This window comes from Ursus arctos, unplaced genomic scaffold, assembly GCF_023065955.2.
Source record: "Ursus arctos isolate Adak ecotype North America unplaced genomic scaffold, UrsArc2.0 scaffold_12, whole genome shotgun sequence".
In the NCBI taxonomy this organism is placed as follows: domain Eukaryota; kingdom Metazoa; phylum Chordata; class Mammalia; order Carnivora; family Ursidae; genus Ursus; species Ursus arctos.
In genome coordinates this window covers 22,640,659-23,787,155 of record NW_026622786.1, presented here as the reverse complement: position 1 = coordinate 23,787,155, position 1,146,497 = coordinate 22,640,659, and the positions used below count along the sequence as shown (strand labels likewise).

Sequence of the window (1,146,497 nt, the reverse complement as noted above, 5' to 3'; positions counted from 1 at the left end):
TGTGCGTGAGATGGAAGTGTTGGGGACGTGCCTCATGAAAGAGGTTGACCTCAAAAGATGAATTGATAGTACTTTGCTTTGTGGTCAAAGTCAGGAGGTAGGAAAACTGAATGCATCATAATGATAGGCTTTGATGTTTTCAAAGGACAATTGAATAGGAAGTGTCTTTTGCCAAAGAATACATTTATAATAATAAAAATGAGAGTTACCATTTAATGAGCGCTTACTATGCGGCAGGTACATCGTATAATGTCATATATGACATCATGTATAATGGCATTTAATCTACACAATAAACCCTGATACCGTTATCAGCCTCATTTGAAGGATAAGGAAACTAAAGTTTAAAGTAGCTAAGTAGTTTGTTCAGTGTCGCAGTAGGCAATAGTGCCAAGAACACAGGCCTTCTGACTCCAGAACCAAGACCTTCACCAGCTTCACCCAGACCTCATGCTGTATTGTTACCGCCCACAAAGGACAGTGCTTGAACTCTGGTCACAAAAGTCCAGTCAGAGCCCATGTTGTTCAAGGTTCCTAAAACTTCCATCCTTAAGTAATATTAGTTTAGAGAACGATCATAGCAAAATCTACCTGAGGAGAACACCAAACTCATTTGGTCATGTGATTTTCATAGTAAATGGACTGTACGGCCCCACCGGTGAAGAACATGGATGCTGGGGCCTATAGGGTTATAGTGTTTCTCACTATAGTCCAGAGCAGTCCCAGAACTTACAACCTAGCCTTATGTTATCGGAAATCAAGAAAATCCCATGAGTTGCATAGGAACAGCACCTACTTAAGTCCCCACAAAGAATTTACAGATTCCTTAGTCTGACTTAGAATGGATGCAAATATTTCAGCCCCACCTACTCATGATTAGGCCTAATCTGGACCTCTCAAACTGTTCTACTGCAGGGGAGGGCTCCTGGAACACCCGATACCTAGTCTATCTTTGACATAAACTTCAACAAAGCCCACCAGGGATCCATGTGAGTCTTCTCTTAATGGCCAAGTCTTAGTAATTTATTTATTTATTCAACAACTATTTATTGAGTGCCTACTATGTGATAGTCTCTGTTCTGCCAAGCGGTATCAGAAAAGGATTCTTTCTTCTTTTTTCCCATTTTGTCCTTCCTCATACTCATCCCTAGTGAGGAACGGGATATGTTGCCTAACCTAATAACATTAAAGTTGTGTTGTGAAAGGTACTCAGTATTACTGAGAAAAGATTGTTGGTTTACCGTAGTTGCAATCTACCAACTACAAGACAATTTCTTTGTTTTCCTAGAAAAAAACAAAAAACCAAAAATGGGTCCCACTGGCCTTTTTGAAGTTCACTCCCTCAGCTCCTCCCCTCTTTTTAAAATCTTATTCCTATAATAAATCTCTGATTAGATAACATTCATGGTGGTTCTGCTTCTCTGGGTAAACCCCAACTAATACAGTTCCAAGCATCTAGCTCAGCATATATGCAGATCCATTTCCTGCCTGTTTAGACAATGTGAACACTAGCGCACAGAAAAGGCTTTTTCAAGGAATTGTGTGTGTGTCTGTAATATATGAAAGGCCAAGCCAAGTAGTGGCATATCTGCTGTCTATCCCAGCCGTGAAGATAAGCCATAGGAGGAAAGTATTCAACATAGGTTGCAAATAAGGATGTGTTAGAATTGTGTTCTCATGTATTCTTGCCCTCCCTCAAAGCTAAGTACTTACATCAACATCACAGAATGGGGAAATAATGGAGAAATTGAGGAGACTTGTGTGCATGATTCCTCTTTTTTCCCTTAATAATAAACTAGTTCCAATATTTAAATTAAATTAAAACCAATATTTATTAGTAACCTCTTTTGCTCACCCTGGATACACTTTGTCAAAGTTAAGCAAGGGGGAGTGAACAATATATGAATCCTGCTCTCTAAGTACTTACAATCCAGTAAACAAATGCCTCAAATGTACATTACTTTAATGAAAGATAGAAGATTAAAAAAACTGTTATGAGAAAAGTTGAAATATAGATAAATAAGAGTTTAGAACAGAAGAGATGGCCTCTGGTATGTTCCTGAGATCAAGGAGTACATTCATATTTGAATAGAGCCTTGGAAATCTAATATATGTTACTCATTCAACAACTATTTATTTAAATGTTTTATTTAAGGTCCTTTTACACCAACACATAATCATACCTTTCATAAATGCATAAATACTGTCATAGCGCCACACTTGAAGCTATGACTTGGAAATCAGAACCTTTATTTAGAGAAAGAGGTGTTTGAAAACTAAGTGAAGGCAAGGTGACGTTCATCCTCGTAAACCACCCTTTGGAGAAGGCCATTGAGTCGTTACACCTCTAAGCTTCATGATGGTCACAGGTAGAGAGAGGCAGTTCTCTCTCTCTCTCTCTCTTTTTTTTTTTGGTAAAAAGAGCCTGCATTCTGGGGTTTGAGGCCCTATGAAGCTGGGAAAATAGAGACTCATGAGGAGAGGAAGTATTTCTTGGCAACGGACTAATCTACAACAGCATTACACTCATCACCAGTGAGTCTTGAAGGTCACAAAACCACACCTTAGTTCACACAGCCATCTAATACCCAAGTGGAACAAGACACTCCAGTCCTTAAGGAAACAACTTGCCTAACAAAACAAGGACAACAGTGAGTGTCTGTTAGAAAGAGTTTCCTCTGTCAGACTGAGACAACAGAAACAGAGCAGCTTCTGTTCCAAGGCCAGAGTCCCTTCATGAGAGGACACACTCACTTTGGGTTTGGGGGGGGGGGGTGTTTTGTTTTGTTTTGTTTTGTTTTCTTGCCCCTCCAATCTGGCTCCGCTTCTTCAGGATGAACCTGTTAAATCTCTGCCAGCAACATCAGCAAGAGCTGGCCCTTTCCAGGCATCCCCCTGAGTACTCTGTGTCATGGCCCCCTCCTGACGGTAATGTAGCAAGTATCTACCACCTGCTCAGACTTCATCTAGGACCAGACAGGCTTACATGCTAGTCCTTCTTCTGTAGAAGTAGAACTGTTCTTCTTCATGCAAAATGAAACTCTCAACATGTCAAAACATAGCCTGTCTTAGATTTCCTGAGAGAATGAGTAGAGCACTCAGGAAGGGGCAAGATCAGTGGCAATCAATTCGTTTTTCTAGTGCTGCCAAAGCTGGCAGGAGAAGTGAAGAGCCTTTCATACAACAGCCCCAGCCTCGGGTCTTCTCCCCAAAACCATCACTTAACAGAATTGCCCTATCAACAATGGGCTGACTACAGGTGGCATTTATTAAATGAAATTATTTGTGAAAGTCATGGTGTATCTTAGACTTAGTCCTGTCCAAGGAATTAAAACAAAATAAGGTCAAGGACAAATCACAAGGGCTCAAGCACACTGCCATTTTTGTGCTTCTGATGCCCTCTAGAACATTCTTCCAAGTCATTATATGCTCTGAAGCAACTAACATCAAAACCAGAGTATCATCTTGACACCCTTGTTAATTGAGTGCATTAGAAATTCAGTGCTGTAACAGTGCATACTCTAAAAAGATAAATTAAGTGAAAAATCAGTTTAAATTTTCCTTATGCATGTAAAAAATCAAATACTGATTTTATATGACCAGGAATTAAACAGAAGAAGAAGAGATATTCATAAACGAGAGCAATAGTTCTCAATTGGGGGCAATTTTGCCATACACGCCCCCCTCCCCATGTATTTTTGGCAAGATCCGAAGACATTTTTGTTCATCACAACTGGGAGGGAGGAAGCTGCTACCGGCATCCAGTGAATAGAGGCCAGGGTTGCTTCCAGACATCCTATAATACACAAGACAGCCCCTTTCTCCTAACAGATAATTATCTGGCCCCAAATGCCAAGAGTTCTGAGATGCAGAAATCCTGGAGTAGAGCCACCAAAAATTATATTATTTTCAGCAACCAAAAATTTTAAAGTATAGTTTAACAGTTCTAAGTTCACACTTTGAGCCTCTCCTCATTGTCCCAAAGCTCTTGTTCCAACCACTGTATTGACAGATATTATATGAAAGAGAACATCGAAACACAAAAGTATGCTTCCAAATAAGATAAGCATCCTTGTGAAGCAGAACGAGACAGCAGTGTGAGCTGGAGAGTCTACCAGTCTCTGGATACAGATGCAGGAAGTGGCAGCCTGGAGTTTAGTCCCTGTACACAATAAAGAAGGTGGGGAATGCAGCACGTTTCACTGCAGAAAAGCATGTTGTGAAATTAAGTTGAGAAAGCTGTTACATACAGCTCTGTGAAGCTATGGCTTGTAGGAAGCTGGATCCCCAGGAGATAAAGGAAACATATACAGACTCTTAACTAGGACTCGAGCCTAGCCCACAGTGTTTAAGAATCAATGATATCCTTATCATCACCAAGGGACAGGAAACTGAGCCATCAGCGTAAGACCTGGTTCTGTGTTTGGGGCTAAGGGGCCAAAGGCAGTGACTGCAAAAGCACTAGACAGCAGAGAGTAGGAGACAGTAAATCTGTACATCAATTCCAAACACACGCAGAACATTAACACTGAGAAAGTTCCTTTTTAAAAAAAAAAGCAGAACATAAATTCACTCTGAGTTAGTGGTCCTCAAGTGGGGATGATTTCATCAACCAGAGGACATTTGGCAATGGCTGGAGACATTTTTGGTTGTCTCAAAGGGTAGGGATGGGGGTGCTACTGGCATCTTGTACTAGAAGCCAGGGGCACTCCTGTACATCTTACAGAGACAGGACAGCCCAGAACAAAGAATGGCCTGGCCCAAAATGCCAATAGAAACTCTGCTCTAGAAGAAACAAACAGGAATGAAAATGTGTAAAGTCCTCAAAGAGGTCATTGAGGCAATAACATCCATTTTTTAAAAATGGGAAGTTGTGAAACGAGGTCAAAGAAATGATACAAATGAATGTATTAAAATCTTAGAAATGGGGGCGCCTGGGTGGCGCAGTCATTAAGCGTCTGCCTTCGGCTCAGGGCGTGATCCCGGTGCTCTGGGATTGAGCCCCACATCAGGCTCCTCTGCTGTGAGCCTGCTTCTTCCTCTCCCACTCCCCCTGCTTGTGTTCCCTCTCTTGCTGGCTGTCTCTATCTCTGTCGAATAAATAAATAAATAAATAAATCTTTAAAAAAAATAAAATAAAATAAAATCTTAGAAATGAAAAATATCAATATTTTAAAACTCTACACAACATAGAAAACTAGTAAATTAGTGTAAAATACTGAAAAATTCACCAAAATTCAAAATAGCATAATGAAAAGAATTTTTTTAAATATGCAGAAGTAGATAAGGGCCTGGAGGACAAATTAAGAGACTCCAACTTCTAACAGTAGTTCCAGGAAGGATGCTAGAGGCAATTGTGACAATGCAATATTCAAAGACACAGTGAATAAATAGTTTAAAATATAAAGAAGGCTTTGAGCACTTACTAAAAGAGCCCTCTAAGTACAAGTAGGCTGAACAAAGATAAATCTGCATCAAGGCACATCAGAATATTAATATGCAGAGAGAAAACTTTTAAGAACTACCAAAGAAAAAGAGAGATTATCTAAAAAGTAATGACTACCGGCATTTTTTAAAGTATTTTCATTGTCATTAGATTTTGCATTGGTAGCAATAGATGCCAGAAAATAATGGAATGATAGCTTCTAAAACCTTAGGGAGAATAATATTCAGCCTAAAATTCTATACTCAGCAAGCTATCTTTCAAGAGTATGAGAAAAATAAAAATACTTTCAGACATAGTAAGAATAACTATAGACTCAAGGTAGACAAGAATCTCTGTATGTATATAGAGAAGCAAAGGTGTGTGTATATATCCGACATGTAGAATTGTATATAATCGTGTATGCATGTATAACACACATATGTGTGCATATATATGGATGTGTACATATACATACATAATTTCAGCTTCCAAACCAGTATAAGAACAAAAAAAGGGAGAATGTATAAGACTATCACTTTAGAATGGATTAAAAAAATGTTATATATATACATATATATGTATATGTACACACACACACACACACAATGGAATATTATTCAACTGAAAAAGAATGAAATCTTGCCTTTTGCAACAACATGGATGGATCTAAAGGGTATTATGCTAAGTGAAATAAGTCAGTCAGAGAAAGACAAATACCACATGATTTCACTCATACGTGAAATTTGAGAAACAAAACAAACAAAGGTAGAAGAAAAGAGACAAACCAAAAAACAGACTCTTAAATGTAGCGAACAAACAGGTGGTTACCAGAGGGGAGGTGGGTGGGGGGATGGGTGAAATAGGTGAAGGGGATTAAGAGTACACTTATCACGATGAGCACTAAGCAATGTATAGATTTGTTGAAATCAAGATATTGTACACCTGAAAGTAATATAACACTGTATGTTAACTATACTGGAATTTAAGATTTTATTTATTTATTTATTTGTTTATTTATTTATTTATTTATTTATTTATTTATTTATCAGAGAAAGAGAGCATGAGCAGGGAAAGGGGCAGAGGGAGAAGCAGGCTCCTCACTGAGCAGAGAGCCCGATGCGGGACTCGATCGCAGGACCCTGGGATCATAACCTGAGCCGAAGGCAGATGCTTAGCTGACTGAGCCACCCAGGCGCCCCTATACTGGAATTTAAAAAATGAATTAATTTTTTAAAATGTTTAAACTCTCATTTTGAGAAAGAAAGAGAGAGAAAGAGAAACAAAGAAGGAGCAAATAGAAAGGATAATAACCAGAAAACACAAGTAAGATAGTAGAAACAAGTCCAAATATACCAGTAATCATAGCAAATGTAAATAGATCAAACAGGAAACACATTACAATAAAGGTGCACAGAAAGTTTGGAAATAAAGGGCTAGAAAAGTTGTATCATGAGACTATTAATCAAAAGAAAGCTCATGTTTTAAGTGAGTAAATATAAATGTTTTGGAAAAAAATAATAAGGATAAAATTGGGCACTAAATAATAAACAAAGAATATTCCACTGTTAAAGCAATAAATATATATGCACCTAATAATTTGGCCTCAAGTTTATAAAGCAAAAACTAACAGAATAACAAAGAGTACTAGACAAAACAATGGTAGTGAGAGATTTCCAAACACCTCTATCAGAAACAGATCAAGCAGGGGAAAAAAACTGAGATTTAGAAAATACAAACAACATAATTTTACAAGCTTAATCTAAGAGACATAAAGAGAATTCTGCACGTCAAAAACAGGTAACATTTTTACTCGTACATGAAATATTCGCTGAACAATTCTACATAATATGTTTTTAATCTAAAGAAGTATGTGCTGCTACTGGGTATTTACCCCAAAGATACAGATGTAGTAAAAAGAAGGGCCATATGCACCCCAATGTTCATAGCAGCAATGTCCACAATAGCCAAACTGTGGAAGGAGCCAAGATGCCCTTCAACAGACGAAAGGATAAAGAAGGTGTGGTCCATATATACAATGGAATATTACTTAGCCATCTGAAAGAATGAATTCCCACTTTTGCATCAACATGGATGGAACTGGAGGGGATTATGCTAAGTGAAAGAAGTCAAGCAGAGAAAAGATAATTATCATATGGTTTCACTTATTTGTTGAACATAAGGAATAGATAGCAGGGAGGACATTATGAGAAGGAAGGGAAAAATGAAGGGGGGAAAACCAGAGGGGAAGACTATGGACTCCGGGAAACAAACTGAGGGCTTCAGAGGGGAGGGAGCTGGGGGGATGGGCCAGCCCAGTGATAGGTAGTAAGGAGGGCACATATTGCATGGAGCACTGGGTGTTATACACAAACAATGAATCATGGAACACTACATCAAAAACTAATGATGTGCTGTATGGTGACTAACATAACATAATAAAATGAATAAATAAAAATAAAGAAAGAAAGAAGTTATGTCCTAAAACTTGTATATGCCAGTCACTATCTAGACAGAAGAGTTCTTGAGAAGAGGTAGCTGGTGAAAGAAATATATTTTAGTTTATTTAGTAGACAAATACCTGAGCATCTAGTATGTTGCATATTCCAAAATGGTTTAAAAAAAATCTTTCAAAGGGCTTGCCTCCAGCCGGCTGCCACACACACATTCTCTAACCATTCTCCCAGATGCTTCTCAAGTTCCTTCCCCAAACAAAAAGCAGAGATCACGTTTGAAGGATTCTCTCCTGATAAACAGGTATGTAATTCTTTTAAGTATATTTTGGGCATCATTATTTTAAACTACAGAAAGCTCGTAAGGGACAAAGGGGTAAGAATTTCATTAAAGGGTTAATTGGTTTGTTGAGCCTATTCAGCTAATCACCGTTAGTGGTTTTAGATTTTGCTTAATTGCAAGAACTCAGATTGGGGATAGACACAAGATTTTAAATACTTTTTCCTGTCTCAAAACCCACACAACCAAGAACTTGCTCCAAAAATGTCTATGGGGCAGTAGAATAGGGGGAAAGGAGGTAAGAGGCTTTCATCTTCTCTCAAGGCAGCAGCAGGGTAAAGGAGCAACTTGACATGAATCTGAGCCCAGTGCTTGTTAGTACACAACCTCTAGCAAGTTCTTAACCTCTCTGAGCGTCAATTTCCTTCTTGGCGAACTAGAGATAACGATGCATCATAAGTCTCGTCTTCCGAGATTGTGGTAATGAGTAAATGACGTAATGTTCAAATGTGTAGCCCCGGCCTGATGCGTAATAAATACTCTATCCCTGTTCGATCTCAGTCTCCCATCCTGAAACAGTGTGCCGAGAGCTCGGAACCAGCTAAAGATGGCTCCTTTCCTTCAAGTCCCACGCCCGATCCTGTCAGCGGGCCGCACCCTTTCCTAAGTTGGTGACTTCAAAGTCACGACCACTTCACTGTTTCCATACTGGGAAATTGGCAGCTTCAATTCAGGAATAAAGAGTCTGTATTAGGTAGTAACGCCTATCAGGGTAAGGTATTCAGAGAATTTCGTGGGTGCATTAGGAGAGTACAGAGACTAAAATCGGAGCTCCATAGCCCGGGACTTTGGAGGGAAAGATACTTGTTTTCTTTTTGTTTCATTCTCCTGGGTGTTTAATATTACTGGGAGATGAATACACTAGAAGAAACAATGTTATGACTGAAAGAAGATCAAAGGAGAGGTCTGATCATACTGTTATTTACAAAATGGGGTAAAATCCTAAAATCCTACTAGATAAAAAAAAAAACATAGAATGTAAAATAGTATTACAGCTTTTAAAATTTTCAAATGACAATTCAAAATAGTAGCTTCTAATTTGGTATGAGTATTTCAATTTCGAGTCTTCAGTAAAATATTCCTATAATAAGAAAATTCAGCTGCATTTGAAATGGTGAAAATTGACCACAAATAGAAGGTAGAATCTGGTTCTGACTTCAGACGCTATGAAAGCTGCATCCACTTAGCTATAGGAGGTGCCAGGCTTTCTAATAGTTTTTTCTATTTGTTTGTTGGTTTGTTTTTCCTTATCTTTTGAAAGGTTCCAAACCAGATATTTGCTTTCACGATCATGTTTAGCAAGAAAATACTTCCCAGCTCTTTCTCCCAACTCAGTGTTTAAGCAGCTGCCACTCTGAACCAACACTCCCCCAAATCCTGGAGCTAGTGAGCCGTGAGACACTGGCTCTCACATCAAACCTACGTGTGAATTTTAGCAAGATGCCCTCTGCCCCAGCTTTCTTTTGATGTAACAAATGAAAAAGACTACTTCCCTCCTAGGAAGTGAAAAAAGGGTCAATAAAAATGAAAGGAAATCGTTTCAATGGGAGGAAAAGGAACATATCACACTTGTAATTTCGTCTCTTTTATTAGACCATAAGCACCATGAAGACAGAAACCACAACTAAACTGGTAATGATAATACCTGCCTCCACAGAGTTCTGTAACAGACAACGGAAAGCACTCTGGCTGGTAAAAGGACAGAGGGATTTATCAGGAGGTATCCAGAGTTTATGAAATTATGGAAGTCCGCAGATTTTAGGCTTTTAGGAAGCACCTGAACCCTCAGAGTCACTGCCCCTGCGTCTCAGCCAGGAAAGCGGAGCCTCTAGGAATAATATAGAATTCGGAATCTATTGCAGGGACTTGACCTTACGCGACTATGGGAGTAGGTCAATTTATATACGCCCATTGCTCCTGCACCTGGTGTTGGAGACTGACCGCTGCAGGTCAGCAGGACGGGCAGTCGGGAAGGAAAGACAAAGGTGAAGTACTAAGAGAACCAGGATAACCTAGAATGCGTAAGCACAAGCTGGAACCCACGAGAAAAACTGAAACCCACATTGGCCTCTCACTGCTTCTAAGCCTTCCACTTCGATAATGGGATGTCCTGAAAGAGAAGCTTTTACACACAAACCTGGCCCAGGGCTTAAAGAAGCCGAAAGGGAGGATTTGGTGGGAGTTAGAAGAACTATGGGTCTGGCTCCTGCTCCATGGCAGCAGGTGACCCGCAGACAGTGACAATATATACAACTACAACAGGGCTGGGTGTCCTCCACACACCTTCTGAGGGTAAAAAGAAGATGATGATTACTGCTTCATTTCCACCTTCCAAATCTCAGGCAAGATCACGTAGCCCATGCTAACCCAGAATTATGCAGGGAAGGGAACTCTGAGAAACGTAGTTCAAGTTTAGCTAAATTAACAGACTACAAACCCACTGCTATGAAATGGATGCCTTGTGCCTTCTGTCCAAGTCCAGCCTCAAGCCAGTGTTTCCGACAGGAAGACTCGAAGTCATATACGGAGCCCTAGTTGCAAGGGAGTCTTGGGCAATGCGGTTCTTCTAGCTTCATGGAGAGGCACGCAAGAAGGAGATCGGAAGAGAGGCTGAGTCAGCCAACACATGATATCTGCTGTAGCAACCAACATTTATTGAATCTTTACTATGTGGTACATGCTGTACTTAATACATATATGTATCGTTATCATAACTTAGACAGAATAGGCTTGCTTTATTACAGAGGCTGACAAGTCCCCCGCCATCTGCAATCTCCAAACTGAAGATGCAGGAAATCCCCTGGGGTAGTTCAGCCTAAGAGCCTGAGAGTCAGAGAGCTGATGGTGTAGATTCCAGCCCGAGACTGATGGCCTAAGAACCAAGAGCACCAAGGGCTGGAGAAAACAGTGTCCCAACTCAACCCATGAGGCAGAGAGCAAATTCAACCTTCCTCTGCCTTTTTGTTCATTTCAGGACCTCAGTGGATGGGATGATGCCCGCCCACAATGGGGATGGCCATCTGCTTTACTCAGTTCACCAGTTCAAATGCTAATCTCTTCTGGAGACACCCTCGCAGACACTTGCAGAAATATTTAATCAGGCCTGGGCATCCCATGGCCCAGTCAATCTGACATATAAAATTAACCATCACAGAGGTTTAACTGGGCAAGTGCCAGTTAGCAAACCCAGATGGGCTTCACAGGAACCAACTCTTCCTTCCCTCTTTTTGTAATTTTCCACCTCCCCAGCTCTCCGGAGCCCCTCTCCTCCCCACCCTAGTCCCTCATTCTCCCTTTAAAATGCCAGGTTGCCACTTTACAAATCGAAGTTGAGTTCCGCTCCTGCTGGACTCTTTTCCCTAGTGCAATAGTATATTACAGATCAACATCTGTCTTTACCACTTTAACTAGTACCCGGCTTTGTTTATCTTTGGTGATACTTAACTATTAAAATAAAACGGCTTTCAAAACTGCCAACTTAAAAGGTGGAATTGTTCTACTTTTTAGGGACTGTACAAGAAAACCAATGGAGAAGAAAGAGAAAGAAAACGGAGAAGAAAAAGAAAAACCACACTGGTTATTTCAATACTAAATTGATTGACTAACACCATTAAATTTATAATGGAAATTTTCATGCTAGTAAATGTGAATGTTATTGAGTTCCTCTGGAATGGAGTTAATTCCTGAGGGATTAACATTGCCTCAGAAGTAAATACAGAGGAGCACCTTAAGTCTTCCTTCTTTCATTTGCCCATTCAACAGATTTTATTGAGTACCTGGTATGTCGAGAACCAAGTAAGAAGACAGAATAAGCCGGCAGCCAAAAACAAGACAGAAATCAGAAATCAAATCTGATGAAAGAAAGGGAAAACTGGGGCGCCTGGGTGGCTTATTCAGTTAAGCCTCTACCTTCAGCTCAGTCATGATCCCAGGACCCTGGGATCCAGCCCCACGTGGGGAAGCCTGCTTCCTCCTCTCCCTCTGTCGCTCCCCCTGCTTGTGTATTCTCTCTCTCTCTCTCTCTCAAATAAGTAAATAAAATCTTTTTTTAAAAAGGAAAAATAAAAACAAAAGAGGGTCATGCATAATTTATTATCATTATATCTTACATTTATTGAGGACATGCTAAGTATTGGCCCTGTGCTAAATGCATACTTATATTATGGAAGACACACCCATCCCCACATCATTTTAGCAAATGAAATTATTTCAGCCTCTGACCACTCACCTCTTGCATTCCCTCCCATAGTTTCATATTCTATTGTTTCTCTCTTAACAAGAAAAAGAACCTGGTATCATTCTGATAAAACCTCAAATTAATTCAAATTCACCTAACCTGGGAAAGCCCACTAGCATTGCCGTCAGATTTGAGAGGGCCGGAGCCCGTCTGGATCGTAGTTTGCTCAGGCACACCTGAGTTGTGTGTCCCTCCCAAGTCCTCACCCTAACACCCCCCCCCCCCCCAGTCAGCAGTCTGAGTCCTCTGTGTGCGACATTTTACATAGACGGTAGAACACGGTTTGGCCCGAGGCCCACACACCCTCCAGGCTGCCAGAAGGGTGTTGTAAGAGAACTCCTGAACCAGCTTGAGCCTCTTCGTCACTGAAAACAGTCTAAATACCATGTTTTACTCCCAGTAAAGGTCAAATGAGAAAGTCTATGTGAGTAGGCTTTTTAAACACCATACAACACCATATAAATGCTCAACTTTATATTTCCCCACCAAGCAACCCAGAGCCAGGCTGGCACATGGTTTGGGACTGAAATGGTCCTCAACTAGACTCCAAGTGGCAGGAAGTTAAAAGACTGGTAAAATTTACTATCGTGGCCCACAACAGTAAGAAGAAATTTTTTTTTCCTTTTTTTTTTTTTTTTTTTGCACAAGGGTTGACTCAATACCAATGAAACTTACGCAGGCTGCAAAAATTTCTTCTTGTTGAAGAAATGAAGAGATTTTCTACCGGCCTTGCCACCAGTCAGTCTGGAGCTAGAATTAATCCATTTCATTTAAGGTAACATTTACTGATGGGTGCTGAAGCAAGGAAAATGAATGACCTGAGCTGTCCATCCTCCACAGTTAGTTTCCTCATGGCCATAAAATCTTTATTCTTGGTTAGATCATTCCAGTTTCCTAGAATGACCAGCTGACCCCGGGCCTGCTGGAAAGAGTGTGCACCTCTCCTGTGATTTCTGATGCCAGAGGGCCGCACTGGGTCATGGCCCAGCTCTGTCACCCAGGATCCTCCACTCGCGAAACTGCACCTCTGACTGCCACCCTGAGAACCAGCATTTTATTTTTTTAAGATTTCATTTATTTATTTGAGAGGGAGAGAGCACAGACAGGGGGAGCGGCAGAGGGAGAGGGAGAAGCAACCTCTCTGCTGAGCAGGGAGCCCGACGCGGGACTCGATCCTAGGACCCTGAGATCATGACTGGAGCCTAAGGCAGACACCCAACTGACTGAGCCACCCAGGTGCCCCAAAGACCAGAAATTCTGTAAGGTTACTCTTCTGGTTGTCCTGAGAAAGTCTAATGGGGAAAAATTCCCTTGACAACCTCTATCATCAAAATATTTGAATTTGTCCTCCCAAAATGAGGACTCTTAGCAATATTTAGTGGCTTGGAGGAATTACTAGGTTTAAAAAATGTTGGTTTTTTTTGGTTTTTTTTGTTTTTTGGTTTTTTTCAAAAGAAAGGATATCAGACAGCCGAGTTGCTGGAGACCAACAGAAACACTGAGGTCTGAGGCTGGAGAACATTCACAGAAGGAACTCTTGAGTATGAAGAAAACAGCGACCACAGAAAAGATCAACCCAGCCCTGCAGCTTCAAAAAGGAGGGCAAACCAAGGGAAATTCTGAGGGTGAAATGTGGAACAGATTGAGAAACTTCATCGTGAAAGTGACTGATTTTGAAGCTATCAAGGGGAGGGGAAGCAGAGGAACTAAATCAAAAGAAACTATGCTTTTCTCCACAGAGAAAGCACACAATTTTTTTGGAGAGGTCCAAACGTCATGAGGAAAGGGTTATTATTATTGTTTGTTCTTTCCTATCACGGCAGCCTCGCTGGAAAGCGATAGAGTCAGCTAGAAAAACACAATGCAGCCTTCTGTTCTAGGGGAAGTGGAAACAAAAAAAGAGGTCCAAGGTTGCCTCCTTCTTACCCACTCTGGAGGCACATTTTTATACCATTGTTGGACTTTGTGGTTTTCTTCTGGTTGCCATGGTATCAGAGAGACAAACGCCTTGCTTCCATTTTAAAGCTGAATTCTCTTACAAACAAAATTGTTTCCATTTGAGATATTCTCACCCTCATGCTCCACCAGTACAGCTTTCAAAAGAACATGTCCTTTTAAAATATAGATGACATTCATTGCATCCTTTTGACGACAGAAAAAAAAACCCACATTTTTCTTTTAAAAAATTAGAAAGGGCAGAAAAATATTTTTTAAATGAAATGGGATTGCCCTATGAGCTCTTCATCTACAGGTCACCAGTAATTCACATTTTGGCATATTTATATCAAATCTTTCCTATAGATATAGATATAGATATAGATATAGATATAGATATAGATATAGATAGACCTGAAATGTAGAGGAAAGACCTGAAATATATATGAGTACATTTTATGTTTATAGTACATAATTGCTGCCTTGTTATGTATACAGTTGTGCAAGTTCTTTTTTCTTCATATCCTATAGATGCACTCTCCTAAAACAGGGCTATAAAACCCAGATAGGTCCTTATAGACCGTTAGCATTTTCTTCATTTGAATCCTATATAGTCTTATCAAAGGAAGAATTTAATAAGACAGCAGTTTAGCCTTTATGTCCCCATGAATCTAAACATTTATGAAATGTTAGCAGCAGGGAAGCATGAGTTAACTGTATTCAGAAACCCTTGCAATGGCCATTTGCTTTCCATTAACTCGCGGCATTAAAGAGGGAGTACAGATAGCATCATACGTTATCCTGGGTTTGTTTGAACAACAAAAAAAATCTGAGAAGGTAACGATAAAATGTCATGATTTTTCTTTCAGTAATTACGTGTTCTTTATAAGTACCAGAATACTTTACAATTAGTAATTCATTAGCCCATTCATTCTTTCTTTTTTAAGATTTTTATTTATTTATTTGAGAGAGAGAAAAAGCTGGGGGGAGGACAAGCAGACTCCCCGCTGAGCCAGGAGCCCAACGACACTGAGGGGCTCATCGCAGGACCCCAAGATCATGATCTGAGCCAAAGTCAGATGTTTAACCAACTGAGCCACCGAGGTGCCCCTAGCCCGTTCATTCTTGAAAAACCAATGGAGATTACTAGGCTAGTCCGTAAGGAGGGAAACTGGATTCTGAAGTGTATAAAAACACCAACGAAGACAGAGTGCTACAGCAGAAATTGCATTCCAGTTTTGCATCACGCAAAAGTGGTTTCAAATCTAAGCCCAGAAATTCAGTAAATGCGTGATCTTGAACATGTATTAAAATTCCCTAAATCTCAACTTCCTTATCTCTAATAATCTGTATTGAAAAACTACGCAGCCATAGGATTGCACTAAGAATTAGATGAGACGAGATATGGGGGGAAATGGCTCACATCATGCCTGACACATAGTCGGTACTTGGCAACTATTGATAGCCTTCTTTCGGTGGCGGCCTGAGTTAAACTTAGAACTCTTCCTCGGACTTACACCATTTCTGTAAGCAGTGGTGTTTACATTGTTCATCACGTGATTAGTGATTGTTCGCTGTGTTTCAGTTCCTCATTAACAACCGTGCTTGGTAAGTCCTGCCTCCATTCGCCTTTTAGTAGAAGTTACATAACGTAAAAATTTTCTAATGAAACTAAGAGTCAGGAAGAACAGGAATGTTTCTATTTCCAACAGGTTCCTTTTTCGGAATTCCCATCTCAGTAGAGGAAACGGGTAATTTGTGTACCATCAAAACCAAAAGAGAAAAAAAAGACTTCCCTAGTCACTGTTAAGAAATCTCCTTAACTATTTTACCAGGGCTTCCAGAATCAAGATTTAAAATAAAAGAAAAAAAATGAAGTTTCCACACGTTTCGTATCAATAGAAGGATGTTGAAACCCTGCTGGTAAACAGGGTAAGGAAGCAAAAGCCTCATTAGAACCTAATTGTTTTATAATTGACCAGACTGGAAGCAGATGCTATTAGGGGGGTTGCTGGAAAGATTTTTGAAGATCACAAGATTAAGTTAAACCAATTATTTACTAAACCTCCTGAAAATATATAGCAGGCACCAAAAAGCATTCTCATTTTTTTTAATATTGTCAAGATTGTTCTAAGTCCAAATAAATAGTAAAAGTGTGATTATTTTTCTTTTGGATACTAGATTTGTTTATTTTGCACGTTTCAATCAAGGTAACTAAAATCAAAACCATTTGTATAGGTAAGTCAACGTAGCTTTGGAAACTTGAACAATTCACACCCTGTATTCATAGCCACCCTAAATACAACCTACTACCGCTTCTACTGAGAGAGAGAGAGACGGTAGAGAGAGAGATAATAGTTAGATATAGCAAAATACTACTTTTGAACCATTTAAAAAATGATTAGACACATATCTGCCCTAGGCTACTAAGATAATCTACGATCTTCTATATGTCGATGTCATTTTACGGATGAAAAAAAACAATACCCAAGACAATTTTGTGGTTTGTTTAATGATCTAAAGACTTGAAAACTAAAGTTGAAGTGTTTGCATTTTCTTTCTGGGACAATGCCGAGTCATGGAAAGTTTTTGATCATGAAGATTATACTGTCACTACGATGTCTTAGGAAGGTCATTTAGGAAGCACTTTGCTGAATAAACTGAAAGAGAGAGAAATTGGTGGCAGGGAGGGAAAATAGAAGCCTAAATGAAATAATCCAGCAAAGACATAATTTTTAAAAGAGGTTTAACAGGTTTGCTTCCACTAAAAATAGTTTGCTGTGCTTTGCTTTGCTTTCTGGTTTGTTTTGTTTTTGTTCTCCTGCCCCATTAGAAATACCTTCTCTATTGTCTCTTCTACTTGAGAGGAAATCTGGCCACTGTCCCTCCCCCTTCCTTCCCATTCTTGGGAACTCCCGCGTTGTGGCATCTCATTCTGGCTTCAGATTCCAGCTCTGGTTCCGAAATCTCTCTGTCTGTAATTACAGGCGCCGATGTCAGGGCTGTCCATAATGTGTCCTATTCGCTCCTCCAATCTCTCCACTCGCAGTACATACAAGTTTGGGCCCCTCAGAGAAGCCGCCTCCATGCGCGGCTTAGACTATAAATCCTTGGTGAGATTACCTCTCAACAAAAGAGAGACATGGGATGTCTATCATCCAGTGTTCCCAAGTAGGTCTTGACTTTCAACCCCACAAGCCCTTTCAAACTGAGGTCATTTTCTTTGCAGAGAGAAATTGCAAATCCACAAAAAAGTATTTCCTTTTAAAATAGCCATTCCTGAGGTTTGGGGGAGCTAGGGTAGGCTGACTAGGGTACAAGTGCAGAGTCTGTGATTTGAGGCCTGCCTTTCAGGGCCCAGTCTTCTTAAGAAGATAACAAAGTTTCTCATTCTTTTGAGATATGCTGCCTGCCTTAGGGAATAAATGGGTTTTTTTCCCTTTTTCACTGAAAATAATCTTCGTTCTTTGGGATGCATTTTTCTATTTCAGATAAACTGAAGAAAAGGAATCTTGATAATGAAGGAAAAATATGATCATGTTTATTTTTATATGATCAATAAGTAAACTTTTTCACTGGTCTAATAAACAGACGAGAAAACATCACATATTTGACAAAGCTAGCTAACTTTTAAAATCGAAAGATATTTTAAAGAACGTATGCTCTAACTTTCCATTTTGTATGTGAAAAAAGGAAACAGGTCTCCACCTGGTAAGGGAATAATTCCTTGTTGCACAAAGTATAATAAATTAAAGAATATCCCCAAATTTCCCTGACAAAAACCTTTGAAATGCTTGGCAAATCATTCAGAGTTTAAGGATTACCCAATATAAAAAATAATCAATATTATTTTTGGACTAATATGTTTTCTATGTTCCAGGATCTAGTTAACATGCCATGCCTATTAATTTCAATATAGGGGAAAAAATATTTTTTAAACCTCTGGCACTTTCTCCAAGTGCTTATCAGATTGTTTTGAATTTCCCTGTTGTCTTTATCCACCACTACACTGTAAGCTCAGGAGGACAGGACAGCCTCTGACGAGCCCATCGTTTCATCAGTGACTAAAGATTGTAGGCTTCGGCAGCTATTTCTTGAATAAATTCAAAAACTAACTATCAATTCAGATTCTAACAGCAGGCCTGTTTTTTAAATAAATTTGTTATGTTTTAATATCTTTAAGATTACAGACGAGTAGTGAAGATAATACAGAGAGTTCCGGTATATCTCCCTAACCCAGTTTCAGTTTCCTTTATTTTTTTTTTAAGATTTTATTTATTTATTTACTTACTTACTTACTTATTTATTAGAGAGAGAGCACAGGTGGTGGGGGGGCAGAGTGAGAGGGAGAAGCAGACTCCCCGCTGAGCAGGGAGCCTGATGCGGGACTTGATCCCAGCACCCCAGGATCATGACCTGAACTGAGGGCAGATGCTTAACCGACTGAGCCACCCAGGCACCCCTCAGTTTCCTTTAAATGTTATCATCTTACCGTGCAGCATTTCTCGAGACTAAGCCAACACTGGTACATTATTATGAAGTAAACTCCAGACTTTTTTTTTCAGATTTCAATTTCATTCTCCCATGAGGGTTCTTCCTCTGTTCCAGAACAAAATCCAGGGTACCACACTGCATGTAGTCATCGGGTCACCTCAGTGCCCTCTGGTCTGTGACAGTTTCTCAGTCTTTCTTCGTTTTTCATGACCTTTAGAGTTTTAAGGAGTATGGTTATGTATTTTATACAGTATCCTCAAAATTGGCTTTGTCCACTGTTTTTCTCATGATTAAACTGGGGTTATGGGTTTTTGGAAAGAATGCCGCAGAGGTGAAGTGCCCTTCTCATTACATCATATCATGGGTATATGATAGGTACATGACAACGCTGGTGGTATTAACCTTGATCACATGGTTACAGTAGGGTTTACCAGTTTCTCTACAATAAAGTTATGATTTTTTCATTCATTACTCTTTCCTTTGGAAGTGAGTAAGTCCAACCACATTCAAAAAGGGGAGGGGAAAGTACCTACCTAAATTATTTGGAATTCTTCTGGTAGAAAGATTTGGCTCTTCTTCCTTGTTTATTTTTTTATTCAATCATTTATGTATATGAGTATTAATGTATGTATATTTACTTTACATTTCATAGTATAATACTATATTATGTTATTTATCTTGGGGCTCAAATTATTCTACTTTGGGCAATGTGCATTCCTTCGGGTTAGCTCCTGTCCCTTTGACACACTCACTCCTTTACTTTTTGAGCATGTCCTTACTTTTTGGTCCTACAAGGTGCTCCAGGCTTATCTTGTGTTTTCCCTGCCCAGTCCTGCAATCAACCATTTATCCAATGACCCTTAATTGCTTGTATAGCTGAATGACATTTGGAAACCAAGGTATGTGCACTGGTGGTGCTTGTTTCTCCTGGGGTATCACTGCTTCTTAGACTCTTAGTGGACAAAGCTAGGTAATATATGGGTGTTAACCTATATGTACACAAATGTCTAAATTTTTTTCTGTATTAACCAATCTGGGTATTTATTAAGCCATATGTGAGTTCAGACTGATGTCTTCAAATCTAACCCAGTACCACAGGATTCATTTTAGCCTTCCCCTCTTGTAACCTCCCCCTCCAACAGTGTGAAATATGGCAACCACCATCCACTATCCACTTACTTATTTGTTCAATTTCAGTGTGAATGAAAAGCAGTCTCATAATTATTAACCCATACCTCCCTGGAAAACGAAATCACCAGCTAGAATACAGCATGTATATACAGTTCTTCTGTCTTCACTCTTAACAGTTTTGAGCCAAAACTCCATTCTCCAACTTAGATCAGCTTTTTTTTCCCCATGCATTGGTGTTGTTATGTTGTACATTTGTGCTATAATTAGAATCATTGGCCAAGGTCTGCATTTTATCTTGGGAATCTCTAATATCCTGGTGGACTTTTTTTATAATTTGCATAGGTTAAAGTTCACTATATGTGATGTGAAGTTCTATGGATTTTGAAAAACACATAAGGTTATACATCTACCAGCCCAATGGCATACAGAACAGTTCTATCACCCTAAATTTTTCTTGTATATCCCCTCTATAGTCAACCACTGTCCTCAACGACCAACCCCCAGCAACCTTGATCTGTTTTCTGCCACTGCAGTTTTGCCTTTTCCAGAATGGGATATGAATGGAATGATACAATATGTAGCCCATGGGATCTAGCTTCTTTCGCTTAGTAGAATGTGTTTTTAAGATTCATCATGTTGCTGGGCAAATCAATTGCTGATTCCTTTTTATTGCTGAAGAGTGTACTATTGAATGGATATACCACTGTTTATCCATTTTCCAGCTGAAAAACATCAGTTTTTAGTGATTATGAATAAAGCTTCAATAGACATTCGCATGTAGGTTTATGTTTGATTATAAGTCTCAATTCAGTTAGGAAATACCTAGGAGAGTGATTGCTGGATCAAACTATAAATCTATGTTTAACTTTATGAGAAACTGCCAAACTCTTACAGGGACCTTTTAAAATACTATAATATAGACTACAGAATAAAAAAAATTCTTAACCAATTCAGCTATAAATTAGATTGTAGTCTTAATAGTGTATTATTATAATTTTAGAAACCATGCTAGTTAAGAGCTCCTTTAAAAATGTCTACAATTATTGGTGACTGGAGGGCCTCAGGCCAATTATTGTTCAGCTGACATTATCTATGAATCGTGTTGTATTACTTACATAAAAAAAATTACCAGGTTAAAGAAGCCTTTGTCTTGAGGGTATTTGTAGCCAATGTAGCTAATTCATAATGACAGACTAATTTCAAAGGAAGAATGTGGTCATTCTCTACAAAGCACATTCAAAATTCTGCAAATACTAATGAGCAACTTTTTTGTCCTACTTTAAAGCTTCATGTATCTCCAATGTAACAGTACTAGGCTATTAATTTTAAGAAAAACTAAGTGATGGTCTCTCAGAATTATTAGCAAAGCCCTTTTTTTTTATATCACATATTTTACATGGCACTCTTTCCATTGACTTCCTGGTTTAGGTAAATTATCCCTAAAAAATTAGGAAGCTATTCTTATATCATCTTCAATCTTCTTCAAGTTCAGCCATATACCTTCTTAGGTATTTTTCTAAATTTGTTTCCTGAAATGGAAGCTAACTTGTCAGTTCTTCAAAAGGCAAGGCTGTTTCCTTCATTTCTTTACTCTTCCCTACAGCTCCAGAAAGCCATAAGACAATTAAGAAGGCATTTTCAACTACTCAACGTGTAATGCATGTGCAGCCTACCTTTGTCCTCTCACCCAAAGAGAGAACATGGAAAAAATATTAAGAGCGTCAACATAAATAAAATGTATTTTCATGTTGTTATTACCTCCTCTGTCCATGAAATCATTTATAGTTTCTGAACAGCTGAGCTCATTATGGACTCATTCTCCATTTATTAAAATACATTTCTCCCACTCTTGTCTTTGTTCCCCACCAGAAAAGGACAAAATGATAGACTTAACCATTCTAGAGCTTGTCAGTGCCTGTAAATATCATGCCGACTAAAATTTTTAAAAATTTAATGTCATCTTTACTCTTCACTCTACAACCCTATTAATTGGGATGACCTATAACCTTTATATCAAGCTATCTTCAATGTAGATCAATAAAAAGAACCAGGAGAGGTAATTCCTTCTCTGAGTTCAAGACCCAGGACCAACTTCACAGGTTTGCAATCTATGCAGACACCCAGGGCTCCACACTGACAAAGACCGCACAGTTGATTTAATGTTCTGCTATCTCTGTCTTGAAGTTCCTAATAACTTTTGAAGAAGGGGCTCCTCATTTCTATTTTGTACTGAACCCTGAAAATTATGTAGCCAGTCCAGTCAAGATCATATCTTAACCACTAATCAAGACATGGTGAGGGCACTCTGTAGAAACATGCATAGTTTTCCTTCCAACAGGATCTGTTTTTAGGGTCATAGCCTCCTGAATCAGTCAACTTGGTTTTGCAAAGACTACAATTCTATAAATTCCTCTCCCCTTGTTTGTCAGGGAGGAGGATACAGTAGGGGAAAAGCAGAGAGGAGCGTGATTGTCAAACGCTTCTTTGCAGTTTTTATATTAAGATGGACCTTTCTAATGGTCCAGATTAATGAAGAGGCTTCCGATTTAAGGGGCTACCTGTAGTAATCTACTCTGTTCCCGGACCTGGTGTCAAAGGAAATAAGGTGTGACAGATGAGATTTCCTATTAGTAGAGCTGAGTGTGAATCCCCTTTTCACCACTCACCAGGTTTTTGGTCTTGGACAAATTATTTAAACACGGAGGTTCGGTCATTTATTTTTTTAAATTTAAATAGTAGAGATAATGATACTTCTCTACAAAGTTTTGTAAAGTTAAAGAAAAAAACAAAACATGCTATATTGCTCAATATTACTGCGGAACCATTCCATTTCTAAAAATTGAAAAAACAAATAAAAAACCCCACACACCCTTGGAAGATTATAATTTTTTTAAAAAAAGTTTATTTATTTATCTGCTTATTGGGGGGAGGGGCAGATGGATAGGGGGAGAGAGAGGGACAAGCAGACCCCACACTAAGTGGGGATTTCCATGCAGGGCTCCACGCAAGGGCTGGATCTCATGACCCTGAGATCACGACCTAAGCGAAAACCAAAAGTCAGACACTCAACCAACTGAGCTACCCAAGCATACCTGGATGATTACGATTTTTTAAGATTTTATTTATTTATTTGTCAGAAACAGAGAGAGTGGGGCGCCTGGGTGGCACAGTGGTTAGGCGTCTGCCTTCGGCTCAGGGCGTGATCCCGGTGTTATGGGATCGAGCCCCACGTCAGGCTCCTCCGCTATGAGCCTGCTTCTTCCTCTCCCACTCCCCCTGCTTATGTTCCCTCTCTCACTGCCTGTCTCTATCTCTGTCAAATAAATAAATAAAATCTTTTAAAAAAAGAAAAGAAAAGAAACAGAGAGAGCATAAGCAGGGAAAGAAGCAGGCAAAGGGAGAAGTAGGCTTCCCACTGAGCAAGGAGCCCGAATCAAGACTCAATCCCAGGACCCTGGGATCATGACCTGAGCTGAAGGCAGATGCTTAACCAACTGAGCCACCCAGGTGTCCCTGGATGGTTACTATTTTGAAGACTCCTTTTATCTCATCCTCTTGGACCATGCTCACTTCAGAACTCTTTTCTACTTTGTCATGTTGCCATTAAAAATTCATCACATGTATTTATATCCTAGCTGAAAAACACAAAGGGGTTGAGAATAGGCTCCAGCACGTAGGTTCCTTATGCATGGCAGACCTTTATTAAACTGTTTGGAAATGAATAAAGGAGATAGAAGGAGGGCATCAAAAACAACCTTTATTCATAGTTTTTTAAGAACTGGCCTACCTGTCTCATCAAAGCTCTATAAATCCACGTCTCTCTCTCAAATGGATTGTTCCGGGTTCCTCCTTCTCACTAGTTAAGATAGTAGAAGTACGGAGAGAGCTCTTCATCTACATTTTGCTTATAAATCTTTACTTCTCCTTGGGAAAAAAATTATCTATTTTTGAATTCATCATCCATTCCCAGAAACACTAAATAATATGGTTTACTTCATTTTAAAAAATCTACATTTTCAGTGTCTTTAAACTGAAAAAAATTAGGTTAAAAATTGTTTCAGGCTGTTATCATCACTACATGATGTAAGTAAATTCCAGAAGGATGCCTTCACAGAGGACATTCAATGTCAAATTTGTTCGGAGCTATTTATAATTAAGTTTCAATATGATGAAGGTCATAAGTAAACAATCTAGATACTTTATCAAATTCCACCACCAAAACTTACCCTGCCACCGTCACTTATGCATTGAAACCTTAACTCAATGGCTTTCTTTGTATGTGCCTGGTTGTTGACATTGACCCATAAGAGGAAATTACATAAAACAAGGGACAGGCGGGCGTAGGAGCACAACCAGCACTCCCAACCTTCCTCAAAAAGTTCAACTCACCTAAAACCAGTTAGCAGATTAGTTTGTCCTGTAAGACTCTGATTAAAGTTCTGAAGCTACGATAGGTCATTTCAATCTATTTTTCAAATTTGTTCATTTCTAATATGACTCTGTATCATTTCTCAGAATAAAGACATCGATCCCGTTACTTAATGAACCTGTTTTCCCATTAAAATTTTCATTGAATTTTAGATTTAGTACCTTTAGAATTATCTCATCCATCCCCTTTATTTTACAGCCCAGAAAACTGAGACCAGATAATTTAAGTGACTTGCTCAGATCTTGCAGCATGTTAATAGCAGACCTGGAGCTAGAACTTGTCCGGACTCCTAGGTCTACCGTCCTTTTTATCAGCAGGGGAAGCCACTCTAACGTTTCTCATACCTGTCTGTGTCTTTTGCTAAAAACTGCCTCTTGCTCACTTACGTCAGAATCTACTCGGGGTCAGAGAAGCCAGAGGCTCAAGTGTGGATGTGAATCTCAGCTACGGTCGGAACAAATATTCTTGCCCACATATGAGTAAAAATTGGGGAAATCTTTTTTTAAGCATGAAAAATTTCCCTGTGGATTTGCAGCATTAATAGGCCACAAACACGAAAGCTCCACAACAAAGTTATCTCCAGATGGCTACACCAAGCTGATAAGATTTGAACTTCTTTTCCTCACGTCTTCACTATCTCATCAAGGGTCGGCATATGCATTCATTCCAGTATGTCTTGTTTTTCTGTTTTGTTTTCTTTTGTTTTGTTTTGTTTTGGGGTTTTTTGGGGGGTTTTTTGCTTTCTTTTTTTGTTTTGTTTTGTTTTTTCGTTTTGTTTTGTTTTGTTTGGCTGAAACAAAAATACACATGGAATAGGTTTGAGATCTTCCTAGAAACCCATAAAGCCAACCCTAGCTGCAGCAGGCAAGGTGTGTGACACCAGGGCCAAGGAAGCCATCCACATGTTTAAAACACGGGGTCTCTTCCCCAAACCTTGTTATTACCATAGTACTATGCTCAGCCTCCCCTGGTTCAATCTCCATCCCCATTCCTAGCTCACCACTAAGACACAGATGCTGTTGATGAAGGCGGATATGGATATAGATGCAGATATGGGTATAGCATGGATACGGGTATGGACGAGGATGCGGATGTGGTGTGGGTATGGATATGAACAGAGGACACAGACATGACACAGACATAGAGATAGATAATGGTTCTCTGATCAGACCCTAAGTGATACAGATTTAGGTACCTGGAGATGGATGCTACTGTAACAAAAATTTTAAATGTGAGTGAGTGGCTTGAGATGGGGTGATAGACAGCAACTGGAAGGACCTTGAAAAAAATGTTTGTGAGAACCTAACGGACTTGGGAGAGACTGCTGTGAAAACCTGATGTGCTTCAGTGAGGGTTTAAAAGATAGTGAGTGAAAATAAAATATAAAATAAAATAATAAAAAATAAAAAACAGTGAGTGAATGGGTAAATACCCTGTGGTACACCCAGACAATTGAATACTGTTCCATACCAAAAAGAAATGAGCTATCAAGCCATGAAAAGACATGGAGGAAACTTAAACGCATAACACGAAGTGAAAGAAGCCAGTTTGAAAAGGCTACCTATTGTATGATTGCAACTGTATGACATTCTAGAAAAAGCAAAACTAGGGAGACAGTAAAATATTGGTGGTTGCCAGAGGTTAGGGGGAAGGGAGGGATGAATAGACGGAACACAGAGGATTTTCAGGGCAGTGAAATTACGCTGTGTGATACTTAATGGTGGATACATGTCGTCATACATTTGACCAAACCTATAGAGTATACAACACCAAGAGCGAACCCTAAAGTAAACTATGAATTTTGGATGTTAATGTGTCAATGTAGGTTCGTCAATTATAAAAAAATATATACCACTATGGTGGGGGATGTTGATGGTGGGCAAGCTGTGTCTGTGTGGGTGATGAGGGAGCAGAAGACTAGCTGAGAAGAAAGCACAAGCTGACACCCCGCAACCTCACCCCCCCACACTCTCCTGGGTGGGACATGTGTGACATTTCCTCCAGGAAGCTCCTAGCTGTCTCAACATTAATGGCTTTCTAGATGGAAAAGCAACCTTAACTTGACAATGGCAAGGGCTCCGGTGTCTTCTAGGTTCTCTTTAGCATTAGAAAGTTTTTTTGAAAATCTTTTTCCTTACTTCCCCCAACCCCACAGTATATAATCAATTGCTCCTCACAACCCCAGTGCAGGCCTTTCTGCCCAGGGGTCCTGTCCCCGTGCTTTAATAAAACCCTTTTTGCACCAAAGAGGTCTCAAGAATTCTTTCCCGGACATGGGCTCTGGACCCCACCCCACCAAACCTCATCTATATTCCAAAACTACATCATGGGGAAGAAGATACCTGGGGACTCTACTTTCTGCACAATTTTGTTGTGAACCTAAAACTATTCTAAAAATAAAGTCTATTTTAAAAAGAAAAGGAAAAAAGGGAGTGTGAGATACATAATTGAAAGCTGGAGGAAAGAGTGTCCTTGTTATGCAGTGGCAGAAACGTTAGTAGTACTGTCGCCTGCAGTAATGGGCAAAGTAGAAAACATCTATGGCTAGAGGATGTGGCTAAGGGGATTTCCAGCAGGTTGCTACAAGTGCCACCTGGCTTCGTTGTGCTCCTTACGGTAAATGTGAGAGGAGAGAGGAGCTGAAGAGAAACGTTTAAATATAAAGAAGCCAAGACCTGCTGAGTTCAAAAATGAAACTCTCCCATTCTCAGCCTTCCCAAGATTCTCAAATTAAGAAATCACTTCAGGACAAAGACCAAATCCAGTGGAGAACAACAAAATCCTTTCTTAAGGCCTTAGAAAGATCTCAGGCAGTACCTGGAAAAACAACTCAGACAGACAAAAGTTCCTCTAAGGTCTAAGACTAAGAAGTACAGATTTGCTCCTTTAACAAAAATCCCTCAAAAACTCTTAAAGGTGATGTCTTGGTGGAAAATTGACATGACTGGTGCCATTTTTAAATAAAGTTGGAGAAGCTACCACAGAGAAACTGCCTTATCCACTTCTGTTTGAACTGGGCCGAAACCTTTGGACCAGGCAAAATGGCACTTGTTTTAAGTAATTGTTTATGAAGTCAGCAGACTTGTCAGGTAAGCATCTGCCTTCAGCTCAGGTCATGACCTCAGGGTCCTGGGATCGAGTCCCACATGGGGCTGTCTGCTCAGTGGGGAGCCTGCTTTTTCCTCTCCCTCTGCCTCTCCCCCTGTTTGTGCTCTCTCTCTCTCTTTCTCTGTCAAACAAATAAATCAGATCTTTAAAAAAAAAAAAGTGTGGTTATATTAATATTCATTCGAAAAAGATTTTATGAGCAAATATTCTTAGTAATTTACATGTATCTGGTCTTTGCACACTTAATTTCACTTATCTTCTGGTGTTTAATATTCACAGTAACTGTGTGACGTAGCTATCGTCAATTTAATTCCATGTTATGAATGAAGAAGCTAAGGCTTGAAACAGTCACCTAAGGTCACAATTAGGAAATGGCAGAGCCAGGATTGAAATTCAGGTCTTCTGATTCAGTGCATAGTTTTTGTTCCCTTGCTCAAAGTTGCCCTGTGGAGAGTACAAAAGAAGTGCTAAGTCTGGGAAGCCCTCTCCTCTCAGAATACAAGGCCTTCTTAAGGTGAAAAGATATAAATATACAGAGTAGGAAATTAATGATAATTAGCACTTTATTCTCAGGGAAACAAAGGAACAATGTAGATAGCAAGTTCAACAGGGATTTAAAGAAAGAAGAGATATATGTGCACTAAAGAAAAGCTTCATGAAGTGCGCTGTGGTTTCGTGGAGGAAGAGTACAATTTGGATAGTGGGAGGGGAAGAGTCATTCCTTTCAAAGGCCACAGAATAAATCAGGAGCAAAGCTTCACATCAGGAAGCACAGCATATTTAGGAAATAGAGACTTCTTAGATCCAATGAAAGATCTAGATTGGATCCCAAAAGAACAACTAGAAAAATGTTGGAAGCTTGTGGGAACTCACTGGGGATTTCTGGACAAGGTAATGACCCATAAAAATGTCTATTCGTAGATGTAAGACCATTTTCCAGCTTCTAGCATAAATACAGTCAGACCTCCTTTACCTTTTCAACTTGTTGCTAGAAACTGCATCGGCCCCAGCAGGAAGTCTGGCATCCCTCTCCTGAAAATGGCATCCCATCCTAATCCTGAATTGTCTGAGAATAACAAGGGCTTTCACATTCAATTCAAGGGTCATTGTTTCCCCCACATGCTAGGGGAAGGAGAGAATGAGAAGGCCCGTCAGTCCACTAGCACCATAGCTGGGCTCACTGTCAGAGTCCCCGCACTAGCTAAACAGCTGTCCACTGCTGAGGGGACATCCATACTGGACCAGGTGACAGTCATAGCCACAGTGTTTCTCTACGCTTGCATTTCAAGGTTTTTCTTCTTTGACTCCAACATGCTTAGCCATTGTCCCCAGAGCACAGCCTCATGCCGGGCAGCAGGACCCAACAGGGCATCCACCACAGGCTGTTCAGAATCAACCTCCCTTCCTTTATTTCTTTAAAGGTTTTTTATATTTATGTGAGAGAGCAAGTCGGGGAAGGGGCAAAGGGAGAGAGAGAGATCATCTCAAGCAGACTCCGCGCTGAGCGCAGAGCCCCATGTGGGACTTGATCTCACAGCCCTGAGATCATGACCTGAGCAGAAACCAAGAGTCAGACACTTAACCGACTGAGGTACCCAGGCGCCCCCCCTTTAATTCTTGGTTCATGTATGGAACCCAGATCACTAACCATTTAGCCGTTCCCTGGAGGTGATGCTGACAGGACTTACCCTAAAGTAAAAATGGAGTGTGTCGATATGTGTAAAGAATGTGCAGTCTGCGGTGCCTAGCAAGTTCCCACAGGTGCTGCTCTCACTATGATTCCCCATTTGAGCACGCAGATCAGGTGGTGGAAATCGTAGTTCCAGGCTAAGCGTATTATTGTTTCAATATAACTTCTAGCTCTAAATAGTGCCTTAGAAATAAAATTTGGCCACTCTCGCCTTCCCCGGGCAACACCTGAGTACTGTCAAGAGTACTTTGTCAAGAGGCCCATCTGCAGCCTAGGTAGTTGTTAAAAGTGAGAATGGATGAGTCAGGATTTCCAATCCTAACGAAGCTATGCGTGTTATAAATAGGTCTTTTAGGATAGAGGGAGCAAGTCAGGGCAAGGCAACTTTACTGAAGAAAAACTAAAAAGAGAAACGGTTGTAAAGAAAAGGAAGGTTCTAGCCGTGGAGCATGAGGGACAGGATCGCTTGGCAAAGAATGACGTGTGATTACTGTGCTGTGTGTGCTTTCCGGGCTGATACTTTCACCTCCAACTCCTTCCTGGTCCCTTTGGAAGCAGGGACAATTTCAAAAAACGCTCAGCTCAGGACATGCCAGGCCCTTTGATAGCTACTACTTACGTGGATCCTGCCAAATCATTTCAGTCCCAATTAACCCCAACTTCCCACTTTTATCCATGTGCTGAAACCATTGTTTAACTCCTACTGCTATTCTTTTTTTTTTTTTTTAAGATTTTATTTATTTATTTGAGGGGGGGCGGGGGAGGGCAGAGGGCGAGGGAGAAGCACCCAGAAGGGAGGCAATGCGATTGGGGGAGGGGTTGATCCCAGGACCCTGAGATCCTGACCTGAGCCAAAGGCAGACATTTAACCCTTAACCGACTGAGCCACCCAGGTGCCCTAAAACTGGTATTCCAAACCCCCCCCCCCCCCCGCCTCCCCAAATCCATTCTGCATCACAAAGACAGCAGTATTAATACTGAGAAACCTTGATCTAAATCATCACCTCTCTTTTGAAGAATCTATTTTCCTTCCCTGGGCCTCTTTAAGTGGCACATCATGACAGTTTTCTTTATAATATTTCACCGGGTTTCAACAATAAAACTGCCTTGGTAACGAAGAAAGTAATACTCTAATCAAGTGTGACTGTGGGTGTCTGCCAGTCACACAGAAACAAAGAAGAAAGCTCTGGAAAATAACCTGAACCTTAATGAGTTTGCTCCCCAGGTAGTTGGCCTGTGTTCCCCGAGTCCCTGCTGGGGGAACATCGTCCTGCCTGCGCCCTGGGTGCCGGCACCTGTCATCCTGTCCTCTCCCCCTGTGGCTCCTGCCGTGCGCCCCCTGCGGACTCATGTGTCTGACGTGCTCTGTCCTCCCCCTCTGGCTCCGGCGACTGCCCAGAGACAAAGTAGCGATGATTGACAAAGAATGGAAGGCCCCGCGTTTCAGAAGGCGCTTTAAATTCCAGGGAAATATCTGTGAGCTCTAAAGGAAATGCTGGGGGGCCGGCACCTGGTGAACAGCTAGTCACGCTCTCGATGTCGTCATGAGAGGGTGTCATCGTAGTGACAGGGCTGGAATAACTAGACTCCCTGGAACCGGAGGGTCAGATCCAGACAAAATTAGCTCAGCTTTTCATCAGGGTAATGACTATAATCTTCTGCATTCCCTAGAGAGCTTTATAGTCAGGGATCTTAGGGAGAGTTTGCCAACAATTAATCTCAGCAGAGGCCTGTGGATTTCAGGATGGACAATAACACTCATTTCTTTCTTTCTAGTCCATGGTATGCTCTCACAAAGAGCCACCTGCAAGGACCATGGCTATCAACCATAATATTACCAGTAATATTACACCTTTCAATAAATGGTCCTATGGAGGACTCAGTGATCCACGCTGAGTCCAGAAGTGGAGAAGCACATGGCAAAGCTGGCCTAAAGCAGTGCATTCACCAAGAGTGAGACATGCCCCTTGCCACCAAGCCGCCTATCGGTCCCAGTTAAGGGCTAGAAGCCAAACACCCAGAAATCGGGTCTGAGACAGACCTGTCTTCTATGAAATGTACTCTAAGCAGAATACTATTTTAGGTCCAGATGAGATTCCTGAGAATACAAAAGAGAGAGATCAACAAAACAAAAAGAATAATTCCACAAACATGATGAAGATGATGACAATGTTCTCAAGAAAGTTTATAATCAGTAGTTCTCATTTTACCCAGAGAAGAGACAGAATCATAGAATCACAAGATTTTAGAACCGGAAGGGATCTTGGATATCATCTAGACCAATTTTCTTATTTCACAAGAAAAAATCTAGACTAATTTTTTTTCCCCACCAGCAATCAGCCGATTAAGAATAGGGTTTCCACTGAAGGGGAAGGAGCCAGGGTGAGCCAGGGCGTAAGGCACTTCCTGAGGAGGGGAGGGCTCCGTGGGATTCCCGAAGACCAAACTGGACATGAGTTGCAAGATGCTGAAAGGGAAATAAGAATGCTGGAAAGACAGAGAGAAGGAAACCAAAACCAACACTGATGTACTTCCCAGAATCTCCTACACTTTCCTTGAACCCAACCCTGAAAGCTTGCAAGCAAAAATGAGGATCTTGAGTCTAAAACGAATGCAACAAATTATAATCCAATGTCAGATAAAAGAGTCACATGCATTTCTGAGGAGCCTTGATGGTACTCCTATAAAATGTGGTGATACGCACGTGTCTTTTGCCAAATATAGACCTTTGCTCTATGTTCCCTCATAATAATGTTAAATAAGACATGAATGAAGAGAGGTAATTAATGACACCAGGAAGCAGGGTCCTACAAGCCTTTCCGTTTGAATTTAGGACAGTAAAATACATAATTAAAAATATGTACTTTTGACAATTAGAGTGCCATTTCTCAAACTCTCTGCCAATGCGATCGTCTCACACTGCTTCTAAAAATTCCTCTCACAGTTGCTACTATAGAAGTTTACGTTCTGCACTATTCTTAGCTCTCAGCTAGGTCTCCAGCAGTTGGAGAATTCCGGGGAGTCCTCAACACCAAATTCCAAGGCATGAAGCTCATACCACCCCTTCAAACTTCTCTTTTTAGAGTAAATGCATGATTTTAGGTTTTAGTTATCAAAAGAATGCTGCTTTTGAATATAATGTAGGCTAAAACAAAGATTTTTCTATAGCGGACTCTTAAAATAACCACCATTTCAACGAAAGCTTAGGACAGGGCAGCAATAGGGGTGATAAATTATATATATGTATGTATGTATATATCTTTTTAATAAAAGAATTTTTAAATAGACATAAGATTTAATATATGGTTCTAGTATGAAACTTTCAAAGAAAATTGATATTTCACACAGTAAAGCAATTTGATCCATAAATTTAATAGGTGATATTGAATGCATTTCTCCATTTTTCAGATCAATTCATTGATGAAATATTTATTGAGCACCTACTATGAGCCAGCACTGAATGGTTGTGGATAAAAACAAAAATCCCAGACTCCATAGAGCTTACATTCTAGTGGGAAGAAACAGACAACAAAAAATAATCATAAAAAAAAGAAAGAAATTATATAGTATATTAGAAGGTGGCAAACACCATGCAAAAACAGAACAGGTAAGACCATGAGAGCAGAGATGCTATACGATTTTAAATAGGGTGGCCTAATGAACCTCATTGAGAAAGGGATTTCAAAAAGGTTTACAGCAAGTGAGGGAGCTAGTCTTGTATGTATCCAGGGGAAGAGAATTCCAGGAAGTGGCTTGTGCAAAGGCCCTGAGGTAGTGCACATCAGCTTGTTGAGTAGGTGGAAAGGTATAATAGAAGATGAGGTCAGAAATGAATAGGGGCCCAATTCATACAGGAATTTGTAAGCCATTGTTAGTATTTTGGCTTTTATATTGAGAGTTTTATGCAGAGGACTGACATGATCTGACTTATGCTTTACGAGGATCAATCCTTATTGAAACAAATGGTAAGGAGCAAGGATGGAAGCAGGGAGACTAATTAGGGGTGAGAGATAATTGTGGGCTTTCACTAATAGTGAAGTGTTAATAGTGGAGATGATGAGAATTGATCAGATAAAGCATGCAGTTTAAAGGTAGAGCAAATGAGATTTTCTGACTAATTGGATGTGGGGCAAGAGAGAAAGAGATGATGAAGGATCTGTCTAGGATTTTGGCTCTGAGCAGTTAAGAGTGATTTTGCCATCAACCGAGATGGAGACAAATGGAGAAATACTGCAAGGGTGAAGATCAGACGTTCCATTCTGGAAATACTGTGGGAGATGCAGATTAGCTCGTCTAGTGGAGATTTCAACAAGGCAGTAGATAAAGGCAACTGCTTCAAAGAATTTTGCTGCAAAAGAAAACCCAAAGATAGGGTGGTGACTGGCAGGGAAGGTAGAGTCAGTAGAAAGCTCTGGTTTTTATTATTCGTTTTAAGATAGGAAATAGTATATTTGTATATTGATAATAAAGTTCCAAGAAAGTGAAACCTTAATGAAGCAAAAGAGAGAGGGGAGAATTGCTGGGTCAATGACCTTTAGTAGGTAGGAAAGCATGGATGCAGATGGAGAATCATCTTTCAGTTGTGATTAAGGGTGATGGAGGAGGTATTTGAAGTTTGAGGAGAGATATGAAAAAAATTAACTAGAAATGTGGGAAAGTCAAGAGAACAGAGAAACATCATTTTCCGGCAGCATTAAGGATAAAGCGTAGAGCTTTGGAGGCTCCCTTGAAGGTAGTCACTAATTTACAGTAGGATAAATTTGGACAAATTATACAGTCAGGCACAGCTGTCTGTTTTCCTCTGGTCCTGTGCAGATTCATTGGTATGAGTGCAAAGTAGACAGAAAGAGAGAATTAGTGGCTTGAGCAAGGAGTAACACCAATGTCAAAAACAGGCAAGGAAATTGGGGGTAAATGCAAGGGAGTAACTATACTGGCTGCAAATGGAATTTAAGCTTGGTCAAGATTAAAAGAGGACATCGGGAAGGTGACAGTGACAAGCTAGTAGGATCAATGGGTTGGAAATCTGGGTGGAATCAAATTATTGGACTCATGATTCTAGAAGGAGTGAGCTACGAGATAGAAAGCAGTTGTCAGACAGTAGGAAGAGATTATGAAGATATTGCAAGTATGAGTAATGACAAAATTCAGAGTAATCATCTTTTTATTTCCAAGGAAAATTACTATAGAGAAAGAAAATATAATGTGACCAGAAGAAAATGAAAAGGGGGCTATTTACACAACTGTTGAAAGGATTAACAGCTTTTCAGAAGTGACTGCTACGTTGCTTCCTTGGGAAGTTTGGGAGCGTAGAGCGAACAGTGACAGGGCGGCAGCCAGTGTCAGGAAAAGGGCACTGGGAAGACTTCATTTCTCACAAAGAACTATCTGCAATTATTTCACCAATTTGAAGTTCATTTGAGTTCTAACATTCCTCTCCTAAAATGCACGTAGTACCTCAGTCATCTACACCTCAGTATGAAATCTGATAATCAGACTGTTCTAATATTCTCCTGTCTCTGAACTTAGATTTGAGCAAGTGCAAGTTCTGAGTAGAGAAATGAAATGAAGGAATAAGAAACTTGGAGTGATATTCACATCAGCATTATTCTTAAGAGCCAAGAAGTGGAAACGACCAAGTGTCATCAACTGATGAATAGATAAATACGATACAGTATATCCAAACAGTGGAATATGACTTGGCCATAAAAAGATCTGAAGTTCTGATACATGCTACAACTTGGATGAACCTTAAAAACGTTACGCTGAGGGGGCACTTGGGTGGCTCAGTTGGTTAAGCATTTGACTTCGGCTCAGGTCATGATTTCAGGGTCCTGGGATCGAGCCCCCTTGAGCCCCTTCAGGCTCTGCGCTCAGCAGGGAATCTGCTTCTCCCTTTCCCTCAGCCCCTCTCCCCATTCATGTGCTCTTTCTCTTTCTCAAATAAATAAATAAAATCTTTAAAAATAAACATTACATGGAATAAAAGAAGTCAGAAACAAAAAGCTCTATTTTGTATGATTCCATTAATACGAAATGTTCAGAATAGATGAATCTAGAGACCGAAAATAGATTAGTGGTTGCCTAGTGCTGTGGGTACAGGGCGATTGGGAGTGATGGCTAAGGGGCGTGGGTTTCTTTTTTGGAATAAAAAATACGTTCTAAAATTGATTGTCATGATGAACACACAACTCTAAATCTACTAAAAAACCGCTTTGGTGGGTGAATTGTGTGGTATGCCAATCATGTCTCAATATAGCCATTTAAAAAAACAGAAGCAGCGACAGCTTCGTGTGCGTTTGGGTGAGCTTTGGACAGCTGCAGGACGGCATCAAAACAGACGACAGGAAAGAAGAATTTGGAAAACATTGAAAGAAGGTTTGTCTTTCCTGAAATTTGACCTGAGCCCTGCTGTGAAGTCATCCACCATGGTGCCTCTTAAATCCGTTCGGTCACCGTCGGAGTTGATTGCCCCAGGTTGCCCAGCCTTCCCAGCAGATTTACACACGGAACAAACTCACCTAGGAGAGTTTTCAGAGCACAGTGTTGAGAGTTCAGTTTCTAAATTCAAGCAGAAAAAGATTCAATCCTCACTCTGCGGCAGGCTGTGTGTGTGACTTGGGGCAAAGTGTCCTTACTGCTCTTGGTCTCCATTCCCGATGGAAATAACAGTAGTATCTATGTTACCATGCTGTTGTGGGGCTTAAGCCAGGTGAGAAAGCCACAGCACTTATTAAAGTAGCTGGTATGTAATAACTGCTTAATAATCATAACACTTCAGGAATGTAAAGAGAGGTGGTGAGAGATTTCAACAAATATTAAGGGATACGCTCCAGCACCCCACATTTATGCCCTTCAGGCCAGCCAAATTAGAAAGAAGAGACATGGGTTTTGAAGTATGTGTTCCCTCCTTCCTTCTCTCCTACCCGCACTTCCTCATTGACAAATATTCCTGTCTTTGGGTAAAATCCACTGTTCCATAAAGAAGAAATAGTAACATGTAGCCAGGGGTGGCTACATTTCCACCCAAATACTCAGATCCAGTGTAAAAGAACTGCTGTATCATCACCTTTTGTGAAAGAATCAGGCCCAACGTCATCAAATGGCCTTTGTAAACCTATAAGTAAAATTCTCCAAAAATATATTTTATACATTTGACTTTAAGAATTAAATGAGATGGGGCGCCTGGGTGGCACAGCGGTTAAGCGTCTGCCTTCGGCTCAGGACGTGATCCTAGCGTTATGGGATCAAGCCCCACATCAGGCTCCTCCGCTATGAGCCTGCTTCTTCCTCTCCCAGTCCCCCTGCTTGTGTTCCCTCTCTCGCTGGCTGTCTCTATCTCTGTCAAATAAATAAATAAAAATCTATTAAAAAAAAGAATTAAATGAGAATTGGGGCAGCTGGGTGGCTCAGTTGATTAAGCATCTGACTCTTGATTTTGGCTCAGGTCATGATCTCAGGGTCATGGGATCAAGCTCCACATTGACCTCCGCTCCGGCCTGGAGCCTACTTAAGACTCTCTCTCTCCCCTGCCCCCCTCCCCGACCCCCCTACTCTCTCTCTAAAAAAAAAAAAAAGAATTAAATAAGAATTTACTACCAGATGATTAAAATGCTTTCTGAACTTGTAGATCTCATGTTCTAGTGGGCATACAGATCTCCAAATACATTTGAAATTACGATTTCTTAAGTGGTATAATAAAAGTAGTATGGGCTATGGTGCCACATGAGAGGAAAATTAGCTCTATCAATCCAGGAAGGCTGTCTTCAGAGAGGAGGTATCCTGAAGCATCACAGGAGGGGCCGTGAGGCCATGAGGACAAAACTTGACTGATACCCACCAACACAACAAGGCATCTCTGACTGGAACATCAATATCTCACTATCAAGTGGAACCTATCACTCTTGAAACATTTGCCCCAGAATCCAATTACCCACATAGCTGGTCCAAATGCATAAGGAAAGAAGGTCAAGCAAGTTGGCTTAACAGTGAGGACATTGGGTGGGATACATTTTCTGAGGGGGCTGGTGGCTCTACCATAGTTAGGAATTAGCCAAATTACTTCTCTTTTCACATAGCTAAGTTCTGAAAAGATAGCTTGTTTGGTAACTTCTTTGTAAAACCATTGAAAAGATATCACTCCCATGCCAACAATGTTGGGATAGGTTTAAATATATAGAATTCCTAAAAGCAAGTCACTTTTCATTGGTGAAAAAAAAAATCTATGATGTCTCTATGCTTGCTCATAGCTGAAGTCTGGCTATTAAAGTCATGAGGTTTGTTTTTGCTTTTTTTTTTTTTAAACAATTATAACCCATTACCCAGAGGCAGTTTTCCCTAGTCGTGAGATATTTACTATAATTCTTAAAAAGAAAACAAACTCTCCCTTAGGCTCAATTTGCAAGTCTATTCAATGCTTATATGGCAACCACAAAAAGGTTTGGCTAGTTTGGAAAGAGCAAAGAAAAGCCAAAAAGGTATTTAGCAAAATTTCATTGGTCCAAAACTGTGAAAAGAGGAATCCACTTCAGAAAGATCCATGAGCTTGGAATAATGCAAATATTATCTCCTCAGAGAGGCCTTCCTTGACTGCTCAGGATGAATTAGCTCACCACCTACCACCACCACCCCAACCAGTAACTGTACTGAAAACCCTGCTTTGTTTTCTCTATAGCACCTGACACTAGCTGAAACTGTGCTTATGTGTTTGCTTTTCTCACATCTGTTTTTCACTACTGAAATCCTAGGCCCAAGAGAGCATAACAGCATGCATGCTGCTCAGAACCCTATCACCAACCCCGTGTACACTGCCTGATTCATGGTAAATAGACACCAAATACTGGTGGAATGCTTGAATTCAACCATGCCCTAACAATCACTTCTTTAAGGTGGATGGCATTGAAAAAGTTTCACACTGTGAGCAGAGTTTTAGATTTCGAGAGACTTTCAGTTACCACTTGATTCCCAGCAAAACTTGTGAAACCAAGATTTTCTTTGTCACTCCAAGTGAGTCATCCTTTCCAACTAACCACATAGGCACCACCATCACACCAACTGGCACATAGGTGACAATGTGGAATGTGATTCCCACAACGGGTCCTACTGATTTCAAGTTCTTTAGGGAAAGGAAAACTTGTCACAAGAGTTGACCACTCAGTAAAGCATGAACGCTTAAGCTCACATTCCATTTAGACTATGGGAAGTGTTTTCACTGCTAAATATACTGTTCAGATTGACCTAAACATTTTGAGGGGTGGTAGATTAGTAAACATACTTCAATTCATTTACTTATAATTTACCAAGAATAACAATTCCAAGGTTAAAAGGAAGAGAGCGGGGGCGCCTGGGTGGCACAGCGGTTAAGCATCTGCCTTCGGCTCAGGGCGTGATCCCGGCGTTCTGGGATCAAGCCCCACATCAGGCTCTTCCGCTATGAGCCTGCTTCTTCCTCTCCCACTCCCCCTGCTTGTGTTCCCTCTCTCGCGGCTGTCTCTATCTCTGTTGAATAAATAAATAAAATCTTTAAAAAAAAAAAAAGGAAGAGCGCACAAGGTGGACTTTGTTCAGGGAGTGAGGAAACAGGTAATAACCAAGAGCTCTGTGCACAGTTGGATAAGAGAAAAAAATAAAACTGGCCATGATATAGGATTAATTATGCATGCTGCTAGAATGTTGGCTACAAGCTCCAAATGTGTTATCACTCCTTGGTTTGGCAGAAAGAACCAAGAGCTATGGGCAGAGAAAGGCCTAAAAACAGCTTGATATTGTTGTGGGAAACAAAGACTCTCAGCTATTATTCTAACACCTTATCAAAATGACTTTAGAAAATCAAGGTTTTTTTCAAAAAAAAAATTCTGTAGAGTGTTGAATTTACATTTTGATTTTGAAAAACCATTATATGCTGAGAGCTCTTCCCCAGCCCACATCAGTCCTAGAGAAAAGGGATACAGTAGCACTTCCAATAATCTTGACTTTTGAGGTACAAGTCTGTGAGGCACTCCATTCCTAAAAGTCCAATCTTTTCCCATTCTCATTGACCTCAGGGGGCTCCACATACTCTGAGTCTTTTTTTGGAATTTTCTGTTCTTCCTTTGGTGGCCTCTTCTATAGAGAAGCTCCTCTCCTCCCTGCTCTTTAGAGTTTCTTATTAGGCCCCTAATGGCACTATACTCCGTTGGTTTTTACAGCTCTTACTCAGGATCTGAGATCAGGTTTCTTTCATTCAAGTCCAAGACAGATGGGTCATACGCCCAAAATTTTCCTCCCCAATAATAATTAATCAGCTTCCTAAACTGAGGTACAAGTTTTTTCAACAGTCTCCTATGCCAAGGTGAGTTTCCTGATTACTCAGGGTGTTTCTAGCACTTTCTGGAGCCCCAGAGACAAAGAATTGATTCCTCAGTTATCTCCCTATTTCCCCTAGGAGCCCATATGCAAATACCCTGATATCACAGCATTCCCAAAGATTAGTAGATCAGACTTCCTCCTACGTTTCACTCCACCATTATTCTCATGTCAAGGTAAAACTCTACTGTGATGTGAATTTGGTGCTTTTGAAGAGAGTAGAAGTGAGAAATTTAAAAGCTCAGCTTAGCAGCCAAAGCTCTTCTTTGTTCATTACAAAATCTTACCTGAAGTAGAGAAACACCATACTGAAGAAAGAGAGAAAGAAAGAAAGAAAGAAAGAAAGAAAGAAAGAAAGAAAGAAAGAAAGAAAGAAAGAAAGAAAGAAAGAAAGAAAGAAAGAAAGAAAGAAAGAAAGGAGGGAGGGAGGGAGGGAGGGAGGGAGGGAGGAAGGAAGGAAGGAAGGAAGGAAGGAAGGAAGGAAGGAAGGAGGGAAGAAAGAAAGAAAGAAAGAAAGAAAGAAAGAACAAGAAAGAAAAAGAAACGGGAAGAAAGAAACTGAAATCAGTGGTTTGGACCACAGAAAATAAAGGGGAAAAAAACTGTGAATCAGCTAACATTTAGGACTTCTCTGTGGGAGTTGAATATTTCTCCTAAACAGAGAGAGGTCAGTGGGCTGCCATGTAATATCTATTCAATCAGCTAGAACATTTTGCTCTTTAGTATAATGAAGCTTGTAAATAAAGCTAAGCTCTGAGTTGGTTCCCAAGGGGAAGATCATACAGTTTGCTTTGGTGGAATGTCAAGACATAAGGGGAAAAAGTGGTCATCAATAAACAAATGCACAGAACTGAATCATTACACTCTTTTTTGTAGACAAACCCTTCTTTATTTTAAGCCCTATGTTAAGTCACTGCTTCTCTTCTTTATAAATAACTTGGCATTTGGGGGCTATCACTTGTAATGGCCTATAAGAGCCTCTCTACATTCCCCCCCCCAGTGTACCCATTGCATACCATGTGTTTGCATTCCATTTGTCGGCATGTGTATCTGTACTTGGTAGATCTGGGGGAAGAGGGAGAAGACCCAGCAGTCACAGATAACTCAACCAAAAAATTAAAGTGTTTACACTGCTGTGTTGGAAGTGAGTAGACTGTCTTCAAAAATTCTAGGAAACCTCATACTTACTTCATTAAGCCTTCATAAAATCCATTTTCTTGCTTCCTCGCACACAAATTTGGCAAATTCAAAGAAAGGAAAATAGATCTGCCCCACACCCTAAAAGGATGTGATTTTTATTTCATTTATATCAATTCCTAAAAGATTAAATAAAGGAGGGGGATAAGAATAGAGCTTGATAAAAATCAAATGTCAAATGGGCCAACCATAGTAAGTTAATAAAGCCTTGAACAAAATTAACCAGAGATAGCCATCTGGATTGACCTTTCTTTTCCAACTGAATTACGGTTCTTCCCCTATTCAGGACTGCCTTTAGAAGGCTGATTACTATTGTGGTACCACAATGGCTTAGGATTTCATTTTTAAGAATTCCAAGGTCCATGAGGAACAGCAGAGACTGCCCTCCGGAATTTCATTTAACAAAAAAACAAAGCAAAACAAACAAACAAAAACCAGAAACAAACTCATAAATACAGAGAACAAACTGGTGGTTGCCAGAGGTGTGGGTGAAATACGTGAAGGGGATTAAGAGGTACAAACTTCCACTTATAAAATAAATAAGTCAAAAAGATGGAAAGTACAGCATAGGGAATATAGTCAGTAACATTTTAATAACATATGGTGGCAGATGGTGACTCCACTTAACTGCGGTGAGTGCTCAGTAATGTATAAAACTGTTGAATCACTATGTTGTACGTCTGAAATAATGTAACATTATAGGTCAGCTATACTTCAATAAAAAAATTTTAAATTAAAAAGAAGGAAACATTCATTTAAATTGTTTTTAAATTCCTCTCCTGAAAATATTTTTATGTTACGAGATTTTAAATTAGATATATACAAGGAATAATTTTGGTGCTGAGATTTTTTTTTTTAAAGAGGGGTGATGGGGAATTGATGTGGGTGTAAAGTGGCAGCTATCTCCTCAGATTTCACAGGAAATAAGGACTCAAGAACCTCCAGCTCTAAGGGAGTTCCTACAGATCTGTTTGTGGCAACTGTAATTCTTGGAACGTGGTGTTCTCTTAAATTCCCACCCCACCCACACCACTGCCTGACTGCATAATGCAATTCTTTCAGTCTTCGCCCTGGGCACACATGAAGCAATCTAACTCCTACAGTTAGAATCTCACTGAAAGGAGAGGAGAGGGAAGACAAGAGAGGGGAGATGGGAGGATCCAATAATGAAATAACAAAGATTTTTTCATACTATGGTAAAACTGAGTCAAACTTCCAAACGAAAATATTTGATTTGGTTTTGTTTAGGTTCCTTCTTAGAGATCTCTCTAAGGCGTGCAATCATCACTGGCCCTTACAAAGCAGCCATCTCTCCAAAGAGAGACCCATTAAATATTTTAGAAGTAAACTTTGAGTTGGCATCTTTCAAAACGCTTATTTCCAAAAATCTTCACGCTAGAATTACAATTGCCTGGAATCCAATCTGTCACTGAACAAAACCTCAGAGCCTTCATTCGTGATAGTGAAGAGGACTGTGGGCAGACACACTGACAGCTGGCTCATTTCTTGCTTTGCCATGTAAATCCACTTTCACATAACTGGCTTGCACCCTAACTTTCGGAATGATGGCTCTGCCTAGAAGCCAACCTAATTGGATAAGTTTAAAGCATATTTCCATAATGACAAAGAATCAGACCAAGCCTTCTAAGATTTCTAGAGTCAGTCTAATGGAAAGGCTGCTGGACAGAGAATGTTACCATTTAATGAATTGGATCCCTGCCCAAATCAGTCGGTCCCTCTCTGCCTCAGTTTCCCATGTTGGAAATGAACACATCTGATAGCTTCTCGGTTCACAGAGAAGAATGGGATCCTGGTCTTATACGTGTAGAAAGATACATTCAGCAAATGTGAAAGCACTCAAAGAACTAATAGTGCGCCTACAAGATTTAATAGACTTTCTAAGAACTTGACTTGCACAATAAGATAATTAAGTAATAACAATAATAATAATTATTAGTTGCTATTTATTGCATAATTATTATGCACCATGACCAACTTTACCTAAAGATTCACTTAACCTTAATCAAAAAATCTTATGGAAACTATTATTACTATCAGTTTACACCCAAAGAAACAGACTTTCTGAGATATTAAGTGATTTTTCCTAGTTCCATCACCTAGGAAGTGGAAAGGCTAGAAAATAAGACCATGTCTCTCTGATTCCAAAACTACCTCCATTTATTCACTTTCTAATGGCAGAGAGTTAAGATTTTGATGTATGTGAATTAGTTAAGGGTCATTAATAAATATACATAGACAAATTTATTTATAATATGTATATACATATGATATGTATGAATAGTGTTTGAACACCACATACCTTGTATAATAAACTGGGGTTACAAGCCTGTATATAGACAATTTGTCGAGTATGTCACTCCATCATCCATTAAGGAATCTGCACCTGAAGAGATTATTCACTTTGTCTTTGACCGTCTAGAAAATCAGGAGCTGTGACTGTACAATTTGTCTTTTGCTTCCCCACCCCCTACCCTGACTCGATCTTTGGGTTAATGAACTCCTAATTGTCCAAATATAAAACACTCAGCTCAGCTGTCCCCTCTGCTAGAATGACTTGCCTGGACTCTGGCCTCCCCTCTGTCCTGAATGACTTTGGTGACCCAGCACTTTTCACACAGCGTTTACTTGTCTTTTGTTTACGTCCTGTCTTTTCCACTAAAAAGAGCTCATTGTCTTATTCATCTGTCTCTAGCACATAGCACGATGCTGGTTATACAGTCGGTAGACGTTTAACCAGTGTGTGATGTATGGATAAACGAACAAACACTCAGAAACCAGAACACCTGAGCCTCCAATTAGTAGTGACACTGATCTACGATTCCATATCCAGTTTCCAAGTCCTGTGATGACCAAACGGTGCTTTGAAGCCCCTGAGGGAATACAGGTATTTGAGATCTAACTGTTACAACCAGAAATACCCACGTCTAAACGTGGAAGTCTAGTTGGACTATGAGTCAGTGACTTCTGTCTGGGGAGCATAGCCCCTCGATGATCAGCTTCAACTTCTCTCTCTGCATTTATGATCCCAATACAGATTTAAGGGTATTGCTTTTGCTCTACTAACAAAAACTGACGTTGAAACTTCTAGAAGAAGTAAAAAGAAAATGCAAAAGTTTCAGTGAACTGAAGGAACCCCACTCAATATTTCTTTGTGCAAATCTAGGGCCACAATTTCCAAGTACTCAAATGCTAAAATTTACAATCGGTTACTCTTTAAACTGAAATCCCAAACTTGAAGAGAAAAAGAGAAAGCAATTTTTCAAAACAAAAAGCAAAGCAAGCTCAAACTTTTCAAGTTCAAAAGGCAGCTGAGTACGCACAGCAGCACCGTGGACCATTTAGACATCCACTTTTGTACGTGCTGGCACATGCTATGGACACCTTTCAAGATAGTTTTGATTTCAGGAACATTTCTAGGTCCAAATATTTTAAACATTCCATTGAACCCACTGGCTAAAAGCGAAAGCATCTACGGAAGGCATCACAGTGGAACAGCATTTGTTAAAACGCCCCAACCTGAAAACAATGCTGAAGGAAGGGCTGCTTCCTTACGCTGCGAACAAAGGAAGGAAAGTGAATAAGGCCAGCGGTCCTCACCAAAGGCTCTGACTCAAAACAACATTTAAAGTTCAACCCAAATGATCCTTTTCATCCCCTCTATGGTACACACTGCACAGGCCTGAGCACCACAAGATTTATACATGGGAGTGGTAAACTGGCAGAGAACTCGTTGTGCTGCGGCACCCACAGACCTTGATCTTGGTGGGATGGTAATTACAGACTGTTTCGTCTCTTGCTTTCCCCTGGTTTACAGTGATGCTAATACTTTGCATGATACCAATTATTTTCCTGCCCATTTGTAAATTGAGGCAGAGAAAACGAAAAGATCCCAAACATGCTAAATATTAACTTCTCACGTTATGTGCACATGAGAGGGGAAATAAATTACAAAACCTTTCCTTGTGTTTGATGGGGGCTTGGGAGGATTATTTTGCTACATATGTTTGGTTTGTTAATAGATTATTTTTTATCTGTGGCTATTTTTGATAGGCTACTGGGTAACTTGAGGCCATGTTCAGAAAACAGCTGCCTCCTTCGCCCCCAAAAGTCCAGCAATCGGACAAGTGAAATATTCTTTCCACTAAGTCCGTTGTTTGAATTCTAGGAGTGTCAACCTGAAAGAGCTGTGTGATGTTCAAAGAGAGAGCAACATGCATGAGCACACACTCTTCTACCATCTGTTAGTAGAGTTTTGTTGGTACTGACATACTTCTGCAATACTTCACTTCCAGAAAGTCATAGTGCCTCTGTAGACAAATTCCCAAGGGAGGATGGTTATACGCTATGTCCCGTCTTAAAAAATCCGTTCCACAAATCAACAAAATTATCAAATCTGCTTGTCACACAGAATGCATTATTCTAGGCATGTAATGGTATACATGGTTACACCTCGTGCCGCGGGGTCTATGACAGCTAAGGACAAATAGACGTAGGATGATATCGTGAACTGAGATGAAGCTTTGGGACTAGACCCTCTTATTATTAAATCTTGGTTTCACTGCTTGGTGGATACAGAACCCCTTGATAGGATATTTAATCTTTTTGAGTGCTGATTTCCCCATGCATTCAGTAGGCCTGACACCTGACACAAACCGACAATCAAACAGAAGACCGTAATAATCAGCACTCGACAATCATCCGTTGAGTGTTCACTAGGTACCAGGACTGTTGCAAGCACTTTGAATTACAAACAGAACTTTCACTATCTGGAAGTTACACTCCAGTGAAAGAAGACAGACAACAAACAAACAAAGAGAATACAATATATAGCATTGCAGAAGACGATAAGAGCTGTGGAAACAAATAGAAAAAGGTGAGGGGAATTGGGAGAATCAGAGAGCGGTTTCTACGGTTACCTATAGTGTGGTCAAGGGGGGCCTCACTGAGAGGGTTGTACCTTGGCAAAGACCTGAAAAAGGAGAGGCAATGAGCTATACAGATACCTGGGGGAAGTAAGTTCCAAGCAGAGGTAACAGCCTAAGACCCTAGGACAGAAAAGGAGTCTACGCTGGAGATTGAATAAATTCAGAGTTGTGGCATCTAAACATCATTAGGAGGAGATCAAATGAGATCCCTGAGGGGTGAGTAGAGATGAATGGAGGAGAAAAGGGTGCCAACAACTGAGCCCTGGTTCACTCCAGTGTCAAGTGGAAAAGAGAAGGAAGGAGCAAAGAAGGCTAGGAAAAAGATGTTAGTGAGGTAAGAGTAAAATCAAGAGAGTGAGGTGCCCCAGAGGCCCAGGGAAGATAGGAGGGGGAACAAGTCTGTTCACTGTCGTGGATGGTTCAAGTACGATGAGCACCTGTGCTACAGACTGTCTTGAAACCTATAGCATTTTCTCCACTTATCCTCTAAACTGTAGAACTCAAATTTCCTAACAAAGACACCAGTAGATTGCCAACCCAACTATACAGAGAACTCTACGATGACAAGAACCCATGATCAGGATCTCTCGTAATTTAAGCAGTCACCCTATTCACATGCCGGTTTGTTACTTGTGGATAACAACTAAATCCCATTCAGGGGGTCTACTAGAGAAGGAAAGGATGCAAAAAAGCCCATGTTGCTCAGTCATGTGGAAGAGTAAGAGTCAAAAGTAAGAAGAATTGAGATGGCCTGGGGACACCTAGTTTTGGCTCAGGTCATGATCTCAGGGTTGAATGAGCTCCCCGCTCAGCAGGGAGTCTGCTTGGGATTCTCTCTCTCCCTCTGTGCCTCTCCATTTCTCTCTAATAAATAAATAAATTTTAAAAAGCAAAGAAAAAGAAGAAAAGGAAAAGAAAAGAAAAGAAAAGAAAAGAAAAGAAAAGAAAAGAAAAGAAAAAAGAAAAGGAGATGGTCTGGTTAGTACTAATAAATGTGAGGTCAGGATTTTTTTTTTAATGATTCTTTCAGAGATGTAGTAGGAAAAAGGAAATTCCCTGTCCTTGGGCTGATACCACTTCTGGCCTTCAGAAGTCTGAGAAGTCGTAAGGAAAGGAAAGAGAAAGAATGATAGAGAAAAGAGTCAAGAGTGAACACTTAATTTTGTAATGGGATCTGGGTTCAAAAAAGTTCTAGAAAAGTCTTTTCATATATACATCCAAGAAATACTTACTTCATTATTTGTATTTCAATTCTCTGTGGTTTTCAATCCAAAATCTCTAATCTAATCTTCTGTTTTGTACTTAATTTGGAACCTACAAGCTCTCATTCTTCTCTCCGATTTAACGCTCACTAAAATCTTTTTTGGCTTCCTCCCTTATAAATCATTCCCATTACTGTCACTTTGGGGTTTTTTAATATTTAAATTAGCACCTTAAGTACTATTTCACTTACTTTGTCCTATGTCTTGGCCTCCAGATTCAGACCTTCCGAAAGACAGGCAGAAGCCTGGGGACTTTCCTTCTTCAGAACATTGGCAAACATTTTTAGACTCTTTCCACAGGCACTCACATTTCATATCTCCTACCTTCCTACCTAATATTTCCCTCTTCCTATGTGTTCTAAAGAGTCGACAGGTTTACTTTCCTAAAATATGAATTGGGTCTTTCTTCTCCCACTCCCCTAGTCCATTTTCCCCGAACATCAAATTCTATGGTGTTCTATAAGTATGGATGTATATTTCCATCAATCTTTCTGCCTAATTTCTCCTCCCTGCCCCCGGTAAGACCATCTGCTTTCTGATCCTCTATCACATTGTGTTTCCCTCCCTCTCACCCTTAGAAATGGCTTTTAGGTTCTGCTTTCCCCCTGCAGTGGCTTTTCTGCAACTCACAATTATCTTCATCTTCTTCAACTCACTTCACACTTACTGCTTGTGCCACCCACTACCGTTATTCACGATGCTGTACTCTCGTGGGTCCAATAGTGCAATAGTTAGGACTTTGTTTCATCACAATACAATGACAGCTGGTTTACTATTCTTTGTCCCCTAATTGTTTCTAACGTATGCCTTACCTCTCCAACGAGTGAATTCATTTTAAGAAAGGGCACTGTCTCAGAATCTGTTATATCCCTTACCTCCTAACATAAGGTCGGGTCATTGATTTTAACTTCTAACTCTTGCCATCTTCATCTTCGTTGCTTGGCAAACAACAAAGTCTTCGATAAAATTAGTTTAACAAGATATCTGAGAGCAGGTAAGTTCTATTGTGTATCTGTTTTACGGAAACTGAATTGGTCACGAATATTTAGTTAACACTTAATGAGTGCTAGTTCACTAGATTCTGCTGCATTGTGAACTACCGTACGAGATATTTTGTGATGCTGCTGACTTTCAGAGATATAATGTATTTTATAAATCTAGCTGAGCCTTCTTTTCTGAACTCCAAACTCATATATCCAATTTCTCCTCAACATCTCCATGTGATAACTAATTAACTTGTTCAAAACTGAGCTCTTGGTATCTGCTCTCTCCGTCAAAAGAAAACTATTTCACCACTTGCCTATCACAATTGATGGCAAATTCCATCTGCTCAGTCCAAGAGTCACAGTTATCATGAGTCTTCTCTTTCTCTCAAACTCTATATCCAATATCAGAAAATCCTGTTGGTTCTACTTTAAAATATGTCCATAGTTCAACCAATTCCCAATAAATACCCTCATGGCTATCACTTTGGCTCAAGCTACCATCATTTCTCAACTGGATTACAGCAATAGCATCCTACCCAGTCTCCCTGCCTCCATCCTTGCAAAACAGGCTAGGTCACACCATTCCTTTGTTCAAAACACCTCAATGTCTTCTCACCCCACACCAAACAAAAACAAAGTCCTTACAGTGTTCTGTGAGACCCTACACGGATTGAGACCGGTTACATTTCCAACCACCTCTGTTACCATTCCCTGCAGTGCCTCCTGTCAAACCACAGTGGCCTTGTTCCTAGAATAGGCCAGAGAAAGTCCACCTTAGGGCCTTTGCACAGACTTTCCCTGATATGATTTTCCCACTAGCATACTCGTGGCTAACTCCCACCCATCCTTCAAGGCCTTAACCAAATTCTCTCTTCTCTTACTAAATTCCAAATTACAATCTTCCACCCATTAGCAATCTTTATTCTCCTCCCTTGCTCTATTTTCTTTCCATTGCATTTATCACTGTGGCTGTCATAAAAATGTCCGTCCCAGACATCCAATTACAGGAGCATAACTGATAAGGGTTCCAGCTGTTACACCCCGAAATCCATTCCTGCTTTTGCATCAAGACCATGCCTCTCAGGGGCTACTCCCAGCCAATGGGTGAGAATGGCAGAAATGCTATAATGGACCCTCTCTGGTAGCTGGCTCCAGGACTTTTTTTTAGGAGGTTTTTTTTTTAATTTTAATGTGTCCGGGTGGCTTAGTCAGTTAAACGTCTACCTTTGGCTCAGGTCATGATCCCAGAGTCCTGGGACCGAGTCCCACATCGGGCTCCTTGCTCAGCTGAGAGCCTGCTTCTCCTTCTGCCTGTTGCTCCCCCTGCTTGTGCTCTGTCTCTCTGATAAATAAATAATTAGAATCTTTTTTTAAATTTATTTATTTATTTATTTATTTGAGAGAGAGAGAGAGCACGCACATAAGCGGGAGGAGGGGCAGAGAGAGAGGGAGAGAAACTCAAGCAGACTGGGAGCTGAGCATGGAGCCTGACACGGGGCTCAATCTCATGCCCCTGAGCCCACGACCTGAGCTGAAATCAAGAATTGGCCACTGAACTGACTGAGCCACCCAGATGGCCTGGCTGCAGGACTTTCTGATGGCCTCGCCAGTCTGCCTGAGGCTGCACTGCAGATCAAGCTGTTTCCACTCAACTTTCTCTTCATCTCTCCCTCACTTGAGCCAGACTTGAGCCATGGTCTGACCACTCTCCCAGACTCCCAGCTCCAGCCCTCTTTGCCTACCTCCCCCATCTTCTCTCATAGAGTCATTTTCTTAATAAAATCTCATACTTTTAACCCATTTTGCCAATTGTTTATTCAGAAGACTCCAACATAATCATCTCACCTACCCTATTTTGCTTGCTTACTGTGTTTATCTTTCATTGCCTACCAGAATAAAGTTCCAGAGAGCAGGAATTTTGCTCATCCTTGTATCCCAAACACCTAGCATAGTGCATGACACATCATAGGTACTCAACAAATATGTGCAGAACAAATGAATAGCAAATGCCTTTAAATTATTAGTATTTAAATTATTAGTATTATCAACTAAATGCACTAATAAACACATGGTGATACCAATCAGTTGTCACAACTCTGCTCCCTCCTAAATTCCCTGGTCTTCTTATTTTATCGAATCCTCCCCTACACTAGAAAACTTTTGGGTTTTCCCATAGCAGAAATGAGATTTGAGTGGTAAATTGTTTTTAGGAAAAAATCCAGACTAATAATTGGATAACTGCCCATCTGTTCTGGGCTGCAAATATGCAATTCTGACTGAGATATTTATCACTAATTCTCTCTTGTAGCCAGGACCTACATAAACAAAATAAAAAATGTTGAAGGTTTAATTTTTTTTTTAAGCACGAGTATCCATCCAACAGTAACCAGACTTGGCCCATGTCTAACCAATTTTCCAATTCTCTAGTTTCCCAAACCATCTCTTTTGAGTCTGTATGAACAAGGGCAAACTAGTCTCAAGTATGATTTCAGACTCTTGAAACTGGTGGGTTTCACTCTGTGGTTAGGTAGCTCCACGTGACAATATGGAAAAATCTTTCCTAGGGCCACTAAGTTACTCTAGAGATTCCCAAGGAGTTCTGCCTAAGGAGTTTGCTTCCAGATGTAAGTGTTCTGGGAGCTAGATGGAGGAGGAAGCTGGGAGTCCAACTCTTTCTCATAAAAACTGATATAGTCTTCAGCCTGTGTCTCCCCTTGCCTCAGTTCTTGGGTAGGCCTTGATGAATGGCTATTATAAAGTCAATCAACTAATCCTGGGCTTGCCATTGTTAGCTATGTGGCAAATTACAGCTCTGAGCCTCAGTTTCCTCTTTTGTAAAATAGGGACAATAGCATCTGTCTCCTAGCACCTTGTCCTAGCGTGTGAAGTATTGTCTATGTATGTGATCAATAGTATGTGAAGCATTTGTCTATAGACAGTACTCAACAAATATTTGCTGTTATTATTAGGATCAACAATGCGAAGGAAATTAAACCATATGGTCACTGTTTGGTTTGTCCTTTTAACCTGTTCAGCTGAACGCTGATCTGAAGATGCTTGATAGCATCCCAACGCATAACAACGAGGTAGACGGTAGTTACGGTTCACTGCACCAAAATTTAATCAAAGAAATCATAGGGAAAGAAAACAAAAATTGTAAATCTTCCGTTCTCTGCTAAGAATTTCACTGGGCTTGGCTTTCTTTTTCTAAAGGGCAAGGGAACACCCACGCGATGTCAGACCGCATGAGTTACAGAATGTCTGGTCCCACTTTCAAAGGCTCGCTCCTTTCTCTTGCACCACTGGTGAGGTCAAAATGGGCACCTTCCTGAAAGCTGAGAGTGTCATTTCTGAATAAGGTCCAAAAGAGAACGGCATCCCGTGGAAATCCAAGGCAAGAAATCACCAAGGGTGATACTTGACGGCAAAATCACACCGAGCGCTGCTTGGGGGGCCAAGCGTCACCTTCACACCTTTGATTTTTCCGTGTCCTCAAGATTCCAAAGTTTGAAAGCAACTGCTCAAGGGGGAGGAGGAGGGAGAGGGAAGGACAACCTAGGTGAATTTACCTCTATCCTAAGGTCTAAGATACCACGGCATGTGTTATTATTGTCTGAAGCCGGTCAGAGGAAAAAAGGCAAGTGGGGGGCTAACCCAGCCGGTGGAGGAGAGGCTCTGGCTTTGTCACCTCAGGAGGAGGGCGCAGGTCAACTGTGGACAAATACACACAGACCCACACACTCCCAGAGACGGCCGTGTGGGGCTAGAGCAGAGGCTGGTGGAGCTCTCAGCGCCTGGGCTCCCCGGCCCCTGCTGGAAAAGAATGAGCTGGGTAAGGAACGGTTAACGAGGAGTGTGCCGTGCTCACTGCGCGCAGTACAACAAAGAGCTGGCAGCTCCCGGGGGAAAAGGGCTGGTGCGGCTGCCGTTCAAACTTGTCAGTCAGCTCTCGCCAGCAGCCTCCGGGTCTGCCTCCCCGGCACACTCTCATTACATGTGTCTGTCTGGCCTGCTCTGTCCATCTGCTCGGAGCCGCTCCCGCCGCGCCGGGGTTTCTGCCTTCCTCCACGGGGCGCAGGGCTTCTCTGCCACCCCGCGCCTCTCCCCAGGTGGCTCCTGCTGTATGGTAGCTGTGGACTGCCCGCACCGTCTGCCTGCCCGTGACTTCTAGAATGGAAGAAGCCGAGCTGGTGAAGGAAAGACTTCAGGCCATCACAGTAAGTCTGCGTCCCGCTGGCACGGGTGGAGGGCGTCGCTTAGAGGAGCGACAGACACGGGCCGGGTGGAAACACAGAACTGTCACCCTTCATGGTCGCGGCTCTGGCGCTCTCTTCCCCCCCCCCCCCCCCACCCCGTGACCCTCTGTCATTCTCGGGCTTCGGAACCTGAGGGAAGGGCAGAGTTCTTCATTTTCGCAAAAAAAGAAAGAAAGAAAGAAAGAAAGAGAAAGAAAGAAAGAAAGAAAGAAAGAAAGAAAGAAAGAAAGAAAGAAAGAAAGAAAGAAAGAAAAAAGAAAAGAAAAAAAAAAAAAACTGCGCCGGCGTTTTAAAGAGCAGTCAGAAGCGTGGAAGGCAGTTCGGTTCACTGCCGTTCACCTTCTCAGTGCCTTAACAAGGCAGTTTCTCCTTCAAGGGGTATTTGCCAGACAGGAGAGTAAAAAGCAGATCCTCAACTTAGAGACTTTTTAAAACAATGAATACACCCAAAGTGAAACTCCTTTACAAGGGGGAGAGAGAAAGCATAAAACCAACCACTTGAAACTTTTTATTGGCAGTGTGGTAGTATGTTCCAGAGAGCCTAAAAGAACTAAAATGAATGTCGTTTTACTTAAACTCAGTATTTAACAAGAGGAAAGTAGGTAAAAGCACGTATCAGATTAATTCTTAGATATCAGTTTTCAGCAGAGTCACAAACTGAGTAAGATCCTGATAAAGGAATGCAATGCGTGCAATGCAGGGGATTTGGAAAATAGCTCGTTAATACCGGGAAAGAAAATACTGCATTTTTTTATGTTTGTTCTGGGAAAGAATTGAAGCAAGGAATAAACTACTTTCCTTAAGTGATCCAGCTTTTTTTTTTTTTTAATTTTCTAAAATCCTGTATTTGGCAGTAACCTGGAAATCTGTGACACAGTCATTTATGATTAGCTATAAGTTGTGATATAATTTTCTAAAAACTTGGAAATCCACATCCCAATTTCTCAGCATTTTCTGCCACTGAAATTAGCAGTCAGGAAGAAATGAGTACTTTTTAAAAACTGATGCTAAATCAGGGTGGGTAGGAAGATATTATTCTCTGCTCTTCCAGTTCCCGTAGCATAAATAATAATGCTAATCCAAATTTAGAATTTTTATTAAATGGTTACAATGTCTTAGTTCCACCCAAAAAGGATTCAAGAAGTTGAAACATTTCCTCAGCCAATAGTAAGGAACCAGAAGTCCAGACGTCCACCAATACCATTGGCACTTTTCCACAAGACAATGCTTTTGAAATGTCTAACTTCTAATTAGTACATTTCCCTTTCTTCAGAAAACTTCGCTTTGGAACTATTGTTTGTTTTGTTTAGTTCTGTTCTTTTTTTTTTTTTTTTTTTTTTTTTTTTTTTGTCTTTAAACTCAGCCACCGTTTCAGCTGTCAGGCTTTAAGGGACAGGAACCCGGCTCTGCTCTGTTGTTTTTGGCATGGGCTCTTTGCATTACAGCTGTTGTCTAAAGGTTACTTTATTACATTGTGTGAGTTGTGTGGGCACAAGCTCAGCCTTTGCTTCTGCCTCCTGATTTACGAAACTCTATCATGTAGCTGGGGAAACACACACCAAGCCCATTGTTCCCCCTTTTCCTTCTTGAATTGTAGCACAGCCTTACTGAAGCCCTCGTTACCTCCAGTGCACCTTAGAACTCCTACTGAAGCAGCACATGGTCTGAAGCTATGACTGCCTGCGGTTATTCCGGAAGATTAGGAATTTGCACTGAGGGTTCCAAATGCAAATAGAGGTAGAACAAGGGGTATCTCGCCCTCCAAGCAGGCAAGAGAGTAAGTAGGTTCCTGAATATACCGGTGTGTGCTTTTTCTGATTAACACACACAGACACCCCTACTTTTGAATTATTCCATTAGCCTGAACATATCCCATTAGAAGGAATTAAGCAAATCTCCAAAGATCACAAAGTAATTCTACCTTGGAAGTAATATTCTTATATGAAGGTTACAGGGGGAAAATCGGGAGAAGAGTTTATGGGAATAAATCCATACTAGCCTCCACCTCACCAGGCAAAGCCCAGTCCCATTTGTCACAACCTAGAGGGGAAAATGGAGCAGTGGTGTGTCCATGGAAACAACACATCCACTCATCTCCTGCTAGACACCCTGGGAGATGCCAGCTTTCTCCACCCTTGCTTTACCAGGAAGCCACCTCAGCACTGCCCCATCCCCCCTGGGAAAATGAAAACATACGGTATCCAGAGAATTCGCTGGGACTGTTTCACTCTGGGAAGTACTTAAAATCTTCAAAATCTCTGACCTAAACTAAAACTCAGACACAGTCTTCTCATTTTAACTGTTTTCCTCCTATTTCCTTTCACTGAAACGATGTTTGTGTTACTTCAGGAGCAAAATCATATGCCTTTTTCAAGGTACCCAAACCCAGCCACTCACAGACTTTGTTAGGGAAAGAAAAAACAAAACAAAACAAAAACCCTTTCTATACTCAGATCTATTTGATTTTTATGTTAAAATTTGTTCCTCCATTTCCTCACTGTGAAATGAGATGATGTGCACTGTCGTCTTTATCCCACCTGGTTTTGAGTGTCCAAGCAGTCATTATTTCCACTGCAAAGAGCTAAAAAAACAAATGTCTCTGCCTATAACTTGACAGAACCAAGTGCCCATCCTCTTGTTCCTCTAAAAAAAAAAAAACGAAACAAAACAAATTAAGCACAGTAAGTAGATGGAATGTGGCATTTGGGCTCTCAGATTGAAAATTAATACTGTAATTGTGTCATTCATTTCTCCTATCAGTAAATTGAATTTTAGATTGTCAGAAATCTTCTCGAAGACTCAAAGAGAATAAAGAAAAAAATTATGAAACGATTTTTTAAAAACCAGTAAATCAGTTTGGGTACACCAAATATGGGTTCTATTTTATTCACGTACTCTCACGTTCTTCCTTCATTACTTTGTCCATGTACTAACTCTTCCTTCACTGAATTAATCGTCAAAGTATCTCTGAGGCAAAGAGTTCAGTTTTCAGCTGTAACTCAAAAACAGGACTGCTTCAAACTGATTAGATGAAAAGTCTCTTGAGGCTCTTTTCGAGTTAGTACATATTTTAACAAATAGCCGGTTTTTATACAAAAGAAGAGCTACTGACGTAGACTAGTAATTTGAATTTCACTTTTAATATTACTAGGATAGATAGCACTAATATTTCCAGCATTCCACAGGAAGAGTGTGATGAAGGACTGACAGTTATCCCGACAGAACTCTCTGGAAGGAAACTTGGCCCACAGTAAAACCAGTGAAAAGACCCAGATGAATTCCCCCCAGAAACAGAAAGATCCCCTGAGGATTAGTAATATTCCATATGCTCTTGACATCCTCCTCCCCGAGGAGCACGTTATCTTATCTCCATTTCCGCTATGACCTTAGAAAATACAGTTCCTAAATAACATGGGGACACTCGGACTGGAAAACTCCTAGACCTTAAACTGGCTAGAGATCATAAAAGTAGCACTTTTGGAGGGCTGACCCCAGAAGAATTCTGAGAACGAGAATCAATTTTTCAGAGAACAGACCCAGCTGGCGAGTAAAGAGATAAGAATAAAGTGAACGTTTTTATTCTCATCAAGGTTTATCTTTACTTGTTAGGAATGTGAGCTATGAACTCATTCCTTCATTCCTTTGTTCAATTAATGGTGACTGAGCACCTACTGTGCGCCAGGCCTCATGTTGTTAAATGAAAGGAAGTGAAATAAGGGAAGTCAGGAGTGGGGTGGGAGTGGGCTATGGATCACAGTGGCGTTGGCCGGATGGGCCTCATAGAGAGGGTGACATTGAAGCATAGATGTGAAGGAGGTGAGCTCTGAGACAACAGTACTAATCACAACAACAAGCACCTGCCTAGGACTGACTCCATTTGGAAGGGAGCCATGTAAAGTCCTGACACTGGAATTTGAGCAACAGAGCCAGATTTGCCAGCCAAAGCTGCTCGTGACGCAAAATAATAAGGAGCTCTCACATTTCCCCAGATTCACTCCCTATTTCTTTCCACTCCCAAAGAATTTTTTCAGACTTGTAAACATTGCAATTTGGGAGGCAGAAAATTCTTTGCATAAAACAGAAATCCACCCAATACGAAGGCCAATATTAAAACAAGAACAAACACACATAAGTTTTAGTTATTTCTTTAGCATGTGTGGCCTGTCACCGGACACCGCACCTCATCCCGTTCCCTTTTTGTCCATATCTGGGATCTTCTAGAAGTTATTAAGACAGTTTAGGGCCTCAAAGCAGGACCTGCTATATAATTTACGGGGCCAGTATACAAGGAAAATGTGGGGACCCTTGTTCAAAAAGCATTCAAAATATCAATGCAGCAATAGCACAGCATTAAATGAAATGCTGGGCCCTTCTCAGAGTGGTACAAAGTATGTCTTCACAGGTCACTTGCCCAAGATACCAGCCCTATTTCTATGTCCTGGGCCCGCCATATACATTTCTCCCCCGTTCATTCTGCCAGTACAGATGAGAGAGTGAAAAACGAGAACAAGCAGCCTGGAACTTTCCTAAAGGTATACCCTCACGTGCGTTTGGATCATTGAATCTTTTAGAGTTCTGAGAACTTCTTAAAATAATAATGGCTAAAAGAACACATAAGGCACCATTGTTCTGAAGTACCTCATGGTTAAGACAAAGCTACAGGAAGACCTTCTAATGTGTCCTGGGCATCTAAAGGCATTCACATAACAATGGTCCATGGAGACCCAGGAATCTCCTAAATAAAGAGGTCCTGTGCTAGGATATTCAAACAATCAAGCCTCTGCACAATTTTCCACAGTGCCATACTGAGATTGCATGTTTCTTCCAGAGAGGGAAAGGTTTCTTCAAACAAAATGTGCTGTACCAAGATTTTTGCCAAACATAATAGCCCACCCACAAAGGAGAGCATGTGATGAGGTATAATAATTTTGATAGTTATTAAGGAAACTGCTTTTTGATAACAGGGCGAGGTTTTTCCAGTGTGCTACGGAATGATAATGCTACTTTGCAAAGACCTCTCCTGACAAGGATCCCCAGGAACCTTCTGAATAGTACCGATGGTTAAAAAACAAAAGCTGCTTCTTTACAAAATTCTGACTGAAATAAATCAGAGTCTAAGCTCTGAAGTCTAACTAAACGATCAACAAGTGTAGCAGAGCTCGGGCTAAGACTCAAACAGGGCGAACGCTGCCTCATCTCGTCTCAAACTGCCTAGCTTCTCCTAAAATAAAACACAAATGTTGTAACTGATTTCAAAGACAGGGATGTCACCTGGGGAAGAGACTCCCTGAGAACTGACTGCCTCCACAAGTTCCCTCACCAGGAAGCCTGTGGGATGTCCACCTTCCTGAGAGACCATAGGAGCAGTTTGAGTGAGATCTGTACTTATGTTTTTTTTCCCTATAACCTACCCCAGCGACTGAGTGGATTCAGTCAAGCCCTTGGAGACATGGAACCAGGTTCTTCTCTGAAGCTCTGAATGGAGCTCAAAACCGGTTCCTGTCCTAAGCACCAAGTTTTCCATGTGTAATTGCGTCTGTGATTGACCTAGGGGTGCAATGTATTCAGATGAGCTACGACTGTTGCTCAAAATCTTCCTATGCACGCGGGGCCAGAACATAAAGGATGTCTCTTAAGTGAAAGAATTCCAAGGTTAATAATGATAATAACAGCACCTGCTGTCACAAGACACTTCGGCTTTAAAATATACATAGCTAAAATATATAAAACTTTCACATCCATTGCTCTTTTGTCCAAATATCCTATGAGTATTTGCAAAAGCAGATGTTACCATCCCCATTTTGTGGGCGGAAAACCAAACACCATGAAACGTTAAGGGATTAGTTAAATAGCACGACGTGAGTCAGTTCTTCTGCTTGTCAGACTCTCTGACCACAACATCACAATAAATTCTAAGAAACACCAAAACCACAAACCTCACCCCATTTAGAACTTCCTCTGTGGTTCACTCTTAATAGAGTTTGAAGTGGAGCAAAGAGAAGAATCTACGGAGGTTCTGCTTCACTTAACCACATTTTCTAACCCAAACCAGCCCTTCAGCCCTCACGGTCTCCTCTGCTTTCCCCAGTCCACGAGGAGTAGAGGTGGCAAAAGAGAGAATGTGATGCCATTTCAAAAGCACTTGTAATTGCTTCAACAGGGCTGGGACGGCATCATTTCCCAGAGTATCCCATACTCTAACTCTTTGTGACCTTCGTCCCATCCCAGTTCCATGACATGGTCTCTTCCTTCCAGCCAGGATCTCTTAAGGCAGGGACATCACTGCATCTCACACAGCTCCCCAGCACTGAGCTCAACACAGACACACACACACGCACACACACACACACACGCACGCACGCACATACACACAAACCATCATGAATGAGTAAATGAATGAATGCCATCAAGCTGAAGATTTTTTTCACTGAAGACAACCACCAAGTTTACCATCATCCCTTGATTATTTGGGGGTTTATTTTGTGTTTATTCTTTGTCATTGTTTTGTTTTGTTGCTATTCATTAGAATAAACAGGAGAGGACAGACAGAGGAATAAACAAGTAGCACACAAACTGAGTTTTATTTCGGGATGTGTCAGAATTTGTTGTCAGGCTAGGAAAGAAGACTAAAGTTACTGGATAAATGAGGTTTAGAAAATGTGTGGTTTTTCATTCAGCCCATAAGCAGTAGTGATAACCACATCCAATTCCCACGGATAACTTAGGAATGAGGGCGTTTCAGAACTAGAATGCAGAAATAATCATAGAACCAGGATAAAACCTAGAGATTTCCCATTCTAACAGAAGAAAACTTAGAGAATGTCCATATTCCCATCCTCGCTATGCCGTGCTCCAAAGATGCGCACCCAGCTTCTCCTCGAACCCTTCCAACATCAGGTATATCAATACCTCACCCAGTACCCCCTTCCATTTGAGACCAGCCCTCGGTGTTGAGCTCAGAATCTAGTTTCCTTAACATCCCACCCATTCATCACAACACCAGCCACTGAAGCCATATGGCTTCATTCTCTTGATTTCAGTCATTGCTTCTATCAGAGGCTCATTCTAGACACTCTTTGAAATGTCAGTGTCACTCTTAAAATTTGGTGCTCAGAGTTGAACAGAACATTCTGACCCATACAGAGTGCTTAGTTCTATAACGTCACTTGTTTGGGGAACTGTATTTCTACTGACAGGTTTGAGAAGTGATAAGGGGTGGTATAAAAAAGCATCATCTTTAGAGTTATAGAAATTTAGGTTCAATACCAATTCCAACACTGGACCAACCCTACCATTTGGGGAAATTAATAAACTCTCTAGTCCTCAGCTTCAGTGTCTGTAAAGTTAAGAATAAGCATTAACTTGAAAGTTCAGTAGCCAGATACACAATGAATGTACAAAAATCAATAGCTTTCCGAAAAACAGTAGTCAGAAAATGTAATACGAAAACATCCCATTCCTAATAGCTACAAAAAAAAACAAAACAAAACCTGTTGAAAGCTGAAAATAATCCTACTTAAGGAATGTGCAAGATTTATAGGAAAAAAACTTCTATACTTTTATACCTACTAAGGTAGGGAAATGTGCAGAATTTATGTAATGAAACTACTAAGCAATATATGTGTTTGGAGAGGCACACCATTCCTCAAGGTGAAGCTCGAATACAAAAAAGTTGTCATATTTTTCCAAATTTATTTTATGTGTAATGCAATTCCAATCAAAATCCTCAAAGGAGGCATTCTTGTTCACTGCTCGTTGCAGCATGAAATTGCTAAACAGGACAGTTTGGCAATTGGTAAAAGAAAACTTAAAAATAGTTTTATCGTTTGACCTAGAATTTCATCAACGAGGAACTTATACTAAAGAAAAACAAGAGATGCACTCAAAAATGGATTCCTAAGATGTTCACGACATAGCAAAGTCATTTCTTACACTACGAAAGTAGAACTCAATGTCTAAAAATAGGAATTTAGCTGAGTAAATATAGTGCATATATGTATGTGTGTGTATACATATATAGTATAATATATGTGTGTATATTATATATAATGGAATAACATGAAGTCATTAAAAATAATTTAGAAGACTATTTAATGATACGGCATATCACCGCATTCATGATATATTAAAAATAAGTCAGATTACTAAATATGTAAAAAACACCTCCAATTTTATATGAGCCATAGTCTATCATGCAGAAATAAATCATATACAACAGTATTGAACTCTGATTATCTCTAGATAATGATAATTAGTATTAGGAATGACTCTTAAAATTCTATCAGGACATGTGGGGGGGTCGTTTGGTTGGTTGGTTGGTTGGCTTTTTTGGTTTGGTGGGGAGTAAGATGGATAAGGAGTTGGTTGCATTTTCAATTTCGTTTCTATAGGAATTTAACAAAATAACTCCAAAGTCCAAGTGGAAAAACAGCTACTACTAATTAAGACATTTTAGACAAATCAATAAAGTTTGAAAACTTGATCAATAAAATATTAATTTACATCATCAACACATTATCTAAACTGTGTAATATTAGTACAAAAGCCAACTATGCAGGTAACACGGAACCGCACCCTAATGTACATTAAAATCAGCAAATGATAAAAGTCAGTAAATGATAAAATTAATAAATTTTTTTAAAGTCAGTCAATAGAAAGAATCATTTGATAAAGCTTCAGATCAGCCAAAAATTTAGAAAAAAAATAATAGATCCTTAGCAGTTACCATAAACCGAATCAATTCAGCTAGATTAAAGAGGCTTTTTTAAAAGAATCTTTGGGAAACTAGAAGAAAATAGGGATGAATAATTACTGTATCTCAGATGATAAAGATTTTAAAAACATAAAGGTAATAGAGAAAAAAACACTTGCAGTACTTCTTTTTTTTTTTAAGATTTTATTTATTTATTTGTCAGAGAGAGAGAGAGAAAGAGTGCACAAGCAGGGGGAGCTGCAGGCAGAGGGGGAAGCAGACTCCCCACTGGGCAGGAAGCCTGATGTGGGACTCGATCCCAGGACCTTGGGATCATGACCTGAGCCCAAGGTAGATGCTTAACCAACTGAGCCACCCAGGCGTCCCAACATTCAATACTTCTAAAAACACCAGAAGTAAAATTTAAAGGCAAATAAGAAAAGTATTTGCAATTACTATAACAAGCAAAAGGTTACTATCCCTAATTCAAAGAGCTCTTACACATTAATAAGTAAATAATTAATAGGTTTTACAGAAAAATGGGTAGACATCAGAAACAGGCAATTTAAAAAATAATTGATACAGATAGCCAAGAAAATTAGGAATAATATTTGACCACACTAATCTCAGAAATCTCAATAAGACATCAAAATGAGATACTATTTGCCCTATTCAGATTGTTAAAGGATCTTTTACTTGCAATATTAAAAATTAGTAAGGGTGAGGCGACAGACACTGTTATGTAGAAATGTAAGTTAAAACAACTTTTCATTGAAGGCTTTTTAGCAATCTGTATTAAGAATTTTTAAAACATCCCTACCCTTAGGTAACTAACTTCTAGGGACCGATCTTGAGGAAATAACCAGAGAGAAGTGGTCCAAAATTTTCATACAAAGAACTTCATCACACAACTACTTATAGAAGCAAAAGATTCAAAATAGCCTCAGGAGCAATTAAAAAAAGGAGACTGATTAAGCAAATTATGATATTCTGAATAAAAGTTAATATTTTTAATAATAAAATTTAGTAACATGAGAAACACTCATGACACAGTATTAAGTGCAAAAGCTGGAATACGAACTGTGCATGGGCCCCCTCGTGTGGTTTGCACGTGTGTTTGTGTAAGGGTGCACATCTGTGGTTTGGGTATATTGAAGAAAAAATGGGATAAAATGCACCAAAATGTGGCCGGTAGTTAATTCTAAAGCTGTGGGAGTATGACAGATTTTTATATTTTTCTTTAAAGTTGTCTGGATTTTTTTAATCTTCTACAATTAACATATTCTACAAAGTTCCATAGTTTACGTTTATTAAGAATAAAATTAATCATTAATTGGGGTCCAATGTTCTTAATAGACAAGATATTTCGATATCTTGATTTGGTCATCTTTGATTTCATTGACTCCTAAAACTAGCTGACCTGGAGCAGTTTCTAACAATAAATCTTCCAGCACACCCTACTTCACCCTCAAAATTCTGAGCCAGAAAGCTACCACGATATGGTTATGTGTATTGGTTTATTGGGTTTAATTTTAGTGTTCTCTCTTCTTACGGGGCATTGGTTTTTTTTTTTTTTTTAATGTTAAGACAATCACTTTCAACTAAATTTTTTTTCTGTTTGAATTTATACAAATTTCTGGAAGAATAAAATAAGAAACTTTGTCCAAAGCCATGCTAAAACCAAGGTATATTGAATTTCCATGATCTAGATATCTTCACTTCTCAATTTCTTCACCTACCTAATGGGAATAAATGGATCCCCACTTCAAAGAAATATGGGGGAAGATTAAATAAATTGATACATCTAAGTGCTTTAAGTAGTTCGGGACTCACAAAAACTTATCGGTAAATGTTAGCTATTGTTGCAACCACCATAACCTTCATCATCTGCCGATCTAGAAAAATGAAGCAGAAGAAAATAAAGTTAGTTTTAAATGCTTCATTTTTAATAATCGAATGTTATCTCTCCGACATTGCTTGTCTAAATACAACATTGTTTAATAATTCATTCTACGACTTTGCTAGGGGTTAACCAGTAAGTTCACCAGTCTTTAAATATTTATAGTTCCCCTTTGTCCCTCTTCCAAAAATTGGGGCATTTGCTACTGTCAGTCTTCAGACACCTCTTCTCCCAAGATTCCAAGGTTACTCGACAATAATTTTCTGTTATGTTGGGGCACCTGAGTGGCTCAGTCGCTTGAGCATCAGACTCTTGATTTCGGCTCAGATCATGATCACAGGGTTGTGAGATCAAGCTCCACATGGGGCTCTGTGCTGGGTGTGGAACTTGCTTGAGATTCTCTCTCTTCCTCTGCCTCTCTCTGCTCACTCTCTCTCTAATAATAATAATAATAATTATTATTATTATTATTTTGTCATGTCTATAAATTTTTCTACTCCCTGAAATGAAACCCGTCAGAGTCTAAGCGGCTCTATCTTCAGTGCTCTATCTCTTCTTGTGCTTCAATTTTCCTTTAAGCTTATTTGCTCTACCCTCGCCAGGGTTAAGATTATTCTCCTTAATCAAAAATGTGGAAGCAAAATAGAAATGGAATATTTCTATTCTCGTCATGTTGCTCTTATACTATGTATCTCAGCATTAGTCCAATGACTGCCTTTACCTATTTGCTCTCAATATAGCTTAAGTGTATATAATTATTTATACACCCATGCCTCGTGTGCCCTCAATGTTTTTCACATGCTTCCCATCTTCACATCACCCCAGATTTTGTTTACCTTTATTCACACTATTACAAATAAGTACCACTTGCTAATCTTCGTTTTTGGTTTCATGAGTTCATTGGAGAGCTCCCGGTGATACCAAACTATTTGGTTTGTTTTGCTTAAAGTAGCACTCTTTTCTTCTTACCTGAGATCATTTGTAACTGTGTAGCCATGTTTCCACTTGTAAATTGCCCAAGCTTTGTGGTCTATCTTCCCTCTTGAAATGCTTGTCCCTTTTTCAAGAATTTTTTAAAGAAGCTTTGAAGAATTTTAGAAATCTAAGTTTCAATGAAATCTAGTAAACCTCTAACTATGCTCAGGATTCTTTTCTAGGAATGTTGTGTTATCACGTCCCGTTCTTTCCTGGTTACCGTTATCTGCACATTACCAAGAAGTTCTGCACTGTTGGTAGTACTTAGATCCAAATAAGCAGCTTCTATTATTGTCCTTTGGAGACCTTGAGCAATGAAAATGTCAGCAAAGCTAGTCATGAAATTGTAAGATACTCGGCTTCGAGCAGAATGAATCTGAAGCCATTTGACTGATTGAATTAGCCAAATTGGTCGAGTTCTATTATAATTTCTGATTGACTGCAAAATAAAATTCCATATGGATTCCCTTCCTCTTATACTCCTTCAGTGTAGGTGCTTCATGAAGGATCTGTCTTTAGTTCTCCTTCTCTTTTCATAAATATGTCTCCTGTCACGCTCTGACCCTCTACAGACTTGCGCTATCCCTTCTAAAACTCCCACATCTCTAGCTCTGACCCCTCCTCTCTCTCTCCAACCAATGTTTCAACTGCCCACCAGATAACTCTACCTGGTTGTCCCAAAGACACCTCAAACTTGGTGTGAATTCACCATCTCCCCTACCAAACTCTTTTCCTTCTCCTGAATATCTTGCGTCGTCTGGCAATTCTGCTCTACCTAGGCGTAAAGGCCTTGTACTCACATTTGACCCTTTCTTCTCCTGCATCCTTATGTCACCAGTTGCCAAGTCCCACCAACTTTAACTCTTTGATATCTCTGACATCCACACCTTCTCCTACCTCTTGCTCAAGCTCTTCTGGTCTTATGTGTGAGTCATAGCCTAACTGATGATCCCCATTCATGTGCTCCTCCTTCAACCTCTACTACACAATTAAAGCTAGACTAAACTTCTTAAAACATGGTTTTAACTCTATGAATCCTCTCCTTCTGAATACTTTTCATTGCTCTCTATCAATACATAATTAAATTCCAAACCCCTTAACCTGCCATTCAGTATTTTCTATTAAGGACTTATCCTCATCCTCTTATCCTTATTTTATTTCCCACTACTCGTATGACAAATTAGATTCCAGAATTGCTGTTCTTTACAATGTACCAATTTTCTACCTCCAGGCCTTTGCTCACATTGAGTCCTTGACTTGAAGGCCCTTTCTCCCCACCGCCCTCCTCCCCAGCAATGATCCGACATACTCACCTCAAATGCTACATCAGAGCCTCTCCCAACCACATCAGCTAGAAATAGCTGCTCCCTATCTCCCCTCAACTCTCACAGAACCTTCCCTTGTGCCTCAGGAATGTCATTTCTCACTTTATTTCTTAGACTATATAGTTACTTGGATGAATGATTTTCTTTCTTTGGGAGAGCGTAAGTTTCTTGATGAAAGTGTCTACTTCTGAATGATTTTCAAATATTGCACAACTTTTAACATCACCTTGAACACAGCGTTTGTACATAAGTAACCCAATATCGGACAAATTAATCATTAAATAACTCAGGATCAATCCTGCCTTCTTTATAGATTCAGACATTCTGGAATATTAGCTCCTTGTTAATCTATAATATCTCTAAAATAGTCACACTCCCAAATTTTGTGCTTATTTTTATCAAGTATGTGATTTCAATAATACGGGATCATGGATGGTCACAATAGCTTTCTAGTTGCACAAGGTACATAAACTAATTTTCAACATAATCAAGAGGTAGCCTTATACAGAATTGGAATTTGTGGGTGCCAACTGCTAAAATATTCTTTTTTTTTTTTTTTTAAGATTTTATTTATTTATTTGACAGAGATAGAGACAGCCAGTGAGAGAGGGAACACAGCCGGGGAGTGGGAGAGGAAGAAGCAGGCTCACAGCAGAGGAGCCTGATGTGGGGCTCGATCCCATAACGCCGGGATCACGCCCTGAGCTGAAGGCAGACGCTTAACCGCTGTGCCACCCAGGCGCCCCCAACTGCTAAAATATTCTAAGTCAGGCAGCTAAAAATCTATCTAGGCAACAGTTCATTAAACATAAGTCTTTTTTAGTTGAATATTTTAAAAAGTGAACATCAGTATAAGTTATTCATAAGAGTTAACATTAATAAATATCTGATGTGCCAGGTTATAACAGGTGTCTCTAGAGACGCTGAAACTCCTGGGAAAATTTTGGGAAGCAGATGGCATTTCCCATCTATTTGTTCCATGATCATTTGGGAAGGAATGAGTGCGCTATGGTAACTTTGGGTACACTAGCAAGAGAGCTAGATATGCAACTTAAGGTTGACTTATTTATTTTGCCTTAAAAAAATTAAATTAGTGCCATCTTATTTTTCAGTAATTCTTGTAAGTCCCTATGAAATTTGGCAAAAGGAAAAAAACTTGCTGTTGAATATTCTATGAGGAAAAAGTGCTTCTATCTTTAAACAGAATCATGCCTATAACATATAAATTATCTTCTTAATTTCCTAGACTGACATAAGGAAAGCATCACATTACCTCTGAGAGACAAAACACTGGTATTCCTTAGCAACCCTCTATAAGCCTCGTGTTGCCAAAACACTGCAGACGCCCTGCCTCTACCCACACAGCTTTCCTTCCCTTATTACTAACCCCAGGATGAAACGAGCCCAAACTAGCTATCGACAGGGGTGGGGAAGCCTTGCTGGGTTCAGCAATGTCTCTTACACTTATGGCACTCCTCACCGGAGGCGAGAGGTGGGTGATTACACACCAACACTAAATACGGAATGAAGAATGGGCTCGCTTCTAATGAGAGGCCCCACTCTTATTGCCGGCCAGAATTGGCCACAGTTCTTCATGATAGAGAGGGCAGTGAGGGAAGTTGTAAGAAGCTGGACTAATTTCTCACTCGGAAAAATGGTGTCATGAGTTGGCTAAGAGTGTGGACGCTGAAGTTAAATGGTCTGGGTTCAAACCCTGGTTATTAGTTGTGAGAGCTCAGATTAATTAGTTAATTAGTTAGTTACACTTACATTTCCTCTCTTAAGATGAAAATTATCACAATATCTTTGTTATTATGATGATTCAATAAAATAGTGCCTATAAAATACTTCCCAAATTTTTGGCGTAATACATTTAAAATATTACTAATATTTGCTCAATTACAGCCTCTAGATAGAATGGAGAATTGACTCACAGGTTATCAGAGTTTTTGTTCTTAAAGACCAGATTTAGGGGCGCCCGGGGGGCTCAGTCGTTAAGCGTCTGCCTTTGGCTCAGGGCGTGATCCCGGATCCCTGGGATCGAGGCCCACATCAGGCTCCTCTGCTGGGAGCCTGCTTCTTCCTCTCCCACTCCCCCTGCTTGTGTTCCCTCTCTCGCTGGCTGTCTCTCTCTCTGTCAAATAAATAAATAAAATCTTTAAAAAAAAAAAAAAAAAAGACCAGATTTGATCCAAAGAAGTGATACTGAAGACCACGCTCGTTGCCTAGCTAATGTTTTTGTTTTGGTTTTTTTTTTTCGAAATAGCTGCTTATGAAATTTACAAAGTGGGTACTGATGAAGTCATATATCCTTCTAACACACGAAGGAAAACATGACATGAAGTTGGAGAGCAACCTGTTGTTTTTCTTCAACAAATGTACCTGAACTTATACATCAAAAAAGAGTTTTTATCTTCAAAGGAGTCACATCAGGAAGCCATGCACTTATTTCAACAATGCTGCCAAGTATTTTTGGAACTCTTCCTTCTAAATTACCTTCTGAGCCTGCTTCAAATTCTTTTAGTTGTCTTCACTGGCAACAAATTGTTATACTTTGGGACTTTTCAAATTTGAAAACAGATTTAAAATCCACTCTTAGAAAAGAGATGGAGGATAATGTCACCTCTGGTCAAAAAAATAAGGAAAGAAGGGCCTTTTTGCGTAGCTTGTAAAATGCCTCAAACAATGCCAGAGAGGGACTCTCTCAAACATTACAGCTTATGGAAGCATTACCAGGATTAGTGTGCCACTTTCTGTGATTAGCAGATTATGCCTTATTCACTTAATTTTATTAAACAAGTACAAACAGAGTACTATGCGTCAAAGACTGTCCTAGGAAATTTGACATACATTTCATGCTCAAATCTTATGCGGTAGATTCTCTTATTATCCCCATACTTCAGATGAGGTAACTGAGGCACAGAAAAGTTAAGGATCTTGTCCAAGGACACAGACATAGTAAATGGCAGAGCCAGAAATCAAACGGAGGCTATATAGTACATATGCTGTATTTTCTAAAAATTACAACCCCTGGGCATTAACAGTTATGCTTCCTGGGTTTTTTGAGGTAATGCAATTTAAACTTGGTGAAAGAGACTCTATCTCCTCATGAATTTTTTTAACTACAGCTAAAAGCCCTCTTACTGTTAACAAGCATTATCTGAACCCTTTTTTCTCTATCTTCACATAGCAAGTTATACAAGGAGGAAACACTCCCACTTTCTAGCTTCCTAGTTTTCGAATGCTCTGTAGGCTAGCTATCCTGTTTTCCCACATAAGCAGACCTTTTACCCAGCAGTTTCTTCAGCCCTGTGCCAGGAGCAGTCTCTCTCCTCACAGGGTTTCCTCAGGCCTATTTCAAAACTCCCTCCTTAAAATTCACTTTTTCCATTGTATCACTCAGTAGCTCAATCTTGCTAGATTAGTGGGGAAGATTTTCTTAAAGGGGAGGGGAGGAGAGTGGGGAAGGAAAGACATTAAAATATTTTCAAGTTCTCTTTGAAAAAGCACCTTCTATCGTTTTCCATCAGCAAAATGCTTTGAGTGTCTCACTTTGCCCCCCTTCGCTTTGAAATATGAGTTTCCAAAGCAGCTTTCTACCAATGCCAAGAGCGTGCTGCTGGCCAGCCATTCCATAATGACGACAGCCCCAAGGAAACATATTTAAGCAAATTGACAAAATAGATTATGCTGGAACTTCTTTTATTTCAGGATAAAAGAAAAATACAGGAAGAAATCTCACAGAAGCGTCTGAAAATAGAGGAAGAAAAACTAAAGCACCAGCATCTGAAGGTAATTTATGATTTTAATTTCATTTCAATGATTTTGTATTCAAATATCTTAATGGCACTCAAAATCTCTATAGTAAAGATGCTTTAGGGAGGAAAAATTTCAGCATAGTTCTACTAATAACCATAGGGGAGGGCCAAGAAGCTAGTAGTATTTGCATCGGAGATTAATACCTTCTGGTAAACATGTAGAAAACACGCTTTTATTACTTTTATCCTTTATTACTGAATTTCCTCATTTTCTTGGGTAACCTTAAGAATTCAGCCTTGATAGTTTTGGCCCCCGAACACAGTCTTGCTTAACATCCCTCGGGACCGATCCAGCTAGGAAGTCCCTTTTGAAATCAGTGAAAGGCCAGCCTTCCCCCAGGGGGTAAGCAACGGACACTGTCTGGCCTGGTCAAGGATGCTTGTATTTAAAAGCTCAGTGCAATGAATCCAATATTGTTTGAGTATGCTTTGGGGGTTTTGTTTTGGGGTTTTTTTGCTTTGTTTTGTTTTGACAAACCATGAGATCATCACTAGGAATAAACCTCCATTTTTTAAATCAGACTTTACATCTTCCATGGGTGTGGCCATTTTGTAATTAAAGCACACTGAGTTTCAACGTTTTATTACGTAGCTTAGCCACAGGATGCAACCAAACGACAAACAGGAGCTCCTTGTGAACAGACCCAAGCAGGAAGCTACTTCTCTGGCAGGGCTGCTATCAATAGATTTAATGAATCCCTCAATGAAACAATGCCACACACTCGTGGGGTCTACACACTTAAGTAAACTTGCCGAATTCAGCTACGTCCAGCTTTCTGATGGATCAAGTAACCACCTCTGAAAAGAAACATAATTTAAGATTCCAATTAGCCTCAGTTCTCTGGATTCTGTTTGCTTCTTTGTTCCTATATAAATTGACATTTCCAATGTTTGATGGATAATTTCAAAGTATAGTTAGCCTGCTATCCTCGCCGTGTGTCACATTGAATTTACACGAGTGGTAGAGATAGCCAAGAAATGCAGTGTGTATAATCAGAAAAATCAATGAAATTAAAACAAATTTTACCAAGTTATTTTAGTGAAACTCAAATCAAAAGGCAAGTCCACAATAATTTTTGAGCTAAGCCATTTCTAACTCCATCACCAGTACTCGTTCTTTCTCTGTCTCTCAATCTCTTTCTCTCCCTTTCTCTCTCTCATACAAATACACACACTATTTGAGTTTCTCAATAAACTAATGACTGCTTCTGAGTAAATGGACAGCTCTCTCTCATTCAGCAATCCATACCCATCCTTGCCGAGTGGGTAACCAAACAACGGTAGAGCTCATAGTAGGAGAAAGGGTTAAATATCCCGAGTTCATTCTAGGAAGCAAGTTTGACATAGGAAAACTCTGACCCCGACTCACTGAAAAGTCCATTTCTGAGGTGGCCCCTCTTTTCAATACTTGCCAAAACCAGTCCAAAAAGTCATACATGATCTTCCTTATAAGTTTGCTTTCTGGAACCCAGGAGACTGTCTAATCCAATCCAATCAGAACATTTATCATGCTTTGGATTGCCAAACACCGTTGTGCAGATTGTATACTGCACAAAGATACATGAGAAAGGGATATTAAAACCCTGCCCACACTCCCTTGGAACTGTGCACGCTGGCATAGCGCTGCTTCTGTCTGAAGGACGGCAGTTTTTCTCTGCACAAAGATGCTATCTATCCATCTTCCCAAGCAGTGCACTGACCCAAAGTCTTGGGGGCGAGAAACAGCACTTTTTCCTGATTTTCATATTAATGCCATACAGACTAGCAGTGCCCAGAGGACTGTAGCCCTTCTGCCTGCAACCTATTGGGGAACTCAGGATTAAATAAATAATTAGGGCAAGCTAAAAGATTATTTTTTTAATTTAAATAAGAGGATATGGAGTAACTCTTTAATCTGAGGTGGTCAAAACAGGTCTGTTAAAGGTGTGGGATTTAAGCTGAGTCTTAACTGGTAAATAGGATTTATATAGGTGTGTATAGGGCCTTAAAGTCAAAAAAAATTTATTTATTAATTACCTATTATGTGTAAGGTACCAAGCAGGACACTAAGAATACACAATAAAGTTTGACCTGTGTCCTTAAAATGATAACTGACCCAGGACCTTACACTGCACGCGAGGCACAAACTGCAAACGAAACACAGAGGAAAGAATGGCTGTTTGAGTCGTGTTTTGCAGAAAATGGTTGGCTGTACCAAATAGCAACCAGGCACCATTACAAGTGTGGCTCAGAAATGTGCAGAAGTATTTTTTTAAAGATTTATTTATTTATTTGAGAGAGAGAGCAGAGCAGGAGGGGTAGAGGGAGAGGGAGAGAGAGTCTCAAGCAGACTCCCTGCTGAGCACAGAATCCCACGCAGGGCTCTATCCCAGGACCCTGAGATCACGACCTGAGCCGAAACCAAGAGTCTGGCGCTTGGGGCGCCTGGGTGGCACAGCGGTTAAGCATCTGCCTTTGGCTCAGGGCGTGATCCTGGCTTTACAGGATCGAGCCCCACCTCAGGCTCCTCCACTGGGAGCCTGCTTCTTCCTCTCCCGCTCCCCCTGCTTGTGTTCCCTCTCTCGCTGGCTGTCTCTATCTCTGTTAAATAAATAAATAAAATCTTTAAAAAAAAAAAAAAAGAGTCTGGCGCTTAACCAACTGCGCCTCCCAGGCACCCCAGGAGTATTTTTAAAATTGCTTCTACAATACGCTCAGCAGGGAATGTGCTTCTCCCTCTGACCCTACCCTTCCTTCTTATGCTCTCTGTCTCACTCTCAAATAAGTTGTTACAGTGTGTAATTGTTTCGTATCATTTTAATTGCACATCTGAATTATGTATTTTATATTCAGAGGCAAAGAGTTAATTCACAAATTCATTTTTTCATTTCACCTCTGGCAAAGAGTTCTTTGCCAGAAGTAAATGACAATTTGTGAGTTATGAACAAATTTTATGAGGCTAAAATTAAAATTATTCTTATTCTTAACCAGACTATGAACCAAGACAATAGCCCCAAGTTCACGTAGTCACATCACAAGAATTATTCTCTGCTCTCTGTAATTCAGCAACATAAAACCGTCCCATCTAAATGCTTCTTATAGTGACATGGGTATAAATGACTGAAACTGCCCTCGTAGGTGGTTTGTAAGGGCTATAATTTACTTTAATAGGTGTCCTCTGCCTTCTTTACTATGCATTAGCTATCATCACATTCCATCAAATAAAAATAAATTAAAATTAAGGTAAATTCTTAAAATGATAGTACACTAAGATTTTCTTGCATCTTTGATCTCAAAAGATAAATCTTGACCTTTATTAATAACATCGAACTGTGTCTGTGAGAGAACATTTTTACAAACTGCCAAACAGCTATAATTAAGGGTTAAGATAACACTGAGGGAAAGAATTTCTGGCTATAAACTTCTGTTATGGGGGAGCCTCAGTGGCACAGCGGTTAAGCGTCTGCCTTTGGCTCAGGGCGTGATCCTGGCGTTGTGGGATCGAGCCCCACATCAGGCTCCTCTGCTATGAGCCTGCTTCTTCCTCTCCCACTCCCCCTGCTGTGTTCCCCCTCTCACTGGCTGTGTATCTGTCGAATAAATAAATAAAATCTTTAAAAAAACAAAAAAACTTCTCTTATGGGGTGTGTTGTCCACATGCAATTGCTTGAAACTCCAAAAAGGCCAACACAAATATGATGATCTGGGACAAGGTTGTTACTCAATTTAGTGGTTTTCAAACTGTGTTCTGTGCATCGACCGGCTGCCAGGCCCCCTCACTGCTTCAACGAGAGCAATCCAGGTTTTATCAGTCCTACAAAGTATAATTCCATATAATATATATTCGTAATCAATGTAATGTTTCTTACTGGTTTGAAAACCGTTGTCTTACTTAAAATAACCATCATTTGGTAATTATCTAGCACAATCAACCTTATTTAAATTTTGTTTAAAATTCAAAGGTATTTATATTCCAGTCGTAATTAATCCTATCATCCTTTTTAAAAAGACAGAAGTTCTCTTTACTTGCTCTTATTTTAGTTGTGGTGTCAGAGAAAGAAGTTTCAAAAAATACTAAGTTCCCATTCTCTCCTCACCATTTTAGACACAGTGAATGCCCAATAAGTAATCTTTGAACAAATAATTTACGTAGGTAGATTAGATACATAGGGAGAACAGTTTTCTTCAGGAAGAAAAGGAGAAACTCAAACTCTTTGGAAATAATGTCTAAAAGTTGCTGTGTAAGACAGGGATGGGATGTCAGCTAAGTTCTCTCCAAAATTTATACTTCTCTCATTTACTTTAAGTCTTCGTAGGCTCAAAGTCCAGGATTGTTTTTCTTTCAGGCAAATTCAAGATTTTTTTCCATGTGATAGAACATAAATATTTTTTGTTTTGTTAAAGTTGACAAAAATTCAACTCATTAGTATTTAGACAGATCAGTGAATTTAGTGCCTCATGTTATTGGAACAAGTAATTTGTGTTAAACTTAGGTATCTGAACCAGGGAGGTTCTCAGAAGAAAGAAGGGTATTGGGTAGGCAAAGTCATAAATGCTGACCACACCACTTCAGACTAATATTGGATTAGTTTAAGATACAATAGCAATCTCCTGTTTTGCCCACCGTTTCAAGTAATCCCACAAAAAACTTTTTGGAGTGTTCATTGTACAGTCTCATTGAGATGAAGAAAAAAATGGTTTCAAGGAGCCTTTTACTTCAAAGACACAAGATGTACAACCATTAACCAAATAAATAATAGTGAGGTATCACATGATAAGGTCCCCGTACAACTGCTAGATATGCGGTGTCTGTATACAGACAATACTGCGTGATTCTGACGAAAGAGAATTCTCTGAGGGCGAGGATGGGGCTGTGGAGGGTATGGGGGGAGGATGGAGATTTTCACAGAGAAGGAGGACCTGAGCTAGAACTTAAAGAATGAATGGGATTTAGACACATAAAACTGGCTTTGGAAGGAGGGTCACAAAGGGTGCACTGAAGGAAGACACCAGATTAATTCAGGCAAGGCAGTGAGAAAAAATAATTTCTCTTTACACTGTCCACTATTAAAATTCTTAAGATTTCAAAGAAGCCAGAGATTTTGGAAATTATTGACTGATTAAGAACATCTTTATGTTTCCTGATATCAGAAAAAGGCTTTAAGGGAGAAATGGCTTCTCGATGGAGTCAGCAGCGGAAAAGAACAAGAAGAGATGAAGAAGCAAAATCAACAAGACCAGCACCAGATCCAGGTTCTAGAACAAAGTATCCTCAGGTATGGCCCTCACTGACATACTTCACAGCTTCTTTTTTGACTTTGCCCCACATTGTATGTATAAGAGCCATCCTTATGTTTAGGGACATAATCAGATCTTCCACTTGGATTTTTAATAAAGACCAAGGCAACACCAGAGGCAATAGAAATTTCACTATAAATATCCCCGACACATAGCAACACAAGATTTATTTTTTAAATACACATTAGTGCTTTACCCAAAACTCTCCAAGCCTATTTCCTCATCTATAAAATGGTAGTAACAATATCTTACAGTTGTTGAGCAAATAAAAAATATATGTATTTTGTATATTGTAGCTAAACTACTGACGTCTACCTGGCACATAATGGGTGATCGAAAAACAGTCCTTCTTCACAGCCCCAAACCCCACTCTCACCTTAGGACATGACAACTCTATGGGTGTGTTTACCCTGTCCCTCCGTCATCCCTTTCCCAGGCTCTCCCCAGTCACAACCATACTTTGGAAGAGAAGACACTGTAGGAACACTTCACTAGCATTTCCTTTCTTCTACTTCCCTAATTATTTGGTCACCGGTGTTGACCTCACTTTTCGATGTCCTTCCCTGCCCATCACACACAATCAGTCCCGAGTCAGCAACTTGTGACATAACAAGGAAAGTTTTTAAATTGCCTTGGCTTAAAATGAGGTGATGGACATGAAAAAAAAATTGGAAAGCTGGAATAGAAGATGGGGTTATTAGTATTATCACAAAATATAGATAACATGGAAGAAAGAGATGTGGGAAATGTCCGAATCATTTTCTAACCTATGTGTGGAAAAAAGATGAGATTTCTTGTGGTATAATAATGACAATAATTTAAAGCCTATGGATCTTTGAAACATAAATAGCTTTCAAAATCTCACTCACTGCAAATTTGTTCTCTTTAGTGAGAACTATAGGAAAGACCTAGAAGGTGAAAATATCCCGTAGCTGTACGAACACAGTCTGTCCATCCTCACCACACTATATGGACAGATTGCATTAGGCTTCAAATCGACAACATGGTGGAAAAACTTCCTTTTTAAACTGATTCTTTTTACTTGCCTAATTTCATACACTTGTATATTTAAGAGCTAAAGTCATTGACTACCCATTCTTATTGAATTATTTTTTAAATTAACAATTCTTAAAAAGTTATATTGTAATCATTGAAATGTTTACATTTATGAACCCCTCAGTTGCTTGCTCAAAGATGTAAAGGGCTTCTGAATGGTAGATAACAAATACGTAAAAATAACTCAATAAGTCAACTCTACAGTTTGGAAAACTTGATCCTTTGTAAGGCGTCCCTTACCAAGAGCTTCTTACCAAAGTCTGGCTTAGCTGATGATTACTTTCTCGTCATCAACACAGAACTTTATCTCCGAAGGAGTTCTGAATTTAATCCCTGCATATCCTGTGCTCTGCAGACACCTCCATGCTTTCCTTCAGAGCCCCCTGGTTAAGAGTCTTTGCCCTTACTGAACACCTACAACTTTCTCTGCACTCGATGATCATTGAAGTGGCTACATAGACTCAGACTCCATTAACAAGTTTGGGCAGCATTGAAAGTAATCTCAGAGAATTTACTAGGGTTCTACTGATTGCTTTCGATCTTGCCCGAATGCTCTGAGAAGCACATAAGCTTCTAGTAGTATTGACCGTGGCTTGCCTAGCTAGAGTCCCTATCAGACAAAAAAAAAAAAAAAAAAAAAAAAGGAGGAGGAGCAGGAAGAAGTAAAGAAACCATATTTATCAGCCATATTACCCGCCAGGTACTTTTCATATATCATCCCATTTAATCTTCAGAACCTTGTGACACAGTGTTGAAGAATTCACACAAGTAGGAAGTGGTGGATCAGAAACTCACTCATTTGGCTACCGGATGCTGTCTATACAGTGACAGCACACAGCATTGCAGACCACACACCATGGTCTGAAGAGCTATTCTGTCTAATAGGAAGTCTTTAAAGCATGTTCTGTCTCTTGGTTCTCCTTCCTCCAAACAGCTCCTACCACACTCCGGATGTTCTTCCGTGTCGCTCTAGTGTCTGTATTACACAACCACTTCCGTATCTATACGTTACCCAATGTCTGCCATCTTATTACGACTTATTAAGGCTTTACTTTTCTTTCATTTTTTGTTTTAATTGAAATACAGTTGACCTATAATATTATATCAGTTTCAAGTGTACAGTGTCGTGATTCAACAGCTCTATACGTTACACGATGCTCACTGTGGGAAGTGTAGTCACCATCTGTCACCAGACGATGTTATTACAATGTTATTGACTGGATTCCCTGTGCCGGGCTTTTCACTCCTGTGACTTCCCTACAACTTTGTTTTCAATCTTCAGGATGTCATTAGCCATCAGGACTCCTTTATTAACACCAAATGATGTTAAGCCCCAAGTACAAATAATAATGACAGGAATGGTTCATTTTTAAATGATCTTGTACAATTTGCAAAGCACTTGCACCTACATTAAGCCATTTCGTTCTCACAGCAATCCGAGAAAGATAGCACTGACACCTCCATGGCAGAGACGACGAAGAGGCTCAGAGAGGATAAGGGACTTAATTAAGGTCACAGAGTCATTAAAGAGTAAACTTGGGCCTCAAAGCAAGTCAGGTTCGGTGCTCTCCCGCTCTAAAACTAAAGGAGTGTTGTGGGTGTAAATGTTCTGGAAATGGTAAAACACTCACGCCTCATAACAAATTGCTTTGTTTAAGGAACGGTCCCCAAAAGACGTATTTGCAAAGATTAGAAAAGAATTTGCACCGCTGGGACCCACGTAGGCATGTTTATCTGGTTAAAAATGGGCAGGGAACAGAATGTTCCGAAGCAACATAGGGAGACACAAAATATCCGTGCCTCGTCTGCAGCCTCCACGGCTGCCCAGCGTTATAGAAATCATGTTGCCAAAGCAGCTTTACCTGATAACTGAACACTTTCTTCTCAGATATTTCTAAAGCGGCTAAACAAGCCGGTGTGTGCTTTTAAAATCAATCTTTCTCCAAAACAACTACCCCAGTCCCTCAGGAGCTTTTCTTACCAGCTACACAGAGTACATTTTCCTGTCAGCTCCAAGAAGCAACCAAGTCAACGGATGGCCATTGAAGCCGGCAGAGCCATCCTCCTGCTCTAAGCCCAGAAAGCGTCCCAAAGCCTGAATGTGGTTTATCACTTGACTTAGGTGACTGCTCAAGGGTGACATTTGCCATCTGCCAGGCCTCTCAGCTACAGGATAAGCTTCTAATGGGAACATCAAAATAGAAACGGTGCTATTACCTCAGAGTGTGTAGCAGGGCCAGGCTGCCCCCAGAGTTTTCATTCCCACTACTTCGTCCACGGTCTTGTGAGGTGAAGTGAAAGAGCGTGGCCTTTGGCCTTCAAATCCCTGTTCTGCCAACCATAGCGCGTAGAAGCTTAGACGAGTTCTTTCATCTCTTTGGGCCTCAGTTTCCTGGTCAGTAATAGTGGGACAATTAGAGGAACTTCTCGGGACTTTATGAGTAAAGCAGCTTCTGGAGTGCCTGACACATGGTAGGTGTTCAAAAAATGTTAGATCCTATTCCTTATTAGGAGTCAAAAATAATTAAAAGAAAGATGGGGATGTTTATCTTTTGGCCAAGATCTCTCATTTCTTTATGCCACTACAAAGAATCTTTTTCTTCGAGTAAACTGAGATTACCACCCAACTGGGATTCCTTCCATTCAGAAATAATTGATGGGTTTTCTTTATGGCTTGAAGACCGTGATGCTAACACCAGCAGTTAATTTTTACACAGGATGTGTTATAGACCAGGTGCTGTGTTAAGCACTTCATGTAGATTATTTCACTGAATTCTCACAACCGTCTTATGAGGTAGATAACATTTAATAGGTGAGGAAAAAAATGACATTTGTAGATACTAAGTTGCCCTGACTCATATAGCTAAAAAATTAAGATTCAGGATTTAAAATCTAATTAAAAGGCTTAATTATAAAAATAAATTATGCCTCAGATCCTGCAGACAACTTTTATAGAAGTTAAATCCTGTAAATGTTACCCTTTTACAGCACTTATTATTTCCAGTCCTTGCAATGATCTCACTCTCTTGCGTGCATCATTTTATATAGACCTTCAGATGACTCCGCCATATTGAAAATACTCAGAGGTCCACTGACTCACACCTAACCTTTAAGTAAAACATGTCTGCTTATTCATCCTCTCATCTTTTCTTTCAGGGAAGCAACATTTCAGAAAATAAGTAGGTTTCCATGGTTTTTGTCTCAGAGACACATTCTTAGCTTTGGAACAGTATTAGTGAGTATTTTGCCTGGTGCCCTGATGAATGCCTTAAGAGGAAATGTTCCCAGGAGGAAAATGATATTGAACATCTCCTTCTGAATCACTTTGCTTAAATAGAGTTTCAGTTTGCCTCCCAAATGAGCCCTGTTCTTACTGTGACCACTGAACCGTTTACTTCCTGATTGTAAGCACAGGTGCAAATCCAACATTGACTTCTCAGTCCAGACAGCCATGTGCACACATTTATAGGCTCAGAAATCCTCTTCTGTCACGTCTGTTGCTTTCCTCCATCCAATAGCCTACACCCAAAATGACACCCCCCCCCCCAAGCTCCCTCAGAAGTATCCAAAGGAGCTATGTCGTTCGCATTCTAGATTCCTCTTTCCGATGCGGCTGCCCAACTGTTCTCCACGACTCCCTCTGCCAAAATGCCTTGCATCGAGATGCCCTCCAGACACTTGCTACTTTTTGAACTGTGTCCAAAGACCTCTGACTTTAACTGGAGCACACAGAGCGCCTGAGAGAAATGTCATGAGCATAAAATGCAAAAGGTTAACTGCCAAGGAGAATGAGGCAAGCGCACTCCTTTCCCTTTGAGAAGGATTATCTACGTATGATTAAATGTTCTCTAGAAAGGATTTTTTTTTCATATTCCAAAGCACCTTTCTGACCCTCTGCCTTCTTTAATGAGCTTCCCTTTGTCTCCAAGTGGCTAGAAACTACCTGTCTGTATGGTGCTAACAGGAAGCTGCGTGAAGGAGTGGATTTCTGTGTGACTGCATGCCATGCGAAAATCTGAGCAACGGGCCATTACTGAGGCTGCCACCACCCCACATGAGTTAAGGGAAATTCCTCCACAAATGGAGATGCAGTATTAGGAAATGCATTCTGCTCAATATCACATAAAGCAATAATCTACTCAGTTAACTCAGAAAAAGAGCAGGCAAGATTCAATTTCAAGAAAGCAACCCAAAGGATTGATGTAGAAATATAAAGGTTAAATGATTTTGTTGCTGGTTGTGGTTTATCAAAGTTCAGCTCGTTAGGATTTCTATCACATTTAACCCCTGCATGATGCTTGGGTCTACCTGTGAGGGCCCGCTGTGCCTGAATGAAACTAACAGCTCATCCAACACAGCGAGGAAGGCTGCATGAAAAATAATCACATTCGAAATGTTCCTGCCTTCCTGCCCCGACCCAGCCAGCCACAGCTAACATCACATGTGGGAGAGAGACACAAGCTGCTCTTCTGTGACGATACGAGAGAGAAGAGAAAGGGGAAAAAGGCAAAAAAAAAAAAAAAAAGAGAGAGAGAGAGAGAGAGAACCCACCATTTGTTTCTTCTTAAATTTGCTGTTGCCTAGAAACACTTAAGAAATTATTCTGAAGCAATTACGCGAGTCAAAATCATTCCGAGCATGTTTTTCACTATCCATATTTGACTAATTGGTTTATCAGATTTGCAAGAGTTCATCTGTTGTTGTTTTTAATTTCCCAGATATTCTGATTATTTTTAATTCAGAAGACTTTTTAATTTCACAAAAAGAGCAAATAAATCAAATTTCCAGCAAAAAAAAAAAGGAAGAAATCTATCCCCCAACCCCCACCAGAGAAAGCCTAGTACAATGCCTAGCACATAGTAGGAATTCCTGTGACTACCTAGCTTAATAAATGAATGAACGGAAAAATATGGATGATCAATGAATGGATGGATGGATGGTTGGCTGAATGGATGGCCAGACTTGAACATACCACCTATTAAAGGGACCAGCTAAAGATTACACAATGACTTGAACATTAAGGAACTAAAAAGGAAAGCCTTGAAATTCTTTAAAAAATAAAAAAGAATAAGTACCCAACTATCTTGAGTCAAGGGGAAAGTTACATGGCAGTGATACCCCTGGTTTCTGAGGCCACTGTTGATGGCTCACCATCTCTTCACTTTCTCACCTCTCCCCTCTTATATATGCTCTTTTATTTCCTTATCCCCCATGTCCCAGCCTTCTCTGTTGTTCACACCTGCCAATCTCATCCATAGGTTAATAGAAATAAGGGTTAAATTTACACAGAATAAACACTCCCTCACCATGGTAGGCCAAAAGGTAGATTAGAATAACACCACTCCACTGAAATTCAATAATAACAGCTGCTCTTTATGGAGCACGTATTATGTCCTAAACATTATTCTGAGAATGATAATTCTCTGGAAGTCTGATTGGTGTTGTTTCACATATAAGGACACAAAAACACAGAAAGCTGTAAAACTAATAACAGTCAAGCCATGAGTCACACGTAAATCTTTCTGACTCCAGAGCCATTCCACCATGACTCACTCTTATTCTTGATTCAGTTCAATAAACATTTATAAAGAACCCCCCACTTCGAACCCATCTTCATCTTCTAGAGGAGATTGAGAACCATAAGTGCTTCAAAGCAAATATTTATTTATGTTTACCTCGCCTTAGATCTTTTAACTTTACAAAGTGATTTTACATTAATTATTTCATTCAAAACAACATTCAGTAACTGGAAACACAAATTTAAAACCATTAGCATGGATGTCATAAATCTTTGGCTGTGTTGCCCTGAATAAAGAAGGAAGAAAGGAGTAAATGAACAAAGGAGAAAGTGGGAGGGGGGTTAGTTGCAGTGATCCATCCTCCAGGTCATTGTCCTAAAGAATGTTCAAAGGCCGAGACTCTTTTGTATAATGTGATACCAAAGGGCCTAGGCTTCCCATTGCCCAAGATGGTCCCCACCCCAGCGCCAGCCCCTGGGCTAAATTTATCAGGTCAAAATCTTCCACACCACACCCCTTGGAATGAATCTTTTTTCTGCCACAAGGCAAGAAGTCCATTTAGACCACCCCAGACTAACTGATCTTGGTTGGTTATTCTATGTTATATTAAGGTTGGAATTTATATTTATGGGTCTTCAAATAATAGAACCCTGTTCTTGGTATCAAATATGAACAATTAATACTAGAAGCAAAGCAAAAACGAAGTGGATAGAGAGTTGGAAATACAGTGGCTGCTCTATAATGCCGTTGGAGGCAAATGCTAAGAGTTGCAAGGCACAAAGCCAGTAATTATTTCTGAGTAGAGAAAGTCAATGGCTGTATACATCATTGGCCATGTTTTGCCATTTCATAATATGGTCACAAGTAGTTTATTTACTAAAAATATTTTTCCCCTACAACCTTTTTTTTTTTTAAAGAAAACAAGCTTCCCCGAGTCATGGATAAGCACATTTGCAGCTAACTTGCCATGTCCTGGAGATAGCAGTATTCGCAGGTCACTTGGGAAACTCATTACACCTACGTAGAGGTCAATTTGAATTATTATTAAAATTATTTAGCTCTTATTACGTGTTTGGCATGTACGACAAAGCTCTCTACAGGCTCTAATTAAAAGCCACACACCCGGTTTCTGTTCTCCCAGAACATTCAAGAAGCCCATACCACACCAACCTCCAGAGCATGCATTTATTTACATTCATTTGAAAAATTATGTTTGTAATCTGCACATGAAAGTGGCTGATTCTCTGAAAACCAGTTTGGTTTCTTATTTTTCATGGCAAATGAAACCCTTAATTTACAAAATATGATTCTGTTTAAGAGGGTTCGCTTTTCTACTAGATTATTATCTTCTAACGTTACCTGCCTACATGGCAGTTCCAAATCAGTATCATCTGCCCATGAGATAATTATTAATATCTACCGAGTTATATTAGGAGATGAGAGTCACCCATGCAAAAGCTGCTCACATGTAACTATAAATTATTCAGCTTTTCTAAACATCTGCTCTGTTCCCAATTATCAGAGCCGACTGACACTTGTTTCAATGTCACTGCTGGGCTAGCTCTCTGCCTCTTGTTATCTTGAAGCTGCTGTGTTATACTGCTCCTCCTGTTCTTAAACGCTCAGGATTAGAGGCAGTAGATCTGGCTCCGGGCAAACTGAGAGTTTGTTGTATGCCAAATGCCCTTTAATTCTCTGGCATGCTTACCCATAGCATGTGACTGTTTGCACTGGTGGGTTAGCTCTTCCTTCTCATACACATGCCCTTTGGCAAAGTCTGATTATAAGGCAATTCTTGTCCTATGCCTGTGCATAGAAGTATTCTTCATTCTTTTTGATATGCTTTTATTTCAGTTTGGTGAATAAAATGTGCCTGACATGTAGTAAGTGCTTTTAAATAGTGTGTTAAATGGTTGATGAAATTTATCAGACCCCTAGTTTTTAAAAATAAAACAAACAAAAAAGCCTACCTTCTACTAGACTGCATGTTCTCAATTTTATGAGAAAATATTGTTTGATAATACCATGAAGCAAACTATCTATAAAGATAAAATATTTTTAAACTCTGATCCATTATTAATCACTCATTAGCCCATGACATATGACCAACACACTGCAGTCAAGATAACCTGGTTAAAATCATCAGCTACATGTGCTCAGTAGTATCGGTTGTGATTCCAAAGTTATTCATTTAACCCAGTTATGGTTAAAAAGTAAATAAAAAGATCTTTCTTTTTTCATCGTAAACCTTAGCCATTCAATAATAACTAGCTATCGTCAATAGAAACCATGTTAGTTTTGATAGATGATCCAGAAACATGTAAATTCCTTAATCGCCAGGCACAAAGCTGATTTATTTTTCTACTTTTACTGGCTAAGTACCTGAAGTGCAAGATACTAATGAGTAATTTTACAAATCAAAGAATAAAAATATGGAAAAATCTCATACAATTGGTGACTCAAAGATTCAATCCCGTAAGGCAATGCAATAGTTAGCATACCGGTTTTGATGCTTTTAAAAGATTCCATAATAGCAGTGGTTTAAACAAGATTAGAAGGGTCATTTCTCCACACCCATAACAATCCTAGCTGGGAGACATTCAAGGGAAGAGGAGAAGCAACGTCCCATGAGATGATCAATGATAGACAGGCCCTGTTTCTTTCTGTCTTGTTGCTTTGCTTCCTAAGAGACACCCAGGTCGGATGGCCAAAGACAGCTCACCACCACCACGTCCACATTCCAGCGTAGGAAGGGGAGGATAAATGGAGGGCAAACAGTTCTATTTTAAAGATATGACCTGAAAATTGCAGAGGTCACTTCTGCTAATATCCTATTAGCCAGAATTTAGTCACATGGCTCCATTTAAATGCAAAGGAGACTGGGAAATGTAGTCTGTAGCAGGGTAGCTGGGGAGACATATAAAACTCAAGGAGGTCTATTACCAAAAACAACAGGAGAAATGGGTTGGGGTGAGGGGGCCTTAGCAGGTTGTCAAAACAGACTAGCATATTATCTCATTTATAAAATAGATAACATTTGTTAAATAAACACCATCCCCATAAATGTTATGAAAATTCTAATAATGCTGGAGTGCTGTGTTGGTTTTCTGTCTAGAACTATATTTTTAAAGACAGGTGTGTCCTTGAACCTATATTAACACCCACACTTGCTCCAAAATCATTGATATTGGAGTTAAAGATCAAATCCCCAAATAGATCCGGTAGGTTTTCTTTTTTTTGTTGGAGTTGTCATCGATGGCCCTCCCCTCCCTAGCAGAGTAGGAAGAGAAAGGGCAAACTACTACATTATTGACTAATTCCTCTGTGTCATACCCTATGCTAGAGGCTTACAAACATGATTTCATTTACCTCCTGAAGATAACCTTTTGTAAATACTATCGTTATTCACCAAATGAGAAGATGGAAGCTTGGTTGGGCTAAGTAAATAAGCCAAGTGTGTTAGACTTGGTTAACTTTGGGCTCACTTTCTTGTTTCCATGGGTAGAACAGAAAAAAGACCTTCCCACAAAAACTCCATGGGTAGAACAGAAAAAAGACCTTCCCACAAAAACTCACAACATGTAGGTAAACCACCAGCCACCTCCTGTTCTCCCAAGATTCAGTGAGAAAGAAAGGAAAAAGAATCTGCATCCCAAGGGAAGAGTCAAAGATTACAACTGCTCACCACTCCAGGCCGAATTCAACACCCACTGGAAGCAAACACATTCTGAGAGCCTGTGAGTCCCAAAAGAAACTGGATCCTTCTTTGTCTAGCTTGGGGTGGGGCTGGTGAGGTGGTCCTAGCACTTCCATCAGCTGGTTTCAGAGGTATATCAGCGGTGGCACAGCCTGGATCAAGTCCTGCTGATTCAGGCCATCCCAGAGAAATGATCATTGGGCCCTCTTTGGGTGTAGTCCTGGCTTTTAATAAGAGAGCATGGGGTCCCCAAGAGGCAAACAGGTCATCAGTCTTTTCAAAGTATACAGCTAAAGCCAGTCACAAACTTAATTTCAAACATGGCATCAGTGATTACCTTCAAACTACAGTTTTATAATCAAATTACATCAGCTAGCTTTTATTTAAGACCTAAAACTTCTATGACTTTGAACAACAGTTTTGTATCCGAACAAAGAAAGGCTCTCTATAAAGTGGCTATAGCTGAGGGAGACCCCAGTCTCTGAAAGAGACTGTTCTAAGAGCTTCTACCAAAATCCAAACTCAAGCAGCCAAAAAAGAAAAGAAAAGAAAAAGAGAGCAAGGAAGAAAGAGAAGAAGGAAGGAAGAAAGGAGGGGAGGGAGGGAGGGAAAGAAAGAAAAAGGAAAAAAAAGGAAGAGAAAATAAAAAAAAAGAAAAGAGAAGAAAAGGAGACAAAGCCTTGACTTTAGTCCTGGTCAGAGCGTCCACTAAGCAGAAAAATCCTAGTATAACACAATGACCCTAATGAAAGCCAGAACAGAAATATTACCTTTATATGTAATGAGTCAGCACTGTTACATGTGGGTGGACCCCAGCTAGGATGTCAATCTTCTCTTTCTTTGTTATGATAGCAAGTAAGAAATCCTTTCACACAGCTCTGCAAAATTAATGTCGCACCTAAGTTCATAAGAACCCACTTTTTAAAGTTTTGTTCCCATAGTGGTTAATTAGAAAGCTGTTAAAAGCCCAGGCTCTGTCGGCAGAGATTTGATTTCAAATTCTGTCCTGCCACAAGCTACCTGTAAGCCTCCAGGCCAGTTGCCTGTCTAGGCGCCCTGCTTGCTTATCTGTCAAATGGAAGTAATAATGGTTCTCATGGGGGTTGTTGGGAGGACTAATTAGGTCAATGCCTGATACAGTGGCGATATTCAATACATTTTAAAGGTTGTTACAATTGCTAGCAAAGAAAACGATGGAAAGTAGGATGTAACTTCCCTGAGTTCCAGCCTTTTTGGCCCCAGTGGCAAACTTCATTAGGTTGTTAGTCCTTGTTAACTCCACCAAAAACTGAAAGAGATAAATGGACACTTCGCAGCAGAAAAATTGCCTTCTGAAATAGCCCCTTCTTGGTGCATCCAGCATTTATGCACTGCCCTTTTTCTAAGACAAAAAATTGCATGTTGAAATTGGATTGGGGACATTATCTCGTGATGATTAAGGGAGGTTATTACTAGAACAGTGCATGAAATGAAAGCCACCTGCTTTCACCTAGGGAGCTCTTGAAAATAACCCTATTTTCCCCCAGCAAATAGGCAAGCAGAAGAAAGATTCCAATAATGGATAGCATTACAAATCCTTTTCCGTGTACTCTGCTTATCTAAATTGGCACATGATGCCTGCCCACCATCTCTCAGAAATCGTGAGAGGTGCTAACTCATCCATCGGGCCCCGCCTAACAGCCCAGGAGGCACCAACAAGGAGATTTCTCTTTCCCCGCTGCCTGTTTCTCGTCAAACTGAATCAGCATTTCTGGGAGCTCAGTTCCCATTCAGAAAGGTAATACCTTCTAAAGACAGGCACAGCGGCGCTTAGGGAAAAAAAACCCATCTGCTGAGACATAAGCAGGTGAAGGTTAGGAAGTTAGCCCCTAGTGACCTCCCCAAAAGCTTTCCATGTGAAAAAGAGTTTTACATATATATAAATTTAGATTTATATGTAAAATTTTATATATACACACATTTGTATGTTTATGTATGTGTGCAATACGGATGAGCGTACATACATATATATGCAGACATGCACAGATATATATACACACATATATATTTCCCCAGTACTTCACGTATACTTGCTAAATTTTTCTCTCTACCCAAAACTTTTGGAAAAAGATTAGATATGAGTCCCCAATTTAAGCTCCGAATTTTTTTTTGAAGATTTCGTTTATTTATTTGACAGAGAGAGAGAGACAGCCAGCGAGAGAGGGAACACAAGCAGGGGGAGTGGAAAAGGAAGCAGCAGGCTCCCAGCGGAGCAGGGACCCCGATGCAGGGCTCGATCCCAGGACTCTGGGATCAGACCCTGGGCCAAAGGCAAACACTTAATGACTGAGCCACCCAGGTGCCCCTAAGCCCCAAAGTTTTTTGCTTTAAATCAGGGTTGAGTATCCTTTTCATTATGAATGGTCACTGAGCCAGGAAAAAATCAATAAATGCATAAATAGATACAGATACAGAGAAATTTGAAAAGGAAGTTAATGCACATGGTAATTTTAAGTAAAAGTAAGGCTGATCAAATTCTATTCAACAAATAATAGTTTGGATTCCATATTATAGCCACACGGAAAAGAGAAATGATGAGGGAAAAGTACAAATATCAGAGAGATGGATATTTTAAAAATCCCTCATGAAGCATGTATCAAGCACCTAGCATACCAAGCACTGTTTTAGGCTCTCTCAACCTCAGCACCATTGACATTTTGGACCAGAGGAAGTCTTTGTCGTGGGGGACTGTTTCGCACCTCCTACGATGTTTAGCAGCGTCCCTGGCGTCCACCGACGAGATGCCAGTGGCAAGTCCTCAAACTGTGACAGCCAACATGTCTCCAGCATTGCCAGATGGCCTCAGGGGGGAAGTCGCTGTCAGTTGAGACCCACTGTGCTATATATACAAAAATTGTGCCTACATACCGGTTGCAATTTTTGTTTTTTTGTTTGATTAAGATTTTAGTTATTTATTTGTCAGAGAGAGTAAGCACGAGTGGGGGAGCAGCAGGCAGAGAGAGAAGCAGACTCCCTGCTGAGCAGAGAGCCCGATCCAGGACTTGGTCTCAGGACCCTGGGATGATCACCTGAGCCAAAGGCAGACACTTAACCCACTGAGCCACCCAGGCGCCCTGCAATTTTTGTTTTATGTTCTTTAAGAACAGGCAATCCTCAAAAACTTGGTGCATTGTCTAGGGTGGAGCTCATTAGACCTCCTCTTCCCCTGCCAGACTACTGTAGTGCCTCTGACTTCCGACCCTGGGCGGGGGGGGGGGGGGGGGGGGGGGGGGGGCTGGCAGAAGCCAGGTCCCTGCTCCGTTACTCTTTTCTGGGTTTCCCATCCCTTCTGCTGGCATTCTGAGCTGTCAGAAAGCTTTTCTAGAATGACAAATCTCTAACATTTATCTTTTGATGTTATTTATATTGTCCACAAATAATATACAGAAGTAGCAAATCAATATATAAAAATGGGATATAGAGTTCTGCTTTGAAGCGAGAATTTTAGGAAATGCTCTTTATCAATAAGCATCTCCTGTAGGGGTTTGTGATTCTATGTAATTAGCCCCAGAAGGCCTCTTTATTGTCCTATGTAACCGACAGTTGGCTGTAACGAAATGATAAAGAACAGAAAGAGGGTGTTTGTTGGTTTCTGTTTGGTTTTCATAAACATGCCTGATGTGTCATCTGACTGCAACCTCATATTAATGCGTCTTTCATCCAGTGACTTGAAAACCTTCAAAAACATTCATTAGCAGACACTTTGATGAGGTTAGCAGGCTTTCAACCTCATACTCTTACCATATTAGTCTGAAGACATCCATGAGAATCATAGAGCATTATATTACCCCTGGGCCTCTTTACAGAGGAAAACATCTACAAATGCCAGTGCATTTCTAAGTCCCTGAGATGTAATTGGCCAAACAGATCCTGAACCTGTCTCTGTGCCCAGCTATAGAAAAGGGCAGAAGCAGGAGGAAACCAGCATTTGCTGAATGCTTGCTATTTCTTTTACTCTTTATTATATCCTGTGAAATAGCAACATTGCCCAGATTTCTAAATGTTTAATTGCTCCAGGATTCCATCCTAGGAAGCCCTGACTTTCTAGGAAATCTTATTCATTCCTATGGCTATAAATACCAACTCCCAAATTTATTTTTTTAACATTTTATTTATTTGAGAGAGTGAGCATGAGACGGGGGCAGAGGGAGAGGGAAAAGCAGACTCCCTACTGAGCAGGAAGCATGATGTGGGGCTTGATCCCAGGACACTGGGATCATGACACGAGCCAAAGGCAGATGCTTAACCGACTGAGCCACCCAGGTACCTCACCAACTCCCAAATTTATATTCAAACTCGGACTTCTCTGAGCTCCTGACTTTTATATCTAGCTGTTTTCTCCATGTCACCATTGACTGTCTCGAAGTTACCACCTCCCCCGCCAATCTCTTTTCTACTACCTCCCAGATTTCTGTCTAACCATTTGTGTTCACATCTTCCCAATTATTCACAAACACTGGAACCGCCCTTGACTACTCTCTCTCACACCCCACATATAATGTATCAGAAAATCCTGGCAACTCTTCCTTCAAAATATTTCCAGAATCTTATCACTTCTCCCCCTTCTACCAGCAACTGCCTTGAATAAGCCACCTTCATGTGAAGTATGGCAACTGACCTCCATGTTTCTCCCCCAACCCCCACCCCAGTCTGTTCTCCACACAGCAGCCAATGTAACCGGCTAAATTTCAGGTCATAACCTGTTTGTCTTCTGCTCAGAACTCCCCATGGTTCCCCAAAGGCCTCGCCATGCATTAGGCCCCATATGATCTAGTCACCCACCACCTCTCTGACTTCATTTCTCACCACTCTCCTCCTTATTGCCTGTGCTCTTTGAGTTTTGTAGTTACTCTTCCTTCTCTTGGAAGCACACTTCCCTTGAAACCCTCACATATCCTTCTCTCGCTTCTTTCATGTCTCTGCTCAAATGACACTTTATCACTTAGCCTCTCCCTGACCACACTGTGCAAACAGTGCCCCTTCCCCAGGCACTCTTCATCCCCTTTTCTTTCTGGTTATAGCCCTTATCCTTTTTCTTGGAAATATTTTTCTTCATAAATAAATGTGTGTGTGCACAGATATATACACAAAAAACAAATATGTGTGTGTGTGTGTATATATATATATATACACACACATATATACACACACATATATGTAAATATATATGTACATACATTTGCAGGAATTGGCAAACTATGGCCCAGGACAAAATTTAGCCCTAGCTTATTTCTGTATAGCTAGGAATGGTTTTTTTACTACTTAAGGGATATGAAAAGAAAAACAAACCCAAAAAAAGATGACTATACAACAGGAATTGTATGGGGCCTGCAAAGCCGAAGATATTTACTATCCGGCCCTTCATAGAAAAGGTTGCCAGCCCCTCTATTAGTGTATTGTCTGTGTCCTCCCACTAGAATGTAAACTCCTTGAGAGCAGGGAATTTGTTTTATTTGCTGTCATATCCCTAGCAGATAGGATTGTGCCCAGTACAAAATAGATGCTAAACAAACATTTTTGAATGAATGAATGAAGATAATGAGGCTTAGCAAGGTCTGCTGACTTGTCTTGGGTCACATAGGAAGTTGGAAGATGAACCAGTATTTAAACCCAGGTCCATCCAGTTCCACAGGTGAATCCTGCAGTCTAAGAGCTACTTGCAGCAATGATTTGACTATCCTCATTGTCTACTCAAAGGCTCCTCGTTAGACTGCCTCAAACATGCTATTGGGTAAAGGACCCTGTGAGACAGGGTGTAGAAGGAGAAAGACACACAGTGTATGGCAGAAAAACTTTAATTAATTATACCATAATAACACTTACATCTCATATCAACCATATTCAATGTGCTTTTATATAGATCCCCTCTTCTTAGCTTCACCAAATTTCTGTATAAACTAAGGCAGGTACTATATTCTCATTGTACATGTTACAAAACCGAGTTTCGGGGAGGCTAAAGGAATAGGTTCTCTCAAGTAGTGAATAGCAGAAATGGAATAATCTAGATCTATCACTTTTAGTATAGACCTTTCCATTCTACCAACCAACATATATCCCTACAACTCTACTGATAGGCAAACGTGGTACCATGGATGGAGATAGATTTTTTTTTAATTTAAATTCAATTAGTTAACATATAGTGTATCATTAGTTTCTAATGTAGAGTTCAGTTTTTCATCTGTTGCATATAATACCCAGTGCTCATTACATTACGTGCCTTCCTTAATGCCCATCACCCAGTTACCCCATCCCCCATCCGCCATCCCCATAACCCTGTTTGTTTCCTAGAGTTAAAGAGTCTCTTATGGTTTGTCTCCCTCTATGATTTCATGTTATTTTCCCCTTCCTTCCTCTATGATCCTCTGCTTTATTTCTTAAATTCCACATATGAGTGAAACCATATGATAATTCTTTCTCTGATTGACTTATTTTGCTTAACATAATGCCCTCCAGTTCCATCCATGTCAATGTAAATGGTGAGATATCATCTTTTTTGATGGCTGAGTAATATTACATTATATATATACCACATCTTCTTTATCCATTCATCTGTCCATGGACATCTGGGCTCCTTCCATAGTTTGGCTATTGTAAACATTGCTCCTATAAACACTGGGGTACAGGTGCCCCTTCAGATCACTACATTTGTATCTTTGGGGTAAATACCCAGTAGTGTAATTGCTGGGTTGTAGGGTAGCTCTATTTTCAACTTTCTGAGGAACCTCCATACTGTTTTCCAGAGTGGCTGCACCAGCTTGCATTCCCACCAACAGTGTAAGAGGGTTCCCCTTTCTCTGCATCCTTGCCAACATTTGTCGTTTCCTGACTTGTTGATTTTAGCCATTCTCACATGTGTGAGGTGGTATTGCATTGTGGTTTTGATTTGTATTTCCCTGATGCCAAGCGATGTTGAAATTTTTTCATGTGTCTGTTGGCCATTTGTATATCTTCTTTGGAGAAATGTCTGTTACATGTCTTCTGCCCATTTCTTGACTGGATTATTTGTTTTTGGGGTGCTTAGTTTGATAAGTTCTTTATAGATCTTGGATACTAGCCCTTTATCTGATAAGACATTTGCAAATAACTTCTCCCATTCTGCAAGTTGTCTTTTGGTTTTGTCAATGGTTTCCTTTGCTGTGTAAAATCTCTCTATCTTGATGAAGTCCCAATAGTTCATTTTTGCCTTTGTTTCCCTTCCTTTGGAGACGTGTCTAGCAAGAAGTTGCTGCAGCTGAGGTCACAGAGGTTGCTGCCTGTGTTCTCCTCAAGGATTTTGATGGATTCCTGTCTCACATTTAGGTCTTTCATCCATTTTGAGTCTATTTTTGTGTATGATGTAAGAAAATGGTCCAGTTTCACTCTTCTGCATGTGGCTGTCCAATTTTCTCAACATCTTTGTTGAAGAGACTTTTTTTCCATTGGATATTCCCTCCTACTTTGTTGAAGATTAGTTGACAACAAAGTTGAGAGTCCATTTCTGGGTTCTCTATTCTGTTCCATTGATCTATAGGATGACAGTGACACCTCAGTAACTTCTAAGAAACAAACGTACTACATTTTACCTGGAGTTCTATGACACATAAAAAAACTTCCTTAGCTACAAATAGCCAGACACCAATGGCCAGAGGCAGCAGGAAAGTCAGAACTTTGAAACTCTAGCAATGAGTAGGAGAATGGTCAAGCAGACCATATCTTGGGCTATTATTGGTGTGATAATAGCACAAGATTTTTGAACTGCCAGATCCATAATCATCTTAAGGAAGGAAGCCAGGAAAACTGACAATTATCATAGCAGATGCAAATACCCATGGCTGTCACCTCCTGGACTAGTTGCTCTATCTAATCAACCATCCCCTGAGGCAGCTGACTTTAGAGTTCAGGGTATTTGAGAAACTATACATATTTTGTGGCAATCAAGGGTCAGCCTTACTAACTGCATGAGTGCCAGTGGCTGTATGTTTTTATACAGGACAGAAGTCATGACACCACACCCTGATGTTAACTTGAATCTGACATGCAGCTGCACTCTGGTCAATATTCCAGCTCAAAATGTTTGCAACAGTCCAATTTCAAATGTCTGTCTCTTTGTCCTTATAAGTTTCCTTACACTTCATCAGGCCATGTGTGCCTTTTTTTTTTTTCCTCCAGAAGATGTAGTCTCTATAAACAGCAGCCGCAGAGACCACTATCCTAGGGTTTGTCCATTTCTCACCTCTCTACACTGCTCACTACAATATGGCACCATTCTTAGGAAACTGTAAAATTAAAATGAAGTATCATTTTCAATGACAGGATATGCAGGGTTTTGAAGTGATAGTTTTGATTGTTAAATTAAGTCTAAACATTATAATCTTATAAAGTGTTGATTGGTTAGAAAAAATTCATAATAATGCTTTCTCTGAATAATTTATATGGAGACTTGGGTAAGAAAAATTGGTAAGCTACGTAATAACTACTGATGAACCATTCCTTTTGGTTCAACTTGAAACTTAAGTCTCTTTATAAACGAAAATTTTCTAATTATTTGGAAATTACATTAGCAGTTGGAATGACGAAAATGAGGCAAGGTTCAAATACTTTTTACCTAAGAATTCCCTTTGTCAAAATTGTTGTTTTAACTGAATTGAAGATTGTTAAATCAAAGTCAGGTATTAGGTACCTTCTATGTACTAAATGTGATGGTTAGTGTGATCCTATGTTCTTAAAAGGTGTCTGCATATTTACATGCAATATTCCACAGAAAGTATATATATGGAGAAAATATATTTGGGAACTCTGCGTTTGTACTTTCTTAAGCAGTGAAAAGCATATCTTTCTGTTGTCAGACTTGAGAAAGAGATCCAAGATCTTGAAAAAGCTGAGCTGCAAATCTCAACCAATGAAGAGGCAATTTTAAAGAAACTAAAATCAGTTGAGAGGACAACAGAAGACATAATAAGGGTGAGTATTAACATTTCAAACTATGAGCTCCTCCCAGAATGAGTCCACAAATAGTATATAATTCCTTAAGCTATATCCACATTTAGAATTTGTGTTTTAAACTGTATTAATTATGGGGAATTCTTCTTTCTTATAGTCTGTGAAGGTGGAAAAGGAAGAAACATCAGAAGGTATGTTTTCGAGCAGTCTATTCTGTAGCTAACTATGATATTTTTTACTAAGCCCACAGAAATTTTCCCATTATTATAAATATATCCTAAACACATTTTGAATTAATATTAATTTTACAGAGTCAATTGAAGACATCTATGCTAATATCCCTGACCTTCCAAAATCCTACGTGCCTTCCAGATTAAGGAAGGAAAGAAATGAAGGAATAGAAGATGATGAACAAAACAGAAAAGGTATATGAAAAATCTGTCTCCAAAGGCAGCTTCTCAAATTCAGATTTTACAATGTCAGATATTAGCAACTTGCTAAGACATCCAACGCTTCGGGTGAAGCAATGGTCCATTTGACAAAGTTCCAAAAGGTATTTGAGTCACTTGTACTGGTAGGGATAAGGGGGTTACGTATTTATGCAAACTAGGTAGAGACAAAAAAGGTCAAGTCTTGAAAGAGACAAACTCTTAAAAGCAAAGCTCCCCTGCTCAAAAATCTCTCTCCCCAAGTACTCCATCTTGGGTTACTAAGATCCTTTGTGAAAATAAAAATATCCTCTTGAGAAGTTTAGACATGATTTACCCCCACGTGGGAATGATTTTCATAAAACTTATACTTCAAAGCCTCCGGACAAAATGAAGGCTTGTCTGGGGGCAGAGAAGAAACCTTTGAAGTTTAGACTAGAAAAGGAAGTCACACTCTATATGCAGGGAGCAGTCATTCATTTAAATATTCAACAAATATGTAGTGACCACGTTTTACATGGCAAGCTCAGTTCTTGCACTAGGAATCCAGGAGTGAATAAAACAGCCATTATCTCTGCCCTCTTGGAGCTGACATCCTAAAGGAGAAAATGGACCAAAAATTGAGTAAATGCATAAAATATATCATATGAGGGTATGAAAATACTAAAGACTAAAGCAGAGGAGGACAGGGAGAGTGGGGATGGTGGTGGGGAGGGGGGCTGCAGTTTTAGTTGGGTAGCCAGGGAAGGCTACTGAGGAGGAGGTATGGATCCAGAAGGGTCCAAACAGGGAGGTGGGAGGTCACAACGGAAGCAAGCACTGCCACATTGTAATTTGGCCCAGATTCCTATTAGCTCTTAAAACCCCAGTCATAAGGAATTTCCCACGCTGTGAAGCAGAGCTCAACTACCCAGCGCTCTCCAGTTTGGTTGTTTTCAGTTCAGCTGATATGGCTCTATTTTTCCCCCTACTTGAAAATTGGAGTGAAAGAAACCGAAAAAGAAGGCAGAAGGAGAAGCATGTGATTCTAACCTCCCTCCTCCCTCTTCAATAGCAGTTCTACATTTAAACAAGCTCCCTGCTGTGAAAACTTTAGAACACTCCTCTATAATTTCAGAGGCTGCTGGCCCACACAGCAAGGATGTGACCTAAGAACATGCACTGTGCCAGGCCTTTTACCTGCTGCAATGCCTAGTGCGACGTAGTCCTAACGAACCAAGAGGTCTGATTCCTCCCATTGACTAATGTAAGAGTATAATCCGTCTTTTTGGATGTATTAGTTACAAATAGAATATTTTTCGGTTTCCCAGTGAAGATCCTAACTGTTTGGAATCATCAGCTTCTCTTCTCCAACCAACTTTTCAATCCCATTTTTCAGTCATCCCAGGCATCCTTACATAAAAACCTATGTCATTACCCTGTTGGCCATTATCCAACTAAGGAATAAAATCAAAAGTTAAAAACAGACAACATCTCACATAAAAGAATATCAAAGAGTATATTTAGCATAAAAATACAGTGAAAGCAGACTACTTTAGAAGAGAAAAAATTTAACTAAATCAAAGATCAAATTTCTCTCTCAACAGCTTTGTATGCCATGGAAATTAAAGTCGAAAAAGACTTGAAAACTGGAGAAAGTACAGTCCTGTCGTCAATACCTCTCCCCTCAGATGACTTTAAAGGTACAGGGATAAAAGTTTACGACGACGGGCAAAAGTCAGTATACGCAGTGAGCTCTAATCACGGTGGGGCGTACAACGGCACCGATGGCCTGGCCCCAGTGGAGGTGGAGGAACTTTTGAGACAAGCCTCCGAGAGAAACTCTAAATCCCCAACAGAGTATCATGAGCCTGTCTATGCCAATCCATTTTGCAGGCCTACAACTCCACAGAGGGAGAAGGTAACTCCTGGACCAAACTTTCAGGAAAGGATAAAGATGAAAGCTAACGGACTAGGTAAGGATATGAATGAATCCATGCACAATCTGGACAATGGGCTCCCAGAAGGGAGGGGCAACAGTTTCAATCATGTCAGCCCCGTTCGGCCGACACCTCAACCCCGCTCAATGACTCAACAAGCTGAGGAGATGCCCCACACCCTACCACAGCGGCTGATGACTCCTTGGGAAGAATCCAATGCGATGCAGGACAAATATGTGGCCTCTCCAAAGGCAAGACTGAGTCCCAGTGAAGCACTAGCTGCCAAGTCAAAACACCAGGATTCTTCTGCTGCTTGCCAGGAGGATGAGGAAGACATTAGATATAATATCGTTCATTCCCTGCCTTCTGATATGGCCGATTCAGAACCTGTGACGATGATTTTCATGGGGTATCAGCAGGCAGAAGACAATGAAGAAGAAAAGAAGCTTCTGGCAGGGTATGACGGGATCATCCATGCTGAGCTGGTTGTGATTGACGATGAGGAGGAGGGTGAAGGGGAAGCTGAGAAGCCGTCCTACCATCCCGTAGCTCCCTACAGTCAGGTTTACCAGCCAGCCACACCAACACCGCTTCCTAGAAAGAGATCAGAAGTTAATCCCTGTGAAAACACAAACCACAAATCTCCCCACAAAAATTCCATATCCCGGAAAGAGCAAGAAGAAAGCTTAGGCAACCCGGTTCAACACTCTCCGCTTGACGTTCAGATCGCCGGAGATGGGACTGAGGACCCGTCCTTAACAGGTAATGAGAACAACAGGGCTTGCCACTGCTGCTTAATCATGTGACAACCTTCCTTTTCTGTTGTTAACACACCCTCTTGCTTTCAGCTTTTTTGACCACCTCATAGACTAATACACGCTAAGGGTTGGTTTTTTTGTTCATGCTGACCTGAATTATTGCCGCTGTAACTAAAGTGATTAAGTCACTTCGAGAGATAAAATGAAAAAAATAATTGTTGCCTTGTTTGGATAGTGCATTGACTGACCTTACAAACTTGAAATTTGTCTTCTGTGGCAGTGTGGCGCTGTTTGTGAATGTATTTGGATCACTAAAATGTCGGATCATCTACGTTGTGTCTTTTCCCACCAGAAACTGATGCCAGCTACTTGTTTGTGCCTCTTTGTTATTTCAACTTCTTACCTAAGTTAACAAGTTGCCTTAATTTTGCAAGAGAAAACAAGAAACAGATTTTATTTTCAGGGCAATATATTATTACTTTGCTATATGTTGTTTCTCTATACTTTTATAGTTTAACTTTATTTCCTTAATTTTTCTACATTTTAAAATAGAATGTCAATTTATTTTAATTATCTATAACATTTAACTTACCATAGACTTCCTGAACTTAACAATTTTTTCTATTTTCTATATATTCACATTTCTCATTCTCTATAGTTGTATAGCTATCTAGCTTTTTTAGCATTAAATGGAAAACTTTTCTACAAAAGTGATAGCTCATCAATTTAAATTCCTTATTATCACTCGAATATTGTATTCTACTCCTCGTTTACAAAAAAAAAAAGACAAATAAGAATCTGACAAAATCAATTATAATAGCTGTACTTAACCTTAGCTAAATACCTACGTCAAATTACCCAGACATCTAGGTTCTGGGCGTGTGAATGGGATGGTAAATTTTAAATGTTTCTAATGGACAGATTCTTGTTAAAAAGCAATAAATATTAAGTCCCAGCTAATTCAGCAAGCAGGACTTGATAATTCTATAGAAGTGTGGTAGTACTTGCGTAATTCAGGAAGGGTTCTTCTGCAACCCATAAGCCCAATCTGGGGCTGCCAATAATACAATGAAATGGACTTCTTCCATTCTTTTAAAGAGTTAAATTAGGCATACACTGAAATTTAATTATCTGAAGAATTTCTAACCTCTTGCTAAGTGTACAGTTATCTTCCTCAATCAGAGTTGAGTGATGTGTCCCCATAATGAAAACCGGCTAAAATTAAACATTTCTTTCCATTTTGAGAATGAATTTTGTTTGCTGATCAAATTTTGCATCTTAAATGCATTTTTAAAACAACAACACAGTAGACTTAGAAAAGAGAAACACTGATGATGGTCAAGAGCACTAACATTAGCCACCATAAAACCTTCCATTTTTGAACTTGGATGTTAGCCACCTCCCCCCAAATGCCCTTATTCCTTCTCCCCTACCCATGTCAACACATTTACCCCATAGAAAAAGACAGGAAGTGACTAACATTTCCAGACAACACTAATCATGCCACTGAACTAAAATAATGAAAACAGGAAGACCTTTTCCAGACAAAGTAACAATGCAAAGTTCCGTACTATCAATCAAAGCATATTATAAACAGAATGCTCCAAATTCCTTGCCTTCTATCATGATATTGTTTTACATTTCTGTTTTCCAATTCAGTGCATGGATCAGAGAGCTGATATTTTTTTAAAGGGGTTTTTTAAATAAGCATATCATATTGACATATGCCCTCACCCTCAGGAGGCATCCACATACATAGAACATAGAGCCACCTGTGCAGTTCACTTTCACAAGCACCATGTAGGTTGAGCATCTCCCCCGACACCCCAAAAATGCTTTTTGATACCTGAAAATCCATCATTTCAGTAAATTCCTTTATTCATGGTATAGGCCCCCTGCTAAAATATTCTTGGTAGGCATAATAGTTAAGAATTATTAGTCTCTTAGTGCAAATGTTATGAGAGCCTTATCTAAGAGCAATTTTGAGCTTGGAAAAGAGCACAGAGGAGGAAGAAAGAGAGGGGAAAGTGGAGCCTGGAAGTCCAGATGTCTTAGTTAAAACCTTTGAACAGGTTAAGACATGACAAGAAAATTCAGCGAAGTTATGTCCATCTGCTAAAATAAATATAACAGGGTCATGTTCTAAAGTATAGTTCAATGGCAGGCACATCCACCAATGAGTGGCCCCAGTAAGATTTTACTGGGACTCCACTACTATTCCCACCAACTAGGCAACTGGCTTTCTTTGGTAGTTAGTCCTCACCAACCTACTCTTGTATTTCTTCTAGCTCTATTCACCCCTCTTAGATATGTCAGCGGCATTTCATGATGACAGAGGTAGGGAACCTCAGCTCCGAGGGATTCACATGCTATTGGTGTCAAAATTGCCAACCTGTGGCAATCATTAGGAGCCAAGGAATACTGAGAATAAGAAGGCAAGCTCTCTTCCACCAAGTTCAACCAGCCAAAACGAAATGTCTGAATTGCTGTAGGGGGAGGAGGTAAACATCAGAAAAAGAGCAGAAAGGAGAAAATAAAAAGAAAAGCTGATGGCCCAGGTATTTTACCTGCTACGCCTCCCTATTGCCAATATGCTCGGGCCCCACATGTCTACTTGAAACTCACACCATCTACTTGCCACAGGCCTAAAGAAAAAAAATAGCAGACTCTAACAACCTAGAATTCCCTTTTTTCCCTTAAGAAATGGAACAGTGAGCTGCTGGATCCCCTCACTCCTAAGGATGTCTTTCAAGAACTTCATTGAACTGCCCATAGCACAAATGCTGTGTCTGATTTACCAAATCTCAAACTGAGGAATAACTGTAAGGAGGAAGACTTTCTCCCTGCCTTAAAAGAGACCTTTAAAAAGTCCCTTAAAATGGACTTTTCCCCTGCTCTCTTTTTTGTATGGCCACGGTAGAGGTCCATAAGATCCAAGAGTAGAAAATATAAAGCCTTGCTTTCTGCCTTCAATTCACCTCCTGCCGTGGAAGTACAGTCCTCTCCTCAGGCTTCTCCATCCAACATCTCCCAGCAATAGAGACCATCCTCCTGGCTACAGAGTAAAGGAAATTCTCTCAGCTGGTCCTAAATTCAAGGAAATATTCTTGACCCTGACATTAGAAATGACCATTCCCCATAAGATTCCACAGGAAAGAATGCTCCTGGACTTCATTTAAATGAAAACATTTCATGTAAGTAGAATAACAAAAGAAAAGTAATTATAGTCTCATTACAGTATTGGATCCCCCATCACTTCTCATATTTGTGAAAAAGAGCTCCTTAGAGATGGGGTCATTTTATTTGTTAATAGACAACTAATTATATGACTGGAAAATGAGAGAACAAGCCTTCCCTTTTTTAATTTTTTTCATTAAATGAAATCTTGCAATCAATTAAATAGCTGACTCTTGGGCCATATTTGCACATGAATACAACGATCAGTGCCTTGAAAGCAACTTTCAACTTTTGGAACATGACTGAGGCAGCTCTACCCTGAAGTCCTAAGTATTAAGAGCATGATGCCAGAACATTGGAGGAGTGTTACGAATTCTAAATCTACCTTAAAAAAAATAGTTTCTACATCATATTTATCATTAGCAGTGGAATATGCTCAAAAGATATACTATCATTTGAAAGTATACTTATAACAAATACCGACAAAGACATAATTTTATAATTACTCCAACTCTTAATAACTGGTTCACATTTTTTCACTCACAAAGAAATATGTTTCTGACATTCTATATCCAAGGATGGAGCCCCCTGGGATAACCAAGTTTGATGACTTAGATGATAACTCAACCATGAATTAAAGTTAATGTCAGTGCCTTTTTTTAGTAGTGCATAGCTCAGAAGTAGGCACAAAATATGGTCATTGATGTATAGGAATTTATCTAAGGCTAATAGTGAAATTGCACACTAATCCTCTATTGACTCAATTTATGCTGTTTTTGCCCTTCTAATTTTTCTAATCTTTATAGAAATAGGTTCCTTCTAGTTTTGAACCTGCTTCAGCCCTAGTTAACCATAGCTTATTATTTCTACTATCTTTTTGTGCTACTAAAACAATGCTCACATTTTTGGATAAAATCATCTGAGGTATGTTTCAAACTTTCCTGCATTCTATGAAATGGTCATTTAGAGTGAAAACTAAGCTCTTTTTTTATAACTCTCTATTTTTTTTTTTTTTAATTTTCAGCTTTAAGGATGAGAATGGCAAAACTGGGGAAAAAAGTTATCTGAGAGGTGTATCATCTACCTAAACATCCTTTGGAGAAGAAACTAAGAAACATTTGCCAACTTCTCTTCTGGGTATTTTGTTTCTTTTTTCCTGAGACTCCAAAAATTATAATTATAGCCATATTAAGCCATGTGAATAAGCAGTAGTCATCATTTGTGAAAAATCCCAAAAAAGCTAGGGAGAACAAACGCTTAACTTTTCCAGTTTCTTGACACAACTCAGTGCGGGGGAGAAACCAGCATATTTTTATTGTATTGATACCAAAGCATTTCTAATAAGAGTGTGTTAAATTTAAGAATAAAGTTATTTAAAATAGCCTGACTATATTCTATTAACTGACACGGTAATTTTACCAATACAAAGATTGAAAGATCATAGAAAGCCATTGCAACCTCATCACAGAAATATTCATTTTCAACCCTAACAAGTAAACATGACATCCCAAATCTACAAGGCATTAAGACAACTGCATCCTCCCGCTAAGGACCAGTTGATTTGGTCTTTGCATCCATCCCAAAGGTGCATGCAATAATTAACCTCATATTTTGGGACTAGATTTGTAGTATCTTGATATTATTCATGACATGTACATTTTGTACATGATAACTGACACATTTATTCTTATTGAAATATTATCTTTACTTCCATTCAGTTCAGTGTGAACTCCATGGTGCAATGACTGATTATGACCAAAGGCTATTAGATGGAGGACTTCCCATATTCTCAAAGAATACAAATCTAGCCTAATGTTTGACCAATCCTTGTAAACATATTAGAAGCCTAATATTAAAACTTAATAAGAATGTGTATAGCATGTCATTCCTAAGTGCTCTTGCCAAGATGTTAAATCCCGATTTTAAGAATACTCCCACTCCAGTTCTCTCCTCCTCTACCTTATTGTCCTATCCTCCACCCAACACTCTCAAAATCCATCTTCACACATCTTCCCCTGCATCATGCCAGTGCATATTACCCAGGTCCTTCAAGTCCTTTAGTGAATAGTCTGTTTCTCTTCAGGGCAGAAACTGAATTTCTTTGGTGAAACTATGATGAGACCTTATCTTGGTTACTGGTGTGGAGGCAATGAGAGGTCAGAGAAGCAGATCGTGATGAGGACAAGCTTAACCCTGCCAAGCATCAACCTCAGACAAATCGTTTGCAAGGGGCAGTTGTTCTCTAGCATGAGAGAGCTCCTCTCTCTGCTGGCCTGGAATCTGGGAAATCTGGAAGTTCAAATTTCAGAGACACTTTGACACAAACACCCCTATCCCATGTCCAGTGGTCCCATTCCTTTCCTTTCATTGCTCTCTGACTTTAGCATAAGTGACTCATCAAAATTACACATTCTTTCGTAGCTCTGCCATCCTTATGATTAAAGCACTGATTTTTGGTTTTGGTTGTTTATACACAAATGTTTATGAGAACACTGCCTGGCACCTAGTAAGTGATCAATAAGTGAATGGATAAATGTATGAATGGTTCAGAAAGGAAAAGATGTAGTCTGCAAGGGGGGCTGTGTAATACCAGCTGGCCTCAGGCAACATGAGCCAGAATCTGGCTGGCAGATGTCTTTGTCTTGCCAAAGGGCATGGGCCGGGGCTGGTGCATAGAAGCGGCCCAACATGGCCAGAAAATACAGAAGGCTGGAGCTGGCTTTTTATCTAGGGGTGAAGCTGGAGCTGCAGTGGAATTGGCTGCCAGGTGAGCAGAGGGGGACTGAATACAAAGCCGTAGCTGGTCAGTCAGGGGGGCTGAAGTGAAAACACCAATCCTGACTGCTGTGCTCAGTGAAAAGGAAGGAAAACCAGAAAGCAGAAGTGAGGTGCCTTCTTGGGGCTCTTGTCTCACAGCATCCCTCCAGCTCTATCAGCAAAACCTAACATTGCATCAACTGGCAAAGGAAAGATGTTTATAGGGTCGAGATCATGAGACAGGGCAAGGATGCATTTGGACGTGAAGCATTAAAAGGTGATAAGGATGAAGCATTAAACTAGCACAGTCCACGCATTTTTCTACTCAGCTTCCGTATTTATCCTTCCGTATACATTTGAACATCTGAGAAACCAAAAAACAACTGTTTCCATCCAATAAGATATTGCTATCTTTTATACAAAGATTGTACCCTCTCCCCAAGAGTCTCTCAAGAGTCATTGTATCCACAGCTAACTACATTAGACATTACTTTTAAGAACAATTTTAGATTAACAGAAAGAGTGAGAAGATAATACAAAGTTTCCATATACCCCACACCCAGTTTCCCCAATGACTAATTTCTTACATTAGTATGGTACACTTGTTATAATTAAAAGAATCAATAATCATACATTATTAATGTATATTAATACATTTTACATAAAATGTATTTATTTAAAATGTATTAATATACATTTTATTTGAATATACAGTTTATTTGAATTTCCTTAGTTTTTACCTAATGTCTTCTTTTGTTCCAGGATCCCATACAGAAAACTACATTATTTTTAATTGTTATGCCTACTTATGCTCCTTAGATTTTTCTTGATAACCTTGACAATTTTGAAAATTACTGCTCAGATATTTTGCAGGATGTCCCTCTGTTGCAAATTGTTTAGTGTTTCTCTCATGATTAGAGAGGAAGGAGAAGGAAGACCACAGAGGTAAAGTGACATTTTCATTGCATCACATCAAGGGTACATAATTTCAGTAATTTATTCCTAGTGATGTTGACCTTGATCTCCTGACTAGTGTGTGTGTCAGGTTGCTCCATTGTAAAATTATTATTTTATCCCCCTTCTTATACTGTATGCTTTGGAAGGAAGTCACCATATACAGCCCACACTTAGGGAGTAGGCTCCTTCTCCTTGAAGGCAGAGTACCTATGTAAATTATTTCAAATTCCTCTGCACAAGAGATTTGTCTATCGTTCCTATTTATTTATTTATTCAATCATTAATTTAAACCAGTATGGACTCATGAATGTTTACTTTACACTTGAGTTATAATCTAACTCAACATAATTTGTTGCTCCAGTTGTTTCAGTTTGGGCCATTTCAGTTGGCTCCTGTATGCCTTTGATGTATGCCCATAATGTTTTGAACATGAGATGTCTTTCCATTTCATCAGATCGTTAGTTTCTTTCAACAATGTTTTGTAGACTTCAGTGTACCAGTCTTGCATTTCCTAAGATTTATTCCTATTTTATTCTTTCTGATGTTGTTGTAAATGGAATTGTCTCCTTACTTTCACTTTCAGATTGTTCATCACTTGCGTTTGGAAATGCAATTGATATGTATACACTGATTTGGCATCCTGCAACTTCAGGCTTCCTGAATTTGTTCTGGTAGTTACTGGATTCCTTACGATTTATAAGATTATGTCATCTGTAAAAAGTGATAGTTTTACTTCATCCTTTACAATCGGGATGCCTTTTACCTTTTTCTTGCCTAATTGCCCTTGCTAACACCTCCAATACTAGAGATGCAAAATGGTGAAAACAAACACTCTCGTCTTGTTCCTGATCTTAGAAGGAAAATGTTCAGTCATTCACCATCAAGTATGATGTTAGCTATAGGTTTTTATTAGAGGACTTTATTAGATTGAGAAATTTCCCTTTATTTCACATTTATTGGGTGTTCTGTAACATGAATGAGTGCTTCTCTTTAATTCTGTCAACTTTTTCTTCATGTGTTTTGAAGTCTATTGGTAGGAACATACATATTTATTACTGCAATGTAGTCTTGATAAATGAATGCTTTAGTCATTAAGAAATGTCTCCTTTTATCTCTGATAATACTCTTGGCTGAAAATGAATTTACCTAGCATAAATACAGATATTTCAGCCCCCTTGTGCTTCCTATTTCATGGTATACCTTTTACCACTCATTTGCTTTCCCCCTATCTGCTCTTTATATTTGACTCACATCATGGGTTTTCCTTTTCTTATCAGTCTGACATTCTCTGCCCTTTAATTGGAGTATTTAGTGCACTAATGTTTAATGTAATTATTAATATGGTTAAGTTTTGGCCTACTATTTTATTATTTGTTCTCCATCCCCGGTTTTTCCTCCTTTATTTTTCCTTTCTTGCCTTTCAAAGTTATTTAAATAATTTTACAATTCCATGTTAATTCTTCTATTGGCTTTTTATATGTCTTATTTTTTTCTCTAGGAATTACAATAAACATTCTTAACTTTTTGCATTAGAACTTAGAACTGAGAACTAACATTGTGTATTTAAATAAAATGCAGATATTTTGCAACTATATAGGTCTATTATCCCTTCTCATCCTTTATACTAACTTGTTATATGTAGTACATTCACCTGTATTATTAACCCCATGAAACAAGGCTTTATTGTTTACTTGCTTTAGGCTTTTTTGTTTGCTTGCTTTAAACAGATATATTTATTATAAAGAATTTAAATGGGAAAAATCCAAAAAGGGTTCTATATTTACCAATTATTTACCATTTTGAGTGCTCTTGATTCCATTCTGAGGATCCACGTTCCCATTTAGTATCACTTCTTTTTAGCCTGCAGAACTTCCTTTTGCATTTCTTATAGTTCCAATGTTCTAGCAACAAATTCTCTTAGATGTTTTCACCCCAAAATGTCATCATTTTGCCCTTTTTTTTTTTTAAGATTTTATTCATTTATTTGAGATATTTATAGAGAGAGCACAAGCATGCATGGGGTGGGGGGCGAGTGGTGCTGGGCAGAGGGAGAGGGAAAGCAGGTTGTCCGCTGAGCAGGGAGCTTGACACAGCGCTCAATCCCAGAACCCTGGGATCACCAACTGAGCTGAAGGGAGACACTTAGCCAACTGAGCCACCCAGGCGCCCCCATTTTGCCCTCATTCTTGAAGGATTTTTTTTTTCCAGGTAGAATTCTTGATGACTTTTTCTTTCAGCACTTTAAAGATGTTATTCCACTCTCTCTGGCCTCTATATATTCCTATGAGAAGTCAGATGTTAACCAAATCATTGTTTCCTTGTATATAATCCCTTTTTCTCTTTCTCATTTCAAGATTTGCTCTACCTTTTTTGCTTTCAAAAGCTTGACTATCACTTTAAAAAGCATGACTGCCTTCGTGGGAGTTTTTTTTGTTTTTGTTTTTTTGCTTAAGTTGTTTTCCTGCACCATGAGTCAGTAAGCCTTTTAGCAAATTTGGGGATTTTCCAGTCATTATCTCCTCAGATTTTCCTCTTCTTCCTGGATAATACCTAAAGATGCTGTCATTTAACAGGTCCCTAAGATTCTGTTCAATTATTTTCCAAATGTTTTTCCTTCTTCTCTTAAAACATGAGACAATCTCCATTGATCTGTCTTCAAGTTCATTCTCTTATTTTCTCTGTTATCTCCATTCTGATATTAATTCCCTCCAAGGAATATTTCAAATAGTTTTATTTTTTCAGCTCTCCAATTTCTAGATGGTCCTTTTGTATTGTTTCTATTTCTATGAATCTTTTTTATTTATAGCAAGCACATATTCTTTTATATCATTAGGAATAGTTATAATAGATGTTTTAAAATCCTTATCTCTTGAATCTAACCACCTAAGGAATCTTAAAGGTTGGTCTTCATTGATTCTTCTTTCTTTAAAGCATAGGTTGAAAAACTATAGCCCATAGACCACATCCAAAAAAGGTAGCTACTTGAAGATCCCAGAGAGTGAACCAAAGTAGGAGGATGCTGGCAAGGAGTCCACACTCAGTGGAGGCAAATTGTTTAGGGTGTCTGTTTTCAAAGTTTTAAAATTCTGGGCAGTTGTAGTCAACTGTGTGTGGTGCTGGGTGGCAGAGAACTTCAGGAAATTCTTATACCAAGAATTTGATTACCATATATCAGTGTCTGATTACAAATCACAGAATATGTTTAGGTCCTTACAGGAAACCCAGAGTACAACAACAACTTCTTTCACACATGAATAAGACATCATATGAAGAAGATATACTTCCAAAGTTATATTCTAGGAAATTTTCTCCCCTAAACTAGAGGTATATAAAATTACATTAACTTCTTTGATTATGAAATAATGAAACTGATACCAAGTTTAGGGCCAGCAAAAACCCTAGATCTTTCCACCCAAAGGTAAAATCCAAAAGAAGTAGTAAGACAAATATTTGTTTAACTGAGGTGATAGTCACACAACATAAAATAACCATTCTATAGTGGACAATTTAGTGGCATTTCTCACATTTACAATGTTGTACAACTATCACCTCTATCTCCAAAACCTTTTCATCACTCCAAAATAAAATCTTATTCCCGGTATACAATTACTCATTCCCTCCTCCCCCCCCCCCCCCCCCCCCCCGCCAAGACTGTGGCAACCACCACTCTGCTGTCTCTATGAATTTACCTATTCTGGATATTCCATATAAGTAGAATCATAATATGTGACCTTTTACATCGGACTTCTTTCACTTCGTATAATGTTTTGAAGGCTCATCCACATTATAGCATGCAGTAGTACCTCATTCCTTTCTATGGCTGATAATATTCTCTTATATTTATGTACCACAATTTGTTTATCCATTCACCTGTTGATGGACATGTGGGTTAGTTCTGCTATTCAGCTATTGTGATTAGTGCTGCTATGGACACCAAATTTTGGGGGTTTTTTTTATTGTGGTAAAAATATACGTAACACAACATTTACCATTTTAACCATTTTTAGTGTACAATTCGTTGCATCAAGTACATTCAGTATTATGTAAGCACAACCACCACCAAACTCCAGAACTATTTCATCATCCCAAACAGAAACTCTGTTAAATATTCCCTCCTCTCCCTCAGCCCCTGGTAATCACCATTCTACCTTCTTCTCCATGAATTTGACAAGTCTAGGTAATTCAAATAAATAAAAATCACACCCTGGTTGTCCATTTATGCCTGGCCACTTCACTGAGCATAATGTTTTCAAGGTGAAAATCAAAACTTTTTTATAAAACAAAAATATACATTTTATATGTAAAAATGACTAGAGTCTAACACTGTAATCAAACAGCACAAACATCATCAATAACATGAACAAAGCACCCTTTGCTGGAATCACTTCACTCACTCCTCACACCTGCCCTGTGAGGTGGGCTTTACAGATGAAGGAACCAGGTTCAGAGAAGACATAAGTCACTTGCCCAAGGACAGGCAGCTTGTAATATAAACGTGTATACTCAGATCTTCCAACTCCATTCCCAAACTCCTGGTCCTTTTTACCTTTTTTTTTTTTAAAGAGTTCATTTATTTGAGAGAGAGAGAGAGAGAGAGAGCACATGGGGGGGGAGGGAGAGGGAGAAGCAGACTCCCCGCAGAGCAGGGAGCCCAACACAGGATCGGTCCCAGGACCCTGAGATCATGACCTGAGCTGAGGGCAGGCTCTTAAGCAACTGAGCCACCCAGGCGCCCCACTCCTAATCCTTTTTGATTGACAGGATCAGCTGCCTCCTCGCCCAATACCACACCACCTGTAAGGATGGTCAGGAGAGACCCATGTGGAAGGGAGAGCCAGGGAAGGCTCCAAGGACAAGGGAGATCTTGAGACAGAACTTGATAAACTAGCTTTTGCTAGAAACACAATGGGCATTCCGGCATCATCATGACCATCGGGATCTGGGTGCAGATGAGCCTGGGCCCTGGGCAAGGAGGAAAGAAGCAGGATATGGATAGGAACAGTGTGTATCAAATTTGAGAAGAGCTTAGAAGAATCCTTGGGGCGCCTGGGTGGCACAGGCGTTAAGCATCTGCCTTCGGCTCAGGGCATGATCCCAGTGTTCTGAGATCGAGCCCCACATCAGGCTCTTCCGCTGGGAGCCTGCTTCTTCCTCTCCCACTCCCCTGCTGTGTTCCCTCTCTTGCTGGCTGTCTCTCTTTGTCGAATAAATAAATAAAATCTTAAAAAAAAAAAAAAAAGAAGAATCCTATCTTTCGTGTCTATCTGTAATGGATTATCTTAAACAAGGACGTTTGTTCTTTTTTTTTTTTCCTGCTTTACCAGAACATAGAGATAAATAAAATTTCAGCCAAAAGCTACATGTGCTCCTAGAGCTTGCTAGCTGGCACTGACTGCCAGAAAGCACCGTCTTTCTTCACCGCAGCCCAGACTGAGGCAGGGTGTGAAAGGGATGAATAGCACTCCACACACATTACAGCCAAAGTCTGACTGAAACCAAGTAAGCACTAAAGTGAATTTGAGTCATTTATCCAATAACTTATGCCATAGGCTACCTACACCCTTAAGATTAATTTCCATAGAGCAGAAAATAATAGAAGCAAAAAATAGCCCAACCATAATATTCAAGAATTTGTTCCATCTTTTCCAAAAAACATGCTTATTTTTATTTTATAGAGGAAACCATCTTTAGGAAGAAAACTTACGATTTTGATCACTGGGAGCCACACTGCTAAGATCTAAAGACAGTTAGTTTTATAATCACTCCTAACAAAGGAAGTTTAAAAAAATGTTTATTACAAAAACAAGAAGAAATAATGACAGGAGTGAAGAACAGCATTTTTCAACCTGTGGATATCAACCATTCATAAGCAGAAAAATAAAAATTTGGTATTAATAAAATGGTGTCTCTGTCAAGATTAAATAAGAAAGACTTTTTGGACAACTCTGTGTATTAATTGATGATACAGCAAAATAGTGCCAACAGATGAATCAGGGAAAAGAAAAAGTTAAAACATCTTAGCCTCAGTGCTAGAGATCCAGTAACTTCACATATTTGAAAACCAAACACACCAAGGTTCATTTTCCCCTTAAAGGAAGCTTTCTTTGTCATATAGAGTACAATTTATTAAAAGTTTATTAACCTGTAAGCCCCTTATAACTAAAAACTGGAGGAAAATATTTTAGCACATACTTAATTTGCTATACTAAAAAAAAAAATTTTAATGAAACTATTTAAAAGGAATGTTTAGAGTGTAAATAGCGTGGCACTCACAGAACATGAACACAGAAGACCCATATCTCAGCCCTAAGCTGTTTATGATAAACACCTATATAAGGGACAAAAATAAAACTTTCATATCGTTTTACCCCCTAAAAGATGTAGGACACATAGGCAAGGCTATTATTTACACCAAATACAAATTAGGTCCTTGGACCGAGCAGAAACTATAAGATAATCAGACAGAACACCTAAAAAATAAAATACACCTTCCTAAATATTTTTTTCAGGAATGTTCAGTTTTGCTTGCCTCCTCTGCTTAAAATAGTTAGATTCATTTGTCACAGGGTCAGATGAATGTAAAGGGAACTACCAACAATTGTTACAAATAATCATGGTTAGAAAACAAACAGAAATGTAACCAGAAAAATACTAACAATCCCTAATTTCAGTTTCTAACTCACAACCCCAACCCCCTCCCACCCCCAAAAAACGCAGAAACTTTTCAAATAAAGATTTAGAGTTGGTGAATTTAAGGGAAATACCACTCCACGGTATGACCTAAGTACTAAAAATGATTAACACCACAATGAAACAGGAACAAAGCAGTACTCCGGTATTATGGTGCCACCCACTGGCTAGAAGTCCCTATAGCAAATATGAAACCCCGCCATTAAAAAAAGATATCACTGGAGTAGGAAGGAAAATAACACTGGTATTCTAATTCATTACAGCATCGGGAACTTCTAACAAAATAAAACCATCCATATTATTTATTACCACAAAGAAAAAGAGTAACTGCTAAATACATTCACAAGGGTAAATTTTATTACTTATGAAATGCAAGTCTACAATCTCCAAGAGCTAAGACTTAAATCTTAGAGTCAAAACAATTAACATATAAAATGTCATTTCAGCCCTGTAACTGAATATATAAATACAGTCTTAAGCAGAAGATGCACACTTGCATTTCATTGCTAAAAAAGAAATTATCATATTCATAATATATTTAAATGTTAGTACAATGGAGTTAGCCCCACTTCCACCTTTACCAGAGAAGTAACAGAATACATAGGAAAAAGGACATTTCCAAAAAACTGGACTGAAAAACATAGTTTCTCAAAAAAGTCCATTTTTTGATGGAAGACCATTCAGATAAACTAGCATAAATATTTTCTTTAAAAGAGCACCTTTTTAGTCCAAAATATATTCACCTTAATACAATCTCCATTTCCTCCAAGTGTCATCAGTTCTGTCTTTCCAAATAGTTCTTTCCTTAAAGGCTAACATTCTAAAAATCTCATCATGGAAGATAGCTGAGAGTCCTTTCTCCTCAAGTACTACCCTCCTTGGTAACACTCAGAATCACACATAAAGGCTTGACATCCTTTTTATAGTCCATAGGACCCTGCTGAAAGTTGATCTCTAAAGACCACACCTCGGAATTCCTCTAGAGATATGACCTGCTCTTCCAATTCAGAATTCATGAATACGCTCCAGGCAGTCAGGACAGCTTCAAGTGCCTTTGGCTAAATGATCATTGTCATCTGTCTGCAAAACCAAGATTTTGCTGGCTCAGAGTTGGTTGATTGCAGATAAAAAGATGATGAGAAAAGTCACATTCCCACAGATATAAACTGCGAACACCACCTTTTTAAAAGCATGACCCTGAAAGAAAAATTGAGACGTGAAAGAAAGAAACTACTGTCATTGAAGTGTGTGTCAATAAATAAGAAAAGGAGGACTTACTTCTGCTTCAGCTGCAGTAAATGACTGGAGGATCTGAATTCTAGCATCATCCAATATTTCAACTGTCAAAAAAAACAACATCAGTTTGTAAGGCCTGTGAGTATGCCGGTAAACTAACTCTCAAAAAAAAAAAAAAAAAAAAAAGTCCTGAGCTGTAGCATTTGTTGATTTCCATGTGTATATTCTCTCATGTCAAGTTACCAAATGTTGCAAACTTCCTGAACACGTAAGGCTCTCACAAACCGGGACAAGCTGGCTACAGAATAATATCTTTGTCAAGGGACTTAAAAGATACCTCTTCTCCCGGACAATAAACACCACATCAAAGCCTTAACAAACCACGTTTGAAGTACATATGTATTTTAAATAGCAAGCCATAATTCAGCGGTCATCACAAACCCCATCTATATGACCTTATCGAGAACCAAAAATGGCAGGATAGATATTTACTACTTGGCTCCTAAAAGCTGCCCAGGCTCCTAGATGCAAGAGAGAGAGGTCTTATTTTTAGAAGTCTACCTTAACTCATTTAGGGAGTTGGGGACTAAATAAGACACAAAGGACACAGCCCAGAAGCCAAGCGAGTTTAAAATGTCACGCAGTCTCTACTAATGCTCCATTCCTAATGGCTATAGGTATCTTGACCCTGCCTCGGGTCCATTTGGCACTAAGATCAAAATGGACTTGCCACTAGAAAGTCTGGGCAAAATACGTTCTTTCTATCTAGCTTACCTAGTTAGCTAGCTATATATTATGGAGATGGCAACCTAAGTGTTAGTACACGGTAAATTTATCAAATAGGCAAAATCTGTCTGCAGCTCTGCCCTGTGTTGAATTTGGGCATCTCTTTCTTCTTCCTCCATTTCTGGGTTCTCTCAGCGCTGCTCATTCAGGATTCTCAGTGTGAACTGGCTCCAGACCAGCGTTATAAAAAAAGACTTCTTCCCTAAAACCTAAAATCGTTCCCTTTTTTCCTCACAAATTCTAATAATACTAATGAGTATTAAAAAAAGAGCAGAATATTTCCATGAGTTCGAACACTAACTAATCACCACAGACATTTTTAGTGAGCTATACGGTGAGAGTCAGCCATCAGTATCTAGACACTAATTACATTCCTAGAGTTTGGATAAAGGTGATTCTACGTAACACGGCTGTTCGAGCAGGTTACCTTTTCGAGAAAGTCGGTAGGCATGTATCTCCAGTACAACCTCCGTCCCAACATGCCAGGCTACAAATCCAGTCATCGCATAGGTTTTCCATGGGCTAGGAAGATCTAGTCCTGGTAAGTCCATTCCCAGGAACATCGCTGCCACTATATTTATAAGAAAAATATATGTATTCAAATGTAGTCACCCTCAAGAGAGGTAATTATGTGTGTACATGTGTGTGTCTTATACCAAGTAAAACACAGGAAAAGAGTTCATAAGATGAATTAGACTATACTTAAGACCAAATAATTAACTTAGTCTTTTTTTAATTTTAAGACTAGAAAGGTAAGATGGGAAATTATAATTATGATCTACCAACTGTTTAAAAAGAGACACTCAAACTTTCCAAACAGTTTTACGCCTGCAATGCAGGAAAGGGAGCAAAGTATGGAAATCGTTGTTGAGTATACTCCTCCTTCCACAAAGAACCTCCAAAGACTATCGAAATGTAAGAGTAGGAGGAGGTGTCAGTTTAGTTATTTATTATACAAAGCGTCAAAATATACTGGATAACCATACTTGACTTTTGAAAATCATCCTTCCCTGGAAGGTACCATCTCCATGGAAGGGACCTGCAGACAGAGCGCTGGGATGTCCCCAGCCCACCTCAGCCCAACTCACAAATGACCCTCAACTTGAGCGTTTGGCCATTAGCATGGCTTTTCTACTGGCAAAGGCAAACGCTAAGAAAAAAAAAAAAAAGAGTCTTAGAAGGAAAGTTTTAAAGCCATTTCAAAAACCTTAAACTTAAAACTGAAATAATGACTCGAATAGTTACCTCTAGAAATTACTTTCTGGATTTCAATGTTTAAGGCCGATTTCTCCTCTACAACCAATTACTCCAATTACTAATACATCTAAAAATCATTTAAGCCAAATTACCACCTGCAATATAAACAACCAGCAATTATATATGAATAAGTGGCAGCACTTCTTACTTACCTGCTATTATTCTAGCAGCTGTGCCCATACTCCAATGAGTCCAGTTAAATATTTGCCTTCTACCAAATAAAGAACCAGTCAGTATGCTCAAAGTGATAGAACTACAATGAACTCCCAAGAGAATGAAAAGCACGCTATTTCCCTTATTGCCTAGGAATTAGATGTCTGAAATACATTTTAAAACTCTTTAAAGTAAATATCATTTACCACTGAATTTTATAACATGCAAAGTGTTTTCACTTAAAAAGGAACCCGTCTGCCAAATAATGATATCCACATTAAGACCATCTACATATAAAAGCTGTTAAGTACCTGGGGTCATGTAAAGGTGGCCTGAATGCTGCCGAAAGGGGCTGAAGAACTGCTAAAATCATCACTATGCAGCCAAGGTATGGATGATAACCTGCATACTGAACAAAGTTACATCATTTTAATGGTCTCGATCTCGCCCACCAGTTTAAATCCTCACATTAAAAATAATACACACAGATGATGTCTTCTTAGTGTTTTTCTGTAGCTTTAAACATTTACTAATAAGAACAGGCACGATGCACTGAGCACCTACTGTACACCAGGCATGTACTTTATATGCATGATTACTGATGCTCGCTGCAAGGCCGGACAGTTATCAATACCCCGCCTTCATGGGGAACTGAGGCTTGGAGATATCAAGCGGTGCGTGCAATGCCGCACAGTGTGTAAACGGTTGTGGTGGAGTCCATGCAGGGTGCTGCCTCTCCCCCATCAGGACGTTAGATGATCACCAACACCAGCAAGGCCCACCTAGGACTAGTTGGGACCCCCATGTTAAGAGCAATCACCGCCCTGGATGGTAATTTTGTTTAGAACTCTGTTTCAGGGGCGCCTGGGTGGCTCAGTTGCTAAGTGTCTGCCTTCGGCTCAGGGCCTGAACCTAGGGTCCTGGGATCGAGCCCCACATCAGGCTCCCTGCTTGGCTGAAAGCCTGCTTCTTCCTCTCCCACTCCCCCTGCTTGTGTTCCCTCTCTCACTGGCTGTCTCTCTCTCTGTCAAATTAATAAATAAAATTAAAAAAAAAAAAAAAAAGGAACTCTGTGTTTCCCTGAGCTAAAGGTTCTATGTGATTCCTGGTAACTCAAATGCTTAACAGAGCCTTAGTCACTCAATAATTGTCGATTAAATGAATAACCCATATAGACACTGCATTACAATCTTAGCTCCTCTGTTCGGAAAGGAGGGATAACCTGAGAAAAAACATGAACAAAGTAGCTCAACCCTTTCAGCTCCACTCCTCTCTCAGACGGTTGGATGGGACCACTTAGCACAATTATTCCACTAAAAAACTTCAGAATGGGACTAAGGAGATCTTCTAACCTGGGACATGTTTAGATGGGGGAACATTACAGTCTGTTGTCACTGACTGCCACGTTTGGGTAGGCTTTAACATCTGTGATCTAGAACAAGGGTACAGTGGTTTCTCAGCCATGATGGGAAGCTTTGGTCAAGAAGAGCAATAAGCAAATGAAAGAACATTATAAAAACACATTCAGGCTATGGACTCAGTTCTATATGGATAAAATTATAACCAGGACCATGGAGAGGGAAAGTGCCTCTATCTCATAAAACCACAGTAACAACAGCAAAGAAATCCCTATATGTGCTTAGAATGTGCAGGAAACTTTCCTAAGTGCTTTCAGCTAATTAACTCTCAATTCTCAAAAAGCCTGTGATGTAGCTACTATAGTCTCCCCTTCATATGGTCCGATTCATAAACTGCAAAGACTGCAAACTACAAAGCTTACAAAATAAGCATCACCCCTGTCCCAAATACCTGCATAAAATAAGGTTCTGATGTCTAGGTTCGTATCAGAAAATCTTCATCATTTCCTTTAAGAAAATACGGTGACCAATTCCGAAATTACCTAAAAAGCAGGAGGGAGGTCTCCTAGTGACCCAAGAGTCATCAATCTTGCCCTTATAGCAACAGCCCGAACTGCAATATTAAAGTTTGAGATCGAATTCTGACTGGCTGTAAAACTGGAGCAGTGTCATGGAAGCACAGGCTCTGAACCTAGCTACATCACTTATTCTGAGTAAGCCTTATTCGTTCATTCAGTCTTTCCTGAGGACCTACTACACACACAACCTGCTCTGGGCGCTTCAGATACACCGGTGAGCGCACCAGTAAACATCTTCGCTCTGACGTTAGCTTAGTGGTAATCACAGTACTAGTTAGAGAAAACCACTTACAAGGGTTCACGTTCCTTAGATATCACACTGTGAATTTTCACCTCTCCGTAGTGAGAAAACTCACCCAAGCTATGTAGAGTACCCCTAACATCTGGTGCAGCCGACAAATATATTTCATTACCAAGTAATCTGCAATGACATCCTCGCTCTATCCCCGACCCCCATCCATACGGAATAGTTGCCACATGATTAAAAAAGGAAAGTGAGATGCACGCAGAAATATCTTTTAACCTCTCATTTGAGAATGAAACAGCAACCTCCTTGACATTAAAGTGAATTTATATGAAACCATCCTGTTTAAGAGATACTTACCCAACTCCAGCCTCTTCTGTAGACAAAAGGCAGCACAAAAGCAATGGAGGTAAGGGCGGTGGTCATGACCATGAGCATCCGATGCGCCTGCAAAGGTGAAAAGGCACCATGAGAATACAATTAACCAGGTAAGAGGAAGGAGCTGGCGGCACTGTTGTGAGATCGCGGGGTGGGAGTCACTGAAGGCACGCATTCCACGGACATCTAACCGCCATCCACAGTGAGTTAAAAAAACTTAGTAAACGACTGAATTGTAAAGAAAACTCTAAGCTGCCACCCTCGTCATTCAAAAGCATTTGCCAAGACGTCACCTGCACAGAGTAGCAGGAATGGCTATTTCACACACGGAGCACACCTCCTTGCCAAAAATCCTTCGTTTCCTTCCTTTATTAGGTTCTACCACCAAGCACAGTGCTGACCGGATATCATGAGACAGTAAGGAAACAGAAAATACTGTCTCCAGAGGAGCTGAGCGCACAAGTGAGGAGATGAGAGAAACATGTATGAAATGTCAATTCATTGTCTAAATCATGCGAGTGGAATGACACTGTTAATTGAGTATGCTAGAATAAATGGTGCAAACAAAAACTATCTCAGGGAAAGGAGGACATGTAATCACTCTATATTAATCACACTACATGTAGAGACATCAGAGTTTTAAAGGCAGTAGAGAACTGAATTGGTAAAGTGGAGACACAAAGAATTTTCCAACTGGGAATATTCATACGAGCAGATAAGAGAGAGAGACAGAGAAAGAGAGAGAAATTAAAGGCAGAGACAGAGGCAAGCAAGGTACATAGCAGTAGTGAGACCATATAAAACAGATCGACCCTGCCAGCCAATAGTGAGAAACCAGGTTAGATAAGGTAAGTCTTAAAGGCTACAAACATATATGTACCTAAAGTTTTAAGAATACCCCTTATAAAGGTCAAACTGTATCAACAAGCAGCATTTTCTCAAAAGCAGACATGTACATTCTATCTCAACACAGACTCATTGATCTTCCACTGTATGTGCAACATCTAAATTCCATGACATGTGAAAGAGAGGTTTGTTTTGTTTTCAGGGGTGCTTACTGACTCTTGTCTTTCTATTAAGAGTCTGCCTCCTCCAAGAAACAACAATTGCAGGAGAGGATGTGGAGAAAGGGGATCCCTCCTACATTGTTGGTGGGAATGCAAGTTGGTACAGCCACTCTGGAAAACAGTGTGGAGGTCCCTTAAAAAGTTTAAAATTGAGCTACCCTATGATCCAGCCATTGCACTACTGGGTGTTTACCCCAAAGATACAGACGTAGTAAAGAGAAAGGCCATATGCACCCCAATGTTCATAGCAGCAATGTCCACAATAGCTAAATCGTGGAAGGAGCCGAGATGCCCTGCAACAGATGACTGGATTAAGAAGTTGTGGTCCATATATACAATGGATTATTACTCAGCTATCAGAAAGAACGAGTTCTCAACATTTGCTGCAACATGGACGGCACTGGAGGAGATAATGCTAAGTGAAATAAGTCAAGCAGAGAAAGACAACTATCATATGATTTCTCTCATCTATGGAACATAAGAACTAGGATGATCAGTAGGGGAAGAAAGGGATAAAGAAAGGGGGGTAATCAGAAGGGGGAATGAAGCATGAGAGACTATGGACTAGGAGAAACAAACTGAGGGCCTCAGAGGGGAGGGGCATGGGGGAATGGAACAGAATGGTGATGGGTAGTAAGGAGGGCACGTATTGCATGGTGCACTGGGTGTTATACGCAACTAATGAATCATTGAGCCTTACATCGGAAACCGGGGATGTACTATATGGTGACTAACATAATATAATAAAAAATCATTAAAAAAAAAAAAAAAAAGAGTCTGCCTCCTCATCCCATGCAAAGGGGCAGCATGAAAAGAAACACTTCTAGCTCCTCTTCCCGTCCACAGAGGAGATAGATGATCTTGATTAGTGCGCCAGGGATGGTCTAACATTCACTGGCATCAACCAGAGAACAGACCCCTGTTTAGAAATGCATTAACCCCAACTACTTTCTTCGGCTCTACCATCCTCCTTGACCTATCTGTACTGAGTGAGCGCAGTGAATGAATGCTCTTGCAGGCTCTACCCTTGGTCAACAGACATGTAAGTCAAGATCTTTTGGGTCCCAAAGTCTATGTTACAAAGGGAGGCACATGGCATTGTGACATTCTCCAATCCAACCTGACCCTCATAAAGCTGTCTCTATTTTGATCACCATCAAGTATCTTATGTCTTTTCTCAATTGGTTAGGAAACCAAACGGTAAAATGAAGGGATTATTAGGATTCCACAACTGCAACAACCATAACCACAAAAAAGAAAGAAAGAAAGAAAGAAAGAAAGAAAGAAAGAAAGAAAGAAAGAAAGAAAGAAAGAAAGAGAAAGAAAAGAAAAAGGAAAAGAAGCCCACGTATTACATGCTTTCATGTTGCAACATTCAAATAATATGGAAATTGCCATTAAACTTTTTCTCCCACTTACCTGAAACCAAGCTGCTTGACCAAAGAAAGCCTTTGACCAAACAGATTTGAAGAACCGAGCAACAAGCACACCTATGCTCACGGTAGTCATCCATGCCACAAACATTAAGGCACCTGCAGGTGAGAAAACAGAATGGTTGATATCACAAACCAAGCTGTTTCTTAAAGGGCCAAGCCAAATGCTCAGAACATGGAAAACAACTAATGAAATACATTCAATGAACGTAAGCATAACCTAAAAACACCCCACATATCACAGCTTTTACCACGACCACTACTACTTCTAAGAGCTAACACTTCCGTCACTCCTATCGTGTGCCAGGCATTGTCCCTGAGTTCTTTATGTGTAGTACTCTCATTGATCTTTACAACGATCCCATTCAGTAGTTATAATTATTATTCCAGTTTTGCGGGATGGGGAAACTAAGGAAGAGAGAAGTTAAGTAACTTGCCTAAGGTTTCAAAGTTGGGATTCAAACCCAGTCTGGCTTCAGCAGTTGTGCTCTTAATCATGACACTAACACAGCCCTTCTGCGGGTATGTGAGCAAGTTCTCACTGCTCATTCCAAAAACAATGAAACCCAAATAGGCAGGTTACATGCGAAATCCAATTACTATCACACTGGAGCTACTAGTAGAAGCAAATTACCAATAATAAACTTATTTTCAGGCTTAACTATGATGACATTTATTGAAACTCTACTGGAAGGAATAACTCCGGAGAATATAAAGGAAATATACCAAATAAGGACAGATTCCCCACACACAAGTACACACTACACTATTCCCCTACTTTTAAATCTCTTCTTTTCAATAAACCAGGCTACTTTTCAAATGGAATCAACTTTCATCTGTAGAACCAGGGAATGTTAGAGCCTTATTTTAGGCTACTGCTCCTCCAACGTGGTTAATTACATCATTTTAATCATTTAATCATTTCATGATTAAAATCATCATATGTACAGCACTGAGTAATCTGTATACCCTCAAATACTTATACACTGATCAGTTCTTCAACAGAACTGTTTCTTTGAAACCAAACTACTGTTAAACAATCAAAATCACGAAACACTCTTCTATTACAAGCCTTTATTTTAATAAATGGCCTAATTAAGGTCTCACAAAAATTAAATTGATTAACCCAGATACTCAACTCTGGCTACAGTTAGAAATAAGTAGGGCACTCTTTAAAAATTATAGATGTCTTAAAAGCTCCATTAGTGATTTTAATGTACAGCCAGGGTTAAAACCACTGAGTTATCCCTACTTTCCATTTTTAATAAAAATTAGCAAACATTAAGATAGACACTGCTACTTGCAAATGTTAATATTTAAACATAGAAGATGGATGAACATTTGGTAAATTATGCCCACCGCCATTCCTAATCCAGCCAGCACTGAGTCATCAGGTAAATTTACTACACAAAGTAGTAATAATACCACACACGTAACGTACCATGAGCTTTCAGAAGGAATAAAGAACGGGATCCTCCCACGTTCTTTGGATAGTCTGTCACATTATGTTTTTCATATGTAATCAAAGGTTGCTGAGAATGCTTATAAATTCGACCTGAAATTTCAAAAAAAGAAAATGAAGAAGAATTACTTCCTCAGGAGAGAAAGAATGGAAAGACAGTGGCATGGCAAAGAAACAAACTTTCTTAAGGTAATAAAAATCAATAAATATCATCAGAGATGCCATTCATATGCACAAGCCACGTAAATGTATATACAAGGACACACAATCATCTTGAAAAAAGTTAAAGAAATAATGTAGCCAATCAAGGGACAAATCACAATGAGGACAAAGACTGGAGACACTACAGTGGAAGAGCGGGTGGTATGAAAGAGACCAGTCGAACACTGTCAAAATGATCACTGATAATATCAAAAATCACTGAAAATGTAAAATATAATTCTTCAAAGATACGACATACTTTTAAAAATTTGGAATCCTAGACTAAACTAACAGAAATTGGACTTGGACAAAGTGGGTGGGTAGAAGACAAACAAAAGCATTTTGATGCAATATTATATTATTTGGCATATGACCAATTCGGACTGGCTTTGACTAACAAATCAAAATCCCAAGTAACAGTGGTATAAACAAATTGAGGATGTGTTATTATTTATTATGTATAAGATTAAGTCTGTGAATGTGTAGAATTAGTTTGGTATGTGAGTATGTATGTGTCGTTATTCATTCTGGGGATATATCTTACAGAAATACTTCCCTTTTACCCAAAGATATATATATACAAGACTGTCTACAAAAAGTGGATTTTTTGTGCTGGACCAAAAAAAATTTTAAGCAAGCTAAATATCCATTTTTAGGAGACTAAATCATGGAACATACATACATTATTTTTAGAATACAACGTAAGCGTAAAAAAATAAAAAGAATTAAGAAATTTTATTTTTTAAGATTTTATTTATTTGAGAGAGAAAGAACAAGCAGGGAGCAGGGTCAGGAGGAGAGGGAGAAGCAGGCTCCCCGCTGAGCAGGGAGCCCGATGCAGGGCTCAATCCCAGAACCCTGGGATCATGACCTGAGCCAAATGCAGACACTTAACCAACTGAGCCACCCAGGCGCCCCAAAAATTTGATATAACAGATATATAGGAATCTTTACGCCAACGAAATACTAGACTACAGACTACATCTCAATAATTTCCAAAAAGAAATAATTATACAAGATACAGGTTATATTATGTATCCAAAAGGCAACAAAACTAAAAATGAACAACAAAAAGCTAGGAAAAAATGATCCACGTAGATATTTATAAAACTACTCTTCTAAATAACCCTGGGGCTAAGTAGGAAATCAAAATTTAAATCACAAGTCTTCTTTAAAATGAATAACAATGAAGACACTTCATATTAAAACACACGTGATGCAATCAAGGTACTATTCAAAAGAAGTTTTTATCATTTAAAAAACATTTCCATTAAAAAAAAAAAAGACTTAAAGTATTGAAGTCATCATTTAATTCAAGAGGTGTTTACAACAACAAAACATAACCCAGGAAACCAGAGAGGGAGACTGATTAAAAATAAAGGTAGAAATTAACAAATTAATAAGTCAAAAAATGAAGTTGATAAAAGGTCAATCGACTGAGTTTTTGGCAAGTCCAACCACAAAATAAAAAGAAAGAACACAAACAGTATCAGAAATAAAAAGGGGGACACAGCTGCTGGTATAGAAGATACTCTTTAAAGTTATAAGAAAATGCTACATACAACTTTAAGTAAGCCAAAAATATTTCAAAATCTAAATGAAATGAATGCATTTCTAGAAAAATCTAGAATTATAAAACTTCACCAAAGAAGTAAACTCTTGGAGAGTAATAATGGTAGAAGAATTTTTTTAATTAGTCGAATATTTCTATCCCTAAAGATTCCGACAGTTATTATGTGGATGAGTTCTATCATACAATTTAAAAACTTTTTTTAACCTTAAAAATTCTTATTTACTTAAGCTCTCCCAGAGTTCATTCTATGAGATTAGCATAATACTGAAACCAAAAATTAGGCAGGCACACACACACGCACACTCACACAATCCCACAACCATAGACCAAAATCAATTATGAATATAGATACAAAGTTTAAATAAAATATTAGTGATTCAAATCAACTGTGCATTAAGAGAGCTATAAAACATAGCCAGGCAAAGTTTATCCCAAGAAAGTGAGGATAATTCACCACTCTGAGGTCTATAAAAGTAATAAAATATTATCTCAATTGCTGCCTGAAAGACACCAGATGAAATTCAGCACATGTTCATGTCACGAACTCTGTAAAGTTAGGAAAAGATCATTTCCTAAACACCATAAAAGACACCCACCAAAAAAATACAATAAACATGACACAACACTGAATATCAGCAGCTTTCCCATCAAAATCAGGAACAAGACAAGAATGCAGGCCAGATCACCACTTCCAGTCCACGTTTTTCTGGGAGAAGTAAACAATGCAATGAAACAAGGAAAAAATGAGGGCAATTGAACCTTGTTGTTATTGGCATAAGATACGATGTTTATCTAGAAAATCCAAAATAATCAACTAGCAAACCAGATGGCCAAGTTCAAGATAAACACTCAAAAATCAGTAACGTTCCAATACACCAACAAATTTAGAAAATGTAAGAAAAATAATCCCATTCACAATAGTTTGTATTAGAAACTCAGTCGTTAAGCATCTGCCTTCAGCTCGGGTCATGATCCCAGGGTCCTGGGATCGAGCCCCGAGTCAGGCTCCCTGCTCAGCGGGAAGCCTGCTTCTCCCTCTCCCACTCCCCCTGCTTGTGTTCCCTCTCTCGCTGCCTCTCTCTCTGTCAAATAAATAAATAAAAATTAAAAAAGAAAAAGAAATCTATAAAATACATAGAAACAAAGTAACAAAAAAATATAAGAGCCTCTATGAAGACATGAAGAAAACCACCAGATTTTAATCAATGGAATATCCAATATATTCTTGGATAGAAAGACTCACTATTGCAAAGATGTCAATTATTCCCCAAATTAATCTAAAATTTCATTGCAGTTCCAGTCACAACCCCAATAGGATTTTTAATGGAATCTGACAATCATTTCTAAAGTTTTATCTAGAAGAAGAGAAACACAACAAAGAGGCAAGAATTCCTGAAAACGGGGGCCAGGAGGGGAAATCATGCTCTATCAAAATTCATAACCTACTATAAAGCTACAGTAGTTTCAACTGGTACAGTAATGGAGTAATGGAAGAATAAACTAAAAATAGTTTGATTTACTGACAGATGTTTGGCTTCTGAAGCAGCAGAGATAAAATGAACTATTCAAAAAATGGTGTTAGGACACCTGGTTATTCGCTTCACAAATACTATTGTATCATGGCTTGTTTATAACAGAGAGGATCAGGGAAAGCAGAAAACAAGACAAGTTTTATGTAATGGATACCTAGAGAATAGAGTCAAGAGGAAAGAGACAATAACTATCATAGGGAATTATACTGAATTAGCAGAGTTGTGGTGGTGAAAACCAGACCACATTCCCAATAGCCTGAGAGGCAAGTTGGAAGAAAGTGTTTTTAAATTCTGATTCACTGCAGACCCACAGGCTAACCAAGAACTTACCCTTCATTAAAGCAGAAGTCCATTATAATTTGGGGATTTCTTTGTATGGCTCCATTATAATCTTGGATTTCTGCTCGAAGGCAGATTGACTTCATGTTTAGTACAAGGCTCTACGGTATTACCTGACATGTGGTATTCCTAAATTGTTAAAATAACTGGTCATACGATAACAAGGTCTCCAATTTGTTAATTATTTAAATTGGTGGATTTCCTAATTGTGAATTACTTATTCACCCAAGTGAGTTCTATCATTTCCCATGACTGCTTATCTCATGATAGGACAATGTCAGCATTTGGGGGGGGGGGGGAACAGCATTAGAAAAAGGTTTTACATGGATTTTACTGCAATTGGGTACCTTTTACATTTTATATGGGTTACAGAGATTTTATGATTGCTTTGAAAAATGGTTTCAACCTCACAGAGCCTCAATGCTTTTAAGCAGAGTGCAATTTATAAATGCTTCACATACATATAATTAGATAACAGAAAAGAGAATGATTTATGTGGCAATTGTACTTTGTTCTACAATACAAGGGTACTGGAAGGTTTATTCCCTGAAGCAGTAATGTCTAGGTTTGGGGGTTTTGTGGGCGTTGGGTTTTGTTGTTGTTGTTGTTGTTGTTGTTGTTGTTGTTTAGGTTTTGTTTTGCTTTTCTGCTTTGTACTCCACCAGTTTAAAAAAATTAGTCTGTGTCCCCCATATATGTATACTTTAGTTAATAACCATATTTATGTACTATTGTTTTAATGCATTATGAACACTGTAAAATATATTAAAATAGAAATTTTTGAGACTAGATGAGATAAAATAAATCTAAATAGAAGGTTCTAGTGTTGTCCTTGTATCCCCTGGACTGCCTTACAATATACACACCTTATTTGGGAGAACCTTGTCCTGGAGTAGTAAGTTATCAAACCACAGTATACAAAACAATCATCTGGGATGCTTGTTAAAAATGCAGATTCCAAGCATCAATGATTCAGTGGGTCTAAACTGGAGTTCAGGAATCTACATTTTCAGGAGTCACTCCAAGTGGTTCTGAGCAGGTTGGTTGAGGCCACAAGAAAGAGATGCCCCCCAATACACCATTAGCATTAGCAACACCAGCAGGACAGGGAGATACAACAATGCTCCACTCTGTACCTACATTATCCATGAACTAGGTTTTTTCTGGGGAAATATTGGAACTACCACTTGAAATATTGTTTCTATCAGAAAAGAGATTCCAATTTCTACAGTGCTGACCCAAGAAGAAATTTTTGGCACTGTCATACACCCCCCCACACACAATTTATTATATAATAGAATTCATCCACTCAAATGAAATTGCATTTCTTTTAAAGTGTAAAATTTTTAGGGGCGCCTGGGTGGCTCAGTCGTTAGGCGTCTGCCTTCGGCTCAGGGCATGATCCCGGCATTCTGGGATCGAGCCCGCATCAGGCTCCTCTGCTGGGAGGCTGCTTCTTCCTCTCCCACTCCCCCTGCTTGTGTTCCCTCTCTCGCTGGCTGTCTCTCTCTGTCAAATAAATAAATAAAATCTTTTAAAAAAAAAAGTGTAAATTTTTTAAGTATCAAGTTTTTCTTTTAAAGATGTTATTTATTTATGTATTTGTGAGAGAGAGAACATGAGCGGAGCGGGGCGGGGGAGAAGCAGAATCATCAGGGAGCCCGATGCAGGGCTCCATCCCAGGACCCTGAGATTATGACCTGAGCTGAAGGCAGATGCATAACCAACTGAGCCCCCCAGACCCCCTCAGTATCAAGGTTTTTAAAGTATAAATGCAAACTGTTAAATCCCCTAGCAACTGAAGACATCCATTTTCCTCAATAGTCCTTCATGATGGAGCACCTGTCAGCAAAGGAAGCAGTTTGGTATGATGGAAAGGGCACGGCTTCTGTAAGCAGAACAGCCTGGGGTGTAATTTCTGACTCTGCCACTTGTTTGATTTGGAAAAAGTTACTTAGCCTTTCCAGGTTCCAGTTTCCTTCTCTTAAATGGGCAATATGATGTCTACTTACAAAGCCTCTGTGAGACATGACATATATGTTATCCACAGTACGTGACAGCTACAGTGCCAACAAATACAGTTACCTGTACTTGAGTGGCATCCGTCTAAAAACACACATATTTGACCCTTTTCCTCATTAAAAATTCAATTCCTACATTTTCCATGTTCAGAAGTGTTGACTACTTAGGCTCTGAGGGCAAAGAGTTTGGGTTCAAATCCCAGCTCTACCACAGACTCATCTGGGCAAATTTCTCAACCACTCCTAAGCCTCTGTTTCCTCCCGGATGAAACAGGGATAATAAGAGTACGTATCTAATGTAATTTTTCTGAGGATAAAAATGAAGGATCTAACTACAGCATTCGGCCAGGCACTCAGTAAACACAGAGTAGTTTTTCTTCATTATTATCACTTAACCAAGAAATGATTTTTAAGCTGTATTTGCTGTTGCTGGTGCAAACAAGACTACATGATTTGGCTAAGATAACTACACATATCACCTACCACTAAATCTACAAATATTCCTAAATTTTCTCATAACACTGAGTAGATACTTTACTGCTTCAAAACGATCACCTCCCCTTTACCTATAGCATAAAACCAGAACCACAGGATAGAATATGCAAAGGCTTTTCACAAGTTTGCCTACACCACATTTTTGCTCCTCCTCTTCCTTTACCTCGCCCCCTAACTTTCCATTCCATATGCCCAGCTTCTCACCATTTTCAAAGGTGGCTATATTCTCAAAGTTTGGGGGCAGTATTGTCTCCCAAGAGATGAGTCACGACAAACTACCTTGGCATTTCCTGTAGTTCTTCAAAACATCATCAGCCAAGACCTTGAACAAAATCTAATAATCCTTATTAATATGCGTTGCGATACCCACCAGGGCAGTTTTCTTAAGGATAAAGGAAATATTCTTTAAAAAAAAAAAAAAGGATAATGTAAATATTCAAACTCATAAAACTTCCGTGGGCTGTACCTGGCATCAGATTCACTTAGAGAGATGTAGGACAGAGACAAGCACAGCTGCAGGGCATTTAGAGGCATTTTCCTTCGATGGGAGATCTTGTAGCACTTTATTCAGCTGGCCAGGAGCTATTCTCTCTACCCCTCCTCCACCTCCCTGGAGAAAGCTCAGGTTCACGGAGATGAGATTCACATTGGACAGGTTATCTTGCAAAAGCCAATATCTCTTGCGACAACCCTACAGTCACTGCTTACAGGATCCCTGCCAGAGATCTGCCAATGTCACACCACTTAGGGAAGCCCAAAGATATGGCTTCTTACTAGGTATTTATAGTTCTTCCTGGTCCAAATGCAGTTCACCAGCCAGAAGTCATTTTTATCATAAGCATGTCACCTTATAACATAGTTGACGTACTACTTTTATCTAGTTTCCCGGAAAACAAAACGAGAAGGTCATCCAAAGTCAAACTGTCAGGCAAAATGGAAAAGGGTTTTGATAACTCTTTACCCAGAAGTGTGCATCTTAAAAAGTGAGCAATTATAGTAGTCTCTCCAGGAAAGGTGGAATAGGGAAGAAAAGAGAGGAAAAAATTTGAAAAGATAGTTTTCATCAATATACGTACCATCGTCAGCTGCACCATCTGCTAGAAATATGTAGTAGCTTGTGTTTAGATCAAATCTATTCTTAACCCCGGGAAGGGTAATGTTTCTTCTGAAAGAACACTGCATAACACCATCCACCAGCCTCCAAGCCAGATCCTCAAGAGCACCCTACAAACATACACAATGGGTCTCCTCAGCACTTTCCACAGATTTGCTAAAAATAAAATATGATCAAAATCCTGACCCGCTCGATTTCCTTTCCCTAAGATCCTTGGTGCATGTTTTGTCTGCTGTATCACTGTTTTCCCACTTCCTCTCTGAGGAGTACAAGAAACATTTTCTTCTAATTTATTTGTCTTTATCCCACTTGGCAAAAATACTACTTTTACTTAGAGTCAGAACCCCAGAAGTCCCCTACCCAGGTTAGAAACTTTGGCAGATGTACTAACCCCACCTGGCCACTGACACACAATCAAAAACACTGAAGAAACAATTAGGAAGTAATACACTAGTGGCCAAAATGTAACAAGCAACAAGGGAGAAGTTCCAAGCCCAGGGGAAAGCTCTGCAGAGAACGTGAAGTCATTAGACGATGGCTACTGCTTCATCAGAGCTCATCTGCTTGCCAAAAGCCACGTGTAAAGAGACACTTCTCTACCAGAAATAGGCTATCTCCGGCACAGATGCCAAGAAGAGGCACAGAAGACAACTGTTCAAAGCACTGAACCAGTCTCTGCCCCACACGCTCCTCTTTCTCACTGGACAAGAAACTCTGTGTCATGAACCTAAGCCTCTTCTTAAAAATCGGTCTGTAAGCTTTTGAAAAGGAGCTGATGCTCTGATCTTCTTCACTGCAGAATATTCTTTTCTAAGATGTGAAAAAAGGACTTAGGTAACACAGGCAAGAATTCATTTTTCCTACAACAGAAACTTGTCTTGTGCTTTTCCAAGTGTAGAAAAGGGAGACGGTGGTCAAAGCGTACAAAGTTGCAGTTACGTAGGATGATTAAGTCTAGAGATCTAATGTACAGCATGATGACTGTACTTAATAATACTGTATTGTATATGGGAAATTTGCTAAGCCAGTAAATTTCAGGTGCTTGCACCACAAAAAAAAAGTAAGTATGTAAGGACACAACTGTAGTAATCATTTCGCTATGTATATGTATATCAAAACATCATGTTGTATACCTTAAATATACATAATTTTATTAAACTATATAATAATAGAATATACTTTAATAAATAACATTAAATATAAATACTACAATGATATTAATAATAAATTAAACATATAAGAATATAATATAATTTATTATGTTTTTATATATTATTTTTAAAATAAAATAAAGCACAAAAAAAGTCTCTCCCAGATTATTATAAGAAAGGAACCCTGCTGCCAGACCCCTGCTCTGGCTCTGCTGCTAACTGAGGATGGGGAGCTATCTTGCAGCACAGTTATGCCACTGTTGGCCACATGGCCAGAAGGCAAGACAAGCCAGGTAGAGGTTCCCAGAATTTTCACACCTACCCTGGAGTCCATCACAGGGTGACTTCGCCCCGTCAAATGGGAAGGTTGTATGTGTACAGTCTGATCTTCACGAATACACAAATAAGCATCATCATCACCCTGAAAACATTTGCAAATGAGAAAAATTCAAAGGAATGTCAACATTTTGTTTTTAAAAGCATCCCTAATGAAATCAAATGGTATTTGATGCTTTTAAAACATAATTTACTGATTCAATCTTAATGATACGATGAACTCAAGAGAATTGGCTGTCCAATTTATTAATTTAAAATAATTCTGCTATAATGAAGAAACAAACAAAGAGCACAAACAGACCCATAAATACAGGGAACAAACTTAATAGAGGCCGGGGGGGGGGGGGATGGGCAAAATGGGTGAGAGGCAGTGGGAGATACAGGCTTCCAGCTGTGGAATGAGTTAAGTCATGGGAATAACAGGTAGAACACAGGGAATGTAGTCAACGGTATAACAGTGTCGTATGGTAACAGACAGTAGCTACACTTGTGATGAGCATAGCATGATATTTAAAATTGTTCAGTCACTATGTTGTACACTATGTTGAAACTAATATAACATTGTGTGTCAACTACACTTTGTATTATTCAATATGAATAAGTCAATAATAATTTTGTTATAATACAAAAGCAACACAATTTCAATGTAAAAATAGATTAAAATAACATGTTTATATGCCCATAAACTCAAATACCACTATTAATGCTTTCATGTATATTCATCCAAACCTATTTGTATTTATAACTATTTTTCACCCCAAATAGAAAAATACACAATTCTGTTACCTTTTTTCACTGAACTTACTAAGAACATTGTTTGTAAATAAATATCTGTGTCTTACAAATTTTCGTAACTATAAACACACTGCACTATATCGGGCTTGGGGGGTAACTTTTAAGATGAGGAGGCTGTAATCAAATATTGCTAATATTGTACACACTCAATGGATGTACTATGCCATATGAAGACCAACTTGTCTGAACTCAAGGAGGCATTTTCTGTCAGTCTACTTCTTATCTACCCTTTAGTCTCCAATATTCCTTAGCTCTCACAGGTAGAGCTTACTTAAAGTCACTATCAGAGGACAGACTGAATCTTCAAAGTACATTTAAATGATGATACAAAGAAATAATGTGCATTTTAAATTACTGGGTATAGTTTTGGTTGTTTCACCTATTCTAAACGATTCTCTGTAAACCATCTAACAAGACCCTTTGTATGTTGTAGTCATTAAACTCCTTAAACAAAGCCAAGCCTGACAAGTGATAATAAATTTTGCCATTAATCCCAATGACATTCTAACATATTTTAAATTTATTTTTTAAAGTTTCACTTTTGAGAACTCTGAAGTACATAACATGAGCAAACCAATTATTCATCGTTACACATCTTCTATTCAAATCAAAATTAGCCCAACTCGAGAAATTTGGAGTCATTGTGATTTAAACCAGGAATCAACAAACTATGACACACAGACCAAATTCAGCCTGATGCCTGTTTTTGTACAGCCCACAGGCTAAGAAGGATGTTTACATATCTAAGTCATTTTCTTTAATTAAAAGAAGAATAGGTCATGATTGTCCACAAATGAAGTTTTATTGGAACAAAGCCACACCTATTAATTGATGGATTGTCCACAGCTGTTTCAGTGCTACCACAAGAGACACAAATATTTAGAACAGAGACCATATGCCAACAAATTCTAAAGTAGTTCACTGATCTCTAATTTAAGCAAACAATGTGTGTTTTCTAGACTATCCTCTAGGAGGCACACAAATTCTTTTTTTACTTAAAACAAATGTTAATATAACAAATCGGTTGATTTTGAGGCAAAAGGATGACAAGTCAACTGCCATACTAACCCACTGCAGACAGACCTCTCAAATATTGGACAGAATCATGGGGATGGAGAAGTGACTCTCAGTCCTGACTACTCTACAGTGAAGAGTATGAGAGGTGCTACTACAACCTTAGGCTCCAGGCAATTCTAGAAACCCCAAGTTTGGAGCATGAAAGCACACATGTAAGAAGTTCTACCAAGTTTCTTTCTTTCTTTCTTTCTTTCTTTCTTTCTTTCTTTCTTTCTTTTTTTTTTTTTTTAAGATTTTATTTATTTGACAGGGAGAGACAGCAAGAGAGGGAACACAGGCAGGGGGAGTGGGAGAGGGAGAAGCAGGCTTCCCGCTGAGCACAGAGCCTGATGTGGGGCTCGATCCCAGGACTCTGGGATCATGACACGAGCCAAAGGCAGATGTTTAATGACTGAGCCACCCTGGTGCCCCTCCACCAAGTTTCTGAATTGGACAGATCCTCTTTTTCCCATTTGTTCCTCTTGAATCAAGCATTTAGAACGCACTCTGTTCAGAAAACACTGTGTGGATACTGTGGGGAAAACGAAGATGACTAGATTGTTCTTAGAACCAAAGACTATGTTTTAATGGAAGACACAGTTATAATAGTATGTGGATTAAGATAAAACAGGTTTAGACAAAGTATCATGGAAGCACAAATTGTGTAGAGCCAAAAGGTTGAAAAAAACTTATCAGAAAAGATAATAATTAAGTAGGCCTTAGAGAATAAAAAATATTTATTTATATGTGGATAAGGTAGAGCTCAGATCAGAGGGAAAGATTTCCAAAAGGAGGAACTTCCAGGACCAAAGACAGAAATAAAAAATATGTGAACACTTTAGGAAACAGGTAATTCTGTTAGCTAAAACATACACACGGTAAGGCTGGAAATTCCAATAAGGACTTTGAAGAGTGTGGAAAGCTACTGTAATGGGAAAAAAATCATTTTTCCTGTAACTACTAAAGGCTCACCAAAGGTTTCTGGGGATAGGATTGAGATGAGCTCCGTGGTAGCTTGGGAAGAAAACAACAGTGACTGTTGAAAGATGAAATGGAATAAAGTTGCTAAAAATTTTAAAGGAGAAATCGTGGAGCCAGGAGGACTAGTGAGGGGTCGCTGCAGCGGTCTGGAAATGACAGTAAAGGTGTAAGCCAAGTCAGAGACAGTGACAATGCAATAAAGAGAATGAAGAAGTAGGTCAAAGACAAAATCAAAATTATCTGGAAGACTGATAGCAATGAACACATTAGCACCCAAATCTTGACTTCTAAACACTATTTCTATTAAAAGGAAACAGACCTCCTTTGAGAAATGAAAATGCGCAACAGTATAAGATGAGTGGACATCTTGTTACACCAAAAAACAAAGATACAACAAAAAACTAATGGAGACACATCAATAGGGCACAAAAAAACAGCTTCAAGGAGCCATATTTGGGTCAATATGAGCCTCTAAAAGAAGAATGATGATAATAAACTATAACACAATAGACCAAAGGAATTCATTAGTCCATAGTGTTTCACCAAACGGGAAGAGCAGATGCAGAGAAGAGAAAGCTCTTCTTTTTAGAAGAATGCCAGCTAATAAATAAATTAGAAAATCACCATTTTGCAACCACAAGTGTAACAACTGTTTCAGGAAAGGAACATCAATAGATGCTAAAATCATTTGGTAAAATGTTATTGAGGAACAGAATATTTACCCTCAAAGTATCACCCCACAGATGACTTATTAATTAAAAAGAGAAAACACGCCTTCACAATGGAAAAATCTGACAGATACCAGCAATCAAACATAGAATCATCAATAATGGAATAATCTGACATTACGCACGCACCTCTTGATATGACGCACTGAGAAAGAAACAAACCCCTTAGGTAGTATTTGTGCCAAAAATCTTAACCTGAATCTACTATACAAATTGTGGGACATTCTACAGAATTGGACGAAAACAAATCTAGAAAATAAATGGGTAACTGATCAAAGAGATGTAACAATTAAATGTATTGAGTGATAAATGGATCTTGCGTCAGAAATTTTTTTAAAAAAACAGCTATGAAGGACTTTATGGGGACAACTGAGGTACTTGGAATATAGACTATATTGCATAAAATTATTATTATATCACTGTTAAGTTTTCTCAATGTGATCAAGATATTATGGTAATTATAGGAGCATATCCTTGTTCTTAGGAGATACTTGCTAAAAATTCTAAAGATAAAATGTCATGATATATCTACAACTTAACTCAAATAGTTTGGGGGAAAAAATTTGTGTTTTATACACACTTCATAAGTCAATCTGTACACATGCATGAGCGTGCAGTGGAGGAAAGAGAGGGAGAGAATGTGGCAAGCCCGCAGGTGAAGAACTTATTGGTGTTTGTTGGACTATTCTTTCAACTGGTTTAGATGGATGTCGGTTTAAAACTTCTCAAAACAGCAAGTTGGGGGTGTGTGTGAGGAAGAAGGACCTGGGAGGTGAATAAAAGGGAAGAATCTAAGCCACAACCAAATTCCCTGAACACCAAAGATGGTGGCAGCAATACATGAGAGTCTATAAATTGCCCAAGACAGTATCTGAAAAGAAGCAAGAAATCAATCATAGTAACTGCTTTTTTATTACTGTTTTTGATCACCAAGAATGGGGAACATAAGAAACAGGAGGAGGGAAGATATTCAGTTCAGTTTTATGGATGATGGTTAGTGCTGTCTAGGAACACTCATCTGGACAAGATCAGCCAGCCACTGGAAATCCTAATCTGATGTACAAGAGAGGTCAGAACTGGGAACATTCTAGAACTGAACATTAAGAAATTACGTATAGAGCAAGATGACACTGGGCAGGAGAAGGAAGCCAAGCTAATATATATGTATGTATTCTTGATATACTTTATATCATTTAATAAAGTATCCAAGATAGGGAATATGTGTATACTTTGCAATTTAGTTAGAATTCAGACATTAGCAAGTCATTGTTGGCAAAAATATGGAAAATTATACTTTTCATCAATTTTAGTGTTGAAGCCTAATACCAAAACAATTGTTATCATTAATTTACAAGTAAAATTGAAAAAGGTATCATTTAGCTAGTATTCATAACATCAGATACCTTCAGTATTTAAATTTATATTAGGTACTGAAAAGAAAACAGCAGTTCATAAAAATATCCTAAATTTTTTTACATAACCAAAAATAGAAACAACTACTTTAAAAATATTTTTTGAGGATGATTTATTTCCCCCAATTTAGGCAAACAGGTGTACAGATGATTTTAATCATTAAGTAAGATTGCTCTGTAAATCACTGCACCTGCATAATTACATTTACATACCTGCAGAATAAACATTTTTGATGAGTACTATACTAGAAACACAAGATTTCTAAGTAAGATAAATATATCTTGAATTAAAGACAAATGCTTTTGTGCTATCTATGCCTACAACTTAGAACAGAAACAACTGGTCTACTTATGCGCTCCTCATCACCACGCCCAGGGCAGCAGTAGTGTCTTTTCCCCTCAGGACAGATTTCATGTGGCCAGAGAAAGAAAAACGTGAGTATCCTACTACATGAAGTTTGGCTCTAAAGTGACTGCAGTGTTGTTTATTTAAGGGACTAGAGCACGTATCTAAATGAGCACTGTATGTTAGAGATAAAGCTACAAACTTATTCCAACAAGACCACCATTGTTAATCCTTGGGGGGCCCGTCTTCGTAATTGCCTTCATAACCAGTTCCATCACATCCACACAACAAGCACTACCACCATCTTTCCTTACTGCTGTATAGTCACATTTTATTTTTAATCCAAACTCATCATCCACCTTAGGGGCCAAACCTGGTTCATTTTGGCCAGAACTGTAAACACGCAAAAAATATGCTATATTATAAAGGGAAACGGGGAAAGCATTTGAACTACTGTAACATCATTCAATCTAGTATAAAATCTCCCAAGAAAAGACTTTAAAAAAGAAAAAGTCATAATTCCTTATATGTTATTTTTTTTTTAGATTTTTTATTTATTTATTTGACAGAGATAGAGACAGACAGCGAGAGAGGGAACACAAGCAGGGGGAGTGGGAGAGGAAGAAGCGGGCTCCCAGCAGAGGAGCCCGATGTGGGGCTCGATTCCAGGACTCTGGGATCACGCCCTGAGCCGAAGGCAGATGCTTAACGACTGAGCCACCCAGGTGCCCCTCCTTATATGTTATTTTTAAAAGCATATGACATATCTGGAGCGCCTGGGTGGCTCAGACATTTAAGCGTCAGACTCTTGATTTTGGCTCAGGTCACGATCTCAGGATCATGAGGTTGAGAACCGAGTCAGGCTCCAGGCTGGGTATGGAGCCTGCCTAATATTCTCTCTTTCCCTCTCTCTTTGCCCCTCACCCCCTAAAAAAAATAATAATAAAAAATAAAAGCATATGACATATCTTATCTCTCGTAAGTTTAAGGTATACATTTTGCTTAATGAAAGAGAATAATGAGTGCACTGAAGGACTATATAGTAAAATATCTAGGTCATATAGTAAAATATCTAGCTTCCTTCAAAACCTGCAAGCAGCACACAAGGACCAACGTGATCAAAGTGTACTTTTAGGGAAAATATTAATTCTTCTAGTATAGAATCTCAGCGTTCCCATTCTTTTTTTGAAATATGATTCCCTAAAGAAGTAACGTTAAGTTTAAAACCTGACAGAAAGAAACTGCTCTAGAAAAAACCTGTTGCCTTTGCTAATGTGGAAGAAAGAGGCTTTCTCCATTTGCAGTCATCCCCAACCTCCCCGCCAACCCTGCACTGAACAGGACTAGCACGTGTCCTGGCCCACACTCTCCTGCCTGCCTTCCGGGAGATCACGACGCCGCTGCAGCACTCTGCTCTTCCACGCCACAGCACAAGGCTGCCATCTACAGAACCATTTAATCCGTTCAGCACCACCCAGGGAGAGCGAGAATCAGCTTCAGACAAATGCTGCCTTCCCTTGATCTGACAAAAGAACCTATCCGTGAAGAATATATCTACGCCTGGACACGCCGGGTGTCATTCTCTGTTTGGGATATGTACCGATGACTACCAAAGTGGGGACACCAAGGCAGCTGGCCACTCGAGAAAACAAGTAGGGCTGGAAAAGCATCACCAGTAACATAAGACTTTTATGCAGAGCAACTTTTCCTAACCACGTTTCTTGCTTTTATCACAAAGAGACAGACACAGGCAGAAAGGCAAGTCCACTGGATATAGAGTGATTTTCCTAACTCTCTGTAGGATATCCTGTTCTCAGAGCTATGTAATTGCACAACTGTTAAAAACATGAAATGCCCAAAGATGTTTAAGTCAGCATCTGCTCTAAGTTAGTGTGCCCTGCCCTCCCCGTCCCCTCCCCATTTTAAGTTTGATCATTTGACCCTGGAACAAACAAGTACACCGCCATTGATTAGGCTCCCTCTAGTAATTGTCTTTCATTACCACTTACGTAAGTGAGGGATACAAACCATCCATCTGTCATGAGAAAACGCAAAGGATAAATAGCCATTACTGGGACCGCTCATTTCAACCACCACTGATTGGTCATCTCGTGTGAAGGACAAGAAGAAACAGGCGTGCTCCTTCTCTGGGTCACAGTTCACAGGACTCCTAATACAGAACTTCTTGTTCCCACAATCTGAAGCACTGAACTAGAAAAATGACAGGGAGAAAAAGTCCTTAATTACAGACCATGCAGTTCATTTCACCATGATAAAAGAGCCACTACCTTGAAGCACAAATTTTAACAAGAATATCTTTTCATAATAGAGATTCAAAGAAGGAAACAAAAGACACAACCCAAATTAGAAATGATCAGAGCAGTAGTTAGGTTGTGAACTTTTAAACTTCATTAATTTTAATTAAAATCTGGAAAACATAACATTAGTTGGACTATAATGTGCATGAGTATTAAAAGGACTTTAATACACAAAATTAAAAGGACTTTACACACAAAAGATTTCACATTAATGATGATCTGGAGCAAAGTTTCTAGTAAATTTTGAAAAACATCTTAGAGAATATTTAAGTCCACGTTGACATTCTTGCCTAAAGGGGATCCTTGAGCTTTTAGAATGGACTTTTAAAAGGGAAACAGACAAACTCTTAGCAAGTTTTTATATTTAAATCGTAAACTCTGCTTCTAGAATTCAGGTTCAAATTGGATATTAAAATAATATAAGAAAAAATGGTTATTCTCTATATATACCACCACTCCAAGTAATAGTAATAAAAATTAAGTGGAGGAGAAACAGGCGCAGTCCACAGTGACTTAATTCAGAGCTTCTTGTTATGGCAAAAAAGGGGAAGAGTATCAAAAAACGTCAGCTCTACAATTTGACAGAGCAAATGTATAGTCATCTTGTTAGAAGGCACTGTGAGGGTATATTTCAGAAGAGAGTTAAACATTACATAACTAGATCTAATGGGAACTGTATCAAAAAACTTCTCATTTCTACTCTACCAATACTTCTGGGCCACCAAATGTGTGGCGGGTTTTCCCACATTAGCCAATTCTGCAATTCTCTGTGGACACCAAATGCGTGTCCTGCACTGCAATTCCATTCTGACACAATCTACCTGAAGTTAGTGTCCAATCCTGCAAGTTAGGGACTTAGTCCCACAAGACTGCTCACTTCAGTAGCCAATCACAAGTTCCAGGTTCCCACTGGAGGGGACTGGAGGTTCCCATGACCCTCTCCTCGAGTTTGATAATGTACTAGGATGGCTCACAGAACTCAGGAAAACAGCTTTCTTACTAGATTACCAGTGTATTATTCCTTTTTTAAGATTTTATTTATTTATCTAGAGAGAGAGAGAGAGAGAGAGCACACATAAGCAGGGAGAGGGGCAAAGGGAGAGAGAGAGAATCTCAAGAGACTCCTTGCTGAGTGCGGAGCCCACGTGGGGCTCGATCTCACAACCCTGAGATCATGACCTGCACCAAAATCAAGAATCTGATGCTTAACCAATGAGCCACCCAGGAACGCCAAGTGTATTATTACAGGATGCAACCCAGGAACAGTCAGATGGAAGAGGCACACAGGGCAAGGTATGTGGGAAGGGGCATGGAGCTTCCACACCCTCTCTAAGGCACCATCCTCTAAGCACCTCCACGTGTTCAGCAACCTGGGGGCTCTCTGAACCCCATACTTTTGGGATTTTTATAGAGGCTTCACCATGGAGGCACGATGGATTATTGAGTCAATTTTCAGCCCCTCTCTCATCTCTGGAAAATAGGGAGTGGGGTAGAAAGTTCCCAGCATGGGTTGGTCTTTCTGGTGACCTGCCCCCATCTAGGAGCCCACCCAGAGTCACCTCATTAGAACAAAAGGTATTCCTATCACTCAGGAAATTACAAGGGATTTAGGAGCTCTGTATCAGGAACTGGGGTTAACGGCCAAATATTAGCAGGAACCACAGCAGAGACCAATATATGTATTTCTTATTATTTCACAGGAACTTCAAGAAAAGTCACAGTAGAGTGGAAAGAACAACCCACTACAAAACTTGGATTTTGGTCTCTGCTCTCCCCTCTACTCCATCATGTCTGCTAAAGAACTTACTGTCTCTCTTGTATACCTTCAACTACACAACAGAGACTGAACCCTGAGGTCCTTCTAGCTCTACAAATGCTATAATCTCATGACTCTGAATAAACCTTTCTATAATCAGAGATTATAAACCTGGTACAGAGATACCATGAAAGCTCCAAAAACAAATACCTTTTGTGTGAATATATGAAAAGATAATTTTGTCCTACCAGGAAGCTCAGGTCCAAGATGACCATTTACTCCCCTAAAGCAGCTCTGAAATTAAACATTAAGACTAAGTAAGCTGAGGGGTGCCTGGCTGGCTCAGTTGGTGGAGCGTGCAGTGTAATGCTTGATCTTGGGGTTGTAAGTTCAATACCCCACGCTGGGTGTAGAGATTACTTAAAAATAAAATCTTAAAAAAAAAAAAAAAGACTAAGTAAACAGAAGTAGTGCAAATAAAAGATCTAATTGTATGGTCAAAAGTGTAACATTCATAATAATGTAGTCAAATAAAATCAATATATATTTCAAAACGTAGAAGGAAAACAAAATGAGACTTTACACAGGAGCACAAGTGCTTTATTTGGTCTTCCCTACAGGAACAAAGAGCTATAAAAAGACAAAAAAAGAGAAGGAAAAGAAAAAAGTAACTAATATTTACAGAACTTCTATTATGTGCAAAGTAGTTAGAAACCTTATATTCATTACACTGTTTAATTCTCATAATGGTACTAAGAGCTAGATATTATGATTTCTCATTTTATAGGTGAAGAAACTGAGCCCTTGAGAATTAAGGAGCTTATCCAAAGTCACACAGAAGTAGACAAGTCGAGAATCAGACCTAAGTTTGTTCTTTCAACTGTAATAACCTGCCATAAGACATTTTTCGTTACATGCACTTCCGAATTAGTAAGTCTAACATCAGAATTTCTTTCAGAGAAACCTTCCTAATGTTTCCCACATGCATTACCCTTTACAAGATATGTTTTTTCAGTCATCATTCTTCTGAACCAGAGGGACTGAATGAAGTCTAGCTGATGACTTTGCAGAAGAGTTTCTGTAGTTCAGCACAGAGAATCCCCCAGTACTCATTGGCCTTAATGAAATCAGATCTATAAGTTACATCACTATTTCAAGATTCTCCTCCAAATCCTGTCTAAACTTAGCTCAAGCTTTAATCTTCCTCTCCACATTTGATATTCGGCCATATAGACTCGGTGTGAATATCATATCCACACCTCGAACATGTGGGGTCTTGCGTGGCCTTTATTCCGACCTGTAAGTCATAATGTTGCAATGAAGACTTCCTTCAGATTTCCTGCAGAAGTCCCCAAAACTTACTACCACGACCCAGTACAGCCACTTCTCTACACACTTCACCAAGCCTAGAACCACAATTTCCAAAGACACCGTTATTACAGATTGCATTTGGCGGAACCATAAAAATGTTACTTACTGGTTTGGTTAGATGGGAGACCGGAGGTAATGTCGACAAAGGGGCTATTGTAGTTTCAGGTGTCGTAAAAGGCAGTGCATTTGGCTGTGAAATTATCGGACCGGGAATCTTCACCCAGTAGATTTTATACTTCTCAACAACTGTGACTCTGAAATGCAGAACTAATGGGATCAAACAGAACCCTGATCGTGGCCCATCATAAATTTTTTAAAAAAGGGAAAAAAGAAAAGGAATATAGTAGGGACACACACCTTAATATTACCTAACACTACTACTACTTTTGTCTAAGGCCCATCTCTAATGACTCTTCCACCTCATCACTAAGTAAACTCTTACTGCCCTTGCTTTCTTGCTCGCTCTCGATCTTTCTTTCCTTCCCTTCTCCTCTCTTCTTTGTCTGCTCTTTGGGCATGCTCACAGCAGTCCTGAATGCTGGATCTTAGGACTAAACTGCACAGATTTCCAATCCCTGACATATAAAGAACATACTACTACTACCAATTTCAAAGTGTGGTATTCAAATTATTCCACCGGGCAAGTGTAGCAGGCAGCTATAGGAAGAAGCTATATAGAGGCTGCGTAAGCAACCATCAGTTCTTACTGGCATCACAGTCCCTTTCCACATTCCACACAACACACAGGTGCAAAGCTGTATTACTGTGTGCTGGGACCTGTGTACAAAGTAGAACAAAAAATACAGATGTGCCAGGAGAGCAAGTCTCCTTAAAATATATGTCTCTAACACATTAGACTGCTTTATTTAGAATCATTAGACTGCTTTATGACATTCCTCTTCCCCTTGCACATAGAAGTAACAGGGAAGGACATCTAATTCTACTGAATTTCATAATTCTGAGGGCAATTCTGAGGGCACCCAGTTGTAATTGATGCCTTTTAGTGGGAAGGCACTGCAAAACTTCATTCACTCACCAAAGGTCTATTAAGTGCCTATTAGGCACCAGGTCCTGTGCTAGGTGGAAAAAAATAAAACAAAAAGCAAAATGACTACTTATCTCACTAAGGTGGTGTCATTACTACAGCAAACCTCTCCTGTATGGGTGAATGTCCAACAGGTATCAAAAATGATACAGACCATTGTTGTTTCAATGTTACTAGTTGCAGATTTCTATGCTGGCCTACTCACAGAAACTTGATGTGATTTGGAGCATTGCTTGGGGCGTTCCAGTAGACTTTAACTTTTGTTTTCTTGGATGGACTTGTGTGACTCACAGCATATCCCTGAAATAAAATGGAGAAGAACGACCATTCAGTCACTCAATGGTAGAGCGTGGCTGGAACTACTATCATTTTGCAAAGTCATCTATCACTGCATAATGCTCACACCCTGGTAAAGGCTGTTTTATTTAAAGCAGGGACTCAGGAGCTCAACAAGTACATGCTGACTAGTAGACAACAGATTAGCAGCTGGCTCTGTGAATAAACTGGAGTCAACCGAAATTTAAGAACTGCAGAGAATTATGAACACTGGGTATGTTAATGCTACATACAGCCTGCTCCTTATTTCATTTATACCACACATTTATATTCCTTCCATTAACAGATACAAGGAGAATGAAGAAAAGCCATTAAAAGAAAAAATTCCTGCCTCCACATACATAGCATTATATTTTAGGAATACCTTTCCCTTGAACAATCTCATTTCCCACTTTCATTCACCTGGCAAATTTCTACTCATTCTTTGAGGCCTGACATGGAGAGTCCCTCCTCCAGGGAGCTCTCTCTCAATTTTCTCCAGCCTGTGTGTGAGTTCCCCTGCTATGCTTCCCACCCATCCTGTGTGTTTCCAATCTAAGTCTATTTACGTGTTCTCCTCGTGAATCTGTCCTATAACCTTATGTTCCACTTATGTATCACACGTCATACGTTCGTATGTTCTACCTATGTGTAATGCTCTGAGCTCTTCAAAGAACAAGAATAGGTCTTGTTCATCACCATATCCCTTCGCACTGGGGCCGTTCCTGGTATAATAAATTTTTATTAAATGAATGAATGAATGAATGACAAAAATTAGACCTCTGCCCCACTCTAGAATCCTATCTTCAATACTAACACCCTTTATAATCAATATAATAAGAGTCAATACTAAATAAAATATCAAAAGTCTTCAAACTACTGCCTTGCCTAGGATGCTGATGTGTAAAAATATATTGCAAATAGGAAAATTAGGGGGAAAGCTTGATCACTGTGAATCTATTCAGATGTCTGCAATACACGGGTAATGTCATTGTTTATCTTACAACCACCACCCTGTAGTGAAAAGATCCACGGAAACCAACAGATTTCAAATGTAACACAAACCTGTACGTCTTCACAGGTCAGAAGCTGTGACACCTGACTGTCAATCATTGTGAAGGAGCCAACAGGAGGGCCACTCAAATCCTCCGCATCCCGTGCTTCTAAGAGAAAGCCTCTAAACGGTTGACCTGACAAGGTAACTGAGAAACAAACAAAAAGACAGTTTAAGACGTTTAGCAACATCCCCAAAAGGAAACTGTTCAGAGGGGGCACGTGGGTGGCTCAGTCATTAAGCATCTGCCATCGGCTCAGGTCATGATCCCAGCGTTCTGGGATCGAGCCCCGCATCGGGCTCCCTGCTCAGCAGGAACCCTGCTTCTCCCTCTCCCACTCCCCCTGCTTGTGCTCCCTCTCTCGCTGTCTCTCTCTCTCTCTGTCAAATAAATAAATAAAACCTTTAAAAAAAAAAAAATGGAAACTGTTCAGAGGCACCTCACAGTTCGAATCTGGGTACATATAAAAAACTACTCCAGGAGAGAAAATGGCAGAAATTATCCTATAGACAAAGAAGTTCTAAACTGTGTTCCACAGGATTCACTCCGTGAGATGTTAATAGCCATTCCAAAGGGAAAAAAAGGTAGGTGATGGTCGGGGAACAGTCCATGGGGCCAAATTAGTCTGAAAAGTGCCGAATGAAAAGTAAATACTTGTCTCTTTACTGAAAACCGCCAAGGCCTTTCACGTCCTACTCTGCAGGACGAAACTCTCCGAAGAACATTGTCTGTAACACACGGGGGGTTCCAAACTTATTTTTCCATATATCCTTTTTGTCAGAGTTTAATATTTTGCATTTCTAGAATTGCAGAAAATAGTTTGTAAAACACTGTTATAAATACACCTTTAACAGTCGGCCCACATTTCATCAGAAGAATCAGAAAAACACAAGGGTTTACACTGTACGAAGAAGAACACGGGTTTATTACACCTTAAACCAGACAAAATAAACTTCACTTTCCTCTTCTATTGAGTTGATAGTATGGTTAAAAAAGATCAATTAACTAATGATAAAACTGTACTTAAAACCTACTGTGACTGGGGAGCAGATATACCACTTAAGTAATAACAGTCATCGGTAGTAGTTAGACGCAAAGCGAGAAGGACAAGATGGTGGTATCTTATGAAAACAGGTGAACAGATTTAAATGAAACTGTATAAATCCCTCAGTAATAAAGATTCAATGTACAGGAAAAGAGTGAAACTCAAAACGCAAATAGTTAATCCCAGCCCAGTACCTTCGATCTGATCTCCGGGTCTGAATGTCATCTGACTCACTGAAACGTTGTGAACAGGATCAGGGTGTGCGGTATGACCATGTTCAGGAACCATTCCATGGCATGACCCTCCTACTTTCCCACTGGGATAATTAGCCACAGAAGTAATATGCAGCACAAGTATGAAGGTACCGAGGGTAAATCCAAGAACTGCCATCTCAAAAAGAAGATTCAAAGCACGTTATTTTCATACGTAATTAAAATATAAAGCTTTCATGCCACAGAACCGTAATTTTAGATGGCTGCTTGCTTTCAATAGACAGCTAGCCATATTTTCAAAAATATGTAATAAAAAGAATACGATATGTGAAGTTTGACCTGGATTTGCATCTCGGCTCTACCAATGACCAATTACGACACCTTAACCAAATCACTTATGCCACCACTTACCTTAAAAATTAGGAAACTAACAACCTCCTTTCAAGCTGTTTTAATAAAATGAAGATACAAAAAAATAATAATAATAAAGATACAACCCAAAGACTGACAAGGAAGATAATAAATGTTAGCTTTCATTAGCATGATTTGGAAATAATAAACCAGTACACTAAAAGCAAAAGTTTCTATTCTACTTTATCCTAGAAAGCTTAAAGAACAAGAAATGTTTCTTCTGGGTTTAAATACCATCATCTAAATAAGTCTCTGATAGGACTTCTCCCAATTTCCCATGAAATTAATCATGACAGGGTGGATGATTTAATTTGCAATACTGAAAACTAAGGATAACAGAGACCCAATTGCAAGAAACAATATTTCTATTACCTATAGCCCAGGTACTTCTGAATTAAGAAACACCACTGTCAGTCTGAACAATATTCTTCTCTTACCATCTGCCCAACAGAAAACCAGCTACTTTATGTCAGTCCCACCCTCTTGTAGCCTACAGCAATCACTTCACTTGGTCCTTACATTCATAACCTGCAAATCACAGCATATAACAAGGCTAGAGGAGGATGGCAGGGACATGTTACCAGTAGTAAAAAAAAAAAAAAAAAGCTTGTGGAGAGGCTGCTGATGGGCAGAACCCAAGAAGCAGCTCATTCTCCATAGAGATGGAGTTAGACAAAATAAAAGCACCCTTAGAATCATTAGAATTCATTACCCTTTTATGGTCACGTAAATTACAAACCCCACATTGAACCAGCACTATTGCTAGACACCAGAGATTACACTGGGGGCTACACATTTCAACCAGCCCTGCAGCTTCCACCAGGATCTATCAAGTAGACAGCATAGGGTCCAACGGTACCATATACCCCTGCCTTTTATCAAACATCAAAGCCAGGTAGAGTTTTTCCCATTTAAGGATGAGCAAAAGGAACAAACAAATCAAGAGCATCTGAAAGAAAAACCTATAACATAAGAGAAGCACAAGATTTCTCTATAGAGTCATAAGAAAAATGTAACTTTGAAAATGGTTAATTACTATAGGAAATAACATTTCAGAAAATAACTGTCTTAAACATATATAGTGATATATATATCAATTATTTCTCAATAAAACTGGGAGAAAAAAGAAAAGGAGTACTAAAGAGTGGGGCAGTAGAAGAATTTTTCTATTCAAACATGGTTTTTGTGTGCTTTTGTCAGGGGTGGACCTGCTTTTAGGACTAGGCAAGATTTGCTGGAGAGGATCAAGGTCATAGTTTTAACCGTGTGACCCTAGCCAAATTATTATGAAGATGAAATGCAGTAATGTGCCACTCACCTAAAGGATGGTATAGGGGAAGAGTCAACCCAGCTTAGCAAATATTTATTTGGTACTGACTTCCTGCCAGGTGAAAGTGGAAACAAGACGTGATTTCTAGTCTCTGCTACACATTGCATAGCTGAATGACGTCAATCCAGTTATTTAATCCCTGTCTCAGCTTCTCCATTTGTGAAATATAACTGATGAACCAGAATAAATTCAGGATCACCTTCATGCCTAACATTATGATTTTAAGAAAGTCAAGTGGGGATGGGGGCACCTGGATGGCTCAGGTCATGATATCGGGGTCCTGGGATGTAGCCCTGCCTCTGCTCAGTGGGGAGTCGCTTCTTCCTCTCCCTCTCCCTCTGTGATCTCTCTCACTCTCGCTTTCTCTCAAATAAATAACATTTATTTAAAAAATAAATAAATAATAAAAATGGAAAGGAAAGGAAAGGAAAGGAAAGGAAAGGAAAGGAAAGGAAAGAGCGAGCCAGCCAAGGGGGTAAAGGATATCAGGAATTATCAAAGCAGGAAGTGTAAGCAGGGAAAGGGAAGTGACAAGGCGCTACCACCTGTCCATCATTAGGAAAATGTAACAAACATGGTCAGGGAGGGAAGTAAAACAGCAATTTCTTTGTCCTTGGTCAGATGCTGACCAGTCAGGATGAAGCTCTATTTGCAATATAATGGCAACTGACGGATTTTTCCAGGTCATGATTTAAGAAACAGCCTTTTTTCAAAGTAATACTATTCATTAGCCAACCTATGCCAACAGATTGCATAGTTATGAATGAGAATAAGGAGTTTTTCATGGAGACATTTAAGTTAAAATTCTGTAATGTGGATGATGTACTATATTATATTCTGTTATTAGGTCTTCAAGCACTGAAAAATTCACACCAATTTTGTATGATTCTTTAGTTTTTCATATTCATATTCGACAGTGGGTACAATATAGAAAATAAAACAAAAGTATCATAATTTGCATTCTGTTGTCCCAGGACAAAGACAGATGAGTTTAAAAAATTAAAAGAGAAGTTATCCTGATTCTCTAACTGAAATATTCCCAAACCTGATATTCATACATAGTTTTCTTTCTTGCCTGAAAAACAGGCATTTCATAAAAAAGTATGATGACTGCTTATACAATGTTCTTCATACATCTCACACAAAGATAAAACTTCAAAACAAATGTATTCTTTATTATTTTAATACCAAATTCTTGTACTTGCATGAATATTTAATTATTGTGATTGTGGACCACAGAGGCAAGTGATATTAATCAAGACAATATATTTCATTAAAGCAAAGTAAAATTCAGATAAAATGAGAAGAATCCAATTGGAAAACATCTAGATGTAAGAAAATCATTAGACCAAGGAGTCTGTGTTAAGAATTTTAATAAATTAGTCATTAAATGTCTTTTTATTGTGTCATTCCGAGAACATGTGAGAAAAAGAAGAAACGGAGGAAAGCATATCTTTTAAAACCATGTCAGATGATTAAGCTGGCAAATAACTAATCAGGTCTTAGTTATACTGCAATCAAGCTCTACCTCTCGTTGTTAGTCATTCATTTTAAATTAAGGCATCAAAAAGTTCAAAAGTTAACATGCACGTAAAAATTGTAGGAACTCAGCCCAGTAACACCCAATCTACATTACCCAAGATAAGAGTCTAAGCACACTTAATCAATGCACAGCTATGAGGTAACAAGGTTTTCTTAATTATGAAGAATCAGTTGGGGGGAAAAAAAAACTTAACCAGAAGGGTTCACTATAAAATATTTAAATAATTTAGAAAAGGTTGGTTTTGGGTTTGATTGTTTTGGGGGGGGGGTTGTTTCTTTTTTTTCTTTTGTGTTTTTTTGCTATATGCAATTTATGTAATTTTTTTACTGTACTCAGATAAGAAAAGTAAGAAATATTTTACATTATGATCCAACAAACATTTCAAGAGATGTTATTTACCTTTACCACATGGGATAAATTCATACATTTTCCATTCCTTACTTTTTTTTTTTATGTTGGTGTTATCTATCCTACTGAATCGTTACCTTACAACCTATCAATGGATCTTAAACTACAGTTTGAAAAATACTACTTCAGAGCATATACAGTCCATTACGTTTCAGCCTTGACTCGAGCTCTAAATTAGGAGTATCAAGGATTTCAGTAAAATAAAGGAGAGTTCTCAGAACCAAAAATAAGCCAAGCAACAGGTAGGATTTTGGAGATAGGAGATGGACTTATTCAATGAAAATGTCTTATTCTCTCTTATTCCATTTGTGAACCTAAACAGAAACTATCAATATGGCTAATAAATGAGCATTCTCACAGTGACCTTCTGCAGGAGAAAAAAAAAATTATCATAACATAAAAACACTGCAATTCAAAGCATTTAAACGTTCCTTTCAGAATGTCCATCAACTACATTCCAACAATGTTCCAAGTATATAACTACTTATTACTCAATGTAGTTTTCGTTTTATTTTATTACTAGAATTACAATGGCATTATTTTTTTACTTTGTTGTAAGTGTAAAATATTTCAATTAATTTGTAAGTTAAACATGCTTTTGCTTCTAGGCTTTGGGCCTAGAAAGAGAACCACCATATATAATACTGCTTCTCTTGGAAAATGGAGTTGAAATTCCAAGCCGAATTGGAAATTAATTTGGGGACCCAGCACATTTGTAACATCAGCATTTCATGTACGATCTGGGGCAAACCTGACAGGCCTTTGGCCCAAAAAACCTAAAGAGACTAGGGCTAGACGTGGAGAGAGGTAGAAATAGAGTGGCAGAGTTAGGTGAAAAGATTTCTAGAAAAATAGGTCGAACCATAAGAAGGATAAGGAGACTGATGAAGTCAAAATAGTTAAGACTAGGCACAAGAGATACACAGAAAGCAATGAAATTTCTAAGACATAAAGAAAAGGATTACATTTCTATTACACAGGAGGGAAAAAAGAGGATATAGCATGGAGAAAAAGAAACATTTAGTAAGAACCTGGAAGATACTACATCTAATATAACCCTTATAATAAGCAGATAGTATCTTCATTTAGAGATGAAAAAATGGAGGCCAGGGACTATACACTAAATCATATATACTTTTAGGATTAGAACCTAAATCTAAGGGCAATGTCCATGTTCTCTCTTCACTTTGCATCACTGCTCCCTCCTTGCAGAGAGAAGGATGTAGAAAGTAAACAAATTCAGCAAGGATCCAAATTTCACAATGAACAACGTGAATGGGGGCATACTGTGACAAAGCTGAAATCTAAAGTAGCCTAATTCAGAATGTTGAGGGGTGCCCGGCTGGCTCAGTCGGTAGAGCATAGGATTCTTAACCTCAGGGTCATGAGTTCGAGCCCCACACTGGGCACAGAAATTACTTTAGAAAAAAACTACAAGTGTTTTGAGGCCCCTGGGCTGGCTCAGTCAATAAAGCATGCAACTCTTGATCTCGCAGTCCTGCGTTCAAGCCCCACATTGAATGTAGAGCTTACTTTAAAAAACAAAAATAAAAATACTGAGTCCACTCTAGGAATCTAAGAAGCAATGTAGAGATCTCTTTCATAGAACTAAAACTCCTGAAAGAATGAACGTTAAAACAATTAGTTCGACGCCTAAAATCACCAAGTTGTCAATAAATAGTAACTGCCATTATTTATTACCACTATTAAATTTCCTTGTCACCAGCACGTGCTAATTTCTTCCCAACACTGTTGTGCTTAGACAAGTGAAATTTTCATATATTTCTTTCACCTGCATTTAATTTGTTCAAGCCTTCTAAAATATTTCAGAAAATGTGCTCTCCTTCTTTCCACTAATTTAACTTTACCTTCATAGAAAACTTCCACATCAAAAATTAAATTGACTTTGATAGCAGAATCTCAAATTATAGAGAAATTGAAAAATAGGTCAAGTATTTCCACTTCCTCAGATAAAAATGTTTCAGACTCCATTTGCACAGCAGGAAGCAAAGAGAAAAAAAAGATTTTTTTTTTTAATTAGCAATTGGAGTTATGACATTTTCAGAGATGGTTCTAAAAAACAAAGAGGCACCAAAAATGGCACATTGAATGTCAGTTTGAGATCTGTCAGGTCTAACAACTTAAAATGGTTGAAAAGAATTCTGAAAGAGAATTTAGAGTTTAAGTAAAAGCAAGAAAAATTAAAGGGAAAGGTAGAGGAAAACCACTGAAGAAAAAGTAATGGGTAACTCCACAATCTAATCCTGATTTCCCTAATCACAGCATCCTCAGCAAGTAATGTTTCCATCTTCTTTAACTGGAAGCAAATACCTTATTACATGATAAAGAGCTTTCATCTGGATCATTCCACATGGCCCTCACAATAACCCTGTACTCAACACGAAATTAGGTACAAAGTGGAATGGCCCCTTCTCTAAAGATGCAAAGCTAATAGATGAAACAAAAGCAAATGCCACTAATCTACCATTTAAATGATACTATTTATTGAATCCATTCTAGTCATCACAGTAGGTACTTCACAGAAATGAACTCTAATCCTTGGAAGAAACATACAAAGGTTTTTCAGGGAGGGGGGATGGGTTTTGTTGTTGTTGTTTGTTTGTTGTTTTTTGTTTTTGTCATACAGACACTGAAGCTCACGGAGGTTATAAAAAACTACAGTGTATGGGGTGCCTGGGTGGCTCAGTTGTTAAGCGTCTGCCTTCGGCTCAGGTCATGATCCCAGGGTCCTGGAATCGAGCCCCACATCAGGCTCCCTGCTCAGCGGGGAGCCTGCTTCTCCTTCTCCCACTCCCCCTGCTGGTGTTCCCTCTCTCGCTCTGTCTCTCTCTGTCCAATAAATAAATAAAATCTTTTAAAAAAAATTTTTAAGAAAACTACGGTGTAAGATCACACAGGACAGAATAGGAAAAAACTGCATTTCATTATAGAAATTTAGAGGTATACGGAGAAAATAAGAAGAGCTAACAATTGCCAAGGGCTTACATGTCAGACATCATGTCGAGGATTTAACACCCATTTCTCAAAACAACCCAGGAAGGTGTGAGGGGTATAACTGTCCCCACTATGTAAAATAGGGCACTGATTAAGATATTTATCAGAGGCACAGCAAATGAGTGGTGAAAAGTATGGTCTCTGATCTGGCTTCTGAGGTTTTGTTTTTTTAAAGATTTTATTCATTTGATAGAGAGAGATACAGCAAGAGAGGGAACACCAGCGGGGGGGGTGGGAGAGGGAGAAACAGGCTTCCCGCTGAGCAGGGAGCCCAGTGCGGGGCTCGATCCCAGGACCATGGGATCATGACCTGAGCCAAAGGCAGACGCTTAACAACTGAGCCACCCAGGCACCCCTGGCTTCTGAGGTTTCAACCAATAAGCCATCCGTAACTCCAGATTAGACCCTTAAGGCTGACATGGTAAGTAAACAAGGCATTATGGAGGAAAAGGGGTTCAGAATGTACACAATTTGAACAGGAGCAATAGAACAACCAAAGGTGGAAAGAAAAAAGTGGGCATGGATTTTTGGGGGCCATTAAAGGACTGTCTACCTACATCCGAAGTCAAATGTTAGAAATAGTCATTGTCAAAATATTGTAATCAAGTCCGGTTCCTTTCCACGCCTCATACATGAACATATCCATTCCCAAGACTTTTCCCCTTGGCCTCTACATTTCTCCGCAAGCTTATCATCACTTCCATGACCTCAGTTTTCATCCCTAGGATATCTCTCAAATCATCCAATTGCCCCCACCCCACATCTCCACAATGCTTTCATTCAAATTTCCAACGCTATATAGATTTCTGTTTGGATGACAATAAGCTTAATTTGTCTGCAGTGAAATTGATCATCTTTTCCTCCAGACTAGTTCTAATGTCTGACTTCCCTATTCTGATGGTGGCCTGTCAACACATTCCTGGTCAGCAATACTCGAAACCCCATATTCTCAAGATTTGACCCCAAACACTCTTTCAGACCCCAATTTCCAAACAAGCTCTGCAGATTCTTCCTCCAGCCTACCACCCTCCTACCTATCCCATCTGCATCTGTCTTCTACTTTCCATTCTCTCTTTGACATCTGTCTGCCACTTTCCATTCCGCCATCACCACCAAGCACAAAGCCTTCATCACCTGTCAACAAAACTAATGAAACATTCTCAATTGGCCTCTCTGTTTCTTTATCTCCATTCTAATCTGTCCTACACAACACCACAAGATCATTTTCCTAAAGCACAATTCTCACTCTTCTCCCACAGTCATATCACTCTTTCCCCCAGAAACCTTCATCTGCTTCCCAGGAATTATTACATTAAGGACAAAAACTTTGGACATTTAATGTTTTGTACTATTCAGCCCAACCCCATTTTAAGGATTTTTTTTCCTCCCATGCTCTAGCGAAAACGTACCATTTGTACTTATTCCTGGAATAAGCACCACTCTTTCTACCCATGTTCTGCCTTCTAACTGGGACCTCCATTATTTCCTGCGTCAAATTCCGACCCATGTAAAAATAGATATATTTTAAATGGGAAAAAATAAAATACAAAAATTTCTGTACACTATGCTTTTCATGTAAAAAAAAAAATTCATCGCCTGTCATTTCATGGAAAATGCAGAAGACCGCTAACATCCAGCATAAGGAAGGATGTAGAAAAATGAGCACACTCACACACAGTGAAGAGCGTAAATTGGCACAATACTTTTGGAGGAAATTCAACAGTATCCTACTAAACTAAAATATGTTTCACCTCTGACCTAGGAATTTCACTTCTAGGAATTTATCCTACAGAAAAACACACAGTTACACAAAAATTGTATTTGTAATAACAATTTAAGACAATTTGGGTGGTTACAAAAATAAGCTATGCCATATGCAAACTATAGATTACTGTATACTCACTCACTTAAAAGAATGAAATAGAATAGTCAATGACAGGGGCACCTAGGTGGCTCACTCGGTTAAGCATCTACCTTCAGCTCAGGTCATGGGATCAAGCCCGACATTGGGCTCCCTGCTCAGCAAGAAGCCTGCTTCTCCCTCTCCCTCTGCCTGCCACTCTCCCTGCTTGTGCTCTTTATCTCTGTCAAATAAATATATTAAAATTAAAATTAGAAAATGGAAAAACATTAAAAAAAAGAATAGTCAATGACAAATATAACAGCTAATAATTACTGAGTGTTTTATGGGAGCTAGGTATTCTTTTAAGTGCTTTGCAAGTATCAGCTCGTTTCACAAAAACCCTGACATGAGTGTGCATGTACTTAAGTGGAAACATGCTCGTGCCACACTGAGGAATGAAAACAAGCAGATTATGAAATGATATGTAGTATATTGAAAGAAATATTACTTAAAAGTTAAAGGGAAAAGAAAAAAAAAAAAAAAACCCTTCGACTCCACACTTTTAACAGTTCTCAAGAGTGGTTACCCCCAGGAGAGTGTTTTCAATAGGGGAAGAGGAGTGGACTTCCTCTTTTTAATCCTCATTGTATTGTGCATATTTTTTGAAAAGCCTGTAGTGTTTATAATATAAAAATAATTTAAAAATTTTAAAGCATGTAGTGCTTTATAATACAAAAATATTATAATAAGATAATACTTTATAACTACAAAATACAGATATATAAATAATGTAAAGAAATACAATAAAACTGTTTAGCTTTTTTCTTTTATCTATTTTCAAACATTCTATGTTACTTTTACTGTTTTTGTTTTAGTAAATAAAACCTCCTCCCCCTCTTTCAAGGTCCATTTCAAATGCCATCAACTACTGTATCCTATGAGACAGTGAACAGTATGGACATCAAAATCACATAGTTCAATCCAGCTGCAGGTTCGAAACCAGCAGGGACCACCTTAGTGACTGTGGGCAAATTATTTAACCTCATCAGGCCTTAGTTTTCACATTTTGTTAAAGAAAATGCAACCAATACCAAGGTGCTTTGTGAAGGTTAAATAAAGCGATACATATGAAACATTTAGCACAGCGCCTGCCATAAACCAGGTCTTCCATTACAATCTCCTTCTTCATAGGAAACAAACTGAGGGTTGCTGGAGGGGAGGGGGGCGTGAGAGGGTGGGGTAACTGGGTGATAGACATTAAGACGGGCATGTGATGTAACAAGCACTGGGTACTATATAAGACTGATGAATCACTGACCTCTACCTCTGAAACCAGTAACACATTATATGTTAATGGAATTTAAATAAAAATAAATAAATAAAATCTCCTTTCCGTGGAGTCTTGCCTAATTCTCCCAACCCTCTATAACTGCTCTCTCTTTGGAACCTCCAGAAGCTTTGGTTTTGCTAATAAAAAACGTTATCACACTTGCCCCAGCTGGTGACTTTCTTACGGCCAGCTTGTTGATCCCCTTTCACACTGACAGCAGACAACCTTGAAAACAGCACTTACACAGTGTGATTTCCAGAGAATCTGACATTACCCAAATGGAGAGCTGTGAAACAGAAGCTATACTTGGCCAAGAGTCAACATGCTGGCTTACTAAACAACTTACCAGAACTCATCCCCTTCAACAAAACCATCCTCTGCAATGTCTAGCTCATTGTTTTCAATAAATCAATAAACCAAATTTTAGCCTCCACCTCTGTATAGTACTCAAATCTTTCCACTTTTTCTTTAATTCAGAAGAAAAAGAAAATATCTGAACTTAAAAGTTTAGCTTCATAAATATCCCTGATAACACATTTACAAACCAAAAAATCTCCTTTGCCCCTAGGTAAGCACTGACAAGACTTTTCTTAAAAGGCGCGGGGGGGGGGGGGGGGGGGGGGGGAGTAGGGGGATGGCAAAGGTAACACCTTGCCATCCCCAGAGCTGTTCTGAAATTCTAAAGGCACACCAGGGGTAGGGGGTGGAGGGAGCTAAAATTTCTAGATTAAAACATACTTGAAAAACCAAGTCAAGCTCTAAGTAATCTGCATACAGGTAATAATGCCATTAGGTTTAATTATAAAAGAGCGTTCCCACAGTTTCCCACAATTTTTAAAAAAGGAGAAAGAAACACACATGCATGACTAAAGTCCATGCTTTTCAGAATCCCAAGCATGACTCTACTTATAGTCACCCTTTTCTTGGGATTAAAGCTCGTTAGTCAAAGTCACGGGACATATTATTAACCGAACTCGTTTGTGAAAACTCATTAGCTAAATACAAGCTCCGGAACATAATTTGTTAAAGCATTCATTCTGCATCGCCGACCGCCCCCATCATCACAGGCGCCTGCTCTCAGTACTGTTGTTGCCTTAGCTGGCTTCAATTTTTAAACGCTTTGCAAAAGAGCTCCGACTTAAAGAGAAGAGAAGGAGACGCTTACCTTGAGAAGCGAAGGCAGCCTAGCCAACTTCCGGTTTTGTTACAATTTGTATCTCCTTTCAGCAGCTGGGTGGAGCCAGTTTACCCAGTAACCAGAAGGCAACGTCTCCCAAGCTAAGCAGCAAAACTTGATTTGCAAGACCAGTACTAGTTTTTGGACTCCATTTCTGACAATTACATTTAAGAACACTTTGCCAAGTAGTAGTTGTTCCATAGAGAAAATTGTATTTTTGCTTTAACTACAAAACCACTTGGAAATATACATCTGTTCTATATATTCTAAGTAAAGACAAAGAAAAGGAACCCACTAGTTGTGGTTAGGTAGGGTTGCCAGATTTAGTAAATTAAATACTGGGTGCCTGCTTAAACTCAATTTCAGATAAACAGCCAATATAAATATTGTTCTATGCAGTATTTGGAATATAATTATACTAAAAAAATAATTCATTGTTTTTTCTGGCAACTCTAAGACATAACAGTAATTAGCAAACTATTTCTATTAACTACAAAAGGTGCAAAAGAATCAGAATGAATAGACTGAAACCTTGGAAAGTAAATGATATCATGCAAAAGAATTATTTTAGTTTGCAAAATTCACTCAAACTTAGGAGTTTGGTTTTCATTTCTTTTTAAGCCTTTAATCTTTGTTTTGCACAAGATTTTTTTGCAAAAGAAAATTTTTAGGGCTAGGAAAAGGCAATGTATCTGCAAATATTAAACATTCCACTGCGGGCTACGAGTCACAAGTGCAGACTGGAAAATAAATGATGTCATATACACTTTGACCTGTGATCCCTGGTTGGCAATCAATACTACTAAATTCTCTAAAACCATTTTAAAAGGAGAGAAGAGAGGGGAAAGAACACCATCACTTTAATCTTTCTCCTTAAGAACTAGGCACAATTAACAAAAACCCCTCTTTACAGGATTTTAGAGAGAGGCTTTAAATAAAGATGCCAGAGAGCCGGTTTTCTATCCAAAAGCTGTGTGAAATGTGAATAGACTGAAACTAAGTCAGTAGAGCTTCAGTCCTTCCATGTAAAGCCTCAGGTGATGACAGAGGTTTCTGAAGTTATAATTAAAACTTCTCCAGAAATAGTCCCCAGTGGACACTTTGCACGCCAAAAGCATGATTAAAAAAAAAAAAAAAACACAAAACCTATACAACAAATAATTCTTAGAATATATTATCATAATCTTTCATTCCAAAGCACTCTTAAACGGATGAAGGGGGGAGGCAAACCAGGAAACAGACTCTTAACTATAGAGAACTAAGGGTTATTGGAGGAGAGGTGGGCAAGGGGATGGGTGAAATAGGTGATGGGGATTAAGGAGGGCACTTGTGATGAGCACTGGGCGTTGTATGGAAGTGCTGAATCACTATATTGTACACCTGAAACTAATATTACACTGTATGTTAACTAACGAATTTAAATAAAAACTTGAAAAAATAAATAGTAGTGGGAGAGGGCACAGTGGGAAGAACTGAATGGAGAGGCTTAGCTCTATCTAAAAGCACCATTTTCCAGGCCTACCATTTCCCCTGAAGTCCCCAGCTGTAACTCCCCTTATCACTCCCAGCCAGATGTCTAGGCTCTTTCTTCATCAGCTTCTTGTTGGCTGTCACAAAAGGAACCAAATTTAATAAGATGTTCAATGGAGCTTGGACTCTGAGAATTTGATACTATCCTATTGGATCCCATTCTCATGCCTCTACATTAGCAGTTCTCAAATTTTTTGGTCCAGACTCCTTAACAACTTTTAAAAATTACTGTGGACCCCAAAGAAATATTTGTTTATATGGGTGATATCTATCATTATATGTATTAAAAATTAAAAGTGAGAAATACTTCAATACTTACAAATTCATTTTTAAATGATAAAAATAAACCCATTACGTATTAACATAGTATTTTTTTCACTACTGCTGTTATGATTGTTTGCCAAAAATAAGAATTTAGTGAGAGGAGTAGTGTTAAATTTTTGCAAATTCTTTGGTGCCTGGCTTAACAGAGGACAGCTGGATTCTGGCATCTTCTTCTATATTTGATCTGTTGCAGTATCATATGACACATCACAGAGCCACTGGAAAACTCCAGCGTATATTCATGAGAGAATGAGAACGAATAAGGCAAATAAAGTATAGCAAGAATAAGAAGTAGCATTTATTGAGCACACATTTTGACCAAGGCACATGCACCATCCTAACTCTCACAAGAACCCTAAGTAAAAGGTATTACAGTATTATACACATTCTAGCACTGGGAGTGCCGAGGGCATGTACAACTAAGTAAATTGCCGTAGGTCAGGCAGAGAATAGTGGCAAGACAGGGTTCTAAGCCACAGCTACTAACTCTCTACCCTGAACCTCGTTGACAAATCTGAATGATGTCTGATGGACCAAACATAAATTTGCCTTTCCTATGATACTCAGCATTTCATAAAACACAGGATTGAAGTAGAACATCTCCAACTGATTAGACCCTACCTTGACTCAGTAAATCCCAAACCCACCATCTAAAATAGACCCATTCTCATGTGGCCTTTAATTTTGCCCTCTTATCCAGATTCGTTCCCTCTTTATCTCCACTGCCATCACTTATCCTCTGTTTTCGTTACCTCAAGAGTAAAAATGAGGTTATAACCAGAACCATATGTTCTCTAAGGTCTCCTGCCAAATTGTGAAAACAGGTTTCTGTTGGCCAAGAAGAGACATGTAATGGACCAGAAAAAGACTAGACTTTTAGAGTGACAGGTCACTTAAAAAAAAAAATTATTACATCATTCAACAGCTACTTTATCAAACACCTACTGCACAGCAGATACTGTGCTGGGCACTACCCTATATTTGTACAAAGTGGGTCTATGTCTAATATATTGTGATTTCTTAGGTTGATAATAAAGGAAGAACAAAAGAAAGAGGGGCAGAGGAGGAAGGAAGGAAGGAAAGAGGGAGGGAGGGAGGAAGCAGAATAATTACCTAATAAACCCATGTTCCTGTAGACATGCAGTTCTCATTGCTTTTCCGATGTCACTGGGTTAAGAATCTTGAGATAGAGGGGCACCTGGCTGGCTCAGTCGTTAAGCATCTGCCTTCAGCTCAGGTCATGATCCCAGCGTTCTGGGATGAAGCCCCGCATCAGGCTCCCTGCTTGGCTGAAAGCCTGATTCTCCTTCTCCCATTCCCCCTGCTTGTGTTCCCTCTCTCGCTGCCTCTCTGTCAAATAAATAAATAAAATCTTAAAAAAAAAAAAAAAGGAATCTTGAGATAGATTATTCTAGGTTATCTAGGCGTGCCCTCACTGCAGTCATAAGTGTCCTTAAAAGAAGAGGCTGAAGGGGGTGCCTGGGTGACTCAGTCTTTTGAGCATCTGACTCATGGTTTTGGCTCAGGTCATGATCTCATGGAATCAGGTTCGGCGGGAAGTCTGCTTGAAGATTCTCTCCCTCTGCTCCTTCCCCCACTTACACACGCACTCTGTCTCTCTCTCATAAATAAAAAAAATCTTAAACAAAAAAATAAAGAAGAGGCAGAGGGAAATTATACACACAAGACGACAACGTGGCCACGGAGGTAAATACTGGAGTGATGCAGCCACAGTAATGCCATCAGGAACTGAAGAGACACAGAACAGATTCTCAACCAGAGTGTCTGGAGGAAATGGATCTGCAAACACCTTTGATGTCAGCCCGGTGCTACTGATTTTGGACTTTTGGCCTCCAGAACGGTAAGAGAATAGAGGTCTGCTGTTTTAGCCGCCGAGTTTGTGGTCATTTGTTACAGAGATGCAGGAAACTTAACCAATCGCCCTTTCCAGTTTCTCCTGTATTTTTATCCATCAGTGGTACCCATCATCTTCAATGTTCAAGCAAATCCTAGAGATGATTTTCAGCTTTTTGTCTCTTTCATATTTTATAGCTCAGTTTTTCAGATTGGAGTACAATCCATTTATTAGTGGAATGTAAAATCTTTAGTGGGCAGTGTACCTGGCTGACTCAGTCAGAAGAGCATTCGACACTTGATCTCAGGGTACTGAGGCTGAGCCCCACGTTGAGGGTAAAGATTATTTAAAATAAATAAGTAAACTTAAAAAAAAAACTATTTAAAGTCTTTAGTGGGTAACAATCAGAAAAATGTTAAGATAACAGAAAAAAATAGAGCACATTATATCTAAGGGTAAATAAATATTGCTTCATGAGTCTATTCAGATTATATCCATGAGTTGATATGTCCTGGGTTGTGCATTTCTTATTTCTTGCTGTGGGCAGCAGCCCAAAATGTTGAAACCAACTGCTTTAATATCTCCCAAAGTCAATTATCAGTTCCTCCTTTCTCAACACTCACATACAAGCCTTCTACTTATTTATTCTGAGCAGGGGAGCACAGGGCTCTGGAATAGATCAGCCAGGATTGAAAATCAGCTCCACACACTTAACTCTGTGATCTAGACCTCTCTGAACTTATTTTTTCACCATGAAATGAAGATCATAATACTTTCCTCATAATATTGTTGTGAAGACTAACTAAGATAACATAGGTCAGTCAAGTGCTTAGTTCAATGTCTAAACATAAAAGTTGTTCAATAAAATGTCTGCATTATAATGATCTATGCTCAAATTCTCTAGAACTAATCTCTCCCACTTGCTCTCCCATGACCCCCATGAAGCCTGCTGACAATAGTCCAACACTACATTAATCTTCCTAAAGTACTGCTTTTATCAATAATGTTCTGTGACTTACCATTGCTTATACAGTTAAATACGTACTCTCCCAACATTTAAAGTACACCATCACCTGGCCACACTTACAACATTCTCATTGCTTTCTCACCAGGTACTGCTGACTCAATCACTCCATGAAACACGAAGTCTCATTCTCATCTTTCCACATTTGCTAATGCTATTACCTTATCATAACCTTTCTTTCCATGTATTAAACACCACACATTCTTCAAGGTTTAGCAAAAGTCCCAATTCATTCATGAAACTTTTCTGATAATCAGGACTAATATTAGTTCCTCCATTATAAATTGACTTCATGGCCAAGTAACACGATCATATTCTCTGAAGTCTGACCCACTTTGGTTGAAATCCCAGCTCCGCTCTTTAATAGCTGTTTGACTTCAGGCAAATTACTTAACCCCCTACTCTCGCTTTCTTCACTTGCATAAAGAAGATAAGGATGCAGAAGTAGGGTTATTGTAGTGTTTTCATGAGATAATATCTCATCACACTGGCACCAGAATGATCTTGAAAACTTGCTCATGACACTATCTTTAATGCCTTGTAGTAGAATGAGGAAATACACATTGCATAAGATGCTATTCCCACACTCAAGCAGTCATCATAAATTGTTCATAATACTCTTCACTACTAAACTGGACACGGCCTCAGATCCTTCTCAATACACTATACCAGTAGTCAGTACCAGTGGATGAAAACTATACTATATGAACTAAACTATATGAAAGCAATCCCTGGGGTAGGGGCTATGTCATTATTCTCAATACTTCTTTTTAGGAACTCAAAAAACATATCCTAAATATAGGATCTCACTTTAAGTGACAGAAAGATAAGATACTAGAAATCCCTTTCTTCTGTTTTACCCCTCTTCAAACTTGATTTGAATTTCAGTTCATTTTTTTAAAGATTTGAGAGGGAGAGAGAGAGAGAGCACAAGCAGTGGGGAGGAGCAGAGGGAGAGGGAGAAGCAGACTCCCCACTAATCAGGGAGCCTGATGCAGGACTCAATCGCAGGACCCTGGGATCATGACCTGAGCTGAAGGCAGATGCTTAACCAAATGAGCCACCCAGGCGCCCCTTAAATTTCAGTTCATTTTAAGCCAGTTTATTGATTATAATGAAAGCATGGCAGACATTCTTTGTCCACTTTAATGACATTATTTTCTTTTGTAGCATTTTAATTTAGTGCAAGATAATATTAATAATCTGTAATTATGTGCCAGAGATAGCAACACTGATCAAAGTCAAATATTAAAAATTTGACTCAGCTTTACCAAATCACTAATAAAATCTCTGTTGATCATCTGGAGACATGATATAAAGTTAAAGGTCTTGGTAACTACAATCACTGGCTTCTAATATTTTCTATCAGTTGGGGTTTTACTATATTCAAGTTTCTACCATATCTGTCATTAAATCAATTAAAGCAAATTAGAAAAGAAACTAAAAAAGAATCAAAGAAAGGAAAAATATAGCATCTATTTAGTAATAACCCAGTTCTATTCAGTAATAACCTAGGGTTTTGGGGTTTTTTTTTGTTTTTTTGTTTTTTAATTTCCCAAGTTTTAACAATGAAGGAATAGTATAATTTACTGCAGAATTTTGTTTTAGCAGCTCTTGGGCTATGTGACTTTTTAAAATGCCACTTATTTACAAGATGGCTTAGATCCTATTGTGTTAAGTGAGTACCTTTAATCAATACAAATGTAGTTTAGGGGCACCTGGGTGGCTCAGTTGGTTAAGCGGCTGACTCTTGATTTCAGCTCAGGTCACGATCTCAGAGTCCTGGGACTGAGCCCCGAGTCCAGCTCCGTGCTCAGTGCAGTCTGCTGGAGGATTCTCTCCCTTTCTCTCCCTCTGCCCCTCCCCCTGCTAGCACGCACCTGCGTGCACGTACACACACATACACACACTCTCTCTCTCAAATAAATAAATCTTAAAAAAAAAGAAATCTATAAATATATACAAATGCAATGTACTCTTAATACTGAAAAGAAACTATGCTCTCCACAGTCAGAAGTAACAGATTCATCAACTGAGTAAAAAGTCATTGGTTTCTTTTATGCACAAAACATTATAGTCAGGGTGACGTGTATAATGAAAGTTGGCAGCTCTAACCATTTTTGCAAGAATATTTTTTCTCCATTAGGTAAACCTTCAAAGCTGTAGAATTTTAAATACAACAAACAAAAAGCATAAAAATAAATAATATAAGGTCCCAATCCTCAGGAACCCCCAGAATAAATGTATGAAACAGCATCGTGTCCTCTGAGAATGAAAAATAATCCTAGAACATGAGTGAATTGAGGTGAATATGATTCCCAACCTCAACTGCACCAGAGGAAGCAGGAGTTTGTCTACCCTGTATTGCCCCAAAATTGAATACAGAAGCAAAAGCCTTTACTCAAAAGCTTCTAGTTGCATAAAACCTGAAGGCAAATACCAAACATAAGATCCTGCCAATGAAACAATATTAAAATAAGGAGCGCAAATCCAAACCTGGGCATTAATCAAAGCAACTAGTATGAAAATGAAAGCGGAAATACGTGGCCAAAATAAGGAAGCTTGAGAACCAAGAAAAGCAGGAGTGAGGAGTAATGGAATGGCTAAAAATACCGATCCAGATTAATTCTGGAATGGAGCACAGAGCTTTCTGTAACTTTTTACACAAGAGTGGGCCAGCATAGGAAAACAGGGCCTTCTAAAGGGATAAAATCAAATGAACACCATCCAATCCCTACAGTTTCCCAGAACTCCCCCCCAAATGGCCCAAAATGTTTAGTGTAATTTTTCTTGTGTTCTGATTTAATTATTATGAATTACATAGATACTATATCTACATGTTTTGATTGTAGAAACTGAAACAATAAAGATAAAATTCTACATGATACCACTCAATTCCATTTGCTTTCCTAAAACCAACCATTGCTATCAGTTCAGTATGTTTCCCTTTAAGACTTTATATACGGTTTCCTATACTTTTGTAACAGAAATAGTATCATTCTCTGCATATTGTTCTGAAATTTTTTTCATATAACAATATATGGTCAAGAGATTTTTCCATAGAATACTTCCAGATGGCTAACAGATATGTGAAAAGATGCTCAACATCACTCATCATCAGGGAAATACAAATGAAAGCCATGATGAGATACCACCTCACACCTGTCAGAATGGCTAAAATTAACATCACAGAAAACAACAAACATTGGCAAGGATGCAGAGAAAGGGGAACCCTCTTACACTGTTGGTAGGAATGTAAACTGGTGCAGTCATTCTGGAAAACAGTATGGAGGTTCCCTAAAAGTTAAAAATAGAACTACCATACAATCCAGTAATTGCATTACTAGGTATTTACCCAAAGCATACAAAAATAGATTTGAAGTATACACGCACCCCAATGTTTATAGCAGCATTATCAACAATAGCAAAACTATGGAATGAGCCAAGTGTCCATCGACTGATGAAGGGATAAAGATGTGGTTTATATATGCAATGGAATATTACTCAGTCATCAAAAAGAATGAAATCTTGTCATTTGCAGCAATGTGGATGGAGCTAGAGTGTATTATGCTAAGCAAAATAAGTCAGTCAGAGAAAGACAAATACCATATGATTTCACTCATTTGTGGAACTCAGGAAACAAAACAGATGAACATGTGGGAAGGGGGGGAAAGAGGAAATGGGGAGAGGCAAACCATAAGGGACTTTTTTTTAAGTAGGCTCCATGCCTAGCGTGGAGCCCAATGCAGGGCTTGAATTCATGACCCTGAGACCAAGACCTGAGCTGAGATCGAGAGTTGGTCGCTTAACTGACTGAGCCACTGAGGTGCACCCGCAAGAGACTCTTAACGGTAGATGAGTTGATGAAGGGAGGTTGGCGGTGGATGGGCTAAATAGGTGATAGGGATTAAGAAGGGCACTTATGATGAGCACTGGGTATTATATATAAGTGATGAATCACTGAATTCTACTCCTGAAACTGATATTACACTATATGTTAACTAACTCAAATTTAAATAAAAATTGGGGAGAAAAAAAAGAACAATATATGGGCAAAGAAAAACTCAGGTATTTAAGACACCTTTATTTATTTACTTTATGCATTGTTTATTTTTTACATGAGGGAGGCAGACTATCAAGGGCAAAAGCAAAAATAGGATGTGTAAGAGAAAGAGAAGAGGAAACAAATTGTAGGTAGTCTGGAAATAGTGAATCTTTCTGTTCACTTTTGGCATAAGCTAATTCACCGACAGCTAGCTAAAGGTTCAGTCTGGAAAGTGTACCACTGAGCAGTCTGGCTGGAGTCAACAAAGATAACAATTTCAGTAGTTTACAGATTCTCTAGAGAACCTTGCTAATACCTACAGAGCATCTGGGAACAGCTGTCTCTCTGTGACAGCTGCCATGCCTGTCCAGTGGCTCCCCAACTCTGACAGCCATATCTGCATTCATTCAATACTCTCCTCCAGTCACTAACCTTCATCAGCCAGCAGCAGAGCTGAGTCGTGATCATATCAGTTCTCTGGTGTGTAGGAGAGTTGCCTAGTAATCAATGACTCTCAGTTGCCTTCTCTGGGTCTAAATATCTAACACACTGTTCTCTGTGGTCCCCAGTGGGCCAAGTTTGCTCTTCTCTAGCCTAAAATGGGGTATTTTCTTTTAAGAGGTTAGCAATAAGACTCTAAAAACAGAACACTGGATATATTCTTGACCTAAATTACTAATAATTTTACTGTTTCAAGAGCAATGGGAGCAACAACCAGAACTATGTGTCTTGAGTCAGTCCTGATCAACAAAGAAACTTTGATGAATTCAGAAACAGATAACTTAAGAGAAACAGAAAGAAATTAGAAGTGGAAGCATCTATTTGGACAGGAAGATTGGTAGGCCATAGGGGAGGAGCCAGTTTGAAAGGTGGAAAGCGGGAGTTAAGCGTTGGACATATTAAGTTTTAGATGCCACTGAAATATCCAAGTGGAGATACCTGTTTGACAGATGTGTTGGGAGGTATAAATTTGAGTCATTAACACTTAGGACATGAGTAAGGATTAAAAAAGAGGAGAGATGTGAAGAGTGAGCCTTGGGACCCACTAATGTTTAGAAATTGGGAAGAACAGGCAAATTCAGTAAAGGAAATTGTGATTGAGTGGTCAGGAAGATAGGAAGAAAACCAAGAGTGGTGAGTCCCAAAGCGTGGAGAGTGGTTCTGAAGGTGTGTGTGGTCAATCATGTCAGATGTTTCTGGGAGCTGTAATATACTGGAGACTAAGAATTGACCAATGAGTGTGGTTTTTCAGTCATCCGTGAACCCCCTGCATCAGAATTACTTTTTTTTTTTAAAGATTTTATTTATTTATTTGACAGAGAGAGAGACAGCCAGAGAGAGAGGGAACACAGGCAGGGGGAGTGGGAGAGGAAGAAGCAGGCTCCCAGTAGAGGAGCCTGATATGGGGCTCGATCCCAGGACTCTGGGATCACGCCCTGAGCCGAAGGCAGGTGCTTAATGACTGAGCCACCCAGGCACCCCCAGAATTACTTATTAAAATGGATTCTTGGGGCGCCTGGATGGCACAGCGGTTAAGCGTCTGCCTTCGGCTCAGGGCGTGATCCCGGCGTTACGGGATTGAGCCCCACATCAGGCTCCTCTGCTATGAGCCTGCTTCTTCCTCTCCCACTCCCCCTGCTTGTGTTCCCTCTCTCGCTGGCTGTCTCTATCTCTGTCGAATAAATAAATAAAATCTTAAAAAAAAAAAAAAATGGATTCTTGGGGGGCACCTGGGTGGCTCAGTCAGTTAAGTGTCTGCCTTAGGCTAAGGTCATGATCTCAGGGTCCTGGGATTGAGCCCCATGTGGAGCTCCCTGTTCAGTGGGGAGTCTGCTTCTCCTTCTACTCCTCCCCCTGCTCATGCTCTCTCTCATGCATGTGCTCTTTCTCTCTTAAATAAATAAATAAAATCTTTTTTAAAAATAAATAAACAAAAATAAATAAAATGGATTCTTGGTTCCATCTCAGACCTACTGGATCAGATTCTGTGGAGAAGAGCCCAGAATCCTGCTCTTAAACAAGCACCTGATGATTCTCAAGAACCCAAGAGTTGCTGTCTTAGAGTGTTTATTGGTAGAATTATACCCATCTTTGCTCTAAACCAATGGTTCTCGGGTTTTAATGTTCATCAGCATCACCTGGTAAATTCCTTAAAACACAGATTACTAAATCCCACCTCCAGAGTTTCTGATTCAGGAAGACAGGTAAGCCTGAAAAATGCTGATGTTGTTGGTCTGTGGACTACACTTTAAGAACCACTGCACCAAACTTTTTTGAAACAGACCCCTTAAAAATAGAGTATAAGCACATCTGATTCAAAATGTGCCCCTTCCCTGGTTAGTAAAATTCTAAGATAACATGGTTAACTCCAAGATAGCAAAATTTTCTTTCAAGTTTTCTAACTCCCAACATCTGGAATTTTCCCTTCTTCAGGGAACCTCTCTTTTTAAAGCCTTTCTGCTAGGCAAATCAGGTCCACCCTCTCTTGCTGAAAGCCAACTGATTATGGACTTGAATCATGTCTACAAAATATCTTCCCAGCAACACTTAGACTAATATTTGGTTGAATAACTGGGGATTACAGCTTAGCAAAGTTGACACACAAAACTGACCATCACACTACTGTATCTGAAATAGAGTTCCTGGGGCATCTGGGTGTCTCAGTCGGCTAAGCACCCAACTCTTGATTTCAGCTCAGGTCATGATCTCAGGGTCAAGCATTGGGCTCTGCGCTCAGTTGAGAGTCTGCTCAAGATTCTGTCTCTCCCTCTCCTACTGTCCCTCTCCCCCGCTCACTCTCTCTCTCTCAAAGTAAATAAATAAATCTTTAAAATAAGAGTTCCTTTAATTCTCTACCCCCTTATTCTGCTTTATTTTCTTCACAGAACTTACCACTACCTGACATTATATCTATATGCTTCTTTGTTTACATAATGACTATCTCATCTGCTAAAATGTAAGGTCCAGGGTGCCTGGGTGGCTCAGTCGGTTAAGCATCTGCCTTTGGCTCAGGTCATATCCCAGGGTCCTAGGACTGAGCCCCATGTCAGGCTCCCTGCTCTGCAGAGTCTGCTTCTCTCTCTGCCTCTCCCCCCACTCATTTTCTCAATCTCTCTCACTCTTGTGCTATCTCTCTCAAATAAATAAGTATAATCTTTAAAACAAAAGGAATTTCACTTTAAAAATAATAATATTATTAAATAAATAAATAAATAAATAAATAAGTAAAATGTAAGGTCCATCAAGGAAAGAATCTTGTCTTTTGGGTTTTGTTTTGTTTTTTTAACTCTTATGTTCAAAGAATCTATTTTGGGACATTGTGTTCACTTCTGCTGTGTTGTTACTATGATCAATGTTAATATAAGGACCCTTGTATATACATACATCTTGGGTCAATTTTCCAATTTTTAATTTTTAAAAGTAAATTTTTCAATCTAGTTTTTCTGTTAATATTTTCAAGTCAGGTTTCTAGAGGTATAATTCTACAAAGAGTAATATTTTCCCTTTTCAGTGTGGAGTTCTGTGATTTCTGACAAACACATGCCATCAGTCATGTAACCATCACAGTCAAGACAAAGTATTTCCATCACCTCAGAAAGTTCCTTTGTGACCCACTGTAGTCAACCCTTGTCTCACCCCCTAGCCTGGAAACCACTTGTACTAGTTTTCTAGGACTGCCAAATAAAGTACCTCAAGCTCGGTGGCTTAAATGACAGAAACTCATTGTCTGGAGGCTAGAGATCTGAAATCAAGGTGTTGGCAGCAATGGTTCCTTCTGAGGGCTGTGAGGGAGGGATCTGTTCCATGTCTCTCTCCTTGGCTTGTAGGTGGCTATCTTGTCCCTGTGTCTCATTTATATCATCTTCCCTCTGTGTATGTCTCTGTACCTAGATTTCCCCTTTTTATAGACAGTGGTCATGATCTCAGGCTCCTGGGATGGAGCCCCTTCTGGCTTCCTGCTCAGTGGGGAGTCTGCTTCTCCTTCTTCCTCTGCCCCTCTCCTTCCCCCTGCTCATGTTCTCTCTCTCAAATAAATAAATAAAATCTTTTTTAACATTTTTTAAAAAATAAATAGTTAAGAAAAATCGACTTTGTGACATCATTCAGTAATACTTAAGGATATTAATTCAGTATTGCAGAAATGATGGAAGCAAGGAGTATAGTTTTAACTCAGAGCCAATCTGCCTGCACCAAACACCCTATGAAAAGCTCTGTAAGTAGCTTATTCTGAGAGAGAAAGAGACTCTTCTAATAGCAACAGGTTGTTTGTTAAGTACATATTTAGTTTTTTTAGAAGTTTTATCAAAACAGGGGTGCCTGGGTGGCTCAGTTGGTTAAGTGTTGACTCTTGATCTCAGCTCAGGTCTTGATCTCAGGGTCATGAGTTCAAGTCCCGTGTTGGGCTCCAGGCTGGGTGTGGAGCCTACTTAAAAAATAAATAAATGAAAATTTTATCAAAACAAAACGTTCACATAAGTTTTTAGAAAGCAAATAGTACAGGGCGGTGCCTTGGCGGCTCAGTCAGTTAAGCGTCTGACCCTTGATTTTGGCTCAGGTTGTGATCTTAGGGTCATTGGGATGGAGCCAAACATCAGGCTCCAGGCTCCCCACTCGGCAGGGAGTCTGCTTGGGATTTTCTCTCTCCCTCTCCATCTGTCCCATCTCCCATCTCTCCTCCCCCTCCTTCTCAAATAAATAAATAAATCTTTAAAAAAAAAAAAAAAAAGCAAATAGTACAGAAGCCATATAGTGAAAAGCAATCATTCTGTGTTCGATTGTCCACTGATTCCCAAACCCAGAAGCAAACTCTTTCACATAATCTACTTTGGTTCTTCTGGTGGTTACTTCCGTTTCTCTTAATATACCCTTCCTACTATTCCTTGATATAATACATTGAGATATTTTTATTAATTTCCTGCTACTTTCCCTCGCCCAACTTCACCCTCTATATTATATTGCTATTTGCAGTTCCTCTATCGGCTACTTTTGTGATATAATACTCAAAGTTCTATCTCAAATATAGATATTATCCTTTGAATTTCTCCTGTATGAGGAAAACAGGACCTTTATTATTCTATTTATATTCCCTTCCTATCTTCTATCGACTTGGTCAAGGTGGATAACATTGATAATCTATTCTGTAACCATAATTAAGTCTTCCTTGTTTTCTTGTAAATTGATTTCAAAGTTGAAAACTATAAAGAGCATTTATATTATGATTATTGATTATTTCAATATTATTCAATTTAATACTAAAGAGTCAAGATTAATTCTTAATCTATGTCTCCGTAGTCTTTTTTTTTAAGACTTTATTAGAGAGAGAGAAAGCACAGAGGTAGAAGCAGGCTCCCCACTGAGCAGAGAGCCCGATGTGGGACTCAATCCCAGGACCCTGAGATCATGACCTGAGCTGCAGGCAGAGGTTTAACCTACTGAGCCACCCAGGCACCCATATGCCTCTGTAGTCTTGATCCAAGTGCCACTCAATAGGACAATGTGCAAAATGGGTTCTCTTACATTCTCTCCAATTATTAGAAATTGGGCCATATTTTGGATTGCTTCGTGTTTAGAATATGCCTTTCCTATACTGTTGAATGTTTGTTTGCTTTGCCTTGGGATTTCTTATAATCTTTATTTTCTTATGATATGAAGAAATATATGCATTCCAGACAATATCCTTAATGTCATCCAGCTGCTTACTCCACATCCATTCCATTTTAGTTTATGTCCATGGATTTCCTCTTTTAGATTGGATTCATTTAGACCATGAGATTCTCGTACATTTTTTTTCTTGAAGATTTTAAATTGTCTTTCCTTTTTTTAAAAATAATGCACCATAGTGCCTTCTTAGGGCAGTAGGCAACGTGTCAGTCTCATAAAAAAATGAATTGTGTGCTTTTGCCATATCCTAAAGTTTGTACTACTTCTGTTTTATGGATTCAGAAATTTCTTAAATTTTTTGGAATTTTGTTTTTACATAGTTTCTATTCTCTGAATTATTTGTTTCCTCACGAGTCATTTTTTTCACTTTATTTTAGTTCTTGTTCGTATTGTAGGCTTACTGCAAAAGTCAGGCGATTTAGCTGCCTGTTTCAACTTAAGAATGCAGCAGTTGGGGGTGCCTGGGTGGCTCAGTCGGTTAAGCACCTGCCTTCGGCTCAGGTCATGATCCCAGGGTCCTGGGATGGAGCCCCGCATTGGGCTCCCTCTCAGCGGGGAGACTGCTGCTCCCTCTCAGCGGGGAGACTGCTTCTCCCTCTCCCCTCTGCTCTCCCTCAGTATCACTCTCTCTCTCTCAAATAAATAAATAAAATCTTAGAAAAAAAAAAGAAAAGAATGCAGCAATTGAAAGTTTGACAAAGCCCCCGTAAAAAAAAACAAAAACAAAAAAACCTTACTCTTCCTCCTAGGAGTCTCTTCTTTATTCTGACACTATTACCACACTCAAAACACTCTGACACCAGATGTGTGGGGGTTTGTCCCCACAATTCTGTGTGACACCAGCTAGGTATCCTAAACTTAATTCAGACACTATCTACCTGGAGATAACATCAGATCCTACAAGTTAAGGGTTTAGTCCTACAGGACTGACCCCTACTTTGGAAGCCAATCACTAGTCCATGTTGTGACATGTTCTTCTGACAAAATTGCTAGGTATCAGAGGTTCCCACGACCTCCTCAAGTTCAATTAATTTGCTAAAGTGGCTCACAGAATTCAGGAAAACAGTTTACTAACTAGATTGTTGGTTCATTACAAGAGGATAGAACTCAGGACTAGCCCGATGGAAGAGATGGGCAGGACAAGGTATGTGGCAAGGAGCACAGAACTTACATGCTCTCTTCCAACACACCACTCTCCCCAAAATCCATGCTCCTCAACCCAGAAGCTCCCTGAACCCCATACTTGGGAGATGTTTATGGAGGTTTCATCACATAGGCATACTGGAGCATTAACTCAATTTCCAGCCCCTCTCCAGAGAATGGGGGGTGAGGCTAAAAGTTCCAAGCAATCACGTCTTGGTCTTTCTAGTGACACACCACCAGGGAAGGGCCCACCAAGAGCCACCTCTTAGAACAAACGATACTCCAGGAAATTCCAAGGGATTTAGGAGCTCAGTGGAACAAAGATGTTTCAAGTGCTCTTATCATTTAGGAAATTACAAGGGTTTTAGGAGCTCTGTGCCAGGAACTAGGGGCAGAGACCAATATACAGACAGTTCCTGAATTAACAATCGTTTGCCTTTTTATGACTTTTCAACTTTACATGGGTGCAAAAGCAGTATGCATTCAGTAGAAACTGTATTTCAAATTCTAAATTTCGATCTTTCCCCCAGACTAGCAATATGCAGTATGATACTCTTGTGATGCTGGGCAGCAGCACCCAGTCACAGCTCCCAGTCAGCCCCGCAACCACGAGGGTGCACAACCAATATACTTAGACCATTCTGTATCCATACAGCCATTCTGTTTTTCACTTTCAGTACAGTATTCAATAAATTACATGAGATATTCACCACTTTATTATATAATAGGCTTTGTGTGAGATTATTTTGCCCAACTATAGACTAATGTGAATGTTCTGAGCACATTTAAAGTAGCATAGGCTAAGCTGTGATGTTTGGTAGGTTGGGGGTCTTAAATGCATTTTCAACTTACAGTGGGTTTATCGGAACATAACCCTATCGTAAGGTCAGTGAGCTCTCTTGCTCAACTACAGACCCCAACAGTTAAAATCAGAAATAAGACAAGACCACTTAACTCATGTTCTAATGGAAACCCACTGTTCTTATTGCCTATGGCAACTTTCTTGAGGCATTGATGAGGAGGTTTTGCAATGACTGAACATTCCAATTGCCAGGCCAGAAAAGCCCTGATGGCAAGAGAATGCCTAGAAGACCACATCCCTTTCCCTGTCTATGATCACACACCGAACACATCTAGACCCCACCCATGATCACAGGCTCCCTGCTGGCTCTCTTGCATGTACCCACTCTGAACCCCTCCCTATAAAACTCAAGGTAGAGGCAGAAAAGTCGGTTGTAAAGGCCTGAGCCTACCACCTCTGCCAGCTGCCAGCACCTGAAATAAATTTCTCCCTTTCTCTTTTCCAAACCCCAGTCTCTTGAGTGATCGGCTTCTCTTGTGACCACTTAGTTTATTCAAGTTTTTTCGGCAACGGTGTTAGCAAACCCAGCCAGGAGCTACGCTTTTGATTTATCCAGCCCCCTGGGGATTCTCTGGGACTACAAGGCTGCCCTCAGCAGCTTGCCAGGCTTCCCTATTCGTGTCCTGAGTTAGCAGCTATGATAGATTACTAACAAAAAGTCGAGGAAGATCTGCACATATTTTCTTTATCGTATTCATACCTCCGAGTGAGAGGACTAGGCTTATCATCAGACCAGCTTTGCTTTTGAGTGGGTGACCTGTTGGAGAATCAGCCCAGTCATCCTGGTGGCTACCAAATACCGCAGTTAATCAATAGATCTAAACAGGCAGCTGCACATGAACCTTGAGTATCTGAAGGCACAAAGTAAACATGTAGAAATTTCCAGTAAAGCCACTAGACCAGGTTGAAGAATGAGGTGAGGCCAGACAATTGGCTCCTGGACCTGTTTTCAAAGCATAAGTAGAACTATAGTTGTATTAGTTGCGTTATTAACTTCGCTCCACGTTCTGTTCTGTTCCCTACTTAATTACAGTTTTATGCACATCTTATTAATCATTAACTTTGCTTTTTCCACTCCAACTCCCTGCTCACCCACTGATTGTAGAAACCTAAACGGGGACCAAACAGTAACAAACAGCTGTCTTGAAATTATCTGACATACCTGATCATACCAGGTCCCAAATGGCACTGATGGGGTTTTGGAATATCGGTGAGGTTCAGTGGGGTGGAGTCTGGAACCGATGACCAAGAATTCTTGAGACGTCTTTGGTGCAAAATGGTGGTTTATTAAAGCAAGGGGACAGGACCCAACCCATGGGCAGAAAGAGCTGCTGCCCTGGGTGGTGGCGGGTGGCTGATTATATACTATGGGGTTGGGGGAGGTAAGGAAAAAGGGAGGTTGAGAAAGTACTTTCATATGTTAAAGAAGACTCACAGGCTACCGGAGGCCTTGCCATTGTCAAGTTAAGGTTGTTTTCCCCTCTAGCAAGGCATTAGCATTAAGATGGTTGGGGGCTCCCCGGAAGAAAGTCACACATGTCCCACCCAAGAGTGGGGGGTGGGAAGAGGTTGCAGGGTATCAGCTTAGGCTTTGTCTTCAGCCAGCCTTCTGCTCCCTCATCAGCCCCTCATTGTCTGGAAGAATGCATACCTCCAAACTTTCAATGCACCCTCCCTAAAAGCTTTCAAGAAACATTTCGCCTTCCTCTCAGGTATTCATTTCCTTCCCCAAACACATATGAGCGGTCCCTAGGCTCAACACAAGCAAGGCAGCTTTGGGAATAATCCCCTGCCTTCTTGCTGGGCTGCCTTTTTTTTTTTTTTTTTAATTTATTTACTTAAGAAAGAGAGTGAGAGCACAGAGGGAGAAGTAGACTCCCTGCTGAGCAGGGAGCCCCAACATGGGGCTCGATCCCAGGACCCTGAGACCATGACCTATGCCCGTGACCTGACCGACTGAGCCACCCAGGCACAGGGCTGTCCTTCTGATAACAAAGCTTTCTCTGTTTCAAAACTGGTGTCTCAGACACTGGCTTATTGAGTATCGGGTACATGGACAAGTTTAAGTTCAGTAACAACACCGTGCTTCAATTAAAATGTAAGCCTTCTCCACCCACAAAAGATAATTTTCTCTCATCTTACTTGATTTTCTTGTGGCACTAGATACCGTTGGTCACTCCAAGTTTCTTGATATTATTTTCTTAGCATCTGTGACTCCACCTTCTAACTTTCTTCCCATGGCTCTGATATGGTATACTCAGCCTCCTGCATGGACTATCTAACCTAAAAATAAATGATGAGGGAGCAGAAGGCAAGCTGCAGACAAAGCACGAGCTGACACCCCACAAACACCCCCCACAAGGTGGGATATGTATGACATTCCTCAGGCACTCCTGCCTGTCCTAAAACTAAGGGAAAAACAAATGGCTAACTTACAGAAATTACAGTCCTGCAAGACATGAGTCTCCCTCAGTTTACAAATGCCTTAGTGATTTACAAGAAAAAAAGCATTCTTATCAATAACCTAACTTCCAGAAGGAAGCTCCCAACTGTCTGAATGTTAATGCCTTACTAGAGGGAAAAACAACCTTCACTTTATAATGGCAAGGCCTCCAGTATCTTGTAGGTCCTCTTTACCATATGAAAGTTCTTTTGAAAACCTCCCTGTTCCTTACTCCCAACTTCCGAGTATATAATCAGTCACCCCTCACAACCCCAGTGCAGCCGCTCTTTATGCCCACGGGTCCTGTCCCTGTGCTTTAATAAAATCACCATTTTGCCCCAAAGAGGTCTCAAGAATTCTTTCTTGGTCATCAGCTCCGGACCTCACCACACCAGACCTCACCTACATTCAAAAACTGCATCATGAAGAGCCACAATCAGGCAAACAGGTGTTTATTTGCCGTCAATTGCAATTTAGGGAGCACATATACGGAGAGTAACCCAAGTTGTGTCCCACTTGTAGGGTGAAAGCAAGGGGTTTTTATGAGGAAAGGAAGGGCAGAAGAATTTCCTGTCCCTTTCAGGGTCCTTCTAGCTGGACTAAGAATCAAACTGACATGAGACAGATTAATAGGAGAAAATCAAATTTAATTTGGTATGTACAGGGAATCCACAAGAGACATTCAAGCCCGAAGACAGTGAAGCAATATGAAGCTTATATGAGCTAAGGAGAAAGGTAGGGTCTGAGGATGCAGAGGGGGAAAGGACCATTGCCGGGAAGGTGAGAGGAGATGTGCAGAAAACAAAGGTTGCTCTATTATGCAGATAAGTTTCTCAGGTAGAGAGGAATCTCTGTTAATAGCTTTCTTCCTGATACAAGCAGGCAGTTGAGCGGGACATAAAGAGCTTTTCCTGTGGGTTTTGAATGCTTTTAACTCAAAATAATGTTCATGTCCAAGTGACCCATCTTGGGGTGGCCTGCCCTTGGCTGGCCCCTACATAACCAATTGTGAACTCTCACGCCAGAATTCTCTGGACTGGCAAATTTATGAATATATTTCATAATTTCCAGAAATGTGCTTTTTCATAATGTGATCTTTTCATAAAGCATAAGACATGTTTACTAACAGACACAAATTTATCTTTAGTTTCTCTGTAATAAAAGTAGGTAAACCTATGTTTAGTACCTAATGTTTCATTACTTTTACTTATTTGAAAATGATCTAGATATTTAATGAATATAACTTTACTGATCATTTAAGTTAGCAAAACTTTAAAGTATTAGGTTACCAAAGATTTCATAAACCATTTAAACGTTTGCATGCAAAACTTTTTATCTTATTAAATGTCTATTTAATTTACAATTATGTTTAGACTACCTGTAAAACTTCATGAGGCATTAAACAAAGTCAATCGTTATTCTTTTTTTTCCAACAAATTTTACAACAGAGATAACACGAACTTATTTGACTTTTAATAATAATATAAGCAGAATAAAAATTTTATATTTAATACTGATAGCTCTAAAGACATATCTATTTTAATTAAACCAACAACCTTAAATAGCTTTAATACTGAATATTTTCCCTTGATCATATGAACTTGAAAAACATTTAGGTAAGTTTCTATCTTTCCGAGTTGTAGAATACCCAATTCCTACAAGTCCTTGTCTTCAAACCAATTAAGCAGAACTCCTTTACAAATTAATTTTAGCAATGCCAGATGTAGAGAAAATATTTCACATGTACAACATATTTGGACACGCATACAAATACACAAACAAGATGCAACCAAAATCTTATACCGGTTTTACTAATATTTGTGGAGAGGATATTAGAGGTCCAATTTCCAAAGACTCTTTTCCCCCCCTTAACGAAACACTTCTCCTTAAAATTTGAGTTTCAAAGAATGGCTCTTAGGTCCTAGCTAAACTAGGGTAGAAATTTTACATCATAAAGGCACAGTTTTCTCCAAGGCGGTTATTTAGAGCTTTATCTGTCTGTTGGAGGGGCTAGAGTCCAGGCAAAACAGACCGTTTAGCAATTTGCATTTTTAAAAGGCCTCTCCCCTGCCCCTTCTTTTTTTTCCCTTCAGTGTTAGGAGATTATGGACTATGTTTACATTTTAAAGACAAGATGAAATTTATAATTTCAAGGCACAGAGGAATAATGTGAAATCTTTTGTGTGTGTGCAAGTATCCAACATCTTGATCTTTTATAATATCCACAAACATTTTGAGAGGAATAGGCAAGGTTTGGGGATTGGTAAAAATAGGAGGGCTTTGACTTGTTTCTAGAGTTGCATTTTTGGTTTTGTAGACATTTGTAAAGCGAAGACAATTGTTTCTAATTCCCCCAAGTAACCGGAATTACAGCCTGAATATGAAGGAATTGGCCCTGTTCCTTTTTTTTTTTTTTTTTAAGATTTTATTTATTTAGTTGACAGAGACATCCAGCGAGAGAGGGAACACAAGCAGGGGGAGTGGGAGAGGAAGAAGCAGGCTCAGAGCAGAGGAGCCTGATGTGGGGCTCGATCCCAGAACGCCGGGATCACACCCTGAGCCGAAGGCAGACGCTTAAAGACTGCGCCACCCAGACGCCCCTGGCCCTGTTCCTTTTTAAACTAAATTCGCCCTTTTTTTGTATATGAAAGAGTTTTTAACTAAAGTGGGAATCAAAAGATTTATCTTTGTAAAGTCTGTGTGAAGCATTTTCACAAAGACCTTTGTTCTGGGTGCGCTAATTAACCTTGGCTGCTATTAGCTCCCAAGTATTAGCCTTTTGCAGATTGTTTATAGGAAGGCCTAAGAGAAATTTTGGTCCTCTGTTTCCCCTATGAAGGGGAAGTTGTGAATATAGTCAAATAATCTTTGCATTACTCTCTAATTTTGATAAGATCTTTTAAAAGTAGAGGTAGAAGGGTTTTATAATTTTAAAGACCAGTTACTGTCCAGGAGATACAGTGGGGGATCTAGGCTACACCAGCAAAGGACATTGCATGGGAATGCCTGACGCTGGCAGAGCCTGATTACAGAGCCCTGGAAGACAGGAGCAAAGTGAGCCTTAATGCCAGTCTCAGATGCTTTTGTTAAATTCATTTCCTGGCTTCAGCCCCTACATGAACAACGTATATTCTTCAAACACAAGAGATTAGGCTGGAGTGCTCCCTGTAAACCTTGTAGGGGAAGAAAAGTTAAAACAGGTATATAAGGCTGGATTTTAAGAAGGGGAATTTACATTGGATGCAGGCATTTATATTTAAATCTTAAGTCTGATTTTTGTTGTTCTTTTAATTTGTCAAGGGAGTCCCTAAGGCTAGCGATTATACTAATAAGACAATTGAAAGCTCTCCATAAAATATATAATTTTTAAAAAACATAGCCAATTTAAAGGATCCATTCACCTAGTCATTGATGAGTAGGATCTATTAATAGCAACTCAAACCGATCAGCCTTTTAATGGCTTAACCAAAGATGCAAGAGGCATCCAGAGAGAGCAGAGATGATGTAGCCCCCAGGATCCAAAGTTTACTCCCAAAATTAATCTAAGTGAGCAAAAGCCTTTGTTGCACAGCAAGTGAGGATGCCGTGGTGAAAACAGTGTCTCCAGTCTCCCATGAATTCGTGAGACACCTCCAGTCACAGACCCCCTAACCTGTGACACTGGGCAGGCATTTCTGGAATGAGACTTTCCAGCACTAATAAGCAGCAAAGATTGAGACAACAAAGGCTTCTATGGGCTGGAATCTCTCATGGCAAATACCCCTGTGAGTTGGCACAACTGGAGAGAGAAAGAAAGGCAGATCCCCAGTCTATTCAACTGGCCACCAAGGTGCACCCCAGTAAGTATACCCTCCAGATGGTGGAGACCAAAGAGATCATTCTCACTAGTCACAAAGTCAAGCTCTTAGGACACAGAACAAGACCAAAGGAACAGCATACGCACTTTAACAGCTTTAGTTAAGCCTTAGGTCTCTTGGAGCCAAACGCATACCTCAAAGGGATGTGTCACAGAGTTGTGTTGTTTCACAGTGTCCCTCATTGCAAGAAGTTTTCTTGAGTTTGGCAGGTGACCTAGTGTCAATCTAACCCATTGCATGACCAATTTATCCTAACATGGGAGTCTTCTTGAGGTAGCAATTGTTCTAGCAGCTTTTTTAAGTGTTCAACCCATCCCCACCAATTTTGCAGTTCTGGCTCCCACGATGTCCCTCAGCAACAACCTGTAAGCCACAGCAAAGTTTGTTTAAACAGATTCTGGCCTGATGAGAATTGTGAATGTACCAGTCTGTGGAGCTGGCTCCAACAGCAGGATTATAGCCCTATGCCTGCATTCTGTCCTTTTTATGACATAAGACATAAAAGACACAAAGAAAAACAAAGACCACCCCTGGGAGGAAATGGATCAAAAACCAGAGAGTACTCTACCAATTTCAACCAAAGAATCACTAAGCCCAAGGAACTGATTTCAAAAACATTTTCTCCTGCCAATCTAAATTTAGAAAGAGAGAAAAAGGACACTACCACTCTCCATCAGATTCCAGAGAGAGATTCCGGGAGACTGACATAATAAGAAATCTTACCTTCTGCCAACTGTTTGTCAGATAGCTCTCAGCTACATCAGTGTCTGGGGTGAATGACGTCCAACAAGTTAAAGTATCTTGCCACCAGCTACACCAACTGTTGGAGAGCAAGAATTTCCTATCCATTTCAAGGTCCTTCTAGCTGAGCTAAGAATCAAGTTGACATGAAACAGATTAAGAAAAATCAAACTTAATTTCTTACACACAAGAAATCCACACAGACATGGGAATCCCAAAAATAGGCAGAATGAGGTACACATGTCATCCTGAACTATGGAGAAGGGCATAGGGGTTCTGGGACTTCAAAAAGAAGGAACGTAATTCATAAAAAGATGAAAAAGAATAAATATTTGGTAAACAAATGTTTGCTGCACCACTCAGTAACAATGGGACATAGAGGACTTTGATCAAAGAGGTCTAGCTAGGTTCGTCCCTGGCTACTATACTTAATTCATAGTATAATAAAGTTATCTATGGTGATAATCCTCTTCCTAGAGCAAATTCTCTATCTAAACTATTTTTAGGCAGTTTAGGGGGAGGTAGAAAGCTTTTCCTGAATCTACTGCGTTTGGTTGGTTTTTAACTCAAAATAATCTTCATGCCAAAGTATCTCTTCTTGGGGCAACCTGCCCTTAACCTTACAGGATAGGGGAAAATTATTTTTCCACCTCTACACATATCACTCAAAGCCCTTTAGAATATGACTGCTGCTTGCCCCTTGGGCTCCTACCTCTGAAAATGCTTTGCAGTTCTCCAGATGTTTCAAGCAGGTTCATGTCTCTGGACTGTCCCACCACATGTTTCTTCTGTATTCCCCTCATTTTCTTTTCTTATCTTTCTTTCTCCCCATTACACATTTACTTTAAAGGTCAGGAAAGTTATAAAGTTTCAGAAAGTTATACTATTGGCCTGAAGTCTCACAGTTAGTCAGAAATAAAGCTTCAACCTAATAGCAAAGCCTCTCCTCAGATTTTAGGCTCTGTCAGGAATATCTTTACACATTTTTAGTTTTGGAAAAACAGTTTAATTGTAAATACAGATATCTTCTCTTAGCCAAAGTTGTTTCTCCTTCTTCTTCTTCTTCTTCTTCTTCTTCTTCTTCTTCTTCTTCTTCTTCTTCTTCTTCTTCTTCTTCTTCTCCTCCTCCTCCTCCTCCTCCTCCTCCTCCTCCTCCTCCTCCTCTTCCTCCTCCTCCTTCTTCTTCTCCTTCTTTTGGTACTCATTTTCCTCTTTGTCAACATCAAGTTGAAATCAAACTCAATAGACAATACAAAGGAGGGGTGCCTGGGTGGTGCAGTCAGTTGGGCGTCCAACTCTTGGTTTCAGCTCATGTTGTGAACTCAGGCCTTCTCCTGTTAACCTGCCTCCTGTCAATTTAATTCCTACACCAGTAAAAAAAAACTTTGAAGGATAAAGAAAAATTTTTTCTCCCCAACATCCCCTTCACCCATTTCCCCAACCTCCAAACCCCTGCCCCTCTCATTTTCCTCTAACCACCTCCTTCCTGTCCTCCTTCCATTCCTTCAGTTAACTTATTATGTTCATCTTTTTTCCATAGAGACTATAAAATCACTGTGGGCTAGATCTATATCTTACTAGACCTTATGATCCCTCTGCTTAGCAAACAACAAGAACAAAAAGTTGTTTAATTAATTGATTAATTAAATGACTAATTAATCATTAATCTATCCACTTCCTCCAATTTCCAACCCTTAAGGCCAACCACTCCTGCACATAAATTTGCACATGCTGGGACTTCAGTAGGTCAGTCTTTGCCCCTCCCCACTAATTTTGACTTCACACTTATGTCTTAGTGCTCTAAAAATTGACCCAAGTTCCACTGTGCTGTCGTAAGCAGAAAGAGTTAGGGGTCCTGTTACCAATAGATCTATCACAGCTTTTCTATCCTAGCTGCTAACTCAGGAAATGAAAGGGTGAGCCCTGGCGCACTGCCACAACCAACTGCTCCATCGTGGGGAATCCCCGGGGAGGCTGGACAAATTGAAAGTATAGCTCCTGACTGAGTTCACCAACACTATTGCTGAACAGACTCAGATAAACTCATCGCAAGAGAAGCCAGTAACTCAAGAGATGAGGGTTTGGAGAAGAAAAAGGGAGAAATTATTTCAGGTGCTGGCAGCCAGGGAAGGCGACGATTTCAGGGCTTAACAACTGATCTCTCTACCCGCAAGAAGGACACCTAGAGTTTTACAGGGGGAGGTCGGGGTGGGGTACATGCAAGAGAGCTGGCAGAGGGTGTATGAGCATGGGTGGGGGATGGTGTATGTTTAGCAGAGAATGGGACCTCTTCTAAGCATTCTGTTAACAGGGCTTTTCTGGCCTGGAGATTGGAATTTTCTGGCCATTGCCAAATATCTTTATCAATGCCTCAAGAAAGTGCCATAAGCAATAAAAACAATGGGGTTTAGTTAGAGCATGAGTTAAGTGGTTTTGTCTACTGTTGGTTAAACTTGAAGAAGAGGGCTTGCTGACAGTCCTTAGAGAAAGAAAGATGAGACATAGCTTTCTTGGCATAAGAAATGTCATCTTAGGGGCACCTGGGTGACTCAGTCAGCTAAGCTTCTGCCTTCGGCCCAGGTCATGATCCTAGAGTCCTGGGATCGAGCCCCACGTTGCTTCTCCCTCTGCCTCTCGCCTCTGCTCGTGCACCCTCTCTGGCTCTCTCTATCTCAAATAAATAAATAAAATCTTTAAAAAGAAAGAAAAAAAGAAAGAAAAGTCATCTTAGGCTCCCAGCCATCTTGTGATCTGTGGCTGACTAATACTACTCGACCTAACACATTTTTTGCAGAACTTCCTGGGATATGTTGAAATTGCAAAACAGACCCCAGTAGATAATGATTTTAAAGGAACAAAGATTGCAAGAATGAACAGCCACTATCAGGTCAGAAACAATAAATCAGCGGTAAAACTCCCAGAGCTGGTTCAAAAGTAAAGATTGACCTGACACAATTTCTTGATTTATCTTTGCAGGATTTAAATTCAGATACTGGACCAACTGCAGCCAGAGAATTGAGGATGCTGACCCTTGCTAGCCCTTGTGACTTCAATCAACTAAGACTTGGACTCTGTCACCTTAAGATGACTTTTGCCCCAATTCCATGCTTAATTCCCTATTGCGAGAGCCCCTTCATGAATACGTGTGCACCCTTAGCTTAAAACTTCCCAGTTTTGTTGTTTGAGGAAACACTGCCTTGGGAACTATCCCCAGTGTTCTCTTTTACTTGTGACAAGTAAGACTCTTCCTTTTCCAATTCTTTGGCTTGGTTATGTCTGTTGGCTGGACACCAAGAGGTGATACTGATATTGGGTGTCCTGGGTATTAGATGGTGGGGGAGAGACAGTAAAGTATCCCCCAAACTGAGAAATCTCTTGGAGACTGGAAAACAAAGCATGCCACTCCATCGGTTTACACAGTTGTATTCAGGGTAACTAACAGTGGGGGGAATCCGGTGGAGGATGGCAGCTGCATAGTTATTCTCTGCCAAGTCCAGACCTTAGTCCACAAATTATATGAGCAAGGCGACACTTGGGGAGGAGCACTCTAGTGAAATCAGTGGGTTCACACACACCTCAAAGGGCTTATATGCACCTAACAGCCAACCTCATTAGATCCTGTGGCACCACTTGCGCATAGGGAAGGGAAAAGACTATGTTATCTCTAACAAATTTGGGAGAAGCTTGTTGTGGCCTTGGCAGGCATTTCTAAGGTATGTGTATTAATCTCCAAAAGGCCCAGAACATGTAGCCCCAATAGAACTGCTGACTCAGGAAACCAATGTGTGACTCCTGGCGCACCACCCTGACCAACTGCTCCATTCCAGGAAATCCGGAAGGGGCTGGACAAATGCAAAGCAAGCTCCTGACTGGGTTTGCCAACACTGTTGCTAAGCCAACTCAGATAAACCTGTTGCAAGAGAAGCCAATAACTCAAGAGATGAGGGTTTGGAAAAGAGAAAGGGAGAAATTTATTTCAGGTGCTAGCAGCCCGGGCAGGTGGTAGGCTCAAGGCTTAACAATTGACCTCCCCACCCACAAGATGGACAGTTAGAGTTTTATAGGGAGAGGTTGGGGTAGGGTACATGCAAGAGGGCAGGCAGAAGGTACACAATCATAGGTGAGGGGCGGTATATGTTCAGCATGTGATCATGGGCAGGGAAAGGGATGTGGTCTTCTAGGCATTCTCTTGCTATCAGGGCTTTTCTGGCTTGGCTATTGGAATGTTCCAGTCATTGCAAAACATCTTCATCAATGACTCAAGAAAGTGCCATAAGAAATAAGAACAATGGGTTTCAGTTAGAGCATGAGTTAAGTGGTCTTGTCTATTTTTAGTTTTAACTGTCAGTGTCTATAGCTGAGCAAGAGGGCTCGTTGACATCCACTGCCCTTTGGTTGAAACTGAGCATGCCTGACAACCAAGCTGACTTCTATCATGCCACAAAGATCATTTATGAGCCCTTTTTGAATTTAAATGTATTTAAGCCTCTGTACCAGAACTGAATAAATGCTGTTCTGGTTTTCAAAAAGAGTAAATTAAATTCTAGAAACTGCAGATCCTGATTGGCACCCCCTCTAAAACTCTATGTTTTGTTTTTGTTTTTTAAAGATTTTATTTATTTATTTATTTGACAGTGAGAGAGGCAGCGAGAGAGGGAGCATAAGCAGGGGGAGTGGGAGAGGGAGAAGCAGGCTTCCCACTGAGCAGGGAGCCCAATGCGGGGCTCGATTCCAGAACACTGGGTTCATGACCTGAGCCAAAGGCAGACGCCCAACGACTGAGCCACCCAGGTGCCCCCAAAACTCTATGTTTTACGAGAAAAGGTGATGCTGATCACTAGGAGCAGCTCAGGTTAATAAATCACCAGTTCACTGTAGGTGAATTTCTTTTACACTTATCAGACTGGTTCATAAGAAGCATGCCATTGACAAAACACAACTGGCTCTCCCATAACGTATATGAAATTCAGTGTAGTTATAAAGAAAGTCCTGGTTGTATTCTAGGATCAAGTTGATGGTCTGTGATAAAGGGAGTCACTCCCTGTCCCCACCCTTGCCTTTTAGCACTCTCCCTCAAGTGTTTTCATACTCTCAGTCAAGTGTGTCATGACTAAGCCCTGACATGAAGCATTTTTTAAAGTTAAGAATTAAGTTTAATATCAGTCATAATCACTATAGCTGCAGTAGTATAATGCATCTGGAAGGGGATAAATTATCTGACAAGGTATGTGATCTCAGCTTTCAGCTAAATTATGCCCAATGCTGGATTTAAGCCTGCCCCAGATTATCTGGGGAATTATATATGTAGTCCCAACAGAACTCTGTATGAATAGCTGAGGTATCTTCTAAGAGAATACTTATCCTAGAGGAACCAGGCACAACAAGCTGGTTCAGTAACAGTGCCTTGGTAGGAGAGGATGGACAATTCTAACACAGAATGGTGTTTGTCAATTACATTTATTTCCAAGAATAGTCTCTAAAAACTATATTGCAATCCTGCAAAGAGGGGAATCACGTAAGTAAAACCAAAGAACTGTGTATTAATTAGCTACTGCTAATTAATAAATGGGCACACATTTAGTAACTAAAAACAGTACACATTTATTATCTCATAGAATCTGGGCACAACTTAACCTGGTCCTCTGCTTCAGAATCTGTCCTGAAGCGGCAATCAAGGTGTCAGCCAGGGCTAGCCTCTCATCCAAAAGCTCCTCTGGAGAGCCACCTGCTCCCAGGTTCACGTGGTACTTGGTAGGATTCAACTGTCTATGTCCTGTTGGACTGGGGCCTCCATTTCTTGCCCCATGACAGCCAGCGGTGGATCCCTGGTTGCTTTTCACTGCCCCCCCCCAACATGGCTTCTTGCTTCATGCGTAAGAGCCCAGAAGGCAATCTAGAGAGTCTGCTAGCAATATGGAAGTTACAGTGCTATGCAATGTCATTGTGGAAGGGCCATTCCCATCACTTCTGCCATATTCTGTTGGTTAGAAGCTAGTCACGGGTCCTACGCACACTCAAGGTGAAAGGGATACACAGGCACGAATATCAGGAAACAGAGATCACTGGGGACCATCTTGGGGTGTCTCTGTCTCAAACTGGAGTATCAAAAATTAAAAGTCATTAGAGTATGACTTTAGCTCTGCTTTAACAGAATGCAGCAATAAGGGAAGAGAAAAATAATAATGGAAACTCGTTGTGAGTCCAAGAGTACAGAGAAGCTGGAAGGTATTCAGGAGCCATTCTGAAGCTGAAGGACACTAAAACAAACTTAAAATTCTGTATATTTCAGCTTAGGCCCAGGCTTAAACAGGGAAACACTCAGGTTTGAATTCAGTAATTGTAAATACCCACATGGTGGCAGTAGACGCCAGGAAATTTGAAGTATTATGAGCAACTGAGAGTACAGAAAAGCACGTTTATCTCCCTCAGTGACAACCCATGTTTTCCTTTCTGTCTGATCACTGGAAGGAGAGGGAGGTAACTAGTATCTTTCTACCCACCCACCCTCAAAGCAGTATCCACACAGCCCTATCCCTGAAGAGGGAGGACCCAGGCAGTTCACTGCATTCTTCCCACAATTCCTAGAACAGTGGTAAGGGTCTCAGGAAGAAGGAATACATACTTATAAAGACTTCTCCTCTCAAGTACTAACAGCCAAAGGAGTCAGCACAACATTAATTAAAAGTATCATAATTGGTCTAATGTAAAGCCCATCTAGCTCAGAACTGACACTATTGAGAAATCCCAGGGGAAGAAAACTATTAAATACAATGGGGAATATTACTTCTACAAATGAGGGATGTTAAGGAGAAAGAATTAGTGCTATATATACATGCCCATAAACATACTTATATATTTACACACATACTGTACAGAAATTCACAGCATTACCCAGTAAGAGTAGCTAGATCGGGCATTAACAAAACAGGAAGTAACTCTATAGTTGTTCCAGAAAGGTGTTATTATTAGAGAAGTTTTATTACCTGAATTTATGTATAAATTCAAAAACCTAAATAAGACTCATCCTGATTGTCCTATATCTTAGTAGTCCACACCCAGAGAGGTTGATATCTGGCAATGTTGAGAGTTGTTTGAGATTGGGGTATCCCACAGGGCAGTTCAGTTTTGCAAAAGTGAAAATGCCTATCTTTAGGGGGGGTTTCCCAGGTAATAGAACATTTCTTTGTGTCAAAAGAACAGCCAAAGAGGTAGAAAGGTGAAAGTGCCTTATGAAACCTGAACAGTCACAGAGATGACAAATAGTTAGCTAATCCTGGAGGAATGATAAATGCTAATATTATCCTCTGCCAACTGTATGCCCACACAAACCACAATCACTTGCAATCGTTTGAGGAGTTAATGTGAGCAAAGATCTGAGTTAACTGAAAAGGTGAGCCCACAGAAATATGGAGAAAAGCTTACTCCAGGGTGAGAAAGCAGCGAGAGAATTCTTGGCATTTTCAAGGAAAATTGGAGTGCAATGAGAAAGGGGAAAAGTGGCGGGCAGTGAGGTCAGAGGGAGAACCGGGTCATGGATTTTATTCTGGGTGTGATGGAAGCCAGTGGAGGCGTGTGAGCAGGGAAACAACACAATTCATGGTTTTAAATGATTGTTCTAAGACATATTCTGTTATATATAATAAATATGAAATCCACGATTCATATTTATCTAGAGGGCGGGAGTAGCATGATAGCGGGACAAACGATGCCTGAATGACAATGTATTTTGAAGGTTCAGCTGACAGAATTGGATGGATTGAGTGTGCAGATGGGAGACAGAATCCTGAATTATTTCAAGGTGTAAGAAGATGAGAAGAGAGTGCGGCGTGTTAGGGAGAATACGAAGGTTTGGTTTGGGACAGGTTAAATGTCAGATGCCCAGAGAATTAAGAGTCACTTCAGACCTAGAACCAGAACTTGGTGATTAATTGCACTGGAATTAGCAAGAAGGGAAGCCATACTCAGGACAGGATCCATACTCAGTCAAATGTCTCTTAAACTTGCCATGTTTGGCTCCAGATGCTCAATTTCTAATACCTTCAGGTATATAATCAACACAACCAGGATTGAGAATCTCTGGTTTATAAGATTATAACAAACTCAAACTATTTTCCTGCAATAATTATACTATGTTGAATAAATGCGTCTGGTTTGTATTCAGCTATAATTTCTTATTTAAATAAAAAAATTACCACTGAAAAAGACATTTTTTCCTTTCCAGTGGTCATCACAAATTCATTTGGATTATATAGCTAAAAAACAAATATTATATTAAACTCACTGCCAACGTAGAAATCACACATTTGCTGCAGGTTCTGAGTAGGACCTGGGCATAACAACTATTCAATGAGCAATTGCTACAAGTCTGTACTTATCACCGTGGGAGGATGACAAAAAGGAAATTATTCCTGCCGTAGATGATTTTATGATCAAGTTGAGAGACCAAGAACAACAGGAAACAACTAGAAAACAAAGCCAGAAGTATGTGGAATTCACTACAGGTTAAAGTAGGGTGCACTGAAGAGAAGTGACGGTGTGGGATGGAGTGGTTATTGAGGGCCTCCTGAAGGACACAGGCCTTGAATTAGGAAAACAGACAAGCAAAGGGATGTCATTTATTTCTGATAAAAGGATGCAAATGCATACGGCCGGAGGGCACTAGTTGGAAGAAGATAGGTGTGACTAGAAAAGAGAGTATGTTTAGGAGAGCATGGCACAGGAAAAATAAATCGCAGAAGTACAGAAGTAAAAGCAGTCCCCAACTAGCAAACAACTCATAACTAGAAGTGTTCTCCAGCTTCTTTAATACCACAGACACATACAAAGAGCTCATGTTCAAGCTGATGACCTTGATGATCTCCTTGAGAAAGTTGGAGGAATCAAAGCAGAAAAACCTTTCTAACCTCCCACCGTTACATCGCACAACCTACCAGCATTTGCACCCTGGCCCTCTGTCTTCTTGCCTGTCCTCAGCATGAACTGCATGTGTTCCCACTCTAGGGCTAATCCATCCACTTGTACACCAGGTTCTTCTCCCACTCAAGGTCTCCATTTCGATTCTCTAATTCTTCCTGTGCAGAACTTTTTCTTTGCCCCCTCCATTTTCCTCCTTCCCCTGTCCCACTCTCTGCCAGAGAGTCTGCCCTGAATCAACAGGCTCCCCTGCCCTCCAGTTTCCAGACTTTTTTGTCCAGTGAGAAGGACATGGGTGCCCAGGAAAGGACTTAGGATGTATAGGCAGGAGGAAAGTGGAAGTGGGGCATTTATTTTTTCAGTTCTGTCTCCAGGAGCTGGCTCTGTCCATCCACCAAATGGCACAAGTAGATCTGTCTACCTAGCTCCCTTTTTCAGATTCTGGTAAATCCCCCCCCCCATTGGTATTAATACCAATCTGTAACTTACCCCAGGATATCGCATTATCCCTTTGTTTTCCTTATACTCTGACCATGATTTTATATAATAAATAACCCCTTTTAAAACTTCAAATTATCCAACTTGTGCACACCATCTCCTTCTTGCCCCGACCTAGACTGATACATTCCCCTTTTCTCTCCTACATCATCAGTTTTTACCTCTCCACTGAGTCCCACTCATGGAAAATAGACATGCTGTTCTTCCTCTGATAGTAAAAACAAAAAAGAGGGTCCTAATGGCACACTCTTCCTCCAGCTACCACATCTTTTCTCTGCTCCTTCTTAAGGCAAACCTCCTTGAAAGGTCTGTCTTACTGGCATCCTTGGTTCCTCTCTTCCTCCACCTATCAGATACTCAACCCCATGTACTGGGTTCATTGGGTCATCAATTATATCTCCATTCTTGTGGACCCATCAGCAGTACCTCCCTCACTCCCCTCCTAGAAACCCTTCCTTTGCTTCTCATTCAGCATACCGTGCTCTCCTGTTCTTCCTCCACTCTCTACCCCGCCCGTTTCATCTCAGTTCCCTTCTCCTGTTTTGTTTTGGTTTTGTAATCCCCACCTCTCAATGTCAGAGTGCCCCCAGGCCTGACTTTATGAACCTTTTCTCTTTTCTACCTGCATTTCAGTGGAGCTCACACCCAATCTCGTGGATTTTATCACCATTTATAAAATCAGGACTCCCAAGTTAATATTAGTGCCCCAGATCTCCACACTGAACACCAGATTCTTATATCCAACTGCCTTTTGACATCCCCACTTGAATTTCGAATATAGATTTCGAATTCAACAAGTCCAAAACTAAACTCCTGGTTTTCCTCTCCAAACCTGCTTCATCCATAATTTTCCTCACTTCATTTAATGGCAACTTCATACTTTCAATTTCAATTTTCAATAGTCTAAAAATGTGAAGTCATGCTTGAATCCTCTCATATCCAATCCAGTTGACTCTCCCTTCAAAATATAACCAGAATTTGACCCCTTCTCACTTCTTCTACTGTCACTAGCTCAATCAAATGTACCATTATCTCAGCTGGATTTTTGTCTCTGACAAAATTCTACCTCTCCAGTCTTCCTTCAAGCCCTCGAATGCAGGTATGAGGCTTAGTTGACGGTTCTCTTTGGCAAATGGAGAACTAAATATCTCTGCTCCTCACATCTGCACTTTATAACTCTGGAACAAGGTGGGGCGGGGGATCTCACTTAACACCTTGTTACACCTGAAATCCTGTCGCACTGAATTTAACCCTCTAGAAGACGAGGTAGGTGAAGATCCCTATGACCCCCCCCATGACCATGACCCCATGAGCAGCCTAGAGAGTGATCAGTCCTGAAGGGAGCAGGGGAAAGAGGGTTCTAGGAGGAAGGTCTTTGGGAACAAAATGGTGACAGGTGAGGTGCTGGAATTATTTCAGGATAAGCTTGTTGAATATGATGAAGCATATTTGGGGGGAAGAAATACATTATATGTTTCAAACTGACTCTACAAATTTTCAAAAAGAAATCTGCCATCAGTTGGATATGATGGGGAGGGGAGAAGGGGGCTTTGGTAAGAAAAGGGAGAGGCCAAATACACAGGTAGAACTCAAGCCTTTCATTCCCACTTCAGAGTGTCTCCAGTTTTATCTGGATAAGAGAGTGCTCTGCTGTGGTTCTGTTTTATTACTATTAGCATTATTATTTTGGCTACCCTATAATCCCAGAATAAGAGAAAATACAACAAAACTAGAATTTTTTTTGGCAGGGATGACATTCTATTCCATGTCATACTTTAGCTCTGCAAAGTCAATTGAATATCCCCTTTTACTGGTGCACCTATAGGGCCAACACAACCTCAGCTTTGGACAACAGGTGTGTGAGAATTTGCTATCCTCTTAGCAAACCCACAGGGAGGGAAATTTTGCTTACAGTAACTTGAGACCTTCTACAGGCTTCCTCTGCTATTCAAAAGTAGAGCGTTCCTATGAAACCTTTTGTAAGCCAGAATGGCATAAAGCAAAGAAGCAATTACCATTCATTTATGTGGAAAATGTTTTAAAAATTCCCAGACCCAAAAATAATTTCTCTTAGGCTTTTCTGATACCTTAGGATACATCTTGCTAACGAATGCACAAAATAAATAGAGATAAAGTACAGATGCTCACACAGTTCAAAGCTCTGGCAGCTTGACGTTGAGATGCTGACTTTAGTTCCAGGGGAAGAAGGTCGGTGGGGCCACTTTCATTGCTTGGGGGTGCACGCTGCCTCTACATAATGGTTCACTGCAAAACAAACACCAAACGCTATTTTCATTTTTTGCTTTCTTTCATAAAAGCAAAAAATTCTCTTTGAATTTCTTCCAGTTATCAAAAATAGATACTAATGTAGGTCTTCTGTAAAAGAAAAGTGGTATAACATGAGCTTTTGATAAACTAGGGATACCTGCACCTACTGCCTTTTCCCTGAGATAAGGAACCTGGGTTGTATGGATTCAAGCCAGTCACAGAGAAACTCTATGAGTTTTATGAAATTAAGTTATCATAAAAGCATAAAGGAAGGACCAATGACCAGCGCTGAGGCCCAGAACAGAGCCAAGAAAGGGAAAATGGTGATTTTTATTTATTTATTTATTTATTTATTTATTTATTTAGTCCATGAGACAGTCTATGCCCTAATCCAGCCCACCTGGGGGCAAATGTGCACTCATGAGATGAGACTGTGTGTATTTCAAAGATTTTGTTACTGAAGTCTAATATCAGGGACCAGGCTTACTCCAACAGAAAGCCCATGAAGTAGCAGGTTCTAGAATCCAAACTGAACCTGCTCTCCCGGAGAGATCTGATAGATTCGAACCCTGGGAAAGTGGTTGGGGAAGAAATGAAAAGAGCAATGGTTCTGGGGTGATGGTCAGTTTGCATGGACCCTCTTTCTCTAAGAATAACACGAGGGAAGTGAGATTGCCTAGCCTCAAGAGTCAGCTACTGCTGGTGTTCCAGCCCCCCAGGCACCCCGAAGCTGGAGATTTAACCCCAGTTATCCAAGGAAATTCTGAGCTGAAAACCAACCTCCAGTGTGGACTTGTCAACAACACAGCTTCAGAGTGATCTGGATCAATCCACCCTCATGGTCACTTGCACCTAATTACTGATAATAATAAGCATGCAGGATTCCTGGACAGGTAAAAGGAGGGAGGACCTTGGGGAAACTGGACCAGAACTGCTGTCAGTAGAGGCCCATAGATCCCCGTGCTTTCTATTATATAGCACTAATGGGGGTTATTTTCACCCTAAACTATAAAAAATGTTTGTCTCAATTGCATCTTTTAAATGTTAGGATTTGAAAAGACGTTTTCACCACTGAAAATAAGTGGGCCAACACAGTGTCCTTCCACACTGTCAGGCAGCCTCGCTCCCTCTGATACAGCTGTCTGCTGAAATCTGCCAACAGGACAGTTAAAAATAGATGGTGGCTCCCTTAACGGAGTGCATGATTGATTTATATAGCCTTGCATAGTTATTTGTCCAGATCAGTTGTCTCCAAATGGTTTTGCTTGTATGCCCTTAAAAGTAATGTGAAAAGCTGTGTATCCTTCACAGATGTTTAAGTTGACCACCTAATATTTTAAAATGTGTTTCATGGTTTATTTATCCATGGGTTAATATTACTTTAATAAGACAGGATTGAGCTATTCCTATTTTTTTTATCTATACCTCTTGTACTTAAAAAAATCTTGTTCTTATACACAAGTAGATGAGAATAGAAGTTCTATTTGCAAACTTAAAATATGGTAAGTTTTTATTTTGCATCTTATAATTTGAACAACATATTAACATTGGAGAGGGAGGAATTAATCTTAACTTAATAAAGCCTTTTTCTAAAATTTAGGGCACTAAATCCTAAGTGATATTTTTGGAATACTTTGCTCTACATCCCATATATATTAGTATAGGTCCTGCTTTTAAGAACATGAAAAGCAATGATGAGAGAAACAGAGACAGAAAGAGAAAGATAGAAAAAAGATATCAGGTCTGGGGATGGATTCGGGTTTTGTTCAAATATAACTTGAGGTGCAGACCTCTTTAAAAAAAAGAATACAATATTACTAATTTAAAAAATAGGTATAAAAGTAAATATTTATGTGATACAAGAATAAAATCACAAATTATAAATTTTAAAAGGATGATAAAGTCCACAAACATCAGATGACCTAGAAGAATAGAAAATACCATTCTTAACATACCTCTGTAACACTTTTTCCACAGTTTTGGGCTGATACTTTTTATCACCCCTTCAAATGGCATGCTTTTTTATATCATTTTTTCTGGTAGAATAGAAAGATAACAGAGACTTTTCTTCAACATAGTCGATACATTTTCTTTTTATTATTAATAGTTAAGAAAAGCTTCTTTCTGTTTCATCATTATTGGTAATTATTGGTGACGTCATATCTATCATTTCCTCCCAGTTTCTTACTCAGGAGGTGCTTCTCACCAGGGGAAGCCCTTGGAGACTCCAGCCCTTTGACTGGCAAGGCGACAGGCACAGCATGGGGGCTACAGCACCCCTGGTCTTCCTGCCTGCCTCTCTGACCCACCAGAGGAGTGAGGGTGTTACTCTGATGTGACTCCCTCAGCAGTAACTCACTATTTGACAGAATATGAATATGAAAGAGGTGAGGCAGTTAAACAAAAACTGTCATCACTCCCACTGTGCCATACTACTGAATTTGGAATATTCCAACACAGGTCAAATTACCGCTTTCCTAATGTCATGACTCACCCTTAACAGACATTTATATAAGACAGGGAAAGACAATCACCTATGAAAGGTTTATGATTAAAAGAGAATTCTCCAATGCCAATATTGGACCTCTGAAATGTGTATGCCCCAAGATGATGCATCATGGGAGATCCGGGTTGGAGAAGAGGTATTCCTTTCTTTTGAAAAGCAGAAAAATGGTGACGCGAAAGAGAATTTGGAGAAAGGAAAAACAGCATCAAGGTATATTCTCTGGTTGTTGCATACATTATTCTCTGGGCCTATACTATTTTCTGATTTGAGCCAACATCAATACCGTTACTTGTGTTATTCAAAATGTCTGCATCTTTATTAATATTTTGTCTGCTTAGCCTATCATTAATTTTGAGATGCGAGTTGAAATATTCCACTGTGATTGAGGATCTGCCAATCTCTCCCTATAGTTCTATCCATTTTTGCTTTGTAAATATTGAGTATTTTAATCAGGTATATACAAGTTTAGAATTGTTAAATATTACTAGTGAATTCAATCTTATCCTAGCACTTACCCCATTATATTGTAATTATTAGTTTATTTGTATGTTTCCCCACTAGAAAGCTGGCTTATTGAGGAAGGGTCAATGTTTGACTCATGGGTGACTACCTGATACCACAATTATAGATTCGGCTCTCATTACCTCCTTCTTGACTATTAATACGACCTCCTAACCAGACCAGTACTAAGCTACCAATTTTAGCCCCTTAAAATCTCTCTCAGATTAATATTCTGTGAGAACAACTCTGATCATATCACCCCTTTTTAAAAGTATGGGTTCCTACTGTTCATGAAATAAAGTACAAACTCCACAGCTCATCATTTGAATTTTTCAATGACTTAAAATTCACCTACTTTCCATTCATTTCCCTCTCACATACTAGGAGACGAATCAAACAAATTCTCACTAAACCCACACAAATCCTATATTCCTTCTGCTTTCCACATATAATACTTAGATCATGGTATAATTTCCCTTCCAACTCTACAAGTCCAAACCTTTGAAGTCAATCCTAAAAGCCTCCTCCTCTAAAAGTATTTGGCATATTCATCCAAATCATATTCTCTCCTTATTTTGAATGGTGTTATGGACTAAATGTTTGTGTCCCCTCAAAATTAATATGCTGAGCCCTAACCCCCATTGTGACTATATTTAGGGATAAGGCCTGTGAGGACATGATAAAAGTTAAATGAGGTCATATAGGTAGGGCCCTAATCTGATGGGACTGCTACCCTTATAAAAAGAGAGCCCTGAGTTCTCTCTCTCTCTCTGCCATATGATGACACAATGAGAGGTGGCTGCCTACAAACCAGGAAAAAAGCTCTCACCAGGAATAAAATCAGTTGGCATTTTGATCTTGGACTTCCCAGCCTCCAGAACTGTGAGAAATATATGTCTGTTGTTTAAACCACCCACTCTGTGGTATTTTGTTATGGCGGCCTGAGTTGACTATTACAGATATAATATACTACTTTATCAGTATCTCTTCATGGCTTTATATTTTTTGCATTGAATTATCATTGTTCATGAGGCATGATTATTTCTCAAATTATTAATATCTAATAATTCATAATGATTCAAAGAATCCAGTGACCTCTGTGCCAGATACATAATCTCATTTGCATGCTTATAGAGCCAAGTTTTCTTGTCAGATTCATAGTTATTTAATGTCTTGTCATCAAAAAAATTGAGTGTGAAAATTTGTTTAGAAAATCTTGTGTGATCATTTAAAAGCTAAAATAATTCGTTGTTATGTAAACCTTAACCTCTAAGACTAAGCTGTCTGTTTTCATTGTCTGTTATGGAAAGTTATATCTTCTTCTTATGTATTTAATACAGGAATTTGAATTTGGATATGAATTTCAAATTTATATTTTTTTTTAGTTTTTTTTGAGAGAGAGAGAGGGAAAGAGAAACTCCACGCTCATCACAAAGCCCCACATGGGGCCTGAGAACATGACTTGAGCCGAAATCAAGAGTTGGACTTTTAAACAACTGAGCCACCCAGGTGCCCCATCAAATTTATAATATTTTAACTCGAAGACTCTGACTTCACTGATTTTGTTATAATGAACTCAACCAGCATAAAATATTATTTAAACTCTCCTAAAATTAAGAAATCACCTATTTTCTTCTTTGCTTAGATTGTGCAAATGAAAACAGTGAATGACTGTAGTAGAATCATTTTAAAAACAAAACGCAGAATCTCCATTTTTTTCATCTATACAAATGTGCTTTGCGTTTATACAGCATTTCTTTTTCCAAACACTTGAATTTATACATTACTCTGGCAGTTACCACATGCCTGCCATGTGTCATAAACTGTGCTGGCACTGAGTAGAAAATGATGAGCAAAAATAGTGGGAGAGACGGATGATAGTTAATTTTTTTTAAAACTACGGCAGACATTTACATATGCTTACTATCTTCCAGGCACCATTCTAAGCATTGTACATAACACTAATCATTCAACACTCACAACAACCCTTTCAGGTAGGTTCTATTACCACCCCCATTTTAAAGGTGAGCAAACTCTTGGCTCCAAAATCCCTGCTCTTAACCACTCAACTGTATTCTGCCGTCTCATTAACCACACAAGTAAATGGAAAACTGTTCCTGTGCCATGCTGTAAGGAAATGTTCGGGGACCATTGAAGGCCTCCATAATGGGGGATTGGCGCTGGTCAGGAATGTCAGGGAAGGCTGCCTGAGGAAGTCAGCTTGAGGTTAGACCCGAAGGATGAATTAAGTAGGCAGAGGTGGGCAAGAAGAGCATTCTAGGCAAAAGAGTCCTGTGGTGGAGCATGAGCAAAGGACTGAACCATGGCCAGCTACCTTGAGTAGGAATACAAAAGGCAGGGGCACCTGGGTGGCGCAGTCGTTAAGCGGCTGCCTTGTTAAGCATCTGCCTTCGGCTCAGGGCGTGATGCCGGCGTTATAGGATCAAGCCCCATATCAGGCTCCTCCGCTAGGAGCCTGCTTCTTCCTCTCCCACTCCCCCTGCTTGTGCTCCCTCTCTCGCTGGCTGTCTCTATTTCTGTCAAATAAATAAATAAAATCTTTAAAAAAAAAAAAAAGGAATACAAAAGGGATGGTGATGGAGGATGACGTTAGGGAGGGTACAGGGGTGGAGGCAGATTATGGAGGCCCTTCCAGGCCAATTTAAGAAATAGCATTTCATCTTAATCTGTATTATTCTCATTAAGAACTAATGTTCTGGGGCACCTGGGTGGCTCAGTCAGTTAAGCATCTACCTTCAGCTCAGGTGGTGATCTTGGAGTCCTGGGATCAAGCCCCATGTCAGGTTCTCTGCTCAGAGGGGAGTCTGCTTCTCTCTCTCCCTCTGTTTCGCTCTCTCACTCTCTCAAATAAGTAAATAAATAAAATCTTTAAAAAAAACTAATTTTGTTACCTTTCAAAAGGTAGAACTAGATTTTTTCCCTCTAAAGGACAAGGCTACCACACAGAGATAAGGCTCACAAGCTCTGGATAAACTATTGTATCCAGCTTTTTTTGTTGCTGTTGGTGGGAAGGTTGACCTGTTCACCATACTGAAGCTAGTTCCTTGTAGCTGAAAACAGAAGTATAATATGGAAACTAAAGCCTTGGATGGGGATGAGATTCCCTAGAAAGAGAGCTGAATAAGAAGAGAAGGCCAACATTTAATTATCAATTGGCAAAGGACGAACCTGCGAAGGAGTTTTAAAGAAAGAGAGAGATGAAGGAAGAGGGGAAGAGGGAGAGAGAGAGAGAGAGAAAGAAAGAAAGGAAGAGCAACTTGAGAGGTAAAAAGAAAATCAAGAAAACATTAAATCATTGGAGGTGAGAGAAAAATATCTCAAGAAGTGAGAGGTTAATTTCAGATGCCACTGCAATTTCAAATCAGATAAAAAATGAAATTGAGCATCAAAGAAGTCATCGGTAACCTTAACAGGAGCCATGGGGATAGAGTAATGATTCCTAACCAGAGGCAAATTTGCCCCACAGAGGTCATTTGGCAATGTCTAAAGACATTTTTGGTTGTCCCAGCTGGAGGGAGAAGGCTGCTCCTGGCATGTAGTGAATGAAGACAGGGGTGCTGCTAAGTAACGCCCTAAATGTACAGGATGGTACCACACACATAAAGGAAGGATTCAGCCTAAAATGCCAATAATGCCAAGGTCAAGAAATCCGGAGATAGAGTAATATAGGACAAAATTAGCTTGAAGACGGTTTAGAGATTGCTAGTGGGAGAGAAATAGAAATAGTCCAACGAGGCAATTTTTCAAAAATTTGTCTGTAAAGAGGAACTAGCGCAGTAGCTAAAGGGAATGAAGGAATCAAGTGAGGATTTCTTTCTTCTCTCTCTCTCTCTTTCTCCTAGTTGGGAAAAAACTTGAGCCTTTTTAAAAGCTTCAACAGAGACTATGAATATTCAGATTAGAGAAAAGATAATCCATAACTTCAGGTAGTTAGAAGGTGAGAGGAGGTAAAAATAAAAGCAGTAGAGGAGGATTTAGCCTCAAGAGAAATAATTATACCCATATTGTAACAGAAGGGAAATGGAATAGGGTCGTGTGTGCTGGAAATGGGGCAGGTGATGGAGTTCCCATTTAATGGCTTCTATCATCCCTATGAAATGAAAGCCAAGATCCCCTTCTGATAATCGTAGCAGATGAGAGGAAGAAGGTTCTTGAGGAGGCTTGAAATAATCCTTATGGAAAATGGGAGAGCCATTGAGAATCATTTCAGGGTTGGTATACAGTCTGAAGTTATTTTAATTAATTTTCTGTAAAATAACAGGCCCTGTTGTGTAACTCTCTCCAGCAGTGCTTGGCTGCTCAGGCACAGATGTAGGGAAAGCAGTTGGTTTATCCATGATTGCAGATGCCACAAAGAAGACCGAAGGGGAAGGGAACTAGCGGAAGCATTATTGAACAATACATGATGGAATCTTAGCTGGGCAAGGAGATATGTGAATACGGGGGGTAGATGGCTGAGAAGAAATTGCATGAGTTAACAGACATAAACAGGAGGACATTTTATCCAAGGCAAAATATGAACATGGCCAGTGACTTTGATCCAGGCTACAAATATGCAAACTGAGATATGAACTGCCCAAAGTAAGGTATGCAGAGCAAAGCTTTGATGTGTTGTGCAAGATGGGTCCTTTTGTGATGGCCACCTGAGGTTCACCAGAGCTCAGGGTAAATTTTACAATATCATACTGTAAGGGTTAAAATAGTAGCTTTTATTGAGAAAACTCAAGCAGTCAGCAACAAGAAAAGCCACAGGTCCTTTGATCCTACAATTTTTCCCATGAAGAAATATGCAGGGGCCCAGGCCATCTGAAGGACACTTAGTCCAGTATTCCAGGAAAAAGGTCCCTCCCCACTGTTGCTCTTCTTTCTTATAGGGCAAGCATGATAGCAACCTTCTAAGAAGACATAAGCAGACAACTTAAATATTAGGCAGTCTGGATTGCATGCTATCTATTTAGAGGAAGTGACTCTGAATGCTAGCTGCCCAGCACCCAAGGACAGCAGAGACCATACAAAGTTGTAGTTCTTGCAAGAGGGTAAAATAATGCTGTAGTCTTATAGAACACTGGGTTCAGGTGTGGCTTCTTCCACTGATTGAAAGGTATTCCTGGTTCCAAATGGCCCAGTGGTTCAGGTAACCAAGAATGAACTCTCGGAGTCAATTTCAGACGATCCTAAGCCTTGTACCATGAAATTCTATATATCATTTAATAAATGATATTTAACATAGTTTGTTCTATGTATAATGCAGCATACTTTTCTCACTTTATTTCCTCATCATCCTGTGTGGTTTTTAGAGAAAATGAAGAAACAGAGGATATGGTTTCAAAGTAAAGAGCGGTCTTATGAAACAAACCATAATGTTGCTGGCATTTACCAACTAAAAATGTTTAAGTGTAACTTACAGAGAATATTTCTAAATGTGCTTCCAATACACACACAAAAATAGTAAATACATACATACCTAAACTTCAAAATGGCAACATGTCTCATGAGGATTTTTTTCCTTTTGTAACAAAAATGGGGGGAAAAAAGAAAACAAAGCTAAGAGATCAGAAAGGAGAAAAAGTCCAATAAAAATTTTCCCTAAATTGGTTCAGAGTTCTGGAATAAAAGAAGACTTATGGCTAAGATACAGAAATTATAGCTACTACTGGGAGAGATGAAATTTATCAGGTCCAAGATTTTTCTTTTTTTGAGTATAGTCAGCACAAAATGTTATATTAGTTTCAGGTGTACAACTTAGTAATTTGACAAGTTTATTCATTATGCTATGTTCACCAGAAATATAGCTACCATCTGTCCCATCGCATCACTATTACAATACTACTAACTGTATTGCTTATACTCTGCTTTTTATTCCCATGACCTACTAATTCCATAACTGGAGATCTGTATCTCCCTCTCCCTTTCACTGATTTTGCCCAACTCCCCACTGGCAACCCCACTGGTTTATTCATATTTTTAGATTCTTTTTATGAGTGGAATCCTATAGTATTTGTCCTTTTCAGTCTGACTTTTTCGCTTAGCATAATACCTTGCAGGTCCATCCATGTTTTCTCAAATGGCACGACCTCAACTTTTGTTATAGCTGTGTAATGTTCTGTCATATACATATATATACAGCTGTATAATGTTCCATTTCATATATATATATATACATATATATATATATTTACACACACACACATATATATATTTACACATATACATATATATGGATAAGGAAAGTGTGGGGGATTTATTTACTTATTTATTTATTTCATTTTCCCTGGGTAAATACCTAATAGAGGAATTATTGGATCATAAAAGATATCTATAATGTGGTGAAGAGGCAAACAAAACCAAAAAATGCTGAACATGGCAGAGAAAGCCACCAAGCAGTCCTTCCAGCCGTTTTATTTTTAAAGGTACTTAAAGCTACTTAGAAATAGACAATATTGAAATTCATGGCACCCCAGCTTTCTGATAAAATTCAACACCAAACAGAAACTCAGTACCTCAGTGTTGTTGAGGGAAGTACCATGGACAAATATCTTCAGGTTGATCAGAGAGAAAATATTTCCTTGAAAGCCGGAGGTGATGCTTTGCTTCCAAAAGCAAAAATCATTGAGAGGAAAGAAGTAAAAAATACATAGAATACAAAAGAAAAAAGTTCCCCTTTTCTGACAAATAAGGGAAGAACAATTTAGAGGACACAAAGTTACAGGTTTTAGAGTTTAAAAAGCATCCAACTGAATTGGCTACCTGATGGCTTGCACATTTCAGAAAAGTTAAAAATGGAGGTTTGGGAAAGTATGCACTTGAGACACAAAGGCATAACTGGTGCTTCTCAAACTTGAATGTGCTTCTCAAAATTACAACTTTATCTGTGGTTATGCTACCAAATAAAATGCAACTAATTTGCATAGGTTTAACTACTCTTCTAGGCACTAGCTAACAAAATGTGACTACTGAGCCTGTTGTCACAACATTCTGTGATTCACTTATTCTTTGTAGGAAAACTGATTCTATACTTCTGTAATTTTGATTTTTTTCTATTTTTGATATTATATACCAAGTAGAACAATATTTTGCAAGACAGTGCTTTGTAGGTACGCAACACATATTATACTAAATAATTAAAATGCCAAAGAACTTTATCAACCCAGAGATGATGTGACCTATGGTAAAACTGTGTGTAAATTATTCATATAGTCTATTTTCGTTTTCCAATACAGAAAATTTTAAAAATACAAATAAAAGGGGTGCCTGAGTGGTGCAGTCAGTTAAGCATCCGACTCTTGGTTTCAGCTCGGGTGGTGGTCTTGGGGTCATGGAATCAAGCTCTGAGTTGAGCTCGCACTCAGCGCAGTCTGACTCTCTCTCCCTCTTCCCACCCCCTGCATTCTCCCTCTCTCTCTCAAATAAGTGAATGAATCCTTAAAAAATACAAATAAAAAGTATACATTGCGTCCACAATATTCACACAGAAAATCATCCATTATTTCACTAAATATTTCTCAGTATTGCTGAGAAATTCCATTTTGGTCCAAGCTCATCCAGCTGAATTGGCTAGTTGATGGTCTGCAGATTTCAGAAAAGTAGAAGGTAGAGGGTCCTTAAAAATGGAGGTTAGGAAGGCATGAACTTGAAGCACAAAGGTATGACTGGCACTTCTCAAACTTGAATATGCTTAACAAATCACCTTTTATGTCACCTTGCCTCCTAAACAGTCCAGAATTATGAACATAAGAATGTTGTTTGACATCTTGATTTTAAGATCTCTATTAAGATATAACATGAAGGAATTAGTAATCACTTTAAATTTGCACTACTTTTTAAAAATTTATTTTAAAATATTAAAGAATCAATAAGCCCTAGGAAGGAGAGAAAGAGAAGTCAAGACGGATCCCAGAGAATATATTAAATGAATATGGCATGATTCGCAAAATCAGTTCAGACTAAAATACTGAATCTGTTCTAAAGTTTGTGTACATTACATAAATTTATACTTCAAAAATACTATTATCAAATTTAAGCCTCATATATTTTTAAAATGTAACTTTACTATGTTTGAATCTCTAAATAAATTCTTCCCAATAAACTACTTTAAAAAAAAAAGAAGATGAAAGGTTATTAGTATTTTTCAAAGAAGCAATTACTTGCCTCAACAGGACATGTAACCTGTGTTCATGCAATAAACTTTCCAAACTGCTGATTAATTTAATTTAACCTTGCTTTGCTGATTATCCACTGTGCTGCATTCATGATATACAACCCCTTTAATCACTGTGTAAGCAGGAAAATGACTCCCACAGTCACTGTAAATTGAGAAGAGGGCTTTTTTTAAACCCTTAGGCAGTTAAAATAGATTGGCGTCTGTCTTATACTGTTGACCTTTCCTCTGAGTTCACTTGATTGGCAGTGAAATACTTGAGTTAAGTGTTCTGGTAAATTCGGTTGTGTTGGTCATCAAACTGAGAATCTATATAGCAGGTATCACACATAGATGATACTTCACCTAATTTTATTTTTACCCAATGTACTGTATGATGCTCTGTCTAAAATAAAGACCTACTTTGATGGGTTAGTCAAAGTGCCTCTATTTTCCAATTCTGAGTTTATATTACTGTTTAGCCATCTACCCTTAGATAATCTATCAACCTAGCTTCTGAGAATTGAATAATGCATGAGTCTATAGAGCTTTAAAATGAGAAAGCAATTAATAATGACATGACAAAGGGTGTACAGTTCTCTCTTAATACCAAATCTAAATATTTCAATTCAACAATACTGATTCAAATGGCACAACTGCTCACTTTTGCACTATTTGCAGAACGTGGATACATTCATACTATACTTCACAGATTAACTACATGAAAGTTACTGAGTTTGATGCACTCTCTCTTGGAGAAACAAGAGGGAGAAAGGGCAAAGGATATACCATTGCTCTTTGATTCCCTCCCAGGATATTTTATGAAGAGTTCGTTATATACCATAGGCAACAATCTCCAGTTCCAGGCACGGAGAGTTAGGGAAAAAAATACCTTCCGCTCTCCCCTCTGGTAGGAGAGATGAATCTGTAACTGTTATTGTCGGAATATCGTATGCATTCTTCCATCTTGAAAGCTTTGTTTTAAAAGGTTTGTTTTCCACCCTTTTGAGTTGGGCAAAAGACCCACAAAACCAGCTATCAAGTAAACTCCTATTCATGTCTGAGAAAATTTAAAAACCTAACTAAATTAATAAGAAGAGTACTACTTTTGAAAAGACATTAAATGCAACATTGTTAGCACCATGCTAGCTATGGGCTTGTCATATGAGATACAACAAATTCAAACCCTGTGACATTTCAAAAGAAAAAGGAAATGCATGTTTTTATTTATCTGGGGGGAGGGGGAGAATGCATGTTTTTAAAAAGAAATAAAATATCATCTCAATAGGTGCAGAAAAAAGCATTTGGCAAAATGTAATCCCTTTTTATGAAAAAACACTCAACACTCATATGTGGAATTTAAAAAATAAAACCGGGAATCATAGGGGAAGGGAGGGGAAAATAAAATAAGACAAACTCAGAGAGGCAGAAAAACCATAAGAGACTTTTAACTATGAAAAACAAACAGGGTTCCTGGAGGGGAGGGAGGTGGCAGGATGGGTTAACTGGGTGATGGGCATTAAGGAAGGCACGTGATGTAATAAGCACTGGGTGTTATATACAACTAATGAATCACTCAACTCTACCTCTGAAATTAATAATACATTACATGTTAATTAATTGAATTTAAATTAAATTAAATTAAATTAAATTTTTAAAAAAAGAAACTACCTTAACAAATAAAAGCTTTGTTTGGGAAAATCCACAGCAAACATTACACTCAATGGTGAAAGCCTGAAAGTTTTTCCTCTAAGATGAAGAACAGGCAAAGTGCCCATTTTCACCACTTTTATTCAATATAGTACTAGAAGTCCTAGCCAGAGCAATTATGAAAAAAAAAAAAAGAAGAAGAAGAAAAGGCATCCAAATTTAAAAGGAAGTAAAATTATCTCTTTCACAGATTATATTTTCTTACAGTAGAAAACCTTTCTTTCTTTCTTCTAGTGGGTATGAGGTGCTACCTGACAGGGGTTTTGATTTGCATTTTCCTAATGATTAGTGACACTGAACATCTTTTCATGTGCTTATTGACTATTTGTATATCTTCTTTGGAGAATTGTCTATTCAAGTCCTTTGCCAATTTTTGAATTGAGTTGTTTGGTTTTTTTGTTGAGTTCCCCCATATATTCTGGATATTAATCCTTTATCAGATAGAGATATGCAAATATTCTCTCCCATTCTGAGGGCTGCATTTTCACTCTGTTGATTGTATCCTTTCTTGCACAAGAGTTTTTAATTTTCATGAAGTCCAATATGCTTATTTTTTCTTTTATTGTCCGTGCCTTTTACGTCATATCCAGGAAATCATTTCCAAATCCAGTATCATGACTCTTGCCCTATGTTTTCTCCTAAGAGTTTTATAGTTCTATAGTTTATAACCCTATAAACTATGTTTATAGATTATATATACACGTTTTTATAGTTCTTTAGTTTTGCATGTTAAGTCTTTGATCTATTTTGAATTAATTAAAGGTATCAACATGCCTTTCTCATTTGCCTTTGCAACAGATCAGACTTTCTCCCATTAGGCCTAAGACACCCATCTGCCTCAGTAGGGGACTTGGATTGTTAAAGAATTAATGCAAAGAAAGAGACAAGCTAATATTAAACACCTGACATTCAAAACATGATTTTGCAGCAAGACTATAGGCATTTTTGATAGAGAAAAATTCTCTAAGTTCTTTTTTAAAGATTTATTTATCAGAGACAGAGAGAGAGCACAAGCAGTGGGAGCAATCGGGATCATGACCTGAACGGAAGGCAGACGCTTAACCAACTACTTCACCGACTGAGCCACCGAGGAGTCCCTCTAAGTTCTTTTCTCTCTCATTTAACATAGAGGCAGGGACTAATGAACTAGCTCCTGGTAGGAAAAAAGGGAAATCCATTCCTTCTGGGTTTGAGTAATTGTGAAAATGAGACCATCTAAAGAGAGAGGGAGGTGAGAGAAACAGTTTGACATGTCCTAGTGGGAACAAGTCAGAGAGGCTCAGGGCATTATTAGAAAATAAGCTCCAGATGGTCAAGGATTCATGTCTGCTTTGTCCATTACTGTACCTCCAGTGCCTAGAACAGTGCGTAGCACACAGTAGGTACGGCATTTGTCAAATTCATAAAGGACTTTTTGTTCTGCTCTGTTTTGAACTCTGGATGAAGAGTGCTGTGTGAGGCAAAAAAAAAAAAAAAAAAATTAGGGCAGAGGTCCAAAAAGGGGAGTCCCAGCACGATTAGGAGGGTAAAGCAAGGATATCAGTTACAGACAGGACCTAGTTTTCATCCCCACGTACTACATGGATCCACCATGGCAGTGGTGAGGTGGCTCCAGCAATGAACGTCTTGTGCCTTGGCCCAGGCTGAGAACAGTTCAGATACTCAGAGGGGTCTGCAGTGAAAGTAGGACATCAAGGAAGTCTGAGACAGCAGGGAGAGATTCTAGGCTCTGACCAGGCAAAGAGAGAATGACCAGGAAGTTATCAGCTATAGACATCAGTAGCTTATGTCAACAGGATAACCAGGAACAGGACTATACAGATGTACTTTCAGTAACATCAGCCCCTACACAATGCCCAGTTCAAGGTCACAGAGTTCAACTCCTCCAATGCAATGATTTCATGTGAGACCCTGTTCTGTGTGCCAGACACAATTTAGAAGTAAGGAAAGGAAGGGGGATGGAAACAATAAAACAATTATTTTATAGAGATAGGGTAAAAGAGATTATTTAAATAATTGTATCAGAATTAGTTTTAAAATAGACTAGACTAAAATTTAATTTTTTTGTTTTCCCGTGTCTATCTAGCAGTTGAGGAGCAGTAAAGGCGATCAGAGCAGTTTTTAAGAATAAAATATATATGGAAACAACCCAAGTGTCCATCAGTGGATGAATGGGTAAAGAAGATATAGTATGTATTAGGGCTGGGGTGAGGGAACTGGGTAGATCTTGTTTAAGGTTACAAACATAATAACCAGTAGATAAATAAGTCCTGGAGATTTAATGCACAGCATAGTGGCTATAGACAACAATACTGTATTATAAACTTCTAAGAGACTAGGTCTTGCTAAGAGACTAGGTCTTAAAGGTTTTCATCCCAAAAAAGAAATAATTATGTGATGTGGCAGAGTGTTAGAGAACTTTACAGTGGTAATCATATTTGCAATATATAAATGTATCAAAGCAACACATTGTACACCTTGAACTTACACCGTGGCATATGTCAATTATATATCAATTAAATAGTTTTTTTTTAAAAAAGGAAAGCCTAAGGAAATGTCACAGCCAAAAGCAATCTAAGGAGACGTGACAACTAAAAGTAATGTGGTATCGTGATGGGAACCCAGAACAGAAAAAGGATAGTAGGTAAAAACTGTGGAAATCTGAATAAACTATGGACCATAATACTGCGTCAATACCAGTTCACTAATTGTAAAAAACGTATCATACTATTGTAAGATGTTAACAATAGGGGAACCTGAGCTTGAAGATCTCTCTGTACTCTCTTTGCAACTATTTCCTTAACTCTAAAACTATTCTAAAAGAGAGGGCTTATTTAAATTATCTTAAAAGAAGAAAGTACAGTTTTCTTAATATATCTAAGAAGTGTAAATAATTTTACAACTCTGCCATCCAGAGGCAGAAAACACAATCCCTGCCTCAAAAACTCTAGTGAGAAAGGGAGAAAAGACAGCCATCATTTAACATGATAGGACATATCATACAACAGAGGACAAGAAGGAGGCCAACCTAACCCAGACCCATGGCGGGCAGGGCAAGGTGGAAAAGATTTCCTGAAGGAGCTGTCCTGAGATGACTGATATTAGATTAGCCAGAATATTCCTAAAAGAAAAAAAACTCGCTATTGACACAGCCATGTACAAAGTCAGTAACATCCAAATTCAATTTATAAAATCTTTATTGATTTCCAGGCCATGGGGATAACATCAGTGCCCTCAGATTTAGAGCTTACTAAACACAATCACTGAGAATGCAGTGGAAATCACATTCTTCCACTTGACCACTATGTGACCTTAAACAAGTTACTCAAGCTTGGGCACTCAGTTTTCATATCTTTAAATTAGGGGTAATAATGTTGTTTGGGGAATTGAGTTGGCACACATAATGGTCTTAGAACAGTGCCTGGCACCTCTTAGATGCTCATTAAATATTAACTGTTATTAACTATTTATAGGGTATATATTAATTTTTGAAGTGTTTCAGACATTTTATTTTTGCATATCCTTGAAAAATAAATTACAGTTTAGGAATTGGAGCACAAAAGACTTAAGGGACTTGCATAATGCCTGAAGAAGAATGCTTTTCCCTAATTCTATTTTTTTGAAGAAAGAGCTTCCCTAAACAAACCTCTGGCTTCTCTTTGCTCTCGTTATGGGGAGGGGGAATGATTTACCTGGTTGGTAAATTAGGGAAAAATAACTGGTGAGCTTGGCTCACCTCTGCCCTTCTTTCTGGGGAGTAAACATGCAGTGAGCATGATTTCCCCAGTCCATCCGTGATGGGGAGGGTAAGTTGGCTGGTTCTGGAGTTTAGTTGTAGCAAGCTCGTTTGGCTGACAGATCTATAACTACAGTCTCCAACTGGACTTTTTAAATTTTTTGGGCAAGTTTGTTTGTTTCATCACCCCCAAGCTTCCTGACAGAAAACTAAGGTTCTTGTGAAACATCTCTCAGTGTGGTCAAGCACACTAAACAACCAGTTCCATTATTTTTCTTTTCTTTTCTCTTTTTTTTTTCTTTAAGTAATCTCTACACCACACATGGGGCTCAAACTCAAAATCCCGGGATCAGGGGTTACACTGAGCCAGCCAGGTGCCCCCCCACCCATTTTTTTTCTTGGAGACATTCCTCCTGAGCCTTCCATCCTCCTGCTCCAAACTGTATTACTTTGAAAACAATTAAAATAAAAAATAAAGTACCATGCAAATTGTAGCAGACACTACTTACTCATTCTCTCTTTCTTTCCTTAATAACAAAACCTGGGTTTGGACTCATCTCATTGCTGCCTAGATACAGGTGACCAAGTTTTGGTGAATGAGATAGAAGCAGAAATGCTGTCTGGTATTTCCAGGAATACTTAAAGGGAGGAGGTGCATCTTTCTTTTCCTCTTCCCCAATCATGTTGCTCAAACTTGAATATGATAGCTGGAGCTCTGGCAGCCTTCTCATACTATGATAATGTCCACATAACAAGAGGGAGGAAGCTGTGAGCTGGAGAGAGCCTGGCTTCCTGACGACTTTACAGAGCTGCCACACCAGCTTTGAATTGCTCACTTCTAAACTTTTATGTGAGAAACAAATTTATCTGTTTAAGTCACTGTTGCTTTGGGTTTTGCTTCGGTTTTTTTCTGTCATATGCAGCTGAAGTAGTCCTTACAAATGCAGAAAATCAGCTCAAGCCCTCCTTCTCTCACCCTTTCTCCCCAACCATTCTGCCAACTCTAAACCTTTCTACAGGGGAACTCTGGAGTCAGGATTTCAACAGGAAGTTAAATTTATTTGCAAGGGTAAAATGATTTAGCTTTAAATTGGGGGCCAAAAAACATTTTAAAAGACCTGTCTTTAGAAAAAAGAAAATATCACCACTAAAAAACCCTCTCAGGGTTTCCTCCTATCATGGTTTCCAAGCATTTCATACACTGTTTTTGGTTAATTTGTTATATCAATGCTTAGAACTCTTTTTTTAAAGACATTTATTTATTTATTTGAGAGACAGAGAGAGACAGAGCACGCTAGAGGGAGGGGCAGAGGGAGAGGGAGAAGTAGACCCCCCCCACCCCAGCTGAGCACAGAGCCCCACACTAGCTCTATCCCAGGACCATAGGATCATGACCTGAGCCAAAGGCAGACACTTAACCAACTGAGCCATGCAGGCATCCCTGATGCTTAGGACTTTTTAAATGACTTTTCCTATGCAAGCTCTAAGAGCCCAAGTTTTGACTTGTATTCTTTTGTTTTTTAATAAAATACAAATATCAAGACTCAGTTGTGACTCAGTCGATTAAGTGTCTCCCTTCGGCTCAGGTCACAATCCTGGGGTCCTGGGATTGAGTCCCTCATCAGGCTCCTTGCTCAGTGGAGAGATTGCTTCTCCCTCTGCCTGCCCCTCCCCCTGCTTGTGCGCGCGCGCGCGCTCTCTCTCTCTGACAAATAAATAAAATCTTAAAAAAAAAAAAGAGTTGTATGTAATCACTTTAAAAAAAACTAAATAAAATACAACTATCTTTATCTCTATATATGTGCATTTCAATAATTTTTCTAACAAATATTAATTGTACAGCAACTAAACCTTACTTCATTCTTAATGTCCTTCCTGTTTTCTATAATTTAGGCGAAAACCTTGGGCTCTGACTTCACTCTATGAATCCACTTTTATGCTCCCTCTTCACTGAATAAGATACCTTTTGATTATGTCTTTTGATTCCCATGCTCTGGGAGCCTCTTCTTCATCTGCTTTGTCTAACTGCCATCCCTCATCAAGCAAAGACAACTAGTCATCAGCCCTTCTCTTTTTAGGCTATCATTTATTAAAAGCCTGATTTTTGATAAACGCTTTCATTATTTCATCTCATCTTCATAAAACCCTCCAAGTGAAGTGTTATTCTCTCCATTTTACAGATGAGTCAACTGTAATTCAGAGAGATAAAAACTAATATCTGGTTTGTTTCCAAAGACCGTTTTCTTTATATTGTACCATTCCCTTTTCAAAAAAATCTCTCTCTGGTTTCCATATTTCTATGTCATTATATTAGGTCCTTGTACGTGTCTTATGTCAACTCTATTTCCTCTCCTGTCTTCCTATCTTCTCTTCGCTGGCTAAATCTGGATATTTCAAAAAAGTTCAGAATTAATTGTTCAATTTAAGAGATTTTTGGAAACACACTTGCAAATTTTACAAAATAAAATTATTAATAATGTCAGTATATTATCACTACAAAATAATATACACCAGAAAATGCTGATGGATATAAAAAACCAAATGAGGCAGACTTGTCCCCTTCAGACCAGAGTATCACAGAATTGGGAATGAACTATACATAATACCCCAAATAACTCCTCTCCTTTCCAAAAACAGACACACACATACACAGACCTTAAGACACACTGTAGTGCTTTCTGACAGTTCGACCACAGCCCTTCTCCCACTCCCCAAATACATTAATATCAATGTTTTAGAAAACACTAGAGTCACTGCCAAATGGCTGAGATCATCCATCAGATGTTCCTCAAGGAGAGTCTTCTCCTGACAACTCCAGCATGAGATTATTGTGTATATATAGATCACTGTTATACACAGGACAGGCTCATGACAAATGTTTGCCAAAATGAAGCAGCACATGGCACCACTGTAGCCCTAGACTGCTACATTCACTGGCATTCCAAGAACGTCACAAATAGCACACTAGTGTGCCTTTTCTTTTTTACAAAGGGCATTATGTGGCTTGTAAATGTAATCTTGGAGATATATCACATTGAATCATTATGTTCTCATTACTTAACATTCCTCACTTTCTTTCACAATATGAAATCTCCAAAATTAAGATCATTTGGATTGACAAACCTTTTAAAATTCGAGCATTTGTGTAAGAATAATTCCCCACTAAAGGAATTCATTTTGTCAGTCTGTTTTACTCCTTATTTCTAGCTGAAATATTGGGCACTAACACGACTGTTTTGCTGGCAGAGGGACAGCAGGAAAGTCTAATTCTGGAGCCCTATGGAAGAGTGATGAACAGGAGAGCAGTGCGATGAGAGGTCATAGGACAGACTGAAAGTGGAAGGGGGTATGGGTAGGAGAGCCTGAAGACAAACATGAATGCGAACTGTGTTTCACATCAGTTAGGGTCCCACTCGAACAGTTGTACTTCCACAGTACTGACTACTCAGGCACAGTTCTAAGTCCTCATTTAATTAATAGTAGCTTCCATTTTTATCCTTATTTTACAGCTGCAAAAACCAAAGCACAAAAAAGGTTGAGTATCTTCCAAAGCTTCACAACTAGTCAGTGGCAAAGCTGGGATTAAAACCCAGGCGCATTTCATAATCATGAATTATTATGCTTTTATACAACATACACTCTAGAGCAGTAGCTTTCAAACATGTTTTTGACCATGACCCCCAGGACGAATACATGACCCAGTACAACAAAACATAATAAAAACAGAAGTTTTTGAAATAATAGTGTTACCAGGTGCAGTGCATTCAGATCTTTCTTATTTTATTTTAAAGATTGTTCGTTGCACTAATAAATTACTTTTACAACCCTCAATGGGTTATGACTTACAATTTGAAAAACACTACTGTAGAGACCAGGGCTACGAGTGATCATTCAATATCTCTACCTGGATGTTTGACAGTCATGTCAAAAAAATCAATAGTTATCTTCACTTGGTTACTGACAGTCTACAACCAAACTCCTGAATTTCATCCTCCAATTCTGCTCCTTCCCTTTTCTTCCTCTTTCATTAAATGGCAGCTTCTTCTGCACTATCCATATGGTAGCCACTAGCCACAAAGCTATGGGGTGCTTGAAATGTATCTATTGTAATTGAGACATGCTAGAAGTGTAAAATACACACCAAATTTTGAAGACTCAGTAGGAAAGAAGAACCTAAAAAAATCTCATCAATAACATTTTATATTGATTGCGTGTTTAAACAATGTTTAAGACATACTGAGTTAAATCAAATATATTATTAAAATTAATTTCACCTGTTTCTTTTTACTTTTTTGATGTGTCTACTTGAAATATTTTTTTACCTATATGGCACATTATATTTCTTTTCTATTTTTTTTTCATTGCATTTCTATTGGACAGTGTATCCTCTGGTTGCTCAGTATATCTTCTGCTTAAGGCTAAAAACCTTAGAATCATCCATGACTCCTTTCTCTTCATCAGTATAAGCTCTACTTTCAAAATAGACCCAAAATTCAACAACTTCTCACAACCTTTACTGCTATACCTTTTCTCTCTCTCTCTCTCTCTCTCTCTCTCTCTCACACACACACACACACACACCACTATCTCTTGGTTAACTGAAATAACTTCTTAACTGGTCTTGCCTCCTTCCTCACCACACCCTCCACTTTATTTAACTGTTCTCTATACAGTTGCAGAGTAATCCTTTTAAAAGGTCTATCAGATTATGTCACCCCTCTGTTCAAAATCCTCCAATGTCTCTTGCCCAGATTAAAAGCCCAAATCCTTGCAATAGCCTACAAAACCTTGTAAAATCTGGCTGCCAACCCCACCGCATTATCTGTTCTAATTTCTTATCACTCTCTTCACTCAGTTATGGTGGCCTCCTTGAATCCACCAAATATGCTCCTACCTCATGGCCTTTGCAGTTCTGTAATCCTCTACCCTGGATATCCTCCTTCCTCTTACTCTCATTGGGATCAAACGTCAATTTACCACAAGTCCTTTAACTAACTACTGTATTTACAATGGCAAAACTCCCTCTCCTGACTCTTCCACACTTCCCACTTCTCTTTTTCTTACAACCATTTATTATCTTCTATAATTTATTTATTTAATTTGTTTATCTGTCTCCCACAAATACAATGTAGGAGTTCCATGTGGGCAGTGAATTTGTTTCACTTCCATGCCTGGCAAATCCTAGGTGCTCAATAAATACTAGTTGAATGAATAAGTGAACAACAGGTTCCCCAACTGTTTTGGACCACTTGAAACTAGCCATTCTCAGAAATCTACTGAAACGAATATTTGAGGATCTTTAGTTTTCAACCCATTATTTTTATTTATTTTTTTCTCTCTTTTTTTTAAGCGTTTCTTTTTTTTTTTTTTAAAGATTTTTATTTATTTATTTATTTGACATAGAGACAGCCAGCGAGAGAAGGAGCACAAGCAGGGGGAGTGGGAGAAGAAGAAGCAGGCTCCCAGCGGAAGAGCCGGATGTGAGGCTTGATCCCAGAACGCTGGGATCACGCCCTGAGCCGAAGGCAGACGCGTAAGGACTGTGCTACCCAGGCGCCCCTCAACCCATTATTTTTAGACCTACAGTATTTCCATAATAAGGAAAGCAAGATTTTTCTCCACACTCCAAACCTTTTGTCTGTTTTGTCACGATTCTTAGGTGTCCTGAAAAGGCTCTAGAAGAAGGGTTTTCTTTTCCCCAGGCATTAAATCTCCGTAGGCATGTGAACCACATCCTAAATTTCTGGCCTAAAATACGGGCAGCAACAGCCACTATAGATCCTTAATCCCATACAACCTTCAGGTCTATGCAGTGTACATCAGATACAACCAGACGTTGTACAAGTGGTATTTGCACCCTCAATTGTTTGTAAACTGGCCACACTTCACCTACCTAGTAGTTCCGTGTCTGCATTCAAGATGTGCCTTGTGTTAGACACATGAAGGATGGAATGTCAGAGCCTGTAGCCAGGCCCTCATTTTAGACATGGGGAAATCAAGATTCAGAGAATTGGGGCCAAGCAAACTTAGGCCACGTAAAAAAAAAAAAAAAAAAAAAAAAGATATTCTAAAATTTTTAAAAATCAAAACAAAGACACAAAACACATCGTGGTAGAAGAAGCACTAGAAGCCAGGTCTCTTGCTTCCCACCATTTAGTCCTTCCACAAAACGACCCTGTTGTGCAGCTCAACTTAGCGGTGGCCTTCTACCACAGCATTTTAACGTTCAACCGTGAGCTCGCGAGCTGGTAAAGGCTGTGCACACCCCGGACCTCGCACCTCCCTAGCGGCGAGAAGAAAAGAAGCTCGCTGCCTGGGCCGCGGCCGCCTCCCGGACCCCGGCCGGGCTGACCACAGTCTCGCGAGACTAGCGGTCGCGGCGAGCGGGTGCGGAGCCTCCCGGAAGTGGGCGAGGGGACCTGACAGCTCCCACCCGGGTGTGTGCGCTCGAGACCCTGTGGGGTCGAGGGTCTCCTCAGGGACCGGCGCGAGGCGGAGTCACGTAGAAGCTCTCTGCCATTCACACAGCGGCCGCGGCCCTGTCCCCGCTGCCGCCGCCCCGCCCTTTGCCCTTCACGGCGCCCGGCCCTCCTTGTCAGGGTCTGCTTTTTGCGCCTGGGCAGCCTGCCTTTCCCCTTTTGCTTTCCTTCACGTCTCCTCCTTTGCTTTCCTTCACGTCTCCTCCCCCGACTCCAACACCAGAGTCGCGGGTCCTGCAGTGTCCCAGAAGCCGCACGTATAACTTGCTCAGTGTAAGTGCTAGGAATGCCGCTGGCCTGTCTGGGAAACGCGTTCTTTCTATCTATAGCTCTGTCTGTACATCCTATGTCTGCTGCAGCTATTCCAGGGGCAACAACTGCTTCCCTCTGTTCTCATCTCCCCATTGGTGGCTTCCAACCCGAATTTGGGAATGGGGAGCTCTCCCACCTGTTATCTTTGAGCAGGCTAATCTCTTGTAAGCAGAAGTGCCATTTGTAGTCTTCAACGCCTTTTGGCTTGGGACCGGGAATTTTCCCCCCAACCCAAATCCAGGCTTTCCAAAACGTATTGCTTTTCTCTGGGAATAATTTAGTTTTGTTTTTTGTTTTAATTGTAAGAATCTATAATACAATAGTTTTGCTTCGGTCCTATTGTGCTCGAAGGGAGGAAACAACTATTAATTTTGCCTTCTCAGGTCTTATTTATAAGATTCATTCTTTCTCTTTGCTCTGCTAGGGTTAAAACGTTTAGAACATGTAAGTGCGGCTGTCAGCCTTAAAGAATTTAAGATAATAGTTATTTTCTTTATCTTAATTCCTTTTTGTTTCATAGGGGTAACTCATTCGATTTCGGAGTTCTTTTAATTCTTCTGAAAGATTTCAAGTTTTCTAGAAGCCAAAATGGGACACAGTAAACAGATTAGAATTTTACTTCTGAACGAAATGGAAAAGCTGGAAAAGACCCTCTTCAGACTTGAACAAGGTCAGTAGCAAGTCGTTTAGTTAGCTCTGTGTCTTTTACATTTTTTTATGTGCCTTTAAAATTAATTTATTGCCATATTAAATTTTTTGAAACTTTTAGATACAATTTCCAAGGACCTTTCTAAACTTGATCAGTGCAAGGATGGTGCTGTATTCTAAAAATATCACTAATGAAAGTTAATTTTAGTTATAAAGTTGAAAATATGTTGTATCTGTCATGTTAGAACAAAGATAAAATAGGTCACTTTTTTTCCATGGTAACTTCCACATAAGACAGAAGTTGCATATAGGATCAAGGCATTGACCATGTTATTTCTGTTAACAACTATTATAAAAACTTGGTAAATTATTTCATATGCAATTATACTTGGGGTGTATGTATAGTTTTGCTTTTTTTTTTTTTTTTTTTCCAGTTTTGCTTTTTTATAGCCCTCATTCTTTTCCTTTACTGGAACTTTGATTTAGTAAAATGGATCACAGCAAAAAGGAAACTATTATTTATGTTTTTCAAAAGCCTCTCAAATATGGAGAAGATAAAGGCTGAAAATATTTTTTGCCAAATAAAAAGTGAAAAATCTTATCAGGTTATGTTGAAATATATTTGAGCTTTTTTTTTAAGACTTTATGATTTTTCAAGATTGAAAAACATTCCGCTTCCATTTATGTTAATATAACTTGTAAAGTAGAAGTTTAATGTATGAAATATAAAATGCAACCCCTTTTAATAATATAACAGATAGATGCTGATAGTAGACATCGAAGGATTTTTTCCCCCCCGTATCTCAAATTAAATTTTTGAAAAAAAAAAAAAAATTCAACCGTCAAATGTGTTACCTCCAAGCCAAATCACCTTCTTCCAACTTTGGCATTTAAGATCACTGAGTACTCCATTTTTGGCTTTCCTGACTCTGCACTTTTCTGGTTTTGATTTTTTTCCTACCCTCTTGAGTACTCTTGTCAACTTGGTGGTGTCTCTTCTGAGCCTTGTTCCTTCCACATTTTAATTAATTGTATCTATCTGCAAGAAATCCTTTCTTTTTCTCTTCTACTGCCCTCAAAGAGCTATATATTTCTCGTAGCCTCATTTCTTGCTTCTATGCTGATGACTCTTTTTGGAAGAAAAACCTTGACTTTTGCTTGCTTTTTGAGAGCCATGAATATAATGGCAAGTGTAAGAGACTAGAATCTTCTTGGCTCTGCTGCTAACAACTTGTTTGACTTTGGGAAAGTCACATAAATTATTAACATTTATTTATTTGTGAAATGAAGATGTTAATTTCTGCTCTTCTACCTTCCTGAATTTTGAAGCTCAAAATTAATAATACATGGTTTTAAAGTCCTAAATGGGTATAAGGCATTGATAGATCACTATACCTATCTATTTTCCCCCTGGATTCTTGGCTTCATCCAGGTATTACACTATAGAATAGACTCAGGATAGCTCCACTTGGACATGCTTAAATCTAACATGCCCAAAACCATCTCCTCCCCATTCTCAAACCTTTATTTCCCATCCCATTTATTTTAGTTATATCTCCATTTTCCTAGTTTAGGGCCTTTGAAACTTTGTACTCTCCTTTGACAATTTCTTCTCTTTAACTGCAGTCTCTTTAAGCCCTATAATTTCTTTCCAAATGTTTCTGTTTGCCTGTCTCTCTCTTTCATATGCCCGAATATGGATTAAACTAGAATAATCTTCTTGGGATGCCTGGGTGGCGCAGTCGGTTAAGTTGGTCATGATCCCAGGGTCCTGGGATTGAGTCCCGCATTGGGCTCCTTGCTCAGCGGGGAGCCTGCTTCTCCCTCTGCCTGCCCTTCCCCTGCTTGTGCATGCTCTTTCTCTCTCTCTCTCTCTCTCTCTCTCTCTCTCACACTGATCAATAAATAAGTAAAATAAAAAAAAAAGAAGAATCTTTTTATGCCATCTCTTCCCTTTTCATTAATTGGTGTTTATATATAAAGTCAAATTTAAATGCCTCTGGCTGACTTCCAAGACATTCTGTAATGTAATCCTCCTTCCCTAGCCAAGGTTGTTATCTCATTGCCCCCCATTACTAGTGTCCTACATCTTTACAGTTCTCCTGTTAACTCCCTTCCCGCTGGCTTTTCTCATAGCTCTCCTGACACCTTCACCCTTGTCAGATTCCTCTATATCTATTAAATCCCTTTCCTATCATTCCGTGGGTTGCCTACCTCTCAACTTTCAGCTAAAATTCCACCTCTTCCATGAGGTCTTTCCTTAATTTTTTTGTTATCTCCTTTCTTTGATTTCCAGTCACACAATAGGCACAGAACAATTAAATTCTGAACAATGTAGCAGTTTCTAAAAGCTTATTGGTCTTATAGTGTCCAACTAGAGTTTAAGATCTGTGAGAATAGGGAAAGTGTTATAGACCTAGTACAATGTACAACAGTCAATAAATCGTTGCTGATTGATTACCAAAACATCAGTTAAAGCTAGCAAAAAGTATTAATTCGGCCAAGCTATTTGAAGAAGGGACTATAAAGGGCTTATAAAGTACGAATGATGTGGTTCAGTCTATAACTCTAGTTAAAAACATTAAATTTAACCAAATGATATAAATGGGAACATGTCAATTTTTTGTGTGTAGTAATGAGGTGATCATATTGTTATAGAAGATAATTATAATGTGAAAGATGAAGGGACATTGGAGACAAGAAATCATCAAGAAGGCTATTTTGAAAACATGTCTGGTTAAAAATAAGGGTTTAACTACATCAGAGTCAGAAAAAAGGGAATAGAGTATGAGACATTTTAAAATTCATAGGACTTGGCGACCAATTAGGTGTGAAGAAAAACTCTGGCAGTTTTTGGTTCTTTCATATTTAATTGGTCACCACGTCATTCTTCATTTTTCTTTTCTTTTCACTTTTCCCTAAGAAAGTATTCCTCCTCATTTTCAAGGCTAATATCTCTATAGATTCTTCTAATTCAAGAAGTACAAAACCAAATAATTATTTGTTGTAGCCAAATCATAGCCTTCTCCTATATTTCCTGTTTCATTCAGTTGCAGAATAATACAAAATCAGTTTTCCCCAAACCTGGAGTTCTTCTATTTTTATATTGGTTGGTCAAATTTCAACTTACACTTAAAAAAAAAAAAAATTTATCAAGGTTTCTTAATTAGGATCCAGAGCTTATATAAATTTAGTGGAAGGAACAGGACGGAAAAATTTAGTTTATATTAATAGTTTAATCACTCACTTTACTAGTTGCCTACAGGAGGGAGTAGCTAATCTGAGTAAAGTATTCCTAGTGTTCTACGAGGAATAAGATAGCCACACCATGTACTGCTATGACCTAAGCTAATTTTAGTGAACTGAGTGAGTAATTATGGAATCTGACATACTCTGTGTAGTCTAGTTTTTCATTTACTGTATATAAAAATTTTAGTTTCAGGGAGTTTTATTAGAGGTCTACAGAGTGGCTATGTACCTTTAGGGGTAGGCACTGATCTATCTATTGGAATATAGGAAAAAAGTACAGGATTTTTCCTTTCTTTTCCCTTTTTTTCTTTCATCTGTTTTTGTTTTTAAAAAATAATTTAATTTGGGGGTGCCTGGCTGGCTCAGTCAGAGCATGTGGCTCTTGATCTCAGGGTCATGAGTTCGAGCCCCATGGTGGGCATAGAGATCACTAAAAAATAAATAAATAAATAAAATTTAAAAAAAGATTTAAAAAAGCAGTTACATTTTGGTAATGCATAAATTGACATTGGTGCTTTCAGTTTGTGTGTCAGATGAGTTATAAACAAAAAAGACATATTCTGAGAAAAGAGTGGAGGTTGTAGGTCTGGAAAGGGTTGACAGTAACACCACATCTGGTTTTCTTGCAGTATGTTGCCACAGATTACATTTTTAGCTGATCCAGGTTAAGTACATATTAAAGTTATACTATCTTAAATAGTAGAGTCTATACAATACTTCATTAAAAAAAAGGCAGAATAACCATAAATGCCTCTTTTACCTCAAGAGGTTGTCAAACTCAAAGATGAGTTAGAAAATGTTTGATATTTGCTGTTTGAGATTTGTCCTTTTCAGGAATGACATGTAGCTTCCAGTAGTACAGTACTTAGAAAATACTTTCTGAAAAAAAAATTTCTTTTTTTTTTTTTTAAGATTTTATTTATTTATTTGACAGAGAGACAGCCAGCGAGAGAGGGAACACAAGCAGGGGGAGTGGGAGAGGAAGAAGCAGGCTCCCAGCAGAGCAGGGAGCCTGATGCAGGGCTCGATCCCAGCACCCTGGGATCACGCCCTGAGCCAAAGGCAGACGCTCAACGACTGAGCCACCCAGGCGCCCCAAAAATTTCTGAAAAAATGAACATAATTTAACTGTGAGGTAAACCTAAGTGAGAAAGTTAACTGCTTTTTGATGAAAATTAATAGTATAGAGCAGAGTTGAGCACATTTTTCCTGTAAAGGTTCAGATAGCAAATATTTCAGCTTTCAGGCCATATACTTTCTGTTGTAGCTACTCCGCTTTGCCTTTGTATCATGAAAGCAACCACAAACAACACATAAATGAATGGGCGTGGCTGTGTTCCAGTAAAACTTTATTTACAGAAACAAATAGTAGGCTGGATATAGTTTGCTGACCTTTGCTATAGCAAGAACATTTTGAATATGTATTTTAGTAACACTTAAACATACGATTTTAGCCATATAGTGAATATCTGCCCTCTTTAAAAAGTTGATAACAAAATTTTCTAATCACAAAATCTCCCAAATAAAGGATTTCAGTTGGTTTTCAAATCATCTGTTTAATATATAAATATGGAATGTCTTATTAGCTTATAAAAACAATTGATGATGGCAGGAAAATATATCTTCACTAGCACATTTCAACAAAAATCTTTACATAACTGGTGAATGGGATTGAAAAGTTAATGTCATAGATGAGTAAACATAGCCACAAAGAGCTTCTTCCATTTGAATTTGGGTGTTTTTGTGTGGTATTTTTTCAAGTCTGAGGCCACTAAACCAAATATCAATAAACAGAAGTTGGAATTTTTAAATTACTTTATCATAAAATATTAAACCAAGACTTAAAATTAATGAAATTTATTTAATCACATTGCTGTCACTGACAGATATTATCAATATTAAATTTTAGTGAGAGCTAAAAGATTTTTTCCATCCATTAATAAATAAAATTATTTAAAATATTGTTTATTTTATTTACATCTTATCCCACATTTATGTTTTATAATTTATATAATTTATTAAATCATTATACATGTGTAGTCTATAAATAAATAAATATTCATATTTAGAGAATTCGTGTCAGTTTTTTCCTGAGGGTATACCCCTAATCCAAATACTGTTTTGAGATTTTGGATGAGTTTTAACCTTTGTACTACAAGTTCTCTGAATCCTTGTGTAATGATAAAAACAATATTTGCATAAACTGAACAGGAGACAGGTTGTTTAAATATGCTCAGACAGCTAATCTCTGATGTTTGTACTTGTTCAAAATGATACCACTTCTGTAATAAATTTAATCATTATTGTAAAGATGTAGATATTTATGATTCTCATAGTCACTGATTATTAAAATTTCGTGTTTTAATTCTTTGGGCAATTATTTCTCAGACTATCTCTTCATAATTGTACCTCTAACTTTAAAATGATATTACCCCAATTATAAAATTAGACAAGTGTATAAAAAGCCTTTTTTTTCTGTGCTCTTTATTTCAAAACAAAATTGGGTTTATACTATCTAAGCAAGTTGAAACCTGCTGATGGTATAATGGTGTGTGAATTCCACCTCCTGGCTTACTGCCACATTTCAGCCATGCTTTTTTCCAGGAAGGATTTCAAAAGATCTATATAGATGCATAAAATGAACAAAATGGAATAAAAGTAGCCATTTATTAAATATCTTTAGATAACACGACTTAAAATGGCTTATAATATTCTAGCTTGGATAATACTGTAATTCGTACCATAATTTATTTAATCATTCCCAATCATTAGATATTTAGTTTGTTGTCAGTTTATTTAATTATAATAAATGAAGCTGTTATGAATATACTCTGTGTTTACATCATTGATTAATTCCTCAGAAAATATATGTGCATATGAAATTATTGGGTCAAACATAAGCCTTATTAACACTTAGTATATTTATGCCAAATTACGTATAGAAGAATTTGCGTATATAGCTACTTGGAAAAGAAATTATAAGTTTCACTGTACAATGTGAGAAGTAGAAGTGAGTCCCTGGATTTTGTAGTTACTTAATAATGCCATTTGGATAATTTGTTTCTTACTTGCTAAAGCCACTTGCTATGAAAAAATTTATATTCATAATTTAGTACAATCCAAGAGTATGTTTAGCAGTACTTATCACTAAATTATAATTTTTTCAAGGAATGCCTAGCGCTTCTATTCCTCACATTATTTGCAGTACGCAAAACAGAGTATATGTATTTCTGTAGGCAAAGGTAGAGGTATTCGAGTGGATTGAAAGAGTCCAGCATTCTCTTAATGTCTTTTATTGAAATCTCCTACTCACGAAGAATAGCTTACCTGGTATTTAATGTTGTAGTGTAGAATTTACCGTCTGTTGAACATCATTGGGAGGGATTTACTTCTACCAAATAGCAATTTTAAACATGATTGAAACATCCACATATTCTGCATTTCAGGATTTGCTTTGAATCAAACTGACATTGTATATATATATAATAGCAGATACTGATATCTCTGATTCATATCCACCACAGTAGGGTTCATTGTAGCTTCAGCTTGCTTATTTGTAATATCTTTCTCTGACATTGAAAAATCACCTTTATTTTTTAAAGATATTTTCACCAAGTATAGAATTCAAGACTGACAGTTTTAATCTTTAAGTACAGCTGCCCTTAAACAATGCAGAGGTTAGGGGCACTGACTCCCTCCCCATGCAGCCAAAAATCCAAGTATAATTTTAGATGCCCCCAAAACTTAAATACTAATAGCCTACTGTTGGCCAGAAGCCTTACAGATAGCACATATTTTGTATATGTATTATATGCTGTAATCTAACAGTAAGTAAGCTAGAGAAAAGAGACTGTTATTAAGAAAATCCTAAGGAGGGGGTGCCTGGGTGGCTCAGTCAGTTAAGCATCTGACTTCTGCTGGGGTCGTGATCTCCAGGTCCTGGGATTGAGCCCCTCATAGGGCTCCCTGCTCAGTGGGGAGTCTGCTTTTTCCTCTCCCTCTGCCCCTCCCCCTGCTTATTCTCTCTCTCTCCAATAAATAAAATCTTAAAAAAAAAAAAGAAAATCATGCGGAAAATACATTTATAGTACTATACTGTAAAAAAAAAAAAGTGTTAAGTGCACAGAAGCTGCACAGTTCAAACCTGTATTGTCCAAGAATCAACTGTACCTTTAAAGATATTGGTTCACTGTCTTTTTGCTTTTATTGTTTCCCATGAGAAATCTGTCATCTTTATCACTGTTCCTCTGAACTTACTGTCTCATCTTCCCCCCTCTGACTGCTCATAAGATATTCTCTTTATCACTGGTTTTGAGCAATTTGATTTTGATGTTTCTTGGTGTGATTTCCTTCATGTTTCTTGATTGGGGATTTATTGAACTTCTTTGATCTGTAAATTTGTTTTTATCAAATTTGGGGGGTTTTCTACCCATTATTTCTTTAAATACTTGATCTCCCCCCTCTCTTTCCTCTTTTTTTGAGGACTCTACCTGTATATTAGGCCACTTGAATTCTTCCACAGATCACTGATGCTTTTCAATTTTAGATTCTTTTTTCTTTGTTTCATTTTGCGTATTTCTATTCCTGTGTCTTGAAAGTCACTAATTTTTTTTCTGCCATGTCTCACCATCCATTAATTCCATGTTGCAAATTTTTCATCTCAAATCTTATAGTTTTCATTTATAAAAATTGTATTTGGATCTTTTGTTCTATTTTGTTTTTTAATATTTTCCATGTCTTGACATAACTTTTTGAACACATGGAATACAGTTATGATAACTAATGTCCTTCCTTATCTGCTAATTCAACATCTGTGTCATTCCTGGGTCAGTTTTCATTAAGTGATTATTTTCCTCATTAAGGGTTGTGTTTTCTTGCTTCTTTGTTTGTCTTATAATCTTCGTTTGGAAGCCAGAAATTATGAATTTTACCTTGTTGGATACTGGGTATTTTTGGATTCTTATAAATGTTTTTTTGTCTTTGTTTTGGAATGGAGTTAAGTTACTTAGAAATATTTTAATACTTTTGAGCTTTACTTTTATGATTTATAAAGCTAGTCTAGGCTATGCCCAGTCTCGGGCTCATTATTCTCCACTACTGAAACAAGATCCTCTGAACTTTCTCCCCAGTGCCTCATGAATTATGACTTTTTCCAATCTGGCTGGTGAGAACAAGCCCTATTCCTGGTCTCAGACATGCACTTATCAGTACTCTGTTGAATACTCAAGGGAGACCTTCTGCAACTCTCTGGAGTTCTGTCTCTGTGCAGCTTTCTCCTCCTAACTGTTCTCATCTCAAACTAGCTGCTTCGGTCTTGACAGATTCTTAGCTCCATCTTAGCTCAGAAAATTAGTTGAGCTCTGCCTGGTTCTCCTCTTTGTGCCTCAATCTGGAAATTCTTCCAAGGTAGTATGAAGGGGCAGTTGTAAGGTTCACATTGCTTATTTTCTGTCTCTTAGGGATCACTGCCCTCTGTTGCCTGATGTCCAGGCTTGAAAACTATCATTTCATATATTTTGTCTGGTTTTTCCTGATTTCTTTCTTTTAAGTTTCAAGGAAGAGTGTAAATCCAATCCCTGTTACTCATTCCATCTTTGCCAGAAGTGGGAGTCTCAGGTCTTTTACATCGTCTGCTTCCTCTGTGTGGAATGGCCTACCCCAGATATCTGTGTCATTGATGCTCTCACCTCCTTCTGTTTAGCAGTTTTTTATTGGATGCTGGACATTGTGAATGTTCTGTTGTTGTATCTCTGGATTTTTTGTCTTCCTTTAAGGAAGTGATGCCTTTTATTTTAGCAGCCATATACATTATCTGTGGGTCAGCTTATTCTTTTGAGGCTATTTTAAACTTTGGCTGGATAGGTTTATAGTAGTTTTTATTCTAGGGCTATGTTAGCCCTACTACATAAGACATGACTCTTGAATACAACAGGTGTTCAACAACGTCTCTTCACTCTGGCTGCTTGAAAATTGCAATATCTCCCAGGCCTGAGTGGGCTCTGGGAACTGGTCAGTTGACAGTTCCTAGTAATTATTCTTTGCCCAGCCTCCTGGAGTCAAACACTACCCATGTCAGCCTGGTATTCAGGCAGATTCAAGATGACCCTAGGTAATTTTCTAGAGCTCTTTCTTTGCATAACTTTTTTCTGTGCCATACTCTGCCCTGAAAATTGCAGTTTCTTTACCCTCCCCAAACTCTATTCTCTGTCTTCTCAACTAGACTACTGTTCCTGCTCCCTGTGTCACAGTCCAGAAGGTTTCCCCAGTCTGAAAGGTAGAGTTCATAGGAATCACCCTTGTCTCAGGCATCACAGTCCTTCACTATTTATTTCTGAAAACAGTTGTCTCATATCTTTCTTCTAGTTTTTCAGGAGAGGGCAAATCTAATATCAGTTACTCTATTATGGCCAGAAGCAGACATATTCAGAGTGATATATTATACACAGTGACTTAATACACAAGTTAGGTCATGTGACTTCTTTGCTCAAAACTGTTCATTGGCTCCTCATTTCAGTCAACGAAGAAGCCAAAATACTTACAATGGCTTACAAAATCATGATTGACTTCCCCGTTACCTCTCTTTCCTTATACCCTACTGCTTCTCTCCCAGCTTATTCCAATCCACACATACTGAGCTTCTTGTTATTTCTGGAACCACCAGGCATGCTTTTATCCTAAGTCCACTCTGTTCCCTTTGCTTGGTCAATACTTTCCATAGATGGCCATGAATAGCCATGTGGCTAACTCCTTCATTTCTCTCAAGCTTTTCAACTTCCTAATAACCATGTATTTAAAATTGCTACCACCTCCCCACCATCTCTTCTTTTCCCCCATTTTCCTCACACTCCTCTATTTTTCTTTTTTCTCGTAGCATTTATGGCTCCCTGACATACTGTTTTTTTCTTACTTATTTGTCATGTTCATTGTTTAATGGCCGCCTTCCCCCTTTCGAACTCAAGCTCCACAAGGACAGAGATCATTGTCTATTTTGTTTCCTATACATGGTCTACACTCATTACATAATTTTCTATACTTTGTTAGATGTTTAATAAATTGAGCATTAAAAGCATAGATATTAGTATGCTTCTTTCTTTTCAAAAAGTTTAAGAGGTAACCATTTCCAGTTATAAAATAAATAGTCCCAGAGATGAAAAATACAGCATAGGGAATATAGCCAATAATATTGTAATAACATTGTATGATGGCTGCACTTACTGTGGTGAGCATTCTGTGATGTGTACAGTTGTTGAATCACTATGTTACACACCTGAAAGTAATATAACATTGTGTGTCAACTATGCTTAATAGTAAAAAAATAAATAAATAAAATAAGTTTTTAAAATTTCCTTAAGCTTGGGACACGTGGGTGACTCAGTCAGTTAAGTGCCTTCGGCTCAGGTCATGATCCCGGGGTCCTGGGATCGAGTCCCGTGTCGAACTCCTTGCTCAGTGGGCTGCGTGCTTCTCCCTCTGCCTGTTCTGCCTGCTCTGCCTGCTCTGCCTGCTCTGCCTGCTGCTTCCCCTGCTTATGCTCTCTCTCTGACAAATAAATAAATAAAATCTAAAAAATAAATAAATAAATTTTTAAAAATTTCCTTAAGCTTAAAGGTTAAAATCAGCAAAACTAAATTTTCCTGCCTTCATTGGTTATCACCCTTTAATTAAAATGTTACATTCATGATTAAAATTTATAAGCCTTGGGGCGCCTGGGTGGCACAGCGGTTAAGCGTTTGCCTTCGGCTCAGGGCGTGATCCCGGCGTTCTGGGATCGAGCCCCACATCAGGCTCCTCCGCTATGAGCCTGCTTCTTCCTCTCCCACTCCCCCTGCTTGTGTTCCCTCTCTCGCTGGCTGTCTCTCTCGCTCTGTCGAATAAATAAATAAAATCTTTAAAAAATAAATAAATAAAATAAAATTTATAAGCCTTATATTTCTTTTTTATTAGGTTTTTTATTTTAATTCCAGTATAATTAACATGCAGTGTTATATTAATCTCAGATATACATATAGTGATTCAACAATTCTATGCATTACTTAGTGATCATCATGATAAGTATACTCTTACATGCCTTTTATTTCTAATAGACTTTACTATAGTCAGAATTTTCACATTCTAATAATTATAGTCAAGATTTAAAATCTGCCCTGAACCAACCACAATTTTATTTCACAGTAAAATTATAACTATAATGTGCTGATATTTTTTCTTCTCATGGCAAAATACTTGTAACACATTATAGAAGTCTCAGATATATTTTAATAGAAATAGCCTAACTTAGGTAAAAGTGGGAATGTTTTGGCCCTCAGAATTCAAAGAAAGGTTTAAATATTAAATACTAAAAATCATGAGAAATAGGGATAGAGGCAGTAGTTTGCTGGAATCACTGTGTTGACTCGCAAGAGCTGATTGTGCATATCTCTTCCCAGTTCCATGTTCAGTGATATCATATTGGCAGCTTAAGGTTGACCACAGTAGATTCTTTCCCCCAGAAAATCAGCAAATGCTGCTGAGTCAAGGCTCAGCACTTCCAACCCCCAACCCCAGCCTCACACAGCCACTTGTTAAGTCTTTATTACCACACCTCTGGATTTGAGCAGAATCAAGAACAGGTATCAGGCTCAAATGACTCTGGAGCTCCTGTTAGAACTCTGAAAACTGCTTCTCTAAAGGTTGTCTTCTCTCAGGAAGACTGGCTTTCTCTCTATGGTGAGATGGTTGTTCCTTCATACCTCCCAAGTTTTACATCACATACTCTGACACCACAGAAAAACTCACTTTTTCTGTTGCTATTTGAAAAATACTAGCAAAGGTCTCGAAGTACTTAAATGCCCACCTCTGGGCAATCAATTCAGAGGTGGGGGCGGGGGGTTGGAAAGTGCTGAGGGATCATGGGAAATGGGGTAATATAAGAACTTGCACATCCTGGAGGAAAAGGAACCCGTGTGTACTGTTGGTGGGGATGTAAAATAGTGTAACCACTGCAGAAAACAGTATGGAGATTCCTCAAAAAATAAGAAGTAGAACTACCATATGATCCAGTAATTCTACTGAGTATTTACCCAAAGAATATCAAAACACTAATTTGAAAAGATATATGCACCCATATGTTCATTGCAGCATTATTTACAATAGCCAAATTATGGAAGCAGCCCAAGTGTCCATCGATAGATGAATTGATAAGGAAGATGTGGTATTAACCATAAAAAAGAACAAACTCTTATCATTTATAACAACTTGAATGGATCTAGAGAATAAATCCTAAATGAAGTAAGTCAGTCAGATAAAGACAAATACCATATGATTTCACTCATATGTGGTGGCATTTAAGAAACAAAACAAAGAAAAAAAGTGACAAACCAAAAAACAGACTTCAACTATAGAGAACAAACTGATGGTTACCAGAGGGGAGGTGAGTGGGGGGATGGGTGAAATAGGTGAAAGGGATTAAGAGTACACTTACCATGATGAACATTGAGTAACATATAGAATTATTAAACACTATATTGTACACCTGGAAATAATATAACACTGTATGTTCATTATACTGGAATTAAAATTAAAAGGAAAGATTTCAAGTTCAGTAAGATTTCATTTTGTTTTTTTACTTTAGTGCTATCCTAGTTTTCCAAAGTACTCAATAAACTTGAAGACATGTTATTAAAGAAAAAAGAAAGAATTTGCATATTCCTAAGTAGCCATGCAAATAGGAATCAGTTTCCAGGAGGCAGCAGTTCTATGATATAAACAGAGCAGGTAGTTCTATGATGTAAAGTGTTTGTTAAAATATAAAATTCAGCTAAATTAGAATACAAAGTAGTTCCAAAGCCAGCACTATTTATTAAGAGTTATTTTATTTTTTTATAAGATTTTATTTATTTATTTGCCAGGGAGAGAGAGCAGCAGCCAGAAGGAGAAGCAGGCTCCCCCCTGAGCAAGGAGCCCGATGCAGAACTTGATCTCAGAACCCCAGGATCATGACCTCAGCCAAAGGCAGACACTTAACTGAGCCACACAGGTGTCCCTAGGAGTTATTTTATTTTATTTTATTTTATTTTATTTTATTTTATTTTTAAGATTTTATTTACTTATTTAAGAGAGAGAGAGACAGCCAGCAAGAGAGGGAACACAGCAGGGGGAGTGGGAGAGGAAGAAGCAAGCTCCTAGTGGAGAAGCCTGATGTGGGGCTCAATCCCAGAACGCCGGGATCATGCCCTGAGCCGAAGGCAGACGCTTAACGACTGAGCCACCCAGGCACCCCCCTAGGAGTTATTTTAAACATAGTTGAGAAACCAGAGTTAATGTAATACTTTAAATAAAACATCTATTTTTTAATGTGGTGTAATATAAGTTCCTACAGTGAGTTTATTGAAATGTGCTTTTTGTTTAGGGTTTGAACTACAGTTCCGGTTAGGCCCCACTTTACAGGGAAAAGCAGTTACTGTGTATACAAATTACCCATTTCCTGGAGAAGCATTTAATCGAGAAAAATTCCGTTCCCTGGAATGGGAAAATCCAACAGAAAGAGAAGATGATTCTGATAAATACTGTAAAGTTAATCTTCAGCAAGCTGGATCATTTCAGTATTACTTCCTTCAAGGGTAAGTCAGGTGTTCTATATGTGGGGGGGGGGTTAATTTATTCTACCTAGTTAAATTATCTAGCTTGTAAAAAGTTATTATATAAACCATGGCAGTGCAGTTTTTATAGGAATTTTTGAGATGCAAATAGAATATGGTTCTTTGGTTCCTAGGAAGTAATTGTAAGACTCATTGAAGATTCAAAGTATTTTTTTAAGTAAACACTTGAATATTCTAGTCTTTTCACATAACTTCATTATAAGATGCTATTTGCTTGAGTGCCCTTATTACTGACAGATTTTAGTACACTTATTTTTCCTTAAAGCAACATTATTAGATGTTATATGTATTATATCATTATGTACAGATTAGAAAAGGATAAAATGAGGCTTTTCCATTGAGTTTCATTGCAACTTTATAAATGATTTTATGTGCTTAGAAATATATTTTTAAATGGGACAGTTCAACTTCCCATTAGAGAGTCAGACTATCATTAATTGAGAAGTTTTTGTTTTGTTTTCTCCTTAGAAATGAGAAAAGTGGTGGGGGTTACATAGTTGTGGATCCTATTTTACATGTTGGTGCTGATAATCACGTGTTACCCTTGGACTGTGTTACTCTCCAGACATTTTTAGCCAAATGTCTGGGACCCTTTGATGAATGGGAAAGCAGACTTAGGGTTGCAAAAGAATCAGGTAATGTCAGCTATCTTTCTTTTCGTTTAAAATAAATGTAATTATCCTCTGTGATACAGATTTCAAAAGCTTTGATTCTCCTTTTAATTTTGTTTCTTTGTATATTTAGAAATATAAGTAGAGTCATATAAAGTTGTTAAGGCTTAACCATTTTTAACCTACAAAAATAACAAATTATATGGTTCAACTCAGTAAATTAAGGAACTCTAATAATAAAATGAGATTATTATTATCTCTTAAGACTTTACTTTGACATATGAAAATTAGTAGTAAACTCTCAAAATGTTTTGGAAAAAATATTATATTGCATATAACTTTAATTCAACATTGAGTAACTGTCTTCCATACAGAAGGTGTGTGCTGCCCTATATCCAAAGGGTATATGCAATGGATAATATTAATTTTCTACTTTCAAGTTGAATATAATATGAAGAAAGAAGTACGTTTACTGACATAATTGAAACAGAACACAAGTATAGCGGAGCACTAAAAGTAGGAGCAAGACATGCTGATATACTTACATAAAATATATTTTCTACATATATATATATATATATATATATATATATATATATATATACACACACACACACATCCGACAAATATAAATTGAACCCCTAATAATAACTAGGCACTGTGTACAATGATTTTTTCAAATACATTATCTCATTTTATCTGTCTTATATATGAGGACACTGATATTCTGAAAGATTTGCTTGAAGTAGACTTGCTTAAAGTCACTTGGGGTACAGCTAGGAGTTAAACCCTAGTCTTTGACTCCTTTTCTAGTTGCATGGTTGGCTTGCTATTTAAAATTACTTAAGGAAGTTTAAACTTATGTTTTGCTTAGTTTTACTTTGTTTTTTTTTCTTACAGTGGTCTTTGTTTATTTTCTTGTGTTGCAGGTTACAACATGATTCATTTTACCCCATTACAAACTCTTGGACTATCTAGATCGTCCTACTCCCTTGCCAACCAGTTAGAATTAAATCCTGACTTTTCAAGACCTAATAAAAAGTATACCTGGAATGATGTTGGACAGCTAGTGGAAAAATTGAAAAAAGAATGGAATATTCTTTGTATTACTGATGTTGTCTACAACCATACTGGTATGAGCTTCATTAACTACTTCCATTAATTTTGATGAAAATATTATATTCTGATTATTTTATTTCTTGTTTTATATAACATAAATTTTGAAAACACAAATGATGCATAGGTGTCCTTCAATTTAAAAATCACTTTATATAGTAACACTGTTTTTCTTTCAAAGAAAGCAGTGTTAGTTGAAGATAAAATCAGCATGGAAGTATTTTCAGTGTAATGATTATAAAAACAAGAGAGTGATCATAGAAGAGACCTATGATCACATATTTCAGCTCGCAGGATTAATACTTTGCAGACCAACATGTGAATCCCAGCAACAGCTCTGGTGCTGTAGTATATATTTGGAAAAACTTAATGACTATTATTTAAACAGAAAGTTATTGGTAAACTCTTAGAAGTTAAATCTAAAAATTACACATGCCAAAAGGGCTTATTAAAGTTAACTTGTTTGGATCCCAAGATTCTTTACCAATATACAATTCTATAAAATGTATCAGAGCTTCCCAACTGGTGATCCTCAGGAAGATGATTGCTGCAGTCACCTGTCAGAACAGCTGGGCCTGGAGAAGCCTCTGCCCATGATCAGCTTTCAATTTAATCCAGTGTGCCTTGCAAATATTATCTTCTTTGTATGCCACTGAAAACTTCCTAATATCTAAGAACTCAGTATTCTTCACTTGAAAATTTGACATTATTGATAATTACTTTAATATCAATAGTATTATTCCTATCAAATTTATCAAACTACATAATGGCATTATATGGTTAGGATATGGCATAGGCAGCTGTAACAAAGAGACAAAAATATAGTGATGTAAGACTGAAACTGTATTCATTTCTTATAAAAGATGAGATAGACATCCCAAGACTACTATAGTAGCTCAGTGATAATAGAGAACAAGGTTCTTTCTCTCATGATGCTCTATCTCCAACACTTTGCTTCTAACTCTTAATCAAATATGACCGCTCCAGTTGCCAATATCACCTTCTACCAATGGAAATGAAGAAGGGGAGTCATGCCTTTTATGGGCATGATCTGGTGTGTGTGTGTGTGTGTGTGTGTGTGTGTGTGTGTGTGTGTATACACTCACATTTTATCAGATAGGATTTTTTCTCTTATCACACCTAGCTGTAAAGGAGTCTTGCAGTGTAGCCTGTCAGCCATATGTACAGCTGAACCTTGGGAATTCTGTTACTAAAGGAACAAAGGGAGAAAAAAATTGGGGTACAGTAGCAGTGTATTTCTGAGGCATTTGAGAGATTCTATGCATTGTAAAAAAGTGAATTTTGCATCAGCCTTAAATTGGAAAGTGTTACAAATCATAATGTCATTTCTGTGAAACAGGTTTTCATTATAAAGTTACTATCCAGGGGGAGTCAACTTCCAGATTGGCAGTGCGAGGGCTTCACAGACCTTCTACCCAGCAAAACAACTGGTAAAAATTATTTTTTAAAAAACTGTTTAAAGTCTTTGGAAATTGTGCTAAGGGGATTCAGCATATGGAACAGTATATAAAAAAATCTACTAACTCTCAGTAAGAGCAGTGATAGTCTGTGACATTTGAACCAGGATCTGCTTCTCCCTGCCCCAGCTCAGAATGATGATAGATCTATTCCTGGCAGGTGCAGCTGGAAACACAAGGCTCCTTTTGTCCTCAGCTCCCAGTATGGGGCTACAGTTGAAATGGGCAGGCTTCCATTTCTCATGCCCCTCCCAACTCCAGCACTCTGTTGCAGAAACTCTATTCTAGGCAAGAACAGGTGAGAGATCTTGGGCTCCCTTCCTTCATCCAAACCCACTCATAGACGGAAAGCTTTATCCCATGCATGGCAGGGCAAGAATACTGGGCCCCAGTTGTCCTTGCCCCAGCTTGCTTGTGGGGTGGAGGTTCCACACCTAGAGAAGTAAGCCAAAAAAACCAGAGGCTACAGTCCCTGCCACCAGCTATGGAACAGTGACACAGGTGTTCTGCCCAGGGGAAGAGATGTGCAGTAAGAACAGAGTAAGAATGAAATTGACTTTATTTGGTGCGTAGCATGGAACACTGTTGGAAACAGTGGAGACTTTGGTGTAAACAAGAAGAGGCTGGTATCACCATGAAAGCAACTAGCTAGTAGTTTAACCAAAAAAAAAAAAAAAAAAAAACAGGGAAAGAGACAGCTAAGAACAGCCCTCATGGGGTCAGACAAGTCTCAGAGACTAGCGTCAGAGATTCTCCCTGCCAAGAGGTCCAAATTTAATTGGATCGGATTGTGGAGCAATTTATGCTCCAGGCTATTATCAAAAAAAATAGCACTAGAGAGTAACAGCTAAGTGTGATTCCAGCAGAGGCGAGCAGCTTTACAAAGTTCAGGGAAAGAGACAGTTAAGAGAGCCCTGCTAAAAACCACTATCATGCCAGACTGACTGCCGGTGGCCAAGGCTGCACACTCTGAGAGGCAACATCAGTGTCTGCACGCTGTAGGGGAAATAGACTTCACTGAAATAGTTTAGCCAAGTTACAAACAGGCAGCCAGCAAGACCTGAAAGGAATGGGCTCAATATCCAGAGTTACTACAGTACATTATCTAAATTGCCCAATTTGCAACAAAAAAAAATTGAGAAATGCAGAGAAACAGCAAGTGTGACCCATACACAAGAAAAAAGCAGGCAACAGTAATTGCCTTTAAAAAGTCCTAGATGTCATGTTTAGCCAATATAGACTTAAGCAACTATTATAAATATATTTAAAGAATTAAAAGAATCCAGGTTATATAGCAGTAAAGGGAAGGATATGATGATACTATCTCATCAAATAGAGAGTATCAGTAAATGGAAATTTTTAAAAATAACCAAATGGAATTCTGGAGCTGAAAAGTAAATAACCAAAATTTAAAATTCACTAGAGGTATTCAGCAGTATATTTGAGTTGACAGAATAAAGGATCAGTGAACAGAGATTATACATTTTGAAGAACAGAAAGAAGAAGATAAAAATGAACAGAGTTCCAGTAAAGGTGGGACATCCTGAAGCATACGAGCATGCAGCGTGGAAATACCTGAAGGAGAGGAAAGAAAAGAACAGAAAAAACACTTGAAGAAGTATTGGGTGAAAACTCCCAACCTTTAAAATTTGATTTAAAAAAATTAATCTACACATCCTAAAGCTCAGTGTACATTAAATAACATAACAAAGATGGCCACACTCAGCAGAGTAAAAAATTCGTAAGCCAGAGATCCGGGGAGTGTTTGAAGTAACGCATACCTTGTTTTATTGTGCTTCATTTTATCGCACTTCTCAGTTACTGCTTGCTTTTTTGCTTTTTGTTGTTGTTGTTGTTACAAATTGAAGGTTTGTGGCAACCTCCATCGAACAAGTCTATTGATACCATTTTTCCAACAGCATTTCCTCCCCTCATGTGTCTGTGTCACATTTTGGTAATTTTTGCCAAACTTGTCATCATTCAAACTTTTTCATCATTTTATTTGTTATGGTGGTCAGTGATTTGTGATTATGACTTGGTGAGAACTCAGAAAATAGCATTTTTTAGCATTAAAGTATTTTTTATTTAAGGTATATACATTGTTTTTTTAGATATAATGCTACTGCATACTCAATAGACTACAATACAGTACAAACATAACTTTTATATATGCTAGGAAACCAAAAAAATTTGTTTGACTTGCTTTATTGTAATTTTCATTTTATTGCAATGGTCTGGATCCAAATCCACAATGTCTCCAAGGTGTGCCTGTATCTTGAAGGGCAGAGCCTGTCGGAGTTAATTAAAAAAACAAGATCCAACTACATACTGTCTGTAGGCAACACACTTTAGATTCAAAGATACAAATAGGTTGACAGTAAAAGGATGGATAAAGATTTATCAAGGACTGGAAGCTTGGAGGCCCCCTCTCTGGTTGCTCTAGAGACCACACAGCTTTGGGCATACATATGGTCTTCCAGACTGCCAGAGGTGAATGTGATTTTATTTTTAAGCCTGGCTTCCTAGGATTCACCCTGGGTCAGAGTAGGTTAGTGTTCACTCCATGTTTGGGTAGAGGTTGTGTTTAAGTCCCTTTGCCAGTGTGTTGTCCTGTGTTGATGGGTCTGTATGAGATGTGAGGAATGTTTTCAAGTCTTTCCCATGTCCTATTAGAATTGCTTCTGAGTGGTGCAGCCCCAGGAGGGCTGTCTTCTGCTTTCTCTTTCCCTGGTTCTCTCTGTTTAACTTCTGTTTGTTTGCTCTGTTGTTTTTCTTATATCATGGAGCTACTAGAATTCTTTTAACTGCTCCCCACTAAGGTCTTCATTATTTTCAATAACACTCTTATGCATGGAGTTCTTCAATCACCGTTCCAAACAAATTCAGTCCCCTTCATCCTCATGGCCTGTCTTTCTCCCTGAGCAGAACACCTGTGCCACTGTTCCAGACCTGGGGGTGAGACCACTTTTCCCCAAGTACCGTCTCATTCTGGGGGCACTCAAGGCAGGAGGTAGCAATCCCTGGTCTTTTCAATTGCTCTCCCCACGTGGAACCTTCACCCTACAACTAAGCTCCAGCTCTCAGGGGCAACTGGAGTCCCAGTGTTCTTGGCCTCCCACAACTAGGTAGGACGTCCACCCTACAAGGGAGTGGGGAGGGGGACTCTGGGCGGAGGAAAGGAGCCAAGATTTTCTTTGCCTGCCTACTTGGAATACAGCTTCTACAAAATGGGGCTAGAGGGAGTGAGAAACATGGGCAGCCTGCCTCTCTCAGCATGAAACTATAACCCCAGACTGAGAGTGGTGGGAGGAGGGAGTCTCCATGTTGGCCATACCTACCTGGAGTAGAGCACCTGGCACAGAGCTTCCATTAACACATAGCTGGTTGGGAGTGTTAAGGGAGCAGATGGTATAGTTCAAATGCCACAGACTATTGCTATTCTTGCTGAGAGTTAGATTTTCTTGAATAAGTGTTTCTCCATATGCTGAATGCCCTTAGGACAATTTCCAGAGACTTTAAATGATTATATTCTATAATTTTTGCTATTTAAATTATGGTTTTGCTGGGGAAAATGTCTGCTAAGTTCCTCACTGCACCACTTTAGAAATCCATGTTTCATTTTTAATTTTGATATATATTACGATGCAGTTTGGTTTGGCTTCTCTTTCATGTAGAATTAGAAAAAATACTTTATTACCTAATATTTAGAATTCCTTCATTTTACACTTGATTTTGTTTCAGAAACATAAGTAAGAAAGTTGCAAGATTTTACCATTTAAAAAATTAGGGTAGCCTTAGTATTCTTAATAAATGAAAATCCAAACTGGATATAATTATCATTACATTTTTTTCTTACATCTTGAATTCTAATAACTCTGTTGATGAATCTAGGGAAAACCAGCTTAAATTGATTTTGGAGAATTATTAATTTAACTGTTATTATAGCATCTCTGTTTCTTATGTATCCTGTCTTCAAGTGTTTATTATGGATATATATAAATAATAAATAAATAAATAAATAATGTACTACATTATTTACTAAATAAATGACTGCAACTAAAAATAATAATTATTTTTAAACTCTGTAAGGATTGTAAGGATGCGCAGCTGAGTGAATGAGGCATGAACACATTCATCTGGTTAAGACTGCAAGTTCTGAAGAAACTTGCCCAAATTCATTCCTGGCTGTATGACTTAGGCTGAGTTACTTATCTCTCTGTCCCTTAGTTCCTCATCTGTTAAAGGAACATAACAGTATGTCTTACATCATGTGGTAGGACATGAAGATTAATAAATAGTGTATTTAACTGGCATATGGTAGGTATTCAGTAATTGTTACTACTTTTTGTTTCTTGTACGTTAACCACTCATGCTCCTCTGTATGAATTCAGGGGCATTATTCTATTTTAAAGATGAAACAGAATATGTATAACCTTTATTTGTTTATTTAAAAATTAAAACAAATATTCTTTAGTGTTGTAAATACTTGGAATACCTTGCAGAACTCCTCTGATTCTGGTTCTGAACTTACTGGTACAAATGGGTAATAAGATGTAAGCTACACTCTTGTTCTTTGAGTATGTTTCTTTTAGCAATTTCTCAGCCTTACTTTCCTTTTTTTTTTTTTAGAATTTAAAAATGAATTTATTTTTTTATTATAATCATATTTTTTATTATATTATGTTAGTCACCATACAGTACATCTCTGGTTTTTGATGTAAAGTTCGATGATTCATTAGTTGCGTATAACACCCAGGTCACCATGCAATACATGCCCTTCTTACTACCCATCACCAGCCTATCCCATTCCCCCACCTCCCTCCCCTCTGAAGCCCTCAGTTTGTTTCTCAGAGTCCATAGTCTCTCATGCTTCATTCCCCTTTCTGATTACCCCCCTTTCTTTATCCCTTTCTTCTCCTAGCGATCTTCCTACTTCTTATGTTCCATAGATGAGAGAAACCATATGATAATTGTCTTTCTCTGCTTGACTTATTTCACTTAGCATTATCTCCTCTAGTGCCATCCATGTTGCAGCAAATGTTGAGAAATCGTTTTTTTTGATAGCTGAGTAATATTCCATTGTATATATGGACCACATCTTCTTAATCCAGTCATCTGTTGAAGGGCGTCTCGGCTCCTTCCACGATTTAGCTATCGTGGACAATGCTGCTATGAACATTGGGGTGCATATGGCCCTTCTCTTCACGACGTCTGTATCTTTGGGGTAAATACCCAGTAGTGCAATGGCTGGATCATAGGGTAGCTCAACTCAGCCTTACTTTTATCAGTCTTAATAAAACAATGTATCTTATTAACCTTTCAAGATTAGCTATACAAAGAGGTTGCCTGTGAGAGAACTGAGTTTTCTTCCATCAGAATTGTTAAATAAATAAATAAATAAATAAATAAATAAAACAAAACAAAACAAAACAAACAAATCCATCTCTCTGGAATGAAAAAGCTGCATGAGGACAGGAGCCTTGCTCACTTTTGCTGCAGAATATCCATCTCCCAGAACAGTGCCTGGGACAGATCACATTCTGAGTGATGTAAACATATGAATGGATTTTGAGTTAACATGCTGCCCTTGGGTAGTACTACCCATCAAATGCTTCGGTAGATGTGCCTGGGCCTTAGCTGGGGCTGGGACTGGTTTGACATGTGGGTACTAAGAGTGTGAGATGAAGAAGGACATGTTCAAAGAAAGAGAAGGACTAAGATGTAGCAAACCTCCCTCAAAGGTTTAGCAGAAATGAGAAAAGAAGGACCAAAAGAGAGAAGGAAAAATAAAAAACCACCAAGATAATGATACCTTTTATAAATCAAGGAAGAAGTATTTCATAGATCAATGAAGGACTAATCAGTAATGGCAAATGTTATAGAGGTTAAACAGATAAAGTTGAGAAAGTAGCACTAAATCTCATGATTAGGAGGCTTAGAGTAACCTCAGTGGAGTGCTGGATGCAGCAGCAGATTGCAATGGGAAAAGGAACAAGACTGTGGGGAGAAAGTGGAAGCAGCAGATGCAGGCTGGATTTTCTAGACGTTTGGTCTTGATACTAATAGACTACAGAAGTCAGAGAAAGAACTGTGTTTGGATAGGATGTGCATTTGTTTGTATTCTTAGCCTAGGGAGATACAATCATATTTAAAGATCCAGAGGAAGGAACCTCTCCTTCCTTCCCCCACCCAAAAAAATATAGGAAGAAATGATTATGTGGGGAAAAAGGTGTAAATGACATTTTGAGTTCTGAAGATTGGGCAGAAGCCCTGTCTGGCTTTTAGGGAAAGATGTTTTTCAGGCTTAGAAGGAACATTCCAAACTGTAGTTGACTGAAGGACTGTCAAATGGGCCAAGGACAAGGCCCTTCTTAACTCACACAATAGTAAACATGTTATTACAGGGGTGTTAATAAATCAGTGTTGCATCCTACAACAATGAAAAATTCCTACAACAGAAAAGAAAAATGTATGGTGAAGTAGATGACAAGACACCACAACCAAAGAAATGTTTTTCACATTACAGTATCATAAATTATGATAAATATTTTAAATTAATAACAAATATTTAATGTAAAAATGTAACATGAATATGTAATATGTAGTTTATATAATTATAATATTTAAATACTGATGTCTAATATATAAGAAAATGAGTGGTGGATATTGATATTTTGTTTCATCTTTAAACTTAATGAAGATACTAACTTCACTTTAATTACAAGATATTCCTTTATGTTTCCTTTTTATTTAAGCTGCTAATAGTAGATGGATCCAGGAACATCCAGAAAGTGCATATAACCTTGTAAATTCTCCACACTTAAAACCTGCCTGGGTCTTAGACAGAGCACTATGGCATTTATCCTGTGACGTTGCAGAAGGGAAATACAAAGAAAAAGGAGTACCTGCTTTGATTGAAAATGATCATCAAATGAATGTCAGTATGTATAGAGGAGTACCACACTAAAACAGAATAACAAAATTTCTAAAGTACAAAGTAAATGTATGGTTGAAAATTATTTAGAGTCTATCTTTAATTTGATAAATAATATTTAGTGAAAAGATTTTAAATATATATATTTTTTAACTATTGAAATTTTTCAGTGCATTCGAAAAATAATTTGGGAGGATATTTTTCCGAAGATTCAGCTCTGGGAATTTTTCCAAGTAGATGTTTACAAAGCAGTTGAGCAATTTAGAGGACTTCTTACACAAGGTAAAGGATATACATTAAAATGTTCCTAGCAATTATAGAAGTTCATTATTACTCTTAAAGGGATAACCCTTCTTTTCTCTGGTTAAGACATTATTAAATCTGTTATTATTATATATTTGTGTTACTATAAACTGTGGTCCTGGAAGCTGAGAATTAGCAGAGATATCTAAAGGGCATGTCATAATAATATATAACATAATTATTTCCCCTGGGGACTGTTTCTTTCTGTTGGTTCCTTAGCACAATACTCAGAATATAGTGGAGCTCAATTTATGTTTGTTAAGTGCATGAATTGGAAGTAAGTAGAGCAGATTACTGCAGCTGCCACAAGGTAGCTTTTAACCTCTAGATATCAATACAATTTTTTTAAGATTTATTTATTTTGGGGGAGAGCATCGGGGTGGGAGGAGAAGCAGAGGGGGAGAGAGAGAATCTCAAGCAGACACCCTGTTGAATGCAGAGCCCATTGCAGGGCTCGATCCCACGACCTAGAGATCATGACCCAAGCTGAAATCAAGAGTTGGACGCTCAACTGACTGAGCCATCCAGGTGCCCTTAAATTTTTTAAGATTTTATTTTTAAGTAATCTCTGAACCTAGGGTGGGGCTCAAACTCACAACCCCGAGATCAAGAGTTGCGTGCTCCACTAACCGAGCCTGTCTTTAAGCCTTTTTGATAGATTATTTCCAGTTTTTTCATCATTCATTCATTCGTTCAATACATATCTTTTGAACCACCTAGTATGTACTAGGCACTCTTCCAGGCATGGGGATTCAGTGGTGAACGTAGCAAGCCCTTACTTTTGTAGAACTTATATCCTTATAAGCAGTATTATAGAAAATATATCCTGTATGTGTTATCTTTACTTATGTGAGTAAATCTGCAGGATAAATTGTTAGACATAGAATTTCTGGGTCAAAGAGTATACAAATTTAATGATAAATTTACAATAGATATTGTCCAGTTGCTTTTCAACACAAGTTGTACCAGTTTACATTATTAACTATACCCTCAGTAGCATTAGATACCATTGATCTTTATAATGTTTGTCAATCAGGCAAAACATTCCTTGTTTTAATTTGTAGTTCTTTGCTCATTAGTGAAGTACCTTTTCACATGTTACTTTGCCATTTATGGATCTTCCATTAATCGTCTATTAATGTTCTTTCCCTATTTTTCTATTGTGCTGTTTGACTTTTTCACATTGGCTTATTAATATAGGTGATTCCTGGGGCACCTGGGTAGCGCAGTCGTTAAGTGTCTGCCTTCACCTCAGGGCGTGATCCTGGCGTTCCGGCATCGAGTCCCACATCGGGCTCCTCGCTCCTCGGCTGGGAGCCTGCTTCTTCCTCTCCCTCTCCCCTGCTGTGTTCCCTCTCTCACTGGCTGTCTCTCTGTCACATATATAAATAGAATCTTTAAAAATATATATATAGGTGATTCCTTTATATTGGCCTCAAATATGTCCTCCTAATATGCTATTGATCTCCTAACTCTTGATTATGGTATTTTTTTTTTTCAGTGTAGTCAAATTTGTCAGGCTTTTATGGCTTCTGATTTCACATCATGCTTAGAAAAAACCTTCCATCAGCATTGTTTTCTTTAAAGAATTTTTTGTTTTCTTCTAATAATCTTATTTCTTTTTTATATTTAAATGTTCAAGGGGCACCTGGGTAGCTCAGTCAATTAAGCATCTGACTCTTGATCTTGCCTCAGGTCATGATCTCAGGGTCGTGGGATTGAGCCCCACATCCGGCTCCATGCTCAACAGGGAGTCTGGTTGGGATTCTCTCTCTCCCTCTCCATCTTCCCCTCCCTACATCACACACACTCTCTCTCTTTCAAATAAATAAATCTTTAAAAATAAATAAATAAATGTTCAATACACCTGGAATTTATTTTTGTATATTATATAAATAATTTATTTTTATTCAAAAAATGATATTGAGTTGATAGTCCATCCTTTTATGCTGATTTGTTGTACACCATTAAGACTTCATAGTGTAGTCATATACTAAATATACGTGGGTTTGTTTTGTGTACTATTCCAGTGATCTTTTATTCATTCTATCAATACTAAAGACTGTTTTATCATTTACACTGATTGTATAAGCTTTTCTTTTTTTCAAACACTTCCTTGCAGTTTTTTTTCTTTTTTCTTTTATTTTTTTTAAGATTTTATTTATTTATTTGAGAGAGAGAGAGTGAATGAATGGGGGGGGGGGAGCAGAGGGAGTGGGAGAAGCAGATTCCCTGCCGAGCAGGGAGCCCAATGTAGGTCTCAATCCCAGGACCCTGGGATCATGACCTGAGCTAAAGGCAGACACACTTAACCCACTGAGCAACTCAGGGGCCCATTGGCAGGTTTAATATATTTACTCTTCCAAATGAACCTCAGAAACTAAATTTTAAGAATCTATTCATATTTTATCTTATTTTGTTTGTGCTTTTATAAGCCACTCCAAGGTCTCATTAGAATAAGCCAGATATTAATTAGTTAATCCAAAAGCAAGCCCAATTAAGGAAGGAAGGCACTTGATGTAATGACCACTGGGCGTTATAGCAACTGTTGAATCACTACCTCTGAAACTAATAATACACCATATTAATTAATTAAAATCAATTAATTAATTGATTTTAAATTTAAAAAAGAAATATTAAAAAGAATGATGAATAAAAAATTAATAAAATCAAGCCCAGTGGAGGCAGTCCTGCACAACACCTAATTTATTAGGAACAAGTTCCAGAAAAGGGATGAAAATTCTTCCCACAAAACATTTATTTACATTTTCCTTTTTTTGTCTTTTTTTAATAATAATATTTTTTTATTATGTTAGTCACCATACAGTACATCCCTAGTTTTTTATGTAAAGTTCCATAATTCATTAGTTGCGTATAACACCCAGTGCACCATGCAGTACGTGCCCTCCTTACTACCCATCACCAGCCTATCCCACTCCCCCACCCCCCATTATATAAGGAATATGCTTGTTGGTAAAAAGGAAAAAAGTATAAAAACAAGCCTGTGTGTTTCTTTCAGAGAATGCAAAGAAAGTCAAGTTGTTAATAAGACTTACTTTTGAGTAGAAAGCAGTGTTTGAAGAAAAAGAACTCCTGATATTAGTGTATTTGGTAACACCTAGAAGGAAAATTTGTACCACCAACATCCTTAATGCCCTAAAAATTGTAGTAAGAGAATGCTGACTAAGGGAGAAAAGTGGGGTAGGGGTTGAACTGATAGAAATCCTTGTGTTTCTCTTCTATAATGTTCTTCCTCCTTTTCAATCTCTCTCTCCCCCTCCTTCTCTATGTGTATACCGTGTGTGTGTGTGTGTGTGTGTGTGTGTGTGTGTGTGTGTTAGATGGTGTGCAGGAAGATGGGGGGAGGTAGGAAGGATGCTTGTGAAAAAAATATTTGTTTTATTTTTCTGTGAAAAAATTGTAACCTAAAAATTTGGATATCAGTAACAGTTATAATCTCGTTGTGGATATTTGCATTTAAGATATCATCTTTTCTTTCTTTCAGAAAATAGGAAAATAACAACCAAGCCTGATCCAAAGGAACACCTTAAGATTATTCAGGATCCTGAATACAGAAGGCTTGGCTGTACTGTAGATATGAACATTGCACTAGCAACTTTCATACCACATGAGTATGTTATGTATTTTTCCTATGAAATAAAGGATAATATTACTTACAAACCTTTATGGCTAGTATTAAAATCCTGAATTGAAAATCAAATAAAGTAATTCATCATAATTCTCCTAGTTCAAATGCATGATGTTTTCCTCTTTTTTTCTGTGTGGGGGACCATTTTCCTATATGTGTATATCAATTTTTTTTTACAACTGGGAAACTTCTTCAGCCATAATTAAGATCCTGATGAATACATTTAAAGTTTCAGATAAATAAATAAAGTTTCTATGACCCTTGTTAGGAAATTTTTAAATGTAGAATTTTAAAACCATTAAATATTCAGTGTGTATTGCTCTCTCTGCTCTAGCAAGGGCCCAGCTGCAATTGATGAATGCTGTAATTGGTTCCGTAAGAGAATTGAGGAGTTAAATTCAGAGAAGCATCAACTCGTGAACTATCATCAGGAACAGGTTTCACCTACTTTTGAACTGCTGTTTTTCTTTGAGTCTTAATACTGTTTGTTGTTGTTTTTACTGACATGTATAATTTAATGTGTTCTAGGCAGTTAATTGCCTTTTGGGAAATGTGTTTTATGAACGACTGGCTGACCATGGTCCTAAATTAGGACCTGTCACTAGAAAACATCCTTTAGTTACCAGGTATTCCATTTTTGTTTTCTTCTCATTAAAGGTTAAAAATTGAAAGTTTCATTTAACTTTTCAAATTAATCTGAATGTTTCCTTCAATGTGTGACTTCACTACAATGAATTGAAATAGAAATTTCGATTTGGTAACCAGGGTTAATATTAATTAATTTGGTTAAGCCAATCCTTAGTTAAAGAAACAGTCATTAGTATGAATCAATTTATAATCATTACATTAATGTTTCTGGAGGACTACGTATACTTACTAGTAAATTCAGTGTAAATCAAATTGAGCCAGCATTCAGCTCCTTATCTTGTAGGTAATGTGCAGCACAGATCAGGCAACTAAAGTGTAGTAAAAGCTTTTGCAAAGTAACATCAATACTTCAATGATTTTCTTAGTAATTTTATGAGATTTTTAAGTTATTATTTAAAATGTTACCCAGGTAATGCTATGATGCTAGCTTTCCACTTCTCAAATCTTAGTAGATTTACTCAGAAAATCTTCTGAAGATTTTGACCTATAAAAAGTTTATTTCCTATAAATACTATAAAAACTAATCTTATTCTATTTGTTAGGAAGGAGGTTTAATTTTAATAGTACTAATCTAAGTTCTCTCCAAAGAGTCTGTCTATATGGATTGAATATTTAATTGTATCTCCATAGATATTTTACATTCCCATTTGAAGAAATAACCCCCTCCGCAGAAGAATCTATGATTCATATCCCAAATAAAGCTTGTTTTCTGATGGCACATAATGGATGGGTAATGGGAGATGATCCACTTCGAAACTTTGCTGAACCAGGTACATCATTTTTGTTAACTTTTCTGTGGATAGGGAAAGAAGAGTTTACAGCAAGGTCAAAATATAAACTGTTTCATTGACTTTTTTCCCCACTAGGCTAATAGTTCTTAAACAGTTTCATCACAAAGGTGCCAGAGCTGCATACAGTTTGAGAGAGAAGAGAAGGGATGGACAAAAAGGATGGAATTCATCTTTCCCTTCCCTGCCCCTTTCCCATTGGAAGTCCTTATATTCTCAACCAGAATGGCTTTTATCTATCTATTTTATATTATGGTTCTGCCTAAGGTTTTATATGGTTAAAATTTTAATCTATTGCATTTTAAAAATACATTTGAAACCATTGCTATTTCAATTGTATTGCCATAAGAGATATTTTCATTCATTAGCCAAAGGGGTATTAAGGTGTTTGAATAGCAGTTACACTAGAAACTAATTTTAAGTTCCCCTCCCACTCCTAGCATTTTATTTTTCTACAGCTGTTTCTTTGCCAGAAACAGTTTTGTTGGGGACCCATCAATATGTTTTTCAACATTTCAGAAGTCTTTTTGAATGATTTAAATTTAATTTAAAAATCTCATTTTTTAAAAGAATGTACTTTGGGTTTAAGTATCTCTGCCTTCTCCTTTCTAGTCATCTAAATGAAAAAAGGCATTCTGCTGTATGCTGTGGATTTAATGTAACCTCTTGCCAAAAACGAGTAACAAGGTGCACATGCAGCTTTAAATGTTTTTGGTAGAGGGACACCTGGGTGGCTCAGTTGGTTAGACATCCAACTCTTGATTTTGGCTTGGGTCATGATCTCAGGGTTGTGGGATTGAGCCCTACATCAGGCTCTGCAGTCAGCAGGGAGTCTGCTTGAAATTCTGTATCTCCCTTTCCCTTTACGCCTCCTGCTCATGCTCTCTATCTCTTTCTCTCCCTCTCAAATAAATAAATAAATCTTTTAAAAAAATTTTTTTGGTAGAACTCTATCTTCAAAGGGCGTATGATATTACTATTACTGTTTTCCTTTAAAAGAAACAACTTGATTTTTTTACATTAAGTGCATTAGTACATAAAGTACTATAGTCTCTTTTTAGAAGAGACTATAGGTAGAATTTTAGAAAAATAGATAGATATAAATTAATATTAATTTTTTAACTTTATAAATTTAGATACCCATACCATTTTAGACATAATTTTAACCAATGTATGGTTTGTGGTAGAAATAATGTGTTTTCAAAACAATGTTTCCAGGGCGCCTCAGTGGTTCAGTCGTTAAGCGTCTGCCTTCGGCTCAGGGCGTGATCCCAGCATTCTGGGATCGAGCCCCACAACAGGCTCCTCCGCTAGGAGCCTGCTTCTTCCTCCCCCACTCCCCCTGCTTGTGTTCCCTCTCTCGCTGGCTGTCTCTCTGTCAAATAAATAAATAAAATCTTTAAAAAATAAATAAATAAAATAAAAATAAAAATAAAAACAATGTTTCCTTGAAGTAAATGTTTTCATGTTTTTTCTTGAACCATTGAAAGCAAGCTCCTTTCTTAACAGGCTCAGAAGTTTATCTAAGAAGAGAACTTATTTGCTGGGGAGACAGTGTTAAATTACGCTATGGGAATAAACCAGAGGACTGTCCTTTTCTCTGGGCACACATGAAAAAATACACTGAAATGACCGCAACTTATTTCCAGGGAGTACGTCTTGATAACTGCCACTCAACACCTCTTCATGTAGCCGAGGTACAGAAAAACAATTCAAATACATTAAGCAAAAAATGTAGTATTCTTTCCTTGCTTTCCTTAAATAAAATATGCAAGTACATGTTTCCTTTTGCTAGTTGGACACCAGCATTGATTTGGTGGTAGTATTTAACACTTCGGCATAACTTCAAGATTCTAACAAAATCTTTTGATGCAGTTGTTATGGAATACTGTGCTATAAAATGTTTAACGAGTTAATATTTTTATTTCAGTTTAGGGAAGTAGATTATATTGTCTGATAATATACATAACCTTATTGCCATGTATATTATTTAAATATTACTAATATTTTATTATTAGCTTTTACAGGATTAATATTAATATTTTAATAATATGCAAATATCTATCTTATTCTTGTTATTTTCAGGTTGCTTTTACTATATTAATAGACACTGTGAAGTCAGTTGTTACATATTATGTTATTGTTTAAGCACTAACATTACAGTATATTGAAGCTCATTTTAGCCTCATTGATTCCATTTTTATTGATTATTTATAAAAATGTAAGTGTAAACAAAGGTTGTTTACCCTCTTTGGGCTTTTTACAGATACTGAGGCAGTGCCAAAATTTGTAGCATTATCTTCTATCTAACACAGCTTTGTAAAGACAATTTTCATTCTGTTTATAAGATCTTTGATAGTTTCCTAGTGAGAACTTCGTGTTTTTTGGGAATGTGTGCTTCTCTGGAAAATATCTATTTCTGTTATTTTAAGGCAATATTATAATGAATATGTTTCGAGCCCTATGATGAAGAATTGATTTGATATGGAAGAATTTAGTGAACTAATTTAGTAAATTAATTAAGGTGATAGAACATTTTTTAGTCCAAAAACTAGTAGAGGTTTTTCCTTATTGTGCTTTTAGCAGCAGAAAAAAAAAATATGTATATATATATGTGTATATATATGCAAATCTGGTTTTCATCTCCTATTTGGATAGATGATATAATCTTAGATTTTTTTTTCATAGATCTTATATATACACATATATATACACATATATATATATATAAAATTGTAAGGTTATTATAACATTATAGCAAAACAGAAAATTAACACTCAATTTGCTTAATTTTAAGTTACAAAATCTTCCAGGACCCTACTTGTTAGCTGATAGAATTTCAATTATTTTATTAACCTTTGTGCAAACATTATGTTAAAAGAAATCAGAACCAATTTGATTTCTGATTAAGAGTTGAATACCATTTGTAGGAAAAGCTGGCTTTAGTATAGTTAGACCTAATCTTTGCAAAAGCTAAATGATTCATCAGCAGGGAATTTACCAGTAATGGCCTAGTCAACAGCCTGCAAATTAATAGCCTGGTTAGAGGTATTAAAAACAAACATTAAAACAGGGTGAAAGGCTAGCAGAATCACAGTGTTATGGTTTACATTTTTTTAATGTGACACTAACATTTTTCTTCTTCCTTTTTTTTCCCCTTTGTGTCTCTATATCTTTGCAAAATCTAATCTTCCTTTTTAACTGTTTTAATCTCTTTATAAATTCTCTTGTTTCCTGTGTGTATTGGTCTGTTTTATGTTTTCTTACATATGCACAATTAAATTTACTTGGAAATTCTTCTCGGATTTCCATTCTGTCTTGTTCCATGACATTTTCCTATGCTAAATCCATGCCTAGTCTTCTCTCCTTTCCTTCCCCCCTACTTGCTTTTCTCTTTGTGTTACATTTGTGACTATGCTTTTTGCAGTACATGTTGGATGCTGCTAGGAAATTGCAACCCAATTTGTATGTAGTAGCTGAACTGTTCACAGGAAGCGAAGACCTGGACAATGTCTTTGTTACTAGACTGGGCATTAGTTCCCTAATAAGAGGTAGGCTTGTTGAAGAGTATTTCCCATCTAAAACTTTAGTTTTTGTTTGAGTAGATTAAAAAGCATTTAATAGCATTATATACAATGTTTAATAATTTTCAACATAGTTAATATTCTTTTAAATACTCTACACAAACTTTCTCTAACTCAGTCTGTTTTTATCTGGAAAAATTTCTACCTAGGGTAAAATATCTCATTTTAAATTGAAAGACCAGTAGGATGAATTGATGAGTCATGAACAAAAGCATTTTTTTGTTTTTGAAAATATGCAAATCTGGTTTTCATCTCCTATTTGGATAGATGATATAATCTTAGATTTTTTTTTCATAGATCTTATATAACCAACATCCTAATAAACAACATATGTTCCCTTTTACCTACGTGAGTCATTTCTCTGGCCAATTATAGAGAAGACTTTTTTGTCACTTAAACTAATACACATTTGTTTAAATGTTTAAAGCAGTTTTGTTGTTGATAATATTTATGTGGTCTTTTTTTGGAAACTTAGCAATGATAAGAAACCTAACCTCTTCTTGAACAATAATAATGAAGATTGTTAAAATATTCTGTAATGCTTTGCAGAGGCAATGAGTGCATATGATAGCCATGAAGAGGGCAGATTGGTTTATAGATATGGAGGAGAACCTGTTGGATCCTTTGTTCAGCCCTGTTTGAGGCCGTTAATGCCAGCCATTGCACATGCCCTGTTTATGGATATTACCCATGATAATGAGTGTCCTATTGTGGTAAGCATCTAATTTGTTTCTTGTATTTACTTATTTTGCTAAACTCATATGTAGAATTTAAGAAACATGACAGATGAATGTGGGGGGGAAGAGAGAGGCAAACAATAAAACAGACAACTAAAGAGAACAAACTGAGGGTTGCTGGAGGGGAGGTGGGCAGGGGATGGGCTAAGTGGGTGATGGGGATTAAGGAGAGCACTTGTTGTGAGCACTGGGTGTGGTATTGTAAGTGATGAATCACTCGATTCCCCACCGGAAACTAATATTACACTCTATGTTAACTGACTGGAATTTAAATAAAAACTTGAAAAAGGAAAAAATAAATAAATGTTTTGATCTGATATTTAGTGGCAATATCCACATACTTCAAAATCGTGTCTTAGATTTATAAGTGATTGTGGTACATAGTTTTTGAATGTTTTGTTAGTTCTGAAGCAAATTAATGTTAAAAAATAATAAAGTAAAGCCAATTAATGTCTTGTAGTGTATAACTATGTAACTATCCTTTTACTTCATTATGCTATAGGATGGCACTTTACGTTTGAAAGAAAATAAACCTTGGGGTTTTTTATTGTTTTCTAGCATAGGTCAGAATACGATGCTCTCCCAAGTACCACAATTGTTTCTATGGCATGTTGTGCTAGTGGAAGTACTAAAGGCTATGATGAATTAGTGCCTCATCAGGTATGTCTTTGTGTTGTTTTTTTTTTAAATCCACATAGCCAACAACTTTGAGCATTTTTACTAAACGTTCTTATTATAATTAAAATGTATACATGGCTAAGTTTTAGCTTTGTTCAGATTTCAGTGGTTTCTGAAGAACGGTTTTATACTAAGTGGAATCCTGGAGCATCTCCATCAGATACAGGTGAAGTTAATTTCCAAAGTGGAATTATTGCAGCCAGATGTGCTATCAATAAACTTCATCAAGAACTTGGGGCTCAGGGTTTCATTCAGGCAAGAAACTAAATTTTTGTAAGTTTCTTAAGTTTCAATTTCAGAGTAAGTCTTTCCAGTTTGAGCACTAATGTGTTTTCTCTTTCTGTGTCTCAGGTCTATGTGGATCAGGTTGATGAGGACATAGTGGCAGTAACAAGACATTCACCCAGTATTCATCAGTCTGTTGTGTCTGTGTCTAGAACTGCTTTCAGGAATCCTAAGACTTCATTTTACAGCAAGGAAGTACCTCAAATGTGCATCCCTGGTAATGCAACCTAAAAATGTTATTGTGATTATATTATAACACAGTGCAAGTGTGGCTGTAGTTGAAAAAAAGAACTTGAAATTTTTCATAACTTGGGGCACCTGGCTGACTCGGTTGGTAGAGCATGCGACTCTTGATCACGGGGTCATGAGTTCAAGCCCCATGTTGGGTGTAAAGCTTACTTTAAAGAAAGAAAGAAAAAGAAGAAAGAAAGAAATTAAGACTGGGATCACGACCTGAGCTGAAGGCAGACACTCAACCAGCCAAGCCCCCCAGGCACCCCAGGAAGTTTTTATAATTGTCAAAGAAGAGATACGGAGAGACTGTAATTGCTATATATTCACAGAAGAGAGAAATTACTGAGTACTTAGAAAAGGCTTCTCAAGGGAGGTGGAACTTTAGTTCCTGAAAGATGTATAAAAAGAATTCATTATTAATTTATTAATTGGTGTTAGTAAGACTATTTGGGGACCAGGGAAAATATCTATTTGGTTGAAATAGTGGAGTGACAGAGGGCTAGGAAGGTAATTGAGGATGGATTATGAAAAGCCTTAAATATTAAACTGTTTTCCACTTTGGTTTATATATGTGTGTATGTATGTACATGCCCATACACAAATACATACTTAGACACACTACAAATATACATGTGTATACATATATATAAACACATGAATATACATATATATTTCCTGGGTATAAAAGGAATACATGTTTGTTTTATACAAATTAGGAAATAGGGAATGAATTAAGAGGAAAATAAAGTTACTTCACAACTCAAAAAATGTTAATATTTGAGAATATTTCCATTACAGATATTGTCCATGTAGTAAAATATAATTTACCTCAAATTAATTTCCCATGAGGCGCCTGAGTGGCTCAGTTGGTTAAGCGTCTGTCTTCGGCTCAGGTCATGATCCCAGGGTCCTGGGATTGAGCCCCACATCGGACTCCCTGCTCAGCGGGAGTCTGCTCCTTCCTCTCCTTCTGCTTGTGCTCTCTGTTGCTATCTCTGTCTCTCTCAAATAAATAAATAAAATCTTTAAAAAAAAAGTTAATTTCCCGTGGTCCTGGGATTGAGCCCCACATCAGGCTCCCTGGTCAGTGGGGAACCTGCTTCTCCCTCTCCTCCTCACTCGTGCTCTCTCTCTGCTCTTTCTCATTATCTCTGTCTCTCTCTCAAATAAATAAAATCTTTTAAATAAATAAATAAATAAATAAATAAATAAATACACGTCCATAAATCATATCCTTATTATTGCTAGAGTTTTTTTCTAGATGTGTATATTTTATTTCCTTTCTTACTGTTTTATGTATTATAGCAAAACATTCTCCTGTGCATATAGCAACTGTCCAAGTCTGGCAATTAATTGAGAGGATGAAGATTCCCATAAACGTCATCATATTCTATATTGGTTGCTTGTTATTAAATATGTATAACTCCAAGGGGCACTTGGATGGCTCAGTCGGTTAAATATGTATAACTCCAATTTTTAAAGATTATCAACTTGAATAGTTTTAAGGTTAAAAGCTCATCAGTTATTTTTAACTGCTTGCTAGTGTATAGTCAGTAATCTTGTCTGATTGTTGCTAATGTACATACACAGTTTCACATGGTTGCAATCAGTGTGAACAATATTATCTCAGGTTTTGTTTTGGTCACTGATCAAAAACATTTCCATTTTGTCACAAAATTGTGATTTTCATTATATTAAATATTTCATATTTTATTATGTTAGTATTCCATCTTTAGTATGTTTAAACAGTGAATATACACTAGGAATAATTCTTTTCTCTTGGACAATTTCTTAGTAATTATTTCGAGAAGTAGAATTTCTGGATCAAAAGGTACAGTTACTTATTGTCAGATTAATGGCTTAAATTACTTAAATAATAAAATTCAAGTTTTATATATCCTTTGACTCAGCAATTCTGCTCCTAGGTTTATCTCTGAGAAACTCTCATATGTTCCATTAGAAGACAGGCACAAGAATATATTTGGTATTTTCACACAGTGGAATACTATTTGGCATTTGAAGCTAATAAGCTGCAGCTTGTGTAGCAATGTGAACAAATCTAAAAAATACAGTGTTGTTTAATAGAATGCAAGTTGCAGAAATATATATATATATATATATATATATATATATATATATATATATATATATAATTTGAATCCACTTTGATAAAACTTGGAAATATGGAAAATAATATATGTTGTTTTGGGAAACAGACATATGTAGTAAAAATGCACAGGATCTATGAACACCAAAGTGCAGGTAATGGTTACCTCTGAGGGGGGGAAGAAAGTGTACACATTTGTAATGTTTTTTTCAGCTAGGAAGTAGGATCTGGCTTTTTAAAATTTTTCCCTACTTTTTGTATTTCTGAAATTTTTCATTTTTTAAAATAAGTCTTTCAAGGGATTTATTTTCCCTTTGCTCAAAATTAGGAAGGTTATATATTGTTCCTAAGAGCTAAGCCATTATTACTTGATCTTTTTTCAAATAGATTTTTGTTAATTTATGATTTTTTTTTAAAGATTTTATGTATTTATTTGACAGAGAGAGAGACAGTCAGCGAGAGAGGGAACACAAGCAGGGGGAGTGGGAGAGGAAGAGGCAGGCTCCCAGCAAAGGAGCCTGATGTGGGGCTCGATCCCAGAATGCTGGGATCATGCCCTGAGCTGAAGGCAGACGCTTAACGATTGCGCCACCCAGGCGCCCCCTGTTAGTTTATGATTTTAAAAACAAAAGCATTGTGTGAAAAACGCATCCGGTAGAATCATCTGTTCTCAGACTGATATTTCATATTCAACTTTAAGTTTAATTAATTAAGTTGAATTAGCAATTCCTAATTTCAGATGGTTTAATATGAAATTTTGTTAATATTTTTATGTATTCCTAGGCAAAATTGAAGAAGTAGTTCTTGAAGCTAGAACTATTGAGAGAAATACAAAACCTTATCAGAAGGATGAGAATTCGATCAATGGAATGCCAAATATCACAGTAGAAATTAGAGAACATATTCAGGTATTTGGGACTCTCATCTTACTACTGTGTTTAATATCTTGAGGACATTAGAATTATTGATTGAATGGTTTTATATAATTTTTTTCAAGCTTAGTGAAAGTAAAATTGTTAAACAAGCTGGAGTTGCCACAAAAGGACCCAATGAATATATTCAAGAAATAGAATTTGAAAACTTATCTCCAGGAAGTGTTATTATATTCAGGTATGTTGGAGTTCAAACTGTTGACTTTGCTTATAAAATAGATTACATATTTTGTTAATTTTAAATAAATCATTCCTAAAAAGTAACCATTTTTTAATTAACGTTTTCAGAGTTAGTCTTGATCCACATGCGCAAGTCGCTGTTGGAATTCTTCGAAGTCATCTGATACAGTTCAGTCCTCATTTTAAATCTGGGAGCCTTACTGTTGACAATTCAGATCCTATATTAAAAATTCCTTTTGCTTTGTAAGTATGCCTTAGTTTATGGAGATTTGCCACTTTAATAACTGATAAGTTACCACAAGCCTGATTTAAGCGGTTTTAAGGATCCTCTATATCCTTGCTACTCAGATGGTGGTCCAAGGACCAGTAGTTGTATCAGCATCATCTGTTGCTAACATTTTGTCCTATTGCTTTATCATTTGTATGTGTGCTTGCATGTGCACTCTCTCATACTCATGCACTCTAGCTATAGATACAAGCAAACACACACACATCTCTGTACATGCACACATGCACACAATTTTTCTGAACTATATGAGGCTAAATCGCATACACCATATTCCTTCCACATCATTTTTAAGTATTTTATTTATTTCTTTAAAGTAGGCTCCACATCCAAAGTGGGGCCCAAACTCATGACCCTAAGGTCAAGAGTCACATGTTCATCGCACTGAGCCAGCCAGGTGCCCCTAAGCTAAATTTTTTGTTGTTGTTCGTTGGCTATGTATTTATTCAGTGAAATATCATTTTATGTACTAACCCATTTTTCGATTGTGTTCAATTTTTTGTTTTTGTAAGAGCTTCTATCATTAAGGATATTAACTCTTAACTCAAGCTATTAGAAAAGTATTTACATTCTAAAAATATCTGATGAAGCAGTTTTATGTTTTTGTGAAATGCTTATAAAATGCATATTCATCCTCAAACCTACTCAGATTATCTTGGGGTAAGGCCAAGAAATCTGCATCTTAATAAGCTCTCCAGGTAATTCGTATGCAAGTTCACTGGCTACATGTCAAAAAATATTTGCCTAGAATGGAGTTGGTACTGAGACTGCTGATTGATTTGATCAAACTTGACTCACAAACTGCAGATGAAGGAAGAGTCAGTCCCAGCTATGAGGACAGAGTGTGGCAGAAACAGGGAACAAAGCGCAGCCAACTCTAGTTTTCTCAGTTGAGACAGAACTAAAAGAGAAAGAAGGAAGTACATTGAAGAGGATGTGTTCACATAAAATTCAAGAGGATATGTATTCAGTTCTGTAGAATGAAATGACCCGAACAGCTAGAATTATAAAAAAGTAGGGTTTTCGTTGTATTCAAGTGTGGTCAGTTAGAATCTCACTGCTGCCTGGACAAAGGGGAAACCAAGGCCATGATAGACACCTCCTTCTGAGTATTATCAAGAAGCATCTATAAGAAAATCTTGGTTTCTTGAATAACCCAGCTAAAGGGTAGTGCCACCTTAGGAGAGGAGAGAAGGAAAAGGAGAGAAATAGTACATGATTTCTAAGATGGTTAACTGTGACTTTTGATTATCCCTTTACTGGTCCTTGACAAGTATTTTGATTTTAAAATAATTATCATAAAAAGTAATTGATGTCCTACTTAGGAGAATATAAAGAAGAGAAAAAAACCAAGTCCATCTAAAGATATTAAAAAAGCAAATTTGTGAGAAAAAGGTTGTAGCAACCAAAAGATTTTTCCAGCATACTTGTAAGTAATAAAATTTGGCAATTGATTATTTTCTTATCTTGAAAGAAGTATTACTTCTAACTGAATTTTTAGCATGTTTTATTCTTTAATTATTGCTTATAATATATATTGTTTATAATGTATATTACATGTATATTATAATGCTGAGTTACTAAAACATACATTGTTAAGGCATTTTATGGTTATGATTCAGATTTTCTTCTTTATTGACAGTGGGTGCAATTTTACTGTATTTAACCAGTTCTCTTTATTTTCCACTTCTTAGCATTGCCTCAAAATTAACTTTGGCTGAACTGAATCAGGTACTTTACCGATGTGAAGCAGAAGAACAAGAAGACGGTGGAGGCTGTTATGACATACCAAACTGGTCATCTCTTAAATATGCGGGTCTTCAAGGTATGCAAATACAAGGATAGTTAAGCTTTTGGACTTTTTTTGGGTTTTTTTAGGGTCATATGGTGTCTTTTTTTTTTCTTTAAGATTTATTTATTTATTTATTTGACAGAGAGAGAGAGAGACAGTCACCGAGAGAGGGAACACAAGCAGGGGGAGTGGGAGAGGAAGAAGCAGGCCCCCAGTGGAGCAGGGAGCCCGATGTGGGGCTTGATCCCAGGACCCTGGGATCACGCCCTGAGCCGAAGGCAGATGCTTAACGACTGAGCCACCCAGGCACCCCCATACGGTGTCTTCTTTATAGAATTAAAGTATGGGCTCAGAATTCAACTGCTTGGGTTCAAACTGTGGCCTTGTCACCTACTCATTCATTGACCTTCAGCCAGTAACTTAACTTCTCTGTGCCCCAATTTCTGCCTTTATAAAATGTGAATAATATTGTCTGATTCATAGGTTTTTTTGAAAACTAAGTGAGAAAACTTATTTGGGCCCCAAATGGGACTAGGTTGTAAATATAATACATTCATCTTCCTTTTTCATCTAATTAGAAACTTTGTTTCATTGCATATTTGTTTTATCCAAAAAGAGAACTTATAATAAAACATTATGTAGTTAGAGTAGTTGTAAGGCAGGACATAGGATCTAAATATTTAATTATCAGTTTAACGCATCTGGTTGGGAATATTTTCTTGGATTTTTATCTAAGAAATTTGGTTTATCACATATGTATTCCTAGTTCATGTAGTATTCCACATATCATGGCTTTTACGCAACTCTTTATTTTCTTTGTCCATCTGACCCATCTTTAAGGATGAGTTCGATTCTTACATCTTGCACAAAGCACTCCTTAACTATTATTTTTCACGGTAATATCTTAGTCTCCTTGATACCCATTGCATTAATTTACTATACCTCTTACTTGCTATACTGCCTTACTTGGAAGATATTGCTTTATTTTAGTAATTAGTACAGTGTTTTGTGAATATTTATTGTTGTGGCTAAGAATGGGCTCTAGATTCCCTCGGTTACACTCACTAGCTTTATAACCTTGGAGTAAACTCTCCATGGCTCAGTTTTCTCATCTATAACATGGAAACAATAATAGTACCTACCACAAGGATTAAATGACTTGATACATGTAAAGCACTTAGACAACGCTTAGTTCACAGTTAGTACTTGGTGATTGTTAGCTTTAAAACTCACTAAGTAGATTGTACCTTGAGAAAGAAGAACGTTTGCCTTTTTTGCATTCTTGTTTTTTAGCTTTTATATTTTCTACAAAACCAAGCACATAAGAAGCTCTCAATAAGTTTCTTCTAGACTTTTGTACTTTTGACATTTTTTTTCTAAAACAGTCTGATTTTCATTTTTTTTTTTAAAGATTTTATTTATTTATTTATTTGACAGAGATAGAGACAGCCAGCGAGAGAGGGAACACAAGCAGGGGGAGTGGGAGAGGAAGAAGCAGGCTCATAGCGGAAGAGCCTGATGTGGGGCTCGATTCCATAACGCCGGGATCACGCCCTGAGCCGAAGGCAGATGCTTAACCGCTGTGCCACCCAGGCGCCCCTAAAACAGTCTGATTTTCAACACAAAATGTTTTGTGCTGTGAGAAATAGAGAAACGTATATGTTACCAGTCATAGACAGCTGTTTACTCCATTTTCACCCTGAGCTGTTGAATTCCTTCTGCTAACTGAAAAGACCACACTTTTCTGAACTTTTTCTGGTCTTCGTCTTTCTTAAAATTAAGTCTAGCTCTTTACTCTCTCCTGATTTACCTTCTCCTGATTTACTTTTTGCTTTATATCAGTCCCTTTCTTCTCTGACAGTTTAGTATTTCCAGCATTCCACTGGATATTTCTAGGAGGTTCTGAATAGCAATATCCAATTAAGTCAGACTTAACTTCATTGACTTTCTCTCCCCTAAAAAAAAATCCCCCTTCTCTTCTTCCCTACTTCTTATAATAATACATATTCGGTCATGTTGGAATCCAGGAATCTGTTTTTGGACCTGTCCCTTTTATCTTCTGTATTCAATCAGTAATTGTGACTGGTTTTTTCTGTGTTCACTATGGTATACCAAATCCTTTTATTTTCATAGTTAACACCATATTCAGAGACTAAGTCTGTCTGCAAAACCAAGTAACCAGTTTTCCAATTTCTTGTTACCTCTTTCACGGAACATTCCATTCCACTGATCAGATCTCTTTTTCTAAAATGCTGCTTCATCATGTCACCATTATTCAACAAATGAATCTTAGTTTACTGAGCAATATTTGCCTTCCCCGAAATGCTAGAGCAAAAGTGGATCTATATTTTATACTGTCTTATTTTCTAGTTTTGTTTATGTTTTAAGCTTTGTTTCCCAAAGAAGGTCATAAGCCCCTTAAGAGAAAGAACTACATCTTAAATTTATATATTTATTTTTTTATTTTTCAAGACATGCTATATACAAAGTAAAATTAAATCCTAAATATATAAATAAATTTAGTCAAAATGAACTTGTTGAGGCTATTAATATAATATTTTTAAGGTGGAAATTATTACATTATGGGGTAATGGAAGAAGTACTATTGTTCTGTCATTGAAATCACAGAAACCACTGTGTATGCATGGAAATGCTAATGTTTCTGTTTGAGTATTGCTTAAGGATATGCTCATATACCTCACCGTGTTAACTCGTTTAGTTCCAACTCCCTCTTGTTACATTTCAAAGGTCCTTTCCAAAGCAGGCTTTATTATTATTATCACCAGAGATGCTCTTGCTGTCTTTGAAACCAGTCCTGTGATTGCTTGAATATTAATGATTCCACCATTTTTCAGCATGAGAAGACACAGACTTATCAATTTCCCCCCCCCCCAGTGTCTTAGGGCAGGAAAACTATGCCAGTTAGTTGCCTTTGAATATTTTAATATTAAAGTTCAGAAGAACAAGACGAGTCTCAAAAGTTAGGAATCTTGGGGGGCGCCTGGGTGGCTCAGTCATTAAAAGTCTGCCTTTGGCTCAGGGCGTGATCCTGGAGTTCTGGGATCGAGCCCCACGTCAGGCTCTTCCGCTGGGAGCCTGCTTCTTTCTCTCCCACTCCCCCTGCTTGTGTTCCCTCTCTCGCTGGCTGTCTCTCTCTGTCAAATGAATAAATAAAACCTTTAAAAAAAAAAAAAAGTTAGGAATCTTGGAAAGCTCTGTATAGCTCCAGCGACAGTAGTCTTCTTCAATATGTCTTTGTATCTCATGTCAAGCCAGTGTTGCCACACATATCTCCAACCACGGGAAGTACCACTGTGGTCTTTGCAGCCCTTATGTCTACCTCTATATGTGTTCACCCCATATCATTAGAGACAGCAGTAGCCCAGGCTATGAGAACAAATTGCCTCTGCCAATAACAGCATGATATTTCTATGAATTTTCAGGATTAATGTCCGTCTTGGCAGAAATAAGACCAAAGAATGACTTGGGGCATCCCTTTTGTGATAATTTGAGATCTGGAGATTGGATGATTGACTATGTCAGTAACCGACTTATTTCACGATCAGGAACTATTGCTGAAGTAAGTAAGACTTTATTCTAGTTCACAAAACACGGAAACAATAAAAACTATATTACTATGGTATATATAAAATTAACTTAGTTTTCTAACCTGAAATATGTTCCTCCCTTCTTCATCGTCTTCCCATTCTAATAAATGGAAATCTGGTTGATAGATTACTAGATAGTAGAGCTGCATGTTTGGATTTACCTCTTAAAATGCACCTAGCCTGTAAACACACCAAATTAACTTTTAAAATTATTTTTATAACAGGTTGGTAAATGGTTGCAGGCTATGTTCTTCTACCTGAAGCAGATCCCACGTTATCTTATCCCATGTTACTTCGATGCTATATTAATTGGTGCATACACCACTCTTCTGGATACAGCATGGAAGCAGATGTCAAGGTATATCCAACAAAGCTTGAGTAAATAGACATGTTTGTGTAGAAACCATATACAGTCAGTTTATATACTCTTGAAAGACCAAAACTAAGGAATTGTCATAGATTCATAGAGTTGAAAAAGTTTGTAAGTGGATAGTAAATGTATTTGCATCCTTTGATCTGGAGCATACAAAAACAAACAGATGTTAAAATCTGTTCAGTAAAGCTAAAAACACACGTTCATGGGAAAATTTAATTGTTTCATATTTTTTGCTTCTATTTACTCCTTGACTTGTTATCATATAATTTTTAGAATATGCATACACAGTTCTTTTTCTAATTTTTCATTCATTAAGAGAAAAATTATTCTATTATTATGAATGAAATTTGCCTTCAGTGATGAATTTCCCTAAAATGAAATTACAGATCAAAATGTACCACTGAAGAGCCACCAAATTGATCTGAGAATAATTTCAGAAAGAGCAAAACTTCAGGGGCACCTGTGTGGCTCAGTCAGTTAAGCGTCTGCCTTTGGCTCAGGTCATGATCCCAGAGTCCCAGGATGGAGCCCCGCATCGAGCTCCCTGTTGAGCAGGGAGTCTGCTTCTCCCTCTGCCCCTCACCTGGCTCATGTTCTGTCTCTCAAATAAATAAATGAAATCTTAAAAAAAAAAAATTCAGCCCTTCCATTTGTTGCACAAGAGGCCTTGGACTTAAAACCAGCCATAATATTGGGTGAAATGAAAACAGTTCTGAAATCTAACCAAATTGAAAATGTTTTCAGCCAGTATTACCATTGTTACACATCTGGTAGAGAGACTAGTTGAAGGAAAGAAACCAGTTAAAATGATACTGGTAAAAATTTTTGAAACAATGGGTATGCAAAGTGAGTAAGTTCTAGAGATCTGCTGTGTAACATTGTGCCTGTAAATAACGGTATTATTGCAGGTACACTTAAAAATCTATTGAGAGAGTAGATTTCAAGTTAAGCGTTCTTACCACAATAAAACTTTTTAAGTAAATAAATAAATAATAAACATTTTTGTATTTCTACGAATAATATTTTAAACATGATCACTTTGTTACAGCTTTGTTCAGAATGGCTCTACCTTTGTGAAACACCTTTCACTGGGATCAGTGCAAATGTGTGGAGTAGGAAAGTGCCCTTCTCTGCCACTTCTTTCACCTTCACTTATGGATGTACCATACAGGCTAAATGAGATCACAAAAGAAAAAGAGCAATGTTGTGTATCTCTAGCTGCAGGTAAGAAATTACATACAGGTTAAAGAATGTGTCAGTCAATATTATTCAAGGAGGAAAAGTTCCTGGGAAATCACTATTTTTAAAAAAAGACTGATGATGTTATCCAAGATTTTATGTGACTGCTTGGTAAAATTTCATATTCACTTGTAGAACTAATATTTGTACTTACTATTTAATTAATACTGTGCAACAGGCATTTATTTTATGTGTGTTTTTCATTGTGACTGGTTAATCCTTTTCTTTCTTTTCTTTTATTATGTTGTGTTAGTCACAATACAGTACTTCATTAATCTTTGGTGTAGAGTTCCATGATTCATTATTTGCGTTTAACATCCAGTGTTCATTGCAATACATGCCCTCCTTAATACCCATCACCGGGCTAACCCATCCTCCCCACCTCCCTCCCCTCTGAAACCTTCAGTTTGTTTCCTGGAGTCCATAGTCTCTCATGGTTCGTCTCCCCCTCTGATTTCCCCCCCTTCATTTTTCCTTTCCATCTTCTGATGCCCTCCATGCTATTCCTTGTGAGTCAAGCAGAGAAAGACAATTATCATATGATTAATCCTTTTCTTCTGCATGTTTCTGTTTTTTTCCAACTCTTGACATTTTGTATTTTTTATCAGATTTGTTTTACTACCCTTTTATATTATGCTTTTTTTCCAATTTAAAAAATTAACTCAATCTTGTAAATTACCAAGAGATGATGGAAAGATCCTCTATAAGTCACAAAACACAAAACGAATGTTAAATAATTTTTTATTATGTGTCTAATTGCATTCAAATGCTTTCAACTATATTTTTTGGCATCCTTTCCTGCAAGTAGTATTAAAACCTGAATCAAGTAACAAATCTAAGAACAGGCTTTTATTTTCTTTTTAATGTACTTCAAGCTATTTATAGAAAGTGCTTAATATTTAAGGCCACTGAATTTAGAACTTTCCAAACTAAACTGAAAATTACCAAATTGCAGGATGAAAGTAATAGTATTTATGTGATTTCCTCTGTTTATCCTTAAATTTGCATCTACCCAGACCAAGAAAAAAGACTTAGTAAGACCTGACAACTAAAAAAGAATTTAACTTTCATTTAGAATGATTATATGCTTTAATTACATAATCGTGTTGTAGATTTTCATTCAACTATTTCATCTTCTCCTGGTACTTATATTTCCTCTGTGAATCTATGCAGATGCTCATGAAACTGAACTGGGTCATTGTGGAAAAAAAACTGATATGCAGAATTTGGTTTTAAAGCCTACTGCTTACACAAAATAGTGATCTCAACGCTCTTGATTAGTCACTGCTATCGTTAAGCACTCCCAAAATAAACATACTGATATACTGATATCATAAATGATATATTGATAGAAGTTGTGATCTCAATATACTTATAATCAGGTACAGTATAAAACAAAAATAGAAACTAAAAAGATAAATTGATAAATATAAATAGAAGTTTTGATATTTTCTTCCAGTATCCCAAGGGACTGTTCTGTACACTTCATACTAACAAAGTATAGATCTGTACTTATATTTGCAGACAGATTTTTGGGGGTTCATTTTAAAATGAATACCAAGGTCTTTGGTGATAGTAGCACAAAAAAAATTATAATTGTAAACTTGTATAATAAATGACAGTAGAAATCTCTCACAAAATATGTGATCTATAAGTCATATACTCTTAGAGGTCAAAAGTTAATGCAAACATTACTACATTTCAGTGCTAGAGATTTTATAGTTTTGACTTCTTAACAAAGACAAATTGACTGTACTTTAGGACATACCAACTCAAAATCGCCCTTAAACCTATCTATACTCATATTTTATACAAGGTGTTAAATGGGTTAAAGTACCAGGAAGTCTGTATGGCATAGAGTACTATATATGTTAACTGCTGTCCTCACTGTCATCAAAGTTATAATCATCAACCATATGTAAACCATGTATCAATAATCAACCATGTGTAAATAATACACAAAGCATTTAGGGAAATTTTATACCATTATTTTGGAGACAATGTAGAAAAGAAGTGTCTAATGTCACCTTTAGTTCTGATACTTCTTAGAAAATAATTTCTACCCCAAAAAAGGTAAAGACCTAAGAAGCAGAAACTTAAATGGCCAAAAATTTCTTTTATCTTTGTCTAATTCTTTTGCTTCTCAATTTACCTTTTATAATTAGCCTTTTATTTCACTCATTCAGTAAATTTTTATATATTATATACCAGTTACAATTGTCAGTGATAGATATAGCTTGGTAAACAAGCCAGATAAGGTTTCTGTAACTGTCAATTTTGTACGACAGAGAAGACAGTTATTCATTCAACAAACCAGAAAACAAGCAAACAAGATAATGTCAGATAGTGTTAAATGCTTAGAAGATAGTTATGAGTGAATACTGAGTACATTTTATTTAAGTCCTTAGTTTTCCCTTCCTGAAATATGTGTTGTATTTTTGCTTTAGCATATTTCTTTTTTGAGTAGAATGCTAATTTCCTTTACTTTCCTACTGATTATTGTTTTTAGGACAAATAAGGTAACAATTTTTCTTGACATGTTTTATAAGAAACCAAACTCAGCCTAGAAGTAAAATTTTAGATTTTATCCATCAATCACCCTATTTTATCTCGTGCATAAAAGCTACAGTTACCTAGAACGTTCAAGTTATTTGGCACCCAAAATCCTTATTTTCTTTTGTAAAAACTGACCAACAAACTGTAACCCTTTTTTTTAATTTATTTGAGAGAAAGGGAGAAAGCGCACGTGCACAAGTATCTTTTTAAGATTTTATTTATTTATTTTTGAGAGAGAGAGAGAGAAAGCATGAGCAGAGGTAGAGAGCAAGGGAGAAACAGACGCCCCGCTGAGCAGGGAGCCTGATGTGGGGCCCAATCCCAGGACCCCAAGATTATGACCTGAGCCAAAGGCAAGCACTTAACTGACTGAACCAACCAGGCACCCGTATAACACTTTTAAGTTGTTTTGAATTCATGGGAAAGTTGGTATTAAAGTTAAACTCTAGACTGATAGATTAATAAACATGTTCAGTTATGTATCATTAAAATAATCATTTCATATTTAATTTGTTGCCTCTAATTGCAAGTAGAATCTTTTCAAATATATCATTAGTATTATATGGCACAGCTCTTTCTCTCTTGAGCTCTTCTACTCTCATATCTGGAGAGTGTACTTTAATGCTTTAGTAAACTTTCTCACTTCTCTTACTAAAAATACATATAACATTAATATTATATTAAGTGTTTATATGTTAAATATTAGATCTCTGATTTCAACCTTTAATTTATCAAAAGAAAGTTTATCTGTGTTTAAAGATTCACATTCTAATCAATTCAGATAAGCATCCCTCTCTAGCCCTGATTCTTAATCTCTTTGAGATGCCCTTAAGATTGTAAGGTAATTGAGATTCCCTTAAGAATGTAATAAGAATAGGGGCGCCTGGGTGGCTCAGTCGTTGGGCGTCTGCCTTCGGCTCAGGGCATGATCCCGGAGTCCTGGGATCGAGCCCCACGTCAGGCTCCTCTGCCGGGAGCCTGCTTCTTCCTCTCCCACTCCCCCTGCTTGGGTTCTCTCTCTCGCTGGCTGTCTCTATCTCTGTCAAATGAATAAATAAAATCTTTAAAAAAAAAAAAAAAAAGAATGTAATAAGAATAAAAAGAAAAAAAAAGAATAAGAATATGGGGCCACTGGGCGCCTGGGTGACTCAGTTGGTTAAGTGTCTGCCTTCAGTTCAGGTCGTGATCCTGGGGTCCTGGGATCAAGCCCCGCCTCTGGCTCCCTGCTCAGCAGGGAGTCTGCTTCTCCCTCCCTCCTGCCCCTGCTCATGCTTTCTCTCTCTCTCTCTCAAAAATAAATAAATAAAATCTTAAAAAGATTAAAAAAAAGAATCTGGAACCTCATCATAGAAATGTTGACGTAGGTATAGTCATACATTTTACAGATAATTTTAGAGGGTTTGCAGACTCCCTCATTCTTGTCCACCTGGCTTAGAGGGACTGGCCTATGGTAATGGAGTTCATAGGCTTGTGTGTGTTATTAAGATTAACATATTATTTTGTTGTGTTTTCTGTTAGGCTTACCTCATTTTTCTTCTGGTATTTTTCGCTGCTGGGGAAGGGATACTTTTATTGCACTGAGAGGTCTACTGCTGATTACTGGACGCTACTTAGAGGCCAGGTAGGAGATCTCTAAAAAGTTGCAGTGCAAGTTTATGTCTAAATGTTTTACACATGCTCTTCAAACTTTCCTTCTTACCGTCTATTTGTAACATTTGGGAGGTATGTTTTCCTTAAGTGTGTGTTTTGTTTTTTTTTACATGTTCATTTAATAGAATAGATCATAGAATTTCAAAGGAGTGAAGATCTTTGAAGTTAAGTTCTAGTCCTTCATGTTATGGGTCAGATTCTCTTTAGTGTTTGTTAATTGATCTCAGTAAAAATTAAAAATTTGTAACTATTTTACTAACATCACACACTGAAGAGTATAATTTCTATCCCTGAATTAAGTATAAGAACTCAGATGAACTTTTAGGTAAAATTTGTTTTCTATCATTTTTTTCCTTCTAATAATGAAGACTGAGTCCTGTAGAAAGAATTATAGGATGAGGTTTTCCTCTATGTGTTGTCAGGCCTTGTAACCTCCAGTTGTGTCTTTTAGTCTTAAAATAAGGTTTCCTTATGTCACAATAATATGAATGAAACTGTCAAAGATAGAAAAGAGAAGCTGTATAGCAGTGCCACTCAAATCAGCACAAATCAGTACTACAGATGTGCGGTATCACCATCACCTGAGAACTTGCTAGAAACGCAAATTCTTGGTCCTTATGCTAGACCTCTGAATGGGTATGGAGAGGGTAGAGTAGCAGATGGAAATCTGTGTTTTCACAAGGGCTCCAGGTGGTCTTCAGCAGCCCAAGGCTAACGTTTGACAGCATTGCTCTACAAGTTAAAACTTCCAGCAGAAAAAGCATTTATGTGATACTTTGTTTTGATGTCATTTGAAAAAACTGAAGTTTGCCTCTTCAAATGACAAAAGTTCTGGTTTTGGTCTTTTTAAAATTGAAAATTTATTTTTTAAATTGAAGATTTCTAAGTGGGGATCTGAAATGTATTACATTCTTCCCTGCTAACCTAATATGATAAGACCTTTTATTATTCACTTACGAGCCCATTGTGGGGCTGTAGAAATTTGGGAGGCTGTTTGCTTCTTCCTTAAATGCTCCTAAGTGACTATGATTAAGAAGTAGGAAATGGAACATCAGGATTCAGTGCAGTGTAGTGGTTAAGAACTTGGGTTTGGGCCCGACTTCCAGGTTCTAATCCTGGTTCCAAACTACTAACGGTACATTATTTATCCTCTTTGTCCTCTGTAAAATGGTAATAGTACTTACCTTACAGGGTTTTTCTAAGGATTTCTTTTTAAGATTTTATTTTTTGGGGCTGCCTGGGTGGCTCAGTCCATTAAGCGTCTGACTTCGTCTCAGGTCATGATCTCAGGGTCCTTCGATCAAGCCCTGTGTTGGGCTTCATGCTCAGTGGGGAGTTTTCTTGTCCCTCTGCCCCTCCCCGTGTTCATGCTCACTCACACGTGTGTGTATGTGCTCTCACTCTCTCAAATAAATAAATAAAATCTTAAAAAAAAAAAAAAGATTTTATTTTTTTAAGTAATCTCTTCACCCAACGTGGGGCTCAAACCTACAACTCTGAGATCAAGAGTGGCATGCTCCACCAACTGAGTCATCCAGGCATCCCTAGTGAGGATTAAATGAACTAATACAGTTATAGTGTCTAGAACAGTGTCTGTCACATACTAAGCATTACATAAATGTCAGTTTTTTAAATCATTATTATTATTTTCATTGTTATCTGGGCTCCCAATTATCATTTGTATATATTACCAACAATTTCTCCTTCTTAATTTTACATATGACTATCAGGGGTCAGAGAAATATGGCCTATCACCTGTTTTGTATGACCTGGGAGCAAAGAATGGTTTTTGCATTTTAAAGAGTCATTTAAAAAAGACGAATAATATATATGGCCAACAAAGCCTAAAATATTTACTATCTGGGCCTTTGCAGAAAAAGTTTACCCACCCTGATTTAGATGATTCTGAGAGGATAATGTATTTGTTAAGGTAGTGCTAGCTGCTATAAATTATAAATTCTTACATGTTAATGGTTTTTCACAAATGAATTTATTTCAAAATGGGTGTTCATGAGGCAGCTTTCCACATAGTGATTCAGGGATATAGGCTCCTTCATCTTGAGAATCGACCATCTATCTCCTAAGGCCTCTGAGTACTGCTCTCCAGTCAGCTTGCAGAGAGGGAAAGAGTGTGGGGAAAATACACCTGTTCCATGCACTTAACATACATTCCATTCACCTTCTTGCCTTAGAATCTAGTAATCTGGCCACAGCCAGCGAAAAAGTGGGTTGAGGCATGTAGGAAAGCCATTTTGGACAGAGGTCTTTTTATTCAACTTTCAAGTTTATGACATTCTTCTGGATGGTTACAATTGCTTATTCTGACCTTTTGTTAATTGGAAGTGTCACTATCCATACTAAATTTGTACTGCAGAATACAAGAAAGGCTTTTATTGCACTATTATTTAAGAGATAGGCATTAAACTGAGACACAAAATTAATTAAATTTCTAAATGGTTTACCCGAAAAGCACTGAGGCCTAGACATTTTAAATGACTTTTCCTAGGTCATACAGATGGCAATGCTAGGTTTTAAACCCCAGTCTTCTTATTTCTTAGTTTCATGCCCCTTTTAGAAATGCCATTCCATCTTACAAAGTTGTCATTTGGTATATGATAGTATAATAATACTTTAAAGATTAAGTATTCTCTACCAGTTTTTGAAAATAAATCATGATTTTCAAGGTCAGCTTTTACCCATTTACTTTCTTATGTACTTGCTTTGGTGTTTAAAATAATAAAATTCATGTCGTATTTACTTAGATTTTGAAATACCACAGATTTCAAAAGTAGAATCTAGAGCTATAAGGGACTCTAAAAGCCACCCAGTCCAATACCTAAATCCACAGATAAAAAAACTATCCCAGAGAGGGTCGGCCACACAGATTGTAGAGAATAAGCCAGGGCTAGGATCAAGGTTTCGAGCTTTTAATTCAGTGCTTAATCGCTCATATTATGACCACTTTCTACATGAAAATTCAAAGAAACAGGGACAAGAGAGAAAATGCTTCTGGAATAATAGTCACAAAAAGGGACTTAAATCTTTTAAGTGATTGTTTTCATGTCAAATGATCCACTTAATTCTGTTGTTTTAGGAATATTATTTTAGCATTTGCTGGTACCCTGAGACACGGTCTCATTCCTAATCTCCTGGGTGAAGGAACTTATGCCAGATACAATTGCCGGGATGCTGTGTGGTGGTGGCTACAGTGTATTCAGGATTACTGTAAAATGGTTCCAAATGGCCTAGACATTCTCAAGTGCCCAGTTTCCAGAATGTATCCTACAGATGATTCTGTTCCTTTGTCTGCCGGCACACTGGTAAAAATTCTCTTCCAACAATTTTTTTTCGTGAAAAATAACTTTTAGCTTCTAATATAAAAATGTATGTAATGAAGAATCCAAATCTGAAAAATTCTTCAAGTATTGGTGTATGTTTAGCACCTGCTAGTTCTATGAGCAATTGCAGAGATAAGACTTGCTTCTTGCTTAAAGAACTTGCAACATGATAGAAGAGATGATGTGTACATAATATGGCCATTGTAAAAGGAGGTGTATGGGAAATGCTGTGCATAAAAGGAAGGGAGATAATCTAGTAGGTGGTTCTCAAGGACGACTTCATAAAGTAGTTAAAACTTCACCTAAACTGAACCTTAAAGGTGAGTAGGATTTCAGCAGAGATGAGGGAAGTTGTGGGAAGGCCTCGGAGATGAAAGGAAATATAAAGTGCAGGGTGGATTGAAGCACAGTTTAGGACATACTGCTTAGTCTAGTTTGGCTTTTTGTGGAGGGTACCTGCAGGATAGTAAGAGTAGGTGGGAAAGGGTGAACCAGGTTGTGGAGAGCCTGATCTAGGGAGTCCAGAGTTTATCTTAACAGCGCAGAATAAATAAACTTTTTGAGTGGTTTTCTTCCCAGTCAATAATGTACAATGACACTGTATTTTGCCACTTCTGATCTACCTTTGTATTATAGTTTGTTTGGTATGTGACTGTGGAGGACTTCTAAACCACCTTAGAGTTAGCAGAGATCTGTGTCCCCATGATGTTTTCATCATGAAATATTCAAAGAACATTTTTCAAAAAAAGTTTTTACCTAAAGTATCACTTTAGTATGTAGTTTATTCCCATTACTATATATGTGGATGAGTAAGAACAGCAATGCCAATTTAAAGTTTAGCTCTCTCTATAAGATAGGTACATTTATTAGCTGCACAATTCACTCTAATAGAAATTATACAAATTCACAAGAATCATTTTCATGTGTCAGCAAAATTACAAACTATTTCATGTCACAGACATGAATAGTTGAAACTACAATATGTTAAATATTCACATGCCAGAGGCTGACTGTATGATTCGGTATATAGGAGATCCTTCTTTCCCCAGTCCCACCCCTGATCCCCATTTCTTCCCCAAAGGACAATATATGTTTCACAAAATCTCAGTTGTGGTATTTGAGAGAAGGTAAGAAAAATGTAATTTCTAACAGAAATAATATCCATTATGTCTCAAACAGGATCAACCATTGTTTGAAGTAATACAGGAAGTAATGCAAAGACACATGCAGGGCATACAATTCCGAGAAAGGAATGCTGGTCCACAGATAGATCGAAACATGAAGGATGAAGGTACATAACTTTACATAGTAAAGATTTACTGATGAGGTGGAATTAAACCCTGTAATTGTTCATGTATTTGACAAATATTTTATTTGTGTGTAAAACTTTAGAATATGTACAGTGAGAAAGATTAACACCGTTCCTGATCTCACTGGTTTAGTTTGAGTTTCTAGAGGAAAGATAAAATTTTATATATTTTGTCAGCCAATTTGAAAGGTAAGTTTGGTGGTTACATTTATAATTTTAATAACAAATAAGTGCTTACTATGTGCTAGGCATTATGCTAACTACTTTACCTATGTTATTGCCATTTGCACTCCCAAGAACATTGCAGATGAGTTGTATTGTTCCCATTTGTACTGATGAGATGACTACAGAGTAGCTTGCCTAGAGTCACAGAGCTGAGTGGCATAGCTAGGATGTCATCTACAATCTGTCTCTATAACTTGGGCTCTTATAAAATTCTTTTTGTAAAAAGTTTCATCTAGGGGCGCCTGGGTGGCTCAGTCATTAAGCGTCTGCCTTCGGCGCAGGGCGTGATCCCAGGGTCCTGGGATCGAGCCCTGCATCAGGCTCCCTGCTCTGCTGGGAGCCTGTTTCTTCCTCTCCCACTCCCCCTGCTTGTGTTCCCTCTCTCGTTGGCTGTCTCTCTCTCTGTCAAATAAATAAATAAAATCTTAAAAAAAAAAAAAAAGTTTCATCTACAGAGTTAAAATAGATATACTTTTTTAACCTCTTAGAAGTTCATCATATACCTATTTTTATAGCATACTATCATCACCAGCCAGTGCGAGGCTAATGGTAATTTATTACTCTTTAGACTTCACATACAGGAAGTAATGCAAAGACATATGCATGGCATACAGTACATACACATTTCTGTGTATTTATGTTCTGTAAAACATATACTGCTCTATGTGCATGTAGATTTTTTTAACTTCTTAATGTTGAAAGAATTGGAGACTGATAGAAAGTAGTAAAAATGGGGCACCTGGGTGGCTCAGTCAGTTAAGTGCCTGACTCTTGATCTCAGCTCAGGTCTTGATCTCAGGGTTGTGAGTTTGGGCTCCAGGCTGGGTGTGGAGCCTACTTAAAAAAAAAAAAAAATTGCAAAAATGATAAATAAGAGTATCCTGAAGCTTTCATCCAGCTTCCCCAGTGAGGATATCTTACCTTACTGTATCTATATCTTACTGTAGTACAATATCAAAATCAAGAAACTGACATTAGTTTAATACTGTTGACTATAGACCATATTCAGTTTTAACTATCTTTACATTAACTCATTTGTGTGTGAGCATGTGTGTGTGTGGTTCTGTGTAATTTTGCCGCATGTATACTTCATGTAAACACTACCATAATCAAGATACTGAACTGTTCCATCACCACATAGGTCTTCCTTGTGCTACGCCTTTAGAGTCACACCAACAATCCCTGGTCTCCAGCAACTACTACTCTCTTCTGCATCTCTATAGTTTTATCATTTTAAGAATATATATATAAATGGAATCATATAGTATGTAATCTTTTGAGATTGATTCTTTCACTAAGCATAATTCCCTTTGAGATCCATCCAAGCTGTTGCATTTATCAATAGTTTATTCCCTTGTATTGCTCAGTGGTATTCTCTTTCATGGATGTAACATTCATCTGTTGAAGGATGTTTTGGTTTTTTCCATTTTTTGGTTAATATAAGTAAAGCTAATGTAAACATTTATATACAGGTGTTTGTGTGAACATAAATTTTTATTTCTCTGGGACAAATGTCCAACAATGTGATTGGGTCATATGGTAAGTATGAATTTTGTTTTATAAGAAACTGCCGAACTATTTTCCAGAGCGGTTGTACCATTTTACATTCCCACCAGCAAACTGGAGAGATCCATTTTCTCCACATCTGCAGCAGCATTTGAAGTTAATCATTTTTTAAAAGCTGTTCTGGTGGTTGGGCATACCACTACACATTGTGGTTTTAATTTGCATTTCCCTAATGACTAATGATATTAAACATCTCTTCGTGTGCTTATTCGTCATCTGATCTCTTTTTGATGAAATGTCTTTGTCTTCTGCCCATTTTCTAATTGGATTATTGGGTTTTTTTTTTTACTATTGAAGTTTTTTGTATTTTACCATAAAATATTTTAACCATTTTAAGTATGCATGGGCTTTAAGTACATTGCTATGTAACCATCATTGCTGTCCATCTCCAGAATTTTTCATCATCCCACACTGAAATTCTGTACCCTGTAAACAATAACTCCCATTCTCTCCTCCCCAGCCCCTAGTAACCACTATTCTATTTTCTACCTCTATACATTTATTCTACGTACCTCATATACATGAATCATACAGTATTTGTCCTTTGTGTTTGGCTTATTTCACTTAGTATTACTGTATCAGAGCTATATATATATTATACTCTTATGCTCTTTGATTAAATACTACCAAATTTCTTTCCATAATGATTACACCAGTCTATATTCCCACTAAAAGCCAAATTAACTGTATCTGTGATGTCCTTCACCATAGTTTATTTCAGAAATCCTACCCCACCCTCATGTCACAAAGATAATGTCTCACATTTACTTTTATTAACTTTGTAGGCTTGCCTTTTACAAATAAAAAAGAAACAATTCATCCATTTTAATCCATTCATCTTGTCCTTATGGTTCTTGTTCTTAAGACCTATATCTATATTAACTTATTATCTGTTAGTGTCTTTATTAAATTCCCAACTGATCCCTAACAAAGCAAGTAATTTAGCATGTGCTCCATCCCTATTTTAATGAATTGTCTTGACTCTACTTTTTCTCTTTTCTTTGGTTATTGCTTATTTTAGGCAGCAATAAACTTTCATGTGTACTTTAATCACCTTTTCTTTCCATATCTCTTACAACATCCTCCAATATTTATTTCAGTTAATTCAATGAATTAATCTCATTTGTTACTTATGAAACCTCTCAGAACAGTGCCCAGTAAAAAAAGCATGTGATCTCTAAGTTGCTATGGTTGTTTTTATTGTTGTGATGTGAGCACTATCTGCAAGAGTGTTTTTAATGTTGGAATTTATGTGTCAGACCTTCTGAGGCCTTGTATGACTGGAAATTTTTCTATTTTGTTCTCACATTTAAATGACATACTGCACATAAAATTCTAGTTCAAGGTCTTTTCCTTCAATATTTTAAAAAATATTATTCCATTGCCTTCTTGCTTCCAGTATTTCTTTTTTTTCTTTTTCTTTTTTTAAAGATTCTTTTTTTTTTTTTTAAGATTTTATTTATTTATTTGACAGAGATAGAGACAGCCAGCGAGAGAGGGAACACAAGCAGGGGGAGTGGGAGAGGAAGAAGCAGGCTCCTAGCGGAAGAGCCTGATGTGGGGCTCAGTCCCTTAACGCCAGGATCACGCCCTGAGCTGAAGGCAGATGCTTAACCGCTGTGCCACCCAGGCGCCCCTGCTTCCAGTATTTCTATTGAAGTTCTGTTGACCTACATCTTGTTCCGTTAGTGGTGATCTACTCTTTCTTGAAGCTTTTAGAGCCATCTCTTTGTCTTCATTCAGGATTTTATTCTAACTTATCTATTTCATTTGGCATTCTATGAGCCCTTTCAGTGGTCTGTGAGACCATTACAGTCTATGAGACCTTAATTCTGGAATATTTATCATTTTATTTCTTCAGATATTTCCTCTCCTCTTTCTGCCTTCTGGGAGTACTATTATCTGGATATCTTCTTGTTTATTTCTGCCCACACAGCTTTGAGCTCTTTTCTTGTCTTTTATCTATTGTTTTCTTATCCATTCCTGCTGCCTCTGGAAGATTTTCCATCTGATCTTCCATCTCACTAATTCATTCTTCAGCTATATCCATCTTCTATTTAGTCCCTTCATTGTTTTATTTCAGCTACTAAAAATTTTAGACCTAACGTCTCCACTTGGTCATTTTTAATGACTTTTTGTTCCTGTTTCGTATTAATAATGTCTTCAAGAATATTATTATGTCTTGAGGATATTTACTTTGCTTATTTTATATTATTGGTCCCTCTGTTCCAATAATTCTGCTTCATGTGGAATATGTTGTTCAGCTTCTTTTTTATAGTATGCAGACTCTTCTGGTATCTAATGTTTTCTTTTTCTCAATAAGCTCATGTTCCCTTGATTTTCAGTAACTCCATACAGCGCTGAAAAGAGGCAATCTCCTTAGCTTATAATACAACAACCTTAAAAGCCTAGGTAGAATGAGAACCCAAGAGTGACTGGTCAAATTCCACTTGTTTTCATCAGTTTCTCCCCAAAATTATGTGAATTCTTCAAATCAATACCTCACATTTACTTCTGTAGTTTCTCCAGGGTTAATTTTGGGGAGAGAACCAGTAGCCTGGGATACTTTGCCATTTCATCAGGAACTACAATAGTAGAATTTCTTCATACTATTTTTGTGCATTTGAAGCAACCTATCCTTTTATAGTTATTTTAACCTATGTACCTTTTTGTGTGTGTTTCTTTTGCTTTCCACTAAATCTCTGAGAGGAAAACCACTAAACATTGATTATCCAATTATTCTCATATATTTAATATCAGATAAATTAAAAACCTCCTTGCCTTTCTGTATGACTTTGCAACCGTTTTGCCGGAGACTAGTCCTTCTATCCCTAGCTCACAGCCCAGGAAATAGGGAGAGGAGGTAAAAGTAGTTTGCCTAAGGACATCCATACATAGTCCATTAATAAACATGACAGAAGCATTCAGTCTTACCAGTACTCAAACAAATTAGTATTAAAGTGGGTCACCATTTTTCCCTACTAAATGATCATAAGAGACAGCATAGAATAAATGAAAGCACCAATGCCAGAAGCAGACTTGCGGTCTTAAAATTCCCCTCTACTCATTTTCTAGCTGTGTTCCGTGTTGGATAAGTTTTAGCTTCTCTTTGCCTCTTTCTTCTACATTTGTAAAAGGAAGATAATAACAGCACCTACCTCCTAAGGTTGATATGAGGATTCAATGAAATATGTATGTTAAAGCACTTAGAACAGTGCATGGCACATAGTGCTGTAAGTCTACTATTTATTTAGCAAAAACCAAGGTATTCGTTTGTTGGGACTGCCATAACAAAGTACTACACACTTGGTGGCTTAAATGACAGAAATATATTGTCAGGTCTGGAGAGTAGGATTCCAAAATGAAAGTGTTGGCAGGGTTGACTCGACCTTAGGGCTGTGAGAGAAAAGTCTCTTCCAGGCCTCTCCCCTAGGCTTGTACATGGCCGTGTTCATGTTTACATGGTGTTCTCCCTATATCGTCACATCACATTGTCTGTGCGCAGATTTCCTCATCTTATAAGGATGCCAGTTGAATTGGATTAGAGCCCAGGCTAATGACCTTATTTTAGTGTGATTAACTTTTTAAATTACTATCTCCAAATAAGGTCACATTCTGATGTACTGGGGTTAGGACTTCAGCATATGAATTTGGGTGTTTACACAATTCATTCTATAACAAACAGTAACAGAGTTTTGAGAGGTATTCAGATACTACTGATGGTATTGTAAATTGACTCATTTTTCTTGGAAAGCAACTTGGAGAGAGAGAGAGAGAGATCCAAATATGTTTTATGAGATATAAAATATTTGTGTTTTCATTCATGAATTTATTCCACTCCTGCGATTCTAGTCCATGAAATAATCTAAAACACACACAAAAGTCATATTACATGATATTGATCATAGCATTGCTGACAATCACATAAAAGAATGAAATAATCCTTAACATCTAACAGGAAATGTTTACATTGACTTGAATGAAAAATTCTATAATTCCTACAAATCATAATTTTTATAATTTGTATAATATTAGTATAATGTCAGTATTAAGGACTATAAAATATTAAGGACTTATGGGTGTTGAATTTAACACATGAAAAATAGTTGGATATGAAATATTTATGAAAATATTACTATTATGTGAAAAGACTAGAAAGGAATACATAATGTAGTAGTTTTGTTAGGATTGTGGACTCTTTTTTTTTTTAAACACTATTGTTTTTAATGTAAAATGATAATCTTTTTCAGTGATCTATTTCAGATATTTCAGATAACTCACTAACTCGTTGGCAAATTTTGATGTAGACTGGAGAACTTAAATTCTAGGATGCCTGGGTGGCTCAGTTAGTTAAGCATCTGCCTTCAGCTCAGGTCATGATCCTGGGGTCCTGGGATTGAGCCCTGCATCGGGCTTCCTGCTCAGCAGTTAGCCTGCTTCTCCCTGTCTTTCTTGCTCGTACTCTCTCTCTCTCAAATAAATAAATAAAATCTTAAAAAAAGAACTTAGGAGCGCCTGCGTGGCACAGCGGTTAAGCGTCTGCCTTCAGCTCAGGGCGTGATCCCGGCATTATGGGATCGAGCCCCACATCAGGCTCCTCTGCTATGAGCCTGCTTCTTCCTCTCCCACTCCCCCTGCTTGTGTTCCCTCTCTCGCTGGCTGTCTCTATCTCTGTCAAATAAATAAATAAAATCTTTAAAAAAAAAAAAAAAAGAACTTAAATTCCTTCTTACATGTTCTAAATTATATTTTAAATAATTGACCTCATTTAGTTAATTTAGTGTTTGTAGTGGTAACATTCAAATTGTATACGTGATTGAACTGGTTAGAATCACTGATACTTTTTTTATCCTTCACTTAGAAAACTAAATAGAAATAGATTTTATATTTAAAAGAACATTTTTTGTGATATCTCTGAATAATTATAGTTTTTAGATTTAATTGTGAAACATTTCAGTAAGAGAAAATACTAATATAAATTACACCTTTAAGCCTAGAAGTAAAATTAGACAGGTATTAACATTTAGTGATATTTTCTTCAGATCTTTCTTGTTTTGTAAAGAAATAAGCCATTACAGATGTATTTAAAGCTCATCTCTCTCTCTCTCTTCCCTCCCTCTCTAGAATTAATGATTATGCTATAATCAGGGTTTTTTTCCATATATGTTTTTGTATTTTATGAGTTTGTGTTCGAGTATGTGTAAATTACATATGATTTGTATTATGTAGTATATATTCAGTATATTATATAGTATGTAGTTAGTATATACTATAATATATACTTATAACTTATTGTTTTAAATTTTATCAAGTATTACCATATTAGACATAGTCATATAGACATACACAGTTGTATAGATTAGTATTATCTATATTTTAAACTTTTAAGGAAAGGTATCTTATTATGCATATCCTCTTGCAGCTTGTTTGCTCCATCACTTTGTTTTGGGGTTTTATCCATTATGATGCCTTGTAAATCCAGTTCATTAATTTTAAATGGTATAGCGAGTTTTCCACTGTATGAATAAACCACAGTGTTTATTCACTCCTCTGCTCAGCAGTTATTTATTTTCTTGCTAGTACAAACAGTGTCGTGTTGACTGTCCTTGTACATATCTTCACATGCACGTAGGTAAGGATTTCTCTAAAGTATCTAGAAATGAACATTACTATGTGGTAGAATATGCACATCTTCAACTTCTAAGGTATTACCACATTGCTCTCCAGAGTAGTTGTCCTAGTTTATTATCTCCCTTTCCGGTTTGATAAATGTTTTCTTTTGCTTTTTTAGGTTTTAATATAACCGCAGGGGTTGACGAAGAAACAGGATTTGTTTATGGAGGAAATCGCTTAAATTGTGGCACATGGATGGATAAAATGGGAGAAAGTGACAGAGCTAGAAACAGAGGAATCCCAGCCACTCCGAGGTAGTGTTTCTCTGTATGGTGCTTATATAATAATACCCTTTGTAAAACCACATACTTGTGGAGTCTTTTATTCCATTGACCATGAAGTCTTCATATGAAATCAGTCAAAATCTGGGGTACCTGGGTGGTTCAGTCGGTTAAGCGTCCAGCTCTTGGTTTCGGCTCAGGTTATGATCTCATGGGTCATGAGATCGAGCCCTGCACGGGGCCCCTATCCTGGGCCCTGTGCTCTGTGACGAGTCTGCTTGAAATTCTGTCTCTCCCCCACCACCAACCGTCTCACACACGAGTGTGTGCTCTCTCTCTCTCTCTCTCAAATAATCTTTTTAAAAAAATCAGTCAGTCAGTCAAAATCTCCCTTCCTCCCTCCTACTTCCTCTTCCGCTCAGTCCTTCCTCTCCCACAATATACACATATACAACTCTCTTGTTACAAGTCATCAAGTAAAGCTGCCTGTTCTTTTCTGGAAGTTCTCATGGGATGATTCTCTACAAGCATCTCAAAGTAAAGTTTTATGATTCATTATCCCTGTTGTTAAGATCTTTCTTAACCTGAATGCTTTCACTGTAAACATTTCATTGTGCCCATCTTTTATAAATATAGAAAATACCCAATTGTTCTTTATGAAATACTTTTAATTTCTGAACCTTTGTTCCCCTCCATTTTTTTTGTCTTTTATCCCATCATATCGTTTTATGGTTTCAAATGCTTAATACTGGGTCTTAAGTCTACAGTGCCTGGGTGGCTCAGTTAGTTAAGCATTTGACTCTTGATATCAGCTCAGGTCTTAATCTCAGGATCATGAATTCAAGCTCTGTGTTGGGCTCCATGCTGGGTATAGAGCCTACTTAAAAAAAATAAAAAATAAATTAACCTTTAAGTAATGCTTAAATGACTCCAAGTCACAGAATAAAATTTATTTTAACTTTAGAGATGGGTCTGCTGTGGAAATTGTGGGTCTGAGTAAATCTGCTGTCCGTTGGTTGCTGGAATTATCCAAAAAAAGAATTTTCCCTTATCATGAAGTCACAGTAAAAAAACATGGTAAGCTGTTCATTTTATTTAAAAAGAAACTTTGAATATACTGTCTATACTCTTAATCTACGTAATCATCATTTGACTCGATGAACTAATATTAGAAAACCCTGAAGATTAAGAAGAAAGGAAAAACATTAATCGTACTAGTATAAAATTGTAACAAACCTGGTTGCTAACCATATTTTTGCAGCAACTTTAAACTTTGAACTGAGATATGAAAAATATCATAGTTATTACCTTATTGTGCTTTTCTTTGTCCTTAATGTGACTGTGAGCAAGTTGCATTTTTATAAACACTCAAGGAAATCTTTACATCTCTTTTTCTAGAACTGTGCTATCCAATAGAAATATAATTTGAGCCACATACATGATTTTAAATTTTCTAGTACTCACATTAAAAAAAGTAGAAAGAAATAGGTGAGATTAATTATAATAATATATTTTCTTAACTCTATATATGCTAAATGTTATTTCAACATGTAATCAGCATGAAATTATTCATGAGCTGCTTTACATTCTTCTGTGGGAGGAGTATTTTCTTTGAAATCCAGTATATATTTTGCACTTCTGGCACTTCTCAATTCAGACTAGCCTCATTTCAAGTGCTCAATACACGTAACTTGATCAAACAATTAAGAGTGATCATTTGCTGGAGTCTAATCCGTTCTGGTAACACAATGAAAGATAATTTTTAATTTCAGGCTAGTGTCCTTCAGAAGACCCCAACACTTTCAAGAAGTGGATAGTTTATTACCTAAGTATTAATCTTCGACTGTAACTAAATATATGGATTTCTTTGAATGCTTAAAACTGCCAAGTCTTTTATCATGTTTCAGGAAAGGTTGTGACAGTCTCATATGATGAGTGGAACAGAAAAATACAAGACAACTTCGAAAAGCTATTTCATGTGTCAGAAGACCCTTCAGATTCTAATGAAAAGCATCCTAATCTGGTTCACAAACGTGGCATATACAAAGATAGTTATGGAGCTTCAAGCCCTTGGTGTGACTATCAGCTCAGGCCTAATTTTAACATAGCAATGGTTGTAGTAAGTGAATTGTTACTTTCAAATTTCAAAAATGTTGTGATGGATTGTATTTAGTTCTTTATTCCCACTTGTTTTCAAATTCATTTACTTGCCAAAAAGTATATTATTTACTAGTTAGTTTGATATAGTCTTTCTAAATTAATAAAGCATTATGCATACCACCCTTAACCTACAACATTTGGTATCAAAAACCAGAAAATAATAGGTGACAACTAATGAAGTGCTTCCCAACGTTTTTCATATGATAGCGCACACAGAAAATGATATTTGTACAGCACACTGGGCTAAATGGATTAGGTTGGTTGTGCCAGATCCAACTGCTTCAGTTAGCCCCGAGCCTGCCCCACTGCCTTGAAAGCTGAAGGCATTGGTATTTCGGCACACATGTGCTATAACCTCAGCGTACTAGTTAGAAAGATCTAGACTGGTGAACTAGTGTGAGTAGCTTCAACTCATTGTTTCCTTTGTTGTATTGCTGTAATGCATTCTATCTAGCCAAGAATGCTAGACTCCCTTTATTTTATCTCTGCTTAGTCTAAAAATAAACTATAAGCACAGTAAAATAGAGAAGGTATGTGCCTGCTTAGCTGTTTCTACCTTGTCAAAAAGAGTACTAAACATGGCACTATAAATTGTAGTAGAATAAAAATCCAAAGGTACATAAAGTTAGCTTCTGTTCAGTATGCATTTGATTTCATTTAACCATTAAAATTAATGCAGATTCTTAGCCACCAGTGCTTTCTCTCCTTCTCCATATCACAATTTACTCATGCTGTTAGAGTGCAAGTCATTCATTCTGTATTTCACTATGACCCCAAAGCAAAAAATGATTACCAGATACACTTAAAGGAAGCTATTATAAATCTTCTGAAAAATAAATTAGATGGGTTTAAGTGTGCTCTCCCTTCATTGTAGCTGTGGCAACTTCCTTTTGGAGCTCGTATGCTTTCTTAAAATGACACAAGGAAATAATCGCCTCCAGCAGCTTTCCTAACTTCTAAGGCCAAGAACAGTGCTTCCAAGTCAGCCCCATAGCATTAGATCTGGTTAGGCATCAGCACTCAGAACAAATTCTGACCCATACTGTATTTTTAAACAGTTTTCATTTCCAAGTTTATAAACAGTTTATGTTCCACTGTGGGTGAAAACTAATTCTTTCGTGATCTTCAAAAGTTTGACTATTCGTTTTTGACATTCATTAGGCCCCTGAGCTCTTTACTGCAGAAAAAGCATGGAAAGCTCTGGAGATTGCAGAAAAAAAATTACTTGGTCCCCTTGGCATGAAAACTTTGGATCCAGAGTAAGTTAGAGTATAAGTATTAAGAATATTGTTCATATGGTATTTAATCTATAATTATATTTAATCTTGGCATGAAAACTTTTGACCCAGAGTAAGTTGGAGTTTAAGTATTAAGAATGTTGTTGATAGGGGCGCCTGGGTGGCACAGCGGTTAAGCGTCTGCCTTCGGCTCAGGGCGTGATCCCGGTGTTATGGGATCGAGCCCCACATCAGGCTCTTCCTCTATGAGCCTGCTTCTTTCTCTCCCACTCCCCCTGCTTGTGTTCCCTCTCTCGCTGGCTGTCTCTCTGTCGAATAAATAAATAAAATCTTAAAAAAAAAAAAAAAAAGAATGTTGTTGATATTATATTGCATCAGCCATAATTTTTTGCTTGTCAGTAAACTCTCTAAAACTGCTAATATTAGAATGTTCAAACTGAGTTTTTAAAAATACCAGCTGTATCTTCATTAAATATCAGCGTTCATAATGCTTGTCCTATATTTAATAATCAATAAGAGTTTTAGGTTATAAAACGAACGTGTTATGAATATTTCCTAATGCCTATTTTTTTCTGATTGTAAAAGTAAATACATAATTATTATGGACATTGGAAGTATAGACGTATTGTCTCCTCAGAGACAGTCTTTATTTTCCAAGTTGTTAACTCCTAGTAGTTCCCTCCATATTTCTAAATACTATGTGTGTGCAGCTGTTTCTTGGGTTTTTTTAATATTAGAGATTATTTGGTTACTTCTTGTGATGACAGATGAAGATGTAACTCTCTCCTCACCTTACCATGAACCGTTTCCATCCTTTCTATATAATTACCCCGCTGTTTTTATTTTATGATTATGTGTTTATGGCATTTTATGTTTCTTTTCTTTTCTAACTTTTGTTTTTTCTTGAATTTCTAACGACCTTCCTGTTTGTCTTCTGCTGTTTTCCTTTAAAGCTTGACACCCAACATTAATTTGCTTTCTATATCAATATATGACAGAGCCCCTTTTCTGTATAGTATCCTCAGCTTTGTAGAATTTTCCTAATTTACTATGTACTCATTTCAGTCTTGAGATGCAGACTTTTTGTGTGTATACTTATCTCCATTCTGAGGTGTTCTCCACATTTTCAGGGGTGTTAGAAACCTCTGGTCAAAACTAAAACCCACAGTCAAGGCTTACTCATGTGGCAAGTTCTGTCTCTCACTAAAAGAAAAAAAAGAAAAGTAATAATTTAATTAAACTGAGTATAGATAACTGTCTTGTATTATCCGTCGCAATAAGCTTGTAATACTTTGTTTAGTTTATAAGTGTGTATAAATTTTCTATATCTATTTGGTTGCTATTTGTAATGTGATAAATACCAATTTTAATTAATTTTAAAATAACTTCATGGAGAAGTTTAAAAAACAACCTTTCTAATATATAATTAAGAAAATTTTATCTTTAATGGTTACTAATTCAAATTATTTTGTGTATATCTTAGTCATCATCAGTGCATTAGAAGCTTAGTGAAATAGTTGACTTTAACCAATATTTAGTGTCAGACTAACTCCTTGAAGGCAATATACCTGAATACTTTTTTTTTTTTTTTTTTTTTTTTAGCCAGCAACTATTTGTTAATCATTCCCTAACACACTGTTAAAGTATTCTGGAGGTGCCTGGCTGGCTCAGTCAGTAGAGCATGTGACTCTTGATCTCAGGGTCATGAGTTCAAGCCCCACATTGGGCATAGAGCATACTTACTGATTAGCTAATTAATTTTTAAGATGGGTTGTAAAAAAAAAAAGTATTCTGAACCCAGTATATGCTAATTTAAGGTTAGGTAGATGATGAGCTTATTCTATAGATTTGAAGGACAAAATAATTTTATGATTTCTCTTACTTTTGCTATTGAAAAATCTAATGCTTTATATAATATCTGATCTTTTTCTAACCTAAATTTCAATCATTTTGCAGTGATATGGTTTACTGTGGAATTTATGACAATGCCTTAGACAATGACAACTACAATCTTGCTAAAGGTTTCAATTATCACCAAGGACCTGTAAGAATTTCATTTCTCTTTTCAGAGTTTTCAGTTGAAGTTATTTTTCAAATAACTTTATAGGTATTCACAGCTTTTTCTTCCCTTTACTTTTAAATCATCTTTTTTTAGGAGTGGCTGTGGCCCGTTGGGTATTTTCTTCGTGCGAAATTATATTTTTCCAAATTGATGGGTCCAGAGGCTAATGCCAAGACTGTGTTTTTGGTTAAAAACATTCTTTCCCGACACTACGTTCATCTTGAGAGGTAAGTCGTCAGGGAGCATGTAATTTCCATAACTAGTGTTTAGTCAGTTTATTAGCTATCGTGTAAATAACAGCTCCTTAAAATTCATTTCAGTATACTCTAGGTATCCCAATGAAATTTGAAAGCTTTATTCCTATTTAACATGACGAGTTCAATGATATAATTTTCACCTTCCTTTAATTATTTTAGGTTGTTATTTATTTTATTTTATTTATTTTTTTTTTAAAGATTTTATTTTAATTTGAAGACTCGATATTGCATGATTTATACATGTGGAATAGTCTGTTTTTTAAATACAGTGGATATTTTGGGGTATGGCTAAAACAGAATAAATATAAAAACTAAAAGTACTCAGCCCAGGCCTTTTGAGTTAACTGATTTAAAAATATATGTGGTTACCAGAGGGGAGGTGGGGGTAAGGATGGGTGAAATAGATGAAAAGGATTAGAGATACACTTACCTTAATAAGCACTGAGTAATGTACAGAATTGCTGGATCATTATATTATATAACTGAAACTAATATACTGTATGTTAATTTTTTAAATTTAGAATAATTTAAAAATAAATTAAATTAAAAATAAAGATATATCAATAAATAATTTTCAGAAATGCTTTATTATAATTAAAATATCAGGGTTGGTCTTTTGACTATTATTTCAAACCCATTTGTCACCTCCTTTGTCGTAATTATTAGAGATAGTGTCAGAGTTACGTGTCTTTATAAGATGATATAAATATAGTCAAAAGCTATCCTAATTTCCCAAATCCTAGATTAAACCTAAATATAGGCATGCCTTGGAGATAGTGTGGGTTCAGTTCCAGACCACCTCAATAAAGCAAAAATCACAATAAAGTGAGTCAAATAAATTTTTTGGTTTCCCAGTGCATGTCAAAATTACACTTACACCATACTGTAGTCTATTTAATATGCAGGAGCATTATGTCTAAAAAAAAAACAATGTATATACTTAATTAAGAAGTATTTTATTGCTAAAAAGTGCTATCATCTGAGCTTTCAGCAAGTCATAATCACTGACCACAGATCACCATAACAAATATAATAATAATGAAGTTTGAAATATTGTGAGAAATACCAAAATGTTATGTAGACACAAAGTGAGCAAATGCTGTTGGAAAAATGGTGCCTGTAACAGACTTGCTTGATGCTGGGTTGCCACAAACCTTCAATTTGTAAAACACGCGGTGTCTGCGAAGTGCAGTAAAGCAAAGCACAATAAAACAAGGTGTGCCTGTATGTGTACAGCTTATTGCTCAGAATAATTATGCATAAGCAGCATAAATTTTATCTCCTTTATTATATGAACATGAAGGGCTTCCATCTTTCACCATGAATATTGGGGTTTTTTTCAAAATTTGTTTTTATTCACTTGAGTGTAGTCACAGAAAACCCAGCCCTGCCATAGTTCTTGGACCTCATCTAGAAATTGAGTCTGATTATGTATGATGTGAACATTCTTATATTCTATCCTTTATTGCCCCACAGTATTTATCGTTGTCTGCATTTATTTTCTTTCTTTTGTCCATGAGAAATAAAAACATCTTGCACTGCGGGGATCACTCTTCTACTTTACCCGTGATCCCGTCCCTCCTACCTGTTCCTCAACCTTGCTCTACTGATTATCCTTTCTTGGTATTCCATTTGATTCTTCCTTCTTAAATTAGAAAGAAATTTGTCAGCCCGTCCTAAAATAAAGTCCATTCATACTGTTCCTACCTCTAGCTCTGTCCTATCATTCTGTTTTCTTCTCAGCACACTTCCTATAGGAGTAGCCTCATTCCTTTTACTTTCTGACCACCTTGGTCATTACCACCCACAGTCTGGCTTTTGTTTTGACCTCACCACTCTGGTGAAGCCACTCAACAAGATCCTTTCTTTCTTTCTTTTTTTTTTTTTTTAAGATTTTATTTCTTTATTTTAGGCAGGGGAGGGACAGAGGGGGAGGGAGAGGGACAAGCAGACTCCACACTGAGCACAGAGCTCGAGGTGGGGTTCAGTCTCACAACCCTGAGGTCTTGACCTGAGCCAAAACCAAGAGTCAGACGCTTACCCGACTGAGCCACCGAGGTGCCCCTTCAATAAGATCCTTTCTTGTTCCCAGATCCATGACTTCCTTTCAGTTCTTTTCTCTGATCTGCTTATAGTACTTGACATTGTTGCTTTCTTCTTTTCATAAAAAAACTTTATGCCATCCACAGTATTAGGTTTCCCTTATTTACCTCACACTAGTAACAATTATAATAATAGGAAGTAATATTTATTGAGTATTTAGTGTGTTCCAGGCATTGTTCTAAATGCATTTATATGACATTACTCATTTAATCCAAAAAAAAACAAAAAATTCAAAAATAGTTATATAAAATAACTATTATCATTATGATTATCCTATTATTGTTACAATTCACTTCTTCACTCTCTAGGTATGTCACCGTGGGCAGGTTACTTGACTTCTCTGGGCCTGATTCCTCATCTGTATAATGGATGTACTGGGATTGTTTTGAGGATTAGTATGTTAGTACATGTCATGTGGACAAGATACTAACTCCGCTATGAGCTATCATTAGTTATCTCCATTTTATAAATGAAGCTAAGAAAGTTAAGTAATTTCTACAAAGTCAAATGGCAAGTAATCTGCTGGACCTGTTACTGAACTCCAAGCAGCCTGCTTCACAGGCTATGCTCTTAATTACTACACTATTGTCTCAATTTACTGTTTATCTGGCTTTTCTTCCTGGCACCTAACTGTGTTCACTGTCCAAAAATCTGTCCTTAATCTTCTTTTTTTTTAAAACCTACATTTTTCTCCTGTATATTTCATCTATCTCATGTCTTCATTCTCTAGCAAATTTTGAATTCTCTCATAAGCTCCACTGTTCCTTTTCAACTACCTGATACACTTCTTACCTTGAATGTCTTCCTGCCATCACTCATCTTCTCCCACATACATGATTTTCTTCCCACTGCTGTGACAGTATTACCATTATGCATGCTCTGCAAGCTCGAACATCCCAGGTACTTTTTAATTTTACCTCATTACTTCTCCAGAACATCCAGGTAGTTGTCGGGACTTGATTCTGCTGTATCCTGCCTTCTAACAGCCCTTCTTCTTTGCACTTGCCCCCTGCCTGACTTGTAACTCAGAACCTTCTCTCTGAACTAGGAAGTAGCCCCCATACTTCCAGTCTCCTCTCTCTCCATCTTGTCATATTACCTCAAACGAGATTAATTTGGTTGAAATATAACTCTCACAATTTTAGTCTTATGTTTAAAAACCTTCAGTAATTCCCCATTGCCTACAAAATTAAAACCAAATTCCTTACTGTCCACAGTTTTTTCTCAAACTACCTTTCCTTTTTTATTTCTTACCATTTCCTAATAGCTATTTTTGATAGCACAGTAGCTTCAGGTGTGAGCTTTGGGTCCAGATTGGATTTCAGATTTTGTTCTTGTGACTTACGCATGACTTTGAGTAAATTCCTTAACCTCTCTGAAATAAATTTCTTCCTCTATATTATGGTAATATCTCATTATTTGCTGTCAAGATTAAATGAAAAGATATTTCAAAAATACTTGTCCAGTTTGAGAAATGGTTTTATCTAAAGTGAATTATTACTCTTCTAATTATCTATTATGGAATCTAGCAATGTCAACATTCTCATTCTTGATAAGTTGTATTTTCTCTCTTTTTTTTTCCTAATCTGCCTGGCCAGAAAGTTTATCCATTTTATTGCTCTTTTTGAAGAACCAGTTTTAGGCTTTACTGATTTTTTCTATTGTTTTCCTGTTTTTTTGTTTTATTGATTTCTATCCTGCTCTTTATTATTCTCTTCTACTTACTTTAGGTTTAATTTGTGTTTGTCTAATTTAAGGTAGAAGTTGAGGTCATTGACTACAAGACTTTTCTTCTTATTTAATAAGGGGCTTAGTGCTATAAATTTCCCATTAAATACTAAATCAGCAGTATCCCACAAATTCTGGTTTGTTGTGTTTTTATTTTCATTCAGTTGAAAATACTTTCTGCTTTCCCCTTTGATTCTTCTTTGACCCATGGGTTATTTAGAAAGGTATTATTTCGCTTTCAAATATTGAGGAATTTTCCAGAGATGTTTCTGTTACTGGTTTCAAAGTTAATTCCATTGTAGTCAAGTTGGTTGATAGTAGTTCCATTCCTCCCTTCCAGGCTTTTGTGCTATTATTGTCATCTATTTTGCTTTGCATATGTTACAGTTCCCCCACAACATTGTTATTACTTTTTGTTTATGCCATCAGTTTTTTTTAAGATATTTAAATAATACAGAGAAAGTCTTATACAACTACTCACATAGTTGCCATTTCCAGTGTTCATCTGTTTGTGAGTATCTGTTTCCACCTGGTATCACTTTCTTTTGCCTAAGCAATTCCTCTATCATGTCTTACAGGCAAGCCTGCTCGTGATAAATTCTTTAAGCTCTTATATTGTCAGAAAAGTCTTTATTTTGCCTTTATTTTTGAAAGATATTTTTGTTGTGCATAGAAGTAAAGGTTGACAAGTTTTTTCTTTCAGTGCATTGAAGTTTTACATTGTTTTGACAGGAAATCTGCTATCATCCTTATATCTAATCTGCCACTATTTCCATTAAGTATATTTTTCATTTTATACATTGTAGTTTTCATCTCTTGAAGTTTGATTTCAGTATTTTTTATATCTTCCATGTCTCTGCTGAATATTTTGAACATATGGATTACAGTTACAGTAACTCTTCTAATGTCTTTGTCTGCTAATTGGTATCTGGGTTGGTTTCACTTATGATTATTCCCTTCTTATGGGTTGTATTATCCTACTCTTTACCTGCTAGTGTTTTATTGGATGCCAGGTATGATTTTTACCTAGCTTGGTATTGGATTTTTTTGTAGCTCTATTTGTTCTTGAACTTTGTTTTGAAACGCAGTTATTTGGAAACAGTTTGATCCTTTCAGGTTTTAATTTGAAGCTTTTTCTTTAAGATTTTTAAAGTTTGTTTATTTAACAGAGAGAGAGAGAGCACACAAGGATGGGCAGCAACAGAGGGAAAGGAGGAAGCCACTCTCCACTGAGCAGGGAGCCCGATGCAGGGCCCAATCCCAGGACCCTGGGATCGTGACCTGAGCCAAAGGCAGACACTTAACCGACTGAGTCACCCAGGCACCCCTGATTTTAAGCTTTGTTGGGCCTGGCCAGAGCAGCATTTGTTTAGGGCAAATTATTCTCCACTAATGAGTCATGGCCCATCTGAGTTCTCTATCCCATATCCCTAAAATTATGAAGTTTTCAAACCTGGCTTGTGAAAATAAACAGTGTTTCTGACCCTATGTAAACGTCAGGTACTATTTTAATTCTTTCAGGTGGTTCTTTCCCCATCCTTCATTAGTTTCCTCTTGTGTACTGACTGATCAGTAGGTGAATACTTGAGTGGGACCCTCTGCATATCTCCAGAGTTCCCTCCTGTTTAGTACTCTGTCCTGAAAATTCTAGCTGCCTTGTTCTTGCTGGACTGTCAGTTCCATTTCTTCAACTCAAGGAGTCTGACAGGCTCTACCTGTATTGCCTTCTATTCCAAATCCTGGAAACTCCCTCCATCCTGTAAGGTATGGTAGTCATAGGTCTTCCTTCATTTTTTCCTCATTTCTTAGGAATCACTGTTCTTTGTTGCGTAACACCCAGTATCTTGAAGATTATTGCTTCATATTCCTTGTCCAGGACTTTGTTTCAGGCAGGAGGGAAATACTGTCTGTGCTATTCCATGTTTGTCAGAAGTGTAAGACCTTTGCTTTTTGGCCCAATAAAGTGTTTTAAGCTCATCTTTTACTTTCCCTGCCCCAACCTAGGTGGGCAATTCTCTATCCCCGGTTTGTTTACTTGCTTATTTGTTTGTTTTTTGTTTGTGAAGAATGTTATTTAAAAGCCCAGATCCAGGGGCACTTGGCTGGCTCGGTCAATAGAGCATGTGACTCTTGATCTTGGGGTTGTGAGTCTAAGCCCCACACTGGGTGTAGAGATTACTTTAAAAAAATAAATTATTTAAAAATAAATAATTGTATACATGCATGCATACATTAAAAAAATAATAAAAGCCCAGAGCTAAATACTTGGTGTATTCATTGCTTTGGGAGAATTATTGTGCCTTCCAGTAGATAGAGCTAGGAATTATACATATACATAGATAACGAGACAGATCTATATCTCTGTGTATTTATCTATCTCTATATATTGAAAACCTACATTCACACCAGTTCCACTCAGTGTTTAATTTTTTTCTCCTCTTTCATATTTGTAATTCCCTTTTCCAACAGTGAGTAAGCTACTCCCCATACTCTGCTCTCACTACCAAATGGACACGGCTCACCCTTTTCTGGCTGTTGGTATGACCTCTTCACCCTTCTTGGGCCTCACAACCCCACACCAGGCCACACTTATGTGTGGATGCCCTCCTTGCACCACTTGGGTTCTAGGACACCCCCACCCTTGGTGTGAACTCTCTTCATACCCCTCAGGCTGTATCATCCCGCCCTGTGCTATCCCTGCTACCCTTCTTTCCTCTCCTCCCCAACTCTGGTCACCGACCTTCTCTGTCCCATCTAATGACTGGAGGAATGAATTTTTCAGAAAGGAAGGGAAAGATTTCTTTCTACCAGTAAGGATATGCTCCATGTTCTAGTTCCATATATAATTATGAGCAGCATATCACTGGTTCTGTAAGTTTGTTTTGTCTCTTAACTTCAGTACTATATTAGTTTGCTAGAGCTGCCATAACTAAGCATTACAAACTGAGTACTTTAAATATTTTCTTATTGTCTCACAGTTCTAGAGGCCAGAAATGTGAAATCAAGGTGTTGGCAGGGCCATGCTCCCTTTGAAGATGCTAGGGAAGGATCTCTCCCAGCTCTCTCTCCTAGTTTTTGTTTTTTTTTTTTTAAGATTTTATTTATTTATGTGAGAGAGAGACCGCAAGCACGAGCTGGGGAGGGGTAGGAGAGAGGGAGAAGCAGACTCCTTGCCAAGCAGGGAACCCAATGCGGAGTTCAATCCCAGGACCCCAGGATCATGACCTGAGCTGAAGGCAGACACTTAACCAACTGAGCCACCCAGACACCCCTCAAAGAATAATTTCAATCTAAATTCTTTATACATAGATCATTAGGCTATCCTGTTTTATTTTGTAGCAAATGACTATATATGATTGTTTTTCTAAACTAGAAGGAAAAAGCGCCAAGTGTGTTGCCTATTATGTTAATCCAAACAAGATATGTGTTATATTATGTCTCATAAAATGTCTTTTCTTTTTTTAAGATCCCCTTGGAAAGGACTTCCTGAACTGACCAATGAGAATGGCCAATACTGTCCTTTCAGCTGTGAAACACAAGCCTGGTCAATCGCTACTATTCTTGAAACACTCTATGACTTATAGTTGATTCATGGATATGTATTAAGTATGCAGTCACTTACATTATGGAATGCAAGGTCAAAATATAATGTAAATGTTTTATATGCACAGGCTTGAGTCATTTTAAAAATCTCATTCATAGGATCTTGATGCCCAATTAGGTAAGACTTTAAAAGCATTGCTCTTTCTTTTGTTTTTTCTAATGTACAGAGGTAGCTTTTGATTTGAATCAGAAAGGAAAACTATCATAACCAAAAGGATGATTTCCTTTTGAATTCAGAAAGTATTCTTGAAATGCCTAGAAATAAATAAAGAGTTTGAAATCCAGAGTATGAAAAAAAAATCATGTAATCCACTGTACATAAGTGAAAATGAAATATGAGAATGTAATAATGAAAGAAATGGGAAAGTATTTTTAAATCATGGTATTATAGTTTCTTTAGTAATAATACATACTGAATATGCTATAGTTAAGTAATGTTCTCACCTTTTACTGTGTTATTCCTAGTACCTTCCACACTGCATTCGATAAATATTAACAAATATTGAATCGTGGAAGTGTCTATCTACAATGTTATGTTCAGAAATGGAGCACAGATGTTTCTTGTGTGCTTTTATTTCACTAATATATTAATGTTTTTTAATATAATGAATGCCATAATTTGCTTATGTTAATGATTCATACATAGATGTATGAGAAAACACAAGCATTTAAGAATTTATTTCCTAAAACAGTTTTGTAAAATTAATCTTGAGTTCCTGTTTCCTACTGTGAGATGGTTTACATTCTCAAAATGCACACTGCTGGTCATATTTTTGAGAACTTTGAAGAAAAACATGCTAAATTAATTTTCTAAAACTTGATTATTTTTAGTTTGTGTGTAAAAGCATATTGATGGGTCATAGTAGATGCTAGTTTCCTATTAACTAAAACCTACATTGACAAGCTTAATATCAGAATAATCAATATAAAAAAATATATGAATTTAGTAGTTATCTTGAACTCAGTAGAATCATTTAAAAAGTTTTTCATGACCCTAATTCTGAAATGTCATAAAAGGAAAAAGGTTTTTAACATTTACATGAGTTAGTGTTTTTGAATAATACTTATTCTTTAGATGGAATTTTTTTTATCGTTTTACTGTTTTTGTCTTAAGAAAACACTTAAATAAGATCATCATACTATTTTAATATTATTCAGTGATATATTTATAGTTAATAAAATAATGGTACAGTAACACTTTTCTCAGATAAAGGTCACATACCCAACCATCTTAAGTATGAATAAGAAATAAAAATAAGAAAAGCAAGTAAACTAAAACTTCTGGGTAGCAAAAATATATGAATATTTTAAGATGTCAAATTCCCACACTCAAAAGCTCTTGCAACTTAATGTGTTCTGCACACCCTTCTTCACAGCTGACCCTACTCTAGAAATAGTTTTAACTAGCTTACTTTTTTGGTTTCCCAACCAAAAGCAGATTAAATCCTACAAATTTAAGGACAGTTATGATAGTCATCTGATCACTATCTATAAACACATTGGTCTCCACATGTCCCTTCCTTCTTCATTGCTCAATGTATAAATTTCTCTAACCTTTGTAGTTACAGGGAATGACCTTCCTTGAGAGAGTGCACCATTAGTCATCAAAGGTTTTTGCAGTTATGTTGCTGTACCTTAACTTATTATATTAAAGGTGGTAAGAAAAATAACTGAAAACCAGTGTATTTAATGAAATCAAGTAATAGATGATAGTTAAATGGGATGGATGGATGGATAGGTAGGTAGGTAGGTAGGTAGGTAGGTAGATAACAAGTTGGGAATTTCTAAAACATAACCATATTGGGTTTTAGGGCAATTACCCACCTCAGTAATTTTTAAGAATATCGTGTTGTACTAAAAAATTAAGTGGTTGATATTCCAATAAGGAATATTAAGGAAAGAACATTGTGATTATCTGCATGGTCTATTTTTAAAGTTTAAGAAGGCATGTTAGACATTATTTCATCAAAGGTAGTTAAAATAACAGTTTTAGACTTTAGAGGGATAAATGGCATTTGACTGAAGAACATTTAAATAGGATGCTTCATTCCTGAGTGATGTTGGATGAGGTGCCATTATATTTCGTTTTGATGATGGTTCTGTGCCTGGCTCTTCACTAATCCAGATCAATCTTACTCTTTAACATGAGAAGTAAGTTTGCCAGTATATCCAGTATGCTGTGATAATTTAATAAGTTTCAAAGATAGTTGAGGAAACATGAGACCTGTCATCGTATCTGTGGACATTATAACCTAGTGAATTGTAATCCATTTCCAAATGTCTTCAACTGCTATATCTGGTAAGAAAATGTCATTTTTATGTCTGTGTGCCAAGAAAATAAAAATCTTTTCTAAAGGACCATATTTAATTTCATTTCATTATTTACCAATTAACTAATCTGTTGACCCCTATCATCTATTCAGGGCTTGCTTATTTGGGGTATTTATTTTTTTGCGGGATGTGAGAGGGCCAAAAGAAGAGGAAGAATTTTAGGCTGTTTGGTAATTTATTTAATAACCATGTTGAAATTAGGAGCAAAATAAACTTTTGATATATAATTAGATCTGTTTGCAAGTATACACTCCCCTGGTATTTCTTGAAACCTTTTCCTCTACCACAAATGTTTTATTTACCTTTCATCAACTTGCTAAAGGCAAATACTACAGGCCAGAAGAGATACAAGGCAGATGTATGCCTCCTAAAAGTGGCCATAAAGATTGTTTCACATGGTTTTTTAATTTTTTTAAGATTTTTTTAAATTTATTCATTTGAGAGAGAGAGCACAAACAGGGAAAGGCAGAAGCAATCTCCTGGCTCTGCTGGGAGTCTGACATGGGCCTGGATCCCAGCACCTGGGATCATGACCTAAGCTGAAGGCAGATGCTTAACCATCTGAGCCACCTAGGTGCCTCTCACATGTTTTGTTTTGTTTTTTTAAAGAAGATTTATTTATTTATTTGAGAGAGAGTGAGCAGGGGGAGGGGCAAAGGGAGAGGTAGAGAGAATCTCAAGGAGACTCCCTGCTGAGCATGGAACCCAAAGGGGAGCTCGATCCCAGGACCGTGAGATGATGACCTGATCTGGATGCTTAACTGACTGAGCCACCCAGGCGCCCCATTCCACTTTTTTTTTTAATTATAATATAGAATAAAGTAACATCAAATGAACAAAGTTGATCCATTTAGTCTTTGCCTTTAGTGTTCGTTCATTTTTACTAAAGATCATTATCTTTATCTTCAGATAAAAAGTAATAACCTGGAAATCCAAACTTCTATCAGTTTTTATGAGTGAATTTGTCAAATTTGACAAACTTATTTACAGAGATCCTCAATGTGCCAAAATAATAAACTCAAGCAAGTTGTTTAGTTTGTTTGTTTTTTCCATTTGTATAAGCCTTGAATTATTGATACTGATACTGTATCATTTTGGCTACAATTTTTCCTTAATATTTGCCTTGTTATTTTGGTTAGAGGTTTTTTTGTTTAACTTACAAGCGCTTTTAATTTTTCTTTCAAATTTAATTTTTTTCTAATCAAATCTCGTTTATCCTTGTGAACTCTTCTATCTCTTCAAAATTTAATCAACATCATTCAATAATTTAATAAATTTTTTCTTCTGATTTAATATTTGTGTTTTATAGCAGTATCCAGCAATGCGGTGAGACATTATTTCGGTTTTTTCCAAACTGTTATATTCCAAACTCATGAATTGAATATGACTTACAGTAATTCCTTTTTTCAATTATTTAATTTCTGGGATATACTATTGAAGTTATTTGTGTCTGTTTATTCATTTAACTATTTAACTATTATAATATTTTGTTTTAATATTTTTAGAGCTATTTCTTACCAAACTCCTACTCTCCTTCTTTGGAATCCTGTTTTATAATACCATCCTTTGTTCTTTTTAAGTACTTTTACATATCCAAAAAGTATTCTCTTACTGTTTTTACTACAGTTATACTCACACTGTAAGTTAATGTGATAAGAACTGCCATTAACTGTATTTAATCTCATCTAAGAACATAGGCTGTCTCCATTTATTCAAAAAAAATTTTAGCTTGCTGAAATTCTTCCTAATTCTTATCTTTTTGGTTGATATTATATATGTAATCCATTTTGGTTCAACTTAATAGCCAATTAGTTGGAATAAAAAATTCAGACTTAATAAGCATTTTTGAGCCCCTACCATGTAATAGTCAATTTTATACTAAATGTATTATATCCATTTTATAAATGAGAACATTGCTGAAGTGTCTTGCCCTAAGTCACACAACATACAAATTACAGAACCAAGACTCAACTCCTGGTCTTCTTACTACAAATCGTCTCTCAAAGATCCTCAGAACTGCAGTTTTCTGTCCTTGTCCTCACATTTCTTGCCGTCATCCATCCATAAGTCAAGCATGGCTATTATCAGTTGCCATTTGATTACAGAAAGCATTAGATCTTGTTCTGCTTGGGTCTAAACATAATCCCATATCACCTGGTCAAAATGCTGTGTCTGCAGCCATCTGCCCTAGTAAGATAACTAACTGATCTATTCTTGGCTACATATTCAGACCCCAAGTACCAAGCATGGGTTAGGTTACACAACGTGAATACATTTACAAATATAAGCGTCCTATCAAGGTGAGGCAGAAGAAAGTCAGAGACAATAAAGGATAAGAATGATTAAGAGAGGAGCACCTGGGTTGGTTGGTTAAGTGTCTGCCTTCTGCTTGGGTCATGATCCCAGCCAGGGTCCTGGGATCAAGCCCCACGTGGAGCTTCCTCGGGGAGCCTGCTTCTCCTTCTCCTTCTGCCCCTCCTCCTGCTTGTGCTCTCTCTCGCTCACTCTCTCTCTCTCATGAATAAATAAAATCTTTAAAAAAAAAAAAAAGTTAAGAGATGGCCAACTGTTGTTGGGATGCCTGGGTGGCTCAGTCTGTTAAGCACCTGCCTTTGGCTCAGGTCATGATCCCAGGGTCCTGGGATCGAGCCCCACCTCGGGCTCCCTGCTCAGCAGGGAGCCTGCTTCTCCCTCTCCCTCTCCCTCTGCCCCATCCCCTACTTGTGCACACTTGCTCTCTCTCCCTGTCAAATAAATAAAATCTTTAAAAAAAATTTTTTTTTTTAATTAAAAAAAAGAGCTGGCCAACCGTCGAAGTTGCTACAGGAGAATTTTGGTAAGAAGTTAAGATTCAAGCCCAGGCACGGAGAATACCAAAGGAAGCAAGTTTTATCTATGGAAGTTCACTAGCAGATACTGGCACTTCATTCTGCAAATGTTTACTGGTAACCTTTGTTGTAACTGATACATTTTGAAAGTGCAAAACTAAGCACGGAGTCTTCTTAGACGCCTTATAATCATACATAAAAAAACGATTTATCTTGACTACTACATCACATTTGATAGACCACAAAGCCTCACTTTTACCTGACTAGGTTCTCATCTATTCCCCTCTTTCTGTCTGCACTCTTGTCCTTAGACTAATATAATAATGATTTCTTAGTTGGTCACAACTTACTTCATCCCTCATAGAACTGTGAGGAAAAACTCTCTTGAACACTGATTCTAACCCATCACTGCTCAGAGGACATTTGGGATCCTCTATAATCTGGCCCATTCTCTCTCCAGTCTGGGTACGACGACACTTCACTCTTTCCAAAGCTGATTACTTGCCTCTCTGAGCCTTTGTTTCTTCAACTGTAAAAACAAGAAGGATGGTAATACCTACACTGCGGGGCAGTAAACATTCATGAAGGTGACCCATAGTATATGAGGATTAAGTTTGATGGCATGTGACGGAACCCAAGTCACAGTGGTCTAAGTGAGACTGAGGTGCAGAGGTGTGCACTCCAAGGCTGATACACAGGTTCCATAGTCAACACAGGAAACAAAGAAGCAACTAATGGACAAAGAATATTGTTACCACCTCCCAGGTACAATTTTTAATGTGAGATCATTATCTCCCAGATGTGAGCAGAGGTGTACAATAATCTATTCACTTATATTTTTTTGGTGGTTCTTTTATAAGATTTTATTTATTTATTTATTTATTTATTTATTTATTTATGAAAGAGAGAGCACAAACAGGGGGAGCAGCAGGCAGAGGGAGAAGCAGGCTCCCCACTGAGCAAAGATCATGACCTGAGCTGAAGGCAGACGCTGAGACACACAGGTGCCCCCCCTTTTTTTTATATTTTATTTTTTTTTATTTTTGCCAGATTCTTAAAGTTATGTTTAACTTAAAAAGTGGGGCTTCTGCGAGCCATTCTGCAAATTCACTGAAGAGGAATGTACACCATGCAGGAGTGGCCCGTCCGTGCTGCGGACTGCTGAGGGCGGCTCTGGAGGCTGGGCAAGTTCCGGCGAGCGCCACCAGAGGGCAGTGTGTGCTCAGCTCCGAGCCCGACTCACCCGGACAGCGCTGTGAAGCCGGAGCAGTTCCCTCCAGGTGGAGGAACCACCCCTTTTACCCTAACCGCGGACCTTTGCCCGCCGAAATCAAGGTATATATCCTTTCCTTGAAGTCCATAATAAATCTAACTTTACAGCAAGTTTAATATAAATTATGAGATATGGACTTTTTTCCTCTTATAAATGAAACTTCGCTTTCCTTTTGGATCAATAGTGAGCGTAATTATGTCTGCTCTGCCTTGTCACTCTTTTTATCAGCCTTTCCAAATACTCCCAGTCACAGTTTCCTATTGCGATTGGTGACATTACCCTGGAAAGGAGTTAACTGGTTCTATAGGAAATGCGATGACTTTTTAACAAATCACTCAGTGCCAATTATTATAAAATCTTCACGTTTACATTCATGATGTCATGGTAATTTCTCCAATTGTGTCGTCTCTTTATCAGTAAATTCATTAGTGCATCTTTATAGAAAAGAAATCCCTTCTTGTGATAACCATTTCTCAATATATATGTATAGCAAATCATCACACTGTTCACCTTAAGCTTACACAATGTTGTATGTCAATTATATCAGAATAAAGCTAGGGGAAAAAATGAAACCAAGGCCCCAAACCCAAAATTAAATACAAATTATTTTACCGATAGATAGGTTGAAGTTTTAATTCATGAGAAAATTGAAGAGTTGTTTTTTTTTTCAACCAGTAAAGAGATTTTAATTTCATTTTAGTAATAGTGTGGGAGAAACAAGAAACACCTTTGCGGAAAGCCTCTTTGGATAACAGAGCCTACTACAGTATTAAGAGGTAAGGTATTTCGACATAGCCAATTTGGGTCAGGAAGATCAGATTCCCACTGCCCTCAAATTATTTCCTATAATTAGGGGTGGATAGGAAATTGAGTAGAGACGTGGGAGACATTTCCTCATTGCAAAGTATTTGAAGTTGAAGAGGTTGAAAGGCAAGCTCTGTTTTCTCCACACTATAAAATGTCTCAGCATCTTGATGACTCTCTTAAGTTGAATCTTTTCCCTGTAGTTCACGAGGAAACTCAGTCATGTCCTATTTTGTTCTCAGCATATTTTGGGTGAAGCCTCTCCTACTAAACTCAGAGACTCTCAGGGCGCAAGTGTCTGTAATTTTTTTTTAATATGAGACATGACCAAACTTAAAATATGACAGTTTATTATTAAGAAGAGAGATCCATAACCTTGGTCCTTTCTTTCCTGGAAGCATTCTTAAAACTGGCATTTTAAACCTTTGCAAACAAGTTGTAAAGGGAGAATTAGGACACCATTCATTTCTGTTTGTTATCAGAAGAAAAGAAAAAGATCCTGTATGTGTTTGAAGGGGTTTTGTTGGTTTGTTTTCTCCTCAAAATGATCACAAATTCCTCTTTCTAGTCCTGGTTTCCAGTCAAAGTTAGTGTTTTTGAATAATGAAAGTGAAGAAACTTCAGGTCTCGCATTGCTTTCATATTCATGACCCAGAGACTCATATGTAAAAGAAAACAATTGTGAATATAGCTTGGCTTATCCAGAGAATTCTCTCCTCCTCTTTTCTTCTGAATTGGGGATCTCGGGTCATTATGATTCAAAATCCAGAGAGTGGAAAAAAAGAGAAGCTCTAGAGGTTAAGCTGGTCTACACAATAAAGAGCTGGAGAAAATTGGGACAGGAAAGAAATAGGAGAGTCGATGAAAAGGGTGATGTGGGGTCCAGTGCCCACCTACCCTGCAGCTGGTCCCTGCTTAGGTGACTATTTCTGTCCTCTCTCAGTTGAGTCTTGCTCTGAAGGATGATCCCTCAGGTCAAGTATACAGAAATCTCTTCCTGAAGTAAAATGAAATTCACAAGTCACGTTCAAACTCAGGTTTAACCCTGACTTCTAGCAAGCGCTGCTACAAAAAATGCTGGCAATTCAGTTTATCTTCCTTCAAAACACCTCTTACGCTCTCCAGTGGAGATATGAACTTTACCAAGGAGCAATCAACTAAAGAGAGGAGACTTCGAGGAATGTTTATGGTCACAAAATAATTCAGAAAGCAGAAAGTTTGGCACACACAAATAGAGAGCCGAGAGTTCAAATGAAGGAAGGATGGTAATCATCTTCCCAGTTCACCAGGAGCTGGAAGAAAAAATAAATCCTGGAAAACAGGAACCAGGATACGGTTCAAGATGGTAGACAACATTTGCACCTTGGCCTTCCTCCTCTCCACAGACCAGGGCTACTCAGAAGGCACCACAAAGCAGTGTAGGGAAACGAACTGTGTATTACAGGTCTACAGAGAAAGAAATACAGAGATTGAGTACAGGCACTTAGAAAATTTTATAGCAGTCTGGAATTGCCTTGGAGAGGAAAATTACCCAAGAGCAGGCCCAGGCCAGGAGGCCTCAGAAGATGGAGAGCTACTAACAATAAGCTAGAGGTAACCAGGAGCCCCGGCTGGGAGCAAAAGATAACCAGCCCTTTCAGCTTCCAAACAAGCTTCGTACTACAAGCTGTTCCTGCCTAAAGCAGCCTCCCCGCCCCCCGCCCCCCCCCCCCCCCCCCCGCAAAACCCACCTACCAGCAGTCAGCACAGCCCTCCAAACCTGGCCTGTTGCGCTCCCCTATAAAAACTCTGTAACCCCACTACCCTGGCCCCAGAATTTCCAACAGGAGCTCATCTGGGTCCGCCAGCATAAAATAAACCCAAGTTCTCCTACTTCTCTGAGTGTTACTTGGTCTCCCACCAGTCTGATTTTTACTTTTCCGCAACAGCCTGATCAGGTTGATTTTTTTTTTTAAGATTTTATTTATGTATTTATTTGAGAGAGAGAGGGAACACTCACTCAAGGAGGGAAAGGGACAAGCAGGCTCCCCACTGAGTGTGGAGCCCAACACAGGGCTTGATCTCCCAACCCTGAGATCCTGACCTGAGCTGAAACCAAGAGTTGGACACTTAACCAACTGAGCCACCCAACTTTTTATTTTATTTTACCAAAAGCATCAGTCCAAAATGATTTTGGGGGAAAAGGATTGTCCTTCACTGGGATCATTTGAGAAGCTCTGCCCTAGTCTCCACTAAGAGGAGGTTCAAAAGTATCAGGGCTTACCTAAAGTGACAGTGGCTCTCCGCCTTCAGGGTCTTAGGAGCTTCCCAGGAACAAACTCTTCCTAAAAGTGGAGGATCTGGTTTAATGAACTTGACTCAGTAAGAATTGAGAAGAACCTTTGCCATTAGAGGGGAGCAGCATTTTGAGAACTTTTCAGTGTTGTCAATCGACTCAATTTCCATTTTTCTCCATGGGTATGTAAGTCTGAGTCCTAGAGAGAGACAAGGCTGCGAGAAATGATTTGTCCTAAATGTCTTCACCCTCACAAGCAGCACTGACTGGAGACTCCCTCTAAATACAGATAAAACAAGGGAGGAAGAGGCAGCGCATTCCTCGCTGCAGACCTGTTCGCTCAGTTTGTGCCCAGTACCTGCCCCCTTTCAGTAGGGGGTGGAGAGGGCGCCTGGCTGGCTCAGTCCTACCTGCCCCGTTTCAATAGGGGGTGGAGAGGGCACCTGGCTGGCTCAGTCCATAGAGCAGGAGACTCTTGATCTCGGGTCCACGAGTCTGAGCCCCACGTGGGCACAGAGCTTACTTTTAAAGATAAACAAATTAAGTAATTAAAAATTCAAAATAAATAAGAGGTGGAGGGCCTGGAGCTCCTGATTGGGTTTCTACCGCTGGCAGGTGGTAGCAGCACTGGGAGAGGGTGTGATGTTTGTACAGCAGCCACAGCCACCCTTCGAGGTGAACCTACAATTGAGAGCATGAGCAGGAAGGAGATCACGTAACAGCCATTGCAGCAATCAGTGAAGTGACCTTGTTCATGAGAAATGGATGCCAGCAAAATCAAGGGTGAGCCTATGTGTGTGCAGGGGGAGGGTGCAGGCACACACATGTGTGCGAGGTGTGTAGCTGTCTGCAGAGCTTGCAGTCGCAAGGCGGTGCAAAACCCCTAAAAATCTGAGCTGTCCCTCTTAAGACAGGGAGTGCGTGGGGGGAAGAGAAACTCCATAAAGGGGACTGAGAAGGAGCAAAGGAATCATCAGAGAAATAGGAAAAGACAAGAGACTGGTGTCGTGGAAACCAGGAGAATATAGATAAAGTAACACTTAGCAAAGAGGGAGAGGAAGTGTCTGTGGCTTGTCTTTAAGCAAGCTGGTGAAGAGCCAGAACAGATGGAAATTCAGGCTGACCTCTCGGAGGAGGTGGGAGCTCTGTGCCTCACCCAGTGGAATGTAGAGCTGGCCTGGCACCGGGGCTCACCTGTGGAGGCCTCCTTTAAGATGACTTGTGTCTGGGGGCACCTGGGCAGCTCAGGCGGTTGAGCGTCCAACTCTTGATTTCAAGCTGAGGTCTTGATCTCAGAGTGTTGAGTTTGAGCCCCACATTGGGCTCCACGCTGGGCATGGAAACTGGGGGGGGGGGGAGATGACTTGTTCCTACAGGCAGTGGGGCAGTGCCTAACGGGTGCCCCTCTCAGTCTCCAGCCCCTGCCCACTGAACTTTTTTTTTTAAGATTTTATTTATTTACTTGTCAGATTCTGAGACAGAGAGAGTACAAGCAGGGGGAGCAGCAGACTCCCGCTGAGCACCCGGGGATCATGACCTGAGCTGACCGCAGATGCCTAACTGACTGAGCCACTCAGGCGTGCCTGCCCACTGAACTTTTATCGGGAATTCTAGCCCGGCTCTGTGCTATAGAACTCTCAGCAGGGATGGAAATACCCCAGACTGTGCTAGCCAGTGAGAGCCACTAGCTACATGTGGCCGTTGAGCCCTCGTAACGTGGCTAGGATGACTAAGGAAAGTGGATTTCCTATTTGATTTAAGGTTAATTCAAAGAGCAGCAGATGAGTGGTGGCTCATACTGGCTGTGCAGGTTTAGACTGATAGTCTCCTGCATCCATCGCACCTTGTTCCCCTTGTATGCCCACACTGAGCTGCCTGGAGGCTCAGAAAGGAGGGGGTCTCGGCAGAAGAGTGACAGGTGTAGAGGAGAAAGGCCAGTGGACGCCAGAGCCCAGAACCTGCCTGCTTCAGGCTGCGTCGGCCCCGGCTCGGCAGCACAAATTCCATGGTGTGGGTTTCCAATGGCCCGTCGGGCTGAATGACCTCTGTCAAGGCTGAATGACCTCTGAATGACCTCTGACTCAGCGGGCAGCTTCTGGGCCCCTGCTTGAGACCAACCCTGACCCCAACAAAAGGAAAAAAAAGAGAGAGAGAGAGATCAAATGTGATAAGCATCTACTGAATTTAATAAAATTGAGGTCACTGGTGACCTGGCTGAGAACAATTTTGATCATATGTTTGGTTAAAAGTCCCACTATAGTATCTGAGTGGTAAACAAGAAACAAGGAAGTAGAGTCCATAGTCTCTCATGCTTCCCTCCCCCCTCTAATTACCCCCCCTTTCTTTATCCCTTTCTTCTCCTAGCGATCTTCCTAGTTCTTATGTTCCATAGATGAGAGAAACCATATGATAATTGTCTTTCTCTGCTTGACTTATTTCACTTAGCATTATCTCCTCCAGTGCCGTCCATGTTGCAGCAAATGTTGAGAAATCGTTCTTTTTGATAGCTGAATAATAAACTGAGGGCTTCGGAGGGGAGGGGGGTGGGGGAATGGGATAGACCGGTGATGGGTAGTAAGGAGGGCACGTATTGCATGATGCACTGAGTGTTATAGGCAACTAATGAATCATCAAACTTTACATCAAAAACCAGGGATGTACTGTATGGTGACTAACATAATATAATAAAAAAATATTAAAAAAAAAAGAAACAAGGAAGTAGAAACATTAAGTATAGATTACTATTCTTTCAAACAGTTGATAGCTAAGTGAAGAAGAGATCAGGGGCACCTGGGTTAAGCCGAAGACAGATGCTTAACTGACGGAGCCACCCAGGCGCCCCTGCCTTAGCGTTTCATGGATGAGTGAGGGAGTGATTTACGGTTAAACTCATTTCGCAAGCAGGCAAAGTCTCAGTCGGATAGCTGAACATTATATTTTATTTCCCTATGAGTAGCTAGTGTATTCGTCAGGGCTCTCCAGAAAAACAGAACCATACCATATACAGAGAGAGAGAGGGAGAGAGAGAAATAAGAGGATAAGAGGGGGTTCATTATAGGAATTGGCTCACACTGGGGCGCCTGGGGTCAGTTAAGCATCTGCCTTCAGCTCAGGTCATGATCCCTGGATCCTGGGATTGAGCCCTGAGTCGGCTCCCTGCTCAGCAGGGAGTCTGCTTCTCCCTCTCCTTCTGCTGCTCCCCCTGCTTATGCTGTCAAGTAAATAAATAAAATCTTAAAAAAAAAAAAAAAAAGGGAATTGGCTCACACAGTTACGGAGGCCAAGAAGACCCACGGTCTGCCATCTGCAGTCCGAAGAACCAGGAAAGCTGGTGGTACAATTCAGTCTGAGTCCAAAGACTTTAGAACCAAAGGAGATGATGTAAAAGCGGACCTGAGTCCCAAAGCCTGTGAGAATCAGAAACTGTGAGGTCTGAACACAGGAGATGGATCTCTCAACTCAAGCAGAGAGCTAATCCACTCTACCTTTTCCTTTTTATTCTATTGTGCCCTCAAAGGATTAGGTGACTCCCACCGACCCAGCCCACCCACTGTTTTACTCTGTTCACCAATTCAAATGCTAATCTTTTCTGGAAACACTCTTACAGACAAACAGAGAAAAAACATACCAGCTATCTGAGCATTTTAGCCCAGTCAGGGTGACATGGGAAATTCACCAGCACAGCTAGTTTCAGGGGGAAAACAGTTCAAATCTCAGCTCATCAATCATAAGACAAAGAACAAGGTATAGGAAGGTCTAGTTTGGCTTTCTCAGCAGATTCATGAAAAAAAAGGGAAAGGTATGCATTTGGCCTTGTCTCAGATAAATAGTAGAGTTATACTCAAGTCTTACAGGGGTCATGAGAAAGTGTGGACAGTGAGTCTTACCTAAGTCATATGGAGAAGGGTATTTCTTTGCCGTAAGCCCTTTCCTGGAACACAGAAGATTGGTGTGGGGGGGAGGAGGGGAGGTCTTAACTCTTGCTGTTCTCCAAGGGCACAAGGCTCAGGTGAAGTTCAACACGTCAGTCTTTTGTTCAAGATGAATGAATATCAGCTTTTGCTCAACCACTCAGAAGTGTGAAGAAATTCCTAAGTGGAGCCAAGTAGGGTCCAAGAAAAATAATCTCTTAAAATATCTATTTGGTCCTGATTCTATAAAATCAATTGAACCATTTATGGAGAGGTCATGGAAAAGGTCAGTGGTTTTAAAGTCCTGGACATCAGATAACTTTTAAAGAGGAATGCCTGGAATGAAAAAGGGAAACATGAATGTGAAAGTCTGTGGGAAAGTAAATACCCTCGGGAGCTGGACCCTAGTATATTCCAAGAAGTTGGTGGAGCACCACTTACCGAGTTCCTTGAAGCTAAGGTGTTGATAATCTTGATGATATTGTCCACAGGTTTGGTTGCCTCTCATGTAAGGGCAGGCATAACTCAGTATCTTGCCTAGGTTCCTTTCTGGCCCAGACAGTGGCTTGTCCAGGGAGAAATCCAACCCTGCACGGTCTGTTATGGTGGTAAGTCCTTGACCCCTTCAAGGTTTAGTTGAAGTTGCTTGGACTTTAGCTCACAGGGCTTCTTCAGATCCTGGAGGGAAAGGCCTTTGCAGCACACGAAAGTGGTATGGGTGGTCAGGTTTTAGTTCTTGAACATACTGAGTCAGGCAGGAGGCAGAAAATTTCGAAAACTTCGTTGAGAGAGTCGTAGCCAGATATTGAAGAACGGAACGTTGGTAAGTGTTAATGATCTCTGTGCAAGCTAACAGGATCCATCCAGTCCAAACTGCAGGTAGGTACCCAAAATGGTTTTTCCACAAGCGGGGAGAATTCATTTAAATCTCCACCAGAGAAGACAGTCTACGTATCTCTCAACTACGTGCAGTTACAAAGTGTGCCAATAGGGTGAAGACAATGAACACGGCTAGAGTCTGCGAACTCCTACTGTTGCTAATTTGGGATTAGAGTTGGAAGAGTGTGCTATAGTTTTCCACTGACACCAAATTTCTCTCTACAATCATTCTCCTTTTAATCAAAGATAGTCAAAAAGAGGCGCCAGGGTGACTCAGTCGGTTTAGCGTCTGCTTTTGGCTCAGGTAATGATCCCAGGGTCCTGGAAATGAGTCCCACATCAGGCTTCCTACTCAGCGGGGAGCCTGCTTCTCCCTCTGCCTCTGCCCCTTCTCTCACTCCTTTGCTCTCTTTCCCTCTCTCTCCCTCTCTCTCTCAAAAATAAACAAATAAAAAATTTTTAAAATCTTTAATAAATAAATAAATAAATAAATGCCTCCTGAGCCAAGCCAAGAACTTGCCATCAGATTTCAAAAGCTGTGGTAACCATAAATTCGGGTAAACTTCTCAGATTCCCTAAAATACCATAAGGTTCCTAAGCCTGCGAGGAAGTGACCTTCATTATTCACCCTGTAAGCCACATACCAGTCTGTTTTCCTAAGCATGCTGTGTAAGCATTAGTGTCATAAAATTAACCATAATTCCTTAAAAGTGGTCATATCTGATTAAATGGGCATTGTTCTCAAATAGGACATTCCAGACAAGGCCTTGGTTGCATAACTAATGTTTTCAATTAAGTCCTGTTTACGAAGAGGACAAACTCTTACTGAAATTATGCAAATACTATATTGTCATGAAAATAAGAATACTCAATAAGAATTTTCAAATTCTGGGGGGGGTCAGGCAGGGAGAAAAAGATAAAGGTTTCTGTTTACGACAGCAGGGTTTACTTAATTATTTTGAGTTATAGATAGCTTAAGAGGAAAAAGAAAGGGGTTCCATATACCCAGAACATCTAACATTAATATCAACAATATTCCAAACAAAACCCACAATTACACTTACATTAGTTTATTCAGTCCGTATAATTAATTCTTGTACCACTCCATCTTGGGTTAACAGTCTCAGGAACCTACCTGTTTCTGGGCTTGAGTTCTGGAAATCCTAACTCAATCCACTGGTATGGACTCATGTTTAAGCAAACCCATCAGAAGCCTGTCCCAAGAGTACCTGAGCACAGAGCTCTGAGACTGTCCATTTTTGGTGATGCACTCTGGGAGTGCAAAAAACTATCTGTACATTGATGTAGGAAAGATGTTAAGGTTTGATGCTGACGGCCAAGAAAGAGTTCTTGAGACATCTTTAGTGCAAAAAGGTGGTCTTATTAAAGCATGGGGACAGGACTTGTGGGCAGAAAGAGCTGCACTGGGGTCATGAGTGCCCATTATATACTTTTCAGTTGGGAGAGGGTTAGGGATAGTGTAAGCCTCCCAGGTATTTTGGAAACAAGGTTTCCAGGATCCTGAGGAGGCTAGCTATTGTTGGGAAAGGTCATTTATTATTATTTAGTAAAACCTCAGTCATGAGACCCCTCAGATATATAATAGTGGGTCATACGGTTGGAGAATGATTACCAACATTATTTTTTTTTAAGATTTTATTTATTTATTTGACAGAGAAGGGGAGAGAGAGAGAAAGAGTGAAAGTGGGGCAGAGAGAGAGGGAGCACAAGCAGGGGGAGTGGTAGGCAGAGGGAGAAGCAGGCTCTCCACTGAGCAGGGAGCCTGATGCAGGACTGGATCCCAGGACTCCGGGATCATGACCTGAACCAAAGGCAGATGCCTAACTGACTGAGCCACCCAGGTGCCCCCAACGTGAATCTTGGGGGGTAGAGATAAAGAAAGTTTCCAAAGGAATTTTTACATGTTTAAGCAGACTTACAGGGTCCTGGGGATTGAGCTATGATTGCCTTTTGCCCCTTAGCAAAGTATCAACTTCAAGGCAGTCGAGTCCCTAGAGGAATGTCACTCTGCATGTTTCAAGGACTTGTCAGTGGGCTGTAGGTGGTAAGGAAATGTAATAATTTTTCTTCTGCCTTTGTTTCCCACATCATAGATAGATGACAAAAAATTAAAAATGACTACAATTAACTTATTACTGATAGTTTTCAGAAGGAAAAGAGCTGATGAGTTCATTATAAGAATAATGAAACTGGCAAAGAAGGCTGTTTCTGTGACATGCAAAACAAAATAAAGTCAGTCCAAAACAGTTTAGACAAAATCTCTATGAACATGATGATTAATTTTATTTTCAAGAACAATGTGGGGCATCTCACTGATGGCCCCGTTGGAAGATCATGTGACACTTGATCTCAGGGTCATGAGTTCAAGCCCCACATTGGATATAGAGATTACTAAAAAAATAATAATAATAATAACTTTAAAAAGCAAAAGAGTGAATATTACATTTACTTTACTAAAGTGAATGAGGGGCGCCTGGGTGGCACAGCGGTAAAGCGTCTGCCTTCGGCTCAGGGCGTGATCCTGGCGTTATGGGATCGAGCCCCACATCAGGCTCCTCCGCTAGGAGCCTGCTTCTTCCTCTCCCACTCCCCCTGCTTGTGTTCCCTCTCTCGCCAGCTGTCTCTATCTCTGTCAAATAAATAAAATCTTTAAAAAAAAATAAAAATAATAAAGTGAATGAAAATAATCTTTGTAGAGAAAAAATTTTCTTCAGATTTAACATATAATAATCCTGAGACATAATATACCATGGATACACCAAGTATATAGTTAGAATATACCAAGAATATATCAAGTTTGTCAAGTAAAGAAATTCAGTAAGAATGGAGTAAGTCCTTAAAAAAGAAAAAAGAAAAGAAAAAGAATGGAGTAAATCCTAAACATTTGTATATTCATAAAACTCCATAGCTAAATGATATAAATCCCTAAATTAAAACTTTTGGACTAGAAGATGCTAGAGCCAAGTTAAAGAAATAAAGTTATGATCAACTTAACATTTCAAAAAATGGCTGAAATTATGATTGTATTCATTGTACTTGAGTTGCTGAATAGCAAGCAAAGCATCACATGGACTCCGACAAACAGGAACATACCATAGACAATGGAAATATTGGCAAATCTCTAGAAACTTCTCCAATAGCATACAATTTTTTTTAAGCTTTTATTTTTAACTAATCTCTATACCCAACATGGGGCACGATCAAGAGTTGCATGCTTTACTGACTGAGCCAGCCTGGAGCCCCAGACAACATACAATTCCTAAAATACTTATATTAATAACATTTTACCTATACAAATGTAGGCCAGGGAAGGTTAAGCATTTCTTCTGATTAGAGAACTCTTCCCATGCAACTCATCAATAGTAACATATCAAGTAAGCCTAATTATTTCTAGAACCTCTCTTTTTGTAAGACAAAAGAAAAATTCTTTTATTTTTTTTTCAGAGACCCTTTGGGAAATACATTTTACGTGCCAAGCATATCATTTAGGATTTGATGTTTGGAAGGCAAAATATCAAAAGTTGTCAGGAGGTTTTAACACTTGTTTAAATAGGACCGTACATTACTGGGAAATGCGTGGCTACCTATCTAACCAAAAGGGCAATAAAATATTTAAAAAATATACATAGGCGATAATTATGATTGTAAATAACCTTAGCACTTTCAACAGTGGGAAGACTTTGTTCTCTTAAATAATCAAGAACATGATAAAATCGACATACGGCACAGAAAAAAAATTCTAATAAGATATAGAATCTTTGTTATACAGGCAAAGTACTCAGACGGTAAAGAAAAATCTTGGGGGGCCTGGGTGGCTCAGTCAGTTAGGTGTCTGCCTTCAGTTCAGGTCATGATCCCTGGTTCCCGGGATTGAGCCCCACGTTGGGCTCCCTGCTCAGTGGGGAGTCTGCTTGTCCTTCTCCCTCTGTGTACTCTCTCTCTCTCAGATAAATAAATAAATCTTAAAAAAAAAAGAAAGAAAAAAAAGAAAAATCCCTTACAATCTCTTACTAAATAAATCAGGCAAATAATACAAGAAGACTGTCATTTTAACAGAGAGAAAACCAACTTCTAGTTTTTCATCAGTGTATTTGTTAGTAAAACTCTTGGATAATCTTTTTTTTTTTTTTTTAAGATTTATTTGAGAGAGACAGTGAGAGAGCACAAGCGGGGGTAGCGGCAGAGGGACAAGCAGACTCCTCGAATTAAGGATCCCGACACAGCAATCCACATGGGGCTCGATAAGGGGCTTTGACCCCGAGATCATGACCTGAGCTGAAGTCAGACACCCAATCAACTAAGCCACCCAGGCTCCCCCAAGAATCTTGTAAATAAAGCTATTAAGCTTTTTCCAGCTTTGACCACCACAACTAAAACTTCCTTTCTGAGAACCTTCTACAACTTTCTATATCCATTCAGATTTTTTCCTACACTTTCTTCCTTCTCATTATGGTACAGTCATATTACCTTGGCACAAAACGACTCTCTTTTTGCTTAACAAAAACTCATCCTGCAAGTCTTGCGTACAAAGTTGTTCTCTGTCACTATTGCCGAGTAGAGACTCATGCACAAATATTGATTATAACTTTAAACCACAGTCACTTGTATTTTACAGAGAAAACGAAGAGGCTAGATAATTTTGACTGGAATACATTAGCATTTTTAGCAGGCCAACAGAGCTTATGAATATTCGTCTTATAACTTCTTATAGCCATACACATCCCAAAGCTGCAAAAGTGAACACATTCATTAACAGATCCAAATATATGGCCTCTCTGTATCATATAAAAATGAAGGGCAAAAAGTATATGAAAATTACATAAGCTAAAAACTATGCTTTGCCACGTACGTTTCAGTATCCTATCCTACTTTGAAATGATCTAGGCATCTATTTTAGCATCAGTCTAAGAGTTTAAGTTACCTAAAGATCTTAGAAATTATTTTCAAGCTGACGTACTACAAACCTTAATACTGTTGACATAAACTTTGTCAGAATGATGGTTCAGTTTGGTTAAACACAATTTGCATTTTTTATAATCTTAAACATCTAGCAGATGTAATGCTAGCTTATTGGATCAGTAAACCTGCACAAGTCTAGGAAAAGCATACCCAATTAGAATTAAAGTATATGCTTGTCTTATACTTCATGCTAATAACTCAAAAGATATAGGTGTTTTTATTAAAGCAATAATACTAAACTAGTCTCATTTGCTAAAAATTTACCTAAGTAATATGAACTTGAATTTTTAAACCATTTGAGTTAGTATATACATACATTGAAATTATTAAAGGATCAATTTCCTTAATTTCTGGGAATTCTAAAAATTACATAAGGCTTACTTATCTGTAAATCAATCCAAAAAGCACTCTTCTAAGAGATTTTATAATCTAATTTGGTAATACCATGAAGGAAAGAAAATATTACACATTCAGAGACACTTAAATACACCTACAGACCCAAACAGAGAGGTTATAGCTTCAACTTAAAAATTGCATCCAGGGGTGCCTGGGTGACTCACTTGGTTGCATGTCCGCCTCTTGAGTTTGGCTCAAGTCATGATCTCCATGATCTTGGGGTCCTGGGGCTGGCCCCCGTAATGCCCCCATCTCGGGCCCCATGTCTGGCTCCATGCTGGGCACAGAGTGGGCTTGAGATTCCCTCTGCCCCTCCCCCACTCATGCGCATGCAGGCTCTCTTGGACTCTCTCTCTCTCAAATAAATAAATAAAATCTTTTTTTTAAAGATTGCATTCTGCGGCGCCTGGGTGGCGCGGTTGTTAGGCGTCTGCCTTCGGCTCAGGGTGTGATCCTGGTGTTCTGGGATCTAGCCCCACATCAGGCTCCTCCGCTGGGAGCCTGCTTCTTCCTCTCCCACTCCCCCTGCTTGTGTTTCCTCTCTCGCTGGCTGTCTCTATCTGTCAAATAACTAAATAAATAAAATCTTTTAAAAAAATAAATAAATAAAAATAAAAATTGCATCCAATTTTGTATTTCAGCCGAGCAGAAATACAAAACTCACTGGCTCATAAAAAAAAGGGGTTCTGTTCCCATTGGGCACAAATCCTTAACTGATTTGAGTTGAAAATAGACAAAATAGATATGGAAAAGTAATAAACCAGATTCTCTGCTATTTTTCACCCACAGGGGTGAGATTTCCATTAATCATTTAAATCACTTACGGAGCTCATCAAAAGGTCAGACTATAAAACCAAAAGTAGCCAGCACCAAAAATCAAGCCAGTATTCAAAAGGAATACAAATCAAATCCTTACTGGGCCACACTGATGGACAGGGGTCTGCAAAACAGGACCAAAAGCTGGACTTACTATCTGATCCCTGGACTGCCAGTCAAGAGTGGAGTGATCACAAAGGTCTTGAGGAGTCCTTCTTGCCTGGGTGGAGCAAAGAGGGATTGAAGGTAAGGCCCAATCCTACCTGATTCATTGCATCACCCTGTAGAAATCAAACACTGGACAGGTAAGTATATTGATTTTATTCAAGGAGAATAAAATTAGGGAGAATATTAGGAAGAACCTTGAAGATCCAAAGATCAGAGTATCTGAGGAGGTGGTTTTGGCTTAAAGTTTCACAGAGGTGCTATGGCCTGAATGTTTGGGTCCCCCGACCCCCAAATTCATATGTTGAAATCCTACTGCTCAATGTGATGATATTGAGGTGGGGCCTTTGGAAGGTGCTTAGGTCACGAGGATGGAGTCCACATGCATGGGATTAGGGCCCTTACAAAAAAGATTTCTCAGTACTTCTAGCCCTTTCTGCCGTGTGAGGATAGAGCTAGAAGGTGTAGTCTATGAATCAAAAAGCAGGCTCTCAAAAGGCATTTAATCTGCCACCTCTTTGACCTTGTATTTCCCAGTCTCCAGAACTGTGAGTAATCAATTTCTCCTGTTTACAAGGCACCCGGGCTATGGTATTTTGCCGTAGCAGCCTGAACTGATTAAAACAATACGGTTAACCAAGTAGCATGTGGAGTGCTTTATAGTCGGAGTTGTTTTGCAAGCAGGGGAAGTCTGACTTGCTTAACCGAACGGGAAATGCTTTTCTCTGTGGACAGCTAGTTTCAGGCAGACAAATACTTCTCATCTCAGCTAATCAACCATGAGACAGAGAAGGGAAATTAGATGTTCTGAGTCTGCCCACATCATCGGGTTCATGAAAAAGGGGCTTGTTATAGAAAAACAATGGAGACATCTGTGAATCTTAGGAGAACCATGAACAAGTTGGACAACAAATCTTATTTAAGTTGGAAAAAGTGGTTCTCTATGGCAAACATTTCTCAGAACATAAAAGGGTAAAGGAATTCTGGAAAACAGGAGGTTGGGGGATTTCTTAAGCATCACTATTTTCCAAGCTTAAGTAAAATTCCATGTTGTTCCTGTATAACATAACCTAATCATGGATGTGACGCCAGGGGTGGAGATCATGAGGGCCCTCTCAGAATTCTGCTTACCAAACAGAGGCAGTGCGAGAAGCTGACAAAGGTGCCGAGAAAGTTGTCTAATAACTTCGGTTTTCTCTTTCAGGTATGCGTGTGAGGGGAAGGGTTGACAGAAGAGGGGGGAGGTAGAGAAAATTCGTGAAGGTTTGAAGTGACTATTGTGGGAAATAAAAAGACACTAAAACCTATTTCTTAAAAAAGGTGTTCAGTTCTGTTAATTTTAACACATGTATAGATTTGCGTAACTACCATTGCAATTAGGACACAGAACAGCTCCAGCTCCCCTCAGAATTTCCTTATACCGCTCCTTTGTAGCCAAAATTTCTCCCCACCCAAATGAAAATTGGTGCAGCCACTCAGGAAAACATATGGAATTTCCTCAAAAAGTTAAAAATAGAACTACCCTAGGACCCAGCAATTGCACTACTGGGTATTTACTCCAAAGGATACAAAAATAGTGAATCGAAAGGGCACATGCACCCCAATGTTTATAGCAGCAATGTCGACAATAGTCAAACTGTGGAAAGAGCCCAGGTATCTATCAATGGATGAATGGATAAAGAAGATGTGGTTCATATATACAATGGAATATTATTTAGCCATCAAAAAGAATGAAATCTTGCCATTTACAAAGATGTGGATGGAACTAGAGTATATTGTGCTAAGTGAAATAAGTCAGTCAAAGAAAGACAAATACCATGATTTCACTCATAATTGGAATTTAAGGAACAAAACTGATGAACTTAGGTGAAGGGAAGGAAAAAATAAAGTAGGAAAACAACAGAGAGGGAGACAAACAATAAGAGACTCTTAACTAGGAAACAAACTGCGGGTTGCTGGAGGGGGGAATGGTGGGGGGGGTAACTCGGTGATGGGCAGTAAGGAGGGCACATGATGGAATGAGCCCTGGGTGTCATATGCAACTGATGAATCTCTGAACTCTACCTGTGAAACTAATAATATGCTATATGTTAATTAATTGAATTAAATAAAATTAAAAATAAAAGGAGGGCACTTGTGCTCATGCACAAGAATTATATGTGTTATATGCAGCTGAGGAATCACTAAATTCTACCCCCAAATTAATAATACACTACATGTTAACTATCTTGAATTTAAATAAAACCAAAGAAATGACTGTCAAGAAAAAAAAATTCTCCCCCCCTCTAACCTTTGACAACCACCAGTTCCTGCTACTTGGTCCCTATCATTTTGCCTTTTCCTGGATGTCATATAATAGTGTTATACAGTATTCCATTGTATGGACATACCCTTTCAAAAACATTTGGGTCGTTTCTAGTTTTGAGCAATTATGAATCACTTTGCTGTAAACATTCATGCACAGGATTTTGTGTGAACATAATCTTTCAATTCTCTTGAGTAAATAAATGCCTAGGAACAGGATTGCTGAGTCATATAAGTGTATGTTTAACTTTATAAGAAATTGCGAAACTGTTTTCCAGAGTAGCTGTATAATATTTTATCCCCACCAACAATGTATGATCGTTTGCTGCTCTGTGTCCTTGTCAGCACTCGTTATTGTCAATTTTTCTGTTTGTTCATTTAGCCATTTTGATAGGTACATACTGGTGTCTTATTGTGATTTAATTTTATTTTTTTAAGATTTTGTTTTTAAGTAATCTCTACACCCAACGTGAGGCTTCAGCTTAACAACCTGACATCAAGAGTCACACGCTCTACCAACTGAACCAGCCAGGCGCCCCTGTATCCTGGATGTTTTCATTGCTCTGTTACGAGACTCAGCCCTGTCAAAATCCACTGGAGAATGTTAGGTTTTTCTTTGTTTTTTTAGCAGCTAGTTTTCCCAGTTAGGTTCAGGCCAAAAGTCTTGGCTTGCCTTCTGTGGGTCATGGTTCCAATGTCATTTCAGTTTTCAGACCCTGGCAGTACTATTTGGATCTGGTCTATGTGTGTTTTCCCCGGGGCTAAAGGCGTCTAGGTGGCGGTCTACACCATAGACTAGTGTTCAAAATCTTTGGTGTTCTATGTCAGGTTAGTTTCACACAGGAGTGCCTCAGGGTGATCCTAGAACTTGAAACACAAATCCATAAAATTCCCTTCTTGAGCTCTCTCCTATCCAAAATCTCCACAACTCTCTCTGGCTCCCTGGGTTCCTTTTCCTGACCCTCTTGCCAAGAATGCCTGGATTTCGGTCCTCCTATGCTGTCAGACGTCTCCCACAACTGGATCTCCCTTCAAGGCACATCAGGAAGCTCAGCGGCCCACGCAGCCCAACTGCCCACAGAGAGCGCAGCTTTGGAACTGGAGCCCTGCAAAGCCAGTGGAGGGAAAGAAAAACAGGATATTTCCCCCATTCTCTGCATTCTTCAGGGGTACCTCTTCTCATTCCTCTTAGTAGAGAGAGAGATTTTCTCTTGGCTGTGCCCACAGCAATGTTCCAGAATTTGGGTTGCCCTCAGACTAAACCAAGGGATGACTGAAGGAAAAAGCTATGGGAGTCACCATTTTGTTGGTCTTTGAATATTGATTTCCTCCCATATTTGTTCACTATTATTTATTTTTCGGAGTCCTCAGTTGGTTGCTTTACATATACTCTCCAGGGTTTTTGTTGAAAGAAGAAATAGTGCAGAGTACGCTTATGCCATTTAACCAGAGCCAGACCCTATGCGTTCTGTAATCGCTCGAGAAGCAATATGTTGGTGTGACCTATTGAGCTATGCTTCCACAAGGTTTGTGTTCTATAGGCTGTATTCCTATAAACATATTTGAACCAGAATTTACCTAACTTGAAAGTAAGTATCTTTTGTGCTAACGGGCAATTTCATTTTTACAAGTGTTATTAAAAACTGCTTAGAGGCGCCTGGGTGGCTCAGTCGTTAAGCGTCTGCCTTAGGATCAGGGCGTGATCCTGGAGTCCTGGGATCGAGCCCCACATCAGGCTCCTCCGCTGGGAGCCTGCTTCTTCCTCTCCCACTCCCCCTGCCTGTGTTCCCTCTCTTGCTGGCTGTCTTTCTCTATCTCTGTCAAATAAATAAATAAATAAATAAATAAAAATCTTTTAAAAAATAAATAAAAATAAAAAATAAAATAAAAAAAATAAAAACTGCTTAGCCTTGGGGCACCTGGGTGGCTCAGCCGGTTAAGCGTCTGGCTTCAGCTCAGGTCATGGTCCCAGGGTCCTGGGATTGAGCCCAATGTTGGACTCTCTGCTCAGTGGGGGGTCTGCTTCTCCCTCTCCCTCTGCCTGCTGCTGCTTCTCCTGCTTGTGCTCTCTCTCTCTGTCAAATAAATGAATAAAATCTTAAAAAAAACAACAAAACACTGCTTAGCCTTTTCACAAATAATGGCAATGCTTTGAGAACAACAAGAAACTCAATATAAGAATGGGCAAAGGTGGGGTGCCTGGGTCGTTCAGTCGGTTAAGCGTCTGCCTTCAGCTCAGGTTATGATCCTGGGGTCCTGGGGTCCTGGCATTGAGCCCCTCATAGGGTTCCCTGCTCAGCAGGGAGGCTGCTTCTCCCTCTCCCCTCTGCCCACCCCTCCCCACCTCCCTGGCCGGCTTTTGCTGGCTAACTCAAATAACAAATAAAATCTTCCAAAAAAAAAAAAAAAAAAGAAGAAGAAGAAAGAAAGAATGGACGAAGGACATTTCTTCAAAGAAGATATACAAATGTCCAATGAGCACAGGAAAGGTTGCTCAATATCAATAGTCATTAGGGAAATGCAAACCCAAAGCGTAATGAGATACCACTTCTCACCCAGTAGAATGGCTATAATAAATAACAGAAAAGAAGAAGTGACATGAGGATGTACAGAAATTGCGACTCCTTTGCTTTGCTGGTAGGAATGTAAAATCGTGCGGCTATTTTGGTAACGGTTTGGCAGTTCCTTGGGAAGTTAAACATAGTATTACCATATGATCCAGCAACTTCACTGCTAGGTATCTACTCAAAAGAATTGAGAACAGAGACTCAAACAGATACTTGTACGAGAATATTCACAGCAGCGTTATTCACAATAGCCAAAAGGCAGAAATAACCCAAATATCTTTTAATGGATGAGTGGGTAAATAAAATAAAAAAGAACGAAGTTCTTAGGCACACTACAACATGGGTGACCTTTGAAAGAATCATGCTAAGTGAAATAAGCCAAATTAAAAAAAAACAAATACTGTGTAACATTTTTGGAAGTACCTAGAAACGGCAAATTTATAGAGAACAGAAAGTGCCTTAGGAGTGGGGGCAGGGTGGGGAGGGATGGGGAGTTATTAGAAAAAAAAAAGACATGGGGGTGGGGAAGGAGAACAAATGGAAATATGGGCTGACACTGGTCCATGGCAAGAATGTTGTGAAGTCCTGCCACCATGGCTATAGGGAATATTTCTTGAATTGATGCTAATTCTGCTGCCTAATTCATTGTTTTCTGTCCCTTGACATGGAGGAGAGTCCTTTCTTTTCTATTATCTTCCTTCGTTGTATCTGAAGCAGTCTTTATAGAGTACGCACTCTTTGGAGGCTGAGCAGTGTTTTGAACATATTGCTGTAGGTCAAAGAGGTATTTTTTTTTTCCTTAAAGATATATTTATTCATTTTAGAGAGCAGAGGGAGGGGCAGAGGGGGAGAGAGAGAATCTCAAGTAGATTCCCTGTTGAGTGGGGAGTTAAAGAGGGGACTGAACTCATGACTTTGAGATCATGACCCGAGCCGGTATCAAGAGTCAGAGGCTTAACCCACTGAGCCACCAGGCACCCCCACCCCCACCCAAAGAGGTATTTTATTTTTATTTATTTATTTTTTAAATGTTTTTTTATTATTATATTCTGTTAGTCACCATATAGTACATCCCTCGTTTCTGATGTAAAGTTCGATGATTCATTAGTTGCGTATAACACCCAGTGCACCATGCAATACGTGCCCTCCTTACTACCCATCACCAGCCTATCCCATTCCCCCACCCCCCTCCCCTCTGAAGCCCTCAGTTTGTTTCTCAGAGTCCATAGTCTCTCATGCTTCATTTCCCCTTCTGATTACCCCCCCTTTCTTCCCCTACCGATCTTCCTAGTTCTTATGTTCCATAGATGAGAGAAATCATATGATAATTGTCTTTCTCTGCTTGACTTATTTCACTTAGCATTATCTCCTCCAGTTCCGTCCATGTTGTAGCAAATGTTGAGAAATCATTCTTTTTGATGGCTGAGTAATATTCCATTGTATATATGGACCACAACTTCTTAATCCAGTCATCTGTTGAAGGGCGTCTTGGCTCCTTCCACGATTTAGCTATTGTGGACAATGCTGCTATGAACATTGGGTGCATACGGCCCTTCTCTTCACTACGTCTGTATCTTTGGGGTAAATATCCAGTAGTGCAATGGCTGGGTCATAGGGTAGCTCAATTTTTAACTTTTTAAGGGACCTCCACACTGCTTTCCAGAGTGGCTGTACCAACTTGCATTCCCACCAACAATGTAGGAGGGATCCCCTTTCTCCACATCCTCTCCAGCAATTGTTGTTTCTTGCCTTGTCAATTTTTGCCATTCTAACTGGCGTAAGGTGGTATCTTAGTGTGGTTTTGATTTGAATTTCCCTGATGGCTAATGATTTTGAACATTTTTTCATGTGTCTGTTAGCCATTTGTATGTCATCATTGGAAGAGTGTCTGTTCATATCTTCTGCCCATTTTATGGTTTGTTTGTTTCTCGCATATTGAGTTTGAGAAGTTCTTTGTAGATCTTGGATACCAGTCTTTTATCTGTAGCATCATTTGCAAATATATTCTCCCATTCCGTGGGCTGCCTCTTAGTTTTTTTGCAAAGAGGTATTTTAAATCTTGTCCAGTTTCTTGGTTGGTTTGGCAGCATAATTACTTCATCAACATAACTGGCTTCTTTTCTATTTGATTCCTGTGAGTTTCTTTTGCTAATAGTCATACCCACAGTTCTATTCTTGACACATCTCCATTTGTTTAGGTTCAGGTTCTTTGTACCCGTCAAGTTTAGTGGGAGAGCAATACCTTTATTCCCTTCCTCCTGAGCCATTTCATCCTTTGAAAGGAGGAAATTTTAAAGATGGGTATGACAGAGATATGCTTAATTTTATCTTTGCCTATAGGCCTGGTTCTCATGGCTTTTTTTTGTTTGTTTAAAAGCCTACTCAATTTTATAGTTTACCAGTTGAGGATGAAAGACATTTACCACTCCCAACACAGCAAGTTCCCAAATGTCTATGTTCTCTTTATTCCTTTCCATTTCTGCTTATAAATTAATCAATTAGTTTTTGAGTACTTCTCTTTCATGAAGTTATCTTGTCAAGGGCAGCCAACACTAACCAACATATGCTATGAACATTTGTTTTCTAGTGTCTTCTAGAGCTATAAGCAAACGAGGTTCATTATTTACATATCAGGTTATTGTAGGTGACGGTTTTAATCAAATATTCTGGTTTATGGCAAAGATTGTCATTCCTCCAGCTTCTAAAATAGGCTTATTTCTCCTCTGAGCCAATGCCGCAAAAGTCTGGTATTTGTTAACATACAACACCCTCCATCTCTAGGCATCAATATCTGTATCAATCAATGTATGCTCAGTTTTGTTGAAATCTTAATAATATAATATAACATAATATAATATAATATAATATAATATATAATCTTAATATAATAACAAAGATTTGTTTCTTGTTCATGCTCTGGGTCTATCGCAGGCTGCTGGGGCTTTCACTTTTCAACTACTCATTCTAGGACACAGACTGAGGAAGCGAACATTGCCAGGCTCAAAAGCTGAAAGAAAGAAGGTTTTGGAAGATCACAGATTGGCAATTCAGTGCTACGGCTCTGAATGACACACATGATAGGCTTATAACTGATTGACCAGACTAGTCATGTAGTCTCACGCAACCACAAGAGAGCCAGGAAGCGCAACTTATCGTGTGCCCTGAAGGTAGAGAGCAGGAAATATTTGGTGAACAGCATAAACCACCTGCATGTGAATTCTATAATCAGCGTACTCAAGGACTGCTGAATAGAGCCCAACGTCACTAGACCGTGACCGCTCACCCATTTCTGGACTGAAGAGGCTCCTGATTGGCTTTATTAGTATAAGTACATGCTATGCACTTTTCCTCCGCAAAGGAATCTGGTGATTTGGCCAGGTGACTATGCCAGGTAAAGGGGAATCCCCAAAACTTCTATTTACAATTGACCCTGACTCTGAGATAAAACCAATTCTTGGATGGCCGGACCACTGTGTTTTCCACCAGTCAGGAACTTAAGAGTGTCAGGTCATAACTGAAGCTTTGGCCAGAGTCAATAAGCTTCATGGGGCAGCAACCTAGGGTAATTTCCCGTTTTTAAATATATAGGTAGGGCAGATGGCCTGACTTCCATGAAAGCATCCCCTGACCCCTGACTCAAAGATTAAGTCTGTTATAATAGGAAAAGCCAAGCAGAAGCCAGTGGAGAACCCCTCCTGGCTAAAGGAGAACATGGAAAGTAAATTCATTTCAAACCGGCCTGACAGATGTTCTGGGAAGTATTAAACTCTAGAGATCCATCTCAAAGCAAAAGGCTCACATGTCCATTGAGCTATTAATGATATGGAAGTGACCTCCTTCAGCTCCTCTTTGAGGTAAATGATGGACAAGTAAATAATCTTTGGCTATCCTCTCCAGCTTTCTTTACATATAGGTTCTTTGACCTGAAGAACTAAGAAGAATATGCCAGATTCAACTAATTTGGCAACTTGAAAGAATTAACTAGTTTTTCCCATTCGTGAGCTGTAATTTCAATTCAATAATTTTAAGAGCTCTAATAGCATAGGAACAAACTGTAAGTGACACCTGGAAACCTGAGGTTTATCTCTAAGCACTGAAATGTTTTGTATTTTAACTATTGGGACAGATGTCTGTTAAAAACATATATCACCATAATCATTGTTCTTTCTTCCTCATTTGTTGTCTTTCCTTTTTTTCCTACTGAGTCTTAGGCCATCGGGGTGCCTCGCTGGCTCAGTGGGAAGAGAGCACATGACTCTTGATCTTAGGGTCACGAGTTTGAGCCCCACAGCGGGTGTAGAAATTACTAAAAAAAATAAATAGGGGCGCCTGAGTGGCTCAGTAGGTTAAGTGTCTGCCTTCAGCTCAGGTCATGATCCCCAGCAGGGAGCCTGCTTCTCCCTCTCCAGCTCCCCCTGCTTGTGCTCTCTTTCTCTCTGTCAAATAAATAAATAAAATCTTAAAATAAATAAATACATAAATAAATTAAAAAAAAAAAAAAGCCCCTCAACTACCAGCTCTGCCTAAAGATGCTGACCTGGGGAATGTCACTTTGTGTGTGTAACGCTTGCAGTGTCAACAGAACCAAATATAATTCGATTTGGTCTTAATTTCTGTGGGGCATCACTGGGAACCACTCATGCTTTCAATCAGATTCTTAGATTTAGCAAATAAAAATACAGGATACCCAGTTAAATTTGAATTTCTGATAGATCAATGATTTTTTTAGTATCCCAAATATTGTATATATTAAACAATTATTCATTGTTTATTTGAAATTCAAATTTAACTAGGTGTCCTATATTTTATTTGGCAACCCTAATCAAGTCCTGTTGAGATACCTAGTCCTGTTTGACCCTGGTTACCCTCAGGCCCATATGTTGTTCAAATTTTTCTGTCTTTAGCCAAAATTTTGCCTCTCAGAGCTGTTATGATAGGAAAGCCAAAGCTAGTCCTCTGCCTCAGTGTTCCCAGATTGCTCTTTTTTCCCTTTCCTTCACGACCATCTCTATTCTTCACTGATACCTTTTTTTTTCTTGTCAGAGAGAGAGAGAGAGAGAGGCAGAGGGAGAAGCAGCCTCCCACTGAGCAAGAAGCCCACTGTGGGAATTTAGAACCCCAGGATCACAGCCTGAGCTGAAGATGGACACTTAACAGACTAGCCACCCAGGCGTCCCTTCACTGACACTCTTTTTTTTTTTTTTTTAAGATTTTATTTATTCATTTGAGAAAGAGAGAGAGAGAGAGCCAGCGAGAGAGGGAACACAAGCAGGGGGAGTGGGAGAGGAAGAAGTAGGCTCCCAGCGGAAGAGCCCTATGTGAGGCTTGATCCCAGAACGCCGGGATCACGCCCTGAGCCAAAGGCAGACACCTAACGACTGAGCCACCCAGGCGCCCCTCACTGACACTTCTTAACTCTATCGCCACTTTCGCTGTCTGCCCCTTTTTTTCTATACTGTGCTCATTCTTTTCTTATACCATTTTTTTCTTTCTATAACAGCTAAATGTAGTGTTTTAGAGCATGGACTTTAAAAGCAGACAAATAGGGATTTGAATCCCAGTTTATCTCTCAGTAAGTCTGGGAACTTCAGTAAGACATTCAGTAAGTTACTGAATGTCACTAAGCCTCAGTTTCTCTTTCTGTAAAACACAGACACTAATGCCTACTTACAGGGCTTTTCTGAAGCTTAGATGAGATGATATAGGCAAGCTACTCAAAGGGACAATCCTTATTAAATTGTTATTATTAGAAGAGTTTTAGACATTGGGTACTGACTTAACTTCTTTGAACGTATTGTGTGCCTAGACTTGCCTTTCAGGCTCTGCTCACATTCTTCCCTGGTAAGATTTCGTACTGTCTGGCTTGTCTTTGACATCATTACCAACCAGTCCAGTTCAGGAAATACGTATTGAGTTTCTGTGCTAATTAGCGTGCTAAATGCTGAAGATCCAGAGATAAAGGAGATAGCACTGATCTCAAGGAAAGTGTTAGGCAGAAGGAATTGATATGAAACAGATCACAATACAATGAAGTAAAATTACGTAGATATGTACAGGGTGTCCCAAGATGCTATGAGACCACAGAGAAGAAGTTTAGATCCCTTGGAGGAAGGAGGCTAGAAAAGGCTTCAAGTTAGTGATAACATCTGAGTAGAGAATTAAAAGTAGAATGGGCTAGCTATAAAAAATACGTGGGAGGAGTCGAAACATATTCTACTCTTGGTGAACAGCACGAGAAATAAGAAAAGGTCCTATGGACGGTATATACAGGGAAGCTCACAGCAGTTCAGTAGGTATGATGAGTGTAAATTGTAAAGCTAGGAAAGGCTAATGAAGTATTACTTTCTTTTGGTCATCAGTGCTAGGGTGCATAACTTTACAGCAGTTGTGGGTTTCATATATTTGGCTTTCTATTTTCTTTTTCTTTTCTTTTTTTCTTTTTTTTTTTTTAATTTGGTCCTCTATTTTCATCATTGCTTTTGTTTGTATAGAGTTTTGGTCATTTTCAATTTCATGCCTGTCCCAGATGTCAAAACACACGTTACTTTTTCATAATTATAAGTGCTCCCACTCCTCATTTTTCTCACTTTAAAGCTTTCTGAGTGAACTGAAATATCTTTCTTTAATCTAAAAAATGTATTCATGTCTTAAGGTATATTTTTTCCTGCTGGTGTGTTTTTAAAACATTTATATCTCTTTTTCCCCTTACAACCACACATATTTACTGAGTACCTACTATTTTTTGAATTAAAAATATAGATAGATAGATAGATAGATAGATATGTTAGAATAGTGCCCAGCTATTATTATTTTGTCCCAGCCATATTTTGTTTCCAAAGTATTTGGACAAACATAAAGATCTAATATAAATTTCCACATCCAGGGATTTTCTCAAGGTCATAATACAGACAATTTTAAAGCCAGTTATTTTTCTTTTTTTTTTTTTTTTAAGATTTTATTTATTTATGTGACAGACAGCCAGCGAGAGAGGGAACACAGCAGGGGAGTGGGAGAGGAAGAATCAGGCTCCCAGCGGAGGAGCCCGATGTGGGACTCGATCCCGATCCCGGATCGCCAGTATCACGCCCTGAGCCTAAGGCAGATGCTTAACGACTGCGCTACCCAGGCGCCCCAAAGCCAGTTACTTTTCTAACACAGTTATTTAATTTTATCTTCCTGCTCTCTGTCTCTGTGGAGGTAGTTTTACTCATGTGCAGTATAAACAGATGCAGGCTTCCTTTATAGCGGCATTGTGTTAAGAGGAAAGGGATAATCCTGCCCTACAATTTGATGATCAAACTGGACCTAGAATATTAAGTTTAGCTTGTCCATCATCAGAATGGGCTGCGGTGGTTGGAGGGTTTCCAATAGATATCAGAAGGCCTTCAAAAGGTAGTGCTGTGTAAGGGAAGCGTGAAGCCAGGAAGGGGTTAGTTCCTTAGGTCTCTGAGATCCTCTGGCCCTATCTGTCTCTTGTTGCTGTTGTTCCTCCCCCTCTCCTGATTAATAGCACTAAGAGAGCTTGGGCTCTCCTCAAAGTCAAGGTCTCGGCCAGGATGGGAGAAGTGGTCACTTCCAACTCAGCAAGCCTTCTTCTGGACTCCCGGCTGGCAGCGTGCACCTGGGCTAATGCCATTTTCAGGGACAGTAACAGCTATTCCTAGCAGTGGGGTTGTTTGTTTCCTGGATCCGCCTCTTCACTCGCTCTCAGGGTCCTTTGCCCCAAAGGACTTTGCCTTTCCTTTCGCGGTCGGACACCCTGGCACCCTGCACAACTGGACAGCCCCGCAGAAGCCCGAGGCGGGAGCCACTCCGTCTGACTCTTCCACCCCGCACACATCTAGCGGGAGCCAGTGCCCCCGGCGGCGACGCGACCGTGAAGCCTATACCGGGGGCTGCCCACCGAGCCGCCTGGGTGCCTCGCCTTCGGGACAGAGCTGGCAAGCGCCAAGCTGGGTCCGCCAGAGCCGAGCCGGGAACGGCGTTTGCCCGGGCCGATGCGGAAGCCGGAGCATTTGGGGGACGGGACCGCGGGAACCCGGAAACGCCTGGGCCGCACCAGGCTCGCGGCGGCGAAGGCGGCTGGAGCCGGCGGCTCAGCGCGTCAGGGGTCGCGGGGGACCCAGCGGGCTGGACAGCCTGGGGCGCCGGGCGGAGCTGAGTCGCCGCCCAGGGTGCGCGCAGCCGGTGGAGCTGCGCGGGAGGTGAGCGTGGGGCGCCCCCGGGGGGAGGCGGGCGTAGGGCAGCAGGCTGCTGCAGCGGCCGGCGGGGGCGCGGGAGGCTGCCGGGGGGGCCGTGCAGCTCCGGGAGGAGGAGGAGGAGGAGGAAAAGGTGTGCGGGGCCTGATGGAAAGTCGGTCGGAGTGAAGGGGACGGGGTCGAGCTAAGCACGGGTGGGAGCGGATGAAGTGACACGTTGTACCTCCGAGGGACGACGTGCGGAATGTGCTGGGTGGAGGAGGAAAAGGGCCCGAGGAAAGGGGTGTGTCAAGCTACTGAAAACGGCGCTGTGTGCCTTCGAGCCTGGGGCGTGCGGAGCCCAGTGGCCGGCGGCCGCGGCCGACCGTCGTTCCTCCGGTGAGCGTCCCATGAGCTCCGGCTCCGAGGGTAACCCTGTGGTAGGCGCCGATCCACCGGACGAGGAGCTTGCGCTCAAGAAGCCGCAGGGACTTCAAGAGATGGAAGGGCTGACCTCGGTAAGGCTAGTGCATAGGCAGGGGCTGTCCGAAGCGAGGTGAGATTCCTATCAGCACAGGTGTGTGCGCGCGTGCGTATGTTGGGGGAAGGGTTCTGAGTGTTGAGGAAGGGAGGATTTTAATAGCATTTATTTAGGCAACTAACCACCTTTCAGGAACGCTGGTTCAAATGAATTAAAGAGTGATATTGAATGTTGAAATGGGCCTTGCTTAGCCAACCACTTACATTTCATTACTTTATAGTAGAAAGACTGAATCTTTTATTATGTTCTGTTACACGTAGTATTTGAAAATGGAATCAAGAGTTTTTCAATCAACATTCAACTTTGATAGTTAAAGATGAAATTCGGTAGTTTCTCACTTGGTGCTCTTATTTTCATTGGTAAACTCAGGTTGTTTCCTTTAAGGGAATGACTTTTAAGTTTACATTAATGGGCCTAACATTTCCTACCTAACATTTCCACCTAAGTGTAGATTCTACTTACTCAGCGTCTCAGTTTGCTTCTCCCCTTTTTCATTCCCTGCTACCTGCATGCTAAATGTGGCACTTCTCTCCTCTTATTTACACTTAACAGTGGCTTCCAAACTGGACTTGTTTCCCTCAATCTGTCCCCCTTCCAGTCACTCCCCTCCGTACTGCTTCTTAAAGATAGAGAGCTTATGCAGTCCCTGGTCACTCTTCCTCAGAAATACCCTGTGACCCTCTATTGGTTCCAAAATACATTTAAAATTATTTAGGGTGCCATTCAAAACCTTTCAGAATTGCAGCTGTCCATAGCTCCAATCAGATCAATATGTCCCTTTCATTTTTTTTAATTACTTCATCCCACATAATCCTTTTTTTTTTTAAAAAGCTAAACTGCAGTAGTTACTTGGAAATGTTATTTCTGAACATGCTCTATGCCTACCTGCCTTGGTTTTTGCTTGCATCCTTTCTTCTACAAGGATCTTCCTTACCATCTTTGTAGAGAGTCTACTTATTCTTTTTTTTTTTTAAGATTTTATTTATTTATTTGACAGAGACAGAGATAGAGAGTGTGTGTACACAAGCATGGGGAGCAGCAGGCCAAGGGAGAGGGAGAAGGAGGCTCCCCGCTGAGCAAGGAGCCCTACGTGGGGCTTGGGGCTCAATCCCAGGACACCCCCCCATCATGGCCTGAGCCCAAGGCAGATGCCTAACCCATGGAGCCACCCAGGCTGTGATTCTACTTATTCTTTAATGCCTTAAATACCACCTTCTTTTTAAAAAATGTTTCTTATTAAGATACAATTGACATATAACATTGTATTAGTTTCAGGTTTACAACATAATGATTCGATATTTGTATATATTGCAGAATGATCGCCACAATAAGTCTAGTTAAAGTTCATCACCCCACATAGTAAACACACTTTTTTCTTCTGATAAGACCTTTTAAAATCTCCTCTCTTAGTAACTTTTAATGATAGTATTATTAACTATAGTCACCATGCTGTACAGTATCCCTAGGACTTACTTATTTTATTTATAATTGGAAGTCAACACCTTCTTATAAAGCTTTCTGAATTCTACCATTAGTACAAAATATTCTTTTTCTCTTGGGTGCTAAGCTTTATAATTTTATACTATTTATTTACATTTTACTATGGATGAGGAATTTATACTACCTCAAAGATTTATTACTAGGATCAAACATGGAACAGAAAGGCAAATTCAAATATAAGATAATTAATAAAAATCCAAAATAAGGTTACACCACCACACAAGAATTAATCCTTGTCTCCAGGATCACTTGTATTTCAACTTGTATCCAGTTGTCCAGCTTCAGCTTACAGGGCTTTAGCAAAAGGACAGTTTTTGGTCTTAGTGATTCCAAGTTGGAAGGCTGGGAAAAAGTTGGAAATGTTAGTTTGAACAGTGATAGCCAGTTATTGGAGGAAACTAGAGGAATTCAGGATCCAGTCCAGTTTATAGGTAGATAACAAAACCTCAGGGACAATAAACAGGTCTAGAATCTGATCTGCACAATAGTGTGCTACTGAAACATAATTTTTTTTTCTCTACAGTCATCTCCATTTCTACCAGAGATAAACACGGTAAGACTGATTTGCATGTAAAATCAGTCTAGTTTCATTAAACTTGGCTTGATTATTTATGTAAGAATAGTGATTAACCATATAGGCTCTTTTAAAGTCTGCCTTGCTGGAACTTTTCAGAAGCAATCTCCAAGTGGACTTTTTTTTTTTTTTTTAAAGATTTTATTTATTTATGTGACAGAGATAGAGACAGCCAGCGAGAGAGGGAACACAGCAGGGGAGTGGGAGAGGAAGAAGCAGGCTCCCAGCGGAGGAGCCCGATGTGGGACTCGTTCCCGGAACACTGGGATCATGCCCTGAGCCGAAGGCAGACGCTTAACGACTGTGCTACCCAGGTGCCCCTCCAAGTGGACTTCTAAAAGCTTCTCAAGGCTAGGAAGCCAAGCTAAGGACTCACCATCAGACTTTGCCTCCAATACCTTTAGATTTGGGTGAATTCCTGTCTTCTCTCTCCTAGAGGTCCCTAGGAGATCCTGAGGTTCTTGGGCCTGCCAGGAATTGACCTTCCTTACCCCCCTGATAAGACTGAGAATCCTGAAAGCAAGAAGGGGCTTTATTGGCTCTATAAAGTCAATCTTAGTTTCTTAAAGTTGTCTGGTCATATCTGATATTGTACCCATCCTTCTCAAATGTGACATTCCAGTCAAAACTTTGGCAGTACAGCCAGTGTTTCCAGTTGTGTCTTGTTACAGGAGAACAGATTCATATTGAACTTATGCAAATAACTACATAGCCATGAAACAAAAGATACTAAGGGTTTGTGAATTCTGGAGGAATTAGGTAAGGAGAAAAAGATAAATGTTTCAATTTTGTTTACAAAGGTATCCTTTACCAAATTGTTTTAAGTCATAGAAAGCTTAAGAGAACAGGTTTCCTTAAATCTTTTATTTTTTTGTTTTTCAAAGATTTTATGTATTTGTTTGACACAGAGAGCAGGGGCAGGGGAGAGGAAGAAGCAGGCTCTTGGTTGAGCAGAGAGCCCAACTGGGGGCTCAATCCCAGGACCCTGAGATCACAACCTGAGCTGAAGGCAGATGCTTAACTGGCTGACCACCCAGGCACCTCTTTCTTAAACCTTTTAAACAAAATGTTAAGGAACCAGCAGTGTTTCAAATAAAAACTCAAATTATAATCATCCTCATCAGTTTATTCAGTCCCATTTAATTCTTGTTTTGCTTGATCTTGGGTTAGTAGTTTTATGAATCCCTCAGTTTTTTTTCCATGGAATTCTGAAAATTCTTACCCAGTTCAATGATATGATCTTAAAGTTGTCAGAAACCTGTATTCTAGAGTACTTGTCAGAATTCTTTCTATGAATCTTTTTGAAGACAAGCATTTTTGGATCATAGCAGCTTGGAAAAGCGTTCATGAAACATTAGTATAAAAAAATAACTGTAAACGACAAAAGACTTAAAATGGCCATGGTTAAAGATCTGATGAGAGTTCATTCTAATGCAGTTGACAAGGATATTTGGTTATTTCTGTGACACGTATTTTAAGATGATAACTAGAATTATGACTGATGACATTATACAGGGATATATCAGATTTTAAGAAATTTTATACAATTTCTGGAACACATATTAATAATATCCACCCATACAGATACAACCTACGAAGGTTAAACATCACTTCTCATTTAGCAAGTCTTTCTGTATAATTTGGCATATCAAGTAAACCTAATTAGTTTGACAGCTCTCTTTTTATAAGGAGAGAGAACAAATCTTTTGAGATGTTTCAGGGACCCTCGGGAACAAATCAGAGTTCCAGGTCCAAAAGACTTCATTTAGGATTTGACTTTCGGGAATTTTGCCAAACATATTAAGAGGTTTTAAAACACATGATTAAATAGGATCATAGGTCCTGGGTAACAATCCTTTTAACCAAGGTGACAAAAACATTGAAAGTAGGGGCGCCTGAGTAGCACAGTCGTTAAACGTCTGCCTTTGGCTCAGGGCATGATCCCAGCGATCTGGGATCGAGCCCCACATCGGGCTCCTCTGCTGGGAGCCTGCTTCTTCCTCTCCCATTCCCCCTGCTTGTGTTCCCTCTCTCGCTGGCTGTCTCTCTGTCGAATGAATAAATAAAATCTTAAAAAAAAAACCAAACAAACATTGAAAGTAAGTACTGAGAGTTACATAGTTATATATATATATATATATATATATATATATACACACACACACACACATATATATATATATATATACTTGCTAAAAGAGCTAAAGTTTCATGTGTGTGTATATATATTAGCTCTTTTAGTAGAGAAGACTGTTTTCTTAAGTAATCAAAGACCTGATAAAATGGGAAGCACAGGATGTTATTTTGATAAAACACAGAATCTTTGTTTTCTAGGCAGGTTACTTAAAAAGTAAAGGAAAACCTTTTACAATCTTATCAAGAGTAGACTTACAGTCCAAGAAAACTTTGTTCTTTAAGGAGAAACAAGACTCAGTTATAGGGCGCCTGGGTGACTCAGTCGGTTAAGCGTCTGCCTTCGGGTTAGGTCATGATCGTGGGGTCCTGAGATCCAGCCAGTGTCAGGCTCCCTGCTCAGTGGGGAGTCTGCTTCTCCCTCTCCCTCTGCTTCTCTTTCTCTCTGTCAAATAAATAAACTCTTTTTTTAAAAAAGACTCAATTCCATTTTTACATGAATGTACTTTTGATATTAAGGCTTGTTTTTATAACCCTTATAATTAATGCATTCAATTTTAGCCACTTGACCACTCAAAATAAGTTTCTTCTCTCTCTCTTCCCAGCTTTCTGTATCTATTTAGTTTTTGTCTTTTGTTTTGCTCTTTCTCATTTTGGAACAACCAATTATCCTACTTTAGGACAAAATTACTCCTTTTTTTTTCCCCTTGACAAAACCTAACTCCGTATCTCATAGTTTTTCATACTAGAACACATCTACTTCCCTTGTATACAGAGTTCCCCCCCTTATTTCTAATATTTCAATTACATATATTAATTAGAATTCTTAAGTCTTAGAAACCTTAGTTCTAGTGAAAACTAGGAAGTAAGTAATTGTGAAATGTTTGTCATACACCAACATTCTGGTTAACTCAGAGAGTGCACTACAACCACCCCCTCTTTTTTTTTTTTTTTTTTTTTTTTAAGTAATCTCCACACCCAGTGTGGGGCTCGAACTTACAACCCGAAGTTCAAGAGTCACATGCTCTACTGACTGAGCCAGTCAGGTGCCCCCACATTAACATTGGCAAATTTATGAATACTTCATTGCCTAATTTCTACAGATACATACTTCTTCATGGTCCAGTTTTTTCAATATGGCACAAAACATGTTTACGAACAGACCCAAATATCTCTGGTTGCTTTTTTTTTTTTTTTTGGTGCAAAATGGTGGCTTTATTAAACACGGGGATAGGACCCATGGGCAGAAAGAGCTGCTGCTGCTTGGTTGGTTTGTTATAAGAGGCCAAAAATAGATTAACTCACATTCAGTAATTAATGTTTCAGTATTTTGCCCTATGTGGAATGATACATATATTCACTGAATATCCATCATTTAACTTGACTTCGCAAAACTGTAAGGACATGAGTTACCAAAAAGATTTGGGAACTATTTCAAGCAGACATATTATAAAAAATAATTATTGTTGAAAAGTTCATTTATGAATTTTATTTATTTATTTATTTGACAGAGAGAGACAGCGAGAGAGGGAACACAAGCAGGGAGGAGTTGGAGAGGGAGAAGCAGGCTTCTCGCTGAGCAGGGAGCCTGACTCTGGGCTCCATCGCAGGACTCTGGGATCATGACCTGAGCCTAAGGCAGATGCCCAATGACTGAGCCACCCAGGCGCCCCAAATTTTTATATTTAAAATTTTTTTTACATTTAAACTTTTACATTTATTTAATTCACTTGTTTTAAGCAAATACGTTTTGATTACTCATGAAGATTTCATGAGACATTACGCAGCTAGCCATCTTACTATTTTTCTTGCTGACAGATTTTATAATATAGAAATAATGCGTGCTTATTTGACTTGTAAATTCAGGTAGAAAAGCCGTATGTCTCCATTATATTTAATGCTGACAACTTTGGAGATATATCCATTTTTTTGTTTGTTTTTTATTGTTGTTCTTGTTGTTTTAGCTAAACCAACAATATTCTCATTTGCCAAAGATTACCTGAGTCATGTGAACTTAAAAACATTTGTGTTAGTTTCTGTATTTCTCTCAGAGTATATTAAATTAATATAGTACTCCTTTTTCCATAACTTAATTAAATTGAACTCTTTTACAAGCAACTTTTGGCAAGACCATCTAGAAGTAGAAAAATATCACACATCTAAAACATACAGACAAACAGAAACAAGATCTTAGAGCTTTTTAAAAAATTCTTAGCCATGTGTCAGGTACAATAATAGAAAACTCACTAGTTTATATAAAAGAACAGTTGGATCCAAATTGTGTTTCTGGCAGATGGAATAAGATAAGGTTATCTGCTCAGATGACTAAACCTTTTTACCAATATTTGTTGAAAAGACTTTTTTCCCCAAGTATTTATTTCAGTAATCTCTACACCCAACATGGGGCTTGAACTTATGACCCTGAGATCAAGAGTCACACACTTCTCTGACTGAGCCAGCCAGGTGCCCTGAGAAGACTTTTATTTAAGATTGTTCATTTGCCCAGTATTCAAATAGCTCCCTTTCCATTTTCAGTGTCAGGGTAGTTGTCTCTAACTGTCATAGAGCACCTGATGGAGGATAGGGGGCTTAAAGTTCAAGTAACTTTGGACATCTGAGGGCCGAAGTGGGAAGGGAGAAGTCTTGCAGGGGTGGACCGAGGCATGGAGGAGATAGGGGCCTGAAGGATTCAAGGGAACTGAATGGAAGATTGAAGTTGGCTATAGGAGGAAGAAGGAGCAGAAGCAATGGGAAGGGAGAGAGGTCTTAGAGGAGCCAGTTTGGGAAGAACTTAGATTTCCCAAAGAAGCCAGTGAAGTTCTAGATTATCCTCAGCAAAATCATGCCAACAGGGAGATAGAGTTGGCAGAGAATATAGCCAGCAGGGGTTCAAGAAGAGGATTTCAATGGACTGAAAAGTTCCCATGGGAAGAATAAGATGAAATAGAACAGAGAGGCCTTAAAAAACAAATAGCTCCCATCAAGTTGCAAATACCAGCTTCCAATTAAACTAACTTGACCATAGAGCTCCTTTAAAAAATCCTTTAAAATGCCTTATTATCAGGTTTCAGCTGGGACAAACAGTAAATATCACTGGCAGTACAGAACTCCTTTTTAAAAATATTTTTTCAAAAAATTTTTTTCTTTTTTTTTTTAAAACCAAAGGTAAACCTATAGAGTAACTCAAAACCAAAACCAATAAACCTTTTCTGACTTAACTGTGATGCAGGAGACATCCTCAGAAAAGGTAGAAAAGATTCAGCCCTTCCAAGGTCCAGAACCACTACTAAGGATAGCCAAAAGAAAGAGACAACATGTCCCCATTTCATCCCAACCCCCCACAACTGGCAACAGTCAGTAGGATGCTAGCTTCCAAAAGCTAGCTTCCAATGTGCAACCCACATTTCTGTCCAGCTTCTATTCTATATTCTGTATTTTTATATTTTCTTTTTCTTTTTTTTTTTTTAAGATTTTTATTTATTTATTCGACAGAGATAGAGACAGCCAGTGAGAAAGGGAACACAAGCAGGGGGAGTGGGAGAGGAAGAAGCAGGCTCCTAGCGGAGGAGCCTGATGTGGGGCTCGATCCCACAACGCCGAGATCACGCCCTGAGCCGAAGGCAGAGGCTTAACCGCTGTGCCACCCAGGCGCCCCTGTATTTTTATATTTTCTTACTCCATGTTTTTATGACTCGCTAACCTGATGGTTGAGCCACTTGCACACCCAAGAACGAATAACCCTCATGCCCCAGGCAGGCAGAAAGCCAAGCCAAATTTTTAAGGCACAAAATGAGACAAATAGGGAAGTAATAGCTGCACTTTGGGAGGCAAGGATCAGTAACTAGCGGGTACCCCAAAATCAAATTCCCAAGAATCTTAATTCAGAGAACTAATACTTACAAATGTTTTTCTTCTGCTAATCTGATTTCCGGAAAAGAAGGGACAGTATGAAATTTTACCTTCTTCTCTTAACTGGGCATTACAGACAGATCAAGGAGAGCTGATTTGGTAAGAATTCTTACCCATCTCTGGCTTCTGCCAGTTCTTCGGGGTCCCATCTGCGAGCTCTAGAGTGCGCAGGGTATCTCAGCAATCCCATCCTTTGTCACCAGAAACTGTAGGAGAAGAAAATAATTTTCTCTCTGATCTTCTGAGTTCCTAGCCAAAGCCCTTATAATAAAAGACAGATTAACAAGAGAAAAACAGAGGCTTATTAACATATGTTCTCCATGTATACAAGGTACACACTCAGAGGAAGTGAGTAACTCAAAGGAGTAGCTTTAGAATTCAGGATTAAATATATTCTGAGAGGGAGAAGGGAAGGGAAATGTAGGCCTCTTAGGGGAAAAGAAGCGATTTTTAGGAAATATGAATGGACCCTTAGAAGAATAGATTAAGAGGTAAGATAGTTTGTAGCAAGGTTTATCTGGGTATAGTGTTAACTTCTAATCTGCTCTTCTGTAGTGAGTCAGTCCTTCCTGGTTGATGAAAATCCTCTGGGGAGGGGATTTATGACAACTGAGTTGATTGTAGAGGATTTATTTTTAGGCATAAAAGGGAGGTTTGGGGAAAGCCTCCCCTGCATTTGCTGTTTTTTAAGTACCTACAGCTCGAAATAACTAATATGCGAAAGTGGCGTATTTTGCAAGTGGCATATTCTATTTCCTTTTACCCCAATTTTATAGATGAGAATAATAAAGGTCAGACAGGTCAAATAATTGGCCCTAGGTTCTACATACACTCTTTACGCTGCTCCAGTTATATTTGATATGGTTATAATTTGTATTCTCAGATGTGTCTTTTTTTTTTTTTTAAAGATTTTATTTAGTCTGCTTGAAACTTAGGAAAACTTCACTGAGAGCAGACTTGTATTTTGATACAAGATGAGAGATTCTACAGGTAAAGAAGAGGAAAGAAAATTTATAATTAAAAAAAATTTTATTTTTAAATTAGGCTCCAAGCCCAGCTTGGAGCTTGAATGCACGACCCTGTGATCAAGACCTGAACTGAGATCAAGAGTTGGACGTTTAACTGACTGAGCAACCCAGGTGCCCCAAGGAAAGAGTATTTTTTTAAAAAGGGGTATTTCTTCAAAGAATGCATGAAGAAAAATTGTTTGAGACAGGTCATAGTTTATGGCAGAGAATTTAGGTTGGGGTCAGATTGTGAGGGACTGTTTTATGTGAGTTTATATCTTCAATGGGTAGGGAGTTAGTTAAACTTTACAAAAAGAGAAGGAATGTGATCAGATCTACATTTTAGTAAGATAATCAGCTTTTTGGAGGTTAGAGTTGTGAGAATCTGAAGGCTGTCCCATCCGTTGGGAGGCAGAATGACAGGAGACTTGAACAGTAAATACTGAACAGGCATAATTGAAATGTAATAATCAGTGTAGTTTATGAGTTTATGTAGCCGGGGAGTGGTGGCAGTTTCCTGTTTAGAAAGGGTGGTGGTTAAACCAAAAAAAAAAAAAACCAACCACTACATAGCATTTGAATTCTAACAGTGGAATTTTGTCCTTAGGGGAGGGTGGCAATCTTCCATTAATTACGCAAGCACAGTTAGTAGCTAGAGTTCAAAAAATTTTTTGTCCTTGACAATCTGTTAGACCATAAATCCATAAGTACCAGCTAATTCTATATGTTCTATTAAGTTTTAGATAAATTATTTTAAACATTTTTCTAGAATGTTTACCATTTGTGAGTGCTACAGAGAAAAACATCTTGGGATGCCTGGGTGTTTCAGTTGATTGAGCGTCTGCCTTCCGATCAGGTCTTGTTCCTAGGATCATGATCCCAGGGTTCTGGGATCGAGAGTGCCGCCTGGGCAGGCTCCTTGCTCATCAGAGAGCTTGCTCTCCCTCTGCCTGCCACTCCCCCTGCTTGTGTGCGCTCCCTAGCTCTCTGACAAATTAAAACGAAACCTTTAAAAAAAAAAAAAAAAGGAAAACATCATAAGGCCCCTGATTTTTCAGGTTTATCCTCAGGCTGAATTAAATAAATAGCTAAACATTATTCCTAATTATCCTGGTATATTTTAATTCTTAAACATTTGAAAAAATGCTAGAACCCTGTTACTAATGTTAGTACTTGGGGAACAACACTATCTTATAGAATGATTGTATTATGTTTGACTTTCTGCATATAGATAGGTATGTTTTAGATAGCATGTTTTGACACACATAGTACACCTCAAACTGTGCAATAAATCATATTTAAAGGAGTCGATTTGGGGTACCTGGGTGGCTCAGTCGGTTAAACGTCTGTCTTCAGCTCAGGTCATGATCCCAGGGTCCTGGGATCCAGCCCCACATGGGGCTCTCTGCTCTGCAGGGATCCTGCTTGTGCATGCTCTCTGTCTCTCTGTCAAATAAGTAAATAAAGTCTTATAAAAAGAATAAAGGAGTCAATTTGAGCATAGTCTGGTGCGAACAGAAAATTTTAAATTGGAAATTGTTTTCTAGATTATAAACTCTATCTGATTACTGCTACTAATATTTTAGGTTATAAAAACAAAGACATGAATAAAAGTAGTAATAATCTGTACTTTCTTTTGCCTTTTATGTCCTTTAAAATAGCAAAGAAATTGATGTTTTCAAAAATAAGCATTAGTAGAATTACTTTGTAACATTGGTCAAGTCCTTACCTTCGCTATAGAAATGTTATTATTAACCATTTAGTTTTGTGAACCAAGTGGGTGGGCTTCAAATTTTCCATGACAGAACATCACTAGAGTGATATCTCACTTGCTTGGTATCCTTGATTTTTTTACTGAGTCTGGCATTTATTTTAAATAATATTTATTAAGCACAGCGCAAACTATGTGAAAGGAACTGTTGTATGCACTCTTCGGTGTAAGCCAGTTTTCTTGGTAACTGATTAATTCTTGTGAGTACGGAAAACTTAATTTTAACCATCTTCCTCCTAAACATTTTAAATGGTTTCTGCCTAGGTAGACATAGAATGTAGAACAATTAAATTTTAAAAATACAGATACTTGTATTGATTTCCTGTGGCTGCTATAACCAATTATCCCATATTAGTTGCTTAAATTAAGAGAAATATATTCTTCCAGAATTCTGGATGCCAGAAATCCAAAATCAGTATCACTAGGCTGATAATCAAAGTGTCAGCAGGGCTACCTGTGCTCCCTCTGGAGGCTCTAAGGAAAAATCAATTCTTTTCTCTTCCAGCTTCTGGTGGTTGCCCGTCTTCCTTGGTTTGTGGCTGTACCACTAGTCTGCAAGGCCAGCATCTTCACATCTCTCTCTGGATCCATCTTCACACTGTCTTCTCTTCTTGAATATTTGTGTTCTCCTTTTCTGTCTGTCTTTTATAAGGACACTTGTGTTGGTGTTTAGGGCCCATTTAGTTAATCCAGGATAATCTTCCCATCTCAAGATCCTTAACTTAATTTCATTTGCAAAATCCTCTTTCCCAAATAAAGTAACATTTACAGGTTCTGGGATTAGGACCTATATGTTTGGGGGCCATTATGTAGCCTACTACAATCCTCAGGCATATTCTAATGTCTGGACATGTGCTAGGATGGAGAGATTGTAAAAATGTGTAGAGTATAGGATTCTGGGACCCTATGAAATTGTAAACTCAATTTGCTTTTTTTTTTTTTTTTTTTAAGATTTTATACATTTATATGAAAGAAAGCAAGAGAACAGGAACAGGAGGAGAGGCAGAGGGAGAAGCAGACTCCCCGCTGAGCAGGGAGCCCAAAGCAGGGCTCAGTCCCCAGACCTGAGGATTATGACTTGAGGCAAAGGCAGACACTTAACCAACTGAGCCACCTAGGCGCCCTTCAGTTTGCTTTTTATTTCAAGCCCATGACAGGATCAGTTTTCAGATTTATTTTCTGGATTTGTTTCAGAAATACTGACTGTAGCTAAAAGAGATAAGTCGTTTTAGGGCAGTGATAGAAGCTTTCTGATACCTTACCTGGACCATGGGCTGTGAATTTAGGGTCTCAAGTTCATTATTTTCTTTCTCCAAGTTTTCTAGTTATTTTAAAAGCAACACTTGAACACCATTATATGCCAATTTCCAGTAAAATGTTTGTGGCAGCAACTCTTTGATCACCCAAAACCTAATGTCGATTGTAGGTATTTACAGGTGATAGTTTAAGTAATTTTTGCCTTAGCATGATGAACAACTACCAGTGTCTCCTTTACCACTGGTAATAGGGTCATTAATGGCCTTAAATCTACTCAGATCAGAAAACTGATTCCAAATTACTATCATTGTGGTTCTGTTACCCTAGAACCACATTTGGTACCAAACACTGTATCAGGGGTCAATAGAGAAACAGAACCCTTCAATATTATAGAATAAGGGATTTATGATAGGACTAAGACCTTTCACAGTTGTGGGAAAAGCAGGGGAAGTAAAGGTCTAAAAAGAGAGTGTTGGGGGGAAAAAAAGAGAGAGTGTTGGAGGATTACTGAAAAGTCACGAAAAGCAGCTGTCCTGAAAGACTAGTGTGAGTACACAAGTCAGAACTTTCAAAGGAATCTAAGAAGCAAGGCATGTCCTATAGCCAGAATAGGACCATGTAATGGAGCTGGTGGTAAGGTGTATAGAAAGCTGTCCCTCTCTGTGTAGCTGTCTTTTTCTGTCCACAGTCAAGAGTCAGGTGGAGAGCATGAGCCCGCTTCTGTGCAGCAGGCTCAGCAGTTGTGAGGAAGAGCTGACCTAGCTCGGGGAAGAGTGAGGATAACTGGAACCTAATTCTTTCTGTTTTACCACATTTAACCCTGAGTATTTTCTGAGAGTACTGGCTCTTGTGTCACTCTGTCTCCCAAGATTTGTGCAGACTTTGTGTTTAGCCAATTCTAACCTAGCACCATACAGAGTAAGGGACTTTGGGAAATATGTTTGAGTTTAACTAAGTTGACGAAGGTATCATTTTCCTATGATATTTTTCTCTTGCACCTTATGTCATAGCAGTTTACATACTTGTACTATTTCTTGAGTTGTTTGTGTCTTCCAAGTTACAGGATAAACTTCATGAAGAAACAGAACTATATTTGTCTCGTTCATCATTGTGTACTGAATTTTCATCACAATGCCTGAGCATTGTGTATTAAAAATGGATGACAAGTTGTGGAGAATCATAGGATACCTTTATTTTTCACTTCTGCCTTCAGTCTCCTTGGTCTTGAACATTTACTAATGGTTAGTGTCTGTGGACCCTACCTGGCTTTTATACTAGTTTCTATTCTCTTTAGAATAGCTTTAACTTTTTTTTTTTAAAGAATATCTTTAACTTCTGCCTTTAGCTGTAAGTGGAGGAAATGGCCATAGCAGAAAGCGGTAGAGCAACATAGCGCAGAGATGGGGAAATGGGAGGGTGAAGCACAACACATTCAAAGGGATCTTAGAGCTATACTTACTAGATCATTGTTTTCCAAATTACTGACATTATGTAGAGAGTACAATAATACCGAACAATTTTTAATCTAAAAATTAGAATGCAAATAGGTCTTATATTTGTATAGTTGAAGAAATATTTGAGTATTATCGATTTAACTGAATGGAAGAATGGAAATTCTGCAGTAGTGAAAGAACAAGTTAAAAATTGACGGTACTGTAATTTACATACAGGCGATATTTGCCTTATGTAAACAGACACCTGACACATTGAGGAAGAAAGGAAAGGAGAAACAATGAAAAGTTGTTTTACTTAGAATGTAATAGGAACCTGAGATAGTAAAGAGTTGAGTATTAAGTGTTACTGAGCAGGATTGTGCTTTGCACTTAAAACTGAACTAACTTAGTGGAAGTTATTTCTATCATAGAAACAAAATTGATTATACAGATAGTGTAAATTATCTTTGACTCGTTTTTCTTTCACTTTTATAAAAAATAAAATTTTTGGATTTTCCGCAAGGTTATTATTATGGATTTCAAGTATGACATATTGCTGTTACTTTTAGGAAATGCTGTGGCTACTTCTGAGGTAGTTTGAAAGGAAGATGTATAAATGCCAGTGTCAGAAGTAAAGGCAGTTGTGATGAATTTGTCATTATTTAGCATACAGTTATAGGTTGCAGTTTTAAAGTTTGGCATCATGGAAGACAGTGGGCAAAAAATTGCAACGGAGGTGAGTATTTTTGTATGTATTTATTTACTTTTTCTGTTCATTTACTTGGGAAAATCTTAAAAGATCTGCTTTTACCAGTAACTGTTTCTGAGTAGCATATAACGTGAACTGATATTTGCCTAGCACTTTGTAATTTGTGTGTTTTCGTATGTACTCTATTTAATGTCATTAACCTCTAGTAGATTATTATATTGTACTTAGGGAGTATATTTCAGAACTAGTGTTTATAAAATGTAAATATAACTTACTCTAAAAACTGTAAATTAAGAAATTTAGGCTTTTATTTTTACAGTTGAAGGAAAATTGATATGCAGAATTTCTTAGGTACTTAGTAGTCTTTAAGAATCTATGTAAATTTTATTACAGTTTAAAAACATTGACTATAAACATTTGGTCTTTGGAGACATATCAGCAAAATACAGATAGTCTTGTTTCAGTAGAGATATTGGGCTTCATATACAGTCCTAAAGATTATGCATATACTTTAGTAAGCTATTGGAATAAATCTGTAGCCAGACTGATTTTCAGATTTACCTACAAGGACCTATCTGTGTCTGAAAAGATGAGGAAAAATTATCAGTATATAATGTTTTGAGTATTTCAAAATTTAGTTAATGCATATCTAATGCAATTAATGATGGTATACACAACTCATTTCTCACTAATCCTAATTTGGGGGTAGAGGTAGTAGCAGTAGTGTACATTAATGATACATATACTTCATGTAATGTATATTTTTTAAACATTTTAAGCCCTTAAAACATTTGAGCATTTAAACTCAGAATTGACGTTGTAAAGCAAGAATCTTTAGAAGCTTTTTTTTTTTTTAAGATTTTATTTATTTGAGAGAGAGAGAGAGCATGAACAGAGGGGAGGGGCAGAAGCAGACTCCCCACTAAGCAGGGAGCCTGATGTGGGGCTCAATCCCAGCCCCACATGGGATCATGACCTGAGCTGGAGGCAGACGGTTAACTGACTGAGCCACCCAGGTGCCCCAGGAAATTTAAAAAATTTTTAATTTAAATTTTTAAAAGGAAAAGGATGCTAAATGTTTATCAGTAGGAGAATAGGTAAATAAAAGGTTCACTCATTTGATGAAACATCAGAATTGTTAAAAACAATGAGCCAGGTCTGTATATCAACATAGCTGGCAAAACAATGCTGAGTAGAATAAGGAAAATGCCGAATAATGGATACAGTTTGAGGCCATGGTAATGTAATTATGGCTTACAATTATGTTTATATATGTATGAGAAATTTTTAATAGTAGGCTAGAAATATGTATTCTAAACTTGTAATAGGTTCCTACTGGGGAAGGAGAAAGGAATAGGACTTAGAGTTTTGGCTTAAAGGGGACTTTGACTTTAGTTGTAATGTTTTATTCCATCACAAAAGGAAAGGTAAACAAATGTGACAAAATTGAGACATCAGTTCTGGGTGATGGAATCATGGATGTTATGTTCTTGGTACTTGATTGAATTTTAAAATTCCATTTTTTTTTCCCCTCAAGAAACATCTGTCTCTTAGGAAAAAGTGGAACTTTGTGATTACAAGACTTTATTTTCCATGTAACTAAGAAACCCAAAAGGTTGTTGAAAACTTTTAGGTGGAAGTGTGAAATGGTCTAGGTACTTTATTTCACCTTTGCTACTAAAGTCCTGGGGTTTAGGGATCTCCTAAAAGCTGAAATAAGAAAAAAATTATTGACAAAATCTATGCCAAAATATTATTAGATGTTTTTGGATAGTTGATTATGGTTCAGATTTTTACCAGTTAAAATAAGTTTTCTGGGCGCCTGGGTGGCTCAGTCATTAAGCGTCTGCCTTCGGCTCAGGGCGTGATCCCGGCGTTCTGGGATCGAGCCCCACATCAGGCTCCTCCGCTGGGAGTCTGCTTCTTCCTCTCCCACTCCCCCTGCTTGTGTTCCCTCTCTTGCAGGCTGTCTCTCTCTCTGTCAAATAAATAAATTAAATCTTTAAAAAAAAAATAAAATAAGTTTTCTGCATTTTTCTAAGAATATACTGCTTTTTAAAATGAAGTAATAAATGCTATCTTTAAAAAACAGAACAAAATAAAGAAAAGCCATCAGAATGAAATAGTGTCCTTTATTCTAGTGATCAAGAAGAATGCATTTTTCAGGTTTTAGCTATTAAATGAAAGTGGAACATCTAAGCATCCTTACTCCTCTGATCCTGTTATGAATCTGAGAGCCTCCCTGAACCCAAAGTGAGTTCAGGGAACTTAGTCACCAGGGACCTTAAAAAAACATGGGCAGTAATTTGTTGACTGGTCTTTAAGGCTTTTGGTAGTAAATTGAAAAAAGCTACATTTTTGAGAGAATTTAGCAGTTTCTTGTTGATTATTGGTTTGCAAGTTTCTTAGGAAATTTTAATGAAACAAAGAATAATATGGAAAAGTAGAGGATTAGCAATACCTGAAAGGATAAAAAAAGGGGAGTTAGGTGGCAAGAGAAGAAAATGTAGAAAGGACTAAAATTAAATCTTAAACATAAGATTTAGAGTTTGTGTTCCATGGTAATGAGAAAATATTGTACACTTTAAAATGAAGAAACAGTTTTAATCTTATAAATTATAGAAGTGGGGTAAATCTTTGATTTCATATTTATGGATTTGCTGTGAATTTATGATCTGTATTAGTTGAAAATATTTAGTTTTACCTGATTTGTATTCCAAAACCAAGCCATGTATTTGTATAATCTTAGAAATACTTGTATTTTTATTTTTTTCATTTTGAGTTTATACTTTCCTTATGCAGAACTGTGAATTAAATTGTAATTCTTTATAGTTGATCTAGTACGAATGATCATTTGTTTGTATATATTTTAGTTTTTAACTTTGTATTAGGAAAACAATCCAGTTCTTTCCTCCTGTGTGTCTCCTTTACTCCTCATAAAGAACACTGTTCACTTCTGACATTTCTGGTCTCTAAATGTTGGGGAGGAGGTATGGTTTCCTCCCACCAAGCAATTCCCTGTGACACCAGCTCGGTATCCTATAGTTTAACTCAGTTAGGACACTGTCTACCTGCAGATAGTGTCAGATCCCACGGGTTAGGGGCTCAGTCCCATAAGACTGCTCCCACCCTACTTAAGATCCAGTTGCAAGTAGTAGGTCACCAAATTACCCACAACTCTGTCTGGTTTGGCTACAAATTGAGAGGTTCCCACCTTCCCCTCCTCAAGTTGGATTAATTTGCTAGAGTGCCTCATAGAACTCTTTCTTACATAAGTTTATTAAAGGATATGATGAAGGATAGAAATGAACAATTAGATGAAGAGATATATAAACACAGGGTCTAGGAGGGTCCTGAGCACAGGAGCTTCTGTCCCTGTGGAGTTGGGACGTGTCATCCTCATGGTGTGTGTGGCTTGTTATCCTGAAAGCTCTCTGAACTTCATAGTAGTGGAATTTTTATGGAGTTCTCATCAGTAGGCATGATCAACTGATCAGGCAGGAAGTTACAAGGGTTTCAGGAGCCCTGTGTCAGGAGGTAGGGGCAGAGACCAATATATATTTTTTCTTTTATCTCACATACTTAAATACATTGTTTAGAGACTGTTGACTGTATTAATAATTAAGAATTGAATTACCAAGGTGAATGTGTTGGTGTTGTATATGCTTGGAAATGGAAAAGCAAAATAGTAAAAATAGTATATCCTGGTTTAGAATCTGACCTTTAAAATTTCATTTGACAGGAAAGTAGAGCATTGCTGTTTTAACAGGTACATTATGATCTTAGCTGCACAGAATAAACAAAAGACTTCCTTGAATAGATTTTCCAGGAGAAACAGGTGCCTATGCCAAATGTAGATTGCTGGCAACTTGCTCTCCTTCCATACAGAGATAAAGGCCACCAGGATATCCTCTGGAATTCTATAGTAGCATAAAGTGAGAGCTAGCAAACCTGATATTTAACTATATATTTCCCAGTAGTAGTTAAATGACCTTGAACAAATCATCTAACTTCTCTGTTCACTATTTTCTTCATTTTAAAATGAAGATATTTATACTAGATGATTTCTAAAACATCTTCTACCTCTAAAATGCTGTAATTTTATTTCACATTAGGACTCTTGCTAATGCAGATTTACAAAAGTGAGATGGTTGATACATAAGTCTATGTATTTTTTCCTCTAAGCTTGATCCTTTTTATATGTGACCAGAAAGACTATATTATTCAAATTTTTCTCTCTGAAATTCAGATGAAGGGCTTAAGGTAATTTTTTCAATCATTCTTTTTCATCACTAAAAATTTTATCCTTATATTGATGGTGTTACATTGTTTGATTTTGGAGCATATTCAGTCAGAGAATTGCTAAATTTAATGAGCTAGACTTTGTGCTTTCAAGGATAGGCTCTCTCAGTAACCATGATACTTGGCCTAGTATAGGCACCAAATAATGGCTGCTGAATCTGTTTGAATATATTACATGCTATTTTAATAATTATGAGGTAAGGGAAGACAGAGGATCATATATCTAGAACTGTAAATGGTGGCTTGGTTATGAGAGCTATAAAGAGATATACAATAAAGAGGGTCCATATTAACAAAACTTAGGATAGAAAATGGAATCATGGAAAGGATAGAGTTGAGCTGAAGAACAGACTAACAGAACACCATTGATATTAATCTAAAGAAATTAGAGCCAGAACCAAAGCTATGAGGAAAGCCTGCTGGGGAATGCTACTGCTTAGTATGTCCTCAGTCTTTAATCAGCTTTGTTGAGCTGTGATTTACACACAGTAAGATGTACCCATTTTATATGTTTAGTTCAGTGAGTTACAATAAGTGAATAGAATTGTGTAACCATCACATAGTCAAGATATAGAATATTTCCATCACCACCAAAAATTTCTTGCTATCCCTTTGCAGTCAACCCCCAACCTCAACCCCTGGCCACAGTCAACCATTAATTTGCATCACTGCAAATTACTTTTGCCCTTTTTAGAATTTCATATAAATGGATCATATAGTATACACTGTTTTGTCTATAAACGTTTTTGCTCCGTTTCTTTTTAATATTCATTGATGTTTTACCATGCATTTCATTTCATTTTGTTTTATTGCTAAATAGTATTCCATCATAAGGATGTACCACAGTATGTTTAGTAATTTACCTGTTAATGGGCATTTGGTTTATTTCCAGTTTCTGCCTGTTACAAATAAAACTCCCATGAATAGTCATATATAGTCATTATGGATAAATGCTTTCAAATCTCTTGGGTATACACCTAAGAGTAGAATTTCTAGGTTATATGAAAAGATTATTGCTGTTTTTTAAGATAAACTACCAAACTGTTACTCAAAGTGATTTTATCACTTAATATTCCCACTAGCAATGTTAAGAGCTCTATTTGCTCAAAATCCTCTCCATCCGTTGGTGGCATCAATTTTTACAATTTTAGCCATTCTAATAGGTATATAATGGTATGTCATTGTGATTTTAATTTGTATTTCTCTAATGACTATGATGTTGAACATCTCTTCATGTGCCTATTAGCCATTTGTTTGTCTTTTTGGTGAAATGTCTATTCAGATCTTTTACTCATGGGTTGTCTTTTATATTTATTGTGTTGTAAGAGTTCTCTATATAACCTGGTTACAAAGCCATTGTCAGATATACATATTGAGAATATTTTCTCCCATGATGTGGTTTGCCTTTTATTATTTTTACAGTATCTCTGGAAAAACAGTTTAATTTAAATTTTGATGATATCCAGTTTATCCATATTTTTTCTTTTATGGTTTGAGCTTTTTCTGTCCTATCTAAGAAATCTTTGCATGCCCCATCTGGGTGGCTTAGTCCTTTAAGCCTCCAACTCTTGGTTTCAGCTCAGGTCAGGATCTCAGGGTAGTAAGGTCAAGCCCAGAGTCTGCTGCTCTCCCTCTCCATCTCCTTCTGTCCCTCCCCCTGCTCTCTCTCTCTCTCAAATAAATAAATAAATAAATAAATATGTTTTAGTTTATTTGAGAGAGAGAGCGCAAGAGAATGGGGGAGGGGCAGAAGGAGATGGAGAGAGAATCTCAGAAGGAGGTGGAGAGAGAATCTCAAGCAGATGCCCCACTGAGTGTGGACTGAGGAAGGACTTGAAAGAAGCTCTTAGTGGAGCATCTCTATGTTTTTGACAGTTACAGTGGTTGATAGTGTTGTTCAGATGTTCTGTATTCATACTGGGGGTTTTTGGTATGCATGTGTGTGTATTCTATTAATTACTGAGGAAAGTAGGCTAAAATCTCACATTATGACTTATGGATTTACTTGCTTTTTCCTTTTAATTCTGTTATTTTTTGCTTCATGTATTTTGAAGCTATGTTATTAGGCACATATTCATCTATAATGGTTATATCTTACTGATGTATTGACTCTTTTATTATTATGAAATGTCCTTCTTTAGTTCTAGAAATAATTCTTATATAATTTATTTTTCCAGACACTAATTTGGCCTCTCGAGCTTTCTCATAGTTCTCATGGCATATCTTTTTCCATTCTTTTACTTTTTAGCCTATTTGTATCTTCATATTTAAAATGAGCTTCTTAGAGTCGATTCTGAATTACTTAAGGGAAAATATAGGAACTTTGCAACTCATCTTTGGGGAAAGCTGGGTGAAGAGTACACAAGAACTCTTGTACTACTTTTTATTCTATGTGAATCTAAAATTATTTCGAGAGTGTTTATAATTGCTTGTTGTTCATGCATTGTTACAGTAGCTTTTAAAAACTTGTCTGGGGCACCTGGGTGGCTCAGTCGGTTAAGCATCTGCCTTTGGCTCAGGTCATGATCTTGGGGTCCTAGGATTGAGCCCCACATTGGGCTCCCTGCTTAGTGGGGAGTCTGCTTCTGCCTCTACCCCTCCCCTCTGCTTGTGCTCTCTTTCTCTCTCTCTTAAATAAATAAAATCTTTAAAAAAAAAATTCTTGTCTGGAGGTCAGTGAGGTGCCTGGGTGGCTCTGTGGGTTAAGCGTCCAACTCTTGATTTCAGTTCAGGTCAGGATCTCAGGGTTGTGAGATCGAGCCCTACACTGGGCATGGAAACTGCTTAAGAGTCTCTCTCTCCCTATCCCTCTACTCCTCCTCACCTCTCCCTCTAAAAAACAACAAGAACAACAACAACAAAAAATTAAAATTCTTGTCTGGTAATTCCAACATCTGTGTCAACTCTGTGTTGTGGTTCTTACTTATCCTAGTTGAGATTTTTTCCTGGTTTTTGTTGTTGTTTGTTTGTTTGTTTGTTTTGTTTTTTGGTATGAGGAATATACTCCTTTTGGATTGTATTAAGGACATTTTGGGTATTATGAGACCTTGGTTCCTACTTAAATCTTCTTTACTAGTAGGCAGTCACCAGAGAGGGAAGAAGAGTGCTGCCTCTTTGCTGACATTCACCTTGTTTAGGTCAGGGGTGGTTCATAGGGCTCAGCCGTAATCGTCTTTGTAGCTGTAGCCTCCGGTGGGAGGGAAGAGGGCCACCGTACCGTCTCTGCCCTCATTAGTGCAGGGTAGGGATGGTCAGCAAGTCTCTGTTCCACACATTACGTAGCATCCAATTAGTAGGGCTCTGTCCTGCAGAGCTGTTATCTTCCTATTCCTTTGGTTGGAGACAATGGGTTTTTCTTAGGGCTTCTGTTTGTTGTTGTTCTCCACCTGTTGTGGTTCCAGGTTGTGAATCGTTATGGCAGCCAGGGTGAGATACATAGGTGGCAAAAAAAGTCTCCAGGGAATTCACTGTTGGGTTATCACTTAGGATCTGGGGTATCTAGCTAGTTTGTCTTATTTTCCTCACCTTTCAGAGTCTTATAGTAGTTAACTTTTTTCCTTTGGTCCAGGGTTTATAGTTGTGATTAGCAGGAAGAAAAGGGTGGAATGCACTTAACTCTATTTTGTTTGAAATGAGAAGTCTCATAGTGATTTTTAATATATGTTTCTGTATTTTCTAATATATGTTTCTGTATTTTCTAATTTTGTTTATTTGCCCTGCTTGTTTTGTCTTTCAGGCAAATGAAGATAAAACAATGTCTGCCAACCTAAAATACCTTTCCTTGGGAATTTTAGTCTTTCAGACTACCAGTTTGGTTCTAACAATGCGTTATTCTAGGACTTTAAAAGAGGAGGGACCTCGTTATCTATCTTCTACAGCAGTGGTTGTTGCTGAACTTTTGAAAATAATGGCCTGCATTTTATTAGTCTACAAAGACAGCAGTAAGTTTTTCAGTTTTCTGTTTTTAAGTCGTTGCAATTTATTCAATTGTTTTGGTGTTATTTACATAGGTTATATACATAAATATATATTGTAACTACACATTTGGACACTGTTGCCTTGTTATCTAATGTCGTAGTATTAAGAACATTTCAATATTTTTCATTTTCTTTTTTTTTTTTTGAAGATTTTATTTATTAGAGAGAGAGTGTGAGTGCGTAAGCACAAGCAGGGGTCGGGAGGGGGGGATGGGCAGAGGGAGAGGAAGAAGTGGACTCCCCGCTGAGCAGGGAGCCCAATGTGGGTCTTCATGCCAGGACCCTGAAATCATGACCTGAGCCAAAGGCAGCTGTTTAACCGGCTGAGCCACCCAGGTGCCCCCTATAGTTTTCATTTTCTTAGGACAGTTTTAGTCTAGTAACAAACGTATTTTATTCTGATCTACATCATGATTCATGTCTTCTGGTTAATGCTAGAACTATGAAATGTAGTTTCTTGCATTTATAATTGAGAATAAGAGTAAATTCTATAATTCTGTAACTTTTAGAAATTTAGTGAGGTCATAAAGTCAATGCTTTTTATTTTGTTTGCTGCATTGATTAGTCCAGCAGTGACTAATTTGATAGTTTTTTTAAAAACAGTTTTATTGAAATGTAATTCATGTACCATACAAGTCAGATTTTGAAGTGTACAACTCTGTTTTTTGGGTTTATTACATTATTATTTGAAATTGTAGTAATATATATTTTTACACATACATGTATATCATAAATTTTATAAATTTAACCATTTTTAAGTATAATTCATTGGCATTAATTATATTCGCAGTGTTGTGCAACCATTGGCATTATCTATTTCTAAAACTTCATCACACCAAACAGAAACTCTATAACCATAAAGCAATAACTCCCATTCTCCTTTACCTTCAGCACTTGGAAACCTCTAATCTACTTTCTGTCTCTATGAATTGGCCTCTTCTATATATTCCATCTAAGTAGAACCATACAGTGTTTCTCCTTCTATGTCTGGCTTGTTTAACTTAATGTTTTCAAGGCTTATCCACATTGTAACATGTATCAGAACTTTATTCCTTTTTATGACTAAATAATACTTCATTGCTGTATATGTGTGTGTATCTATAACATTTTAGTCATTAATGTATTCACGGGCACTTGAATTTTTTCCACCTTTTGGTTATTGTGAATAATGCTGTAATGAACACTGAATAATACTGTAATAGAGGTATAAGTCCCTGCTTTCATATCTTTTGAGTATATACTTTGGAGTGGAACTGCTTCGTCACATGATAATTCTGCATTTAACATTTTTAAAATGGTGCAGGCTTTTCCACAGCAACTGCACCATTTTACATTCCCAGCACTGTCCAAGGGTTCAAATTTCTCTACATCCTCACCAACACTTGTTATTTTCTGTTTGTTTTTTAAAATTATAGCACATCCTCGCCAATACTTATTTTTCATTAAAAAAAAAAAAAAAGTATAGCCATTCTGGTAGGTGTGGTATCTTATTGTGGTTTTGATTTGATTTTCCCTAATGACTAATGATGTTGAGCATCTTTCCATGTGCTTATTGACCATTTGTGTATCTTTAGAGAAATATCTGTTCAAGCCTGCTGCCCATTTTTTAATTAAGTTGTTTGTAAATTTGGTATACTTTTGAAACTATCATGGTGGCCAGTGTGGCTGTAGCATATTGATCTGGGAGGAAAATGGAACTAAGAAAAACTGAATTGGCATTCAGTAAACAGTCAATGTAAGACGGCTTTGTAGGCTACAAATTCCACCATAAAAACAAAAAGAAATAATTGAAATGTTCAAAGTATGTCCCGTTTTACACATGGAAAGACCAATGCGGTAACCATAGTGACAGCAGAGGAGATTCAAGAATAGGTTCAGGAAGTCATGTTTGGAAGCTATTGCACTAGTCCAGGCAAGAAGATGATAGTGGCTTAAATTATATCGCTAGAGAAGAGATGATGTGTATGAGATGTTGTTCTGTGAATGGGAGGTATATGCAAAACAACTTCCAAAGGCTGAAGGAGCTCTGAGACTAAAGGAGAAGGCTGACAAATACAGCTTGACAAGGGTGTCTTGGATGGCTGCAAGAGGCGTAGATCTCTGCAATACCACCTCCCTTAAGACCTGCTTTTATAGCCCCTAGGGGCTGAAGAGTACATGTTGAGGGACGATCCAAGAGGAAATTTTTTTTTTTTTTTTAAAGATTTTACTTATTTATTTGAGAGAGAGAGAGCACAAGCAGGGGGAGCAGCAGAGGCAGACACCCTGCTGAGCAGGGAGCCCGATGCGGGGCTTGATCCCGGGACCCCGAGATCATGACCTGAGCCGAAGGCAGAACGCTTAACCGACTGCACCACCCAGGTGCCCCTAAGAGGAAAATGTTTAAGAAAAGATGTGGGTTAGTCATATCTCCAAGACAGATCGTGGATGTTATATCCCAAGGGTATACTTAAGGATGTGGTTAAGCAAAAGGAAGGAATGTATGTGTGTGTGTTGGGAGGGGGTGGAATCTATGCCCCAGAATGCTTCATATCACAGAATGATCATCATAGCAGATTTGTCCAAGATGGCAGTGATTTGGTTCACACAGATGTCTTTTTAAGTTACAGCTGACAGGACTTGCTAGTAGATTAGGTGTGTGATGGTCACAGAAATGGGGAATTCAGTCTGAGGAATAATTCCTAGGTTTGAGGTTAAATTAGTGGGTGAGTAGGTACTGTAATGAATGATACATGGAAGATAAGTTAAGGGGGAAATTAAGATTTCTCTTTGGACCATGTTAAATTTGAGATGCCCATAAGGCATTCAAATGGAAATGTTAAATAGTATGATATATGAATATGGAGCTCAAAGATTTGTCAGCTTATATATTGCTTTAAAATCAAGGATTGGATGAAGTAATTTAGTTTATACTGAGAAGAGAAGGCCAAAGACTAGCTCTGTAGCATTCCTAACATTTAGAGGTCAGATTGAGAAGAAGAACCAGCAAAAGAAGACTGAGTCAGGGGCACCGAGGTGGCTCAGTTGGTTAAGCATCCATTTTTTGATTTCAGCTCAGGTCGTGATTTCATGGGTTGTGAGATCAAGCCCTGCATATGGCTCTGCTCTCAGTGTGGAGTCTGCTTTTCCCTTTCCCTTTGCTCCTACCCCCCCACTCTGAAATAAAATAAATAAATCTTAAAAAATAAAAAAGAATTTCACCTGTAAAACGGTCTAGATCTGGTGGTTTAAGATTTTTATTTATTTATTTGAGAGAGAGCAGGAGTGAGCAAGCATGAGCAGTGGGGTGGGGTAGAGGGAGAGGGAGAAACAGACTCCTCACTGAGCAGGGAGCCCAATGTGGGGCTCAATCCCAGGACCCTGGGATCATGACTTGAGCCGAAGGCAGATGCTTAACCGACTGAGTCATCCAGCGTCCTAGATCTGGTGGTTTAAAAAAAGGAAGAAGACTGAGTCACCAGTAAGGTAGAATAAAATTCACATAAATATGGGGCAAGTGGTTGGCTCAGTGGGTTAAGTGTCTGCCTTCAGCTTAGGTCATGATTCTGGGGCCTTGGGATCAGCCCCAGGTAGGGCTCGCTGCTCAATGGGGAGCCTGCATCTTCCTATCTCTCTGCCCCTCCCCCTGCTGGTGCTCTCTCTCTCTCTCTCTCTCTCTTTTGCTCTCTCTCAAATAAAATCTTAAAAAAATAAGATTTTAAAAAGATAAATAAATATATAAAAACATGTTTATATAAACATATAAAAATATATAAATATAGATCAGCCTCACTAGCAATCAGAGAAATCAAATTAAAGCCACAGACTCAATTTCACTACCTTCAGACTGATGAAAATAAAAAGTCTAACAATAACAGGAATTGGAAGGAACATGGAACAAGACCTTCCCTAAGCTGCTGATGAGAAAAATATATGATAGCATTAATTATTTAAAATTTTAATTTAATTAAAATTTTTAAAAAAGATTTTATTTATTTGTCAGAGTACAAGCAAGGGGAGCGGCAGGCAGAGGCAGAAGCAGGTTTCCTGTTGAGCAAGGAGCCTGATACGGGACTTGATTCCAGGACCCTGGGATCATGACCTGAGCTGAAGGTAGACACTTAACCAACTGAGCCACCCAGGCATCCCTAATTTTAAAAATGCTTAAATAAGCTAATATTTTAGATTTTTTCTCCTAAATCTAAGAAAAAAATCTTTTGGTAACTTTTATTACATCTTATTTTACTATTATTATTTTAGGATGAGGAAAGGATAAATATCAGATATTAATCTTTAAACAATATTTTCATTTTTAAAAAGTTTTCATAATGAAACTTCAGGTTTTATGTTGGCAGAGAAAATCATCTATGAAGTGTTGGCAAAGTAGTAGGATTCCTTAGAAGGATTCCTTAGAATTCCTTAGTAGTAGGATTCTCCTTTCTTTGGGGGTTTATGTATCTTTTTAAAATTTTTTTTAAGTAGGCTCCATGCCCAATGTGGTGCTTGAACTCAGGACCGTGAGATGGAGAATCATGTGTTCCACCAACTGAGCCAGCCAGGTGCCCTGGGCTTATGTGTGTCTTACCGTTATTTGGACACTTTCTGTGATTAATACTGTAGGTTGGCTACCTCAAAGTCCCTTTCCAACCCCTTTTTCCCTTTGTTGTGAAATGACTACATTGCCCAGCTCCCAGCTCCCTTCCTGCAAGGGGTAGCTATGCATCAAAATCCTGGTCTATGAGAGCAATGCCTGTTAGGTCACTGTGTCCTCCTGTTCTTTCTCGTTGTCTAAAAACAAGAACCAGACAGAAGTGCAGCAGTCATTTGGTGAGTTTGTTGCAATAATCATGTAGATAATAGATGAGAAGCATGAAGGTAAAAAGCCAGTATATATGGACAGAGCTTAGGTCCCTGATGTCATCACTGAGCTGCTATAGCAGCTTTGGACCTGGACCTGGACCTGTGGGGATGAGACAGATCCCTTTGAGGTTGAGCTAATGATAAAATGAAATGCACAAAATACAAGTTCTTATAATGTTGCTACTATAGAGTAAGAATACTCAGCTGAAAAATTAATACTTTGAGCTTTTGGTTATCATAAATATATGTGCGTGTTTGTGTGTGTGTGTGTGTGTGTGTGTGTAATCAATTTACTTGTGTTCCCTAATGAAAGAATATAAGGATAATGCTCTTCTTAATATGCTACATTAGAATATTTAACTTAGAAAAATTAGTATCATTAAAGGTATCCTTTAGACCTAAAGGTATCTTAACATGTAGGACTGTTTCTGTTTTTTTTATAGGTGAGAAAACAGGCCTTGAGAGAGGTTATATAACTTATTCAGAGTTACTTAATGATTTTACCCATTTCATGTTTTTACTAGAATGTAGCCTAAGAGCACTGAATCGAATACTACATGATGAAATACTCAATAAACCTATGGAAACACTTAAACTTGCTATTCCATCAGGGATATATACTCTTCAGAATAATTTACTCTATGTGGCACTGTCAAATCTGGATGCAGCTACTTATCAGGTACTTAAAATATATTTCTAGTAGTTCTTTTAAAAAACAAAAAAACAGACAATAATATTAGCTGTTTTCTTTTTCAGGTCACATATCAGTTGAAAATTCTTACAACAGCATTATTTTCTGTGTCTATGCTTAGTAAAAAATTAGGTGTGTACCAGTGGCTGTCCCTAGTAATTTTGATGACAGGAGTTGCTTTTGTACAGGTAACTATTCAAGATAAGTATACCTTTCATTTTTATCACAGTTTCAAAACCTTATTTACTGTGCATGGAGAATATGGTTCTGTTAATTGTTGAAGCAAATAAATGCTTATTCTCACAACTGACATATTTTTTTGAAGGCTTCCTTTGAGCAATATTACACTGGGGCTGCAGCTGATAAATAAATAAAACTCTGACTGATTTCACTTAGCCTTATACTCTACATCCATCTATCTTGTTACAAATGGCAAGGTTTCATTCTTTTTTATGCTTGAGTAATATTCTACTATATATATATATATATATATATATATATATATATATATATATATATATATATATATATATGATTTCACTCATATGTGGCATTTAAGAAACAAAATGAACGAAGAAAAAAAAGACTTAACTATACAGAACAAATTGATGGTTACCAGAGAGGAGGCAGGTGGGGAGATGGGGGAAATAGGTGAAGGGAATTAAGAGTACACTTACCTTGAGCCCTTAGTAATATATGGAATTATTAAATTACTAAACTGTATACTTGAAACTAATGTAGTTAACTGTATTGGAATTTAAACAAGGAAATGAATGAATGAATGAGTGAAAGAAAAATTTTAAATTAAAATAAATAAAAATCAAATTATCTGACATAAAGAAATAAATCTAATTAGGGAAATAAGATACTGCATATAAAACAAATCTGATTTTTACTGGATGTCTGAGCATTTGAGTTTCTTATTGTCTCTCAGCTTCCCTGATACTATTCTTTCCTGGTTCTTCTCATCTTTCTAATGATTCCTTGTTGGGTTCCTTCCTGGGGTCCTCTTCCTTGATCCTTGATACTTGATATTGGGGTTGCTGGTAGGCTTGTTCTTTCCCTTAAATTATATCTTTATTTTTGGATCCATCATCCATTCTGTAGGTTTTTATTAACACTTAAATGTTCATGGTTCCTTAGTCTATGTCATTACCTGTAATTTCAGATTTGTATATCTAAAAACCTGTTGGATATCTTAGCTTGGTTATTCAATACACCTTATAAACTGAGCATATCCAAAACATAACTTTATCTTTTCTTCTACCAAACCTATTCTTGTTTCTATTTCTTCCGTCATTATTCACTCTTCCTGGGAGTTGGCCTAGACTCTTCCTGATGCTTGTACATCTAATCAGTCACTAAGACCTTGCTGATTCTGCTTTCTTTTTTTTTCCTAAGATTTTATTTATTTATTTGAGAGGGACAGAGAGTGCACACGATCAGGGGGGAGGGGCAAAGGGAGAAGCAGGCTCCCTGTTGAACAGGGGGCCCTAGGAGGACCTGATCCCAGGGCCCAGGGACCATGACCTGAGCTGAAGGCAGACACTTCACCAACTGAGCCACCCAGGTGACCCCTGATTCTGCTTTCTAATACTTCTTGATTCTGTCCTTATCTGTCTTTTATATCACTTCCCCAGTTCATGTCTTCTTTGTTTCTCACATGATTACCTCCTGATTTTTTTTTTTTTTTTTTACTGCAGTCTTACCTGTCCCTGAAAACTCAAGCTCCATGTAGTCACCACTATGGTTTATCTATGATTTTATTTATTTGTCAGAGAGAGTGCGCACAAGCAGGGGAGTGGCAGGCAGAGGCAGAAGCAGACTCCCCACTAAGCAGGGAGCCTGACGCAGGGCTCAATCTGAGGACTCTGGGGTCATGACCTGAGCCAAAAGCAGATGCTTAACTGACTGAGCCACCCAGGCATTCCCAGTATGGTTTATCTAAAAACAAATCCAATCATTTCAGTTTCCTGCCATCCAGAGTGTGGTGTGTCTATCTTGAATAAATATTTTATTTTTAAACAATGCAAGCATTTTTTAAAGATTTTATTTTTAAGTCATGTCTATACCCATTGTGGGGCTCAAAGTTACAAAACCCCGAGAACTAGAGTTGCATGCTCTACCAACTGAGCCAGCTAGGTGCCCCTTGAGTAAATATTTCTAATAATTATTTTTAAATGAGTATTACAAAAATGTGTCATTTCAAACCCATATTTTCATAGATATTACTAAGGATAAGGTAAAGTAGGTATTACATTTTAAAAAGTGAGGTTTTAAATTAAAATATCGAGTAATAAATAGTTCAGGTGGAACACAGATTTGACAAAAACCATGAAGATGATAGTTTCAGGAACACTGATCTAGAGGCTAAAGCCCACGGTGTGTTAACATGATACTGTATGGAGCTTCCATAATTACAAACAGCTCCACACTAACTTTTGCTGCTCCAACAGTTCACACTCCGAATTTCTACAACTTATAGAAGCTGTTTTGTGCATCTGTGCATTTACTCATTCTCTTTCTCTTTTTTAGGGAATTTTTTTGAAATTGTAAGTTGTAACAGTAATATCACAATGGGAAAAAAATAAAATGATTCTAAGGTTTTCTTTCAAAAGCTCTCCTCTGCAAATCCCCAAGAATGGTATTGGTTGCATTTTTATCTTAAGGTCTGAGAGTGAGCTCTAAATATGCACTTTGTAAAATATCATAAGGACTAAACTATAGTTTTGTTTTTCTTTTTGTTCAGTGGCCCTCAGATTCTCAAGAGCTTGATTCTAAGCAACTTTCAGCTGGTTCTCAGTTTGTAGGCCTCATGGCAGTTCTCACAGCATGTTTTTCAAGTGGCTTTGCTGGGGTTTACTTTGAGAAAATCTTAAAAGAAACCAAACAATCAGTGTGGATAAGAAATATTCAGCTTGGTAAGTTTTAAATGCTTTCTAATATATATTTTTTAATGATTATATTGTTAGGTTTAAAAATTACTATATATCTTTAAATAAATAAGCCTCCCATAAAATCTGCCATTGATACAAATATCTGGTGAGGTTTTTGCTTTTTAAAACATTGTATTTTAAACGAATGCCTTTTATTCTGGAAATGGAATTTTAGGTCTGTGACATAAGGGTGTATGCAGCATGTTTCAGTCCTCACTATTTGGAGACTTAGGAACTTTAATCTTGGTTGCTACAATTCTTAGGGAAGATGTTACAGATGACATATTTTCCTACTAAAAAAGGAGATTAAAATACTTGGCAAATTTCAGTTATATAATACATGTTATTAACTGTTATCACCATGGTCTATATCAAATACCCACGATGTACTCTTTAAATATCTCACAGTTTTACTTGTCAATTTTACCTCAGTGAAGCTGAAAAAGAAAAAAAAAGATACTTAAATGGAGAAAGCCTGAAATGATGAAATTTTCATCTTTGTTTTAAAATCTTAATACCTCTTTTTATTTCAAAATGTTATGTTTTAGCTTTTAAATACTGCGTCATTTTTGTAACTGAAAGTAAATAGTTTAAAACAAAACACACCTCACATATTGAAGGATTGCCTTTAAACAAATATTTTTTTAAGATTATTTATTTATTTGAGAGAAAGAGAGCAGAGTGAGCAAGCAAGAGACTATGAGTGGTGGGGGAGGGGCAAAGGGAGAGGGAGAATCAGATTCCCCAGGGCTCAATCCCAGGACCCTGGGATCATGACCTGAGCTGAAGGCAGATGCCCAACTGAGTGAGCCACCCAGGCACCCCTGAACAAATATTTAAACTATTTATATACAGTATTATAACCTTTAAATCCTTATACAAAGATTCTAGCATTTAGTAGTCCTGGTATATATTCATTCTGGGAAATGTTACATGTGAGAGATAGCTCAGTTGCAAATCAACCATTCTATCTTAAGCCTCTGTCCTTGTGGTTTTGGAGCTCATCTTTGGAAACATTTTTTTTCTGCCTACATCAACTTAACAGGTAATATCATGACTCCCTTGGTAGCAGTCCAGCCCTCCACAGTGAATATCCGTACTCCTTATGGCCTATATTTTAAGTGAAACCATCCCAAACAAACCTTCCAAATTTAATTAGTCCGTCTTTCTAGCCGTTTTCAAATAATGTGATAACAGACAAACTAAACCTTCATTTTTATCACAGGATTTATTTCAGTTTCTGTGCAAAATTTGCAGAAATATAGCAAGTTGGGTTTTTTAAAAGAATATTTGACGTAAATACTTTTAAAGATTAAATTAGCTTCTTTTTGTTCATTTGTCTAGAAGGAAAGTACAGAGGTTTGAAAAGCACCAACCAATTTAATTCACCATTTCAGAAACAGTGTATCTGTAGATAGTGGATAAGAACACTTGATTTTGTGGTCAGACCAACTCAAATCCTGATTTCATCACTTAACCACCTGTGTGGCCTTAGGGTTGTTACTTAATCTTCCTCTGCTTCACTTTCCTCATTGATAATTATAGTAACTTATACTATAACTAACTATAGTGTATCTATATAGTAACTATATGCTATAACTAACTATATAGCTTAATTATAGTACTAACTCCACATGTTGCTATGACTAAATGAGTTAATACTTGTAGAGTGTTTAGAATAAAGTACCTTACATAGTAAGCACTAACATCAGCTATTTATATAAATATGCAAATTCCAGGAAAGAAAAATATTAAAAGATTGTGTGATTGCCCCAAATTTTCTTGAGTTCTAAGATACAAACAAAAAGCCAGAATTCATGATTCTGTGGTACGTCATGGGTTTCTTATTCTTTAACTTGACCTCATAACAATCTAGTGAATGGTAAGCTAACTCAGAGTTTTGAATAGGATATATAAATAAGTTGTAGATAATTTGAGATTACAAAAACAGAAATTAAAATGTTTATTAAAAACTTCAATTATTTGAGAGAGAGAGTGAGAGTGTGCATACCCACATGCATGCACTAGTAGGGGGAAGGGCAGAGGAAGAAGGAGGGGGAGAAGCAGATTCCCCCCACTGAGCATGGAGCTGATTCTATCCCAGGACCCGAGCCAAAGTCAAACGCTTAACCAACTGAGCCACCCAGGTGCCCTGAAATTAAAACATTTTGATAGCATTTTTCAAGTATCAAACTGTCAAAGATTAGCAAATTGATAAGATCCAACGTTAGCCAGAGAGTGGAGAAACAGAAACTCTTATTACCTATGATTGCCAGGACTGTAGATTGATATAACCTATTGGATCTCAAATTGGGAATGTTTAACAAAATTTTAAATAAATGCTTTGATGCAAAAATTCCACTTCTGGATAAAAATTTATTCTACAGATATACTTACACAAGAGCACAAGGATAGATGCTCAAGGTTATTTATTTTAGCATTGGTTATAATTGTAAAAAATAGATAACATGTAGAAGATTGCTCAAATAAATTATCAATATGATTAAGTGCAGTGGTTAAGATCATAGAGTCCAGAGCCACACTGCCTGGATTCATATCCAGAGTCCATCACTTACCAGCAGTGTGAGCTCAGACACGTTTATTTAACTTCTCAGTGTATCAGTTTCTTCATCTATAAAATGGGCATAAGAGTATCTACCTAATAGGATTGTTGTGAGTTAACATACAAAGCACTTGGAACAACTTGTGGTACATGATGTTATGTATGTATTTCAGATTATTATTATTATCCATACAATGAAATATTACACAACTGATAGAATGCAATAGATCTGTACATACTGACATTTATGTAACCTCTGTACTATATACCTTGTTTTGTCATTATCAAGTGTTATTTTTATTTATTTTTAAAAAGATAGATTTATTTATTTATTTATTTAGCACGTGGGTGGGAGGAGCAGAGGGTGAGGGAGAGAGACCCTCAAGTAGATTCCACCCAGAGCACAGAGTTCACAGAGCACAGAGCCTGATGCAGGGCTTGATCTCATGACCCTGAGATCATGACCTGAGCCAAAACAAAGAGTCAGCTGCTTAACCAACTGAGCCACCCTGGTGCCCCTCAAGTGTTATTTTTTATAATTAAAACATAGAAAACTAATACCATCATAAGTGTTTCTTTTTGTATTTTTTATTTTTCCAGTTTTGTAAGTTTGTAATATTTTCATGTTCAAAATTAGACATCTTAAAATGATTGATATACACCTGAAACTGATATAACACTGTATATTAACTGTACTAGAATTAAAATAAAAAATTTAATTAAAAATGATTGAGTTGGCAGGATGCCTGGGTGGCTCAGTTGGTTAAGTGTCTGCTTTCAGCTCAGGTCGTGATCCTGGAGTTCCAGGATCGAGTCCCACATCGGGCTTCCTGCTTGGCAGGGGGCCTGCTTCTGCCTCTGCCCATTGCCCCACTTGTTTTCTCACTCTCTCTCTCAAATAAATAAATAAAATTAAGGAAAAAATTTTAAAAATGATTGCGTTGGCATAAATAAAATTAAAAGAACATTTCATATCCCTTTCAGTTCCTTTCCATCATGGAATCTTCAAGTAGTTACGGCTTTATAAAAAAATTGCTTCACCCTTCACTTTTTGACTACAAATATTACCAGACACTACTCTTAACAGGTGGTCCCTGCAGGCATTCATTTCTTTATAGTTTAGGATTGCTCCTAGAAATCTCTTAGATCTAGTAGTTATGTGACAAACTCTGTGGTACAACTAAGGAGCGCAGGAGTGAATAAGACATAGTTTCTCTTCTCACTGAACTGGCTTTCCTTTACAGTGAGACTATAGTAATGACAGTTTCTAATGTTGTGTGACTATTTCTTAGCTTTGAATTTTTGGATACTACTTATTGTACTTTCAAAACTTCTTAATAAGGAAAAATGCAGTGCCACATACCTAAGCTTTTATATCTGCCTATATAAATATGAATATATGAAAATTCAGAGCTAGCAATAGGAAGGTACGAGACAATGAATATGCCAAAAGTGACCATTTTTCAAATATTTGAATGGGACAGCCATGTAGTCATGTAATGTAAGCATTATATATATTTTAAAAGTTTTTATTTATTTATTTATTTATTTATTTATTTATTTATTTATTTATTTATTAGAGAGAGAGAGCATGAGAGCAGGGGGGAGGGAAAGGGGAAGGGAGAGGGAGAGAATCTGAAGCAAACTCCACACTGAGTGTAGAGCCCATTGAGGGGCTTGATCTCACAACCACAAAATCATGACCTGAGCTGAAACCAAAAGTTGGCTGGTTAATTGACTAAGCCACCCTGGTGCCTGAAGCATTGTATTTTTTAGTGTTCCAAAGTTGGTAATCTCTGCTCTTTTCTACATTCTCCTGTCCTTGTCTTATAGTTGTAATATAGTACATTAAGTATAATTTTGTTAGATTTACATAAATATCCAAGTAAAAGATTTTTGTTTAAATTTTAGTTACTTATTTTTTTAAAAAATTTGTTTACTTATTTGAGAGAGGGAAAGCAGGGGGGAAGGCCAGAGAAAGAGGGAGAAGCAGACTCCATGCTGATCAGGGAGCCCAAACTGGGGCTTATCCCACGTCCCCAGGACCCCAGGATTATGACTGGAGCTGAAGCAGAAGCTTAACTGAGCTGAGCCACCCAGGTGCCCCCAAGATTTTTTAAGTAGTCAAATTTTATCAAAATGAAAAGCTAAATATAAAATTATTTGGAAAGTCAATGGAAAAGTATTTCTCCAGACAAACTAAATGACACATGACATAAACTTTATTATTTTTTTTTTTTTTAGGTTTCTTTGGGAGTATATTTGGATTAATGGGTGTATACATTTATGATGGAGAATTGGTGTCAAAGAATGGATTTTTTCAGGGATATAACCGACTGACTTGGATAGTTGTTATTCTTCAGGTAAAACATTTAAAGTCTTATATTTAATGCTGATAAACTTTATTTTAATGTAGATAATCACAGTAGCTCCTCATGTATGAGGTGAGGGAAAAAGAGTCCTCCTGTTGGTGTTCTCATTATATCTAGTTTATTCAGGGAAGTTAAAATAGAACTGGTCTTAATGCCATAATGAAAACTTACTTTGAAAAGGTCATAAATGAACTTTATGGCATTTAAATTTGACATAATTAAAATCAAGTGTAAGAATAAGAGAGTTGAAGCTGAAAGCAAATATAACTTTTGATTTTTTTACAATTCTTGTTGTATAGGAAGTCTGTGATCAGCCCATTAAGGCTCAAAAGCAGATCTAGATATTTAAATCTGTAACAGTTAATTGCCATATATTGTAGTTACATATTAAAATATTCCTGTCAAATTATCTAAGTTTGTAATTTGAAATTGTTAAAGGGTTGAATAATTTCATCATCAAAAATACACTTGATTACTCTGGAGGATATAAAAGTGAAGATACAAGTCACTGTCCTCACAAAGCCTTTCTTTAGAGGTATTTGAAGCTGTAAGAAGCAAGGTCTCTTACAGAAGTTGGGTGAAGATAGCAAAGGATAGTTGTGTTTTGAAAGCAGAAAGAATACTTCTATTTTTAAAATAGGAGAAAAGAGACAAGGATAAGTGGAAATTCAGAGGAAATTTGAAGTCGAGATGGGGTAGTCAAGAGGGTTTGTATGATGGCTTTTATCCTAGCAGAGGGAAGCCCTCTTCTGTAAGACTTGAGTAAGATAAAGAAGGTTTGGTATGGTTGATATGAGGGTGCCAGGAGGTAATAGAACATCAATTGTAGTGAACTCAGTTGGCATAGTTTGTGACTTTCACTAATAATAATCTTTTGTCATGTGAAGAGGTACAGTGAAAGTTGTTAACATGGGTAATCCAGATTTAGGATTTATAAGTAGAGTGTGGCAGAAAACAAAACTATGTAGTATGGTAAAACCTCATTATTTAAGTAGTCACAATTTGGAATCTGAGAGGGATTTGGTAGAAAGTTCTTTCTACAGTTTTTTTAGGAAGAGTAATCTGACAGCAATAAAAAGTAGATTGGTGAGAAGCTGGAGGAAGAAAGCCAAGTAAAATAAATTTCAAGTTACACTTTATTTTTCTTCAAAAGTAAAAACATTTCACTGATCTGAGTGACCAGTCTTTCCACATTTGTCTGAACAAGTGATGTTTAATTACTAAATTGGTTGAGGGTAGTTGTTTTAGTCACAGTATAGTCAAACTATATTATAACAAATTGCAGGTTACGCTTGTAGTTACTTCAGTAGGTAACTTTTGAAATAAGAGGTCTGTTGAACAAAACCTGGAAGTCTATTGGTTATAGGATATGTTTAATAAAAATCACTTATTATAAAGGGATTAAATTTATAGGACAAAAGCTTAAAGCTTCATTGAGTAATGAGATTGTTTTGAGAAGCAGTTTTATATATGTTTAAAATAATCTTTTAAAACTTTTGCAGGCACTTGGAGGCCTTGTAATAGCTGCTGTTATTAAATATGCAGATAATATTTTAAAAGGATTTGCAACCTCTTTATCCATAATATTATCAACACTGATATCCTATTTTTGGCTACAAGATTTTGTGCCAACCAGGTAATATATTCTTTTCTATTTCTTTAAGTCTCCAAAATATATAGAAAAATAAGAATTCTTAATAAGATCTGGTATGAAAAATTTTGTTTTATTACAACTTTTGAAGAATCAAGGAAATAATAGTAAAAAAATCCATTTAACGATCTTTTTTTATTTTTAAAAAAATTATTTAAATTCAATTTAGTTAACGTATATTGTATTATTAGTTTCAGGGGGACAATTTAGTGATTTCATCAGTTGCATATGACACCCAGTGCTCATTACATCATGTACCCTCCTTAATGCCCGAGACCCCAGTTACCCTATCCCCCACCCACCTCCCCTCCAGCAACCCTCAGTTTGTTTCCTAGGGTTAAGAGTCTCTATGGTTCACCTCCCTCTCTGTTTTTATCTTTTTTTAAAAACATTTTTAAATTTAAATTCAATTAACTAACATATAATGTATTATTGATTTCAGAGGTACAGGCCTGTGATTCATAAGTCTTATATAATACCCAGTGCTCATTACATCACATGCCCTCCTTAATGTCCATCACCCAGTTACCCCATCCCTCCACCCACTCCCCTCCAGCAACCCTGTTTGTTTCCTGTTATGCAACTGTCTTTTTAAAAAGATTTCAAACTAAATGCATAAAAGAAAATCTTCCACTAGAAAGTTTTTATACAAATTTGACTAGCCAGAATTTTCCCAATAGATTGGAAAATTTTTTCCAAACTTTTTTCCCCAAAGGAAAATATCATATAAAAAAGTTCATAAGTCATATAAAGTTATAATATAAATCATATACTGGCATTTTTATGTGTGGAATTGATGTAAGTAAAGCCAGGAGAGTAGATGGCATTCTTGAAGAGAATAGTTTATGTAGAGAATGTGGTGCATGAGAAAACTCTTTTAGGTGGTGGCAGGAAGAAGAGTGGTTGGGAAGAGAACTGCAAAAGGAATGATGGGTGAGGCAGGAGACCCAGGATGTGCAGTGTCATGGATGCCAAGGGAGGAGACAGAGTCAGGAAGAATGAAGTGTGATTAATACCCATTACAGCTGGTATTGAATGTCTTATTATTTTTTTTATAGTTATTAATTTATAATCCCAGAGTAATGAGATTATATCTTAGTGGATTCCAGGTTACTATTCTTCGTTTTCCTCTAACTTCACTCCCCTCCTCATCTTCTCAAACTCTATACTTTGGAGTCTCCGAAAGATCTGTCCTTGAACCTCTTATTTACACTCCCTCGGGTGATCTCTATTCTCAGGGCTTTATTTTTTTATTTTTTATTTTTTTAATGATTTTTTATTATATTATGTTAGTCACCATACAGTACATCCCCAGTTTCTGATGTAAAGTTCAATGATTGATTAGTTGCGTATAACACCCAGTGCACCATGCAATACGTGCCCTCCTTAGTACCCATCACTGGTCTATCCCATTCTCAGGGCTTTAAATACCACCTGTATGCTGATAACTTTCCCTTCCCTACCTTTCCCTCCCTCCCTCCCTCCCTCCCTCCGTTCCTTCCCTCCTACCCTCCCTTTTTCTTTCCTTCTTTCCTCCTTTCTCTTTCTTTCTCTTTCTTTCTTTCTTTCTTTCTTTCTTTCTTTCTTTCTTTCTTTCTTTCTCTCTCTCTCTCTCTTTCTTTCTTTCTTTCTTTCTTTCTTTCTTTCTTTCTTTCTTTCCTCTCTCTCTCTCTTTCTTCTTTCATATTTTAATTTGAATTTCAGGCTCGTATATTTAATTGCCTACTTGACATTTTCCCTTGAATGTCTACTACATAATTCATTCCCTGTCCTTATAAGGGTTTCCCAATTTAGTAAATTTTAGTAAATGGCAGCACCTCCATTATTCCAGTTGCTTAGGCCAAAATTCTCCTTGACTTAAACAGGAACAGTTTATCCACAGTAACCTAAGAAAGGGCTATAGATATAGATGTAGACAGAAAGTTAAAATATTTGGAAGTTCTTTAAATTCTGAGTGAAGTGGGAAGTAAGGTCATCAACTTCTCTTTACCCTTCTCTTGAACACATCATTCTAATCTAGAAATAAAGCCTGTCACCTCTTCCTTTTTAATATCTCTAGAGTTAACCACTTCTCACAACTTCCACTGCTACTACCCTGGTCCAAGGCATACTCATTTTATCATCTGGATTAAGGAAATAGTCTCTTGATTTGTCTCCTTGTTTCTTCTTTTGCTCTGTCCCCCTACAATGTTCTTCATTCAGCAAACAGACTATTTCCAATGTAAATTAGATCATATCACCACTCTGCTCAGAAACCTTTTACTTTCCATGTCACCTAAAAGTTGTCATTCTTAATGGCCTATTTGATATGGCCCTCAGCTACCTTTCTGTCCTCGTCTGATATTACTTTCTTCTTGTTTACTTTTTCCTCCCTCCCTTCCTTTCTTTCCTCCCTTTCCTTCCTTCCTTCCTCCCTCCCTTCCTCCCTTCCTTTTTCTTTTCCTTCCTTCCTTTCTTTCTCTTTCCCTCCCTCCCTTCCTTCCTTCCTTCCTTCCTTCCTTCCTTCCTTCCTTCCTTCCTTCCTTCCTTCCTTCCTTCCTTTTTTATCTACAGTAACCTCTTTGGCACGGGCTTTACTATCCCTTCAGTCATCTTGATACTCATCCCCTATGTATTCACATGACAAAGTCCCTCACACCTCACATCCTCAGGTCTTGGTTCAAATTTACTTTATCAGGAGACCTTGCTAAATAAAAGAGCACACCCCCCCCCCATTCTAACATTCTTTTCTCCTTTCTTCAGAAGATTTATTACCATCTTATAAGTCAGCAAGACCAGAGCTTGGCCTATAATAGGTACTCTGTGTGTTTGAATGAACGTTCAAGATCTTAAAATACAGCTAGTAAAATTCATTTGTGTTATTGAGAGTGAGATAGGATTATGGATGGAATGTGGCAGCAGAAAAACATAATATGCTCTTTATATTTCTGTATTGAACATTTATGGTTTCATTCTTCTAGCAACCTGGACAATAGGTCTGGGACACACATGTTGAAATGTGTAATTTTTCTGAGGCATGAATTTAAAAGTATTTCTGTTTCTAGTTTGGTATGGGAAAGACTAGCCTAACAACTAGGGTCTATATCTTAATGATCCTTTAGCCTCTATTCATTAAATGGGGGAAATTACGTGCTAATGTATTATTTGTGTGTGTTTGGAACTTTATTTTAATGTTTTGGAACTGTGGATTTTTGGGGTACATTTAAAAAGGCATACCTTTAAAAAAAATAACACCTCATATAAGGCTGTCAACTTTAAATCTTTGAACCATGCAGAGAATAAACAATAAACAAGTAAATGAAAAGGTAAATCAGTAGAGGGATAAAAGGTAGTAGTTTGTCAGTAAGATATATACCTGCACGTAAATCCATGTTTCTGAGGGACTGTGAAAGGTATGTTGGGATGAAGATAAAAAAAGACAGTGATTCTGTTATTATTGAATGAATGAATGTTTTGACACTGAGTCAGATGAAGGACATGGATTATTTTTCTTATCCTATAACTAGACCCTCTATCTTTATGTATTCTTATTTTTGTGAAGAGCATCTCTTAAGCAATAAATACAGTGACCTCTGTTCCAAATGTATTAATATATTTTCCTTTGTTATCCCCATTTCACTTCCTAAAACTGCTTTGTTTTGTTTGTTGCTTTCTCAGAAGTAGTTCTCCTGTACTTGCCTTTCTGATTGCTCCTTTAGTAACCTATCAATCCTTACTCACTCTCTCATTCATCTCATTCACTGCCGTGTCTTATCTGTCCTCTCTATGAAGATAAGTCCCAATTTCACTTCAACTCTAGATCCCTATTTTCAGCTGACTGCTAAACATCTCTGTTGGTGTTATATCACCAGTATTCCCTTTCCTAACTTATTTTTCTAGTGTTGATTATTTTGCTTACTGATATTAACCATCCTTGCATTTAGGCTTGTTTATTCTTCTATCAAAAATTTATTAAGTGTTCACTATGCCTTCCTTTTACTGTACCAGATCCTGGAAAAACAAGAATGTATGAATGAGATATGATTTCCTCTCTTCAAGGAGATCACAGGGATTAGAGAGATAGACATGTGAATAAATGAGAATTTTATGATCAGTATATACAACTCTGTTGGAAATCAGGTGCTTAAATCCTTGAAATAATTATTGTATTCTGATAGTTTTTTCCCAACTATTTTTTTTTCTCTCAGAACCATCTAAAAATAGTTGTCTTGACAGGTGGGGGTTTTCTGACATCGTTAGGTATTCTAGTAGATCCTGTTAGAAATTTCATAGAATGGATTCCTGCAGTGGGTAGAAAATTGGATCAGACAACTTTTCAGTTGAGCATGTGATTCTATGTAATTCTAGAGGTCCAGAAAGCTAGGCAAAGGTCAGAATTCCTGACAAAGTTTTCAGTCAGAAGCTTTTCCAAAGCCTAAATAATTATGAAATGTTCCTGTAGTAGTAATTTTCTTCAAGAGGTATTGTAGGAAGTTTTATGTTACCATACTCTTACATGTGTACCTGCATCCAAGGCTTTTGAAAAGTTGCCCATTTACATCAGGCCAACACTAGATACTTATCACAGCAGATAATTATTGAGCTCCCTCTATATCCTAGGCACTCGGGGTATAATGATGAATGAAGAGCACATGGTTAAGCAGGGGTGCAGATGTGTCAATAATGCATCATTTAACATAGTGTAATAAATGTTATCATAAAGTACCTCTGCCTAGAGGAATGAGCCTTGGAGACATTGGATCTGAGTTATGAATCATCAATTTTCTTGGGAGAAAGGACACTGCAAGGAGAGGAAATAGCATCTACAACGACACTGTCCTGAAAGGCACACTGTGTTCACTGAATGGAGTAGCTAAATTATAGATTGGGTGGGTGGAATATGAGAGATGAGGTCAGAAGGACCACATTAGGAAGGGCCCTTTATGTCATAATAAGGGTTGTGATCTTTTTCCTTTATAGAACAAATGTTTATTGTGGTAAAGCTCATGGGGGTGACTTTGTACTGTTAATAGAAACTTTAAAACCAAGACTAACTCATGTCCCTGTAATAGTACTTTGAAGAATATACCTCCACTTTAAGTTCCAGTACCAGTTTAAGTTCATTTCCAGTTTATAATAAGGCATATTATATCTCTGGATAGATAAAATAAAGAATGAACTGAGTCTACCTGCATTTTAAACTGAACTTTACTAAAAAAAAAAAAACAAAAAACTGAACTTCATTTTGGTCTCAAAAGAATGCCATTTTCTGTTTATATTTTCAAATTTTTAAAAGTTGAGATCTTTTATTATTCAATGTATTGCAGGCAAAAGACATATTAAGGGGAAATACATTCAAAACATCTTTGCTTTGGGAGACAATACAGTGCAGTGGATGAAAGTATGGGCTCTAGAGTCAAACATACCTAGATTTGAATCTCGTCTTCCACTTAAAGTTGTGGGACTTAAAGCAAGTTACTTAAACTCTCTAACCCTCAGTTTCCTCATATATAAAAAAATGAGGATAATACTAATACTTCTTCATAGGGTGCTTATAAGAACTAAATGAGAGACATGTAAAACTAGAATGTAGTAAGTACTCAGTATTTGTTAGCCATATTACTGGAACATTTTTTCCTCAAGTTCAAATTGTTTTTATAAGAGAAGAAATAGAAAGAAGTTGTTTTGCCTTTAATCTGATTATCTCTTTTTCATTTTTTCTTCATCTATTTAGTGTCTTTTTCCTTGGAGCCATCCTTGTAATAACAGCTACTTTCCTATATGGTTATGATCCCAAACCTACAGGCAATCCTACTAAAGCATAGTCGTATACTGTCTTTAACTGGTTTTTCACAATGGTGCACTAGGAGTCTCAACATTAAGCTTGCATAGAGGACTTCTACAGATCTAAGAAGATATCATCATGCTGAATCTCATCCTATTGTTCAAATGGTTTGAAAATATAAAAGTTTAAGGATAAAATATGTGTATATGTTAACGAAATACCTATTATATCTAGAAATCAAAGCTTGAAAGTATTTCCAGGGATTAGAATAATTATCGGAGAAAACTTGAAATCTGAGTTTAATCTGATTGCTGCAGAAATGTCCTATGCACTCTTTGCAAGAGCACACAACAAATGTCAGATACCAATTTTTGTGAATTAGATCTATTTAATCTTATTAAATATTTCATTAAATATTTCATTAAATCACATGAAATATTCAGTTTGAAAATTCAAATTGCCTATAAAGCTGTGAAGAAATAGAAGTATGATTTGAAAAACATTTTCATGTTATCTGAGATTTTTATATTTATACAAAAGATTACTAAAGAAAGGATTGCTAAATGTCATTTGTTCAACTACATAAAAATTGGTAAAGTTATGTCCTGGGTCTAATTTGTGAGAGAATAAAATTCATATTTAAATTTAATGTAGGGAAATACACACATCTATTTCTCCATCTACATTCTAAGATCTTTTAGTGCTTTGAAACTGCTGAAAGCAATCCAGTTGCTCCTGTGCTAGATAGTAGCCAGAGACTTTTGCACTAATGGAGTTTTGTCCTTAATCTCTTAATTGTATTTCTTTTCTGTAAATCAGATAAATCCTTAACATTTCTTTAAATTAAATATCTGTATGTGGTAATTTCTATTAAAGTTTCAAAATGAATTTAAAAGGATTAAATACTCACTTAATAATTTAAAGTAATTATTATTGTCTAATATCTCCACTTGGAGAATTCTGAACTATCAAAGCATATACGGTACACAACTAAAATGTTTTTAAATGAATATTTTAGTCATTGATCTGTAAAAACTCCTTTAATCTACAACTGTTAAAAACAATAACCAAAATAATAATAGTATAGATGTCAACAAATTGAGACCAAAATGACCTTTCTTAGAGACATTCCAGATTGCCATGATATTCTGTTATTTTAAATGGCACTATAGCTATGAACTCAAGGCTGCTCAGAACTTTTTAGGCCTCTCATAAGCCCACCATCCCCAGGAATACTCTGGGCACATGTCTGGGAGAGGAGGCGAATTCTGAGTTCCCTCTCTGTGGCCCTGTAAAAGCTGCTGCGAAGGAGCCACCACTTAGGTTTAAGATAGTGGTTTCTTTTCCATTTTGATTAGCACTGGAGTTGAGGTTGTAAATTACATGAGTTATTTAATAAGTTGGTTCAAGGGGGAGAGAAAATATAGCAAAAATGGTAAAGTGAATTGGTGGGCAAGAACACTTTCTAAAATTGAAATATGGATTTAATTTAATTATTGACTGTATATAGAATTACCTATTATGTATAAGAAGTATTTTACTTTATTTTTTCATTCATGCTTTATATATTTTTAAAAATCTCCCATTCTAATAGTATAAAAACTGTAAAAACATAAATATTTTTATATAGTTATAATGGATTTTCTTAAATAGAATTTGGCTCAAAAATACCGTGTTACAAACTTTTGGGTACTTTTGGCTTACTAGGACTGGCTGTGTTACTTTGCTTATGCAAGCCACATCTCTACAGGACACAGACCTGATCTATTCCATTCAGAGTTTAAAAGTGATCAAAATTACAAAATACCTTAAATCAATTTGCTGGTGATTCCAAATTGGAACTAACTAAACTTTCTGGAAGCTTGTCCTACAATACTGAGTGACCATCTTTTAGAGTATTTGTTTAATAACTTTACCACATTCTGAGCATGGTGTTTTTAGATTGTAACAACATTCAGACTAACATCCTACTATCTACTGCTGAATGAAATCTAAGTCCTGCAAATGCAAAGAATTCAAGAGTAAATATAGAGATTTATGTTCAGCCCACATGGAAGTACTAGTTGGGTACTAGTATATATTAATTCACTGTACATTTACAACTAATTGTTAATTCAGGCCGAGTGTCCCTTCAAATAATGATAAAAGCAAATATTGGATATGAGACATGTTAGTTACCATAATATATTTTCTGGTGTTCAAAATAACACAATTTTTAAGATTCCCAATAAAGCTTATAAAAATAGAATCAAGAGTAATGAGAACGGACAAAGTAGTCTAAAGCATATTTTCAAACCAAACTTTTATTAGACAAGCTTAATTTGTATTTTGCTTTTCTAGTAGGCTTAAAGATGTTACTAGAGATTGGGTTGTGTAGCTTATAATTTTTAATTCATAGAGAAAGAATCATATTTGAGAAGGGGAGCCTGTATCCTAGTTCGTGTCATTTATACAGATAATGCCATTTTCAAATGTGTGTGTGGTGTGTGTTTTGATGACCTCCAAAAGCCTTATTGTATCAATCTTATACAATGATGACTCCTTGATTATTTAAATTCTTACTTTTTAAAGCTTACTTGTTATTACCCTGCTACTTGTTCATTATAAAAATGTCCTAATTCATGGGAGAAGAGTGCCAGTTGATAGTTCTGTTAAAAATTAAGAATATGGTATTTGGGAAGAAAAGTTTGCAATTCAATATGTAGATGTTTCAACACAGTAATATCACCAGTTCTTTAGTGTTTTTAGGGAAGTTGTAGACTACTTTTATGGTGGAAACTGTAGTTTAGAGATGCAAAACTTAAAATGTTTACATCAGTTTATATTGAATGTCACAATCTCATAGAAGGAAAGGTAGTTTGATATTTAAACTAGATTCCCAGGAGATAAAATTTGAAAAGAAACTAATTGACTTTGTGCCCAGGAGACTTGGTGTAATATTGCTTATTATTAAGAATTGATACACTTTTCCTACATATCAAATTATTGGACTTTTAAAATGTCATTGTATAGTCATTCAACTGAGTTTTGTTTTGTTTTTAAAAATAGGGCTTAGCATCGCTTATTTTATTTACACTTTCGTTGTTATAATATTTAATTACACATGGATGTATGCTTTACATAAGAAAAAGTTTATAAGTTATTTATGCTATATTGAAAGTCATCTTTAGACTCTCCCAGATATGTGTAGCATATTTAAAGTAATTACAGGACCAAAGGAAAAGCACCTTTATCAAAATCTGGTCCTATGTGCCTTGCTTTACCAAATACCTGACTTTTCTGGAGGATATTACTGTAATTCACTACTTTGGACACATGGGGAAATTGACGTTTTATGAATGACTTTAATTCAATTTTTTGGATATTTCAACATTTGCTCTTTAAATTCATTATCTAACAGAATATTAAAATAGGTATATTATTATAAACATTAGTAAACAGTACTATTTAAATTATGCACCATTGTTCCATCATTGAGCTTTTGAAACTTTAACAAATGTATATAGCTGTCATTTGGTTGTTTTCTTATTATGAAATATAATTTACTGTGATTTTAAAAATATTTTTTTAATGGTTTAAATTCTGAATTTGTTTATATGTCTATGTATTTCATTTGTTAGAAAGATTCCTTTGAGTTTGGGAATGTGATTTGTATATTTAAATTTTTTATGGACATCATTTAGAAGAATGTATAAATTTGTCTTTTGTTAAATGGCTTTTTAATGGATCAGTTTCTCTTTGTCATTTTTTGGTATCCAGTTATCTATTTAGTAGATTTAAGAAAAAGATTTTCATAATTAACCATATAAATTTCCTCCTATATTTCCTTGTTTCCCTTGTCACCTGTGTTTGACTTAACTGATTTTAGACTCCTTTCTATATATCAGAAATGACTCCCTGATCCTTTCCATATCTCTCTAGTTACCTTTATCATGTGTGATCTTCCTTTTTTCTAGCCTATGCTCTAGCATGGAAGACTGGATTTTATTTAAACTAGTTAGAACCTCTCTATCTGTGTGATAATAGCCTAATTTTTTGTTGTTGTTTTAAATAAATTATCTCTTTGCTAGCCTCAAGGTTAAGTAATTACAGTAATTGGTACATATTTTCTTCAAAAATCATTGAATATAATTGCTTCTATTGTGACTATCAATTCAGTGCATAGAGATCAAATAATAAGCAATATAAAGGATTTCATTTCCACCTCTATTAGTGAAATAACCTTGTACAAAATGCTTTGTTTTAATAGATCACTAAAGAGTATCAGCATTTAATTTATTTATTTAAGAATATCAGCATTTTAGAAATGGATACTTTGGTTTCTTCTTGTGAAAAGAATTAACTGAAAATCTTTACATCTTTTCGGAATTGGAATACTTCTTTTATTGGAAGTATATCCAATCCTTGAATCCCAGTGCTATGCAAATACACCTCATAATTCAAATCTTATAATTACTGCCATTCAATAGAGTCAGATAGTGACCAGCATTAGTAAATGGTGTTTCTTACAGTTCTTAAATTTGAATTCCTTCAAAGCAGGATTATTACATACATATTCCAAAAAAGAAAATAGCAAAGAGAAAATAACTTGCCTTCAAACCCCAAAGATGTGAAATTCTACTATAGTAGAGAGTGTCTTGGTGACTGCAAATTCACGAGTTTTCCAAATTTACCTTCAGGTTCAATAACTGAGTAGAAAGACAGAACTTCCTGAAAGCTATTACACGCACAATCATGTTTATTACCAAGAAAGGATGCAAATTTAAACGAGCCAAAGGAAGAGGCATATAGGGTAGAATCTAGAAGGGGTCCAAATTCCAGTTGTCTACTCCCTGTGGGGTCCTGGACAGTGTTATCTACGCTGGCCACAGTATACACACAGTATTACCAATCAGGAAAGCTCACTCATGCTTTGGTGTCCAAATTTTTATTGAAGCATTATTACTTGGCATGATTGCTTCTTTGCCCACATGGTTGAATTCTCCAGCGCCCCTCTCCCTGGAAAACTGGCTGACATCAAGTTACAGGCGTTCATCCTGAGTCATCTTGTTAGCATTAATTATTAGGTATGAGGTCCTAAAGATGTAGGCCAGAACTTTCTTTGGGTAAACCCAAATTTCTTATTACACAGTGACCATTTATGTCTATACACATTCTTCTGAATTGATGAGGAGACACAAGTAATGAGAGTTGTTTATAGAGACTTTCACACTTTATGATTTTAATTTCAGAAGTGTTGTCAAATGATTCTGAACATATGACTTGAGGGTAGAAAAACGTTTATAATCTGATACAGTGCTAAGTAGCACATATAGTATTCATTTAGCTTTCAGTTCTGATGTTAAATGACTTTATAAATGCTGAACTATTTTTTTAAAGAACAATAAATTATACTGTATATTAATATACAATTTTGAGCTTATTTGTTATTTATTTTATTTTCTGCCATTTGAAAATTACAACGTGAATGTCTCTCTGGAAGAACTTCTTGCTTTTACTGATACTTATTTTTTTAAAGTATGTTACATGGTAATACAGTATTTTATTCTGTCCATTAACAACTAATATTTGAGAACATTTATAATTTAATGGAATTTAATCTAAAAGAAGTTCAACTTGCTTTTTTGACATTTCAATACTGGGTATAATTAAGAGAGATAGCCACAATAGTTATGGTCAAAATTATTACATCAAAAACATAATAAATGCTTGGTGTTAGTCTGTATAAAATTCAGTTTTTGGCATAAAATTCTTTGGCTGTAAGAAAGAACATTTGGTTTACTTCACTAATAGGAATGTCTCTTAATGCTGGTATGGCCTTTTCTTAGTATTTCTTCTGCTCTTGATTTTTAGCATAGTTATCTATGATTGTATGAATGGAGTTGAATGGAGAGGTACTCATCATGTTTATCGCAAAAAAGGGTACATAACCAATTACTATAGTAATGACAAGGTACGTGGGCAGTGCAACCACCCAATATTTTTGAGACCAGTAGGTTAAGCCTAAGGAATTTAGCCAAGATTCAGGAATAAAAGCCCACAAGATACATACTGTGAAGCCAAAATGAGAGCTTAAGAACAAAGCCATAAATATCACTCCTTCTGGCAGTGGTGATGATGAATTTTCCACCGTTTTCCCTGTGGCTATAGACAATCTTGGGTCCTTCAAGCACACTTAGGCCCCTCCTGGCAGTTCAGCCACTTCAGCACCAAGTCAATTTTAAGCTAATTTCAAATTACCATTAACCATCACTATTATAAGAAAAAGTTAACAGAATAAAACTGATAGCAGTAGTTCCTTTGGCTTCACTGTCAATTGGTAAGTCCGCATTTCCAATAATCCTTTGCTAGGGTTAAGCAGCAGCCCTCCATTGGATCTAACCAATTTTTCATTTATGAATTTATTCGTTTAGGATTTCTAATATGTAAAAATAACTTCTTTAAAACAAGTAACATATTATTCCTTTGGAAATAGTTTACCAGAGAAATACACTTTCAACCTTTTTTAAGTAGACCTCACTGAAGATTTAAAAGAACAATGGATATTGTTACAGTGTTTGGGAGTAATCATCTGAAAATACACTCTTGTTAAAATGTGCTTGAAATGTGAAGTATTTAAGGGGTTTAGTTAAATTTGCTAAATTAGACAAGTATTTTTAGCAAAATCTGTGAATGTGCTTGTTTTATGAGTTTGCTCTTTCTTTTAAAAGCCACTGCATGTACAAAAACATGATTTTTAATAATTGAGAGTTTACATTTTCTCCTTTAGGCTAAAGTTTTATTATGTTCTATTTTATTCTGCATGGATAGTAAATACAGCAATTAAAAATTGTGATACTACGGGCTTTTTCTAATATATGCAAGCTCCTTTAATAGGTTTTCTAAATATTATAGCCAAAGTAGAGTTATATTTGTTGGTTGATATAGGGTTATAGAAAATTTTGACAGAGATGAGCCCATGTTTCAATTTATGATTTTGAAAATATTGCTGTGAATTTTAGAATTTTAAAACCTGAAGTTCACTTTGGATATTATGTACATAATGCCCCAAATTTCCATTACTTAATATTATTTGTCTCCATTTACTTTATAGACCAGGTTTGTTTTGTTTTTGTTTATTTCATTTTTATAATATTATTGCCATTTTAATGGCTTCAATCATGCTATGACAGATTTTGCCAGGTTAGGTTTGAAAAATTCATGGGTTTTCTCCATCCATTCACGAAGTAATCATCGTTAAAGACTCTTTTTTCCATTTAAATTTCTTCAGCTTTTCATTTTGAAAAAATTTAAACATATATAAAAGTTGAAAGAATGGTGTAGTCATTACTCTTCACCTAAATACAACATTACTAACATTTTACCATACTAGCTTCATCCGGACACTTGACTCCTAAATACTTCAGCATCCATTTCCTAAAAATAAGGACATTTTCCTCTTTAACTCAATATCATTATCATACTTAAGCAAATTTAAATTAATTTGATTGTATCATCGAAGTTCATATTCAGATATTTCCAACTGTCTTTAAAAACAACTTTACATTTTTTGTTTTGTTTTGTTTTGTTTTTGAACAAAGATGCAGTTGAAGTTCATACTTTGTATTTGATTGCCTTCTTAGTCTAGAAGATCCTTCCCTGCACCCTCTTGGTTTTTTTCCCCCCATGATGTGACTTTTTAACGAATCTAAATCACTTTGCTCCTGTCCTTGATCTGTTTATATCCTTTGACTTGTTCCCTTTATTCTTTGTATTTCCATTGAACTGGAAGTGGAGTCTGTAGGTTTGATTAGCTTCAGCTTAAATGTTTTTGGAAAGAATATTTCATAGGTGATCTTGTAGATTTTATATTTTATCACATTGAAGAAACATAATTCTAGGTTATCTCACTAATGAAGACAATAATCATTTGGTCAAAGTGTTGATTACCAGATCTTTCCATTATAAGGTCATTTTTTTTTCTGCTTAGTAATTAGTAATCTATAAGGCAATGTTTTGGCACCATGGAAATATTCTTTCCCTAACAGCCTTCAATAAATTTAGTATCAATTGATGATTCTTAGCTGAATCATTTATTACACCACACTGAGTTGCAAAATGGTGATTTAAAATTTTTGAATTTTCAGGGGTGCCTGGGTAGGTCAGGTGGTTAAGCATCTGACTCTTGATTTAGGCTCAGATCATGATCTCAGGGTCGTGAGATCGAGCCCCGAGTCAGGCTTCATGCTGGGCTTGGAGTCTGCTTACGATTCCCTCTCCCTGTACCCCTTCCCCCCTTGCACACTCTCTCTCAAAAATAAAATAAAAATAAATTTTAAAAATTAAAAATTTTAATTTTCTGATTTTCTTCTATTAGTTTATATTCTTCTATTTAAAAAAGACTATTTCCCTTTTTCCAGTGCTCCCTCTTTTTTCAAATATCACTAGGTGTTCAAATTATTCAATGTTATCTACAGTCACAGTTCTTTTTGATACTGTGAGCCAACAGCCAGTGGAAATCCCTGTAGGCCAGCTTCTGTGTCTTTTAGACATGACCACATTAGTCTGTGAGTTTTTCCTTGCTTCAGTCACAAGATGTCCCAGGGCCTACCTTGTACTTGTCCCATCCCAAACCTGGAATAGCCCTATTCTCTTCAAGGGGAATGGAATCTGGACTCTATTTGCTTTTAGACCATTTCAGTGGACAGAGCTAGGAAGTAAATTTCTTAAAAGGTCATGAATTCAAACTAATACTTAACATTTAGCATTACAAGTTTTTTTTTAATTTTATATTTGCCTCTCTTTTACAGTGAAAATCCTTGTTCTGAGCAACAGTGTATTTGTTTATATGTTTTATTATGTAGCGTAGTTTTCAGTAGTACAATACCAGTATTACTAATGGTAAACATACTGAATAAAATTTAAGATTTCTTTGCAGTTCTTTTTGTCCTTAGACTAATAGCCCACTAAGGGTGTATAGTCAGAGTAGTGTTCAAAAGTTAATGGAAATCATTCTTTTCTCTACATGGTAATGTGACATAACTAGGTTTGTTTTTGTATTCACTTTTAGAATTTACGTAAAGATTTTTATTCTATTTTGAATATGTAAAGGTTCAAAGTTAAAGCTACATAAAAAGTATACTCAGAGCTAAGTCTAGCTGTTATGGCTATCCGTCCATCCCATCCTTAACCACCCCCAAAGGTAGTATTTTCACTAGCTCCTAGTTTGTATTTCCCGTGTTTCTTTTTGAAAAACAATCATGTATGTTGCTATATTTATTGTTTCTTTTGCTCTGTGGAGTGTGTTCTCTTCTTTTAAATGTTCTTATGTTTAGAAAACTTTGCATGTTCTAGTGGTTACATTTTATACTGTTAGCATTTTATGCAATGCTCTTAGAGCCCCCATTTTTTGCTTGTCTAGGCTATTGAGCTTGTCATCTTTAAATGTTGATTCCCATCTAATTGCCTTGTGACAACCAATGAACTTATTCTACTCCTTCCTCTAATCTTCATATTTTTTAGTTCCCTTACTTCTGTTTGATTAGAGCATATATAACATTTACACACTATTTTCTCACTGTAGTGCCTGCTTTTGTTACTATATATATATATATATATATATATATATATTTAAAGATTTTATTTTTCAGAGAGAGCGGGAGAGAGTACAAGCAGAGAGAGTAGCAGGCAGCGGGAGAAGCAGGCTTCCCTCTGAGCAAGGAGCCCGATGTGGGGCTCGACCCCAGGACCCTGGGATCACGACCTGAGCTGAAGGCAGACGCCTAATTGACTGAGCCACCCAGGCGCCCCTCAATATTAAATATGTTTTAAATATACTTAATACTCTCCACTAGTACTTTTGCTGAATCCTTCCCAATCAACTCATGGCTGGATAGAGCTCTTCCAGTAAAGTATACAAGTAGAGTTTCTAAGCACACTGTTCCTCAAATCTAGCATACAGAAAATTTCTTCTAGAATCTAGACACTTTTTTTATTTTTTATTTATTTATTTATTTTTTTTTGACTGAGAGAGGGAGCACAAGGTGTGGGGGGGAGTGAGAGTGAGAGAGTGAGAGAGGGAGAAAGAAGCAGGGAGCCTGATCCTAGGACCCTGAGATCACGACCTGAGTCAAAGGCAGATGCTTAATGGACTGAGCTACCCAGGTGCCCCAAGAATCTAGATACTTAAAGTATAGCTTGACTAGATATAAAATCCTTGACTCAACCTTTCTTGAATTTTTTGGAGAATGTTGCTCCACTGTTGTGTTGCTTGGTTTTATTGTCATTCTGGCACCACTTTATAGTTTTCTCCTTTGGAAATGTTAATTTTGTTTGTTGTTGGCTTTTGTCTGGAGGCCCAGATCATTTTTTCCATGTCCTCTTCTCTCTGACCCTTTTGCTTTCTTTTTTTGTTCTCATAACTGATTTATGCTTCTCCATGTTTCTTACCTTCATTATGTCTTTCTTAGGAATCCTATAATACAGTATTCATTTTTTTAGATGATTTTATTTTTTCAGTATATTGCCTGAGCTTCATCAACTCTCACATCTTCCTGCTGGGTTTTAAACCTTGTATATGTTGCATACTTTCACATCTGCAGTTATATATTTAATGATATTTAATTCATATTGGAGTGTTGTATGTAATTTTTCTCTGCTTCACATTTTCTAGAGGGTAGTATTTTCTTTTAATTGAAAAGTCTTTATTTTCTAATAGTAGCCTTGTATGGGGTTTTGGTGGCTTTTTCTGTTTCTGATAAGATGTTCTGGATTTTCCTGGATCAGCAAGAAAAGGTGGTTCTATGGAAGGGAGGGGTGAAGGGATGTGGGTGACTCAGTTTTATAGTTAAAGAAAGCCCTCTTCTGTTAATATAGTGAAGTGCAGTTTCTTTAATAAATGGTGCATTTTGAGGTTTGGATTCTGTGATACAATCTCAGTTTCTTTAGGAATATTTAGCTTCAGCCACTTCTCTTCTCTGCAAGGTATTCCTGTACTTTCCAAGGAGCCTCATGAAGTGTTCTTATGAACGTTCCACCTTGGTTCTTACCTGTTTTCAAGCCTGATTTTTGGCTTTTTCATTATTTGGGGGGACTCCCAATATCCTTCAAAATCATTACCTTTTGCTTATGCTGGCAAATGCTAGTTTCTGTTGACTGTAACCAAAGAACCCTGACACACTAACCACTTAATGTAAAGTTTGTGAATCTCCATAACCCCAAATCATATACAAAGCCACAAATATATAAACAACAGATCTGTTAGAACTGATCTCTCTTGTTTACTGTTGCAGCTCTTCTAGCACAAAGCCTGGGACATTCTGGACATTCAATGTGTTAAATTTCTCATTATTACATTATTTCCAACAGCACTTGCCATAATCTGCAATTATCTTCCCTTTGTGTTTGTTTCATAACTTTGTTCCCAGTGTAATTAAGCTTCATGAAGATATATACGATTTCATGTATGCATGTATCCTCAGTGTCTAGTAAACTATTGACAAACACTTATAGGTACTCAAAAATATTTTTTGAATGAATAATAATCAGTTCTTTAGGATAGTAAAATTGGTATAGCTGGATGAAATATCATTCTGTGGGGCTATGAAAAGTCAGAGTAATCATACAAATTATCTTAACCAGCCCTCTACATCCATCCAAAACAAGCTCCTCAGAACTTAGTTATGAGATCTTGTCATGACCTTCTCTAAGGAGCTTCAGGTTGGGGCTCAATTAAATGTTTCAGCAAGAGAATATTTTTGAACAGATGATGAGGGGTGCCTGGTTAGCTCAATCAGTAGAGCATGCCACAACTGATCTGGAGTTCAAGCCCCACCATGGATGTGGAGCCTACTTAAAAAAAATAATAATAATAAACAAATGATGAGTTTCCTTGTTGATGGGAAAATGTAACTTGAACTATCTATCAAGGTAAAATGCCTTTGTTTTCCATTTCCAGTCAAATGTTCTTCTATATAGAAATAGAAGGAACGGAAAATTCAAATTTATTTTTTAACATTTTATTTTGAAATAATCTCAAACTTACATAAAAGTTGCAACAGTTGGGGCACCTGGGTGGCTCAGGTGGTTAGGCCCCCAACTCTTGATCTCAGCTCAGGTCTTGATCTCAGGGTCCTGAGTTTGAGCCCACCGTGGAGCCTACTTTAAAAAAAAAAAAAGTTGCAACAATAATACAAAGAACACATTCCCTTTACCCTGTGTATTAGCTATCTACAGCTATATTATAAATTACCCCCAAATTTTGTGGCTTAAAATAAGTACTTTTTCTCTTATAGTTTTTGAGACTCAGGGAACCCAGAGCAGCTAATCTAGGTGGTCCTAGCTCAGGATTTCCTGAAATTGGAGTCAGGATGTTGGCAAGGGTTGCAGTCGGCTGAAGGTTTAACCAGCACTGGAGGATCTGCTTCCAAGACTACTTACGTATCTGTTGGTAGCAGACCACAGTTTCCGGACACCTAGACCTAGACTTGAGCATCATAATATGGCAGCTGGCTTCCCCAGACTTGAGCCCAGAATGAATGAAAAAGAGACCTAGCAGGAAGATGCCATACGTTTTATGACCTACCTGCTGATGTCAAAGCTGTCAGTTCTGCTCCATCCTATTAGAAAAGAGTCACTCAGCCCAGTCCTACACTGAAGAGGAGAATGAGATCCCATCTCTTCCAAAGTACATCACTGAATTTGTGAACACATCTTAAAATCACTGTACTCAGAAACCTACTTTTAACAACTTGCCTTTTTGTCACTCTTACCCCCTCCTCACATATACAAACATGTTATCTCCTATTTGAGAGCAGGTAGCATGCATCACATCCCTTCACTCCTGAAAACTTAAGTGTATTAAGAAAAGGGGTATTATAACAGTTATCAAAATCAGACTTAACATTGTGATACTTTAATCTGTAGTCCGCATTTCACTTGTGTCAACTGTCATTTCTAGAATTTTACCCCCATTAAGTTGATTTTTAAACAATATAGTAAAACAAGTGGTGGGTTACAAAGCGTAACATAGGTTATGTACGTTTTTATTGGCAGGAAATAAAAGGTCCTGGGACTAAGGAAGCTGCTGAAAACGCATGCTGCAGTTGAGCGGGGGGCGGGGGGGGGTGTAGAGTGTGGGGCTGTTAGGGGGAGTAGGGGGTGAGCACGAAGACAAAATATTGTTTCTGAAAAGTCAGTTTATCCTTACCCACTATTTCTGGAAAACGATTTCAACTGTTCCCTTCGTCACGGTTGGAGATAGGGATAATAGTTGAGGACGCCTAGTCATATTTCCAGTGCAACCATTCATCAGCCGTATCTCCACGAGCAGGTAACTTTTAGAAACTTACATTTCATCAGTGAAGGAAGGACTATAAGGGTCCCTACCTCCCAGGACTGTTGTGAGGAGTGAGCGAGCTGAGGAGCGGGGAAAGCACAGCGTCGCACCAGCCGCAAACCTAGCGGCTTCCCTCTGGACTTCCCTCCCCGCGCGGCGAACGCCAAGCAACCGAGAGGGCGGGGCGGCGTCACGTGGGCGGGGCGGGGCGGGCTCCTCCGCGGATCGCACGATGTGACGCGCCGCCGGAGGCAGGCCGGGCCCTCAAGATGGCGGCGGGCGCCCCGAGTGGCTCGGCCCGGCAGTAGTGGCGGGACGGCACTCGCCGCTGGGGCCGGCCGCCCCGGGAGTGGCTGCAGCAGCGCCAGGAATCGAGGATGGTAAAATGACCCAGGGGAAGAAGAAGAAACGGGCCGCGAACCGCAGTATCATGCTGGCCAAGAAGATCATCATTAAGGACGGAGGCACGGTGAGCTGGGGTACCGCGCCGGGGAGCGTCCCTCGGGCCCCCCCCATCCGATCTCTGCCCCCAACGCCGCCGCCGCCAGCCGCCCTGAGTGCCCCCGCCCTCCCCCACCCCGTCGGTGCTGCCGATGTCTCAGCCTCCTGGGCTCTCTTGTTTCTGCTCCGGGGCTTTCCTCTCTCGTCCCGGCCTGCGGCCTTCGGGGCCCATCCTCTGGGGGAAGCCGCTTGCCTCTCCCGCACCTGCCGCCCTATCCTCCGGTGGCCCCTGGAGGGCCTGCGGCCTCGTTCCCCACGTGCGCCTCCGCGGCGGGCTGGAAATGACGCCCGGCTCTCCGCCGGCCGGCCCCTCGCGTAGCCCGGGCGGTGCTGGTCCCGCCGCGCCCCTCGCCTCCGCAGCCTCTCCTGCGCCGCCGGGCCCCGCGCTGCCGTCGCGGCCCTTTCGAAGGTGCTGAGAGCAATCCCTGGCTTCCCATATGCTGCTTACCGGGTGGCATCTGGCGCGTCGACCCCGCTGGGGCCCCTTAGTGCCTTCGCTTTCTTCCACCTCGTTCTGGGTCAGTGCTCTTAGCTCCTTCCAGTGCGGTAAACACTGTCAGACGGTGGGCTTTCCTCTTCACTTCTCGGAGTCAGAAGCGTGACGGAGGACGCCAGGGGCCTAGACTTAAATCTGCTGGTTTCCAAAGAACAGTAACCACCCTGTTCTTTGGGTGGTTAAACTCACCTTGCTTATTTAAAACAAAAGATGCTAAATAGAGTTATCATGGCCTGAGGATTAGAAGACACTTTGAAAGGAAGAGAGAGGGTAAGAAAAAATTGTGCTTTTTAGAAACAGTTGTCATCACAACTTTATGCAGTGTGCTGTAGTTAACCAGCAGGGGACGTAGGATTTTTAATTGAAAATTTAACTCGCCTATACTTTTTTATGCCGAAATTTCTCCGTTGCTACACTCTCCAGTCTTTGTTGCATTCTTTGATATCACGTTCTGAAATAGAATGCAAAGGTAAAACATGTTTCACTTTCCTGAGAAGTGTGCAGAAATGATACCTCTTATTCCATGTTTATATTTATTCTAAATATATATATATATAGTTGGAGCCCGGATCAACTGCTAGCATGGTGCTAAATGTGTACAGTAATTAGACCACCACTGAGGATTTGCCGAATCCATTTGAAATAAATGACAACTTAGTGTTGTTGCTAAAATTTAGAAAGCTTGGGACATATGCAGCAATTTCAGAATATACTTTTAGCTAATTGTAAAATTAATTAGATATCAGAGCTTTGACATGTGGTGAAGAAAAAAACTTCCAAGTTCTTAGATCTTTTTGTTGTACTTGATTAATTAGAACATTCGTTTGATTAAATCAATTATGAATAGTCAGGCCCTTTTGATGAAGTTAGTTAGAACTACGTGGGGAGAGAAATAGCATGAAAGAATACCAGTTGTCTTTGTTAACCATAGGAGCTTGATATTTTCAATTCTATATAAAATCTATGCAATAGAAGCAAGGAAGGATTGTATTTTATAAAAGCAAGTGATTTTTAACATCAGTATTCTTTGCAAAAGATTAAGAATGGAGTTCTGATCAAGAAACACACCTTCCTTTTTCTTGAGGTAAAGTTCAGTTTTGTTACCTCTTTGGAGTTTCATTTGATTCACTTTACATCAGATGCTTTCATTCCAAATCCTGTGAGATTTGGAAGAGATTTTTACTTTTTATCTAATTTGTTAAAGTTGTAGTGAAATCATAGCTTGTTTTTGGAAGCAAAATACAATTTTTACACCATCAGTAAGTTTTTAAGAGGGCACATAGAATAAATGAAAGCTTTTCTTGAGAACTGTGGGCGTGTGGTATAATTTATCATCTTTATACACTTATGTTGCACTTTCCAGTCCGAAAGCACTGGACACCTCTTTAGAATAGAAACTTTGTTTATGCATCTTTGAATCTTATAGGGCCTAATAGGAATTCAAAGTGATAAAAACACATTTAAATTTCTTTAAAAGAAGTGTGTGCTAGCACATTCCTAAATTTTTTGTTGTAATTGTGTTCATTCCTTAATTGATTTTATACACACACACACACGGGGTATTTATATTTCTAGAAGTGTCAGGTAATTTTTTACAGTGTTTGTATTTTAACCTACTCTAGCTGTAAACAAAAAAAAGTATATTATAGTTGTAGAAATTTTAAAATGGCACTTGCTTTTCTGCCTCTCTACTTGTAATTGGTAAGACTACCCTTACAAACATTTTTTAAGGAAGGCAATAAAATTGCCATTTGGTATTGGGGTGTGTGTGTGTGTGTGTGTGTAAGTGTGTAAGTTCTGCTGGTGGGTAGATTCATTCAGTCAGGTTTCTGAGGCTATCTCGTCATACTTCAGACTCTGAACAGTATTTTGGGTCCTTGGCCAGTGATGCTGACCTAGTCCCTTCTGTTTTCTTCTAGTGTTCAGCAATGTTAATAAAATGATTTTGCTTCATCTTTCTGCTAATGACATCTTTGTAAGCCTTAGTAGCCAATTTTCATATTTATGACCAAAACTAATAGAGTTGTTAATGACTTGTCAAAAACTTGGAACAGATTTGTTACCGTTTTTGACAATCGGAGAAGTGAACCCTTCTAAATGAGCTAGGTTAATCTTAAGTTACTAAATGTTTTTTTCTTTTCTTGAAATTGTAATTGAATATGCTGTGAAACCAAGGTGAGGCTAATAAGTTGCCCATTTGATAGTACACAGGTAAGGGAAATTACATGAAGGTGTGTGATTCTGTATCAGGAGTTTTTAACTTGGATCTGTATGCCCTGAAGTTGTTTGCAAAATTTTCTTTGTCCATTTTTCGAGAGATATTCCCAAAAGAGTCCATACCTCCCAAAAGTTTAAGAATAGTTGTTCTATTTGGAAAAAAACCCATAACTAGAGAAGAGTTCCACAGATTAAATTCAGTAGGTACATATTTACTCATTTAGTGTATACCATTTTACCGATGAAAGTAATTGTAACATTGGTGAATTTGCTTTCTGAAGCATTGATATGTGGAAATACTGTTTTTGGTTACAAATTTTAATGAGTATGGCATTTTGATGTATCTCGTTCAGTGCAGACCATTTAAGACGGTTGAATTAAAAGTGTATTCTAACATTTTAGAATACTTCTAGTTTTGTAGTTAAATTCTTACCATGTATTTATTACCAGATTGTCTGTGAACATTCCTGTTAGAGGCTGAGAGCCAAAGTGTTACATAGGTGAGGTATTTATTTGTTTTGTCAAAAATAGAACTTCTAAATGAGTTTTTTGAAGTTTGCTTATCTTTTACATGATTTTTATTGTTTCGTTTTGTTAATACAGTTGTGGGACTTCATCGCTGACAAAGTGAAAAATGTCCAATTTTTTCACAAATAAATTGGTAAAATGACCTTAAAGATTTGATAGAAAGCACAGCATGTGTGAATTGCTTTGTTAAGTACCTGAAAAAAGTAAAATTGGTATTTGCAAAATGAAATATACCCGGAGAAGCAGAGCATCAGATCTTTATTCCTTGTATCTCTGAGTTGAAGTACGTAAATAGGAGTCAGCAACCATCTCAAAAGTCTGGACCCAAGCCCTGATCTTTTGCATCCTTCACCTACAAAGATGGCTGAGGCAGTTATAGGATAACTCTTAGACCCCAGAGAGCTGCTGAATAGATAGTCAGCCTCTAGTTGTTAGCATATAAGCCATAAGGAGGGCCACGGTGCCTTCAAAAAAGCCAGTGTTCTTTGAAGTCACTAGCCCATGCCTAGAAACATCAGGACGTATATACTATCTTTGGTAAACTTGTGTGAGACAGTACCGTGAATGACTTACCTCCTTACCTCCGTGCTATGGTCCAGCATTTGCTTTAGTTAGTATGTTTGGGGATAAATTAGTAAGCAATTTTTTTAGCTTATATATCCAGTTCATCCTAATACAGTTTGAAGAACTGCTTCCCAGTAATCATACAGCAGCTGCAGAAATTCGCTGATAGTTGAACTGTAACTCATTTATAGCTACCAAAGTTTGAAGTTTAAGCAATAAAGAACAGCTTTTTCCAGGTAGCATTCTGACAGGTATTTATGATTTAAGCTTTTCTATTATTTAAAAGCTCAAGTTGTCTTTTAGCATTATTTTGACTTAGAAGTGTCAAAGTAACATTTGACAGTTGCAGCCAGGGTGTATCAAGATCCCTGAAATGGTTTTGCCTCTTTGAGGGCCAGATGTAGTAGCTTATTCTAAATAATGGGTCTACTTGATCAGTAATGTGTGAAAACAATTATGAATTCTACCACATGAAATACTTCCCCTTCTTAGGGAGCCTTTTTTTAAAATAAGAGGTGGTAGGTCATATTTCATTTAGCTGTATACATTGACTAATGAGAGATCGCACCAAGTTTAGACTCCATCCGAGATGTTGATGACAGTTTGATGTTTGTATTGATGATGGTTTTTTATTTTTGATTTTATTTTACATTGTTGGTTCAGTTTGTAGCCATTTGAACCATGTAACCCATTAAAGATGTTCATGGGGGTAAGCACTTAATGTAATGATGGCTTAACTTGATTTAATGGTTACATCTTTTCCTCCTAAGAATGGAGGGGGATGTAATAGATAGTCATGTTGCTTAATCTTTTCAAAATATACCACAGAGTGGGGATCCTGGCCGGCTCTTTCAGTGGAACGTGCAGTTCTTGATCTTGGGGTTGTAAGTTTGAGTCCCACGTTGGGTGTAGAGTACTTAAAAATACATCTTAAAAAAAAAAAAAAAAACAACTTAACCACAAGGTAATACAGTCTTAAGCTCTAGTTTTGTTTTGTTTTGTTTTTTAAGAGGAACTTGATCTCATCATATTTTTGTTGAATGTGTTTAAGAAGTTGTGTTTAATTTCTATTTAGGACTAATCTAACCAATATCTCTTGACTTCTGTGATAATACAGATATTAAATATCTGTCTTTAAAATTGATCCATACCATATAAGTAGAATCTAAAGTCTCACTGCAAATTAAGCCAAAATGGCTTAATTAGTATAATAGTGTTACAACATGTTTATGGTGATTCATACTTCCAGGAAATTGAGGATTGGTTTTATTTTCTTTTTGCTGTACAAAGGTAATATATCTTGCCTTGCTTGATTAAAGTCAGAGAAAATAAGAAAAGCACCACTTGACTTTGTGAGAAAGGAAACATGATACCAGATACTGGCAGCAAAGTTTTACATTTCCTTTAGTTAGGCCGTAATGTGTCAGGATCCCATGAGAGCAGCTTTGTAGTTACGCTATTTTTTTAATGTTCTTCTATGAAAAGCTACAATTCTTAGATGCCTGTAACTAAACATCTTTGTCTTTTTTTGTGTGTAAGACTTTTACATTATCTTGTTTTAGCTTAGTTATGTATTGTTCAGAGAAAATTCAGTGTTTCTTTCTGAAGCTATATTTTACCCTCATTTTTGATTAATAACTTGTCAGTATTAAATTCTAAGTTCAAAATTATTCCGCTTTATACCTTATTTTAGTTCTTAACCGTGGTTTTTATTTTTCCCAACTTTTATTTTGAGAATCTTCAAAACTACAGAAAAGTTGCAAAAATAGTATAATGAGTATTCATTTGCCCATCCCATAGATTCACAGTCACAAATTAACGTTTTGCCACATTTGTTTTTCCTTTCTCTATATATACTCATATTTTTTTCTGAACCGTTTGAGAGTTGGTTGTAGACATCAAGCCACTCTACCCCTAAAACGTTTATTGAGAATGTATCACCTAAGATAAAGGATATTCTCCCACATAACCACAATATTATCACCACATTCAGGAAATTTAACATTAACACAATACTATTAGATAATATATTGGCTATTGTCACATTTCTCTAATTATCCCAATAACCTCCCTTATAGTTGCTTTTTTTTTTTTGGATATAGAATTTAATCATTACATTTAGTTGCCACGCCTCTTCAGTCTAGAATAACTTTTTTTGTTTTTTTTTATGATAATTGACAATTTTTAATCTAGGCCAGTTGCTTTGAAGAATGAGCCTCAGTTTAGTTTATTCTCCTTGTTTACTCACATGATAAATTCTATTTCATAAATGGGATTATAATGCCTGGTTATAGGTAGAATTACTTCTGTCTCCTGGGCAACAATCTACATAAGCCAGCCCCTGATTCCCACCAGTAAGGATAGAGCATAAGTTATTAAAGTCAACATTCTGCATGATAACTGCTGGATTCATAAACCCATATCGATTAGGCAATTGTAGACTCAAAATTTGGGAGCTAGACAAGGATTTAGATAAGAGACCTATGTTCATCTCTTACTGCTGAGGGAGGTAAGGTGACTAATTTAATTTCCCTAGCAGCTTAGTGACTGCATGATTAGTGCTATCAATCAGTCCATGGTCACGAAATACCCTTTCTATACCACGCATTTGGCTACACACTGAATACTAAAATGGAAAAAACTGGATCCCTACACTTAAAAGAGTAACAGTCTGTGGCAGCGTATTCAGTGTAACCTAACCACTGCAACCAGCATAACTCCAGACTTGGGCTCTGGAGTTGCCTGGATAGATTCCATTTCGTATATTATTTGTTGCATTAGACTGTAAAATGGAGATAACAATGTCCAATTGGAAAGGTTGTTAGGAAGAGTAAATACGATTTTGAATGTAAACCATCGTAAATTTTCAGTAATACTCTATTGTTATGATTTTAATCTAATGTATGTGTACCCTACATCTGTGTGCTAGATGAAACAGTAGCCAACAGTGGGATGTTAAATCATAGAGAAGGATATTAATAGGAGACATTGCAAGTTTAATTAATAAATAATACTGCCCTTTTAACAGTGTTTAAATACAGTAATTATACTGAATACCTATAGTGATAGAAGGGACCTAAAGAGTAATTCATTTATGTTCTGCAAACATTCATTAAGCATCTTTGTGCTATGCATGTACCAGAGGCTCCAGATCAAAGACTTAGAGAGCATTGGGCCCATCTCAGAGAGCATGAGCTTAAAAAAGGTAAATTTAGGCTAAATAAAATGAAACAAGTACTTTACATAGCAAAATACAAATTTGTGCAAGTTACCTTGTGTTATAGGCTAGAGGAATAAGTAAGTAGATTTTAAAAGGCTTGGCCAAAAACCTGGATGATGAAACCATATTCTGTTGGAAAATATGATTTGGAAAATGGGAATTAGATTGGAGGGTAGAGGGGGGGTTAAAGGAGATTGTCCCTGACTTCCGAGGTTGAAGTTACAGGTGACTGCCATGAAACCACATCTCTGTGAGAGAGAGGTTACTCACCTGAATGGAGGACTTTTGGTGTAGAAATTATTATGGTTGTAGGTGGCGTATCTTGGCGGTTGGGGTTGGGTATGTGATAGTTTACGTTCAGATTTATCTTCTTCCAAATTTTCCACTTTGTACCTCTTTGAATTCTCTTGAGCGTCCTCAGATACCATCTGTTGGTATAATCTCATTATGATCTGAATTCTCTCTTCTTGATGCTGTAAACTACTCGCTGGTCATATATCTGCACCTTCTTGTCTGTGAACCTTCCCTTGGTCTTTCGGCCCAGGCCATGACCCTGGTATTCTTTACCTACTTGTCTGGGATTTTGCTTGGGGATAGATATTTCATTAAAATCACTAGCCTTTGTGTCAAAAGTCCTACCTAGAAGTATTTGTAATTTTAAATCAGTAAAATATTTTTAAAATTTGTCGATTTTATTAAGATCTTGTATTACCTCTTTTTTTTTTCTTTTTCCTAAGGAGTCTCCACTCCCAGCGTGGAGCCCAGTGCAGGGCTTGAACTCAAGACCTGAGCTGACATTAAGAGTCAGTCACTTAACTGACTGAGCCACCCAGGTGCCCCCAAGATCTTGTATTACTTTTGAATTTATTCAAAACAGAAGAGATGAATATAGATATAATACACCTCTCAAAATTACCAGTACTTCAGGATGAGCAAATATCCCTATCTCTTCCCCATCCCTTGCTTTAAAAATATGTATATAGGGGCGCCTGGATGGTTCAGTCAGTTGAGCCTCCAGCTCTTGGTTTCGGGCTCTGGTTGTGATCTCATGGATTGTGGGATGGAGCCCCAAGTCAGGTTTCCCTTGGGGCGCCCCGCTCAGTGGGGAGTCGCCTTGGGGATTCTCTCTCTGCCCCTTCCCCCACTTTGTGTGTGTGTGTGTATGTGTGTGTGTGTGTGTGTGTGTGTGTGGTGTGCGCGTGCGTGTGTGCACGCAAGCACTCTGTCACTCGCTCATAAATCCTAAGGAAAAAAGTACATGGGCGCGCACACACACATGCACCCCTTTTCCTCCCAGTTCTGGGAAATAATGAGAGAATAGCTCAGAAGGGACAGTATATCTAACTACCTACCTTTTTCCAGTCTAGTTTTTACAGTTTTTCTTTAAGAAGCAAAACATTTTCCTTGTATTTAAAATATAAGCATACTTATTAGAAAAAGATTTAGAAAATTGAGAACAACGTAATAATTTTATGTCCCTTAAAATTGCTACCTAATTAAGATTGAGGGAGTTTTTGCTTTGTTTTTCATAGTTGAAATTACTCCACACATACAATTTTAATCCTGCTTTTATTTTTTTAAACTTAACATTGCTGTAAGTATTTTCACATATCATTAAAGATGATCCGTAAACAATTTTTGGCTGCATATTCTGTGTGATTTAAAGGTTGAATATTTAGATTGCCATATTTCCTACTGTAAACGATGCTGCCATGAACATCTTAATGGTAGGGCTTTTTCTGAATATTCAGTTATTTCCATAGGATAGAATGTTATTAGCTTTTTTTTTTAAGATTTGTTTTTTACTTATTTATTTACTTTTTTTTAGAGAGAGCAATAGTGAGCACCAGCAGGGGAAGCGGCAGGCAGTGGGAGAAGCAGGCTCCCCACTGAGCAGAGAGCCTGAAACAGGGCTCCGTTCCAGGATCATGACCTGAGTCGAAGGCAGATGCTTAACCAGCTGAGCCACCCAGGCCCTGCTGTTATTAGCTGATTTTAAAATTATTTTTATTGGTCATATTTTTATGGTGTCTTAGTGCTTTTGTATTGGTTTTTATGAATGCTTTACCTAGATATTAAGCTTTATTTCTTCCATATCTTCCTCAGTTTGTTGTCTTCAAATTCAGTTGTACATGTTTTTTTTCAAACTAGTGTGCCTGAAATGAATTAATGTTGGGGCACCTGGGTGGCTCAGTCAGTCAAGTGTCTGCCTTTGGCCTAGGGCATCCCGGGGTCCTGGGATCGAGCCCTACATTGGGCTCCCTGCTCATTGGGGAGCCTGCTTCTCCCTCTCCCACTCCCCCTGCTTGTGCTCTCTCTCATAAAATCTTGAAATAATGAATTAATCTTTTATTCTTTCCCCTTTCCTCACAGTCTGGCTGACTAAACCACAGAAATCTTATCTTTTCATCTTTGATCTTCCCTTATTGTCCTTTGCTACTCTAGTCAGCCATGGGGTCCTTTTGTCTCAACCTCTTAAGTGTTTTTTGTATCCATTCACTCTCTCCATCCCTACTACCACTGTCTTACTCCAGTTGCTATTACCTGTCCCCTGTTGTTTCTTCAATAGCCTGCCTTCTGGTCTTCCTCCCTCCCTTTCAAAGTCTTTGCCACACTGCAGTGAATGTTATTGTTCTAAAAAGACAATCCTGTACTGTGTTGTTAACTCTCTGGCTTGAAATGTTTTAGTTACCCTGCTGCCTGCAAGTTAAAGGTTTGCGTGTGACTTAAAGAGGCCTTTTTCAAGTCACGTTTTCAGTTTCCCCTCTCCTCACCTCACAGCCTCTTTTACCGCCCTCCTCCTTAGACATCAGCTACTGAAAGAGGCTGTCATGTTTCCTGTCTTCTGGCCTTCGCATATGCTGTTCCCTTTACCTCAGATACTCTTGGCCGTCATTACCCTCCACTGACATCCTATCCCCCAGACACATATACACATCTGACAATCCCAGCATCTTTCCCACTGAACTTCCAGGTCTCAGATAATACTGCCTACCTCCCTGTTCGAAGCCTGTGCTGACATTCTCCTCACCTGATTGAGTGCCTTCCCTGAAACAGCCACTTTTAACATCATTTCCTTCCCGTTTTTTTTGCTGTGTGTATTTTTATACACATCGTTATGTAAATATCATCTTTTTATCAGCATTTCCCAAATAGTTTTACAAGGAACTCAAAAGGCCATGAGATACTGTTATATGAAAGAAGGATTCCATCAAGTTTGGAATACAGTGCATACTGTATCTTCTTGGAAATTCTTAATGTAAATTAGCATGTTAAAGGCTGAGACGTTCTAGGCATTTCACTGAGTGCTGAGTATATGCAGTGGTAAACAAAACCAGTTTGGACCTTACTAAATCCTAGGGCTGTGTTTTGACCTTATCTTAAATTAACTGTACTTGCTCTGTTTGGTACTGGACATCACATCTTCCTTCCGAAAGCTGATCCCTTGTCATCTGTAACACTGGGTTCTCTTAAGTGTCCTGATATTTCTCTGATTGGTTCCTTCTTTAATTTCTTCATGGTTCGTTTTCCTCTGCCCGCTAAATGTTGGTGTTTCTTAGAGTCTGGTCTTAGCCCACTTCTCTTTTCGCTTTTGCTCGTCTCCCTATAATCTCACCCACTCGGGTGGTTTCAGACATCATCATGCTGACTAATTGTTTTAGTCAGTCCTCAGAAGACAAGAGAAATGTTTCAAGTACAAGGGGCAGTGTCTTAGATAGGACCTGAAGTAAATCTGAGCCTCTTGGGGAAGAAAGAGCTGCGACACTCCCAGCTTCCACTAGTAGACAGCTAAGCTAAAAACTCGAAGTTATTCTTCGCTCTCCATCCCAGATTGATCACGTGCTGCCGCTTTCACATCCTCTGCACTTACGTGCATTCCCTCTCCTGCAGTGTCCTTGCCACTCCCCTTCTTTCATGCCCTCATCATCTCTTGTTGGAACTGATTGAAATAGCCTTTTACATGCAGTTTGCTCCTCTGTTTCCAACTTCAGGAAATCATCATGGTGTAATGAAAAATGCGGGTCCGATCGCACCGTTCTCTTGCTTGAAACCCTTCAGTGGTTCGTTGTGTCTCTAGAGTAATGATGAGAAACCCCTTAACAAAGTTGAGAGTCTTATCTCTTCTGCCTTCCTTTCTTTCCTCCATGATTATTACTTTATTCTCCATCAGCCTTCAACTGTCCTAGCGCCTGTTTCATTATGGTTTTCTCTGGTGAGATTGTCCACACTACCTCCTTCTCTTCTAATACTCTTTCCTTGCTTCCTTACTTCTGTGTACCTCTTTTATTGCATTTGCACATAAGCAGATGATGTATAATGAGGTTTTTTCCTCTCCGGACTGTGAATTCTTTGAGGTCAGGGAGTGTGTTTTAATGGTTTTTGTAATCCCACACCTCTGGTACATAGTAGGTGCTCTGTAAATGTTGAATGATTTATTCCCAGCCAGGGTCCTTCACCTCTTGTGTGCCCCACCTCTGTTGTCTCAAATTCCTAAACTGCAAGTTTTACCAAAGGGGTTTTCAGATACCTAAATTCTGAAGGTTTGGAAGAGTTACCTGTGTTTTTAAAATAATTATGATGCATTATGACAATATTAAAAATGATGTGGCATCATTTTTAGTATATAGAGAAATCCGAATCCTTGTTTCCACATAAGATTATTGAATATACTTTACAACTTATGCATGACATTGTAATATGTATTGATTAAACTTGTGTTTTTATTTTAGAAACCTCTGAGTGGAGACTGAGTTGATGTTATAGGTCATTTGCTTTTCCGTCAATTTAATATTGCCCTTAGAATATGAAATTCAACAACTGAAGTAATTCTTAAGACATTACTAGCAGCAGTATAAACTTCATTTTGTATTTTTCTTCTGTATATCAAATCACAGATCTCTAAGGTATTACTCCGGGGACTGTCCTGCTTTTTAGCCATGTTAATATCTGTTACGATTCTTGCTACATGCTTCATTTATGATTTGGGGTTAGTGCTGTAGCCTCCTGTTAACTTTCCTCAGTTTTGCCCCCTTTTCATCCATCTGCTACGCCTTTGCCAGAATGTTCTTTCTTAAAAATTTTATCTGATCATGAGAGTCTTAACATCCTTTAGTGGCTCCCCATTGCCTTCAGAATGAACTGTAGACTCCTGAGCATGGAAGTCAGTCCCTGCGCACCTCGGGCTCATTCTCGAACTCCCGGTGTGCAGCCCATGTTCTGGTTGTACTGAGCTACAGGAGTCCTGTCGTGCCTCCTGCCCTCAAGCCTTACAGCCGTTGTATAGGCTGTGGCCTTGACCTGTCTTACTCGCCTTCCCACTCCCCACGGTTGACTATCTGACTCCTTTTCATCCTTTTAATCTTTCTCCCGGAAGTCTGTTGTTCCCATCCCTACCCCGGACTCTGTGTGTTCCCTTTGCACACTGTGCTTATGTGATGTATTTACCTTGAGGACAGGGACAGCAAGTGTGCAGATGTTTCACATAGTGCCAGTACATACATGATCTCAGTAAATAAATAACTTACTATTGCCATTATTGTTAGTATTTCTGGAATGCACTGTTAACTTTTTAAAAATCTGTTTTTATTAGCCTCAAGGAATAGGTTCTCCTAGTGTCTACCATGCGGTTATCGTCATCTTTTTGGAGTTTTTTGCTTGGGGATTATTGACAGCACCCACCTTGGTGGTAAGTAATCTTTTAACTTATTTATTATGGACTTAAGTCTCTTTTTGTTCAGTTTCGGGGGAGGGGGGGAAGGTGTCCCTTTTCCCTTCCCGTGGTTAATTCTTACACCAGTATTGTCAACTCTTCAGTACTGCATTTTACTGGGCTAGTTGTCTTTTCCAGCCTTTACTTCCCCCTTACTTTTTGGGGAGGGTTTGGCTGGGTGTGGTTCTTCTGGTGAATACTGCCCATGGTAAGCAGGGGCTCAGTTCCCACTCTGGGTAGGGTCGATGGGATTCTTAAACTGACAGGCTTAGGAAAGATGTTATCTATGACACGAATCACTCAGCGTTATTATTTTGAGATTCACTGATGCGGCTGCATTTTCCAAATGCGAGTTTCTCTTAGGTTAGGGTAAGGCTCTAGAGGTAACCATCTAAGAAGATTGTTCTTCTCATAGCCCTTAACTGATTTTGCAAATATCCCCAGGTTTGGAACCTTAGAAAAGATATCTCTGCCAGTCCAAACAATTCAGGTGATAGCTAGTTTTCTTCTTTTGCTACAGATCAGGGGAATGGAATAAAGGAAGGAGCAGTTACTGCAGAAGTCTGTAACACCTTGAAAGGTGTAATTTGGATAAATGTACAGCTTACCAAGTCTAGTAGAATTTTAGAGTGATATGCTTCCTTATATTTTTTGAGATTGCTCATTATTATATAAAAAAGGTTTTTACAAAAAGTTTGTTTATAAATAAATTGGATGATCATGTGTGTAGATTTATGTTCTAAGAAAATTTACATTCCATCTATATCCATATTATATGGCTACGTAATCATTACTGGATCTACATAAAATATGGGTGTTTAATAGTTGTTTTGAATATATAGGACATATTCATGAGTACTGTTAAAACACAATTCAGAAGAAAAGAAAATCTCAAATAAACACAGTTTCTTCTATAAATAAACCATGCATTGCAAGTTAGAATAGTTCCCTGACATGTAATTGTAAGAATGCTGATTTGAGTATATTTTCATTGAGATCCTTTACTTTTTAAGGACTTACGGGGGGGGGGGGCACCTGGGTGGCTCAGTCGGTTAAGCATCTGCCTTTGGGGTCCTGGCATTGAGTCCCGCATCAGGCTCCCTGCTCAGTGGGGAGCCTGCTTTCCCTCTCCCGCTCCCCCTGCTTGTGCTCTCTCTCTCTGTCAAATAAATAAATAAAATCTTTAAAAAAAAGAAAAAGGATTTACTTGTAATAGGTCATCAATTGTACATTAATAGTTTTCAAAATAATTGAAATGTGGACTTTTAAAATATCTGATCTTTTTTTAATTAATAATTTCTGATGGGAGTCCTTCAAGAATTAATTTACACATTTCCTGCTTTCATAATCCATGTTATACTCTGATTTGGAACTTCATCAGGTGATGCAAGTTCATTATGACATTTGTAACTTCATTATATTGTAATAACCTGATGTCATGGGCTCCTGAGGTGCTGTGATAACTGTGTGGTCTCACACTTTTATATTCGCTTCTCTGATGTTCCAGTGTGCTTTTTTATAGTCTGCTGCCAGTTTAACATATAAATCTGCCTGGTGGGTCATCAGTCCTGTGGTTTAAAGTACTTAAAGCTTTGTGTCAGTAAACAGTTCATTTATATTTATATTACGGTGGGTCCAGGCACAGTCCTAAGCACTTGAAGTGCATTATCACTTTTAATCAGTGAAGTCCCCTTAGGGGTGGGTTTTAGCCTGGTGCTACAGATGAGAAAATTAAGGTTTAGAAAAACTAAGCAACTACTTGCAACTACTATGATAGTAAATTGGAGTTGCTATTTGAAACTAGGCTTGCTTTGTTCCAGTGCTGGGCCTAGGGGAATGCTGGGAGTAAGTGGTTTGGACCCGTGATTCAGGTAGTTAAGGTTATTGGCAGTCCAAACGGTAGCTAAGTAGAGAGATTAAAATGTTTTGGGTAAATTGCAAGCTTTTTGTGATGTTTCCATAATTTGTTAGCAGGACTTAAAGTGTGTATAGCAATTCTTTTCATTTGCTTCTGTTTTATATTCTTTAGCTTTGTCAGGTTTTTGTCTAACTTTGATTATTTTTTTCCTAATTGGACAAAAGAAGACTGTCTTCTTTAAGAACAGGAAAGAAGCCAGTTATTTAGACATAAAGGCTTGTTTTTTAGTTCATTTATTGTAGCTAACTTTGTGCTTAGTATATTTTTAATTTTTTGTTAGTTAAAAAATGGGTGGTGCTTTTGATTTGTCTTTTCCTTTTTTACTTTTTAAAATGCTGAATTGAGTTCTTTTTTTTTTTTTTTTTAAGATTTTATTTATTTATTCGACAGAGATAGAGACAGCCAGCGAGAGAGGGAACACAAGCAAGGGGAGTGGGAGAGGAAGAAGCAGGCTCATAGCGGAGGAGCCTGATGTGGGGCTCGATCCCACAACGCCGGGATCACGCCCTGAGCCGAAGGCAGAAGCTTAACCACTGTACCACCCAGGCGCCCCCTGAATTGAGTTCTGATCAGGAAAATGAAAGTTGCTAATTTGGGAGGACTTAATGTTTTTTTTTTTCACCAGCACGATTGTATTTTTTGTAATAATATCTATAACATTGCCAGTTATCTGATGTATAGCGAGACTTTCTTCCCCGTGGTTGTTAAAACAGTTATTCTTAATTCCCATATTTGCCCTTATTTCTGAATTTTTAAATGGTGAAATGAGTTGTGGTTACTAGGGAGAGTTTGTAATATTATCATAGTTCTTATTCTTTATCTGTTCCCAATTTTACTTCATTAATATTTTTAAAGGCAAGCATCCTCAGAATAAAATTTACATATTAATGAATAGTAAGCTCAGAATTTTATTTTTCTAGTTCTTTTCTTATCTGTGATGTATACATGTTTTTAAATATTGGCAGTTTTTGTGTTCTCCATTTTTCTCTTATGTGGTGGGGACTTCTCTGTGGGGGATGGGGTGGGACAGACCTAGGCAAAACAAAGATTGAGCTGTAGTGGTTAGATTGCATCCAAATGCTGACATTTGTTATATTCCAGGTTCTTCCAGGTGCTTTGGCCTACAGGCATAAGAATAGCAAGAATCTTTGAAATATCACTAAGGAAGATTGTGTGGGGAGCACATGTATATATAATTCTTCTCTCTATGTAACATGTATCGCTTTCTTAATGATTAGAGATGCGGTGTGTGCTTGTTGTAAAACATAAGGCAATATAGAAATGTGTAAGGACACAGAAGTCCCTGCAATCCCACCTACCCCTCCCGTCAAGCATCAGCAGGTTGGTAAGAGATCTTGGCTTCAGGGTAAACTTTACCTTCCCTGTTAGGACATATTAGCCAACCAGAGATGAACATTTTCAGCAGTTAAAATGTGCTATTCATCAGTAATCTTTTTTTCTTACTAGAAGTGAATATTAGTGATTCTTGGGGAGTTTTTTTCAAAATATCTGGGCCTTATAAGCTGTCCTGCTGAAGTCAGAATCTTCAAGGGTGAGGCTCAGATGTGTACTTTTTAGAAGTGATTCTCATGTATCTAGTGTGTATCACTAGTTAAAAACCAATATATTAATTCAGTGTGGGTTTAAAACAGTTTTGCTCACTTCGAGGCATTTTGCTTTCAAATTTTTGTTGTTGACTCTGGCAGTCTTCTTCGTTTTGAACTCCTGTACTCCCCCACCCCTGTGTTGGTGTTGGGGGCGCGGGGCAGGGGGATTTCAAGGTACAAGAAGGCACATGGGAGCATAGCACTTCACCCCTCTCCTAAAAGTCAGTTAACTTTAAACATTTTATTTCTGTTTTATGTGCTTTGAAAGGGATTATAAACTAGAGAGTCATAGCTCTTAACATTTATTTAAAAAGGAAGAATGAGGATGAAGTTATAATTTAGTTTATTTGTATTTTAAGTCAGTATCTCTCCATACATAGCTCTCAAAAATTGTAAAGTTTTACATTTTAAATTTCTTTTTTTTTTTTTAAGATTTTTATTTATTTGTCAGAGAGAGAGCGCATAAACAGGAGGAGTGGCAGGCAGAGGGAGAAGCAGGCTCCCTGCTGAGCAAGGAGCCCCATGTGATGTGGGACTCTATCCCAGGACCCCGGGATCATGACCCCCTGTTGAAGGCAGACACTTAACTGACTGAGCCACCCAGGCATACCAGCATCATAAATTTCAAAGATTTTCTTTGAATTAATTCATTTAACAGATAACCAATGTTAAGATGTATTAATTATAATATGTGGGATTATGATGTTAGGGATTTATTAGCCTTAGTTTTCTTTTTTCTTTTCTTTTTTTAAAAAGATTTTATTTATTTATTTATTTATTTATTTATTTATTTAGGGGGAGAGAGAGAGAGAGAGACACAGCACGGCAGGGGAGGGGCAGAGGGAGAAGCAGACTCCCCACTGAGCAGGGAGCCAGACACAGGGGCTTCATCCCAGGACCCCAGGATCATGACCTGAACTGAAGGCACGCCCACCCTACTGAGCCACCCAGGCACCCCTAGCCTTAGTTTTCAAAACCAATGTGAAGTTAAAGAATTCTTTTTTTTAAATTTCATGTGATTTCAGTTGTCTTTGAGTTTTAAACTCATAGAACTTACAGAACCCTGTGTTCTCCTGGAACACAGTGAAAGAACAAAAGCTGTATTTGAATGTGGAGAGCCTGCCCAGGGGAGGATGGTGCAGTCTCCACCAACAAGGGGCTTTACATTAACTACAAAGGATTTTAGACTGCCAAATGTTTCTTAAGGACTGAAGTCTAACACTTTGAGAAGCTATGTGTTTGGTTCATAGTGGGTATTCAGTCAGTGATAATTGATTGACTAACACATTAGATAAAGGGAATTAATAACAATAGGTTTGAGGATCTGTAATGCTGAGAAGTGGCTTAACTTTTTTGAGCTATGGTTCTGGAAAAACCAGGCCAGTGTTTGATGGTCGCGGCTGCTTAGATGCAGTCTGTGTTATGGAGCCAGACCCTCAAATTCTCCAGCATCTCTTACATGTAAATGGCTACAGAGATAGTCCTGAGGCATTTACTATTTTAAGGACTGTTTCCTCTAAAAGTTTTTAGAGTTCCATAAATTTTAAGACCTATAAAATTTCTTAGAAAATGTTACATCTTTTCCTATTCAGCTCTAAAAGTCCAGTGCTGAAAGGATCCTCACAGATCAAAAATCTTTACATTTGTATTGTTATATTTGTCTCTGTGTTAACATTTTGTTAAAAAATCAAGCAGGAATGTTTGCTTATCTTAATTTAACTGTACTCCTTTTGGGGGTTGTAAAGGTAACATTAGCTAAATTGCATAATTGTTTTGTTATATTAAGTTGCTTCGGAAGCAGTATTATCAGGTAATTATGAACATTTGGTGAATTGTTACTAAATGAAGGCATTCTATGAGGCACTAATCAAGACAAAGATATATTAAATGCAAGGTATAGTGTATAGAGTGCCTGTTCATAAGAATCTGAAGTATAAATGAAAGGAAATATATATTAAATACACAAAGAACTGAAAAATACTAGAGCCAAGTAGCGCAGTATGTGATAAAAGAAATCCCACAAACCCTGTGTGACTGTTGAGTGCTATAATCACTTCCTGTCGGCCCTAAAAGAGGAATTGATTGCTTTGGACAGGAAGGTTTGGTGACAGAGGAGCAATTTGGAAGATTTGGGGGTTGGCTAGAGAGAGAAGATAAGGGGAGCAAACATTCCAAATGGAGAGGATGTCCTGTATAAAAGTGTGAATATTGGAAAGCATGGGAATATTTAAAACGGTGAAGAGAGCAGATTGTTGGAATGTAAGGTAGCTTGGCTAAGTGAATCATTAGCATATCATAAAGCTTTTTGTAGACATTTGTTACGGTCTTCATTCTTTGTAACACATTTTTTTGTGCCTACGAAGATTTGGCCCTTAGTAATTACTAGAAGAAAACTGGATTTGATTTGTTGCAAAAGGTTTTGAGATACCACTTTAAGGAGTTCAAATCTTTTCCTTCAGTGCGAGAGCTGGCAGACTATGGCCAGGGCAAGTCCTATACATCCTGTTGGTAGCGTGTTTTTCACAAATAATGTTTTATTTGGGACACAGCCATGGCCGTTCGTTTACATATAGTCTGTGGCTGTTTTTGTTGAGTTGAATACTTGTGACAGAGACTGTATAGCCTACAAAGCTATAAAAAGATATCTGCTGTCTGGTTCTTTACAGAAAGCTTACAGATCACTTCTTTAGATCCGTGGGTCTTTATTATAAAACCCACTTTTCCCAGCCTCAGCACTACTGACAGTTTGGGCCAGACGATTATTTGTCGTGAGGGGCTGACCTGTGTCTTACAGGGTGTTTTGCAGCGTCCCTGGTCTCTGCCTCTTGGGCGTAGCTCCCCATCCAAGTCTGGACCATCAAAAACGTATTCAGACATTGTCCTATGACCCCTGAGATCAAAATCACCTTCAGTTGAGGAAATACGGAATATATATCATATAGAGACAAAATAAGTGAATATCATAAATATGTGATTTTTCCCCCCACGTTAATGATTTTCTTTGACTAAACATTTCATATTTTATTTTTACATGTGAGTTAATTTTTGTTAAATTTCTAGTTTTGGGCAGAAAAGTAACTGAAGAAAAGGGAGCATTGTAATCCCTCTAAAGGTTTTTCTTACAAGATATCAGAACGTGCATTCAGCATAGTTTTTCTCCCTAAAGAGATTTCCCAACTTTCTTATTCTCCATATTGCCATTCTCTCTTGTTTTTATTGAGAAACAGCGTGGTATAATGGAAGAAGCCGTGGCTTTTAAGTCAAGCAAGAACTCGGTTGCCTCGTCTATAGAGTGGTATTTTATCTAGCCCATAATGTAGTTAGAGTGAAAGAAAAAGTGTACATAAAACCTCTGACACAAAGGCTGTAGAAATGGTAGCTGCTCCTTCTTATTTTTTCAGTGACTTTTCCCTCCAGTTGCTTTTTCAACCAGTGGCTACCCACGGGGTTTACTTGCTGCCCATTGAACAAATTGATGCCATATGGTTTGAGACCAGGTCTTAGAAAGAATAGAGTAACTGGTAACACATTTTCATAGGTGGGGATTTCTTTTTTCTTACTTTGTGGTGTCTTTCTAGATTTGCTTTTTGGCAATTAAAATTTCCCTATTCTCCCAGTCTCCCCTCTTAGATAATACATACACCTGTCTATAAAGGAGTTCTAAGCCAGTTATATGTGGCAAGCACTGAAGACACCACATAGCGATTAAAAGCATGGATCTTCAAGCCCAACTTCCTGTGTTCAATTTCAGTTGCCACATATTAACTATGTAATCATGTATAAGACACTTATCCTCTGCCTATAACACTGTTCTTATAGGATTATAAGCGGAATAAAAGAAAATAATATATGTAAAGTGCCCAATTTAGTGCCTTGTGACATTGTAAATGCAAAATAAATATTTGGTATTATTTACTCATATGCATAGCATCATACAAATACAAAAATTTATAGGAGATAAAAATTATATGAAGGGATGTTTTAAAATGTAAATGCAAAGAAGTTTTACTGAGACTAAAATGTGCTATGAGATTTTTATTTTGTATTTTTTCTTTAGGTATTACATGAAACCTTTCCTAAACATACATTTCTGATGAATGGCTTAATTCAAGGAGTAAAGGTAGGACCGGTGATATATTTGCCCACATACACACAGGCACATACACTTTCACATGTATACCTCTGCCAGTCTATTAGTTAGTTAATGGATGAATTCATTGTAATTTTTACAATTTGAGTATATCTTGGGCTTTTACTTCACACTTTAAAAATGAACTAGTTTTTAAATATCTTTTTTTATTAAAGAAAAATATATTTCCTTTCATTGGTCATCTAAATTGATTTGACTCAAATATAGCCAACTATGTATAATGATAAACCACATCATAACAGATTTCCCCTCTGTTTTACTTGTTGGCATTTTTATTTCAGAGATATGAATGGTTTTATAAGCTAACAACAAGAATATAGATTGAAGAGAAAAGAACTATTTAAAAAATACATAAATATAAAACTATATGGTAAAGTCTTGATTGTTGTACATACTCTTCTCTTGATTCCATTTTACCAACAAGGTGTATAAATAAGTAATTACCCTAAGAATATAGAAACAGTTAATTAACATGATATTCTTTCTAGAATTGCTAATGTGAAATTATTGGGGTTGAGAATTCATTAGAGCATTTCATATGAACATGTAACCAGAGCCCTGCAGGTGATTCTAGACAATCTTGGGAAAGTTTTAAGTTTCTATATAGACAAGAAATAAGTTATCTAAAGTTTGGTGATATTATACTTAGGTTAGAAATAAACTTAAAAAAAATTCTGTGATAGCAGAATAATTTCTTTTTGGCTCATTGGTATTGATTGTATACATTTTTTTCATTTCCTTTTTTTTAGGGTTTGTTGTCCTTCCTCAGTGCCCCACTTATTGGTGCTCTTTCTGATGTTTGGGGTCGGAAATCCTTCTTGCTGCTAACAGTATTTTTCACATGTGCCCCAATTCCTTTGATGAAGATCAGCCCATGGTATGTGCATAATCAGATCACAACAATTAAATATCATTCTCTTCATTGTTTTCTGAATAGTCGTTTATTTCGTTCACCTTTTTGCCATCTTACCTATGTAAGTTTTAATTTTATTCTTCCAGTATTCTTTGACGCAGAAAAGAGCGTCCTTAAAAATATAGTGGCTAAGTAATAGTACACAATGATTTTAGAACTGGATGCTACTGTAGGAAGTGTGTAGACTATTGGCTATAACCTGCTTTTGGATTTCATAGCCCAAAATAATAGTTGCTTAACATGAAGGAAACTTATTTCTTTCTGCCTATAAAAGAAGTCAGCAGTTGAACAGTCCAGAGCTGGTTTGGCAGTTCTGGGAACCAGACCTTTTCTGTCTTTGTGCTCTGCCATCCTCTGCGAGCACCTCCACAGTCCAACATGGCTGCCTGAGCTCCAGCTTGTGTCACACTTCAGGCAGCAAGATGGAAGGAGTGGCTAAGAAGAGCACACCACCTTCCTATAAAGAGACTACATGATTCTCACCCAAGCTCTGCTTACTTCTGTCTGGTCAGATTTCAGGCACATGCTCCTCCTTGTTACGAGATGCTGGGCTCATGGCCACCCTAATTGAAATCAGAATTCTTTTACTGAGGAGGAAGGGAGGGAAAGCTCACAATGAGAATGATTTTTCTCAAGATAATGGAGCCCAGTTTAGTTGGAGCTTTATTCTCCTAATGTTCTACTCCACCACATATTAATGTTAGTTAATTCTGCATCATAGATGGGCTGTATTTCCATGGCTATCTGGAAAGGCTAAGGGTATATAAGAGGGATGATCTTCCTCTTGTAGGTTAGACAGGTATAATTCTGAAGGCCAAACCCTTGATGAATGCTAATCACCCAAATGAAATCTTACCAGAGGAGTCCAGGCGATGAAAAAAAATTTGCTGTGAAAAGAGTGTGTTAGAAAAAATTTAGTAAGCAATAAAGACCTAGTGGAGTATTTTAATAGTTCATTATGATTACACATGATTTTTAAAACTAAATATTCAACATTACAATAGGAATTTCTTATTCCTGGCCAGTTATTTTGAAATCATATATACCAAAATGTAGTTTGCTTTTTAAAATAGCTTTTGTTTACTCTTCATAGTAATTGTCTGTTCTCCATTTCATTTATGAGTACTGCCTCACGGGTTTCTTCTATGTGAAGACTGAGTTGTTTGTTTTGCCAGATTTGAAAAGCTTAATGTAGCTTGTGGAAAAGCATCTAGTTTCTATATAGAGGCATAAAATAAATACACAGTAACTTGTTTCTCCATTTCACCCACTGAATTTTGTGTTTTGTGTAGTGCCGTGGTGGGAAATAGTAATGGATCAATTATAATAGACTTTAGTTTGTTGCTGTTTTTAATAAAACCAACAACAAAGCTATTTAACAACTCAACAGTTGGGTAAAATATTGACCTGGATATATTATATCTAATTTTAAGTATTCCTGCATAGTAACTGAATTGCTTTTGAAGGGCCACTTTTAACAGTATTTTCATTATATCTATGGCTTATGATTTATAGAAGAATCCATGAACTGTCTTAGTAAGCCATTGACTGAAATGAGTTATTCTTACTGTAACTCACTTACAGAAATAAAGGAAGGTTAAGGTGTAATGGTAATTGTGCTGACTGTTTCTTGTCAATTGTCTTTCGATCCTAGGTGGTACTTTGCTGTTATCTCTGTTTCTGGGGTTTTTGCAGTGACTTTCTCTGTGGTATTTGCATATGTGGCAGATATAACCCAAGAGCATGAAAGAAGTATGGCTTATGGACTGGTATGTGTGTTTATTCTGTTCTTTTTATCTGTGGGAAAATACCTTGGTTTTTTTTTTTAATTATTTCATATAACAAGTGCAAGCCTTTGCATTACAAAATTTATTTTTTTGCATAAAATACATTTCATAATAAAGTCATCCATTAAAGTAATGGATGACTTATATCAAAAGTTTTTTTCAGTACAAAGCCATGTGAGTTTTGATACTTTCTTTCAATATTAGTCATATATGTGAGATTTGAAATTATAGAATATTTTTACCTAATAGAATTTCTTTATAAAGAATACAAAAATTGGGACGCCTGGGTGGCTCAGTCAGCTAAGCGTCTGCCTTAGCTGAGGTCATGATCTCGGGGTCCTGGAATCGAGCCCCGTATCAAGCCCCACAGCTGAGGGGGGGCCTGCTTCTCCCTCTCCCTCTACTGCTCCCCGCTGCTTGTGTTCTCTTGCTTTCTCGCTCTTTCTCTGACAAATAAATAAAATCTTCGGAAAAAAAAAGAATACTAAAAATAAGGAATTATTTAATGTCATGAGTTTAAACATTACTGATATTTAACAGCTACTGTGAAATGCAATAGGCTAATATCAGGGATCAGCAAAACATTTCTGTGACTTTGTGGGCCACAGAGAGTCTCATATTCTGTTTCTGTGTATGTGTATCTCTTTAAAAAGACAAGAACCATTCTTAGCTGGATTTGACCCAGAGGTGGCAGGTTGCCAACCTCTGAATACTGTTTTGGGGAATTACGTATTTGATGGCAGGGTAATCTCTTGTCTATCAAATCTAGGCCTAAAATAGCTAACACAGGCATGGTAGTGTACAGATCGTCATGAGATAGAAGGACACTGAGGAGTGTCGGCAGATACGGAATAAGCATCTTTTGACAAATAAGGTCTGAATATTGTGTCGGGCTGAATCTTAGTTTTACAAGAGACTGTCTTTGATTCAAAGGACACAAAGAATCATAGAATTGGGAAGTTTTGAAGGGAAATACCTATTGTGAGAAACCTACAAAAAGAACTAATGATTTCAGTGGTAAACTTAGAACATTAAATACGAAGTTGATGATGGCCAGGAATTTTTTTTAACAGCTTTATTGAAAGAGATATAGTTTACATGTTGTAAAATTCATCCATTTTATGTGTATAGTTCAATGAATTTTAGTAAATTTATACAGTTGTGCAACCGTAACCACAATCCAGGTTATTTTTGTTAAAGTACTTTATTTTGTCATAGCCAGATCCTTGAAATTAATAATTTTCAACCTGGAGGCTTTATATATTAAAGGCATATTTTAGCAAATGACAAGTAATTCTAGAAATAATACGGATGCAGCTAACGGGGGGAAAGTGTTCTTTATGGTCCTTTTTATGTTGTGGTCCTCTTTCTGACTAACCAGAAAAAAAGGCCACTGGATGGGCAGAATGGAGGAGGGAAAGGGCGCAAAACACCTACACTCGAATTGGACCTTTGCTCACTGCCTTGAGTGCGTGATCTCAGTGAATACCCTCAGATACCTGAGACCCTCGCAGCCAGAAGCACTGCTCCTTCGTCCCCTCAGGTTCCAGAGCCCTGCTTATTCCCAGGTTCCTCTGAACCCACAGGCCACTGCATTTCATTTGCTAAAGCTGCCCAGGGCGCCCGGGTGCCTCGGTCAGTTAGGCGCCCAACTCCTGGTTTCTGCTCAAGTCACGATCTCAGGGTCATGAGATCGAGTCCCGAGCCCAGTTGGGCTCCACATTCAGTGTAGAGTCTGCTTGAGATTCTCCCCCTCTTCCCTCTCCCTACTCCTCTATCCCTCTCCCCACTTGCATGGGTGTGTGCTCCCTCTCTCTCTCTAAAATAAATAAAATAAATAAAAATCTTTAATGTGCTAAAGCTGCCCTGACAAAATACCACCACAGTCCAGTTTTAGAACATTTCCATCAGCGCAGAGGCCATCTGCCATCCATCCCCTCCCACTGCAGCCCTTACCTCAGGCAACCAACCACCAATGTACTTTGTACTGTGTAGTTTTGCCTTTTTTTTTTAAAGATTTTGTTTGTTTATTGAGCATGTGAGCAGGGTGAGGGGCAGAGGGAGAGAGAGAATCTCGAGCAGACGCCACAGTGAGCACGAGCCTGATGCGGGGCTCTGTCTCACAACCCTGAGATCTTGACCCCAAACCAAGAGCCAGAGGATTTAACCAGCTGAGCTATCCAGGTGCCCCCGTAGTTTTGCTTTTAATAGAAGTTTAACATAAATGAAATAATACAACACAAAGTCTTTTGTGTCTGCACTTGGCATAACCTTTCATCCGTGCTGACCCATTCATCAGCAGTTCTCTTGTGCCTCGGTGCAGCATTGCTCTGTGTGGGATGTACTCTTGTCCATCGTTACCGGCCGGTGGACATTTGGGTCAACAGTGGGACGCGTCGAGTTACTGCAGTGTTATGTGCTTGTCAAATAATTGACCTTCGGAAATTGAATTGCTTCTTCGGAGCAGTTACTAATAAACAGCTGGAAACAGCACTCCTGTGAAGTTAAGTCCTCCCTCCCAAAGTCAAAAATGGCGCAGAAGCAGTCAGCGCGGGCCCTACAGCGTTCACGTGCGACTGTCCTCCGCAGAGCGCGGCCTCTGTCGGGGACCTGCCGTCGCGCCTGCGCATCCGCAGGCCGTTCTGTCTCACGGGCCGACGCGTCTGGGTTCGTTGTTCTTGCTCTGCGTCCTCTTTAATCTGCATCTTCACCAGAGGCACGCGTGTGGCCTTCCTCAGAGTCGTAGACGTGGTGAGAGATGGGCTCAGTGCCAGCGACCTGGGATCCCACCCCTCCAAGCTCTGCCCCTACAGAGACCCCAGTTCACTTTTGTGCAGGCGCTTGCACTCCTCCCGATGAGGCAGATGAAGCTCAGAGTCTGAAGCTTCATTTCAGTCAGCCCTCTGCATCAAGGTAAACACGCATCCCATTTTAATTTTAATATTGGGGAGGAAATCACGGTGACAGTGCATTTCCCTAGAGCATTGTTCCTTAGACTTCTTTCAGGCCATCACAGTTTTTTTAGTTAAGAATCGAATTCTTTTCTCTTCCTACAAGGGAGCGGATGAGAAGGCGGCACAGGTAGGATGGCGGAAAGGGAGAGCGCGGCAGGAGGACGGCCGCGCATCCGAGTTCCGCGCTGCTGCGGGCAGCGGTCGGCGCGTCGGGACTGAGCTCTTCCTGTGCCCTTGGACTTGTTGCAGGTTTCGGCAACGTTTGCCGCGAGCCTGGTGACCAGCCCGGCCATCGGAGCTTACCTCGGCCGCGTGTACGGGGACAGCCTGGTGGTGGTCCTGGCTACAGCCATAGCGCTGCTGGATATTTGTTTTATCCTCGTGGCTGTGCCGGAGTCCTTGCCCGAGAAGATGCGGCCGGCGTCGTGGGGGGCACCCATTTCCTGGGAGCAGGCTGACCCGTTTGCGGTAAAAAGTTCATGGTTTTCCTTCTCTGTGGCAAAAAAAGTGAATGTATGATGATTCAGTGCAATATCCATATTTTGTCGTGGATGTTTCCTTGGGGAAAACATCCTGACAGATTTTAAAAAATATTTTGAGATGCTTTTCAGAATAGTTTGGGGAGGATGAAAGACGTTTTGAAAGGACGGCCAAGTGTCTGTCTGTCCACGGCCAGAAGATGACACTGCATATTTATACGAGCGGCTCAGTGTTCGGCTCTAAAACCTCATATCAGTCTTTTTCTTATTCTAGTCCTTAAAAAAAGTGGGCCAGGATTCCATAGTGCTGCTTATCTGCATTACGGTGTTCCTCTCCTACCTTCCGGAGGCGGGCCAGTACTCCAGCTTCTTTTTATACCTCAGACAGGTAAAATCCTATCGTCCACGGGGGACTTTTCTTCCATTGGCTAGGGCCTTCATAACAAAAATATCTAATCTTGAGAGCGGTGACAGCAGAGACTTTTTACATGCCTATTTTGTAAACGGCTTGCTAGCCTTCACTTCCTGTGGGGAGTGCTTCGTGCCCCGTACGCGTATCTGTTGAGACTTCGGCTTCTGCAGGGTGCGACTGTCCTGTCCGTGTCTGTGGCTTGAGCTTATGTGTTGCGTGTAGAAGGGATGGGACGCTTGCAATCCATCCACCTGCTCCCGTCTCGGTGATGTGAGCGGGTGTCCGTGCAGCAGCTAGCCGTCCTGAGAACATTCGTTTTCCCTCCTTGACACTAATCTTACCAAGCAGGAGCACGCCTCTCCTAATACCTGTAAAAAGCACAAAACAGCGCAATACTTATTTGTAAAATGGATTCTGAGTGCTCGATAGCTGTCTCCAGTTTATGAAATCTAATCTAAATTAAGGAACTTAGAGTTACCAAATCTAAATTAAGTAGCTGTTATTTTTGGTATGTTAAGAGTTGTTACAATTGTGGTTTTCAGTGAAAGCCAGATTCTTCCTCTGAGGAATTCTTTGGTTATAAATGAGTTGTATATTTTTTCTGGCCTGTTTAATGTTAATATGCAAGTAGTTGCATCAGTATGGTATTTGTTGTACTTTTGTCTTTATTAATGTTTCTTTTTCTGGAAACGTTCTAGATAATGAAGTTTTCACCAGAAAGTGTTGCAGCATTTATAGCAGTCCTTGGCATTCTGTCCATTATTGCACAGGTGAGTCTCCTTTTATTTTTTTTGAATGTATTTTATTTTGTCTTATTTTATTTTTTAGGTGAGTCTCTTTTTAGTTAGAGTGAGGAGGTAGATCATTGCTCCTGGCTGACCATCCAAAAGGGGCCTCAAGTGAGACTCAAGTGACATTTTCTTGGTGGAGTCACCAGTGTCAGGAATCTGAGGTTTGTAGGTTCAGAAATTCAGTTTTGTTAAGTGCTTGCTAAGTCTTGATGAGATCTGGGGGGCTGACACGTATTAAGCATTATATAATGTATACACCTGAAAGATAGTTTATTGATTTAAACTAGAGCGTACACCTGCATTAACTTAAAATTTTATATTAATCCTTACATATTTATTGAATACCGCCATTTGTCTGGCCCTGGGGGAGGAAGCAGGGAACTTAACTAAATCCCTGCTGTTGTAGAGTTTGCATCTTGCGGGGTAAGACATAAATCTGTCCGTGTAAACGTATTAGGTGTAAAGAAAACAATAAAGAAAATTGGTGCTGGGGATCCAGAGGGACTGGGGGCTGGGTGGTGTTTTACCTGGGAGGGTTGGGAAGGCCTAGCTGATCCAGGTGACATTTGAGCAGAAACCTGAAGGGATGAAGAGCAAGCCATGGGAAGATCTGGAAGAGGAGGATTCTAAGCAGCAGGAACAGAAGTAAAACTCTGAGGAGGGACTGTAGCTGGCATGTGTGAGAAACTGGTGGAGCGAGCGAGGGAGAGACCGGCAAGAAATGAAGTTGGAGAAGTGGAGGGGGACCGCCAGGTCGTCTGGGGCCTCACAGGTTATCCTGAGACTTGACAGGAAGGTAGGAAGCCATTAGAGGGTTTTGAGCAGAGGAATGACATGAACTATTTACCCTAGAAACCCAGTTGGTAGCCAGCGGTTGTTTGATGAATAAGATATTAACCCAGGAATTTGGATTTTCTTAGGAGATATTTCATCTTTCCCTCAATTCTCTGTTCCATGATCAGGTAGTATATTCCAGTGACCAGAATTTTCTCAAGGCAGTATTTCTCCTTTCCATGAACAAAGCCCTACGCATTTCTTCCTGTTGAGCTTTGCTTTTTCTAGACTGTAGGTGATCTAACACTCTTTCTCACCTTCGATCTCGTCTTCTAGATTGCAGCTTTGTTTGTTTTATTCTGTTCCTCAGAAAATGAAAGGCAGGGTCCATTTAATAGGACCCTTAGATGTTTTACCATCTCTTAGGTGTAGGATTCCTTCTGCAGATTTCATCATTTTTGAATTTTTGGTAGGTTTAGTGATAAATTTCAAATTTAAATTTAAATTCTATAATATACCCATGGCCCCACACATGCATACATATGGCATTGGGAATTAGAACTATTTCTAACTTCCGTTTTATTAATTAATTTTTATTTATTTTTAAAATATTTTTTCAAATTCAGATTCAATTAACATATATTATTGGTTCCAGAGGTAGAGGTCAGTGATTCATCAGTCCTATATAATACCTGTGCTTATTATATCATGTGCCGTCCTTAATGTCCATCCCCCAGTTACCCCAGTCTAACTTCCATTTTATCTTGAAGCTCCTTAATCAGGAATAATGTTGCATTTAAATATGCATTCCTGGCTGTCAGAAAAGTGCACTTCAGCTTTGGGGAAAAGTATATTGTTGCCTATATGTAAAAATAGCTTTTTAAAAAAAACCTTTCTGAAGCATAACACCAAGGAAAATGTACAGACAGTAAGAATAGAGCTTGAGGAATTATCGAATGTTACACCAACCTTGAATCCTAGAAAAATCCAGCTTGGTCACGATGTCTTATCTTTTTCATACATTGCTGAGATTCTGTTTGCTAATATTTTGTTCAAGATTTAGACAAAGAGAACAAGCTACCATTTACTATCATAGCACTTAGGAGATGAACAGCTCTAAAGTGTTAGTAAGTTCTGTTCCATATTTCACTGATCGTGGAAGCTGCAGGTGCCTTATACATTCGGGAGTAACACTGCTTGAGTGAAGTGAAGGTGCTCTGGAGGAAGTTTTCCCTGTGCTCAGCAGAGGGCACCTGGCACAAGGATGCAAGATGGAAACAGCTGTGGATGCAGGAGGGGCGTGGTTGGGTTTGTGTGGGGAGCGCTCGCAGTGCTTGGAGTCTGGGCGGAAATGAGCCACCAGCCAGCCAGCACTGGCGGTACAGCAGGCCTTATGTACCCAGCCCACAAGGAGTATGGTCCTGAAATGACCATTTAGCTTTTGAGGGCTATGTAGAAATACCGTTTTTGAGATGAATTTTCACATTTAAAAAAGTGAGAAAATTAGTTGGACTTCAAAAACAGGTGAATGGAAGTATGTAGTGTACATAGAAATACTGATCATTACATCGCTGTCGTTATATGAACTAAAATACTAAGCGTACTATAAACCCCAAAGGTAGAAGAATTGTCTTGTATTCTCATTTATGTCAAGTATACAGTTGAGAATAACTTGGTGCCCGCTCTTGTTACTGCTTGTCCTTGTGCCTTCGTTCCTGCTGTTTCTGCCTCCCCTCCCTCTGCCCTGAGTATCCTTTCTCCAGGTTCCCATACTAACTGAGGCATAGCTCTGTCATTGTATAGAATACGCTGTACTATCGCTTTTACCTCTGTTTATTTTTGATTATTTTTGCCTCGGTAGATTTTGGGTCCTGGTAGAGCTCTGAGTAGACTGAGGTCAGGATTATATCACATTCGTCTTGGTCACTGTAGCACCTGTATTGTGCCTGCAACCCTGTTCAGTGCTAAATTAGAGGCCAGTGGGGTTTTTTTCCATGCTGTTTTAAAACTTTAAAAAGGGCGCCTGGTTGGCTCAGTCGGTAGAGCATGTGACTCTTGGTCCTGGGGTTGGGAGTTCAAGCCCCATGTTGGGTGTAGAGATTACTTAAAAAAACAGAATCAATAAATCATACACACATACTTATTTTAAAAATTAGTAGTAAGCATTTAAAAACTGGGAGGTTATATGAAAATATGTGTATGTAGCTTCTTCCCCCAAATGATGAGATCTGGAAACATGGACAGACCCACTTTCCAGTGGGAGCCAAATGGTTGCTGTCCCCTCTGGGGCTTTTAGGCCCCATCACTTCTTTGGTGCCAGGAGGCGTGAGTTCTAACTCATGCACTAAATAAATGTTTACATGAGTGCAGGGATGTTGTTGGACATATTTCCTTCCTCAGTGCTCTTCTCTAGTCCTCCATAATGTCGGTGACTCCCAAATTTCTACCTCCAGGCCAGCCCCTGAGCTCCTGGCTGACACACATGTTGGGCATCTTAAACTCGATATAAGCAAAACTAAAGTCTGGATTCCTTCCCTTAGCACTGCTCATCTCACTGATGGGAGTCAGCGCACCCCTGGTTGTCGGGGCCACAACAAACCTTGGTGTCATTTTTGTTGATTCCTGCCGTTCTTTATCCTTACCACACATTCAGTCCCTCACATGGTTTCTCCTGTCACCTCTGTCTCCAAAGTCATGCTGAATTGAAGCATTTCTCCCCCGCTCTGTTAGCAGTAGCCACTCTAAGCCCTGGCTGTTGCCTCCATCTGGTCTTGTGACTTCCGTGTTTGTTGCCCTACAGTTTATGCGCCACTTGGCAAAGTAATTTTTGTAAAGTGAATTTTTTTAAAGATTTTATTTATTTTAGAGCGAGTGTGAGCAGGGGGAGGGGCAGAAGGAGAGAGAGAGAGAATCTCAAGCAGACTCCACACTGAGCATGGAGCCCTATACGGGGCTTGATCACACAACCCTGAGATCATGACCGAGCCGAAATCAAGAGTGAGACGCTTGAGCCACTCGGGCGCTCCTGTAGAGTGAAATTTCAATCCTCTTGTAAAATGTACTTGCCATTGCAACCAGAATAAAACCTAGACTCAGCGGGACCTCATTTTGTCCCATTCTCCCATGTCGTTGAATACTCCAGTTTAGGGCCTTTGCATCTGCTGTCACCCCTGCTTGGAGCACTGTTCCCTGAGATACTCACATAGCCACCTCCCTCCCCATTCAGCTGCCACCTCAGAAGGGCCTTCTCTGCCCGTCCTGGTTCAAGCAGCACCTCCGCCCCGCTACCCCATTTCAGTTTTTTTCCATAGCAGCTACAACCTGCGGTTACACTGCTAAACCAGTACACTTACGTCCATCTCTCTCCGAGATGAGGTGTTCTATTTGCTGACCTGTACTTTGACCTATTCCCTGACCTTTGGGTCAGTTCCCTTAGACCTAGAATAGGAGTGGAATGTGGTAGGAATTTGGCAAATATTTGATTAACTGACCAAAACTGATGGCAGTTAACTGTTAACTAGCTATGTACATCTTGGTTAAATTAATCATTTAACCTTCGGGACAAAATGAGTTACACTAAATAATTTTTCTTGTCTAGCACACTGTATATACTAGGTAATTTATCCCATTATTATTGAGGATATTGTGACATATTTAAAAATGACATACTTCCAATAAATACTAAGAACGTACGGTAGCTGCTAGGATACAAAGGTACAGATATTTAAGGAAAGTTCCTGCCCTTGGGGAGAAAATCAGTGTTCCCAGGTAGGGTGTGCTGTATACAGGAAGTTTTTCTTTGCTAACTGCTTACTCTGGGTGAGTTCCCTTTTGTGGTTGTGGTTGTTGAGAAGAATGTAATCCGGCAAGGTTCCATGCCTTGTGGAACTCAGTCTTTTTTGTTTGTTTTAAAGATTTTATTTATTTATTTGACAGAGAGAGACAGCCAGTGAGAGAGGGAACACAAGCAGGGGAGCGGGAGAGGAAGAAGCAGGCTCATAGCAGAGGAGCCTGATGTGGGGCTCGATCCCAGAGCTCCGGAAGAGAGGGAACACAAGCAGGGAGAGTGGGAGAGAAAGAAGCAGGCTCCTAGGGGAGCAGGGAGTCCGATGTGGGGCTCGATCCTAGGACTCTGGGATCACGCCCTGAGCTGAAGGCAGACGCTTAACGACTGAGCCACCCAGGCGCCCCCAGAACTCAGTCTTATACTCACTACTGATTTAAGGGGAAATCTGAGAGAAGAAAGCGATGAGCGTGTTAATTGTTCAAGAACCCTTACAGGACTCTTCATTTGCTTTCCACTGCCTGTGATTGTATCTGATTAAGCTCTTATATGGTTATTTCAATTTAAAGAATTTATTTTAAAGATTTTATTAGTTTTAGGAAAGAGTGTGAGCATGAGCCGGGGGTGGGGGGTTGGTGGCAGAGGGAGAAGCAGACTCCCCACTGAGCAGGGAGCCTGATGTGGGACTCTGTGGGGCTCGATCTTAGGACCCTGGGATCATGACCTGAGCTGAAGGTAGACACTTAACCAACTGAGCCACCCAGGCACCTCTATTCCTTGCTATTCTAATGAAAGTACTGAATATAATACTTAAGATAGCTAGTAAGTCCACAGAGGAAAAGGTGAAAATAACTCAGGAAATCACTACTTGATGACTGGCTGACATTGTAAATGTGCAATTATCAAATATCAGTTTAAAATTCTTCATACTGAGGGCGCCTGGATGGCTCAGTCATTAAGCGTCTGCCTTCAGCTCAGGTCATGATCCTAGCATCCTGGGATCAAGTCCCGAGTTGGGCTCCCTGCTCAACGGGGAGCCTGCTTCTTCCTCTCCAGGTCCCCCGTGTTTGTGTTCCGTTTTGTGCTCTCTGTCAAATAAATAAAATAAAAAAAAAATAGCAAGAAATATTTTCCGATGACCCCAAATCATTGCTGAATTTCTTTTAGCTTTGAAGGAAAAGAAAACCCATCCAACCCATAATATTGTTTATTAAACACCTACTGTGTGCCAAGCACAATGCCAAGCATTTTGTAAATATTTCCTCTAACCGACATGACAGAATTTTGAAGTAGGTACTATTATTGCCATTTTGTAAGAGACAGAACTGTTTCAGTGTGAAGTAACTTGCCCAGGGTCCCAGAGCCAAAATTATGATACAGGCTGTTTTTCCAAAGACTGTGTTCTTATACTGTACTATTCCCAAATCATACTTATTACACCTATTTACTGTTTGTAAAAGCATCATGCTTTCAGCAATAATTTAGGTGAAGGATATAGAGTAATTCTTGTACTGTTCACTTTTGCTTAGTTGGGAGGGTAAGCATTTTGGATTAACTTGGACCCGTAAAAACTTTTAAAGCTATTATATAACAGGGATCCCCAAATCATTGGTTCGAACCTTTTGAGGATACTGCTTACAATTTCTGATTTAAGTGGTCAGTAGAAATGTACTGAATAGAAAGTTCACTTTTCTGTTTTCATTCTTCTTCCCTGAATCTGGACCTGTGTCAGCAAAGGGACTTTTCATTTGCTCTGTATGACCCGGAGTAATGGTCTCAAAATGTATTCAGGGCAGTTGTTAAAAAACCAAAATGTAGAAAAGTGGTGGTAGTCCTTTTATATTACAGAATTGAAGGGAGTCACCAAGTATTTTTTATTTTTATTTTTAAAAAGCTCTTTTCTGATAAACGATTCTGTTCTGGTTTTTCTTCTTTTCTAGACCATAGTCTTGAGTTTACTTATGCGGTCAATTGGAAATAAGAACACCATTTTATTGGGTCTAGGATTTCAGATATTACAGCTGGCATGGTATGGCTTTGGTTCAGAACCTTGGTAGGTATATTTTAATTTTTAAATTTTTGATGTTTGCCTTTTTCTTTTTTTCAGCTTTATTGAGGTATAATTGACAGACTTTTTTAAAGATTTATTTTGGAGAGGAGAGAAAGCATGAGCATACCTTTGCTAGAAGGTCTAGGGATGTAGGCTGGCCACCTTATGTTCACTATTAAGTGTTGGGGGAGGGGCAGAGGGAGAGGACGAATCCCCAGCAGATTCCCTGCTGAGCACAGAGCCTGGTGTGGAGGTCAATCCCAGAACCCTGAGCCAAAATCAGGAGTCGGACACCCAGCCAGCTGAGCCACCCAGGTGCCCCTCATTGACAGACTTTTTTGTATTTGCTTCTCATCTGGGGCTTAGTGTTACTAGATTTTAATCTGTCTCCTACTGTGCTTTTTTTCTCTCAAAATGTATGTGATACAGATTTCGCACTTGTGTATTTACATATTCTAGAATGGCTTAAAGATAGAAAGGTGTGACATTGTCTATGTGACAGATTAGATTTTTTAATGAGATTAGTTTTTAAATCTCTACTGAGCATTTTTGTATCAGTCTGTCATTAGGATAAAACATGTAATCGCAAAGCAACAAAGCCCTGAAAGCTAGCGTTACTTTTTTTAATTTTCTGGTTAGGAAAAAAAAAATGTTGTATAGAATCAGTGATCATTACTGACGACAGGCCAGAAGTTAATTGAGAAAGCCCGATTGTTTTGGTCCCAGCTTCATGCCAGAGAAAAGGCTCTGTGCTTTCCTTGCCAGTCTGGTGGCCTGCAGGGGGCTGGCGCTGGTGATGTCGAGGTCAGGCCGCGCAGGCACGCCGCTGTGCTCGGGATGACGGGGCTCAACTCGCTTCCCTCAGGTTTCACCCCCCTGAACATACGACCTGTGTTTGCGTTTGGAGAGGAGCAGCATCAGGAATGTGTTTGATGGATGTTGTTTTCCAGGCTAGTTTCACAAACGGGTGCTCGCACTTTAAAGGATGTAAAACACTTACTTCGGGTTTCAGGCCCCGAACACCCAAGGCTTAGATCAGATCGGCAGCTTCGCACTGAAGCCCGAGTCTGCGGGAACGGCCGCAGTGACTCCCTGGCTGCGGGCACGTAACAATGTAGGTTATTCTCAGCGGCCTCCCCGCCCCCACCTGCCGCTCAGGCCTTAGAGCGACTTGCCCAGAGTCACGCAGGAAGGAAGGAATAGACCAAGTACGGTTCTCCTTTTCCCTGTACCACGGACATCTTGCAGTAACAGTCGCTTGAATTCCCGCGTGTATCCTGACAGGCACAGTGGAGAATGTATTTTTGTTTTGCTTCTGGTTACAGGATGATGTGGGCCGCCGGGGCGGTAGCAGCCATGTCTAGCATCACCTTTCCAGCGGTCAGTGCCCTTGTTTCACGAACCGCTGATGCTGATCAACAAGGTGAGTTGACAAGAACCCATAATTATTTCAAAGCACAGTCTACCTGAATCCTAGGTTCTGTTTCCTTCCTCAGTACAGAATTATATCTTCAAAGTAAAGAATTTAAAATTGCTTTCACTGGTAAGAGGAAAAGCAGATTCCAGGGTATTGTCCTTAGGTGGACCTCTGTAACCATGTCTCTCGCTCTGAATACGTGGCCGTATCTGTTCTTTTGCTAGAAGGTCTAGGGATGTAGGCTGGCCACCTTATGTTCACTATTAAGTATTTGCTATGATGGGCTAGACACCTTGGGGTTAAGTAACCCTTTTATTTAAATCTTAGGTTTCAGTTATCTAAAGACCTTAGAAAACATTTTTATCTTACGCTTTTAGTGATTGGAACATTTAATTCTCAAAACGCTAACAGGTAAATAATTCCTTGAAAAGGGTGTGTTTTCTCTAGTCATAAAGGGGAAAGAAGGGGGGTGTTACAAAAGAGTGGCGGCAATGACTTGGTTGATAAATGAGGAAGGAAAGGCCTGTCACTAAAGCAAATTGCATTTTAAATTTGAGAAAAGATCCCAGAGAAAAGCAAAACTCAAACTCTGTATTTGACTCAGTGGGGTCTTAAGTAGCTGCTTGGGGGAGTTTTTTTTGTTGTTTTATTTTTTTAACAAATATACTTGTGAACTCATGCCTGATTTTTAGCCAGGGATGTTTTAAAGGGCAAGTGCTTTTGCCCACCTATTTAAACTGACCTATGTCTGGGTTGGGTTTACCGGATCTCACATCTGTAACACGTTACTTTGTGGATCTGATGGCTTCTGAGTGCTCTTTAATGCCATCTTGGTAAATTGCTAGTGTCTGATGAGAACGTTGGTTTTAGACGGACTTCCTGTTTGTACTGGTTCTAGGGCAGGAAAAAATACGCGGTGCATTGCATAACTTGTGTGAACAATTTAGGTGTTGTTCAGGGAATGATAACAGGAATCCGAGGGTTGTGCAATGGTCTGGGACCAGCTCTTTACGGATTCATCTTCTACATATTCCACGTGGAACTTAAAGAACTGCCAATGACAGGAACAGACTTGGGAACAAACACAAGCCCACAGCACCACTTTGAACAGGTAATTCTTCATTCACGTGATAAAAGTACAGTTCATTTGGCTGGATTGAAAGAGAAAATGGTTTTTGGTCACCCAAGCTTTTATGTGAGATGATTACTTTAGATCTACAGCACTTAAAAACCAAAGCCGAAGGGACTGTGCTCCCACTTGCCTCTTTTTGAAATCAGCTGGTCATACCTTTTCCCTGGAGAATTTAAGAATTACTGACATATTCTAGTTGGTGATATGACACCTCATGGCACGGGTAACGGCCACCCGTCTGTCCGCTGTCCCCTCGGGCCGTGCGCGCTGCTCGGGGCCCCAGGTGAGGCCTGCCCTCTGTGGGGGCGGCCGGTAGGTGCTGCTTCACGGCTTCGTGCACTTGTTTGCTGTACTTGCCCTCCTTCCAACTGAAAATACTAACGGCAACATCCCCACCGCAGCCAGTCCGGGCAGCTCCTTGGTCCTTTGTTGTCAGCGCAGCGCGCACTGATCTGCCAGCCAAGGCTGCTTTTAAATAGAAATGAATGTTTGTTTGTGGGCCAGACACAGGTTAAACTGGCTGTGCGAGTTTTTGCTAAGAATGAACGTAACTTTGGGCTAAAACAAAGGCCTTTTTGATTCTTACGGTAACAGCATCAGCTGTGTTTCCCGCACTTACAGTTACTAGAGAATGTATTTAGCTTTTAAAACAAAGAAAACGGTCACTGATTCCGCTCCTGTGGTTAACAGCATATGCTACTTAATTGTCCTTGTGAGATCTTCCTGTTGAACTGAGGCGGCGAAGGCTCAGAGCATGTGTTCAGATTCTGTGCTGCAAGCGACAGTCTACTTTTGCATAAGCTGTTTTTAAACAAATCTTGTGGCTGTTTGTTGGATCAGCTGTTATCCTCAGAATTTTATAGTGAGAGTATGATAGTGTCCCTTTTCTCCTGAAAAGCAAATGCATCTGTGGCTCTGATGAGAGAAGCCCTTGGCTTGTAATTCATAGCCATCTGGGATTACTAAAAAATAAGCAGTTTCTTAGGAGCAGAGATGTCAGTGCAATAATCCTAATTATCTTTTTCTTTCTCAGAATTCGATCATCCCTGGCCCCCCCTTCCTCTTTGGAGCCTGTTCAGTACTGCTGGCTCTGCTTGTTGCCTTGTTTATTCCAGAACATACCAATTTAAGCTTACGGTCCAGCAGCTGGAGAAAGCACTGTGGCAGCCACAGCCATCCTCATAGTACACAAGCGCCAGGAGAGGCCAAAGAACCTTTACTCCAGGACACAAACGTGTGAGGACTGAAATCAGGAAGACTTTTCTATCACACCAGGTCTTAGTTTTCACCTGTAGTTCTGGACGTACATTCCATTTCCATCTATGATGTACTTTAAGATTGTCTTAAGAAATGTATCTGCATGAACTCCGTGGGAACTAAAGAAAGAACCAGAACCGGACAGTTTTCCAAAGATGTTACAATTTCTTTTGAAAAGAAACCTTTTGTTTATTAGCACCAATTTCTTGCCACTAAGCTTTTTGTTTTATTATACATCCTTTAATTAAAAACTATATACGTACCTTCTTAGATACTAGCAACGTCTCTGCTACCGTTTCCTTCAGGTGTTGAGCTTTAACTCTATTGATGCTGACTCACAGCGAGACAGAGTAGGGAGTACGGTTATGGACCTGTTCGTTTTTAACATTGTAAAATCTTGGGTCAAATAATTCAAAGCCTTAATGCAGATGCACTAAAGTAAAGAAATGGTACATGAATTGTTTGCATTAAAAAAAAAACAAAATTGTACTAAATCTGAATCATGTTTCAAGCTTGTTTGTAGTAATTTTATTTTAAACATTCACCACTGTTTTTGAAATGAGAAAATATCAGCCATTTAGAATTTAAATTGGGGTAGAGTCTGTAAATCTAAACGCTGGCTCGGATTTGTTCCCCAGCTACTTATACCACTATTCTTTTAACGTTTGCATAATCATAAGAACCTCAACACTTGAATACATAATCTAAAAAATTATATAGTAAAGCTGGTAGCCTTGAAAATGTCAATGTGATATCTATATGTAGATAAATATATATAGTGGCCTTTCAGGACTGTCACAGTAACACTTTATTTACAGAGCTAATGTTTGTCCTAAATTTTCAGGACCCTAGAAGAGAGCTTTATACAATTACTGATGTGAATTTCTCTAAAGTGTATATTTTTGTGTCCAGTTATATTATTTAAAAAAGTGTTACTTTGTAAAAATTGTACATAAATTATTGTATAGTTTACACTGTTTTCACCTTGTGTGTGGTTATTGCTCAATGCTTTTTAAACTTGGAACATTCACTATGGTTAAATAAGGTCTTAAAAGAAATGTAAATATTCTGTTAATAAAATTAAATATTTTAATGATTTTTTTTTTTAAAAGAAAGTCTTGATCTGTGATTCCCTATAAGGTCTGTTTTGGCTTTATTTGTTACCATAATCATTTTTACAGTAACAAATCAAAGCTTTACACCGTTTTCCCTTCAATCCCTTTTTTTTCTCCCTCACTACAAAATACTCCTGTAGGAAAGACAAGAAATGAAAACTTAGTCCGTAAATTAAACGGAAGTACTTAAATTCTAAGCATAGTCAACAACTGTAGATCAATGCTGTTTCTGTTTTTATATACAAGTCATACTCCATAAATACTTTATTAACAAAGCTCACAGTTTACAGAAATACATTTAGTGCAACCTTGTGATTATTAACACATGTACAGCTGTACACTGCAAAACAATTTCAAATAAAAAAGAACTACCTGTATGTCCTAAGTCCCATCCAAACCCTGTCACAATGTTTTATATATATTACATAATATTTACAGGAAAGATTCTAATATCACCAAGAGGCTACTTTCCAGATTATTAGTAAGTGCTACCAAGTATTCTTACTAATACTCCTTTAGTATATTGAAATGACAAGTCAGTCACATACAAAAAGTCACTACCCAATAATGGTTACTAAATTTTTTAGAATAAATCCCCTAGTTAAGACTGCTTGCCAACTACCAGCAGTTTCAAAGTATCAAGACTCAGTATTGTGGCTTCAGAAAAATATGAGCAAATACATTCTTTGTCTTATCAGGAACCCGATAACATTGATATTAATATACTGAATTCTCTTTCCTCATCTGTGTAGTAAGGTCCTTGAAAATAGTTTTTTAAAAATCACAAGAGCATTAGCAATCCTTGCAAACAAGATTTATACGTTTTGGAAGAGAACGTTCCTCTGGACTGGGCGATCATCAACAAGAAAACAAAATGGGAAACTTTGATTCTAGGTGGATTTTTCTGACCTCATTTTTTTAAATTCTTACTTGAAACTGGGTTGGTTACAGGGGAGAGAAAAAAGTTGTAACTTCTAGAAGTTATTCATTTTGCTTACCTTATTAATAAGCAAACATTAAAATGAACCCAATCTGATTTTAAAAAATGAATATTCATGATGCTCTAAAAGTATTCTGTATAGTACTTATTTTTAAAACTTTCCACTAATATAGATTTAACTGCATAACAAACTAATAAAACTCCAAACAAAAGAGAAAAACTTGGTAAGTGTAGATTTCCAGGAAGCACTGAAATTCTATAAACTTTGCAGCTCAAATGATTAAAAGCACTTTACACCCAATCTGGGTTATATAAATACATTGTCAAGTTATAAATACATAAATACATAGTCCAAATTATTTTTGTAATTTATCAGAATTACTTAGACTTGTTCAATAGCTAATTTAAAGATGCTGCAAAGAAAATACTTACTTGCTATGAAGGATTAATTTCATTCATTGAAGGTAATTTTAGGACTTTTCCCTTTACTGTAAATATCAATAATATACTTATCTTTGGAGATAATAATTTTCCCTCATAATTTTCAGGTGTTAAATTTAAAACTCTTATTTTACTAATGAAAATGATAAATGAATTATTGACATTCTTTGGTTTCATATGTCTGAACAGGTTTTCATTTACCCAGATACTCAATGACTAGAACGTCCCTTATAAGGATCAACTCTTTCCTTAGAACCTCTGAGAATTTCTAAGGATTCATTTAATAAAATTCATACTATTATTCTATAAAACAACCATGTTCACAAACTAAAAAGTGTCATTTACTCAGAATCTTCACACTAGGCCCCCAAGTAGAAACTGGCTCCTGTAGCTTGCCATGAAACGACAGCAGTTCTTAGAAAGGATCCAGACAATCTAATACAGGAAGCTCAAGTAAACTTTGAAACTTGCTGGCGTAGTTTGATCTATGCTGTTCATATATTTTTAAACCATGGGAATTTCTGAAATTTCAATAAGAAGTAAAAGACAACACCGGCATTAACTGTTTGTTAACTGCCCGGGGAAATACGCGGAAGATGCAGGAGGGAGCACTGCGGGTTTGGAAGATGTCTGTAATGCTCCCAAAGTGCCATCTTTTTGATGGTCTGCAAATGAGGACAAAAAAAGATTATTTGTATTCACTTAAGTCTTTATAAAATATAGTCAATTAAACCACAGTGTAAAATCCATTTCAGAACTGTCCTCTCACCTGGTTTATTGAACAGGTTTTGGCTGAGCCCACGTAAAGGAATGCTATCTTCCCTTTTCTTCAGGTATTTGGATTCCAGCCCTAAATTTGCACCACTTGAAAGGAAAATAGTAATTATTTACTTATTTTAACAAAGCCTTATTTTCACTTTAATAATTTTGAAGGTTCATCTAATCTACAGACATACATATACTATATATAAAATAAACTAATTGTGTTTATAGCTTTGTTCAAAATAAATCATTCTTCACTGGTTTCTTAAGCAAGTAATTTATCCATAAACCAAAATACCCTTCCCAGTGAAGAGACCATAATAACACTAGTAAGTTGAAGTGCTAAGATAAAGACTATAGGGGAAATGAAAACTCCAGTACTATGAAACTGTAAAACGACAATGCATAAGTGATACATGATGGATGAAAACATGTTCATGCTTCAAGAATATCATTATTTAATAATTCCTATCTCCTCTTGTATTTAAAATGAGTAAGGGGCGCCTGGGTGGCTCATTTGGTTAACCCTTCAAATCGATCTTAGCTCAGGTCTTGATCTCAGGGTTGTGAGTTCAAGCCCTTCATTGCATTTGAAACTAGGCATGGGGCCTACTTTAAAAAAATAATAAAAAATAAAAATATGAGTAATATTTTTCCTTTGCCAAAAGCACTTCAAAATTTTATAGTACTTCAAACTTGTCATTAATATGCACTATTAAAATTAATAAATTTTAGTCAGATGAATACAAATATAAAATTCTAGAAAAACATGGGGGGCATTTACATAGTTGTATTTTTCCCCTTTCTACCACCATATTCCTTTTTTCTAAATCTGTCCAGTGCCAAGCTTCTTTAGTAGTTCCATGTAACAAGAATTTAAAGGCACTCGTAAAACAATGCACATTCTTAAAATTAAATGGTCTTTTTCCAATTTTCAGAAAAGAAGTAAGTGGGTGAATAGGTATTTCTTTCAATTTTAACTTTTTTTCCTTTAACTTTTGATACCCATTGCCACTTTTTCCTAGCTGACAACGAATAATGGAAAAAGCCAATTACAAACAGAAAATACTCAAAATAGCTGAACAGTCCTAATTTTATGGACACATGTCTGATTTTGTACCACAAATACAGTATTTTCATTTTTTTTTTAAGATTTTATTTATTTATTTGACAGAGAGACAGCCAGCAAGAGAAGGAACACAAGCAGGGGGAGTGGGAGAGGAAGAAGCAGGCTCCCAGCAGAGCAGGGAGCCCGATGCAGGGCTCCATCCCAGGACTCTGGGATCACGCCCTGAGCTGAAGGCAGACGCTTAACTACTGAGCCACCCAGGGGCCCCCAAATATGGTATTTTCTGCAAGTAAAATTGCTCTTGGTGTGTAGGACAGAGTTAAATATATAAACATGGTGTTCTACTATTAACACGAATTCCAGATGCTCTCTCTGCCTCTTGAACAAGTGTGAGATTAAATATAACAAATACATACATTTCAAGACTTCAAAGAATCTGTTTTTTAAAAGAGAGGCTCATGAACTATTGTAATATTCATGTTGGTGCCAATTTTAGAGAAGCTAAGGAATAAGAGCCAGAGAACTGGGATAAGAAGCCTCTTGGAACTATTAGTAATTTATTGTGCAATATATTGGAATGATGATAGCTCATGGTAATGAGTGATTAAAGTAGGAAGCATAATAAGAAAAAATTGTACAAACGTGTAGACTACCAGAGAGACTACCCGGAGAGACAAGTTTTCACGAGCTGTTTCATGTAGTCACAACTCACTGATGGACAAACCTCACTAGGTAAAACCTGTGTAAAAGCTAAAAAATACGAAGGCATTTCTGAGTAGGCAAAACAAGTCATAAAATTAAAGCTTATTTTGGTAGGTATGGGACAATCTCACAAGCCTTGTTATTCTTGGCAAAGAATTCTAGCAGTTTAAAATAGTTGGCTTCTGGGTCGCCTGGGTGGCTCAGTCGGTTAAGGGTCTGACTCTCGGTTTCAGCTCAGGTCATGATCTCAGGGTCCTGAGATGGAGCCATGGGACTCCGTGCTCAGCAGGAAGTCAGCTTCTCTCCCTCTCCTTCTGTCCCTCCCCTTGCTCATGTGCTAAAATAAATAAGTCTTTAAAATATAAATAATAAAATAAAATAAAATAAAAAATAAAATAAAATAAAATAAAATAAAATAGCTGGCTTCTCGGAGTACTTTACACTGGAAGCATTAATTCAGAAAATGGAGCGCTTCCAGAGGCAGACACAGCCATATAAGCAAACAAAAACAAAAGCCACACTAAACGGAGTTAAAAAGATTTCTATCTACTTGACCAAAAGCAGATGAAAGGTAGTTCACTTATCTAGGAAAGTCTCTCTTAAAAAATAAAATTTTACTGTATGTTTAACTGTCTTCTACAGTTAAAAAAAATATGGGAAATCTCTTTCTTACAGATAAAAGGAACTCCACTTCAATCCCACTGACCGGCAACTTAAAATGTCACAAATAAGTGGGCATCAAAGCTTTCAAGCACGGATAAAAATTATTTAAGATAACTTTCAAAATTGCAAACATTAAATTTTATGCCAACAAGTACTTACTTTTCCTTATCAGTTGAGCAAGGCACACTAATAGTTGTTCCTGAATGAACATCTCCTAGTGATATATTTGGTTTTGTAAACTGCAAGTTGAACTGAACCTGCAAAGAGGGAAAACACCTTGTGTAACTGAATGAGCGAGAACTGAGACAGTTCCATCCGGAGACAAGTGGTGAAATTTTTTTCCTGATAAATCTAGACCACAGAGGAAAGGATCAACACGAATTTTATAACACAGCACATCTGCTTGAGCAGATTTAACAACAACAACAACAACAAATGCTATTTCTCTGTCAAAAACATTCCTGTAATAGAAGCCAAGATGAACAGCATAAAAGGATTCTCTTAACAATTATTTTGAAACAAAAACAAACATTAATCCAGCTGAACAACCTGGGTTTGAACTGCGGGGATCTACTTACACACAGACTTTGGTCAATAAATACAGTACAGTAGAATGAGGTACCAGACGTCTCCTCATCACCACCCAAAGTTAGCAAAACTGGATCCTGGAGTAACACTCCTTATCCACTATCCAGAAATGCAGAAAACTTCCTTCTATGCAACGTCCAGGGGACGGCAGAGCACCTTTACCACCATCTCTCTAGGTTGGCTTGATCCACTTGACTCCCTACATGGTCCTAAGGCAGCTTCTGCTTACAGGAAATGCTGGCAAGCTGTGAGCCGCTAGATCCCCGGGGTGTTAGCTCATCCACTTGGAGAACATTCAGTATGGCGGACGGCACCTCCCCCTGCTGTCTGCTCTGCATTGCAGGCTTTTTCCTGTCATTGTGAGGTTCCCCCAGGCCCTTTGGTGATGTGGTATTATTCTGTGATTCCTGGCCAAGTAGGACCAGTAACTGGCCCTACCACTTCAGCAAGAATCCCTCTCCAGTGCTGGTTCCTTTGCTGCCTCTCAGTTCAAGGCTTCAATGAACTAACCTTCACGCACACAGGGAGTGGGAAGAGGCGTGCCAAAACCAGGTGAGTGTCCTGCCGTTCCAGCCTACCCTGTATCTTTCTTCTACCTTCCCTTTGCTTGTTGTCATTTGGCAACTTCTTTTCAACCACAATATAAAATACATTCATGGGGGGGTGAGGTGAAAAAATATATAAATATATATTAAAAATACAGTAGTTCAATTTGGGGGGGGGGTCAAAAGTTATATGCAGTTTTTTGACAATGTGGGGGTCAGTGCCCCCAAACCCCAGCACAGTTCAGGGTCAGCTGTACATTTAAATAATTGTCGTAGCTCTAAAAGCTGTCTCCCTCCTTACCACAATGATGCATACACCTCATGCATTCTGAGAATTCCTTCCTTTTCAAGAATTTTCGAAGTCTGTTATATTTAAGGATTCTAAATGAAAGCTAGGAGTTTGAATTTTAGAACAATCAAAAGTAGGGGTTCCTGGTGGCTCAGTCAGTTAAGCGGCTGATCCTTGGTTTTGGTTCAGGTCATGATCTCAGGCTCAGGCTCTGCACTCAGCAAGGAGTCCCTCTCTGCCTCCCTCTGTCCCTCCTTTCTCTCTCTCTCTCTCCCTTTAATAAATAAAAAATAAATCTTTAAAACAATCAAAAGTAATCCAAGAATCTCTACAAAAATCCAAGCTAAAATATACGACTTAGGTTTCATACCAGAAATTTACAAATGGGTTGTGTATTAGAAAAAGGTATACATATAAGTCACCACACTAATAGATTAAAAAAAAAAAATGACTACTTGCATACAAAGAAAAAGGTATGAGAAAATAATATCTATTTTTAGTAAAAACTCACAAAACAGCAATAGATACTATTGGTTAAAATCACGAATTAAAAAGATATGTGCTACTGTACTTGACTACCAAGGTTCAATATGCCAGAGTATTAGTTCTCCCTACATGAACCCATGCATTTCACATGATAACCTTAAACACAAAAAGGATTTTTGAAAGTGAAACAAGCTGATTCTAATATTCCGTATAGAAAAATAAATATGAAAAAGAAACATTAAGAAAGTACCAGATACCAATTTATAAGACACAGGAAAAATCATAAATTAGTAACTGGACAAATAAAAAGAATGGTCTCAAATATGAGCAACAGGTAGTACACAACTGTAATCTTCGAGAGAAGTGTGATCCCTACAACTGACCCACCTTTCCAAGTGGAGGCACTTTACCTAAATTCAGGTACAGAGGGAAAACACAATTGCTAAATGGAAGAGATCAAGATCAGATTTTAGGGAGGCTGGGGTGAGTGGAAGTTGCAGGGCAGAATTCTGATGCGAAAGAAGCTATAAAGGGGCTTCCGGATAGCTCAGTCAGTTAAGCGTCTCTTGATTCCGGCTCAGGTTATGATCTCAGGGTTGCGAGGCTGAGCCCCATGTTAGGCTCCATGCTCAGTGTGGAGTCTGCTTGGGATTCTCTCTCCTCTCCCTCTGCCCCTCCTCCTGCTCATGCTCACTTCCTCGCTCTCTAATAAATGGAAAAAAAAAATTTATAAAGAGAAAAATCTCTAGAAATCCACACATGGGTCCCTTTAAGTTTTTGCTCAGCACTAGACACATGCATAGGGAAAAAAATCTCCCCAAGACTAAAAAAAGAAATGGGAGTTTTAACCTGAACAATTCCAAAGGTTCATAATCACGGAGTCAAAGTTGAAAGTCTTTGGTAATCATTTAGGGCATTCAGTGAAGAGCCAGGAATCACAGTTTTATAGAAGTGAAGAGCCAGATCACAGTTTTATAGAAGAGCTGGACCATCTCTTGAGAAAAAGCTACCCTAGATGCACTGAAGTAAAGCTAAAGAAGAAAACAAAAAATGCAGAATGCTCCAAAGGGATCAAAGGAACCCCAAACTAACTGAAATAGCAGCCATTCTTTAAAGGAAGTAACAAAATCCATAGAGTCAACAATGTAACCCCTGACAATGTTCCACATTCTATCAAAAATTACTAGAGATGACAATAAGAAAATGTGAAAATACCAAGAAAAAACAGCCAACAAAACAGATCCAGATTTGACAGAAATGATAACAAAACAAGGACAGAGATGTTAGAACAATGATAACTATGAACAAGAATTTAATGGAAATCAAAAGAATGGGAAAAAATGAAAGACATAAAAAAGAATGAAATAGAACTTGCAGAGATGACAAATTCATTACCTAAAATACAAATTTCTCACTGGACAGAAATAACAGCATATTAAACACTGCAGAAATAAAGATTGGTAAATTTTAAGACAGAACATTAGAATATAAAATGAAACATAAAAAAGTAAACAGTCTCAATCGAAAAATATGTGATCAGCTGTGTAACTGGAGTACTGAAAGGAAATACTAGTAAAAAAAAAAAAAAAAAGTCAAATAATGACAATTTTCCAAGCTGTCAACCATTAATCCCTGATAACAAGTCCTCAATAAAAAGCCCTAAGTGGATAATGATAGACATGTACCACACCAAGGCGTATCATAAATAAGTTGCTGAAAAAAAAAAATCAATGAAAAAAAAGAAAATCTTAAAAGCAACCAGAGAAAAAAGTCACTTTCTATAAAGAGACTCCTTTAAGTGGAAAAGAAAATGCCATAATTAAAAGAAAATTAGGAAAGGAAAACCTTTCATGAATAAAAGCAAACATACACTAAAGGTAATAGAGCAATTACTTATGAAGCTAGTGTAAAGGTTAGAAGACAAAAGTAATAAATTCAGTTATTTCTAAAAATTAGTTAAGGGTGTGGCACACCTGGGTGACTCAGTTAAGCATCTGATTCTTCATTTCAGCTCAGGTCACGATCTTAGGGTCGAGCAACTGAGCCCCATGATGGGCTCCATACTCAGTACAGAGACTGCTGGAGGTGTCCCCCCCCACCCCCCGCTAAACATGCATGCTCTAAGATAAATAAAATCTTTAAAATTTAGTTAAGGGGACTCATGAAATAAAAAGATGTAAACCATAAAAACAGCGAAGAGGGGGAGAGTAAAAATAAAGTTCTTTTACAATGTCTTTGAAATTAAGTGACCATCAAGTTAATACAGACTGTTAAGTACTTAGGATGTTATATAAGAACTTCATGGTAACCATCAACCAAAAACCTATAGTAGATACACAAAAGAGAAAGAAATCCAAGCCTAACATTAAGAAAGTCATCATTCACAAGAGAGCAACAGAAGAAAGGAACAGAGAAGAACTACAAAAACGAAACAATAAAATGGCAATAAGTACATACTTATCGATAATTACTTTAAATGTGACAGAACGGATAACAAAACAAGCCCCATCTATGTGCTGCCTACAAGAGACTCACTTCGGACCTAAAGACACATGAAGACCGAAGGTGAAGTGAAGAAAAAGATATTCCATGCAAATGGAAGTGAAATAAAGCCTATGTAGCCATACTTACATCAGACAACACAGACATTAAAGCGTAAAAAGAGAGAAAGAAGGGCATTACATAATAATAAAGGCATCAATCCAGCAAGGGGATACAACAATTGTAAATACCTATGTAGTCACCACTGGAGCACTTAATAAGCAAATATTAACAGATGTAAAGGGAGAAACTGACAGTAATACAATGATAGGAGGGGACTCTAACACCCCACTTACATCAATGGATACTTCATCCAGGCAAAAAATTAAAAAGGAACTTATTAGAACATAACATATTAGAACAGAGAGACTTCAACAGAGATATATAGAACGTTCCATCCCAAAACAACAGAATACACATTGCTTTAAAATCACATGAAACATTCTCTAGGACAGATCACATATTAGGTCACAAAATAAGTCTCAATAAATGTTAAGACTGAAATCATATCAACCATCATTTCCAACCACAACAGTTATGAAAGTAGAAATTACAAGAAAAAAAACGGCAAAAGCATAAACACATGGAGCCTAACAACATGCTGCTAAATACCCACTGGATCAATGAAGAAATCAAGGAAGAAATCAAAAACTACAAGAAGACAAAAGAAAATGAAAACACATTGATCCAAAGTCTATAGAATGCAACTAAAGCAATTCTCAGAGGAAAATTTATAGTGATAAAAGCCTACCTCAAAAAACAAGAAAAATCTCAAACTATCTAACTTTACATCTAGAGGAACTAGAAAAAGAACAAAGCCCAAGGCAGTGAGAGGGGAAAATAAACATTAGAGCAGAAATAAATGAAATAGAGACTAAAAAACACTGAAACAGATCAATGAAATCAGGTGGTTCTTTGAAAATATCAACAAAACTGACAAACTTTGAGCTAGACTCATGAGGAAAAAAAGAGGAACAAAATAAATAGACATGAAGTAGTAACAACTAACACCACAGAAACACAAAGGATTTTAAGAAACTAAAATGAAAAATTATATGACAAAAAATTGGGCAACTGAGAAGAAATGGACAAATTTCTAAAAACATATACAATCTTCCAAAACTGAATTAAGAAGAAACAAAATCTGAACAGTTCAGACCAATTTCCAGTCAATAAACTAAATCAGTAATCAAAAAATTCCGGGGACACCTGGTGGCTCAGTCAGTTAAACATCCAACTCTTGATTTTGGCTCAGGTCATGATCTCGGGGTTGTGAGACTGAGCCCCAGGTTGGGCTCTGCGCTCAGCATGGAGTCTGCTTAGATTCTCTCTCTCCCTCTGTCCCTTTCCCCACTTGTGCTCTCTAAAATAAATAAATAAAATCTTCAAAAGACCCAAAAAATTCCCAACAAATCAAAGTCCAGAACCAGATGGATTCACAGGTAAATTCTACCTAACATTTAAAGAATAATTAATATCTATTTTCTCGTCAATCTATTCCAGAAAAATAGAACAGGAAAGAAAGCTTCAAGATGCATTCTACAAGGCCAGCATCACCCTTCAAAAAAGGAAAACTACAGGCCATATCCCTGAAGAACATAGATGTAAAAATCCTCAGCAGAAGTAGCAAATCACTCACAACAATAAAAGCATCATTCATGGGGCGCCTGGGTGGCTCAGTCGTTAAGCGTCTGCCTGCAGCTCAGGGCGTGATCCCGGCGTTCTGGGATCAAGCCCCACATCAGGCTCATCTGCTAGGAGCCTGCTTCTTCCTCTCCCACTCCCCCTGCTTGTGTTCCCTCTCTCGCTGACTGTCTCTATCTCTGTCAAATAAATAAATAAAATCTTTAAAAAAAAAAAAAAAAAAGCATCATTCATGCCCACATCAGGCTTCAAGCTCAGTCAGGGAGTCTGGTTGTGGATTCTTTCTCTACCTCTCCTGTGTCCCTCCCCCTGCTTGCACTCTACCTCTAAAATCAATCAATCAATCAATCAATCAATCTTGGGGGGAGGGGAAAAAAGCATCATTCACCACAATCAAGTGGGATTTATTCCCAGGATGCAAGGATGGTTCAATATCTGCAAATCAATCAATATGTGAAACACCACATTAACAAAATAAATAAAAATCACACAGTCATCTCAATAGATTAAAAAAATTTAATGAATTCAATATTCATTTAAGATAAAAATTCTCAACAAAGCGGGTTTAGAGAAAATATACCTCAACATAATAAAAGCCATATATGACAAACCCACAGCCAACATCATACCGAATGGTGAGAAACTGAAACCTTTTTTCCTAAGATCAGGAACAGTACAAGGATGTCCATTCTAGCTACTTTTACTTGACATAGAACTGGAAGTCCTAGCCACAGCAATAAGACAAGAAGAAATAAAAGGCATACAAATTGGTAAGGAGGAAGTTAAACAGTTACTATTTACAGATGACATGATACCATACATAGAAAACCCTAAAGACTCTACAAAAAAACTATTAGAATAAGTGAACTCAGTAAAATTGCAGGATACAAAATAAATATACAGAAATTGGTTTGTTTCTATACACTAATAATGAAGTAGCAGAAAGGGAAATTAAGAAAACAATTCCATGCATCCCTATGTTTATAGCAACATTATTTATAATAGTTATGGAAGCAGCCCACGTGCCCATCAATTGATGAATGGATAAAAAGATGTGGTGTGTGTGTGTCTGTGTGTGTATACACAATGGAATATTATTCAGCTATAAAGAATGAAATCTTGCCATATGCAACGACATGGTGGAGCTATAATGCTAAGCAAAATAGGTCAGAGAAAGACAAATACCATATGATTTCATTCATATGTTGAAGAAACAAAACAAACCAAGCAAAGGGAAAAAAAAAATAAGAGAGAGAGAGAGAATGACACTAATAAGAAAACAGACTCATTTAATTATAGAGAACTGATGGTTACCAGAAGGGGGGGTGGGCTAAATAGCTGATGGGGATTAAGGAGTGCAATTGTGATGAGCACTAAGTGATGTATGGATTTGTTGACTTACTATACTGTATACCTGAAACTAATATAACACTATGTTAACTGGAATTAAAATTAAAACTTAAAAAAAAAAAAAAGGTGGGCAAATAATCAGAATAAGCATTTCTCCAAAGATATATAGATAGCCAATAGCATATGAAAAGATGCTTAACATCACTGATCATTAGGGCAAGGCAAATCAAAACTACGATGAGATACCACCTCACACCCATTTGGATGGCTACATTCAAAAAAAATAAATAAGACAATTGTTGGCAAGGATGTGGAAAAACTAGAACTCTTGTACATTATTAGTGGGAATATAAGATGGTACAACAGCTATGGAAAATATGGCAGTTTCTCAAAAAATTAAGAGTTAAAACGGCTACCAGCAATTCTACTTCTGGGTATATGCTCAAAAGAAATGAAAACAGGGCTTGAAGACATATTTGTACACCCATGTTCACAGAAGCATTATTTTCAATAGCTAAACATGGAAGCAATTCAAGTGTCCATCAACAGATAAACTCGGCAAAATGTGTTATATACATACAATGGAATATTATCCAGCCCTGTAAAGGGAACAAATCCTGACATATGCTACAACAGGGATGAACCCTGACAACACATGCTAAGTGAAGTAAGCCAGTCACAAAAAGACAAATACCGTATGATGATTCCACTTTACATAAGGTATTTAGAATAGTCAAAATCATAGAGACAGAAAGAATTGTGGTTACCAGGGCTGGGAGGCATGGGGGGAAGTTGGGAAATGATTGGTTAACGGGTATAGAGTTTCAGTTTTATAAGATGAAAAGAGTTCTGGAGATGGATGGTGGTGATGGTTGCACAACATTATGAATGTATTTAACATCACTGCCCGTGTATACACAATTTTTAATTCTAAACTTTAAAAAGGTTAAGGGGTGACTGGATGGCTTAGTCAGTTAAGCGTCTGACTTGGGCTCAGGTCGTGATCTCCCAGTCCTGAGATTGAGTCCCGTGTCAAGTTCCCTGCTCATGAGCAGGGAGCCTGCTTACCCCTCTCTCTGTCCCCCTGCTCATGCTCACTCTCTCTATCTCAAATAAATAAATAAATCTTTAAAAAGGTTAAGACCATGAATTCTATATGTATTTTACCACAGAATTTTAAGTGGAGTACACTACAAAAGTTGGAATTTTACTGTGTGTGATACCTCAATAATCTGACTTAAAACGTAACTGGAAAATTCTGAAGCTCATCAGTAAAATTTTAGGGGCACCTGGGTGGCTCAGTCAGTTAAGAATCTGACTTTGGGGGCGCCTGGGTGGCTCAGTTGTTAAGCGTCTGCCTTCGACTCAGGGCGTGATCCTGGTGTTATGGGATCGAGCCCCACATCAGCTCCTCCGCTGGGAGCCTGCCTCTTCCTCTCCCACTCCCCCTGCTTGCGTTCCCTCTTTCGCTGGCTGTCTCTCTGTCAAATAAATAAATAAATTCTTTAAAAAAAAAAAAAAAAAGAATCTGACTTTGGCTCAGGTCATGATCTCAGTGTCCTGGGATCAAGCCCCACATTGGGCTCCGCACTCAGCAGGGAGTCTGCTTCTCATTCTCCCTCTGCCCCTCCCTCCACTTGTGTGCACGCTCTCAAATGAATAAATAAAATTTAAAAAAACATTTTTAGATACGCTGAATAAAACCCATGGATGAAAATTAAGCATCGTAAAAAACAAACCCATTTATCTTTGCATCAGAAAGAATAAAATACCTAAGAATAAACTTAACCGAGGAAGTGAAAAACATTCACTCTGAAAACTCTAAAATGCTGATGAAAGAAACTGAAGACAACACAAACAAATGGAAAGATATATCATGTTCATGGACTGAAAGAATTAATTTTGTTAAAATGTCCATACTACCCAAAGCAATCTACAGACTCAGTGCAATTCCTATCAAAATACCAATAGCATTCTTCACAGAACTACAACAAATAATACTAAAATGTCTACAGAGGGGCGCATGGGTGGCTCAGTTGGTTAAGCGTCTGACTTTGGCTCAGGTCATAATCCCCTGGTCCTGGGATGGAGCTCTGAGTCGGGCTCCCTGCTCAGTGGAGAGCCTGCTTCTCCCTCTCCCTCTGCACCCTCACCACCCGCTGCCCTGCCACTCGTGCTCACTCTCTCTCTCGCTCTATCTAAAAAAAAAATCTTAAAAAATAAAATAAAATTTCTACAGAATCACAAAATGCATCTAATAGCCAAAGCAGTTCATGAGAAAAGACCATGAAGCTGGAGGTACATTTCAAGATAATACTACAAGGCTATAGTAAAACAGTGTGGTACTGCCACAAAAATAAACACACAGATCAATGCAACAGAATAGAGCACGCAGAAATAAACCCATCCTTATATGGTCAATTAATCTACAGCACAGCATGCAAGAATATACAGCGAGGCAAAAAGTCTCTTAAACGAATGGTGTTGGGAAAACTGGACAGCTACATGCACTAGAATAAAACTGGACCACATTCTTACGCCATACACAAAAATAAAATGGATTAAAGACCCAAATGTGAGACCAGAAACTGTAAAACTCCTAGAAGAAAACATAGCCAGTAATCGCTTTGACATCAGCCTTAGCAACATTTTTCTAGATGTATCTGAAGGCAAGGGAAATAAAAGCAAAAATAAATTATTGGGACTGCATCAAAATAAAAAGCTTTTGAATAGCAAAGGAAACAATCAAAACAAACAGGCAACCTACTGAATGGAAGATACTTGCAAATGATACATCCAATAAGGGGTTACTATCCAAAATATATAAAGAAGTGACACAACTCAACACCATTGCCCCTCCACACAAAAAAATCTGATTAAAAAATAAGCAGGGGCGCCTGGGTGGCTCAGTGGTTAGGTATCTGCCTTCAGCTCAGGGCGTGATCCTGGCGTTCTGGGATCGAGCCCCACATCAGGCTCCTCCGCTATGAGCCTGCTTCTTCCTCTCCCACTCCCCCTGCTTGTGTTCCCTCTCTTGCTGGCTGTCTCTATCTCTCTGTCGAATAAATAAATAAATAAGTAAATAAATAAATAAATAAACAAATAAATAAAAATAGATAAATAAATAAAAATAAATAAATAAATAAATAATAAGCAGAGAACCTAAACAGTTTTTCAAAGAAGATATACAGGTAGCCAGCAGATACATGAAAACATGCTAGACATCACTAATCATCAGGGAAATACACATCAAAACCACAATGTGATATAACCTTACACCTGTCAGAATAGCCAGTATCAAAAAGACAAGAAAGAACAAATGTTAGCAAGGATGTGGAGAAAAAAGAAATCCTCATGCTCTCTTGATGGGAATGTAAATTGGTGCAGTCAATGTGAAAAACAGTATGAAGGTAAACAATATGAAGGTTCCTTAAAAAATTAAAAATAGAAATGCCATATGATTGGGTAGCTCCACTACTGGGTATTTACCCAAAGAAAACAAAAACACTAATTTGAAAAGATACATGAACCCCTATATTTATTCCAATATTTACAGGAGCCAAAATATGGAAGCAACCTAAATGTCCATCGATAAATTTGTAGACGAAGATGTGTGAGTGGGGGGGGGGGTGTATACACACGTACACGCCCATACACACATATACACAAACACACACAGTATAATCAAAAACAGAAAGATTAAATTGAAATACTAAAAAATATTCAAATAACGAAAAGAAGTCAAAAAAGGCCAAAAGAATGAAAAACAAAGGGAACAAACAAGATATGCTCTTTAGATGAAATCATTTTAAGTATAACACACATAGGTTTAAAGTAAAAGGGTGAGGGCACATGGTGGCTCAGTCAGTTAAGCATCTGCCTTTGGCTCTGCTCATGAACCAGGGTCCTGGGATCGAGCCCCACATCAGGCCCCACATTGGGCTCTGCAGCCTGCTTCTCCCTCTCCCTCTGCCTGCCGCTCCCCCTGCTTGTGCTCTGTCAAATGAATAAAATCTTAAAAAAAAAAAAAAAAAAGTAAAAGGGTGGAAGAAGATATTTCAGGGAAACACCACTTAAAAGGAAGCCAGAATAGCTATATTCATAAGAAACAAAGTAGACCCCAGAGCATGGAAAATTACCAAAAATGAAGAAGGAAATTACATAATGATGAAAGGGTTAAGCAACCAGGAGGACATAATTCAAGAGGTATATGTACCCAACCAAAGAGCTTCTAAAGCTGTGAAACTAAAACTGATAGAATTAACAGGAAAAATGATAGAAACAGCTATAATAATAGTTGGAGATACCAACATTCCTCTCAGTAATTGATAAAACAAGTCGAAAGTCAACAAGGACACAGAGGACCTGAAAAAAATCAACCAACTGGATTTAACATTTAATTCAGTGAACTTTATCCTAAGAATGCAAAGCTGATATAATATTTCAAAATTGACATAATATACCTGACTGATGAAAGAAAAACAATACATAATCATATCAATGCACAAAAAGCCATTAATAATAAGCTCAATGAGTTTAGGAAGCTTTCAGGATAAAAGATCAACATACAAAAATCAATTACATTTCTACACAGCATCAATAAATATTCCAAGAAAGTAGTTAATAAAACAATTACATTCACAATACAATAAAACAGAAAATACTTGACGTAGTTGAACATCTTTTCATGTGCTTGACATTAATGTATTTATTTTGATGAAATCTCTCTCTAAATCTCATTCCCATATTTATTATTTTTAGATTTACTTTTAAAAGATTTTATTCATTTATTTGAAAGAGCACACAAGCAGGGGGAGCAGGAGAGGAAGAAGCAGGCTCCCTGCTGAGCAGTGAGCCCTACACGGGGCTCGACCCCAAGACCCGGAGATCATTACCTGAGCTGAAGATACTTAACCCACTGAGCCACCCAGGTGCCCTTAAAATATTTTAATATATTTATTGGCTATTCAGATTTCTCTTCTATAAACTGCTTATTTATATCTCTTGTCCACTTTTATGTTCAGCAGCTTGGCTTTTTCTTAATGAATTATGTAAGTTCTCTGACATTCTGGATATTCATTATGGGTGGTTAGATGTGATGTAAATATCTTCTCTCAATCTCTGGCTTATCTTCTCATTTGGTTTGATATACAGGCATTTTTAACTTTAATGTACCCCAAATTATCCATTTTTTAACAGTTCATTTGTATTTTTTTTTCTATCTTATCTGAAAGAATTCACAGTACCAAGGTCATAAAGTTTTGTTTTTTAAATGTCAATCTTTAACCTACCCAGGATTTTTTTTTTTTTTTTTTTTTTTTTTTTTTTTTTTTTTTTAGGTAATCTCTACACCCAACACAGGGCTCAAACTAACGAGCCTGAGATCAAGAGCTGCACACTCTACTGAATGAGCCAGCCAGGTGCCCCTGGAATTTATTTCTGTGTACATATGTCTATTTGTACTTCAGTTTAGTGAGAGTTGGTTTTATCACCTCTCTCCACAATGCCAACTTGTCAAAGATAACTCTGGCTCCACAATGCTAAATGAGTGGAATCTTCCATTCTTATAGATCTTAAAAGCAAAAACACTACTTTCTCATCTTATTACAGTTACATGGATTTTTTTTAAAGACTTTATTTATTTTATTAGTCAGTTAGTTTTTTGACAGAGAGAGAAAGAGGGAGAGGGCAAGCACAAGCAGGGCGAGCGGCAGAGGGAGAGTAAGAAGGCTCCCCCGCTGAGCAGGGAGCCCAATGTGGGGCTTGATCCCAGGACCCTGGGATCATGACCAAAGCCAAGGGAGACGTTTAACCAATTGAGTCACCCAGGTGCCCCTCTTTTTCCCATTTTTAAATTAGGTTCTTTGTCTTATTGAGTTATGAATTCATTGCATAATTGCTGAAGCACTGTATGAATACGTAGATTGAAAACAACCTGATCATCCATTAACAAAGCACTAGTTAAATTATAGTACATCCATATACTAAGAAGTCATTAAATAACAAAAACATTCTCATACATGGAAATGGACCTATTCCATAATAATGATGAATGAAATAAGTAAGGCACAGAACAGTAGGCATGTACTATTTATGCTTAAATATACAAACCCTTTTGTATACAAACATACATACACATAACAGGTACACACATATATCCTTGTATATGCTTTGAATATTTTTGAAATATATAAAAAAAACTCCTAACAGTGATCTTCTCTGGGGAGACAACTAGGGACCACAGGAGGGACATTTAGACATTATATCCTCTCATACATATGGGAGCTTCCCATGTTCATATATTATTTTTTTAAATAGTTAACACAAAATGAACAAAAATTAATTTAGAACCATCTGGTGAATGAAGCGGTTAATCAAACGGAGGAATGCTATCTCTAGATAAAATGTCTCTGAATATACACTGTGGGCTAAAAATTATCAATATAAATCAATCATCTGATCTTAGATAGCTACTTTCCCGTTACAGAAAATCCTTCACATCATATTTTCCAGGATGAAATCTGATCACTCTAAAATGTTTCAGTGAGGGGTGTCTGGGTGGCTCAGTCAGCTAAGTGGCCATCTCTTGATTTTGGCTCAGGTCATGATCTTGGAGTTGTGAGATTGAGCCCCGAGTTAGGCTAGTGCTGGGCATGGAGCCTGCTTAAGATTCTCTCTCTCCCTTTCCCTCCACCCCTCCCCTTCCTGCTCACATGCACAGACTCTCTCTCTCTCTCAAAAAAAATTAAAATGTTTCAGTGATTTTATCATAAGTATTTTCTTTGACATCAAGTAACATCTTTTTGATAACAGTTTAGTTTAAAAGATACTATAGTTTGCAATCATAATGGGGTTTTCACCACAAAATGTAAGTACCACACAGGGAAGGGTTTTGTCTTGCTCACTGCTGTGTTTCTTGCAACTAGAACAATGCATGATCATAGTAGACATTCATTAAATATTTATTGAATGAATGAATCCTTGGCTATTATGGTCTTCAAAAATAAAGGAGAAATTACTTTGTCTATCTTGCTTTAAATTTATAAATTGTTCTATTTGACAGCATGGCACCATCTTTCAACATACTCCTTTGTTAATTTAGCTCATGTAGTTTTACTCCTCACAGTTAAACATCTACTTGAATGTACTAAATCTTAACAGTAATATTTAAAGTCATCAGGTATATCACAGATTCAGTATCATGAAATAAAATGATTTTATTTTTACTTCAACTAAAAAGAGCATGTTTTAATCATGATAGCTGCCAGCACAAGACTACCGAGATCAGTGGTCTCCAAAGTAGGCAGTGATTGTGACCAAACACTGAGGTAGGAGAAAAAAGTCTTATAAATTTGATTTACATACATTTTCAATTTACTCTTTAATTTATATATTTGAATATTTTATTAATATTAATAGATAACATAATGAAGAACTTATCATGTACCGGGCACTATTCTAAGCAAATGTATCATCTAACCCTCACAATAATCCAGTAAGATAGATAAAATTCCTGCTCCATTTTACAAGTGGAGGCACTGAAGCATGAGAGTTAGAGATCTCTCCTTTTTTGTTTGTGTTTCAGCGGCTGGCCCAATTCACCTTGATAAGGGCAGGATTTAAACTCTAAACATCAGATCCCACCTTCTTAACCACTAAACTATACTGTACATAATATAGTAGTTGAATAGTATATGCATACAATTCACAAATAAATAAATATTCATTAGAGATTCAAGCTCAACGTGTTTTGTTTTAGGCTTTCTTTTGTTTTTTAATTTTTGGGGACACATAATCGAAAGGATATGGAGATCAGTGATATAGGAAACCCTGAAAGTCTTGCTCCTATATTTAGGAATATCCTTGCTATGATGATTCCTCCAATTCTAGAAGAACTATAAAAGTAATCTTGTAAGGCACATTTAAACTTATAAACTAGGCAACTATCTGGAAAGTATGTGTAGTATTTCTTGTTTTTACTTTGGACAGTAATATATTCCTAGAAAGTTGTTTGAAATAAAAAAGCAATTTGAAAAACAGTGTGGAGGTTCCTCAAAAAGTTAAAAATAGAACTACCTCATGATCCAGCAATTGTACTACTGGATATTTACCCAAAGAATACAAAAACACTAATTCAAAAGGATACACGCATCCCTATGTTTATAGCAGCATTATTTACAATAGCCAAGATAGGGAAACAGTCCAAGTATCCAGCAGTTGATGAATGTATAAAGACGATGTGGTATATATACACAATGGAATATTATTCAGCCATAAAAGAGTGAAATCTTGCCATTTGCAACGACATGGATGGAGCCAGAGAATATACTGCTAAGCGAAATATACGTCAGACAGAGAAAGAAAAACACGATTTGATTTCACTCATATGTGGAATTTAAGAAACAGAACAAGCAAAGAAAAAAATGAGAGTATGAATCTCAAAGCAAGAAACAGACTTCTAATTATAAAGAACAATCTGATGGTTACTGGAGGGGAGGTGAGTGGGAAGATGGGTTAAATAGTTGATGGGAATTAAGGAGTGCACTTGCGATGAGCATCAGGTGATGTACAGAACTGCTAAATTACTATAATGCATACCTAAAACTAATAGTACTACATGTTAACTAACTGGAATTAAAATAAAAACTTAAAAATAAAATGAAAAAGCAATTCATTCATAATTCTCAAGAAAAAAATCGATCCCAAGACGCAATCACATTTGAGTATATTGATATTCATTAAGAACGTAGTATTCAAGAAAGAAGTGTTGGCAAGGAGGTGGAGAAAAAGGAACCGTCACACACAGTTGGTGAGAACGCAGACTGCTGCAGCCACTGTGTAAAACAGTATGGAGGCCCCTCAAAAAATTAAAAATAGAATTACCATATGATCCAGTAATTCCACTACTGGGTATTTACCCAAAGAATAAGAAAACACTAATTTGAAAAGATATATACACCCCCCCACATTTATAGCAGCATTATTTATAATAGCCAAATTTTGGAAGCAGCCCAAGTGTCCACTGATAAATGAACGGATCAAGAAGACATGTATATATATACACACACAATGTAATACTGCCCAGCCATTAAAAAAGAACGAAATCTTGCCATTTGCAACAACATGGATGGAGCTAAAGTGTATAATAGTATGTGAAATAAGTCAGTCAAAGGAAGATAAATACCACATGATTTCACTCATATGTGGAATTTAAGAAACAAAACAAAGTGAAAAAAATAGACAAACCAAAAAACAAACTATAGAAGACAAAATGATGGTTACCAGAGGGGAGGAAGATGAGGGGTGAAATCAGTGAAGGGGATTAAGTGTACACTCATCTTGATGAACACTCAGTAATATATACAACTGTTGAATCACTACATGGTATACCTGAAATGAATATAACACTGTATGTTAATTATGCTGGAATCAAAATTTAAAAATAAACAATGGACAAATAAAGTTAACAACACAAGAGTTAGATAACATTGTAAAAAAAAAATAGTACTCCTTTGAATATATATACACATATCTAATGCTCTTTAACAAACAATGCAAGAAAAGCCAACTAAATGCCCCTAAACACTCTTCACATAATGATAAGCACAAAAACTCAGGTTTAATTCTCATTTCACTGAGAATTCTCAACAGCTTCCGATGATAGTTAAAAAGGCTTAAAGAGTTAAAAAGAAGGATAGGCCTAAGCAACACAGCCAGCTTATTTTTAGGGCAGCCCAAAACTAATTTGATAAAGGTTTTATAATAGCAATTTCAAAGTCCTCACTTCAAAATATTCTTTTCAGGGGCATCTGGATGGCTGAGTCAGTTAAGCATCTGACTCTTGATTTTGGCTCAGGTCATGATTTCGGGGTGTGGGACTGAACCCCACATTAGGCTCCATGCTCAGGGGACAGTCTGTTTGAGATTTTCTCTCTGTCCCTCCCCTCCTCGTGTGTACACTCTCTCTCTAAAATAAATAAATAAATCTTTAAAAAAAAATCCTTTCAAAAACATTTGTCTCTATGCTTAACAAAAAACTCCATTTTAACTTAAAGCTAGGAATGAAAATAGAATCAGTGGCTGGTCTGGGTGGATGAAATTATTGTGAAAATAAAATTATAATACATGTGAAAACAATATATGCACCTAAGACATTAGTAACAACAATGATGATGAAGAACTCAGGGGGACAGAAAAAAGCCTTAGCAAATAAATCACACTGGATGAAATGCTAGGCCTATGCCACTTAAGACAATGCTGCCGGAACTACATTTTAGAATATGCTATACGTCTGCCTTATCAGACCTTTAAATCCTGGCAACAGAATCCAAAAATGTCACCAGAGCTAATACATCAGCAATATGAAGTCAGTAATGCTAGTTAGGTTTGAGAGTTGTGACAGAGAATGAATAAAAATGGAATAGAGGTTGAATGGGAATAAATAAAATTTAAGCAGACTGATGTCCAGCTTTTTATAAATTATAGTGACTCAAGAAATACCATATAGTACAGATAGTATTTCCTGTAAGCATAAACTAGATATTCAGTAATATATTTATCTATTACCTAATACTCAGCAACTGACCAAAGGCTAACCTTTAAAAGAAAAAAAATATTTGTTAATAAGTTGCTATATTTCCCCCCAAAAAAGTATTAATTTGTCTACCTTTGGTCCTGAAATTGGGTGGATGGCATTTTTGGCAGATATAGGATGAGGAAAGGTATTCTGGAATGCAAATGCAGAGGAGACAGGATAACCAATACCACAAGTTGGGTAAGTAAGTCTACCATCAACCTAAAAATAAAAACATAAAAAGGTTAAGGATGAGATATTAATTCTAAATAGTATTTACTGATTCATGAGGCACTAGCATCTGTTATAATAATCATACTTAAAAGCACTATCTTAGAGGCCAATTTTATCATGACACCACAAAACTCTGCTTTATTATAACAGCATGAGGCTAGGATACCTTTAAACTTTCTAAAGAGTGGCTGTGCAAGCTTAACAAAATAAGCCACTGGACCGGTCTTTGAACTGAGTTCAAACAATGACCTCTCTGAACCATCTTGGTTCCCTATGGGTCTTCCATTCCTAAAAAGGGGGATGGGGGAAGGTTAGAGTCCTAGATTAGCCAATCAGATATAAAATAAAAATAATTTTCTGCCAGAATGAGGACAAGATATGTGCTCTTAAATGGACTAATTCAGACAATAATTTGCTTTGCCACTAATTTTCAATATGGTGGCACCACCATTAACCAATGTCAAGAAAAGAGTTTGTAAGAGAACAACTGAAACACAAACCTTAAGAAGCAATTGTGTACATCACTGGCTGCATGACAAAAAAAAACCTCCTATATAGCTATTTATCATAAGTCATGAAGGTTAATAAGCCTACCGAGTTTTTTCAAGTTTGTAATAAAAACTGGCCACTTCTTTCCACACCTTTTTCCAATTTAGCAAGAATCTAATCCTTTCTTTAAACATCAAGTATAATCTGATTTACTAGAATAGATTTAAAATTCAATTAGGTATTTGCATTTTAAATCCTCTGCCAATGCTCTCCAAACAAAGACTACCAGAAACATATCTATAGGTGTACGCGGTGGGTTTATGGCTTCTTGCAAACTGCATACTGTGGGAAACCTAGTAAGAGGGGTGTGGCAGTATGCAGGTGTTAAAAGGGACTTATTTATTGGACTTATATGTTAGGTGGTTTAATTAAGAGACAGTTTAATAAAGTGTGGCTTTGGGGGCGCCTGGGTGGCTCAGTCGTTAAGCGTCTGCCTTTGGCTCAGGGCGTGATCCCGGCATGATGGGATCGAGCCCCACATCAGGCTCCTCCACTATGAGCCTGCTTCTTCCTCTCCCACTCCCCCTGCTTGTGTTCCCTCTCTCGCTGGCTGTCTCTATCAAATAAATAAAATCTTTAGAAAATTAAATAAATAAAGTGTGGCTTTGTTGTGGATCAGATACTCTGGAAATGTGGATAAGTGTATGACTGAGTATCTGAAATAAATCTTATTTGATAAGTCGGGAGGAATGTCTCAAGGCCAAAACTGTAATTGGTAAAGAAGGAGGAGTAATCAATCATGTTAGCCAGATTAGGAGGATGCTTGCCCGTTTTGTGGTTTGGCAATGTTCATTTTTTCAAAATTGTGTTCAGACAGGACTATGAGGTGGTCTTGTTTTTGTCTCGATGTGTCACAGTCACAGAGTGGCCTTGCCTGATGTTGAAACTATTTATGTTCAACAGGAGAGACCCAAGGCCTTGCTGATAGTACCAAGCCAGCTCCCAGACATAAGGAACTGCTCTTCTTTTTCTTCTAATTTCTTGCAAGGAGAAAGCAAGAGACCTGGTCCTAAGAGCTAGAAAGCTTAGATATCATAACTAATTCCATCTATGATCTAGAGCTGACAGATTGATAAAAAGACATTTCTTTTTTTTTCTTTTTCAAATAGAATTAGTTTAGGCTCCTTCTATCATAGTTCCAAAGTTGAGCCCAAACTCTGTTCTCCCTTCTTAAGGCCCTCAGAATACTCCCTTCTTCAACACATTTGGGATTACTTTAGTTACTACTGAATGATTTCTATACCCAACTAAATTTTAAAAAGAAGTGTACCCTTGAAATATAGCCTCTTTTTTAAGAGCAAGTATACCTGTATGTCCCACTTCCAAGTGGGATTTAACCTTTACCTCAGTGCTAATAATTATAAGACTTTAGTCACATTAGTACCAGCATCGGAAATCATGAAGACTTCCTCACAGTCTGGGAATTTCTGGTTTTAGGTAATTTACTAAGACCACTCACATCTTAATTTAAAACTTACCACGTTAGAGTTAGGAGAAATCCCACTTCTGATTGTGTTGCTGGTAGAATGTACAGGTGGAGTGGTGGAAGGTCCCAATACATCTTGCTTTCTTACTAGCTGATTTTCATTTAGTTCTTTATTTAACCATGTGATTACTTAAATAAAAGAAAATATGGTAAAGAATTTTTATTATTTTTATTTTTCTAATAACTTTAAACATTAAAAATTATATTGAGATTTTTAAAAATTTGTCTTCAAAACTACCTTATATCGCAGGAGAATATAGGTTCACCTAAATTTTTGTCATTGAAAGACTCTTATTTTAGCAACCACCACATACAACTCCTTATTCTATTACTATCAGAAGCATATATTTCTGTTAGTCAAGGATCTCTTTGAAGGCTTTCATTTCTAGAACAATATCTTACAGTTTATTTGAAGTTCACACTCTTGTCTGATAACCAATACAAAAAGTGAGAAAATGTTAAAGGCTTAATCTTGTATTTTAGTTTCAAATAATTCATGTTATTACTATTGGATAAATACAGCAATTAAACTAAGGAGTAGCGAAGAATTTAAATTACAGTCAATATTTTCAACACTTAATTTTGGGTTACACACATGAAATATGGTTTTCTTTATAATGATAACTGTTTTACAAGGCAGCTGATATACAAGTTACTATAGCAAACACATGAAGACAATATATTTAAAACAGAAATTATTTGGATGTATCTTGATTTACCTAGGCTTCTATGAATTCAAATAGAATTTTCAGATTAAGAACACAATTACAAACCTCATTTACATAAAAAGGTAAAATACTTACACTTTTCATTATTTTTTAGAAGTTGTTTGCTTTCTTCAAGCTTTTGAATGGTAGCTTCTAACTGTTCTTGTAATTTGCACACCTGAAATGTCAATCCTCATAAGTATAATAAAGGCTAAATAAAAACTGAAGAAATGTATTTCTATTACTTAAATCATTACTATTAATTACTATTAAATAGAATAAATGATTATAGCTCATCTGTGTCACAATGTATATGTGTGTGTATATATATATAAATATACAAATATATCGTACATATATATGAATACTCAAGTATCTGAGTCATGATGACTAATTTTTCAAAGTGAAATAGGTTAACTTCTGTAGAAGCTAGTCATGTTCTTTTGGGGGGCGGGGAACCAAAGCTCTTCTCTAATATAATAAACTAGAAATTTTAAAAATATCTGAGAAAATTTGTTATACTTTGCAAATAGTCACACATGCAAAAATATAAAATATTTACTACCTCTTGCTCTTTAATTCGGAGAGACTGTCCAACATCTTGTAATTCCTTCTGTTCCTTTTGTAATTTGTCTTCCTTCTCAGCCAAGAGTTTCTCTTGCTGAATAGTTACTGTATTCTTCAGTTTCAATTTACCCATTAAAGTTTTCAGATCCCCCTGTAACTTCTTGATAATTTCATTTGCCTGTAAAAGAGCTTTATATGTATATCTCTACTTAAACTAATGAAATTTAATATTCTATTATTTTTAAAAACAAACCTTAAGAAGTTCCGCCGATAATGATTTTATCGTAGCTTCAAGTTTTCCTAGTTGTACCTGATTTTTCTCACCATTCTCTTCTAAAGCCACCTGATACATATTTTTTAAAATATAAACAATTAATAGGATGTTTAAGAAAAGCATCACTTGTAAATGTGATCACCAATTTGTTTAAAAAATGTTTCAATAGACCTTTTGTTCCTGGATTGTATCAAATGCTTCTTTTGTTCTTAAAACAAGCTGGTCCTTATCCTTGATTTCCTGTTCTAAAACAGCCACTTTTGTTTGCAGCTGATTAATATGCTTTTCTTTTTCGTGGCATTCGGCATCTAGTGTAGAATTCTCTCTTCGCAAAGACAGGACTTCTTGCTTAGCCCGCTGGAGCTCCTGGAGGAAGAAAAAAAATGATGCAGTATGAAAACGAGAAGTTGGCTGTTCTGGTTATTTATAATTAAGATGTTTAAAATTAAAAAAAAGTAATAATTTTAAAGTTCTAGTTATGATTTTTTTTAAAAGATATAGAAGTCACTCTAAAGGTGTATGTAACTTAGACTTGAAATATAATTGTAAAATATATTAATATCTAATTCAGTGACAATAAGGAAAATAATCCTGATTTATGAATAAATTACTACAACTTTTAAAAACTGGTAACAAGGATTTTCCTGGAATCTTGAAATTTACACTTTAAAAAAGTCTCTTAGGTAATAAATGCCCATTATAATAGAATTTCAAAAACATAAAATAAATAAATAAAAAGCCCTATCATTCTACCATGTAAGCAGTAGTTCTCAAGCTAGTATGCATATTGATACCACCTAAGGAGCTTTAAAAACCTACTGATGCCTGGTACCATCCCCAAGAGAGTCTTATTTATATTTAGTATGAGGTATGGCCTGGGCAGGATGTTTAAGAGCTCTGCAACGGAGTCTAAGGGTAGCCAAGGGTGATAACCATGATCCACAGTTAACATTTTGCTCTGTTTATATATACCGATTTCTAAAAAGGTGCTCATACTGTGCTGTTTTATAATTAACCTTCTTTATATATTACAAATATCTTTCCATGTCAACAAATATGTTAACACTTCTGGATTTCCTCTTGTTCACTCTTTAAAACAAAACCAAGCAAATATAACTGTTAATTAAAAACAGATCTTTAAAAATCTAGGACAGATTACTTCCCAATCAGCTAATACCAACCAAATACTGCAGTATACACAAGTCCAGGATATAGTATGACTAGATAATTTTCATTTTTAACAAAACTTTACAAAATAGTATTATGCCATAGTGGTTTTAGAAGCAAACCTTGCTATCAGACAGGCTTGAATACAAATCTAGGTTCTTTGGTGTAATCTTGGGAATTATTTAACCTCCCTAAATATCAGTTCCCTTATTTGTAAAACAGAAATAATAAACACTTCATAAATTACCCTATTACCCACTTCATAAAAACCCTACTGCAAATTGCTTAGCATAATGCCTGGCACATAGTAAATAATAAATGCAGCAATTATTTTTAGGCCACTAATGCCTAAAAGGTAAATTTAACATGATTAGGTAACAATACTCAAAGGTTTAAAAAAAGAAAAGTTCCCAGGGCAACAACATGATGGAGCTTGAGAGTATAATGCTAAGTAAAGTAAGTTAAAGAAAGATGAATACCATATGATTTCACTCATACGTGGAATTTAAGAAACAAAACAAATGAGCAAAGGAAAAAAAAGAGAAAGAGTCAAGAAACAGACTCTTAACTATTAAGAACAAACTGACGGTTACCAAAAGGGAGGTGGCTGGGGGGGATGGGTGAAATAAGGGATGGGGATTAAGGAATGTACTTGCCATGATGGGCACTGGGTGATGTACGGAAGCGCTGAATCACTATATTGTCACCTGAAGCCAATATAACACTGTATACGGCCTACACGACAATTAAAACTCTACAAAAAAGTTCCCAGGACTCATAGTTTTCATAGTCTTATGTCATAAGACTCATAGTCTTATGTAAATCTTGGAAGAAATATTTTGATTAGATTATATAAAGCCCATATAATGGAGCACACTGTTTTTAAAACGGCCAATTTCAGGGCTAAGATAAAAGAAGTCATACAGCATTATAATGACCACCCACTGTACTAGGAAGGCTACAGTATTTTACGAACTGGTATGAAAGGTAAAGGAAGCACGCAGGATGCACTAAAAACACCTATTAGGGCAGAATACTGAGGATCTGAACATGAAATCAGTCAGGCTGAGCACAAGAGACTGGTGAGATGGAGTGGGAAGCTCATAAGCTTGAGTAACACTGGTGATCTCTGTATGTAAATATGACAGACTTAACAAAATCTAAGTTTTCCGATTAATTCATGACAATAATGTATAATGTTAGGAAGGAGTCTGTCATCAGGACCAAAGCATCTGTCACTATAGCAAGATTTTCAAAATGTCTCTGTTGCCTGAAAGAACAAGGGAGTACTAAAAACAAGCAAATAAGAGGATTTCAATCCTTGCTCTTCCACTTACTGGCTATGTGACCTAGGCCAGTTACTTAACTTCTCTGTGCCTTAGTTCATCATCTGCAAAATGGGGATAATAGTACCTTCTTTAAAAGAATTGTTGTAAGAATTAAATGGGTTAATATATGTAAAGCAGTTAAACAGCACCTGTCACATAGCATGCGTTCAGTATGCCTTAGCTATTATCATTACTAATATCATCATTATTATTAGACACAACTTCATATAGTTGTCTGACACGTTAAGTAGACTGAGAGAACCAGTCCTATCAAGACTGAATATGCTGTGGGGCGTCTGGGTGGCGCAGTCGTTAAGCATCTGCCTTCGGCTCAGGGCATGATCCCGGTGTTCTGGGATCGAGCCCCACATCGGGCTCCTCTGTTGGGAGCCTGCTTCTTCCTCTCCCACTCCCCCTGCTTGTGTTCCCTCTCTCGCTGGCTGTCTCTGTCGAATAAATAAATAAAATCTTTAAAAAAAAAAAAAAAAGACTGAATATGCTGAGCTATAGACACTGCGGGATATTAAAACTACACTGAAAAATCTGAAGGCTGTGTCAATGAGCTGCTCCTCAAGACCCTAACTAAAAGTGTCTAAGTTTACCTCAGTTCTGTTCTGAATTATCCCTTTTCATCAGATTTTAAATTCTCAATTTTTTTTTTTGCAATGTCTAATTACCCTAATACCACCAAGACATCCTTGCAAAGCAGAGAAACAGCCTGCCCACAAGGAATAAAGTCACCAAGTTAAAATGTTATTTTAAATTGGGGGTGGGGGGAACAAACCCAAAGTTCAATACCTCTTCAACACCAGACAGTTTTGTTTTAAGTTCTCTGATGGTCGAGTCCCCTTTATATTTCCTTTCAGTTAGGTCTTTATTAGCTGCTTCTAACTCAGATAATTTGTTTTGTAGTTGCTGGATGTTTCGTTGATGGAGGATTTCTAAATCTTTTTTCTGTTGTTCATGCTGCTGTTGGTATTGTACCTGTGCCTATTATATAATAAAAATATAGTACCAAAATTCAGAACAAACAAAAAACACAAATACAAATACAGGAAGATTTGAAGAAAAATAAATCTTATTCTTCTATATGATTATAAAATTTCCCTGTTTTAAAGAGGATCTATTTTCAATTATGGATTTCATGAAGAAGAAAGGTCAACAAAGGCAAATTTACCATTATGATCTTCTCCTTAATTTCTGCTTCTCTTAAACCCTCATATATTTAGAAGTATAGTCTTCAAGGGAAGAATCATATATGATTAGGTTAAAAAACTGCAAAATAGTATAGTGTGAACCTATCTGTGTTAAAAAAAAAAAATCAGCAGGTACATAGGGAATTTTCAGTATTCATTTTAAATACCATTATATTATTTCAGTTTTTTACAACAGTGTATATTCTATATAATAAAAAAAAAATCCTAAAATTATAAGACTGACAAGGTATTGTTCATTACTTCAGTCTTACATTTAGTAGCAACATTTTACCCATGATAAAATTTGAATACAGTTATAACTGTGTAATCCCTGGTGCCTGTCTGAATCATACCACAAGTCTATGTATGTCATTTCTACTGATGAACACTATCAAATCCTAAATACCTTTAAAAAATAAAGTGTATTTCTCTGATAATGCAAGTTATACATACTCTTAAATGCACAAGAAATTAAAAATAACCAGTAATCTTATCCCGTCACTCTAAATATTTAGAAATATTTGTAATATATTTATTTTGGGAATATTTCTACTCTTCACTGCAGGTGATTCTGATACAGGTTAAAATTTTAAAATCACTGCCTATAGGGCACCTGGGTGGCTCAGGGGGTTAAGTGTCTGACTCCTGATTTCAGCTCAGGGCATGATCTCACGGTCATGAGATTGAGCCCTGCATCAGGCTCTGCACTGGGCATGGAGCCTACTTAAGATTCCCTCTCCCTCTCCCTTTGCCCCTTCCACTACCACCCCCCTCCCCACATGCACAAGCTCTCTCTCTAAAAATAAATAAATAAAATAAATCCATTACCACTCATTACATTAGATAAAAGTGGCAAAAATGACATGATTATTTGATTAAATCCCCCAAAATCACTACATCTGACTTAGCACTCTTTGAATTAACTGTCAGGACAAAGAACAAAAGAAAACTTTCTCAGATGCAGAGCAAATATCGTTCCTAAAGATAAGATATTGTAAGTTATTTACCAAAAAAAAGAATAGAATGTGGAAAGGATTCCACTACTATTTAGCATTTTTCTGTACAAGAAAAAAAAGACATTAATCTTAAAAAAATTACCATTTTTATATATTATATATTGACCTGAAAAACCTGAGACAATCAGCTCTAAAACTATCACAAATCTGTAAATATAAGGTACAATTAATGAGTATGACATTAATGTACAACAGCAACAATCAGAAAATTATCATAGTGGTGGGACATAGATGGTCCAATTTACAGAGCAAAAAAACTGTAAAATCTCTAGGCAAAAAAATTTAATACGAACTGTTAAAAAAAAAAGAAAAAAGACAGAGGGAAATAAAAAGCAAACTATAAGCCTGTTTTTTTTTTTCAATATTTTATTTATTTATTTGACAGAGATAGAGACAGCCAGTGAGAGAGGGAGCACAAGCAGGGGGAGTGGGAGAGGAAGAAGCAGGCTCATAGTGGAGGAGCCCGATGTGGGACTCGATCCCATCATGCCGGGATCACGCCCTGAGCTGAAGGCAGACTCTTAACCGCTGTGCCACCCAGGCGCCCCTATAAGCCTGTTTTAAATAAGACCTGAATAAATGAAAAGAGATTCTCTCTACTGGGTTAGAAAATCCCAAAGATATTAGTTCTCCCCAACACTCCAGAAACAAGCTCAACTATACAAAAGAATTTAGACTATATTAAAGGATGCATTTTAAATCAGTGGAATATATGGTATTAGAACAAATGACTGACTTTTTGTCAAAAAATATCTGTATCATACTGTACTTCACAAAAACATATTCCAACAGATTAAAAATTTAAATATAACAAAAAAAATATAAAAGTATTAAAAGAAAATATTGAAGGAATAGCTTTCATAACCTTGAAGTGGCAGAGGCTTTCCAAACATGAAATGAAGCTTTAAACTGTAAAAGCAGAGATGGACAGATTTGATGACATTCAAATAAAAAGAATCATATAGGGCAAAAGGCAATAGTAAGTGGTAGAAGACAACGGCCAGGAGAAAATGTTTATAATACACATAATAAAGATATACTATGCCTACTTCATACCACAGAGAAATGAAAAGGCAAGTCACACACAGAAAATATTCACAATGCATGTATCTGACAAAAGACTCATGTCCAGATCATACAAAAAATCCCTATGAATCCGTAAGTAAAATACTAATAGTATAATTTAAAAATGGGCTAGGAGTGCCTGGGTGGTTCAGCGGGTTAAGCGTCTGCCTTTGGCTCAGGTCATGATTGCAGGGTCTTGGGATTGAGCCCCACGTCGGGCTCCTGCTCAGCGCAGTCTGCTTTTCCCCCTGCCTCTGCCACTCCCCCTGCTTGTGCTCTCTCACTCTCTCCTTCCCTCTCTTAAGTAAACAAATAAAATCTTTAACAATAAATAAATTAAAATAAAAATGGGCTAAAGATGCAAATAGGCAAGAGAATTCTTAAACTTCACGAGACTATCCAAGTGGTCAATATGCATATGAAAATGTGTGCATTTTTTTAAAATAGGTTTTCAAATTTTTAAAGAGATTTTATTTATTTATTTGCCAGAGAGAGAGAAAGAGACAGCAAAAGCAGAGGGAGCAGGAGGCAGAGGGAGAAAAGCAGGCTCTTCACTGGGCAAGGGGGAGCCCAATGCGGGACTTGATCCCAAGACCCTGGGATCATGACCTAAGCCGAAGGCAGACGCTGAGCCACCCAGTCGTCCTGAAAATGTGTGCATTATTATGAGGTATTATACACCCTCAGAATGGCAGTGTACACTGGTATTCCACTTTAAAACAAAAACTTATCAACAACAGCCAAACTATGGAAAGAGAGCAAATATCCACCAACTGATGAATGTATAAAGAAGATGTGGAATATATACACAATGGAATACTACTCAGCCATCAAAAACAATGAAACCTTGCCATTTGTAATGATGTGGATGGAGCTAGAGTATATTATGCTAAGCGAAATAAGTCAGTTTGAGAAAGACAAATACCTCATGATTTCATTCATTTATGCAATTTACTAACAAAACAGATGAACATAGGGGAAGGGGAAAAAAAAAGAAGGAAGCAAACCATAAGAGACTCTTAATGACAGAGAACTGAAGGCTGATGGAGGGAGGTGGGTGGGGGATGGGCTAAGCAGGTGGTGGGTATTAAGGAGGACACTTGTTATGATGAGCACTGGGTGTTGTATGTAAGTGAGGAATCACTAAATTCTACTCCTGAAGCCAATATTGCACTATATGTTAACTAACTTGAATGCAAATAAAAATTTGAAAAAGGAAATAAAACAAAGACTAAACAAGAGACAAGAACACTGTATGATTATTAAGGAGATAATCCAACAAGAAGATATAAAAATTGTAGATATTTATGCACCCAACATATATTTTACACACCCAACATATATTTTATTATGGACCCAACATATCTGGGGAGCCAAATACATAAAACAGCTAATAACAAACATAAAGGAGCTAATCAGTAGTAATACAATAATAGTAAAGGACTTTAACATCCCACTTACATCAATGGACATCATCAAAACAGAATATCAATAAGGAAACAGCAGCTTTGAATAACACATTGACAAGACAGATTTAACAGATACATCCAAAGCATTCCATCAGAAAACAGCAAAATACACATTCTTTAGACCATAAAACAAGTCTCAGCAAATTCAGAAAGACTGAAGTCATTCCATTCTTTCTGACCACAATGCCATGAAATTAGAAATCAACCACAGTAAAAAAAAAAAAAAATCTGGAAAGAGCACAGATACATGGAAGCTAAATAATATGCTCCTAAACAATGAATGGGACAACCAAGAAATCAGAAAGGATATCAAAAAATATGTGCAAAAAAATGCAAATGAGCAAATGGTTCAAAATCTTTGAGAGGCAGCAAAAGCTGTTCTAAGAGGGCAGTTTATAGCAATATAGGCCTGCCTCAAGAAGCAAGAAAAATCTCAAACAACCTAACCTTTTACCTAAAGGAGCTAGACAAAAAGAATAAACAAAACCCAAAGCCAGTAGAAGAAAGGAAATAAAAATTAGAGCAAAGATAAACTACATAGAAACAGAAGGAAAAAAAAAAAAAAAACAGGACAGATCAATGAAACCAGGAGCTAGTTCTTTAAAAAGATCAACAAAATTGATAACCCTTTAGCAAGACTCATCAACAACAACAACAACAAAAGGACTCAAAATCAGAAATGGAAAAGGAGAAATAACAACCAACACCACAGAAATACAAAATATTCTTAAGAGATTATGGAAAATCATATGCCAATGAATTGGACAACCTAGAAGAAATGGATAAATTCCTAGAAGCATATAACCTCCCAAAAAAACTGAATCAGGAAGAAATAGAAAATCCGAACAGACCGATTACCAGCAACGAAATTGAATCAGTAATGGAAAATCTCCCCACAAATAAAAGTCCAAGACCAGATGGCTTCATCAGTAAAGTCAACCACAAATTTAAAGAAGAGTGAATACCTATTCTTTTCAAACTATTCCAAAAAATAGAAGAGAAAGGAAAACTTCTAAATTCTATAGGAGGCGTGTAGTACCCTGACACCAAAACCATATAAAGACACAACAAAAAAAGAGAACTACAAGCCAATAACCCTAATGCACATAGATGTAAAAACTCCCCCCCAAATAGTAGCAAACCAAATTTAAATACATTTAAAAAAATAATTCACGATGATCAAGAGGGATTTATACCTGGGTTGCCAGGATGGTTCAATATTCACAAATCAACCAATGTAATATATCAATAATAGAAAGGATAAAAACCACATGATCATTTCAATAGATGCAGAAAAAGCACCTGACAAAGTACGACATCAATTCATGATAAAAACCATCAACAATGTACATTCAGAGGGAACATACTTCAACATAATAAAGGCCATATATGAAAACCCACAGCTAATATCATCCTGAATGGGGAAAAACAGAGCTTTCCCCCTAAGATCAGGAACAACACAAGGATGTCTACTCTCACCACTTTCATTCAACATAGTACTGGAAGTCTTAGCCACAGAAATCAGACAAGAAAAAGGAATAAAGGCATCCAAATTGGTAAGGAAGAAATAAAATTTTCACTATTTGCAGATGACCTGATACTATGTATAGAAAACCCTAAAACCTCCACCAAGAATAAATGAATTCAGTAAGATCACAGTATACAAAATCTATGTACAGAAATCCACTGCATTTCTATACACTAATAATGAAGCAACAGAAAGAGAAATTAAGAAAATAATCCCATTTATAATTGCACCAAAAATAAGATACCTAGGAATAAATTTAACCAAGGAGGTAAAAGACCTATACTCTGAAAACTATAAAACAATGATGAAAGAAACTGAAACTGATAGAAACAAATGGAAAGATATTCCATGCTCATGGACTAAAAGAACAAATACTGTTAAAATGTTCACATTACTCAAAGAAATCTACACTTTTAATGTAATCCCTATTAAGTACCAACAGCATTTTTCACAGAACTAGAATAAATAATCCTAAAATTTGTATAAAGCCACAAAAGACCCCAAATAGCCAAAACAATCTAGAAGAAAAAAACAATGCTGGAGGTATCATAATTCCGGACTTCAAGTTATATTACAAAGCTGTAGCAATCAAAACAGTATGGTATTGGCACAAAAATAGACAAAGAGATCAAGACAACAGGACAGGAAGCCCAGAAACAAACCCACGATTATGTGGTCAATTAATCTTTGAGAAAAGAGGCAGTAATAGGCAATGGGAAAAAGACAGTCTCTTCAACAAATGGTATTGGGAAAACTGGAAAGGTACAGGCAAAAGGAGGAAACTGGACCACTTTCTTATGCCATACACAAAGATAAATTCAAAATGGATTAAAGTCCTAAATGTGAGACCTGAGACCATAAAAGTCCTAGGAGAGAGCACAGGCAGTAATTTCTCTGACATTGGCCATAGCAACATTCTTCTAGATATATCTCCTGAGGCAAGGTACACAAAAGCAAAAATAAACTATTGGGACTACATCAAAATAAAAAGCTTCTGCACAGTGAAGGGAACAATTAACAAAATTAAAAGGCAGCCTACTGAATATGAGAAGACATTTTCAAAGGACATATCTGAAAAAGGGCTAGCATCCAAAATATATAAAGAACTGATACAACTCAACGCCAATAAAACAAATAATCCAATGAAAAAAATTGACAGAAGACATGAACAGTCATTTCTTCAAAGAAGACAATACAGATGGCCTACAGACAAATGAAAAGATGCTCAATATCTTCATCATGGATATGCAAATCAAAAGTACAATGAGATATTATCTCACACCTGTCAGAATGGTTACAATCAAAAACACAAGAAACAAGAGTTAGTGAGGATGTGGAGAAAAAGAAACCCTCATGTGCCTCATGTAACTGGTGCAGCTGCTGCAAAACAGTATGGAGGTTCCTCAAAAAATTAAAAATAGAAGGGCACCAGGGCGGTTCAGTCGGTTACGTGTCTGCCTTCAGCTCAGGTCATGATCCCAGCTTCCTGGGATCAAGACCCACATCAGTCTCCTAGCAGGGAGTCTGCTTCTCCCTCTCTCTCTGCCGCTCTCCCTGCTCATTCTCATTCTCTCTCTCTCTCTCAAATAATCTTTTTTTTTTAATTAAAAATAGAACTACCCATAAGGGCTCCTGGCTGGCTCAGTCAGAAAAACATGTGACTCTTGATCTCAGGGTCCTGGGTTCAAGCCCCAGATTGGGTGTAGAGATTACCAAAGAAAATAAAGTTAAAACAAAATAGAACTACCCTACCGTCTAGTAATCACAATACTGGGTATTTACACAAAGACTACAAAAACACTAATTTGAAAAGATATATGCACTATATTTATTGCAGCTTTTTTTTACAATAGCCAAATTATGGAAGCCGCCCAAGAGTCTACTGATAGATGGATGGATAAAGAAGATGTGGGGTGTTTGTGTGTGTATATATATATTCCACTATATATATATATAATATATTCCATTATATTTTATATTCCATTATATTCCTTTTATATTTTATATATTCAGATATATATAAAATAGAATACTATTCAGCCATAAAAAAGCATGAAATCTTTCCATTTCCAACAACACAGATGGAGCTAGAGTATAATGCTAAGCAAAATAAGTCAATCAGAGAAAGACAAATACCATATGATTTCACTCATATGTGGAATTTCAGAAAAAAAAATGGACAAAAGAAAAAAAATAGACAAACCAAGAAAGAGACTCTTAATTATAGAGAACAAACTGATGGTTATCTGAGCAGGGGGGTAGGGTGGGGGGAATAGGTAAAACAAGTGATGGAGATTAAAGAGTACACTTATCATGATGAACACTCAGTAATGTATATTATTGGTTTTTTTTTGTTTTTTTGGTTTTTTTTTAAAGATTTTATTTATTTATTTGACAGAGAGAGAGACAGCCAGTGAGAGAGGGAACACAAGCAGGGGGAGTGGGAGAGGAAGAAGCAGGCTCATAGCGGAGGAGCCTGATGTGGGGCTCGATCCCATAACGCCAGGATCACGCCCTGAGCCGAAGGCAGACTCTTAACCGCTGTGCCACCCAGGTGCCCCTATTATTATTAAATTATTACATCATACACCTGAAACTAATATAATGCTGTATGTTAACTATACTGGACTTAAAAACAATAAAAATGAAAAAAAAATGGGGAAATAAGTACTGTCATACACTATCTTTTAGATTTGATACAGCCTTTCTGGCTAGCAAATTTGCAATATCCATTAGTATCTTATACAGGTATATTGCAATCTCACTTCTAGGAACAAAGAATGTTCACTGTAGTATTATTTGCATCAGCCAAAATGCTGAAGCATTTAAACATCCATCAGTTGGGTAAGTAGTTAATTTATGTTATACCCATATAATGAATACTATGCAGCCACTAAAAAGGAATATCTGAACTGATAAGGAATGACCTATGATCTTATGTTAGGTGAAAAAAATTACAATCAATATATACTGTAGGACCTAATTAGCATAGAATACAAACAAAACCCACTATGTGTGTATAAATAGATAATTCACATATTTCTAAATTTATAAATATAAACAAATATTTATAAAGGACACATTATTTACATATAAATAGAAAAGTCTGAAAAAACACATATCAAAATGTTTATAATTTACCTCTGGGTAATAAGACTTTTAATGAGCAACTTAATTTTTTTTATATAATTCTGTAATGGTTGAATATATTAAAGGAAGCATATATTGCTTTTATAATTAACAAAATGACTAACAGCAGCAACAAAATAATAATGTCCATACCTGCAAGGCCTTTTCTTTCTCATTTGTCAGTTCCTGGGAATGTTTATTTGACAATGCAGCTGTGTGTGATGCCCATTCATTCTGCAACTTATCTAATTCTTGCATTTTTTCTGATAATGTCTGTATTATAATTCAATACAAAATATTAAGACAGTTTTGTGAATGTCATTAGCTTAGAAATTGGTAATATTTACAAAGGCTATTAAAGAAAAGGAATCACAGCTTTCCAAAATATACCCAAAGCCTTTTCCTACCCAGATTTTTTTTTTAATTTGAGGAAATCAAGATTAGAATAAAAGAATTTTAGAGCTAACATGGCCCAGAAGTCAAGCTTAACTATCTTTAACCTTTTAGTTAAACCTGGCTCTTCACCACCCAATCCTCTCCTCTGACATTAAGAAATAAAGCAACCCAGGGTAGAGCAAGTCAGTTATATGGAGTGGTTCGCTTATACACATCAAACCTAGTAACATAGGTTACCTAGATGGGCTATGTTATGCCGACAATTTCCGCCTGAAGCCAGGCCACTTATCAGATACTTTGGTCCTCAGTTTCAAGGGCTAAGGGCAAAAAGGTAGTACCTATGACTGAAATGATAATAAGCTTATCAGAATAAGCCATAACACAAGTAAGGAAGGAAAAGGTTTAGAAGATATGAACTGAAACATCATTTTAGACAGGAGGAGTGAGGTGAATAAAAGAGTAAAGAACTAACATGTGACCGGTACTATATATTATCTAACGAAGACCTGGAAGGAATGTGTCATATATTGAAGGTAACAGAAATGTTTGGATGGAAAACAGAGAAAGCATAAGATTAAGATAATTTACTGGTAGGGGAAAGGTGGCAAAAAGGAGAAGGAATTCAAAGGTTACATGCTTTAAAAAGTAATACACAAAATCCTGGATAAGAGAAGAAATTCAGAGCCAATGTTTGGAGGACTCACAAAGACAAAATGAAATCTGAATTACCTTTTGCGTGAAGTTCAGTTGCCTAGTAACATCATCTAGTGATTGCATCAATGATAATTTTTCTTCCTATTTATAAAAATAAAATTACACAGTTTACAACTTAATCATCTGTAGCTATGCTACTCAAAGTATAGCAAAGTATAGCATCAGCACCACCCTGAGAGTTTGTTAAAAACGCAGAATTTTAGGTTCCACTTCAGACGTTCTTATTCAATCAGAATGGGGAAGATCTTTAGAGGATTTGCATACCATTAAAATTTGAGATGCACTAATCTATAGCATTTGGCTAACAAGATTTTCTGAAAACTGGGGGGCCTGGGTGGCACAGCGGTTAAGCGTCTGCCTTCGGCTCAGGGCGTGATCCTGGTGTTATGGGATAGAGCCCCACATCAGGCTCCTACGCTATGAGCCTGCTTCTTTCTCTCCCACTCCCCTTGCTTGTGCTCCCTCTCTCGCTGGCTGTCTCTATCTCTGTCGAATGAATAAATAAATAAAATCTTAAAAAAAAAAAAAAAAAGATTTTCTGAAAACTATGAAGAGGCATCCTAATGTTGTTTTCTTGCTCCATATACCTTATAAAATTATAGAGCACTTTGTAATTCTCAAGACAGTCATATCTTTTTCTTCATTTGAAACAGGTATAATAGGGTAGTAGATATTTCCATACTTATCTACCAGGTGATGAAACCATGATACGAACAGTTTAAGTGACCTACCCCAGATTACAGAAAATTAATAAAAAATCATAGGACCTACTTTTTAAATTTTTGGCCCAGTTCTACCCTCACCGTATCTTGATTAAATGAAAAAAACCAATAAAGTAAAAATAAATTCCTAACATATAAAAACTTACTAGACATCTTTAAAAATATTCTGAAAACAAAAACTAGTAGCACTATATATAGCTCTTCAGTGACTTATCAGAGACTTCCGGTACTTATTTTTAAAAGAATAACTTAAATTTATATCTTACCTTGCTACATTTCAAACAGCCGGCTAAAAACTTCTTTATTTCCACATCATTTCCAGGTAAAAGTTTTAGTGACAGGTGTGTAAGATGCTTAAAAGGATTTGTCTCTACCACATTTAAAAAGGCAGGTGAGTTATCCAAAACAGGTGCTGGAGAAACTAACTGCAGCAAAAACCTTTGAAAAGAAAGTGTCACAATATAATAACACTTAGGAGTACTGAAATTCTCCCACTGAATCATAAACTCCAGTGAATCATCGATGATTAGAAGCATTGGGAAAGGGGGCATATTGGAATCATAGGGGCCAATATGAAAGGACTCCCGATGGTAAAACTGGATAAATAGTAAAACGGGATAACTGAGCAAGAAACAGAAAAAGGATTCATTGAAATACAGTGAATATACAAATGTCCATGAGTTCACAATGAAAGACAAAGTAGAAAAATAAAAACAAACCAAAAACTCACTGAAAGCACAAAAGAAACTAGAGTAACAACTCTTTAAAAATTGACAATTTAAAAGAATTAAGCATTTATCCTCTCCAGCGTACTCAAATAGCCCAAACTGATGAAGAAAAATTCTTCTTTATAAAAGAATTACACCTAATAATTATAAAAAGAATGATAGAATTAGAAATGCATAACTTTATAGTTTCTAACAAAATAATTGATTCAAACAACAATCATCAATTGATGAAGCCAACAGATAAAAGGTTAGTGAACTATATAATGAAAGGATCAAGCTTTATGTCACACAAACATGAACATACACATACAAACACAAAATCTTATTCCTCTTATCCAAGGTCGTTATAAAATCATATACTTGATGCTGTTAAATATTTCAGTTATAATGACTCTGTCAAGACATGAAAAATTAAGGGTTGAATATTCTGATTTTAACCATGATTCCTTAAAATTTGATATTCAATAGACCTATACCCAGCTAAAAATAGGAGTACTTATAACACATAGAAAATATTTTGCCATCAATTTGTGTTACAAAGAAGAGTTTGTCTTGAGAGAACTGTAAACGTAGTGCTCGCATGAGACTCACCTTGGAATTTCTTTGGCATGTTCTTGAGTACACTGCTGAAGAAGATCTATAAATTTCTGTGGGAAAGCTAAGAAGTCTACCAGAAGGCCTTGCTGGAATTTTAAACTATACAGAAGAAAAGAGATTTTTTAAAAAATTTAATTACTATCTTTAATTATAATTAAAACCCTAAAATATTCTTTTTTTTTTAATTTACCAAATACCCATTATAAAGAACAAGAGAACTTCATTTTTACAGAATTTATTCAATGGGAGGGAAAAGGTCAGTATATTTAGTTAAAGCTCCAAATTTGAGCTGTTTTAAGCAGAATTCTGATAAGCTATGAAATATTTACTTTCAAAAATATCCTGAATAATTATAGTATAAGCAGTCCAGTGTTCTCAAAATATCTAAATGTTCCTAAGAGGCTACGTTTCAAAGAGAATAGTACCAATACATTACTAAAACTTATTTCCTAGATTAAATACAAAAACAGAAAAATAAATTTAGTTACCTCTGAAAATCCTCCTCAGATATAACAAGGTTATACAGAAAAAATGGATCACTATCATCAGTCAGACGGATAACTAAATCCTAAAAGAAAGATTGTTATTTTTTAATGTTTTCAATAGATCAGGCTTTTAGAGTAATTTCTTCCTTCTTAGAAGTGAAACTATCCAATAACAACAATGTATCACCAATATACTTCAGATGACTTTGTTTTCTGGTGCAGCTGGGTTTTCATTAGTCTTTAAGAGACTTAAACACGGGTAGATATTCTGCTCCTTCACAGCCATGTGGGGGTCTATAAAAACTAATTAAATGCTAAGAGTTGAAAGCTGAGGAATACCATCCTATTAGAGGCTTGGGAAAATTGAGACCCAGTCCTTGCTACACTATACCATGATAAAAATATTCTACCACTGACCACATCATATTCAATTATATTTTCAGTTGTCCACAAGTTAATTGTCTGATATTTCAAAAGTGGCAATACATCAGCTGAAATGACAAGCCATCATGTATCCTAGAAAAGGAGCATTTGTCTTTTGGGCAGGAGACAGGGGTATCAGGTAACGCGTTGCCAGGGCTTCTTCCTAAGGGCCTATTCTCTCCTACTCCAGGTGGCCGGTGACATGGAACCCCATCTGTTTTCAGTTTCACATGAAGTGAATATCTTTCATAAAGATCACTTTCTACATAAATTTGCAGTATGGCAGAACATCATAGCAGCTAAAGGTGACAAAGAAGTAAGTACACAGAAATTATGTACTCTAGAGAACACTGATGTAAAGAAAACAGGCATAGTAACAAGATGATGGAGGTCTAATGAAGAACTAATCAGCATTCAGTTAAGAATGAGCTTCCACTTTGAAGTAAAATCTACTCGTGGCTATCTACAAAAATCTAAACCACTTACAGGCAGAGCTAGAAAATGAAGAGGTGCAGCAGGCCTAAAGAATAACATGTAAGAAATATATAATCTCTACACCAGAAAATTAGCAATTTAGGTATTTGCTCTGCTTCAGAATGTCCTGATCTTAAAGGAGCTTCTACTGAAGTCCTTCTTGAAATTCACCCCAAAATGCTGTAAAAAACTGAAGCTACTACTAATACCACGAGGTCCTTGAATATCATGTTTAGGGAAAGCTATGACAGAGAAAACAGATGCTTTATTTCTTAGTCATCTTGTCTGTATCCATATCACTGCTAATGACTCATACTTTAGAAAATCATATAGGACTGATGCTCTAAATGCTTCCCTTCAAAAGGCAAAGATTCAAAAATATCTCACTGCAATGCTTCAACTCATTCTATCTTCATATGTACAACATGAAATGCCAATTCTACAGGGTAGCAACATATATTCTAGCAACTTATAAGTGCATTGTGCAAACCTAACCCCCAAGTCTCCCAATCCGCAATCCTTCCTTTATGCTTTAGAAACAGATGGTGTAAGGGAACCTGGGTGGCTCAGTCAGTGGGGCATCCGACTCTTGATTTTGGCTCAGGTCATGATTTCAGGGTCGTGAGATCAAGCCCTGAGTCCGGTATGCTCAGCGAGGAGTTTGCTTGAGACTCTCTCTCTCTCTCTCTCTCCCTCTGCCCATTCCCGCACACGCACACTCCCCACCCTCGATAAATAAATGAAATCTTAAAAAAAAAAAAAAAAGAAAGAAAGAAATACATGGTACAATAATCTCTCAGTCGTTGTCTTAGAAGATTCTACCACCTCAGATTTGCAAGTTACAAACTGGCACTAAATAAAAAGGAAGTTGGTGTAACAAAAGATCTCACATTCTTAAAGAACAAAAATAATTATAATGTATAGAAATTACATTTCCAAAAAAAAAGAGAAAATATTTCAAAAGAAATACCAACCTTTCTGTGAACTGGATTGGAAACTGATTGTAGTTCAATGCTCACTCTAACACTTACTCTCCTGTACGAAAAGACATACCCAATTGTCAGAAACATTTGTATGGAATGAGTTAGCACTGTCATTTGCATTAACTGAAGTTTTCAGTCTTAAGCTGCAGGACCTTCCACAGATGTTCCCTCAGTTATGAACAGATATTTGGGAAGCATACCGGATTTGAAGTTCTTGTTATTCCACTAGTAAATAATCAGGTTTTTAGCCAGAGATTATATTTTTCTCTCCTGTAAATTGGGACTGTTGTGAGAATTAAATGAGATAAATGATGTGGAATTCCCATTACTAGCCTGGAATATAACTTACTGCCCAGATTCTAAATAGCATCTACTGAAAGCCAAGCAAACCTTCAATTCAGTAACAACTCACCACATTAAAAAAAATTACCAATTCAAATGATCAAATTGATTTATGAGATTCCATTTGAAAAACTTCAAATGTGAAGCAGTACTGGAATCATGGAATGTTTACAATCCAGGAAGTAAGACAACACATTCCCCTCCCTTATGCGTACACAAAACCCACCAATTACATCTGCTCAGTGTAGTCCCTAGGCAATACATCCACTGAAGTACGTCAACAGTTTATTATCCACCTTATCTTAGAGTGACTCTAAACGCCAAAACAAACCATAGCTTTCCACATTCCCTACTGCATCCTAGAATTCTGTATCAGAGGCATATAAATCAAGGTGCTCATACCATTAATCAAACTGAGCAAAGATGTTTAAATGATCAAGGAAATAAAGGGAAAAATTGGTGAAAAAAACATCTCCGCACAGAAGTTCTATATTCTGCCAGAATTAAATAACAATGGCTTTTCCCTGATATGTAGAAAAAAGTGAACAAATAGAATTTAATTTTAAGCTATTTTTCCAAAGATGTGTTTTAAATTTTTCCCACTTTCTGCTACTTATCTATTACAGAAGTAAAAAGTATAGACCTAGCAACTGAGTGTTGACGGAAAAACTCGATAATAGTTGACCAAGGCCAGATTCAATTGTCCAGATTTTTTTATGGTCCAACTTACAATTTTTATTTTGGCTTAAAATGTCATTTTAGGGGCGCCTGGGTGGCACAGCGGTTAAGCGTCTGCCTTCGGCTCAGGGCGTGATCCTGGCGTTATGGGATCGAGCCCCACATCAGGCTCCTCTGCTATGAGCCTGCTTCTTCCTCTCCCACTCCCCCTACTTGTGTTCCCTCTCTCGCTGGCTGTCTCTATCTCTGTCAAATAAATAAATAAAATCTTTAAAAAAAAATGTCATTTTAGTTAAATTTCCTATTGAACATATGATTGGATGCTAAATCTTAGTATGATGAAGTTACCATAAGGTTACCATAACTTCTGTTATCTGAAAAGGAACCAACAGCCCTGGCAAATACCACAGATAGGAAGAATTGTTTTTAGAACAAGATAATGTTTTATTTCTACTTTTCTATTATCTAGAGCAATATATGTGAAACAGATTAGATTTCTACCCTAATTCTACTTAAATTAAGTACTCTTGGGATGCCTGGGTGGCACAGTCAGTTAAGTGTCTGCCTTTGGCCCAGGTCATGATCCCAGAGTCCTGGGATCGAGTTCCGCATCAGGCTCCTTGCTCAGCAGGGAGTATGCCTCTCCCTCTGTCTGCCGCTCCCCCACCTGTGCGTGCTCAAGCTCTCTCTGGCAAATAAATAAAATCTTAAAAAAAAAAAATTATTTTTTTGGGGAAAAAACTTTCGATTTCCTAATTTGTAAGATAAGTGAATTGAGTTAGGTTGAAGGTGAAGACCTTTTCAGTTCTACATTGTCATTATGTTTGGTTTTTGTCTTGAAGTTTTTTCTAAAACATACTGCCAAAGATGTGACACTGCAGTAGATAACTTTTTATGGTGACATACACTTTCAAAAGTCCTGTCATACTTCATAAATTTGTTTAAAAAAAATCAAGAAGTCAGTTAGCAAAGTATTCTTTAGATAAGCACTGGAAGAATCACACTAATATAATTTAAGAGCCATATAATGATATTGTTGCATATATTCCAAATGTCTATAAGGCATTAGTTTTGGTAGAAAAAGGGAAGAGGAAAGGCCCACAGATTAAACCTCTCCCTTCTGCCCCCAAAGTATATTGTAGAAAAACCTGAGCTTTCAGAAAATATAGTATCTGAAATCACAACCTTATTTTCTCCATTATAATGGTTGTCAGAGGAACAATATAAAACAAATCAATAGAAACTCATAAAAAATGCCATTTCTCAAAATAAATGTCATACTCTGAACAATGCATAAATTCACATAACACCCTACCAGTTGTTAGATTTGGCATTAGCAGAACTGGATTCTAGCCCATCTCTGCCACCTAGAAGCTGTGACCTGAACCTTTCAATTCAAACAAATAAAAGCTACTCTAAGCCAGGTAGTATGCTAGATGCTAGGGATACAAACAGATATAAACATGGTCCATGTCCTCAAATCAGATTAAATGACTCTATCCAGACTTGCTTCTGATTGTATTTTAGTACTTCAAGAGAAGGGAAGGGTTACTAACACTGAGCACCTACACTACTGAGTACCTACCAGGTGCTTTACATATCTTATTTAACAACAGTCTTAACTAAGTAAATAGTTACATCTGTCTTACAAAGGAAGAACCTAAAGTGCACAGTTACAAACTTGGTTAAAGTCACCTTACAGAGGCCAAATTAGAACCCAGACCTTTCACCTACGTTATACTATCTAATAAATGAATAAGGGCAATTAATTTCAACTTGGGCAACTTTGAAAATGTCCTTAAAGTGAAGGAATTTAAGACAAAACCTTGAAGATTATGAAAGAAAAAGCATTTGAGGCAGGGAGAAGAGCAGGAATAAAGGTATGGTATTGAAAGAATATCAGGTACATTCAAGGGATTAGTGTGACTACTATATGGGGAGAAGAACTTATAAAACAAAAATGAAAAAGGAGGTTGGTGTCAAACCATGGGGTTCAAACTTCTGCATTACTTCCCTCCAGAGTTCTCTGAGTTATCTTCCACTGAAGTTCCTTCTTCTTCATGACTCTAGTACACTGATGTCACTTCATGAATTAATCACTTTAATAATAAGTATTTAGTGAACGCTTACTATGCTTCAAGCACTGTTCTAAGCACTTTGTATGTATTAACTCATTTCATGCTCCTAATAATCCCATGAGGCAGGTACTTTTATCATCATTAAAGATGAGACACAAAGAAAAAAACGATTGTACAAAAATCAGTAAGTGACAGAAATGGGATTTAAACCCAGACAATCTGGCTCCGGAGCCTGAACCCAACCTGTGCTATGCCGCCTCTCCAAAGAAGAACTTTTTGTGTCCCCTATTAATAGCGTGAGATCCTTGAGGCACAGAATGAAAATTGTTGTTGTTGTTGTTGTCGGGATGTAAGGGAGTAGAGAGGAAGCTAGACAATCTCAGCATGTAGGACAATTCCTGGTACATGGTATGTATTCATTAAGTATCTGCTGAGCTGAACTGGCCTTGAATATTTAAAGTCTGGACTGCTTTCCCTATGGGTCAGGCGCCAGCAAATTTTCTGGAAAGGGCCAGACAGTAAATACTTAGGCTTTGCAGGCCATAAGGTCTCTGTCACAATTATTCATGTTTGCCCTTATGGCACAAAAGCAGCTAGACAATTCTTAAATGAGAATGGTTGTGTTCCAATAAAACTTCATTTAAAAAAACGAGCAGAAGGCCACCTGGCCCATGAGCTCGTTTGCTGATCCCTGCTACAGGTGATGGAAATATATCAATGGTTTCTAAACAAGAGGAGTAAAAAGGTTGACAATGCATTTTAAGAAGATAACTGTGATGACAATATAATGAAATGGAGAGAAACTAGGAGTTCCAATACTGGAATCAGAAATGATGCTCCCCCCTTATATTTCCATAATTATTCTAGAACAGTACATCCAACAGAGATACAATGGAGGCCACAACTATGAGCCAAATATGTGATTTTAAGTTTTCTAGAAACCACGTTAAAAAAAATTAAAAGGAACAGGCAAATTAATTGTAATATTTTCTTGAATATATCCAATATGTTAAATACAAACATTTCCAATGCTTATGATATACAGAATATATTTAATAACGTTATATTAAAATAATTTATATCCAATATATCCAAAATAGTGTCATCTTTATAATCAACATAAAAATTGAGATATTTTGCCTACTTTTTCAAAGTAAGTCTTCAAAACTCAACGCACATTTCACTCTTACCACACATCAATTCGGATTAGCTCCATTTCGAAAGTCCAATAACCATATGTGACTCTCATACTGGACAACACAAAAGAATGACTAACTCAAATATCCTACAGTATCTCCACATGAAGCTACTAGTTGTGGTATAGGATATACCTGGCTTGCGGATTGATGTTAGACCTAATTCTGAACTATATACTAGCTTCACATTACCCAATAAAGCAATGTCTTCATTTCTAACGTCACATTTCCACACTATTTAGTTTACACATTTTCTGACTTGATCCTCATATCATGTATGTAAGCACCTTATGTCAGCTTTACAAATGAGGAAACGAGGTTAAGAGTCAGCTATTGAGCGGCGGAACGGAGACAAAATTGAAATCTCCTGACTTCTAATCAAATCTGTTAAGCCTCAACAGCACCACCACCTTTGTCAATGTGGTAATTTCGCGTTTATCTGTGAGACTGGCCTTTATTTCCTCCTCCACCGGGCTGTAAACCACGAAAACAAGGACTGTTCTTCCTGACCACTATATCCCCAGTACCCAGCAAGGTGTTTTGCCAATAAGCAGTGTTTGTTAAATGAATGAATGAAATTTATCATTTCTTCTACTGTTTTTAGTCGATTAAACGTAACTTATTTTTAGTAACTAATGTAAAGAAAAGGCACTACACCATAAAACCTTTTTTAAGCTGAAACTTACATTTACTTCCAATATAATTCAAAGAAGAGCGAAAAAAGGGCGGGGAGCCAAGGCCAGAGTTCTAGCGCCGGCCCCGCCGTGAACTTGTTGTGAGCTCTCGTGCAAATTATTTCACTTCTCCGGACAAAATTAACTTTGTCAAAAAGAAAGAGTAGGACTATAATCTTTCGTGATTCCGTTCAGCGCTAAGTTTGTTTTCTTTTGAAATTAACTTGACGCGGGTCAGCTTCCCATTTCCTCATACTCTCCCTTCTGTTCCCTCCGTAACCGCCAACTTGGTGAGAGAGGTAATATTTGGTTCCAAGTGAGACTCTCTCCGCGTCCCGGGACACCCGTAACACACCCAGCCGCAAGCAGGTGTCCACTGGCCAGAGCCGCCATCTTCCTCCCTCCTTCCCGCCCCCCGCCTTGGCCGGACCCCAACCGCCACCCGCGGGCACGGGGTAACGCGGAACCGCACCTCTCCTCGCAGTCTTTGCATTTCACCTGCAGCGGGACTAGCTCCTGGAACAGAACCTGGCTCATGTTGGTCCGCTGCCCCTGCCAGTAGGCGGAAAAGTCCAGCAGGCCCGGCCCACGGAACTAGCCTGAAGGAGTCCCGGTCCTGCTAAAATTTGAGTTTGGCGCTCGGCTTCCGCTGAGGAGGCGGGGAAACAGAAACAGTGGGAAGGCGGGGGAGATTTGGACCTCGTCAGCCACCATCAGTTTCTTCCGGTTTTGCGGAGGATGGGGAGGCAGTTCCGGGTATTAACCTGCGTGGCGGGACCCGGGCAGCCATATTTGTTAAGGGAAGGGAACCCGAGGGAATCGGAGAACTTTTCTTCTCTTCACCCGATGCTTACCACCCTAAACGAACCCTGAATTATGGCGGCTTCTGCGCCGGCCCCGCACACGACTGAGTTTCCGGCTGAGGGTCGGTGCAGTTACTATGTGGAAAAGAAGAAGCGGTTCTGCAGGATGGTGGTGGCAGCAGGGAAAAGATTCTGTGGGGAACACGCTGGAGTCGCGGAGGTCTGGTATTGCCCTACCCTCTGGAGAGTTCGAAATAAGTTTCTTGGTCCGGCAACTCCCCTCCGACAGATTTCTGCTTCTGCTCCCTGGATTTTCCAGCTTTTTCTGTACTAAGCGCAGCCCTGCTCTCCCCAGGGAGCGATGATGAGCCCTAGCGAAGTGCAGTGTTTCTCGCACTAACTAGAGCGCCAGCAGTGACCCGTTTATTTTGATACTAACTTATGGTAATGGTAGATCTTAGTTTTACGCTAAACTACCGCCTCACACACTCCGCCCAGTCTCCGCCTTCCTGATGGGAAAAGGTAGTTTAGAAAGAATAGAGATCAAAGATCCCAAGGTTTCACTAATTGTGTTCTGATTGTTTTGTGAATAATAATCACTTCGTGTGCATGCGGTTGAGAAACTTTTTAAAAATTTTATCTAGACAGAACTCTCAATTGTAGAGAACAAACTGATGGTTACTAAAGGGGAAAGGGAAGGAATGGGTGAAAAAGGTGTTGGGGATTAAGGAGTGCACTTCGGATGAGCACGCAGTGATTAAAAACTAAAAAAAAAATTAGAGTACGGTGTTTTTAAAGCAACTTGTAACTGCTGAAGGGGGGAAGGAAAGATTTAAAATCATGTAAGAATTGACTTTCCTTTTAAAATTGAAGACAGGAGGCGTACAATTTTGTTTGAGAATACTATGATGCATATAATTGCACTGTCAATATACAATTGACCCTTGGGGCGTCTGGGTGGCTAAGTCGGTAGCGTTTCCCTTAGGCGTGGGTCATGGTCCCAGGGTCATGGGATCGAGCCCCACATCAGGCTCTCTGCTCATGGGGGAGCCTGCTTCTCTCTCTCCCACTGCCTCTCCCCGGCTTGTGCACTCTCTCGCTCTCTCAAATAAGTAAATAAAGTCTTTAATTAAAAAAAAAAAGTATATATGTGTGTGTGTGTATATATATATATATATATATATAATGTGCAGTTAACCCTTGACCACGTGTTTGAACTGTGCAGTCCACTTACACATGGATTTCATAAACAGTACAGTACTATGAATGTATTTTCCTTATTAAGACTTCATTAATAACATTTTCTTTAGCTTTATTGTAAGAACACGGTGTATAATACGTACGACAAAAAATATGCATTAATCAGCTGTTTATGTTAGCAGTAAGGCTTCAGGTCAACAGTAGACTATTAGTAAAGTCAAAAAGGTTTTGTTTTTTTTTTTAAAGATTTTATTTATTTATTTGACAGAGAGAACCAGTGCGAGAGGGAACACAAGTAGGGGGAGTGGGAGATGAAGAAGCAGGCTTCCAGCAGAGGAGCCTGATGCGGGGCTCCATCCCAGAACGCCAGGATCACGCCCTGAGCCGAAGGCAGACGCTTTAACGACTGAGCCACCCAGGCGCCCCAAATCAAAAAGTTTTTAAATCTCATTTTTTGAGAAGCCAGAAGTTGTCAATGAGGGGGTGGCTGCCCCTCCCCCCTTCAAGAGTCCACTGTGTATTTTTGTGTATGTGTATTTCTTTAGAATATATATGATAGAAAAATAAAACTAAGAACAAGAGGAGCAGAATGCTTGTAGAAGAGGAACCTGTTTAATCAGTTTTAGAATCCAAATAGGCAAGCACCTGGTTTCATGCCTTCTGGATGTCCAGTATTAATTGACATTATTTCTGTTAGTCAGATGGTTTACCCCTGGCAATATCCAGTACAGAACAGCCCCCAGAGCTCCTTCATCTGCTACTGTCAATCATAGCCATAACTCTACTTCATATTTAGATTTGCCTGATACTTGCCTAGAGTGAAGCATACAGAAACAAACATATTCTTGTTTTGGAATGTGGGAGACCTGTGACTCATGGTGAGAACTCTTTGAAGTATACCTACAGTCGTATTGAGTGGTTTTGAGGGGACCAGCAAACATCCCTTGATCAAAAAATGAGATTTATAAAATAATAAAATTTTTAGAAGTGAGATTTGTGGTAAGAGAAAGTTTTGTTTTCACTCTAAGACCTTATACTTGACCTTAATGAAACATCTCAAAGATGAATGCAGTTAGTGACAGTAGTAGAATATGACTAGTTCCTTACAAACCGATTGGTATTCCTAGAGAAGAAGGAATGTTGTTATTGGTCCCTTGAAGAAACGTTGCAAGACACCAAGGGAAACACTTTACATTTGGTTTTCAACTGTGGGTGTCCTACTGAATCTGTGATTTATGATCTAATTGGGCATTATGTTTCCATCTTTTTGTCTTAAGTATCATACAGCTGAGACCACTTGTACACATTTTTACCCACTGGTTCTTAAGTGAAGGTGGTTTTGCCCCCCCAAGAGAAACTGTAAAATATTATTTTAAAATATATTAATATAAAATAATAGTGCAAATTATAGTCATGCTATCATAGATTCAAAATTCCATATGTAGGCCTTCTCTATAACCTATTTAATGCTATAAACCCTTGTCCAAAGCAGTATTTGCTCATATATACAAAAACTAGCTATTTTGGAGATTTTTGTTGTTAAACTCTATGACCTTATCTTGCCAATGTTTTATTAATGTCCTTCTAAGGTTTCCTTACCTTGTTTTGGGAATGTATAAGCTTATGATTACACTAAAGTTATATCTAATGTCTGTAAGCAATGAACTTGATCTTTTTCATCCAAGTCAACATACCATCTTTCTTTATTAGGAAGAAAATGCTCGGAAAAGAATTCTGTGTCCTTTAGATCCAAAACAGTAAGTATGGGTCAGATAAGGGTTTTTCTATGCTAGAAAGAATAATTGTCACAGGTCTTATTTTAAATAATTTTCTCTTTAAATTTAGCACAGTATATGAAGATCAACTAGCAAAGCATTTGAAAAAATGTAACTCAAGAGAGAAGCCAAAACCTGTAAGTGTTTGATCAGTAAAACTGAAAGGTGAAATATGTGGTATGTAATGTTTATATATACTTAGTTGATTACAAATGTGAATACTTAACAAGACTCTGGCCTCAGAAGGCTTGAATGTGGTAAATGCATTTGAGTGTATATAGGACATCAGACTGTGAATCCACTTATAATCCTAATTCAGATAAAAAAATTTTATGCAATAAGTGTCTTGTTTAGAGAGTAATTTCACAATTTATTCCAAATATTTACTTAGTGCTTACTAAATTTATTTCAATAAAATATGGTCCCAGCCTTCAGGGAGTTTATTTGAGACTGGTAAATTAACTTGTAAATAATTGATCTTAATAAGTTCAATGAAAGAAGTAAGTACATGTCATAAGAGCACATACTTGTATAAAAATTAAAATTATATCCAAGGGGTCAAGAAAAGCTTCCCAGAGGAAGTAACACTTGACCTGTGTCTTGATTTGGCAAAGAAATGGAAGAAGAGTCCTTGTAGGTGAGAACTGTATGCACAAAGACAAACTGGGAAACCACATTGAGACTTTCAAAGAACGCGGACTTTATTCTGAAAGATATGGGGAACCACTGAAAGGTTTTAAGCTGAAGAATGGTGTGGTCAGATTTACCGCTTATAAAACTTTCTCTCAGAGCAGTGTGGGAAGATAGCTTGGAATTAGAAGGACTAGTTAGGGGCTGTTGCTAAAATCCAGGTGGGACATGATAAGAGACTAATGAAAGAGGAAAAGGGTTAGGAATAAATGCAAGAATTATTTAAGTAGCAGAATCAAGAAAACTTGGTGAATAAAAGCTGAGAGTTGGCTATGTTAGTCTGAACGTCAATAGAGTGGTTAGTTTGGAAGTCAAATACATACAAGTCATAGGTAAAGCCTTGGATTTTTAAGTTACCCAGGGTAAGAGATTGGAAGGGTGGGGGAGGAACTTGTTATTCAATAAATATTGAGCCAGACATTGTATCAAGCACCCTGCCTATAAGAACATTACAATCTAGTGGGGAGAGACAAAAAATACAATATTATGTGTTTAAAATTGATTCAATACAGAGTACTATGAAAGAATAAAGGAGAAGAGCTTAACCGTTTTTTGGGAGAAATAGGGAATGAGAGAGATGGGGAAGGACTCACTGACGTGAGGCTTCTCTGAAGGAGTGTCATAGGAGAATCAGCCAAGGGCACCTGGGTCGCTCAGTTGGTTAAGTATCCGACTCTTGATTTCAGCTCAGGTCATGATCTCATGGTTGTGAGATCAAGCCACGAGTCAGGCTCCACACTGGGCATGGAGCCTGCTTAAGATTTTCTCTCTCACTCCTCCCTCTAAAAAGAGGGGGGCAGTGGGAGGAGAATCAACCAGACAAGGAAAAAAAACATATGTAGGCACCTGGAAGTGAGAGAGTTGATAGCTTTATCTGGGACTGGGCATTGCACATGACTGGAGTATAGAATATAAGGGGAGAGCTGAGTGAAGATGAGACAAGAGATAGGCAGGAAATAGAGCATGAGACAGAACTCTAGGTGACACTGACATCGAAGGGTGAGCTGCTCCTACCCTCAGTGGGCTTTTGGCATTTCCAGTGGTATAGTCATGTCCTGTGTATTTCAACGCATCCCTGTATTTAGTATTCCTGGACTCGGAGCAGCAAATGGCAAAGGCACTTGTGAGGAATATGAAGGATCTGAAGTGTAATCTTATTTTCAAGCTAAAAAATTAGACTGGGGGGGCGCCTGGGTAGCGCAGTCGTTAAAGCGTCTGCCTTCGGCTCAGGGCGTGATCCCGGTGTTCCGGGATCGAGTCCCACATCAGGCTCCTCCGCTGGGAGCCTGCTTCTTCCTCTCCCACTCCCCTGCTGTGTTCCCTCTCTCGCTGGCTGTCTCTCTGTCACATAAATAAATAAATCTTTAAAAAAAAAAAAAAAAAAAAAAAAAAAAAAAAAAATTAGACTGGGGGCTCCTGGGTGGCTCAGTCATTAAGCGTCTGCCTTCGGCTCAGGGCGTGATCCTGGCGTTATGGGATTGAACCCTACATCAGGCTCCTCCGCTATGAGCCTGCTTCTTCCTCTCCCACTCCCCCTGCTTGTGTTCCCTCTCTCTCTGGCTGTCTCTCTCTCTGTGTCAAATAAATAAAATCTTTAAAATAAATAAAAAAATTTCTAAAAATTAAAAATTAGACTGCCACAGGTTTGTGGATGCTGGCAGAAGAGACTCCTAAGTCAGAGACGAAGGACTTCATTACTCACTGCTCAGCAAGTAACATGGGCTTCTTGCCTGCATTGATTCCCCTTGTTCCCTGAGGTCCATGGAGTCGTCAGGGCCTAGGTGAATGCTGCACATTTTTGTGCATAGTTTATGTCACAGCCGAAGAACCCCAAGCTTAGGAAATACATTTCTTTTTAAATGAGCAGTAAAGGGGCACCTGGGTGGCTCAGTCAGTTGAGCATCTGACTCTTGGTTTCAGCTCAGGTCATGATCTCATGGGTCATGAGATTGAGCCCCACATTGGGCTCTGTGCTCAGAGGGGAGTCTGCTTGAGGATTCTCTCCCTCTATCCCAGCCCCCACTCACGTGTATGCTCTTTCTCTCTCTCTCCCTCAAATAAATAAATCTTTAAAGAATAATAGGGGCGCCTGGGTGGCTCAGTCAGTTAAGGGTCCAACTCTTAATTTTGGCTGAGGCCATCATGATCTCAGGGTCATGAGATTGAGCCCCACGTCAGGCTCTGTGCTCAGTGCAAAGTCTGCTTAAGATTCTTTCCCCTCCTCCCTCCCCGTCTCCCTCCCCCTCAACTCTTCCCCCCTTGTACATGCATGCTCTTTCTCTCTCTCTCTAAAATAAATAAATAAATAAATAAATAAATAAATAAATAAAATCTTTTAGAATATAATAATAAAATAAAATGGTCAGTAAGGAAACCTGCCTGACCTCTGTTCCATAAGTAGACATTTCTTTATTATACTGTACTGTAAGCAGGCCTGATCTGCTCTAGGAGACACTATTTCTGTCTTCCAAGACTGCTTGGTATACAAATGTCCTTGAAAAGAGAGTGTGGAACAAAGGTTGTCGGTGTGTCTTGCTTGTAACACTTGCAGAAAATTGAGAGACCCGTGGAGAATTGTCTCCAAGTAACCCCTCTCAGTCATTTTGACAATAAAATAGCCCCATACGTTTCCAAATGCGTTCCAATTGAGAACCAGCTTAGGTCAGATGACATAAACTTAACAGGAAGTATTTTTACATTAAGATCTATAGAAGAAAAAAGATGACCACCCCAGATAGCCCCTTAGTAAAAAAGAAAGAATGTTGCCTTTACTTTCAAGTATGCATGGAGATTAGCTAACTTATCTAAGTGCCAGGTTTTAGTTCAGGCAAACAGGTGGAATACGTGTTCTGGGAAAAGTTTGAGAGAAGAGGTGAATTTATTAAAAAGGGAATTACCCCCCTGGGTGGCTCAGTCAGTTCAGCGTCTGTCTTTGGCTCAGGTCATGATCCCAGGGGCCTGGGATCAAGCCCTGCTTCAGGCTTCCTGTTCACTTGGGAGCCCGCTTCTCCCTTTCCCTCTGCCTGCTGCTCCCCCTGCTTGTGTGCTCTTTCTCTCTCTGTCAAATAAATAAATCTTAAAAAAAAAAAGAAGAAATGGAATAGCCCTGCACAGACTCCATTGCATGCCAGGAGACCATGGAAAGGAAGGAGAACAATGGGATGACAGGATGCAGGAAAAAAAATGCAGAATGGCATTTATCTAGTGCATTATGTGTAACGTGAAACTTGGAACCCAGGCAAAGTTTTGTCACTATCCTGGTTTATTTTGTAAAACTGTTCATCATTTTTTAAAAATTCTATACATTGTGGTGCCTGGGTGGCTCAGTCAGTTCAGCCTTTGACTCTTGGTTTTGGCTTAGGTCATGATCTCATGGGTCATGAGATCGAGCCGGGAGTCTGGCTCCATGCTCAGTGGGGAATCTGCTTGAAGATTCTCTCCCTCTGCCGCTTCCCCCACTCACTCTCACTCCCTCGCTCTCTCTAAAATAAATAAATCTTTTTTAAAAATTCTGCATGCCAAATGAAAGTAAATTGGTGATAAGTTTCTCCTGTATAAATAGTTTTCACATTTAAAAATCTAGTCCACAGGGTGCCTGGGTGGCTCAGTCAGCAGCGTCTGCCTTTGGCCCAGGTTGGGGGATCGAGTCCTATGTCAGGCTCCCTGCTCAGAGGGGAGTCTGCTTGTCCCTCTACTTTTGTCCTGCTCGTATTCTCTCTCTCTCTCTCTCTCTCTCAGTCTCTCTCTCAAATAAATAAAATCTTTAAAAAAAAAAAAATCTAGCCCACAGCACAACTTAACCTGGGGCACTCTTGGCAACCATTTTAAACTAAGAGTATGTCAAATTATAATAGTTCTAGCTAATTTTCTATTACAGTTTTTCCAGTCATTCAACAGAACATTGTAATACCTACTGTCTTCACCTATTCCACCTAGTCTCCAGTATCCTTATTATCCATATAAGTAAAGGCAGCAACACACAGTCAGCATGTTACCCTCCTGTATAACAAAAGCCGATTCGTATGCATAAGTCCCAGGAGTAGCTTTTACTTTTAGAACAGGATTTGTAGAAATAGTATTATTTGATTCTTCTATATCTACATGGTCCAGTATGGTAACCACTAGCCATGTGTAACTATTTAATTCGAGCTAATTAAAATGAAATTGAAAATCCAATTCCTCACACTAGCAATATTTCAAAACTAACAGCTGCCATGTTCCAGGGAAGATATGGAATATTTCCATCATTGCAGATAGTTCTGTTGGACAATGCTGATCTAGATACTTAGGTAGAATTTTTCTCTCTGAAGATATACTAGAAAGATTTACTATGTTAATTTAAACAACATACTGTCATAGTACATTTCTATTTTTTATTTTAATCAGCATTTTAAAATAAAAGAAATCAGACCTAAACCATTATAGTATCGTATGTTATCTCTATTTTTGAGTCATGCTGCCTGTCTGATAAACAGCCGTGTGTAGTTGGTACTTTGTTGTTTTTGCTGTAACATCATAAGCAAAACTGACACAGTCCTCAATCTGTGCTATAGACAGGTGAAAACGTTAATACAAATTACTAACAAATTCCTTTAGACTATAAACATTTATTCAGATAACAGCTCACTAGAATGTATGATTCATGAACATAAGAGATTTTTGTCGGTTCTGTTCTCTACTCTGGTTCTGTTCTCTACTTCAGTCCTCAGCACCAAAGCAAATTAAGGACCACATAGGTGCTCAGTAATTACTTAATTCATAAATGGGAGAAAGGGAGGATGGCAGGTACAGAGTATGGGAAGAAGGGAAGGATCAGTTTTTCACCTTAATTTTTTGTGAGCTCTTCACATTAATAACAGTATTGTTGTGGTTTTGTTTTTATTAAGGACTTCTTTATTCAAGATATTAACGCAGGCTTAAAAGATGAAACAGAAATACCTGAACAATTAGTAAGTACTTAATATTTAATTTTAAAAGGTGTCTGTAAGCTATTTCTGTGAATAAGCTGTGTTCCAGTTTTTGTTTAGAATAAATTAATTGTTTTGAATTTAGAATGCATTTTCCTATAGAATTGTTAGTGATGGTTAGTTCCCAGACAAGCTCATGCCCCATTTTTGTATATAGGTTTCAATTTCTTCTCTCTCTGAAGAGCAGTTGGAAAACTTAATTAAGAAATTGCGGAAAGCAAGTGAAGGTAAGTCTGCCTACAGTTCCAAGTTAAAATTTTTAGAATAATTAGACGCCACATGAGTTGATACCAGTGTGGTTTACAAGATGTTACTACCATTGTTCAGAGCCCCACGGTTTCATGTTTGGTTGCTTAAGCTATTGTGCTTATATTTGGCACAGGTTTGAACTCTCCACTTAAAGATCAAATTCTGTCCCATCCAGCATTGCATGATGCCCTTAATGACCCTAAAAATGGTGATTCTGCAACCAAACACCTGAAACAGCAGGTATGTTTAGGCCATAGTAACTATACTAAAATTGGCCTTTTTTCATTTGTCAAAAACTAACATTCTTTCTAAATATAGTTCTTAATGAGATTTTGTTTAGTTTATCGTACAGGGAACAAAATCTTTCCATTTCAAAAAATATGTGTAAACATATATTAAAATCTTTTGGCATGGATATGGTTCTGAGTATTATGTGTTAAAAATTTCAAAGCAAGGGAAAAAATTTAAAGCCAAACAAAAATAATCAATGTGGACATGCTGCCTTTTGTAGAAATTACCTTGCTATTTTCCCATTCAAGCCAAATGTCTTTGCTCTAGTTTATAAAATAATCTTGTGAAGTTTGCAGGCTTCTATTTTAGGTAACATTGAAAAATTGAAGTTACTTGGTCCAAGAAGATGCTTTGTTGAGTTTGGAGCAGGAAAGGGAAAATTATCTCATTGGGTTGATATTGCCTTAAAAGATGCTGAAAAAGTTCACTTCATTCTAGTAGAAAAGGTGACCACGAGATTCAAGGTAAGTGAAATCATGCAGTGTATTAGTAACCAAACTTCATTTGCACTTTTCTTGTTAAAAAAAGAAACAATGATACTCAGAAATATGTCTCAAAGAAAATTATTTTTTTGTGTTGATTTGATATGGCTTTTTATTCCAATTAGATTGATAACTTAAACTGAAGATAAGTTTTTTATAGTCTAAATTTTAAGTCCATTGAGGTGTGCCCTTAAAATTATTTGCAGAGACAAGAAAATATGTAGAAAGGGCCAAGCTCAAGCTAGGAGTTAAAAGTCTTGGGTTCTAACCTACCTGTGCCACCTACTAACTATTCATTCAGTAAATATTTCTTGAGCATACCATTAGGCACCATGACAGACATTGGGTAGATAAAGTCAAGACAAGGTCCCTGTGCTCTATTACTGATATTTAGAAAGGAGAGACAGACGAATTAATGATTATAGAAAAGTATCAAAGTATGAAAAAATCTGCACAGAGCACAGTACAGTTTCAAAAGAGGGAGTGACATGTTTTATTGCAGGGAAGGGATGCAAATGGCTACATAGAAAAGGTGATGCCTGAGTTCTATCTTGAAAGGAGAATTGGTGTTTCCTAGATAGAGGGTTTGAGGAACAGTGTAACCAAATACGTAAGACAACAAGGAAACGTGGAAACACTTCTGTGTGATGGGAATGCATGGTCCCAAGTGGAGTTCAGTGGTGATGAGATGGGAGACGATGGCTAGACTCTGGAAGGTGTCCTGGTTTATGCCAAGGGAAGGAGTTCGACTTTATCCTGCTACATGCTGGGGATTCAGTGGAACAAGATGTAGTTCTTGTCTTTGAGAAGCTTACACCTAGTGGGGCAGACTTGCGAGTATTTTGGTGTGGTATGCTAAGTCTCTTATGATAATGGTAAGTACCAGAGGCCTTAGGAGCATGAAGACAGAACACTAGCCTCAGTGTAGTGTGGGTCAGGGAAGGTTTCCTGGAGGAAGTGACAGCTGAGAGGCGATTGAAAGAATATGTAAGAGTTGGTGAAGAAAATAAAAAGGTTCTTTTAAAGTTCATCCTAGCAGTACCATAAAAGCTATATCAGAAGAGTCTAAAACTTGAAGTAGGGAAATTAATAACAAGATAATTATTGTCCAGTAATCCAAGTAGGAAATGGGCCAGAGCTGAGGCTGTTGCAGTGGAATGGAGAGGAGGGAAAGAATATGAGAAATGCTAAGATTTTGGAAGCAAGGAGACCTGGTGATTTATTAGTCACTAAGAATGAGAGAGGAGTTATTTCAGGTGACACTTTATGGCTTTAAGTGATTGGTGGTGCCTTTTATCTGAGGTAGGGAATATAAAAGAAGGAAGAGAAAAAATAGGTTTGGGGAGAGAGATGATGGGTTCAGTTTTGAATGATTTTGCCATTGAAGTGGAGCTTTCTAGTTCACAGCTAGATATGTGTCTGGTGCTCATTAAAAATATCTGGGCCACAGTGTTGATTTGTAAGTCATAGGCACATGGACATAGACCAGAATGGTGGTTGTGATCTTCCAGAGAGAGTAAGAAGAATGAGCCAAAAATAGCGTATTAGCAGCTAACAAAGGCAAAGGAGCGGGCAAGTAATCTTACGTTAGTCACTTAACATCTGTGAACCTTAGCTCCTTCATCAGTGAATTGGGGAGTTTTAGAGTTAAAGGTAATAATTATACATAATAATTTATAACATTTTCAAGCCTTTTAAAAATGTATGATACTGTTATTTTGGAATTTTCACCAAAGAATATACAATCTTAAATTTTTAAATTAGTGATCTGTTTTTTAAATATTAAAAAATAAGATGGGAAATTATTTCCTCTGAATTTTGAAAACAGAATTTTTTAATTTCATAAAGCTTTTTTTAAACATAAAAAGCTATTGTTATGACAATGTTCTGTTTGTGCAGGTAGATGGCAAACACAGAAGGAAGAATTCAGTATTTGAGAGACTTCAAATTGATATTCAACACTTGTGTTTGAGTAAGTTGCATAACTTTCAGTTGCCCTACCATAAATCATAGAAGTTTCAGATTCTGTGGGTTGCTTAGAAATCCAGTCATGCAGAACAGTGCTTCAGGGAAAACAAACTAAAATTAATGCATTGTTAATATAGAATGTTGTATCTAACATTTGGATAAATGTAAATTGAATTAGGGTTAGAACTTTTTAAAATGAGGTTTCAGTATCAATTAGAAGCGAAGCGTCATAGTAGGAAAGAGTTTAAGAGTTTTGATAATATGTCCCTACGTTATTTCTTTGTCCTTTTTAATTATGAGTCTGTTCAGGAGCACCTGAGTGGCTCAGTCAGTTGAGCGTCCATCTCTTGATTTCAGCTCAGGTCATGATCTCAGGGTTGTGAGATCAAGCCCTGCTTCAGGATCCATGCCTGCTTAAGATCTCTCTCTCCCTCTCCCTCTGCCCCCCTCCCCCCCCCACCGGAAAGGCTAGTGCCTTCTGCCTACAATTAACATGACTTTACCTAAACTGTTAAAGAATCTCCATGGAAGTCATATTTCATACACATACACCCCCTTTAATCATTCTCTTTGTGCCTTTTCTGTACCTTTTTATAGTTTTTCATATTAATACAAACATATCCTAGTAACCTCTTCCATCCACTAATTAATACAGCTTTGTGAAGCAACCCAGCATTTATATATAAATCACTGTATTTAAAGCTATTAACCGAATATATTGAAAATCCTAGACAAGTTTTTATGCTATGTGTTGAATTCTTATTAAGCATACTGAAAAGTAGCCTACCATATTTATTAAGTAGTTTCTAGATCACTCTTCTTCTGTGCCCACCATGTGCCCCCATTCCATATTTTTAAACCAAAATAAGAGAGAAAGATAAGAAGAAAGGAGCAAATATCTACAATCTAGTTCAATACTGCCCTTTCAAAATTTGCATTAACTGGGAAATCTTTTTCCTGCTAAGCAGTGACCTACCTAAAAATATAGCCACTAGTGAAAATGTGAATTATAATCTCCTGACTTCCATACTTCAGTTTTTTCTTACTATTTAAAATAAAAGACTTATTTAATGACATACCAAGAGTGAGTGAAGGTAGTTTTGAAATGAGAAGGTGACATTTATTTAAAGGACTTCTCTTCCTTTCTGAGTGACAGGGTTGGAATTGACTCATCATTTTCGGGGAAGAGAAAGAATAGGAAGTATCATTTGCATGAGTTCACTGCAGACATCCCCACCCCCTTTCTTTTTTTTTTTTTTTTTTTTTTTTTGTATTTTTGTTTTTCTGTTTTGGGCTTTTGTTAAAGTTATGTATGTGTGGTTAAGAGTAAAATAGTTCTGCACGTTCTCAGGTTGTTTTAAAAGCAGCACCAGCCACTTCCTCCCTGCCACAGCTCTCTCTTCAGAACCAACCACGTTTACCTCTTATAGGTGAATTTTTATACTTATCTGAAGTATCTAACAACTGGCTTTTGTTTCGCTGCCCCCCGTTTTTTCCCCAAGCATTATCTATTGGTTTTTCCCAATGGAAGATGAAGATTTCCTACCCCTGCCCCGCCTCAAGTGCAAACACTTCCCATTCCTCATCTTTCTAATATGTATTAAATGATTAAATCATTTTTTAAATCGCTGGACCGTGTAGTAAATTACTTTATCCTGTATAATTTTTTATTGTTTGCTAAATTGATAATTTATAATTTATTTACTTGGTCTTCGAAAAATGTATTTGTTGTAATACATTCACCAAGTATTGTTAGTTTCCATCTTCCTGAAAAATTCTCCCCTGTATGCTTCAGACATGTTCCGATCAAGACTGGATGTTCCTGTTCCTGGGGCACAATGATCCACATTAAAACTCTCTTAAGTCTCAACCCGGGGATTTCCTTCACTCTCATGGGTGGGAATTTCTTTCTCCACATCTTTTCCCACATCTTTCTCTGTTAGTTTACTCTGTTCGGGCAGAGTACTTAGTCCTGTAGCTTCCTGCGAAACACTGCATTAGAGATAAATTTGAGACCTTGCATTGTCCGGAAACATCTTTTATTTTATACTTGGCTTGGCTGGGTATTTGTATTTCTAAGTTGAAAATCATTTTCCTTTAGAATTTCGAAAGTTCTGTTCCCACTAGTATTATTTAAAAGTTCAGTGCTGTTCTGAATCTTGGTCCCTTGTATTTGATCTGCTTTTTTCTTGAAATGTATAGGGCCTTCTTTGTCCTTAGTGTTGAAAATTTTCACAATGATATGCCCTCATATGGTTATATTTTTATCTATTTTGCCTCTTTCGTTTATAGCAGTGGTTTTCAGTGGAGGCCACTTTTTCCCCCAGGGCCCATTGGCAATGTCTGAGACATTTTAGGTTGTCATAGCAGTGGGCATGCTGCTGGCATCTAATGGCTACACCCAGAGATCATGCTAGACCAGAGGCCTGCTAAATACCCTATACGGTATAGGAGAGCTCCCCACGACAAAATTATTGGGGCCAAAAAGTCAGTAATGCCAAGGATGAGAAATCCTGATTTAGAGAGTCTGGTGTTCTCAGCTTTCTGGGAAATTGCCTTGCATTCTTTCATTCATAACTTTCTCTGCTCGACTTTTTCTTTTCTCCCTTTATGGAGGAATTCTTATGATTTAGTTATTAGACCTACTGGGTTGGTTTTCTACTTCTCTTGACTTCTCTGTGTTGTCTTTTGGTCTTTTTTCTATACTTTCTAAAATTTCTCCAACTTTCTTAATTTCTTCTCTCATAGTTTTTCTCTGAATTTACCTTTATTGTTGTATCTTGTTCTTTTTTATAATTACAGTATCTTTCTGAGGATATTAATAATGGTTTTTTTAGAATTATTCTCCCTTGGGGCGCCTGGGTGGCACAGCGGTTAAGCGTCTGCCTTCGGCTCAGGGCGTGATCCTGGCGTTATGGGATCGAGCCCCACATCAGGCTCCTCTGCTATGAGCCTGCTTCTTCCTCTCCCACTCCCCCTGCTTGTGTTCCCTCTCTCACTGGCTGTCTCTATGTCTGTCAAATAAATAAATAAAATCTTAAAAAAAAAAAAAAGAATTATTCTCCCTTTATAATCTGGTTTCACCAATTTGTTCTTTTCCATTATTTTTAGTCTCTTGACTTAGAGGCTGTCCTCAAACGTCGGGTGCTCCTTGATGGTGTGTTCTTAGGGTTGTGGGACTCAGAGCTCTGAGTCCTCAGGTGGAGTTGTTGACTCTGAGCTCCACTTCGGGGTGATCTGCCTAAGGTATGATCTTTCCTCTTGGGCAAGTCAGATTCCACAGAGAAACTCTTCTGATCGCCTACCTAGAGGGTAAAGGTCTGATTACCAACATCTTGGGACACCGTGGGGAACACAAGCTAGGGAAATTAGTATGCACACTCACTGACTCCTGCTATTTTACCATACTTCAACTTTCAACCTCCTGTTGTGCCTCAATCCACTGTCCTCCTGTTCTACTTGCTCCAGAGAATTAGTCTACAGTTTTCCACCACATGGGAAAGAAGTAGTCACCAAGGAGCTACAAGGTGGGGATCTGACTACTTAAACAGACTTTCCACCAACACTCTTCTATTGTAGCTACTCAGCTCTACTGCCAAGGTGCCTGATGCCCCCAATTCTTGAGCCTTTTGAAGATTTGTGGAATAAATTTGGTTGAGTCACAGCCTTTCCCACTTTTGTTTCCTTTTGTCCTCTTTCAGATCTTGTGAGTTTACACCTTTTTAAAAATCCTTTTATGGAACATAATAAATAGTAGGGAGATCGGTAGGAGAAGAAAGGGAAGAATGAAGGGGGGGTAAACAGAAGGGGGAATGAACCATGAGAGACTATGGACTCTGGGAAACAAACTGAGGGCTTCAGAGGGGAGGGGGTGGGGGATTGGGATAGACCGGTGATGGGAATTAAGGAGGGCACGTATTGCATGGTGCACTGGGTGTTATACGCAAATAATGAATCATGGAACGTTACATCAAAAACTAAGGATGTACTGTATGGTGACTAACATAACATAATAAAAAATTATGTTAAAAAATCCCTTTATCCTCATTTTGGTGGAGTTTTAGGAGAGAGTAAACTAGATATTTGCATTTAATCTACCATCATTTCCCAGAAGTTCCTCTGCCCTATTTTCCAAGCCCAAAGAAATAGGAGAGAGGAAATGAGGTAATTTTCAAGCATAAAGCAGAAGGGCTTTCTTAGACATCCTTTCCCTTCACCCTAATTGATGGTAAGTTTCTTGAACTACCTTAATTTAAACTTCTATATTCCCTGACACAGGCAAACTATTCCACTTGGTACCATTTCTCCTAGCATATAATATGCTAACATTTGAAAGCAGCAAAAGAAAAGTTGAAATATTTACTAAGTATTTCCATTGGACTGTTCACTGTGCTAGATGATGTAGCTGGATTTGTAGGCGGAAGCATACTTTTCATTTCAGAATCTTATAAGGAAAATAAATAGGGGAGGGGGGAATGGAGGCCATAACTGTGATATAGTACATCTTACTGAATTACCTTGTGGACTTTTTTTTTTTTTTTTTGTAGTTTCTCAGGACTCTTATGAATATTTTCTTTTTTTCAAAATAGTGTGGAAAGCTAAGACAATATGCTTATTTTTGAACATCAAGATACAGTAAACACTACAGTTTAATTATAATACTGAATATAGTATTTTATAATGTTATTAATAGATGTTTATCATATGTATTATTTGTTCAAAAGACGTCTTCTAGTAGGGAAAACTTGGAGTTCTTTTATCAATGAGTTAATAATATTTAGCAGAATAAGGCTTAAACAGGGGAAAGTCCTGAGTCAGTATAGAAGAAATAACATGGGAAAGAAAGGGGGAAAAAAGAAGAAAGAAACTTTAAGTCTGGCTGGTCAGCAGCCCTCTGTGTTGCTTATCAGGTCACTACATCTGTGAGTCTCTTATTCCTCAGCTATAAAGTGAGAAGTTTTTGTTTGAGTCTCTTTCAGCCCTTAAATTCAAAGATTTAAATTAGTTCTATCTTTTGGGAGGCCTTGCTAATGTTTTGTCTCACGAGAGCTAACTCGGTTCTCATTTCCTTTTATTTCAGGTAAGATTCCTCTGCTAAGCAAAGAAAAACTACCTGTGGTAGGAATTGGGAAGCATCTGTGTGGTGTGGCAACAGGTACGTAAACATACTAATAATGTCTAGATGAACACACCAAGTTTTAGCTTCACATGGTCCCAGTCATTGAAATAGTCTCTTTAGTAGTTTATATCATCTGTGCTTACAACTGATTAATCTTCATAGTAGCACTGCCGCTGGGTTATATCAGATAGAGTTTTCTTATTTATCTGCTTATTTTGGCCATTTTGCAGGACGAATTAAGAGTGTCTTGTGTAAATACTGAGTCATAAGAGACTTAAAGCTTTTGGGGTTATATATCAACCAAAAAGGAAACAATTCATTTATGGAAACTCTGTGATTCTACCCCAGAAGCTACTGATTTTTTCAAGAAGTTGCTTGGGAAGGACTCTGAAACCTCTCCCACTAGAAGATGATTATGTACCAGGATTCTGGGGAACATGAAAAAAGAAATGTTAGATAAAATCTAAAATGTCTTATCTTAGCACATCCATCCGTCAGGTGTAGCATGGTGAGGTAGAAAGAGCATGGGCTTTTCAGCTATGTTATGTAACCTCAGCAAATTACTTACCCTTTCTGAGCTTTGGTTATCTCATCTATAAAACAGATAACATAATTTACCAGGTTACATGTAAGTGTCCGGCACCTATTAGCGCTCAGTGAATGTTGACAATTGTTACATCTTCCCGGCTCCTGCTGGTTTCATCATCTCCCATACAGGGAACTTGGAGCCTCTGTAAGACATTATTCAACTTGGCTGGGAAGTGGCTTTGAGTATTGTACATTTGTGTTGTCCTTCATAGTTTTTAAGATAACTTTCATGTACCTCATCTCATCTGACCCTCATAAGAGCCTTCTGACGTAAGCCAATTCTGTCCTGGGGAAGGAAGAAAGCACACTCATTTACACTTACCCATCTGACCCAAGTTTCTCAGAAGTATAATCTATATTGGCCATTTTTCATTGTTCCACACCCTTTCCCCTCTTGATTCACTCTGTCTGAATTCTCCCTTCATCACTCTGTTGTTATCTTACCGAAAAATCTCTGCTGTAGTTGCTTGCCCTTCATTTTTTTTTATTTTATTTTATTGTATTGTATTTTAATGTAATCTCTACACCCAATGTGGGGCTTGAACTCTACAACCCCGAGGTCAAGAGTTGCATGGCCTTCAGCCTGAGCCAGCCAGGCATCCCAGTTGCTTGCTCTTCTTGAAATTCTGTTTCCTTCTCTATTGTGACATTCTTCTTTCCCCTTCTTCTCCTACATCTATGCCCTTCTTTCTCTCATGGTCTCCTTCCACTACTTGTTCTTTAATTACTAATACTTAGACCCCTTGGCTACACACCTAATAGGTCTTTCCCCTTAAAACTCTTCAGTAGTTCCTGATGATTATAGCATAAAGTCTAAGCTCTTTCATAGGATGATCGACTATCAGTCTGGCCTCTGCCTTCCAGCCTTTGCTCCTTCCTGCCTGCAGCTCTGCTGGTCAGCAAATTGAAGCCCTGTGTACTTTTCCGATGTACTATACTATGTCAGTTTCTGATTTCCATAGTGTTTATCATAATTCCATCTGCATATCTTTACCTTATGTTATTTTAATTATTTGTTTATATAATTCTCCCACTATGCTGTGAATTTTTTGAGCACAGGGACTGTGCTAACATGATGGTTGGCATATAGTAGAAACAGTAAGCGTTTGTGAATGAATCATTTTGACCACCAGTTTGCTGTGCTTCCTCATCCCTTTCTTTGGCGTGTCACTTTGTCCTTTAAGTTCTTTATAAAGGAGGGGTTAAAAATAGATTGTTAAAGCTTTTTCTGATTCTAAAATAACTTCATTCTTTTAATAATTTTTCTGGTTATTCACATTTCTGAAAATCCTTTAAATCCAATATAAATAAAACTGAATATATTTTGTCAGAAAATAATAGTCTATGAAATAATAGATTAGCCATCCCTTTCTCCCAGTGTTTATTGACTTCGACTCATATATTGAATTAAATTTACTAGTGAAATATTAAGTCATAGTCACTGATGACATCTTAGGGTAATAAAATTTTAAAATATGTTTTTGATTGAATAGGCACAGCATGCTGGTCTAATCAGACAGAAAATACGGGTCTTATATATTTGGGGTCTTCCCAATATTGTCAACCATAGAGCAGTCTTCACTGGGAAATAGTCATAGTCATCAAAAAATCTATTTGTTTAGCTTTTACGTTTAAATTTTTCTTTTTAATGTGGAGCACACCCACCTCGAAGTTTAGGTGTACAATCATCGTTACATTCGCAAAGCTGGCACGTGAAAGACATTCCGTAACTACTTGCTGAATGAATGCATAAATACTACAGGGCTGCTCAGTGAGTCCTGCTTTCCACAGAATGACTCCCTCTTACCAGCTCTTCAGCTCGTCAGGATTTGCTGTGAACATCGTGCTTCAGGACTGACACCTAACATCAGTCTGAGCAGATGCCTTTCCCCTCTATTCTTTCTTTGGGTTTCTTAAGCTCAAAATTTCCCTGGAATGGGGGCGCTTGGGTGGCTCAGTCGTTAAGCATCTGCCTTCGGCTCAGGGTGTGATCCTGGCGTTCTGGGATCAAGCCCCACATCAGGCTCCTCTGCTGGAAGCCTGCTTCTTCCTCTCCCACTCCCCCTGCTTGTGTTCCCTCTCTCGCTGGCTGTCTCTCTGTCAAATAAATAAATAAATCTTTAAAAAAAAAACTTCCCTGGAATGGAAGTGTAGATCAGTGGTTTTTTTCTATACAACTCCCTTCCTCAGCAAGCAGAGGAGAAATGAGAGCCAAATTGAGTAGTTGGACTAAAAGCTTTTACAGACTGTAGACCTTAAGCTTCAGCCAGTCTGGGGGGGAAGTAGAATAAATCATTAGAGAAAATGAGATGCTAATGAGAAAACAGCAAATATGAACAAAATTGATAATTCATGGAATAATTCATGGAAGAATTCTTACAAGTATAAAGCTAAACAGGTTTTTGTTGTTGGGATTTTAGAAACCATATTACTGAATAAATGTAAAAAATACTTATTTTTAAAGATGATGTGGTTTGGGGGGGCCACATAATTGTGTTTGCAGATCTTGCATTACGATGTTTGGTTGAAACCTATGCTGCCAGTTGTGAGGAAAGGAATGAAGAACCTTTAGCCAAACGCATAAAGAATGATAAAACAGAAAAAGAAATTAACACTTTGGCCAAGGAAGGAAATGAGAAAAATGTCGCAGAGAAGTGGAGCCCTGTGGCTGGCATTGTTATTGCACTCTGTTGTCACCACAGGTGTGATTGGAGACATTATGTGGGCACAGAGTATTTCAGGGCTCTAGGCCTTGGAGCAGTGGAATTCCACTACTTCCAGCGAATGAGTAGTTGGGCGACTTGTGGGATGCGAAGAACATCTTTGGAAGCCTCCAGTCTTACCACGAAGAGCAAAGATCAGCAGAATGCTGACAGTGAAGAGCACGATGACGGGGGATGCAGAATCCCGGACGACAGCACTGAGAGCGCGCCTGGGTGAGTGACTGCCGGGACATGCGCGACACCGGGGCAGGAAAATTTTGTTATTGCTGGACTTTCTTTGTAGATACATGTCCCCAAGAATCTGTTCACAAAAATGCATTTTACCATCCAATTTTAGAATACATTAAAATATACTTTTATTGTGGCATAAATAAAACGTATCTTGGAAGCATGGGACGTAGCACCTAGTATACTGCAGGTTACTTAGGAACTTATCAATCAGTAGAAGTGACTGAAGTAATTTTTTGTAAACTTTCACGAATTTTAACGATGCTTTGTGTTTATTCGGTTTAGGTTCCTTACTGTTGAAGAAAAGAAGAAAATAGGGCATCTTTGTAAATTGCTGATTGACCAAGGCCGAGTCAAGTATTTACAGCAGAAAGGATTCAGTCCTGCTTTACAGTATTATACAGATCCTCTGGTGTCTTTGGAAAATGTATTGTTAACTGCTTTACCAAATCATTCTTCATCACCAGAAACAACTGCTTAATGGAAAAGAAATGTGAACATCTGTCTTCCACCAAAAAAAAAATTTTTTTAATTGTATTTTTATATTCATGAAAATATACTTTACGTAGCAGATAATATGAACTTTAAAAAAATCCTGTGGCCTCATTGAACTTTGGTAATAGCTTTGTTTTTTTACTTAGAAGTCCAAATGTTAGCGAATTCACCAAATTCTCAAAGTAATTCTCTTCAGCAGGGCATCTTGAGTTATATTATCCATCAGTATTTATAGAGATTGGTAAAGTAGTTGAACAGTTGACTTGGTTATCTGAAACACACATAACACATCAATACGCAACTAGCACATTAGCTTTCTCTTTGTGTTAATTTTGGAAATTTATTTTCCTTTTGATTTTATTTAATACTTTTTACTTCTCAAATTCAAGATGTATGATCAATTGTCCATTTATAACAAGGGCCAGTCTGAGAACTTGGCTTATATATGGATTTTTTTGTCCATTCCAAACTGGAAAGGATAATCAATTGTGATTTTTTTTTTCCTAATGCAAAGCAATTCAGAGATGTTCACAATCAGTTAATGAATTCACCTTCAGATTTCCAGAGCCATACATGTATTTATATATTATCTGAATTTATCCATGACAAACAGTAAAACTGAAGAGATAGTTTTCAAGGGAAATAAACTGTTTCACTTCATTTTTTTAATTGAATAATTATCTAGTTAGAACTTCCAAAAAGATAACTTATAAGCCTCATTCACAAATTGAAATTTGCAAATAACTTCTGAATTAGGTATCATATCTTTCAAAAGGACATTTTTATACATATAAGCACAACTATAAGTATATTCTCTCGTTCGAGAAAATAATTTAGAATAAAATGGGAATTAGGTAACGAAACCAAAAACCACCTCACGCTTCAGCCTTATTTAACTCATAAGCAGTTTCTATGCACAAGCAAATATTAAACCAAACATATGGTAAGGACTGTTACTGTCTTCATGTTATCCTTCATTTATTTCTGTCTTTATTTGTAAAAATTATCTTAATCACTGGTACCTTTGCCAAGACAAAGATCAGAATTACTAATTTTAGGTACTATAATGATATTCGTAGGTAACTTTTTTATCCTATAAATAGATCTATGAATAGAAGCCTAGCCCATTTTTAATTCCTGGCTTTTCTACTTTAATCTCCTATGTTTTATGAGACTGCCTAGGTTCAGATCCTGCCCTACCATCTCAACGTATGACCTTGGGCAACTACTTAATCTCTGTGCCTCAATTTCCCTTTTTAAAATGAGGATGATGAAGATAATAATAATACTACCTACCTCACAAGGTTGTTGTAACAAATGAGATAACACATGTAACATGCTTAAAACAGCTCCAAGCACAGTGTAGGTACTCAATAAATACTGTCAATAATATTAAATCACAAATGTATTTTTAATAACAATAGTCAAACTTGGTTTAATTATCTCTGCTTAAGTTGTAACCTTTTTTCTCTTTTTATAAGTTCTATGTAAAATATTATTAAAGTAACGTAGTTTAATTATTTCTAAAGTTAATTACTCATGCTGCCCAATCAAGAGAACATAAATAAAGGTAATATACATCATTCAATAATTTACGTGATTTTACTGGGTCAGGCAATGCTCATTTGTGTCATACAATCTGTTTTGCATCATTCAACAGTTTATGCACAGGAATAAAAAATATTCTGCAACAGGCATAATCTCAACTATGTTTCACAAAACATACACATACAAACAGTAGTTATACTGATAATAGTCCTGTGCCCACTTAGCTTCATGATGTTTCTGACAATGGTACCAAGTACCTTATGGACAGATGAGCTTGTCCTTCAACAAGCTATAGGTCAAGATTCTTGTTTTCCCCAACCTTGTTTATTTCCCTTAAGATACCATAAGGAAGTAACTGTGGGATACGTATATTGCTATTCCTTGACCTGCCCAATTTACAGGGACAGCAAACCCCTTCTTGAACCTTCAGATTCATCTACACCACTGCTTCTTCCCATATGTCCCACAACTGTCAGATTTCCTCATCTTCCACGTCAACCACCTTATCTCAGCATCACCATCCATCCAGTTGCTCTAACCAAAAACAGATTAATCTTAGGGTCCTACCATTTCCCATCATTCAATCATCAATTCTATCTACTACCTGTTTTGTATGTATATATACCCCAAACTAGGCCCCAAACTAACTTTACTTGTCCTCCAATCTATTTTCTGTGCTATTGTTTCTGTGACTTAACTACCACAGATCAGATGACCATTTCCTAATACCTGCCACTGGATGTTGGTAAAAATGACCTCTTCTAGCTAAAACACTGTCATTTATTTGCTTGGATTAAACTCCTTCTCCAAAGCAGCTATTTGAAGATAAATTAAATTTGACCTTTTGATTCAAAAACTTTTCATGTTTTAGTGCATTATAAAAGTATGATCTCTACTACTATACTATTGTTTCATTGTTTTTATTAATAGAACTATCTCTTTGGCCTCTTCTAATCTTGGTTTAAGTTAAAGGCTTTCCTTTAGTGAAAAGGTAGTTTAATTCTTAATTATCAGAGACTAAGTGATTGAAATCTATATGTCAAAACCTCACATTTTAACTATTGGTTAAAAATCTGTGGTCTCTTAATATTTTTCATTCCGAGGCAAAATAATGTGTTGCTATTTGTGGAGTGTAGAAAAAGAGGAAATGACAGGGAAGGTAGTGTTCATGAGTACACTGAAATATATGACAAACTGATAGAATGAGGTAGTGAAGCTTTAAGAATCACATCTTGAGGGGCGCCTGGGTGGCACAGCGGTTAAGCGTCTGCCTTCGGCTCAGGGCGTGATCCCGGCGTTATGGGATCGAGCCCCACATCAGGCTCCTCCGCTGGGAGCCTGCTTCTTCCTCTCCCACTCCCCCTGCTTGTGTTCCCTCTCTCGCTGGCTGTCTCTATCTCTGTTGAATAAATAAAGAAAATCTTTAAAAAAAAAAAAAAAAGAATCACATCTTGAGGGGCGCCTGGTGGCTCAGATTGTTAAGCATCTGCCTTCGGCTCAGGTCATGATCTTAGGGTCCTGGGATTGAGCCCCGCATTGGGCTCCCTGCTCAGCGGGGAACCTGTTTCTTCCTCTCCCTTTGCCCCACCCCCCAGCTTGTGCCCACTCCTCTCTCTCAAATGAATAAATAAAATCTTTAAAAAAAAAAAAAAAAAAAAGAATCACATCTTTGTTCACTTGGTTGTGCTTCAAGGACTTGGCCAAAGAAATTTATTTCCTGTCACCACTTGAAAAACTTCCAGTATCTTTACAACTTCTCTCCAAGCCTTTATCAAAACTGAACAGATTGGAATTTCACTCTTTTTTCCTCCCACAATATTGACCAAGGGACAAAATTGGATAGATAAGATAGAATGAGAAATCTATAAAGGAATTTCTATATATACACATTCCTACCAAATATTTGACGTGTTATATAAAAATGTCATACCTGCTCTTCTCCGGGACTCCTGTATATACGCATGCATAAACTGAAGGCCAAATAATTCCCGTTCCTCCTCTTCATCTGTGCTTTCACTGGGAGGAAGTGTTACTTCTAGTTTCAATGGGTTGTCTCTGAAGTTGACAAACCTAGCAGTTCACCAAAAAACAGTATTTTTATAGATGCCATAGAAGTGTACATTAATTCCCCTGGGGAAAGATCAAATGATAATACACGAAATCACTTTTTTTTTTAAACTGCTTTCAATAACCAAACATTTTGGTGAAATGTAATAAATCCTAAGAATCTTTCAAGTTTCTTTTCCAGAAGAAAAAAAACCACTAGCTTTAGACAACTTATTTTTTTTTAGACAACTTATTTTTAAAGCTTAGAGAGTGACTATTAGTCCCTAATATATATTTAATATGGTAAAGTTTAACTTCTCAGAGCAATTCCAATGCATCTCAAACATATACTTAATGCTATGAACTTGAAGTTTCTGCATATTTTATAGACTTGTGTCCTATATATCACTGTACTTCAAGTACAGGACTCAGTAGCCACTGAATTGGTAAAAGGAAGGAAGGAAGGAAGGAAGGAAGGAAGGAAGGAAGGAAGGAAGGAAGGAAGGAAGGAAAGAAAGAAAGAAAGAAAGAAAGAAAGAAAGAAAAAGAAAGAAAGAAAAAGAAAGGAAGGAAGGAAGGAAGGAAGGAAGGAAGGAAGGAAGGAAGGAAGAATTTGTTACGATAGTTGTGGCATTTAACGTGAATTCTCATGTCTTCTGCTATCAGGAAATTAAATTTTGGAAGGAAGACACTTGAGGGAGTTCTGAGAGTAATTAACGTAGTAAAACGTCATATTTACTCTATCTGTAACATAATTGCCTTGTCCATTGTAGTCATTTAGAAGGAACACAAACACTATTTTTATGCCTTTGGTTTTTATTTGCACACGAGGTTTTGTTAGCAGTTCTAAAGACAATTTTCATAAAAATGTCACCAACCCAGGGCATTCCTGAAAGCTCACTACCCCAGTACAGCTTTTGTTTGAAGGATTCTTTCTTGAATGATTTTGGACAGTATTATACGAATCCTACTTCTAAATTGTAGAATTTCCAAGTTGGAAGCATTTTTAAATGTATTCATTCATATGAATGAGAACTCAAATCTATTAATAACAATTTCTCAATTTTACTTTGTTCTGCAGCCTGAAGGGAACATGGCAGTTCCGTGTCCACAGCTTTTACCTCAGATTGGTCATCTCTTCCATGCACGCTGGAATATCTTGCAGTTTATTGTTGCTGAGAACAAGCGTACCCAGATTTTTCATATTGTTGATTGTTTCTGGCAGGCATGTTAATTGATTCCGTTGCAGCCATAACGTATGTAGGCTTTGCATTCTGATGAATTAAAAGAGGTTTCTGTGATTAATCATACATCATATGAAAACCCTGGTTCTTATTAAGCTAAAATGAAACCAATGTCATCTTTCATACATCTCCTTTAACCCGTGTGCCAGTTGAGTTAACTGACTTCACCTTACCTGATTATTAGGGAAACTGCATTGGAGGGTGAATCCCTACAGTACACTTCTCAGCATGTGGTGGTAGAAAGGAAGCCGGCATATTTTAGAATGCGTCACTATTCTCAAGGGATTTCTTAAGGAACAGCTATACATGTTATCTAGTCTGAACTAGAGTGTTAGGAGAAAAATCAGAAATTATTCATATGCCTAGCTGGGCAAGACAAGTATGCTAATGGTTAACAGCATGAACTCTGGGCCAGGCCGCCTAGTCTCACACTTACACTGTGGTCTTGAGCAATTTAGCTAACATCTCTACATTAATTTCCTCATCCATTTTACGCCCACAGAGGGCCTGGCATGCACTAAGTAATGTTGTTATTGTGTGGCATATTTGTGTTCACATGTTGAAGTCAGCCAGTTTTTCTCTCCAAAGCCCTAATACTTAACGTAAATGAAAATATTGTTAAAAAGGAGCATATTTAGTACTACCTGGATCTCTTGTGATTGATTATGCATGGGGTCCCCTTCGTTTTGTCTGTGATTTATTATGGATGGCTTCAACACATCGGTTAATAGCACAGAAAAGTATCTATTTTACCTTTCTATGGCATCGGGGAGTTGTTCAAGTCTGTTGCTTCCCATGTCGAGCCATTCAAGAGCAGGCATGTTCAACACAGCCAGAGGGATGGTAGTGAAGTTGTTCATACTCAAATCAAGGTGCGTAAGCTTGAACAAACTGCTGAGCTGAAGAGGCAAGCAAGGTTTTTCAAAATGAATGTCCACAGTGTAAACTACTGGAACTTTCACATTGGAAGAGCTATTTCACATCAAGGAATGTTCATATTATGCTTGGGCTTTTTTAGTCCTAGGCATCCACAATAACTTCGAAATACAAATAAAGCTAAATAACCTCCAGGTAAATGAGAAACTCTTATAGGAAGTTCGTCTATTCAAAGAAAATGTATCTTCCAAATACCCAAATTCCAGCGTTTACAGAACCTGCTTGTGTTTGTATTTTCCTTTCATCCTGCACTTGAGATTTGTATGGGAAAACCCAAAGTTCAAAATAATACTTATCTTTATTGAACCTTCTTTTTTGTGCCTGATGCTTTACATATGCTATCTCAGTCATAGCATTTACTGTTGGGTAATTCCATTTTTGCAATGAAAACTTCAATAAAAATTTATTAAGAATAATACCCCAAACACCAGTGTGCTCAGCTTAAGAAAGAAAATATATTAAGGGGCACCTGGGTGGCTCAGTCGACTAAGCGACCAACTAGGTTTCAGCTCAGGTTGTGATCCGTGAGATGCCCACCCCCATCCCCACCCCCACCCCCACCCCCCTCAGGCTCTACACTCAGCAGGGAGTCTGCTTGGGATTCTCTCCCTCTGTCCCTTCCTCCACTTTCTCTCTCAAATAAATAAATCTTTTTTTTTTTAAGAAAATATATTGATATGACTGCCTCCTATGTGCTCCTCCCTTCTTCCTTTCCAGAGGGAATCCCTCTCCTGAATTTGGTATTTATTATTCCTGAGGATGTTTTCTTGTTTTCATTAGTATACATAAATATATGTTTTTATATATTTCTCTGTAATTACTATTATATGTTTTCATAAGCAAAATTTAGTATTTTTATTTGAAGATTATACTGTACTTTCCTTAACTTGCTTTTTTCTCTTAATATCGGTGTCTCAATGTATTCATGTTGATGCTTTCAACTCTAGTTTATTCATCAACTTTACAAGATGAGTATCTTATTTCTATTCCATGGACAAAATGGTTGAGAGAGGCCATGTAACTAGAAATGATGGGTGATGGGCTCTCAAGTCTTCATGGACCTAAAGCCACGAAATTTTTTAAACTCTTTCTATATAACACTGTAGTGAAAAGTTTCAAAATGTGAGAATTCAGTTAACTTTGCCAAAAAACTTTCCATGTATCTAGGCAAGTTCTGTTTTATTTGTGTCTCAGGGAGTGTTAAGATTTGTTCCATATCTTTAACATCACACACACAAAAAGCACAAATACAGTGTTTTGTGGGCACTGCAAAAAAGCAGGAGGTTTCCATTTAGTAGGTAATGTTTGTCCAGCTTTAGAATTCAAGCCATGAATAAAACACTTTTTCAAAATCTGTCATCAGACTTTAAAATTTTTCATGGTTCAGAATGGAGTATAAAAAGATTGTTTTCACATTGGCATAAATATGTTTGTGTGTATACTGTGTGTGCAATGTAGTGGCTGAAACACAAGTCTCCTCCTGTTACTGACTTCTCAGTCGTACTAGAACCCTTTGAGTGTATAATATTGAAAGATATTAACATTATTATAACAACAGTCTTTATTTTGTATATGTGAAAATTGAGACCTCGTTATATAAAGTGGTGAGTTCAAGGCTACACAGCTAACTTAGAGGCCATACTTGGAAATAATCCCAGGCTCAAGGTCAGAGCTCAGTATTTGTTCCAGTAAAACCTATTTCTCATGTGAAAAAATTAAGGTAAACATAGGTTAATAGATATGCCCAAATTTATACAGCATTTTTAGTGACAGAACCAATCCTAGAAAGAAAATCACAAGAATTAGAAGTTCAAAATAAAATATTTACTGGGGCTCTCGTAGATATAAAGAAATTGTCCCTGTGATCATCATTTTCATCATAAGTAAGTGCCTACATTTCATTAAGTTGAACTATTACAAGATGAGATAGCTATAAACATAGAAACTATGTTTTACTTGCAAAAGCAACAATAATTGGTGACATATTTACTGGTGTGGAGAAAGAAAGTGATAGTCTCACCAAAAATAGTGGAGAATGGGAGAAGGGAATAGTCTTTCTATTTTGTTTTGAGTTTTATTATTTTTCTTAACTTTCATCTTGCAAAGTCAAGACCTTGGAAATTTTCTTTGCTGATTGTAAGATCATTAAATATGTTTGAAATATGTTTGAAAGTGTATCTCTATGATCAGCTTGGTTTTACTAATAGTAAGTCAACTCACCAAACCAAAGTTTGAAGGCTTTGCAAACCCATTGCTTTGCTTTTACTTGGCAGTGCCTAAGACACTAGCAAAGAAACACTTTTCCAAAATTGAAGAATCCATTTCTTACCACTTCACCTCTATCTCAAAAACTGATCACTCTATAAACACCAACTAGTAAACAAAAGAGTTTTTCCATCACCACACTGTCTGTGCTTTATGATAATTATTTATTCAATAAGCATTTATTAAATAACAACTACAACTTGGGCTGTGCCTTCAATTCTGGAAATAGAAATAAGTAAGACTCTTACTCTGGCCTTTAAGGAGATCGCAAATGATGTCAGTACTGTGACAATAATAGATGTCTCTTTTATGCTAAATAGATACTTCTCTAATTAAAATTAAATATGTGTTACAATAATAAGAAATGATTATCACTAAATATTTTCTGAAGTAAAATTTATAGCATCTCTTTCTTAGTGCTATTTTTGGTGATCACACAGTTGAGAAGTAAACCAGTAGCAGGTGGAGAATAAAATCGTAGACACTTATATATTTCTGACCTCTTGTGGAAGATCACAGATATCTCTGTTGACAGCAAGTTCCAGCTTCTCCAAGCTGGCACAATGACTTAGTTCCCTGGGGACAGTCTTGATTTTGTTGTAACTAAGAATCAGCTCCTGAAGTTTAGTGAGCAGTCCTACAAAAAATAATACACAATAGAGAACAGATGGGTATAAAATAATGTTTCCAGTTATTAAGTATTACAGCATAACTTACTTGCTAGTTTCGTATTGGCAAATCACACTTCCCACGTTCTTCCCTTTTCCCAGTATGTGTCCTGCCCCTTCTAAAGATAAGGAGGTTTATCAGTGCTATAAGCAAAAAATATGGGTTTTTTTTTTTTTTCATCTTGTTTTATCTCCTATATCATGGCCAATTTCCCATTTGGGGATTTTTTTTCTCATCTAAGGAATCTCTTTCTTTCTTGCCTTCAACCCGTTCTCTCCAAGGAAGATTAACTGAACAAGAGAGATCGTTTCCAGAATCTATACAATATCTCCAAAGAGACTTTTGTTGCCTTGAAATCTTATATTGAATCACTTCTGTAAATCCCAGAAACGTGGATCCTCTGGAAACTTCAATTTAGATGTCTACAATTTTCTCAAGACTCAGGGCTATGTAAAGATGAGGTCATTATTCCATGTATCAAAGAAATTCTCAGTAAAAAACACAGGCATAAAAGCGATCTTCCTTACCAATTCCTCGAGGTATCTCTGAAATTGTGTTTCGAGATAAATCTAATACAACGAGGTTCTGGAATCTTCCAATGAATTCAGGAATTTTTAATAAACCAGTTCTATGAAGTTGCCATTCCTGTAGCTGATTCAGCTTCAGTAGAGAAGAAGGGAGGGTCTAAACTCAAGTAAAAGAAGTGACAGAATTACTATATTACTTAAATTATTTTAGTATCATGTCACACAGAAGTATAATTGTAGAGCTATTACTTGATTTGTAAAAGAATTTAGGAATATTTTTTTTCCTTAATGGGTTACATTTCCAAGTGCTTTGTGTTACTTCTAAGTTTTAAGAACTTTACTTTGTGAATAGGGTTACTAAACCTTCAAACCCCAATCAGAATTAACAAAGATAATGTATTTTGGTCAATAGTACACACCCATAGAACAATGTCCTAAAGATACTGTTGTATTAGGTTGTTTTAGAGTTCATATGCAGTTGAAAATGAGAATATGGTGGCTAGAGAAACGAAAAACCATTTTAATCAGTAATTCTCTTTGCCTTATATTTTGAAATATTTTATAAAAGTTTTTTTACAGATTTTTATTTAAAGATTTTAAGAGTTTCCACCTTTCTAAACTCTATGCCTTTTCCCTTTCGACCTAAAATAGCCCAAAGAGAAAATAGCCACTAGCTAGCTATACCTACATGCATGAAAACACTGACCCAAGGTAGAGATACCCTTATAAAAATTAGAGTATGCCTAATGTAATTAAGCAACTGTGTGTGTGTGTGTGTGTGTGTGTGTGTGTGTGTGTGTGTGTTTATGAGAGAGAATATGAATCAGGTAGTAGACCTCAAGAAAATGAATATCCTATTGCATTTTGTGGACTTCAAGCTGGGCACTTGTTCTGGAAAAGCTATATGATATTCGTTAGGCAGATGGTCATCTTTTTTATGGAAAATGAGAAGTTGTTTACTAGTAGGATTAGTAGGAGAAAAATTGCAAATGACTCAACTTTAGGCAGAGTTGAAGCAAATTGATTGAGTTTTTACCAAAAAAAAATGTGAAGTTATATTTCTTTTCAGTTATTCATGTTCCCCAAATTCATTTGGTGTATTATTAAAATTAGAATTTTTAACTATTGCGGACTTAATCACACAGCCTCAGAATCATTTTCTCAACTGTCCCACAAAACGCAAAATATAAAAAATAAAATATTACTTCTATGAAGCTTACCTTCCATTCTTCGTTTTCTATCTTCAAAATGACTCTTTCATCTTCTCTGATGACCTTTTCTCTTAGCTTGGTTAAGCTGACTCGTTCTTCCCAAATCCGCACTAGCCTAAGAGATCAGACAACATTTTAGTTCACTAGGAATGACATACATAGGTAGCATTCACTTTTGTACAAAAAGTGATCCATCAAAAACAACCATTTGATCAATAGTATCTGGAAATCAGAAAAGAATTTGTTTTGCAAGAATTATAAATATGATTAGTATCATAAATGCCCTATATTTAAGTTTTGAAACGTGTCATAACTCTCCATAGATTTTTTAACTAATAGCATACCACAAAATTAATCCTTTTAAAGTATACAATTCAATGGTTTTGGATATATTCACAGAGTTGCTCAACTATCACCACTATCTGATCCAAAACATCTTCATCATTCATAAAACTCCATACCCAATGCAAACTGGTGCAGCCACTCTAGAAAACAGTATGGAGGTTCCTCGAAAAGTTAAAAATAGAACTACCCTACAATCTAGCAATTGCTCCACTATGTTTTTATCCAAGAAATACAAAAATACCAATCCAAAGGGCAGCATTATCTACAATACCCAAATTTTGGAAACAGCCTAAGTGTCCATCAACAGATGAATGGATAAAGAAGATGTGGTGTATGGGGGCGCCTGGGTAGCGCAGTCGTTAAGGCGTCTGCCTTCAGCTCAGGGCGTGATCCTGGCGATCCGGGATCGAGTCCCACATCAGGCTCTTCCGCTATGAGCCTGCTTCTTCCTCTCCCACTCCCCCTGCTTGTGTTCCCTCTCTCGCTGGCTGTCTCTCTGTCACATAAATAAATAAAATCTTTAAAAAAAAAAAAAAAAAAGAAGATGTGGTGTATGTATACACATATATACATGTATGTATATATACAGATGCATATATAGGTGTATGTATACATATATGGAATATTACTCAGCTATAAAAAAGAATGAAATCATGCCATTTGCAACAATGTGGATCAAGGTAGAGGATATTATGCTAAGCGAAATAAGTCAGAGAAAGAAATACCATATGATTTCACTCATATGTGGAATTTAAGAAACAAAACAAATGTGCATGGGGTGAGGGGGAAAGAGAGAGAGAAGCAAACCAAGAAACAGACTCTTAATTATAGAGAACTGATGGTTACAAGAGGAGAGGTGGATGGGGGAGGGGTTAAATAGGTGATGGGGATTAAGGAGTACGCTTGTGATGAGCACCGGGTGTTGTAAGGAATTGTTAAATCACTATATTGTACACTGAAAACTAATACAACAATGTATGTTAACTAACTGGAATTAAAATAAAAACTTTAAAAAATAAAGTAAAAAACCACACCCATTAGCAGTCACTTCCCATTCCTCCCTTTCCCAGCTCCTGGCAACCACTAATCTACTTTCTATCTCTAGGGATTTGCCTATTCTGAACATTTCATATAAATGGAATTATACAATATGTGGTCTTTCCACACAACATAAGTTTATTCAGAGTTCACCCATGCTGTAACACGTTTCCCTACTATATTCCTTTTTATAGAAGAAGAATCTTCCACTGCATGAATATACCACATTTTGTTTATCTATTCATCAGCTGATGGACTTTTGGGTTAATCCCACTTATTGGCTATTATGAATAATGCTGCTATGAACATTTGTGAACAAGTTTTTATGTAGACATATGTTTTCCTTTATCTTGGGTATAGTCCTAGGAGCAGAATTGCTGCATCCTATTGTCACTCTATTTTTAACTTTTTTTTTTTTTTAAGAACTGCTAAACTGTGTCCAAATTGTTTGTAGGATTTTGCCTTCCCTCCAGCAGCACATGAGGCTTCTGATTTCTCCACATCCTTGCCTACTTTTGCTGTTGTCCATGGTTTGGCTCATAGCCATTCTAGTGAGCGTGAAGTGGTATCTCACTGTCCTTTTGACTTGCATTTATTAGACATCTAATCCATAGTTAATAACTTTATCATGACTTGCAAATAAGTTCAACTTCAGAGTTAAGTTATATATGATTACATTCCAATTTTATTCAGATTTCATTTTTCAGATATAAAAATGCATAAAATCTTTGTCATTCTGAAACATTCCTATTGATTTTTGTTTCTTGCAAACATACATAAGAATAATATCAAGCTATGAAAATGACTAGTAAAAGGTTGCAAAAGTTTATTTCGATACTAGAAAATTTTTAATGTATGAGAAATGAGAAAGAATGAGTTTAGAATTGAAATCTTTGCAATTTTAGCCTCTTAGAATGATATGTAATAAAAAATAGAAGCAGTTATCAAAGAACATAGGTTTAATTAATTTGAATCATTACTTGCCAAAAAGATCTATGTATTTCAGAACAAGATTTAATGACAAGTGCAATTAGGTGCCTTATTCCCTAAACTTTTACTTAAAGAATTCATCAAGCAACCATTATATGCCCAATGCTATGCAGCACATTGTGCATGCAAAACCTCTGTCCTTAATGAGTTTACAGTGAGACCATTATTCAGCTAGTCTCTTTCCATCTCTATACTGATTCCTAAATTCTTTCTAGATCTGAATTTCTATGACCTAAGTCCAGAATGTATCACTTAACTCGGTGACTGGGGGCAACTCATACCACCTCTGTGGGCCTTGCCTATTAAAATGGGGTTTGGGTTAAATAATGTCTAAAGTCTCTTCCAGCTCTAGTATTCTATAATTCATCCACTACTTAGTCTAAGCTTAATGTTCTTTCAATTTTAAATAGAAATTATGTACCTCCTATGAAACCCTTTTATTTACAGTCTAAAGGCTTTCCCAGATTTTGCCACACCAACTCTTACCCAAGTGCTTGATTTCTTCAAGACAGCTTGGCATCAAAAGACAATGAGGTCAATTTCTGTTTAAACTTCAGGCTTTTTGAACTAAATCTTTAGCCACCTTTAGCTGAGAGAAGAAGCATTAGTTTACATCCTTAACCTTTTTATCCCTTGCCTATTTTGTACAGAGAGGACTTGAAGCTGCTGAAATTATTCTTTTCTTTTTAAAGATTTTACTTACTTATTTATTTGAGAGAGAGAGCGCATGCGTAGGAGGGGCAGGGGAGGGCAGAGGGAGAGAGAGAATCTCAAGCAGAGTTGATGAGGGGCTGGATCGCCTAACCCTAAGGTCATGACCTGAGCTGAAAGCAAGAGTCGCACACCCAACTGACTGAGCTACCCAGACGCCCCAATTAAATGGTTCTTAACTAAACATGTGTAACATGAGTTAAGAAGCAAGTCAGGATTCCCGCCCACTGTTTAAAAAAGGGATAGGATTTATAAGGAGTACTCTAGAGTCAAGTTTTTCATAATTGCAGAATACAAACATAATAGGTTTCGTAAGAGTGGCTTTAAGGGCCAATCTAGAGAAAGCCCTGAGGGGAATAGCATGCTTCCTGAATCGGATTGCTTAGGTTTGAATACCAGATCCACATTTATTAGCAGCGTGATCTTTGACAAGTTACTTAGGCCTATGCCTCAGGTTTTCCATCTTTAAAAAGGAGAAAATGAACAGTCCTGTGTGGCAGAGTCTGTTACTTCTCTTCTTCCTCAATAACAGATCCTCCAAGTTTAACTGGGCACAGACTGCATTTAGCTATCCTCCCTTGTAGGTAGATATGGACCATAGCAATGGGCTGTTAGCAGAAGTAGGAGTGCAACTTCCTGCTAGCGAGGATCAATATGTCGGCTGCAGTTGGCTTATCTATTTGGGGCCATTAGTGACTTGAGGAAGGGAAGCCATGCACAGTTGAGCAACTAGATAAAAGCCTGAGTACCTGACTCAGTGGAGTGCTATTCCAGCCCCAGATCAAATACACCAAAGAAGTTAACATATCTTGTTTAGAAAATATTATTTTGAGGGGTGCCTGGGTGGCACAGCAGTTAAGCGTCTGCCTTCAGCTCAGGGCGTGATCCCGGCGTTATGGGATCGAGCCCCACACCAGGCTCCTCTGCTACGAGCCTGCTTCTTCCTCTCCCGCTCCCCCTGCTTGTGTTCCCTCTCTCGCTGGCTGTCTCTATCTCTGTCAAATAAATAAATAAAATCTTTAAAAAAAGAAAAAAAAAGAAAATATTATTTTGGGGCACTGGGTGGCTCAGTCGGTTTAAGTGTCTGCCTTTGACTCAGGTCTTGATCTTGGGGGCCTGGGTTCGAGCTCTGCATCGGGCCATCGGGCTCCCTGCTCGGTGGAGAGCCTGCTTCTCCCTCTCCCTCTGCTGCTCCCCCTGCTTGTGCTACTTGCTCTGTCAAATGAATAAATAAAATCTTGAAAAAAAAAAAAAGCATCTGACTCTTATTTTTGGCTCAGGTCATGATCCTAGAATCATGAGATCAAGCCCCTTAGCGGGGAGTCTGCTTGGGATTCTCTTTCTCCATCTCCCTCTGCCCCTCGCCCCCCTCCCCTCTCTCTCTTTCTCTCTCTCAAATAAATATTTTTGAAAAAATTTTAAAAAAAAGAAAACATTATTTTGGTTTTCCTTCTCTCGTAATGCAATCTAATCCTCATCAGGACACTCTGTTTCGATGTGTTGAAAGGATTAAATGAGATAGTACAAAGAAAGCACTTAGCAGAGTGTCTAGTAAACAGTAAGTGCACAATAAATGGCTGCTACCCTCATCATTGTCAGCATCATTATCCTTCTTATTGGCTTTGGTTGGAAAGAATGGCCCCTCCCCATCCAGATTTTTGTGTTTACAGAAAGCAGACACAAAATAATTGCTGATCAAGAATCTGTCCCCCTATTCTTCACTGGGAGAATAGCTGTTATTTTCAAGTACTTATAGTTCCCCCAAGTAACCCAGGTATAAATCTTAATTTGTTTAATCCAATCATATAGTCTCGTTCCCCCAGAAGGGGACTGGATTGAGGGAGTACAAATGAGCCAGTTCTGGTCAATGAGAGGGGAAGGAGAGGTTTGCCAATGCACCTCAGAAAGGCTTCCTCATTCTTGAAGAAACAGAAATAGTCTCCACTCCTCTGACAACAGAATGATGCCTGGTTGTGATGCCTGGAAGTGGACCAGTCATCCCGTGACACTGACAGAGGAGAACCTGAGGACCACACTGACACGCTGAGATTAGCAGTAGAAGGTGATAAAAAGAAACTGAGTCTTTAAAGCTATTCAGGCTTCGGGATTGCCTTGCCTCAGGACTTCCCCATTCCTTAAATCAGTTTTACTTGCTAATTGACACAGGAGCATTTTTCCACTGAGATACAATTGACATATAACATTATTAATGGCCCAACATTTACATATGTTGCAAGACAGAAGACAATTTAATATTTAGAAAGAGACCTGGTGAATGAGAATCATAGGGATCCATGAGGAAAGTGGCTCTTCTTGTAAGATGAGTAGAATGCTTTGGAGACATCCATTCGGGAAAATAGGTAGAGATCAAGAAGGCAGAGGAAATGAGAGCCAAACTATTTTAAGTAGAGTCCAAATCAAGGCACCAGGCGACCCACAGGGACCCTGGCTGAAACTCACGGCTATTCAAATAGGTACGAATCTCTAGGACCTTCTATTGCCAGCTGGTGCTTTAGTACCTAGGGATATAATGCTGAACAAGCAATCGCTGAAAAGGGGACTAAATGATACTAATCAAACTTAGGAATGTTGAACAGACTCTTATGAGGGCCTGAAAATAATGATGATTTTCACATACGGACACTTGTATTTTTTGCGGCCACCATCACGTAGCCACACCTAATTGAACTGGGTGTATCCTTTAGTTATATTTTTGAGTTTTCAGTAAATAAAAATATCAAATTCAACACATTTAATAAGTGCTCCCTTCTATAATGATGGTGTTCTGCATTTTCACTAAATCAAAATAACAAACACGTTAAAGCATACTTCTGTTGAAATTCCTTCTCTCGCTTCAGGTCTTCATTGTGTTTCTTTATTCTTTCTTCCCAAACTTCCTTCACAGCATTGACAGCCCCAGTACAAACCGCATTTTCTGACATGATTTCTCCACATTGTCACAGAGTCACCAACTTCATTAGGTTCTGAATAGCTGAATCACAGATGCCATCTCAAAAAGGACCTAATTGTAGTGGAGAAAAAAACGTGTTTCAGAATGGTCACTGAGTCCAGAAATGATCATAATAGCCTATATTTATTGAACACTTTCCATGTTCCCAAGACTACTTTATATACTTTACATATCATCTCTCACTTAGTAATCCTCATAAAAATACTATGCCATGGATGCTTTTTTCTTTAAAGATTTTATTTATTTGAGAGAGAGTGTAGAGCGAGAGAGAGAGCATGAGTGCAGTGGGCGGGGGGGGGGGGGGCAGAAGGAGGAGTAGCAGCAGGCTCCCCGCTGAGCAGGGAACTCGACCTGGGGCTCAGTCCCAGGACCCCGGGACCATGACCTGAGCCGAAGGCAGACAACACTTAACCCACTGAGCCGCCCAGGCGCCCTGCCGTGGGTGCTTTTATTGTCTGTAATGTACAGATGAGAAAACTGAGCCTTAAAGAAGACGGGCAATTTGTTCAAGGTCTCATGTCTAGTATGTGACAGAGGTGGAAAGTGAAGCCAAGTCTACTTCCTTTGGTATATGTAATTATTAATAACGAAAACTGCAACTAGTTTACATGCCCAGTTGAGGAAAATGATTAAATAATGAATATATACATTTAAGACCAGCATTTGGGGATATCCACTTAAACTAGATGCTATATGCACAGGCTGGAAGTCAGTTAACTGGCAGTATATTGGGATTATTTGCTCTTGTAAAATAAATCATAAATGGGCAGGTGTAATACTGAGGATTGTGACCCGAATCTCAAAAAGGAAAGGACAATACAAATAGGGGAATGGTTATGTAAATTATGGCAGATCCATTTGATGGAATGTTCTTTGCCTTACAAATAAATGTACTGGTTTTTCATCAAATTGTATTAGTAATAGTGAAAGAATCTGACTCACAGTTAATTGAATTATTTCTTCCCTAATTCAGGAAGTCAAAGAAGTCCACAATCACAACTATTCAACATTATAGAATGGCTAGAAGGCAAAGGAAGTAAAAAGAAAGGTATAAAGTTTGGAAAAGAAGTGAAATTTGCAACAGCGTAGGGAAAAAGGTACTCGCAGACCCTGAAGGTGGTAGAATTGGTTGTTCTCTATGGAGAGAAATTTGGTAATGTCCATCAGTCCTACAAATGTACCTTCGTACTTGTAGGAATTTATACTGCAAATATTTTCAATTGTAAAATTACATATTATAAAGTTATTCACTGCAATGTTTTTCATAAAAGCAAAAGACTGGAAACAATATAACTTTGATCAGTAAGTCATAGTACATCCATATCATGGGAAATTATACGGCTCCATAAAGTAAAACATATCGTATACGGACACGATCTCCAAAATGTCTGACTAGGCCATAATTTAGTTTTTCTGTCCCAATGAATATGGATGTTTGGGTACCAGAGTTTTGCCATTATGAGCAATATTTTTTCTAAAATTCTTGTCCTTATCTTCATGGTGCTTAAGTGGGATTGCTTCTATCGAGTCCATACCTAGGACTAGAACTGCTGGATCATAATTTATGTGAATGTTCAAATTTATAAGGTAGAGCCAAATTGTTTTCCAAACCGACTGTGCCCATTTATTCTCTACTAGAACTGTGAAAGGGTCCCCGTTGATGTACACCCTTACCAACACACTGCTGCATAAAATCTCACTCTGGTTGCAAATTTATACTTTCCTGATTACTAAATGCTGCAAGTTAGTATACAGAGATTGTCCAATTAAATGAAAAACAAAATCCTGTGTATTGTTTATAAGAGGCATGCCTAGCATAAAAATAGGAAAAACGAGAAAGTATAAAATAGAAAAAGATCCACGCCTAGATTTATGCCCAACAGAGATGAAAACACATGTTCACACAAAAACTTCTACCTCAGTGTCTCGAAGTAGCATTATTCACAATAGCCAAAAAGTGGAAAGAACCGGCTGTCAACGGACAATTGGATAAACAAAATGTGGTATAGCCATACAATGGAATGTTTTTCAGCCATAAAAAGGAGTAAGCACCAATACATGCTACATGAGTGAACTTTGTTTTTTTTTTTTGTTTTTTTTTTAAAGATTTTATTTTATTTATTCGACAGAGATAGAGACAGCCAGCAAGAGAGGGAACACAAGCAGGGGGAGTGGGAAAGGAAGAAGCAGGCTCATAGCAGAGGAGCCTGATGTGGGGCTCGATCCCATAACACCAGGATCACGCCCTGAGCCGAAGGCAGACGCTTAACCGCTGTGCCACCCAGGCGCCCCAACATGAGTGAACTTTGAATCAAAGTGTGCTAAGTGAAAGAAGCCAGACACAAAAGGCCATGTATGATCCCATTTATATGAAAAGTCCAGAATAGGTAGAAACAGAGAGAAAACAAAAAAGGTGGATCAGTGATATCCAGGGGCTTTCCAGAGGGAGAAAGAGGAAGTGACTGCTAAAGGCACAAAGTTTCTTTTTTGAGTGATGGAAATCAACTTTTGAAATAAATCAACCTATAAAAAAGCTAAAAATGGAATGTAATAAGTATAATATATCTTGAAAATATAAAAATAAATACTTTAACAGAATGTGGAAGAAGGAAATGGAAAGGTGGAACGAAAGAAAACCAATAGCCACATCTTCAGAGTGGAGAGTTGTAGACACGGTCTCTTTTATGGAACGAGAACTAGATTTGTTTCAAGTTATAAAGGTAATCAAAGGGGAAACTAAAAAGAAGGATACAACTCTATGGAGGTGTAACGTAAGCACCATCTTTCATAATGAAGTTCCACAGATAATGCCTAAAGTGGATAAGAAATAAAAACCACCTTTGAAAAAAACCAAAACAAAACAGAAACTATGGAGATAACCACCAAAAACTAAATCCTGAAATGGTGAAAATGCTTACTTCTAGAGTGATAGAAATAGGGTAGAGAATATTGCTTTTCATTACTAACCTCCTCTATGTTATTGATTTCCTTAAAAGTATGCACCGTGTAAGAGAGACAAAGACAGAGAGGGGTAGAAGAATAACTCTATTACAGGGGACAAAAATGTTTAAAATGTCAGGATGGATATATAATTGCCAATATGCAGAAAATTGAGAAACGTCTCTGTGTTTAAGCAAAGCACGCAGTTTCCACAAAAACAGACTGTAAGATCTTCTTGCCATCAAGAAACCTTGGATTCACAGGCTGATAATCCAAACCCCTGGGGATATCATAGTCACCCTATAATTTATTGTCTCAGACTTTAGCAAGTTTGAAGTGTTTATCACATAATAAAACATTTCCAAATATCCCAAGTATCTACATGTATGCTCACTGGGTTCCTCAGTTTGCCACTGAACTTCATTCAGCCAGCAGCTTTCCTATAACAGCGACCAATTTCCCTTTGAGGAAAACAAGTCAATAATGATATATGTATTTCTACCTCCAGCATAGAATTATGTTCTCTACCTTGATTATTACCATAACAGATAAGCACATAGTTTGGGAAGGACATACCCAGGAGAGTCTGCTTTCCGAAGGCGAAAGAAAAAAAGAAACAAACAAATCCAAAAACAAGCAAACAAAAAAAACCGCTTCTAAACTTTGAGAGAAATCAATATTCCAGAGGAAAACAATTACACGCATGACTATGAAACCCCACGGGAGACTTTTAAATTCAATTCCAAATTCGGTTGTACATTTCAGCAAATTCAGACACAGTAAAGTCATCAACAGCAATCTCTTCCTATGTGAAGAATGGGGAAGAAATGTTTTTGAAAAATACTTACCACTGCCAGTGGATGCAGAAGCTGACATGCCCAAAGTTAGTGCTTACCAGGTCAGAGAGGATTTCGGGGAGAATCGTTTTCGGTGTGGCTCCGGAGTGATTAAAATCCTCGGTCAGACTTGTAATCAAGTGAAATGTAATGTTAGCCGAGTTCTAATTTTAGATCTTGGACAAAGCTGAGAATAGCAAGAATCACATGGAGCTCCTGTGGATCAAGTGATAGACAATGTATGTGCGTGCGTTCTGCACGCTGCAAACGCTCTAGTTCTAGACTCCTGAAAAAAACAACTCCTGCTGAACGTTCTTCCACTTCTCATGACTTACGCATTTTGAATATTTAATAGAATATAATGCATCTATTCCAAGCAGAGAAACTGGAAAATATGAGAACGTATGGCATAACAAAAACCCTACCTTGGTAAACCATAGATGTGTAAATATTTAAACGAAAGGTAAAAGGCTTCACAAAATAAGACAAGGAAGATGTAGACAAGTATGGGTAACAGGGGAGCTCCAAGCTTCTGCTGCACCCAGGCCTCAAATCTAATTCTCTCTCATTCTTTCTCTCTTCCGCCTTTATAGATGGGAGTTAATTCCAGGTTCTTTAAACAATTTTGTATTTATTTTTTCTTTGTCTTTTGTTTTTTAATGCTATACATTTTTAAAATTTATTTATTTATTTCAGTTAGGCTTCACACCCAGCATGGAGCCCAACATGAGGCTTCAACTCATAATCCTGAGATCAAGACCTGAGCTGAGATCAAGAGTTGGATGCTCAACCACCCAGGCAGGCGCCCCTGTATTTAGTCTTTGAATTGGTAACATAGGCACATAGAAAAAAACCCAAAAGATAATGAATCCCCACCTAACCCCACCTCCAGTCATTTAGTTCTCCTGTCTGAAGGTAATCACTGTTGCCACTTCTTGGGTGCCCTTCCCAAGACGGTCTGAATTTACAAAACATAAATATGCCTATATTCATGGAAAACACACACACACGGTGACATGCACAGACACACACGATGCTAGCATATTCCATATATTTTTCTAAACCATGTTTTCTTCACTCAGAATATATCAGAAATTGTTTCATATTAGTATATTCAGAGTTATTAGTAATTTCATATTAGTATACTAGAGTTACATCATTCTTTTTAATGACTACATAGCAGTTTGGTGTGTGGGTGGATCATAATTTGATTAGTCACTTGGACACTTTGGCAATTTTAGTGTTTTTAAATGCCTGATTATTCCACAGAAATTCTCTAATGCTTCTATAACAAATTAGCTCAGAGAGCTATGGGGCTGCCGAAGATCACAGAAAGAGTAAAGAAAGTCACAGAACCTGAACTCTAACCCCCTGTCCAGGGAGTCTGCACCGTCCCACACAAGGCTTCCCCGACTATGTTCATAAGGCAACCTGAAGGTGCAGGGAGGAGTTGGTTTCGGTTAAGGAAAGTACTAAATTGTCTCTTTGGAAACAATTTAGATGTATTTCTGCCTTTGGCACTGTCGACAATTAAATTTTAATTTGGTAATATCTCTAGAAAACCCACAAATCCCAAGGCTATCTCTCTTTCCCTCTTCTAGCTTATTTCCCATGCTCTGAGGCAACACTATACAAAGGGAGACCAACTGAGAAATTGCTGAAGTGACTTACTCTAGAGTAATGGCAGGGAAAGTGGAAAAGTGACTAGATTGATGAGCCATTTATGAAGAATTTTAGACAGAATTTCAATGCTTTGGGGACAAAGCAGGTGAGCGAGAAGGAAGAGACAAGACACTATATGGTGCCCTCTCCATAGTTTGACAACCCCCCACGTTAGTGAACCCCAGTTTACCAAAGTAGAATTAGGGGACAAGTCCCAGCCTCCCTTGCTATAGAATTGGAGAAGGTAAATAAGGTTCATGTACTTTGATTTAGAAGCAAAGAATGTGAGGAAATCGGCTGGGTGGCTAGAGTCCATTTTTGCTGGTCAAAGTACAGCAGAGGCAATATATTCTGGGGTTAGTCTTAGCAGATTGAGTTTCCTGACCACAGCGGACGTAGCAGCCCCCTTACCAGGCCAGTTCAATGGTACAGTTCCAGGCCTTGTTCTATGAACTAATATCCCTTCTTACTTAAACATGACTGGGAGAATCCTGTCATCTGGCTCTAAGAAACTGACACAACTATTTTAACTCTTTCTTGTTATATTTTCAAAAATATTGCTATTTCTTCATATATCAATTTCAGAACCATCTACTGACTTCATACATAGAAGATGAAAGTTCTGTGGTCTTAAACCACCTACACACTACCATATACCTCCCCTCCTCTCGTCCTCCCAATATAGTTATATCATAATTTTTGTTAAATCAGTTTATTATGTAAATATTATTCATAGCTGATCCAATAATAGAAATAATTACATTCCTTTCCTTTTGTACTTTTTGGGTTTTTCTGGAGTTAAGTGTACTTTTTATTTGCTTAATTTTCTGTGCACTTATCACTGTATTTTTTTTTTTAAGATTTATTTGAGAGAGCAAAAGTGAGAGAGATCACAGAGGGAGAGGGAGAGGGAGAAGGAGAAGCAGACTCGCTGCTGAGTAGGGAGCCCGACGTGGGGCTCAATCCCAGGATCCTGAGATCACAACCTGAGCCTAAGGCAGACACTTAACTGACTGAGCCACCCAGGTGCCCCTATCACTGTATTTTTATATACCTGTCTCTTCCTCCAACCAGATTTATTGAACATAACAAAATTCTGTACACAAAGTGACCTGAACCTACTTGTACTTTTTTTTTCTGGAGTTAAGTGTACTTTTTTATTTAAACGATTTCTATGTACCTATTACTGTATTTTTATATACTTGTCTCTTCCTCCAACCATATTTATTGAACATAACAAAATTATGTATACAAAGTGACCTGAACCATATTTCAAAACATGGTCCTTTCTTACTAATATTTTAAGTCAATCCACTGAGTGTCCCAAAGAAGCTTACTCTAAAATTAATAGAAAATTGTCCAATATGCCTAAACAAATGGCCTAACTGCTGGAACTTTCATAGTTCTGTATGATAATTAACATAGGTAGGCTTGAACTCCTATGACAGGCTGCTGGAGAACTGATGGACCTAAAGAGGCCATTTTGTGCACTGCCACTGTGATGCCATCATGTTCCTGGATCATAATGTTCCCATTATCTGATTCTTGACAACCACGGGAATGTCAGTGGAGTCTGAGGTTAGCTTAGCTGCTTGTTGGGCTAGAACAGATATCATCCCAGCATGTTCATCTGACAGGGCCCCAAGGCAGCCCAGATCAAGTCCTTGTGAATCTGTGCACAAGACCCCAACAATGGATGGATTCTTCATTGTGTCTTCCAAGTGCTGCTCTAAGGTCACCTCCAAACTGTCTGCCGTAAGCCCTGGCCTATATCTTTATATACCTGAATATCCTTGGAAAAATCACTTAATCTCTCACCTCCTCAGTTTCTTATTGGCAAAATGTAGATAATAGGAGCTTTTTTTTTTTTTTAAAGATTTTATTTATTTATTCGACAGAGATAGAGACAGCCAGCGAGAGAGGGAACACAAGCAGGGGGAGTGGGAGAGAAAGAAGCAGGCTCATAGCGGAGGAGCCTGATGTGGGGCTCGATCCCATGACGCCGGGATCACGCCCTGAGCCGAAGGCAGACGCTTAACCGCTGTGCCACCCAGGCGCCCCGATAATGGGAGCTTTTCATCGGCTTTTGTGAGGATTGAATAAGTTAACATACAAAAGAGTTTGGACAGTGCCTGATAGGAGTAAGTACTCATAAAGGTTAGTTCTTATTTCTACCCTCCAACAGTAAAGCCAAGAAAGGAGAAGATGGGAATAGAAACGATTGCCATATGATCATAGGAAGAAGGTTAGCTAACTCTGAAAGCGTTTTCTTCTGAGACGAAGACAATATCGAGGAGAAGGCAATTGTACAGTGGAGGCAAGGTAAATGAGCTCATTTAAACAGCGTGTTCCTCACACAAAGTTAGGTATCTCATTTTATAATGTTACACAAATTGGTTTATCTTTTCCTTCTATCATTGTGTGTTTGCCAGGAGCTTGGTGCCAGGTTTGCATTCTTAAGTCCCACAGGGATATAGGTCATCAGAATCCATGGCCCTGACTGAGTACAATTGCAATGCTTGTGTTTAGAAAAAGCAAACTAATCTAGGAGAGCACCGAGTGGGGTGAGCAGGTAAGAGGGGGTATAAAAGCACATTACAAATACAGTGTCGTTCAAAAGAACTCAGAGCAGGGTCTCAGAGAGGTATTTGCACACCCATGTTCATTGCTTCATTATTTACAATAGCCAAGAGACAGAAGCAACCAAAACATCCACTAATAGAAAAATGGATAAAGGAAATGTGGTATATACATACAGTGGAATATTACGCAGCCTTTAAAAATGGGAAATTCTGTCACATACTCAACATGGATGAAACTACCTGAAAAGAAACCAGTTGCAAAAGGACAGCCAATGCCATATGATTCTACTCACATGAAATAGCTGAAGTAGTCAAAATCATAGAAACTGAAAGTAGAAAGGTGGTTCATGATATGAGCAAATGTGCATGATACCATGTTACAAGAAAGGAAAGGGTATCGCCTTTTTATTCTAGTCAGGTCTTCAGTTGACTGGATGATGCCACCAACACTGGAGAGGGCAACCTGCTTTCCTCGGTCTATGGATTCAAATGTTAATCTAATCCAGAAACACCCTCACAGACACATCCAGAATAATGTTTGTCAAATATCTAGGCATCCCAGTCAAGTTCACACTTAAAATTAACCATCACAGTAGGCATCCCTATTTAATGCACATAAGAAACCAAAGTTTAAAGAGAGTGAGGGACATGCATATCAAAGCTATCCAGCTGGAAAACAGCTGAGCTAAATTCCAACTCAGATGGACATGGCTCCCAGACCTTGACCATTAAGTTATTCTGCTTCCTTTTAGAAACAAGTTTATGTCAGTTACACAAAATTATATTTGTAGGTGGACACCAAGAACATCAAAGCAATGTTATTGCTGCTTAATGCATCTTTAGATAGCCAGTGAATGGAGGTAGGGAGGAACAGAGGTAAAAGCAGCAGGGGACGGAGACTCAGTCTACATAGAGAGCTCCATTTCCTTTTCACTCTATTCCATCATAACTAGTGTTAATACATAGGCATATATTTAGAGAAGGATAAGGGTTTTAAACACAAAACACTAAGATAGTTATTACTCTGTTTTTTAAAAGCATTATTTTTCTAAGGTTTGTTTATTTATTTTACATAATCTCTACACCCAGCATGGGGCTGGAACTCACCACCCTGAGATCAAGAGTCACATGCTCTTCCCCTGAGCCAGCCAGGCATCCTGAGCATTGTCTTTTACAAAGTGTAATAGAACAATAGAACTAATGATCATTTAGTCAAGCTTCTTCCCATAAATTCTGACAAGACTACAGTACTGTAAGTAATCCTATCAAGCATACAATCATCTACTTTGTGTGACCCATTTATTCAAATAAGAACAAGAGAAAATAAAGGAACACAGGGGAAAACAGTGTAAAATAAGAGTATATTACCTTGGGATTTTGATCTGTAATGCTCTTTTTATGACTCCCTAGAGTCTTCTAATAAAACAAACTGTTACTTGTCAGAATGGAAGGTTTTGAAGCAGAAACACCATGTAACTAGAGTTCCAAGAAACATAAATGAGACTTGCCCTCATCAGATCAACAATTTTTTAATGTTAAGAATTCTCTTTCAAAGAAGAATTTGAAGCCTCTGTAACTGGTCTTTATTTTAAAGACTTAGAATATTTTTTTTATTTTTAATTTTTTTATAATAATTTTTTATTGTGTTACGTTAGTCACCATACAGAACATCCCTAGTTTTCGATGTAATGCTCCATGATCCATTACTTGCATATAACCCCAGCGCACCATGCAATACGTGCCCTCCCTAATACCCATCACCGGCCTATCCCAATCCCCCACCCACCTCCCCTCTGAAGCCCTCAGTTGGTTTCCCAGAGTCCACAGTCTCTCATGGTTCATTCCCCCTTCTGTTTACCTCCCCTTCATTCCTCCCTTCCTTCTCCTACCAATCTTCCTATTTCTTACGTTCCATAAATGAGTGAAACCATATGATAATTGTCTTTCTCTGCTTGACTTATTTCACTTAGCATAATCTCCTCCAGTCCCGTCCATGTTGCTGCAAATGTTGTGAAATCATTCTTTTTGATGGCTGAGTAATATTCTATTGTAGATATGGACCACATCTTTAAAGACTTAAGAATATTTTAAAACTGATTTGTTTAGCTGTAGAATTTTCCGGAACACTGATATTCTTTTATGTGAAAATGTTCCATTAAGGTTGTGTGTGTGTGTGTGTGTGTGTGTACACAAGGAAAGAGAAACTCCTAAATAACAACATACTTGCCAAATACTAGGGAGTCACTGTTTTCCACATCTTGATACCTATATTAGGAAGTTACAGCTACATACTAATTTGCACCACTTGGTCTGACAAAACAGGGACATTTCCTCAGGGGATGATAGAAAACACTGTTAGACACCAAATACCTCTCAGAGCTCAAGTTCTCAGATTGTAGCTGGTCTCACATGACTTTGGCCACATGATCCTGCAGAGTTTCAGTCTTTAATAACTTAAATATCCAAGTTACTAAAATATTTAGCTAATTATTTCTTTTTTCTATTATTAAGTAGGTGTTTTATAACCAAAAGTTAATATATTTAACTAGGAATGAAAACATACTTCTAACCTTAAGACTGTGCTGGTCTCATTTCTGATACACACACACATCATTTCCCTGAACCAATCCACAGGTGAGACACAAGAAATAGTGTATGAAAATCATTTCTTCTCTAGCCCACTGGGAACTGGCCAGAAATTAGGTCATCATTGGAAATGATTTCAAAATCTTCATTCGAGAAAAGCATGCTGTGAGTCTAAGTAACCAATATGTGATTTAGCAAACAAAATACAAGTGAAGAAAATAGAATCCTCTTAGGAATGAGCTGGTGCCATGGATTTTTCCATTATGTAAAGATAGTTCTTACGTGAAATATAAACCTAAGCTGTGGTCATCAGGATATTATGCAACTTTCTAGGGCAATTTAAACCTCAAGTGAGAGGACCACAGAATAAAAGCCATTACAGTCTTGTTTCAAAAGGAAAAACCAAAACAGGGACACCTGGCGGGCTCAATCAATACAGCATGCAACTCTTGATCTTGGGGTCATGAGTTCGAGCCTCACACTCGGTGTAGAGATTACTTAATAAAAAAAAAAAAAGAGAGAGAGAAATTAAAAGAAAAAAGAAAACAAAGAACAATACCCCTTATATAACCACCAAATAATGACACAAAAGTTGCACTGGCTTTATGTCGAATGAGGTATTTTGGGCCACATGGCAAAAAGACATACTCTTTCTGCTTTTATTTTTATGCACTCATTTTTAGTTCTACAGAAATAAAAGCTACACCAAATTTTAAACTCTGTAACTGGATAATATTTTGTTTCTAGGACACTGACCCAACTTTTGAGGATATACTGCAGACATTTTAAGAGGCAACTACAAACATTGCTTTTTCACATTTCTGCAAACACGATGCAATTACCAAACCCGTAATATCTAGTAAAGATAGAAGCTGAGACATTTTAACGTATTTATAACTACAAACCAAAAAAAAAAAAAAAAAAACTTTCTGAATTAGAATGCATTTATATGTCAATATTTTTAATTTTCACAAGCTTATTAGAGAAACTAGTAAAGGACCATGGTGGTTTTAAAAAATTATGCCATCCCTGTGACAGTTTGTCCTGCTCTGCCCAAGCAACATGTGAACCAACGGGGCCCTTCTAATCTTGTGCCAGAAACACAATGGGACCAAAGCCAGGTTCTTGTGCAATGTGGGACGCCCTTGGTTTAAAGAGTTACTAGTGTGGCGACTTAGCTCATGTACTCCTGTCTGGTGCATCTGCATAACTAATGTTTCAAACTGTTAGTTGTTCTGATTTACATTCATCCCTGCAGTTTCTATTAACTTAATTACACCTGCCATCAAAGTAGTTGCCTTTGTTGCTGCAGTTTGTTGTTTTTGTTTTTTTAAAGATTTTTTATTTATTCATTCGACAGAGATAGAGACAGCCAGCGAGAGAGAGAGAGAGAGAGAACACAAGCAGGGGGAGTGGGAGAGGAAGAAGCAGGCTCATAGCTGAAGAGCCTGATGTGGGGCTCAATCCCATAACGCCGGGATCACACCCTGAGCCGAAGGCAGACGCCCAACCCCTGTGCCACCCAGGTGCCCCTGTTGCAGTTTGAACCCTGGCTTTACTCTTCCAGGAAATGAATTTGCTAGGTTTTTCCAGATCACTGCACTCTTGAAACCTCTGTACAGACTTTATAAACCTTGGTATTTTTTTTTTTAATTTATTTGACAGAGACAGCCAGCGAGAGAGGGAACACAAGCAGGGGGAGTGGGAGAGGAAGAAGCAGGCTTCCAGCAGAGGAGCCTGATGTGGGGCTTGATCCCAGAATGCCAGGATCACGCCCTGAGCCGAAGGCAGATGCTTAACGACTGAGCCACCCAGGCGCCCCAACCTCGGTATTTTTAACTTTCCTTTTTACCACATTTCTAGAACTATGTAACACATATTTGGAACATATTAAAGAGCTCTCTGCGGCAAACTTCAAGTTCCATCGCTTACCGCAAGTTTACCACGGTCAGACAGCTCCTCTGGAAATGCGGGTGAGTGGAGGCACTCCGGCTGCCGGTCGGAGGGCCCTTGGCCTCCTCAGCCTGGGATAAGCATGAATCCTTCTTTGACCGTCCTGACTTTGCCCCCTATATAGCCTAAACTCTTGATCTCACACCTGTTCTCAATTCTTCTGTTCTGTCTCTTGTCAAGGCCCAGAACAGCTGTTCCCAATGCTTTGTGTTGTTAACATTCCACATGAGACTCAGGAGAAGCCTGATACTGTAACAGAACTGCAATTACTATTGTCATGCTTCAGTTTTGTGGCTCTCCTCTGGACTGTCTCCAAATTCTCTTGTTCAGTTTTAGCAGGCTGACCTAGAGTTCTCTCACAAGGGTCTGACTAGCACATGAATTAGCTCGTGGTTAAAGTCCTTCTGCTCAGGACTGGAACTGCCTCATCAGGAATTCATTTCCATTTCATTCTGAGCTTGCGAACATCAAGGACTCATGATACCTTCACTGTTTGCCTAAATGGTAATTGACTTCTGGAACATAAAAGAGCTGTGGTTATTTTTGTGGGGATAACAATGATAACATGAGGCACCCAGGGTTTGGCATGAATAATTCAGAGTTGTCCTGGTTTCTCTGCTGAGATATTACTGAAACACGTGGTGACCTTGAGATGCTAAAGAGTGAAAATGAGTGCCTAGAGCTCAGAAAGAGAGGTGGGATCAGAGAGAAGAATTTAGGAGACATCTGGGAGAGAGATGTGGCCAAACTTTGGCCAAGCACACTGTGAGTACAGGTGAGCAGTGGGGAAGGAGGCCAGATTGCCAGGAGTTCAAGACCACCCATTCAAGAAGGTAGGCAAAGGCAGGAAGGAATAGGACAGGAGTTTGTTCCTGTGGTGGCAGGTAAAGGTAGCAATGTGAGAAAGGAAGGTTTTAAGCCTTAAAAGTAGAGGGAAATTAGTTTTAGTGAAGTAAAGCATTTCCTGGGGCAGGAGATTAAAGATAACATTTCCTCTATTTATTAGTTAGGTCAGCACTATTCAATAGAATTTTCTATGGTGATGGAAATATTCTATATCTGCAATGTCTAAAATATGGTACCCACTAGCCACATGTGGCTCTTGACATTTAAATTTCAATTAAAATTCAGTAAAATCCAGATTCTCAGTTACACTAGCCACATTTCAACTGCTCAATAGCCACAATAATTAATTTAAATTTAAACTTAAACTAGTGACTATTGCACTGGACAGCTCAGAGTTAGGGTTATTACTACCTAGAGTAGCAGATTAATCTCAAAGCATCATTGCCTTAAAACAAGAAAAGTTATTTCACCTGTATCACATCCAAACCAATCAGTGCTGCGGTGTGGTGGTGGGAAGGCTTTGTGCCACCAAGTCATTTGGAGATGCTGGCTCCTTCCATCTTGCGTGGCTGCCATCTTCAACATAAAGGCTTCAGGGTTGCTACGGAAAGGAAAGAGAAGGAGTATGGAGGATCTCTTGGGAGGCTCTATGGGCTTTGAATTGGTTTACATCACTTCTACCCATATTCCAATGGCTAGAAATAAATCACATGGCCCTACCTAACTGCAGGCTAGGCTGGAAAATATTTAACTCTGTGCCCAAAAAGAAAAGGAAACAAGTTTATGGACATACAACATGACCCTGACACATTCATCAACAAGAAAAAAAAAAAGTAAATTTGCTGAGAGTTCTGGGATCAGTCTCCAATAAGTCCTCCGTGAAGAACTGGAAATGAATCTTAACCAGTGTGCTGGAGGAGTGCATCTCGTACAGTTCTACATGTGAGGAAGAGACTGAAAGAGCAAAATGGGGCCATGGATTAAACAGAAAGCAAGGATCAGGAGGAAGAAATGCGATTAATAATAGAGAGTAGGAAGTTTGATTTTTGCTGGAGAATCACATCTTCCTCAAAAGGAAAAACAAAGGGAAAGTGTGAGAATATAGAGATTTCGATGTGAAAAGGGGAGAAATGAAAGATCATTGGGTTGAATCACTTTGTCTTCTCTGAAGACATTAGGAGCTATCTGCTTAATACAACAGGGCTGGGGGAAATCTGTGCGGGTGCTTAAATGAACAGAAAAGATTGGCATGGATACTGTAAAGAATGACTGAGGCATTTGCTGCAGAATTTGGAAGGGATCTGTTGAAGACTAACCTGGCGGCCACCATCTCCTGTAGGATGTGTCAGGTAAATTGTATTGTGCATCGTCTTTTTCTCTTGATACATATCCCTTTGGTAAGTCATAAGGTCCTGTTCATCTTCTGTTTTTTCATAGAGATGGGCTTTGAAAATCTGACTTAGACTTTTTCCTTCTGCCATACTTAATACACCAGAATACGTGTAAAATATCAAAGCTAGTGACTAGACGAGCATGCAAGAACTTTAAGAAAGATTAGATGAATAGAAAATATTGAAGCTAGTGATTCATATTTTGTCATCAGTTGAATTACCGACACTGCATCATTTGAAGTTTGAGAATGAAATGACTTCTCGTTAACAGTGAACTAAAAGTAGGAAGAAAATACAAATATTCTTTATCAGTGATACTGTAAAATCTTGGAATCACAACCAACAGTCACACAGTTTAATATTATCTTCTGTGTTTACTGCCCACTCCCTATTCCACCTCCTCAGCTTCCTTTCTACCCAGGTTCTTTAAGAGCTCTCTTAGAAAACATTTATTATTTAATACGAGGTGGGGTGGGAAGGCAATGTCTCACTTTCTGTAGTTGACTTTTTTGTTTTTAATCTGCTCAGATATTCTTCCAGATCCCCTTTCTTAGTCCATGTGGTTAAATGGGGCTGACTGACTCCCAGGCTCCAAAGGTGACCCTTAAGATTCAAGCCTGGCCAGTCAGGCTATTATATTCTCCTGCCCACATTGATGGGCACGAACCAAGCCAGACCAATCGAAACTCTCCTTGGGATTTTAACTGGAAACAGAATGTGAGTTCTGAGGAATGTAAGTCTGGGTACTCATAAGCATCTTTGTCAACACATTGGGACAGCTTGTCTCGAGAATGAAATCAACGCAAAGCAAAAAAAAAATCCAAGAGATACAGAGTGAAGAGATAGAGATATAGAGACAGAGAGAGAGAGAAACAGAGACTGTCTCGAATTTATCAAGTCCCTGGATCCAGCCATACCTGAAACTGATACCCCTGAGCATTTCAGGTAATATGAATCAAGTACCCTTTCTAATATAACCCTGGAAGAATTGGGCTTTTGTCACTTGCAGTGGAAAAGGCCCTGACTGTTACACTTCAAAAATACGGGTTCAGGCTGAAAAGGAGAGAAATTTGAACAACTGAATGCAACAGGTAGTCCCTTCATTTTTATCTCCCTCGAATTTTTGACCTTTTTGATAGTGGTACTTATGGTATGTCCCAGGGGACAAGAGTAGAAAAGAAAATAATAGAAATGAAACTCAGCCTTCTCAATTGCTGAGAAAGCTTAGAGTAGACCTACAACATGGTAAAGTAACATCGGGCTTCATTAGGCGCTTCACTTGATAGTGTCTCAACCCATTACTACTCCCTATTGCTTATTAAGGCTTAAGTCAGAAAAGTTAGTCAGATGTAATGTGATAGAGTAGCAAGTGGATTTACCTGGACTGAGCCTCAGTTTGCACTTCAGTGGCTGTGTGACATGAAGAAATTGCTTTATGTATTACAGCCTTTACAAACATAAAATGGATAAAATATCTTCTATTGGTAGAGACGGCAATTATCCCCTAACAGCCCTTCTCTGCTTTACCCATAGTAACAAAATATTTAGCTAAGCACATGCCCTCTCATTTCCCAGCCTCCTTTGCCACTTTGTGTGGCCTTATGACTAAATTATAGTCAGAGTCCGTGGGATGTAAGGGACAGTGTCCAGAGTGGCTTTGGGGAATCTTCCTTAGGAGACAACTGCTCAGGCAGACAGCCTCTTCTCTGCTGTCCTGCCTGCCACTCCCTTGAAGTGTATTCAATAAAATTCTATCTCCTTTATTAAAAGAGAGAGAGAGAACTGGATATATTGTTCTTCATGTAAAATTCTGCAAATGCCATCAATAGGGAATAGGTTAAATTATGGTACATACCCTCCTAACCCTCTCAGACAGAATTAGCAACCTTTACTAGATGCTCTCACGACACCATTTTTTCCTACTTAGACATGTAATGATGTTTTACTTTTTATGATTATTTAGTATCTGCCTCCTCCACTACACTGTAAACCCAACGAAGGCAGGGATCATTAGGGAGGACATGCTGTGCCCGGTGCTTAGCACCATGCTCGGTATACAGTAGAGGTTTAATATCAAATGTCTAACATAAACACAACAGAATATTACCCAGCCATCTAAAGTACAATAATGTAGAATTATTTATTGACATGTAAATTTACTCATAATGTTAAATTAAAAAATCAAATTATATAATAGTAGATAGAGCATGATCTCATTTTTATAAAAAGAATAACTATGTATACAGATCCCTTGATCTAAATGTTAACAGTGATACAACTACGGATGATTTTATTTTCTTTGTAACTCCTCATACTATCTAAATTTTAAAAATAACATTCATTTGATTCATTATTTTCTAATTTACACAACTCTCATTTTGAAAAAATCAAGTAGATTTAAAACAACTTTTTTGTTACAAAATTTCTCCTGAACATACAGTAGTCAGACAACATTAGAAGCAAGCTGGATTTCTGAATGCAACTAAAAAGGCTGGATTATATTTACCTTGATGCTATTTCTGATTAAAGTGGGCTTCTTATAAAATGATCATTATGATACCTTCGTTTCTGTATAATATTTATTGTTTTAATGTCCATAATTACCCATTAGACTCTTCTCTCTCCTCTTATTCACATTCCTTCTCAGGATATGGAGAATGGAATACATTATCCTAGCCTATGTTTTAGCTAAAGACAAGAAAGATAAAAAATAGTTAAAATGCAATGGACTTCTAAATGGAAGATAATGTCAGCGGCTGCTCCATTTAAAGCACTTTCCTTACATGAGGCAAGTTTGCCAAGGAGAAGTTTTTTTTCCTAACAAAACACCAAAACGTTACCAAGATTCTAAAAGTATATTCATTTTAAACAAACACTTTTGATAGTCTTACTGGTTATAAAACTATAATTGGGCTTTTTTTTTTTTCTTAAAGTAGACTCTATGCCCAGTATGGGGCTTGAACTCACGCCTCCCGAGATCAAGAGTCTCATGCTCTTCCAAGCATCCCTGTAATTGGGCAATTTTAGGATTAGCTTATAGTTTTCCCTTTTAAAAGATATTAATTTTTATAAACAAGACATTTACAGATAGTCTCTACAGAGCAACATAATCATAGGTATCTTAAAAGGTTAAGTAATTGCACTTATTTTATACAACAGTTAGTGTTATTGTGGGGAAATGGAAGATACTTCTGTATGTAAATTCCTTTCCCAACTAAGTGTAACTGACAGTTTCATTAAGGTCAGTCTAAAGTAAAAAAAGAAAGAAAAAATAGGGTAAACACTGGATACGGCAGTCTGTCTTTTAGTAACATTAATTTTGCTGTTCTTGCTAGTTTCAACCCATGGACACAAAGACCTCAGCACCATATTAAGAAGTGACACCATGACCTATCAAGTGTAACAGCCCCAGGAGAATTCTTATACCATCATTCATTTTCAGTAAAAAGTCTAACAGAACAGTGATAAATATTGTGTCTCGGAACCTTCATCATACAATACGAATCATTTCTCCTACAAATCGTGAAGAAGAACGTGTGCTGCACAGCTAGGCTCTACATATTCTCTGGAAGCTCAAAAAGTTCAATGACATCCCATCCATCTTCATTTCAGATCTAGTAGCATAAAAGCTGGGTTTTCTAGGTAGGATTTCCACAAATTGGAGAAGCGTGACATTGTAGCACCATCAATAATTCTGTGATCAGCTGACCAGCTCACATTCATGATCTGTGCTTTGTATACTTCTCCTTCCTGGTTAAATCGGGGAAGGGCCTAGAAATAAGGCAAAGAACAGAGTCAACCTTCACTTGCTCGAAGGCTCTAGCGACAGCAATGGTGGAAGATTAAGCAAACCCCCCCTCCTTGTACTAGACAAGAAATGGGCATCCCAAATGACCTGAAAATGCTAACTCTGATTTTTCCCATTTTTATATTTGCCTCAAGCTTTTTGTTTCTCCAAGGTACTTCCCTGTCCCCTGTAATTTCCATATATACAGTAAATCGCATGTCAGAATCTAATTATTTAACAAATATTTACTGAGCACCTACAATGTACCAGGTACTCTTCTTGACTCTGGGGCTCAACCAGTGAACAAATCAAATCACAATTCTTGCCTTCTAGGAGCTAACATTTTAATGTAGAGAGAAACAATTAAGATAAATAAGTAAAATATATAGTATGCTAGATAATGAAAAGCGTAAAGGAAAAAATAAAGCCACATGGAAAGGGGAGAGAGGGTAGGCAGGGGCTAGATGCAGGCAGCATTTTTCGTTTGACAGGCTGGGCAGGGAAAGCCTCACCACGGCTTCCTCACTGAAGGCAGTGAGGAAAAAAGCCAGATGGATACTCTAAGAGATACAGAGGGGAGGCGTGACTGGACTGATGCAGGAACAGCAAGGTAGGCAGGATGGCTGCAGCAGAGGGGTAGGCATGAGAGGTAGGAGATGAGGTCACAGGTGGAGCACGGGGAAGGCAGGACCCATTGTCAAGAGCAATGCTTCTCAATCTGTCTTTGGTAAATGACCTATTGTTATTTTTTTTTAATTCCTATTCCATTACAAGCTATCTTTTAAAAACATATCCAATTACTAAAGGACACCTGGGTGGTTGTCAGTTAAATTACTTAAATAAAAAATTAAAAAAGATAAACAAAACACAAGCCCTATTAAGTTCTTCTTATTAGATTCAATAGACCTAAAATCATCTGTCAAACTGCTTTGCAAGTTTCTAAGGACTATTCTCCCTTTCTGCACTGACCTTCTTACAGTCTGAAGCACCAGTGCAGGGCCATGTAGGCCACTGCAGCTACTTTGGCCTTGAACCTGAGTGAGGTGAGAAGCTACAGGAGGTCTCTGAGCAGAATGGCTATTTACCAAAAGGGGAAAACTTCAGAAGGAGCAAGTTTGAGGGTGGGGGGTGGTGTATATCTACAATCCAGAGCAAAATACATTTCTTTAAGGAAAAGGAAAGACAAGACTTGGTCAAGTAGGTTGAACCTATAGGAAGTCAGAATTCCGTGAGATTCAAATGCTAAATTCTTGCCGGATGGGGAATGGGTGACAGGGAAGGTATATTCAGAGAAACTCCTGATTTGCAAAGAACAGAGTCCGCTATGTGTTCTGGGATTTTTCTCCCTATCTCCTGTGTGCCAGGAGGAAAAGTAGCTGCTAGGAAGAGGGAATAACGTAGCAGCTGAAGTACTATCTGCAAGAAAGCAAACCAAAGGCCGAATGAAAGTATCCACGGAAGTTTCGGATGCCGATACAAAAGTAATAACTCATGAAAGACAAGTCCCAGACATGCTCAGTGTGCAAGCATCACAAGTATAAAGAAGAAAGATTCTCCTGGAAACATGAAGACCAAAATAAGTCAATATGGTGATGACATTTAATAATGGTGGTACTGAAATGGAATCCAAGAGCTTAATACTTTGATTCTGGTGGTTCTCAACACTGCGTTAATAGAGAAGCCCAAGCCCTACCCACCACCTCCTCAGTTCTGATTCAGTTGGTATAGGGTGAGCTTAGGCATTCTTTTTCAAGTTCCCCAGATGATTCTAATGTGTAGCCAAGGTTAAGAATCACTGCAACCCTTATTCTATGTCAGTGTCTCCGGAAACATGGCCAAGAGTTCACTCATGTTGGAATTACCTGGGTTCTTCTTTAAAATATAAGTTCTGGGGGCTCTGTCCCCAAGGCCAAGAATATTGCCTTTTTTTTTTTTTTTCTAAGAGAGGGAGGGGGAAGGGGGTGTACAGAGGGACAGGGAGAGAGAGAATCTTAGAGGCTCCACACCCAGTATGGAGCCCAACACGGGGTTTGATCTCACAACCCTGAGATCATGACCTAAGCCAAAATCAAGAGCTGAACGCTTAACCGACTGAGCCACCCAGGCCCCCCAAGAATACTACATTTTTAACTAGTACTCTCAATGAGTCTTGAACAGAGTGAAGTTTGAGAAAAATGGTCTAAATGGCGTCAGACTTAGTTATAAATAATAATTTGGCTTACTATTAATAATAATAATAACTGGCTTACTACTATCTTTGGTATTTGGAAATAAAGATATTTTGATAGAAGCATATTGAGCATATTTGTGATTATTCATAAAGACGTGCATCTGTGCCTCGCATGAACCACAGGGATTCCATACGGAACAATCCGGGTCACCACCATTTATTACACAAAGAGGCAGCCACTGGAAGTGCAGGCCTACCTCTTAGGAAGAAACGACTGGCTTAAAGCGCCAAATGGTACACTCAAACCTACGAAGTGAGGGCAAAACCTCAGAAATGGTCCCTCTTGTGTTTACCGTCCCGACTTGCTAAAACTCTTTTGCCAATTATTTAATAAACACACCTGAATGGACCCGAGAGCCCCAATCGCTACTTCGGGCGGCAGGATCACTGGTTTGGCGTAGGTACCACCGATCTACAACATGAAAAATAGTAAAAAGGAAGAGTAGAAAAATTAAGCTTTTGAGGAACAAATGGGAAATGAAATATTTTTAACTGAGCATATGATCAGAAACGTTAAGTTATGGTTGATGAATGTGAACATTTCTATTACTCACTGATCCAATGTTGGAAAGAGTAAATGTTCCTCCTGTAAGATCAGTGGTACTGAGCTGACCTGCAGAGCCCAGTTTCTGGAGGCGGTTCAACTCAGTGGCGATCTCAAATATGGAGTGGATCTGGACGTTTTTCACATTAGGGACAATCAACCCCTGCTCAGTATCCATTGCTATCCCTATGTTGTGAGACGCCTAAAACAAAAAAATTATACAGTAGGCCTTTTCATAAGTTAACAGAAAAGAAAGGACCAACCTTCACCGTCAAAAACAACAACCAAAAACTATTTCTACCAGATTGATGATGATTTAAAGAATTTTTAAAGAATTTTAAAAAGATTTTTTGGAAAAAATAATTTTTTATCAGTAAGAATATTGGGCAACAGGCTATTTCCATTCATTATTAGTGGATATATAAGCTGGTGGAGATAGAAGACTTTCTGGAGAATATTTAACAATATGTACGAACATTTATAAAACTTTGTGTTAGGGAGATAAATACAGAGTATGTAGAGATACAGAGGGATACTGAGTTCAGACTGTGAGTCTGAGAAACTGCAAACAAAGTGTTTACCAATAATGGGCTAAATAAATAACAAAATGATATTTATTGACATGTACTGACATCCATAATATATTAAGGGGAAAAGAAATAAGTTTAAAAAAATTTAAGTTAACTAAAACAATATGTATCAAAACATATTATTTTTGTTAAGTATGTGAAAATAAAATCCTGGAAGGATGCACATCTCAGCATCAACAGTGAGTAATCTTAGGGTCATGAGATTGAAGGTGAAGATAGTTACTTTCTTGTCCGAATTTTTTACAACAAGTATATACTTAATCAGGAAATTGTATTAACTACATGGGAAGATTTTATTTATTTTATTTATTAATTTATTATTATTATTTTTTTTTTTTTTAAGTACGCTTCACACCCAGCATGAAGCCTAATGCAGGGCTTAAACTCACAACCCTGAGATTAAGACCTGAGCTGAGATCAAGAGTTAGATGCTTAAATGACTGAGCCAGCCAGGTGCCCCTCATATGGGAAGATTTTAGATCTAACCCCCTAAAATATCCTATAAGCACAGGACTAGGTAGAAATATAAATAAGGATTAGCATCCCCCAAACAATTCTCAGTCTCAATAAATCTTCACTCCAAACAGAAGAGTTCATTCAAACAGAATGCATACTTTCATTACTTTTCCTATTTCCACTTAAATTATTCTTGTTTTAAAAACTGCAGGAACTCCACTTTGAGAGAGGTTATCTATTTGAGGGGAGGGGATGTAGGATGGTTAACATAATCCATTGCCTGACAGCCGTTTATTTCCATTATTTTAAGCAATAAACCAAAGGGGCTCAAAAAACGGAACTCCATATATCTGAACAGTATCATTAGTAACCAGTAAAACCAATGACAATAACAAATTATACTTCAGTTTAATATTTTATCCCATGTCTTTAATTCTAGTCTAAAAAAATCACTATTTGAGGTACAAAAGAAGGTTTTCCAACCTATAAGCACAGCTGCACCATTTTCTATTTATAACAAGAACTTTTCCACGACACATAGCCAACCTTGTAAGTTATGTTCTGGCAGTTTTCATCCACAGAAGCATTAAGGATAGGAAACTGTAGTAGTCCCAAGGAAGCAGCCTATTTAACAGAAAGAGAATGCAACATCAGCACTCTTAACTCAGAAAGGGAACTGGAAGCAGTAAGAGGTGTGAGGGAATGAGGGAGAGAGCCCTTATTTACAATGAGCTTAATTTCTAGTCTTTATGTACCTAGGCATATTACTCCCAGTGTTACCTTCAAGCAGTCTGGAACTAGGTCACCCTCATCACTTAAGAATAAAAGATAAAGTCATCAGGCAGCTTGTAAACATCAAGGAGATTTTCAAAATAAGTGCAGAGACTGACCAAAGTACCAAGCAAAATGTCTAAATTCTTCATGAGAAGAATTTTACATGTAGAATCTTACATGAGAAGCAAACCTGAAGTTCAAAAATACATTGCATTAAAACAAAAAGGCAGTAAGCTGTTGCCCTGTGCAGAAGGAACAAGCACTAAGGGCTTCCAAGGGCACTGACCATCAGCGGCTAGTGTTCCACTTTGTGTCCTTGGCCAAGTGAAGGGCACAGCTGGTGTGAACATTCACTTATAGGCCACCTCCCCGAATTGATGGCATTTATGTTTCCCTCCTCTGCTTTCTTCTCCCTTCGTCTTTTTTCCTTTTTTTCCTTCTTACTCAGTACCATTCCTCTTCTGTCCATATTCAGATTTTCCTAACTGTCCCCTAAATGTTCTTTATACCTGTTTTTCTGCCCATCCAGGATCTAATCAAAGTTCACACATTGCATTTTGTCGTCATGCCTTGTATTACATTTAAAAAATAGGTAAATAAAAATGCTTAAGATTGTCCTTCAAGTCCACCCTCCACCTTGGCCTTCATCTAGTCCAATTAAGAGTTCTTTATATGCATTGTGTTAAGTGTTATTTTTCTGTGGGTCAGTGGTCAGAAAAAAAAAAAAATCATTTCCTTGAACTAGAGAGTTAAGGCAAGTTTTACTAAGCATTTGATTTGACAACTGTAACTTAAATCTTCTTTATATAAAAATCTATAATTAAGGTTAAAGTGTTACACATAAAAACAGTATTTTGAGCACAAACCAAATTTTGTAAAAGAAAAAACAAGGTATGTGTGTCCCTAGATTAAGAGGTCATTTTTTTCCGTATACAATACACTGTAGTATTTTCCAAACGTTCTGAAACTTATATAGGCAGAAAAAATGTCATTTTAAAGTAAAGAAAGTACACTAAATGTTATTTTCAAAATAAAGATAAGGTATTTCATTCAGACTGGAATGATGAAGAAAAACGATAAAATAAATTCAGTATATTAAAAAGCTGGTCTCTCCTTGCTTCAAAACAGATGTCACCAGTGTCACTCACATGTTTTTGTCACTTGTCACTCACATATTTTTAATTCTCCATTTTCCAGCTCCTTCCCTCACTACAGATCTGTTCCAGTTTTTCCAGGAGGGGAGGAGGGCCGATGGAACCTTTCCTTAATCTACCCCAAACAACCACCATACCTGTCCTCTCTGCCTAGGCTCCATCTGCCTTTTACCAGATATTTTTAGTGTCTCTTCTTCCTTGATTTCTATTCACCCACTAAATAACTGGAATCAAGCTTCTACCTCAACAATACTTTATTCAAGCAGTTCTGGCTAAGGCCACTCATGACCTCTTAATTACTAATCCAATAGTAGGTTTGTTTGTTTGTTCCCATCCTAACTTTTTTCTTAAAGGGCTTTGAAATTCATTAAGTAATCTCCACACTCAACGTGGGGCTCAAACTCACGACCCTGAGATCAAGAGTCACATGCTCTACTGACTGAGCCAGCCAGGCACCCCCATCACAACTCTTTTCTTCTTTCTTGGCGTGAGAGGCTGAATGAACAGCCCCAATGGTTCATGCCTCTCGTGTATCCATGCCGTTTGGTGGAGCTTTGCGCAAGCTGACTCTGCGCTCAGTCATGTGACTCTCTTTGGCCAATGAGACAAGAACAAATGTGATGCAGCAGAGCTTGGAAAAAGTACTGGAGCATTTCTGCTTCCTCTCTTCCTCCCTGCTAGTACTATGAGACCATGTGCAGGCTAGCATGCTGGGGAGCTGAGAAAGACAGAAGGGAGAGAAACGAGTCCTCCCTGCCAAGGCTGTCTTATGACAGCCCACCCCCACCAACCTACTAGCTGTCTGTAGACACAGAAGTAAGCTCTGCCAGGATCAGCAGACTGGCCCTGCTTACCTGTGGACTCATGAGAAATAATAAATGGCCGTTGTTTCAAAACACGAAATTTGGGAGTGGTCTGTTATACAGCAAGAGATACACTCTGGCTACTAGGAGACACTTTCCTGGTTTTTCTGTCGTCATACTGCTGACCCCACTTACTCTCTTCCACTGTCTTGGCCAAATCCACTTCCATCTACCCCTTAAACAGTGAAGTAAAATCCTTAGCCTTCTTTTCTTCTCATTTGCACACAATCTGGGTGATTTCATCCACCTGATTCAATGAGTGTACCTAAAAATGACTCTATAGCTAAAATACAGCCCAGATGTCTCCTTTATAGACATCTATTACATCTCATGTTCATAGACCATTCACTTAGTTATTCGGGTAGCTGCTAACAACTGGAGACAAAGACCAGTTTGTGCCCCAGGAGGCTCAGCACACGGTGAAACGAAAACTGAGCAAACACTTGCACGCACTGAGATAAACTGCAACGGGAAAGAGGACTATTTAACGGCGCCAGCCACAGAGGGCTTCCGGAGGAGGCTATTCCTGAACAGAATTTGGCATCTAAGATGTGCAGGTATTTGATCAAAGGAGGAGGGGGCATTTCGTGCGAAGTCACTTATTCCCACGACTATGCAAGCTTCATCTGACCGGAACAGGAGGAGTGCCGGAGAGATGAAGCTAGAGAGGTAGGAAGCAGAGACTCGCAATTCTATTTATATGCCAAATTAAGGGGTTTAGAAACCAACCTGAAGACAATGAAGGAGACCACTGGAAAGAATCAGGGAATAACACGGTGCTTTCATTTATGGAAGATTCGTCATGGTGCAGTATGGAGAAAAGGCTGCAGGGAAGGCACACTGGAGTTAAGAGACACCAGTATGCGTTTTTGAGTAAAATAGACCAGAACCTGAAACTTAGCTTCTCCACTTACGAGCTATATATCTAGACAAGTTTCTCAACTTCTCTAAGCCCTAATTTCCTTAAATGGAAAGTGGGAATAGCAATATCTACATGTCAGGGTTATTCCGAGAATTAAAAGAGATGATGTATACAGCACGCTCAGTCCATGGTCTGCCACATGATACCTGCTTCATAAATGGTTATTAATATGAGCTAGACACTGAGCTGCTTACGGTCAGCCGATGGTCTGGTTTTATACCAATCGCAAGGCCTAGAAACGATTCCCAGGACCCTCAACATAAGTTTGTTGAATAAATGAAAATGATACATGTCAGTGATATGCAAGATCAATACCAAGTCTTGTATTTGTTCAAATTAGGATTTTGCTGGAGTGATCCTTTCAGAATTAAAGGCTTTACTGAACTGGCAAGCCAATCCATTATCTAGCTCAGAGAGATGAGCTGATAAAAAAATGACACAAATTTTAATTTTATAAATTCCTAAGAAACAAAGAAATAGTACACTTGTACATTTTTTTTAACTACATGATATGGTGAGAACTAATATTTTTATCTAAATCCATAGTTAACATATTGCATATTTGCAAAACAAAATTGCAATGTCCTATTTAAGCCCTGTTGGAAGTGACTGAAATCTCACCTTTAAGAAGAAGGGCATAAAGGTGAGTTTAATTCCACGAGCCAAAGCAATGGGTTTTAATTCTTCTCTTAATTTAACCAGTTCAGTAAGGTCAACTTCATCACAATATCCAAAGTGAGGTATCTTCAGGGCTGCAGACATGGTCTTGACCATCGCCTTGTGAAAGCCTGGAAAACAAACAAACAAACAAATAAATAAATGAACAAAATTTTTTTTGCATGGGAGAGGGTAAGGGAGAGGGAGAGAGAAACTCTGAGCAGACCCAGTGCTGAGCACGGTGCCCAAGGGAGGCTTGATCTCACGACCCTGAGACCATGACCTGAGCAGAAACCAAGAGTCAGACGCTTAACCAACTGCGACACCCAGGCATCCCAAATTTACATATATTTTTAAATTCTTTTTTTTTTTTTTAACTTTTATTTATTTGAGAGAGAGGGAGAGAGAGGAACAGAGAATGCTCATCCTAGTGGGGGGAGGGGCAGAGGGAAAGAATCTCAAGCAAACTCCCCACTGAGCATAGAGCCCAAGGCGGCTCAATCTCATGACCCTGAGTCCATGACCTGAGCTGAAACCAAAAGTGGGACATGTAGCCAACTGAGCCACTCAGGCGCCCCTATATTTTTAAATTCTTAAATCCTTTAAACCTTTTTACTAAAATTGAGGGTTTTCTAATGTCATTTACTTTTTTGACTAAACTCTCCCTCTCAAGGCTACCATCTTCATTATGTAACTGAAAGATACTAATTCCAATGCCGGAGCACTGACTGCAGCACAGAACCCAGTGTCAAGTGTAATAGTATTAACAGGTAACTGCCTTTAATGCTGTGGTATATAAAAAAAATATATAAAAGGAGGCAAGCCATGTATTTACTTACTGGCTTTCTTGCAAAGCCACACTTCTGGAAGTTAATCATCCTAAGAGTTTATAAATATCAAATCAGAGCTAGCTATTTCGATGCTAACTAAAACTTATGTTTATAATCCTGAGTCTTTAAAAAAGAACAATTATCACTATACAAGTTTATATTCCAAGAAACCTGCTAACACATTACTCTTCAGAAATTATCAGTAAAAATTAAAATATTTCCTGGTAAAACTGTTATTTCACCATTTAAAAAAGTATGATGAATTTGAACTTCCCCCCAAGAATTGAGAACACCATATTATATACCTGGATCTATTAAGGTAAATTTCCCCAAATAACTTGTAGTAGTACCTTGCATTACTGTTGTTACCTTTTATGGGTTCTGTTCTGTCTTTGCCTGTGAATATTGGAGGTTTCAATATCGGTATAGGAACAGTTCTGTCTTTTGGTTTTGGTGGAGGTGCCACTATTTCAGCTTTTGGAGAAGGAGGTAATATAGCTCCAGTCTGCTTTTCCAAATAGTTAAGAATATCTTCTTTAAGTATTCTGCCATCTTTTCCTGAGCCAACAACTTCACTCAGCTTAATCTAAAAAAAAAAAAAAAAGACACACATTTTAATGTTGAAAATAAAACCAATGTAGGAAACAAAGGCGAAAGAAAAATTGAATTTCCTTACTACTTACAGCCCACTGACAAGTCCTTGAGACAGGCAAAGTGACATTCCTCCAGGAAGTCAGCTGCCTCGATGTTAATACTTTGCTAAGAGCAAAAGGCAATCTTAGCTTAACATTATCCTGACCTCAGGATCCTATAAGTTGTCTTTAACGTACAAAAATTCCTTTGGAATCTTCCTTTATCTCTACCCCTCAAGACATATGTTGGCAATCATCCCCCAATCATATGACCCACTGATGCATATCTGAAGGTTCTCATAACTAGGGTTTGATTAGACAGTAATAAATAACCTTTTCCTAACAATAACTAGCCCCCTCAAAGTTTTGGAAACCTTGCTTCCAAAATTCCTTAGAGATTTATGCTATCCCTAACCCCCTCCCAACTTGAAAGTATATAGTGAGCCACTCCTCATGACCCCAGGGCAGCTCTTTCTGCCCATTGGTCCTGTTCCCATGCGTTAATAACACCACCTTTTTGCACCAAAGACGTCTTAAGAATTCTTTCTTGACTGTTTGCTCTGAACCCCAACATTTTCCTACATCAAAAACTATCCAGAAATAAATATATCCATCATTAAGGTCTCTAAGTGGAATTTAATCAATTGAAGGTAAAAATAATCTCTGCCCAATATAAATTTGTATAAGGAAATAACATTTTTATTTTCTTAATAGAATGCTATAAACTATAGCTACCCTTCCTGTATAATCATTTCTTGCCTTTTTTACTCATTTGTTACTTTTGTATATACTGTTCATTTGCCCATGTGGTAACAATGCAGTATCTACATTGTATATAATCCATACCTATGAAAACTTACATTTTATAAACAGTCAACTACTTTTAAACTTCTTGCATAGTACTTAATAGATTTTTTTTTAATTTTTGGAGACTATATAAGAACTGAAAATTTAAAGAGTTAAACACTACAGCAAATGTACACCAATGTTTCTGATCTTTTGTAGACAGCAAGATGGATTCGCTCAGGTCAAGCAGTGACATAAGCAGCCAAAGGCATTGCAGGTAAGACCAGAAATCACCGAACCCAGCACAGTACTAGGGTCTGATCATCAGTGAGGTCGTGCAAACCTGGAAGAATCAGAAACTGGTAGTCATTAGAACCAGAAGAGGCCTGCCAAGTCCCCTTAAACTTTAAAAAGGTTAGACCTCTGTAGCAAACAGACTCTCCAGATGCTGACCCTTCCACATCTGACTGCATTAAAAAGGCAACTGCCACCAAAGGTTCGCCCGACTGACTTGTGAACCTGAGAGTCCCTCCGCTGCCTGACCACAGTAAGCAGCCTGCGCCAAGAGCCCACCCAGCCCAGACGCAGTCCGCTCCTCAACTGTGCACTCAGGGACGGACTTGGTGTTACTCCTTATTGTATCTTGTTTGTTGTGTGACTTTACATTGTACTTTGTTTTGTGTGACATGTATGAAGCCAGGTTAAAGGCGTAGAAAAATGTCATTGAGTTTAGAATCCCGAACCTGCTTTACAATTATGTTAACCCTGCTTTGTGATTGAATAAAGCTGACACCGTGGAAAGACACAACTCATGTACATGCCTTTATAGCATGTTCGAGACAACCTGGCCATCAGTAAACTAGTAATACTTAAAATAATCATCATACAAAAGCCCTCTCAGTTTTTTTCTCACAGTTGTTTAAGATAAATACAAAACCTGAAATTAATTTTACTGAGTAAATTTAAATTTACTGTGAGTTTCTCAGCCCAAGTTAAGTGTCAAATATGTATTTTATTATTTTGTTTGTTCTTCTTTTTAAAGAGTTTATTTATTTGAGAGAGAGAAAGAGAGATCGCCTGCCTGAGCAGGAACAGGGGGAGGGGCAAAGGGAGAGGGAGAGGGAGAAGCAGACTCCCCACTGAGCAGGGAGCCCTACAGGGACTCAAAATCAGGACCCTGAGATCATGACCTGAGCCAAAGGCAGATGCTTAACCAACTGAACCACCCAGGCGCCCCTTATGGTTTCTACATAATAATAAATGATGTAATTCCTCTTTCCACTAGATACTCATTGTGAGATTGTGATTTATAGTAAGTCTATTTTTGGTCCTTCTCCCCATTTCTGGCACAGAGCTCCTAAAACCCTTGAAAGGACCTGTGTAAAGAGGTCTCTTTTGTTATGTTAATGAACTTTTGGATAGCCCTCAGGGAACTAAAAATGGAGGCTGGTTGCCAGGGGAACCAACCCTGTGATTAGAGGTTTGAAACTTTTAGTCCCCTACTCCAAATCTGGAGAGGGGAAAAGGGCAGGAGGTTGAATCAGTTGTCAATGGATAATGATTTAATCAGTCATGACTACGTAATAAAGTCTTCAAAGAAAACCCAAAAGAACTGAGTTTAGAGAGCCTCCAGGTTGTAAACACGTGTAGATTTGGGGAGAGTGGCACACCTGGAGAGGCCATAGAACCTCTATGCCTCTTTCCACATATCTTGCTCTGTGTCCCTCCACCTGGCTGTTCTGGAGTTGTATTCTTTTATAATAAATCAGTAATCTAGTGAGTAAATAGGTTTCCTAAATTCTGTGAGCTGCTCTAGCAAATTAAACCGAAAGAGAGGACTGTGCGGACCTCCCATCCATAGCCAATAGGTCAGAAGTACAGGTAATAACCTGGGCTTGCGAATGGCATGCTGACTTGGAGAGTGTCAATGGAAACTCCTATCGGTAGCCAGCTGGTCAGAAGCATAGGTGATAACCTGACTTGAGAGCATCTGAAGTGTTGTGGGGGAGGGTGAGCAGTCTTGCAGGAATGAATCATTAGCCTGTCAATTCTGACACTATCAACAGACCTGAATTGTAGGATATCCAATTGGTGTCCAGAGAATTGCTTGTTGTTATGGGAAACATCCCCACCCCCAATACACACACAGGAACTGGGTCCAGAAACCTAAAAGGTTCATGATTCTCTCTGGAAACACTGTGATCTGGCTTCATTTAATCCCCTTCTATATTGGTACAGAGATAAAATGTTCTCATTAAATTTAATTGTTTAAATAAAAAGACACATAAGCTTAGATGACAGCTTCATACTTCCTGTGTATTTATTAATTTCTCAGGGTTAAGTCCTGCATCATTTGTATTAGTGCTTCTCTAACGATGACTTCAGAATAAAGGACTTTATCATGTCAAACATTTAGTTTATAACAAAGAATTCTGGGGATTTTAATAATTTTTAGATAATTTCAAATAACTGTAAATGACACTGGTTTTTAACTTTAAAACAAATATAATTCATAAATATGTAAACTGCAGAAAAAGAAAAGGTGATTTATAGTAAGTAATCTAGTAATTTCTGGTAATTACTGGTAAATACAAATATTCTATTAATCATATACATCTTCAAGAAATGGTATAGGAAAGCAAAATCATGCATTGCTATATGTAGTTTCGCTTTTTTTCTTTTTTAAAGATTTTATTTATTTGAGATAGAGTGAGACAGTGAGACAGAGCGCGAGAGGCAGAGGCAGAGGGAGAAGCAGGCTCCCCACTGAGCAGGAAGCCCGATGCAGAGCTCGATCCCAGGACCCTGAGATCATGACCCAAGCTGAAGGCAGTCGCTTAACCGACTGAGCCATTCAGGTACCCCAGTAGTTTTTCTATATAACTAAGAAAAACATTAGTAAAATACTTTATAACTTTCTTTTTTTTTTTTTTTTTAAGATTTCATTTATTTATTTGTCCGAGAGAGAACACAAGCAGGGGAGCAGCAGGCAGAAGGAGAAGCAGGCTCCCCGCTAAGCAGGGAGCTGGATGTGGGACTCGATCCCAGGACCCTGGGATCACAACCTGAGCCGAAGGCAGAGGCTTAACCAACTGAGCCACCCAGGCATCCCTATAACTTTCAAAGGAATACATAACATCAATCTTTCATCTGATGCCCTTCACAATGTAGTGTTCCATATTATTTCTATTTTCTATTATGCTCAATAGTCTTCATATTGAACACATTTAATCACTACATAAATTTCCATTAAAGGTTTAAAATATAATTTACCTAGGGGCACCTGGGTTGGCTCAGTTGGTTGAGTGCCCCGACTCTTGGTTTCAGCTCGGGTCATGACCTCAGGGTCCTGGGATCGAGCCCTGTGTTGGCCTCTGTACTCAGGAAAGTCTGCTTATCCCTCTCCCTTTGCTCTTCCCTCTGCTCTCTCTCTCACTCTCTCTCATAAATAAATAAAATCCTTAGCATAATTTACCCAAGCATATCCCTCATTTTGAACCTGTATGTGCCTTCTCACTTTTGGCTATATAAAACACTTGGAAGAACGTATCCTAGATTATTTCCTTGGGATAGTCTCCCAATGGTAGGATAAGTGTCTGAAGGGATATGAACATTTTAATGACTCATTACGTATTTCTAAAATGTAAGCTTTTGTTTTTTCCCACTGTAACTTAACCACCTCTCTCAAAACAGACAAAAACCCTGCACTATGAGGCGCAGTGCAAAGAACCCAAGTTTGTAAGAGAACAGATGTGTTCAAATCCCCAGTTCAGCTACTTACCTGATTTGAGGCAATTAATCAGTTTCCCTGCCCTTTCTCATTTGCAAAATGGGGATAATCCAAACTACCCCGCAGGATGGCTGTGACGACTGGAGAGAATGTGTGTGTACACAGTGTATGACTCATAAATGCGCAAGTAACGGACGCAGTAATTGCTGAGGCAGTATATTATGATTAAGGGTACTAGTTTTGGAGTCACAGAGACTCACTTCAGAATCCTGGCCTCACCACTGTGTTAGCTGTGTGACCCTGGACCTGTTATTTCACCTCTCCAAGTCTCCAAATAGCCCCTGTAACTGACAGTATCATTGTAAAAATTAAATGAGATAATGTATACATACTGATTCCAGTACCTGGGAGCCACTTAGCCCTGGATAAGCGCCAATGACTGGCTGATAAGAGGGAATACAAAAGGCTGGTCTCCTTGTCTCAAGTCAGTACAATTTCAGTGGTTTTTCCTAACCCCATTGGATCAGATCCTTGAGACCACATTCTTGCCCGGCCCATTTCCCTTCTCTATCTGCTTCCCTCATTCTCAGAAAAGTTATTCCCGCCCTCAATCAATCCATCACATGCATCCAAATCCCTGTCTCAAGCTGGCTTCTAGGGGACCTGACCTAAGACACTAGTATTTACAAGTGTCCAGTAGATGGTGGCCCTGACTTTTATTAGGCTTTAAGGAAAAATAATAAAACCACACTGCTCAATTAATGTAAGTAATAAGTTTGCAATTTCTCATTTCTCACTGGTGCTGTTCTGCAACACTTTTCAGTAACACACATTATCATTTTTCTCTAATCTCAACTTGAGCCATCTGTTCATGGAACAGTTGGCTAACTTTTCATCACTACAAATGTGTATTTTCTATGTAACCTCGCACTTAAATAATAAGACAACTTACATTGTTTTCCATTGCTAGGCGGCGAACTGCAGGAGTGGCCAGTGTTTTCTGGCCCTTTATCTCTTGGTGTGTGTGCTCATCATGGGACACAGCAGGAGTTTCAACCACATCTTCTTCTGAATCTGGTCAACAAGGTAAAATTTTACTCTTTAGTTGAAAATATTAAAAAGTAAAAAAAAAAAGCTTCATGGCTTATAATATATAAATAAATTCAACTTAAAACGTATACTCAAAAGCATACTAGTCAGGCTACTTCAAAGTGGGACGACACAACTTCACAATGCAAAACAGATGGGGTGGGGGGGAAGGGAGGTACAGGCACCTAGTGCTGTAGAATGTTATTACCTGGTGTTTACTTCATTTCTGTTAGAATCATGCAGCAGCTACAAGTTAAAAAGTGAGAACTTCTTCAATACAATTTTAAACGTTTTGTATTTTAAGCACTCCCCTAACAAATTTCTCATTTATATTTGCAAATGGTAATCAATAAAAATCCAATGTGAGACAAATGACATGAAAGAATCATATAAAATCTGTGACAATCTTAAAACACTTTCCTAAAATAAAGCATCTAACATTTTCCTCTGCTTTGAAAACGGTTTAAGGAATGCTGTGGAAGATTTTATTTTCATGGCTAATGCTAATTTGGTTGGTCTATTCTCTAAATCTAGAGTGCCAACAAATAAAAAACTACCCCAGGCTATTTGCATGTACTTCTACAACCAAAAATAAAAAAATTCTGAGCGCATTTAATTGTCAAGGTCTGATGCTTGGAAATCCATGCTGTACAGCAGAAACCTCTGTGGGAATGAGTGAATCAGAGACTAGGCCGCTGAAAGCAGGCAACTGAATTTGCTCTGACATTCCATTCAAAGCAAATCACAATTCTCCACTGCTGTACCTATGGAAAGACAATCTCCTTCATTCTTCCTCACTGGTCTATGAACTGGCCCAGTGGAGCTCTCAAAGTTCCCCTCAAGGTGAGGAAGGGAAAACAAAACAAACAAAAAACTTGTATTGAGCACGTAGGGTAGCAGACTATGCCACCCCAAATATGCCACTTTCATATACTGGTTATTTTGAGCTGTAGGCACTTGAAAAACAGCAAATGCAGGGATAGGCATTCCCTAAATTCTTCAGTGCCTAAAGACAGATCGTCCAGAAGGAACTCAACTGTCATAAAGCCTTTTCATCCACCAGGGAAGATTGACTCCCATCATAGGAGAGACTAGAAGTCAGCACTACACTTGAACTTGGACCCAATTGTCATACCTCCCATCTGTTCTCTAAGGGCCCATTCATCTCCCCGAAAAAGCCAACATCCTAAGAAGCCAACATCCCACTTTCCCTTTCCCTATCAAAATGATATTTAAGCCTAAACTCTAAAGCCATCTCTTTGAGTTACTCATCTTTCCCTGGTATAGATGAGGTATACATGTTAATAAACTTCTGTTTTTCTCTTGTTAATCTGTCTTTTATTACAAGAAGTCTCAGCTAAGAACTCAGAAGGTTAGTGGGAGAATTACTTTTCCTCCCCCACAAGCACCTATTATATGTCAAATGCTACACTAGATGCGAATTCATAATTTAATCTTCAACTGTGTAAGATAGGTGTTATTACCCCATTCTACAGCTTAAAAAAAATTCACACTTGAAAGATGAAATGATTGGCTTAAGTTCACACAGCTAAGAAACCGTGGAGCTGGGATTCATTCCGAGGGCTGCCTCACCGTGTGCTGTTTCCATTAGTTCACAACCCTAGTAAATTTTCTTTGTGGTCACAGAAGCTAGAATACAGCTCTTATTGTTCAAGGTAGAGTTTTGTTGCAACTTGAGAAACCCTGTAGTATTGTCCACACTGTTAAAGTTATTGGAGAAACTAGTAAGAAAGATGAGCATTAGGAACTAAGATACAAAGGGAACCCAAGGAGATTCAATTGCAGGAATTCCAAATAAAACCTGAATTAATGTGTATTTGCTGGAATATGAGAAATGTATAAATGCCCAGAAATATGTAAAAGTTTTATTTCCAAAAGATTACTGAATTTACTGCTACTCACCTTTCGGAAAACATTCTGATATGTGACCAAGCAGTACAGCCTTTTAGAGTAATTTGGGTATAAATATGAGTAATAAAACAAATTCATTGGTTAGAAGTTATTTATATTATATATTATTTGTAGTAGTCAGGTAGTTGCTGGAAGAAAGCTCTCTTCTGCACTAAAATACCACCTTCCTACATAGTACTTTAAATCATTTTCTAAGTGTTTTTATACATATTTTCTCCTTTTATGATTATAACACTATTACAGGAATGCAGGGCATATTTCTCAATTTTACCAATGTAGAAACAGACTCTGGGTGGAGGGGGGTGGAGTTAAGGCTAACCCAAAATTTCATAACTCTCCCCCAAGTGATATGATTTTCATGGTTCTAGCACTATAATATGTGGGATTTTATCCTTTCAGTAGTGGATTTAGAATACACAGTTTTAAAAGCCTTACTTAAATTTTTAAAAAGAACAAAAGAACTCTGGTAAATAAGCACTTTTTGTCATGAAAACTGTCGATTTAATGTTTCCAGAATTCCTCATGTGATGCAAATTTATAATAGAACTATTATTTCAGATTAACTAAATAAAAAATTAATTTGAATTAGTAAAAAAATGAAAACTGATGTTGCAATATTCTTAAGTATTTTAAGAACTATTTCTAAAAACTACATTAAGTAGTCAATTAATTCACTTAATTGGGGAAATTCTTGTAAAGAAAATGTTTTGAAATACTAAAGCACTCAAGGGCATTTGAAAGAATTTGTTATCATAAAAAGTTTTAAACTTTTCTCTCTACAAAACTGCTTAGGAAGATCTTTCCTTATAGAACAAATGTAAACTCAGTTTAGTTCCTTTATAAGTGATCATAAATTGAGAATTGTGATACTCAAACCAATGAGATCCCACTGCATTTTCTTTTTCACATCAAATTACTGAAACAGCTAATTCAATCAACTCCATCTACAACTGGCTGAACAAAACTAAGTTATAGCTGCCCTTTATTGCCCACTTATTATGCCCAGGCATTATATTCTGCAATTTATATCACTGAGTATAATTTAATTGAATGACATACTATGTTCTTAGAACTGTTTTATGTTAGAGATTATTTTTTTAAGATTTTATTTATGTATTTGAGAGACAGGAAGGGAGAGACAGCATGAGTCGGGGTGGGGAGGAGAGGGAGAGGGACAAGCAGACTCTGTGCTGACCACAGAGCCCTACGTGGGGCTCAGTCCCACGACCCTGAGATCATGACCTGAGCTGAAATCAAGAGTCAGACACTCAACGGAGCCACCCAGGCACCCCTCAAAGAGCTTTTCTTTAACTCAGAACACTGTATCAATACTAGTAAGCATTGTAATATTAAAAACTCTTTGTGGGGTGGTGCCTGGGTGGTACAATTAGTTAGACGTCGGATTCTTGCTTTTGGCTCAGGTCATGATCTCAGGATCGTGACATCAAGCCCCATGTTGGGCTCAGCATGGAGTCTGCTATGGATTTTCTCTCCCTCTCCCTCTGCCTCTCCCACTCATGCTTTTTCTATCTAAATAAATAAATCTGTAAAAAATAGATTATAAACTCTATGGGACACCTAATTTATGTGTTTATAGCAGATTTTCATAAATATGAATATGAACAGTGCTAGAAATTCAGTCCCAGTGTTCTAGATGCAGAATGGAGCTCATACTCATAGTCTCTGAACAGAATTTTCAGTGTAACAAAGTGGTTAGGAATACGGGCTTTAGAATTAAAAGAGCTAGGGTCAAATCATAGTTCGCCAGGTACTAGCTATGTGACCACAGGCAAAATATTAAACCTCTGTGGGTCTCAATGATGCATGTTTCAAATGCAAATAATAATCTAGATAACTTAATCTACGTGATTATATGAAATAATGTATATATAGCATTAGCACAGAGAAAGCATGCAGTCAATGGCAGATGGTGATGTTAAAGGATAAATACAATATAATGGAAGGATAACATTAGTTTTATATAGAATTCTGCTATAGCTTATGTTTCTCCTTCTCTTTCCTTAATACTTCCCCATGGTGGCAAGACTCCTCAATGAGGATTAATTAGGTATAGTAGTAGTGGTCAGACATTCTGGCAACTTAATTCTGCACATAGCTTTAGGATCAGAATACCTAAAACAGCTGCCCCATGGCCTCAGCATTAAAACCATGCCCTTGCTCCAGAAAAAAGGAATGTAGACTCCAGATCTTAGTTTCTCTTCTTTGTACCTACTTCTTAACAAACTTTAGCTATTGGTGTTCCCAGAAAGTCTAGAAGGAGAATCATGGCCGGGCACAATGACGATGCTAAGAAATAGGCTGAAAAACCAAAAACCAGATGCAGAATTGTGTTGTTTCCAGAATAATAAATGTTCATTAACATGTTCTTGTGTAATCAAAAAAGATTCTAGGCTATACTCAATACCCTCACTTTAAGAAGGAGTAAAATATATAAAGTTAAAAAAAATAAAACTTACGATTCCCCTCAAATAAATGATTTTGAGAAGTTGGTATAAAAAACTTCAGCTATTTAAGAAAGTGAGGAGCCATCTTACTTTGTTAAATAGAGACTAGAGAAAGCCAGGTTAGCTGTAAAAAGAATGAATGGCAATATACTTATAACTGAGTTTACAGCAGACATGGAATAGCTTTGATATAATCTTGGTAATATTAAATAACTGGATTTCAACTTATAATATATATTTTTTGATAGTATATGCCTTCTAGTATATGTGCTGTGGACACGAGCACAACAGTATATGCCTTCTAAATGTCACACATCCAAGGTAGCATAAGTGAGTCCAGTTTATCCTTGATATTCTGGCCTCGAAAAGCAGACAACAACACCATGTTACAAAAGATAGTTACACACACACACACACACACACACACACACACACACACAAAAAAGACAGTACCACAGAGTATCATTTAAACAAGCATTAGAAGACAGGATTAATTTCCAATACTACTATTAAGATGTCTAGTTTTGATCTCTTATACCCTTGATAGTTCTATGCTATAATTATTTTCCACCTGTAAAATGGAAATAATGTATCTTCAGCTTCTAAAAGACTTTATGTTCACTAATTTTTGATTTATAGTATAATTGGTTTTACTAGCACGAAAGAAAAAAACAATATAAACAAATTGAATATTATTACAAATTCCTGCTGAAGAAAAGGTATAAAAAATATTTAGAAACCTTTCCCATTTCTGAATTAAGGAGAGTCATATATAAATGTCTCATTAAATTGAATCTACTGTTCTAGCGGTTTGCTTATATATAGGTTATAATACATAGTTTATTCTCACAGTAAAAAAATACAATAAAACACAAATATAAGAGCAAAAAGGCATATATGCAAAAATAAAACTACAATGTAAAATAATTGTTCAGATTACACTCTGACTAGCAAACAAAACAGAATAGCTAGCAAATGATCAGTTCTCTATGAGGAATATTAACAGATAATTTTTATTCTGAACATAACCTATGCAATCTCATTTTTTTACAAATAAACCTCACATACGTAAAATATAAAACTTGATAAACTTGAAATATGCATATGCCTATAAACCATCACAACAATCAGGATAAGGAACATATCCACCGCCCCTAAGAGATTCCTTATACCCAGGCAACCACTAATCAGTTTTTGGTCTTTGTATTAGTTTGCATTTTCTAAAATTTTATGCACATAGACCATATAGCATGTTCTCTTTTTTGTCTGGTTTCTTTTGCTCAGCATACATTTTTGAGATTCATTCATGCTACATAGGAGATTAATTTTTGTGAAACAATTCTCTAGAAAAAACACCCCTACTCTGAAACAGCTCTTTGACTTTGTATTTTGCTATATATCAAGACTTGTTAAGTTGAATCTCGTTGAAAATGCCAAAATAAACTCTAAAACCAAACAATAAAAACCCTATAAGTCTCGATTGTTTACTTGTTCATACAAATAATTCATTGTTTTGGATGGCCTAAATTGGTATCTAATCTGGCCTAAAACACCTGACTGGGTGTTCTAATTTAATGACATCCATAATAGTGCTCAGCATCTTTGCTTGCCTCAGTTTGTGCCCAGACTGATGCTCCCTGGTGGTCTAGTGGTTAGGATTCAGCGCTCTCAGTTTGTGCCAAGAGTATAACCCTCTTGCCTTTTTAGGTCCTTACTGAATAATAATAATAATAATAATAGTCATTGATCCATCAAAATAATTTTGTGTTTCATGTAATTTTAAAAGGAAATTCTTTTTTGTTTTCAATATTCTTAAATCATGCCTTTCAATAGAAATTTGGAATCAAGATAATAGGAAGCACCCCTACTACCTAAATTATGGTCTCTTGTCCACTCCACATTACAAGGAACAAGAGCCTTGAAGAAATGGATAATTCCAGATCTCGGGTAGGGAACATACAAGGTGAGTCCCAATCTTCTTCTTGTGCCAAAAGCAAGAAAGTTTTTGAAAATTAATGGAGTCATGTGTAAGAACGCATAGGAGCCACCCTGAAATGGTCACTACTATTAACAATTTCAGCATGAAAAAGAACAATTATAATAGATTTAACACAGCAAATCAACTGAATACACACAAAGAGAAAGTTGGAAATTTAATATCACTATTAAAAGCAACTCCTTGGTAAGGGAAAAAAATTAAGCATTTATTCTGTCTTTCCAGTAGGAACTGTATTTCGGAGTAACTAATAGGCCCAGTTGATGAGGGTGAAGCTCCACTTTACAGAATGCCAGCTAACAATGTAAAAAGAATGACAGAATCAAAAAATCATCATTCCACAACCCCTAAAGCAACTGTCGATTTAGACAAGGATTCTCAAATGATTATAAACTATCTACATAGTGCCAGGGGCGCCTGGGTGGCACAGCGGTTAAGCGTCTGCCTTTGGCTCAGGGCGTGATCCTGGCGTTCTGGGATCGAGCCCCACATCAGGCTCCTCTGCTATGAGCCTGCTTCTTCCTCTCCCACTCCCCCTGCTTGTGTTCCCTCTCTCGCTGGCTGTCTCTATCTCTGTCGAATAAATAAATAAAATCTTTAAAAAAAAAAAAAAAAAAACTATCTACATAGTGCCAAAGTAACAACATATAGATAACTTCCAGGCTGCAAAAGGTAAAACATAACTACAGTGGTGGGGCAAGGGTTATCATTATCCTAATCCACTGTCTAAACTTAGCATCACTATAGCAGGTCATCTAGACGTGTCTTGATGTGAAGCTATATATGGTGATCATGATGTATTATAGGCAAATATTTGACTTGAACCTAGCCTTTCAAACTTGCTTCCAGTTTGCAGGAACTATAAGAATGGTAGGAACCACCCAAGAACCACCATGAAGGAGCAATAAGACAAATCCCAAAGATGTGACGTTTTGCAAAACAAATGGCACAGTCCTGTCCACAAGTCAGTGTCACGAAACAAAATGGGAAAGAGTATGAGTCATGTGAAAAGAGATCATGGGCCATGTCTGGTCCCATATTGGACCTCAGTTTGAACAAACCAACTGAAATTTCAAAGACATTTTGGGAGCAACTGGGGAAATTTAAATACAGTCTGATTATCAGGTAAAATGAAAATGTACTGTCATGAAAACACATACCTAGTTAAGCAAACAGATTAGAATACAGCAAGCAGAATACATTACTTTGGTAAAAACTATTTCAATGCATAATTGTGTGCTTAGAAAAATGTCTTAACACTAGTGTGTTACAAGTGGTAATTTCTGAGTAGTAGGAATACTTTCATTTTCTTATTTTTAATTTTCTGAATTTTACAACTTGCTACAATGCACATATCCTGCTTTTATAGCAGAAAATAATAAATAATAAGAAGGCTTCAATAAGCCATCTTCAACTTTTGGAGGCAGCATGTCATAGTATAAAATATTCTGGACAAAGACAGGCCATTGATTTCTAAATTTGGCTCTGTCACTGACCATTGGGCAAATCGCCCAACCTTTATAGGTTGTGTTTAGTTTCTTCATCTGTTAAACTGAAATACTTCAGGATAAATACTTAAGGATAAATAAAATAAAAGCGAAACGTTTTATAAACTGTAAAGTATGACTATGATATTAGTTGTTGTTGTTGTTAATGATACAGTCTGCAGAGCTATGAGTCAACCAGAAGTCTGTAATTCAGACTTGTTCTGGACTTTTGAATTACACTACTAAAATGTCTATTTCAGCCCTTCCCAGATAGATTGCTGGCTTAGGGTTGCATCACAAAACTTATGCCACAGCCCCCCACCCCGCCCAATCCCTGATGGCAAAGCTGTTTCCTAGGTGACATAACTTTAGTGTATCACAACAATGCCATAAGGAATTTCTGAGGTAGACAGCGGTTTGCCACCACTCAGAGAGCCTACTGTTTTAGTTTTCCTTTGCAACATTGTCACAACAGATTCACTTTTGTCAGGCCATCTACTGCGTCTAAGTTCCATGGTCACTGCTTCTTCTGAATGCTAATCTCTTCATTTTTCATTACAATTTTCCTTTCTTTTCTCTTCCAGTTCTCTTCAGCAAGTTTGGTTTTCGTAACCATTACCAATGAGACTGTGGGGTTTTTTTAATATTTAATTTTTAAAAGTAATTTCTACCCCAACGTGGGGCTCAAACTCACGATCCCAAGATCAAGAGTTGCATGCTCCACTGACTGACTTAGCCAGGCACCCCCAAGGAAGTGTTTTTGTTTTTGAATCAGTGGCAAACAAAATGATCCCACTATTACATTTAACCCTTCACCTACTCCAGTTTCTGTTATTAGTGACGAGGATTCAAGGCCTGAATCTTTAATTCCTGAGAAAGTCTATTGATTCTTTGAACACGAAGGTTTCTAGAAGGCAGGCCTCCAGATAAATTAAGTGTTAATGTATATGTTTCTAACATGGTAACTAGTCAGAAGATAATCATTCATCACAGAGGACCTTTTCTATTTTCCTAATTTCAGCTTTTAAACCACCAAATTAAATCCTATAAGTCATTAAAAGTAAATATCTCTTCTAATTGGTACCCAATAACAAAAGGACAGCAGTAATCAATTCGGCAAAATAGATGAACACATTTACAATACCTTTTAAAGCTTCCGTTTCTATGTCTACTAATGGCTTTCCCACATAGGCAATATCGTCTAGATTATAATACAGTTTTTTAACGACTCCATCATAACGACTAGTGATAGTAACAGAAGCTTTATCACTTTGAACTTCACAGATGCTATCAAACTGAGACACAGTATCTCCTTCTTTTACATACCTAAAAAAAAAAGACACAAAACACTTTTACATGAATAATTTTAAGTATATAATACTAATCAGCCTAATGTAAATGCTACACTGAATTAGATCAGTATCCATCTAGTACATCATTTAGTCGCAGATGGTGTACCAAAGAATGTTTCAGAAAGACTATAAAGGCTTCCAGAGTCTCTTTGATGTATCTCCAAGAAATAGTAAAAATTTAAAAACCATTCATAGATCTATAATCCCAAAATTTAATTACACTTTCAGGTGTTATGCCTCACCCATTTCTTGGAAGAAATTCTAAAGATATGTTCTTAAAATGTTATTTCCTTCTATTATTTTATATTAGCCTTCATCAAACTTTAAGATTTGTTTATTATTCCATAATTAAGTCCAAAAATTGATATCCCTAAAGCATATTCTTTGTAATTTCATTAATTTTGGATTGAGTTCTCTCAGTCTTTCCTTCTAGAATTATCTTAATCTGTCCTTGTATATGAGTCCCTTTTTCTCCTTAATCATCTTAGGTATGCTTTATAAGGCTCTCCTAGATTCACTTTTTTTTTCCCCTCAGATTTTATTTACTCATTTGACAGAGACAGAGAGCACCAGCAAGGGGAGTGGCAGGCAGAGGGAGAGGGCGAAGCAGGCGCCCCGCTGAGCAGGGAGCCCGACAGAGTCTCAATCCCAGGACACCGGGATCATGATCCCAGCCGAAGACAGACACTTAACTGACGGAGCCACCCAGCCGCCCCAGGCTCTTCTAGATATTCTTAGCAAACAGAACAGAAGGAATGGGACCAAATCTGAAAAACAACATATAATTTTGATTCTAATACCATTCTTGATGTATCTGGCACATTTCTGACTTACTACCACCAATTCTTCATTAAAATAATTGTTCAGTCATTCTCATTCCTTGTCTTCCTGTCTTAACTAGTTCTCAGTACATAATAAAACATCACCCATCACATAGAAACTAGGCTTAAAAGCACCTATAGAGGACTTACACTTCTAGAATGGTAGACTAAGAACCTCTGGAATTCTGCTCCTCTATAAATGCAACAAGTATACTGGCAAAAGTTGTTAAAAACTGACTTTTTCAGAATTCTAGAAATTACTGTAAGGCTTGCAACAATCAAGAAAGACCTATTCAGGAAAAGTGACTGAACCTCATTAAAAACAGCTAGTTTTCTTTTTTTAAAAAAGATTTATTTACTTGAGAGAGAGAGAGATTGAAAGAGTGAGCACAAACGGGGAAGGGCAGAGGGAGAGAGAGAGGCAGACTCCCTGGGAAGCCCAGCATGGGGCTCGATACCAGGACCCTGGGATCATGACCCGGGCAGAAGGCAGATGCTTAACTGACTGAGCCACCCAGGCACCCCCTAGTTTTTATTTTAACTTCTTCTATTCTCATTCTCCTTTCCCCAGCTCAGCATTAGTCTTGAAAATCAGCAGCCTTACAGCCATAGCAAGGGCAGACCCAAGTTTGGAGTTCCACAAAAACCTATACTCCCAAAGAACAGTCACTATTTGACATGTTGGGCAGGTCTCTGGAAAAATTCCTTTCACAGAGCTTAATCTTGTCTGACCTGACTTAGTTCCCTCACGGTGTTTGCTGAAAACCGTCCACAGCAATTCAAAATTGTAGTTAGCTGGGGCAATGATAAAAGTTAGGGCAAACAAGAGGTTCTTAAAAGGAAGACCTGTGTAATAAGATGTCCACACATCTTACCACATATCTTTCACATTATTTTATGTAAAATATCTAGTTTTCAACAAAAAATTACAAGACATGTAAAGAAACAGAAAGTATGGCCTGTGGGACGCCTGGGTGGCTCAGTCGTTAAGTGTCTGCCTTCGGCTCAGGGCGTGATCCCGGTGTTCTGGGATCGAGCCCCACATCAGGCTCCTCCGCTAGGAGCCTGCTTCTTCCTCTCCCACTCCCCCTGCTTGTGTTCCCTCTCTCGTTGGCTGTCTCTCTGTCAAATAAATAAATAAAATCTTTAAAAAAAAAGAAAAAGAAAAAGAAAGTACGGCCTGTGTAGAGAAAAAAAAAAGCAGTCAATGGAAACCATCTCTGAAGATGCCCAGATGTTAATTAACAATAATTAATGTTATAATTAACTTTAATAAAAGTTAAATTAAATCAATTAAATATTCAAAGAACTAAAGGAAACCACATCTAAACAATTAAAGGGACACAGGAGAAAATGATGCATCACCAAATAAAGAATATCAATAAAGAGAATCTTTGAAGAAATAATGGCTAAGAACGTCCTAAACTTGATGAAAACATTAATGTACATATATTTAAGAAGCTCAACAAAGTCCAAGTAGGATAAATTCAAAAAAAACACACTTAGACACAGCATAACCAAACTTTCAAAGACAATGAGAAAATCTTAAAATCATCAAGAGAAAACCACTCATCATGTAAAGGAAACCTTGTAAGACTAACAGATGGTTTCTAGTCAGAAACTATGGAGGCCAAAAGACAGTTGAATGACACATTCAATGTGCTGAAAGAAAAGACAGACTGTCAGTCAAGGATCTTTAATCTAGCAAAACTATGCTTCAAAAAATGAAGGAGAAATAAATACATTCTCAAATAAATTAAAACAGAACTTTTGCTAGCAACCCGCCCCACAAGAAATGCTGAAAGGAGTCCTTCAAGCTGAAATAAAAGGACAATAGACAGTAACTCAAATCCACATGAAGAAATAAAGAACACTAATAAAGATAACTACATGGGTAAATATATAAGACACTATATTTTGTTTGTATACCTTTTTAATTCTATCTGATTTACAAAACAAGTGCATAAAGCAATATTTTAAAAACTGTTGATGGGCTTATAATGTTTAAACATGTAATACATATGACAATAGCAGCAAAAAAGGAGGGGAGAAGGGAAGGAGTATATTGGAGCAACGTTTTTAATGTACTATTGAAACTGAGTTGGTATTAATCCAATCTACATTGTTTTTTAAACCACAGAGCAACCAACTAGGGGCACCTGGGTGGCACAGCGGTTAAGCGTCTGCCTTCAGCTCAGGGCGTGATCCCAGCGTTATGGGATCGAGCCCCACATCAGGCTCTTCCGCTATGAGCCTGCTTCTTCCTCTCCCACTCCCCCTGCTTGTGTTCCCTCTCTCACTGGCTGTCTCCATCTCTGTCGAATAAATTAAAAAAAAAAAAAAAAGAAAGTAACTAAAAAATATATATAGTAAAAGAAACAAGGAAATTAAAATGGTACAGTAGAATACCTATTTATCACAATAGGAGGCACTAATGGGAGAAATACACGAACAAAAAACACATAAAACACATAGAAAACAAATAGCAAAATGGCAGATATGAATCTTCACGTGCCAATAAAAGGCATAAATTAGAAAAATGGATTTCAAAAAAACGATTCCGCTATATGCTATGTACAAGAGACACAAATAGGTTAAAAGTAAAAGGATGCAAAACATATATCATGCAAGAGGGGAAGATGGTGGTAGAGCAGGAGGACCCGAGGCTCACCTCGTCCCACAAATACAACTAGATAACCCTCAAATCATCCTACATACCCCAGAAATCAATCTTAAGACTGGCAGAACAAACCCCACAACTAAACATAGAGAAGAGGCCACATCAATGAAGGTAGGATGTGCACAGACATGGTTTGAGAGAGAAACATATAGGCCGCAGCAGCTGGGAGGTAGCTGTGACAGCAGAGCAGGGTGAGAGACAGACTAGCACATGTGGAAGTGCATGGGGAAAACTAATTCCCACAGTAACTGGCTTGGAAAGTGAGAGGGGCCGAATTTCGGGAGTTCTTGCTACAAGCAGGGCTTAAAGCCCAGAGTTGTAAAGGTCAGTGGGCTTGCTCAGGTAGAGCCTGAAGGCATTGGGGCTGCTCTTGGAGAGAAGGCAGGGCAAACAGCCTGCAGACATACAGCATGGAAACAGTGACCTCAAGAACATCCTGGGTCACAAGATGGGAGGTTATTTGTTCATTTCAGAGGACATCCCAGAGAGGCAGCATTCACAGAGAGAACCTTCCAGGAACAAAGGAACTGGTGGGTTTGACTTCCCTACCCCACCCCTCAGCAAAAGCACAGAACTACCAACCGGAGGCAGTGCAGTGACAACACTCACTACATAGCATGCTTACACCAAGTCCCAACACCTCCTACACTCCATGCTCCAGTGGAACCACCCTTTCTGGTCACGCTTGCCTAGGTTCCACGATGGTGGACCCCTCTCCCCCAAAAGACTGGCTCAAACCCCTACCAACACTGTATCTCCCAATCTGGGAGTTTTGCAGAGCCTTGGCAGCAGGTCTCATTTCACAAGCAGAACAGAGCACACCTAGTCAAAACACACCACAGTCTGGGGCACCTGGGTGGCTCAGTCGTTAAGTGTCTGCCTTTGGCTCAGGGCGTGATCCTGGCATTCTAGGATCGAGCCCCACATCAGGCTCCTCTGCCGGGAGCCTGCTTCTTCCTCTCCCGCTCCCCCTGCCTGTGTTCCCTCTCTCGCTGGCTGTCTCTATCTGTCAAATAAATACATAAAAAATCTTTAAAAAAAAAAAAAACAAAAACACCACAGTCAGGCCAGGGAACAAATACTGCCCACAACAGGCAAAAACAGCCTCTGCAGAAAACTGCCTAAAGGATAAAGTGGCCAGGATGAAACAGCAGAGCATATGCAACGCACATTGGAGACAGTCCCAGAAGCTCCAGGCCCTGGGGAACAGGGGATACTACATGGCAAGGCACTAGAGGACCTCTTCTTCATAAGGCCATTACCCTCAAGAACAGGAGACGTAGCTGACTTTTCTAACACAAAGAAACAGGCACAGAGACTTAAACAAAATGAGAAGACAGAGAAATTTGACCCAAATGAAACAACAGGACAAGAACATGGCTGGAGATCTAAGTGAAAGAGATATAAGTAACATGCCTGATAGAGTATTTCAAGCAATAATCATAAAAATACTCATTGGACTTGAGAAAAGAGTGCAAGACATCAGTAGGACCCTTAACACAGAGATAAAAAAGAACCAATCAGAGATGAAGAGTACAATAGATTATAAACACACTTGATGCAATGAACAGCAGTTTGGAAGAAGCAATAGAACAAATTAATGACCTAGAAAACACAGTAATGAAATGAAAGTAAGCAAGTTGAACAAAAGAGAGAAAAAAGAATTATGCAAAATGAGAATAGACTTAAGGAACTCCGAGACTCCATCAAATGTAATAACATTTATATTATAGGAGTCCCAAAAGAGAGAGAAAAGGGAACAGAAAATGTATTTGAAGAAATAATAGCTGAAAACATCTCTAATCTGGGGAAAAAAAAAAGATACTCAGATCCAGGAGGCACAGAGAACCCCCATCAAAACTGACAAAAGCAGATCCACACCAAGACATAATGTAATCAAATTGGCAAAAAATAGTGTTAAAGAAATTTTAAAGGCAGAAAGACAAAAGAAGACAGTAACATACAAGGGAAACCACATAAGGCTATCAGGGGATTTTCAGCAGAAACTTTCTAAGCCAGAAGAGCTTGGCATGATATATTCAAAGTGCTGAATGGAAAAAATCTGCAGCCAAGAATATTCTAGTGATCAAATCTATCATTCAGAATAGAAAGAAAGATAAGGACTTATCCAGACAAACAAGAACTAAAGAAGTTCATGACCACTAAACCAGCCTTGCAAGAAATACTAAAAAGTGGGGCGCCTAGGTGGCGCAGTTGTTAAGCGTCTACCTTCGGCTCAGGGCGTGATCCCAGCGTTCTGGGATCGAGCCCCGCATCAGGCTCCTCTGCTAGGAGCCTGCTTCTTCCTCTCCCACTCCCCCTGCTTGTGTTCCCTCTCTCACTGGCTGTCTCTGTCAAATAAAAAAAAAAAAAAAACTAAAAAGAGACTCTGAGTGGAAAGGAGAAACTGTATGTATGACGGTGGGAAACACAAAAGCAGTAAAAATGAATATTTTTATAAAAAAATCAGTCAAGGAACTCATAAATAAAAGGATATAAAATATGACAATATATACCTAAAACGTGGGGAGGAGAGAAGAATGTGTTCAAACCTAAATGACCATCAACTTAATTTACACTGCTACATGCAGAAGATGTTATATACAAACCTTGTTGTATATACAAAATTTGTTGTTTGGTAACAACAAATCAAAAACCACTAATAGGGGCGCCTGGGTGGCACAGCGGTTAAGCATCTGCCTTCAGCTCAGGGCGTGATCCCAGCATTATAGGATCGAGCCCCACATCAGGCTCTTCCGCTATGAGCCTGCTTCTTCCTCTCCCACTCCCCCTGCTTGTGTTCCCTCTCTCGCTGGCTGTCTCTATCTCTGTCAAATAAATAAATAAAATCTTAAAAAAAAAAAAAAACCCACTAATAAATATGCAAAGAATAAAGAGAAAGAAATCCAAATAAATCACTAAAGAAAAACTGTAAACCATGAAAGAAAGACAGAGAAAATCTTCAGAAACAACCACAAAACAATAAAATGGTGAAAAATACATATTTATCAATAATTACTTGGAATGTAAATGGATTAAACATGCCAATCAAAAGATATAGGGTGACAGAATGGATCAAAAAAAAAAAAAAAGACCCATCTATACGCTGCCTACGAGAGACTCATTTTAGACCTAAAGATACCTGGAGACTGAAAGTGGGGACAGAGAAACCATTCATGCAAACGGATGTTAAAAGAAAGCTGCAGTATGGGGTGCCTGGGTGGCTCAGTCAGTTGAGCTTCCAACTCTTGATTTTGGCTTGGGTCATGATCTCAGGGTCTAGATATCCAGCCCTGGCATCAGGCTCCGTGCTCAGCATGGAGTCTATTTGAGATTCTTTCTCCACCCCCTTTGTCCCTCCCCCGCTCGTGCTCTCTTTCTCTAAAATAAATAAATAAATAGAATCTTAAGAAAAAGAAAAGAAGGAAAGAAAAGAAAAGAAAGCCAGAGTAGCAATACTTACATTGGTTGAGACAGACTTTAAAACAAAGCCTATAATAAGAGACAAATCAGGACATTATATAATAAGTAAGGGGACATCCAACAAGAAGATAAAATTGTAAATACTTATGCATCCAACATGGGAGGACCCAAATACATAAAACAGTTAGTAACAAAAATAAAGGAACTAATCAACAATAATACAATAATAGTAGAGCACTTTAACACCCCACGTACATCAATGGACAGATCATCTAAACAGAAAATAAACAAGGAAACAATGGCTTTGAATGACACCCTGCAAGACAGGAAGATGGTGGCAGTCATCTGGACCAGATGGATTTAACAGATATATTCAGAACATTCCAGCCTAAAACAGGAGAATATGCATTCTTTTCAGGCACATGTGGAACATCCTCCAGAATAGATCACATATTAAGCCACAAAACAATCCTTGACAAATTCAAAAAGACTGAAGTCATACCATGCATCTTTTCTGATCACAACGCTATCAAACTAGAAGTCAACCACAAGAAAAAATTTGGAAAGATCACAAATACTATGAGGTTAAACAACATGCTAATAAGCGATGAATGGGTCAAACAGGAAATAAAAGAAGAAATTAGAAAAGTATATAGAAACAAATGAAAATGGGGGGGAGAAACAAATGAAAATGAAAACGCAAGGTCCAAAACCTTTGGCATAGCAAAAGAAGTTCTAAGAGGGAAGTTTATAGCAATATAGGCCTACCTCAAGAAGCAAGAAAAGTTTCAAATAAACAACCTAGTCTTACACCCAAAGGAGCTAGGAAAGAGAACAACAAACAAAACCTAAAACCATCAGGAAGGAAATAAAAAAGATTAGGGCAGAAATAAGTGATACAGAAATTAAAAAAAAAATAGGACAGATCAATGAAACCAGGACCTGGTTCTTTTGGAAAAAATCAATAAAACTGATAAACCGCTAGCCAGACATATCAAGAAAAATGAGAAAGACTCAAATAGATAAAATCACAAATGAAAGAGGAGAAATAACCACCACTACCACAAAAATACAAACAATTGTAAAAGAATATTATAAAAAACTATCTGCCAACAAATTGAACAACCCAGAAGTAATGGATAAATTCTTAGAAACATATAAACCAAAACTGAATCAGGAAGAAATAGAAAATTTGAATAGACAGACAACCAGCAAAGAAACTGAATCAGTGAAAAAAACTCCCAACAAACAGAAGTCTTATTGATACATCACATCAATAAGAGGATAAGAACCATCTGATCATTTCAATAGACACAGAAAAAGCATTTTACAAAGCACAGTATCTATTCATGATAAAAACCCTCAACAAAGTAGGTTTAGAGGGAACATAACTCAACATAATAAAGGCCATATATGAAACACCCACAGCTAACATCATCCTGAATGGGGAAAAACTGAGAGCCTTTCCCCTAATGTCAAGAACAAGATACGGATGTCCACTCTCTTCACTTTTATTCAACATCGTACTAGAAGTACTAGCCACAGCAATCAGACAACAACAACAACAAAAATAAAAAGCATCCAAATTGGTAAAGAAAACTTTCACTTTTTGCAGATGATGTGATACTGTTATACAGAAAACCCAAAAGACTCCACCAAAAAACTACTAGAACTGCTAAATGAATTCAGTAAAGTTGCAGGATACAAAATCAATGTACAGAAATCTGTTGCATTTCGATATATCACTACAGAAGCAACACAAAGAGAAATTAAGAAAATAATCCCATTTACAATTGCACCAAAAATAAGAAGATATCTAGGAATAAAACTAACCAAAGAGGTGAAGACCTGTACTCTGAAAACAATAAAACACTGATGAAAGTAATTGAAGATGATACAAAGAAATGGGAAGGTCTTCCATGCTCATGGATTGGAAAAACAAATATGATTAAAATGTCTATACTACTCAAAGCAATCTACACATTTAATGCAATTCCTATCAAAATACCAACAGCATTTTTCACAGAACAAACAAACAATCCTAAAATGTGTATGGGACCACAAAAGACCCCAAATAGCCAAAGTAATGTTGAGAAAGAAAAGCAAAGCTGGAGGGATCAAAATTACAGACTTCAAGTTATATTACAAAGCCATAATAATCAAAACAGTATGGTATTGGCACAAAAACAGACATGTAGATCAACAGAACAAAATAGAAAATCCATAAATAAACTTCCAATTATATGGTCACAACACACACAAAACGCATATACCACACATACACACCAAAAAAATCATGCAAACAGTAACCAAAAGAGAGCTGGACTGGCTTTATTACTATCAGACAAAACTGACTTTAAGACAAAAGCGCGTATATAATGCAAACTTTTGTTTTGGAAGTTGGTCAAAGGCTCTTTGAAATTGAAGTATTTTTCTTCTTTATCCATATATTTGCTGCTACAAATTTGAAGAATAAATAATGTTTTACTGCCACTTACATAATGTTAAATCATGCTTCCTTACGCATTCGAATTTCTATTCTCAGTGAGTAGCACACAATTCTGCTTTTTAACATTTTACCAACTATGTTATATATACATATAGTGTATATATATATACAGTGTGTATATATATGTGTGTGTATATATACATTGTATATGTATATATACACTATATATATAGTATACACACTCTATATATACACATATTTATATATAGTGTATACATACATGCATGTTGTATATATATATATAGTGTGTGTGTGTGTGTGTATATACATACACACACACATATATATATACACACACACACACACTTTTTTTTAAGTAGACCATGCCCAGCATGGAGCCCAATGCAGGGCTCCAACTCACAACCATGAGATCAAGACCTGAGCCAAGATCAAGAGTTGGACACTTAACTCACTGAGCCACCCAGGTGCCCCCAACTGCATTACAATACATATATTTTTTTCCCTTGAGTTAAGATTTGTAGATATTAAGTTAGGGAGAAAGCACACAGAATTCAAGAAAGCTCTTAATATTTCTTAAAGAACTTCTGAAAAACCTTAACCAATATGTGTTTCTCATTTAATGAAATATTAATTTTCATTAGCAATGAAATAATCTCCTTTTCCAAGAACCTTAAAACCCTGTATCAAACATACGTGTCTAGAGAATTAATAAGAGGTAGAAATTAAGAAATGTTAAAAAATTTAAAATCTACAAAGCCTAGTGTTTGTCTTAGAAAGAAAGGTACCAATAGCATAAATGTACATAATACTCTGCAGATTTAAAAGGCATTTTCTATATATTATATTATTTGAGCCTTTCAATAACCCTTATGAGATGGCAGAGTAAGTACTATTTCCCCCACTTTACACATTAAGAATCAATGCTCAGGAGAGACCAAGTGAGTCCCAGGCAAGATAGGTTAATAAGTTTGAGTCAGGCTCTTCTTTTTTTTTTTTTTTAAAGATTTTATTCATTTATTTGACAGAGAGACAGAGAGAGAGGGAACATAAGCAAGGGGAGTGGGAGAGGGAGAAGCAGGCTTCCCACCAAGCAGGGAGCCTGATGCAGGGCTCAATCCCAGGACCCTGGGATCATGACGCGAGCGGAAGGCAGACTCTTAAAGGCTGAGCCACCCAGGTGCCCCCAGAGTCAGGCTCTTCTGATTTGACGTCCATCGCTCTTTCCTTAATCCCACAATGCAACTAGAGACATAACCGTAAGGTACAATTACGTTCTTACTGTTTTCTAACCTACAAAGCAATAACAGAACTACAGAGGAAGAGTGTATAGGTGGCTGAATCAGACTCTTAAAAGGATCTTCAAAAGTATAAAACTACGGTGAGAGCATCTATTTGTTCATCTTCACTGCTACTTCTAGACACCTTTAAAAATTCGTTCACTACCCAGAGGCGTTTCTTTTTTTTCCCAAAAGGTCGACGAAGGAAATGAGGTAGAAGGATGATGAAGGTTGTTTCGAGGCTTTTTTTTTTTTTTTAATTTTTAACCTTTCCCAAAATTACTTTTTGATTAATACCTCTTTTTCTATTTTAACCTATCCTAAAAATATAGGCAAACTGTCAGAGAACAGTGAGTCAAATGTACTGGCATTCTTACTGAGGTCATTTTCAGTATAGTAAAAGAGAGCTTAGACTATATCATGATTTTAAAATAGTCTGGAAATAAATAGTAAGTCCATATACAAATGCCATTCAAACACATGATCATATCAAGTTAACATCTTTTACAGGCTTATTTCCCTTTTTCAGCTGAAGTGAGGGGTGGGTGGTGAAAAAATTTTTTAAAAGAAGAAAAAATAATCCTTAAGAAATTACATCAAATAAAATATCATGATGTATGATGAATTGTATTAACAACATATAAGCAACACAAACTACCTTATTGCTTTTAAAAAAAAAGCATCATTATAGAAAGAAGTCTCTCAACTTAAATAATTCCTACTTATTTTTACACAAATTATTTTTACATTGACTTAAAATCTTTTTCAGAATAACTTACCATGTTTTTTAAGATTTTATTTTTATGTAATCTCTACACCCAGCCTGGGGCTTGAATTTACAACCCCAAGATCAAGATCATATACTCTACTGACTGAGCCAGTCAAATGCCCCAACTTACCATTCTTTAATAGTTACTTCTCTAATCCCTTCTCCGATGTCTGAGAGTTTGAATTGAACAATCTGTCCCTGCAGAGCTTCAAAGACAAATGAGAAATGTTGTCATTAAATAAGTAATGTATTCCTAATAGATGCTTTCACAACTAAAATGAGAAAATATACTCAGAGGCAGAAACAATTGCATTTTACAGATAAAAAAAATATTTTATAATTTTTAAAAGCATAAACATCATTCATAACCATCAAAGATTTAAATAAATTAGTCAGCATCACAGACCTACTGATAACTGCCATAGCACTTCCATTTTCCAACTTCCAAAATAATACTCTTTTACAAGGGTATAGAAGGCCCAGCTAGCTGGATCTCCTCGTTTTCTGTTATTAAACTATAATAACCACTAGCGTCCTGCTCTTAGATCTCTTTTGACTTCATGTAACTCTTCTCATTCTAAGTGGCTAATGATCAGGCAGGTCCGTACCTAGAAAACTTGAAAAATTTTCATCTCTCCAAACCATGTTCTGCCAACTTATCATTAAATTTTAGTCCCTTCCTCTTTCCATTGTTTATCCCTTTTTGAATTTCTACCCCACTCTTGTAAGAATTAGATGGAAGTGATACTTCATGGTAATTATTCCCAAGAGAAAGTATTTCTGGTCAACAGAAAGTAGGTTTGGATCCTCTCACTTTTCCAGGGTAACAAGTGGCTCTGAACTGATTCAAGAGTGCTCCTCTATCTTCAGACTGCTATTCATCAAAATTGCTTACAAAACACACAGCAAGCTGATTCAGGTCCTTAGGTTTTCTTTAATAAATATGAGGAGATAAGTTAATGGTTAAGAAATACAAATGCATTTTTGACATGGAGGTATTAGGCACCTCTTATTTCCTCTCTAGTAAGTTCGGTCGTCTCACAGCCTGCTGCTCATAGTACTGGAAACTTTCTGAAAGAAATAGTTTGGTATTAAGTATCATAAGCCTTAAAAAAAAAAAAAAAGTCCCTATCTTTGACTCAATAAGCAATTCTGCTTTTAAGAGTTTTTTCCCCTGAGGAACTAAGAGAGGTACACAAAGATTTGTGCTCAAGAATAGTTATCATAGAGTTAAAATGAAGACCCAGAATACCAACCTAAGTCACCAAAAAATGACAAGTAAATATATTATGGCACCTCTATTCAAAACAATATTATTCAAGGAACAGCACATGCAAGCAGAACATGGAAATATAGTGCATAGCATGGTTAGGGAATAACACACAATTCTATGGCTGAAGATAGTATATGTGGCAAAAAAAATCAGTCAAGATTAAAAAAGGCTTTCTTTGCCGTGCCACAGTGAGGTGTTTGAAATTTATCCTGAAGGTGATCAGGGGCCAGTGGTAAGTAAATATGGTCATAAATTTTTTGCAGCTGCTCCCATAGGACGTAGAGTCTAATTTACCACTACTTAAATCTATGCTGGCCTATCACTTGCTTGGACAATAGAACATAGCAGAAGTGAGGTTGTACAAATTCTGGAGCCTAGACCTCAAAGGACCTTGCAGCTTCTTCTACCCTCTCCCTCTTGGAATACTGCCTTGAGATTCCTGAGTAAGGAAGCTGATCTAGTCTACTGGAGGATGAAAGGCCATGTTGAGGAGAAATGAGATGCCCCACCCAAAAACCAGCACCAAGTGTCAGACATGTATGTGAGACCATCTTGGACGTTCCAGCCCAGACGATCCTCTAGCTGAATATAGTCGTATCAGTGAGCTCAGGTGAAATCAGCAGAGGAACCACCCGGGTAAACCCCAAAATCTGAGAAATAATAAACCATTGTTGCTTTAAGCCTAAAGTCGTGGGCAGGGCTGTTATTCAGTAATAATTAACCAATAGGGAATACCATCTGCAATTTCAGCTCTGTAACTTTAAATGTATAATTTTAGAAAGAACCCTCCCTGGCAGGAATGTGGTGGATGGGGCTGGAAAAGGGATGACAGAGAAAGCAGCCAGGCTACTACAGGTACAAAACTGAAGTACAGACTTTAATGTATTTATATATTTTCAAAGCTGTCTGAAAAAGAGAAGACAGATTTAAGAATCACGTAAGACGTCAAATTAACAGATCTCAGTAATCAATTCGATGTGAAATAGGAATCAGGAAGGCTCCAGGTTTCTAGATTAAGTATTCACCAAGTTAGGGAATATAGGAAGAGAATGTATCCTAGAACAGTGCCTTGCCAGATAGCAGGTGATCAATAATATTTGTGTTAAATGAATTTATTCTCACAACAATACAATAAGTTAGGCACTGTGATTACTCCCATTTTACAGATGATGAAATAGAAAGAAATTAAGTAACTTGCTTAAGGTTACACAGCTAGTAACTGACAGATGGAGAACCCAAAGCTCAAGGTAAGTGTTTAGAGACTAGAGCAGGAAGTTAGGAGTTTCTGCTTGAATGGCTTCTATTTTCTCTGAGAAATAAAGAGAAAAGATCAACTTTTAAAAATAAAAATCAAAAAAAAAAAAAAAAAAAAAAGGCCAAGGCAGGGTTTACATATCTTAGGGTGTTGTGGAAGACAACGTATGAAAAGACTGATCTCAGGGGTTGGCTCTGCCTGGAATTCCCCCATTTTTCATTGCTTGCACAGACTAAGGCATCAAGTATCTTTCAAAAATTTAATGATGTAACAAAAGTCTAAGGCTCTTTATCAGAGTTCTAAATAGAACATCAAAAAAAAAAATCTTAGTGCCTTCGCAAAATCTAATACTTAAGCCTCAAGTTCTTTACTGAGGGTAGAAAAAGATGTAAGAAAAGTAATTAGATGGTAAAAGTCAGAACACTTTTTTTTTTTTGGTCAGAAAACTTTCTATTTAGGAACACTGTTTCATCACACAATCTTAACACAACAGACTGAGGTAAGTGCTTCATTCAACCAATAATACAGTGACAGTATAAGGATACAATCCACTAAGTCAACAATTTACCTGACTATCGCAATTAGATGAGCCAGATGATAAAGAACAGATGGCCCAAGACAACCCACTTCCAACATTATGAAGACAGAAGCATTAATGTAAAGATATGAAAGGAATGGGGGGGCTCAGAAAAAAGAAAATAAGAAAAGGATAGATTCAGGGAAAGCAAGGAGGGCTGAGCTAGAAAGAAAAGGTTAACTTTTTTTTACTTTAAGTCTTCGATTGCTTTTTTAAAAGTTCTGAGTATGATATAAAACATTATTTTATATAGGCTATTTTAAGATCATACTTACCAGCAGTTGTTTTCAGCAACTGATGTGGATGACTGTACTTGAATGAAGGATAACCAAAGAAACACACACATTTTGGCTTCAAAACATGAACATTCATACATGATTGAAAGTAGCGAATACAAATCTAAAGATGAGAAAACAAAAAAAAAGCTTTTGTGAATGTGTACTCTCTGTGAGTACATATTGAATTTCAAGTCTATTCTAAAAGTAGAACAGTCATTATCACAGTACAAACAATATGAAATTATCCAGGCCAAAATCTGAACTGGCCCAAACCAGAAATCAGTGCAAATCAAGTTTATTAAGATTGGTTATTTCTTAAGTATTTCTATTCAAGAAATCAAAGGGACTTAAACTCTAGCACCCAGAGAACATTATTTTGTTCTTTTATTTAGTAAAACTACATCCTTTGTTGTCAGTTTTGTTTCTCTGCTTATGATCCTTGCCTAAAATTAATTATGAAAGTGAAGAAATTTTAACGATGTATTTTGTACAAACACATCAGTTTGTAGGTGTAGTCGAGTCACTAAAGACTTCCTAAAATAAAACTGTTAAAGAATTAAAAACTGACTGTTAGCATCTAAAGACACTGAGAACCATGTGTAGTGCTGTAGGGAAAGGTTTTCTTACTATAATTTCTTACTATAATTTACAGATGGCTCTTTAGATGTAATCATTTTGTATAACATCTTAGTATAATGCAAGACAATATGTAATAGAAATAAGTAGACCTGAATCTATTCAACTTGATATATTAGAACCTATGTGTCTGAAAGGTAGACTATTTTGTTTTGAAAATTAGTATTTCAATGTTATTAATACCTGGTTAACTACACCACACTTTTAAACATAATATATAGAAATTTTTGTGTGTTTTTTTAAGATTTTATTTATTTATTTGACAGAGAGAGAGACAGCCAGCGAGAGAGGGGAACACAAGCGAGGGGAGTGGGAGAGGAAGAAGCAGGCTCCCAGCAGAGAAGCCCGATGCGGGGCTTGATCCCAGAACGCCGGGATCATACCTGAGCCGAAGGCAGACGCTTAATGACCAAGCCACCCAGGCACCCCAAAACATGATGTATAGAAATTTCTAACCCCCTTACTGTATTTGAGAATACTGGTATGTATATGAAATTTTTTTATTAATGTAGGAGTTACTTTGAATTTTAAAAATTACTTTATTATCATGTACTTGATTCTTTAGTGGTGATTAGCCTTAAAATTTTAAAGTTATATTATAATACATATTATGTTATGTATTACATCCATACTATAATATGTATTTATAAACAAGAATTTTATTCTTTTTCTGCCAGCAAATAATATAAAAATAAATATTTGCTTTACCAATAGGAATAACACATTTAAATTATTATGTGCTATTTCACATTAATTTCCAAGCTGTTATTGATTTCTGAAGGCAAAGAAAAACTGAAGATCCCTTTCCTAAAACACTTAATCTTATCATGCATCTTACTTTTACCTTAAGAGATAATCATAAAGCCACTAATCTTTGCAATATATATTTTATTCTTATTAACATTCAGGAAACATAAAACCTAACTAAAATTGATAGCTTAAAACTTAGCAGATAGTGAAAGAGTATCTTTCCCAAACCCATTTTCTGTGTCCTTTCTTTCCCCTTCAACTCCCACAACCCTGGCTCTTCGTCAACAACAGAATCAAAGGCATAAATCAACCTTCACTTCATCAGACATTCATAAATTTTAATTTAGGGCAGTAAATGGAAGTTCTGAATTACATGCATTCACCTTGATTTTTAAAAAATAGTTTTTAAAAAACCTTTGAAAGAAAATTAAACTACTAAAAGGTCCTACCTTCAACAACAGCAACTTTTACTGAAGAACTGCTTATCAGGCAAGGGAGGCAGAAACTATCAAACATTTTTTGAATGCCTACTATGGGCTGGGTACTTTAAAAGTCTTGAAATGCATCATCTTCTTTTTATCTCACAATTACCTTCTGGAATAATAGGCACATTAGCCCTCTTAAACACACGAGAACCTAATGATCGGAGAGGTTAAGTGGTTTGTCCAAGGTCACAAAGTAAACACGGCAAAATTCAGCTCTGAAACCAAGTAAATGTGACTCTAAAGCTGAGGCTCTTTCTCTCACATCACAGAAATAATCCCTGCTTTGAATTTATAACCTAGCTGAAACAATAAACACACACACACACACACAGACACACACATACTCATGCATGGGCATGTATGCTCTAGTTTTTTGTAATAAGTATAGGCAATAGGTGTTAGAGGAGTTTAAGTAGAGAGTTCTTTGTGTTTTATTTTGTTTTTTCAGGTTGACTTGATCTGGGAAGGCTTCCAGGAGGAAGAGCTGAGGTGGGCCTTGCATAACAAGCATTAATTATTAAAGAGCCAAAATGCACTTTTAAGGCAGAAGGAACAGAATAAACAAAGGAACTGCTGCTGGAACTTGTCTTCTCAGGCAGTGAGTTGCTTGATTTGGGTTGATCAAATATATAAAAGGGAGCATTGTAAGTGGCTCAAGGACTAAATTATTGATGACTGTAAATGTCGGGATAAGGAGTTTGAACTCCTACACTACAGGTTATTGGAGAAAAAGGACTAAGAAATTAATATTGTTGCAGCCTATTGATTAGATTATAACAGGTAAAGCCAAGTAAGAGAGGAAAAAGTTAAAAAACTATTATAGTATTTGGGGCATGAACTACCAGGCTCCTGAATGCTTTACAGTGGAAAAGGAGAAAGCAATGTTAAGTCTACCAGGCCTTCTGTGATAGTGACTAAGTGGATTATGTGAAGGCTAAAAAACATTCGTGAAGCTGCTGAATGGGAAGATAAAAAAGCAACAGAAGGGAGAAGGAGAAAAAATGACTTGTCAAGCTAAAAAAGACATTTTTTTCCAGGGGTGCCTGGGTGGCTCAGATGGTTGGGCGTCGGCCTTCGGATCGGGTTGTGATCTCCAGGTCTTGGGATTGAGCCCCACATGGGGTTCCCAGCTCAGCAAGGAGTCTGCTTCTCCCTCTCCCTTCCTTTCCCTGTTTGTGCTCTCTCTCTCTCCCTCAAATGAATAAATAAAATCTTAAACAATAAATAAAGACATTTTTTTCCAGAAACAGAATACAAAAAAATAGGAGATGAAACAAAGTTTTAGCAGATTCCAATAAGGAAATAAATAACACTTAAAACAGACAGTTGTTGAACACTCCTAAAGATAGGGATTGTGCTGGGCTTAGGAATTCAAAGCTAACTAAGCTACAGAATACAGTCCCTAAATTCAAGTTGCTTATACTTCATTACAGGAAGACAGACAAATTAGAAAAGTTCAATGTTAATTCAATGTAAGTTAATCAAGAGTCAAATGCTTGGGGTGCCTGGGTGGCGCAGTCGTTAAGCGTCTGCCTTTGGCTCAGGGCGTGATCCTGGCATTCTGGGATCGAGCCCCGCATCGGGCTTCGGGCTTCTCCGCTGGGGGCCTGCTTCTTCCTCTCCCACTCCCCCTGCTTGTGTTCCCTCTCTTGCTGGCTGTCTCTCTCTGTCAAATAAATAAATAAAATCTTAAAAAAAAAAAAAGTCAAATGCTTGATGTAATAGGGGAGTATAAAACACAACACAGTAAGGCCTTGTTAATAATCTACTATAAGTATTAAGACCTCCTGTTGTTTATAACTTTATAATAGATGGAAAAAATAGACTTTTTTACTGAGTTGTTCAACAAGTATTTATTGAGTATCTACACTGTGCCAGGCACTTGGGATTAGAGAACAAAATAGATGAATTCCTTCTCTCATGGGATGAACGGTCCATACCTTCAAAGGAAGACAATTAAAGAGGTGATGATGACATAGTGTTACAATGGGAGAAACAGAGTATTAAATACATACACAAAGGAAAGAAATGTGAAGTAAGATCTAAGGGATGAGTAGGAGTAATCCAGGAGATGAGGTGTCTTGCAAATGAGGCCATAGGGAAAGAAAGCAAGAGTCTTTAAAGCAGAGGAAATAGATGTGCAAAGGTCTGGAGTCTGGAGTTGAGAGAGAGCAGTGTGTTTAATTAACTGAAACTCAATGTACTTCCAGTATGGTTCAGTGTGGGGCAAGGGTGAGGGAAGTGTCAGAGTGGGGGTTGGCGTGGGTAGGTTTCAGCAAGAAATGAAGCCTGAGAGATCTGGGAAGGACCTGATCATAAATTGCCTCATAGTCTTTTAGATTTTGGACATTTTGCTTGCGGCAGTTTTAAGCAAGGAAATGACATTCTCAAATGTATGTCTTTATAAGACCACCCTGGTTATACTGTGGAGAATGGGTTGGAGAGGCACTGATTGGAGGCAGAACGTCCAATTAGGAAGGACCAGGATAGTTGCAGTTGGGGGCAAGATGGAGAATAATGACTAAATTTTGGAGATTTATAGGCTACAACCAAAAGAGAAACAGGTCTGAGGGTTTAGTTCTGGAACCCAGAATCTGATGTGCCTCTGAGGCATTAGGGTAGACTCTGTGAGATGCCTAAATGCTAGCTTCTTCAAGACCCCTTGTGTTAGCAGTGGCCATGTAACATAGTCTTGGCCAAAGAGTCTGCTCGTACCACCCCTTCCTCCTTCCTGCCTTGAATATGAAGTTGTAGTAGCCCTCTTGTAACTGTGAGGGAAAGGCCACATGAATTGTTGAAATGACAACCCTGATTAAGTTTGAGCCACTTAACCAATGCCAGCTGCCATCTAGGTTTGGGATGCATCGATAGTTAATTTCCCATTTATTGGTTGGGCTTTTATTACTTGCAGCTGAAAAATACTTAATATGCATGCAACTGGAGATTTCCAGGACAGTAGGATATATATGGGTCTGGAGTAGAGCTGGCTTGAAGACTGGGGAACTTTAGGAATCATCAGCATATACAGATGGCAAACTAAATTCAAAGAAGTGGCTGAAATAGTCCAGAAAATACAGATGGCCAAAGTCAGAGCCCTTAAAAACACCAAAGCATATTTAAAAAGTCAGGCAGGAAAATAGGTGATTGGGATGGAGTGGCCTAACATCTAGGAAGAAGAATGTTGGGAAGCTGGTGTCACAGAAGCCAAGCAAGGAGAACTTTCAAAAGAGAGACCAATACCTATCACGGTGCAAATCTCAAGTTCCACAGTATCCTCTGAGAACTCCTCTCTGACCCCCCAAGACCCCACCTATGTGTTTCTGTAACTCTATAATGTCCCATTATAGCACTTATCAAGATGTCCTAATTGCTTATATCTATTTCTCCCCTGCCTTCCACCACAAGGCTGTAATTAATCTGAGAGGGCAGGGGTCTCTCTTATTCACATTTGCTTCCCGAGTGCCTAGCACAGTTCCTGGTACACAGCAGGCTCTTAACAGATTTTGTAAGATCAGGGGTCGACCACTGTAAGACCTTAGAGAAGAGGGATCCCAGAAGGAAAAACGCTATGCAAATAGGACGAAACACTATGGCTACTGGGATGTTTGGTGCTAAATGGTTGTTCAAAGGGAGAAACTTCAGGGGAGATGGTGGTAGGTCATAGCTCTGGTGATAAAAAGGTTGTAAAGTGTAAAGATACATTACAGGTCCTCAGAATGAAGCTTGACTCTCTCTGCTCCTCGGAAGAAAGGACTACTTTACGGGTCTCTTCCTCTAAACTGTAGTTCTCCGAGACAGGGGTCGTGTTGTCAGTGTTTGGCACACAGTGGGTGCTCAATAAATGCTGAATGACTATATATCTCCATATCCCCAGCGCCTATCACAATGCCCAGCACCTAGATGGTGCCCAATAAAAGGCTAACGGTGAAAGGCTAGAAGGGCCTGGGTGTAGATAAGCTGGAAGGAGATGGAGTCGCGACAGAAAGGCGGCCAGGTGAGGAGAGAGTGGGCTCTCCGGACCGGTCCGCTCGGCACCCTCTCTGCCCTTCGTTTAGCATACATCCTTCCACTTCTCCATCACGCGTCCCCTGTCTGCCTGGCACTCGGACGACAAAGTAACACACCTCCTCAGGAATACTAGCGACCAATCACTCCTTCCCGACCTCAAATCAGCCCCAAACCGCTTACCAGCCGCCCACCAGTCTGGCTCCAGGTCCTCAGCACACGCAATGCAGCCATCTTACCCGGAAATGACAAATGGTGCGTGGTTGTTAGCTTTGTCTCGCGGGGGCGACCTATCGGGAGCCGGGAAACGCACCTCCCCCCGAGCGGCCAATGGCGAGGGAAGGAACGAGCCTCCCAACCCAAAGCCAACCAGCGGGCGGGGCGGGGCCTGAGATAAATACTAGGGGGCGAATAGTCCCGCGCGAAGGTAAAAGAGCACGCTGGAAGGGAAAAAGTGGGGAGGAGGTAGCTCAACGTTAATTTCAGAGACGAAGTTGGGCAAGCCATTGCTGTGTCCACCAACGATCATCTTTTTCATCCGTGTAGTAGAAATAGAGACTGTTAAGGGAACAAAAAGGAAGGGCACTTACTTAGAGAGTGTTATGGTGAAGACCTGATGAGTAGGAAAATTCCCCCTTTCAGCTTGTATTGTACCCTCCTGGATTACAGAAAATGGGATATTTCTATACTTTGTAGCAAGACTCAGTACCACTAATTGAGTCACAATGCTGGACTGGAATCCATGCTGGAATCCTACCCAGTGACTGGTATTCCTAACTCCCATTGAGGGTTCTTGGTAACCGAAGTTGCCTTTTCAATTTTTTTTCCACAGAAGATGAAGGTTACCCTCATGTCTAAAATAAAGATACCAACATTATCTTTTCTTCTTACAGAATGTTGTCAGATGCAGCTGCCCAGCATATACAATATGTATCACAGGCATATAACCTTGATTTACTTGGCTCTTGGAGAATGTCAAATTCAGGTCAAGTTAATTGGGGGGAAAATAAAAGATCAGAGCTTTAATAATCAATCTTTCTCAGGGCAATTAGGACACCAATTTCTAAAAAACTTCTGGGATGACATTTGCCTGGTTTTTGCCCTCTAGATGGAAATTAAAATCTGTACAGATATCTAAAGAATCAAAGACAAAAACATGGGAACAAAGGCATTATAAATCCTCAACATTGACGGTTAGTGGCTGTGAAACAAATTCTCAGTTCTTTCACAAATTTACTGTCTAATATTACCCAAACTCACACTTTATTTTTGCTTTATTTGCTTTTCAGTATATTTCACATACAAACTACTGTAAGCAATAAATTCAAATCATTACTTTTATAACAAAATCTGGAAAGTCAAAAGAACTTTAATTTTTTTAACTTTCCTGTTAACAAAAACATTTTATAGGCACTATTTATTTGATAATCTCACGTGTGTGTGTGTGTGTTTTTAAAAAGAGGATATAGTAGCTGTGACTTTGAAGTGAATTATTTTCTTCCCAGGGCCCCTATACCACCTTCTTCCTCTTAACTTTCCCTTTAATTCTACCTTCTCCCAAGAAAATATTTGGTTATTCTTTTTTTACCCTCTTTTGACCTCATTGAATTACTACTTCCACATTCAGTATTGTGTGTCCTTATCTTTCAGCATCAATAGTTAATGCCACCTACTTACTAGTTAATCCTTTTGCTTGATTTCAAAAGAACCAAAGAACCATTTTTTCCCTTTTCCTAATTAACAAAATGACTGATTATGACTTACCAGTTCCACTGCTAGGTATCTACCCAAGAGAAATGAAAACATATGTCCATACAAAGACTAGTACAAGAATAATGGCAATAGCATTATTTTTAATAGTCAAAAATTAGAAACAGTTCGAATACTCTTCAATAGGTGAATGGATGAACAAAATGTGGTATATTCACATAATAAAATATTATTTATCCTTAAAAATGACTGAAACACTGGTACATGCTGTGACATGGACGAACCTCAAAAATATTATGGGAAGTAAAAGAAGCCAGATCTGAAAGGTCATATATTGCATGATTCTATTTATATGAAATGTCCAAAGAAAATAATCTACAGAGACAGAAAACAATCTACAGAGACAGGAAACAGATTAGCGGTTGCCTGCGGCTGGGCATGGGAATGGGAAATGGCAAATAACTGGGAATGGGAATGGAAAATCTTTTTGTGGTGATGGAAATTTCCTACTACCAGACTGTGGTGATGTTTGCATAACTGTAAAATGTACTAAAAATCATCGAATTGTAAACTTAAAACAAGTGAATTTTACGGTACATAGCTCAATGAAGCTGTTAAAATTTGTGTTACATTGTATATTTACAAAAGAATAATGTAACACATAGATAAATTGCTTATAATAACAAAAACCTTGAACCCATTACCCAGCTTAAGAAATAAAACCTTTCCTATTCTCAGGAAGATCACATTGTCGGCTCTTCCTCTTAATCCTTCCTCTCACTGAGGTAAACATTATCCTGCATTGTGTGTTCAGCATACCTTTGTTTCCATATGTTATATATGAATCTCTAACAATACCCTGTTTGTCTTTGCTTATTTTTGAGTTTTATAAAAATGGTATCAAATTGTATCTTTCTGCAACTAGCTTTTATGACCATACCACAATTTATTTATCCATTCTCTATGCAGTGAACATTTGTGCTGTTTCCATTTCTTTGCTATTGCTATTACCACTAGTGCTGCTACATATATTCTTTTCTCCTGGTACATGTGCAAGAGTTTCTTTAGGGCAGTGCTTCTCAGATTATAATGAACATTAGTATCAACTGGGGATCTTGTCAAAATGCAGATTCCAATTCAATAGATCTGGATGAGGCCTGATGATATTCTGCATTTCTAACAAGCTCTGGGTGATACAGTTGCTACTGGTTAGCCAATTACACTTTGATTAGTAAGACATGGATATATACTTAAAAATAGAATTGTGGAGGGGCACATGGCTGGCTCAGGTGGTTGAGCTCTTGATCTCAGGGTTGTGAGTTCAAGCCCCACATTGGGTGTAGAGATTACTGAAATAAACTAAAAAAATAGAATTGTGGAGACCTGGATTATACTTATCTTTTTTTCTTTTTTTTAATTTTGAGAGAAAGAGAGAGAGCACAAGCGGGGAGGGGCAGAGGGAGAAGGAAAAGGGGCTCTTAAGCAGGCTCCATGTTCAGCGCATAGCCCGACACAGGGCTGGATTTCATGACCCTGAGATCATGACCTGAACCGAAATGAAGAGTGGGTTGCTTAACTGGCTGAACCACCTAGGCACCCCAAGATTATACTTATCTTTAACTTTACCCGAGATAATGCTATATTGTTTTCCAACATGATGGTGCAAAATACACAGCAGCTGTTAAGGGAGTATGCACTGTTTCTGATTTGATATTGTTGCACTTAAACAGTTAATATATTTCCCAACATAGTAATTATAAAATGGTATCATGTTCTTAAATTGAACTCCCTGATTGTTAATAAGGTCGAACACATTTTCTTATGTTTATCAATCATTCTTGAAGTGCCTGCTCATGTTTTTAGCTTATTTTTTCGTTATTGTGTGTATGTATTTCTCTTGATGATTTGTGTGGGAGTTCTTTATATATTTTAGATTGCAATGCTTTTTCATTTATTTGTGTTTTTGGTATCTTCTTCCCTGTCTTTGCCCTTTTATAAGTGTCTTTGGTGTACAGAGTTCTTCCTTTTAACATGGTTGAATATATGTTTGTTTGTTTTTTTCTGTATGGTTAGTGCTTTTTCTGTCTTAATACTTCTCAATTGGGGTAACTGGGTGACTCAGTCAGTTAACAGTCTGACTCTTGATTTCAGCTCAGGTCATAATCTCAGGGTCCTTGGATCAAGCCCCATGTCAGGCTCCGCACTCATCGTGAAGTCTACTTGTCCTTCTTCCTCCCCCACTCTCTGTCTCTCTCTCTCTCAAATAAATAAATAAATAAATAAGATCTTTAAAAGAAAAAAAAAGAAATACTTCCTAATCCAAAGTTCTGAAGGTAGTCTGCTATATTTCCTTCACATTTAAGTCATTTTTGGTTTTGTAATTTTAAAATTGAAAATGCCTATTCAGTCATTTCATTTCATATAAATGGAATCATACAATATGTGTTCTTTTATGACTGGCTTCTTTAACTTAGCATAATGTTCTCAAGGTTCATCTATATTACACATGTATCAGTATCAGTATTTTATTCCTTTTAATGGCTCAATAATATTTCATTGTGTGGATATAGCACACTTTTGTTTATCCACTCATCAGTTGATAGATATTTGGGTTGTCTCCATTTTGGAACTATTATGAATAATGCTGCTATGAACATTCTTGTACAGTTTTTTTTTCTGTTTTCTTTTTTTTTTTCCTTGTACAAGTTTTTGTGTGGACATAGGTTTTCATTTTTCTTGGGTATATATCTAAGACTGGAATTGATGGGTAGCATGATAACCCTATGCTTAACTTTATGAGGAACTGTCCAACTGTTTTCCAAAGTGACTGCATCATTTTACATCCCCATTAGCAGTATAGAAAGGTTCTGGTTTCATACCCTCACCGACACTTATTATTGGTCTTTTATTTTAATAGCCACACTAGTGGAGTATGAACTTATATTTCATTGGGGTTTTGATTTGCATTTACCAATGAGAAATGATGTTAAGCATCTTTTCATGTGCTTATTGGCCATTTGTATATCTTCTTTGGAGAAATGTCTATTCAAATCCTTTATGCATTTCAAATTGGGTTATCTTTTTGAGTTGTAAGCGTTCTTTATATATTCTAGATACTACACTCTTTTCAGATATATGATTTACGAATATTTTCTCCCATTCTGCAGTTTGTCTTTTCACTTTCTTGATGGTATCTTTGAAGTACAAAAGTTTTTAATTTTAATCAAAGTCCAATTTATTTTTTTTAATTGTTGGTGCTTTTGGTGTCATATCTCAGAAATCATTAACTAATCCAAGGTCAATGAAGATTTACATCTATGTTTAAAGAGTTTTATTGTTACAGGGGTGCCTGGATGGCTCAGTCAGAAGATCATGGAACTCTTGATCTCAAGGTCATGAATTTGAGCCCCATGTTGGCTGTCGAGATTACTTAAATAAAAATAAAACTTAAAAAAAAAGAATTTTACAGTTTTAGTTCTTACATTTAAGACTTTGATCCATTTTGAGTTAATTTTTGTATGTAGCATACAACAGTTAAGTCTTTAAACCATCTTGAAATAGTTTTTATGTATGGCGTGAGATAGAAATCCAATTTCATTTTTTCCTTATGGTTAACCCATTTTTCCAGCATCATAAACTGAGGAGTTCCTCCTTTTCCACAGATCTGCCATCTCATCTGTTTAGAAATCCATTTCTGGGCACTAAGTAGTCTATTTGTCTATCACTATGCCAATCTCACATTATCTTAATTACTTTATAGAAATTCAGGATTTTAAGAGGACAGGTGCCTTCAACCTCATTCTTTTTAAAGTTATTCTTGCCCTCTTGTTCTTTCATATAAATTTGAGATTCTGCAAATCAATCGTCTTTTAAAAGTCCCCATGGGCATTTGATTGGAATTTCATTGAAACTATGTTTTCAATAATACATCTAAAGATTCTTAGAGGTTTTCTACGTAGGTAACTATATCACCTGTGAATAATGATGGTGTTATTTTTTCCTGTTCGATCTTATGTCTTTTATTTTTTCTTGTAGAATCTCGCTAGACTTCTATCATATGTTGAAATGAAGCTGTAATTGTGGGCATTCTTATCTTGTTACTAGTTTTAAAAGGAAGATGCCTAATGTTTTACTATTACTGAGAATGAAATTTGCTGTAGGGTTTTCCAGGTGCCCTTAATCAGGTTAAGGGAGTTTACATTTATTTCTAGTTTTGTTTGGCCTTGTTTCACCATGAATTATTTTAAATAGATCTTGATTTTTTTTCAAGTGCTTTTTCTTCATTTATTGACATAATCTTAGGGTTTTGATACACCATCATAACATTTTTCTAATGTTAAACTAATCTTCAATCCTAACTTGGTCATAATGTATAGTATTTTATAAACATTGTTGGATTTATTTATTAATATTTTCATTGCCACTGGTGCATTTTAATTAATTAATTTTTAAATATTTTATTTGTTTATTTGAGAGAGGGAGAGAGCATGAGAGAGAGAGCATGAGCAGGGGAGTGGGAGAAACAGACTCTCCACTGAGCAGGGAGCCTGATGCGGGGCTGGATCCCAGGACCCTGAGATCATGACCTGAGCTGAAGGCAGATGCTTAACCTAAGACTGAGCCACCTAGGTGCCTCTGGAATTTTTTTTAAAAGATTTTATTTATTAGAGAGAGAGAGAAAGAGAGAGAGCCCATGAGCAAGGGTGGGGGAGGGGCGGAGAGGGAGAGGGAGAGGCAGACCTCCTTCCAGGACCTGGAGATCATGACTTGAGCCAAAGGCAGACCCACCCCCAAATGGAATATTTTTTTAAAGAACCAATCTCTGGCTTTCAACCAAAACTACTTTATAGTTTCACTTTTATTAGTTGTATATGTGAACTTATTTCTACTTTCTTGCTTTAGCGCTTTCTTCATATCCTTTTTTATGCTGATCTAATTTTTCTTTTTTAAAAATGGAAGTGTATTTTCCCCTTAGTTTATTCTTCCTTCCAGCTCATTTAGATGTTATACACAATGCTACTTTATTGATTACCCTTGAATTTTAACTTGCATACTTACCTTTAAAAAATTTTTTTTATGTATTTATTTGAGAGAGGGAGCACGGGGCGGGGGGGGCACAAGGTGGGGGGGAGGGACAGAAGAAGAGGGACAAGCAGACTCGCCACCGGGCAGGGAACCAGTCCCAGGACCCTGAGATCATCATGACCTGAGTCAAAGGCAGATGTTTAACCGACTGAGCCACCTTGACACCCCACTTACATACTTATCTTAAAGTCTTAAATCAATTAATGTTTTAACTTTATGCCCAAAGAAGACCTTAGAATTCTTTAACTTTAGTCATCCACTTCTTGACTTACACACTTTTGTTGTCTGGTATTATTTTATGTAATGCTTTTTTAGAGAAACTGACATGTTTACAATTTCTTTGTTTCTTTTTTCTTCTTACACATCAGACTTTCCCTTAGAGGCAATTTTTCTTCTTTAAAGTTTTTGTTTGTTTGTTTGTTTGTTTGACAGAAAGGGAGAGAGAGGAGCGCACAAGCAGGGAGAGCAGCAGGCAGAGAAGAGTGAGAAGCAGGCTGAGCCAGGTGCCTGATGATGTGGGACTTGATCCCAGGGCACTGGGATCATCACCTGAGCAGAAGGCAGGGCGTAAGCAACTAAGCCACCCAGATGCCCCTGAGGTAATTTTTCTTTCTGAAGTACATCTTCTATAAAGTATCTTAAACTCAGTTTTCTGTGTATCTGGAAACTTTTCTTTATTTCATTCTCATTCTTGAAAGATAATTTTGCTGGGGACTCAATTCTATGTTGACGGTTATTTTTTCTCAGCATTCTAAAGATATGAATCTGTTGTCTTTTTTTAAAAAATTTTTAAATAAAGATTTTATTTGTTTATTTGACAGAGAGAGAGTCAGAGAGAGAGGGAACACAAGCAGGGGGAATGGGAGGAGAAGCAGACTTCCTGTTGAGCAGGGAGCCCGATGCAGGGCTCAATCCCAGAACGCCGGGATCATTCCCTGAGCTGACGGCAGACGCTTAAGGACTGAGCCACCCAGGCGCCCCGTTGTCTTTTTTTTTTTTTTTCTTAATGTAAGTTCTATGCCCAACATGGGGCTTGAACTCATGATGCTGAGATCAAGAGTCCCATGCTCTACGTACTGAGCCAGCCAGGCACCCCAGTCCATGATCTTCTCTACTTCCATTGTTCTGTTGAGGAATTCGTTGTCAGCTTAAAAATGTCTTTTCTTTGTAGATAATTGCAAAGACCCAGGATCTAACCCAACTCTACCACTTACTTGTTACGTCACCTTGGCATATCACTTTGATTTTCTAGGTCTCAGTTCTTCATTGGCCAAATGGATACAGTAACACTGACCTCACAGCTTTGTGGTGAACATTAACACAGAAAATGTATATGAAAGCATTATATAAATGCTTATTATTATTTACTCTTGCCTTGCTAGTCTCTCCAGTACCTTACCATCTTGTTTACTTCCTCCTACCACTGGAAGTAGTTAGAATGAGGCAAATGGATGAGAGGCAGGATTTCATAGCAAAGTTAGAAATGAAGAAGGCCAAGGATCCTGAGAAGGTTAAGTTTGTACAACAGGATCTAAGATGTCAAATAGGAGTAGAGCTTTACTATTCTATCCCCATTGCTATTGCCTTGCTTCGAATTCTTATTATCTTTTGGGGCGCCTGGCTGGCTCAGTTGATTAAGGTTCCGACTCTTGAATTGGCTCAGCTCATGATCTCAAGGTTGAGGCATTGAGCCCCTGCAACAGGCTCCACACTCAGCGGGGAGTCTGCTTGGGATTCTCTCTCTCCCTTTCCTTTTGTCCTTCCCCCTGCTCCTATGTTGACACACACTCTCTCTCTCTCTTTCTCAAATAAATTAAAAAAAACCCAAAACACAAAACCCCACCTTTCTTTAAAAAAAAATTCTCATTATCTCTTGCCTAGATTATTACACTATTGTCATTTTTCTCTTCATGCTCTTAGCCTTATTTACCCTCTCCATATTGTCAAAGTCAACATTCTAAAATGCAAATACGACTACTTCCCTGATTAATGTCTTATGGCTAATCCCTGATATTATAGTGTCCCAGATTTGATTAAGTATATAAAGTTTGTGTTCCCAGAACATATCTGTCACAAAAGTGGCAGAACAATCTCTTAGGATTAGTTATAGTACAACAATCTCATAGGATTAGGAAACAATGGTATCGGGGCGCCTGGGTGGCACAGCGGTTAAGCGTCTGCCTTCGGCTCAGGGCGTGATCCCGGCGATCTGGGATCGAGCCCCACATCAGGCTCTTCTGCTATGAGCCTGCTTCTTCCTCTCCCACTCCCCCTGCTTGTGTTCCCTCTCTCGCTGGCTGTCTCTATCTCTGTCAAATAAATAAATAAAATTAAAAAAAAAAAAAAAGGAAACAATGGTATCTACCTCAGATCACCCAGTCTTCTAGTTAACAACTGTGCGGACTTGCAGCAAATTTTGTAACACATGCAGTTGTAAAACAGGGGTAAAAATAGTAAGTAGTTCAACAGGTTGTGAAAGCATGCAATGGATGGCACTCAAGTAAATGCCCAATAAATGTCTGTTATTGTTGTGGTTTATCATATTCTAATTTCTGTGCCCTCCTACTTAACTGTAAGATAGTATATATTAAATATTATTTATATTACCATTGAGAATAACGTTGTAACTGATTACTTCTCAGTGTCTCAAATACACCTCCAGTAAGTTCATGCATGGTAGAAGCTGCCTTACTCTTTGCTTACCTAGAGGCTTGCATATTATGGAATACTCAATTACTGTAGAAATTGAGCCACAAACAGAATCAAGAAGGTGACTGTTGTTTCTGCCATGGTCTGAGGCGAATGACGTTAGTTGCACTGGCATGAACTTGCCCTCGCTCTTGGACAAGGTGACATTACTTTGTTTTTTTAGAACATTATCCTACTGATTCTAATTTTGCCCTTTCCCACCCATCCCCAAATAAATTATGTTTCAGAAGAGAAAAAGAATACTAATAGTACTACTACTACTATTACATACACACACATGAACACACACCCTTGTGAGCAATGATGGGCTCACGGGTATCAAGGGGCAGTCTGCAGAAGAGGCAAACCCGACCAGAGAGAAGGTGGTCGGTGCATTGCAGGATCCAGACCTTTCTTCCATCCTCAGCTCTAAAATTCTTCAGCTCTGAATACAGCAGGATCCTTGAGAAAAGAGATAAACACAGAGGTTTGCAGAAGCCCGCGAGACAACTGGAGAACCCGGTTTGAGTTGAAACGCAACCTTTCTACGGTGCCCCCGGCTACCTCCTACGCCGCCTTCCCACCTCCCAGAGAGCGCCGGATTTGAAGAACGTTCTGGGCACCGCCTCTTTAAGCACGGCGTGGCGCGCACGCGCACTGCGTCTGGGCCAGGCGATCCCCGTTCCGGGCGCTGAGTGTCGGGGTTTGTTTCAGCTGCATCCGGTTTTCCGGGAGCCGGCGGTGCTTTCGTGTTTCCGCCAGACCCCGTGGCCCCCAGCGGGGACGAAGGTTTCGGAGCTGCGGGGCCGGAGCAAGCGTCTCTTCTTCCTCCCGCTCCGGCGGAGGCTTTGTCTCTGCGGGCCGGACCCCAGAGCGCCCCAGATGGCGGGGCAGCGGGTGGAGGTGGACGGCGGGATCATGGAAGGGGTGAGTGCCGGGCGCGGGGCAGGGCCGGTGGCGCTGCAAGCCCCTGCTGGGGAGGCGAGCATTCCTATCTGATGATGTTCTCTCTCTCCTCTCCTACCCACTCCCTTGGCAGGGCGGCCAGATCCTAAGGGTATCTACAGCCCTGAGCTGTCTCCTGGGCCTCCCCTTGCGGGTACATAAGATCCGAGCTGGCCGCAGCACGCCAGGCCTGAGGTGAGCTAGGGGGCGGACCGCGGGACTGCGGGACTGGGGGATGCGGGTGGCCCTGCGGCGGGAGGGGGGCGGGCTGCGGTGTTTGGGGCCTGGGGTTTGGGTCGCCCTGTGTGGCTGGGGAATTGGGAGCCCGGGTGGTGATGCTTGTAAGATCCGGCCCCAAGGTTGAGGAATCTGAAGCCGGCCCCAGGGTCCCGGGGCACCATGCTGTGTTCCGGGCTGTTAGCGGTAGCCGGGGCTGTGCGATCTTGAAAGCCTCAGGGGCAAGTTGAGAAAATAAGTCCACGTTTTTTTCTGCATAGCTAGAGTTCTCTAGCCTCCTGATGAGATGTCTTTTAAGATGTTTTTTCACGTCACTGGGCATTCCAGGTACCTGGAAAGGTTGCAGCAGCGAGCAAGATGGGCAGGGCAGAACAGCCTGTAGGGTCAGAGGAAACCCCACTTTTTAACCAGTGTATTCTCTGCTGCTGCACATCTTAGAATCATAGCTCAGGAAAGGACCCTAAGATGGATGTGTTATTTTAGCTTTCATTCAGACCTCTAAGAAGTTGAGAGTACAATCAGAATTATCAGTTGTGGACAGGGAAAAACGTTGATTGACCCTTGACCTTGTTTCATTCTGTCTGGGAAGCTGGGTGTGTCCCTAGCTAAGTTTCAGGTACATGCACTTGTTAGAAGGGGACCCAGGTTGAAGCCAAACTGATTCCTTTGGACATTGTAATAGATCAGCAATCTTAGTCTTTTATTTTATCCACATTCCATTTTGAAAATATTAAAAGGCAATTACTGATGTGTGTGAACATAGCTACCTGAGTCACAGCAGTTGTTTGCAGCAATCACTTTCATCAATAGGAAAATCCAGGTGATTAAAGCTGTGTTATGTACTTCATTAGTTTGTTAGAGCTGCCATAATGAAATACCGCAGACTGGGTGGCCTAAACAACAGAAATTTATTTTTCTCACTGTTCTGAAGCCTGCAGGTCCAAGATCAAGGTGCTGACAGGGTTCGTTTCCTCTGAGGGCCATACGGGAAGATTCTTTCCCCAGTGTCTCTCCTTGGCTTGGAGATGGCCTCACTCTTGCTGCCTCTTCACATGGTCATCCTTACGTGCATGTGTACCCCTGAGGTCTCTGTATGTCCTAATCTCCTCTTTTTACAAAGATACCACAGAGAATGGTTTAGGGCTTACCCTAACTGCCTCTTTTTTTTTTTTTTTTAAGATTTTATTTTCAAGTAATCTCTACACCCAACATGGGGCTATAATTTACAACCCCAAGATCAAGAATCCCATGCTCTGCTGACTGAGCCAGCCAGCTGACCCGTCTCTTTTTAACTTAATCACCTCTTTAAAGGCCCTAATGCCAAATAGAGTCAGATTCTGAGGTGTTAGGGGTTAGGGCATCTACATAAGAATTTTGGAGGAAGACAATTCAGCCCATAACAGGTTCCATAGATTATTCAATGACACGCAAGCGAGACTGGTGGCCCTAGGATAGTTTTTCAGTTTTCCTCTTTGCATAGTTCTCATTTGCAACAATGCACCCGTGTATGTGCTTTTAGCCAAAGTAAGTGGTTTGGAAGGAACCAAATGATGCCTTCAAGCAGGTAGTCTAGGTCCATAAAAACCCAAAAGAAGCTCTGGCACTGAAGATACGGCAATTGTTGTGGTTAGACCTTGCTCTTTTCTTGCCATTACAGTTTTATAAGTGGGTCATAAAATGTGGGGCTATAGGCAGTCTGAATGCACACGTTTTGATGCAGTATTATGACCTGAAGGCCTCAACATTTATCTGGACTGGAAATGATTCGAGATTTGTGTGATGGGCAACTGGAGGGGGCAGAAATCGGCTCAACAGAAATAATGTTTACACCAGAGAAGATTAAAGGTGGAATCCACACAGCAGATACCAAGACAGCCGGGTATGTGTCAGTTACATTCCCTTAAGTATGGGCTTTAGAGTTAGATTCGGGTACTACCTGCCATTACTAGACAAGTTGCTTAACCTCTTTGGGCTTTAGTTTCCTCACTTTTAAAATGGAGATGAGATACTAACTTTTTAGGGATAGAGATCATGTAGTTTTGGGTATCTAATTGCTTATTAATTATAACTATTAAATCTAGAATTTTCTTTCGTGTATAGTATAGCATATATCTTTTTATTATTTAGAAACTGAATATTGGAAAATGACTCAGTTTTTATGCTCTGTAGTAAGAGTAGTTTTTGCATTGTATGTAGCGTATTTAGTTTTTGGCTTACAGCTAATTATGGACCATATTCTACTTTTAGTCTAGGTATTTTTGTTGTCTTTAATAGATACTTAAGCTGCCATGTTTAGAAATGTTTAGATATGATCTCGGGTCCCCCCCCCCCTTTGGAAAATGGATATTTAACAGTTAAATCGAGCCCTTATCTTTTTCCAAGAATTCCTCCTTTTATTGATAACACACGGAGAGCACGTTTTGTGTTTTCTGGGTTATTTGGCTGATTGCTATTGTAAACCATATTGTTTTACCAAAATCCTATCTTTACTGGGAAATTTGATAAAATGAGACCTAGTAATATAAATCTGATGCCAGTGTGTTTCAGAAACTGTTTTAATAGATTTTGATTATTATTTTAGTTTATGAAAATGTTTAGTGGGCACCAGGGTGGCTTAGGCAGTTAAGCATCTGCCTTCGGCTCAGGTCATGATTTCAGGGTCCTGAGATCGAGCCCCGCATCAGGCTTCCTGCTCAGCGTGGAGCCTGCTTCTCCCTTACCATCTGTGCCCCCCACCTCATGTGCTCTCTCTCTCTCTCTCTCAAATAAATAAAATCGTTAAAAAAAAAAAAGAAAGAAAATGTTTAGTGGTAGTTGAGACTTGAGTGATACTGTGAATAGATCTCTGTGAAAAGGGACCTGCTGCCAGGCCTAAGGTGAGGTTTGCCAAGTGAGAAGTTTCTAAGGGAATTAAGGAATTTTGAGGTATCTTTCTTTATAGTCAGTATATTATTTTGGATATTCTCCTGTACAGAAAGGGGGGATAGTTATAGTTAACCAACTATCTAAAAATTAGAACAGAATTATAGAACTTTGAAGCTGCAGGAGGGAAAATGGAAACCCAAGTATTTCCAGTCCTTCCTCCACCTTGTGAATGAGAGAATAAAGACCCTCTGGTATTAAGTGATTTACCCAACGTCATGGAGTCAGGGACAGAACTAGATTAGAATGTAGGCCTTCTGGCTTCTAATCCACTGGACTATATGGAAAATGAGTTTAAAGTTGCGAATGCAGCTCCATTCAGGAGACTAAACCAAGCTTTTTCCTAGCAAGAAAACATCTTACTTATTCACATTTTAACATTTTTATTTTCCACAGTGGTTACAGTACCATGTGTTTTCTCAGGTGTCTACCTTTGTTTTTGCAATTTCTTACTTCTAAAATTAAGGTTTTCTTTTTTTTTAAGATTATTATTTATTTGAGAAAGAGATGAAGAGAGAGCAAGAGTGTGTGGTGGGGAGAGGCAGAGGGAGAGGAAGAGGCAGACTCCCCACTGAGCGGGGAGCCCAACACAGGGCTCAATCCCCGGACCCCAGGATCATGACCTGAGCCAGAGGCAGATGCTTAACCCACTGAGCCACCTAGGTTTTCTTTTCCCTAAGGTTTTCTTTACTATTCTTAGAATCTGATTTTATCTACGGAGAGGGGAGAACACTTTAAATGTTGGGGTCCTCAGGGAATAAACACTGAGAAATTATGTATGTTGACCTTATGGTTTACTGTAAAACTAAACATTTCCAAGTTTTTTCACTTGTTCCTCCCTTGCTTTATTCCTTAAGAACAGGGTTTGTAGTGTGTATGTTTTCTCTTATGATACCTAACATGTTACGCAGTCAGTTAATGTTTACTAAATTAAGGAAATGCATTATCAGTGACAGAAACTGTTTATTTCAGTATATATGCATTGTTATCACAAGAAAGTTAAGTGAAGGTCTATCTTTTGGTATTAGAGGCTATGTCTGATTTATACTACAATCTATGTATGAATGTGACAGCTCATTTAGAAAATCTGACCAAGGGTTTCATTTTATAAAATACTTCATATTCTAGAATTACTTCTCATGATTTCTCACATTATTTTACTATAATGACCAGAGGTGAGTTATAGCAAGGGTTATTTCCTTTAAACTTATTTCCATATAAAATATTCAGCTGTCAGTCTTTGTAAAATATTATTCTGTCAGATCATAAACTCCACGATGGTAGACACTGTACCGTAGCTTGATATCTGGAACAATGCCTTGTGCATGGTAGAGGTTCAGTTGTAATTATTTAAGTTTTTTTTTTTTTTAAGATTTTATTTATTTATTCGACAGAGATAGAGACAGCCAGCGAGAGAGGGAACACAAGCAGGGGGAGTGGGAGAGGAAGAAGCAGGCTCCTAGCGGAGGAGCCCGATGTGGGGCTCGATCCCGTAACGCCGGGATCACGCCCTGAGCCGAAGGCAGACGCTTAACCGCTGTGCCACCCAGGCGCCCCTATTTAAGTATTTCTAGACCTTCACTTTCGTGTGTGACTGTCATTGTAAGAAAGTTATTACAATTTAATTGACTCTATTTCCTGTGCTGTATTTTTAGACTTTAACTGTATTAAATGCGTTTTCATAAAGGGCACTCTCAAGAATCCTTTTATAAAAACATTGTAACAGTAGTTTTATTTTTTTAAGATTCTTTTTTTACTTCTTTGTAAGTTAAAGAAAGATCACACAACTAATGAGTTGGATTCAAACCCAGATTTGCTGATCATTTAAGGCCAGTTCCTACTATGAAATACTGTCTGTCTTTACGATTCAGGATTTTCTTAGTTACTGAGGTGTTTTGTTTGTTTGTTTTTGTTTGTTTGTTTGTTTGTTTTTTAAGGAAGCTCTAGGGACGTCTGGGTGGCTCAGTTTGTTAAGCGTCTGCCTTCGCCTCAGGTCATGATCCCAGGGTCCTGGGATCGAGCCCCACATTGGGCTCCTTGCTCAGCAGGGAGTCTGCTTCTCCCTCTCCCTCTCCCCCTGCTGGTGCGTTTTCTCTCTCTCTCTCTGACAAATAAATAAATAAAATGTTAAAAAAAAAAATAAAGTAAGCTCTACACCCAGTGTGGGGCTCAAACTCATGACCCTGAGATCAAGAGTTGCACGCTCTACTGACTGAGCCAGCCAGGTGTGCCCCCCCCTTTTTTAATGGGGTGTTTTTTAACTTTAGACTTGAGGGTATATACCTGCCCTCCCAGTTGTCTATGCCCCAGCTACTGGTGACGTGTGGTAATACCATGTCATTGAGACTTTAAAAAGAAAGTGCCGCTAACCCTGCTTTGCCTTCTCCTTAGGAGTGTGTGCCTCTTGATGCAGGTCTCAATGCCCTGTGTTCTCTTTGCTTCTTCTCCATCGGAACTTCATTTAAAAGGTGGAACTAATGCTGAAATGGCACCACAGATTGATTACACAGCCATGGTAAGGGCTGTTGTTGTTGTGGAACTAAGATGATCTCATATATTCTTCTGAGTCTCCGTTCTCTGTTTAATATATCGTGAGTGGTTTGTGTGCATACCTGTTTATTTCTTCATGGTGTCTAGTTGTGTTGCAGGGGAGGGTAAGGGATTATGTTTACTTTAGTTTTGTGTTGTATCTTAGAACAGTGTTCATAGTGAATTCTTCTAAAGCCTCAAGTGTATTGTCACATGAATTCTATTACTTCTATAAACCAGTCCTTTTGTAAATCCAGGAATTATGATTTGGAAGAGAAAACTCAAGAATTAAACACTGTGTTTGCCAAGAGTTGGTGAGGATGTTGAGAATTGGAACCCTTCACACTATTAGTGGGAATGCAAAATGGTGCAGCCACTAAGGAAGACAGTGTGAAGTTCTTCAAAAAATTAAAAACTAAACTACCATATAATCCAGAAGTCTCACTTTTGAGTATTTATCCAAAAGGATTGAAATCAGGATCTTGAAGAGGTATTAGCATTCCCGTGTTCATTGCAGCACTACTCATAATAGCCAAGATGAGAAAACAACCTAAATGTCTGTTGATGGATGAGTGGATAAAGAAACTAGCATATACATAGAGTGGAATACTATTCAACCTTAAAAAAAAAAGACATTCTAGAATATGTGACCGCGTGAATGAACCTTGAGGACGTTATGCTAAGCGAAATAACCAATCACATGAAAACAAATACTGGCATGATTCCACTTGTATGAGATATCTAAAGTAATCAAATTCATAGACTCAGAGTAGAATGGGGTAGAGGGAAGGGGGAAATGGGGAGTTACTACTCAACAGGCATAACATTTCAGTTAGGCAAGATGAATAAGCTCTAGGGAGCTGTACAACGTTTACCTACAGCCAATAATAATATATTAGTCACTTAAAAATTTGTTAAGAGGGTAGATCTCATGTTAAGTGTTCTTACCTCGAGAAGATAAAATTTAAAAAAATTAAATACCATATTTTGACTGTAAATTTTGAAAATGATAAAACAGCATGTTTATAGAGTTAGTAGGAGAGAAAAGTAGTATCTTTTTTTTCCCTCCAGGTTTATTGAGGTGTAATTATAGTAAAATACACCTTTTTAGTGTACAATTCTTTGATTTTTTTTTTTAAGATTTTATTTATTTATTTGTCAGAGAGAGTACAAGCAGAGGTAGCAGCAGGCAGAGGGAGAAGCAGGCTTCCTGCTGAGCAAGGAGCCCAATGTGGGACTCGATCCCAGGACCCTGGGACCATGACCTGGGCCGAAGGCAGACGCTTAACCAACTGAGCCACCCAGGCGCCCCAATTCTGTGATTTTTGACATACGGTTGTTAACCAGCCACCACAATCAAGATACAGAATTACTGTAAAAAAATTCCCTCATACTCCTTTGCTATCAGTCCCATGCTCCAGCCCATGGCAACTACTGATCCGTATTGTATCATAGTTTTGTCTTTTTTTCAGAATGCCATATAAAGGAATAATACTGTATGTAGCTTTTTGAGCCTGGTTTTTTTTTTTTTTTCACTTACCATAATACGCTTGAGATTCATCCCTGTGACTTGTTTTAGTAATAAAAGCTAAGTAGTGTTCTATTATATGGATGTCCCAGTTTGTTTAGCCATTCATGCATCTGTTGAAGGACATTTGGGTTGTTTTCCAGTTTTTGGCAATACGAAAATGTCGCTCTAAACGTTCTTTACATGAACATAACTTTTCATTTCTTTTGGGTATGTACCAAGGAGAGGGATTGCTTGTAGTACTAAATATATATCTAACTTTATGACAAATTGCCAAATTGTTTTGGTATCCAGAGTGGCTGCATTCTTTTTCATTTTCACCAGCACTGCGTAAGAGTTTCAGCTATTCTGCATCTCCCCAGCACTTGATATTTAATTTTTTTGTTTTGCCATTTTAATACATGGTATAATTTTTTTTTTAAGAGGGAGAGCACAGCAAGGGTGGGGAGGGGCAGAGGGAGAGAATCTTAAGCAGGTTCTACACCCAGCATGGAGCTTGAGCTGAGCTTGATCTCAGGACCCCCAGATCATGACCTGAGCCAAAATCAGGAGTCGGATGCTCAACTGACTAAGCCACCAAGGCACCCCTAGATGGTACAGTCTTTTAAAATTTAGTTTGATAGGATGTGTAATGAAAGTTAATCTCTTCTCACCTAATAATTCCACTTCAAGGAAATGACCCTAATTAAATATTACAGACTGCAGCAAAAGATAAATGTTAAAGGTATTTGAGCAGAGCACTATATACTATAATAATCATTATATAATATATATAATTATGTAATAATGAAAACTCAGGGAATGGTTAAATAAATTTGCTAGAATGCCATGCAGTTATTTTAATACTGTTTAGGAAGAATTTTATGATATCAGGAAAATGCTTTTGTTTATAATGTTAAATGGAGAAAATGAGGATAAACGTCTATGCAGTGAGATTTCAATGTATAAAAGAATTGAGAAGGCAGGACCTGGGTGGCTTAGTCGGTTGAGCGTCCGACTCTTGATTTTGGCTCAAGTAATGATCTCAGGGTCACGGAATTGAGCCCCTGGTCCTGGACATGGAGCCGGCTTGGGATTCCCTCTCTCCCTCTCCCTCTGCCCCTCCCCTGCTTGTTCTGTCTCTCTCTCTCAAATAAATAAATAAATCTTTTTAAAAAATTGAGACGGCAGAATGGAATGCTGTTCACCAATATCTCCTAATTTCTTTAGCAATATAGTGAAAGGTTGGGAAATATTGTCCTATGGAGTAAAATAACCACTGGGATCGAGTATCCTGAGTTCTGACATTTTTTTCATTAGATAGACTGGCACAGCCCTGATTAAGTAAATGTTAAACTTTTAATTTTGGTTCACATATCAGTTATTTTATTTGAAAAATAGAACTAGCCTACACATTTTTATATCAGTATTTATCCACAGTGCCTTCTTGCTAGCTCAGTGCAGAGCACTTTTGTTTAATAAATATGCTTGTTGAATCAGTGAATATTTGTGGTTAAAGTAACAATAAACTGATTTTTCAGGTTTTCAAGCCAATTGTGGAAAAATTTGGTTTCAAATTTAATTGTGACATTAAAATGAGGTAAGTTACTTATTTGTTAGCCCTATGACCCACTGTTTGTACTGAAAATAGTGGGAAAGTTTGACCTTAGAGAATTATTCTGGAACCCACTACTTCTCGTAGGAATTAGGAAATACTTGTAGGAAATAGAGTTTGTAGGAAATAATTGTGCTTCGTGGCTTAACAACAGTAAGCAGCAGGGGCATGGGGACTTGAAAGCAGCTGCATATGGTATTTGCTTGTGATATTTTCAAGGGAATTGCTACACTGAGGGACTGTCACATTTAGTGTTCTCCGTGCTCAGCACAGACGGAGTACTTTCTCTGTGCAGACGACTGGACTAGGCACAGCAGGGTCATAGAAGGGATTCTCTTCCTCAGTGTGATCAATTATTTTCCAAAGAAACACATTGGGCATTCAGATTATTTCTCTTCAAGGCTTCCCTTCTGCCTCGTAATAACAAGGCCAGATTTCTCGGTGGGGCATTGAAGTGTGCTGCAGTCTTGTTCTAGTTTACCTTTCTAGCTTCATTCCCTGCCCCCCCCCCCCCCCGCCTTGTAATGTATTCTAACACACATTTGCTTGCTCTTTAGACCTACTCTGTGCCTTTGGGCTTTCATTTCTTTGTTCATGGTTTTCCTCCCCTGCTGTCTTAAAAACTAGAAATCCTATATTTTTTCAAAATGTAATTTGTAATTTGTGTGAATTGTCCATGAGTGTGTCTCAGTGGGAATTCGTATTTGCATCTCTCTCTGTAGTCTTTTGTACAGCCTGACATGTTCTGGTAGGTTCTTTGTGCAGCCATCCCTTTATCAGATGGAGAACTCCTTGTGGATAGGAGTGCTGTTACTCTTATCTTTATGTTCCAGCATCCTCTGTAGAATAAGTGACACTCAGTATTTGAGTTAAAATTTTATTAGTGTCCAGCTACTTCAATATTCATCATAGATTACTGAGTACCTCCTACTTACCAGACTTTGTTTCAGGGCACTGGAATATACAGGAACAAAGTAGACAAAGTCCTGCCGTCGCGGAGCTTAAATTCTAAAACAGCACTGTCAAAAAGAACTTTCTGCGTTGAGGGAAATGTTCTCTATCTGACCAATATAGTCACTAGCCACATATGACTGTTGAGCACTTGAAATGTGGCCACGTGACTGGGGAGCTGAGTTGTAAATTATAGTTAAATTTAAATAGTCACGTGTAGTTTGTGGCTACCATATTGGACAGTGCAGATCTAAAACATTCCTTGGTAATTTCAAACATGAATTATATGTTGCATATCATTCACATGTTATTTTATTGTAAATGTTTAGCTTTATTTTTGTTGTACAAGCAGTTTATGTATTTGTCATACTTTCTGTAGGGGCTACTACCCAAAAGGGGGTGGTGAAGTGATTGTCCGAATGTCACCAGTTAAACAGTTGAATCCAATAAATTTAACTGACCGTGGCTCTGTGACTAAGATATACGGAAGAGCTTTTGTTGCTGGTGTTTTGCCATTTAAAGTAAGTTGTCTAGAAGTGTATGTGGGTTTTGGTGTTATGTCATCTGAATTTTGAAATTATCGAAAGCACTCAATTTTTTTTTTTTAAAGATTTTATTTTTACGTACTCTCTGTGCCCAACATGGAGCTAGAACTTAAAACCTCAAGATCAAGAGTTGCATGCTCCACTCTGTGGGGCACCTGGCTGGCTCAGTGGATTAAGCGTCTGCCTTTGGCTCAGGTCATGATCCCAGGGTCTTGGGATTGAGCCCTGCATCGGGCTCCCCACTCAGCGGGAAATCTGCTTCTCCCTCTCTCTCTGTGCTCTCTCTCTCCAGTAAATAAATAAAATCTTTAAAAAAAAAAAAAAGAAAAAAAGTTGCCTATTGCACCGGCTGAGCCAGCCAGGTGCCCCTAAAGCACTTAATTTTTTAATAAATTTTTTCATTAAAAATTTTTCCTAAACATCTGTGCTTTTTACTCTTGAAAATCTAGTTTTTATATAATGCATGTGAAAGTTATTAAGTATTGTATGTTTCTTTGAAGGCTTGCAAACAATTGTCAAAATAACCATGAATTTATTTTATTCTGTTTTTCTGTCTTGCCAAAATAGGTAGCAAAAGATATGGCAGCGGCAGCTGTAAGATGCATCAGAAAGGAAGTTAGGGATCTGTATGTTAACATTCAGCCCGTTCAGGAACCTAAAGACCAAGCCTTTGGCAATGGCAATGGAATCATGTGAGACAATACACTTTTTCCTGGATACTGATTGAGAGCTCTGAAATAATGATCCTGTTTAACTGAAAGATTTGTAGTTCTTTTGTTGAAATATTACAGTTTTTAAAAGGCATATTTTTAAGGACCTTGCTACCTAATGATGATGATGAATGAAGATGATTATTTTATGCTGAATTTTTTTTCTGAGGGTGGTTTGCTTCTTATTACGTTGTTAAGAGTCCTTTCACTCTTAAGCTAATCAGAAGTTAGCCTTTGAAGCTGATCCTGAGAGAAATATTTCCAGTTATTTTTCTGTACCTCAAATGTGAAGTCCATTTACATGTAAACACTAGGTCTGGCAAAGATCTGTTTAGAGAAGAATTATATTAATGTAATTAGGAGTTATTGATTTAAATATAAAAATGCTTTAATTGATCTTTTCAAATATGAGTATCTCTTCTGGATAAAAAGTCTCTTTTCCAGAGTTTCTGTTAAAGGGTTTAAGTGCGTGTTCTGCATTTGATAATACTATCTAAAAACCGTAAAACAAAACCAAACATTTCTGTAGAATGATTTTTTCTTTTCTTTATTGAAGTATAGTTGGCGGCTAGTGTTACGTTAGTTTCAGGTGTATCATATAGTGATTCGACAATATGTTACGTTTTGCTCACAAATGCAGTTTCCATCTGTCACATTACAATACCGTTCCAATACCGTGAACTCTCTTCCCTATGCTGGGCCTTTCATCCCTGTGACTTACTCATTCCATAACTGAAAGCCTGTACCTCCCACTCCCCTTCATCCGTTTTGCCCAACCCCCATCCCTTCCCCTCTGGCAACCGTCATTTAGTTCTGTATTTATGGGTCTGTTTGTGCTTGTTTGTTTTGTTTTTTAGATTCCACATATAAGTGAAATTGTGTGGTATTTGTCTTTCTCTTTGACTTATTTCACTTAGCATAATACGCTCTAGGTCCATCCATGTTGTCACCGATGGCAAGATCTCATTTTTTTTATGGCTGAGTAATACTCTGTTGTGCATGTATGTACCACATCTTCTGTAGCTTTTCATCGGTTGATGGACACTTGAGTTGCTCCCGGCCATTGTCATTATTGATAGATATGTACTTACTGCCTTTTTGTTACTTGTTTTCTGGCTGTTTTTGTAGTCCTTTTCTGTTTCTTCTTTTCTTGCTCCCCTTGTGATTGATGACTTTTGGTAGTGTTTTTTCTTTTGGTGTTTTCTTTATTTTCTGTGTATCAAAGTTTTAGTTTTGTGGTTTCCGCGAGGTTCATATATAACATCCTAAGTATATAGCAGTCTATATTAAGTTGGTCACACAAGTTCAAACACATGGATGTTTTAGATAATCATAAAACACTTTATATTTTTTATTTTTACTAAAAATTTTTAAATTTATTTTGAAGGGAGGAGAGGGAGAGTGAGTGTGAGTGGGGGGAGGGGCAGAGGGAGAGGGAGAGAGAGATTCCAAGCAGACTCTGCACTGAGCCCAGAGCCCCATGCGGGGCTCGATCTCACGGCCCTGAGATCATGACCGAAATCAAGAGTTGGATGCTCAACCCACTGAGCCACCCAAGCGGCCCTCATAAAATACTTATAGTACAGTAGAAATGGTATCATTTAGTGTGGATGACAAAACTTCTAGGAGAGCCATTCCTTTCCTGTGACTGGACTAGAATCTGTTGTGACTTCTTGTTGGAAGTGCTGAAGGATACTGATGTCCTGATGAAGCTGGAGAATGCTTATCATGCTGCTCTCTGTATAAAGAATTTCATTTTTGCAATATGTTACATAGATTTAATTCTACGTGCTTAATAATCAGTATTCTACTGTATTGTATTTGCATGTGATTTTAGACTATAGCATAGATAGTAATACTTTTTTTTCCCCACATAGCATTATTGCTGAGACATCCACCGGCTGTTTGTTTGCTGGATCGTCGCTTGGTAAACGAGGTACAGATAAACGAAGGGGGTCCACAATTTCCAGGGGCTAGTGTAAAATTTTTTAATTATGTGTCAGGTTTAGAATGTTACAGCAAGATAGATGACAAGCGTAAGAGGATATGGTTAACTGATTCTGTTTTAGAGTCAGTTAAATTTTCACTCTTTCTCCTAACTTTATACTTTGAAAAATTTCAAAGTTATAGGAAAGTTGAATGACTAATGAACATCCATACACTGTTCTCCAGGACTTACCAGTAGTGAGCTTTTAGCTGCAAGTTAGTGTGTTTCTGAACTATTTCAGTGTAAGTTGCAGACAGCGTGTCTCGCCCTTGAATACTGCAGCACGGATGTCTAAGGAGCAATACCTACGTAATCACTATAGCATTTTTACACCCAAAGAATTTGTTATATTCAGATACAACCAGTTGCCTCCAAAATATTTTTTAGAGCAGTGTTTGTCTGTTGAGCGCTCATAGCAATTGGTCATGTCTGTCTAGGTTCTTTTCTTTTCAGAATAATTTCACCTTTCTTTTTCTTTCATGATATTGACATTTTGAAAAGTCCAGGCCATTTGCTCATAGGATTTCCCACAATTTGGATTTGTCTGATTGTCTCATGATTAGATATATTTGGGTGAAACATTTTTAGTAGGAATAGGTGTCTGTACATTCCATTGTATCACAACAGGGTTGGTGATAATGTTGGTAAAGCTGACTGTGATCGCTTGGTGAAAGTAATGTCCTCCAGGTCTGTCTGCTATAAACCCTTCCCTTTCCGTAAGTAGTAAGTCATCTGGGATAATACTTTGAGACCATCCGATTATCTTATTCCTAGACAGCTTTCATCCAGTGGTTTAAGTATTTATTGGTGATTCTTCCCTGCATCAGTTATTACATTGGTGATTTCAAAAAACCGAATATTTTTGTTAAAGGGAAATGTAGTTAAGATTTAGTACATTCGGAAGAGGAGATGTGTGTATACATCGTAATTGATTGTAATATTTGAGGTCACTTTTGCCATTGAGGTGACTTCTAGTTGGACTTCTTGTTTGTGTGGTAGTCGATTGCTTCATTCCTACTTGGTAGGTCTTTAAAAGATGCTTACCCTTGCTATGCTGTTTAACTGCATTATTACTGCTGAAAAGAAAAAAAATTCAGGTAATCTTAGTTTGCTCACTTGGTCGACGTAGATATTGTTGGGCAGCAGATCTTATCAACATGGTAGAGTAAGTACAATCAGCATCTCCAGTTCGACCTGATGTAAATGAGTTCTGTTTAAAGCTGTGCTATTTCAAGTGTGATTGCTGGACAGGCAGCATATCATCATCATCTGGGAGTTTGTTTGAAATACAGGTTTGAGGGGCGCCTGGGTAGCGCAGTCGTTAAAGCGTCTGCCTTCGGCTCAGGGCGTGGTCCCGGCGTACCGGGATCGAGTCCCACATCGGGCTCCTCTGCTGTGAGCCTGCTTCTTCCTCTCCCACTCCCCCTGCTGTGTTCCCTCTCTCGCTGGCTGTCTCTCTCTGTCAAATAAATAAATAAAATCTTTAAAAAAAAAAAAAAAAAAAAAAGAAATACAGGTTTGAGGGTTTATTTCATACCTATCAAATTAGAATCTCTGGAAGTTGGGCCCAAGGATCCGTTCTAACAAGCTCACCGGATACTTCTGAGGTATAATGAAGTTTGAGAAGTAGTGATCAAAAATACACATTTAGAGTACACTAATTACTTGTTAGGTGCAGGGAGCGATCAGTGTGGATAATGAGCCACATTGATTCCTCCCTGTACCTAACAGTGTTGAGAAAGCAAAGATAATGCAAAATATAAAGCAGGGACTAAGAGCCCATGTAAGTAATAAGTGCTGGGCAGACATTGGGTAGAATAGGAGTTCATTGGGTACCAGGGTGTGCCAGGTAGTGTATACTAGGGTCACAGACGTAAGAGCCACTGTCCTGTTTCCTGGTTTAGTCTGGCAGAGGAGACGGAGTAGTGCAATGATTTTGGTAGTCCCAGGGTACCATAAGAACACAGGGGAAGAACAGCTAATTCTCCTTTGGGAGCTGATTGACCCCAAATTTGGCTTCTATCATTCAGCGATCCTCCAGTGGATTCTGTAGGTAAGTAGCAATTAGCCAGATGACATAGTGAGCTAAGGAGGAAGGACACAGGACAGTGCTAACATAAAAGAGTAGTGTTTTCTGTTTGGGCAACTACACCTAAGTATGGTGAGTACAGGATCTGATGTGGGGGAGTGGAGATGAGGTTAGAGAGGTTCAAAGAGGCCAGATTTTGAAGGACTTCCTAGGCCATGGAAAAGACTTCGGGTTTCATCATGAAAACATAAAGATTTTAAGGAGGAATATAATATCAGAAAGGTAATTCTGATAGATAGGTGGAGGATTAGAGGAAAACCATATGGGAGGCAGAAGGACAAAACTATTGTAGCTGTTCCAGAAATGGTGAGGGCCCGTTGGCAACCCTGTCGGGACCCCTCTCACTCTTGAAAGCTTTTTCTGTATCTTCACTTAATAAATTTCTGTCGCTTTACTCATGAAAAGAAAGGGAAAGAAAGAAGAAAAGAAAAAAGATAAAAGGAAAGGAAAGGAAGAAGGAAGGAAAGGAAGGAAGGAAGGAAGAAAAAAGAAAGAAAAGAAAAGAAAGAAAGGAAAAAGAAAAAGGAAGAAAGAAAGGTAGGAAGGGAGGGAGGGAAGAAAGAAAAAGGTGAGGGCCTATACAAAGGAAAGCAGTGACTGGGGCTAGAGAAGGGAGTACCAATAACAAGGGTGTTAGGACAGACAGTAGATATTTGGTGACTAGTTGCATATGGGAAGTGAGGAAGGTCATGTGAAGCATGACCTTCTAGATTTCTAGCTCAGATAACTAGAAACATTTACAGATTGTGGTATTAGAGGTCAAGTTAGTTTGCCAGGGGAGATGATAGTTTTAGATATGTCACATTGAGATTATAAAGCAACCAGTACTCTGTTATCAGCAATACCTGGAATGAACTTTGCTGGCCAGCTCTGAAAAAATGTCTAATATTCCATCAACACTTTTTTCTTACTTTGTCGTATGAGACCACTTTTACTTCGAAGTTGTCTTTGGACAACACGGTTTTGGAGTGCACAGTACTTATTTGTAGAGTTGTAATAGGAGGAGGGAATAGATGATAGGGCAACATACTCGCTCGGAGTGACTGGCTCCTGATGGTGCTTTCCCTTGTTTCCTAGCAGGCACAGATGTCAAGGGAGGTGACATTAACAGATGTCAAGGCACTGGGGGTCTTATCTCTCAGTCTAGGTAGTGTATATATTTAAGGGTATCAGAGGGAATGTCATAGCTTCCATTGTCCCCCTTCATTTCTGATGGGGAAAAGGTCCCCTTTCATTTCTGATTGAAATTAACTAGAAAATCACCAGACCCCGAATCCTCATGTCTGCGGGTTATTACCAGAAGCAACATTAGCTGCTTGTCCATGCCGTCGTTTGTGGTAGAAGCAGTAGTCTATAAACTAGTCATGTCTGTCACTGTCTCAGTCACTAAGACTATTTTGATCTTAGTTTCCTTATCTATTGAGTGAGAGAATTAGCCCAGAGAATCTCTCAAGTCCTCCTTCCAGCTATAACATTCTTTGATCTTGTAACAAAGGCAAGGTTTTGTTTTGTTTGAGAGAGTCCTGGGGCTTTAGATGGAGGCAGTCTGTTGTAACAGGGAATACCAAGCTGAGAGTGAGAAGACCTAAGATTTAGTCCTATGTCTGCCATTATTCTGCACAGCAAGTCTGGGCTCTCCTTTCCTGAAAAATGAGATTGGACCACTGTCTTTACGTTAGGGTCCCTTCCAACTTTATATGATTGCAGTACGGACAGGATATATTTTGTCTTTACATTGTTGTGTATTCTTTGCTTACTCTGTCTTCCAGTTAGTTATGTTCTTTAAACATTTTTTTTTTAATTACTTATTTTTTTTCAGAGGGAGAGAGTGAGCAGGGGGGTGGGCAGAGGGAAAGGGAGAGAGAGAATCTTAAGCTACGTGGTCCTCCATCTCACAACCCTGAGATCATGACTTGTGTCGAAATCAAGCGTCGGACACTTAACGCTCCTCAGTCAGTTATGTTCTTTACTGTGGTACAAAACAGTCAGCTATGATGACTTGTGCCTCTGGTTAATCAGTCCCTGTTTCCTGTGTGTGGAAATGGCCTAGTAATGTTAGAGTAAGCACTTGCCTTCCCTCCTTCACTATATGTGGTAATTCACGGCATCTCTCTGATGTCCTAAAATCAATCCTTTGGCCTTCTCTTTTTAATCTAATAACCATTTTATAGTATTGTCCTTTTAATAAGCTAGAAGATACCTAAATCATTGAATGTGCATTTTAATTTGCTGTTATAAACTATCAAAATTGAGACCTTTTTAAGACATATCCAAAATACCAGAAGATTATTTGTCCATAGAAAAGCATTAAAACTTCAGAGGAAATTAGGATTTTGCTCTTTTGTTTAGAACACAGTACTAATCAGATTTCTCATCTATACTTAATTTTGTTGAGTTGCCACAGAGCTCTAGTGATAGCTGGTAATGAGGTAGATCCATTCATACCATTATTCACTATCAGGGCGGCTGGGTAAGAGGAGTGTGAATGACTCTGGAAAGCACTTTGCCACTTGGCAGAGAAACGTTAGCACGTCTGCTGCTCGCTAACACTGCCAAAGCAGGAATTCTTTCTTTCTCCCTTATCCTCCGTGCAAATTTTAGCCATTCTTCAAGCACTCACTTAAGTCCTTTATGCTCCATGAAACCTTCTTTAATTGTTCTAGAACCTATAATCTTTTCCTTTTCTGAACTTTCATTGGGGGTATAGTTTATACCTTAGAGCTTAGTACCAACTTGTCCTCTGATTCTCTAATATATGAGTATTTTTTATGTCGTCTTACCAAAGGAACCAGTTCCTATACTTAGTGTGGGACACACATACTAGGTACGCGGTATTAACTATTACTCTTAATAGCTCATTATGAACCAGTCATGGTAACATATGCTTTATAAATGTCATCTCTAATTTCTGTAGCAGCCTTGCAGCTTAGGTTTTATCGTCTCCATTTCCATCTCCACTTGAAAGAGGAAACAGAAGAGGCTGTGTAGTTGAGAGATTCATATCACATGTTCCAAATCACTGAATTCAGTCATGTACTTGACTGATGGATGTTGTAAAGATAGTTAATTTGTTATATTATAATAATTGCTATAAGGAAAAACAATTAAAATTTTGAAAATTCCACTTTTCTGGGAAATGTTACCAAGGCATATTTATAATCAAATGAATTTCCAAATATAAAATAGAAATAAAAACTAACCATGTTGTCATGCCTTAAAAGACATTTTTATTTGTAGCCAGGGGCTTCTTTTAAAGTGAATACTTTAAAACATTTGAGGGGCGCCTGGGCGGCTCAGTCCGTTAAGCAGCCGACTCTTGATTTCAGCTTGGGTCATGATCTCAGGGTCCTGGGATCCAGCGCTGGGTCAGTCTCTGTGCTCAGCAGGGAGTCTGCTTGAGGATTCTGTCTGCCTCTCCCTCTGTCCCTCTCCCCTCCCCCTGCACTCTCTCTCTCTCTCTCGAATAAATCTTTAAAAAAAGAATCATCTGATAACTCCACTACTTTTGACAGTCTTATTTTGTATTTAGCATTGTACGAAGATTTGGGGTAGGTGTGGAAAAGCAGGGAGTAGGGCAAATAAGTATTTTCAAATAAGATAATGCCTGTTTAAATCTTAAAGGAATACAGTTTTACAGTATTTGATATGAGAATTTTTATCTGCTCTTCCTTAGGTGAAAATTAATTCTCTGACTTTTAAAAAATCCTTTAATTCTAATAGAAGTGCCTGCAGACTAATTATAACGTGTAAATTGCAAATTTTAAATTTTGAAGTTGAGGCATAGCGCTATAGGATCATAACTTAGTTATAAATTGGTTTCATAGTTAGTATTTTTATTTTTTTTAAGATTTATTTATTTATTTTGAGAGCAAGCACACAGGCGGGAGGGGCACAGGGTGAGAAAGAGCGAATCTCAGGCTGACTCCGGAGCACTCACGACCCCAGCCAAAAGCAAGAGTCAGACACTTACCCAACGGAGCCACCCAGGCGCCCCTCATAATTAGTACTTTTAAAACAGGGCCAGAGCAGCCTGGTTTTTCCTCCACTAGGCTCATTTAAAGATATAAATTATTTGCATGTGCTAAGCTCTCAGAAGATTAAATATACTTAAAGGTCTTATCCTAAAAATTGCGTTGGGTGAATTCAGAGCCCTAAAAAATGTTATGCCGGTGCTAACTGGGATATGTTAATTCAGCTTTTTGCCTCTTCATAATTAATTTAGTTTTTTTACATTGCGTCTGTCGTAGGTGTAAATGCAGACAAGGTTGGAATCGAAGCCGCCGAGATGCTGTTAGCAAATCTCAGACATGGTGGTGCTGTGGATGAGTACCTGCAGGACCAGGTAATGATGCTTTTACGATAAAAACCTTTGAACTTATTAGATTTGAATATTTGGTAATTAGATTGAATATAAATTTGTTTTATCTTATTTTAAGCTTTTTTAATTTATTTAAGTAATCTCTGTACCCCATGTGGGGCTTAACTCACGACCCCAAGATCAAGAGTTGCATACTTCCCCGACTGAGCCAGCCGGGTGCCCCAGAATGAATATAAATTCTAGTCATTGACTTTCAGAGACTGATTGGCATGTCCTAGTTCAGCCAGCTTTTAAATATTCTGGAGTTAAATACCTTAAATTTCAGTTTTCATCTTGACCTGGCTACAGCATTTGGCACAATTGATCACTCTTTCCTTCTTGAAATACTTTGCTCACTAGTTTTCTTCCTTTACTTTTTAAGCTTGTTAGAGTCGGGGGTGGGTGCAGAGGGAGAGGGAAAGAGAGAATCTTAAGCAGGTCCCACGCCCAGGGCAGCCTGATACGGTGCGGGCTGGATCTCACAACCCTGAGATCGTGACCTGAGCTGAAATCAGGAGTTGTATGCTTAACTGACTGAGCCGCCCAGGCGCCCCTCTCACTTGCTTTCTGAAACATTATTATCTTTCTTTCTCCCTGGCCATGTATTCTAGTCTCTTTTCTAGTTTGTTATTACTATTGTTTTCAACTTCTCAGCTTCTAAATTTTGGAGAATCCCTAGGCTCAGGCTCATGTGTCTTTTCTTTACCTACATTCACTCCCTCCGTTGTTTCGACCAGTGTCACAGCTTACGTACCATCTGTGCATGAATGACTCCCACATTTAAATCGCTAGCTCAGGCCCTTCTCCTTAACTCCAAATTCATACCCCTTGTGCCTGTCAGCATTTCCACTTGGATGTGTCCTAGACCTCTCAAACTTAACACATCTACTTACATAGAGAGATGCTGGTGAATATTTCCAAGTAAGATCTCTTTATGGTCCACTGTCTTAATAGATTTTCTTTTTTTTCTACCACACTTTTTTCTCCTTAATCTCAAACCAGCAATCTACATTAGAATATGCTCTTCAGGATTTCTTAACCAGTTTCTTTCTTTCTTTCTTTTTTTTTAAAGATTTTATTTTTAAGTAATTTCTACACCCAGCATGGGGCTTGAACTCACAACCCCAAGACCAAGAGTTGAATGCTCTTCTGACTGAGCCAGCCAGGCACCCCTCCCCCCCATAACTAGTTTCTTAAGACAATTTCCCTTATTTCTAGTCTCTTCCTTTTTACCTTGGTGTACTCTCTATTCCCAGTAATTCTGTATTAGTGTCTTTATTTACCTGTTAAAATGTTGTAATTTTGGAGAGTAGAAAAGTTTGTCATATATTCCAGCTTGTAGAGACAGTTGGTCTGATTAAATATATTAACTTTTAACTCTATATTTTATTCTTAAACAGTAATTGTAGAAAATCTATGTTGACAACTGCTGCTAAGCATTTCTGTACCATAGCACAGACTGTGGGTGACACAGGTTTTCTATCATCTTCTTAGGACTTCTGGAAACCTAAACAAGTAGAAATTCTTTTTGCTGTTTTGATTTCTAGTAGTATTTTCATGTGGTAAGCAGTAGAATTTTAACTCCAACTATTAGTGAATGTGTGAAATTTTTCTTCTTTGTTCTTTTTTTTAATAGCTGATCATTTTCATGGCATTAGCCTGTGGAGTTTCCAGAATAAAAACAGGACCAGTTACACTCCATACACAAACGGCTATACATTTTGCTGAACAACTAGCAAAGGTGAGTATTCCATTAGATAGGGCAATTGATTTTTACTGTAGCCAGTTTTGGGTCAGATTGTATAAATGGAAAACTTATGGTAATCATAATTGCTGTCATTCACCTGGTGCTTCCTGTGTGGCAGACATTGAGCTAACTCAGCAGTTTACCTGTATCATCTTATTCTGCATAACCATGTTATTACTTGCTTTTTTTTTTAATAAAGATTTTATTTATTTATTTGAGAGAGGGAGAGAGAACATGAGCAGGGGGAGGAACAAAGAGAGAGGAAGAAGCAGGCCCCCTGCCGAGCAGGGACTCCAGCTCGGGGCCCGAGCCAAAGGCAGACGCTTAATTGACTGAGCCACCCAGGCGCCCCGTATTAACTTATTTTTAAAGATTCATTTATTTATTAGAGAGAAAGAGAGCACAAGAGCTAGGGGAGGGGCAGCAGGAGAGAGGGAGAGAATCCCAAGCAGTCTCCCTGCCGAGCGTGGAGCCCAACATGGGTCTTGATCCCACAACCCCAAGATCACGACCTGAGCTGAAATCAAGAGTCAGTCACTCAACTGATGAGCCACCCATGTGCCCCTCTGCATAACCATTTTAGATGGCTGTTTATTATTATTTCTCTTTTGCATGCAGGTAAAGTGAGGTAGAGGGATTCAATTAATTGCTCAAGACCATATAGTTTCTTAGTGGCAGAGCTATACTTTGAGCGTACCTGGGAAAGCATACGTCAGAGCCCACATGTGGTACTGCCTTACAGAGGAAAGACGTTTTGATGAGAACTATGAAATCCAATCATAAGGGATTTGTAGTTGGCCATAAACTTAACTATATATATAACATTTTAAATGTTTCATTTTCTTGTGTTTCTGTGGTAGAATGGAATACTTGCTGAAATTTTAACACCAGCCTTCCTAACTTTTATAAAAACAGATGTATAATTTTTCGTGAAGTAGGATTTAGTATTGCATAAGCTCGTATCTGCCTTTTCTACAGCATTCTTAATTTAGAAAAGTGACTAACATGTATATTTCATCTGGAACTAATACATTTTCTTTATAGAAAATTTGGAAAATAAGGGGAAAAAACCTGCCATAATTCCCTTTTGCCTGTAAAACCACTGTTGACATTTAGGTATTTTCCTCTTAAAAGTGTTTCTCCTTGTATTTTTTTTTTACTCTTAATGCATACACCTTCATTTCTTGAGTTTTTCAGTAACGTTGCATAGTTCTATTTTCTTATAGTCTTCGTAATTTCATAAAGTGACGTAAAATTTATAACTGAATTTTACGAAGGTGCTGACCTTAAGTATTTTTAAAAATTATAAAAGTAATTCACACTATTTAAAAAAAAATACTATAGAAGTGTACTAAGCACAAAGTCACTGTTGTCCTATGCCCAACAGTTTATTTGTGTGATTTTTAATAATGTATATTTTTTTCTCATTAGAGCGCATAGATAGGGAGTGCTGGGGTGGTGCAGTCAGTTAAGCATCCAACTCTTGGTTTTGGGTCAGGTTGTGATCTCATGGCTGTGAGCCTGAGCCCTGAATCAGGCTCCGTGCTCAACATGGAGTCTGCTTGAGATTCTCTTTCCTTCTTCCTCTGCCCCTCCTGCTCATGCTCTTTCTCTCTCTTTCTAAAATAAATAAATAAGTCTTTAAAAAAAAAAAAGAAAAGAAAAAAAAGCATAGATTAATTTTGGTTCAATTGTAGGAAAAGGCTAATAGGAATTAAAGGCAAATTATATTTGATGTCAAGGGATAGTTAGCTGTATTTTTTTTACTCCATTAATGCTGTATTTGTAATGGTTGTCTTTCTTTGTAGACTATGATCTCCTTGAGAGTAGGGACCAAGTTGTAGTCATATAGTCTGCCCTTTTATAGTACTTTGCATGTAAGAGACACTGACATGTTATTTGAAATGAATACCCAGTGGAAAGTGCTGTGAGCTGGCATTTATAGCTCTGGTTTCTTGTTCAGCTTTGTTGTATTTTAACTGAGTGACTTCAGGCGAGTTGCTTTATCTTTCTGTGCCTCAGTGCAGATAATTGATCTGCAAAATCAGAGGCTGATGCATAGTTCCTTAAGACTCCTTCCAGCTTTAAATTTTTGTGGTTTTCAGTATATTTATAAATAGGTTAGAAATGATTTCCTTGACTCTTCCTATGTTTCATGTTTACATAATGCTTACAATGTGAAAAATACACACATATACAATTACATTAATAATTTGGCTGTATAGCTCAGAATTCAGTGTTCATTCATTCACCAATAATTTTCAGTATCTGCTATGTATCAGTACACTGCCACATAATACTGAAACTGGAATAATTTGTGAATATTACTATTTAACAGGGCCCCAGAATGATGGTTTTCAAATTGTGTTTCATAGAATCCTAAGGTTTTAGGCATATTTGAAATCCCTTTGCTACAAATTCAACCCACTCAGTTGTTTTGATTTTAATTGGTTTGTTAGAATAAACACAGTAGCTTTAAAAAAAAAAAAAAATCGTGTTTCCACAATACAGCAATAGATACCACATATTTCAAAGCCAAACTTGAGTTAGTTAACAAGTGAAAAATAGTGTTAAACCCAATAAAGATGAAGGGCCTCCCCCCACCTTCCTTCTCTGAGCTTAATTTTCTTTGAATAGCATATTTAGGGAATTAAATTGGCAAGAAAAATTTGAGGGAAATAAAAATCTTGATACTCGACAAAATAAGAGAAGTATAAACACTTCAGTGCCATGTTTTAGAAAAAATTTAGGAAGTAGATAGTAAAGGTGTGTTACAGTTAACAGTTGAGATCTTAAAAGTGGTAATTGCCTAACCTACAAATACCCTGGGGATTTTGATTCAGTGGATATGGAGTGGGGCCCAGGCTGCACATTCTGACGGAACTGCACAAGTATGTATTATTTCTGAACAAGAGTCATGATTCTGGAGCAAAATATTTTATATCCAGGCTGCTGAATTTCTCATGAGTCACTTGATCTTTGTGCCTCTAGCTGCTTCAATAAAATGAGTTTGATATTAACTACCTGCCCTTTTAAGTTGGATTTATGGGCTCTCCCTCCATCCCTCCTCGTATTACTTATATACTAAATACTTTTCTGGTTTCAGGCTAAATTCTCTGTGAAGAAATCAGAAGACGAAGAAGATGCATCTAAAGACGCTTATATTATTGAGTGCCAAGGAATTGGAATGACAAATCCATATCTATAGGGTACTTGCCTTTTAAATAATACCTCAATGATGTATTGCACTAATTCATAAATACTAGAAAACAATGAATAAGAAGTAACTTATTAAAGGACGTGACAGAAGTATGGAGATGAACTAGAGTGTCGTAGACTTGCTGAGAATGCTTCACCAAATTAATCTCACTTTGACTATCTCCCGAGATAAGGACAGGGAAATATAAGAGTTGATGGATATGTATGATAGCTGATTTCTGTATTAAAGTATTGAAATAGAGCATTCTTTCCACCTGAAGTGTGTTTTTCTTTCTTACATAATAGATTAAGTCAGGGATGTAGATCTGTGATTTGGCTCTGGTTCTAATCCCTTTACCGAAACCTCATGTCAGGTATGATGAGACAGCTTTTTACAAGTACTTGTTGTGTCAACAATAATATTTAATAAGCATTTTCTCATTTGTATTATTGTACCTTCTTTCCAACAGGCACTTGGTAAATATCGATTTTTGAATCTGTGGAATGTTTTGAAATCCAAACAATGAAGATTGCAAAATTTGAACCCTAGTGAATTTGTCCAAATTCAGCCTCGATATGTTTTTGTTTGGCTTTCAAAACATTCCGCGGACTCAAAATCTAATTAAAAAGTAATTGAGCACCTTGAGAACAGTGTGCTTTTCATCACACTCTGTTGTCTTATACCTGGTCTGCTTCCACGCGTAGATGACTTCCTGGTCCCTGCAGGCATTGAGGTTGTGACTCAGATGAAACTGGTTTGGTCTTCCAGCTGACTGTGCTGTCCTGCAATACAGTGAGGAAATCTTTTAAACTGGGTTCTGCTTTGGACTTTATCCAGGGATAATTAAAACGTAGTCCAAGATATAGAACCAGGGGATGGTATTATAATACATTCAGAAGGTGCCGAATTAGTCTGTATAGAACAGTGTAATGAAAAAAATTACTCCCATGTACATAATCATGATTATGATATCAGTGGCTGTTGTGGCTTTGGGCAGTTGTGTTCAGTTTGTTCTGAAGATGTGATAGTAGTCTTTGCTTGCTGTTCATGTTCTCATGAAGTAGTTAAATTTTATAAGCTCATCTGTATGACAATTGAGATGTGGAGTATCTTTCTATTCTAGAGTAAAGCTATACTTTTAGTATAGTTTTTGGAGGGGTGATAAATTTGGGCGGTCTTTAGGGTAGTATCCTTGCTGCTTCTGGCAGGGTGTGTGTTAAATAAAGGTAGGCTGGAACACGGAAATTGGGAATTTTGGAGGTGCCTGGGTGGCTCAGTCGGTTGAGCATCTACAGGGTCCTGGGATCTCACGAGCCCCGTCGGGCTCCCTGCTCAGCGGGGAGTCTGCTTCTCCCGCTCCCTCTGCTCCTGCTCGCTCTCTCTCTCTCGCTCTCTCTCTCAAGTAAATAAATGAAATCTTTAAAAAAAAAAGAATTTGGGAATTTTATAATGAGAGATTTAAGGTCAGCAGTGTACCTGATGAGTTTAGGATTAATCTTGGCTTCGATGTGTCAGTATTGTTGAGTTTCAGCTCAGGTAAAATGAAGGTGGGATAACTGCAAAGAAATTTTTGCTAAGTCCTCGAAGTGATTTGAATTTCTATTTATTTTTCCCAAATAAAATTATATTTCTCTGTTTTTTCCCCTCTCATTGTTGGTTTTATTTTTTTTTCTTTTATAATCTTAATAATGCCATGACTGCATTTTCTCCACTAAGTCTATCAGAGTTTTGTTGTTGCCAATTACACTGCCTTTCTAATTTGATTTCTGTTGCTGTCGTAATGCCTTCCTGCTCTATTTATTTATTTAAAGTTTATTTATGTTTTTAGTTCTTTCTACACCCAACATGGGGCTCGAACTCACGATCCCGAGATCAAGAGTCACATGCTCTTCCCAATGAGCCAGCCAGGCACCCCCTTCCTGCTGTTTCTAGATATACTTTGCTTATCTGCTATCTTTCACTATCCATTGAGCGCCTGCAGTGTGCTAGTCATTGTGCAGGGCAGGGCAGGCAATAATGATGAGGAAGACAGACTGTTTTCCTTGAGTTGTAAGTTGTATTCTATTTCTACTTCTGCGTCTAAAGTCTCTTTCAGTTGTTTCTCTCTTCTGTTTTTTAATACCTCTTAATACAAGTAATTCTGTTGATTTTATGCTACGTATACAATGGTCGTTAAGAATATTCTTTAAACCAGTAGCCTTCAAATGGATATTCATACCACTTGAGTTTCACAGAGCCTTCCCATGAATTTCAAGTTTGCAGATGACAGTAGTTTTTAGTGAAATTGTTTCTAAATTTCTCTGCTAAAATATGTACTTCCTCCTACAATTGAGTTGCCTGCTGTCACGGTAGGACTTTGCAGGTTCTTCTTTTTGGCTTCTTTCTCACAAATGCCGTTTTTCCTCCTTACAAAGGAAAAGTGTATTTTTTATCCATCCTATTTTTACAACAGTGCATTCCCCAGAGTATAAGAAAATCTCCAAGGCACCAAATAAAGGGACAATTTGAAATAATAGTCTCCGAAAACTCTACTCAAACTAAGATATAAACTTGTATTTTATTTTATATATTTGCATGATTTTAAGTAAGGAGGTGAAAGCATCAGTGTTTACTTTCTACAGATCAGCCTTACATCTTTAAATAAAACATTTTTCTGGGGCGCCTGGGTGGCACAGCGGTTAAGCGTCTGCCTTCGGCTCAGGGCGTGATCCCGGCGATCTGGGATCAAGCCCCACATTAGGCTCTTCTGCTATGAGCCTGCTTCTTCCTCTCCCACTCCCCCTGCTTGTGTTCCCTCTCTCGCTGGCTGTCTCTATCTCTGTCGAATAAATAAATAAAATCTTCAAAAAAAAAAAAAACATTTTTCTGATTGTTAGGAGAAATATTTCCATAGCTTGGCCAAAGGCTACTAGAAAGTTTAAATCTGGGGCGCCTGGGTGGCTCAGTTGTTAAGCGTCTGCCTTCAGCTCAGGGCGTGATCCCGGAGTCCTGGGATCCAGCCCCACATCAGGCTCCTTCGCTGGGAGCCTGCTTCTTCCTCTCCCACCCCCCCTGTTTGTGTTCTGTCTCTCACTGGCTGTTTCTCTCTGTCAAATAAATAAATAAAATCTTTAAAAAAATCTTTAAAAAAAAAAGGAGAAGAAGAAAGAAAGTTTAAATCCGTTTTTTTTTTTTTCTTTCAAACTTTGGAAGTTTATTGCTCAGTAGGAATTATCAATTACTTCTTTGCTTTCTATTCATTCCTACCATGTGGAGTGTGTTTTAGTATCTATATATTTTTAACATTCTGTAAATATGCACATAATTATTAATATATATATTTTAAACTCCACCTTGGCTTGATAATCTTTTTTGCAATTGATTTCCAGTGAGCTCTGCCTCATCTCAGTACCATAGATACATGACCTAATTTTTTTAAAAAGAGCCTCAGTCTGGGGCACCTGGCTGTCTCAGTCAGTAGAGCATATGATTGTTGATCTCAGGGTCATGAGTTCAAGCCTCATGTTGGGCATAGAGCTTACTTTAAAAAAAAAACCAAACAGCATCAGGGAACCTGGGTGGCTCAGTCAGTTGAGCATCCAACTCTTGATTTAGGCTCTGGTCATGATCTGTGGGTAGTGAGATTGAGCCTTAAGTCGGGCTCTGCACTGAGTATCAAGCCTGCTTGGGATTCTCTTTCCTTTTCCCTCTGCCCCTCTCTCCTCCCTCTCTCTCCGTCTCTCAAATAAATCTTTATTTTTTATTTATTTATTTTTATTTTATTTATTTATTTGAGAGGGAGAGAGAGAGAGCACAAGCGGGGGAAGGGGCAGAGGGAGAGGAAGAAGCAGACTCTCCGCTGAGCAGGGCGCCCGACCCGTGGGGCTCGATCGCAGGACGCTGGGTTAAACAAACTGTGCCACCTAGGAGGCCCTAAATAAATCTAAACAAAAACAAAAACAACCCAGCATCAATCTCATTAAGAGATCTACAACCATAAAATTTTACTTTTTTATTTAATACTCAAAAGACGTGTTTGTTCTGCTCAATTCTATAATAATACTCATTGTAATTAATCAAGCCAGGAGAAATTTAAAACATTTTTAAGAGTCTTGTGTTCACTGAATGCTTTAAAACAATGCAAATTAACATGCATATTTTTATTGCAGAGAAATAGGACAAGGTGAACTTTTAAGCGTAAAAATATGATCAAATTATGAAGGAATTTGAATGTATTTCCTTTAATGGAAATTGTGGATATCAAATAGCTATAGTATTTAGAGTCCAGTGGACAAATTTGAAAGTGATGGAATAGTTTTATTTGAAAATGGCCATATTTATAAAATGAAATGAGATTCTTTGCTGTAACTATTAAAACTTACGATGAAAAATTTTGATGCCCGGGTAACTGGTAAAAGAGTATTTCTCTGTATATCTTTGAGGGTGTTCCCAGAAGAGATTGGTATCTGGATTGGTGAGCTGAGTAAAGCAGAGGGTCCTTCCCAATGTCGTGGGCCTCGTCCAACCCACCGAAGACCTGAATAGAACAAACAACAGGGCAAAGGAATGTTGAATTCCCTCTCTGCCTAACTGTTGGACCCAGCACATCAATCTTTTCCTGCCCTTGGTGCTCTTAGTTCTTACGTCTTCTCACCCAGACTGCAGTCTACACCATTGGCTCTTTAGCTCTCAGGCCTTTCACTTACACCACTGGCTTTCCTGGGTTTCCAGCATGCAGATGGCAGATCGTGGGATCTCTCAGCCTTTGTAAATACCTCTCTCTCTCTCTCTCTCCGTCCCTCTCCTTCTCTGCTTTATATGGGTGTGTAAAATATACCAGTTCTGTTTCTCTGGAAAACCCCGACTAATACAACTGGTGTCACCAGAGCCTGTGAGTTTGAAGGAGGTGTTCTCTTGGGGCTGATGATCAGATCTCTTAAGAAGGGTACATTTTAGCTGGTGATGAGATGGCAGGAGCATTGCAGCAGGTACTCAGACTGTCAGGGGAGAGGGATGCCCCCAGACAGGTGCCTGCGGCTTGGCTCTGCAGGGGAGGGAGCACAGTGGGGCTATTGCTACTGCCTAGCAGGCACTGCAGAGCGCGTGGCAGGGCCAGCTCAAAGAGGCTTGGGGCCTTGGTTTGCTGCCACTGTGCTGGAGCAATCCTGACAGGAACTAGAAGGAAGAGTTTTTTCTCTTGTTTGTCTTCCGTTCTCCACCCAAGTTTCCCTTTTGCAGAACCTAATCAGAAGCCAGTGGGCATAGGAATCTGGAAATTATAATTTACGTATGAAAACAAAGTTGGACAGAGTTTTGAAAGGTGTACTTGGAGCTGAGAGACCGTAAATAGCAAGATCGATCATCTTGGTCATTCATTATCCATTTACGTATTTCTGTCTTACACAACATTAACGTCTTTTTGCTTTTCCATCTTCTTCCTCAAAAGAGAGGTCCAAAGTCCCAACAGTCACCATAGCCATTTCTGAGTAATGTTATTTTCTATTTTATTGAATCCCATCTGAATATTCTATAACATATAAATTGTAAAGTTAATCACCAAGAACAGTCCTTATTCAAACTAAAGAGGGGTGATGAGGGAGAGGGGAAAAGTAAGTAAATATATGTCAACATGTACATGACAGACAAGGGAGAACATTTTCATAACTGCTGCAGTCCTGTGCGCTTGCGTCTGCTGTACACTCTGTTCCCTGTACCCTCAACAGGCACCGCAGCCAGTCGGAGCTCTTTTCCTGGTGGAGGTCATCCCATGCCTCATTCCCAAAGGACCAAACCTTTGTGGTCTGTCTGCTGTGTTGCTGTGGTTCTGCCTTAGCTTTTACTACTACTGGATTTGAGAATACTGAGTGCCTCGAAGAAGGTCTCGGGCTCCAGACGTGGTCCTTCTCTGTGTCCAGGGTTAGAGCAGCCGCTCAGTTTACCCTTAGTAATTGGGAGCAATTGCCCCAGCAAAAGCAGTGATCCCTCCCTCGTTACTTCCGTAGCGTATGAAGCTGTCCATGGCCAGTGGAAGTTTCATCTTCCAATTCTTCGGTGCCATTGCGGCGACCTCTGGCGGAAGCATTTCTCCTTGGGGGATTAAAACCTCTAACCCAGCAACAATCAGAGTTTCAGGGATGGGAAACAAAATTTGGGAGATTGTAATGAACTGTGTAGTAATGGAGAAGGCACTCTGACTTCTACCCTTTGATCCACGTATCCTGGCTGTGGAAGAGAGATTACCCTGTATTAGTCTCTGGTCCCAAGAGCAGCCCGCATCCTATAGTTTAGTGCTCTAACCTTTCAGAGTATTCTGTCCCAGCTGGCTCTGTAACTGAATCTTCAGTTCTGCTGCTTCTCAGGGATGTCATACCTGGCAAGACCAGCACACTTGATGGGAACAACCTTATTGATACACTCTTTCAGCTGAGAAGTGAGTTCCCTGATGAAAAGCAATATTGTGTAAAACATCCGTAAGTCCGCAGGTAGTCATTATATTTATCTGTTGCTGCATCACAGATTGCTTCAAAACTTAGCAGCTTAAAACAGCAAACATTATTTCATAATTTTTGTTTGTCAGGAATATAGGATCCGCCTCTCTGGGCGGTTCTGGCTCATGGTAGCTTGTGAGTTTGCGGTCAAGCCAAGCCACTGGGTGGAGCTAGAAGTCATCTCGACACTTGAATGGAGTTAAGTATCCGCTTTCAACCTCGCTCATGATTGTTGGCAGGCTTCAAACAGGGCTTCAGTTCCTTGCCGCGCCGCGTGGGCCTTCCCACAGGACTTCGCACTACAAGGCAGCTTGTTTTCTCCGTGTGAGTGGAGAGAGAGAGGAAGTGGGGGAAAGAAAGCAGGGGAAAGCCCCCAAAATGGAAGCCAAACTCTTTATAACCTAGTCTCAGAAGTGCTATCCCATCATCTGCCATATTCTAGTAATGAGAAACAAGCCATGAGTCCCGCTGATACTGAAGGGGCCAGGATGACTCAAGGGCATGGAAAGTGGGAGGCGGGGATCGTTGGAGGTCATTTCAGAGGCTTCCTACGGAAGTCATGCTAGCAGAAACGCCAGCCATTAGGGTTCTGGAATACATAACTATTTTTTCAGAAACTGCTCTCGGTTTGCTACTGAAACCCTGGTGGAGACTGAACTTCTGATCTGGGACATTTGGAGACCGTGTAACCTAAGCTTCCCATGATGAACTAGATGTTTTCTGACCCATCAAGATACGAAGTTGGTTGAAGGCGTCAGCAATCCAACATCAAGTGGAGACGGTGTAAATGAGATCAGATGCAGAGTGCGGTTAGCTCCTGAAGGCAGCAGCTCGTTGCACGGGAAGGTGGTTCAGTCTCCTGCACACCTACGCCTGCTACCTCGCTGCCTCTTTACCACCCTGTGACCTTTGGCGGGGGGGCAGTGACAGGTTCCTGAGGAAGAAAAAGCCAAGGCCTCATTTACAGATAGTTCTGTACCGTGTGTTGGCAGCACCTTGAAGCAGCATTCCAACCCCATTCTGGAGTCGTCCGGTGAGACGGTATTGATGGGACATCCTCCCAGCGCACAGAACTTTGAGCGATACGTCTGGTTGTCCACTCTGTCTGAATTGAGAGATGGCCAGAAGGATAAATAAACTGATTTGTGGACAGTGAGTGGCAGTTTGGCTGAAATGTCAGGAAATCAGAAAACAAAGATTTGGCAGATGGTAACAAAAGAAGGTACGGGAAGAGGCATGTGGACGAGACTCAGAATGAGCATAAGGTGTGAAAAACAGTTGTGCCCCGTGTGAATATGAAGCAAGAGAGCATCCACAGAGACGAGACCTTCAATAACCAGGCGGGCAGAATGAACTGGTCTGTGTAGGACAGTCAGCCTTTTTATGCAGTTACCTGAGTGCTTGTTCCGAAGCCGCAACAGTGGGGATGAGGTCGTGCGTGGGCCCAACAACATGAACTTCCCTCGCCAAGGCTGGCCTGGCTGGCCTCACTGCTGAGTGACGGACCTGCCGATAGCAGAAACTGACAGTGAGCACCTTTCCCCAAGAAAGACCAGAAAACCACGTCATTGCAGGTTGATGGCAATGCAGACAGCAATTTGTCCTCACTGTAGAGAACTTACTCAGGGTGTGGAGCTGCCTTCCCTGACCACAGTGCTTCTGCCGGTATAACCGTCCTTATACTAATGGGAGTTGGACACAATAATGTTTCTGACCAAGAAGCTCATTTCTAAGTCATCCTTATGTTAGGAAGAGGCAGCTTTCTTTAAAGAAGGAAAGAAAGAGAAAAGAAAGGAAGAAAAGAAAGAAAAACTAGAAGGTAATGTCAAAATGTTAAACGCTGTCTAATGGGAGTTAGGGTAGAATGTATATATACTGCTGTTTGTTTCAGTTTTTTCCTATTTTCCACGTTATGTATCTGGAATAATATATTGAAATAATTATAAAGGCTATCAAAGATAATTTTTAAACGCATTCCTGAAAGATTGCAGTTTCCTAAGGATTGGTTGGAGGCTACTCTATTTAATCCTGATTTCAGTTCTCCTATTTTCAGACCACTCAGGCCCAGACTGCTGCAGTCTCAGCCAATGATATTTCTCTATAATCTTAGTGATTCTCAAACTTCTGTGAACATAAGCATCTTCGGGGAGACATAAAATGCGAACTCCCAGTCCACCCCTCCGCCCTGGAAATTCTGACTGGGTAATTCTGGCAGGGACCCAGGAAGCTGTATACAGTTAAGCCTTGAAGACCTCAGGTTTGAACTGCACAGGTCCACTTATACTCAGATATTTTTCAATAAATACAGGGCTGTAAATGTATTTTGTCTTCCTTATTACTTTCTTAATACCATTTTCTTTTCTCCAGCTTACTTTATTGAAAGAATGTAGTATAATCATACATATACAAAGTATTTGTTAATTGACTTTCTGTTATCAATAAGGCTTCTGGTCAACAGTAGGCTATTAATTTTCAAGTTTTGGGGGAGTCAAAGTTATACATGGATCTTCTGTATAGGGGGGAGCCGGTGTCCCTGATCCCACCCCCACCCCTGTTGTTCAAAAGTTAACTGTATTTTTTTTAAAGGTTTATTTGATTTTTTAAAATTTATTTGTGAGAGAGAGGACAAGCAGGAGGAGGGGCAGACGGAGAGGGAGAAGCAGGCTCTCCACTGAGCAGGGAGCCTGATGCGGGACTCCATCCCAGGGCCTGGGATCATGACCTGAGCCAAAGGCAGTCGCTTAACTGACTGAGCCACCCTGGCACCCCAACTGTTTGTTTGTTTTAAAGATTTTATTTATTTGCGGGGCGCCTGGGTGGCTCAGTCGTTAAGCATCTGCCTTCGGCTCAGGGTGTGATCCTGGCATTCTGGGATCGGGCCCCACATCAGGCTCCTCCGCTGGGAGCCTGCTTCTCCCTCTCCCACTCCCCCTACTTGTGTTCCCCCTCCCGCTGGCTGTCTCTCTCTGTCAAATAAATAAAATAAAATCTTTAAAAAAAATTATTTATTTGGGGGGGGGTGAGTGGGAAGGGAGAGGGAGAATCTGAAGCTGACTCCACATGCAGAGAGCCAGAGGACTCCACACGCACAGAGCCAGACGCGGATGTGGGCCCGATCCCAGGACTGCAAGCCAAAACCGAGAGTTGGATGCTTGACTAACTGAGCCAGCCACCCAGGTGCCCTAAAAGTTAGCTGTATTTTTAAAGGGCCCCAAGTGAGTGATCCTTGTTTAGGTGGTCCACATAACGCGGTTTTTAAAGAACTTTGGATTTACAGGAGACTCCAAGGCTGAGGAAAATCTGGGAAGAATTCAAGTAGGACTGAGGGGAAATACAGGTGCAGGTTGCTATTCTGTTGTCAACAGGATCAGATTCCAGAAACACAACCCAAAATCCTTTTTGCCTTTGGTTAGCATTGATTCAAAATGTAGCACGTCACTGCACTCACGTTACCAATCTAGGGATACAGAACAGGTCTCTATCTGCATGAGAAAGGCTCCACAACAGAATGGGTGCTGGTGTCAGATTGCTCTCTCCCAACCCTATCACAGCTCCCTCCAAAGCCAGTGGAGACAAACAGATCTGAGTTTGAACACTAGCTTCATCATTATGCGTTGCTGGTTTTAGATGAAAGGACTAAGCCCTCAGAGCCTTGGCTTTTTCATGGGGAAAATATTTTCGAGCTTTTACAGAAGTATGACTGAAGTTGAAATACGTAATCATTCTAGACTTAAGTTCTTTTCTAGAATAAAGAAGACTAGAATGTCCAATCCTCTCTTCAGCTCTAAAATTCTATGTTTTACTAGGATCCTGTTTCTATTATAAACTAAGTGAAAACATTCAGATGATACTTGCAGAAAACATAAAATCACAATGTTAAGATAAAAGTCATGAAAATAATTGTTTCCTTGGGCAGAAACTTTTAAAATAACCAGTATACTCCTCACTTGAATAATGACGGATAAGGCAATGATGACTTCAGGTGAAATGAGACCACATGGTGAAGATGTAAGGGTTCCCGAACTGAAGGCAATCTTTGGGGCCTGCCCGCTAAGGGCTGCTTATCAGATGAACCCTGTGAATGTCCTCAGTGGACTTCCTGTCATGGAAAAAGAGTGTCCATTGATGAGAAACTGGAGTTCCGTCACAGTGGCCCTGAAGTTAGCGGCTCCAAAGTGGGCTGTATGAAGAGGGGATGACGCTAAATTCCTAAGGAGCCTTTGAGCTAAAATAGGGCATGGCGTCTCATCTCGCTCCTGATGGGTCTCAGATTTCCCTTCGTGGCTGTCTCCACCAGAGAATACAAAGGGGAAAGATGTTCCTATTGAAGACCAGGAGCCTGGAATCCTGCCTTTTCCCACTTTCCCTTGCTTTTCTGGCATCTGCCTTGTCCACTCCAATACACAGTGTTTAGGTTTATGTAGACAACTGACGTTTATTGCATAGTGGGGATTCTGAGGCACAAACACTCCATAGTTGAGATTTTTTCTCAAGTGCACTTCATATCATTCAGTTGGCTTTGTATAGTTATTAATCTCCCAGTTATTCATGGTAGCCAAACAGACTCGCAGGATTTAAAGTATTAGGCAGAGGGTCTCTTTGCCATTCCACTTAGCCAAGTGGTCTCTTTGAGGACCCTGCCCTTGGGAGTATAGTTCTTCTGATGACTCTTTTGCCCTTTCCATACCATGTGCCTTTCTGTTTCGCGGAGGACTTCTCCTCACTGAGAGGTAGTAGATAGATGGCATCATGGAGTCAAGGAGAAACCGAGAGGAGGTAAGTAAATCAGGTTCAAGAAAAGGCCAGGAATGAAGTGCAATAGAAAATGGCAGGCTACTCTCATGTCGCATAGTGGGAAAAAGTTTGTGAGAATCAGGGATCATGGAGCAGTTACACATGAAGCCAGAACACTCAGGAAACCACACGGAGAAGAAGACCTGGAAACAGACCTGAGGTCTACTGCAGAAAGAAAGCACCATATCGTGTTTTCTTCTTGTTATCTCGTGGAATTCTTACTGAATGAGGGACGCAGTTGACATACTTGCCCAGACAGGCTGATCCAATGCAAGGCTGAAAAACTTACCTTGCCTGCTTTGAAAGAATTGATTCCAACCTGTTTGTGATCCAGATCTGGACCAATATTAATTCTAATGTATCTGTAGATTCTTTTGTAGCTTCTATTTGGGCAGTCATATTGTCTGTGAGTAGTGGAAATTTCTCCTTCCTAATCCTTTTTACCATTATGTTTTCAGCAATTATCTGTTGAAAAAGCATTAGCATGCAGGAATCGAGTTATAATAGGAATAATAAAGAATTCAAGACTTCTGTTATAAGGCTCCATCAATGTAGAAACTTTTTTTTATTAACTTTTATGTTTTTAAAGATTTTATTTATTTGTCAGAGAGAGGGAGAGTGTGTGCGCACAAGCAGGGGGAGCTGCAGTAGGCAGAGGGAGAAGCAGGCTCCCCCGAGACCCTGACGAGCAAGGAACTCAATGCGGGGCTCGATCTCCGGACCCTGGGATCATGACCTGAGCTGAAGGCAGACGCTTGACTGACTGAGCCCCCCAGGCATCCTAACAACTGTTTTTGCTCACATCTACCAAGATGGAGATCATGAGTGGTCCTGAACTTGCAGCCTAAGAGGTTCTTTAATCATTAAGATTCTCAAAGACTGAGAGTTCTGATTCTGTGAAGTCTCTTTGATGTTATTAAGGCAAACTAACAGCAGGAATGACAAATTTCCCATAAAAGAGGAGGAGAGCCTTTTTTCCTTTCTTTCTTTCTTTCTTTCTTTCTTTCTTTCTTTCTTTCTTTCTTTCTTTCTTTTGAGAGCATGTGCACATAGGGGGTGGGGGCGGGGGTGGAGGGAGAGGGCAAGAGCAAGAATCTTAAGCAGACTCTGCACTAAGCTCAGAGTCCAACCTGGGCTCGGTCTCACAATCATGACCTGAGCCAAAATCAGGAGTTGGACGCTTAACCGACTGAACCACTCAGGTGCCCCAGAAGCCTTTATAAATAGGGACCAAAGTCTTAAAGATATGGTTTATTGATGTTTCCATTTTCTTTATCCCCAGGTGGCTGCTGAAGCAGAGCCTAGGCCTCTAGCCCTACCTAGATGATGTGGATATTGTGACATACTAAAGTACCTTCTCCCCAGCAAGCAGGACTCCAGTCCTGTGACTGTACCAGTTGAGGGGCTGCCTGTGTCAGACAGGAAGAGGCAGGGGAAGAGAATCAGGGAGGCAAGCTGGAGCAGCCAGGGGAAGCGTAGCTGGGAAGCAACTCTGAGTTGTGGTAAAGATGGAGAGAAAGCAAACAGGATGCTGACTTTTCCATAATACATTAAATTTGGGGGAAACAGCAAAGTATAAAAAACTACAAAAATAAAGTCATCCATGGTTCAACCACCACCGGGACTTACATTTTTATAGGAGTATTAAAGTAGAGATGGATAAGTAAACATTTTTTAAAATAAAATTAGGATCATGGTCAATATAGTTGTGTCTAATTGCCCCCCGATTTATAAACCTTGAACATTTCCTCATGGAGTATACGTTCCTAAAAAATGTTGTATTCAAATCCAATAATCCAGAACAGAAGCAGAGTTCACCAAGCAAGACCAATGTGACATTAAAGCCACGGAAGAGTCTAATTCCCTCGGGGTGAGCAGGACTAAAAAAGATAGCAGAGTAGCAGGGATGAAGGCTGTATTGTTCTTCAGTGGACACGGACTCTTCCCAGGCCCCACCCCAAGATGCTGTGAGAAACCGGAGCCACTCCTTGAAAGGAGACTCTGTCCTTGTCTGTGCTCTGGGTTTACTCCTCCCTGAATGAAAGCCCTAGACCTGAGACAAAGACATAGCTTTTCAGGTAAGGAAAGAGAAATCAAGGAATATGATAAAAGAGGAAAAGAATAAGGTGACATCGACGGAAAAGAGAAGTAAGGAAAGAACCAACTTAGGGGAGGCGGTGAAGCCTGCCCTGTATAATTTTTGCTTATCGTTTGCTGCAGGAGAAGCAGGCGACAATGAGAAGAATCTTGATAACCACTGGAAAATTGGGTGGTTTTGCTCGTTCTGACTTTGTTACAGAGTCTCCGCTAGAAACTGGAACAGTGAAAGTCATCTTTCCTTCATGTAAATGGGAGGCAGCCTAAAGTCATTGATTGATAATGTCAACTAATGATTCTCATGTCTCATGTCCAATTCTGCCTTCACTAGTTTTTACATTTAATAGTTTTTTCACTTAAAAAGCATGTCTTATGTATCTATGTTGGGGCTAGATGCTATGTTAGGCACTAGCAGGCTAAGGAGAAGCCACTCAGCTCAGGGGATTTACAGCCAGTTGGTGGGGGGCATGGAGGGTGACTGGGAAGACACCTTACAAGTCAATCTACTGAAGTGTAATTATGCTGTGGGACCAGAAATTATCCTTCAATTGCAAATATAATCAACTAACTAACCCCTTCCTCTCCATCGCTCAGTCAATGCCCTACTCTGAGCTCTGGACACTTTGGCCTGGATAACAGCAAGGCCTTTCTGATGGTGTCTCTGTCTCTGAGTTTTCTTCTCCTCAATTTAATCCAGCACCACTGCCAAACTACTCTTGTACACAGCTTTCAATAACTTCAGTGACTGTGGAATCAAGTTTATACTTTTCCACCAGCTCTTGAAAGCCTTGTGACTTAGCTTCATCAGGGCCAGCCCAGGACTTCCTGTCTTGTCATTGTGGTCTCTTCCGTCCCCTTAGAAAATGGTATTGGAGATTTGCCAAGAAGAATGGCAATTGAGATGAAGCCATTGGATTTTGCAGCGAGGGAATTATTGATAACTTCCCAAAGTAAAATATCTTTACAGTGATTGGACCAAAAGCCCTTAAACAGGTGTTTAAGAACAGCGAGGGATCAGGAAAGAGATGCGCGGGTTGAACGCTGTGTGCTGGGAATTTTGGTTGTGAAATAAGAAAGAAACTGTTGTTAAGTGTTTTGGTCATTTCTAATGTAGACATTGATGCTTTAGGTAACTAATGCCAGAAGTTGCATATTGTATTCTTCTCATTGTACGTGGTGGTGAGTGTATTTTGCAGGTAAATAAAATCTACCCTAATCAATAAGGAACGCTGTATTCAATACAAAACTCAGAGGACTTTATAATGAAAATGTTTCTCTTTTTCCTGTCACATATAATATATCCAATTTGGGGCCAAACTTCTTGTGGTTAAAAATGGCTTTCAGAAAATGTAGCTATAAAATAAAGTTAATACTAATGTAAATAATAAAAATATAAAACACTTAGGAGCGCCTGGCTGGCTCAGTCTGTAGAGGATGTGACTCTTGATCTTGGGATTGTGAGTTCAAGTTCCACGTTGGGTGTAGAGATTATTTATAAACAAACAAATAAATAAAACACTTAAATAGTGCTTACTATATGCCAGGAAACTTTCTTAGTGTTTTATGTATATTAACTTGTGTAATTCTCACAATAAGCCTTTGTAAGAAATGAGGAAATAGATTAATTACCTTGCCCAAGGCCACACAACTAGGAAATAGCCCTCATCCAAACCCAGACGGTGTGGCTCTATAAGCCAGGCCCTTGAATACTTCACTGTACTGCTAAGATTGAATTTAACTCCCTACATTTCTCGGATCCCCTCAGAGCATGACCTGTGCATCAATCATAGTGTTCTTGGTGGACGAAGCTCTAGGATCTCAGGAGCAAGTTCAAGCTCCCTAAGCTTTTCATGCTTAGGTGTATATATAGAGCTTTTTTATTGTTTTGCATGACTAACTTATTTTGGATGCAGTTGAAAGGAGTTGACCAAGAGCCCATGGAAAAACTAAACAAAAGTGATTTATGGGGCTGACTTAGACAAAGTCGTGAAAGGAGATTTTCCTTCCCCCGTGACTTTTGCTCCCAAACCAGTGCCAGACTATGGGGTACTAGTGTGAGACAATTTTTTTTTTTTTTTTTAAATGTAAGCTCTACTGGGCTCGAACTCATGACCCCGAGATCAAGAGTCACATGCTCCACCGAATGACTCTGCCAGGTGCCCCTGACAATTATTCTTGAATGGTGTGAGGTCTCGGTAGAAGAGAGTGCCACCTATTATTATGCCTTGACAAGAATATTTTGGAAAAGAGCATTTTGTGGTGAGGATCAACACACCTTTCCCCTTAGGTAGGAACACAAAGGAGTCAAGAAGTTTGATAGATTCAACTCTAAAGAAAAGAATGAACAGCAGGTTATCTCACTGAATTCTGTCCTAGTTTCCATCCTAGCAGGAATCTGAAAGGACCATGGCTTTGAGAACTTTTTGGATTTCTTAATATTTTTAACACTCTTGTGTTTGTTTCTTTGTTTTACTTTGGCATTTTCCTTTCAATTTCCCTACTGTTAACAGTAAAATCCTTATAAATACAGATTTCTTGTGTTTGAGGGCAGCAAGATGGGGGTAGGTGGAGAGACTACAGTCAACTCCAAATTTTGTGCCATGTGATAGGATCCCAAGAAATAGTGTAGAGAATATCTGGGTCCAGCGCAGGGATAAACATGACAAGCACTGAGAAATGCTCTGGGTCCAAGAAAGAGCCAAGGTGGAGCGGTAGGAAGGTGGTCATGGGACTTCTCAGCAGTTGGTTGCTTTCAAATATCAGAACTGATAATCTATTGAGAAAGAGTGTTTCAGTAATTTTTGCCTTTACAACAGAGATGTTACCAACTATATTTCTAATATTCTAGCTATTTCTATTTCTCTTTGTTATTTCACGATTCCATGAAATACCAAAAAAGCTGGTGGAGGATTGTCAAGATGCTCTGTCAAAAGTTAAGTAGAAAAGTAAAGTTAAGTAGAAAATTTAAAGTAGAAAATTGCCAGAGAATTGCCTTGGACCTGAGGAGTAATCCTTACCCCACCCCCACTACCAGAAGGTCATGGAATCACTGGGGAGTCTCCCCTGGATGGCTCTCATGGATTAGAATCATTAAGGGAAACGTCTCTTGGGATGTTGGATTCAGTGGATCAGCGTCTTACACTAGCAGAGGGAGAGGATGGAATCAAGGATGGTAGCCTTTGGATAGAGGAGGAATGTTTCTCTCAAATTTGTGGGAATGAATAAACGGTAGTTAGAGATGAGGTGACTGGATAAACGTTAGTCATGATAGGGGCACTTGAGTGGTTCAGTGGTTAAGTGAGCCACTCTTGATTTCAGCTCAGGATCGTGAGGTTAGCCCTGCGATGGGCTCCACATTGGGCGTGGAACCTGCCTAAGATTCTCTCCCTCTGCATACCACCCTTCCACGCACATGCGCACTTATGTGCTCGCACTCTCTCTCAAAAAAAAAAAAAAAAAAGTCATGACATTTGGATTCTGGCATTGAGTCTTCAGAAAGACTGTTTAAATACAAATGTCACCTTGGAGGGGAGTCATTTTGGCCAATTAGCACAGATAATCACTGATCATTTTGGCATTGATCAATTTTCAGAATAATTAGCCACCACCTCAGAAAGCATAAGAAAAGAGGAAGGGGGCGCCTGGGTGGCACAGCGGTTAAGCGTCTGCCTTCAGCTCAGGGCGTGATCCCGGCGTTGTGGGATCGAGCCCCACATCAGGCTCCTCTGCTATGAGCCTGCTTCTTCCTCTCCCACTCCCCCTGCTTGTGTTCCCTCTCTCGCTGGCTGTCTCTATCTCTGTCGAATAAATAAATAAAATCTTTAAAAAAAAAAAAAGAAAAGAAAAGAGGAAGGCTAGAGGCTGGCCCTAGACAAAATTATGAGATAGAAGCTAATTTTCTTCCTCTTCTCACTTCCTCATTCAGCACCCTTATTGTATGTTGAATTCTCCTTTTTTTTTCCTTTGAAGATTTTATATATTTATTTGTCAGAGAGAGAGAGAAAGAGAGAGAGAGAGCACAAGCAGGGGGAGCAGCAGGCAGAGGGAGGAGCAGGTTCCCCGCTGAGCAAGGAGCCCGACACAGGACTCGATCCCAGGACCTGAGCCAAAGGCAGATGCTTAACCAACTGAGCCATCCAGGCGTCCCTGTTGAATTCTCCTTAACCTTACTTTACATTTTTCTTCAGAAGTGAATTTTGATGCTACTTTTTTCTTCAGAAGTGAATTTTGATGCTCTTCCCCAAAGATTTTACTTTAAAGTAGATGTCAGCTAAAATGGTAAGTTTAGCTGCAACCCTCATCTTTGCGTTTCTGAGGTTCAAACTGCCTGATTGACTCTAGGAATGACCTAGATGATGGTAGAACTTGAGATATGTTTCTGCAACCAATTTCACCCAATTACTGGAGAATACACATTTTTTTCAAGAGAACATGGGCATATATGAAAATTGACTATGTACTTACTTGTCCATAGAACAAATTCTTAAAAGTTTATGAAGAATGAATACCAAATATAACACATTCATGGGCATCAATGCATTTAAGTTAGAAATCAGTAACAAAGAACCTTAAAAATCATATACATTTGGAAATTAATCCATGGGTTAAAGAGAAATCATAGTAATAAGTAGAAAATACTGATAACTGAATATTAATAAAGGTTGTATAAGTAAACACTTGTAGGAGGCAGCCAGAGCACTACTTAAAAGAGACAAGGAATGCTTGGTCACATCATCTTCATAGAAATGCAAGTGAAAACAATGAGGTACCACAGCACACTCATGAGAGGTTGGCAAAATTTTAAAATCTGAAGTGTTAGCAAGGACGTGGAATGACAGGACCTCTCACGTGCTGCTGGTGGAAATATAATTAGTCCAGTGCTTTGGAGCAGAGGTTGATATTACTCAGTGAACTTGAAGATGGGCGATCCTACAACCCGGAATTTCCCTCTTAGATATATAGCTGATGGACTCTTATATATGTGCACCAGGGTATATACGAGAACATCTATAGGAGGGGGTGCCTGGGTGGCTCAGTCAGTGAAGCGTCTGACTCTCACTCTCCTTGAGGTCTTGATCTCAGGGTCATGAGTTCAAGCTCCATATTGGGCTCCATGCTGGGTGTGGAGCCTACTTAAAAAAAAATGAGTGTGTTTCTAGAAGTATTATTAAAAATGGCTCAAAAAGAGCAAGCAATTCAAATGCATGGAGAATGCCTAAGAAAAGTGTGGTACAGTCATACAGTGGAATATGATACAGCAAGAAAAGGAAGAACCAATGAATTACTGCTACATGGACAAACATCAAAACAACTCTGAGTTGAGAAGGCAAGTCCCAGAGACATGCATTCAGTGTAATTCCGGGGGGCGCCTGGGTGGCGCAGTCGTTAAGCGTCTGCCTTCGGCTCAGGGCGTGATCCCGGCGTTCTGGGATCAAGTCCCACATCGGGCTCCTCCACTAGGAGCCTGCTTCTTCCTCTCCCACTCCCCCTGCTTGTGTTCCCTCTCTCGCTGGCTGTCTCTCTCTGTCTAATCAATCAATCAATCAATCAATCAATCAATCAGTGTAATTCCCTTTATGAATGTCTCAAAAACCTGCAAAACTATAATTTTATTTTATTGGGCTACAATAAATCCCAAGATAATGGGAGAACTCAGTTTTTAGAAAAGTGGCTCCTCTAGGGTGGAGGGGGGAAAACAAACAAAAGAGTGCACGGAATGGGTTTCCAAAGTGCTGGTATTGGTCTATGACTTACGCCGGTAGGCACATGGAGGGTTGTACTGTTATTCTGGAAAATATAGACGGAAGTCATTATGTGTATACCATTTTGTATGTATAATATGTTCATATTATTCATATATGTAATGTGTTTCATAATAGAGGTCACAGCAACAGAAAGGATTACTCTGGTAGCTATGTGAAAGAGATGAGCAGACTCGGGGAGACAAGTAAAGCCGCTGGTGCAGTAGCGATAAAATCAACAAGGACAACAGAGGTCACGTGCCTTTTGAAATAGAATTTAGAACTTTTGAATTAACTGGATGCGGAAGGTTGGAAGAAAAGAAAAATTTGATGATTATTCAAGTTTTGAGCTTGTGAGACTATAAATTTTTACGAATTAACAGAAAATTTCTTAAAGGCTAGCTGTAAACTAGCAACAATGTTACTTTCTTTTTTTAAGCTTTTTTTTTTTTTAAGTTTGAAAGAGAGAGAGCGTGAGCAGGGGCAAGGGGGTTGTGCAGGGGGGAGCAGAGGAAGGGGGAGAAGCAGACTCCCTGCTGAGCAGGGAACCCAAGGCAGGCTCTATCCCAGGACCCTGATACCATGGCCTGAGCCCAAGGCAGGCGCTTAACTGACTGAGCCACCCAGGCGCCCCCATGACAATGTTACTTTCGTTGGAGAAGTGAATGGTTCCAGAGGGGGCGGGAAGGAAGCATACTTTTTTTCACTGTTTCTCTAGAATTCTGAACCACATGCATTATTACTTGTTCTGTAGTAGCAGTTTGCTGATGGAAATGACTCCACCTGTGTTCTGTGATCCGCTGCTGAATTAGGATAAACAGGAAATCTTTTGTATTTACTCTAGGTCGGGGTGGCAGTGAGGGCTGACCGCCCTCTGGTCAAGGGCTGAACCTTGCAGAGGTAAAATATGGGTGCTCGAGTTGCCTCTTCCGTAGGGCTACGGGTGGGGCAGTCACCGTGATTGACGTGTTGGTATAGTATCGCCAAGAAACTGTGCAATACTGCCAAGACATTCCTTGGGGCTGCAACAGCACCATTTAAAGATTACGAGGCTGGTTCTTGACGTTATCTTACCTGCCCTTTCTGGATTTTTTTTCCTATCAGGATCCCCTTCTGTATATAATCCTACATACATGTCAGCTGGTCTTCAGTAAACTGCTGACTGATAAAGCCTTAAGGTATTAACCCTCCAAGGCATCCATGCTCCAGGGGGGGTCAAAAATCCTAAAAAACAAAACAAAACAAAACAAAAAAAACCCCAAAAGCCTCAAAAACAAAAAAATCCAAATGTTATTGTGAGTTTTCTAATAATTATGTCTTTTCCATTGTACTATTTGACTAATTACTAAGGCTGATCCCACCTCTCACTTTACAATGTCATTTACGTAACATAAGCACTTTGATCACTGTTTTATTTAATCTTTATTCATACTTGACCTCATTTCACAAAATATTTGAGGTGCCTTATGATATGCCCATACCATAAAATGGTGAGTTTCAAGCAAGAAATTACAAATCAGGCTCAGAGAAATAAAAACTAGGGGAGAACGTCACACCCAGGCATAAAAGTCAAACACAAGTGAACCACTAGAATTTAGTTTCAGGCTCGGTCTAGGATTCCTGGCAAAAGGAAAAAGGGAGACATGCTAGGTTATTAGTTATCCGCTCTCCCTTCCTCCATCATTCCTCCAAAGCCCAGTATTTTCTTAAGGAAAGTACGTAGTTCTTCCTAACGCATGACCGGAGAAGAAACTTCTCACATGGGGCTATCAGGTGTTATGATTACCTCTGAGTCTGCATACCTCTGCATAATGAAGGGCGCAAAGATAAGAAGAAAATACATTTTAGCTGAATTAAGATTGTGCAAATGGTTAACTTGCGCGTTGGGCAATGCAGGAACAGGAGGCAGAGCTGACCTGACTGGAGAGAGCTCTGTTGTTTGTTTACCAGTTTATATCTCAGTAGCAAATAGCCAGGGATTTAAGAATCCTCGTTTGTGAGCTTCGGAAGCATCATGCAATCGCCCGTTATGGTTGCATCATTTGGGGGGGGGGGGGTTCATATGTAAATAGGCGAAGTGATGTTCGCTCGAAAATTCTGTTTGCTGAACTTTGTGATTTATGTGTCATATTGTAGCATATTTAAGTTGTCCTCTGTGTGATTAAACGCCTTCATTTAATGGCCCACTGGGGAGCTAATCCTAGTTTCTAAGGAAAAGCTTCGTTCAGCGTGCTTATCCACGATCTGGGTGAAGGCAGAGTATATTGATTGAAACGGTAATGGGCACAAAGCTGGTTGATTCCAGCGGTGGATGACACAAGCCAGGTCTCATTCCATCTTGGGCCCTTCAATGAGCATATCACAAGTTATCCAAAACAAATTCAGATCCAGCCAAAGGCATTTCTGCCTGTCTGTGGAATTTTTCCGCACCGTTTCCTGCTCTGAGCTTCCCTTCAGTGTTGTGCTCTGCGGCCGCACTGGGTCAGCCCCTGTCATCCCAGGATTTTGCCGCAGGTCTCCTTGCTTACTGACCTATTTGGACCCACTTCTCCAGCTACGCCCTTGGCGCTGTTTGCCGCAGATGATCTGGTGTTCAGACCTTGGCTCTGTGCCCCAAAGCTCTGTGGGAAAGGTGCTCCTGCCTTCCCCTGCGCCTGTGAGCCTGACCCAGCTCGGCCCGGCGTGGCGTGTTCCCTCATGGTATGGGAGTGTGCAGGGTGTGATCAGTGTTTGTCTCCTTTGTGTGTTGACTGGAGTCAAAGAATGAGGAAACCTAGATGCTACTCAGAGTTGTTTCACAAAGTGAAAAGGCTCAGAAGTGTCTTCATTCATTCACCATGCATTCGTTCAATCATGCATTGTCCATTGTGTGCTGGACACTGAGAACCCTGAGGTAAAAACGACAGGCACTGTCTCTGCACAGAGTTGAATTAATGGCAAGGGAGGCAGTAATTTTAAGGCAGCTTTGTGTGTGTGTGATTTATTTCCTATTTAGTTACGTGGTGGACATAGGTGATTCAGTCGAGAGCGATTTGACAAAGTGGTGTGTCCTTCACGGCAGCTATTAACTGATCTAGCACAGTGGTCCGCAGACTGGGGTGATTTTGCCCCCACCGCCCCCCTTCCCCCCGCCGCAGAGACATTTGGCAATGTGTGGAGACACTTTCGGATGTCACAACTTGGGTAGTGCTACATGGTGGTTAGAAGTCACTACGCATATCCTACAATGCATATCGGACAGTCACCCATGACAATGAATTATCAAGTCCAAACTGTCAACACTACTGAGCTTGAGAATCCCTGGCTGGTGTATGTGTCAATCGGAATGTTTTTGAGAGAGAAACTATTAGGAAAACTTCGTTTAGCCTGATATTTGTTATTATTATGAATGGCTGACATTTATTGAGCCCTTACCATATTCCAGGCATTATGATAAGCACTTTAAATGAATTATCTCATTTAATCATCGAAAACTCTATAGGGTGGTATTATTATTAGCTCTATTTTATGAATGGAGAAGCAGGTTTAGTGGGGTTAAGAGCCTAAGAAACTTGCCCAAGATCTTGTTGCTGACAAGTGGCAGAGCAGGGAGTTGAACCCAAGAAGCGTGGCTCTTCACTCTTCGCTACCACAAACAGTTGGCATCTCTAACTTAGAGGCCAAGCCTCCCTCAGCTGTTCCTTAGCTCCTTAGAAGTTGCTTTAGGGACACACTGAGCTGGCTCAGCCCTCTGTCGTTTATAGGCTTCTCCTGGAAGCCACAGGGGAAAGAGAGGTTGACATGACAGTGTATAATTCAACCAATTTGGAAAAGAGAATTTAACATTACCTTGAAACATCAACATTGAGTTTATGATTAATGGTTCTCCCACACGGGGGTGCAGCCGGCACATTAATCTGACCCAGTTAAAGAGAATCAACCGAGACTGTTAGTCATATCGAATTCAGCCCTGATTGTGTTGACACAGAATAAACCACTATACTATAAATAGCAGAGTCGAGCTAACAGGCTCTGAGGCAGTCAGCTTTCTTATCTTATACTTTGGCTTTACTTTTCATTATCTTACACTTCTGCTTTTCCAAGAACTTCCAGGCAGTTTTTGGTAAAATTTTAGAATCAGATCGCACTTTTTTTGGCCAGTTGGTGTTTGCGGAAGGCAAAACAACAGTGATCCATACCTTTACTTGCATTACAGGCCTGAAGACTCCTACACTGGAATTTGATCTCGTTCCTCCACCCTATAATCTAACTGATAGAACGTAACCGAACACTATGTCTGCCCATGTGATAGGGCAGAATTCTTCTGTCTTCTCACCTGAGTACAACAGGCTTGTGCCACCCAGAAGAATGCAAAGGTAACTCGGAATATGTGGGGTCCTTATAGCCCAAGCGGATATCCTTATGAAGAAGAGGAAGTATGGGCCCCACAAATTGCAGGTCAGTGTGGAATGAGTGTGGTTTTGGCCCCAGTAGGTTTCTGAAATGACTTGCTCTGAGAAATCTATCTGTGGGTACCTATGGATCTGGCTGTTTCATTTTGAGGTCCTGGAGGTATGCGTGGGTGTGGGTGTCTTTTTAGAGTCACTTCCCTGGAATTTGTCTCTGGTGCACTGGCACTGAAATCACCCTTGTACTCAGGGCCAGTAGTGGGTTACATGTCAAGAACGTTGATTTTTTTTTTTTTTAATCTCTGTAGTATGAATTGTTATGTAAAGGGGAGGTTGGCAGGTGAAGAGTTTTTGGGGGGAGGTGCCTTTGTCATATATAATTCAATGGATTTCATAGAGACTATTGCATTAATCACCCTTTGAATTCCCGGGGTATGGCTGCCTGGCGTTTTTTTTGTTTGTTTGTTTGTTTTGTTTTGTTTATTCTTTTGTCCTTTACAAGTTACAGAGAGGTTAGATATGTTAAACTGAGCAATCACGTAGTGTGGCTACCATTTATTGACCGCAGTGTGCCAAGCTCGGTACTGATCTGCCTCACATGTGCTCTCTCACTTCTCCTGCAGGACAGATGAAGTTTGATTGATTCTTCTATTCATGTATTCTCCTTTCACAGAGAAGTGAAGTTATATCAAGTCATAGCAGGTTGGGTAAAGTCACATAGCTGGTTGGGAAACAGCTAGACTGGGATGTGAACGCAGGTCGCCTGCAAGGTTCATGTGATTCACCCCTCTCTGGCCCTGGGCTCCCTTCTTAGGCTCAAGGTTTAGCTGAAGGATTGTGGAACGTGGAGACAATGGACTGAGAAGTGAAAGAATAGAGTCATGGTAGAGGAGTGGAGCTTTCTTCCAGAAGACTGATTGGATATTAATTTGTTTCTATTTTTCTCAGCCAGGTTCTGCTTCTGCATTTCACAACAATTCTAAAAGTGGCAAATTGCTCTAGGAAGACAGATGTCACTTTCCAGATAGATGATACAGTATTCGTGAATTTCATTTTTAAGGGCAGACACTTTTTTCCTAGTGTTACAGATCTCAAGCTTATTTCAGATAGAATTTCCTACCCTGTCCTTTTCCCATGAAGAGGCAAATAGAAACTTAATTAAGACTCTTAATTAAGAGGCTTAATTATGGGGCGCCTGGGTGGCTCAGTCCGTTAAGCGTCTCCCTTTGGTTCAGGGCGTGATTCCCGGGTCCTGGGATTGAGCCCCGGGGCCGGCTCCCTGCTCCTCCGGAAGTCTGCTTCTCCCTCTCCCTCTGCCTGCTTCTGCTCTCTCTCTGTCAAATAAATAAAATCTTAGAAAAAAAGAAGCTGAGTTACTACTAGTGAAGTAGTCATTTGATCAGAGATATGTTGAGATATATGTAATATGTTGAGTTATAATTTCTATGCAAAATTCTAGACGTCTTTAGAAGGATGTTTCATAATACTTAGACTTTGTGGTCTTTACACAGACCATAAAATTTTAAGAGAAAATAGGAAATGTAGATTCTTGAATGTTTTCTCATACTTCTTAACTCTTACCTGCTTATGACTCAGCTGTTATTCCTGCAAAATTTTCACCTGATTCATCTGCAAAAGGAGGTTGTAGGGTTGGTAGGTCGATAAGCTGGTGCTTCACTGTAATGTGTAATAACAGCGAATGTGTATTGAACGCTCAACTATCTGCCCCTGTGCTAAGGGGCCACTTTACATCACATTACGTTGTTCGTCCTCACAGCACAATATGTAGGTGTTAGTTCCATCCCCATTTTACAGATGCTAAAACGGATGTGTAGAGAGGTTTGGAAGCTAGCTCAGATCACACAGTGAGTGACAGTCTAGACTCGGTTGTAGGTCGGACTCCAAAGTCAATATGTCCAACTTCACCTCAATGGTGTCTGGGCTTCAGACTAATGAGGGTGACATGTATGACAGCATTTTTTTCTTTTATTCTCTGCTAAAAATCTGAATGCTTTATTTTTTAACCCTGACGCAGACTTATAGCTTTAAAAAACACTGTTAGCCTTCTTTACTGCAAATGGAAGATCAGGGGATCCGGAGGCACAGGTTTGTCCTGCAACAGTTCAAATGCTTGGCCTGGTGTTAGAAAGTCACTATTATTTTGCTAGTTTTATATCCCTGAACTTCCTTTCACGTGCCCTTTGGCCCCAGCCACACTCAGCATACCCCAGACATGCTTCACCTTTTTATGTAACAAATTTGTCAAGGATTTAATAAATGCAAGCACCCCTTAAATGTGGGGAGATTTAAAGGAGAAGAAACAGTCCACAATCTAGTGGGAATGCTGGCCATCCATCGAGATGCCTTTATTGCAGATTTTAGGCTGATAAGCGTCCCCGAACAGAGGTACAGATAAATTCCTGTGGGAGCCCAGGAGAGGGAATAACGAAGTCTAACGAAGTCTTCTGCTTCTAAGTCTCAGTAGCATTTGAGCTGGTTGTTGGCCAAGAGGATTTTGGCAAGAAGAGATGGTGGAAAGGGCATCATGGAAGGGACTGAGCTATAGAGGGCATGGCCTATCCAGGGAATAGACATCTTCCTGGCATGGAAGAGGACAGGTATAAAATCAGACATAGCTAAAGACAAGCTTGCAAGGTGTTGGGGGATGGAGGGCCAAGGCCTCAAGTTTCTGATAAGGAATGTGGATTTAGTTCAATCAGCGCAGATACCATTAAAATCCAAAGAGCATCCCAAGGCCTCCAGATTCTCTAAGATCTGCTGCTCCCATCCTCCCTACTTCCCTTCTGTTCTCATCCCCTCCCCCTTCATTCACTCAGCTCCATTCATCCTGATTTTCCTTGACTGCTCCCAAAGTGCCCAGGGCTCACTGGTTAGCACTTGATGTTTTCTCTACCTGGAAAAATTATTCCCCAAATATTTGCATAGCGTACGCCTCTTTTTTCTTTTAGGTCTTTGCTCAAATAACACTTCAACAGAGAGATTCCTCTGACTACTGTTGACCTTAAAAGTAAAACAGCCAGGGGTGCCCAGGTGGCTCACTTGGTTGAGCGACCAGCTCTTGGTTTTGGTTCGGGTGGTGATCTTGTAGTCGCAGGATTGAGCCCCAAGCTGGGCTCCACACTCATGGTGGAGTCGGCTTCAGGTTCTCTCTCCCTCTCCCTCCCAGTCTGTCTCTTCCCCTGCACACACATATACACGCTCTCTTTCTAAAATAAAATCTTAAAAAAAAAAAAAAAAGTAAAACAACTGGTTATTTTAGCAGCAAAATGGGTTTATTTGGGAATAACAGAGGAATTGCAGTTCAGGACCTGCGTGCTGTGGCAAACTATAGGCAAGTCTGGAGATCAAAGGGAGAGAGACTTTATAGAGAAAAGGTGAACATTGGAAGGTTGCGGCTTTGAATTACAGTCTGTTGAAGGAAAGCAAGACTTCAGAGTGGTGACAGTTTCTCATTGGCTGAGTTGTGGTTTTTTCCTTCCTTCCTTCCTTCCTTCCTTCCTTCCTTCCTTCCTTCCTTCCTTCCTTCGTCTCTCTCTCTTTCTCGCTTTCTTTCTTGAGACCTCGAGAGAGCAAGCAAGCAGCGTAGGGAGGAGGGGCAGAGAGAGAGAGAGAGAGAATCTTACGCAGACTCCACCCTGAGTGCAGAGCCCAATGCAGGGCTCAGTCTCACCACCCTGAGATCATGTCCTGAGCCAAAATAAAGAGTCCAGCCGTTCAACCAACTGAACCACCCAGGTGCCCCAAGTTGTGGTATTTTCTTATTGGCTGAGCTTGTTGCCAGGCAAGAAGGAATTCTTCCTCCTGCTGGAGGAGTAAAGTAGATTTCTTTCTGTTGGGAATGTAAGTAAATCTCTTCCCATTGGGGTCTGCAACTGACAATGAGTGGTGGTGCATGAGAGCTCCCCCTTCTTGCCTCCCAACTCCATTTCAAATGAGCTTTCCTGAGTCCATTTACACTACCCTACGTAAAACAGCACCCCCTTACCATGGACCTTTGGATCCAGCTTTATTCTTTTTTATAACTCTCATCACCATCGGACATATTAATTTTTTTTATTGTACTTCTCTCCCCTTCCTATCTCCCCCACCTGAAATGCAACCTCCTTAAAGGGAGGATTTTTTTTTTGGGGGGGGGGGTCTGTTGTTCACTATTCTATTTCCAGCATCAAGAACAATGCCTGGTACAAAGAAGAGGCTCAATAAATATTTGTTCAATTAATGGATTAGTTAAAATGTGAATTTTCAGCCTCTGGAGATGCTTAGAGTGCTCACCTTTTATCTTTTTCAACTTTTTCTCATCTTTTAAGGCCCTGTGCCAAAGCATCACCTGGAATGCTTGTTTAAAAATGCAGATTTCTAGTACTTATCCCCAGATATAATTATGCTAATAATCCCAGATCACATGTTTAAAAACAGTAAGGTCTGTGTCATTTCGGACTCTTATGTAGCTAGTTACAGACAATAAAACTCAAATGGACTCAAAAGGAGAATTTTGTGATTCACAAAATAAAAAATATGTGTAGTTTCTTCCATCATGGTTGATACAGAATGTCACCTCCTATTTCTCTTCCTCTCTGTGCTCTGCCTTTCATGGGCTGCCTTTATTTTTGAATTCTACTTGGTTGCAAAAAGGTGGCTGCAGTTCTAAATGTTAACTTTCCTCCCCACGTCATTCATCATTCAGCTTTTTGGGAGTTGCCCTGGCACAGAATTTGGGATCCAGTCTCTCTCTTTGGCTCTGTTCTGCGAAAGGGAGGCATCTCCAAATTGCCAAAGGCCTAAGGAGGTGTGAGAAGGAAGAAAGGGGCCGACAAGTCCAGCTTGATAAATGGTTTATTAAGAGGACTTAGGGCCAGAAGCATGTCTTGGGTAGCTGCAAGCTGAGTAGATCTCCACCTCCCCACCGTGCAAGATCTGCTTTTATACCCCAGAGGCTGGGTATTGCGAGCTAGGAGACCACTTGGAAGGAAATGTTTGAATCATAGCCCTATCTCCAGAGTAGATCAAGGATGTTATGCCTCAAGGGAATACTTACGGGTGTGGTTAAGCAAAAAGAAAGAATGTGGAGGGGTGCTGTGCTCAAGAAGGCTTCAGGTCACAGAATGATCATCAAGGCAGATTTGTCCAAAATGGTGTTAGACTGGTTCACACAGGTCCAAACGGTGTTCCTTCTTCATTCCCAACTTAGTCACTGTGACCATGATGGGGGATAGGATATGCTGAATGGCTAAGCCAGCCAGAGCCCATGCCCAGAACCGAGGGGCAAGGCTGAGGTTAATGCTGCCACAACCATATATTTGGCAGTGGTTGAGGGGTAAATGTTTCAAAAGCAAATTAGGGTGCAGTTGGAGGAGGAAGGGGAGAGGAAGGCGGCCAACATAGGACTAGCTTCATGAAGTCTTTCTCTTTCAGATAATCCTTCAGATAATTGACCTTCTCTGTTTCCAAGGCTGGTCTTGATAAAACACAATGGTGTGGTTGGTTTCTGGTCTCTATTTGGCAATATTTCCCCCCATTCCTTTCTGTATTTCTTTCTTCTTCTTCTTTTTTAAAAAAATTTATTTATTTGTCAGAGAGAGAGACAGAGACAGAGAGAGCACAAGCTGGGGGAGTGGCAGGCAGAGGGAGAAGCAGGCTCTCCACTGAGCAGGGAGCCTGATGTGGGGCTCAATCCCAGGATGCTGGGATCATGACTTGAGCCTAAGGCAGGGGTTTAACTGACTGAGCCACCCAGGCATCCCCCTTTCTGTATTTCAAATATTTCAAATATTCACCCCTTTCCACAAAACTCCTACTTAGTCCCACTTCCCTCTTAGGTGATCCCAACTTCTAATTCATAAAGAAAATAGAGGTAGTAAGAGGCACGTATACTATTTCATAAACATAAGTACCTTTGCTCTCATTCATACTGCACCCCCTATAATCTTAGGGTTGGGGTTGGCAACCTGTAGTCTGTGGACCTGCCATATGTTTTTGTAAATAAAATTGTATTGGAAGACAGCTATGCCCATTTGTTTATGTATTGTCTACAGCTCCTTTTGCAATCCAAAGCGGTGTTGAGTAGTTGCAACAGAGACCTTGTGAGCTAGAAAGCCTAAAATATTTATTATCTGGCTTTTTAAAAAGTTTGCTGTTCACTGTCTTAGAAGATGGGGTGATCCTCATGTGATCAAGGCTAATCTTTCTCATTCTTAATCTTGTCCTCTTCCATTTCTTCAGATTAGTTAGGCTTTCCATCTGGCCTTGGCCTTTCCAACTCCACTGTCCTCTTTCCCTCTAATCTATCAGCGTGCTCAAAGATACCAGCCTTAAAACAGTAAAACAAAACAAAACATTCCTTTTGTCCTTCAACACTCTCACGTCCCTGCCTTATCTCTCATCTACCTTCCGACCCAAGCTTCTTTAAAATGTTGCTTTCATGATCAGTCTCTTACTCCTTACCTTCTAGTCACTTCTCGAACCACTTCAGTCTTCCTTCTGTCCTCACCAGTTGTTGTTAGTTAATTAGTTAATTAAACTAATCTGTTGGTTTAATTAATTACACATTTAGTGAATTAACTAAAATATTGGTTGGGATACCACCATGTGCCAGGTTCTGTATTAGACTCTGAGGACATAATGGTGAACCAAACTGGCAGAAATTCTTGCTATGTGAAATTTATAATCTAGAGGGGGAGGCAGACATGGAACAAAATAAGTAAAATATCCAGTGTGTTAGAAAGTGGTAAGTGCTATGGAGACAAATCAATCAAGGAAGGGAGACAGGGAGCGCTGGTGGGGGATGAGAGGTTCGGATTTTTTCATGAGGGGCGCCTGGGTGGCTCAGTTGGTTAAGCATCTGCCTTCGGCTCAGGTCATGATCCCAGTGTTCGGGGATTGAGCCCCGCATCGAGCTCCCTGCTCAGTGGGAAGCCTGCTTCTCCCTCTCCCACTCCCCCTGCTTGTGTTCCCTCTCTCGCTGCCTCTCTCTCTGTCAAATAAATAAATAAAATCTTAAAAAAATAAAAAAATAAAAGCGGTCATGAAAGGAGTCTCTGAGAAAATGACATTTGAGCAAAGACCAAAGGGAGAGGAGAGTGAGTCCCTGGCAGAGGGAACAGGAAAGGCAAGAGCCCTGAAGTAGGAATGTGTCTGGAATGTTCAAGAAACTGCAAGGACCAGTGGGGCTGGAGTGAATAGGAGTATGGGGGAAAATGATGGAAGGTGGAGTTGGAGGGGTAATGAGAGGCTGTGTCCTGTCCCTGAGAGCCTTTTTCATGCCATTTTAAGGGCTTTGGATTTTACTCTGAATGATTTGGGACAGTATTAGAGGGTTTTGAGCCAAGAAGTGATAGGATCTGACTTAGCTTTATTTATTTATTTATTTATTTATTTATTTATTTATTTATTTATTTATTATTTTTTGAGAGAGAGCATGTGCGCAGGGGGTGGGGGAACAGAGGGAAGGGAGAGAGAATCTTTTTTTTTCTTTTTTCTTTTTTTTAAAAGATTTTATGTATTTATTCGACAGAGAGAGACAGCCAGTGAGAGAGGGAACACAAGCGGGGGAGTGGGAGAGGAAGAAGCAGGCTCCCAGCGGAGGAGCCTGATGTGGGGCTCGATCCCAGAACGCCGGGATCACGCCCTGAGCCGAAGGCAGATGCTTAACGACTGTGCCACCCAGGCGCCCCCGGGGAGAGAGAATCTTAAGCATACTCCACGCGGAGCATGGAGCCCCACGTGGGGCTTGATCTCATGACCTGAGCTGAAATCAAGAGTCGGACGCTTAACTGACTGAGCCGCGCAGGCGCCCCTGGCTTAGCATTTTGATCCTTCGGCTGTTGCATTAAGACCAGGCCATAGTTGACAAGCGCAGAAGGAGGGAGGCCAGTCAGGAGACTGTTGCAGTTATTCCTACAGATGGTGGCTTGGGTGTGGTTTGGTAGTGAAGAACTGTTCCAGTTCTGAATATATTTTGAAGGTAGAGGTGCTACAGATTAGATGTGAGTATTTGATATAAAGAGGGGAGTCAAGGATAAATCCTACGTTTTTGGCCTGAGCCACTGAAAAAGGTAGAATTGCCCGAGATGAGAAAGCTTGTATTCGGAGCAAGTTTTAGGGGAAAGTCGTGGAGTTTGTTTGGGGGCTCACTGCTTGAGGTGCCTTTAAACATTCAAATGAAGTGTCTAGTGTGCGGTTGGGTATGTAAGTCGGGGGATAGTGACGAGGTCAGCGTTGGAGATACACATGTGGAGATCAGCGTACAGGTCGGAGTTCAAGCTACATGATGAGATGAGATCATGCAGGAGTGGCTAAGGTAGAGAAGAGAAGAGTATAGACTGGGGATACTTCTGTTTTAAGAGTTTGAGAAAATGAGGAGGAACAGAGTCTAAAGAAGCAGCAGTCAGAAGGGACATCAGGAATATGGTGTCATGGAAGCCAAATGAGGAAAGTGATTCGAGGAGAAGGAAGCAAACAATGGGGTTCAGTGCTGCTGATAGGTTAAGGAAGATGCTGAGAATTGACTGTTGAATTTAGCATTATGTGGGTCACTGGTGACCTTGACAAGAGCACGTTAGTGGACTGGTGGGCACAGAAGCCTGACTGGAGTGTGCTCAAGACAGAATGAGAGGAGAACTGGAGACAGAGAAGAAAGAAAAATTTTGAGGAGTTTTGCCATGAAAGGCAGCCGTGAAATCACCTCTAATGGGCAGATCCAAAGATACATGGCACTTCTAATTTTGTTTATCTGTTATTTTTGACACTATGTACTCACATCTCCCCAGGGAGAGATTCACCTGCCCAGGAGGAGCCCTCAGCCAATGGCTGGTAGGAGGTGGTAGATAAGTATCAGAACTCCTTTGCCTTTTGGGTCAATTGGGAGGCAGGTGGTTTTACACCATGACCCAGTGACCCAGGGGAATCAGCTCCAGTTGCCTACAATGAATGGTAGCTGGGTCTGAAGACATACCCTCTGCTGGTTGCCTTCCCTCCCCTGCCCCATTGCCCCACTCTTCAGTTGGCATTCTCTGCTCCTCCCAAACAGATGACTAGCACTTGAATCCTTGTTCAGAATCTGCTTCTTGGGGAACCTAAACTAAGACACTGCACAGATATAATCTAAAACTTACTAAGGCTTCAATGGACCCATGTTATGCAATAAATACTGACTTTCAGTTTATAGTTCACTTATTTGCAGTTAAAAACCCCTTCTTAACAAATAGTTTTGGGCAATTATAAAATGGAAAGATTGAGAAAGCTTCCTTTCCCAAATAATCCCTAGGCTTTTCTTTTTCTATCTGTGAAAATAAGAAATATATATTTGATCTTCTTCCTATTTCTTTTTTTAAAAAAAGATTTTATTTATTTATTGAGAGAGAGAGAGAGAGAAAGCGTGCATGAGTGGGGGGACGAACAGAAGGAGAGGGAGGGAGGGAATCTCAGGCAGACTCCACACTGAGCACAGAGTCCAATGTGGGGCTCGATCTCACAACTGAGATCAGGAGCTGAGCCGAAATCAAGATCAAGAGCCAGTCTCTTAACTGACGGAAGCACCCAGGTGCCCCAGTCTTCTTCCCATTTCTGACACAGAGCTCCTAAGACTTTGGAATTTCCTGAAGGATAGGGGTGACAGGAGCATCTTTGCTTATTCATAACAAGTCATGCCTGAGTTTATGCTATGAGGTGATTCCTGGTGGGCTCCTAGATGGCTTCAGGATGGGCTGGTTACCAGAGGAACCAACCATGTGATTAGAGGGTTGGAACTTTCAGCCTCACCGTTAGACCTCAGGGGGAGGGGAGAGAGGCTGGAGATTGAGTTCGGTCACCAATGGCCAATGATTAAAGATGGGAATCACAGAGCTTCTGAGCTGTGAACACATGGAGGAGCTGGCCGGGTGACACGCGCAGAAAGGCGTGGAAGCTCAGAGGCCCTCCCCCATACTTGGCCTTGTGCACCATTTGGCTGTTTCTGATTTGTATCCCTTGTAATAAACTGGTAATACGAAGTAAAATGTTTTCCTGAGGCCTGTCAGCTATTCTAGCAAATTATTAACCCTGAGGAGGGAGTTGTGGTGACCCCTGATTTATAGCCAGTTGGTCAGTACAGGTGACAGTCTGGAACTAGTGACCAACATCTAAAGCAGGGAAGTCTTGTGGAACTGAGCCCTTCACCTGTGGGGTCTGTGCCAAGTCCAGGTAGATAGCGGCAGAATTGAAGCTGGTGTCTGTGGAGAACTGGACAGTTGCTTGGTTTGGAAAGCACCCACATATTTGATGTGAGAAGTGTTGTGGGCAGAAACAGGAGAGGACTACCAAAACCTAAATTCTCTTAAAAGGGTATGTTTCCTGCAATTTAAAGACATTAGTACACTATGAGTATTGCCTGCTACAGGGACGAGAGCAAAGATCTGATTTCATGCCAGGTATATTCATTTTGTATCTGTGGGTTCTAATCATATAAAGTATAGGAAATTACTAATTAGACAGTAATACTCAGTGCTCTTAAGAGATTTTCCTTTTGGAACACTTTAGAAAGTTATTCAACCTAGAATCTAAAGTAGATTATTTTATAGTCAAAGTAGTTAGGGGCAATCAACATGCCATATAAGAAGTCAAGTAATCAAATCATTTATGTTAATTTATTATTTCTAAAAGTTTTTTTTTTAAGTTTTTTAGAAATAAAATTCTTACAAATCCTAAGTTACTTTGTCAGTTAACTAAAATATCTTAATGAAGTGTAATTCTTGTATTTCCTATTTTTTACATTTACTTCAGGTCTTTTCACTAAAAATACTCACAGTATAGAAGAAATATACAGTACTATCCACATTTATCTCCAATACATGCAAACTAAATTTCAAGAATTTCAGAGAACTCTTCCCTTTATGCGCCTAATTGTGTTCTGTAAAAAAATGGGCAAGTTCTACTTTGTCTTTTTAATAGTGAGAGCAAAAAAAAAGAAAGAATGGAAGGTCTTATTAAGTGAGTCTAAGTCTATATTCTTGTTATAATTCTGCTTCTTTGAGGATCAATGGAGTAAGCTCTAATCCGTTTACAATTAGTTTAAATACTTCGAAGACTATTTCTGGCAAGTTTAAAATCTCTACCTGACTAGGCTTTGCTTACTTAATATATTTCATTTTGGGGCCCCAACACCCTCTGGATAAAGTCCAAATTTTTAACGTTTCATACCAAGATTCTTTTCCCTTTCCTCCCACTTCATTTTCTATGCTGGAGCCAAATGGAACTTTGAACTAGCCTTTTCTCTATTGCATCCCGGCCTATGTACGTATAGTTCCCTCAGTCTGAGACTTTCTCTTTGTGTCTATTCTCCTTCCCACCTCCCTGCCACCTTGCTCCCTCTCTAGGCTGGCTTCCTCTACCTGGCTAGCTCCTACTCAACCTTCAAGTCTAGGATTCTCTGGTGTTTTTGTTTGTTATTTTTTTAATTTTTAATTTTTATTTTTTTAAGTAAGCTTTATGCCCAACCTGGGGCTTGAACTCACAACCCTGAGATGAAGAGTTGCATGCTTGGGGCGCCTGGGTGGCTCAGTTGGTTGGGCATCCGACTCTTGGTTTTAGCTCAGGTCATGATTTCATGGGTTGTGGGATCTAGCTCTGTGTTGGGCTCCATGTGTCATGGGAAGCCTGCTTGAAGATTTTCTTCTTCTGCACCTCTCCTTGCTCACTTGCTCTCTCTCAGATAAATAAATAAATCTTAAAAAAAAAAAAAAAGAGTTGTGTGCTGCACTGACTGAGCCAGCCAGGCGCCCCAAATCTAGGATTCTTTAGGGAACTCTTCTCTTGCTTCTCAGCTTGGATCCTATTCAAAGGTTTCCTCGTGCTCTGTACATACTCCAGCCTGTCATGTATCCTGCTTAGGGCGCCTGCTTGCTCACCTACATCCCTCTCTAGAATGTTGTTTCCTTAAGAACAAGAAGTCGGCCATGTTCTTGATTTTAACCCTAGCACTTGGCACAATGCTAACTAACCAACTAACATGGTACACAGTTAATATTTGCAAAATTAAGGGATGCATTACTATGAAAATGTGTATGTGATGTATGAGAAATAAAACATAGTTATGAAGAGAAATATTTAATCTAAAATATGCTAATGTATTTTAGGATAAGCAGAAATTATTTTTGCTTGTGTGCATGTCAGATTACTCATATCATGATTATCCTACATTCTTAAATCTAAATTATACTCCGGATATACTCTGAAGAATGACGTAGATCCTAACGTAGGAGGGCTTGGTCCGTGGAAGATGTCAAGTGTAGGTGTTAACAGCAACTACAGCAAGAATAACCACCAGTTCAGTGATTTCACCGTATTTTGTGATTGGAAGAATGGAAACCAAGGGCCTCCTGTTAGTTTATTGAAAAGATTATTTTCTCCTGGAGCTTCTGCCCAGGAGTGGGCACCAGAAAACTGGAGTTCCAAAGGGGCATCAAGGGTCCCCATGGGAACCACAGGGAACAACATTTGTGTCCCAGGCTTCTGGAACAGAACGATTAAAAGAATGTGAGCCAGAACAGGGGAATTTAGGAATCCCTTGAGGATGCCTGAATGGGCTCCTTGGCCCCCATCATGCTCTAGAGGTAGTATCGTGGCTATAAGCAGTCAGAAATGAAAGACAAAGTTAGCTTGTACCTTGTGGGGATGTCCTCAGTAGATAAAAAGAACTTCTCTGTGAGTGTCTATTTTGCTTATGTTATCGGCTAGGGGTAAATTAAGTAAAAATGCCTAGATCCAAAGAAATATAATAGTTTGAGGCTTGTGAATTTCTGATTTTGGAAATGATTTTGTATTTAATAAAAGCTCTAACATTAATAACAAATATTTATACAATGGCATCATATCATGGCACTCTTATTTATTTCTCTTATTCCTGTGAATTAGAAATTATTATAATCCCTATTTAATGCCGGAGGAAATAGTCTAAGATAATATACACAGTCGATGATAGAGTGATGCCTGAAACCGGCTTCTGATTATAAATCTAGTATTTTTTCCATGACTCCAGCTGCAAAGGAACTGCTTTACATATTGAAGTGATTCAGGTAAGTCTTTAATTACTCAATTACCTATTCATAATCCACATATTTGTTGAGCATCTGTTTTATGTCAGTTTCCTCATCTGTAAAATGGGAATAATAATTGTACCTACGTCCTAGGCCACTGATGTGAGAGCTGAGGTATAAATTGCTGTGCATGGTTTTCAGTGAAACTTAACTGTTAACTATTATTATTTTCCTGATAGAAACATGTACAGAGTATAGTAGGGACATGTATTAAATGGCCATGTGAGGGAACATGGGAAACTTGAGATCAAAATGTGTCACTAAAGTGATGGTGATGAGTGTGGTGGTCATTGAGGCGGTGGTGATAAGGGTGAGGAGTGGCACACAGAGTATTATTTTATATATTTTTGGAGAAAAAAACATTCACTTCTTTATTTCCTCTCCAAAAAAAGAGTAGAAATGACAAATAAATGTAGATGGATAAATTCTGTAAGTTTTTTAAAAGAAAGATATATTTATTTATGAGAGAGAGAGAGTGGTGGGGGCAGGGCAGAGGGAGACAGAAACTCCAAGTAGACTCCGTGCTGAGTGCAGAGCCTGACACGGGGCTTGATCTTATGACCTGAGATCAGAACCCTGAGACCAGGACCTGAGCCAAAAACAAGAGCTGGATGCTTAATCAACTGCTCCATCCAGGTGCCCCAAATTCTGTAAGTTTTAAAATTGTACTGGGTTGTTAGCCTATTTGAAAAATCTAGCAGATTGGCCAATAAATTGAGCACTAAGTATGACCTAGCCATGGAACTTTCATCTTCTAAAGTGATGTCGTTCTTTACTGGCTGCATCAGTCAAGGATAAGATGATTATTGAATTGAGTTGTTATTTAATGTTCACTAAATTTCTCAAACTATGTTCTATAAAATACTGATTATAGTATTAAAAAATAGTGGGAAAAATAATTCAGATTTTTATAGAAACCATATGACAACAATAGCAAAGGCAGATAATGCAACATCTCTTATTTTTCCATTCTGAGCTTAAATTATTTCATTATTTTCTCTAAAAATGTGAAGAAAAGATATTAGGCATATACATTATTTTTGCTTGACATTTTATTATCTCAAAAGTTTAAGAACCCATGAGCTAAACAATGTAAGATGAGCTAAGTTAGGAGAAAATTGGGAAAAGATTATTGGCATTAGCACCAATAATGAATACTGGTCTTGTTTCTAACACCGATCAGCTATGTGACCTCAGAAAATTAATTACCCACCATGGACCTCAGTTTCTTCTTCTATTTTCTTTCCTCTATCTGCCATGTCATTTTTACAAGTGAAATATTTTGTGGTGGCCCTATGCGCTCATCCATCACTCTCCATCCCCATCCCCAGGTAGGGCCTCTGCTACCTTAGGCTCTAGGGAGCCTGTCTGAAATCTGGAACTAGCTGATCTCCCAGATCCTTCCAGGTTCTTACCATCTTTGATTCTGGTTTGGAGTTCTTAAACAGGCATTGGTGGTCAGGGTGATGCAGAATATGGCTGGGTTAGGCCAAGATTTTAGCTTCTGTGAGCAGCTATTTCATGAGTCACATTATGTACATATTTTTGGTATTGATTGTTCTGTAATAACAGTTTGTAATTGTAATTTCATATCTATCTATCCATCTATAGGTATATATATACACTAAAAATTGCTTTAAATTACTTTTGGCACCAAGCAAGGAATCAAAATATTTAGACAATTCAGATTACTTTGAATTTCAAATTACTCAGGAGGACAGTTTTCCTTGTTTCACAGTTAAACTGAAAATTAATTTTTAGAAAGAATTTGAAGTATGTATTCTATATATTTTTTTACTTGCTCATAGAGCATCATCATGACTGAAAAAGCAACTAAAAGAGCATGTTCCAATAATATATTCTAATAAGAAATGATACTTTGAATGGAATACGTAAATAACACAGTTGTCAGGTCTTTGATTAGCCTAACCAACTTTTTCCTTGCCCTTCTCCAACAGGAGAGAATGGTTTCCTTCTTTTTGCAGCTAAATGATACAACTTGGTTCTTTCACGTTTTTCACCGGCTTTGTTCTCATCTGACTCTTCTATCGGTGCTTTTTTCCGTTCTCAGAACCAGTCACACTAGGTCATCACTGGCCTGCATTCAGTTCTGAGACACAATTTATAAGGGATATAGACAAATTGGAGAAGACAGTGACTGGACTTGAAGCCATGTATTTTAAGAAAAGTTTGAAAGAAGTGAGGATTTTAATTTGGGGAAGACTAAGAGGAAGAAGTGGTCCAGGGGAACTGCCTTTGCATTTTTGAGGTGTCATGTTCAAGAATGAGTAAGGGTGTTCAGTACCGCCTCATGGGGCAGAATTAGAACCAGACGTATTTTGGTGACATGTTTTGGAGCTGCTTTCTACAGTGAGTTTTCTAGCTCTGCAGGCACACACACAGTCTGCAGACTGCCTCTCGGCGTGAGAGACAGGATTCAAGTGATGTGCCCAGAGCTACTGTTGTTGAGACACTTTTATACTTAACTGTTAGATTTCTATGTATAGCATTACCTTCCTTCACTTCATTAAGTGACATCTTAATTCTTTTATTTTCTTTATGTGTGAAACACCTTTCTTTATTGTTGTTTAAAATTAAAGTCATTTCCTAACACTTTCTTAAGTTGGATGATTGGAAAGAAGTTTCTTCTATTATCTTCCTCCATAGACTGAAATCATGCCTTTATTATGAAACTGCAGCCAATAGGAACACTGACCTCATGATAATTGAGGGAATAAAGTGTTTTATGATCTCATTAGAACCTTGACGTGGATGTGTGCTGTGCATGCACTAGCTTGTTTACAATTTTTCTTGTAGAATATTCTATATCCTTTAGATTGTGCAGATTTTGGTTTAGAGAGATTTGTTTATACTGATAATCACTTATTTTTCTTTCCTGCAACATTAAAAAATTACCTAGAGAGTCTTTAAGAATTTCATTATAATATCCATATTGTAAATATGCTAAGGAAAAAGAAACTTTTTCATTTTGAGTTCTTAATTTTAAGAACTTCTATTTGTTCAGGTCATAATTCACTCTTCACGACCAAAATTCCTAAGCCAGAGAATTATATGAAAGAAATGTTTTTGTAAATTCATTTTAGAAAATAACAAGAGGGTGTTCAATTAAAGCTGCTTTCTCTGAAAATGCAGATTTAGAGTTCATTTCATTAGACTATTTACTTTGTGAAATTAAAAGTGTTGTATGAGAATGTGGACTTTTTTTTTCATGTAATTTTTCTTTTTTCTTTCTTTTTTTTTTTTCAAAGATTTTATTTATTTATTTGACAGAGACAGCCAGTGAGAGAGGGAACACAAGCAGGGGGAGTGGGAGAGGAAGAAGCAGTCTCCCAGCAGAGAAGCCTGATGTGGGGCTTGATCCCAGAATGCTGGGATCACGCCCTGAGCCGAAGGCAGTCGCTGAACGACTGAGCCACCCAGGCGCCCCTCACGTAATTTTTCTAATACAGTACTGGGATGGAAAGTTTTTAGGAAACTTGCAAGTGAATTTAGATTCTACGCAAATGTTAAATCAGCAAATTTGGAAACAGATTACCACCACTGAATTCGGACTTTTAACAAAGGGGTTAAGTTTATTGAGATGTTCATTCACTTTCCTTTGCCATCTTTCACATACAAAAGCTGTTAGAAATTTTCAATAAAATAAGTTGATTTGGCCAACATGATTGTTGACACCAAGACTGGAGGAATATCAGGCAAAATTCAAGTAATTGTATGAGCGTGGACAACATATCTGAGAGATATTTTCCTCCTTTAGAACTCCATAACCATGGCCAGTGGCCTGTATGGCATGGAATGCATCTCAACACAGAATACTCATTACAATTCATCTTTCAGGACTTTTATCGTTTTAGAAACTGTTGAGATACTTTTTCTTCATGTGAAGATTATAGATGGTCTGTATGGGCATAGGGTATAGGAGGTGCTTCTTAATGATTCTTCCAGCTTTAAATTTATATGGTCTAAAGATTGGAGGTTAGGTTTAGCTTTTCACGCTCTTACAAGGACATGTTTGATTAGAATTGAGATGTTCTATTTTTTCTTAACAAGAAATACAAATATATTTTTTTCTTATGCCAGCAATTAAAAAAAAAATCAAACCACTCAGGTTTCCAAAAGCACCTTATATTTATTTCCTGTTACTGTTTCGCTTTTTGGAGAGTCAGCAAAGCTGACTAACGGGCTAAGACCAAGGAGTTGAATTCTACACCCTGGCCTCACAGGTCTCCTTCAAAGTCGGCCTGGCGCCTCTTCACTTGTGCGCCCCCTTTCTCCCAAAGGCGGGCGTAAATCCCTTTCTGTTTCTGGAGAAACCACTCAGAGCGCATGCTCTTCTGATGATGGAGCCGTAGCGCCATTTTCATATCGAAGGGACTGTCCTCCAATTAGGCGCGTCCGCAGGGCACCCAGTATTAAAGTTGTTCAGACAGTGTGAGGAGCTTCACAGAAACAAGACAAGGGCTTTTTTGAGACGACCCACTCCCTGCAACGCTTCAGCTAAGATTACGTAAAGAGATTCTTTTGTGTTAATTTCCCCCGTGTTCAAGTGGCCCTCTCCTGTGTCGCCTGTTCCCTCCCCCCCCGCACCCCCCTCCTCCCGGCTGGCGTCGCTCCCTCGCCCCGCTCCTGGACTAGAGCAATATAGAGGTTAGGCATTTGTGATGATTTTGCGCCCACAGTGGTGGCCCCACTGAGAAGACGTGGGGGACCGGATGGGAACGCTTTCCCCCGTGAGAACAAAGCACAAGTTATATCAAAGTCCAGTATGTGTAGAGGAAACCGGTACATGTTCTTTTGAGCTAGGAGGTAGTGCTTTTTTAATTTAATTTAATTTTTTTATAAAGATGGAGATCCGTCGGTGGTGGGGGGATGCGGAGTGCTTGAAAGATTTGCTTTAGGAGGCAGGCAGGGCACGGAGATCTGAGGTCTTTAAGTGTGTGTGTGTGTATGTGCGCGCGCACGCAAGAGTTTAGGAGAACATGGGTGAGGGGGAGAGAGAGAGAAGAAAAATCTGGAGGGGGAGAAGACTTAGTGCGTGCAGAAAAGGAAGGGGCGCCGGCGGATCCTTACCTATGGATCCGCAATAGCGCCCTTTCCGACATCCACTCCCTACTCTACCGTTTCATTCATAAGTTTCTGGTCTGGAGGCCCCGCCCGGCTCCCCTGGGCCGAGGGCCCCGTTTCCTGTACAGCAATTGGTGGACGGCAACAAAGCCTTAGCAACTGGCTCCTAGTGACCTGCGGTGCGCCTGGTAACTGGGGCGCGGGGCCCGCACCGAGAAAGCAGCGGGGCTGTCCCTTTAAGGGATGGCCGCGGAGCCGTGAAAGTGGAGGGGGCTGAGGGAGGGCGGGGAGGAAGGTCTGGGGGCGGACCTAGGGGGGAGGAGGAGGAAGAGTTGCTGCTGAAAGGAGGTGGCGAAGGAGGAGCCGGAGCAGCTGCTGCCAGCCCGCGGGCACCGGAGTCCTGCCCGCTGCCGCACGAGTAGCCACGGGCGCGATCGGGGCCAGACGTCTCCTCCTCCATGATCACTTTGGGAGCGGGGGGAAGACTTTGCCCGGCCGTGAGAGCTGGTCTGCGTTTCCCTGGCGCGGCGGCGGCAGAGCAGCGGCAGCAGCCGGGTCCGAATCGGAGCGGCCACAGCCTGGGGCGTGTGCGCCCCGCGCGGAGCGGGCTCGGGTTCCCCACGGAATGTCCCCGGGGCTCCCGGCGCGCTGACCCCCCAGCCGCCTCCGCCTTCGGCGCCTGCTGCCTCTCTCGGGCGGGCTCGGTGATCGGGACTGCAAGCTTCCCGGCTCCTGGGCAGTGGGGAAGCCCCCGGGGGCGGGTGACCTCAGCTGGCCACGACCCAGCCCTCCCCCGTGCGTATCTCGCTTAAGATGGCAGCGGAGTCAGGGGAACTAATCGGGGCTTGCGAGTTCATGAAAGGTGAGGAGCAGCCCCCCCGCATCCTCCAACCCTCCCTCGCCCCCAACTCTTCACTTCTAACCTCTGAGTCCCAGCCGCTCTCTTAGGCTTCTCCCGGGGCCCCCAGTGTCCTGCAGCCTCTGCGCGCGCGCTCGTCCCCTCTCCGTACTATCCTCTCCCTGAGGACCCCCTGCTTCCGGCTTCTCTGTCTTTCTTGCGTCCCAGGTTCCCTCTGCAGCTCCCTCGGATGGCCTCCCCGCCCGGTAATGGGACAGCGCCGGGTTCGGTCCGGCTTCTGCGCGCAGCAGCTGGTGGGGATCCCCCTCCGGTTGATTTTTTTCGGTCTCTTTTATCCCGCTCTTGCTCGCCTCGGTTTTTGGGACACCCCCAGTCACACCTCCCTGTCTCTTCCTCCCTTCCTCTTCTTGAAGTCTTCGGAGCTGCAGGCTCGCCTGTCTTCCCCTTCCGCAGCTGCTGAGGTCTGGAGATTTCTGAGCCAAACTTGCATCTCCAGTTTACGGGTACCCCCAGCTTCTGTCTGCTCCGGCGGGCCTGAAACAGGGGAGATATGGAAACTCTGCCCCCCCCCCCCCCCAGCTGAGTGTCTCAGTCGGGTCCCCTTCTCGCCTCTCGTGCTCTTGCGTCTCTGGGTTTCTGGGTGAGATCAGGTTTCTGCAAGAATTACACGTGTTAATGGGGTCTTTAAATAATGGGTAGCAATTATTATTTTGATCTTTCGTGTATTACCACCACTCCCCACGTTCAGCTTCCCTGCTTCTCATATGTTTTCTCTCGTCTTTTAAACTTGTCTTTCAGATCGGTTATATTTTGCTACTTTAAGGAATAGACCAAAAAGCACAGTAAATACCCACTATTTCTCCATCGATGAGGAGCTGGTCTATGAAAAGTAAGTTTCTATTTTGTTGTTGTTTTTTCTCTCAACCTTTTAGCCTCTTGGCTCTTTGGTGAGGGAACCCTATGCACCATTATGGCAGTTTTATTCACTTCCCCCCTCTCAGTGGTGCAAGTAACAATACCATTTTTTGAAGACTTAGATGCTTGGGGAGAGGTGCGGGGAAAGTTAACATAATGTGAACCTGTCAACAGCCCAGTCCTTTTAGACCTTTGTCTTTATTAGCTCTTCCTGCCACCACCACAAATTGCAACCGTAGATAGCTAACACTCCCCAGAGTAGGACCAGGGAGACTCTCTGTCCTTGCTAGACGCTGTAATTGGCCTGTGAATCAGCCCCGGAGTATTTATGGAGCACCCACAGAGTACAGGGAGGTGTGTGTGTTACAGGGGCTTCAGCTTTGTAGTTCACAAGGCTTCTGTTGTCTTGCGGGATGTTTTTGTTTCTGCAGCTCGTTATGTGGAAAGTGGGACAGGTTTAGCGGGAGGTAGCTATAATACCCAAGTCATATCTATGAGTAAGGTTTTACCTGTGTGAGAAATTATTGGCTTATTTTCTTTGGGTGCCCCAAGCTTCCGAGTGTTACTTTCTTTGTCTTTGAGGAAGTGGTATAAGAGTGCTGATTTACTTTCTTTGGTTACTTTGCTTCTGTGGGATTAGGATTGGAGGGTGTAAACTAAGAATAGGGAACTGTTTTCTGTGAAAGGCAATTAATTTACAGGAAAAGGATATCTTAATACTTTAAGGGCAATAAAAATTTAATTAAAGAAAGATAAACCTCTACTCAATAAAGGCAACATAATAAGAAATAGGAAGGCTGAACTGACTTGCTTATGTTCTCATTAAAAGAGCTGCTGTTTCAGAGTGGTCCAATATATTTTAACTTAAACATTTAATTTGATTTTCTTGTTGTTTAACCAAACATGCAATTAAATGAACATAGTTAAATGAACCATAGTGACTCTAGTAAGCTTCCTAGGACATGTCCCGTTAAAAGGGATTTTGGCCCATCTGCCTAAGGACTTGTGGGTACCACCAAGGCATTTGAAGAGTGAGAGTATTCTCGACTTTTAAGAGCATTATCTTTTATTTGAGGGCAAACCATCTTTAACTGTCACTTCATCCTAGGGATTCTTGAAACTGATGTCTTCAGGACATTTCTCTTAGTGGTGCTGGAGGCAGGATGCCTCTTGATTGGCTGAAGTCAAAGTGAGAATGAAAGAGCCCTTTGCTGCTGCTTATGAATGCCCAGAGTTGCTGCCGAATGAGGTCTAAATCCCTGGTGTCAGATTACAGCTCTGGCCCCAGACAGAATGGAGGAATGCAAGGCCTGCTCCCTGACCCTGCCCCCCCCCCCCCCCCCCCCCGCACCTGGATGATGTCACTGCTAGCGGTGTTTATTGAGTGTACAGTCTATTGTTGGCAATGTGCATTGTTGTGGCTTTCTTTTTGTGAGGTTAGGGTTTGGGACCTCTTGTGCGTCTGAGGGTAGGGACTGTGTATGTGTCATTATGTTCCATTCTGCAGTGACTGACATGCCAGAGGCTGTGAATAGGTCACAGAACAAGCTTCTGACATTGAGGTCTGAGTTACTTCTTTAGGGATGGCTAAATGGTAGATCTAACAGGAAATTACATTTAGCCACCACACACAGTTGCTCGATGGTTTTTTGATGGTAGTATTAATATGTGAGGAACAGTTTTCATGTATTTTAATGTTGCTATTTTAGGATAGGGCGACAAATCCCATTGCTCTTATATTTATTCTACTGTATTTCTGCTGTCTTGTAAAGAAAGACTCGCTGCAGAGATCATCCCATTTTTTGTTGTGAGTTTTGGTGTCATCTGAAACTATGAAGAGGACTCCAGTCTGGGCAGAGTGTACACTTCTCTTGGTTTGGACTTGCCCAGCTACCGTGCCACAGCAGTGGCTGTGGTTCTGAGTAGCCATGAGTCCATCTTTTTTTGTTACCCCAACATATTACTCATGGCCAGATGCTGGAGAGAATATGGTAGCGATGCATGCACATATGACCTTCAAGGAGCCGTAAGCCTGTAGGGAGAATGACAGCAGTGCAGTGAGAGTTGCAGAAAGAGAACTGTCTTCAGGTTAACATAGCCCCTGTGCTAAGAGGAGTTCCCGGACAGGTGGGAGTACGTCTGGTTGAAGTGTTTAGAAAAGGGCTTCATGGCGGAGTTACAATTGGTTTGAGGGATGGACAGAGTTTTATCAGGCAAAGATGTGAGAGGAGAGATCCCCGAAGCAAGAACAGCAAGGGTGAGGAAGGAGGCTCTGGAGTGGGTTCAGGGACTAGTAAGTCCCTCAGTTTGCCTGGTATGTATGCAGGTCCCATGGGGATGTGCAGTATGAAGTTGAAAGGTCAGTGGGGTGCAGATTGAATGCCAGGGTGGGGATCCGCAATTTCATCGGATGCCATTGGACTCTTCTGTGGGTTTTGGGGCCGTCCATGGTATGACTGGATCTGGGCTAATGGCAAATAATGGCAAACATTTACTGAGTGTTTATTTATTTATTTTTTAAAAAGATTTTATTTATTTATTTATTTATTTGACAGAGAGAGAGAGAGAGCCAGAGAGAGAGGGAACACAAGCAGGGGGAGTGGGAGAGGAAGAAGCAGGCCCATAGCGGAGGAGCCCGATGTGGGGCTCGATCCCTTAATGCCGGGATCACGCCCTGAGCCGAAGGCAGACGCCTAACGACTGCGCCACCCAGGAGCCCCTATTGAGTGTTTAAATGCATGCTGGGTGCTATTCTAGGTGCCCTACAACTATTAATCATGAATTCATTTTATTTTCACAACAATTCTTGAGGCCGGTACTATTATCATCGTTAGCGTACAGAGATGGTGAGAGTTAGGGTACAGAGAGGTTAGGTAACTTGCCCAAGGTCACAGAATGAAGATTTAGCAGAGCTGGAATTTGAAACCGGGCCCTCTGGTTCTGGAGTGCGTATATCTTCTCTCGAAAAGTTAATACGATAACATCATCTAAGATGGGTTAGGGTGGAAGTAAAAGCCCACCTAGAAAAATTCTGGAATGTTCAAGGGGAAGATAAGTGCCTAGATTAGGATTGGTGGCAACGGGGGTAGACAGAAGAGATCTGAATCCACATGACTGGTAACAGATCAGGTGGGTGGGTTGGGGTGCTGAGGAAAAAGAGGAGGCAAAGAAGTCCTTAAGACAGCCTGGGTCCCAGTGAGCCTGCTGGGACCATTCACTGAGCAAGAAGTAGGGTGGAAGAATTGGCGTTAGTGGGGGCATCAGGCATTCCATTTTGATCAGGTTGAATTTAAGGAATTTAAGGGACATCGCATAGACTTGAAGTTCTTAAATTTGGGGGGTTTTCCCCAAAGGGTTGATAAAGCTATGAGAATGATGTGATTTTGAGGAAGAAAGAGAAGATATCAAGGTCTGTATTTCACAGGCAGGGCTAGGAAGAGAAGAGCAAGGGAAGGAGGAGGAAATAAACAGAGGAAGAGGTGGACAAATGGCAAGAGAGAGAAGAAAGGGAGGAGGGACAGAGGCCTGGGAATAGATTCTGCAAAGCCCCTGGAAGCATGATAGTCACCGGTGTTCTATCTGTGGAGGATGTCTTGGGGGAGAAAAGCCTTGGCCGTCAACTCATACGGTATACCTCTCCAAGGAAAGGAGTGTGTTTACATACATTCTCACACGGGCCTTGCACAGCCTCGTAACTGTGTACTTACTCACTGAATGTATAAATGGAATGCTGCCTCTCTGGCTAAATGATCACCTTGGAAATGCAACTATTATTTTTGAATCAGGAAGTAGACTCTTTAAATATTAGGCTGTGGGAACTCTGGACACAGCTGTGTTTTGTGCAGATGTTTAGTTAGTTCTAAGAGGAGAATAGCACTCCATGATTGAAATGGCAACCTTCTGATGAGCCGGTGGAGAAGATTTAACAACGTGGCCCCATGAGGTGAGGCTACTTATTAGAAAAGAAGTCTGAATTTTCTGTGTGATTTTAAAGCAGAATTTACCACATTAATATAAAAGCCTGAGCTGTTTTAGTAAAGTGTGGTTGATGAGAAAGCCATACATTTATCTTTGGGTTATGATTTCCGAGATCAGAATTAAAATCAGAGTGTAGGCTAATACACTCGTGGGACAAAAAAATAGCCCCATAAAAAAGGAATCTTTCAAAGATTTATCTGTATTTGATTAAGCTACAAATAACACACAACTGTCAGGAAAGGCTAGTTCTTTGGTTTTGGAATTTGGCCCTGTCATCCAAATAGAGGCTTACTTTTTATAACTTGGCTCAAATATTTTTTGGCTCAAAAGTTAGCAAGATGAAATATGTTAATTGTCGTAACCTTTGTGTGCCCCTCCTGAGTACGATGGCGGGAATAGGGTTGGGTGTTAATGCGTGGAAAGCCGGTTTGCTGTGAAAGATGGTGCAGAGGGTCTTCATTTTCAGCCTCGTCCATCTTCATCTCTCCTCTCATTATGTTTGCGAAGGAAAGGTATTGAGAATGCAGCAGAGAACTTTTCATGGACATACTCTGGGGACTGAATATTAAGCGGTTTCTGAAGGGACTCAAAGCATTTCACCAAGTGTTTTAGCGTGGAAGAATGAGGAGCATTTAATGAGGCCTAATTAGCTAAATTGAAGATTTAAATAATTTAAAATGTTCAATGTTCACTTCAACTTTATTAAAGCGCCCTGATATTAATGCAACCAGGGATTCCTGGGTGAATAACGTATAGAAGAATGATTTCTTTGATAGTCGGTAGAATAGGTGTGAGTCAGAATACGGATCTAGGACATCTTTGAGAGAAACACAGAAAAACTTCCCTTGCCTGGAAATATTTGTGGGGATAGAGTGAGAAGAAACCCTTTTTGTTTTCGATTTTGTTTCAATTCTCAGGGGGTAATGAAAATGATTTTTCTACTTTTTTGGTTGTAATTTTGCTTTTTTTGGCGGGGGCCCCTGGGTGACTGACTCTTGGTTGCGCCTCAGGTTGTGACCTCAGGGTCGTAAGATCAAGCCCCTCGTTGGCTCTGTGCTCACAGGGGAGACAGATGGAGTTTCTCTCTCTCCCTCTGCCTCTGCCCTTGCTCTCTCTCTCTAAAATAAATAAATAAATCTAACATTTTTTAAATATGTGGCAAGTAGGTTAATTTAATGGAGAGGCTAATGCCATTTATGGACGTGCACACATCGACAAGCATAAGATCTTATAGAGTCTTGGGGCCATCGTTTGGTACGCCAGCTCTCATTATCAACTGCTATGATTTTGACCGAAGGGGAGATATAGTTGAATTTGGAGACACACTTCCCCATGGGAGTACAAATCAAATAATAACAGTAGCTTACATTTATAGTCCCACGCCCGGTAGTGTTCTGCGTGCTCTGCGTGCATTCACTCAGTCTTCAGAACAGCCCTGAGAGTTAGCTACGGTTATTATCACCACTTTACAGGTGAGGAAGCTGAGGCCCAGAGGGTAAGCAGCACCAAAGGTCACTGAGCTAGTAGTTAAGTTGTTGAGCTGGGATTCAAGCCATGGGTGATTGGCCTTGGAGTTCATGCTCTTATGCTTCTAGCAACTTCCCAGTTGTCTTGAGCCGGAGGCTGGTGGGGAGGGTGCAGAACAGCTTCGCCTCTCCCTGGCATGCCTCACCCTTCTAACTTGGCTGGTGATGGCTTTGGTAAGAAACGTGCTGCTGCCAGCATGTGTAGCCGCTTTATGTCTGGGCCGCATCTGGGAATGTGGGGGGTAATGAAAATGATTTTTCTACTTTTTTGGATGTAATTTTGCTTTTTTTCCCTTTCAGTGGACTACCAAAAAAAAAAAAAAAACCAAAAAGAAATTGAATCAATTGTCATTATATATTAATAGGATGGATGAAAACAGAAGCCCAGCTTCTGAAAACTTCCTTTGCAGGCTGTCTCATGAAATGTTCTTGCTTCTTAACTGGTGTAACTTAAGATATAATGGTGTCTACATAGAATTCTCCTAAAAACTCAGAAAACTTTTTAGCTTTAAAAGGTGGTATGTTTATACTTTCTTCTCCCTCTCTCCTTTCTTCCATCCTAACCTTGCAAAAATAACCCAGCATTGTTCAGGGCTACTTTTTTTCATCCTCTGTTTTGAACACATAAGTTTTAGGTGTGTGTGTATGTGTATGTGTATATAATTGACAGTACAAATAGTATATGTGATGAGGAAATGCACATTTATGTGTATATGCTAACAAGCCAATTCTAAATGCAGTGACATACTAGAGTCAAATTTTACTTTCTAGGTATTGATTTAATTTAAATACTTGCTGTTTTGGGGTGCCTGGGTCGCACAGTTGGTTGGGCAGATGACTCTTGGTTTTAGCTCAGGTTGTGATCTCAGGGTCATGGGATTGAGCCCCGAGTCAGGCTCCATGCTCAGTGTGGAGTCTGCTTGAGTTTCTCTCTCCCTCTGCCCCTCCCCACTGTGTTCTCTTTCTCTCTCTCTCTCTCGAATAAATAAATAAATCATTAAAAAAAATACTTGCTGTTTTGACCTATTAGGCATTCATAGTGGGTAGTCTGTCTCTAATCTTCGTAAGAACAAATTATTATCAGTTTTTTTCAATTTCCTTGAGACGAGCCTGACAAAAACATAAAATTTAACCAAGGTGCTAAGGACTCAGTTAAAACTAACAGTGCTGCTTTTAATCAAGGGGCCTGACAGAGGGATCCAATGGGCTGTAGGAGTGTCCATTGGGGAGCTGTCTGCCGTCCAAGTTCTTTCTATGCCAGGTCACCATGGGGTGGCTTCATTATTTTGTTTGAAGTAGATTCCTAAGACATCAGATGTTCTCATTTGTAAGTTCATAAACACATTCCAAAGCCCAAAGCAAATGACTTTACTTACCCGCAGCTTTCATACACCTTGTGCTTAAAAACAAAAAAAGAAAAAGACCCTTGACACATTTTCATAGGAAGTGAAAAAAGCGACACTTAAAACTTAGAAGTGGTTGGTAATTGCTGGAGAAGGAACTACCATTTAGGTGGGCTAGATTTCGTTGGGGAGCTCTGTGCTGATGCTTTGGGGGTACACAAATAAAGAATGCAGTGAATACAAATACAGTGAAGGGCAGTATATGACAAAAGCTACAAAGGCATGTGTTAGGAATCCAAGAAACTCAGCGATTATTACTGCCCAGGGTGATAAAGACTTCATAGAGTGGTTTAAACTAGCTTGTGAAGGGCGGAAGAGCCCCGAGTGTATTTTATCATCTCTGTGAGGACAAGTACTACCTGTTTTTGCTCACCATTGTATCCCTACAACCCAGCACAGTGCCTGACGCACAGCTGGAGCTCAAGAAATTTTAGCTGAATGAGTGAATGAGTGAGCGAAAGAGGAAGGAAAGAAAGTAGAGATTCCAGGGTTTGGGGTTAGCAAGATTCTGTTAGGTGAGGCAAAATATGTGAATGCAGGGAGGTCCCAGGTGAGGCTGGACACGTCGTTGAGGACTGGATGGTGGACAGCTGTTTGGACCTCCCTTGTGCTGGTTTACCAATGGCAGAGAGACTGGTCAGAGCTCTCTGGTTTAGGCTGGGAGGTGGGGCTCCGTGGAGGCTGTAGCAGGATTGGATTAGGGTTGTAGCAGCGGGAACAGAAAGGCCAGACTCTGGGGGTGGGAGGGGTGGGAAGAAGCTAGAAGGGATGGATGGACTGTATTTGGGATTGACCAGGTTGGGGAGAGGGTGAGGAATTGAAGGTAAGTTCAAGGTTTCTGGCCTGGGTGACCGGGATAAAGGGACACCTTAAAGTAGGCAATGTATGTAAATCAGAAGGAGGATTTGCCTTTTTATTGCTTGGTTTTGTTTTGGGGATGGGGAAAGGAAGTAAAAAGGGGGGTTTATAATTAAAGTAAGGAGGAGTCTTTGTCTTTTGTGATCTTTAAGGAGAAATCAGATAATGCCTGCTCAGGATTTTTAGATATTTACTTGTTTAAAAACTGAGAAGGTGGGTGGGGCGCTGATCTTAAGTTCCTTTCTGACTCCCTGATTTGAACTGGCTTAAGTGTCAAATTCATTGTTTCTTTTTTCTTTTCTTTTCTTTTTTTCTTTTCTTTCTTTTTTTCCTTCTTTCTTTTTTCTTTCTTTCTTTCCTTCTTTCTTTCTTAGACCAACACATTTATTTTTAATTTTTTTAAAATTTATTTTATATGTTAAAGATTTCATTTATTTATTTGACAGAGAGAGAGACACAGCCAGAGAGAGAGGGAACACAAGCAGGGGGAGTGGGAGAGGAAGAAGCAGGCTCCCAGCATATGAGCCTGATGCGGGGCTCGATGCCAGGACCCTGGGATCACTCCCTGAGCCGAGGGCAGACGCTTAACGACTGAGCCACCTAGGTGCCCCGAATTCATTGTTTCTTTAAAAAAAACTTTTTTGAGGTTTAGTTGCAATTTACCTTAAAAACTTTGGTTTTGTTGATCATCTAAATATTTCCAGGACCATCAAAGAATCAGATGTTGAATGAGAACCATCAAAATATCACCTTATTTATTTAAAGTATGTACTATTTATTCCTGGTCCTCGTAACTTGGAAACATCTGGTGAATGATCACAGTTATTTGTAATTGACAGTGAATTCCTTTATAGGAAATAGTTTGTATGAACTATAGTTTTTGAATAAAGTGTTTCTTTTCTTTTCTTTTTAAAGATTTTATTTATTTGAGAGAGAGAGAGAACAAGCAGTGAGGAAGGGCAGAGGGAGAGAGAGAGAGAGAAGCAGACTCCTGCTGAGCAGGGAGCCGCACTACGCAGAGCTCGATCCCAGGCCCCAGAGATCATGACCTGAGCTGAAGGCAGAGGGTTAACCAACTGAGCCACCCAGGTGCACCTGAATAAAATGTTTCATGTATTAAATTAAACATTTAATATTAAAATATTTTAATATTTTAAAGATGTTCACATCCTATTGATGAAGAATTTGCTAATTTGGACTTGTTCTTTTGTTATAAAATTTAATTTTCTTTTGGAGAACTGGAAAAGATGTTTTATTTCACATTTGCTCTGCCTGATGGATATACTCTAGTAATGCATTTATCTGACTGTGTCTGGGAATGTGGCATTCCAGGGAGACAGCTCTTACAAAGAGTTGGGAAATCACATCTTGAAATATGAAAGCAATTTTATAATTTGTGGAACTTTTCTAAGATGAATCTGCGTTTCTGCCTTCTTGTTTACTGCTTATAATTTGCTTTTTTTTTTTCTGTAGTACTCAGATTCTATTATAAGTTCATTGGTTGTACAGTTTCACTGTAACTCAGGAATGGTTTTAGCTGCTTCTAAGTAATGAAGGGCTCTCTGTTTATGTAGCAGATGGTGCCTGTTTGCTAAACATCTTGTTATCTTTTACTGGTTTTTATCGATGGCTAACTACTAGAAGTTGAGTACGTTTTAGGTGCTGCTTACTATTGGGTCAGCTTTTGACATTACTGTCAGTGTAGCCGCCCCTAATAGCTGCCTCTTCCCTATGGTCTGTCTGATGAGTCTAATATACTGTGGGTGTAGAAACCAGACATCATATTTTATTAGCCTTTGGTACAAAATAGGACTAAATAGGCTCTGTGTGAGAGTGGGACTCTCTTATAAACATGGCTAAAGGGCATGGGTTTTGTGGCAGGCTTTAGAAGAAACAATATGACTTTGTTTTTTGGCTTACTTAATAATTCTCATTTTTATTCCAGATTGAGATTTTTGAATTGGGGATCCTTGAATAACTCCTTCCTTCCTTCCTTCCTTCCTTCCTTCCTTCCTTCCTTCCTTCCTTCCTTCCTTCCTTCCCTTCTTCCCTCTGTCCCTCCTTCCTTTCTTCCTTTCTTCCTTTGAGAGGGAGAGAAGGGGGTTTAGGGGCAGAGGGAGAGGGAGAGAGAGAATCTTAAGCAGACTCCATGCCTGGCGCAGAGCCTGACGTGGGGCTCAGTCTCACAACCCTGAGATCAAGACCTGAGCTGAAATCAAGAGTCATACGCTTAACCGACTGAACCACCCAGGCATCCCAAATAACTGATTTCTTTCTCTTTCTTTCTTTCTTTCTTTCTTTCTTTCTTTCTTTCTTTCTTTCTTTCTTTCTTTCTTTCCCTCTCTCTCTCTCTCTCTTTCTTTCTTTCTTTCTTTCTTTCTTTCTTTCTTTCTTTCTTTCTTCCTTTCTTTCTTTCTTTGACAGAGATAGAGACAGCCAGTGAGAGAGGGAACACAAGCAGGGGGAGTGGGAGAGGAAGAAGCAGGCTCATAGCGGAGCAGGGAGCCCGATGCGGGGCTTGATTCCAGGACCCTGGGATCACGCCCTGAGCCGAAGGCAGACGCTTAATGACTGAGCCACCGAGGTGCGCCACAAATAACTGATTTCTTCTTCTATTCATTCTGTTTCTTTTAAGAGGATGTGGTATTGATATAGCATTTACATTAGTTCTGGTAGTCAATTATTGATTCTGTGAGGTTAATTAATCTGAAACGTTAAAAACTTTATTTTTTTCCTAAATGTGAGATAAAAAGGTTTAAAAAGGTCTCTTCTAGGAAGGTGTGAATGGGCTTGTAAAATAGTGCCTTTCCTGTTCTGATAGACCCTGACTAGGGTCTGACGTTGCGCTTTGTTCCCACAAGCCTCACAGCAGATTGCCTGCAGCTCCAGAAAACCCAAAAGTAAAGGCTTAGGATGATTTTAATGTGGCAAAATTCCCAGAACTGAAGGGGCTGCTAAGACAAAAGGAGTTGGGGTGATGTATATTCGGGGTGAGTCTTTAGATTGGGGGTTATTTCTGGAGCAGGCCACCTGGGAGCAAGCCGGTGATAAAGATACAGGCTGAAGGGGGGGGGGGATGGTGGGGCTGGGGCTGGGCTGTAGATCTTTCCCTGCAGTAGAGAGGTGGGTCATCTTGCTAGTCTCCTTCCCCTGTACTGCCTTTACTACTTAGGTCATTTTTGTCAATTTTGTCTAATTAGTTTTATTATGTGCCCAAAGCTAATAAAATGGGATATCTGGTATCTCTCCCTACGTTAATCTGGTATATGACTTAGAAGGATTAAGTGGAAACAGGCAGTGTTTTTGCAGATGTACCAACCACATCTTAGTCTTTCATTCCTTACTCAGTCATCTCTGTGCCAGGCGCTAGGGCTATAACATAACGGGGAGCCCATTCCAACCCAGCCCTGTGTTCATGGAGCTTCTAAAGTCCAGTGGGCGGTGGGGAGGATAGTAATCAAATAGAAGCACATAACAATGGAGCCTGGCCTGTGGGGATGGGGCCAGATCGTGGGGGTGTGTGTGAAGTGGGGTGAGGGCCGAGTTGGGCATGGGAGAAGGATCGGAGAAGAAGTTCCTGAGGAAGTGTGACTAGAGCTGAGACCTCAAGGGTAGGCAGAAGTTAACTAGGCCTGGGGGCGTGATGCGCTAAAGGCCTGAGGCAGGGACTAACAGGTATAGCTTGGCTGGAGCTTACTAGTATTAAAACCAGGGAGATGAAACCCCAGAGAGAGAGAGGTAGGGGCTGCACCAGCCTGGGCCTCACAGGCAAGCATGAGGGTTTTGCTTTTAATTCTAAGAGCTTAGAGGGGTAATATGGTCATCATTTAGAGTAATTGTTTTCCTTGTCCAGGCCTTAGTTGCTTTATGAAATGTGAGGAGGGTTAGTCTTTTAGGTACAGGGCATCAGTCATCATTCTGTTTTCTACCAAAGCCGTGAGTGTACTGTCTGCACAGTCACATGGCTGCCATTGAGTAAAGGGGTTAACTTATACTGCTTGGGAATGTTTCTGTGGGAGTGAATTTTAATTTTATCAGTGCATTCCTGAAGAACTCTCCTATCGTTTTCATTACTGCGAGTCTCAGAGGGAGTTTTCATTAACTGACTTGCTCCAAAGAGGGAAATCACAGAATGACAGACTCTGATGTTGGAAGCTTCCTTGATACCATCTAGTCTGTTGTCTGGCTGTAAGGCAAAGTGGCAACACTAACCTATTTTATACCAGCAGCGGGGCCTTGCTACTTGCCCCGGGGTAAGAAGGTACTAAGTGGAGAAAGCTTCCTCATACTTCCGGTATTATGTACCTGGACTTTCCTAAAAACCTAGAATAATCTACCAAAGACCAGGAGTCAAGAGTTGATACTGGCTTCCTTTGTGATATCAACAAATATCAAACTTCATGCAGGCAAATAAATGGTAATAAGATGAAGCTTCCTACCTTACGAAGCCACTTTCTGGTCTGTGGGTTTGTTCCCCACCTGTGTAGAAAGCATAGTGAATTTCAGGGCGAAAGCTCTGAGGTTCTTCCCCTTCTTGGAGGAGGTATTCTGAGGGAAATGCCTTTGTGCCCAGACTCAACACATTGAGAGGGTGGAATGCATCCAAGAGGGCCAGTAGCCCTTGGGAAACATGTGAACTCTTGAATGGGTTTGTCCAGTATGTATAACTAGAGTCTTAGACTCTTATTTTTTTGGAAAGATTTTATTTATTTTTAGAGAAAGAGAGAGTGCAAGTGAGAGAGAAAGCACGAGAGGAGGGGAGGCAAGGGGAGGGGCAAAGGGAGAGGGAGAGGGAGAGGAAGAAGCAGACTCTCCGCTGAGCAGGGAGCCTGATGCCTGGCTGGATCCTGACCTGAGCAGAAGGCAGACACTTAACTGACTGAGCTACCCAGGTGCCTTAGAGTCTTAGACTCTTTAATACATATGCATACACACACACACACACACACACACACAGTATATATTATAATATATATAATAGTCTATAATGTGTATAATGGCCAGAAGTGTGACATATAGAATATGATACAATATTTGGAAAGAACTTCTGAAGCCTTAATTCAGCAGCTTTATCTGATAGACGAGGATGTGGAGTCCCAGAGAGGCTAAGGCACCAGCCCAGGGACACTGAGCGATCAAGTTGGGACTGGAACCCCTTGCTTCCCAGTGGTCTTTAGTTTTCTATCAGACTCTATGTGACTGACATGGAGCTGGGGAGTTTCTTCGATGTGCCGTCCTCTTCCCTGGAAGTCAATGTCAGTGTGTGGTTTGTTATGCCATAAGGGCTTGAGCATAAGCCTTGAGTTATAAGGGCTTCAGGGTGTACTTTGATCGTAGATTAGTGTTTGCTGAACAGTTGAAGCCTTTCTGAAATTTGATTATTTTGAGTTTCAGCCATGTACAAGAACTTTGTCATCTGACTGGAGGGGTGTGGATAATATTCCAGCGATAGGGAAAATATTAGGTGGTGTGTGGAGCCCAGGGGACTGCCCTGATTAATTTCACCAGAATTTTATACATATACACACAAAAATGTAATCTCACTGTGCTTTGGAGGGTACTGCTACTCAGCATTTATCACACTGTGGTAATGTTTACTTGTCTTTTCATTAGGTGGTGAGGTCCTTTTAAGTAGGGAATAGTTTGCAGGCTTTCAGTAAATATTTGAGTGAGTGAGTGAATGAATAGACAAAAACTGTCAGCAGTGCTGGTAAAAAATTGAAGAGTTCGTATCCTTACAATAAGCTTATAGAATTTTTCTATCCTATTTATAAAGCAGTTAAATTTTTTTTTTTTTTGTAGGGGCACCTGGGTGGCTCAGTCTGTTGAGCATCTGACTCTTGGTTTCGGCTCAGGTTGTGATCTTAGGGGTTGTGAGATCGAGCCCTGTGTTGGGCTCACACTCAGCGTGGAGTCTGCTCAAGATTATCTCTCCCTCTCCCTCCCTTTTTGCCCCTCTCCCAAATAAATAAAATTAAAAAAAATTTTTTTTTGTATCGTGGGCACTCGGATTAATATACTAACTTAGAGTGCCTTGTCCAGAGTAGGTGGTCATAAATTTTGTTGAATGAATGAGTACTGCTTGGAAAATAGGTTATCTTTTCGCTGAGGAGTTGAAAATTTTTAGATGAAACTTCTGATATGTAGAATAAGATAAAATAGCACTTTAGACAACGATTTCTCTGAGAATGGACCCACTTAAATTAGAGTTTATTTGAAAAACCAAACACAAAATAATGATATGTCATAAACTTCATAAATATTATAAGAAGACTTAGACACTGTAGGTATAGCAAAAAGGCTTTTAGGTCCAATTTATATTTCACTTCAAATCTGTAGGACCAGCACTGTGGGTATTAGGTGACCCTGTGGGTATCGGGTGACCCTGTGGGCAGTGGATGACCCTGGTAAACGATTGCTCTGTTCCTTGGGCTCCCATTTCTTTGTCCTCCCCAGAAGGAGATGACTCTCCTTTCTCTCCCCTCCCTACTTACAAGACTCCATTTTTTAAAAACTTCTTTCTTTTCAAAACAGGAAAGAATTTGATTTTAACTATTTATACTTACCAAATAAAAGACAGATTAACTGATTTTTACTGAATAATTCATGAGTTTCATTCTGGTTATTGACCCATAATTTGCCAACCTAGAAGGGGAAATTTACAAATAGGTAAGAGAGATTCATTCGTTGGTTCATTCATTCATTCCTTTCGAGGGAAAGCTGAGAGTACTTCGAAATAATCAAATAATACATCCATGATTTTCCTTGCCCAAATGAGCCCAAATGAGACCAGATTACCCCTCTCTCCCCCACCCAAGAAAAAGTGGTGGCCATTGCTTGGCTGTGGCTCTGGAGGCCTCTTCCTGGGAATTGCCAGAATGGAGTAAACACTGTCTACAGTGTCATTAACTTCAGGCTTAGGAGCCCAGTGAGCCCTAGGATTTTTCTTTCTTATGTCTCTGCAGGGCTTATCTCTGCCATTTCTCCTCCTCTTTCACTGTCCCCAGGTTGATGACTTCCATTTCTTCTCTTCTACCCTGAGCCCAACTCCTTCATTCTGCTGCCTTGGTTGCAAGTTGCCCAAGTACATAGTTTATACTCTGTACCACATTTGACTTACTTCAATTGATATCAATTGGTTTTTGTATTTTAATGTTTCTCTCTAGTAATGGTCTGGCTTATTAAATGTGTTTCCATTTTCCTCCACCTCTGGTGAGGAGGATTCTTATAAAGAAGGATGTTGTTGCTAAGTATTTACCCAAAAAATAAAAAAATACTAATTCATAGGTATACATGCACCCCAATGCTTATAGCAACATTATCTACAATAGCCTAGTTATGGAAACAGCCCAAGGCTCCATTGATGAATGGATAAAGAAGATGTGGTATATATATGCAGTGGAATATTATCCAGCCATAAAAAGAATGATATCTTGCCATTTGCAATGACGTGGATGGAGCTAGAGAGTAGAATGCTAACCAAATATGTCATTCAGAGAAAGACAAATACCATATGATTTCACTCATATGTAGAATTTAAGAAACAAAACCAGTGAGCAAAGGGAAAAAAAAGGAGAGAGAGGTAAACCAAGGAAACAGACTCTTAACTATAGAGAACAAGCTGATGGTTACCAGAGGGGAGGTGGGGGGGGTGAAATAAGGATGGGGATTAAGGAGGGCACTTGTTGTGATGGGCAGCAGGTGTTGTATGGAAGTGTTGAATCGCTGTATTGTACACCTCAGACTAATATTATTCTGTATGTTAACTAACCGGAATTTAAATAAAAACCTAAAGAAAAAAAAGAAGCTTGTTGAAGGTGTCTTCTTTACTCATGACATTTTATTATATCAAAGTTGGTGATAACCCAGAAAAGCATGAGCAGCCATGACCATTTTTGCCCCAATGATCTTGACATTTTCAGAATGTATTTAACCAGTTAGAAAACAGTATAAAAACATAAAACTATATAATCATAAATACATATATATTCTTAGAAATGCCAACATTGTGAAGAAAGAATATATGAAATGGCCTTAAGATAGAGTTTGTTGGCTTTGTATGTGCCTGCAACAATTCTGATTTTTGAAGACCTGTTCTAAATTGTTCTTGGCTGTGCAAAGGTTTTGACTGCATTTCTTAGTATGACTTGAGGTTCATCCACCCTTTTGTGAAATATGAAAGCTGGCCCATTTAGCTTTAAGATTTTGTGAGTGGGAAGCTCTGGGTTCAGATTGCTTCTCTTCTCCCCTTAACCTGGTGCCGTGGCCAGGATGCAGGCATAGCTTCTTCACTGCAGCTGTCCGATGCTCTTATAGCAACTCATTTCTTTGTGGGGACAGTAGAGGAGAATGGGGACAGGATCCTCTTCTATTTTTCTCTCCTCCCCTGTTCTAGGTCTCAAATAGTTTTTCTGGAAATACGACCCCCTTGAACAAAAGAGGATAGGAATTCCAGAGCCTAACTTCACTGTTGGGAACTATGTGGGCCTCTGAAGGGGAAAGACAGTAATTTCTTCAAATTTACCTCTTTTCTGTACCTTTTCTGTACCTCACTCAGGTTACTTGGCAATTTTGCTAGTGTTTTATAGTTATTTTTGTTCTCCTTTCATCTTTTCGTCTTGATTGGTGTTTTCTATCAGTGCAGAATACTGTCTGCAATGACGGAAATGTTCTATATTTTCATTTTCCTAATCAGTAGTCACTATCTACATGTAGCTTTTGAATGCTTGAGATGGGCTAATTAATATGATGGGAGAACTGGGTTTTTAATTTATTTAGCTTTAATGTTCATTAATTTTTTTTACTTGAATATAGTTGACACAATGTTACATTAATTTTAGGTGTACCACATAGTGATTCAGCTTCTCTATACATTATGCTACAGTCACCACAAATTTGCTACTGTCTGTCACCATACAACACTTTCAATACCATTGATTGTATTCCCTATGCTGTATCTAATGTCTCCGTGACTTACTCATTCCATTACTGGAAGGCTGTATCTCCCACTCCCCATCACCCATTTTGTCTGTCCCTCACCCCTTTCTCCTCTGACAACCATCAGTTTGCTTTCTGTATTTATAGGTCTGGTTCTGCTTTTTGTTTGTTTATTCATTTGTTGTTTTAGATTCCACATATGAATAAAATCATATAGTATTTGTCTTTCTCAGTCTGACTTATTCCACTTAGCATTATACCCTCTAGGTCCATCCATGTTATCACAAATGGCATGATCTCATCCTCTCTTGTGGCTGATTAATGTTCCACTGTGTGTGTGTGTGTGTGTGTGTGTGTGTGTGTGTATACATACACACCACATCTTTATTCAGTCATCTATGTGTATACACTTGGGTTGGTCCCATATCTTAGCTATTGTAAATAATGCTGCGATAGAAATAGGGTGTATAACTTAAATTAATTTAAATTTAAATAGCCACAGGTGGCTAGTGGCTGCCATATTGGGAGAGTAAAGATCAACTTAACAACATAGTCTGTATTTGATGTACTTTTTCCCATCTTACTGCAGTATACCACTTTACTTATCTGATGTTTGGTGAAACAGGTGTGTTTGTTAACCATGTTGCTTCCAAAAGTACACGTGGCTAAGCTGGCTGTGCAGTTAGAAACTATACAGCTTTGAGTTTGGAACTGAAGTTGGTTTCTAATGGTTGGTACGAAACTGGAATTAGATGCTTCGAATTCTTTATGCTTTCCTGAGATTTATTCAAAGAGAATCTAAAAAGCTGATAAAACCATAACTAAACATTCTAGATTTACCTTAACATTCTACAAGTGTCAACATTCATGTTCGAGTAGGAAAAAACAAGGGATATTAGCTAAGAGTGTTGCTTCCAATAACTCAAGAACAAGGAAATCTCTGTGATAGAAACAGGGCTGTCTTAATCATGCTGGTAGGTGCTTATTTTTATATATTTTTTTCATTTTGATTCTTTTGAGTGGATTCTTGTTGACCATCCAAGACTGGTCAGTAATTAGGTATAATAAACATAGTTCATTTTGGATTCATGGGTATTTTGTTTATACTTACAACACAACAGCACACCGGGAACTTTAGAAATATATCAATAACTTTTTATTTCAAATTATTGCAAGTTTCCTTTTTTGGAAACTCTGTTTTTACTCTCATGAAGCCTGTGTATAGGGACAGCTAATTTTGGTGTTTCCTAGAATATAAGTTCCAAAATATTACCAACTTGCTTAATGTAGATAAAATATACAACTGTAGGGGTGCCTGGGTGGCTCAGTTGGTTAAGTGTCTGCCTTTGGCTCAGGTCACGGTCTCAGGGTCCTGGGATGGAGCCTGGCCTTGGGCTCCCTGCTTAGTAGGGAGTCTGCTTCTTCCTCTCTATCTCCCTCTGCCCCTCCCCCCTGCTAATGCTCTCTCCCTCACTCTCTCTGTCAAAATAAAATAAATAAAATCTTTTTAAAAAATATACACGTTTAGTATTCCTATGTAAGACAAGTGGCTCCTGGTAGATTTGATGTAGTGTAATGACATATCTATGATAGTATAATTTAGGTAGCAGAAAAAAAGTGAATGGCTCCCTCAAAATAAAGGTCTTTTGGGGATGGATTTTTTTTTTAACTTGTTGATATTTAGTAAATTTATGGTCTAGGTGAAACGGAATCTGAGCATTAGTGACCAAAATATTCATAATGAGGACTCATGCGTTGAAGTTATGTATTATGAGCACGATATTCTTCTAAGCCTATACGGTATAAGATACAGACCCAGAGTGAGAGGCTTACTCTGTAGTTGGGCAGGTAGGACCTACACTTAAAAAAAAGGATAACTCAGAGTATGTGATAGTGTCTCAGATGGTAAGTTTTGGGAACTCTCTTTGAGAGAAGGGTAGCGTTTCCTAAGGGTGACCGGAAAGATAGGATTTGCACTGGATTTTGAGGAAGCTAGAGAGGAACAGAAAGAGAAAAAGGAGGGCACTCTAGCCAAGGAGACCAGTGTGAGTTGAGACTTGGATTAAGAATACGCATAGCGTATTTGAGAATAAGGAATGGACACGGTTGTTGGAATGCAGATTCCGTATGGGGCCCTTTAGGAGATAAGATCATCCTGGAAGCTAGGGGCATGATGTGTAGGGCTCTGATTGCAGGGCCAAGGAATTATTTTAAAGGGAGTAAGGAGCCGTTAAACATTTTTGAATGGTGGGAAGATATTTGAGAAGTGAGATATTATGAAGATTAATCTTTGGGGTGGAATACAGGATGATTGGGTAAGGGAGAGGGAGAATTTAAACAGTAAGGATGTGAGATGAAGAGGTTCTGCCCGTTCGTTGCTAACATAAGAATGGAAAAGCAAGGGATGACTTTGAGTAGTAGCTTTTCTGGTATATGAGAATGAAATTGATATTTATTTGTTGCCCTGTTGTGACTGAAAGGTTTCATGCCTGAGTCACTGGGAGAAGCAAATGTTTTGAGTCTGGTGGGCTGATTTGAAGGAAGGATGGGTTGAGTTTTAGATGTTCTGAGTTTCAGGTATTGGAAGGACTTGTAGGTGTGAGGTTCAAAGGTAGTTGAAGATGAAAAGGCTGATGCTGGGTCTCAAGTGTGGAAGCCATCTATCTCTCTTCCATAGGGTTATCAGTGAAATTCATGATAGTGGGTTCGAGAGAGCTGCAGACTGCTGGCTATAGCCTGGAATGTCTGGGGTGGGGAGAGGGAGACGGGCCAGTATGTCATATGATGTAGAAAGTTCAAGGAGAAGAAAACTGAAAGAAGATCACTAGATTGAAGATCCTTGAGAACTGAGATCAGTGTTTGAGAGGAATAATTAGAATTGGTGACTGAGAAGGTGATAAATTAAAGTAGGAAGTGAACATATATGTTATGTTCTTGTTGCTTCTTTTGTTGCCTGCTTTTCTGTCCTTTTCCTGAATGTCCCGGCAGGGAGATAGGAGGAGGTAGAACTTGCAACTGTCCAAACAGTTCCCTGTTAAGAGACTGGAGACTGGTTATAGTAATTGGTGATCCTCAGTAGAGTGACACCATTAGTTATTTGGATTCTATGAATCAGTTATGTATTGACCCTTATTCTTGACGATAACTGAAATTTGCAATTTTAATGAAAATAAAAATGAGCAATGATGTTACTGAAAATTATATTTCTACTAAATATACTTTTTAAAAAAAAATCTCAGTTTTTATGCAGATTTTGGACCTCTGAACTTGGCAATGGTGTACAGATACTGCTGTAAACTAAACAAGAAACTGAAAGTGAGTATTACGATGATGTTTGTACTTTGGTATTAAAAAATGGAACTTTGAAATCTGACCACTGGGATTGCTGTGCACACACCATTTAGTTAGATGATCTGGATCTTTGGATATTTATATGAGTAGTTCACCCAGAAGTTGAAACTGATCCACTTGAGTATTCCATAAAGGACATGTTAACCTCTTTCATTTTTCAGGATGAATTGAAATGTGAGCTGGAATGAAGTCATTGGAATAGTGATCTAAGAAAGAAAGCACAAATCCTTTCAGGTTGTTGTTTAATGAGTCTATCAAATTCCTTCCTAGGATGATTTTTCTGAAACCAGGGGATGAAGGGGCTCATCACTGCATGGCAGGAGCTCTGGAGCTTTCCCTGCCTGATCAAGGTCGAAATTTTTACGTATTTCTTGAAGGTCATCTTTGTAGAGTTAACAGCCAAGTGAGATTGATGAACTCATAGTGTTACAATAGGGACTTTACCTGTTATGATAGAATTTGGGTCATACATTCAGTATTCGTCTGTATTTTTGATTTTACATGTTTTTTTCTCTCTTAAACTCTGAACATATATGAGGAAAAGCAATATGTATACTCCTGGTTTTGGTAAATTTATTTCATCACATAGAATTCTTTTTCTTCCAGTTTTCTAAATGAGGATCTTACATGTAATATTTCAGTTTGCAAGGTCAAATCCTACACAGCATGGAGTTAAAGATGACTGCTAAATTACAATGCTCAGGTTGTTTATTCTTTCCGCTGGTTAAGTGTTACTGGGGTGACATAGTACAGTGCCTTATGCATACGAGCCACTTGGTGATCATCTTTTGGTGATTGACTTTTATTGAACTTAGGTAGAAAAGACAGTTTATGGTGGAGAATTTCCTGTAAAATATGTTGTGTACTTAGGAATTCACAGATTTTTGCCATTGATCTGAAAATGCTAAATGGTCATAAATGAATGCCAAGGAGAGATTTTTTTTAGTCAATCGTATAACATAAGATCTGTTGCAATTAACTGTTTAAAGAATTAATTTGTAAAGTATTATCTGACCTGAAAAGATGTATGTAAATTCCTTTAACTAAACTGATCTACATTTTGCAGAAAAGAAGCTACTGCCTGTAGTTTAGAAAATAAGCTTGAAACTTTTGTAATCACCAAGGAAGCAAATAATATCCTAAAAAGAATAATATAAAAATATAAAATGAATTTTTAGTGGATGAATTCACAAGGAAAGGATAGTTCATAAATATTTGAAGCTTATTTCTTCCTTTTGAGGACCTAGGAACTTTTTTTTTTTTTGCTTTCTTGATTAGTCCTGTTAGTATGTAGTTGGTATGAACTGGGTATTATAATTAACAATTTGCGACCTGACTAGTATTTAGAAGATTGAAGAGAAGAGAATCATTATTTGGAAAATAAAATTTTTGATCTGACTCAGTCAGTGTTCGACTTTACAGCAATTACGTAAGAGTAGATGGCTTCAGTAAGGCTGTTTTTCTACCATATTCGATACCAAACCCTATAGGTAAGTGTATACATGGACTTATTTTGATTTGTTTTCATTTACAAAGCTTTGTTTCAATATTATATGAAAGTTTAATAGAGTTCAATAATCCCTTGGTTCATTTCAGCGATCAGGTAATCTGATGGATTCCTAGAAGGACATTTTTAGCTTTAATACAGCTAGTGGGCACCCTGTTACTTGCTGAAGGAATGGATTTTCAAAACCCAAATGTTAATAAGGCATGGGTTATTTTGAAGCATCCAAGTAGAATATCTATATTAAGAAAAAAAGATTGACTTTACCAATCCAAAGCTACAATTTCTTCAGCCTTGTGGAATCTCAGTTTCTTTAGTTATAGGGATTATAGAGCTCCCACAGAGGGGTAGTTAGGATTATATTAGAAAATATATGTAAAAAGTCTTTGAAAATTTTAACGTCTTATGGGGAAGAAAGTTACTAATGGAACATTTATGACTTTGGGTAAGAAATCACAATAAGAGTTTTTCAACTCAGTTTATGAATGCCTTCTCAGCCCCATAACTATTATTTCCATACTCAAAAGCTGTCCGATATAATTTTAGGAATCAAAATGACCATTTAGTCCAGCCAGTTAATTTTATGGGTGCAGAAAGGGAGACCCAGGAGAGGCAGGTGACTTGCACAAGGCTGCTGGGTAAAGTGGGGGCCCGATTTCAAGGCTCCTGACTTATTCCTGCTCCTCCCCACTTTCGTTGGTAGTGGAGTCTCTGTGGTTTATAATCTTTCCATGCTTGCTCGCAGCACTGTCCCAGCTGACTTCACCTTGTCGTCCCATAGTGGTCTCGAGACTCCTCCGCCTCGTTTGCTCCAGCTACTGTTACTGCCACTCCAGCTGCTTTCCTTCCAGGAACCCAGACTCCAGGCTTTTCTGCTTTGAACGGACCTTTCTCCTTCCATACGCCCCACATTCTGTCTCCCTCACTTTTGTGTAATCTTCAGGCCCTCAGGCTCTGTATTTTCTCAGGCTCCCTGTTGGTGTTTCTCGTCTGCAGCCCGTGTTCAGTCATCTTGGTGAGACCTGTGGGCACCTTGCTTCCATGCCTTTGTCTTGCTTACCTTGACAGCTGCCACCCTTGGCGTCTTTCCCAGTGGATGATTTCATGCGCTAATTTACTGATTTACTGAAGATCTCGCAGCACCCCTGTGACTCCCAGCCGCGTACTTTACCTTGAGCCACACCAGTTGCTTCACACAATGGCTTGTGATGTCCAGTCTGACTTGAATGCCCTTTTTCTCTGGTTTGATCACTCCTTTTCTTTACACCTTCCAGGAGGTATCTCCTTGTCCTTCGGAAGAAGGTGGAAGGTGCCTCCCGTTTTCCCAGAATTCTCTGTGCAGATCTCTATTATTGAAGAATTATAATTACCTGTTAGCATTGCTCTCTCTTACTAGACTAGACACTCCTGGGAGATGAAGATATGACATATAATTCTGTGTCTCCAGTGCGTAGCACAGGGCCACCAGACACACAGAAACTTCTGTCGATCTTATCATGATCCCCTTGACTTACAGGTCCTCTTTTAGCCTTTTGTTTCTGGACGTTTCAGAATACTCTACCCCCACTGTTTACATCCTCACTGTGCACTGATTTCTTAATCCTTTGCTGTCTCACTTTTGCCTTACTTACTCTGCTGAAACTGCTCTAGTGACATTTTTAAAAAAATATCTTGTTTGAGAGAGAGAGAGAGAGAGAGAGCACAAGCTGGGGGGAGGGGCAGAGGGAGAAGCAGACTCCCTGCTGAGCAGGGAGCCTGGTGTGGGGCTCAATCCCAGGGCCCCAAGACCACGATCGGAGGCAAAGGCAGATGCTTAACCGACTGAGCCACCCAGGTGTTCTGCTCTGGTGACATCTTAAACACCAGATCTGATGGTGTTTACTTGGTCATGAAACTCTACTTCTCTGCGTAGTTTGGCACTATGTTAACTGATTACAACTTCTTTGAATTTTTCTCCTGTGTGGTTTCCTAGCTCTTTTAGGCATGTCTTATATTCTACTTTGGCAATTTTTATTTCTTCCAATAAAGATTTTATGTGTTTTTTTCCTCCTTTATTTGATACCTTATGTAGATGGGTAATATTTTGCAGTGCATTCTAAATTTTTAATTTTTATAATATCAAAAGATATTTTTCAAGTTGATGATTTGAGGTGGTGGTTTGTTGCTATTTTTTGTGTGACTTTTATTTTAGTTATGTTGATTAGAATTGAAAATTATCCATCAAACATGTACTTAGATTAAAAAACCAAAAGTAGGGGTGGCTGGGTGGCTCAGTCGGTTAAGGGTCTGCCTTCGACTCAGGTCATGATCCCAGGGTGCTGGGATCGAGCCCTGTGTTGGACTCCCTGCTTAGCAAGGAGTCTGCTTCTTCCTCTCCCTCTGCCCCTCCTCTCCCAGCTCGTGCTCTCTTGTTCTCCCCCTTGAATAAATAAATTAAATCTTAAAAAAAAAAACCACACCAAAACCCAAAGCAGAAATCACTACCATCAACAAAAAACCCTATTTTTAAATTTTAAACTCTATTTTAAAAACTGTAAGCCCTAAGAGTTGTGCAGTGATAGGTTGTAGTTTGCAATTTCTGGTCAGTAGTTATGGTAATGAGGGAAGCAGTCCAAAGAAGGAAGATTTATTGAAATGAGAACAATTGGTAAAACTGTATATGTTGTTTAATGTAAAATGCCATCAGTAATTGATAGGCCAGACCAGAACTTAGTAATTTGGTATTTTAAGAGATCCATAAACCCTTGAAATTGTATATAAATTTTTATGTGTATTTACATTTTCCTCTGAGAAGATTCATGACTTTTAAACCAGTTCTTAAAGAGATTCTTGCCACAGACAATGGTAGCAACACTGGTCTGGAATATACAGGCTTCTGAAAGGGAAGACCATTCTAACAATGTAGTGATATTTTAAAAACAATACCTTCTTCAAACTTAGTCATGTAAGAAAGTCTTTCAGTGACTGATACAATAATAGGAAAGTTTTATAAACACATGATTGAACTAGCTTTTCCTAAAATGGTCAATACAGTTTTTTAAAAAAGATTTTATTTATTTATTTGGCAGAGAGAGAGAGCACAAGCAGGGAGAGGGGCAAAGGGGGAAGGAGAAGCAGACTCCCTACTGAGCAGGGGAGCCAGCTATGGGATCATGACCTGACCTGAAGCCGGATGCTTAACCGACTGAGCCACCCAGGTGCCCCAAAGGTCAACACAGTTTTAACTGTTGATTTCACTTTTCCTCTGGGAAAATGAAAACCTCAGTCTGTGAAAAAAAAATCTAAGAGCATCACTGAAAAAAGGGGACATTTTCTAGGGCAGTGATTTCTTTTTAATACTGCTTTTACGATTCAACAGGACAATTACAGTAATCTTGAGGACTGCTTTTAAAAGGTTTAAAAGAATATTGACAGAAATGTAATTTTAAATGTACAAAACATCCCACATAGCCTTTTCAGGGTAAAAGGAAAAGGGGATGGGTGGGCCTGGTGAAATGGACTATTGTATTAAAGCACTGAAAGTACCTGGCAGATGGTGGGGGCTCAGGGACTGTCCTTGTTGCTGAATGAATCAGTGCAGTAATCCTATCCGCTAACCAGGCACCTGCCATGGTATCAGGTGATTGTACACAAGAACTCTTTTGATATAATGATCGGACCACCCTCTTATTATAACTACCAAAACCTGTTGAGATTTCTTCATGAGGTTATCTTCTGTTTCAGGTTCATGGGCTTTGGGGGGAAGAAAAGCAAGTTCTGTTTTGGAGACAGTTCATGTAGTTTAAAGAGGTATCAGGGGTTCTAAAGCAGTGTTAATTCACATGGGAGTGAGCGTATGTAGAGTTTGCAAGGCACGGAGTCCTTCCTGATGTCCATTCAGTAACCCTCAGGCAAGAAGAACCCCTTGAGTGGAGAATCCCCAAATGCCATCAACCAAATTATCATCATGGTCAAATAATCTTTATGAGCAACTTTTCTGTGACATGTTGACTTCTGCTCTGATCAAATGTGCCATTTCATCAATGAAACATATTGGGTTTGAAATGAAATGGACCATACAGAGACACCTTCTTCTTTTTAAAGAAACTATTCAACCTATTTTGTTTTAGCTCAAAATAAAAACATAAACCATATTTTGTTTTGTACAGCCAAAGAAAATTTTCAAGAATATCCCTTTCCTGGGAAAGTTGGAGGTAAAACATGTAGAGGTCATGGCTGCGGACAGGAAGACCTGTTCATTTTCTCGCTTTTGCAATGAGATGACAACTGATTGCTTTGGAGACGCTGACTGCTGCGGCCATTACTGGGCTAGCCTAGTCACCTGTAAGAGAATGATGCCTTGGTCACCACGGCCCCTGTGCTACAGTCCAGTTAATCTGAGCACCATCACTGGCCGAGCTTGCTTGTTTAAGGAAGTGCATGGGCTCTATTTTTTTAAATTTTATTTTATTAAAGCGCATATTATCCAGGTTGCACTAATGTCTTCCTTAGCTTGATCTGGCTGATTCAGAGTTTAATTAAACATGGTGTTCCAACCAAAGGACTTGAAGATTTTACTTTTAAGCATGGCAAACAACTTTACCAGAAGGCTGCTTAAAAATCTGTTTTTCTAAATTATGCATTAACTCGTGTGTGTGTGTGTGTGTGTGTGTGTGTGTGCGCGCGTGCGCGCGCGCATGCGCGTGTTTTGGCTTTGAGCTTAATTATACCACCTGGCACCACCTTTCGTTTTTGAATGATTGAGTAGTTTGTGGTCTCCTGCCCTAAGCGGAGCAAGTGCATGATTTGTATATGTCACCACCATCCGAGGATAGCCTGGGCTCTTTGTGATTCGTGTAGCATGTCGACGTTTTCTCTCTCTGAGTTGCCGTGGCTTGTTTTTCTCCAGGAGTGAGCCCTCCAGAATGCAACCTTTCACATAGTGTTCTTTTATGAGATAGAAAACGTCTGACTGAGGTCAATACCCTCATCTTAATTTGTATTGTTCTCTCATAGCCGGCGTCGTACTTTGGTTTACAAGTACCGTTAAACGTTTATATGCTAGATTGCACACTTGTCATGATTTACATAACAGTGGTAAAACTCTGACTCTCAGGTAAGCAATCCAACTCTGGATATTTCTATAGGTTTGACTATATTAATTGGTAGATAGTCAATACTATGTTCTATCTTTTATCTATTATTTTTTACCTTGTTAAAGGAAATAACTACTGTCCCTCTAATGAAGATCATTCCATTGGTCCTTGCTCTGCTATGAATGTATCCCTAGGTACTTGTTCTTTTTTGTCTGTTATAAGCCTTGGTCAGTATTTCCCCCTTGGTTAATGTCAAATATTCATTAGACTGCGAATGCTTATGTGGCTGGAGACTGAGGTTCTGCTCCCTGGTTACCGCATCGTTCAGCACTGTCTTTGACAGGTAACAGCTACTCAATTCTTGCCGATAAAACCAATAGAACTTTCTTCAACCACAGTATCCCAGCACACAGATTCAGCAAACTGATTACCTACTTGCTGCATTCAGTTCAGTAATATTTTCTTGGGCATGAATGCTGTTTAAAAATTTTGAATTCATGGGGGTGCCTGGGTGGCTCAGTCGGTTAAGCATCTGCCTTTGGCTCAGGGCATGATACCAGGCTCCTGGGATCAAGCCCCACATGGGGCTCCCTGTTCAGCAGGGAGCCTGCTTCTCCCTCTACCTCTGCCTGCCGCTCCCCCTGCTTGTGCTCTCTCTCTCTCTGTGTTAAATAAATAAATTAAATAAATAAATAAATTTTGAATTCACAGTTAACATCTGTCATTTATGAAAATTTCCATTTAAGCCTGGATTTTTGGCTTCTCTTAAGTATTAAAATATGTGATTATGGGCCCAATTCCTACACGGGAGTAGGAGGTTGGAGCTAAGTCTGCTTGGGATAGGGCATGCTTTTCTCGTTTACCAACTTACCCACTTCAAATTCTTGGCCCCTGAGGGCATCTGAACTTGGCACCTCTGGAACAATGCCATTTAAGGCAGCTCAGTTACTGAATCATGAAAGGAACTTTCCTAAGGTGTTATCATCTGGAATGCAAGAATTTACAAATTGTGATAGTTTTCTGAGGAATCTGGGGAAATGTGTTTTTTGTAACATGCTTTTAAAAGGCATATGGAATGATTTCGAGTTTCTAAGATAATTTAAATATGTCTTTTGGGGCTACTTGGCCAAATGGACAGTGTTTTAGGAGCCATGTAAAACATTTCCAGAGGTTGACCAGTCACATTTTTATGTAGCATAGTGGGTATCAGTGTGCTGTCCCTGGACCAGCAACATCAGCATTACTGAGGAACTCGTTAGAAATAAAATTCTTGGGCCCAGCAATCTGTATTTGAATAAGCCCTCTAGGTTACCCTGAACCAGCCTGTTAACAGGTTGAAGTATAATAATAAAATATAATTTAGATTGATATTTGTTTTTTATTCCTGAAAAGTTTTTTATTTCTTCCATCTACCATACTTGCTGAGAGAACTCAACTCTTTGGGATCTGACATAGGAGATATTGGCCTAGTATAAGCCAGGCCCTCTCTGGCTCTAGCTTTTGTTCTTTTGGTAAAAGAGAGACGCAGAATTCTCATCATACTTAAGTCTTGCCCAGGACCTCTGGTTTGGGAGTCACACTGTGTCTGCTCAAATCGGACCCCTTTGGTACTGTTTCCATGCTTTAGGAAATGATGGAATGGAGCAATAAATGTTTGCTGTCGTTATTATAGTGGGCTGGCTACATCCACTGAGGTGAAGAAGTTCAGAAGGCTATTATGCTGTGGTTTCTGGATAGAAATCTAAAATACATGTGAATAGGGGCTGCAGGTTATCATTTGTAATTGGTCACGTGCAGGCTTGCTGCAGATCAGGTGAATAGTCCAGAGGTCTTAGTAGTCCTCCTGTGACATCCTTCCCTTTATATTTAAGACTATATTCATTTGTTTTACCAGTTTCTAACTTTACTTGGTTATTGTACCCAGTGTTTTTGTAATCTCTGAACTTCTCATGTAAAGCAAAAAGCATCTGTAATAGAGCAGGTAGCTCACTGAAGCCAGAGGTGAGGGTCTAACTTTCCAAATGCTCTCCTTTCTCTTTTTTCTTTTTCTTTTTAAAAAAATATTTTATTTATTTATTTGAGAGAGGAGAGAGAGAGAAAAATAGAGCACAAGCAGGGAGAGTGGCAGAGGGAGAAGCAGGCTGCCCGCTGAGCGGGGAGCCTATGTGGGGCTCAATCCCAGGACCCTGGGATCATGACCTGAGCCGAAGGCAGCTTCTTTTTTTTTTTTTTTAAAGATTTTATTTATTTATTTGACAGAGATAGAGACAGCCAGCGAGAGAGGGAACACAAGCAGGGGGAGTGGGAGAAGAAGAAGCAGGCTCACAGCAGAGGAGCCTGACGTGGGGCTCGATCCCATAACGCTGGGATCACGCCCTGAGCTGAAGGCAGACGCTTAACCGCTGTGCCACCCAGGCGCCCCCGAAGGCAGCTTCTTAACTGACTGAGCCACCCAGGCATTCCCTGCAAGTGCTGTCCTTGAGGGGCCTAGTCAACATACCCACCCACAGAGGAATTGGGCCGGAGTAAGGAAGATGCAGTTCAGTTTGGAAGCATGGAGTTTTCTTGGTATTAGGGTAGAATCTGAGAAAAAATCTACTGAACTCATTCATAAATTAGAGTCCTCTTGTCTATAGACTGTGCCTTTCTCTTCCTGCATGGTAAGTTCCTCCAGGAAAGATCTTGAAGATCTTTCTTCAAGGATGTTTCTCTAAAGGGACTTGAGTTATTGGTGTCTCCAAAGGATTGTATTGTTTCTTCTGGGGTGCTTTAATATGTAGTAGGTCGTTTAAAAAAAAAATAATTTTTTTTTTTTTTAAATTTTGAAGTAATCTCTAAACCCAATGTGGAGTTTGAACTCATAATGCCGAATCAAGAGTTACATGCTCTACCAACTGAGCCAGCCAGGCACCCCATCCTTGAAATTTTTCATTCCAGTACCAGAATATCTGCTATGTTACGATAGCGTTGCTGGTGTAAGACTGGGGCAAGGTGACCTATGAGAGGAAGGCCTGGCTGTGGCCAGGAAGGAAATTAGGACAAGGCCAGTGAGACATAAGAGTTTTCTCTGTTATCATTTATTGTGAATTAGTTCTGAGAACTCAAACTTTGTGATCTGAACTGGGAGACATTGGCCAGGCTTCACTAGGCAAATCATTTCTTGACTGGAATGCTTTTGAGACTTAACAGAAAAACAATGGAATTCCCAAAACATCCATGCAAGGTAAATGCTAGGAGCTTAAAAAATTTTCCTAGAAATTAGAAAGCTGTAGTTAAAAATTCAGTTATTGTAATGTACACCATGGTGACCATAGTTAATAATACTATATTGTATATTTGAAAGTTGCTAAGAGAGTAAATCTTAAAGGTTCTTATCATAAGAAAAACATTTTGTACTTATATATGGTGACGGATGTTAAAAAAATTATGTTTCCATCCTACAGGCAGCTTCCGATAGGAGATATTTTAAAATAGTTAAAATTTGTAGGTGTATTTTGTGAGAATATTCTTTATCTGATGTAATTTCTAAAAGCTTATAAAGTTTAAAAATTCTTCTAAAGTCCTTAAAAGTTTAATTTGTATTATATTTACTTTAAAAAATTTATATAGGTTTATAGTGAAAAGAAAGTTTCCTTTAGAATTTCATCCTATAGCTTCATGGTTTCTGTTGCAGGATGGTCTCTGCAACATATACTAAAGAATATCCCATATACTTTCAAAGAAGACTGAAAAAACAAAAACCAAGCAAATGCAAAAATTTGAAAACAACCAAAAAGACTATTGGTGACAAAAGCACGGCCTTATGAGTTTGTTCCTTTTGGTGAATGGATTTGTAAAATAAATTTAATTCCACATTATTAAATGATAGCAATAGTTTGTTGTGAAACCTAAATTCTTACTGGAAAAGGGTATCAAAACACAATCCAAACTTCAGGATCAGTTGTGATTATTTTCTTCCCCACAGGTGTTTTAGGGAACCAGAAAATGTAATTAGTGAGAGGCTGGGAGCCGGAAGAGCTGAGTCCTTCTGCTCAGCCTGACTCATGTTTGCTGGAGCTCGGCCTGTGGAAGGCAGTCTTTAGGTTTGGGATCAGACACCATAAAATATGCTCAGGTTTTAAGGGCCTTGACTCTCCTTCCGGTAAATCAAGCTTAACTTATTGATGGAGAACAATAAATGGCAAAAACAAGCCAACAGACAAACCAACCAACAAATAATAAAATAACAAAAGGAAATGTCCAGCAGACAGTGGTTTCAAATTGAGGAAGCAGGGGCGCCTGGGTGGCTCAGTTGGTTAAACGTCCGACCCTTTTTTTTTTTTTTAAAGATTTATTTATTTGAGAGAGAGAGGGAATGAGAAGGGGAAGGGGCAGACGGAGACAGAGTGAGAGATCTCAAGCAGACTCCCCACTGATCATGGAGCCCTACGTGGGCCTCAGTCTCACAACCCTGAGCCGAAAACGCTCATCTGACTGAGCCACCGAGGTGACCCTAAACGTTGACTCTTGATTTTGGCTCAGGTCATGATCTCAGGGTCATAAGATTGAGTCCCACATGAGGCTCCATGCTCAGGGGTGGGTCTGCTTCTCTTCCTCTCTCTCCCTCCCTCTGCTCCTTCACCGCCCCCGCCCCCCCCCCCCCCCCCCCGGGCTTGTGTGCTGTCTCTTTCTCTCAAAAATAAATAAATCTTAAAAAGAAAACTAACAACAAATTGAGGAAGCAAGGAGACAGGTGTCAGCACCATTGATAGTGACCTTGAAGTCTTTATAACTTCAGTGCATTGACTGAACTGCATTGAATGAGATATATTTTTAAAGCTTTATTTCATAGGGGTATTTTCATAAGCTTGTCTGGAAGTGAGAACTTCGGTAATGAGACCCACTTTGAGGCAAACACTTACTTTTCGAAGTTCAATTTAGGAGAACAATGCCATTTTCAGAATACTGATTCTCGATTAGGAAAGAAATACCTAAAGGGATGGTGAGAGTTTCCAGGCTCATTGCTAGGATATATATAGCTATGTTTTCTGTGGTTACATTAAAGCCAGAATGTTGCAGTTTCATGTAGCATAGACGTCAGAGTTGGAAGTGTTTCTTTTTCTTGTAGAAAATTGCAGGGTGAAGGAAGAAGGGGAGGTAGTTGAGCTCTCACATTTTTAAAGGGTCTGTGAAAAGCAGGTCTTCTGTGGGTCGTGGTCAATGTGTAAGGTACAAAAAGCTGCTTTTACAGTCAGTTTGAATTTGTAGACAAATATTAAAAGCTACCTAGTATCTGTATTTTGAAAACCATTTGTCAAAATGCTGTAACTGTTTTGAAATATGAGGAAATTGAGCAGATTTCATTTACTTGCATCAGTGTTCTTATTGTTTTATGTCTTAGTTTGATTAATGCTTTGATTTCATTTTAACAGATCTTTTTATTTGCACAGTTCTTTTCATGTTTAGCATGTGTATAGCATACTAAGTTGCTCATTTTTGGATATAGTTGAATACTTGGGCATGAAGCATATTGCATGGCATATAGCAGGTGCTTAATAATTGTTTGAATCCATGAATTTAATATATGGTTATTGTATTAAGATGTTTGCTGATCCCACCCTTTTGATGGTTGATCTTTTCTCATTAACCATTTATTTTCAGATAAGTGAAAGGAGACTTTTTAATAGAACATTCTAGAAAAATACTCATACCGATTCTCTGTTAATATTAGTATTGGTGCTCTGAGGAAAATAGACTGATTGACACATTTACAAATAAGCTGTAAAATATGAAAAGTACAGATAACTTTTCTGGGAGTGGGTATGGTATGTAAAGAAGGAAAAAGGATGAATAATGAGCCTTAAAAAAGAGCTTGCCGTTTGTGTCACCATGGATGGACCTGGGGGTATTGTGCTAAGTAAAATAAGTCAGACAGAGAAAGACATACACCATATGATTTTACTTTTGTGTGGAATCTAAAAAAACAAAACAAATGAACAAACAAACAATACCCCCCCCAACAGACTTATAAATACGGAGAATGAACTGGTGGTTGCCAGAGAGGAGGGGTGGGAGAGGATGGGTGAAATAGATGAAAGGGATTAAGAGGTACAAACTTCCAGTTATAAAATAAATAAGTCATGGAGATGAAAAGTACAGCATAGGAAATATAATCAATAATATTGTACTAATGTTGTATGGTGACACATGGTAACTGTACTTATCATGGTGAACAATGTGTAATCTATAGTATTGTGGAGTCACTATGTTGTACACCTGAAACATTATATGTCAACTGTACTTCAATAATAAAAATTCAAAAAAGAAAGAAGATGAATAAACTTTACATATAAAATTTAGAGTAAATTTTCAAAAATGTTCCCACTAGTAAAGATGCCAGTAGTTTAATTATTTCCCACTGCATGTCTCCCTTCTTGGAGAGAAATATCTGTTCTGTTGTCAAATCTGCATCATGATTGGGCTGTAAAAAGTCTATGCCAGTAAGCCTCCACCCCTCAAAAGCTCATGGACAAATGCCATAGAAATGAAGGTTGGTAGATAGCATTGATTGTGATACATCTTGGAAATTGAGATGATATTTACCTTCTGTATATTTTAGCATTGTCTCTATGGTTACACTCCTTTTATTTCCTCTTTTTAGTCATACAGTTTATCAAGAAAGAAAATAGTGCACTACACCTGCTTTGATCAACGGAAAAGAGCAAATGCGGCATTTTTGATAGGTGCTTATGCCGTAAGTACTTTTTCATGCTAATTTTCTATAATCAGGCCAATGGAATGCTAACACTGTCACATAAAATCCATGCCACTTTTTCAGTGGAGTTAGGAGATGGTGAAAATTATTAGTACCCTGGGAATGGATGTGGAACGGAAAATGTGGACTACTATCCATGGGCTATTTAACTCCCAGATTTTATTTCCTAGTAGCTAATGAAGGAATCTTAAAACCCCAATGGGCAGCTTGGTTCCCGCAGTTGTATAGGTGTTTTTTTAAAAAAAGAATATCCAGAAAGAATATTTCTAGGGTAAAGAATATATAGTGGAAGATTTTTATTTTGTTTTATTTTATTTTGTTTTATTTATTTTTTAAGTAGGCTCCATGCCCAGCGTGGAGCTTGAACTTAAAACCCTGAGATCAAGACTTGAGCTGAGATCAAAAGTTGGACATGTAATGGACTGAGCCACCTGGGAGCCCCTATAGTGGAAGATTTTTTTTTTTTTCCCCAAGAGAGGGGGTGGAAGGGGCATTGGGACAGGGAGAGAGAGAATCGTAGGCAGGCTTCTTGCTGGGCTCAGTCTCAAAACCCTGAGATCATGACCTGAGCCGAAATCAAGAGTCAGATGCTTAACCTACTGAACCATCCAGGTGCCCCAGTATAGTGGAAGATTTTTAAAGACTGTTGAGGTGCCCCTCTTTTTCAAAAGAGGAAATCGTAGATTGTGTGGGGGTGGGTTATTATTATTATTGTTATTTTTATCAATCCGTTTATTAATCTGTACATGTGTTTGCGGTAGGCAAACCAAATATAAAGCCTGCGTATATTATACTTCCCTAAGAACTGGACAAGACTTTCCCAAAATAATTTTGAATGGAAATTTTGTTCTCTGTAAACACTAAAATGTAAACGTGAGTTCCACGTGAATGTGCCGCAGAGTTTTGGTGTGACTATTTCTAGAATTTTCTATATGTACTGGATTGGGCAAAAACTTGGAAGGCAGAAGCCATCAGGGCTAAAATGCATCCTGTAACCTGTACTAGCTTTTTAGGGACATGTGTGATATCCACTTAGGAATATGCTGGTCTGAAGGCAGGGGAGAGAGGCGTCATTTCCCATCATCCTTGTAGAGGGTCTGTGCTTCTCTGAAGCCTGGAAGCACACTGCTGTGTGACCTTTCAACGGCCTCCTTCTGAAGATCTTGACGGAAGGAGGCCCCAGCTACTGTGCATCACCTTTTGCTACATCAAACTGAAAGGTCTGGGGGAAAAAGCCCAGAGGTGGTGTTGGAAAGACTGTCTGCTGTTGTAGGGTGTAGGCTGAGAATAGTGGCAGGCGGAGAGCTTGACTGCAGCCTGGGGCTTTGTTTCCAGGGCTGAGATGGCCAGCTCTGCCCATCTTTTCTCCCCCGATGTAGCTCCAATAAAGCCTGGCGCCATCCCCTGTGGTCCATTTCTTTCTCACTCTGTAGGCAACATGGTATAATACCAAGAATCATGACGAAAACCATTTTTTCATCCCAAAGTGGCTCTGGGATGATGGGTAAGCCACTTTATCTGTCTTCACTTTGTTTAGTTTCCTTATCTGTAAAATGATAGGGTTGGATATGTTTCCTTCCAATTCTGAGGATATGAGGATTATTTGTAGTGCCAGCCAGACTATTGCTTTTATTTTAAAAGTGTGCATGGAAAGCTGGCTATTGGCGTGAAGGTTCAGTGAAGTGCTGGTAAGCCGAATTAGGCAGGCAGGCTTATTTTTCACTTCACGTTGATAATCATTACTCATTTGAGACTGATAATTGACACCGTGTTTAGAATCCGGAGAGCCTGTAATAAGCTCTGGATTCAAGCCATGTGAGCAAGGTGTCCTTCCGGAGGGTTTTGTGATGGCACGTAAGCATGTTCTCTGGGACTCTTCTGTCTTGAGGGATTGCCATCAGAAAGTGGTCATCTGCCGCTCTCTCCTCGCCGTCCTGTCTTCCCCACCACCTCCCCTTCCGTCTCTTCTTTCCTTTTTAATGCCCAGCCTTCCTGTTTCTGGTGTCATCCTTAATTTTATCAATGGCACTGCTAGAGTTTTGAAAGGAAGTTCAGTCACAATAGATGCATTGAGCTTGGGATAAAATATATCAAATGCAGAAGTTTCCACCACTTTAATGCAACCAAATGAAGGAGTCGCCGTCTCAGCAGGTTGAAGAAGTGCTGGGGGCAGCACGAGCTGGCCTTACACGCTCGTGACAGTCCAGAGAAGCCATGTAAAGTAATTATTCTGGTACTGTTCATTTCCGAATTGATTTGCTTTTGCAGTTTTGGAAACGCATTCCCCAGAAAGCTTGTTGACACCACACTTAATAAAAATGAAAACCAAGAACTGTATTCTTTCCTTAGAGGGAATTTGGTGCCTGGTTTCATGTTGTGTGGATGCATTTAATTGTCGGCACAAGTTCTGTAGGAGAGTCAGTACTGTGTGTTATACACACATCAGTGAAGTTACACGTGGATTAAACGTTGCTATCTGGAGAAGCCAGAACCTTCTGGGGGAATGTTCCTATTATGAAGGTCACATATCCAAGTGCGTGTTTGTATCTCCACATTCTATATCTAAATGGTATCTCACACTTATTGTGGCAGAACAGAACCTTTTATTCCTTTTCTCTACAAACCTTTTTATTGCCACAGTCAGTGCCTGTTTAGTAAATGGACTACCCCCAATGACTTGCCGAGACACAGAGTAGTGTCATTTTCATTCCTCCTGTTTCTTCTTCCCACGTTCTACTCATCAGGAAGTTTGGTTAGCTCTGCCTCTAAAACATATATTGAGTCAGAATACTTCTTTCCGAATGTCGGGGTTAAAATGGCAGAGGAGTAGGGGACCCCTTTTTCAGCCAGTCCCTGAGTCGAGTTGGATAGGAACCAGACCAGCCTGAACATCCACGGAATCAGCCTGAGACGCAGGAAAATGCATCTGGATCTCTACAAATGAACATCTCCAGTGCTGAGTATTGAGGTACGAAGCGGGGAGCCGTGAAACCGCGCACAGATATCGGAAGATAAATGGAAGGGGGAGGGAGCTGCCGCGTTCGGGCGCCGAGAAGCGGTAGCCACCTGCACGGGGGAGCGGGCAGACAGGCGGACCGGCACCCGCGAGAGAGCAGACTGAGACCATGAGCCCAGAGCGTGCACCACCAGACTGAAACGGAGCTCCGGTGTGCTCACTGGATCCGACTGAGACCGGGAGCTTCGGGAGTGCGTGGGGCTGGCTGGTGGCTGGCGGTGTTAGAATCACAAAGGACAGAGACGCACAGGCCCTGGAAGTGAGGGCTGGGACGCCTGGTCTGGGGCGCACATCCCGGGACGCTGCAGGGTTGAGCAGCACCAACAGAAACAGAGTTAAAGTGGCCAGAACATCAGTGGAGAATGGTCTGCGATCCCTCTGTTCTGAGACAGAGGCTGAGATTTGGCCGCTGCTGCTCTGACTCTCAGAAGAGGCACAGCAAACCGCCAGGGAAAGCTGCCAGAGAACAAAAGCCTGGAAACACCGGCTCACAGTGTGCCCATCCCCATCCCCACTCGCAGGGGACACGGAGACTCTACGCAAACAGGGTTGCCTGAGTATCGGCGCGGCAGGCCCCTCCCCCAGAAGGCAGGCTGAAAAAATCAAGAAGCCCACATCCCTAAGGTCCCTATAAAACAAGGGCGCACGGCCTGGGTTCCGGTCAATAATTTGGGCTCTGGACAACCCCGCAACCTCTCCTCATCAGAATGATGAGAAGGAGAAGTTCCCCCCAGCAAAGAAAAGACAATGAGTCTGTGGCCTCTGCCACAGAACTAATGGATATGGATATAACCAAATTATCAGAAATGGAATTCAGAGTAACAATGGTCAAGATGATGTGTAGACTTGAAAAAAGTATTAATGAAAATGTTAATGAGAATATAGAATCTCTAAGGGCGGAAATGAGAGTGAATCTGGCAGAAATTAAAAATTCTATGAGCCAAACGCAGTCAAAACCAGAGGCTCTGACGGCCAGGGTGAATGAGGCAGAAGAACGTATCAGTGAATTGGAGGATGGGTTAGTAGAAGAAAAAGCTAAAATAGAATCGGAACTTAAAAAAATCCACACCCAAGAATGTAGGTTATGGGAGATTACTGACTCAATGAAACATTTCAATGTCAGAATCATTGGCATCCCTGAGGGGGTGGAGAAAAACAGAGGTCTAGAAGAGATATTTGAACAAATTGTAGCTGAAAACTTCCCTAATCTAACAAGGGAAACAAACATTTGTGTCCAAGAGGCAGAGAGGACCCCTCCCAAGCTCAACCACGACAAACCTACGCCACGTCACGTCATAGTGCATTTCGCAAATATTAGATCCAAAGATACAGTATTGAAAGCGGCCAGGGCAAAGAAATTTCTCACGTACCAAGGCAAAGGTATCAGAATTATGTCAGACCTGTCTACACAGACCTGGAATGAGAGAAAGGGTTGGGGGGGCATTTTTATTTTATTTTTATTTTTATTTTTTTTAAAGATTTTATTTATTTATTCGACATAGATAGAGACAGCCAGCGAGAGAGGGAACACAAGCAGGGCGAGTGGGAGAGGAAGAAGCAGGCTCATAGCAGAGGAGCCTGATGTGGGGCTCGATCCCATAACGCCAGGATCACTCCCTGAGCCGAAGGCAGACACTTAACCGCTGTGCCACCCAGGCGCCCCTGGGGGGGGGGCATTTTTAAAACTCTTTCAGAGAAAAACATGCAGCCAAGGATCCTTTATCCAGCAAGGCTGTCATTCAGATTGATGGAGAAATAAAGACCTTCCAGAATCGCCAGTCATTGACCAATTTTGTAACCACGAAACCAGCCCTACAGGAGATATTAAGGGGGGTTCTATAAAGGTAAAAAGGCCCCAAGAGTGATACAGAACAGAAAGTCACAATCTATAGAAACAAAGACTTTACTGGCAACATGGCATCATTAAAATCATATCTCTCAATATTCAGTCTCAATGTAAATGAACTAAATGCTCCCATAATACGCCACAGGGTTGCAGATTGGATAAAAAGACATGACCCATCCATTTGCTGTCTACAAGAGACTCATTTCGAACCCAAAGATGCATTCAGACTGAAAGTAAAGGGATGGAATACCATCATTCACACAAATGGACCTCAAAAGAAAGCTGGGGTAGCAATTCTCATATCAGATAGATTGGATTTTAAATTGAAGACTATAGTTAGAGACACAGAAGGGCACTATATTATCCTTAAAGGATGTATCCAACAAGGGGATATGACAATTATAAATATATATGCCCCCAACAGGGGAGCAGCAAGATTCACAAGCCAACTCTTAACCAGAATAAAGAGACATACAGATAAAAATACATTAATAGTAGGGGACCTCAACACCCCACTATCAGAAATAGACAGAACACCCTGGCAAAAACTCGACAAAGAAACAAAGGCTTTGAATGCCATACTTGACGAGTTGGACCTCATAGATATATATAGAACACTACACCCCAGAACCAAAGAATACTCATTCTATTCTAATGCCCATGGAACATTCTCAAGAATAGACCATGTTCCGGGACACAAAACAGGTCTCAACCGATACCAAAAGACTGAAATTATTCCCTGCATATTCTCAGACCACAGTGCTTTGAAATTGGAACTCAACCACAAGGAAAAATTTGGAAGAAACTCAAACACTTGGAGACTAAGAACCATCCTGCTCAGGAATGATTCGATAAACCAGGAAATCAAAAATCAATTTAAACAATTTATGGAGATCAACGAGAATGAAAACACAATGGTCCAAAACCTATGGGATACTGCAAAGGCAGTCCTAAGGGGGAAATACATAGCCATCCAAGCCTCACTCAAAAAAATAGAAAAATCTAAAATGCAGTTTTTATATTCTCACCTCAAGAAGCTGGAACAGCAACAGAGGGACAGGCCTAATCCACGCATGAGGAAGCAGTTGACCAAGATTAGAGCAGAAATCAACGAGTTAGAAACCAGGAGTACAGTAGAGCAGATCAACAGAACTAGAAGCTGGTTCTTTGAGAGAATTAATAAAATTGACAAACCTCTGGCAAGACATCCAAAAGAATAGAGAATGGACCCAAATTAATAAAATTATGAATGAAAAAGGAGAGGTCACAACCAACACCAATGAAATTGGAAGGATTATTAGAAACTTTTATCAACAGCTTTATGCCAATAAATTAAGCAATCTGGAAGAGATGGAGGCCTTCCTGGAAACCTATGAACTACCAAGACTGAAACAGGAAGAAATTGATTTTTTAAACAGGCCAATTAATTATGAAGAGATTGAGTCAGTGATAAACAACCTTCCGAGTAACAAAACTCCAGGCCCAGACGGTTTTCCTGGAGAATTCTACCAAACATTCAAAGAAGAAATAATACCTATTCTCCTAAAGCTATTTCAAAAAATAGAAACAGAAGGAAAGCTACCAAACTCATTCTATGAGGCCAATATTACCTTGATCCCCAAACCAGGCAAAGACCCCATCAAAAATGAGAATTATAGACCGATTTCCCTAATGAATATGGACGCCAAAATCCTCAACAAGATCATGGCTAATAGAATCCAACTGTACATTAAAAGGATTATCCATCATGACCAAGTGGGATTCATCCGTGGGATGCAAGGGTGGTTCAACACTTGCAAATCTATCAGTGTCTTAGATTTTATCCAGAAACAAAAATTCAGAAATCATATGATTCTCTCAATAGATGCAGAAAAGGCATATGACAAAATACAGCATCCTTTCCTGATTAAAATCCTTCAGAGTGTAGGAATAGAGGGTACATTTCTCAAGCTCATAAAAGCCATCTATGAAAAGCCTACAGCAAATATTATACTCAGTGGGGAAAAGCTGGAAGCCTTTCCCTGAAGATCAGGAACACGACAAGGATGCCCACTATCGCCACTATTATTCAACATAGTACTAGAAGTCCTTGCAACAGCAATCAGACAACAAAAAGGGATAAAAGGTATCCAAATTGGCAAAGAAGAAGTCAAACTGTCTCTCTTCTCAGATGACATGATACTCTATATGGAAAACCCAAAAGAATCCACTCCCAAACTATTAGAAGTTATAGAGCAATTCAGTAATGTGGCGGGATACAAAATCAATGCTCAGAAATCAGTTGCATTTCTATACACGAATAATGAGACTGAAGAAAGAGAAATTAGGGAATCCATCCATTTACAATAGCACCAAAAACCATACGTTACCTTGGAATTAACTTAACCAGAGACGTAAAGGACCTATATTCTAGAAACTATAAATCACTCTTGAAAGACATTGAGGAAGACACAAAAAGATGGAAAAATATTCCATGCTCATGGATCAGAAGAATTAACATAGTTAAAATGTCCATGCTACCCAGAGCAATCTACACTTTCAATGTTATCCGGATCAAAATACCGATGACATTTTTCAAGGAAGTGGAACAAATAGTCCTTAAATTTGTATGGAACCAGAAAAGGCCCCGAATCGCCAAGGAACTGTTGAAAAGGAAAAACAAAGCTGGGGGCATCACAATGCCGGATTTCGAGCTGTACTACAAAGCTGTGATCACAAAGACAGCATGGTACTGGCACAAAAACAGACACATAGACCAATGGAACAGAATAGAGAACCCAGAAATGGACCTTTGGCTCTTTGGGCAACTAATCTTTGATAAAGCAGGAAAAAACATCTGGTGGAAAAAAGACAGTCTCTTCAATAAATGGTGCTGGGAAAATTGGACAGCTACATGCAAAAGAATGAAACTTGACCACTCTCTCACACCATACACAAAGATAAACTCTAAATGGTTGAAAGACCTCGATGTGAGACAGGAATCCATCAAAATCCTAGAGGAGAACATAGGCAGCAACCTCTACGACATCAGCCAAAGCAACCTTTTTCATGATACATCTCCAAAGGCGAGAGAAACAAAAGATAAAATGAACTTATGGGCTTCATCAAGATAAAAAGCTTCTGCACAGCCAAGGAAACAGTCAAAAAAACTAAGAGGCAGCCCACGGAATGGGAGAATATATTTGCAAATGATGCTACAGATAAAAGACTGGTATCCAAGATCTACAAAGAACTTCTCAAACTCAATACGTGAGAAACAAATAAACATCATAAAATGGGCAGAATATATAAACAGACACTTTTCCAATGATGACATACACATGGCTAACAGACACATGAAAAAATGTTCAAAATCATTAGCCATCAGGGAAATTCAAATCAAAACCACACTGAGATACCACCTTATGCCAGTTAGAATGGCAAAAATTAACAAGACAGGAAACAGCAATTGCAGGAGAGGATGTGGAGAAAGGGGATCCCTCCTACATTGTTGGTGGGAATGCAGGTTGGTGCAGCCACTCTGGAAAACAGTGTGGAGGTCCCTTAAAAAGTTAAAAATTGAGCTACCCTATGACCCAGCCATTGCAATACCAGGTATTTACCCCAAAGATACAGACGTCGTGAAGAGAAGGGCCATATGCACCCCAATGTTCATAGCAGCATTGTCCACAATAGCTAAATCGTGGAAGGAACTGAGATGCCCCTTCAACAGATGACTGGATTAAGAGGCTGTGGTCCATATATAGAATGGAATATTACTTAGCTATCAGAAAGAACGAGTTCTCAACATTTGCTGCAACATGGACAGCACTGGAGGAGATAATGCTAAGTGAAATAAGTCAAGCAGAGAAAGACAATTATCATATGATTTCTCTCATCTATGAAACATAAGAACTAGGAAGATCGGTAGGGGAAGAGAGGGATAAAGAAAGGGGGGGTAATCAGAAGGGGGAATGAAGCATGAGAGACTATGGACTCTGAGAAACAAACTGAGGGCTTCAGAGGGGAGGGGGGTGGGGGAATGGGATAGACCGGTGATGGGTAGTAAGGAGGGCACGTATTGCATGGTGCACTGGGTGTTATACGCAACTAATGAATCATCGAACTTTACATCAGAAACCAGGGATGTACTGTATGGTGACTAACATAATAAAATAAAAAAACATTAAAAAAAAAAAAGAATACTTCTTTCCATCTCTGTTGTTGTCCCCTAAGCTCCAGCCACTGTCGTGTTCACCTGGATGACCACCAGAGCGTCAGACATTGTTTCCTTTTTATACTCTTGCTTTTGTTTAACCACAGTTGCCACACAATTGTCAGAGTAATCTTTTAAGAATATAAATTCGATCATTCATGGCCCTGTTTCAAATCTGTCTAGTGCTTGCTCACTGTTCTTGGCATTAAATTCAACCTCCTTACCGGTGCCAGTAAGATCCTCCCCGATCTGGCCCTGCCTACCTCTGTGTTCTCCTTGCTCAGGATGGCCCAATCACACTGGACTTCTAACCATGAAAATCTCAAGCTTATTCCCACCAGAAGGCCTTGATATTTCTGTTCTCTCTGTCTGGAGTTTTTTTTACCTAAAACCTTTGCCTTCCTGATTCCTTATAATGTCACTTCCTCAGAGACATGCCTTTTCAAATTTTACTCTTCTCCCCCCACCCCAGTCACCCTCTAGTCCCTCATTGTTTTCTTTTCTTTATAGCACTCTATTCTTTGAAATTATCTGATTCATTTATGTATTTACTTGTTTATTATTTCTTTCCTAGACTAGAGGGTAGGAACCTTGTCTGTTCTGTTCATTGCTGTGTCTGGGAGGTGATAAAACACTTAACAAGTGGTTAGGCCTAGCCATTCACCAGTTGAATTGGAAGCTGGTCACCATGGAGCCTTCCTGTTATGCTGAGTCATGGGGAAGTCCAGGGTGGGGGGTGTCCCAGGGAAGAGATGAGGTGGCCGGTGTGGGGGGGCATGGGATGCCGCAGACCGCAGCTACTTACCACCTGGTTTGGAACTATTTCAGTATTTCAACACTGAGTATCAGCTTAGAACCATGCCCCACTCAGAGTAGGTGCTCCGTAAATACCTATGCAGTGAATGAATAATGCGATGATAAAATATGGAAGAAGGAAGGAAGGAAACTTCCTTTAGGTAACTTCAGAGGGAAACTGAAAACGATCATATTGGACATGAAGTGTAAAGTGGTGTCTTCCTCATTACCAGAACGTTGTGATCTTGACTGAGCCAACTATGGCCTTTAAAGATGCAGAATCAAAGCAGAGATCAGAGTCCAAGGGCAGCATCCGCTATGTAAAGTCACATCATTACCTTGCCTTTTTTTGGATGAGCTTTTTTCCCCCAATTTTTAAAATTGTGATCAAATACGCACAACATAAAATTCACTGTCTTGCCATTTCTTTCTTTCTTTCTATTTATTTATTCATTTATTTAATTTTTAAAATATGTTTCTTAAGGACTTTATTTATTTGTCAGAGAGAGAGAGAGCACAAGCAGGGAGAGTGGCAGGGAGAGGGAGAAGCAGACTCCCTGCTGAGCAAAGAGCCTGATGTGGGACTCGATCCCAGGATCCTGGGATCATGACCTGATCTGAAGGCAGACGCTTAACTGACTGAGCCATCCAGGCGTCCCTTTCATTATTTTTTTAATTGAAGTATAATTGACATAGCATTGTATTATTTTCAGGTGTACAATGTACTGATTTAATATTTGTATCTATCGAGAGATATCACCATGGTAAGTACAGTTAACATTCGTCACCATACGTAGTGACAAAAGCATTTTTTTCCTTGTAATGAGTCTTCCCCTCTTTCAGCATACAGCTCAGTAGTGTTAAGTACATTCCTGTTGTTTTGCAGCTATCGTATCTTGCTTGGGAGTGTGATATCTTGTGCCAAACACGCACGAACAGAGTCACGGCTTTGCCTGTGTTTTTTTCGGTTAGATCAGGACTTTAAGTATGTCACACAAGCTTTTGTGTTTCTATTTTCTTATCTCTATGTGGGAGAGAGCCTTTTTACATTTTATCTCATAGAACTGTCAGGAGTATTAAGAAGGAGATAAAGTATAGAACACCACGTTCAGTAGGAAATTCACAAACCCTTCTCTGTGGGTGATTCTAAAGCCAGGGCTGCTAGAACGATGTGGCCACTGGAGATCCCAGTGACGCTGAGCAGACAGATGACAGGCACCGTTTCAGGGAAGTCCCTACTCATGAAGTATCTCTTTATCCCTAAGCCGTGACATTATCCTTCTTGAGATGAAGGGCACAGGTTTTAAGAGGAGATCAACTTTGTCGGGAAGGTGTTTGCCTTCCAGGACAATACTCAGGGCAGTGCTGGAGTTGGGGGTCAGGGTGCTTGAATCACAGTGGCAACCACAGTACTCTCACATGGGTTTGAAGAAGATGGCCTGAAGATATTGTAAGCATGAATTAATTAGGTTCTTGCTACATGCTTAAAGACCAAGTCCTTGCTAGTTACTATCTCGCTTTCAGTTCACAGAACTATGATCAAGAGGTCGAGGAGAATTTGGATCAGGCCCATGATGACTGGTGGATTGAAAAAATAATATGTGTGAAAAGTTACAACAAATGTGATGGTTTAGACTTAAAGAATGAAGATTTCTCCCCCCCCCCCCCGCCCACGTATGTGGAGGGTGCTTAAACAGAGGCAGTAACCACAATGTATTTTCCTTAACCCACTTGTTAAGTCCTCACATTGCTAAATAAGGGGTCTAATTATGGATTAACTGGAACTGGGCTGAGCCAGATGTCATGTCTGAATTAGAGATGACAAGGCTAAGGTTTGTAGACTTTGTAATCATGTCTGTGTCTGCTATTTATTCTGTAGACTACACTTAACGCCTTAGTAGTTATATTCTACCTTTAAGTCTACTGCTAATTGCAAAGAAGCCATTCTCCATCTGGTGTAGTGGTTGAGAGCAGCGACTTGCGCAGAGAGCCACAGGTTTGGCCTGGTATCCGCTTGCTAGTTTTATGTCTTGAGCAAGTTATTTAACTCATCCAAATTCCTGTTTTTTTTTCTCTTTAAAATAGAGATAATAACACTCCACCTAACATAGTTGTGGTGAAGACTGCAGGAGGTCATGCTCATGCAGGTGTCCTGGGGCAGTGCCTGGTATTTTAAGCATTTAGGAATGGCTGGCGGCTCTAGGCAGAGAAGTTGTGTGGCCTTCGACAAAGTTTTCTGGGCTCTTGTCCTCCCTCCCCTGAAGAGCTGAAGCCTGCTCCTCCTTTCTACCCCATTTTACACTTACACCCTTCCTTGGCTCAGTGACTTTCAGATGGTTGTTGATCTGTTGATTGCTTAGGGTAAATCACAGGAAGGTGTGGTATGAGTTGTTGTTGTTGTTGTTTTTAGGATATTATTTGCATTTTAAAAGAAGAAACTGTCCGAACCAAGCAGATTTCTCATTTTTGAGATGTGTATTCAGGCATTCTTTAGTTCAGTAAATATTTATTTAGCTTAGATGAGCTTGACACAGCACTGTGGTGGGCTCTGGGGAATATAAAAATATGAAAACTAGATAGAAAAATGAATACCTGTCTTAAAATGGGGGACAGATGAGTTATAAATAATTGAGAAAAATATGCAATAGGTGCCGAATTCATAAATATAAATCAACAAGTGTTTTTCCAGCCCTTATACGTGAGGCCTTGTTCTGGGAGTTGAGGATGCTAAGGTGAATAACTCTGCCTTCTGGGGAGGGGGTTTGGGGACCAGGGTCACACCCGAAGAGAGGGAGTGAGCAATGATGACCAACCCCGGTAGGCCAAGTTGGTGAAGGAATATTGAGGGGGCTGGGGGAGGACAGCATGGAGGGGAAGATGTTTTTGGGGGGCAAGAGGGGTTGGGAAATGATTAAATATATTTTAAATATCCAGTTTGAAAAGGGGATAATTCAGTGAATTTAATTGAAAACAGTTTTTTTTAAATTTAAAAAGTGGCATAGCTACATTATAGAAGAAAAGTAGGAAAATTCTCCTGCAGTGACATCATTCTAAACCTGAATATTCACTGAAGTATAATTACAATGTAGTTTTGTCAACTTTTCTCACTTGGCCTCCATGTTTTGGCTTTTTGCTACTTAGATGATGAAATAATATTCCATTTAGAGAGCATACTATTGTTTGTTTAACATTTTAGATGCCTTTGTGACATTTTCTTATAATGTGACAAATATCGTTTGGCATTATAAATATTTCTTTTTGTGGATTTTTGTCTTTAGATCGCCAGAAGTGGGATTAATAGATTCTAAAAATGTAAGCATTTTTTAAAAAGATTTTATTTGAGAGAGAGAGGGAGTGCATGTGCACGTGGTTGGGGGTGCAGAGGGAGAGAGAGAATTTTAAGCAGACTCCCCGCTGAGTGTGGAGCCCAATGCCAAGCTCTATCCCATGACCTGAGCCAAAATCAAGAGTCAGACACTTAACCCGTTGAGCCACCCAGGTGCCCCTAAGCATTTTTTAAGTTCTTAAAGCATATTATCATATTTTAGCCAGTTTGTACTCTGTTTGGCACTATGTGAAATATATCTCCAGCATCATATACCTTTGCATATTGGGTATAGACATTAAAAATCTAGAAATCTAATTGGTTAAAATGATCTAATTGTTTTACTAATCATTTTTGGATTAATAATGAGATTTATTATTCCTGTATTTATTTGTAGGTTTATTAACTTTTGAATAGTTGGTGTTTTGAAAATCTGTTTCCTGTATTTGGACCATTAAAAGTTGACAAGTATCAGTCTCTTCTTTCCTTTAAGAAAAGAAGTCATTTTGAGGCTCCTGGGTGGCTCAGTCGGTCAAGCGTTTGACTGTTGATTTTGTCTCAGGTCATGATCTCAGGGTCGTGAGATTTATGGAGCCCTGAGTTGGGCTCTGTGCTCACCAAGGAGTTTGCTTGAGATTCTCTCTCTCCCTCTTCCTCTGCCCCTCCCCGCCCCATGCATGCTGTCTTTCAAATAAATAATCTTTAAAAAAATAGAAGAAGTCATTTCCCTGAATCTAATTTGTATCAATAGATGTAGACCCCTAGAAATCACACCCATCAGTCCAAGTTTCTGTAAGAAATTAGGAAGTCCATATACCTTAAATTCTGTTACTTTTCAAAATGCTATGTTATTAAGTACTTACATATATGTGAATTCAAAGGAACTGCTGATAATGGATCTGTTGATTATTCAACACCTAGAGGTCTACTGAATATACAGAAAATTATATTCAGGATAGTATTATTTAAAAGTGGTTCATGTCTATGTGTTTAAACCATTGAAAAGTGATAATCGAGGCCAACTACCTCTGAATTTGTTTTTGCTTTTATCATTTGGGACAAACACATTAGTTCCCTTAATCTCTAATTCACAATTCATCTGTAAATTTCAATTTCACAACTGCTTTAACTTGTCATCAAAAAGCTGTAGGTTAAGCCCATGTTATCTAAAAACATAGGTGAAATCATCAAGAAAAATGTTGGTTCAAAATAATAAAGGCATTTACCTTAACAACTTATTGAAACAATAGTAAAGTGGATGTCAGCTACTAGTGTTCTGTCAACCTCTGTGGCTTCTCAGTAATTCTAACAGATAGCATTTGCTTCGTCTGCGTATGGAAATTGTGGAGAGGAAGGGAGGTGTGGCACAAGGCGGGGGCAGGGCAGTTTCCTGTTGTGCAGTTCCTTCCTTTTAGAGCGTGATAGGCAAGAGTGCTTTTGTGATATGGCTTAAATGGGCCAGACCGGCTTTTATCCCTGTAGGCTTATATTTTTGGTGCTTTTAAAAACAGGTGAGGCTCCCTAAGATCATACAGCATTTTCAATTTTAATCAGAGTTGAATCTTTAAAATTTTAACTGGATGCATTTTTTATGGAAAAAAGTTTAAAAAGAGGTACCTGAGCCCTTGAAGAGATTGTCCATTATCAGAATGTCACTTGAAATGTATTTATAATGCCTGATGTGAGTGCAGGGGATCAGCCCATCTGGGTTAGTCTGCAATTAACATGTCCTATGTATGTTTGCGTGGGCTTCACCTGGCAATTACACGAGTCTGAGCCATCTCTGTTCAGCTTTATACAAATATCTGGACAGAACAGACTCACATTTAGATGTATCCCTAGTGAAGCACTATAAGCTTCCTATTCAATGAGATATTTATGAGAATATATACAGAATTTTATATATATATATATATATATATATATATATATATATATATATATATATAAATATATACGTCTGGAGGTCGTATGTCCAAGTTTTATGCAAAATGAAGTTATTTGGTTGCTAAACAACCGCCATGGTAAAAATTGATATTGAATCCACTTGATTGTGTTTACTGATTGTGTTTATTGTTTTCTCTATTGTTTATTGTGTCTATTGTTTAAAAATAAACATCTGTTAATTTAGAAAAGTAGACTCACTTTTACAGAACCCATAAGGTACCTCTACAGGAAGTTCACTGGGAAAAACTCTGCTCCAGTCCCGCTTTCTCATGTTTCATTTGGAGAATCTGAGCCCAGAGAGATCAAGTACCTTGCCCAAGGTCAAATCCAGTTAGTGAGAGACTAGAACCCAAATCCCCAAGTTCCTAGTTGGAGCTTTATTCACAGCATGTAACTGAGCAGTGCTAGTCTTGGAATAATACTACATCTTAAACCGTAATATTCTGCAGAAGATTCAAAATAACATGTAGTGTGGAAGGGCAGAATTTTCCAGTTACAAAGCAGTGTTTCACTTTCTTTTCCAGGTAGCATCTGAGCTTTAATTCTGGCTAAGGGGGCTAACACCCCAAATACCTTTACGTACCAGCCAGTGCATGTGTGTGGCAGTTCTGCTCACACTTGCTTTGGTGTTGTCCATGCCTGGCTTAGAGTAGGTCTAAGTGTCAGGAGTGATAGGAGAAAGGAGAACCAAGGAATGACATGAAGCAGTTTAGGTCAGATCTCAGGACAGGGCTTTCCAAGCTTCTTTCACTATAAACCATGGTAAGAACCATATTTCACACTGCCCCTTAGTACACACACTCACACTATCACACACACACACACACATACCCCATGCAGATGTAGAACCACAACAAAATGTTCACGAAGCAATTGTTCCTTTACAATGGGTGAGGTATACTGACATTTTATATTCTGTCCTATTTTATTAAAAAAATCTTTGCCCTATTAAATTGATTTTGTTACTCAATAGTGGGTAGTTACCTGCTGTTGGCAAAACGCAGCCATTGCAGAATCTGCTTACTATGCTTTGGTGTGAAATGCATGTTTTTCAGGGTATCAGTTTTGGCACTGAATACACAGGTGATTGGCCCATCTGGGCTAGCCTACGATTAAACATGAACAGCTTAAGGAAAATGGAAAGTGTTCTGAACTCAAAAAGCTCCTCTGTCTAAATATCAAGATGTCCAGCTGGTCTCCACATGGTATTGATTCAGTTGATACTTGATGGCTAGGAAAAGCTGAGTTTGTTTTAAGACCTCAAGTACTGCAATCTGTCTTTTCTTATCTCACTTTCACTTGAATCACTGTGTTTCCCTCAAACTCCTACTCATCCCCTTCTTGCTGGCAGCCAAAAAGTACGTTTATTCGTTTGGAACAACCTTGAATGAGAGAGGCCTGTGCTTGGGTCAGCACTGGCGGGTGCCTGGGGAGCCAGTGTTGAGTTGGTCTCTGGGTCTGTCACGGGACTGCCTCGTCCAGTGTGGTTTCTATATTCATGCTGATGGTACGTGATGCCCTATGCACTTTGTGACATATAATCTTCAACCTTAGGTTTATAAGAGTTTTTGAATGCATAATTTTAATCTATGTAAGTTTCATTTCAAGAAATCTCTTCTGGGGCGCCTGGTGGCTCAGTTGTTAAGCGTCTGCCTTTGGCTCAGATCATGTTCCCAGGGTCCTGGGATCGAGCCCCCCATCGGGGTCCCTGCTCAGTGGGAAGCCTGCTTCTCCCTCTCCCACTCCCCCTGCTTGTGTTCCCTCTCTCGCTGTCTCTCTCTCTGTCAAATAAATAAATAAAATCTTAAAAAAAAAAAAGAAATCTCTTCTGTTTGATATAGTGAGTAAAATAATAGCCTTTTCCCCATTATGGACAATGAATTGAAATAAAAAGCCCTCTCCATATGTATTTTCTGAAATTTAAATAAAGGAGGAGCTAACTGGAGCTTCTGTTGAGGCTGCCGTGTGTTGAGTTATTCCTAAGATCTTTAGTGCCCAAAACATGGTGACCGCATGAGTAAACTGAGCCATGCCCTGTCAGCTACTAGGTTCCTATGTTAGTGCCACCCTGCCCTGTATGTCTTTCTTAATTCTCTTCTTTTTTGCTTCTCTGCCTCAGCCTTGCGTCCCCTGTGCCCACCGCCTCTCACCCCCCATGACAAATGCTCGTAGGGCCCCTGAGTTTTCATTATGGAAAACCAAGCTTTTATGATGAGGACCGAAAGCCAGGGATGTAGTTAGCAAATTCACAGTTCATTCAAGTGAATTGCGGGACTAGGAAAGTGTTACCTCAGTCTGAAAGATCTGTTTGGAGTTGCCGTAGTATCTCAGAGCTTATTGAATAGGGGAGTAACTTTCATGGTTCATGGTTTCAAATTAATGAGTAGACAGACAAGCCTTTCCGTGTGAAGATAAGTACCGTGGAATGAATCAGATGTTACACTTCTGTTGAGAGGTGATGTGTGAGTCATTCAGTGGGGCTTGTGTTGGGAAATTTCTAAGTAATAAGAGAGAACCATCGTGTTTTCTCCATAATTTGTTCGCTTATCCCTCCCCTACCCCCTAGTTGTTTATTTTGTCATTTCTTATTCTTTGACCCAGACCATGGCTTAACGCTAGCTTTTCTTACCTTGTCTTACAGTTGATCATGTGCAGTTGTCAGCTGCTAGAATAAGCTCCTTGCAATCACTCGCTTTGCCATCTCTCTCCCACTAGAGTGAGCTCCTTGAGAGAAGGGATGACTCTTCCTCATGCTTGTATCCCCAGTGACTAGCTCTTATTTTAAGGAGTAGAGGAATGAATGAGGTATGAGACAGCCCTGGAGGGGATTCAGATTTCCAACAGTGACTGATCTCATCTTCATAGCATGTATGAAATGATGCAGACGGACTCCATACCTGGCGTCTCCATCATACCGCTCCTACCCCCAGCTCCTGGCCTTGACTTCTGTCACCAGGGTTTCGGCAGCAAGGCTTTAGTTTGAAATCAACTGCTTGTTAAAAGCTATGGGAATAGACCGATCCTGTACAAAGAACTGATGGCTATGCAGTAACTCTTCTAATAGCATTGCAGGGTATTATCTGCCTTGGAATTGGAGACACTTAAAATCCCACTAGTTGAATGTGATAAAATATTTCTGTTCCCTTCAGAAATGTCTGAAATTTTGAGAAAATTCTCAGTGTGTCCACGTGAGTAGTGGTTTTGGCAGCAAGCTACATCTTTTACCTGGAGCCACATTTTAAGTTTTTATTCTTTTCCTGGAAACACATCCGTGAAATAATGGAAAGAGTGACAAAGTGGGATTAACATTTTAAAACAGTTTCTAAAATCATTTTGTTTTCTCGTTTCCAAGTCAGATATAGGAATTAAAAAAAAAACAACCACATCCAGTTTTAGGATATCCTGGCTTGGGCTTTGCCATTATTAGCACAGAGTTAAAAAATATATTAGATACTACATTTTGTACATGTGTACTCACTGATGACAATATTTTCCTTCTGAATTCATGGAAGAGGAAGTCAGATTTAAGTTGTTGATTAAGATCCTTCTATTACAATAAAGAATTTTGGGATTTACCCAGAATGTGGGCCACTAGACTCTTTCTATAAACTCTATTTTACTTTTTTAAAGGAATATTGGTTGACCTAGATCTGAAGTTAAATACAAAGACTGCAGGATGGGAGTCTGGCTTTTACTGTATCTACTATAGCAATTCGGGGAATACTTTCCCCTCTGAAGAATTGCTCAGTGGAACTGTATAGAGTACATTGATTCTTCCCTAAGTTCCAGAAGCAGACAGATCTTAGAGAGAGGTCCTCTCTTTGCCCTGCCCGCCCACCCCCTACCCTTTGCCGCCCCTCCTCCTTACTGCGCCAGGAAACCCAGAGAAATTAAGGAACTTGGCCCAAGAGGCAGAATAGGGAGGGACAAGAACCCCTCTACTTTTGGCATTCCAGTCCTCCTTCCCCTGTTCGTTAGCACCCCCCAGCTTATCGAGGCTCCCAGAGTCCCAGTTAGCGCTACTGTGTGAAATAACCAGTCACCCTCTTTGCCCTTGGCTTCCATTTATAGCTGTTACTTTGCCCTTGGCTTCCATTTATAGCTGTTACTTTGCCCTTGGCTTCCATTTATAGCTGTTACTTTGCCCTTGGCTTCCATTTATAGCTGTTACTCACCTAACCACTCCTACTTACCTCTGCGTGGCTCTCCTTCATCTTTGTCCCCCCCCCCCCCCCCGCTACTTCCACCTCTTTCTGCTCCCTGCATTTCTGATCACTTCTCTCCTGTGGCTTTGTTTCCTTCCTTTCCCTGCTCCCCCTCTCTTAATTGGCTCCTGTGTAGAATAGCAGTATTGTCATGATTTGAGTTTTTTGGTTACATGTCACAGAAACTGGCTCTGACTTGCTCATGCTTAAAACTCGAATTTTTATGATTTTCCTGGTAGCTTAGTCAAAAGAGGGAAGTAGAGGGCTTCTGTAAGCCTTCATTGTTTAATAAACACTCTTTCTTCATCTTAACGGGAAAGTCTTTCCCTCTCCCCTTCTGTCTGGCTCCTTTGTTCTTTCTGTTGTTGGAACAAATAATTATTGAGCAGCTGTGCCAGATGCTCTTCTTGGCTCTGAAGGATCTGGCAATGGACAAGAGAGATAAAATCCCTGTCCTCCTAGACCTTGTATTCTGCTGTGGGACACAAACAGAAGGTCAGCAACAGTGACTCTGTGGTAATAGGATAGGGACTGGCTGGATGCTTCAGGTTGGGAGTTGAGAGAAAGCCTCTCTGAGGTGATGACGGTTAAGCTGATAAAGAGGAAGAACATTTTAGGCAGAGAGAATAGCATGTAGAAAGCCTTTCAAGGTGGAACTAGAACTTGGTATGACTGAGGATCCAAGAGAAAGCTGAGGTGGCCAGAACACAGAGGACAAAGGGGCTGATGCGGGTGATGAGGTCTGAGGTGTCCACCAGGGCTCGTGTATGAGGGGAAGAGTTTGGATTTTATTCTCCATGACGTGGGAAGTTGTTAGAGAGTTGAAATGACCTGTTTTGCACTGAAAAAGACTTTTAAAACTCATCTTTAAGAACTCTGCTTAAAGCTCTTCATGGTACCGTTAGCTCTGGGTTTCAGATTTCTCTTACGCTACCATGCCATAATGGTCTGATTATTTACATGTTTGCCTTCCCTACTGTCTTCATTTTTGTGTCCCTAAAATATAGCTCAGTCCCTATTAGAAGACACATGAATGAAGAGGTAGATTTGTCACATGTGTTGTCAAGGACACAGGCAAAGCCTTTTGTTGTGTCCTTGGAATTTCACGGAGAATGTTGGCCTCCTTATCAACTATCACTTAAAGCTAATGAAATCATATGTATTTGTAGTTCTGTGATATAATTCAGGTATTTCTCACTTCTGTAATGCTTATGATAATAGCGATTCTCAACCATAATTTTGTTTCAGAAATACTCGTGGGCCAGACCTCTCGTATCTGGTGAATCAGAATCTCAGGGGGGAGAAATCAGGATATCTCCACCTTACAACAGCTTTGAAGGTTTTTCTGAGGCATTTGAAATTGATCCCTTGGCTTCTATTAGAAGATAGGAAGTAACATACAAGGGATAATCCTGAGGTTAGGAACATATTTGCCCTGTTCTTGGTGTTATCCACAGTGCCTGGTACCAGTAATTCCTTACTGAATGAAGAAATGCATCACCTGTGTGTAAAACTGTGGCAAATTCTCTGCCCATCTCCTTCTTTTCCTTTCTTCTTCTTCCTTATTTTTCTTACTACTAGTCAATCTGTACTCAAGTCTTGCTGCTGATCAAAAGACAGGGGGAGAAATCACTGACCCAGGATGAAGAGGGGAGCTTTCTGGAAGTCGGGAGGATTAGCTACAGCAGCGAGCTGGAAGGGGAGGGAAATTTCCTGTCGCTTCAGGGAAGGTGGATAGACTGACTTCCTATGTGTTATATATATTGGCTATACATGCAATAGATCTGTTAGTTGGATTTAAGTTATTTTTATCTAAGTTGGAATTGCCTTTACTTACTTCAGTTGTACTGTTTGTGGAGTTAATAAACTTTTAGGGAGCATGGTTACTTCTTTAAAAAATCTATACACATTTCAGAATGATTAATTCCATTATGTTCTTGAAGGACAGTTCTGTTATGTGGCATCTATTTGAACAGGTCGGGCTAATGCACAGTAAAACGGCCCTGGAATCCTTTCTGCAAACACCTGACTGATGGGCAAAGCTCTTGTTTCTCCTGCTTTCTCTAAGCAACAGATCTTTGTAAATATTGGAAAAGAACAACCAGTTCCTTGTTTGTGTTCATTGTTGGTTTTCTATTCTTGAGTCAATTCAAAGAACAGTAGCTTACAAGTTACTGTGAGATTCTCGATCTGAGATTTGTTCACATGCTGTGTGGATTCTGTCTTAGAAGTTTGGATAACATCTCACCTACAAACATCTTCATTTTGGAAAAGGATAAGATGACTATTTGAAAAGGCTTCTTTTTTTGTCCCTCCGGTGCTTGCTCTAGTTACTAAAATGAATACATTTGATTGTCTGGTCTACCTCCTTCCCTCTGCCTAAGCTGCTGTAAGTTGCTGTAAGTTCATAGGAAGCAAGCCATACTTTGGTCATATTGCTTTCCCACCCTGGTCGGGTTCCATTCCCGGCGAGTTTGGCAGTCTTCCCCCTGACCTTTCTCATCCAGTTTTCTTCCCAATTATCCCCCTTTGGTTACAGCAAGAAAATCTTTCTCCTCTTGTATTTGCCACGCCTCCTGTTGTCTCAGATTTGAAATCAGTTCTAATCGTAATGCCAAATATTGAGGAAAGCTCTGCATTTTGAAGTGGAATTAGATATATTAAAGTACCAATCCAAACATTTGAAATAATTCAAAGTTCACTTTAAAGTCATTGTAAACATGTGCACTGGTTTCCTTGTGTTTTATTTTTCTAATCTAGGCTTTCCTCAAGTATTAGCATCGAGGGGAAAGAATTTAAAAAGCAAACATGCCCCTTTAATTTAATTATTTTGTTTTAGTTTTTAGTTTTTGAAATCATGTTTTCCACCACGTTTTATTTTAGATATATGATTTTAATGGTAACGTGGAATCTGTAGTCATTTTTGGACTAGCCTACGAGACTGATAACCATTAAGATTTTATCTTTGGGAAACTATTTCCGGAGATCTAAATATTAGCCTTTTCAAGTACGCTTTTAGAATAGAATTCATCTGCAAGTTAAAGACATTCTGTAATTGGTTATAGGTGTTAAGAGAATTCGAACACTGAGCTTGCTCTACTGTGGATTTCTCAGCTGCATCTTCGTCATAATTGAAGTTACGGTCTTTGCCTTCTCAGCTTGATCAAATTCAGTCCTTGGTTTAAAGGACACACACCTCTTTTTTCACTTTTCCTTAATTTGAGAGGTTTTATGAAATATAATTCATATTATATCCAGAAGTAAGCAGTGAAACCCAGCATGAGGAAGTCTTGACATGGAACCATTCCATTTGAGAGTATGTATTATTCAAGTAATGTCCTGGAGTGACTCTGTTTTTGTATTTCATACAGAGACTGGCTTGTGATGATGAATGATGGGTGATATACAAGGGTTATGTTGACCTGTGTGTCATAACATAACAGCATTATACTCAGCTTGTGTGAGACTAGGGACTTAGGTTTTCTTGGGACCAAATATTTTTTCCTTTTCCCCCTTAAAAGGGGCTCTTTAGACTTCTTTGTGCTGAGAGCATTGGCTGAGTGTTTCCTTGGTTTGCTTTAATAAGGGGCTGCGCTAGTTCAGCGAGATACAAGGAGCTCGGCAATGTCTGCGTTGGAACATGGGCTCTCTCCAGGCGGGAAAAGCCTGAGTGTTACTGAGACACAGCTAGCAAGAGATGTGTATTCGTCCGGACTGTAGCTGTCAGTTCTGGAAGAATATCTTTGCAGGCTGCTCAAATTCTGGTTCCCGTCAAATTAGACGGGAAGACACACAGAGCTAATGTTCTCTACAATTTTCCTAAATTGCCCTTCAAAGAGCTGCCACTGGTTTCATTCTCTTCACGCCCATGAGAGGCAGAGATAGTATTTCTATTCCAAATGCATTCTCGAATAAATAAAGTCCACTGTGTATCAAATCTCAAATTCAAATTAAAATGTAAAGAGATGTCACTTGAGAGTATTTCAGAGCAAACATCACCTCAGCCAAAGAGTACAGTCCTTCCTAGACCTTGTTCTCATAATGATGCCAGATGACTGTGAAGTATTTTTAGGGCAGAAATAAGCCATGGGGTTGGAAGCCTGGCATCAGATTCTGCCTGACTTCTAGACGGAGTGTGGCCTCCATATTTGTTCAGCAGATGCATTGTCTTTGCAGGCCTCATAATCTGTGATTTATAGTAGACTCAAAACTGGAAGAGCAGGGAGAACGACTTACCTTCCTTTGTAATGTGTTAAAGACAAGGCGCATTCATTCTTGTTTTAATTAGACTATTCAATACAATAGATTTAAAATAGACTGAATAAAATATGGGCTGGTTTAAATATTCATTTGCATTTCTGGTTTGTAATCAGACTTAACTATCTAATTTGTAAGTGATTGTTTAACACTGAATATTTTTATTTCCATAAACAATGAGAACAAAATAGAATCAGTGTGCATTTGAAGAATGTTTGGCTTTTCTCTTTTTTCTTTTTTTTTAAGTTTTAAAGCTGAATGTAGATTTTGTTTTCTCAGTCACTGGTTATAATGAAAGGAAATGATTAAGAAGAGAAATGTTGCTAAAAGGAGTAAAATTAAACATTTTGTTTGTGCTTGCATAGTACAGTTAAACTTAATGCTGTCTTCAGGAAAAAGCAGTTTATAAATTAAGTGCCCTGACACTTAAGAAGTCTGAGAACCAAAGTGTTGGGAGCCAAGGAAGAGACTTTAGAAGTTTTATGTTTCAACTCTGTGCAGAGTTTCTCACCTCTTAGTGTGTTTTTGTAGATGTTCATTCCATGGACTTTGGTGGCTCATTCTTGGTTACTGGTAATTGCTTTCCTTTCCTAAAACTAAACCTAGCCTAGTGTTCCTATTCTTTTGTTCATGAAAAGTTCACATAAGGAAAAATAAGTACAGCATTGTTTCTCTTCTGGTTACATGTACTTTGTTGGGGAAAGATGTGGGCCACCTCAAGGATCTTCTGATATTTTGACAATGAATTTGATAAAACAGGGGTCACAGCATTTATCTTATGGTTGTTGATTCGAAGGCACCCGGAGACTCAGGAGGCCATTTGAAGAGGCAGAATCGAGAGTAGGGTCAACATCTATACTTTCAGATGAGAGGGTTGAATTAAATGATGGTCTGTATGTTATGGTTTTGGTATATAGCAGTCATGGGGGATGTTTACAACCTCATGTTTTGATGGTTATACACACAGACAGGCTTTAAGACTCAGGCATCAGAAATAACGGTTGTGGGTCCAGATTCACGTGGATACAGGTGGTCAAAAGGAGAAAAGAAATATTTTGGGACCAAAGTGTATCTCCTTTCTGTGGTCCTAGAAGAGCTGTGTGCTTGATACAAATCTGAGCACTTTACATATAATATTAATTCATTAAATCTTCCCAACAGTCTTCTGAGCAGTTACAGCTCTTATCCCTACTCCACAGGTAAGGAAATGGAAGCACAGAGAGTTCATGTAATACAGCTCACCCATGAAAGAGCCTGGATGTGAATCCAGGCAGCTTGGCTACAGACTCGGGGTGCCTAACCACTGCACTCTGTCACCCACTCTCTAGATAGATGATCCGTGTCCCGTGACCACGTCACACTTGTTCTCACATAAAATGCCCTCTTTCTCTCCACTGTTCGTGCATCCGTCAAACATTTTTTGAGTATGCGCCACATGCCAGACAGCGTTGAGTCCTGTGCATAGAGAAGGGGCAAACTTATAGTCTAGCCAGGGAGACAGACTAAGATCACCCCAAAAGACAAACTTAGGTGAGAATTAGAAGGAGAAAGGCAGGGAGCTTGGAGAACATAGGGAGGGGCCTGATTGCACCAGGTTGCCGAGGAAGGCTGCCCCACCGGAGTGGCTTAGAGCTGTGGTCCCAAGGAAGGGAGGAGGTAGCCATTAAACGCAACCATGTTGCAAGGAAGGCTTGAGTCCAGTCTGGTTCCTTCTCGGACTGTTCCCCAGCCCTCTTTAGAGCCCTTGTCAGCAATTTTAAGCTCCTTAACAAGGTTGCAGACTTTCTTCCCCGTGTCCTTGCGTGTATGCAGGTTCCCCTGCCAAACTGTAAGCATTAAATACATACACAGTGATCTTCGGTGACTTATGTTCTGTTCCACCTCCTGTTCCCTGCCTTTTACCGGGTGTTGGCACTGGCAGACGGTAGATTCCGAACAGACACAGGGGAGGTGGAGCAGTGAATATCTGGGTCTGGCAGTATGCCTTGACTCTTGAAATACTTGGTATAAGCCAGTACAGGTCATCTCAGCTAGAGCTCTTGTTTGTAAAATCAGTCTCCCTCTTACTTTTTCTTTTAGCCCGTCACTGAAGAATTGACAACACCTAGTTTGAGGCTCTCAAATAACTGGGCTCTGAAAGTTAATTTCACTCATTCCCCTGGGCATTATCACTAAAAGTGTGGTGACACATTTAGAAAGTCTCATTCACTTAATTATTATTTAAGCTAAATTAACTGTCTAGGGTGGATGCACTTTTAGTACCTTACACGTTTAAAGCAGTTATCCACTAAACATATACTTCCAGAGCATCTATCTGATAGGAGGTGTTGTAAGGCTTATAAAGGTATAAAAACAATAAAACCATGTTTACTGCACTTCAGGAGCTTTAGACTTCAGTATAAAGGAAAATAATTATGACAGAGCTGTCAGGAGCCCATCAGGAAGTGGTTAGGAGTGCTGTGGGGAGCCAGACTGCCTGACTCCACCACACCCTGGCTCTGTGACCTTGAGCAACTGATTCTCAGCATTTCGTGTATAAATGGAAACGGGTTAATAATGGAACCAACTGGGTGATTGTGAAGATTATTAAGTCAAATTATGTCAAGTGCTTAGAATAGCACTTGGCACATAGTATGCACCCTGTAGCTTTTTGTTTTTATTATGATCGTCATTATCATGGTCATTATCATTCTTATAGTTGAGTCTAAGGAGTAGGGGAAGGATTTCTGAGCTTAAGAAAAAATGCATGGCGGAGGGAGTATTCAAGTTAAGTCTAAGGAAATAGGAAGAATTTTAATAGCAGAGATGGTGCGGAGTATTCTGGAAGAAACCTCAGACGAAGGTGTCAAGTATGCTTAGGAAATGGTGAGGAGTCCAGACTAGCGGCTGGGGTTCATTTAAGCAGCAATGAGAAATTCACCTGGGAAGGTCGGGTGGCGCCTTGTCTTGGTGAAGGGTGGGCAGTCTGGCTGGGGTTTTTGAGCAGGATTGAGACTCTCAGAGTCCTGTTCCAGAATTGCTGCAGTAGGCAGGATTGGAGGCAGACAGAAACTGTGTTGTCTGAGAGTGTGGTGATAAGCGTTTGAAATAAGGTGAGGGTATAGTCATAAAAGAAAGGTCAAATGCAGATTCACCGGAAAACTAAATGCAGTTTAAGATTCAGGGCCCTTAACATGCTTGAGCCTCTCTCTCTCAAGGTTGTTGGAGGGACTCTAAGTGGTGGTTTTATAAAAATTTGAAAAGATATTTGTATACTTTTCTTTCTCTCCCCCAGTGTTCTGTTTCAGCCCCTCAGGCTGTAGAGGCTATAGAGAAAGGATCAGTCTGGGTATTGACTGGATGAGGATGGACACAATGAAGGACAGGCCAGAGTCACAGGTGACTTTCGAGATTGAGTTTGGCTGACTGGGAGGAACCCCGGATGACAGACACAGGGGGATGATGGGAGAAGCCAGTGAGGAAGCAGTGCTTTCAAACCAAGCGGGTGCTTTACACTGGTTAGCTTCACCAGGGAAAGAGACATTGTCTTATTACCTCTGCCCATCCCCGTCCTCAACTGCTGTCTTGCAAGTGTGATAGTTTTAAGTTATATGGGGCTTGGGAAAGGGGCCCATGCATGACTGTTAATTAGTGGAATAGAATCCAAAGCACATATCATACAGAGGGACATCTTTGGAATGTCCCCATTTCACGCTCTGTATATGCTAGACCTACCTGTCTGAAAATTTTAAGGAAAATTCCTCTTTTGATTTAAGTCTTCCATATTCGGTAAATTTTAGGGCTTCTAGACTGTTTTCAAGTTGTAACATCTGTTTTCTGGAAACTTCTATTTTGAAGAAATTTAATTGACTCAGCAATGGTCAGAATGCTAATCTCACAGCTATCACGTCGGTTTTCTGGTGGTGGTACCTGACTGGGAAAGGCTGTTCTCATCATTTGTTTCCTCTTTTATAAACAAGAAATACAGTAAACAAATAACAGGAAATCAAATGCCAAAATTAAAGAATACTCTCTCAGATGACCAAATTAAATCCTCAAGAGTATTTCCACTTTACGGATCACGGAATATAAATATAATTAAAATAGGGACACAGGTTTCATCTTTAGATATGTATGGGGTGTGTGTATGTGTTGAGTTTTATAGTAAGTCTTTTTTGGAGAAATAATAGCACCTTTAAAAACAAACCTAAAAGCATAGTTAGAACTGAGTCAAATGTCCCCAGAGAAAGACCATCAGCCAATTTGTGACTCAAAGTCTGGTTTAGCCCTTCTATACTAAGCCATTTGTTGTTTGAAGAATCACCTTTTATGTATCAGAGAGATTAAATGATTGGAGTAGAGAAATATCATTGTAAATTCCAAAATGCTTCTGGAATTTATGTGTATTATTTCTCAACAGGCTTTAGAGATTTAATGACCATAGGATTTAGTAAAAAAAATGATTTAGAAGTATTTTTGGATTAATTTAAAGAGGATTTTATTTAACTTCCCAGGTTGGTCTGCTGTTCTTCTATAAAATTAGCCCAAACTTGGTATTTTGAAGCATTGTTTCTCAATGGTGTGAATAAACTTTAAATATTTTGAATTATGTATTTTAATATTCATTTATGTCTAGACTCTACATGGCAAGTGATACTGGTTTTCTGTTAAGAGCAATGATATAAAACACTTTAGAATAAATTGATTTAAGAGAGTGTGTCTGTTTAAAGAGAAACAGTAATACATGGTGCTATGCGTGGTGGCAGAAGTTGGGAAAGTTGATGCATGATTCGTTCAAGTGTGGGACACATTGGCTTATTGGTAAATCATATAAATTATGCTATCTTATAGGACTATAACTTTAGTGATGTTAAATACAAACCTCACAGCCATTGGTTTGTTAGTTATATATTTATTTTAGAATGCTGGCTCTTTAAGAATCTTTTAGTAAAGAAATTGAGAGAGTTATTTGGGTTCTTGGTACCTGGCATTAAAGTTAATTAAGCAAAACACAATCACTGTAATTGGTTGGCTTTTAGTAAGTTAAAAATAAAAAAAAGCATATGTCCAGTGCTCTTCTATTGAGAGGTTTCTAGGACTTCCTGACAAGAGTAGTACACTTTGATAAAAGTAATTCTTGTCCTCACTTCTCCGGGGGTAACTTATCATGGTCCACCAAGCACTAGGTGGAGGGCTTTTGTTAAGTTTTTTCTATCAGAAGTTTGGGAAGATTCTTTCAGTTTGGGTTTATCTATGCTAATATCTATTGAGGAGAGTAGACGGTGACGGTATATTTTTTTTCCCCCCTGGGAAGCAGAAAAGGAAAATCAAAATATTTAGAAGATGCTTTGAAATTAATTTTACTCAGAAAATATTTTTAGAAATATTAGAATATCTGGCCACCAATTTTTGATATTAAATTTGGTTTTATTTTTATTTTTTTAAAGATTTTTTAATTTATTCATTTCAGAGAGAGCGAGCGAGCACGTGTGTGTGCGTGCGCGCATGCGCACACTAGCCGCTAGCCAGAGAGCATGAGAAAGGGGGAGGGGAGGAGGGAGAGGGAGAAGCAGGCTTCTTGCTGAGCAGGGAGCCCCATGCGCAGCTGGATCCCAGGACCCTGAGATCATGACCAAGGCAGACACTTAACCATCTGAGTCACCCAGGCGCCACTGGTTTTATTTTTTTAAAAAGTAGACATTTACTATTTAACTGATTTAGTTACACTACATTTGAAAAATGAATTAATCCATGTCTGTACAAAATATAAGACGTGGAGATAGTAGATAATGTCGAGTAGAAAGTATTCCTTTCTCCCTCCAGTCCCCCTCCCTGCCCTGTGCCTCAGACACCACTACTAGTTTTAAGAAGTCAAGTGTAATGGCGTTTAGGAATTTGGGAGAGTAGGAATCTTTTCTCCCCAATTTGTGCTGCTGTTGCCTGTGTTTCTATTTTCAAGCAGACGAAGTGTATGGAATTACTGTGGGCTTTGGAGTCGGATCTGTGTTGGAATTCTAACTCCATCGCAGAACAGCAAGCAGTGCAAGTTTGGAAAGTTCCTTGCCTTTCTGTGCTTTCGATTCCTCAGCAGCAAGGCTTAATAAATGTTGCTTTTATCCCCAGCTTTAATCAGGCCTAGTTTGTCTCTCTGTCCCTCTTTCTCTTTTAATAGGAGACCTATCTCAGAAGATCTGGCATTAAGAATCCATGACATGTTCCTTTTTAAAATAAATTTGGTATTTTAATGACCCTAGCATGCGTACATACAGTAATGCACTCATTTGTTCCATTTCACCGATCCTCAGGTTGTAAAAGGTCATGGAACCTTCCTGGAATTTAGATGGCCTCTGCTGGGTTTCACTTTGCACTTATCAATAATTTAGCACCGGGATAAAAATAAAAACAGACTCTCATCTTACAGTGTGAGAACATGGGTCATGTGTGCTAAGTCATGCAGGTAAGATGAGTAGCTAAACCGTGTGGGGTATCCAGTCTAAAGAAGTATTTCATGTGTGCTGTTGCCTCTCTTGCAGAATGGCTGCCTCGAAATTAAAGGGAATTAATGTCATTGCTCCTGAGGAGGGAGATGTATTTTTGCTTTTCGAAGGTTGTTGTGTGAGCTTTAATAATGTCATCCAAACACAGAAGCCTTTACAGCAGCTTTCCCTTTTAGCAGAGGCAGTCAACTTTCCAGTACTGCTGCATCTTTAGGCTTGAGAAGTCACCGCATTACAACCGTCTCTGTTTATAGGGTATAACCTACGCATTACGGCATAGCAAAATCCTGTTTTCATACTGGTTACTGAAAATGAATGGGCTTTAAAGCTCGGGTTGGTTTAAGTGGATTTTTCTAATTATTTGAGCTGCAGCTAGAGCTCTGATTCTCCCTTTGTAGAATCAGTGACTCACGCCTAGAGCCTTCTTTTATGGTGGTTTCATTTTCTGGGCTGTTTTTGTTGCACGTTTGACTGGCTTTGGCTGGTGTGTGCCCTATCAGACCGTCAGGTTGACTTGTCAGATGAATATAGAGCTTTCTTTTAAACGCCAGAAGTCTCTCTTGTGTACTTATTTTAGTTTTCTTTCTTTAGAGAAGACAGAATGAAGGTGTTTTCTAGTTCTGAAAATATTAGTGATTAAAAATGCATGTAATATATTGCTAGTGGGATAGCTTAAAACTCAAAGGAAATTTGTAGGTAAAGAGGAAGACCCTGCTTTTTAAGAACTGAGACCCTGCCACTCTTGCTGAAATGTGCAGGGTTTTGAAATAATGCCATTAATTCTAGGTAGAGAGGATCTTTGGGACTAAAATATGATTCAAAATATAGAGGAAAAGGACCAATGTCCTCAGCTCAAAGTTAAAATATTAAATTATACTTAGAATAAAATCGGAGTCAGCCTATGGTTTGTATTGCTCTTCACTATTTGGCCACTGCTTGGTTCTCCTTCCCATGTTCTAGCCACGCTGAGATCTTTCTGTCTGATCACCAAGCTCTTTCCCTAGGCAAGGATGGTGCCCTTGTTATCCCTACTGCCTGGCACGCCCTTCCTCCTTCCCCTTGCTTTTCCCTGGCCTGTCCCCTGCAGATCTCACCCTACATTTCTCCCAGGGAGCCCTCTCTATGCCTTCCCTCAAGCAGCCCTTGTCTATTCTCTTTTTAGAACCCTGTTTATTTCCTTTATAGCACCTATCTCAGACTGTATTTATTTTTGTTAACTATTGTCTTTGCCTCATAAAAATGAAAATTCTATTAAGAGAGGTGCCAGTACCTGATGCAGTGCCTGGCACATATAATATAGTCAATATGTTGATTAAGTTGTTTACTGGTTTTAAGAGCTCCTTTTGTTTCTTTAAGATTAGTTTATCATACTGGGCCAGAGGGATTTAAGTATCCTTGATATCAGCAGTCAAGCCAGTGTGTTTTCTAGTGCTCTTTTTTAAAAAACTTATTTTTGAGTATTTTTATTAATTTATTTGAGAGAGAGAAGAAACCCAAGCAGACTCCGTACTGATCATGGAGCCCAATGTGGGGCTTGATCCCATGACCCCAAGACCACGTCCCCAGCCGAAACCAAGAGTTGGGCACTTGACCAACTGAGCCACTCAGGTGCCCCTCTAGTGCTCTTACTGCATTCATTTTCACTGTTTCGTTGTGATTTGGTTTTACTGTACTTTATTTCATTGTACTGTGAATGCACAGTACAATAGTGGAGGTAGAATTGTTCTGCTCCCAAAAGGGAAAACTCTGCCATTGTATCTGTTCAGTGTGCCTTGTAAACAGCCCTGGATGGCCTCGTTATGGTTCTGCTCTCTGTCTCTAAGCGCTTACCCGTTTCTAAGCCAAAGACTGCAGCTCAGCTTTAAGCTGAAAAGGAAATTTTGGCAGCTTGGTTGCTGTCTTTTAAAAGTTAGCATTATCACCATGACGGACAGTTGTCAAAGTGGAAAAAAGGAAATGCGAATTTGGTGAGTAATAACATTAGTTTTGTGTCATTCTTTGGTGGTGTTCTAAATGTTGCTATTTATCTGTCTTAGGTAATCTATTTAAAGAAGACACCAGAAGAAGCCTACCGAGCACTCCTATCTGGCTCAAACCCCCCCTATCTTCCGTTCAGGTATAACTCTTGTGAGACTTGGGCTAATAGCACTTGGCTGGACAGCTGCCCCCGTAGAGTTGGATTAATGTGTTTTTAATTATCTTAATACTGATCGTGATTTTATACGGAATGAAATGAGGTGGTAGTTTTTATTATTTTATTTTTGCAGAGTTCTTTTCCCCCTATCTAGTAAGAATAAAATAGCTTTTTCCTTCTAGGAACTAATTTTCTCCTTGAATTCTTTCTGTATCTTGACCGTTCAGCACAAAGAGTACCTGATTTATGAGCTAGTAACCATGTCAAGGTTTCAGTACTCTACATCATTGATTCATCCATTCGTTTTTTCATTTCATAAGCATGAGTGAGCTCTGACTGAGTGTTGGGGCTGGGGATAGAGAATAAGACCCTCAAAGTACCTTTCCAGAGGCACATGTTCACTGGGGACCCGAAATGACTTGTTTAGCATGTGAATTTAGCTTATATCTTGAGGAACACTGAGTTTCATTACAGTGTTGGAAAATATTTTTTAAGTATCAGCCGAAGAAGATCTTTTAAAAATTTTAGGCAAACTTGAGCTTGTTTAAAAAATGAAAGGGAACATACAGCCTAACTCCCACAATGGTCATTTCTGATAGAATTTTGGATGATTCTAACAGTTTTACATTTTTACTTATTTGTGTGTCCAAATCTACAAGCATTTGTAATTCTTTTTTTTTTTTTTTTAACGATTGTTTATTTGAGAGAGAGAGTGAGCGAGAGAGCACAAAGTGGGGAGGGGCAGAGGGAGAGGGAGAAGCAGACTCCCCGCTGAGCAGAGAGTCTGATGTAGGGGCTCAATCCCAGGACCCTGGGACCATGACGTGAACCAAAGGCAGATGCTTAACCGACTGAGCCACCCAGGCGCCCCAGCATATGTATTTCTTATTGCTACTAATCTCATAATTACTGACAATAATGAAAGAAAGGAAGAGCAAAGATTGAAGAGGCCTCTGTCCGTCTTCCTTACTCGCCTGTAAACTCTCAGAGGGTAGGTCCTGGTGCCTGACACTTAAAAATGATTTTAGCAAATATTTGAATGAATGAATCAAGACTAAGATCCAAGGGTTTCCCATTTCTTTTTCTCAGGCCGTAGGAGGGAGCGTTAATCAGGCACAGGGTGAGTGTCAAGGTCGGGAGGAGGAATGGGGGAGATATTGCCTAATGTGCTTGATCCGCTCGATCTGCTTGATACTCTCAGTGAAGTCAGAGGAAAGGAGAGGAAAATATCCTCCAGCGATCTAGGGTATGAGCTAATGAGCTATTGAAGGGCAGATAAAAGGTGACAGATGATGTTGAGGAGCATTTTAATATGGAGACAAAGCTTGTTTTTTCCTTCTACTTCGAATGGCTTCTCGAATTTGAAAGCCCTTTGTGAAATACAGTTCTAATTTTTAGAAAAGGGTGATTATGTTAGTCAGTGTGGGCTACGGTAAAAAAGCAGCATGGACCCGGTGGCTTACAAACAACAGAAATGTATTTCTCAGTTCTAGAGGACAGATCTGGGTGGTCATGTTCTGGTAGGGTCTTCAGGGATGCACTGCTAACTTGTATCCTCACGTGGAATAAGGAAGGCGAGGAAGATCTCTGGGGTGCCTTTTTTTTTTTTTTTTTAAGATTTTATTTATTCATTTGAGAGAGAGAGCATGAGGAGGGGTGAGGGGCAGAGGGAGAGGGAGAAGCAGACTCCCTGCTGAGCAGGGAGCCCGACATGGGGCTCGATCCCAGGACTCTGAACACATGAACTGAGCCAAAGTCAGATGCTTAACTGACTGAGCCACCCAGGTGCCTCATTGGGTGCCTTTTATAAGGACACTAATCCCATTCTCGAGGGCCTCACCCTCGTGACCTAATCACCTCCTAAAGGTTCCAGCTCCTCTAATAACATCAACTAGGGGGTTAAGATTTCAACATGTGCATTTTGGGGGGACACCAACACTCAGCCCATTTTGGTAATAATGAAAATATTAATCACTCTACTAAGTTCCAAGCATAATGGTTAAGAATATATGCCTTGGAGGCAGAGACACTGGGCTTGAAGGCTCATTCTGCTTTTTGCTACCTGTGCAAAAGATAAGCAACTTGAGCAAGTTCCTGCTCCTCTCTGAGCCTACATTTCCTTTCCTGTAAAATGGCTTCAGGCCGTCCTGGAAATTAAATGAAGTAATACATTTATCATTACGCCTGGCACATAAAAAAAGCTGGCTTTTGTTTTTCTCTATGTTGTTAGTACTATTACTATTATTAATAAGAAATAAGGATTTTCCACATGGATATAAATATGAATCGGAAGTATTTCTTCTAATGATCACACCTTCTAGTTGGGGCAGGCAGATCTCTAAGCACATTAGTTAACTGTAAAATAGTTATATAAAAATAGAGGATAAAATTAATTCTAACAGAGATGTGGGAAAGTATCAGACTCATTTAAGTTGAGCTTTTATTTATTTATTATTTTTATTTTTATTTTTTTTTAAAGATTTTATTTATTTAATCAACAGGATAGAGACAGCCAGCGAGAGAGGGAGCACAAGCAGGGGGAGTGGGAGTGGAAGAAGCAGGCTCATAGCGGAGGAGCCTGATGTGGGGCTCGATCCCACAACGCCGGGATCACGCCCTGAGCCGAAGGCAGACGCTTAACCGCTGTGCCACCCGGGTGCCCCCATTTATTATTTTTTATTTTAAAGATTTTATTTATTTGAGGGGCGCCTGGGTGGCTCAGTTGTTAAGCATCTGCCTTTGGCTTAGAGTGTGCTCCCGGCATTCTGGGATCGAGCCCCGCATCAGGCTCATACGCTGGGAGCCTGCTTCTTCCTCTCCCACTCCCCCTGCTTGTGTTCCCTCTCTTGCTGGCTGTCTCTCTCTCCATCAAATAAATAAATAAATAAATTCTTTGAAAAAAGAAAAGTTAAATTAAAAAAAGAGATTTTATTTATTTGAGAGAGTGGGTGCGAGAGAGCCACAAGCAGGGGCAGAGGGAGAGGGAGAAGCAGACACCCGGCTGACCAGGGGGCCCCAGGGGGGGCTCCGTTCCAGGACTGGGAGATCATCACCTGAGCCAAAGGCAGATGCTTAACCGACTAAGCCACCCAAGTGCCCCTAAGCTGAACTTTTAAAGATAGATAAGGGTTTGGAGAATGGAGGGGGACAAATTAGGCACAGGTATGCACTATGGAAAACCTTGGAGTTGTGAGGTTTCTGAGGTGACCTCAGAAGTTGTGTGTGGGAGGAGCACAGTGTCTGTGGTGAGAGAGGGTCGTGTCTGCACAGGGATTACTAAGGCAATTTTCCTAGGGACTGTGAGGGCCCATTCAGTTTGTTTGCTAAATCGGAAATATGTTTGCAATTTTTTTGTTGTTATTTTGAAAATAACACATGCACCTGGAAATTATAATGCTGTAATATTTGTAAAATTATAATGCCAGTCAGTAGGCCCTCTGGACAATGTAGCTATTTAAAAACTTTAAGTGGAAAATGTGTATTAATTTTTATGCTGGTGACTATCAGAAGTCAAAGGTGATGTATTTCTGTTTCACTAGCTAGATGACCCTTGCTATCTTTAATTGTCAATTTAGGTGAAGATATTGAAGGAGGATGAAAGAATAAATTCTTCCTTTAAGTATAATTATATGTTTAGCTTATATGTGCTAGGTAATTAATTGTTTCCTGAGAACTAGAATTTTTGACTAATTAACATCAGAATGGAAGAAAAGACAGGAAGAAAATTATTACTACTTAACATAGAATTAAGCAATAATTATTACAATTGTAGCTTATTTTTCCAAATTGTTTTTATTTAAATATTTGAAAATATAAATATATTAACATGGTTCAGAAATTTAAAAAGTATATAAGGTTTACAGTGAAAACTCTCTCTCCCACCCTTGATCTTATCTTGATCTTATCTCTCTAATTTTTTGTGGATAACTTCTGGTATTTGTTTCTTCCATATCCTTCTAGAGTTTCTTTATGCACATATAAGCTAATAAAGATATACGTACATTAAAAAAACTTCCAGTAGAATTAACGTAGAGTGTTATGTTAGTTTCAGGTGTACAATATAGCGATTTAGCAGTTCTATACAGTACTCAGCGCTCATTGCTGTAAGTGTACTCGTAAGCCTTTTCATCTATTTCACCCATTCCCCTCCACCTCCTCTCTGGAAACATCAGTTTGTTCTATGCAGTTAAGTCTGCTTTTTTGTCTCTTTTTTTCTTTGTTTGTTTTATTTCTTAAAATCCATGTATGAGTGAAATCGTGTGATATTTGTTTTTCGCTGACTGACTTATTTCACTTAGCATTATACCCTCCGTATCCATCCATGTAGTTGCAAATGGCAAGATTTCATTCTTTTTTAATGGCTAGCATATATATTCTTATTTTTCATTTTTATCACAAAATGTAGCACACTGCATATACTATTCTATACCTTGATTTTTTTCACTTAACTGGCGTTGGATATCTTTTCATATCAATACACAGCTTTCTTCTCCATTCTGTATTATTTCTGTATAATGTACAAGAACGCATGTAACCAGTCTGACAGACATTTAGGTTGTTTCCTGTCTTTTCAGTTGTAGCTTTCATTCACGTGGTCTGAAATGTATTTTAGAAGAAAGAAACTGAGACACTACTATAGAGAAAATTATAGTGTTGTGGTTAGACGTGAAGGGATTTTTAGTGATCTGTTTGCATAAAGGTACTCATTATATGAAAAAAGAATGCTTAATGGAAAGATGAGGCATTTGTTCCTTGGTTTAGGCACCTATTTCCTACTAAAAATTTGAATGTAACTTGAATGTAACTCTAAGTTTTATCTTTCTGATAACCCGAGGCATCAAGGATTGTGTTTACATTAAGCTATGTTTCTAAATCCAGACTCTTCCTAAATCATACGTTTCAAGCAGAAAATTCCACACAGTGGTGTATTTAAAAATTTAGTAAAAAACGTAGCTGAAGGAATAGTACTGGTTTTCTGGATTTTGACTAAGGAAACTTACTTTTTTCCTAATGCTAGGGTAGGATGTGAGTTGATTTTGGTCTCTAGCCCAGACCAACTAAGGCTAATGTAATATTAACAAGAATCATCTTACAGTTCTGGTCAGCCATCAGTGCCTTGGCCTTTATTCGTAATCTGAATTCTGTCATCCAGTAGGTTTTTTACGTCATTTGTTGTTATACTTTTATCTTCATTATCTAGATTTCTCTTTAATATGCTATTGCAGTAACACTTTTATTTAAAAAAAAAAAGAAGCCTTAAAGGGACTTCCATTTAAGTGTAATCATTTTATTGTTGAAGTTTTTAAAAAATGAAGACCAGTTTGAAGGCTTCTCCAAGTGTGCTCCGTGTCTTTATGCACCTTCTTCACCGAAATGCTTGTTTCCATTTGTTCTCTAGATTCTTGGTGTCTTTCTAATAAAGGGATTTTAAGGCTACTGTGAGTCTAAAAAACATTGTTCTTCAAGATTTATTCATTTAACAAAAACTTATCTGAACAGTCTCTTCTGTAAAGCCTTTCCTTATTTTTCTAGAGAGGCTTGGCAGGTCCTTTGCCTGTAATTCCCTGTTATATTTTGTGTATTGCATTTTGTTCAGGCCCCCTTACATTTGCCACATACACAATTAAAACAAATGTCTTGGAGCACCTGGGTGGCTCAGTCAGTTAAGTGTCTGCCTTTGGCTCAGGTCATGATCCCGGAGTCCCAGGATCGAGTCCCGCATCAGGCTCCCTGCTCAGCGGGGAGTCTGCTTCTCCCTCTGATCCTCTCCTCTCTTGTCCTTTCTTTCTCTCTCTCAAATAAATAAATAAAATCTTTACATTAAGATGTAATTGACATCAATACTTTTAAGTTTAACGTGTACAGCGTAAGGACTTGATATACATATGTTGTGAAATGATTATCACAATCGATTTAGTTAACGCTCATCACCTCATATAGTTACAAAAAATTTTTTTGCCCTTTTATGAGAACTTTTAGGATCTATTCTCTTAGCAACTTTCAAATCTACCATACAGCAGTGTTAACTGTAATCATCCTGTTGTACATGACATCCTCAGTATTTATTTTATAACTGAAAATTTCTACCTTTTGACCACCTTCACCCAATTCCCCAATTTACTGCTTGTTCTTGATTACATTAATTATAGTAGACTTTAGAGATAGTTGAATTTCTGGCTTGGTGTGACACTCAAGGAGTGTTTGTTGTGATGTTACTGTTTGTAAGTCAGTATTAGTTCCAGTAAGTTAATGGAATTTAATTCCATTTAATTGTAACGTAGTTGTGTCCAAAAATGTACTTTTGCCTATAATGAGGATAGCCAATGTGTATGTCAAGAGTGACTTTAGCTAGGGGTGCCTGGGTGGCTCAATCTGTTAAGTGTCTGCCTTCAGCTCAGGTCACGATCCCAGGGTCCTGGGATCAAGCCCCACATTGGGCTCCCTGCTCAGCGGGGAGTCTGCCTCTCCCTCTCCATCTGCCTCTCCCCCCGCTCATGCTCTCTCTTGTCAAATAAGTAAATCTTTATAAAAAAGAAGGAGTGACTTTAGCTGAAAACTAGGGGAAAGGGTATTTTTCACCTAATTCAATTCTTTGAGTCCATCCATCTTTAGTGTTGGCTTGGCAGTTAGCCTTCAAGGGAACAAGAGGCCGTTCAGTTCTGGGGTCAGAGTCAGCAGAGTTTGAATTGGCAAGCCTAGCATGAATCTTTATTTAGGTACTTTTCCTTTCAGCGTATTACCAAATTTATAGTCTATACTATTGACCAGTTGTTCTATGAACTCATATTAATTGTGCTTGTCTAAGGTCTCATGAGACTACCAACTCTTAGTGGAATTCTCAGATTGTTTTCCTGGCAGTCAGCGGACATGGTTTTCAAATCTACATTCTCTGACGTTCATAAAACAGTGTTGGTGAAAACTCTCAGCCTCGTAAAACATGGAGAATTGCACAACTCTTCTTTTTGATTTCTTTTGTACTTTTTTTTTCCCAAGAACTGTATTTATTAGAGAGAGAGTGCGCTTTAGCGTGGGTGAACACAAACAGGGGGGAGGAGCATTGGGAGAGGGAGAAGCAGGCTCCCCGCTAAGTAGGGAGCCTGATGTGAGACTGGATCCCAGGATCCCAGGACCCTAAGATCATGACCTGAGCCGAAGGCAGACGCTTGAGCGACTGAGCCACCCAGGCGCCCTCCTTGTGCTTTTAAATTCATTTTATAAAACTTACTTCTTTGTTTATGGGTCTATGTGTGTCAACTTGGTAAGGTTTTTTTGGTATTGATGGTGGTTCATTAATCTGCTGAAGTCAACTTTTCTATGACCTATAATATAAAATGGAGAATAAAACTATGCAGACAGTAAATAACATCCAGGCTCCCAGTTTTGAAGACAAATACAGAAAGCATGGTTTGAGAAATAATGACTAGGTGCAGAGGTGAGGTTGAGGTAGGGTGCTGTGCTGACACCCAATGGAATCAAGCTGGTTGGATGTTGAGTGTTCTGTCTCCAGCTGTTAGTTTAGTTTTTCTTTTTTGGTGTTGGTTTTTTGCAGGTCTCTTCCTGGATAGGTCCAGGAATGCATTTTTGTGTGGCTGTTTTATTTTAGGTTAGAGAAGAGGCTGGAACTTATAGATAATATTTCCCAAAGTTATGTTGGTTCTCATATTTGGTTTTTAAAAGCCTGAGAGGCTTTAAAAAATACTGGCGCCTGGGTTCTACTCCCAGAAATGTTGATGTAATTAGTCTAGGGTATTGGGTTTGGGTATTGGGATTTTCAAAAACTTCCTACAAAATTCCAGTATGCTGGCAAGGTTGAGACCTACTGCTCTGTACCATCTACCATGGCAAAATAAAAATAAAAATAAACAAATGAAAAGATTCAAAGAACAATTAAGTTTAGAACTCTCCATCCTGGAGGTTTAGAAAACACATTCTCATTTTAAAGATTCTGCATGGTTCCGAGTAACAAAGAAACCTGTTTAACTTCGTTTAACTCAGACTTTTCCAAAGTACTTCATCCTGAATCCCTTCCCACTCTCCGCCAATTTCTGTTAGTATCCGGCAGCACCAGCGTTCTGAAACACTCAAGGACACATTTCCTGATCCACACCTGTGTGCAACAAAACAGATCTCTTGGGATTAGAATAATATGCTGCCATTTATGGAACTGTTTTTGTACTGTTTCCTGAGAGCCTTGGCAGTAGATGGCTTATCAAGTAATGGTATTTTATCTAATACGAACAGGAACACACAACTTTTCTCTTAGAGCAGGTGTGAGGCCAGAAAACCTTACTTACTGGAGGACCCACAAACCTCCCACTGGCAATCCTTTAAAGACATTTGTCATTAAAATGAATCCATACTGTTTGTGTTAAGGGAGAGGTTTGTTGTGTTTTGGGGATGACCCCTAGTGATATCCCTGTTTCTGAGCTATGTCTTAATGTGGCAGAATCTTAATGGGAAATCTCTGAAGCAATTACTCCAGATCATCTGGGCATGTCAGAACTTGTAGGTCTCTTAACAAAGGCTCAAAGGGGTCAACCACTTAGAACTTGGCATTAGGCTGCCTTCTTTCTTCTAAAGCAAAGTAAACATGTTCTGGTAGATGTTAGATGTAATTATAAAATATATCTCTTCACAGAAAATGTTGAACCAGGCATTTGTGAGCTTAAATATGATATTGTGATTTTTGTCAAAGTTTATTTAGCAATTAACTTAATATTTCAAAGGAACAGTTTTGCTTACCATGTTTTTCTTTTGAGTATCAAAAATGTAGAAACAAAATTTATTTTATGCTTTTCAATATATCCCTATGATGGCTACCCTTCTGCTTTGCAGTGTTGATCTTTTGGGGTTATTTCTGCCCCCATGGATCTTTAATAAACCTTTGCTTTTAATGCTTGGTGTGATGAGAAAGATCTGTGTTAGTTTTGAATAGTGAGGATGTGCTAGTTTCCTGAGTGTTGAAAATAGATGGGAGTAGATGGCTTATCCATTCCAAACTGTTCAATCCATTCTCAACAGCTGGGACATGTTGAGTAACTTGGACCACCATGAAAAGCAGACTCTTTGTCAGATTTTTCTTGTTAAAGTAGCAAATAAGTGCCATTAGACAGGATCTGAGAACAGAAACAACTGCCAGGGTCTCTGTAACTCACTAAATACATGTAAGGAAGTGAGTTACATCTATTCTATTTTTTGGGAACATGGCGGTGCTTCAATGGTTTGAGTTGTGAGAGTTGGTTCAGATGATGTTTTTTGTTATTCCTATTTTAATGGTCCCAGATCCGTGTTACCAAGTTTCTATAGAAGAGTTGATGCCAAACTTTTGTACTCTTTGTAGTACATTTCTGATAGCCAGTCTTAGTTGATAAAGGTGGTTTAGAAAACTACTTTACATTAATGTATTCACAGTAATTTACATTACATTTACGTTAATGAATTTACATTAAGGAATATAGTTATTTTGTTGAATGTCTTGTGGGATGTCTTTTCAGTACCTAAACTAAAGGCAATTTGCTATTATTTATTATTTTTAAAAGATTTGTTTATTTATTTGAGAGAGAGAGAGAGAGAGCATGAGTAGGGGAAGGGGCAGAGGGAGAAGAAGAGAGAGAGAACCCTCAAGCAGATTCCCCACTGAGCATGGAGCCCGATGCAGGGCTCTATCCCAGAACCCTGAAATCATGACCTGAGCCGAATCAAGAGATGGCCCCTTAACTGACTGAGCCATCCAGGCACCCCCAATTTACTACTATTTTTATCTGTAAAGCAAAATTAGCGTGGTTAAGTGAGTGGCAGTCACATCTTGATAAAAGGCCCAGAGCACAGTGTATGGTCTGTTTTTTATTTGGTGCTATTATTGCTAGTTCTTGACAGATTATATTCTGCTGACTTTGTGTGACCATTTAAGCCATGATTTAGAGATGAATTTTTACATATCTGTTTCTTTGGATGAACAGAGTGATTAGTGTGTAGCCTTATGTTCAATCTGAAAAGTGGGAGATGCTGTGTTCTGTTTTTTGTTAGGTACTGGTCCTGCTTAGCTTTTGGCCCTGCCCTGTGAAGCCATTTGGTTTTGCTCTTTGAGTGGGAGATGGCTTTGTTCTTCCCACGAATTCTCAGCAAATACCTTTTCATCTTGTAGTCCTAGATGTTATAAGCACTCAGCTCTTTCTTTTCCCTGCACCTGGTTCACAGGTGTCACAGATTTGTTCAGAGATTGGAAGTCAAGTATAATTTGGATAATGATGTATAGTATTTTGGGGCATTGTCTACTTACCAAGTATCCATACAATATAGTCTAGAGCTGAACTACCCAGTACAGTAGCTACTAGCTACTAGCTGTGTATGCTTCTGAGCACTTGAAATTTGTTTAGTCCAAACATTTTGAAGATTTGATATAAAAAAGTAAAATATCTTCTTTATAATTATGTTGATTACATGCTGAAATGATAATTTTTCAGATATATTGGAGTAAGAAAATATATTACTCATTAATTTCACTCGTTTCTTTTTACTTTTTTAAATATGATTTTGAAAAAAATTGAAATTACATATTTGGTTCTCTTGTGGACGGCATCACATCTCCATCGGACAGCAATGCTCTCGATTGTGTTTTTGTTACTGTACATTGAAGATTGTTTTATGTAATTTTTGCTTTGAAAAGTCAGTAGTTCCCAGCCACTGGGGTTGTTCAGATATAAGTTGAATGATCTCTAGGTAATGATCATTTATTCATTCATTCAACATCTACAGCATATTAATGTGCCCAGCTGTGCTGGATTCTGGGCATGCAGACATAAAGAACACATTTTCGGTTCCTAAGAAGGCAGTTCTTGTGGCAGTTGTGTTGATGGGACTCAGGTCAGTGCTTGGAAAGGTGCTTTCATGACCTTTGAGATCCTTTCCAATCCATTGCTCTGCAGGTATTTGCATACCTCCTAACCACTTGTTATCCAGAGAACTTACAGAGAATCATGGAATCAAAACGTATGTAGATCATAGCCGTCCCTAATATTTCTTCATCCAATTACTGTCAGCTCTTTTTTATTCTTCAGTGTAGTCTCTATATTTTAAACTCTGTGCCTCTGTTCTTCATTCTTTCTTCATTTCAAACAACCTCATTACCAGAAATGCCTTCTCATTGCTTTGTGTGAATATATTCTTTCATCTCTGGTTTCGTCTCCTCATTGTTCACATTTACAAGGTTGCTTCTTTGTGAGTGATGTCTAGATGCTCAGGTTATAAGCTGTGGTATGTTGGTAAACTGGCTGTGTAAGTAAAAAGCATTTGTTGATTTCTATGGTGTAAATACACCCACCAATGCTGATTTGGGTTCTCAAAATTCCTGAATATTCAATAATCACTTTTGGGAGCCTATAGGAGACAAGTTCTATGACAATAGTGGATTAAGCCCTTTCTCTTTGTATCTAATTGTGCATGGTGGTTCTTGTTTTCTTAAATTTATTTTTTCTTCTCTTGCTTCTCTGCAAAATAAATGCAAAAATGTAAAAAAAAAAAAAAAATTCCCAGCTGCTTCATCTGTTCAAATACTCGTTCATTTAGTTTTTCATTCAACAAATATGTATTGACTGCCAGCTGCTCCCAAGGTCATAGTTACTGGATTTTTATAATGACTTCATAATAGCTTTATGGTTCAGTTGACTATTATGCTAGATGTCGCATTTAAAAAGAGAGTTGTCAGGATAGATGGAGTTTAGATGGTCAAGCAGGAGGTTGGGTTAACTTTGTATCTGGATGTGTCTAGACAGCTGTTGGAGTAGTAACTTACCTCTGAATGAAGAGCAGCCTTGTGTTTGCCTGCTCGAGAGAGTTAATGCAACGCACGGCCAAACTATCATGACAGATAAAGGTAGGAGCTGTGGTTTTCCCAGGCAGCATTGGCAGGTGCATGCTTTTTCCTGTAGTTGAAGTCTGTGGACTTCAGTGGTCCTTTGTGGGGGAGGTAACAATACAACATGCCCTCTTATTCAATTCAGTAACTATTTGGCTCAGTAAGTAGGAATGAGTGAATGAATGAATGCGTGGATAAATGAGTAAAAAGCAAATCCGGAGTTAAGTAAACCGTTGGGAACTATAATTGCAATAAAAACCGTGAGACTTTAAAACTTTTATCCACATCAGTATTGTGATTTAAATTCTAAAAGTCCTGCATGGTCTCTCTGGGTTAAAATAAAAATGTGTCCAATACCACTTGATAAGCTCCTTTACTTAATTTAAGCGTTTATTCAGTATCTGTTTTGTGCCTGGCAGTATGTCAGGTACTAGGGTGAGTAAAAAATGTATAGATTCTGCCTTCTTTGAGACTGTTCTAGAGAGAGCAGCAGAGTCAAATAAGCATGCCACAATATGATATCAACTATAGTTAAGTCCAATAAAAAAAAAGTTGGGGACCTGCTCCAGCCAGGGTGGCATTGAGGTTTATCCCCCAAAAAGTTTGATCTGTGAGCTGGGATCTGAAGGGTAGCCTAGTCAAAAGCACATGGGAGAACATGTGGCCAGCAGGAGCAAAGGTCCTGTGGTGAGAGCAGAAGACCCTATCCTAGGGGCTTAGGCAAGTCCTTGTGATGGGCAGATTGTGGGGGAGCGTGATATGACGAGGCCTACTACAGGCGGGGTCAGATACCACCAGGCCTTGTATTGGTTGATGATTTGAACTTTCCAATTGATAGCAATGGAAGTCAGTGAAAAGTGCCTGGATCAAATTTACCTTTAAAAAAATATCACTCTGGCTGCCGTGAGAAGACTGATCAAGAAGGCAAGGCGTGGATGTGGGAAGGCTTTTTTGCAGGAGTCCAGCTGAGAAGTGGTGGGGGAATAGGGGAGAAGTCAGTGCAGGCAAGAGGCATTGAAGAGGGAAAAGCAACAAAGCATGGTGGCCGACAGGATAAGGGGGATGAGAGCTGGAGGGACATCTGGGCTCCAGCTTGAGCGATTGTGGAAGCCGCATCTTTTACGAGACAGACAGTGCTGGAGGACCGGATTATTGTTTTTGTTTTTGGGTGGGGCAGAGTCTTCTCACACAGTGAGAAGCCTTAAGACACTTAAATGGGAAGGTCATGTATGTGGTTGGCTATACAGTTTTGCAGTTTTAAGGAGTTTGTGCTAGAAAGAGAAGTTGAGGATCTTTGGCAGATCGATGGCAATTTATATGGATGAGATTGTGTAGGGCAGTTCTCAAAATGTGCCCCTTCCTACCAGCAGCATCGATATCCTCTGGAAACCTGGGGATTCTCAGGCCCTGCCCCAGACCTATTGGGCCAGGACCTTGGGTGAGGCCCAGCATTCTGTGTTTAAGGAACCATCCAGGTGAGACTGATGCAATCCAGCTGGTCCTGGGCTAGGGAGACAGCACGGAGTGACAAGAATTTGAGTCTGGGATTGAACTGTGAGCAGCTCTAACTTTAAAGGATTGGGAGGTGAAGGATGGCTTTGCCAAGCAGATAGGGTAGGATCCGTGTTTGGAGAAGTAGAAGAAAAACCCAGGAAGCCAGTGAAGAGAGTATTCAAAGGTACGAGATAATTGTTGCTGGCAAGTTCAGTAAAATGATGCTTGGGAAATGTTCCCTGGGCTTAGAAGAAGCAGATCCAGAGAAAATAGATTAGTGATTGCCAGGGGCGGGGAGGCAGAGGGAGCAGTTACTGCAAACGGGTACAGAGTTTCTTTTTTGGGGAACACAACTGTTCTGGAATTCGTGGTGATGTGAATTGTGAATATACCAAAAGCCACAGCATTGTGAATATACTGAAAGAAATCACCAAGTTGTACACTTTAAAAAGGCTAAATTGTGGATTTTATCTCCATTAAAAACAAAGCCCCCCCCCCCCCCCGCCAACTTAGCAATATGGAGGTAATTGGTGACTTTAGTGTGAACTGTTCATGGCATGGATGAGGGTGGAAACAGAGCAGAGGTGGTTAAGATGTGAGAGGAGGGAAAATGGAGGCCAGGAGAGAAGTCATCCCTCAGAGAAGTCTCATTACAAAGGGGAGGTCAAAGGGGAGGGTGGTAGTTCAGGGGAAATACCGAGTCAACAAAGTTGGGGGTGGTTTTTCTTCTTTTGAAGATGGTAGAGACCTGAAAATGTTTAAATTCTGTTGAGAATGACCCAGGGGAGAGATGAGGAGAAGAAAGTGATCATCAGTTGTGTTGAATAACAATACAGTTTCAGAGTCAAGGGATTTCTGTGGTTAAGGGTGTTTTCCTAACATGGATCTCCATTTCTTACAACAAAGCAGGTGAAAAATTATCCTGAAGCAATCCTCTGATTCAAACTTGAACACTGCATGGGGCAGGTATCTTGCTGTCTTCCAGGGCCGACCATTCTATTTTCAGATGGTTTTGACTATATTGGGGGGTTGAGGGAAATTAGCAGGGATGAACTGATTTATAACATGGGAGATAATGTTTCTTTTATAGAATAAAACCTCTCTGCTTCTTAAATGGACTTTAATCTTATTTCAGTCATTTCCTTCATTCTCACTTCCTGAAGGACCCAGGGCCGCCAATTCCTGAGCTTTTGGAGAAGTTTCTAGTGTTAGTTGGGTTGATTCTCTGACTTTTTCACTGGCACCTTAATATCCAGTTTTCTTGGTTTTGTAATTTATTGCCACTTATCTGTCTGATTTCCAGTTTTTGGAATTTAATGCTATTTTCTCCTCTCTTATTCTCCCTGAACTTGTTGGATTCCATTTTTTATTTATTTTTATTCTTTTAAATTATGTTATATTAGTCACTGTACAGTAATCATTAGTTTTTGGATTCCATTTTTAAAAAGCCTTTCAAAATTCTCTTTTTAGTGTGGTTTTGGTAGATACATGTGTCCAATCTACCACCTCTCCCTTCTCTTTTTTGTTGTTGTTTTTTAAAGATTTTATTTATTTATTTGATACAGAGAGAAAGAGAGAGAGAGAGAGAGAGAGAGCACAAGCAGGGGGAGGGGCAGCAGAGGCAGAGGGAGAAGCAGGCTCCCTGCTCATGCGAGGCTCGATCCCAGGACCCTGGGATCATGACCTGAGCCAAAGGCAGACACTTAACCTACTGAGCCACCTGGGCAACCCTCTCCCTTCTCTTTTTCTCTTTTTTTTCCACCAGAGAATGTAACGCGTTTTTTTATCCCTTCACTTTTTTGGTTACTCTCCTTTGACTAAGTAGGAGGTGGATTCCACTAATAAGCCATTTCTCTTGCTCGGTATGGGGGCAGGCTTTGGGAACCTGTTGTCTTCGCGCGGCTGTCATGAGGATTAATTACCCTGAGTAATGGGTATAATCTCCTTTGGTGTGTCATCTCCTTTCCCCCATTCTGAGAATGTGACGTCATTTTATTGCATCCCTTATTAAATTTCAGGCTGTGAACTTCTCCCTGTCTTTCCAGCCTGCTGTGACTGCTTTGTGTCCCGATTCTGTCCCATGGCAGGTTTAACTGGCCCTCCTCTCTCAGGTCTGTAGATTTAACCACCAGGTCACCAGAGCTCTCTTTTCAGGCACTGGGAAAAACTGTGGCTGGGATAGGACAAGAGATGTCATGATCCTCTCACCAAACTTTTCAGACAGTCAGAAAGACTGGGTCTGGATGTTTTCTGATGATTTATACATGTACATTTGTTTAGGTGACTCTAGGCATGGGAAAATATACTTCGGAGAGAGTCTCTCTAATTCTTACAATTGTTTTACTCTTTCAAATACAAAGAAGTTTTTTGTTTTTTTTTTCCTTTACTAAAGCAGTCATTTTTAATCAAAGGCCTCTGGAGATAGAGAGTTGCTGAATTTGGATGAGAAGAAAAGTATCTTTGTTTTCACTAATCTTTTAACTGATAAGATTATATTCAATTATAAATGTTGGAAATAAGCTATAGTATTATTAGCAATATGAATGACTGTGAGAACAGAAATTACAGATATTTTTATATCCCATTATTGATTTTGCATGCATCTTATGTATTTCACATATCTTATTATTTATGTTCATTCCTTCTTCAAAATTTAAGTCATTATTAGGTCTACTAGATCTTGTTATATATTAATAAAACAGTAAATAAGTAAATATGATGGTATTATAAGTTTTTTGTATTTTGATTAATTTGAATTAGTATTCTATTATTCATTTATATATATATATTTTACTTTATGTATTTAAAAACACTATTCTGAGAAAAGGTGTTCACAGGCTTCATCAAATTGCTGGGGTTCATGACACACAAAAGATTCTGAACCCTTGTCCCAAAGAGGCAAGTGCCTACAGAGGAATATGTGATTTTTTATATAAGCTACTATTTTATCTTGGATCCCCAGCTACACCTTTCTCTGGTTTAGTCCATTAAAATTTGCTTTTTAATAAATGCTTTATGTATTTACAAGGTATTTGGAAAAGGGGCTACTTTGGTTTTCAGACCCATGCGATCAGATGACATTAAAAAAAGAACTATTGAAATCAAACTTATGTATCAAGAATAACCCTTCCTATTTACATAGGTTAACTTTGAAGTTTCAGGACTTAAGCGTTTCTGTTAAGTTGCTTTGCTAACTTACTGTTTTTAGATGAGGTTGTCAGGATGCTGAAACCCAGTGATGTTGAAGATCCATCTTAATTCATGGCTTAGCAGCCATAGGTTCAAGTTACTTTGGATGGTTGTGATATAAAAGTCAGTTTTATGTTAATTACATGTTAAAGCCCCTCAAGGTCACTTTCTCCCCATGGAACATCATCATCTAACACCTTCCCCATTGCTGCCCTTGGACTGACTTCGTGTGATGCATTTGACTTTTTCATTGGCAGGTGCCTGACAGCTCTGTTCCTTTGGGTCAGCAACAGGGGCTGGGCAGAGAGACAGAGCCTTGGGGTCAAGTTTCTTGCCTTGGACACCTTGGAACATTGCTAGTGTTAACACTTCAGTGCCAGTTCTTGCTTAACTGACCTGAACTTGATATTTCAGTTTTATGTTGCCTAAAGCAAGTCTGCTTAGTTGCTCTAAAAACTTAAATAAAGTATGAAGTACTCAATTTTCGGTGCAGTAGATTCCCACTCCTTTTGATACAACACTTCATGGTGCATTAGAAGCTCCCATCGATCCTGAGAGGAGATTGTTTGGAAGCGTGACTGCGTTTTCCGTAGTTTTTTTGGGGGGGGTTTGATGGGAGGGGTGGCATTTAGTCCATGAAAGTAATAGCTGGCTTCTGTTGACCTGCCTACATTGTCCTCCTTACATTTTTATGCTTGTATTTACTGTATTCCTGATGAATGGTTGTTCCTGTGTCAGAATACCTTTAGTGATTGTGAATCTTTTACTTAATCAAACAGTCCAGTTCACTGTTAATAATATCACAAAGAGTCATAATATTTAGTAGGTCTTCCTATATGCTAGGCTCTTATATGAAGGACTTTACATTTATTAAATGCAATCTGGCAACAATCCTATGAATGGTAGATACCATCAGTGACATCGTTTCACAGATGGGAAACCAAGACTCATAGAGGTAAAATAACTTGCTCTCAGAGTTGGAATTTGAACAAAGGCAATCTGACGTCAGAGCTGAGGCTCTTAGATCTGCTTTTCTTATGAATTCTGCCTGTTGGATTAAAGCAACTTCAGAAATGCTTCACTTAACCTGTAAGAGTAGTTAACTAGTAGGATCTGATGTGTTACATTAATTTACCACGTTGACAGCCGTGTAGCCAAACAAGCAGTCTACAGTTGACTTTGGTATTTTATTATTTGAATATTCTGAATGTACATTTTTAGCGTTGTGTGCTTTTTGTGTTTATAGGGATGCTTCCTTTGGAAATTGCACTTACAATCTCACCATCCTCGACTGTTTGCAAGGAATCAGAAAGGTAATAATAATTCTCCTTGGTGTAGTTGGTACAGAAGTTTCAAAGTATGAAAAAGGAATATCGTCAATATCCTTGTTTGTCATTGGAGAGAAGAGAGGGCAGGCAGTTAGCAGAAGGCTTCCCACTTCTTGATGGAATGATTGATCTGTAAAATATAGATGGTGAGGCAAATTGAGGGGTGTCCGGGGGTAACTCTGTAACTCCTTATTGAAGGAGAAGGGGTTTCCCTTTCTCATTTAAATTATTCCTCTTCTGGGGCAGATGCTCACTTCTGTCTGTCTCTGTGCCTGTGACGTTGCTTTGTCACCGGTTCAGCTTTCTTACCAAGCTCGAGCTTGGTGTGGGAGTGATAGGAAGCCACTGCGCACCTCTGTTCGTGTGCAGAGAACATTTCCATGTTGGTTTCCTACCTGGATATTATTACACGCGGGTGAAGTAGTAAGTGGGCCAGATACTGTTATCTCATTGTTATAGCTGAGGAAACCACCCCAGGGAGCTTAAGTCACTCTTAGGGCCACAGGGAGTTACTAGCAGGGCTAATTTGAACTCACATTTCCTTACCAATTTGGAGCTTTCTAATATCCTTTCACGGTGTCCTATAAATCAATGGTTTGTCAAAGTGTGGGGCTCACTAGAGATACAAATTCTCAGTCCTCCTCCGAGACTGACGAAACAGTAAATTATGGGACCAGGGCCCTGCAGTCTGTGTTTGAACATCCCCTCCGGGTGATTTGATGTGCTTTACAGTTTAGAGGCATAGTTATCTAGTTATTTATATGTATAATAGAGAAGTGAATATAAAATAGTTTTAAGAACTTTTAGAACATATTCTAGAAGCATTGATTTACTGACAAGTCATGCACACTAGACTGTGAAATTCTTCTTTTTAATTTTTAAAAAGATTTTATTTATTTATTTGAGAGAGAGAGAAAGAGAGAGAGCATGAGCAGGGGAGGGACAGAGGGAGAGGCATACTCCCCACTGAGCGGGGAGCCCCATCCAGAGCTCGATCCCAGGACGCTGGGATCATGACCTGAGCCACCCAGGCACCCTATACTGTGAAATTCTAATGAAGGTTCAAAGTCCATCATTCCATCTTGAACATAAAGCCATGACTTATCAGTCAGGAATGTATACATTGCATCGCCCATGGGCAAGGGTCATTATGGACTGTAGATACACTATGGGCATGATTCTTGTTCTAGTTTCTTTTCTCTGATGTAATATGAGACTGATTTTGTTACATTTTGAGTTGAGAAAATTGGTATGATAAGTCTGCGTTTTATGTATGTTTGTTTTTGACTTTGATATTTCATTTAAAAATGAATTTAAACTCTGTAAAAGTTTAAAATAGTTTCAGATATTTTTCTTTCCACTTAAAGACTGTCAAAATATTCTGGCTCACCCCACAGGTAATGTCACCAGCCCAGACTTATAGTAACACAAGTTAAGAACCCTTATGAAGATATTATTCAATAAGTAATCCACAATTATATCATTTAAAAAGTATGTCTGAGGGGGGAAAAAAGTAATTTATTTATTGTTACTGTTGTTGTTATTATTTTTCCTATTCTGCCATCTGGTACAGGCTCACTCTTTTATAAATTTATGAAGTTCAGGAAGAGTTCACACTGGAATATCCCCGCCTGTTATGGTAACTTGGTAACTGAGTATAGAAATTTATGACATCCTTCCTGTGAGAGAGGAAAGGTGTAGCTTTGTTCATGGAGAGGTCTTCTGTAAATTTCTTGTTTCATCAAGTGCTGGGGTTTATTTTACCCAAACGTAGATGAGATTTTAGACGATCTGACAGATGTTTAACCTGTCGTTAAGCAACGGAGACGCATTACCCCTCTCCACACTTGCGGAACTCCCCCCCCCCCCCCCCGTGTTCTGGGCGGTTGCCGTGGCAACGAGTACCCCACTCCTAAGAGTGTAGAGAGGGTATGGTTGCATTTTTGCCTTTTTATTCTGATTTTGTTGTATCGGCATCATCGTAAGCATAGTTTACACGGGTGTGAACTACACACAGAAACATACACAAACACACACTTTAAATGAAGAGAAAGGAAGGAAGGTTGTAGTCCCAGGTGTATTTTTCTCACTACTTTCGCTGGAATGGTGCATACGGATCCACTAAGTTGCTTTGTATAAAGGTGAGATCATTTACAGAACTTGCCTTGCTTCTAATAGTAGGGGTCGACTAACCCAGTGTTGTCGGGATTTATCATTTGTAAGAATCACCTAGAAGGCGTGTTAAAATGCTGATCCTACTCCAAAGGATCACATTCAATAGCTCTAGGATGGGGTTTAGGAATCTGTATTTTAAATCTAAATTACTGTAAGTGCTTCTGTTGCAGGTGATCCGTGTTCTACATTTTGGAAAACATTGGTCTCTAACATATTTTCACAGATAGATGCACTGGAGCTTGGCTTAATGGTTTCTTCTATTTTTAATGACTTGAATATGTAACTTTTAAAAGTAACAGTGGTTTTGTTTTCTATTATAATCTGTACAGCTTCATGACTTATAAAATAAGACTGTCCTCTTCAAAATATTATATCTGAGCAAGCTGGATAGTTTTTAAAAGTTCTAAGTCATTAGTTATAAAAAGGAGTAATGAATGTTTTCTTTGTGTTGTTAAAAATATCAGCTCTTCCTCTAAATTGTAAGAGCAGTCAAGTACACTTTTACTCTGTCAGTAACTCTTACCATAAAACAAATGCTCTCAAAGAGTCTTAGGAACAAATAAGGGCCTATTAAGTAAAAAGGCGCTTTTTGCTAAGTATCTCATTGATAAAAAGAAAACAAAACCTCCTAAGAATAATTGATTTTTCTTCTTCTATCTGAAAAGTTAATCACTAGTATATATCCTATCATAGTTTGATATGAATTAATTGCATAGTTCCCAATAGGTTTTAACTCTACATTTGCTAGTGTGTTCCATTTTATATGCATAATTAATTTATTACAGGCAAAATTAATGTAAATTACGACTCTAGATATATTTTGCGGGACATATTTGCATGCTTTTCTAAGTGTTAAGTCCCACTTGTGAGAAAGTCTCAATGCAAAATTACTATGTTAGAAGATTTCTAGATATGCATTATAAATGAAAGGTTTCAAATTTTTTCCTTCACAAATAGTGAGGATCATTTGTGAGCAGGAATTGTAGGAATGGCTAGAGAACTTACCAGTTTGGTGTGGAAAAACTAATTCAAATTCTGCTTCTAGGGATTACAACATGGATTTTTTGACTTTGAGACATTTGATGTGGATGAATATGAACATTATGAGGTTTGTACATTTAAATTTTTTACAATATATAATTTCTTATTAATTAAAATCCCCTGTCCTCCAACACTCAGGTATTGCAGATTGAGTGGCTGCTAAAATAAAAGCATTCTGGAGTTTTCTATAGGTGTCAGTTTTGTCCTTTCAGCTTTGGTTATTGCCTTTGAACCAGGAATCACCAAAATTTTAGTTTGGGAAGATGTCGTATCTATAATATTCTTTCACCAAACCTCTGTTAACAATTACTTTGCACATTTAGTTTATAAGAAAAAATAATTTCAAAGTATAGTTTGATAGCGAAACTGAGTTACTCTGACTTTAAAAATTCAGGTTCTGTTTAAAACTAAACTGGACTTGTGCCTTGTAATATTTTTGACGGCATAAATTTTATTTTGAAATATGGCTGAATTTACCTAGTTCTACGAGTTGGCTGAATTTTTTCCCCATAACATCACGAAGCTTTCAAATAATGTCTTGCCTGTTCGGTGATGCAGAGTTTAGGCAGGGGCTGTCTCAGCTAGCTTGCGGTATAAGGAGACGCTGAAGAAGCAGTTAGCTTTTCTGGAAGATGGGAAGTCTGTAGAATGTGAGTAGGCCCAACATTCTAGGCAAGTGAGCTCATCTGTTGGGGTTCTCCGGAGGACCTGTGCAATGTTATCACTACCCTTAGCAAGAGAGGATAGCCCTCCCACTTTGGGCTGTAGTTCAGGATGTCTGTTTGGATATCCTACTTGCATGTTAAACTTAACGTCTGAAAAGAAACTGACCATCTTTCGCTCACACATGGTCTTCTGCTTCATTCATCTGTATTAATGGCACCACCATCCTGCAGTTCACCCGGGCTCAAGAACAGAAATGTTTCTCTTTCCCTCCCCAATCTAACCAGTATTTGAATTCTTGGGCTGTGTTTCATCTTTCCTGTGTCCTTTCTGTTCTCACTTCTTTCCCTCTGGCTCAGGTGTTGCGCCCTCTCTTGCGGACTATTAGAAGCACTCTCTAATGAGCGCTGGCCCTTTTTCTCCTGTTGGTCTGTCTTTCACCCACGTGACTAAGTGATCTTAGAACAGAACTCTCATCATTTTTGTCCCCAAACTGCATTGCCTGGCAGAAATGGGGATAAACTCCTCTGTCCTGGCATTTTAGCGTGGATGGGTTCCAGGCCACCTTGCTAGCCTTGTCTCCTTTTGCTCACCGTGCGCCCTCTGCATGCCAGCCCTACGGAGCTGCGTGTTCCCTGCTTCCTGAGTGTCCCCATGCCCTGGCTGGCCTTCCTTTTTGCCAGATGCCAATCCCCTTTAATGTTTCCCCTCCTCCACTTCGTGTGGGTCACATCTACACAGATCATTACTCCCTTGAGTATTTTCTCCCCTCAATTTCATGTGTTACAATTTGTACTTTCCATGTTTTCTGTATCTTGGCTCTATTTTTCTTACTGGATTGGAAATTCCTTGTGGATAGGGCATGACTAAGTGGAAAAATTTATACTGAGTACTTGGATAGAAAGATTTAACATCGTAAAACTTCTCTATCTCCTCAAATTAATAAGTTTAGTACAATTTATTAAAAATCTTGAGGTTTTTTTTTTAACCACAAAAGCGTTGTTATCATGGCATTTTTAGTAGTGGCAAAAGAATCCACCCCCTCAAGCCCCACCCCCATCCCAACTAGAAACTCATAAGGAAGGTTGAATAACCTACAGTATACACACACCATGAATGTTATATGGTGATGTGAAACAGTGAATTTGAGCTATACCACTTGTCTTGGAATGATTTCTATAATATATCCTTTAGAAGAAAACATACAGATAAGTGCTCATAATACAATCCTCTCCATTAATAAACAATAATGAGATACCATTTCACCCATATATGTAGATCTGTATCATATGAGCAGAGCTGATTTCCTGTGCAGCTAATAAAGCTTCAGTTTTAGAGACTCCCTCCCCGCACTTGCATGGGCACCTTTTAAGGTCCTATACCTAATTTTGTATTCATAATTTTGTGTTCTTTTCTTAAAGTGGACATCCGTTAAAGGAGATATTGGGGTGGGGATTCAGGAGGGGGAAGGAACAAATACCACAATAAAGAGAAAAACTTAGTTGACTTTTTTTTTTTAAGATTTTATTTATTTATTTGACAGAGAGAGACAGCGAGAGAAGGAACACAAGCAGGGGGAGTGTGAGAGGGAGATGCAGGCTTCCTGCTGAGCAGGGAGCCCGATGCGGGGCTCGATTCCAGGACCCTGGGATCATGACCTGAGCTGAAGGCAGATGCTTAATGACTGAGCCACCCAGGCGCCCCCTTAGTTGACATTTTACTTATTCCTTCATCTTTTTTTTTTTAAACTTTAATGTTGATGTTGAGAGGTAGTTGGAAAAGCTGTTGAAAAACCTGAAACAGACCGTATAGTTTCATTCTTGCAAACCAACCAGCCAACCAACTGGCCAACCAACCGGCCAACTAAAAAAATCTGTTAAGAATGTGATCATAGCCTTACCTGAATAAACAACAACAATAACAACAACAACTCAGGTAATAATGGGAACCCGGAGGCAGTTGGTGAACGTTTGAAAAGTTTTCTGTCAGATTACTTACTTTCTGAGAATGATATATCCGTTCTGTCATAAAGCCCGGGAAAAGAAAATCACAAAGAGAAGTACGGTTTTTGGGGAGTGAGCATTTTATAAATGCTAGTTAATGAATAAATAAAGGCACTCTCTTCCCAACCATCTGTGGGCCTGATCCTTTCTTGTCGTAATTTCTCTCACTGTTCTCTCACCTGCTTTAGCGAGTTTGGACATTGGGTGAACTTGTGGGATAGCTAGATACACATATTTCATGTGTTCCAACAACGCTGGTATTCCAATGAAGATATTGTGGTTTTCAAAGTAAGATTTTATCATTGACAGCAAATTAGGAGAATGTAAGTCTTAGATTAGTGTGGAATGTTCAGGATGAAGGTTTTCAAAGGCGCTTCTTGACTGAACTACATTTAATATATAATTTGGCTCAAGAAAAAGCCTAAATTAATGAGACTGCCTCTCTGTGTGAGATTGAAGGGTAGTTTTATGATAAGAATGCCAAATGTTGTTAGTGACAAGGTCAGCAGAACATGGGAAATACTCATTTTATAAAGTCTAGAGGTAAACCTTTGCTCATTCTACAAAAGGTTATATCCATTTTCCTCCTGTGATTCATGGGTCTAGAGCAACGTTGTCCAATAGAAATACAATGAGAATTATAGATATTTTAAACATTCTAGTAGCCACATTTAGAAAAAGTAAAATGAAATGATGAAATTCATTTTAATATATTTTACTTAATCCAGTATACCCAAAATATCATTTCAACATGTAATCAATATAAAAATTATTAATGAAGTATTTTACATTTTTATTTTTGAATTAAGCCTTCAAATCTCAGCATGTGCTCTATGGCACATCTCAGTTTGGACCAGTCACTTTTTTTTTTTTTTTTTTTAAGTAGGCACCATACCCAGCATGGAGCCCAATATGGGGTTTGAGCTGAGATTAATAATGAGATGCTTAACCGACTGAGCCACCAGGAACCCCTGGACTAGTCACATTTCAAGCACTCAGTAGCTGCATGTAGCTAGAGGCACATTCTGCAGGGACAGGCTTGGCCGTGAACTACCGGGGTCCCTCAGAATGACGTGAAGCCTGGGACAAGCGGAACAGGTTATGAGGCCTTGCTTCAGTTGATCTAATTATTCACATAAGAGTTAAAGCCCTGTCATATTTAGAAGGCTTGGGGTAAGCTATCTCAGGCTCTTGCTTAATTCTCATGGGACTTGCAAAATGGCCCATTAATTGATGAACAGACGTATTTTCCAAAATGTGGTCTTTCAGGCCCTTTACCAAGCTGTTGAACTGTGCATTCTTCACACTGGTGCAGATCAAACCGCTGTAACGCTGGCAGCTATGCCATGAAGGTCCCATGAAGTGACTGCAGGAAGGCGGTCCCAAAACTTCTCCTAAGAATCAGTGTCCAACATTCATACTTTCCAGCAGGTTTCTCAAGGTACTTTCAAAGAACTAAGAGAGCAGCCACTCCTTTGAAATGTACCATTCATGGGTTTCTTTGAAAAGTGGAAATAAACCTTTTGCCCTCGGGAACAGCAGTGAACATGAAAGAGCTCGAGTATTCAAATTATGTTCCTGTGGGTATGTGAGGAGCCGTACCCTCACACACCTCTGTGTGGTCACTGCTCATGTAGGATAATATCCTGCTTGTGAGACCCGGAAGTAGCAGCCATACACAGAGTCCGCCTTCAGTCAGCCTTTTTAAAATTCTTTTTTGGAGAACCATCCTTACCAAATAAGGCCTTGACGAAAATTAATGGTGCTGCTCGTGAGCATTATTTTAAGTCATTATTCCTCAAAGAGAACTTGAGGTTGTGTCTTTCATTTGTTATTTGGATGTCTCTGAGGGGCTTTCTACGGTTAACTGGAAGGCTGCCATTTTGGATAATGTCTCTTTGTTGGCCACACATAGATAAACTCCCAGAGCAGCATCCTGTCCCCGGGAGAAGGGAGGAAGAGAGAAAGGCAAAGAAACAAGCTTCAGGGGCAGCATGTGGAGATGCCTCATCACCGTGGCTGGCATTTATTACCCATCCAGGATTCGGCCCGTGTAATTGCTAGGAGTTGCGTTAAGTACTTTTTTGGGGATTAGATGGAGCTTGAAGTTTACATAAAGCCTACTTCAAAAATGAAGAAATTACTTTGACTTCATTCTTGGGATTATTTTACATCTTTCATTATCTTTTTTTTTTGCCCTCACAAATCATTCCTTTTTTGAGGAAAAAAAAAGTGCTTTCGGTGAAGTAGCATTGTCAGTGTGAGGATAGTTCCCGAGTTATTGACCTGACACTTTGCTTTCACAGCTGCCAACCCGGGGCCACTTTACCAGTGGTTACTTGATGGGTGCGGTTAGAGTCGCCCCTGGCTACGGCAGGCCTGGTGACGGACCGACGGGTTACTGCCCGCTTGAGCGAGGAGTCACAGTGCAGGGCATTCTTTTGTTTCTCTCATCAAGGCGCACGTGGAAAAGGATAATATTTGCTCAGCACCCTGTGATTATAGCTCACAGCTGTTGAGGACTGGCCTGGGGCCTCTGGCTGCTCTGGTCCCTGCCCAGGCAACTCCATTCTGTTTCACTGGGTGGGAAGCTTTGTCCAACAGAAATAATGGTGTACAGATAAACTTTTGTTATGTGAGGGTCAAGAAGCTGCATTACACTGTTTATGGCCTCAAGTTGATGACTTTTCAGTTTGTTTATTGAACAGATGTTTATTAAGTACCTCCTGTTTTCTCAGCATATTTGCTAGGTTCAATACCCGCCCCCCCCCCCCGAGGCTCCCTGCAATTTCATCTCTTCATGTGTGGGGTTGGAGCCTTCGTTCTTATCATCTGCTCTCTTAGAATCCATATTTTCTTGCGGATGTTATCATGTCTGACCTTTGTCACAAGCCCCGTCTTTGTGCTTATCAGATTAGTTGTCTATGCAGAATTTCTCCATCCATGGCAGGCTGAATGTGGAAAATTTTGCTCCTGAGATAGTCTAGCAATTTGTAAGTCATTATTATTGACTGTCTTCACCTACAGGGTATTCTTTTGGGAAAAGAGCATTGCTATTCTAGAAGGCTATTTCACATTATCTTAGCCACATTACAATGGCGCACAGGTGGGAACGGCTTACAAGGAAGTGTTGGTCAATTCTGGATGTCTGGGAGTGGGTCTTGACTCTTGGGCCTCTTCCATATTACTATCAGAAAATTAGAAATTGAGTCCGATTATATCAGTCTCCCACATTAAGTCCTCCATGGGCTAAACACTGACCAAAAGTGTGGAGGAAATGCAAACTCCTTAATATGGCCCCAAAGGCCCTCTTGACATGGGTTTTCCTTTCCCTCCACTCTTAATCCTTTTCCCTTCCCTTCTCAGACCCAAATCCACGTAGCTTCCTGGACAGCAGCACTTCTTCATGCTTTTGTGCCTTCCAACATGCTCTCGATCCCCCTCCTGCCTGTGATCCCTTCTTTCCTGCCCACCATATTTACGTAGGTGTTTCTAAGTCATTCTCTGCTCTGTGGGAGCTCTTCTCACACAGTGTTGCTTGATACTCCGTTTATACATCTGTGTCTTCCCTGCACTCTGCCTCCTTGAGTTCAGGAACCGTGTCTTAACTCCTCTTAGTATGAGTAAGTAACCCAGTAGCGTAGTACACTCGTAATGGGCTCCCATTAAATGTTTATAGAATGAAAGAATAAATAAATGATTGAATGAATACTAAAAACAGAAGTAAAGCACCTTTCAGGATATTTGATATAATCTGTTAACGATAACTACTTTTCAATGGATAGTGCATTCTGATTTTGTAGTAACACTCCTGGGGAAAGAGGTACTGACTGTGGTAGACAACATCTTTAAATGATGTTTCTTTCTTTCATTACCGGCCAATCTATGCTTCAGGAGTGAGTGTTGTTTTTTTTTTTAAGTTTAAAAAAAAAAGATTTTATTTATTTATTTGAGAGAGAGATAGAGCATGAGCAGGGGGAGTGGCAGTGGGAGGGGGAGAAACAGGCTCCCCGCTGAGCAGGGAGCCCAATGTGGGACTCAATCCCAGGATCCTGAGATCATGACCTGAGCTAAAGGCAGGTGCTTAACCAACTGAGCCACTCAGGCGCCCAAGAGTGAGTTGTTTTTTTTTTTAAACCAGTGATGTGCAACACAGATTGCTAGGTATTACAATCTTCAACCAGGCTGTCATCAATTAAGTTTAATATATGAGCAGAGACTATCTCCAGGTTGGCTATGTCATCCTTCATTGCAATTAATAAGTAAATTGTCAAGCTAACTGGGTGGTCTGGACTCCCAAGGATGGCCTTCTGTTAGTACCTTGAGCACGAAGGTTAGGTCTCCCGTTGCTCAATGTGCCAGCCCAGGTCAATTATAGGACTTACTGCTGTTGAACAACCGAGGTGTGATGTTTCAAGACTTTGCTTTGGATTAGAGTTTGTCTACCAAACTAGAATGTAATCTGGGTGTTGTTTGCTTGGTCTGCCCTCTTGTTCACGGATTACGGAACTGGAAATGTGGGAATTTCTGCCCTTGTTATTGTGAATTCCTGCTGTAGAGCTGGAGTGAAGCAAGCTGCAGAGTGCAGGTAGGTGAGCACATCCTCACCACCTGGAGGAACTGTGGAGGTATGCCTCCCACAGGAATTTGACTACTCAAAGAACTGTTAGAAGCATTTCCCTGGAGTTATCCTGTAGTACTGATTATACCATTTAAAGGCTACAAGTTCAAGGAAGCAGAGCTCCTTCCCGGACGCTGCAGCTACTAATGTGGAGGGACCCAGTGTTGCCACATCTACTAATCCAGTATTCCCGTTGCTGGTTCAAAAATCGTGTTGGTTACCTCTATAAAATGGTTTGAGGTCTACCTTGTCCTAAGAAGTTCCCATGGTTTTTTCTTCCTCTTTAATTGCTGTTCAGTTTCTGTCCCTTCTTTTACCTCCAAGCTTTTTAAGAGAGCAGTCTTGACTCTCTTATTAGTCAGTCGGTTGGTTATGGTCTGTCCTTTACCTTTGTAAGGCTCATGAAACTGTCCTTGCTCATTGAAAAGTCAGCAAACCAGATGGTTGTGTTTGGTCTCCCTCCTACTTGATTTGTCCTGTGGCCACTCTCTAATTCTGGACGCTCCCTTTCCTTCCCTAACTTCTAAGGTTCCATCTCTTGCTTTTCTCTTCCTTGCATCTTTGGCCATCTTTCTCAGTCTCCTTTGCAAGCACTTTCTCTTCCTTTGCCCACCTGAAACGCTGCCCTTCTTTAGGGCTCTGGTTTGTGGTTGAACACACTTTCTCCGAGTGAGGGCACCTGCCTCCAAGTTTTAACAATCGTCTATGTGCTTGTGGCCTCAAATTGCCGTGTCTTGCGCAGTGGCACCTGCAAACGTGCCCTGGCCTCCTGGGGCCTACATCAGCAGACACGTCACTGGTCTGAGCTGCTGGAGCAGCCGCCTAAGTGTTTTCTACCACTCATGTCTCCCCACCCCAGCTGGAGTGAGCACAGGTGAAACAAGCACCCACATGGGGCCCTCCTCTTTCCCTCCACCACACTGTCTCTCTCCAAAGCAAATCTAAATTAATAATCTAGAGCTTAATTATCTAAAGCCAGATGGCATGGCATTTTAATTTAAACCAAATAACTCAAATATTTGCTTTGCTTTGAGAACATAAAGTGCCAATTACTGCAGCATGTTTGTCTTTATGTGATACAACTATACCTTTGACACTATTTTATTGTTTTAGAAATTAGGGAAATATGAGGAAGGTACTTTTTAATGAATAAAAGAAGACTTGGTAGTTCTTTTTGATTTTTCAAATAGTCTTGTGCCATTGTTAAATCTCTTATATACCTCTATTATAGCTCTTTTCAAAGTGTAATGCAACTTTTTTTTTAATTGGTGTCTTAGTCTGAGCTTCTATAACAAAAATACCATAGACTGGGTGGTTTAAACAACAAACAATTATTTCTCACAGTGCTGGAGGCTGTGGCCGTATTCTTCCTGTGTCTTCACATGGTAGAAGGGCAAGGGCAACGATTATCCCATTCATGAAGGCTCCATCCTTATGACCTCACTGCCACCCAAAGACCCCACCTCCAAATAGGATCATACTGGGGATTAGGTTTTGACATATGAATTTTGAGGGGACACGAACGTTCAGTCTATAGCAGTGGGTACAAGGTAGAGCTAATCACACCCACCGCATAGGGTTGCTGTAGCATGAAATGAGTTGCATGTAACCGAGTAGTGCCTAGCACACAGTGCTTTATATGTATTTGCACCTATTATTATTACTGTTCTTCATCACTTCCACTTGCTTTCAGGCTCCTTAGGAGCACAGAGAAAGTACTTTTTATTATTTTATGTGTGACACCAAGTTATAGTCCTTGACATATAATAAAGACTCAGCAAATGTTTTAAGGAATGTTGGATTGTGTTTAAACACTGTCCATGTTGTCTTAGAAAACATACCTGTTGATAAAGGGAATCAATGCTGTAATTGTTGACCTCAAGGTCTATCTTTCCTGTTTTACTGTCTGTTCATTACAATTGTAAAAGGCCAGACGATTTTCAGTGTTGGGACTGAAAATGTATTTGCGACCATTACGACAGAGGCATGCCTTACCGGCGTAGATGTATTTCTTAGAAGTTGTAAAAATTTATGTTTTCAAGTCAAATTATGTTTTCTTTTTATTTTTTCAGTTTTAATACTGTCTACTTTATAAGCCACCTTGATTTCTGTTTCTTTTTCTTTTTTTCAAATTATATTTTAAATGCACCAGCAGAGTTAGCTATTTCAAAGAAATCTGGTTGTAGACTGAATCTTTTGTAGACTGAAGAATCCTATAGTAAAGTGAGTATTAACACTTAAGTATATCAGTTACAGGAATTCAAATTGTTAATTTTATTTTCTTATAGTGAAGAGCAGGTGCAGTTTCCTACGTAGTACTTGGTAGGCAGTAGTAGGCTTTGGAACGTAAGAGGTAAAACCATCCTCTTGCCTCATCCTTGCTGAGATGTTTGTCAGATGTGGTAGGGCTGGAAAGTACCTTCAGTTCCTGTCTGATCGAGATTTCTTTGAAGTGTGTGTGTGTATTTAATTAGAAAACCAATTTGTGTCATCTTAAATATTTTATTATTGATAAATATTGATATTTATATAATTCACTGTGAAAGGAGGCACAAATATTAATATGGGAAGCTTACTGAAGTAAGCTTATGTTATATTAGTCAGTTGAAAGCTGTAACTTTCTTATTAATTTTTTTTCAGATTTGGATCTAAGACCCAAATCTCATTGTTTACTCCATCCACCTTATCCAAGCTACTGAATATAGTCCAATATTATCTAATGTTTATCTTTTTGGGTAGGCAGATTTGCAAACATATTCTTTTGGTTGTGAATGTATCTTAGTGAGTCCACTGTCTCTCTCCATATGATTGATTATAAAAGGTTACTGTTTAACCAAGTGGATGTCTATAATCCAAATAAACAGAGGTAGCACAATATATTTATCTAGGTTTACTTAGTGGTCAAGGATACAGAAGTAGTGAACATAGAAATCTATTTTCTTTTACTGTTCATAAAGAATTGCCTTTAGCCTTTTGATGATTACAGCATACCTTTATTTTTGAAATTTTAAATAATGTTTTAAGCTTATTAATTATTTAAGAGGGATATTGGAGCATTAGAGATTCTTTGTTCAAATTGTTATGAGTAGATAGTTATGCCTGAGATACAATTTGGCATATGTAATCATAACACTCAATAGCTCTAAGATTTTATTTCTGGTATTATGGGGATATTGTATTTATTATAGTTAGATTAATGCAGTTCAGACATTTATAAGGTGTCATGTAAGGTTTCATTTATAACTTTTTATAGCTGGAAAGAAACATCTCATTTTAAACATAGAAATTGTACAGCTAGGTTTTGATTTTCATGAAAACTGTAAATGATGATAGTAGTGTAAGTCATTAAAGTAGAGGCTCCATTTCCTTGATGGTATTACTCCAATTAATCTAACAAATACCTAAAAGCTCTTACAGTAGAATGAAAACTGTATTTGATACATATTCCTACCATTGAGGGTATGTGCCATGTGGTGGTGGAAGAGAAAGCCTTTTTAATGAATAGTCTTGACCTGGTAAAGAGAACTGCTTTCCTTCCCAGCCTGGGGAGGTGTCTGTGCAGTGCTAGAGGGCCTCTGGGGTGGAGATGGGGACTAGAAGTTGGGCCTGGTGGTGGGGTGGGGGTGGGCTTGTGGGTGGGCTAAAGAATGCTTATGAGAAGAAGTGATACATATATTTTATGATGCATTGCACAGATGTGTCTCAATTCCTGCAAATCTTGGGTACCTTCAGCCCTGCCCCAGTGTTCCATGGGCTTAGAGGCCCATCGGGAAGGGAAGGAAGTGGAGGAGATAATCGAGCAGTGGGAGGATGCTGGGCCCCTTCCCTGGTCTTCAAGCCTTTTCTGAGGATCCTTTAGAGAGTGTAGACCAGAGGTTGACAACTGGTGATCAAAGGCGGCCCACAGGTGTGTTTCATTTGGCTTCATTTTATTTTAAAAACTTAATTTAAAATAGTCAACATCAAATACATAGAGATTCACATGAAAACCCATTCAGCAGGTCAGCCACATTCAGTTAGCCTTTCCTGCAGGGCGACTCTTTAGCCAGAGCTGAGGAGCCACCTGCCTTTATTTATGTCTCTCACCTGGCCTGTGTAGCTGTTTGCATTTGCAAACCCTGCAGGAGACCTTGGCTGACTTCTTTTGTGGTGTACCTCCAAGGTTTGATGATCCTGTGTTCCTCGCTCCTGCCTCCTTCCGTTTCCCAGTTGAAAGTCAGCATTGACAACAGTAGCAACCTATAAAAACAGAAAAAAAAAAAAAAAAAGAAAGAAAGTGTGTTCATTATGACCCTGATATTTTAGATTTTTTTCATATGTTTACCATGTTCATGGAAAGTGCTTATATTTCCTTTTATCTTCTTTTCCTTTACTTATTGTGGAGACAAGCAATGTTTGTTTTCATTTCATTTCATTGCAGAGTAGCCAGGAGACAGAATTATTTTAAGCAAAGTACCTCCACTTTAAGTAAAGTTTTTAAAACTTTTCAAACTGTCTAGATAACAAAACTTTTTCTGAACCGGATTGAAATATCATTTTGAGAATCGGATGCATGTTTTTATTTTAAGCTGTATTATTACTTTGTCTTCATGTATGTCTAATAGTACTAGCAGAGTGAAAAGCAGTTTTATTTGTAAGGGTTTCCTAAATTGTATAAGAATTATAAAATATTTTTCTTCTCTTTTCTCACAAAATTCTACCAGCGAGTTGAAAATGGTGACTTCAACTGGATTGTTCCAGGAAAATTTTTAGCATTTAGTGGACCACATCCAAAAAGCAAAGTTGAAAATGGTAGGTTTTTCTTTACTTTACCATCCAACAATTTATTTCAGTTCATCTTTAATTTCTTAATTTCCTCAGATAATCCTTTCTTTTGGTAATAGTCTCCAAAGAATATTTATTTATTAAAAAATTGAACAGTAGTAATTAGTATGTTAAATATTATAGTTTAGTAGGTGGAGCTATAATCCTGTTTTAAAACTAGAAAATTTTGGGGGCGCCTGGGTGGCTCAGTTGGTTAAGTGTCTGCCTTCAGCTCAGGTTGTGATCCCAGGGTCCTGGGATGGAGCCCCACATCGGGCTCCCTGCTTCTCCTTCTGCGTCTGCCTCACTTTCTCTCTGTCTCTCATGAATTAAAAAAAAAAAAAAAAATCTAAAAAAAAAAAATTGAAAATTTTTAAATTGTCATAAATAGGCACTTTACCTGACCCAGTTATCAAAGAAGAATCTGAGAAGCAAGCTGGTCAAGCTAGTAAGCAGATTGTTGAATTCTGTCAGTGGTTCTGGGATTTATTCGGTGGTGGAGTGCTGCATCAGGGTATTCTTTGGTGGACAGCAACAGTGATGATGTCAATAGGTTCATTTATTGAGTACTTGCTATACACTAGTTACCGTCTAAGCACCACATTATCTCATTTAATACACACTTCTATGAGATATAGGTACATTTATCACCATTTTGGAGAGGAAGAAACTGAGGCTTATGAGTAGGGAATTTGCCCAGAGTCATAGGGGGAACTGGACTCCATCCCAGAGCTGGGCTCCTAAACATTGCCACCACACTGATCTATTTAGTTCCATTGTGACAACGAGAACACCTGTCTAGCTGACAGTAATTAAATTACTCGTTTGTACTATGTGTATGGCCAGGGGCACACATATTCAGGAAAACAAAAAAAGCAAAACAAAGAAGCAGCCTCTTGAATGAAACAGACTCAGCTCTGTGAGTTTTCCCATTTATATTTATTTTCTATTTATTTATTTTCATCTGCCAACATTCCTAGAAGATAAGTAATGATAGGCACCAAAGGTTTAAGAATAATTTATGGGAGGAGTACATAAAATTAGAAAATTTCACCTATGAACATAATAGCTCCTTTTTTTTTTTTTTTTTTTTTTTTGGCTCTTTATCTGGTCATAGACCTGGAACATCAGTCTTTTGAGGGAACATAATCTGAAACCCTGAGTTTTGATTTATTCTCCTTTTATCACCATTGTCTTCCTAAGTATTAATTCTAAGATCCACTTTCCTTGTCTGTTGTGAATCGTGCATTCAGATGTGCTGATGTGTTTGAGCTTCCGGAGATGCTTCTGAGTTCATACCCACCACATACCTTCCAGGGAACTCTGTTTGAATCATGGTTTCCCTGTGATGGGTAATGTGAGTCTAGGGAGTTAAGCTACCAAATAGGAGTCTTCTATACTGAAGCCAGAATTACATCTTCTCATTCCTGAATTTGCTAATGAATCTATTTTGTTCCAGACACTGATCAACCTCTATCATGTTGGGTTCTCATGTCCCCAGGAGGGACATGTTCAGTGTCTAAGGAAACTGCTTTCTTGGCAGTTGGTCTTTTAAGACAGAATTGATTCAGTTTACCTTTGGCCTTCTGTGCAAAATGATCTGACTCAGACCCAGAAAATCTTAGAAGGCATGTGGCTTCAGTGGAGGCTTTGTTGGTGGGTGCCCGTTTGATGAAGTTGTAAGAATTTTGCTATATAGGATTCCTGTGTTTTATGACATTTTCTTCAAGAGAAGATGAGAGGTGTAATTTACAGAATCATTTAAAATATTTTTAGAGAGATAATACATGCTTATATTAAAAAATAAAATGCTGATGAATTAATAAAAAGCACATAAAAATGACCTATAATTATTCTACCCAAGTTTTCTAGGGCTAGGAGTTGGTGGTGGGATTATGGGAATTTTAAATTTCTTTTCATCTGCTTCTCTTTATTTGTGTGCGCACATTCTTTCCCTCTTCCAGTGAACACACACACACACACACACACACATACACACACACACACAAACCTTTCTTCCTTTATAGCATAGCATCATGAGCACTGTCTTTTAAAAAAATGTATGTATGTATATATTTATTTATTTTAGAGAGGGAGTGAGAAAGGGTGAAGGAGGGAGAGGGGCAGAGGGAGAGGGGGAGAGAGAATCTCAAGCAGACTTCCCACTGAGCGCAGAGCCCCACACAGGGCTCGATCTCATGACCCTGAGATCATGACCTGAGCCAAAATGAAAAGTGGGCCGCGTAACTGACTAAGCCACCCAGGCGCCCCATGATTACTGTCTTATATCAGCTTTTTTCACTTAACATATCACAGCCTTCTTTCCATGGTAGTGAATGTCGATTTGTTATTATACTTTTCCATGACTGCATTGTATATTATTCAGTGATGTGCCATAATGCTGTTACTTTTTGAATGATATCTACATTGTTTACAGTTTCTCACTGTTCATGGTTGGCAAATGTTCATACATTTCTTTGTAGTTCTCCTTTCCCCTTTAAATTCTTAAGTAGGATACAAGGCTAAGAATATTTTGTGTGACAATTCTTTTTTTTTTTTTTAATCGAAGAGCAGTTGACCTACAATATTGTATTAGTTTCAGATATACAAGATAGTGATTGGGTATTTCTCTACATTAGGACCTGGTCCCCACATTCAGTCTAGTTGCCATCTGTCAGCATGCACAGTTGTTACATTATTATGGACTGTATTCCCTATGCTGTATATTACATCCCTGTGTCTTGTTTATTTTATAACGGGAAGCTTATACCTTCTTCGTTGTCGAAAATCTTTAAAAATTCCTTTTGGTTGCATATTATAATGTTGGGAAATAATTTGGCTACATTTGCTTATACTCCAGGAATGGGGCTAACAATCCTTTTGTGTATGTGTCATCTCTTTAAGAATCAGAACCACCCTCTGGGGGGGTAGTAGTTATTTTAGGGAAGAGAAGATAGAGGCTCAGAGGAGCTACCTCACTTGCCCAGATTTACAAGCCAGAAAGTGGCAGTGCGTAGATTCAAATGCAGGTCTCTTTGATTCCAAATTCTGTGTTCTTTTTCATCTTACTACAGAGGAAGTACACGTTCACTATGGAAAATTTAAGCAATACAGAGAAAAAGTCACCTGTAATTATATAATCTAGAAATAAACACTTAAGATACTGCTCTATATGTATCTCTCCCCCCCATGCATCTATTGTGCCCTCTTACATTGAGAAAAAGAAGGTCTGTTTACCTAGTATTTGTTTTTTATGATATCTAGGACAATTTCACTTAAGGCAGCTATTAGTAAATATTGACATTTTCCTGGACTCCCCATTTTAAGATCGGGTAGTCACTAGAAGCTTCATCAGATTTTTTGTAAAAGGACTTTAACTTTGTAAGTCTTTTTTGAGCTGAAGAAAATAATTGCGTGATGTAATTAATAAACTTGATCCAATTACAGTGAAATCTAGGTGCTTGCTTTTTTTTTTTTTTTTTTAATTGAGAGACTGTTCCCGAGGAGGCTGAAAATCATGTTAGGGGTTTGTTAATAGAAAAGGTAGATTTTACAGAAATTAACACTCAAATAGCTGTTGCTAGGATGTAGCCAAAGAAGCCCTAAAATCCTGGGATCTGGGCAGAATGCATTTTAAGAGTCTTATGTGTGTGTTGTGTCAACACAGAGCAAGTAGAGTTTGTTACAATCATCTTGGTTCACATTGTTATGATGGTGGGGACGAGAAGACCCCTGCCTTTTTTTTGGTTAAATAAATTTGCATTGCTACATGAATAGTAAAGCAGTAGAATGAAACATATTTTAGATTTCCAGTTTTCCCCCAAATCCCCCAAACTCTCAGGTGGCAACGTCTTTCTCCTCTCTTAAAGAGAAAGAAAGAAAGAAAGAAAGAAAGAAAGAAAGAAAGAAAGAAAGAAAGAAAGAAAAAAAAGAAAGCAAGCACAGAGAAAGACAGCCTGAGGCAGGGAGTGGCAACAATTTGAGTGGCTTGGGCAGTGGAACCCGACTCTGCCCCTTACTGGTTGTGTGAACTTCCCAGACAGAGCTCTACAACTTCTCTGAGCCTCAGTTTCCTTCGATGTCAAACCGGGGAAATAGGATGCACGATGCAGGCATCTCGCGGCGATTGGAGATACTAGACGAAGTGTCTTGCATAGTGTCAGGCACATGATAGCAGATATTCTGATTACATTTTTCTCATTAATGAGCCTAAATAAACATTTTATTGCTTCCTACATTTATCTGCCCATTTTGAAGTTTAAACTTTAAAAAAAAAGATTTTATTTATTTGAGAGAGAGAGAAAGAGCGAGCTAGCACAAAAGGGGGGGCAGAAATTGACTCCCCACTGAGCAGGGAGCCGACGTCGGGCTCCATCCCAGGACCCTGGGATCCTGACCTGAGCCGAAGGCAGATGCTTAGCCGAGGAAGCCACCGAGGCGCCCCAGATTTATACTTTAATAATGACTTGGTGGACTAGTCGTTTGACTGCTGTTCTTCGGGGTTCTAACTTTAAATGAGGGGCTGGGAAGAGAGGAATTTTAAATCTCTCCGCTCTGAAAATTGCCTTTGTGTCTGGTCGGCTCTTGGGCTCTGTGCTTTACTGATGCCAGGGCGCCGTCTAGTGGCCAAATGGAAAAAGGGACTGATGAATACCCTCTCCGCTCTGCAGGAGGCTAAAACCAGTCCCAAATGCATTGATAACACCCACAAACAGTAATTCAGAGGTCATAGGATATTTTCACTGTCGTGGGTTATAACTCACTTGAAACAGTTTTGAGGATTTTAAAGAAACCTGCTCACCAACTCTAGGAAGTGTAGCCCCTACTGTTCATATAGCGTTCCTTTATTTGGAGACGTAAGAGTCAAGTTGGATCTTACTTGAAATCAGCCCCAAAACAGTTCCTGGAATCTGACTGCCAGGGTTCAAATGCTGCCCCTATCTCTTACTAGCTGTGTGTGCCTGGGCTAGTTTACTTTTCTAAGCAGCAATAACTGGGTAATTGCAAGGTTTAATGAGATGATCCATATAAAGCACTTCGTTTAGTGCCTGGCACATAGTAAGTGGTTAGTAAACGTGAGTTATGATTATTATCATTATTGGTATTATTTCAATGTCCTATTGCCATATTTGGATAACTGTCCAGTTTTTTTAACCCAGATATACACATAGCTTCTCTTAATAGTTGTTTTAGGTATATTACCTATAATGCCATTTACTCCTGAGAGAAATTAATATATAAGAAGAAACTTCTTCCTCCTCTTCTTCTTGGTGGAGGAGGGGAGGGGACAGACACCAAACCAACCATTAGTACATCTGGTAACAGGTGCTGTCACAGAGGTGCCAGGTGTGCTAGAAACCCAGGGTCAGGAGTGCTCATCAGCCTGCCACACCAGGGGAAGACTTCCCATGGGTTTCTGAGTCCTCTCCTTCCCATTCTTACCTGATAGAAAAGCTCATTTCTTATGCCAACTGATGTGGCTTGAAGTGGGTCTGTAAGCCACGAGCCAAGAAAGAATTCTTGAGACGTTTTCAGCGCAAGGAGGTATTTTTATTACAGCATAGGGACAGGACCCGTGGGCAGAAAGATCTGCCCCGGCATAGGGATGGTGTGGAGCAATTGATTAGATATTTTGGAATCGTGGGAGGTAAAGACAAAGGAAGTTTCCAAGAGGATTTTCATATGCTAAAGACTCACAGGATGCCCGAGGCCTAGCAGTTGTCAAACTCAGGGTTTTTCCCTCTAGCAAAGCGCTGAGTTGGGAGTTCCTAGAGGAATGGCTTACTCTGCCTGTCTCAAGTATTTTTCCGTGGGCTGCAGGTTATAAGGAAACTTAATCTACGTTTCTTTCTTGCCTTTGTTCCCCACATCACCAATCACAGCTCTTTTCTCCTTCAGGTTGTAAATCTATTGCTGGAAAATAATTTGAGCTAAGTAGGAAAACAGGTTTTTTTTTTTCCGAAGTAGAAAACTGCATCCATTTTCTCTAAACATGTGTGTGTAAGTTACTGTTTCTACGCAGAAGATTGAAAATAAGCTGTGTATTACCTGTTTGCCCAGAAGCAGCATGGCCTGTGAAAATCTTGTATCTGGGCCGTGGAGTAGTCTGATCTGCCTTCCAGTTCTGCCTCCATCCAATGTGTGACTTTGGCCAAATATACCAGTTAGGACTCTTGGTTGCAGGCAGCAGGACCAACTCTGGTAAATTAAACCAAAAAGGCATTGATTGGAATGATGCTGGGGATCTCACAGCCTCCAAGGGAAGGCTGGAGAATGAGGCCTAGAAAATGAACAGGATCCAAGGGAGAGAATGTCTCAGCAGAGTCCAGGCAGGGAAATGGAAACTACACCATTTCAAACAGAGGGAATTTAACACAAGGGATTTGTTAGAGAGAAGGCCAAAAGGAGAAGGGTAACACTGAAGAAACCAGAATATTAAGAGGAAAGAGCTCCTGCCTTTAGAGAGGTAGAAAGTGAGGTCACCAGAATCTGGGGGCTTGGAAGGGGAGCCAGGCTGGTATTGGGAGCCCTGAAGGGAATGCCACCAAGCTGGTGTGTGCATTTGGGGCCTGAGGAGCGGAGATCAGGCAGCTGGCGACTGGTACCGGGAGTACCATGCTGAACTGGGAGCTCTGGCTGCTCCTGTCTTCTGCGGCTGAAACCTTGCTGGCCCCCAGACAGAAGCCCCTTCTCCTTCCTCTGGCTTCGTCACTCCAGTCCTGCTTCATGCCTCCTATATTTTGAACTGACAGTGGGCCAGCTGCAAATGCTCTCTGCAGACCCCAGCCCTAGCATGGGAAGGTTGACTTGCTGCTGAGGGAAAATAGGAAATGACCAGCACATGCAGAGTCCCAGGAAGCAGGAAATATGGCCAAGGACACAGTGCAGAAATTGCTGGTTTACTTTGCTGGCTGCTGCCACCCATAGGCGCAAGGGGGCCCCCCATCGTGATTGAGTTCTGAATGAGACTGTCTCACCCTGTATGCTGGGAGTCAGTGAAGCCTGCACATGTTTCAGATGTGGTCATCAGGGTGCTGAGAAGTTAGTCCCCTGTGAGTCCCTGAGGCTGCGGGCCAGATCTGCAGGGGCCAAAGCCCCCAGCAGTCACCTTGGTGGATTGGCCAAGTCTAAGTCACATGTCTGTAACCCAGCTGACTCCGTGGCTCCTGGGAATTCTCACACGATGCTGGATCCGCTGGAACCAGAGCGCCGTTTAGGGGCTGACCACCTGTACCCCCGCACCCCCTCCCCCAAACAATGATGTCTACAAAAAGAGTATTCAACGTTTTTCGTTTCTCCATCTGTGAAATGGGGTTTACTATTCTTACCTTAACAGGCTGTTTTGAGAATTAAAAGAAATGATATACATGGTAGGTGCTTAATAATTATTCATCTCTTTTGTGGGGGATTGCACTGTAGATTGAAAGGAGTCACTGGCAAAAGTCAAGAGGAAGAAAAAGCACGAAGAATCAGGCCCGCAGGCCTCCCGGGCACCTCTGACCTTTAAGTGTCCTGGGAGTGCCTTTGTTTTTGGCTTGGGAGGAGTGCTTGCCCCCCGGGCTTGAATCGGAGGGGTCGAGGTTTCGGATTTTCTTGAGCGATTCCCAATACTCAGAGAAGGTTTTGCCCCCTCCCGTGGTGTGTGTGTGTGTGTGTGTGTGTGTGTGTGTGTGTGTGTGTACAGCTCCGCAGGCTGCCGCTTTAGGAAGGTGCGTCCACCTCTTACTCTCTCAGGAAATGCCCTTTCCTCCTGAGCTCTCTGTCGAGATTGATGAACTTGACGGTGAAGGGTTTTCGCGTTCCCGGGTGCGTCCGTGGCGCGTGCCTTTGCTCACAGCTCCGTTTTCCCTTCAGGCTATCCTCTTCACGCCCCTGAAGCCTACTTTCCTTATTTCAAAAAGCACAACGTGACGGCCATCGTGAGGCTGAACAAAAAGATTTACGAGGCGAAGCGCTTCACGGACGCGGGCTTCGAGCACTACGACCTCTTCTTCATAGACGGCAGCACGCCGAGCGACAACATCGTGCGGAGGTTTCTGAACATCTGCGAGAACACCGACGGGGCCATCGCGGTTCACTGCAAAGGTGCGTGCGGCCGGTCATGCAAAACCAAACCAGCTAGTGTCTTCCGAAAAGAACACGAGTCTTTTCGTTTGTTTGAGAAAACTGGAACACAAACCCAGTTAAATAACCCCTTCCTAAGGCAAGCTTTGTTTGGGTGTGGATAATCGGTGCAGGTCGGATTTTCCCTGGCCTTACCTTACCCAGCAGCTCCTGCTCGCTGACGCCAGGCAACCACCACGTGGCCCGGGCTGTGGCTCGGCAGGAAGACCTTGTTTAGGTACAGTTGTCAAGGGGAAGAGGTTGTTAGTGTTTTTCCCCCCTCTTTTTCTTCCAGATTTCCTCATCTCCTTTCTACCGACCTCCACCCATGTGATATTTAATGTTCCCATTTAGGACCCAGCCATCTGGACCCCATTTTGCCCTCTACTCCCCCCTTCCCTTACTGGTCTTTTGCATAGCAGATCAGTGTCTCTTCCCTGCCCATTGCGGGAAAAGCATCCTGGGGTCGCTGGCGAGCTTGCTTGCTGCAGATGTGTTAACGGTTTCTTTGAGTGAACTTGGTTATGTAAAGACTTGGTTATGTAAACGAATCTCTGCTCTTTAGGGGTGGGTACTTTCTCGGGCAGGGGTCTTTCAGATTATAGGAGCCCTAAGGTTGCCAGTTTCAGCGAATAAAAATACAGGACACCTGGTTAAATTTGAATTTTTGATAGACGAAGGAATACTTTTTTTGGAATGTTTAGAATATGTCATAGAACATACATTCTGCATTTTATCTGACAACCTCATGTTGGCTACTCAGAAAATGTAAAATTTCTACTCAGAAAGCCTAGTTGTTAGGCTCTGAGGAGGATCAAATTCCATTTTAGATTTTCCAGCACGATGAGAGGTCTTTTACTGGGGTCTTTGATTGGAGTGACTGGAGACATCTCTGGCCACTCTGGGATGGAGGCTAGTTCCTCACATGCAGCATCTCATCATGCCACTGGGTGGCGCTGCTCTCATGATTTTGAGCCTGCATAACTGGTTTCTGTGGAGTTTATGCTAATTGTCTAGTAGGTGTTGGGGATTGTACTGTTCTTTTCAAGTGCATAGTGCTGCTGTAACTGACTTATTCAGACAAGCATGGCTTTGGTTCTGACAGAAATTAAAATACCATTTTGTAGGCCTTTGTTTCTATGTTTAAGATTTGAGTAGGTGGAGGTACTTGGCTGACATGTGAGTGGCAACGGGAAGCTGCGTTTTGCCAGGGACCCGGAGGGATGGCACTGAGCTGCACGTGGCCTCGATTCGGAGGAGAGCTCCTTGTGTCAGGCTCCATCCACATCCATGGAGCCGCCGCCATCCCTCCTCTTCCCATTTCTTGGCGGGATGGGGCCCTGACCTGCAGGACGTCCTAGCTCCCTGATGGGGGGTGGGGGGGCTCGGACCAGCAAGGTATCTTGTTCGCTCATCATCGAGAGTGCTTTCAGTTCTAATCAGGTTGCAGTGGGGTGGTGGTGAGCTGGCTTGTCCTGGATGGGGTCCTTTTGCACTCCTAACTTTGCCTTTCCAGCTCATTTTGTTAAAGATTGCCCAGGCCCCAGAAAAAGCCAGCATTTTACACATTTCAGACGTGGACCTTGAGAGTCCTTGGGGCTATAGCAGCTACCAACGTTCAGTAGGAGATGTTCGTGTGCTCTTTTTCAAAGTTTATTTTTGTGTCACCAAAATTAGTATTTTTCCTCAGATTAATTTGGCCTTATTTCCTACTCAATTAATTTTATGATTACCAAGTCATAGATAGGGCTTATCTCTGTGTCATGTCCTGGATTGACAAATTCATGGAAGGAGAAAGGCAAAACTGTCATTAAAACTCAGTATCTTTCTCTTTTTAATTGAAGCATAGTTGATTCACAGTGTTATATTAGCTTCAAGTGTACAGCATAGCGATCGGACAAGTTTATGCATTATGCTGTGCTCACCACAAGTGCAGCTCCCATCTGTCACCACGCAACGCTATTATAATACCATTGACTCCATTCCCTATGCTGTGCCTTTTATTCCTGTGATTTATTCATTCCCTAACTGGAGGCCTGTACCTCCCACTCCCCTTCACCCATTTTATCCCTCCCTTCATTCCCCCCAACTCTGGCAACCACCAGTTTGTTCTCTGTATTTATGGGTCTGTTTCTGCTCGCTCTTTTTCTTTCTTTCTTTCTTTCTTTCTTTCTTTCTTTCTTTCTTTCTTTCTTTCTAGATTCCACATATAAGTGAAATCATCTATTTGTCTTTCCGTCTGACTTATTTCACTTAGCATAATACCCTCTATGTCCATCCATGTTGTTGCAAATGGCAAAATCTGATTCTTTTTTACCACTGGTAATATTACATTATATATATCTATATATATATCCATAAACATATATCGATATATATACATATATACTTCCTTATTCATTCATCTATCGATGGACACTTAGGTTGCTTTCGTATCTTGGCCATTGTAAATAATGCTGCAATAAACAGGGGTGCATATATCTTTTTGAATTAGTGTTTTCATTTTCTTTTGGATATCTGTATCTCTCTCGATAGCATTTCTCACCTACCTGAAATTATAAAAATGAAACTCTCTGATGTTCAACATTCTTATTACAGGTATTCTCTGTATCATATCCTATATTTGTGAATGTTAACATTTAAAAAAATACAGTATGGGTGTATGAGTTGTGTGTGTGTGTATTTTATACTGCAGAGGTTTATATGTCTTTATTTAAGATCAGAACCGTTAGCACTGAGGTGAGTTCTTGTATGGGAAGGTCACATTCACATGTGGTGACATCTTTTGCATAATGTTATTTCATTTGCTTCCACTAGTACACACATGTGGGACTCCTTTATAAAGATCACACCTTCGGTTTAATTACAGCTGTATTGCTTTTAATAGCATACTTGTCTACTAGAGGCCTGTTAATTATTTTGACATCTGCCCTAATTAAGTCAGTTTAATTTTCGGGGAATTGAAGCAGCGCTGAGCATTTTAACTGAAGTACAAGGAGGAGGGAGAGAGAATCTTACCCTATGTCACATGAACTTCGGGAGCTGCTGGAAAGGGAACGAAGAGGTCAGGCCGCAGCATGAAGTGCCATATGGAGAGAAAACTAGAAAGTGATTTGCTGGGAATGTGTGAAATCTGACCAATGATCCAGTATCTGTAGTTCACCTTCTGGTTGATAAAAGGGACGGCTATGATTTTTTTGAAAATGTCCAGCACACATAATAATTTTTAAAAAATGGAAACTCTGTGGTGTTCTGGTGTATGATGTTGGTAGTCTGCAGGATTTCAGAAAATGCCCGGACTGTAAGGGAATCGGCATTTAACTTGGTATAAATAGAGTACTTTCAACGTCTTGTCTTGCTGTGTCAGGGAGCCCTTTAATTATGAATGCTTTAAGAAATTTGTTAAAGTTTTTATAGAAACTTAGTGAAATGTTCCTATTCTGTTGAATTGTGGTAAGAGCTCCTAACTATTGAGTGCTAAGTACCTTCTTTTTATAGATCTAAATTATAGACTCTTTTTAAAAGGGGGAAGCAACTTTAGTTTCAGAGAAATTTGAACATTTTCTGCACCACCTTTTTTGGTTGTGTGTGTGGCTAGGAGCCTACCCGACGGAATGGGACAGCCCCTTCTCTGCCCAGGGAGGGCAGCAGTGAGAGGTAGTGTTGCCTCCAGAAAGAGCATCTCCTCTCCAGACAGACACCCACATTGGTGACTCCAAGGAGGGACTCGAGAAAGGCACTGCGCGCTGGCTCCTACGCAGGTTCCTCCCGAGGTTCCTACAGCAGGCCGTCTCGCTGTGTTTTATCCGCACGATTACCTGTAGTCTTGTCAGATGTCGGAGAGTTAACACCTCTGCAGACGCGGAGGATCTGCTCTGGACAGAAAGAGAAAGGCAAATTACTCTTCACTCTGATATTAAAGGAGGAGCCCCAGTGAGACCACAATTAAATTTTACTCTTTTCTAAAGAATGTTGACATTTGGTCCGGGGGAAAAGGTACTTCAGATGGAAACAGGCTGCACATACGCACACACACACACACACACACACACACACACACCCCTAATAAAACATTGTAAATATAATTTTTAAAAAGGAAGGCTTAATGGGAAGGGAATGTCCAGCATCTGTAAACATGAGCTTGACTGTAATTTTATTTGACTGTAAATTTCATTTGCATTTTCTTTTCTTTTCTTTTTTTTAAAGATTTTATTTATTTGACAGAGACACAGCCAGAGAGAGAGGGAACACAAGCAGGGGGAGTGGGAAAGGAGAAGCAGGCTCCCAGTGGAGCAGGGAACCCAATGTGGGGCTTGATCCCAGGCCTAGGCCGAAGGCAGACGCTTAACGACTGAACCACCCAGGTGCCCTCATTTGCATTTTCATATGTATTTTCAACCTGGCATTATTGCCCCCAAGGAAGGAGAGTTTTTTTTTCAGGGGGGTGGGGAGAAACCATTCTTTTTCTGTATGAAGCACAGATTTACGTACAGTACATAGAGATATGCAGTGTACTGTGGCGGTACAATTTCATGAGAGATGATCAGGAAAAATGTCTTAAAGAGGCTCGTGGAGGAGGCAATAAGGAAAAAAATATTGAGAAACACTGATTGAGAGGGAGCTTTTTCACACTTTCACATTTATGGAACTAGGATGGATCTGAAAATCGGTAGCATGTCATAGCTTAATTTTTTCTTACTTAGGTGGAACTTAACTAATGGGGTGTATCACACCGTTAGGCAACTTGATGGTATCTTAGGTGTGCTGAGACACTGTGTGTTTCCACGTACTGGAGAGATTAGAGAAGATACTCTTTATTATTTGACCAGCGAAGCTGACAAAAGGGCTTCTCCTTTTGGGGGAAAAGATTCTTAAACATGTTAAAAATAAAGCTGTCAACTTTCCCGTTTCCTTTTCTAACTAAATGTTTTCACAGATGAAATTGACCTGGACCAGTTTTCCAGGCCAGAAATATCAGTCATCTTTGACTTTCCCTGTGACCCAGTCCAAATGTCTTTCTAATTCAGCTCTTCGTTTTTATCACCGAGGTCTGTGCCCTTTCCGGCCACCTCGCCTTCCTGCCCCACCTCGCCCTGCTGCCCCAGCCCCCCAGCCGCTCCCTGGCTCCCCCGCTCTGTACTTTCCAACATAGGCCCTGTGCTGCAGCCAAATCCATCTGCTTTTATCACGGCACTTTCTTGCCCCCAAATACATGGCAACTTTATTTTGCCCTTTCCATTGGTTAAAGGAAAAAATACAGATTTTTTACATGTTAGCAGTTGTATGTTTATTAGCTGTTGATAATATCACGAATTCTGTAATACTTTTAAAATGGGTTGAATTCTGTTCATCAAAGCATCAGCTGCCTGTCTTTGAGAATAATAATGCAGATAGCCAGGGGATGTGACTTAACCAGTGCTCAGAGCCCGGCGGACCTGGCTTTGGGGACTCCTAGCGATACCTCAGTAGTCCTTTGTGCCTCTGGCCCACGACTGGGAACCTACTTCACCTAAGCCCAGGCCCTTCCACTTGGCTCAGAGGTGCTCTTTATTCTGGCCTTTTCCACCCATCCGACCTTATTCTGCACCCGACACCCACTGACACGTTCTCCAGCCAGGCTTTCGTTCATCACACCCTCTGCTGAAAATATTCTGTGACCTTCCTATTCTTAAGAGTCTGCTAACGTCTGTGTCAGCAATCACACATTCTTTGAAGACACCAGCAGCTCACACAGTACCCCCTTCCTTTCTCTGAGAGCCCAGTTTCAGTTCAAACTTCATTTCTTTGTTATTGTTTCTTGCTTAGTATTCCGCAACTACTCTGATACTCACCGTGATCAAAAATTATGTCCTATACTTGCTTATATCCCTATTCTATGAGCAGAACCCTGTCCTGGGCATCTTGAGTAAGCATTTGACTAGCTGAATTTAATGCTTAAAAACAAAGAGCTACTTTCTTTTTCTTTTCTTTTTTTAAAGATTTATTTATTTGAGAGAGAGTGTAAGTGCGAGTGGGCGGAGGGGCAGAGGGAGAGAATCTTCATGCAGACTCCCTGCTGAGTGGGGAGCCCGACCTGGGGCTTGATCCCATGATCCATGAGATCATGACCGGAGCTGAAACCAAAAGGCGGATGCTCAACTGATTGAGCCACCCAGGCACCGCAGAGCCATTTTATTCTTCTATAAGAAAAAGTGTAGGGACACCTGGGTGGCTCAGTCGGTTAAGCATCTGCGTTTGTCTCAGGTCATGATCTCAGGGTCCTGGGATCGAGTCCCGCATCAGGCTTCTTGCTCAATGGGGAGCTGCTTCTCCCCCTGCCTACCGCTCCCCCTGCTTGTGCTCACGCTCTCGCTCTTGCTCTCTCTGACAAATAAATAAATAAAATCTTAAAAAAAAAGTAATAGTGTATATGATACAAACAGATTTTTAAGTAGTGGAAAAATAACTCCGCATACTGCTTTGCTCATGGATGATACTTAAATAAGAATTTACGGTACTGAATCTAACTCCAAGAAGCCAGATATGGAAAGATTTAGTAAATGCTTGTAAATGAGCATTATTGGTTCAGTCCTATATGCTTCCTGAGGGCAGGCATCCTGCTTGTCTTCATATTTCTGTTTCCAGGTCTTTCACGGTGTCTTGTACAACGTCGGTCTCAGTCAGTACCTGTAAAATGAGTGACAGGATGTGAGCCAAGAGTGGAAAGAATTCTAGGGTGAGAATCAGGACCATGGGGGCATTTTGGTCCTGAATTCCATACTCACTTGCTGTATGAGTCAATTGGTTGGTATCTTTGGGCCTCCGTTGTTCTGGTATATGAACAACCACCACTATCAAGAACCTGTGGCTTGATAAATTTTTTGAATATTTTTGCAAAAGGAGGAAGTCAGTGTGTATTTTTTTTTTTTAAAGATTGGCTAAAATGCAAATCAAGTCGTATCACTTTTATTTCTTTGGAGAGAGGGAAAAAATACAACAATTGGTAAAAACACCTTGAAGAAATCAGAGTTCACGAAAATAACCAAAATTTCATTGAAAGTCATTTTTTTGAAAGGCATTTCTAACTGTGTTACTTAATCTTATGTAACAGAGAGTGCATTCAACATAAAGCACAGAAGCTAACACCAAAGTTCTTAGAAAATGCAGGAGCCCGGGGAAATGAAATTTGAGCACTCTGTTTGCTTTGTTCTTCCTCAGTGAACGGTGCTCTCCCGAGGGCGGTGAGCATGTCTCTTTTATTTGTCACTGTGCCCCCAGCTCCTAGAACATACCTGGCAGGTCGTAGGGGCTCCATCCATACCTACTGACTGAGGAAATCATGAAATCCTGGTGTGCGATGGAGTGCCGGGGAGCTTGGATGACCGTCTGATAGAGGTGGTATTGAAACAGTTGTGGGCTAGGGAGTCGATGAGGCTTGATGACATCTGTGGTGTCGTCCAACTTTGATTCTATGATTCCTTATTCTACAGTATGTTAAAAAAAAAAAAACCCTAACCATTTAAATAAGCTAACATTGGCCATGATAATATAGTCAGTTACACGGCTGACTCAGGGGTCACACAGCCAAACTATTAACTATAGATTCATCTCAGCCTGGGCTGGGGTCCAGGGTGGGCAGGGTGGAGATACCTGACAGGCGATATTTTGCAAGTGCTTGTCACGGAACCCGCATTGCCTTAACAATATTCACCATGACAGGCCTTGCCTAAGGCCCCTGGGGGTTAAACTTGATCGTTTTTTGAGACCCTTGCTCTGATTTTTATATGCTTTTATATTGGCTTATTTTAATTATATGATCTATTTTTAGAAGATTTCTTGAGTTAGAATTATCTTTTAACCCCACATCATGTAAAAAGCATTACGTTATTGTCTGGGTTTAAAACACTTATGTTATACTTGAAACCATTGCAGTTTCTGGGCACGGTTTGATTTCAAGATTTCTGTGGGTGCCTTTGCTACATTTTGTCTTTCTTGGTCTGTTTCCTTTTCTTGCAGCTGGTCTTGGAAGAACAGGGACATTGATAGCCTGTTATGTCATGAAACATTACAGGTTTACACACGCTGAAATAATTGCTTGGATCAGAATATGCCGGCCAGGCTCCATTATAGGACCCCAGCAGCACTTCCTGGAAGAGTAAGTATATGGCCTCTGTTATCATATTATGTCCTCGTTCTTTTTTTTTTCTTTTTTTAAGATTTTATTTATTTATTTGACAGAGAGAGAGAAAGAGAGAGAGCAAGCACACAAGCAGGGGAGCAGCAGGCAGAGGGATAGGGAGAAGCAGGCTCCCCGCTGAGCAAGGAGCCCAATGCGGGACTTGATCCCAGAACCCTGAGATCATGACCTGAGCCGAAGGCAGACGCTTCACCGACTGAGCCACCCAGGCGCCCCTATGTCCTCGTTCTGATCATTTTCTACCTCGTGTTCTCCTGGTTGTGGACTAGGTCAAGCCTGTGGTTATAAAATGGCTGCACTGTGAGAGAAGTCTGTGCCTCTAATGGAATATTGTTGATTTGACAGCTAATGCATTCTCACTTTGTACCTTTTTTATATCTCAGATCAGGTGAGAGAAGAAAATCACAGAGCCATCTCTGCCTACCTTTTTTCTGTCATTTTCTATGTGTGATCTGGCTACAGTGCAATTTTCTTATGTCATCCTACTTGACACTTTTCATTCTTTTCTTTTGTTTGCATGTCTAAAAGCAGAATGAAAAAAACCACAACTAAGGTCCATCAGTGATTTCGGTGACATTGCTGCTTTCCTGACAACGAACTAAACTGCTCAAGTAGCTGCAACTTATGAGTTACCGAGGAAGGAAAAACAGAACTGGGTTTTAGTCCTGGCCATGCCACTAAGTGGTTTTATGACCGTTATTTGGAAGAATACTTATAAATTCATTCATTCATTCACTCACGTGTGCATGAACTATTTGTCAAACCCCGGCCCATTAGGTGGAGAGATTTAACTCATAAGAGAGCGATCCTTTCTGGTTTCCCTGTAAAATTTTAGAAATTATCACTGATTTATCCTTTAATAAAATAAGGAGATGAAATTAACGTTAGCTGATTTAGGTCCAGCTCTAAAGTGTTATCAACTATAATCTTATACAGAAATTTTATTTTTTTTCTTTTTATGCTGCTATGGGTATATCTTGAATAGCGTTCTTTTTGATATAATTAATTATTTTCCTGTTTAAATCGTTTTCTGTTGGTGAGAAACAAATGATGGCGATTTTCGCAGAAAAATGCTGTAAGTAAGCCACAAGCATCTGAAACGGATAAAGGATTTGAGGAACCCTGCTGAGGAATGACTGTAGTTGCCAGGCCCCGGGGAGGGGGGTGGTAAGAAAACAGTGCTGGACATGTGACTTTATACCTTCGCTTCAAAGAATGAAAAAGAAATGTAATGAATACACAAGAAAAAAATACCAAGAACAGGATCATTAAGAAGACAGAGGTTTCTAGGGTTGACCTGTGAGATACAAATAAAGTAATTTTATTATTTTAGAGATGTATTCTTTTTCAGATTCTCAGGCAGGGATCTCCTCTCTTTGCTTGATGTTGCCTGGAGCGTGGAGCTCGGGGCTGTGTACCTGCCAGCAGCTTGTTGTACTAATTGCTCACTAACGTAAAATAAATGGCCTTAGGATTAGGAAACAGAAACCAAGGCACTACTAAGCCTGATTCGTAAAGACGCTCCATCAGTCTCTTAAAACCATTGTTGGGAAGAATGTTCCATTATTAGGTACCTACTGAATACCCGCCTTGCTCCGGGCACTCTGCTAGGTGTGGCTCCCAAGGTGAGGAGATGTAGCTGAGAATTGCACCTCATTTTCCCACCACCACCCTCCTGCTGTGTGCCTGTACCCTCCCCCCTCCCCCCTCTCCCTACTATGCCTCCTCTCTCTGCCACATCTCAAAATAACAACAGAAGACATTAGGTTATGAGGCAAGGGCGCTCTATGCTGAAGAAAGTTTTTTTTTTTTTTTTTCATTTTTTTCAGCTAGAAAACTCAGGATATTTCCTTTGGTGTGAGTCCATATTATAGTTTTCTTAAGTATTTTTCTGTAAGAACTGAGGTACAGGAGTGACTTCCTTGCATAACTGAAGCATTATAATCTGTTGTTAATGAAAGTTATTAAATTAAGATCAGGCCTAAAATAAGTCATTAACGCTTAGGTCAGAACCTTCCTGAAAGCAGGTTCTTTGAGGCACTGGACCTTCATGTGTTACAGTATTTCTTACAGAGCTAGCAAGGGGAGATGCCTGCGTCAGTCCCAGGCTTCCCCAGGCTTTGTTAGATCACGTCCGTCCAAGCAGGGGTCTCGTCTGCTGTTCGCTCTGAGTGGTACCAGAGGTGCTGTTGTGCTTTACTCGACTGGGCATACTTCTCGCGTCCTCTTCTCCTCTCACCCTTTCCTTTCCAAGCCTGTGTCTTGATGTGCCTCCTAGCAGAATACATTGCTTCGTGCCTTTGTGACGTTCATTCGTCCAACAGATGTTTGTCAGATGTGCGCTCTTGTCGGGCCGTACTCCGGGGCCTGGGGTGGCCGCAGGAGCATGCCAGAGAAGGTGCTTTACTCCCAGGGGTAATAGCACTAGTGGAAGGAGCAGACAAGAAACTAGCATGTAAGTTTATACACAAGATGATTTCTAACAGTGACATGAACAGTGGAGACTAGGGGTAGGGGAGGGGGTGATCACAGGGGACCGGAGAGCACTTTGGTCAAGGAAGGCTTCTTGAAAGAGAGCCAGAACCTTGAGGGTGGGAAGGAGCCAGTGCTGGCAGTCTGGGCTGTGTCCTGGGTAGTAGGCATGCAGAGGGCCTGAGATGGGAACACGTGCACCATTTTTGAAGCTCAGAAAGAAGGCTAGTGTGGGGGCGCCTGGGTGGCTCAGTCGTTGATCATCTGCCTTCAGCTCAGGGCGTGATCCCAGAGTTGTGGGATCGAGCCCCGCATCAGGCTCCTCCACTGTGAGCCTGCTTCTTCCTCTCCCACTCCTCCTGCTAGTGTTCCCTCTCTCTCTGGCTGTCTCTCTCTCTCTCTGCCGAATAAATAAATAAAATCTTTAAAAAAAAAAAAAAGAAGAAGGCTAGTGTGGGTAGATTATAGTGAGCTGGGAGTGGGCGGTTTGAGAGGTCGGCTCGTCAGTTTTTGCAAAGTGAACTTACCCATGTAACCATTCTTCAGGTCAGGAAATAGAACAATTAGCTGCATCCAGAAGTCCCCCTTGTGCTCCTTCCATTCACCACCCAGTTCTTCTGCCCGTGTGACTATTATGCTGACTTCTAACACCATAAATGAGTCTTGCCTGATTGTAGCCTTAGAATCAGTATGTATGTCTAGCTTCTTTCAGTCAATGTGATTTTATTGTTTTGTGTAAATAGTGTGTTCATTTCCATTGCTTGATAAAATTCCACTGTTTGAATACATGTTTTAGTTCTTCTGTTGATGGATATTTAAGTTGTGTCCAGTTTGGGGCTATTTCATATCTTTGGTACATCTATCTGTTGGATGAATACCTGTGAACAGGACATTCAGTTATAGCAGGTATCACTAAAGATTTTTCCGAAGTAGGTCTGCCACCTCCGGTTCCTACCAACAGGGGTGGGAGTTCCAAGCTTACTAATACTTGATATTGTCAGTCTTTTACATTTAAGTCATTATACTCTGCTTGTAGTGGTAATTTGCTTTATAGTTTTAATTTGTTGTTGGCTGTTAACTAATGTGGTTGAACTTTTCATGTATTTGTTGGCCATTTGTGTATTCCCTCTCTTTTTTAAAAGATTTTATTTATTTATTTGAGAGAGAGAGAGAGAGAGAGCATGAGTCAGGGGGAGGGTCAGAGGGAGAGAGAGAAGGAGGCTGTCCGCTGAGCAGGGAGCCCGATGTGGGGCTCGATCCCAGGACCCTGGGATCATGACCTGAGCTGAAGGCAGACGCTTAACCCATTGAGCCACCAAGGCGCCCCTGTGTATTCTTTTATGAAATATATTTTCAAATCTCTTTTTTTTTTTTTTAAGATTTTATTTATTTATTTGACAGAGAGAGACAGCCAGCGAGAGAGGGAACACAAGCAGGGGGAGTGGGAGAGGAAGAAGCAGGCTCATAGCGGAGGAGCCTGATGTGGGGCTCGATCCCAGAACGCTGGGATCACGCCCTGAGCCGAAGGCAGACACCCAACCGCTGTGCCACCCAGGCGCCCCTATTTTCAAATCTCTTACCCATCTTTCTATCAGACTTTTTCATCTCAATGTGTAGGTGTATCAATATTCTGGCTACACGCACACTGTCCATTCTATGTAACGCAGATATATTCTGCTTCTCTTTGGGTTTGCTTTTTCACTCCGTAGTGTCTTTTGAATAGAATTTCTTGGTGAGAATTTTAAAGTTCTACTCTCTTAAAACTTTAAAATATGCAAATACAGGATTATTAACTGTAGTCATCATGCTACATTTTACATCCCCAGGACTTATTTATCTTATAACTGGAAGTTTACCTTTTGACCCCCCTCCACCCATTTCTCCTACCGCCCACCTCTGACAGTCACCAATCTGTTATCTCTATCTATGAGCTTGTTTCTTGTTTGGGTTTTTTTTTTTTTTTTTTTTAGATTCAACATATAAATAAGGTCATATAGTATTTGTTTTCTCTGTATGACTTATTTCACTTAGCATAATGCCCTCAAGGTCCCTCCATGTTGTCACAAATGACAAGATTTCCTTTGTTTTTATGGCTGAATAATATTTCATTATGTTTTTAACACATTTTCTCTATCCATTCATCCATCAGTGGACATTTGGATGGTTCTATGTTTGGCTATTGCAAATAGTGCTGTAACGAACACGGGGGTGCAGATACCTTTTTGAGTTAGTGTTTTCATTTTCTTCGGATGAATGCACAGAAGTGCAAATGCTGGATCATGTGGCAGTTCTATTTAAAATTTTTTTGAGGAACCGCCATACGGTTTTCCACAGTAGCTGCACCAGTATGCATTCCCACCCACAGCACACGGGGGTTCCCTTCTAATCACTTTCTGATTTCTAACCCCATAGATTTGTTTTACTTGTTCTTGGTCTTTGTTTTCTTCTCAGAATATTATTTTGAGATACATTCATGTTAAGTATGGCAGTAGTTTGTTTCTTTTTATTACTTAGTGTTCCATTGTTTGAATGTATCATGATGTATTGACCCATACGACTCTTGATGGGTCTTTGGGTGATGTTTAGTTTTTGGTTGTTATGAGTGAAACTGCTGTGAATATTCTTCTACAAGTCTCTTTGTGGGCATATGTCTTCATTTCCTTTGTTTAAATACCTAGGAATGAGGTCGCTGGATCATAGGGTTAGATATAGTTTAACTTTATGAGGAATGATTTTCCAAGGTGGTTAAATCATTTTATATGCTACTTATAGGAGTATGAGTTCTTATTGTTCCACATCTTTGCCAACATTTTATTTTGTAAACATGTTTTTTGGGGCAGGAGTGGTGCCATTCTGGTTGGTGTGAAATAGTGTCTCAATTTGTATTTTCCTGATGACTAATGATATTGAACATTTTTTTCATACACATATGTATCTTTTGTGAGATGTTTGGCCAAGTCTTTGCCTATTAAAATTTTCTTTCTGTTAATTGTAGTGGTTCTTTATATATTTTATGTGATTATTTTATTTTATTTTATTTTTATTTTCAAAATATATTTTGTTTCTTTCCCAAATTTTTTTGCAGAATTTCCAAGCTATTAGTTTATTTTAAAAATATTTGTTGAAGTTACTATAAAACCATTATTTTTCACAGTACTATATACAGAGTTGATGAAAAATATATTGTTTTCCTACAAATTATTTAATATTCGGAAGAGCAGTTGAAGTTGTATGTTGCAGCTTTACGATGGGGATTTCTGCTTTTCATTGAGATTTTTTTTTTTTTTAAGATTTTATTTACCTATTTGAGAGAGAGGGAGAGAGAGAGAAAGAGGGAGAATGAGCGGGGGATAAGGGATAGGGGCAGAGGGAGAAACAGACTCCCAGCAGGGCAGGGAGCCCAACACAGGGCTTGATCCCAGGACCCTGACATCATGACCTGAGCCAAAGGCAGATGCTTAACAGACTGAGCCACCCAGGTGCCCCAGTGAGATGATTTTTTAATTGAAGTGTAACTGACATATAACATTATGTTAATTTCAGGCATATAACATAGTGATTTGATATTTGTATATATACTTTAGATACAAGTCTTTGGCAGATACATTGTGCTGTATGTCTTTTAATGAGCAGAATTTAAAATTTTGCTGAAATTGATTTTTGAAAATTAACATGTATCTTGCAACCTTACCATTTTCACTTATTAGTTCTGGTAGTTGTCCTTTTTTTCCTTATTGCTAAGATTTCCAGTACAATGTTAGTTAGAGGTGGTGAAAATGGACATCCTGGCATTGCTCTCGATATTAGAGAGAGCATTCATTCTTTTACCACTCAATGTGATGTTAGCTGTGAGGCTTTCACAGATGACTTTTATCTGAATGAGGAAATTTCCTTCCATTTCTAGTTTATTGAGAGTTTCTATTAATAACGGGTATTGAATTTTGACAGTTTTTTTCTGTACCTATCAAGATAATCTTGTAATTTTTTCTCCTTTATTCTGCTAAATGTGAATTACATTCCTTTTCAGATGTGAAGCCATAATGGTCATGATGTGCTTTTATGTCTTCATATGGCTGGATTTGATATGCTAATGTTCTCTTAGGGATTTTTTGTGTTCATGTTCATGATAGGTAATGATGTGTGATTTTCTTTTCTTGTAATACTTTTAAGTTTCAGCATCAGGATTATGCGGACTTCATAAGATGAATTGTGAAGCATTTCCATCTTTATTTTCTGAAAAGATTATTATAAGATGGTATTATTGGATTTGAGGGATGGGATGGGAAATTAGGAGATGTAAGTGTCATTTGGAGATAAGGGTCTAGTTGACATTGGAGAACCTGAAATGGTTGGTCTTGTGATATGACAGGGGTAATCCAGGGCGTGCGCCATGATGGGTTTGGTTCTGAAAGGCTTGTAGAGGCCATGGGGTATGGGCCATCAGATGACTTTCTATGAAGCAGTTCCTGGGGATATGGTGGCCAAGGGAATGAGCAAAGATTCCCACTGGGACCACTTGCTTGGGTGTCTAGAAGGGGAGTGTGGGGTGCCTATGTAATCTCTGCTGCATTGTAGGGTGTGCTGTGGCCCACTGGGGGCAGGTGCCGGCTCACAGGGAGATTGAGGTGCCGTGGTGACGACACACTTCGGTTCACTTCCTTCCCTGACTTTTTTTTTTTTTTTTTAAGATTTTATTTATTTATTTTTGAGAGAGAGAGAGGGAGTGAGAACAAGTTGGGGGGGCAGGAGAGGGAAGAGGGAGAATATCAAGCAGACTCTACACTGAGCATGGGGCTCGATCCCATGACTCTGAGATCATGACCTGAGCTGAAATCAAGAATCGGGCGCTCAACTGACTGAGTGATCCAGGCGCCCCTCCCTTGTTCCTTTTTATGGCTGAGTAGTATTCCAGGGTGTGAATGCACTCCTGTTTGTTAACCATGAAGGATAGCTGGGCTGTTTACAGTTTTTGGCTATTATGAATAAAGATGCTATAAATGTTTGTATATATGTTTTTGTGTGAACATAAGTTTTCATTTCTCTGGGCTAAGTGCCCAAGAAAGACTGCAGTTGGTGAGTTGTATGGTACATGTTTAGTTTTATAAGAAACTGTCAAACTGTTTTCTAGAGTGGCTGTTTTATTTTACATTCTTACTAGCAATGCATGAATGATTGAGTTTTTCTTTATATTTGCCAGCATTTGGTGGTGTTGCTGTTTTTGTTTTAGCCACTCTGATAGGTATATAATGATATATCGTTATGGTTTTAATTTGCATTTCCCTATTAAGTAACTGTAAGAAACTTCTCATGCACTTATTTGCCATCCATGTATCTTTTTGGTGAAGTGTCTCTTCAAGTCTTTTGTCCATTCTTATTGAGTTGTTTGTTTTCTTATTATTGAGTTTTGAGAGTTTTTTTTTTTTTTTAAGATTTTATTTATTTATTTGAGAGACAGAGAGAGCAGAGCAAGATAGAGAGCACGAATGGCAGGGAGGGGCAGAGGGGGCGGGAGAAGCTGACTTCCCAATGATTAGGGAGCTCAATCCCAGGACCCCGGGTTTATGACCTGAGCCAAAGGCAGACCCCCTTAACTGACTGAGCCAACCAGGTGTCCCTTGAGAAGTTCTTGATACATTCTAAGTGACAGTTTTTTATCTGGTAAATATTTTCAAAATATTTTCTCTCAGTCTATAACTTGTCTTTCATTCTCTTAATAGGATATTTCACGGAGGAAAAATTTTAAATTTTGATGAAGTCCCATTTATCATTTTTCCCCTTTTTTAGATCATGCTTTTAGTATCAAATCTAAGATCTCTCTGCTTAGCTCTAGATTCCCATAATCTCTCATGTTTTTTCTAAAAGGTTTCTGGTTATATGTTTTCATTTGAGTTGGTGATTCATTCTGAGTTAATTTTTTGTATGAGGCGTGAGACTTAGGTTAAGATTCTTTTTTTTTTTGCCTATGGACGTCCAGTTTCTCTGGCACTATTTGTTGAAAAGATTATCCTTTCTCCATTGAATTGCTTTGACATCTTTGTTAAAAATTAGATGGGCATATGTATTATTATGATTTCTTTGTTCTTTATTTTGTTTGTTCCATTGATGTGTTTATTGGTCCTTCTTCTGATACCACACTCTCTCGATATGGTACCTGTATAGTGAGTGAGCCTTGGAAGAGTAGTTCCTCCTACTTTCTCCTTTAGTAAAATTATCTTAGCAGTGCCGGATCCTTTCCTTTTCTGTGTAAATTTTAGAATAATCTTGTCCATATCTACAAAAAATCATGCTGCGATTTTGATAGGAATGTGTTAAACCTCTATATCGGTTTGGGGAGAAATGACATCTTCAGTACTCTTGAGTCTTCCAATCTGTAAACGCAGTATGTCTCTTCATTTATTCAGATCACCTTTGATTTCTTTCATCAGTATTGTGTAGCTTTCAGCTTACAAGTCCTGTTTCGTTAGATTTACACCTAAGTATTTTGCTTTTTTTGCATGATTATGAATAGTATTATATTTTAAATTTCAGAGTTCATGTGTTCATCACTAGTATGTATAAACACAGTTGATTTTCTGTCTATGTTTATTTTATATCCTGAAACTTAGGGGTGTGTGTGTGTGTGTGTGTGTGCACACGCGCACAGGTACACACATGAATTCCTGGGGATTTCTGCAAAGACAATCATGTCATCTACAAATAGGGACAGTTTTAGTTCCTTTCCAGTCTGCATGTCTTTTCTTTTCTTCCCTTGGTGCATAGTCTGAACTTTTAGCACTATGATGAATAAGAGGGGTGAGAGCAGACATTCTTCACTTGTTCCTAATTTTGGGGTTGGTGGAAGCATTTGCCATTAAATAGAATGGTAATTAGAGGTTTGCTACAGATGTACTTTATCAAGTGGAGGAAGTTCCCCTCTCTTTTCCAGAGAGTTTTATCATGAATGAGTATGGAATTTTGTCATGCTTTTTCTGCACTGATTGATATGATCATGTCATTTTCTTTCTTAGCCTGTTAATTTGGTGGATTGCCTTGATTTTTTTTTTTAAAAAACATATTAAATAAGCCTTGAATCCCAGGAATAAACCCCACTCAATATATTGTAAATGGGGCTCTTGCAAATGTGGTCACGTTAAGGATCTTGAAGTGGAATGATTGTCCTGGATTATTCTGGTAGGTTCAATCTAATCACAGGGACACAGGACGAGTCAGGTAGAAGAAATGTGATGATGGAAACAGAGATTGAATTGATGTACTTTGAAGGTGGGGGAAGGGGCCATAAACCAAGAAATATGGGCAGCCACTGGCAGCTGAAAAAAGCAAGTAAACAGATTCTCCCTGTAGAGCCTCCAGAAAGAACCAACCCTGCCAATACCTGACTCTAGCTCAGTGAAATTGATGTTGGCCTTCTGACTTCCAGAACTGTGTGGAAGTAAATATGTGTTCTTCTGAGCCACTAGGTGTGTGGTAATTTGCTACGGCAGCTTTGCGTAGATAGGAAACTCCTGTAACTGTATGGATAGTGTACGGTGGTGTGGATAGTCAGTACGCAGGTGCAGTAAGATACACAGATCCTCTGTGAACATGGGCATTCTGAGCTTCTCTTATTCATCACATTTCTACTTCAGGCTATCTAAAGTAGGTGAGTCCTGAGATGCACATGTTATTTAAGGAATACTGCGCTGCAGCCCTGTGTAAGATGACTCGGGTAGAGGGAGATTGAAAAGAGACTGTTGTCATCTAAAGGGGATGGCTTTTGTTGAAGGGGCCGGAAGTTAGACTGAGGAATGAGAGACAGGTGGGTACCAGTCTCAGGCTTTGAAGCCTGACTAATGGTAGGAGAGATGAAGGGCTTTGAAGCCTGACTAATGGTCAGAGAGATGAAGAGAGTGACACCATCGATGACGCAAAAGCATGAATAAGTAACACATCCATTAGGAGAGAAGTAAGAGGATTAAAAAGTTTTCTGACAGGTTTTCATCTGTCAAAAATGACTGCGTAAGTTAGAGGAATTGTATTCTTTCAGAGTTGAAACATCCAATCATTGCCTTTTAGGTAATGTTAATTCTAAATCCGTGACTTTCGGGAAACACATCCTGCTAGTCCTTGAAGACTAAAATATGGCCAGGTGTTTGGTTTCTGCGTCTTGAAGAAAACTTCCTCCTATCCCACCAGCAGTAAGAGGGATGTTATTATATTAACATCCTCGTGAGTTGATGAATTTATGTATTGTCAGATCAAGAGCTCTTCTTTGTTATGGTCTGAAATCTTATATTTAAACTTTTTTCTAGGCTATAAATAAAATTGTTTACAAAACAACCACCAAGTGGTTTCTCTTCTACTTAAAACTGTTGTTCTTAAGCTAAAAAGTCCATTCTGAACCCAAGATATGTGTTCTACCAAACATCCTCAAGTTTTTAAAATGAGGCACGAACACGTCTCTTTTATTATTGAGCCAAGTCTAAACTCATCCTTCTCAGGGACAGTCTGTGGAAGTACAGAGGTGGGGTCAGGCTGCTTTCATGACTTGTTTGAGTCTATTTATTGACTGTTCAGTTTGTGACACTGTGCTGACCTCTGGATCATGATCCATTAAAGCTTTCATTCGTTACAAAGGAAGCCTGTAGGGGCCAATATTGGGTTCCCACGAGGACTTCAGCCCACGGAGATTCTTTACAATGGGGCATGATATGATGATGTTGTTTTATTTTTATTCATGTATTTATAATTTAAAATGTTTAATTAAGATGTAATTGACATGTAACATTATATTAGTTTCAGGTGTACGATGTAATAGTTGATATTTGTAAATATTGTGAAATAATCACCACCATAAGTCTAGTTAACACCCATCACCACAACATAGTTATGAATTTCTTTTTCTTGTGATAAGAATTTTCAAGATTTATTCTCTTAACAGCTTTCAGCTACACAGTACGGTGTTATTAACTATAGTCAGTCTCCATGCTATACATTATAGCCCCAGGACTGATTTATTTTATAATTGGAAGTTTATACCTTTTGACCCCCTTCACCCATTTTGCCCACTTCCCATCCCCCATTCTGGCAACCACCAATTTGTTCTCTTTATCTATGAATTCTTTTTCTTTTTTTCTTTAGAATTCATATATAAGTGAGATCACATGGTGTTTGTCTTTCTCTTTCTGGCTTATTTCACTTAGCACAATGCCCTCAAGGTCCATCCATGTTGTTGCTAATGGCAAGATTTCCTTCTTTTTTATGGCTGAGTAATATTCTTTATGTATTTATGTTATATTCTTTATGTATTTATGTGATTTATGTATCAGATTGTGTGTGTGTGTATTCTTTATTCAGTCATCTATTAATAGGCACTTAGGTTGCTAACATGTCTTTCCTGTTGTAAATAATGCTGCAATGAACATAGCAGTGTATATATCTTTTCAAACTAGTGTTTTCATTCCATTCAGAAGTGGAATTGCTGGATCATATGGTAATCATATTTAAAATTCTTGGGGCGCCTGGGTGGCTCAGTCGTTAGGCATCTGCCTTCGGCTCAGGGCGTGATCCTGGGATCCTGGGATCGAGCCCCGCATCGGGCTCCTCCGCTGGGAGCCTGCTTCTTCCTCTCCCACTCCCCCTGCTTGTGTTCCCTCTCTCACTGGCTGTCTCCCTCTCTAAAAAAAAAATAAAAACAAAATAAATAAATAAAATAAAATAAAATTCTTTGAGGAACTTCCATACTGTTTTCCATAATGGCTGCACCAATTTACATTCCCGCCAACACTGCACAAAGGTCTCCTTTTCTCCACAATCTCTCCAACACTTGCTATTTTTTGTTTGCTTGTTTATTTGTTTGTTTTGATAACAGCTATTCTGGCAGGTGTAAAATGATATCTCATTGTGGTTTTGATTTACATTTCCCCGATAATTAGTGATGGTGAGCATCTTTTCATGAACTTTTTGACCATCTGTATGTCTTTGGGAAAATGTCTATTCAGATCCCCTGCCCATTTTTTAATCTGATTGGTTTTTTGCTATTGAGTTGTGTGAGTTCTTTATATATTATGGATATTAACCCCTTTCAGACATATGATTTGCAAACATTTTCTTCCATTTGGTAGGCTGCCTTTTCGTTTTGTCGAAGGTTTTCTTTGCTGTGCAGAAATTTTTTACTTTGATATAGTCTCACTTGTTTATTTTTGTTTTTGTTGCCTTTGCTTTTGATGTCAGAGCCAAAAACTCACTGCCACAGCTAATACCAAGGAGCTTATTGCTTGTTTTCTTCTGAGAGTTTTACGGTTGTAAGTCTGATGTTCAGGTCTTTAGTTCATTTTGAGTTGACTTTTGTGTACAGTGTAAGATTGTGGTCCAGTTTCATTCATTTGCATATGGCTGCCCAGTGTTCTCAACGCCATTTATTGAAGCGACTGTCCTTTCTCCATTGTGTATTCTTGGCTTCTTTGTTATAAATTATTTTATCTTATATGTGTGGGTTTATTTCTGGGCTCTCTATTTCATTTTACTGATCTGTGTCTGCTTTTATGCCCTTACCATACTGTTTTGATAATTTTAGCTTTGTAATATAGTTTGAAATCAGGAAGTGAGATGCCTCCAGATTCGTTCTTTCTCAGGATTGTTTTGGCTATTGGGATCTTTTGTGGGATCCATACAAATTTTAGGATTGTTTGTTTTATTTCTGTGAAAGATGTCATTGGAATCTTGATAGGGATTACATTGAATCTGTAGATTGCTTTGGGCAGTATCAACTTTTCAATATTAATTCTTCCAATCCATGAGCATGGAAGTTCTTTTTACTTTTAAGTTTCCTCCTGACACAGAACTCACATAAAGCCTAAATCTCGACCCTGCAGGGAATTTTGTCTTTGTAAAGTAGAGCTTCCAATTTGAATAAAGTCATCTTTGAGGGGAACAATTTTGTTGTTGGATTCTCTTTTTATTCCTAAATTCCTAAATCAAAAATTCCCCCTTTCTGCTTTATTATCATAGATATTTTCATCAACTTCCAGTCAGTTGAATATTTGTCAAGATTCTAATGTAGTTGTAAGCCTTCAGTTATCTATAGTACTTCTTAAATATTAAAGTGTGTAAGAATCACTTAGGGATCTTATTAAATGTAGTTTCTGGTTCACGAGTTCTAGGGTGGGACTTGAGATTCTGCATTTCTAATAAGCTCCCAGGTGATATGATGCTGCTGGTCCCCCAACCACATTGTATAATGAGGGTCCATGGGTCATTCTTACCCTGTAAATATAACTTATGCTACGTTTAATTTGGTGCTTATAGTATTTGGTAAGTTTCACAATTGGAATGAGCAACATCAAAAATTAGTAGTTAAACCATTGCTTTTTATTTTGGGAAATTATCAAAAATAAGACGAAGAAAACTTGTTCAAGAAAATGGAAGAATTCTTGAAAATGTCTAACGATAATGGCTTGAGTTTTTAATTATAATTGATTCCTACTCTTTTTTGTAATTTTTTTAGATACATGTAGTAGTTCAAGGAATATGTATTAACATTTTTTATAATCTGTTTTAAAGATTTAAGAATTTATCGTTCCTAAAATACAGAAATTAAAACCTGAAGTGTTATAAACCGGAATTGAAAATAACCATAGATGATATTGTGGTTTACTTATAAGAATAACAAGCGCATTGCGTAGGTTCAAGTTTGCACTATTTGACAGTCACATTTTTGCAGTAACGCTCATTTATAGACCTCTGAATTGCTTTTCAGTATTCACTATTGCGTCATTTTTTCATTTATTGACTGTCAGTTGTACTGAATCTATTGGCTAAGCAAAAATGAATCCTAATGTGGGTTCCAGTATTAAGGATATGGTATATATAAGAGTTGTGGGCAATGGTGACATCAGAAATTTGCCCTGAAATACTCATGTCAATTACTAAAGATAGACAATTGACTGGTTTTTGTTTCATTTCGTGTGTGGAAAGGGTTAGAGGTGGAAACAGAATAGTCTTGTAAGCAATAATGCACCAGGTTTAGTTGTAAAGTTTGTATTTTGGCATGATACCACTGAACCAGTGTCTGACTGTGGATGTCTATACCTAAACTACAGCTAACTTTGGGAAATCTCTAACTCATTTTTTTCTCTTCCAGCTACGTTTTCTTGTGTGTTTCAGAATGAAGAATCTTCCCTTCTACCCCCAAATTCTCTGTCTAAACATCTTCCTAGTAAATCTTTCATTTGTACCAAAGTATGTGTAGAACTCCTTGAATAGTATCTCCTTTCCACCTCCTGAACATTGGGTCCTGCTTTCTGATCTATCTTCCTCTGATACCAAGTTAGATGATTTTGTTAGTCCTGTTCTTTAAACTGGGAGCTATCTCTGTTTCCATAATAGCCCTGGGGCAGTGGAGTAGGAGGCGTGCAGGGTAGACTGGTGCCCCGGTCACGGCTAGAGTAGGCCTACCTTGAGCTGGAACACGGGCTGGGTTTCTGTATAGAATCACCAAATGGTGGCTTTGGATGGACACTGAGGTCAGGGTACTGGACAAGTGTGTGTCCAGGATGGAAGAAGTGATGAAGAGGAAGACGAAGAGTTAAGACGGTGGGGAGATAGGCTTATTTTGGACGCAAGGATGTGAGGGAGAAGAAGTCCGCTGCAAACAGAAGGAGCTGCAATGACTTATCACTGTGCTCTGAATTCAAAACCAGGAACACCTGTAACAGTGCTACCGAGCAGGGGGAGGGGCAGAGGGAGAGGGACAGAGACTCTCAAGCCGATTCTCCCCCCCCCCGCCCCCCCGCTGAGCGAGGAGCCCATCATGGGGCTCCATCTCATGACCCCAAGATCATGACCTGAGCCGAAATCGAGAGGAAGATGCTTAACCAACTGAGCCACCCAGGCGCCCCTCAAAACAGATTTTTAAAAAGACTCGTGAAGGCTGTGACTTTGCTTGTAATGAAGCCAAGTTAGTTATTTTCTTATGTCTTAGGCCTAACTAACCCAGGGCCAGGACTTGGCCAAAAACACTTGACCCCCAACACTGGTAACCTCTCTCAAAAGGCTCTGTTTAAATCAAGACAGATCTCCGCCTGTTATTTCAAGCACGCGTTCTTATGGCAGAGGGTTAGTAATCTCATGCTGTCTTAGAAAATCCGCTACGTTCCTGGAGGATTTACTTTGAGCTGGTGTGTTAGCTTCATGAGATTTGATTTTTAAATGCTAAATACTTAAAAATACACGTTTTACTTCTTCTGTTTGAGATGAGGCTTTTAAGGAGTAATAGATACCACAATAAAAGCCAGAGCGGTTCTTACTGTCAATAAAAAAGGGATTTGGGTGCAGTGCCGCTTTTTCATAAAAGGCACTTGAGTAGAGCATCACTTAGCAACACACAAATCAGCTTTGACACCTTATTCATCTTTAATATTCAGGTTCAAATCAAGTCTTTCCAGGGATGGGACAGATGGAGTCTTTGAAACCAAGCAAGCGAAAGGTGTCACTTTGTAATTTCCATCCTTAGTGGCAGCCGCATCAGAGTTTTCATTTTATAACGTTTTGGAATTGGGATTTTTTTCGATTCTCAGATCTGCATTACTTAGCATGGCGGGCAGGGTCCGTCATGGACTGGTTGCCGTTTGCTTCTGTCATAACCTCTGCTTCAGCCAAATCAGACAGCCCAGTTTCCCAGACGCGCTGGGTTCTTTGATATCACTATTTCCCCAAGCCCCTGTTGTTGATGAGCCACAATTTTAGCTTAATTCTATTCTGTACAGTATGACATAGAATAGAATGAAAACTATCTGATGGGTAGTTTATCTTAAAAGAAATGCAGGAAGGTGACTCTGTCAATAAAAATTTTAAACCCAGACTGTCATTTTGTTTACATGTCTTAAGTTCTTTTCTTGTACCCTTGAAAACAGTTAAAATTGTGCTTATTGAATTAAAGAACACTTATAGATGAAGCACATTTTCTGGTTCTCAAAGGACAGTCTAGTTGAGGCTCTCTGTACCTTGCTTTTAGGTGGTAAGAATGGGTTTCTCAAGTTGTGTGTTTTTTCATGGTGCCACACGCAGTTATGGCTTTAGTAGTCTTTTAGGTGCTCTCTGATTCAGGTTTCTTCACCTACGTCTTTGAGTCCAGTTCACTCCAGCTGTTTTTTATAGACATATCAAATTGCTATTTGAGAAATACCTTACAGATTTCAGATTCATATGTAAAAGGCAAATGGGCTCACAGTCTTTTTTGTGGCTGTTGTTGTAAGTATCTAAGAACCTCAATAGGTGACTCATGAGTGGTTCTGTAGTCATATATTTGAAGAGAGGTATTTGTGCTTCATATAGAACTTTAATGTAATTTATTTAATTAATTTAATTCATATAACTTCATTCTGACTTTCAGAAAATGATTTTTAAAAACAATTCTAAGATTTCATTATCTTTCTAGTCTGACTTGTAAAGGTTTATCTGCTAATCTTTTCACCCATAGGATATAATATGTTCGAGGGGGTGATAGTAATTTATTTTACAGATTATTTTGTTTTCTCTCCTTTTTACAGAAAACAGGCATCGTTATGGGTCCAAGGAGACATTTTCCGATCCAAGCTGAAAAACAGACCATCCAGTGAAGGAAGTATTAATAAAATTCTTTCTAGCTTGGATGATCTGTCTATTGGTGGAAACTTATCTAAAATACAAAACGTGGAAAGATTTGGAGAGGTGAGTTTTTCTCAGGAAGATTTTCGTGTCTCCGTAGGACTCATGTGCTGCATTTCTTGTTCCCCAGCTGAACATACATGACACGGCAGTATCTCTTTGCTGAGACGCTGAGAGTACCCGTATTTTTAGGTGCAGAGTCATCCACCTGTGAAACAAGAATCCAGAGCAAAGACAGCACTTTCCTTAAAAATAAAAAAGCTGTAATTTAGGGGGCACAATTATAAAGGAGGCCACTCTGGTTTGGAGACTATGTACAAAAAGGAAACAGAAAAGCAAATTTTCTATTTGAAGATGGAAGTGGATATAAAGAAAGAAGAATTAATGTGACAATTGAAGAAACAGTATATGCCACAAGTGGTTTTTTGAAAGTCTCAAATTCATATTGATTTTTAAAGTCCAGAGTTGAAAACATAAATGGGGCAACTTTTTTTTTCTTTAATTGAGGCTCTATTCTAAACAAACCACTGTGAACAGCTGACATCTATGCTCTCATTTAATCTCTACAACTAGCTGGTGATAGGTAGTATCAGCAATATTGTCTAGGCGATATGATCTCTTCTTTATAGTAAGGAAATTGAATGTCAGAGAAGTTCTAACGTTGGCGATTCCAATCCACATCTATGCGGTTCTGCATCTGTGTTTTTTCTGTTATACCCTGCTACCTAATGGAAGTGACGTACAACAGGTAGGATCATGGGCATTTTTGGAGCTGGAAGCAACCTTGACATCATTTGCTCTCCTTCCCCTCTTGTGCAGATCAGAAGTCGGGGGTTCCACCAAATCCCATGACGTGCTGAAGGTCATGGTGTTGTTTAGTAGTGGGACCACCTTGAGATTGGGAGTCTCCCTCCTGGTTTAGCTCTTTCTACCACAATATCCCTGAGGTAAAACTAAGCACTTGGTTTGTAGTTATATTTTTATATCTCTGAAGGAGCAAAAAGAGCTGTTAAAAATATTTAAGCAGTGGGACGCCTGGGTGGCTTCATCGGTTAAGCATCCGACTCTTTGTTTCGGCTCAGGTCATGATCTAGGGGCTGTGGGATTGAGCTCCACGTCAGGCTCCCTGCTCAGTAGGTTGTGGTTCTTTTCCTCTCCCTCTGCCCCTCCCCCCACTCAAATAAATAAATAAATCTTCAAAATAATGTTTAGGCAGCAGGTGTGGATTTACATTCTATTAGGCGGTGACCTGTTGGACCCGGACAAGGGTCTTTTTTTTTTTTTTTTTTTTGAAGATTTTATTTATTTATTTGACAGAGAGAGAGACAGCCAGTGAGAGAGGGAACAGAAGCAGGGGAGCAGGAGAGGAAGAAGCAGGCTCCCAGCAGAACAGGGAGCCTGATGCGGAGCTCGATCCCAGGACCCCGGGATCATGCCCTGGGCCGAAGGCAGACACTTAACAACTGAGCCACCCAGGCGCCCCAAGGGTCTTGAGCAAAATACTGTGGTTCAAGTTTGGCCCTCAGGGAACCCAAAATGGAAGGAATGCATCATAGCGATTTTAGGTGAGCAAGTGTTGTATGCGAAACAGGTTTCTTTCACCAAGGAAGATAACCAGAGTGCTTGGCAATAGGGAGAGTGGGCTTTCTTCAAGGACACAGGGTGGAGACTGCCAGAAGAACCAATTTTTCAACTCCGTGGTCTCTACTCCAGGACAGCCACTGACGAAGTGGCTGAGTTTGTTTATGTGAATCATTTGTCCTGACAAAACGTAAATCTTAGCCAAGGTCATGTTGATGTTCAGACCCTTTGTTGACTTTTCTTGTCTCTGTGTTGTAGTCTGGCCTATTCAAAGCAAACAAAAGGATCTGAACTGACATTTTAATGTGATAATATAGCTAAGCAAGAATACTTTTCTTGCTCTGGTCAGCATTTCCTTCTCAGGTTTTGTTCAAGTAAACAGTGCTTTGAATTATGCCCTCTGAAAAGATACACATACAATTTGTCCGCCTATCTGGGAAACATTTATCTTATAGGAATATAATGTTTTCTAGATCATAATCCATATTAAACTAACATCTGGTAGTTAAAACATTTTGTTCTCATACTTTTTTAGATCTCGACTTGTTGAACTTAAAACTAATTGACATTTATTTATCACTGAAAGGGTGAAGAATGAAATATGAAATTTAAAATAAGTCAGTTTTAAATATGAGCATGTATTCAGATATAGGGCTGTTTCTCTTCCTCTTTCTTATCCCCTGCACCCCCAAATTAATTACTTTAGCTCTAGCCATTCAGAAGGGGTACAATTTTTGAAATTAGAGCGCAGAAATGCAAGAATTCAAAAATGCCACGGAGCGATGGTGTGGTTAAGATTTCAGACAGCAACACATACATAGGTTTTGGACCACTTCATAGTTAGGTGATGTGCTGTGCGTAGATAACACTTTCGAGCCCTTTTCTTGCCATGCTTGTCTGATGTTGGCTCCAGAGCATCTCATGAATATGAGGAATTAGTTTATTCAAAAGTGAGTGTAATGGAGGTACTGATATCTTTGTCATTCTTGTGAATTCCAAGTGGGAAATTAAGTTGAGAGAGAGGGCATGAGCTGGGGGGCAGGTAGTTGGGAGGAGCAGAGGGAGAGGGAGAAGCAGACTGCCCACTGAGCCGGGAGCCCAACTTGGGGCTCAATCCCAGGACCCCGGGATCATGATCTGTGCCAAAGACAGATGCTTAACCGACTGAGCCACCCAGGTGCCCCAAAGTGATGTTTTTAAAAAACATTTTATTTATTTATTGGGGGTGGGGGATGAGCAGTTGGGAGGGTCAGAGGGAGGGAGAGAAGCAGACTCCCTGATGAGCAGGGATCCTGATGTGGGGCTTGATCCCAGGATGCTGGAATCAGGACCGGAGCTGAAGGCAGACACTTAACTGAGTGAGCCACCCTGGTGCCCCTACATGGATTAACTCTTAATTCTTATAACAGCTGTATGAAATCGGCATTGTTCCTAGGCCCTTTTTAACAGATGGCATAACTGAGGTAGAGAAAGGTAAACTGTCTGCCCAAGATCACAAAGCATGCAGTGGAGCTGAGCGGTCAGACGCAGGCACTCTGGCTTCAGAGTCTCTTCTCAGCCATCCACCTGAGGCCTCTCTCCATACCCTGTGGCCCCTGCATGAGGTCCTACGTGTGGCTTTAGTATATTACACCAGTAAGTTTGAGCATAACCTTAGCCAGCCCGTCCCAATAAATTTCTCCTGGAATTGTGATTGTTAACTTTTCCTTCTCCGGGGTGATAATGCAATATTAGCACTCCAATCAATCAGATGCTCTTGACTTTGAGAGATTAATTAGGGACAGGTGCTGCTCATGTTCAGCCAAGTTCACATAAATTGACAGGTAAAGAAGAAGGTAGTGTTTTAATTAATTAATTAATTAATTAATTTTTAAAGGTTTTATTTTTAAGCAGTCTCTACACCCAATATGGGGTTCGAACCCACAACCCAGAGATCAAGAGTCACACACAAGCGCCACTGACTGAGCCAGCCAGGTGCCCCAAGAATGTAGTGTTTTAATTACATCATGGGGATACTGTGATTTATAGAATCCTTTGCTCTTTTACATCAAATGCCCATCTACAGGGTGCATCTTAGAGAAAAATCCATGAAGTAAAAAATTAACTCTCTAAGACCCTACTTTCAAGCACTGTTCTTTCCACTCTTGGGACCACTATGGCATTCCAGTTCCAATCTGAATGCCACTGGGATCGGGAGAGGCTCTAGGAGAGGAGAGTGACAGTACAACACAGAGCCAGGGTTTCAGGAGACCGCTCTGGCTGTGAGGTGGACGGGGTGCTGGGGTCTGTGTGTGGCCAGGGGTGGGAGGCCAGGAAGTTGGTGATGGGGGAGTGGTCCCAGGTGGTAAAGGTCTTAACCGGTGCCAGTGAGGAAGGAGGGAAGATGGATTCGGGGGCTCTGATAAATCCAAACTTTTTATGATCAGAAGCAACTTGTTATGAAGATGACATCTTTGCCTTTCCCCAGCTTTTACATCTCACAGTTTCAGCATCTGAGAGCTGAAAGAATTTTGGAGATGACCCAGCCACCTTTCCTAGCCAAATCACTTAAACCTGCTAAAAGTCCATTATCATCTTTCTCTTCCAATCCTTTCACTTCTATTTTTACTCATTTCTATTTCAAACTCTCTTTTTATGTCATTTTTCTATTATAACTCTTCCGTCTTTTTCCCCTAGTGTGCTCTATTTTATCTAATAGATTTTTTTCTTAATGGCACACACCGCAGCCTCCCCAGTAGCTTACTCTGTCACCATTTGATTAATGCGTTGGTCAGTAATTACTTTATCCAACTGAAACCTATGAACACATTTTATTTTCATTTTCATCTTGTCTATATTTAGAGAGCAACCGATGGCATAAAATAAATCTTTCTACTTTGCACTATTATTTGTTCTTTCGCTAGACCATCATCTGTAAATAAGTACGTCTTTTGAAATGGTCCTTCTTTATGATTTTAGTTTGCTCTCATTTCCCTGCCTTTATGTAGGGCAGGCTGGTATCCAAAAGAAAGAGCTGGTGCTCGACCCTCCAGAGGGCAGTGGGGAGTCTGACAACAGACCCGTTTCTTGAGGGAGCGAAGATATGAGGGTCTTCCCTTTCTCACTTTGTTCCACCAGCAACCACGTGACTTTGTTTCTTTTTCAGCAGATTCTAGGGGATCTAAGCAGCTCAGGGCAAGAGAGGGTCTGCACTGGGACTCTGTGGAGAGAGGGGCTGGAGCCCAAGGGCACAGGAGAGGCCTAGGTTAGCTTCCCTGCATTCATCGGTTGTGACTATTCATTAGTTATTATATGGAATGAGTTTGGTAGGAAGAATGAGACCTCCCAGCACCTGTTGAGAAAAGTCTTCAAACTAGCCCAGGTCCACCAATTCTTGGGATTGATTCATGCCCTCATGATAAAAGGAACTGTGTTTTCTAATATGTTTTCCCCTCACAGGTGTTTGTCTTCTAAGTGCCCTGATAAATATAGGGCTTAGTTCTGTTCATGTCTGTGTGTCATACTTAGGATTCCAGAAGGCCAGAGTCCTTGTTCTTACAGCTTTCTAGTTTCTTAATTATTTAATTTAACTTAAATGTATTTTGAATAACGTTGCATAACTTTTTGCCAAGATTCTGAAGGCTATTAATCCCTTACTGAGAATTTTATGACTTACATGTTCTATGCCTCTTAGTCCTAAAAATGTCTGAAGCTTCATACAAAAGTCACAGAAATAAAATAAGGGTTGATACATGGAGATACAAAATAGCGTGATTTATATTTTAGCAGATTTCTTCAGACCTGTATTGCATGTCTGGATCTTTTCCCACCCTCTACCCTTCCCAGGTCCTGACTTAAGTGTTCTCTCATATACTAAACCAGACCACTGCCAGAGCCACTAAACTATGTCCCCCTCCTCGCCGCCCCACAGACTTCACCTTCTCCAGTTCATTCTCCTCACAGTCAGCATGTAGGAAGAAATGTTTGCAACATATTCAAATTAGGGTGTTTTTTTTAACGTAAAGAACTCTTAAAAATCAATGTGAATATGCCACATACACAAATAAAACAGAATAGGAATCCTCATGGCTGGTAAGCATAAAAAACATTCTACTTCCCGAGAAATAAAAGAAACACACATTTAAATGACACGATGCTATTTCTGCCTCTCAAGTTGTGTGAGATTAAAGAATGTATGCAGTATTAGCAAGGATTTGGGCAATAAAAACTCCTAAAGATTGCCAGTTGGAGTTTAAAATGGAGGGCAATTGGATAACGCGTGGCAGAAGACTTCACAATATATTTAGCGATTTCACTTCCATGAATCTATCTTAAGACAATAATAGGACGGTGTTTAAAGCCATATGTATAAAGGAGGATGTTTGTTGGAGCTGTTCATAGTGATGAAAGACAGAAAACAGCCTGAACCAGGGGAAAATAAATAAAATTTGGTATATCTAGACAATGGAATTTTATGGAGCCATAAAGAAGAATAATGAAGAGGTTTTCGGGGTTTTGTGTTTCTAAATTTATCCTGAAATACTTTCAACAATATATTTTTCAGGTGAATAAGTAAGTTACAGAGCAGCGCATATGTAGCTCAACCTCTTTTTGTCAGGAAGAAGTGTGTTGGGGGATGGTATGTAGAGCACAGGGAAAAATCTGGAAGACTATATGCCAGAGTGCCAATGGGTTTTGCTTCTGATGGTAAATATGTAGGTGGTTTTAATATTTTTTTCACTCTTATCTGTATTTTGTCATTACATACAAACAAGTATCATAGGGAGAAAAATATATTTTTTTTCTTTAGGAAAGACATGGTTTCATTCTCCAGAGGTTGAGAGCTGGGACTTAATAAGTAATGTTTTCTTTTTCTTTGAGAGCTAGTGTATTTAAGTAAACTCCTTAAGAGAAGGAGCTTAAGTAGAAAATACATTGAATCTGGCTAGTTAGGTACATGGCTCTCTGTTGCAGTGTTTTTGTTTTTTACATTTGAAATGTATTATATTTTAAAAAAGATTTCACCTTTAAGATACATAATAAAGTAGGGGCGCCTGGGTGGCACAGCGGTTAAGCGTCTGCCTTCGGCTCAGGGCGTGATCCCGGCGTTATGGGATCGAGCCCCACATCAGGCTCCTCCGCTATGAGCCTGCTTCTTCCTCTCCCACTCCCCCTGCTTGTGTTCCCTCTCTCGCTGGCTGTCTCTCTGTCAAATAAATAAATAAAATCTTTATAAAAAAAAAAGATACATAATAAAGTGGGAGAGAAAATACACGTGACATAACTATAATGTAAAACATACTGTTAATTTTTTTGTTTAACTGTGTATCTTGTTAAATTAGTATTTATTTTTTCAAGTAATATGTGACCACTTTTAGAAGTGTCAAAAAGTACTGAATTCTAATAAAAAATATCAGTCTCCTATCCACCTTTCTGTACTCCTAGACCAATTCCCAAACCAATTCCCAGAAGGGGGAACCTCTGAGCAAATTATATCAGCATTTTTACTACCATATTTCTACACATCCGTGTCTTGCCCATAATGATATTTAAAACAGTTTATTGATTTTGGACATTTTTTTATTGCCTCCTGGTTGTGGTGGACAAGATTTCAGCTCTCCCCCTCTCCCCAAGTGTTACTCCCACCCCCCGTGCTTCCCAGTACGGCTGCATCGTAATTTTTGGTTAAACCCAATAATATGTACATTATTACCATGTAAAGATTGTTCGCTCTTGAGGGTGGTAGTCTACTCTGTTTCCTTTGTTGAACCTCTCTTTGATTTTCCCAGAGTTAATTACCTATTTTTGTGGTGTTTTACATTTATTTATTTTTTTTTTTATTGAAGTATAGTTGACACAATGTTATATGAGTTCAGGTGTGAGTTAATTGCCTTTTTATTTCCATACTTTTCTGTCTATTTGGGAAAAAAATAAGGCTATTCCCTCCTCCCCCAAATTGTGTCAAGCAATTTAAAATTTTTTCAAAGTCTTAACACTGAAAAAATTTTTTACCAAGTTCATTCTTTTCCCAAAGAGGCTTCTCCTTCCCACCCTGGGCTGGTTGTTCTCAAGCCCTACTGTACAGTTCTGACCTGAGGCCTTTTTTTCACACTCTTCAGCTGAAGTCCTAATTTTCCTGGATTTCCCATTGTCTTCTTAACTTTTCCCTGACGTACATCCCATAATAGTTTTCTCTGAGAGATTGTGTGGGAGGTGAATTTTTGTATCTTTGTTCTACCTTTACATTTGACTGTTGGGTTGAATTTTGGAATTCCCGGTTGAGGCTCCCTTTTCCTTAGAATTTTTTTTTTTTTAAAGATTTTATTTATTTATTTGACAGAGATAGAGACAGCCAGTGAGAGAGGGAACACAAGCAGGGGGAGTGGGAGAGGAAGAAGCAGGCTCATAGCGGAGGAGCCTGATGTGGGGCTCGATCCCACAACGCCAGGATCATGCCCTGAGCTGAAGGCAGACGCTTAACCGCTGTGCCACCCAGGCGCCCCTTCCTTAGAATTTTGAAGGCCTTTCAGAGTTGGGAATACAAAGATCCTCCTGGTTAGAAGGACACACAAGCTTTCCTGGCTTTCCCACAAAGGTGCCCATTAGATAGTGAACCTGACCAATAAAGGTGAGGATCCTGTCAGGTCGTTCAAGAAGCAAGTCCCATATTCTAGAGACTCTGGCTGTGTGCTGGTCCTTCCATCAGGTACAAGTAACCGGTAACAACACCCATGTTGATTGCTAGGTGAAGCTAAGCCCACCTCCTCAGGTACCGTCCTGCTAACAAGCCTAGCCTTCAGGCCTGCCTTATTTCTATTCCTGCAGGCTTCCTTGGGTGGTAATGGATTCCTCCCCACGGGTTATATGGACAGAGATGAACGATATAACCGATTCCTGGAGACTTTATGTATGGGCAACTTATGACTTTAAGAGAACCTTCTGACTTCAAGGCTCCATGAACCTGAGACTGTTGAACTGGTGTTCTTTGCGAGGATGAGCCTTCCTGTGATCTTGGCCTGCTTCCTGCCACACTCATTCTTTAAGACTCACTAAAGGGGTTTCCTCCTCTAGGAAGCTTTCATCTTCATTTCCTCTTTCCTACCACCTATGTGCTTTGTATGTCTATTTTTCTTTTTTAAACTCAGAGTTATAGTAGTAACATGTGGTCTTTTTACCCAGGACAGACCTACTGACCCCAGATGTATCCACGCAACCCAACCTAGGTGGCAGTGAGCAAAGAAATGTGTTGAGCCAGGAGTGGCTATTAGAAATGACTAGAATGTGACTGAAGGAAGTATATTTTTGTATATCCTTCATCAAATAAGAGATCTGGCTTTAAAGAGGGGAGGGGACTCTGATGGCTGCAAGGAATCTTAGCAAATTTAAGGCATATGAATTATTCAGGGGAGGAAATGGGCAAAATAAAATCTTTACTGGTGCAATGTTAGTGTACCATTGTATTTGGGGTCAAGAAATCCGATTTTAAAATCATAGCTTTCGTGAAGAGCTTCGGGGAGCTTGGGCAATATTCTTAGCTTCAATGAGCACCTCCTTTTTTTCATCTTTATGGGCCACAGTGTCCTCCCCGCCCTGAGTTGTAAAAATTAAATGTGAGCTAGCATGTGAAAAGACCTTGTGTGGTACTTCTGGTTTTCAATCTCTAAGACTTATTTCAGCAGGAAACACTTTCCCAGTCTAGTAAGCTTTAACTCCTTATGGGAAGGTCTTGAGTGCTTTTACTAGTGTTAATTGATCCCGGTAAGCTATGGTCTAGATAGCCTAAATTGTTTTGTCTTTCATTTTTGTAAACAAGTTATAAAGTTTGCAATGATGGACCCCAGTAGTCTCTGGAAACATATTTGTAATGTAATGTATCTATTACTGAGCCAGCCTGTATCTGAGCTGTATTCCAAAGCAGGATTTTGTCTGCATGAGAGTCTCTTTGGTTGTGGTCCCTTGTAACAAAGAGCTCCTTTTAAATTCTACCACATTTAGACCCATGCTTTGATTTGGACTTTGACCAGTATATTAATTGATGAATAGTTGAACATTCTTTAGTATATATACAGACGATGCTGAATTCGTAGTTCACTAAAGCTATTTACGATAATCTATATTAAGACAATCTATATGAAATATATAGTTTATAGTCTATTAGGAAATCTGTGTAAAGCAAAATTATTCATAATAACCTTTCTGTGGAACATGCATTTTTTTTTACAGAATAATTTAGAAGAGGATGAAGATGTGGAAATGAAAAATAGTATAACCCAGGGAGACAAACTACGTGCCTTAAAAAGTCAGAGACAGCCACGCTCCTCACCATCCTGTGCATTTAGGTAGATGCATTTTAAACTTGTAAATTTATATTGTGCCTCCATTTGTGGATAGAATGTTTCATCTTCACTTTTGAATATCATTCTACAAGTGCCATGTTTACCTCTTGCTTTTTGGTTTATTACTATTTTGTGTTTGTTTATTATTTTGTCATATTGGGAGCAGCTGAGCTTTAGAAACTTACAGAAAGCAGCTCCTGGAATCTTAGTGTCTGGAATCCCACCTTAAACTGCTATGCCATTGGGTGTCTCTGGGACTGTGCTCAAAATTCCGTTTGGAATTCTACTCTTCCCCCATGAGTGGGTGTCCTGTCTTGTGGCAAATCCTCATAGGTGTGCTGAGGCTTTTGTTTTGAATCTAGAGTGTGCGGAAGAGTATTGAATGCCAAGCTTTGGTATATCCTAACTCCTTAGCTTTATGCTCTGTATTTGAGAATTGAATAAATAATTCTTACCTGTGTCTGTGAAGTCATAACCGTCCTGAGTTTGAAGTCTAAAATTACTAATCGAAATCAATTGATGGAACCTGACTTGTGATCACAACATTTGGAACCTGCTAATGGTTCAGATTAGTTAAAAAAGAAAGTCTTCAGGATCAATGTATGCAAAAATCTGTGAATGTCTTCCGGATTCTTTACTGTAACATATGGGGTAGTGACAAGTTCACAGATGATTATAATGGAAAATGGCTACTTTGCTTTGCTTTTTAAGTGAGAGACATGCACAGAAAGAGGGGTGTTTTGCCAGCATGATACATGTCAAACAGACTCAGAGACTTTAGTTTTCATGTGTTATCTGGGAGAATTATAACACAAGTCAGATTAGGTCTGAGTGCATCATTACCTATGCTTTGATTACTGGTTCCCTGACCTGAAGAATGAAGGTTTATGTGGCTCAAATTCAAGGTGATGGTAACATGAGAAGTATAGTAACATTAGATGATGGGATAGCAAGCCTGGTGCTTGGTAGTAACTGCCAACTACCACTAGAAAATCGAAGAGACGTACCATTCACTGGGCAGCTACTATGGTTAGGAGCCATGTTAGGTGTTTAGTTTGGATATGAGGGTTAACTGAATTAACACAAAAGGTATGCATCATTACCCACGTTTGGGTTGGTTGCTTGAGGTTAGAAAGGTTAAATCCCCCCCAGTGGGATGGCGTTGGCATGATATTCACACCCAGTGCTGTCAGTCTGTGCTCTGCTCGCTATGGATATCATCTAAGTCAGTGGAAGTTTCTTCAAGATTACTAATCTCTTTATTTGCCATTTTTTCCCTTGAAACTCTTAAGAAATGGCTTTGTATTGCTTAAAACTAGTTTCAAACAGATTTAGATTTGATTCTGAAGAAATCATAAGGGGGAGGGAGGGATACAGTGGCATATGACTTGGCACATAAGTAGGCAAAAGAAGTGAGAGAACCTCCACTACCCAAATTTTCGAAGGCTACTCCAATATGGTTTTTCTATTTTTTTTTAATTCTCAGAAATTCTCCCATTTTTTTAGAATTCAGTTTTTCCTACCGGCATCATGGTAGCATCGTCGAACATTTTTTTTACCCTGTGTGGCTGCGACATCACCTTCTGATTTAAAGCCATTTGCTGTTAATTAAATTCAAGATGAAACAAAATGACCAAAATGGGTTTCCTGCTGGTTCTAGGATTTATTTTAGAAACGGAATGAGTACTAAAATCCATTTGGGAGGTTTCTCCCTTTTGCCAATTTAATATTTTTACTGGTCTGACTCCTTTTGGTCTTTGCTTAAATGTGTGAACCCGGTGATGCGTGAGCATTTGTCTTTGATTTCCGTAGGTTGGATGATATGAAAGGGCACCCAAGAGCAGTGTCCCAGCCTTTCAGGTACTGTTCCTGAGGTGAATTTCTAGTAGCTTGTAAATAAATGCTCCCCTTTAGATACATTTCCCAACCCTGAAACTGGTGAAAACAAATTGCACACAGCTTTTCACTTTTTAAGTCCCTTCCTTTCTGTTCCGGATTGTTACACTACACCTTATTTTTAATGCTCACCATGAAGGGGATTTTTGTTTTCCTGAGGTGCCCGTAGGTGTGGCTGCGGTAGTCACGTCAGTGTCGTCTGTGCTTCCGGCACGTTCTAGGGTCTCTAAGAAACTATGCTTGCTCAGCAACGTGCCTTTCAATCCAGTGACTGATTTTGCCTTGAGGTTTTAACATTTCTGTTAAAACCCTTAGTTTTACATGTGTTTGCTCTTTGTTTTCTAGTTTTGTTGCCTTCCCCATCCTCCATCTGAAGAGGAAACATTAGTGTTTCTCTCTGGAAAAATGTCCCCCAAACAGTCCCAGGGTGGTTTCAAGGTCCCAGTGGTACCAGAGTGCGGTGTAGGGCTTGGTGAGGGCCATGGACATGTTTGCCAAGACTGTTGATGAGATAGGGGTGGAAAGCTGAGTCACCCCTCACCTCTGGTTCTTATTCAGCCCAATGTTTTAGGGTTGTTTTGTGCGGGCAGTTCTTTTTTTTTTTTTTTTTTTTTTAAAGATTTTATTTATTTATTGGACAGAGATAGATATAGCCAGTGAGAGAGGGAACACAGCAGGGGGAGTGGGAGAGGAAGAAGCAGGCTCATAGCGGAGGAGCCTGATGTGGGGCTCGATCCCACAACGCCGGGATCACGCCCTGAGCCGAAGGCAGACGCTTAACCGCTGTGCCACCCAGGCGCCCCTGTGCGGGCAGTTCTAAGAGGACTCAGACTTCTCCAGAAACTTGAGCTGCTTTCTTGTACCACTTTTCCAATTCGTGTTTTAGAGGCAAACCGTGTACTTAAAATGTTTGGGGGGAGGATGATGAAGGAAAGAATCTTATAGGAAAGTAAGCAAGCTTATAGGAAAACAAGGTCCGGGTGCATTAAATGGTTTGTTTAGGTTAAAACGGGGTTGGTATTAAAACTGTGACTGGGACCTGGCTGTCCAGGTTTGAGTCCATTTTCCCTCAAACATTAGTGAATATCCTCTCCGAGTCTGGCACTGGACTAGCCACTGGGAATAGAAATGAAAGACAGTCCTTTGCCCTCAATGGAGCTTATATCAAGGGAAATAGACAAATACCAGACAATGAAATATGGCGAAAGGGCTATGATTTACAGGGATACTTACCCTGCCTGGGAATTCAGTGAAGGCTTGCTTTATAGGGTACCAGCTGATTGGACCAGCAAAGGATAAGCAATGGGAATGAGGCAGATGGAGGTGGAGGGGAGGTGAGGAGAGGAAAGGATGCTCTGGGAGGAAAAACAGCATTTGTAGGCTGGACATAGGTGTGAATGCAGTCCATTCAGGCCACTCAGAACAGTTTGTGTCGCTGGAGTAGAGGTGTCTAGTGGGAAAGCGTGGGTAGAAAGGACCTGCTCACAAAGGCTAATGCCAGATTTTGGAGGGTTTCATAAGTACAGCCAAGGAGCTCAGGCTTCCTGGGCACCGAGGAAAGATTAAATGGCTTAAACAGCGGAGCGACATAATTAAATATTTCAGATTCCACCAGAAGCTTTTCAGAATTTGAATTTTAAGGAATAAGATTATAAGATGTTGCTAGTAGTCAAGAGGAAGGAGTAGTGACGGCCTCACCTGGGGCAGTTGCAGAGTGGAGAGAAGAGCCAGATTTAAAATAGAAAGAGGTAGACGCTAAGGACATGTGAAGAATGAACGCTGCCATCGAAGAAGGGAGGCGACCAAGCATGGCAAGATCATGGTTAAGGACAGGACTGTGGAGCCTGGATTTGAATCCCAGCTCTGTCCCTTGCTTACTGAGTGACTTTGGATGAGGAGCTTTTCCTTCGTGGCTCCGTTTCCTCACTTGCAAAGTGGGGTTTGCAATCTTAGCTACTTCATAGGGTTGTTGTGAGGACGAGCTGAATTACCATCTGTAAGGTTCGCAGAAGAGAGAACTGTCACTGTTACCGTGACCTGCTGTGATCTCTTTAATGTTATTAGTTCACCCTGTCTTAGGTGATTGCTGAATATTAAGGTGACACCGCTTTTGTGTGACATTTTGCCCCTTTTTCTCCACCAAGATTGACTTCATCCCCACAAGGATCTGCAACTACTTTGAAGACCTCAAAAGTGGCTTTGTCCCCTTCAGCGACGGCCAAGAGGATAAACAGAGGTTCTTTGTCCTCAGGTGCCAGTGTAAGAAGGTAATTTTCTCTACTTCTCAGATACCAGTGGGAGGTAAAGGGAGTCTGCAGCAGACAATGAGTTTGGCTGAAGTTTGCCAGAGGAGGGGATCAGGGAGAAGGGGAGAAATCACAGAAGGCTCTGTGACCCTCCGGGGCTTCTGTTCCTGTCTCACGTGGTGGGGGACAGGGCCGTGGAGGGAGTGCTGTATGGCATCCCTTTCTATAGTGAAGCTCCAGCTTGCCTAACGTGGAAATTGGAGTTCCGTGGCACAGACTAACGATATGTGGTATGGTCATTTCTCCTGCGATGGGTAGGGACATTAGAATGAGTACATGTAAGGTAAATCTTACACTTAATCTTACTACTTTTTACTCTCCTGTTATACAGCCCTTTTCATTTACCCTCTACCTCAGGACACATAGAGCCCCCAGATGTTCTATCTCTTAACCACTCAGTCAGAGTGGTTAAGCCAGCTTCTTGGGTCTTAATTCACTGCTCAGACAGGAAGTTAACATGTATAACTCAAGGCCCCATATGATATTGTCACCAAGAGCAATAAAGAAGCCATTCTGTTGCCATTTGCATTGATCAGAACTGTCTGCATCCCATTCCCCTCATGTCCTAATTATGTGTTCTAGAAACATGAACTCTGCATGAGTATACATCGTTGTCTATGTCCCCCCCACCTGTGTTTTCCATTCAGCTTTTCCATAAACTCCCGGCTAGCCAGTTCTCTAGGGAACTTGAACGCTGCAACACAGGAGCCAGAGAACAAAAAGGCCTCCTCGTCCTCCAAGGCGGGTTTCATAGCCAGCCCGCTCACCAGCCTCTTGAACGGCAGCAACCAGCCGCCTGCCAGAAATTACCCTGAGCTCAACAACAACCAGTACAGCAGAAGCAGCAGCAGCAGTGGGAGCCCCCTGAGCAGCCAGCCGAGCCCCCACGGCGTCAAGACGGAGGAGCACCCCGCCCTCCTCCGGCCCTCCTACACCGGCCTCTCTTCTTCCTCAGCGAGATTCCTGAGCCGTTCAATCCCCGTAAGTTCGCAGACACCACCTCTTGGTCCTCAGAACCCTGAACGCAACTTCTGTGCCTTGCCTTCCCAGCCAAGGCTGCCGCCCAAGAAATTTAATAGCGCCAAGGAAGCCTTCTGAGCGATGCCTTCCCTCTGTGCTGTGAAACTGTCCATGCACGTCCATTCTGCTGGCTCCTCTTCAAGTAAATGCCAAGTTTCAACTGGGGTTTCTTCCTTCCTTCTTTTTGTCCTCCTCCTCCCACTCCTCTTTAGGTGATTTCTCTTCGAAGGGGAACAGCTTTTATTCCCTTCATCATGGACACTGTTGACTCAAGTTACTTTTCAGTTCAGGTTGCAAATCACTCTGCGTATCCGGTGCTGAGCCAGGCGCTGATTCAGATAACAGACGGTATTGGCTTTGGTTGTGGTGGTATTAGGAATCGTCCCTTCTCCGCATCATGTGTTCATGAATGAATTTTGGAGTATTTAAATGTGGAAGGTGCCGAATGAACAGGATCTTCTCAGAACTAACTGTTAGGCCCCTGAATATGTCACGTCCTGCAGGGAACTGACCCTGCAGAATTAACGACGTGGCAAACGGGAGGTGTTGGTAAAGAAGGCTTATAGGTCGGTATCTAGGAGGGAGGGGAGGGGAAGGCAGAGTACGATGGAAGATGTTTGGAATTAGCCATCAGTCTTCTAGAGACAGGACGAAAGATCGCCAAACACTTTCTCCCTATGAGCTCAGTATTTAGGTTGCCAAGCCCCGCCTTTTAACCAGAAATCCCTGTTAGGTCAAATCTTGTGGTTCACCCGCTCTATGAATCATTTTAATCACATATTTTGATTGCCTCAAAGGGAATTGAGATCTATGGGAATGTGAGTTTTGATTTTAGAGAACAAGGACGAAATGGGAAGGAGAAATTGATCTCACAAATCAAAGAAATGTTTATCAGAGTGATTCCAGTCAGGGCACAAGCCAGCTCCAGTGTCCTGGGAGGGCTGGGACTCCTCAGCCATTGTCCAGGGAGAGGCTGATTTCTGCAGGGGAGCAGGGGGAGGGTAGCATGCCTTTCCTGGGGAATCTTAGCCCCATGGGAATAGTTAGCGAGACCCACTTTCCTTAGATGGTAGTTTAGGGACCCCCTTTTCTAACACGAGGATGCAGTGCACGCACCTGTGCGTTGGGTGGACTGATGACCACTCCCATCCCCACCTCAGCCTCTTTTCAGAGGTTTTTTTTTTCTCTCTTCTATGCACACGCAGTCCTTCCTGGCACATACAGTTGACCCTTGAGCAACACAGGCTTGAACTGCAAGGGTCCACTTATACACAGATTTCTTTCAATAAATACGGTGCAGTAAGTGTGTCTTCTCTTTCTTATGATTTTCCAAAGAACATTTCCTTTTCTCTAGTTTACTTTATTGTGAGAATACAGTATCTAATACATATATTAATTGTTGATGTTCTTGCTAAGGCTTCTGGTCAACAGTAGGTTATTAGTAGTTAAGTTTTGGGGGAGTCAAAAGTTAGGTGCTGATTTTTGACTACGCGGGAGCTGACACCCCTAACCCATGCATTGTTCAAGGGTCAGCTGTATAATTTTCCCCATAAGATTTTATTCCCCATGATTTTTTCAGCATTATTTTAGATTCCTGTATAGATCAGGGCCCCAAGCAACTGCCAGCCCACTCCTCCCCTTAATTTGCCTCTGATCTCACTATGTTATGGGTATAAGTATATCAGTAAAACTTAAATCTTAGTAATTAAGGGGTTAGATGGAAAATGATAGGTATTTACCTTTTCGTAAGAAGGTTTACAAGTCCCGTGCTTCCCAGCGGGAGTTGAATTGTCAGTATTTTCATATACCGATTGTGGGTCAGCCTCATTTTTAGACCAGAGTACAGATCTGTTCATTTTCGGAACAAGTGTTACACGTACAGATATACAGATAGTTACATAAATATCTTGCCGACTTCATGGCTAAAGAGTTAGTGAAGTCTGCATTTGCAGCCGAATACCAGAAGCATTAGGAGCTTGACAAAGAATACCATTCTACTTTCTCTGGATCTCAGTTTTCCTCTTGGCTAGTTGCAGTACGGGGGTGTTCTTTAGATGATTGTTGATCCCCCCCATATTTATATAATTTAGTTTTGGTGTCGTTCCATATTCTGTTATCTGTCTTCACCTCTCCTCCTTCTCCTCATCCCTCTCCTGGCCTGAATAGAGTGATTTTCCAATAATTAAATTTAAAGTAATAGTCTATGTGGGCAGCTGCTGCTGTTCCCCTCTTCTGCCTCTTAAATTTGTCATCTTATTGTAAAGAGAAGCATTTATAAATGGAATTGCCAGCACGACAACATTTTCCTCCTTCTCACCCTCCCGGGAAGGAAGAAGCAGCAGGTCTCTTAGAGCTGACTTTCGCTCCTTTATCTTTGCCTAGAAAACCTCTGTGGGAGGAAAGGCTCCTAAGTCCTACCCCTGCTAGCTTGGTGGTAGAAAGTCTCAATTTAGATGGAAATTCCCATGTTATGTGGAATAAAGTATCGGTCCAATACAGCTTTTCTGATCATGGGTTTTTTATCTAAAGAAGGTGGTCCTTCTCTCCAGAGCTTCCTAAGCTGCGAGGCGTACACCCCTGAAGAACGAGGAATAACTCACTCGACAGAACTGTGTTCAAGTCCTTGGGTAGGAAATGAAGTCTGTACAGCAGTATCCTCCCAGCACCTTTAAGAAAGACCCAGAAACTCCTGGGGGATGAGGGTGACGTGTGTTTAGGGGGAGTCTAATATTTTAGAAGCTGCAATTAGCATCTCTTTTGAAAGCTGCAATTGCTCTCTCACTTTATGCAGCAGTTCAGCCCCCAGAAAAATGTAAAAATGATTTCCTTGTTCTGTCATTAAATGCTTTAACACAGAAAACAAGAGCAAATGTTAAGGAATTCTTGTGACAGAAAGCCAAGAAACCACCCGATTTTATTTTTATTTATTTGGCCTCTTCTGTGAGCCTCAAGGTTTCTCCTGCCCAGCGCAATGCGCAAAGTTTCATTTTTATTAACCCACTTATTGTTAAAAAAAAAAAAAATCAGTTTTCCCTCCCTGACATTCAGAGGAGTTTTCAAATGCATAAGAAATGAGGGACGTGTGATTATGGTGTGGGTGGGGTGGAAGTATTTTATTAAATTGAAATTACTTGAGGTATCTGTCTTGAATATTTGCTCTGTTTTATTTTTAAGAGACTTGCCCCTGAACTGCTATTCATCTCCGCTGTCCTTAACTGACCCCGAAGTCTGGCTTAGGTCGTGATGCCTTCCCCATAAGCTCTTTATACCCTGCCTTGGTCTTCATCAATACTCTTCTCGCTCTGCATTTTAATCATCTGTGCACTTATCTGTGCCCCCACTAGACTGTAAGCTCTGTAGGGCAGGGACCGTGCCTCTGTTTTCTATGCCGCAGTTGTATGCTGTGTGCATAGCATGCGGTAGGCACTGGCTAAGTATTTCTTGAACGGTTATATGAATGGTTGGGTGTTTAAATGAGTCCACTCATTTATTATTGCCTCCATTTTAAAGATAAAGAATTTAAGGGTTTGGGGGCGCCTGGGTGGCACAGCGGTTAAGCGTCTGCCTTCGGCTCAGGGCGTGATCCCAGCATTCTGGGATCGAGCCCCACATCAGGCTCCTCCGCTATGAGCCTGCTTCTTCCTCTCCCACTCCCCCTGCTTATGTTCCCTCTCTCGCTGGCTGTCTCTATCTCTGTCGAATAAATAAATAAAATCTTTAAAAAGAAAAAAAGAATTTAAGGGTTTGAGAGGTTAAATATTTTGGCCTAGGCCTAGACTGTACCACAAATATGTAGCAGAGGCCTAATTTGCAGCTAGGTCAGTTTGACTCCAAAAAGCATACTCTTTTGATTACATTGTGTCATACATATACTGTGGTAGGTGTTTAAAACTGATAGCTAGGCACCTGGGTGGCGCAGTCGTTAAGCGTCTGCCTTTGGCTCAGTGATCCTGGCGTTCCGGGATCGAGTCCCACATCAGGCTCCTCCGCTGGGAGCCTGCTTCTTCCTCTCCCACTCCCCTGCTGTGTTCCCTCTCTCGCTGGCTGTCTCTCTGTCACATAAATAAATAAAATCTTAAAAAAAAAAAAGGGGATAGCGAAAGGATATCTCATTTTTTCAGGAGAGGTCAGGGAAAGATGTGAAGAAGGGATAACCCTTTAGTTGGGCTTTGGAGGGTGAGTAGGAGCCTGCTGGGAATCTAGTGATGAAAATAGGAAGAAGAGAAATGGCCATTGCAGGCAACGGGAGCCATAAGACCAGAAGTGCAGCTTCGTACTGTAGTAAGACTCCTGGGTTCTGAAGACAGGTAGACCTGGGTTCAAATTTTCTCTCTTGCCACTTCCTTGTGGTGAGTACTTTGGCGAGTTGTTTAACCTCGCTGAGCCTCAGTAAAATGGGAATAATGGGAATGATAATAATCAGGGGCAGATCTGGGTTTTGGACACCCTGAAGCTTACACAATTTGGTGGGACCCATGTTTAAGATAAAGAAGGCAAAATAGGAATTTTTGTAAATTTTATACAACATAGGGCTGTGTACTTTGAAAGGAGTTTATGTGACTGTGGGGCCTTGAAGCTTATGGGGTAGTGATCGTAATATCTTTGTACTAGGCTGGTTGTGATGATTAACTGAGGAGATAAATCATATGAAGTAGTTTGCCCAGTTGCTTACGGATGGTGCTCAATAATTGCTAGCCGTTATTGTTTTAAGAGTGCTCCCGTGTAGCTGAAGCCAGGGGAGGTCACCTGTAGATGAGGCTGGAAGGTTAAGCTGAAGCCAAACCGGGAAGCGCACTGTGAGCTTTCAGAATCTTGTCAGCAGAGTGACTTGATCAGAAATGTTCCGATGACGATAATTCTGGCAGTCGTGTGCAGAACAGCTCTTGGTAGAAACCCTGAGGGCAGGGAGACTGGTTTGAGCCCTATCTGCTGCCCTCCGTCCCTGCCTCACCGGGTGTCCCTGCGTAATCGCTATGCTTGTTCAACCATTATTGCGTGTTTTACTACACACAATAGTAGTGATGCTATCAAATAATCATATATGACCAACAAATCCACCATATATTTATTATTAATTTTTAAATTATACTTTTATTTTTGTAAGTGGAAACTTAACTACCCAAAGGAAAACGATGGTACTTAGTAAACATCTTTTTTTTAAAACAGTGAGCTTTTTGAGGAGTTGTAAAGTAATGTGCTTTGCTATAAAATATATATATATGTATAGAGTCAGGTTGGTTACAAAGAATTTTTTGTCACTTCAGTGTCATAGGGTCACATTAATCTTAGCTATATGGACTAGCCTTTTGGAATGAGCTCTTATACTGAGCTGTAGGGTCTGTAAATATAAATAAGGTAAGCGGCTCTATAATGAGGTTCTTCTGAAAGCTGCTTTGGGCATCACCTATTAAAATCTTTTTTGTGATTTTATTACTCTTCCTAAGCAGTAGCGTCTCTTAAGCTTCATTTCTCATTCTTACATACTGGTCTTTGGACGTTCCCAGAGATATTCTCACGGTGATGTTGTAGCTTATATTGCTGAGGCCCTTCATTGTCTCTTGGAATTTTCCCATTTTCCTCTATTCTGCCGTTTTTCATCTTTGTTGTTGTGTTAGCCTCACTGATGATCTTCCTCCCTCAGTCTCTTAATTAATTCATACTGTAAGTAGGGACACAAGCTCTTTCTGTGAAGGGCCGGATAGTCATTGTGTTGGCTTTGTGTCCCAACTCTTCAACTCAATACATAAACAAATGGTGTGGTTGTGTCTCAGTGAAACTTTATTTACAAAAACAGGTGGTGGGCTGGATTTGGCCCCTGGGCTGTGGTTTGCCAAGCCCCCTTTAAAGCACTGCCAGGTAAGAGAGAACTGATCTCATCATTTTACTTACTTGTTCAAAAGTGACCAGGATCCCCTCGTGCTAGAACATTAATCCTGAATTCTTTCACTGAGCTCTCAGGCCCTCCGGTCCCCTTATCTTATCATTGTACCTCATTTACCCTGCTTGTCCCCGAATGTGGGTTCCCTTGTCCCCGACCCCCCCTATTCTCGTTATTGCCCACCTCTTGGCCTTTGGAAAGCCCTTTCTTGAAAGCCCCCTGCCCTCTTTACCAATTTCTCATTTTTAAAGAGATATACTACCTTCCATCTACTCTCTGAAGCTTTCCTCCAGAAACTGAACCCACCCAATGTTTTCCTTTTGAACCTCTGTTCCTACCCATGATGCATATTAGTACTTTATCAGTATGCGTGGCTGTTGTTACATACCTGGGCGTCTATTTGTTTACCATTGTCCGTATATATGAGACTTGCCTCCAACTTTTAAACTTTCTTTGTGTGTCGACATGCAAAGTTTCATAAAGTTCTTTTATATTTTATGCTTTCTAACATAGTACTAGATACAGAAAGAAATTAAAAATATTCCTTTGGTTTACAGTGGAAAGGAGATTTGAAATGAACTATTGTGTGTGTACTTCCTGTTTTACCCTAGTGTTCTCCTTACGCCACAGTTGAAATTGGCTTGAACGCAGCTTCCTGCGTGGGGGGGTGCAGCCTAGTCTGCTCTTTGGTTCCGAAGACCCTGTGGATGGGTTCTCTATCGCAAATTTATTTATATTTTGGTAATCATAAGGCAACTTTATTTTTGTCTCCCGTATTATTTTTGTCCCTTTGCATTTATTTGTTGGCTGTGGTTCTTCTTTTTCATTGATGTGTAGTCGACACACAATGTTACATTAGTTTCAGGTGTACAACAGTGATTCAACATCTCTATGCGTTATGCCGTGCTCGCCACAAGGGTAGCTCCATCTGTCACCATACGATAATATTACAGTACCATCCACTATTTTCCTATGTTGTACTTTTCATCCCTGTGACTTGCTCATTCTATAACTGGAAGCCTGTATCTCCCACACCCCTTCTCCCATTTTGCTCATCCCTCATCTCCCTACTCTGGCAACCACCAGTTTGTTCTGTGTGTTCTCTATTTCAAATTTGACCAGAACCACCTTGGTAGCCTGTGAATAGGTTAAGTTCTTCTGTGTTCTGGCATTAATCGGGAAAAAAAATATATATGTGTGTGTATACACATACATATATATATATATAATAATATGTTATCTATATATATAAAATAATGTTTTATATATATATATATATATATATATATTTCAGGAATTACTGATTCTTAAAGTAGGACTTGGAATAAGATGGAAATATTAGATCGAGTTGGTAAAATACCCAGTTTGGTGAAAATCTGAGTGATGGGCATGTGTACGAAAGCTTGCTTCATTTTCACTTCAGAGTGGTGTTTGTGTGACGGGGATGAGCTACTGATTGGTTGTTTGAACATCCATTCCCAATAAAATGCTTCCACTTTCCAATGAGATGTTGATGTTAATAGCTTTCCTTAATTTAAACTTGCTGTCTTTCCCCGCTGCCTGTTCCCCATTCTAAAAACTGTCATCCTGTCCTGATTTTAAATATAATCTTGAATCACAAAGCTTAAAGATTGAATATTGTATTTAATACTAAGGGTTAGTACCAGCTTTCTAAACTTGTATGTTTAAGTTGCTGTGGTTTTCCCCTCTCCTCTCTGTGTTGTGGCATTACCTTAAATTTGATGGAATTTTCGGCTAAGGGATGTTAATTATATCAAGAACGTGAGCTCTGTCTTTGAACCACATCTTTGGCCTTTATTCAGCATTGGTATTCTTTTGTTTCCATTCCAAGGGGACTTGAGAATGTTACTTCACAAGGCATCAAATTGTTTTGAGGTCAGCATGGTTCAGGTGGTGCCTTTAAATTTGCATATAAGCTCTTAGGTACACACAGTGTTTGCAGGTAGAGCTAAGGAGAATTTCCGATTCCAGGGTTAAATAGTGGTTTACATTAATTTGCTGTACAAAGCCTGTCAGCTGTGTTTGACTCTCCATTTGAAAGGACTCTTTCAAATACAGAACTTGCTTTAATCTCAAGTACATTGGAATTATTAATTGCCTTGGTTGTTCAACTTAATTTGACACCTTCTTATTTACATGATACCAATTACACTGCTAAGTCAAAAGAAAATCTTGCTGTATTTATTTATTTGGCCAGGAGCAAAAGAACTTTTTGCTATACTATATATGTATAAAGACTTGTCCAATTAAAAAAATTATCTAATATGTATATGAGCGTCTACCATGAGCGCAGTATTGTTTTAGTGGAGGAAGGTAAGACAGAGACGTATAAGGCCTTGTCTCCCACCAAATGGAAAGCTCCATGAGGGCATCTTCTGGCTTAATTGACCATCTGCCCTTGTTTTTCTGGTCCCTTCTATCTGGCTTTGCCCTGCTACCAGAATCTGCTTAAAATACGAGTTTCCTAATGTCATCCTTTGCTTAAAAAGCTTCTGTGGTTGAAGAACAAAACCAATTATTCGAAGATTTATCTCTTTTCCCTGAAGTTCTACAGTTTCACCGTAATATACCTAGATGCGGACTCGGTATAGTTTATCCTTTTGGGCCTCAGTGTGTGCTTTGAATCTCAGGGCCGATGGCTTGTTCAATGACCAACGTTCTTAGGCATTATCTTCTTGGATATTACCTGCCTTTCCCCTGCTTCTCCTTTTGTAATACCCCCTAGACTTACGTTCAGTCTGTCCTCAGTATTTCTTACCTTCTGTTTTATATTTGTTTAATTCCCGTTGCTCTGGTTGTGTTCTGATTGAATTCCTCCTGCTATTTTCCAACCCACTAATTCTCTTTTAACTGTGTCCATTCTGGAATGTATCCCCAACCTGTTGACCTTTTGATTTCAATGGCTATGTCTTTTATTCCCAGCATTTATAATTCATTCTTTATGGCAGGCATCTGTTTTTATTTGGACCTGCCTATTTTTGTTTCATAATTTTTTGTCCTTTTTGGAGTATTCTTCATGTTTTCACCTTGAGAGCTAGAGAGCACAAGCAGGGGGGAGTGGCAGAGAGAGCGGGAGAAGCAGGCTCCCTGCTGAGCAGAGAGCCCCACATGGGGCTTAACCCAGGGCCCTGGGATCATGACCTGAGCTGAAGACAGATGCTTTACTGACTGAGCCACCCAGATGCCCACAATGTCTCCTTTATGTCCAAACTCGGGGCAGGAGAGGTGACTCCCCATTCTGGTGAGAGTCTCTCCCACAGGCTGCTCTCGACATCTTTAAGGCCAGATCAGATGATCTCCTTCTTAGTCTTTCTACAGCATTTGACAATGTCAAGCACCCTTTTTGCCTATTATTTTTTGTCTCCTTTCAGTTTTAGAATGCTCTTTTCCCATTTCTTTTTCTCCCTCCCCTTTAAGCTAATACCTGTCTGTCTTCCTCTGCCCGCTCCTTCAGGATTTTCCCAAGTCTCTGACCCTGGCCTACTTTTGTGTCTGGGTAATCGTCTCCTGGGCATTGAATCTACACGTCTAACTTCTTACGTGCATTACTTGGGACAGAACTCACACTCCTCCTATAGCCTGCTCCTCCTTTCATTTCCTGGCTTAGTAACTGTCATCCAAGCTAGAAATCTGGAATCCTCTTTGACACTACTGCTGCCTTTCCCCCTGCACATCCAGCCACTCAGTCCTAACAGACATCCCTCTGAGATGTCTGGTTTGTTCTTCCATTCTCATCACTGTTGCCCTAATTGAGGTCTTCGTGGACTATCGGAATAGCCCTTTATTTTTTTATTTATTTTTTTTCATGCAATATCTGTGCATTTTTCTTTTCTTTTTTTAAATTTTTTTTTTATTATGTTAGTCACCATATAGTACATCCCTGGTTTCAGAATAGCCCTTTATTTATTATTATTTTTTTTAATGATTTTTTATTATATTATGTTAGTCACCATACAGTACATCCCCGGTTTCCGATGTAAGGCTCGATGATTCATTAGTTGTGTATAACACCCAGTGCACCATGCGACACGTGCCCTCCTTACTACCTATCACCGGTCTATCCCATTCCCCCACCCCCCTCCCCTCTGAAGTCCTCAGTTTGTTTCTCATAGTCCATAGTCTCTCATGTTTCATTCCCCCTTCTGATTACCCCCCCTTTCTTTATCCCTTTCTTCCCCTACCGATCATCCTAGTTCTTATGTTCCATAGATGAGAGAAATCATATGATAGTTGTCTTTCTCTGCTTGACTTATTTCACTTAGCATTATCTCCTCCAGTGCCGTCCATGTTGCAGCAAATGTTGAGAACTCGTTCTTTCTGATAGCTGAGTAATATTCCATTGTATATATGGACCACAACTTCTTAATCCAGTCATCTGTTGAAGGGCACCTCGGCTCCTTCCACGATTTAGCTATTGTGGACAATGCTGCTATGAACATTGGGGTGCATATGGCCCTTCTCTTCACTACATCTGTATCTTTGGGGTAAATATCCAGTAGTGCAATGGCTGGATCATAGGGTAGCACAATTTTTAACTTTTTAAGGGACCTCCACACTGTTTTCGGAATAGCCCTTTAAATTTTCTTCCTGCCTTAAGTGTCTCTCGCCTTTAATCTCTTCTCTATATTGCTGCCGGTGTTAGATTTTAAGAGACAGGTGATTAAACCGTTCCTGTGTTCCGAATTGTTTATTGTCTCCCCTGTGCCTGTGGGGTCCCGTCTGGATCCTGTGGCTTGCCACTCGGAGCCCTTCCGCAGCAGACCGTGTGCCTCCCCCACGTCTCGCCAGCAGCTCCGCCCGGCTCGCTGACGGCCGCCCTGCAGGAGCGCCGGGTCCTGCCTCGTGTCCAAACCTCACGCGTGCGGTTCACTCTGCGTTTCCTCCCTCCTTCCTTATAATTCCTGGCCTGGCTCCACAGGCATCTTTTTGAAGCATCTTTTTGTGACCCATCCTTCTCGACTCTGGTGGGACTTTGTTTACACCCCCCCCCCACCTCCTCGTTGCTCTCATATTCTAGTTAAGCTGTATGTGATTCTCTCTTCCCTCTGCTGGCTTTTAAGCTTCTTGGAGGCATCTTTGTTGTCTCAGGTTCCAAAGTATAGTGAGTGCCTAATAAATATTTATCGAGCTAGAAGTTGGATAATATATCTAGGACCCTGAATGCGAAGCCAAGAGCTAAGGTGCTTAGGAGCCCATTAGCACCGTTAGCACAGGAAGCGCCAACAAAACGGAAAACAGGTTTTCAGCTTTCACTTTAATATACAGTCATCTGAGAGGGTTTTTTTTTTTTTTTCTTCTAGAAATGTGGCTTTACTAAAATACATTTTAACCAAGCTTGCATTGATATAATTTTGCTGTTCAAATGAACTGGCAGCGCTCACGAATTGTTGGCAGTCAAGTTGAATGTCAACAACAATCCGTCATCTAACAATTGAGCGTTTTGTGATTGTTGAAAAGCACAGATTAAGTTCACTCAGAAAAAAGAATCTATTAAAAGTTAGGTAAGAAGGTGAAAGAATATTTTATATAGCATTTTAATTAACCGAAATTGGCTCGTTAAATCTTGGGGTCCCTGAAATGCTTCGAGAACGGTACAGAAAAATGTTTACACCTCCTTCAAAGCTGAATTTATCAAAAAACCTTAGCCTTTTTGTGTTCATGTGATGCCAATAAAACCTTATCAGCAATGTTTCTCTACTAGTGTTACTGGAGAAGTATTATTATGTTAGCAAAGGCAAAAACTTTCAGTATTGTGAAACCACGTTTGTGGAAATGGGTATCAACGCACACATTTTGCGTGTTGGTAACCTGTAAGCAATACAAAAACTGGAAACTGTTTATTACAAAGCCATAAAAGAAACCCAGAGTATAGAAGCAATTATAGATGAACTTATTATTCCTCAGTATTTACTTTTTTCCCATTTGTTCATTAAAATTCAACACTGGAGTTCTATATTTTGCCAAACACATTTTTTTTCTTTTAATTATCTATGCCATGAAAACAAACCACTTTTTAAGGTGCTTTTTTCCTCTGTAGTTAGAACTCAAACCAAGGGTAGTTTTTCTTCCTTAAGGGACTCGGCAAGATGGGGAAATGCAGGAGACAAAAAGTCAGTGTGGCAAAAGCACATGGTGATTGTGTCAGGATTTTGACCTAGTACGAAACTAACACTCCAGGTCATAGGGCCATGTTCAAAATTATTTGAACATTAAGGCGTCATTCCATTCATTCGCTGGCAAGGACCTAAATTTTTCGTTATTCTTTACAGCTTGCTGTTTTTGATAGTCGATGTATAATTGCATTTATTAACAATCTTACAGTATTTATATCTATAATTATTAGACATTTTTCTACCGTGATTAGGTAACTGGGCTGTTTAAAAAAGAAACACCTCCAGAATAGCTAAATTTTTAAAGTCACTACCTACATCTGCCAAAACAGATTAGTAGCAAATTTCCAGAGCAGAACAAATTGTCTTGATCTCCTTACCTAACACTTTGTTTTATGTCAAATCTAACTGCTTTCAGGGAACAAGACTTCTTGATGGAAGCTTATATTTTGACATAAAAATTTTGGGGGCTGCAAGTGTAACGTAATTTTATCCTTATTTTGCAGGCTGAATATTGCTGTATTATTAATTTTATGGTATTCACACTATAAAAACACCATATATTCATGATAAACTGGATCTGGTCTTAACTCACCGTAATCCTGTTGAACTTACTGGCTCAGGAACTTGAATATTCTGTTTGAGAAATTATATATATATAAAAATAAGGGCTAACTTGTAAAATAATATTTACACCTCAGGTGCCACTTCCTTCATAACCATATCCGTTGTCATTCCTGAATGTTTGTAAAAATTTCAGATGCATTAGGTATTAATTCTTACTGTAGTGATAACCATTGGCCAAGCAGAATTAAAACTTTAATCCGAACACTTAAGCATGGGTATTTTTATAAAGAAAATTTCTTTTTAGCATATTCCTGAAAATTACTTTGGATTTGGTCCTAATAGGATTTTTCATTTTAAAATGTCTATATCTCCTTTATAGCATAATAAATATTGCTTTCTCTTTTTGTAATTTAATATTTCTTTTCTCACTCAGGATCATACCCTGCTTCTGGTTAGTATTTGTCTGTGTTAGGGTGATAGACAATATCCAGTTGACTATGCAGTGATCACAGGACAAAAGCTGAAGTGTCTTGAGGCATTATACTCCGGTGGCTAAGCATTGGGCTTTAAAAAGTCACACTGCTGAGCTCCACCACCCCCTCATCGTGTGACCTTGGGCAAAGTACTTCACTGCTGCATGCCTCAATCTCCTCATCTGTAAAATGAATTGCCTGGAGCATTTAATGAGTTAATGCCTACAAAATGGTTAGAACTGTGCCTGGTATATAGGAAGTACTCAATAAGTATCACAGAATAATGGACCTCTTCAGTCATATATCTAGTTTATTAAGAATTCCGGATAGTGGTACTTTAATCTATTTTCTGAATAATAAAATCAATAGCAAGAATGATATTGTTTATGGAGTACAAAATACATTTGCATCTTCGCCGTAAAAATTAGTAATGCTAATAGATGGCTATTGTGTTTTCTGGGAGATTTATTAGAAACTTTAGGATACAGTTAACAGATAAGCCAGAGGCTCTTGGTACAGCCCCATCATGGAAGCATGTGAAATCTACATGTCACTGTCATCCCACATGACTGCTTCCCCAGTGAAGAGGCCTTGAAATATTAGTTATGTTTTTTTCAAGTGAATATGTCTCCTAGTCTCTAACAATTCTTTCTTCCCTAACTCCACTTCCATTAAGGTTTTTGTTTTTGATTGAAAATGAAAGGTAGTGAATTTGTTACGAAACGCTGATGTCGGAATAATTTGTTAAGCCCTTTTACTGATCTGTTATTTCCTTTAACATTCTTTACACCATGTAAAGAAACCATGGAAGAACTTTGGTATCTTATTTTTATCCCCCAGTGCCAAATGTATACTATTGCTCTTTAATAATTATGTGTCGAATGAATTAACCAGCATGACAGAAGGTCCATTCTTCAGCCAAATCACGTCTGTATTTGTTTGCAGAGGACCCGGAGCCAGTTAGGCAACAATAAGGGAGCACACTGGGTGGGTGGGTGGCAAAGGAAAGCAGCAGGGATTGTGAGAAACTGTTATCTGTAGGTTGGATTAAACAGCAGCCAGAGTTTGTGACCTCTGCTGTGTGTAAGGAAAGGCTTCTGCCAGAGGCAAATATGAATATATACTTCATAGGAATGATGGACATCCCTAAAATTATTCTTGACTATTTCTGTTGTCCAGTTCCATGGGCATCATGATTCCATAAAATAAATAAAGATAGGTACCCACACATATTGACCCCCTATATATTAATGCATATTAAAAATCCTTTACCTGGAAGAAATGTTAGTAAAGGCCACTTGCCTGGTATCGTTCATTTGCTCTATCTCTGTCTATTGAGAATCGATGGAACTTCAGGGGTGCTTGCAAAAACAACTCTGTTCTAAATTTACTGCAATCTGAGGAGCTACATAGTTTCTGTTAGTGGAAACACGAATAAGTTTTCTAATTGGAACAAAAGCAGCATTTAACTAGTCCTACGAAAGCACTGGCCAGCGTAGAGCTTGCACGCCTCTCAGTCTTGCTGCTGGAGAGACCCTATGGCCCTGCCCTCCTTGCCTACTTGCCAGACTTCAGAAGAAACTGGGAAAAAGCAGCTAGAAAAGTCATAGTCTACTTCTAATTGTTAGGATGGCAACGGATGGGCCTACAAATTAAATGTACGTGGGCTTGAAGGCATTAGACCGGTTTTACTGGACTTTCCGTTTTACCTCTGAGGCTCTCCGTGAGTGCAGGTGTACTTGTATGACAGTACCCTACTTCTTGATCGTCTCCCCTGTTCTGAAGGCTTGGCATAAACCACATTCTGCAGTGAGAAAGTCGACCTGACAACCTTTTTCATTCTTCCTAACATTTCCATTCTCCCTCTTCGCATTTCACCTCTTCCTGGAAACCTGCAGCCTCAGGAACCACAGCCCTCCCCGAGTCTTCCCTTCCCACTCCTCACCTCACGCTTTGCTTGTGGACAGTGTTCCTGTCACCCTACGCACATGATGCACGTTATTGAACATTGACACCTTTGCCTTCTCACTTCGTGTTTGTGTGACGGTGTGGGCTTTCGCCGTTTGTGGGCAGGCTGCTAACTTTTTGACTCACAGCATTGATAGATACTTAGTAAATGGCTGCCCACAGGGTATAAATCCACTGGGATTGTGAAGCATGAGAGTGAACAGAAAGAGTTTGAATCTTTTTGCAGATGATTTGCCCAACAGACAGATTCTCTTTACTAAAACGCCTACGATCAGCAAAATGGACTAGTCTCAGAATTGAGAAGACCTATGAATACCACGCTGCAGATCAGTTTGGAAAAGAATGGTTGGGGGAGGAGAAAAGGACATTTGGTAGCAAATCAAGTAAACCTTGCTGTTCTGAGGTGTTCGATTAGAATTGTGCAAAAGAATTTGTTCGTGTTCAGACTCTTTGTGTTCCTTCTTTTTAACTGCTGTTTGCTGCCCCAAAATAAGTATCTGGCAAATTTTTTGCCAGACCTAGCTTTATCTTCTCCTGGTTAATATCTGTTATCAGTGCATTCTTGATTACACGTCCCCACCATATTCCTTTTATATGATTATCTAATATGATGTGGGAGGGATTTGCACTGTTTACTTTTCTCAAAAGCTGCCCACCATTTATTATGTTATGACTGCAAGATTCTTCTGCACAAATGCTTTGGGTCTTAAGCTTGGATTTCAAAGCTAGTAGTGCTCTGTGTCCCCCTAAAAGGAAAGGACGTGTAAGCTGTTTATTAAATTCAAGCATTCTTAAGGAATTTATTTAAATGACGGCTAATTCTACTGCGTTAAAAGCACTAACAGTTGATACGCATTGGATTCAATAAAAAAGTATATATAATCTTAAGGTATTTTCTAAGAAACTTCAATTTAGTTACAGATGTCATTTAATATTTTTGAGTCAAACTCAGTATTATTGCACAAAAGCTCAGAAGTAAGTTTGGTGCCACCTACCAATTTGCAAATAACAGTTAATTTTTAACTGCCGCGAAAAAATTGTAAGCCTTTTAAAATACGGTTTTCTTGCAAACATGTCACGTAATTGAATATCTTATTCTTAGCAAATGCTTTGGTTTTTTTTTTTTTTTCTTATCCTTTTCTATTTTCTTCTTAGTTTATCTCATTGATCTTTTATGTAATAGACGCAAACTGCCTTGTGTTCAAGGAGGAAGCTGCAGGGTGTACTACCAGTTTTGTGTGTGATGGACTTTAACCTGGGTTTCTGTCTCTCCCCCACACAGTCCCTTCAGTCTGAATATGTTCATTACTAAGGCCCCGCCACTCCGGTGAAAGCGCTCGGCTCTTAGACACAAGGTCTGCGTCTGGACGAGCAATGTAGAGAGAGCAGCCGCTTGTCGGAGGAGTCTTTCTGCCTTCTTACCTTAAATTAAGGAGAGCGCTAACATAAGACCTTCGAGAGACTTGAAACCAGAAAACTCTGGCTAACGACTACTCGAAATGCACTGAAACTAGGTTTATGGAGCTGTCAACACTTTTTAAGACAGTCGTAATGTTGAATTTGGTATTTTGAAAGGTTATTTTTAATGTATTTCTGTAATACATTTGTTATTACATTTATGTGTACAGTGTTACATTATGTATGTATTGTGAACTTTAAAAGACTATTTTGATAAAGTTATAAATATATAAAATAATGTAAAAACTAGACTATATTTTGACTTAGATTTTTCTTGCTGTTTGCTACCAAAAATTTGTACTTTGAATTTGTTTAGTATGGTTTTGTCTACGATGAATACATAATTCCTCTTTATGAAGAAAAAGTAAGGGAGAAAGTTTTTAGAAAGTGATTTTTATGTTCCTACTCCGAACATGGCACATCAGTTCATTCTTTTGGGAAGTCAGTCTAATATGATGAGTTTATCCAAGCTGATCTCCGGTGAGAGGAGGATGGTCGGTTGATATGGCTTATTTAGGCCATTTCCTTTCCCTCTGTTTTTATTGCCAAGCCATTTCGTTTCGCATCCTTGTGGGGCTTTAGCCATACTTAACATCCAGTTGGAGATCAGCATTCACTGCCTGTTTCTCCTGAAAACGCAGCTTTTCTCTCTGTGAAATGACTCAACATTCCAAATGCCTGTATCTCTTTCCTCCTCTCACAAGAGCCCTTACCCCAGTTAGGACATTCCGCGTTTGGTACGAGGTTGTCGCCTGTGACCACACAGGGTCTGGCACCTGTTTTAAATCGATGAAGAGAGAAAACTGAAGAAGGATGCTGCTAAGTAGTTCTCTGTATCAAAGGAGATATGTTTGCAACAGATGAAAACCCCTAACACACAAGCTAGCGTATCAGCAGCCTGACAGGAGATCGAAGGGACTCCTTACAGGTACCCACGGCCCATTTACTAAGTGTAATCTGTGTTTTGGCCCCAGAAGCCTGGAGGCTTCGTTTCTCTGGGCGGTTGGGGAGCCTTCAATGTTGATTGTTTTCCCTGCTGCTTCCGAACAGATTCCTCACACAGCGAAGTGGATCCATACGAAGTGCTCTACTCGCCACCGCGGAGTTATTTATAATCTGTTTATTAGGAGGGGGCACCTTGAGGCTGTTACATATGCTTCAGCAAACATCACGTTCGTGTTTTCCATTTTAAAAAGGCATTTGAATGACTGTTTGGCTCAGGTTCATGACTTAAACTTCCGTAACTGCAGTCCCAAATAATTGCACTAAAGCTGACGGGAAAAAATGAATTGTATGTTTTAGGAGTCAAAAATGAAAATAAGTGGAATTAAATTGTATACCTTTTCTAAAGCTGAAATAGTAAAATATTTTTATTATCAGTTGTAAAAAAAAAAAAGAAAGAAAAAAAGATTGGTTAGTTGTATAGGAAGATGATAGTATTTTTTAAAAATTATCAGTGAAAAGTAATTGAGATGACGTTTGCGAAGTGTGGAAAAGGGAACCGTGTTGACAGTTTTAGTTCTGTGAACACTAATGTGTGTGCAGCTATTGAAATGATTGTAAAATTGACTACTATTAAATTTCCATAGTTATGTGTGTATATTCGTCATGTGTATCTACATGTGATGTCTTAAAATTATTTGTACACATGTAGATACTTAGACAAACCAAGAAGTGTATGTATATAATATAGAAAGTATATAGCAAAGTAATTCTACTCCAAAAATAAAACTTGTTGACTTGTATTTTGTTATGAATAGTTTACCTTCCGAAAGATATTATGTTCTATTTTAAAGTGTAGAAGAATGTACTGCTAATAAATAATAAAAGTTTTATGCAATTTATGTTTTCCCTGACTTTTATAATTTGTATTTTGAGTTATCAATGTACTGAAGTCTCTTTGTAATTTTATATTTGGTGTCTTTCAAGTGTCTCAAGCTCTACATTCTGGATTTTTAGTTTATCTTTTATTCCCTTTCCAGGTTGTGGCCTTTTTTTTTGAAGTGTATGACAATGAGCACAAAGAAATCTTATACTTTGCCTTTCACACAAGTCAGATTATATCAGGCTCTTGTTGTCTTTCTCTCTCTCTCTTATTTTCCTTTCTGTTAATAAAACACTGATTGTGATGAGAATTTTGGGTCCTGCTTGGTCATTTATGACTATTGGATGATACACTGGTGATCAGTGCCTTTTGAGAAGAATGACCATTTTTCTTAAAGGAGAAATTATAGAAATAAATCAGATGGAACAAACCTCACCACTTGCACCCATGCTCTGAAGAGTCAGCTTGAGAAGAAGCTGCACTATTTATTGAAGATATTTTATGCATTAAACCGGATCTCTCTGGATTGTGATGTTTCAGAGGTTTTGCCTTTCTCTTTTGTCTTTCAAAAATTTTTTTTCAGAACACATAGGAAAGGGTGTGAGTGGGAAGGTAGTTTCACTTCTTGAGTTGAAAATCTGCCAATTAGCAGTTCTCACAACACTGCATGAGACAGTTGGGGTACGGAGGTTGTCATGGGACCACGTCTTAGGGAAGGAGAGTTCTTATGAATTCATGAACCTGTGTAGAAGGGCAGAGAATCTTCTTCAGATTTAGTTCTTAGGAAAAAAACAGTAAAACGCACCAGTTAATTAGTTCCAACATATTTCTTCACCTTGCCATCATGGAGTTCAGATGGTTTTGCTGTCTGTCGATGTCAATTGATTTATAAACCGCCAGACACCCGGAGAGGCTCCCCGATATATATATTCAGCTGAGGTGCAGCTAACAGCAGGAGCACGAGTTTACAGCGATAAGCCGCAGAAATGTATTTTCCAAGTTGTTCGCACTCGTATGCTTTCCTTTGTGATATCTGTTAAACCATCAATATGTTAAAAGTTTCTGCTTAAACCAATTGTTGGTCTGTCAGCTGACCGGCACTCTGTGGTGTTTCGCGTTCTAGACGAAGTCTGTGCTCTTTCCCAAAGTGTCCTTGGAAGGCAGAGTTAGCGGTGCTTGCAAAAGCCGTGCAGTCCTCTCTGTAACACACAGCAAAGCAAGAATTCGGTCACTGCCTGTCTTGTCTGAAGATTAATTAGGGAAATGTCCAATTACAGCAAGATCGAGTTTACAGCATAAGATAAAGTTCCCTTATTTACACGTAGGTAGCACAGTAGTGGCCCCCGTGGCATAGAAAGGAGAAAATAATTGTATTAAGTTATTTTGGGCTGGATTGAAATGTTAATATATTCCCACCAGTTCCTTCTCTATGGATTGAATTATGATAATCATATCAAGAAAGAGAAAAACAGCTTTTCTAGGGAATTTTAAACTTTCTTGGTGAGGGCAAGTAGAAACTTCTATTGAAAGACTCCTTCCAAGGCAGCACTCAGTTATTTGGAACTGGTTTCAAATGGACAAACGTAAGGTAACTGACCTCTTCACTCGCCAGAGCTTGCTTTAGCCAGCAGACCACCGCACTGGAGACGACTCGCGTCACCACCCGCTGTTTCTCCTTTGGTTCAAATCAAGTGGACCGAAGCTGTTTTGAGAGGTTGGTCTGCAAGTGAAACGTGAATTCAGGGTAGTAACTGTAGAAATGACTCCAGCTACAAATGTTTACGTTGACATTAAACTTCAGGTTCAGGGGTGATGATCTATCAAAGGTATTTTGTTCATTTATATTATGGCTCTCTTCCCCAAGGATTTAAGCTGGCCTCCAAGAATGGACCAGGTGGACCACAGGGGAGAAAGAAGAGGCTTTGGACGCCAAATTTGGAGGCAACTGATGCTGGGGCTTGAAGCTGAGATGAATAGTGCGCTCAAATGTCACAGGATATTGGCCCTCTCTTCCTAGGTTGGGCACATTACACTAAATGCTCAACTTTAGTCAGCTCCAGGACTCCTTATTGGGATTTATTTTACTCAAAATGTTAGTAGTAGTATAATACATAATTATAGTATGGATGTATAGTATAATATGTAATTATTAACTAGAAGCTCTATGCTGTACAGTAATGCTCTAGGACTTACTCATCTTATATAACTGAAACTTTGTACTCTCTGATCATTTGCTAAGAGGGTAGATCTTAGCTTAAGTGCTTTTGCCACAAAATAATAATGACAATTATGATAAGAGGATGGGAGGAAACTTTTGGAGGCGATGGATAAGTTTATGGCCTAGATCGTGGTAGTGGTTTCATGGAGGTGTACTTAAACCTCCAAACCCATCGAGTTGTATACATTAAATCTGCACAGTTTTGGGATATCAATCATGCCCCAAGAAAGTGGTTTAAAATGTTTTCAAAGAAGAGATTATCTCCAAGTGAGATTGTCAATCTTGAGACCCAGATCTCCAAAAATGATTGTCAGGTACATAGAATAGAAAGTTGAAAAGACAAATTGAAATCAGAGATCAGAATAGTACAATGATAGTCTATATAAGTATCTATCATCTATCTATCATTTATCTAGTGTACGTCCGGCCTTTACTGAGAGCTAAGGCAGATGGAGCTGGGAAGTAGAAGCTATGCCTTTTTGTACTGAAGAGTAAAACCTGGAAGATATGGGGATCTTAGAGATTTGAGATTAAAGGAACCAATCCATTCTTGTCTTAAAAAAAAAAATAGTAAGACTCTGGAGGAAATGACATTATTTTTAAAAATCTAGGTCTCTTACCAGCAGAGAAACTTTTAAAAAACACCACACTGCACATTCTGAGAGAGATACCGTGCTCCAAGAGGCAAGTTCCAGGCAGTTTTTCAATTCTAGAAAGACGTCATCAATTTGCTTCTCATGTAGCGTGGGTTGTAAATAGCATGGCACCTGCTGACTGTGACTAGCGGGGTTTTGGGTAGGCCTAGTTTTTCCCGATTTGAGGAAATAAACAATATTCACTTCTCTCCCTTGACCATTCTTTACACCAATTTCCTTCACAAGTACAGCAGCCAGTCTGAGATTTTCCTGCTTCTCAAGGCCGAGTCAGTACCCTACTTTATCACTGGCATCACACGCCTTTGCCTTCGATGACCATGGAGTCATGGCCAGGGGCCACGTCAATGACGGCACTGCAGAAACCATAAAACAGAGCAGAGACCCGCCCCCCAGCTCAGAGCTTCTCAGGTTCCATCAGCACGGAGCGCCAGCCTCGGGTTCTCCTTCTCGGAAACTGCACCAGAGGCTGAGTGAGGGTCACCGGCCCTGAGATGGCCGTCCTATCGTGACAAGAAGTGAGAAGGCCAAGAGAGACCTGGACACTCTACCAAGCTGACAACCGAGACTTTACAATAGTTTGATTTACTTTAAAGTCAGATCTGTTGGGAAAATTATCCTTAACTAAGGATTCCTATTGAAGGATTTCTATTGAAGGAACCCCAGGTAGTTGGGGCTGTTAATTTCTAGAGTAATCCAAAAGAGGAAAAATTCACCCATCTGGTCTGGAAGAGAGCTAAACATCAATGACTAAGTCAGGAACTAATTACCAGCCATTCTGGAGCTACGAGAAGCCCTGTTTGTTGGTTTCTCCAAGGTCACACCCTCCCACCGCACCCCACCCCACCCCCTGGTTCTATGATTTGTTAGGATTCACATGGTTCAGCATCTGGCTGTGCTTACAGCTAAGATTATTACAATGAAAGAAAACAGCAAAATCAGCAGAGGGAGGAGGTGCATGGAGTAAAGTCTGGAGGACGCCAGGTGCAAGCTTCCAAGGGTCCTCTCCCAGTGGAATCACACAGGATGTGCTTAATTCTCCAGCAGCCAGTGGTGACAACACAAGTGAAGTGACGTCTACCAGGGAAGCTCGTTAGAGACTAAGCACCAAGGTTCTTACTGGACGCTGTTCATGTAAACCCTCAGATTAGCATGAACCCAAATTCCACACTTCCCGAAGGAAAGCAGGCATTTGGCATGAACCTTTGCGTTTGCACGGTCTGGGCATTGCGAACCACCGTGATCATTAGGGGAAGTCTGATGTCAGGGCAGGAAGCTGTTTCCAGGCGGAAGCCAAGGCCAACCTTGAAAGCAGCCCTTTCTAAGGACGCCAGTCTCATGCCTGCTATGTAAACATATATTTTTTAAAGATTTTATTTATTTATTTGGCGGGGGCGGGGAGCTCAAGCAGGAGGAGCTGCAGGCAGAGGGAGAAGCAGGCTCCCCGCTGAGCAAGGAGCCCAATGTGGAACTCGATCCAACGACCCTGGGATCATGACTTGAGCTGAAGGCAGACGCTTAAGCGAGTGAGCCACCCAGGCATCCCAAGTAAACGTATTTTTGTACACTGTGTTTTAACTAATTTTGTAGTAACCCGAGCCCCTTTAAATGAATGTGCAGTTTTGCTTTATGAAGTTGACCCACAGTCTTGTTTCTGAAGACTTCTTTGTGGAGGGGAGACTTGCGATCTAGTAAAGGAATGCTGTCCTTTTGGGTCTCCAGTGCTCCAGATGGGCCCCGAGTTCTCTTTTCTGGTTTTGTTTTGTTTTGTTTTTCCTTAGGGAGAGAGAGCCGGAGGGGAGGGACAGACGGAGAGGGAGGGAATCTTAAGCAAGCTCCATGCTGAGCGCAGAGCCTGGCCCTGCGGGGCTCGATCTCACAACCCTGAGATACGACCTGAGCAGAAATCAAGAATCGAATACTTAATCAACTGAGCCACTCAGGTGCTTCTCTGTTTTGTTTTTAAATGGATAGAATCAAAAGTGGTTTCCTTTCAGGGCAAACTAGAGTAGGAAAAATGCCCTGATTCATCTTTGCTTTAAGAGGTAAACTAGTTTCAAAATTTTGCTCCTCATATTTACCTGTTATTTCATAAGTGAAAGAAATTTTTAAAAATAGGTTAAGACAGCTTTAACAACATTTTGATTTCAAAAATACTGACATAAAAAAGTAATTGAAAAAATTAAAGCTAAAAAATAGTGACTGCAATAAAAATGAAGACAACAGGGCACCTGGGTGGCTCAGTCGGTTAAGCATCTGCCTTCGGCTCAGGTCATGGTCTCGGGGTCCTGGGATCAAGCCTCGCATTGGGCTCCCAGCTCGGGGGGGAAGGGCCTGCTTATCCCTCTGCCTACTGCTCTCCCTGATTGTGCTCTCCCTCCCTCTCTCTCTCTCTCTGTCAAATAAATAAACAAAAATAAATAAATAAAGACAACACTGAGGCTTTAAAAAGTTACACTTAAGACCATAAAAATAGAAATTAAAATGATAAATTTTGATATAAATTGCTAAACTGCTTAAAATGAGATAAACAGCAAATCTAAAGAATGAGACAGTGAAAAAATAAAGCATTTAAGAACTGAAAATTGAAAAGGATGGGCTAGAATAATCAAAGATAAATTCAGAGTAAATAAAAAAAAAAAAAGCTTGGATTTTTAAAAAATAAAAAAACCCCAGAAACACAAAGTTTAAAACACTTTCAACAAGGCAACAGGGCTGCTTGTGCAGAGGAAGTTCCAGATGCCCTCAGGCTTCCCATTTCACCTGATCCCAGGCTGAGCTACCCTGGGCAGGTGTTGTACAAGTCAAAATTCCCAAGAATATTCTAGAGAAAAGACCTATGAGCCAAACATTTTGTCAGCTCAAATAATCCCAGTTACATTTCCAGATTGGCATCTGCAGACCTATAGAAGCAGTGAAGCCGTGGGGGGATGGGTGGTTGTTTTTTTTTTAAGTTTTTTTTTTATTTGAGTGAGAGAGTATGTGCACACCTGCGAACACGAGTGAGGGGGAGGGGCAGAGGGAGAGGGAGAGGGAGAAGCAGGCTCCCCGCTGAGCAGGGAGCCTGACAACATGACTAGGGGCTCAATCCCAGGACCCTGAGATCATGACCTGAGCCGAAGGCAGACACTTAATCGACTGAGCCACCCAGGCACCCCCACCTTGGGGGAATGTTAACAACACATTTTTTGAGTGATTAATGTAAGCCAGACAATGCACTAGATGCCATAAATCTATAAGTAAATCCGTAAGTTATCTCACTGGGTAGCACTGAGAGGTTTTAGGTGAAGAAAGCAGACTTGGAGAAGTGAGTGACTTGCCCAAGGTCGTACAGCCAGCAAGTGGTCGCGTCCAGATTTGAACGCGGCCTTAACAGCAAAGCCAAGCTGATGGGTATGGAAGGGCCCATCAAAATAAAATAACCACAGACATCTCAAGCAAGACAGTTCTCAGCACGTTAAAGCTTCAGGTCAGTGTACACATTGTTAGGCCCAGAAAAAGTGTGGTTAAACATGCTATTGCTTCAAAAATAGACCATGTTTTGGGGGCAAGAAGCCTTTGAGACATATAGAAAGTAGTACTCTCTTGCTGATTCTCAGCTAGCCCGAAGAATCTAAAAAAGTCCAAGAATTCATACCCTGGGACCTGAGGTAAGAAAACCAAATTCTTAAAATTGCAAAAAAAAAAAAAAAAATTATCTTAATGTAGTGTTGAAAGGATTCGTGGCCAAAAGGCAGAAAGTTCAGAGTTGAGGTTCCCACAGCAACCCGTCCCCGCACATTTGTGGCACGCTCCAGAAAAGACTGCTCTTTCTGTGCTCACACAACAATGCGCAACAGGTTGCTAATAAACAGGTTGCCGTTGTTAAGGGATTCTTGAGGTGAATTTTAACATTGTCCTAATAATAAACCCCGGGCAATTCTTTTCCAAGTTGTATCGTTCTTTCGGTTTCAATGGGCTTAAGCACTATGCATTCACATACCTGACTATGTTATAATTGGAATTCTACTTCGTAACATATTTTGTTGAAAGCACATATTGTGGCTTTTACTCAATATATTACTTCTATTTTAAGAGGTTAATGTGATTCTTGTAAAAAAAAATCAGAGATTAATAAAAGATTTAAAACCCTCAAATCGGCTAACCTGAATTTTGTTAACCAGATCATATGTCTAGATTTTTTTTTCCCCAAAAGCATGTTCTGTGCTTAAATAATGACTCTGTCTGAGTACCTGGAATGTTATGTGTTTTCTTCTTCCTACACAAACATGCCCAGTGTTCCAAATACAGGCTGGGCAAAAATCGGCCCTGTCCACTCTCGTGAATTACATGTTAAGGCTTCTGAGTACCACTTTTACTGGCCACATATCGTCAGTCCTTAAGTGGTCAGCTCGCTTTCCACCTTCTGCAGGAAGCTTTGTCACATGCTGTGTTTTGGTGAAGTGTAGTTTTTCCCCCCTCACTAAGCTGTGGCATCCTTAATTCATGTCTGCTTTGTCGCTCTATCCCAGGTAACTGACTCATAATCGGTACAGATGGGACCCTTTTATTTCACTTGACGTCTACCTTTTTCATATTTTCGCTGAGGGCTTCAGAGATACCTGTGACAGAGATTTCATTTTCTTGGGTCGATTCTTCGCCATTCGATGTAGGAATCTGAGTGAAGCCTGGTTTGAGACAGCTTCCTGCTAGGAGCAGCCCTTTGAAGAGGCTTTATCAAAAAGGATTTGAGAAAGTTTAATGGGCTGCTGCCTCTGGCGTCTTTGATGGTCTCAAAAGAATTGAGACAGTGAGAAAGGAATCAAAGAAAGTAATTCACACTGGCCCCCAGAGATTGGAAAGTGGACGGTGGATTGCGATTTCATTCATTCATTCATTCATCCGACCAAATTTATTGAGTGGCTACCGAGGAGCTACAGACATAAAGTTAAAACCTCCGTACTCAAGCTCCTAGTCTCTGGAGGAACAGACACCTGAACAATGGCCATCCATCTTGATGACATTGGGAAATGTTCTCGAGGGAGGAGAGAGAGTGTGGATAAAACATGAAGAGGAGGTGCGGTCAGAGGAGACTTTCCAGAGGAGTGTGTGTTGAGATGGTTAAAGACAGCAGGGGATGTAGGAGTCAATATTGGTATCTTTTTTCTAATTAAAAACCTGAATGTGTTCCTCTGGCAAAGAAAGAGAAGAAAGAGACCGGTGGGGCCATCGGGTATTGTGGCTCCCACCAGCTCTCCTCCCCAGCATGCTCGGTGCTTTCTCAACTCGAACGTGATACCAAGAGAAGAGACGGTTTGGAGGACAAAATGAGCTCCCTGCTGAACCCTTACTGCTTTTCCACAAACGCACAACTTTGACTAAGACATGAATAACTTTTTAATTTCAATGGAATAGAACTTTCCAGACTGTCCATTTCTATCCAGACTGGCTGTGTTTAAAGGATGTATGTAAATTTAACATTAAAACAATTGTAAAGTGAGTTTCGTATGGAACTATGATTCTTAATTCTGACTGTATTAGAATCACCCGGGCAGTGTTTTAAAAATAGTGCCACCAAGGCCCTACCCCAGACCGGCTGAACCAGAAAGTGGAGCATTAAGCCTGAAATTGTTTTTTTAAGCTCTTTCTTCCCTGCCTCCCTGCCACCCTCTCTACCTCCCTCCATTCCATCCTTCCTTCCTTCTAAAAAAAACCTCTCCACTAATCCCTGGTACATATCAGGGTAAAGAAATTGGGAGAAGAGGGGCGCCTGGGTGGCACAGCGGTTAAGCGCCTGCCTTCGGCTCAGGGCGTGATCCCGGAGTTATGGGATCGAGCCACACATCAGGCTCTTCAGCTATGAGCCTGCTTCTTCCTCTCCCGCTCCCCCTGCTTGTGTTCCCTCTCTCGCTGGCTGTCTCTCTCTCGGTCAAATAAATAAATAAAATCTTTAAAAAAAAAAAAAAAGAAAGAAATTGGGAGAAGAAATCATTTACATTATCTTTTTAAAATAAGATTTTAAGGGTGCCTGGGTGACTCAGTCAGTTAAGTGCCTGACTTGATTTTGGCTTAGGTCATGGTCTCAGGGTCATGAGATCCAGAGAGCCCCACATTGGGCGCCATGCCTTAAGATTCTCCCTCTCCCTCTCCCTCTGCCCCTCCCCTGCTCGGAGTCTGTAAACAAACAAACAAACAAATAAATAAGATTTTAATTCTTCAAGGTGGCTTTCACAATTGACATTTAGGTTGAGATATGATAGATTAAATAGTACCCTCTTGTCTATCAGTTAAAAAATATCTTGTTCAAAGGATTGTGCTAGGAACTGTGGGGGAATAAAAAGAAGTGGAACAAAGACCAGCAGGCATCTTCTCCATGCCTTTGTCATGTTTGCAAGGAGTTCACAATCCAGTGGAAGAAATTATATGATCATGTATTGATTGGTCTTTTTTGATTGTGAGAGACACCCAACTTTAGCTTAGGACACAACAGGCTTACAGAACCCAAGGTCTAGGAAGTGGCTGGACTTCAGGAGCAGCTGGAACCAGGAGCTTGAAACTGGCAGGAATCCCTTATCTCTTTCTCTGCATGGCAGATAGCATGGCCACTGACAGCTGCCACATGCTGCAGCTTCAGCTTTAGTCACCTGGAGAGACATTGGCTTTCAGTTTCAAGTTCTTACCCAGGGAAAGGGACTCTTTCACGTTCACCTCTAGACATATAAACCATATCTAGCAGTTTAAGGGAATAGGGTTCACAGAAGAATAGGGCACCTCTCTTTGAAATCAGGTAAAGGATAGTAGTTTTCTGAACAATGGTTGTCCTAATCCCCCCCCACCAAAAGTATGAATAAGGGGTTTGCTGGCCAGACAAAACAAATGTGCACTACGCTTGTATAGCAAGACAAAGAATTCTAGAATAGCACTGGAGAACAATGTGGTCCAGCAATAATGACCAAAAGTAGAGACTATTGCTGTGTTTCACTTGAAGAAAGCTGGACCTTTGGAGCAGCCTCTTTGCAGACTGGATCCGTGCACACATTTAATTTTCCCACCAGATGTGGGGGGGGGGGTTAGGAAGAAATGAGACGGTGCTCACAGGGTGCTTAGCACACAGACAGTCTCCGCCTGCCCCACACCCCAACAAAAGGCAAGCACGGAGAGTCTGGGGTTTATCTGTGGTCTTGGAAGGCTATCTATGTGGATTTGCGGATATGCAGTCCCAAAATGTGGTGATGTCCTTAGCTCTTAAGTTCCATGATGAGAGGCTTCAAAGACTTATTTGGCAGCTGTTTTCACAGAGGCTCCGAAGGCTGTGTCCAGCTTCCAGGGAAGTTTTTCAAGGATTATAGAATAAAGAAATATGCTGAGAAAAGGCTGATGGAAACTGACAGTGCCAATTTGCTTCCCGAGCAATCTCCTTATTTCCGAGGTGAGGAAAATAGAGTATATTAGTTTTTCTAACCACCAGTGGTTGTCTCAATGAGGTAGAAACAGGATAGGAGCTCCTGGTTGCCTTATTTGCTTCCTAAAAAATCTAATTTAGACTTTAAAATTACACAGTTTCTCAGATTTTTCTTAACTTGTTTTATTTGTTATCTTGTCAACCCTGTTTAACTCCAATTAAGGATGATAATGATTGTGGCCAAATATGGAAGAGTATATGATCTTTTTCCCCCATCAGTGATATGGGAGAAAACACACACACACACACACACACACACACAGTGCTCTTTTAAAGTAATTTGATCTCCTCACTTCAATTACCTAAAATAATTTCTAAATGTTTGAAAACATGAAACTGGATGGTCTCCGTCCAGTTCCTATCTCTACCAGACAGAAATATTTTTTAAGCACATTTAAAAAAATAAACTACATTAAACCCTTACTGGAAAAAAAGCCACTTCTGGACAGAGACCAAGCCAAAGCAATTTTAGTTTAAATTGGTTTTCCTGGAAAAGCTGGAAATGTAGTTCAGAAAAGAAATGTTTTGGCAACTTTACAAATCAACACTCAAAAACTAACATGATCGGTCTCCATATCCTTTGCTTTGGTGATTCTCCAGTACGAGTGGAGGAGAGAATTGCCTGGGGAGCTTGCTAGAAGCAAATTCCTGGGCCCAGAGAGTAGCTCTGATCCAGATCCAGAAGACCACAGTTCAACTCACTCCAAAAAGACAAATTTAGGGCTTTATAACTTGACAGCGCTAGAAGGAGGAGTTGTGTTTGTGTTCGTTATGGCATCTGACCATGTGTTTATAAAGTTAATCCCGTAGCCCACTTCAGTGGGGACCCCTGGACTAGTCTCACGGGACAGCCTGGTCTGAGACATAGCTCGGTCACTACCTGTGTGATTTGGGGGTAACTCATTTACTGTCTTCAGGTTCGGTTTTCTGCAAAGTGAGGAGATTGAATGACATCGATGATTCTTAACCCTTTGAGATCACAGACTCCTTTGAGAAGCTGAAATCATTAATCTTCTCCAGAAAAATGCACAAATACACACATACATGTTTGCATGCAAATTTGGGGAGGATCACAGTTTTCTTAAAATGCTGAGGGACTTCCTGTGGCAGTGACTCAGAGCGGAAAATTGGTTTATCTAAATCTATGTTTCCTAAGGCACCCCGCACTCCCTCCACATTTGTTCTTTGGGAGGGTGCGTGTCTTGACGCCCTCCACTCCTCACCCCCTGTTGGGAAGCACCATTGTCCTTAATGTGTGGGACACACTTACCACACAGGGCCACTTCGAGAAGCTGTGTGCACAAATTTAACCATTAAAAGACACTGGTGACATTATTTGCGTTTTACAAATGAGAAAACTGAGATACGTAAAGGTGATAGAACTTGCCTGCAACTACAAACAGGCTCGGGCTTTCCCCCTGAGCTCTTAACCCCCCTGGCGGGGTTTCTCAGTCTGGGCATCGCTGACATTTTGAGTGGGACAATTCTTTGTTGTGGGATTCTGTCCCGTGTATTGTGAAATGTTTGGCAGCATCCCTAGTCCCTACCCATTAGATGGAGCAACACCGGCTGCCCCCACGTGTGACAACCAGAACTGCTTCCAGACATTTCCAAATGGCCCCGGACTGAGAACCGTACTCTGCGGTACTCCCTGGTAGGCCGCACTACCCCTGGAGTGAACCGCTGTTGCTGAGGCGAGGTCAGGGGCTCTCTCAAGGCCGACAGGGCAGAAGAGAAGTTGAACACCCCAGTAAAGAGCTTCAGGAAGGAACAAGCTACAGGTCATTCCCAGCTCCACGATTTTTTAAGTGAGTAATTTCTAAAAACTCTACCCCGGAGCTTTCTGGTGACGGTTAATGCTGTCCTGCATTACTCCTGAATTACTGAATTACTCCTGAATTACTCCTGAATCGGGTCGTGAAGCCGCCTAAAGCTGTCGTTCCTTTGCACAACCTCTTTTACAGTCCAAAGAAGCTTCTACCAACATGATTCTCACTTGTGTTCGTACCGAGAGACAAGATCCGCGCAACTACAGCGGGTTTGAAACCGGTTTCGGCGGTCTGTGTCGGGCTGAGCGAGGCCGCCCTGCGGCTTGGCTGCCAGCAGCCGGGCAGGCCCAGGAGAGGCGCAATTTCTCACTGCTGCCGCTCACGCTTTGGTCTTCCAAAGTATGCGAGCCGGTTGCTAGAGCATGTTCTGGTGGGTTTTGAAATTGAGTACTAGGAAAAGTACACACTGAATCCTGTCAGGGTGGGGTGGGGTTCTATGGCGGTTGTTGTTATCAACAAAAGCTCTATTTAAAAATAATTTGGTGGCGTAAAGCATGAGGATGTGGTTACATGAAGCTTTTAAAGTATTTTAGATCAGTAATAACAATGCTTTGCTGCGTGACTCTGCTGGTTGTATCGCTTGAGAAAGTAATTGAGATTGAGATCTTGAGCCCACAGATCCAAGGTTCCCATGGGACCTATTCAGTCAACAAGCGTTTAAGTATTTACAATGTGTCAGGCACTCTGACCAAAAAGAGAGCCTTGCCCTTGACTACTTTACCATTTGGAGAGGGAATAACCAATCCCTGGGGAGCCTGGGTGTGGCAACAACACAGGCATGAGCTTTGGGGCACACAGGCTGGACAGCCCCTCACCGGGGGCAAGAAAGACTCCTTGCGGGAGGTGAAGTCTGACCTCAGACCTGGAAGATGAGTAGGACTTAGTTAGGCAAAGGTGGGGGCAGATTGCAAAGAGGCAGCCGGGGAAATGGCCTGCCCCGAACAAATGGACATGGCTAGCTGAGGAGCAAGAGGAGAAACTGAGACACACTCAAGGAAGGCAGCTCCACAGTCTGGCTGGAGCAGGGCCCGGGAGGGAGAGATGGGATGGAGAGGTAAGAATGGAAGAGGTTATGGGGGCACTTATGCAGGGCTATTTTAACACCTGTGCAGACCTCAGCACCGAAAGAGGCCCCATCACACTTCATATCAAACATGTGAAAATGTAGCCTGATCCCACCTTAAGGTAGTTTATAAATAACGAGTTGATTTGCAATTGACTACTTTTAAAATTTTTCATTTAAATTTTAGTTCATATACAGCGCAGTACTGGTTTCAGGAGTAGAGTCAGTGATCCATCCCTTACATACATCATCCAGGGCTCAGCATAACAAGTGCCCTCCTTAATCCCCATCACCCATCTAGCCCATCCCCCGTCCACCTCCCCCCAACAAACTTCAGTTTGTTTTCTATCTTTCAGAGCCTCTTTATGGGAGTACCTGGGTGGTGCAGTTGGTTAAGGGTCCGACTCTTGATTTTGGCTCAGGTCATGATCTCAGGGTCGTGAGACTGGGCCCCGAGTCAGGCTCTGGGTAGGGTCTAATTGTCCTTCTCCCTCTCCTCCCCCCTGACCCCCCCACTCTCATAAATAAATAAAAAATCTTTTAAAAAAAGAGTCTCTTATGGTTTGTTTCCCTCTTTCCTCTCCCCCTTCCCATATGTTCATCTGTTTTGTTTCTTAAATTCCACATATGAGTGAAATCATATGGTATTTGTCTTTCTTTGACTTATTTCGCTTAGCATAATACTCTAGCTCCATCCACGTCATTGCAAATGGCAGGATTTCATTCTTTCTGATGGCGGAGTAATAGTCCATTGCGTATGTATATGTATGTATAGGTGTGTGTGATCACATATGTATACATATCACATCTTCCTTCTCCATTCATCAGTTGGTAGACATTTGCGCTCTCTCCGTGGTTTGGCTATTGTTGATAATGTGCAGCTGACTCTTTAATAGTGTATTAATTTCTGTTTCAAACTTTCCTTTTTTATACTTCAGAGCCAGAAATTCTTTTTTACAGCTATTAAGCATTTTCAAAGGATCTCGAAAAGCTGGTATGCTCAAGGCACCGTGCTTAAAGGGCCCAAATGATAACAGCCTTCTTTTAAACTTGCAGGTTTAAACCGGGGTGAACCTGGTAACTGGCTTCCCTCTACTGCCCACTGTCTGCTCTCTCCTTTCTCCTCCCTTCCGGAGTTCTAGCAGGACACGCAAACACTCAGCTAGCGTGGCCCCAGCTTCTCCTGCCACAAGCAGCAGCCATGTGACTCAGGTTTCCACTGATTGGGGTACACGCCGAAGTGCTATGTGAACTTTCCAGTTCAGGAAGCTGGCTGCCCCTCTTTCTTCTTTCCTCATCTCTGCCAGCTGGCATGTGGATGTGGCGGTGCTGAAATGATGTCATCCACGCAGACAAGGATAGCATCCTAAGGCAGCGGTTCTCGAACTTTAGCGAGCCTTGGAGTCCCTCGGAGAGCTCGTTAAAACAGATCGCTGGGCCCCGTCACCAGAAATTCTGATTCAGTGGGTCTGAATCCTTTCTAACCCGTTTCTAAGAGATGTTGATGCCGCTGGTCAGGGACCACACTTTGGACACGTCTGTCCTAAGGGGTGGGGGAGCACTGAGGAGATCCCTGGATTTCTGGATTACCTGGTGTACTAGATCTGCCTTCCACCTGGATTGTTCATTTACCATTGTGAGAGATAAATGAATTATTTATTTTTTGAACCTTCATAGTTTTGGTTCTCCTTGTTATATCAGCTTTATATACAGCCGCTAATTGATGTTATGGAATTTCACCTTTACCAAAGGAGTAGTATGGTGTAGGGGTTGAGAATGGAGCAATGGGTTTGAATCCCAGTTGTGCCATTTCCTAGCTCTGTGATCTTGGGCAAGTTATTTAACTTACCTGGTTAAAAAAATCACTTACCAAATTATTTTTGTGACTCAGTTTTCTCATCTACTAAATGGATCCAAGGGGACAAGTTGACCCAGAGTTCACCCAGAGCTCACATGCCCTTTCTAGACCATGTTCATTGGCAAGGACCCCAGAATTCCCTGCCCAGTGGCCACAAACACACTTTCTCATGATCTGTGTGGACCTCTGCTCCAGCTTTGTCCTTCTGATGTTGACTCTGCCTTCCAGGTACCATCATAGGTCTGAGATGGTGCCAAGGGATAGCTGTGTGACTGCGGTGCGGATGGGACTTGGATGGACAGGCGCGAGTGTCCTATATCCCAGGTCCCTCTGGCATGCGATGACAGATACGAGGGCAGGGAGAGAAGGGGATGGACTGTGGAAGGGAGGCAAGTTCACCAAGTGGTCACATTCCAGGAGCATGGGAAAAGTCTATGAATCTGAGAATTCTAAATTTGAGCCCAGATCTCCAGTGGTCATGAAAGTATGTTTGTCAACTTAGGAGAACAGAATATTATTTAACAGTTCGATGGCTTGATTTATAATTTTAAAATACTCAGACATATAGCCTGTGGACTTATACCTGGACTCCTGCCCTGGCCTGTAAGTTTAGAGGTAAGCCCAGCTACCTTGTAGGCCTGACATGAAGCCAAATGAAACAATAGATAAAAAAAACCTCAAAACAATGCCAGGTACACATGGTGTGTCCTCAGTAACGTTGGCAATGATGATGCTTACGACTCTCCTGAGCACTGTAGGGTCTTAGTGAAATGGCTGAGGCACGATAGTGACATTTGCTCACTATTTCTTCCAACAAGTATTGACTAAGGGTATACTATGTGTCCAGCATCGTTCTGGGAGCTTCCAATACTAGTAATCAACACAAAGCTCCTATTTTCAAAGAATGTACATTAAAGTGGAGGATGGGGAAACATAAAAAAATGAGGGGGCGCCTGGGTGGCACAGTGGTTAAGCATCTGCCTTCGGCTCAGGGCGTGATCCTGGCATTCCGGGATCGAGTCCCACATCAGGCTCCTCCGCTATGAGCCTGCTTCTTCCTCTCCCACTCCCCCTGCTTGTGTTCCCTCTCTCGCTGGCTGTCACTATCTCTTCAAATAAATAAATAAAATCTTTAAAAAAAAATGAAACACCTGTGATGTCTTTCAGTCTTAGAAAGATCACTTTGTTTGGAAGGAGGTAAGATGGTAAGTAGACATCAGTTAGGAGCTTGTTGGGATAATTTAGAGAAGAGATACTTGTTGTCTGATACCAGGTAATGGCAGAAAGAATAGAGCTCAGTGAACAGATTTAAAAAAAAACATTACTGTGGTAGAATGAGGACACTTGGTGACTGACTGATGGATATAGGGAGGAAGAGAGAAAAGAAGGAATCCAAAATGACAGCTAGGATTCTGACTTAGACATCAGGATAATGGTGATGCTGGTCACTGGGACTGGAATGTAGGAGAAGGAGGAATCGGTTTGGAAAGAAGAGGAGGGATCCATTTTGGACATTTGGGGTTTTGAGATGTCTACAGAGCACCCAAATAGCAAGGTCCGGTAGATGACTCTGTATACGGGTAGAACTTCAGCCAGGTGGCAACTGTCTCAGGGGTGAGAGCAAATGCAGTGTGGGGTGGGCACTGGCTGGGAGAAACCGAACACTGCTGCCAGGAGCGGGAGTGAGCCTGTGTAGGCAGCTTGAGAAGAAGATGAAGCGCAGGGGAAGTTTTTATTAGGTTGTGGTGAAACTGGCATTTTTGAAGCCAAGGGAAAGCAACCAGTTTGGGGTAGAGAGACTGGACATGCCCCAGAAGGGTGGTTGAGGGGGCAAGTTCCTGACGGGCTTAGGAGGAAAGAGGTGGCCATGAAAATCACTTACCGTTTCACCATGGAAAAAACCCTGAAATCATTTATGTAGCCGTCCATTCGCGGATTCAGTAATTATTTATCTAGTACCTTCTACATGCCAGGCATTGTCCTGATGCTGGGAATGAGAGAACCCCGCCCCCCCGCCCCGCCACACACACCCCCTATCTTATGTAAGTTCAATAGCTTAAAACAAAACCCACACCAAATACAAACAAAAACCTGCCCCCTGCCAGGCCAGGGCTGCGGAAGGCAAGGTCTTGACAGAAATGTGAGTGACTGCATGGTGAGAGCCTCTCAGCAGGGATCTTGCTCGGTCCCACAGGCAACATATAAGGTGGCAGCTGGGCCCAGGAACCTGGAATTTAAATAACGCCTTGGTGTGAGAGGAAATTTTTATTCATGTATTTATTTATTTAGAATTTTTAAAAAATATTTTATTTATTTATTTAACAGAGAGAGAGCACAAGCAGGGGAAGCAGGAGAGGGAGAAGCGGGCTCCCCACTGAGCAGGGAGCCTGATGCAGGGCTTGAGCCCAGGATGCTGGGATCACGACCTGAGCTGAAGGCAGATGCTTGACGATTGAGCCGAGAGGAAATTTTTATTTCAACAACAAATTTTAACTCTAAATAATTAGAGGAATCTCTTTCAGGCGTGCTGTGCTTGATGAACTCAGAGACTCAGTAAAGACAAATGACCACAGGCAAAGGACAATGGCAAATTATCTTCAACATCAATGAACTTGGTATCTGAACCTTTCAGTCCTCGGAAAAGCAAATCTCTGGTTCTTCTCTTTAATCCCTGACTCAACTCATTCCACTTAATTACTGCCTAAAAGGGCTAAACCTATCAAGTCAGGCTTACCTCGAACCCCATTAGAGTTGTTAGCGGTCATTAACTACTACCGTTCTTTGAAAGGGAGAGAGGAAAGCAGAGGGAGGGCGTCTTGCGCTCCATTCTGAAATGTTACCCAGGGGACAGCCAGGAAAGGACTCAGGCTGTAGGATCCAGGACTAGAGCACGCATTAGGCAGAGTAGGTTCCTTTCAGTGTCAGAACTAGGGAGGAGAAACGTTAAATTTATGTGCGGCGATTCACAGGAAGTTTGAAAAGAAATGGCCTTGGAAGTCAGAGAGTGAAAGCTTCTTTTTTGACAAGATGACAAAACGACCCATCGCAAGGCCGGTAGGTAGATGCTCCGTTTAGAACTCAGGTGTCCCGAAACCCCACCAAGCATTTTTTCCATTATGCCATGTTACCATATTCTATACCGAGTTCAGTTTTCAAATAAATGATTTTCACAGTGAAAATTGATTTATTGGCGTGGGGGGGGGGACGGCTTTTATGGAAAGTTTCCCATGCGGAATGATTAAATAAGAGCTTGCGGCAAAGAAGTTTCCAACATCTGACTGCAGATCTCCATCTAAGACAGACCACCAAATAAAAAGTTCTCAAGTAAAGAGCCGTCTTTGTCACTGACACTGTGGATTTTTCAGATTTCTTTCTTTCTCCCCGACACCTGCTTTTAATCTGACCATTTCATTTTTACCCTCTAACCATTTCATTCCTGAACGTAAGCCAAACTCCAGAAAGGAGTTTGGCAATGAGAATAAAATCAAAATTATGATTTAAATGGAGACTTGGGGTTTTCTGTGGATAATTACACATGTCCCATCTTACCAAAGAAAAAATGAATTTCATTTAAAATACAAAGTAATTCTCTCTGTAAGTGTGGGATGGAAGAGATCAGTCCTGGGTATTGGGAGTATATTCGTCCCTCAGAAAAATCTTGCCTACAGAATGCATAAGGCTAGGATGAAATATATTAGGAGCATATTAAATTTTATTCGAACACGGATGAGAAGAAAAAAAAACGAAGGAAAGAAAAATGAAGCAGGGTGAAAAATAAGGTGATTGAGAGAAAGAGAAAAGAGACAAGACAGAGAAACTTGTTAATTACAGGACTTTCTGAACAAGATATTTTTTTCCTTTCACAAGATAGAAGCTATTGAATAATTCATGCCAAGCGTGGAGAGGCTGCCTTTTCCCTGGGTGATGTATAACTGAGCACGAGAGAGCTTCGTGTGGGTTCACCACATCAGCCACCACTCTTGCTTCTGAGCACAGGGTGCTCTCCTCGTGAGCTCAGCTTCTGCTTTTGCAGCCAAGCATCCCTGCTTCTGCTCCCTGCCTGCCCACCCTTCTGGGCTTGCAGCCTGCCACTTTACTTTCCCCAGCCCTGCTGCCAGCTGAGAAGCCTCCCCGCAGCTGCTGATTTCTGCCTAGGACCATGTGTGTGGACGCTGCTTGGGAGAAGCGATCACTTGCTCCTGGCACTGATCCCAGCTGAGTTTCTCCTGTTGATTTTGGGACCACAGATGCTGCTGTGAGGAGGTATTTCCTGGCATCCCTGCCTCTGCTACTGTCAGCTAAGGACCAGCCCAAAAGTAAGGTATCCCCCAATCTCTCTCCCCTGGCATTTTCCCCAACTGGGATATCTCTGCTTTCTCCTGGAAACTAGGGGCTCCATCCGGCAATATTCCCAACTGCGTGTGCGTGTGCGTGTGTGTGTGTGTGTGTGTGTGTGTGTTTGGGGGGAGTAGAGAAGACTCTTGGTATTGCTCTGTCCCAAGGCTTGGGCTTCCCTGGTGCCTGGTGAATGCAAAGAGGTCTTTCCCCTGGCACTGGAGACATTTCTGAGGCAGGCACCTGTCATCTGCCACCCCCGTCCTCCTCGAGCTCCCTTTCTCCCCCTCCCCCAGCCCATTATTCTGCTTCAGCCTTTTGTGTCTGTGGCAGAGGGCTGAAGGGATGTCTCTGCCCTCCCGGCAGGCGGGTGTCAGCATGGGCCACGCTGTGAGAAGCTGATGCTAGCAAGCGAGGTGTGAAGAGTTGGCCAGAATGACCAACTCCTCCTCCACGTCCACCTCCTCCACCACCGGGGGATCGCTACTGCTGCTCTGCGAGGAAGAGGAGTCGTGGGCGGGCCGGCGCATCCCGGTGTCCCTTCTGTACTCGGGCCTGGCCATTGGGGGCACGCTGGCCAACGGCATGGTCATCTATCTCGTGTCGTCCTTCCGAAAGCTGCAGACCACCAGCAACGCCTTCATCGTGAACGGCTGCGCCGCGGACCTCAGCGTCTGCGCCCTCTGGATGCCGCAGGAGGCGGTGCTCGGGCTCCTGCCCACCGGCTCGGCGGAGCCCCCGGCCGACTGGGACGGCGCCGGCGGCAGCTACCGCCTGCTGCGGGGCGGGCTGCTAGGCCTTGGGCTCACCGTGTCCCTCTTGTCCCACTGCCTGGTGGCCCTGAACCGCTACCTGCTCATCACCCGGGCGCCTGCCACCTACCAGGCGCTGTACCAGCGGCGCCACACGGCGGGCATGCTGGCGCTCTCCTGGGCGCTCGCCCTGGGCCTCGTGCTGCTGCTCCCGCCCTGGGCGCCGCGGCCCGGCACCGCGCCCCCGCGCGTCCACTACCCGGCGCTGCTGGCAGCCGCGGCGCTGCTGGCGCAGACGGCGCTGCTGCTGCACTGCTACCTGGGCATCGTGCGCCGCGTGCGCGTCAGCGTCAAGCGGGTCAGCGTCCTCAACTTCCACCTGCTGCACCAGCTCCCCGGCTGCGCCGCCGCCGCCGCCGCCTTCCCGGCCGCCCCGCACGCGCCGGGCCCGGGGGGTGCGGCGCACCCGGCGCAGGCCCAGCCCCTGCCGCCCGCGCTGCACCCGCGCCGGGCGCAGCGGCGTCTCAGTGGCCTGTCGGTGCTGCTGCTCTGCTGCGTCTTCCTGCTGGCCACGCAGCCGCTCGTGTGGGTGAGCCTGGCCAGCGGCTTCTCGCTGCCCGTGCCCTGGGGCGTGCAGGCGGCCAGCTGGCTCCTGTGCTGCGCCCTGTCCGCGCTCAACCCGCTGCTCTACACGTGGAGGAACGAGGAGTTCCGGCGCTCCGTGCGCTCCGTCCTGCCCGGCGTCGGCGACGCGGCGGCCGCTGCTGTGGCCGCCACGGCTGTGCCCGCGGTGTCCCAGGCGCAGCTGGGCACCCGCGCCGCCGGCCAGCACTGGTGACCCGGCCAGGGCCCGAGGGAAGCAGGCATCCCGGCTTCCCACGTCCTTGGTCAGCATCTCCTCCTGCCCTTGTAAAGTACCCCCTGTCTGAACGAAGACTGCTGCAGGCCGAGCCCGATAAATCGGGGCGAAGATTTCGCCTGCGACCCCAGTGGGATGCCTGTGAACCAAGGTCTCTCCCTAAATGGGGTCCCCGAAGTCATTTTGAACAGCCACCTGGTTTCAGCCTTTGTTTCTGTGTTTTAGAGAAATCCTAAAGTCAAAACACCGGAAACTTCAAGAACTTGCTACTCTGACATTTTAAAAGAACAGGTTAATTTATTTCAGCACTGTTTTGGAAAAGAGCTTTGATAACGTATTACAGTTTCCACCTTCATCGTCTTACATATAATATAGATGAAGCGCCTCGAGTGTGCATAAGCCAAAGGAAATAATATTGATGAAGGAAATAAGATTTAAGAAGTATTTTAGGAAGTAACTTATCTTTGATGATGCTTCTCTTATGATTTAGCCTTTGTATTAACCTGAAGAATGAAGCCACAGATGTGCACACCAGTGTGAGTTGCCATTAAGACCTCAAGCCCTTTATTCTTAAAAGGGTTTTTATAAAGTCAAATCATTGCCGAATGAGATAGAATCCTAGCCAGTGAGAAAAGAGGAAACAGATTTCTTACTTTACACCTGTTTTTGCACTTCTAAGACTGAACATCGGCCTTAGGTGTTAAAGTGAAAATTTCCCATTGTGCTGATTGATGGTCTGAGCCAGCAATGGAATTTTGAAAACAAATAAGGGGGTTATCTATTTTAGGTACCAGTTTCATGTTTTCTATAGCATGCACACTTGTTGCTACCTTCATTTCGTAATCAGTTTACTTGCCTTATGAGTGTGATTGCAGCTTTGAACATTCTGTACTATAATGGTTGCTAAGGAGAATAAGTCCTTCTGTTTTCTCTTTAACATTTAAAATATCTCAATGCACATGATATAATTAAACACTAATAATACCATAACTGCATAGCTAACCTTAGCTGCTATTGCATGCTCCTAGATGCTAGAACTTACTGGGCATGTGGTATATACTAAAGCAATACCCATTAGACAAGGACATGTTACTTCTTCCAGACACCAGAAGAAGTGGCCTTCAATTATTTGAAAAGAGACACGGAGATACCCTGGCTACCTATGGTTCTTGTCTTGACCCAATTCATGAGAAACTCCCAGCTGGGACTTTACCTTGCAAAAGGAACCACAGTCAAGATGGATCAATAATAATGGGTTTTGGCTCTGCAAAGCAGCCTGTGCTCTTTTAGGGTTTAGACAAGCCACACATTAGAAAGCAACACTGTTTTTTGTGTTCGTATATATAATACCATGACACTCAACATTAATATTGTGTCTGTTGAAGGAGGTGTAATAAACTCAGTTATATATAGCAAACAGTTCAAATGGGAATCTGTTTTAAAATGTATGATTTGAGGCTTGTCTTTGGTTTACTAAATTTATTTAGAAATAGCTGAAATGCAAAATCATGTGAAATCACTTTATAAAATTAAAAAGGGAAAGAAGTAATTTAAGATAACCATCTATTAGCATTATGACTGCTAACTACATCAAATCTGGGGCCAAACAACCTCAATTACCTGTGTAGTTCAGAGCACGAACAGCTTGCTCTGCTGCACTCTTGCACATCCTAAGTTAGGATAGTGGGAACCTGCGTGCATTTGAGTAATTATGGGAGTTGCAGGAAACTAAGACATGTTTGTGGTAAAACAAAACAGATGTGTTCATTACCAATAATAGATCAGCAGGCATTTTATTAATCTCTCCCCTTCGTGCACGTACCATTTCTCTCTCACTAAGGTTTCGTCTATTCCCGTTTTCCTTGAGTCAAATATTTAATTATGATTCAAATGTTTAATTAAAGTTCAGACAACGATTTCTCTGAGTTTTTTTCCTTCTGTCTCTGGTCTTCTTGCATATTCCCTTGAGAACACTCTAACAGAGGACACTGTATTCCAAAGCACTAGCGAGGAGAGCCACTTCTTTGTTCTGGCTCTATTTAATTTTATTTTTTGTTTCTCAAGTTATTTCTACCTTATATAATTAAATAGGGTTTTATGCCAGCATTAAAAAGAAATAGGTATGATTTCCTCTCTGTAAACATAATTGAATTAGGAAATAGGTTGCAACACCACCAGAGAGCTGAAGATTTTCCTTTAGGGGGGCGGCGCTGGGGGGACACTTTCCTAAATCTCTATCAAAGAGGTCTTCTTTTAATCAGGCCTTTATTTTTGTTTCTCACTGTGGAGGCTGCAAATGATTTCTCCCACTGATCCCCAAAGCATTTGCCACATATATAAACTTAGCTTTTCAAGTACCTGGTATCTTCCAGTGTTTCTCGTTGACACTGAGAACCATCTTATGCTGGCTCAGTGCCATTTGGGAGACCTACTTTAGGTTATATTTACTGGTAATTAACTCCACAGGACTGATTCACTTTTAATTTCGAAGTAGCAATGATGTGTCTAAAAATGCCTTACTAGGGCGATAGCTGGTGTGTTGGAGTTACTGCTTTTACAAATTAAGTTAATGGAGATTGTGTTCTTATTTAAATGAAACCACATATTATCCACTCAGGAATAAAATATCCTAATTGCTGTTGTGGGCTGCCCTACTTTGCTTTTTCTACTTTTTTTTTTCTTTAGGTGTATGCCTGGTAAGACATATAGCACCCTCAGTCCACCCCCACACTCCCACCCCCCTTGCACTTCAGCGGCTAAATTCTAGGATGTAATAGGTATTCTCATAACACTTCTCTCCTTCCAAAATGAAGTATTTTTTCATAAACAACCATTCTGTCATACAAAGACATCCACGGGTGGTTTTTGTTTTAAACACCATAAGGCTTTAACTCTCTGATAGAGAAAGCCCTTGAAAAGATCTGCTCAGCAAGAGAAGGTTCATCTGCTTTGGCCCCGTGGTTCAATGCATCCTCGTTCTTCTGATGACAATCGTATCTGTCAACTTCATTGTTTCTTGTGTAAACTTCACTCCATTCCCCCAGGCACTCCCACAATGCTCATCCCGCTCTTTAGCAGTCCCAGGAGCTGACTTTTTAACAAAAGACATCAGTCTACATTTAAATTCAAGAACACTGAGAAAAATTGTAGATGGCGCTTACTTTCAGAGGCCTGCTTTTCACGTGTGTGGGTTATGGGGCGAGAATGGAAATCCGGATGGGGGTTCCTGGTCTGTAGGAACAAGAGGGGGGGACCCTTTCTTTCTTCCTCTACTCTCCCCTTTAGAACTTTCAGGGGCCTCACACGAATGTGAGCCACCTCAGCCCACAGAGCTTAGACCTGCATCCACCTCTCAACAACCACCTGCCCACGTCCAGGATTTCGTGGTGCGCGTAGGGGGTAGAGCATGTCCTAGAGGCGGCCTCAAGACGTTTAGGCAGGAAATTCCTGGGTTCCAGGTACCATACCAGGGCTTGTGAAGAGGCCCAGGCTCCAGGTGGGGACCTTTCCTTGGGACTCCTTCCCCTGTGGGAAGGCGAGTGGCCAGAGGAGGGTGGGAGCGGGCCCTTGAGAGCGAGCATGAGACCCAGGTTGGGACCCATGTATCTCAAGTCTAAAGTGGATACTGCTTTCACAGAGGTCCTCCTCAGGTAGCCTTTCCTAGCTCCTCCCACCTGCAGGAATGCCTTCACCAGGTGCTCCCAGGTACTGAATCCTATCAGGCCTAATACGGTAGGTAAGCAGGTTGTTGAGGAGGGAGTGGGAAGGGTGGATGTGTATGTGGGACGGATTACACAGTTGCCTTGACGTGTATCTTTGCAAATTTTCACAATGAAAGTTGAAAAAAGAAAGAAAGATGAAAAGAAGGAAGTGAAAAAGTAAAGAAAGAAAAGTAACTCATGTGCCTAAGGCCGTGTAGCGATTAAATAGAAAAACTGGGGTTTAAGCCTTTTGTCTGACTCCAGAGCGTGGGAAGTCACCACTGTGCTATAGGATAAAATGAGAAGTTTTTAGTCAGCTGTGAAATTTCCTCCCTGGTGTGACTATTCCCTAATTTCCCCACTCTCTTTCTCTCCTACTTGCATCCTTCACTGTAGCCTAGTTGGTCCATACATTGACTTCTAAATGTGCCCCATGTTCTGTGTCTGAGCCCTGTTCATTCGAAGACCTTCCTGGAGTGTCCTTGAGTCTCATCACTTACCCAATCCCCATCCTTCCTTCCAAGAAGGTTCACTGAGTTTCTAGCTCCTCATTAAAGCCCTGCGTTGCCCCCACCCCCTGCCCCCACCCCCCAGCCGTAAGCGCTGCTTGCACAGAACTCCCATGTTGCTTTGCTCTCACTCTGTAGTCTCTTGTATCATCTCCGATGTAATGTGTGTCATCTTCAAAACTAGCTAAGTTTTTTGGTTTATTTTTCATTCCTTTGATTTTTTTTTTTTAGAGCAAATACTGACTTTTATCTTCTAACCGGTTACCTGAAATATACTAGATAATTAATATATGCTTATAGTTAAAGACAGTAATTTTGAAAGAAAAAAGACCTGGTTTTTTCCTTCGCATGTGTATTTTTCTCTTACTGAAATAGACCCAAGAAGAAATCGCATTTCTCAACTCCTATCTTGCCAAAGGATATCCCAGAGTAGTAATGTCTGGGATTATGAGCCATGTGTATAAATCACAAGCTGTCAGTGCTGTCATTTGGGGGAGATTTATACTCCTGTTATGCAAGTTCTGTTCATATTCTGAACAAATATCAGTAATTACACGTACACTTATTTTGCAGGGCCTTGCATTGAAAAGCTGTGTATTTTTGATTTCTAAAATCCTTAGACATTGCTAATCAGTGGCCATGCTCTTTTGCTAGGATCCCTGGAGAAATAACTGTGGGAATGTCTTTCCCTTTCTTTGTCAGTTCACTGAATGGTAGACCTGGAGATTGTCCAGTCCAACTCCTTGCTATTTTTATTAGACAGAAAGTGTTTCAATTTTTTATCTTTTCTTGGTTAAATTAGGCCCATTGCCCATTTTTCTCTTCTCAGGTAGTAGGAAACTGTGTAATACCGTTTGTATGGTAATGTTGTAATAGATACACTTCTTTTCGCCAAATGAAAGTTCTATGAAATGTCAACATGGTTGAATTAAAAAATTTTCCCTTATGAAAGTGTAACTTCTTGAAAATAAGTTTTTTTCTATATTTTAGAAATTTCCTAAAATTTGTAAGATATGGAAACGGAAGAAATTATCCATTGTTCCACTTCCCAAAGACTACCACTCTTTTAAAAAAAATTTTTTTTCAAGATTTTTATTTATTTGACAGAGTGAAAGAGCACACAAGCAGGGGGAGGGGCAGAGGAAGAAGGAGAAACAGACTCCTCACTGAGCAGGGAGCCTGATGCGGGACTCCATCCCAGGACCCTGAAATCATGACCTGAGCCAAAGGCAGATGCTTAACCAACTGAGCCACCCAGGTGCCCCAAGATTACCACTAATAACATTTTACTGTACTTATCTACTCTTTTTAAAATTTCTTTTCCTATGTACACTTAATTGTACATAATTACAACCAGAAAGTACATGCTGACACACACACACACACACACACACACAATCACATACACACCTAACTATATTTAAAAAGTGTAAGCAAAAGAAAGATGTTATAAAGAGAGGCCTAGTGACAGATACTATATTCTTGTAACAGTTAGACTATCTTAACTATGAGGCACGTGGGTGGCTCAGTTGGTTAAGTGTCTGACTCTTGATTACAGCTTAGGTCATGATCTCAGGGTCGTAAGATCAAGCCCCACATTGGGCTCTGTGCTGGGTGTGGAGCCTGCTTGAGATTCTCTCTCTCCCTCTGCCCCTCCCCTGACTGCAGGCTCTCTCTCTCTAAAAAAAGAGAGAGAGAGAATATTTCACTACAAGTAACAGACTACCTAGCTAAAAATGGCTTAAACAATGATGACATTTCACCATCATAAATGAAAAGTCTGCAGGTACGTAGTTTCATAATTTGTTCAGTAGCATCCCGATGTCTTCAAGGGCGCAGGTTCTTCACATCCTACTCCATCAGCCTCAGCGTTGTTGCTTTATGGTTCCAAGATGGCTGCCGTAATCACAGGGTAGCGCAGAAGAGACGGGAAAAGGCTCTCCTTGCTTGTCTCTCTTTTTCATAACAGAGGAAACTCCAAGAAGCTCCCGCAAAGGATTTCTCCCTCAAAAGGCTAGAAGTAGGTCACATAGTCACCCCTAAAGGAAGCTGAGCTGTGACTATCTGGCATTAAAAGAAATCATCCTGAGACGTCTATCCCGTGCTTGTCGATGAACGTGGTGGCTGGTTTGCCGTTTGTGCTGCTCTCCACCTACTTGGTGGATCTTACCTCGTTTTCAGAACTTACAGCTGACTTGCAGGTTAAAATCGGCAACAATTTCCAGTGTCCAGAAGTCATTGATTTTAAGTCTATTGTGCTGAAATAGGATCTTCTGTGACACTTATGACTTAGCTTGTTGACAGTGAACAGATGGAGAATGTGAAAAACTACAGTCTCCCAGGCCTCTTTCTGTCTCTATTCCTCTCATGGTGGTTTTCTGGCTGATTGTAGAAAGTAAGCTCCTGCTGGGGGTGGAGCAGGGCAGAAGGCCGCAGCTGCCACCCCCCCCACCCCGGGCTTCCTCAGACAGCAGCACTCAGGCGTGGGATTGTTTCCAGATTATGGTCAGCACACACTGGGGTCTGGAGGTGGCCAGTACATAGCACCCCTCTTCACTCGCTGACCATGTGATAAAGAAGAACACGGAGTGTGCAAAGGGTGAGCGACAACCTCATCTCTATAAGGATAAAGGCTAGGGGGGAGGGTGCAAGTTAATGTGAGTTCCCGAATGAGCTTACTAACTCCCCCCTTACTGATCTAGTCCTTCAGGTAAGCAGGTCAACTAGCTCTCACTGGTCCGGGTGGAGAGCGAAGGCCAAACAGATCACATTTCTTGGGCTCATAACGTTGTTAAGTTAGCTCCTCTCTATTGAGAAGCTTGGCTGGTGACTTTTGCCTCTTCACCAGGTAATTCACTCCACCTCCAAGAGCTAGACTAGGAGATGCAGCAAGACCAGCAAAAATGTTCTCTCTTGGAGCCCAGAAGAAGGACAAGAAGGCATTCTTCTCCAAAAGTCTAGACCTTATGATATTGAAACAGGGTGCCATCAGAAGGGGCGGGTGGACTTATGGGGGAGTCGCCCAGACGGGCCATGGACCTGCTTTCTGTCCAGTTTTACCAACTAGAGGAGGTCTACTCTCATTTCTGACAATAGGCAAACTGCCAGTTGTATCAGGGAGGGTGAGCCAGGTATCATTTAAATTAGACACTAAATGCAAACTCAAGCTGTAAGCAAGTGCAGGATCTAGATCTGGGAAAGAATAATTCTTGCCATGTTCTGAAGTATGATTGAAGAAGGAGATGCTCAGCTTGGAGAAGACCATATGGAAAAACAAGGTTCTTTTTAAATATCTGAAAAGTTGTCAAGCAGAGTAATGATGCCAGCTTCCGTTTACTGATAATGCACTGATAATGTACTGTGTACTTTATAACATGTTACCTTATCTGATTTTCACAATAGCCCTATAAAGCAGGCATTGTGACTCCAGTTTTAGACTTGAAAATGCTGATTCTTTGAGAGGTAGACTTGCTCAAGGTTGCCCAGCTGGCAAAGGAAAGAGCTGACAATTGACCTCAAGTCCGGCTGACTCCAAACCTGGGCTTGGAAACACAACACCCAGTTGCAGGGGAGGGAGAAAACATGTATGGTGTGCAGCTCTAGAGGTAAAATTTGGCTCAGTGGGTGGGAGATAGATTTCAGTTTAATATGAGAAAAAACGGTCCCAATTGTAGGTGCTTGAAATAGTATGGGCTGTCTCAGGAAATTGTGACTTTCCTAACACTTGAGGAATTCAAGTAGGGTGTGGAGGACTAACTCTGGAAAGGATGTCTGTATTATGTGGGAAGTTTTATCAGATCAAATCTGAGATGCCTTTCAAATAGACTTTCTAGGATTATATAATATTTCTTCTGCATGGAGGTGACAAAACCTTCGTAGCCCTGGGCTTATCATATTTCACATGATTACTCAGAAGGAATATGTTGGGTAAGACCTTTACCCACAACAGCCTATAGAATAGAATAGCAAGGTTAGGTGACCTGGGATGTCCCTCCTTGGGCACTGGAATGTGAATATGCCACATTTTTGGTGACTTCACCTTGTAGCTGCTGTTCTCTATCAGTCTGCTCTTTGTTCCCACCTCGTTCTCAAACATTTTTATGGAATCTATGCTGAAACAAGTACATTGTACTGAAAATTACTCAGGCTAAATATCAGGGCTTTATGGGTAACTTACTTCACTTAAGAACTTTTATAAGCGTGACACTTGAAGACTTTTTTGTGAGTTGAGCAGATAGACATGGTTTGGATGAGAGATGAGCTACCGTTGGCTCCCATGTAAAAGCTACCTTTGATGAAAATTTCTGGTTTAGTTTCGCATGTGACAACGTCCCTAGCAGATTTTAACCAAAGTCTACTTGTATGTTTAGAACTGGCACAGCAGACTGACAATCTGGCTCCTTCTAATGTTTTGACACAGTGAGAGAGAGAAAGACTGAAATATGAAAAGTTGCCAGTACAAAAGCTTAGTACTGAGCTATTTTGGATTTGTTGGAGACTAATAATAGACTGTAGTGTATATAACCTAAAATCTTTAGACATGGTGTTTTCCAATTTACTTGAACAAAAATTTGGAAACTCCTCAATTTATAAGCACTGAAATTCCTGGTATGAGAATATGGAAATGATGCCACTTACCTTCTTGTTTTACTAGGAGCGAATACGACTTTGTTTATTATTTTCGTCATTGTTACTGTCATCGTTGTCATGGCCATCATTATCCTCATCATCATGGGCACCATCCAAAACTATTTACCAACAGCTCTACGCAAAACATTGAGTTACATATAAATTAGCTTTTTCTGTTGAACCAACTACCCCCCAAACAGTGACTTAGAACAATAATCACTGAATGGTTCATGATTCTGTGGGTTAGAAAACTGGAGGTAGTCATTTGAGTTCTTCTTCTGGTCTGCCAAGCCCACTCTTGAGTCTGCCATCAGCTGATAGTCCGTGGTCCACACACGGGCTGACATTTGACTAGCTAACTGTTGGCTGGACTAGTGGTTGCACGACTGGGCTAGACCTGATGGTGATCTCCGGGTCAAGTGTGTGCTTCTGCTGCATTTGCTAATGTACACTGACCAAAGCAAGTTAGAGGACCAATCCAGATCAGGGGGTGGATTAATAGAATCCATCTTTTGATGGGACTATCTTCAAAGTCAAATTGTGAAAGTATAGATACTGTCAGGGAAAGGATTTGTGGCCTTTTTTTGCAATGGACCACAGTTACTAAAACATCATCCTTGTTCTTTGTTGTCTCAAAATCTCATTATGGAGCTAGAACGTAGGTATGAACAAATACCTAGCTCCCTTAAGCACATGTGCCGATCAAATAGACCAGAGAGGGGAGTGATCCATCATTGGGTCAGGATTGCTTCACTGACAATGTGGGATTTAGAAGAGTGTAGGAAAAATATTGCAAACGCAGGGAAAGGTAGCAAAGACATTGTATTAGTTTTCTATTGTCGCTCTAAAAGTTACCAGAAGTTTTGTGGCTTACAATAACTCGAGTTTATTATTTTAAAGTTCTGTAGTTCAGAAGTTCAGTTCGGTTTCACCAGGTTACAATCAAGTGCTGGCAGGCTGTGTTCCTTTCTGGAGACTGTAAGGGAAAATCCATTTCCTGCTCATTTGTGTTGTTGGCAGAATACAGCTCCTTGCAGTTGTAGGACTGAGGCCTGTGTTTTGTTGCTGACGGTAAACTGAGGACCATTCTCAGCTTCCAGAGACGGCCACTTTCCCTGGCTCCTGGGCTCCTTCTTCCATCTTCAGAGCCATCAATGGTGAGTTTAATCCTTACGTCTATCTCTGACCTATCTTTCTGCCTTCCTGGCACTTTTTAAGGACTCAGAAATTAGACTGGGCCCACCCAGATAATCCAGCATAATCTCATCTCAAATTCTTTAACTTTTTTCTTAACACAAAGTCCCTTTTGTCTTGTAAAGTAACACATTCACATGTTCCAGGAATTAGGACATGGCATCTTTGGGGGGGGGGTCATTATTCTGTCCACCAGTTACATGAAAACAGGACTGTACATGGTGTGTTTGATTGCGAAGAATAAAGTTAAAATAGGGAGAAAGAGGTGGAAGGTAAAATTAAACTGATCTAATCACACCCCTTCTACGTATCCTACTTTGGGGCCAATTTTATGACTGGCCTTTTTAGGCCTATGCCTTCCTTGACTAAACACAAATATTTTGGGCCTCCTTAGTGATTCTGAAACTTTTTCTTCCTATCCTTGTTAACCAAAAAATGTATACCAAGTTTCAATGTTTGGTGTTTGTATTATGAGACAATATATTTTAAAATATAAAATTATACTTCAGCTATTTCAATATGCTCAGAAAGCTACACATCTCCCCCCCCCCCCCCGCCCCGCATCGGTCTACCCGAACTACACAGGCCCTCCATCGTCTTTCCACTCGCACGCACCAGGAAATAGGATTCTCTCTGTGAGACAGCTCGTCTACTCTGATACCACATTTCGGCTGACAACTTTGACCTTGTCCATATCACCAGTTAAAGCAGGAAGTGACCTACCTGGCACGAAGCACACCCTCATCTTCAGGACCTTATTTAAACTGCATTTTTTTGGTGGGAGCCTGCAGCTCAAGTTTATATGACACAAGCGTATTTACAAATATGGTTTTAAAATCTCTGTTTATATGATGTCAATTTCTTATTAAGCAATTGTATCATTGTGGAACATCATGTCTCAGACTAGACTCACAGCCACATTTTTGTTTTGTTCTCTTTGGGCTGAGTTTCCCCTGTGAGCTTGAGTTTGCAGCGTCTTTACAAAAAGTCTGACGGACCATCCCTGTTCTCAGGAATAGCATCGAGCAGCCCAGTAAAGGCTCTTTGAACCTCTGAGTTGGGTGGAGATTAAAGGAGAAATGCTCTTTGCCTTAAAGACTGTTTTCTTTCTTCATAAAAGCAATCAGCCTTACTTTACTCTGAAAAACGTTAAGAACAAGAGAACTCATTTGCAAAGATGAAAACCTGGAAGCATAAAGGAATGGTAATTTGCCGTAGCTAAAAATAGAGCCCACCTTGATGCATTTCTATCACGTGGGCTGTTAGCAGCGAGGTTGTCCAGGCTTCATCTGCAAGGGGATGACGTCAGAGCCGGCAGTCAGGTATCAGATTCAGTTGGTTTTAATGCGCTTTGCTTCCAAGCGGAACACATTTTAGTGATTTCTTCTTTAGACTCTCCCCACAGACATTAGAGGAGGCATAATTATTCCATTTTTGGTTCTAGTCATTTATCGTGAGACTACATATACCCACGCAAACTATACAGGCACGGTCCTTGTCTCCCGAGGACTTAGGTCCAGGACGGGAGAGAAACATAAGACAAATAATTACACATTCTTTTGTTACAGTTGGGATAAGTGACAAGAAATAGAATGGGAAGTGCCATGAGCACTTATAAAGGAAGAACTAAATTAGTTTGAGCGTCAATAAAGGCCTAAGAAAGTGACATTCAAAAGACCTGAACAATGAGTCGAAGTTAATCGAATGATGTTGACTGGGGGGCTAGAGGAGAGGGAAGTGAACTCCAGAGGCCATCCAGGCAGCAATCTGCAAACTCTGAGCTGACGGCCATATTTCCACGTGACTTTCATTCTTAATGTGGAAATGGGAGACCCAGAAGATTCCAAAGAGTCTCTCTGGGTGAAGACAGACTTTCTGCCACAAAAAGCTTCCTGGGAGAGGCAGCAGGCGACCCCTTGTGCAATCCTGTTAAATTGCTTACATCATCACTATTTTTTCAAAGGATCGTTTTCACTTTAAAGAGATAAGTACAGAGCTAATGTTTCAGATCAAGTGTTCAATTTCAATAAACATTTCGCATTCAAATATTTTTTTTTAAATCTTCAAGCCAGTCTTTGATGTGGTTGCTCATCTAGTCTGTACTACACTTCAACTCAATGGCCATGTCCTGAAACTTGTTACCACTTGCAAAGAAATCTTAACATTCAAAGAAGCTCCTCTTTGACCACAAACTTATATCGTTACAGATCTCTCCTTGAACACTGTGTCTATACAAGTTCTTTGCTTTTATTAAAACTTCCTTGCATTCCTGAAACTCTCCATATTTTCCCAATAGCCCTCTCTTCTACCTTCAATTTCTTTCTGAGCCAGCTTAGACAACATGGTCCATCATTTCAAACCCCCTTGACAGCATCCTCATCTCAGCTTGACCCATTGTACTCCTTTGTGCTCAAATGGCATGAACCCAATCATGCCATCCAAATGTTGGCTTTCTATAGTCCTATACGTAGGCTGACAAATGTTCATGAAGGGAGTCACACAATCACAAGGATGACTGCCATTACGAATCCATGATCTTCAAGTTTGAGTCAACTATCAAAATGACTTGGCAATCTGTCTAGTTTTCCAATGTCAGCCTTATTCAGAGCTCCTGCCTCATTACCTTCCTGTTTGTTCTAAGTCATCTTAAGGGGACTCTTGCTCTCCGTCAATCAATTCTCCTCATGCAGCTACAATGAATTTTCTAAACTTAACCCTGATCATTGCATTTTTAGGCAGAACACTTTGATGACTATTCACTTGCCTGCCTGAATTCCAAAGACCTTAGCATGACTTATAAAGTTCGTCATGATCTGGTCCCTTCTCCAGCATCTTCTTACCACTCAACACACATCTTGCTCACCACGGCTCTGCCACATGGAACTCATGGAATTTCCTAGAATGATCAGTTCTTCCCCTAGCCTCTTGAACTTCACAAATTATATCATTCATTTAGAAATCAGGCAATTTCTCCCTCCTTCTCTACATTTTCTGACTTCAGGAAATTTTCTCTGACTTTCTAAAACTGAGTTAGTACCCTCCCTACATGTTCTCGGAGTCCCTGAAGTTAAGCTATAACTCCTGTCTTGCTATTTAGCAATATTTTTTGTTGTTTACTCTTCTGTATGCTTCTGTAGGCCATAAATTCCTTGAAGGCAGGGGCCATCTAGATAAATGCTGGAAGCATGAAAGAGATGCCGTTGGCACTGGGACACTAATCTCTTCACTGAAGCCATCTCGTCAGTTAGGTCCCCACCCCCCATCCTGTGTCTTCAACCTGGGTTCTTCACACCAGCACTTCGATATGGTCAAGCTGATGCCACGGCAAAGAAATCCTTTCTTGATAAGATATCTCCTTTTAGTTCCTGCTTTAGTTCTCTTCTTACCTTTGTAGAAAGAGGTATTTTCTCTAACAAGAGAAAATTTTCTTTTGTTCACCCAACCCACTATCTATTCCTCAACTCACCAGACTCTCATGCTTACCAATGACATCTTTGTTGCCAAATACAGCGATCACTTATCTCATTTAAATTCTTGGAAGCATTTTACACTGTTGCTGCTCTTTCTGCTTCCTCCTTGTCTCCTTGGTGGCTCCTCTTCGTCTGCCTGGCCCTTAAATGCTGGTTCCCGCAGTGTTTTCAGTCTTGGCCCTCTTACATTCTCAGTGCCCACAATGTCTTTGAGGGATATTATCCATTCCAGTGATTCAAGCAACCGTCCATGTCCTGCTGATCCTGCCCAGAGCTTTCTCCAGAATTTTAAATCTCTATTTACCATTGATACTGAATATACAGGCTTGGCTGTTCCACCAATCCTTAGATTCAAATTGTCCAAGTCGGAAATAATGACAATTCCTCCCCCAAACTGTATTTCGTGTGTTTTCTATGTCAGTAAATAGCGTCACAGTTATTTAACTCCTCATTCTTTTTTTTTTTTTTTAAAGATTTTATTTATTTATTTAACAGAGATAGCCAGCGAGAGAGGGAACACAAGCAGGGGGAGTGGGAGAGGAAGAAGCAGGCTCATAGCGGAAGAGCCTGACGTGGGGCTCAATCCCATAACGCTGGGATCACACCCTGAGTCGAAGGCAGGCGCTTAACCGCTGTGCCACCCAGGCGCCCCTTAACTCCTCATTCTCCTTGGTCCTTACTCCCATTCCTACAAACAATCCCCAGGATTTGTGTATTTTGTCCCAGAATTCTCTCTTTTCTTTCCTGTGGTTTCCATCTCTCTGGTGAAGTTGCCCATCTGCTCTTGCATGTTGTCCATATTTTCTAGCAGAGCCTTTTACACCTTAACCACCGAGCTTTTGGTTTCAGCGTTGCTTTCTCTCTTGGCAATGTGTGGTTTTCCTCTGCTTCATCGTATTTTGTTGAAAGCTGTAAGACAGGCGATTTTGAGGCAGATTGTTTTATACCCGGCAAAGGGCTATCTTTCCTTCCGCTGGGCTTTTGGCCTGGGGATTGGAACTAATTTAGTTAGGAATTAAGCTAGGTGTGAGGCTTGCTGTCCCTACAGTTAGGCTCCAGGTGCCTGGGTGATACCTTGTGTTTCTGGTGGGGTGCTTTGTCAGTGGGTCTTCACAATGTTTGCTCCCCCCCCCCCCCAGCTTAGGTCTTCCCTTCGCATTGCACTCACAGAGGGCCTGTCTCCAGCCTCTTGAAACTCTCCCAATGGTATTCCACAGTTCTTTTTGACTCAGAGTTTGCCAACCTTGAGTGGGTGGTGAGGGGAGTTTTCTGTTCTGTGGATTAAGCTTTGGTTGTCAGCAGGTACTCTGTCCCTGGGTCTTGGGGAGGTCACCTTTCCGGTGCTCCTACCCCTTTTCCAGTTGTAGTGCTAGTGCCGTCAGGTGGTCCTTCCCTCTGCCCTGGACCAGAGAGTTTTTCCTATAACCTTCCCCAGCTGCAATGGGTTTTCACCAGAACCCCAAAGCAACAGTCTTTCCCATCACCTTGGACACCAGGAACAGTCAGCTCTTTTTCTCTTACTCCTTTACCTTGGATTCTTCTTCACTGGCTGCGGTTCCACGGAATTTTAACCTGCTCAAATCTTTGTTCTGACAGCCAAAATTATGAAAAGAGTAGTCTGTACTTCCTGAGTCTACTTTCTCAGCCCTCCCCCACTCCCAACACTTTCCCATCTGGCCTCCACTATTCCTGTGACACTCCTCTTGTCAAAGTTTCCAATAGCCTCCTTGACACGCAATCAAATTGACTCTTGACTGTCTTTATCTCGATTGGTCCACGGTCGGTGTTTGGCACTGTAGACTACAGTCCTCCGAGAGCACGCTTGACTTTCTGCGTCTTTCCCAGAACATCTCTGCACAATAATGACTGAGAAGTAGGAAAACAAGTAGAGTAACCAAGCCAGTGGCACTTCAGGAGGCTAACATTACAGTCAGTTATTGATAGCGCAGCATGACTTGTTCTTAAAAATTGAAGATGCAGATGATTGAAGGCATCTGGCTATAGTAAGCAAGTACGACACAGTGGAGTCCGAATGAGGGGGCTCTCTTTATTTATAGCTACTCTCGTTTGTTTGTCATTCATATCTATTATTGAATTTGAAATGCTGATTTAGTGTGCTTTATTTGTAGTTTGAATTAATGTGGAGTTAAAGTCTTAGATGCTTTCCAACCCCGAGGCAGTGGGTTAAATTTCAGACATTATCTCTTTGTCTACGAATTCTTCTGAAGCTTTATGACTCTTGTACATTTGTTCGGGTGCTAATCGCTTTCTGAACACTGGTGACCAGAACATAACATTTCATTGAGCAAAGCTGCCATTATTTATTCCTTTTGACACAAATTAGCACAAACTGTCTCAGCACATAAAGATAATGTTTCTGACAATGAAGATAATTAACAGAATGGCTTTCATATTGCATGCAAATTAAAATGTAATCTGAGAAAGCCATTATTCTTTCTTCTGTGAGTTGATACCTAAAAAAAAAAAAAAAAAAGACAGGTGGGACAGTGGTTAAAAGCACTGGCTTTTGAGTCCAATAGTCACTGGCTTCACCCCTTATTAGCTGGGTGACCTTGGGCAAGTTACTTAACGTGTCTGAGCCTCATTGTCTAATGTGTAAAAACAGCAATTCATAGGATTTTTGTAGTGTCTGAAAAATAATTTTGCCCAGTGCCTGACATACAATAAGCACTAAATAAATGGTAGCTATAGCTAGTAACAGTATCATCAGGCATTCACTATACCAAAATGAAATGGCATATGCACATTCAAGGATAATTCAACAATGCATTCCAGCCTCAGGCTTGACAATCCCTTTCAGTTTCAGGTTAGTCAAATTTAGCCATGAGTATTGGCTGAGAGAATTAAAACTAGTCCTTCCATTTGTTCACAGCGAAATGGAGGGGAAAGTACAGAGATTTCCCGTACCCCCCTACCTGACACATGCTTAGCCTCCCCTGTCAGAGCAGCACATTTGTTACAGTTGTTGAACCTACACTGACACATCGTGATCATCTATGGTCTATGGTTTATATTATGGTTCGCTCTGGTGTCGAGTATTCTATGGGTTTGGACAAACATATAATGACATGTATATGTTACTATAGTACTATACAGAGTGTTTTCACTGCCCTAAAAACCCTCTGTACTTATCCTAGTCATCCTTCTAATCCATCTCCAAATCCCTGGCAACCACTGATTTTGTTATTTTCTTCATAGTTTTGCCTTTTCCAGAATGTCATATGGTTGGAATCATACAATATGTAGTCTTTTCCGATTGACTTCTGTCACTTAGCAATATGCATTTAAGATTCCTCCATGTCTTTTTGTAGCTCGCTTCTTTTTAGTGCTGAATATATTCCGTTGTTTGTATGTGCTGCCGTTTATCCACTCACCGCTGAAGGACATCTTGGTTACCTCCAAGTTTGGGCAATTATGAGTAAAGCTGCTTATGAACATCAGCGTGCAGGTTTTTGTGGACATGTTTTCATCTCCTTAGGTTAAATACAAGAAGTGTAAGTCTGACCATAGAGAGGGCTTACACAGGATCCAAACCAGCCATACAACAGTGGGAAGAAAGCAATTAATACCTTTGTCTTATTTCAGGCAGTGTGGTGGCCTGAGCACAATTCATTTTAAAGGTGAAGAAATCAAAGCTCGGGGTGCCTCATTTTGTGATACAATATTTTGGTCCATTTGCACAATCTTCTCACTAAAACAACTAAAGGCTTCATGGCAGTTTTGATAGGCCTAAGCTGGGAAATAAAAATAATTCTGAGATCTGAACTCCGGATGCACTTCACATATTTTTAGCAGGCTTTTGTGTTGTGGGTATTTAACAGCGCCTGTTACTGTTTTTGATTAAGACTGGAATTTCAATTGCATTTTGGATTGTAAAAATATATTTTCATAATTTCCTCCTTCTCCCACCCCTCCTGCCGTCGTTGTTGCCCATCTTCTGCACAATAATTCTTTCAAGGTAGATGCGATGGGTTCCTTGACCAGGGTCCATACCTGTTGGCGGCTGTGGTATCAGCAGCTCAGACAACGATGTGCCAGTTGGCTGGCCATCCCTCTGAGACCTCCCCACGCAGATTAGTTTCAGATGTAGCACAGTAAGCGCAGGCTGTGGTTGGAGGAAAGTTGTAAATAAAAGTGACAGCCTATAATTTCCTCCTGTCTTTTGTTTTGAAATCTGCAAGTAGATTATTTGAGATGGTAGTAGGACTTTCCAGATCTGTCCCCTTGAGAAAGAAACACAATTTACTTCCCTTTTCCTCGTTTCAAGAGTAGCTCTACTCTCCTTCACAATTAGATGTATTCTTTCAACTGTGTTGTTTATCACAAGTCCTGTCTTGCATATCACTTTAAGCAGCAAAGTAACTTCATTAATATTTACACTTCAGGAAAAGAAAGTTTGTGTGTTTTACTGGTGTATAAAAATAGACATTAACTTACAGTGTTGAAGGATGCAGAAAGTTAGATTCTCTCTGTAGAGAAAGAGCCTCATGGTGAAGGTTATAAAATGGATACACATGTGCGCACACACACGTAGTCCTAGGATAAAGCCAATTAAGCAATTCCCTATACCATATCTTGGTAGACCTTAAGAACACTCACTTCCTCTACTATGAAAATATTGATTTTTGATTGTTGCCTGTGGACATGTAACATTTTATTCATATGAATACAATTTAGGTAAATTTATCATATCAGTGAAAGTGCTTTTTTCAATTGTTTTTAAAAGACAGACATTGTGTTTTGGGATTTTTATCTGCAGAATCAATGGAAGTGAATATTATTGGATCTCCATTTAGAATAAATAAATGAGCAATTACTTATCTTGATAGAATACAAAATGTTTTTTATATAGCTGGACATCTTTTGCAAATGTGTCTCCTCAGCCACTATTTAGACCAATTAGATCCCACAGGAATATGAGCTATTCAGTTTGTCATTTCTCTGATGCATCACTCACCCCAGAGATGCTGGTTTACTACAATTGCTGGAACTTAGTAATTAAAGTGTAAGAGTAGCTTTATAAACACATTAAACTAAATGAAACACCTTAAATAAAATCATATTGAATTAAGTCAAATTGTTCACAGTTAGTAATTAATAAACGATAATAAGGATATGGCCATTAAAAGAAAAAGGATATGGCCATTTAAAAGATGTTCAGAAAGAAGTGAACATGACATGAACACAATATACAATAAGACAAGAAAAGGAAATAAAATATATACAGATTGGGAAAGAAAAAATAAAACTGTCTTTATTTGCAGATGACATGATTTTTTTTTGCAATTCAACATTTTAATAAAATCAGAACATGTACAGCACATGCAATGCTAGCATCTGAGCTCCAACACAAAGCAATTGCTACAGCTACAGTGGCTTGCGTTTCAATCTTCACAGTCAGCAAGCTTAAATCCAGTCTTACATGAGTTTTGACATCTTATTTACTAATTAAAAATATTGTTTGCTGATAAAACTTGTTCTAACGCAATTGCTGAATGTACAAATCACTAATTCCACCAATATAATAAAAATAGCCACATGTTTGAGGATTGCGATATGCCACCAGACATTCACTGAAACACACACACACGCACACCCACACACACAATTAAACAAAAATCACAGAACAAACATCTGAGAATCTGGACATTTTAAATCAGTGTTTTGAAGTGTTTCAGCAATATCTTAAGACAAGTGTATCAAAACCTTGTCATGATTTAATTCTAAATTGCCAATTTTGTTTTTACTAACATCAGAAAGTTATGGCTACACTGCCAATGCCAGGTCTGCTTAATCTGACTAAAGAGTTTAGTGTGACTTAACACTGAAAACTCATGCTACCCTGAAATACGTAATTTCATGCATATGGCAACATTTGACCTTCAAGTGCCAGTGTTTTTGCATTGTCTTTTGGTCAAGTTTCTTTAAACTTTCAAAGAATGACTTTTATTTATTTTTTTAAAAATATTTTACTTATTTATTAGAAAGAGAGAGAGAACAGGAGCAGAGGCAGAGGGAGAGGGAGAAGCAGACTCCTTGCCGAGCAGGGAGCCTGATGTGGGACTGGATCCCAGGACCCTGAAATCACAACTTGAGCTGAAGGTAAATGCTTAACCGACTGAGCCACCCAGGCGCCCCTCAAAGAATAACTTTTAGATTTACAAAAACAAATATTTGTCAAGATGCTTAATAAATATTACATAAAACTAACAGCAAAAGGTATCAAGAAATCTGAACGAATTTCCGAAGAATTTACAAAACAAAACCCAAAAACTCTTGGAACTAGCAAGTGCTGATAGCAAGGTTACGGGATACAAGGTGAAAATACAAAACTTCGGTGCACCTGGGTGGCTGAGTCAGTTAAACCTAGGGTACCCTGGGTCTGGCAATAAGTTTTTAGATAAACACGAAAATCACAAGCCATGAAAGAAGAAAATTGATAAGTGGGACTTCCTTAAAATGAAAAACTTCTGTTTTGTGAAACACACTGTGAAGAAAATAAGACAAGCCACAGACTGGGAGAAAATATTTGGAAAATAGATATCTGACAAAGCACTTGTATCCAAAATACATGAAGAACACTTAAAACTCAACAGTAAGAAAACAAACAACCCGGTTTAAAAATAAACAACAGATATGAATAGACACCTCACCAGAGGATATACAGATGGCAAATAAGCCTATGAAAAGATGCTCGATAGCATATGTCATTAAGAAATTACACTAACAGGGGCACCTGGGTGGCACAGCAGTTAAGCGTCTGCCTTCGGCTCAGGGCGTGATCCCGGCGTGATGGGATCGAGCCCCACATCAGGCTCCTCCGCTATGATCCTGCTTCTTCCTCTCCCACTCCCCCTGCTTGTGTTCCCTCTCTCGCTGGCTGTCTCTATCTCTGTCGAATAAATAAATAAAATCTTTAAAAAAAAAAGAAAAAAAGAAATTACACTAACATAATATAATAAAACAAAAATAAAAAATAAAATAAAACAAAAATTTAAAAAATAAAGAAATTACAAATTAAAATAATGAGATACCACTACACACCTATTAAAATGTCCATAATCTGAAAAACTGATGATACCAAATGCTGGAGAGGATGTGGAGCCAAAGAACTCTGATTTATTGCTGGTAGGAGTACAAAGTGGAATAGCCACTTTGGAAGACAACTGGGCTATTTTGTACAAAACTAAACATATTCTTACTAGATGATCCAGCCGTTGTGCTCCTTGGTATTTACTCAAATAAGTTGGAAAATTATTTGTTCATTAAGAAACCAGCACATGGGGGGGGGTCTGGGTGGCACAGCGGTTAAGCGCCTGCCTTCGGCTCAGGGCGTGATCCCGGCGTTCTGAGATCGAGCCCCACATCAGGCTCCTCCACTATGAGCCTGCTTCTTCCTCTCCCACTCCCCCTGCTTGTGTTCCCTCTCTCGCTGGCTGTCTCTATCTCTGTTAAATAAATAAATAAAATCTTTAAAAAAAAAAAAAAAGAAACCAGCCCATGAGTATGTATATCAGCTTTCGTCATAACGGCCCAGACCTGGAAGCAGCCAACCCGTCCTTCAGCAGGTGGATGGGTAAATAAAGGCGGTGCAGCCTCCCAGTGGAATCTGACTTGGCACTAAATAGAAGCGAGCGGTCCAGCCACACAAAGATGTGGAGGAATCTTACACGCATATTGCTAAGTCAAACAAGTCCATCTGAAAAGCCTACATACTTCTTCATTTTAGCTATATAGCAAAGCCAAAAAAGACAAAACTATGGAAGCAATCAGAAGAGCAGCGTTTGCCGGGGGGGTTGTAGGAAGGAAGGGAGGAATGAGTGGGTGGAGTATAGGACATTTTAGGGCACTGAAACTATCTTGCATGGTACAGTCCTGATGGACACATATCATTACGCATTTGTCAAAACACTATGGATCTGTACAAAGTAAAAGTGGTCCCTAATGTAAATTATGGACTTTGGTTGATAATAATGTATCAGTATTGGTTCAGTTGTAATAAATTTACCACACTCATGCAAGAGGCTAATAAGAGGACCCTATGTGTGTGTGTGTGTGTGTGTGTGTGTGTGTGTGTGTGTGTGTGTAGTTAGTGGGGAACATTGACATGGTGCATGAGAACTCTGTTCTTAGGCTTGGTTTACCTCCCAGAGTACATACCAAGCTAGGGTCATCACTCCACTTCAGACATTCTCATGAGACTTTCTCATCTCTAAAACTTGCCTGTTGATCCAGGAGTTAAATTTAGAGGTGATCTGTAGAAGTTTGGTCCATGATTTTAAAAACTTGATTGATGTTGTAGACAGATTTCCCTGATCTGAGAAATGACAGGGTGTGAAATACTGTGTTTGTAAAAAGCACATATTTATTTGAAATTCAAATATGTATACAAAAGTGAAAGTATAAGGATATAGGGTGACTTTTATGTGGCTGACAGGTGGAATCAAGTGGTATCCTGAAGCAGGGACACCCCCCCCCACAAAGGGCATGAGATAAAACCATAAGGATAGTGTTGAACAGCGATGCTTGGGTGGCTCAGTTGGTTAAGTGTCCAACTCTCGGTTTTGGCGTAGGTCATGATCTCGGGGGTCATGAGATCAAGCCCTGAGTCAAGCTCTGCGCTGGGCATGGAGTCTGCTTAATGTTCTCTCCAACGCCCTTCCTCAACCCCCCCCCCCCACTCCCATGCTTACGCAGGTGCTCATGCTCTCTCTCACTCGATTAAAAAAAAAAAAAGATGGTGTTGAATAAATTCACCAAAAGGGAAAGGAAAGGAGAAGAAGAGAGAGAGGTCTGGTGAGCCCCAGAAGGCAGGCGAAGATTGCAGGGACGTGAAGATTTGGGGACTGGGCCACAAGTCCAGGTCATAGGAGAGAATGGGAAAGAATGCAAGGGAAATGCTCTAAAACATGGGTGGCTTGGCGGTCAACCACAGGGCTGGAGCTCTGTGTAAGGCTCCTACACAGCATGACTGTAACCAGAGAGAACCTCCGTTCCTAGGTTTGTGGATTTTAGGTTCATGTTTCACAATGATCTCAGACACTCACTCCCTGATATTTCACTCCTCTCACCTACCCCTGCATCCTCACTTCCACCCCTTCCTGGGCTCTGGCTACCACTGCTGCTTCATGTCACATTGAACCCATGTTTGCCTCTTAGGTCTAGCAGGGGGGACAAGATGCTAAAGACAAATGGGGCCCAAATAAGGTTTCCCTCTAAGTGAATCAGAGATGTGAAATGCAGAAACACTGGGAGGAAATCCTGTGTTGAAGAAAGACAGTAGGAGGACGGCTGTGTTTCCGTCATTCTCTGGACCCACTCCTCCGCGATGGGGGAGGTGATCCTAAGCCCCATGTTTGTTTGGATGGTGAAGCTCCAGGGACTTCTGTTGAACAGAGTGTTCCCAATTCCAGGGCAAGACTGCTGAGACTGCAAAGCTCAGCCTTTAAAATAACATCTCTCTGGACAAGGATCTCTGGGGCTGGGCGCAGGGCCTTGCATATTGGAATGAGACTAAAGGTAACCATGGGATTTTGAACTTAGCAAATGGGAGAAGGCTTGTGGGTGCCAGGGAGTTGCCTTTTCAGTTTGAAAAATTTTTTTCGGAGAAAAACAGACAGTTTTTATAAGTTGACCAAGTAGTTGACAGATTGTCAGCTATTATTGTCAGTGTCGCTAGTGTCCGGAGAGTAGGGCTGGTCAAAGCTAGTGATCGCCAGGGACTTTGGACCCAACCTCGTATCTCTTTCTCAGTCACTCTTAACTTTGCAAAGTGATGTTTTACTTAGGGTAATTAGAATGCTATTATAATCCGTGAAACTGTATTATTTACATTTCTGAGTCCGTTTTCTTTCTTTAAATTGGGTCTAAAAAAGGTTTGGGGAAAAAAAAGGTTTGGTGTAAGAAATAAATAAGATCTGAAAGTAAAAACCCTAACACATAACCCTAGCGCCTCTGCTCTTTTCTTTACCCTACTCTGTTTTAAGGTACTAGGGACAAATGATAATTTCAGACAGATTTTCATAGGTGCACATAGTAGAGACGGTAGAGGGCTCCGTTTCTTGCAGGCAGACAGGACTATGTAGTCTCACTTCTGGTCAGGGAATCTTGTCAAGGCACTGTTTCCATGAGGCAAACCCATCCACAAACTGGATGTTTGGACAATCTAGAAACAATCTAGGGCTTTAATAGGAAATGCCAGTACTTAATTAAAGACAAAAAAAAGAAAAAGAAAAATGAGAGCACTTCTGCTTGGCATAGTCACCTGAGAGCCAAATCACAATCTGGCTCCACCACGGACTTCCTGGGGCTCCATGGCCCCAGAAACCACTTTCGTTCTCATATGCCTCCACCACCGCTTCTCTGCAATCCTTTAGGCTCCAAATGAAAGTAGTTTTTGTTTGTTTGTTTTGTTTTTTTAAGGAATCTCATTGACTTTTCTCCCCTTTATTGTTCCTATTTAGACTCCGGGAACAGAGTCTCCCTGGACAGTTTGGAGCCGCTCCAGGAATGCTAACCTTCCCTGGAGGGGGTTGCTCGGCAGAGAGGGAAATGCTTGCTTTTCAAAAATACCTCCTTTGAGAGGCCATCAGCTGCCTTGTTTTTGCTCAGTCAGAGAAATTTCATCCTCAGATAAGGGGTTTGAGAATAGTTGGCTGTGATTACCTAAAAGACTCCGCAAGGACAAATGTCTAGAACGCAGTCGCCCTCACGACAGGGGCCAAGGTCTCTTTGTTTGTACCCCTTGTAGCTTTTCCTGCGTTCTTATTCTGTCTGTCTCAATCTCATGCCCTGTTCTGTGTGTGGAAGGAATCACAGCCATTGGAAGTATGCCTGGAATAATCCATCAAGAATCAATATATGGTGTGCCTTCTTTCATACATTAATTTGTTAGTTTGTTCATTCATTCATCTGAGTAGAATTTTATATTGTTAAGAAACATCTGTTACAAAGCATCATTGTTTTTCTAACCACAAGTCCTGGAGAGGCTGCTGACTTCCTTTGTTTTGTTCCTCTAAAGACATGTGGGAGCAGGGTTTTTAAAAAATTAAGTACTTTGATGAATGGTATTTTTACCCTCCACCCTCTCGCCCCCACCATAAGGTGGTTGGGACGCATTTAACTGGCAACGTTCAGTTTTCCAGCTTTGCTCTCCCCTCAGGATCTGTGAAAGATCAAAGAAGAATTAGGAGGGCATAAAATGGACAAGTAACAGGTTCAGGCTCAAGTGTGCCAGCTAGAATCCAAGTCCATCCAGCACCCAACTAAGAAGGGAGCCCTCTTTCTGCAAATGCACACTCTGGAGGGTTGTGGGGTCGTCTGATTTGGGTGTGCGTTGGTCTGAGAAGCAAGGCACCTGGTGTGTCTTTCTCATCCTCCCCATCCCCATTATTCGAATAGCAGCATCATGTGGCGTTTATATGTTAAGAGATTTTTCCTTAATTACGTCCCTAATACATTCTCAGGGAAGGCGTTACAAAGACTGAAAGGAGAGCATGTCGAGAACTTCATTATCTATGGTGTATCATATATAAAGAGAGCATTTGCTTATACCCTGAAGGGATGTAAGGGAGATTTTATGTTCATTTATCAAATCAAATGTCAGCCAGAATACCATTTTGAAATAGAAGTGACTCAGTGCCATGAGCAGGCCCCAGGCATAAGTGTGAAGAGAGAAAGTTGCTCTTTGATGTCTTCCATCCTTTCTGCTTGTCTCTCTCCCCCACTTTAACAGTGCCCTCTCTTCCCACACTACCCTGTACTCATCTCTCTCTCTTCTGTTTTATGTCAAATCTCCAGTATCCAGAAATGACCCCAAACCTACTCCCTCTAGGGGGTAGGAATGACTCAATTTGATTTTTCACTCATGGGACTTAGAAAGTAATAAAAAGAAAAAAAAAGAAACAAAGACACAAATGCAGATTTTCATCCATCTGGGAATTGGGTGGGAGGGTCTTCAAGGGATGAGAGCTTCCTCGAGTCCCTGGAATCAAGTGGCATAGGTGAGCTGACTCACCCCTGTTGTTTGACTTCTCAGCAGCATCTGACAATTGACAGCTCCCCTTTCTATAAAACCCTCTTCTGCCTTGGACTTCCTGTTACCCTACTTTATGTCTCCCCCAATTCACCATCAAAGAATCTCAGATTCCTTTGATGGATCCATCTCCAGGAACCTCCTGTCGGAGATCACTCTCAGACCTTCTTTCTTTCCTATACTGTCTCTCCAGGTTGCTTTGTCCGTTCTCATGGCTTTTGTGCTGATGACCTGTAAATTTTTATGTCCAGCCTCCTGAGTTCTAGACTCATTCAAATGTCTAGCGGACATGTCCAACTTAAGTCAGCTAAATCAAAACCCTTGACTTTTCTCTCTAAAGCTTGTTTTGCTTTTCTACCAGTCTTCCTTATCTCAGTAAATGGTACCACCAGACGCCTGAGATGAAGAGCCATCTGTGATCCTTCTCTTTTCCTCTTCTCCTCTAGCCACTGCATCATCAAATGCTGTCAGTTCTACTGCCTGAATGTATCTGAAATCCTTTGTCATACCTTGTCTCCTCTCTTGTCTCCTTTCCCACCTCACCAAGTTCTTACTCAAACTAAAAGCAAAAGTGTGGTGGTTGAGAGTGCATACTCTGGGGCACCTGGGTGGCTCAGTTGGTTAAGTGGCTGCTTTCGGCTCAGGTCAGGATCCAGGGGTTTCTGGATAGAGCCCTGTGTCAGGCTCCCTGCTCAGCGGGGAGCCTGCTTCTCCCTCTCCCTTTGCCTTTTCCCCTGGCTTGTGTTCTCTCCCTCCCTCTCAAATAAATAAATTTTTTAAAAAAGTGCATACTCTGGAGTGATACAACCTGGGTTCGAAACCTGACTCTGCTACATACTCATGATGTGAATTTAGGCAATTTATTTCAGTTTTCTGTGTTGCAGTTGCTTTAGTTATAAATTGTAAATGCACCTATCTTATAGAGTTATGATAATTAGTTTTTTTCCTCTTGAAGTGAATAGTTATTCTATGCTTGAAATCCTGGTTTCCTATGTGCTTGATATAAAATCCAAGCTCCAAACCAAGGCCTCTATGGCCCGAGTGGCCCAGGCCGGCCTCCACTCTGACCTCATGTCAGTTCACTCTTTCCTTCCCTCGCTGTGACCCGTATGCACAGGTCTTCTCTCAGTTTCTCAGGCCTGCTAAGCTCTTTGTTGCCTCAAGAAACTTCCATTTGCTGTTGCCTCCGCCTAGAAGCTCTTCCAATGCTTGACTCGTTTGCTTGATTCTGGCTCAGCCTAAATGACACTCTTCTTAGGGACCTCTTCAGGCCACCCTATTTAAAGTGGGTCCCTATTGATTCTATGACATAGGTACCTTATTTGCTTCCTTTGTATCACTTATCACAATATTTAGTAATTTATTTGTCATTGTTTCCTACCACCCCTACCAAAATGTAAGCCCTGTGAAGGCAGGACCATGACTGTTGCGTTCATTGTTGGATCAATAGTGCCTACCCTACGTATACCTGGTATATAGTAAGTGTTCACTATTCACCAAATAAATGGAATGAACAACTGTTAAGCCGACCTTGACCTTCAGTACAATTCAAGTGTAAGCCAGAATCCAAGTTCTGCTGGGTGGATCAAATAGGATGCCAACAGGTACTGGCCACCTGACCTGCTTTGTTGTTTGATGAAACGAGCAATACAGTGGAGAGTTGTCAGCTGGTGAAGGAGAAAGAGTCCTGGGCACAGAACCAGAAGCCTTGGGTTCAGTCCAGGATCTGATATTAGCCAACTCTGTAACCTTGAACAGGCTCTAAGCGTCTCAGAAAACCACTTTCCTATTGGAGAATGAGAGCAATTAGAATGAGCAACCCTTTATTTTCCTCCAAGCACAAACATTCTGTTTCGGTTGTCACATTTTCTGTGCAGAGAAGATAAAATCAGTATACTATTTCATTTTTCGTGGAAGAGATAAATCACATGCTGAGTTTTAGGGGAATCAAAGATCATCCAGTGCTTGCACAGATTCTCTTCTGGGGTATTTTAAAAAGGTGGGAATTCATCCATTCAACAATAATTTATTGACTACTGTATGCCCCTGGAGTTGTGCTCACTGTACCTTGTCTGAAAGCAACACTTTTTTTCCTGCCCTTTTCTTTGTTTCTATAGAGTACATGTGCACACACACACACAGACACTCTCGTGCACACATACATCTTTAACCCTAAGCTTTTTACCTTTTTCTTCTTGTTCAGCAAAATATTTCCTGAGTTATACAACCAGTTACTGGCAGTGAGACTTTATGGCAAGACTTCCAGTTCAATGTTACTTATAATACATCTCAGGATGTTCTTCTTGATACATTCCCTAGACTAGACCTTAGAGATCATCAGTTTTAAACCTTTTAAGGACTTTAATTTCTTCACTTCTTTACTCAATGTAAAGTTTTTCCAGTGAAAACTCCAAGACAGCTCAATTCAATTTGGGGTAAGTTCAGTGGTTAGACACTGGTCATCAGATGTCTGAATAGTTGATGCCCCTTATCTCTACCTCATCTTGCCTTTTTGCAAGATTTGGGTTGGTATGAAGACGACAACTGGCTCTAACCTCCTGAGTGTCTGAAAGCTATTTCCATAATGATATTTTCTCTTTTCCTCTTTTCTTTTTTTCTTCTATTGGCTATGCTACCATGTGGTTCTGTAATAAATGTCCATTTCTTATGTTAAAATTATTTCTTGTGAGAGCTTGAAAATCTTAAATGGAATGGATGATATAGTTTGAGGAGCTCCAAAATAAATATTGGGGCTAGAGAGATAATTAGAGCAGTGCCCCAGGTATCATCAAAAAGGAGTCTCTGTACCAAAAAGGCGAGCTCTTGACGTGCCATAAGGAAGCTAGCCAGGCCACATGTTCCTGCACGCTTCACACATCTAGGATTATAACAATTATTATCCTTATTCATTGCTAAGGGATTCACTTGGGCTGAGGAAAGATGATGCAGTCACCAATACCTGATCAGTCCAGATACTCATGGGTAGCCAAGAATCAAAACTGTTGGAGGAGAAACCAACAGTATGAAAGAGAAGCCCCAGAATGGAAACAAGAATGGAGAAACTAAATCCTGAGGAAATCAAATTAGTACAGGAAATAGGAATTTAATAAAATTTAATCTATGTGTCTCCAGAAAGATTTGAGCAGATTTTAAACTCATAAAATCAGAATAGTTGCAAAGGAAGAAATTAGAGAACACTAAAGAGCTTTAGGAAGCTTAAAACTGGATTTCCAAAGCATTCCATGCCCCTCAGTAAAATGGTTGAGTGGGATAGCTGACAACTGAATTAGCAATAGAGAACAGCTCTACCCAATAGAAATATCATGCAAGGGGTGCCTGGCTGACTCAGTTGGTAGGGCATGTAACTCTTGCTGTTGGTGTTGTGAGTTCAAGCCCCATGTTGATCATAGAGCTAACTTTAAAAAAAGATAGAATAAGAAATATCATTCAAGTTACATATATAATTTGAATTTTTCTGGTAGCCACAAAAGTAAAAAGAAACAGGTGAAATTAATTTACAAAATTATATACCAATATATTTTATTTAACCCAATATATACAAAATATTATCATTTTCACATGTAGTCAATACAAACAATTATTAATGTGATATTTACATATTCATTATTCATGAGGTATTGAAATCATTACAGATTACTGTAAGAAAATTTATATTTTCATTCTAATTGTTTGAATACTGGGTGTGCATTTTATTCTTATAGCACATCTCCATCCAGACCAGCCACATCTCAAGTGCTCAGTAGTCACTTGTGACTAGTGGTTACCATATTGGACAATGATAGATATAGGAGGTTGAATTGAGAGCATTATCCCAGAACACAGTAAAAGAAGTATGAGAGAAAAATTAAGCTCCAAAATGGATACAAATATTTTCTCAAGAATGAAGAAGAGATAGAGTGAGTTAGAGGTGGTGGTAAAAGTTCAGGTGAGACAAGATGAGGAGTTAGCTGTGAGGCAACAATAGAAATGGAGGTCCTTGGGAGGATACAGGAGGCCTTTGGGATAGAAACATAGGGTTTGCTTGCAGATTTGATATAGAAGAATCCGGAAGAGGAAGACTGAGGCATAGTTCTTAGTTTTCAGCTTGAGCAACTTGATGACCAAAAGGATCTTGTTTTGAGGGGATACAACACAGAACACAGCCCAAAATTTGAACCAGAAATATAGTCCAATATTCTGCTAAGCCGATCTTTCCAGCACCCCATGGTAAAGGCTTTGCTGGACATTGGCAACCTTTCTCCTTACCTTCATCGATTGCAGTCTGAAAACTAATTTACATATTTGTAAATTAAATTAAACTAACAAAGAAAAGGAAAAGAACCTTGTCTCACCACGAATACAGTTGTTCTAGTTAAGTCTGTAAGACATAAAAGTGAAGCATTAGAAACAACAGTCACTGATAATGGGGAGAATTCAAACGTGATTCTGTATTTCAAGGACTTTGAGAAATTTCCACCGTCCCCCACTCTCCTCCCTAGCACTTTTCTGGAAATAAGTGCTTTCTGTGTCTTTTTATAATTTTTTCATTAATTTTTAAAAATTTCAGTATAGTTAACACCTGATGTTACATTAGTTCCAGGTGTACAATATAGTGATTCAACATCTCCATACGTTATGCTGGGTTCACCGCAAGTGTAGCTCCCATTTCTCCCCATACAACACTATTATAATACCATTGACTATATTTTTAGTCCCATGATTTATTCATTCCATAACTGGATTTTTGCTTCAGTTCTTAACATTGTGTCTGCTTGTCAGAAACTAGTTATAGTTAAAAGAAGCCAATTCCTTAAAGTTCATTAGTAGGACAATTTTACTGTTCTTTTAAAAAAAAAAAGCAAAGTATTAGTGAATTTGGTTTGATTACCTGAATATTCTTTATAATTAAAATATGTAGAGATTGAAATCAACACATGCATAAGGTTATATGGTTTACAACATGCTTTTCATATATAATCTCATCAAATCTTCTTAATTGTCCTACAAAGTAGGTGTTATTATCAATTATTTTAATAGGTGAAGAAGCATGTTTTGAAAGAGTTGCTTACACGAGATAATGTATATAAAGTGCCTAACAGAATCAATGGCACATAATACATGCTGAAATAATACTAATGATAATAATAGCAATAATAATAATAATAATGATAGCAACTTGCTCAAAGTCACATAAGTGGTGGTGTTGAGCTTTGAACTCAGGAATCCCTGATAATTTTGTGAGCAAAGTAACTTGTCAAAATGAGTCTATCTTTATTCATTTTTTATTAAACAAGTAATGTACTTACACAGAGAATTTGATAGAGCAAAATAAGTCACTCACCCATAATTCTACCATTTCAATATAATAAGTATTATCACACAAAATGATTTTAGATTTGTAAAGATTGCTTTAAAAAGTATTGCTGATGCTTTAATTTGCCCTTTTCAGAACCCTTCTACTGAGTAGGGGAAAAAAAACGCACTGTGTTTTTTCCCCACTTCTTCCAATAACTTAAGAATATCTAGATTATAGATCTAATCATTCTAAATAAGAGTTATTTTGGACATTAACCCTTTACCAGATGTATGCTTTGCAAATATTTCTTCCTATTCCATAAGTTGCTTTTTCACTTCGTTGATTGTTTTCTTTGTTGTGCAGAAGCTTTTAAGTTCGATGTAGTCCCACTTGTTTATTTATCTTTTTGTTGCCTGAGCTTTTAGTGTCAAGTCCAAAAAAATCATTGCCAAGGTCAATGTCAAGGAGCTATTCCCCTGTGTTCTCTTCTAGGAGTTTTAGGGTTCCAAGCCTTATGTTTAAATCTTTAATTCATTTTAAGTTGATTTTTTGTGTATGGTGTAAGATAAGGTGCAGTTGCATTCTTTTGCATGTGGATATCCAATTTTGCAACACAATTTATAGAAAAGACTATCCTTTCCCCATTGTGTATTCTTGGTTCCCTTGTCATGGGTTAGTTGACTGTATATGTGTGGATTTATTTCTGGGCTCTATTCTGTTCCACTGATCTTTGAATCTATTTTTTTTAAAAGATTATTTATTTATTTGACAGAAAGAGAGAGTGAGCATAAGCAGGGGGAGAGCAGACAGAGGGAGAGGGAGAAGCAGGCTCCCTGTGGAGCAGGGAACCCGATGCAGGGCTTGATCTCAGGACCTTGGGATCATGGCCTGAGCCAAAGGCAGATGCTTAACTGACTGAGCCACCCAGGTGCCCCTCTTTTAGTCTATTTTTATGCCAGTACCACATTGTTTTGATTACTATAGCTTTATAAAATAGTTTGAAATTAAGAAGTATGATGCCTTCTTCTTTCTAAAGATTGCTCTGGCTATTTGAGGTCTTTTGTGATTTCATGCAAATTTTAGTATTTTTGTCCTATTTTTGTGAAAAATGCAATTGGAATTTTGATAACAATCATGTTAAATCTGTAAATCAGTTTCGGTAGTATAGACATCTTAACGATATTAATTCTCCCAATCCACCAGTTTGGGATGTCATTCTATTTCTCTGTGTCTTCTTCAATTTCTTTCATTCATATCTTTTTAAAAAAAGATTCAATCACTTATTTGACGGGGAGGGGGGAGTGCATGGGGAGAAGGGCAGAGGGAGAGGGAGAGAAGAAGACTCCCCACTGAACATGAAGCCTGATATGGGGCTCCATCCCATGACCCTAAGATCGTGACCTGAGCAGAAATCAAGAGTTGGATGCCTAACTGACTGAGCCACCCAGCTGTCCCTTATTCATGTCTTATAGTTTTTAGTGTACAGATCTTTCTCAATAACCCAATCCAAACAACTTCATTAAAAGATGGGCAAACAATGTAAATAGAGATTTTTCCAGAGGTTTTCCCAATGCATATATGAAAAGATGCTCAAAATCACTAATCATCAGAGAAATGGAAATCAAAACTGCAATGAGATATCACCTCACACCTGTTGACTATTATCAAAAGGACAAGAGATAGCAAGTGTTGGTGAGGCGGTGGAGAAAAAGGAACCCTTCTACACTATTGGGGGGAATGTAAATTGGTACAGCTATTATGGAAAATAATATGGAGATTCTTAAAAAAAAATTAAAGTGGAACTGCTATACAATCCAGCAATCCCACTGCTGCGTATACATCCAAACAAATAGAAATCAGGGTCTCCAAGAGATATTTGCACCCCGTGTTCATTTCAGTATTATTCACAATAGCCAAGATATGGAAACAACCTCTAACCTAAGTGTCTGTTCATGAACGAATAAGAAATGTAGTATATGTATACACAATGGAATATTATTCAACCATGAAAAAAAAGGAAATCCCGTCATTTGTGACAACATGGATGGACCTCAAAGACATTATGTTAAATGGAATAAGTCAGACAGAGAAAAAAAATATTGCATGATCTCACTTATCTATGGAATATAAAAAAGTCAAACGCATGGAACTAGAGAGTAGAATAGTGCTTACCAGGGACTGGAGGTTGGGGAAACTGGTAGACATTGGTCAAAGGGTACAAACTTTCACTCCAAAGACAAATAATCCAGTTAAGAAGTAGGGAGAAAACATGAATAGACATTTTTCCAAAAAAGACATACAGATGGCTACTGTTAGCCATGAAAAGATTCTCAACATCACTCATCATCAGGGAAATAACAAATCCAAACTACAATGAGTCACATGCACCACGAGGTTTATAGCAACATTATCAACAATAGCCAAATTTTGGAAGGAGCTGAAATGTCCATCAACTGATGATGGTTAAAGAAGATGTCGTGTATATATGCAACTGGATATTACTTGGCCATCAAAAAGAATGAAATCTTGCCATTTACAATGAAGTAGATGGAGGAGGGTGTATTATGCTAAGTGAAATAAGTCAGTCAGAGAAAGACAAACACCATATGATTTCACTCTTACATGGAATTTAAGAAACAAAACAGATGAACATAGGGGAAGGGGGGAATAAAAGAGAGGGAGGCAAACCATAAAAGAGACTGTTACCCACAGAAAACAAACTGAGGGATGTTGGTGGGGAAGTGGGCAAGGGGATGGGCTAAGTGGGTGATGGCTATTAAGAGGGCACTTGTGATGAGCACTGGGTGTTATATGTAAGTGATGAATCACTAAATTCTACTCCTGAAACTAATATTACACTATATGTTAACTAACTAGAATTTAAATAAAAACTTGAAACGTTAAGAAAAAATTACCCTGAATATGTAAAAAAAGGGGGGTACAAACTTTCCGTTATAAGAAGAATAAATTCTGAGAGTCTAATGTACAGCATGGTGACAATAGCTAAAAATATTGTAGTGTAGGGCTCAGTTGGTTAAGCATAGAACTTTTGGTTGTGGCGCAGGTCATGATCTCAGCGTTGTGAGATGCGCTGGGCATGGAGCCTGCTTGGGATTCTCTCTCTCCCATCTCCCTCTGCCCCTCCCCATGCTCTCTCTCTAAAAAGAAATAAACAAGTAAATAAATAAATAAATAAATAAATAATAAACATTGTAATGTGTACTTGAAATTGGCTAAGAGAGTAGATCTTAAGTGTTTTCACCGTATCAAAATAAATAAATAAAACTGGTAGCTATGTGAGGTGATGAATGTGTTAATCAACTTTATTGTGGTAATCATTTCACAATGAATACACATTACACAGTATATTTGCATATATAATTTTTGTCAGTTATGCCTCAGTAAAGCTTTAAAAAATTTTTAAATAAAAAGATGACAAAAAAAGAGAGAATTGTTATGAATGGAAAGGTTTATCATTATAAGGAGAAAAGTGTAAACATGTTGGTTGTTGTGGTTATGGAAATACCAAAAGCTTAATTTAATTGAAGTGTGATCTTAATTTATCTGGTGGAGATAAATACAGTGTTATGATGAGCAATCTATGCTCTGATGCTCGACTGTCTTTGCATGAATATGAAAGGAGACATTCTTCTCCTTGTCACTTTCTGTCTCATCCAGCCGTAGGCCATTGCTGAACCCAGTCTCATTTCTTAGGCATTTGAGAGCATCTACGGATGGACAAATATCCCTCAGGAGGGAAGCTAGGTGGCACCACATTCCTGCCCAGCCACTGATCTCTCAGAGCCTAGGGCACCCTTAGTTTTAAATACATTTTGATGAATGCAAAACTAGTTACTGGAGCTTTGAGATAGATGGCCTGGAAGCCTTCTAGAGAAAGAAAATTTGTTCTTTTGTGAATTTTTTGTAATGAATCACTGTTATTTGGCTGAGAATTAGCTAGCCGATCTGCCTGAATGCTGCTGTGTGGGACATAATTCTATTTGTAGCTGGAGATCACATTGTATTTTGCTATTTGAGAAATTCTTTATTATATTCTGTAAGTAAAGGACTGAAGTAATCAAAGATAGATCACTATCTCCTTCTAAGCTTTAAAAAGAAAAAAAAAATATGTCCTTTTTGTTCCTTAGATTCAAAAGATGAGGATGAGAACTAAAGCTGCCTTCTTTTGCCCTTCATGGCAGAATTACGATTCCTCACCCAGGGTTAATGATAGCTAAATGAGTGTTTGCCTGCATGACCTGCTGCTGTTTTGATTTCCTCAACGTTTTCCTTCCTGGGGAAAGTAGCACTGAGAGCTAGATGAATTTAATAACCCTTTCTATGTGATGTAGCCAGTCAGCAGGCTTCAAAAAATAAGGTGCTTTCCTTTGCAGCAGAGTGAAACCAGAAAGGTGTCCAGACATCTCCTACTAATAGGAACACGTTGGTCTGGGACATAAACGTGCTGTGTAAGAAGTACGGTGGAGAACACAAAGCAAGTTTATCTAATTGGGAACTTCTGCGAGGCTTGGTAGCTTACATGAAAACTTTAGACCCCGCCCCCCATTTTTCCCTTGACTCCCATTTTTTATCGTATGAAATCACGTCTGTGGCCTAAGTTGGTGAGACTGAACAAAACATTTAATCATTCTCCTACCTAATAATTCAGAGTCACCTCTTGCAGAAAATCAGGGGGGTGCATGGGCTGTTGGCAATAGATGAGTTGGTTTGGGGTCAGTAGGAGTCTGCTAAGGTGAGATAAGAACTCCCCAAGACCATAAATGTGGGGAGGCTGGGAATTCAACTAACCGTCAGCTACTATTTGAAGGTAGCAGAAAGTGGAGGAGCTTGGGAGGTCCGATGCCATCCTGGTTCACAGGGCAGGGTAGGTTTGTAATAGATAGAGCCCAGAGTCTGCTGGTGGTCATGGATTGAAGTAGAAACCGGACAGGACGAGAGAGGAGAGCCTGAGAGGGGTGCAGACTCTGAAAGGTACAAGATTGACTGGTGAACACCATGTTGTTTTCTGTTCCTTCTTGGTCACATGCTGACGTATGTTTCACAGCTGGAACTAAACCCCTGTTTAATGAACCTAAACTGTCTTCTTAAAAAAGGTGGAAAAGTGATTGTAATCAGCATCCTTTTTGACTTGCCCTGAATCATAGTTTTACAACCCTCATGAATAACTGCATAGGTCATTTTTCCAACATTGTATGAAAACGCATGCATTTGGGCCCTAGTACTATGAGTAGCTCAAACTGTCCTGTTTCAAAATACTGATAAAAGTTGGCCATTCAGAACTCAGTAGGGTGTCAGAGCACATTACAAAATTACAGGTAGTGAAATAAACATGGTAGGGAAATATCCCGTGGGGTAATTGTGATGACTGGAAAGTCAGAATAAAGGACATACCATATTTCCTATGGTGTGTCTGTGTGCGTATTCTGATTACCTTAAGTTAAAATCGATCGACTGTGATTTTGAAAAGTCCTGAATATTTCTTCACAGAATACCTAAACTAATTCGATTTTTTAAAAATGAGCAAAACCCAAATGCAGCTCTTTGTAAAAAGACTTGTCTCCTTGTTTACTAAAACTTTCATTGTTAAAATATTTCTCTTCCCCTCAAGTACTCTCTCTATTGCTTCCCATTGAGGGAGCAAATTTCTTTACTTCACAGAATCATGAAAGCCACAGAGATCTGAACCAGTCTGTAAACCCTGTGGCTTTACCACAGTCCCAAATCATCATAATTCATAATCATGGTAAGAAACACTTACAGAGCATTTACTATGTGCTACAGTCTGTAGTAGGCTTTTTACACTCGTTAATCAAATTAATCGTCATCATAATTCTGTTAAGTAAGTTACCAATTCATTAAAAATTCAAAGCAGTTTTTTGGTATCGTGTAAGGATTGCTGGAATCTTCTGAATGTTATGAAGTTATTCTTAATCTAAAGTACTCCTTTCAGTTCTGCTTTGAAGATAATGTTCCAAGGATCTCTGTTTCTCCCTAGTGTTCCAGTTTCCCAAAGCAGAAAGCTGATTGGAGATTTGAGAAGAACATCTTATTTCTTTATTTCTACGTTAGGCATATTAATATGGCCAGGTGGAGATTTACTGCTTTTCTTAGCAGCTTTATTGAAAAGCACATTACATTCTATTGGCTGGGAAAGGATGTTTGTTCTGTTCTTCTAAAAAATGCATAATTGTGCATTTTATTAAAGCCAAAGTTAAAGAAGTCTGTCTTTTTCAGCAGGCCAAAGGTAGGCAACGGTCTGGGTATAATTTACTATTATTCCAAGCAGTCTTTAGTCTACTTATTAGTAGTCTAGCATAGCTTAGATTATGACTGTGAATTGTCCCCCTGATAAATTCCCGGGGTTAAGGGATGTGTTTCATGTCAACCAGACCCCTCATTTTCTCCAGAAAGAGGAGGAATACCAACACCTCAGTTATTAGGGATGTAACAGTTTCCTCATTCAGCATGACCTTGGTTTCCCATCTTGATAACCCAGGACAGTATGTTCTCTTTCAACTTGGCAGAAGTGTACATGGCTGTGGTCAGTCAGCTTTGTTAGATGCCTGCAACCTTTGGAAGCTTGTTTTGGTATTTATTTCCTACAAGAAGATCATGGGTTTGAGACCAACCGAAAATGTTCAGCCTCTGTGAGATGTCTCATGACATGCTCCGTCTGGTGTCTTGAGATGGTCCGGAAGCCCAAAGTCCACATGTCAGCTTCACTGATGGCTAGCCTTGGGACCATGTGACAGTCACTCAATCTCTTGGGGCCTCAGTTTCCTCAACTGAAATTGGGAAGATTCGATACAATATGAAAATAATATTAATAGTAATAATAATAGCTGACATTTATTGAGTGTTTTTCCAAGAGCCTTAGATGGCTTCCCTCATGTAATTCTCACAACACCACTAGGAGGCAGGAGCTAGTATTACCCCATTTCACAGAGGAGTTGACTGAGCTAGGGAGGGACTGGGTCATCCACTTGTTTAACACAGTGAGTGGTGGAGACAGTATTTAAGGCCAGATAGACTCTATTTATTCTCAAAGTGTGAGCTGTAGACCAGGGGCATCAAAAAAACTTGTGAACAGTGCAAGTGCTTGGGCTTACTCTAGACTGACTGAACCCAAACCTCTGGATGGGAGGCCCAGGAATCTGTGTTTTAACAATCTCTTTGGGGGATTCTGGCTCATGCATTCAAAAAAATGCACCAACTATTGGAAATTCATTTGAATATGAGAACTTGGTCCTGTTTAATGCATAAGTCTCCCCTCATTCCTACCAAAGGGACTCTGATAGACGTTATCAGTTCCAGGAGATTTTGAGGCTTTTAAGGGATGTGAATGAACCAGAGAAACGGCATACTTCTCTTCCTCTTGGAAAAAAGTCAAGTTATGTTTATGACCACCAACGATAACAGATGCTGCAAATACAAAAATTTGATGTATAGTCAGATTGTTTATAAACCCTTAAGAGGCTTGCAGGAAAAAATTCTTGCAGGAAAAAAACCAAATGGAGTTTTAATTTCTTCTATGTAGCCTCCAACTGATCCATGTCACCATCAGATACCATACTGTTAATATGTTTTTTTTTTTCAAAAAGTCCAAATTCTTTCCACTTAGTTGCAAATAGCGAAGGGTATGAAAGTAAGTTTTGCACTTGAAGAGTGTTAAGAGAAATATGCCTGAGAAAAAGAAAGAAAATTATGGCAGGAAACAGAAAAAGTATGTTTATGTATATCTTTTTTTTAAGTTTCTAAAAAGTACTATTAGAAAAATTCCAGAAGTATAATAAAGTATAAGAGAAAAATAAAGATCACTCATATTCTCACGATTCAGGACTACTAGCATTTTGGTGCATGTATCTTTTTAGACTTTTCTTTTTTTTTTGCTTATATAGATATTCATATTTAGATCTCTATTTTACCAAAAATTAGATCTTACTTTGTATACTGTTTGGTAAGTGCAGTGGATCTCACTTCATGGCAACATACATAGATGTGTATAGCTCTCCAGCTGGGAACAGTCACTCACGTAATTCTGATGTCCTTGGCTTCCATGTTGTGTCTACTGAGACATACCCACTGTCACCTGTTCAGAATAGAGGGAGATAATTGGGTGGACGTGATATGCCTCCTATAGTTGGTCACTTCAAACCAAATAAAATGACTAATGTGAAGCTCCTGAATCACTTATTCTGTGGCCGTGGCTTGCTTGCTTGCTTATGAATTTCAATAAATGTATTTTACCCTTACTAAATACTGTGCAGTTTTGCTTTAGAAAGTTCAACTTTAAGATCCATTTCCGTGATTAATAGCTCCCTTCCCTTACCAATGCAGATATTCCAAAATAAAGTCTGATTTCGTTTCTTTTGTTCTTTTTTTTCCTCAGGGAAATTCTGCCCCAGGGAAAGCACTTTTAGGGGGATTCCAGGGATCACATTCAGGCCATTTGAACCATGTCTTAACTGTTTACTTATTGGGAATACTCAGGGATAAAAACTTTACTATAAATCTTAAAGGGTCTAGATTTAGGATTTATCCACACATAAACTGGCTTGGGAAAAACAGGTCAGTGGAATTCTGTGAAGCAGGTGAGCTCCTAGCCAGCTGGGTGCACTCTGCTGCCTTGTTCAAGCTGATTCCTGTGGAAAGCTAAAACACGATATTTCTTTTTGGTGGTGGGTTTTTCCTGTCTTTCAAACAGAAAGGCTTTATAAGCACAGTCTGCTTTGCCAAGAGATGTTTACTCTAAAGACGTGCCAATTCAAAAACAGGATAATCTGTCTGAATCTGATAATAGGTAGTGACGGATTCTTTCTTTTGGGAAAGTATATTAACCGAAGAACATATAGTATTGGAATTCGAAAGTCGCCTCTTTCTGCTCCACATCACAACACTCCAGTAATACCACCTACTGGTGTAGGACATGGGAGGACCTAAGAACAGATTCTTGACAGTCGCCGAATTGTTCTCAGACGGTCAGAGAGCATTTGTACAACTTTTAAGAGGAAATGACATTTTTTTTTCTTAACAGATCAGAATTCTTCCACCACTTCTTCCTAGGCAGATATATATGTAAAACAATAGCTGTCTAGTATATTAATAATTTTCACTTTCTGCTAATCTGAATCATTAACATTTCAAGTCTTTTGTTTCTCCTCTTTCTAGAGAATAGGTGGCATTCTCTATTATTCGTGAGGTTTAAATAAAGACTATAAATTATATATTTAAAATGTAACAAGTTGGGGCGCCTGGGTGGCACAGCGGTTAAGCGTCTGCCTTCGGCTCAGGGCGTGATCCCGGCGTTCTGGGATCGAGCCCCACATCAGGCTCCTCCGCTAGGAGCCTGCTTCTTCCTCTCCCACTCCCCCTGCTTGTGTTCCCTCTCTTGCTGGCTGTCTCTATCTCTGTCAAATAAATAAATAAAATATTTAAAAAAAAATGTAACAAGTAATTCTAGTTTAGAGGATAGGCCTTAAAAGGAAATTAGAAAAACTGAACCATATATCTACCTTTTACCCTAATTCTGTGACTACCCAAAGTCAAAACAATCCACTGAGAATAAGCCACACTGGTTATTAGAAACTTGTGGGTAAAAATAGACATTCAAGAGAACAAAATGTTTTTAGAAATCTTATTTGGTGATTTAGGTAGAGGTTCCCTCCTCAAGCAGGTGGAGCATAACTTCCCAGCCCTTAAGTATGAGCTACATATAGTGACTTCCTACCGAAGAATACAGTACGGGAAAACGTATGGGGAGTGACTTTACAGAAGAGACATCCGGCAAACACCACCGCAGCCACGTGATCAAGGTTAACGTTAATAGCCATAAGACACGTTGATAGCATTTATCCTTGATATCATATGATGAGAATGACACTTGTGGTCTTCTTCCCCCAAACCGATAACCTCAGTGTAATCAGGAAGAAAACCACCAGACAAATTCTAGTAGATGGCATCCTACAAAATATCTGGCCAGCAGTCCTCAAAACAGGGCCATCAAAAAACAAGGAAAGTTTACAAAATTGCCATAACCAAGAGAAGCCTCAGGAGACATCAAAATTAAATGTAATGTGATATCCTGGATAGGATCCTGCAACAGAAGAATCCAATAAGAACTGAGAAAATGAAGTATGAGCTTTGGTTCATGCACTGACTAAAGTATGGACTTCTGTTAATAATAAGGTATCGATACTGATTGATTAGTTATAACAAATGCACCATTGCTAAAGCAAGACATTAACGATAGGAAAAACTGGCCGTGTGATCTGTGGGAACTCTGTGTACTAACTTTGCAGATTTCTGTACATCTAAAACTATTCTAAAATTAAAAATTTGTTAAAAAAATATAATTTGACAGGGGCGCCTGACAGGGTGGCTCGGTCAATTGAGCATCCAACTCTTGGTTTCGGCTCGGGTCATGATGTCAGGGTCATGACATCAAGCCCCCAGTTGAGCTCCATGCTCAGTGTGGAGTCTGCTTGAGATTTTCTCCCTCTCCCTCCCCTCTCTCTCTTTCTCTCTCTCATATAAATAAATAAATAAAATGTTTAAAAAATACATAATTTGAAAAAAATATTTGTTTTTAAAGATATATGCAATGTGGAAAACCCATGCCAATATTGAAAAAGGGAAAAAAGGTTGTCCCCGGGAGACGGTATGCAATGGGCAGTGGCCCCAAGTGAGAAGACATGAGTGAGTTTGACACTGGGCATGGCTGGAGCACAGAGCAAAAAAAGGAGGGAGTAGTGAGAGACGATTCTGGACAAGTCAGCTGGGGACTGCTCATAGAGGGTCTTATTTCCACGCTAAGAAGTTTGTCCTTGCTATTGGCAATGAGAAGCCATCGGAGGCTTTTAAGAATGGAAGTGACATGATCTGGTCTTGTTATAGAGAGCTGTCTCATGCCAAATAAGGAGAATGAGTTAGCACAGGAAGGTTAGAGGCAGAAAGAGCCCTCCTGACCTGCTCAAGTCAACTGAGGAAAGCATAAGACTAAATTAAGGCAATGACATGGATGTGGGGGGAAAAGGCTGGTGGAAAAAGTTAATCTTTCTCCATCAGTAGGCCAACCTACAAATCTTAGAGTCTCTGTACACAGCCAAATGGTAGTGCCCACCTGGGAGGCTGTATACAGTGGCCGCACAATCTGTGAATGGCGCCCCCTAGAGCAGAGCTGTGGCATACCTCTAGGGTGCACACTGGCACAGAGCTCCATGCCGAGTGGATAGTCTTGAACAGAACAACTGTAACCCCATCTCTCCCTCCAGCCAGAGCCACGCCAAGACAGGTGGCTACCCTGGGCAGGGGAATCATGTGGCATCCCTTAAACCGAGAGAGAGGGATCAGGGTGCTTTTTAGTGGGAGTGCCCTGCCTCTTCTCTCTACTCCAGAGCAATTTAGCTGTGCTCAAATCTCTAAGTCTTACCCAACAAAGCAAAAGCCCTGGGGCTAATTCCTTCCAGCTCCTTAGAATGCAGTTGAACTTGTTCCTTTGATATTTTCCTTCTGGCTGGGAGGCGTTTAGTGTTTCTTCCGTTCCTATTTAGTGCTCTAGAAGTGCTGAGGTCAATATACACTGCTTCCTTCTTATGACATCCTGGCCAGGTTTTAGCAGTAAGTGGTTTTGGCTCCCCGTTTAGATTGGTGTTTGGGATAGTTGGCTGGCTGGGTTGCCTCTTAATCCAGCCCTAGTCTAATGTGGAAGATAGATAGTAAATAAACCTCATAAATATTTCATTGGAATTAACTTGCCTTTGTGACTTGAGTAATAGAATTACCCCAGCACTCCCAGGCAAATCTCTTTACCATTATTCTCCCAGCCCATTCCTGAAGCCTCTAAGGGAATAAACAGCTTACGCCCCCACGGGACACCTTAGAGACGGTCTGAACGAGGCCAGTGGTGCAGAGTGGCCCACCTGTGATCACCATTGTCCAGATCAAGCAGAGATGCTGCTTTCCTGGTGCACAGCAGAGCAGCATGGGAGCGAAAACCTTACAGAAACTCTGGTTTATACCAGCTGTAGATTTTGTTGAAAAATGAACTCATTTCTCCAAATAAGCAGCTTTCTAAAAATATAAATGCATATAGGTTGCAGCAAGAAGCGCAAGAGGCAAGGTGGGAGCTTGGTTTTGGTACTGTGTGACGTCCCATATACCCTGGATATGTGGGGCTCCAAAGTGGAAAGAATAGACTGGGGGCAAGCGAACGTGACCCTTTAATTCTTTTTGGAAAGGGCCAATTGGCAATCTGCAGCTTGGTAGGTGAAGTTTGACTTCAGAGCCTACTTACTTATTCCTGAATAGTTTTCTGGTCTTTCTATGCCTTTTATAGCTAGCTGCTCTTTCTCCTTTTCTGCCCAATCTCCAGTACCTAAATCTAATCCGGAGGGCTTCATCTTCCCTGGGCGATGTGAAGGTTTATGCCCTGGAAAAACACTACGGGCCTGAGGTCGGAGTTGAGAGGGTCGGACGGCATGTGTAGGAGGGCTTGCTGGGGAAGACTTCAAGTCCATACAGACAAGTAGCTGCTCGTTCAGCTGTTCCCTCAGAGACGGAACAGAGAGCTGGGAGGGTCCTGGCTGCTGAGGAGTCCGGGGATCAGCCAACCCTGCTAAGCCCCTGGCCTCCTGGGGGTGCGCTGCTCAGCGATGCTGAGGATACTCACGGTGGTTGGCAGGTCCCCCTCTGGACTGCCTGACTTCATTCTGAACTCCAGTTCTCTTGCTTACGAGTTGGGCAGGTTATTTAACCTCCTGGAGCATACGCTGCCTCATCTGTGGAACGTGGTAACAATACATCCCACCTCGTAGGACCTTTGCTACGAAGGGTGCATGAAATGACGCTGAGCTTGGTGCCCAGCACGTTGTCAAGCACCCAAGGCAGCTGGTGGCTGTTCTTTTAAAAAGAGAAACCACATCGAGATCATGCGTGCTACTATTTTCCATTCAGTTGGAACAAATACCGGCCCTGTTTCCACGGAGGAGAGGGTGGGGGTGCAGAGATGGGGAGAAAACAGAGTTTCGGCAAGCTCCACAGCATCGTGTCAGGCAGCTGGTGACACTGATGCAGCTCAGGCAATCTCAGGGATGCTGTGAGTGACACTTCTCCTACTCCCGAAAGGCTTCATGCCGGAATGATGACATGGATGACAGGTTTTCATTCCCCCCCGTTTTCCTGCCTACATGGTTAATCTAGGGGCGCTATCTGCGTGCCGTATCCGATGAAGAATGTAAAATCTGAACAAAGATGTCTACAATGTGTTACATTTGTGCATCGGAGGATATCGCACTGCAAATCCGCCCCGGGACGCTGACCCATCAGATAAACAGAAACACGATCATACCATATATTCAGATCTCAAGAAGCTGCATTCTGGGGCCAATAATTTGAGCTCTCACTATATTTAGACAAATTCAAATTGGGGGGAAAAAACCCAATTGACTGTAGTAGTTATTAAACATTAGGATGAGTTATTTAGTGGAGAATAAATTTTCGTTTCTCTGAGTTGATTTGGAAGTGACGTTGCCCGAGGGCTGGATGAGGTAATAGGACAGCCTGAGCTCGCTCAGCCCCGTGTCATTCGGTGCAGGGCCTTGTGCAAATGCTTACTATTAGCCATTTCGCATAGCATCTCAGATTTAATTATATATATTTAATCTTATCTCCTTTCTCAGGCAAAATATACCAGTATACTGATATGCAGTGTTCATAGATCTACCTCTAGCCACATCTCCTATAATTACAAAAATAATTAGCAGTAATACTAAGCAATTATTGTGTTTACTATGTATCAGGGCCTGGTGCTAAGCATTCAAATGCTTCGCATCGTCTGAGTTCTACTTTTTATATTTAACCTATTCCTTGACCATGCCAGTTGGGTATCCCATGGGCATTCCAAACGTAACAGGACCAAGCAAGACTGGGGATTTGCTCCACTGACTCGTATGTTTTCCATCTTAGTAAATACCCCTGGCCAGCCAGTTGGAGAAAGACATAGCCGTCATCTTTGATTTCATCATTTCACTCGTATTCTGTATCCAATCTCTTAGTCCTGCTGCTGCCATCTCTAACGCAAACGTAGAATCCACCCCCTTCTCTCCAAACCCATTCTCAGCCTCATCCTAGAACAAGCTCCCACCACTCTTCACTTTGGTCACTGGAATCCCCTCCTTCCACCTTCCACATTTGTTCCCTAAACCCATTAAACACAGAGATCAGAGGGATCCCCCCACCCCCGATGTTTTACTATGCAAAATTTGAAATACGCAGCCAAGTTGAAATAATTTGGTAGTGAATATTCATACCTATTATCTAGTTTCTGCCATTAACATTTTACTTACATGTATTAGTTTGCTAGGGCTACCAGAACAAAATACCATAGACTGGATGGCTCAAGCAACAAAAGTTTATTTTCTCATAGTTTGGGAGGCTGGAAGTCCAAAATCAAGGTGTCAGCAGGTTTGGTTTCTTCCGAGGCCTCTGTCCTTGGCTTGCAAATGGCCATTTTCTCTGTGTGTCCTTGCATGGTTGGCCCTCAGTCTGTGTTATCTGTATCCTCATGTCTTCTTCCTGTGAGGATACCACTCACTGGATCAGGACCCATCCATGTGACCTCATGTTACCTTAATTACCTCTGAAAGTTCCTATCACCAAATAGTGTTCCTTTCCGAGGAACTGGGGGTTAAGACTTCAACATGTGAATTTTGAGATGACACAATTCAACCCATAATGCATATACTTGCTTTACTATATTTCTGGCCACCCATCTATCTCCCTATTCATCATGAATCCATCTCAATTTGGGTGCATTGCAAAGAAATTGCAGATATTAGTACCCTTCCCTGTAAAAACCCTTCAGCATACATATAATTCCAGGAGTTCAATAATTTTGTGGGTTTTTTTTTTTGTTTGTTTGTTTTAATGTAAAATTTATCTCCTAAATTTACATTTGCTGAGTTTGGGCAACCGTTGAACCCTAACTCTAATCAAGTACAGAACATTAACTATGCCTTCAGAAAGTTCCCTAATACCCTTCCCAGGCAATCCCTGCTCCCACTCCTACCCCAGAAGAAACCACTGTTCCAAGTGTTTTCCATTATAGATGGGCTTTGCCTATGGTAGAGTGTCATGGGAATGGAATCACATAGCATGTCATTGCCTGTATCAGTAATTCACTTCCTTTTATTGCTGGGTAATAGTCCACTTATGAATATATTGTAGTGTGTTTATAATTTTTAAATTGATGGGTTTGTGGACTTTTTCCAGTTTTTGGCTACTACGAATAAAATGGCTATGAATATTCTTGCATGAGTCTTTTTTTGAACACATGTTTTCATTGTTTTGGGTGAATACCTAGGAGTAGAATTGCTGGGTAGGTGTATGTTTATTTTTAAAAACAGAGTGATTTATTTATTTATTGAGAGAGAGAGAGCGCGTGAGAGCGCACAAGCAGGGGGAGGGAGAGGGAGAAGCAGACTGCCCTGCTGAGCGGAAACCTGATGCAGGGCTCGATTCCAGGGATCATGACTTGAGCTGAAGGCAGACACTTAACCGACTGAGCCTACCAGGCACCCCAGAGTGATCTTTTTAAAATGCGTCAAATAAAGTCATTCATCTGTTTACAATTTTCCAGAGACTTCCCTTTGGACTTAGAATAAAATCCATGCTCCACCTCCCCCTCCCCCACCAAGTAGAATAACCAGAAAGATCAGACTCCTGTTTCCTCCCCTCCCCAGTCTCATACTACTCCATGGACCACATCCTCCCCCTGCCTCTCCTGCCCGCTTGTCTCACTCCAGTCTTTTTCTTGCACAAGCCAAGTGTGCTCCGAACTCACATCATTGCTGTTACCCCAGCCAAAACCTTTATTCTCCCAACCCATTGCCTGGCTGATCCCTGCTCATCCTTCAAGTGCCAGCTTAAATGTCATTTCTTCAGAGAAAAGTGAGGGTTGGAGAGGTTAAGTTAGGAGAGCAATCAGTATCACACAGCTAGGAAAGCCAATATGCAAATCTATGCAAATAGGCAATCCAACCCCGGAGTCCTTGTCCTAACTATCTTAAAATACAACCCCTCCTTCCATTGTAAGTCTCCTGATAGCTTCTTGCCTGCTTTCTCTCAGCTACCAGTCATTGTCTATTTCACTTCAGTCTGTTTAATTTTTTTCTTTGCCTTTTCCTATTCCCTAAAACTACTAAAGTCACCCATGAACACCTAATTGTCAAAGCTGGTGAGAATAGTTTTCGGGTCCCACCTGACTTTGCCTCTCTGCAGCATCTGACACTCTTGACATGTTGCGTTTGGCCTGTATAAACATATTCTTTCATGGTTTTCTCTGCTTCTATAGCTCTTGGTCTCCATTAGGGGTTCATTGTTCCAGTGCTTACCATTTAGATGTTGGCATGTCAAGGTTCTTCCCCTGGAGTTATTTTCATTGCATTCTGCATATTCTCCTGGGAGACCTCATCAGCAGCCATGGTTTTCATCACTGCCTACATCCTGATGATCTTCTCAGCTAGATCCCCAGCCTGGATTTCTTTCTGAACTAGAGACCCATAATTTAAATACCTATTAAACTTTTCTAATTGCATGTCCCAAAGGCACTGTATTAGTCTCCGAAGATGGGCCCCAGTGAGATATGTTTCTCAGTCTTCAAGTCTGAGGAAGTCCCCACTCCTTGAATCTGGGCTGACCCTGTGACCCACTCCTAATGACTAAATGATTTCCAAGGCTCGGTTATTAGAAGCCTCGCAGTTTCTGCCTAAGCCTCTAGAAATGCTTTTTCTTTTGGACTCTTTCTTTGTAACCCAGCTATCCTGCTGTGAGAAGCTCAAGTCACATGGAGAGGCCATGTGTAGGTGGAAAAGCCCAGCTGCACTCCTATCCAAAAGCCAGCATCAGCTGCCACCGATGTGAGTGAGCCATTTTGGACAACGAGCCCAACTGAGCCTTCAGAAGATTGCAGCCCAGCCAACATCTGACAGTAATTATCTGAGAGCCTCCGAGCAAGAACTGCCCCGCTGAACCCACTTGACTCATAAAACCATGAGCAACAATCATAAATTATTGTTTTAAACTATTAAGTTTTGGGGTGCTTGGGTGGCTCAGTCGGTTGGGCATCTGCCTTTGGCTGGGGTCATTATCTCAGGGTCCTGGGATCAAACCCCGACTCGGGCTCCCTGCTCAATGGGAAGTCTGCTTCTCCCTTGCCCTCCGCTGCTCCCCGTGCTCGTGCGCATGCTCTCTTTCTCTCTCTCATGCTCTTTTTCTCTCAAATAAATAAAATCTTTTAAAAAATTAAAAAAATAAACTATTATGTTTTAAGATGGTTGGTTACATAGCAACGATAGCTGGAACAGGTATCTTAAATGTAGTGTTCCCTGAACTATACGAAAGTGTCTCTCTCCTAAACCAGGTACTTCTCTTGCATTCCCGGTTCTGGTTAATGGCATTGCTTCTACCCAAGCCTGAACCTAGAAGTCATCCTTCTCTCCTCTCCTTCTGGATCAAATTCCACTCTGGCCAGCTTCCCTTCCATGTCCATAAATTCTATCACTTCAATAGCTCCTGTGGCTCTCCCTCCCCCTCCCCCGTTCCTACTCCCTTCCCCAGACCCTTCCCGTTCTCACCTGTACAGTGACATTACTGTCTCAGATGGTCTCTGCTCGCTGGCTCCTCGGCACTCCATTCTCTAGTCTGCTGTCAGTCATCTTCCTGAAACTTGAGCTTGGGTAGAGACCCTTTCATGGCTCCAGGAGCTGAGAATTAAGTACAAACTTCAGCAGGGTACGCAGACCCTCTCTAAAATGGCCATTAGTTCTTCACTCTCATTTGCTTCTGCTGCTTATCACCACTCTGTCCCTTCACACTGACTCCCATTTCCCCCGGAAGGCCTTGTTCTCCCATTTCTGGGCCTGTGCACATCTCTCTCTGTACACGATCCCACCAGTTAGGAGCTCAGACTCTGATGCTTACTGTGGACCCATCACTTTCTAGTTGTGTGACTTTGGTCAACTTGCTTGTATCTTTGTGTACCAGTGGCCACAGTGGAACTACTAGTGGAAACTAGCTCACGTAGTTTTAGTGAGGATTAAAAAGATGAACACCAGTAAAGAACATAGACCAGTGCTTGGGACATGGTAAACACGTCCGTGACGTGCACATCAGTGAGCATTGGCTGCTGCTAGGCTTCTTCCCCGAATTCTGTCTCCAGCCACCTGCTCCTCTTCCCATACTTACTTGCTTGGAAACTCCCATATGTCCTGAAGGACTCAGCCCCAGGGTCTTACTTTCAGGAAAGTTCTCAGGAACTGCTGGAACAGAGTTCCTCCTTCCCTGGCCCCCATGCTTTGTAGATGCCTTTTTATCACACTTACCACTCTGTGCCTCGAATACTTCATTACTACACAGAAGCTCTGCGACGTGTTCCCAGCGCCTGGTACACGACAGGGACTTAATCCGTCCTTGTGGAGTCAGTGAGGGATGATCAAAGGGTCCAAGGACAGAAACCAGGGCAGAGAATATGCCCAGCCAGCTGAGGAGATGAGAATTAGGGAAGAAACAAATGAGAGACGTTGGAGTTTGACGAAGAATCTTTTTGTGTCTGTGAAGCTCGGTGGTGGGATATCTCAGCTCATTATTATGTTCCTTCCTCCCCAGATCGGTGCGAGTTATACAGACAGTAATGAAAATGGCACCTCGAGCCCGTTACAGTACTGCCATTTGGCTAATCTTGTCTGCCTGTCCCCATCACTGGAAGGGGCAAGCCTCGCCGAGGGGTCAAGCTGCCTGCTTCATTTTTCTCAGCATGCCCCATGATCCACATTAATCCCGAAGTCTGAGACACCACGCAGCTTTCTTCACCCAGAAAAGATAAGCCAGCTAAGACCTGGTTGCAATTTATGCCAAAGAGGCCTGAGGAAAGTGCCCTGGAAGCAAAATGACTTGCTCATATGGCTCAGGGGCTCGAAATCAGAGCTTCTGACCAGTATCACTGGGGTTGGTAAAAGGAAGAACTTGACTCCCTGAGATTTAAGACTGTCTGTACCTGAGCAGACAGAATCCTCATTCTGAGGGTGTTTATGAATAAATATACCACTAATGAATATGATTTTCCAGGTTTCAGAGGAAGGGAATACGTTTGTTCTCTGCACCAGGAGATAAAGTGACTGATTCCTCCTGTCAGGACCCCCTGTCTTGGTGGCCGGGAGCACTGGCGTTGGGCAATCTGAGAGTGGAGTGGAGTCCTGCTCACTTATAAACGTGTGTTCCCTGTAGAACATTCTTTCAGGATGACTCCGGTGCACTTAGGGCTACTGCTCATGCTGTGACTCTCAAAACAGGACTCTCTGGGTCCAACAGCTGTGCACTGGGTAGGGTGACATCGGAGCAGAGGACCAGGGCCCCCTCAGCAGCTGCGGCTCTTACTGTCTTCAAAAACAATGGCAGGGGTTCCTTCAGAACCACAGGGGAGGTCCTTTTGTAGAGACTACAAAGAGTCCATGGGATACAAAAATTTCCACAGCCCAGAAGAAAGTCCCGCTATAAAAACAAAGCTGTAACATATTCCGTGGTACGTGTTTTGTTGAAATACGTGGGACTGTGTTCTCTCAGTTTCTCAGCAAATATTTATTGAGCAGCTACTATGCGCCAGATGAACCTTTGCGGCAGAAACGACTTCTTTCTGCTTATGTCCACAGCACCTGCTCCAGGGCCCGGCCAGACCGTGGGCCACGCGCTCTATGCAACGCGGCTTCCCTCAGCCCGGCCTGAGTTCAGGGTGTGGCTGCTGTGCGGGACTACGGAACGGGTCTTCTCTCTCCTTCTCTCCCTGAACCTAATTAACCTTTCACAGGACTCAAAACTCCTGATACCGGCCTCTGTTATCAACAGACTCGACCAGCTCCTCTCAGAGGGCAGTGACTATTCGTATTGCCAAGATACTATATAATGAGGATCTTTGTGGCTAAGCTCCTACTGTTGGAACTTGAGCAAGTAATGTTGGCCTAAAAGCCTCGTTGGATAAACATTGCAGCTCCCTTGAAAATTCTGGGAGTTCCAGCTTGGTTGCTGACCTCTCTCTGCTGTTTATATATTTGTTTAGCACCAGCATGTCTTAAGCTTCCATTGTGTATGGAATACTACCCTGGGTTCTGGGAAATACACTGAGCTACGGTCTCTGTCTGTAAGCGGGTCACATTTTAAGTGGGAATGCAATAAATGACATATTCAAACAGCTTAACCATTATAAACAGAGAAAACAACTTTTATGGGCAACAGCTTGCAACTCCAGATACAGTCTTGCCCAAGTGTTTGGCTATGACACTGCCTTCTGTCACAGAGAAAAGAAGTGAAAGGCGGGATGAGCATTGAAGCATTATGGAATTAATGGAATCTTCTTTGTAGCCTGTGGGCCTTTGTACATACTGGTTCTCTCTTGTCTCCCCACCCCTCTATTTATCTAAATTAAACTCATATTTTATTTCATTTATTTTTTAAAGATTTTATTTATTTATTTGAGAGGGGAAGAGAGAGCATAATCAGGAGGAGGGGCAGAGGGAGAGGGAGGGGGCCGGAAGCAAACTCTTCACTGAGCTGTGAGCCCGACTTGAAGCTCAACCCCAGGACCCTGAGATCATGACCTGAGCCGAAGTCAGACGTTTAACTGATTGAGTCACTCAGGCGCCCCTTAAACTCGTATTTTAAATATCAACTGGGATTTAATCATGGGAGCCCTTGGTGACCAGTCTCTGTACACATAAACACACGCACACGCACGCACACGCACACGTGTTAGTTGCCCCTCCTCTGTGGTCCCCATAGCACACTACGATTCTCCCATTATGATAGCGTTTATTATAAGGTATTGTGGTTTTCTCACAACTTCTCTACATACCTCCTCCCACTAGAATGTAAGTTCTGTGATTGTTGGGACCATGTCTGCCTTGTTCACCATCATGTTTCTAATGGCTACAAATAGTAGCCATTCAATAAATAGTTGCTGAATGCATGAATGTAGAGTGAGTAAATGATGGCAGAAGCAACAGCAGAGTAAAATCTTCAACTGTTCTTCAGTTGCTTTGTGCAGTAACTTTGTTGGTATTTTAGGGACTTTCGTTTCTATGGGTTTATAAAGTTGCCAGGGATAGAATGTTTATTAAATGCCTCACTTACCTGTAAGATTCAGTGCTTGTTGCAGGAAGAAGGGTGTGGTGCTACTGATAAGAAAAACATAGGCGTGGTCCCTGGCTTTTCATCTGGAGGTCTGCCGTTGATCGAGGGGCACAGATGAGCCATTTCACCCATTACGGTGGGCAAATGGTTCAGAGCTGAGTGACAGACTAGGAGAGAGGCTATGAATGGCTTGGAGCAACTCACAGAAAGAATTCTAGGAACACATGACCCAACAGATTCCTTTTCCACTGGGGAAAAAAAAAAGACCAAAATCTGTGGAGAGGGTAGGGAATATATTCTAGAAATCCAGTAGTAGAAGTGGGTAAAATAACCAGCAGTGTTCAATTTGAAGTAAATGAGTTTCATTTCAAAGGGCAAAGCATGGTAACATTTACGATCAAGTTTTGTGCTGAAGTGTCCTTTCTGAAGGTCACCAAAATAAGTTTTGAATTTAGCTTCCTAAATCCAGTTTTTGCTCTGTTAATTATTAGGGATTTTTTTGAGTAAACAATCCATGCAGAGCTCTGGACTCTGCCCTGCTGTTTTCTACCTTCAAGTGTAGTCATCCAGGAAGGATTTCTTCTCTGTCATAAAGGCTGGCAGTTAAGAGATGTGGGACCTCCTGCCTGATAGATCTTACACTTCCCAGAAACTTAAAAGATTAGGATGAATCATTTCAAGTGAAATGACCCCAGACAGAGAACTCAGAGGGCTGGCATACGTTTGTTGTAACCTTCCGAGAGAGCTCTTCATCCCGTTTACATGTTCTTGAGAGGGTGCCTTCCGTAAGGTGATGAATGAGCCGTCCGGCCTGCCGGACCTCCCCCTGCCTTACCACACAGCAATTGTTTTCCCAGAGGTCCTGTCATCTGGATGACCCTTTAATCACAAGCCACATTGTCTGGTGCAGGTACATAAGAAACGAGCCACTCCTTTCTGAATACGACTCTCTTGTGGTTCTTGATTGCTTTTTAAGCTTTTATTTATTTATTTGAGAGAGAGAGAGAGAGAGAGAGCACAAGCAGGACGGAGATGGAGAAGCAGGCTCCCCGCTGAGCAGGGAGCCCCACGTGGGGCTCGATCCCAGGACCCTGAGATCATGACCTCAGCCAAAGGCAGATGCTTAGCCAACTGAGCCACCAGGCATTCCTTGTGTTTTTGTGTTTTTTTTTTTTAAGGTGTGAAAATGACTCTCCTTTTTAAAAGAACATGTTTCAATAGGTTGTTCAAATTGGCCATAAATTGACAATTATTCAACTTGAATGTAATTTTTTCTCAAGTGTTTTTTTATTATGGCAAAAGATGCATGGCATGAAATTTACCATCTTAACTCTTTTTAAGTGTCGGGTTCCGTGGCATCACATACATTTATGATGTTGTGCAATTACCACCACCATCCATTTCCAGAACACTTTTATTTTGTAAAACTGGAACTCTATACCCATTGAACAATAACTTCGTGTTTTCCTGTCCCCCTAGTCCCTGGTAACCACCATTCTACTTTCCATCTCTAAGATTTTGACTACTCTGGGTATGTCATATAAGTGGGATCATACACTTTCTATCTTTTTGTGACTGGTTTATTTCATTTAGCCTAATGTCCTCAAGGTTCATCTATGTTGCAGACTGTATCAGAATTTCCCTTCTTTTTTTCTTCTAGCTGTAAGAATCCAGATTTAATATCAAGTACATCAGTAGAGGACAAAAATTATATTTCCACAAAAAAATTTAATCTCAGTATTCAAGCACCTAAAAAGCATTTTCTTTCTTTCTTTTTTTAAAAATTAAGTTTATAATTTTAATTCCAGTATATATGTACAATGCAATAATCAGTCCTAAAAAAAATGAAATCTTGCCTATTTGCAACAACATGGATGGAACTAGGGAATATACTGCTAAGTGAAATAAGTTAGTCAGAGAAAGACGAATACCATATGATTTTACCCATATGTGGAATTTAAGAAACAAAACTAACAAACAAAGAAGAAAAAAGGAGAGAGACAAACCAAGAAGCGGAGACCGTTTAAAAATTTTTTTTTAATTTAAATTTTAGTTAACATACAGTGCAATATTGGTTTCAGGAGTACAAGAAACAGATTCTTAACTGTAGAGAATTTCCCTCCTTTTTAAGGCCGACTAATATTCAATTTTATGTATATCTTATTCATCTGTCAGTAGACAAGTGGATTGCTTCCACGTTTTAGCTACTGTGAATAATGCTGCTGTAAGCATGGCTGTATGAATACTACTTTGAGATGTTGCTTTCAATACTTTTGGGTATGTATTCAGAAGTGGGATTGCTGGATCATATGGCAATCCTATTTACAATTTTTTGAGGAACCACCATACTGTTTCCCACAGGGTCTGTACCATTTACATTCCCACCAATAGAGCACGAGCTTTCTAATGGCTCCGCGTCCTCACCAGCGCTTGTGCTTTGTTTTGTTTTGTTTTTTATAGTAGCCATCCTGATGGGCATAGTTTTGTCTTCTCTTACAGAGAATATTGAAGTGAAAAGCCTTTACATAATCACAAATTAGGTGTGGGGATGAGCAAGGCTTTTTGTGACCGCAGTCAACAGCTTGGTCTATCAGGTATTCAAAAAGAAATCGAGACTGTCTTCCACTAACATGAGGTCCATCTGCTACCACTGATAGTGACAGAAACCATATAGGATAGTTGTTAAATTCCAAATTAAGAGAGAACTAGGATCAAACGTCACCTCTGCAGCTTAACTATATAATAAGGATAATAATATTCCCCGTGTGATAAGAGAGGTAATCCCATGGGTTGATGAGATTTTCAAGGAGTCAAATCATTTAAGAGTTAAATGAGATAACACATAAAAAGCATGGCACACACAGAACACTCCATAAATATTATCTGTATTAATGATGAAGATTCTTATTTAAATATGCCCTGCATTCTAAACATGAGAAGCAGCTTTTTGACTAAAACCAATCCTTGAACAGTAACATGGAAACCTGTTCCAACAGGGGTCTTAGGAAAAAAAAAAAAAAAAGGAGGGAACAGAACAATGTTTTTAATCTTAGAGAATACATTTTTCATCATTTGGCAAATCACAGATCTTTTAGGGACACCAGAAGGAGGCACGTTCAGAAAGATTTATGACAGTTTCTCTCAAAATGAGCTAATTTCCCTCACAAAAATTTTTGCTCAGACCAAGTTGATGGGACATGTATTAAGAAATAAACTTTTCATTTTGCTTGGGAATCAGTCAATATCCTGGAAGAGCTGACTTGCTAAATGCAGCTGCTGTTTCTTAAAAATATTATTTTTTATCCATGAAAATAACATTATTGTTATTAAATATCTTTTGAGCTTGTATCTTGTGAGGGAAACTGTCCTTAGATATAGGGAATTAAATACAAATGAGTTAGCCTTGACTTCAAGGTTCTTAAGCGGGAAGACAGAATACACCTATTTTACAAAAGCTATGCTCGCCATCAAGGGTTAAATACCTTATAGTCCAAGAACAACTAATTCTATCCAGAAAAAGAAGAGCTGGGCTCTAGCTTTGGGTATTAGCGTTCTTATTAAGTTTGTAACCTGGGAAAATTCACTTAAATTCTTTGAGTTTTCAATGTTTCCCAAGGCCAGAGATGGTATCTCCCTGCCATTCCCATAAGGTTGACGTAAGGCTTGAATGAGCTAAGGTTTATAAAAGCACATGATAAATCATAATCCTACTGCAGTGATCTGTGGTGTGATCATTTTCCTTCCTCTGCCTTCTCATAGCCCGAGACTCTAACAAACTTTCTGTCTTGTGTGTTTCCTATCTTTGCTTGTGAAATAGCTGGAGGTTGTATCATTGGGTGTATGTATCGTGTGTGCACTACCAACCGTCATCGACTGAAGCGCAGAACGAAACACAGACATCTGGTCCCCTAAGTAATATTCCAACACTTAAGCTGAGAAAACAAGACGTTGTACCTATTTCAGAAAAGAGTGTCACCCTCAATCCACAGTGGAGGACGCTGAACATTCATTCATGGAACACTTATTCAATAAATGTCTGTGAAGAGCCTTCCCTGCGCCAGGGGCCCTGTTATCAACTGAAAGGACAAGATCAAGAAAAGGCAGGGAGCTCAGTTCTAACACTGACGTTTGCTGGTAACTTCTTGGCATTGAGTAAATCATTCATCTTCCTGTCCTTTAGTTTCCTCCTCTGTGAACTGAAGGTTGGTTAAGCTGCAAAGTACACAGCCAATGTGATGCCCGGAAATACTGAAATAAAGAGACAAAGCAAAAGAAGGAAGGGTATGAAATCCCTTTCCATTTAGCTGGGAGAAGGATGGTGGGTGTTACTCTTGGGAATTAGGAGTGGGCAGTGAAGAGCAGTTGTTGACGGAGGCCCTGGTGGTACTGTGTGCTAGAATTTAGGAAATTTTACTGTTTTCTAAAGATTTATTCATTTATTTTAGAGAGAGAGAGAGAAAGTGAGAGAGGGGAGGGACAGAGAGAGAAAGAGAGAGACAGGCAGACTCCCCAATGAGCAGGGAGCCTGGTCTGGGTCTCAATCCCAGGACCTCGAGATCATGACCTGAGATGAAACCAGATACTCAACTGACTGAGCTACCCAGGTGCCCCTAGAGTTTAGGAAATTTTAAAACTTAAGTTATGGGCCAAAGGAATTTTCGTGGATAGTAAGAGATCTCAATTTTTGTTGGTAAGCTTAAAAGTAGTTGATGATTGTACACTGGCTGATTCGGCACATTTTTTCATCCTGGATACATTTTCGTGTGTATGTGGTTTCTCAGCTTATTGTGAAACATGTTAAACACAAGTGAAAGCAATATTTAACTAAAAGTTAATGGAAAGGAAAGAAAAGGAAAGTCAATACAATAATCTTCAAAGTAGGAACTGAAATGGGCTAAGAGGTAGTCCTGAGGGAAAGAGCATTAATACACATTGCATTCATATGAGTGCCTGCTGGGCCCTGGGGACTTTCATATCTACAAAATAACGTCGCTGTAGCCATGCCAGGTTACTCTTCTGTAGATCTGAAAACTGAGCCACGGTGAGGGTAAGCAACCTGTCCAACCTCAGGGAATGCCTGTTGCAGAAGTCAGGTTTGAACGATGGAGGGTATGAAGTTATCCTGTTCTCAGAAACTCCGTCATAGCCTAGGCACCCTTGCCATACTCACTTATCTTTCCAGAATGATCTCTGTGTGAAAAGGGGTGAGTCTGCTTTCATACATCTGACATGGTGTTAGCATTATCTGAAGATGTTATTCTAGTGTGGGACACTTGTCTTCAGCTGTAGATGTGCGAGGTTTCTATTGTCATCCTGGGGTAAATGTTGCTGGAGGGGACATTCCACAAAACCTGCTTACCCTGCTTAGTTAGGAAAACCATGGGGCTGGGGGTTAAGGATCCTCATTCCCATATCATTTGGAAAAATGTCCAGTGAGAGTAAGTTACCCACTTCTCACAGAATTTCAGAGCTGAAAAGAACTTAGCATTTTTGCCTGTGGCTCAATCTGGCTAGGGGAAAGCTAGGACAAGAGTTCATTTATCACCCGCCCGCCCCCCTCACCCCCTGTCCTCATGCATGCAACATTTTCCTGTCTGTGGCACTGGGTGCATGATTAAGCTATTTAGCCAATTCCTGAATTTGTAATTTATGAACCCAGGAAAAGGGCACTTATCATTTGAATCATTCTAGAAGCATGTGTGAGAGTTAGGGAGGGAAAGATTTCTTCCGAAAGCTCTGTTCTAAGCTATTTAAGGTGGGCATCCTTGTCTGCCTTGGATACTGTACATTCCTTGCTGAATCTGGCCTGAGTTCTCCCAGCCCTGATGAACTTGGAAGTACCAGCCCCGAAGGTTCAGCTTGATGGTTCTCATCAAGGATAAAACTGAAAATAGGAAGCCTTTGGTTGCTGACTGTGAGATAATCTTGCTCAAGCAGCCTGCCAAAAGCAGCAGATCATATGAAAAGCCACATGACTAACTAGAAATAATTGGAGCTTAAAAGATGCCAGCGTCGATGAGTAAGATTTCTTTCATCAGAGGATCTAGTTAGAGCAAATTCACCCACTCACAAGTTCTTAAGTGCCATTACCTTTTACCCTGGAACATTTCACTTGCCCTGATGTAGTTTCATTAACACAGAAATATCGGCTTTTATTGATGACAACTAGCTGTCCATTTATTTCTCTATTCAATCCATCTTTAAAATCTGCTAGGTTCCAGGTGTGCTGCAAGATACAAATATTCCCTTCATGCAACTCTTTCTGATTCCTCCAGTGCGGTGTTACTTCCTTCTTTTCTGAAACCTAGTAGCTCTTTGTCTGCAAGTCTCCAAATAGATTTAGGACATTTTGCATCGTATTGTAGCAACTTTAAGAACATGTCTTAACTTACTATTCAGAACTAAGACAATTGAAGACAGACATAATGCTTTACACATTTTTTATGTTCCATGGCGCTTAAAGAAGCCTTGGCGTAGGGTATGTTCCCAGTGTTGTGGAATGAATGACTGAATTTCTGTTGAGTTGGGTAAGAAGTCGATTCAGTTTGGGTCCAGTTATGCCGTCTTAACAAACAATACCCAGAATTCAGTAATTTACAACACAATAGTTTATTTCTCATCTATGTTAAAGTCCACTGTGAGTTAGTCATAGTTCAACTTCCTAGCTTTTTCATTCTGGGATCTGGGCAGGAGGAGAAGCCACTCATTGGGATAAGCCCATCTGGCCGCAGGGGGACAAGAGAGATGACAGAAAAATGCCATGGGCCAGAAGTGGCATATTTAAGGTGCTCAAATTTAATTGGCCAAAGCTAGTCATGTAGGGAAACCTCTGACAAGGGGCAGACACGTATAATTCTCCCAAGGTGGTGAATACTTGGGAATAATAATATAATCTACCAGAGAAGTCATCCCTATTTTTAAGATGTTTAAAATATAGTTCGGGGGGTGCCTGGGTGGCTCAGTCATTAAGCGTCTGCCTTTGGCTCAGGGCGTGATCCCAGGGTCCTGGGATCAAGCCCCACATCGGGCTCCTCCGCTGGGAGCCTGCTTCTTCCTCTCCCACTCCCCCTGCTTGTGTTCCCTCTCTCACTGGCTGTCTCTCTCTCTCTCTCTCTCTCTGTGTCAAATAAATAAATAAAATCTTAAAAATATATATATAGTTAGGAAGTAAGCTACACAGAAATATCTATAATATTTAAAATAAGGTGCAAGCGATGTGTTATAGAGGTAAGAGGAATGAGAGATTTCTTTTGACTGAGGTTACAGAGGATGTATCCTTTGGCTTGGGCATAAAAAAGTAAGATTTTATGAGAAGGAGATGGGGAAAAGGTGATCTAAGTGCACAGAAGACTATTAAGAAACATATGAAGGTACTTAAGCAAAAGGTGTACTCAGGAAAATAGTGAACAGTCCACTTCTGGTGGAGGGTAAGTTGCCACACAGAGAAATAATAGAGTCTTAAATTCCAGCCTAAGGAATTTAGAGTCTGTTCAGCAGGCAATGGTAAGCCATTGGAGGTTTTGGAAGCTAAGTGGAGAATGGATTGAAGAGAAGCTGAAGACATTTGTGAGGCTACTTGAAGGATCAGGTACTAAAGGGAGAATCACAGCATTGATGAAGAGGACAGGACGTGGACAGGCAACCTGCAAAGGAAATCAACAAGACTTGAAAACCCATCTGTTTGGGGAACAAAGGAGATACACAGAGTGAGAAGTCGAAGATGATTAGACAGTGGTGGTATCATAAATGAAATCAGAAAAATAAGAAAAAGAATTTACTTTTAGAATGGGAATATGATGCTTTATTTTAGTGGTGTTGAGTTTGAGGAAATTCAGTTGGAAATGTTTAATAGGCACCTGGACCCATGGGAATAGGATTTAGGATTGTGGTTATGATTGAAGATGTAGACCGTGGAAACCCCTAAATAGGTGACAGCTGACCCATGAATGCAGCTGTGAATATCGTAGGGGAAGGGTGGCTGAAAGGCAGAGCCTTGGAGACTCTGCATTTGCAGAGTATGGGAAGAAGATAAGCCTGGGAGGGAGACTGAGGATCACTGACAGGGAGGAGAGGAGGAGAGAACAGAACAGTGTAGGATCAGCTCAAATGAGGCAGAGGAAAGTCTGAGGCGGAGGGAAAGGTCAACAGGGTCAAATACTTTAGAGAGGGGCAGGAGGAAGAGAATGTGGAACGTGGCCCTGAGCTCAGAGGCCATCATTGGTGCTGGGTAAGGAATCAAATTCAGTATAAAATGAAGATGTTCTTTAGACATGTTTGGTGATAAAAATTACAGAGATGGAATGATGGAGGGGTTGTTGGAAGTGATGGAATCAAGAGTAGGATGAGTGGGTTAACCTCTAAAAAGAAGATGGACATATTGTGTGAGAAGAGGGCAGGAAGAGCAGGAATAAGAGAGACACTGTCAGTGGGAAGGAGTGATCTTATGGCAGTTCTTATCAGTGTAGAGAATAAGAAATACATTCGTTCTTTGAAATGAAAAAGTAATGATGTGTTATTGAAAAATTAGGTTACTTTCTTCTTTAAACCATGTGTTTTAGTCAAGGGAAACTGAAAAAACCCTCCAGGTGACTCTACTGTATTTAGTTTTATATATTCAATGTCCAGCACAAGACCCACCATATATTCACATATAATAAAGAGTTATTGGAGAATATATGATTGGGCTTTAGTATTCATAATTTTAGGAAAATGTTTTTGTGACTTGGAGCTCATTGCTCTCAATGTCCTTTCGGTGGCAGGAGGGCACTGGAGGCCTTTTATGGGGGCATGTTAGAGATCTTTTCTTCCTACCATTTGAGATTGCTGGAATCTCTTCAAAGCGGCTAAGATATTTGCAACCCACAAAGATCCGGGGGTGGAGGGGAATAAGACCCAACCAGAGCACAATTATGTTTTGCGAGGTTGCCGTTTGTGATATGAAGAGAGTGTCCTTGAACAGAAAAACTGGTAAAACAGGCAAAGAAAGATATTTAGTAATATGTAAACCTTCATTCCTTAATTCGCCATTCACATTCCTTCAGCATTCTACAATATTTGCTGAGCCCCTACTACGTGTCAGATACAATTTTAAGTTCTGGAGACAGACAGGGCCTCCCTACGCATGGGGGTTCCATTACTATGAACAAATGGCAATGTAATATGATGTCATGTAATGATGAGTGCTACAGAGAAAAGGTAAAGCAGGTTAAAGAGATAAAGAATAATGGGGAGGTTCAGATGGGACATCATATAGAATGGCCTTGGAAGGTCTCTGATGAGAAGAACTAAACAGAGATCTGTAAGATCTGAAGGACACGTGTCCCAGACAGAGAGAACACCAGTGCTAAGACCAGTTATTCTTAGATGGGAGTGAACTTAGCACACTTTAGGAAGAGCAAGAAGGCCAGTGTAGTGGAGGAAAGGGGTAGGTGGAAAGTAATAGAGATGATGTTGAAAAGAAAGGCCAGATTATGGGGGACCCTGATGGCTTTTATTCTCAGGCTGATGGGAAATCCCTGGATGGGTTTTGAGCAAGAAAGTGACATGGTAGGGATTATGTTTTTAGAGGATTGTTCTGAGTGTGTGGAAATGGAGCATGAGTGGGTAAGACCCAAAGCAAGGAGACCAGTTAGGAAGCGGCTGCAGAAATCCAGGCAAGGAAAGATGGAGATTTGAACAAGGATGATAGCAGTGGTGATGAGGAGAGGTGGAAAGATACTAGACATATATTTAATTTTTTAAATAACAACTTTACTGAAATTTAATTCACATACCATAAAATTTTATTTAATTATATCCAAAGTGTTCAATTCAGTGGTTCTAGAGATAGATGTGATAGGACGCGATAATGGAGTTGACTCAAAATATGAAAGGAATAGAGGCATCAAGGACGTGTCTTGGATTAGGGATTAAGTGACTGTATGGACAAGGGATGGGGAGCTTTTGCTGAGATGCAGAGAACTGAGGAGAAGAGAAATCCCTACAGTACTGGATTAGGAGATAACCTAGAAGTACATAGAAAAATGCCTCATATGTTGTGGATGTGAAATATATTTTTGGCTCTTCTTTTTCTTAGATACCGTTTCCTCTCTATTTTTGGACACAAAGAGCAAATCAAAGGTCCAGTTGCTGAAATCAGGATATAAAGTCAGAGAGTTTAAGCAGGAGATTGATTTGCTATTCAGAAACCAAGTTGTGGGTCTAGGAAGTTTTGTTATTTCTAGTTTCTGGGGGCTGGAATGGTCTCTTAGTAATGGCAGAGGATTAATTTCTCCTGGAAGCCAGATAGTAAATTATCATGCAGGATATTTTCTCTAGGAAGCCAGAGAGCAAATGATCATGTCAGATATTTTTAGTGGCCATAGAATGGCTTCCGTTAGTACCCACTTATGGAAAAAGAATAAGAGCACATATCAGATGGTATATCCTTGTTGCCCAATAAGTCATTGATATGTAAAATTTGGTGATCTCCACTGGGATTCCCCACCATCAATTCTACAAGCCTGACTTGTGATGTGCCAGTAGCTTTTGTGAATTGTATTTATATAATAAATTTACAAACAAACCTTAAGATTTATATATACACACCCATATATAGAAGGCTTAGGCTTAACAGTAATCAATCACGTTCATTACTAACATTACGGATAAAACAACTGGAGAAAGGCCAACTAGATTGAATGTGAAAAGAGAAATCCAGAGACAAAATTTTTTGATGGAAGTACTTGGTTTAGATTCTTGCTTTATCCTGAAACTTGGGCCTCCTTTGTCTCAGTTATCTACTGTTATATAATCAACCACACCACTGCCTAGTGGCTTAAGACAATGAATTATTATTATTATTATTATTATTATTATTATTGTTATTAACTCTTCTAGTTTTGTGAGTTGAACAAGAAAAGGGGTGCCTAGGCGGTTCAGTCCATTAAGCATCCAACTCTTGATTTTGGGTCAGATCATAATCTCAGGATCAAGCCCTGCATCAGACTCCATGCTGGGTGGGGTGGAGTCTGCTTGGGATTCTCTCTCTCTCTTCCCTCTCCCTCTGCCCCTCTCCTGCTCTCACATTCTCTCTCAAAAAATAAATAAAATCTTAAGGGAAAAAAAAGAAAATCAGAGATTTCCAATTGTTTTGTATCTTATAAAACTTATCCAACATCAGAAAATTATTCTAACATACAGTTCCTTACTTTAGAGATATTATCAAATCATTAGATGCTACTCTTCAAAAAATAGATAAGCAGATTTCGATTCTCCTGCAACTAATAACTTTTGGTCAATGTGATCCATTCGATATAACCGTGCAGAGGTATAGTATATGTGGACAATTGTATGTGCCTTGGTCAATCCTGTCCTATGCATCGGATCTAGAACCGAGTTACACAGCGTGGGAAAACAAGCGAGGTGGCACCAGTTTGAGGTGGAACAAGTCCAGAGCAGACTGGGAGATGAAATGATAAGTGGGAGGAATCAGCAAGAGTTGGCAGGTATACCATCGGGAGCCAACCAGGAGTCGTGCCAGAAGTTTCTGGAAAAGAGAAGAGCAGGCAGCCCAAGCAGGACAAGAGCCAACATAAGAACTGAGCAGCAATCCAGGAGAGAGTCCATCCCCAGGGTAGCAGCTAAACAGAAATATAGAAGCAGATAAGTAAATTATTAACGAGTTGCTTTACATACTTAATAAAAGAGATAGGGCAAGGCTGGGAGTACAAAAAGCGGCAATTGAAAAAATACATTCATGAGTTGAACCAATAATTATTCAAGACAGAGGAGTCTTTTAAACTCAGCTGCTCAAACTTCTACTCATCCCCAAAGAAACCTCACTCAGATTGGACAAGAATCTGTAAAATCCGTGACGTCTATGGCTAAGAAATTCTCCATTCTTGTCATTATGAAAAATTACTTCACTCCTCTCCTGTAACTATAAATTTTCAGCTAACCCATGTAAAATACTTCTGGAGTGTTTGGCATGTGGCATTCAATGAATGTTACTTCCTTCCTGTTCTTTCTTTTAGTGGCAAGGTACGCAGAAGACCACTTAGCAAGAAGCAACTCTTGGCCCATCACATGAAGGTATAACTCATCTGGCTTTGTTTTTATCTGTTCGTTTGTTTTTAGAGAGAGCACAAGAACAGGGAGGGGGAGAGGGAGAAGGAGAGAGAGAATCTTAAGCAGAGATCTTAAGACCCTGGGGCTTGATCCCACGACCCTGAGATCAGGACCTGAGTGGAAATCAAGAGTCCGATGCTCAACCGACTGAGCCACCCAGGTATCCCAGAGCTGGTCTGGTTTTGTAATCAACATGTTGACTGTTCTCATTTTGATGGTGTCTTTCAGGCAGCTACATGCTACTGATCAATTTGAATAAAATTATAGTCATCATGGTTTTCTGAATTGTGCATGTAGATTCCAACAGAGGAACAAATTTGACAATCTTATAGAGTGGTTGCCTATAGTGAATAAAATAATCCGTGCTGATCCAAGTTCCTTCGAAACAAAGTTAAATTGGACCAACAGATGTTAAGGCCATCCGAAGGAAAAGATTTGAAGACCACACCGATCTCTATGATAAGGACTTGGTAGCATTTTTTTTTTAAGGTCTAACATTGACCCCTCTTTTATTAAGAAACCTAAATAAAGATTTATATACAAAGGTGAAATGACTTCAGAATGAACACTTTCATGAGAATCCAAGCTGTTACATCCTGTATTAGCAGAAATTCTTACCAGCACACCCAGATATAAAAAGCCAGTGACAAATACCGTAATTCAAGTGAAGAATGGCAAAAGCAGACTTAATTTCCAGAACTGCCCAGTTAATCAAAAAGCCTGGAACTATTCCCAGGTTGCTTTTTTTTCTTTCTTTTTTTTTTTAATTTTTTTTTCAAGTCTAGACAAAACCCCAAGATAACCTTTGTACAATTAATCTAATGCCAATGGGATGTAGGAAGGTAGTTAAGAGATCTACTGTAACAAAGGGGTTTTACAGAAAATAAAGTGATTTGCAAAAGGAGACGAGGACATAAAGGATAAACACAAATCGTTTGTGTGGTAGTTGCGGGGAGAGCTGGGGAGGGCAGGGATGCATTTAAGGGAAAGAAGAAACAGTTCTACAATGTGGAGGAAGTTGATCAGACTTCAGCTTCCCCAGAGGATAAGTATAATATAATTATTAACTTGTGCTTGGCACCAGATTTATTCCCCACACAAAGACTTTAACTCAAACCTAGAAAAAAACCCAAAGAGAGAGGAGACATTTTATTTGAAGTTGGGTGCTGTGGTTGAAATAAGAAGGAAAATATTTTTATTCTCACTGATGACTTCCAAGTGGAAGTTCCAAATCCCCCAGTGGCCAATAGGGAAGGTAGATGAGAGCTTTGTTTATTTCCCTGTGAAAAACTCTCCTTCTGTGATTACTTGGGGTCTGTAGATAGCTTTGCGTTGTGTCAAAGATCTTACAGTTGAGTCTAATTGGAGCACTCTCATACTTCCAAGAATTTTTAATGACAGAATATTTCAAACTTTGGCATTTCCTAAAGGATCAAATAAATCATGTAAATAATTCTCATTGACCCATATATAATGCATTAATGAGGTAGGTGAAGTGTCTTCTGGCTTTCCCCACTGACTCCTTGAGATTTTACCTAGAAGTGCATCTGTTCAATTTGAGCAACTACAGCTATAAAACACTCTCTAAGAATGTCAACTAACACAATAGATACCAATAGAAGGTATTTTCTGCACTACCACCACTTTTTTTTTTTTTAAGGATAAAGCTTCCAGACATAGTCTCCTTTATATTCCAACAATTCCACTTCTAGGTGTATACCCAAGAGACATATGTCCACCTCAAAGATATACAGGAATGTTCATAGTTACTCTATTGATCATAACCAAAGGCTTAAACCCAAATGTCCATCAATACTAGAGTATTACGAAATAATGGAAAAAAGCAAGGTATTATTATATGCAACAACATGAATGAATCTCACCAACACAATGTTGTGTGAAAGAAGCTAGGCACAGAAGAAGACAATTATGATTCTATTTATATAAAGTTCAAGGACAAGTAAAACTAATTTATGGTGATAGAAGAAGAGTGGTTTTCTTTGGAGGATATTGACAGGGAGTGGGCATCAGAAAGACTCTGGAAGGCCAGGAATGTTTTATGTCATGTTTGTGTGGTGATTCCATGGATACACACACATGTAAAAAGTAATTGAGTTGTACTTAAGATTTAAACGCTTTACTATATGATTCCCTCATTTAAAAATTAAAGAAAAAAGAAAAAGGAGGCTTTTCAAAAGTTTATATTCAGAGATCCAAAATGCTTATCCTCAACGCCTAGCTCTTCACTGCTGATACAACAGTGGCTGTATCCAGGAATTCCCTGAGAATACATTTGTGGTGCACAATTTTAGAAAAGTTAGAATAAGGAAATTTTAATCAAAATAGCTTTTCAATACACACTAGGCATCAATAGTAATGATATAAGCTACTAGCCATTATGCATATGATACACAGCACAGAAAGTGGGTGTTTTTTATTTTTAACAAATATATTTGTCATTTCTTATTATCTTGAGTTTAAAGAATCCTCTTTAAGTCTGGTGAAGAATGGGAACCTGAACCAGGTAAACAGAGTCCTTTGAGAGTCCTATAACTAAGTTTATTTCAGTCTGCCCTGCTAGGTCACGAATGTGTTGCCAAGGGAGAGTAAAGAAGAAGGAGAGTAAATCCTTTTTATAAAGTGGTTTTACTTCAGTTTTCCTCAAATAGAGTGGCTTCCTATTATTGTGTCTCTGATTTTAGTTAATCTTCAGGGGAAATCAATAAAAGACTTAGAATTACATATCATTTAAAAAAAAAAAAGAACCAATTTTCAATCAATTGACTTGAAAAAAAGTCCTTTATCTTAATTTGGTTAATTTTTCCTAATGTTCAAATCAACTGTTTTTATGCCTGCAGGAAGCACATGGTTCCATTTCAAGGAGGAGAAGCTTTCTTCCCAATCAGGAATTTTGAATCTATTTAAGGAATCAGTGCATAGTGGAACAACAGAAAGCGTTGAGGAAGCGATTGATAGGTAGCCGCCACTAAGATGGTATAGACATTAGCCATGATTACTGGGAAAATCCAAGAGGTAAAATCAGTTGGAAGCAGGTTTCATTTTCAAATGAATATCGTTTTTTGGGGGGACTACTTTTTCTGGATAAAACTTTATTGACAGCTGTGCCCTAACAGTTCACAGTGCAACCAAATGGCCGGGAGAGTACTCAGGTTCATAACCCTTGTCTCTGATTCAATTTCAAAACCAAGTTTCTTGGCTGCTGTTTTGAAACTATGACAAAAGGTCAAACGAATCTCAGTGGTGGTCATGGAAAAATCACAACTAAAAAACAAAACAGTGAAAAAAAGCATCTTGTGGAAACTCAGGAAGCCAATGCTTTTAGGGGAGAAGTCCCGGCTTGAGGCTGAACCGGTGGATGGGAACCCCGGCGGAATGCGGAGCTGAGGTCTGAGTAACAACAATGCACGCTTGTTCGCTGCTTCCTGAGAAAGGAGTCTAACACCCACTAGCTGTGAAGGTTACCGGGTAAACTTTTCATTCAGCATTATTTGTAAGTTTCCAGCGAGTTTATGAACATTATTATGACACTGGGACAAAATGCTTTGAATGTTATAATATAGAATTTGGCAAGCCGTTGAGTGGTTTAGAATGAATTTATTCAACATCTACTTGTGTTGAACACCCACTAAGTACCAGGCACTGTGATACGTGTGTGCAGGGCAACTTCTAACCTCGTGGTGTTTACAGAAGTGCTCTAAGCCTGAGTTTCTTCATCTAAGATAGTGCTAAAAAGAAACGAGAGGCCCCCCAAATAGAGTCACTTCTGCTAAGCCCCACCAAGACTTGTGAACAGCTAACCTAATTGTGCTTTTATCCTTTCCCTGGAGGGGAATTTTGACCCATCAGTCTGGAATTTTCTGTTCAGCACTATGAGGCTAATCTGCATGAGAAGATACTCTGTCTTCCCCTAAGGGAAAGTAACCTTGCCTGAAATAATCCACTCTTTTAAATTCCTTGCCCACCTTCTTTCTGCCTATAAAATTCTTCCATTGCCAGCAACTCCTTGAAGCTCCCTTTTACTTGCTAGATGGGATGCTGCCTGGTTTACAAATTGTTGAATAAAGCCAGTAAATCTTTACATTTACTCAGTTGTATTTTTGGGTTTTTTTTTTGTTGTTTGCTTGGTTTTTTTTAAAGATGTACTTATTTTAGAGAGAGAATAAGAGGGGAAGGGGCAGAGGGAGAAGGAGAGGGAGAGAGAGAATCTCAAGCAGGCTCTGTGCTGAGTGTGGAGCCTGACTCCGGGCTCAATCCCAGGACCCTGAGATCACGACCTGATCTGAATTCAGGAGCCAGACGCTTAACTGACTGAGCTACCCAGGCACCCCGAATTTTGTTTTTTTAACAATAATCACCATCTCATGCAAACTGAGGATTAAATGAGGTCATGCATCTCAACTTTTTACACTGTGTGGCAAATAGCAAATCCTCATTTTATACGTACCCGCAGATACAGACAGACTTAGGTCTGCATGCTGTGGGAGCACAGAGAAGGGGTACATCAGTCAACACAAAGGCAGAACACTAGGAAAGGCATCCTTGCGGAGTTGAGTGCTAATGCAGGAACTAAAGAAAGAGTAGAAGAGAGCCAGTGGAAAGAAGAGCTCCAGACCGAGTGGCAGTATAAGGGCACAGAAATGAGAGACAACTGGCAGCAGTGCAGCTGGAGAGCAGAGCTCCAGCTGGCGAGTGAGAAGACATGAGGCTGGGGAGGTGAAGTGTGCTGGTCAACCAGCTCTGGGAATATCAGCTGATTTCCATAGTATGAATCTCCCCATCGCGGATGATGTCAGCTACCAGCAATTTAACAACCAGCACACATAATTCCTGGATTTTAAAACAATGTCAGCTCCGTGGCAGGTGCTCGCGAGGGTCCGTAAATTCTGGTTGTCGGGTGAAGAGCTTGGCTGGATTTTAGGGCAGCAGGTAGTATTGCTGGTGCTTTCAACCAGGGAAAACAGAGTATCAGGGCAGAGTTTAAAACAGATTACTCTGGCTTTGGTGAGGAAGAAGTAGGGTGTGTCTGGAGGCAGGGAGGCCAGTGCAGTAATCCAGACCAGAAATCAAGGTAAACTTAGTAGATCTGGAAAAAAGTGGATTTAGAAGATATTAGAGCAACGGAAGACTGATCAGTGTGGACATTTAGGAAGCGAGAGCATCCAAGAAGTAAATCTGGGATTAGGGTACATTTTGTACCAGTAGTTTACTTCAGTGGATGGGTGTTTGGAGTAAGCTGGCCAATATTGCCTGTCAGGAATGGTAAGCATTCCAGCAGCCCAGTCACCTGGATCCAGAGGTTTAATGACCAGATCATTATACTGTGTCCCAAAATGTCTGTAGCATACATTAGACAAAAGAAAAATTGCCTTATTAGTGAAATTATAAACAATAAGAAAGAATATTCCAAAAATCCCTCAAAGAGAAATGGGCAAAAGACTTGAATGGATACTTCACAGAGAAAGAAATATGAATGAATGACCAGTAAACATATGAAAAAATGTTGATCCTCACTTAAGGAAATACTTAATTTAGGTATTAGGAAATACTTAATTAAGGAATTAATTAAGTTAAGGAATTACTTTTCACTTATTGTATTTGCAAAGATTTATAAAAAAAAAATGGATCCTACAGGATGCATAGAGTGTTGATATCTACTTCCAATGGAATACTAGACAGTCATTAAAAGAATGAAGTAGAGTTTTATATGTTCTGCTAGGAAAGAGCTCTTCAATATATTGTTAAGAAGTGAAGGGGCGCCTGGGTGCCTCAGTTGTTAAGCATCTGCCTTCGGCTCAACACGTGATCCCGACATTCTGGGATTGAGCCCCACATCAGGCTCCTCCACTGGGACCCTGCTTCTTCCTCTCCCACTCCCCCTGCTTGTGTTCCCTCTCTAGCTGGCTGTCTCCCTCTCTCTGTCAAGTAAATAAATAAAATCTTTAAAAAAAAAAAAAAGGAGTGAAAAAATCAAGGTTCAGAATAATAGCATTCTCAGATACTATTAAAAATAGTCACTTAAGCATAATGTGCTTATAAATGGTCAAAAAATGGAAGAATATAGGAGAAATCATCTCATGTCTAATTCTGGAGAGTGGAATTGGAGGCCTAGGAGGCTACAGACCATGGGGAAGGATGGAGACTCCTTTTTAAAATATATTTTGTTAGAAAATTTCCAACATATGCAAGTAAAACAATGACATAATGGACTTCCCCCCACCATTTAGCCATCACCTAGTTTCAACAATTACCAATATTATTCGATTATGCTATCCCTTTGTTCAATTTGAAGAAAAATTACACTAGCATGTATTATTTTTATATTTAAAAAATCTAACATAATGAAAGTGATTTGCCCCATTGCCCTCACGACTGCAGGCTTGTTAGTCCAAACTTTAGTCCCCAGAACCAGGAGAAGGCTTCGTGGACCAGGGAGCATTAGCCACTTTGCTTTTTTTAAAATTCTGTCCACTGTGTAGCTAGAGGGACAGAACACTTTATCTAGATACTATAAGATGATCCTCAGTTTGAAAAGCAACATCAAAGGAAGACTCGCTGCTCTGTGAGGGGAATTTAATATGCTTGCTACCCTCCACCCATATCCCCAGTCCATGTTTTTATTAAGGAACAACTTGATTTATCCTGCAGCTGATCTTTATCTCTGTATTAAGATTGACTTCATTTCCCAGCAGAGCCCAAAGCTAAGAAAACAGTGCCTTCCTCTTCAAATTGGGTTGTCTTGGGTAACCAGACAGCGGCTGCCAGGTGTGACCCAGGATCACAGCTTTCTGATGCATGTCTCATGACAGAGGCTTAGGGGAGCTTGGAAAAGTACAGTGATTCCCAGGCCCCATTTGGGATAGAGTGCTGAATTCTGAGGACTAAAAATGAGGAGACCTGCTCCCTGCGTGCATCCATTCACCTACTCAACAGTCATTCATTCCACATTCCCTATTCTGCCAGGCTCTGTGCTAGAGTTTGAGTTGGCAAATGAAGCAGCACATGGCCTCTGGCCTTCAGGAGCTTATCGAATCTGAAAGTAAACCTTCAAGATTTACTCCGTTTCCTCTGCCAGGATTACTCTTTCCTGTCTTGTCTACCTCTTCTTACTCATCCTTCAAAATTTAGCCACAAGTCACCATCTCTGAGGATAACACTTGCAATTGACTGCTTCCTCTGCCAGGAACACCCTTCCTATCTTGTCCACCTACGCTGACTCATCCTGCAAAACTCAGGTCATCAGTCCCCACCGCGGTAGCCCTTCCTGCCTCCTCGGTTCCAATAATTTCTCTGGATATTATGCCACTTAGGGTCTCATAAGTGCCTTCAGAGATAACTTCCTTGGCCATCAGCCCCTCTATAGCTGAGAATAGCTGATTCTCAATCTCTGTGTATTCTTCCAAAACACAAATCTTATCTGAGAGGGCCCAAGGCTTTAAATAACAAGAGCAGACGTGTGTCTGGGGTCCCAGCTTTAAGCAGCGAACATGTATGGCTCGTCCCTTTGAAATAGACATTGTTGTTAATTTCGAAACCATTGCTTAATCCTTTCCATTTTAAATACTTTAAATATAAGAAGAAATTGGAATTTACAAATGTTCTCCTGGTATCTGTGTCCTGCGGTGAAGTCTTTGGACAGCATGAATCATTGCAGGGCTTTTGAGTGATCGCAGAACCGTTAAGGAAGACTAGCTAACATAAGCCAGGTGAAGGACCGTGTATAAGCACGAGATCAGGGCATGGGGGACTTAGCTTCTACTTCCCTTCTACTTCCTTTTGAGGCCTTGGTTTTTTCATTTGTAGGAAGAAAAGAAAAGAAAAGAAAAGAGAAGAAAAGAGAAAAGAAAAGAAAAGAAAAAAGAAAAGAAAAGAAAAAAAAGAAAAGAAAAGAAAAGAAAAGAAGAGAAAAGAAAAGAAAAAGAAAAAGAAATTGGTTGAGTACCTTCAAGCCCCCCCCCCTTGGTTTTAAGCTCTATGATTCCATAATCTAGGAAGCAAATATTTTCAGTAAATTGAAACAGTAAGTTAATTCTTAGAGCTGATCTCAGCATCTTCTCTTCTTAAATAGCCATTGAAACACTGGAGACTATTTTAATATTCTTTTTTTCCTGCTACTAATCTTTTCAATGAATTGAGACATTTATAGGTAAAAGAATGGAAAAAAAAAGTCCTTGTGGGAAACTGTCCTCAAAAGAAAATTTCAATGTCCATTGTTTTTCTGGATTTCTTTTAGGCAAAGATACCTTGATTCTAACTGCCATTGCATATTTTGAGTTTAATCCAATGGCAGCGGAGAGTCCATCCTTACTTATAACTCCTCTGCTGACAGCTCCCCTTTTGGGTGGGAACCAGGCTCTCTAGAGCCACTCCTGGCACCTGAGCTTCTGGGATGGGGCAGCCCCAAAGGCTCCCGTGGCCGCGCCTGCACCAGGACCACTGTGGGGACCTGGTCTTCGCAGCAACAGGACTGCCACAGGGCGTCTTTATAGTACAGTTCGTTTAATTTCGGTTCAAATTCTGTTTAACGTTAATCATTCTGCTAAGCGGAATCAGGTACTCCTGGTTGAGAAATATCTTCTCAATTTAGATTTACATCAAATACCAGAGTAGGAGAGGTAAGAAGTGGCCTCAAAAGAAAATTAGAATAATAACTACCAATAATTATCATGTGCTCACATATGCTAAGTCTTATCTCTCTTATTCCTCATACAACACTGTTCTATGCTGCATTTTATAAATGAAGAAATTGAGGTTCAGAGAAATGAGTATCCAGTGTAAGATTATCCATTCTACCAAATTGGTGTTCAGACCTAGGATATCTGACTCCACAGTTTGTGGGTATAACCACTGTGCTGTACTGCCACTTAAGGACTGTACATGGATGCAGTCAGAACCGGGAGACAGTTTTGAGCAGAATCACTGACGTAAGATTTTTTAATGGATTCCAAAATGATAAAAGAAGCTAATCTTCAGAATGTCTCCTGAGTTAGTCACAAGAGATATTTTGGATAATACAGAAAAAGAAGTCTTTGCTAAATAAAGGAAAAACTTAAGAAACACCCACTAGGATCCAGAATGCAATTAATCCCGGAGCAATTAATAAGTGTATTAGTTATGGTAGATGACTTCAGCTGTTACAACAAATGCTCCCTCATCTCAATGGTTTAGCACAACAAACATTTATTTCTCTCAGTCCAGTGTGGTCAGTAGACAGGCTCTGCTGCACACAGTCAGCCAAGGCAGGGGTAGGACTAGGGTGAGGTGAACAGGGCACTCATCTCGAGTGCAAAATTTAAGGGAGTGCCAAAAAATTCAGAAATCACTGTAAATAATATTTTGATGCAATATATAAAAAAAAAAAACACACCAAAAAACCCACAACTAGTGCATTGGCACCTGGGTGGCTCAGTCAGTTAAGCATCTGCCTTTGGCTCAGATCATCTTCCCAGAGTCCTGGGATCAGCCCCACGTTGGCCTTCCTGCTCAGTGGGGAGACTGCTTCTCCCTCTCCCCTTGTCCCCCGGATTGCGCTCTCACTCTCTCTCTATCTCAAATAAATAAAATCTTAAAAAAAAAAACCTAATGCAAAAAATGCACGATAAAGTATCAAAATTTTAAATTAAGCCAGAATCCAACAGAGCTGGGATAAGGGTGAGGGGATTGAGCTGAGTCATGCTGGCTGATTGAAGACAAATTTTAAAAATCCAACTTAAAGTAGAATGACCTTCACTCAGAAAATGTAGATTCACGGGTGTGACCAAAACAAAAGGATGCATTACTGCCCCCTCCCACCGTGCCTAGACTCATTGTCAAGGAAAACCAGGGTCCCTAGAGCATTCGGGTGGGGGGCGGGGATGGATTTTCTCATCGGTCCAGGCAAGGGATGGAGCTGTAGCACCAGGTTGTAGACCACAGTGAGCTTAGCTCCGGCAGCCCTGAGATCTCAAGGAATTGAGTTTGCCCCTCCAGACAGGGAGAACAGCTCTGCTGCCTAGCAGGCCTCAGTTGGTGGCCGCCCTGGAAAAAAAGAGCCTTTTGTTTAGGGAGCTAAGTAAGGTAGTTACTGATTTCGTGGAAGCATCCAGGCAGCCAGTGTATAAATCACTCAGTAACCATTTGAAATTATATCGCTAAGAACCAATCATTATCTTACATTTCAGATAATACTCATACCCAAATATAAACTCTTCAACTCTAGACCAGTTGCCTCAAACTGTCTTTAATGCAAGACCAACAGACTTCCATTCATTTGAAGCACAGTCCGCTGGTCTTAGAGAGAAGGCTTGGTTATAGAGGGGCTGGCAGGCCTGGCGCTCAGGAAAGGATACACTGGGGCGGACAGGTGCTCTCGCCGGCCACGGCCACATGACTGTATTTCGTGTGCTTCAGGCCACTTCTCACACTCTGACATGTTCTTACGTAGCTGTTAACTCGTTTACGTCTGTTCTCACAGCAGACCCACCCTGTGTGAATACAGACCATCCCTGACTTACCACGGTTGGACTTAATGATTTTTTGGCTTTATCATAGTGTTCAACCGATATGTACTCAGTAGAGACTGTACTTGGAATTTTGAGGGTAAATAGCCAACACACCTAAAACCATTCTGTACCCATGTAACCATGCTGTTTTTCACTTTCAGTACTCTATTCAGTAAATTACACGAGAGAGTCAACAGCTTATTAGACAGTAGGCTCTGGGTCAGATGTTTCCGTGCAACTGTAGGCTAACTGTAAGTGCTCTGGGCTTGTTTGAGGTAGATTAGGCTAAGCTATGCTGTTCAGTAGGCTAGGGATGTTAGATGCGTTTTCACCTTATCATATTCTCAACTTGCAGTGAGTTTATTGGGCCATAACCCCATTGTAAGTTGAGGAAGAGCCGTATGAGGAGATCAGGGAACTTGTCTTTCTTGTTTGTCCTAGTACTCTCAGCACAGAGAACAGTGCCTGGCACACAGCACGTGCTCAATAAATACTGGCATGAATAAGTAAGTTAGAGCCAAACTATTGGTTCTGCCTGGACTCCTTTGCCTTTGTGAATTTCTACAACGGTGATTATGACAGGACATACACTCAATATGACAACCATAATTACTGTTATTGTGGGGGTTACAAATTGCCCTCACGAGGAAGGATAATGACAGCACCGTATACAAGTCTCCGCTGCAATAAAAGAAGCCCAGTTTAGATTATGTCATTATAATAAGTTTTGCATGTATAATAACTCCATGTCAATAAACCCTCATATTTCAAAGCTACCACATTTTCCAGGACTTTCTATGGTTCTTGATGGATAATGAACATGAAAAGAGTTCTGGAAAAGTGGCCCTGGGGTGGCAGCTTCTGTAAATGTTGAACACTCCACATTAATGGATCATTATGCCCACACTCGCACACTCACGCACACATAAGCACACATACACATACATAGAATAGATAGATAGATGTGCAAATACAAGCAGATAGAGAGGTATAACTGTAGATAGATGTGTGCGAGTTTCCTGACACATAGGATTCAACACACGACATTAGCATTCACAGCAGAGTTCTTGCCCACTAATTTCTAGATCATCAAGAAGCACTTAGCAGTGAAATGGCTTCAAGTAAGTTATGACTCAGGTTCAGGTAGCTGCCACTGATTCAACATTTTAATGACATACATTAAAATCCATGTATTTCTTCAGGGCGCCTGGGTGACAGTCGGTTAAGTGACCAACACTTGGCTTCCACTTAGGTCATTATTTTGGGGTCAGGAGATCAAACCCCGTGTTGGACTCCATGCTGAGTGGGGATCCTGTTTAAGATTCTCTTTCTCCCCTACTTCTGTGCATACTTTTTCTCTCTCTCTTTCTCAAAAAAAAAAAAAAAAAAAAAAATCCATGTATTTCTTCAAACTGGTTACGCTTTTCGATATTGAGCCATATCACTCTGTCCAGTAGCAATCCTCATCAGTGGATACGCTAAATTTCTAAGAACCCACAGTAAGTTCATACTGTATTGATTCAGAGCCAACTCGACATTTTAACTTTCTCCACATCTTAATATTTCAACATTCCCTACATTTTAACATCTCTGAAATCAAATGTCTGTATAATCAACATCTTATGAGTATAGTTATTTTTTTCTTAAAAGCTGCTATTAAAATAATGGTGTGTCTTCCCATCAATGGCAACTTAGAATCAAGGAAATGTGGTATTTATAAGAAACATGACAGACAGGTTTATAATCTTAACATATTAGGAACTCATACAAAATGATAACAAAAGCAGTAGAATCTTGAGAGGTAAATGGGCAAAGGACATGAATCTCCCATCCACCTAAGAAAAATGTTACTAGCCAGTACATATAAACCACTTTATTAGAACTCAAATAAATGGAAATTAAAATAAAAAAGAAATGACTTTTCTGTCTTTCAGGTTAGCACAGAATATATTTTTAAAAATCCAGTGCTATTTAGATTGAGATAGAATGGGAACCCACATCAAATGTTGGTGGGTAAATTGGTACAACATTTCTGAAAAGCAATTTGGCTGTATATATTAAAATTCTTAAAGTGGCCATACCCTATTTATTCTTCTAGGCACGTATCACAAGAGAATAATCAGAAAGAGGTCAAAAATGTATTCACAAGGAGCAATAAGTGGAAAAAAATCAAGATTCTAAATTTACATACTATAAATCAATGTAAAGTAATACCAGGTCAAAATTCACAGAAAAAAATGATCACAGTAAAATATCCTAAGATGTTAATGGGTGATTTTATCCCTGCTCCTTTACACTTGCATGTACTTTACAAGTAAAATGTGTATTATTTTTATAATGAGAAGAAGATTTAAAAACCAAAAGGAAAAAAAAATGACCACAGGATACACAGGATATTCTGACGGAATTTCTCTTTCTTCCCAAAGGAAGAGAGGGAAAATCACTCACCATGAAGTTTGTCCTTGTAGGAGACTTACACAGCCAAAGTTCTGCGTGGGGGGCTTCTTTATATTTGTGTGGCATGATGCACAAGCTAAAATATTTCAAGATCTGTTAGATTCAGATGACATCAACGTCTTGATCTTTGAATTTTAAATTTTGAGGCACACTGTTTTGGAGTTTGCTATTATTATTATTTGACCCTTTTGAAAAACACCAGCACCTCATTGGTTAAACTTCCCCTGTTAAGCACTGTCTTCCTGGATGAGGAAGTTTTCAATGTCCTCGCTGAAGACAGTATTAGTCAGCTTTTTATTATCTCTTCCAAATAATAGTCGGATACAGTTAGCATCATATAAATATTTATTTATCCAAAACTCCAACAGAGACTATATGCTGCTAATGAACAGTTATGTAATAAGATCATTGTAAGATTTCTTTTCAGTAGGTCTCCAATGTCCAATTCAGTACTGTCCGAGGCATTTCCCAGAGGACTTTGTCTTTTTCTTTTTCTCCGTCACTCAGCCTCATCTCCAATCTTGAAATTTTAATTTTGCTTACATATTCTTTAAAAAACAACAACAAAATATAGCACGGCTTGACTTATGCCTTTGATATCAGAATGAAAACAACCAGTTAAAATTGATACTAAATTTTTACGCTATATTTCCATAACTTCCTTCTTGTTATATTTAGGGTTTCATGTGTTTATACTTTGGGGATTTTATTTAGATATGCTGACAATATGGACGCCAGGCCCTCGAGTATCTTGCAGGCTAGTTAGGGGTGGCAGGGCTTATGGGGTGGATATAGTATCAGCATTTACAGGTTTCCTCCACCATCTGAAAGTAGCATTCCTGTAAAATTTTCTGAAGCCAAAATGGCACAAAGCGAAGAAACAATTGCCATTAACTTATACGGAAAAACGTTTGAGCTTTCTCACACTCCTAAATGACCTCCGTTGGGTTTTTCTGATACCTTAGGTCACATCTTGCGAGCCGACGAACAAAATAGATTGAGAAAAAACACAGAGGCTCACAGACACCTTTCAAAGCGCCGGCGGCTTGATGCTCAGCAGCTGAGTGTAGTTCCCGGGGAAGGAGCTTGGTGGCGCCACTCTCACTACCGAGAGTGCAAGCCGCCTCTAGGAGGACTCAATGCTGAACAACCTATTAACACCGGTTTTCCTTTTCGCCTTTTCTTTTTCTTTTCATAAAAGCAAAAATCCTCTTCGGATTTCTTTTGGTTAGTGAAAACAGGTACTAATGTAGTCTTCGGTATAAGCCAAGTGGTGTAACATGAACTTTCAAAAAGTGGGGGATATCTGTATAGTTTAAGATGATAAGTATCCAACGTAAGTTTATTGAGTGTGTCTTTAGTCAGGCATTGGAATACAGTGAGATAAAAGGCGTAGCCTTTGCTCCCTGGATAGAAGGGTAATTGGACACCCTGAGAGCACAGGAGAGAGGAGGGCTTCCATTTACTGTCCATCCCACAATAATCTCAGTTTCTTTTCCCCTCACCCCATTTTCTTCTTCCCAAACTCTAGCCAAGTGGGTTTCTCATTCAGTAGGTCTAAGGTGAGAACTGGAGCTGGATTTTTTTCTTAAGCTCTCCTTGATAATTCTGACCTACGGTCAAGTTTGGGAACCATTATATGACTAAATAGCAGTAGTGATCTCACATGGGAGTAGGAGAAATTGTCAGAAGGCAGCAGACAAAATGTTTCTTTGAATCATCTTTCCTCGTAACATCTTGCTGCTGTTAGAATTTTGGTTTAGAATATAAAATCATCAATGATACTGTCTCTAATTCTGTTCAACTATATAGATAAGACTCTTCTGTTGCTTTTCTGGATGATTCTTGGCTTTCATAAATCAGTGAATAGTCAGCTGAAGTTATTATTTTTTTGCTCTCATGTGAAATTATCTTCTAACAAAAAAAATGCTGTAATCTAATTTCTTATTGTTCATCTGGTTGGTGCAAGCCTGTAACTCTTCTCTTTAATAGCCTCACGAATGTGCTATGCCTTCTTTCCTCTGGGCCTTTGCACATGCTATTCTTGTTCCCATTCACTGGCTCATTCATATTCAGGTATCAGTGTGGAAAAACAATTTTTATACATACAAGGTCTCAAAAGATGTAATCCATGCATCCTGTCATAGAAAGCTATTGGAGATGGGTAAAACAAGAAAGAGGAAGACAAGACTTTGGAAACAGCTAGCTAAGGCATAACAGCCACGGAAGGAAGTCCTTGAATGACTCTATGCTGAAGGATGCAGAAATCCAGAAGAGATAGCTCTAGGGGAAAGACAGAAAAAAGAGCTCTTGAATAATAAATGGACAAACATTTGACAGATTCAATGGAGTAATTAGTCACATAGAAAACTTTACAAATGAAAAAAGAAAGTGAAACAGAAGGTTGTTGATAAAGGAAAATGTAATTCTTAAATACTCTTCGGCTTAGCAGGGAATAATATTCACATCATCATTATAATATGGCCATCGACTATTTCTTGTACCACAAATTGTCATATGACTTTATTGGGAGGAGAAGAGAGGAGAACTGAGTGTGTGAGCAATGGTGCAGTAAGGGCATTCAACCCTCTACCAACGCAAAATGTCCAAAGGGAAGAAATAAATTTGATAAATCAAGAAATAATATACATATTGGGAAGTGATATGGAAAAAGTACCAGTAGAAATGGCGATAGGAATTCAAAGTACTGTATGGTGACTAACATAACATAATAAAAAAAAACAAAAACAAAATAGTCACCTAAGTCAAAGTAGGGTGGGAGATAGGGCATGTGTACAAGGGACTGTGTTGTTGTTTCTAGGAATGTATTTTAAAAATTTAGAATATTTGTATCATTGTTTGAAAAGTACGTATATTGCTTTGATTTTAAAAAACCCGTATTAAGCAACTACCATGACCTGGCAAAGTATTTAATTCTACCCATGATTTAAGAGAAGTTATAAAACATGATTCTGACATTCCAAGACCCTGAGTCACTTGGGAGGATACAAGCTACTACTCATATATAAAACACATTGAAAGAAAAAGATATGACTGAATCTGAGAAGAGACATAAGACGTTTTGTATTCAAATTATATGCACCTTAATGTTTATAAAAGTGTGTAAAGCAGAAAGTGCTGTGGAACTTATCATTTTTCTCTTACTCTAAGGACAATGAGAATGAAGCACTCTATCAGCTCCTTCCTAAGGGTTTACAAATTTGGCCCCTTCCCTGAAAGCAGGACTATTTAAAGCACTAGCTAATCCCGGCTTTGCTATTGTAATGGCTGCCTTTGCTGTCTTCCATCTTGGCTCCATTAGGGGAAAAAAAAAAAGTTAACTGCTTGATTTGTACCAGACACTTTTTTCTTAAATGATGAGCATCGGGTTCCTATTCCCTTTTGCCCAATAACCGTCCTCAAGGAAGCTGCAGGGATGACTGACGAAGGACAAGCAAATAAGAAAATCAAAACAAAAGGGTCTGAAAAATGGAGGGAAAAAAGGGGGAAAAAAAAGAATACAAATATTGTGTTTTCAGAACATTGGGGGCAGTTTCACCAATGTATTTCTTGCCATTGTAGCATGTTTTACTTGGACATCCTGTCACTTCCTTTGTGCCCTTTGTGACAGAAGTATTTGTGAGGAAGGTTAGAATCACTGAGGAAATTGTTTATGTGGCATGTTCCTTGGGTAAGAGATTCATCTTGTGGTCCTCTGAAAAGTGTTAAATTGCAGCTGACATTTAAGCCTACTCAGATTAGAAGGTGTCACATGTCCTTGAAGTAAAGAGAAAGCAGAAATCTCTGGAGGGAACGTATATTCCACAGATCCACTATGGCATACCGAAGTTTGTTCTCAAAGTTAACAAAACTGACTCTCTCAGGCTCTGAAGCCTGAGAACTACCTGCCTTTTAGACTAGTAGATTTTGAAGATAACACATACTTATTAAATAGATCTTGGAAAAAGAAGGCAAATATCCAGAAGAAAGTTACCAGTTCTTATGATCACACTGTTTAGAGTGGATTACTGTTAATTTTTTTGGTGATATAAATATATATGTCATATTTATGTGAAAAAGAAGTGTCATATTGTGTGCATATGGCTTGCTATCATGTTTTTCTTCCACTGACAATCTGGTCCACATTTTTTTTTTCTGGTGCTGGATTAAGTTGCCAAGAATTTGGGGTACATTTCCAGGCCTGAAGAGAACAAGGCAAAGCCTTAAAGATACCCAGGTGCTTTTTATCAAGACCTGAAAACCTGTGGGTTTTAGTCTCCGCTAGAGTTAAAGGTCAACTTGGAGATAAATTATTCTGTTGGCTAGTCATTCAATTAAAATAGATAATACATATATTTAAAAAATTAAAAGTTTGGTGTTTTCTCTTTATATGCAATCTTATCCTGGGAGGGTTTATGCCTGGTCAATATTAGATATTCGATATTTTTATCCAGGGCTAAGCAGCTTCATGAAAAATTTTAAGTATTTTTTATTGTAGATATATCTATATCTATATATAACAAAATTTGTTCTTTTAAGCATTTTTAAGTGTACAATCTATAGCATGAAGCATATTTACACTGTTGTCCAGACCTCACCACTATCCAGCTCCAGAACTTTTTCATCTTCTTTCAAACTCTGTACCCAGAAAAAACAACTCCCCATTCTCCCTCTCCACAGCCCTGGCAACCACCAGTCTACTTTTTGTCTCATGATTTGACTACTCTAGGTACTCTAGGTATAAGGGAAATCATACACTTGTCCTTGTGTGACTGGCATGGTTCATCTAACATATTTTCTGTTCATTCATGTTTTGGTATATGCCAGAATTTCCTTTTTTAAAGGCTGAATAATATTGCATATTACGCATATGCCACAATTGGTTTTAGCCGTTCACTTGTTGAATACAAAAATCAAGTTTATCAATTACTCACATGTTTGAACTTTTTCTTCCTTTGGCATGTGTGACAGATCTGGCTGGGTGATGACTGTTTTGAGGTTCGCCCCCATGGTGTAGAGTTGCTGGGCAGCAGCGCCCAGACACGGACCAAGTTTCCCTGTCCCCTTCGTGTCCGGGTGGGCCCCGTGACTTAGTTATTGCCAACAATGTGGGGGAACATGATGCCCCTCACTTCTGAACTGAGGAACATGATCTTCTAACTACCTGCTGGCAGGCTGACACCAGGGCAACTGCGAAACCGTGATGGCTGAGCCAAAGGTGGAAGTGGCCTGGGTCCCCGAGTCACCCCTTTGAGGAGTGTCTCCCTATCAGGAATTACACTGGGTTTTGCATAAGTGAGAGCTTTGTACTTAAACCACTGGGGATTTAGAGACTGTTGGTCAACCCCATCTGATATTGATTCTAAGACCCATCTATTTCAAGCTCCTCCTACTTTTCCAACTCTCCTTTCTCATTGTCCGTGGCTGATTATTTCCTCTGCCTTCGCCCCTGCTTTTTAGTCCCCGGGTCATAGGCACTCTAGTCCTTGAATGGTGCCTCTATCAATCTTTTCCTTCCTAAACACTCTGCTATGATTTAGTTTAAGCAGAGACAGACCGAGGGGCAGGTTAAGCCAGTTGAGAGCCTAGAACGCTAATCTATCAGCAGTGCTTAAAGTGGATTGGAAATCTTTATACCAATAATCCTCTCAGGAGAATTCTGCATTGGTTGAAAGGAGTAGATTGAAAAGCCTTTGTAGGGAGGGCTGAGACCTTCACAGCAGTCACTAAACTGCCTTAGGAAGAAGACGGGTTCTGGGTAATGCAGGGCTTTGTCGTTTGCTGAGTGGTGATTAGCACCGAGCCTCTTCTCTAAGCAGATGTTGAGCAAATATGAGAAAATATCAATTTGTAGGACAGGCAAATAATTATCCTACTCAGATTTCCCACATGTCTTAGTTGGCTCTGAGTTCAGGCCACCAACTTTTCTTGCTATTTCTGGTCTATTACATTTAATTCCAAATGTTCCTTCTGCCATTTATCCTCCTCACTGCTGCTGGAGTGATCTTTCTGAAGCACGACTCTGGTCATGTTATCTTTGCTGGAAAGCGCTGAGGCTGCTCATTGCCTAGGGTTGATGTTCTTAGAATGAATCTGGCTCCCCAGCCACTGAGAAGAGAGCAGGAGAGAAAAATCACTGAACTAGTTCAGGTGATGATGTCACCATTCCTACTCATGAGCTCATGGCAGAGAATGAGGCTATCGTGGAAGACGTGAGTTGTATATGCCTCACTGTTTCTCATCTCTATGTCTGTTTTGCTCAGACTGTCCCTTCTTTCAGAATTCCAGAAGAATATGCACTCATCTTCTTAGTCTCAGCTCAAGGGTTATCCTTTCTATGAAATCTTTCCTGACAAGCCCCTCACCCCTTACTATCTGCTCCTTTCTTTCTTCTCTCGCTCTCCAAATCCGGGCATCGGGGGAGAGGTAGAACAGTTTTTCCAGTATTTACCCAGGGTCCCACGACCGCATAAGAACAGTAACAGCGACATTTGAAAGGAAGCCATATGCTCTGGTTACACGGAGGGCTTTCGCAGCTGCACGGTGCTCCGTGCCTTATGCACAGAGACACTGTTGGTAATTGCTCCCTCCTGGACCCCGAGACTGGGGGGTGAGGAGGATGGGGAACAGGCCTGTCGGGTGGGCTAAACACAAGAGTTTGAATGCCTCCTTTGGGCAGAGGAATCCCCATTTATCTTTTCCTCTTCCTGAATCCCCTTCTTCACGTGGGTGCCATGAATCATCTTTGGTTAGGAAAAACAAATTAAATGTCTTACAGTGAGTTTACTTTGCAATTGGAGAAAAATAGAGGAAGATCATTCTTGTACAGGAAATCTCTTTACCATTAAAAATGTGGCCCAAGGACTTACCTAACCTGAAAGTGGTTGCTCTGAAGTGTGTAGTCACAATGGTTGCTTAGGAGATCGTTTGGGCCCACACACTTGAGGTTCCTCAGTGCCTGCTGCCATTGCTGACGTCTGTTGAGCAGTGTCGGGCAGCAGGCCTGGAGCGAGCCGCTTTCGGGAGTGAAGGGGATGCAATTGCCAACATAATTGTGAGTTGCCTGAGTTTAATTCCCATAAGTAGACAGTATAGAACCAGGCTTTGTTGAGGATTTCTCGCCAAAGAAGATAGGTCTACGAAGGCCTGTGCGTGGTCTTTGCTCACTGTGGGTTTCACCACTAGTTTTGGCCTTCCAGGCTTACTCCTTTGTTTGTAAGCAAACCACTGTGCAGCTCGCACGTCAGTCTGGTCCTGTGGCCCACTCCTGAGAAGAGATGCTTTCTCTCCTGCTTGAGCTGAGGGTTTCTGATTTGTTTGTTTTGGGGGGGGGGTTTGGTGGAAGTGGTCAAACACAGATAATAGGACCAAACGGTTCTTCTTCTTCTTCTTCTCCTCCTCCTTCTTCTTCTTTTTCTTCTTTTTCTTCTTCTTCTTCTTCTTCTTCTTCTTCTTCTTCTTCTTCTTCTTCTCCTTCTCCTTCTCCTCCTCCTTCTTCTTCTTTTTCTTCTTCTTCTTCTTCTTCTTCTTCTTCTTCTTCTTCTTCTTCTTCTCCTTCTCCTCCTCCTTCTTCTTCTTTTTCTTCTTCTTCTTCTTCTTCTTCTTCTTCTTCTTCTTCTTCTTCTTCTTCTTCTCCTTCTCCTTCTCCTTCTCCTTCTTCTTCTTCTTCTTCTTTTAAACAACTTTCTTCTTTTAACAACAGTTTTAGGTTTATGATAAAACTGAAAGGAAGGTTCTTAGGGTTTCCATCTCTCTACTTACCTTGTCCATCTGTTTTTGCACACTTTCTACTTCCTCTGTCAGACCCCTTAGCATAGTATTCATAGTTGTTTTAAATTTCTGGTTTGATGATTCCAACATTCCTGCGTATCTGAATCTGGTTTGGAAGCTTGCCCCGTCTCTTTAAATTTTGCTTTTGCTTTTTGATATGCTTTGTAGTTTTTTCTTGGTCCCCAGACATGAGGTACCAGGTAAAAGGAACTGCTGTAAGTAGGCCTTCAGTAATGTGGTGGCAAGGTGCAGGGGGAGGGGAAGGCTTCTATCGTCCTGTGATCAGGTCTCAGTCTTTTAGTGAGCCTACGCCCCTGGATTGTGAACTTCACAAGTGATCCTCAGGTTTTCCCCCCTCACCTTAGGTGGGACAGGACGGGTAGAGTGGGCTGGGGTTGAGTATTTCCCTTTATTCACATGGAAGGCTAGAGCTAGCTGGAGTGAGATATTTCCCTTTCTTCAGGTCAGTTACACTCTGGTTAACCGGTTTCCCATGTGTGCAGGCCTTGTCAAGAAGAACCGAGTGCTGTGGCATATTTCAAAATTGTTCCTTTTCTCACTCCCTTGCCTGAAGCAGGAGGGGATTTTTACTGTTGGAACCTGATGGAGTTCCTGGAGGTAAATCTTACAATATTGGGGGGGCGGGGGCAGTGGGGAGGGCACACGATCAGGTCCCTCTGGAGTTTTTCACTCTCTGCATTGTCTGCACGGAGCCTCCAGCAATTCGTCACTTCCGGTCCTGGTTTTCAAACCCTGGCACTGGTTCCCACGGTGGTTTCCACTGGTGAGTTTGGTCTGGTAAGCCAGGACTCCCTGTGTTTGCTGGTCTGTCCTTCCAATCTTGGGGGCCATAGTTTGCCCTATGTTCGCCTGTCTTTTATGAATCCAGGAAGAGTTGAATTTTTCTCAGTCCATTCAGCTTTTAACTTGTCCTTGGGGTAACGTGGCAACTTTCAAGCTCCTTGTATGCAGAATTGGAAACTGGAACTCCTCCCAAATGGTTCTTTATTTCTACAGAGAAGTCATCTGGACCTCACAAAATAAATTCTTATACTGGCAAAATCTTCTACCTCTTTTCCTACCATAGGCAAATCCATTCAGTCACCACTTGCTGAACATTTTTACCAAGGGAATGAGAATTACTCCAGGGCATCTAGACTCTCGTCCCCCAACTCATAGCCTTGAAAAACAGCATGAATGGATCACAGCACTCTTTTCCTCTGATCCTTGAAATCCTCAGTACAGAGCTCCCAGTAACTACCAGTAGACTGTAGTTAACAAACAAGTTAAAAAACCTTTGTGCTACGTACCCATCCTCCTCTCTGCGTGCCAAACACTGAGTATACAGAGGACAGCACACAGTCTTCCCATTCGAGGCCGCCTCGCTGCATTGCATAAAATAAATTTAATAGCCCCTTACTTCCATCCTACCTCTACTGCACTTTCTGGTTTTGAGAAATCCAAAATGAGGATAACTTTTACTTTTATGGTGAAAGGTAAAAAAGCCAAGACTTTTTGCTTATTCTTAAGTCTTACTTTCTGCGAAAAGATCTGAGATTGAAATGTGTTATGTAGGGGAGCCTGGGTGGCTCAGTCTGTTAAGCCTCTGCCTTTGGCTCAGGTCATGATCCCAGGACCCTGGGATCGAGTCCCACATCGGCTCCTTGCTCAGTAAGGAGCCTGCTTCTCCCTCTGCCTGCTGCTCCCCCTGATTGGGGGTGCCTGCTTGCGCTCTCACGCGTGTGCTTTCTCTCTCTGATGAATAAATAAGTAAATCTTGAAATGTGTTATTTAATCATAAAATCTCATAATTTGTGTTTGTTTTCCTCCTAATTCTGGTTTAATTACTCCTGGTCTAAAAAAAATTTGCAGAGCTATATACTTCGGTAGGAAAAGATTTAAATTTCCTCTTTGTGCTGGTAAAATACCCAGCCAACTACCCTTAATGGGATTTTTTTTCCTTCATTGACGGGTAGCCACAAAATCTTCCTCAAAATCCTCAGCTGGTATGTGGTGCAAGTTGGAGCTCACAGCTGGCAAGTGAAAAGGGAATTGTCTACTCTTTTGCCCTGCAGTCCTGGGAGTACAAGTCAGCTAGCCTCAGCTCTGAGATTTCAGAGGCCTGGGGGGACCCTTCACTTTTCCTGCCCCCATCTGTTCCTCTTTCTCCCAACAGTGTTTTGATGAGGTGATTGAGTTTCTCAGTCAACCGTTAGAGACGAAGCTTGAAAAGCAAGGGATCCCAGAATAAAAGCTTTTGTTTTTACTCTGAGGTGTAAAATACCAAAAACAGATAGGTAGCCAGAGCAATGAGGAAGCAGGAGAAAGTGGGCCAGTGAGGGGAAGGGGAAATGGGGGTTTCCCAGCAAGAAGATTCTGAATATGGGATGGGGCTGGGGGCCAGGGGGAGGAACTTACGTGGCTCCCTCACTATTTTAACAAAGTTTTGCCTTTCGCTAACACTGAGAAAAGACGCTTGGCAGAGAGATGCCTTGGGTATCTTCCAAGCAACTCCAACACTGAGACTCTTGTTATCTTCTTGTCTCCACTGCATACAGATTGTTCTTTCCTGCCTAGAAAGGGAGCAGGTTCCTGGAGGCTCTTGATAAACCAGAAAAGAAGAGCCTGGGTGATTCAGCTGGTTCCACCCCTGCTCAGAAAGGCCATTCCTTTGTTTGAGTGTCAGGTTTCGTTTTCTGCTTTCTGAGGAAACTCCATGGCTGAGAGGAAAACATCCCCATACATTTCTTCCAAAATAGAGCATTGTGTGGAATGGTTGACAGTATGAGGCCTTTCTGGGCCGTTCTTGACTGCCATTGGCTGAGGACTCAGGGAGCTGGACGCCTCATTGCATTTAGGACGCTGCAGTTTCTCTCACGCTCTGAGGGGCAATGAAAGCTGACTGCCTCTCTAATGATTTCCTTATGCCCTCCACAGCTCTTCAAGGATGAAGGGACCATTTCTTTTTCTAGTTTTAACTCACTTCAGAGTGTTACTCACTATTTGGTTAGAATGGTGAGTGTCTTTTATGTGTATCTTTTAATGTTGGTGTCTGGAAGATATGAGTTCCACCATAGCCTCTGTAATTTCTTAACTGGATGACCCTTGTCCAGTGCATGGCCCCTTTGACTTACAGTGCCATTGTCTCTACAATGGAGGTATCAATACCTAAGTCTTTTGGGTGGTGAAGAATAGTGGGAAGATATGTGTATTCAGTGTACATACATGACAGTATTATTTCATTGAATGTTCTAGTTTTTAAAACAGTACAGCTAAATGATGAGTAAATTGCTGATATAAGGATAAAATAAACAGCAATCATAACTTATAGAACATTACATTTTGCCAAACAATTAGCATACGTTTTTAATTTAAATTAAATTAAATTAAATTTTTTCTTTTTTAAAAATTTTTTGTGTAAGTTCAATTTAGTTAACACACATCACTCAAGTTACTCCATCCTCCCACCCACCTCTCCTGCAGCAACCCTCAGTTTGTTTCCTATAGTTAAGAATCTTTTATGGTTTGCCTCCCTCTCTGTTTTTATCTTATTTTCTTTTTCCTTCCCTTCCCCATGTTCATTTGTTTTGTTTCTTAAATTCCACATATGAGTGAAATCATGTGGTATTTGCCTTTCTCTGACTGACTAATTCGCTGAACACAATGCACTCTAGCTCCATCCATGTTGTTGCAAATGGCAAGATGTCATTCTTTTTGATGGCAGAGTAATATTCCATTGTAGATTTTATTTTTTAAAAAATTCTTATTTCTGTTAAGTTTGGCAAAGTAGGTATTTTTAAATCTCTACTTCAGAAATTAGAAATAGAGAGTCAGAGAAGCAAATTTAAAGCCACACAGAAGGTTGGCCAGGTGTTGTGTGTCCTATTGTTGAGAGGAGGTTGCTGATGTTCAAAGATAAGCCACTTGTTGAAAGAAGCAGGGTCAGTAAATAGACATACGAACTAGAACCCAATAGAGGTGATATCAATTGGAATTGACATCAAATCCCAATCTCTTTTCATCACAGAAAGTTAATTTTAATTATCAAGAATTTTCTGTTTCATATATAACTTTCTGAGAGGGAGTGTTAATACTTCCAATTACCAATTGCAAGTTCTTGAACTATTGTTCATTTTCTCAGCATTATAAAACATCCCTCTTCGACTCTTATGATATTTTTATTTTGAAATGTGTTTTGATGCTAAAATTTCTGCCCTGGTTTTCTTTTGATATATATTCTCCTTTTCTCTATTTATTTTCAACTCTCTTTATCATTTTTTTTAAAGTAATTGTGTGACTTTTATAAAAACTACTTACTCCCGGTCATGGTTTTACAATCACAAGTGGAGACTCTCCCCTTTGGATCACTGAGTTTATCTATATATATTCTTACTGTAATTACTCTTATATTAAGACTTACTTCTGCTAAACCATTTCATATCTTCCAATTATTGTCTTTTCCTTAAAAATAATCCCTTCCTGATTCTGTTTAGGTAGAATAAATTATATTTTGGCCATCTAAAAGTTTTTTATTCTATTTTTGGTTTTCAGTGGTTTACTTACACATACTTCTTTTTTCCTATCAATTTACTACCCTTTATATTTCCCTCTATGCAAGCAGACATGCATCTTAACACATTTTCACACACACACACTTTAAAAAAAAATTCTCCTTTGTCCTCTATCTTTGGTTTCCCATTTCTCAAGGGTTACTATTACTCACTGTCTGATTCTTGAAAACCATTATTTCATGTATTTTGTCCAGTTTGTTTGTTTCGGATAGGAAAGTAAATCTGTTCCTTGTTACTCTATCTTTGTTGGAAGCACAAGTCCCTGTGACTCAATCTTCCATGGTAAATATTGATCCTTCGGACAAATAGCGTGCAGTAGAAAGGAAATTCCTGAGAGACCATTCTCCATGGGTCTCTTGCATTTCATTATTTCTTCCACACAGAGGCACTGACCACATTTGTTCCAGACTAACTTTTTTTTTTTTTTAATTTAGATAGAGCGCATAGAGGGGATGGGCAGGGGGGGAGAGAGAATCTTAAGTCAGCTCCATGCTGAGTGTGGAGCCCGATGTGGGGCTCGATCCCACACCCCGAGATCAGGACCTGAGTCAAAATCAGGAGTTGGACACTCAACTCACCTGTGCCACCCAGGCACCCCTCCCCCCAGACTACCCTTTGAAGGGTAGTTGAATAATGAACTGACTTAGAAGATAGAAGAGTATCTCCTTCTGGAGGAAGCGGCAGATGTGCTTAAGGTCTTAGAGAATAGAGACAGCATCTCTCCAGAGCAAAGGACGAGCATGCTTCCTGTCCAGTAAAATCTATATGGGTTTTCTGAACTCTGTGCTCTTCTGAAATACAATCTAGTGTGTAAGAAATTGTCAGTGGCCCTCTTTGCATCACGCTGTGAGAATTAGAACTCAAGGAAGCAGTGAAAGAAAACATTTTTTTCCTGTCTACTGCTGTTGCTGCAAGTAATGAACTGCCTTTTGTCTCTGACCCAGGAGTCTGGTGCCTCTGTCAGCAGCCATGGAACAGTGGCAGCCTAACTCGTTAGCTTGCAAGTAATGTGCAATCTCATACCCTTCACAGCTCTCGACAGATAAGACGGAACAGGCTAGGTTAAAAAGCAATCCAACTTCTGTCTGACTTTCTCTCTTGAGGCAAATGCCTTGGGAGTCCTAAGTCAATATGTTGTTTGGCTTCTTCAAAGCCACTCGGCTGGAAAGATCACCTGGAGTGTCTACATTACATTTGAGATACTGAAGGGGCTCCAGCTGTTCCAATCCCCAGCTGACTGAGTCTCGTTAGCCCAGATACTGGTCACATGAGTGACTGGGCCTTCAGATCATTCCTAATACCAACCTTGGAGACGTACAGCTAAGTGAGGCAGATAGAACTGTCCTCATAGCCCTGCCTAATTTGCAAATTAGTGGGCAAAGAAAGGCTGCTGTTATCTTAAACCAGTGAGTTTTGGGGAGATTTATCATCCCAGGCTGGATAACTGAAACACTGTTTATAGCATCCTTCTGGATGTCTTGCTCTTCTGGCTAGCATGCTTTCTCCGAAAGGTGTTTAAAGAGGTTCTTGTATAGTAAATTTCTGAGATCTTATATGCCTAAAAAGATATTTGTTTTTCTATCACATTTAAATAATACCCTAGTTGGTTGTGAAAATATAAACCTAAAATTCTTTTCCTTCAAAAAAGAATCTATTGTGTTCTTGCATCCAGGTTACTGTTGTAAAATCCAACATTAGTTTTATATCGATTTCTTTATGGGTGACCTGTAATTTGTGCCAGCAGTATTTGAGATTTTTTGGTGTTCTTATATATATATTTTTATATTTTATTACAGGATGTTTAAGCACACGTTTCTCCTTAATTATATCCTTTGGTACCTTATGAGCCCTTTCATTTCTTCAAACTCTTACGCCTTTCTCTAATTCCGAGAAATTCTTGTCTTTATTCCCTCAGACATCCCTTTACTTTTCGTTGTTTTTCTCTCTTATTCTGTGACTCTCAAGTAAATGTTGATTCTTCTAATTCTATCCATCATGTCCCTTACTAAATTTTTAAAAACTGTTTTCCACAACTTTACTTCTTCTTAGGGCTCTCATCGCTCTCATCTTCCAGCTCGCTAACTTGTTCTTTAACTGTATCTATTCTTTATTTTATCACTTATTGAGTCCTTTATTTCAAGTCTTATATTTCTACAATAGTATTTCAAATTTTACATTTCTACTACAGTATTTCCACGTGGTTATAACATATAGCTCCTTGTTCTTTGTGTTATTGATATCTTCTTCGTCTTTTTGAAGGTAATTCTACTTACTTTAAATCATTTATCTCTCTGGTTATTTTTAAGATATAGATCTTTCAGTTTGTTTCTTAATGTGGGTATCAGATGTCCTATAAGTGTGCCTGTAAGCTCATGGTCTCCTGAGAGTATTAATTAACTTTCATGGAAAGGCTAAATTCTAGGTTTACTGTGATGTTTGTGGAACATTTCAGGAATAGGGGTTGGGAGGGAACGTCATCCCAGGAGGTCTAACTGGAAATAACGGGAAAATTAATTCTTGGAAATGTAATTTATCCTGGCCAAGCTGACACACAAAGTCACTACCACCTCAGCTTTTAGAAAGGGAGGAGCGGAAAGGGTAGAAGGAACTCCCAGGAGTCCCTGTTCTGTCCGCATCTGTTGTTACTCACGTCTTCTCTAGCTGAGCTCTAGCACTGCCCTGTTGTTTCTGGCCAGCGCTGCATTGATCTGGCTGATTTTTTGCCCTGCAGTGGCAATACAGCAAACTGAAATAACGCTTCTAATGCAACAAAGAGGGGGAGAAAAGAACACAACTCCAAATCGCTCCCTCCGCTCATTTCTCAGCCATGTTTTCCAGCTCTCTTCAAGCCTTGAATGATGCTTTTCCACTCTCCCCTCCCTATCATCTCCATTAACTGCAGCACAACTGCCTCCCAGCAGGGCCTTCGCTCAGTTCTTAACATTAGTGTTTGGCTCCATCTTCTTCCCCACCACATGTGTGTGGTGGTGTGGTGACATCAAGGCTGCTGGGGGAAAAGCTAGCAACCCATGTATTTGCCATCACATCAGCTGTAATAACATTTGAAATGTAGATTTTGAATTTCCTTGTACAAAATTATTAAATTAATATGAAGAAATGATAAAAGAAATGGTCAACTTTGTTATATTGCTTAGTTTTACTGGAGATTTGTTTATCATAGTTCTTTTCTGACAAATCTTTCTGAAGAGAAAGGGGCAAATGAGATTTTGTTTTGAATTATTAGAGTTTTTTGAAGAATTGTATATTTTTGGCCCAGGTATCAGGGTAGAAACGCATTTAAGGAAAGCTGTTTGTCTCAATTTCTCCTAAAGATAATGAGAGAAGGCTATACCATGACCAACACCTGCTCTTATTATTCTGGAATATTATTCATCTATCCAGTTCTTCCCTTTGGGTCCATAAATTTCAGCAGTATTTCCTTAGAAACCAAAAGGAAAAGAAATCCTTCCTGTATCATTAATTTCTAATCTGGTCTTATGACTGGTGAGAATAACTGGCAGCATCCAGCCTGGCCAACACATTTCTACGTGTCTTTGAGATGGATTTTCCAGTTCCCTGAAATACTAAGCCACATGGAATTTAGACAAACAATATAGATGAAATTTTATTCTTATTTGGACATCATAATAGAATTTAAACTCCCACAAATGACCAAAATTAAATCCAACCACTTAACACAGAATACCAGCTTTAATGGTGTCTTAAAATTGTTTATTTTTTGAGCAACTGACAACTTAATATCTGGATCTTTCTCAGAAGTCACAGAGCATGTTGGTCAAATAATTATTACAGAAATGCTCCTAAGTCAGGTAAAAAGAGAGGAGGAGAAAGAGAGAGAAAGAGAGGGAGAAGAGGAGATGCCAATACTCTTATTTGGAAATGATCTTATTATAAACTATTTTTGGAAGGTAAACCTATTGAGGACAGGCCAGATACTATGCTCCTTCATTGCCTTACGACACCGGGAAGACCGAATAATCAAGATTGAGCAAAGAACAAGAAGAGTGTCCTAACACCGTAAACTCCACAAAGAAGTTACCAGGGAGAAGGGGACAAACGCAGTGACTGATCTTCCTGAGGGAATGACAGTGTCTTGACAATGGCTACGAAAGCTCGATGACCCTTAACATCTTGTGGAACAAAGGAGTCACTAAAACAAGGTGAAGATGTTAAAGGGGGAATATAAGAAACACAAAAGAAAGATGACAAGATGACAAGTTAAACATAATCCGCAGAACAAGAAACGTCAGAAGCCTCCTCCGCACACCTACAAACACCTGCCCTTTTGTTAATACATAAAAGAGAGCCTCTCACTGTAACCCCTTCCCTTCCTTGGTGGGGGGAATCCAGACGCCTGGGCAGCGTGACATAGCTGATGGAAAAGATCGTACGGGGCAGCTCTCTGGACAACACATCCAGCAAACTGTGTTTTATCTTAATCAGTCTTTTATTGCTCTACTCACAAAGTCTCAAAGGCCTTAGTAGGTTAAAGTAGACACAGTCACTGAATGATCAAGTGTGCACTGAGGAAGAATGATGGGGGTCAATCTTGACCTGAAAACTTCTACTCTGATCCAACTTTCAAAGAGAGAAGAGAATAATCAGTCACTTGTGATATTCCTTTTTTAATCAGATGAGATCTGATTCAAATTTTCAGTTTACGGTCACAGATCTCTGAGGACCTTTGATGTCTGTGACCTAGCTCCCGTGGAGTGCTCCCTATGCTCCCAAATATTCTCCCATTCGCCTTGGCCTTAAATCCATCGTAAAGGGACAGGCTATTTTATTCAAGCATTTCTTTCTATCTAGTAATAAAAAATTGTATTCAGGTGAATAAGACAACGGGACACAAGAAACAATATGAAGGAGTTATTCATATTAGTTCTCTAATGGCAGGATCGCTATTGTTGATGAATGAGGATCAGAGGAAGGGAAGTTCCTCAATGAGGAGTTGAAAGAAAGAGATAAAGAGTTTGGAGCAGCAGGGCAGCAATTATCTTAACAAATATCGTTTGTGTAACAAACTGAGGGCTTCAGAGGGGAGGAGGGTGAGGGACTGGGATAGGCTGGTGATGGGAATTAAGGAGGGCACGTATTGCATGGTGCACTGGGTGTTATACGCAAATAATGAATCATGGAACTTTACATCAAAAACTAAGGATATACTGTATGGTGACTAACATAACAATAAAAAGATATTATAAAAAATAATTATTATTATTTTTCTTTTTCTGGATATCAGATGCAGAAGATTGAGTTAATGATTTCCTCCTTTCATGGCATATGATCGTCACTGGTCAAAGCAAGACTCCTATTCTGTTTAAAAAATTGTTCCATTTTATTTCTATCCCTCATTCCCATTCCACCTCCCCATAGGTAGCCATTCTAATGTATTAGATGTGTATCTTTTATCCCATATGTTCTTGCAAAATGGGTATGGTTTTGTGTACATTTAATTTACATAAATAACATCGTGTTTTATATATCTATTTAAAAATTGTCTTATAGTCCGAGCCATATATTTAAGATTCATCATCTCACTTTGTATACATAGTGCCTTGATTCTTTTTTTTTTTTTAAGGTTTTATTTATTTGACGGAGAGAGAGAGAAAGCACAAGCAGGGGGAGTGGCAGAGAGAGAGGGAGAAGCAGGCTCCTTGCTGATGCAGGGCTCGGTCCCAGGACCCTGGGATCATGACCTTAGCTAAAGGTAAGACACTTAACTGACTGAGCCACCCAGTCACCCCTAGAACCTTGTTTCTAAACCACCACACAATGTGTACATTTTCTCTATGATAAATTTACATAATGATAAATAATTTTCCCTGTGTACTCTCTCAGGTATGTGAACCCAGATTTCTTCTGGTTGTGTCACCCCAGAGGATGCTGAAGTCCATATCCATCTATATGACCCCTAAGGACCTGTGTGAGAATCTCTTTGGATTGTAAAATTCTATTCCAGCAGTAGAATTGTTGGTGTTAAGGTTAGAATATATTTGAAACATTCCAAGTTTTTTTTGGGGGGGGTGCCACTTTTTCTTGCATGTGAGGTTGGTGAATAAATGGGGTGATCAGACATTACTAAGAGCAGACCTTTCTCTTCTGAGTACAGGAATTTTCTCTATTCTTTGCACCACAACACATTCCCTCCACAAACTTGTCCTATCCTGACCACTAGAGAGAGGGTTAGATTCATTGCGTTATATTTCCTGTGGGCTGCCTAACCACTCTCTCCTTTGTGGATATGTGTAACTAGCAGCTCACCGAGCTAGGTTAGTGATGTGGGATATACAAATTCCCTGTTGGCCAACGGCAATGCTAGAGATCTCATTTAACTGTTTTCTGGTGTACTAAAAATAGTGCCTCTGTGTTAAAATCAGGGACAAATGCATACAACTTGCTGACACAGGTCTTAGAGGTGAATTTCTAAGAAGATGGCTGACTTTTCAAGATCTGTTAAGGAAAGGGCGGTGAAGCTTTGAATTAGTACCCTTTGTATGTGAAACATATGGAAGGCTTTGATGTCATGGGCTTGTGGAAAGAGAGACTGGGTTTAGATCTGCTGGGAAAAGAAAATAGTGCAGAGCTACCTTACGATTGATTCCTCGAGAATAATTTGTAAATACTTAATGATAGACTATCTGAGTGTTAGGACGACCATATTTTGTAATTCACTCAGTTATGTGTATATCATGTTGTTTGTTTTTAATTTGTTTCACCCAACACCCCCACATTCTTCTGTTACCGTCACATGGCAGCTCCAATAACCACACTGCAATGCCTCTCCTATCAATGTGAAGTTCTCAGTCCCCAAGAAAGCCTGATACAGTCATTCCAGACATTCTTACACAGACATTTCTATCTTTTACAGGGGCTTTGAACTTTGATGCTAAATCAGTGTCCTCTTACAAGGGAGAATGCATTCTATAATTCACAGTGGAAACTTACTCCTTCAAGAGCAGTGATTTAATCTCAACTTGAGGGGAGGGAGAAGGACACCCCTCTTAGAGTCTCCTGGGATGCAAGTGCATGTTTGGGGAGTGGGAAGTTTTTAAACACTGTAAGCCTTTACCTAGGAGATTCTCATCCCCTCCCCCGCCATTTTTTGATCCTTCTACTCACCGCTTAACCCCATAACATTCAGGACAATTTCCTCCATAACTTTTTGGATAATCAGCCCCTTAGGGACAATAACAGCGCCATTGTTCACTTGAGCAAGTATTTTGCCTGTAAGACAGGCATTGGGAAACTGGGTTAAGTGATTGGTCAGATTCGAATTTTTGAAGAAAAATTCTTTTAGCTTCCCTCAGTTGCCATGACATTTTTGTTTTTCAAAAAGTAGCATAGTATATTAATCCACTGGAAAAACAGTTAATTTTAGGCCAGAGGCCTGAGTTTTAATTGTGCTCTCTGGTGCAGACCGCCTTATTTGGTAACATGATGGCTCTTTGAGGCTTTAGTTGGACTAGAGAAATGCCAAGATCTTGTCCAGTTCATAAGTTATTAAACGTTAAACCTACAGGAAAAGCAAACTACAACGAGAACTTAGAATATTATGACTCTTTTTTTCCTTCATTTTTGAATTTTTTGGATCAAGAACACAAAGTACTGTTTCCTTTCATCCTAACACATTTTTCTATGGTTCATCTTCTCCAGAACAAAACTACTAACCCATATGGAGGCTCTACGCTAAGAAGCAGTTTAGGCACAGCTGTGTGTTTCTGGTCCCTTTTGTTGGCTAGCCTAAGCAGAAAAAGGGATCTCCTTGGGAAAGACTCTTTGGAGAAGAGGTTTCCATACTTTAGAATATCGGAATCACACAGATGCTGTTCCCCTCTACCTTGCAGAGTCGCTGATTCAGTAGATCTGGGGTGGGGTCTGAAAATGTGTATTTCTAACAAGTGCCCGCCCAGGTGAAGCTGATGTTGCTGGTCAGAGACCACACTTGAAAAACCACTGTTCTAGAACATCATTTGCCCGGTGTTGACACAGTGATCTGAATCGCTCCGTGTCAGCCTCGTCCCCAGGTTACAGTATGTGATGGGTAGCCTTTGAGATGATGCCTCAACCTTCTGTTCTGGATTCCAGAAAATTCTGTTTTCCAATAATAATCACCACACACACATACACACACCCCAGCAACAGAGAAAATGGAGAATGGGACAAACACATTTAGTCACTCAATTTCTCTATTCTTCCTCTCTTCGTGACCCAAACTATAGACAGTCTGGTTCACATTATTGGCCTAAAATAATAAAAAGATTGACGTATTTTGAATGGTGCATTATCAGTTTTCAGCAGAATCCAATAGAGAAAGATCTCCAATCAGAGTTCAGATACGATCTCCCTTTCTCTCTGGAGATCTGATATTTATTATTTTCTGTTTACCATGAAACATGTTATTCACTCCACCTTGTAATAGCTCATGCAACCCTTGAGATAATCCCACTGGATAGGTGATATTTTTTTATCCCCATTTTATAGATGGGGAAACCAAGGCCTAGAGAGGCAAAGTAACTCATCTGAGGTTGCTCAAAAAACACGAGGTGGAATTAGTTTGCTGTACTATACAGCCTCCAATTGTATAATACTGTAAAACCGTGACACAATTTCTTTGCTGTTTACATTCTGTAAAATGGGCTTATCTCCCAGGGATAATGTGGGAATGATTTAGATAATAGACTTATTAAGTGCGACAGAGAAAGAATGTGTTGTGGCTGCCAGATATTAATTTTTGAAATATTTTAGATGTTACTCTCCTTTTCCACAACAAATCAAATGCTACGTTGTGTAAGTTTATTATTATCTGTTTTACTTTTTTTGCACGTCTGATCTTTAAAGAATTATTTTTATGTCCTTTTCCTCAAAATGGTCATGCATTTTGGGGCGCTTGGGTGGCTTGGAGGGTTAGGTGTCAGACTCTTGGTTTCTGCTCGGGTCATGATCTCAGGAGTGGTGGGATCAAGCTGGCTTGGAGTTCTGAGCTCAGCGGGAGTCTGCTTAAGGATTCTCTTCCTCTGCCCCTCCCTCAACTTGCCCACGTGCTTTCTCTCTCTCAAATACATACATACATACATACATACATACATACATAAAATCTTTTTAAAAATGGCCGTGCATTCTTTTTTCCTGGTGACATTCAATGGAACTACTCAAAAATCATTTTATTTTTCATGTGTGACCCTAAAGGCAGATGTGCTGTCATCACCGATTGGTGGAAAGAGAGGTCTCTTAGGATTTGAGTTCCAGCCCTGGCTTTGCTGCTATTCACCATGATTCTAGCAGTCACTGAACCCTGCATGACATCTGATGGGGTTGGGTTTGATCAGAAGAACTCGAATTTTTCTCACAATAGTATAGAATGGATGACTTTGACATTCACAGACCCAGGTTTGGGTGAAACCCATGAATATTTCACAGAGATGCAAAACAAATACTTTGGCAGGTACTTTTTTTTTTTTTTCTGAATTGCAACAACTAGAATAATTAGCACCATGTTGGTTATCTTACTCACCCTGTCATAGATAAGATAGACCAAGAGTTATGAGCAATCCAAGGCAAACTGGCTGTAATCCCACTCTTTACTTCTGATCAGGAAAGCACTTCAGAATGCAAGTGAGGAAGCATGATGCGTTTGTCATGGGAATCACCTGCAATCTAATCTATTTTTTAAGAAAAAATCATTTTCAAATGGCAACACATCATTATTAATGATTAATTATTGTTCCTGGCGCTTGCACGTGCTCACCACTCTTTGGTTGAGAACCACAGGATTAGATGATTTTCAGATCTCTTCCAACACGAACCTGTCATTTATAGTCTTGGAACTTTCATCCAATAGACCTTCACGGTGGTCTTTCTGGATTCACTGCTTTGAAGATGAGTTAGTTACATGGCACAATCACTTTTAAGTTCTGTCCAGTTTGCTAATCTGAAAACAAAACAAAACAAAACAAAACCCAAAACTGGTGTTATAGCAGTTGCTTGAAAAAAGAACAGCCCTGAGAGGAAACTAAAATTGCTGCCTGAATCATTTCTCCTGTAGAATCCTGAAAGTCATGGAAAATGTCAGGTTGCCTGGTGCCTGCTGGCTTCTGAAAATTCCTGACATCTGGCACAAACATGGCCTCAGCCCTGGAATGGGGAAAATAATGGAGTCCACTGACCTTAGGCGCCCAAATCCTCCCAATGGGAAATCTTTTAGGTCTAAGCTTTCTACTTTTATTTTTGCATCCAGCATTTCTCCTCACTTATTTATTTATTCCCTTTGGCATTTATTTATTTTCCCTTTTGGATTCTTAAATGACTGCCTAGGGAATTTTTAGAAAATGTTTTAATCTCCATAAGGACAATGTAATATTTGTGTTACAATTTCCTTTTTAAACGTTCTAATCGTTTAGTATTTACCCTATTTATCCTGGCACAAAGTCTTCAAAAACAGGATATTCTCCTTAAGTCCCATTTTAGCTATATTGTGGCAAATCACAAGCAAGCTTTTCTAATTTTTTTACATGGAAGTCTTGGAATTTCCACGGCTTATGTTCTGAGCCAAAAAAAATAGAGATCGAAAGCAGGGAATTTTTTAATTCAGCTGATTTACTTCACATTACTTTTTGCAGATACATTTGCTTAACAGGGCTGTGAACTGTGTGATTTGGAAATGGAAAGTTTTATGAAATCAGAAGAAAAAAATGGTAAAAATAGTTTGCATCTGACAATACCAATCCCAGGAAAAGGTGATGCCTAAGATATTTACAAGAATTTCCAGGACAGCTATTGGACAGGAAGACCAAAAAAGGGCTGGGGTGGAGCTGAATTGAGACTGTTTTGAAAGCAGGCACGGTGCGAGAGCAAAAAGAACACCAAACATGAAATTAGGAAACTTAACTTCTAGCCCTGGCTTTCCTGTTACCTAGCTGTGTGCTTTCAAGCAGATCAACTAACCTCTCTGGCCCTCAGTTTTCTTCTAGATCTAATGGAGAAAAAAATACTCGCCCTGCAAACTTGGAATTGTCAGGAGGCTCACGTGGGATAAAGTATATTAAAGAATTTTAGAAATTACAGGATTGCCTGGGTAGCTCAGTCGGTTGAGTGGCTGCCTTCAGCTCAGGTCCCTGATCCTGGGATCGAGCCCAGTTTTGGGTTCCCTACTCAGCGGGGAATCTGCTTTTCCCTCTGCTCCTCCCCCCAACTAGTGTTCTCTATCTCACTCTCTCTCTCAAATAAATAAGTAAAATATATTTTAAAAAGAATTTTAGAAATTATAAAGCACTTTACAAGTGTGAGATATCTTTTTAACATCTTTCGATAATTCAGTTAGTCTTTGAATATGTGGTATTTAAGTTGGAAGAGATGGCGAGATTAACTGGGGCATTTTAGCAGGCCAGGACATGCCGTATTATCATTAGTACTTGTTTATACCCTCAGAAATTCATACAAATATCTCTCTTTGGAGCAGGGTCAGCTCCAAAATGATTCTCTTATAGGACTCTAGAGAAACCTACTGATTTCCTATTATTTTGTTAAGACCACCTTCCTCCATTCTGCTCTTCTTCTCAAAGTTCAAATTGCTCCTAGAAAGACCACCCCTCCCCTGCGCATCTTAGTCTTGCCGCTACAGATGGCCTATGAAGCCAGACCCCCAAGATGGTGGTAATTAAGTCTGATCCTGGATCTTCCTTTAAGAGATTATCAAGATAAATTCCATCATTCCTTACATCCTTCTTGACAAGTTCAAAATTCTGGCCTCATTATCAATACCTCTTTGTACATTCCTTATTCTGAGACAAATTCTGCATCTTCCAAGACTTCCATTATGCCCTCTAGAATTTAGTATCGGTTATCTACAAAATCTCTGATAGTCTCTACCTTCACTGATCTTTCCTTCATCTTTATTCTAATGGAAGCCTGGCTTGACCTGATAACACTCTTTCCACTGGATGGTGACCCCACATGCCACTGAGCCTGGAGGTTAGATTAGGGATCCTTCTTCTCATTGCCAATTCCAAAACTTTGCTCCTGTCTGCTACTGCCCAAAGCCTGTCTTCTTTAACCTCCTGATACCCCAATGACCCTATTTTATTCATTAACGATTTTGACCACTGCTTCCATCACTTCTTCTCCACTGCTCCTATCTTTATTCTTAGGAACTTGAATACCCTCATGGACCTGGCCTCTGAATTTCTTGACCTTCTGGTTTGTAATAATCACTGCCTCTACCCAACTTTCACTATTCTCTCTCATAGTCATTTCCTAAAACTTGTCATCACTCCTAATATTTCTTTTTATTATCACTATTATTATTATTATGTTCAGTTAGCCAACATATAGTACAACATTAGTTTTTGATGTAGTGTTCAAACTCCTATTATTTCTAATTGAAATCCTAATACCAATATTACCATTTTCTGACCACTCACTACCTCCTTATTTTTTTCCAATTTATTTACTACAATCCCAAGTTAACAGTTCTTTGACTGTCTTATTGTTCCCATGTAGGACGTTCGAGGCTCACCTTCACTCCTGTGTCCCACTTTTGCACCATTATCCTTGGCCAGTAAACTCCCAACTTTGGATTATCCAGGACCATACCTTGTAGAGCCTGCACTGCTCTAGCTAACCCTGACTGGGACGAAGCCAGGGACTTCTTAAGATATTTATTTCATGCCTTTTTCCATATCTCAGGCCATTAACAATAACATATATATATATATATATGTATATATATATATATATAGAAGAAAGGGGAAAGGAGAAGAGAAATTCCTGAAAGAAATGCATCATCCTCTTGTTCAAACTCTTTGGACTTCTACCTGGTGTTTGCTTTGCTTCCCTGCTGATCGTTTGTCTCATTACTCTACAATAGAAACTCCATGAAAGTAGGGATATCGTTTGCTTTGTCACCACTGTATTCCTGAGCACCTAGAACAGTGCTTGGCACATAGAAAGCTCAATAAAGATTCATTTTGTCACCTTAGCTGTGGAGGGGAAATAGCCATGTCCATGTCCAGGGGTATAAACACGAACATTGGGGAATGAGTAAATCCTTGAGCCCAGAGGCTCAGCCAATGGTAGAAAGTCTATCTAAAGCATAAAAAGCAATAACAATGACCTAAAGCCATGAAGTAGGATTTCCATGAAGTTTCTGAAAAGGGATATGTGCCTTGCAAGAGGACCAGTGCTGGTTTTGCTTTGAGTCATAGTGCCTGACCAGGAGATATTTGGCCTACTTGTCTACAGTTCTTTAGTTAGTTATTATTAGCCCAGAAATCATAATGATGAAAGGGGAGGACTTTGAGACCACCTCTCCCGCCCCATTCTTCTTTGCAGGTGAAAAAACTTGGACCTTTAAAGTTAAGACTCTTGTCATAGATGACCCTTTTATTTACAGAAGAGAAGGAAAAACCCAGGTGTCTCTTCTCCTAGCTACTTTTCTCTTCGTGGTACCCCATATGTCAAAATGTCTCTAAACAGTTTAACAGTGCAGTGCTCAACTACAATTCTTGAAATGGCACTGGGTTCCAAAAGAAAATCTTATGTGTTGTTTATGAAAATTGGAACTTTAATTTAGCACAGAAATTTAATATATTTTAAAGGGAGATTTCCAAAGGGGTTATGCTTTGGGAGAAAGGTATCTGAGCTTTAATCAAATGGCAGAAAAACCTTTTACTTGTTTCCCATACAGAACTCTGATCATTGTAAATTATGAGATCATTCCCAAATTAAATCATTAATTAATAGACAAACATTTTGGTTTAGAGTGATTTTCCCTTATGGCATTTGTCTCTTTTATCTTTCCCATGTGTTTGTTTGTCCCTATTTACCACAATCTCATAAAATGTCCTCTCCAAGTCTCCTCTCACAATGTAAATAGATGTTTTGCAATCATTCTGGAATGAGAGGAACCCTGAATATTTTCATCTCCTCATTCCTTAGTGTTGCCCATGTTGCAAGTGAAGAATGGAGTTGGATTCATTTGGGGCCAGAAGGTGTAGCGGGCTGGTCTCACAGGTTGGCTGCCGAGGAAATCTCCCTTAGGGCTAACTGGAGTCAGCTCTAAGAACACGGTGTGAAGTGTGTTTTATGGCCAGGGCTTCCATTAATTTTTTTTTTCTAAGCTCTGACAAGAGGCAAAGAGAATTCCTTTTTTGGAGTTAGATCTTGGGCCTCTAGGGGAGAATCAGACAAGGTGCTCCCACGCTGTCTGCTCATTCTTCTCCTTCTTGTACACTCACAGCAGAAGGTGTGTTTAAACTTCAAAAATGGCCCTGAAAGTGGTATTGAGAAGTTGTACGCATCAGCTTGAGGAGAAGTGGGCGCAGTCTCCTGGATCACCAGTCATATTCGTCATGTCAAACTGGAGTTAGACTCAGGAGCTTCTGGGTCCTCTAAGTGACAATGTCAAGGGGAAGGTATGTCTTCAACCAACATCGAGACTGAAGCATCTTGGTGTAGTGCACCAAGTAGTGAACTGAGGGTGAGGGGAGCTGAGTTTAAGACTCAGTTCCCGGAGTGCCTGGGTGGCGCAGTCGTTAAGCGTCTGCCTTTGGCTCAGAGCGTGATCCCAGCATTCTGGGATCGAGCCCCACATCAGGCTCCTCCGCTGGGAGCCTGCTTCTTCCTCTCCCACTCCCCCTGCTTGTGTTCCCCTCTCTCGCTGGCTGTCTCTGTCAAATAAATAAATAAAATCTTTAAAAAAAAAAAAAGACTCAGTTCCCTGTCTGTGTGATCTTGCTTCATTATACTTCTCTGAGCCTCGATTTTCTGATCAACACCATGAAGACAAAAACAGCCACCTCACTCCTCTCATAGGGTTGCTGGGAGGCTCACAGACGATAATCTCAGAATACTTTGGAAAAGTCTTCAGGGAAAGAGTTACATAATGGGAAGTGTTTTAATAACCAAATGAACTGTCCTGATTATTGCCTCAGTAATTAATTATCTATGGATATGATAATACCCAGCAGCCCAGAAAGCATGTAGTTGTTTATTTCTCATCTTGTCATAGACACTTGGGACAGTCAGAGCATCAGACCAGGTAATATGTAAAAATAAGCAAGACTTCTGCACCCTAAGTGTTAAAATCTGTTGAGAAAGCAAAGCACATGCTGGAAATAATAAGTAAGGGAACAATTTCAAGGCCAGGTGTTTAAGGCCAGAGATGGGGATTAGCAGAGAATAGAGGAGGGTCACCCCCAACAGGAGAACTGGAATACACAAAGGCACCTTTGTCCATATAAAATGTTGAACTTGAAAATTTGCGATAGTCAAAGCATAAATGATTAAAATTCTGAATTCTGATAAATAAATTTACAAAAGGGAAAAGAGAAATAATTTCTATAGTGACAGATTTTTCCAATTATTATTTTATGTAATAATTCAGTGTTAGATTAAAAATTTCGTAAATCACTCATATTAGGTACACGTGTATTATTAAATAGACATTTTTTTACTCCTAATGATGAGTAATAATTTTCTCAAAATTCCAGAAAGCCACAATAAATCCATGGTGAATTTGGCTTTTAACCAATGATTCTTCCTGTAGTTCGTTTTCCTGAAAACTTCAAACTTCTATTCGTTTGCTAAAATGTTATTCCTTAATTACAGACAAGAGGTAAATAAATCGCTCCTCTTCTGAATCTCAAGTTGAACTATTTGAAAGTTCTTTATGGATACTGTGCAGTTCTTCATTCTAATATAGGAACTGAGTCCATGTCTTCATTTACATATTCCCAGTGCTGGCACAGTGTCTGTGCAGTAGTTCCTCAATAAACATTTGTAACTTGAACTGAAAAAGGAAATTGTGACAAACACTGCTAATCACCTACTCATCATCCATTCTTCCCTTTTTCTTATAAACAGCATCCTGATTTATTTGGGAGCAACAATGTATTCAGTTAAAATATTCAATCTCCCACCTTTTCAATGAGCTGTAAGAGGAAGTCACCACCTGGAACTTATTGAAAGCTCTTTAGAAGGGGATAAACTCCGCTGGCTTTGTCCTCTTGCCCTTCATTTTTCTCTGATTTTCCTGCTTGAGGTATAGATGAAATGTTTGGAGACAGAGCAGCAATCTTAGGATCATGAGGATTAGACACATGCCAAAGATGACAGAACCAGCAACTAGAATCAATTTTCATCTTTGATGTCTTCTCCAGGTAGCTGAGCCAGCCTTGAACTGTGTTTCCTTGAACCTCACACTAGTCTTGCCACTGTCAAAGATTTCTGTAACATAGAGCGAAATGGAATCATGAACATAGATCCTTTAATTCTTAAAGTGGGGAGAAGTTGACATGATACAATGTACTGAAGTGGTTTGTCACCTTCCCAATCCCATTTCTGATATGCCCTCCAAAAAGTGAATGGCTCTTTCTCTCACCTAGGTGAGAATTGCTGTCATAATGAGCCACTGTTACTACTGGGAATGTCACTTCTCTCAGATGTGTTAGGTCACCTAAGAAAAGATGTTAGGAAACTCCGCTCCAGGGAGGCCGATAATAAATTGCCTACTTGAAAGTCATGAAGAATTGGAGTTGCTACAAACTCAGTAGTTATTAAAACAGGCTGAAGGAAGTACACCTGAAGCATCTCCAAGTCCAACCGGAGAAGCATCAGAAGATGCTTAAAATTTTCATAACGACGATGAGGGGATTGATGAAATTACGCCAGAAAGGATGAATAGCACTGCCCACAATGAAAGAATCCTAACAGTGGAGGGCACCATCGTGGCCATCCAATTGGATATCTTCTATAAGGCAAAACTTGACCTCTGCCACATTGTTTGGAGATGTCATCCAACCTTGCTTGACCACTTCCAATGACTAAGACTTGGTGAATTCGTGAGGTGACCCATTTCATTGTTGAAAAGATTTAATAACTAGAAAGTCCTTTCTTTGAGCTCGATATGACTGTATCTTAATGTTATTACATGCCACATATATGGTACTTTATATATTTATTTAAAGAGTTTTCACATGATCCCATTTGCTAGTCATAAACATCATGTGAACCACTTCAGATAGTACTATTACCCCTATTTGAGCATGCGTAAACAAGTGCAGAGAGGCTAGCTATACTTGTGCAAGGTTTTACAATTCCTGAGCGTAGTATCTGGATTTGAACTCAGGACTATTGGGCTGTGAGTTAAGTTCTCTTTCAAATTGTAAGTATTTATCCATTAGATATCGATTTACTGAGCCCCTACTAGCTACTGGTCACTATGTTAAAAGTGCTGAAGCTCTTGTGGTAAAAGGACACACATATTCCTGGCCCTCCTACAGTTAATAATCTAGTAACCACATACCAACGTGTACCACCTTTAGCCCTTGGTATAATACGGAGTAACAAGCATATTCCTTCCTCCCATATCAGTTATTCAGTTATCACATAGCTTCATAGGTGTCTCTTATCCAAACAAAACATACTGTTCCTTCAACAGCTCCCTACTAGATCAAGGATTTTGGAGCTATCTACCATCCTCATCACTTTCCTCTGAATACTCTCTACTTTTGTCTCTGTCATAAGAAATGGCATCCTGGATCAGGCACCTCTGTTCCCAGCATGGTCCTGGATGGCCTCAGTGATTAGAAGGTTGAATGCTATGAGTACAGCTTGAGCTTACTCATCTATTTTGGTTTCTCTTGGCAATGTTGACTGGTGTTCACTTTACGGATCACTGAAATCCATCTTCCTATGGATTGTGGTCAACTCTTCTCCATCCTGTACTCAAGTCTTTGATGTCTTACATTTAAACACTAGATTTTAATGCATTCCTATTAAATTTCACTTCATCATCCTTTGAGTTCTTCTTTATCTTGATTCTGTCACCTCTTAGGTTAACTATCTTTTCCAATCTTTTATTATGAATAAATTAGATAATCATGTCTTCCGTGTTACTGATAAAAATGTTGAACTGAACAATTTCAAAGACAAAACACAGTAACACTCTATCCAGGCAGATTAGTCCCGATCTGTTGTACTTAAACTTGTAACTCTATTCAGTCATTCCACAAAATTTAATGAATGCCTTATCTTGGTCTAGATGCTAAGATGAAAAACAAAAACGTCTGAATTTGTAAGTTGGGAAAGATAGACGTGTTAACAGATAAATGTAACATGACAGGTGCTCTGTTACCAGTATACATTCGTGTAGAGTGGCCATAGAAGAGTACAATCAATTCAGTCTGGAAGAAGCAGGTGGGAGCTTAAATGATGTGCAACTCAAAGATATAATGAGGGACGTCATCAAATATTTTGCTGAAAGCATTATGACCTAATTCGATAGATCAGATATTTCTTCAATGTTCAAAACTTGGAATCATATCCAAACTCAGAACTGAAGTTATTTACCATGACTTGATCTTTGGGATCCCATTAGATCCTATCAGTCACTTGTTTTTGTACCTCAAAGAAATGCATTAAAATTCTTTAATCCCCGTTAGATTTCTTCTGAAGTTAAGCAGTCAACAAAATGTTTCAGATCATCGTCTTCCATGGTGACAACTTTGTGAATGACGAGGTTACTGGTTTACCAGCCAATTTTGCCGAAGCCACTTTTCTGATTGCTGGATATTTGGTAGGTGAAGTCACACATATCAGAGCCTCAGAATAGCTTCTCCCACTTCTTTTTGTTTCCTTGTCCGTTAAAGAGTCCATTCTCATGTGTATCCAGGGGGATGTCCAGAGCCTCTCCAGCCATGTAGGGACAGGTGCAGTTTCCAAACTTCAGCTGTGGCCTTCATTACATAGCACCGGCTGGTTGTTATACACATCCCCACGAGTCAATGAGCTTGGGTATTTTCTTGTAGAATACAACTTTTCCTCATTCAGGATTTACACAGGATTTGCTAGCATTTTGAAAGTCTCTTTCCCAATTTTTAATTTACAGTATTTATTACTGTACTTTTGTTGTGTCTACTAAGTGTAAAACAATGCGTTAGATACTGGGAAGGCAGAAGTAGATAAAATGATGTATAAGAACTGGTCCCAGTCATTAAAGGAAGTGATGATCCAATGGAGGAGGTAGACCAGCACGTGTATAATACAAGGAAGTGGCTATTCTGGTTTCTTTTTGATTAGCAAGCATTTTGCAAAGACTTGAGCTATGTGTGTGCAAGGCTAAACCAGTCATTTTTAAAACAGCTTTAAAAAAATAATTTCACTGGGGAGGATGGGGTGGGGTAGGAAGAGCATCAGATTGGTTATCATCACCTCCCATATAACAAAACCAAATTATTTTTCATGTTTTGACTGTGTCTGTGGTCCAGTCCAAGAGATTTACCACTTCAGATGAATTTAAGTCTGTGAAAGACTTCCAGTTCAACAAGCGGCTGAACCAAAGGACTGGTAACTTTTCTGAAACAAAAGGGAAAAATTCTCTTGTTTTAGTAACATTCCTTTACTTTCCACTCCAGAAATCATTTTAGAAAGTTGATGTTTGTCGTCAAAAGAATTATTTTTATTAATATTTTTATGAATAGAAAGAATAAAACTAGGAAGTTATGTGGTCTTCCTTTAAAAAAAAATAATTCATCATAAGATAGGACCTTTTCCTTTTACTTGTAAGTGAAAAATTAGACCTTATTTTAGAATTTGCAAATATGCCTTAATGGAGAAAAATCAGTTCATAAGACATAGTGGTTATTTAGCCACTTCATAATCCAGAGTATAATTTACTATTCTTTTTCTCCCTCCCTTCCTCCCCCCCTTCCCCTTTCTGTCTCTGTCTCTCTCCTCCTCTCTCTTGCTTTTCCCTTATTCTGAAATGAGAGTTCCCTTGTATTTTTCTTGTAAAGATATCCTTTTGGAGTGAAAACCAGGAAAAGCTTTAATTTTATCACCTTGGAAGTGTTTCATTTTTCCAGGGCAGAGAGAGTAGTTTCAGTACTGGGAGCAAATGAAGGGGTTAATCCTGCACTTGGCTGGGTGTCAGTGAAACTTTTTTTCTGGCTCTGCTCCGGGTTTCCCCTTGAAGGGATTTCCCTCCGCCTCTGTGCTTCTGCAACAAGACCCTTTATAAAGAGCAGACTTTCCATTTCACTCCTCACTGAGCCTCCCTGGCTTTAGGGGCTAAAGCCTCTTCCAGGACACTTTCAGGTGGGACAGAAAGAAGGGTTTGGGGACCGCTATGTTCTCATCACAGCAGCAACTAAAAATGCCTAGGAAGATGGTCGTGATCTTTGGAGTCTCAAATGTACTTTGGATGGTGTTTGCAGTTTGTAAGTTCTTTTCTTTGATCTGTTCCAAATGCTCACATTCCATTTCAGCTCTGATTTTGGCTTTAGTCAGTTGTGCAATGGTCGTGAAGAAAAGCACTAGGATTTTTAAGGAGTGGGAAAATAATTTAATGTAACACATAATGTGCTATTGAGTATAGCTGTGTACCATGGTATTGTCATGGTTGGAGCTTTAAATTAATGCTTTTCGGCTATCTTTTTCTGGTGTCAAATAAATAATTGGATTCTATCTCTACTGAGGTCTCTCTCTTCAGTTTCCTGTACTTGATAATGAGCTTAAACTTTGCAAATACCAAAACAATTTTCATAGATGGTCATCAAGGTCAGGACTGAGAGTTCTCCATGATTCCAATACCTTTGGCAGTGACTCCAGTGCTTTTTGGCTGCCTTGCAGTTAGTTCAAAATTTAGGAAAGATATCAGCCAGATTGTAGGTTGGACATTATACTAGAACAGAGCAGAGGGAGTAGAATACTAAACAAAGTTTGCTTTTCTCTTTTTGTCTTCACAGCTCAAGCTTTTAAAATGGAGATCTTCCCCGAACACAGAGTTGTTGCTCAGATTGGTGATGTCATTTCACTGACTTGCAGTACAACGGGCTGTGAGTCCCCATCTTTCTCTTGGAGAACCCAGATAGACAGTCCACTGAATGGGAAGGTGAGAAATGAGGGGACCAAGTCCACATTGACCATGGATCCTGTTAGTTTCAACAACGAACATGCTTACGTGTGCACAGCGACTTGTGCATCTAAGAAACTGGAAAAAGGAATTCAGGTGGAGATTTATTGTAAGTACTTCAGAAGATCTTTGATTTTCTCTTAATTTTGCTTTAAAATAAGTTTCTTTTTAGAAAGGATATTTTTAAAAGAAAAAAAATTAAAGGATATTCATGTCCAGATTCTTGACTAGAGGACATACTGCCCCAAGAAAGTGAAGACCACTAACACTAGAAAAGGAATCCAAACCTTGCCTTTATTTCTAACTCTGCCACATAGTGACCAAGTGTAAGGCTCAACCTCTCTGGGCTTTTCTTTTCTTAGCCATAAAATGAAGATCTCTGAAGTTTTTACATCTTCTTTTCCAAAAATTTCTATTTGATTATATCCTTACATGTTTTCTTGGTCATACGCCTAAATGGTTTATGAATTCCATTCTTCAGGGATTTTCCACTTATTTATTCTTACGCAATTTCATGCTTAAAATCAGCTTAAGTAGGAGATCTGTAATTTAGTAATAGGCTTCTGTACAAGAGTTTTCCCTTAGACATAGAGAAAGGATCTGCAAACATTTCAGTCATTTGACTTTGGTACAGATGAATTTAGAAGGGTTGTTTTTGTTTTTGGTGCCATTAAGCCTTAATGCTCAACCACTCAACCTCAAGGTTATTGGTGTAATGAATTAGATTTGCCTCATGAATGTTAATAAACATCCCTAGTTTGCCATTCTACCAAAAGCATGCCAATCCATTCTTGATCCAGCATATAAAGCTAGCAAGAGGAGTTAAGAACCAACCTGAAATAAAAACCTTGCCTTTGGTTACTGATGACTATTCTTTCAGAAAAACAAAACAAAAAAACCTTGCAATACTTTATGGCCATCTCTTCATCAAGACCCCATTTGATTATCTTATAATTATTTTGTTTCCCTTCTGCTATGGTGGAGCTCAGCTTTGCCTGGCATCCGTAATTGATTCTTCAATAAGCCCCATGTGTTGCTAATGCGTCCCGAGAAACCATGCCTGGCCGGCTGCTTTCAATTATGCCAGTTGTACACGCACAGTTTGTCTGTGCAACCTCCTGAGCTCCTTGCAAGGCCCCCTTATGTAAATACAGGGAAAAGTAGCAAGTTCTTATATTACCTGACAGCAAATTATGTGGATTATGGGCACATTTCTTACAGAATATGAGGGATAGAAATTATGGGTGGAAAAATTAAAAATACTGTTTTTTTCACATAGCAAAGCATTTCCAGTTCCTTTGCCTTTGCTCTCAAGTATCAAATAGCTGAAGATTTTAAAAAGAGGAATAAAGACCCTTCTGGTTTTAATTATCTTTCCTGAGGTTTTTCTTCAAGAATATCTGTCTCTCATTATGCTTAGCAATCCTGTCTCCATTCCACATTTGATTGTAATATTCTTTAGAGCTGGGCCCTTTGTGTTCTTATTGTACAGAGTCCTGAATCCGGCCAATGTGTTACCATCATGAGAGTTTGTAATGAAAAGGTAGCCCTTGCAAAGGAAGAATAGCTGACCGAAATAACACGTTTCCTGTTCCCTTGGCACTGGAAGGTTCAAGTGGTGTGCTGGTTACTCAGTGCTGGAGAGAGTTAGGCATTGCAGGAGGCAAATCTCCCTTCCAGAATTTGAAGATTGCACAGGTGGACCTTCCTGGTGGATGAATTCCTGGCAGAGACATCATTTTTCAGGAACCAATTATTTAATGTCTCTCTCTTCATTTCCTAGCATATGGTGCCCAATAACTGTTCTTTGCAATGATATTCTGAGCCTCAGTTTCCTTATCTGTAAAGTGGACATGTCTCTGCCCTAAGATAAGAGAATGTGATACAATGTAAATCTTCAGCAGCAGTACGGAATAATAGAAATCCTGAGTGAGGTCCCGGACTTGCCATTTACTAGCTGTGTGACCTTTGGCAAGTTATGTAAAAGTGCTAAGTCTGTGTTTTCATATCTGTGAAATGTGCTCTCTATGTCTTAGAGTTACAATAAAATTATTTATATTTGATGAATAGCACAGTGACAGGCACATAAAAGTATTCAATAAACATTAATTACTTCTCCCTTCTTTTACTCTAATAATAGGCAACCCTTAGTACATGTAGGATCAGTGCTGAAAAGCTCTCTAAAAGGTGATTGATTCTGATTTGTGAACCCACCCAAAACCATAGAAGGCTATTTGAACAATGAATTAAGACTGTATTAACAGAAACATTAGACTTGGTTTGCATTGCATTGAATCAGTAAAAGACCTTGTATTACATGAACAGAAAGCCCGCTCATGTGTATTTGCTTGACCTTTGCAGCTTTCCCTAAGGACCCAGAGATCCATCTGAGTGGCCCCCTAGAACTTAAGAAGCCAGTCACAGTCACATGTTTGGTCCCTGATGTTTACCCATTTGACAGGCTGGAGATAAATTTGCTGAAGGGCAATGATCTCCTAAAGAGTAGGGAATTTCTAGAGCCTATGGACAGGAAGTCCCTGGAGACCAAGAGTTTGGAGGCAACCTTCATTCCTGACAAAGAGGATATTGGGAAAGCTCTTGTTTGCCGAGCGAAATTAAACATTGAGGAAATTGACTTTGAGCCCAAAGAAAGGGAGACTACAAAAAAACTTCAAGTTTACAGTAAGTACTTGTGTGATGTGTCTAGTCTTTATGGGAATTTAGACAGCTGAAGTCGGGAAGGCACTTGTTTATAGTTTTTACTCCACTTTTATTCATCGAGAATATGATATTTGTCAACAGAATAATTCGATGACAAGAGCACTGGATTTGGGTTGAGAAAACTTCTGGCTCCATTAACTGTGTGAGCTTGGGTCACTTAATTTCCTTATTTCCCAATCTGTCAAAGGGGAGTTATAATAGTAGTAGGTAGTAGGAAGTGGGCTCAAATGAGAAGATGTTTTTAATCATGTTTTGCAAACTCTTATAATATGCCCTGAAATATTAAGTTATAGAGATTTTACAAGGTGAGCACTTGTTCTGTGTGTGTGTGTGCGTGTGTGTGCACGCTCATGTGCTCGTCTGCATGTGCACGTGCTCACACATACACATGTGCATTGGGTGGGAGAGTGGAGATGAAGTTTGATTACCTCCACATTCCCTGACACTGGGCGGGGTGGGCGGGGCATGGGGGGGCGGGGAGAATTTGAGGCAGGCTTGTAGTCCCAGAATTGTGTGGGAGTGGGCTCACTGTATTCCATTCTAGACCAAAATGCTGTGTTTTTCTTGGGACACTACATTTAAAAGGAGTATTGCCATCTATAGCATGTTTAGCTGAAAGAGAATGAGATGGAAAGGCTTTTATCAATATTTTGAAAAGCATAGTCAAGAGAGGGGGTATTTTTCCTAGAGAATACAAAACTTGGAAAAGAGAGCTATCATTAAGTACTTGAAAGACAGTCATGTGAAAAAGGGATTTATTTGATTTATTCTGTAACAGCTGAGGACTGAACTGTGGCCATTGTGTGAAATTTGTTTACAAAGAGGAAGGTTTCAGTTCAATTGTTCTAATAATTAGAGCTGTCCTCAAATCAAATGGACTATTTTGTAAGGGAGCGATTCCCTCAACCAGAAGTGTTGAAGCCAACTCAAATGAGCACTTGGCAAGGGTACTAAGAGGACTTCTACCTTATCTGGGAGATTGAACCACGTTACTCTAAGGGTCTTTCTTAATTTCTGAGTATCTATGGCCATCTGAAAACACCAAACATCAAAAAAAGTAACTCACTCAGGTTAGTCAGAAATTGGATTGATTGCTTTTTATGACCCCACACTATTGATTTTACACTAATTTGAGAGTAAGTTCGTCAAATTTGTGAAAGCCTATGCACAGTCTGTGAGAGAAATATATTATCCTTGTTGGATCAAGATAATGCCTAGCAGTTACTAATCTTGTGCCCTTCTTTTTCAGTCTCACCCAAGAACACAGTTATCTTTGTGAATCCTTACACAAGGCTGCAAGAAGGTGGTTCTGTGACAATGACATGTTCCAGTGATGGTCTCCCAGCCCCACAGATTTTCTGGAGCAAAAAATTAGATAATGGGAATCTACAGCTCCTTTCTGGGAATGCAACTCTGACTTTAATTGCTATGAGGATAGAAGATTCTGGAATTTATGTGTGTGAAGGAGTCAATCAGGTTGGGAAAGATGGAACAGAGGTGGAATTAATTGTTGAAGGTAAGTAGACTGTGAGAAAAGAATGATAAAGGTGCTATAATGGGGGTTTGTGCCATAGGGAAACAGCTTCAATGCCAACAGGCTTCCTTAAGTTTTATTAATGACCCATCTGATGTCATGTCCTTTAGCACAATTGTATATCCATCTTATTCCTACTTCTCAGAAGTCTTTCCTCCCAGAGCTCACATGGCTCTGCATTTCTGAATCTCACCATTCCTTCCCTGCCTCATTCCTTTTCTTTCTCTTTTCCTTCTGCCCCCTGAATATTAATATTCTCAGGTTACCACATCTGTCCTCATCTCTACTCACTCTGGACTCCCAATATTTGAGCCACTATATGCTGCTTACTCCCAAATTCATGTCCCCATTCCATATCACCAAACCTGTCATTTCTTCCTCAAAATGATCCTTAGAATTTGTGTTCAGGTTTTCAACCCTCTTGCCGTTGCCTTAGTTTATCATCTGTGACTTGGTCTCTGGCAAGATGTTTTTAAATAACAGCATTCATTGACCACTGGCTATATGCCAGGCACTTATATCCATTAGCTGTAATCTTCAAGAAATAACTAAAGAGTAAGTATTTTATACTCATTTTGCAGATGAGAGCATATTGTCTCACGGAAATGAATAATGGCTCCTCCCAATCATATACCTCATATTTGCTGGGAATTCTGCTTTCCACTTCATATATGTTGTCTTGTTAGTCTTTACCACCATCTTATGAGGTAAATAAAAACATGTTCAGCATAGTTCATACTTTGCCTAGAGTCAAATCGCTCACTAGGGGCATTTACTATGATTCTAACACAGACCCGTTTTAATCAAAACACTGACTTTTCAACTAAATAGCTAATTGTCTTCAAATGGTTATCCTGCTATCGTTCTGTCTGCAAGATAATCAACCCTACGCAATGCTATCAAAGTATATACCTTAAACAAAAAAGGTGCTCGTTATATATGACTTCAACCAAATCCTAATTGCATGTAATTTAAAATGTGCATTTCTTAAAATAAAACTCTTCATAATCTGGTCAGAAACTACCTTTGTAGCTTCGTTGGTGTCCCTGTAACTCTGTCCATGTTGCTTCTTCTGCCTGGAGTGCCCTTCCTTTACCTGGCAAAGTCTTAGCCATCCTTCAAGACAAAGCTCATGTCAGCCTTCCAATTCCAGATTGTGTTAGGCAAAACTGGTTATTCCTCCCTTTGTCTACACTCAACACTTCTTTATCGAAGTTTGTGTACTTCTGTTTAGTTCAACACATATTAATCAAGAGCCCTTGTCCAAGAATCCAAGAATTGTGCTTGGTGCTATGGGGGCAGACATGAAAGAGTAAGGGTGACTGCCCTTAAAGAGCTTGTAATGTAGGGAGGAAAGAGAGGCATGTAAGTAGATAATTTTAATATAATTTAGTAAGAGCCAAAATAATGTATCTATTTGAATATGTCTTTTCATTAAACTGCAAGCTCCTTAAAGTCAGGAACTCTGTGAGTGTGTTTTTTAATATTTGGGTGTTTACCACAAAATAGGTGCCCAGTAAAACTTCATTGCATAGATTGTAAATATGAGTAATACAAAATTTTAGAATACGAAAACATAAGGTTTAAATTTGGATGGTTAAAACAATAAAATTGAGACTTGCCATCAGTAGATTAACTCAGTTGGGTGTTAGGTTACCGTTCTCAAAAGACCAGGAAGGTATTAAACTAATAAAATCATGGGAAACTAATCACCCATTCTGGATAACTCCACCCCATAATAAACTAGATCCCATTTCAGTGTGAAAAGGAAATGCACTCTGGGGTTCGAGAGGGCTGTTTTGAATTTTGCGTCACAGGATACTAACAACCTTAAGTACTGAAGAGAGAATTGAACTTTGAAAGGACCTTTCAGTTACCTAAGAATCACTCCACAGGGGTCTCGAGTTCGCCTGGTAACAGACGCACCCATTGAAAAAAATGATATGAGAGAGCTTCTCAGGCAGGAAGTGGGTCTGTTTTCAAGTTCCCCATTCCCACACTAGCATATAAGGAATTCGGAAACTCTGGTTATTATTCTGAATGATCTCTCTTTTTCAAAGTCTAGTAGCATATCAATTCATTGAGGTAATTTGAGGAAAGTATCTTCTTGGGAAGCTACTACAATGTCACAGTGAGAAAGACCAAAGAGAAAAATAACCTCCTGGCGCAGGTGAGAAACCTGCAAAATGTGGTGTGTTTGGATTACTTATATGCTGAGACTTCTTTCCTCCATCTCCAGTCTGCTATTTGGGGGAACAATTTTACTGATTTTTTATGGAGTCTCCTCTGTCCCTTTCAGGATTACTCAACCACTCTCACTGTCTTCAGGGAACAGGGAGTGGAGATTTGAAATTCCCTTTTTCCCCAGCCAGGAAGCATCCCAAAGCAGCCTGTGGGTCCAGCAGAGACAGCACTGGCAGCCAAAGAGCTCCTCTGGATATTTGAACCTTAGCAGTTTGCCCTCCTATCTCAGTTTTCAACCCCTGAATTAATTGAAAGTATTTTTGTATTGCATCAAACAAATTTCAGAGGTAGCTTGCGTGTCGTTTTCGTGTTTAGATTTTGACTTTGCTTTCAGTGTGATTCTGTGTGCTTTCAATGGTATAACTTTATACTGTTGGCACAGAAACTCTAAGCGCTGGTCCATAATGGGTATTGCATCTAATCGGAAGACATATTTTTGTAGCTTTTTTTCACAACCTCTTTTAGATTTTGCTTTATCTCCACATGAGGATGACTTGATTTAGTTGTTCAAGCAACTGAAAAGCTGGGATCTCAAATCAGACCCACCTGGCTTCACGTCTTAATTTTGCCACTTGCAAACTAGATAAAGTTACTTAGCATTTCTGAGCCTAAATTTCCCTAAGGAGAAGGAGGACAGGAGGGTGATGGGAGAAGAAGGAAGAGGAAGAGGAAGACAGAAAGAAGCAGGAGAAAGTGAAAGAGAAGAATTGAGTTGTGAGAATTAAATGAGATAATTAATACATGCAAAGTGGTTTACACAATGCTTATACACTGGAACCTCTTAAATTGTTTGAGCTGTTGTCCACTATTACAGGGATTTGACAAATTGCGGCTTAGGAGAGACTGAATTATTGTCATGAAAAGATGCCAGCTTCTGTCCTGACAAGTTTTTATCCACATTCATTCTGTTGAATGAATGAGTCAATGAACTCTCGTAGGTTCATTCTTTAAAAACGTCTTTCCGGCTGGTCCCAAGGTGGAAAGGAGTAATTTCTTCTTGGCACAGATGTTAGCTAAAAAGAGATTGGGGGGGGGGGAGGAAAGACCATATATTGGAATGTGGTGAAGGTAGAAAAGAATCTTATCTTCTTTATGTCTTGTTCTTTTTCCTCCAGAGAAACCATTCACTGTTGAGATCTCCCCCGGACCCCAGGTTATTGCTCAGATTGGTGACTCGGTTGTGTTGACTTGTGGTGTCACAGGCTGCGAGTCCCCATCTTTCTCTTGGAGAACCCAGATAGACAGCCCTCTGAGTGGGCAGGTGAAGACTGAAGGGACCAAGTCCACACTGACCCTGAGCCCTGTGAGTTTTGAGAATGAACATTCTTACCTGTGCACTGTGACCTGTGGCCGTAAGAAACTGGAAAAGAGAATCAGTGTGGACCTCTACTGTAAGTGTTTTCCAGAATTGTTTACTGTTTTCCCCCCTCGATTTTATTGAAAGAAACAGAATGCAAGTCTGTGATACACAAAAAGATCCATGTGTTTAGAAAGAGAATTTAGGGGCGCCTGGGTGGCTCAGTCGTTAAGCATCTGCCTTTGGCTAGGGGCGTGATCCTGGCGTTCTGGGATCGAGCCCCACATCAGGCTCCTCCGCTGGAAGCCTGCTTCTTCCTCTCCCACTCCCCCTGCTTGTGTTCCCTCTCTCGCCGGCTGTCTCTCTCTGTGTCAAATAAATAAATAAAATCTTAAAAAAAAAAAAAAGAGAAAGAAAGAAAGGGAATTTAGCATCGTGAATGGTTCCTAAATCTTTGAACCAGAATTTTTGATGCAACTTAATTGGCCCAAATCTTAAGTGTATATCACATAGGTACACAGCATCCGCAGTCCTTAGTTTGTGTCTCGTCGATACTCTGTCATTATGCACTTGAACATACTGCATGTCCGCTGCTTCCCATCCCCTCTGTGTGTACAGGGGGTGTTCAGAAGTAGTAGCGAGCAAGCAGTGGACGTCAACGCCCATTCAGATGCCTGGAGAGGGCTTCCTACAGCTCAGCTATTTGAACAGAGGGTGAGGCCCAAGCCTAATGTTTTGAAGGCACCTTTGGAAAGCTGATTGGTAGGATGGGGAAAAAATGAGGCAGTGGGGAGCAGGAGAAAGCCAAAAATGAAAACAGGTAGTTATATTGGCCCTCGGGGATGGCCAGTGGCTGCTGCTCAGGTGAGAAGCAGAACCAGGAGTTAGCACTCGATCTTAATCTCGATCAGGCTGCACACAGCCGCTGCACTTTTCCTTACTGTTCCTGTGACCTTGATAAAAACCAGGTACAACCTCAGATCTCTACGAATTTGACGTTGCTGGAATTTCTCTGTGATAATGAATGAATGACAAAATATGCAAAGTGACCTGAAAACAGATTACTTTTTGAGAGGGTTATTCTGCCTTGTTTTAGTCAGCAGAATTCAAGAGAAAATAGAACATTTTCTACCAGAAAACCTGCCCAAACTTGTGTTACCCATCAGGATTTTGTTCAGCATGAGTTAAAAGTACGTCTGTGAAGGGATTTGAATCTCTCAAAATAAGGGTAAATTTTATTGTATTCTCATATTCCCCAGAATCCAGGATCTGCTGACGTAGGCACATTTCCAACAGAAATGAGAACCCGCGGTACAGCCTTACTGCAATATGGAAATATCTGAAAATTTAACAACATTTGCTCGAGGAGAAAAAGATTTTACCGTTGCTCTTATTCTTGATAATTATTTTAGTCTTATTTTTATTGGTTTTCATAAGACGCACTATAATTATTTAGAATCTAAATCTCATAGTTTTTTGTTAACTACCCATACTGTCTGAGAAATATTTAAAATTTACTGTCTAAACCTGGCCATTGGAAATTAAAATGTCTAAATTGAGAACTGCCCTGTAGGTCTGATTTGATACCCAGAGGCTTCGCAGCTCTGTGAAACCAAGCCTGGGTTCTGAGCTCAGAGAAATATGGGTTCTGCATGAGAGACTATGGACTCTGAGAAACAAACTGAGTTTCTGGGTTTTAGAGGGGAGGAGGGTGGGAGGATGGGTTAGCCCAGTGATGGGTATTAAGGAGGGCATGTATTGCATGGAGCACTGGGTGTTACACGCAAACAATGAATCATGGAACACTACGTCAAAAACTAATGATTTACTCTATGGTGACCAACATAACATATTAAAAAAAAAGAAATACGGGTTCTGACCTCAACTCAGTGGGTTAATATATACAATACCTAATGAGAGTCTCTGAGCTTCTATGAGGTTTATAAGTTTTCCTAACTATAAAATAAATTCTAAGTTTTCCTACCTGCAAAATAAGTTAAATGATACCTAGTTTATCAAGCTGTTTTGAAGACTGAGATAATGCATATTAAGAGAACAACACAGTTAATATTCAATGCATCATGGGAAATAGTTAAAACATGTAAAATGTACAGTTGCTAAATAAGATGGTGGAAACTCGTTCCTGATTCAAAAGATAGGCCATGGCTGTCAGAAAGATTGCAACACTAAGAAGAGAAAAATAGGAAGTATATTTCTTTCTCAGTTGATTCATGTATTCAGTAATTTTGTTAATAGCATTACTTATATTTAATGTCATAAATATGTATACTTAATGTCATTATTTATGTATTGGTGTTCATTCTATCCCAAGTGAGTTAAAACTGCCATTTTGAGACCTTTGCATTTAATAGAGATTAGTCCCATTTTTCCTTTGAACGTTCACATGTAAACATCATTTTTACATTATATTTGCAGCATTCCCTAGAGATCCAGAGATTGAGATGAGTGGCCTCCTTGTGAGTGGAAACCCAGTCACTGTGAGCTGCGAGGTTCCTAACGTGTATCCTTCTGACGGGCTGGAGATTGAATTATTTAAGGGGGAGAGTCTCATAGAGAGTAAAACCTTTCTGGAGGACATGGACAAGAAATCTCTAGAGACGAAGAGTTTGGAAATGACCTTCATCCCCACCACTGAAGATACTGGAAAAGTTCTTGTTTGTCTAGCTCAGTTACATATTGGTGAAATGGAATTTGAACCCAAACAAAGGCAGAGTACACAGGCGCTTTATGTTAACGGTACGTACATGTGTGATGTAGCCACCATTTAATATGGATTTCTTACCATGTTTGTCAGGCAATAGTTAACATGAGGTTAAGAGCTAAAACCTCTGTGGGAAAAAAAAAGTCACTGGGGAAGAAATTTGAAAATAACTATTATAACAAACCACTCCTAACACTTAAAACAATAATCATTTATTAGCTTACGATTTGATGAGTTGGCAATTCTAGAAGGGGTCAGATGGGCAGTTCATCTCCTCACTGTGGTATCCGATGAACTCACCCATGCATTTTCAGTCAATTGGCAGGTCAGTGGGGGATGGCTGGTCACAGATGGACTCATTCATATGTCTGGACCTTCTTGGGGGTTTCTGGACCTCCCTTTCTCCATGTGCTGTTCCCCCTGAAGGAAGGTGGAGTAGGTTTAGTCACCGAGTGCAGCATTTGGGAGGGGTGATAATGAAAGCAGGCTCAAGCTTGGAAGTCCTACAGTGTTACTTCTTTTATGTTCTATGGGTCAAAGTGAGTCAACAGGCCAGCCAAGATTAGAGAGGTGGAAAAATAAACTCCACCTTCTCATAGGGGATTCAGATAATTTTTGGTCATGTTTAATGTACCATAAATGTCAATATACACTATCAATGATCATCCATTCTTTGGTAGTAAGAGACTTTCTGCAGAACTTATTTCTATTAGGAAACATCCATGATGTGTTCACATTCTACTCCCAACATTCTGTCTGCTTAAGTAAATGGGGACAGAAACCTTCCTTTGGTAAAGTTATCAACATTAATAAACTGTTCCAAAGCATTGAATTCATAGCTCAGTTTTGCAACATGATTAAGACTTTTTGGAACTGATGGTATAAAGGGTCAAGCTAACAAGTGTCCCTACCTTTTCAGTTGCCCCCAGGGATACAGCCATCTTGGTCAGCCCCTCCTCCATCCTGGAGGAAGGTAGTGCTGTGAATATGACGTGCTCTAGCAATGGCCTTCCAGCTCCGAAAATCCTGTGGAGCAGGCAGCTAAATAATGGGCATCTACAGCCTCTTTCTGAGAATTCAACTCTCACCTTAACGTCTACAAAAATGGAAGATTCGGGTATTTATGTGTGTGAAGGGATTAACCAGGCTGGAATAAGCAGAAAAGAAGTAGAGTTAATTATCCAAGGTAAGTAAAATGTGACTGATGAGTTATTATGGCTAGTATTACTTTGGTTGTTGCTGGTTTTGAACAAAGTCCTCTGTGAAACTTAAATGTTTACTAAAAACATAGATCGAGGGTTTTGAAGAGCTCCTGATGTTTCCTATGCTTGGAAAGCTCCTGGAATGGTACTTCCTCATAAACCATGCCACGTCTCTTATCCTAAAATTCTTTAACCTCGAGTGGAATGCTACTGCAGGAACGGTGCCAGGAGCTCCAGTTACACTTCTGAGGCAACGATTATGGTGTTGAAATAGGGATAGGGTGAGATATATATGTATTTGAAAATTAGTTAGGATTAAAGCCACCATATCTGGCAGAACTGGACTCTGAGTGGTACTCTCACAAGGTACATGCTAGTATTTGCTTAGAAGCCTAAGAAGGCATGTAACCTTTTTGTAAAAGTTGGGTTAAAAGTAGCAGTGCTCATGCGTCTGTTCATCGGCTTGATGCCATAGAACCACTAGCATGGCTTCAGTTATCAGATCCAGACCCCCTCTCTCCAGGCAGAGAGCCAATACTGAGAACAGAGCAATTCCTAGCTGACAGGTTGAATCCATAGGCAGTTTTGGGCAAAAACATGAAGAGATCTGTTTGGATTTCTCACCACGCCTCCCCTTTGGGGTTTAAAAAAGGTTACTTTTTTTTTTCCACTGGACCTGTCATATCCTCTCTTACCCCCCGGTATTATTTCCACTAAGGTATTAGTGATTTTCTAGTTACCTCATTTTAATTATAATTTGTATTTTAAAGCAACAACCCTGGAAGGGGACAGGGCACAACCTTAAAGAAAGCCTTTAGGATGGATATCATTGTTCCACAGTTCTGTTTAGGGAAAGAATCTCAAATCAAGTCACAAGAATAGATGAACTTCATGGGAATCTCCCTTACAAAATGGCAGTATGATACCTTCCTCCATGGGCTGTGTATTAATAGGGATGTTGCGTATCAAATACTTAGCCCAGTGCCTGCCACTTAGTAAATAATAGTTATGGTTGTTAAGAATAGTAAGAAAAAAAAAAAAAGAATGGTAAGAAAGCCATCTCTGCATAACTTGATCCAGGAAAATCCAACTCAAACCTCAGAAGCCTGTACGTCAAAGAAAAACTTTGCACAACACTGTGACAGAAAGAAATGTTTTTTGTTTTTTTTTCACATTTGAATTCTATTGCTGTTTATCAAACACCATTTTTTTTTCTTTTGGCTAGTCTGGATAAAGAATTAGATTAAGGGATATGAGAGAAGTATAGACACGTCTTCTCTTAGTAAAAACACGATCATCGGGGCGCCTGGGTGGCACAGCGGTTAAGCGTCTGCCTTCCGCTCAGGGCGTGATCCCGGCGTTCTGGGATCGAGCCCCACATCAGGCTCCTCCGCTATGAGCCTGCTTCTTCCTCTCCCACTCCCCCTGCTTGTGTTCCCTCTCTCGCTGGCTGTCTCTATCTGTGTCGAATAAATAAATAAAATCTTTAAAAAAAAAAAAACACGATCATTTATAACAAACCAGTCAATCCTTGACTTCTTTACTTGCCCCTATAAACATCTAATGCAAACAGTAAGCACAAATAGGTCCCTGACAGCTAATTGTTGCTGTCATTAAATTACTATGGAAGTGGTTTATATTTCACCCAATCAGAGGTGCCTTTTAAATTCTCTTTACAGTTGCTCCGAAAGACATACAACTTATAGCTTTTCCTTCTGAGAGTGTCAAGGAAGGAGACACTGTCATTATCTCCTGTACATGTGGAAATGTTCCAAAAACTTGGATAATCCTGAAGAAAAAAGCAGAGACGGGAGACACAGTGCTAAAGTCCAGAGATGGTGCATATACCATCCACAAGGTCCAGTTAGAGGATGCGGGAGTGTACGAATGTGAATCTAAAAATGAGGTTGGCTTGCAATTAAGAAGTTTAACCCTCGATGTTAAAGGTTAGTTAGTTTTTTGTTTTTGTTTTTGATTATTTTTTGTAATAGTCAGAGGTTGGGTGGATTGTAAAGATTTTCCAGGATCAGGTGAATAAGTTGGCAAAATGGAGCTGAATTCCATGTTGACTGTGGTTATTTCTCAGTGTTTCCTAAAATAATCATTCACAGCTGCCCTATCCCCTGGAGTTTAGCCAGGAAGTTGACATGAATCTTTGGTGAGTACAGGATTCCCATTTGCTTTTCTCAAAGTCGACAATTCATCATTGGTCTCTGAAGTCTTGCATTTCCTAAGCATTTAAACATACGTTCAAAACCTTTCCCTGGAAAAAAAAAAAAAAAAAAAAAAAAAAACCTTTCCCTGGAGGTTATAAGGACTAAAGAAGTAGGATTGGCACAAGGAAGAAGAAAGATTCTACCCAGACTCTTCTCCCTCCTACCACAAGAGAACGCTATTCTCTGAACATGAAGTAACTGCCTATTTTCTGGATTGAGTCCTTTCAAGATAATAATTAAGAGTGGCAATCTTGATGCTGAACAACGTGAAAGAACCTCTAGACTACAAATTGCCTTCTTAGAAATCCAAGCCCCTTGCCCATCCTCCCCTATTCTGAGCAGGGGGCGGGGTGTGGGTTGAGCAATGGCTCAGCAAAGAAAGTCCAGGGGCCCTTTAACTTCCTAACCCCTCTTGTGAATGCGCAGTGGGATCTGTTGAACTTATTGGTGTAAGCAGAATATGTAAGCAGAATATGTTAGCCTTTACTAATCAGTCCTCATGCCTTGTGTGCTAATGAGTTCTCACTGTGTGTTGGAAACTACACTTGGAATGAAAACAAATGCAACTCTTGGAGCCTGTGCACTTGGCTATCAGAGTTTGCAACCACGTGTCAGTGTAAAGGAAATTTGAACTTAGGTCAGAAAACAGGTAAAAGTTTTACTCATTTGGCCAAATTTCTCAACATTGCAACCTTACCATATGTTTTCTGTCTTCAATACATCCACCTAGAAATGTAAAAGGGGAAAATACCACAATTATATATAAAACTTTTAGTCATCCACTTGTAGTGATTATCCTGAAAAGAGTTGATCTGGCCAGTGAAATTACTGTGTTCAAAGAATGGGGAGTGCCTGGGTGGTTCAGCTGGTTAAGCCTCTGCCTTCGGCTCAGGTCCTGATCCCAGGATCCTGGGATCGAGTCCCGCATTGGGCTCCCTGCTCAGCGGGGAGCCTGCTTCTCTCTCTCTCTCTCTCTCTCTTTCTCTCTCGGATAAATAAATAAAATCTTAAAAAAAAAAAAAAGAATGCAACACTTACCTTGCATCATGCCACTAAAAATGACACTGGGGTGTATGTAATCAGTGCTTCTAATGAAGTTGGGGATGATTCTGGACCGATTGAGATCTCAGTTATGACTAGGCTGAAATTCATTCGATCCTATTTCTTTTCATTTTTGATGCCTCTAGTCCACTTTTAATTAAGCCTAGGCCCAGAAAGTTGGACTTCTAACATTTTTGTAATTCTGTTTGTAGTTAGTGATTCTCTTTTAAAGATGTATCAAAGCTTTTCTACTTTTTAAACTCTCTCACACATTGTCTTTTCTAATTGCTTTATTAAATGAGTAACTTACATATTTGCCCTTTTTCATTCATTACTTACATGAACTATCGAAGCATTTTAGGCACTCAACTAAGAAATTCAGGCTCCCAAACTGTGGTTTAAAGTAACTGCAAATGAATGGAGACAAAAATTTGTCATTTTTCCTTGGTATTTTGAACTAGCTTACCTTTCTATTTAGCTGAGTTTTAAAATTACTTTTTTTTCCCCTTTGTTTTAGCTTGAATGTATTCCAATGATAGGAATGGTTGGGAGTCTAGGATTTTCAGTGTTAATACAGCTAATAAAAAATAGTGTTTGAAGGTTGCCCTGGTAACCGACTCAGCAGCAAATTTGTGTTTGACTGCAGATGCCTGAAGGAAAAACTGAAGGCAAAAGGCAACATTTATTAAATTGAAAAGAAAACAATAGGAGTAGAAATACTATTGTCCAGCATGTTGTCAATATTGATGCCTAACCATAATTATAATAATGGACATCCATTAAAATATTACGCTTATGCTTTGACTAGTTCTACTGTAGCAAGGGAAAGTAGAAAGATGAGGCAGTTATCATTATGTTTAGGGTTTAGGGTTAAGTGCTTTTGATTTCAAGTTTGAAAAACTTGACTTCCTGTCATCTGGCTGTCATGATCCTTTTCTATTTGGTTGATCTCCAGTAATCAGAAACTTCCAGAGGGAATGTAGTCATCACCAAAGTCAGATTTCTTCGAAGACAGAAAACATATATGCTACTTTAAGAAATTTAATACTTGTGAGGTCATATGATGCTGGGCAAACATAAGTATAAATAGAGCTGAGCCGCCAGTAAATGTCATGTTATCTTCCCCAGATGTTCTTATAAGGTTAAGATGTCAAATAGTATTGCAGCTGTCAGATGATTTTTAGTAGACTGGAAAGAGTACTAATTTTAGTTCTGTAAACTCTTACCTTCTGTACCCAATTTCCAACTAAATGACAAAATGACAGGATGTAGAAAGAAAAGAAATGCATTACCATTCAAAAAATATTTATTGGGCGTCAATTACTCTAAGCAATGGGTCAGGGACTGGGTATTCAGTGGTGGACCAAAAAGAAAATTGATACATGGTCTAATGTAATTTATAGTCTAGAAGAGGAGACCAAAGCTAATAGATAATCATACAAGCAAATGTTTAATTACGAGCAGTGATAAGAGCTTTGAGGGGAAAGCGTAGTGAGTTACGAAAGTATATCAGGGTTCCTAATTTAAGCTGGGCAAGATGTGGGTCTGAGAACGCCTCTGAGTAAGCAACATTCGAACTAAAATATACTATCCAAAGAACTTCAGTTTATCAAGAGGAGATACAAATGCTGAAGAGGAATAACATATTAAGACACCTTCTTCAAAGATACAAAATTTAAAATTTTGTATACATCTCTGAAAAAGCTGTCAGCAAGAATTCTTCTTCTTACTGTTGTGTATAGTGTTTGACTAGAAAGGTTGCACTTCAGATATTACAAGGATTTTCTTGGAAAACTAATTAGTCGTTTCAATACATGGTCAGCAGAGTCCTAGTTCTTTAGTAGATTTTTATACCTTCCAAAGCAAGTACTCTTCCCCAATTCTCGCTTTTGTAAATGAGCTCTAGAAAGTTGTGCCCTTGCTTCCATTCTACAACTGAATCTGATTCTCTTTGGATCCAACTTTGCATAAAGCAACAACTGTCATCTTTAGACTCATCATGACCATAGCAACTGCCAACTGATTATTTGAGTAATTTAGAGAAATATGCATTTTGGGTCCTGCTGGCCCTTACCACTGCTTTGATTCACTCCTATTTAGAGAACTAGTTGTACTGTTAAAATAAAACATGTAACTATTATTTCCAAAAAATTTTTTGTACTAGACATTAATTGCACCCACTTTGTTGTTTTCCAGGAAGAGAAAATAACAAGGATTATTTTTCTCCTGAACTTCTCGTGCTCTATTGTGCTTCTTCCTTAATAATACCAGCCATTGGAATGATCATTTACTTTGCTAGAAGAGCCAACATGAAAGGGTCATACAGTCTCGTAGAAGCACAGAAGTCCAAAGTGTAGCTAATGTTTGAAATGTTCAACTAGAGACATTATTTATCCGTCCAAATTCTTAATACTGCTCATCATTCCATGAGAAAAACCAGCCAAGAGTACCGACTTCCCTGAATCTAGTGAATTCTTGGAAAGAAATGGCTTCCTGTGCTCCATGCTGGGAGCAAGAGGCCAAAGGAAAACTTTCTGCCTGAAAAATAGGCACTACCATTGAGATGTGCTGACTGGAGCAGCTCCTTGATGTGTATATACAATAACATGATCTGTATATATGTAAAATAAAATTATGCCATAGCAAGGTCACTTGGAATAGCAGCACTCTATGGTCAGATCTTGAAAATAATTCAACAGTGTTGCCTCAGCTGATATAACTGAATGCATCTTAAGAAAATTTTACATTAATATTGACTGGCAGCTAACCTATGTCATCTTTTTTAATATTTTATTTTCTTTAACAAAATTTTGTTTCTATAAAGTTCATTGACAATAATTCCATGTTTTATATAGATGCTAAGGTTTATCTTTTTATAGGCAAATGATAAACCCCGAGGGCACTGGCTTCACCTTCAGGTACTAAACACTTCAACCTATGGTATAATGGTTGACTGGATTTCTCTGGATGGTACTTACATGGTACGGAGATGTTATGATGTTGTTTATCGGACTCTTTTTTAACTTCCAGTGTGGTCTAAAAATGCAACTTCTTTTTGTTTTCTTTTGTAAATGTTTAGGGGTTTTTTTTGTATAGTAAAGTGATAATAGCTGGAATTGGAAGACTTGTGTGTTTATTTATTATAAACTGCCTCTTTTCATTGTAGTGTTTGAAATGCCAAGTTCCAAAAGTAAAGAGTTCAAACCCATACAAATAATAAGCAGATACTTGAAGTGCGATCCTCACAGTACTCTGATCAGAATCAAGTTATGAGAACTTGATAAAAATTCAGATTTTTTAGGCCATACTAACCTATTGAATTTAGATATTTTGTTTTGTGTCCTTGGAATCTGCAATTAAATTTTTTCGCAATTAAATTTAAAAAATAGAAAACACAAGAAGAGTGAATGCAGATGAATGTGTATATGTCAAAGGGCCACAAATAAACACCTGTGTACATACCACTAAGACTGACAAGTAGAGCATATTGTTCCCACCAGAGCCTGTCTCATCACCTTTGCAGAGAAGTCAGGTCAGCTGTCTTCATCACTGCCAAGACAGGGCCTTCTGATTAATAAACAGCTATCTGTAAACCTTTTTCATTTTCCAGAAGGTTGCCTGTTCATGACCTAAGACCTCACTGAGCCCCAGCCCTCATCAAAGTAGCCCAGGCCACTTATAAAATCCCTTCAGGAAGAGCTGGATTCTCTACTCCAGGAGTTCAATAATGATGTGGGGAAAAATAGTGATTCTTTCTCCCCGAGAGAACAGAGAGGTTTCCACTTCGTCTTCCTGATCTTGTTTATGAGCACTTTTAAAGAGAAGTAGCAAACACGAGATTGAAGGCAGGGGAAGAAGACAGGTCTTCTACCTTGACAGTAGGTGCCAGATCTTTAGGAGGAAGGGAATTTTCCCCCATTCCTGTTCTCTGAAGTGGGTATGATTTGGATTAGACACTACTGTCAACGTTTTTCTGGTTGACTGGTGTTACAGTGAAGCATAGAAGGCATCTACCAGGGCTTTCGCCCTCAAGTAGATAACCTTCATATGGTCCGTAAATCTGAACGTGAAACTAACTCATTCACTTGCCTAACATTCTAGTGGGAAGGAAGCAAACAGCTGATTTGGGGAGGTACATAAGCACTTGCAGGATCTTAGTGAACTTTCATATCCCTCATAATGTTTCATAGTCTGATTGTCTTAGAAATAGGTTCAAATCTTGCTCCTCACTTTTGGTAGTATTTGTTCACAGCTACCTGAATGTTTTTTTAAATTTCTGAGACTGGCAAGTTTGCCATCTCTCTCTGATACTGTGATAGTCAAACCAAGACTAATTAACAGGTTGAAAAAAAATATCATGACAGTCCACATCTTATGACCATGCCATCATCTTTCCTGCTCTGGGTGAATGGTGTAGGGAAATTATGAAATGACCATGAGAATGACTGGGGAAGGTAATAGCTGGGGTCAGTCACCTTATGCATTAAGGAGCTTAAAGTTCCTTGTACATAAAATGAAGAGTTTCTACCAGTAAATTTTAAGGTCCCTTCTAGCTTTCAAGCACAATGGTTCTTTGAAAATTTATGCATGTGCTTTAGGTAAATTTTTGTCGCTTATTTTAGAGAGTCTTTTTGTATTAAGCCAAATAAAGATCTAGGGTCTTCTATCTTTCACTTACTCAAATTTAACAGACTGGAGACCAAAAAATCAAACGTTTAAATTAATTCCAATATTAGGAGGTAGTTTCTGCAAAGATTTCATAATAGCCACTCATCCCTGCAAAATGGAAAGGGACATTTATAATGTCTTTGGAAATGTCTTTTATTTTAGCCATATGGTAATGAAAATTTCACTAGTGAAAAAAAAATGTACGCAGTGGATTTTCAAGCTTTGTGGCTATTGAAGAACATGGTTTCTCTCAAAAGACTAATCTGTAAGACTTGCTTGAGAAAAGTACAATGAATTGAATGGAATCAAACGACTGGGTTCTTTAGTGAAGGACAATGCTATCTGGGGACAGTATATTATTGTTTTTAGTTCTTTTGTCACTGGCTGAGACTCTTGGGGGCTTTGTGAAGAAAAGCACAAGTTGATTCAGTGATTGAAAAAGCAAGGGTTCAGTCTGAAAATGAATGAGCAGATGACACTGACTTTGTGGGGCGAAGGGTGGAGGATGAATCACTTCTACATTGAATTATGTTGTGAAGAATTTCAACTAACTTTCTCAAATGAAAGTTTCAGTCTGTGAAAAAGATGTTTAAAATCACAGTTTGTTTTCATATAACACCCAACAATGAATCATGGAACACTACATCGAAAGCTAATGATGTGCTGTATGGTGACTAACACATCGTAATTTTTAAAAAAAAACCACAGTTTGTAATTAAGAATGTTATGACTGTCTTTCTTTAGTCCAGCTTGTGTGCAATTAAAATTCATTCGATTACCAGGACACTGAATACCATCATACTGAAAACCCTAAAGAAGTGGTATTAAGTGCAGAACTTCGAATGCCTGATAAAAATGAATACTCTTACTCTTGCTGGAGGTCATATTTACTAGTTAGAAATTTAGGAATAGTCACATGAAACCCACTTAAAAAGCAGCAGACTCAAGGAGTTGCTTTCTATTGGAGTTTCTGCCACTGCTTTGCCAACCAAGGTTTGTGGACGTTTTCTACACTGCCATGAAAATCACTATGTTCCCAGGCAGAAAACTGAACCACCAAGTTCATTTTCCCTTGTGACAATCTCATAAGGGCCTGCTTCTCCTTCCTGGTTGGAGTTCCTCTTATGTAAGTGGTCTAGTCATCTTAGAGTTAACCCTTAGTGTTACTCACTTGCGTATTCTATGGCAGTGTCCTGACAGCATTTCCAAAAATCCCTTCATCATGGGAAGTCCATAAGGAACTCTTAAAAGATAGAGTCATGGACTCTATCCTGGACCTACTGAATTAGAATCTCCAAGATAGGACCTGAAAAATTCAAATTTTTAATGAATTTCCCTGATGATTCTTATTCGGGAAATATTCTTCCAATAAAACTAACTATTTAACTGTTCAGTAGGTTTTCATCCCCAGAAAGCATAAACTGAGACTTGAATTTTGGAAGGGTTTCTGCTGTCTGCAACCATCTCTTTTCACCTTCTTTGGAAATTTGGTCTATCATTCAAACACTTTTTCCAGTCTTCAGCCTATCTCCACTAGTTCTTTTAAGAGTCTATTCTCTTCCACCTTAAACAAAAACAAAAACAAACAAAAAAAACCCAACCTAACAAAAAACTTTTCTCAGTCCTGTACTTCCTGCTGCTAGGTACAGCCTTATTTCATCTCTCTTTTCACAGCAAGTTTCTAGAAGGCATAACCATAGCGCTTACTGCTTCTCAATCACTGTGCCACAAACATTTGTCTAGCTTCTAAATTGGCCCCCACCAAAGTCAGTACTAATCTCTTAACTGACATAATGGGGATAATTTTGAAATTTGAAGCCAGAATGTTTTCATTTCTGAAGATCTCTAATCAGGAGGAAGGATCTGCTACTTGTCCCCAGGCTTCCTCACTCACCTATCCATTATCTGTGGAGGCAGAGAGAACCTAGGTGAGAAAGAAAGATAGAATCAAGGCTCAGTTTCGCAGTTGAAGCCAGATCTATCTGAATCCATAGGAAGACCATGGTTTTAGAAGGCAGACTATGGAGAGAAAGTAGAGCACTTTCCTGCATTCCAAAAACTCCTGTAACACAGCAAGAGCTTATAGTGTGGAGAAGACAGAGGATGTGAGGTAAGCCCCAGACACACAGCTGGGGAGAAAGCTGTCCTAGAACTGAGAGGAGGAACCAAGAAAGAGAAAGGAATGTCAAGGTATTAGACATGAATGTCCTTGCCACTCTCGGCTTTGGGGTCAAATATTATAGGAGGATCATTGCTGCAGAATCACTCAAATAGGTGTGGAGGTGCCGGGAAAGCACAAGGGCTACGATCTCCCCTTCCTGGGAGGTTGAAGCTTCTCAGAGAAGACCCGGGTTCAGCATTCTGTCATGAAATGTGGGAGCAGAAGAGGACCATTGGAAGAGGGGGCTGAGGAAATTAGTCAATCAGAAGTGGCCTAGAACTGGAATTAGGAAAACACAAAGCGTGGGGACATTAGGAGCAGACACAACAGTAGATCTACAGGTCTCAGTAGTTAATGACATGTTGCCTAAAAAAGACAAGCAGGACCAGCTACGCCAGCTAAACTGAGCAGGACAAAGGGCATCCGGCCGACCTCTGGCCAGAAAGGACCAGCCAATGGCATGGAGACGGACCACAAGACGCCTATTGCCTCCATATGACATCTGAGAGGAGAACAAAGGGCAGTTTGAAAGGCTGAGTAAATACGAAACAATTTAAATTAAAAGGAAATGCTTTCAATTATTAAACAAATTTTTTTTCTGATATCAGCAGAAATAGTGACTCAAGGGCAAGAGCAAATCAGTGTTAGTCAATAAAGTTACCTTTTTTTTTGTACATATGAGTTACAGTATGAAAATCTCAGCCTTGTTACGGCACTAAATGCAAAGAACAATTCAACCTCTTTTCAGCATTGACAGTTGACCATTCCTTAATATTTTTTATTTATTTATTTATTTATTTATTTATTTTTAAATGATTTTATTTACTAATTTGAGAGAAAGAGAACGAGAGCACAAGCAGGGGTGGGGGGGGAAGGGGCAGAGGAAGAGGAAAAAGGCGATTCCCTGCTGAGCAGGGAGCCCAACATGGGGCTTGATCCCACGACCCTGGGATCATGACCTGAACCAAAGACAGACACTTAATCTACTGAGCCACCCAGGCACCCCAGACCATTCCTTAATTCTTAAGTGTCTCTCTTTTGGTTTCCATTGCATCACATTATATTGGTTTTTCTCCTATTTCTCTGGCTCTTCCTTCACATTTTTCTATACAATCTTCTTTCCCATGGCCTTTGCATATTGTTGTACTATGGATTCCACACTGACTTTCTTCTCATTTTAGATCCTTTCCCCCAGTGATCTCATCCTTCTGATGGTTTATATGGTCATGACTTCAAGAATACATTCCAAGACAACCTGCTTGCTGACCTCTTAACATGAAATCTACCCTCTTAACAGATTGTTGACTGCACAATACAATATTGTTAACTGTAGGCACAATGCTGTACAGCAGATCTCTAGAACTTACTCATTCTCAATGTCATTACTGACATTTTATACCCATTGGTTATCAACTTACAATTTTCCCCTTGCTGCTGCCCCTGGAAATGGCTGTTCTGTTCTCTGCTTCTATGAATTTGACTATTTTAGATACCTCATATAAATGGAGTCATGTAGTACGTTTTTCTGTGATTGGCTTATTTCACTTCATACAGTGTTGTCAAGCCTCACCTATGTTGCCACCTATTGCAGGATTTCCTTCATTTTTAAGATTGAATAATATTGCAGCGTATGCATATATCACATTTTCCATATCCATACATCTGGATAGTTTTGAAGATGCATGCATAGCCTCAATCAAAAACAGGAAGATTAATGATTAACAGATGGGAAATTTTGGGAGACCTCTGAAAGACCAAAAACACATAGACTTTGAAAAAAAAATGTATAATTTAGGATGCTTATAATTATGCTGTAGAATGCCAATAAAGATAAAAATGTAAAACCCCAAATCTAAATACATTATAGTAAAATTTTAGAACATTGCAATAGAAGGAGAATCCTCAAAGTTGTCATAAACAAAACAAAGATTATCTATAAAAGGGAAGAAAAATCAGATGGACAGTAGACCGACCTCAGACTTCTCATTAGCAATGCAAATGCTCTGAATATAATAAAGCAATGCCTTCCAATAATAATAACCCATGTTTATTGATACCGTTCTAAGAATTTTCTTCATTTAATAAGCACAACACTATCGTGTAAGTACTATTATTATTCTCATTTTACAGATGAGGAGCTAAAGCACAGAGAAGTAGGGACGCCTGGGTGGCTCAGTAGCTTGAGCGTCTGCCTTTGGCTCAGGTCCTGATCCCAGCGTCCTGGGATTGAGCCCCACATTGGGCTCCCTGCTCAGCGGGGAGCCTACTTCTCCCTCTGCCTAGGGTTCCCCCTGCTTGCTCTCTTTCACATGCTGTCTCTCTCTGACAAATGATTTTTTTTTAAATCTTTAAAAAAAGATTATTTCTCCTTCTACTTCTGCCCCCCCACGTTCTCTCTCTCTAAAATAAATAAATAAATCTTGGGGCGCCTGGGTGGCATAGCGGTTAAGCATCTGCCTTCAGCTCAGGGCGTGATCCCGGCGTTATGGGAACGAGCCCCACATCAGGCTCCTCCGCTATGAGCCTGCTTCTTCCTCTCCCACTCCCCCTGCTTGTGTTCCCTCTCTCACTGGCTGTCTCTACCTCTGTCGAATAAATAAATAAAATCTTAAAAAAATAATAAAAATAAAATAAAATAAATAAATCTTAAAAAAAAAATCACAGAGAAGTCAAGTGACTTGCCCAAGATCACACAGTCAGCAGATGACAAGGCACGGAGTGGATGAAAGTGTACTGTGCTGAGTCAGAGTTCTGAATACATGTCCTTGCCAATAATAGCTAACATCTCCTCTAGTCCTCATAATCTGTAATTATGTAATTCTGCTGTATTTAAGGTGCCATGGGGAATTAAAACTTGAATCAGATGCTAATCTGGACTCGGAAAATTAAAAACTCCAGCCAGGGTCTCCAAAGTCTGTAGTCAAGATGTGGTACATGAAAACACATCTCTAAAAAAACCTCAATAGTTCCTGATTTATTTTCACCTTCTACTTTGGGGAGGCCTAGTGGCTTTTCACTTTTGAGAGGGATATAATGTTTCATTGAAATGAATTTGTTGAGTAAAAGCTATGTAGCTCATCGTACGTCGAGAATGAAGATGTGCCCCAAGTCCTGCAGGTGGTATGTGAAGAACCGGCTTGGAGAAGCTGAATTCGGGGGGATGCTCCCTTGCACTGTCTATGGAACACTAACACATACAACACACGCTTCCCTGGTGGACTGCTAGATTGGGATCGACACATACTATTTATTCCTTTTTATTTACTGTTATTACTACTTACTATTATGGTGATGCCTTTCCACCATTCTTTGCCGAGTGGGTTCTGAGACAGGGAAACTGTAACTTGCATAGAATAAGAGCGAAGACGGATAGAGCAGTATCGAGGCATTATTTATATTAGGTTGAACTACAGGAAATTGCCAGGCAAAACCTGTCCAATATCAGCAATTCGCATGGTTTAACTTGTACGTTGCTGTTGGGTTTATCTGCAGTGTAATACACCCCAAAATTCTGTGGTTTAACATCAATCGTTTGATTATGTCTACTGATTCTTGGGCTGGCTAGAATCAGTTTCATGGGTTTGGATTCTTCTGCTCAAGGCACCACTGCTAGCAGGCCAGTCTTCCAGGGGCCGCTCTGGACGCGACCGTTCAGACCACATGGCTGGCGGTTGTCACTGGCTGTCAGCCGGGCACTCGGCTGTAGCTGTCAGACACATAACTTCGGGTCTTCCTTTTGTCATGTGGGTTTCCCACAACACGGCCCCGACTTGGAAGCCCCTATTATTTCCTCCACGTTCTTTTGTCAAAGCCAGTTCACAGGGCCAGCCCAGTTACTGAGGATTGGAGGTGGGGGGTAGCTCTAGGAGGCGTGTGGGAGCGCGTATTTATAGGGTGAAGAGGAAATATTGAGGTCCATCTTTTTGGAGACCAGTTACCACAAAGGAAAAAAAAAAAAAAACATTGCTCTGAGGAAAATGAAAGAGATGAGTCTGGGCAGTTTTATTGAAACAAGGACACACAATGTGACAAGTGAGTAGTATAATGGGGGATGCTCTTCGTTCCTTAGTGGGTGCTGATAGAAATGGTGACGCTCAAACGGATACTGTGACGCAAAAATGTCCAACAACTTTGACCCACAACCTAAGAGGAGCGGCAAGATGTGCATCCACATAGTCATAACTCCAGTTAATCTGCTGCATAGGTAGAGATGCGGACGGAGAGGAAGAGAACGCCAGCTCTGGCCGGGAGCAACTGAAGGATTCCCACATGGCTTCACGGTGCTATTTGAGCCATGCCGTGAATCAACGGATAAGATGTAGACAGGTGGCTATAAGAGCAGACATTCAAGGGGCAAGAGTGAGCGCAGGTATGGAGGGAGCAAAAGCCTGAGACCTCCACGTATAGAAGACTAAATTGGTCCGTTGGGCAGAAATGTGGAGGAGTGGAAATGTCCAGTGAGAACTACGGTTGGGGAAGTGAGTTGTAACAAACTGTGGAAGGCCTTGAAGGCCAGACTTGGGAGTTTGGGCTTTGTTCAGGAGTAGGAGCCAAAGAAAGGGACTAACAGGATCAGGAAGTTGGCACCTCATGTTTGTCTGGTATTTCTCTCTATACCTTCATGCCCTGATTATTCACAGAGACTCTCTTCCCACCTTGCTGCTGTAGTGGGAAAGTAGCACCCTTTCTGATGCTTAGCTCCAGGGCTGCCAGCTTAGTGAGAGAGAAGAACCCCTTCTCTTATGCTATGCCTGGATACAACACACTATTATTTAACTATTTAAATAAAATTTTCAAAAATATTGTATAGCTGGTAAAATGACATTTGCAAAAAATATTTATCGGCATGAGGAAATGCCTCTATTCCCCATTATGAAATAATAAACAGATTAATAAAAGCAGAATAAAAATTGTTTATAAAATTTGAAAGCATCGTAAAAATCTGACTGTTGGGTGTACATATGCGTGTATGTATATAGAGAGGAAAGGAAATCAAAGTGTTAGCGTGGACAGCGGTGTGATGGCTGTTCTTATTTTCTTATTTGTACCATTCTCCCTTTTCCAAATTAGAAGGTATTATAGTTACCATCAAAAAAGTTATTTTCCGGTGTGTTAACCATAGCAATTAAGTCTTTAAATAGCAATCAAGTAAAAATAGCCTTCTACCTGAACTTGAGACTTGGAATTCTCAAAGACCTATAAATATTCAGGGCTTTGAGGTCCAGACATGGGGTGAGGCAGCCGCTTTGGCCTTCCGAGTATGTGAATGTTCGTTCTGAAGAGAATAAAAAGGAGTGGAAAGTACTTGACCAACCTTTCGCCACTAAGCCACCTCTGGAATTTCTAAATAAGGCCACAAGGCCTTGGAGGGAGGGAGGATGATAAGAAGAGCCTGTACACCATCACTCCACACTGTCGTGGGGCTCGGAGTCAGCAAGAACCCGGCCGTCGCTGTGCGGTGCAATCCCACACTGAGCTGGAATCCTGAGCTTCAGGCCTCCAGGTGTAGAGACGATTTCATCAGCCAGGTGGCCCAGCACTGGTGGCTCCTGCAAATGTTAACTTTCTGTCCCAAGAATCATTTATTCACTCTTTTCCAGTCTTGCAGTTTACTACTGTGGCCATCTGATAATACACATAAGCAGATAAAGAAGGACTTAAGGAAATCCTGAGAAAAGAGGAAAACTGCCACATTATCATTTTAAATCACTATGTTTGAGCAACTGGATTTATTAATTCATTTGATTTGCTCAGGAATTTCCAGCCAAATAGCTCTGGAATTTTGTTTATGTATCTGATGTAAGAAAATTATCCTACGTCTCTTCCAGGTTCACCCTTGCTATCAAAGTTTGCCTTGTGGCCCTTCTTTCTGCCATGCAGATCCTCCAGGATTTATCTGAATAGCTAGTCTTAATTTTTCAAGCTCTCCACACAAGGTAGAGAAACTTTGGGAGTCTTTCAACAGAAGTTTTTGTTTGTTTGGTTTTTGTTTTTTTTTAAGATTTTATTTATTTATTTATTTATTTATTTATTTATTTGACGGGGCGGCGGGGGGGGGGGGAGGTGGCGCAGAGGGAGAGGGAGAAGCAGATTTCCTGCTGAGCAGGGAGCACAATGCAGCGCCCAATCCCAAGACTCTGGGATCATGACCTGAGCCAAAGGCAGAGGCTTAACCTACTGAGCCACCCAGGTGCCCTCAACAAAAGTTTTTATAGCTTTACCAGGAAGAGAAAGGAGAAGTACGAATAATAGTAACAGAGAAACTCTAAAGGACTCTTTTTTTTTTTTTTCTTACTGTTTCCTTTTGAAGAAACATACCCTCAGGATCTTAGGATAATGATAGCATATACCCTCCTGTTTCTTCTTGGCCAATACATGAGGCTGAGGCCAGCATTATTGAGATGCATTAGGGAATCAGGGCCCCCTGGTCCATGGTCCCATTACATTGCTCCAGGGTATATCTGTTTTTAGGCTGAACAAAGCTGGAGAACAAATCTGGTTGATGTGTCTGGCACATTTTTAATGGGAGCTGATAAAAAGAACTGATAGCTAATATTTATTGAGAATTTACTACATGCCTGTCCTGGATTAAGTACTTTGCATGAATCGTTTTATTTAGTACTCACCACTGTCCAGCTAAGTACTGCTCTCTGGGCCAAGAGGTAAACTAAACCAGAATACATAAGTAATGTGTCTCAAGGTCAGTAATGGATGAAGCTATGGTTGACCACAATTTGATTCCAGAACCTGCTCTGTTATTCTCTGTGTGGTGCTGCCTTTCATTCGTGCACATAAAATAGACTTCCACAGGCTTAGACATCTTTGAAGGACAGATGGCAAGTAATCCAAAAAAAGAAATTTATCTTAGGTCCTTGGTTTGTTATGGGAAAGAAGAAGGGCTGATAATATTGCCCAGATAAATTTTTACAGCATGTTTGTCTGAAGAGGGTAAGAATCCTGGATTACTTATGCTAAACATCCAGCTTTGTTCACTGGACACTTACTTTCTTTCTGTTGAATTTAAAAGAAACATATGGGTTACTATGTTTAAACGGCCATCTGCCATCTAAGCAAATTCTTAGGGAAATTGCTTTGGACCTAAAGTACAGCACATGTTTGATCTTTATGTCTATTTGTACTTCTGAATTTGGAACTTTTAGATAAGGAGGTAAAAAGGTAGCAGGAAAGAAAATGAAAAGGCAAAAAAAAAAAAACCACCTATTTTAAAAAGCAACATGAAGCCTCAGTGGTGTTCTATACTAGTAAGAGTAAGAGAGAAGGAATTATAGACGCAGCCTGATACCAAATTGGCAGTATTGCACCAAACAGAAAAGACAGTAAGGTGCGCATAGTAACAATATCTAGTTAACATGTGCTTAGCTGAAACTGATCATTTCGGAAAAGACCAGAATTTTTGTGTGGTAGGCTGAACAATGACATCCCTCCTCTCCCCAAAGATGTCCATGTCCTGATCCTGGAACCTGGGAATATGCTACCTTACATGGTAAAAGGTGTTTTTCAGATACAATGAAGGATCTTGAGATAGGGAGATTATACTGGATTGCTGAAATGGGTCTAATGTAGTCGCAAGGATCCTTACGAGGGGGAGACAGGAGGGACACGGAGGGAGGAGCCACAGCAAGGAATGCAGGAGGGCTGTAGAAACTGTAGAAGGTGAGGACGTGGCTTCTCCCCTGGAGCTCCTGGAAGCAAGCAGTCACCTTGATTTTAAGCCCGTGAAGCCCATTTTGTACTTCCCACCTCCAGATCTGCAAAATAATAAATTTCTGCTGTTTTCAGCCATGTAGTTTATAATATCACTATAGTACCACAAAAAATGGTTACATATGACTCAGAGAATTCTAAGGAAATGGGAAATGGGAAAAAGATCATGAACTCCTTAGTCATCTCTCTCACCCCTCCTGTCCAGTTCACCACCGAAGCCCGCTCACTCTTTCTCACTTTCTGAGCATCTCTTCTTCCCATTCTAGCCCTGCTGGCCCCTGTCCCTCCCACTCAAAGGACTGCAGACAGCTGTCTCTTGATTCTTGCCCCCACTCCCTCCAGGGTAGCAGGAGTGTGCCCCACACCTACCATCAGACTCACATTTATAGAGGTCTCTGCCCCAGCTCTTTGCTGTGGCATCCCAGACCCTCTACCCCTCCATGTTTTCCATCTTCTCCCACCAGGACACACGCTAACTCTCAGTGCTGCCTCCGTGCCTGTGCTCAGACCCTGGCCTCTGTCTGGAATGCTTTCCTCCCTCTTGGTCATCTCAACATCCTACTGAGGAAGGAAGAAGTGTGGGAACACGGAGAATAGTGTTCTGGTAAAGGATCCTTGTTTGGGGAAAAAGTTGACATCTTTTTTTCATATAAATAGTAAATTAACACACGCCTGATCTTGTGAATAAGGGAAAGAAATGTAACCAGTGACAAAAGAGTAAAATGCAGTAGGATTCCAAATTAAAAGAGGAAAAACCGGAAAAAGGGATGAAAAAATCGCTCTATCCAATAAATAACCACAAATAAGAGGGAAAGGTTAGAGTTACGTTATGCCTTTCATTACTCTAATGATCCAGACTGCTTCAACCAAATAAACGATATGTAGCAATACACCGTTTATAGAAAACAAATTTAAAACAGAGATGAAAAGAAGTTGAAACAAAGAGGTGAATGGGTAGGGATGTGAACAGGTAGTTCACAGAAGAGCAAAGCAAAATGACAAACATTTATGACAAGATGCTCAGATGCTGGTAGTCAGAGAAATACTAATTAAATAACAGTGAGATATTACAACATTTCTATTGGATGTAACAGTTGAAAATAGCTATAAAGCTATTTTGTTGGAAAGGATGTTGGAGAAACAGGAACACTCTTCCTTTGCTGATCAAAACATTATACAACACTTAAGACGGTGAACTAGAAATAGCTATTAAAGTTTTACAAATATGTCTTCTTCAGCCCGGCAAACCCATTCTTGGGAGTCTATTCCGTAGAGATAAAAGTCTCTGGATACAAAGTCATGTGAACAATGATCCTTTATTGCAGCAGTGTTCATAACAACAAAACACTGAAAATAAACTGAATGGCCATCAATAAGGGATGAAAAATTATAAAACATCATGAGGAAATACGATGTAGTCATTAAAAAGAAGAAATTCTAAATTAGAAATTCAAAGAGAACATGATAAAAATACAATTACAATGGAAGACATGAATATACCACTCTCAGAACTGGTCATCTGGGTAGACAAAAGATTAGCAAAGTCATAGAGGAATTGAATAATTTTGTTGAAATAGGTACAAATAAAGAAACATAAATACAGAGGATACATTTAGTAGAATATTTACTAAGTTGGCCATATATTTTTCTAAAACAACTTCATGCTGAGGCTCTCTACCACAAAAATAAAAGCATCAGTCCACGAGGACATATATGTTAGGATATTTGTTGCAATGGTATTCATGATGGAAACACTATATATATATATATATATATATATATATATATATATATATATATATATATATGACGTGTGTGTGCATTCTCATTCATCCATTCAGAAAGTGTGTCTTTACTGAACTTCTGCTACATGCTTTGTTCTGCACGGGACACTATGAAGTTTAATAAAGGGCCCCCACCTTCAGAGAACTCTGGTTGTAGCCGAGGAGCCAAGGCATAGAGACACAGTTACGTAATAGCACCAAACAGGATATTTTAGACAGAGGACCCTATAAGCAAAGGCGGGGGCATGGGGGGTGGGCAGAAAAGGCAGGGTGTGTTCTGGGGATGGGGAAATGTTATCTCACCAGAGAAAAGAATCACATCCCACTTACTAAAAAAAGACAGATACGTAGAAAGAAAGAAATCACTAATTACCACTAATTCTTGACTAATTCTACTGAATGGAGACAGATTGCCAAATAGCATTGAATAGGGAGCTTGACATGGACCTTGTTAAGATTCTAAACCTTTTAAAATTAAAGTGGAGCAACAATAACCAAGATTTGAAAGGGGAAATAGTTATGTCAAACTAAATTAGTTTTCATTTTTCATGAAGCTTCTAAATGATGCAATAGATGTGATGAAATCAGAATTTTGGCAAGGGTCTGATGGGTTGTTTTTTTTTTAATCTTTGGGGGCAGATGTGGAACAGTTAAAGTGAACTGATTGAAAACATGTCCTGGGTGAATGTGTCAGTTACCTACAGGAAGTTTCATATGTGGGGGGATCTCATCTGTGACAGACACACTGTTGCGTCTTAATCAGTGTGAGTGAAAAGGAATTTGCTACTAATACGGGAAAGTTAAATTGACATGGAGTCAAGGTTTCCCGGAACTCAAATAATCTCTCTCGTTAATGGGCATTCAGATGGCTTAAGTGAACAGGAGAGGCGTGGATGGTAAAATGAGCAGGAGAGCCATGTGCATAACCCTCAGACCCTCAGAACACATCTGGATGTTCCCCCGGGAATCTGCTGTGTATCTGTACATTGCCGCAGAGACTAGTGAAAGCCGCTGCCCTCGGGGGTAAGAGGCGTGGCACTCTCTGATCCCAACTGCGTGATTTCAGATCTGAGATGAGGCTGGAGCTGAAGCGGGAAGGAGCTGATACACTGATTCACAGTCTGCGTCATGGAAAAGGCTGGGTAAAAGCTGATAGTAAATAATATAAAACATGGTTCTAGTCCAAATTGGTCAGAACATAATTGCGACATTGTTTTAAAATTTTGTCCACCATCCTTTATTTTAAAAGGCAGTAATTAAACGCAGCTAATTAAAAGGAAATCAATCAGGCTGGAGACAGTGACTAAAGGAACTGAGATGTTTAGATTAGAAAGATTTAGGGACATGAAATCTGCCATCAAATATTTGAAATCCTATTATAAAGGATTCCAGCAAAATACAGCAAAATAATAGAAAGAAGATAGGGCTTTTTAACTCAGATAGGGGTTGTACTGTTAGAGACTTTAGAATTCCTTTTAAACCACAGATTCTGGGAAATCTGCGGTAAGATTTTATAATACATTAGGAGGGCTAAGTTCGGAACACCCTGGGCCCACCCCTCTGGTATCAAAGTCAAAGAACAGAGTAGAGCCCAAGTTGCTGGGGCCAGTGCCAGCAGGGTTTCCTGGAGTGGTAATTCTAATGAGGGCATTCAGAGGACAAGCCAAAGGGTTAGTTAACAAACAGGAAGACTGGGCAAATGTCATGATGATGAGAAGACAGGACTAAAAAAAAAAAAAAAAAAAAAAAAAGAGGTGGCAAGAGGCAACCAGAGAAGCCAAAAAATCAGGATGCCACAATCACAAGGACTAAAGAAGAAGGAAAGTAAAATAATGGGGCTGGTGGTTGGGTGGGATGCAGAGGGAGAGAGCAAGCATCAGGTTAGGACAAGGATTACTTCAGGTCAAATCTTGTGATCACCCCAATAAGGATGACTTGTGTGAGGCAAAGAGTAAACACGCAACAGACATGAGATGTTGTCGTATGACACTTCGCCCTGATTAGTTGAGTTGGAATCAAATATTCAAAATGATGGGGACAGGCTAAATTAGGACCTGACCATGGAATGTCACCATAAGGAATACGGATGTTATTCTACAGGCAAAAAGAAACACACAGTTATTTGAACTGGGATGTGCTTTGGGACTATTTCTTGCTCGGCATTACAAAGAGGAGAAAGGTATTATAAGAGAGGAGGCAGAGCCATTAGGTAAGCCTTTTCAAATGGGGCACCTGGGTGGCACAGTGGTTAAGCGTCTGCCTTCGGCTCAGGGCGTGATCCCGGCGTTATGGGATCGAGCCCCACATCAGGCTCCTCCGCTATGAGCCTGCTTCTTCCTCTCCCACTCCCCCTGCTTGTGTTCCCTCTCTCGCTGGCTCTCTCTATCTCTGTCAAATAAATAAATAAAATCTTAAAAAAAAAAAAAAAAAGAAAGGAAAAGAAAGGCATGATGATGCCTTAACTAGAAAGTGGTGATTTGGGAATGGGGTATTTAAGAAACAGCCTAGGATGGGAATCTCCGAGTGCATTGCCTAACTGAATCACAGAGCTGACTGTGCGTAGAGTCAATGTGACCAATACAAAGATATACGTGATGTCGTTACGCTTGTCCAGGATATGACAGGGCAGGTTGAGAACACTCAGCCCCATCAAACACTACTCACTCCAGCTGATCTCAAGCCAAGGGAGACTCTTCAATGACTATGAAGTTTCAAGCACCCGAAACACAAGCTTTGGTTCTTTTCATGGTTTCTTTGTTCATTCAAATGTATTCAAAGAGAAAGTTAAATTTAAAATTCTGCTTGAATCTGACCAATCAGGGTCCGTCCGCTACAGAGGTAAGAAAAAAAAGAGGTTCTCATAGAAGCTAAAGGAAGAGGGATTTTTCAAGGATGGAGTGATCCAGTTGCAGGTGCTCTAGAGAGGTAATGTAAAGGACTGAAAAATGGCCAATTATTTCAAATCAAGGCATAGGGTCTGTAGATTAATATGTTAATGCCAAATTCATGAGAAATAATGTGAACATTCTGACCCACGGTAGTAAATAAAATCTTATAGTCATCATTGAGATGTAGACAGATGGAATTTGAAATTAGAGTATAACACAGGAAGGATATTTTTAAGCGTTGTAAAAGACAACTTAATAGGGAAGCAAAAGTTGTCAAGAAGATACACATCTTAGTAGATACTCATGGACTTAAAGGCAGAAGGATTTTGGAGCGTATTTGGATGAGTATAAAGTGGGTAATAAGTGATATAATGCATGCAACTTTGGCCACTGACACATTCTTAAAATAACAAGAAGGTGTGAGACTCATTCATTCATTTCCTCTTGCATTTATTCCACAAATTATGTGTGATGTTAAGGAATAAAAGAGTCTCTGTCCTCTGCACTCAAAGCATACCAGGGACTCCAGAGAAAGTGTCCTAGAATAAGAACTAGGGAGATCAGTAGGGGAAGAAAGGGATAAAGAAAGGGGGGTAATCAGAAGGGGGAGTGAAGCATGGGAGACTATGGACTCTGAGAAACAAACTGAGGCCTTCAGAGGGGAGGGGGGTGGGGGAATGGGATAGACTGGTGATGGGTAGTAAGGAGGGCACATATTACATGGTGCACTTGGTGTTATACGCAACTAATGAATCATCAAACCTTGCATCAGAAACCAGGGATGTACTGTATGGTGACTAACATAATGTAATAAAAAAATAAATAAATAAATAAATAAATAAATAAATAAATAAATAAAAGAAAGTGTCCTAGAGATGGTGACACATAGTTGGATCTTGAAAGATGGCTAAATGTTACCAAATGAAGGAGACTCGGAAGAACCCTCCAAGCAGAAGGCCAAGTTAAAAGAAATGGCTGGGTAAAAGCAAGGCTATAGTAGTGAGGACTCTCGTTACAGAGAATAGAAAGCTAATTCAACCTGATAAAAGAGGAATTATTTGAACCTACATTACTAAACCTTGGGAAGATTAGGGCTAGATCATTGGAACCACAAACTCAGGACCCTCTTCCCCATCTTTCATCTCTGCTTCTCTTTATGGGCCAAATTTCTGCTCTCAGATGAGATTCTCCATAAGATATGAGGCCTGTTGATAGAAACTCTGGACTCAGGGGCTTATTGTCTTCTGACCTGAGAGGAGAGACACTGTCTTCCTTTACTTTTGGTTTGAAAATCCCTAGGAAGGAATTTAACCAATCCAGATTCTTCCTTCCCTCGCTACTATCCTAAAACAGAGAGGCAGGGTCTTCTTATCTGATATGCAACTCCCGTGAGAAATGTCTCTCGTCTCTGAAGGAATCGTGAGTAGGGATCTCCATTTATGTCTATTCCAACGGCACATTCAGGGTATTATAAGTGATTCAGTAAGACTGAATCTTAGAAAAGACTGAAAGCAGATATTGTACTGAAGAAGTTATTTCAGTATACAATTCAGAAATTAGTTCAGTATCCTATCAGACAGAGCCAGAAGGATGGATATAAGAAACTTTAGGAAGAAGATTTGATAGAAATAGTGATAGATTCCATGTGAAAAATGAGAGAAAAATTAAAGGAAAATTCCAAGGTTCTCAGATTTGGGCTTGACAAAAGACAGATCGGAACAAGTCACTAAAATAGGAATTACACAGAATTTCATTACAGGGATTATGTAAATAAAGATCCATTACCTAAGTGGATATATGGAGCAGAGTTAGGAAAGAAACCAGAGCTCAAGACATCAAGCTGCAAGTCAGTGGCACAAAATGGTGGTTGAAGTTAAAGAAATATATGGGCTTACCCATCTCTTCCTCCCCCCATCACTCTCCTTCAACCATTCTTACTCATCTGAAAGTGTGTCAAGTTTGTTTCCACCTCGGACCTTTGCACTGCTTTTCCTCTCTACCTGGAACACTCTTCCTTTGGATCATGGTGTGGTCTGTTTTCTCACTTCCTTCTGAACTCTGCTTAAATTGGACCTCCTCTGAGAGGCCTTTCCAAAGCTCTCTTATCTACAGCGCGTCTTCACGAAACCATGCACTATCATGCTAATCTTTTACCCTGCTTTATCTTTTCTTCGCAGCACTTACTACCCCCTGAAATTACTTACTTCCGTGCTCTGACACTAGATCGCCACTCCTTGAGAACAGGAGTGTGGTCTTGTGTTACTGCTGTATTTCCCGGGTGTAAATCAATAAAGATTTGTTGATTAGGTGACTATATTAAATATAGTTCTTCCATTTTGGTTGAATTATCTACTGAACAATTAAGATGAGAAAACAGAGCTTTCATCTATCTTCACTTTTGCTAAATAGGGTTTTGTTATATTTTATATTCTCAACTGCTAAACGGTATTGGGAAACATCTCAAAGAACTAACTAACGCATGTAGCCTGAGAACTAACTATGTGAATAACTTTTTGTTTATTTTAGAGAATGCTAATGTAGTAGAACTTCCATGAACTTCTTATTTGGCTTTTTGCCCTTCAAATGAAAGGATATAGGGATTTTTTGCTTCCTCAGTTCACACTGAACTTCCTGTTTTCAGAAATGCTGAATTCATCCTGAAGTCTGCCCACTGAGCATTACTAGATTAACTGCCTAAGCAGTGGTTTTATTACAAGACGTCTAGATTTTATGAAGTAGGGCTATCTAGTCTGCTCAGTGTGAAAGCTTCCCACAGGAAGCTATAATCAATTTATCTAAATCTAAATAATTATATGGCCCCTTCTTAAAGGATATTTTTTACCTCATTTACATAGTTTTATATTTAACCTAAACACTTTCTGAGAGTGTGAATTACTTTTTGTCTATGTACTTGTTAATATACACATCAATGTTAATTAATGTTAGAAAGATAAGCACTAGCTTGTGTTTTAGGGTTTTTTTTGTAATAGTGTGATATTGTTCTAAATATAAGTGCCTAGTCCACTGTAACTTTTGGGGAAATAATATTCTTTTCTAAGTAAACTATAAAGTAAACACGGATGGGTATTTCAATGGATCAGCAGCATTTGAAACTTGTGTGACTGTGTCTTGAAAGCTTTCTGGCTTGCGTCAGAAAGCTTTCGGGTCAGATCCTATTTGCACTTTTTTCTATCACTGATGTGTTATCTATAGCTACCATGTTAACTCTGTTCATTATTTTTAAATACAAAGGTTTATTTTTCTAATGATAAGAGTCATTACAGAAAATTTGGAAAAAAATAACAAAGGATGAAGAATGTATTAACCTGTCAACCACCAAATAACTAGATTTCACCACTATTTATTCAATTTTTAATCCATACAGCATTATATTGATGTCAAAATTATTTTATAACCCGAGTTTTCATTAAACATTGTATCATATGTCTTTTCCTATGTTAGTAAAAAGAAGTTCTATAAACATTAAAAAAACTTTTTTGACTGTAGTTGACATGTGACGTTGGTTTCAGGTGTATGACTTGACAAGTTTATACATGACGCTACGTCCACCACAGTGTAGCTACCAACGGTCACCCTACAATGCCATTACAATATCATTGACCCTATTCCTTATGCTGTATCTTTTATTCCTGTGACTTATTTATTCTATAACTGGAAGCCTGTATCTTCCTCTCTCTTTCATTCATTTTGTGTAAAAATTTTTAAAGGTTACATAATATTCCGTGGCATGTGTGTACCATAATATACTCGTATTGTCCCCTAATGTTTGACACTTAGGTTGTTTCTAAATTATAGATATTTTAATTAACATTGAAAGAAATATTTTATACATAAAATTTTTTATCAAAATTTCCTATTTATTTAGAAGAGATTAATAAATTAGAAGTACTGGGAGAAAGTGTCTAGATACATATTGCCAAACTGTTTTTCAGATCAGCTCTACTAAACTGTAATTCTATTAAGATTAGATGCGTGGACTCATCTAATCACATTGTTACCAGAACTATAATTCAAATACTTTTTTTGTAAATGTTATGGACAGCAATGACGTCTTATTGCTACTGTATTTTGATTTATATATTTATAGAAAGAAATACTCTTATTTTATGATATATTTATCTTTATAAATAGTATTGGTCTTTTGCCCATTTAGCTAACACAAACTTTTTTCTTAAGACTTTATAAGAATTCCTTCATCGAGCCTTACATAGGAAACCGGGGATGTACTGTATGGTGATTAACATAATATAATTAAAAAATCATTAAAAAAAGACTTTATAAGAATTCTTTTTATTAAGGATATTAACACTTTTATTTTTTTCTACAATATATTTTCCAACAAAGTTTAGACTGTGTACAGTATTATTCCCTTTAGTAAAATAGAACACTATATATTAGTGGGTGGTGTTGTTACTGGAAAAATAAAGTGAGGTTTTATAGCTTTCAAAAGCAAAATTCTTTTTTTTTAAAGATTTTATTTATTTATTTGAGAGAGAGCACAAGCAGGGCGAGCAGAAGAGGGAGAAGGAGACTCTCTGCTGAGCAGGGAGCCAGATGTGGGGCTCTATCCCAGGACCCCATGACTGGAGCTCAAGGCAGATGCTTAAGCAGCTGAGCCACCCAGGCACCCATTAATTAAATTCTTAATTAAGAATTTTGAATTTGAGCTCCTGACTCTTGATTTTGGCTTAGGTTGTGATCTCAGGATCATGAGATCAAGCCCCTCATCAGGCTCCGTGCTGGACATGGAGCCTGGTTGGGATTCTCTCTCTCCCTCTGCCCCTCCCCTTGCTCTCGCTCTCGCTCTCTCTCACTAAAAACAAACAAACAAACCAAAAAACTGAGTTATTATAAGCCAGATTAATTTTTTAATTGGTTAGCTAAGGATATAGCCATTAAAAGGGACATGCTGTTCAAGGAAACTCTTTTCCCACAGAGATACAAAGAAGCCCAATTTGAAAGAGTTTGAGAATGAGGGGGGTTAAGAACGGAAAAAAGTGATTATTTCTGTTTTCCAAAAAATGTGAAATATGAACTCCAAAGTGAAATATACATCTCACAAATTGTGAGGCAGTTAGGACTATATTTCTATTTCTCCCAAGTAGATATTTAGTGTACATTCACGAGAATAAACAGGTGTCTCAGTCATGACAGTAAGGAAAATTCCGAATGGGGCTAAGTTCAGAGTGCCCACCTATTCTCATCCACCTGGCTTGTCGTATAGGACTTCTGGGACAACTGTTATCACTGACTGTCCCGCTAAGGCCTCCTGGGAAGAACTCAATTATAAGACCATCATAACGATAACAGTTTGTGTTTTCCTAAAAAAAAAAAAAAAAAAAAAAAAAAAAAGATTCCATGGTGGAAGTTAGAAGATGTTTCCAAGAGATCTAAAGTATGAAGCTAAGGGAGACTGAATCTTGCCCATGGATAAAGTCCCTCTGAAGGTTTCAAGTCCTTGGTTTCTGTTTTCCTTAAACCTGGGATGAGTTATATTTAGCAAATGGCATTCTGCTTCCCTTTTAGCTTCGCCACTAGAGTAAAATCTCTGTGCCCCCGTGGGGGTGCTGTGGAGGACAGGGAGATGGGGCAGCAAAGGGAAATGCAGCCGACTCCACGTTAGTCCTCTGTGGCTCATGTAAAAGAGCAAATAGCATCCTGCTGAAGGTTATCTAAGGCCTTCAGAGGGTGCTCTGCGGCACCGTGGATGTGACCCAAGGAGCAGCCCAGGCATTAAGGTATTCTGCTGACTAGATATTTCTCTAGGAAAACCTTCATTAGTGAATATCTCCCCTTTCCCTACATACGCTGGTGAGAGGTCATCCTTTGGTTATGGGAGAGCCATGTAGGGCTGGTAGAGATCCTTGGGCCATACATGTTTATATGCACATAGAGAAAGCCTTTACACGTGCACAGAACTGTTAACTGTTAACAGGATGAGACATGGTGGCAGAGAGAAAGTCACTCTCACTTTTCATAGATATCTCTATTTTGCTTGTGTGTGTGTGGTGTGTGTGTGCGTGTATATATATATGTATGTTTTTACCATAAGCATTTATTACTTTGGCAATTCAGAAATACATAATAAATTTAATAATATATTTCCCCCAGCTTTGTTGTCTTCTTTTGAAATTTTTTATTTATAGAAGTTTTTTTTTTTTAAAGATTTTATTTATTTATTCGACAGAGATAGAGACAGCCAGCGAGAGAGGGAACACAAGCAGGGGGAGTGAGAGAGGAAGAAGCAGGCTCATAGTGGAGGAGCCTGATGTGGGGCTCGATCCCATAACGCCGGGATCACGCCCTGAGCCGAAGGCAGATGCTTAACCACTGTGCCACCCAGGCGTCCCTATTTACAGAAGTTTCTTATGCTGTGTTTTTATTTTTCTTTGTAATTTCTTGCCTTGCATTTAAGCTTTCCCTAACCACTGATCAGATTCTTAGTGTATATTTACGTTTGTGTGGGCTGCTGTCTGCCCAATGCAGGGTAAAAATTGCAGTAAAATACTGTCTGGGGTCTGTCAAACAATATATTCAAAAGCTCTTTAGCAAAGCAGGATAGAATGAGAAAGATTTTAAGAAATGGACGTTTGTGATTGTAATTAATGGGTTTTGGTTGTGTGCCAGTGACCCTCGGGCCCCAGTGTCCTGTGAGGAGCCCGTATCCCCCCAATGAAAGGTATTATTGTAAAGGCACCTCAGTGAGTCCTTTGCCACACAGATGGAGATCCTCCCTGGCAGAAGTCTTCTCCTTTATCCAAGCTACACTTAGAAAATTGGAATCACGGCACCCAAGTCTGCTGGGGAGTGCGGCTTGGTCCCCCACCAACTCAACCTGTTTACTATCTAGAGCAGAAATCAGAGTAAAGGAGGCAGCAGAACTCAGAAGTCAGCATTAGAACATAAGAAAAACAACTCTGTGTCAACCATACATTCTGTGGAGTGACCTCCAGTTTCTCTGACCATATGTCTCATTGCAAAATGTATGAGACTTCCCAGATCTGGGGTCAAACATCTTCCTGCTACTGTTATAACCCTTCCTATCCTGATTCTCTTGCCTTTTACCTTCCTTTCCCACAGTTTCCTCTCTACTTTTCTTTGTGTTTTAAATTTGGAATTTTCTTTTTCTTCTCTCCAACCTTCCATCCCCAAGTCATTCTTCTCTTTCTGATTTTCTCTCCATGCCCTGTTTGTATTCTGGTTCTTACCCACCCAGTCCCCGCCACCACCATCCTCACTCTTTTTCATATAAATTCCTTCCTCCAATAATCAAATTCTATCGTCAGTGTTTATATTATTGAACTACCATTTAAACCAAATCTCATTGATTAGGATTGGATTGTAGGTTTGGCTATGCAGGCATTTTTCAGCATCAAAAGGAAGTACTTCTAGACATCTATTTTAACTAGAACGCAATTTCAGGAGCCAGTCCCATAGGCAGAGCTGAATTTCTTCCATTCGTTATCTGAAAGATCTGATGATTGTTTAGAATTATGAAAACTGGTTTTGAGAAGTAGTCTTGATTATCCCATGGGAACTGATAGCCCCAACAGATGATTAGTTTTTTTCTGTTTGATAACACACAAAAGTAGAATCATGTTTGATATTATCAAATACACATAGTTTGTGCCTAAGGGTGCAGATTAAGACTTCCCTAATTAATCAAAACAATCATTGGTTAAAAAAAGTAAAATTTGCTCTTTAATGATTTCCTAAGTTAACTGGTTTTCCCATATAAGCTCCTCTAGTCTATGCGTGCATATACAGCCAAGTCAAGCTAATTCCTACCCTGTTTGCCTTATCTGCTTTAAGAACTTTGATGGATTGTCTCTGATGGATTTTTGCTCCTCCTCACATGGTGTCGTTTTACTGTGAAGATAGCACCATGGGTTTTATAAGGAAGGAATCCCTCTCTTCCCATCTATCCTCTCGTCCTCGAGACACCATTTCTTCTTATTTTATCGACAAAACCCAAATAAAACCACCCTCTTGTACCTAACTTCTTGTAGCTCCTTTTATTTTATTATTTTATTTTTTAAAAGATTTTATTTATTTATTTGACACAGAGAGAGGCAACACAAGCAGGAGGAGAGGGAGAGGAAGAAGCAGGCTTTCCACTGAGCAGGGAGCCCGATGCAGGGCTCGATCCCAGAACGCTGAGATCATGACCTGAGCCGAAGGCAGACGCTTAACGACTGAGCCGCCCAGGTGCCCCTCTTGTAGCTCCTTTTAAAACCAATCTCAGCACCTTGACGTAACCACGAGTTCACAGAGACTATCACGCAGAGAAACCCTGTGGCAGGATCATATTGAGATACCGATCTGACCGCTTTCACCTTTATTTTGCCCTTTTCCTTACCTTTGTTCAATCTGATAACTGATTCCATTCTTGTTTGCCCCAGAGGAGGTTTTCGATTGGGAGTTTCTTCCCTGCTTCCTTAGCCAAATCTCAAACCAGAGACCCCAGAATTAAATTTGGTTCACAGATATATTTTATTGGGTTCATACAGGACTTTTTTTTTTTTAAAGATTTTATTTATTTATTTGACAGAGAGAGAGACAGCCAGCGAGAGAGGGAACACAAGCAGGGGGAGTGGGAGAGGAAGAAGCAGGCTCCCAGTGGAGGAGCCTGATGTGGGGCTCGATCCCACAACGCCGGGATCACGCCCTGAGCCAAAGGCAGACGCTTAACGACTGTGCCACCCAGGCGTCCCCATACAGGACTTTTTAAAACCAGGAGCAACATTTAATAACTAGACATATTTCACATAAAAATCTGAATTTCTGACTTCTCTTGAAAATTGGAAGATCTAGCCACACCGGACTGCTGTTTTCATACCGCAGTCACCTGGAACCTTGTAGAGCCTTCAACCACACATAGGTCCCACGCTTTCCATTTCTGCAGAGCTCCCCTCGCTATCTTTCTCTCAACCTGGAAATCTTCACTCACTTATGTCACTCACTATGTCTTGCCCCTATCAGCATTTCTTGACTCCTGGTCTATTTATTTTATTTTTTAAAAGATTTTTAAGGTTTATTTGAAGGAGGACAAGCAGGGGGGCAGTAGGTAGAGGGAGAAGCAGGCTCCCCACTGAACAAGGAGCCCAATGTGGGACTCGATCCCAGGACCCTGGGATCATGACCTGAGTGGAAGGCAAACACTTAACTGACTGAGCCACCCAGGTTCCCTTTGACTCCTGATTTAAATCCTTTAAGGAGATACACTGAGAAAGAGACACCTTAAGAAAAGATAATTTATATTCATAGGCAGGGACAGTTACGGTGAAACATTATGTATTCAACAAATATTCAACAAGTAAGCACACATGTGCCAGTCAGTTTCTGGTGCTGAAGATAAAAACAATTAACAAGATAAAAATGCATCCTGCTTTTATGGAATTTATATTCTAGTAGGTGATAGTTATAGATAAGTAGACACATCTAGGAAAAAATACATAAAACACATGTAAAGAGTTTAATAAATAATTTTAAAACAAAGATCATGTATCCACCAGCCAGTCAAGAAATAGAATATTGCCAACTCCCAGAAACACTCCCATAGTTCCTTCCAGAACACAATGCCTCTCTCCCCCAAAAGTAACCACCACCATGACATTTAGAGTATGCATTCACTTCCTTGATTTTCTTTATGGTTTTACCTCTTAGCTATTTATTCTATGCAATGTAGTTAAATGTTGTCTGTTATTAAATTTTAAATAACTTAACTTCACTTGTGCATTAGATGGTCAATAAAAATTTTCTTACAGATGGGTGCCTGACTGGCTCAGTTGGTAGTGTGTGACTCTTGATCTCTGGGTTATGAGTTCAAGTCCCATGTTGGATGTAGAGATTACTTAAAAAAATAAAACTTAACACAAAATGAGAAAAGTAAGTGTGCCTGGGTGGCTCAGTCGATTGAGCACCCGACTCTTGATTTCAGCTCAGGTCATGATCTCCGGGTGGTGAGATTGACCCCACGTTGGACTCTGTGCACGGAGTCTGCTTGAGATTCTCTCTCTCCCTCCCTCTCTGCCCCTCTCCCTAATCACTCTGTGTCTAAATAAATAAAATCTTAAAAAATCAAAATGAGGAAAATAATTTTAAAAATAGTTTTTCCCCCCACCCACAACAAATAAGGGCATGGCTTAATGTAATATATTTCAGGAAATGACAACCAAGGGAAGATAAAATTCTTCAGCAAATACAAAAGCAGAGCAGGACTCAGTTTCTAATCTCACTACCACTCCCAGAAGCCTTGAGTGAGTAGAAAAAATTCTCAGAATACTTACTAATACCTCCAAATATTTAGAGAAATAAATAGAATTGGATATCTTTATCTTTTTCCTCTTTTGATTAAGGAAGAGTAAAAAAAAAAAAAAGCTGCTGGGGATAAATATGTAAAATGGGGAGATGACTAAGAATCTCGTGGCCATTCCCCAGTCCCAGAAGATGAAAGTGGACTAGTATAAACAAATTGTTTCATTCCATTCCCCTTGTTATGCTTAAGCATGGGCGTTTGATATCAACTCTGGCCAATAAGATGCAAGGATGGAAATTGAAGGAGGAATTATTTACACAAGTGATGGAAGAGCCAAAAAGCCAATATATGGTGATGGTACAACCCAGAGGTTAGTGTAGCAGAAAGCTATTATTGTCTCTTTGCTGGAGGGATCAAGTGAGGAAGTGATGTTATCATAGTCCAGAAACCAGGGCCATCTAGCAGAGACTGGAACATAGAGAGTGTTTTCCCGGGGTGGCTGGAGCAGCCATTACTGAGGCCCCCTCACAGAGAAGGGAGGAATACCCTGGCTTCTCTCTCTGCCCTACAATCTACTGCAATGCCTGTCAGGTAAGTCCAGCTGACAGCCGGCTGCCAGGGGACCCTGGGAAATACAGCCTGCTGAAGTCAGTCCCTCCATGATACAAAACAAACCAAGGGAAAGATAAGGACTGGATTTAAGAGTGAAACAGCTGAAGGCTTGGCATAAGGAGAATGAGGACAAGCAAAGAATCACAGATGAGTCCAAGTTTTTGACTTCTGAATGTGAGGAAGTGTCATTGTCTGAGATGGGGAACATGGAAGAAGTAGCGGTTTGAGGAACTAAACTCAGAAGCCTTGATTTGTACGTGTGAAGTTTGAGATGTCTGTTAAAAACTTGTGTGAAGCTATCAAGTGTGTTCTAGTCTGTTCAATCCCAGCAGACTCCCCCGGACTAGGGAGAAGGGGAAGAGAAAGGGGATACGAGAAGAGAAAGAGAGGGAAGCAAAGGAAAAAGAGAAAAAGGGAGTGGGAGAGAGCCCAGGTGAGGGAACTTTTTGTGTCCTGGGGCAGGATGACCTAAGGCCTGGTTTCTCATAGCGCTGCAGGGAAGGTGGCAAGTCCTACTGAGGAAAATGGGAGCAACGGCAGTTTATCAAAATATTTTATTTCCCGTATCCAAGGCACGGAATCAGGGGAGATCTGTAGGGACCACACGGTAAAGGATGGGGGGTTTTCAGCAATCACACGAGTGGACAAAGGAGCAGACACCACCTAGGCTCCTCCCCCCACATACTCCGAGGGCATGAAAGCACTTCACAAATCTGAGATTATGGGATTTGGAAAGGAAGACATACAGAAATGACTACAGTCAAGTTGTCCACCACCAGAACTGTATGAAGATTCAGAGACAGAAATTTAGTTGTACCAGAGCTCATCATCTCCTTTCCACATGAGACAATTTGTGGGATACAAAATTCCCTGCAATGCAATTTCTGAAGACTGATTTATTCAGTAGCTTAACCCTTTGTTGGAGCTTTCACAAGATGGTTCAGAGGGACTTTGGCTCTGAGAGTGTGAACCCCTTTGAAATCTCCCCACAGTGTGAGATCAAGAAAAGAAGAAGCCATACTGGTCAATGAATCAAATACACATGTGGGAAAAAACACCTCCCAAAGACATATATTTATTCTTGGAAACAGGGTAACCTAGTTCTGTATATTAAAAAAGAAACATTCCCCTACATGCAACGGAATCCAAGGAGACCACTGCCTACAAAAGGAATACCCCCTACAATATGAGCAAAGGTGTTAGCAGCACACATTTGTTCCTCATTTTGCTCATCTGGTTTCTAAGCTGTGTCCAGGGATAAATCTGAAAAAGAAGTGAGCTCCTGGGACACCTGGATGGCTCAGTCAGTTAAGCATCTGCCTTCGACTCAGGTCATGATCCCAAGGTCCTGGGATGGAGCCCCACATCGGGCTCCCTGCTCAGTGGGGAGTCTGTTCTCTCTCTGCCCCTCACCTCACTTGTGTGTGTGTGTGTCTCTCTCTCAAATAAATAAATAAAATCTTCAAAAAAATTGAGCTCCTGTTTCAAATCCATGCAGTTAGCAGATTTTACCACTTTGGGCCAAATAACATTTCTAGGCATATTCACACTCTGTGAGTTGAGGGGAGAGAATAGGCATTTAAGATCTTTGTACCTGCAATGCCCCCGGGGATGAGTTGGAGGAATTCTGTTCCTCCAGTTACACATGGATGCATTCAGTTTTACTAGCTCTCACAGAATTCAATGGCAAAGTGAAGAAGAAAGAGAGAAGAGGATAAAGAGGAAACAAGAGAAGGAGTTATTAAGCAGCATTTTGAATTCAATCCTCTCATTTTAAAACTATGAAAATAGAATTTTAGAAAGGTAAAGTTTCCGAAATCTCACAATTGAATTTCCCTGGACCCATAATACAGACATGCTTACACTCAGTCTGCCGCTATTTTACTTTTAATATAAAAGTTGTTTCAACAATGCAACTTTCATAATCCATACTATATAGTAAGATCTCATATGAATTTTTATTAGACAACAAAAGACACTAACCACGTCTTTCATCTTTTTTATTATGTATATAAATATAATACACAAGTACATTTGCAAACATATAAACCTCAACTCGTAAAAGTGCAAAATCTCATCCTCTCCTAATTTTGGGTAGCTGGGAACTTGAGCTGTGGTAATATGCACATGTGTGTTGTGACAATAAAATGCTGATAAGTCAGCACAGTCTGGGGGCACATTTTTAATGCTGAACTGAGTAAATAACCTCCGAATCATGCTTGCTATCTAAAACTGCGAGTGCAGGAATGAAGAGCCATCAACAAAAAATAAACCATAATAGCTGTTAAGATTGCGGCAATACTTTGTTCCCAAATATTCTGGCCATGTGTGCAGAGAATAGAATCAGCTATCTAATTTTAAGGTTTCATTAGCTAAGTTTAGGCAAACTGTTGATTCTGAACTGCTACAGCAGAATGAGTCAGTCCATATGTTCTCTGTTACTGGAATATGAGCATATAAACAGATTTGTCTACAAGGGGGAAAACTCACAGATGACTGATAAATGAATTTTGGCAGTGCCGTATTATCATAATTGGCAATCCCTGGGGAAAATATTGACAATGGTAAGAATTGAACCCCTGGAAAGAGCGACTCAGGGTCTATCTCATACTGCAAACTGTGGCTGAGCAGTGGAAGAAGATCTCTGGACCAGAAAGATTTTAAACTGAGCCTTTCTGGATGGGAAAAGGGTAATAAATGGAAGCAGGATTTTCTAGGAATGTGTCCAAAGCAAATGAGTGTAGACGTGTGCGGTTTTCTTATTCTTGCTGTATATTTCTTTTTCTGAGCAGAGACTCTGTGTGCGTATGTGTGTGTGTGTGCGTGAGTGTGTGTGACCGTGCCTTGATCTTCATGAATATTCACGCACCAATGGAGAAAAGCGTCCCGTTAACCCAGAGCTATAAAGCTTATTTATCAAAATCCCACATGAGGACTGTGCCATCTGTCTTGATTTTCTCTGAATCAGGACACTTCTGACAATTCTGACACTTCTGCGGAGGGTCTGCTCCGAGGGCGGCGGGGGACAGAAAGGCGCACAGCAGTGGTAGCTCCCAGAGCTTAAATTCCTAAATCATCATCAGTGCCAGCACGGAGCTCATTCTACATCGCTCTGGAGACAAGTGGGAGATGACAAGATGCTCAGAATAGCAGTGCTGCTTACCTAGGTATTTGTGTCAAAATCCTGCTGGAGGACTGCCTGTTTTGTTTCAGGGGAACACTTGCTAAAATCCAGTTATCAAAGGCACGAGTTATTGTGATGGGACCGCTGTGTCTGTGTCTTATCATTGAGTTATCATTTTGGACTGGTAATTTCTATATGAAGGGGAGAAAAACTTTCTCTTTTTTCTCAGCAAACATCTTGGAGCATTTGCCACGTGCCAAGCGCTATGCAAGTCACAGGAACAATGCTTAAGACATTTTGGCCCTGCTCCCAGTTTCATAGAAAAGAGAGACCTATGAACAGCTAAGTTCTAACACAATAAATTTGATGTTATAAGTGGGAGCAAAGTGCTTTGTGGTCCCACAAAGATACTAGTGCACTTGCCTGGGGTAGCTGGGGAAGGGTTTCCCAAAGAGCTGATATTTGAGCTGAATTTGAAGAATAAGTACAAGTTATCTAGATAGAAAAGTCAAAGAAAAGACATTCCTTCCAGGTTCCAAATCACATAGACCCCCAACAATCATGAGGTCCCACTGAATAGATGCTATGGTTGGAACAGCGGAGAATAAGGAAAATCTCGGTGGAATAGTTTCTTACAAAAAGAACTTACAGGCTACATGTCCTTAGCTTGGCTGGAGGTTTTCTCAGTTTCGTATCAAAAAATGTTAGCCATCTTCCCAACGGATGCTAAATTCCTAATGCTAACCCCTCCATAGCACCCGCCACAATGCTGAGAATTGCAGACTCAGAAATTAGACCTACCTATGAATCCCATATCCGCCACTTACTAGTGTGTGTCTTTGGAAATTCTCCTTAAACCCTCTGAGACTCAGCTTCCTCTCCGTGGCCTTGCTTGAATAAACCAACGTACATAAAGCACATAAGGGCACGCTTTGCCTATAAACACAATCAATTGTCAGCATCATCTGTTCAGGGAGATCACAATGCCTGTCCCATAAAGTTTTAAGGATTCACTGAGAAATGTATTTAAGTCCACAGCACAATATACTTAAAAAATAAGTGCATTTTTTTTTTTACTTACGAGTATGAATTCCTGAGTATAAAAATGTATCTTACATGATGTTTGTCTCCACCATTGTGCTGAGTGTGATGAGTTGAATTAAATTTAGAATTGCAGACAGTTCACTTCAAGGCATCAACATATTTTAACCACACTATTTTTAGGCCTTACGATGTTATCTTTTGCATACAGGCCTACTGGGAAGCTATCTGCAAAGCATGTTATTAGCGGCACACTTCATGCTGAAGTGTGCCGCTATTAAAGGAACCTTAATGCCAGTCTGAGCCAAGTAAAGACTGTGAAGAGAGATGTCCTGCAATCTCTGTGGTCAGATATACCCTCCACCCCAAGGTGTTTTTCTTCTCTTGTTACATCCAATGAGTAATTTGTAACTCTACTTCTTCATGAGTGTAGACATCAGTGAAGGTAGGTTAGAATGACCTGGATTAACAATCAACCCAAAAGCTCAGTGGCTTAAAACAACAAAGATTTATTCCTTGTTTGTGTTTCATATCCATTTGGAGGCAGTGGGGTCAGGGTGGGGGGATTCAGTTCATCCTAGTCACTCGGGGATTCAGGTTGAAGGAACAGCCATTATCTTCATCTTAAAATTACCCATTATCATGCACAGGGAGAGAGAGATCTGAGGGTCTCCCTGTGAAAACTAACTGTTCTAACCTAGGAACTTATTTTACTCATTTTTCTCATTTTATTCATAATTCATTGGGCAAAACTGGCCACATGATTTCCTTCCTTATAATAAAAAAGCATGGAAGTGTAAGCTTGCTACGTGCCCAGAATGGGGCAGAAACAGGAATAATTGGAAAATAGTAGTAATGACTATCACTATCTTTGAGCTTAAAATAGAATTAATTTCCTTGGAATAATGAATAACTAAATTTGGCTACTTATGAGAATCTGTTTCTTAAACTACTTTGCATGATTCCATATGTCCCTTACATTGATTAAGTAAACAGATCTCTGGAAGACTTTGCATGTAAGACAGAGAGAAATGAGGGCCACCTGAGAAGAGCAGTGCAGTAACTATTTGGCCATGTTCTGCTAATGCTCCATTAATGGTGATATGTTGCAGAGAACTGCCAACATTGCCCTGAGGAACAATTCTTCAGTTAACAAGGAATAAAATATTGTCTGCTGTGCATTCACTGCATATGAGACATTTAAAAAAAACAAACTCCCTGATTACTCAAAATATTTCCATTGCCACCAACACCTGCTTATCAATAGTTTCCATCACTTTTCATATTCTTAAATATTAAACTGTGAACTCCAGGATTCCTTAAGTAGATCCTCTTAGAACTACCCAACAACAGAACAGTAAAACAAACAAAGCACATGTTGGTACCAGAAATATGAGAGAATGAGCAGTTCCATCGAGGCAAACTGGTATTTCACTAGGAAGAGGAAGGCTGTGTATAGAACAAGTACTAGAAAATGAGGGAATGCAAAAGTTGAGAGTTTGGTGCTTGCAACTCAGCTTTGTAAAGACGACTAAGATGGGTTATATTTCCTCGTTCCTCTCTCATTCCATGCTAGAAACAGAATATTTGCCCTTGGGATAACTATTAACTATAGTCTCTTGAAAATTCTGTCAAAGTCTTCTGAAACAGCCATTTGTAAAGTGAGTTGATGGCCCTAGGAACATTCTCAGTGCAGGACTAAGGAGGAGGATGGCCCATCCGAACTGCCCAATATCTATGTTCCTTTCAGTAGTCCAGTCCAAATGAGAGTGGGCCAGTGAAGATGTATCAGACCAAAGCCAATGTCAGTACAGTGTCCTTGATTACTGAGTACCTGGTGATTTTCTTATAAGATAATTTGACACCACTGACATGCTATACTTGCACACGAACATCTTTCTCCAAGTCTTATTTTTTTTCAGAAACAGAAGAGTCAGATTTTTAAGGTCTGAAAGAATCAGGAAAGTTGAGAATGTACAGTTATGAGAGTATTCAGATGATCAGTTGTCCAAGGGAAGGACTGACGGAAAGGATTGTTAAGAAGGTCAGAACTAGCAGAGTAATTAATATTAACACACACGCACACACACACACTGAGAATGATCAGGTATTAGGGGCAGAGAGGCAGAAGTTCTGAAATTTAGAAGACATGCTAGTCAAGTCAACAGCGCTATGAAATGAACCTGATTTGGAAGCTCGGCCATCCTTAGGTACTTGACTACCACAGCAGGACAGGTGCACAGACCTGCCCCCACAAACCTTGGGCTCAACTCCTGAAGTGATGCCTCAACACGATATTGTACCATCTCCCAGCTTTAAGCTAATGAAGATCTGAATACCCACTGGGCTGCTGGAGACGCAAGGAAAGCTCTGCAGAGCCAGAATTCCTTTGGAGTTGCAGTATTTGCTGGTACTTCACACTACAATCGTGGGGTGCAGAGCCTCATGCAGGAACTGGTACAGCGTACTGCTTGTGAATGAATTTGTATGACTGGATTTTCATCTAAACGTATTATTTGTATTTATGGATTTAATTTCAATATTTTTCCTGAGCAAGTACATTAGCCCCTGAGTATCCTAAAGACCAAATAGTTACTGGTGAGAATTATATGACTTGGGATAATCAGTGAATTTGTGTTTTAAATCATCTCTTACTTGCAGCAGCCCTGAACACAAAGATAGCATCATATGCAATCTTTCGAAGCTAGTCTCCTTTTCTAGACTGAAAGTATATATATATGAGAGGTAAGTATAACCAAGTTCAAGGTCTGTAAAGTTCAAATGAACAGGAGAAAACAAATAAAAATAGACCACACAGGAAGATAAAGTGAAGGAAAAGAAATAGAAGGAAGGAAATATGCCCCAAAAAGTCATTACCATTGTAACAGTGATGGAAAATAGAACAGAAAAATAGAAAATAAGAAATAAGAAAATAAGAAACTGAATAGAAAAATAAGAAATCTTGACCCTTATTTGTAAGATTGAAGTCACATATAATTGTCACAAGGAAAACAACTCATAGGAGCTTACTAATATGTTTTAAAAATAGGAGTAGGCTATTTCTATGCATATAAACAATTTTAGAATGTCAATAACTGGTATTTACTAGATCAATTTTTTTAAATGAATGGACTGAATAAATTTGGTAAAAACCTAGCCTCTGTATAAAACAGAAGTAAAAACCATATTTGTAGCAGATTTGATTGGAGAGTATTCGACCTTGTAACATGTTGAAAACTAGTTAAATAAGCAAAAAACAAAACAAAACAAAACCAATGATCTACTAACTAAATCAGGTCAAAACAAAATAAACTGACAAATAGAACAAATAGGTTTCAAATATGCAGTCCATTATGAAGGAAATTTAGAATCCAAGAAGAAAGTACTCAGACAAATTTTGAGACTGCCAGGTTGATTTCAAAGAAATGAAATGTAGTGTTGAACCATATAATTTAAATGAGGAAATTAGTACTTTATGATCTATGCTTGATTTTATATTTTGATATATGGTTTTATCTTATTTCATCTTATTAATTCTTCATAACATGCATTTCTGTAGGAGAGATGTAAAAATTGAGCCTTCCTGGGTAGAAGAAAAAAAAATCATAATCCTTGAGATTTTTGTCATGACTCACATCCTACAGTCTCAACATGTTTTTATAGGATTACAATATTCTCCTGTGAAATACGCCAACTGCACTGCTCATGGCATCTGTATTACCAGAAGGGATTTGGGAGAAGACATAACAACTTCCAAGTTATATATGACACAAGGACCAACTCTCTAATCATGAGATTACTTTCTTCTCTCACCTCTTACTGGATGCCACATTACATTTTCCCTCTTAGGATCAGAATCTCACCCCTCTCTGGTGTTACTCTATTCCAACTGGGTTAACCAAAAATCTAGCCATTTCATAGTTTATACTCAAAATCATGAATAAGTGTTCATTATCATAAGCACATGCTGCCTTAGTAAGCAAAAATAAAGTCTATAATGGGATAAGTATTGGGTTTTCTAGAAGTGGTATTGAGATCATTTGATCAGGCCTGCCTTTAACCAATCACAGAATATCAAAGGCCTAAATCCCCAAGAGGCCTCAGGTATGGGCAACATAAACAGAGCAGAAGGAAGCTTGCAGGGGTTTAAGAGAAAAGGAGCTAATCCTCAAACTTCATAAAGACTGTGCTCTCACCAATAGATTTATTATTACTATTTTCTTTTTAAATATTTTATTTATTTATTTGACAGAGAGAGACAGCCAGTGAGAGAGGGAGCACAAGCAGGGGGAATGGGAGAGGAAAAAGCTGGTTCCCAGAGTACGAGCCTGATGTGGGGCTTGATCCCAGAACGCCGGGATCACACCCTGAGCTGAAGGCAGACACTTAACGACTCAGCCACCCAGGTGCCCCTCACCAATAGATTTAAAGGAGACAGACTGAGAGCGACATTGATGACATAAATATGTCATTACTATTTTTAGAAAGTGGTGTGTTTAGAAGCATCAATAGAAATATTAATAAAGACAACGCCCATTAATCCATCATCCACATTCGAAATTAACAAACCTATGAGCAAGTTCCTTGGAGCAAGCATTGAATCTTATTCCACAAATTCTGCCTCATACTCTGTTCTTCATTCCTGTCTCTCCTTAGCATTCACTTTCTTATTTCTGTTCTCTTGTCCTATTCTCCTCTCTCCTTCCTTCTTGCCCTTTTCTTCTGAAGCACAGATGTTTTCTACCATTCAATGTCAGCAGCTTTCACAAAGCATGTCTTTGTCATGTCTGAGGTACCACTCTACCGCAACTTCCTCAGCCATAGTATGTGTCCTTCCTTACCTGTGGGGCAGTGGTGGTAGTTACCAAATTAACAGGACACATTTGAACACAGGCAACTTCACAAGATACACATTTAGCTTTAAAAAAAATCTGTTCAGCATTGCCTGCGCCTGAATTCTTTCTACTATTCTTACCCTTTCTTGTTTTACCTGCTTCCCCCCCCTCTACTTATGAGGAGGCCACTTTTCATCTGTTTTCTCATTTCTACTAGTGCAGACTATTTTAAGAGTTACAGAATGTGTGATAAAAGACACTGAAAGGACATGTAGGAGGCACATCCAGATTCTGGAACCAACCAGAAAAATCCAAATGAAGAGTCATTCTGAAAAGGAGGGAGTCAGAACTAGCCTCAGACCAGTAGAAAACAATCGACAACATAAAGACTGGCAGGAAGTGAAAGCCAGGATGAAACTTTGAGAAATTGCTTGAGGACCTGAAATAACCACCTCAGCCTCACCCACTGATGAGGAAGTGGTTGGAAAGGACCCTGGTCCAGAATCAATGTTCTTTATAGTGTTCCAGTTCTGATATTTCTGTTAATTAGTTACAAGGCCATGAGTGAATCAGGCCCTGAGCTGGGCACTAGGAATACTTCAGTGAACAAGATAAACATTGACCCTGCCTCCCCGAAGCTTATGGTCTAATGGGAGGGACTGGGCTCCATATTTGAAGAATAAAGCCTATGATATGACGGGGGATGGTGGGGATGAGTGAACTGCCTAGTCCAAAGAAGTTTTCCCTGAAGAAATGACATTCGAGCTAAGAACTAAAGGATGAGTAGCATTTAGAGCAATGACATGGCTCTAGGTAGAAAGAACAACAAATAAAAAGGCCCCCAGGTGGAAGGAGCTTGAGACATTTTAAGAAACGAAAGAAAGCCAGCCAAGATGGAACTCAGAACAAGGAGAGAAGGAAGTGAGGCTGGAAAGCAATGGCATCCTGAGGGTTGCCATTACCTTCCCAAGCTATCCGACATAAATAGAAAAAGCAGTGTGTTTGCAGCTTTATCCCACCTCCTAGGAAACTCGCCTGGCCTCACTTTCCAGGTCACTGCTCCTAATAGAACTCTAGAAACACCACTGCCATTAAAAGTTTTGTGAGTATTTAGGTCTTTACCCTAAGAGCAATGAGCAACCATTGAAGTATTTTAAACAGGGGTGTAAAGTGATCACATTTTCACTTTAATATCACTGAATAGCCTTACAGAGGATGCATTGGAGGGGAGATAAGACTAATTAGCAGTACCAGAAGCAATAGACGATAATGATATAGACCAGAGTGGTGGCCGTGGAACTGGAGAGAAGTAGATGGGAGTATAGAAGGACATATTCAAACGGTGAAACAATAATTGATTGGGTGTGGAAGATAGGGGATACAGATGATTTAAAAATATTTTCTGAGGCTCCTACAAAATAAAGACTTATGTTTTATAAAATTATTCATTCATATGAATTTATTCCACAAAACCTTTTCGATGCTTGATATGTCTAAGGCATGGTTCTATCATAGCATGGTGATATTATGTTAGCTAACCTGGCCTAGTTTGAGTTCACATGAGAAATATGGATCACCAAAGAATAACACTAAGGAGTTCCAGAACCGAGGGTTAGAAGGGGGAAGTACAACAGCGTTCTACCTACTGTATCAATTGGACTGAATGGCAAGCAGCAGATGGATGGTCTGTACCAGATAGCTTCTGCTGCATAGATATTCTAAGAATAAAATATGCCTTCTTAAAATAAAATTTTTAAAAAGGTTAATGACTTCCAACTTTGGTTTCATTAATACCCAGATCTAACCTAAATGGGTAAGTCACGCTGAGGACGGATTGATGACTGATTTCAATTTGGACGGTTTCCATTTTAGTGAGTGAGACTCAGCAACATTTTACTTGACGAAGACTATCAGACTCAATATTAATTTTTAATAAGGAAGATTAAAATAAATGTCTCTAACATCTGACTATCAAGTGGAAATCAAAACTTCCAAGTAGAGACCCAGTGTAATAGCCTGGTCCTGTGCTGAGTTTCTAAGGAGACTTTATGATCTGCCAATTGATCCTTTGCTTCCAAGTTGATTCCAAGTGCCTGCTTGGTCTCTTCAAGGGATGGGGCTGAATATGGCAAGTTGGACATTTGACAGCAGCAGTGGCTAGATCAGCTACTGAACGGGAGCCACCTAAGCCCTGCACATAAGCCTTCAACACTTTCAACATGTCTACTCCATTGTGCTAGCCCAGGAGTAGCTGTTGACAGAGGCTGGATGATGTCCACTGGCTGAGTCATTCTGTCTCCTTGGTTGTTGTTGGTTAGTGCCTCTTCTATGATAGGTGATCTCTGTGAGGTGTTAACATGTGATAAAAAGATCTTCAAATTTCATATTTACTCCCTTAGGTCATCCACATGTCTCTCTTCCAGAATTTTTTTTTTTAAAAGATTTTATTTATTTATTCCACAGAGATAGAGACAGCCAGCGAGAGAGGGAACACAAGCAGGGGGAGTGAGAGAGGAAGAAGCAGGCTCATAGTGGAGGAGCCTGACGTGGGGCTCGATCCCATAACGCCGGGATCACGCCCTGAGCCGAAGGCAGACGCTTAACCGCTGTGCCACCCAGGCGCCCCTCTTCCAGAATTTCTTATTCCTGATCTCCAAGTATTTCTTTTTCCAGGCCCTTAGGGATGCAGCTAAGCTATTCACCATTATCCATGAGTCTGTGTATCCAAAAACATGATTCTGTGTATATTCTTATTTGGGGCCACTTATACACAAAGAAAAGTATGCACTCCACAAAACTCTGCCCAGTGGGAGGGTTTCCCCTGGCTGCTGAATGTTAGCACCCCCCCCCCCCCCCATAGGACGCTAGGGATACAGCAGTCCTTTTTTAGCTCATACCCACACGTGGAGCCAAAGTATCCATAAAGGCAACATCTTATCTGTACCCACTGTGGCTATAGATGTAAGGTAAGGTTAAGGCCCATGTAACAGTGTTTGGTGATATGTGGGTGTGGGACACTTAGTCATGTACTTAATTGTGCCTTCTGGTCCATTCTCATGGCTGTTTCCAGATATTCTATCTCTATCTTACAGTGAATTGTTGCTGGGCCCATTTGATCTTATGACTTGGTGTGTTTGACAAAATTCAACTTCTGATGAGCAGCTCTGGCCATATGGTTACTTGTTACCTCATATTCAGATCCTCTTTCTTCAGTGTGCTTGGTAACAAGCTCAGAGCTGTTTTCTGAATGGTGAACAGTTTCCCCTGCTCATGGCCTGATTTCACTCTAGAATCCTAGGGCTCTACGTTAAGATTCTCCTAACTTTGGTGCAACAACTCATCAGAATAGCCACAAGGGATATTTTACAAACATCTCTTTCAAACCAAAAGATGAACGTAAGTGGTGAGCTTTTTTATTAGATGGGTAAAACATGGATCTGATATTTTATTTTATTTTATTTTGTTTTATTTCATTTCATTTCATTTTGTTTCATTTTATTTTATTTTTTAAGATTTTATTTATTTATTTGTCAGAGAGAGAAACGGAGTGCACTAGAACACAAGCAGGGGGAGCAGAGGGAGAAGCAGACTCCCCACTGAGCAAGGAACCTTATATGGGGCTCCATCCCAGGACCCTGGGATCATGACCAGAGCTGAAGGCAGATGCTTAACCGACTGAGCTGCCCAGGTGCCCCTGGATCTGATATTTTATACTTGCATAGGAGCCAGCCACTTCACAGTTAGCAGTACTTCAATGTTTGGACAGTGTCAGTTACCATTGAATTTTAACTTTTGCCTAATTAAACTTAGTTTATAAGGGTCTAATGTTCTGTCTCTTCCAATGTCCCCTTTCCAATCTCATCACCTACCACCAACACCAACACCACCATTACCATATTTGCTAAAAGAAATCAAAGAGTATGGTTTAATCTTGATTTTATGCTTCAGCAGTTAGAAATTGATTTGTCATTTTGTATTTAACATAGAAATTGTCATGACAATTTGATGTTACTGGTTAGGTGGTGGTCTTTTTTCTTTTTGCATATATCTAGGTATGATGGTTGCTATAACAACAGAACAAGGAGCAGAAACCATGGATTTTTAACAGATTGCTGATGCTTATGAAACACCTTATGGGGCAAACTTTCACAAAAAAAGCTCATAGGCTTAATTATTTAAATTGTTGGGTATTTGTAGGAATATAGGCTGTGAGTCTATTCCAAAAATGTGAAGGCAGTAATCAGTCTGTCACTAAGGGCTGAGAACCCATAGCTCTATTCTAGGCTTATAATTTCTGAGTTATTTTGTACAATTTGATGGAATTCCAGTGATTCAATACTGATTGATCCCTGTTCATATGGGGTAGTCAGGATCTCCCTAAGTGCTCTTGAGGATTCTAACAGGAAGAAATGAGAAGAGGAATTGCAAGTAAGCTTCCAAAAAAAAAAAAGATTCTTCTGAAAAGTAGGAACACAGAAGAGCTAAAAAATAGCAGCATAAAAAGGAGTTTCTTATTTTACAATGACTCTGAGATTCTGTTCTAATTTTCCTATGCATCATCGGTGAGAACATGAAAAGATATATAGGATTTGTATATTTGAAGAAAACATAATTTTTTTCAAGGAAAAAAATGGGCATTGGACAATAATGTATCAGCAAGATCACTCATAGAAAAGGCAAGCACCTTGATTTCTTAAGAGACTACTTTATGCCCTTTATATATCACTTAGACTTCAAAGTCATTTCTCCCTTTTTTCTGTCAATTACTGATAATAGAGGTATGGATTTTCTAATATTATAAAGCATGTTGGGTAATTAAATGTCTTACTTTGGTCAGTAATAACATGGTTCCTGAAATAAACTTTCCTAGGTAACAGGTGTCTCTGGGAAATATTCCTGGGGCACTAAAATTCTGTCATTCACTCGCTATAGAAAAACTATGAAGTCTTTATCTTCTATCTTCTATAGTGATTGGCACACACAAAAATACAAGAAGCAAAATAAAAAGTTGTTGAATATAAGAGCGAGAGTTATTATTACAACATTAATATCAGTGCAAAAGTTACTTAGCACCCGGTAGTTCCTCATTACTGACTACAGATCAAGCTTGCAATCTGGTGGTAGATGCGAGATATAGTTTATGGATAAAAAAGTAAGGAGGGGCGCCTGGCTGGCTCAGTCAGTAGAGCATGCAATTCTTGATCTCAGAGTCCTGAGTTTGAGACCCATACTGGGTGTAGAGATTACTTAAAAAAAAGTAAGCAGACATTTGATAATTTTTATATCATATCCTAAGGTAAAATGGATACAGCTAAACACATAATGATGCTTAAGAGATATCTTTTAGTAATTCACCAAATAGCTAACAGTGTTTCCAAATTTCTTAGTTACAGCCTATTCCTTAGGACTTCGACATTGGAAAAGACATCTTGCATGTCTACAGAATCTCCAAAGGACTGTTCACCAAGGGAATGCTATACCTTTAGAGAACACTGGAGTTTAAAGGAGGAGAATGGCATGGTCAGATATACATCTGGGAAAGAAATGTAGAGGACGGGTTGGAGAGAAGGCCAAAGACAGAGCAACCACATAAGAGCCTATTTACAAGAAAAGAGGCCCAAACTAAAGAGTGGCAATATTATTGCAGAGGGACAAATAGAAGTAGGGGAAATAAGGGGGTTAAAAAAAAAAAAGACAAAATGTCCATGGAAACTGCCAGAAAAATGAAATCAGCAATGAATTTCATATATCTAGGTTAGACACCAATGTACAAAAGAGTATGATTGACCATGGCGGAGAAAACCAATGAAGGACATGCTTCCAGAAATACAAATCTAAGGCATTTATGAGCTACTTACTCATAATACTCAAGTAGAAATGCTAAAAAATCACTACAAAACGCTAGAGCTCAGAAGGCATCACAATCAGAGATGAGGAGGATGGAGGAGGAGTGGTACACGGCGTAAGGCAGCCAGGATGTGTGGAGTAGTGAGAGATGAGACCCAAACATAGAATGTAGAGGGAAGACCAACATTTCAGTGATATTTGGCAGACGGGGAGTTTACCAAAAAATGATGAAAATGTGTAAATAGAGAGGTAAGAGGACAGTCAGAAGAGGATGATGCCATGGAAGCCAAAATAAGAGAAAAAAGATGAAAAAGGTATTATCAGAGGCAGTATTTGGAGAAAAGGAAGAGAAATTGCAACAATTATTGTTCAGGAAATGAAGCTCCTGACCCTAGTGGCCATCACACATAAGAAGCAAGCCTGATCCCAGCACGTATTAATTCGAAGTCCTTGCAAGGAACACTGAAGAAATGCATCAGGTCCTTACGACTTGTACCAGCAAAGAAGTCCTAAAAGAAGAGATGACCCATGAACCTACAGCTGACCCTTGAACCACGTGAGAGTTAGGAGCACTGACCCCCACGGAGTCAAAATCTACATATCAATATAGCTTCTGAATCCTCAAAAAACGTAACTACTAATATCCTCTGTTGTCCGGAAGCCTTGTCAATTACTTAGTCAATTAACCCAGATTTTGTACGTTATGTGCTGTACTCTTACAATAAAGGAAGCTAGAAAAAAGAAAATGTTACTTAAGAAAGTCATAAGGAAGAGGGGCGCCTGGGTGGCACATAGGTTAAGCGTCTGCCTTCGGCTCAGGGCGTGATCCCGACGTTATGGGATCGAGCCCCACATCAGGCTCCTCCGCTATGAGCCTGCTTCTTCCTCTCCCACTCCCCCTGCTTGTGTTCCCTCTCTAGCTGGCTGTCTCTATCCTGTCGAATAAATAAATAAAATCTTAAAAAAAAAAAAAAGAAAGTCATAAGAAAGAGAAAATACACTTACAGTTTCTGTACTATAAAAAATCCGCATTCAAGGGGATCTGCGCAGTTCAAACCCATATTGTTCAAGGGCCAACTATAGTCAAAAGAAATCAGTATTGAATACTGTTAAGAAAAAGAAGATTTGAGGAGGTAATACTCCTTCAAATCAATTTGTAGATGCCTCACTCATAAACCTTTGGTAAAGGCGATCGGTATCTTTCTCCAGAAAACTGCACACGCGCGCGCGCACACACACACACACACACACACACACAGCTTTGCTCGTCATTTCAGAGGATAACCAGAATTCCAGAGACTCCCCTTCCACTAGTAGATCAGGGTTTGGATGATGAACCTCTGCTCTTCTGGGACATAAAATGACTTAGGCTCCGATTGCTCCCTGAAAGCTCACTGTGTCTCATTTTAATAGTCTTCGCTTTTTTTCCATCTCTGTTCTCATTTATGCTTCAGTGATAAATTCTGCACCATATTTCCCTAATTATTGGTAATAATAAGCCAACGAGAGAACATAAGAATAACTTTTTTTTCTTACTGCGCCCGGTCTTCTAGTGGTACATTAGCCAGCAGTAATAACAGCTCAGCCCTCACAGTTGGGATGGGCTTTCAACTTAAAACTAATTACCACATTACAAAGGAATAGATGAATGTAAGAACAAAGACAGCAGACACGCTTAGCGTCATACCACATGCAAGGAAGGGCACAGAAGTGAACAGAGAGAATTGCTAAAGATAAAGTTTTAAATTTAACAATAAGATGTGGGAAAGGTTTTTACCGTGTTCATTAAAGTAAAAGGCTTTTCACTCACTTGTTATGTTGTTTCTCATATTAAAAATGCGATCCAGTGCCACCCATGACATGCATTTCCTAAGAATACACTCAATAACTAAACTAAACTAAAAAACAACACTAGTAACTCCAACTGGTCAAAGCCTGACATGGCTAATCCCCCGAGAGTTAGGCTTTTCGTTGTGTTTGCGTGGGTGGGCTGGGCAATTATTCAAAGAAATGTGCATGCGAACAGCAGTGCCAGTGGAAAGCTATACCACAGATGGCAGGTTACCTGGGAAGAGTTTTTTTTAAATAGCGTTGTTTGGACCCCTCTACTCCAATTAAGTTGGAATCACTGTGGGTGGGCCCTTAATGCAGAGTTCATGGACAGTCCCTCCTCAGGCGATTCTACCGAGGAGCCAGAGATGAGACCCCCTGCATCAGCTTTGGATTTAAAGGCTGTCATTTTGACGGTCTCTGTGATTGGAGCCGGTTGTTTGCCCTTTAGGGGAAATGGTGAAAGCGCAATCTAACATCCCTTGCTTTCACAACAATTTGAAGATACAGACTGTGGGCCATCTTGCAAACATGTCCTGTTATAAAGGCTATTTTTTTCATAGAGCTTGTATGTGAAAATCTGTCTATTTGCAGATAAGCAAAGCTTAATCTGCTTGTAAGAAGTCTCAGACCCTATACACAAGTGGGCTGGGTTTTGCCTATGAGAAATAACGTGGACATTAGTTGATGTTCAAATGCCTCTTGGCTTTCTTAGTTTTCTCTTCCCTGCTTTGATTCTATCTACACCCTAATAAATTCTCACCATAGGCTCTGTTTCCTATCATTTTTCATGACATACATTTTCCCTGATGTTCAGAAAAAAATAATTGTGTTCAATCTTTATCCATTATTTAATATCTACTTCCCTTAAACCCTTTTTCCTGATAGCTTTTCACCTGCCTTCTTTCTCAGCTTATGTCAATTGACATTGTTTGAGATTTCTTCCTAGATTCTGCCTCAAATACATCTTATGGGTTACAGTTAAATATCTGTCCTACATACTTCAAGTCTAAAACAATTCATGGATAAGTTATTTGCGTTCAGGGCCGCCTGGGTGGCTCAGTCATTAAGCGTCTGCCTTCAGCTCAGGGCGTGATCCCAGAGTTCTGGGATCAAGCCCCACGTCAGGCTCGTCCGCTGGAAGCCTGCTTCTTTCTCTCCCACTCCCCCCGCTTGTGTTCCCTTTTTCACTGGCTGTCTCTCTTTCTGTCAAATAAATAAATAAAATCTTTAAAAAAAAAGTTATTTGCATTCAGTCTGTGAAGGGCAAAGGGGGCTATGCTTTAGAGACGTTCAATGGCTTGTTTGAATGAAAAAATAAAGTTTTAATTAGAGAGAAGCCATTATTCTCCAGAGTAGCAGTCACCGTATGAACCAATAGTTTGCGGGGAACCAAATGTATAGCTTGCCAATTGATGACATTGATAATGGGTATAATTGAAGTATCCGTGTCACTAATTGAAGAGAGGCGTTGTAATGTGAAGAGCATCAGACTGGGAGTTGTGTGGTTTGATTTCAAATTCCAGTCTGCTGCCTCTTAGTGTGACCTTGGGCAAACTCTTAACCTTTCTGGGTGCAGTTGTTTGAGAGAGTGAGTGCAAATAGCTCTAGAGTGGAAGGCAGAAGATCTGGGCTCAGCCATATCCTTTCTTCTTACAGGCTTTGTGACTTAGATCAAGTTACTTAAGCTCTCTGTGCCCATTGAGAATAACATCGATCTTACTTCACTGACTTGTTGTGAAAAAACTGAATGAGATAATAAAGAATGGAACAGGAACTCAATAAATGTTTGGGGTCATTTTAAAGCAAATAACGGCAAACAGAATAATTTAAAAAAAGAACATATTTGGAGTCAAAGAGAACTGAAAGCTGTATGACTTCTGGTATGTTACGTTACTTCTCTGAATTTGTCTCCTTTGACTATCATGAGAATTATGTGAAAGTGTGTATATAGACCACTTCCCTTGGTCTCATGGGTATGTAGGAATGAATGAGGTCAAATGATGAGTGTATTTCACTAGCTCTTGCCCCCACGGCTTGCTCCCTACAGCACCCACTCTTTATGGTGGCAGAGACGCCACCTGCTCCTCCATGCTCCCTGGCCCACTTGCATTTAGGCAAGGCTATGGGACTTCTTCTGACCATTGGCTTGTAAGCAGAAATGACACATTTGTTACAATCACCTCGCCTCTCCTGACTAATACACCCATCTTTTTGCCCAAAAACTTTCTGGAAGTAATAGTGGATTTCTAAGAGTGTTAATGAATACATCCAGTCTGTTATCATGGGGCATCTGACAGACCCCACTGCTACTTCTTAAGCACCTGCTACACCCCACCAAAGGCCTATGGTCACTTGCCATGCACTCTCCCTCGATGTGCTGAAACGATCTTTTTGGATCGTGCTAAAGAGAGGCAGGCCTCTTTCCCCCGTTTTGCATTACCCTATTCAGAGGACTACCAGTACCTTGCTGAGCTTTCGCGGACATGCTCTTTTCATGCGTACACCCTTGCACTCTCACTTGGCTCTCTCCCCTGACCCAGAAAGGGTCCATGGGCACGGCATCAATCTAAGGGCCACAGGAGTCTCTTGAGAAGTGAGTAAACTCAGAATCTCTCCTCTCTCCTCTTTTCTGATGACCAAGCCTTGATACTCTGTTTGACACAAAACATCTGGCTCTTTCATCCCTTAGGATAACTTGTTTTCCAGGAGGATCTTCAGCACCTTCATGAAAATAGATCTGCCCGAATCTATTCAGAGACACCTGAACTGCGTGCATGGAAGCACTTAGCCTCAAGCTGAGCTCTGCACTCATGTGCGCAGAGTGTCACGTTTGGAATAGCCATGGGAGCCCTGGGAACCACACGTGGAAGAAATGGCCCTGTTGCAACGGCGCAGGCACTCACAGCTAACAGCTTGAGCGGTACATTTCTTTTTCTTGTTTCTAAGATTTAGAAGCTTATTTTCCTCTTCCTCACCTTCCTTACTTTTCATGCTTTTGTTTCACTATTATCAGAGAGTTTGATCCATTTTATTTTTATGCAGAAAAGTGCAGCCCTTCCTGGCTGCTGGGTTGGATTTATTTTTATATCCGATAGGAATCAGGTCAGAGAAGATGGTCTCGGAATGTCTCACATCCGGACCAACACACTCACTAAGATTTTAAACTTCATTCTTCTAAAATATTGGTAAACACAAGTGTTAGGGAATTTTCTTTCAGTTTTCATCAGATCTGAATCTTTAGATTTTTTGAATTCCATGAATCAGGGGAACTTCCCAAGAAAAATGAAAGCTTTTGAGACTACAGGGATTTTTAAAAGGGTTCTGATCTTTCTTTGAAGGTACTGCCCAGGGAATATGATGTGTGGAAGCTTCACTTAGCTGCCTTATTACTACTAAGGTGAATTGTTTCATTTCCTTTAGAAAATCCAAAAGGGAATTTTTTTCTGCCGCTTTTAAGTGATAAAAATCTAAAAACAATATGTCCCAGTATAATAAGGATTTGGGTGTTACTTTTTCCTCTGTTAAGAGAATAAACAACTCTATTCACAAACTGCCATTAAATTAAACCATTAATATCAATGGAATTTGAAACTGAATAAAAATAAGAATTGATATCATGTTACTTTTCCTGACACTCTCTGGACTTCTTGGTTGATTGAAAGTTTCATTGCAAAATGAAAGCCTAAAGAATAAACTTTTTTAAAGAGAAGAAAATTTATTTAACCAAAATGCCTTATATGTAAAAAAAGAAGCCAAAGCCCAGAGAGTTGACATTATTTACCCGAAGACACAAAGCTAGTTAACGAAAGCTCTGATTCCCTAGTTTCTATTCAGTAGTATATAAACAGTAGTATAACTGTTTACAATAGGCATGGGTTTATGGTATAAACATTTCTAGTCAGGCAAAAGGTGGCAGGGAATTTGCAAACATTGCACACATGCCGTGAAAATGTACAAGCCCAGGCCACCTCTTTTTGTCACATTGTTGTTACAGTTGCAACAATCCCCTCCTCTTGCTAAAGATGAGTTAAGAAAGGGAGAGAGGTGAGAGTTATAAGATAAGAACAGTGTCAAAACCTGCATTTAGGGGAGAAGTGCTGGGAAGCTGTCCACACTCCAAGAAGCCGTCCTATTTTTAGAGACTCCCAAAGGTCCCATGCTGTTGACTTTGTGGACTCGGTGCTTCGCACCACCCAACGAAGAACATTCACAATTCTTTCCAACTTCATGGGGACAAGTTACACTTTTTACAGCAGCAGAAGCATCGGATGGTTACCAAATATGGATGCTCAACTGAAACCTGAAATCATCCCAGACTAAGGTAAGGAAGAAGCTTTAATGAGAAAAAGGGAATGTTACAGTTACCCCAGCAAATGTGATGACATTTGTTTGAGGACAGTGTGCTGCAGGGATAGAGAATCGTCATTTTTCCCCTTGTTCTCCCCTCCCCTAACCGCACTGGGCATTTCCTGAGCATCCAATAAACACTCTTATTTATGGGAGGCTGTGTCGGACGCCTCTTGTGCCCCATTACGGATTCTCCAGCCTCGCCTCCCATTCCAGCCACCGCTGCAGCCACCTGTCCAAGGTCGGGTGCAGCCCATTTGGCTCAGGAGCAACCTTTCTCCCTGTGTGCCTCTCATCGCCTGCCTTGCCTGGAGCTTCTCTGCCGCCCTCAGCTATGGGACGCCTACGGAACCCTGCCCAACGCTTGCCTCAGTCAGGGTTCAGAGAAGAAGAACCATCAGGAGGCTTTATAGATATTTCCATTTGTTACAAGGTTTTGACTCTTGCCTCAAACATGTTTGTGTGTCCCCTTGGCTTCCTCCTTCCTTTCTGGGTCTCCAATGGCATGTAGGTTAGACCATCTGATATTATACCGCAATTCCTTATGCTTTGTTCATTTTCTAAAATCATTTTGATCTGTCTTCCTTGGTTTAGATAATTCCTATTGACTTAGTCTTGCACAAAGTTCTTTCACATCCAGTTGCATCCTAACTGTGAGTGAACGTCTCCCCAGAAAGTTTCCTAACACCACACGCTTCAGCAGTCACTACCGATTCTCTTGGTTGGAATTTGAGATTAAATCCATTTGCCATCTCAGACACCTGTCTGATAATTGTGACTACAACTCGGAACATTTCCTAGGCACTGACATTAGTAGGTACTGAAAACTTCTCAAATTATGTGATATCGAAGACACCTGATTGTTTATTTGCATCTGCCCAGTCTCATTGAGAGAATGGAAGCTATTCATAGAGTAGTAGTAGAAGCTCCCATTTATTGAAATTATGGATCAGGCACTACAGAAGTTTCTTTACTTATTTTAACATTTATATAATCCTTATAAGAATCTTGTTTCAGTATCATTACAACCACTTTTTACAGATGAGAATTTTTTTAATAGATTTCAATCAACTTTCTTAAGGCCACCCAGACCTAAAAGTTTAACTTTCGTCTGTTTTAACCATCATGGTTTTCTAGTTTCTAAAAATTTAGGAGACACGGTGGTGATTTTCCAAATCACTTCTTCAGGGCTTACATACTCATCTTCCAGCTGCTAGAACAATCAGGTGCTTATCACTTGGAACTGCCTCATTCTCTGAGTACTGTCTTGCCCAGGGTTCTGCCCCTCAAGGAGTGGCCAGAGGCCAATGACTACCCTCTCACCTTAATCCACTACATTTCTGGAGGGCTATCCCAGCTCCACAGCTCCTCATAAGATTGGCTGAGGCCTCAGTTCAGCCGCATTCCTGGTCAGTTTTTCCTTCTGCCGAGTCCTGACTCTTCTTCTCTGCCTTGTAAGCATATCTCCTGCGAACACTCCCCAACAAACCCTCTGCACAGCATCTGTTATGGACTGAATGTTTGTGTCCCTCTAAAATTCATATGTTGAAAGTCTAACCCCCAGTTTGATGGCATCTGGAGATGGGGCCTTTGGGAGATAATTAGATTTAGATGCAGTCCTGAAGGGTGGGACCCTCATGATGGGATTAGTGCCCGTATAGAGCACGCTCTCTCTCAGCTCTCTCTCTCTTTTACTCTGTTTCCACATGGGAAAGACATAGTAGGAAGGCAGGCATCTGAAAGCCAGGGAGAAAGCTCCCACCAGACCCGATTATGCTGTCATCCTGAACTCAAACTTCCAGTCTCCAAAACTGTGAGAAAATAAATTTCTGTTGTTTAAGCCCCGAGTCTATGGTATTTTGATACGGCAGTCCATTTGGTATGACTAATGTAGGGTCTGTTTCCAGCCAGCACTATCTAGGATATACCCACTTAGTATTATAAGTCTTGCTTTTCTAAATAGAAAAAACTATGAAAAATAGTAAAAAAGTAATTATACATTATATGAAATAAAATAACAATTTAAAGGAACAATAAAAGTCTCTCTTAGCCATTTTATAATTACATGGGTTAACTTCCTTGTCCCACACCCTGCCCTCTTGCTCTTTTTTTAAAAAATTTACCCTTTCATTAAAACAAAAACCCTTATGATGTCATATTTTATATGTACAAAATAAATTATGCAACACGTATTTCAACTGAAAAGCAAAATAATAGAATAAACAGCTGTTAATCCATTAACTGCCCTCAGAATTTTACTATTACCAATCTCAGGAAAGGCACCTGTTTTTTCCTTCCTGATCTTATTGATCTGTCTCTTTCTTATCTAGATAGTGTTCACCACGATCTTGAGGCTTGTGTTTACTTGTAGTCTTTCTATGGTTTCACTGCAAAAAAAAAAAAAAGTATTTTTTTTTGTTTTTGAAATTCATAAAAGTGGCATCTCACACTGTACAAATCACCATCACCATATCCTCACTAGAATGTAGTCTCCACGAGAACAAGGACATTTGTCTGTTTGGCTCACTGATGTGTCACAAGTGACCACAACAGGGCGTGCCCCATGGTAGGAGCTCAACAAGTATGTGTTAACAGAATAAACAAAAGTCTGACTCTTCTGACCCGTTTCTGTCCTTCTCTTCCTATCTGAAGTTGGACGGTAAAGTTTAGTTGTTGAACGGATTGGGTGCTAATTGTCAGATGCCCTGTTTAGTAGCTTATATAGATGTTTCAGTGGCCTCTGTGTGACGTAAGTTGTTGTAAATAAACCCATTTCAATAAGTGTGAATTTTCTTCCTGCTTATCTCTACAGTTTCATTATAATTAGCCCAAGCCAGAAATAATTCTTCAGTACAATGCATTTTGCCCTAGTCACTGAAGTTTTCAGGATAAGACAAAAATATGGATTTCCTTCCTTCTGCGGCTAAATCTCAGATTCTCCTATGCGAGAAGACTTTTTTTTAACCCAACAGCTCAGTGGTTCAGAGATGTGACCAAATTTTAGAATTATAAGGGGTTTGTAATATATATACTGTATTTTGATGTGCCGCCGTTGGCATACTTTTTGCATCTTTTATGTAATTTACACTGCATAATTTCCTTGGGTCCCATTTTTACTTACACAGAGAGCTCCTTCAGAGATTTTTTTTTTTTTTTTTGGTTCATGTGTATTTCCTATGTTTACTTTTCTTTGTTTGTTTATTATATATTTAATTATTCTTCCCCTTTACTGGCATGAAGTCTTTGCTGGAAGTCCTGTGTGATGAAACTTTCCACATAGGGAACGTTACCAACATTTGCTAAGGCATTTAACTCTAAAGACTTTGGATACCATGCAAAGTTGTTTCGTGAGAGAATTGTGCAGTGGAGGAGAAAGGCTATTTCATGATTATAGCAGGGTTTTTTTATTTTTGTTTTTGTTTTTTACTGATATAAGGGAAAGAATCTCTGGTTTTTTTCTTGTAGTGTTGTCATGGACTTCTATTCATTGGCAAGGTATTCTGGTACACCGTGCTTTGCAAAACTGGAAATTCCCTGAGGAATCTCCAGGAAAGCTGAATGCCAGCTAAAGGAGAAAAACAACAACAACAAAAAACCAAAAACTGAAACCAGGGAGCATAAGATGTGGGAAAAGAGCCTAGCAAAGTAGAAGTGTGCCGTTTTCTAAAGGTTCACATGAGTTTGAAATGTATAACAATGTTAGTTCTTGGACATAAACATACATATTGTTTGTTCTCAGTGTTGCTTTTTCTTAGCCTATAATCGCGGAGCAAGTATCTGTTGAATACTCATATTTGTTTAGCACTGCTTGAGACACTGTGGGGTATTCTAAAGAATAGTCGAGATAGGCCTTGCCCTTCAAGAGCCTATGACTGAGTAGGAGGAATAAAATCAATACACTTAAGCCACAAGGCAAAGCAAGATGGGACTTAACTACTATAACTGCTAAATTATGAGGTACAGACTATTAGTACTATCAAATTGAGTGGGAAGAGATACATGGGAGCAGGGGGCAGCTCTCAGTATATTCCAGTATATTCCAGTAATATTCTCTTTCCCATCTGAGTGGTGATCACCCGGGTGTTCTCTTTCCAACATTTGTTAAACTGTACACGTAAGTTTTATTGACTTTTGCTTGTAATTCACAATAAAAATGATAAAGGAAAGAAGGGGAAGTTGATGAATAGAGCCTGGAATCACTGGGACAAAAAAATCTGTGGAAGCAATAGGACTTCGGGTGGGCTTTAGAATGGGCCCACAGGAGAGAGCAGATCATACAAATGCAAATGTAGCACGATTGTGGGTGGGGTGCAGGTATGTGGCAGGGAGGGAGGGTGCCACTAGAGAGGACCTGGAGGCTGGGGCAGGGAGGGAGGTGGTTGGGAGGTGCAGTGGCTAAAATAAAGCTGTGAGGGGTGAGAGTCAGGGGGTAGAGGGTTCAGGAAGAGGATTTTGAAATGGAGGAAGAGGTGGTTAGCCTCTGGTGGACTTCCATGCTTTGTGGGTGTTAAATTAGGGGACAGACTGATGACCGAAGAATGTAAGAAACATTTAGCATAGCTGTGGCCTCCCTTTTGAATGAAACTGGGATGGAAGCTGGAGTGAGGAAGAGAAGCAGAAGTTGAATCACGTCAACAGTGAGGACCACCAGTCAGTCTCACTGAAGAGGCGGAAGTAGATGTGAGAAACATGGCAAGGGAGGCATGTCCACAACAGAGCGGCTGACAGGATGAGGGCATGGACAGGATAAGTTAACCTCATATTTTACAAAGCCTGGGAAATGACAGTGCCAATGATAGAGTGTTGGTAGAAGTAGTTGGTTATGAAGAGAAGGTAATTTTAGGCTTTTGAACATAAAATTTGAGGTGAGAATGACAGCTAGGCAGGCAATAGCAATCTGGGGACAGATCGAAGCATCTAGAGTAATTTTGGTAAGTATTTTCTAGTATACAATACCACACCAACCAGAAATGAATCCACGTCTTGTGTTACATAATCTATCACAAAGTACCTAAGCAATGCTTCTCTCGCATCAAAGATAAGGCTAAAACTCGAGGTAATTTCCCCTCCTTGAGTAAGATAGCCATGCCCACCGGTATTTCTGTCGTTTTCTATTTTTGACATTTCTGTGACTAGTTCAAAAGCAAGACTTGTACATTTTATTGGAGGAAAATAGCAGATATTCCAGCTGATGGTGATTTCTATCGAAGATGACCTGTCATTGCCACCTTCTGAATCTCTTTGATTATGTGCCTTTTGAACAAATTTAGAGAATTATACTATAGAATTGCAAGTCTACAAAACTCCAAAGGGCAGATAGAATCAGAGGCAGATTTTGATTCAATTAAAAAAAAAAAAGCACTTTCTAAAAATGTGAAGTACCCATACATGGAAAAAGCTAATTATATTCCCTCTTCTGGAAATATTTTAGCAAAAGCCTGACTCTCTGTAGAGATTCTATATATAGGATTCTTACTTTGAGTCGAAGATTGGACTGAGAGACCTCTTCAACACTTTTTATACTTATTCCCTTCCTCTCATGTCTTGAGGGTAGGTGAGAAAAGGTTTAAATAATATCAATGAATTTGTTCATTTATCCATCTAAGCAGTTTCTGTACTCTTCCTAATAGCCAGGCACTGGGCTAGGCCCTAGGGATGGAACAGTGAGATAGACACCGATTAGGGCTTCAGCGAGTCGTCTAATAAGGGATATGGCAAACAGAGTGTTAAATGCTACCATGGAAGTAATACTTGGAATTCTGGGAGGGCCAAGTTCCCTCTTGATGCGTCAAAGAAGACTTTAGGAGTAAATAACAGAGATTCGGAAACATCAAATATCACACTGAACCGGATTGTTGAAGACAGAAGAGTCTTAAGTTACTTCCATTGAGTATACTTGCCCAGTATGCATTATCTGAACACGAAAATTCTATAGTTAAGTCTATCATCAGGAAGCAAAGCCTGCTAGAAGATCTTTTTTTTTAAAAGATTTTATTTATTTATTCGACAGAGATAGAGACAGCCAGCGAGAGAAGGAACACAAGCAGGAGGAGTGGGAGAGGAAGAAGCAGGCTCACAGCAGAGGAGCCCGGTGTGGGGCTCGATCCCATAACGCCAGGATCACGCCCTGAGCCGAAGGCAGACACTCAACCGCTGTGCCACCCAGGCACCCCTAGAAGATCTTTTAATATGACAATATAAACTGCAGTCTCAGACACGTGTTTCAGGTTCACAGAAAACTTAAATCCAATTGAGACTGAAATATTTAAAAATCTAGATAAAATCCTTACGTAGTGGGATGATATTGTGAAGTATTAATTGCTTTTCCCCCATATTACCTTTACCCTGTATCTCCCCTATCCAGGCTGCTAGACTGGATTGTTCCACTGCCCCCAAAGAGAGGGGTGAGAAAGAAGGGAAGGGGAGGGGTTGCGGCATGACCAGAAAATAAGGACATCAAATTCCTGGCAGGCTAACTAGCAGAGGTGGTTGCATAAATGGGGAAGAACAGTTACAGCCTGAGCTGGTCCTCCTAAGGGGATTTTTGCAATAGAAACTAAGTTGCTACAGGAAAATAAAATTATTTTCTTAAAATTTCAGATTTGTGATCTGAGAACTTCACACGCAGTACTCAATATGTATGAGAAATTTGATGGTTAATGCCCCCAAATAATAATTTAAATGAAAATTACAACAACCAATAAATTACAGGTTTATTTTGAGGGGAGAAGTGATGTTTTATAAAGTTCTGTATTTCATACAGGCCCTCCCTCGCTCCTTAAAAGAGGCTGGAGGATTCAAAACTACTTCAAGTTCTTTTAGAAAATGAAAATTTGAAATGCTGTGAAAAAAGATGGGGCAAAGGTAATTAAGAATTTTATCTCCACCCTTTAGAGAAATAAATTCATGCAGGAAAATACAAAGTGAGGGAGATCAGTTCATGGAGACAAGAAACTGATAGATTTTGATCACCCAGTATGTGCCAAGCATCGTCATAGGAACACAGCATATAATCACACTAACCGTCTCAACAACCCTGTAAAATAGATTAAATTATCCTCTTGTTGCAGACGAGCACACACAAAAAAGACTGAGATTCAGTGGCAGAGCCAAGATTTAAATTCAGGCTTATCTGATAACAGAGCCAAGGTTTTCTTGTAAATGAAGATGAAAGATCTGAAGAATAATAGACATCTTGAGATGAAAGTTGCAGGATCACCCATGCCAAAAAGTCATTCACAATACATAATAATAAGAGCAGCTGTCAGAAAGAGACGCGAGGCAAAGGACGGGAAAGACAGGGGAGAAAAGAGAGAAAGCAAGCTGGTATTTATTGATGTCTATCTACTATGCGTCAGGAATGAACTAGAGCCATAGTATTCATCTAACCCTCACAGCAGGAAGGATCTCATTGACCAATCGTTCTGTGCAGATCATTCTGGAGTAATTGTTTTAGATAATATGTATACGTAAGGATTAAAAGGAAAGTGCTTCACTTTGGTGTATCTATTCTGAATGATAATAGCCAATAATTGAATGCCAATTATGTGTTGGGTACTATTTTGAATACTTGTATGTATGAATTCATTTAGCACTCACAAAAATCCTGTGAGGGTGATATAATTAATATGCACAGTTAATGACTGAGAACTGGGGGCTCAGAGAGTTTGCAGCATTTGCTTGAAGTCCCACAGCGAGGAAATCATGGAGCCAGGAAGTGACCAAAAATAGCAGGTTTCAGAGTCGTAGGTGCATTACTGACACCCCCAGCCCCTCTTACTCATTCATCCGAGTACGAATCCAAGTCCACTGTATTCATTTGTCCGCATTATGTCCTGCGAAGCGCAGAGAAAAGCACAAGATGTAGACTCCACCCCAGCTTATAAATTAAACTCTCTGGTTTAGTCTACCTTTGAAGTGTGTGTGTGTGTGTGTGTGTGTGTGTGTGTAACTATTCCGATGCGCTAAAATTCCATTGTTGTGATTATCTAAGGCCATCTTAGTGGTGTTCATGAAGTAAGACCAGTGACAGTCCCAGCACAAGACTGAATAGGTCAGTTATAGCAATACAGATCCACTAAATTTATTTTGGACCTATTCAATATGATCTTATAAAAAGAATCATGTTAATCACAATAAATAGTTAAATTTATTTGCCTATACTCACAAACAAACATACTAGCAAAAAAAAAAGACACTGAAAAATGATATTTTCCAAATATTATAAAATAATAATAAGTAAAATAATTGGAATGTAGCCAGATTTGCCAGTCTAGCTGCTCTTAGTTATAACATATTAAGGGACTTTGTGTACATATTTGCTAATCCATTTAAAATGGGTTTTGAAGATTTACCAAGAACTGGGGATAACCCAGATGACTACAAACAGTAGTGTAGCTTCCTAAAAAAGAAAGAAATCACCTTTGGTAACTACTTTTCTTCCATGGATGATATTGTATTTGGGATATGTCATTTAAAACAACAACAAATATAAGCAGCTAACTGGGAATGGCAATGAACAACGTAAGAAAGTAGACCTTTATTTTATTTTTTAGAAGATTACCTATTTATTTATTTGCAAGAGACAGAGAGAGGGGGGCAGAGGGAGAAGCAGACCCCTGCTAGGCAGGGAGCCCGTCTCGGTGCAAGACTCTACACAAGGACCCCGGGATCATGACCTGAGCCAAAGGCAGACGCCTAACCGACTGAGCCACTCAGGAGCCCCAGAAAGTAAATCTCTAAAAGCACAGCTCTGGGGCACCTGGGTGGTGCAGTCGTTAAGCGTCTGCCTTCGGCTCAGGGTGTGATCCCGGCATTCTGGGATCGAGCCCCACATCAGGCTCCTCTGCTAGGAGCCTGCTTCTTCCTCTCCCATTCCCCCTGCTTGTGTTCCCTCTCTCGCTGGCTGTCTCTCTCTGTCAAATCAATAAATAAAATCTTTAAAAAAAAAAATAAAAAATAAATAAAAAAAAAAAAATAAAAGCACAGCTCTAATGATGGTCTAATGGCTTCAGTATTTTCCACAAAGGAGAAAGACAAATCCTTTTCTGTTAGTGAGTGGAGAAGAAATAAACTAAAGGCTTGAGCAGAAAAAAATGAAGCTACTAGACAGTTTCTGAAGAATAAAGAGAAATACAGCTAACTTTAGCACCAGCAAGGAATAGTTTGGTAAGCGATAGTGAGTGCCCAGCAAATTTAGAAAAAAATAAAATGACAGAGGGATAATTGTATGACTGGGAAACTTTTTTCCCTTAGAATTTAGCTGCCTGAATAGACTAGCAGCAGAAGTATTTTTTAGGGTTTCCAGCGTTGGGGCTTTCTCAGGTAGGGTGGGTCCCTGGCAAAGAGGCAGAAGAGTTGCATAAGTTATTAAGATAAACTTTAAATCATTAATGATAAAATCCAGACTGAGTATGAAAGGTCAAGAGGTACTAGAATACAATGAAGGGAGTCTTAAAGACCTGGAAGCTTCCAGGAAGTCAAACACAAATTCTCTTCCCTTTCATCCTTCCCATAGTTCAAACGTAGAGGTCACGGAAGTTCCCTCTTGTACAAAAAACCCACCAGTGACTTTTGATATCAAACCAAATTCCTACCACAAATTACTGTAATTTGTGAAGGACACTAAATGAGTTTATCAAAATGAGAATTTATTTATATAAAATTCAATGAAAACTTTGGTATATCAATAGAGTGTCCAGTAAAATTGAAGAAATCATCTGGGTAAGGTCCCCATACAAAAATACCTAACTGAGAAAATCAAAATTATACGTAAGAAAGGAAATAAAGAATTTCTGTAACTAACAAGAAAAATGTTAAAAATGTCTCAGTCTGCTACTTCTTTTTCCAAATATGGCAGAAAAAAGCTGATCTTTAAAGTCAGATATTTTGGAAACAGTGACCATGGGCCAGTTTCTTTAATTCTCTAAGCAGGAGTAACCTGTTTGTAGAGCACTTTGCCCGGTGCCTGTCATACGTTAGGCTCAATAAATATTTCACTAAATTCATACATTAATCTGGCAAAAGAATCTTGATCACAGATTATTCTAGTGATTTTTAAAAACACAAGTCATCCTCCACACGTAATAATTTCTTTTTAAATTTTAAAATTATAAATTGCAAAATAAAAGAATGGAGTAGATGTTAATTACCAAACTTAGTAATAAAATGATGTCTCTCGGGGCGCCTGGGTGGCTCAGTTGTTAAGCTTCTGCCTTCGGCTCAGGGCGTGATCCCGGCGTTCTGGGATCGAGCCCCACATCAGGCTCCGATGCTGGGATCCTGCTTCTTCCTCTCCCACTCCCCCTGCTTATGTTCCCTCTCTCGCTGGCTGTCTCTATCTCTCTCTGTCAAATAAATAAAATCTTTAAAAAAAAAATGATGTCTCTCAAAAGTTTTCTTGGAAAATTCGCATGAATTTGGATAGAAAAGCTCACAATAAGAGAAAATAAAGCTGTATCCAATGGCAGGCTTATGATACGAAATACGATGTTTTAAGGACAAAACAGATATGAAAGACTAATTTGCTTTCATTTTTAACTCCTTCATTCTGCCAGGTGTTAAAAAGCAAAACAAAACAAAAAACCAGTTTAGCCAGAGTCAGTAAATTCAAACAACACATTTTTTTTTCTTTCCCAAATATTCTTTGGGATAACTTCAAATTTTCAAGAAAGAATTTATAGGATATACCTTCCTTAATTAATTCTTCTGATGAATAACATTCTAGAATTTTCTAAAGTTATATCAACCTTGCATTCTTGAGATAATCTTACTTGACCATGACGTATCATGATCATTTTTTACATTGTACATTGCCAGTCTTAGTTTACTAATTTTGTGTCGAATTCTTAAATCTACATTCATAAGTAAAATTGGCCTGTAATTTTCCTTTCTCATGCAATACTTGTCTGGTTGTTATCAAGGTTATATTGAACTCACAGAATACAGTAGGGAATGTTCCTTCTGTTTTTATTTTCTGAAAGAGTTTGCAAAAGATAGAACAATCTTTGCCTTGAAAATTTGGTAGAACATTCCAGTAAAATCATCTGAGATTGCTGTTTTCTTTAGGGAGATGCACAATTATTTTGTTAGTGTTTTTAATGGTTACTGAACTATGTCTAAAGGTTTATATATTTTTTCTAAATTTTCAACTTATTAGCATAAATCAACTGAAGTATCATTTTATTATCTTTTAAAAATTTTGCTGGATATGAAGTTATCTTTTTTTTTCCATTGCTAACCTTGTTAATTTGTGCCAAATTTAGTTTCCTTTATCAATCTTTCTAGAGGTTTGTCTATTTTAATGGTCTTTTCAAAGAACCGACTTTTGACTTTCTAGATCCTGTTATTATAGCTTTTGTTTTCTAAACCATCAATTTTCCCCGTAACTTTATTATGTTCTTTCTTCAAATGTTTGTTTTCTTCTGTTCCTCTAACTTTTTAGGTTGTATGTACAGCTTATTTATTCTTTCCTAATATGAGCATTTCAAGTTATATATTTTTCTTTAAATAGTTTTGCTGGCCTCTTATGTTTTGATATGGAATATTTTTATTATTTTTAGTTACAAATACTTATAATACACAATTTAATTTTTCCTTTCCAAGTATATAAGAATTTTTTTTGCTTGTCTTTTGTGGTTGACTTTTAATTTAGTTAAGTTGTATCCAGTAAACGTGTTTTGAAAATAATTTGAAATGTGTCAACCTTTGCTTCAAGGCCTGGATTGCAGTCAGTTTTTGTAACGGATCATTGATAGGTATTTAGATAGATATGTCTAGCAAGTTAAAAGTTATGAAAGTTACCTTACCTTCCAGTGAAGGAAGACAAGAGCTAGATAAGGAGAAAGGTAAAATATAAGGTGTATCGCATAACAGTGTCCTAAGTAGAAACATGAGCAGAATAAGGGGACAGCAGGAGGAGGATGGCCTCACTGGTAGGAAACATGTGAGCAGAGCCCTGAGCAACTGGAGGATGCCAGGCATGCCCATATCTGAGGGGAGAGAGCCTTCCTGGGAGAAGAAACAGCCAAGGTAGGAGATGGCAGTTGGCTTGGTGTGTTCAAAGAATAGCCCAGATCCCATGTGGCTGAGGCAGGATTAGTGAGGCATAGAATGGTAGGTTATGAGGTTTAGGGAGGGAGGACAGGACCAGATCATTTAGAGACACCCAAAGGATTTTGCCTTTTGTTTTTGAGTGAGCCAGAAAACCTCTGGAAATTGTGAGAAGAACTGTGATATGTCTGATTTTAACATTTTAAAAAAGATTTTATTTATTTATTTATTTATTTATTTATTTATTTATTTCACAAAGAGAGAGCAAGAGAGTGTGAGTGCATACAGAGGAAGAGGGAGAAGCAGACTTCTGGCTGAGCAGGGAGCCCAACGCTGGACTCCACCCCACGACCCTGGAATCATGACCTGAGCCGAAGGCAGATGCTTAACCAACTGAACCACCCGGTTCTCCTGTCTGACTTAACATTTTAAAAGCTCCCTCTGTTGGGGTACCTGGGTGGCTCAGTTGGTTAAGTGTCAGACTCTTGATTTGGCTCAGATCATGGTCTCAGGGTCATGAGACCAAGCCCCATGTCAGGCTCCATGTGCTGGGCATGGAACTTGCTTAAGTTTCTCTTCCTCCGTTAAGGAGGGCATGTGATTTAATGAGCACTGGGTATTATATAAAACTGATGAATCACAGACCTGTACCTCTGAAACCAATAATACATTATATGTTAATAATAATTAAAAAAAAGATTCTCTCTCTCTTCTGCCCCTACCTCTGCTTGTGCTCTCTTTCTAAAAAATAAGAAAATGAAATGAAATGAAATGAAATGAAATGAAATAAAATAAAATAAAATAAAATAAAATACAATAAAATCTCCCTCTGTTGAGATCATGGCCAGAGGTTGATGAGAGAAAGGTGAGAATGTGGCATTTTATCCATTTAGTTTTATTTAATTCATTTAGTATGTGATTGCTGGGTGTTAGGAACTATGCTAGATACTTTGCATTCATTATCTCATTTAATTTTCAGTTGCTCTGAAGGAGATAATAATAATAATAACCACCACCACAACAACAACCACGGTTGTTAATGTTAATAGCTAACATTTATTGACCAGTTATAATATGCCAGGTGCTGTTCTAGGCACTTTAATCATTTAATCCACCCCAGAACCAATGAGGTGGATAAAATTATTGTCCCCACATCACACATTTGGGGAGCTGAGGACTGGAGAGATGAAATCCCCTGCCCAGGGTCAGCCGCTGAGTGTAGGCAGCCTTGCTGCCAAGCTTCACCTCGAAACCACTGCACAATATTGCCTCCCTTGTGATGAGCTTTACTTTGAAAATACAGAGATTTGGGCTCACTGAGGTTAACAAACTTGGCAGCTTCACATCCTACTGAATGATGGATATGTAATTTGAACCTGGGTCTATCTGACTCCTGAACCCGGGTTCCCTGGTGGTAAATGGTACCAGCCCATAGCCTCTCTGCAAAGCCCTGTTGGTCATGACGGGTCAGAGTGAGAGTGGCATGACCTTAGGATAGAAAGGTTAGAACATTCTGTAGGCTGTGTGTTTTTCCTTTTTTTTTTTTTTCCCCCACTCTACCGCTCAGGCAGAGCCCTGGGTACTCTGTCACACTTGACATACTTGTCTTTTTCCATTTCTTAAGAACAGTGGGCATTTCTTCTCCTCTTTTGCATCTCAAACATCTAACAGTGCTAGGCAGAAGGTGCTTGATAAGTGTTTGTGGAATGCTAAAGGATTGCTTTAACTCCTTCCTAGAGAGGAAGAACCAAATACATAGGGGCTTAACCTCCTGCATATAAGAGAGAGAGGCTAACTCCCCTGGTACCGAGTACAGTGCCCGTCCTAGTCAACATATTTTATGACCACTGAGAACCTGAGAAAACATGTGCTGAAAATATACAAATTACTCAAAATGAGCCTCAGGGTGAAAAAAAATAGCTCTAAAATGCTGAGATTTACTGATGTTCCATAAGTATTTTTTTAAGATTTATTTATTTATTTGAGAGAGAGAGAGATGAGAGCCCGAGCAAGTGGGGGGAGGGCCCGAGGGAGAGAATCTTCAAGCAGACTCCCCACTGAGCGTGAAGTCCCACACAGGGAGATCATGACCTGAGCTGAAATCAAGGGTCAGATGCTTAACCGACTGAGCCATCTAGGAACCTTAGTCTTTCATGAGTATTTAAACAAATGTGTCAGGAAAGTTGCAAGTTATTTTTTTAATAGCTTTTTAATAATAGGGCAGCCTTAGGTGCTTAATGGCAAGTGGTAGGTGAATATTACTGAAACAGATCCAGAACAAACTCAACTTTGCATGTGATATACAATTGTATCAGCAATGCTATATGGAAATTCATCAGATGCAGAGATTATCCAGTCCTTGTTTCCTTCTACCCAGTATCCTTGCAAAGAAGAAGAAAAACAAGGAGAAGGAGAAGAAGTAGAAGAAAATCGACAGGTCCTCACTTTTTTTTAATTGTTGGAGTCAAGAATATGGCTGACAGCTATTTTAAGTAAGGGACGCTCAATGGAGAATTTTGCTGCGGTGGTTCTGACTAGAAGGACCTGTCATATTTGCATGTAATCTGTAACTGCCGTCCTGTTGTGAACCACACTGCTGCCAAGAATGGCAGTGAGTTGAATGTACAGTCAGAGTCAAATTACAAAGGGAAGTCTGCATTCTCTTCAGATAATCTCTCGAGGTCTTCAATAACTTCATTCTCAACCTCACATCTCCATTATGACCAGAATGGGGGGCTGGGGGACGGGGAAGTAGAATGTTTCCTTGTTAGAAGTAATTTTTGTCCCTTTTCAGAACTCCAAACTGTCCCACTGGGGCTTGGAAGCCGAGGGCAAATCACATGCTGTACCCTGTTTCCTTTCCAGTATCTTAGTCCCTCTCCACATGCCTCCCTAGCCCATTTGGATAAACAGGTAAAACTGGGTTTAAGTAAGCCTCAAGGAGAATTTTGAAAGAGAAAAAAAATCACAATGGAGCAAACCATACCAATCAATTATATGCATTTTTAATGAAACTCAAGTAATTTTTCCCCCCAGCATTATCTCCATTTACTTGCACAACTCCTCTTGGAATTGTTGGCATCTTTGACCTTCTGAAAAGAATAGGGAAGTTACAAAGCCCTGCACAGGGCAGTGTTTTTCTGAGTAGAATAGAAAACACTAGTTAAGGGGCGTCTGGGTGGCACAGTCGTTAAGCGTCTGCCTTCGGCTCAGGGCGTGATCCCAGCATTCTGGGATCGAGCCCCACATCAGGCTCTTCCGCTGGGAGGCTGCTTCTTCCTCTCCCACTTCCCCTGCTTGTATTCCCTCTCTCGCTGCCTGTCTCTCTCTGTCAAATAAATAAATAAAATCTTTAAAAAAAAAAAAAAGAAAAGAAAACACTAGTTAAGAATATGAGCTTTGGGGGGCGCCTGGGTGGCTCAGTCGTTAAGCGTCTGCCTTTGGCTCAGGGCGTGATCCCAGAGTCCTGGGATTGAGCCCCACATCAGGCCCCTCCGCTGGGAGCCTGCTTCTTCCTCTCCCACTCCCCCTGCTTGCGTTCCCTCTCTCACTGGCTGTCTCTCTCTCTCTGTCAAATAAATAAATAAAATCTTTAAGAAAAAAAAAGAATATAAGCTTTGGAATCCACTGACCAAGCTTTGAATATTGTCCTTTTACTGTGTGGCTTTGAAGGAATTACTTAATCTTTATGAGTCCTAGCTTCTTTATCAGTTAATTAAGGATTATAATGCCTATTGCACAGGGTTGTTTGAGACTATTAAAATATATATAAAAAGTGTTCTGTAAAAGATGATGCATGCTATATTGTAAATTGCCGAGAAATGGTAGATGTTAATATTATTGTTACTATGACATTTTATTCATTCAATGAAGTTATTAATTTTTAATCCAGAAGTTGTACTGACTGTTCTCACTTTAAATTTGTGACTGCAAACCTCAAATGGTTCAAAACACTATTTGACCATTCTAAATCATTTCCATCCTAACTTCATGACCCTCCTCCACGTTAGCTATTTCATAACATCCTCTCTTCTCACATCTCTAGTATCTCTCTCTCTCTCTCTTTCTTACACACACACACTCACACTCACACCCAACTGGTCTCATACTCAGACCTAGGTCATAGAGACAACAGAGCAATCATATGGGAACTGCTCTCCTTCCCGCTACAAAATCCACTCACATGCCTTCATCTCTGCTCATGGACTTTGCCTTCCCTCCTTTTTCAGTAGAAGAAATGTCCCTGCTCCTCAGGACCCCCTCCCCTGAGCTTGGCACACATCCTCTCTGGCCTTCCTAAGGCCCTCATTCTTGCGTTGTGTGTTGGCTATGTCTCCTCTTACATGATTCCAATCCCTCTGTGACCCATGGTTCTGCCAGGCCCTCCTCCCTTCTCTGTTTATATTATCCCCCTGGATGATTTCACCTAGCCTCATAGCTTTAAATATCACCTATGCTTTAAAGACTCATCCCCAGTGTTCTTTATCACAGTACATATTACCAATAGCCACCTTATTGCTCAGCCCCCAAACCTAGGAGTCCACAAGTCCTGCTCAGCTTACTGGCAATCTCCAAATGCATCTTAAGGCTAACTACCCTCTCACAACCTCCATTACTACCTCCCTACCAAACCACCATCGTTTCTCTCTTGATCAGGGTTTCTCAGCCTTGGCACTATCAACACATTGATCAGATAATTCTTTGATGAGGGGTTGTCCTGTGTGCAGTAGGCTGTTTAATAGCATCCCTGACCTCTAGCCACTACATGCCCACTCCACAGCTGTGACAACCAAAAATCTCTCCCAACTGTGCCAAATGTCCTCTGTGGGGCCAGGGGTGCAGAAACACTCCTGACTGAGAACCAGTGGTCTAGGTCATTGCCAGCAATCTCTTCACTGGTCTCCCACCCAGCTCCACCATTGCCCTTCTAGAATCTGCACCCCAGAGCAATCTTATTAAGGACATAAATGACAACATCTCCAGCCCCAGCTTAAACATTTCAGTGGCTTCCTTTGCTCTTAGAACACAGTTCAAGCTGATGACATTCTTTCCTTCTACTCCCACCATCTGTCAGTGCCCTATACTCACTCTGGCATTCTTGCTGTCTCTCAGACTTGCCAGGCTCGTTCCCATTTCAGGGCATGTGCCTCTGATGTCTCCCTCTGCTTGAAATTCTTCTCTTCCCACAGATCACACATAGTTAGCTACATTTCCTCATTCAAGTAGCATCTCAAATGTCTCCTCCAGCTTTCCCTGGACCCCCAGCCAAATAAGTCCCCTAAAGTTGCTCTCTATCAATTACTCTATTTTATTTTCTTCATCAGTACTAAAATTCTATTTCAATTTTTTTTCATTTGTTTGTTTGTTTTTACCTACCTATTGTCTGCCTGCTAAAATGCCAACTCCACGAGAGGAGAGGCTTTACCTGGTCTTATTCACCACCGTATCCTTAATTTGTTGAAAAGTCCTGGACCAGAATAAGCTTTTGGAAATGATTAATTAACAAATTGTTAACTGAATAAGTGGATGATTAAACACTTATGGGATCCTCCTACCGGGTTTTGGGCTGCAGCTAGAAAAATGAATACTTAAGGAGCTTGGTCCAGTGGAGGCTTTCAGAGAAGTAAAAGAGTAGTCACAATACAGAACAGTAAGTGCTATAATGGAGAAGACTAGGGGTGGTAACAGTATTAATGGCAGAGGCCCTTAACTCAGACCTGAGGCAGCCAGAGAAGACTCCCCAGAGAGGATGGCATGAACGAGTGAGTCTAGAGGGGTAAATTGGAGTTAGCTGGGTGAGTGGGTGTTAGGGACTGAATTGTGTCTCCACACCAGTTCATCAGGTGAAGCCCTAAACTCCAGTACCTCAGAATGTGAGTCTATTTGGAGATAGGACCCTTCATGAGGTGATTAAGTTAAAATGAAGCCTTTAGGTTTGCCCTAATCCAATCTGACTGGTGTTATAAGAAAGAAGTTTGGACCTACAGAGAGGCAGCAGGGATGCCTGTGCAGAGAGAGACCATGTGAGGACTCACAGAGGAGGCGGCCATCTGCAAGCCAAGGAGAGAAGCCTCAGAAGAAACAACCATGCTGACACCTTGAATCTCACACTTCTAGCCTCCAGAACTGTGAGAAAATCAGTTTCTGTTGTTTAAAACACCCAGTGTGTGGTATTTTGTTAAGGCAGCCAGTGCAGACCAGTACAGTGCGGTGGGAGAGGGTAAGAGGGAAGTGTGCTGAAGGAATGAAAAGCCGCTGAGTGTGGAGTACAAGCTGGGTCAGGGCAAGAGAGGAAGCAGGAGAAGTAAGCAGGGGTGAATTCATGAAGCCTAGTGGAGGAGTTTCGGCGCCGCGGTGAAGGGTCTCAAGAACACTGCAAAACTACAGGCAGCAGAGTAAGGCGGTCAGATTTGCCTGTGAGAGGAAGAACTTTAGTGGTACCATAATAGATAGATTTCAGGAAGGCAATTCCAGAGACCCTGAGGGCAACAAGGAGGCCTACAGCTTGGAGTCCAACAGACCAACACTCTGATCCTGATTCCGCTATTTAAAAGCTCTATAACCTTGGGCTAGTTCTTCCCCTCCCTTTGCTTCTATCTCCCCATTTGCTATTTTAGCCATAGTAATTTTTACCCCATGGTGATTTGAGGATTAAATAGAACAGCATATGTAAAACACTTGGCATGGTACTTGATACATCATAAGCTATGATTGGTACCTATTAAAATGTCTAAGGTGGTTATAGTAGACCTGGAAAAAATGGACAAGCTTGAGAGATCTTAAGGTAGATAATCTGGAAAATTTGACGATTAATTTTATGTCTGGAAGTAAGGGAAAAGATAAAATCAGAAAGAGTTTCCAGACTTTTGACCAGGGAAGCTTTGCATTATGGTGTCAATTCACCCAAATCGGGAACATAGGGAAGAAGCAGGGAGGAGATGAGGATGAGTTTAATTTTGGCTGTATAGTGTTTGAGGGATCCCTGGTACATTTAAGACGAGTTGTGTCCATAGATAGTTGGATATAAGGTCTTAGGTTCAGGAAAGAGGCTTGGTCTAAAGAGGTAGACTAGATGGATGAGACTATCCAGAGTAAGTATGCAGAGTGAGAAGAGGAGCAGAAGGTAGATAGGACTCCTAGGACATAGCCACAGGCAGGAGAGGGGATGGCATAGGAGGTTGAAAAAACAAGCCAAAGAGGTACAAGAAAAACAGAGTTAAGACAAAAGAGGAAAGAAATTTTATAAGACATTAGTCAACAGTACAAAAGGTGAAGAGAAATCAAACAAGGTAAGGATCAAGACATACCCATGGGTCTGTGTCATGTCTAGACATCAGGTAAGACTTGGGAAAGGACAGTTTCATGGTACGACAGGGATACAACCCTACTGTGGTGGGGCAAAGAGTAAATGAGAGGTGCGGAAGTGAAAACTGTGAACTTCATGAAGGAGAAGAGAGAGAGAAGACTACCGGGAGAAGGAAAATCCTTTTGCTCCTTCAGATTTCATAACTCTGAAATTTCCACTATTTTAACTTCCTTTGATCCCGGGGTTCTTAACCTTGGGTCCATAGACCCCCTCAAGTGGTTCATGAATAGAATTTAAGGAGTCTATGCATTTAGAAAGGAGGAAAAAGTACAACTTTAATTTCGCTAGGCTGAAATTGAGCATTTTCATCAATTATGAATGTAGGCAAAACTACCAAAGATTAGCAGTACCTGTGACTGTCAAAAACATATTTTCATATCATGTTACGGTTGTCACAGATTTCTCAAAATATCATTTACATTCATCACTTTTATGAAATTATGGTAGTTATCAATCCTACTGCGAGATCTCATTAACAAATCATTTAAACATATTTTGAAAACTGTATTTAAATGTAATTAGTTTTCGTTGTGATCTTATGTATTTTATTTTGTCTTCTAAAGACATGATTCTGAGAAGGTATCCTTAGGCTTCCCCAGATGTTAAAAGGGTCTTTGGCACAAAAAGGTTAAGACTTCCTGCTAGTCCATTACATAGCCACGTACCGACTCCGCTACCTCAAATTTTTGGTTTCTATATGGCGCTGTTCTTATATTGTTTGATAAGCTGCAATTGTCCCAAATGTTCCTCCAGGGAAAAGAGCCATGTCTCTCTATGCTTTTCTGTTGATCTGACCACCTATGGGTCCTTTCTCTTTTCACCTGGTCATCAAAAAAACACTTGTTTTGGAGAAGGTAAATCGGTTCAAGTATTTGTTCATTTGTTCACTTACCATCAACAAGCATTGATCACAGGGTGCTATGCTACATCCTTGGGGCTGCAGCCCAGGTGCCTCCTAGGAATTTATAGTTTGGGGAGTGGTCAAAAAAGAAGAGAGACAGACATATGCAGAAAGAGTTACTACACAACGTGGCAGTTGCTTTATTAGGATATATAGAGGTTTATGGAATATGACTTGCCAGGGGAAGACTTCAGGCAGGAGACGACACTGAAAGTAAAGAAAATGCCATTAAAGGGCTGGATTTGCCAAGACTGGGTAAGTAATGTTCATGAGCCATTACTCTGTTTTCTAAAAATCTTGGAACATTAAACATAATGGAGTAAAAGAGAGTTCCATCTTGGTATATGGATTTAATTACCATATTTTATTAGAACCAAGAAAAAGATCGAATCTTTAGGACATTTTACTTCCTCTACGCATTTGTACAGAGAAACAACATTCATAATCACTGCAGATGAAAATATTAGGGAAACATGAGTTTGAAAAGCATTTTGATACGAAGAACTGTCAGTTTTTCCTAGATGAGTGCATGACACCTGCTGGCCAAATTACAAAATTTCCCTCTCCAAAGGAATGGTGATTAGCAAAGCTAATTTTATTAACTCTGTTTCTCTACCAAAGGATTTACATATTAGACCTGGGCTTTCCTTTAATGACCAGCAAGGGGGAGTTTTTTTCCGAATGGCAAATGTGGTCCTTGTTTTGTTTTTCTAGCTTGAAAAGTTCAAGAAGGTCAAAGAATTTAAATATTTAATGCAATTTCTTTACCAGTGAGTTAACTAAGATTTGGAGAGAAGTCATGCCTCCCTCAAGGTCACATGCAATGGGTTGGCCATTTGATACTAGAGCCCTGGTTTTTGTTCTCCTGTGTTCAGCAAGATATTCCAGGGTAAAGGCTTAGGTTGTCAACTTCTCTTCTTTCTCTCATTATAGGACTCAACTTTTCATAAGTTTTACTGCTAATAACATCACTAATATTTTGTAGGAGCCTTTTATTTCTTCTTCTTGACTAATTGTTGTGGTTAGGACTTCCAATACACTGTGGAATAAAAGTGAGGAGAGTGGGTTTCCTTTACTTATTTCTGATCTTAGAGGAAAAGCTTAACATTTCACCACTAAGTATGATGTCAGCTGTGGCCTTGTCATCTATTATTATCCTGAGATACATTCCCTCTCAACAAAGTGCGGAGGGAGTTTTGTTGAGAGTTTTTGTCATAAAAGGATGTTTAATGTTATCAGATGTTGTTTACTTAAAAAAAAAAAAAAGCTTGGTTTATTGAGGCAAATTTTACATGAAATAAAATTCACCAATTTTTAAGGGTATGGTTTTATGAGTTTTGAAAAATATATTTAGTCACACCACCACTACCACCACAAACAAGATCTAGAATGTTCCTATCAGCCTCCAGATTTTCTTCATGCCCTTTGTACAGTCAATTCCCCCCTCCAACCCCTAGGCCCTGACAACCACTGATCTATTTCCTGTTTCTATAGTTTTGCCTTTTCCAGAATGTCGTATACATGGAATCTTTTGTGTCTGTCTTCTTTCACTTGGCTTAACTGATTTGAGATTCAGCCATATGTATCAGTAGTCTGCTCCTTTTTATTGCTGAAAAGCATTCTAACGTACGGATAAACCAAATTATGTTTATCCTTTAACTAGTTGTTGGAAATTTGAGTTGTTTTCTGCTTTTGATGGTTATGAATAAAGTTTCAGTAAACATTTGTCTACAGGCCTTTGTGTGGATATATATTTTCATATCTCTTGAGTAAATACCCAGGCATGGGATTGTTAGGTTATATGGAAAGTGCATATTTTACTTTATAAGAAACTGGCTTTTGCTTTTTAAAAGTAATTTTACACATATTTCTTTATTCTAATTGTGTCCCATATCATCGTTGTAGAACTCTTTTGTGCAAAATATAGCGTAACTCCAAGTGTTACGAGAAAGCAACAATGAAACGCTATTTCATGAGCTCCTTTAATACACGCTCATGAAATACTATTTTTAGAGGTAAGAGTATTGCATTCAAAGAAGAGGATAGCCTTGGAATCAACTGCAGTTCTGTCACTTTGACTTGCTGTGCAACCTTTATTTATTAGGCAGATTACCTAACCTCCCTGAATGGCAGTCTCTGGACCCTCAAATGTGGGTGATTTAGGTATCAAAATTACAAAAACTACATGGGATCGTGTCAGTGAGTGTTCCTCACACAATAGGCGCTGCCATTACTGTTATTAGATTAACAACTTTTGCTAAAAGCTAAAGTCTACATTCTACAAAACAAATGGTATCACACTCTAGATATTTTAGGATTCATTAGGCATTAATGTGTTTCCTCAGGGGTTGTAAATATGCCACAGAGACAAATGAATTTCGTTTAGCGCTAGTGTCTATGATGTGTGGGTTTTTCAAAGACTGTTATTCTTATGCTTTACCGCAGATTACCATTTTGTACTTAGTTGAGATCATGTTTTTTTATAGGTCCCTGAGAAATGCTATTGTCACATAAATTATGAGGATGATACCAACGTGTTACAACTTATGTAATATGATTTAGCTAGGCCAGAGCCCACTTAGCTTAGTAACTTCTGAAGGACTGATATTATCCAATAGCTCCACTGAAGAAGATATTCTTAATCAAAAACATTGACAGTCGGTTTTTAATTTTGCTATTTTAAGACTCTTTTCACTCAGTTTACTGGCAGGCATTTGAGCTGCTAAAAATGTTAATTAGGTTGCACTGACATCTGCTGGTAACACAGTAAATTCCATAAAAATAGTGTTTTATAAATTTCCATAGAATAATGTAGTTTAATTTAGTCTTTTTTTTAATTATTATTTTTAAGTTTGAGTCTTCAAAACTTGTATTTGCATTCTGGGTTTATCAAATTAGGGGCTGTATCCGATCATTTCTGATTCAGAGTTGAATTTGATTCAAGTGGCTTCTTAACCCTGTGGTGTATCTCTTTGGGCTCTTCATCACGGCCAGTGGCAACAGAAGCTTGGTTGAGAAGTAACACGCTTTTTAAATAAATCATAATCTCTCCCAGTCAGTGTTTACCATGGACCGATAGCATCGTCTTCTTACTCATCATTGTCACGTCATAATCATTATGTCTTTTGGTTCAGAAACAGTACAACAGTAGTGATGTGTATTAATTGAATTTGTATTAATTGAATTAGTATTGAATTAGTATTCACTTTGAGAAAGGACTCCTTGGGAGATAGGCTGAGGGTATAGGGAAGTTAATAAGCTCCAACAGAGCTAAACTCTAAGGGATTATTTTTTCTTGTCAGGAGGTATAACCTGGTTCCTTTATTTTTTTTTAAAGATTGATTTATTTATTTGAGAGAGAGCACATGTGCACGTGAGCTAGGGCAGAGGGAGAGAGAGAATCTCAAGCAGACTCCGTGCTGAGCATAGAGCCCAACTCAAGACTTGATCCCACCACCCTGCGACCATGACCCTGAGACCGTGACCTGAGTGGAAACCAAGAGGTGGATGCTCAACTGACTGAGCCACCCAGGTACCCCTAACCTGGTTCCTTTAAAACCTACTAATTCAACAGTGATTTAGGGTCACCAAATTTTACAGCTGGAAAAAAATTTACCAATCATTTAGTTCATTTCTCTCTTTTGTAGATGTGAAAACTGAGACTCAGATAAATTTACATAACCTAAATCATTACCTCGCTGATACGAGAAAGATGTTTCCTAATTCTCCCATTGCCGCATTCTTTCCTATATAAATTGTCTTCGCGAGCTGTTTATTAAATTTATTACTTAAGCCGAAAATACTTGAACACTCAAATATGATTATTTGAGAATTTATATTTAGCTTACATTAAGTCAATCATCCTGACTTTCTCTAACTAGAGATGTGTTATTAAAATATACACTGTATTATGTAATGTTGCTCAGTAGTGATTCAGAAATAGTTATCTATCCATTGGTCCTTCCCAGAAACAGAAGCTCTATTTCCTCAGATGTGAAAATAATGACAAGGAGATTTGGGGGGGGGGGGGAAGAAAAAGAAAAAGAATGGGGAAGGAATAAACCTTAACCAGAAAAATTTTTGGCTCTTTGACCAGATTTGGGGTAACAGAATTATGCACCAGATGTCTTATCAGTAATATATGTACATTCTCTGCCCCTTAGTTTTCTGTCCCAATAGGCACTGTTACATGGGATAAAACTTCAACACTGCAACTTGTGTTGTGATACAGTATGCACTATATAGATAAATTACCAACCAAATATTCTATAATATAATGTCAGCACGTTTTTCCTCAACTTCAGCACTACGGACATTTTGGGGTGCTTAATTCTTTGTGTTGGGGGGCTGCTGCCTCCTCATACCAGTACCATGCCCCCAACTGTAACAACCAAAATGTCTCCAGACCTGTGTGAACCCTGGGGGTAAAATCAGCCCGAGTTAAGACTCACTGCTGTAAATTAAAGCTGTTTCCTTCAGGTTTATTTCTGTAAACTACTTAAAATATTCTGATCAAGAATTTGATTCTTTTTCTTTTTAAATTAAATATTGACATATAAAAAGAGAAGAAGCCTTGAGTCATCTCTAGTTTAGATAAACACCTCATGTGAATATTCCATTCTGAGCCAGAGTTAATCAAGTGGATTCTTTAAATTGTTTTCAGTACTTGCATATTCATTCTTGCTTCTTTTTATGCTCCAAGGTATAATTTTGACACAGCTACTAACTCACGACCAAGTGTCTTTAACTCTTGGCCAAGCTGCTCTTTCTTTATCTGTAATGGCTTTGAAAAAAAAAAATGTGTGCTTTCCGGATGCCACAAAGTTCTCTCTACACATTATGCCCTTTAAAACCAAAAGCAACCAGGGAAATTTTCGGGCAGGTATTTTCATCCCCATTCTCCAGAGAAGGAAATTGAGCGGAGCCAGGACTCAGTGCATGTTTGCAATGTATCAAATGTTCTTTTTATTTCATCTACAGTAAGGATTTTTGAGGTTTTATATTGAGAGAAACTTCTCAATTAAAGAATGAAAAGAAGGAATGGAAGTGAAGAGGAAGGGAGTAGAGAGAGAGAGAGAGCAAGGTTGGGAGGTCTTGAGCAGGACAGTAAACACTGGTTTATGACATAGCGTGGGATAAGGGATGGTCATATCTCACCACTGAAGCCCTAGCCGCCAGGGAGGCTTGGTACCTCCCCAATCCTCGTCCATCAGAGCAGGATCCTCCACTCCATCTCCTCCTCCCGATTCCCCCTACCTCCTGCCCTCCCCTGCATCCATAGAGCATGTAAGCGCACACATGGAAGCAGGCACACACACCTTCGGGTCAAAGCCTCGGGTCTTTCCAAAACAAACAAATGTGAGCATTTTTAAAAAAGATTTATTTATTTATTTATTTACTTACTTATTTATTTATTTAGGGGGGAGGGGTTTGGGGCAGAGGGAGAGAAGAAAGAATCCCAAGCAGTCTCTGCACTGAGCATGGAGCCCCACATGGGGCTCAAGCCCACGACCCATGAGATCATGACCTGAGTGGAAACCAAGAGTTGAACGCTAAACCAACTGAGCCACCCAGGGGCCCCCTGCCCCTGAAATTTTTTTTATTGCTGGGACAAGCAAAGGGTCAGCATTTCATTGCCTGTATACTTCAAGCCTGGGAACAAAGAGTTTCTAGAAGCAGTTCAAAAGGTTCCTAAAGCTTATACTGCCTTTGAATCTTTTGACAGTTGGGCTTCCTGTTTTTCAGCCTTCTTACAGAGTTCTTGACCTAGCCGAGTCCTGCCAAATCCAGCAACCTTTGAGTATTTTGTACATGGAAAAAGGAACGAAAAGTTTAAATAATACGTGACATGGGGAAGTCCGATGGGAAACAGGTGCCCTCAGATGTGATACTAATAGTGCAGCTAGGCAATGCTTCTGGAGGCATATAGATATGTATCAAAAACTCTAAAAACATGCACACTCCCAGATGTCCAGGTATTGAAGTTCTTGGCCTCACTATAAAGGAATCGTTACAGATGTGCCAAAGGCAAGGGCACTTACCCAAATGTTGTCCTAATAGTAAGAAATCAAACAAAATGGTAGTATGATTGATTATATAAATTATAGTTTGTCTAAATTAAATACCAAATAAATCATGCTATTAAAAATACATGCCTAGGAAAGTCGGGAGGAATACACCCAGATATGCTTAGCCATTGTTAATGTGGTGGCGTGCGCTTTCCATGTCTTCTTTATGCTGTTCTGAATAAGCCAAAATTGCTAGAACGAATATGTAGGGTTTTAAGAATAAGAAAAGGGGCATTTGAAATAAAGACCTGAAAATTGCCATGGTTCTCTGCCCATTGTTATATAGGAATAATTTCTTGAATATCTCACCTGGTGGGCCCACGGGCTTTCTAGTATCTAGGTGCTGAGTTGTAGACTTAACCGCACTTATTGGCAATAACACACCCCAACAGCTTTCATTTATTGGCCATTAAAATGAGCAAGGCATTGTGCTACATTTATACACGTTGTCTCTTTTCTTTCTTAAAGCAAACCCCTAGGTAGACGGGACTCTCCTTTTTGCAGATGGGGAAACCGATGCTCCAAGAAGTTAAGTAAATGTGAGATCTAGGAAGGATTTGAGTGCAGATACTCTCCTGGCACACCTAGCCTCTAAGCTACATTGCTTTCCTCATGCAGTTTCCTGAGCATTATCTCTTCTCCCGATCATCTGGAGCAAGAATAAGGGGTGTACAGAGGCAAACAGTTTCTGTAGAATCACAGCCACAATGCAAAGGTCTCTGTATCACAGACTGAACTTCACTTTGTGATCACATTTGCTCCCTAATGTCTGAAAAACAGGATACGATTAAGTTATGTGATGCTTAAGTTTGAGAACACAAAATGGGAAATAACATCTGGGGATATTTTCCCACTGGAGAATCCCCCCCACCCCCGGGGAAGGTAGCTAATGCCTCTGCTTTACCCTGAGCAATGTATTAGAATATTTAGAAATTTGTAAAAATACGGACCACAAAAATGGGAGTCTGCTTAATTAAGAGAACATCTGCATGGTCGAAGTTTATTTTATTTATCTGCCAGGTGAATTCCAAGAGGCAAAAAATCACTACCAAGGTTGGCCAAAGCAGATAACGAACAATATAGGTTTTTAGTGAGGTTCTGGGTTCTACTGGTTTTATCTGACTGCATTAAGACACATACACATGCCAATGTAAAGAAACAACATATACTGAACTAACTGCACAGAGACCTCCTCGTTGGAACATTAAGCATGATTATTATAACATTTTCACAGCTTTGCAAATGTGAGAATATAATGACATTAGGGGAGGAGGACGGGGGAGAGGAAGAGGAGAAGGTGGTAGACAGGGGCTTAATTAAGTATTCCTTGCTACTAGTGTGAACAAGGACCAAACACAGACACTATGTGGAACACAGATACTAATTCACATAACAGAGTGAGCAAGTTAACAATTTACCGAAGCAGACTCCCTATAAAATTCCTCTGCTATGATTCAGTTCTCTTATTTTTTTCCTGTATCTATGTAATCAAAATATCATCATGATGAATAATGCCTTGAGTCTTTTTTGGAAAAAAAAAAAAAAGCAGCAGCAGCAGCTCTGAATACAAGAGATTAACTTTGTGTATCATACACATAACGCTTTAGTACCCATGAGATAATCAATCCTATGCCCTAACAATAAAGATCTTTCGATACTAAGGGTTGTAACTTTTGCCAGTTCCTAATTAATCATTCTTTCAGAAGATTACTTTATAAGTTTCTTAAACAACACACAGTTTATGTAAAATGTAAGAATTAACATACACTCTCAAGGTCAGATTCAGGGACAAAATGCACTACCTGAATCTAGTAACACATTTGCTCCTTCCTGCATAGAAGTTGCACATAAGAAACACAGGGTGCACTTTTTTGTGATCCATGCAGTAAATGTTCACAAAAATCAAGCAAACAACTAGACATCCTTCAGCTACTAAAGTGAACTCTCCCAGTCACAACAGACGTATCAACGAAAATCAAAAGCACTGATGGTTGCATCAAAACCATGCCAGGCCGAGTTAGTGCTGGAAAGGGCTGTTGAAAGACCTCAATAAAAGCACTGAGAGTCATGAGTTTTCCACTTGTTTTTATAAGGGATTGAGACTATTCTCCCTTCACATGGCTTTTCTCTACGCCACAGGCTTTTGCTAACGAGGCATTTCAGGCTTCAAATGAAAACAATCATCCTTTAGGGAAAAAGCTGAGAAATGCTTTTCTGGAGTTTCTGATCCTGGAGACAACTTGCTATAGGTCCTTAAGGCAAATGCCAGGAGTCGAAGAAATTGTAGAAGTCTCAGAATGTAAACAAGAAAATCGCTGACCAAGGAGTTCTATCCGTGGATGAAAATTCCTCGCAAAAAGACCTATCTAGAGAGTACCAGCTTCTTGGTTTTTGAAGTTCCTGTGAATTTTATGTCCTAGAAGCACGGTACATTTTTCTTCCTTTGTAGAGACTTCGTAGTGGATAAAAGTTCATGATGTTGCTTAAAAAAAAAACCCAAAAAACAAAACAAAACACCAACGCTAGCAAAGAGGAGCTACTCAAATACTAAGCAGTTTTGAGGTTTGTTTTTGTTTGTTTTAGTTTCATATTTTGCTCTTGTGGTTGGCATAGGGAAAACCAAACTGAGAAATCATGATGTTGGAGTATTTTAAGGGCATGCTATCGTAGATACTAACAAGCTTATTTATACAGTAAGACCTCTGCAGAAAGTGCTCAGCTCGATGCCACATTCCAGGATAGCCACCGTTGGATTCTTTTTCTAAATTGCCCATGTTTACAGGTTTCACAAATACCCCTGAAGTCTTCCCGGTGCTCTTGGCAATGATAAAATTCATGGCAATATCATCACAGTTCTGGAATTCATCTATCAAAGCATGGACAGCTGCAGGTTGCCTCTGAAACAGGTCAAGGTATTTGCTATGGAAGAATGAGGCTCCAATCAGCACCATAGAGTACTGGTCGCCATTTCCAAACCCCGGTGTTTGCAGTTCAAAACCTCCATAACTGTAGACACCTGATGAAGTAGAGACATGCTTTCTAGGAACAAATCCTACAATTTGATCAGGAAATTGCTGGAAAGATGGAAAAAGAACAATTAAGGGTGGCATTTCTTGAGAGCAGACATGGTGAGAAAGGCAATGATTTATTACAGAGAATTAAACTGACTTATCAGCTTTATTTTATTCTTGGCTTCTACATCTCAATTTCATCTAACTCCAGCCAACTTCATAAATCTATGTCCTGATAGGTTCGCAGGTCAAAATTCCATCACAACCCAAACTGCTAACAAAATTTCTAACCTTATAAATGTTCTCTGAATTCAAATGTTCTCTGATACTAATCAAATCTAGTCACCAAAGAGTTGGTTCTTCAAACTTTGCTTCAAAAGAAGATGACTGTATGAATGCTATTTGTTATGGGAGATAAGAAGATATAGCATAATTATTTTGAAAATCTGTTTCAATCTCTTAGGAGTCCATAAAATCGTGGATCTACATGTATGACTCTACTGTTTTTCCATGTTGATTTCAATGTTCTTGAAAGTCACTGTTGATTTTAAACAATGGTATATTTTTCTCCCTTTTCAGATTGGGTGTTTCCTTTTTAAAAATATGAGTAAAAAATATATAATGAGATGTTGTCAGAATCTTTGAAGAAAGGATAGTAGTAAAACCATAAAAGTAAGATGAAAGTAACTAAAAAATGAAACAAAAATCAGCAAACAAGAGAAAACAAGTGAAGCATGGAAAAGAAGTAAGAATTTATACAGTTAAAAGGTTTAGTTCAATCTCATAAGTAATTTGCATTTCACTCATTTACCGAACAGACATTAAACTAGGGACACACACACACACACACACATATATACAAATCACATGGGGTTAAATCCCATTTCAAAAAAGTCATCATCTGGGGAGGGTATGATCCAGCTATGTGAACAAGGAATTGCCATACTGTGAGATGGTTGTATGTGCAGTTGGGTAAGCGCTGAGGACAGGGTGACAGCTGTGCTGCTGGGAGGCAGAGAGGAAGGGCAGGGAGTCAAGGATAAAGCCTGGGGGGCTTCAGAGAGGATGTGTCATTTACATCCTCTAGGAGGATGAATGAAGTTCCACAGATGGCTAGAGGAGGAAAAGTCATAGCACTAATTAGCAGTAATGGGTGAGCACAAAGGCACGCTAGTTGTCCACTCCAGCCTTGTCTGCCTCTATACCCCAAATTGTTACACTATGCCAGGCACTGACTTTAGGAGTCAGGTTACCTTGGGCAATGGATTGAAACTGTTCTTGTTTATTCTTCTAAATAAAATAATTTTATTATTTATAAAACCTAAAAATCATATTTATCCATCTTTAATTATGGTTTACTTAGATTGTTCTAATTAAACACAGTTCTCCTATTTTTCCCCCACCCACCCCTGATATTTTAGGTAAATTGATTTTTTTACCTGAAATAGAAATTTCACAGCTGGAATATTACATTAGAATTTTTTGCCTAAGAAGCTTTATTTACAGGGCTGGAAAAACTGCTATAGGGGAAAAAACTTGTTGATCTTGGCATAAAGTTAGAAACTGAAGTTTTGAGAGTGCGGATATCTGCAGAGTACTGTGACCACTTAACATTAATATCTAATGTTCTTATATCCCACACAGCTAATTAAGGAGGGTTACTATAGCACAAATGAGACCATTTATTGGGTAACACAGTGTTTAATTATTTGACACAGCTTCAGAATAGTGGTGTGCAGTCCTGGTTTCTGCAACTTGAAATAGCCAGCTACTATTAATTAACACATATTCAATAGCAAAGAATTGGGTTTATAGAATAGCAAATAATTTATGCCTGCTTATCCCAGCTAGGATTTAGGGGGGAAAAAAAACCAAAATAAATAAGGAAATAAAACTGCCACCACAATGACGCATGTGGAATTATCACTAGTTCCTAAAAAGTTGTCCCAGCATTAGGATTAAATTTTGTGGGTGTAATTAATGCTTTCTTTTAAAGAAAGTTATATACAAGATTAATACAGAAATACGCTTCTCATTGGAGACACATATCTGTGGCCTCATAGAAAAATATCGCTAGATTTTAGCTTTTGCTATACCAGATCATTTCCTCATTGTTCTCTGGAAGGTAGTTCTAGCTCTTCTCCCCAGCATATCAAATATAAATAAAATATAGATAAAAGATACCATAACTTGCAAGTTGGCTTAAATGAACACGAGACATGTTGATTACCATGCAACAAATATATCTGTCTCTTAGATAAAGACTGCCTACACTGTTTGAGATGCCTCCCATATCAACCATGCTGCCCAACTAAACCCTAGATAAAACTTTATACTGATGAATTCATAAAGGACAGAGCAACATTACCTGCCAAACTGAGAAAGCAAAGACAAGGTCTTGGGCGCTAATTAGCGTGTCATCGTCTACCATTAACACCGCTGCAATGAAAGGAAAAAAAATTTATATCCAACAGTTTGGAAATGAAAACGAAACTAGTAATACACAATGGTGCCTAGATAGATCATTCAAACGAATAATTTTCCGAACAAAATCAGTACACAAGAAATGTATTCTTGGAGAGATTTGTCTGGTAGAAAGAGTGTTTATTTGAATTGTAATTGATATTTATAATTGCCTGAGGGGAAAATTATCATGCAGCTCTCATCCATTATCCTAGAAATGAACGAACCTATAAATAGATAAAACCGAGGGTCTTTTAAGCAAATGCTCATGAAACTGCTCTGAACGGGAGGAAAAGGGAGGCGGCAAAAGAATCCGTTCGCGTAAGCCGAGCGGCGCCTCCCCACTTTCTGTGGTACCGTAATACGTAAGTACAGTCGCTCTTCCTCCGCACTGACCTCTTTGTCGCCATTGCGAGATGTATGTGATTTCTTCCCCACAAAACTGCTTCCTGACATCTTGAAAATTGCCCCGTAAGGTTTTCAAAGTGCTTTCTTTTGATTCCTTCTCTCTGCTTTCTCCACATTAGTTGGACAAGCGGAAAGCCAGAAAGCCACACACCCGACCCCCGGTGCTGGTGAGCGACAGCCCACGCTGGCTAGGACCCCGGCAACACTCACCATTGGTTTCCAGTTCAGGAAAGACCTGGAGTCGATTTCTCATCCTGTTTGTTGTCTGTAGTTTGAAGATCACAGGGACAGGGTGAGGCCCTAGAGAGTTCCATAACTCGTCTGGTCCCTTCTCCCCAATGTTGTTCCACACCACAATCACTTTATGCAGATACGGCACGGCTTGATAATGATTTAAGAGCCTCAGTAAGAGATCTGTTCTGTTGTACGTCTGCATTACTAGAGTAAAGGAATCCAGGGCGGACTTGCCCTGGGATTTTATTTCCCTACGCAAAGTGAGCATCTTGTCTTCCTTGATATTTGGAAGTAAAGTGGTCAAAGCCCCGGCTACAAGCAGCAGCACAAGGATGACCACCAAAGAGAAACGAAGCACTCGGATGCCCATCACTCGTCCGGGAAGTTTGCAGATGTGGCAACACCTGGAAAAGAAATGGCAACAAGATACAGTGTTAGCATTCTTACTCGTTAACACGTTTTTAGTTTTGCTTTTTTAAGGACGGAGGTAAATCTTAATTTGAGTTGATTTAAATTCAGTTCTCCCTGCCTCCTTGATAGGGTGATTTGGCCTAAGGTAAAAATGAAAAGTGCAGTGAATAGACCTCCCCTTCTGGGCCGGCTTGCTTCTGGAGCTGTGGACAGAAGCTCATCTACACGCAAGCCACAAGAATTAAGCAGTGTATTTTAAAATCTGCCCTCCTTTTAATATGAAGAATTTGGAACGGAGACTATTTTTTCAAATGGGATTACATTTCTCTTAGTAGTGTACTAATTCATTAAACAGCTTTACTGAGATAGCATTGACATAAAAATTGTATATTTTTAATGTGTACAACCGGATGTTCTGATACATGTATACAGCAGGCGTTTGAACAGCACAGGTTTGAATTGCATGGGCCCACTTAATATGTGGATTTTTTTCAATAAATAGAGTCCAGGACTATTAATGGATTTTGTTTTCCTTATGATTTTCTTAACAACATTTCCAATTTTCTGACTTACTTTATTGTAAGAATACGGTATATGTGTTAATCGACTACATTATAGGTAAGGCTTCTCTGGTCAACAGTAGGACATTAGTTGTTAAGTTCTGGGGGAGTCAAAAGTTATGCGTGGATTTTCAACTGTGCGGGGTACTGGCCTCACATTGTTCAAAGGTCAGTTATAATCCAGTATACAAAATTTAAACGTACTTTTTGGTAGCAAACTTTTTTCCAAATGAAATCCTAGGCAGAATCCTAATATAAGAAACAGATAATAATGGTAGCAGCAGCAGCAACAAACAATTGTAGCGGGTTTACTACTTATCAGGCCCTGCACTGCATGCTTAGCATGTCATGGTATGTACTTATTCACTCAATAAAAGAAATAAATAGTTATGAGTGCTTATTGTACCAGGCACTGTTCTAGGGTCTGTGGACACAGCAACGAATAAGATAAAGTCTCTGCAGTTAGACTCAGAGGACATAGTAGAGCGAGGCAGACTTAAAGTAAACTCAAAGATAAGTTAGCATAGTGGTAACGAAGAGAATACATCAGACTGACATAAGCAAGGGCCAGATTACCAGGGGTCTTGTCAGCCAAATAAGGAGTATTGATTTCTCATTAGTTGCGTAAAACACCCAGTGCACCATGCAATACGTGCCCTCCTTACTACCCATCACCAGCCTATCCCATTCCCCCACCTCCCTCCCCTCTGAAGCCCTCAGTTTATTTCTCAGAGTCCATAGTCTCTCATGCTTCATTCCCCCTCTGATTACCTCCCCTTTATTTATCCTTTTCTTCCCCTACTGATCTTCCTAGTTCTTATGTTCCATAGATGAGAGAAACCAATCATCGAACTTTACATCAAAAACCAGGGATGTACTGTATGGTGACTAACATAATATAATAAAAAATATTATTATAAAAAATATATTAAATTTCATCCATAAAAAAAGAAAAAAGAAAAAGAAAGAAAGAAAAAAAAAGAGTATTGATTTTATTCTAATTGAGTCGGGAAGCCATTAGAGGGGTTTGACCAGGGCAGGGACAGGATCTAGTTTACCTTTTACTATAGTTTGGATACTTACAGAGGTTAAATATCTTTCTCAAGATTATGAAGCAACTAAGCAATGGATCTGGAATCTATAGCCAGGAAAATCTGCTGCCAGAGCCAAGCAGTTCATCATTACAGGCTAGGGATTTACATTCAGGGTGCACTGAGGTAGCGGAGATCAGAAGGTACTGTAATCAGCCACGTACTCTCCTATTCCTCACCATAACTAAAGGATCCACCTGCTACGGCTACAGAATAGTAGGTAAACAAGCACCCGATGAATGTGGTCTGGACATTCATTGGTCATACATTCCTGGCTGATCAGACCCCTCAGTCACGGATGTAAGAAACGACGGAATCGCACAGGCGGTTTTCCAGAGACCCAGAGCTCCGATTTCCTAGCCACCAATACAGTTCACCATCACCCCTGCTGCCTCCTTCGGGAGCTCTGTTGACTTTCAATTGTTGCCTTTTTTTTTTTTTTTTTAAATTCTTCTGCTAGTTTTGCTTCTGATTCCAGGTTTTACTTACTCCTCCACAAGCCTGCACAAGCTTTCTAGGTAAGTCCTTATTTTGTATTTTGGCAGCTGAGCCCTCATGCACATCTTAGCATATATATCCTAGATCTGTTCAACTGCTTTGTTCAGGTATGAAAGCCAGAAGTGAGGAAGAAGAATATTCAAACACGCTTACCTATAAAAAGACTGCAAGCAAAAATCAACCAGAAGTTTCTAAACATTTAGAAAACACCTTTAAGAAAAAAATAGATCTTAGAACTGGAAAGAATGAGATATTATTCTTGATGACTTGAATGGATCCATCATCTACCCTCTTATTATTTTTCATACAGTTTCTCTTCTTAGGGACACCTGGATGGCTCAGTCGGTTAAGTATCTGCCTTCAGCTCAGGTCATGATCCCAGAGTCCTAGGACTGAGTCCTGCATTGGGCTCCCTGCTCTGCTTCTCCCTCCCTCTGCCTCTTCCCCTGCTTGTGTTCTCTCAAATAAATAAATTTTAAAAATCTTAAAAAAAAAATTTCTCTTCTTAGGCAATACAATAAAAAAATTCTCTCATCTATTCCACAATACAGACAGATGTGATAAAGCTGGGGGAGACTTCATACTGCTCCCTCCCAGCTGTGCTATGCCGACTGCGCTGAGCCACTGTCGCTGTCCTGTGTACCACTGTCTCTGTACAGTTAGTTTTGGTTGTCGCCGTCTCCTTAGAAAAGTGCACTGTGTGGATACCTAAGCTTGACTCCACACCCTGTGGTTTAACTGGGCACATGCAGCCAGACCACGTTCCACAGGCGATCCCAACACCGTAGTTTAAATCTTCCCATCTCACAGATTAGGTTCCCAGTGAAATCTCACTTTAATTTCCAAATGATGTTCAGTCAACCTTTTATTTTTCATGGAGGAGATTTAGCAGTGGTGAATTCAAGCGACAATCCCATTCCCGTGATCTTGTTTCATGTGGTAAGGCATGTTTTGCAATTGTAGAAATGGTTTCTCCATATTTGGTTCAGCAAGGACATGGAAAGACCATATAGACCATGCCTTTAATATCTCCCTTTGAAGTGTACGAGGATGGGGAATGGAGAATTCTAACGGGGCTAGGGGCATCCGCTCCATGACTGGAGAGTGCACTGAGGCATGTGCAAGCAAAGAAGAGCTTATTCATAAGATCAAGGGGATGGTCATTGTCATTCAGCAACTCTCACTTTCCAATAGTCCAGATTTGGAAAGCAATGTTACCTTGTAGTAACCTTTTCAGAGAGTTTTCAAAGAATATTCTCTCCTGGACTTTCTCTGTAGCATGTTCTGTTAAGAAAAGCAATTTTGTGTCTCTCCTTTTATCACAGCCTCACTCAAGATATGAATAAAATGAATTATTTTTGAAGTAACCTCAGCTTACTATGATTATTTTTCAAGGACAGTAATTTAAGGCTTTAGAATACAATGTTTTCATTGCATGTACCCTCTTACTAAAACAACACATACTGTTAATGTAGTCAACCAAGGAAAAGCCATTATGAATTAATAATCTTGGTTCAAAGGCCTTGAAAATCCTTCTAACATATTGAATCAAAAGCAGGTCTCATAAAACACATTTTCAGTTCTGCATAAAAATGGCTAGCTATGAGCACTCAGAGCAAAGAATCATCTGACAATTGCATTAAAATACACCCTGATTAAAATCTTTGTGTTCATTTTCCACAACTGAGTAGGAACAGCATACTGCAAAACTTACACAGAGGTGTTTCTAGTTTCTAAAGCAGACGTGGGTAACTATCTGGCAATTTTAGTGTAGAAAAAGTAATGAAACTAATTACTATAGCCTACTAGAAATATAATTATGTAATTATATTTATATATAATTATATGCCCTACTATAAATATACATTGTCAAAGACACTCATGAGTATTTCACTTTTACCTATACTTTTAAGTAGGATTCATCCCCATGCCCATCATAGAAATTTCCTCTTTCAGATAACTTCTAATCCCCTATTTTACCTGTATCAAAAATGTGTTGGGAGATATGAATAATTTATCTTTAGAAATGCAGTATAAATATTTCATGTGGTATTTATTAAATAATGCAACCCAATACAATTATGTAAAATTTTTAGTCTGTATGGAAAAGCAAGAAGAGCAAGAACTTCAGAGACTGCAGGGCAAGTGGCACATCTGTACTTTGAGAACAGGTGAAGTCTGGAACTCCACTGTAGGCCCGCTAGAAACAGTTTCAGATCAGCTTGGAGAATAACGATGACTTCACTGGCTGTCTGCATTTCAGTTTCTAGCTTTCGTCTACTCTTTCTCTAGAGAAAGAACTTACCACCTAATTCACAGCTTTGAGCTTGAACTGGAGATATGAGGAAGAGCACAACTAGGATAGTCTCCATCTTACATGGAAAGAACCAAGAAGTAAAGGGAGGCACCTTCCAGTTCTCTTGCCCTCAATTCCTACACCTTCTTCGTATATTTTTTTAATTTCTTTTTAATGTCTGTATATATTTACTGACACCCGGTCTCTTCTAAAAAGGATCTGACAGCTCTTAGACTATTCCTTCTCTGCCTTTCTCCAGTCCATGACTACCGTAGATTAAATGTGACTTTAATAAACAGGGTAAATGTCAGCAAACCCAAAGGTCTTCCTTTCTCTTCTCCTGATCATCTGAAAAATCAAAGACCCCCAAATTATTTTTGCACATACGTTAACTTACTAGTTCTTCATAGGTAGAGAGCATATCCTTTTAGTTATTTTCATATGGTTATTCTAGCATCTTCTACACCAGGGGTTTTCAACAGGGAACGACTCTGTTCTCCATATGACATGTGGTAAAGACTGGAGACATTTTTGATTGTCAGGACTGGGGAAGAGATGCTTATCGAGTGGGCAGATGTCAGAGTTGCTGCTAAAATCCTGTAATGGACAGGACACCCCCCAAAGGGAAGAATTATCCAGCTTAACATGCCAATAATGCTGAGGTTGAGAAACCCTGCTCTACATAGACTGTACCTAACAAGACGTACCTGAACATGATCAGGGGACAGACTGTTAGCCAGGTGGCCTCTGAAAACCCCACTGCTTGGGTTATACTCAAACAGTAAGGGATAAAGCCGTAGCTCCAAAACTGACCCAATATTTAAATGCTTTACTATATACACATAAACTGAAAGAGCTCAGAGCTCTAAGTCACTTCCTTATTTCATAGAGAACTCAAGGTCCAGGCATAAGGAACTTGCCTAGGCTCATGCATGTGGCACACTTAGTGGCAGAGCCAGCAAAAGAATCAAGATCTGCTGACATTTAACGTTTCAAATATCCAGGACTCTTTCCACTGTGTCATGCTAAATTCTGCAAGGATGTATCAAAGTATCAGTACATAAGACTGTCACTATCTGTACAATAATATAAGTATTCATGCTTGGTATGCTGGGGTATTTTTTTACAACTTTATTAAGAATTATTTCATATACCCTAAATTTCACCCACTTAAAGTACAATGGACTCTTCAACAACACAGGCATTAGGGATACCAACCACTCCACCCTGCAGTCAAAACCCCATCTATAGCTTTTAACTCCCCCAAGACTTAACTACTAGCAGCCCACTGTAGACCAGAAGCCTTAGAGTAACATAACCAGTGGATTAACACATATTTTGTATGTTACACATATTATATACTCCATTCTTACAATTAAGTAAGCAAGAGAAAAGGAAATGTTATTAAGAAAATCATAAGGAAAAGAACATCCACTTATAGCACTGTACCATATTTACTGAAAAATATCTGCATGTTAGTGGATCCGCGTAGTTCAAACCCATGTTGTTTGAGGGTCAACTAAGCACTTCATTGGCTTTTGATATATTCACAGAATTGTGCAACCATCACCACAATCTAATTTTAAAACATTTTCAACACCCCAAAAAGAAACCCCAGACCCATTCATTAGCAGTCATTCCCCCCATTCTCATCTCCCCCAATCTTGTCCCCCACCCCCTCACCAGGCAATCACTAATCTACTTTGTCTCCATAGATTTGCCTATTCTGGACATTGCATATAAATGGAATCCTACAGTATGTGGTTGTTGTGTCCGGCTTTTTTCCCTTAGCAGAATGTCTTCAAGGTTCACCCATATCATAGTATATACATTAGTACCTCGCTCATTTTGTTTTATTGCCACATAACATTCCATTCCCACATAGACATAACACATTTTGTTTATCTGTTCATCAGTTGCTGGACATTTGGGTTGCTTCCACAGTTTGCTATTATGAATAACGCTTCTATGAACATTCACGGACAGGTTTTTATGTGACCATATGTTTTCATTTCTCTTAGGTATATACTTAGGAGTAGAACTGTGGGGCCGCTATGTCAGAAATTTTTTAATATCTGAGACTTGAATAGCTTTTGGAAGAGCATTATTTGAAACGTTAAAAAAAATTTCTTAACTGTGGGTATAAGTGTAAGAAAGTAAATAATGCACATCTATAAGCCAACAGTTGGAAATTCTCCAATGGGTGCCTCTAAACGGACCAGGCAATTTGAATTTTCGAAGACCCACTATTCAGTATTTACTTATATCATCTCTCCAAATTCCCTAGAAGGAATGCCGTTGAATGAATAATTCTTTTCTCAGGGCTAGTTCCTCCAGACTGAAAAAGCAACAATCATCCAGACTGAAGCTGAAAACAAATATGCCAGAACATAGTATGAACAAAGATTAGTTATGTCCTCTGACTCATAAAGTAGAAAAGCAGGGAGCAGCCTGATGTCGTACATTGAGAAGCTGTCATTTTCATTTTGATGCCACAGATGGCAGAGAACGGTAACTATTCTGTCATTTCACCACTAGATTTGTCTCATATTGTACAGATTGTTTTCTCCTCTGGTTGATCCTGCAAAATATGTACTTGCCTAAAAACTGATGATTATAGAATATAGATGCTCAGAAAGGGGCCCTCAGCTGCCAAGACGTAAAATCATCTCCACAGTGGAACGCAGAGGCCAATTCAGAACCTGGGCTTTCCTTCCGTGAACACGCGCACGAGTTGGGAGAGACAGCTATGCACCTGCTGAGCAGTTTCTGACCAGGTTTATAGCACACAGATGACACTCACTGCTCAGCCGTGGCAAAGGGACACTTGGTGCCAAGTGCCAGAAGGACTTTTCTTTTACGGTACTGACAGCCAGTGTGCGGGCCAGGACTCCATGTGTTGGTACATGCTATTTCTCCACCTACAAAACCCTTTCCTGTCCCCACCTGACAAATGCCTACTCCCAGGCCCCTCCCAAGTCTCTTTCAAACATCCCCTCCACTGGGAACATTCCTCACATTCTCCATCCTCAGTGCTCCTGGGAACTCAGAAAATAGCATCGCTAGGCTTTGTTTCTAGGTATTAGAACCATTGACTATGCTCCTTTTTGAATCTGACTGTATCTGGAAGGCAGTTTCCATTAGTCTTTATCATCCAGAACAGCGCCAAGCTCATTTTTTGAGTAAGTGCTCCTAATTCTTTGTGGTTAAATGGGGTGAGAGAATCTCCTTTTTTTTTTTTTTTTTTTTTTGGTGCAAAATGGTGGTTTATTAAAGCGCGGGGACAGAACCCCTGGGCAGAAAGAGCTGCTGCTCTGGGGTTGTGAGGGAGGGGATCTCTTTTTAAATTGTCTTCAACTCGGGGTCCCCGGGTGGCTCACTTGGTTAAGCGCCTGCCTTCAGCTCAGGTCATGATTCTGGAGTCCCAGGATTGAGTCCCACATCAGGCTACTCAGCAGGGAGTCTGCTTCTCCCTCTGACCCTCTCCCCTCTCATGTTCTCTCTCTCTCAGTCTCTCTCTCAAATAAATAAATAAAATCTTTAAAAATAAATAAATAAAATAAATAAAAAATAAATTGTCTTCAACGCCACAATGGGTAAGAAATGCTTGAAACTAACAGAACAAACTTAAATGCAAACGAAGGCCCAGTTAAGACTAGAGAGCACCCAAGAAACCAATCCCTATGTAAAAGAGCTGAGTTATCCCCATTTGGTGACTAGCACAGCCAATCAGAAATGTGGTCTCAAGCACAAGCCACTTTTCTACTTTCAGTTCTGTGGCCAAGCTACTTGACAAATAAAAGACACCCAGAACCTTTTTTTTTTTTTTTTTTTTTTTTTTTTTTGCCTCTTTTCAAAGATATTCTGCATTAAAATACCTTTGCACATCCTTGTTTCTATGGAAGCTCTTGGAGAATGAGCTGATTTGCTTTGGGGGGAAATCATCACTTCTTAGATAATATTGTCCTTGTGAATTTCCCCAAACTTTTAGGAGCTAACAAAAATTAGAAGCTAGATGACTTAATCTGGCAGGCAGCATACAAGATTTAAACCAACAGAAAATAAAATCCTACCTAGTTGAGAAATGAAATTTTAGTTTGGGTCCAGGAACTGACCCGAAAAACCCCTTTGACTTCAGGATGACCAGCAGAAAAAGAAAACTAAGTGAGAACACTGCCGCCAAGTGTCATTCACCATTGCCCATAGTAAGCCTCTTGCATTAAAATTTCAAGCTGCATACACTAGAATTTACTTCACGGCAAAACACAGAATGCCAGAAATAGCACATGAAAGGTCACTTTTCTTTACAAGTCCTTTCCAGGTGCTATCCAGTATTCTGGGAAGAGTTTTGCCTTTAGTATTTTCCACATATTCAAGAAATTCATTCTTTTCACTGTTATTTTAGAAGTGCCATACCACTTTTCTCATCCTTTACCAACTGCTATCTTCTGCTCCCTAAATGATTTTCCCTCACTCTTTCTCCTGAGGAACCCATCTGTTCTTACAAGGCTCTTCCTAACTCCCATTACTTTCTTCACAGGTCTAAATACATCAAAATAAGCTAAATGGGGGCGCCTGGGTGGCACAACGGTTAAGCGTCTGCCTTCGGCTCAGGGCGTGATCCCGGCGTTATGGGATCGAGCCCCACATCAGGCTCCTCTGCTATGAGCCCGCTTCTTCCTCTCCCACTCCCCCTGCTTGTGTTCCCTCTCTCTCTGCCTGTCTCTCTCTCTGTCAAATAAATAAATAAAATCTTAAAAAAAAATAAGCTAAATGATTTTGTGTTACCAATAAATATGCTTTATTATTCGTATTTAGGAATAGGACATTTTTTAGGAATAGGAAAAACAGGAGTAGGAATAGACTTATAGTAAAAATAAATGATAAAAGTGTCCATAATGTGGGATTCATCTTGTGGTCCTGCTGTACTTAGGATCGAGTGTACAGTGTTCCGAATGGAGCTTTTGGATCCATGACCACAATCTGGATCAACTGGGTAGTGGACTGGCGATTAGGATGAATACGATTAGTCTTTTCTATTCACGGTATACCTGGCTACATATATAAGATGACTGAGAGCCTGTCCTTTAGAAGGCTTAGTTCTGGCCCTCACTGCATTTTGAAACTGTCGTTCTGAAACAGTATTGCTAAAGCAGATTGATAAATAGCTACCTTCACTGCAATATCACATTTGAATAGATAGATGCTGTGACAGGTCATTTCTCACTGCGGGCTGTAAGGGAAGAATTTCCGTACTGGGCACATTAAAGATCAAGTCCTCCTGTTGGCAGCCAAGCAGAGAGAGCCATTCTTTATAGGTAAGTCAGGTTTGAATGAACACCAAGGGCAGCATTTAAAGGAGGGATAACAGACAGTAAGTACCTGTGTTTCCACTTCCCTCCCCAGTCCCACCCCTTTATCCATAGCAAAAGCTGCCCAATAGTCCTGGCATTTTTTTTTTTCCCTCCTAAGCCTGTACAAAGCATCAGATTCCTTTTCTATGCTTCCTCAGACAGCTACTATCAATTAACTGGATTTGTTCCATTATCACTGATTTAAGAGGAAATAACATATAAGTATTATGTGGAACTTTTTTTTAAAGTACCTCCTCCTTTAATCCAGCCACTTGTTACTGAGGCAGACAGCGAGGTCCGCTCTACTCTCAAAGCGCCCGGGTTATACTAGATAAAACTGTGCTAGATAAAAGTTTACTTTAGCCTTGCATCTTTCTCCTGGAATTGCTAATTAATGGTACCTATGATGAAGATAATGATGATGATGATGTTTGGAGATGACCAATTCCATGGACATGTATTAGGGCAGGAGTAGGAATGGTCTTATTTCTAAGAGCAACATCCATGACTTGTAAGGATCCAAGGAGTCAATGCATCCTAAGAAGAAAGCCTAGAAATAGAAAAGCATTTTTAGCTCAGTACAGTGCCATGCAAAATTAGTTCCAGAAATGGGTCAAAAAGAAACCAAGTACATCTGCAAATATATTACTTTTACCATTCTAGCATAATAGAGCTTTTCATTTGAACTTCTGTTTCAGTCACAGGAAAACGGAGAGAAGGCAAGATTGTTAGGCAACGGATCTCTGGAATATTCTATGGAAACTTCTCTCTTTTAGGAAACAGTGGTGTTCAGCAATAAACTCACATTCCAAAATCGCTAAGAGAAACAGATCTCATACATATGAATTATAATTTATAAATAGTTTCAGATATCAAACCTAACATCAAAGCAATCCTGGCTCATACAAGCTTTCTAACCTTATTAGAGGAAGGTCTGAATCCCCGTGGTAAATATCCATCAGTCAACAAATATTTACAGTACTTACCCCGTCAGAACCTGTAAAGCACTGTCAGGCACTAGGGATGGTAATGCAAAGAGCACCCAGTTCCTGCCCTCACAGAGCTCAGCAATAGTAATGAAAACTGTCAGACCTCTGCCACTTGTGTGTTATATAATATCTCAAACCAGTAAGGTTTCAAATCTTTAGAGACAAGGAAATTAAAATATATCCACCCCATTTTAGAGATGGGATAGCGGAGACTCAGAATATGAAATGATTTTCCCTGAGCCACAGAAAGAGTGATAGGTCACACCAAATTCCACACTTGCGCCATTTTGTATTTTCAGTGTCTTGCATAGTCTCTTATCTTCAGCTTTGTTCTAGTCTACAAGAACATTTCAACTTTATGGATATTGGCTTTATTCCGTAAGCTGAACTATTTTGATGGGTAAAGACTAAAGGAGGTCCTACGGTATTTTCTAACAGATCCTGGCTCAAGTAGCAACTTTTATTTCCAAGGAAACAAGAGTATCTCTAGAGGAAATAATTCTTCTCAGATAAAAATATTGGTACTACACTCAGGTTCACAGCAGCATTGTTCACAAGAGTCAAAAGGTGGAAGCAACCCCATATCCATTAACAGAAGAGTGGCTAAACAAAATGTGGTATACACATATAATGAAATACTATTTAGCCTTTAAAAGGAAGGAAATTCTATCACATGCTACACCATGGATGAACCTTGAGGATATTATACTAAGTGAAATAAACCAGTCACAAAAAGATAAATACTTATATGAAGTATCTAGAGTAGTCAAATTCATAGAGATAAAAAGTAGAATGGTGGTTGCCAGGGGCTGGGGGAAGGATGAAATGGGGAGTTGGTTAATGAGTACAGCGTTTCAGTTCTGCAAAATGAAAAGGTTCTGGAGAATGGTTGATCAACAATGTAAATATTCTTCATACCACTGAACTATACACTTAAAAATGGTTAAGATAGCAAATATCATGTTATGTGTATTTTACCACGATTTTTAAAAAACAAACCAAAAAAACCATACTGGTACTTACCTCATTATGGTAATTTGAACTTTTTAAAAATTTCCTTTATGGCTTCTGTAATTGATAGGAACAGGATCTCTTGGTGCTATTAGGGGAAATCAAAGATTTTTCTGTGACATTTTTGTCAATCATCAGGAAATTTTTAAAAATGCTTTTAATGTCATGGCCTATAGGCTTCAAATTATTTTTAGAAATTAGAAAGAGCTATTCTGTGTTCTAAAAATTTAATTTAGGCAGTGAGATAGATAACGTCTTCCTGTGAGGTTGGAGCTAACCCTGCTATATTTTTGTTTTCACCTTTGGGAAGTATGCAGAAGCAGAATAAACTCCTATCATCCTGCCTATCTACTGTGGTTACACATTAGAAACCTAGATGCCGTATATATGTACCATGGAGCAAAACCTTGGAATGCATTAGCAATTTACACTTATACTTGATTTCTAGATTTTTAAAAACCTGTAGTTTTATCCTAAAAACCTGTAGTTTAATCCACCATTAGAGCTTCTTTATTCAGTCGAGGCTCACGGGGCATTCAATTTGAAGTATCTAAAAAAGCATGGGGTCTAAAATAGGGCTGCAGCTAAATGCCAGGGTTGATTACTGAGGAATGACAGATGGCATCCTTCCTATTCCTTACTGACTACTGCCTGAAAGGAGCTGGAACCCTGACTGGAGATAAGCGTCTGCCCCTTCATTCTCTCTGCATTCATTTCTCGTAGTCCTCAATCACATGTCTGAGAAGCTGGAGTTTTTTTTTCCCTCGTATAGTCTGCCTAGTTAATCTAATGCAATTAATTAGTAGAAGATGATCTAAACAAATACTTCGAAGTTCAGGGCAGAAATCCATTTATTCAAAAATGTTCATTACTCTATTTTATAACCTTAAAAACCCCATTTAATCTTTTAAGACATGAAGGAATTAAGAATTATGATTGGAATCTTTCAAAATCCTGCATCTCTAATGACCACCTGAATTGAGCTGAAGAATCATTTTCGATTTTCCAAAATGATGTTCTTTCATGAAACAAGTTATTGAAGGGTAACAGGATGGCTGGGACAAAAGGCTTGGTATATATCAAAAGACTCACTGAGTGACAGTTGTCTCCCTTTGATACACCAAGGGCATACACTGTGCTCATCTTGAACATTACACAATTCTAAAATCTTAGACTGATTTGCCTGTCACCCTCTCTCCTCACATCAGCTTCTTCTTCCCATAAAATCCTTCCATGAAAAGAACTTTGACTTAACTGGCTTTATAATTATTTTCTTCCTCCCACCCTGTGCCCAGCACAGAGCCTTCCAGAGAGTAGACACTCATTAAATGACCGCTGAATGAAAGAAACTAACATTAACTTTGATATGACAATATATATTGGTCAACATATATGGAAGAAATTTTATTTCATAATGACAAAAGAAGTGAGACACGAACATTTTCCACTCATGGAACTTTTCCTCATTTAACTAGTGTTCAATTTCTATTTCCAATAAAATGCCTTTAGTATTGAAGTTAGTAATTACGTCGTCTAAGACTGAAAGATGTTAAGTGGCATTGCCACTTTTTGAAAGGAGAAGGCCCTCGCAGGAATATCTGTATCTTTGAGACTGGGGAGTGGGGCAATTTGGGAGGTCCAGGAAACCAATATAACTGAAATTAAACTTCAGTTTCTCCAACTTTTTCAAAAGTATTTGAAAGGAGTAATGGGGTAATGCAGATTTCTCCATAAACCAGCTGAGCAATTTCTCATTCATAGCAGTATAGGATAAAATGCAGAATTCATTTTCAAAGGTGGAATGCAAAAATACAGGCTCAAATTGCAGCTGACCTTGATGAATTAAGAGAATACTGGAAATCGGTTACTTGAATTCGGTTATTTCTATATACTCCCCCTCCCCCCGTTACATCGTATTGAAACAAAGCAGTTTTGGAGAAAACCCCAATTACCATGGAAATATTTATCTTTAACCTAGTCTGCACTCACTTAATATTTCCCCAGCAGTGCAGCAGAATAAAATTCAAAGTCTATGGCTCATATAAAAGCTTCCTAAAAAATATAAATAAATTCTATTAATTGAAAATGTTTCTATGTTTACGTTAAAATAACGAAACATAGGCCAAGAAAGGCAAAGATAAAATACTCTTTACAGAACTTAATTTCTGGAATCTAGCTGTTTTACACAGCAGTTTTAATTAACATGAACACTGAAAAAAATAACATTTTCAAAAATAAAGACAACGAATCACTACCCCACTCACGCACAAAGTTGCAAGAACGAGAGCAAAACATGCATATATCCTCACTGCAAAATGTGTTTAACACGAGAGCATTTGCTATTTCCTTACCTCGAGTGCAGAAGATTGCAGTGGGGCCAGCCGATTTATTAGCTTGCAGCCTGGTTCTCACAAAACGGAAGGGGCGTCTCGCTTGCTCATTTTTTTGTTTTTTCTGTTTTTGTTTTTTTCTAAAGCCAGCAGCGTGCATCCACCCTGCCTCATTCGCTGAATGATAACCTGGAAAAAATACCGCCCGCAAAGTGAGCGCCTGAAGCAGGGGACAGTCCCCGGGTGGCCGCCCCTCCCTCCCGGTGACGCTCCACTTCCTGTTAGACTAAAAGGCTGTTCCCAAGAAGCTCGGTTTTGTAGTTTCCAGCCCACTTCCAAAAGCCGGTCCTCCTTTTCCCCCCGTTTCTTCCCCAAGGTATCAACTTTTAATCATTCACGTGACGGACCACCTGACCTTATCCAAACAATTCTCCGGAAAGGCTCGCGTAGGAACGTTCCAACGACTGTGGGTGCCCAGGACAAGCCCGAGAGCTCGCGTCTCTGCGCCCCACCGACGGGTCAGCTCCTCCAGCACCTCCCTCAAAGGCGCAGGGAGGTTCTGACAAGAATTACAGCCGCAGCTGCGGCCCCCGGGATGACCTGGAAGTGAAGGGGACCTGCACGAACTCGAGAGTTTTGGGGGGTTCGCGGGTTGAGATTGTCCGGGAAGCAATGCCTTACCAAAACCTCAGTTCCAACACGGTCTCGTAGAGGTTTCCTTTAAAGGGCTTCTTCTGGATTCATTTAACATTCTTTCGAAAGGCATGTATTGATTGCCTCACACTTGGCAGTACGGAAGTCCAGGCGCGGTTTTCGGGGACTGGATTACTAGGATTTGGGTGCTCACCGAGTTCACCCAGCAAAAGCATCACTTGCGCTTCCTGCGGACTGGCGGCTACAGAACACGTTGCCGCCTGGGTTCTAAAGCATTGCCATCTCAAGCACGGATTTAATGCTAGTAGGGGGAAATGGCGAAAGGGCAGGCGCTGGACGCCAGCGCATCCGGGAACATCAGTGGTAGGCGGTCGGGGTGGGCGACAGCGGGCCCTCAACCTCCCAGTCATCCCAGTCTGTGGGCCGCCACCTCAGGATTTTCTTCGTGCCTCCATCCCAGGCCAGCGAATTAACCACCTAGCAGTTGCCACCTTTTTCTGCCCCCTACACGCCCCCCCAGCTCCCACCTCGCCCCCGCCGTAAGCCCCGCCTCCTGCCGTGCAGGCCCCACCCCCGGCCCCGCCTCCCCCTTTCGCGTCCCAGGACGCGTTGCGCGGCCCGGGCCGGAAGTCGGCGAGTTCCCGGGTGTGTGTCTGTGTCTGTCTGTGTCTCGAAGAGGCGCGCGGCCCGGGACAAACGCTGGGGAATCCCATCTGAGGCGTCACCACTGTCACTACCATCACCCACGGAGCCACTTCTAGAGGGGAGTAGACCCGGCCCTTCGCCGGGCAGAGAAGATGTTGCCCCTGTCCATCAAGGACGATGAATACAAACCACCCAAGTTCAATCTGTTCGGCAAGATTTCGGGCTGGTTTAGGTGCGGGGTGCTATATTTGCGGGTAGGGGGTATCCGGCCGAAGGGGAGAAGGCCCAGACCTAAGGATGGCCCGAGGTCCAGGGAGGGAGTGTCAGGGACACCTTCCTTCGCTGTGAGGAAAGGAGCGTTTGGACTGGGAGGGACTTGAAAGGGGACCCAACCTCCGGGTCCTGGCACCCCTTTGACTCTCCCGCCTCTTCTTCACTTTTATCACTCCCAGGTCTATCCTGTCGGACAAGACGTCCCGGAACCTGTTTTTCTTCCTGTGCCTGAACCTGTCTTTCGCTTTTGTTGAACTACTCTACGGCATCTGGAGCAACTGGTAACCAAAGGGGAAAAGCAGGGCGGAAGCAGGGGGTGGGGGAGACGAAGCACTGTTTGCTTAGTGCCACGTAGCTCCTCACCAGGAGGTTCAGGTCTTGCCTTTGCCATTCAGCTCTGCTGCTGAGTTGCTGTCTCAATTCCACACCAATCTGGCAAGGCTACGTTGAAGATCCGGGGCCCATCGTGTGCAACAGCATTAAGATTTGGGTCCCGCCCTTCCACCCCTCCCGTCAAACAAGAGTGACAAGTCTCCTTCATTTTGGCTGATAGTCATCCCTGACTACAAACCTTAGCTTTGCTCACTTTCTTGGAATTGGGAGAAACCTGTGTTTCCTGCCCCTTTGGGGTGGGAGTGTTCCTTGCTTCTCTTGTGGGGGAGTGGCATTTGGATTTCACCCTTAAGATTCCAAGAGGGAATATCTGGTATGTTCACCTTAATTTTTTAGGTGTTGGAATGGGAAAGAGCTTTATAAAGGGAATATCAGGAGAAATATGTGTCATTCTCTTCTCTAATTTTATGTTGCAACTGTCTCATGATTTTCCTCTGGTCTTGACTGCAATAGAAAATCCCATAATAGGTTTCTACAAACTTCCATCTCTTGAGTTGATGGATTTCTGTGCCATCTTTGGGTTTGTTTGTTTGTTTTTGAAACTGCTTTGGGAAGAGGTAAATTCAGGGACTCTGGAAATGAAGTACTATGATCTAGGTATTTGCTGTTGTATAACTTAGGGTCTTGTAAAATTGTTCCGCTAACAATAAGATCATTACACTTCTAAGTGTGCTGAATGCTCTTTAAATCTCACACTCATCTGAGAATCTGATAAAAACCAACACTTAAAATTTTATATAAAACTTCAGGGAGATACTGTGTTCCTTGAAATACATCTTGAACCCCAGCTTAAGAACCTATGCCATTTATGCTTTATTTTCTATTAATTAGAGTTAGTCTCTTTCCTTTATGTCCATTTTCAGGGAGAATTGTTGTCCTTGATCTTTATCTCTATTGAGATTGAACAATGATTTTAAATAAGAGCACCATTTTTTGTGACATTTACATTTTTATATGAAAAAGTGGACTTCTTTTCAGTTCAGCTGTCAACTCAGTTTTATAAAAAATACTCAGCACATTATGAAGATTATTGATTTAGTCACCGCTTTAAAAGGCATACTGAAACATAAAATCTTAGTATATATAATAACCGTTTGAATCCTTTGGGAAGCAGATATATGTATCCCGTAATAGGACTGTCCTTTAATGTATTGTGTATATTAAATAAAGCACTATGTTGTATTGTAATAATCATGCTTTATTATAAATATACAGTATTTATAATATATTTTGCTCTTCTTAAATTATGCCATATTGTGGCATATGTACTGACTGTATCAAGACTATAATGTGGTTTTCATATGTACACTTTAGCTACAGTTACTTTGTATTACAATACACTATCTTTCAATATGGCTTTCCACTGCATAAATTACTATATGAAATGTCTTGTTCAAGGGAATTATATGTGAAGTGCCTAAACCACTTTCATGGGAAGTTAGGTATAAAGTAAATTTTTTGATCTGTAGGGATCTATTGAGGAAATCACAGTTGACCTTTCAACAACATGGGGATTAGGAGCATGAACTCTGTGCAGTTGAAAATCTATATAACTTTTGACTCCCCCCCAAAACTTAACTTCAAATAGTCTACTATCGGCCATAAGCCTTGGCGATAACATGAACAGTTGACTAACACATATTTTGTATGTTATATGTATTATGCACTGTATTCTTACAATAAAGTAAGCTCAAGAAAAGGAAATGTTATTAAGAAAATCATAAGGAAGAGAAAATACATTTATGATACTGTAGTGTATTGAAAAATCTCTGCATGTAAGTGGACTCATGCAGTTCAGTCCTGTGTTGTGCAAGGGTCAACTGTACTAAAACTATTGTTTTCCAAGCGATTTGTCAGTATGCATAAGTACATAAGGAAAACATCAGTGGTACATGACTTTTTCTTCTGCCCTTTGGTGGCTTGTTCTGACCTTAGGATCTCTTTTCCTCCAGTTTACTCTCTTTGATTGTGTTATTATGTCTTTCACATTTGAAATCTAGCTCTGAACTTGTATCTGTCATACCTAAATAATTTAGTAGATATTCATCATTATGTTGACCTCCTTATCCATAACCACTTATTCCTAATACTAATTTTTATCAGAGGATTTGCTATCAAAGCCTTGGTGTATTTAAAAATTTCTTGGGTCTTTTCATAATCTGGATTTCTTTGTCTTATTTAAATATTACAGTTTTTAGTCCCTTTTGTTGACTGGTCAACAATTTCTTTATGTGACTGGATTATCTCTGTTCCTAAAGTTTCAATTAGATTTTAAGATCCTTGAAAAAGTGCCTCACCAAAATTTATTTTATCATAGTCATTTCTGTGTTCATTTTCATTCTATAAAAATTAAGTTTCAAGATGTTATGAACATGAAATATCAAGAATTTTTTTCCATTATGGAATTAAAAAATGGATAAAACATGCTCTCTCTTCACAAATAAAGGTTTATAGAAACAGTTGATCTAGTTGCAAAAAATGTTAAATAGTTCTGCTTCTTATTTAGAGCCTTCATTATTTAAAGGAAGAACTTAGGCTTATTTGGTTAGGCGTCTGCCTTCAGCTCAGGGCCTGATATCAGGGTCCTGGGGTTGAGCCCCAAGTCCTGATATCAGGGTCCTGGGATTGAGCCCCACGTCAGGCTCCCTGCTCAGTAGGGAGTCTGCTTTTCTCTCTCCCTTCGTGTGTGTGCGCTTGCTCTCTCTCTCTCTCTCAAATAAATAAATAAAATCTTAAAAAAAAAAAGGAAGAACTTAGTTATAGTTGGTTTATATTTTTGATGGTGAGAATGTGTCATCAGTGGAAGAATAGCTAAGCTCTTTGTGTATTTTTCCACCATTAAATATCCACTGCTTTTTACTTTTCCACTAGAATGTAAATTTTATTAAAGTAGGGATCTTTTCTGTCTTATTCAGGCACCTTAGTACATGGCACATAGTGTGCTTAATACATATTTGCTGAATGAAGAATGAGGGAGTAACTAATGTATGGAATTTACCTACATCAAACATACTAACTACCCCTATTAGAGGGGAGGAAAATCATTAAACTCCTCTTTTCTCTTATTCTTTGAAGTTAGTAGGAAAATCGTAGGAATACAATGTCATCTTTCCTTCTAGGGTTCTTTTTCCTTTTAGCATTTTATTTTCATTGCTACTTATTGTTGAGTAACTACTTAATCTCAAGTTAATATAGTATAAGTATGTGGTTTTGTACCATCTAGGATTAAGTTCTTTTTGAAATTATGGAAAAATCCCCAAATAATGATTTCTTAAATAAGACAAAACTTTTGTTTCCAGGATGGCTGTGAGAGTTCCAGCCATCCCTAACAGCAGATTGTCCAGAATGGAGAGGAAAAAAAGGTAAAAAGTGTATATAGTGTCTTTTAAGGAGATTTATCTGGACATTGAGCACTTTGACTTATATATCAGTGGCTAAACCTTTATCATTTTGGTCATGCCTAGTTGCAAATGTTGCCTTTGTTCCAGTCAAACAGGTATTCTGAAAGTCAAAGATTCTTTACTAAGAAAGACACTGTAGGCTCAGGAAGTGGGACTAGAAAGAGATAAGTTGCTTTGACTTCTTCTATAGATGGAAAACTGAGGCCCAGGGTTTTTTTTCCCAGAGTAACAGCAGAGCCTAGAAGCACCTGTCATCCAAGGTTTTTGTTGTTGTTGTCGTCAGGTTGTTTTGTTGTTTTTTTTTTTTTTTTTAAGATTTTATTTATTTGCTAGAGATAGAGACAGCCAGCGAGAGAGGGAACACAAGCAGGGGGAGTGGGAGAGGAAGAAGCAGGCTCCCAGTGGAGGACCCTGATGTGGGGCTCGATCCCAGGACTCTGGGATCACGTCCTGAGCCAAAGGCAGACGCTTAACAACTGAGCCACCCAGGTGCCCCTGGGTTTTGGGTATTTTTTTACCCCACTACACCATGATTTTTTTCCTAGTATCTCAGTATAGTTTCCTTTGTTTTTATGCTCTCTTATTTTATGTGTACTTCACTGTCTGTTAGAAAATTTGATTTCAGTAATATTTTCTACCAAGGCTATTACAGTCATTTTCCCCTTAGACATAGAGGGAACACATATAACTCTAAAGGTAAATGTCTTTGTATTACCAAAGTAAATATTTGTTCAGGAAATGTTTTAAGCCATACCGGACATTGATTTGTTCCTACTTCTGTATAATATGTCATAGCATGTGTTTGTAAAGTAACTCCTTGGTAAAGAAAATGCTTCCATTAATCACATTTTTCTATAGAATTAAAACATGTATATCTTAATCTTTTATCAGCTTTTCCCCTCTCAAAAGACAACATTACTTACCAGTGCATGGTGATGACTTTTGCTTTCCTACAGCTTTACTTTTCACCTTAAAAATGCAGATAAATATTCCATCTTGCTGAGAATTTTTTTAAGTAAGGGATTATGTAAATGGAATGTAGTGGAGTTGAGGGTTTTTCATTGTAATTCTCATTAGTTTATCAACTTATACAAATGTCAGGATTCTAATTTCTTGGTAATAAATTGACAGTTAATGGTTTATTTTCTCCTTTCCATCTCATGAAAACCTATCTTGAGTATTCCTTATCTTCAGTTTTGAATTAATCTTCAACAACTACTATAAATGTACCGTTAGCTTAGTTACCAATAGGCCTTTTTAAAATTGTTTATTATGGAAAATTTTAAACATAGATAAAAGTAGAGAGTTTAATGAAACTCATGTCCCTCTTCATCACCCAGATTTAACGTTTATCAACGTGTAGCCTATTCTATTTCCTCTTACTTTTACCTTCCTTATGCTTTTACCTGTCCCACCACTGAATTATTTTAACACAGATACTAACTCTAATTTCTTTCAAAACTACTTCAGTATGAGTCTCTAAAAAATAAGAGCCCACCCCCTTTTTTAAACATTACCCAGTGCCATTCTCATCTTTAAAAATCAGCAATTTATTAATATCAAATATCTAGTTAGTGAGTGTTCAGATGACCCTTATTGTCTCATAGTTTCTTTTTACAGTTGTTTTAATAAATCAGAATCCAAACAAGATCTAATCACAACAAGATCTATAGTATTTGGTGGATATGCCTCTTAAGTCTCCATTTATGGGCTCTTTTCTCCCTTTGTTTTTGCCTCCAGTAGACCTTAAAATCTTTTTTGAAAGTTTCTTTTGCTTAATGTTCTATTCACGTTTATTATATTTTGCTTCAACTAATATGTTTCTCTTTTGTATCCTAGGAAGTTTTTATTATTAAAATATCTTTAGAAAGTAGTCACTTAAAAAAAGTTTAAAAATTATTCATAGAGAAACTGACAGCGTTTAAAGATGGGAGCCTAAAACAAGAATGCTGCTTTTAGGGGTGCCTGGGTGGCTCAGTTGTTAAGCGTCTGCCTTCAGCTCAGGTCATGATCCCAGCATTCTGGGATCGAGCCCCACGTCGGGCTCCCTGCTCGGCGGGAAGCCTGCTTCTCTCTCTTCCACTCCCCCTGCTTGTGTTCCCTCTCTTACTGCCTCTCTCTCTGTCAAATAAATAAATAAAATTAAAAAAAAGAAAAGAATGCTGCTTTTAGCAACTAATTTTTCTTCATCAGGTTACATTTGGTATATAAATCAGATAACCTGAAAAATTCTCTATGCTGTCTTCATTTATAAGGAAATTTACGCCATGTAGTTTAAATAATTCAAAATAAGAAACACTTGTTAATTGAAGATGAGCAATAAAATTGGCATTCCTCATGAGTAGTATTTTGATACACGATAGGTGAACAGAGAATTAGAAGTAGACTCTTTTTCATATGAGTTTGCCTACATCATTGCAGCTGAGTACTTTTCAAATCATGATACCAGGTTTAAATAAAAAGACCACATTGCAATGCTTTAAGAGAACATGATGTTCTTCCACTTTAGAAGAGGGAGTGATTTTTCAGATAGAATCATATATATAATATACTGAAAATGAAATAACATTTTGATGAAAAGTAAAGTTACTTAAAATTTAAATAAAATTAAAATCTCATTTTGATGAGTATTAAAATGCCCAAGCTATATTTAAACTTTTTGAACAGGGAACTCAATTGCTGTAGTATACAGAAGAGGTTTACCATCTTTCCCCCATTAGGGCAATGTTTGATGTCCAGTAAATATATTTAAATTTGTTATAAAAAAGATAGTGTGTATTAATTTGCTAGGGCTGCTGTAACAAAGTACCACAGTAGAAAGTGACTGTCTTGTAGTCTGGAGACTAAAATTCTAAGATCAAGGTATTGCCCATGTGAGTTCCTTCTGAGGTCTGCCAGGAAAAATCTCTTCATGCTTTCCCTTAGCTTCAGTTGCTTTGCTGGCAATCTTTCACATTCCTTGGCTTGTGGAAGTCTCATCTGATACCTTATCTTTACTCGGTGGTCTCTATTTGTGCATGTCTGTCTCCAGGTTTCCCCTTGTTATAAGGACAACAGTCATACTGGATGGGGGCCCACCTTACTGACCTAATTTTAATGAATTATGTCTGCAGTGACCCTATTTTCAAATTAGCTTACATTCTGAGGTACTGGAGATGTAGGACTTCAACTTAAGATTTTGGAAGAGGACACAATTCAACCCATAGCAGATTTTACTAAATAAATGTGTACATCAGTATATTGGTAAATATTTTTGTATTTATATTTATTTAGAATGAATACCTTGCCTTCTTCTACAACTGATTTATGGCCATTTAAAATAGAATACATATATAATACATATAAAATACATATATAATAAAGTACTTAAATTAAGAAATAAAAATGTTGGGGCACCTGGGTGGTTTAGTCCATTGTCTGCCTTCAGTTCAGGTCATGATCCCAGGGTCCTGGGATTGAGTGCCACATCGGGCTCCCTGCCCAGCAGGAGCCTACCTCTCCCTCTCCCTGCTGCTCCCCCTGCTTGTATTCTTTCTCTCTGTCAAATAAATAAATAAAATCTTAAATTAAAAAAAAGAATTAAAAATGTTAAGAACCATGGGTAGAGTGGAAAAAATAAGCCTACTAAATATGTAAATTAATGGAGTTACTGATACTGACTTTCAAATGTAGTAAAATTCCATAAAGTTAAGGCAGAATGGGTAAAAATTCTCATTGTCAGGTTTTACTACAACACAACTACATTGTTTTATCAGAATAGATGATTTTCTGAAACCAAATTTCAAAAGTAACTTACCATATTAGTCCTTCGTCACAGCATAGAAAACAAAATCATAAACAATGTCTTTATTGGTGGTTTAATAACACAGTACAGAGACATTCTTCAAATGGGTCTTTCATACTTGAAAATATAATAAAGTTATTATTTTCAGTGTTATATGACAATTAAGGTTCAAGTGTGTAGTGTTGTGGAGATCCAATTATTCAAGGAAAAATTTTAAAATAACAGCTCTGAGAGAATTGCATGAATAACAGGACCTTTACTATGTCCTCCTCAGGCATCAGTTTTCTCATTTAGTCTTTTTATTTATTCCTTTATTCTCATCCTGCTTTGAGTTGGGTATTAGATGAGTACAGACAGTGCTTAAACTGCATTATGCATCTATATTTGAATAAGGTATACAAAGTTCATGATAAAATTTAAGACATTTTCCAAAATACTTTGTGATGACTTGAGATTTATAAATTATTGTATTTTGGGGGGGCGCCTGAGTGGCTCAGTCAGTTAAGTGCTTGACTCTTGGTTTTGGCTGAGGTCATGATCTCAGGACGTAAGAGTGAGCCCTGAGGTGGGGCTTAGCACGGAGTCTACTTGTCTCTGCCCCTCTGCTCCTCCCCCTGCATACCCTCACTCTCTCTCTCTAGAATAAATAAATAAAATCTTTTTTTAAAAAATTATTGTATTTTTTTATTGTATTGTTTTACTTCAGTTTCTAATTTTATAATTATTCCAAATTACGAGAACATTTTAAAACTGCTTTTTCTACTTAGGTGAGGAATGTTTTTCCCTTTAGTTTGTAGCACTTAACAATTGATGAAGGCTCTGGCATCTAGCCACATTGTTAAGAGCGATAGGTCATGCTGGGAACACTATATATTATAAGGTATTAATAATTAACATAGTGATTTATTAATAATAATGGTAATAATAGGAATATTGATGTAGCTTTAATGTGGCAAGCACTGTGATAAGTGTTTCACATATATTAATTCAATCAGCATAACATTTATGACACTTTTTATTATTACCTTGTTTAAGTAATGGCTAAATTGAGATACAAAGTAGTTAAGAAATTTGAGATTGACAGAACTAGTAAATCGTGGAGTTGGGAGTTGAACCCAGGTACTCTGACTTCAGAAGTAGTGTTCTTAACCACTCTGTTAATCCTTGGTTTTAAATATTGAGCTGTTGATATGCTTGCTTTCAGAACATTTCTGTTGAGCTATCTTCAAGTTCACTGAATTCTTTCCTTAGCTGTGTCTAGTCTTCTCATAAACCAATTGGAAGAATTCTTCAGCACTGATACCTTGTTTTTTGCTTCTCCCATTTCCATTTAATATTTAATTTTTATTTTTTATATATTTTTAAATTTTTTCTTTAAAGGATTTTATTTATTTGAGAGAGTGTGTGCATGCATGCATGTGGGAGCAGGGGAAGGGACAGAGGGGGAGGAAGAGGGAAAGAGAAGCCCCAGCAGACTCCTCACTGAGTGCAGAGCCCCTAATGGGGGCTGGATCCGTGACTGTGAGATCATGACCTGAGCCAAAACCAATAGTTGGATGCTCAGACAACTGTTACCCTTCCATTTAATTTTTTTAAAAAAATATTTCAGGAGCTCCTGGATGGCGCAGTCATTGAGCGTAGGACTCTTGGCTTCATCTCAGGTCGTGATCTCAGGGTCATGGGATGGAGCCCCATTTCAGGCTCCTTGCTCAGCTCAGCATCTGCTTGGAATTCTCTCTCCCTCTCCCTCTGCCCATCCCACTCATACTTAATCTCTCTCTCTCTCTAATAAATAAATATTTTTTAAAAATTTCATATTTTTCCGCTGAAATTCCCAAGTAATTCATATGTGTTGTTCACCTTTTTCCATAGATCCTTTAACATATTAGTTATAGTTATGATAGTTCCAGTATCTGAGCTGGTATCTCGGTCTGGTTCTGTTGACTGCTTTATCTCTTCACCATGAGTTCTTTCTCCTGCTCTTTTTTGTGTATCTTGAAATTTTTGATCAAAGGCTGGACATCGTGAATAAAGAGCTGTGATTATTGAGGTAATAGTATTTATAACTAGAAGTAGATATGCCTCTTTTGTCAGGCCATTATTAGGTTAGGTTTTTGCATGTGTCACAGAAGCTCTCTCTTCATATTCATGGCACACACCCCCACCCAGACCACTCCCCCCAAGCTGTAGACTGCTGTTTCTTGTTACTCAGTGCTAGGTTTGTGGTGAGGGCAGAGGGGCATTCATTAACTTAACCCAGCCTCAGTCTTAGGCAGGCCCTGTGAGCCTGGGCCTTGGGAGTATGTTTTGTGTTGTCTTCAAAATTTGTGCCCCTCCTGTGAAAGCAAAACTCTGCTGTGTACATGTGGATAGTCTTGGGTGAGAGTGAATTTCCTGCTCTTTTTCCATTGGTAGCAAAACATCTGCTTTGTGTTGATGCAGAATTCTATGTCCCTGCTTTAGTGACGTTTCTTGGTGGTTGCTTTAGCATGCATAGTATGAATTTTTAACTTAACACAAATATGTTTATCTTAGAATAATATACTTCTATCTTCTTCTATCCCATGTGCTATTATTGTCACACATTTCACTTTTACATGTTTAAACTCCACAATACAGTGCACCTGTGTTTGCTTTATACCAGAGGTTAGCAAACTTTCTCTAGACAGCAGATGGTGAATATTTTAAGCTTCAAGGGCCGTAAGGTCTCTGTCTCAACTTCTCTATTCTACTGTTATAGCACAGAAGCAACCATAGACAGTATATAAATGGATGAGTGTAACTGTGTTCCAGTAAAAAACTTCATTTACAAAAATAGATGGTGATCTGGGCCATAGGGGATCACCCTGCTTTAGATATCATTTTTAAAAAAAAACTTTACTGAGATAATTCATATACCATACAGTTCACCCATGTAAGGTATGTAATTGAATGGCTTTTAGTATATTCACAGAGTTGTAAAACCATCACAACAATCAATTTTAGAACAGTTTTATTACCCAGAAAGAAGCCTTGCACCTGTAGCCATCACCCTCTAATTCCCTTATCCCCTGATTTGCCCTAATTCTAGGCAACCACTAATCTACTTTGTCTCTATGTATTTGCCCACTCTGGCCTTTGCATATAAATGGAATCTTATAGTGTATGATCCTTTCTGACTGGTTTGTTACACTTAGCATAATGTTTTCAAGAGTCATCCATAGTCTACATGTGTTAGTATTCATTTATTTTTATTGCCAAATAATATTCCAGCAGTGTGTGAGAATTTTGCTTTCTCTACATCCTCACCAACACTTGTTATTAATTTTTTTGATTTAGCTATCATAGTGTGGGTATGAAGTTGTTTCTCATTGTTTTGATTTTCATTTCCCTGAAAGGTAGTTAATGATGTTGAGTGTCTTTTATGTGCTTCTTGGCCATTTGTGTGTCTTTTTTGGAGAAATGTTTATTCAGATTCTTTGTTCATTTAAAAAATGAGATTATTTATCTTGGGGCGCCTAGATGGCATAGTTGGTTAACCGATGACTTGGTTTTGGCTCAGGTCGTGATCTCAGGGTCAGGAGATCCGGCACTGCGTTGGGCCTCATGTTCAGTGTGGAGTCTGCTTAAGATTCTCTCTCCCTCTCCCGCTTCCCCCAATGCTTGCTCTCTTTCTCTCTCTTTCAAATGAATAAAAAAATATTTTTTAAAAAATGGATTATTTATCTTTTTGAAGTGTTTTAAGAGTTTTTCATATGGGGCGCCTGGCTGGCTCAGATGGTGGAGCATACAACTCATGATCTTGGAGTTGTGAGTTGAAGGCCCATGTTGGATGTAGAGATTACTTAAAAATAAAATCTTTAAAAAAGAGAAAAAGAGTTCTTCATGTATTCTGGATACAAGCCACTTGTCAAATATATGACTGGCAAATATTTTCTCCCATGTGTGCATTGTCTTTTAATTTTCTTAATATTGTCCTTTGAGGAACATCTTTCTTAATATTGTCCTTTGAGGAACATAAGTTTTAAAATTCCAGTGATGTCCAGTCAGTGTTTTCTGCTTTTGCTTTTGTCACTTATTCTTTTGATGTCTTATTTATATAAGAAACTATTGCCTAATCCAAGGTGGTGAATATTTTAGTTTTTATGTTTAGGTCTTTGATCCATTTTGGGTTAATTTTTGTGTATGGTGTGAAATAAGGGCAAAAACCATTTTTTAGTTATGGATATCCAGTTGTATCAATATATTTGTTGAAAACACTATTCTTTCCATTTTGGCATCCTTTTCAGAAGTCAATTGACCGTAAATGTGAGGATTTGTTTCTAGATTCTAAATTCTATTCCATTGCTCTATAGGTTTACTTTTGTGCCAGCACCACACTGTTTTGATTACTGTAACTCTGTTGTAAACTTTGAAGTTGGGAAGTATGAATCCTCCAACTTTGCTCTTTGTTTTCAATATTGTTTTGTCTATTCTAGGTCCTTTGCTTTTCCGTATGAATTTTAAGGTCAGATTGTCAGTTTCTTCAAAGAAGTCAGCTGGCATTTTGATAGGAGTGACTTGAATCCATAGATCATTTGGGGAAGTGTTGGCATCTTAACAATATTGTCTTCTGATCCATAAACATGGATGTCTTTCCATTTATTCAGGTCTTTTTAATTTTTTTTCAATAATATTTTGTTGAAACTTTATACTTTTTTGTTAAATGTGTTTGTATTTTTTTATGCTATTGCAAATGGAAATTTTTTTTATTTTATTTTTTAATATCACTACTATATAGGAATACAGTTCATTTTTGATGTTGATATTGTATCCTGCAACCTTGCCAAACTCATTTATTCTAATAGGTTTTTAGTAGAGTCCTAAGATTTTATATATATAAGATCCTGTCATCTGCAAATAGTGATAGTTTTACTCCTTCACTTTCAGTCTGGGTGTCCTTATTTTATTTCCTGCCTAACTTCCCTTGTTAGATCCTCCAGTATAATGTTAAATAGAAGTAGCGAGAGGATACATCCTTATCTTATACCTGATCTTAGGGGAAAACATTCAGTCATTGGCTGTTAATGCTACTGTGGATTTTTTGTAGATGCCATTTAAGAATTGAGGAAGTTCTCCGTGTTCCAAGTTTGTTGAGCGTTTTTATTATAAAGGGGAGTATTAAATTTTGTCAAACTCCTTTGGCACCTATTGAGATGATCACATGGTTTTTGTCTTTTATCCTATTAATATGATGTGTTAGGTTGATTGATTTTCATATATTGAACCAACCTTGCATTGTTGGAGTTAATCCCACTTGTTCGTGGTGTGTACTTTTTTTAAATATATATCCTCAGATTCCATTTGCTAGTATTTATTGAAGATTTTTGTATGTATATTTGTGAAAGATTAGTTTATTTCATTTCTTGTGATGTCTTTGGTCTCATTTTGGTATAAGGGTAATACTGTTCTTATACAGTGAATTGGGAAGCATTTCTTCATCATCTGTTTTTTGGAAGAGTTTTTAAGGGATTGATATTTATTGTTCTTTAAATGTTTGGTAGACTTTATGTTTAAAAAAAATAGTAGGGACCAAGGTTAATAGTAGTGATACCCAGAAATGTGCACACCTGTTATTTTGTCAGGCCATTAGTGTGGGTTTTTGAGTCTGTGATCAATAGTCGACTAGCTGGGTTTTGTCTTTTATTCTTGCTAGTTAATTTCAATAAGCCACTGACTTGAAATTTTTTTAGTGGCTTTTACCACCTTGTGTTTAGTGTAGGGTTTGGGGCCCTGGAGGGTTTTTTTAGTGTTCTTGCTCCACTCTCAGCTTTCAGCAAGCCCTGCACACCTTGGGAGTCTCTGTGCTCTTGCTCAGCTCTCAGAGATAGATTGCTGTTGTTTTGTACTCTAGTCAAGGCTTTGGTTGCAGGGAAGAGAGAATTTGGTTCTCCTTCTGAAGCCTTCTTTTTAAGCAGTCCCTTCTTACCTGAGAGCCAGAGTGGGTATTATTAATGTTCCTGCCCCTTCTCCCACCTCTCCCCACAGCCTTTTATCAAGAGAAGGAATGATTGTCTTACTCCTCTTCCAACAGCAGCAGACCTTTGCTTTGTATCAGTGTAAGAGCTTGGGCCCAACCTGGCTTCAGACTTGCCCCCAGTGGTGGATGGCTGGTTTTTTCCTCTCTCTCTTTCAGTGGCAGCTGACCTTTGCCAGTGACCAGAGGGTGGGCAGATTCCTGCCCGTCATCCAGTAGCAGCTGGCTTTGTTTCTACCCCTCTTTCAGTAGAAGCTGGGTTTTTTCTTGGGCAAGGGATGTTAGGGTTTCCTTCTTAGGTATTTAAAACTTATCCTTAATATTTTTCTATATATCATATTTCAAGGTTGTCTTTTTAGAAGATTTAGTTCCTGATAAGCAGAAGGACATTGAGAGAATTTAGAGAAGGATGCTTACTATTTGATTACTATTATAATATGCCAATATGTTTGTTCTTTTACAGCTTAGGCTTGATTTCCGACTCTTTTCACATGTTTTTCGATAGCACTGCCATTTTGGCTGGATTGGCAGCATCTGTTATTTCAAAATGGAGAGATAATGATGCTTTCTCTTATGGGTAAGACTTTTTAAAAACCTTTTTATTAAAGTATAAGAAATACAGAAAATATACAAATCTTAAGCACATGAATTTTCACAAATTGAACACATTTATGGAACTTGAACCCGTAACCCCCGCCCCCTTCCTTCCTATGTAGCACCCCGGGGTAATAACCACCTCCTTCCTTCCTATGTAGCACCCCGGGGTAATAACCACCTCCCTAACTTGGTGGATTCGTTTTACCTGTTTTTGAACAGTATTTAATCAGAATCTACAACGTGTACTTTTTTTTTAAGTGAAGCTTTTTGCTAGATAGGGGACTTTCTTAGACACTCTTAACCCATTTTTTTTTTTTTTTTTTTGGAAGAAGAAGAAAGTTCCAGTATATGAAAATGGTCATGTTTCTTTTTTAGAGGGATATTTTGCTATTAATTTATTTAAAATCATTATTTCCTAATATGATTTTATATTACCCTCTTCAAGTTCTGCTTTCATGAAAAATGCTTCTTTTCATACTTTTGCTCAATTTAGATAATTAATCAAATATTGGAGAGTGTTTTTATGCTGGAGAGACTATATTGGAACATCTGGTCTCACTTCTGAGCCCGGTACTATTTAGAGGCAGGGTTTGCCTTTTGCCATGTCTGATTGGGAGAAGCAGTGCAGTGTCCAGTGTTTGACTGACTCTGCCTGAGTGTTTTCTTTTTTGAGTTCATAGAGTATTTTGCAGTGTAATTGTATTTATATGTAAGCAGCACTCAGGGGTAATATCCTCCTCCTCTGTCTCTCCACCTTCATTCTCTTTCCTGTTCCCCTCTCTCGCCTTGTACTTGTTGACTCCTTCCCATCTGTCCCCCTCTCTTGTGAGTGCTTTCTCACATTCTCTCCTTTCTTCACTCCTATGTGTTTTCTCTGTCTTCCACTCTGATCTCCAGCCTCATCCTCTCTGCCATCTCTCCTGAACTCCCTTCTTCCTTCTCTTGTTCTTTCTTTCCAGTTCCTTGTGCCAGTGCTCATGGTCTCTCCCTATTCCTCAGCCTTCCACTCTCCCCTTCCTCTCTTTCTCTCTCTGGTACATCTTTATCTTTCTTTTCTCCTGCTCTCTCTCTCTACCTTCAACCGCTGTATCTCTCAGGCTCCATCTTATTCCCCTTCCCTCTCTCTGAACCTCTTATCCCTAGTTCTTTCTTCTTTCCTTTTTCCAGTCTCTTTCCTTCTCTCACCGATCCTCCTGCCAGAAGGCTCCCTTTCCTTTATAGTGTCTCTCATTCTGTCCTGCCTGCTCACATCCACTGTCTTATGCACACTGCCTCCTGTTCTCTCTTTTACTCTTGTTCCCTCCCCACTTCCTCTCTCTCCACCTTCCCTTTTGTTCTCGAGCTAGCACGCATGCACTTTGTCTTGTATGCACTCTTGTTCTCTTCAGATATTTATCGAGGGCCCACTATGAGTCTAATCCTTTGATACTTATAAAGATGAATAAGATATAGTTTCTGTCTTGTAGGAACTTGTGTTCTGATGAGGAAGCACTACTGTAAAAATACCATAAAATCCGTACAGTATGACAAGTGGCAAAAGAAAGATATATGAAGTTCTGTGACAGAACTCGCTGATTTGGGGTGTAATCAAAGTGATGTAGTTATTTGTAAGATTATAAAAAGTGAGACGAAAAGCACTAATTACACTGTTTTTATTGACTACAGTGAGGGATCTCTATAAATCGAAACAGCTCAGAAGAGAACATTTTCCATGGCATTATGCAATCAAAAGATTCTTAAGTGTATTTTGAATCATTAAAGAAAGATTGCATGTAAAGTTCTAATCTTGTGTTAGAAAATTAGTAATTCATATATACTGTATATTAAAAACTGATTAGAATATCTTAACATTATTTTTCAGAAAAAAATTTAAAAAACACAATTTTTCAGGATAAACATTAGGTGACTATAAAAATTCTCAGTTCCTTAAATCTCAGGCTATCTATTGTTTTCTATTGAGAATGCACAGTCTCCCATTATAAGATGGTTTTTAGGAACAGCTTTGAATACCACAGTACTATAGCAGGTTTTAACTATTTAGCTTTAACTAGTTTCTGTAAGGGAGTAATATTCTTGCCACCTTTTTTTGCTTCTTGTTTTGTCTTCTCCTTGTTTGCTTTTTTCTTTTGAGAAGGGAAAAATTAGGAGTAAAATCTGACGCAACATTTGAAACTATTGATAGTTGCTATAGTAGTAAGAAGCAGCAGTAGTGAAATGTAGGTGCCAGGACATCAAAATGACACTGAATAGGCTAAGCCTGGGGATGGATCCCCAAGCCCCCAGTTCAGTATGATCACAGCAGCAGACTGACTGCAACAGAAAAATAATAGGAGGAATCTGAGAAGCAGAAGACTTTCCAGTATTTCTTTATAGAAAAGTCATCTTTGTGTCTGGTCACACTCCTGTATCTGAAATAGCAATGCCAGCATAAAAGTAAGATATGTCTGATAGGTAGATACATGCATATGTACATGCCTTTATATGTACGTGCATATGCTTGTATCTTTTTTTACCTTGGCTAAAGAATTCAGACACCATCATACTTAATTAGGCAGTAGCACATTCATGAAGGTACTGTGTTTTAATTCCAAGACTCACTGTGTTCAAGTAAACGTAGTCATTTGTAAAGGCAAGTTTGTCTAGTTTTCACAGGTTTTTCACTTGAATCCTGCAACCAAGTTTAACAAATATATTAAGCCTAATTAAGTCACTTTAGTCCAACAGTTGATCAGAATTTATGGAGCACCTACTAAGCTAGGCATTAGAGACAAAAAGATGCCTGAAAAACATTCCTACCTTTGATCTTGACATCTAATGGAACTCAGGGACAAAAGGCTTTCAATCAGGCGTTAGCTCTGGGAGTAGAAGTGTGGGCTAAAAAAAAGTGCTTTTTATTTTGAGGTTAGTAACACTGCTGATGTATTAGATACATTCCTAAGAGTTTACTATGGAAAGCCAGCTGAATTTAATGAACGTTCTCTCCTGAAAAATAAAAAGGCATATGCTTTGACACATACTATGTAAATTTAATTCATTTGTATGTGTTAGAAGGTAGAAGTATGCATTATTTCTGAGTGCAGAAATATGTGCTATGTTGGAATGTACTGACAGAGCAAACTCCAACATGACTGAATAGAGTCCATTTTAAAGAGTTTGTTCTCTTTACTTTAAGCATAGTTCTTATAGTAAAAATTGTATTATCTAGAAGTTGACATAGAAAGCTAGAAAAAGCAGTGTTTTGATACTCCTGTTATATTGTTTAAGGACCAGAGTGACTAACTGCTGTGAGCACTCTTTGAATAACGTTAGGACATGTAAAACTGCCAAGTTAAAGTTGTTTCTAAAGACTTTAACTAAGCCAAATAGTACCTTATGGAAAAAATAAAAGCTTTCCCCGATGCTTCATGCAGGTAGGAAACAGAAAGCTTCAGAAGTCCATGGAGAGGGGCGCCTGGGTGGCTCAGTTGTTGAGTGTCTGCTTTCGGCTCAGGGCATGGTCCTGGAGTCCTGGGATTGAGCCCCACATCAGGCTCCTCTGCTGGGAGCCTGCTTCTTCCACTCCCATTCCCCCTGCTGTGTTCCCTCTCTCACTGGCTGTCTCTCTCTCTGTCAAATAAATGAATAAAATCTTTAAAAAAAAAAAAAAAAAGTCCATGGAGAAAAAGACAGGTATTTTAAAAATAGTTTTATGTGAAGCTAGAATTGATTCTAAAAATAGGTAATTGAAAAGTTTTTATTAAATTTATTAATCTTAGAAAAGAGTGGTAGAAATATAAATCTCAAGTTGTCTTGGGTAATTCAGAAATAATTTATTTTCCTTCAGATCAAAGCTCCATTTTCCAAATATTTGAGAAACAAAAAATTTAAGGAATTCTTAGAAAAGAAGCAATTAATATAAAGTTAGAAAAAACCCCTTTCTCAAGTTCTTTTCTTCTACTTTTTATCTTTAGATCTTTCCTTCTTTGCCTGCTTGTCTAGTCCGGTCTTTCCTTCTCCAGGGGCAACTTGAGATTTACATTTCTGTGAAAGGTCTTTCTAAATCTACTTACTCTAAGAAGGTCTTTATTGGCTTGTAGAAATGAATGTATTTTGCAGTATTGTGCTATTACATATAATTCATTATAATTAACTTCATTTCCTCATTTCTGCAATATATATAGAATAAAACACATTATACTATAAACACTAGGACTTTGCTGGCTGCTTATACCATATAATATGGTTTAGAGTCTCTGAATGTGTATAAATTTATGATATGATTTTTAAGGAATAATAATTCAGTTGTTTACTTTGCTCTTCTTTAGGTATGTTAGAGCGGAAGTTCTGGCTGGCTTTGTCAATGGCCTGTTTTTGATCTTCACCGCCTTTTTTATTTTCTCAGAAGGAGTTGAGGTATTGTAAATAATGATTAGACTCAGTAAATTACATTTCTCTAATGAAAATGTTTATGAACTAAAGATACACGTATAGAGCTGCTTTTACACTATTAAGTATCAAGGACAGTGTTGGGTTAGATAAAATATTATGTAAGAGGAGCTTCCAAAATAGTTGAAAAAATTAAATGTACGTGAAAATACTTGAAATTGGAAACAACTAAATGATAGTGCTTTATAGGCTATGAATGAAGTGTTGACTCTGTGAAAAGTAAAAGCACAAGTTGGGAAGTGTTCTTAAAATAGAACCTGAGAATTTTGCCAGTGAATCTTTAATATTTGGTATATTAAAAAAAATAAAGAGAAAATTGAAAGATCAATGAACTTAAAATGAATGGCAATATTATTAAGATACCAAAGAGGGATAGGTTTTAGACCAAATAGTCACGCTTTTAAATATTTGTATTTATTAAAAAATAGTAATTATTACCTTGTCTGCAATAAGTGAGCACTGCTGTGGTTTTTTTTTTTTTCCTATAAACTGTTTGGCATATATTTTTAGAATGCTTTTAATTTTGAAAATAACTGAAAATTCTTAAAGATTGCTTTTTGTTTTTACCAGCTGATATATCAGAAATTATATCAATGCTCTTTGTTTGTATTATGTGTTTTCTAGAGAGCATTAGCCCCTCCCGATGTACACCATGAGAGACTGCTTCTTGTTTCAATTCTTGGGTTTGTGGTAAACCTAGTAGGAATATTTGTTTTCAAGCATGGAGGTCATGGACATTCTCATGGCTCTGGTATGATGGTTAGAACCCTTTGTTTCTTCATTTTTCTCTTTTCCATCATAATTTTCCCTTTTGAAAATTAACAAATTTTAAAGTTAAAGCCTATGTTGATTTTTAATAACAGAAATAAGATGGTAATAGATTCTTATTAATGTCTTCCTGAACCATCATTCCCCCTTCTCCATGTTTCTCCATCCGAGTGCCATCTCAAGATTACACATGTTCTCAGTTTGGTGTGGATCCTTCCAGACCTCTATAGCTCATCTGTTTAGTATGACACCATTTATGTAAAACCAACAAATGAACATTAAAAACCACAAAACAAATGTAGTTACTAAAAATTAGAGTGTATGGGGTATGAAATTTATTATACCATCTGTCTTTGAAATCCTTCTATTTGGTATACATCAGTCCGCCTTCTCTTGTTAACATAAAACTCCACGGTGTGGGATACCATGGCTTATTTAAACTGGTCTTCTCTATATAGACTTTAAGTCCTTTCTGCATGAAGCATATCCTTGTGAATATATGCAAGTGTTTTACCAAAGCTGTGCTGACCCATTTGGTAGCCATGTGGCTATTTAAATTTAAATTATGGTTAATTAAATTTCATAAAATTAAAAATTCACTTCTTCAGTTACACTAGTGATGTTTCAAGTGCTTTGTAGCCACATAGGGCTGTCATATTGGACAGCAGATGTAGAACATGTCCATCATCACAGAAAGTTCTTTGAATTGCACTGTGTTAGAATATACATAGAGTTGCTGGAACACAGGAAATACAGTTTTTAGTGTCAGTAGACAATGGCAAATTGCCTTCCAAAATGACTCATCCTCATTTATCCCAGCAATGAATGCCAGGACTAATTTCATCCCATTCACATCAAAACTTATTATTATAGGTTTAGAACTGTTTTGCTAATACTTTGATAAAAATGTTATCTCATTTTATTTACTATTTCTCTGATTAGCAGTGAGGTTGAAAATCTTTCTGTATGTTTTTAGGCCACTCAAGTTTTTCCTCTCCTAGAATTGTCTATTTATTTTTGCTTGTTTTTCTATGGTCTTCCTGTTAATCCATTTACAATAATTTTATATATTTTGTTTGTTTTATGTGTTGCAGACACCTGTTCCCAATCTATGGCTTATCTTAAACTTTTATATAGAGGTTTTTAATTTGAATATAGTCTTAGTGTTTCTGTCTTACATTTTTTCTGGTATGTTTTCTACTTTGAGAAGTTTCCTGTTCCTGAGTCATAAACATATACTCTTATATTTTAGTACTGTTAAAATGTCAGGGTTTTGTCCCTTATCCATTTTTTTCCTTCATCTATATGTAATTTGTTTTTGTAATGGGGTGAGTTACGACTTAACTTTTTTTTTTTTTCAGTGTGAATTAGCAGTTTTTCAAGCACCAATTATTAACCTGCCTTTTACCCCATTGAGGTAAAAGAACACTTTTAGCCTATATTAAATTGCCTTTCAAAGTTGTTTGGGCCTGTGTTGCTCAGTTGGTTTTTTCATCAGCTTGTCAAGTATGAAAAATCTTTTTGGGATTTTGACTGGGAATGCATAAAAGAATTTTTATGTCTTTTACTAAATTGTCTTAGCTATTTCGATAAAGATCTTTGTATTTTTCGGTCAGTTCATTTTTAGGTAGTTGGCTGTTTTTATTACTATCAAGAATAAAAACTATTATTCCTGCTTGTCTTATTGCATAACCAGGAACTCTAGACAGTGGTAATTAGAAATACTTAGTTCGTATCCTTGTGTCAACCTGGGTGATCACCTGAGTAACTTAAAAAAAAACCTGATGCCCAGGTTTATCCGAAGAGATTTTTATCAGAATCTCTGGAGGAAGCCCCAAACATCAGCATATTTTAAAGCTCTCCAGGTGACTTTGATGTGCATTCTTCATTAAGTCAATGAAGAATGCTACTAAAGTTTTACCATTTGGTCTGATGTTTATGGTCTGTTTTTGATGAAACTATTTTATCAAGTTAAGGATATTACTTTTTCTTCCTGTATCTATTGAAGTAATCATTTTTTTCCTCCTTAGTTAATTTAAAATTTGTAATTACATTGATAGATTTCTTGTAAGGAACGATCCTTAAATTTTATGGTTAAAATGTATCCATTTAGGTCTTCATTTAGGTGTGTGATCCATTTTCAGTCAATTTTTGTATATGGTGTGAGGTATAGGCCCAGTATCATTTTCTTGTATATATATTTCTGGTTGTCTCAGCACCGTTTGTTAAAAAGATTATTTTCCCCCCACTGAATTGTCTTGGCACTCTTGTCAACAATCAGTTGACCGTAATGTGAGAATTTATTCTGGACTCTCAACTCTATTTCATTAGTCTATGTGTCTATCCTTATGCTAGTACCCTACTGTCTTGTTTAATGTACCTTTGAGGTAGGTTTCAAATTGGAACATGTGAGTTATCCAACTTTCTTCTTCTTTTTTAAGATTATTTTTACCTATTACTTACTAATTTAAGATTATTTTACTTATTTATATTTCCATATAGGGGCTCCTGAGTGGTCCATCTAACTAAGCATCTGACTCTTGGTTTAGGCTCAGGTCATGACCTCGGGGTCATGAGATTGAGCCCTGCACTCTACTCAGTGCAGAGTCTGCTTAAGTTTCTCTCTCCTTCTCCCTTTGCTCCTCCCTCTGCTCATTCCCATGTGTGTATGTGTTCTTTCTCTCTAAAATAAATCTTCAAAAAAAATTTTTAAGATCATCTTGTCAATTTCTGCAAAAGCAGTTGGGATTTTGATAGAAATTGTATTGAATCTGTAGATCAGTTTGGGAAATATTGTCATGTTAACAATGTTAAGTCTTCTGATCCATGAACATGGGATGCCTACCCATTTATTTATAGCTTTAATTTCTTTCAACATGTTTTATAGTTATTAGGTTACATGTTTCACACTTCTTAACTTAACAATTAGGCTTTTTTTGTTGTTGCTATTGTAAATGTGGTTGTTTTCTTAATTTCGTTTTTTGAGTGTTCTTTACTAATGTATAGGGATACAGTTCATTTTTGGATACTGATCTTGTGTCTTGCCACACTGCTGAGGTTGTTCAGTATTCTAATAGATCTTTAGTGGATTCTGTAGAATTTTTAGTATCATGTCATCTGCAAATAAAGATAATTTTACTTCTTCCTTTCCCATCCGAATGCCTTTTTTTTCTTGCTTAATTGTCCTGATCAGATGCTTCAGTACAATATTAAAGATTTATTTGAGAAAGAGCACATACACACGAGTGGGGGAAGGGGGAGAGGGAGAGGGAGAAAGAGAATCTCCAGCAGACTCCCCGCTGAGTGTGGAGCCCAAGGCAGGGCTTGATCCCACCACCCTGAGATTATGACCTGAGCCGAAATCAAGAGTCCTACACTTAACCAACTAAGCCACCCAGGCACCTTGCTTCAGTACAGTATTAAATAGAAGGGGTGAGAGAGGACATCCTTATTTTCTTCCTGATTTTAGGATGAAAGCAGTCAGTCTTTCTTCATTAAATATGATGTTAGCTGTGTTAACCATGTGTTTTTCAGAAATGCCCTTTATCAGATTGAGGGAGTTCATTTCTCTTCCTAGTTTACAAGGTGTTTTTATCATGAAAGGGTATTGGGTTTTGTCGCAACTTTCTCCTTCATTTTTTGAAATGATCAGTTGGTTTTTATCCTTTATTCTATTAATGTGATGTGTTACATTGCTTGATTTTTGGATATTAAACCACCCTTTCATCCTTAGGATAAATCCCATTTGGCCATGGTTTATCTTTTTTATATATTGCTTCATTTGGTTTGCTAGTATTTTGTTGAAAACTTCTGTATCTATATTCTTAAGGAATTTTGACCTGTAGTTTTCTTTTGATGTCTTTGGTTGTTATTAGTATCAGGATAATACTGGCCTTATGTAATGAGTTGGGAAGTGTTCTCTTTTATTCTATTCATTTTTTTAAGGGGGTGGGTGGAGAGGAGTGTGAAGTATTGTTATTTTTTAAATGTTTGGCAGAGTTCAGTATGAAGTCATCTGGGCCTGGGCTTTTCTTTTTTGGAAGTTTTTACGTTATTCTTTTTTTTCTTGTTATAAGTCTATTCAGATTTCTGTTTACTCTTGAGTCAGTTTCAGCAGTTTGTGTGTTTCTAGGAATGTTTGTCCATTTGTCCACTCCATCTAAATTATCTTATTGTTGTTCATAGTATGTCTTTTTAAAAATTTATTTTATTTCCATAACATCAGTAGTGAAGACTTCTCTTTTCCCAGTTTTAGTATTTTGTGCCTTCTGTTGTTTTTTTTCTTGGTTAATTTAGTTAAAGTTTTATCAATTTTGTTAATTTTTTTTTAAAGAATGCCCTTTGGTTTTATTGATTTTTTTCCCAGTGTTTTTCTCTTCTCTCTTTTATTTTATTTCTGCTTTAATATTTTTTATGTCCTTTCTTCTTGCTTTGCCTTTAGTTTACTCTTCTTTTTTTAGTTTCTTAAGGTGGAAAATTAGATTATTGATTTGAGATTTTTTTTTTCTTCTTACCGTAGGGAAATATTTTTCTAAGCACTGCAGAAATATAATTTGTAAGTTTGGTATGTCGTTTTTTCATTTCATTTTTGTTCATCTCAAAGTATTTTTCAATTTCCCTTGTGATTTCTTCTTGGAACCATTAGTTATTTAAGAGTGTGTCTTTCAGGGGCGCCTGGGTGGCACAGCGGTTAAGCGCCTGCCTTCGGCTCAGGGCATGATCCCGGCGTTATGGGATTGAGCCCCACATCAGGCTCCTCCACTATGAGCCTGCTTCTTCCTCTCCCACTCCCCCTGCTTATGTTCCCTCTCTCGCTGGCTGTCTCTGTTAAATAAATAAATAAAATCTTTAAAAAAAAAAATGTGTCTTTCATTTTTCTTCTGTTGTTGATATCTAATCTAATTCCATTGTGATTAGATGACGCACTTTTTAGGACTTCAGGTTCTTTTCGATTTATTGAGTCTTATTTTATGACCTACCATTTGGTCTGTATGGACAAATGCACACTTGAGAAGAATATGTATTCTGCTGTGTTCTATAGATGTGTTAGGTCTAATTTATTAATAGTTGTTCAATCTTCTAGTTTTTTGTTGATCTTCTGCCTAGTTATCTATTATTGAAAGTAGGTATTGAAGTCTCCAACTGTTGTTGAATTGTGTATTTTTTCGGTCAATTATTTTAGGTTTTGCTTCATATATTTTGGAGTTGTGTTGTTCACTGCAATATGTTTGTTTATAATCATCATATCTTCCAGATAGATTGAACATGTTATTATATGATGTTCTTTTTTTCTTACAGTAATTTTTGGCTTACAGTTTATTTTGTCTGATATTATGATAACCATTCCACCTCTTTTTTTTTTTTTTAACTGCTTGCATGGTGTATTTTTCTTTCTGTCTTTTTACTTTCAACCTGTTTGTGTCTTTGACTCTAAAGTGTGGCTCTTATAGACAGAATATAACTGGATCATTTTTTTTTTTTTATCTATTCTGACAATCTCTGTTTTTTGATTGGGATATTTAAACATTTACATCTCATGTAATTACTACTAAGGTAGGATTTACATTTGCCTTTATAATATTTGTCTTCTATATCTTCCGTCCTTTTTGTTACTCTATTCCCTCATTCCTGTTTTTTAAATAGATACTTTCTAGTGTACCTTTTAATTCTCTTTTCTTTTACTATATATTTTTTAGTATTTTCGTAATTGTTGTCCTGGGGATTACAAGTAGCATCTTAACTTCAAACAATTTAGTTCAGACTAACAGTAATTTAGTAATACGCAAAAATTTTGCTCCAGTATACCTCCCTGTTCACCTTGCTTCTTCATACTATTATTGTCATACAAATTGCATGTTTTTATGATGTCCATCAATACAGTTTTATAATTACTACTTAATGCAATTGTCTCTTAAAACATACAGGAGAAGAAACAAGTCACAAATTTAAAAATACATTTATCCTCTCTCATAATCGCCTTTACCAGTGCTCTTTATTTCTCTGTGTGGATTTTAGTTACTGTTCAGTGTTCTTTCATTTCATTTGCAGGTAGTGTTTTTGTTTATCTGGTAATGTCTTATTTCTCCTTTATTTTTAAGACAGAGAGTTGAATTTTGAATTCTTAGTTGAGTCTTTTTCCAACGTTTAATTTTGTCATCCTACTGGCTTTTGACCTCCATGGTTTTTGTGGAGAAGTCTCCAGTTAGTCTTACTCAAGTTCTGTAATACATGGTAAGTTATTTTTGATCTTGGTATACAACTTTCAGTGTCTCTTTGACATCCATCAGTTTGACTATGATGTTTCTAGATATGGCTTTGTTTGAGTTTATTCTTCTTGGATTTTCCTAAGTTTCTTGAATGTGTAGATTAATATTTTTCATCAAAGTTGGGAGTTGCTAGCCATTATTTCTTAAAATATTTTTTTCTGTCTCTTCCTTCCTTTTCTTTTTTGGGGATTCCTTAATGCTTAATTTGGTACACTTGTTATTTCCACAGCTCTCTAAAGCTATGTTTATTTTTCTTAATTTTCTTCTTTTCCGCTCCTCAGAGTAGACAGTTTCTATTGGGCCATCTTCAAGTTTGCGTTATTGTAGCTCAGGTCTGTTGTTGAGCACTTCTAGTAAATATTTTATTTCAATTTATTATATTTCTTTAACTCCGGAATTTTTTATTTGGTTCTTTTTTATAATTTCTTTTTATTGATATTCTCTATTTGGTGAGTTGTTGTTATACTTACATTCTTTAGACATGGATTTCTTTATTTCTTTGAACATATTTATAATGGCTGATTTAAATAAAGTCTTTGTCCAAAATCAGGGTCTCCTTCATGAACATTTTCTGTTGGTTGCCTTTTTTCTGTGTATGTGTCATACTTTCATCTTTCTTTGCATGTCTTAAAATTTTTGTTGTTGAAACTGGACATTTTATATTATATTGACTCTGGTATCATTACTTTGCCCTCTCCCTTCAAAGTTTGTTGTTGCTGATACTGCTGTTTTTCTTGTTGTATGACTGTCTTGGACTAATTGTTTTCCTCCAGTGTATGGCCACTGAATTGTTAGAACTGACTCTAATAGTCACCACATTGAGAATAGAGATTTTTCTAGGGAACTGCCAGTTTGAACAAAACACTTAACTGTGCTCTTGAGATGCTGCTTTTAACGGAACTTCCAAAGAAGTCAGATCTCTCCATTGTCTGCAGTGCTGCTGGCTTTTAGCTACTTTCAGCTGAGCTGGGGCAGGAGGTGAAACGGGAATAGCCCCAAGTAAAAACAGCAGAAACCCTCTAGTCTTATGCAAGTTTGATAGTTTCTTCTTGGATGGGTGCTTTTTAGTTTGTTTTCTGGTTTTGGTTAATTACCAGAGTTCTGAACCGGTAATTTTTAGATTTGTCCCTTATATTTGTGTTGTTTTAGAGAGAGAGCTGATTTGCCAATATCGTCTCTCTACCCTTTCTTCATGATTTTTCATATAATGCAATGCTGGATTTGATTTACTGGTATTTAGGATTTTTGTGAATATTGGTGATGTTTTTGAATTGGGTAATATCTGGTCTTTTTCTGTGCTTTGGAATAGCTTATATAAGATATTTCTTTGATGGTTTAGTAGTTTTTAGGTCTGCTAAGGACAGAGGATTCTGCATTATTTTGTTTTTTTTTTTAAGGATTCTACCTGCTATAATGTAATTCTACTGATCTTTTATCAAATGCAGTGACTTCCCTGCCTCTGCCTCAAAGTGACCATATGCATACATTTTGTTTTATCTTTGATAGTATATGTAATAGTACTTCGTAAAGTTTTAGCTAAGATTTTTGTCTGTGGTTTTTACTGCTTTATCCCCAGTGCCTAGAACGGTGTCTATAATATAGTGTGTTCCAAATAAGTATTTCCTGAAAGAATGAATAGCATTATCTAGTCTCTAAATATTTCTGTTTACGTCTCACTTATTTCCATCTCCAGTAAAGTCTACCAATTCCCTCCATATTTCATTTCCTTCCCACACTCCATGGTAAAAAGTCAGTTTTAATGAATTTATAACACTTTTTACGAGTAGATTTTTACTTAATTGAATCTCTTTTTAGAGCTAATTCTTTTTACTACTATCAGTATTATTGTAACCATTTATGTAATATGTTTTTACATACTTTTTGTTCTAACTACTTTTTAGGCCATGGACACAGTCATTCCCTTTTTAATGGTGTTCTGGATCAGGCACATGGCCATGGAGATCATTGCCATAGTCATGAATTGAAACATGGTGCTGCACATAGTCATGACCATGCTCATGGACATGGACACTTTCATTCTCATGGTGAGTACAGCCAAAATCCTTTCAAATGGACAGCCTTACAAATACACAGAAATTTTATATAGATTACTCTTTTAGTTGAAATAGTCTCTTGAAAATGTTTTGTAATCAACTTCCTTTCTAATGAATCAGACTAAATGGTTCCCAGGGCTTGTTCATTTTTAGTATATAACGAAATTAACTCAGTATAATGCCATAGATATAGCTTTTTTCAGTGAGTATATTATACTATGTGCCACTATTTTAAATGAGTTTCAGTGAGTGAGAAACAATTGCATTTTATTGAATGAAAGTTATAATTTTTTTTTTTTAAAGATTTTATTTATTTATTCGACAGAAATAGAGACAGCCAGCGAGAGAGGGAACACAAGCAGGGGGAGTGGGAAAGGAAGAAGCAGGCTCACAGCTGAGGAGCCTGATGTGGGGCTCGATCCCATAACGCCGGGATCACGCCCTGAGCCAAAGGCAGACGCTCAACCGCTGTGCCACCCAGGCGCCCCGAAAGTTATAATTTTTTAAGTACAATAAGGCCTTTTGTCCTACATATGGGCTTATAAAAATACAATAGGGATTTTCAGTTTTGCGCAATTTCAGTGTAATTTTTGATAAATATCAACTGATACTTCCCTGTTCCCTTAGAAATCTTTGTATGCTGGAGCACGTGGGTGGCTCAATTGGTTAAGCTTCTGCTGTCGGCTCATGTCATGATCTCAGGGTTCTGGGATCGAGCCCCTCCTCAGCAGGGAATCTCCTTCTCCCTCTTTTTCTGCCCCTCCCTGCCGCTCAGAGTATAGATTAATAGAAATTGCTTAAATACCACAGTCTGATTATCTTTAAATAAATTATATTCTTAAGGATTATCTGTACCTGCTGGATAGAATCCTCACACTTTTGATTTGAAAATTGAAAGGGGTCTTGGGAATTGAATATTAAGTCCCTAATTTATCAGTCTCTAAAATTTGCTATATTTTTGTAATTATTATAATGGTATGTTTTATTTATTTATTACTTTCATTTATTTTTATTTTAATTCCAGTATACTTAACATCAATATTACATTAGTTTCATAGTGATTCAACAATTGTATACATTACTTAGTGCTCATTAAGATAAGTGGACTCTTTATCCTCTTTACCTGTTTCACTCGTCCTCCCACCTACCTCCCCTCTGGTAACCATCAGTTTGTTCTCTAGTTAAGAGTGTTTTTTGGTTTGTCTCCTTTTTTCTCCCTTTGTTCATTTGTTTTGTTTTGAGAGAGAGAGAGAGAGAGAGAGAGAGCGCGAGCGCATGGGCAAGTGGGGGGGGGGAGGAGCAGAGAGAGAGAGAGAGAATCATAAGCAGGCTCCATGCCCAGCGCATGGAACCTGATTCGGGGCTCAGCCTCATGACCCTGAGATCATGACCTGAGCTGAAATCAAGAGTTGGATGTTTAACCATCTGAGCCACCCAGGTGCCCCCATTTATTTTGTTTCTTAAATTCCATGTATGAGTGAAATCATACGGTGTTTGTCTTTCTCTGACTTATTTCACTTAGCATTATACTCTCTAGATCCGTTCATGTTTTTGCAAATGGCAAGATATTATTCTTTTTATGGTCGAATAATATTTCTGTGTGTGTGTGTGTGTGTACACACGACATCTTCTTTATCCATCTATCGATGGACACTTGGGCTGTTTCCATAATTTGGCTGTTGTAAATAATGCTGCAATAAATAGTGGTGCATATATGCTTTCAAATTAGTGTTTTTTTTTTCTTTTTTGAGTAAATACCCAGTAGTGTGACTACTGAATTATATGGTAGTTCATTTTTAACTTTTTGAGGAACTGTAAAAAACATTCTGTAAAAAATCAAGAGTCAAATACTTAATCAACTGAGCCACCCAGGTGCCCCCAGAATGAAACTTCTGTATTACTCTGTAATATATTCAGTGGACTCCAAATAACGTAATGATTTGAGACCCACTCTCACCCATTCAAAATCTTGTAAATAGTTATAAATTTAACAACATCGTGTATCTCCTTGAATTTTTATTTTCATTCCAGAATTTTATAATAATGGATTATATTTGGGTTATTAATTGATCATGTGTTGTACTTCTTGGCAATAAAATATGTATATAAATTTAAATTTTTTATTTCCTAGAAACATAAGACTTAGCATTTAAACATTTCTTTTAGCTGGAGTTATTGTAGTTATTACTAAAAGTCAATCAAAGTAATCCTATTTTTAAAATGTTGATACATGTATAATCATAAAAGGCAACATTTTACTTAAAACACATATCTTAATAATTTGAGCTCTTTTTTCTCAATTAGTGTATGAATAAATGACACTTACCAGCATAAAAAAGGTTTTGGCAATAATTCTGTTCCTATTTTATAGCTTTACAAGTACTAAGAAACCTTAAATAGAAGAAATTTCTGTTTATAGCACTTTCAGTCAATTCTTTGAACATTGTCAGAATTACATTCCAAAAATTATATAGTGGTCTGTTACCAAAAATTATTTTTGGTGATCTATAAATTGGCAGTTTCATTAGCTAATCCTTGCATTGTGTTAAAAACAATTGGAAACTATGTTGCTTACAAAAGGATTTGCTCACTAGTCAATAGAGTCATTACTTCTGTAGCATTACCATCAATATTTGCAATTGACCCCTTGTTTGTTGCTCTAGAATTTTTTTTACACCTTGAGCAATGCACTGTAGTAAGATTCTAAATAGGTGAAAAGTAACTGGTTTTTTTGGCCAAGGGGAAGAAGGGTAAGTGGCAAAGAAGAATTTACATGACATCTGGGCACATGGAGATCATAGTAACTAGTAAAAGGAAATGCTGGGTTTCAAACACAAGGAAATCTGACTCCAGCGGTGCCTGGGTGGCTCATTCGGTTAAGCATCTGTGTCTTGGTTTTTTGTGTCAGTTGAGTGTCCCACTCTTGATCTGGGCTCCGGTCATGATCTCAGGGTCATGGGATTGAGCCCTGCATAGGGCTCCTTGCTCAGTGGGGAGTCTGCTGGAGATTCTCTCTTCTCCACTCTCTGCTCCTCCCCCCTGCACTCTCTCTAAAATAAATAAATCTTAAAAAAGAAAAAAAGGAAATTCGACCCCAAAATCTTCTCTTTACTATTATTTCTGCCTTTAGCATATATTAGCCTATCTGAAGATACAAAAGTAATAGGGCCATGATTCCATTTTGCCCTTCAGAGACATCAGATTCTCACTGGGAAATACTGTGAGTGTCATATTTATTGAAATGCTACACTGTCAGTAAAATTAGCTGGTTTTTTGTTTGCTTGGTTTAACTGCTCATGTCTCCGTGACTCAAGCAGTAAAAGTTTATGTATTGCTCTTGGGTTGATGGGGTAAAGAAGGGTAGGTGCTGTTTCTCATTCAGTTCAGGGATCTAGGTTCCTTTCCTCTCTAGGATTCTTTACCCTTGGAACCCTCCACTGGATTCCCTGCAGCTACCTGGAGATAGAGTACATAGAAGATCATGTGGGACATTTTTATGAGCCTAGAAGTGGTTTACCTGTCATATTTCTTTTTTTATTTTATTTTATTTATTTGACAGAGAGCATAAGCAGGGGGAGCATCAGGGAGAGGAAGAGGGAGAAGCGGACCCCCATGGGGCTTGATCCCAGGACCCTGGGATCATGACCTGAGCCAAAGGCAGATGCTTAACCAACTGAGCCACCCAGACGCCCTACCTGGCATATTTCTTTGCTTAATACTGTTACGTATATCACATAACTCAAGGGAGCCTGGGAAATGTAGTTTAGTTGTTTACCAAAGAAGAAGAAGAAATGGGTGATAAACAACTAGTCAGTCTCTACCACAGATAACAAATTTTATGTCCAGAAGGACTTTTCAGATTTTACATAGGTGGGAGTTCTATTGTTTTACACAACCATTATATTGGTATAGCAGAATACACCTTTCCAAGTAATTATGTCAAAAATTACTGTCTTTATCTGGACCTACTACCTATAGACAAATCTCTTGCCTTCACCCGGAGCTGGATTTGTAGAACAGTTCACACTTTTGACAATCAGCATGATTTTTTAAGGTGACTACATCTCTCTCCCCAGCATAGCAGTGCCATATCCAGACAGAAATCACTGTGCAGCCTTAGGCTTTTATGCCTCTTCTGGCATCATTAGCCTTCTATCAAAGCTCTAGCAAGGATGTGTCAGCTCTTTGGTACTATGGGCCAAGAACCATGACCCCAGGCAGGCTTTCTGTTAGACGTGTTCAGAAAGCTTGTCAGGCCTCCTGATGATCTCAATATTGCTGATCTTTTCCCTTGTTTACCTGTGTTTTCTGGTTTGATGTTAAAGCTGATATTATCTTCAGAGTCAGTATAGCAATTACAGTATTTTTAAATTTTTTCTTCAGAAAGGCAAAATGAAAAGTATTTTTATCTCTTCTGTTTGAAAAGCTTGCCACATTCATCTAGAAGCTATTAGAAAACTCTTGTTTGCCACAGTCCAGTTATCCTGGATGCTGTCCTAGCTTCATTTCTTGGACTTTTTGTAACTTTCAGCAGATTTGTTTTGTCTGAGTTTTCCAGTTGTAAAATTAGTGTAGCAAACTGTAGTTTAAGGTATGTTATGAATTATAGAAGACTTTCACAATGTTTTTAATTTACTGTTTTTTACCAGATTGCTTGATATAATAATTTCCTAAATACTGTGTACTATTGATGCATTTTGAAATTGCCCATGTATCTTCATTAAACTATTATATTAAATTTAAAAAATAATTTTGTAGGTCTTATGTGGCTGTATAGTCATGCGTCCTTCATGATATATTTGAATGAAAAGTTCTCTGAATTGCAAAAATTGAATCGGTAATTGAAGACATATTTTAAAATACTTTAACTTAACTCTCTACAGATGGTCCCTCCTTAAAAGAAACAGCAGGACCCAGCAGACAGATTTTACAAGGTATGACAAGCACTTTGTGTATTTCTCAGTTTTATGAAACAGGTTTCATTGTGTTGAGCTATCTGAAATTTTCCTTTAAGAAAAATATATAATAGTATTTGTGTCTAAAGTATTATCTTTCCTTGTGACTTTTTAAATATATACTATTAGATATATTAGCATACATTCTTTTAACTATCACTTGGCTATTTTCTTAGATTTAATAAGATTACAGAAGTTAGAAACTATACTGCTTAACTATAAATAATACCCATACCAGTGACTATAGTAACACCATAGTAATATATTTGCCTCCATAGAATTACAAAATATTTTTTCCAAGTTCAATATTCAGTGTGTATTTACATTGTGGAAAGATTGAGAGTAAGAAATGTAATGCATTCAAACCCTTAGAATGGATAACACCGAGAGTGAACCCTAATGTAGTTGGATTTTGGGTGATAATGACGTTTTCAGTATAGTTTTATCGGTTGTAGTCAATGTTCTACTCTGCTAGGAGATTTTGACAATTTGGAATGTTATCCCCAGGATAGGGGTATATGGGAAATCTCTGTACCTTCTGCTCAGTTTTGCTATGAATGTAAAACTGCTCTAAAAAGGTTGACTTTGTTATACTTACATATATATATATATATATACACACATACATATATATACATGTATATATATGTATATACACATATATATATATGTATATATATATATATACATATATATATATACATATATATACATATATATATATACATATATATATATGTATATATATGTATATATATATGTATATATATATATATATATATATGATGCAAAGTGAGACCTTTGTCATATCCATAGGCATCAAATGATGATGGCTAAACAGGAGCTTCCATGTCACATAAATGATACATTACAAAAGCAGAGAAAATCAGTTTTGTCTGTGAATTATGATAGTTTCTTTTTGGGGTAGGAGCCGATCTTTGGCTCTGAATTTCTGTTTAGACTTCATCATCAAAGTTTCCTAATTCCCAGCTCCCCACCTTCCTGCTTTTATTAACTTTCGACTTCAGTCTGACTTTCCAATAGCTTGTGGTCCAATCTCTCCTGCGCCTATTTTTCCCCACTATTTCTTGATATAGCTCTTGCTTTTTTTTCCCTCCCCACTATGAATGTGCTCCTCCATACTGAGGAGTTTATTTCAGGAGGCTTAAATGTGTCTTCCAGTCACTAGTTTTCCATTTGCAAAATATATAGAATTGGTTTAGAACAGCATTTGCTGAAATAGCTTGTAATCATGCATATGTAATGCATCCATATCCAATGCTATAAATTAGCTTTGATAATACGAGTTTATTTTTAGTTTTGGAAATCATCACAAGTTGAGGGAAGGGAGGTTAGATTTGCCTTCCTAATTATCTTTTATACAAGCTGTTATAAAAATTATATTTTCTGAGTGTCCATCAATTTATGGTGGCTCCAGCAGCCCAGGAGATAGGTCAAGGATAGGGAAAACTGTTTGGCATTCAAAGTTTCCATGAGGATACTCATACATGAAAACTGAGTTAACTGAATTTTTCAGTTATTTGCAGCATCTTCAATCTGACCTCTGGCTGGAGGAAAGGATCAACAACAGCAGCAAAGCAAAGATTTAAAACCCAATGATTCACATATTAAAATTATCAGATATAAAATAAAAATATATATGTATGACCTCTGGCTAGAGTGTTCTTGGGCAGTTAAAATATCCATATCCTACCAAGTCTTCTAAGGCTTTCAACTTTTATGTTAAATTAAACATATTAGTTTAGACTTCTTTCTTTACTGATTTTTTTTCTTGAAACAGTTACTAGAAAGTAGGAAGGGCTTAGGTAATTAATGACACTTGCTAATAAAGCCAGTTTTGAGATCGGCACATAATATGTGGTCAGGGATTTTTCAGTCAAAGAGAAATCAAGAACAAATGATTCTTTTCTCTTTCCTTTCGGTATTTCCAGCTGTTTTCATGTCTGATCCTACTAAAACACTGATTAAAGAATATAAGGGCTTAAAATCACATGTCACTTAAGTGGTTTGAAGCATAGGTACCTTCAATCTACTTTGTTGGGTATTTTTCTTCAGTTTTATTTCATAAACTTAATGTGGCCTCGACACTTATTAGTCTGTTTAATTCTTTGCTATTTGAAATACCCTAGAAAAAGAGTTTTTTTCTCTAAGTATGCTTTGGTATAATATTTTTGTTACAGGAAATAGAGCTATTAGCTTTTTGAAGAATAGTTATAAAGGTCATTACTCTATACAAACGAAAAAGTATATTAAGTACTGCAGGATGAATTAATTTGGTATAATACTTGATATAAAATTATACTGTAGTAGATGAATCGAAGCATATTTTCCTAGAGCACATTAAGATTTGATTGGACTCAGTAATAGTCTGTTTTTAAATTATTAGAAAGTTTTTTCAAGTTTTAGTAAATGTGTGTTTTACACTTAAAAAAGAAATGGTTTGCCTTTAGTTGTCTAGTGAATAATAAAGAAGTAGAACAAGTATTTCCAAAGTAGACACATGCTTTTTACACATTACTTCTTTTCAGATAGAATAAATTCTATTTTAAAACGTTCTATTTTTAGTAACATGGGTTAAGTTTGTTTCAAAGACAATGTTTTGCTATACAGTAAATTTTACCTATTAAAGATTAAATGTTGAATAATTTATTGTCTTAGTTAAGTCTGTTCAAGAAATAATGTATTTTAAACTTACTTCTTGATTTTTTAAATGGTTTTCCAGTCAATTATTAAATGTTAATATTTAATAGGCTCTGGTTCTGATACCACTTCTGACCACAAACTAAGATTCTGTGCTCAATTCCAATGGGGAAGTGAACAATGTACTCTCATACCAGCAAGCAGTTCTCTGCTACCTGGAAGCCAGAAGGGCCTGGGACTGAAAGTTCCAACCCTCTATGATTGGTTCCCCTGGCAGCCAGCTACCATCCTTAGGTGGGGTCCAATAGTATATTAACATTAACGAGAGACACCTTGTCGCCACCACTTAGGAGGTTCCAAGGGTTTTCCAGAAACCAGGATAAAGACCAAATATGTATTTCCTATTATAAATCACAATATGACAGTATTATATCTAGGTTTCAAGACAGAATATCAGTATCCTACCAATTTAATATTTATTTATTAAAAGTTTTAAAAATATTTTATAATTGCTTTTAAATATTCAGATCTCTACTTTCTTCCTTATCGGGTTCAAGCTTAGTGTATAATTTTAGGTAGCAAAACCTTCAGGATAATTAATAAATGTATCAGGATTTTATAGAGTTACAGTCCATAGGAAATTTAGTTTCAAGTAGTAATAATTTTAATTACCAGCAGAGGGCTCTGTGTGTACATATATTTGTAGTTATACACAATGTTTCTTGAAGAATTCTTTCAGCCTAATGCCATTTTCTACTAACAAATCATTAATTAACTTATGGAATTTTTTAACCAGAGATGAATGTGCTTAAAATCAACTTGTTTCTGTTCTTCCTCATTTATGTTATACCAAAATATTAAGGATCATTAAGAACAAGTATAATTAATGAATCAGATATTTTAACCCCTGCTGATTTGAAGAAGGAAAGATTATTTCAGTTTCCAGAAGTACTATTATTCATTGCTAAACAGTGAATCTATAGTCTTCCTGATTTTCAGATTGGCACTTAGTGTTTTATGTATAAAGTCAAGAATATAGTTTTAAGAAATATTTGTATTTTTCATTGATCAGAAGATACTATTTTGATTCTGATTATGCTTTGTTTCCAGGTGTATTTTTACACATTCTGGCAGATACACTTGGGAGTATTGGTGTAATTGCCTCTGCCATCATGATGCAAAATTTTGGTCTAATGATAGCAGATCCTATTTGTTCAATCCTGATAGCCATGCTTATAGTTGTAAGGTAAGTGTTATATGTTATTTTCAGTTATTAAAATGAAAGGTGGGAAATGTGCTTCTTAAATTACAGATCTACAGTACAAACTGTGATTGTGTTGGCTTTCTTTTGGCCTTTAACAAATTCCTATGTAGATTATTTCTCTTTTCATCTTCCTGTTTCTTTCTGTTTGCCATTTATTTCTTGTCTAGGTTTTGATGTTTCTTTTTGGTGTTTAGCAATTGATCTTTTGGGTTTATAATCCAAATTAGTAGGATTTTTTTTTGAATCCAACATTCTATCTGTAGAGTAGAACACTGATAATATAAGATGTATTAACTATAGTTAGAATCTTATTCTATATTTTACACTATCAAATGCAAAAGAATGTTAAAGTTTTTTCTACAACTATTCAATTTATAGAGTTACATTATCATTGCAGAAGTCTTATAAAAATGCTTATTGAGGTATATGAGTGTCTGTCTCCCTATGTAGTTTTATAAAATTCTTGAGGAAGGATCTGTCTCTTAGTATAGTTTATCTCTATTGTGCTAATGTATATGTAAAGCATAAGTGTGTGTGTAAATTCTCAATAAATATTTGCTGAATTAGATTATGTAGTATCTCAAATTTTTCAGACTGAAATACATTTTATTATTGATTTAATTTTTATCATAATAGTGAAATAATATGTGCCTTTCTTTCAGTCTTGAATTACTTAATATGTTAATTATATATAAATATGTCTTGATTTGACAATTTTTGTTTTGTTTATCCATAATGATTTTATTGTCAGCAAAACTTTTTTTCTAATGGTAACTAGAGGGCAGACTATGATGATTTTTATAGCTTATGGTTGAATAGAATACACTTAATTATGAGGAATTATAATCTTATAAATTAGTCATAAATACAGATTTTGAAGTTCTTGCTTTAAAAAAAGGTTATACATTTTAAACATGCAGATTATTTTTTAAGTTTCTTCAAATTATTTGTACTAGGAAGCAACTCTACTATGTCAAAGTCCTATAAAGTTTGGAAGTTTCTTCATCTTTGGAAATCTTTGTTTTTGTTTTTGTTTTGAGAGAGAGCATGCGAGTGGTGGGAAGAGGGAGAGGGAGAGAGACAATCTTTTTTGGGATTTTTATTTGAGAGAGAGAGAGAGCACACCCATGGGGGGGGGCGTTGGGGGAAAGACAGAGGGAGAAGCAGACTCCCTGCTGAGCAGGGAGCCTGCTGTGCTTGATCCCAGGGCCCTGGGACCATGACCTGAGCCAAAGGAAGATGCTTAACTGACTGAGCCCACTGAGAGAGAGAATCTTAAGCAGGCTCCACGCTCAGCCTGGGGCCCTACTCAGGGCTCAATCTCATGACCCTGAGATCCTGACGTGAGCTGAAATCAAGATGCTTAACCACCTGAGCCACTCAGGCACCCCCATCTTTGGAAATCTTAACTATACTCCTTGAAAGTTCAGTTTACATGTCACAGAATTCTATAAAACTTAACTCCTGATAGATTTGGTAACTTCTGTACCTCTCTCTTTGCATGTTTGGTATTTATTTTGTTTTGTATTGTAAGTTTTAGTTGCTTCTAATACTTAAGTAGGATCTTAATAATTGCTTTTTTTTCCCTTGGCTCCACTATTACTATCCTAATTCTCCTGTCAATTGTTGCTTGGAAGAGATTGGCTTCTCTGTCTCTCTCTAAACTCTTCTCCACCCTGTGGCCTCAGTTATCTTTCTTAAATGAAGATTATGATACATGGAAACCTTATCTTGCTTTAGATTCTTCAGTGGTACTTTCTTACCCTCAGGAAAAGTCTAAACGGCTCAGTGGGGCATTATGATATTACCTGTTTATTTCTCAGTCTTTCTCTCACCCCTTCTCAATTTATATTCTCTCCAGCCATATTAAATTACTCCAAGTTTCCTGAAAATATGTTATGTGCTGTCTGGATTCTGGGTTTTGACCATATTTCCTTTCCCCAAAATACTCTTACACTGAGTGCCTGTCTGCCTCCTCCCACAAATATGTCCAGCATAACTGCTCATCCTTCAGATCAGATTTCAGTTTAAACAGCCCTTTCTTCAGGAAGCATTTCCTGATCGTCCACCTCTCAGGCTGGGTTAAATATACCTATAGCACTTTTTACTATTCCTTTCATGGCATTTACTTACCAAATTGAAATAGCCTGTTTCTTCTCTCTTAAGCTTCATGAGGGCAAGTTGTTTTTTCATTGTTATAAAGTCAGCACGGGACTCTGCCAGGCAAAAAATTTGTATATTTTGGATTTGAATCAAAATAAATTCATGTTTTTTCAACCTTGGAGAATTACATTCTCTGGCCCCAGAGAGGGAATTTTTGCTTAGTACTATTCCCATTCAGTTAGTCCACAAATATGAATAAATACATACCCACACCTTTTTTACTGATGTATTACACATTTAAAAACTGCACAAATCATTTTCAACAAACATTTATTAAATAGACCCTCTCACCAGAGTGGTGATACGATACTGTCTTAATCTTACATTATAGTAGGAGAGAGACAACAAACAAATTAATAAATAAATTACACAAATACCAAATAATTATTTGTAGTATGCAGAGAGTTAACATAGGATGTAGTGATTGGGTTGCTACTTTAGATTGAGTGGTAAAGGAAGTCTTCTGAAGAGGGGGCATTTAAACTGAGACCTGAATGTCACAAGAGAGCCTGTCAGAGGAAGAGCATTCTGTAAGGAACAGCTAGTATCAAAACCCTGTAGTGAAAACAATGTTGGCCAATATGGCTGAAGTGTAGAGAGTCAGAGGAGAGTGGTTTCAGATAAAATTGGAGAGACATGCTTGGGAAAATGAGCCAGGATTAGGAGTATGAGTTTTATTTTAACTGCAGTGGGAAACCATAGGGAATGACATTATTTGATTTGTATTTTTAAAAATTACTTTGGCTCATGTGTAGGTAATAGATTATTAAGGGAGCAAGAGTGCAAAAAGCCTGAGTAGCTAGAAAGCTATTAGAGTCGATGAAATGAGAGGCCCAGGTGGCTTGGTCTGAGGTACTCATCTAGGAGCTGCAGAGATACAGATAAAGTTAGAAAATGCTTTGTGCTTAGAGCTAATAGTATTTGCTTGTGGATATGAATGTTTAGGTCAGGGTTGAGTGAAAGAGAGGAATCAAGGATAATTCCTAGACTTTTTACATGAGCAACCTAGTGAATGAAGGTGTCTGTATGAGAGAGGAAAGACTAGAGGAAGAATAATGTTTGCTTCTTTTTGAAGAGCACTGAAGATCAAAAGGTCTGTTTTGGTTATGACTAGATTTGAGATCTCTCAGATGTTTGTATAGAGATCTCGTATAGGCAAGGATGTACAAAGACAGAATTCTTGGGAGAACTCACCTGAATGAATACAAAGGATTGGAAATAGTACACATATAGATTTAAAGTCATGGAGTGGCGTTTATTTGGCATGAATCACAATTCCCACCCCTTCCATTTTCCTGGAAAACATGCTTCTTTTCTGCAGAACCCAATTTAGCTTCAGGGTTCCTTTCAGTATCATGTTTCATACAGCCACAACCAATCAACTACAGCTGGCTTTCAAGATAAAACCTGTATATCATCCTTATCTAAGTCACACTGGTCTATTTATAAAACTTTTTCTCACTAATTTACATTAATATATAATCTCAAATTCATATAATTGGATTCTCATTATTGTTAAACTTTAACATTTTTATGTGTTCTTTTCCACTGTTCTGATGACAAAAGTAATACAGTTGATTGTAAAAAAACTCAAACATAACCGAAATATACAACTTATCTACTGAAATGTTCTCATAGTCTCACCTCTTGGAGATAAACTGGGAAACTTTAACAAAACTAAAAATCATTCAGTACCGGGGCGCCTGGTGGCTCAGTCGTTTAAGCATCTGCCTTTGGCTCAGGTCATGGTCCCAGGGTCCTGGGATCAAGCCCCACGTCGGGCTCTCTGCTGAGCAGGGAGTCAGCTTCTCCCTCTCCCTCTACCTGCTGGTGCTCTCTCTCTTTGTCAGATAGATAGATAGATAGATAGATAGATAGATAGATAGATAGATAAAATCTTTTTTAAAAGAATCATTCAATAAATGTTTTAGTGCATACTCTGTACTAGACAGTAAACAACATAGGCAAATACCCAACTCCTATGGAGCTTATATTCTAATAGGGGTTACAGTCAATAAAGCAGATGAACATACAGATAGATAATGTAATGTCTTAGGGTGGTGAACACTATGAAGCAGGGTAAGGGGGTGCTATTTTAGAAGGGCTTGGAAAGTCCTCTGCATAAGGTGACAGAGCCCTTAATAGTGAAGGAGAAGGGCAGGGGACTGTTCAAAGGAAGATTATTCCTGGTAGAGGGAACTTCAGGTAAACACACTCAGGTGGGAACCTGCCTGGCATGTGTAAGGAGCAGTGAGGAGGACAGAGTAGCTGAAGTGCAATATATAGGGCTGAGTATAGAGTATCTAGAGTTCAGGGAGGAGGTTGGAGTGGAAGGTAAACTCTGGGGTGTCATCTGCTTATGTATGGTACTTACAGCCATGGGATTGGATGTGTTTCCCCAGAGACTGAGAGCTGGTAGAGAGGAGAAGAGGTCTGAGGACTGAACCCTGAAAGGCAGGGCCGCAGGAAGTAGCTCCAGCTAAGCAGAGTGGCCAGTGAGATGGTAGGAGAGGCGCAAACGCACATTGTCTCCGGAGCCGTGTGAAGAAAGTATTTCAAACAGGAAGGAGTGATCCACCCTGTTAGATGCTGCTATGACTGATAATCGGTAATTTAGCCAAGATACTCAGAAGGGTAATGAGAAGGAAAGCCTGTTCAGAGGAGCTTCAGGAGAGAACGGGAAGGAAAGAAATGGGGGTCCAACTGTAGTCAACTCCTGTTTAAGGCGTTTTGCTGTAAAGGGGAGCAGTGTGATTGCCCGCCAGCGCCGAGGGCCCACTTTGAAGTTTGTGGTCATGAATTTAAAGTGAAAACCACCAGCACCGTTGTATGTTTTTCTCTAGTCTTGCTCAGCTACTTGGTATAAGGTATGGAATAGACAGATTCAGCCTGTTTGGGGTTTTGTCAGAGGAGTACTGACAGAGTGAGAAAGGAGCACAGCAGGGATTACAGCGGTGGGAAATGAAGATTTAAAGGTGGTAATAGATGCTGAAAAAGAGGAGAAAAGTGAGAGGGTTAGCAGGTCGGAGCTCTGGCAGGAGGGTGAGTGCGGCGAGTAGGGGAGGCTCAGGCTGTGAGAGGCTTGAACTTGACATCTGCAGGTCTCAGGTGTGGCTTTCCGGGTGGATCCAGGATAAACTCATCAGAGAGAGGCCAAGTGTGCTGAATGGACTGCCCACATGGGTATTTAAACTAGGGAATAAGCCGATGGCTACACTTTTCAGTGACCGAGGGGAGCTATCTAGAGTCATAGCACTGGGAGTCAAGATGGGAAGAGGGTGCAATAATCTGATGGTCTGGGCCTTAAAGGAACTATGTTTTTTGGGGGTAAGTAGGAGGGGCAAACATCTGGAAATAGTAGTGAGGACGCTACTGTGGCGTGTGGGAGAGAAAACAGTGCTGTAGGGACAATAGTGTCCTCAGGCAATAGCCAGTTTTCGGGTAGAACAGAACATACTCTGGCTATTCAGAAAAGAGGCTGAGGATTTAATGAAAATTACTCATTTAAAAGTATTTTTTAAATTATGGAAATAATTATATTGATAAACTCGGTATAGAAAAGGATAAGGAAAAAAATTACTCATAGTTCCACCAGCCAAGAGAACCATGTTAATATTTTTGTGGGGTTTATTTTGGCTTTTTTCTTTCATTCTGAGCCCTTTAAAAAAAAAAACAAAAAAAACCCTGGTTTTATTTGTAGTAGGTATATAAAATTACGTTGTTAAAATTTTTTTAGTTTTTTCTGATCATATATAGTTATTATAGAAAACTTGGAAAATGCTGAAAAATAGAAGTAAAGAAAAATCAGGATCAAACACGTAAAGGCCACATTACCACATATGTTAATAGCATTTCTTTACAGTCATTTTTAGACTTTTTTTTTTTTTTTTTACATTGAGTTTCTACTATATATGCAGGTTATTAAGCTTGGTCAGCATTAGAGCATTCAAAGGTTCTAGATGAAAAATAAAAATAGTTATTATTTTAAGTCAGTAAAGTTTCATAATGATTTATCAGGTAGCACGTCTTTCATTCAATGATATTAAATAAAACAAGGTACAGGGCAACACATAGAATGATTCATTATTATAGAGTCTGTATGTAAAGTATGTATTTCTCTTTACATGTATTGGGAAAATATCAGAGTGCATATATATACACATATATGTGTATATATAAATATACATGTTATTTGGGTCTCTCTGGGTGGTGCCATTGTATTTTATTTTCCATTTATTTTGGGTGGGGTGATGCATTTTTTAAATTGTGCTTCTTTCCTAACATCGCTAAGGCAAATCAACATTTCTGACTCTACCTTAAAAACATAATTTTTTTTAAATGGAGGGCAATAAAAAAAGTAAGAGCTCCAGAGTACAAAAATAGACATTCCAGTCGTCTATTTTTATGTTAAGAGAGCAAACTTAATTTACTTAAATGTTCATATGATAATGAAATATTTGTAAGCAGATTACTCTGAGATGTTTTTCAAATTGAGTAAGAGTTTGCCTGGTTAGCGAAAAGTGATTTTAGGAAATACATGAAAACTCTTACCAACTCAACAAAATAGAGTATAAAGAAGTAATTTTCCTTACCCTTAATTTTTACATATATTTGCAGTTCACCAAGAGCAAAAGAAATAATAGGACTCTATATGTTGTCTGGACCTAAATGTTCCTCGATTGAGAACATGCTGTGGAAATAGACATCTCTCCCTTGTAGGATGCCCAGTGTTCCATTTTCACTTTCAGTGAAAGTGATTTCTTAGAAAAAGTTTTTCTCTCAACATTTTCTAACGCAGGCACAAGATGCTTTAAATTGCTCAGTGAAACTGAGTTGTGCTGTGATGAATTTTGTTTCCCAGTGAAAAGCAGGAGATCCGGTACAATAGTGAGAGTGTAATTTTTTTATCTTTTGAAAATACACTTCTTGTAAGAGATTTCAGAGTCGTTTTGCTCCTTTTTTCCTTAGTAGTTGAGTTGGAATGGAAAGGGGATTCATAACTTAGCATGCAGAAAATCTGAACAATTAGTTGTAGCTTTGAATCACATTGTGATTTCTTTAAAAGTGATGCCCTTTACATAGATCTGTAGCTTGCTTTTTGATTCACTTAAATAAAAGAGGTACCTATGCATGATGGGAAAAAAATACATAAACAGGATGCAGAAATAAGCTTTGCTTCTGGTGTGGTATTTTGAAGCTGTGCTGCAATTTTTTTTTTAAGTCGGTTTTCTACAACTCACCGGTTACCACCTTGTGGTGCTTTGCACCTTTTTACTATAATCATTTGTAAATACAAAGAAAAAATTTTAAACAAAAGAAATTATCTTTTTTTAGGTGTAAAAGTATTTCAAGTAATATATTTATTTCTTATCATTTTGAAGAAAAAATTAACCAAACTTGCAGAGGCAAACTAAAGTACAGACTTTAGAAATGATAGTAATGGTCATAAATAGAGATATGAAATGGAAAGAATATGTGCTAATGAAAACAAAATTATATACTTGAAATTTTGAATCATCGGTGATCATTGTTAATGAATACAGAATTTGAACCAGATACTGATTTTGATAAATCTTGTTGATTCTGCAGTTAAATAGATAATTATTTGTGATAATAGATAATTATTAACTAAATAAATAGATGTTTATTAACTAAAAAGTAGCATTTTTTAAACATGTAAGAAGCTGCCATATCTTCAAATAGTCATATATAATAGAAATTATGGAGTTTTTTTTTTTTTCTTTCCAAAAATGGTTTTGCCTAATAATTTCCTTTGTGGCTCAGTCTTTCAAGTGGTTATAATTTATGAACTATACTTCTGGGGTAAGGAAAGCAGTTTCTTAAGATTTTAACTTGTTTGTATATGTGTCTCAATTGTTAAACTGAATAAATGGGAACATCATTGTATAATAACTATTTTTAAATCATATATAAAACCATCATAGTGAGAACATTTTTAATACTAATTAGTCTAACAGCCTTTCTCAACCAGCATTCTGGGAGAGAATCCCTAAGGCATTCATTTGTTTGTAAGTATTAACCTCTCAGCTATGCATCTAGAAAAGTACCGGTTATGTTACTATCCTTGGGGAAATTCAGAAATAGTCACTCAAATTATTTTGTGTGTTCGGTAGTTCAGAGGATGAATCCTAGTTAAGAAAGGGTGGCAGACAGTCTTAGAAATATTGGAAAGAGGGCGCTTGGGTGGCTCAGTATATTAAGCGTCTACCTTCGGCTCAGTTAATGATCCTGCGTCAGGCTCCCTGCTCAGTGGAGAGTCTGCTTCTCCCTCTGCCTTCTCTGCCTCCCCCGCTCATGTGCACACTCTCTCTCTCAAATAAAATCTTTAAAAAAGTATATTGTAAAGAGCAGAACAAGTATGGTAATGTATTAGTGATCATTAGCCTATTGGACAAGAGAGTGTTTGAGACTACTTTAGACAAGAGAGTGTTTGAGACTTAAAAATTTGAAAGAAGAGATTATTTTATGTGAAATCTATGATTTTATTTCTGTAAAACTCATGAAAATAATGGAAAAACTGACAAGCATAATTTAGTACAGTTACAGATACAAAATTGATATACAAAATTAATACCCTTTATATATAAGCAAAATCCAGTCTATAGATAAAATGTACAAAACTTGTGTGAGGAAAAGTTTTCCAATACTTCTAAAAAACACGAATGGACTTGAACAGAGCCTCTTTTGTTTTTGAAGACTCAGCATCATAAACATGTCAACACTTTATTTATAAACTTAAAACTATTCTAATAAAAATACCAACAGGTGTTTTTTTTGGAGGGTGGTAGTAAAAGTTGATTTTAAAGCTTATAAGGAAAAACGAACAAGCAGGAGGAAATGCCCAAGAAAACCCTGGAAAATAAAATACGAAATGTAAAGAAAGCCTTTATAGTTAAAATAGTGAGGTGCCTGAAGAAGCAAATCTATGGAGCAGATTAGAAAGTCCAGAAATAGATTTTTTTTAATAGTTTATTTATTTATTTAACACAGAGAGAGAGAGAGAGAGAGAGAGTGCTCACAAGCAAAGGGAGCAGCAGAGGGAGAGGGAGAAGCAGGCTTCCCGTTGAGCAGGGAGCCTGATATGGGGCTCGATTCCGAGACCCTGGGATCATGACCTGAGCCGAAGGTAGACACTTAACATACTGAGCCACCCAGTTGCCCCCAGAAATAGATTTATGTACAAATACAAATTTAGTAAGGATAAAGGTGGCATTTCAAATCAGTCGGGGAAAGATGGGCTTTCTAATAACTGGACAGCTATTTGGAGAAAGATAAATTTGGAACTGTAGCTAATACTATGTATACTTGGATGAATTCCAAATTGATGAGAGCTCTCAAAATAAAATATGAGACCGTGCTAATACTAGGAGAAAGCATGTCTGAATTATTTTATAATATGAGACTATTAGGGGAATAACTACAGCTCAAAACCTAGAATCAGTAAGAAAAAAGATTGATGAATTAAGTTACATGAAGAAACTTTGACATAGAAAAGAAAGCATCAGCATCAACAGGGAAGTCAAGCTCTTTTCCTCAGCAGGACCGCAGTGGGAGCAGCTGTGGTGCTAGTCTCTCTGAGCTATCCAAGTCCGTTCTTGTCACCATAGCGACACTGCACTCACTGCCACCATAACTGAGCAGATGATACTTTGTGGCACCCCGAGGGGCCACAGTGGCTGGGTAACCCAGATCCCCACCACTCCCCAGTTCCCAGGCATGATACTGTCCACTTCTTGAGATAAGACCATCATCATGTGGAAGCTGACCAGGGATGAGACTGACTATGGCATCCTGCAGCATGCCCTTTAGTGTCATTCCCACTTTGTTAGTGACATGATCATTTCCTCAGATGGCCAGTTTGCCCTTTCAGCCTCCTAGGATGGAACCCTTCATCACGGGGATCTCACAACAGGTACCATGGTACCTGTAGATCTGTAGGCCACACCAAGGATGTGCTGAGGATGGCCTTCTCCGACAACCGGCAAATTGTCGGTAGCTTCTGAGATAAAACCATCAAGCTATAGAATACTTGGAGTGTATGCAAATATACTGTCCAGGATGAGAGCCATATGGAGTGGGTGTCTTGTGTTCCGCTTTCCACCTGGTAGCAGCAATCCCATCATTGTCTCCTGTGGCTGGGACAAGCTGGTTCAGTCCTAACCGATACTGTCTCTGTGCTGCCACAGGCCCCAGCATCAAGATCTGAGACTTGGAAGGCAAGATTATAGATGAACTAAAGTAGGACGTTATTGGCACCAGCAGCAGGGGAGAGCCCTCTAGTATACCTCTCTGACCTGGCCTGCTGATGGCCAGAGTCTGTTTGCCAGCTACATAGAAAACCTGGTGTGAAGGTGGCAGGTGACCATGGGCTGGGTACCTCCTAGAAATATATGGCAGAGTTTTAGAAATAAAACATTGGTTTTCTGACTTTAAAAAACAAGCAAAATTAAAAGGGAAGTCAAAGACCTAATAAACTGATAAATATTTGCCACCTAGAACATGAAAGGCTAACCTCCCTAATATAGAGAGAGCTTCCAAAAAGAAAAATTAAGACTAACAGCCTGATAAACAAACGGACAAAAGTGTAAGTTCCTTTAGTTTACAGGAAAAGAAATACAAGTTACATTTAAACATATAAAAGTAGTTCAGCCTCACTCATAAAAAAGAAACACAAATTAAAACTACATTGAGACACTGCCTGTCATCTATCAGGTGGATAAATATCCAAAAGTGCATAATTTTTTGTCAAGGCTATAGGTAAAATAACAGAACTTTGCTGACAGAGATGAGAATGGTACTATCTCTGCAGGAAGAATATTGACAGTATCTAGTGTAATTAATTGTGCATTTATCTTTGATTAAGGAGTCCTACTTCTAGAAGCATTTGTATCCTAAAGATGAACTGGCAAAAATATAAACGAATGCATTTATAAGATCATTCTTTGTGGCTTTGTTATAGCCAAAAATTGGAAAGAACACAGATGTCCATCAGAAAGGGAGTTCTGTGCAGCCCTTAAAAAAAGAATTAAGTTGGGGGAAGAGAGGTGACATCAGCAAGATGGCAGAATAGGAAGCCCTAGATTCTTTCCTTCATGGAGGACAGAAGTGTAACACAGCAAACTGACAAAATAGATCTGTAGAAATCCTGAAACTAGTTCAAAGGTTCTTGCACCCCAGGCTAGCGGAAAGCCGACCATGTGGAGGCTTGGTAGGAAATGTGTGACACTTCATTCTCTCTCTCTCTCTCTCTCTCTCTCTCTCTCTCTCTCTCGTAAGAGCCACTCCCACCCCCCACCCCTGCACAGGGTGGAGTATTTGGGAGGAAACCGCCAACTCCCACATTATCCCTAGAGGGGGAAAGGAGTTGAACGTACCTCCAACTGACTTGGGAATGGGGGTGCTGCCTGAGAGACAGTGTCTTGCTTGTATCCAAGTACTGACAGAAACAGGATGCCAGGTTGGGCATCCCGGAGAAGAGTCTTGCATTAGAGTCTGCAGTACCACAGACAGACACTAGATGGAACCCCAGGACTAGATTTACTATAGCCTAGCGGGGTGCAATATTACACACACACTCCTGAGTAGAAGCTCAGGAGCACCTGAGTAGAAGCCAGCAAACCTCTTCAAACAGGACAGATTACTTGCAAAAAAGCACATAGAGGACACATACCCAGAAAAGACTTTTAAGGTCCCCAGAATCTCTAGCCAGGCTGAGTAGAGAGTCATTGTATGAAACCAAACCACAAAGTCTGGAGAGTTGGTTGATTTCTTTAGATGCCCACATCCCAACAACGAAAAAGAATACATACAAAGAAACAGCCAAATGTGATACATTTAAAGAAATAAATTAGATCTCTAGAAACCAAATCTTAAAAAAAGGAGACATGAACTGCCAGATAAAGAATTCAAAATTACCATCATAAGGATACTTAATTAACTAAAAAGAAAGCATAGACAAACAAATAAACAAAACTAGGTATAGGATGCATGAACAAATGAGAATATGAACAAAGAGAGAGAAACTAGGAAGAAGAGCCAAACAAATTCTGGAAGTGAAGTAAAACAGTACAATTTAAATTAAAAATTTTACTGCCAGGACTCAGTGAATTTGACCAGAGAGAAGATAGAGTCAGTGAACTTGAACACAGGACTTACAAAAATTACTGAAGCAGAGAAGCGAAAAATGAAGAGAGCCCAAGGGATTTATGGACAAGAAGAACAACGTATGAATATGGGAGTCTCAGAAAGTGAAGAAAGAAAGGAGCAGAGAACCTGTTGAAAAAATAAGGGCCAAAACTTTCTCAAAGTTGCCCCCTAAAAAAACAAAACCAAAAACAAACAAAACATCATCCAGTTTTGTTCTGTCTATAAGAGATGGACTTTAGATCCAAATAGACACAGACTAAAAGTGAAAAGGTGAAAAAAGATATCCTGTACAAACAGGAATCTAAAGAGATTGGAGTGGCCATGCTTACATCAGATAAAATGGATAAACAAAAGAGACTTTAAGACCAAAACTGCCACAAGAGACAAAGAAGGACACTGTACCTCATTTTCAGTTATGGATAGAGCAACCAAGTAGAGGATCAATAAGAAAAGAGTAGTCTTGAATAATACTGTAGACCAACTGGGCTTAACAGAAATATGTATACCACTCCACCCAATAACAGAATGCACATTCTTAAGCAAACATGGAACAATATCCCAGAATGACTACATGTTAGGTAACAACAAAAGTTCTAACAAATTTTAGAAGATTTAAATTATACAAAATATCTTCTCTGATCAAAATGGAATGAAACTGGAAATCACTAGCAGAAGGAAAACATGAAAATCCATAATTATGTGGAAATTAACATATTCTTTAACAACCAGTGGGTCAAAGAAATTACGAAGGTATTTAGAAAATATCTGGAGACAAATGAAAACAAAAACACAACATATCAAAACTTACAGGATACAGTGAAAGCAGTGCTAAGAGGGAAGTTCATAGTGACAGATAACTACATTTAAAAAAACTCAGCATAGTCACATGATTTTATTTATCTCATTTTAGTTTTGTGAAGCAAAAAAAAAAAAAAAAAATCTCAACCTAACTTTATACGTTAAGGAACTAGAAAAAGAAAACTAAAAAACTAGAAAGTTAGCAGAAAGAAGGAAATAATAAAGATTGGAGCAGAGATAAATGACATAAAGAATAGAAAACATCAACAAAACCTAAAGTTGGTGTTTTTGAAAAGATCAGCAAAACTAACAAACCCTTAGCTAGACAGACTCTAAGAAAAAAGAAGACTCAAATATCTAAAGTTAACAATGAAAGAGGAGACATTACAACTGGTATTGCAGAAATAAGAAATATAAGGAACTACAATGAACAATTATATGCCAACAAATTGGAAAACTTAGAAGAAATGGATGTATTTCTAGAAACATCCAACCTACCAAGACTGAATCATGAAGAAATGAAAAAATCTGAACAAACCTATAACTAGTGAGGAGACAGTAATTAAAGAATTGAAGCACTAATCTAATACTTTTCAACAACAACAACAGAACCAGATTAATTTACTGGTGAATTCTACCAAGCATTTCGAGAAGAATTAACACCAAATCTTTTTCAAATTCTTCCAAAGAATTAAAGAGGGGAAGAGACTCCTAATCATTCTGCGAGGCAAGAATGACCGAGGTTCTGAAACCAGACAAAAACATGATAGGAGAAGAAAACTATAGACCAAGGGACACCTGGGTGGCTCAGTCAGTTAAAATTCTGCCTTTGGCTCAGGTCATGATCCCAGGGTCCTGGGATTGAGACCTGCGTTGGGCTCCTTGCTCAGCGGGAAGCCTGCTTCTCCCTCTGCCTGCCACTTCCCCTGCTTGTGCTCTCTCTCTCTCTGACAAGTAAATAAATAAAATCTTAAAAAAAAAAAAACTGTAGACCAATATTCCTCATGAATATTGACATAAAAGTCCTAAAATATTAGGCAAAATGAATTCAACAGCACATTAAAAAGATCTTGCAGCATGACCTGGTGGAATTTACACCTGGAATGCAAGGATGGTTCAACATACGAAATCAATTGATGTTTTATATACCAAATGGAAAGTGAAGGGGTAAAGACATGATCATCTCAATCAACTCAGAAAAATCCTGTGACAAAATTCAATAGCCATGAAGTGGTAAAACACTTAACAAACTAAGAAAAGAAGGAAACTGCCTCAACATAATAAAAGCCATATATGAAAAACCCACAGTTAACATCATACTCAGTGGAGAAAGACTCAAAACTTTTCCTGTAAGATCAAGATCAAAGCAGGCATGCCCATTTCACCACTACTGTTCACCAAAAAGTGTACTGAAAATTCTAGCCAGAACAGTCAGACAAGAAAAAAAAAAGGCATACAAATTGACAAAGAAGAATTAAAATTTCCTGTTCACATGTGATATGTTCTTATATGTAGAAAACCCTAAAGATTCCATTAAAAAGCTGTTAGGACAAATAAAAGAATTTAGCAAAGTTGCAGAATACAAAATCTACACTCAAAACTCAGTTGTGTTTCTAAATACTAACAATGACTGATCTAAAAATGAAATTTAGAAAAGAATCCCATTTACTATAGCATCAAAAAGGATAAAATACTTAGGAATAAACTTCCCCAAAGAAGTGAAAGACTTGTACACTAAAAACTACAAAACATTGCTAAAGGAAATCGAAGATATGAATAAAGGGAAAGATTTCTCTTGCTTATGGATCAGAACTTAATGTTGTTTAAATGTGTATACTACCCAGAGTGATCTACAGGTTCAGTGCAATCTCTATCAAAATCCCAATGACATTTTTTGCTTAAAAAAAAAATCCTAAGATTTGTATGAAATCTCAAAGGACGATGAATAGTCAATACAATCTTGAGAAGGAAGGAGGCCTCACACTTCCTGATTTCAAAACATACTACAAAGCAATAGTAATTAAGATGGTGTGGTCCTGGCATAAAGATGGGCATATAGACCAACGGAACAAATAGCCCAGGACTAAACCTTTGCATATATAGCCAAATGATTTTGACAAGAGTGCCAAGACTTTACAGTGGGGAAAATACAGTCTCTCTTCAACAAATGGTTTTCGGGAAACTGGATATCCACATGCAAAAGAATAAAGTTGGTGGGGCGCCTGGGTGACTCAGTCGTTAAGCATCCGCCTTCGGGTCAGAGCATGATCCCAGGGTTCTGGGATCGAGCCCCACACCGGGCTCCATGCTCTTCTGGGAGCCTCCTTCTTCCTGTCCCACTCCCCCTGCTTGTGTTCCCTCCCTCACCGGCTGTCTTTCTCTCTGTCAAATAAATAAATAAAATCTTTAAAAAAAAAAAAAAAGAATAAAGTTGGACCCTTACCTTATTACCACATGCAAAAATTAACTCAAAATGGATTAAAGACCTAAATATATGATCTAAAACTCTGAAGCTCCTAGATGAAAACATAGGGGGAAAGCTTTAGGACATTGGATTTAGCAGTGGTTTTTTAGCTATGACCCAAAAGGACAGGCAACAAAATAAAAAAATACACAAATGGGACTTTACTGAACTTAAAAACTATTGGTGCGTTATAAGAAACAATCAGCAGAGTAAAAAGGCATCCTATGGAACGGGAGTAAATAATTATAAATTATGTATGTGATAGGGGGTTAATATGCAGAATATATAAGGAAAATCTACAACTCAGGCAACAATAACAACAAACAAATAATCTGATTAAAAATAGCCAAAAGATTTTTTTTAATAATAATAGCAAATATTTATTGCATACACCCTGTTGGGCCCTATGCTAAGCACTTTTATTTTTTTATTTTTTATTTATTTTTATTTTTTAAGTTAACATATAGTGTATTATTTGTTTCAGGGATACAGGTCTGTGATTCATCAGTCTTACACAATTCACAGCACTCACCATAGCACATACCCTCCCCAATGTCCATCACACAGTCACCCCATCCCTCCACTCCAGCAACCCTCGGTTTGTTTCCTGAGATTGAGTCTCTTATGGTTTGTCTCCCTCTCTGGTTTTGTCCCGTTTCATTTTTTCCTCTCTTCCTCCATGATCCTCTGCCTTGTTTCTCAAATTCCACATATCAGAGAGATCATATGATAATTGTCTTTCTCTGATTAACTTATTTTGTTTAACATAATACACTCTAGTTCCATCCACGTTGTTGCAAGTGGCAAGATTTCATTTTCTGATGGCTGCATAATATTCCATTGTGTCTGTGTGTGTCTATATATATATATCTATATATATAAACATATAGATATAGATATAGATATAGATATATAGATATATCACATCTTCTTTATCCATTCATCTGTCAATGGACATCTAGGCTCTTTCCATAGTTTGGCTATTGTGGACATTGCTGCTTATAAACATTGGGGTGCAGGTGTCCCTTCGGATCCCTACATTTGTATCTTTGGGGTAAATACCCAGTAGTGCAATGGCTGGATCGTAGGGTAGCTTTATTTTCAACTTTTTGAGGAACCTCCATACTGTTTTCCAGAGTGGCTGCACCAGCTTGCATTCTCACCAACAGTGTGTGTGGGGAGGGGGGGGGCAGGTTCCTCTTTCTCCGCATCCTCGCCAACACCTTTCATTTCCTGACTTGTCAATTTTAGCCATTCTGACTGGTGTGACGTGGTATCTCATTGTGGTTTTGATTTGTATTGCCCTGATGCCGAGTGATGTTGAGCACTTTTTCATGTGTCTGTTGGCCATTTGGATGTCTTTGCAGAAATGTCTTTTCATGTCTTCTGCCCATTTCTTGATTGGGTTATTTGTTCTTTGGGTGTTGAGTTTGATAAGTTCTTTATAGATTTTGCATACTAGCCCTTTATCTGATATGTTATTTGCAAATATCTTCTCCCATTCTGTCCATTGTCTTTTGGTTTTGTTGACTGTTTCCTTCGCTATGCAAAAGCTTTTTATCTTGATGAGGTCCCAGTAGTTCATTTTTGCCCTTGCTTCCCTTAGGCAAAAGATTTGAATAGGCATTTCTCCAAAGAATAGATACAACTGGCCAATAAGCATATGAAGAGATGCTCAAAGAGCACTGATCATTAGGGAAATGCATATTACTATAATGAGATACCACCTCATCCATCAGAATGGCCATTATCAAAAGAATAGATAATATGTGTTCATGAGGATGTGGAGAATTTGGAACTTTTGTGCAGTGTTGGTAGGCATGGAATGGTACATTATGGAAAATATGGATGTTCTTCAGAAAGTTAAAAATAGACTTACCAGCAATCCCACTTCTGGGTATACATCTAAAAGAACTTAGAGCAGGATCTCAAAGAGATATTCACATACTCATGTTCATTGCAGCATTATTTACAAGAGATAAGAGGTGGAAGTAACCCAGATGTCCATCAACAGATGAATGGATAAAGGAAATGTATATATAAACAGTGGAATATTAGGCAGTCTTTTAAAAGAAGGAAATGCTGTGTCACATGCTAAAACATAGGTGAATCTTGACATTATGCTAAGCAAAATAAGCCAGTCCAAAAGGGACAAGTATCATATGAGTCCATTCAGATGAAATAGGTAAAGCAGTCAGAATTATAGAAACAGGGGCGCCTGGGTGGCTCAGTCATTAAGCGTCTGCCTTTGGCTCAGGGCATGATCCCAGGGTCCTGGGATTGAGCCCCGCACTGGGCTCCCTGCCCCACTGGGAGCCCTCTTCTTCCTCTCCCACTCCCCCTGCTTGTGTTTCCTCTCTCACTGGCTGTCTCTCTCTCTCTGTGTCAGATAAATAAGTAAAATCTTTAAAAAAAAAAAAAAAGAGAGAGAGAGAATTATAGAAACAGAAAGTAGAAAGGTGGTTGGCAAGGGCCAGAGACAGGGAGGAGAAATTAGTGTTTAATGGGTATAGAAGTTCACTGTTACAGCACAAAAAAGTTCTAGAGATCTTTTGCACAACAGTGTTAACACTACTGTTACTGAAAAATGTTTAAGATGGTAAACTTAATGTTACTGTTGTTATCATAATAATAAAAAAAGAATAGGAAAGACCTCTATATGCTAATGTGTGATTTTCAAGATATATTATTAAAAAACACTTGAGGGATGCCTGGGTGGCTGAGTCAGTTGAGTGTCTGACTCGTGGTCTCAGCTCAGGTCTTGATCTTGGGGTCATAAGTTCAAGCCCTGCGCTGGGCTCCACACTGGGCGTGGAGCCTACTTAGGAAAAAAAAAAAAAGCACCACCTTGATAATGCAACACATGCTACATAGGTGTATAGCATAAGACATGTAAAAGACATGTAGCACTGCTACCTTTTATAGAAGCAGGAGAAGAGATACACATATAACGTTACGTTTTCTTAGAAATTTCCAAAAGAAACTCTAAAAGAATAAACCAAAAGCAAATATGTTTACCTCTAGGCAGAGGGAAGGGATTAGAAGTGAGACTTTGAATGTATTAAGAGTACACTTATCACAGTGAACACTGAGTAATAGATGGAATTGTTGAATCACTATATTGTATACCTGAAACTGCTGTAACAGGGTATGTTAACTGGAATTAAAATAAAATTTTTAAAAAATACAATAAAAAGTAGGGACACCTGGGTGCCTCAGTCAGTGGGGCATCTGCTTTTGGCTCAGGTCGTGATCCCAGAGTCCTGGGATCGAGTGCTGCTTTGAGCTCCCTGCTCGGCTGGGAGCCTGCTTCTCCCTCTGCCTGCCACTCCCCCTGCTTGTACGTGCTCTCTCTCTTTCTAACAAATAAATAAATAAAAATCTTTTTAAACATATAATAAAAAGTAAACAAATTTTTAAAGGTGGAAACCATATTAAGTTTTTTCAACTCTGATTCACTTACTCTTATTCTTTTTTTTTTTTTTCACCTTTTTTCACTTGCTGCCAAAAGGAAAAAAAATAGTCCCTCTTGGTATAAAATATTTGCTTTTAATATTCATTGTTAAGTTGTGTGTAATTAATTTCAAACTCTCTTCCACTAGCTATAGCCTGCATTTACGTTACTCTGTTCTCTTGCTTAATTACCCCTTGGAAAACATGATTTCTATCCGTATCTCAGCAACTAGGTATTTTCATAGAGTCAGCATCCAATGTCATGTAGCAATAAGAAACCTGCCTTGAGATACTCAGTAAAAAGTCTGTTCTCACAGTGGTATTTTAAAAGTTTGATTTGGGTAAACAATTTAATAAGGGTCCTTTTGCCTTTGCTTTGTATTTCCCATGTTTGGTTGACTTTTCATACAGTGTGACTTTGGAAGTTATCATTGAGGACGGGCCCATAATGGTAACTAGGTGTCAGGGATTTGCTTCTATTCAAGTTTTCACAATACTAATCAGCTCTCAGATGGTGGAAAACATTTATATTGTTATTACTACCCCCCTTTTCCTGAGCTTTTAAATTTCTTTTTGTGGTCCAGGCCTCCTATACACTTTGAAGATGAGCTTTTCCCAAAGTCAGAACTCCTGTAGGCAAAGATGCTTTGTGAGCGCTAGCAAGGCCATGTTGATGATGTCATTGGAAGAAATATTGCAGTGTGGGGGCGCCTGGGTGACTTAGTCAGTTGGGTGTCTGCCTTTTCTTGGGTCATGATCCCAGGGTCCTGGGATTGAGCCCCGCATCAGGTTCCCTGCTTAGCGGAGATCCTCCTCGCTCTCCCTCTGCTGCTCCCCCTGCTTGTTCACACATGCATGCTCTCTCTCTCTCTGTCAAATAATTAAATAAAAATCTTAAAAAGAAAGAAAGAAAGAAAGAAAGAAAGAAAGAAAGAAAGAAAGAAAGAAAGAGAAAGAAAGAGAAAGAAAGAAAGAAAGAAAGAAAGAAAGAAAGAAAGAAAGAAAGAAAGAAAGAAAGAAAGAAGGAAAGAGATATTGCAGTATGGTTAAGCCGCATTTGCTATGGAGCCAAAGTGCCTGGGGTCAAGTCCTGGTTTCACCATTTAGCTTTGTGACCTTGGGCAAGTCGCTTAGCCTCTCTGCCTCAATTTTTCAGCTTTAGAGTAGGGTTAATAGTAATAGTAATGCATAATTTGTTATGTATGGATTAAATAGGTTAAGATATATAAAGTCCAGAACAAATTGGCAGAAAATTGGGAAATACTGTGTAAGTGTTAATTGCTTGCCTACCTTCCTTCCCAGAAGGAATGCTTTTGGAAAGCCAGCACCATTCACTTAAATGGTTTCTCAAAACCCTTTTTTTTCTCCCTAGTTAACTGACCCTCATCCATTCATTATCAAGTGGGGAAAAAGAGAGAGAGAAAGGAGGGAAAGAATAAAAGAAATACAGTTTGTTGGTGACTGCCTCCATGGTTTAAGAGGACAGAGAAGTTGCTGCATGTTTACAATGCCCTTTTGCTACTTGTTTCTGCTATCCTTCCTGGATACCAGATTTCTTCACAGGAACACACTCAGCCATCTAGAGGCAAAGCTCCGTTACCATATGGTGAGGAAATACTATGGTTTGAACACCACATAGATTGAATCAGTTACAGGTATACCATTTTTTGACTTTCACTAGACAGACACAGTTTAGCCCAGATTCCTATTAACCTTGTTGAACCTAGAGATTAATCAGCACTTGGGTTGCATTCTGTTTGGATTTTTCTTGCTGACCCCAGGACCTTTTGTTCTGAGTTAAAACTTGTGATTGCTGAAGCTATCTGAATGATAATTAATTTGATTTTGATAGTAGTGATAAAGATCTCTTGCCATCTTATCTGGTTTTTCTAAACAAGATCCTGGGTCTTCATTTCTATACTGTTTTCAAAAGGCAGATTTCCTTAAAGAACTTTATCTCCTGCTTTTGTCTGTCCTACTCTAGCTTCTGCTTTCAGATGGGTTCCAGAACTAGTGGGGAGGTTCTTCCAGATCTCATTATCTTTTCAATACAAATGTTACCATCTTTAATACAAATAATGTGAATTTTTTCCTGCCCAGTCTTCTCAGAACTATATCTTTTGTGGAGGTTTTTGCCCTCTTCCTTCGTTGATTCCGTTGTCTCTTCCCAATTCCCTACCTCTTGACAGGATATCAGTGTGAACTTGCATGCATTTTTCTTCTTTTATCTGTACCTTTGTTCTCTATGGATACATAATAGATCACTTAATAATTTTTTTCTTAACTGCCAGTGTGATTTTAGTTTCTTATTCATGAGAATGAAGAAAAGAGCTTTTATTAAGATAAGAAATTGGAAATCAAGGATTGGGAATGATGATTGCTCCTGCCTGAGTTTAATTCTTTCTCACCTGTGCTTGAATAGAGGATAAGACACTTTGCTTCTATTTATTAGAAATTCTTTTGGGAGGGGTGCCTGGGTGGCTCAGTAGGTTAAGCATCTGCCTTTGGCTCAGGTCATGATCCCGGGGTCCTGGAATCAAGCCCCACGTCTGGCTCCTTGCTCGGTGGGGAGTCTGCTTCTCCCTCTCCCTCTACCAGCTGTTCCCCCTGCTTGTTCTCTCTCTCGCTGTCAAATAAATAAATAAAATCTTCAAAAAAAAAATTCTTTTGGGGAGTGACTAAATTGAGGGGACCTTTCTTGTTCTGCTATTTCCTATTACTTTGAAGAGTTGAAAATCACATCAAACAAGGGCTAGTCTCTATTCTTATAATCTTCCAGTGTTTGAAATTTTAAAATAGATTATACATTCAGCAGACATGTGCCAAGTGCTTATTATATTCCAAGTACAGTGCCGGGCGCTGGGAATAAAAAGAAGAACATGATCTCTGACTCTAGAGGACTTAACCGTGATGAGACAGTGGAGTGTAGTGCAGAGAGCTGTAGCCTTGGAGGCAGCACGTCCAGCTCTGCCTCTTACTAGTACATAACAAAGAGCAAATTGTCTTAATCTCTCCAAGATGGTTTTCTCTTCTGCAAAGTGAGGGAGTTGGCCTAAATATCTCTTAAAATCTTGCCTACATCTGACATTCTGTCATTTGAGAATGGAATGTTTTTCTTAAGGTTACTTAAGGCTGGTGTAAGGATCAAATAAGAAAAAAAATTATGAAAGCACTTTAAAAACTATTAAGTGTTGTCTAAACAAAGACATTACTAATTACTTACTAATTTGACATTATTTACTAATGCTTTTGGTCCAAAGACCAGATGTATTAGGTGTTATAACTAAGTTCCAGAAGTTTAAGGAAAAGGGTGACCTTTTCAGGATTTTGGCTCTGAGTTCTAGGGGTATTTTAGGGTCTCTGATTATCACCATTATTGACTAAAGTAGGTACTCTGTAGATGTGCATTGATTCAAACCATAGGTTTTGAAACTCAGTATAATTATAAGGTAAACCACCATCCCTGTTGTTTGGAGTTATCTCTTCTATATTAGCCCCACGCGGGCTTGATCTCACGACCCTGAGGTTATGACCTGAGCCGAAATCAAGAGTCAGAGGCTTAACTGACTGAGCCACCCAGGCACCCCTGCGTTATGATTCTTGAAATTCTGGGTTAGTAGGTAATTGCTCATCACTATGAAATAATTGTATTTATGCGACTATGACTGCATATTTACAGCTTGCCCTTGGACTGCTGTGTCTAAACATAGAGTATATTTCAACTTTGGGTCAGTTTTCTTTAGCTTTTTGTCCACTAACCATTTTCAAGTATATGACATATACCAGACCTTCAAATTTTATGGGTTCTTTAAAAAGTATACCTATCTTTCTCTAGGTTCATAGATTGTTAAGAACCCCTGATAATATGCAGAAGGACTGAGCCCATAAGCCAATTCAAAAAGTTTAATTAGTAATTATGTTTTAATTATTATTATAGATGTTTATTCTCAGATCTAAGTAATGGTTTCAGCTCTCTGGAATTTTTTATTGCTAAGCATTACGATTATCACTAGTCTGTTCTTCAGAAGTTTTCATAATGTATACCCTTTTCTTTTGTTTGGCTTGTTTACAATTACTGCTAGATAATTTACTGTTGAAATGGTGAGACTCTTTCACTAAAAACTGCTTCTCAAGTAAAATTTGAATATATTTTCATTTGCAAAGTTACTGGCAATAAAGAGTAATAACTATTGCTTATTTAATCTGTTAGCATTTAAGCCTACATTAAGTTTACGTTTATGACTATAAGATTATAAATTTGATTTACCTTCAGCTTTTGAAGAATAAAACCATTACCCTGTTTTACTGGTAAACTCATATACCTAATGACTCATGCCTTTTATATATGCTAGGAAAATGGTGTTTCATTGTTAAAGTTAGAATTGAGTTAGTCAACCAGAAGTGAACCTCTAATTGTTTCCAGATGCTTACTTTTTGGGTTTGGATGCAGCTCTAAGTGTTAGCTCAGTCAGGAATTTGCTAAGCTTTTCTTTTTCGCCATATCCTTTCATTATGGGTAGATAGATCCATGCTAAAATCTGTTTTATGATTTCCCATTACGATAGTTAATCAGAAAAATATGGACACAAACTCCTGAGCTAAACACAATTTTAAAAGGCAACTGTAAAGTTTCTGCAGGTTTCTTTAACATTTTATGATCTTTGAAATTATCATAGACATTGACCTTGGTTCTAAATTGCATATCACCATGCAACTTAGCAAGCACCTTTCTCCTTCCACCACAGTTTCATGACCTGTTTACAGTTAAGAGCTGAAATCCTTACATAATTTCAGAATTACTGTTAGACAAAATTAGTGTGACACATCAGTGTGCTTTGGTGAAATGCTTGCTTCTGTTGAATGTAAACATTTTATTAAAATTCTACTGAAGCAGGCAGCCCTTTTGAATTTTATAATATAGCAAAATGGGTAAATACCTCATTGACCCTTACCAAAAATTACACCTTGTATCAGTTATGGTCCTTTTATTTAGTTATTTTTAAATTAATTTTATTAGAACATTTATTTGCATTATGATTCTTTTTTGTTTTGTTTTTGGGAGAGAACGCATGCATGCTCACACAAGTGGGAGGGGCAACGGGAGACGGAGAGAATTTTAAGCAGACTCCCCGCACTTGCTGAGCACGGAGCTGTAGGTGGACTTGATCTCACCACCCTGAGATCATGACCTGAGCCGAAGTCAAGAGTCAGGGTCTTAACCAACTGAGCCAACCAGGATTATGCATCATAGTTCTTGATTCGAGTGTTAAAATGAGTGATCTCTAAATTCCCTCTTACTTTTAGTAGTTTGTTATCTGTGATCATGAAAATTCTTCACCACGTAATCTTCTAAGGGCCACATGTGAAAATAAATTTTACGAGAAAAGGGAAAATACTAGTTTTTGGGTTTTTTTTAAACAAAAGTGGCAAGGAGTAGCTGGCTTTGGGAGGCAACGTACATGGAATGTAGACATAAAAATTTGAACAAAGGTTTGGATAAATTTGTAGATGATTCTGGGTGACTTATTAAGAAATTGTATTAGGGGAATGTCCTTAAGGTTTGAAGGCTGATCTCTTCAAGGATTATTATAGCTTGGACTCCGTCATCTCTTTATTGTGTTTTAACTCACACACAAATTAGAAAAATTAGACTATGGCTAGGGTATTCTAAAATATTAAGTATTTTAAAGTTGTTTGCAAAAAGATGTTTCACACCTATTGCTTAATAGTATCATTGTTCATATTGTATGCCTTCTGCTGCAGTAGAGTCAGCTTCTTTTCCATTTTTCCCCACTTTTCTTAATTTTTAAAGCTTTATTTAAAAGTAAGTTATCAACATAGTAATAAAGAAAACTGTCACCAGAAGTTCATGGGAAATGAAAAGGGGTACAGGCATCATCTCTAGTTGTTTTGCCTTCATATGTGCCTTCTTCCAAATGGAAGGCCCTGAATAAGTGTTTGTTGCCTGATTTCCAGTGACCTCTCTATAGACTTTTTCAAAAGTTGTGAATCCCTTTGAAGTAGCTATTATATATTATTTATCTTTTTATTTTCAGTGCCTCGTGCATGCTTGGCACATAGTAGGCATATAATAGATGTTTGTTGACTGGAACTTTTCAAAATTGAAGTTAGAGTCAAAACATTTGGTCTTATTATTTTAGCTCTCCTACTCACTAGCTGTGTCCTTAGGCAAGTTACCTTGGTGTTCTAGACCTTTATTTCCGGCTCTAGAGTGAGATTCCGTCTGGTTCTAGAAAACCTGATGCCAAGCAGAGTATACAGTATTGCTTAATAATTGTTTATTCATAGCAATTGCTTAATAATTAATAATTCATTTGTAGGATTACGTAATTAGTGATGGAGTTAATCAGTTTGCCAAGTATATCTCATCTCATTTGGTGATGCTTTTATATACATATATATCTTTATATATGTATATATATCTTTATATATGTATATAAAAGCAATATATATATGTATATATGTATATATAAAAGTAATATACATGTATATATGTATATAAAAGTAACATTTTCTTCACTTCCAAATGTATTCTTACACTAGTATTCCTTGTAGTTTGACCATTTTTTTCTTATTGAATGAAAATGAAGGTGGAAGAAATTGCCTGTTTAGTCCTTCTTCATTTTACAGATGAGAAGACTGACGCTCCAGAAGGCTATGCAGTTTGTCCAAAGTTATTTAGTGGCAGAATTAGAACCCAAGTATCGTGGTTTCTAATTGAGTGCATTTTCCACCTCAGATATCTTCTGGCATTATTAGCAGTTCCTTGGGATAAATGATTAAAGGAGAGATGGTCAAAAGAGCTATATTTTTCTATGTGCCTCTTAGAGGGTCTCTTTTTTTGTTCTCAAACTTTTTTCTTATTCTAGGAGGACCATTTTGGTGCCTCTCTTTCTGAACAGTAGTAAGGAAAGTAGGAAAACATAAAAATTTTAAGTTAGGTATATAAAAATATTCCTTCCTGGTCCTTCCTTTTTCCCTAAAAATGTTGGAGAGAGGAAAGAAAAATGTTATAATTATTGAATTTTACCTTATGAGTCTACCATCATGTTTTTCTTTGCCTTTTTTATAAACCCGGGGCATCCTCACCGGTATAATAACAGCACAATATATAGAAGCAGACACTGCTTTTCAGGTTAGATGAAGGAATAACCAATATTCTTTTACTGTCAGAATCCGTAACCCCACTTCCAGTTGCTTTTCCTCTAACATTACCATAGGTATCAGATTTTTTTTTAAATAGGACCTCGGAGAGGACATTTCATACAGTTTGGAAAACAGTTTGGAATCAGGAAATATACCCTAGAAGGGGTGACACTTGAGATTTTAAAGAAGGAATAGAAGCCAGACTTCAGGGCAGTTTAGGGACATTCTAGGCAGAGGTAACAGCATGAGCAAAGCATGAAAGCATGAAAAGAAGGAACAGCCAAAAGTAGAGTGCAAGTATGTTTGTTTAGAGGGCTGAAAATGTGAAGCAAGGATTGATAGAAGGTGAAGCTAGGTGGGGCAGATCCAAAAATGTACCATGTTAAAGAGCTTGCATTTAATCCCCAAGATATTGGGGAGCTTTTAAGGGATTTTTTAATGGGGAAGGGATAGGATCAGATACTGATTTTAGATAAACTAGTATAATAGTTTTATAAAGAGTGGTTGTATTAGTTATCTAAGGATGCATAATAAATTATAGAAAACCTGGTAGCTAAAATAACAGGCATTATCTTATAGTTTACTTTGATTCAGGAACGTGGTCATAGCTAGTGAGGCTCTCTGGCTTAGGGTCATTCACAAGGTGGCAGTCAGAGTATCAGCCAAGGCTACAGTCATTCATTCCAAGGTTCATTTGGGGGAGAATCCACTTCTAAGCTCACTGAAGTGGTTGTTGAAAGTATTGAGTTCCTTCTGTACTATTGGACTGAGGGTCTCAGTTCCTCTCCAGAGGCATCGCTCTGTGCCTTGTCACTTGGGCCTCTCCATAGAACAGCTCACAGCATGACAACTATCAGCAAAAAAGTAAGAGAGAGAGCAGGGTGAACAAGATAGAAGGCAGAGTCTTTTAATATAATTTCAGAAGTGCCATCTTGTCACTTCTGCTGTACTTCATTCGTTAGCAGCAAGTCACTAGGTCCAGCCCACACTCAAGAGTAGAGGATGACGCAAGAACATGAATACTAGGGAGACGTGGGCCATTGGGCTCCATCTTTGAAGCTGACTATCACAGTGGACTTGAAATAAGACTAGAGACAAAAATGGCCCACTTAGGAGGCTATTATAATAATCCAGGTGAAGATATGGAGATTATTGTAGACATGTGTAGTAGAATGAGGGGAAGGGAATGGAGTCAGGAAATAGTTAGGATGTTATATCATGAGAACTTGGTGATTTAGAGCATGGGGTTTTAAGGGAGAAGAAGGAATTAAGGGTGGTATCTAATTATTCTTAGCTCTTAATCTGACTAAAGAATATTTTCACTTGAATGTGATGTAACCTCCTGTCTGCATTGAGTTTTTCATCTTCACTACTGCCATCCCCTCCATACTTTCTGTCTTCCGGGCTTGTCCTTGATGTTGCTTCACTATTTCTTCACTATATCCAGTTAGACACCGGTTATTTCTCTCAGTATGTGTTTAATTTTCCTAGTTGTCTCTGTTCCTGTCTTACTGTCACTATCCAGGTACTTATCACTGTGCACATAAAGTGTAGGAATGGACTTGTCATTGCTTCCCTGTGGCCATTTCTTATCTTTAATCCAGATTCTAAAACATCTGATATTTATATATCTATCATTGATTTAACCAACAAGTGTTTACTGTGTTATTTGTGACCAGCATTTTACTAGGCCTCCTTGGGAATATAATTGTGAACAAGACAAACATTATTCTGTTGTCATTGTCTTTGATCTTTTAATGACTTCTCTTCCTTTCCAGCTGTCAGAAATATCATTTTGGGGGTGCCTGGCTGGCTCAGAGGACCATGTGACTCTTGATCTTGGGGTCCTGAGTTCAAGCCACATGTTGAGTGTAGTGATTACTTAGATAAAAATAAAACTTAAAAGAGAAATATCAGTAATTTTTAAGGTACATTTCAACTTCTACCTTTCTTGAAGTGTATATATGTTCCTTTTATCTCTGTCTCCTACAGCTGTAATTAGGAGGGGTTTTACTTTAGAAATTTTGAGATTCTCCAAGTTTAAAAGAGAGCACTGGCTTAAGCTGTTAAGTGTAATGAAGCTGTGTCTGACCTCTCCCTCAGTCGGCTTCAAGCGGTAGAGCAATGCCTTGCCGCCCTGACTCACTGGAATCATGTGGAGAGCTTTTTAAAAACAGATGCTTTGACCTTCCCTCAAAGATTCTGATTTAATATGTCAGAAATGAAAACAAATAAGACTCTAAGGTGAAATTGATGTCTAGATAAGAAAACTATTGCATTAAAGTCACCCTCATCATTATACTGCTAATTGTTTCTGTACATTTAATCATCCAAATAGCTTAAAGCAGAAATTTCCAAATACTGGTGGAGAACTAGCTACATCAATACACACAGACATTTGGGCCCTATCACTAAAGGTGTTGATACCCTGGATCTGTGCTTATATCCAGGCTTCTGTATTTTCTAAATAATAAAAGAAGACAGATATATAATTGGGTTGTAAAAATATTGGAGGAATGGACTAATGTTCCCTTTAATTATTTGTATATTCCTTTACAGTACTATTCAGATACATACATGTAAATATTTGATAAACATTAAGGACCAGTTGGCCATGATATGCCTTATAGATTACTTTGGAAGATTCTGGCCAATTAAAGTCATATTGTAAATAGTAGTTGAGTGACTGCTATGTTTAGATTTTTAGACACTCCAATACTATTCAGTAGTATAGTTTAGTGTTTCATACATTGGTGCATTTTATCTAGCTGTTTTATTTTAGATAATAGCTTACTGATCACACGAAAAATTTAGAACGACTAGATTCTTTTTCCTCATATTATTCTGATAAATCTTGTTATATTCTAGTATAGAGAGTTATTTCTTGCAGAATGGGATTGTCAGAATGTGGCTTTAACAAATTTTTTCTTCCTTTTCTTTAGTGTTATTCCTCTTTTAAGAGAGTCTGTTGGAATATTAATGCAGAGAACTCCTCCAGTGTTGGAAAGTACTCTGCCTCAGTGCTATCAGAGGGTAAGTTTCAAAGCTTCCAAACCATTAGGTTTTATGTTGTTTCCAAGCTGTTAGGGTTTTTAACTTTTACAAATATGGGTAGCATATGTGTATAATTTAGTATTTCTTCCAAGATTGAATGCTAACCATGAATGCCATTTATACAAACCAAAATAAAATCATTGGAAAATATTGAACTTTACTAAAGGAAATGTGGTAGAAATTGTCCTCATTTAAATTTGAGCAGTTCTTTTAAAATACAGATACGAATAGCAAATGATATTAGCATTTATCCAACATATTTTTTGAGCCCCTACTTTGTGCCAGATATTCTAATAAGGTACTAAGGTTATAAAGGTAAGCAAGACAGACAGCGTGTCTGTGCTCAGAGTTTACAGTCTAGTGGGGAAGAACAGGCACTAAACAATAAATTGATAAATAAAAAAATATCCATGATAGTTATTATAATAGAAATTTAAAAAGTGATGTGGTAGACATGGATGGTTAGCTTAGATTCACTAAGGAAGTCATATTCTAGGAAACTGAAACCTTGATGACAAGAAGGAGCAGCCTTATGAAAATCCTGGAGAAGAGTGTTTCAGGCAAAGGAACGCTTTGTGCAAATGCAGAAGTTCTACGGCTGGAACTAATTTAGACTTGTGAAGACCAGAAGAAAAGGCCACTGTGGCTAAAGCATAATCAATAAAGGGACGAGTGGCTGGAAAGGCTGGAGAGAATAGTAGGGGCCAGATCATACAGAGATTTGGGTCTTATTAGAGGTTTAGATTTAATTTAAATCCATGGGAAGTATTAGAAAGTTTTTAGGCAGGAAGCATGTCCTAAAACTTATGTTTTTAAAAGATTATTCTGCTTGCTACTGGTGAACAAATTCTAGAGAGAATGAAAGCAAAGAAAACCAGTTATGAGGCTCTTGTCATCTAAGTGGGGAGAAATGGTGGCTAGGACTACCGAGGGAGCAGTGAAGATGGAGGTAAGGACACATCCGGGATAAATTCTTGGAGATGGATTATCTTAGTGGAGGGGAGAAAAAGTGTTGACTCTCAACTGGGTAGATGCCGGTACCATTTGTTAAGATTAAGGTTGTGTTGATGCAGATTTGAGGATGGAAAATCCCCCCAAATCGAGTTCTATTCTGGATATGTTAAAACTGAAATGTCTTCTGTACTCTGAGGGGAAATGTCGGTGAAGTAGTTGGGTATGCAAATCTGGTGTTTTTGCGAAAGATTAGGACTAGGAAGAGTTTTGAGTTATCAATCTATGAATAATATTTAAAATACTGGGATTCTGTGAGATTCCCTTGGGAGAATTAAGCTCTTTCCTTTTTAGCTTACTTTCAGCTACAGGTTTGCACACAGGTGATGGAAGGCCAGGAAAGGGAGTAGTTAGGAAGGGAGCTGGAAAACCAGAAGAGCTTAGTGTCTCAGAGCTGAAGAAGGAAGCAGTGATCCACTTTCTGTGGGGCAAGCAAGGCAGGAACAGAGAAGTGATCATTGCCTGGTATCATGAACAGTGCTAATAACTCGGATGAGACCAGTTTCAGAGCAGTTTGGACAGGAGAGCACGACTTGAGTAGATATTAAGGAGAAAATGAATTGGGGAAGTAGAGGTAGTCGCTACAGACAACTCTTTTAAGAAGTGTGGCTGTTAAAGAGAGCAGAGAAATGAGTTGACAGCCTGAGTATGGATATAGTATCAGGGGAGGGGCTGTTAGTTTTTTAAAATAGGATATTCTGGAATAGTGCTGTCCCATAGAACTTTCCCCAATAATGGAAATATTATATAATCTGCAGTGCCCAGTATGGAAATCACAAGCAAAATGTGGCTACTGAGCACCTGAAGTATGGCTAGCACAATTGATTTTTTAATGTAGTTTAATTCCTCCGTATGTAAATAGCCACATATGTCTGGTGATTTCCATATTACACAGTGCTAGAGCATGTTTGTTACTGAGAGGAACGGGCCATCCTAGAGGAAGAAATCAGTGATACGGTAGTAAAGGTGGTCGTTGGAAGAATGACGTTCTTGAGAAGATAAAAAAGGATCGAACCTTGGGTGCCTGGGTGGCTGGCCTTCTCTCCCCGCTTGTGCGCACGCACGCACTCTTTCTTTCTCTAAAGGAAGAAAAGAAAGAAAAGGATAGAACCAGAAGCACTGGGAGTAATTCAGTGTAGAGGGGAGCCAGGGGTACTGTATCCCTGGAGGGGAGGCAGGAAGTGCTGACATAGATGACGGTCCGCTGGTGGATTTGGTGGTACCGGATAAGGGATTTTTATGTACTTGTAGTTTATCATTTATAAGGCAGTGTAATCAACAGACTAGAATGCCAGAGGAGGGGCGCCTGGCTGGCTCAAGAGGTTAAGCATCTGCCTTTGGCTCAGGTCATGATCCCAGGGTCCTGGGATTAAGCCACGCATAGGCTTGTTTGCTCAGGAAGGAGCCTGCTTCTCCTTCTTGCTCTCCCTCTGCCTGCTGCTCTGCCTGCTTGTGCTCTGTCAAATAAATAAAATCTTGAAGGAAAGAAGAAAAGAAAGAAGGGAGAAAGAAAAGAGGAGAAGAGAAGAGAGAAAAGAAAAAGGAGAAGGTGTAAAAGAGGTTTTTTTTAGATAGAAAAAGTGAAGTGTTGCCCATTTGACATCTATGGTTATCATTTTAAGGTAGGGTAGTTATCATAACTGTGGAAGAGAAAGGGGCAACTTATTGAATGCTTACTATAAGGTGGTCCCTGTACTAATTGTTTTCTGTATATGGTGTCTGGTCTTCACCATATCCATACCGGCTCAGTTTTATCTTCCTTTCCATAGGTAAAATTGAGGCTTGGAGAATTTAGGTAACCCATCCAAGGTCACAAATGCTTGTGGCTGAACCAGAATTCTAATCCATATCCCTCTGACTTGGAAGCTCATGCCCTTTCTATTATACCACATTGTCAGAATAGGAAAAGCATCTATGACTCCACCTTTCCCATACTGTTTAACGTGACGAGAGTTAAAGCCAGCTGGTATAGGAACATTCCTTAGTCTTAGCTACTAGAGTACTTGCGTTCTTAGAGGTAGAAGAGATCTATTCAGTCGGTTGTTTCGTTTACAGTAGACCATCCCATGAGGATGCCATTAGAAACTTGTAGAGTGATATCAGGTTCAAGCCACTATGTCATCAGAGTCCTGAAAGAGGAAGAAAAAGTCCTCCTTGACTTCTTTTCCCAGTAAAAGCAGTTTTTAAAAAGGCCACAGTTGGTATTGTCTCAAATTTCCTACCAACTGTTTTGGAGTTTATAGAAAATAATGCCTACATTGATCAAATTCTGATAAAAAATGAATATTTTGATAGCTCTAAGTTCAACTTCTTCTTAATTAACATCCCAAATAGGTTACTTAAAATCATGGGGCGCCTGGGCGGCTCAGTCATTGAGTGTCTGCCTTCGGCTCAGGGCACAGTCCCAGGGTCCCGGGATCGAGCCCCGCATCGGGCTCCCTGCTCCGCTGGGAGCCTGCTTCTTCCTCTCCTCCCCCGGCTTGTGTTCCCTCTCTCGCTGGCTGTCTCTCTCTCTGTCAAATAAATAAATAAAATCTTAAACAAAAAAATCAGAGAATCTCAGAATTGAAAAGGATCTTGTGTTTTTGATAATAGGCATTCTAACAGGTGTGAGGTGGTTTTCATTGTGGTTTTGATTTGCATTTCCCTGATGATTAGTGAGTTGAGCACGTTTCACTGTTGGCCATCTGTATGTCTTATCTGGAAAAATGTCTGTTCCCATCCTCTGTCCATTTTTTAATCAGATAGTTTGGCTTTTTGCTATTGAGTTGTATGAGTTCCTTTTATATTTTGGATATTAACCTCTACCTTTTCAATTTTTTTTTAACCTTTTCAAATTTTTTTTAACCTTTTCAATTTTTAATGGTCCTGTCACGTTTTCTATTTTTTTCTCATGTCATTTTCTTTTTTTTATTATGACATTTTCTATATTTCCAGAACCTTATCCATTTTGTCTAGGTTTTCAAAATTGTGTTTTTATTTTGTGTGTGTGTATGTGTATATATTACACACACACACACACACACACACACACACAAACACGGAGTTTACTAAGCACTTACTTGGGCCAGGCACTGTTTTAGATGCTAAGGAGACAAAACATTAAAAAAAAAAAAAATTCCCTGCCCTTTTGAACTTAAGTTCTGCTGAAGAAACAGGCAATAAAAAATTTGAATAATATAAATGAATAATGCACTGTATGATATTATGCTCCAAAAAGTAAAACACAGAAATGTGAAAGTGCAAACATTATTATTTTACATAGAGTAACAGGAGACCGAGAGTACAGGAGTTTTACAGTGCTTACTGAGAAGATGACATCCGAGTAAAAACCCAAACAGAATGGGCCAAGTAGCAATCGGGGAGGAAGGTACACTTCAGGGAGAGAGAGTGGCAAGTACCCCGTGGCAGGAGCGCGCTGGACTTCAGCCAACGGTGAGGAGGCTGGTTTAGCTGAGGAAGAGAGAGCAAGGGGACATCTAGTAGGAGAGGAGGTGATCATAACAAGCCGGCCACGTGACGTGGGCCCGTGTAAGTCATTGCGAAAGCTTTGTTTTTATTCAGAGTAAGGTGGGACGCCATCGGAGGATTTGAAACAGGCAAGTGGCAGCATCTGACCTGAAGTAAAAGGCTGGCACTTGGGATACTGTGATGAGAATAGATGGAAATGGTGCAAACACGAAATAGACCAGTTGTTATCATATATTATCACACTCTTACTGTTAGAATCATCCAGACTAGAGATAATGCTGTCTTCAGCTAGGCTGATAGCAGTAGAGATGTTTGGAGAGTTTGGATTCCCTTAGTGGCAATACTTGGTGTATTCACAGGCTACACATTCATATAGTATTCCCTTTTATGGTTTTTAAATTCTGTTATTTGTAGTTGTTCTTTTTCATTCTGTTTTTGCTTTTTTTTTTTTTTTTTAAACCTCCATCAGAGTTTGTCTTGCCAGTGGTTGTCAGCCTTAGGCTATGGAAACCTTAAGGAGCCGTTGGAAAAACTGAGAGACGTCCTTCTCTTTTTTGTTGTCACATGATTCAGAGAAGAGTATATGTTGGTATTTAGCTCCGTTGGGATGCAAAGTGTCCTTTAGTTTCTGACACAGGGAAGAAGTGTCCTGTCCAAAATATGCCCCCTTTGAGAAACGCTGACTTCTCGACCTCAGTAATCTTTCAAAGAACTAGTCTTTTGATACTATGAATTCTAATAGTTTCTAAGTCTCTGGACCATTGATTTCTGTCCTGTATTTCCTTCCTTCCTATTTCTTTGAGTTTACTCTTGTTGTTCTTCTAGTTTCTAAACGCAAATGAGTTTATACTTGTTTTCTTTTTTTTTTTTTTTTTTTAAGATTTTATTTATTTGACAGAGATAGAGACAGCCAGCGAGAGAGGGAACACAGGCAGGGGGAGTGGGAGAGGAAGAAGCAGGCTCATAGCAGAGGAGCCTGATGTGGGGCTCAATCCCAGATCGCCGGGATCACGCCCTGAGCCGAAGGCAGACGCTTAACCGCTGTGCCACCCAGGCGCCCCTATACTTGTTTTCTGATCAATGTACTTGAAGTGTAAATTACTGTTTGGTGGTCTCTCAGCTGTGCCCTACAAATTTTGGCACGTGATCATTCACATTTCCCAAACACCTGTCATGGCACGTAAGGAGTACTCAATAAGTACTTGTTAATTAACTCACGTAATCTCCGACCCCTCCTTTGAACTAGAGAATAGAATCCATGTTACTGATATGTTGCATAATAATAGTATTAAATTAATAATCTAAATAGCAGTTTACTGAACTGCATAATAATAATAATAATAAAAGAGCATACATATTAAATAAGGGGGTCCTTGTATTTGATTACGATGTTAATATCTGCCCTTTCTGTTTCAGGTGCAGCAGTTGCAAGGAGTTTATAGTTTACAAGAACAGCACTTCTGGACCTTATGTTCTGATGTTTATGTTGGGACCTTGAAATTAGTAGTAGCCCCTGATGCTGATGCCAGGTGGATTTTAAGCCAAACACATAATATTTTTACTCAGGTATGACTTTTTCATTAACTTAAGGATCTTTGAATTTATCTTATTTACTAGTTTAAAAAATATTTACTACTTAACATGTTAAATATATATATATATATGTAAATATATGTATATACACACACCCAATACTATGAGGAAAGGATTTTTTTCAACCATACAACCAAAATTGGGAGCTCTTATTTTAGTTAATACTCTTAAGAAAGGTAGTCCTGTTCTCTCATTATACAGATTTGAATTCCTTTAGATTCTCCTTTACCGTATACTCCTTATAAGACATGTTAAATGCTGTTTAAAGCCAAGAACTAAAATAGCATTTGGAATAAGAGTAATGCCTTGTCAGTGGCTTTAGCTAAGAGTAGACTATGTTAACATTTTTGTGTGATAGCAAAGCCATAGTTCTGTGTGATTTAAAAGCTTAATATGCTGTCGTATTTGGAATCATAAATCAGTCAGTGTGTGCCTGCAGCCGAATCATTTCACTGGATGCTTGTGCTGTCTTGAGTTGATATAGTCATATGACTGATAATCACCGTAAAAGTGATATATGTTATTCTGTATCTGTTGGGAGAGTAAGAACATCATGTCAGGAACATCTAAGTAGAGAGTAAGAGAATACAGACACTTTTTTCATTCTAGCTTGCTGGAAATATTTGGCAAAAAATCTAGATGTCGACACTGCTGCCAAAACTATCTAACACATAGATCTGATGAGGAACTGTTTCCATGCCTTCAAAATGTGTGCTTAAGAACTGGCATGTGCCTCCTGCTGTGACGCAGTGAGAGTGTGTGGTACTTTTGCCGGAAATGGTTAACGTGAATCTAATCACTAGCAAACCACCAGACAAACCCAGCTTATAGAAACTTCTACAAGACTGTTAGCCTAGATTCTCACCAAGTGTCAGTGTCACTGACACACAGTGGGGGGGTGATGCTAGATTAGAGGAGACTTCACAATTAAATGCAATGTGTTATCTTTGATTGAATCTTAGACTGGAAGAAAAAAAAAGCACAGAGGAAATTATTGGGTAACTGGGAAATTTGAATATGGACTGCATAATAGCTCATAATAATTGTGTAGGTGTTAGATTTCTTGGGTGCAACAATGGATTATGGTTATCGAAGAATGTTCCCATTCTTAGCAGATCCATGGTGAAGGATTTAGTGGCAAAGGATCAGGATGTCTAATTTTCAAATGTTTCAACAGAAATAAAAAGATTATAAATAAATATACTTAATAGAGAAATAAAGCAAATGTGGCAAAATATTAGCAATTGGTGAATACAGGTGATTTTATTTTTTCAAAATAAAGTTGAAAACCAAAAACTTCGGAGGTTCCTCACTGCCACCAGGATAAAACCCAAACTTTCTAGCATGGCCCCATTAACTTTTTCAAGCCTCCCGCTGTTCATTCCCATATACTTCATACCCGTCTACACTGTTTAGTTTTCTGTGCAGGACAAAGCTCGTACCCTAACATAAAGGTCCAGTTCAGTTGTTACTTTCGCTTTGAAGCCTAAAGACCCCTCTGAGCTGCACAACTTTACCTTGTGATATACATATTTATCTACAGGTTTCTTCCAAACATCCTGATTTTGCATTCTCAGTGCTTAGAAAAATGTACATGTATAATAAATTTGTTGAATAAACAAATTCTTATAACTGATTTGACCAACACCATCTTTACATAAGTGTGCTAAGTATGGAAAAATATGATTGGGTTCTCATTGGTCTTTTTAACCACAGCATAAAAAGATGGTAATGATATATAGAAGTAGACAGAGACAGACAGACAGACAGACACACACACACACACAGGGAAAGAAGGAGAGAAAAAGGACTAGAGGGAGAGAAACAGATACATCGTATCTTCAGACATGAACAACAGAACATAATATGCAGTTTAAATTCAGGATCTTAGCATAAACTAATGATCCCTCTTCTCTAATAATGAGAAATGTATGGTTATGTTCCTTTGGGAATAAGTAATGAAATAATTTTATGTGTAGGCAACAGCAAGACTTAACTCTACTACGAAACAGTATGCTGGTACCACGTACTCCAGAATTTTAAGAACTAGGTCTCTTCTTTCGCGGGCACCCCAAGTCTGTATGACTTTCCTGTCATAATGAGGCATGCAAGCCCTTCACAGTATGTCTGAATCCTTCTCACATCGCTACAACAGGAGGTGTTTTAGAGGCAAAAGGAGAATGTGGCTGCAGTAACCTTGCTTTTTCACTGTCATTCTAGATCATTGTTCTCTCCTTTACCCTTGTCTCCTAGTTAGACTGCGTCCTTCCACCCTCCTGTGTTAGCTTCTGTTGACCTCCAGGACAGGCCGCAGTACTCTCCGAAGACTTGGGCACTTAGTCGCGGTTTTCCCTCTGAAAAGGAACGCCGTTTCTAGGTGTAGAAGCGCGCCAGCAGCTGTGCCCGCGCTTAGGAGTCGCTGAGGTTGTATCTGAAGTAGTTGGAGGAGGCTTCTTCTGGCGACCGTAGACACCTTGGCTTTTAAAATGGCTGAAGTTGAAAGTTTATTCAGAGGCTTCTTTGGTTTTGGAAACTGTATTTGGGGTTTGAAATTTTTAAGCTCTGAAAAATATTTTCAGCCTTTTCATCAGCCAAGGTCAAGCCCACTCTATTTCATTCCTTGCAGAGCCGGACCTTGCAGTGAAGATAGTTCCACACATTTTTTCCAGAGGGGAGCCGGAATCACCCTACTCATGACTTTCATTTCATACTTTTAATGATTTTAAAGTAGCTTAGTGATCATTGTTTTAGTTCCGACATATGCAGAATTGAAGACTAAAAGAAGGATTTCCTCAGTAGTAAGTTACACTTTTGGTTTCATGACATTTTCAGGCGTCTTTCTTATAACTGATTTTTTAAAAAGATTTTATGTATTTATCTGACACAGAGAGAGAGAGAGAGCACAAGCAGGGGGAACGAACAGCAGGCAGAGGGAGAAGCAGGCTCCCTGCTGAGCAAGGAGCCCAATGCGGGGCTCGATCCCAGGACCCTAGGATCATGACCTGAGCCAAAGACAGATGCTTAACCAACTGAGCCACCCAGACGCCTCTTATAACTGATCTGAAATCAAAATTTAAGTGATAATTTTTACTTTAAAAATTTGTTCTTGTTAAAATATCTATGAAGACGACTTTAAACTGAAAACATCAGCTTCATGACTATTTTAGGACTATATAATAGGCATGTCCGTTTTATTCTCATTTTCCATGGTATCAGTCTTTAACGGCCAGCTAAAGCTGTGCATGAATAGAGTAAAATAAGTGAATTGGTGAACTTAGGTTCCTTAGGGATTATTAGGTAAGGGATAATCCAATTTTTACACTACAAGGTTTTCTGTTGGCATAGAAAAAGTTCTTTCTCCCATTCTCCCCTGCACTAACTTTTTAAAAATGAATTATCATTTGGGAATTGATGAAATAAAAAACTTATTTTTTATATTTAGTGTATGAACAAGAAGATTAAGATGGCAATTTAACATTTTATGTATCTTTTAAACTTGCTGATATCATCTGTTAATTTTTTTTAATATACTGTTTTGTTAGAAATAATGTTTGAAGAAAAATCTAGAATATGCTTGTTTCGTTGCCCTCTTCAGTTCCACAAAGCATAGAAGACAAGCCTAAAACATGCTTTCTACTCCTTGATAGAATGTCTTTTTTTTTTTTTTAAGATTTTATTTATTTATTTGACAGAGAAAGTGAAAGAGCACAAGCAGGGAGAGCAGTAGAAGGAGAGGGAGAAGCAGGCTCCCCGCTGAGCAGGGAGCCCAATGGGGGCTCGATCCCAGGACTCTGGGATCATGACCTGAGCCAAAGGCAGATGCTTAAGCCACCCAAACGCCCCCCTGATAGAACTTCTGTCTTGATTTCTTTCATCTTTTGTCCTCTCCTGCCTATTTCTGTTATGCATGTTAAGTCCTGAACCCCCAGCTTCCTGCTTTTGCCTTTTTGTGCTCTAGCCTCTAGCCTCAAAATAGAAGTTCACACTGATAGCCAGGAAGGAACCAGAAATCCTCCTCACATGCCCAAATGGGAGCTCACCAAGTTTCAGGAACCTCCCCAGCCCTCCATGCTCCTGATCCCTTTCTGCCTGACCGCTGACCCCGCCCAGCCTCCTGTCTGCCGGAGGGTAAGGGCCCCGAGTGGGAGAAGCTACTTCCGCCTCTCCAGGGCGCTAACTAGTCTTCCACCCTTTCTGTTTGTTTACCTGTCTGTAGATTTTCATCTGTCATAAGTGCCAATTCTGCTTGCCAACTCTGCAACTCCCCTTAGCCAGCTTTCCATTTTCTTCATCGTATGTGCTTGATGCCCACCAGAACCTAACCTCGGAGGGGGTTGGAGTAAACAGCCATGGGATGGGAGGCCAACAGGTCCCTAGGTTCGTAGTTTTTAATTAATCCACAAGGGTTAAGCCCTCACTGGTTGGTTGGTGGAGGGCAGGAACAGCAGCGGCAACGGCGGCTGGGCCTTCAATGAGCCCACCACGCGCCAGGCACTGTGACAGCTGCTGGACGCGTCACTCCAGCCTCCTTCGAAACAGGTGCTGTTAACGCGCAATTTATAGAAAAAGGAACCCGGGCCCCAAGTTACTGCTCATGACTTATAATTTCGTCATATTCACTCACTGTTTCACTAATTCTGAGATAATTTAGGTTTCACATGGAAGGCTAAAGCAGTTTTCAAGACCTCATTTTAAAAGGATAAAGATTAATGTTCTATGTCAAAAACTAAAGTAGGAAGTTCCTGTGGAATTGGTAGAGAATACAGACAAACCAATAATTTTCTATAGCCATATTCCTGTGTGTGTTTCTTTTTTTCTTTTCTTTTCTTTCTTTCTCTTTCTTTTCCTTTTTTTTTTTTTTTTAATTCCTGCTCTGTTTTCCTTTCCATAACAATGAATATGAACAATGAGGCTATTCTAGTCTATGGCACCAGATTAACACTGATTTTCTTAGGAGTGCATGTGTTAAAAGTAAGTCTTACCGACTGAAAAAAGTGTTGACTGGATTATGGTTTACATGACTCTCATGACATAAGACACAATGAATGTTATATGGTTTTCACTTGTTAAAGACAAGGGTTTTAAAGACCAGTCTCCGATTGCTGGTGCCATCCTAGTGGTAGAATGTTCGATGCAACTGAGCCCTGCTTTGCTCTGCTAGAGGATTTGTCTTGTCTTTATGGTGTGGATAAACTGTAGAGAAAACCTAGTTTGCATTCAGGGAGTAGGTGGCTCACTATAGGATTCTTTGGAAATTCTTCTTTTCTCTCTACTTTGAAGGAAGCTGAGAAAGAAACATGGGAAGCTGGAAGACTTGAAGCTGTCCCCCTCAGGACAGCTGGATGAAGCAAAATGACTTTTTCTGTTAGACTGAGCTTTTATGTAAAGCTGTAGCCCCTCAGGGGAAAGTTATAAGCTTGAGTAATTAACTCATGATTATGCAAAGATCAGTTTATCCAGCCTCTTTGTTTTTCCTCTTTTTTATTGCCTTGGGCTAAGCTCATTTCTTATTACCATCTTCTCTGTATTAGGGCTGCGGCTGAGGGAAGTGGCAGGGTAGTAATAGGGGCCCAACTTACTTCGACCATTTTACTTTCATTAACAATTTTGTTAAAAGAGAAAAGGAATTAAGCCAATTTACTTGGGCAGTTGTTTTTATCTCAAGATTAGATATACAAAGATTTTCCAGAAGAGTTCCTTAGTCATTTCAGAGACTGTGTGGGTTGAGTACATCAGATATATTTACAATGAATCAATAATTTATTTTAATAGCCTTTTATAGCATATGAAATCCTTTCTCATATATTCACATATAATCCTTACAGTGGTACCTGAGATGTAACAAGGGCTTATTAAATACTTGTCAAATATTGGATAAACATATAACAATTTTGTGAGATAAGTAGACTTGGTATTTATCAATGCTTTTAAAGTAAGAAAAAACTGAGGTTTGGTTTTAAATCTTAGCTCAAAATCACGCAGATATTAAGATCTTTTTTCTGCCATAAGCCTCTTTAAGGAAAGGCTGCTATTAAATGTAGTTTCCATAAATTTGAATAACAAATAACAATTTTGAATTACAGAGCTTTAACTTGACCACAGCAAGGATGTTTTAATTTAATATTATTATTATTATTATTATTATTATTATTATTATTATTAATGAGGCAAGAAAGCTAAAACCTTTTCTGTGCTGGTAAGCTTCTAGGGTCTACCCAGCTTTTTATCCCATTTGAGTAGTTGTGCTGCTCTCACACATTCATTAGTGCTGTGCAGAACCCGCCGATTTGAATGCCAGGAAAAGAAGCCATGCTAGAAATTACATTAAGAAGGTAGTGCTAAAAGATTTTTATCCCGCACTCTGTTTTTTTTCCCTTTCCATTAATATTCTAATTTCCCTAACATTTCATGGTACTGACCAGAAAATGCTTATTATAAGTACTGTATGCTTTAATTTTAAAAAGTTATTTTTATTTGAAAGAAGGAATTTAATAGAATTTCTGTTCATCCAATAAGCATTTATTGATCACATCCTATGTGCCAGGCACTATTTGAGGTACTAGGAATCAGCAATGGAAAAAAAAAGACGAAATCCTTGTTTTGTAAAGATTACATTATAAGGGGTGAGCAACAGTGAACACAGCAATGTAAAATGGTCAGGTTCTGGGATCGGGCTACTTTGAAAGTAAGGCAAACAGGTTTTCTTAATGGGTTGGGTGTGAGAAAGAAAGGTCTTTTAAGTTGTAACATCGAGGATGGCATTGAGCTGTAGAAGATACAAGATCAGAGGCTTGAGGGGAGGAAGTAGTGTTGTTTTAATACTTGTCAGCCGTCCCGGTAGATGGTAGGCAGGTTCCAGTGGGGGATACGGGTGTGGGAGGTGTGAGCGTGTAGATGGTACTAAATGTCTGGGTGCTAGATGAGATCAGCTAGGGAACAAATGAAGAAAAAGGAGGAATCTGATGACTGAGCCTTTAGGTATTTCAGTGCTTAGTGCTCAAAGGTAGGAGGAAGAACCACCAAAGGAGATTGAGGAAGACTGATAATTGAGGTAAAGGTCACCAGTGAGTATTCTCTGAAAGCCCAGCGAGAGAAAGTGTTTCAGTAGGTAAGAGGGCGCACCTTTGTTGTCGCCGTTTAGACTAAATGCTAAGAGGACTGACAGGTGAGCACTGGTCTGAGCAACTTGGAGGTGACCCTGACGAACAGCTTTGCGAAGTGGTGGGTGGCAAAAGTTCAGCTGAAGTGCATTCAAGAGAGAAAAGAGAAAAGGAATTGTAGACAGCAAATACACAACACTTGATAATATAGGAGAGCTGGGAGCAATTTTGAGAGCAGTTCTTGAATAGCAAGTTCATATCCAAAAGTGAAAAGAGGTGTTAGAATGTAATTAAATAACCAGCAGATGGTCATACTTAAGTATTTAGTCATCGTCTGTCACAGGAAGATTGAGACTGGATGGATTTATGATTTTAGTAGCCATTTTAGGCAAGCACTGTGCTGTTCTCTAGCAGAGTAACAGTAGATGGGTAACCTCATTGTTCCAGATTTCACTTGGACACGGTTTGTAATCAATAGTATGGCTTTCTTCTATAGAGGTAAATGGAGGATCTTTTTGCAATTATGAATATACTTCTTTCTAAGATAAAATTACTGGCCCTTTCTGAAAAGAATGGCGAATTATTTTCCAGAGGCAGAAAAGAAAAATAATGCTTTCCTTTTTCCAAAAAAATGAGAATTTTTTTTTTCTATTACTTTTCTGAAATACATAGTCTGCTACTGGTTTGATTTTTTGATTTTTTTTTTTTTTTTAACTTTTTAGGCTGGAGTGAGACAGCTCTATGTACAGATTGACTTCGCGGCCATGTAATGAATGAAAAGAAATTGTCCTTTTTGGGGGACCTAATATTTCCGGTACTGTACAATCCAAAACGTCGTACCTAGCTTTTTAAAACAGAAAAGTCGTCACTACAACTCCCCAGTGCCAAGTAGACCGGGTAGCATCAGCAGTTGTGCTCTGCCAGGAGCTCACAGCTAAGGGAGCAGAATTAAGAGGATCTCTCCTGGACTTTTGGGCTTGTCTCTTGTGCTCTTCCCTCCAAACCATTTTGATTTCTGATGTTTGTAGTTTTGTCCCAGGATGTTATTTTTTGTTTACTTTTTTTTTTTTTCCATTTCAAAAATGCCCTTACTCCCAGTTGTCATCCTAGCCAGTACGAATTCAAATTCTGGGCTTCCGGTCACCTGGAAAGTCTTCACTGAAGCTGCTGGAAACCACTGCTTTCATTTCCACAAAACTAGTGTTATTAAAAAAAAAAAAAAAGAAAGAAATGGATATCGTTTTATATGTAATGTCACAATGGTTGACATTCTTCAGTATAATCATATGTTTGTAAAATTGTTTGTACCTTGCAAACTTATGAACCAAACCATATTGGGTTTTCAAAGTGCCTTTGTATCAGAAAATGTATTTGCCAGCATAAAAATGTACCATCAAAGGTCATGCATATGGTTTTTTTAATGGATGATTCTATAATCTGTACAAAGTAAGACTCTCGTAAGTGATGTATACAGATTGTCTACTTCCACATAGGTTTAAATATATGAAAAATTTCCTCTTACTGCTCTAGCTCATCAAAACATTAAAAGGTGTTATTTTGCTTTTTAAGTCAAATTCAATTATCACATTATTCTGTGGACTGTGTTTTCAAAACTTTGCAAATGCATCTGTTATGTAGACGATTGTTTTGACTTACTGAAAACATCTGCTAAATCCCAAATTTCTCTGAAAGCTACTGTGTCTCTGAAAACTTCCCTATGTGTTTCCTTGCTGTTTTTATGGGTTTTATTTTATTTTTATTTTTTTTAGAGCAGTAGAAGGGAGGAGGGAGGGGCTGAGGGAGGAGGATAGAGAGAATCTTAAGCAGGCTCCACGCCCAGCCTGGAGCCCGACACTAGGCTCGATCTCACAACCCTGAGCCGAAATCAAGAGTCCGATGCTTAACCCACTGAGCCACCCAGGCGCCCCTGTGGATTTTATTAATGAAAGGCAATGTAGAGGGATGGCAGAAATGGTTGTGACAGCATTTCTTTGCTTTTTCATTCTTCAAATTCCAAGTCATACAATTTGTTTTTCTGTGCAAGCATTGCACAGATACAGTTGCTTTCAGAAATCGTAAAAGCATTTAATTGAGTTTGAACTATTGAAGATACAGATCAATTGTGATAAACAGGTATCTTAGTTAATAAATAAGTTGATTTCTAGGCTTTTGTGTATTTGAAAAATAAAATTGTGATTTGAGATGACAAGTGCTTCAACACTCAAATATTCTCTGTGTTTTTGAAGAAATGTTGATCTGGATAGACATTTACCCATTGTTCTTCATTTTATCACAATGTATGTTCCCTCTTAACTTTAAAAAACCGAAAATTCTTCGGGGGAAAAAACTCTGCAGGATGGAAATGATTGTTTAGAATGTAGACCAATAGTAAGCACTTTTTCACTGACGGGGCAGAAATTGCTGTTGATTTTGTCTGAGTTTTAGAGTATCTTTCTCCCTTTCTGATCTACAATTTATGAGCTAAAGCGTATTACGAAACTGGACTACTTTCTTTATGCTTTCCTAAACTGCTGCAGATTGCTATGAGCTGTTGACGGTCTCCTTTTTGCAGATTAAGCAGTACTTTCAAAACATTTTTACTTACTGCCAAGCAGTTCTAAAGCTAAGAATTCCTGCAGTAGAATGTGTTTAACTGAAATAGTTGTTGAGAAGTTTTAGGAGGGAAAGTATTAAAGGAAATGTCATGATAACGGACTGCTTTTTCATTAAAAGTATGAGTGGCCATTTGGAAGTTTGCATCCACTACCAAGCCTGATAGAAGCCTGGGATATTCTGTGGGTTTTGGCATATTGTGGAAAATGCCAGATCTAGGTGAAGGCGGGAATTTTGGATGTGTGCCTTTAAAAGCTAATGTTATATGTAATTGTACTAATTGTTCACATAGAGAGACAGTGTTTGCACTGGACTGTAGACTTGACCAGTGTGTTTTGAAGGTGCAGTTCTGCCTTTCGTCAGGCCCTCCATTCCAAGTGATTTTTTTGTCAAAATATTCATCATTTTAACTATACTCTCAATACACAAGTGCATGCATATGTGTTTTTTCTTTGATAAGGCATCAAGCGTACAGATTATTAGACTGATATGGAACTCTAATTTTGCACCTGTTTCAAGAGATTTCCAGCTCATATCATTTGGCAGGTTGGCATTAATATTTATGCTCTAATTAAATGTCCTTAAACCTGTGTGTGCAGCAGTGACAAATCAGTGTGAGAAAAAGCAATTTTGTTCTCATTCTAACAAATATTCTGTCTCACCTGTGTTTTGGCACAGATCTATTGCTAAAGTAGATAATTTCACTGAGAAACACTACCTGATTGTTGTAATAGATTTGAGATATCTCTATGGTTAATTTGGGGGGTGGGGGGTGGGCAGTGAGTCTCTGAGTATAACTTTGCTAGTACTTTAAAAATCAAAATATTCTCTGGAGAACAAATTTGTTTTGCTCTGGGAAAGTTTACCTTGCTAAGTAAACTTCCCCAAACAGAAATATACCTATATTCGTTTCATGTTTTAAAATCTAGGTTGTATTACTCAAAGGGCTTACCGCATGTGTGACTTTATTCTGCTGCCTCCCTGTGCGCTTTTGTGAAGGACAGTGTGTAGTTTGTCACTCTGTATTCCTCTTTTGGTCACCCGGCTCTCTCCTGCTGAGGCTAAGGAAGCAGCGGCAGATGTTAGTGGCATCGGGACTGCCCATGTCCGAATGCTTCTGCGTTCTTCAAAGCCTACGTGTATCCACCAGGAACCCAAATACTGTGACTTGTGCACCTTTGTAAAGCAGCCCAATCAGTGACTCCACATGCAGTTGATCAGAGTTCTATGGTGTTTTTACCTACTATGGAATAATCAATTTTATAAAGATTATTAATATGGGAGCATCCTCAGATAATGCTGGGATTTAAGAACAAAAATATTTCATTGCTTAACATAGAATTTTACATCTAAGGGACTGTCCTTAAAAGCAGTCTCGTTCTACCTCTCATTTTACAGATGAGAAAATTGAAGCCCAGAAATGCTGTCATTTACTCAAGGTCACAAAGATAATTAGTGGCAAAGCCAAGACTTAGAATCCAGGTCTTCTGACTCCAAGTCAAGTTCTTTCTCCTCTACTGTGCTGCCTCTCCAGTGTAATATTTGCCTTTCTATAAATGTGATGAAAAAGCATTTGTAAATAAAGGAAAGCTGACCTCCATTTTTGGTACATTAAGGCACTTTATAAATGGAGTTTTATTGTCTTATTTTTCATAAGTAATTATGAGGTTTAGAATATTATTTCCATACTTCCATTATGAGGTTTAGAATATTCTTTATGGAAAATATGATTTTTGTACTCTTTTACTTTTTTACTCTTATGAAACCGGTTCCTGATTTTTAAAATATGATGACATCTGTGCTTTGGATACTTTTAACTTGCGAATGAATTTTTCTGTTAATTGCCCAAAGCTAAATCCAATTTGAGGATTGCTTAGTTTCTTTACTTTGTTTATATTCTGTGAGCTGGTACTTTTTAGAAACCAGGCTAATTCGCACAGGTCATGTCATTTCGGTATTGGTACTTTAGTTTTCACTTACTGGGGAGCTTTTTGGATTTTTAACATTCTCGGAGCCACACAAAATTGAGCATTAAATGAAATATAAAATAAAACAAGTCTTTTCATTCAATAGGGTGAAATTTTGAACTCTTACCAGAACCCCAAAAATTAAATTGCTTACTCTCAAATAAAAGCATTACCTTGTTAAAGTTTTTTCTTTCTGTCACCATCTTCAAAACAAATTATTTTCCAGTTCACAAGAACTTTGGCAAAAAAAAAAAAATTTTTTTTGAAGAACGCTCATTAAAAGTTTTATTAATTGAAGATTGTTTCAAGACATGACCCACCAGAAGCCTTAGTGACCCAGATCTCTACCATTGAGATAGACTTACCTGCAGTGAAAAATTACCCAAAGAAGGATCTGCAGAGAAGTATAGGTACATTTAAAGGCCAAAAGGATGTGAGTGTTTTTGATGAGGGCATCTTTGGTTGTGTTTTTAACTATTTCCCAACTACAAATTATACAGAAAGGGTGGGATTCAACCTTTATTAAGTATTTCTGTGTCTTTGTGTGGCCTTTTCCATGTCGTCACATTTGAAATCCTCACATTTCAATAAAGAAAGAAATTTTGCATGCTTTTATGATTGACAGAGCATTTTCAAGTTCCCTCCCTGGGGGAAGGAATTCGTAAGCGTATTTTGCAGATAAGGTAGCTGTTGTGGGAGAATTTAAATGACTGGCCGGAGGGATAGCCAGTGGTAACGCACAGGGACCTTACACCCTGTGCTGCTTCTGGTGACTACTCTGTTTTCCGTGTATCATTCTACAGTGGTTTAAAGATCCAAGAAGTTGTAGCAGATTTGAACAGACTCTCCAATAAAATCAGGGAACAATTACCATGACAAAATTGATTATGGGGTGCAGTTATTACATATACATTGCTTAAACTCATTCTTTCATTCACTGCTCTTATGCTTATTTCCTACCTTTGCCATTGAATTTAAACTGTGCAGACCAAAAAGAATAATCAGAATTCCTGTAAGTATTTTTAAAACCTTTAAAACAAAATTTATTGATGCTCAGAGTAAACTGCTTAAAAAAGGGACTGACTCAGAAGACAGTTCTTGCCAGTGTGAGTAAAGAGAAACCGAATTCATCCTAAGAGAGGTTAACATAATTGATGAGGGAACTATATCCCAAGAAGTACAAATAATTTGTGCTGCTTGAGAGGGATCTGAGGACGTACAACATTACATTTTATAGACACCTTTTCAAGGAAGAAATCTATTTCATAATTAGTAGCAATCTATGCTTAATAATAGTATTGAACTTTGAACTCTTCCCATGGCTTTGAAAATTTAGTATTTGCAATTGTGATGATGTTGGAAAGTTTGTAAAAAAGAAGGTGTTTGTCTCATCATCTATCCCATTATCCCCAAACTTAGTATGAACTTACATGTACAGGCTGAGTAAATGTTTGGTTAACTAGTGAGTAAATATTGTAGGTAGTGGGAGATACAAAACCAAGGGTTGGAGACAGATAGAACCAGTAATTTATTATTACGGAAGACACCTCAGTTTTTCTTTGGCATTTTTGCACAAATAAGTGACTTTGTATCCACTTTGGCCATTTTTTTCAAGGAGCCCTGTGAGCTGCTTCTCGATTTTAATCCAGGAACAATAGACATAAAGCGATATTATCCATATTGTTGGATAGAAATGTGGCAGAACTGGGACTGTGGAAGCTGGGTCACATGAATTTTTACATTATGTATTGCCAAATGAGAAACCACATTGCCTCCTTGGTTTCTGTGGAAAATTGCCATATTCATATTATTTTAAGGATCTGTGTATAACATACCTTGTTTCGTTTATCTCCAGATGTATTGTTATCCAAAACTTTTTCAGTGGTGTATCCTGAAGGTGCTTCTATAAAAACAAATACTACATGTATTCATTTGGTGATTTAAATATTCCTAGAATAGTATCTTTTTTTCTCTTTTTTCCCTCTAAATACCAAATTTTAGTAGAGCCTCTTATTTCTTATTTTTCATCTCTTTTAATTGCTGCTGCCACAGTAAAATTTCCCCTTTTTACTAGTGGAAAAAAAAAAAAGCTTTATTTTGAATTTTAGTATTTGAATTTGTTTATGTACCACATATCATGTGTTGGTTAGGCTCAATGAAGATTCTGTTTTGAACTAGATGTATCCTGTCAAGAGTCTGCCAAGTAATCCCATTGCTTCCTCTAATAGCAAAAATTCAGTGATATTTCTTCCCAAGCGATATTTTGCCCCAACACTTGTTTGATCAATAAACAGAATGGATCTTTTATATCGGAAATACTGTGAATTAAAGATTGCCAAATCCCTTCTCAGTATATTCGAAACACCCCTACAACACTTTACCTCCCTGTCTTTAATGGTTTCTAAACACATGGCCAAGTTTGAATTTGGGTTTGATTCCTTTGGTGAAGATTATGGCATCAAAACATTTCTAAACAAACATTTGAGTACAAGGCTAGATTGGGATGTCAAATTCAAAGACTATGGGTAATTTGGTTTGAATGTGCTAAAGTGAGCAATTATGATTTGCCTAAATATAATACAACTCCATCATGTATATTTCATTTTTTTCTACTTGAAGACATTCGTGTATATATTTTAACTTCAGATGTATTTAAAAAGAATAAACAATTGTATCAACATTCTTCCAATAAAATTTGTTTCAAAATCCTCACCTGAATTGTGTCTATCAGCTTGATAAATTGAAAGGAACATTGTGAACCTAACAATTACTGGAATCCGTGCTAGAAGACTTACGGAATGAAAGGGAAAGAATTGTGTTCGGGACCAGAAAACTGGGAAAACTCACCAGAGGGAGGAGATGCTAGGAGATTGGAAGGGTCTTAAAATGTGAAGGTCCTCCTTGTGGTTCTTATCC

At 39.1% G+C, this 1,146,497-nt stretch overlaps 15 protein-coding genes, 3 long non-coding RNA genes and 3 pseudogenes across 59 annotated transcripts; 13 read left to right on the top strand and 8 right to left on the bottom strand.

Annotated features, from left to right (window-relative positions):
• The first annotated feature begins 51,938 nt into the window (after nt 1–51,938).
• On the top strand, nt 51,939–101,108 carry PALMD (palmdelphin). The gene is made up of 8 exons (XM_026497551.4): nt 51,939–52,191; nt 68,834–68,914; nt 74,071–74,195; nt 93,354–93,468; nt 93,605–93,638; nt 93,759–93,872; nt 95,462–96,556; nt 100,754–101,108. The coding sequence occupies exons 1-8, from the start codon at nt 52,147–52,149 to the stop codon at nt 100,795–100,797; spliced, it is 1,653 nt and encodes a 550-aa protein (XP_026353336.2). The 5' UTR covers nt 51,939–52,146; the 3' UTR covers nt 100,798–101,108.
• Nucleotides 101,109–109,084: 7,976 nt separating this feature from the next.
• Nucleotides 109,085–154,484, bottom strand: FRRS1 (ferric chelate reductase 1). The gene is made up of 16 exons (XM_026497550.4): nt 154,328–154,484; nt 143,265–143,460; nt 142,036–142,172; nt 140,861–140,955; nt 139,717–139,864; nt 136,194–136,376; nt 128,834–128,932; nt 127,323–127,470; nt 120,065–120,178; nt 118,610–118,722; nt 116,106–116,192; nt 113,877–113,974; nt 113,565–113,623; nt 112,583–112,726; nt 111,412–111,473; nt 109,085–111,330 (listed from the first exon to the last, which is right to left on the bottom strand). The coding sequence occupies exons 2-16, from the start codon at nt 143,458–143,460 to the stop codon at nt 111,238–111,240; spliced, it is 1,776 nt and encodes a 591-aa protein (XP_026353335.2). The 5' UTR covers nt 154,328–154,484; the 3' UTR covers nt 109,085–111,237.
• Nucleotides 154,485–212,389: 57,905 nt separating this feature from the next.
• On the top strand, nt 212,390–291,051 carry AGL (amylo-alpha-1, 6-glucosidase, 4-alpha-glucanotransferase). 4 transcript variants are annotated; one of them, XM_026497548.4, is made up of 34 exons: nt 212,390–212,866; nt 213,426–213,575; nt 227,190–227,400; nt 227,908–228,074; nt 228,980–229,183; nt 237,400–237,581; nt 237,749–237,860; nt 241,387–241,513; nt 241,865–241,967; nt 242,059–242,156; nt 242,809–242,948; nt 244,476–244,663; nt 246,394–246,517; nt 247,100–247,263; nt 247,846–247,947; nt 248,065–248,220; nt 248,317–248,467; nt 251,375–251,499; nt 251,589–251,701; nt 251,812–251,946; nt 253,684–253,814; nt 257,225–257,361; nt 257,614–257,747; nt 258,814–258,989; nt 263,079–263,181; nt 266,305–266,530; nt 267,728–267,839; nt 275,440–275,575; nt 276,507–276,619; nt 277,450–277,661; nt 278,864–278,961; nt 280,897–280,984; nt 281,096–281,229; nt 288,557–291,051. In XM_026497548.4, exons 2-34 carry the CDS (start codon nt 213,494–213,496, stop codon nt 288,672–288,674), a joined length of 4,602 nt encoding a protein of 1,533 aa, XP_026353333.1. In that variant the 5' UTR covers nt 212,390–212,866; nt 213,426–213,493; the 3' UTR covers nt 288,675–291,051. The 4 variants fall into 4 exon arrangements, with proteins under 4 accessions (XP_026353333.1, XP_044239554.1, XP_044239552.1 ...); XM_044383619.3 differs by having other exon boundaries at nt 212,473–212,551; XM_044383617.3 differs by having other exon boundaries at nt 212,860–213,069.
• Nucleotides 291,052–322,008: 30,957 nt separating this feature from the next.
• On the top strand, nt 322,009–370,055 carry SLC35A3 (solute carrier family 35 member A3). 2 transcript variants are annotated; one of them, XM_026497544.4, is made up of 8 exons: nt 322,009–322,426; nt 345,272–345,476; nt 350,876–351,030; nt 351,108–351,230; nt 353,792–353,963; nt 358,786–358,904; nt 360,416–360,549; nt 366,278–370,055. In XM_026497544.4, exons 1-8 carry the CDS (start codon nt 322,220–322,222, stop codon nt 366,366–366,368), a joined length of 1,206 nt encoding a protein of 401 aa, XP_026353329.1. In that variant the 5' UTR covers nt 322,009–322,219; the 3' UTR covers nt 366,369–370,055. The 2 variants fall into 2 exon arrangements, with proteins under 2 accessions (XP_026353329.1, XP_026353330.1); XM_026497545.4 differs by lacking the exon at nt 322,009–322,426 and adding an exon at nt 322,705–322,917.
• Nucleotides 370,056–371,978: 1,923 nt separating this feature from the next.
• LOC113254362 (phosphatidylinositol N-acetylglucosaminyltransferase subunit P-like) lies at nt 371,979–372,578 on the bottom strand (annotated as a pseudogene).
• Nucleotides 372,579–378,308: 5,730 nt separating this feature from the next.
• LOC130543426 (uncharacterized) lies at nt 378,309–379,801 on the bottom strand. The gene is made up of 2 exons (XR_008958766.1): nt 379,515–379,801; nt 378,309–378,466 (listed from the first exon to the last, which is right to left on the bottom strand). It is a non-coding gene; the product is annotated as an uncharacterized LOC130543426 (long non-coding RNA).
• Nucleotides 379,802–379,870: 69 nt separating this feature from the next.
• Nucleotides 379,871–419,419, top strand: MFSD14A (major facilitator superfamily domain containing 14A). Its single transcript, XM_026497533.4, has 12 exons — nt 379,871–380,112; nt 392,760–392,855; nt 400,462–400,524; nt 401,304–401,431; nt 403,122–403,236; nt 406,458–406,676; nt 406,962–407,075; nt 407,798–407,869; nt 414,389–414,501; nt 415,824–415,921; nt 416,863–417,026; nt 418,081–419,419. Exons 1-12 carry the CDS (start codon nt 380,029–380,031, stop codon nt 418,285–418,287), a joined length of 1,473 nt encoding a protein of 490 aa, XP_026353318.1. The 5' UTR covers nt 379,871–380,028; the 3' UTR covers nt 418,288–419,419.
• A 226-nt stretch (nt 419,420–419,645) lies between these two features.
• SASS6 (SAS-6 centriolar assembly protein) lies at nt 419,646–469,071 on the bottom strand. The gene is made up of 17 exons (XM_026497542.4): nt 468,690–469,071; nt 463,241–463,301; nt 461,373–461,452; nt 460,879–460,983; nt 459,826–459,997; nt 458,853–458,918; nt 457,881–458,000; nt 449,123–449,314; nt 446,001–446,195; nt 445,809–445,898; nt 445,554–445,733; nt 445,085–445,166; nt 444,274–444,410; nt 442,106–442,234; nt 424,156–424,253; nt 421,570–421,664; nt 419,646–421,465 (listed from the first exon to the last, which is right to left on the bottom strand). The coding sequence occupies exons 1-17, from the start codon at nt 468,752–468,754 to the stop codon at nt 421,359–421,361; spliced, it is 1,974 nt and encodes a 657-aa protein (XP_026353327.1). The 5' UTR covers nt 468,755–469,071; the 3' UTR covers nt 419,646–421,358.
• Nucleotides 469,006–497,733, top strand: TRMT13 (tRNA methyltransferase 13 homolog). 6 transcript variants are annotated; one of them, XM_026497538.4, is made up of 12 exons: nt 469,139–469,240; nt 471,017–471,098; nt 471,931–471,977; nt 472,066–472,132; nt 477,572–477,634; nt 477,810–477,879; nt 478,035–478,141; nt 478,489–478,656; nt 480,574–480,646; nt 485,723–485,797; nt 488,853–489,285; nt 489,586–491,383. In XM_026497538.4, the coding sequence occupies exons 2-12, from the start codon at nt 471,096–471,098 to the stop codon at nt 489,779–489,781; spliced, it is 1,302 nt and encodes a 433-aa protein (XP_026353323.1). In that variant the 5' UTR covers nt 469,139–469,240; nt 471,017–471,095; the 3' UTR covers nt 489,782–491,383. The 6 variants fall into 6 exon arrangements, with proteins under 6 accessions (XP_026353321.1, XP_044239546.1, XP_048076659.1 ...); XM_026497536.4 differs by lacking the exon at nt 471,017–471,098 and having other exon boundaries at nt 469,006–469,240; XM_044383611.3 differs by lacking the exons at nt 471,017–471,098; nt 488,853–489,285; nt 489,586–491,383 and adding an exon at nt 494,471–497,733 and having other exon boundaries at nt 469,094–469,240.
• Nucleotides 489,404–523,106, bottom strand: LRRC39 (leucine rich repeat containing 39). Of its 7 annotated transcripts, XM_057310444.1 has the most exons (11): nt 521,018–521,088; nt 520,172–520,302; nt 510,132–510,288; nt 506,155–506,347; nt 500,251–500,356; nt 499,031–499,187; nt 498,335–498,471; nt 495,387–495,532; nt 494,511–494,663; nt 493,274–493,413; nt 489,404–490,066 (listed from the first exon to the last, which is right to left on the bottom strand). In XM_057310444.1, the coding sequence occupies exons 4-11, from the start codon at nt 506,265–506,267 to the stop codon at nt 490,011–490,013; spliced, it is 1,008 nt and encodes a 335-aa protein (XP_057166427.1). In that variant the 5' UTR covers nt 506,268–506,347; nt 510,132–510,288; nt 520,172–520,302; nt 521,018–521,088; the 3' UTR covers nt 489,404–490,010. The 7 variants fall into 7 exon arrangements, with proteins under 7 accessions (XP_057166427.1, XP_057166425.1, XP_057166426.1 ...); XM_057310442.1 differs by having other exon boundaries at nt 510,085–510,288; nt 520,172–523,106; XM_057310443.1 differs by lacking the exons at nt 520,172–520,302; nt 521,018–521,088 and adding an exon at nt 518,835–519,112.
• On the bottom strand, nt 510,295–521,182 carry LOC123001006 (uncharacterized; annotated as a pseudogene).
• Nucleotides 523,107–523,208: 102 nt separating the features above from the next.
• DBT (dihydrolipoamide branched chain transacylase E2) lies at nt 523,209–570,394 on the bottom strand. Of its 3 annotated transcripts, XM_026497535.4 has the most exons (11): nt 570,251–570,394; nt 564,189–564,312; nt 560,939–561,014; nt 549,161–549,342; nt 540,000–540,121; nt 534,269–534,485; nt 533,034–533,200; nt 529,246–529,323; nt 527,664–527,855; nt 527,450–527,521; nt 523,209–524,863 (listed from the first exon to the last, which is right to left on the bottom strand). In XM_026497535.4, the coding sequence occupies exons 1-11, from the start codon at nt 570,299–570,301 to the stop codon at nt 524,696–524,698; spliced, it is 1,449 nt and encodes a 482-aa protein (XP_026353320.1). In that variant the 5' UTR covers nt 570,302–570,394; the 3' UTR covers nt 523,209–524,695. The 3 variants fall into 3 exon arrangements, with proteins under 3 accessions (XP_026353320.1, XP_057166422.1, XP_048076657.1); XM_057310439.1 differs by lacking the exons at nt 560,939–561,014; nt 564,189–564,312; nt 570,251–570,394 and adding an exon at nt 556,333–556,361; XM_048220700.2 differs by lacking the exons at nt 549,161–549,342; nt 564,189–564,312; nt 570,251–570,394 and having other exon boundaries at nt 560,939–561,015.
• LOC113254359 (uncharacterized) lies at nt 538,287–567,768 on the top strand. The gene is made up of 3 exons (XR_003315751.4): nt 538,287–540,133; nt 565,094–565,308; nt 566,511–567,768. It is a non-coding gene; the product is annotated as an uncharacterized LOC113254359 (long non-coding RNA).
• A 9,799-nt stretch (nt 570,395–580,193) lies between the features above and the next one.
• Nucleotides 580,194–639,341, top strand: RTCA (RNA 3'-terminal phosphate cyclase). Of its 8 annotated transcripts, XR_008958765.1 has the most exons (14): nt 580,233–580,477; nt 580,590–580,690; nt 582,468–582,611; nt 586,046–586,169; nt 589,232–589,290; nt 590,636–590,777; nt 591,369–591,493; nt 593,389–593,447; nt 599,835–599,929; nt 601,581–601,685; nt 604,798–604,900; nt 605,595–605,682; nt 617,434–618,229; nt 618,372–619,468. XR_008958765.1 is itself a non-coding variant. In XM_026497529.4 (12 exons), the coding sequence occupies exons 1-11, from the start codon at nt 580,433–580,435 to the stop codon at nt 604,897–604,899; spliced, it is 1,101 nt and encodes a 366-aa protein (XP_026353314.1). In that variant the 5' UTR covers nt 580,217–580,432; the 3' UTR covers nt 604,900; nt 617,434–619,468. The 8 variants fall into 8 exon arrangements, 3 of the variants coding, with proteins under 3 accessions (XP_026353314.1, XP_026353316.1, XP_057166420.1); XR_008958761.1 differs by adding an exon at nt 611,447–613,176 and having other exon boundaries at nt 580,194–580,477; nt 604,798–606,939; nt 617,434–619,468; XR_008958764.1 differs by lacking the exon at nt 605,595–605,682 and adding an exon at nt 611,972–613,176 and having other exon boundaries at nt 617,434–619,468.
• On the top strand, nt 605,597–814,178 carry CDC14A (cell division cycle 14A). Of its 13 annotated transcripts, XM_044383602.3 has the most exons (16): nt 628,328–628,426; nt 648,208–648,298; nt 668,266–668,341; nt 674,030–674,074; nt 681,597–681,689; nt 713,809–713,888; nt 731,690–731,756; nt 734,992–735,054; nt 746,978–747,065; nt 754,932–755,162; nt 763,176–763,314; nt 780,354–780,513; nt 790,234–790,349; nt 794,387–794,509; nt 795,196–795,529; nt 811,868–814,178. In XM_044383602.3, the coding sequence occupies exons 1-16, from the start codon at nt 628,357–628,359 to the stop codon at nt 811,895–811,897; spliced, it is 1,806 nt and encodes a 601-aa protein (XP_044239537.2). In that variant the 5' UTR covers nt 628,328–628,356; the 3' UTR covers nt 811,898–814,178. The 13 variants fall into 13 exon arrangements, with proteins under 13 accessions (XP_057166419.1, XP_044239537.2, XP_048076652.1 ...); XM_048220695.2 differs by lacking the exon at nt 674,030–674,074; XM_044383598.3 differs by lacking the exon at nt 811,868–814,178 and having other exon boundaries at nt 795,196–798,379.
• An 18,650-nt stretch (nt 814,179–832,828) lies between these two features.
• On the top strand, nt 832,829–836,781 carry GPR88 (G protein-coupled receptor 88). The gene is made up of 2 exons (XM_057310433.1): nt 832,829–833,246; nt 833,632–836,781. The coding sequence occupies exon 2, from the start codon at nt 833,701–833,703 to the stop codon at nt 834,853–834,855; it is 1,155 nt and encodes a 384-aa protein (XP_057166416.1). The 5' UTR covers nt 832,829–833,246; nt 833,632–833,700; the 3' UTR covers nt 834,856–836,781.
• A 65,572-nt stretch (nt 836,782–902,353) lies between these two features.
• Nucleotides 902,354–939,064, top strand: LOC113254346 (uncharacterized). Its single transcript, XR_003315745.4, has 5 exons — nt 902,354–902,544; nt 906,855–906,984; nt 929,933–930,061; nt 930,193–930,335; nt 938,588–939,064. It is a non-coding gene; the product is annotated as an uncharacterized LOC113254346 (long non-coding RNA).
• Nucleotides 939,065–944,171: 5,107 nt separating this feature from the next.
• Nucleotides 944,172–963,355, top strand: VCAM1 (vascular cell adhesion molecule 1). Of its 2 annotated transcripts, XM_026497514.4 has the most exons (9): nt 944,172–944,567; nt 945,096–945,371; nt 947,624–947,944; nt 949,233–949,499; nt 952,877–953,152; nt 955,495–955,815; nt 956,700–956,966; nt 958,662–958,928; nt 962,436–963,355. In XM_026497514.4, the coding sequence occupies exons 1-9, from the start codon at nt 944,477–944,479 to the stop codon at nt 962,594–962,596; spliced, it is 2,247 nt and encodes a 748-aa protein (XP_026353299.2). In that variant the 5' UTR covers nt 944,172–944,476; the 3' UTR covers nt 962,597–963,355. The 2 variants fall into 2 exon arrangements, with proteins under 2 accessions (XP_026353299.2, XP_026353300.2); XM_026497515.4 differs by lacking the exon at nt 958,662–958,928 and having other exon boundaries at nt 944,302–944,567.
• Nucleotides 963,356–1,038,757: 75,402 nt separating this feature from the next.
• EXTL2 (exostosin like glycosyltransferase 2) lies at nt 1,038,758–1,059,609 on the bottom strand. Of its 5 annotated transcripts, none has more exons than XM_026497511.4 (7): nt 1,058,841–1,059,566; nt 1,058,447–1,058,614; nt 1,056,108–1,056,183; nt 1,054,497–1,054,645; nt 1,043,862–1,044,289; nt 1,043,149–1,043,219; nt 1,038,758–1,040,843 (listed from the first exon to the last, which is right to left on the bottom strand). In XM_026497511.4, exons 4-7 carry the CDS (start codon nt 1,054,550–1,054,552, stop codon nt 1,040,355–1,040,357), a joined length of 1,044 nt encoding a protein of 347 aa, XP_026353296.1. In that variant the 5' UTR covers nt 1,054,553–1,054,645; nt 1,056,108–1,056,183; nt 1,058,447–1,058,614; nt 1,058,841–1,059,566; the 3' UTR covers nt 1,038,758–1,040,354. The 5 variants fall into 5 exon arrangements, with proteins under 5 accessions (XP_026353296.1, XP_057166414.1, XP_048076224.1 ...); XM_057310431.1 differs by having other exon boundaries at nt 1,059,107–1,059,566; XM_048220267.2 differs by lacking the exon at nt 1,054,497–1,054,645 and having other exon boundaries at nt 1,059,107–1,059,609.
• Nucleotides 1,059,610–1,059,687: 78 nt separating this feature from the next.
• Nucleotides 1,059,688–1,146,293, top strand: SLC30A7 (solute carrier family 30 member 7). The gene is made up of 11 exons (XM_026497508.4): nt 1,059,688–1,059,956; nt 1,060,177–1,060,278; nt 1,074,034–1,074,147; nt 1,078,472–1,078,559; nt 1,079,217–1,079,343; nt 1,087,528–1,087,671; nt 1,092,564–1,092,614; nt 1,096,407–1,096,542; nt 1,125,715–1,125,805; nt 1,131,725–1,131,874; nt 1,139,724–1,146,293. The coding sequence occupies exons 1-11, from the start codon at nt 1,059,877–1,059,879 to the stop codon at nt 1,139,769–1,139,771; spliced, it is 1,131 nt and encodes a 376-aa protein (XP_026353293.1). The 5' UTR covers nt 1,059,688–1,059,876; the 3' UTR covers nt 1,139,772–1,146,293.
• On the top strand, nt 1,102,038–1,110,974 carry LOC113254228 (receptor of activated protein C kinase 1-like; annotated as a pseudogene).
• Nucleotides 1,146,294–1,146,497: the final 204 nt, after the last annotated feature.

What these genes read in the sequence shown, in the direction of transcription:
- MFSD14A (XM_026497533.4), top strand. Translation starts at nt 380,029, where the DNA reads ATGACCCAGGGGAAGAAGAAGAAACGGGCCGCGAACCGCAGTATCATG. An exon ending in TTGATGAAGATCAGCCCATG is followed by an intron (nt 401,432 to 403,121) that starts GTATGTGCATAA and finishes TTTCGATCCTAG; the next exon opens with GTGGTACTTTGCTGTTATCT. An exon ending in TTCTGTCCATTATTGCACAG is followed by an intron (nt 407,870 to 414,388) that starts GTGAGTCTCCTT and finishes CTTCTTTTCTAG; the next exon opens with ACCATAGTCTTGAGTTTACT.
- DBT (XM_026497535.4), bottom strand. Translation starts at nt 570,301, where the DNA reads ATGGCTGCATTGCGTGTGCTGAGGACCTGGAGCCAGACTGGTGGGCGG. An exon ending in AGAAACGGAAGCTTTAAAAG is followed by an intron (nt 540,122 to 549,160) that starts GTATTGTAAATG and finishes CTTGTTGACCAG; the next exon opens with ATTCAGAAGAAGATGTGGTT. An exon ending in GCCAGAACATAACTTACAAG is followed by an intron (nt 527,856 to 529,245) that starts GTTGGCTATGTG and finishes TTTTTGTTTTAG; the next exon opens with GCGTCTCACAACATAGGGAT.
- PALMD (XM_026497551.4), top strand. Translation starts at nt 52,147, where the DNA reads ATGGAAGAAGCCGAGCTGGTGAAGGAAAGACTTCAGGCCATCACA. An exon ending in CAACAGAAGACATAATAAGG is followed by an intron (nt 93,469 to 93,604) that starts GTGAGTATTAAC and finishes TCTTTCTTATAG; the next exon opens with TCTGTGAAGGTGGAAAAGGA. An exon ending in TGAGGACCCGTCCTTAACAG is followed by an intron (nt 96,557 to 100,753) that starts GTAATGAGAACA and finishes TTTAATTTTCAG; the next exon opens with CTTTAAGGATGAGAATGGCA.
- GPR88 (XM_057310433.1), top strand. Translation starts at nt 833,701, where the DNA reads ATGACCAACTCCTCCTCCACGTCCACCTCCTCCACCACCGGGGGATCG.
- FRRS1 (XM_026497550.4), bottom strand. Translation starts at nt 143,460, where the DNA reads ATGGCAGTTCTTGGATTTACCCTCGGTACCTTCATACTTGTGCTGCAT. An exon ending in TGACCTGTGAAGACGTACAG is followed by an intron (nt 140,956 to 142,035) that starts GTTTGTGTTACA and finishes ATTTTATTTCAG; the next exon opens with GGATATGCTGTGAGTCACAC. An exon ending in ACAGAAGAGGCTGGAGTTGG is followed by an intron (nt 113,975 to 116,105) that starts GTAAGTATCTCT and finishes AACTTTGTTCAG; the next exon opens with TATGCAGGTTATCATCCATA.
- LRRC39 (XM_057310442.1), bottom strand. Translation starts at nt 506,267, where the DNA reads ATGTCAGAAAATGCGGTTTGTACTGGGGCTGTCAATGCTGTGAAGGAA. An exon ending in TCTGTGATCTTCCACAAGAG is followed by an intron (nt 495,533 to 498,334) that starts GTCAGAAATATA and finishes TTGCCTCTTCAG; the next exon opens with CTCAGCAGTTTGTTCAAGCT. An exon ending in CTCCCCGATGCCATAGAAAG is followed by an intron (nt 494,664 to 495,386) that starts GTAAAATAGATA and finishes TTAATTCATCAG; the next exon opens with AATGCAAAGCCTACATACGT.
- SLC30A7 (XM_026497508.4), top strand. Translation starts at nt 1,059,877, where the DNA reads ATGTTGCCCCTGTCCATCAAGGACGATGAATACAAACCACCCAAGTTC. An exon ending in TGGACATTCTCATGGCTCTG is followed by an intron (nt 1,079,344 to 1,087,527) that starts GTATGATGGTTA and finishes ACTACTTTTTAG; the next exon opens with GCCATGGACACAGTCATTCC. An exon ending in TGGACACTTTCATTCTCATG is followed by an intron (nt 1,087,672 to 1,092,563) that starts GTGAGTACAGCC and finishes AACTCTCTACAG; the next exon opens with ATGGTCCCTCCTTAAAAGAA.
- VCAM1 (XM_026497514.4), top strand. Translation starts at nt 944,477, where the DNA reads ATGTTCTCATCACAGCAGCAACTAAAAATGCCTAGGAAGATGGTCGTG. An exon ending in AGTAGAGTTAATTATCCAAG is followed by an intron (nt 956,967 to 958,661) that starts GTAAGTAAAATG and finishes TTCTCTTTACAG; the next exon opens with TTGCTCCGAAAGACATACAA. An exon ending in TTTAACCCTCGATGTTAAAG is followed by an intron (nt 958,929 to 962,435) that starts GTTAGTTAGTTT and finishes GTTGTTTTCCAG; the next exon opens with GAAGAGAAAATAACAAGGAT.
- TRMT13 (XM_026497536.4), top strand. Translation starts at nt 469,094, where the DNA reads ATGGCGGCTTCTGCGCCGGCCCCGCACACGACTGAGTTTCCGGCTGAG. An exon ending in AACACGCTGGAGTCGCGGAG is followed by an intron (nt 469,241 to 471,930) that starts GTCTGGTATTGC and finishes TTTCTTTATTAG; the next exon opens with GAAGAAAATGCTCGGAAAAG. An exon ending in CAAGAGAGAAGCCAAAACCT is followed by an intron (nt 472,133 to 477,571) that starts GTAAGTGTTTGA and finishes GTTTTTATTAAG; the next exon opens with GACTTCTTTATTCAAGATAT.
- SLC35A3 (XM_026497544.4), top strand. Translation starts at nt 322,220, where the DNA reads ATGCGGAAGCCGGAGCATTTGGGGGACGGGACCGCGGGAACCCGGAAA. An exon ending in TGGATGCAGCTACTTATCAG is followed by an intron (nt 351,031 to 351,107) that starts GTACTTAAAATA and finishes TTTCTTTTTCAG; the next exon opens with GTCACATATCAGTTGAAAAT. An exon ending in CAAGATTTTGTGCCAACCAG is followed by an intron (nt 360,550 to 366,277) that starts GTAATATATTCT and finishes TCATCTATTTAG; the next exon opens with TGTCTTTTTCCTTGGAGCCA.
- SASS6 (XM_026497542.4), bottom strand. Translation starts at nt 468,754, where the DNA reads ATGAGCCAGGTTCTGTTCCAGGAGCTAGTCCCGCTGCAGGTGAAATGC. An exon ending in TGCAAAGACTGCGAGGAGAG is followed by an intron (nt 463,302 to 468,689) that starts GTGCGGTTCCGC and finishes CTTTTCGTACAG; the next exon opens with GAGAGTAAGTGTTAGAGTGA. An exon ending in AACTGAACTTCACGCAAAAG is followed by an intron (nt 458,001 to 458,852) that starts GTAATTCAGATT and finishes ATTATAATACAG; the next exon opens with ACATTATCAGAAAAAATGCA.
- AGL (XM_026497548.4), top strand. Translation starts at nt 213,494, where the DNA reads ATGGGACACAGTAAACAGATTAGAATTTTACTTCTGAACGAAATGGAA. An exon ending in GATCAGGAACTATTGCTGAA is followed by an intron (nt 257,362 to 257,613) that starts GTAAGTAAGACT and finishes TTTTTATAACAG; the next exon opens with GTTGGTAAATGGTTGCAGGC. An exon ending in GGACGCTACTTAGAGGCCAG is followed by an intron (nt 263,182 to 266,304) that starts GTAGGAGATCTC and finishes CTGTTGTTTTAG; the next exon opens with GAATATTATTTTAGCATTTG.
- EXTL2 (XM_026497511.4), bottom strand. Translation starts at nt 1,054,552, where the DNA reads ATGTCCATGGAATTGGTCATCTCCAAACATCATCATCATCATTATCTT. An exon ending in CATCATTATCTTCATCATAG is followed by an intron (nt 1,044,290 to 1,054,496) that starts GTACCATTAATT and finishes TTTCTTTTCCAG; the next exon opens with GTGTTGCCACATCTGCAAAC. An exon ending in TCCTGAACTGGAAACCAATG is followed by an intron (nt 1,043,220 to 1,043,861) that starts GTGAGTGTTGCC and finishes CTTTCATTGCAG; the next exon opens with CGGTGTTAATGGTAGACGAT.
- CDC14A (XM_044383598.3), top strand. Translation starts at nt 628,357, where the DNA reads ATGTGGGGTCCTTATAGCCCAAGCGGATATCCTTATGAAGAAGAGGAA. An exon ending in CTTTCCTGGGAAAGTTGGAG is followed by an intron (nt 674,075 to 681,596) that starts GTAAAACATGTA and finishes TCCTCTTTTTAG; the next exon opens with TCATACAGTTTATCAAGAAA. An exon ending in GTTTGCAAGGAATCAGAAAG is followed by an intron (nt 731,757 to 734,991) that starts GTAATAATAATT and finishes TTCTGCTTCTAG; the next exon opens with GGATTACAACATGGATTTTT.
- RTCA (XM_026497531.4), top strand. Translation starts at nt 580,433, where the DNA reads ATGGCGGGGCAGCGGGTGGAGGTGGACGGCGGGATCATGGAAGGG. An exon ending in GCAGATACCAAGACAGCCGG is followed by an intron (nt 582,612 to 586,045) that starts GTATGTGTCAGT and finishes CCTTCTCCTTAG; the next exon opens with GAGTGTGTGCCTCTTGATGC. An exon ending in TTGCTGAACAACTAGCAAAG is followed by an intron (nt 601,686 to 604,797) that starts GTGAGTATTCCA and finishes TTCTGGTTTCAG; the next exon opens with GCTAAATTCTCTGTGAAGAA.